Genomic DNA, 1,136,133 nt, shown 5'->3' on the forward strand with positions numbered 1-1,136,133 from the left:
AGCCCCGGCTATCCACTGGTTACTAGTACAGAATTCAAATCATATCCTATCGCTAACACTGGTTTATGAATACGAAAAACGCTGATCATCCACCGGAAGCCCGCGCTAAAAATGTCTATGAATACGGCCCTTTGTAACGCATGTTCAGTTAGTATGCAGGAACCTTAACATATTAGATGATATCACAGTTTTTTTTATCTTTACCTAAGCAGATGAGCACCAGCATTTAAACACTGAACGAGCAGTATTTATGGGAAAAATGATTAAAAACAAATATGCAGCATTTGAAATGTTTATTGTACAGCAGATTATCATCAACTTAATCTTGACTTTGATCACAATGTTCATACATTGCCCATTTAAAAATCGGCAACATTATGAAATTACAAACAACCAAATCTTACTTCTTCGAGTCTATCGTGCCATCTGTCATTACATTATTTACATAAACTGGTTAAAGTAACGTCTTAAAAATTATTTACAGCCCAAGTCATTATGTGTCCTAAAAATAGCAGCCATCCTTTTGAACTTGGTTTCGAGAAAGATAAAAATTTCGATTATCAGGCTATTTTAAATTTGTGTAACTTTATAACCATTGCTTTATTGTGTTATTTAGCTACAGCAGAATGGTTTTAACTAACATTCTGAAGATACCAGTAAATAGATTAGAAATTTTTACAATAATTTTCAAATTCAGGACTTTGTCTTTTAAAAAATCTGGGTACAAGAGCTCACTGTAGCTACATAACTAACATAAAAATTTTGCTATGGGTTATTTTTATTAAATATACCTAAAATCTAAAATCTACAAATACAACTACCTTTACAAAGATACTTAACGTATTTTTCCCCCAAAAGCTATAATGTCAGTGTTTTTTTTTTTTTCTGAATCCTGAGACATATAGTATTTGCTTCCAAAATTCTGAATTCATACTGTTAAATAATACACCCTGAAATTTTAATGAAATTGAAATCACATTAAAAATATATGAAATAGGGTATGAATTGAAGTTAAACATACAACCACTCTGTAGGTCTAAAATGTTATACTATATTGACTTTAGGAACAATAAATTCAGAAATATTTTTTATTTTAAAAAATACAATACAAGGAATGTCAGGCCACAGTTAACTGTGGAAATGTATTTGTCTTTGACCATTCAAGAACTGTTAACAGTACTGAACAATTACATCTCAGAATTCCATCAATTCCTTCAAAATTCAAGGGGTAATAATTACCATTGCTATGACTTATGGGACATGATACTTACAAAATTCCCATTTTATAACGAACAAATATCTGTGTAAGACACTTTTTAATATTGAGAAACTGTGTGTCATACAATTTTACAGGAACACTGATGTACACTCATGGACACAAAGCATAACTTTTTTGCAAACCAGTGAAAAACGTTACAAAAATTCTACCAGACGCAACACACAGAGTGAAAAATAGTGTGTCCATGTTACTTGTGAATGTAGCATCAGTTACCATGCTCTTTTCCATCACCAGCAATAAAAATACGGAAATTTCACTTACTAAATTATTATAGGTATAGGCAAGAACAAATTGTTAATTTATTTAAACATTGCTCTCGCTGTTCTGTGAGCAGTACTTGAATAAATATTCTAATAAGGTATTTTATATTAAATACTGAAACCACAAAGTACAGTAGATTTCAGTCATTATGCAGTAATAAGTGTCAGATGAAATTTTATAATACATTACTTATCTGCACAATATCTCATTACATTTGCAGGCTAATGTTATTCAATTTCTGTTATTTATTTACGAAGTACTGGAGGTCAAATTTCAACTGCGATATATTTTTTGTTTGACATGTTTCTTTTGCCCATGTTTTTAAACTAAATAGCTCGTTTCCGTCCAAGTCACATACTATTTTTCTTATACAGTAAATATGCGTTAACTGAATACTATTAGAAGTATTATTTCAGTAAGCCTCACAGTTATTCTAAATATCACGGATTTTCGAACAAATTAAAATTTAAAAATACATTTTCTACAAAAGCAGTTTAATAGAAACAATATTTTCCGATTATTAATTTTTTTTTACTTTGTTATTTAGCGACACTGTATCAACTACAAGGTTATTTAGCGATTATGGAAATTGGTGATAGCGAGATGAAATTTGGCGAGATGAGGCCGATGATTCGCCATAGATTACCTGACATTTGCCTTACGGTTGGAGAAAACCTCGGAAAAAAACTCAACCAGGCAATAAGCCCAAGCGGGAATCGAACCTGTGCCTGAGCGCAACTCCAGATCGGCAGGCAAGCACCTTAGCTGACTGAGTTACGTCAGTGGCTCTTTATTCTTAAAATGCCCATTTTTAGTTATATCATTCTTCTATCAAAGTAATTCAACTGTCTTTGTATCGATCTAGATTCATTTTCCGGGCTGTCTTTGTATCAATAAGCTTTTGAAAGAAAGATACTAAGTAGAATATTCGGTCCAATAAATGACAGAGGTTTGTGGCGAAAGAGATACAATAGCAAAATAGACAGAATGCATGGTGAACATAACATAATCGCCGCCATAAAATCCTCGAGAATAAAATGGTTGGGGCATGTAATGAGGAATACGGAGAATAACATCCCAAAAAAGGTATTATTCAGTGAAACGTGGGGACATAGACGACCTGGATGACCCAAATTGAGATGGTTGGATGGTGTGACAGATGATTTGGCAAGAATGGGTAAAAGAAATTGGAGAAGAAAAGTACAGGAGATGAATGGAGGAAGATTGTTGAAGAAGCCAAGGCCCACTTAGGGCTGTAGCGCTGATGATGATGATGATGATGATGATGATGATGATGATGATGATGATGATGATGATTGTATCAATAAGAACATACTATAATTTTGTTAGAATTTTTAATTAACTGAAAAAAAAAAGTTACCGGTACTTCAACTTGTAAATTGCCCAATTTTCTGGGAAAATGTTACAAGACTGATACGTTACAAATAACTTAATCATAATTCCAGAACAAATTGTCTACCTAAATTCAAAGATTTAACTTACTTCGAGATTTTTTATTACAAGTATCTAATATTAAAATTTAATAATTCCGTCATTCGTAAATTTGTATGTGTATATTTAATTCCTACAAGTATTGAGTACATGAAATAAGATACTTGCTTTTAATCTCAAAAATAATTTATTATAATTGTAAGAAAGGTTACTGATCTTGAAATATTGCAGTTTTGTAATATTTTAGTGTCATTATGGATGATAATGGTGTGGTGTCTTATATTTTTCGTACCTGATTTGGAATATAAAATACTGCATTAAGGAAGCTGGCAAAATTGCCTTTACAATATTAAGTTTGCTGACAACAAAACAGCAATCTATAAATTGTCGGAAGTGGCCACAGTTGGATCATATCACAGAAAGTAACTCCATCACAATCTCCTTGTTTCGTGAAACAGTACTGACATAAATTCTCACTTCACTGACATTTGCAAATAAGAAATATCGATTAATAAGGAAGAGTTAAAGATATGTTATATCACAGTGAAGGCCAGCGAAGTTATGTCGTGACAGGGAACCAATTCAGTTTTGAGCCATGGGAAGTAAACAGGACAAATACCGTGTCCATCTGAAGGAATCTAGTCTGCTATGTTATGTTCAATTGAATATGAAAATTTAGTAACAAGTTATTTCTTACATTCATCAAGTACTGATCACTAGAACGAAGAGTAAATAAAATATAAATGAAGGGCTCGACAACCCAACCTTCAGTTTCCTGAGACATTTAATTCAATTTATTCCAAGATTACTATATCAAAAACTATTTATTTATGACATACTTACGCCCTTATGTACCAATCGCGTGATAGAAATACAATAGAATATTTATGGTAAGCAAGTAAAATCACGCAAAATTCAATACTACAAAATATATCTTTATAGGAGTAATTTGGATGTAGCATTTATTTTAACTTAAATTCAGTGTGCAGTCTGGAAGTTTGTCAAGCCCTGAAGAGAATATTATGATACCGTTAAATATGACATTTGTTCAAATGAAACAAAGAATTTGAACATAACATCAAATCTGTTAAGTTTAAAATAAAGAATGTTGCATCCGACGAAACACAACTATACAATTTAAATATAGTGATCACAAATGTATATAACCATAGTTAAAGGAAACTTATTTGTAATGTACAAAATCTAAAGAAATGGCTGTTTGTTCACAAATGATTTATTATGTACAGAATATTGACCAGCATATTCTAAAACACATACAATGTTGTGCAACTGTTACATATCAAAAAAATAATGAATCAGCATTGTGTCTAATTCTCCGACAGGACTTATTTTCAGGCACCTGGCCTGACATTCTAACATTCAAGTTAAACCAGAGTAAGAACAAATATGCAGTGTATTTGTGTATTCTGGCAAGGACAACTTCATGACAGAAAATATCTAAATGCTATGTGAGACACGGGAAAATCGATCATACTGTTGAAATATTGAGGACATTCTGGCCATTTATACTGAAATTAATACTGTATTTACCCATGTAATGGAGACGCCCCCCAATTTTTTGCGTTAAAATTAAAATAATGCGTGTAATAGACGCATCTCATTTTAAACAAAGATCGTTTTAATAATATCGAAAGTCGTAAGATTATGTTTAAATTCAAGTTTTTAAACAACAATGCATGGTACCACTGCAATCGTGATTGGTTATTTTTTTACACACGCAAAATATAGGTACTCTCCAATTAATAACGCAGTATTCTTAGGACATCTGCAGTAATCAGTTGTGTTGATAAAATTGTGTTTCCCATAATATATCGTTATGTATTCTATCGATTATTTCAGCATTCAAGCTGGCGCATCTTTAACACGTTTTTTTTTTACTAAAGTTTTTTCATCGCTTAAAGGACGCACCCTAGTTTTTTTGTTATGAAAATCCAAGAAAAAAAAAAGTGCGTCTATTACGCGGGTAAATACGACAGTTTCAAAATCACTTCCACCAATTTGTCCTCTGAAACATCAGATGATACAAATGGAAGTGGAAATAGTAAAAACATAGCTACTGAAATCAAATACTACATTTTCTTTTAATTTTTTTATATCTTCTGACATTCTGTTAACTGTATTCAAGACTATTTCCTTTATGCCCTGGAAACTCATACTCCATAGCATATTAGTTGCATATCTGTCAAGCCAAATAAATAATCCTAAAATATTTAAAAACAGATTAAACATTTTCTAATTGTGACATCGTGAACAGAGAGTTGCCTGACAATAATATAATTTAAAACTTTTGCAATTTTGTTCCAAAAATGGTCAGATTACTGCAAGTGGTGGTAAAAAGAGCCAGCCAACATCTCTAATATCCGTAATCAAATATTAAAAATGTAAAATATATTCTATAGGAAGTCATCCACATTAATAACTTTTATTAACATTACCATCTAAGTATTATCATGTTCTGTAATGTTCCAAAAGCATACAAATAAATCCTACATTTAAATTAAAAATAAAAATGAGTTAATTCAGGAATAAAATACAACATGTGAAGCTTTTATACACAGTATTGCACAAACCAAAGGATGAATAGAATATGAATGCAGATCATACACTAGCTATAATTCGCAACATATACATCATAGAAAGTTCTATTTTCAAAGTTTACATCCATTTCCTTATTATTAACATCTCTAAAATGTGTTTCATTTTCTTTTCCGGTTTCAACGATATCCTCAAAATATTTGGCCATCTCTGATATACACAATAAAATGAGATGCACACAAAAAGATGTCATTACAAAACAGTGCAAGAAGTAGGAAAAGATACAAAGGGAATGTACTTTTTTCTCAGAGTTTTTTTTAAATATTAGTCATGATAAATCCTAAAATTGAATATATTTGGCAACAACAAAATGCCACGCCTAACTAGCTCTGAATCTCAATTATTATTTCTATAGGCGATAAGCTTCATTATCATGTGGCTGTAAAAGCATGCGGCAAGTGTTTATATAAAAATGACAGCAGAAATGTTATATATCCTACTTCAAACACTGTTACGAACGCAAAAAAAAAAAAAGGAAAATTAATTAAATAATAGCAGAAAAATGACTTCTTTGCACATTTCTTTACATAAGTACGTTGTGCATACTTGGAAAGTAGTACCAGCTGGAATGAGGCTTTATTTATTGAATAAAGTTGAGAAGATAAAACAAGTACACAAAGAAGTGACTGTGATGTATCAACTGCACGCGCAGTCAAAGGAAAAAAATCACACTAATCACATTCTGCCTAACTTTTTTTTGCAATGTTGTAAACTTTGCTAATGTTCTTTTACAGAGGTAGGACAAAAAATAAATAAACTTTCTCGCACCATATACTAAAGAAATGCAGAAACTAAATTATAGTAAAATAGAACTCTTTTCTTAATCGAAATATTTTAATATAATAGTAGGAATGACATAGGAAAATAGGGAGTAATGTCAAGAACTTTAGATGAAGTAGCTGTCTATCATTGATCTATGGCACAAAAGTAAAGCCTGTGTTTATAAACGGAGCATGTAGTTGCTGACATCAAGACTGACAGACTAGAGTAATGGTGAGGGAAAATCAATACTGAAGTGTACACCCTTATGTTTTAAATATTACTCGCATACACGTAGTAAACATATTATCATTAGCAGATGAAAATATTATTTCTGAATCATAAACGAATATTTACAACCTCAATTATATTTTCTCATTCAGAAATTCCTAGAATGACGATAAAGAATAATTAAATACAGTAAAACCTCCTTTTAACATACCTGCTTTTAAGAAATTCCCGTTTTCAAGGATGATTTCAAAAGGCTCAGCAGAATTACCAAGAAAACAACATACAGGAATTTCACTTTGAGGGAAATCCAGTTTTTAAGGAATACATTTGAATAGATTTGCGAATACAGAACCTGTTTCAGCAAAATTCTGAACCTATTCCAAACGTTTATAATAGATTTCTTACAAGATATGGTCACACCAATGTGGCACTAGCAGCAGTACGTTACAACAAATAATAGTATGCATAGGATGACCAGACGTCCTCTTTTGTACGGACATGTCCTACTTTTTAGGCCTTTGTCCAGGGTCTGGGCGGATTTTTAAAAAATCAAGAAATGTCCCCCTTTTCGTAACTTGTATGCCTGATATTTTGAAATTATCTGATTCGACGCCTTTTTCAAGTATTTTGCCTGTAGATGGAAGCAGCATCAATGGAATGTACTCTTTGCCAACGATCGAACTTCCATACATATGTAGCTAACTCTAAAATCATTATTAAGTTTTATCATAATTATTTTGTCATAAAATAGATATTAACATACTTTTAAGTATGATATAAGCCTAAATCCGTACTGTAATTATTTTGTAATAAAATAGATATTGATATAATTTAAATTACAGGCCTATTTTCTATCCTCTTTTTTCGAACAATGTCCTCTTTTTTTTGAAGCTTTGTGTCCTCTTATTATCAATGTGAATCTGGTCACCCTAAGTATGCATCATTATCTCAATTGAAAATAAGCTTGTAAAAATGTAATTGTGTGTTTGTATATGAAAACTGAATACATTTTATTACAGTATTAGTTAAAAAATATGTTAGTGGTCTGTGGAAAATATTGTATTGGGTGTTTGCAGAAGTTTATTTTAGGGTGTGTTGCTAATAAATTCAACGCGTATTAAGAATATATAAATTATAACATAATTAAATGGCCAGCCTAAGAATGTTTTAATTTCTACTCAGTACATCCTTGCCCATAACCCCCTTCTAAGGAAAATACGCATTTAAAGAAAAAATAATTAGCCTCTTGTAGAGATCTATTGAAAAGGGTTTACTTTACATCTCACAGTAATCTGATGAATTCACTCTGCTACAATCAGCAAAGTGATAGTTCTCACAAGGAAAGTGCAGTTAGTGATGAATGTGTCTAAATAATATAGTACACATGAGTTTAGGAATCGATCAAATCAGATTAAATGAGAAACTAATTTAATTAATATCAATTTTGAACATTAAATTTTCAACAGTATAAAATGTATTTTTTATTGAGATGAATATTCTCCGACGACATTTCTTTCGGTTTTTTAGCCATTTTTCTCTCATCTACAGGGTGTTCAGGTGAGTGTGTGACAAACTTGGAGATGTGATAGGTGGTGTCAAATAGAATAACTTTTGCTTACAAATCCATATCTGGCAACACTCCGGTACCAAGCTTCATACCATTTTCCCATTACAGTTTTGACTCATCTCTTTCTGTATTACATGTCTGGAATTACAGCAACTTGTTGAACGTATTTCATCTTTGGTTGCGTAATACACGAGTTCGACAGTCAATAATGAGATGATGCAATATATGCAACAAGCTGGGTGGGTACCATGTTGAAAACCGTCTTTAAACCACAGATGATATACTGTTCGTACATTTGTTATATGAAAACATGTAAGCATTTGAGTTGTAAATAAAGGAGAGACAAAAAGAGTCACCTCAACAAAACATTAGTTTTTCCTCTTTCCACGCATCCCACCCTGAAAACGAGAAAGAACTAATTGAATAAGTCATGAGTGAAACTGTTTTCAAGGTTATGTAGCTTTGTACTGGAGTGTCGCAGGATATGGGTTTATAAGTAAGAGTTGTTCCACTTGACAGCACTTATCACACCTCAAAGTTAGTCACACACTCATCCAAACACCCTGTATAACTAATTTACTTTATTTCTTTAATTCAGATTTTAAATATCGTTGCTGCACCTCCAAAATCCGTTATGTGCATTTAAACAGATTTTCTCAGGAGAAATAAAAAAAAGTATTAACGCTAGAAGTAGGAAGTTCGTACCAAAACAGATTTCAGGTTGTGTACAGCTACACATATAGATCTAACTAGTTGTCTGCTGTGTGTACTGTAACTCGCAGTATATATTCGCAACTGTGGATGGATGACTTTCGTAACTACATTACAGCAATATGCACAGTAGAAAAGCAGTTTTATTACATGCTAAGATTGCAGCCGAGTTGTGCAGTTTAGTGAGCGGTTTTTAACATGGCAGAATTTAAATCTTTCAATCACACGAAGTTGAATACAGAACTTCAAGATTTACTGATTATCATATAAGCCTCAACCTCTAATTGAGGTGCTGGCTGATATGTGTATCTATTATCAGGCAGTAAATCTCAATTGATGATGGAAGAACAGAGGAAGAACAATTGTTTGTATGCATCTGAAGTCTGATTAGTTAATAGTCAGCAATGTATGTAATGGAGTCACTCTCCTGCAGTCCAGAAATATAGAAATAGAAATGACTGATGCTGCAAGATGGAAGAATAATTATTGTTCAAATATATATACCAATCCATAGAAGTCCCAATAGTCATGAAAGCAAAAAATGAAAAGTGTTCTTGAAATGAATTATGGGTTAATGTGATGTGCCATATACGAAATGCACTATTATATTCACAAAGTTGTTGTTTAGTTGGTGATAAAGTAAGGAATAAATAATAATCCGTGGCGCTACAGCCATGAAGGGCCAAGACCGACCAGCCAGCTACTGGCCTCATGGCCACATGCCGAAGCAGAGGTGGACGATCATCCAACCAGAATGGAGGTATCATGTGGTTAGCATGATGAGCCTCCCAGCCATTATAGCTGGATTGCATAACCAGATTTCGCTACCTATCATAGCTCCCCAAGTGAATCACGATGCTGGCTGGACACTGGTCCCATACACTGGCCGAAATTACATGAGAAAATTTCTTCCCCCATGAGGACTCGAACCAGCGTGCATTCTGTAATGAGACTCCTAGGCAGGATGCCTTAGACTGCGATGCCATGGCGTGGGACACAGTAAGGAATACTGTATATCATATTTCAGATTTGCTCCAGTTACGTTTTGTGACATAGGACGAACATTTTCAGAGTAAAAATATTTTTTTCTGAGCATAAAAAAGTATATATTTGATAAACCGAAAATTTAAATTATTATTAACTGTAACAAGGCTAGATACATATTAGGCCTATTATGTATTCTGTTTGTTATTCTTATACTCATATGTATGGGTAAATTATTTTATACTGAAAATTACGCAGAATGTTATTGTCAATAATTGTTTTTACACAATATTAATTTTTTATTTTGTTTCTAATTCTAAGGCCATGGATCATTGGCACAAAGATAAGTTTTGTTACCAAACGACTGTACATGTTTGTTCTGCTGGTTTGTCGACTTTGAGAGCTATGTCACTACAGTTCATTCAGTAGATATTTAGTCCAAGCTCACAAAACTTAACAGTTACGTTTTGTTACGAACTTCTTACCTCTGATTACCACTTTCAATTTCCTTGATTTTCAATGCTACTTTCGGTACAATTTTAATCATTACATTAAAAATAATGAAATTATATCGAAAGTAGCTTTGAAAAAACAAGAGAATTAAAAGTGATGTTTTTTTTTTTTCTTCTTTCTACTGAAAAATCTGTTTAAATGCACAAAGTGGATTTTGGAGGTGCAGCGATGATATATTACTGTGACTTCCGTAATTAAAAGATCCACTGATGTAAAGGGACTCTTATACTATTTCACAAGACATAATATTAAATCTTGTGATACACAGCTTTCAAATCCATTGTAGTGTTCAAACGATCACAAAATTATGTAAAATGTACTAACAATTACTGTGAATGTTTACTGTAAATTTGACCCATTTGGCTATAACTTCAGTTTTAACTGTTTTCCTTTCAAAATAATCTTTGCTCAAAGTGAAATAATATATTTGCTGGATGTTTGCATTCTGCAATTTGCCTCACATCTGCCTCTCTTTATCTTCTGACAGAGGCAGTGTCATCAACCATTTAGTGCACTACTTACCGGACAGATAGCTAGTCTGTCACGGAAGATGACTGATAATATACAACTTAGTCAGTGAGCATATTTATGACGTGTGTGTATAAAGAGAGTGGGACTTGCTTAGCCTGTGATGTCATTCAAGAGCAGTAGTAGTAGGTCGCTATACTATCAAGAAACGTAGGGGTATACAGTAGAGGAATAGCGAATATTTTAGTAGTCTGAAGTTTCGACTGTGGTTGTGTGGGTGTATGTATTATGCAAGAAAAAAAGCTGGGTTTGTGACTTGACTTTCCTTGCTCATTCAACATAGCATTTAAATCTATCAATTCAAGGCAAGAACCTTATGATCTCACATGTACTACAGAGTAGATGCTTTCAAATTGGCTCTGATTCTGTGGATGGATAAGTTATGGTTGAAAATACTAAGCATTTTCCAAGTTTATTGCAAGTGTGTGATCCTGATATTAGTTTTTCTGAAGAATATGCACTCTGTAAAGCCATTTTTAGTTTGAATCGAGATTTCAGGATCTTCTTCTTATGTTTTAATTTTTTGCTACCCTCTATTCAGTTAATGTTGGTTATGTTCAGTTATGTTCACAGCAGATATCAAATTGAACTGTTAAATTTACAATGTGACGATTTATCGAAGGACAAATATGGACGTAAAGAGAAATTGGGTGACTTTTACAAAAATTTCCCCCACACTAGTTTTCCGAGATTGCATGTACTTGCTGCTTAAATGTTATGTATGTTTGGATCAACATATGTATGCGAAAAATTGTCCAAATGAAAAAGTTCATTGTCAGACCACAACCTAACGTGTAATCTTTTTTTAAATATTGTCCAATTATTACATTCCGATACTGATAAACTTACTAAGGAAAAGAGAAACAGAAAATTTATTCTGTACAGTCTTAAGTTGCAGATGAACTTGCATAATAATTATTTGAGTTATTTACATTTCTTTGTATCGTAATTCAAATAGTCCCATACACAACAACAGCATTTATTTTCTACCAAAGAACACTGATTTTCTCATAATATAGAGCACTTTCTGTAATTCAAATAATTAAAAGATAGAAATCCAGAAAATAAATTGTATCATCAACTCCAAGGTATTGTGTTACCTCATTCCCGCAAAAAATGAGGTGAAGTCATAGAGGATGTTCCTGTTCACGTCTGACATAGTACCAATATTTGGACAGAAAATTATGTATATAGCCTTCTACCAATCCCTGTATACTTGTAAGACTCTGTCTATAATCACAGGCATTCCAAACAATAGCATCATTAGTACACGTGTTATATAATTGTTAGAGTTTTGTCGGTGTTTCTCAAACTCCAAGACAGTTATTCCCACAAGTACTATACATCTCCAACAATACTTCCCATTTGATATGTTATCCCCTATTTTCAGCTTCCAAATATTTAACTGACAAACATTTTAAAGAAAATTAAAGTACGAAAATATAAGTCGTATTCAAATATTGTACACAGAACAAGTGCACTAAATACAGACTTTCACCCGTATTATTTAAGTGTTTTACGGTAAATCACAGTGACAGTCAAGCAAACATTCCCTAAAGGCATGAGATTTATAGAGAAAGGCAAAGAGGGGAAAAAAAAAAGATAATATCAAATAAATCATTAAAAAAAAGTAACTTTCTCTCGTTTTCTTCTTTAAAGGGTTGAATCCTTTGTTCTGTTACTTAACAACACTATACATATATGAATAGCATCAAATAACGTCAATATTAACGCAAACTTGTTCATTAAAGGCTGAGAGAAAACAAGAATTTGGTGAGAACCAAAGGGGATCCCTTGCTGTTAAAAAGTTTAGGAATCGCTGAATTTCCGATTTCATATCTTCTCTAGTTCATACAACCTATAGTTACCACCAATGTCTAAGCTTCTCTAATTTAGTAATTCAACAGATTTCACCTCTGCATAGGAGTCCTCATTTATAATTTCATCACGAGCTTACAGATTTGTAACTTACAATCATTAAAGTCTTCGAAGAATAAAAAACTGATTCTACTATGGGAGGAAATTCTGAGATGAAACCCTGTTAAACCTCATTTCGTAAAGTCATTTTCAGAAGGTCATAATTGGAGGAACTTTACTGTGTTTGCTTGGGACAGACATAAGATCCGTCTGCATTAAGGAGTCAAGAGAAAAAGTCATTACACTACACCTTAATAACTACATCCTATATATAATGTATTTTAGATCAATGTTCGTCATTTACATTATAAAATATGAATTGTCTAAAATTGTTAGTGTACATTCCTTATGTACTTGGTGCACTAACGTTTGTGCAATGTTGTAGATGGTCCCCCTTTTTGAGACAGTGATGACATTGACTTCCAAATTCACAAAAGATTTTACACATAAAGTATATATACACACAGAAACTCTGGGACATGATATAAGGAGAGTTTGCTGAATAGACACATATACCTACCTTCATGATAACATTAGTTTTGTATTTCATAGAAAGAGCATCTAATGAGCAAAAATATACACTTTATTAATAACATGTGGCACTTGATCAGTTGTGTAGTTAATGGATGAAGTTTGCGAATATGACTGAAATCAAGGCCAACAATTGTGTGCTTATTTATTCACAAAGATGAAATATGTTTAGAAAAGTTTATTTCACTAATAGTTTGCAAGGAATTCATCTAGGTCTCACAGTTTGAGAAACACGTCAAAACAAGTTCTATGTTGCAATAACTGAAGTCATTCAATGTTAAATCATACTTAATTTAAAATGGAATGTACATTAGTTTTTTAAATAGAAAAGTAGAGGAAAGCTCAAAAGAGAATAATAAAATTGTCAAAAAATGACAAAATAATTGTTTCGCTACTTAAAAATACTTGATAATCCACAATCTTTACAGACAAGCACAACCAGAAAGATGCATTTAAGTGCACATAGTAAGACAGTGCTTCTAACAAATGTCTATGAACTAATTACATTTTAAAACGTTAAGCAAATGTTAGGAAACACACAATGAGAAAACATTACCTTCAGCAATACTTAATAAACAAAATGGACCTAGCATTTAAACTAAATGCACCTGTTCTGAAAGTTAAAGTAAAATATCACTTAATTTCAGTCAACAGTGAAACAGTTCTCATTCACATTGTTAAGAAGTATACTGAACAATTTACATACAAATTAAAAAATACTCTTAAGCATTAAAATAAATATTTTGTGAATGTTACAAGATTAAAATGGAACTTTGTGATTTGTTTAAAAGAAAATGCATTAGTATACACAACTCAATTATTCCTACTATGGAAATGTGTCGCAAGAAATCACATTAAACGAATTAGTCCCAGGATTGCATAGCACTCTCGACCTTCACAGAGTGCAATGTTTACAGCTGCTAAATTGTGTCATTCACTTACTTCCTAAACAAAGTCCACTTAGAATGTGACCTTTACCAAACAAGAGAGAAAAATATTTGAGCTAGAGCAAAGCTGACAATGGACGTTATCATATAACCTACACAGTTTGTAAACCATTTTATATGTTGCAAAGGTTTTGGCTAATTTGGTCGTCTAGTAAGGAAAATAGAATAAACAATTTCTCTCAGCTTAACATGAAAGTTCAGTATTTGTCCCAAATATAAAACTTGGAAATAAATGCCATTTTATGCCGAGTCTGGTAATAACTAGGGCTGTTGTGATTACCCTGAATGGTTAACCAATCAATATTCGAACTCTGAACTAAACTGTCTTGTTACCATTCCGGAGTATTGCACAGCTTTATAATAAATACTTTTCATTCAAAAGTACACCGATGGTTAATCTGCAGAATAATCGGTTAACTACCAGTAGGTATTAGCTATTGTTATTACGAAATTCACACAGCCTGCAGGAATCAAATGAGTTAAAAAATAAATACATAATACATAAACAAATTTCTACACCAACTGTTTTTAAGATTGATTGATTAATCAATCAACATTCAATGGAAATCCATTGTTTTATACATGAAATTTATAATCATCTAACAGCTCTAGTGGCAACCTATCAGTATGATTAAATCTTTCACATCCACTGAAGTGTGACAATTCAACAAGATATTTTAAGTTAGCATCAGTTAAGATTTAGTTAAAAACCGATATACAATATATTAACAAATATGCAACGCATCTCTTTCAGTTTTCTACATGTAGGTATGTGACTGACAGAATTATTAAAATGGGGTAAAAATAGTTATGACAACAGTGGCATAGCCAGAGAAGAATAATGTTTTCTGCAATAAGCAGAACATGCAGTTTTCCGAGAGATAAAAATATCTTACATCTAAAATTATATAATTGGCAGTACTTAAAAGTCAAAACGAAATTTCTGTATCTTGTTTTCACTCATCCTCCATCTTTATACCTGGCTACACCACTGCCTGACATTTCCTCTATGACTATCCCATTTGGAATAATGGCTAGAGTTCTGTATACTAGCCCATGATAGCACAGCATGTACCATTTCATGTTGCACTATGGCAGCTGCTGCTTCTCTACCCTGAACCTGTATCTCACAGTCATTTGCACAATTTTATGGACTCTGTGGAATATAGTTACACTAATGAACTTGAGAACAGAGTAGAAAACGAATGACTCACAAATAACGTGAAATAATAGGTGCATCATCTTCATTACGATAAAAGGAATTATCTTAAAGCAAACAGTAACTTAAACCCTGTACTTTCTCCAACTGTGACGTGTTTGTTTGCATTTCAAGAGTGCAAATAACTTTGAAATACTTTCCATAGAAGGTAAACTCACAGTCAGTCAGCCTTAGCTTCAATACCAAAAGTATGACACAACATACGAGAGAAGCTGAAAATGAATGTAACTTGATGTTATGAAGAAGAGATGGAGGATGGCAAACCGAAGGCAATCCTGAGACACTTCTTGAGGAGGGACGGGAGAGGCACAGAAACCCTCAGTGGGAAACTTGCCAGTCTTGTAGTAGGCATCCAGCAGTGCCTCCTTTTCCACAAAGCGATCATACAACCACTTAGTCATGGCCTCATGGTCACGTGGAACCTGTTTCGAAATGACAAATGAAATCACTTTTGATTACCGAAGAAACAAACACATCACAAGTATGATTTGAGGCTTTCACAGTGTTCAACATATTTTGAAGCAAAAGAGATCATCATGGAAGTTCGTCAGGTTGCCACATGGGTGCTTGACTGTTGCTGTGGTTCGATGGGAATGATGGGCGAAAAATTGGTTATATGTGTTTCCAATCTGACAATTTTAAATATATTATGAATATCCATTATTAACGGAATTTTTCAGTTTTATGACATTATTATTATTATTATTATTATTATTATTATTATTATTATTATTATTAAAGTATAAAATCGTCTTAGAATTTCAGTCGGAGTCAGAGTAACCATGTTAGCCACTTTTGTTCAGCTGGTCAGTGTTTAAATGTTGGTGTTTCTGTTATGTTTCAATATTAAAGACATAGGCTGTTATGTGAACAGATGAGTAGCAGAGGAAATGTGTCTTAAATGGTTTTCAATTTAAGGTTCACTCATTATATTCTTATCCATATCTTAAACCAAAAACCATATACAGTATGCATATTATGATTGAACATTTCATACATCTTGATTACACAACTTTTAACACTATATCACTTCGGAATATGTATTATATGTCTTTCTTGTGTTAAATTCTATCTACCTGGTTAACATGTTTCAGTCTGTTATGGACCTTCTTCAGAACTGATTGTTGCTGGTCTTGGCGCCTTTGTTTTGTTTCCTGTGGGAGTGTGTTTGTGTAGTGCAATGTGGAGTCAAAGAGTGTGTGTGTTCTGAAATTGAGTTGTGTTGAGAATTTCATTTGGATGGGTTTTGTGTGTCTATATATTTCGTATTGTTCTAGTGTGTTTAGTTTCTGGCTTTTTGGTTGGATGTGTAGAATTTACAGAGACATCAACACAGACATGGAAATTCTACACATCCAACCAAAAAGCCAGAAACAAAACACACTAGAACAATACGAAATATACAGACACATAAAAACACATCCAAATGAAATTCTCAACACATAACTCAATTTCAGAACACATACACTCTTTGACTCCACATTACACTACACAAGCACACCCCCACAGGAAACAAAACAAAAGGCGCCAAGACCAGCAACAACCAGTTCTGAAGAAGGTTCATAACAGACCGAAACATGTTAACCAGGTAGGATAGAATTTAACACAAGAAAGACATATAATACATATTCTGAACATTTCATTTAAAGTGATACATAACTGCATGCTCTAACTTAAAGGAGTAATATGAAATATACTATTAATAACATTGTTGGTACAATGGATACCTGTAATACCGATCGGGTTGTATAACATGAGATGTTATTCCAATTTTTTCCACCAGTGGCAATAATATTCACTTACAATTTCAATAGTTTCGCGATCATATACACTGAGTTGGAAATCTTCTAATGTAGGGTGACTATCTTACCTTTCCTCATGATGGAGTCAAGTCTGCCATAAAATGTTGGCAGTGAAGAGACACTTTAAAATAATGATTCTCAATAGTCAGGCCATCAAATGCTTATTTATGACCCAAAGAGCAAACATTAATGAATGAAAAAATTCAGATGGCATAGTTAAGCGAAATAAGATTGCTTTCGAAAATACGAAATTATACAGGTGGAAATGTTCAGATAATTTTCCAATTACATTTTAACACCCTCATAAATACATATAAGTAAAACAATATTCCCTAAAATAGATCAAGCTAGCTTATAATTTAAAATCTATGACAATCATGGCTCAAAAGAATTTAAGCAATGTTAATGATATTGCTGTTTTTGAACAAAAAAAATATATAATTTTCCAAATAGCACAAAATTTCAATGCATGTTTCATCATTATTTGCTTTAACCTACAAGTGTGAATCTATATTAGAAAAGTTGTCATAGAAGCAGAATGTTGTCTAATGCAGGATGATTGACAATAAAGTCATTTGTCATAGAAGCAGATTGTTGTTGTCTAATTCTGGATGATTGGCAACAAAGCCATTTGCCCTAGAAGCAGATTGTCAGTCACTTTCTGTATGCTTTGAGATTATCCATCCATAAACTTGGATAAATTCCAATAAACATTGTGTTCATTTTTCGCATCAAGATATTGTGTTAATTAAAAAAATTTTGGTTAATGAAGTTATTACAAAAAATAGTTAATGGTAGGCCTAATAAATACTATACTATCTGCTTAGAGAACGACTCTGACAGTTCTTGTGTGGAAGAGAGAGAGGAAGCTAGAGAGATGAATCACCTTGAGCTGGCCTATCCCCTTACAGAGATTTGTAAACATCTCCATGGTAACGGCTTGGCATTGCCATGTCTCTCGGAACAGAACAACGTGGTCAGTTGCCAGGCGTCCAGGCGGTGGGTGGTGGTAATAGTAAACGAAACATTTTCGACTGTCCCGCCGCACGAGCCGAGCAGTTCCGTAGCTTCGACCAGTGCATATTGACAATGCCACACACAACTGTCAGAGTCGTTCTCTAAGCGGATATAGTATAGGAATCATGAAAAACCTTTTCAACACTGTAATAATAATAATAATAATAATTCAGCTTTTTTTCATTCCCTTTTGATAAAACTATTGCCCAAAATAGAAGCAATTTTTCTGAAGTACTTCAGTATTCAAAGTAACTATGTAGTAGCTCAGTTAGTAAAACAGCTAACTATGGACTAGAAAGCCTCAGGTTCAAATCCAGGATGGGGTTTTCTCATTGCCAAACTTCCAGAATGGCCTGGGGGTAAATTCAGTCTCACATTAAACTGTGTACCAGGTCTTCCCCGAGGTGAAAAGGTGATTGCATCTTGGTATTGACCACACCACTTCATTCTAATACTTAGGGCATCACAGTATGGAGTTCTATTTCCATGCCCCTATATGCCTTGCTGACATCTAATGATGATAGCTTTAGATTTTTTGCAAAAAGAATAAGTACACATTTTCTCACATAGGCTTATGGAAAACATTTGATCATTAAATGAAAACTTGAGAAAGGTATTATGTAAGTACAGAAAAGTAATTTTTATATACAGCATGAATTCTGTGATCTGACACTAAATTGTGAAATTATTTTAGAAATTCAGGCATTGTTAAACATTTTTAAAAGTACAACTATTTATGACTAGCACTTTCCTGCGACAAGCGTACTAATTGAATTACAAGAGTGCACTACCACTTAAAAGAGCAAAACAAAAGTTCAGTTTGCGTATTTTCTTTTAATTGGTGGATTTACATTTAATGTAAGGAATAACTCTCTCACAGTCAATGTTTCTCGAATATGAAAAGGTACAAGATATTTACTTTTCATTTACGAAGTATTATACCGAAAATACTTTTTCGAAAGACTATTTAGAAACTTCCCACAAAAATCTAATTCAATCAGTAACAGACTCCCACGTTAACCCTAAAAACAACGTCCCACATAGAACAGAATCTTCTTTGTACATGTCCAGGTATTAATTTTTTTTTTATTTTAGTAGGTTATTTTACGACGCTTTATCAACATCTAAGGTTATTTAACGTCTGAATGTGATGGTGATAATGCCGGTGAAATGAGTCCGGGGTCCAGCACCGAAAGTTACCCAGCATTTGCTCATATTGGGTTGAGGGAAAACCCCGGAAAAAACCTCAACCAAGTAACTTGCCCCGACCGGGAATCGAACCCGAGCCACCTGATTTCGCAGCCAGACGCGCTGACCGTTACTCCACAGGTGTGGACTTCAGGTATTAATCAGTTACATGTTATCTACATATACAGTACATTTGAGTGTCTGTAATCACGGACAGAAACTATGATACTGAGAGGAACCATCTACACATGAAAGTAAATTTTATGACATCAATTGATTGAATCAATTGCTCAAGGTTACGTTTGAAGTCATAATATTTCAATCCTGAGGTAGCTAAGTAATCAATAGAAATGTAAGAAATTAACTTCAAAAAATAAACTTACGTCTCTGCAAGGGAAAAGCCTATAGAAGAGGAAAGTTTTGCAGGGTTTTCTGTAGCCAGTGACAATTGCCCCCAGATCAAGAGGCTTGCCTTCAGGATATGCTATTGTGATGTCGAGCACCCAGTTCACGTGGGTAGGATATACACCCATTCCTAAAAGTAACAATATCACATTACATGACAATACAATTACCATTATGTATTTCTAGTTAATAAAATCCTGTTATTTGTATAAACGTTTGTATTATTACTCTATATTACAATTAAGTAAAAATACAAATCATACCATCTAAATTATGTGCTGGATCAGTGTTGTTGTTACCCCCAGGATTGCTACTTTTGTCTGGACCAACAGTGTCCACAATAGTTTGAAGGGCACCAACTCTTGGCAAAGACACATGTTGTAATACTGGTAAATTGTTCTTCAGTGCAAACCTGTGCAAAAAATATTACAGCTTTCACTTTTCTTTGTACAAATTTAACATACAAAACAAGTTAATGGAAATGAATTAAATGTACTTCTTATTGTTTATCTGGTAACCAGAAATTATTTTGCTTACAACAAATAAACCTAAGTGCCACAAAAAAGCTTATGAAAAAACCGAAATACATTATCGTATAAGAATTGTAATTTTAATTACCTGAATGGCGTGCGTATATATTATGACGGACAGAGGCTTAGTGTACTAACAAATTAACAGAGTGAAAGTGTTTGCATGACAAGGTTGAGGTAATATTTAAGGTACACATTGTTACATCACTGCAGTTGTTTCTTCCAGTCACTACAGCAGGTGATTAACTGTGTACATATATATTACTTTCAAGGTCAAGCAGTAAGGATATGAAATAATGCTCACATTAACGCAATACAACGATTATGCGGGAATACTGATGAATATTATCTATTAACAGGATAATCAAACACTTTCATAGACTGAAACCGTTATTTTAACTATCTCTGGTGTGCAAGTGGATAATTCAGTGCAAATAAGTTAATACAATATTTGTGAGGTAAGAGTATAAAAGATCTAAGTTCAGAACTATATACTATTTGTAGCAGGAGGCTAAAAATTCCATGTAACATTAAAAAATAACTCATTGCATACGAATTAGTTACAAACCTCTGGCTAGTTTCCCTGCGCTTTCTAAGAAATCCTCCTTCTGGAAAGAGAACCATCCACTTACGTCTGCGGGGAATGTATGAGTCACGCAGATGTTTAACTAGAGCTTGCAGAGATTCATCACGTTTGTCTTTACCCTGAAAATTGTTCAAAACCTAACTTTAAAACATTAAAACGTGACAAGTCTGTAATACATTAAAACAAACTTCACACAGAGCTTACAAACGATCATTACTTTAGATTATATTTGTGAAGTAAGCCTCTTATGTACGTCACCCTAGTGAATTTTTTTTTGTACACCCCTAGATACTTAACTGTTAACACAGTTCACAGTTTCTTGCATATTTTAAGAACCTACGCAATAATTCAATTTTCGGATTCAATTATCAAAAACTGCTGCAGTCTCGCAGGTTTGTACAGACATCTGTCTACGCACTCTTAAGAAATTTGCGCGAGAAAATGACGCCAGTAATTTTTTCTGAAGTATTTAGAGACTGGGATTTTTTATTGGCCCAAAAAAAACTATACGAAATTCCCTTCACTTCAGACGGAAGTCATGTCAAGATTTTCTTTTATTCTTAAAAATCGTACTCGTCTGGGTTTGAACCTGCAAACTAAGGATCCAATGTCAACCATAACCATAACAACGACGACCTTCAAATAATTATCTTATTACCAAAAAAAAAATCACACATGATTACATGCAATGCAGTTATTGTATCAAGATATTCGTTACTGTAGAAGGTTTCAAGTTTCTCTGAGAATGGTACAAGAGGTACATAACGAAGTGGTGAAATTACAGATGTGCTAGCAGAAACAAGTAGGTGGCCTTGTGGGGGCAATCACTTTACAGTAATTCAGAAAACTGCCCGTGTGGGCAGATGATTGTACAGGTCAAGGTCTCTAGAAAATGTAAGCACGAAGTTCTGTCGGTAAACTTCCGTTTAATAAATATAAAATGTACGAAATCCTTTATTTAATATAGTAAAGATACACATTTCTATACAGCTATAAAAACACCAACTTCAATCTGCCGTAACCTTCGGTCTAGCTGGTTACGCAATAGTAACTTCATGAGTAATATATGATAGCACAGCAAGATACTCAACATTGTACACTAAGCAAAAGGGATATGATTACGTAAGAAAAAGAGTAGACACTATTGGTCGATCACTAGTTATACTATCTCGTACAATAGCGCTGATATGACTCCATGAATATACAGCACGTAATGCGAACTGATAACATTTTAAAATTGACCACGAGTGGTTTCCAATCTGTGGTCCGAAGGTTGGTTTCGTATTTCATATATTTCAAGTGCAGCAATGGTTTTATTTGATTAAAACAATTAAATAGAAAACATGGCACTTCGAAAAAAAAAAACAAAACAAAAAATAGTACATAAAGAAAAGCTGGAAACTAAGACCTTGGTAGAGTAGTGGTAAACAGAAGTTCCTCGTGCTAAGAAATAAAATGGGTGATGAGGTCACAATTTTATTTTTTTTAATTACTTAAATGCTTAGAATATGAATTGAATTTCTCAAATTCTTTTCCAATATGCTAGTAAACGTCTGTGATGCTATTAACACTTCATCTGAAATACTGGTAGCTTTGATGTTTAATATGTGGTACAAGTTCATAGTTGAATCTTATCTCCAGACAACACATTTCGGTAATGTACAAATTCAAATTATGAATAGATATGCTGCCAAAAAGTCATGCCCAGTTACTACTCTGAAGATAACCACTGCTGTTCTTGTTCTTGGAAAATTAGAAATAAAATTTCTATTATTTAAAAATTTGCACAAAGATTTATTTCCACTAATTGTTTTATTACTATTTAATTTTCTTTATTAATGATTTTGCTGAATATTACGAAATCTTTGTTGGATTGTGATTCTTTCTTTGCCAGAAAGTCTCCATTTTCATTTCCTTCTAATCCAGTGAGAAGGTATTCACTGTAAACCAAATATTTTTGTCTGTTTTTGTAGAAAAAATATCGATATAGATTTCTCTCAAGCTCTTGTTTTCTGATGTTAACGAAACAATAGCCTGAACTGCAGATTTTCAATCATAAAATATGGTTACTTTGAAAAATGAATTTATTCTGTACATAATATTGTTGTAGACCAGTATTAATATATTTTTATTCACTATCATAGTGTGTTGTGTTCTCCTAGTGTAACGTAAAGGCGAAAAAGATTGCAGTTGCTTGCTCCAGCAGTATTATTTTGTTTCAGAGATTTTTGTAAATGTGTAAGCACTCTGATTTTGGATATAATGCATTTATAGTTTCTAACGCTAGTAATTTTATTATTTTTGTATTTACGTTCTTTTTCTTCATATTTTCCAAAAGTTCAAGATTATATTGTATACCATTGATTCAAGTGGGGATCACGGTGTTAATTTTTCTGAAATAGATAGAATATTGTAATCCTTTTGTAAAATGTTTACTTCTTGAATAAACCCAGATTGTGTTATTAAGTTTCTGCTATTTTTTTTTTAATTAAGATACTTAAAAATGAACATATTTATATCTGCCGCAACAGTGACATAGTTCTGAATATAGAGAAGCAATTGGTAACTTGAAGCTAAGCTATTTCATTACAGGCCCCAAAAGACCCTTAGGGTAGCAGGATGTTAAGATTCCCACTTTATGAGACAATCAGGAATGAGTAGCAGCATGGATGTCAGTTTTATATGCTGGCCACCTTTGTCCTAAGTCCCTTTGTACTCACTTCTGTTAGAGGCTGAATGAATCCTAGGACCATGATACAGCCGAAAGGATTATGGTAGATCAGTGGTAAAAAATTCATGACTTCATTGGGAAATAAACCCACGACTTTCTGGCTTGTAATGCAATGTCTCAACTGCAATGCTACCACGTGCTCCCAACTTCATTCGCAAAATTGAGATGCCATTGACTATATTACACTGCGTATCAAAAGTCACTTTACTCAGAAAAACAAAGCAGTCATAATTTTCTCGGTGATTGGTAAAGTTGGTCTACTAAGAACAAACTTGATAATACTGATAAACATTTTCAACTTCGTAATACAATTTCGTTTTATAATATTATATCTCTTTCCACATTAAATCGAGTTTCTTTTTTCAGCGACGTAGTTTTTGGGACACACTATACAATAATATCCTGTTACTGCACCTTTGAGCTCAATCATAGTCCACAACAAATTTTTTGTGTGTAGCCATATATGAATAGAAGTATTTAAATACTCTGAAGGCTTATAAATTACTTGCACTTTGTTCTTATCTCTTTGTATTACGTCTGTAGAGATAAGTTTAAATTTATTATCTAAAAAAATCATCACTTCCTGATATAGCACGTGGAGGTAAATTATTTGAATTCCCATTGCATCTTTCTCAATATACCAATGCTTGTGATAATTTTTTTAGAGAATGCGGTAACACAATGAACATATGATAAGCAAAAAAAGAACTTTGTATATTTTTTTTAACTTCCTCGAAGATACATGAACTCATTTTGTTATGTTCAATATGTGCTGTACATATTACTCTTCTGACATTAACTTTTCAGATACTAACTACGTATGTTAATAATAACGTGAGAATAAAGGCTTAAAACTGTTAAAAAATACTATCAAAATATTAAAATTAATGTTATGAAGAAAGAAAGAAGTTGATTTAATGCTAAGATTGTGATATCAGCAAGTAAACAATTTCTGCACGTCACAGCGAAAAGATTTCTTGGCAAAGTTAAAGATTAAAGTCTAGACAAAATCAATGACATTTATACGCTATAAATGTACATCAGGTCACTGCCCCAACTTTGCCACTGATAAACTATGCCACAGTGATGACTAATAATTACACAACAGACAGACAACATAAATAACTAATTTCGAATTAATTTATATCATAAAAACACTACAGAGAAAAGTAGTACAATACTAAATTAAAAAGAAAACATTATGAAACACACTTAAATCAATTCTAACACTAAAATTTTTGAGTTTCACTCACCGAAACGATAAAAAAATCTTCGTGAAGTATGGAAACTATTCCAAAGTTCGTGTACTTGAAGATTCTATCCATTATCCACATGAGATTTGGCAGGACATTTTTCTTTGTATTGAATGTTGCCATTAACAATGGAACATCTGCCGTTGATTGATGATTAGCTATGACTAGTGTTTGATCCTCCAGACATGTTCTGATATCATCTCCTAATTCTACAACTAAGAAACGAAGAAATAAAATAATGAGAATCCATACCAATAAAGAATCACAAAACTTAATAAGAATAATTAAACCTTCAATAGTAATTTCTATACCATACAGTTACAAAATAACAAGCCTACAAATCTGGGTATGGATTAAAATTGGCAGCATTCTTACAAATTACACTAATGAAATCACTTAATACAAACAGAAAGGAACTCGCAGTGTCTTATGTTGATTAAATATTTTATTTACATGCGAGAAAAATTCTAAAAGAAAACAAAGATCCTATAAAGTATCAGAAAACATATTGCATTTCTTCTCTGATATCATTCAGAGAAGTATGACGAATAAAACAGTATAACAACATTTCGTTCCTTTACAAACTGTTTTAGAAAAAGAAAGACTACATTTTGTGTCTGAAATGTTCATTATGGATTCCATAAAACCGTTAAAAAATAGATATTGTTTTTCATAAAGTAGTATAGAGTAAGTTATTTGTGACCATATTTTAGTGGTAATTTAGTCATAAAAAGTAACTATCTAAATAGGAATTGTAAATTTCACTCAACTGTAGTAACGTAGGTGTAGAAAGCCAGAAATACTGCAACCAGAGTGCCTCAGGTAGAACTACACCCACGCAGCCTTTTCAAGTCAGAAAAATGAAGGAGTATGCACTGTCATTTATGCTCTGCAGCAATGCTACATGCTGCATATAATTTTTTCTAAAGTACCTACAATATATATTTGTCATATCAAAAACATTTGATAAAATTTGCTTGTAATGACCAGATCTAGCTATAACTTACGTGAATTAATGAAATATTCTTCCTTCCATCTTACTGTATAATTGAAATAATTTCAACAAATAGGCTTATTAATTGAATTTTAAAAACAAACGAATCATCAGATGACTGTAAGCAAGTAATGGCCTCCTAAATAAATTTACAGTAATTTGTCAATTACTTCTCAAAATTAGTATACATCAAATTGTTTAATGCTTCAAACACAAATTTGTCCTTATTGGAGGCAGACATAACAAGTCTCTTATCAGTGATAATGTATTCTTTTCCAATCAATAACAATGAAAAGGTACGTAAGTACTCTATTGTGCGATTTAGTTTCCCAGAATGGGTGATGGTGTACTGTATCTCTCTGCCTAGCATCAAAACTGTATTTAAATTTCTTTAATATTAAGCAACGCGAAAGATAATGACTTCATTGTTAATCTCTAAGCATTTTTTTCTCTTGTACGGAGGAGGGGCCTGAAGGCTTGCACTGCAGCTTGAGACTTATTGTGCTTATCACGCCTATTCTGTTAAAATTGGGTAGCCAAACGGCCATGCTCTTGTACAAGTAGAGCACGCTGCAGTGTGAACTGAGCCCGGGCTATGGTATGGATGATGATGATGATGATGATGATGATGATGATGATTTGTGAATTAATTATTGCGAAATGAGTCCGTGGTCCAATGCCGAAAGTTACATAACAATTGTGCTTCAATTGGTTAAGGGAAAACCCCGGAAGAAACTCCAACCAGGATTCGAACCCGGGCCAGCTCGTTTCACGATCAGACGTGCTGACCATTACTACTATCTCTAAGCATTAGGTACATATATAAAATTCTTAAAATCAAGAAGAAATCTAAATAAATTCTTAAATAAAAATATTGATAAAAATGCAGAACCCCCTCTCTCCCTGCCATCAATGCATAATACTGACCAGACACACATAACTATGCAAAAACTTAAGAATTTAAATATCAGAAAAGACTATTCATATGTTGTAAAAAAATAATATAATTATGCCTGCATCACATAATTACAAATTAGTTTATAAGAAAACGCAATGTAAGACAAGGGAAAATTATCATATTTGGCTAAAATAAGTACCTAGGTCTAGGTAGTGTATAAGGAGAGGATAGGGAATACCTTCCACAGGAGAAGGGTCAACCCCTTCTTTCAAGACAGGTATACATTTCGTGAAGGAGCAATGACTGATCAAAGGGCAATTATGCGTTTGCTGACTCAATTCATTGATGTGGATGACGCAACAAATGGGAACCAATCATTCGGTTCACATTAGGCAGTGATCCGCCGTTTTCTGGTATGCCTAAGAGAATTCACATTTGTTATGGATGGACATTTTCCCTCAATCATAGTTCGGTGTGAGCAGCAAGCATCAGAGCAACAAATATCTTTTGCCTGGCTGTTAAAATGTTCAGATTAAAGTGGACAAAATAAGTTATTACTAATCTAATCAAAGTACACAGAAAGCATGTCATTTTGTGGAATTCTAAGCATCCAGGTTATCAAAATAATGTGACAAAACATGCTTATGAAACTATCGGGAAAAATTATTATTATTATTATTATTATTATTATTATTATTATTATTATTATTATTAGTCGCACACCTTTTGCAAAAATTGCAAATTAGGCCTATGTTTATTTTATCTATAGTTTTCCAAAGAATACATATTTGCTGTTTATTGTAGGGGAAACAGATATAAGTAATTGATTAATTATTGACATCTTTATGGGATATACAGAAACAGATTAAGAAAACAGAAATGGGAAGTGATGGCGTAAACGAAACAGCATGGTTCCCATATGATACCGATATTTCTACTGAGCAAATCCACTCCAAGAAAAACAATTGGTACGATTCCTGAAAGCAACTGTTTAGACACGATGAATAAATATATCAAAGTTGTGTACGAATACACTGTTGACAAAAATAGAATCGTGATTGCTTGTCTTTCATGAACAGGTACTGTTTCTCGAAATTTTGCGTCTTTCTTGCAAAGTTTTGCATAGTAACATTTCGAAATATGTTGCTGATATTCGATATTCATTGTTGTGATTTGCACAGGAATCCAACATCGCTGAAAACATTTCGTAAATAGATTTAGTGTAAGCCTTTCATTGGATGAATGTCGAATATCAACAACACCTTTTCTCGCATTTCTACTGTGTTGACTACAAGAAAGAGGATTATTCAAATAGTAGGTACCATTTATGTAATAATTATACGATTAAATCATTGGCATGACATATGTTTAAAAATTACTTTCCTCCACAGGGGAATGTAAGGGAACTTAAAGTCTATATTTCTCTACAATTTAGAATTTATATTAGACGAGAACTGTCACGATACAATTTGATGTAAGTCATTAAAAGAAAGTCGCTGTCTCTATGCCAACCGCGGATTTCAAATAATGGCTTCTGCAAACATCATATTCTATTTCTCAACTTCCCTTCGTTAAACTGACTAAAATAAGAACAGCAGCACTTGCAATAATTGAATCACAATATTGAGAAATCCCACATGTCCATTTTTTTTACGAAATTGAGTTATATATGATTTCGTATTCTAAACATGTAGACTCATGATATTATGAAGCAGTGGCGTATACTGGTTAAAGGGCTTGGGCTACCGCTGACCCTATTATTACACAAAATATATCTAACAATTACTTTAATTTTAATTACTATGGTAAAACTAATAATACAAAATTATTACATTATGTTATATTATAAACTTTTTCTTTTGTAATTTCCTTGGGCTACCGCCGGTAGCCCCGGTAGCCCGCAAAATACGCCCCTGTATATGAAGAGAAACTCCACATAGGCTACTCCCATCAACATTCATTTTCGAGCACAAATCTAGAACCTGAGATGTTTTTTGTATCTCTTGAAAAGTTTAGTTTTCTAGACATGGAGTTTCTCAATATTCCGGTTCAATTACAGTAGATCTTCGACATTACTGCGGATAATCGAACGCGAATATTCACACACGTCATTCCCTCATTCATGCACTGTCCGTTTGCTAAGCGTATACCTGCTTTCAGATTACAAATCGCATCCTATTCTTCCTTTTATATGTATTACAATCTATCGTATTATGTTCCTCGTACTTCTACAACTTTGACTCAAGATCGAGAATTTTATTATACGAGTACCATGTTTTCAATAATGGCAGTATTAAATCAGTGGCGTAACATATGTTCAAAAGTTCCATTCTTCCACAGGAGGAAGTAAGGTAAAGTCCAATCTACAATACATTTCTCTATAATTTAGACCTTTCTGATATCGAGAAAGATACAGAGTCAGTCTCTGATTAAATATTTTTATTATTCCATGAACTATGTTTAAAGTCCGCCACATGTCTTACATTAAAAGTATAACACTAAATCAGAGTATAAATTAGACTGTGTACAAATTTCAGAATCTTTTGATCTATCTCACACAGCAGAGGAAATGTTACTGTAAACAATAAGTCTCATATTGTTAGAAACAATATCGTAGATACAGTAGCGGTATTAAAATTGAAATTTTCAGTCACTTATCTTGGAAAGACATATATTAATATGCTTATGAAGTCATTTTTATTAATATTTCCATTGTTTAATTAAATCGCATTAATATTTTGTATTTTAGATGGATAAATGTAAAGTAGCCTACCTAATGTATATATATTATTTTTTTTCGACGCTGACATTCTTAATTAAATTGTGTACAACATTCATGCAAGAAGGTATCCCAAAATTAACTGGCAGTTTCCTCACTGTATGAATAAAGAACACAAATTGAAATTTTAAATAATTCGAACTTACTGTCATAACCTGCTGACCAGCTCCACATGCTGACCATTGCTAGCAACCAATGAAAGAAATGGCCTTCTATTTTCCAATACAAATCAGGGTGATACCTCTTGAGCGGAAAAATCATCACCATCCACACTACGTATGTTGGGATGCAATACATATTGTTTAATATGACAAACATGGTGCGCAGGAAACATTTGCACAGGAATCCAACACCGCTGAAAACATTTTGTAAATAAATTTAGTGTAATTATTGATCAAATCAAATGTCAGATTCTGAGCATTTAAGTATAACTTATATATACATATATATCTCGCTTACTTAAAATATTCCATCTTGGTGCTTTGGAGATTAACATATGGTGAAAGCGATAATGTTAAGTATATTTAGGCAAATATCCTTCTAAAATCTTTGTGTTGATAGTAATCTGAAAGCTGTTTGACATTCAGGTGAATTTAAATTGGCCATGTTGATAAGACCCTGAAAACAAAACAAAACGTTAAAAATTAAGAATAATCTAGTTAACAAAAGTTTCTTAATATAATGAAACTAATTAATTTATTAATACGAACAAAAATAATAAACAGCGCCGGTAATAATATAATATTTTAGTAATATATCATCTGCATACAAATTAATTGTGAGTAAAAGTTACGTTATTAGCAATTCAACTTCCATGTATCCTATCCAAAAGATAGCGAAAAAATAGATATATTATCAACCCAACAGAGAAAAATATTCGCAATATACAGTTCATCATATAAGTTAAATGCAAGAAAATTATGTTATATCCTAATATAAAACAATAAAAGTATATTAGCAACACATAATTCAAGAAGTGTAGAGCGCATGAATGTTTTGTATAAATTACTTCAATTTTGGTAATTTGTAGAACCGTGTTTATTTAACTAAAATTGTGCGAATAATCTAATCAAAATATAATTGTTTAAAATATTGTGTACAAGGTAGGTATATATCCACGCTTGGAGATTCGGCACATTGCTTACACGGTGTATTGCAACATTGGTAACGACTGATAAACCGAACAAGACGAAAAAATTTGACACACTAAAACACTGATCTATCGTACTATAAGATTAATTTATATACACGACCGAAAGGTGTAATCATCATTATCTAATCATTCTTCTACTATCACATCACAGTACTTTCGTTATATTACCGCTACAACTCACATGCGATCACCTATTATTGAATTATATCATCAGAGACTGTACTTCAGTTATAAAACAACACCACACTACACCAAATATCTATAATATTCATCACGAAATTCGCATTATTTAACACCAATGACACATTTTTCACATATAATCAACAAAACCTCTGACGAACGGGAAATATTCGTTCTGCTGCTGCCGATCTCGGCAGTGGTGCCATCTTTTGGATATCATGGTGGCAACCATACTTTTTAAATGTCCCCATTTTACATTCGGATCTCCCAATCGTCTAGTCCTGTGGTAGAATCTGCAGCAGACCACGTTTGCGTTCCGAGTTCTTAATTTCTTGCGAGTTCAATAAAAAAAAAAGGCCGTAATCCTTTAACACCATGAGTTCAACAATTCTGCAACTTTCTCGAGTTGGGAGGCGAGCAGCATTACATATGAAAAGATTTCATGGAGGAAAATTAAAAGTAACCGTATCGTATAACGCACAACAAGTATCGAATATGGTAAGATAAGTATAAGATTGCGGTGGTCACCGAGAGACCCAGAGACCATTTGTTGAAGTTATTTATAAACACTTTACCTTCTTCTGATTTCATTGATTTAATATTGTAGTTTAGTAAATTGTAATACTCTACAAAATGTATGTGATGTGTCATTTTCTTCAAATTTAGGCAAACTTCAGGACTGAAAGAGACACCCTCGGAGAAGTACAAGTACCGGCTGATAAATACTATGGTTCACAAACTGCACGATCCATTATAAATTTTCCAATTGGTGTGGAAACAGAAAGAATGCCTGTAAGTGCTGTAGTTTTTGTTTCTTTTCTGCCACTGATTTTGATTTATATTTACCATGTGGATTCACTTACAGATCTTAACCAAGGCTAATACAACGGAGAAGACTTAAGAAAATAACCTACCTGTACCGAGTAAATTTTTTTCAGCATACTTGTTTATTCAGCTGTCTGAAGACAGGTTTGAACCTCAAAAGTGACATCAATAAGGCATCACTCATAACCAGGAGTTAAAGGGGTAGGGTGGCCAGTTCCTTTTCCCTTCCATTGTGTACATAGCTGACTAGTAACATAGGCTATTACGCTAATCAGACTAAGATGTATACAAACAATAATAATTGTTCTTCCTCTGATGCATATCGTCAAGTGAAGTGTACTGCCTGATAATAGATATACATAAGTTATCAGCCAGAACCTCATTCAGAGGTATCAGTATACATGTTACATTATTTTTGCTGTATCTACGTTTAATTCATATTATACTCGGCGAATATTGTTAAATGTAATTGCTTCTAACCCGCTCCTACCCCTAATTACTCCTGTCATGCAAAACGTGCATAAGTGAGTAGTTCAAAATACCGATACGCTGGTGGCTATGTAATACATAGCAAGCAGTTTTATCATTTGAGCTATACAAAAATAATACAATAAACAGTACCGGTAAGCAGTTTAATTCAATTTACAAGCATGTACAATTCGTCAGTTGAGCTATACAAAAAATGTGCCATATACAGGGTGGAATTGAAATAATCCTCCAAATTGAAAGGGATGATAGGGTACACTGAAATGAATAGAAAACCTATATTACGTTTTGTGATTAAATTCACGGTTAATTAGAAAATTAAGTTGGAAGTTCCAGCAGTCCGGCACCTCACCACTAACACAAACACAATCCCCTTTCTTCTCGTAATATAGATGGGTAAGAGGTCAACGAACTCAGCCTACATGAATTGCCTCCCAACTCACTCTCTGGCTACAACGTTGCAATCTGGTTGCATTGTTCAGTGGTTTTTAAATTAAATTTACACGAAAACCAGCCATGCTATTGAAATGCGCCAGAGGGATATACCTATGATTCTTTATTAGATTTTCTATCAATATGGACAAAAGTCACGATTCTGTTCGCATTAGTTACCGAATAAGTGGATGTTAAACATTTGGAAAAAAAAAATTCCTGAGAAAATTATGAATTTTCCACCAATACACTTTTTGTCACATATAATATGAACTATTCTCTCTGAAAATCTGCAGCATTATTTCACTTCCACTCTATATAGCAAGCAGATTAATTAAATTTACAAGCAAATATAAACAATTTATCAGTTGATGTACAAAAATATACATTATGTAGCAAGCAGATTAATTCGATTTACAGCATATATATATATATATATATATATATATATATATATATATATATATATATAATTAATCGATTGAGCTATATAAAAATATACAGTACATAACAAGCAGATTAATTCAGTTTACAAGCATAAAGGATTATTCATCAGTTGAGCTATATAAAATTATATATAATATATAGCAATTAGATTAATTCAATTTACAAGCCTAAACAATTCATCAGTTCTGTAGAAGGTACGAGTACAACTTGAACTTAATTCGATAAGTAAGACTACCCAAAATTTTAAAAAGCTTTGTACCGAAAGGGAGAAGACAAGGAAGGCTATGAAGAGACTTTTGGAAAAGTGAGGCCGGAACAGGTTAACAAATGGTCTAACTCCATGAAATTATATGTTGGTGGTAGGCCTATTTATATGTGTGTATGTATGAGGAGCTCTGAACCAAAACCAATTGTAAAAGAATTTGAGATGGATTGTATGTTGGAGGGAACCTACATTGGGCTAAAAATATCATTTGTTTCTAACACAATTATTGTTCATCGCTGTGGAGTAATGTTAAGCTTGCATACCATGAAACGAGCATGCCAAGGCTCAAATTCTGGTTAGAACAAGTTACCTAGTTGGGGGATTTTTTCTGAGGTTTTCCTTCAACCATTTGAAGCAGAATTACTAGGTAAATTTCGGCATTGGACTTTGGGCTCATTTCACCTTCTTTTCTTTAATCATCTTTAATAGTTACAGGTTGACCAGGAGGACATGGCGGACGTGGTTCTGAGATTCGCCTACAAGTGACATCTGTCTGCGGGAGCTGCACATATCCCAGAGAAACTGCAGGAACTTCAATTAGCAGACTGCAGAAGACCAGGGAAGTGTAGCTCCCTCAGATAGATGGCACCTTGGTTAATCGATGGCAGCATGGCCGTCTCGTTAAAGAATGCAGCAGATTCTTGCACATGAATTGCGAACAGATGCCACCAATCTGAGGCGGCTGCAGGTGAACATCACAGGGACGCAGAGGTGCGGTCTCCAGTCAGAACTGGATGCTGTGGCTGAATCGATACAATGGTACCATGCAGTGAATCATGTGCTTGAAGAGCAATCCTAAATGACAAAAATCATCCCAATATAAGGAGTTTGCACAATAAGCCTAAGTCTGCGGCACTTTCCTACGGACCCTTCTCCGGGGGGGGGGGGGGGGGTAGAACAATTATTTCCGTTTGAATGGAGTTTGTGGCCGGATGCAGTTCTCTTCTGAGAGTCTGAATCCATTTCAAAGTCACTTACAATTGAAAGTGCACTTACTGAGTTACATTTTGCAATATACAGAATGTAACATAAATACTGAGTCAAACTCTAGGGTTGAATTCTCTACACCAAAACAAGAAAGAAATGATATAGGGCCTGTAAACATATGTCCGGAAATGACTGGTTTAAAAGTTATTTAGCAACAAAGACAAAATAGGCTAGTGGTGTTTTAATTCAAACTTACGGAATGGATTTACAATGACACATTAACAATGTTTTGAACTTTCAATTCACAGTATGCATAGGCATGGATCATGGACTATCCCACCCTTTCGAAAACCCCAGGACAGTGTTAAATAGTTTCACAGATTCCTACAACACGTTGATGAAGTGTCTCTTCATTTGAAATGTTTGTTACATAAATCAAGGCTTTTAGGTGTCCCCACAGATTAAATCTAAAGAATTAAGATTGGGTGAATGTGCAGGACATGAAACTATCCATCTATCATGATAGATATTAGTGAGTGCATCTCGAACATTGCTGCTAGTTTTATGATTTGATTTCCTTCGGTCTGAGAATGCCATCTAGTACAGCTGTGCAGCTGAGAATTATGCACAAGAAATATAAGATGCCTAATTATTAGTAAAACAAAGTCAATCAAATGTGTGAAACCAGGAACGTAATTTCAGTTTTTGCTTTCATGGGGTGTGGAGGCAAGATGTTTTTATGGACGACCTTATAGGGTACATCACATGATGAACTCCTTCCTTACGTCCTCTTAAATGCACTATTTTGCATATTGCAAACTGAGATAAACGTGACGATAAAAAGTGACTCCCATGATATCAGATCTGTTTCATAAGTACCGGTATTTCTTATTATTTTAAGTCCCAAATAGGACAGATACGGTTTAATCTTTTTTATGATCCAATTTACTCTACAGTACATTTTCAATTTCCACACATAGGCCTAGTTTTAACTCATTCTGTATATCAACAGTCAGTTGATACGTAATTTCCATGCATTTTAATATGATGTAGGTGCGAACAAATGAACTCGCACAATTTTACTGATAAAGAAATTTTAATTTCAATTAGGCCTAACAAAAAAACTGTACTTTATTTGCATAATAGGTAACAACCACTAGTGTAGCAAAGGTAATCTCTTGGTTTCATTTGAGTAAAGTCATTAACTAGCTTGTCAAGAGAGTTTTTTTTAACCATTTCATCACTATGTTCGTTTTTCGTCCTTTTGAGGAAGTTCGTTATATTTGAGGCTATCAAGTGCAAAACTCGTCTTATCCAGAATTTAAAAAAAATGAGTTACATATGGGATGTTGTACTTCTTGCAGCTCTCTATCTACTGATATAGTCGGTTTGTGCAAATCTTGTCTAATTCCTCTTCCATAGAGCTCAGAAAACTACTATCAAATGCAAAACTGTCCATATCCATAACAGTTTTTCCTGTTTTCTGATAAATCACTTTATCTGGATAAGGCGAGTTTTGCATTTGATAGCCTCATTTGTCTGAGTCCTCTTTATTTTGAATTAAGGTTCCAAGATAAAATTAGAAACTCAATTATACGAAAAATGATGAAATTTCAGGGTATAATTTTAGATTACATCAAAATACAGCAGTTAAAATGGTATGACCACATTCAGTGGATGGAGGATGTAACTTCAAACTAGTGTAACTGAAAATATTGAGAAAAGGATCTATGTTTATATGACATTTTTTGCTCAAAATGTCTTTGGGAATATGCTCCATAAATGGCGATAACTCCTCTTGAATCGCCCTGTATACAGTATATATACAGTATAATACACGGTCTGATCCATTTGAGAAGACATGAAATAAAATGACTATAAAATTTATAATGGGGGTGCTGTAGAATTCTTTTCAGTTGCAATGTGATGCTGAAGCATGGGAGTTCTGTATCATCATTGTTACCACATAAGAAACAAAAGAAGATACTCAGCAATGATCGAATAAACAAAATGCCATTTACTGCACAACAACAAGCAAAATGTGTCTTCTATGTCAGTGGGCAAGTGAATACCCATAATGCAATCATATGGGGACATGAAAAATCCGCATGTCTCATGAACTGGAACGGGTTAGTCCTAAAGTTAATGTTTGTTGCGCAGTAAGTTGCTATAATCGGTATGGGCTGTTTATCTTTGCAGAGGAAACAGTTCAATAGGGACCATATCTGGACATGTTGAAAAACTTTTTCGAACCACAACTGCAACAGGAAAACAACATGGGTATCGTGTTCCAACAGGATGATGCACCATCTCATTGGGCAACAGACGTATGGTTATGTGAATGATATATTTGGTAACAACTGGTGTGGTCGAGGAGAGACAATTATGTGGCCTACAAATTCCCCAGACCTGACACTTCTTTCTCTGGGGTTTCGTGAAAAATGATGTGTATGTACAGCGACCCAGGGATATTCATGATCTCAGAGCAAAGATTTTCTCAGCTTTTGAGAAAGTTACCCCTGAAATGTAGACCACACATGAGAGGAATTAGCCTCAAGATACGAACTATGTTGTGTTCGCAATGGTGGGCATGTTGAAGTTTAATTTGGACAAAACTCCCATTCTTTTAGAATGCATGTACAAATTATTTAACAATAAATAGCAACAATTCTCATTTTATCATGTTTTTATTTTATGTCTTCCCAAACAGATCACCCTGTATATTAGGAGAAAAGTTTTCCGGGCTATGAGGCAGTGGTCTGTTGGTTGTGTGACCAAACATTTCGTTCACTGCTGCGGTGAACGAAACGTTTGGTCAACAACCAACGGACCACGGCCTCATAGCCCGGAAAACTTTTCTTCTATTGACGCCGGCCGTGAAAGCCTACACCCTGTATATTAATATCAATATCAGTATTTGGTTGAACGTTGAAATAGGTGACAAAAGTCTTACACTTTTAAAAGCACAGAGATTGATCTGGATGTCACTAGACTGTCTATATTAACATTATAGTTTAAAAGAATACTTATTGCTTTCTTTACTTTTGTTTAATAGTGCTTTGTTTGTGGAAACAAAATAAAAAAAATTCTCTACAGGACATATTAAAGTTCTTCTTTACTAATTAAGGGTGCTATTCATAGACATTTTGCTAGCCCGCGCTACGACTGTGCTAAACTAGCCCCGGCTATCGACTGGTTACATGTACAGGTTTCATATCATATCATGTATCGCTAACACTGGTTTGTGAATACGAAAACGTTAGTTCGCTGATCATCCACTGGAAGCCTGTGCTAAGAATGTCTATGAATATGGCCCAATGAGTTCTGGCATTCATTTCCTCTAGTCAGTCCAGAGATTTTTCATTGCAAAAAAAACTCACTTCAAATGAACATTACTGATTGGAAGAACATGTATGTGTTAGCCATTTTTTTTTTACTTGGCACAATACATGTCTTCAAAACAGTGTCCCAGCTTTCTTGTGAAACTGTTAGATTTTTCAGTCTCGGAATCAGTATGAAATTTCAGAATATAAAATTGCAGTGAACAAAATTCCGGACATTAAGCATCCTGAAAACAATAATTTAATTTTTTTCCTGCATTGGGAACTGATTTCCTGACAATCCAGAAAAATTTCAGATGGTTGGCAACCAATTCACGATCAAACTCGCTTAATGATAGCCCATCAAAATTAAACCATGATCTTATGTTAGTCAGCAGCTGGGCTAGAGGATGCTGGTTACAGCAATTTCTGTAAAACTATGCACTTTAATTGCATCTTTGTTTGTGGAATTTCATTGTCTGCCATCTTAAGTTTCTTGCCTTCAAATCTTAAAATGTAACCCGCTATTATTTCGTATAATTTAAAATGGTAGAAGTCAGTGGCGCAATGGTTAGCATGTCTGATTGTGAAATGGCGGGTCTGGGTTCAAATCCTGATAGGGACAAGTTGGGGTTTTTTTCCGAAGTTTTCCCTTAACCAATTGAAGCAGAATTGATGGGTAACTTTAGGCTTTGGACTTCTGACTAATTTCGTCATCATTTATTCACATGTTGTTATCATTATTACCATAGCCTGAGTTAAATTCACGATGCAGTGTGCTGTATATGTACAAGAGCGTGACTTTTTTTGCAACTTATACCATTCACAGAAGAGGAGTGGTAAAGCACAATAAGCCGCAGGCTGTGATGCAAGCCTTCAGGGCTCTCCTCTGTATAAAAGGGTGGAAAAAATAGGTACAGCACTAACAAGTAGCATCATTTCGGCTTTCTTTGTTGATACTTTCATGTTAAAATTATTTTTGAAGTTTCATTGTGGTAACTTCCAGTTCACATTCAGACTTTGAGATCATGGTTTGGACAGCTACCCAGAAATTTTCTATCTACCAAGTTGTAAGAAAGGATCATACAATAAATTGTTCTACTGTCTTTTAAAAAATTCTAAAAATTGCAATATACGTGTTTATTATCAACTGGAACCTGTGTATTAGTAATTATGCTGTAGAAGATTAAAGATCTTAACAGTTTTGTAGTTTAACTTTATATGTAGCCTAATGAGCCTTATATGATAAAATTTATAATAGGATACAGTATAATGTTGTTTTTGTTGTTTTATAATGTCAGGCGTTTGACAATAGTCATATTTGACCTCTTGCACTCCAATATTTTTCAAAGATATTGTCATGGTCAGCCACTGAACCACAGATTTTGAAGTGTTCCGAATCCATTTCTTGGTTTGAGTGCACAATGGGCAGTTAGGGGACTGATATATTCCAATTCTATGCAGGTGTTTGCCCAAACAGTCATGGTCTGTTGCCAATCTAAATGCAGCTACAGACGATTTTCGTGGTAAATTTGGAATTAACTGTGGGCTATGATGCAGAGAGTTCCATTTTTTTCCCTTGAGATTGTGTTATTAAATTTTGTTTGTTGAAGTCTAAGTATGTAGATTTAATAAATCTTTTCACAGAATATATAGATTTAGTAACAGGTGTGTAAGTAATACAGTATAATGTAAAAATAAGACTTACCATTAGATGACATAGTTTTCCATGATGGAATTCTTGATGATCCATGTGGAAGTAGTTGTGATATTTGTATGTCGTTTCCTTTATCATTTTACAGGTTTTCTGTTAGTAATTCATCTTCTATATACATTATGTTTTCGCAGTAATTATTATGGTCCTCATTAATTACGATTATTTGTTTATTTTTGTTTTACAGTTTCCTGTAATTACTGCAATGGGAATTTTGAAGAAAGCGGCTGCTATTGTAAATAAAGATTATGGTTTGGATCCAAAGGTAGCAGATGCCATATCCAAGGCTGCAGATGATGTTATCAGTGGAAAACTGTATTGTGATCATTTTCCTCTTGTAATATGGCAGACAGGTTCAGGAACGCAAACAAACATGAATACAAATGAGGTGAGGTATTGCATAAGGCCATAGCTTAGGTATAAAAAATAATTTTACTGTTTTAAATGTTGTGTAATATTTACTCAAATACACGAAAAATATGTTTAATTTGTAATTGTTTGTAATATTGGTGTCATTCTGCCAACTAAGTGATGTTCGTTGAATATATGGAATAACTTAATTTAGAAAACTTCCCTCACTAGAGGGTTGCCACATTGACAAAGTGACACAAACAACTTGAAAATTTATAACAAAATCTAATATAAAAATACAACAATTTTAGCCCTAATATATAAAAGAATGTAGCCTACAAAAGTAACAGAAATGATGGAGTATGATTTCCTTTTACACAAAAATATTAAAATTTACACTTACTGCCAAAGAAATTGTTTTTGAATATCGAAATAGACCCCTTAAGCGCAGCAATCACAATATCTAAAAGATATGACTTCTGTAATTCTTGTGAAGTCCAAAACTGCGCCAGAAATTTGAGAATAGTTCATGTCACAACCATTAAGTCAACAACATTAATACTGTCTAGCTTGTATTTGGTTTTGTTATATGTGACAGTAGGCTCATATATGCTCTTCTCTGGCTGTCCTACATGAGACTCAAAGCAGAGAGTAGGATCCAATATTAATCCATGTTTCTTAGATGGTCTGAACGCGAAGATATCAGTGCGTCTGCTAGTGCCATCAGTGGCCAAATCAGACCTCCTCATAAACAATGTAGCCATAATCCTGCATAGCATGAGCCATCATGCCCGAATGATATGGCTTCTATTTCGTAGAACCTCCCCATATGAACAGAATCCCAGGATGTGTGCAAGGGTTTCATGCTCCTTGCTGCAATGCTTGCAGAGGGTACTGTCCTGAGATCTGCCTGGTAGAAAACGCACTGCACAAACATTTGCTGTCATTATTATAGCTTCTCTTCATTCGGAGCATGATAAGCCATGATCATCAATCCATTCTACTATATTTGCAGACGTATACTCCTTATAAAGGGCAACACCTTTTCCTTTATGAGGAAGTTGGCTCCATAAGATAGCTTCTTGTTCCTGTAACTGGTGTCGGACTTTCTTTGCGTCAAGGAGGAGACTATTAGGATTAGTGTTGCCCACTTTATTTTAAAAAAATTTTATATATATAACTATGTTTTACAACACAGTCTTGACAGAATGGTTGTTGATTGTAAAGTTGCAAATCAAATCATAGTTGTAGTTACATCCAGTACTTTGCTTCTGGCAAAATGTGCTAGAACGCCCAGTTTTTCTTTGCAAAATTCTGGAAAAAATATGTGCGTGCAGCTATATGTGTGTGTGTTTTTTTTTTTATCAATTGAGACGTACTATTGAACCTGCCAGTACTATTGATTATTGAAAGTCGAGTCGATATTTCGAGCTCCATTATCACAAAATCACTTGAAAAGCATTCCTTAAACTGGGTTTCCTTAAAAGCTGGAATTATTGCATTATTCTTACGACAGTTTGACTGAGACTTAACAGATTATTCCTTAAAAACGAGAATATTAAAACAGGGTTTTACTCTAAAATTCTTATGCTTATTTTACAAATTCTTGTGCCTATTATATAAAATTATAATTTAAAATGGGAAATAGTAATATGAAACCTATCAATAAAATGAATAACGTGTATGTTACGTTATTTATTATTTTATGAGATTTGTACATAAAGTAATATTGTTGCGATTAACTTTTTTTTTTTTCCCCCAGGTAATCAGTAACCGTGCCATTGAAATCTTGGGAGGTAAACTTGGTTCCAAAACTCCTGTCCATCCAAATGATCATGTCAACAAGAGTCAAAGCTCAAATGATACTTTCCCCACTGCTATGCACATTGCTGTAGCATTAGAAATTCATCATACTTTGATGCCAGGTCTAGACGTATTGCAGAAAGCATTGGCATTGAAAGCCCAAGAATTTGAAAAAATAATTAAAATAGGAAGGACTCACCTTATGGACGCAGTGCCCCTGACATTAGGACAAGAATTCAGTGCTTATGCTACTCAAATGCAATATGGGATAGACAGAGTGAAGGACACTCTGCCAAGACTGTACCAGTTGGCATTAGGAGGAACAGCTGTGGGCACTGGTCTCAACACGAGAATTGGATTTGCTGAGAAGTGTGCTTCTAAGATTAGTGAGCTCACAGGTAAAGAATCTTATATCCTTTATTAAACAGCATTGAAAGTCAACCAGTTTGGTAGCATTCTTCATCCGATTTATGACACCAAACAGTTAATATCTTTGGAGGCTTAATGAAACACACAAGATATCTTTTCTTTTGGCCGACAAAGCCTACATTTGAGGATTTCTGTCACCGAGTATGATTGTGTGCGTGTTTTGTGTGTGTACAATGTCCTGTCAGTAAATTCATCACAATCTTAAGTTGATTCTTTTTAGAGCCTGGACTGCTTAGTGATATTCTTAAAAAGTCTTTTAATCATTTCCTGTGTTTAATATTCACGCAGGAAATCTTCGAACCCCTCTTTTACACTTTTCAAAGGACTCTGAAAAAAATTATGTAAATTGAGGGAAAGTGTAAAATCAGTTACTTGCGTTATTTGAAATTAACCAAGTAACCAGCTTTCAATAGATGAAGAGAGATTCCAAGCTTCTTGTTTACCCATCATTGTTTCATTGCGATAACATAAGTTTCTTGTTAATCAATCATTATTTTAGTTTCTTGTTAATTTAGCATTATTTCATCTTGTCAATGACAACAGTCCTAAAGTACCGTGAATAAAGTGTTGTGTAGTATAAAACAAATTTTCGTAAGCCTGACTGATCAGACTAGCTACATGTATATGCATTTTGATGTTTCTAAGTTTTTCTTCCATTTCCCAGATGACTGTTGATGTAGTTTGTTCAAATACTTCTCAGGACTTAAAAAAGGTTTTGCACTTTAGCCAACGAAATGCTCTAGTTCGAAAGTTTTTCTTTTTTTCTTTTTTTTTTTTTTCTATTTGAATTGTTTTATAATTCAATAATATAAATTTTATAAAACTGACAAATCCTGTAAATAATGGGTATTCATAATATATGTTTAAAATTATCAGATTGGCAGCCTTTACTGTATAACCAATAACCATTTCTTCCCATCATTCCCATCGGAATACAGCTACTCAGCATTGCCAACTTCAGTGACAAGTTGCTAGATCTAGCAGTTTTGAGAGGAGTGTCTAACGACAAAAATTACGAAACAGCGACCAAGACTTTTCTGGAGTTTTTATTAATCATTTGGTGACAAAGTTAGCTATTTTTATTTTGTCATTTTAACTATTTATAATAAGCTGTATTTGGAAACTGTAATATTTTTTATTTTGACATTTTTAATATTATGATAGAGAAAATATTTTACTTGGTACAATTTCAAAACTTTATAAGAACAAACCTACACAACGTATCATGACATCTTGGGTAATCCTCTGCATCATCTTTCCTCTGACGAATTCTTGATGTTGTTAAATGGTGCATTATTTACTTACTTATGACTTTTAAAGAGTCTGGAGGTTCATTGCTGCCCTCACATAAGCCTTCCATGGGCCCCTATCCTGAGCAAGATTAATCCAGTCACTACCATCATATCCCACCTTTCTCAAATCCATTTTAATCCAATGGTGCAGTATTTCATCATGTAAATTATTGCGTTGGTCGAATACCAGTACTTTTCAGGTTAATGGTATCAGTGAGTTCAATGGCCAAAATGTTTCAGTGCTGTTACAGTTCATTGCTGAAAATTAAATCGAAAATATTCCACAAAAATAGTGTATTATACAGGACTTGAGAGCAACAAACGGGGTATTTTATAAAGGCGTTATATATGAAATGTGCAGGGACCAGACAAAAAAGCGTATTACATGGGATAGCGTAATAAGTCTTATCCAGGTTTTACTGTAATAAAATCTGTCAGACATGCATTTTCCCTCTTTATTCTCCAACTTTAATCCGTGATAAGCAGCGAAATTGGAAATAAGTAACAATTATTTAAGATATAATGGAGACAGGAGAAAAGCAAGAGAGAGAAAAAGAGAGAAGGAGGAAGGGAGAGTGAGATATATTATATTATGATATTATTTAGTCACAGTGTATCTTCGTTTCTTTGCAGGTCTTCCATTTGTCTCTGCTCCAAATAAATTCGAAGCTCTTGCAGCACATGACTCTATGGTAGAAGTGTCTGGAGCTCTCAACACAATTGCCTGTAGTTTAATGAAGATTGGCAATGACATAAGACTGCTTGGGTCTGGACCTCGTTGTGGACTGGCCGAGATCATGTTGCCTGAAAATGAACCTGGGAGTAGCATCATGCCAGGTGAGCCAGCTCCTATTTAGTAACATACTTCAAGTTTAATTTTTATCACTTTATTTATTACTTCCGAAATGCTAGGAGTGATCTGAATTATTTCTAATATAATGTAGAAGGCAAGATTTGAAAAATTTGAAAGTGAAAAGAAAATCAAAACAGTTAAACAAATGTCTTCATCAGCTGGTCTAATCATGCAGTCTGTTAAGGTATCCCCTTCACGTGCCATGAAGGCACTTGTGGGGGGTGGGGGAGGCATGAAGGTAGAACCCCATTCTCTCTCATTTCCGTGACCTCGGCACTAGAATGAGGTGGTGTGGTTGGCACCATGCTCCAATTGTGTTTTACCCACAGGAAAGACCCGTACTCAATTTGATAGAAGACTGAATGAACCTGGAGGCCATTCTGGAAGTACCTCCTTTAATGATTTGATTACTAAATGAGGTGATAAAGCTAATGTGACCATATTCATAAAATTACTTAATCTGTAGATCTGTACTTAGAGTCTGCTACTTTGTGAAAGAGTATTATATTGTATTTATTTACATTCCATGGTATTTGTACATCGCTTCACAGCTAGAATATGGAACATGTAAAAGAAATCTTAATAGTACTATAAAGTCTTAATTATAGTCACGGTTTAGTTGAAATACTTGGGTTGGATAAAAAGTAATGGCAACAGTTCGATATTGGATAAAAAGTAATGGCAACAGTTCGATATTTCTGACATGGCTTTATTCACAAGGGTACAACATTTACGTACCTTCTATATAGTCACCCCCCTTATTTATTACCTTTTGCCAAATGTTTGGAAGGTGTCTTACACCATCAGCGCGTCCATCTTTGTTGATGTTCCGTATTGACCGCCCTAAAGCATGGATAAGTTCATCTCTGGTATTGTACCGGGTCCCTCGCAGTGATTCTTTCACTTTGGTGAAAAGATCGTAATCGCATGGGTTATATCGGGTGAGTACGGTGGATGTTCCAGTAGTCCGCGTTTTCCGTCTGCCTTGGAGGTACAGCGTGGTGCAGTATTACCCCATCAATGTCATACGCCACAATGAACATCACCTTCACAGCACTTTGTGTAGGGTGCACTTTCTTTGGACGAGGAGAACCGGGATGCTTCCATTCATTTGATTGGCATTTCAAGTTTGGTTCATACAAGCGAGTCCAGGTTTCGTCCATAGCGACGATTCGTCCAAGAATGTCGTCACCTTCCCTTTGGTACCGGTGCAACAAGGCCTCCCCGGAACACTTTAACCCATCGTGCAACTGTGCGATATGGCAATGCTGCATCGCCACATGCTTCACGCAGTCCCTGAAAACATTCTTATGCACGATGACCTCGTGCCATTTCAATTTTGATCCAGGAACATTGCTCTAGTTTTGTAAGAATGGTCTTAGGGTGCTCGCACTATCCCTATGAAAGTGAACGTTCTACATACTGCAGTAGATTGATGGAGTACTGTCGCCGCTAGCTGCACTAACTCATCTAACAGTCCTTGTTCATGTCCACACAGCTGGCAGCTCTCGAATGCACCGTCACATGACAGCAGTGTTGCCATTACTTTTTATCCAACCTATGTATATGCAGAAGAGTTTTACAATATAATCTACTAGTACAACACAAAGGTTTAGTATCAATACTTAATACAAGACAGAAATATTCATGAAGTGTTTTTGAATGTCATAAATTCATGTACAGAATAGAAGGTGTAAGAAATTAGGGATTGATTAATTAATTAATGTCTAAAGGTGACACAATATCGTTTTCCCATACTGATGTGACATGATCATGATTATTACAATATATTGTTGACTTTGTATTAGAAATTAGAAATTTTCATCTGGAAAAATGATCAGGATGATGACAGTGAGGATATGTTGCGTCATTTTAAGAAACTGTACATGTAAATTTACGAATCCAAACCTGTAAGAGTTCACATTCAGACTCGTTTTTAACTTGGAATGTTATTGTCCATTAACATTTCCCAATACTCTGCATCTTGCAGCTTAGTAGGAGCATGCTGATACAACTCGCAACATGCATAACGATCTTAATTTATTTCATACACATCATAACGTACAAACATCCGTACAGTCACAAAACTACCAACCAACTTAAATGTTCCACGTAATTATTCTCGGAATCCTCGTCATCTTTTTTGTACTTATTTCCATTACATAAGCCAGTGGTTTCCAACCTTTTTTGACTGATGACACACTTTACTGAACGCCTACAATATCGTGACACACTTATTTGTTTTTATTAATAATAAAAATAGTGCTTTATTATAGTTTTTGAAAACTCACCTATTTGAAATAATGTGCAGTCTGCACTTTGGGGATTGCACAGAGTTTATCTATATGTGATCTCATGATTGACAAGCCAACACGTAAGTCGTCTTCAAGATGCAGGAGTCAGTTCCTTTGTTTAGAGTTCACTATTTTCATGGTAGAAAATGCTGATTCACAAAGTATGACTTTGAAAACGGAAGTTCTAAATATCTTTTCAGTTTATTTGGCACCATCGACTGATTTCACAAAACATTTCCGTATATAAGACACTCGGGATTTTGTTTATATTCATCTTCACGTCACATAAAATCATATTGCAAGTATTCATCACTATATTTACAAAATGCAGTAGGTACGTTTTTGTGAACCCTGAAAGGAATTTTCGCTCACATTATTTGAATTAGAACTGTTGTCATCTAACTCAGAACTTGATTCAGATTGTCTTTTTCGAATTAAAAATTTTTCAGTGATAAAATCTAAATAAAGCACTTTTGATAAAATAGCCTAGTCACACTATCACCCGCTTACATGTATATACTGAAACTGACCAATATGTTCTTATGATTCTAAACTTCGTTTATTACTAAGTGGAAAGAGTAAACGAATTACTAAGCACTGTTACAGGTGTTCACTTTCATTCAAATTGTCGTCAGGCAGAAAAATTAAACTGAGCATTGTTTAATTGGTAAAGTCTGTCTCAAAATAAAATTATCATATCAAAGACTTCGTTGTAAATAAAAAAAATGTATTGTAAAGAGACTTTTTGAATGGCATAAAATGTATTTTTCACTTCCAAAATTTTGTGACACATGGTTGGAAACCACTGACATAAGTCGTTGTCAATAACATTTTGTACTCTAAAATATTTGAAACAAACTTATCATATGCTTAATTTATAGGCAAAGTGAACCCAACACAATGTGAGGCCATTACAATGGTGGCAGCACAGGTCATGGGTAATCATGTTGCCGTAACTATTGGAGGTAGTAACGGTCACTTTGAACTCAATGTCTTCAAGCCACAAATGGTCTCAAATGTCTTGCGATCAATAAGACTTATTGGTGACAGTTGCAAGGCATTCACAGACAACTGTGTGTCTGGCATCAAAGCGAATGAAGAAAGAATTTCAAAACTCTTGAATGAATCATTGATGTTGGTCACAGCTCTGAATCCACATATTGGTTATGATAAGGTAAGTAACATAATGCTATATTTAATGGAAGTTGTATGTTGCACAAAATGTGAGAGACAAGGGTGACGAAAAGGAGAACAATGCTGGAAACAGAGAATGTAAAATTTTCTTTGGAGAGGAGCAAGATGTTGCAGACCTAAACATAATTTTATTGTGATATTGCCAGTTTTCATATATCACAAATTTAATGTCGTCCTATGAAAGTGATACTATCCTGGCTGCTAGATTTGAAATTGGTAAAATTCATTGGCATAACTTTCTTTAATAATGGAAGTAAAATGGAAGGTTCTTTATAAGAGGGCTTTCCATAAAATTTACTGATTGTAAAGCAGCTGCTTAAAGAAATGTTTGAACCTAAGTGTCAATAGGAACTATGGAGAAAATAAAATCAAATTATTGCAATAATAGCGTATGGTAGTGTATAATTAAAACATCATAATGTGTATTATACAATAATGGTAAGTTTTTGAAAGTCACGTTGTCAAGATTATTACAATGTTATTGTACCTGAAAGTTCTTGTACAGTGATAATAGGATCGAAGTATAGTATAAAAATATGGCTGTGTTATTTCATATAAAATTTCATCATCATCTGGGATACTGGCACAAACTGATGGATTCCATATATTTGTTACATTGATATTCATTACTTTTGTTTTCGCAATCATTGCCAACATACCTTCTGTAATATCCACTAATTACTTTGCTGTGACTAATGTTGGAATTTGAAAATATACTTCTTAGGGGCCTGGTTTCTTTCATTCCAAGTTGGGTTCGATTCCTGGACAGAAACATTATAAAAATCAAGGAATATTCTAGCACAGTGGGCTTTCCTCGACATTTTCATATTCAGTGATTACGTAACCCAACAATACCACCACCTTGATGTTGCACTACACGGGAAAATACTCCTTCCTTCGGTTCAAGATAAATCTGTGAACCTATCTATCAATGCATACTAAAAGCCTGAATAAACCAAATCTAACCTGTCACTGATTCTCGACCTTATGAAAACTTGCTTGTTTATTTTTCTAAGATATTGTATATTTCTAACATTATATCACCTCTCAGCTTCATTTTATCGGGAAAATAGATAAATCTGTGTGTTCTAATCAACATTTTCTTACAATTTCAGTGATAGTGCAATATTTGGTGATTTTTCTGTACTGCTAATGCAGTAATTGGTGATTCATTTTTGTACTGTTGGTAGTAATGGCGGACCCATCAGCTTGCTCTAGTATACCTTCTTCTTCTTCTTCTTCCATCCTTTTGGGAGTTTATGTAGAATCTTCGTACCAGTACAGTTTTACGAGTTCTGCTGGCTGTTGTCTTTTGCTGTTCAGTTCGTTATAGATGAGAAAATCTTTCATATCCTTTGTTCTTATTTCAGTCTATAATTTCGTGCATTCTTCGATATGTGAAGCTTCGCCCTATAAAAAGGGGAAACTAGACAGTCATGTTCTGTTTTCTTTTTCCAAACATTACTATAATTTCTTTGAATTAAATACTATTATAGTCACAATCATGCCATGGTATGAAAGAAAAATTTCACAACCTCGAGTGGGAATCGAACCTGCGACTTCCTGGTCTCCGGTCAGGCACTCTACCACTGAACTATCGAGTTCGTCTCATGCCAAAGGCTCGGAATTATCCTTTCATACTGGCGACTCTGTTATAGAGTACTGTCCATAGCGTCTGATCTTAGTCAGCACTGCTTATGGCTGGAAAGAAACTTCACAAATGTAATCTTCATCTTACGATGTTTGGGTGACGTATATACGTCCGTTGATGTGACATATTAATGAATTAAATACTATTATAGTCACAATCATGCCATGGTATGAAAGAAAAATTTCACAACCTCGAGCGGGAATCGAACCTGCGACTTCCTGATTGTGACTATAATAGTATTTAATTCATTAATATGTCACATCAACGGACGTATATACGTCACCCAAACATCGTAAGATGAAGATTATAATTTTTTTTGTTTTGTTTTGAGGATCAGGATATATTAAATTTTGGTATCTTAACTGACCGTTTCTCTTCTGCTGAATCTGCCTGTTTTTTTTTTTGCCCATTCCTTCAATATCTTATTCTTACGTAGTGCATTGATTTTTTATGCTGCTAATTTGTGATTTTTTTTCATTCCTTTGTTTCGCATATGAGAAGTAGCCACTGAAAAGTTATATTATTACAGTTAAATGTTTTAGAACTTTCTTCATTTAATTATTCATGTTCTCACATAAGAGTTAGAGTATGATTAATGCATTTTTGTTTGCGTAGGCTGCCACAATTGCCAAGACTGCACACAAGGAAGGTACAACTTTGAAGGAAGCAGCATTGAAACTTGGTTATCTTACTGAAGAGGAATTTGCGAAATTTGTCCGACCACAGGATATGTTGGGACCTAAGTAAAACAGTCTCAACGAATCTACAGTATACATATAGTACCTGTGGTTTTACGACCTTTGCCACATGGTCTTTTAGTTTATAACGCTTTTTGTCTTCTTTCATCACTGAGACATGAAGAGTACATAAATTGAAAGAGGAATGAGAAGAAGTGGCAATGTTGGTAAATGATTTACGTTCACTGTAAGCAATTATTGGATATTTTTGCAGTGTGTTTGTCATCATATTGTTGAAACTTTACTGCAGCTCTTGGGAGCTGTTTATACAGAGAATCCGTACTTGTTATCTAAACAAGTAATTTTAAGAAAAATTATCACACATTTCTAGATCTGATATTTGCATTCCACAAATTGGTCTGATTTAACAGAAAGGCTTTATGTTGTATGACAATAATGATTACGTGATTATAATGTGTCCCTCTATTGTATGTGAATGTCAAAAGTTAAATTATTATTGTATATTTTCCACAGAGTTTTTTTTTATTTCTCTCTCTTTTTGCAAACGGTTTTCGAGGTGATGAGTAAGAACTTAATCGTATTACTTATTATAATTTCATTCAGGGCCAGCCTCGTGGTCTAGTGATCATAGCTTCTGGTTATAGTTCATGAGGTCCCGGGTTCGATTCCCAGTTAGAGCATAGGAATTTTTCCTTAAAGAGGATTATTCCTGTGTTCGTCCATGGTCTGGAATTTAGGTTAAATTTAGATCTAAGACCTCTCCTGGCACCACATAATCATAATCATTCTATCATATCATTGGGGTATTGTAACTCTACTTTCCAGGTGCTCCAACCTCAGAAGTGGGTTACTCCTAAGCCACTGCCAGGAGAGGACACCAGAAATGTCGAAAAGACAACCTGGGGACATTGGTTAAAAAAAATAATAATAATTTAATTCGTATAATTTTCTTGAAAATGTTCAAATCTCATTGAATCAAATTTTGACGAAAAAATAGTCCTCGAAATAAGAAAAACCTTAAATTGTGCAAACCTGAAGACAGTTCAGCTACAGAAAACCACTCTAAATATGGATAAATATTTATTTACTACAAATTGTTCAAGGTAAATTTTCAGATCTGACTTTTCTGCCATCAAGACAGCTGACAAATGTTTGAAAGACACTTAAACTACATTAAGTCAAAATAAACTCTGTTGCCATAATTATTAGTAAACAAATTCATAATCTTAATTAATATAACCACACCAAAAGAAATTACATTGCAACCAAAAATACTCAAAATTGCCCCAGCAAAAAATGAGATACAGAAAATAATTATGAATAAAAAAAAATGAAATTACATGGTTAGTCTAATTGTTACTTCGTGATGAAACTTTCAGTCGACATCTGGAATACAGTTTCCTTTAGAATGAAAGTATCTTGTGTGACATTGCCTCTTGGCTCACAAAAGATTTGTATGACATTCAAGCAAGTAATTCAGTAAGAAAAGGCTTTTGTGTCACCTGCCTACAGTTTCTAATTTTACATACAGATGGCTCTACCAGCTAATATTTGGTGGTACTTCTGATATTTAAAATAAAAATAATGTGAAAGCCATGCCTCAGAGTACTCTGTAATGGATGCCATGAACAAAATCACTATCTGACTCCTGTGAATTTCATGCACATAATAATAACAACCAGACTAATGTACTATGGGGCAAGCAAAATTAATGCATAATATTTGTAAAATACAGACAACACATATTACTTGCGGTATCCTTGAAATTTTTACCTAAAAGCTGTTTCCTTCATTTCCTTGGTTCTGTTTTAGTGAAAGAGTAATGTATGAATATAGTACTTAACTCATTGTTACTGCTTCTTGAAATATCCTCTTTATTATAAAATTTTGTATGTATATATACTTAGCGTTATTATAAATTTCTTACCATTTTATTATATGATATTTTACTTTATTCATTTCTTTAATTAGTATGAGATGCAGAAAAAAAATCGTAATATTTCTTTAAATCATACAGTTCTCTGAGTAGTGCAAAATGAGCAACAAAAATGGCCATGGGAAAAAATACTTCTCCAAAGAGATGCAACAAGTGAAAAATTTGAATGCTGTCTACTGGAAAGCAAGAAACAAGATGAAGTGGTCTCAAACATGGCCATTGGAAACCAACAAACCAACATTTCGTAATGATAAATTACGAGTGAACTGGAAGAGAGTAACAGAAAATCACCTAGAAAGTAATGCCTGGCATTTTTTTTGCATAAGAGCAGGAGACTTAATATCTTTCACCCCTCCAATTCTTCTTCAAATTCTAGGCATATCTAATCCTACCCTTCATATTTTTCCTAGTATCAGTTTTTTTCAGTTTCTTTACTGAGGTGGAAGAGCACACAGTAAAGAAAAGCTGGAATGAAGAATGTTTTCTTTCACTATATGGGATATAAAAAATTGTCCTCTAAGTACCATCTTCCTACCCCCTTTTCTTCAGAGCGAAAAAGTTACCACCTTCTGACAACAGTGACTTTGACAAAGTATAAAATATTGTGAAAGAGCAAAAATATCATTGTAGATAAAGATGTACAAAGAAATTTAACTAATCCAACAGAATATATCAATAGACAACTAGATTGAAATTATACCCCCCCAGTGAACAAGTACAGTGAAATGCCAGTATAATGAACTTGAGTGGGTACTGTAATTATTTTCGTTAAACCGAAAATTGATTAAATTTTCCTACAAATTGTGTCCCATATTATAGGATAACAGATACTGTACCAGGGTTAGGTTATACCAGTGAGCTCTATACTAAACTGGAGGCACCACCGCAAGGCTCTCTCCTGTCTGAAAGAGTGACTGTTGGTGAGGGTATTGCTCTCTCTTTCTAACTAATGTGTTTCAATGAGTCTTTACTAAACTGGAGGTACCACCGCAAGGCTCTCTCCTGTCTGAAAGAGTGACTGTTGGTGAGGGTATTGCTCTCTCTTTCTAACTAATGTGTTTCAATGAGTCTTTACTAAACTGGAGGTACCACCGCAAGGCTCTCTCCTGTCTGAAAGAGTGACTGTTGGTGAGGGTATTGCTCTCTCTTTCTAACTAATGTGTTTCAATGAGTCTTTACTAAACTGGAGGTACCACCGCAAGGCTCTCTCCTGTCTGAAAGAGTGACTGTTGGTGAGGGTATTGCTCTCTCTTTCCAACTAATGTGTTTCAATGAGTCTTTACTAAACTGGAGGTACCACCGCAAGGCTCTCTCCTGTCTGAAAGAGTGACTGTTGGTGAGAGTATTGCTCTCTCTTTCTAACTAATGTGTTTCAGTGAGTCTTTACTAAACTGGAGGTACCACCGCAAGGCTCTCTCCTGTCTGAAAGAGTGACTGTTGGTGAGGGTATTGCTCTCTCTTTCTAACTAATGTGCTTCAATGAGTCTTTCGTGAGGTTGATGTTGCACATGCGTAATAAGCAGTAAAATACTGTTATTGTGTATGATAGCATTCTCTGCAAGAGAGACAAGGACAACACTATGTTAGAAAGAGAGAGCAATACGCCCAGGCGCTCAGCATTCGCGTCACACTTTTAAACCATTGAGTTGTGCCTCCTGTTTAGTATAGAGCTCACTGGGTTATACCAACTGTATATCCATTTTATATTGCAACTTCAATAAGAATTGGTACCATAATGCATACTTGATAACTTCTTGCATATTTTACAATATTTTATTATTCGTCTTGATCTTGTTAGGTCCAAAAATTAAGTTTTACAGAACAAACGGTACGTTGAACAGGGTTATATAGGTTAGGTGTTGTTACATTTACAGCCATCTTGTCAGATCGATTTCTCGAAATATTACGATCTACAAAATTAGGAAGAATGAATCCTGACAGACTCACTAAACAAATAGTTGAATTATATGAAAATAAGAGTAAAGCACAAACAGATACTATAAAATGGATTGCCGAAATAAAAAAATGATGTAGGGAAGAGTCGAGTAGTATCGGACATCGGGTAATATCGGACATGAGTTTCTTTCATCTACCACACGATGATAGTATCTGATTGACATGGTTACGTTTCTGTGATGTCACATAGAGAAACGTAACCATGTCATTCAGGTACTACCATATGGTGGTAGATTAAAGAAACGCACTGTCCGATACTACCAGACTCTCCCCAAATAACAGGAATCACACAAGAAGACATCTTAAACAGAGAGATCTATGGAATCAAAGTTCATAAAATGGCAAATTGACAAAGAAGAAAAACCGACGAAAAAGATTGTAACAACGTGGACTGAAGAGAGAAAAGAACCCCACAGTCAAAGAATAAGAGAACTATGGGGAAGAAAACACCTCTAAGTACTTTGCGTAGTGCTAAATGGGCTTATTTGTAACTAGACTAGACTGCATTTCGGAAGGCGGTCGGCTGCTATATGCGCCGTAGTATTTCTGGTATGTGACGTCACAAGCTTGTACAGTAGAACCAATCGGAATCAGTCGGTAACAAGTACTTCTCGAGTTCGTTTGTTTATGTGTGAGTGTTTCAATACACTGAATAAGAACTACTAGCATTTACTGTGTGGGTGTATAAGATAAATAAATGAAAGAAGAGACTGTAAAAAGATAAGTACTGCACAGGCAGGTGCGGAAAATAGTGTGTAAGGCGGATAATTATTTTAAAAACGTTGATGAGTAGACCGCTGCCAGCCATCTTGATGCTGGCTGCAACGTTGCCAATGCACAATAAACGACTGCAGAAGCATGTGTTGTGGTATTGAGAACGGTGCAAAGAATATTGTTAGTGAAGGAAAGAGGATTTGTTTGGTGTCATGCTTACAGTAATCAACGGCTAAGGTCATTATTGTCTTTTGATAATTTAAATTCTCTCCTGCACTATTTGTATTGCACGTGCGCGTGAAGTACGATGTGGCAATGTTGTACGCTACCTTGCTCTCTCTATCTGTGTCTCTCTACGCAAACGCTAACAGACTACCGCCTTCTGAATTGCCGTCGACTCTATAGTAGTAGTAATAATCATAATAGACAAATTATTGGGTGAGTTCGGCCCCCCACTGGTGCCACTGTATGCATGTACATTACTTAAATCTGCAGTCAGAATGAAGACGTGTGTAATATCTGCATCATTGATAAAGGTAAGTGAACGTATTTTATATTTTAACAAAGGAATTTATTGTGAATAACATCTGATTGTATTTTTTATTCCAAATATATGTAATATAAAAATGAGCAAGATTAGTATATAGTCCATTGGAATGGCCAAACACAATAATTTTTAGAATAAAACTGAAGTTTGTTTCGAATGAGATACTGTAATTTTACATAACTGTGGTTCTGGAACACAACAATGATCCACAATACAACCATTCAAATTTTGCACTCTATAACTTGGTACTGTACCTCGTTTATGCACATTTTTGCTATACTGGAGTTTGAAGTCAAGTTACTGCTACTATATATGAACAGTCTATAATACATCTGCAGAGTTCTTTGAATGGTTGTATTGTCGACTCTAGTGTGAAATTACGGTATTTACTTTTTTAATTGAATTTCACGATCCTGATAGCCTCTGATGAGCACTGTGTCAGCGTGAATTTTCTTTAAGGACAACCTGTATACCTTAAACTGGTTTTTCTTTTCCGTATGCATAAAATATATTGAGAGATCTATATTTCCAACATTTGGCCAGTATCTTCCATTCTATATTTATTAGAACAGGCTCATTTGAGAGCTTGGTTCCATACATTTCAAATGAAGGAAATAGTGCCATTTTGTTCCTTATTTTATTGAATGCCCTGTTACCTTATATGCTAATGTTTGTGGAAATGGCAACACCAAGAAGGATATATGTGACTGAAATGAATTGATACCACAGATTAGGTACGTGACAATACACAAATGATTAGAATTACAGAACTGTACCTGATCTGAGACGTGAGATTTCAGTATGGTGTGAAGCCTCCATGCACTGCAATCAGAGCCTCTAAGCATCATGGCATGGAAGCTGATCCAGCAGCATGCAAGCCACTAGTCCAGTCCTCAGAAGACGATGATGAACCATTGACGCAGACAAGTCCACACCCATTGCAGTACTCCAACATAGACTCCACACTGTGGATGAAGCTGTACGGTCTGTCGCGGCCATGCGGACAAGATGGCGGTCATCCTGTGCTGTGGTTCATTACATGGTTCAGTACCTGCTCGTCTCTGTGTGGCAGTATGCTCTGTACGAGCCAAAATGGCACGGTATGACACCTGCTTCCCAGAGACCAACCATTCTGTCCTGTTCGAATTCACTCACGTGCTGATATTGCGCCCTTCCACGTCGACGAGGCATGCCTGCACTAGATTTCACGTTTCCACTTCGTTTGGAAGCTCTGCACTGACCTTGCTGGTGACACAAGAGACGTCACTGTTGGGCCTATGTGTACACTATCTCTCTGGAAACGTAATCAATTATTGGTGGTACACTGTTCTACACATCTCCCGAATTTGGAGTCGTTCAGGCCATTCTTTCTCGGTGTTGCATTTTTCACAAACAATAGTATATTTCATACATTGCAATTGAAAGAGTGATGAACTTGCAGTATTTTTTTTATTAATGTGAACCACGCTAGTCAAATGTGAGAGGGAGGAGGAATCTGTTTTACAGTGATTTTGTTTTTAATGGCAGCCAGTCTTGTACACCAACTTACCAACGAGTCGTTGATGGGTGCGCCATAGGAGGCTGGTTTACTCAAGACATGAGATGAGATGAGATGATGAAGTTTTGTTTGGATGCCACAGAGGAATCGGAACTCCTGGAGAAAACCTCTGTGTTACCTAAACCAAAGGCTTGCCCAACACAAGTTATACATTAGGGGTAAGCCAGGGACTGAACCTGGCCCACGGGATTATAAGACCAGTGTTCTAGCTACTAGACCACTATGGCGACTAGTTATTAGATTAAGTCTAATTATTTGTAAATCATTGTTTCATTCTTTCAGTTGCGCAAACTATTATTATTATTATTATTATTATTATTATTATTATTATTATTATTTCAGTGACAGCTTCTTTCTTTATGATGTTTTCTAAAATGTTCCGTATTTCTTTTGTATGAAAATTAATACAAAGGTTTTGTTTTCCTTTAGTTTTCTAAATGAGTGGTTCCCAAAGTAGGAGTTGGGGGTTCGTGTAAATATCTAAGGAGGGGTCACGAGATGATTTATAAAATTAAAAAAAAACATTGTTAACATATATTTGGTTTAATTTTATAAATTAATATAAACATAAACAATGATGAACGTAAATATAAAAAATATTTCAGTATTTATAAAATAAAAAATAACTAATGCAATAAACGTACCCGTTTTTCAAAAAGTAGCTTCTCATGTCTGGACTCAGTATTTGTTGCACATACAGTGGTACATTCAAGTTCAAGAAGATTTTTCGCTCTTGTTTTGATGACAGTCATAGATAAGAAACTTATTTTGTACAAATACAAATTTAGCCACCAGCATGGCTCAGTTGGTTAAGGTGTTTGCTTGCCGGTCTGAAGTTGCGCTCGGGTGTGGGTTCGATTGTGGGCTGATTACCTGGTTGGGTTTTCTCCGAGGTTTTCCCCAACCGTAAGGTGAATGCCGGGTAATGTATGACGAATCCTCAGCTCATCTCGCTATCACCAATCGCATTGACGCTAAATGACACAGTAGTTGATACAGCATCATTAAATAACCAACTAAAAAAAAAACAAATTTATAAATGTTGTCAAAAACTTAGGAGCTTTTTCTGAAAACTCAAGGTATTCTTGCATTTTTAACCAAATCTTGTCTATGCAAAAATAAAAAAAAAAATCTAATATCAACATTCAATCGGTAGCTACATATTTCAAAGGGCTTTTGGTCACACTTTTCTTTTATTTCAGACAGGTGAACACAACTGTCTAAAAACAGATTCAGTATCAATTGGTGAATGTCTTAATTGTTTTGAATTTCTTCCAGAAATAATAAAAAGCTGTTGTTTAAAATAGTGCGAACTTAATTGTGTGTCTGCAATAAAAAAGAGAACTCTGTATTTGTCGTAAGCTATAGTACGTAGCTAAATTTTCCATGAGTTACTTAATACAATGGAATGAATCAAATTTCTTTTTGTCAAGAGAGATGTCGACCAGAAATCCAGTTTCTTTACAAACCCGTTCGGTAACAGATATTTGAAGCATTGTTTTCGATTTATATTGAACTATTACCACAGGGCCTCGTCAGTGATAGTTTAAAGTTCTAGAAATGATTTTTACATAATATTTCATGTCATTGTTACAACATACATTGGTATTTTTTCATTCCTTGGCTGATATTGTTCGAAAATGTACAATTTCAATTTTTCTCTTTTATTATAGTAGGCCTACATACTATTTGCTAGTTACAAAATGTTAAAAAATTGTTCAAAATTAAACATTCTTATAGTGGTCACAAAATACACTCCCTTCCCCGTTAGTATTGCATGTTATATGAAATATCTTTGTATTGATAGGGTTAAATTTTACGATTTTATTATTATTATTATTATTATCATCATCATCATCATCATCATCATCATCATCATCATCACCATGAACAATAAAATTGTAGTCTTTCAAGTATACCGGTATTTGTAACAATTGATTAATTTTCACTGTTTTGTTTCTGAGTGTGGACAGTGTAATTCATTATTATGTAGACAGGGGCATTTTACTCATGCGTCAAGTTGAGCCAAGGCTGGAATGGAAGCTTTTTGGGAGTAATAAAATTGATCTTTTATGACTAACATGATGGATGTTTAAAATTAGGTACTGGTATCTATACTAGATATAAAATACAAATTTCTTGTATACATGTAGATAATTATTTATTTTAGTTACTTATTTATTTGTTTATTTTAGTTCCGACTATATAACACCAAGGCTGCCCACAGGGGATAGATTTTTAACTTTTTATGCATTTCTTTTTTACTTTTTTTTTCCCCCTATCCATTGAACAATCTTTAACATTGTCCACTACATGTACACTTAGCGGCAAAAAGAATGGGCCAGCCGACAATTTCTAAGTTCCAGAGACATACATTGCACATGCTCGTCTCGTCAACTAGGTAACACATAATTAAACCATTTAAATTTGCTGTATTTTGTTTAAGAGGCTAAAATATGTAATAAAATCGAATGGCAGGTTGATTCCAGATACATCAGGGCCCTTGAAGAGTGAAATAGTAATAAAATTGATAAATACAAAATAAACCGGAGCGAATATGAACAGGAAAACCATGTATTATGCCAAAGCAATATAAACAGTTACAGTAGCGTAAGTTGTTATGGCAATGGTATATTGAACAAGTTAGTAGTAGTAGCTCAAGGTTCAAATCTCCCCAAATCTTCTTTTTTTTTTTTATTAGAAAATTGCCATCATATGTGTCTCGCGAAGCTATAATTATGTGGCGATATCTCTTAGAAAATGCCAAACTCTAATAAATAATAAACCTCCCTCTCTCTTTCAAGCAATACTGCTATCTGTTAATATAACGTTCTGTCTCGTCATTACGCTTGAAGATGGCACAGAAACAATAACTCATTGCCCTGATTTGCATTGGTTATTCTGCGTATGCTACTCTCTGACATGACTTCGATTGGAGAAATGTCATTTTCTCCGACCAGGTAATTGTCTCCAGTAACATTCTGTGTATTCTACTCTCCAACAGGACTTTGATTGGAGAAATGTCATTTTCTCCGACGAGGTAATTGTCTCCAATAGCAATGATAGTACTGCCCTAGTTTATTGTATGAATCACCACCAATACGCTTCGCGTAAGGGTCGCGTGTTGGGGGTGGATGTCATATGATGGGGCAGGACTTCTGGAACGCGTCCACGGTCTGTTTATGGCAGAAGTCTACGAACACATTTTGGCAAATGTAATGATCCCTTCCGCCCGAAAACGATATCCAGAAGGAACACTTTTCTTCCAGCAGGATAATCATCCGATAGACTACACACCGCCAACCGGATTAAAAGATGGTTTACGAGGAGGCGTGATGTCGACTGGCCTCCAAATTCACCAGATATGAATCCGTTTCAAAATTTGTGGGCTGCAGTCAAAAGGATCCTACACTCTAATTGGGCAGAACTACCACCCATTCGGACACCTGAGGAATTGTGGGACAGAGTTCTAGATGCGTGGGAGAAGATGGCCAAGAATTTAGACCTGTTCCATAATTTTGTGGACTCCATGCCGCGCAGAATGAGGGCAGATGTTGACGCAGGTGGTTTGTGGACGAGATACTAGTCTCCACCACAGTCTTGTTTTGTTAATATATTAACAAATTGTTTGTTTTTGTTAATTTAATTATTTATTTGTGTTTGACATGCGTTCGTTTTTTTAGGATGTGAAACAAGTATTTTTGTTTATACAGACCAGGTCTCACCTACTAATAGCCCACAGGTGATGGCCAATAATATTTTTAAAAGGCAGGCATAACGAAGTTTGTTAACAAATGCCATTTCACATTAAACTAATAAATTAAGTAAAAGTTAAAATAAAAAAAAGTAATTTTACGGTACCAGGAGGTGAACTCACAACCTCTGGCACGGATGTCAGACTTCTTACCATTGGGCCACACACTGCTCGTAAGGTTTATTACATTATAGACGGACGACTTTCAATGAAGAGACACCACAGTAATGCCTTGCACTGGGTTACATTTACACGAGTGAACCGCGCGACAGAACTTAGCATTTCTATCGACCAAGAGTCGGCCCATTCTTTTTGCCGCTAAGTGTGCAGTGGAACAGTTATTCAAGTAAGTTATTAATCATTATTATGTTCGTTTGTTATGGTTACAGCATTTATCAGAAAATACTTATATGCATTCCTTGTATTTATATGTTTTAGCACCCTTTGGAGAGTGAAAACATGGCTAAGGAACATTATGAGAGATGACCGTCTTTCCCCTCTATGCATGCTGTCCACACATTAGAAACGCATAGAAGAAAACAGGGAATCATTTTTGCATAAAATGATTGATATCTATGGACAAGAACCTAGGCGACTGCAAATTTTGTTTGAAGCTCAAGAATCAGAATAGTGAAATATTACTAGCTGGAATATAAATTTCTAAATGTATAAGAATTTCTATACCTCATTTGAGGAATAGAAGCACTGTAATATTTTTTTTGTAACGCCTGTACTGATGTGTTAGAACTCTGCAGGTATTCAAGTAGCCACTTGGAGAAATATGAATAACATACTGCACAACAATGCAGAAAAAAGACAAGTGATCCCAGTATAATGTGTGAACTTAAAGACGAGATTAAATAAAATAATTAGAATTTAGCTTTTTTAAATAAACAGATAAAGTAAATGTAAAATTGGTTAATGTTATATTTTATTAAACGACGCTCGCAACTGCCGAGGTTATATCAGTGTCGCCGGTGTGCCGGAATTTTGTCCCGCAGGAGTTCTTTTAGGCATGAGCCTGTCGCATGTAAGCACACTCAAATGCAATCGACCTGACCTGGGATTGAACCTGCAACCTCGGGCATAGAAGGCCAGCGCTATACCAACTGCACCAACCAGGCCGACTGTAAAATTGGTCCACCGCTGTGGAGTAATATTAGCACGTGTGGCCATGAAACGAGCGGGTCCAGGTTCAAATCCTGGTTGGGACAAGTTAACTTGGTTGGGGTTTTTCCTCACCCAATTGAAGCAGAATTGCTGGGCAATTTTCGGTGTTCGACCTCGGACTCATTTCACCATCATTAATTCACATATCGTCATCCATACAATAGCCTGGATTAAGTTCATGGTGCGGCGTGCTGTACTTGTACAAGAGCGCGACCGTTCGGCTACCCAATCATTCACAGAATAGGAGTGGTAAGCACAATAAGCCTCAGGCTGCAGTGCAAGCCTTCTGGTTCCTCCTCTGTACACGAGGGGGAAAAAAAGGTAAAATTGTCTGTATATGTTACAATTTTACTTTATTATACAATACCTTTATTAAATGATCATATTCCGATATACTGTACCAAGGTGTAGCTATAATGGGGGGGGGAGGAGGTAATGATGTCCCCCATAATCTCGTTATATCTGGATCCTATGGTTTTACTCCCCCCCCCCCCCCAAGGAAACGGTCGGTTCTCTCTCCGCCTATGCTGTACTACTAAGTTCATCTTCATAATTAGAGTAACGTAAGGATGAATTAATATTTAGTTCGATTGCATAATCCAGAATTCATTCTTGTTCCACATTATTAATGATTTCTTTTAGTACATATAAAAATAGCCTAACATTTTATACTGTTTTCTTATTTCCTTTTCCCATTGTTAATATAGAAATTCAGCAATTTTTATTGTTTGTGTTGTGTTAGAATTAACTTCACTTCCCTACATTACACGAGTCAATATGTGCTGGAAAATATTGGGAATTCATTGTTTCTGTAGATAAGGAAACATGAAGGAAGCTACTTCAGCAAGGGTCGATATTGACAAATTATTGTTTAGTCAACTGTCCGAAGACAGGTTTGAACCTCATGACACCAATAAGGCATCACTCATGAGACTAAGCCAGAATGGGATAGTGAGACCAGTTTCTTCCCCCCCCCCCTCTGTTGTATGCATCACTGACTAGTAACATAATATTACATTAAGCAGACTTCAGATATGTAGCCTACATATCGTCAAGTGAGATGTACTGCCTGATAATAAAATAATGTAAGCTACGTATCAGCCAAAACCTCAGTCAAAGGTAATTTATAAATGAAGCATTAGTATAGAACCATTATTCACAATGAAAGAAGCAAATAATTTTAATTGCAATATTTACGCTAAGTTACTTCTTTTAATTTATCTCTTAATTTTCCTATGTATTTTTGTTACGTATATTTTTTTTTTTTTAGTTATTCATAATGTAGAGTGGCGCAAAAGTCAAATTTCCTCTTACACAATTTATCACATACATTTGTACCAGACCAGTACTCAAAATGTCCTCCGTTATTAACATTATTATGTTTATAGAAGTAGAAGGGAAACTAACTTTCGAGCCACGCTGTATAAATAAGGGAATGCCATTTTAGGCAAGGCATAGACCAGGGCAGCAAGAATCTTAAATATGGCCCTTAACGTAGTCGTGTGTTGTCTCGCGTATATTAAAGCGCTCTACCAGCAATCCTCCTTATGCTCATCCCTATACCTTCTTCCGTATGCGCGTACAAAAATACGGAAATATTCTGAACTTTGAATCCTTTAAACAAATCTTAGAAGATTTGTCATATTACTGTACATTTTAGTAGCGATAACTCTTCGCATATGGTACGTTTATCAGCTGAAATAAGGTTAAAGTTCACGCTTTAGGAATATGAAAGACAGGCCACCGATTGTTTACGTAAGAAGTAACCTCTGAGAAAGCATTAATGCGATAGTAGGGACTGTTCATAATATTTTCGTTGCAGAAGCCTGCCTGTATTCTCACAGAAGTTCTAAATCAGTAATCTGACGGACTTGAAAGATCTCAACCAATAAACATTGTACAAAGTTTCGATAGTACTTCATTGTAGGATTTTAAATTGTGCATCATGTTAACGTATCCAACCGTAAGATTTCTGAGTAGAATTATAAGAAATAGTTTTGTAGATATAAGGAAAAATCACAGTAAAGTTGGTATTCTGGGAGTTCCTTTTGAAAAAGGGCAGGTAAGTTAACTAAGCCTTTGTATTATATCTGTATTGATAATATACGTACTATTTTTCTACACACGTGCGCGCGCACGCTCATAAGTGTGAACAGAAAAAAAATTTCATTTGACCTTTAACAACAGAATATCGTAAAAATATCTTAATATATTAATATTGTACCGGTGAAACAACATGAAATTAAGTTAGATTGCATTATCTTAAATACATTTTACAGTCATTGCTGTTATTTTTCAGTTGAAAAGCGGCGTAGGGTCCGGACCAGAAGCTTTCAGAAACATGGGACTGATAAAAAATTTGAAAGACATGGGTAAGTCTTACTGAATATAGAAGACCTAAATATAGGCTACTTTGATTTTATGGAAGTGATTGTAGGCTTTTCATTATTTATTAGTAGTCCCAAACGCGTTTCATAAAGAAGAAACATACCACACAAAAATTATTGGGCTCAGCTGGCCCGGCAATGTCCATAATAGTACCAGCGACTTAACTTTCGACATTCTAAACTAAACTGCGTATCCATAAGAAAAAATAAGCAGTGCCACTGTAATATGCCCACAGATGTGAATAATAATAATAATAATAATAATAATAATAATAATAATAATAATAATAATAATAATAATATTTAGTGTGATTTATTGCACGAAAAAATACTGTAAATACCAGTACGTAATCTAATTTATTTTTGTGTAGCCTACTGTTTTTGTAAGGAAATGCAGAGTGAGAATTGAATATTTTCTTTTCGGAGGTAGGAGGAGACATTGTCGATAAAAATACTGGCCATAATAATTAGCAGTGTTGGCCAACTCATATTGTTGTCGCTGTCAAACGATGCATTGTCGTCACACAGGAATGCATAGTTAGAAACCAACATAAATCGATGGTGTTCAGGCAAAAAGGACTTATCCCGCAAAAGAAAAATATTTCAGAAACGGCTATAATAAATTTTAACACATTATTATTAGTTACTTTATATGAAGAAATGCAAACATAATTGCCAAAAAAAAAAAACATATCTTTACGTTTTGTAATTAAATATTTCAACTTACCTACTTATGGCTTTTAAGGAATCTGGAGGTTCATTGCCCCCTCACGTATTGTATTGTATTGTATTGTATTTATTAACATTCCATGGTATTCATACATGCTTACAGCTAGAATATGGAACAAGTCAAAAAACTTAATACTATTATAAAATCTTAATTTATAGTCACAGTCTAGATGAAATATATACAGACGAGATTTACAATATAGTCTACTAGTACAACACATAGTTTTAGTATCAATTTCATGAAGTGTTATTGAATGTCATGAATTCACCTACAGAATAGAAGGCGTGAGAAATTAGGTACTTCTTTAATTTGGCCCTAAATAATTTTATGTTTTGAGTTTCATTTTTTATATCGATAGGGAGGCTATTAAAAATGTTTACTGTCATATAACGCACTCCTTTTTGATAGCACGATAGACTTGCCGATGGAGTATGAAAGTCATTTTTTTGACGTGTATTTATGCTATGAACTGTTGAATTAGTTACAAAGTTTTCACGATTACATACGAGGAAGACTATTAATGAAAAGATATACTGACAAGCCATGGGCATTATTTGTAGTTTTTTTGAAAATAGTCCTACACGACTTCCTAGATTTCGTATCTACTATTATTCTAATTACTTTTTTCTGTAATAGAAATGTATTGTTACTATCTGTGGAATTTCCCCAGAATATTATTCCAAAACTCATTACCGAGTGGAAGTATGCAAAGTATATTGTTTTTAAGGTATTGATATTTACTATCTTTTGCATAGATCTAATAGCAAAACAAGCTGAATTTAGTTTGGGGATAATTTCTTTAATATGACTTTTTCCAATTTGACACATTATCGATTTTTAAGCCAAGAAATTTGGTTGTTGTTGTTTCTAATAGGGATCTATTGTTAATTATTGCGCTAGAAATTTGCGACGTTGAATTTGGACAGGATTTAAATTGAATTATGTTAGTTTTGTTACAATTTAATACTAATCATTTAATACTAATTTAATACTAATTTATTGGCGTAAGCGCGCCTCGGTCCCTATCCTGTGCAAGATTAATCCAGTCTCTATCATCATATCCCACCTCCCTCAAATCCATTTTAATATTACCCTCCCATCTACGTCTCGCCCTCTCCAAAGGTCTTTTTCCCTCCGGCCTTCCAACTAAGGGTACGTACACGTTGGAGCGACGATAAACGATAAAAGAAGCAGCGATGCTATATCAGAGAGAATTGAAGCATGCATTGTCATTGAGGTGTGCATATTGGAGTAACGATAAAAGCGAAGATGCACGATAAAAGCGACGAAAAACCAAAGTTCCATTTTCTTCGCTCTTGTCGTTCATATGATCTCTGATTAAGATAATATTAACCTGTATAAATACCGGTGGTTATCAATATATCCGAATATTAATCGATTTATTATTATTTCGGCTTATTAAATTAATTACTGTAGATATTGACAAATTGATCAGTTGTGTATTTATTCGTCATATGTTATGTGATCACAAGAACCAATCACAACACAACGAATTTATACTATCTTCGGGATGAGAAACGGGTTGAATTTTGTATGTATTTAAGTTACGTATTTGAACTTAGCAGCTGATATTTCCTATATATCTTCTTTCATTAAGTGGATGCATAGAATATCTTCTGCTGATAAAACAAAATGTTCATATCGGAGCAACGAGGTCGCGGGAAGCGAACACTTGATTCTTTGATAATACCAAAGCGTCGCTAGATCATTTCTCTTATCGTTTATCGTTGCTCCAACGTGTACGTACCCTAACACTCTATATATTTCTGGATTCGCCCATACGTTCTACATGCCCTGCCCATCTGAAACGTCTGGATTTAATGTTCCTAATTATGTCCGGTGAAGAATACAGTGCGTGCAGTTTTGCATTGTGTAATTTTCTCCATTCTCCTGTAACTTCATCCCTCTTAATATTTTAACTAATTGCAATAATTACAGCAAAAAAGTCACATTTTAAAAACTGGAGGTTAAGCCCTTTTACCTAAACATCATCGACTGTCATTCAAATGACGATAAATAGATACTTTATTACGCTAAAATATAATTGAATTTAAGTAGCAACCAATAAATTACGCAAGAATGAGATTCTACCTGTTATTTATTTAGTCGTACCAAACGCATTTCATAAGGAAACATAGGTAGGCTACCTACCACATAAAAATTATTTCCCGGCAATGTCCATAACAATATTACCAGCATACCGTTCGACATGTATAAACTAAATTATCAGACAAACTTACGTGACTGTGCCCTATGTTAAGGGTGCGATTACTTCATGTAAGGCACAGAAAAAATTAGCAGTGTCGTATTATCACTATGATATGCCCACAGATGTGATTATCAATGGTAGAAATAATAATAATAATAATAATAATAATAATAATAATAAATAATAATACCGGTAGTAGTATGGGGGAAAGGAACCGGCCATCCTAACCCATTATCTCCTGGTCTAGTTGCCTCATAAGTGGTGCCTGGCATTACTTGTGAGGTTCAGACCTGTCTTCGGACAGTTGACTAAACAATCAAGTAGTAGTAGCAGCAGCAGAAATATAAATTGTAAAAGTTTCTGTATCTGACAATTTTCTTATAGGTTGTGATGTGAAGGACTTTGGAGACGTTGCATATCAGCAAATAGAAGGAGTGCAAGTTGAGAACATGATGGCCCTGGGACATATCGCAGCCTGTCAAAAGGAGGTAGCCTACAATAAAATAGCTATTGGTTTTTCATTTTAATCTGTGACACAGTTAAGTAACTTTTCGCTTTTATAATGGTTATATGACATTTACGCAGGGCGCGAATTAAGATTTCTGATGAAGGGGGATGGAATCCTAAATAAAGAATGCCATATATAAAATTATTATTGTTATTACCGTATTATTATTATTATTATTATTATTATTATTATTATTATTATTATTAGCCTATTATTATTATTATTATTATTATTATTGCTATTATTATTGCTGTTGTTGACATACTGTGATGAAATGTAAATATTGGAAGTTAGAATAATAGAGTAATGAATAAACTCACCACTGTATCACAACTGGAGCACACTTTTACGGCTCAATGGGTCGCACTGAGTTGTTTGTCTTGCATCTTGATCATAATAATAATAACAATAATAATAATATGTCCATGAGCAGGCTTAAGATAAGATGTGTAATTCCTAAGTTATTGATTGTTATCAACTTGCCGATGATGATAATACATCAGTATTATTTTCTTTGCTTACTTTATATACGTATTAAAACAATTATATTTTGTGAGGGGGATAGAAATTATCCTTGGCAGGGATGTTAATATGAATTTATGAGAGGGGGATAACTTTCTAACAGGGGGGAAATCCCCCCCCGTCAATGTGTACCCTGCAATTACGTAATTATTTTATTAATTTTTTTAAGTAATTATTAATCTGGTTAAATTTTAATTTTATCGGTGGGTTGTGAGAAGCTATCCAGAGAAGTGAGTGAAGTTACCTGGGTTCATTTCCCATCTAGGTAACAGGTTCTCTTGTTTCCCCTCACTATTATTATCACTAGGGGGCGGATTCATATGCACTGAAGAACAGCAAAATATGCATGCATGTATACACTTAAAACGCAGGATATATGCAATAAAAGTAACGAAATATGCACTGCTAATATTAAGAAAAAAATAATTTTATTTCAAGTATTTTACTATTATTGATGGGTTTTCTGTTATACATAAGAATGTTGAGACACCATTAGTTATTAAAATCGCGTGTCCTTCAACCTACTGCTTATGCAGTACATTTCTGGCACATTTTTTATTAGGCATCGTTGATGAAACTAATTTAAAAAATGAATAATTTTCTGGCGGAGTTATGGGGGGGGGGGGGGATGGGCGGCACTGTCCCCCCAAACTCGGCCGAACTCTTTTTTTTTTTCTATTAACTTTAGAAAATATTGAATTTAAAATATTTTTCTTGCTTTTGTTTATGACTAAGTTTCTGTGCTTAAATTGACGAACTGTCTTCAGACCATGTGTCTGGACTATATTTATTTTAAATTTCTGAATGTATAAGAATTTCTATACCTCATTTGAGGAATGGAATCACTATAATGTTTTTTGTAACAGCCTGTACTTATGTGTTAGAACTCTACAGGTCAGTGGCATATACTGGTTTAAGGGTCTGGGCTACCACTGACCCTATTATTACACAAAATATATTTTAAAAACCCTATAATAAAATTCCTTACCTATTTATATGTGAATTCCAGACGTCTTGATTGGGACGAAAATACTTTGATGACTTCGTCATTGAAATTATAGTTGGGCCGCTTTTGAAGTTTCTGTAGAAATGACTTTTCAATTGACATCAGTGCCAAGCCGGATAAACGTTCTTGTGTATGAGTTGATCTACAGTAGGATTTTATTCTCTTCAACGCAGAAAATGTTCTTTCTACCAATGCTGACGTAGCTGGTATTGTCACAATTAATGTTGCCAATTTAAGGACTTCAGGAATAACCTGGTTCAGCTGGTTTTCATATATGGCAGATAATATTTCATGGATAGGTTTGTTCGAAAAATCAAAGACTTCTGCTGAATATATTACACTTAATTCATTTTTCAAACGTACTTGATCAAAGTGACTGTTATAGGACTGAAATAATTTGTTTAGTGCCTCATTCGGGAAGTTTTCTGTATAAGCAGAAAATTTTTGAGAATCTAGAAGATGTGTGAACTGAAGCTTTCCATAATCAGAAAATCTGTCAGCAATTTCCATGTGCATACGATCTAGTATGCTGTAGTACAGCTGCCTGTATTTCAATTCATCATCTCCTTTTCTTCGCTTTAATGGTGGTTCCATTGTATTGTCTGAAGAATTTTCATTTTCCATATTACTCCATATGGACGGAAACCCACTACGTCTGAACTCGGATCTAGTATGTTTTAACTTTGATACCTCTTGCAAGCAGTATGCTATGTCTAGACTTTTTGTCTGAAGAATATTGTAGAGCACATCTGTATGTGCGAACACTCTAGCATAGACTTGAAGAAGAAATATATTCTGAAACTGTGTGAAAAAAAAATACAAATATCCTTGAGCCTGCACAATTACATCATCATCCCAGTTTTCTTCAGAGTCATTACAAATGATATTTTCAAAGAAAGCAGTCAGTTGTTCTCTGTATTCCTTTACTGTATTTACAAGCCGAGATGTAAAATTCCATCTAGTTGGTGCTATTTTTGGGAGTTTCTTTTTCATAAATTCCTTGAGTTTTTCTGATCTTTTAGGAGATGATGAGAAAAATGCAGCTAAACCCGACAGTGTTTTGAAAAAAATGCGGCATTCTGGAATGGATAAAGTAGTTTGTTGCAAAACTAAATTGAGAACATGGCTGTAACAATGGACAAATAGTGCTTGAGGATACTTTTCTTGAACTTTTGTTTTTAAGCCATTAATATTTCCCGCCATAACTGAAGCATCATCGTATGTCTGTGCAATTAACTTATTGCCGACATTGTATTCTGCTATAACACCTTCCACATGCTGAAACAAAGCAGCAGCAGTTTTGCCCGAACTGACATTTGTGAATCCTATAAACCGTTCTTGAACATTGGCAGTACTGTCGACGTATCTTAAAACAGTGGACAATTGACTCTGATTAGAGCAGTCACTTGTTTCATCAATAACAATGGCCACAAAAGGTGCTTCTTCTATTTCAGATTTTATGTTCTTTATCATAACCCACTTATAGCAAATATTAAGTCATTCTGAATTGCGGGAGAAGTACCACGGAATACTGTTGAACTCTCAAGATGATTGGCCAGTAAATGGTCAAATTCACTTAAGGAACTTAAATATTTAATATAATTTCCTCTATTGTCTGATTCCACACTCTCATTATGACCCCGAAAAGCCAATTCTTGTTTTCCTAGAAAGCAGACTGCGTTAATAAGACGCAATAAAATCTCCCGATTTGTTTTCACAAGAGCATTGTGTTGGTTGATGTGTAGAACTTTTTGCTTATCTAGCTGTAAGTCAATTCTTGTCTTCCCAAAGTTTGCAAAGTTCATGCTACTATAAATATGAGCTTTTGATTTGTCGTGTTTTAGGACTGCTGTTCGAAGGGAGTTCATATTAGAAAACCCCTCTTTTGACCACACATTAGTTTCGCGGCTAAATAACAAACATGACCAGCAAAATAGTTTAGACAGTTTAGAACTACCACACAACCAATTCCACTTACCATATGATGTTGAAGTGAAATGGCGTGTGTACTCACGCTGTTTTTCTTTTACGTCCATGGACAAATTTAACTCAGGAGTTGGTCTTTCCATTTTCACAATTTCAACTTTCTCGTTGTATGTACGACGGTTAAAAGGCACTTTTAATAAACCTTCTATTACACAGTCATTTTCAACACAAACCTCTCCAGAAACTTGTTCTGCCATATTTTTCACAATATCACTTAATTGGGAAATTAAAAACTTAATAATTCACAATTAATATAACTCTTAGACACTCGAACAAATCACAAATTTAAAATACTGCACTGCAAGAACACAATCACATTAATGAGCTAGCGTACTAAGCATATTGTTGCTTCGCGCCTTCCAAGAAACCGATCACGAGAGCGGCAACTCACCCGCCTACAGTGCACGATGGAAACAGGAGGGAGCGGGGGGACGGGCAGTTGTGCGACGTGAGCAGAACGGTCACAGGCTACCCTTCGTAGCAGCGGTTTCTCCAGTGATGCCGCCTTGACAACTTGTTTCTTTTCGAGAGCAGAGAGCGCATATAAATCTAACAATTACTTTAATTTTAATTACTGTGGTAAAACTAATACGGTAATACAAAATTATTACATTATGTTATATTATAAACTTTTTCTTTTGTAATTTCCTTGGGCTACCACCGGTAGCCCCGGTAGTCCGCAAAATACGCCCCTGCTACAGGTGTTCAAGCAGCCACTTGGAGAAATATGAATAACATACTGCACAACAATGCAGAAAAAATACAAGTGATCCTGGTATAATGTGTAAACTTAAAGACGAGATTAAATAAAATAATAATTAGAATTTACATTTAATATATCTTGCTTCTTTAGATAAACAGATAAAGTAAATGTAAAATTGGTCCACCGTTGTGAAATAATGGTTAGCACGTCTGGCCATGAAACGAGCGGGCCCAGGTTAAAATCCTGGTTGGGACATGTTACCAATTGAAGCAGAATTGTTGGGTAATTTTGGGTGTTGGACCTTGGACTCATTTCGCCATCATTAATTCACATATCATCCATACATTAGCTCGGGTTAAGTTCACGGTGCGGCGTGCTGTACTTGTACAAGAGCGCAGCCATTGTTACCCAACCATTCACAGGATAGGAGCTCACATATTCAGTTTTCACAGCCCCAACTCCCTTGCAAAGAACGCGTTTTCGCGTACCTTTAAAGTTTCTCCTCCCATTTCCCTCTCTTCATTCATTCATTCATTCATTCAGTCACAGTCCCAGTCATTCTCGGCATTCTAAGGAGATCTTTGTATTCCCGTATGCCACACTACTGATGATGTCTACCGAAGTAGTAGACGAAACATATGATAACAACAGTTCCACTTATCATAGTGTTTAACGATATTTTGAATACTGAAGATATAAAAGTCTCCCGCCTGTGCCTGAAGCCAAGCTACCCTGCTGAACTGCAACTCTTCGTCATCGTCAAAGCGCTGTGATGCAAGCCACTTCTTCATATGCAAGAAAAGATGGTAATCACTAGGTACTAAATCAGGATTATGTGCAGGGTGATCAAATACTTCCCAGCTGAAATTTTGCAGTTCGGACACAATATTCCAAATTCAAAAGAAAGTCATAAGAATTATGTTAAATCTCCCCACCAACACAAGCTGTAGATCTTATTTCAAAACTCTAAACATTCTCACTGTACCATGCATTTATATATACGAGATTTTGATTTGCGTCCATAAACAACTCCAAAAATTTACCAGAAATGAACAAATTCACAATCACTGTACAAGAAGAAGGTCTAATTTGCACCTGTTTGGACACAAAAGTTCTCTTTTTGAAAAAAGTTTTTCCTATAACAGCAGACTTCTTTATAATAAATTACCCGGGTCAATTAAACACTTAAATGCTGATGTTAAATTCAAAAAAGAATTAAAGAAATTTCTTATGGATGGTTGTTTTTATTCAGTACAAGAATATCTTGAATGTTAGTATTTACAGTTATTAAATGTTGAGTTGTACGTACATATTTATTAATAGTAGATGATAAAGGTTTCATAGATAATTATTCATTCTAGGTTTATTGTGCGAAGATTTGACAATTTTAGTGGTAGTGCTCAATCATTTGTCAGTAAAATACACCATGTTATATATATTAGCATTATTTTGTAAATGTGTATTAGTTTTAGAACTGTTTTTAGTATTAATTTGACGTGTCCAACATCATCCTGTATGATCATTAGGACGAAATAAAATACATACATACATACATACAGCATGTGGGCAGGCGTTGCGGTGAGCAACCTGCGGATAATAATACGCCTATACAGTATTCCAAAAATCAAAATAAATTTTAATGTACGTAACGCCATTTTGAGAAATACACATTCTACGAAAATATTGGGCTTGCGCAGCAACATAGCATGCCCAGAGAAATTGCCCCTGATATTAATATAAATTATTGTATGTTCACCTTTTGTTCCTTATAAAATAGTGTAACAAATTGTTTCAGGTATCAGACAGTGTAATTCGAATCTTAGGTGAAGGTCGGATGTGTCTAACTATAGGAGGGGACCATTCAATTAGCATCGGAACTATAGATGGTCACGTGAAAGCAAAAGGAAATCTTGGTCTATTGTGGGTAGATGCGCACGCCGATCTGAATACCAATGCAACTTCTCCAACTGGGAATGTTCATGGGATGCCTGTAGCACTGCTGGCGAAAGAATTGTCTGATTACTGGCCATATATACCAGGCATGGACTGGCAGAAACCAAGGTACGTAGAACATGAGTTTGTTTTCCTTATTTTCAGTTTGTTCTATGTTACCTTAAGTACAGATCTTTTATTTTACCTCTGAGCGTATTCTGAATGTCAGCGCTGAGCAATCTGATGGCATTACGATGTTCCGAATTTCAACGATGACGTCACTGATGGTCTACCTCTTTGCAACGTCACAGTTTACGGTGAGAGAGGAAATGGGATAGCAAATAGATTGTATGCTTTTAATACGCTGATGCCCACGAGTAAGATAAGCCACTTAAAATTTAACGGTCACTGACTGGCAGAGATATAATGAAACATCTATAGTGGCCATGGACCATGCTAACCACAATACATAATGGAGGAGACCACTACATTTAAATGTCCAATACGCGTACATAATTTTACAGGAATGAGACAGAAGGGAGCAAAGGCCTCAATCCTTAAAGGTTGGAGATGATGATAGACTATCATTATCATTATTTTCTTATTATTCATCTTGATTACACAACTTTTAACACTATATCACTTAGGATTATAATATGTGGTGATTACTTTCACTGTTAACATTGAACTAAGTTTATATGTACCTAGTTGACTAGTTTCGACTTGGGAGTCGTCTTCAGAACTGATGAGGCCCTTGTGTTTTCCAATGTATTCATTTTGTTTTTTGGAGGCGCGTTTGTGTTGTGTAGTGTGGAGTCAAATAGTGTTTGAAGATTTCGTAAAAAAAAAATAAGCAATTTCGCGCATATTTCACACCCTAAAGAAAATTAAAAAATAATAAAATAACATTTTTTAAATTGTTATTATTGAAACAATCCCTTTGAAACTAACAGAAAATTGTTTGCATCATTAATTCAATTCATAATTCAATTTCATTTGGCTGTGAGGGAATGACGGCATTGCCTTCTTGATCTCACGAAGGTAGTTGTTGCAGGAAAGAGAAATAACCATTGCCTGCTTGTGCTGCTCCCTGGAAGTAGTCCCTGAAACTTCGTACATCGTTATCAGATGTCACACGCAAGTAATGCTGGACGATCAAATATGTGGAAATGTTAATGTATATTTTGTAACGAAAATTTTCACGTTTTATTTGGAAGAAAGAGTCATTTTTCGCGCAAATTCTCCTTAAAACCTTGTTTTTTGTTGAAAATATTGTGATTACGAAGTAATTTCATGAATTTCCATCAATTTCGCTAAAATCTGCAAAAATATTTCACTTAATTTTGGACCTTCATTAAGGGATTTGCAGTATAAAAATACATTTTTAACACATTTCTCGTATATTGTTAATACCGAAAAATCACACACCTACTTATGCTTCTTGGCTAGCATTTTCCGAATATTCTGTATCATAGGCGGAGTTATGGGGGGGATGGGGGGGTAATGCCCCCCCCCCAAACTTGTCTCAACTCTTTCTTTTTTTCTGTTAACGTTAAAAAATATTGAATTCAAAAGACCTTTTGTGCTTTTGTTTATGATTAAGTTTCTGTGCTTTTAAATTGACGAATTAATGTCTTCAGATCATGTGTCTAGACTATAATATTTATTCTAAACTTCTGACTGTATAAGAATTTCTATGCCTCATTTGAGGAATGGAAGCATTGTAATTTTTCTTTTGTAACAGCCTGTACTTATGTGTTAGAAGTCTGCAGATGTTCAGGCCGCCACTTGGAGAAATATGAATAACATAGTGCACAACAATGCAGGAAAAAGAAAAGTGATCCCGGTATAATGTGTAAACTTAAAGACGAGATTAATTAAAATAAGGTTTACATTTAATATGATAACTTGAGGAACATAAGCTTCATATAAAAAAGTTTCTGTTAGCACTGTTACGTAGTTTTATTGATAAATGCATGTGTTTCTGTACGAGAGACAAAAAGAGGGAGATTGTTTTAAGTTATGCTGTATTATAATTTGTATTAGACCTACAGCTCAAGCCCTATACAACTCGGTCCGAAACATCGCGGATATATATGTAATACTGTAAGAAACATGCCCCCGAAAATACGTTTATTAAATGATCATATACCGATATACTGTACCACAGTTAAGCTATAATGGGGGGAGGAGATAAATAATGTCCCCATAACCCCGTAATATGAGGATTCTATGGTTTTGCTTTGCCCCCCCCCCCCTCCCAAGGAAACAGTTCTCTCTCCGCCTATGTTTGTATATAGCATTATTTAAACAATACCGCAGAAATATAATAATGTCTGTATATCAACATGCAATAACATTACAATGAAGTATCTCACATCACAGAGACAGACATGAGTTTTTTTTTTTACTAAAAATACTTGCATTTCTTTTGCAGATTGTCGATACGAAATATTGCATACATTGGCCTCAGGGATATTGATGCTTATGAGAGATTGATCATTGATAAATTTGCAATAACAGCGTTTGGAATGGAAGATATAGAGAGATATGGAATTATTGAAGTAACAAACATGGCTCTGAGAAGAATTGACCCGAATAATGATTTATCTCTTCATGTCAGTTTTGATATTGACAGTTTGGATGCTTTGGAAGCTCCTAGCACAGGCACTCCAGGTAGGAGTATATCATCTTCATTTTATTTCGTTCTTTTTCATATGACACTCCAGATAAGTAATAGATGTTCTGCATCCTGGCAGGATAGTACAGTAACTTAGCAGATTTTGTCATAAAGGAACTCCTGAATTCTATATTTATACTGTATTTGCAGCTATGTACTTGTAGGAGTTTCATTGTCAAAACAAAATTAATGGTTCACTGAACTTGTAAACATTTATACAATTAAGTACTCTTTGTCCCTTGTGGGAGCTCACGAATAGTGAGAAGATTTCTAAATTAAATTCTATCCAAACGGTAATTCTTAATAGCAATTGTTAAACAATTACGAAATAATCATATATGTGCAGAGTGATCTACAATATTCTGTACGAGCTCGAATGATGAGCAACTCCTGCTGCTGCTGCTGCTGCTACTGCTTCACAGCTCAAAGTCGAGCCTTAGCCTCCTCAGTTTTCTTCCTCCAACTGTCCCTGTCTTGTGTTAATTTTCTCCAGGCAGTTGTTCCGAGATAGTTCTGAGAATCTATCGTTACAGCATCTATCCACCTATTTTTGGGTCTTCCAATTGGTCTTTTACCATGTATTTTCCCTTCTAAGATCTTCTTTGGTATTCTGTTCCCTTCCATCCGATAGACATGTCCGGCCCATTCAAGCCTCCTTAATTTGATGAAAGTAACAATATCGAAACTTCTATATAGATGTAATCTTCATCTTACGATGTTTGGTGACGTATACACGTCCATCGATTCCCGCTCGAGGTTGTGAAATTTTTCTTTCATACCATGGCATGATTGTGACTATAATAGTATTTAAATTCATTCTATATAGCTCGTTATTATAACGTATTCTCCATTGCATATTTTCTTGCACTGCTGCTTACAGGCCTGTTACTAAATCTACGTATTACTCTGTGAAAAGATTTATTAAATCTACATACTTAGACTTCAACAAACAAAATTGATAACACAATCCCATTGTGCAACTCAAACCAAGAAATGGATTCGGAACACCTCAAAATCTGTGCTTCAGTGGCTGACCATGATAATATCTTTGAAAAATATTGGAGTGCAAGAGGTCAAATGACTTTATTGTCAAACGCCTGGCATTAGAAAACAGCAACAACATATTTTCTTGCACTGGTCCAAAAATTCTCCTGATTATTATGTGCTCAAATATACCTAGTTTAGCTTCTGTCTTCTTAGATAATGTCCAAGTTTCGCTTACATAACAGAGAATACTTCTAATATTTAAGTTTTGTTTCCTTGTGCACACAGTTAGATTTCAATATTCAGCTTAATACAAAATAGGCCTTATTGGCTGCAGTGATTCGACTCTGTACTACAATTAATTCGTTATTGTTACTTGTCATTACTGTTCCAAGATATTTAAACTTCTCAGTTTCTTCAAACAAGATATCACACAACTAGCAGAGACCCTGATCTACTTGGGAGTTGAAATAATTTCACTTACTCAATTCCGCAAAATAGCAATATGGCAGTAGTTACTCTTAAATAGCAGGCGGTGACCGAAATTCTCTGTGAGGCCTGATGTAAGTAGTTTAAGTACCGTACGGTACCTTCCAGAGAGAATGTGTATTATTCAAGATATTAATTCTTATTGTTATACTATTAATATCAATATTAGCCTATTATTATTATTATTATTATTATTATTATTATTATTTATTTATTTATTTATTTATTTATTTATTTATTTAATGCTCAACCAGATTGACTCAACATTATTTGGTTTCTGGCAGACCAGTACAAAGTCCCCATAGAGGATTTAAAATTTACAAGTTTTTTATAAACATTTAAATGTTCCCAATTCATAATAGAACTTTCCTCATTACAAATGACACACTGAGGTGATGGTAAAATACCCAGTTTATATAAATATTCCGCCAGGCAGTCGTGTTCTGTGGCAATCCTTATGGCAGCTACAGTCTCTTTACGGGGATGATCAGGAAGTATCTCTGACTTTCAACAAGACCAGCCATTTCTTGCCATCACTCTTTATTTGAAGATCTGAGGGAAACTCATTCTTAAATGAGCGGTCAACTAATCATTTCAAGTTGTGATACGAAAGTTGGGAGGTCGTCCGTAACAATATTTCAGTCTCTTTTTTTTGCTAGGGAGTCCACAATCTCATTCCCTGAAATACCAACATGCGAAGGTATCCACTGGAGGACAACGACGACTTCTAATGCTTTGAGTGAGGCAAGGGATTTTCTGATCTCGACAACTCTTGATGATACAGGATGAGGGAGAGATGCCACTGCCAAAATGGCAGACTGAGAGTCACAGAGAATGACAAGACTGTCGCAAGTCGGTCTTCCAAGCAATTGCTTTAAGACAAGGTTTATGGCCTCCAATTCGCCATCGAAGTGCGACTGATAGAAACTAAAGGCTTTACTGTAGTTTCCAGCCCCAGCACATTCCTTGCTCTCGTACAAAGAGCCATCAGTGAAGATCCGCAGCCATCTGGACTCAGGATACCAGTCATTAAGAACCTGCAATGGTATAGCCTTTAGTTCTGGAATGCAAGCATCTGCTTTCGTCAGATTCTTCCCAAGGTCAAGCCTTATTGTAATGGTTCGTGCATCTAAAGGCCACTCTAATAGAGTGAGATCTTCCTTAACATCAGAAGGGACATAGTTTCTAGTTTCTTCTTATTTGATGAACATGTTGAATGAAGCCTGGTTGTGTCTTTAGCCGTCTAGGGAGATTTTCGTAGCTGATCCAATAGGAGTTTAATGGCATTCGTCTCAGCTTTTCATACTGCGGAATGGCTAAACGGCGTACCTCCATTGTGAGTGGAAGATTGTCGGTATCATTATTATGCCTATTATTATTAACGAAAAATAATATCCACTAGTCACTAAATAAGTTGCTACACTGTGAGTCTGCTTCACTGATTGAATATGATCAAGCAATGCATATTACGCTCAGCTAAAGAAGTACGTATGTGTTGAAATTTCCCTGGAAATATTTTTCACGTCGTTGAATTGCTGTCTTCAGTAGACATACTGTTCTTTCTTGTTTAGACAGCAACAAGCACGGCCAACAGAAAAGTTTCTTTCGCACCACATTGTCATATTTCCATTTATGTTGTGCATACCAGGGTGCAGAGAAAGCTCGCATTTTAAGATTAGATTTCTGAAAAATTGTCAGTGATGATGTAGGTTTGTCTTTATTTAATTAATTACTTTTATTTATTTATTTAATATACTTAATTAATTTACTTTATTTATTTACATTTACTAAATGTATTATTTAACTTATCTATTTTGCTTATTTTATTAATTCATTTTACAGTAGAACCCCAATTATCCGTCACTCTATTAACCGATTACCGGATTATCCGACTATCTTTCTCTCGCTCTTTTTTTTTTTTGCTACCGACACATATATAGTCTATCTTCTTCATATGCATGAAGTACTATTATATGTTATATTAGTACCAGTACGTATTTTTTCTAGAGTATTATTACAAACCTTGACGACTCATCTCGCATCAGAATACGAGATTGGTGTTACAACTGTGCGCGATTTAATAAAAATCAACAATAAAGTGTGTAAAGCATGTAAATCTACAACACAAGACTTGCATTTTTCCTATTTTTCCGCTGACAGCATTACAAGGAGCTTCCTTGCTCCTTAAAAACTCGTCATTGACAATCAGACTTGAATGAGCGAACTTCTGATTCACTACCTAGCGTGTTAAATACAAGAGCACAGAGGAAATTAAGGAATGCAGTTATTATTCACTTAATTTACGAAAATATTTTATGGTACAAATTATCCGATATTTTTCAATTAACCGTTCAGACCACCCCCTTCATTACCACGGATAATAGAGGTTCTACTGTATTTATTGAATTATTTTTGTATTTATTTTAATAACAGAATTGTTCGTATGCATCTGAAATCTGATTAGTGTAGCTAATCAGCGATGTATGCAATGGAAGGGGAAAGAAACTGTCCATATTACACCATTATCTCCTCGCCTAGTTGCCTTATAAGTGATGCCACATCACTTGTGTAGTTCAGACCTCTCTTTGGAGAGTTGACTAAACAATGACTACAGTATTCATTTCCTATCTTATTCCTAATTTTATGAACATTCTGTAAATATTTACTTTCTTGCTGACTATTGAGAATTTCTGTTTATTTTAACAGTGCGGGGAGGCTTAACATTACGAGAAGGCATTCAGGTAATGGAGGAAGCATACAGAACAAATCGCTTGTCTGCAGTGGATATTGTAGAAGTGAATCCAAAATTGGGCTCCCCAACTGATGTTAAGATAACGCTAGAAGCTGCCAAACATATAATTAGGGCCGCCTCTGGATATAGCAGGAGAGGACAATCACCAGAAAATGTTAAAGATCTTCCTCAACAAACATTTCATACTGCTTCATCTACGAATATGAATCAATAAAATATGTGATGTGAGAAAATATTTTGTATTCTTTTAATTTTAATCCGGCTGAAAGTGAAAATCATCCTCATGTTCACTGTTCAGCTAATCTTAATTACTGAATACAAATTCAGTGGAAGACAAACTACTAGTAGCAATACATTTGGTAAGTAAAAGTAAAATAATTAACAGATTCAACATTCTCTATATATACAGTGAAACCTTTCTTATGTGGACACTCACGGGTATGCATGAAATTTATTATTGCAAATGAAACATTGTTTCTTATGTAGTTTTTGAAGCTGAGTATGAAAATGCTATCAGTTTTTTTCTAAATAATTGATTTAATGGCGATCTTACTCGTGTTAATTATGTAAGAATGTGCGGCTTACAGCTGTTTCGGTGCTACTTGACACCATCCTCAGAGCCTTCTGTGTCTCGGCATCATCTCAACTTCGCTGCCTGTTGTGTGGGTGCGTTCGTGTGATGAAGAGTTGTGTCAAATAGTTGAGAATATTATGGATTTATTAATTTGTCCTACAGAATAATCTCTGTAATATTGACAATTAATTTTCCTCCTCACATATTAAATGTCAACATTACAGAGATTATTCTGTAGGACAAATTAATAAATCCATAATTTATTTAATTAATTACTTTTATTTATTTATTTATTTATTTAATATACTTAATTAATTTATTTTCTTTATTTATTTACATTTACTAAATTTATTATTTAACTTATCTATTTTACTTATGTATGTTCTGAACAATATGAAATATACAGACACACTAAATACACCCTAATCAAATACTCAACACACAGATCAATTTCAGAACACATACACTATCTGACACAACTTTTCATCACACGAACACACCCACACAACAGGTAGCAAAGTTGAGATGACGCCGACACACAGAAGGCTCTGAGGATGGTGTCAAGTAGCACCGAAACAGCTGTAAGCCGCACATGCTTACATAATTAACACGAGTAAGATCGCCATTTAATCAATTATTTATATTCAAGTGTTAAAAGTAGTGTACGAAAGATTCAACAGTTTTTTTCTATCACGTCAGGTTTTCATAAAATCTGCGGAAGTAGATTTCGGCCGTTTTGGTGAACAATATATAGGGTGGAAGGTAACCTTTTACAATTCTTCTGGAATGTATCTCAAATTATGACAAACAAGAAAGTCTAATAATATTTTGTTCCCAGAAGGGCGGTTTTCGAAAAAAAATCGTTTTTTTAACTTGAAATTATGATTAAGTTTTTCGTGAAACTGCTCAAAATTGGATTTTTATCTCATGTAGGATGATAGAGTAAGCTATGTATGGCCATATTACAGTAGTATTTGCATGGAAAATAACACAGATTTCGAATAAATCGCGTTAATAGTCGTGTACACATTGCATGGAAACAGGGCTGTGACATGCTGGCAACACTGTTTCTTACGTACGCAAATCATATGGCTGAGCTAGGTGTACAGAGCGGACGATACGCTTACATTCACTTCGTCATTAGTTGCAGGCTACATGCAGTTGAAGCAGTTGAAAAACAACGAGATGCCACAGTTTTCTAATCATGAGTATGTGGACATGTTAATTTATAGCGAAACTGGTCACAATGCCGCTGCAGCTGCTCGCTTATACGGTGACAGATAACTGGATCAGGAGTGTGAAAGTTGTAGACACGCAACTGGCGGACACTTTGAACAACACCTTTCTTTAAAAGACACTGTAGAGAATGGTGTACAAAATTTAACAACGTACCTCACATTAATGCGTATCATTTTCATTTAGTTTCAAAGTTGATTATTTCTTCCAAACATTGTATTGTAATTGAGTTGGAGCGACATCAACTGTGTGATCCTCAATGTAAAATAATACTGTATTTAAAGGATTCATTTTCTTTTATGCATAATTTTTCATTCTACTGTATTATTGATGAAATTGCCTTAAAATGTAACGGAAACTACGTGTTTGTTCGTACTAAATTTAGTGCTGAAACAATACAATAACGAACGTTTCATCATAGATAACGAATAACATAGTTCATGTAATTAACATGTTACAATTACATAAATTTTGATTTGACTGCATTCTCAACAGATGTTTTTGTTTACAGAACGGTATATGTGTACATCCTCTCAAAACCTCTGCCAAGTTGATGATTGGAGTAGCATTCAGTATGCTGAAATGCAATGATTTCCAAAGTAAACACTGCTACTGTCTACAACGTTGCAACATTGCAACATTCGTTTTCTCGAAATATTACAAAAACTATTGGTCGTATGAAAAATTTTATTTGACAAAACATTCCCAAATGACATGATCTGTTACGTTTGTGATTGTAAAAGGTTACCTTCCACCCTGTATGAAATAATTTTTAATGATAAAAAGTGGCAAGCAGTGTATAATACTATTACATTACAAAATATGTTATCATAAACAAGTTTAGGAAAAGTTTTAGAATGTTTACTACCCTGTAATTGACGTAAATCACCCTGAGCTATGGGAAGTCAAGAATATTTGTAAAACCACACCTTTCTTTCTTTGTTTTTCTTTTTTTTTTTTTTTGTGAGTAATGTTTGAGGGGTAAGAATGAGTCAGTCCCCTTTCTTTCTTTTATTGTGAAGGATCATGTGTTCGAGGAAACCACCAGCTCCCCTTTCTACCCCATAAAACCAGTTGCAACAGTAATTTAACAACAGCTACCTGACATTGACATTGAAATATTTGTTTGTGCATAGTGAGTTTCTTTCATTTTATGTTTGATTTCTACTAAAATAATGTCTTCTCGTGAGTGTAGAAATAATCCAGATATATTCTGCTACATATGTGGTTGTTACATTTTAGTGAAACAACGACAGAATATAACTTTCGTGAAAAGTTCGTATTTTTCTTATTTCGAAATAAAATTAGGCGATCAGGATAAGCAGTATGTGCCCCATAAAGTGTGTCAAACTTGTGTTGAAGGATTATGACTGTGAAAAAATGGTAAGGAACAAACTATCCCTTTTGGTATACTCATGGTATGAAGAGAGCCAAAAAATCATTCATATGACTGCTACTTTTGTTCAGTGAATATTTCAGGACATAAGGCAAAAAAAAAAAACAATAGTTTATCCTTATATTCCCCAGGCATCAGAGAGTTCCCCATGGACCCGAGGTTCCTGTACCGAAGAGGTCTGAAGTCTTGTCAGATTCTGAGTCGCAAGACAGTTCAGACAAGTTCAGACAAACTGGACATGTGTGACGAATAGAGAGCAGAATTTAGGCAAAAACCAATTTTTTTCCTTGATACATACAGGCTTGAGATTTAATATTTACATTTTTCGTGGAAATATAGGTATAAATGAAGGGGTTTTATAGTACCTAAAAATGCCTATTTCGACGTTAGTGCTTATTTTTAAGTTTTTTTTTTTTTTGCATCATTTTTCGTAGCTGTTTACTGTTTTCCTTAACATCCTGTAACGTTTACATTCCAAGACGGATAACAACAACTCCTTCCTAGCAGTGAACAACACAATAGAGATGTACCTCCGGGCCACCCCTTTTCAGTCTTACAATCTTTCAATCCTAAAATTCAAACTTTCAGTCGGCCTGGGTACTATAGTCAGTATAGCGCTAGTCTTCTATGCTCGAGGTTGCTGATTCGATCCCAGCCCAGGTCAATGGCATTTAAGTGTGCTTAAATGCGACAGGCTCATCTCAGTAGATTTACTGGCATGTAAAAAAACTCCTGCTGTACAAATTATTATTATTATTATTATTATTATTATTATTATTATTATTATTATTATTATTTCTTCCTCTGTCTGTCAGCAATCTAACACAAACTCGCTGAGTTATACCCGAATAAGCATTCTCTTACATTCCAAGACAGTTAACAACCCTTTCTTTTTTTTCTCACCATTTGTAAGTACAGCAGTGAGCGACACAATGGCCACTGATCATCTACTGTGAAGCAAACTATGGAAAATGTGATTGGTGAATGAAAAACACTAACTTAAAGACAGAATGTCTTCATTTTGTGTATGCATGTATACCCTTGTAAAACGTGAAATGTGTGGAAGTTTCTTTTAATCCTAGAATTTTGCATTAAATAAATGTTGAATCTTATATTAGTGACATTCTTTAACAAAAAAAGCCTATTTTTTATTTTATAGAGCCTAAAATTCCGCTCTCTAGTGATGAACTTAGATCGACATCTCAAAAATTATTTTCACAAAACGGACTAAATGATTTAATTAGAGACTTATATTTACCCAAACAATCTACTGAACTTCTTGGTTCTAGACTAAAATCAAAGAATTTATTAAGTGCAGGTACCAGTACACATTTTCCTTGGTACAGACATCGTGAACGAGAACTACGTCCAGGCTTTTCAGAGGAAAATTGTCCAGTATACTGTAGTAATATTCCTCATTTAATTACTTTTTTTCGGCATTACTTATGAAGCTTCTGACTGGAGATTCTTTATCGACTCCTCTAAAAGAAGTCTAAAAGGCGTCTTGATTACATAATGGAAATATACCCCCATCTATCCCTATAGTGCATTCTATTTCTCTAAAAGAGACTTATGAAAACAAAATTGGTGATAGATAAAGTGTTAGAATAATCATGGTTCGTTACTGTGTGAAGATTTCAAAATAATTAGTATATTGCTAAGTCAGCATTCTGGAATTATAAAAATGTGGTGCTTTCTTTGCGAATGGGATAGTGGAGCAAGAAAAGAGAATTGGAAAAAAAATCAGTGGCCTTGCAGAAATGTGTATATTCCAGGATCAAAAGATATAAAATATTATCTCCTAGTTGAGCCAAAGAAGGTGCTATTGCCCCCTTTTTTCACATTAAATCAGACTAATAAAATAGTTCGTAAAAGTCCTTAACAAGGAAAGTATTTGTGCCTAAAATTTCATTCCATCTCCCATGAAAAAATTTTCGTGAGACCTCAAATTCGGTTAACTATGAATGATGGACAAGGAATCTGAAACACAATGAACTGTTAGTTGCATATTATATTGTGTTGGTAACACATTTTAAAATTACGTCTAATTCTCATAATTTTGGTACATTTTCACACAATTTTCGCCATTTGTGAAACATTCTGACGTGATGGAGTAAAACTGAAGACATTTTCGGATTCAGCACGGAAATTTACTTCTAGAAGACCTATTAGTTTGAAATCATCATCAGACAAAAGTGTTAAAAATGCAGATTGATAATTCTTCGTCCATAATGTGAAGGTGTCCCTGTTGTGGAGGGCAATGATAAGAAAAATTTGAAATTACTGTACACCCTTTGACACGGAAAATAGTTGCTCTCCTGTAGAGTGAATTTGTCGAAGTGTTGCTCGGGTTAACACGCAGTGCACAAGGGGAAATATTTAGCATCGAGGTCCAAGGATGAAATCAAGTCATAGCAGCGACATAGCCATATGTCACGAATGATTCCCGAAGTATTCTCTGAACAGCAACAAATTTCCGTGTCAAAGGGTGTACATGCAATTACAGTATTATACTTGGTACGAACAAAAAACATCATTTACACTTTTTAAAATAAAGAGTACGGTACTAAAAGTTGGTAGATTGCATGTGAAAAAAAGTTGTCACATTCACCCTCTCTTATGCTTAGTGGATGTTAAGAGATGTTAATGGGCAAATGTGAAACAAGAAAACATCTGCTGACAAAAGCTTTTCTCTTTTTGTTTGAAGTTAGAGCTGTGACTTGGACAGCAGCTGTATTCCTATTGAATTACAATACCAGACTCTATGTGTGCTATTCATAGACATTTCGCTAGCCTGCGCTACGAGCGTGCTAAACTAACCCTGGCTATTGACTGGTTATTTGTACGGGATTCATATCATATCATATATCGCTAACACTGGTTTATGAATACAAAAAACTTTAGTTCCCTGATCATCCACCAGAAGCCCGTGCTAAGAATGTCTATGAAAACGGCCCTACAGTACTATGAATAGACTAAACCAAACAGTCTTGTATGCAAGTGAAAAGGTCAGTATTTTCTCCTCTTTCTAACATTTTTTAAAGAGTTTAAACGCAAATATAATAAATTTGAGAATTTTATCTTTCAATTTCTGTCTTTAGATTACTCAAACTGAATAAAGTGTGTCCAGGAGAAACAAATATAGTGTCTGTTCCCATCTTGCAGAATATATGTTTTAAATAGGTAGTTCAGTATGATATTCCCTACCCCTTTGGCCAGGGACTTTATAATTTTATCCCTTATTAGATTTCGTTAAAAAGATTTCCTAAAAGATTTAGTTCGTTAAAAGGGTTTGTATATTTGTAAATCCATTCATATGTATTCCTTAAAAACATAAAATTTTCGTCAAAGGGGGTTCCTTAAAACTGGAATTTATTATACTTTAATTACAATTATAATATCAATTTTTGTTTTCCACCTGTGCTTATCTTAATATTTATTTACAATGTTTTTATAGTAGTTCTCGGGACTTATGTGATTCTTTAAAAAAAAAAAAAACAACGAAACATCACTGCCACCACTTTGCCTAAAGAGAGAAGTAGGCCTATTTCAGTCAAAACCTTGAAACAGACTTTTTGTACCATAATAAATTTTGTCTACTGGGTGTTCATTTCAAAGTGTGTCATGATGTCACTGTTGATGAGTCAGCAATTTGAAGCGAGTTTCAGCTTTTGTGTCAGAGAAGTTGCCTATTTATCAAGGCATTCAATCTGCACTTGAGAATGTGTACGGTATAACTTGAACGTCGTAGCAACAGATGGCGGTCTGTATGGTCTGTGTGCTACCATAACCTCTTTTGAACTGTGTTTTGCGCGGCCAAGTCGTACGCAGGGTATTTGTTATCGGTTGCGTACGGCAACATTCCACAATACAAATCAAATCCTCCGTGTCCATGTTGACCGTCGAAGTTAATGTCAACAAATACGTAAGTAATCGTCTTAACCCTCTCCCCATATCCCGACAGTAAGAAAAAACTCACCTCAGTACAGGTTTCGAAACAGTTCACATTCCTGCCACTATCGGCGTTACTGTATGTATCGGTAAGTACTCTTCTAAATGAACGCCGTACTTGCTAGGCAACTTCTCTGGCAGATAAGTAATACGCCTCTGCGGAAGTGTAGAAAGATTCAATTCTCTAGGCTCATCAACTAGCCAAATGACGGCATACAGCGAGCCATGACACACTTTGAACTGGACACCCAGTATATATTTCATATGAGATCTTTACTAAAACTTCGTATCAAATCCACATGTTTATTGACGTAATCAAACTTCTTAAAATACTAACCAACACACAGATAACTGATATAATAACGAATAGATTTTATTTTCCATTATTAGTATCATACAAAATAATGTGCATATACATTTCGAAATGTCATCACATAACTTCTCCACTGTAATGAGTAGTAATATCATCCAAGTGTATTGATACAATGTGTCTTCCTGGAACCATTACCAGGCCTAAAACTCTGGGTTCCTCAATGGTACCATTTTCTGAAATAAAGGAAAGTTTTATTATGAGAAAATACACAAGATTATACCGTTAATAAAACTATTATTACAAAGAACTGTATAAAATTGCTACACTATAAATTGTAATACAGTGCATTGATCTTAACTCGACCAAACATCTTATGAATGTAGTAGGTTTTGTTATACCAGTTTATTAAAAGATTTTATGCTCGACCATGCCGAAATGTAGTAATTATACACCTGGTAGCAGTTCTTTAATGCATGTCATTAAAGTACACCTACTCATTAAAGTACAGGTCTTCAGCCAATCACAAGTCAGCTTTGTACCGTTATATCGATTATTCTCGGATATGTAATCAACAGACAATTAGCGAAAAGTCATGAGGCTGGAAATCCAATACTGTCGCAGAAGGTTATGTTCTGTTACTATAATAATTAGCGTTAATTGTAAATAATATTCAAATAAATTCAATTTGTCATCTCGTTTTTCAATTCTAAATCAATTTCCAGGTTATATCAGACTAATGTTCATTCTTATTCTGTGCCAAGGTCAATGACATTCGGCCTCGGAAAAAATCAATACTTTCGCGTCTGCGCACATCTCACAATTCAGGTCAGTTCGCACATGACCATAAAAAGACCTAATTTTCAATACTTTCAAGTTAGAAATATGGTCGAGCATAAAAAGTCGTATGAAACTTGCCTATAATGGTAAACAATCATACTTGCGTCTTAATTACTACCATTATAGGCTCATTGCATAATGTACTATTAAACTATATAATTATATAAATCCAACATACACTTGTTACACTTGCTTGCAGAATTCCATGGAACACGTAAATTTTTTGCTGTAGTCCTATATCCTAAATAAAATAAAACCCTTAACATCTAAGAGGATTACTTTTAAATGAAATGCATTCAAAATAACCTCAAAGACCTTTATTTTTATGTAGAAAAATTAAAAATTAAACATATTTTTTAATTTTCAAATGTTCGACCTCAATTTTTGAACGTATTAACTTATTATTGCCTATGCAAGTCATAAGTAAAAGTTACGTCCACATGATGAGGTATAAATTTATTTCCTGTACAGCACTGTTATTTTCCTTAAATTCTGACCAGAAATTACCTATAACCAAAAATTACAATTATAATGGTTCAGATAGAATTACAAATGATATCCATAAATTCCTCTTCCACTCTCTTTTTTTCCTGCATCTTTCCCCTCTATCCTTCCTTTCACACACACATGCTTTCCCTTTACACACTAATGCAATGCACATGGCAGAGCCAGCATTTTTAATTTTGGAGTTGGAGTGACATTCAGGTATATAGAACTCAATGTAGAACATTCTTAGTGGCATCACAACAGCCCTGGAAAGCAGCACATCTTATTGGTAGAATTACTAAACTTCAGATTTTTTTTTTTTTTTTTGTATTTCTCAATCTTTTGTGAGGTCTAAAATACAACCAGGTAATCAAATCCACACCCAGCGCAACTCAGAATCAGTAGGAAAATCTACCACCTGAGCTACGCTGGTGGCTCGATGTGAAATAAATATAACAATTAAAATTATGAAAGGTTGAAGTGTTAGTTGCATTTTTTTTGTGTTTTAATGTTGTGTTGGAAGTTATTTCGTTTTTATTTAAACGTTTCTGGAAAGTACATACCAATGCACGACTTTTTCAAGTAGGGTTGCAAGGTTTTCAAACTAAAAATGTGGAAGATTTTGGAGATAATTGTCAAAATCGTTCTATCAAGACATTATCGACTTACTTTACCTTTAGGAGCATGTCATATATAGTATAACTATACGCAAAAGTAATTTAAAATTTTTATTTCATAGCACTATTAATACTTACCGCTTGCTTTGTATTCATTCATAAACTTTTACAATTGAGGGGGTCAGCGCAACAGTGATCTAACCCTCCTTAATGCGAAAATTAAATATTGAGCCTTCTGTTGATTTTGACGTGAACTATCTTCCTACGAAGTGAAATAGATCAATCCACCATTATATACCTTGTTAGGAAGCATGTAATTTTTCCCCTAAAAATATCACTTATAAATATATATGAATCAGGAATTTGCAAAAGGTACCAAGTCCATATTTTTTGCAAATTGAGTTTATACCCATTTCTGGCTTTCCATACACTCTTTTTGGATTTCAGAGTTACAAGGAACCAAGTTCTATAGAATGTACACATTTAAATTGTGTATCAACATGTTTGGGCTGTTATACATCCAGATTCATACAAAGAGGCTTTGTGTTGTTTTCTTAAAATTTACTTTTTCGGACTTGGTCCCTTTTGCAAATTCCTGATTCATACATATATAACTTTAACTTGCTTTTTCTACATTAAAAAAGTGGCTTAAACTACTGTTGCGCTGACCCCCTCAACTGTAATTTTCTTTAACAAAGCAGGTTGAAAATTAATGAGAATTTGTCATTGTAGATTACATTTAAAATACACTACTGTTTGTGAAAAGTGCAACGCTCAGAAAGAATGGCCCTAACGACTCCAAATTCGGGAGATGTGTAGAACAGTGTACTACCAATAATAATTGATTACGTTTCCAGAAAGATGGCATACACATAGGCCCAACAGTGACGTCTCTTGCGTCACCAGCAAGGTCAGTGTTATGCCTTGCTCAGTCAGTGCAGAGCTTCCAAACGAAGTGGAAATGTGAAAGCTAGTGCAGGTATGCCTCGTCGACGTGGAAGGGCGCAATATCAGCACGTGAGTTCGAACTGGACAGAATGGTTGGTCTCTGGGAAGCAGGTTTGTCATACCGTGACATTTCGGCAGGGCATGCTGCTACAACAGTGATGCGTGTGTGAAACCAGTTGATAGAAGAGGGTCGTATGCAGAGACGAGCGAGTACTGGACCGCGTAATGTGACCAAAACACGGGATGACCGCCATCTTGTCCACATGGCCGTGATGGACCGTACAGCTTCATCCACAGTGTTAAGTCGACATTGGAGTACTGTAATGGGTGTGGACCTGTCTGCGTCAATGATTCGTTGCCGTCTTTTGAGGGCTGGACTAGTAACTCGCATGCCATTGCATCAGCTTCCATTGTCCAGAAACCATCAATGCCTCAGACTGCAATGGGCTCGTGAATGCCGTCACTGGCATGCTGAGTGGTAAAATGTAGTGTTTTCGGACGAGTCTCGCTTCAACTTGTCCTACAATGATGGTCGCATATGTGTTAGATGCTACCATGGTGAATGCAATCTTAGAGCCTGCATTGTTAAGCGGCATAGCGGACAAACACCTAGTGTGATGGTTTGGGGTGCCATTAGATACAATATCCAATCTTGCCTCCTATGTATTCAGGACAATCTGAGCAGCAACTGCTACATTAGGGAGGTTTTAGAGCCAGAGGTACTGCCCCTCCTTCAGACAACTCCACATGCCATATTTCAGCAGGACAATGCCCAGTTACATGTGGCGAGGATTGTGCAAGCCTTCTTCGAAGAACAACTGGTATCACTGCTTCCCTGGCCTGCACGTTCACCAGACATGTTGCTCATCAAGCATATCTGGGATATGGTTGGTCGACAACTTGTTCGTCATGGTCCTCCAGCACCCACTCTTGATGCTTTGTGGACTCACATACAAACTGCGTGGAGGGAGATTCCCCAGGAACATATCCAGGCACTCTTTGATTCCATGCCATGATGCTTAGAGGCTCTGATTGCAGCACATGGAGGCTTCACACCATACTGAAATCTCACGGTCACAGATCAGGTACAGTTCTGTAATTCTAATCATTTGTGTATTATCATGTACCTAATCTGTGGTATCAGTTTCATTTCAGTCACATGTATCCTTCTTGGTGTTGGAATTTCATAAACATTAGTGTATGTAATTAGAATAACTTCATAACATCATTTATTCATATTTACCATATAAAGGAATAAATTGAGAGAAAATATTATCAAATACGTGAGACAGAAGACTGGCGAAAAAGTGGGTAAAATACAGGAGAGCCTGTAAAATACGGGCGACCTGGCAACCCTATTTTGCAAGGGAGCCTAAGGATATTTTGAAATTTTCCATTGTTAGTCCAAAATGTTTTATGTATAGGCTTTCTTTCAGAATTAGATAAACTGTAATCGAACATTAACAATACAAACACTACCATTACAAAAGTCACTATCATGTTCAGAGGCATTTAAATTTACCTTCTGGTTTCAAGTATTCACTGCATGATCCGAGAATGACATTTCCATCACGATCAGTACAAAGAAACACTCCAATGAGAACACGTCCGTCAGTCATTTCTATTTTGAAGTTCTTGTTCAACCAGCTGCTTAGCTTCTGTTTCCCCGGTGTTACAGGTTCAGTACATGTAGCAGTCTAGAGAGGAAGAAGAATGCATTTTCAGCTTTTTACTACATATTATTTTGTCTTTCTCTGATTGATGCACACTTACCACTAACTTCTCTAGGATGGAGAGAATTATCATAACCACAAAAGACTGTAGGGTTACCATATGTCTCGGACTCGGTGGAATTATTCTGGAAATGCCGAACAGAGCCGTCTTTTGATGAAACTACCCACAGATTATAGAAAATTAGACATTCTGTTTACCGTTTCTTTACAAATTATTTATTCTGAAAGAACAGATCGCACAAGCTCCGTCCACTATTCCCTCCACTAGGAAGTAGGGGTTGACACCTAGCGGAGGAAAGTAGGACAAGAAAACGCCATCTAGGAAGCAAAAGTAGAATTTCGTTTTGTTTCTCCCTTCTCTCTCTCACCACCTCTTTTTTTTTTTCTAATTCCTTTGCTTATGGTGGGAGTGGGACGCGATCCGTCGAAGTTGCCTAGACCAAACACACGCTGTGGGTAACGAGTAATGTTTTAGACCACACGGCTTTGACAAGATAAGTTTAAAATAGGGAAAGTTAATCTACTTATGTTCAGTGGGCAGATAACGTCTGTTCGTGAGGAAGCGAGGAAGAAGAGTTTGGGTCTCCAATAGTGTTAAGACTGATCTGTGGTACCGGGAACGGAAACGAGAACGGAAATATTGTTAAAATAAATGTATTTAAATGTGAGCATTCACAATTAACGAGAAGCTTGCAGGAGCCCGGGAACGGGAACGTGAAAGTTAATTGTGAATGCTCACAATTATATACATTTATTTTAACAATATTTCCGTTCTCGTGCTCATTTCCATTCCTGGTTTGTGGACCAGCCTTTACTTTCAGAGGTGTGTGTTTCATTGTGCTAAGTAGGTCATTTTAAATTTTTTACTGATGTAATTGTTACCACGTGAGGGCTATAGAATGCACACCTAATTTTTACAGAAGAGAGCTAGTTAATACGTATAATTTTTACCACGTGAGTGTCGATTGCACATTTAATTTTGGCGGAATTGAGCTAGTTGTTGTTGTTTACTCAACTGTCCGAAAACAGGTCCGAATTTCACGAGTGATACCAAGAAGGCACCACTTATGAGGCTACCAGGCCAGGAGATAATGGGGTAGGGTGGCCAGTTCATTTCCCTCTCCATTGCATACATCGCCGACTAGCTAAATATTACACTAGTCAGTTGAGCTAGTTAATGAGTGTAATTTGGGTTTGTTGTGTGTTGGGCATTCGACACTCATGTAGTTAGCATATTTCATTATGGATGGCTTGGAAGTTGGTCACCGAGGCGGAGAGTAGACAGTTGTGTGGTGCAAGTGGGGATAACTTCCCCTACTGGTGACATTTTCTTTCAGATTTAGCCGCGAGGGGCAGTTTTCATAAGGTCCCGTATCAGTGACAGGTTAGGTTTGGTTAGTTCAGGCTTCTGGTCTGTCTTACGTATACGCATTTGGTCGGTAGTTGTATACGGATAGAAATTCGCCGTACTTTTGTAAGGCAATTGCAATGATTTATTAAACATTTAAGTTTACCTTCACTTTACATTCTTTCTCTACATCACTGTCGGCAGGAGACTCCACGACTGATACACATTCCGAAGGTGGATTTACATACATACTCATTATGCTAACAGAATAATGTCTACAACTCCCATACAACTTTAAGACTTTTTTTGTAGCTACGGTCAATATTTCCAATTACTCGAAATCTAATGTAACATAACATTGATACTTTTACAGCAGACGATACCTTACAACAAAAACTTAGTGATCAGTGTCGTCAACATAACCAATATTCGACTAATGGATTTGGACAAAATCATTGATATCAAAGACGGTTGACCTGAGGCAATACCTGAAACTTTTCTCCACAACTGTGCGCAAATCTCACTTTATTATAGTTTAGTGGCTTAAACGTTGTGGATGTGAATTTTATGTACGTTGTGTAAATCAAGACGGAAACTCTTCATGGGGTAATTTCTCAAAATTAGTTTGATGACTGTAATATGGAGACAACAGTGTCGCCAATGAGTAAATTGTATCTCCGTCAGTCTAACATCTAGAAATACGTCTGAATCCGTCAAAATGAAAAAAAGGACCTATTCAATATATCTATATACAAATAAATAGCAAATTTTAAAACCTTATTTACCAATTTTTGGTTAAAATATTAATTCGTCAACCTCTGACTTGATTACGAGGAAATCTGAAACGGGATTCTTTAACATAGTACTGCATAGGCAGGGCTGTTCAAAGAAAAAGTAAAATCCCCCAAAAATTAAACCATTAACATGACAGCAGCTAAAAAAAGTAAAAAGACGATAAATCCCGCTACCCGTCAAAGCCATTCTTTTCCGTTCGCTACGTTTTTAACATGCATTCCACATGGGTCAAGTAATGTAGCTCTTAAAAATGGAGCAAAGTCGCCCTGTTTTACGGCACCTATTTATACAATTATACAATTATTTATACAATGAACTATACACAAATTAATACTCTTTCATCTTTAACATCAGAAGTTCACCATTGCAAGAGAACGTATCGACAATTTTATTCTCTTTAAAACAATGGCGCCAACTTATATGGGCTCGTGTGTCCTGAGCCCACCCAATAATGTGTCGTCTTATTAATTTATCATCATCATCATCATCTCCTTTTCCATTCTTTCCTGGCTTAGTTACCTCATGAGTAATGCCTTACTGGTGTCATTTATGAGGTATAAACCTGTCTTCGGACAGTTGACTAAACAAGAACATGATATGTGATGGTTGCTTATTGAAATCAATAAATTACAATAAGTAACATTTCAATAAGTAAGGATGCATTGTTGGTGTGCACTTTATTCATCTCTCTTACCGACAGACAGGTGCCACATAAGGATAGTGCTGTAAAGTTAGATTTAGAAGATATTTGTGACGAATTTATAGGGAGAAACACATTTGTATTATTCCGTGCTACGCTACATAATAGTGAATCCACTTGCCTATTATCAATTTATAGTTGGAAAGAATTGAAGTCCCCAAGTTAAAATGTTTATATAATTGTAACGTTCTATTTAATTACTAAAAATGGGTAATTGTGCAGAACAGCTTCGCGGAGATTTTTTTTTTTGGTATATAGTTACTATTTATTAGTCTATGGTTCGGGCGCGCTTCCGTAAAGGGGCAGTGGCGTGTGTGTGTGTGTGTGTGTGTGTGTGCGTGCGCGTGTGCGCGTGCGCGCGCAAATTAGGATAGAAAACTCTTTTTTTATCCTCTCAGCTAGAGAATATTGAGAATAGACGCATGTTTATATAACATTTTTTTTTCGATTAATAATTAATACACACACCTAAACTGGGCTCTAACCTTAGAGAAATGCCACTGCCCCTGTACGGAAGCGCGCCCTTAGTAATTTGTACAAGTACGAGAAAATTGAGCTAGTACAAATGGTACATTATATAAAAAAAAATCTGTACAATCTGGTACAATTTTCAGAGAAATCTGGTACATTTTATTTTCGGCCTGTGGCCACACTGCGTAGTAGCCTTGCGCTCGTTCGCCATCTCGCAACATAAATTGAAAAGATTGTCAAATAATAGAGATGAAGAAGTGTGCCGATAATGTATGATACTGAACTTTTCCTCAAATGCAAGTGAAAGCATCACATCTCGTATGCCAATTTTTTTCCAACCTAATTACGTGAAAGTTATTTCTTAATTTTTTAAGATGGATTCTCGACGAAGTACTGCCGCACAGTTTTTTATGGAGGAGGATGACCACGAATTAAGTACCGGTACTTCATATAATAAGGTTAGTTAAAACATTGATCACTATTGAAGTACTTTGACAACTAATGCCATTTTCGGCCTCATAGTGGCTGAGCTGACATTCGGCAGGTCCGTTCTGCCCTCGAAATCTTTCTGCTCGGTATATATTATTTCGGTAATTCTTTATTACCTATAGCGTTACCACGTTAAGGTACAAAAGTATTTACATTTTGGGTTGTAGTAGAGTCATACGTATCGTATACGAATGCGAGCAGGCGGGATCGCTCGAGCGAGGTGGAAGGGGTAGGCGGCAGGGAGGGGAAGTACATGCACCTCATTTGCGTGCGTTTTCCTTACTGATACAGAGTTTTGTATGGTCGAATCAGTGACAGATTAGGTTAGGTTAGTCTAGGCTTTTGGTATGCCTTGGAAGAAAGAGCACATTCTTAGACAATTGTGAGTAGCTATACAAGACATAGCAAAAGCCTAAACTAATCCAACCTAACCTGTTACTAATTCGACCAAAGCGAGTTTTCGTAAAATCGAATCATTGTCAGGTTAGGTTAGTTTAGGCTTTTGATATGTCTTGGAAGAAAGGTCTTAGACAATTGTATGTGCAAGGCATAGAAAAAGCCTAAACTAACCTAACCTGTTACTGATTCGACCTTACGAAAATTCGCTTTTTCATGATCAGTGAGGAAACTCACGAAAATGAAATGTATGTGCTGCCCCTCACTGTCGCATACCTCTTCCATTTTTACGAAGTGATCCCGCCTGCCCGCATCTCTCTGCCGTCCCACACTTTCAACTTTCACAGCAGCTTTCGACCCTTATTTTGGGTGTGAAATTTGCGTCGGCACTCAATTTTTTTTTTTTTTTTTTTTTAGTTTACGATATCTATGACTCGTCTAGACCCAAGAATGTAAATACATTTGTACTTTAACACAGTAATGCTATAGCAAAGCCACACCAAATTCATCCCCAGGAGTAAACTAAAGAAATAATGGGAATTACTAGGGACCTAGGTAATTATGTAGTGTAGTAAGCATCGGTCATGCTGCTATCTTCCCACAACAATGTGCAGGACACATACTTTCCATTAAAATGTAAAGAGACTTGACAATGTGTCAAATCATAAGAAAACGTTGAAAATTTAGTTAAAATAGCCTATGTATATATAATATTTGGTAATATAGGTCTAAGTGTCTCGGACCTCTGTTGCAGGACGATGTCTGACTGATGCTTACTACATAATTGCGGGGACGTACACTTTGTAAATCTGGAGGCAGAGAAATAGTAACCCCAATGTTGATGGATACTCAAAAATTTTGGGAATTCAAACTTGAAAGTTTCAAATGCTATTAACCAAATTCCTGCAGTTTGATATCATTTACGTATTTAGTGTCTATTAAACTTATCGCAATTAAATAGAATAGGCTATGTGTTGGCAACTAAGTAGAACTAGCTATATCTGAGTTGTCATGTGGTTTAAAAATATGAAAAATTGTTTACAAAAAGTCAGAGTTTGTTTGAGTTAGGTTAAAAGTTAAAACTTAGAACTTAGTTCAGTAGGGCTACAATTTATTTTATGAGAGAGTAGGAAGATATAATCCTGATACCCTTAGTTCCACTGAAGGTACTTAAGAGAAAATTAGGTACCGGTATTATTAAATATAGACCTATTTATCATTTTGTAAAAAAAAAAAAAGTTGAGCTGTGTGGGGTTAAAATGCTTCTCAATAGTAAGGTTTTAAATCTGACACGTTATATTACGTAATATTATACACTACTCTATTATTTCACATAAACTATTATGTTGATACTTTCCTGTTATAATTCGCTGTTTGATATTTTATCACTGAATGCTAGAAGTTAGGAAGGGATAATGACCTTAGGTTTGGTAAGGTTAGGTGAAGGAATAGCGACTTAATTACTATTTCTTGTTTAACGCTAACCTTCGGCTAGCAATGACAAACTACCATGGTGATAACAGGAAAGTACTAATGTTATGTCTTTCAATATGTATGGACAAAGGCCATTTGTAAACATTTAACCAAATCTTATATATGCTTACTTCAACGTAGGACAAAATAAAGTGGATTGGAAGAATACAAAAATTCTATAATTTCTTAATCATTATTTATGGAGTAATATGTCACGCAATTAGTGAGTGTGTGTGCATGTATTTTTTTTTTATTTTGACCCTATTACCAAATCTGCTTAAGTTATGAAACTAAATATATAGGCCTACCCAGTGCTTTTCTTCTGGAGGAAAAGGTGGTGGAACTGTGCAGAATATATCATAGCAGACGGAGAGATGATTAAGGCTGGTTCACAATAAACCGGGAATGAGAACCAGAATGAAAACGAGAAGCAGAGGACGTAAATATGAAAATTTTTGATTCACAATAAACCGAGAACGTAGACAACTATGCATATCGATATGCATGTCAATAACGATATGTAAAGTTGATATTACGCATTCTGATGTTATTTGTGTATAATTGACCAATGGCGTTCTGTCATGAGTACAAGGCAGTCAACATAACTAACTTCGAAATTTCAACTGAAACATTTCATTACGTACGGTACTATAAATATGCCCATGCATCTTTATTATCACAACCTATTTTAAGTCTATCATAATGTAAAATAATTAGAGAAGAAACATTTGTAATACAACAAAAATGAACACAACAGTAGTTATTGAATTGAAGCATGAATATATAGTAGGTAATACAACCAATACAGTAATAAAATGTGATTCACTTACGATCGGTGTTCAAAGATGCAGCTATTGAAAGCCACCACGTATTCTCCTTCATTTTCTCATCTTTATATGAGGCGTGCCGCTTATTGTAAACGTGAGGATTTTCCTCAACACTCAATGTTAGAATCGCATCAAATAAAACTTGCTCCATGATACACAGCACAGAACAAAATAATGCATAGGTTATGTCATGGTCTTCTTCCTACAAAATATACGACGACAAAAGAGCTTTTAGATGGAAATAGAATGAATCTAGTGGGCTGTGATCGGAAACGTGAACGCCAAAGTTGAAACTTGGCCAACTCTCCGTTCCCGATCCCGGGCTCTGGCAAGCTTTTCGTTAATTGTGAATGCTCACATTTAAATGTACACATTTTAACAATTTTACCGTTTTCGTTTTCGTTCTGATTCTCGTTTCCGGTTTATTGTAAACCAGCCTTTACTGCCCAGTGCATGGGAATTTTGTCGTTTTTAACCTTTTTTTCGTTCAACTTCAAGATTTTAAAGGCTAAGCGAGTTCAAATAAAAAAATATGTTAAAACACAATTATTAACACATTTCTCGTCTTTGTGATGAAAAATATAACAAAAAGATGTCAGAATGCCATTCCGCCAGAAAAAACCACTGAGCCTACTGATAATTTTCACTCTCGTCCATTATTAAATTTTGTTTTCTTTCATTAATTTCAGATTGTCGAATGGTTAAATCATGCATCATTGACATCAGACAACTTGAAGACAGACTATCTTCATCGAGTTCAAGAGATAATCATTAAAAAAGATGCAAGCTTACTTGACAACTTTCTGGACGAAGTGTTGGGTTTTCAAAATGACCGTAATGCAGATGTCCGGAAGTTCATTGTGGGCTTCATTGAAGAAGCATGGTAAGAAATATGACATTTCCACGATGGTGTAATATGAATCAGCAACATGTGCCAGAGACATCGTCATCATTTGATTCTATATCATCTTTTCATGTCAGAGAGCTGGGTTTAAATTATGATAAATCCAAGTAGAATTTTTGATGGACAAAGAAGTTACAATGGTTGTGAAGAAAGATGCGATTTCTGATGTCTGTAGTAAAGCACGTGGATCTTATTGGGCCAGAGTGTGACATTATAAATAACAACATTCTCCCTTCCCTCACCCTGATGACAAGCAGATGGACAGTGGTGGGTGGGTGGGCAGGTAGATAATTGCAGAAGGAAAGTTAGGGAATATATCTATATGATAATGCCATGTCCACCTCTGTGTGGTGCCATGAAGGTAGAGATGGCCGATATTTCACAAACCGATATTTTGTCACAGGTATTTTTTTGTCACAGATAAAACTGTGACTGATGATGCGAAATATCTGTGACAAAATATTGCTATCGAAATCTGCTCCGTATTCAGTAGTCTGTGACTGAAATATCACTAGTGATCGATTCAGTATTCTTATCTCTTAGGAAGAGGGAGTCTGCGACGTTCTCACAACTTTCTCCTCTACGTTGTGGGTTTGCGCATGCGCATGATACAGTAACAGCAATCGGGCGGGGTGACATTTGATTATTTTTTCGTGATGTTTTGTTCAATATTATTTTTTGCAAAGTGATGATCTGTTGCAAAGTTATTAGCGGCATTATAATAATATAATCATCAGTCCGATATTTTTGTTTTCATAGTTATTCTGTAGCCTATATATGTTTATAAATATTTTATGTATTCCCCGAGATCTTTACATTTTCATATAACTGTGAATTTATATTAACTTATATGTATTTTCCACTCAATTTTTACACAGTAACAATATTTTTTCAGTTATACATTTAATTACAAAGAGAATAGTTAAAGGAGCCTACAACATTATTTTAATAATGTCACTGTGCGTTATGCTCTTCCGAACTTTCGAAGCATTTCTCAGAAGCCGACAACAGTACCTATAGTATTAAAGCCGAATGAGACAAAACTGGCTAATATGGTGGGCAACTTAATTGACTAAACTAACCTTGAGGTAGTTTTCTTCGTATTCCCTTTATACACTTTGCATATACAAATCTGTGACAAGTCAGGCTTGGTTAGTTTAAGCTTTTATTATGCCTAGACATATATGATCAACAACTAAACTAGCATTGAGGTAGTGCTCTTCGTACTCCGCGCATACACCTTGCATATACGAATCTGTGACAGATTAGGTTTGGTTAGTTTAGGCTTTGCTATGCCTTGCATATACGATCAACTGCATCTCCACAAAAAATCAAATTCAACGATTTTTACTTCCGATATCACCGAATCTACCTCAGCGCAAGTTTAGCCCGATCAACTGCATCTCCACAAAAAAATTCCTTATAAATGCAATGATTTTCACGTCCGAAATTGCCAAAACTACTTCAGCGCAAATTTCACTATCTTATTATAAATGATGTGATTACTTACGATATCACCGAAACTACCTCAGCGCTAGTTTAATCTGAACAACTGCATCTCCACAAAAAATTCCTTAGAAATGCAACGATTTTCACATCTGAAATCGCCAAAACTACTTCAGCATTAGTTTCACCATCTTATAAATGATGCAGTGATTACACGATTTAAATAATACCATTGATTACCAGTACTACTTTATCTTGTGTAAAATCCTATCTGAACAACTGTTTTGTTTCGTAATTATTTTCCAATGTTTTTCCGAATACTTATGTTTCGTTAATTTTTATTCTATGACTGAATATTATAATGTTAATGCACGACTTAAAATAATTATCCATTATATTATATACAATAAAAGGGTCAATTTTTAAAAGGATTAGGATAATCACATAACTTCAATTTCTCCATATCCAACTACATTTAAAAATGATCAATTGATTCAGTATCTATAATATAAATCACTGATGTGTGGCGCGTATAGAGAAATCGTATTCACATTTCATTGCTCTTCAATATTTCCTGCTAGTTTTTATCGGTGTGACAAAATATCGGTGTAATTCATGCATGCTGTGCTTACTTATCGATATAAAATATCGGTGTGACAAAATCACAGACAAAAGTCACAGATATTTAATTGTCACAGTCACAGTTGTCACAGATACTTGAAAATATCGTTTAAGCTCATCTCTACATAAAGGTGAGTGATGTATCCAGTTCCCATTGGCTGAGGGATCCAAGAAGTGGATGAAACTGAACTGTCAAAAGTTTCATCTTTCCTTGCAGGAGCTTATATCGTCGCCTGAATGCAAGAACTAGGTAACTTGATTTTTCATATTTTGTGACATTGCCTATTTACGTATTTATTGCACTAAGGAAAATATCTCGTTTTCTTTTACCTATTTGCTATATTGGAAAATAGATTTTGCTGGTATCGTTCAATAAGTTACCTAGATCCTGGATTACATTTTGTGCGATTTTTGCTATGCTATAAAAGAGGTAACTAAAAAACGCAAATTTCGAGTTACCTAGTTCTTGCATTCACGTGACGATATTATCTCTCATATTATATTTATCTCTGCCATCTTACCATCCTCAGAAGAAATTTCTGGCCTCTCCAGTCAGTAATGAAATATTTCCTTAGTGGTCACAATTTCTGTGTAATGCGGTTTCATACGCCAGTATTATAATGTATACTATTCCCCTCACTTCATTAGCTGATATTCTGCTTTCATCCATCCACCTTAATGCCCATGCCTCGCTACCATATCAGAGTACAGGTCTTGCCAAGGTTTGGTAAAGGCATACTCTAGTGCTTTCTTGTAACAGGGAATGTTTTATTGTCCTGTTGATTGTTCCCATAATTTTGGAGTATTTTCAATTTTGTTCATTATATCCAAATCATCAGCAAATGTTAATTTGTAGCCAAGATATGTAAAATCATTAACTCTTTCTAAAATTTTGTCTCCTAAACATATTTTACTGGGACAGAGTATAGTAAAATATGTTGTTGTTTTCTAATGCCAGGCATTTGACAATAAAGTCATTTGACCTCTTGCACTCCAATATTTTTCAAAGATATTGTCATGGTTAGCCACTGACGCACAGATTTTAAGATGTTCTGAATCCATTTTTTGATTTGAGTTGCACAGTGGAAAGTTAGGAGACCGATATATTCCAATTCTATGCAGATGCTTGGCCAAACAGTCATGGCCTGTTGCCAATCTAAATGCAGCTACAGACGATTTGCGTGGTAAATCGGGAATCAACTGTGGATTATGATGCAGAGAGTTCCATTTTTTCCCTTGAGATTGTGTTATCAAATTTTGTTTGTTGAAGTCTAAGTATGTAGATTTAATAAATCTTTTCACAGAGTAATACGTAGATTTAGTAGGCCTAACAGGTCTGTAAGTAGCAGTGCTGCCCTTCTTTGTTAAAGCATCCGCATTCTCGTTTCCCAGGACTCCACAATGGGATGGTATCCATTGGAATACAATTCTTTTATTGAGTGTTATTAATTGAGAGAGCATTTTATTTATTTCTGCTATTTGAGATGAAAGTGTGTGTTCAGATACTATTGATAGAATAGCTGCTTTGAAGTCTGACAATATAACTGCATTCTTAAATTTATTGATGTGGCATAAAATACTGTATTATGTTGCTAGTTCTATCATATCTATCTCTCAGTATTATTGATCATTCTGGTTGCAGTAAAAAAGATCCTGATGTGTTACCAAAGGTTGTGGCCAATTTATCCATGCTTCTACAGGACTCTTCAGTCCAAGTCCAGAAACGAGTCATTCAGGCAGCAAGTCAGGTAAGTATTATCTCACTCTTATTGATTTCTTTTGAATGATTAATATACGGAAGTTTTAATACTACATTTGTCATTTTTATAGGTGTATCGTGGTGCATTGGCATGGCTTGCGAGAGCTCGAGCAGTGACTGAAGAGATGGAAGCTGCATGGGCTATGATGGGCAGCATCAAAGCCCAGATTGTTAATATGATAGATAGTGATAATGACGGGTATGTGAATCTTGTCCCTGAGCTGTTAACACTTCTTTATATTGAACATAATAACATTCCTATGCAAGGTGATTCAAAAGTCGCTTTCCCCAATATTCATTCTTAGGTTTCATACTTGTACACATATACAGATGTCATAACTTGAATAAACAGATAGCTGGTGTAGTAAGTGCTAGGTTGACATTAATGTTCGTGCGTCAGCTTTTTCTGATGTCATGCCTTGAAAACAGCCCTCGTTTTGCTGAAATGCAGTTAATATGGCAACAGAATGAAGCACCACGTCATTTTGGTGTAGGAGTGAGGGACTTCTTGAACCAGCAATTTCATGAATGGATTGGCTGTCGTGACACAACAAAATGGCTACCCAGATCATGCAACCTGATTCCATGTGATTTTTCGCTATGGGATATCGTGAAAAATGATGTTTTTGCTCAGAAACCACAGAATCTGCATCAGTTGCGACAGGTGATCGAACAGTCATTCATGAAAATCCTGAGTTATGTTCTGCCATATGTAAATCAGTGTCTAAATGTTGTGAATCGTGTATTGAGAAACAGGCCTCCATTTTGTTCAAAATCTGTAAAGGAGTGTGTAGTCAAATGTCAATTGACTGTGTTTGGAAGTGTTTGCCAAGAAAGCAACTTTTGACCCACCTTGTATTTACAGCAGATATGTTCATTTTTGGCCTAGGTCTTCTCAGAGTGCACTATTTATTAGTCATAGGCATTATTGAATAAATTGGAGTATTGATATCTATTACTGACCGTAATAACACTACCAACAAAAAATTATTTTGTCATACCTCTGCTATGAAAACGGGTGATTCTTAACGAAAAATTTGCGCTGATTTTGAAAATCGCCATAGAAATCTCCTATCACGTCAAGTTAAAAAGATATAAACACATTTAGAATCTCACATACACGGTTTCAGATAAAATATTATGTTAGATTAATTCTTTTAATATAATGATGTATTCATGCTAGGTTAAGATTAATTCACAAATGTAGTTTTATGTTGTTGTTTAGTCAACTGTCAGAAGACAGGTTTGAACCTCATAAGTAACACCAATAAGGCATCACTCATGAGGCAACTACGCCAGGAGATAATGGGGTAGGGTGGCCAGTTCCTTTCCCCCTCCAATGCATACATCATCGATTAGCTACATATTCCACTAATCAGACTTCAGATGCATATAAACAGTTGTTCTTTCTCTGACACATATCATCAAGTGAGATGTACTGCCTGATAATAGATATACAGTTCAGCCAGAACCTCAGTCAGAGGTAGTAGTTTTATATGCATGCAATAATATTTGGGCTGTATTTTAAGGGAACATACCTGCAACTTTGCTTGAAAGGTTTGGTAGTATGTGATTTTCTCTTGTACTTCTCCCTGCTTGCCCTCACAAGAAACCAACAGTAATCCTCGATCATTACTGGATTCTTACGACTTTGGTACCTCTTCTTCATGATGAAAATGTCTTGATGAAACCATTCCCCATGTTCATCACTAACATCACCCAGATTTTCTGAAAAAAAGTTTAGATGTGAATAAAGGAAATGGTTTTCAAAAACATTCGACAACCCATGTTTTTGTAGCTTTTCAACAAATTTGACACCAAAGTTTTATAGTTTTCTTCTTTTGTGTTTCCAAGAAAACCACGCACAACCTTTTTAAATGATTGCCAAGCTGCTAATTGAACCATTTGTAAATTTTTCTCAAACATTTCGTCCTCCATGAGTTTTCTGATTTGAGATCCAATAAAAATCCCTTCTTTCAATTTTGCGTATGTTAACTGTGTAAACTTGTCTTGTAAATATGCAAATCCACTACTGTCCTTGTTGAGTGCCTTAACAAAATTCTTCATCAGCCCAAGTTTTATGTGTAAGGGAGGAAGTAGAATCTTATCAGGGTGAACCAATGGTGTTTCTTTTACATTACTTTCTCCCGGAACATATTCCTGCTGCTTTTTGCACTGTTGTACCACTTTTTCTGTAGCACGACTGTCCCACAAACACAAAAAACAACTATTTTGTGAAGTCCCCTTGCAAAACAAGTAGCAAACCAATTTCTTTGAGGTCACCACATATCTCCTAACAATGAGCCTCATATTTTAAAACACGCAAATCTTAGTATACTTTCATAACTTTCTTTAAGACCTACAGAATGGAAAATCTGAACAGATGTAAATTCTTTACAAATTATGAAGTAACACTACTTTTAAGCTAAAGTTAGATGAATCTACAAACAATCACCAGTCATCTGGATTATGCTGAATCCCTTTAAACTATTAAGTCTACACAGAAACACATCTTCTCACTTAAGTTACATCACGTTTTATGCAGGAAATAATATTACTTTACAACCTCATTAGAAGTGCCAGATTGATCTTTACCTGGATTTCTCTCTTTGTGGCATCTACTTCTAGAAGAAAAGACAGACATATTACTGATATCCTGATAATTGACAAAGGCTTGGTTAGATGGTGTAACAAATAACACAGTTTCATCTTTACATTTTGAAGTTTGTGCATAATCGTGTAGGACAGAGTTAGCCAACAAATGACACTTGTGTTACCAGAACTGGTTACAATACAATACAACTAACCTTTCTATATTTTCTGGCAAAAATTACATTTTCTATCAGTTAATATTTTGTATAATGAAAAATCCATGAAGTTGCAAAAAGGGGAATAGAAATTAAGTAGATAACAAAATTGATGATTGAAACCCATTTAAAACATTAATTTACACATATACAAGTAGACACGACAACACTGAAGAGACTTGTCTCGTTTTGTCTTCTCGAATTCATTGACACTACGAGTTCAATGATTCTAATGGGGTATTTGGGTATTTCCTTTGTCTTTGGGTTTTCAAGTGTTTTCCTTGAAAATATCTCTGTTGTCTCCTTATAATGTATGGAAAGCCTTGTTCAGTGATTGTTATAGAAATATTAACAGAGAGGAAAAATCGTGTACAATATGAAAAAAATATGAAGATTTTTATCAAAAAATGACAATTTTACCAAAACATTATGAAATATAAAAAATTGTTTGGCATTAATTGCTTTCTACATATTGTTAATCACGAAAGTCTTTGTTCCCATATTGGAAGCAGAATATGAAATTTCATATTATGCCTGTCTTTACTAATCATGATCTTTATATATATCCTATCATGAGGATTGTTGAATTCTGTACCCATCTTAGAAAAAGAATTCGACTCTTCAATACTATAAGGATTATAGAAAAGTATTAGTTGACCTTAACTGGAAGCATTGAGAAACAACAATAGTGTTATATTTTCTGTCTCTGTGTTTGTTTTAGTATTCGCACACATTCTGTGAAGTTTCTGGAGTGTGTAGTCCTATTGCAGACATATCCTGAAGCAGAAAGCATGAGAAGAGAAAACGACTTCTCATTAGAAGATGTTCCATTAACACTAAAGATTGCTCGAAGGCGAAAACTGGAAGAGGAGGCAAAGTACGTAGATACAAAATCTTAAGTATTTTATTTTTGAAGCTTGTGTAGTTTGCTGCATCCTGATTATGGAAAGAGTTATACGAGTTGATGAATCTGAACTGTGTTATTGTTTTTAGCATGGTGTTCGAGTTGCTGATCAAGTTCCATGGCTCGCCACATGTCAGCAGTGTGAATTTAATGACGTGCATGGGTTCTCTCACTCTCATTGCGAAAATGCGGCCTCAGTTCATGGGGAAAGTGATAGCTGCTCTTGAGACACTTCACAGTAAGTGAAACATACACATTTATGTCGTTTAAAATTCAGTAGAAATGTAGAACTTGAAAATAACGTTTAATTTGTAATTTTATATAGCCCTCCAGTACTACAACTTTTAAAAATATTTACACTATTCTTGTTATTTTAGTCTGTTGTTCCTAATACTTCTAGTTGCTAGCTGCTTGGAGCACTGTATTGCGAGAAATGCAAAAAATCGCCTCAAGCTTCGTGACTGTATGTACGAGACTGTGCTAAAACTGAATATAAATAAAGCAAAAACTAGGTATACTTTGTGAAGTTAACCTAAAATCTTAATAAATTTACTAATTGTTTTATAAATTTAGATATGAGAAGTGCATCCAACATTATGATTGTATATTATCACAGGTAGCAATTGAAAATGTAATGCATACATTATGTGGGAAAATTTTTTTTTCCTACATATTATTGTCAAAATTTGGGATGCTTACATTATGCAATGACTTCTATTACAGTAAAACCTAGATAAGATGCACCCGCTTAGTACGTTATCCCATATAATATGCTTTTTTTGTCCGGTCCCTGCACATTTCATATATAACACCTTTATAAAATACTCTGTTTGTTGCGCTCAAGTCCCGCATAATACGCTGTTTTTGTGGAATATTTTCGATGTAATTTTCAGCCATGTACTGTAACATCAATGAAACATCTTGGTCATTGAACTCACTGGTGCCATTAACTTGAAAAGTATTGGTATTCGACCCTTTACCTGCGCATATAAATCTTCATACTTCATACCTTAGTATACCCCACCCTCTTGTTATGCTCTCTTATTTGACTCCTTACCTGCATGGTTAAAGCCTACATAGTTACAATACCTCACCCTCTTGCTAACCCTCTCAAACAGCCTTCCTCACTCGGCCGTAATAAAATTCTGGAAATTTTTGCTGGGCAGTTTGTTGTCCTTTAGCGTCTTGAAGTGTCTGTGAATATGATTACAATGAGTGTTAAGCGAAAAGCGCTTTCTGTGTCGGAAAAATTGGAAATCTTACAAAAGTACGATGAGAACAGTACTCTTACTCAGAAACAACTCTCTGATGCATTAGGAATCCCATCATCGATATTAAGAACGATAATAAAAAATCGCGACTCAATCAGTACAGTTGCAACGTCGGGAGGATGTAATCGCAGGAAACTGAAGTGTGGTAAACATTAGGACTTGGAGAACACGCAAACGGCAAACAACTGTAAATTACTTCTTTTTCGAAAGAATTAAGTACAGTACATATTGTAAATGTCTTTGACGTACAGTACAGTAATTACATAATAGAGTAATGCTATATTATCTTTCATGAATTATGTATTTCAATAAAGAAAAATGCTAATAGATACTGCATATGAGTCAAAATTAGTATACCCGCCTAATACGCGGTTTACACCTGGTCCCTTGAACAGTGTCTTATCGGGGTTTTACTGTATATGAGTAAATATGGTACTTTGTGTTCATATTTCTGTTGAATTTGAGAAAATCGACATTCAGATTTACACTGTAATTACAATTTATTAATGTGGTTTATGTATCAAAGTTTCATAAGCTCTCACTGCCTTGCTTAGTATTAAGAAGTTTATTCATACCTATGTCGTACAAATATGTGTTTTGTGATTCATGATATTCTTGGCCTAAACAGTTGGTTTTATGTACTGTTTAAAGCAAATCTACCACCAACACTGTCAAAATCACAAGTTAGTTCAGTGAGAAAACATTTAAAAATGCAGCTGCTGAATCTTCTGAAGCACCCATCGTCTGTGGATTACTACACTAACATCACCACATTACTCACTGACTTGGGAGCCACATATCAAGAGGTAAATTGTGATTAAATATTAGAATTATTTTTGGTTATGGATAGAATATTCGTTAAGAGAAATACGTAATTTGCAGCCTTTTGCAAATATTTAGCATGTTCAAGTATGTAAGCACAAAAATATTATAAATTTTACTTTGAAACTGTTGCAAGCAAAGAACTGACTTCTGACAGTTCTGTAATGCCTATTTTTGAACTCCCATCTACCTCCTGCCTGCTTGGAACAGTCAATAGACACTGAATTTGTCGCTTTCCTTTCTGTTGCCATACAACAAGTAAAGATGGCATTGCCACATTAAATCCTTAGCTCATTTGTCGTTGTAATATACACACTTCCATGCTTAAGGAGTTAGGTACAGCTTAAAGAAGTAAAATTTTGGAAATATTCAACATTTTTTTTCTCCATTGCTGTATCTTGTACACTAATGAAAATTGGTATATATAAAACACTGTCCTGCTATACGATAAAAATATTTTTACGATTTAAAAAAAATTATTTATATTTATATGATGCAAAATCACTTCTCTACCTTTGATAGATTGTGTGACAAAAAATAAATTCATTTTAAAAAATGATCAAATATCAGTATATTCTTCTAACACAAAATAAAAAAAGATATTATATATTAAGGAATGTAGTTGAAAGAGCATGATATTGTAAACATGAGTTTCAGCAATAAAATAAAAGAAAGAGAATATGAAAAAGTTAACAAGTTTATGAGTCATAAGGGAAACGCTTCATCACTGCATAGTGAACTATCACTGTTTTGAATTTTGAAAAAAAATATAAATAATTTTTTTTAATCAAAAAAATATTTTTTTCATATAGCAGAAGGACAGTGTTTTACACATACCAATGTTCATTATTGTACAAGATACAGTAATGGAGGAAAAAAATGTTGAATATTTCCAAAAATTTTATTGCTGTAAGCTGCACCTAACCCCTTAACAGCAATGCCTGCCTACTGTCTGTCTCTGGGGAAGATTGGGAAATTCTATTAGCTGCAACACCACATTCTGGCCGTGTACCTGTCAATTATGTTTCACTATAGACGTCAGAATTCATTTCTTTGGCTGCAACAACTGTAACTGTTTTGACTGCCTTTATTCATTACCATTAGAAGGTTTTCGTACCCTTTTCGTTTGTAAAATGGTTAGTGTTATGTTGATGTCATGGGTGAAAGAGCCAATCAGGTCCATTCACCTTATGTTATTTCAATAAGCGGAGTGGCTATCTCTAGGTGGATAATGTGGATATGAACAAAGTTTATCATAGGCCTAATTCGGTGTTAAAATATGGCATCTCATTTGAGATTTACCACTGTAACGATATTCATCTGCTTAGTGCAGCTCAAGGTGCGTAAATATTCAGGCCGAAGTACAAGAAGACTCAGGAAATAATTTTTCGTTGAGGACGTTGAAGGAACACGTTCTCTGGTCCTTTACGATTTTTTCCGAAGTTTTACGGACTTGAACATACGTTACCAAATACATCACTACTAATGTTAGCATAGCGTTAATCATTTAGCGAACGACAAGGGTGTGAAAACTCTCTATTAACATTGTCATTGTTAGCCTATTTTTTTCTGACTTCTTTTACTCCTCGTCCTCATATCATTATCATCATTGTGAAAAATATAGTGTGACTGTGTTGGTGTTAATGCAGCTTCTGTGGGTACCTTTTTGTTACATGTTAGCTTAAGGGGAGAGGACGATATTTTTTGGTGAAAAATGAGTAAATTTTCAAAAAAAAATTTTTCTTTAGAATACCCTGTGATAACATAATATTTTGTGAGTATTTGTGTCCTTAGCGGATGTTGAGACGCCATTTTTAAACTTTTTGCACTATGGATTTTTAAATCACACGTCTCCTTTTATTGTTGTTTCCGGTAAATTAAATTAAAAAAAAAAAAGCTTTTTTTTTCTTTAAATACTCTTTGATATGTGTGACATATATTGCATAACATTTTGTGGGTATTTGGATGCTGAGACTCCATTTTTAAACTTCCTGTGCTATGGATTCTTAAATCACACGCCCCCTTTATCGTTTTTTCTGGTAACTTCATTTTTTTTTGCTACATTGCCAGACAAAAATGGATATAATTTTTGAACTATTAAAGATACATGCATGAAATTTAGAACACACATTCTTTAGACTATTAGGAAACTTTCCTCTGTAACAGAATTTTGTTAATTGATTTCATTTTTAAAATATGTCCGTTTGTTTGCGAAAAAGGAATCAAAAAAGTGTTATTAAATTTAATTGTTTATTTTACAAAAGTAGGGAGTAATATCAAAATTCTGTTACAGCCAGTTTGTAGAACATGCTTTTGCAAATACATTGCAAAAAACTGTTTGAATCTATCTTTAAAAATGGTTCAGATATATCGGTTTTAGTAAAATCTTGCATTGGGTATATTTTTTTCAAATCTGACCTCCAATTTTTTTTTTTTTTTCAAAATATTTATATTTGGTTGAGTTGCTACAGGTATGAACTCTCTACATACAAAAAATTAATATCTTACACCAAATAGGAAAAAAGTTTTAAAAAATACCATCCTCTCCCCTTAAACAACAAGTTTAAGCCCCCTCATCACGACAAGGCGAGTACCCACAAGGGAGAGGGACAATAGTGGATTTTATGTTGTCGGCAAACAGCTGGATACATTAAGAAGATTGATTGATTGATTATCATCATTGTTATATCAACATCATTATTGTCCTCTCATTCTCCTACGTCGTTGTCATCATCATCATCTCCCTTTTTCTTCTTTTTCTTATATTTTTATATACTTCTACTCGTTTTCATTTGCTTTTTCCTTTTTTCTTCCTTATTCCCCTCTTTCTCGTTTTTCTTCTTCTTTTCATTATCACCATTATTGTAATCATTATTATTATCTTTATATGTTGTTGTCCTCACTTTTACTGAATGGTTACAGGAAAGATTAATACAACTCATTTCTTGTGACTTTTAGATTTACAGCTGTATCTTTTAATTGTGTTCTAAAAATGCAAATTGCATAATTATACGAATTTCTTTGGCAGGTTCTGAAGTCATATCCAAAGATCGATGAACTACGAAAGCGTCAGAAACGTGTAGCAGAGAGCATGGCTTCACAAACATCTTCTGTGAGTTCAAGCAAGAAGCCACGGTTGGATATGGAAGACGATGATGAAGAGGAGGAGGAAGAGGAAGAAGGAATGGATGAGAGACGTAGCGTGGATATACATCACAAAAAACACACAGATTTAGCTATTGATGTTACTGAACAGTTCATAGTTGAACGGTTGTCACCAGATTTGGCTGCTCAAATTGTCATGGTTTCAATGGTAAGGATGCTGAATTAGTCGAGGTGTGCATTTTTCCCATTTGCGATAAAACCAACTTCTGTTATTCAGAGTGTTAAAAAAAATGGCATATTACTCGTAACTTCTTAAATTTTAATTAAAAAAAAGTATACAGAAGCTCTTGGAGATAATCATACAATATGGTACCAGTGTTCGAAGAAAGTTATTCAAGTATACAAGTGTGACAGTAAGCTTTATTTTTTTTTTTTTAAATGATACCCTGTATTAAAATTTACATGTTTCGAATGTCCATTAAATTTACGTTTGAATGTGTAGAAATTTTACCTATTTCATGTCTTTTAACTATCTGTTAAACTTGTTTCGTGGACTTCAAACTTGAAACAAATAAGTATGTAAAATCATGTTGAGTAGATCATAAAACCAAACAAAACATTATTACTAACCAAACTTTACAACAGATGTTCAAAATGAGAACCATTCACAGCCAAACAATGTCCTAATCTATCACGAAAACAGTCCATTGTCTTTCTTACAGTTACATGATTTATCTGTTCCATCTCATATCTACAGTGGACTGTTTTCGTGATAGACGGGGATATTGTTTGGCTGTGAATGGTTCTCCTTTTGAGCATCTGTTGTAATCAACAATTATTTCACATACCTTATTTTGAAAATCCTGACAATTAATGAAATATTATTAAATAAAAGTATCTTTGAGAGATCACTTTCAAAGTTCTCGTTTTGTAATATCGAATGTTTAATGGTTTCTTTTTTATGTTCCTGACGAAATGAACTTTTATTTCAGAGCCATATATTGTTCTTGAAATTCAGTTCAGGTTTCGAGTTTGTAAGTTTATTTATTAGGTCTACTTAACTAAATAATTCCAATCTTTTATATTTTGTACATTTCCATTATTTCATATTTGATGTTTACAGGCAAAACTTCCTGATACAATGCCTGCTCACTTCAGTGCCATGTACACTCCGATTGCAGCAGCTGGTACTCAGGGTCAAATAAAACATGTGGCTCGATTAATAGCCACACAACTTACTGCAGTTGGACTTGGACCAGGAGCAAAACAGGCCAAAAAACTGCAAGTTATTCCCAAGGTAAACAACATATTTTAATGATTCTATTTCGGAAGCGTTTGCTGATTACTTTAGTTCGGTTTATTCTGTAAAGATATCACACAACCTTCAAAAAGAAAATACTGTAATACCGGATTATATTAATTATCCATTAACAACTGAGCCTATAACTAGACAAGAATATTTGACTGCTATAAACAAATTAAAGCCTAAAAAATCTTGTGGCCCAGATGATTTACCTCCTTATGTATTGAAAGCTTGTTTCGAAGTACTTATGTATCCTTTATGTTTGTTGTATAATTTAATTTTAAAAACAAAAACTTTTCCGAAAATGTGGAAATTAACAAAGGTTTGCCCTGTGTTTAAATCTGGTGATAATAGTAAAATTGAAAATTATAGACCCATTGCAATAGTTTGTGCCCCGTCCAAGGTATTTGAGCAGATTCTATATACACGAATTTTTCAGTATGTTTATATTGCAATTGATATAAATCAGCATGGATTTTACACCCACAACAAATCTAATTAATTTTACACAAAAGGCATTTAATAGATTACATAATCGCAGAAATTTAGACGTGATATACCTTGACTTTTCCAAAGTGTTTGATAAAATTGACCATAAAATTTTAATTAATAAACTTTCAAGTTTTGGATTATCTTTTTCATACTTACAGTTAATAACGTCATATCTTACAAATAGGCAGCATTATGTTTCATTCAATCAAGTAAAATCAAAACCATTCACAGTAACTTCAGGTGTACCCCAAGGATCTAATCTTGGTCCCTTGCTCTTTTTACTTTATATCAATGACTTACCTAACAGATTTTGCACACTAAATGTTTACTGTATGCTGATGATGTTAAATTGTATAGAGTCATTGACAAACAACAAGACGTTTTTGATCTACAGCATGATTTGGGCAGACTATATAGGTGGAGTATCGATAATTGTCTTCTGTTAAATCTTAATAAATGTTGCTGTATGACATATTCTAAAAATAAGACAGTTGCTCAAAATTCGTATGAAATTAATGGTGTGAAGTTACTTAGAGTAGAATCATTTAAGGATTTGGGTATTTATTTTACACACAACTTATGTTTTAAAATGCACTTAAATCACGTGGTAATTGGTGCATATAGAAAATTAGGATTTGTAATCAGAAATACAAAATAATTAAAAAATATAAATACTATTGATACTCTATATAAAACTATGGTTAGAAGTAAGCTAGAGTATGCGTCTGTAATATGGTCACCTCAGTTCCAGTCCCATGAGATGCAAATAGAAAGGATACAGCAAAGATTTTTACATTATTTATAATTTAAAAAACATCACGTGTCGTCTTATGACAAGCAAATTTCATATACCATAATCAGTTACTTTTTTAATTTAATTATAAAACTTTAAAACCTCGACGATTAATAAATAGCCAAATTTTACTCTGTAAGACTGTTAACGGTATATTGAATAACTGTGATTTTCTTACATTCCTTCAGTTCAATGTAAAAAGAACAGAATTACGTCATAGGCAACCTTTTATTATTCCTATTCCTAGAACTGTTTTCTTCAAGAACTCTCCATTGTTTGTTATGTGTAATACTTACAACTCTCTGTCTTTAAACTGTGATTCTCAATTGGATTTCAGTTTAACACTTGAAAAATTTCATACAATATTAAAAAGAATTGTATTTCCTTAGATATTTAAATTATGAAGAAGTGTATTATAATGTTTTTACTCTAGTTTTTAAATAATTCTGCATCATTATATTGACATTTGGCACTATATTAACTGTAATATTATATTCTAGCATCTATTACCATTATGTATTTTCTTTCTTTCGTTTGTGTTCTTTGTTTTGTTGTTTTTTTTTTCTCTTATTATGTATTTCGTGTATATATCTATGTAAGCCACCTGTAATTGGAAGCCTGCTTCTGTTGGTGGTGGATTTAAAATAAATAAATAAATAAATAAATATTTACAGTGGTTGCAGAATATCTCAGAGCTTGGCCTACATCATAGAGAAAGGAGAAACAAACAAATAATGAACAAATGATTCTGTAATGCGGATTGTTATGCATGTATGTTAAAACTGAAAACATCGACCACTCATCGCTATCTTTGTTGCTTCTCTATTTCAGTGAAGTAATTGAGTCTGACAGTGACAGTGAGCAGATGTTTTTAATTTAACAGTGTGAAGGATTTGTTTTCATAAAGTTAATGTTGCCATACCTGTCTGTTCCTGCTGCAAGTCCACTTTTGGGAATCAAAGTCATTGTAACAGTCTTTAGACTTGGAGATATTCTGTGACTACTGTACTTCAGTATTTGTATGTTTTGTAAACATAAGAAGTGGCTGTTGGTAGTCTACATTTTATTCGACATTTAAGAATACTGTTGCATTCTAACTTTTCCAACCTGTTATCCCTAAGATAATTTATCTGGGATATCTGTCTACTTCTTCTAAACAATGCAGCATTACTTTCTCCCTCTTTTAGATTAAGATTATTTAGTTTAGTAATCAATAAAAATGGATAATGAACGTATATTGATTTATATTTATAGGGAAAGTATTAATTTTTCGATTTTCGCAGAAATTTATGTATCACGTCTTACGTCGAAAACCAAAATTATAGAAAATTATCATTTTCTCGTTGTGTAATTTGTTGTTATATTTCCAAAAAGGAGAAGAGGTAGCCCATCTTCGAAAAGCTGTATTTAAAATTTTTAAATAGGCCTACTTTATTGTGTTAATAAATAGTGGAAAACAAAGAAGATAATGAATTCGTTGTTAATTCCTGTTAAATACACAAGATTCTTAAATAAATGCATATCTGAATCCTAATTATTAGGTTTGTGCATAATTCCGTAGCGATTTTTCATAAGTTTATTAAACATATCAGATACACATAAGAGAGAAGTTAATCATCAACAATATATTCTCCTTCACTATTTACAACAGTCTGCTAATGCTGAAGTAGTTTTTAGATTGCACATCTGTAGAAATCGCGTGGTTTTGAGTTAAAGAAGTTGTCAAGTCATGTTTGGAGCGCATTTTCATTCGGAAAAGAAGTTCCTTGAAGGTTGTTCGATAGAGAGCGGAAAAGATGAAAACCTGAGGGCGCAAGATCAGGTGAATAAGTTGGATGCGGAATGACTTCCCAACCCAACTCCTGGATAGTGTTTTGTGTCAGGTTAGCAGAGTGCGGACAGGCGTTATCGTGGAGTAGCTTCACTTCACGCGGTCTTGTTGGTTGTTTTTCTTGGATGTCTCAGTTGGTGGCAATAAATGTCGCACGATGGTGGAATGGTCACAGTTCATCACATTTGCCAGTTCTCGGGTACATGTAGATCATTGTGGATTAAGTGTTTAAACGGTCTTCATCAAACCCCAAAGATCTACCTGAACTTGGAGTGTCACTAATGTCAAAAGATCCTCCTTAAAATGAGAAAACTATTTTCTTCCCATGCTTTCTCCGATAGCATTGTCCCCATACACGGCGCAAATGTTTCTGGCCGCCTCCGCTGCTTTCTCCCCTCTATTGAGCTCAGAAAGAAGAATATGTCGGAAATGTTCCATTTTCTCCACTTGACACTCCATTTTCTAGCATCCACGGATTCACTCACTATCTGCAAAAATGAAAACTTCAATATGTAAACTCAAGCAAAACAATTGAACTTCAAATAAAAAATGACAATCGATAAATAAATGCATAGCAACCGGAGTACCAACACATGAAACAAAAACGCTACGAACTTATGCACCAACCCAATACTACAAATATCATCGATATACAGAGGTCTTTTAGCTCATTTGGCAGAGTAACTGCCTATGGACTGGAAGATTGTGAATTTAATCCTGGGTTGTGGTGGGAGTTTTCTTGTTGTCAAAACTTCCAGAACGGCCCGAGGGTCCACTTAGCCTCCCTCGAATAGAGTACCCAGCCTTTCCAAGGTAAAAGGCATGTGGAGCATGGTGCCAACCACACCACCCCATTATAACACCGAGGTCATGACCTTTCTGTACTGTAGAAATACATAATAGGTGAATAAGACCGAAAAATTGTTACCTTAAAAAAATAGGTTATTCAGTAAGACGTAGTAATATTGTGTAATAGATATACGGTATCTTAAAGTCTACATTATAAAGTCTTCAATATAATTCAGGGTGAGAGATGATAGAGAAAAAATTTTTGGCTGGAATAAGCCATGTATTAAGAGAGAGGTGGATATTTTTGTAGTGGGGGAAATCCCTCCATATTCCATCCTCTAGAAATCGATTCCTTTTGATGGCTCTCACATTATTGAGAATCAGAAAGCTAATTTTACACTAAAAATTGTACATTATTTTATAAATAATGCAAATCCAAGTTTTTATACATTGCATATTTCTCTGTAATTTATTTCCACATGGAACAAATATTTAAGATTCTTTACCATTTGTTTCTTTTCTTCTGATGCAGGCTACATCTATTGATGATGAAGATGATGAAATATCTAGTACGTCTAAGACTTCTCTTTCGACTGTTGTAAGTGGTATGATGGACAAGGAGAAAGATGGTCGATCAAAAGCCACATTACTTCCATCTGGTGGTTCTCTCAAGGTATGTGTTATATCTCATATATTGCATAAACTCTATTCATATCTCATTTTCTTGTTAACAGAGTAACTTCATTACAATTTAGAATATGAAAAATTAATTAAGAGGACTATAACATAAAAAATTGTGTACCTTATTTTTTTATTCAGTTAAATTAAGCATTAGTCGAGCATAATGTGTAGTGGTTAGCAAATTAATAACTCCTTTGTATGCCAAAATAAATTCAAATTTTAAATTTGAATATAGTTTTCCAATGGATCCCAGCCCACTCTGGTCTGAATGGTAAGGAAAACGCTGAATAGTAATGAAAATGCTGATATGTTAACCATAGAAAGGAACTAAAATAAGCAAATAAAGAAATTGCAAATTCTCGTACCAAAAAAAAAAAAAAAAAAAACTCAAACCATCAAAACAATTTAATAGTGGAACACCAAAATTTGGGGTGAAAAGATTCATTGAAAGATTTAAAATTAATTTCTGATGTGTCCCTCGAAAATCCACCGTGGCCATGTTCATATTGGTTACTTGTCATGATTGCCTCAATAATGTCTTCATTGAATCAGTTTATTGACCTCTGCTGAATGATTGTTTTGCAAAAAGGAAGAGGATATGAACATGGAATACCTGGCAAAATGCTAATCTCTTGAGACTTCTGTGGATCTTATGTCCAAATATTGGGAAGCAAGACGGAAGGTAACTTTTTTATTGTTAAATCCTGAACTTAATACAAATAGGCCTACACCTACTCACATTCTTTTAATCATTCAGAATATGTATGTACTTTAGTTTGTTTTATTCATGTATTCCTTGGAGAGTTTCTGCCATAGAGTTGGGTACACCCAGTAAATGAAGTGTGTTTCAAGATAGAAAGTTTTTTTCTTTGATCTAAATAATATTTAGAATTAGTTCATTATTATTAGAAAGTTTGATATAAAACTATATCATTGATCAACAGCGTACAAACATGTTTTTCATTGTATACTATTATATATATGTTTTATTTCTTTTTCATGTCTTTGTCATTTGTCATGTAATTTTCACTGGCAACGAATATTCTGGTAATTGAATTTTTATACGTAACTTATCATTATATTCCTATTCTTCTGATTGCAAGCATATACACTATTGTTAGCATGCTAGTTTTACTATTAGATGCCTATTACTTTTGTATTTGCCTGTAACATTAACCGTTTATTGCCTGGACTCCGGAGTTGTCACATATACATACATCGATATGAGTCACATAATGGTCGGAAATAGCAATTTCTCAGAGCTGTAATTTTGGAACTATAGTTACACTGACTGTGACTATAATTCCAAAATCACAGCAACAAACCTGTTCCCATCTACGTCTCGGCCTTCCCAAAGGTCTTTTTCCCTCCAACTTCACAACTAACACTTTATATGCATTTATGGATTCGCCCATATGTGCTACATGCTCTCCCCATCTCAAATGTCTGGATTTAATGTTTCTAATTATGCCTGTCTGAAGTTGCACTCGAGCGCAGGTTCGATCCCCACTTGGGCTTATTACCTGGTTGGTTTTTTTTCGAGGTTTCCCCAACCGTAAGGTGAATGTCAAGTAATCTATGGTGAGTCCTCGGCCTCATCTCGCCAAATACCATCTTGCTATCACCAATCTTATCGACACTAAATAACCTCATAGTTGATACAGCGACATTAAATAACCAACTTAAAAAAAAAGAATACAATGCGTCCAGTTCTGCATTGTGTAACTTTCTCCATTCTCCTCTAACTCCGTCCCTCTTGCCCCAAATATTTTTCTAAGCACCTTATTCTCAAACACATTTAGTCTCTATTCCTTTCTCAAAGTGAGAGTCCACGTTTCATAATCATACAGAACAACCAATAATATAACTGTTTTATAAATTCTTTGTTTTTTTGAGAGCTGTACCATGAAAAGTCCCATTCTGAGGCTTATGTTGGAGCTTCGTAACAAGCTGTTTTTGTATGGTGATGAGTTGTTAGCCTTTTGCCCACTTAAAGAACTAGCACAAGTGGTAGTTAATTTGTTAAGTAGACATTACGAAAAGTCTCAGTTCAGTTTAAAGTAGAATACTAACATTCACAATGCATGCTATTGTTGTTTGCCTGAAGCTTAGACACTGATACCATCTTTCTTCTTATATTATGTAATTTCTGTTTTCACTTCCAGATTTGGAAATGTGTTGTGATAATGTACTTAATTTTTATTTACTTTTTAGTATTTTATTTTTATGCATGATGCACATTGACATGAATTTCTCTTAAACATATTATTACGAAGGATTTTTAGTTGGAAAGGAAGCAAAATAGTGACTTACTCGGAATATATTTAAGTGGTCTTTCTCCACAGTGTTTTAATGGTTGGATCGCATCTCTTCATTAGATGAAAAAAGAAGGAAAACGGTGTGTAGTTTATTTTATCTTACACCACTGCTATTTTCTGTAATGTTTTCTCTACATTCAGTTGTCCCCGAATTCTCAATAAGTAGTAGTATCTATTGCCCAGGCACTTGGAAGTTCTCCATTCGCCTTAATTCTCAATAAGTAGATTTAGACAAATAGTTTAATGAAGGGAATTACTTTTTCTCCCTTAATTTTTTTTGGAAGGTGAAGGTAGTTACAATCTTAGAAACATTGTACCATATTTTCTGTAGTCGGCCTCGGTAGCGCAGTTGGTATAACGCTAGCCTTCTGTGCTCGAGGTTGTGGGTTTGATCCCGGTGCAGGTTGATGGCATTTAAGTGCTTAAATGCGACAGGCTCGTGTCAGTAGATTTACTGGCATATAAAAGAACTCTTGCGGGACAAAATTCCGGTACACTGGCGATGCTGATATAATCTTGGCAGTTGCAAACATTGTTAAATAAATCATATTTTTTTATTTTTCTCTACTTTGTAAAACGTGTTTTTCTTCTTTTGTCTCAATGGAAAGTTGTTCAAATTAAACCTCTCCTGATTGTAAGATTTTGTTTTTGTGTGTGTGTTTTTTTTTTTTTATAAAAACATGAAGCATATGAACAAAAAGATACAAGTCCTGCAGTAATGATTAAGATTGCATACCTTTAAATCGCAGTATAATATATTCTGTTATGCATGTGCATACAGAATTGATTTCATGGAAGCTTATAATTGTAAGTCTTCTCCGGAATTTCAGGCTGCGAAGCAACGAATAAAAACACTAAAATTATCAGAAATCACAAAACCTCTAGAAAAAGAGACAATGTTGAAGATGATGGCAGATGCTGTGCAGAGGATCTTGAAAGCAGAAAGAGATGCAGCTTTGGGAGGTGTGTCAGCAGTTCGCAACAAGATCATCACCACTTTGGCCGCTTCTTTTAAAAGAAATGTTAGGGAAGGTAAGCCAAAGTTAATGTGTTTTTTTTTTTTTTTGCCAATATGTGAGTCTAAAGTGAAATACAAGAAATCAGCAAAGATGACCACCGAGTAATGATAAGCATGTCTGACTACGAAACTAGTGAGCCCGAGGTGTATCCTCAACCATTCGAAGCACGGTAAATGCTGGGCAGTTTTCAGTATTGGACTCTCAGATTCATTTCACCATAATTCCAACTTAATCTATCATCATTGAATAGCTCCAGACCAACACAGGGTATAGCAGAATGTAGTAGCGTTCACTTGCATCATTTTAAGGAGATTGCAGAACTCTCAGGGAGACAACTGAGTGTTGTATCGCTGACTCAATATATGGTACCAATCAGTGAATCACGATACTTACAAGAATGCAATGCTCCAGACGAAAAACACCCTCCCTATGAAAGGCAGGAAATAAAAATAGAATGAAAAACAGCAAAGACTAATTGATAGTTAATATTCTATGCATTCAGTACAATTTTCGAACTTCAGTCAATCAATGTTCGCATTATTCCAGTGTGAAACATAGGGCTCTCAGGAAACTCCAATTTTCGAACTTAGTTTCTCAATATAGAAAACAAGTTTGAAATGAGCATTTAATGTGTATAACAAGTATGACATTTTTATTTTCTGAATAGATGAAGTATAGGTAAAGGTCGTCTTTGGTGATGGTTACTTACAGACCTGTTACTAAATCTACGTATTACTCTGTGAAGAGATTTATTAAATCTACATACTTAAACTTCAACAAACAAAATTTGATAACTCAATCCCAAGGGAAAAAATGGAACTCTCTGCATCAAAATCCACAGTTAATTCCCGATTTACCACGAAAATCGTCTATAGCTGCATTTAGATTGGCAACAGGCCATGATTGTTTGGCCAAACACCTGCATAGAATTGGAATATATCAGTCCCCTAACTGCCCATTGTGCAACTCAAACCAAGAAATGGATTCGGAACACCTCAAAATCTGTGCTTCAGTGGCTGGTCATGATAATATCTTTGAAAAATATTGGAGTGCAAGAGGTCAAATGACTTCATTGTCAAACGCCTGGCATTAGAAAACAACAACAACAACTTTTCATCCAAAGTTTGCAGGTCCATTTATAGATTTTAAAGGGAGAGAAAAGTCGTTCCCTTTCATGTTACCCTTTAAAACACATAATGCAGGCGTCTCAAGGCCAATGCATAGAAATTGTTACAGAGAGCAAGTGTAGATAGGATAGTCAGCTGAAGAGATAAGTGCTATACCCCAGAATGCGTCGATATCCAGAGTACTGCAATCCTTTGCGCTGGAAATGCTGACAAATCAGCCTTTGTTATTCCAGCATGCGCTATTTGATGTATACAGATGTATAGGGCATGAATGTAGCCTATATCAGAGTCAGATATTCATAATTTTAAAGACCACAGACACTGGCCTAAATTGAGTTTTACTTTAAATGTTCATATCCCAAGCGTATTGAACTGGAATAACAATCGTGGCCAATTGCTCTACTCTGGGTATCCACGGACTCTGCTATACCTGAAGATAGCTGATCATTGATTCATGTTACAAGCGTAACTGTCGTGGGAGAAATGCTACAAAGCTGCACTTTTGTGTTGTACTTAATATGCATGTCACAATAGACGGTTATTTTCGGAAGAAATTTCTTAAGTAGTTTGCAATAATAATAATAATAATAATAATAATAATAATGATAATGATAATGTAAATACATTTATTTTCTAATGATATTATCAATGAGTAAAAAGAAGAAATCTGAAGCATGAAGAACCATGCATGTTACGTAATTATTTAAGCACAAGGAACTGGCCACCTTACCCCATTATCTGAGTGAATGTAACTTAAGATTTACCCATCCAGCAAGACTAGATTTCCCCCTCTTCTCACTTACCTATGTACCTGTGCTGCTGTGACATAGTGGAAAGAAAGGATATGCCTGTAACCATACTGATGAAGTGACGCTGATGAATGTGAGCTAACCTCTCTGACTCTGAGGTGGCATACACAGCTCATCTTGCTACATGATTCATTATAGTTTATTCTGCAGGCCCACCTTATCTCATTTAACTATAATACGAGTACACTGTTGTTGTTGTTGTTTTCTAATGCCAGGTGTTTGACAATAAAGTCATTTGACCTCTTGCACTCCAATATTTTTCAAAGATATTGTAACTTTTTATTTACTAACAACAATGTAATTTTATTATCTCAACAATAGGATTTGCTCTCCACACAGTAACACAGTATTCGTTAGTGCACTCCACTGACGACAATGACAATTTACTTGGACTATTACGAACAACAATGAACTGTTAATCTTAACTAATATTTACAAAGCACTATTTACAACACAGAACGGTCAGTTCTCAGTTCACAGCTCGTTTGTCTTGGCTAGTTCTTCTAGCTCAGTCACTCGCGTTCACAGAATCTCGAACCACAGACCTTCAGAGACGATCCACTGAACTTCGAACTCAGGTCCCCCAACTGCGGTCCACTGCACTCGAACTCCGGGCTTCAGGCTCCACAGTTACGGACACAACTCAAGTCGCGCTCTGGTCTCGAAGCTGGCTTCACTGCTACACAAGATTGGCTTGCTGTCCACTGACTTACTCTCTGACTGAATGACTGTATGACTGTCCCGTGTTCACTTGCGTCTTCTCTTTTATAACCAAACTATCGTTGCGAGAAAGTACGAGTTCTGGATAGTTCGCAATCTCGAATAATCGATAGATGCCTAGAAGATTTCCACGGATGTCAGGATGGCATTCTCGAATAATCTCGCACGCTGCTGCTCCCCTCCTTCACCACACGTAGCCATGCCCCAGGAGGCAGATGAGCGCGCAACCCGCCCAAAACACGGCTGACTTTGCACTTCCTTCTGCTGGTCGTGAGTTCGAATCTCACGTCGCTGTCACAATATTATCATGGTCAGCCACTGAAGCACAGATTTTGAGGTGTTCCAAATCCATTTCTTGGTTTGAGTTGCACAATGGGCATATTCTATTTCACGAGTACACTGTATAAAATAAGAAATTGCATGGTCCTCAAAAACATAACTAAATAACTATATTCCTATAGTCGTCTGGTTAATAAAGAAACAAATCTGAATAACTCGGTATGTATTCATTTTCTAAAGCTGTAACTTCTGTCACTTTCTTAAATGCGGAAATGAGTATTATTTCTTTTTCCAGTGGTGCTAAGTTTCCTGCTGGATGACTTGAGATCACAACTTGATCTTGGTTTTGCTTGGCTGTACGAAGAATATAGTTTCATGCAAGGGTTCAATAGAATGCCTGGATTTCTAAAACAGGAACACAGTATTGATGAAAATTACAACACACTCTTGTGCACTATGGCGAGCAATCTGATCGAAAGAGCAGAAATGAAAGACAGAGATGTGTAAGTATGAAAATTGTATCCTGTATGACTTCTCATCTTACTTTTCAATCAAAGTTTAAGTTTGCATATCCTTCGTAAAATGGCAGTAATCAAATTATATGAGGAAAATTTAAATTTATGATGCCATAAATAAATTTTCCTGCTTATTTTACAACTGCACTGTTAATTTCAACCCCATCCAGAAAGGAAAAAATAATCAGAAATATATTTAACTTTGAACGCATTTTTCTCAGTTATGAAGTTCATGAAGTTACTGCCTTTCTCCTTAGTATGGCAGTATACATAAAATAGCAAAACTGTTTTAGCTGATGAAAGCTATTTCTTCAAATAATTAATGGTATAAAATGCTATTTCTAAAAATATTTTTGGTATGAATACAACAAATTAATGCTATAATTTCACACCTCTAATTATCAATAAAACTGAAACTAATTGTAAAGAGCCAGTGATTAATCAACCAGTCAGTTTTCTTAACTAAAATTTGTTGTATGATTGTATTAAAATAGAACTAAGTTTATTTTTCTTCTTAATAGCCTCCTTGCTCGATTATACCTGGAAGCACCTCTTATAACAGAAGAAGCGACAGATCTCTTGAAGAACATGTGTAGTGATGAGACCAGAGCACCTGTGGGACTACACCTTCTTCAAGACTTGGTAATACGCCGACCCCCAAAACAACTCATATTTCTTAATGCACTTCTTTTGCATACAGCACATGAAAATCCTGAGGTAAGAACCATAATTTACGAATAATTATTTAATATTATACATGAGATGTAGTTGCTGTACACCAGCGGTGACCAAAGCTCGAACTGCAGTGATTACATGCGACAGACAGCCTATGAAGTAAGGAGACGGAGGAAAGGTACTTGGCATGAAAACTACAACCAGTGGTGGTTCCTGCACTAACATCTTGATCAATCCCGTGGATGAAAATCTCAAGCTTTGCTGTATCAGTAATGTCACTGCTGTCATCAAGAGCCAGTGAATAATATACGATTTTTCTTGCTTCTTCTTTTTAACCTTCCTCTTGAATATAATCAGGAATTTTCTAAATTCTTCTCTCGATACTTGGTCGAGAAATTCGCAGTTTTTCAAAATTAAACACTTCTTATGAACAAGTTATTTAAGCTATTTTAATCATTACCTTTTGAGAAATTCTGTTTTATTGAAAGGCTTCAGAGCATGAGATATTTCAAACCCCATTAGGTAGCTGACTTCCTTACATTTATTTATGTCATCTTTACTCTTCCTGGCTATGATTTAAAATATATATTATTTTAATGTACCGAAATACATATGATATTTCCATGCAGATATTCTGCGTCATCATACGATGAAAGAGTAATGGAATGAAGAAAAATTCTCTCCGGTGCCGGGATTTGAACCCGGGTTTTCAGCTCTACGTGCTGACGCTTTATCCACTAAGCTACACTGGATTCCACCCCGGCGTCGGAAGAATCATCTCAGTTTTAAGTTCCAACTCTTGGGTTCCCTCTAGTGGCCGCCCTCTGCACTACGTCATAGATATCTATGAACCTAGGACCGAAGTCCACACATGTGCTGAGGTGCACTCGTAATGAGTGACTAGTTGGCCGGGATCCGACGGAATAAGCGCCGTAGGGTGCAATACAAAATATTTAATAATCACTATAGAAATAAAATACTTACTCGTGAATTAAATTCTCATTGATGGGCAGCAGGGCAAGGTACAGGTACAGACACACCCTGACGGCGCTTATTCCGTCGGATCCCGGCCAACTAGTCACTCATTACGAGTGCACCTCAGCACATGTGTGGACTTTGGTCCTAGGTTCATAGATATCTATGACGTAGTGTAGAGGGCGGCCACTAGAGGGAACCTAAGAGTTGGAACTTAAAACTGAGATGATTATTCCGACGCCGGGGTGGAATACGGTGTAGCTTAGTGGATAAAGCGTCAGCATGTAGAGCTGAAAACCCGGGTTCAAATCCCGGCGCCGGAGAGAATTTTTCTCCGTTCCATTACTTCTTCATCGTATGATTTAAAAGACTTGTCAATTCCTGGCGTTTAACAATTCGTTGGCACATAATATTGAATTAGTTTTTGTACAATATTATTATTAAATGAATAACTAATAAATAGTTACTCTCATCTAAAGATTAAGAGGATTAAAATTGAGATAAAACCTAATAATTTTATCCTTCTAGGGAGAAGATCTAAAAATATCAATATTCATGCACATACAGGAGAATTATAGAAACACATATTTAGTGGCCAGTAATAATAATAATAATAATAATAATAATAATAATAATAATAATAATAATAATAATGATACATTATTCAGCGTGGCAATGAATGTTTCTGTGTTCTCCTAATTGAACAGTTGAGCAAAGTAAACTACAGTTCAAAAGTATTGGAAAGCACGACTGCTAATGGCTTCATTGCCAGATGCAAGGCACTAGACAACAACAACAACAACAACAACAACAACAACATTTTGTCCAACAGATCAACAAAAAAGCTCTCCTTCTCATTCTTTATGAAACCACCTCTTACTGCTTGTAGAGACAGAGTTTGTAGAGTGACGTAATACTGCCACTGCCTGCCTTCAGTACGTGAATGAAACACACAGCAATGTACAGGAAACTCCTCGTACCCGTTTGAATGTTTGTGATTACGCGATGTAATCACGACACCGCTTTGGTCACCGATGCTGTACACCAACCAGAATGAGAAAGAATGGGAACTGAGCATAGTATTAAAATGAAGGCACTACCAGCCGTTCTAAAACAATTTGCTTCCATATTTGTCATGAAGTATAATATCCTTGTATAATACACAACTAGAATTACTTACCTTACAATGAACGAGCAAGCTTAGACCTAGAGATATTCAGTTTCTGGCTCACTGTGTTCCTTCTCGGGAGATTTCCATTCAGAACAGTAACCTGATAGTTGAATGTACAAGATGGGGATGTGCCTGCCTACCAATGGCAGTTCTAGAACCCAAAGTACAAAAGGTTACAGTGCATGAAGATTAATGATTTCTTGTTTGGTTTTATAGGTCAGAAGTCGTGCCATAAAGTGTGTAGTGGATTTATATGATCGTGGAGATCTACGTAGCATCATAGAAGAGTATGCAATATTCTATCTGGGTTTCCTCCGTTTGCCACAACCACCAGATGTTCTTTTTGGTATGGATAGAGGACGTCCCGTGAAGATTGACATGTGGAATGAGGACATTGTCAGGGTGTGTCTGTACCTGTACCTTGCCCTGCTGCCCATCAATGAGAATTTAATTCACGAGTAAGTATTTTATTTCTATAGTGATTATTAAATATTTTGTATTGCACCCTACGGTACTTTTATTACGTTTTTTATGAATTAATAACACAGTACTTTGATAATATTCTGCATGAAGCCATCTATAAGTAGAAGTCACATTAATGTCACAGATTTTTTTTTACCTTGTTCATCTTTGCGCGTGCGCATGCGCACACACACACACACACACACATACATACATACGTACACACACACACACACACACACGTTGCGTCCAAGCTTTTGATGACTAGCTCGGTGTCATCATCTTCTGAGATTTAAGTGTCATGGGAGATTTCACGCCCCCCCCTCTCCAAAATAGCCATTCACTTCCTCTCTGCCCAGCGAGGGACCAGGGGTCTATTTCACCATTGAAATTTGCAACTTCGCAACATTTCACTTTTCAAAAGTTTTTTGTCCCCCCCTAAATTAGAGACTACCTTGTGCACTTTTCACTTAATTCTGCAAAGTGTTTGCATATCAGTAGCTATTGCAACTCCATTTTCTAACCAGTAAAAGATATATGAGTAATAAATTGCCCTTTAGATAAAACAGATAAACTTCTTCCTGTTTTTGGTTCTAAAATAGGCCCAATTCTTTCAAGAACATACTCTGCTTGAGTTGGTGTAATTAAAAAACTGTCACAAAATTGAAACAAATTGAGGTTATGAAAATTTATCTTGTTTTTATATCTCTCTTCTTGGGTTCTTCGTCATTTGACTTATTTAATAGTAATTTTCTGTTCTTATTATATTTCTTTTCTAAGGCTGGTATTCATAGTCGACACTTTATATCACCACTTTGCAAAGTGACACTTTTGACGAAAGTGGCTCTTTCATATTAGTGGTATTCATAGACGATCGAAGAAGTGCACTTCACAAAGTGTCACTTTACGCCAGCAAAGTGTAGAGTTACAATTTGGTTGGTAACAGAAGTCCCACAATGCCTTTCAAAACAAGTGAACAAACAATAACAAATTAATGACGTATAACCTACAAATTATAATGCTTGTGATTCGAATTGGGAGCCTAATTGATCGCGCGAGAAAGAAAATATATATTTAAAGTTGTTTTATTTCAATTTCTAGTTTTTGTGGACGATAGTTTAGATTATTTCAGTCAGTTCAGATATATAACATTTTATTAAATAGTTAGTGATACTGCTGGTGAAATTAGGTTAGGTTTTTTAAAGTACATAGCTGATCCATTAATTTATATAGTTAGATTAGGTTCTGTACATATCTTTTTCATTGATTTATGTCGCTAAGTTTAATTTTGTATGTATCCGTTTCACTGATTTATATAGTTCGATTAGATTTTGTACATATCTTCTATTAGTTTATATAGTTAGGTTAAGTTGGATTGAGTAGGTTATATCATTAATTTAGGTTTTATACGTATCTCCTTCATTGATATATCGTGTTATTTCCTTTATTTTCGTTTTTGTCTTTTTCGTGAATAGTGAATAGAAGTAAAAAAAGAATGAAATAAACACATTACTACTGCTATTATTATTGTTGTTATTATTATTATTATTATTATTATTATTATTATTATTATTATTATTATTATTATTATTATTACTATTTTCTCTCTCTCGTTTCCATTATTGCCTGCTCTTCAGGAATATTTTGAATGCCAAAATAGGCCTAATAGTATGAGATCTCTTTTCATGGTGAGGTTATGACTGCACATGAACTAGACACAGTAGATGTATTGCTTACCGGCGTGAAAATTACCGGTATCAAAACAGTAATGATTATACCAACATCAAGATAAAATCTTATCTCAAAATACAGGTAGTCAACAAAAATCAAAATCATTTTAAACCCAATATAATTATGGAATCTGCTTAGAAGGCAGGCACGTGAGATCTCTCAATGCTAATTTAAGATAGTTATGCCTACATTAGATTGAAGTTAGTTTAATATTATTTAAGTTAAAAAATTCGTTTCAGTAATAAAAAATAGGTTATATAAGCATATCTACCTACATATCACTTCATCGAATTGAGGTTATAAATATACGAATGTTACTACAGAAATACCTGAACTATAATATATATATATTAATGTATGGTACATATCTGTAGCATAGAATTTTAATGCAGTCAATAACTGTATTATTGGAGGCACTGGCAAACCTCTATTATTCGTTTTTGTCAACCAGTCATCGAAAATATAAGCAATCTCAATAAGTTTCTTTATCAGATTGGAACAGTTTTTTAAAATTCTATATCATTATAAAATTCCACGGGATTGTCTTTAGGCCTATCTCTAATGTAGCGCTTTTCGTACATTGTCCACATTGTGCCATCTCTTTCGCACGTTCTAATAATTGACAACTTCCAAGACGTCCGCCATTTTTTTTACAAAGTGTCACTTTCGGCTCAAAGTGTGGTCGGAACTACACTTTCATCCAAAGTGTTCCTTTGCACCAAAGTGTCGACTGTGCAACGGAAAAGTGATACTTTGCGTCTTGCAAAGGACACTTTAATCGAAAGTGTCGACTATAAATACCGGCCTAAGTTATTTTGAGTCCAAAGCAAAAATATACTGAATATAATAAATTTAATCCTAATGGCAAAGAGACTTGTTTCTTTGCAAAAATCCCATTCACTTTTCAGCATATGACTTTGCACTTTTCAAAACTATTGTACAGTACGATTATTTAGTCCTGACAGTCACTGGCAATATGCGCCTGGGTCAGGCAAGTCCATTTATTTATGCCAAGGGGTGTTTGGGTTAGTCATTTGCTTGCCTTCAGAGCAATTGGATGTCATATGTGAGGTAGAGCTCTATGTTTCCAGTACAGTTAAGCTGTACTGCATTCCTTTACCGACCGCTCGCCCTTATCTCTACTCCGGAGCTCTCCCCACTACTCCTATTACTTCCCCTCTTTTTGCGTTGCTGAGCTGTCAAGACTAAATAATCGGTCTGTAATGATGGAGCAGGGTTTCATGGGTTACTATTGTTTCGTCTGTCACCATTCTATAATTTCTCCATTATCATCGTCATCATAATTTGTATCAGTTCTGTTGCAAAGTAAGTTCTCTTCCATGTGAGGCACTACAGCATTGTCAAAGATTGCAAAGTGATCTGTGACTTCGGGATGTTGTTCTTACCAAAGTCTACTTGGGTCAAGATGATTAATGAAGTACCCATCATTGAATAAAAGGAAAATTAATTTAAATAACTGTTTCTGATAAATAGTAAATATGAAATTCAGTTCGAAAGAACTAAATGAAGAGTTTCAGCTGCATTATTTGTTTCATTATTTTAGATTGGCAAGAGTGTATGTACAAACAGTGGCAGATGTGAAACGAACAATCCTACGCTTGTTGGAGCAGCCTGTCAGAGGGATGGGAATGGACTCACCCCAACTTCTTACACTAGTCGAAGAATGTCCAAAAGGTGCTGAAACACTTGTTACCAGAGTCATCCATATCCTTACAGATAAAAGTAAGTTTTTGAATCAAACAGCATTTGAACAAAGTTTCTGTAATAAAGATAGTCACTTAGTCCTTCTTAAAATGTCCTCTCTTTCTCCCAGATCCTGTAGTTGTGTCAGAAATGTTAGGGGTGGGACTTCATAAGAGTTCGTAAATTAAAATGAAGGTAATATCAATAGATTTTGAGTGAACATGTATTGGTGTGACTTCATTCAGATGTAAAGTTGGGGGATTCTTTTTGTTATCAGGTATACTTTATGGAAAAAAAATATCCTCTGTAAATGAGTGTGACAGTGATGTATATAAGCTATATTCAGAGTTTCACTTTTAGCTGCTCACATACTGTAGTTTTATGTTGATGTTCAGACATTACCAATATTAGAGGCAATATACTGTACTGTATATAATATTGATAGAGAGAGAAAATCTAGAAAGTGATCACTGCCCTATAACAAGGGGTACTGTTTGGTTACAGCCTCGTAATTAATTTATTTGTTTATGTATAAAAAAAAACAATATTTATATGTAGTTAATAGGCTATATCTTCAATTAAATTGAGTTGACAACAAAGAGGTTTAAAGTGCTTAGCCAGGAAACAACTGAATGACTAACCAGCTAACCTATTAACTATCTGTCAACTGATCGATAAATCATCTGACGGACTGAACAATTTACTAGTCTGACAAACGCAGTTGGCAGATTCAATTGGTGAACCATAATTCGCTCATATGCAAGTCACCACGCAATTTACCATTGCAGACTACGGTACATATTATGTCCAAATTATTCTTTTCGAATATTGCCCCCATCCTCTAATTTCCGAGAAAAATTGAGTTCAAATTAGGGCCAGGGCACAATTTTCGAAAAGAATAATTTGGACATAGTTTGCAATGGGACTATTGCGTGGTGGCTTGTATATGCGTGAATTATGGTTCATCATGTATTTGATATAATTCCGCATATGCGTTGGGGGGTGGATGTGTGTGTGTGTGTGTGCGTGCGTGCGTTTTTTTTCCATGTACACGTGCGTCTATGTGTGCATACGTGCTAAAATAATAGTGCAAATTAAAGCCTAATTAACTATACTCATTTGCAAAAAAAGTGAAACACTTCAATTTCTTTTAATTTAAGGTATTCATTCAAATGGTTGTATGTTTGCGACTAGAAAACAATTGAATTGTTAATTAAATTAAATGTCTGCAAAATGTTGGTATGTTACTGTGGTAGGCTAACCAAATTCGGTAGGTATGGCTATCAATAACATTAACTTAGATTTTATAATAAAAATAAGAAAATATGTTCCGCGTTTTTTGCTGGTGAGTGTTTTTATAGGAAGTAATAAAGACAGTAAAGAGTTACATTACCGGTTGCTCTGTATGGTTGTGAAACTTGGACCCTAACTTTGAGAGAGGAACAGAGATTAAGGCTGTTTGAGAATAAGGTTCTTAGGAAAATATTTGGGGCTAAGAGGGATTAAGTTACAGGAGAATGGAGAAAGTTACACAACGCAGAACTGCACGCATTGTATTCTACACCTGACATAATTAGGAACATTAAATCCAGATGTTTGAGATGGGCAGGGCATGTAGCATGTATGGGCGAATCCAGAAATATATATAGAGTGTTAGTTGGGAGACTGGAGGGACAAAGACTTTTGGGGAGGCCGAGACGTAGATGGGAGGATAATATTAAAATGAGGGAGGTGGGATATGATGATAGAGACTTGATTAAGCTTGCACAGGATAGGGTTTATGTGAGGGTAGTAATGAACCTGTGGGATCCGTAAAAGCCATTTGTAAGTAAGTAAGTAATGAAGACAGTAAATTCCAAGATATTGAATGAACTTCTAACAGTAGGATATTGTTTATAAATTATTTTACTGTATAAAATTTGTTCTGCATTATCATGTTGCATTGCATTATACATCTTTTGATATGAAATTTGGATTTCATGCTTCTCATAGAAGATTTTCTTTTGTTTTAGCTCCCCCCAGTGCTGAATTGGTTGCAAGAGTCCGTGATTTGTATCACACTCGTGTGTCAGATGTACGGTTCTTAATACCTGTTTTAAATGGACTGACCAAAAAAGAAGTGATAGCTGCATTACCAAAACTTATAAAGTTAAACCCTGTGGTTGTAAAAGAAGTATTCAACAGGTTTGTGGAAATTATGCTTTGTTGTAGTATCATAATTATATACTGTGAATAAAATTACTCAAGTGAGTTGCTCGCACATTACACTAACCCTTTTTTTATATGCTAGTGTATGGATTTTTAAGCTCCAATCGATTTATAATGTTAATTGCCATCATGTATTTCATTTTGGCAAACATCGTCTATCATTTGTTTTTATGCATGTATTGGTTTTCACATCAATATCAATTTGATTTACAAGAGAAAAGGAATAATAATAATAATAATAATAATAATAATAATAATAATAATAATAATAATAATAGTGATAATGATGATAATCACCACCACCATCACTAGACCACGGAACTTTATGCACTAAGAAAAACCTGAAAATATACATGCAACTATGCAGTAAAAATATGTTTTAGAGGTTTAATAGTACGATATAAATGAAAATAATTTAAAGTAATAAGTGTAAAGAAGCCATATTGCACAGAAGACGATTTTCCCACCAGTAAAAAACATTTGTCTTCAGAAACCCATTGCTTCAATAAATCTTTTCTGCTACTTTTTTCGTTTGGCATGTTAGCAGTTAAATTTCTAAGCACTGTGATTCTGTATTGGTTCTTTGCTTGATAGTGCAGTAAAACGTCTTGAAATGAAAATTTACACTCCATGAGACCTCCTTCTAGCAGGGGTTTAAATACATTCAGTTTTGTTTCTATGAAATCAGAGCACTTTAGCAGCATTGTCTTCACAGCAGTTCCATGACCTCAACAATACATGGCTTTATTGTCGTTGGTGTCTGAATACATTCATTTTGGTTCTACGAAATCAGAGTAAAAGATGGTAAAAGTCTGAATGACATCTAGACGACTTATATTTTCGCCCTAGCCCCTGAAAAATTACACTTAAATGCCTAGTACAGGCTAGGCTAGAAGTCCCTTTACATGTTATTAGTATTGTCAATTGTTGAGCAAATTCAATCTGTATTTATTATTAATATTATCGTTGTCCATGTTACTATTGTTGAGCAGATTCAATCTTTATTTATTATTAATATTGTCGTTGTCAATGTTACTATTGTTGAGCAGATTCAATCTTTATTTATTATTAATATTATCGTTGTCAATGTTACTATTGTTGAGCAGATTCAATCTTTATTTATTATTAATATTGTCGTCAATGTTCTATTGTTGAGCAGATTCAATCTTTATTTATTATTAATATTATCGTTGTCAATGTTACTATTGTTGAACAGATTCAGTCTTTATTTATTATTAATATTGTCGTTGTCAATGTTACTATTGTTGAGCAGATTCAATCTTTATTTATTATTAATATTATCGTTGTCAATGTTACTATTGTTGAGCAGATTCAATCTTTATTTATTATTAATATTGTCGTCAATGTTACTATTGTTGAGCAGATTCAATCTTTATTTATTATTAATATTGTCGTCAATGTTCTATTGTTGAGCAGATTCAATCTTTATTTATTATTAATATTATCGTTGTCAATGTTACTATTGTTGAACAGATTCAGTCTTTATTTATTATTAATATTATCGTTGTCAATGTTACTATTGTTGAGTAGATTCAATCTTTATTTATTATTAATATTGTCGTTGTCAATGTTACTATTGTTGAGCAGATTCAGTCTTTAATAATGTTACCGTTGTCAATGTTACTGTTGTTGAGTAGATTCAATCTTTATACATTATTAATATTATCATTGTCAATGCTACTATTGTTGAGCAGATTCAATCTTTAATAATATTATCGTTGTCAATGTTACTGTTGTTGAGTAGATTGAATCTTTATTTATTATTAATATTGTCATTGTCAATGTTACTATTGTTGAGCAGATTCAATCTTTAATAATATTACCGGTGTCAATGTTACTATTGTTGAGTAGATTCAATCTTTATTTATTAATATTATTATTGTTGAGCAGATTCAATCTTTATTGACATTGTCAATGTTACTATTATTGAGCAGATTTAGTCTTTATTTATTATTAATATTGTTATTGTCAATGTTAGTATTGTTGAGCAGATTCAGTCTTTATTTATTATTAATATTGTCATTGTCAATGTTACTATTGTTGAGCAGATTCAGTCTTTATTTATTATTAATATTATCGTTGTCAATGTTACTATTGAGTAGATTCAATCTTTATTTATTATTAATATTATTATTGTTATTGTTGTGTTACACATTATTGAAATACGTATAAACTGAGACCTGCACTTCACTTCGGTAGTGGGTGAAGGAAAAACGTGATCCACTCCATTTAGTTGAGAGACTTTAACCATTGCAGATACAAGACGTGTTTTCAGTGTTGAGGAGCGTTTGGATTGGACGTGGATCACGAGACCTTCCTGCACTGTTGCCATAGCCTCCATGAAGCCCAGACCACCACAGCAGACAATGCACTCTGAGGCATAATAAAAGAAGAGGTTCGTAAACAACGATACGTGAACAACAATCAACTAAAAGATGAAGTTCGCTTAGCATTCCAAACGATCACCCCTGTTATGCTGCAGCGGATGAACACAAGAATGTGACGACGCATCAACCTTTCATCAAACATGGATTAATGAACTTTTGCACAATGTTATTCATAAAATTATATATACATATGTTTTTTGTATTCATAACAATGTTCATCTACATGCCTAACTATACTATGATGATAGCATGTAAAGGGACTTCTCGCTCACTCTGTATATACACAGAGCAACAGCTAGTCTGATGTTAAAATGGAAAACGACCAAACTTACACAGTAGGGACAAATATAGTAATTAAGAAGATAGCAATGACAAATGAAACATTTAATAGAAAAAGGAGTATTTCCTGCGGATCTCTGGACAAAGAATTAACGAAGATACTAGTGAACTGCTTTGTGTGGACTGTGACACTATGAAGCATAAACATGGACATTATGACGAAGTGAAGAGAAACGATTGGAAGCATTTCAAATGTGCAGAAGAACGGAGCATGTGAAATGGACAGACAGAATAAGAAACGAAGCTGTGCTACAAAGAATGGGTGAAGAAAGAATTATGATGAATCTGATCAGGAAGTGAAAAAAAAATGGCTGGGTAAGAAACTGTCTACTGCTGAAGGATGCACTGTAAGGAATGGTGAACAGTAGAAAAGTTCGAGGCAGAAGAACATATCAGATGATACTCAACTTTGAGATATATGTTTTGCATGCAGAGACTAAGAGGAAGGCAGAAAAGACAAAGATTGGAGAATGGGTTTGCAGTGAAAGACCTGCCCTTGTGCAGAAAACTATGAATTAACAAATGAATGAATGGTGATTAATTAATAACAATGTTTAATCATTCTATTTTACAAGCATTAGGCTATGTATCTAGTGATGATGATGATGATGATGATGATTATTATTATTATTATTATTATTATTATTATTATTATTATTATTATTATTCCTTTTCTCTTGTAATTCAAATTCATATCGTCACGAAAACCAATACTTGCATAAAAACAAACTATGGATAGTGTTTGTCAAAATAAACTTACGAAATAGAGAAAGATAAATATGATAATAAAACTGCATTCATTATGAAAACTGGTTTATATGGTCATGTGATCATTTTGATCATAAAATATGTTGTTTATAACTATACACTTATTCATCCTTAGGTTACTTGGAACACATTCCGAGAGCATGAGTCACACATCGCCCCTTACTCCTGCCGAACTACTCATTGCCTTGCACAATATTGATCCCACTAAGTGCGAGTTGAAGACTGTCATCAAAGGTAACGTTGACATTTTGTACTTTGAAATTACAACAGAATAACTAATTAATTTATAAGTACAGTAAATCCCCGACAAGACGCTGTTCAATGGACCGGGTGTAAACCGTGTATTAGGCGGGTATACTAATTTTGACTTACAGTACCTATTAGCATTTTTATTTATTGAAATACATGATTCATGAAAGGTAATATAGTATTACTCCATTATGTAATTATTGTACTGTAAGTCAAAGACATTTACAATATGTACTGTCCTTAATTCTTTCGGAAAAAAGTCATTTATAGTTGTTTGCCGTGTGCGTGTTCTCAAAGTCCTCATGTTTACCACACTTCAGGTTCCTGCGATTATATCCTCCCGATGACATCGCAACTGTAGTGATTGAGTCGCGATTTTTTATTATCATTCTTAATATCGATGATGGGATTCCTAATGAATCAGAGAGTTGTTTCTGAGTACGAGTACTGTTCTCATCGTACTTTCGTAAGATTTCCAATTTTTCCGACACAGAAAGCGCTTTTGTTTAACACTCATTGTAATCACATTCACAGACACTTCTATACACTAAAGGACAACAAACTGCCCAGCAAAAATTTCCAGAATTTTATTACGGCTGAGTGAGGAATGCTGTTAGAGAGAGAAGGTTAGCAAGAGGGAGAGGTATTGTAACTGTATGTAGGCTTTAACCGTGCAGGTAAGGAGTCGAATAACAGAACGTAACAAGAGGGTGGGCTATACTAAGGTATGAAGTATGAAGGTTTAAATGTGCAGGTAAAGGGTCGAATACCAATACTTTTCAGGTTAATGGCACCAGTGAGTTCAATGACCAAGATGTTTCTTGCTGTTATAGTACATTACTGGAAATTACATCGAAAATATTTCACAAAAATAGCGTATTATGCAGGACTTGAGCGCAACAAACAGGGTATTTTATAAAGGCGTTATATATGGCATGTGCAGGGACCGGACAAAAAAAGTGTATTACACGGGATAGCGTATCGAGGTTTTACTGTATATCTATTAAATTCAGAAAAATTTGTTTCAGCGCTGGGAATCTGGATAAAAGTGTTGATAATTTGATCTTCTTTACGACAAGAAAAGTAAACTGATAAAACAATTTGTATTGGTCATGTTATCTATCATACCATCCCTTTATTCTTTGTTGCAGCCACGTCAATGTGTTTTGCTGAGAAACAGGCGTATACACAGGAAGTCTTGGCTGTTGTGATGCAGCACTTAATGGAACTGAATCCACTGCCAACATTACTGATGCGCACAGTAATCCAGTCTTTGTCTCTCTACCCACGTCTCATAGGATTTGTAATGAACATTCTACAAAGATTAATAATGAAGCAGGTAACTTATTTTAAATATTGAGTTAATTTAATAACATAAAATTTACTCTGTCACACGTTAAAAGTGTTAAAATTGTTAAAAAGGTATTTTACCTTCGACAGACGGCCCGTTTCGACGCTATTTGTCGTCGTCTTCAGTGTCTCTTGAACCACTGCTGATTTTGGCTCTGCAATGTGCAGTTGTCGATGGTAGGGGTGGGGATGTGTTGCTCCTATGGTGGGGGTTGGTTGTCTGTATGCTATGACGTACTATGACGTCAAACAATGTGTGCGTATTGAACTGTAGTTGCGTATTAAGTATATATTGTTAATTTAATGTTCCTATTAGGAACAATACAGTGTACAGCATAACTTCACTTCTAAATCCATACAATTTTCTGTTTAATGTCCTCAGCACCTTGAGGGGTGTGATTTTTTGGTGATTATTTTACCCTGATTTCGGTGATTAAAATGGTTTAATTTCGTAAAAAAAAAAGTAATTTCGTGCATATTTCACACCCCGAAGAAACTTAAAAATGATAAAGTATTTTTTTTTAATTATTATTGAAGCAATCCTTTTGAAAGTAACAGAAAATTGTTTATATCATTAATTAAATTCATAATTCAATTTCATTTGGCAGTGAGAGGGTGATGGCACTGCCTTCTTGATCTCACAAATGCAGTTGTTGCGGGAAAGAGAAATAACTGCTTGTGCTGCTCCCGAGAAATAGACCCTAGAACTATACATACATTGTTTCCAGATGTCACATGCATGTAATGCTGAACGATGAAATATGTAGAAATATTCATGTATATTTTATAACGAAAATTTTCACGTTTTATGTGGAAGAAAGAGCCATTTTTTGTGAGAATTCGCCATAAAACCTGTTTCTTTGTTGAAAATATCGTGATTATGAAGTAATTTAGTGGATTTCTATCAATTTTGCGAAAATTCGCGGATATGTTTCACTTAATTTTGAACTTTCATTAATGGATTTGCATTTTCAGTGCATAAAATTATGTTTTTAATGCATTTCGCGTATATCGTTAAATTTTTTTATGAACAACCAGTATCATATAATTTTCGAAAAAAAAAAAAGCCTGATATGGGTGGTGTGAAACACCCAATATATACGGTAATATATGCTTTAACATTTGTGGTCATATCACGTGTTTAGATCTTTTGAATATATCAGAAGTCTATTGGTTATTGTTGTAGATGGCTTATGTTCATGTAACTAATTTAGATTTTATTCTAATGTTTATGATATTGGTGATAAAGTAGTGATAAATCATGGTATATAAATTTCCAATCTAGCATATTTGCCTTAGTGACTAAGGAAAATCTTGTAAAACCCTAATCATATTGGCCAGGCATAGGGTTTGAACTCAGATTCCCAAATGCAAGTCTCAGCTGCTTTGCTCGGTCAGTACAATTTTGTAATACTTAAAAAACAACATTTTCTTTCATCCGGTTGTTACCTAGAAGGAAGTAGTCTAAGATTGGGGCTACCATCTAAACTCCTGGAAATAGAAGTAGAAATGTTTCTGTTTAAGATATTTTGATTATCCCACAAGAGACAAGGACACCAGGGCCCTATTAATGTTAAGAAAACAAATATTGACATTATGTGGAAAAGAACTGATAAGAAGATAAATGAGAGAATGAATGAATTCACGTATCTTACATATAAACTGTCTGTCTTTGGAGAAACTGTGAAACTTAGCAGATACAGTAGAACAGTGGGTATTATCAAAAATATTTACGGTTATAAGATTTGTAAAAAAGATTAAGATGAAGATAATGACTATTATTATACTGCTAAGAATTGATTTATGAATATGTTTATCCATTTGCTGGCTTGAAGTTTGAAATAATGACAATCTCTTTCTTCTGGCTTGTTGAATTGTGCGTTTGTTGAAATTTATGTTGTAGGTTTGGAAACAAAAGAAAGTATGGGAAGGATTCATTAAGTGTTGTCAGCGAACAAAACCTCAGAGTTTTCAGGTGTTACTGCAGCTTCCACCTGCACAATTGAGTGACGTACTCACCACGTCACCAGATTTACAGCAACCACTTGTATCCCATGTCATGGCCTTCACAGAAAATCAGGTTTGTTTCATTATATATATTCATTTATAAAATATGTTCGTATGATATTACTAAATGGGCTGATTAAATGCCATATTTATGCGATTATAATACACACATTTTTTGACAAACTGTCATCTTGAAAACTGGAGTGCATATTATATTCGATGGCTATTATATTTGCATGCAAATATTCAGACTCTAATTTAAATTAACACTTTATTTATGCTGTGAGATATTGTGAGAAACTACTGATGGAAATGGCTTTTCAGATTCATGTTTTCTTGTCATTTGTGTACTTTTCATTTGTAATTTCATTTCCATTTTTGACAATATTTATTAATACAAATATATTATTATTATTATTATTATTATTATTATTATTATCATTATTATCATCATTATCATTATCATTATCATTATCATTATCATTATTATTATTATTATTATTAACACGAAAGCCTGCAGTGGCAGTAGTGGAATTCATGTTCGCCAAAGCTGTTGGAGATTTTGTCTGATTTTTTGGGCTCATTTCAAAGTAGGAGATGATAGGCAATAACACTGTGTAAGAGATTTTAACTTTTTCTTTTGTGCTGGGCATGTGATACATGTTTTCTATATAATTTGAACCTCCTGAATACGAATATGACAATAAACATTAGTTGTTGGTTACGGTTTTTGAGAAATTTTCGAATTTATATCTATTCAAAATACTGCTTTATATAATGACAGTAAGGTTAAATATTCACTGTTCAGAAGATTACAGCTTTCTTTTCCTGCATTTTCTTTTATGGTGGACATCAGGTGAATCACGAGATAAAGTTTAACAGTAGACTGCTACCATATTGGTACTCCACTGTCCATGGTATCTTTTTTCCATAGTTGAAATTTCTTGATGAAAGCGCTCACCATGTTCATCACTGAAATCGTCACAATTGTCGGGGAAAAAGTCAAGATGGAAGTGAATTTTCAGGCACATGTTACAACCCATAGTTTCATATGCCAACAATAAATTTTTCACTATTTTTTCATAGTTCTCACTTCTACGGTTACCCAGAAAATTTAATACAAGCTCCTTGAATGCTATCCAGGCGGCTTTCTCTTTTCCTTCCAACAAAGATTCGAAGTGATTGTCTTTCATTATTTCTTTAATTTGTTGTCCATTGAAAACTCCCTCTTTTATTTTCGAGTCACTAATAGCAGGAAATTTTTTCTGGATATGTTTAAATGCTTTAGTTTTATAATTCATCCCTTTAACAAAATTCTTTATTAACCCTAATGTAATGTGTGAAGGGAGTAAAATTAATTTACTTTGAGGTACAAGGGGTTGATGTATAATATTTTTCTTCCCTGGCTCTAGTGACTGTTGTTTTATTTTATAATGCTTATCTCAAGCGCAACAGTCCCGTTCACACAGAAAGCAGCAAAATTTTGTGTAGCCTAATTGCATTCCAAGAAGCAATGCTACAACCTTCAAATCCGCACATATAAACTATTCGTAATTTGAATATTATCATTAAAGCACACTTTAAAGAACTACACGTCTTACACAGAATACTAACACCACAGAAATCTCCTGGTAAACTGAAGCAATTTCATATAACGAATCTGTTTCTCCCCCTCCAAATGGAACCGAAAAGGGCAATAAAACAATTTCCGCTTCTAGAAGTCGTTTTGACAAGGTGGTCTATTGCAAAATATAAACTACAGTAATGTCATTAAAGCTCACAATGAAAGAAATGCACATCTCAAGTAAAAACAGGTAAACTCAAGCGAATTCATACTGCGAATCTGTTTCCTTCCCTCCAAATAGATTCATAAAAGGGCAATAAAATAATTTCCGTTTCTACCAGTGCTTCTAACATGGTGACCTACTTATACTAATATTGTTTTCATATAATGGGTTGTCACATTTGTAAAACAAAGTAGTTACACACGAAATACGGTGATTTTTTAAATAGGATGCATATAAAGTGAATTATATTGTGCATCTCGAAAACCCGAACTGATGGAACATTTTGATTGTTATTTTTTAATTCAGGAAGTCGAAATTAGTAAGAATTTGTTAGTTTTATGACTGGTGTAAAATGGCTGTTGACCAGTGTAACATAGCAGAGTCATGGTTCATATGAACAAGAACTACTTCCTTTTCTTTGTTTCCCTTCTTTAAAATTTGATATCTATGTTTACATATGTATATTAATTTTTTTTTTTTGAGGATATACTGAGTCCGTAAGGGCTACCTTCAATAGGGGGCAGTTCACTATTATTATTATTTTTATAAATTGTAATATTGTACCTAAAAAGATCAGATACCTTACAGTATTATAAATGTATTTTAGAAACAAGAATTCTTTTCCTTTACATCAAAATTTGATCAACATTCCAGCCCACACTCTTCTTATGTCTTAAGACTCAGATATCAGTACCATCTGCAAGGATTTTGTATGGTGCTTATTTACGAAACATTCAGCATTAGAATGCCTTGTTGTTAATCTTGTGGGGAAAAATGATCTGGTGCAATAGTTTCCCTTTATTTTCTGTACTAGTAATAAGGTGCTTCTAAATTATGGAGGAATAGAGAAAACCTATCTAAACATGGATAACCAATGCTATTTTTTCTGCACCCCTCTACCTTCAGATAGATCTTTCGCCCAAGCAGAAAGGTGTCCATGCAAGCAAAGGATATAACAGTGTTGGAATAATTATTTCCACTTTCAGTTTAGTAAGTGTTCTTTCTTAGCTTCTTCTTTGTGTGTGAATATACTATGCACTAATATTTATGTTTTATTATATGATTACAGCGTGCCCATATTCCTCAGTCCATAATGGATGTTCTGCTGGGAAACAGACGGCCACATATGGACGAATATGATGTGAAAATGGAGGCTGTAAGTATTATCTAAAGGCTGGTCCACAATAAACCAGGAACGAGAATGGAAACGACAATGCATATCGATGTGTATGTCAATAACAATATGTACAAGCCAGCCAACATAAACACAAGTTAACCAACTTCAAATTTATGTCCCAAAATATTTAAGAATTCAATTCACATAGTAATTTGTCACATATACACATGCAGCCTATATAGATAATGATTGTACTGAAACGATGGATGAAGAACTTCTGTCAAGGTTTCCATGCTATAAAATATACGACGACCAAGTAGCTTTATGACAACAGAAAGAATCTAATAGGCTGTGATCAGAAACTAGAACAGCAAAGAACGTTCCTGTTCCCGGGCTTTGGCAAGCTTCTCATTAATTGTGAATACTCACATTTAAATATACTATTTTAATCATTTTTCCATTCTCATTGTAGTTGTTTCCTTTCCCAGTTTATTGTGGACCAGGCCTACCCTGTAAGGGACCCTTAGTCTCAATTTCTGTTCACAGTCTTCTCACACTGTACCTAGGTAATCATTATGGTGCCTACGCTTGTTTTATCTACTCTCATTTACCAACTATTGTCGTCAAAATCATATATTTTGATCATATATTTTCACATTCCTGCTGAATGACTAAGTTAGTTAACCAAAACCATTCTCCTTTCTCTTAAATTTTCTAATGAGGACATTAACAAAATTTGTCTAATGGTATTGAGAGATTTATTATCCATTTTACACAATCACTTGTATAACACTACGTAATATTTTTTTTTTACTTCATTTCATTACTCTTCATTGTACATTCATCTCATGTTTCTCCGAAATCATACTTTATTTTTGTATTGATCATTGTTCTGTATTCTCTCAGCAAATCATATTGTATTTTATTTTTAATTTAATCTCTGGTTTGTATTCTGGATCCTAGTGATCAGCTGTAGATGTCGGCCAGATGTCCCAAATTGTGGAATTTGTTGGTACATTGAAATGTACCCAAGATGTTAGGTAAAATACAGAGAGAGAGATTCCACAAGCAGTGTAATTCTCAAAACTATTTAGTTAGTGTGAGATTATTATGCTCTTATGCTTTATTTTTATTTGGTCCCTTCGTTTTTACTCTCTCTTAAATTAAGGGAAAATATTATGATGCAAAAGATCGATATCGAGATTTTCTCGGAAAAACGATACAGAGTCATAAGAAATTCGTACTAGTGAAAGACGCCTAGGTGATTTTTTAGGAGACTGTTTCAGTTAATGACCAGTATCATGTAATGTTTCTTTTGTGAGAACCCTACATTGTCTGTTTTGTTTCTTAGGCTGAACACTTCCCGTTGACCTGAAATTTATTATGAAGATTATGGATTTTTGTACAGTAGTGGCAAAAAAACCGGACCGACAGAATAATCAAAGTCCCCGAAATGAGCCACTGCGCATGTCACGCCCGCATTCACAAGATAGCGAGTAATCTATTGAAATTGTTGTAATTTCGACTGCTGACGTAGCACATTTCGAAAGCCATTAGAAAATAAGCTGGTAAAATTCATGTTCTGGGAATAATAAGTTAATTAAGTAGTAAAATATCGCTGCAATCGAAAAGTATTTGGAATAAATTTGAATAAGGAACAAAAAAAAAAAAGTCTCTTCCCAGGCAGGATTCGAACCACGAGAGTCTTAGTTACCAGTCTGTCGTGCTGTCACTGTGAACAAGGCTCTGAAATCAGCTACAAGGGTCGGTCTGGTTCCCCCCCCCCCCCCCCTACTGTACATGATGGAATTTTTACACTTGGGAATCTTGTTAAATCGTCTTCGTACTTGGCTGGCAGATTGGGTTAACACATATGAATCATAAATACACGTTGTTCAGTTGAAAACATTTGATTAGCCATTATATAGTTTATAGTTATTCACACTTTCACTTTAAATGCACAACAAAATACTGTATAATACACTGTATGTACCATGTCACTTGGTCACTTGCCAGTCACTTAGAGACTGATTCACTAACCTTGACACGAGCCAGGACGAATATGTGCATGCTTGCATTATCATTATGGATGCTTGTGTGGTTTATCACTGCAATTCTATACCATCCATTCTCTGCCACGAGTGTGTCAGCAGCGCACAGTGAAAACCCCGGCACTCTAATCCAGACCTCACCTGATCTGTCTGTACTTAAACCATTCAGTGTATAAATGAAGTCAAGTATTTTTCTTGGGATTATAAATAGTGTTCTTTCTATGTGAAAACCAGAAAACTAAACTTGATCTTATTTGAGTGCATGTTAAGTGCTCTTATATACAGTATGTCATTTAATAGTTCAAAAACCTACTAAATGAATAAGAAACATAATTCTTAGCATGACTTCTATTGAAAAGGTAGTGAAATTAATAGGGTCGTATTGCAGACTTACAGAAAAAAAACTACTTTTCCCTCAGTGAGAGGGCTCCAGGAGAAATTTGCCAACCATATCCAATCCCATGTCAAAATTCACCCCTTCTATCTGTTACCCTTTCCTGTCATCTATTATTTATCAGAGGTATTATTCTATTTCTTAGTCTCAGCTAACAGTCAGTTTATCAGTATTAAGATAAATATCTTGATTGTCATTGTTACATGAAAATCAGTCACTCCTGTCCAGACCTCATCTGATCTGTCTGTACTTAAACCATACAATGTATAAATGAAATCAAGTATTTTCCTTGGGATTATAAACAGTGTTCTTTCTATGTGAAAGCCAGAAAACTGGACTTGATCTTACTTGAGTGCATATTAAGTGGTCTTATTTATGTACAGTATGTCTTAATAGTTCAAAAACCTACTAAATAAATAAGAACCATAATTCTTAGCATGACTTCTATTGAAAGGGTAGTGAAATTGATAGGGCCATATTGCAGACTTACAGAAAAAAAAAAAACAGTACTTTTCCCTCAATAAGAGAGCTACAGGAGAAATTTGCCAACCATTTCCAATCCCACGTCAAAATTCACTCCTTCTGTTCGTTACCCTTTCCTGTCATCTATTATTTATCAGAGGTATTATTTTATTTCTTAGTCTCAGCTAGCAATCAGTTGATCAGTATTAAGATAATTGTCTTGATTGTCATGTTACATGAAAATCATTTAATTAAGAGCAACAGCAAATTAATTAGGAATGTGTAAAAACTGTATTAAATTGCATTTGGAATACGTACATGCTTTGCTTTATATGTGTTTAACTTTGATGTATCATTGCAGGTTTCTCCAACGGAACTGACGATAGATATCAAAGAGGAATCTGAAGAGCTTCGTTCTGAGCCAGCACCTCCTGGCATGGACTGAGATGGAGCAATAATCTCAGAAGTTGGTAAAAATAGTTTTACAAATGATTTAGTAGTTCTTTACCTAAAAAAAAGAAAAAGGTAGAAAGGAATTATACAGGGGTAAAGTAAACATACACCAAAAATTTTACAGATGAGTTCATGTTCCTAAAAAAAAATTCTGCATTATATCACGGATAAATAATTCAATTTCGAGAATGAAACTACAGTTGTGTGTTAGAATGAATGTTTCATTTCTGTTTTCATTTACAAATGAAGAGTATGGGTCTATGATAAGAGAATGGCATACAATATGTACAGTATTCTCTTCATATGAAACAACATTCCTAAATCTCAACACATTTTTCACACAAGGAGTATCGTATGTGTCTGTTATCACTTTAATATTGTAGAACTCGTGATTACAAACGAAACGAGTGGTTGCACAAGACTTTAGCTGTTCTCAGTGCTGAGATATTGATAGAGACTGTGTGACACTGCCAAATTTATATGCAATTTCAGCATCCTCATGCCCATAGCGAGGAGAGGTGGTGTCATTGGTCAGTCACACAAGTTACATTGGGTCATGGCCTAACTACTAATAATATTAGTATTCGACTGTAGTTCATAGTATTGTTACAGTAAACATTTGAAATTGTGTCATTTTTTGTTTCACCATGGAACCCTGAACGGGTACTCATACTCAATATGGGGAAAGATGTAGTCTACATAAAAAATGTCCTAATACAGTAAAACCTAAATAAGACTCGTCCGCTTATTATGCTATCCCATGTAATACACTCTTTTTGTCTGATCCCTGCACGTTTCATATAAAATGCCTTTATAAAATACCCCATTTATTGCGCTCAAGTACTGCATAATACGCTATTTTTGTGGAATATTTTCGATGAATTTTCAGCAATGTACTGGAACAGCAATGAAACATTTTGGACGTTGAACTCACTGGTGCCATTAATCTAAAAATACTGGTATTCGACCCTTTACCTGCGCACTTAAACCTTCATACTATACAATACCCCACCCTCTTGTTACGCTCTCTTATTCGATCCTTTACCTGTGTGCTTAAAGCCTACATACAGTTACAATACCTCACCCTCTTGCTAACCCTCTCTCTCAAACAGCATTCCTCACTCGGGCATAATAAAATTCTGGAAATTTTTGCTGGTCAGTTTGTTGTCCTTTAGTGTATTGAAGTGTCTGTGAGTGTGATTACAATGTTAAACCAAAAGCGCTTTCTGTTTCGGAAAAATTGGAAATCTTAAGAAAGTACAATGAAAACAATACTATTAATCAGAATCAATTCTCTGATTCATTAAGAACCCCATCATCGACATTAAGGACAATAATAAAAAATCGCCACTCAATCACTGCAGCTGTGATGTCGGGAGGATGTAAGAGCAGGAAAGTGAAGTGTGGTAAACATGAGGACTTGGAGAACACACACACGGCAAACAACTATAAATGACTTTTTCTTCAAAAGAATTAAGTACAGTACATATTGTATTATAATGTCTTTGACATACAGTACAGTAATTACATAATAGAGTAATACTGTATTACCTTTCATGAATCATGTATTTCAATAAATAAAAATGCTAATAGATACTGTAGACTATATAAGTCAAAATTAATATACCCCCTAATATGCGGTTTACATGTGGTCCCTTAAACAGTGTCTTATCGGGGTTTCACTGTATAGTTTCTCGTAATCACAGTAATTTGTCTGCAATTATCTATAATTTACGAGTCCAACATTTGAAGTCAACATGTTTAGAAAAACTAACAATAATTGAAGACTTAACTTTTGGAAAGTTTATTAGAATTTCTTGTTAAGGAATATGATTTCTATCACCTGTGACATTTTCATAGGCCTACCTATACCATTTAGACTCTGTATTAGAGGTCTGCATGGGCTCATGTTGAAATTTACTATGCTTGTCACGTCCGGGCTGGGATCAGGCCTCAAAAAAGCGCAAATCATATTTTTCCGCAAAATATATACTGATCAAAAATAATACGAAGGTTTCAATGCATACACAATTAGATGTCTATCCGACACCCATCCGGAACAGTAGACTACCGGTATCATGATTTATTGTATAGTTCAACTTCATATTTTGTAACAGCATTTGTCTCATGTCTACTCTGTCATAGATAAGCATTGGTATTTGTTTTACGTAGGAGACTGGTATAGTACTTTTTCTCATGATCCTACTGGAGTGATATCTCTCGTAGCTGTTCCTGACCCCTGTGGCTCCTGGTCTCTGCTTTATCTGCTAATCTTCGGATTTCGAGTCAGGCTCGGGTAATGATATCAAGCTAATCTTGGGTTTTGGGTCGAGTTCAGGCCTGGTTCAAATCGGGCTGGACCTTAGAATTTCGTACCGAGTAGACCTCTACGTATTCTGTATAATACACATTGAAAAAATGTTTTTCTGAGTAAGATCTTTCATATTGTCTTTGAGAAGCCTGAGATACACAGTTGGCACAGAATTATCATTTATACAGAGTGATTCAAAACCTCTGCAACAAACTCTGAGGGGTGATATATCTAACAATAGGAACCCTTTCTGTTAAACAACCTATGTCTTTTGATGCTTCGTTTCGAAGTGACCGTTGAAAATGTTTTTGCGCAGGCATATGTTAATGTATACGAATGTGTGCACCCCTGTTTGTTTGTTTGTTTGTTTGTTGAGATGTTTGTAAGAGACGAGAAGGGTTGTTGTTGTTTGTTTATATTTAATATTAAATACCTTTCCCTTTCAGTTCAGTCTAATCATCAATTGAGAATGGATATCTACACTTTTCCCGAGTTAGCCGACATGGCCACCGGCATGGCTCAGTCAGTTAAGGCACTTGCCTGCCGATCTGAAGTTGCGTTTGGGCGCGGGTTCGATACCTGCTTGGGCTGATTACCTAGTTGAGTTTTTACCGAGGTTCTCCCCAACCGTAAGGTGAATGCCAGGTAATCTATGGCGAATCCTCGGCCTCATCTCGCCAAATACCATCTCGCTATCACCAATCTCATCGACGCTAAATAACCTAGTAGTTGATACAGCATCATTAAATAACAAACTTAAAACTTAGCCGACATGGTAATGTGTTATGGGGAGGCTCGCGGAAACAGAAGAAGAGCTCTCCGCATGTATTAACAACAGTTTCAAAACAGAAATCACCCTCACCACACAATGTTTGCCAGACTTTATCAGCGCCTTCGAGACGATGGGTCTCTTCGTCCCCGGCGCATTGGTGGAAGACCGCGTAGACAGCCATTCTCAATTGATGATTACACTGAACTGAAAGGAAAAGGTATTGAACATTAAATGTAAACAAAGAACAACAACCCTTCTCGTCTCTTACAAACATCTCAACAAACAGGGGTGCACACATTTGCATATGTTGACGTACGCCCACTCAAAAATATTTTTAACGATAACTTCGAAACAGCGAGTCAAAAGACATAGGTTGCTTAACAAAAAGGGTTCCCTATTGTTAGATCTATCACCCTTCAAAGTTTGTCGCAGAGGTTTTGAATCACCCTGTAAATGTGAAAGCCTTGTCATCTTCATTCTGTGTTATTTGTCTCATCCAAGAACGTTCCTGGTGTAAGCAAAGGGATATAGAATTCATCTGTAACTGCTCCATATGATTTGTTAAAAGAAATATGCACTTGATATTGATTTATATAAGTTTATGCAATATTTACTGGTTACTTCGAAGTTGTATTTTGTCTCATCCCTATTGAAATTTCTTACTTCGTGTATAATTCACAGTACAATGTATATTCTCTTATTTATAAGAAAAGTAATGCTGATTTTTCCCTTTCAGAATTGCAGCATCTAGACACAGTTTGAAGAAGACAACCAGTTGTTGATATTCGTGGCACTGAATCTATTTCCTTACAGATGTTGCCATTAAAACAAATGTAAATAATATGAAAACAAGTTATCGAAAATTGTCTGTAGAAATCGACCATTGTTGTACATTATAGTGCCATGAAGATGCAATGGCAACAAGATGTGAGGATCGGCAATAAATACTGCTGTCACACAAGTTACATTCCTTACTTCTGCTCTGCGCTGGGACCGCAGTTTTCCTTCCCCTCGCCCCGTACTGTGCTACAAGCCCACCAAAGCCTGAGTTCCGCTTCCCCGCACCTTCCTTCTCGCCAGATGCGCGCATAACTCCCTGACGCGACCAGAATATTCCAGACGGATGCCACAATATGTATTTCTGAATGTGTTAAAAAGATAAAGGGATAAAAATTTATTTTCTGGGAAATCCAAGTGCAAAGATGGTAGGGACTTTTCCATTCATAATATGATTAGGATTCGTACCTTAAAAGAACTGTAATTAAACACCTTCCATCCTGTGTATTATTCTTTCGTAAGTACTGCTCCTCTCTTATGCTTGTCCTGTGTTGTGATGACCTTGTGCCATGTTGAACACACGAACAGGGCTCCCACTAAATGTAAATGTGTATATTCAGCTGCAGGAATCAAGACGAAAACTTCAGGATACACAGTAGCAATGCGAGTTATAGCCAATCAGCTTCATTCAGATAAGTTACTTTCTTGCATTCAAATGTTCTCTTTATGTCAGTTTTAAAATCTACCTCTGAGTATTTAGATACAATTTGTGTGAGGTTTGTATTGCTGTTCAATTTACTAATTTTATTGTTCTACTCCATTTCCTAAACTGCAAGGCAAGAAGCTTTGTGTACTTCATCAACAAAGAGAAATAGTATGCATCATGTTCCCATACTTCCTGTCGGAAGTGCAGATGATTTCCCACTTGCTGTAACAAAGAGTGTTGAAGGATGTCAGGAGTGGATGGCCAAAGCTTTTCAGGTTGGACTGCAAACTGTGTCAGTAGTAATATTAGTAACAGTAGCAGTAAAAATAATAACAATACTACTAGTAGCAGGAAACTCATTTTATGTGAAGATAAGTTTAGTAATACCACAACCATCTCTCGACTATGCACTAGTTTCTACCTTCATTTTTGGGTTTCATTGTAGTGTTTATTCATGGTTCATGGTACTCATTGATCAAAGGTGGTGGTGGTGGTGGTGGTGTTCAAAATTACTCTTGAATGAGGAAATGGATATTGGTATTAAAGAAAACATATTTCTTACACTCCCAACAGTAAAAGTTTTCTACCCTAATTGAACCACAGTAGACTTTGTTATCAGTAGATGGAAGTTAAAAATGACAATATATCTGAGCACAGAGAGGGTTTGGAATTTAACGGGTTACATCAGCTGCTTGTCTATGTGGATGATGTGAATATGTTAGGAGAAAATCCACTAACGATTAGGGAAAACACGGGAATTTCACTTGAAGCAAGTAAAGAGATAGGTTTGGAAGTAAATCCCGAAAAGACGAAGTATATGATTATGTCTCATGACCAGAATATTGTATGAAATGGAAATATTATCGTCGTCTTTCTCACAAATATTAGGCCGAGTAGCCTGAAATGGAAATATAAAAATTGGAAATTTATCCTTTGAAGAGGTGGAAAAACTCAAATACCTGGGAGCAACAGTAACAAATATAAATGATACTCAGAAGGAAATTAAACACAGAATAAATATGGGAAATGCCTGTTATTATTCGGTTGAGAACCTTTTATCATTCAGTCTGCTGTCAAAAAATCTGAAAGTTAGAATTTATAAAACAGTTATATTACCGGTTGTTCTTTATGGTTGTGAAACTTGGATTCTCACTTTGAGAGAGGAACATAGGTTAAGGATGTTTGAGAATAAGGTGCTTAGGAAAATATTTGGGGCTAAGAAGGATGAAGTTACAGGAGAATGGAGAAAGTTACACAACACAGAACTGTACGCATTGTATTCTTCACCTGACATAATTAGGAACATTAAATCCAGATGTTTGAGATGGGCAGGGCATGTAGCACATATGGGCAAATCCAGAAATGTATATAGTGTGTTAGTTGGGAGGCCGGAGGGAAAAAAACCTTTGGTGAGGCCGAGACGTAGATGGGAAGATAATATTAAAATGGATTTGAAGGAGGTGGGATATGATGATAAGAGACTGGATTGATCTTGCTCAGGATAGGGACCGATGGCGGGCTTATGTGAGGGTGGCAATGAACCTCCGAGATCCTTAAAAGCCTGTAAGTAAGTATATCTGAGCAGATGTGGTGTACTTCAGAATCGTTTTAAGGCCATGTTCATAATACTCTGAAATCTAAAAGAGGAGGACTGGGTCATAAAGACTGGAGAATGGATCCAATGAAGCTCGCTTGATGATTTGTAACCGTTAGGTTCAGACAGTTCAACTGAACTTGCATTTGAAAAGCGAACACCACTCATTAAATCTGCCCAGTGGAAGCTGTGGCCAATTATATTGAAATGGCGCGAACTTCATGAATTGAATAGCAAACTAAATTCGCGCCATTCACTACTATTGGCTACTACTTTTAAACTTAGCATCAATATTTATACCATGGTAGGGGTATTGCTTTTTTGTTTATAACTGTAGTTAGTTGGAATACTTACTTTCAGTACATAAAAATTTGTTCTCTAGTTATCAGCATTCTGCTGAATACATTAAGAAGATTGATTGATTGTAATAGTTCGAGTTTTCCAACCAAATGATCTGGCAGATGATTTTAAATTGTAAAATTAGCTTTTACAATAGAACAGCTGAAGAATAATGTCCAAAATAAAATTCAATTTTTGACGAAGAAAAGTTCATGAAGAAATGTAAAAGTGCATGCAAGTTCTGTGAAAATAGTTCCTGCTCTTCTACAAGTAAATTGCCAGGTAAATACCATTTCTCATAAGAATTTTTTTCAGAGTTTAAGGAAGACACATTTGGCAGAAGGAACCACCAATCTGGAAGATTTTAATACTGGCTCAAACATGTAACTTTGTTTTTCCATATCCCATGTATATTTTGGATTTGCTTTATCTTTGCAGTATTATTGGATTTTTTAAAAAATTGACATTTAACTGCATCTATCTGCAGAAGACACTGTAGCCCAGAAGTATTGGAGAGCGCGAATGCCACTTCTTCATTGCTAGATGCAAGGCATTGAAACAGCAACAACAACATTTAATGCATATTCTCAGTTCCAATATTGTGTGGGTTGGATTACTTCTGCAAACTGATGTTTCAATTATTCTTAGTTAGTCTATTTTGTGGATCTTGGAACAGAATTTGTTTGAAAAAGAATTCTGGTTTTTCAACTACAATAGGCCTAATGTTTCAGCATCAGGGATTTATCACATGACACCTGAGATGATTACTTAGGTTATTGGTCCATTATGCTTGGCTAGGCAAAAAATAAAATTCCAAGTCTTGGACAGTGCTGAGGTTGTAACATCAAATAATTCATGTGCTAATGAAATCAGTGTTTAATACTAAATATCTATAAATATAATTATATAAAATATGAGTAATCATGAGCAATTTTGTGACTTTCTTTGTACCTCTGAGCAATTTTGTGACTTTCTTTGTACCTCTGTAATGTCTGTAGCCTGACCTTGACTAATCTCTGATCATAGCATTAACTTAGAGTGTAAAGTATTCGTATCAAAATTAACTTATTAATTATGTAAAGAAAAATGTATACTCGTATGTATCTTACGCTCTGCTATCATCAGACAACAAATACAGATCATCTTTTGTTTAATCAGAGGAAACAAAAGTTTTTCATTATAAAACAGATGAATAACAGTGACCTTTGGTTTCCCATATCTAGCCTGAAAATGACAGCAAATTTAGCAGCTGTTCGTTCCATTCCCGGCAGATCTCTCGACGGTACCCGGTGCAGACATGGCTGCCCGGAGATTGAAACTTTACACACATCTTGAGATTCTGTGAACAGGGATTGCTCTTGAACTCTAGACATCATCTTGTAAGATCTAAAATTGCTGCCGCATTAAGAAATAAGGGCTGGATAGTAGAAGAAGAAATCTCCTGTCTAGCTGAAAATGGGTCAACGAGACGAGTAGATATTTTAGCGTACAATGCTGACACTAAACAGGGCATCATTGTGGACCCCACGATACATTTTGAAGTAGAATGTCATCAGTCAACCGAGGTCCACCTTGAGAAGAAGTCGATCTATGAGCCTACAGTCAACTATTTCAAGCTGAAATATGCCTTAATTCACGTTGAGGTATTCGGCTTGCTCATAGGTGCTCGAAGGACTATACCAGCTTTTTTCAAAGAATTTCGACGGCAGTTTGCTCTGCCAACATCTCTGAGGGATGACATTGTGATAATTGGTTAAAAAAATCCTGCCAAATCCTAATTAATCACATGGTGCCACATTAATAGCAATTGTAATTTTTCATGCCCTTTTCTTTGTTTCCCTTCTTTAAAATTTAATATCTATGTGTACATATGTATATTAATTTTTTTTGAGGATATACTGAATCTGTAAGGGCTACCCTCAATGGGGGGCAGTTTAGTATTATTATTATTATTATTATTATTATTATTATTTTCGATGCTTGCAATATTTACGAAAGACTGTTTTGAAGGGAACAGGAATGCCCAATTTTGTATAATATAAGCAGAAGGAAAACACAAGGAAAATAAAATTCTGAAAAATATTTTCAAGGGGAAATTATTTGAGAACAGAAATTGCACGAATAAATATGATACTACAGTGTTAAAATTCCTGGATGTATACCTTTATTTGACTTACTTATTGTATATTTAAACATATTTAGGATATTCTTACATAGTATACAAATTACATTTCACATTGGATATTTTTAGTATATGCACAGTTCTGAGGAAAGCTGATTTTTGTATATCTGTGCTACTTCGTTTTCTTCTCATAATCTTGAGTCGGATGTTCATGTGCATTGCATATTATGTTATCAAATATTCATATTTTAAGACCTCCTTCAGTTTCTTTCCTTATTATTATTGGTGTGGTATGGATTATGGGTGGAGTGTGAGAGGAGTCCATATGTACTTTCGCCACTGGTATAGGATCTTTGTGCTACCTCCAAATTTTGAAGTGGGTGAGAGAAATGGTGGGCATATTTTGCTTGCATTCATTTACATGTCATAAATCTACAATACGGAACCTTCCCTCGGCCCCAATTTTACTTAGCTTCTGAAGTAAGTCATTCTAAAGGCCCGCTCCCACTTAGCGGAATCTAAACTACTTCTGCTGCTCACATCTAGTGGAAACAAATCGAACCGAACTGATGCACGTTGAAGTTTAAAATGGATTGCATAATCGCTTTAACAGTTATCTGAAGAGGCAGAAAAATTTTTAACTAGAGATACACATGGAGAATTTTCCACTTGATTTGACTATCTTCTGAGAGATGAAAGAAAATTCTGTTCTTTTGTGCTTTGGATTGTACTGTATCTATTTACATTTCATGGAAATGATAAATTTGACATGGTGTTTTGTAAGAGTTTACTTCTCTTCTTAAGACGGTGAGCACCTTCATTACCAGACAAACCATCCTTTTATTAAGTTTCATCAGATGGTTATCAGTTATTTTTATACTTTTGGTATAACCGTTTTAATGTAGGCATCATATTTTTATGTCATGGTGGTACATCACCTACACACAACTTCCAAATGTTTAGAGGACCACAGCTGCCATTGGTTAGCGGGTTCATATGACTTAGCCAGGAGGATTGTCAGACAACTCCACCAACCATATCCCCTCTTCACCACTTAGGGGATACTTATGCATGCCATGACAGGTCAGTATGCTGAAATAGCATTTTCATTTATGATGGAACAATTATACCACTGTGACTTGGTCCCCAGAGTGTCGTTTGTTGAAAAGATTGCACCATGGGAAGGTAAAGATGGGTTTTGAGTAGAAGTGGTTATGAAATGCATTTCACTACCTTCCATCCAAATGGTTATGTCGCATCTTGGTTTCCTCCACCATTTTCTGCTGGTCCCTCTGTAAAGGCTTGTGGCAGGATGTCTTACTAAAATAACTTAAAGAAAAGGGCTCTGTTAAATAAGTCACGTGATTTCCCCCATTTTGATAACCCTGTGACATAACCACTCAGACGGACAGTACTCCTTGCAACCCATTCTTTTATAGATTCTTGGCAAGTAGTTTCTCATAAATGTCTGTAGATGGCAGGAGTAGGATGGTGCACAGATCTTCTATCAGGAAGGATTCTCGAGTTAATATATTTTATATGTGTGAATGGCGTAAATTTCGAAACCCTTAGTGCTGTTTTTAGGTACGTGGATTTAACATTCTCCCATGCTGTTACATCTTTTTTCTTCAAGTGCTTCCACACCACATGTATTTTGTAGGTCAAGATCGGCATGATTTTTGCTCGGAAATCTTCATTGCTGTTTCCAGTGAGAACACCTATAGGTCCATTATATCACTCATAGCTCGAATGGATGTGTGAGAGTGCCTTCTCTTTAACATGGTGTCCGAAGTCATTCTGGTAGTTTGGGAAAGCTATTTATTATGGGACTATAATTATAAGTAAAGAGCTGAAAACCTACTTAAGTGCAATAGACTTCCATTGAGTATAATTACAGCTTCTCTCACGAATCATGTTCTTGTGAAAAAATACTTGAAAAGTATGGGTCTGCTTGAAGGAAACCTGGATTGCAGATTCTGCAAAGTGGAGACAAACAGCCCATCGTATCATTTGCAAGGCTCTTAAGGCTTGTCTCCACTATTAAACATTTAACAACAACATGTTAAATTGTTTACCATTAACATCCCAACATGTTAATCCTAATTTCATTTAACCCTTTGTCCACACTGTTCAACATGTTAAACTTGACTTTCTTTGCGTAGTCCACCATAAACAGTCTATGAGATTTTAATGTAGATAGTGTCTTATTTTCAAACCTTGGACAATGGACTCAGATGATGATTTGGCTTTTGTAATTGCCTCTATTGCTTGTTACAAGGTCTTGAAAAGGAAGAAAATGAGAATATGGGTGCGACAGTATCTTAGTAAAAGACACTATGCAGAAGACATTCTAAACGAGCTTAAAGTTGAAGATCGATTTGGATTCAAAAACTTGCTGAGAATGTTAGAACACGATTTTAATATAGTGCTGCAAAAATACTTACTGTTACATCAAAGAAAGGCACAATTTAAGAGCAGCCATTTCATCTCAGTTAAAAAAATTACACCGCGATTGATTATGACATGATAGATGTTAAAGGAGCAGGTAATATCGAATAATTATTCTTTCCAAAGTTTTACGAACGTTAACAGACATCACCAAATACGACCATTACTGACTACTGATGTCAACATAGCATTAACGTTTAGCTTACAACGAGAGTGCGAAAACTCTCTATTGTATTCTCAAGAACAGTTAAATAATAATTCCAGTTCAAAACAGTCGGCCTTCTTTGTTTTGTCTCTGTTTTCTTTTGCAGACATTCCAGAAACAAGGCCTTTCCATCAGTGCATTAATTTTATTCTAACGTATTTTCTTTCGTCCACTCCATTACTTCGAACAACTTACAGCCAATACCAAGGACCAATGACAGTATAAAAATGATCAAGATACGCGCCACAAAATGGGAAGTTAGTTGTTGCTATGGAAACTGTATGAACTTTGCCGAACTGTACCGATGCTGCACGAGCAAATGAATTGACTTGACATGTTTTCCATTGCTGCTGGAAAACACGCCAACATGTTAAAAGTGTTAACTTCAACATACTCAGTCAACATGTTAAGTCAATTGAGACTTGAAATGTCCATATACATGTTAAATTCAACATGTTATATTATTGTTAAATGTTTAATAGCGGAGACGAGCCTTTACAAAAGACATAGCTTTGTGTAATTTAGTTTAGTACCAGAGGATCTTGACAAAGCTCCATTAATAGGACAGTATTCCTTAATTAAGAATACCGGGTTAATGAGAGTGTATTAATAAATAACTCAGGTAAGCACAGTAAGCCAAGAGCTGCCATGCGTCTGGAGCTTAATGCAGATGGGCCTGTAATGAAAAAAAAAACCCATTCTAAGGATTTTTTATTGCCTTTAGCCAGATATCTCAGGCTCAATAATTACAAACATGGTAACCATTAGACCACCAAGAAAACGTACTATTCTCCTGTTTCTTATAGTGCTATGATGGGATGGAAACAATGTATTCCGATAAAAAAAAAATCATCTACATGCTTTAGAAGAAAAAATTGTAAAGAAAATATTTATTTACACCATTGTATGTGTGATACATTTAAGAAAATGCTATATCACATAATACCATCACAAACAAAATTTGCTTTTTATCTGGATTCATAAATGTGAATTTCATCCATTTAGAATGGGTATATTTTACAAAACTTCATAGCTCAGTACGAAAATGAAAATATCTCCGAGAACCAAGATAGAACAATTACTGAAATGAAATAGGACATTGAGACAGTGAATCTAAATGTAGTTTTGTGAGTCATTTATTTGTGCATACTATACACTTATGTAAAGATTAGGAATATAATTATGTGTCAATATAAAAATAATAAGTATATGAATACTGCAAAATATTACAAACCAATTTAAAATGTATCTTTTCCTTACTGTCTAACAGTAATAGTATGAGTATGTACAATATTTACACACACACACACGTAACTCAAAGTCAGTTACACTTAAACTCTCTGTTTACATTCCATACATTAACATGATTATCTATACAGCAACAACTTAAAAGTTCGTTTCTTTTCCTTGAAAATAAAGATATAAAACTAAAGGTGTTCAATTTTTATTAAAGTTTTTCATAATGGACATAATAACACAGGACGGCTTGTTTACAAAGCAAACTAGAGTAAATGGGTTTCTATCCATAGTAATAATCTATAACCTTACAGGCTCCCCTCTTATTTTGTACTTTGTTTGTAGGTTTGCTCCTAGATTATACAGACATCAAAATTACAATACCTACATAATTATTTTCCATTTAGGGGAATATGTTTTGAATAATAAAGTGAAGAAATTATTTGAAGTGAAAATACTTAAAAAGCTCGCAATTGTATTTTAAAATGTGATGTCTATGCTTGCACTTTTCATCTTAATATAATGCTGGAGGCCTAAACTTCAAATTGTAGGACCATAGATTAATATACAGATGTGGCAGGAAAACAGGCGATTTTTAAATAACCAGTTTTTCTGTATATTATAGGTGTAGGTAAAGTGATATTCGCATCCTCTTACCAAACTCTCGCCATTTACTAGTCATGGAGCAGTGAACTGATGAACGGCACGCTTCTACTATGAAAGAATAATAATACAGTGAATTCATTCCCTCTAACAAATGGATAACTAAGCCCGATGGAATGACAAACGGTGAATGGAAGGAGGCTATCAAGATGACTGCCAATGTAGGTGCTGTAAGAGCCATACCTGGTAGGTCTCAGGACAACCACTGCAAGCGATATCTCAGTGAGATAGAAACCCTTGGACATATCCTGGGAGCCTGTCCTTATGGCGAAACGTTGCATATACATAGGCACCATACAATTAGAACTAAATTGGTCGATGCCCTTAGAAAACTAAAATACACCATCTATGAAGAAGTCCACGGAACTGCCGACAATGGCAGTAACAGACGGATTTGACATAATCGCCATTAGCGAATCCCTGTCTCAGGATATAACTGACCCTACCATCAGGTTTGAAACATATAAAGGACAGCCTGCAGACGTACACGAGGAGAAACGAGCAATCTACATTCCAACCATCCCGTATTATAAAGATAAATACCAACTTCACAATATTAGTGTCACGGGATTGAAGTTTGGAGCAAGAGGAATGATACCTAACTTCTCTTTCAATTCTGTAAGACCCTTGGACTGCACAAATCTTTTCTAAATGAACTGGCCCTCCTCATAATTAGAGAGTCAGTCAAACTCTTGTGGAACCATCTATGGACTCTAATTCAGTGTACTGAAAAAACTGACGCACCATTGTCATTTTTCTTTTTCTTATTAGCTTTCATTGCTTCTTTACTTGTTTGTAACCTTTTTTATTCTGTAAACTGCCATTGTTTGTTTGCTTGTGTACTTATTTATCTTTTTTCTTACTCTGTTATCTTTCATCATCTATTTGTTCTTATTTTGTATGCTTTGTCTAATGGCGGCCTCTAATTTGAGGAAGCTCTGGTAAATAAATAGAAATATAATTACAGGTCGCTAAATGCATAAAATGATCACCATCTTGTCACCTCATTAAAACATGAGTTCAGCATTTTGAAGAAATTGGTTTGACTGAAAATCCAATGAAAGGACACAGGTTGTCCCCATGTATCTAAAAGCATTCATAGAGCTAAAGCTGCTTTTACCAGGAGTCTCAGGCAGTAAGTTTTTATTTTGAAAATATGTGTAAACTAATATTGAATTTTTGTCTTTACATGATGCAAATTTTGCACAAAGTGAAACCACATTAGCTACAGCTTGGCAGGAATTTTTGTGGAAAAATTGAGAGTTTTTAACAGTTGATGGAATGTTCATTGATCATCTCAGTAAGTCAGAGTAAAAGCATTGTCAACTGAATGACTTTGTTAACAGTTGTTATTACTGGGTCTCCATAAAATGCCTATGAATTCCAACAGTAGACTAAAGTTACTGTTTTGTGTGCAGTTATCTGTTGACATAGATCAGTTTTTCTTTTTAAGGACAATGACCGAAGAACTGTGACATCAACTAGAAATACGAGTATAGTTAGGATTTACCTCTTTCATCAAGTGAAAGATGGTGTGGCACATATGAAATTCCTAAATGTCCTATGGCAGCTGTCCTGGCCAGTAAGAACTTCAGGTTTATAGGAATGTAATTTTTCTGTGGATCTAAGGAAAGTTTACGGTCATCATCTATGGAAGATTAAACTCAAGATGAGAATTCGCGACAAAATTATTGCTGTACATTCACTGTAAGGGAGATGTGAGGCATGTCTGTAGAGTGGCAGAGAGATCATCTAGAAGACATAAACGGCAGAGTATCTACTTTTCATCATTTTCAATGTAATCTGCTTATGAAACGTATTTGTGTAATCACAATTTAATAATCGCCTGTTTTTATATCACATTCTGAATTAGAATACATACAATGCTCTTTTAGACACGTTGGATTTCTTGATGAAATGCTGCTTATAATCTATTTCCTGTTCCTTTACTTCATGCTTCTGATTCCACTTCTGTTTCATCATCACTAGCAAGAACATCTTCAGGCAATCCAAGTGATCGTATAGCCTCTTCACTAACAGGACACATAAGAAATGACCAAATAGGCATTATTCTGTACCTGCCAATACATTCAAACACCCATTCATGTCCGATTGGAAGTACTCCATAGCGCTCCCACCATTCTGAAACAAGATTATAAAATAAATGTAAAATATTTAGTTTATAAGCCATATAATGTATAAGTAAGTATAATGTATAACTCTAATAATTCTTCACAGAGAAGAGGTTAGGATTGGACAGGAATACAGTCCATTTTGCCATTGTATTCTTAAGATCAAAAGATCACAATCGGCAGTCTGATACCAATGCTAGGCGCAAAATAAAAAAAAAGCATGCATATGCATATGGTAGAACCTCTTTTTAACGAATCTCTGAGGGATTTACTCCCCTCCCCCTTAAATAGGGATTTTCCTTAATAGAGGGTTTACATAAAATGGGAAGAAAAAGCTAAAATAACTAGTACTGTGTGTTATATACCAAACATGTTGTTGTTGTTGTTGTTGTTGTTATCTAATGCCGGGCTTTGGCAACGAAGCCATTAGTGTTCTTGCTCTCCAATATTTCTCTGTGGTGGATCCATCAGGTAGAACTTCACAGGTTATGAGATGATCTTCAGTTAATTAGCATAAGTGTAACCGTTTTTTAAGTGGACACCAATTTTTTGTTTGTAATGGTGGTTACATTACCCACTCACGTAAACCCCCAGTATGACTGGAGGGCCACACCTGTCGTTGGTTAATGGGTCCATCGGACCTGGCCGGGAGGAGTTTTAGAGTCCACCGACCTTTCTCACAAGCACCACTTGTGGAACATTTCTATGCCGTGGCAGGCCAGCGTAAGAGATGAAATAGCATTTCCTCTATTTCTGATGGTGTGGTTATACCGCCAATACTCGGTCCCCAGAGCCTCATCTGTAAAAGCAGGTTGCACCACGAGCAGGTTGAGGTTGGGTTTTGGATAGGAAAGGTTATGGAATGCACTTCACTGTCCCTTGCAACCTATATACCAAACATTATAATTATTTAATTAGGTCTTACTTATGGCTTTTAAGGAACCCAGAGGTTCATTGCAACCTCACAGTACAGTATTCTTATGGTAATTTGACTGGGACTTAACAGATTATTCCTTAAAAACAGAAATGTCAAATCGGGGTTTTACTGTATATTTTGTCTCTGCATCATAATCCACAGTTAATTCCCGATTTACCACGAAAATCGTCTGTAGCTGCATTTAGTTTGGCAACAGGCCATGAATGGCCAAACACCTGCATAGAATTGGAATATATCAGTCCCCTAACTGCCCATTGTGCAACTCAAACCAAGAAATGGATTCGGAACATCACAAAATCTGTGCTTCAGTGGCTGATCATGATAATATCTTTGAAAAATATTGGAGTGCAAGAGGTCAAATAACTGGCATTAGAAAACAACAACATATTTTGTCCAATGACACAAAATAAACTCACCTTTACACTCTTCCATCCTTTCTGCATTAATCTGAATAACAATCATACAGTGTTTTCCTTTGGACGAAAACTTGTCAGGACTACTTACTACTGATGCTCCACATTCTTGTAATATTCCCTACAACCAAAAATGTAATGAGTTAAATAAGAGGAAACAGAATAATTATTGAATAAACGTATTTTTCCAAGAGTAGCTTCCATTTGAAAATAATAATCATAACACAAATGTTTATTTTCATTTGTTTGGTATGCTGTGTCTTTTGGCAATCCTTACTGAATGGCAGCTACTCTTGTGGGATTTATATATATTATAATCATCACTATACAAAATTCTAAAAGAAGCACACAAATATATGTCCCACCAAAATTAACAGTATTCTGTCACACAAAGTCATAACAGACCCAGAATTTAGACTAGTGATATAATCATATTCTCACTCATAAGGAAATCAAAAGAATTTCAACAAAAGATGTGCACCCACATGCAGATACAATAATACCAATTTTTGGTTTTTTCTATAGTTATAAATTTGTAATGTCAAAACTTTTCCACTGACTGTCATATCATGAAGACTCACTCAGATATGTGTTAGACTCCAAGAATTCCCACAGTTACTAGCTGTGTATAATGTTAAACTCCTGGAAAGATGATATTTATAATGCATTAGTTCTCTGTTACTTTTTTCATTGTTGACTTCCTTCTTGGCATATGTGTCTAGTTATTAACTGGATTACTATCAAGACAGATATGTGGGCTGTGAATCTCAAACCTACCCATAGATGAGCTCGAATTTTCACAATTTTAGATACCACAAAATAATGTTGGGAGGTGACTGCAGTGCTATTAGGAATGTGTGTGTATATCCAATGCCTATCCACTTCACTTGCGTGATTATTGTTGTTGGTTGGAGCTTGATTTCACACCATATAAAGTGTCGGGGCAGATTTTCTTTGTATATTCTCATCATTCCAGAATTTTCTCATATATACTGCATAATCATAATTTTTTGGGCATATTCTTTCGCACATTTCTTCTTATTGTGTTAGTAATGAACCCAAGCATTGCGTATATGTGACACACAGATTTTCAGTTTTCTCAGCTGAGCAGCCATGCTTTCCACATATTTACGTGAACATAGAACATGCATTTTAGGAATAATATAACTTATACATATATTTATTACAAACTAACGAACAAAAAAGGGGGGGGGAAATTATAATATTCGGTATAAATGGTTTTTCAGGATTGCCACAGAGCCTTTAATGGTTGAAGTGATTATTTTAGAAATGATGTCATGGATTTTTTTTAATGTTAAATATGAAAGACAAACCCATTTTCCTACTTATTTTTAATGTTTCATCGTAGAAGATAATAAAATAATGGAATTTCGTGACTGATGAATGAATGATTCAGCAATATTCCTTCAACACAAAAAATTTCCAGATTCGCAAAAATCTGTTAAAACAAAATTCGAGACAAATCACAATCGTAAAAAGTCTCTATAGAACAAATCTCGTTCATACCTATAAAAATTTTAATTCTCTGATTCAATTAGCAAAAATTCGTGAAAAAAATCATTTGCAAAAATCGGGTATCCCTATTTATCACGTAACTATATTTGCAAAAATTAATTGTTAGTTTCCTTTGCATTATTTATAAAATAGTATCAATGTACCAATTCTTACCTCAAGTTGATCCTTTGTTAAATCAGAGAAAGGCTCAATACAACAAAACTGAAAATTTGTCAAAAGTGGACTAGATGATATCCGTGATTTATGTGGACCTTCTTCTCCAGAAGTATCAAGCATTTCATATTCATCCTGGAAGTAAATAAATCAAGATATTTTCAAAATCAAAGATCCGAATTATGCATGTATGTTTGGTTAGCAGTCTGAAGATTAATTGGAACCTCATAAGTGGCATCAATCATAAGGCAAGGAGATAATGGGGTAGGGTGACCAGTTCCTTCCCCCCCACCCTCCCCATCATTGCATACATCGCTGACTATTCTTTGCAGCAAATGTCCTGCATAAGACCTCCAACAGCTTCACGTTCCCACGAATCAGCGGAGTGCAGCGTTGCCCAGTTAAGGAGGATTGCTATCAAGGTATCAGTAGGACATTTTATTTAATTCTGAAATTCAATAGCTTACCAGGTATAAAGAGAATGAATTTCTACTAGTGTTGTGGGATTTAATCGATCAATTTCTGTTGTAAGATTAATCGATCAAAAATATTTAATCGAATAATCGAGTCGATTAAAATTAATCTGTTGTAGTTGATATTAATTATTATTTTGTTAATACAAACTCATACTAAAAATTCCGACAATATTTCTTTCTCGAAAATTGCTTGCTTAAAAGCACAAGAGTACTGTTATTTTCTAATTGTAAAACAGTTAGGTAGGGAAAATATTTGCACAAACACTTAGAAAGAGATGGAAATATGAGGACAGTGACCTAGTCTACCTTTATTGAAAGTTGAAACACAATGTGAAGCTCTTATTAAGTTTTATGGTTTTCCACGAAAACTTCCACCTTATTGTCAGCTCAACTTCCTAGCATATGAAATACATACTTTTCTGGGATTCGTCTCCCTCTCCCTTATAAAATAGCCATGTCTACATTGTGTGCAAGTGAGAGCGTAACTACCTTCATCTCTTTTTAAAATCTGGTAATTCAATTACAATAGGGTCCAGTCTTCTGTTTCGACCACTGTAGTTTTACAGTTGCAGTTTCTGTACTGAGTTTGTGAAAAGTGTAAACTCCATTACGTCATATGAGAATTTAAGAGGTAAACTCGATGAAACGTTTGGATTTAAATTGAATGATCGTGGAGAAGTGCTTGACAGAAAAAAAAGTTTTTTCGTGTTTAGTGATGCAGGAAACATTGTTACTAAACGTACAGCGGCACTTAATTCGGAGTATGTGAATGCACTCACATGTTTAAAAATCATGAATGAAGCAATATTAACTAGGCGAGTCTTCCCAGAGAAATTGACACAATAAATTATAAGCCTCATAATAAATATGTTAGTAAGTAATTAAAATAGTTGTTTTGTAATATAACGATATAATATATACAGCATTAATTATAGATTAATCGATTAAATATTTTGATCGATCAACAGCACTAATTTCTACGTATGCCCGAAAAAACAAAAAACCTAATTTTAGGTCAAACTGTTCCTTCTGTACAATTAATATAATGATACAGATTACAGTGCAGTGTTCGAACTTGACTCATTCTGGAGCAAGAGCACTATTGTTTAGTATGGCTACATCACTCAAGTAGTTATAAAAACATAGAAAACAAACACACTCAGGATTCTTCCTCCATATTTAAATGTTGCACAAGAAGCAGGTCATTTCTCGTTCATGTGAAGAAATATTTGTTACACCATGTCGTTGAGTAAAGCAAGTAGTGATAAAAGAGAGACAAAAGGTTGTTTTTCATAGCCACACACGACAATAAGACATTTAGAGTTTACGAATTTTTTAATTATTATTCCAGCATTTTCTCTCTTTTGTCAGACAAAAGGTTGAGTCTTCATCTTGCACCAAGTGAAAACGTTTAACTCACTGTAACTTGGAAACCAGTAAAGATTTTGAGCAGGATCAACTTTTAAAAGTAATTTCCATTCTTTTTCAACATTTCTCTTGCTCTGACTTCCCATCTCAAGTGAAAATAAAAAAAAAAATTGAAACATATTGCTATTTTTTTTTTCAGATAGAAAATCGTTGATTTTTAAATAAAAAATTAATATATTTCATGTGCATCAATCCCGGGTAAATTATCCTGTAAATTACTAAATACAAAAAAAACTACCCAATAACTGGAAAGAAAGTACTGTACACAGATTGACGGATGAATCGACAAACACTTTTTTGTACCAGGAATGCTGAAAACATGGATTTCTGTGAAAATTAAAAAAATTATATTTTGGGCATAACATTGCTTTCCTTTTATGTTTATACACTGAGGAAGCAAATGGTAAAGATGTCTGTATACAAGATGCGGAGAGATAGAGCTCCTGTGCTTTGTTAATGTGAGTGTTCTAATCAAAGTGCATCCTTCGGAAAACGAAGTGCAAAAGGAAATAGGTGTACCACAATAACAGTTTCTACATACAATGTTTTATGGGGCAATTTCTTTGATATCAATTTTGTTTCATTATGTTTTATACATTTTTAAGTTTCCCCACAAATGTTCTTTTCTCGCTTATATGTTCCCCCCCCCCCAACCCTTTTTAAAAACGATAAATAGGGGTTTCACTATACAGGATTTAAATGTTAATATCGAAAATTTTTCTGATAGGGATGGTATTCCTGAACAAAAAAGTCTAACAGAACTTTTCGAAAAATTCTCAAGTTAAAAAAAAGAAAAGCTTTCAGAACAAGTAATAAAATTTAGAATTCTTCAGATTGTTTCTTATTATTAATCATTTGTTTTCTTTTAAACTGCACTCTAAAGCAGATACAACATTCTAATTATTTTAAAGAAGAACTGATATCAATAGTTTAAAATTGCAATCAAATTACTAAATAATAATAACTTTAATAACTAAATGAGCTCTGAATTAATCAAAAATAAATAAATATTAAATAGGTTAACTTAGAAATAAATACAATATTAAATAATTAACAGGCCACTCTACTCCAATACCTCCACAGCAATATGAAGCTATTTAATGCTATCAGCCAATAGATTATTCGTTTGTTTTTCTAAACATGAATTCAATTTTTTTTTTTGGTCTTATTCTAATTTAAACTACTATCTTTTCTGAAAATATTTGACTCTCAATTGTGGGGAAACTACTGACATTCTAACATATTTTATTAAGACTTTTTGTTTAGAATTACGATATCTACCATCTACCAAAATTTCAAAATCGACATCATTGACACTCTACATATTCCATTTCTATTTTCTAACCAAGCTCCAGTTAACACCAACATTATTCAGTTACAACTCACCTCTGGCAAAAGCTTCCTGGCTTGAAGACAAGCATTGACCCAAGCAAATGAGACAACCCATATTCCCTTGGCGACAGCAGAAAGATATTTTAATGTTTTATCCGCCATCATATCATCAGAAGCCTTCACAACAAGATGTGTTGTATGTGGTTCAAATTTGTTTGAAAATTCAGCTCCCATCATTCTTGACAATGCCTTGACTCGGGCAATTAATGCTGCAGGCAATCCACTACAAACAAAGCATAGCTTTGTTGAAGGCTTATTTATAGGAGTAGTTCCAACTTGTCCTGCTGACACTCTAGTTAAAGGTGAAATGTCTGCACAGGTCAGTTTATCCTTAGATAGCATAGGTTTAAGTGCATTACTATTTGGCTTTTCGATTGGTTTAGCTATTGCACGTGGTGTTACAACACCCTGGTCCCTGTTTACTGGTGTTGAGGGTGTAGTTTGAGGAAGTCGAAGGACGAACTGCTTGGAATGTGATGATGGTGTTACAACTGACTCCACTGCGCTATTAAGTTTGGGAGTATCAGTTTTTTTACTTTGCTGCTCTGTAGAATCCTTTACCAGTGGACTTGTGCCTGGCAGTGCATTGTTAGTATCAGTTTTAATCGATGTTGGTCTTTGTTCTCTCGTTTGTGTAACTGCAGTATATTCTTGGCCTACATGTTGAAAATAAGCACATTCCTTGTCCTCTTCTTTTTTCTTGCTATCCCTGTAATACAAAGTTTGATTTATAGTTTTATACAGGATTCGAATACAAATGTATATTTTTACTGGAAGGAAAGAAATGGGGATGCTCTAGGAATACTTTGAACACTACATACAAAATGTTTATACAGCCAGTGCTGACATACTGCGGAGAAATTTTAATTACTTCACCTTTCATAAACCACATAGAATATGTTCAAAACCAAGCTCTCAGACTCATTACTGGTGGAATCAAAACAACTCCAATAGGTTCTATGAGATTCCTCACTAATATTAACAGCATCAAAATGACAATAGAAGAAAAAGCACTGATTCAATATGAAAAACTTATCAGATTACCAGGAAACAATTCGAATTCATACAGTCCTCTCTGTAGATTGAAAACTCAAAAAAGTTTCATATCCATTGTTCAAGAATTAAAACAGAAAATTAATATCCCGAAATAACTGCTGAAGCTTTCCTGGCGACGTGATAATTCGAAATTTTCTCGGGCTTCCAGCCAGGTCATGAGTTGGTGATCCACTGACGTTTCGAGGATGTTCATCTTCCTCATCTTCAGGGTTAAATGATCATATCATTTAATCCTGAAGATGAGGAAGATGAACATCCTTGAAACGTCAGTGGATCACCAACTCATGACCTGGCTGGAAGCCCGAGAAAATTTCGAATTAATATCCCGAATTTAAAAGAAAACTTACAAATTAAACCAAATCCTTTAACTCTATTAAATATAGAATATAATCTAAATTTAACAGAAGAAATACTGAAATACTGAAACAATTGTCTTTAGAGACAATTAATATTAGGTACCCTCCACAAAAGTGGCTTCATTTATACACCGACGGATCCTTGATCTCCAGAGAACAAGGTGCCGGTGCAGGTGTTACGTGCTGTCTCTTCTCACTTTATAGATCTCTTGGATATGGAACAACAAGCTTTGATGGTGAAATCATTGCAATAAGTGAAAGTCTCAGGAATCTTCTATGCCACATCAATAAATTTAAGAATGCAGTAATATTGTCAGACTCCAAAGCAGCTATTCTATCAATAGTCTCTACACACGCACCTTCATCTCAAACAGCAGAAATAAATAAAATGCTCTCTCAATTAATATCACTCAATAAAAGAATTGTATTTCAATGGATACATCTCATTGTGGAATCCTGGGAAATGAGAATGCGGATGCTTTAGCAAAGAAGGGCAGCACTGCTACTTACAGACCTGTTACTAAATCTACGTATTACTCTGTGAAAAGATTTATTAAATCTACATCCTTAGACTTAAACAAACAAAATTTGATAACACAATCCCAAGGGAAAAAATGGAACTCTCTGCATCAAAATCCACAGTTAATTCCCGATTTACCACGAAAATCGTCTGTAGCTGCATTTAGATTGGCAACAGGCCATGATTGTTTGGCCAAACACCTGCATAGAATTGGAATATATCAATCCCCTAACTGCCCATTGTGCAACTCAAATCAAGAAATGGATTTGGAACACCTCAAAATCTGTGCTTCAGTGGCTGGTCATGATAATATCTTTGCAAAATATTGGAGTGCAAGAGGTCAAATGGCTTTATTGTCAAATGCCTGGCATTAGAAAACAACAACATATTTTTACTGTCCAATTGAAAGTCATGCAAAAACATTTTTATACATATTAACATCTGTGATGACGAATGTGCGAAGTTAATATATTTCATATCTTCATATGATTCTTCAACTGCTATATCACTGTTATGCTCCAAAGCCAGATACATCAGATGGATTTGTATGATGAAAGAATAGTATTAGTTGCAAATCTTTGGTTCCTGGCAAACATTTTTCCTTCATACTGAAAAATTATGTTTCAGTGATGTATCTGATTTTGCAACTAAACACTTCATTATTTTTGCATACTTCATGCATTCCTGCATATAATAGACTATGTGCATATACGAGGGTGGACCCAAAAGTAACAAGAACCGAACTGTTGCGCGCGTATGCTTTGTAGTTACGAGTTGTGCTGTTAGGTGATGTTAGTTTGGGGTCTCCCATGACCGTTAGTGAGCTGGCGTCAGTCTGAGTTAAGTGGTTTGTTTGTGGTGGTGTTGTTTACATTCCTGTTTCAACCGTTTGCTGATTAGTGAGATGGCCGACCACAAGGAACAAAGAGTGTGTGTGAAATTTTGTTTTCTGTCAGGGAAAACTGCAGCCGAGACCGTTGGGATGCTTCGGCAAGCCTTTAATGATGATGCTTTGGGGAAATCACAGGTCTACTAGTGGTTTTCCTGTTTCAAATCTGGCAACATGTCAACTGAAGACATGCCACGCCCCAGACGTCCATCGACAGGAAGAAATGACGAAAATATTGCGAAAATCAAACGTGCAATTGATGAAGATCGTCGAAAGGCCATTGACGAAGTTTCTGAGCAAATGAACCTGTCATGGAGCACAGTCCAGCAAATTTTAACCGAAGATTTGCACATGAGACGGGTGTTTGCAAAATTTGTTCCTCGCTTTCTCACAGACGACCAAAGAGAAAACCGCGTGAGAGTTTGCCGCTACTTGAAGAGCGAAGTGCAGAACGATCCAAATTTTCTTAAAAGAATTGTGACTGGGGATGAGTCTTGGTGCTATGAATAAGATTCAGAATCAAAGCAAGCATCGAGCCAGTGGAAAACTCCAAATTCATCACGACCCAAGAAAGCATGTCAAGTGCGATCCAATATGAAAACAATGTTGATTTGTTTGAAGAAATGTCTGAAAGGATAGCGATTCAGTGATGTGGATGACGTCAAAGAAAACACACTAATGGCTTTGAACAGTATCCTGCCTCAAGAGTTCCAGCACTGTTTTCAGCAGTGGCAAAAGCGTTGGAATAAGTGCATTAATGCACATGGACAATACTTTGAAGGGGACTAAAGTACTGTGAATGTAGAGTGAGAAGGAAAAAAAAAATCCAGTTATTTTTGGCCCCCCCCCTCGTATTGTAGCTTATTTTCAGGATTTTGTTGCATAAACCCTCAAATTTGCATATTTTATAAAAAATAAGATTCTGAATTGTTTGGTTGTCAGCACATATTTTTTGACTGGCTGGAAATGTCTCGTAAATGAAGAGTAGCTATGGAAAAACCAAAACTACTACCCCTGCTTTCGTTCCAATGAACTACTGCACAACAAGAAGTATTCTCAAATATCCCTACTTATCCACCTTTTCTCTGTTTCACCTATTTTCAGTTGATGCACCAGCAGTCCGAGTGTCAAGTGTGTGATTTTGTTGTATTTTATGTGAGGTTTGTGTGAATGCATTTGTTCGTGATGCCTTCTAAAAAAATTAGCGAAAATAGTAGGATCCCTAACAGAACACAATTCCCACGCACAAGGGCCCACTGATGAGGATGTTAAGATAAAACTAGACATTCTGGTTACAGCACTGTGCTCGAAGTAAAGAAGGTTTTGTGCCAAGAAAGTGTGGCTTGCTTCAGCACAGATCTTACAAACTCACAATTTATACATTAAAATTTTCTTCACTAACCTCAAGTAATGTTGAACGATCATTTTCAACATTAAAAAATATCCTTGTAGGTAACAAAGTATAATAACAGAAAACCTTGAAAAGTTGTTGATTGTGTTTTGCAAACAAAAAAAAAGTAAACAAAGAAATATAGTGTATACAGTAGAGCATTGATTATCCGAATATCGGTTAACCGAAAGAGTTCGAGTCAGCAAATTCAAATTAGCGTGCACCATGTAGAAGTTTCGCTAGCACTGTTTGCAAGATTTAGCAGCCCCCCCCCCCCAAAAAAAAAAAAAAAAAAAAAATCTCAGCTCTGAAGCAAAAAAAAAAACTACTTCTTTTCCTAATCAAACTAGGCTAGTCAGTTCTCTGTGTTATTTGTAAGATGTGTGATACAAAATATATACTGTATGTACAGTTTTGTTTAATATCAGTGTTCTTGTTTCGTACTGCTCCTATGACACCGTTACAATTTGTTTTCATAAATGATCGGTTATCCGAAAATTGTTTCGGATAATCAATGCTGTACTGTATATTGAATCTTAATGTCAAATAAAAAACACATATACACATTTTGTTTTCTATAAAGATGGTAAACCCTACAAAAAAATTGAGTTTGCATTTTTCGCACATTTCTTGTTTTATTATGCATATTTTAGACTTTCTTTGTGCACATAAACTCTGGCCCTATTTATAACAAATATAAGTGGGTTGGGAGCAGGAACACAACATTCAAAATGAAAGATGTAGAACTATTGTGTTGCCAAAGGTTTGAAGAAATTAATCAAGTAGAAAGGGATAAAGCGTATTGCTACACTGAAGAAAATCAGCAACATTATTATGAAAAGAACAGAATTGTCGAAAGACCACAAAAAGAATCATTCAAAATAATGGCGCTGAAAACAGTCATGATAGCAATGATGAGGTAACAGAGAGGAGGGAGTAGATACAAACTGAAGGCATGTTAGGAGTGAAAAAGTTAGGGGGTGATTAACTTTTTATTCAAGTGTGTGTGATTCATCTAAAATAGTAAAAAAAAAATTGTACATAGACTAATGAAGTATTGAAAACTGTCATAGGCCTATTTGGTAGTGACTGTGCTATCCATGCATTATTATTATTATTATTATTATTATTATTATTATTATTATTATTATTATTAATTATTTGACAATCTGATTCATATAAGAGTTTGCAAATTATACACAGAATAACAAAAATATATACAGATTATACAATATAATATCCATGAAATGTTCCATAATAACATAAATTTCCTATAATACGTAAAACAGATTATAAAATTACGCCATGCCTTGTACATTAGCACTTTCCAAACAAAATAATAATAAAATTCAATGAAGAACAATAATAATATATACTGATATACAATTCATTGTTGTTTATTATAGATATAATTCCATACAAATGGTTTCTGAAAACTGCCACAGAATATTTCATAATTGTGACAACTATTTTACCTTGCAGTTCTTTTCCTATTTTGTATTTATTTCTCCACTTAACAACAAAAAATTTTGGAATTGTTCTTCTAGAATCAAATAAGAGATCTGTAAATATCACCCATGTGACTCAACAGTAAGTAACTCACTGCCAAGCTTTCAATAATAAATCTCACACGTCAAGAATGTTGGCTATATCTATACACTACATATGAACAAATAAAAACAAGACAACTTGTACTAACCAAGTTTTGTTTGAAACGTCCTTCTGAGGTGTTGGCTCCACAAAGTCATCATCTTCTGATTCATTTTCACTATCTCTGTGTGATGCTTTATGTTTGCTGTCATCTCCATATTCACATTCCATTACTTCGTCCAGCTCTGTTCTGTGTTCACTTATCTCATTCTCCAGCTTATTGATAACTACCTATAAATGCAATTCATACTATTATATATGTTGACAAAGGTTCAAAGTTGCATAATCTATAGGGAAAGGAAGTATATGCAGTATAAAATAGTATTGCTTCTTCATAATATTTAATCTAACCCACCTACACGTCTGATATGATAAAATGACATCCACTATATTTGGGTATGTGTGATATACATTACAGTTGAGAAAGCATGGTTTACAATGTAATGAAATTCAAATCTTGTAGTCTTTAATAATACTGAAGGATGCAAGAGTCACCTTGCATGTGCAAGTTACCGTTAGAGCGGTTATCAAGACACGCTGCACTTAAATTTGTTTTGTCTTCTTTAAAATGTTATGTTTTATTTAATGACGCTCGCAACTGCAGAGGTTATATCAGCGTCGCCGGATGTGCCAGAATTTTGTCACGCAGGAGTTCTTTTACATGCCAGTAAATCTACTGACATGAGCCTGTCGCATTTAAGCACACTTAAATGCCATCGACCTGGCCTGGGATCGAACCCGCAACCTTGGGCACAGAAGGCCAGCGTCTTCTTTAAAGGTTTCTGTCATTGACCACATAATATGCATTGCTTTCCACACCACAACTATCTGAGATCAGACACATGTGGGGACGTGATTAAAAGAATCCCACTTAACCAGCAACAACGGGACCAGGCTAGTTCTGAATGAGATTTTGCTGGCTAATTGAATAAATACTGGCACATATAAAAAAAAAGTTTGTATTTCATGGTGCAAAATTTTGAAACCGCAGCCATGTGAAGCCTTTTCTCTATCATTTGGTCATAACTGAATAAACATAAAAACTGTGTGGATGTTCCTTATTAAAACACATCACACAACATAAATAATACACTAATTTTAGGTTTGAATATTGATTGAAAACGAAAGTTCGCGCAAACTTCCTAATGTGGTAAAAACTGAAGGCTCAGTCTGTGGCAATGTGGCAGATTTAAACATTTTCTTTTTAGCCCAGCCAAAAGTGCCATTGTTTTGGTATTGCTGGTTATTTGGGCGCCGGTTAAGAGGGATTTTACTGTAATGCATATACTTCAAATCTAGCATAGTCTTCCTCCTGAACTTTTTACTTGTGAGTTAATACAAATTATTCTGACTATACGAGTAATATTATTATTAATAATAATAAATCCAGCCAAAAGTGCCATTGTTTTGGTATTGCTGGTTATTTGGGTGCCGGTTAAGAGGGATTTTACTGTAATGCATATACTTCCAATCCCTAAAATTTAGCATAGTCTTCCTCCTGAACTTTTTACTTGTGAGTTAATACAAATTATTCTGACTATATGAGTAATATTATTATTAATAATAATAATTCAGCCAAAAGTGCCATTGTTTTGGTATTGCTGGTTATTTGGGTGCCGGTTACGAGGGATTTTTACTATAATGCATACACTTTCAATCCCTAAAATTTAGCATACTCTTCCTCCTGAACTTTTTACTTGTGAGTTAATACAAATTATTCAGACTATATGAGTAATAATAATAATAATAATAATAATAATAATCCAGCTAAAAGTGCCATTGTTTTGGTATTGCCGGTTATTTGGGTGCCAGTTACGAGGGATTTTACTGTAACACATATACTTTCAATCCCTAAAATCTAGCATACTCTTCCTCCTGAACTTTTTACTTGAGAGTTAATACAAATTATTCTGACTATAAGAGTAATATTATTATTAATAATACTAATCCAGCCAAAAGTGCCATTGTTTTGGTAATGCTGGTTATTTGGGTGCCAATTACAAGGGATTTTACTGTAATGCATATACTTCCAATCCCTAAAATCTAGCATACTCTTCCTTCTGAACTTTTTACTTGTGAGTTAGGCCTAATCCAAATTATTCTGACTATACGAGTAATAATAATAATAATAATAATAATAATAATAATAATAATAATAATAATAATAATAATCCATGACGTGACGGCCCAGGAAAGGCCAAGACCAACCGGACAATTATTGCCGGCCTCATGCCCACATGTCTGTGCAGAAATGAACAATCATCTAACCAGTACAAGGATATTGTGTGGTCAGCACAATGATCCCCCCTCAGCCATTATAGGTGGTTTTCGAAACCAATTTCACTACCTATTGTAGTTCTCCAAATTCATCTGGGTAGGCACAGTGACCGAAATTTCATGAGAAAATCCTGAACCAGCGCGCATTCTATAACATGAATCCAGACATGATGCCTTAGACCATGACGCTATGGCACGGAATGACTAAGATGATATAGTTTATATTATATCGTCCTTGATTGTTCTAGTGACTACCATGCACATCCAAACCCAATTAAAGGCAATGGATCTTATTTTTCATCAGAAAAAACCCATACTACAGCTTCCTCCAAAAGTAAAATATAGCTGAAGGATCCCATGTCACATTGAGTGATTTATAAAAGATCCTTACAACATTCCCTCAATAATTCATATCATAAGCAAAATTCTCAATATCATTTTTAATGTCCAAATACATTTCCCAAATTCAAGTGCAGATGTATCTCAAAGATAACCCAATTTAGGTCCCTTTATGTATTTATTATTGGTAGGAGTTGAGGCAGATTCTTCGACAGCAAATGGCATTGACCAAAATAATAGAGGCTGATCATGCTCTGTTGTGATACTTAATGTAAAAATGTGTAACCTGGTGTTGGAAACTTCTGCTTATTAACATCCAAAATACAATTATACGTGTTAAGTCTTATATTATCCCTACCTTGACAATAATATAATGTTTTGCAATTCATTTTGATTAATTTTCAGAAAAGTCTATGATATATAATACGAATATTTATTTTCAGTCAATGACTTTACTATTAATATATGTAAGGTGCAAGTCCTTACATTACATACAATATTAAATCATGTAATGTTGTTGTTTTCTAATGCCAGGCATTTGACAATAAAATCATTTGACCTCTTGCACTCCAATATTTTTCAAAGATAAAATAATAAATAATAAAATCAGTTAACATAGTTCAATTACTGTAATGCATCTCTTCACACAATATAGTGTACAGATTTCATTTTATTTTTTATTATTTTATCAGTGAAGACCTGCAAACATATTGGTATAAGTATTGTAATCACACGTGTGTTTTAATCATTTGATAATAGGGTGTAGTCACACAAGAAAGACACATTTATATCCTAATGATGTTGGTTTTTATCATGTTTTTATCATATTGTATGCTTATTAATATATATTGTATTTTGGTTTGTAGAGACATATGTACCTGTTAGTGATGATATTGCTATATAGAATGTTGTATCTGATGATGTTGGTATGAAACCGACAAAAACGTTCATACAATATTAAATCATGTAATGTAAGGACTTGCACCTTACATATATTAATAGTAAAGTCATTGACTGAAAATAAATATTCGTATTAAATAATATGGTTTCACTTAACTTTAGAGTCTCTATACAACTGATTTGGATCTACATGGAAATACTTGTAGTTAGTGTAAAGATAAAAACCATGAAAAATAAATAAAGAAAAGCTTGCATTACACTATGTCACTAACCTGCATCTCTTCCTTTTGTTGTGTATCCAGAATCTCAGTGCCTGATGCCACAGTTGTTGTGTTTCCTAAAAGATCCTCCTTCATACTGCCTTTTCCAGTCACCACTTCTGTTTCACTCTCAACTAATTCACAAGTCATTTTGTTGTTTTGTTCTTCAGACTCAGGAAACACAGATGGTGGTGTGAAAAGTGTAGGAGATTCTCTCCTTTCATCTTCTTCAATTACCATGCACTCTCTTTTTTCTTGTTCCTCTCTCTTTCTGCGTTCTCTTGTCGCTGCGAGATCAGCATCAATGTTCGCCATCACACGTGCCATTAATTCTTCTGAATCAGGAACCTCCTCACCTAACCATTTTTGTTCCTGATTAATTTCAGTTGAATCTTCTGGTGGAGTTAATAGATTTATTACTTCTGTTTCTACTGCGAGAGATTCTTCATCTTCTTCTTCATTGTTCACAACTTTCTGACTGATTTCATGTTCTTTATTTTGCTGTAGCTCTTCCTTAAGTGATATGTGACATGGTTTCTTCATTTCTCTTTCCTCTGAGCTTGCTATATTCTTTGAGTCATTGTCTGATGTCGCAGAATCTGAGATACTTTCTGTTCGACTTCTTTTCAGTGAATTTCGACATAATTCTTTTTTATCTATCGCATCATCATCCATATTAATGTCTAAAGCCGGATCTGACAACTTTGGAACAAAACGGGGTGAAAACTTCAACTGTCGACTTACTTTGCTTGACCTGCGGCTTGTTTTCTCTGTAAAAGAATCACTACTATCATCTTCCTTATTTTGTATTGATTCGGAATGTAAATCTTTTGCATCCTGTTCTGAAATTTTCTCTTGTGTTGATTCATCAATTTCCTCTTGTGTTGATTCATCAATTTCATTTTGTTCTATTGTCCCCAGTTTGATGTTTGCGGAAGTTGCTTCCACTGATTGGTTCTTTAGGCCATCAGTCTGGTTGTGGACATTATCATTTTTCTTACGAGTATCTGATTCTGTCAATAGAGAAACACTCAGCCCAGACACTGTTCCTGAATTTGAAGAAAATTCTGGCGAGTTCCCAGAAGAAACCAAATACGGATTTTTTATAGTTGTTGCTGTGCTAAACTGAGAATATGGTACTCCATGATAATTGTAATCAGTTTCTTTACTATTTGCACAACCATTCAACACCATAGGCTCATTCAAATAAACATTGTCACTGTCTGGTAACTTATCTTCATGAAGTGGCTCCATCATTTCACATATGGGACTCATTAAACATTCTTCTTCTTTGTTGTATTTGTGTGATTTTAATGAACTTCTGGGTAGTGGAATAGCAGTTGGGAATGCATACATGCTGTCACAACTATCAGGAACGAAAGTCTCTGTATTTTCTTGTGTATCTTCAGCACTGAACTTTGGAGTGACAAACTGTACAAATTGTGGATTTGCTGTAGGAGTTGTCTGAATTTTGGCATCAGTTACACTTGAAATATGACTTAAAGGATTAAGTAACTTGGGACTTGTCTGTATTCCAATTGTATGTGATGGTGATTCTCTTGATGTATCTATTCGTGCATTGAAAGTATGAATTATGTCATTTGTTTGAAATGTATCATGTGATGTATCTGCTTTCTGTGGTGCCAAGGGTCCCAGAAACATAAATTTTACGCTTCTTTTTAAAGGTCTGAAATACCCATATTTTATGAAAGGAACATGGACTGTTTTAGAATGACTGCTAAGATTAATGGAACTCGTTTCATTCAACTGCATTTCTCCTTCAACTGTATCCTTTGGAGGAACACCCAAAGTCTCTAGATTATTTGCATGTGTGTCAAGAGTACAAGATTTCTTACTCAAACCCTCTTCAATATCAGGTGTATTCAATGAATTACGCAACACATCAGACATCACTATATCAGTTTCTACTTTTGCCTCAATTTTAGCATCATTCTTTGACATACATCTAGTCTGTTGATGAATATCTGTAGTCCTTTTCTTAGTTGTAAAAGTTTTGTTAAAATGTGGAGTATTTTCTGAATTACCTATTATATCAGATGATGTTAAAGAATCAGTTCCTGGTATTGGCTTTTCCTTACTAGCAATCCTAGAATCTATTACTACCAAATTCTCCTTAGCATCTTGATTATTATTTTGCAATATTCTAGTAGTTTCATTAGTCTTATCATTCAATGTATCAGTTGCTACTTTTGTTTCAGCATCATTCTTTGTCACACATGTGGTTTGTTGATGAATATCTGTAGTCCTTTTCTTAGTTGTAAAAGTTTTGTTAAAATGTGGAGTATTTTCTGAATTACCTATTATATCAGATGATGTTAAAGAATCAGTTCCTGGTATTTGCTTTTCCTTACTAGCAATCCTAGAATCTATTACTACCAAATTCTCCTCAGCATCTTGATTATTATTTTGCAATATTCTAGTAGTTTCATCAGTCCTATAATTCAATGTATCAGTTGCTACTTTTGGTTCAGCATCATTCTTTGACACACATGTGGTCTGTTGATGAATATCTATAGTTTTTTTCGTAGTTGTAAAATTTTTTTTAAAATGTGGAGTATTTTCTGAATTACCTATTATATCAGATGATGTTAAAGAATCAGTTCCTGGTATTAATTTTTCCTTACTACCAATTCTAGAATCCGTTACTACCAAAATCTCCTTTGCATTATGATTATTTCTTGGCAATACTCCAGTAGTTCCATCAGTCCTATCATTCATTACTGTCAGAGCATTTGGTCCTTCAGGTTCGATGTTATTATTGTATTCCTTGACAGCGCACATATCTGTTCGACACTGTACTGGTTCATTGTCCCTGAATTCACTGGCTATGTTTCCTTCTTTTCTTGGATTATGTTGATCGGTTTCCATCATTTCTATGGGTTGTTCAGAAGTCATGGTGCTATTGGTTTCCTGAATCATCAATACTCTTCCTTCACGCATATTATTAATTACTGGATTCATCACATTATCTTTTTCAATGTTTGAAACATCTCTTTCTAAATCTGACTTTCTAAAATCATTTACATTGTCATCTCTTTTGTTATTACAAACATCTTCTGTTCCCTCATTATCCTCTAAAGATGATACAATAGTATTAATTTGGTCCCTTCTTTTGCAGGTTTTTGGGCTATCTCCAGCATTTGTAAATTCACTGGAAAATGAGGTATTCATACTTGAAAATTTCTGCAGAGCCGCATTTCCCAAACACTGGGGTTTCACAGATTCTGTAGTCATTTCCTTTTGTATGCATACAGCAGAAGTATCTGGTTCAATTTGACTTGCTAGATTCTGTACTATCTCTGACATCATTTTTGCCCTCTTCAAGGCTTCAGGGCTATTAAACGCCACCACTGGAACACTAACCATACTATCTGCATCATCAATTGTAGGAACTGGTGACACAAGATCATCTGTAGTGTTTGGTATTTGATTTTCACTCACTGAAGTGCCATGCTTTTTAAATGTACATGCTTCCCCTCCACTTACATTTAATGCTTTAAGAACAGGTTTTTTAAATTTTTCAAATTCTTTTTTGGATTGTGAAACACGAGACCAGCCCGGAGAACGTGAACAAAGTGTCATGTCCAAAATTGCGTTGTTCTCTGATGTAGATTTGTTTGCTTCGCCAAGCTTTTCAGGTATTTTACCAACAAGATTCTCTTTTCCTGCATGGACCTTGTCAGTTAAGTTGACCACTTTTTCCACTAATTTATTACTGACATCTTTAGGAACAACACTGTCTTTCCTAGAATTTTTTAAATTGACATTATTAAGTGTATTAACATTTACTTTCTTGGAAGGACTCAGAGGTGCCTGCTTCACAGACTGTACAATCTTCATCTTATGTTTATCCTTATTGAAAAGGGAATCCCATTCTTCATCCTTAGACTCCTTTATGTTTCTCGATCTCCTTGTACAAGGTCCACTGGACTTCGATCTCATTTCCTGTTCTTTATTTACTTCGCTATTCTTTCTGGCAGGTAGGCTGCCACTCCTGACATTTTTACCTTTCTTTCTTCCAGCACTCTCTTTCTTTTCATTCCACTCCTCGTCACTACCAGAAGAAAAGTCGACATCACTCATGGATTCTGTTGTACTTTCATCAGGTTTGTAGTAGATTATGGGACCTTCTAATGGCGTCCTAAACAGTAATAACTCGTTATCTTCACTCTCCTCATCCAAGATGATTTCCAGTGTTTTCACAGGTTCAGGTTTCTTTGTATTAGCTACAAGATTATCAAAGGTATCATTTATATCAACAGGACATGTGAAGGTAATATCAGAATTAATAGGGCTTTTTCTTGAATCTGAATTTGACACTAGATATTTTTCAATGGTTTTCTTTTTATTTTCCTTCTTAAAGGCAGGCCTATACGTTCTCTGACCTTTGACGTTTGCTTTCTTGACTGGGACCTTATCTTTTTCCTTCTTCCTTTTCTTCTTTGGTGGTTTTTCTAATTTTTGACTGCTGATAAATTCGTAAGGATCTTCTTCGGTCTTCTTTGTACTTGGAACACTGTCTATTTTGTCCTCCTCTTTTGTGCTATTCTGACCAGTGCCTTTCGAAGTAAATATCTTATTCTTGATGGGCACATTTTCTGAGTCTTCGGAGGAAGGTATCACAGCATCCATATTTACTTTAGTTGGCACGACGTAGCACTGATTTTTTGACTGTGAAACAGAAATAAGCTCTTCATCATCAAGATTTTTGTGCACATCAGCAGTTACTGTCATTGTCTTCGGCTCTTGTGATTCTGGTGTATTATCAAACTCTTCATCATTCTTATGTAGCCACTCCTGAACTTTCTCCACAGGAGGCACTTTTGCCATGTCTACTTTACTCTTGATCTCTAAAAGTTTTCTGTTTGGTGGTGGCATGAAAATTGAGACAGTTGGTTCCATCTGACTGATAGAAAGAAGTTCAACATCATCATCTTCACAATGACGTTTCCCTGTATACTGTTTATCATAACGTTTTAGCCATTCTTCTTTGGACGTTTTTTCTGCAGGGACCGAAGTTTTCAAGGGTGAGGTTTTAAGTGGAATACTAAAAACTTCTTCCTTCTTTTTTTGGAACTTTGGTGAAGCCTGGTATGCTTCACGTGTTGATGAAGGCAACTTCATGTGCGATGCAACTAAAATTAGGAAAAGAATGAAACTATAAACACCATACTAAATTAAATAAACAGTGCCATGTAAATCACATCTATCTCATTATAAATTTACATACTAACTGTGAAATAATCATTTAACATAATGTAAATGTGGTGAGCAGAACAGCTGATTATGTACAGTCACAGTAAAGTACCTACACCATGTCCCCAAAGGTTCTTTACAACTTTGAATCCATACAACACTACTTGTAATTGACATAGAGAAATACACTGCATCCCATGTGATTCACCAATTCATAAAACTTTTTCTATGCGTTAGTCCACTTCAACATGTGTGCCCTTGATCTACTCTTGTACACTCCACCCATAACCACCGTAGCATATCCCCATCAAATGTGGCAATGACTTTCTGATTTCTAATTCCACGAAATCATTTCAAAAATGATCCTCCAGACATTCTTAAGTTAGATGCCATGGAACTACTCTGCAGCACATATAAGGATCGCCTTCAAATTTATATAGATGGATCTCTAAATCCTAATAATGGGACATCAGCAGCAGGGTATTTTATTCCAAAATATCATGAAAGTTATTTCATATCATGTTCATCCTCCTCCAGTCTTGACACTGAATTCCTAGCTATTGATGCTGCTCTTCAGTGTGTTACTCAAATTTCTGAAAAATCTATTTGCATACTTACCGACCCCAAAGGGGCTATATTTAATATAATTAAATATGTACCAAACCTATACGCACACAGAATTATTCCAATTCAGAAACTAAGTAAACTGAAAAAACTCCAAAAGGAAATAACATTTCAATGGATATCTAGTCATTGTGGTATACCTGGAAATGAGAAAGTCGATAATATTGCAAAACAGGCAACATAGTTGCAACCAAGACCTCTTCAAGTGATATCTCTATCCAGTGCTTTTGCTTCAGTACAGTCTCATTTTGTAAACCTATGGATCAACAATTGGCTCTCTTCTGACAAAGGAAAAATTTTACAGTCTCTGTACAAAAGAAACCAAATGACCTCGAAATGTACAAAAACTTGCCCAGACATGTTCAAACATTTTTAACAGGAGCCAGAACAAGTCACATTGTCACTCAATTGTACCTACACCGATTTCACATTTCTGATAATCCTACTTGTCTGTGGTGCAATAATCATGATGAAGATCTGAAACACATTCTTCTATACTGTCCATCCATAAACAACAAAAGAAGTAAATTAAAATCATCAGTACCAGTTGCAGAAGACAGCCCTGCAGTATATATTGACTACACCCCAACTCTGGCTACTAGCAACAGGCATCTATAATGAACACCGTCAAAATACCCCTCATTTCTCATGAAAAACAAAAACTGAATAGACTACAGTGGGTTATAATGGACTTTATGTTGTCAGCAAACAGCTGGATACATTAAGAAGATTGATTTCTGATTGTGGACTTCAAATCATTATGATTAATCACTGGAGTTCTGTACACTTTACCTTTGACATAACCCCACAAAAAGAAATGATGAACCATTAACTGTTACTTCAGAAAAAAAAACAAAGGCCTTATAATGTATCCAAACAACTAACAGAACCAGACATTTTTGGAACTGTCACATACTGCCTCACTTACAATATGTGGACTGGTTGAGCCCCCAGGTGCGTATGTTATGTTTATTGATTTTACTGCACACATGAAAAGTAGATTCATCTGAAAATGTCACATTGTTTATCCAAACATGCAAGAACACCCTCAGCAAATTGCATATGCTTAAAATTATCTTGACATGCTGAACCTGTATCTGATAACATAATTGGCTAACCATCAACCGACTATCCTTTTTCAGCAAGATGGTGTACCATCACATTAGGCTTTAGATGTGAGAGATGTTCTGGACAGGATGTTCGAAGTATATTGGATTAGAAGAATTGTTTGGCCTCCTAGATTCCCTGACATTAATGAGATGTCACTGCCACAGTTGATAAGGATATGCTATGGCAGGTATGGACAGAGTTGGAATTTCGATTACATGTATGCGCTACCAGGGATGCATGTTGAAGTGGACTAACAAAAAAAACTTTCAGTTGGTGAATCACATGGAACATGGTGTGTTTCTCTATGTCAATTACAAGTCGTGCTATATGACATCAAGGTTGTAAAGAACCTTTACGGACACGCCACGCTACCTTTGCTACCTAAGTAAGCCTGAGTTATAGTATGAGTACGAAAGTGCATTTAATACACACTGCAACAATGCCAAGTCTTGCTATATCTCTTGTATGAGCAATTCCACGCTGATTTTCTGGAACAATTAACGTAAACATTTTTGTATCCTAAAGCTCATGTTTAAAGAAGTTTTCAAGTACATAGGATCTATGTACGTTGCACTTTTTACAATGTATAGAATATATTTGTATTCCTGGTGTTGTGGAAGAGAAGGCCTGATGGCCTTAACTACACCAGAATAAATAAATAAATAAATATGTATTTTCGTAGTTAACAATTAAATTAGTGCCATTTAACTTTACGTACTTAAATACTTATCATTAGGGACCCTGAAAAGTCGTGAATAAATTTATGGAAGGATGGTGTAAGAATGTTAGTCATAGCAGGTTAAAAGCCATAATATTTTTGTCAGAGAGATAAATAAAAAAAATCTTAAAACTAAATTAATACTACAAATTTAAAATATATCGGCACAACAGATAATATAATTATATAACATTTACTTGCAAAAATTAGTGTATTTTAGTGTTATCACACTAGAAATTACGCTTTTAACACAATGACTCAAGCTCTAACTTGACAATTCTTATCTAATTTTAAAATTAACAACTCTAAATGCAGATATATCGTAAACTTTAATCCAATATGGTAACTGGCTAAATGGGCTTCATGATGCTACTACGTGAGTCATTAATTATTATTTCACGTATAATTTCGTACAAAAAACTTAAAAAGTGCAAAATTTCGCAGAAAGAAAGTTATTCGCGAAATTGTTCAATTTTGCGAACATAAAATACATTTACAATGACTTATCTTACTACATACACCAAAGAAGCAACTTTTCTGCCTTAAAAACTTCGCGCCAACATCCATTCTAGAAATTTCAGGGTCCCTACTTATCATCATCACTAGGGCTCGAATTTTGATGACCTAAAAGTTAAAAATGACAGTGAATATTATATCATTAGTTGTGTCTCAGAATATGTATTGAAAGCATCTGGTTTACACTGCTTTTGAATTAAAAGAAACTTTGCTAAACACGTGGTATTCTAAATGAAAATTATTTTCTGTGTAAACCAATGCCACAAATTTTATTACCTGCAGTGTGGGTACTGTAATATTCCTCTTGTTGACGTTCATTTGTCAAGGAATTAGTGAATAGATTTCAGAGTCAATGTTCACTAGACCATAAAGAGTACGCCGTGACAACAAGGATTTTACCTGAGATAAAGGAAATCTTTGGTGATCTTGAACTATGATATATTGCAAGCATAACTATTACAGTACTTACTTACAAATGGCTTTTAGAGAACCCAGAGGTTCATTGCCGCCCTCACATAAGCCTGCCATTGGTCCCTATCCTGAGCAAGATTAATCCAATTCCTACCATCACATCTCACCTCCCTCAAATCCATTTTAATATTATCCTACCATTTACATCTCGATCTCCCCAAAGGTATCTTTCCCTCCGACCTTCCAACTAACACTCTATATGCATTTCTGGATTCATCCATATGTGCAACATGCCCTGCCCATCTCAAACGTCTGGATTTAATGTTCCTAATTATGTTAGTTGCAGAATACAATGCATGCAGTTCTTCGTTGTGTAACTTTCTTCATTCTCCTGTAATTTCATCCCTCTTAGCCCCAAATATTTTCCTAAGCACCTTATTCTCAAACACTCTTAACCTATGTTCCTCTCTCAAAGTGAGAATCCAAGTGTCACAACCATAAAGAACAACCAGTAATATAATTGTTTTATAAATTCTAACTTTCAGATTTTTTTGACAGCAGACTGGATGATAAAAGCTTCTCAACCGAATAATAACAGGCATTTCCCATATTTATTCTGTGTTTAATTTCTTCCTGAGTGTCATTTATATTTGTTACTGTTACTCCAAGATATTTGAATTTTTCCACCTCTTCAAAAGATAAATTTCCAATTTTTATATTTTCATTTCATACAATATTCTGGTCACGAGACATAATCATAAACTTTGTCTTTTCGGGATTTACTTTCAAACCTATCTCTTTACTTGCTTCAAGTAAAATTCCCGTGTTTTCCCTAATTGTTTGTGGATTTTCTCGTAACATATTCACGTCATCCGCATATACAAGCAGCTGATGTAACCTGTTCAATCCCAAACACTCTCTGTTATCTGGATTTTCCTAATGGCATACTCTAGAGCAAAGTTATAAAGGTTATAGTACGTGATATTATGTACTTACTTACTTACTGGCTTTTAAGGAACCCGGAGGTTCATTGCTGCCCTCACATAAGCCCGCCATTGGTCCCTATCCTGAGATAGATTAATCCATTCTCTATCATCATATCCCACCTCCCTCAAATCTATTTTAATATTATCTTCCCATCTACGTCTCGGCCTCCGTAAAGGCCTTTTTCCCTCCGGCCTCCCAACTAACACTGTATATGCATTTCTGGATTCGCCCATATGTGCTACATGCCCTGCCCATCTCAAACGTCTGGATTTAATGTTCGATATTATGTATTACTTATGATATAATATCAGTGAGGGAAGTGAAAAAAAAAAAAAAAAAAAAAAAAAACCAGAGGCGGTATGCTACCCCAAGATTTTCTCCTGGCATACCCCGATTTAAAAAAGGCATACCCCTCCCTTACAACATACTCATACATTATGTATAGGCCTACAATAAATTGTTTCGTGCAGTCAGTAACGCGAATCTTCGATGTTTATGCAACACATTAAATTTCTTAATAAAATAATTTCAAGTTACTTCAGTTATTTACTAGATTATTTTTCAATGTCCATTGAGATTTATCATTTAAAATAACCTAATGTTAAAGCTTCAAAGTTCCTTACTTAATTATTAATAAAATGTACAACAACAACAAAAATGACACAGTCACTAAACTGGCAACAATTACCACCACAAGTTACAAACCACAGCCTTCTATACTTGAAATACTACCGTTGTAAGCAATTCAGGGGTTCACTTATCAAATAAACATGTCTAAATACACGTTGAATACAGTTCCAGAAGGCTGTGGTTTATATTTACGAAGCAAACAGATAGTACCCTTTGCTGTGAAGAAATATATAAATAATTTTTTTATGGATCACATTTTTTTCAGTGACAGTATGTCGTTTTTCACTAACGGTATGTTTTCTGGCCACAGAAACCAGTGGTGGTATTCCATTACCGGTGCATACCATCTCACTTCCCTCACTGTATAATATGTATTATGGCTTAATGTTGTTCTGATCGGTATACTAAGAATCTTGTTTATAGTCACTACTCTTGAAGTTTTGTGTTATCTCTAGCCTTTCTTTTCATCTGGCTGTGTATAAATATAAAAGTTTCAGGACATATACGTATTTTTTTTAACTTAGAACTCTGTTTCAAAGAATACCCTATTATTAAGCACCTTGTTTACATTATGTCCTCAAGAAACATCTGCACAGGCTGGGACATAACATTAACCCAGCCTGTACGCATTCACAGGGAGATGAGTTTGTAGCTCATCTGTTATGTAACTGCCTGCACACATCCATCTAAGAGCTCTCATCTTTGGAAAACAGTTTCCAAAGCTTGATGAGCTGTCAACTCTACCAGTTTGTAGTTTGATTCAGTTTATCAAGAACATCAAACTACTGGATTGATAGGATATTATGACGGGGAAGCAAATACATATTTTAATCTTTTAGGTCACAGTGCTGGGGCTGTCATAGCCCCTGCCATTTAAATTCAATTCAATTCAAAAGGTATCTTTTTTGTAAAGAGAAACAATTGTTTCACGAAAAATCTGTTAATTTTTTCAGATGATATGCTTTCCTTAAAAAAAAAATTTTCATTTTAAAATGAGCTACCGGTATGACAAATACATTCTGAAGAAAGAAAACAACTTGCAATTGGTCACCTTGAACTGGCATGATTTACAAGCAATGTAATAAATAATATCTCCTTGATAATGTTTGAAATGATAGATCATACCTCCTACATTTATCGGACAATAATTCTAATTAATTTTATGTAAATAGTACTATACTGTTATTAGCAGAGTTGGAAAATTAAGAAGTAGTTCATAGGCTAGTACAGGAGAAACTATTACATTATCTATACTAATAATAAATCTGTAGCCAAAATTTTTCTGGTAATTTTCGATTTTCCAAAAATAATTGGTCCTAACATATATAATTAACCACCCTGAAACCGAAAATCGCTTTTTTGAAATTTTTGTTTGTATGTCTGTCTGTATGTTTGTTACCTTTTCACGCGATAATGGCTGAACGGATTTCGATGAAAATTGGAATATAAATTAAGTTCGTTGTAACTTAGATTTTAGGCTATATGGCATTCAAAATACATTATTTAAAAGGGGGGTTATAAGGGGGCCTGAATTAAATAAATCGAAATATCTCGCTTATTATTGATTTTTGTGAAAAATGTTACATAACAAAAGTTTCTTTAAAAATAATTTGCGATAAGTTTTATTCCTTGAAAAATTTTGATAGGACTGATATTTAATGAGATAAATGGGTTTTAAAATTGAAACAACTGCCATCTAAGGCCGTGTAATGAATTAAAAAACAAATTACTTCGTCTATAAGGGGCCTTGGACAGAAACAATCGAAAGCTATGGAAGATAGCCTACAGAGAATGTTTCTGTGTTTGTATGAAGTACGGTAATATTGGAAGCTAAATTAACCAATTTGTATAATTAATTATTATTTCACCATTGGAAAGTGTAGTTTCTCTAGATGGACATAATGCTATAATGTTATTACAGTAACCTCTGTTATAATATAATATAATATAATATAATTTAAGTTATTTGAAGGGTTCAGAACCATAGTGGGCCAAGCGCCATTTACTGAATACGTAGAAAACAAGAGTTAAAATTAAGTTATTACCATAATTCAATGGAAACATATAACAAGTAAAATAAAGTATACACATTAAATGTAAATGATGTCAATGTTCATTGAACTATGGATGCATGTAATAAAAATTAAGAAACATGTTAAAGGAATTGTCATTGCACCAAATGAGTGCTCTCTGGACCAAAATGATTCCATTTTAATTATTTAAATATAATTTAAATTAAGTAACATATTAAACGATTTATCCTTCTATCAAACACGAATATTCCCTGGATCAAATTTCCTATTTTAATTATGTAATTACTTTATATTTATTTCTAACGGGTATGGCTAGTATTTACTTTATATTTGATATGGGAATGACAGATTTGAACTGAAATGCATCAAATCTGCCATATTCAGACAAGATTGATGAGAAATATAAAATAATATACCCGGTATATAAAAAAATTATTTTATGTTATTTAAAGAACATTCCAAGATACTTTTTAGCTATACTTATATTGAAGCATAAACTCACTATGCTATTTTCATGATGCATGTATCCCACTTAGCTGTATCTCACACACCACTAATAACGCTGGTACACACACACACAAATGCATATGACAAAAAACATTACATAATAGAGTATGTCTCTTGTAATTTTTATATTTTATTTCTTGTAAAATTAAAAAAAGACAACTTTAACACTGCATACAAGCCACAACTCTAGTTTTGAATTCTGTTCATATACTGCTAACGAAATATTCTAGGACCTATGTTGTTAGATGAAAATCTAGCTTAAAACTGACCTTATACCAAGTCTCACTCTGTGTTCATAGAAATGCGACAGGTCTAAACAAAGTCTACACCTTTTCCAGTGGTATTTCAGAAAATATCAATTTAATTTCAGAAATTTTCAATTATATTTCAGATTAGTCAATTTAATTTCAGATATTATGAATAGTATTTCAAATTTGTCAATTCAATTTCAGATATAGCATCAATTGTATTTCAGATTAGTCAACTGTATTTCAGATATTATCAAATGTACTTCAGATGGTAACAAATGTATTTCAGATCTGTCAATTGTATTTCAGATGGTATCAAATGTATTTCGGATGGTATCAAATATATTTCAGATTTTGTGTCTTCAATTTTTTTGTTTTATTTTTCTTCTTATAAGTTTATTAGGTTTCATATAAGGATTTTTAAAAATGTACTGTACTGTACTGTAAAGTACTGTACTTCTTAATGCAGTAATAAATTCCAAAGTTATTTATCGAATATTACATCCATAAGAACAATATAATTTACAGATGTATTACTGTACAGTACAGTACTGCACATAGTCAATTTAATTTCAGAAAATAAGCAATGCATTTAAGATTACATACAGGTAGTCACTTTTATTTCACAAAATAACAAATGTAGGCCTACTTGAGATTTTAACATATATTTAAAAAAATGAAAAATGGGTTTAAAAATCCTCAATTTTATTGCATTTTAGCGTCCGACAGGCATATTCTCCATAGCTATAAAGCTGCAGCTTGATGAATTGTACTGTGATGTACTGCACGAGCACAATCACCACCAACTTCTGAAATACAAATGATAGTTTCTGAAATACAATTGACAAATCTGAAATACAATTGAAGACTTAAATAAAAAGGCTCTAAGTGCCATAATAAGGAATTTTGAAATTGTGTGCAAAATGGGATCTATATGCCAAGCCCTATAATGTATAAAAGGCTCGAACTGCCACGAATGAAAATGTAGTACCAAATTCAATCGACAGATAACATGCGGTTTAACTGCCACTGCTGTTAACATATGAAAGGCTCTATGTCCAGCGTGCTTCCTTCTCATAGTTAGATTAAATGTAAGAGTTTGATTGGAAAGAAACGACGAATTAAAGGAGAAGGTACTGCGGCTGCAATGAAAAAAAAGCTGAAAAATGGAGGAAATGAATACATAAGTTCAAATAATAAACATGTTCCTGCAAAACCTCGTCCAGCAAAGGAGGCTAGTCTCATTACTGATCGCTAACCTACACCATACCTGGACAGACTGTTTATTCTTGTTCTTTTTGCATGAAAGCAACAATAAGGTCTAACTAAATTATGTTGGTTGTGACAACAGAAAAACTGGTAGACCTAGTGAGGTATAGTGCACGGGGTTCTCCATCTTGCTTTCAGAGTCGGTGTGCATGCAAGTGTAAATGCAAGAACCTCAGCTATGAACACAAGGTTTGAAGATTTTTATGACCTGGAAGATATTGAAAAGCAAAGGAGTTACGTGATGGGGCTGATGCAAGTATCACATGTTAAAAGAAGACGTCATGGTATCTATGATGACTCTTCACAAAGCAGGAGACAAGCAACTATTCATTACTCTGTTCCAGATGGGCAAGGTGACTTGGTGCAAGTTTGCAGAGGAACATTTTCTGAAATATTTTCGTTAACTTAGAAGAAAATCCAGGTATTAACCGAAAAGAAGAACTTGACTGAAATGATACAGTACCTGAAAAAAATGATGACCACAAACAGTTTTCCAGAAGCATTACAGAATAAACTTTTATTTTATGAACAAAAAACCATTTTTGTTTCATTCGTTTGTCCTCTTCACTATCTTTTTGCTCATTCTGAACTATGGAACTTAGAGCCTTTCATTAAATTTCCACTTTCAGTACGTTTTTCATACTATTGCAATATTACGTTTGTAAGTTCCTTTGGACACTACCTCCATACTATGCTTATCTTTCAATTAAAACACATTAATATTGAAATTATGACCAATAATTACCTAGTATACTTAAAACTCATTTTCCTGAAATTCATGATTATGGCACTTAGAGCCTTTTTTATTTCAAGTCTTCAATTGATGTTTTCTGAAATACAATTGATGTTTTCTGAAATACAATTGATACTATCTGAAATTGAATTGACCAATCTGAAATACAATTGATAATTTCTGAAATGAAATTGATATTTTCTGAAATACAACTGGAAAAGGTGTAGATAATCTCAAACCAGAAGCTAATAACAGGTTGTAATATTTTTTAATGCCACCAGGACAGGTTGTTATATACTGTAAATGAAAATGCAGAAAGATTCTTACTATCGTATCCTGTATCCTTGCCAATGGCATCAATTAGATGTTGAACCTTTTCCACTAGCTTCTTAATCTTCTCATTCTCTGTGATGCTTCTTCTGGTAATTGATTTGTTGCATAGAGGACAATAAGCTCTCCTGTTCTTGTTGATAACTGTCATTATGCATTCCCGGCAGAAAGTATGCATACATCTTGTACAAACAGGATTTTGCAGAACTTCCAAACTGTAAACATAACAGTACCAGATGTGTAACAAACCACTCCAATTAGGGTGATCAACTGCGAAGTTGAAAAAAAGAGGGACAGGACAGTTAAAAATGAGGGACACTTATTTTTCCGTTCTTGTTACATCTTTTAACACACATTTATTTTAATTTTAACTACTACATATCTCGAATTATTGTTTACAAAAGAGTTTTCTTAATAAATTTGTACTTTTTCAAAGTGATGTTCGCTGATTCAGACAATACAGAGTTAGAAACTGACGCTTTCTAACATACTCAGACTTAAAAATTATTTAAATTGAATTATGCTTTTTTTTAACTTAGTTATTTAACGACGCTGTATCAACTACGAGGTTATTTAGCGTCGATGAAATTGGTGATAGCGATATATTTGGCGAGATGAGGCCGTGGATTCGCCATAGATTACCTGACATTTGCCTTATGGTTGGGAAAACCTCGGAAAAACCCAACCAGGTAATCAGCCCAAGCGGGAATCGAACCCATGCCTGAGCACAACTCCGGATCGGCAGGCAAGCGCCTTAACCAACCGAGCTATGCCAGTGGCCTTTGAACTATGCTGTCAATTTTGATTAGACCTAGTGTTTTTCAGGTTCAGAGTATGAAACTGAAAAATAAAAATCTGTAAATACGTGAAAGCAAGAATGATTCTAACAACTATAACTGAGACTCTGTGGATATTAGGGATGAACTCACAAGCGAGATTCTTTGCCGAGTTTGTTATTAGAGGCAAACTCGACAAAGAATGTCTATTGCGAGTTCTATCCCTATATCCGCAATGCCTCATATGCTAGTGGGCAGCCTTTGCATTCCAATAAATTGAAATACAGCTCTCACAAAAATAAGAAAATAATGCTACACAGAGAAAAATCAGGACTGATGTTGTCCCTCAAAATGAAGGATGATTGGTCATCCTAACTCCGATTCTGATCATTAACTTCATTGCAAAACTGAACTATTAAGAAAAGTTACATACAATAAGTGAAAACAATATTAAGTTATATAAAACAGTAGGTAGTAGGTACATATAAACATTTTCGATTTCATGTAATTATTTATGTTGCTTTTTTAAATAGTTTTAATATTAATAAGCAGTTACATCTTTCTTGCATAAACATGCTGTTTGTGTTCGATAACAGTAAAACTGACCTACAGGAATTACGATTAACAGTAGCCTGCTACTCAATTTGATTGAAATATTTCAAAGGAACAAATTTCATACATGAACATGTTGGCCCACCATAACTTATCACCTTTTCTCAAAACTGTTAGACTGATTTTGCTTTTAAGAACTTTTACTATCATTATTTATAGTTTTTTATTCCCTATTTTAGTGATTTAAATGTTTGTTTGATACTAGTTTAGGGTCTTAATCCTAAATATGAAAGAGAAAAAAAAGCAACAGTAGATTATTGAGAAAAACTATATCACTTCAAATGAAGTATGAAAAATGTATTGAATTTGGATTTACCTTGGTCTTCAGTTGAAAAAGAGATGAGATGGTATCCTGCTCGATGAGTAATTATAAAGAGCTAAAAGCACTTAACTAATCAATGAGTGAGAACAGAAGGAACAGTTTTATAACTAAACGAACAAAAATTGAAAGCAGATATACCAAAATCAAACATAATAAAAACATATTAGCCTGACGGAAGTAGAGAGAAAAATAGACATATCGGTAGGAGAATTAATGGATTCCAAGAAGTTTCTGCATAAAATCCTGACAGATTTCACATTTATACTCCTTTGCTGTAATTTATAATTTTATTAAATGTAATCTCACAGAAATAAAATAAAGAATTATTTTTTTCCGTGTAAAAAAAATGAAATAACTTAAATTAATCAATGATCGTAAAAAGCAATGCCGTAACTAAGAATCGAACTCGCAACCTTTCATTTACAAGCACTGCGCGTTAACCAATACGCTACCACAAGTCACTGTATTAAATCCTAACATATATAACCTAGTTATCTCAATTACTAAGAACGGTAAAATAGCCCTTCCATTTGTTCTTTAATTTACATTGTTATATGGTAAGGTTATTATTGTGACATATTTTTCCTTTTCTGTATCCACTTATTCCTCTGCACTTCTCTGTTTAACAATTTCATGGGCTGTTGCTCAAAATTCCTCGTGGGAGAACTTCTTACGAAGTGAGTATCGCTTTAGGTTTCTCAATGTAGGCCTCATCTAGTTAATGTCGTAATTTATTTTTGTGACGAATGTACCGTAATGTTGTGCATAAGAATCCTGCTTCCTAAAGCTGAATATAGCATTATCTAATTGTTCACAGTTGTCAGACGAAACGAGAGGTAACGTGAGCATCTTACATCTTGTCATGTTTGGTTAGTTATTCATCTTGTGTATCTTCTACCGATTATAAACTATGTATAGTGATGGGGCTTTGGATGGAAGAGCGTTTTTGCCTCTACGACCGTACAAAAGATTGATGTTGTAGTATAACTGACAAAAAACATCATGAATCTGTAGTAGGCCTAATTTATTTACACAGCCTATTTTTCAGGTTAAAATAACACTACATCATACAGCTTCCAGAACCACAATTCCTTTTCAATGAATTGGACTGTTTACATACCATATAGCGCATTGTAGGCTTTTTTGGAACAATTGTACTCCATCCGATAGATTATCAAGTACTTCTGCAACATCTTCCATAGTTCACTTTGGTATCTTCGCAAATATACTGTCAAATTCTCACCATAACAACTCAAACAACTCACTTCATTGGTAATTTGGCGCCTTTTGCCTTGCGCGCACTGTATGTAAACCAACTCGTTGATGTAAACAAACAAAAGACATTCCCATTCCGCCAGCTGTGCTAGCCGCCATATTGTTACAGTCAAAGAGAGTACGAGAGACGAGATATAATTTCTCTTTGGCACGTATCGATACATTCAATCGAAATATATCTGTTCTCTCGTTTTGAAAACTATACACATCTCTCCACAGTATATTGTGATCTTTCGGTATAGTTCGTAATCGGCCTAAAATTTAGGAAAATAATAATTAGTCAGTGGAACTCGTAATTATCTACAAACAGAAAGTTGAACATTAATTTAACCAACACATTACTAGATATTATATTCAACAACTACAATATGAACTAAGTGATGAAGAAAATATAGTACACAGTATTCTGTAAATAATATAACCGGGAAGTCATCATATTATAAAAGAAAATTCCTAGACCTATACCCTATAACACAGAACTTGTTCAAATTGTCCTGAGTTTTATTTGGTTTGAACTAACGAGATGGAAGCAAGTTATATTGGTGTTCGATTTAGTCAACCTGTATTCTCTGTTATTCCAGCATAAATCAGCATGCAGTGAGTATCAAATAATGATATACATAAATAACTTTACTGAAGGTTCATATGTTCGCGCCACTAAACGAATTTTTCACGATTTTATCATTGTTATGACACATTTAACTTCTTATCGCATTATATATATGGAATGTTCACTACATTAACGCATTTGCACAAACCGCAATTCAGGAGCAAAGTGTAAAATTAATGAGCAGTGGTCCGAATGAATCGAACATTTGTCCTCTTGCTGGCAGGCTTTCCGCATCATCCACTATAGGTGACTCCCAACTGGACGTAGCATTACAGTGTCACTGTACGTAGCAGGTACGGCAACAAAATAGATTAGATGTATAGTATTATGTGAGCAGTTAGGTTTGGTTAGATTAGCCTAAGTGTGTAGTATTATGTGATAGGTTAGATTAGGTGTGTAGTATTGTGTCAGAGGTTTTCGCCACAATTGGTGACACTGAAAACCCATGATTCCCTTCTTTGCATTACGTCATATTAAGGAAATACGGCGGTCTTCATTTACGCACGACGAATTTCATATATAAGTAACGTATGTAACTGGAGCGGGTTGGGTAGGCATACAGCTCTCCTATACTCGGTTTTTTTTTTTTTTTATAAAGATTGGGACATGACAGGAGCGTTGCGATCGGAAAAACAACTGAATGTCATATAGCGTGGTAGGCCTGTTGCTATGGTAACAACGGTTGAGTTGCCAAACTTACCGTTCTCACATGGCAAGTGCTTAATACTTTAATAGCTCTCTTGGCGACATTTATTGTGCACACGATGTTAGCATTGGTACGTTTCGTCTTTGATTCTCTGTCGATTTTTGTATTGTTTTCTTACCTTCGCATCAATAGTCAATGAATGTTTTAACGTCAGCCATCTTAACGTCAATTGATACCTTCCATCAGCTGGCAGCGTGGTAGTCCATATTGGCAACATAGCACTGTAGTTCCAAGTTCAGTCGCTTAACTGTCACGTCCCATCTTAAAAAAAAAAACAAGTATAGTGATCACATCACATTTTCACTACTACTCTATAGTGTCATTTTCAAAGTTGCTGTATTTTGTCACCGGCGTGGCTGTCGGCTAAGTCGCTTGCCTGCCGGTTTGAAGTTGCGCTCGGGCTGATTACCTGGTTGGGTTTTTTCTGAGGTTTTCCCCAACCGTAAGGTGAATGCCAGGTAATCTATGGCGAATCCTAGGCCTCATCTCGCCAAATACCATCTCGCTATCACCAATCCCATCGACGCTAAATAACCTAGTAGTTGATACAACGTCGTTAAATAACTAGAAAAAGATTATTTTAGAAATGTTTTCTAGTGGCGCGTACATAAAAACCTTCATCATAAGTTAACTTTAATATTAGTAGCCTACTATTTAATATTACTGTGGTTTTATGTTTTGTGCCTTTGTTGTGTAGATAACGTTAGAACACACTATAAAGACATGTCTTTATACTGTGGTTAGAATTTTAGGCCTGGCGGCGCAAGGGTACCATTATTCGAGGCCGGGCATCACCAGAGCACTTTCTGATTTTCATATTATCGTCAAATTTTGCATTTATAAAAAATAATATCTTATTCATATTTAAACAATATCATAAAGAGGTCTACTCCGCAGATGGAACAACGTCTTTATCTAGAGTCGAACCCAGACGGGACCGCTTTACCAACGTAAAGTATGTATACCTACGCCAAGAATGAGGTAATGCTACTGCGTGTAACAGAGCCGCCAAGCAGAGCCGCTTTACCAACGTAAAGCATGTATACGCCCAAAATGAGATAAAGTTACCGTGCCTAATACCCGCTTAAGGCGCATGCCTGCCACTCAGGGGTTGCGCTCGGGACTGGGTTCCATTCCCGCTTGGGCTGATTCCCCTGTTGGATTTTTTCCGAGTTTTTCCCCCAACCGTAAGGTAATCTATGGCGAATCCTCGGTCTCATCTCGCTGTCACCAATCCCATTGGCGCTAAATAACCTAGTAGTTGATATAGCTTCGCTAAATTACTTACTTATGGGATTTAGGCAACCCGAAGGTTCAATGCCACCCTCACATAAGCCCGCCTTCGGTCCCTATCCTGACCAAGCTCATACTATCATATTCCACCTCCCACAAATCCATTTTAATATTATCCTCCCATCTACGTCTCTGCCTCCCCAAAGATCTTTTTCCCTCCAGCCTCCCAACCAACACTGTATGCATTTCTGGATTCGCCCATATGTCCCATATGTGCTACATGCCCTGCCCATCTCAAACATCTGGATTTAATGTTCCTAATTATGTCAGGTGAAGAATACAATGCATGCGGTTCTGCATTGTGTAACTTTCTCCATTCTCCTGTAACTTCATCCCTCTTAGCCCCAAATATTTTCCTAAGCACCTTATTCTCAAACACCCTTAACCTCTGTTCCTCTCTCAAAGTGAGAGTCCAAGTTTCACAACCGTACAGAACAACCGGTAATATAACTGTTTTATAAATTCTAACTTTCAGATTTTTTGACAGCTAACTAGATGACAAAAGCTTCTCAACTGAGTAATAACAGGCATTTCCCATATTTATTCTGTGTTTAATTTCTTCCCGAGTGTCTTTATATTTGAGTAGTTTAATATCAAAGACGGACATCTGTCGTCTCCATAGTTTTGATCTAGAGGCACTTTTTTGTTTCACAGTGTTCTTTGTAGTATTTTAAAACAATTTATTTTTATAAATGTAGTGTTAGAGTTTGTATATAGTTTCACCATAACTGAAAAAAGCATGAAAAAATGTATAAGAATCCACATTATCTAAATTTCATCTGAAGGTCAGATGTCCGCCTTTGATATTAAGCTCCTCATTTGTTATTGTTGCTACAAGATATTCGAATTTTTCCACATCTTCAAAGGATAAATTTCCAATTTTTATATTTCCATTTTGTACAATGTTCTGATCACGAGATGTTATCATATACTTTGTCTTTTCGGGATTTACTCCAAACCCATATCTTTAGGTTACTTCAAGTAAAATTCCCGTGTTTTCCCTAATCGTTTATGGATTTTCTCCTAACATATTCACGTCATCCGCATAGACAAGCAGCTGATGTAATCCGTTCAATTCCAACCTCTCTCTGTTATCCTGGACTTTCATAATGGCATATTCTAGAGCGAAGTTAAAAAGTAAAGGTGATGGTGCATCTCCTTGCTTTAGCCTGGAGTGAATTGGAAAAGCAACCGACAAAAAATGGCCTTTACGGACTCTGCTGTATGTTTCACCGAGACTCATTTTAATTAATCGAACTAGCTTCTTGGGAATACCACATTCAATAAGAATAAAAATGTCTCTCTTAACCGTGTTATATGCCTTTTTGAAATCTATAAATAATTGATGTACTGTACCCTTATACTCCCATTTTTTTTCCAATATCTGTCGAATACAAAAAATCTGATCAGAAGTCGATCTATTACGCCTAAAATCACACTGATGATCCCCAATAAAATCATCTACATATGGAGTTAATCTTCTCAAAATCATATTGGACAAAATTTTGTACGACATCAACAAAAGTGATATTCCTCGAAAGTTACTACTGTTAGTTTTTTCCTCCTCCTCCTTAAAAATAGGTACAATTATGGACTCTTTCCATTTTTCTGGTACAATTTCCTTTTCCCAAATAGCAAGTACAGTACAAGCTTATAAATTTTGCTAGCCAATACGCTTCCACCCTCCTGTATTAATTTTGCTGAAATTTGATCGATACCTGGAGAATTGTACTTTTTCAGCGTTTCTATCGCAATTTCGATTTCAGAAAGTGTGGGTTCGGGTATAAATGGCTCAGCAGTTTGTATTTGAACGAAATAAAAGAAATAACTCATATAGGTTTTTAGGCTTTTACGGTAACTGAGATCAGAATTAGGTTTTTGGGTATTTCACCGTGTCCTGAAACTTGACATTGAAATGTCATTGTTGAGCGGCGAGTTCTCGGCTTTCTTTAAAGCCGATTGTCAAAAAGCCTGCTTTGCGTTTCTAGATCGTCCCGTTTTTCACTAATGCGTCTCGTTGTCCCGAGAAAAGTTTTCGGGACAGCTTTCCGTTGCGTATTTTGGAGTTATAAACTGAGAAAAAACGCAAAAGTTACAATGTCTATTGTATATTATAAATTACAAACATCGCACATCATCATTGCAGGTGACTGTAGATGAACTATTATGAAACAAACAATATTATTTCTCAAGGCGAGTGATGGCAACACCAAACGTTTAGATGAAGTCTGGGTGGATCTTTTTAAAAGTACTGAAGGAGAACTCTCAAGTTTGAAGAGGGTAGTGGAGTTTTATATGTGTATCCTTGGAACAAATGCATGTGTCGAAAGATTTTTTTCTCGCATGAACACTCTATGGACTGATGAGAAAAATAAATTGTGATGTAAAAACAGTAAAATCAATGCCTATTGTAAAATAATTCTTCAGTGAGGGCTGTGTTGTTTTTCATGACACGATTCTTCAGAATAAACAACTGTTAAGTGGAATTCATTCTTTAGAGAAATATTGCCAAGGCGGATTGATTTAGGCTATAAGAATATTGTCATGTAACGTAGTGTATTTTGTAGCTATTTCCGTAATAACAATCTTAGTAAAAACAATTTGAAGGCAACTTACATCAAAAAGCTCAAACTTAATGCAAATATACTCCATAACAATTTTGTTTACTAACCCTTAGTTAGTTAATAAAGTGTTTGTGTAGTAAACTGATGGGTGTGCATATTAAACTTACTCAGTGATGACTGATAAGTGTCCCGTATTTTTTCCTAATATGTCTGGGAACCCTAGAATATGATCTTTCTTCAGATAGAGTATTACTTTTGTAGAACATGATTCTTATTTTTAATATAACAATTATCCTTCATTATGTTAATTATTCCTTTGGTCCAAATTGTCTTATTTAGGCTAACTCTGAATTGTAATTGCTTAACTTTTAGAATTACATGTAACTAAAGACAACTACATTTTGCTGTTATCATTATTATTTCATTGTTTTATGTATTGCTGTTATTTATTTGTTACGTATTTTTATATTGGTTGAGTGGAAGAGAAGGTCTTAGGGCCTTAAGTGTGGCAGTAAAAATAAATCGAATAAATGAATAAATCATTTAAATTATAAGTAAAGCCATCGTAGTATGTCTCTATCATTATAATGCATTGTTAAGAGTCTGTGAGGTACAGTTTTAAATCATGAAATAGAATGTCAACTGCAGCACAAATATAAGATGCAAGTGTTCCCTGATAGTAAACACCTGTGACATGCGCCAAATATGACGTACGCCAATATAGTCTATGAACAATTAACCTTGTCTTCGAACGCCCTGGGTCAAAATACGGTCCCTAGTAATAATTGTTCTTATATTACAACATATGAGAAAGCAAAATAAACATCTCGTTACAGAAAAACCTGGATACTCGTATTCATACAAAGAGAAAATTTGCTTAAAACTTTCAGGTTTTATAATAGCGCGACACAGCAATGTTAGCTTTTAACACCCTATTTATGGATGCTGCATGTTATTCTACAAGTCCATTCTTTACCAAGTTCCTTTTATCATCAGCCAGAAATGTCTGAGTCTCCGCCAACAATTATTCTGGCAGAAAGATACGTCGGAGTTCTATCTAGTACCGTATTGTGAAAATCAGATTTCTCTGATATTCGTTTCCGCTATATTTCGAAATGTAATTCCTCCTCGAGCTGTCCCTGCGGTCCAAACTTTAAATAACTATCATTTCGGTCTCTCCTGTGTGGTTCGTGTTCACGTCTCTGGGAGAGTCAAGCAGATAACGATGAAATAATATGTAAATTTCCAGTAGCTATTACGACTAAAATAACGACACGTAGAGCCCGATCGCAAACTCGTGGCACCAACATGCTCGAACTTCTTTCTGAGGCTTCGGAGTGGGGGATTCTGTGTGTGCTGGCGACTGCTTACTCACAGAGCGTACTGCTCAAACATCCCCCCAGCAAGACTCTTGGGCGAGTCCATATAAGTGGATGCCAATTCGTCTTTCGCGCAGATGCCACGAGATTGCGATCGGGCTCTAGCATGGCGGAATTACTATAATGTTCAATGCATTTTCTCCTTGTTTTCTGCACAGTAATAGGGATGAAGCTGTGTATAGCCCATACCTTACCTGTATCCATTGTGAACCTCGAAATCTCAAATATATTTTGTGTTTCACGTTCCGACAAATGGAATTCAAGAATCTGAAGCTAGAGCCTAAACCTAAGTTCGTAAATTTGGTCAGTTTCAATGTTTTCATTTGTTAAAGAAAGAGACATTAATTGTAACAATCAAATAATACCTCTATCTTCCCCTAGATTTCAAGAGCATTTTGACTGAAGAAATTACAGAAAAATGATAGCCATCGTTTAAACTTAAACAACTGCAATTTGAAGGTGTGTTACTCGGAATTATTGTAAATAACGGTACATTTCTGGAAAATTATGTAGTCCTGAAAAGGGCTGTTTCTGGATGTCCAATATGTCCAACATACACACAAATGACCTTTATTGTCACAGACTTGTCAAATGGGAAGGGATATACTAATTGTTATTGTTTGTATACATCTGAAGTCTCATTAGTGTAATATGTAACTAGTCGGCTATGTATGCAATGGAGGGGAAAGGAACTGGCCACCCTACCCCATTATCTCCTGGCCTTGTTGCCTCATGATGTCGCTTGTGAGGTTGAGATCTGTCTTCGGACGTTGATTAAATAACACTAATAAATACTCGCGGAAGCATATTATAAAATTGAAACAGATAGTCTCAAAGCAATAAATTTATAATTGTCATCTATACTAATAATAAATCTGTAGCCGCAATTTTTCTGGTAATTTTCGATTTTCCAAAAATAATTGGTCCTAACATATGTAATCAACCACCCTGAAACCGAAAATCGCATTTTTGAAATTTTTGTTTGTATGTCTGTCTGTATGTTTGTTACCTTTTCACGCGATAATGGCTGAACCGATTTATATGAAAATTGGAATATAAATTAAGTTCGTTGTAACTTAGATTTTAGGCTATATGGCATTCAAAATACTTTATTTAAAAGGAGAGTTATAAGGGGGCCTGAATTAAATAAATCGAAATATCTCGCTTATTATTGATTTTTGTGAAAATTGTTACATAACAAAAGTTTCTTTAAAAATGATTTCCGATAAGTTTTACTCTTTACAAAATTTTGATAGGACTGATATTTAATGAGATAAATGAGTTTTAATATTAAAATAACGCCATCTAAGATGGTGCAATGAATTAAGAACAAATGACTTCGTCTATAAGGGGCCTTGAACAACAACAATCGAAACAGGTGCCTTGGACATCAAAAATCGAAAGCTATTAAACATAGCCTACAGAGAATGTTTCTGCATTTGTATGAAGTAATATCAGAAGCTAAATTAACTGATTTGTATAATTAATTATTATTATTTCACCATTGGAAAGTGTAGTTTCTCTAGATGGACATAATACTATAATGTTATTACAGTAACGTCTGAGTAAATCGAGGACAGGTAAGATTAAAATAGCTTCTTATGCACAGAAAATTTGATAGGCTATTTTGTACATTCGTTTTCTGCATTTCTTAAAATAATATTTATGTACACTCATTTTAATCTCAGAGAATTAACGAACAACGAGAGTGTATTGATTTAGTATGCAGTAATAGTACGTTAGCTTAGCAATCCATTATTTTATAATTCAAATTTTAACTATGCTCAATTGAATCGTGTTAAAATACATAAAAAATATATGCAATAAATGCAATGCAAAAAAAATTGGGTAATGAGCGAAGCAGATTATCTTGCGCTGTTGTAAAAGTTGTTCCCTGGATCAAACGTCCTATTTTAATTATGTAATTACTTTATAGTTATTTCTAACAGGTGCAGCGGAGCGAACGGGTACGGCTAGTCTATAATAAATGGCTAACATTATCATATCACTATGTATAATAGGGTTAGGTTAACTTTAAAAGCATGAAAACATAGTACATGATGCAAAATTTCTGTACATCTGTACTGCATGTCCGCCGTGAAGACTTTTCTCAGCCGGCCAGTTTTTCTTCTTATGACTGTACACAGGCTTATACCCCATTGAATGAATGGATAGGGAAATTGGAGAAAAAACATTTAGAAGGTGCACGAAAACACTTCCTTGCTAGGAAAATTTGGGTGGGAAGAAGTGTATGTGACTCCAAGCCTGTTGACCACTTATCTCACTTCAATTTTCTCCAGTCCATAGTTTATATTATGATAGAGCGAGACTGACCGTATGGAAAACCTCGAAGCACTGTAAATAGAGAATGGAACGAGATGGGCTGCGTGGAAAATCATTTACACTTCAGTTTCCATGGTACTACAAGTGACGTCAGGATAAAGTTATGTCAAAACGCTACAATTTTTTTCTTTTTGTTTCTCGAACATAATGTTTCACGTCAAATAATGCGATTACTATTAATTAAAAAAAATTTACCTATGGCTTACTGTAACCTACTGGAGATTGTGTCCTTCGGATAGGATTTTTTAAATTATAAAAATATAGTACTTTTCTTCTAGAATATGTGCCTTTTTGTCTATCATTTACTTCAGACTAAATGTTTTTAGATTTTAAACTACCAAAACTATGCTCCTTTAAAATATCCATACTCTTGTTAGATTGCCCTGTGCACCTACATTGTAAGTTAAGTGATATTTATGACTTTCAAATAGTTCAGCGTTGTGTAAAACATTTTTCTTTTAGTGTGTCGGAGATGTAGAAACATTCGTTTCGAATTTACGTGTTTGATAGGAAAAGGAACCTATTTGGAGATTATCTCTTGACAACTGGACCAAGAGTGAAGTTTTCCTTTCCTGATGTCCCCTAATAATGGAGTCGATACGTTGAATGTTTGTACTTTGGTGACACGGCAGAAAAAAAATCTGACATATTGTTAATTATTCGAATATACCAGCCTGGTCCGTCTTGGAAGACATAAAATAAAATCGATATAAGAATTATACCACAGATGATACAAAAGTTATTTCAGTTCCAATTTGACGTTAAAACACGGTATTTTTGTATTGTTTTTAGGAACAAAATAAGTCAGATTGTCATTTAGTAACGAATGAATAAACAAAACTCCGTTTACTGCAAGGCATGTAGCGAAATGTGTGTTGCGGTTTACATAATTTGAAAGTGTAACATCAGTTCAACGTCGTTTTAACCATAACTCCAGATCATATATAGATTGCTCATTCCTGTGTTAAAATCGGTTACACTTTGAAGAGAACCACCGCCAGGATCGCCACCCGTCCGCCGTAAACGAACACTAGATGGCAGTACAGTTGCTAATGCAATTCAAATGAGAGTTATGACATGACTCCTTATGTAATAACTAGATGGCAGCATAGTAAACCTGACAAAAGTTGTTACCGTCAAAGCCTATAACGCAGAGCAATTTGGGTATATATGATCTAGGTTATAACGTTCAAAGAGCTCCGATTTATAAGTTGGTAAGGTTATGGTCAAAGCTCGGATCTTGGGGACTTGTGTGTCGTGTGCTTGAGTAAGGTTACAGGCATAACGTACACAAAGCTCACGCTGCAAGTGCTCAGGGACAGTCGTTTGTACTAAGAAAGTGGTCACATCGAATGGCAAGAAGACGAACGAATAAACTGTGTCACGTCGAAGCCAATGACATTAAGAGAATTACAGGTAAATGGTCTGTTTGAGGAATGAGAAAATACGTGTTATTCGAATGGGTGTTATGGAAGTTTGAAAATGCATTTCTTAAATTTTAGGTACAGAATTTCGTGGAGGAATTCTGAGGAGATACATTATTTTCTTCTAATGCAGAGTTTATATCTTGTAAGTTGTACCACACATAAACTAGAGCTGGAAACGGGCATTCATTGAAAGACATTGCAGTCCTTTAAATTGATGGAGAATTTGTCCATAGCCATGGATCAAGTCGTAGAGGGACCTTCCCTAGTAGTGATACACTAATTGAAAACTATTTGCGAGAAAAATTTAGGATATACTTATCTTTCTCAGATACGAGCTCTGCTGAAAATCGAACAGGAAACAGTGACAGTGAAATATTCAGTATTTTATTTAGGCCCAAGACTTTATAATAAAATTTCAAACCATTTTCCAAATTTGAAATTTTTTAAAATTGAAACTTTTAAAAAAGAATTTTGTAAAATTATCCATGATATATAATAGTAACAAACGTACTTTTTTACCTTTTATTTCTTTCGACTATATTCATGTTTTTATTGAATATCACTGGCTTCTGTCGGATTGTCAATTTATATTAAATGTGTATTTTTCTCTCGTTTTCCCTTTCTTCTTTATTCTTGCTCTTGTGTTGTACTTATTGGTTTGAATTAAGTTAATTACTGTATTTAGTAAACTGTCCTTGTAAATTTTATGTTATATTATTCACTAAGACCACACCGTACACGAGCCTGGCTCTTACGGTAGTGGCTAGAAACATTTTTATTTTATAAATGCAATTTGTACTCACTAGGTAGCTAGTTAAAATAAATAAAATAAAAAAATTAAAGTTTGCTCCCGTCCCTTCATGTGACGTGGAAATAAGTTTCCTTCGTTTCAAATCATGTTTAACTAAAAGACGAATAATTTATGGGTTCGAAAATCTTCGAATGATGTAGTCATACACTGTAATGAAATGTACAGAGCAGAACTGTAAATTTGATGTATTTTGCATGTTTATTTATATATATGCTATAAAATTAGATGTTTCAACCTATCATAATATTATCATTATGTTGTTCTAGCCAGGAACCACTTTTATAGCAGACCTGACAGTACCTCCGTGCTGGAAGCGGGAGTTTGTTGACATTGAAGTCCGGTCGCTTAGCCACGTTCAAAGACACAAGTCCCCAACTTCCGAGCTTTGGTTATGGTACTGCACGACTAAGAAAGTGGATCTGTTAACATGCCATGCAATTACTATGTTTTCATGAAGTATTCAAATCCATTTGAATAAAATTACCGTATTGAAACTTCCGTGAAAATGGGAATTCAAAACGATCTCAGTCTCAAGGTCGATACACCTAAAAATGGGATCGGATCGTATTCAATATGGAATGAGTTCTATGAAAACGGGTATCGTATTCAAAACGATTTCAGTACGCTAGGCGCATGAACGATCGTAATTTGATGTGTCAGCTGTTTTATCAACAGCGAGGGCAATTATGTATGTTGAAAAGGCGTGTTGTTACAATATCTTGTGTTTTCCTAAAAGCTTCTTCATTAACAGCCAGAATATTAAGTTTTTATGCGTCTCATTATGAAAATGCAACACTGTTTATAGCTAAGGCCTACAAAGTGACCAACATGCTAACGTGTCGATGATATGTTCACGAACATAACTACTTTCAAAACTTCAGCTTCCGTATTTAATTCGTTTTCAATACGTACTCATTAAAAACTGCATGAAAACAGAGATCGGGGAGGGATCGTATTCAGTACGGTAAATGTATTCAAATCAATTTGAATATTCCATGAAAAGTAGTATAGTAGATGGTGGCCATAGGCGTGTTCTCGAAGCCGAAGCGTTGGTATGACAGAAATGTCCCAAGAAGAGTCTTAGATGACTGTTCATAGAGAGCCTTGCCATAAACAGATCACATTTATTTTTCATACCACAGTTACAGCAGTAAAACAACATGGGCATAGTGTTCCAGCAGGATAGCGGATCAGCTAATTGAGGAAAAATAAGTTCGTGAATAACATTTCACATCAACTGATAAGATCGTGGTAACCAATTAATTACCACTCGATTTCTTTGTTTGGGGTTCTGTGAATAACGATATCTATGCACAGCGATCAAGGATATTAATGATCTCAAAGCAAAGATTATGTTATCTTTTGAAAAAAAAATACCCCTGAGATGTTACGTCACACATGGGAGAAATAAGTCTCACATTATGAATTGTGTTGTGTGCGTAATGATAGTACATAGAAGTCTAACGTAGGCAAAATTCTCATCCTTGTATGTATTTACAGATTACTGAAAAATAAATAGCAACAGTTCTCAAGTTAGTGTTTTTATTTTATGTCTTCCGAAACGGATCACGCTGTATTCTCTATTTAATAAAAATATAATTATCTTTTGAGAGGAATGTATTGAAAGGTTAATGAGAGGAACACAAATAAATCATTATATAAACAATGATCACTTTATATACTGTCCACACAAATTGTACATCCGATAGATCCACACTTTTGAAGAAACAGGTTACATCAATAGCATCCAAATAACAAGTTTACACTCAAACTTCAGGAACAAGAAAACATTAATACTCTTAGGGTTTGGCACATATAAAAATATATAAAAAAACATTTTGATTGGTGTAGATGAGGTCTGGTGCTGTACGATCAGGTAGATCCAATTGTGATATGTAGTTCCTAAGCCCGCTAAGTCTTATCTTCTCTCTTCTCCGAGGACGGATAACAGAACTAAATGGAACACATGGGAAAGGCGTAATTATTTTTATTACTTTTCCTTTTTTGTGGACTTAAAAGTTAAGATATAAATTTGTCTTCAGATTTAGTATGAAACGTGGTAAGTTATACTTCGCTTTCATGAATTGGAATTGTAATCTTTAAGATTTAATATAAGTACTTTGAATAGATCTAACGTTCTACCAAGCTTGAAAAGATAAATATCTTATTTTAGAAAAGCGATTCCCTACAAATAGAAAGACTGGGCAAAACTACACAAACTCTTTCGTCGTAATCTGTCGTAAATAAACTTCTTATAATGATTTACTGAAGTCTACTTCATTGAACTTTTTTTTTTTAAATTATAACTGTAGATAACCTTGTATGTTAGGGGATATTAGAATTAAAGTAGGAGCAGGCAGTTTAAAGTCCCGAACCATTGTTTGGCGGTGGTTCGAGCCCCATACAATCGATGGTATTCCTCTTCATGAAAGTGCGGTGCTGTTTTCACGTGCAGAGTAACATAGTTGTGTTTTGCAGTCGTGCTTGATATTTAATTGGAGAGTACAATAGTGTTGTACAATGCTGAAATTTTAATTTAGAAATCGTCTCACTATTCGTGAGCTGCCACAAGGGACAAAGAGTACTTAACCATATAAATGTCTACAAGTTCACTGAACCGTTAATTTTGTTTTGACAATGAAACTCCTACGAGTACATAGCTGCAAATACATTTTGAGATTAGTGGAAATATACCTAGTTTTAGAGAGATAAGTGTTACAAAAAAGTAAAGAATGCTAATGAACTTGGTTTCATTTCGAATATAGGCGATGCTTCAGGAGAGCAATTGATCCTTTCAATGCAGCTAAAGTTACAATCGTAATAATAGATGTAGGTATTCCAAGCCTCTTAAACACATCTTTCATGAAGAGAGTAGCGCTACCTCTTGCTCCAACCAGATATTTTCGAAGACTATGTTCCAAGACAGCTCTTATTTCATCAAATATTTATTCTGAAAACATGTGACGTAATTTTCTTCTCCAATCAGTCCCGAAATTGTATTTCTTTTCACGTTGAACTGGGCTGCCAAGAAATTTACTTCTAAATGCTTGTCTTGTTCTGCACTTGACGTACGTATTCTACAACGACGCAGTGAATATATCACTATTGTACAATTATAATGAAATCTCATTCACGAATGCACAACACAACTGTCCTACTCCGGTGAAATTTCACTCACGACTGACTGCAAAGAGTGGCGCGATTTTCTGGAGAGGAATGCCAGCGATTGTTTGGGGCTCGGACCGCCGACCGACCAAGCAATACTTCTGGACTTTTAAATTGCCCGCACTATACAAACATTGATCACATACCTCATCTGATACAACTGATGTGTTGCAGCTAGAGTGTAGTAATCAATGAAACGTATGCACAGAAGATACTGCGCACTTTCAATCTAACGGTCGCTATCGTTCAAGATATACCGCGAGATGTGTAATACTCTGCATTAGCGATACTATTTGATTTTTTGTCAGTGAAAGTGTGGATCATATTATGCTTGAAATTTCCGCGCGTGCTATAATAAATCAGAAACAGCACCACAGCTACATGATCATTTAGCATCTAGAGTTTTATTTTCTAATCTGCTGTGCACAAAGAAATAACTATTGTTGGATGTGTTCATAATACTCTTCCACAAGAAAGTGTAACAGTAAACGCTGAAGTGTTCTGGTCGAAAACAGCTGAAGATTTAACAGTGTGAGATACACAAGAAAACTTTGTGAATGCAGTTTGCTTGCTTACTACTGAGGATGGAGGCTGAAAGTTCAATTTGCTCGATCTAATTTATGGTGATGGTGGATTAATGTGAAGTCTGTAACAAAAATAAAACACTGACAAAGACGCAATATCAGATAATGTAATTAGAAATGAATGTCCTCATCATGGTGAGTGTTGCCTAGAATCGATAATAAGTCCTGTGAAATCAATTTCTGACATTTGTTTACTTCGCGAAAGAATTGGATTTTTCCCTCACAAAGGCCCTCTATATATACAGTAGGATATTGAATTTTATATTAATCTATTTAGGCATACAAAAGTTGCTATCCAAGTGCTGGTCGGCAAGAATATATATTGGCAAATATAATTATATACTTAAATGCTTATAAATATATTCGGGCATTAAATATAAATAGGCAAGAGGAGCTGCATTACGTCAAAATAATGTTTGAATTGAACTACAGTGTCGGCTGTCCATATCCCAAAGAGTCCCAGTGGAATTTGCCGTGGACAGATATTTTAGGCCTTCTTTCAACAGGTTTTCATCGGATGTTTTCGTTTCCTCCACCAGTAGTCCATTTTCTTTGTCAAATGAATGGTAAATGGTAAAGCCCTTAACCTTGCCTTATTCTCCCCGACTGTATATGTGCTCAGATTTCGCTAGAAATATAGACCACTTAGTTCGTCAGAAACTATCCAGAGTGCACCACCAGAGTCTATGTCGCGTTCGTAACGAATTATGGTTATGGAGAATTGTTGGGATATCAGGGGAACCTGGAGTACCCGGAGAAAATTCCTGTGTTGGCTGAATCAAGGGCTTACCTAACACGAATTTTAAATTCAGGGTGAAGCGGGATTTGAATCCGGGCCCCTTCGCTTATTAGCCCAACGCGCTAACACTACAATTTTCGTGTACTTTACTCCTATGGCGGTAGGCGCTTGAGTCAATGATAAAAGAGGGAAATTTAATGAAGAATGACGAAAATAGATGCTTGCTAACATAGATCGATTAAATACCTTCGTGTATTATATTAATAGGGCAGTCTCTTTGTCTAGTGGTTACCGACACTGGCTCCTGACCAGGAGGTTTCGGGTTCGATTCCCGACTCTGCCAAGGGATTTTATCTCGGTTAGAAATTCTTCCTTGGTATGTATGACCTGGGTGTTTGTGTTGTCCTACGTTTAAGTTAGATTTGGTTAGATATAAGTATTAGGAGAGGACTGGTACACCCTACCAAAAATTCGCTGTGAATATCCCATCCCATTATGGATCACCAGCGGTCGCAGTGTCAGAAACTCCATTACTAAGGTGGAAGCACAGATAATTTAATAAGGTAAAATTGACGACTACTACAGTTTAATTTTGATATGGGCGAGGAATTGTCTGCCCGAGGTTCTATCATTTATGGACGTGGTTCGCCGTAAATCTATAACACGAGCCTCCCTAGCTTTACATCCCTTCGCAAGGAAGGATTTTTTATTATTCACTAATAAGAACGGTTAAGGCTGGTCCACAATAAACCGGAAACGAGAACGGGAAGCGAAGAACGTGAACGTGAAGATTTTTGATTCACAATAAACCGAGAATAGGTATGTCAATAGGTATGTTAATAACGATATGTAAAGTCGATATTACGCATTCTGATGTTATTTGCGTATACTTGACCAACGGCATTCTTTCACGAGTACAAGCCAGCCAACACAAACACAGGTTAACCAACTTCGAAATTTTTTTTATTGGGTTATTTTACGACGCTGTATCAACATCTAAGTTATTTAGCGTCTGAATGAAATGACTGTGATAATGCCGGTGAAATGATTCCGGGGTCCAGCACCGAAAGTTACCCAGCATTTGCTCGTATTGGGTTGAGGGAAAACCCCGGAAAAACCCTCAACGAGGTAACTTGCCCCGATCGAGATTCGAACCCTGGCCATCTGGTTTCGTGGCCAGACGCGCTGACCGTTACTCCACAGGTGTGGACACTTCGAAATTTGAGACACGTAATATTTAAGAATTCAATTCACGTGATAGTCTGGTCACATATACACGTAGCATATATTGAAAGTGATTCTACTGAATTACTGCGTTAGTTACGACCAAATAGCTTTTTGATGACAACAGAATGAATCTAGAAGACTGTGATCTGAAACGAGAACGGTAAAGTTAAAATTTGGCTAACTCTCCGTTCCCATTCCCGGGCTCCGGCAAGCTTCTCGTTAATTGTGAATGCACATTTAAATATATTTATTTTAAAAATATTTCCGTTCTCGTTCTTGTTTCCGTTCCCGGTTTATTGTGAACCAGCCTTAACTCTGGTAAAATTAGACTCAGGAAACACTGTAACAAAAGTGAATCTCTGAGTAGCCTAGTGCAGTGTTACCGAAAGATAAAACCATAGCGTGGAGAGAAGTAGGATAATCTTACTGGATGAAGTTCGGTGCTGCAACAAAATGAAAAGTTTTATTCATAAGGAATATAAATGGATAGGAAGGTTAAACGCATTTAGCAGAATAGCGCGAGTACAAGAATATTAAAGAAGGGGAAAGACGAAATGCTGTCAGCTTTGCGTTACTGAAACTTATACCTAAAGCTCTTCGTGCTAAAGAAAATGCTAATACCTATACGATTTAAAGGTATAAAATCGATGTGACCTAGCTTTAGAGACAATATAAATTTCGTTGTAGAATCTAAAGCTATTCGCAATAAAATCCATTATAAATTGGACGGTTTACAATAGACTATAGCCTACATTTTTACTTTTTCTTTAGTCTTTAACATCTACCTACATCAAATTATAGGTATATCTCTTAAACGATAATTGTTTTGATGTGCTAAATGTGTTATATTTAAGTTGAGTATCACATCTTTATATCTGAAAAATGATTTTTCTCCCTTATGAAGCTTCTGTTCAATCGAATCGAAACGTTTATTATTAATGGATTCTATTTCTGTTTTTATCACTGTCAACTTCTTGCATAACATTGCTCTTATCTGAATTTTATAGGCTAATTTGAATCTACTACTGTATTACTTGTACATTTTCGCTTCTTCACATGTGAATTGAGTTAGGCTATATTCACATTATTATTATTATTATTATTATTATTATTATTATTATTATTATTATTGAAGCGGAGCTACTCTCGAAAATCGTGGATTCGATACTCACTTGGGCCGAACACCTGTTGGGTTTTTAAAAGGTTTTCCACATCTAGAAGACGAATGTCGGGTAATTACATGTGATTCTTCGACCTCGTCTCGCCAAATACCATCTTGCTAGCGCCAATTTCATCTACGCAAAATATCTTTGTAGTTTATACGGCGTCGTTAAACAACCAACTAAAAATGTTATTCGCCATATGACCAAGGGATTCTATTTGTAGATTTCTAGAGTAGCTTTTACAATATTAAAAATGAGAACCCGTCAATCCTTGGATATTATTATTATTATTGTTATTATTATTATTATTATTATTATTGATTTTTCGAGAAGTATCACCTACGTAAACAGCAAAATTCGTATGTTTAATAGTACATTATGCAACGAGCCTATAATGGTAGTAATTAAGACGCAAGTATGATTGTTTATGAAACGAGCGCAAGCGAGTTTCATAATTTTCATACGAGCGTCTTAATTACCATTATAGGCAAGTTTCATACGACTTTTTATGCTCGACCATATTTCTAACTTGAAAGTATTAAAAATTATGGTTATGTGCGAATTGACCTGAATTGTGAGATGAGCGCAGACGCGAAAGTATTGATATTTTCCGAGGCCGAATTTCATTGACCTTGGCACAGAATAAGATGAATATTACTCTGGTATAACCTGAAAATTGATTTATAATTGAAAAACGAGATGACAAATTGAATTTATTTGAATATTATTTACAATTAACTCTAATTATTATAGTAACAGAACATAACCTTCTGCGACAGTATTGGATTTCCAGCCTCCGTGACTTTTCGCTAATTCTCTTTCGATTGCATATCCGAGAATAATCGATACTTGCGGTTTTATAACGGTACAAAGCTGACTTGTCATTGGCTGAGGTTTTATAACGGTACAAAGCTGACTGAACACCTGTACTTTAATGAGGTGTACTTTAATGACATGCATTAAAGGACTGCTACCAGGTGTATAATTACTACATTTCGGCATGGTTGAGCATAAACATTTATAAAATATCGACTGTCTTTATCTAGAATTTCGACATTCCATGCTTTCGCACATTGAAAGAAATGTATCAAAGCAATTTTATGGATTCTAATAAAATAGACTGTATTTTAAATAAGATACCATGTTATTTTAACTAATTTAGTAATAAAAAACGGTAATTATCAACTTTCAAGATACGCGTTATAGCAGCAGATTTAGTTACCGAATTAGAGCTACTGGCTTAGTATTTAGAAAACTGTCCTGTATAAATTCATACATTCATTCCGTATGTGTTTTGCGCACATTTAAGTGTTACGCTGACGAACTTGCAACTTTGTAAACCAGTTTATCTGAAACGAACCGGACACAGCCGGCCATAACAACCTGCATTCCAGCGGTCAGTTCTTAAATCATGAATCTATTCTGAAAATGTGGACTACATTTAACAGAAGAAACTTCTGATCACTTATAATGTTGCAAAAAGTCTCAATTTCACTTTCGATCGAATGCATGCAGAAGATGAAGGCTCTTGGCAGAACAGAATGAATGGGAATAAGACACAAGCAGTGGCGTAGAGTGAAAAATATTGTTAATCTAATACCCAGGGCCTGTTTCATAAAAGTTTACTACAGTATGGTAGGTATTAGTAAATCTTCGTTATTACTAGGCTAGTTTCCTGGATTGTTTCTCATGTAACTACTAGTCTACAGATAAATAATTACTATAGGAATTTTCTTCCTACTATGATATTTATTGAACTGTTTCATGTAACTACCAGGGTAAAAATAATTACTATCGTAACTACTAGCCTATGAGAAACTCTAATTTACTTTGTTTTTTTTTTTACTATGGTATTTTACTTTACACCGTCTATGAAGAAGTCCACGGAACTGCCGACAATGGCAGTAACAGACGCATTGACATAATCACCATTAGCGAATCCCTGTCTCAGGGTATGATAATCGACCCCACCATCAGGTTTGAAACCTGTAAAGGACAGCCTGAAGACGTACATGAGGAGAAACGAGCAATTTACGTTCCAACCATCCCGTATTATAAAGATAAATACCAACTTCACGATATCAGAGTTACGGGATTGATGTTTGGAGCAAGAGGAACGATACCCAACTTCTCAATTTTGTAAGACCCTTGGACTGCACAAATCGTTTCTGAATGAACTAGCCCTCCTCATAATTAGAGAGTCAGTCAAACTTTTACGAAATCACCTATATGGACTCTAATTCAGTGTACTGAAAAAACTAACGCAACATTATCTTTTTTCTTTCTCTTATTAGCTTTCATTGCTTCTTTACTTGCAACTTTTTTTATTCTGTAAATTGCCATTGTTTGTTTGTGTACTTCTTTACTTTTTTTCTTACTCTGTTATCTTCAATCATCTATTTGTTCTTGTATTGTTTTGTATGCTTTGTCTAATGGCAGCCTCTAATTTGAGGAAGCTCAATAAAATAAAATAAAATAAAATAAATATTAAGGTTGTTTACTCAAATCCATAGCTGGGTAAAATTAGTTAGGCCTACTAATGTACAATATTTAAGTAAAAGAAACAAAATTATCAAAAAAAAAGTCTTCAGAATCAAGTAACAATGATGAAGTTATTGTGGAATATAGAAGAAAAGAATATTTAGGACAAAGATAGATTTTGATACATTTGAAAATACTTATGAATTCAGTGAACGTTTCAGGTTAAATTTTCGGTCATTTCATGCGGTATTAGAAAACATTGCTCCATACCTCCAGCATGAACAATAACCATAATCTGCAGAGTGATTTATATAGAACTAACACATTTTATCGTTCTCTCTTTCAAAACGAATGAGGCTGCCACAATTTGTTATACCTCAAATGTAAAGTATCTTTTGGAGATTACTAACCTCTATAGCAAATGATGAAAATTCTTTATTTATTCGGCTGGAAATTCACTTAATGATCAGTTTTTAACGTCAAATTAAGCAGGAGTTTTGATTCCCTGTCACGAGAGGCGCAGATGTTTATTCTTTTTCTGTATATTTATCATATTCTTTTAGAGATCCAGTTGTTTCAAATTTATTTACCAGTAGTCCCAGTATTGTGTTTCTTTGGGAGGGATTACGAACACCAAATTCTCTCTGGTATGCCCTTTGAGTAGCTGTAATTGAATTCGTAATCCAGTATTGCTTCACAAAGAAGAGCCGTTGATTTAATGTGTACTGCATTTTCAGTGACTAAAACAAAATATCGTAAACAGCTGCCAACAATAAGGAATAAAGAATAAACATCTGCGCATCTCGTGACAGGGAATCAAAACTCTTGCTTAATTTGACGTTAAAAACTTGTCATTAAATGAATTTCCAGCCGAATAAATAAAGAACTTTCAACATTTGCTATAGAGGTTAGTAATCCCCCAAAGATACTCTACATTTGAGGTGTAACAAATTGTGGCTCGCACCATTCGTTTTGAAATAAAGGAAGAAAGAAATGTGTTAGTTCTATATAAATCACTCTGTATTATATTTACATTTACCGGGCAGAACTCTAAGCACAATCCGCGACTCGCTACTAGCGAGCTTGAAACACTTGGACACGTGCTTGGACAATGCCCTAAAGGCGAGCTGCTGATCAATGCTAGACATCATCGTGCACAACATGCTCTGGCGACATCGTTAAAAACTTTAAATTGGAAGATTCATGAGGAAGTACATTGTGTATCATCAGATGGTTCTTTTAGACGGGCAGACATTATTGCTATTAACGAACGCTTAAAACGGGCTCTTGTTCTTAACTCTACTATCCGTTTCGAAAGAAACCTAAATCAGGCCACCGAAGTTGATATTGAGAAGAAATCTATATATGAACCTTGTCTGCCTTATCTTTCTCAAAAGTACAACGTCCATCTTAAACAATGGTCTGTCATTGGTTTGCTGTTTGGCAGTAGAGGTTCTATTACAAAATTCACATGGAATTATCTTAAGGAACTTCACATTCTTTTTGATTATGTAATCTCTGTCCTTATAAATATTATCAAGAATTCCCTTCAAATATTACATCATCATCTCTATTTCAATTAATCCACTTATATTTGCCTTCAACAATTAACTTTCTTTTTTCTTTAATGTATCACATTACATTATATTGTACATGTTCATTGTATTCAGGACCCTTGTGGTCACTCAAATTCTTGGAGCCGATGTCTATAATTTAGAAAATATATATACTAGATGTTCTGTTCGTAAGTATTGTCATGTTGGCTATGGTCTACTAGAGTAAAAACCTAATGAAACTTGAAAATGAACTTGGGTAGAAATTTAACTGTAGGCATATTATTTTAAGCTACTAGAGTTTTTTTATTATACTTTTGTGAAACAGGACCCAGTGATACGTGAACACAATGCATGATGCTGAAAGTATTACGGGTTTTAAAGTTACGTAAGCATGCATGAAACATGTTCGTGTTTTTAATATTACAGGTTCTTGCATGATTCGCAACTTTCGCGTAAATTATTTTTATATTGGTTATTTTAGTAGAACTCGATGGATTAGATAGTTCAGACTTCAGGTAGTAACATCAATAGAGACATTTTTTGTACTGAGCATCCGCAGTATGTTGTAAGGAACTTTTAAAATGGAGATGGCCCAAATTTTGTTTCTTGGTCTGTACTAATGTCGCATAACCCCACTGATTTGATTTACCAGCAGCAATTACATTTCCTCTTATCATTTTGTGACAAATCTAACTTCGGTAGAGTTACTTCATATTTAAATTTCAATTTACGTCCTAAAATTAAGGAAAATATGGAACGATTCGTAATAAAAATAACAGTACAAGAAAGATTTTCGTTCATATCAGTCACTATAATCGCGTTGCTGTTATTTCCGGCGTGACTTCTCCTCTTTGCTTACGCTTTAGGACGTTAAGACTCTATAAAGCCTAGGTAGGTAGTATCGTTCGCCATTTTTGTTCTTTCGTTGCCGAGCTACCAGACGAGGAATCTATTTGCCGCACCGTTAAACATTATCATATCGTAGCTCCTACGATAATAAATCAAACGTACTGTAATTGAGCAAATAATTGAGCGGCAAATAACGTCCTCGTGTGCTTTCTGCGAACGCCAACGAAAGAGCCAAAATGGCGGACGATTATATTATTTATCGAGCCTTAGAAAGTGCATAACGTCATCAGCATCGAATGACAAGACGCACACGTTTAAATGTAGCCGACCTGCAACGTGATTGGCTGTCGGAAATAAGAGCGACGGGACTATAGAGCAAGTCATGCCTATTATATTATTAATTTGGCCTAAATAAAAATAACGAAATTGAAAAACTTTTCGCTTTGCAAAGATTAAAATTAATAATAATAATAATAATACTACTGAACTTCATAGTTCTGCACCGTGGCGTCGTGGTTTAAGGCATCCTGCCCTGGACTCCCGTTGCGTAATGCGTGCTGCTCCGACTCCTTATGGGGGAAGAAATTTTCTTATAAAATTTCGGCAGTGTATGGAACCGGTGCCCCACCCACCATCGTGATGCACTTAGGAAGCTACGATATGTAGCGGAATCCGGTTAAGAAAGCCAGCTATAACGATTGGAGGATCATTGTGCTAACCACGCGATGGTTGAATGATAGTCCACCTCTGATTCGGAATGTGGCCATGAGGCCAGCAGCCGGCTGGTCGGTCTGACGAATTATTATTATTATTATTATTATTATTATTATTATTATTATTATTATTATTATTATTTACTAAACTCCATAATGCGCATATATTCTCTCCTCACTCATGTTCTGCTCTTCAAAACGAAGTTGCGAAAGACATTCAGGACGGTTTCCATTTTGTTATACCACTACTACATTGAAGAATTTGTTAATAATGGTTTTCAAGGACAGGTGACGCTAATAAGGAACATCTCTCACTTAAAATTTCACACTTACACGCGAGTTTAGTAGCAAATAGTAAGTTTTACCCACAATTTTATAAGATTTAAAAAAATTACATTTTGGGTACACATTACCTCCCCTGTCTCCTTTGATACCACGTCACTGATAGGCCTACATGTGTTTTACGTACAGAATAGTGAAAGCCGAGACTCAGGAAGTGAGTTTACTGCAGTAATGACGCAAATGTTAACCCACATCACGAGGTGTTGGCTAGAGGACAGCCACGTAATGCAACTGAACAACATTTTTCACGTTACGGCCTTGATTAAGGTCGTATGAGTGTGAGGCATTTAAGTGGGAGATCTGCAATGTCAGTTTAGTAAACTAAAATTCGTTCACAGTTAACTGACCTGTGATTGTTTTTTTTTTGTTGGTTATTTTACGACGCTTTATCAACTGCTAAGATTATCTAGCGTCTGAATTACATGAAGGTCCATCGCCGAAAGTTACCCAGCATTTGCTAGTAATAGGTTGAGGGGAAAACCCTGGATAAAATCTCAACCAGATAACTTGTCCCAACCAGGATTTGAACACGGACCCGCTCGTTTCACGGTCATGCATGGACCTGTGTTGTTTTTGTTTCGTAAAATTAGTAAACGAAACATGAAAACATCTCGAATTATAAATTCTATTACGTTTCTACTGGATGAACAGTATAGAGCAGAATAGAAGCACAGTCTAGTTAGTATATACAGTCACGAAGCTCAATCGTAGTAAATATGCATCCATAGATAGTTGCTAACCACTAGGCTCGCTACTATCGCCTCATTAGAAACAATTCGAAATAATACCTGCACAGTCTATTGTTCCTAGGACCCTCATAAACTCAAGCTTCGTGACTGTATATATTAGACTGTGACAGAAGCCTCGTGCTGCCTTGAGTCCCCACCTCCGTGCGCATAGCTGGCCGACCAGCCATGAAACCAGTTCTGCTCTATACTGTTCACCCAGTAGTATTTGTATTTCGATGTGTAAAATATATACTTATTTTCTTCAGCAGAAGTCAATGTAAGCAGAAATAATTCCATTTGGAGTGAAGTGCATGTACATAATTATCTCCAGTGCCGAAAATTAAGCTTTAGAAGTTCAGTGTTTTTTCTTAAAGAAAAGTTAGATTATATCGTCACACATCATACTCGTACTACTGTAGGCCTATCTACCTTATGAATTCTAGGTGCATTGTACTTCTATATTTACAGAGTTTAAAATGAGTTTTATTATCGGAACTTAAAATTAAATATTGTGTCGTAATTAAGGTACAATGAGGTGAAATTTCAATCAAACTAGAGATCTGAAAATTTGTACCGTTATTATACTGCATATTAACTAATTTATTTAATGCAGGGACTTTTGAATTTATCATTAGCCACATTCGTTACCCAGGATACGTCCTAGGGGACTGGTCTATTGTACACCCGCGATGATACGAGATGGAGATTTATAAATCAGAGGTACACTGGTGATCGAACCTGGATCCACAGGATTATAAGTCCAGCGCTCTAGCCACTAGACAACCGTGAATTATAAATCATTTTGTATATTTAAACGACATTTAAAAAAAATTAGACCTATTCTTTTCATGAATTTAAAAAATTCTTGTCTGAAATTTTGTCTACACACCTGTCAGACTCTCAGAAACGAAACTTGCTGCCAAGGGTTTCCATTCCACTTACCCGAAAATAAGAAAAATATTTAATGGAATTGAGTATAAAAATTTCCAGTACCGGTATATAAAAATAAAATTAAAAAATCAAATACGAGATCTAAAGGAAGTCGTGATAGCAAATGTTATTAAGCACACATTGAATAACATCCACAAAAAATCACGCATCTACTACAACCTTTGTAGGAAGAGCAGAATTTTTAGTAAAAGAAAATGTACAAAAATCCCAATTCGAGAAAAATGAATTTAACATTATTTGGAACTATATAGATGAAAGTAATAAACACACACCGCTCCTTCCAACACTTAACAAGTTGACTGGATAATTCTATGAGCATGAAAATTGTTGCAGGGATATTTTAGATCTTAAACAATTTTTTAAATTATAAAAACCGGAAAATAGTAATTTTTGACAAACAGGACAAAATTTTACCTTGGTTTACTCTTAAGTTGGAGACATTGACTCCATATTTTTGCTGACATTTATTTTTTTAACTTAAGCATTGCATACAATATATTGCGAATAAAACTGTATACGCTATTGCGCTGGCCACCAGGCATTCATTCTACCGATATGATATCATTACGAAATGTTCAGAAAAAAAAATGTCAGTATGAAATACCGGCCCTCTCGAGTACTCATTAGACCTACCTTTAGAATTAAGACATCTAACATGAAAATCTTAAAACACACACATACACATGTAATGTACAGTCTTAGAAAAAAGTTTTGTTGCACATATACAAAAGTCCCAGAAATGGGACAGTGCGCATGATCAGACATACAACAAAACAAAGCTAATTTTATTACCTCAACTAGTCCTCTTGTGAACCAGGTCAAACGTTCTCTGATCATGCGTATTGCCTCCTTTCTGGAATTTGTGAAGTTATCTGCAACAAAACGTTTTTCTGAGACTTTATCTACGTCACTTTTGAGCATGGACACTAACCTCCAAAGTCATATAATGGACGCCAATGTCTGTAACAGTAACACTCCATCACAGCTGAAGTGAAAAAGATTATACCGTATTTTTTGTCCTCTCCTCCTAAAATGTTATGATTGAAAACAATAAGAATATAATTACTGTTGTATCACAATATATTCAAATTCCACCAGACCTCATCAATTTTTTTTACGATTAAAACACGTGGACATTTTTGGTAACCTTCTAGGTTTCTGTTTATAAATTACACTATATTACATTTTTTACTACTGTTAGCTATAATACATTTTAACTACAACCATTTTAATGAGCTACTTTAGATTCAAAACAATGTCATGTTGTTGAGATCAGGGTTGCCACCTTCTTTTATATTCTAACTTTAGTACGACACGAGTTTATTATGCACGCATGACAGATAAACACATATTTAATTGAAAACAAAATCAAATTACACAAATATTCACAAGATAATATGAAATAAACCAAATATGAATGAGTATATATATATTTTTTTATAAATTTCCACTAAATATTCATTGCAGAAACACATAACAAAAAAATCACAGAACTATACAGAGATTCTTTTCAAGAAAAAGTATTTTCATTGCGATACATTAACAAGTGTATTTATCTGAAAAACTATTTCACAAGTAACAATGTTTCATATATTTTTTGCGTACAGAATATATACATAGACTTAGCAGTAGTCATCGATTCTCTGTATTACAAGTATAAACAATTAAATAAAGGAATACAAATAACAGAGATTCCTTTCTTGCGAAAATAATGACATTTTAACCTCCAAATTTCATCACACTTCGTGGTTTTAATAAGTGATTAATCTGAGGCCATTTGAAGCTCAGAAGTTTAATAACATTTTTCTTATTTAAAAGTAAACAACCACTACACTATGAGAACTTGTAAATAAAATCATTTTGGAGTGATATCATCACACTTTCTTTTTTTATAATTGTAACTTGACTTTTGGGAGGGAGGGAAACTTCTCAAAAACAGCTCTTAAAGAGAAGACTACTAACAGCATAGAAATTTACTATCTCTTCAGTGAACACTGTTGACAAAATGCAGACAGTAGTGTTCTTTATTGTAGAGAGGATTCAAAGATCCAACTTTCCTTTTAAGCTCTTGAGGTTTCTATTGAAAGAATAACTGACAACTACTGGTGCGGAAAAACAAAGATAAGAATAGGTTACATGAACCTGCTAAACCGTTATGAAATTATGCTGCAATATTTTCCATTTAAGAGTGCTTCAAATTAGTTTCATACACTTTGGAAGACTGAGTTTAGTACATGGAATATAAACTTATGATATCTGCAACTGATTGTTAATCTAAATGATAATGAAATACTACCTTGAAGGACAGAAAATAAATGTTCGATTATATTATTTAATGAAGAGTATATTTGCAGAAATGTTGAGACCAAAAAAAAAAAAAAAACAGTTTGGGTGCCCTTTGTTAAGAAGTTTTCCTAATGAAATTTTTATTGAAATTATTATTATTATTATTATTATTATTATTATTATTTACACACATGTAAGCAATAGTTACTTAGAGCAAAAAATTTATTAGAAGTCCGATTCAGGTTTTTAACTTTCATTATTTTGAATAAGTATTTATTATTTATGGATGCAAAATATTTTAACATTAAAAACTGATCTACATGTTGTTTGTACCTTGAAACAGAGAATAAGTAATAGATAAGATATATGCGAAAGTTTCTGCGACAGTAACAAAAAAGTGAACATGTCTAGGTTTCTTTTTAATGAAATAATATGTTTTTATAATAAGACTAAAATGTAATGCAAGACTTTCAGCAATGCTTCTTTATACACAGAAAGTGACAAAAGAAAGTAAAGAAACCTGTTGTCAGCGAAACACAACAGTACATTATTATTTTAGAGGTGTTTCGGATTGGGGCCTTTTTCATCTATGGTCATCTTAGAATCCCCCCTAACGATTTTGTTTGTCCATCGACAATAGCTCGTTTTCTATCTTAGCCACTGAGAGTCACATGGATTTAACCATCTCCAATGACTTAAACGAGTAGAGCATCATCTTCCTCTTACACAAGAGGAGAGTAGATATTACAACCTTCAGCCTTCGAATACAATTTTAAGTTTTTTTTTCTTTTCAACAGAACTGGAAAAAGTCCAATTCAAATCTTTTCTGCTCTCTCTCTTTTTCATTTATAATAATACCATATTTTAACCATGTTGTGAATTAATCACATCTCTTAAACTTCGTACTATAGCAATTACTTTCTTAGAACAATTTTCTCTTCTAGTGAAGAATGGGTAGAACGGAGAAAAATTCTCTCCGGCACCGGGACTCGAACCCAGGTTTTCAGCTCTACATGCTGACGCTTTATCCACTAAGCCACACAGGATTCCAGTTCCGATGCTGGATTGAATCCTTCTCAGTTTAAGTTACACCTCTCTGTTCCCCTTTGGTGGCCTACCCTCATGTACTGTGTCACAGAATATGTGACAGTGGCACAGTATCCAACACTATGTACAGAGTTGCACTCATTACAAGTGACTAAGTGGACGGGGTCCGACGGAACATGGAGCTGTCTTGAATCACGAAGTGATTACTTACGCTTATCATATTATAACAAGACGGCACCTTGTTCCGTGTGACCCCGGCCACTTAGTCACTCATAATGAGTGCACCTCTGTACATAGTGTTGGAAAATGTGCCACTGTGACACAGTACTTGAGGATAGGCCATCAAAGGGAAACAGAAAGGTAAAACTTAAACTGAGAAGGCTTCAATCCGGCATCAGAACTGGAATCCAATGCGGCTTAGTGGATAAAGTATCAGCATGTCCTGGTGCCAGAGAGAATTTTTCTCTGTTCTACCCATTCTTCATCATATTATGGTAATGCAGAATTCCTGCACGGAAATATCGTATGTACTTCGATACATCATAGTAGCTTCCAGGTTAAATTGTCCACTTCAAAATGACCAGAGGAAAAATGGCCACAAACAAAAATGACCGGAGCAAAATATCCAGTAAAAAATGTCCACATACAAAAATGTTCATAACAAAATGTCCAGTATAAAAAATGTCCACTAGCAAAATGTCCACAACAAAATGTCCAGTATAAAAAATCCGCATTCAAAATGCCTATGGAAAAGTCCGCAGTCAAAAATGCCCATAAAAATGTCCATAATTGGAAAATTATCCATAATAATATTTTTACAGAAGCAGTACCGGTAACCAGAAGAAAGACTACAATGTGAAATGTTTTATTGAGATTGCTAAGTGACGTACCAAATTTTAAATCAAGAGTGACAGAATGACTGAAATTAACTTATTTGTTCACAAAAAAGGAAAAACATTCTAATACACAATGGCTTTTCGTATCACTTTCATTCAAGGAAAAATGGAATTATGTTGGAGGTGTGTGGAAAGAAGCACCTGTGATGTGAGATGTGTGACCAATGCTGATAAGGATAACATACATGTAGATAAACCAGGTGGACATTTAATTTTATGGACATTTATATAAGTGGACATTGTATTTGTGGACATTTAAGTTTTATGTACATTTATATAAGTGGACATTTTGCTAGTGTATATTTCTGTTTGCAGACGTATTAAAATGGACATTTTAATCTCCAACCTTATAGTAATATGTAATTTTTTCTTCATAACGTATTATTGAAAAAATAATGGATTTTCTTAATTTTTATATTCAATATTTTATAAAGTGAACTGTTATTACTATAAAAATCAAATTTGATTAAGGCTTGTCTGATCTTGCCGTCATTTATACACAGAGAAACTAATAGGCTGTAGACTCTTAAAAAAAACCACAAAGAGAAGAGAAAAACATTTTTTTATATACCGGTACCTAAGTATAGTAAGTATGACATCCTTTTCCATCCAGAAAAAGCCATGTAGGTGATGCATATTGTTTACAACGCACTTATTATAGTAATAGCAGCAGCAGAAATAATAATAATAATAATAATAATAATAATAATAATAATAATAATAATAATAATCAAAACCACAAAGTGTTAACTTGTCATTTCAAACACTGATCAGATAATTACATTGAATATGTGGAATATAACGTGTAGCATGTTCATTAAAAAAAAATTCAAGAGGTGGCAACCCTAATGACAATTAAAAAAAAGAGTTTTCTCTTATTCCAATATCTTGCAAACTTTGGTAGAATGTTTCTGAGTTTAACAGATGGCAGTTCCTTTCACAGTTGCAAAGCACATCTTTCAAGTATTTTCTTTAATAAATTATTTTCTGTTTATCAAAAAGTTTGAAGACTGTAAGAGGTAGAAATGGTTCAATATGAAAGTATTAACAAATTAATGTATGATAGTACAGTTGTTATAAATGATTTGGAAATATATTTTTGTTAACTCGCAAAATTTAATCCTACCTAGAAAGTGACAAAAATAAGTTTCAAGTTCAGAGAAAATCTGTGTGATCACGGTAAAATTTAAAGAGACATTGTTTCATTTTAAAATTTTTCGGTTTGAAATATGAATTTTTGTTGAAATTTCTAATTACTTGAGAGATATTAACAGATGCGACATTGCAGCTTGTGACCAATGAAAAAAAAAAGTTTCGTAGTTCAACAATTAATATTAACTGGAAATAACTAACAAACCATCTTACTTAACTTCTCTTATACTTTTATAATTTAGGCTCTGGACTACATCCTGATTAAACACGATTGCATACATGGTTACTATTTCAAGATACAGTAATTGAATCTTAGTTGTAACAATGCCAAGTAAAATTATTGTTCGAAATGCATTATCGCCATGTAATGCAATGTGTTCATTTAAACAGTCTTGCTTACAACTAACAAATTTATATTTGGTATATTCGTAAATGATATTAATATAACTCATCCTGCAAAATATTCAAAAGCTTTTACGAGAAATTAATACTGTACAAAAAGGAGCATTGTTTCATACATACAAAACATTGTTGCCTTCCATGTCTTTCAATTTTTTCACTCTTCATGTATCTCATTTGCTCTGAAGTAGTGACGTATCTATTTTTTTTTTACATTTGATACTTATATACAGTATATGTCTATATTAAATTAAGAATTTAACAGAAATAACCATCACTGACAGCTTCTTAGACACGTTTCTTTGAGAACTAAAAAGATTAAATCCATAGTCGAAAAATAGCACATAAGTACTAGAGATTATTTCTGCGATATTTAAAAAAGAAAATGGGTATACGGTGCATAACTAGCTTACACTTCACTGGACAGTGATCAGACATCGTACTTCTTTCTCGTTATTGACAGTGGTAAAACAACTTTTTTTTTTTTTGTTAAATGTTGTACTTTTATTAAATTATTTTCTACTAATATTTAACCGAGTCCATGCAATATTGTGAACTTAAACTACATTTTTATTCAACTTATAATTGTTTTACAATTTGAAATAAGCAATTAAATTATTTTGCAAATTTCTAGGATTTCTAAATTTCAAATTTCTGGCCTTTCTGTATGCCACTGCTTTAAAAAATAGTATGAAGTAAGGTGGTTTGTTAAACAAAGTACTGTACTCGATCATTAAGTTTTGTACTATAATTGTTGAACAGAATTTTCACTAACAAGTCCCAAGAATATGGAAAGGACTTTGAAATCACTATTTCACATTTTATAAATTAACACTGACACACAGGCACACATATACACACTCGTTCACATAAATGTAATCATGAGTAAAATATATTTACAACTGTCACTGCGTATTTACATTGGTCTCTGGTATGTTCAGAGACCTGCCTGGAACTTGTCCCATTAAAGGTAATGACAAATACTGAGTAAAGTAACTTTATTTAAATGGTGGTACATATTCACTCTCATCCTGGTCCTGGGGAATGGATATGTAGCCGTTTACCATGCCGTTAGGTGGTCTATGTCTACTGTCACTGTCTCCTTTCAGAGAGATTCTCTGCTGAAGATTTTCTGCAGGCACATAACCACTACTGTCTTCCAGAACTGAAGATGACACTTGTCTTGGAATCTTTTGACTCACTACGTCACCTCCAATTTCACCAGGAATAAAATTATCTTGAAATGAACTACTCTCACTTAGGCATCTTGCAGTTGAACTAGATGCAACTGGAGACTTCGACCTTGCACCACTGTCTACACTAACGTTTCCTGTAGGAACATAACTTTGTGATCTGTCTGCAGAAATGGGTAAACGTGGATCACATTTTCTTGACGTGTCATGTGTATCACGTGGAAGTACATTCTCTACAGGCACAAAACAACTGTCAGATTCAACAAATGACACTTTCCTACCAGAACCACTGTCACGTTTCGATGACGTTGTTGGACTGGAACTTTCTGGTGGGACGTATACATTCTCTGCAGGCACATAACCATCTTCAGTAGGTAGCTGTGAAGGCATCCTGATCGAAGGAGACCCTGTCTGTGAAGAAACAGTATCTGCATTACTGTGACGTCTATGTTGTGGTTCAAATTCTGAAGAGGTCTCTGAAAGAAGGCGTTCTGTTTCAGGAACATGTCCTGGGGCATAGCGACCAGATGGTCCAATTAAACTACCTGGTAAAACATAGCTGTCATCAGAAATATCACGTCGGTTAGGAACTGAACTTGAGTGTTTCATGTTGACCAGGGGATTACTAGAATCATGGGAACTCTGATCTCTAAGATTTCCAGGGAGCACATAGCTGTTATCAGAGTTAGTAGTGTGGGCTGTTTTGGCAGAACTCGCACCTGTCCTAGCTTGATGTGCACAACCGTCTTCAATCAGTTGATAGAAAGAAACAGGAGGAGAACTCAGAAACATTTCATCAATATCTGCCTCACATGACATATCCATATCTTGCTGGGCCATATTTGCTTTCATTTCCTGCCCCTCTTTGCTGTGATAGAATGAAACTTGCTGAAACTTGTGAGTCAGATGATTCCCAGCCTCAATATCTCCAACAATTTGTAAGAATCTTGGTCGTTGTGATGGTCTTTTTCTCCAGCATGATGCCATTAATTTATGTATAACATCTGGGCAGTTGGGAGGACGTTCAAGATAACCACCCCCAAGAACGAACTGTAAAACCTGCTCATTTGCAAAACCTTGGTAGGGTTGTTCAGCTAATGTTGTCATTTCCCATAGAACAACACCAAAACTCCATACATCAGATTGACTCGTAAACACACCATCTGCCAAACTTTCGGGTGACATCCATCGTACTGGTAGAAGACCTTTGCTTCCATTTCGATAATAATCAGTCTCATATATGTCTCTCGTCATTCCAAAATCTCCTATCTTTATGGTCAGATCTTCAGCGACCATGCAGTTTCTTGCTGCCAGGTCTCTGTGAACAAATTTGTGCGCTTCAAGATAGGCCATGCCATCCGCTATTTGAGCAGCCATAAGCAACATGAGTGGTGTATCAGGTGGTGGTGGTGGGGGCTCTCTGGATGCACGAAGGTAAGTCTTTAGATCACCTCGTGCCATGAGCTCCATTATGACTAGGGCTGGTTGTCCCCTAGATACAACACCTAATAACTTCACCACGTGATGTGCTCCTGCAAAAGACTTCATCATAGAAGCCTCATTTAAGAATTCCATTTTTTCTCTTACAGAGGCATTGTCATTTATCATTTTAACAGCACAACTTATATCACCAGGTTTCAAGATGCCCTCATACACCATGCCAAACGATCCCTGGCCCAGTTCCCTTAATAGCTTTAACCTGTCTCGGGCTACTTCCCAATCATCTTCCACATAAATTGCTTCACCTGCACTCATGTAATCAGGGTTGACAGATGCGATTATCATCAAGCTTCTTTCTTTTGCTCTCTTTTTCCACCATAACGTGGCTAAAACTGTGAAACCTATCAATACAAGTACACCACCGACCAAAACACCAACCAGAGATCCTGTGGATGAATCAACAGGAAGCTCCTCAACCGGAAAGTGAAACTTCTTCGTGAATGGACCTTCCCCAGCCAGTGATGTAGCTCTAACCCTAAAACTATAATTTCCAGGAGGCAAATGATTTAATATGTAACCTCCTCCATTTCTTAAGTACTCTTCTCTTGACAAACATTTAACAATAGGGTTTAAAGTACCACTGTCTGTTCGCTGGTGTTCCACGCGATATGATACAATCATTCCGTTTGGAGATTTTGGTTCTTTCCACGTCAGTTTCACAGTCCTGAAAGTTCCATTGGAGACTTCTGCAGCTAAAAGTTCAGAATTAATTTTATCAGCCATGGGGAGATATTTTGTTCGAAGAGTTATGAGTCCTGCTGGACTGCAATTTGAATAATCTGTAGGTTCACTTCTGTAAATTTGAAGCTCTGTAGGATGAGTAGCACGACAGGCAAATACATTAATTGTGTACTCTGCGAAATGATGAAGCTGAGTTATAAGTATCTCTGTTTTGTTGGCATCTATTTTTTTCCAGAATTTTTCATACAGTCCTTCGCTATTGATTATTGTCTGATTGAGTGTAGCCAATGCAGACTGTGGTGTCGTCGCAGACGAGGGCAAGACTGGAAATCTGTTGTGGTTCGTGAAGTCTTCCTCTTCGTCCTTAAGCTCAGGAATTCCGGTGTGGATGAATGAATAAAAGTAATTCTTGCAAGGGTCGATTTCTTCACCGGAGTTATCAAATAGCTTATGTTTTTTTGTTGCACCAGGTCCACAAAACATTTTATACTCGTCTTCATCTTCAATCAGTACAAGAGGCTCAGATTCTGATTTTTCACAACAGGTTTGAGAGCTCAGAGTGCTGGAGGATACAATATGAATTTCGGGATCCGAGACATGATCAAGAGGATATTCGCAATAATTTCGTTGCTGTAGGTAGGCTTGGTCATCTCGCTGCCACACGCCAGCCACAAGATAGTGAGTGAGTATTCCATTTGGATGTTCGGGATGTTGCCAGCGTAGACATATCGTAGAGCTGGAATTTGAAAATGCATGGATATCCTTCGGAACAGATGGCCTGTCTGGTAATGTTCTGAAGTACTTTATTTTGCTCTGACCACCCGTGTTAGTCTTTGTGTACGTCTGGACATAGAAAGCATACTGCGTAAATGGCTCGAGATGTGGAAGAAATTGTACCAGATTTCCTGTGTGAGGTGCATATGTGTCATATGGAACATCTATTACACGCCAGCCATAGTTTCCACAAGCATCCAAACCGTCGTGTTCCGTCACATTTTGTTCTGGAGCTTCTATGTAGTACACCATGTACCCCAAGACAGAACTAGGGGCCAGGTGAGTCTCCCATTCTATTAAAACACTAGTAGAAGATTTGACAGTTGCGTTAGCAGAAAGAGGGACGACCTTACAAGCCACTTTGTCACCGTTGGATTCACGCGCAACATCAAAATTTGTGTAGTTTGGTGCTCCTGATTTCACTTGCAACTCCTCTATCTCAGACAAGCAAAGTTTGGGATTGTAATGGAATTTAAAGTAACCATTGAGTATTTTCAAGTCATGCTGTCTTGACGTCCAGTTCCACAGTTCTTGAAGATTCTGGTTCTCGAGAACTAGTAAAGAATACCTATTATCTTCAAGTGAAGTGCCGTGAATTTTTCTAAGATTTTTTAGAAAATTAAGTGACGTCAGAGGAAAGGAGCGTGAAACCTTAAGATACCCCATAATCTCTTCTATGGCAGCAAGATTCTCTTCCAATTCTCTGACGATATGGTTTCCGGAACCACTTATTGATATCTCTAATGATTTAGTTATGGTGGTACATCCTCGGAGATTTTGAGCTTCTGCAATGCTGCTGACAAGTCCACCATAACACTCGTGACTGCATCGTCCTTGGCAGGGTTGGCAGCCTATTGTAATAGTGCCATTGTTCACTTTCTCGTATCCTGGAGGACACTGACCCACACACGTTCCGTTGAAGGGCCAGCTTCGATTTCCATCGTCTTGCAGGTTCGCATAACCCGCACCAAGAGGATGGATAACCTGCAACTCCTGGCACTGCTCCTCCGTTACACATCGCCGTCCCAAATACGAATATCTGAAAGAAACAAAAAAACATTCTATAATTTACAATCACTTACTACAGATAAACTCTGATCCGAACAAGATGATAACTAAAATAAATTAACTTACAAATTTTCAACTTTCTTATCTTGTCAGAGATATATTTGACTGCTTATAGGTTCAAAAAACATTGTGCCTTAAAAAATTTAAACTACTAACATTCGTGTAGTCAGTGCTGTCATGGTAATCCTTTTCTTGGCCATACGCCCCACCCCTTGTTTTCTCCCTTGAAATATAATTTACTCTCCTCTCTCTATCTCTCCGACTGTCATTTAATGATTTTTTTAATATTAAAGAAGAAGTAAAGAAATGGTTTTGCTTTACATTTTAATTGTGCAAGTTTGATTTAAATAATACACCATGTACCACCACCGTAGATGCACACTTATCTCGATGAATCTTGGAGTGTGTATTTGCAACACTTGTTTTTCAACCATTATATTATATAATTCTGGATTCCAGATCTGCAGACGTAGACAATTTTTGTTTATGAAGATCAAACAAACTACATTAGAAACAGCAAGAGATGATCTAAGATCTGTTCAGATCTCCCAGTACAAAACTTAAGCACCCATATGCCGTATGGTTGCATACAGACAACATTTTCTGTTCCCCATACTTCTCAGATATGTCATTTAGGAGGTATGCACCCCTGTTTAAAACGCATAGCTACGTACATTGGTTTGGGTTGCAACATTTATAATGTTCAAGGAAGCTCTTGCTGTGCGAGCATAGCTCAACATCTACGAGAAGCGGTGGACAATGGATAGGGAGAGGGGGGACTCATTGCGTGGCTAGTGGGATCGCCTGACTTAACGCCCCTTAATTTTTTTCTTTGGGGACATGTGAAGAGTGTGGTGAACATCATCTTAGTTTACGCCAGAGAGGAACTGATTGTACGGATACACACTGCCTTTGACCAACTTCAGAGATCCCACATGTGGGAGAGAACACCTACTCTAAACGGCATGTAATTTTAAACCTTACATCAACGTCTGCTGTAAACTATATGGAAGTACATTATTATAAGTAACTAATTGTATCATAACATAACTTACGATCGCGTAGCTCCTAAACGATATGTCGGAGACAATATGTTGCTGACAAAAAATGGTCCTTCTTACGATACCTATCATCCCTCTGAGAATCACTCTATATTATAATGACTAAGTTATTATTATTGTTGTTACGAATAAATATGAACAGTTACGTATTTCATTACATATTAAAAACACGTCTTAGGTAGTTACTATAAGAAAGAAGGTGAGAGCGATAATGATGATGATGATAATAATAATAATAATAATAATAATAATAATAATAATAATAATCGTACTATTTGTAGAATTCGAGCTATTCTGTTATTCATACAAAGGAAAATATGACATTATTATTATTATTATTATTATTATTAAAAATTGAGATAATGTGCAAGACAAAAATACTATTATTATTCACTTTACGAAATGGGCACAGCGTCTGTTTCCACTCCATAGCAAATCTTCCACAGCTCTTCATTTCATGTTGGTCTTTTGACATTTTCTTGTTTCTATCAGACTATATCGAAATGCTACTTTCCCCAATATTTCATCTTACATTTTCTTTAAGTGTTGCAACTAATTCCTGCGATACCATTCTTTGGACCCTGTCTCATTTCTAGGTTAATAAAATCTGACTTAAAACTTTTAAAATCGCCTTTATCAATGTTGATTATTCCTTCATACATATTATGTTTTATCATCAAAACTAAGTGTTTTGGATATCCTTTATTTAACATAATAGTCCATAGTTTCTCATGGATCACCCTCTCAAATGCCTTGCATAGTCCACAAATAACATGCGAGTCTTCAAGTTAAACTTTCTTCTACTCTGTATTATTTGTTTAACTATAAAAACAGTTCGCACATGATCTGCTCCGTCAGAATCCGTGTACAGCTAATTTAATGTGATGAAATACGACAGAGCCAAGACAATATACTCGTATTATTGAACTTCTTTAAATTATTGTAAGGACTTACTATGAAATCAGTATTAATTGTTGCTTAGTAAACTGCCCGAAGACAGATTTGAACCTCACAAGTGACGCCAAAAAAAGGCACCACTTATGAGGCAACTAGGCCAGGAGAAAATGGGGTAGGGTGGCCAGTTCCTTTCCCCCCTCCATTGCATACATCGCCGACTAGCTACATATTACACTAGTCAGACTTCAAATGCATACAAACAATTATTGTACTTCCTCTGACACATACCGTTAAGTGAGATATACTGCCTGATAACACTGAACAACAAGAATTTTGCTCCGACTTAAAATAATGTGACTCTTATGGTTTGGTGTGCGCGGAATCCGAAAATGCATCTCTTTTCTTCGTATCGCGTAAGGTCTTTAAGATATACTACGATTTCACTTTTCGATAAGCGCTCTCCCAGGAAACATCTGGCGCGGGTTGGGGGTTGTAAACCAAAACAAAAGCTAATGTATTTTATGAGTTTATGACCTATTTCCGGTTTCTTATGGTTATTGGCATGTTCGTTTGTACTTCTAATCAATAAATATATAATGGTACTTTCTATTCAGTAACTTTCATAACAGTTCAAAATGAGGTCTACGCAATGAACAAACAAGGGTGTGATTTTCAGTATTTAAAGGAAAGGTATACCAGTTTGAGTGAGGGCAAATTAAAAGAGGGCATTTTCATCGGTCCACAAATCCGCAAAGTTATGGCTGTTTGAAAAACTTTCCATTACAGAAAAAAATGGCATGGCGTGCTTTCAAAGATGTTTGCTCAAATTTCCTTGGAAATTCTAGGACAGAGAACTGTATGGAACTTGTTGTGGAAACCAGGTTAGGTGCATATGAGCAAATGGGATGTAATATGTCTCTCAAAATACACTTTTTACATTCTCATTTGGATTTCTTTCCTCCTAACCTTGGAGCGGTAAGCGACCAGCATGGGGAAAGATTTCATCAAGAAATATCTGAAATGGAAAGGCGATATGAAAGATCATCATCCAGCATGCTTGCAGACTATTGTTGGTTCCTTGTAAAAGACCGTCTCTGGTCTAGTTATAAACGGAAGTCATCCAGAAAATCCTTTTAAATGGAAAGTTCAAATTCCGAGATCTTTCTCATTATACTCATGAAACATTTTTGGTGGTTTTGTGTCTTTTGTGTTTTAAACTATGTAACATAATTTTTGCATTCAGTACACATTTTTGAAGTATTATGAGGCATTTACAATCCCTAGTCTATTGTAATTTTATCAGTAGCAGTGAAAAATAAAAAAAGGAGAAATTTTTTCATAAAAAAATTCAATTCATTTTTCCCGAAAAATGGTACGTGATGGGGCAATTTGGATTTTAAATTCAGATTTAGGGCACACATATTACTAATGTTCACCTATTTTTATTTCGCAGCAAGACAAAAAGTAAAGATTTGTTGTTCAGCGTAATAGATGTACTGTACATATCAGTCAGAACCTGAATCAGACGATCAGTATTAATTATGAACATTAAAATACAAGCAGAGCCCAGAATTGTACCAGAACTGAATTCTTGTACAGGAACATCATTTTATTTTTACTTCAATTTTTATTGTACCTGAGTTTTTTAATGTACTTCACTCCCACCCCTTCTACTAATGAAGCTCAACCGTCCTCCACACAGATCCAAGACCGCATATACAGTCATAGTAGCCTTACGGTCATAGTAAACAGTACGTTCCAACAATATGTTCGCGTTTTCCAGTGACGAAAGAGCTTTCAATATTGCATCATTTTCGCACAGGTACTGTCGTCCATTTGCCTACTCGTATCCCGGTTTTCCTTCCACCAGCTTTTATTAGCCAGCTAGTGGCTGGGCTGTCTTAGCTCTTTTCTGAGAACATTAATTTCTGTTAGGAATTGGACGTCTACGTAATATTATACAACTGTTTAAAATAACTTAAATAAAAGGGCCACGTTAAGTAATTAACTGACACGTGATTTCCCCTCTTTCTACGACCCTACGACATAACCACTTGGACGGACAGTAGATAGTATGTCTAAGTAATTTTATCTTTTCGGATCGGGTGGAAGTGAAGATTGTATTTACAGTGCGTAAGGTACTCTTTTATAGAGTAGATACAGAATTATTTCAACATGAGTTACTAGTATGAAGGACGAAACTGGTAATTGGGATTAGGTACAATAGTCTATAGTGCGATAATATGCACATTAGAACTGAAGCTTGTATCGAAATGAACGGCCACCATTTTAAAAAATGCGTTTATGCTCGACCATGCCGAAATGTAGTAATTATACACCTGGGAGCAGTCCTTTAATGCATGTCATTAAAGTACACCTACTCATTAAAGTACAGGTGTTTTCAGCCAATGAAAACTCAGCTTACAGGTGTTCAGCCAATAACAAGTCAGCTTTGTACCGTTATAAAACCGCAAGTATCGATTATTCTCGGATATGCAATCGAAAGAGAATTAGCGAAAAGTCACGGAGGCTGGAAATCCAATACTGTCGCAGAAGGTTATGTTCTGTTACTATAATAATTAGCGTTAATTGTACATAATATTCAAATAAATTCAATTTGTCATTCGTTTTTCATTGTCGAATTCAATAATCAAGGCTATACCAAGTTTAATGGGATTACACAAGGTCAATGTCATTATTGTTCCTCGGAAAAAATCAATACTTTCGCGTCTGAGCACATCTCACAATTTACGACCTAGAACAAGGTCACTTCCGATCTTGTCAGATACAAATAAAATGTATACATCTGAATACTTTCAAGTTAGAAATATGGTCGAGCATAAAAAGTCGTATGAAACTCGCCTATAATGGTAATTAAGAAGCTCGTATGCAAATTATGAAACTCGCTTGCGCTAGTTTCATAAACATCCATACTCGCTTCTTAATTACTATCATTATAGGCTCGTTGCATAATGTACTATTAAATATCCATATTATGATTATTTTTCAATTTAACTTCATTCTTTATATTGTACGCTTATGTGCTGTAGATAGTATAATATACACTGCATAATGAATACGTCCACATGGACAGCTCAGTTCGTAAGTAAAAACACTCATTGTTAATACTGTACTGTATTTTGACTATACAAAAACCTAATGAAAATTATCAAACTCGAAAGCGCGATATTTCCTAGTTTACGTAGCCTAAATGGATGAACTACGTTTCTTCCCTCCTATACCTAGTAAAGTGATTTGTTTGTACATTACGTCAGTATCATCGAACTCCAGTCGTGGAAGGGGGTAGCAAACTGCGTTGATCCAAAGGTATAGCCAGGTTAATATTAAAAATGTTAGTAAAAATAAAATGATGTCCCTGTACAATGTACACAGATAATTTCCATAGTGCGAGGATTAGAGTTTTGTTGGGAGATCAAGTGAGACATATTAAATACATAAGCCTGTAGCCCAGATGTACTAATGCCACGAAAGGAGGACTAAGAGTGATTAATATTCAGTATGAGACATTAAATAGTACTGCGAAAATGCAACAATATTTTAAAGTGTAAACACTTGCACGTACACTATAATCCGAAAACAATCACAAATAGGAGTATACCTGGATGTAAATAGAAGTTTCTGGACTGAAAACAAACTGCAGAAAGCCAGCCAAAATGCAAACATCCGAGTCCAGCAATTGCTGGCGACCCAACATGCAAGTAGGTCAATCTTTTAATACGCACTGGCAAACAAAACATACTCGACACTGTCGTCAACATGCGGGGAATCGTCCTTCTCCCCGATCTGCAAGGAGGTTTAGCGCTCTATAACTTGTAGCCAGAGAACTGGAAACCTTCACCTCGCTTCTTCGAGGTCTAGGTCGAAGTATGCTTGCGGTTACTAAATATCACTAAGCCTTCATCGCAAATAGGGCCACTGTCGTCACTTACTTTTGTTTTAAACACTTGCGTTCAAAAGAAAGAGGAAACCTGACGAAAGGACGGTAATTCATTGACACAGAAATCAGATGAATATCACGTCAATTACATAAGTAATAAATTAGTAATCAACACATAAATAGAAAGAAACCAATAAATTAGTGTAATGTTAGACGGATATTGATGTAAATTAAAATTCAATAAACGTGTGGTACAATAACAAAGCTTTTGCGAAACAAAATTAAATAAGCCTCAGTATTGCGTATTTCTTAAGTAGTGAGATTTAATGACTTCTGTATTTATCATAAATAAAAAAAGTAGAGAAATAAAACCAACATTTAAAATTTTCAGTTCAACAAAAAGATAACGTAACAATCGATATAGACATAAACATTAAGGATGAAAAACAACCGTCTATAACGCACTGTGAGGTTAGAGGCCCCAGGAACGACAATCGATCTCGAAGTCGATGGCAAGATAAAGAACTTTCAGTTTGGCTGGGAACACGAGCACCATACATACAGTACGATTATTTAGTCGTGACAGTCGCCAGCCATATGCGCCTGGGTCAGGCGAGTCCATTAAGTTACGCCAAGGGATGTTCAGGCTAGTCTGTCGCCTGCAGTCAGAGCGATCGGATGTGACGCATAGGATATAGCGTTGTGTTTCCAGTACAGTTAAGCTGTACTGCATTCCTTTACCGACCGCTCACCCTTATCTCTACTCCGTAACTTTTTTTTATTTTATTGGGTTATTTTACGACGCTGTATCAACATCTAGGTTATTTAGCGTCTGAATGAAATGAAGGTGATAATGCCGATGAAATGAGTCCGGGATCCAGCACCGAAAGTTACCCAGCATTTGCTCGTATTGGGTTGAGGGAAAACCCCGGAAAAAATCTCAAACAGGTAACTTGCCCCGACCGAGATTCGAACCCGGGCCACCTGGTTTCGCGGCCAGACGCGCTGACCGTTACTCCACAGGTGTGGACTACTCCATAACTCTCCCCACTACTCCTATTACTTCCCCTCTTTCGCGTCGCTGAGCTGTCGGGACTAAATCGGTCTGTACTTACATGGCCGACGTAAACTGCGTCGTTACCGATCAGTAACCTTCCGCGTGGTTTTTTACTGACATAACTTGGATTAATAATAGTATGCATACAATTATATTTTGTTTCATAATGAATGTTATAGGAGTTGGTCAAATAAAGTGATGTCCGTCTGACATCTTTTAATGAAATTGCTTTTTCCACGTAAAAATTTCTTTTCCGTAATATTTAATATTTATGTTCTTATATTGTCTGTGAGTTCATCTGTAGTGTGAAAGTTATTCGTGTACACTCTATTTTTAAGTTTTTTTAAGGCGTAAACAACAATTTTATAAAAAATGTCGGGAATATGTGTGCATCCCAAATAATATAGGCCTACCTATATATGATCTATATTAATAATAAATCTGTATCCAAAATTTTTCTGGTAATTTTCGATTTTCCAAAAATAATTGGTGTTAACATGTATAATTAACCATCCTGAAACAGAAAATAGCTTTTTTGAAATTTTTGTTTGTATGTCTGTCTGTCTGTCTGGATGTTTGTTACCTTTTCACGCAATAATGGCCGAACGGATTTCGATTAAAATTTGAATATAAATTAAGTTCGTTGTAACTTAGATTTTAGGCTATATGGCATTCAAAATACGTTATTTAAAAGGGGGGTTATAAGGGGGCCTGAATTAAATAAATCGAAATATCTCGCTTATTATTGTTTTTTTGTGAAAAATGTTACATGACAAAAGTTTCTTCAAAAATTATTTTCGATAAGTTTTATTCTATGCAAAATTTTGATAGGACTGATATTTAAGGATAAATAAGACTTTTAAAATAACAATACAATACATTTTCACCGCCGCCTCAGATTATTGGGTTGTTGTTCCTGCAGTAACTCCTATGTGCAAAATATAAAATGTTTGAGTAGGAAAAAAACACACATTTATTCATTCCATGGCAATGGTACATTTCGAAAGAATTCTTACATTTTCTTATATTTTCGAAAGAAAGAAATATAATATTACATACCACTATATATGATATTATCACTATTTAAGTCATTTGAAGGGTTCAGAACCATAGTGGGCCAAGCGCCATTTACTGAAGACGTAGAAAACAATGGTTAAAATTAAATTACCATAATTCAATGGAAACATGTAGCAAGTAATATAAAATTTACACATCAAAACTAAATGATGTGTCAATCTTCATTAAACTATGGTTGCATGTAATAACAAACAGGAAACATGTTAAAGGAATTGTCATTGCAGCAAATGAGTGCTCTCTGGACCAAAATGATTGCATTTTAGTTATTTCAACACAATTTAAATTAAGTAACATATTAAACGATTTATCCTTCTATCAAACACGAATGTTCCCTGGATCAAACGTCCTATTTTAATTATGTAATTACTTTATATTTATTTCTAACAAGTGCAGCGGAGCGCACGGGTACGGCTAGTACATTAATAATATAGAACGTTCGTCAGAAAGCCGGTTTCGCTCAGGTAAAAGCTGTCGGTCTTTTACCGTTACAGATCAAACGCCACTGCCGGGGAAATAGTGTGCATATTTCCTCTGCATCAAGCGTGGGAAGATATTGTGTTGCATAGTTGGATATATTGTATAACACAGGCTGAATGGATATGAATGTTAGAGCATTAGTATAAAACTGACTTCCATTCAGTATAATTCAGTTTAGTTCGTGACAATGCAGTAGGAGCTACACATTAAAACAGCGACTCTTAATTTATGATACGTACATTAGGAAGAAATTGTGCAAAATTTGTGGTGTTATGTTTCTTCTGAAATATTCTGGCGTTCAATAATCATCTGATTCAACAATCCAGAATTTAGTTTTAAAAAAGTGAGAGAAAATTGCTCCTTTTTAAATGAAAAATAAAACACACAAATCAAGTTCTAAATAAAGAAAAATTAAACGACATAGGAAGTTTAGTCTAGAACAGCCAGCCATGAAATCGTTAAGAGACATCAGCTTGAAAAGCCACAAAATTGTTAAGGCTAAAGCCTAATAAGAGTTATAAATTTATAAGACCACAGTTATTCACAAACTGAATGGAACGGACCATGTGCCTAGGGTTCAAATCTATCGGCAGATGAAATCCAACGTATATGCATGTGTCCAAAACTCTTTTTTTTTAAGATGTTAAATGTGCATTAGAGAGGATGAAGAGGAATAGAAGAAGAAAGAAATATAAAGAAAGACAGAGATAGAAATAAAGCAGAGACGAACAGTAAAGAAAGGTGAGAACCTGCGACAGCTGAGAATATAGCAGAAGTATTAGATATGATTAAAAAATGTGGGGATGTGATCAAAAAGTGCTAGTAAAGGGAAATTGTAAATGATCGAGAAGTATAGGGGAGAGAGAAAGTGTATAAGCGGATGTGTAGAGATAAATATAAGTATTTATAGGAAGTGAGAGTAGTGAGAAAGGATTAGGTGTAAGTGGAATAGTGAGAAAGTGAAAGTGAGCGCAAATAGGAATGAGTTAAAATAGTAAAAAAAGGGTTAAGAGAAATGAACAAGTGACAGCATCAAATTAGTACTAACATTTGAACGTTGGAACAGTAAATGAATATAAGAGAAAGATAGGAGAAAAGGTCAAAGAACAAATAGGACAAATAATTCAATATGATAATTTATAGAGAAAAAGTGAAATTGAAATTTTAGTGAATAGTAGTTAGAGGAAAAAGGGGGTTTGAAAGGCGTATATAATTTTAGATATGTTAGGATTAATAGCAAATAGAGAATAGCAAATGAAATGTAGGAGAAATACTGAAGGGGAGATAGAACAAGTAATAAAAAAGGTACATAGTGTAATTGGGAGTATTTGTGTAGACGTGTACTGCAAATAATGTGCTACTGTAATATGTTAATGGTTGCACCGGATACAAAAATGTGAGGTACACCATTATATGTAAAGAAGTGCTGTGACCAAATATATCATATCATATCATATCATTAGAGAGGATGGTCTGCAGTTATTATAAGCTAAGCCAATAAATTACGTCTGTAATGCAAAGTATGAGTCGCGAGACGTTATTGCGAAAGCTGACGCGCCGAATCGCCGCTAGGCGGGCTGTTTCTTGCCCATATCACTTTTCAAAAGGCGCTGTATCAAGCGAAATCTGTTTCTAGGTTCAGGCTTACATCTTTTCCCTGCAACTCGTAACTTCACAATCTATAGTACTAGAATATATAGTTCGTACAACTGACCTGCCTGGATATCACTGCCTGGATATCACTGAATTTGAATAATTTTGGTTCATTGGTCTTCAAATTATCCTGGAAATTTTATTAGAATTTATCAGTTTTCCGGCCCGTTCGATCGGCTAATGTACGTTCAGTAGAGCGTCTCGTTTAGGCACAGTGACCTGCCTGGATATCACTGCCTGGATATCACTGAATTTGAATAATTTTGGTTCATTGGTCTTCAAATTATCCTGGAAATTTTATTAGAATTTATCAGTTTTCCGGCCCGTTCGATCGGCTAATGTACGTTCAGTAGAGCGTCTCGTTTAGGCACAGTGAAAACGTAAACAAAGTGCAGGTAACGTGTGTGGGGAGGACGAGTCGTACGATAAACACGAGGGATGCACAAGCTTTTAGTTACAACATTTATGGCGGAGCATTAATTGAAATTATATTTTCCAAAAGAACACAAATTGCATAACGTTATCATACACACATTTTAATAAACAAGCAATTGTACCGTTAAAATAATTCAATATAACAAATCAAATTTTGCTACTCATATGATGTTGCTTAAAAGCAGCATTTTTTACGGTCATCAATTTCATTCTCTTTATGACTAACATAATATCACCGTCTTCTGTGACCGAATTAACAAAACTACATATAGTATTGTAATTATGTTTAGGAAATAGTGTTGTCACTTCAGACCAATATACTGTAGTTTTGTTAATTCGGCCACAGAAGACGGTGATATTATGTTAGTTATAGTGAGAATAAAATTCATGACCGTAAAAAATGCTGCTTGAAAACATATAAGTAGCAAAATTTGATTTGTTAAATTGAATTATTTCAACGTTATAATTGCTTGCTTGTTAAAATGTGTATATGATAACGTTAACTAATTTGTATTCTTTTGTTTTGTGTGTTTTTGGAAAATATAATTTCAATTAATGCTCCGCCATAAATGTTGTAACTAAAACCTTGTGCATCCCTCGTGTTTATCGTACGACTCGTCCTCCCTCCACACGTTACCTGCACTTGTTTACGTTTTCACTGTGCCTAAACGAGACGCTCTACTGTACTTTGAATGGAATAGAATTTACGGGAGAGGGCACTATGGTCCAGCACTGCGACCTGTTACGTTCTATTGCGTTAACCCTCAAGCTAGGCGCGTTCCCAAACCCACACTACACTAAGGTTCGCTGCGTACACAGGTTTCGAGCAGACAACCCCCCCCCCCCCTTGTCAGTAGGCCAGACCCTTCCGTGCAATCTGGGAATGCTATGGAATGACGACGAAATGGAGAAATGGTGACGGAATGATGTAGATGCCTAATATGGAAAAATGAGAGAACCCCGAGAAAAACCCCCAACTGCGGCCTTATCCACCACTAGTGTAATTATGGATTTTTCAATGAAAAATCCCAAACTTAACCAAGACTCGAACCCGGACCGTCTGCGTGATAGGCCGGAGATCTGACCACTCAGCCTTCGCAGGGGTTTTTGTATGTTAAGGTGGAGTGAATCTATACATGAAATAGTTTTTTTTTTTTTATCTTTTTTCTAAATGTAATAGTTGCAAAAAATCTCTCTTTTCACTTAACTTAAGAATGTGAAAAATATGGAATTTCTATAGGCCTATTTAATTTTTGAGTTGCCCCAAGGGCTTTGAAGTGCCTTAAAATCATATTTTTTTGCCTTTTTTCTATATTTGTTCTATTATTTTGTTTATGCTCGACCATGCCGAAATGTAGTAATTATACACCTGGTAGCAGCCCTTTAATGCACCTCATTAAAGTACACCTATTCATTATAATTCAGTTGTTCAGCCAATGAGAAATCACCATTGTACCGTTATAAAACCGCAAGTATCGATTATTCTCGGATATGCAATCGAAAGACAATTAGCGAAAAATCACGGAGGCTGGAAATCCAATTCTGTCGCAGAAGGTTATGTTCTGTTACTATAATAATTAGCGTTAATTGTAAATAATATTCAAATAAATTCAATTTGTCATCTCGTTTTTCAATGTAGTAATTATACACCTGGTAGCAGCCCTTTAATGCACCTCATTAAAGTACACCTATTCATTATAATTCAGTTGTTCAGCCAATGAGAAATCACCATTGTACCGTTATAAAACCGCAAGTATCGATTATTCTCGGATATGCAATCGAAAGACAATTAGCGAAAAGTCACGGAGGCTGGAAATCCAATTCTGTCGCAGAAGGTTATGTTCTGTTACTATAATAATTAGCGTTAATTGTAAATAATATTCAAATAAATTCAATTTGTCATCTCGTTTTTCAATTCTAAATCAATTTCCAGGTTATATCAAGACTAATCTTCATGTTATTCTCTAGATTATATCAAGGTCAATGACATTCGTGCTCGGAAAAAATCAATACTTTCGCGTCTGCGCACATCTCACAATTCAGGTCAGTTCCACTCCTCACTTACATAACCATAACATGAATACTTATGAATAATTTCAAGTTACAAATATGGTCGAGCATAAAAAGTCGTATGAAACTTGCCTATAATGGTAATTAAGACGCTCGTGTGAAAATTATGAAACTCGCTTGCGCTCGTTTCATAAACATACTCGCGTCTTAATTACTACCATTATATGCTCGTTGCATAATTTACTATTTTTATTATACAGTTAGTGAATTTCTGTAAGATCACATATTTAAACTTTATTTGGAAGACTCTAAATTGGGGTTGCAATACTCGTATACAGTATTTTTCTGCATTCATCATGGTAAGCACGAACCAGTTGTACTGTTCTTGTATGACTGACTGTCAAAATAGATGCCTGTACCCAGATTTCCTTACTTTTAATAGTAACTATTTCTGAAATCTCTCCAACAGTAGGTTCTTTTGATTTTAAGTCAGGTTTCAATTCATTTTTGACCATACATAATATTTCATTACGTCATGATAGGTAATAAAGATGGATTCAGCCCCTCTGGCATTCCGAATACAAGGCAGAAGGCCAGATTTCTTGTCTTAATTAGAGTCATGTTCTGATTTAAATACCCTGCAACATAAGAAGAATGAATTTTCATTAATTATATTATATTGTTATTATGCCCAATTTTCTTATAAATTGAGATTTCTGTGATACTTCAAGATTAAATAACAGGAGGTCAAACATGTATTTTTTAAGCATTTTCCTGGTAACCTGTTCAGATTAAACCACTGGAGAATATTCTCTCACTAAAAAATCTGAACCTCCATATTTTGTGAAAATTTCAAAATATGGTGCTCTTAGGACACCTCTAAATATTAAGCTAGAGAAAAATATTTTGCACTGTTCTTTATATCAAACCACAATTTTTTCCCTGGTATTACGTTTTGATTCTATAAACTTCATATTTTCACTTCATCCTATTGTACCTACTTTATATTGTAATTGTTGTTTATTGTTTATTGTTAGTAAAATAACATGTACAAAAATACAATCTTAGTTCTTCCCTGAAGGAGTAAAAACTCGTGCTCAGGGAGATATCTAAACACAAAGATAAACACAAACAAAGATAATTATTTGACACAAACTGGGTCAAGAAAAAAAAATTACAGGAGTAAATTAAATTTAAAAATACAATTTCAATTTTAACAATTTAAATCATACAAATACATATACATATTAAATCAATATATATTCTTTAAAAATTAAATTCCTAACGCTATTTTTGAAATTTATGATACTAAAATTGTCCAAATTTGGATATTTATCAATTATTTTATTGTATAACCTTGGACCAAATTAGGTACCATGGCTCAGAGCTGTGCTTGTAAAACACTTTGGTTCCTCTAGTCGTATAAAATCGGATCTTTTAGTTCCATATTTATGATGATAAAATTTGAATTTATTACGATTTTTATGTATGAAGATTAATAAGGCAACATAATAAATCTGTTTAATTTTCAAAACATTAAAATCGGTGAACAAAAGCTCGGATGAGTAATCAATTGGTTTATTAAGGCATATTCTAATTATTCTTTTCTGAATAAGTATTAGTGGAGTGAGATTAGAAATACATGCATGTCCCCACTGTTTGATTCTATCTTCTTCTCTATTTTACCCACAAGGGGCCTTTGCGCTCTCACCAGACTTATATACGGATATCTGAAATCTCAATCCAGGCGCTGGCCCATAGAGACACCTATCTGGGGAGAAGGGTGAGAAACAGCTGGTCGATAATTTTGCCTGGAACTCTTCCAATAAGGGACAACGTTCTGTTATTCGTATTCTTTGTGCCAGGAATAAAAACTATCGTTTACAATCAACAAATCTGATTTCATTTTAAGAACATCAGTATTCAGTTATTAATATCAACAAGAGTAGGGCAGGCACGTGCAGAGGTGTTACACTCACAGTGTTGCCGCTCTTCCCTATGTGAAAATCTTGAATTGAAGAGAAAATAATAGTACATTATGCAACGAGCTTATAATGGTAGTAATTAAGACGCGAGTATGTTTATGAAACGAGCGCAAGCGAGTTTCATAATTTTCATACGATCGTCTTAATTACCATTATAGGCAAGTTTCATACGACTTTTTATGCTCGACCATATTTCTAACTTGAAATTATTCATAAGTATTCATGTTATTCTTATCTGACTGGGGAGCGGAACTGACCTTGTGCAATATCTCGTAAATTGTGAGATGTGCGCAGACGCGAAAGTATTGATTTTTTTTCCGAGAAACGAATGTCATTGACCTTGATATAATCTAGAGAGTAAAATAAACAATCTTGATATAACCTTGAAATTGATTTAGACATTGAAAAACGAGATGACAAATTAATTTATTTGAATATTATTTACAATTAACGCTAATTATTATAGTAACAGAACATAACCTTCTGCGACAGAATTGGATTTCCAGCCTCCGTGACGTTTCGCTAGTTGTCTTTCGATTGCATATCCGAGAATAATCGATACTTGCGCTTTCATATTGCTACAATGTGTTTTCTGATTGGTGGAACACCTGAACTTTAATTAATAGGTGTACTTTAATGAGGTCCATTAAAGGGCTGCTACCAGGTGTATAATTACTACATTTCGGCATGGTCGAGCATAAAAATACTTAGTTATCTTAGGTAGAGCCGTTGCTATTGAAAGCTACACATTGTTACTGCAATCCTACCACAGGGAATACCTGGCTTACAGTTCAAAATATTACTTCCACTCCGAAGAAATATTTGTTAAGACTTTTTATAGCCCCTTTCTATCCACACAAACTACAGTAACTAAGTAACTATAAAAATGCAATTAATTAATAAGTATTAAGTATTACGGTATACAGTGACAAGAACAGTAAAAAGAATACTGCGGTTAGAAACTTTATTTTTGTTAAGTCTTAAATTATGAATACCGGTACGTAATTTGTAATGAATTCATCGGCCTCATTGCTCTAAGGCTGGTAATACACAAGTGTTCATATTACAATTAAATTAATTTACCAATAAATTTGCAATTAACACATTATTTATCATTGGCATTGCAATACATAACAACGTTTCTCTGTAATTTTATATTACGAAACTTAGCCTTTTATTAGACAGAACCATTTTATAAGGGGGCAAAAAATTCTTCCCAATGATACCGAAGCAATGGATGCATATTTAAATCTAGCAATATTTGTCATGCTTATTTCTTTAGGGAGAACTACAGTACAACCTCCCGATTCATCACATTCCTACTGTGTGCTCAAGTGCTCAACAAAACCAGACACCTTCCAGGAATTTCTTCATTCCTACAACCAAACTATTACAGGATATTTGAACCATACTCACCCCATGACTTTCAAAACTTTCCCTTGCACTGCTATACGAAAATTTAAAGATATATACCTAACAAATAGAAATAGGCAATTTTAGGCTCTAAAACCCTTAAAAAAATAGGTCTCAATAAGCAAAACAGGTATTTTAGGCACCACAAAACCGCTTTCAAACGTTTATATTTTACATAAAATATGAAGATATTTAACTTATTTTAGTTTATCCCTACAGAAAAAAGGCATTTAACCTAAAATCCTAGGTCTAATAATTATACATAAATACTGAAACAGAGCAATTCGGAAATAGAATCTTATTGGTTCCAAGTACTGGGTCAGAATTCTGTTACCAAATTCCCATATCTTGTTCACTGGAACGAGAAACGTAGAGAAAAATTGAAATTTCGAGGTTATGAATACAGAATAGACCTGAACCTAAGAACCCAGAATCAAACTTTTGTTTCGTACTATACTAATACCATCATGTTCACAATACTTGACTTACGTTACTGTGGTTTTCATATACGTACGTAGCTTTAAATCTACTGTATGTTTTCCCATCGAAAAGCATCTTCAGTTTTATTGTGTCATGTCGTAATATATACTTGAGTTGGTATTTTCAGATGCCACTGCCTGTCCCTCTCAAATCACTTCACATTCACTACTCACACTGTCATGTCAACGACGTAAATACAGCGTACTGAAAGAAACCTATAAATAAAGTGCATGTTTGTACAAGAGTGGTTGTTATATCTACATTAACTGAGGGTACATAAATGTCACTTCTTTGAGATTGAAGCAGAAGTTGATTACCGACGAGTATGTTAAATGTGCACTCAACATTCTTGTTCTGAAGAAATACTGTCGGGTCTTGTGATGCAGCTTTCGGGTGTTCGAACCGCTTGGTGAAACAGCAGGTCACTACGTACTTCGAAATTATCGCTAATCATTAGAGGTGATTTATATGCAAAATGCTTGTACATGTAACATTATGCAACCTGCGCTGTGATACATGCAAAAGTGGTATTAAGTGAAAACTGCGCCTTTGTCGATATTACACAAGCCACGTTTATGCATAAAGATACACATTACGTTAAAGCAGTGGTTCCTAAAGTGGGGGTCGTGTAAAGAGCTGAGAGGGGTCGCGAGATGATTTACAAAACAAAGAAAAATACGCGTTAGAAACATAAACAACGTTGGAAATAAAAATATAAAACTGCCGATAATATTAAAGTAAAAAACTGTAAAATGTTATAATTGCACCTGTTTTTAAGAAAATAGCTTCTTAAATCTGGACTCTATATTCACAAACAGTTATCACTTTCAACTTTTCGCTTTTGTTTTGATGACAGTGATAGACTAGAAACTTATTTTGCATAAATAGGAATTTGCGAAGACTATGAAAACTTCAGTAGCTTCTTCTGTAAGCTCGAGGTATTCTTGCATTCTTTAGAGACAAAACTAGTCTACGCTCTGCGGAAAAAAAAAAAAAAAAAATGTATATATATATATATATATATATATATATATAGTTTCACAATCTACTAGTTCATACATATTTGAACGAGTCTTTCCTTAATATTTTTTGGAATTACAACCGGTTACACGGAACCGTCTAAAAACGGATTCAGTATCCGTGACTGCCATAACTGTTTTGAGTTTCTTCCAGGAAATATTAAAAAATGCCGTTATTTAAATTGTACAAATTTAATTGCACTTCCACAAAAACAAACTCAGTATTTGTGGTATCATACAGTACATAGCTAAATTTTCAATGAATTTTTTATGCACTGGAATTAATAAAAAAATAAATAACTGCTTGCCAATTGTACTGTCATGGCTTTTAAAAATTTACTTTCATGAAAATGATGTATTGGTCCTCGTAAAAAAAATTGTGTAAAAGATTCGTTTTTACGCGACGCAAATTACGTGCAATTTACCTAAAATATGTACTATCATTTAATATACGCGGCCAACCCTGCTCGCAGTTTAGTACAATCTTTTGCTCTCTCTCTCTTCCCCTCACCACAAACTGTGATGTTGCACAGAGGCATAGATATAATCCCTGATCACATGTAACAGATTGGCCGCGATACAGGATTTTTTGGTAACAACGTGAGTTCCACAGACCGACAACAGATGATGTGATCTGGTTGAACGGCCCTGGATCTGTACACAGCAGCGTGTTGCCAACTAAGCGATAAATTATCGCGTTATGCGATATTTTTAACTCTGATGCCTTATGCGATAACTCTTATAGGATAATGCGATAATTTTCTTTATGTAATTGGGGTAAGGAAATATAACGATATAGTGAGAAAGTAATTCGTAGAGCTGATATGGAGTAAAAAGTATTAAGCCACGGAGCTTGCAGCTATGCTTCCATCTAGAGATCGTTACCAAAAGTTCATTTTCGACAGTGGAGATCCTAGCGACCGTTATCTTTTATATGTTCCCATTTTATAACATAGGAATGACCAATCTGATTATACAGAGTGTTTAAAAAATACGGGGCATAATTTCAGGTATGTATTTCCCACATGTAGACAATCAAAATAGTTCATTACAACATGTGTCCGGAAATGCTTCATTTCCGAGTTATGGCCTTCACAACATTGAAATTCACCGGAACCATACCTCATGTTTTAGAAGACACTCCACTGATCAATCGTCAACACATTCACTTCTTGCATGATGGCGCTCCTGCACACTTCAGTCGTACGGCTCGCCGGTACTTGGATCGAAGATTTACTGATCGATGGATAGGTAGAGGTGGCGCTAAGAATGTCTATGAATATGGCCCTAGGAGTCTTTTGCCCCATTTCGAAAATCACACAGCCAGAAATTTGTTTAAAAATGATACTGCTTTACGAAAGCGGAAGAGTTTAAAATGTTGCATTAGAAAAGAATTTCGTGTGATTTTATGCAGAAAACCATTATTGTTTATCTTTTAGACGTACAATAAAAAATGGACCAATATTGTTACATAAAATGTAAATTTACCATAATGTTCTATTAATGAGACTGAAAGTTTGTATTTGCTGCTCTTTTATGTAAAAAACTGTATTGTTATGGTCCGCCTCTGCATTAGAACAGAGCATCTGTTTTGTACCGGTATGTCTGTACCCGCTTGAGCTGTACTGTGTACTTGTAAACTCCCTCCTCCCCATCCAGCAACGTTGCAAAACGTCTAATATTGTAAACTTTAATAATTAGTTAAATATTGCAATTAGAAAATGAGTCTGTATCATGAATTCGATTGCTTCACAAGAGTAACTCTCTTATCTGCCACACGCACTAAAGAATGGCGGCTTAGGCCTACATCAACGAATACTGGAAGCACCCAATTTCATGGAACTGACCTGATTAAATCGACTATTCGAAAGCGTATGCAATGTTTATTTTTTTGGCACACTAATTATCTGCGAGAGCTATAATTCGTGCAGACCTAAATAAAGTTCCGCTTTATGACGACGGTATTGAATGTTTTGGTTTCTTGTGCCTCGGTGCTAATTTTAGTGTAATACGTTGCTACGAAAAATATCAAACAAACACAGAATTAAATTATATGGGGGCCCTTGCCTGACGTGGACGTTGCAACTGTTCTATTTTAAAGAAAGAATGTGTTTAAAAAAGAAGCGCGTGGAATGTGGTTGCGTCTGATTCAAGTCTATCACTCATGCAGTAAGATGCCACTCATGTTTGAACCTGTATACAGTGTTGCCAACGTAAGGATTTATCCCTAGGTCTAGGGAATTTGAGTGCCATCTGAGGATAACGGGATAATTTATCCTAAATTCAATGTTTCTAGGGACTTCTTGATTTTCTCTTTAAAACTACATATTTTCTTTCATTTCATCTTCTATTTTAGATTTTATATATTTACAATTTCAGTTATATTTCCTAACAAAAATAAAAATGTGACTCATTTTTATCATATTCCTCATTGCTATTAAGAGGATAAAAAGTGTCACCGGAAATTATGTGACGGATCTTCCTCAGTTTCTTTATTCGCAGATTTTTCTCGTAGGAAGATGATTGGATTTTGTAAGTGGGGACTTCCGGTTTTCTCTACTGAACTTTCTTACGGGGTAACTATATTGGTTTATTGGTTAAGTTCATTACTACTCAGGCATTCAGACGAAGATTGAAATTACAATGAAGTGATTTTGCGATGTGACTTAAGCAAATAATATATTTAAGATTAAGTAAAAAAAATTGGTAGATTTGTGTGAATGAGTAGGCCTACTGGAATCTGCTGACAATTAAATTAATCTTCCCTTTAATATTAAAGGAAATAAATTTTCATACGAAAAGTTTTCTTTTTAAGAGAAGATATTTATGTTTCATAATTTCAAAAAATTGTAGTGAGGGGAGGGAGATTAGGAATACTCATGAAATAAAACATGGAAGATCCTTTTGGGTGACAGTACTTTAAGCGTGCAAAAATATTGACTGTTTAATTGTGTTATTGTAAGTTCTTCAATCTTATGCTGAAATTATATTTTGAAATTAAGAATTTCTTCATTGGAAACTAGGGAAAAAAATAGAAGGTATTTTGGGACTTTTAGTGTAAACAGGTTGGCAACACTGCCAGGTATCAAACTCGTCTACACTTACGGTATTACTATAATAAAAAAAAACTCTATATACAGACGTTCAACTGTCTTATACTTAGTCGTGTGTAAATTCCTTACTAAAGTCGCGACGCTGTTATTACCGACGTGACTCGTCCTCTTTGCTTACGACTTAGGAAGTGAAGGCTCTATAAAGTCTAAGTAGGTAGTATCGTTCGCCATTTTTGTTCTTTCGTTGCCGAGCTACCATATGAGGAATCTATTTGCCATACCGTTAAACATTATCATGTCGTAGCTCCTATGATAATAAACCAAACTCACTGTAATTCAGCAAATAATTGAGCGGCAAATAACGTCTTCGTGTGCTTTCTGCGAGCGCCAACGAAAGCGCCAAAATGGCGGGCGATTATATTAAGTATTTATCGAGCCTTAAGAAATGAATAACGTCTTCATAAGCGAATCACAAGACGCACACGTTTAAATGTAGCCGACCTGCAACGTGATTGGCTGTCGGAAATTAGAGCGACGGGACTATAATAATCACTATATGCATACGTCGTGTATTACAGTATAACTGTTAACACAGTTACGTCATTACGAAAGGTAGCAGAATATCTGAGGTTCTCTATTGCATCCGGTAGAGCGCTCTAGTGTGCCGTGTTAAATATCGATAGTACAACTGGCTCTGATCGATTGCCACACTATATTTTGGTCAAAGAGTACAAGCTACGGCAATATTATTCGAATTATTTTGTGCTCTTTGGTTTGTTCTTCTGTAGTTACAAGACATCCATCATCATAAAATGACAGTCGATACGAACAGCTGTTAGAGGGGCGGACATTTTTCTCTATATACAACGCTTAAACAAGGGGTTTCGTGTATATAACTACTGCAAAGCAATTCCCATGTACAGTTACAGGCTGTTTATACATACATCGCTAATGCAAGGTTTATTAGTAACGATTTCTGTCCAAACTCTGCATAAGTCTCGTATAAGAACTATACACGGTTCATTAGTAAGACCGTTATACAACATGACTTCCAAGTCAACGTAATGGACTAACGGAGGTGGCGAATAATGCGCCTTTCGTTATAGAATGAAGATAAGTAGTAGGCTAATATTTGCATGTTGGTAAATATTGAAGCTAGCTTGAATGCATTATATATCAGTATAATACCACAAACACCAGGAACGGACAGGAGAACGCGAATTCGATTATGCGCACTGTTCAAAACTTACAGAGGTGAGCCTGCCTGGAGAGAAATAAAAAATAGGTTGCAGCCGCCAAATTACTCTTCAAGGAACGACCACTCTTATAAATTGAGGGAAAGAAGACAGAGGACGGACACTGGAAAGTTTTCTTTTCTCAATCTTACTATCAGGGACTGGAATGATTTACCTGCAGACTTACTAAAGGCTTTACCAACAACCAAAAATGTATTTAAAATAGGCTTAAGGACTTTACTAATAGACGATAATTATATACAGTATTTAAAGGGTGTAATTGATATTTTGTTATTGAAGTGTTCTATCAGTGAAGAATTATGTTGTGTCAGTGAAGTGTGTTGAGTAAGTGAAACGTGTTCCTGTCAGTGAAGCTTTATAGTTTATAGTGGCAGTGCAAAGTATTTGAACAGTGAAATGTTTTTGAAGTGTTAGTGAAATCAGGATAGAATCAGTGAAATGTGTCGTAGTTCCAGTGCAGTGAGTGAGTTGACAGCGAAATGAGTGAAGTGTTGAAAGGTACTTGTGCAGATATGAACATATCATACTCGTGGGTTTTTGTTCGAACATAGGTTTAAGGTACAAATTAGATTTACTTTAAATATTATTTTAACCGATCGTGCTTCATTTAATTTAAGATGTTCCCTGTTATTATTATTATTATTATTATTATTATTATTACTATTATTATTATTAATTATTAGTATTATTATTAATTGTATTTTTTATTAATTGTGTTTATTATTGTCTTTATTGAGTGTAATTAGTTACCACTGCCACCGGGTATATACCCATTGCAGTGTGAATAAATACATACATACATACATACATACATACAACACCAAATCGAAATTACATAGCACCTTGACAGGAATTTGGCCCTGCCATTTAGAGCTGTGATTAACTTTCGACACACAGAAGGGATTCGCATCTGACCAGTGTGTTGGGTTGACAACAGATTCAGAGAAAATTAAATATGAACTGACTAGCTAAATCCGTGCTCTTGGCGAGATTCGAATCCTCGAACATGGCCTTCAGGTAGCGTGAAGGCTGCGTCTAGTGGACAGTTAAGAATAGAGTTGTGGTTTCGTAAAGGGCATTGGAAGCCGCAAAATACATTCTATGCACAAGCAGACACACTCGCGTATCTAATCCATAATACCATGGCATACAAGCAAGCGTACAGTGACGCATACGCACGCACAAAACACGTACACAGGAAAAACAAATCCTCACACGCAAATACACACGCTAGCGTAAAAATAGAATCACAGACACGTAAAAAATCAAACGTATTAAGCAAAAAAGTACAAACATGTCGGAAATTTTTAAAGAGAATTGAGCTGGAAATCTGCTACTTAACAGCATGCAATTATCTTTTTGTACGGAACGTATGGGTTCTGGTGTTCTTTTCCATATTATGAAACATATTTTGAACGTTAGGCATCATGGTCTTCCATCTCTGCCTGTATTCTCTATTCTTAATATAATTCCACGTAGTTTGTCGACCTCCAGATATCATGAAACGCTTCGGATGGAAGGACATGCACGAAACAAAGTCACTTACAAATGGCTTTTAAGGAACCCGAAGGATCATTGCCGCCCTCACGTAACCCTGCCGTTGGTCCCTATCCTGTGCAAGATTAATCCAGTCTCTATCATCCTTCCTCAAATCCATTTTAATATCATCTCCCCATCTACATCTCGGCCTCCCCTAATGTCTTTCTCCCGCCGGCTTCCCAACTAACACTCTATATGCATTTCTGGATTCGCTCATACGTGCTACTTGCCCTGCCATCTCAAACATCTGGATTTAATGTTCCTAATTATGTTAGATGAAGAACACAATACGTGCAGTTCTGCGTTGTGTAACTTTCTCCATTCTCCTGTAACTTCATCCCGCTTAGCCTCAAATATTTTCCTAAGAACTTTATTATAAAACACCCTTAATCTTTGTTCCTCTCTCAAAGTAAGAGTCCAAGTTTCACAACCATATAGAACTACCGGTAATATAACTGTTTTATAAATTATAACCTTCAGATTTTTTTACAGCAGGCTAGATGACAAAAGCTTATCAACCGAATAATAACAGGCATTTCCCATATTTATTCTGCGTTTAATATCTTTTCGAGTGTCATTTATTGTTACTGTTGCTCCAAGATATTTGAATTTTTCCACTCTTCGAAGAATAAATCTCCAATTTTTATATTACCATTTCGTACAATATTCTGGTCACGAGACATAATCATATACTTTGTTTTTTCGGGATTTACTTCCAAACCTATCGCTTTGCTTGCTTTAAGTAAAATTTCCGGACATGCACGAAACGTAAGTACGGAGAAAAATCTGGTTCTGATTGTCGGTCTCAAAAGATTTATCAGGAACTATTCCCAAACTGACGAGTTCCGCACCTTACTACATTTTCCAGCATTGATTGTATAGACTAGGCGATTGGGGCTCATTAGTTAAAAAGAACTATCACCTTAATATTTTCCTGTCAATCCGACCGACATAAATAATTACACGATAACCTATTGCGCTGGAACGAAATAAAGCCTATGGGTTCCTTAAGAAAAAGTGTCTAAAATAAGTTCTCCATCCGATCCCAAAGTTTGTCAGTCTAATTAAAATACACCCTGTATACTGAATATATTGAATTGACAAAAGTGGAATTAACAGCCATGAATATTCTGTGAAATATCAATTTCATTTTTGATCCGCGGCGTAGTTCTCTGATTGAACTTCTTGAAGTAAGAAAAGCAACATTATTTTAAAATTGTGTTAGAACAAAGAAATTTTGTAAAAAACTCAAATTTGATAGAGAAATAGTTTACGAGTGGATTTTTTTTGCGAGCATGTCATACGCGGCAATGTCATTTAATAGTAATAGATGTTTTCGTAAACAAAGTAAGCAATATTAGGTCTAACAATCGAGACAAAGAAAAGAATCTGGCACTGGAAGTTTCTTTATCGACACGAAACAGAACAAAGCCAAATGCTTTCTTCCCGTCTTTTTCTATTTTCATGACCAACAAATTACCTCACTGCTCTTATATCGCGTCTTTGTTGATCTGCTTAGAAAGAAACTCACGTCTACGTAAATGCGGAGTTTAGAATGTTTGGAATCTTTGAAATGACTTTTTAAATAATATTTAACAACTAGCCCTACCACTAACATTGCTTTAATATATATATATATATATATATATATATATATATATATATATATATATATAATTTATTTCCAAGAAATAGTCTGCCCAGGCATGCTGGGTTGCCAAAAACAAAGAATAGCACACATATAAGAATAGTAACGATTATAGTAAAATAGATTAGTCAAATTGAAATGTGAACTAGGACCTTAAATTTAAGAAATAATAAATTTATACATATATTTGTAACAATCACACACTAACGAATAGAAAAGGGGGGGGATTATGATATTCCGTATAAATGATTTTTCAGAATTGCCACAGATCCTTTAATGGTTGAAGTAATTATTTTTGGAATGATGTCATGGATTCCAAATGTTTTGATAGTATTTACATTTGATCGTGGGATGGTGCCCCTCGCTCCGATCATTAAACCATGTACTTCCCAGGTGCCTTCCATCTGATATTTTTTTTATATTTTATTACTAGACTAGCTGAAAGCACCCGGCGTTGCCCGGGTTTTCCTTTCTGCTTCTATTTTTAATTAAACTGGTTATTAAATTTTCATAAATCTCGGAAACCTAACTATACACAACCAAAACGAATTGTCTTACTAAGCTTTCCTCGCCCATAAAGATGAACCTTTACTTAACGTCACTTACATGAATTAATGAACTCCTTAGCCAAATATCTGCCAGGGTTAACTCAATTTTAAAACAGTTGTAAATCAGGCACCGAAAAGAAAACATTTCGTGTGCCTGACGTTGAACTGTTGTTTAAAATTTATTTATTTATTTGTTTTTATTTATATATTTATTTGTTTTTATTCATATATTTATTTGTTTTTATTTATTTATTTATTTATTGTATAGTTAAGGCCATTAGGCCTTCCCTTCCACACCGCCAGAAATACAAATAAAGTAATAGAAAAATCAAACTATAAACCAAGTAAAACCCAACGAAAATATAATTCCTTCTCCTCTTTCTGATCAGTTTCAGCACCGAATCGATATATACATATATAATTTAATTTATATTGGAAGATATTTTTTTACCTCTTGACCGCTGTATACCCACTTATATCATTACCCAGTTCTTTTTTTTTATGTAACTTGAAACTATATCTCATAAATTCAGAACATATTGTATTAATTCTAATTTTATACACAGAATAAAGATACAATATTATAAACTCGCAATAAGCCATTTTTTTAACATAAAGACTAATATTTTGAGAAACGTATAGGCCTACCGGTATTTTAGAAATGAAGAGATTTTTATTTCACAACGCTTAACATACTAAATTTGCAACGTGATTATACTGATATAATTTCCATCAACACATTTTCGAACGTGAACAATATTTTGAGAATTAATACCTTGTTATTTTCTGTGGGCTTATGTAAATTCACATACTACATTAGCAACATGACAAAAGTATCATTGAATTGCTTATTGATATGTGTAAAATCTTTTTTTTTTCACTTCTTTGTATAAAATATAGTTGAGAATGTGAAAAACACGCAGTTTTTAAGTCAATGTCTGCAATTTTGAGCGACTGTCCTTGAGCTTCATTTAAATATGGCCATTACAAATGCTAGTGGCATTGAAATTGCAGTTGCTTAAAATTGAATGAGTATCCTAGCAATACGTGGAATAAAAACATTTCCTTTTATTTTTGCAGTTAATATTACCAATTCTATTACGTTTCGTATGAGTTTTTCACACCAGTTCTTACTCGTGCATAATTTTGGTGGGTCAACATTTCGCAATAGTACTATTGGTTATTCAATATTAAGTAAATTATGTGGTAGCAATCCTTGTAGTTTCAAAGAATTCTAGAATTCAGTTGTATAAAACAGTTTGCTCACTATCTACAAAACTGCATCGAGGAATTCATAATACGGTCCTAGACTGCGTAAAGATACTTATTGCATGAATTATCTAGTTTTAGCCTTCATGATCTTTAACAACAATGTAATTTAATTTCGTGTTAAAATTTCTATGGCCTCGTGAAAGATGATGTTGAATACAAAAGACAATAATAAAAAACAATTGACTGTAGAAGATTTTGCATTTTAATATTATACATGAATATTTGATCTATTTATTTTTATTTTTTACAATTTTAATTAATTTAACTTCCATTTTCACAATTTTAATGTAGCCTATGTTCTTCTCCTGGTTATGAAGGTAAAATGTGCAAACTTTGGGACATATCGGTTGAAGCGTGTAGATTTGTATAGAGAACATACACACATATATACATATACATACATACCCACATTCACTTATATATATTAAGATAGAATGCGTTTTCTGCCTCTTTGCCGGCAGATAAGTGGTTATGTCTTAAGTACTGGTCTTGCGCCATGTTGACAACATGGTCCGGGATTCTATGTGGATTATTCATGAGAATACTTTTCTGTTCCACAAATAATAACTTTTAAGATTATTATTATTTTTTTAGTTGCGAATAAACCAATTTAGGACAATGCAATTATTATTATTATTATTATTATTATTATTATTATTATTATTATTATTGTATTCATTTTCATTATAGTTTTATTATTTAACTTTATAAATTAATTTTCGTATATTCCGATTAAAATTTGATTCTGATTATTTCCATCAACGATGCTACGTTTTATGAAATAAACTGTTAATAAGTCTACATATAGAATTCAAAACACTTTTAAGAACATAAAGAATAAAACTATTGAATATATGCTTTCTCATCATACGAAAAATAAATAAAAGGCATTATGATTCTGTGGATGCAGATATTTTAAAGGTAATGCACGTTATGTGCATATATGATATTTAAAATATAGTTTCTGGCGCCGTTTATACAGTGATTTCTTCAACACTATTGGACGAAATTTGTTCATATTCATGCCCCATCTACTAGTCAATTAAACCAGGGATGATATACATGGTATTTTACCAAAAACAAAATTAAATTGAAATTTTATTTCTTACACTAAATGAAATGGTATGAAATTTCACGGACATTATAGCCTCAAATTTAATTTTCCCGGATAAATTAAGTACTCCTATTATTTATACAGCAAAAGTTAATGTTTAACGATGTTTAAATATACGAATTTGTTTTTCAAAATTAAGTTACTTCTACCTGTTAAGACAATACATGAAAAAAGATAATTATGTACATGAAGTTAATATGTACAGAGGTATTACTCCAATTGGAAACATCAGACAAAAATTATGTTTGAGATAAAAACAATGTATTATGCCTGTGAAATGACCGCGATCCCAGATGTTACACAAATAGAAGAAATTAATAAAAACTTTAGTTTTTTGCAAAAATTTAATCACTTTTCGGTTTCAACGTAGGCCTAGATCCGTTTGTTTGTTTATTCTCATTAATTCGTTTATACTGCGAAATTATTTCCAAGAGAAGGCTTCTCTCGAACGCAGAGAAATTAGTCCCACAATTTCTTTTTGTTCCAGTGTTTTCCATTTCACAACAGCAATACCAATACGCCGCCCGCTCCATGTTACTGTGATACAGGCGACGGAAAGAAGCATAAATTAAACCTGAGGGAATAGAAAGACTTCAGAAAACAGAATTGAGCCTATACTCGGTTATAGATTACGGTTAAACTCTAGAATCTCTGGTCCTAACAAAGAGTTAACAAACAGAAAGTTAAAATATGAAATGTAAAGTTGAAGAAAAGTAATATTTTTAACAGCAATTTATATTTTTAACTTACAGTTAATTAACGCTATGTTAGGTGCATTTTAACAAAGGTTGAAGAAACCGGGCCTGAGTCAACAGGCATGGAAGCAATATCTACAGTGACAAGCTCATCTATGTTTAACTGTACGATAAACGCAAGTGCACTTGGGTGTATATTAATTGCATCTCGTATCTTTCATAATGTGTTACTGTTGAGTGTTTTCAAACTACTTAATGATGATAGTTAAGATATCAATAGGTGTATAACATATTTTCGTAGATAGCTAAACATTTTAAAATGATACCTGATCGACTGACAAGAGAACTCTTGAAGAATGAGCTTACTGCTAAGCAAGACATATACTGGGTGTTCATTTCAAAGTGTGTCATGACGTCACTATTGATGATTCAGCGATTTGAAGAGAGTTTCAGCTTTTGTGTCAGAGAAGTTGCCTATTAATCAAGGCGTTCAATCTGAACTTGAGAACGTGTACGGTATAACTTGAACGTCGTAGCAACAGATGACGGTCTGTACGGTCTGTGTGCTACCATAACGTCTTTAGAACTATGTTTTGCGCGGGCAAGTCGTACGCAGGGTATTTGTTATCATCGGTTGCGTATGGCAACATTCCACAATACAAATCAAATGCTCCGTGTCATGTTGACCGTCGAAGTTAACGTCAACAAACACGTAAGTAATCGTCTTAACCCTCTCCCCATATCCTGACAGCAAAAAAAACGCTCACCTCAGTACACGTTTCGAAACAGTTTACATTCCCGCCACTACCGGCGTTACCGTACGTATCGGTAAGTACTTTTCTGAATGAACGCCGTACTTGCTAGGCAACTTCTCTTGCAGATAAGTAATACACCTCTGCAGAAGTGTAGGAAGATTGAATTCTCTAGGCTCATCGACTAGCCACATGAGGCATACAGCGAGCCATGACACACTTTGAACTGAACACCTAGTAGACAGTCTGTTAAATTAAATAGCGCGTGCAATCAACACTATTCATATTGGACCTGTCACTCCACAGTACTCCTGTAGACTTGTACGTTACATCTACTCAAGACAGCATGTGGTACTTTTAACGATTTGTACTTGGGCGTTAGAACATAACCGCGCCTATACGATTCGATGATCTGGCAATTGAGCCTTTCAGAGCAAGAGTGGTGTAAGTCAAAAATGAGTAATGAGGGTTAAAGTAAACATTCTGTAAAATACAGCGCAAAGTAGCAATTAATATTCAATTTATTTAAACTATTAGTAGTCAGTGGATAGCACGAAGGACATATTAATTGCTACTTTGCACTGTATTTTACAGAATTTTTACTTCAAATCTCGTTACCCAATTTTGACTTACACCATTTTTGCTCTGAGCGGCTCAATTATCTTTTGTTAAGAGAGCACGGAAGACAAGACAGCCCCCTCCTTTTTCTCTGACAGCAGATTTATTCTTTTTCTTGTGATAGAGTATCGCTATTGCAAAATTATTAGACTACAAATAATGGCTTTTGTATGTTCGTGCAAAACGAAGATATTTACTATTCGCCAGAATAGATACAGATTTTTATACAAGGTGATTCACGAGGATTTACCGTCCTTTACGGAGCTTATTTCTGAAGGCATTTTGATAAAAAAAATGTTATATAAACATAGTTCCTATTCTCAATATTTTCAGAGTTACACTAATTTAAAGTTGTTTGTAAAATACGTTTTTTTCTGTAGTTTGATAAAAGATAGAGAATGAACCATTCAGAAGTATCATTTCTTTAATTGGCAAGTATTATGGAGCTAAAAATGTGCTGTGAATACCTTAGTTGCTTCGTACAGACATCTTTTTTATTTTTAACTAGAAAATTACATTATTCTTGCGCACTTATCACAACAATTATTACAAATCACACCACTTCCGACTTCATTATTTGCAGTTCAATTTTACATCCTAATTTACAGTCTTGGAGAGTCTATAACACATTTAAAAAAACAAAACTGTCAGTTCTCAGTTCACAGTTCGTTCGCCTTGGCTAGTTCTTCTAGCTCACTCAAGTTCACTGCACTTCGAACCCAAGCCTTCCAGATACAGTTCACTACACATCGAGCCCAAGCTTTTCAGACGCGGTTCCCTGCACTTCGAACCTAAGCCTTCCAGATGCAGTTCCCTGCACGTCGAACCCAAGACCCCCGGGTACGTTGCACTCGCCTGGATACTGCCAGTTACGGATCCACTCAAGTTCACTGCACGTCGAACTAGATTCACCTTGCTCCAGGACTTTAAGACTGACTGAAGGCTAACTAACTCTCTCGCAGCTGACTAAGTCACTTAAGTCCCAATTGATCATGCACCGAAGAAAAATTAAAATAAAAAAATAAACAAAAATTTACTTTTACGACAATCTTTAGACCTCCAGCGGCTCGGTGAAAAATATAGTCAGAGACTTAGTTTCTTTACTGCTTATAGTAGAGACTACAAGACAACTTTTGTACAACATGACGTTTTGATTTTCGGAATTTTTTTTCGATACACCCTTATACACATATGTGATCCGTTGCGCGAAGAGGGATCTAAAGTCGTGAAAGAACATTTTACAGGAGAACAAAATAACGAATTTGCGGTGTAAAAACTGCATTTCTATGTTTTGGTATCTTGCGCTGCTGTAGGCTTTTCTTCCATACTAAACTAGGACGTAGTTTTACACAGTGCTTCTTAAATACATAAATCTTTCTTATAGTTGCTAAGAAAACAAGTGAAAACTTTAATTGCATTTTTCTCGAAAAGTACATAATGTAATATCAACATTCAACAAGTCATATATAAAAAACTATAGCACCTAGAACCATGACTTTTTTTAAATGCTCAGTATTTCATCCTCTTTTTGGAACCACAAAAAAAGAGAGAGAGAGAGAGAGAGAGAGAGAGAAAAGAAAAAAATCCGACTTTAGGTCCCATTTTCTGCAACTAGTCACATATTGTTATCATTAGGAACTGAAATATAATTTTCGAGTTCATCTTCGTCTATATTACGATGATGTTTTTTTTTATAGACAAAACTTGTAAATTGTTTGTACTTATTGTGTTTAAACTTAGTCTTGCACGATTTAATGACTGTAATAACACACGAAGGTTGTCAACAACAATCGAACGAATTTATAAGTTGTAACAACAAAGGCTTACGCTCTTCTGATATTATTGCCACATACAAATAATTACTATCTTTATGCAGTGACATTGCCACATAAAAATACAGAGCGATCCAAAAGTCGCGCACATCTTAATAATACGTTCACACATAAGTTATTTATAAAGATAAATTTATTACGTTTACTTACATCAGTTTTCACTTTAGTTACATCATTTTTCAGAACATATGCTGAAAATGGCAGCCCCGTTCAGTAATGCATGTACGAACTCTTTTTGCCATGTTTGCGGCTACTTTAAGCACGCGTACATTGATGTTGTTAATTTCCGTTATGTTCCTCTTTGGTTCCTCCGGGGTGTGCGTCCTGTTTTTGTATATCCTTCTGTTAAGAAGAAATCTGAAGATGTCAAATCGGGGGAACGTGGGGACCATAATTATTGAGAAATGATACGCTCACCAAAAAACTCGCGCAAAAACTGCATGGTTTGATTAGATATGTGACATGTGATACTGTCCTGCTGGAACTAACAATCACGCTCATCATTGTAAAGAAGCGCTGATCCATATTTCCTAAACGGGTGATTAATGATCTCGTTATGGTCGAATTGTTAGACATTGCCACATCCGGGTAATTCCTACGAAATTCGTTTACAATACTTGCATAAGAACGACTGGAAAAATGATGTTCAATAATGAAAAGTCGTTGCTCTTGGGAAAACGATATGTTTGCCGAACAATAAACAAAGGACTATTGCAAGCGTCAGTGTATACATATACATCACAATGACGTCTAGGTTTGCTGCTGTTAATACCCATGATGCTATCTAGCGGTAGCCAATAGCATTTTCCAACTGCATTACTCAGTATCTATATATATATAATTTGAACTGGTAATGGAAATTACGGGAAAACGGCTGGACGGATTTTAATAAATGGCCCCTCATTTTGAAGCTTGAAACCCAAAGTTTTTCGGAAAAAATAGTAGTTTTCAGTGAAATGTCAATTTTCCTACATAATTTTCCTATTTTCCAAAATCCATCTGTCGTCAGTTTTGAGAACTAGCTAATTGCATTCAGGACAAGCGAAGCGAGCATCAAGTCGGCCGTGTTGCATTTCAGAATAAAACAAAACACACACTACAGTAAACAATATTACACGAAGGCCATGATCTGCAAGAATGCTGACATACTTAGAGCTCAAATTAAATTGGTTATTAAAAACTTAACTTACTAAAAATAATTTACAGGTTCGATTCTGTGGTGTGTAATTTTCTGGGTACAGCTGTGTATTGGATATTAAAAACTACAAAACTTGAGGTGGTTTGATGATATTATTACTATTAGAAATTAAATATTATTATAGTTAATGCCATGATGTGACTATTTTTCATTAATTATACAGGGACATCATTTTATTTTTAATTCAATTTTTATTGTACCTGAGTTTTTTAATGTACTTCACTCCCACCCCATCTACTAATGAAGTTCCAACTGTCCTCCAGACAGAATGAAGGCCGCATAGCTATAGTAAACAGCACTGATTTAGTGAGTATAGTACGTTCCAGAAATATGTTCGCGTTTTCCAGTGACGAAAGAGCTTTCAATATTGATTCATATTTTCGCACAGGTCCGTTTGTCTACGTCGCATCCCGGTTTCCCCCACCTGCTTCTGCTCACCCCTCTGTAAAAGCTGGGCTGTCTTAGCTCTTTTCTGAAAACATTAATTTCTGTTAGGAATTGGACGTTTACGTAATATTATACAACTGTTTTAAATAACTTAAATAAAAGGGCCTCGTTAAGTAATTAAGTGTCACGTGATTTTCCCCCTTTCTACGATCCTGCGGCATAACTACTTGGACGGACAGTAGATAGCATGTCTGAGTAATTTTATCTGTGCGGTCGGGCAGAAGTGAAGATTGAATTTACAGTACGTAAGGTACTCTTTTACAGAGTAGGTACAGAATTATTTCAACATGAGTTACTAGTACGAAGGACGAAACTGGCAATTGGAATTAGATGCAATAGTCTATAGTGCGATAATATGCCCATTAGAACTGAAGCCTGTATCGAAATGAACGGCCACCATTTTCAAAAATGTATTTAAATATTCATATTATGATTATTTTCCAATTTAACTTCTTTCTCTATATTGTACGCTAATGTTCTGTAGATAATATAATATACACTGCATAATTAATACGTTCGCATGGATAACTCAGTTCGTGAGTAAAAACACTTATTCTTAATACAGTACTGTATTATGATTAAACAAAAACCTAATGAAAATAATCGAACTCAAAATCGCGATATTTCCTAGTTTACATAAATGGATGAACTACTTTTCTTCCCTCCTATACCTAGTTGAGTGATTTGTTTGTGTTTTACGCCAGTATCATCGAACTACAGTAGTGGAAGGGGGTAGAAAACTGTGTTTCCGGTCCTCTAAAGGTTTAGCCAAGTTAATATTAAAAATGTTAGTAAAAATAAAATGATGTCCCTGTACATATTAATGGTATATTGATAATATGAAAGTGAAACGTTTTGGGGTTATATAAGTAGATGTAGAGAATAACTTAAATTAGATTTTGATTTCTATATTTTACTGAGTGGCGGCTATATAGTATACGTTACTGAAAACTATAAAACTTACGTAAGATAATATTATTAAAAATCAAATATTTTTATAGTTATTAATCGAGTGGGGTTGGATCTTTTTTATATATTTAATGGCGGTGTGGTGTAGATATTTATATGCGTGGTTCTCTTCAGTATTGGCTCGAGAGAGAGTATCTTTCATTATTATGGAAGCAAATAACTTTCAGAATGTCTGGTATTCTTCATTGAAAATAAATCTGAAAAATGTTTATTAGAACGTCTAATGAACTTAGTTTGCAGCATTTGCTGCATAAACCACTAGTAGATACTATAATTTTAATGTGCGCGACTTTTGGATCGCTCTGTAATTAATATCTTTATGCAGGAAGAAAAAATGTCCCTATCCGGGATATTCGCGAACCCCCAAAATTAGCTCTTGAGAACCACTGTCTTAGACAGTTACTCTACCTACCTAAGAAATATATCGTGAAAAATCGCAGTACTCGGTCATAATGCCCCCCCCCCCCGAAATTCCATTCCATTCCAACTGAGCTAAAGAACGTAAATTCTACTACAAATTTTGCAATGAGTGCGGCAGTATATTTTCAAAGTCAAGGGTTAAGGGCAGTGGGACAGGGCTAGACTACTGCTGTAGAGGTCACACAGTGGGAATCGCGTTAACGTGTAGTCGGAAGAGCTTCATTTAAAACAATAATTAACGCATCACATCTGACAGCGAACAAACACCCATGTCACGCCCGTTGTTCTCACGCAGCATTCAAACTGTGCCTTCACCGCTCAGTGCGCCCGCCGTCTGGCGCTATCTGTAATTTATTTCTAAAACTATTTCCTGTAAAGCGAACAAGGACGATGTTTTTTATTTGATTTGGTAGGCATACGCGACATCCGTTGTAAACAGAAGGCACAAACACTATGGCAAGTTAGTTCTGTACTGCGCAGGCCCATAGAAGGACAATCTAAAGGCGTAGAAGCCGCATAATTAGGAATGCGATACGGGCGGGCGTGGAAGCCAGATAGTGTACTAATTTATATGGAATAACATTAATTAAAGAATAGGAGTGGTAGCGAAATATAAGACGCACCTCCCTAGAAAGTAGTTAAGACATTTCAGCACACACGGGACCGAAATTAATTCTGTGAAGAATTCCGCTGAGGAAACAGCTCGTGTTGCTGACAGCTGTTGTCCCATTGCACGTGACTGTGGTAATGACGTCGGAATTCATCCTTGTCTGGGTTTATGACGTTCTTTTTACCTAATCTTGCATAGCAACTTGTTTTACTTTTTCACTATATAAAACAGCTATAAAGGAAATACCTTGTGTTATTAAAAATTATAATGACTCTGTACAGATCGTGTGCGCTTCATAAACAAGCGTTCCGTGCTTCGATTCTCGGGCAGGCAGAGATTTATAATAATAATAATAATAATAATAATAATAATAATAATAATAATAATAATAATAATACTTTATTTTTTCTGGCAGAGTTAAGGCCGTGAGGCCTTCTCTTCCACTCAACCAGAGGATAAAAAGGAAATACATGATAATATATTATTATTATTATTATTATTATTTTGTTATTATTTATTTAACCTGGTAGAGATAAGGCCATTAGGCCTTCTCTTCCCCTTTACCAAGGAATTACAACTACAATATTAAGAATACAATTACAATTATAATTACAATTAATATTAAATTTACAAATACAATAAAAATCAAAGTACTAAAAGATTAACTGACTAATAAAAGCTAGACAGTTTATTGTAAAAGTTAAGAAGAGAGAAGCATTTCTTTTATTAAGTAAAAATTAAACCTACTCTACGCAGTAAGAAAATGCTTAATAAGCTTGCTTTTGAAAGCTACTAAATTCCGACAGTCTCTGATGTCACTGGGTAGGGTATTCCACAAGCGCGAGAGCGAGATTGTGTATGATGATTAATACGATGATGTCTTAAGTGTTGGTATGGCTAGAATGCGACTATTTTGCGTGCGTGTGAAGAGATTATGATATGATGACAGGTAACTGAAACGGGAGGCAAGGTAAGTAGGTGTAGAAGTGTGAACAGAAAGTTAAAGGTATACCTAAGACAAGATCTAAACAGAAAAAATAGGCATAAGCCAGAAGATTATCGAGCTTAAATACCTACTTAAACCAGATGACAAATTAAATTATGATTCTTTTATAAACTAGTTACAATTGGAGGGTTCAGAGCCATAGTGGGCCAAGCGCCATATACTAAAACTGTAGAAAACAAGGGTTAAAATGAAGTCATTACCATAATTCAATAGAAATATATAGCAAGTAATATAAAGTATACACATTAAAACTAAATGATATATAAATCTTCATTAAACTATGGCATTCACTTAACTTTAAACCTTGCTTTCTCCGTTTTTAATAAATGGCGCTTGGCCAACTATGGCTCTGAACCCTCCAATTGTGAATTTTAATATATATACTGGGATACTGTGCGTTGTAAAATAAGATGTTTCACTTTGGACTTGAAAGCGTTTAAGGTCGGGCAGCCCCTGGCATCTGTAGGTAATGAATTCCAAGAACGGATAGTGTGTATTGTAAAAGACGAAGAATACGCATTAGTTCTGTGGAGAGGGACTGACAATAGTGTGTCGTGACCGGGTATACAGATTATGATGTGTGGATAGATTATGAAATCGTGATGCAAGGTATTCAGGGATTGATGTGTCCAAAATCTGACAGAAAAGAAAGGCAATGCAAACTGCGTCTGTCAGCCAGCCAGAGCCAACACAAATCATTGAAAGACGGTGAGATATGATCATAGAGACGGATATTACATATTATAATCCGAACACAGGCATTATGGACACGCTGTAATTTTTTAGTCAGATTTATGGCTGAGATCACTTAATAGAACGTCGCAGTAGTTGAACTGTGGCATAAGTGTCTGGACTAAGATTTGTTTTAATTTAAAAGGAAGAAAATTTTTATTCGTTGAAGTGAGTGCAGTAAAGAAAATACTATTTTACATACATGTTTAGTCTGTGTGGCCCAGTTGTTCATCGATATGAATACCCAAATTTTTCACAGTTGCACTAAACGGGATTTCAGTGTTATTTACAACTACGGCGGGAAGATCAGATTTTTTAAATTTCTGATAGAAGTCTCTAATTTCCTAGTAAGATAGCCTCCATTCCATGGAACTGGGTGTTTATCCCTTGTCTTGTAGCCTACTTGTCCTGTGACGTCTCTGCAGTGGCCATGTTGACCACATGATCGAGTAGGCCTGCCGTGTGAGTGCCTTGTAGTGTCGGAAAAGCGAGTTATGAATTGAGTTACTACTGGCGGTTTAGAGCGAGCACGGTTACAAGGGAATTCAAAAATATTATATAGACGTTACGGAACTATCAGAAGTCAGTTCTTTGATTGCGATAGCTTTAAGACGTGGTGAAAAGTAATGTAGTGGAAATTTCTACGACGTTACAGTAACGCCAAAGATAAACTGTTATTAAAAGAGTTACGACTAAGGTAAGTGCGTATCAAATAGTAAAATTTACAGTAAATGGGTTGTTACACATAGTAATTGTTTAGAACAGGTAATAAGTAGAGCAGTGCAAAGGGAGCAGTTGTTCGACACACCGGCAACAGGGCAAGGGTTGTAAATTCACCTTGTGTACCCGCAGAGGTCTGACTCTGCGGTACACAGGATAGCTGCAAGCAGTAGGTACAGCTTAGTAAAGCAAACGTCAGTACTAAAGAAACATAAGAACAGTTCGGTTCTAGTGTTACGATGTCTAAGGCGGAGCAAATTCGTTCGGCAAAGTTTAAGAGACTTAATTCCGAATATGGTGATATTTTTGTTAATTGATTCAAGCATAAAACAAATTGGAATACATGGAATCGAATTATGGGTTTATACCTGATTGTATAACAGCTTTAGAAAAGTCTGTTACAAAACTGGTTGATCAGATTTCCCTACTGCGAAATATCTGGAAGAAAGTGACTCAAGTAGACGATAAAATTGGTAAAATAATATCTGCGAAAATAGCAAATAAGTTGAAAAAATGGTGGATATTATAAACTCTGAAAGATTAGTGACAGTATTTCTGGAGATAAGGATTCCTTTGAAGAACTAACAGAAGTTGAAAAAAAAAATGTTTTACAGGATTTTACGTATGCCCCAGTTGTCTCAACAGACGTAGAAAGAAGCCTCTCCACATATAAGGCCATGCTATCAGATAGACGAAAATCGTTTTCTGTTAATAACTTAAAATGTCATTTGTTGTGCATTGTAACAATATTTGGAAGAAATCTGATAACGTATAACATGTGCATTAATAAATCACACTCATTGTAAAGAAAAGGAAAAACAAAAAACTATTTTTCAAGTGCTTTTGCGAATAGAATAATATGAACCCGTTACAAATAAACAGTGATTTTGTTTGCGTTCAGTATGAAATCATACATGTATACAGTATATTATTTGTTTAGGATGAAATGGTTAATTAGTTTTGTAATTTTGAAATCTTACTAAAGTATCTGTAGGAAATTAATTGTAGAAACGTTAGAGAACTGTGTCATTTCTATTGTGTCGTCTGTACGTCAACACATCGTGTACATGACCGTCGCTTGTACACAGGGAACACGCGGAGTAACGTCGGAACCCTTGCTATGATGCCATTCTGTCAGTCATGTGCTCCGTCTGCGCCGCTCTAGTAATAAGTTTTCCTTCTCTGTGTTTTAAGAACATGTACAATCAATACGAGCCCACTGTCCTGGTTTAATGTTTTGGGACATGTATTAATTTCAGGGGAAGTCCACCGCTATGGAGTAACGGTTAGCACGTCTGACCGTGAAACGAGCGGGCCCCGGTTCAAATTCTGTTTCCCCCCCAGAGTTTTCCCTCAACTAATTGAAGCAGAATTCGCAGGTAACTTTCGGCGTTTGATCTCGGACTCATTTCGCCATCATTAATTCACATAGGCCTATCATCATCCTTACCATAGCCAGGGTTAAGTTCATGGTACAGCGTGCTGTAGGGTAAAGGTGCCTAATTCCGTGATACCCCTAATCCCGTGATAAAATTTCAATTGACTGCCATGGAGTTGTGGTCTCTGACTTTTAAGTTTTTGAAATACCTAGCAGATGCCAGGAGATGTCTTCTTTTCAATTCTATTGACTACCCGCCTTTTGAATAGAAGCAGTCGACTGCAGAAGCTTTTGTTCGGTGAAAGGTGGTTGACCAGTAAGTTTTTCTTCCTCTTGTGACCATTTCTGAAGAAACATTTTATATTTGAGGTAATAATTAATATAGCATTATAAAAATGATATATTACTGTAGATTATAGACAGATGAATCAATGTGTATGATTATTTAAATATTATGAGACAATAACAATGCTACAGAAGCTTTCCCATTTTCGGATTTATTTTCATATTTCTCCTTCCTAAATTGTGAAAATTAATGTCTATGAAAGAAAATAGTTCGTGGAAATAATAATAGAAATAAGTTATAGAAAACATCAATTATAATTATAATAAATAATAGGGCATATATTTAACTTAATTACTGCTGTTGTTGGAAATATAAATAATGAGAAATAATTGTGTTGTAATTCAATTTATTCAAATTTAATTTGTATTGAATTTAACTTTCAGTTTATTTTGTTTATAATATATTAATATGTAATATGTATTCCTGTAGTTACACAAGTATTTTCTATGACGTTTGACACTTAGACCCTTCTTCTATGTTATAATTTTTTGCTTATTAAAACAACATACCATGACTTTAATGTGTTTTTCCAAATACACGTTTGTTTCCTGAGCAGTTAATGAGGATTATTTTAGTATCACGGAATTAGGATATCACTCACGGAATTAGGAAACCACTATCACGGTATTTGGATCCCTGTCACGGATTTAGGAGCCACTGAATAACAATGAAGAATTATATATTATATACCAAACTTGTGAAACTGTTGACACTGAAAGTTGTAGCTAAAGGCCCAAATAACGTCATTTAGGTGTTATTTGAACATTTTTATTACAATTTTGGCATAAATGTATATATTATTAAATATGTCACGGAATTAGGCAACTTTACCCTACTTGTACTAGAGCGCAGCCCTTCGGCCACCCTATCATTCACAGAATAGGAGTGGGAACCACAATAAGCCTCAGGTTACAGTATAAGCCTTCGGGTCCCTCTTCCGTACAAGAGAAAAATTCAGGGAACCCGGACCCTCCTGTCTTAAACTATGAAAATTTAATGGGTTTTAATGCGCCCTTTCTCATTGAGAGTAAAGTAATGTCATTTTTGGACCTTATTTCTCGCACTTTTAGCGTTAATTTGACAGAAGGGTTTGAAAAAAAATATAATTTCATTCTCAAACTACCATTTTTTTCATATACTGGATTTTTTATTAATATTTTCCGCTACATCCGTAGGGTTAATTCTTTTGTAAATTTATATTTCATAAAATGCCTGTATTAAAGTCATGCACTAAGGTAGGCCTGGGTTCTAATACTCCAATTGAGTCACTGCAGACCATCCCTTAACTCCCCACTCCTACCTTCCCCGGCTGAGACAGTAATGTTTTGGTGCGGTACGAGCGGACACAGACAGGAAGGTTAGTGACGGTTTATATCAGGCAGGCATCATACCTTTTATGAACTTTCGACTCTCGCTGATCGCCTAAAATTTACCACTAATGCACACAGCTTTACTGTGTGTTTGTTTATAAGACGATGTAAGCGAATAGGACATGGGCGGGAGTTTCTCAGTCCCTTCCACTTCCTCTCTTATGCCCAGGATTGTACTAAGCAATAATGAATGTTTCCTGAAAGTTTAAAGTAATTCTGACGGGTAGAAACTGAAAAAAGGTACTTTTTGTACAGAAAAATATATATTTAATGGAATATGACCTTCCAAATTTTTAGTACATCTCGGCTGCATATGGAGGATTGTTACAGAAAATAGGTCTTCAGAAGTGAGTAGTGCGTATGTTTCATACACCGTTATAAAGAGGAAATTACAGAGAGTATAATATAGTAAAAAAAAAAAAAAAAAAAAAAAAAAAAATGTCTATTTTTCAATGTCCGGATTTCCTTCAATGGCCTCTCTCATTACGCGTTCAATTGTGATTTTTTAACATCCATTACGTCCTTTATAGTTTCATTTTTTTATTTGTATTTTGAACATCATTGCACTTTTCCAGTAATAATTTTTACTGCATTAATGTTTTTCATATCCCTTTTCCATGTTTCACAGCCACATTTGTATACTTTCTGCCATGTTTAGTATCGCCCGCAACCATCTCCTTGGACGCAAATGAAGTCTTCATTTTATTGCGTAAACCTACAAATGTTACGGACCTACTCACTGCATCCCACTTGCTAAATACCAAGAGTTAAAACAGGAAATACCGTCTAAAGTCACTTTAGTAGCTGGTTAGACGGGTTTCAAGGTCGTGAATTCGATCCTTGTCGGGTGCAAGAGACTGCTTTCTCTTTACCTTCTCGCACGAGATGACTGCGGGGTATGCCCAGCCTCTAATTGAGTAGGGAGCCCCCGTTTTCCGGGAGGGAAAAGGAAAGTACTGTAATTTAGCCTCGTGTTAAAACTGTCAACTCTGTATAGTACGGAAAAATACAGCGAATTACTTCAAGGCGCTACAAACTACCTTTCCACAATGAAAGCGGAAAAGACTGCAAGCTTTAAGTCGTGCGCTTCTCATGTAGGCGAAGCACGTGGTAAGCACTGATGATAAACAGCGTGCTATTATTCGTTCAGAAAACAGTCGTCGCAACATTCTTAAATGTAGTTACTTTTATATTACTTCCCGTTTTCAGAAGGTGCATTTTATTGCCTTTTCTCCATTCGTCTCTGTCTATCCAGAGATGTTCGTCAAGTTGTCTAGTCTAGATTGTTAGAATCATTCATCCTGGCCACGTGATACAGGGTCTTCCAGATTTCCCTTTTTAAACAATTTCTTCTGGCATAGGCCTACGCTATAAATGCCCATCTTTCTAAGAGGGCTTCTTTAGCAACCATTATTTTTCTGATGTCCACGCTCCGTGTGTATTATAACCTCAAAATTCTTATATTTTTGCGGGGTCTATTCATTTACTTAGCGCCTTAGGAAAACCACGGACGCATGAGTTGTCTCAATTTAGGAGACTAGACAATTGACTGAGATGACTAATACAATATGAGGCATAATAAAATTACTTAGTACCGTCAAGTGGGGCTACTTTGATAGATTTAACTTACATTTTTTATGGTTACAGTTTAATTTTTTAGTATTTTAACATATAAAAAATATGTAGATATCAGATTGTCTTTACCTTGCTATCCTATTTCTAAGAAAATAAATGTGTTGATTTGTACCCGTGAAAAAAAAATAAAGACCATACTATCAAAGCTAAACTATGATGGGGGCTACTTTGATATACCATTATTTAAAGCCAGATTTCCGTAGTAACCCGAAGATGACATAATAGAGTCAAACTAAAGTTGTGAGATTTGCTATTATAGAGGTAAATCAGGGCAAATTAAGCAAATGAAATTATATTTAAAGGACATTTCAAATACCACATTAGTATTTCATTTGCAAGAAAAGTACAAAGGCTCATTGTACATTATAATAGACATAGAAAATTATATAAATTGTTGAATTCAAATTTGTTCCATCAAAACATTACCAATCTCATAAATAATTAATTTAGACTACAAACTAAATCAACTTTTCATAAAAATAATGGAAACAAAACTAGAATTTACTTAAATTCAAGAACAATAAGGAAGACATAAATCATGGAATTGTCAGTTAGTTCTGCGACTGAAGAAGGTAAAATCTTGATGATGTGTTGCATTGAAATAGTAGAAATGATCTGTCAATTGGCTTAAATTTTGTTTCACTCCCACCAGCTCTTTTGAGACCATGAATCACTATCCCATTTGATGCCATGTCCACAATTTCAAAGACATGTGTGAAGATTTTCTGATCTTTACTATAAAGAAATTTAGCAAGCATGAAATTTCCTGTTTTTGGCTTTTCTGATTCTATTTCATATGTTAGCATCTTCTGGAATTTTGGGGCCTGAAACTTTGATCTGCCTATTTACACAAATCACCTGAGACTCTTCGTCATCATTGCTGCCTTTGTTGTTTGAAGTAGACGCAGCAACTATACTCTTCCCTGATTCAACATTGAGTCGTCTCTTTTTCTCATCATAGAGCCAGCTGTACTAGAATTCCCAAATCAGTGTTCTTGAAGAAATGCAATGAGGCAACTCTCAACCTGTTGTTCAAAAACTTCTACAGGCTCCGAAATTTTTTGAGGACTTCTTTCTTATTGCAAGGAAAAATGCCCGTAGAAAAGGAACTGTTTTTATCAAAATGTGTTTTATTTCAGACTGTTCTGTATCTCCGGGAAATGTTTGTTTATTAGTATTTGTCTGTAACTTTGTCTTATCCATGTGGATCAATGATTTCTTCAACAAGCTTGGAAAATTAGCCTTCGGTACAGTTGAAAATCGAGGATTTTCTCTTTCCACTCCAAAATATGCCTCCAGGCTCCTCTGAAGAATCTGAAAAATTGTTGTACTGACGAGAACCTGGTTCCTTTTTATAATCTCGCACCATAGCAGCTCTGGACGGACAGCGATAACGTCTAAAACAATATAAATGTAATTTTAAATGTTTGACTAGATTATCAATTTAGCCCCATCCTCTCTATCAAAGTTACCCCGTGACTCTTCAACGTAACTGGTGTGCATACTGCAACATTCAAGTGAACGACAAGCAACACTTTAAATGCCAAAGAACTACTTTATTTGAAGATAGAATTGAATATTCATTTATAAGTATGCTTACCTGTGTAGCCTCAAAGTTTTGCAGGTATCAGAAATCCTCATTCACTTTATAAACCACAAAATATTTCATTTCTCCTCTACAACATGTAGTATTTATATAGCACCGTCGCTATCTCATAACTAGTTTAACAGAGCTGCCAACACGAGATCCAAAGTTGGCCACATTCTGATACCTTTCGCGCGAATTCGATTTTAGTAATCGATCGAAGTGGTTATCAAAGTAGCCCCCAATATCAAAGTAACCCCTAATGACGGTATGTTAATATTATGTCCACAATGAAGTTTTTGTTTCAATGCGATTCATTTCAAACCCATTTCCAGTTTAAGTCGACCTGTCCATTTTTATTTCGGCCGGCTGTCATTGTCTGTTTTTGTAGTTAATCGCGATCTAGAGGAATCTGCTGTCTTGCATGCCTGAACGTGCTGTTTTTATTGCTATTTACTATTGAACTCTAAGCCACGCGCTTCCTTTCCATCGGTCTGCTTCCAAAAATTTATTTCTTTTTTACAATTCAAGCTTTAGATCAGCGGTGACTAAAACTCGAGCTGCAGTGATTATATGCGACAAACAGCCTATGAAGTAAGGAGACGGAGGAAAGGTAGTTGACATGAAAACTATAACCTGTGGTGGTTCCTGTACTAACATCTTGATTAATCCCGCGGATAAAAATCTCAAGCTTTGCTGTATCAGTAATGTCACTGCTGTCATCAAGAGCCAGTGAATAGTATACGATTTTTCTTGCTTCTTTCTTAACCTTCCTCTTGAATATAATCAGACATTTTCTAAATTCTTCTCTCGATACTTGGTCGAGAAATTCGTAGTTTTTTTAAATTAAAAATTTCTTATGGACAAGTTATTTAAGCTATTTTAATAATTACTCTTTTGAGAAATTATGTTCTATTAAAAGACTTTAGAGCACGAAATATTTCAAACCCATTACGTAGATGACTTCCTTACATTTATCTCATCTTTCTCTTCCTGGCTATGATTTAAAACATGTCAATTCCTGGCGTTTAATAGTTCGTTGGCACATAATATTGAAACAGTTTTTCTAGAATATTATTATTAAATGAATAACTAATAAATAGTTACTCTCATCTAAAGATTAAGAAGATTAAAATTGAGATAAAACCTATTAATTTTACCCTTCTATGGAGAAGATCTAAAAATATAAATATTCATGCACGTACAGAAGAATTATAGAAACACATACTTAGTGGTCAGTAATAATAATAATAATAATAATAATAATAATAATAATAATAATACATTATTCAGCGTGGCAATTAATGTTTCTATATACTCCTAATTGAACCGTTGAGCAAAGTAAACATATTACATTTTGTCCGACAGAACAACAAAAAAGTTCTCCTTCTCGTTCTTTACGAAACCACCTTCAACTGCTTGTAGAGATAGAGTTTGTAGAGCGACATGATACCGCCACTGCTTGCTTCAGTACGTGAATGAAACACACAGCAATATACAGGAAACTCCTGGTATCCAATTGAATGTCTGTAATTACACGATGTAATCACGACACCCGCTTTGATCACCGCGGCTTTAGATCCATACAGAAGACCTGAAATTGCTATATACTTCATATATTTTTTTGTCTCTTTAAATTTTGTTGTCAGAGATTCGTCTTATTAGGCCTACACCGCGGATGCAGTAAACAGATATTTTTCCTTTATGCCGCAATGTGAAATACAGCTTAAGCGTGACCCACACGAGTTTTTTTTAATTTATTCTACGCGAGTAAAGCATATAACTGTATTAAAATGTAGAGAAAATTGTAATTAAATTAGTACAACGTTATATATCTCCCGATTCTTTTTAATGGCATCATAAACCGGGCCATTAAGTGAAAAGATGGGTCATGAATAAAAGTCGGAGAAATGAAGTCTCCGAGAAAACGGGAGTATGCACTTAGACAGATCGTAAAACAAATTAGAAACAGCAGCAGTTATTGAACACAGACATAAAATGAATATAAAGCAAAGTGAATTCAAATGTTAGTCGAATCAAACGAACACATTAACAAATTTACTAAATTAAAGCAATAAGACCAGAGAAAAGCCACTTGAATTTTCGACTCGACACTGAATGGATCCATTTTCTTAATTGGTTATTTTATGACGCTTTGTCAACTGCTATGGTTATCTAGCATCTGAATGAAATGAAGGTGATAATACCAGCGAAGTAAGTCCAGGGTACAACGCTGAAAGTTACCCAGCATTAGCTGCGTAATAAAACCTCAGCAATGTAACTTGTCTCAACCAGGATCTGAACCCGGTCAGACATGCCAACCGTTACTCCATAGTGGTGGACTTCGAACGTATAAACCAGGGGTCGTCAGCAAAGAGCCCCCTGAGACTAGCGGAAAACGCAGTGCACCATGGTGCACTCGTAGCTGCTAGCGGGTATGCTCTCTATCTCTTCCTGCTGCACGACGGTGCACACGGGACGGCATCACTTACCCTTTGCACATTTCAGCGCGTGCTGACGACCACTGGTATAAACCATTAGTCATAATGCAAAAGATCTACATTACCGAATTTATTATTATTATTATTATTATTATTATTATTATTATTATTATTATACGTTGATGAGGAGAAGAAATCCATTTATGAGTCCTGCATCCCATACTTAAGTGAGAAATAATATAACATTCCTACTAGTCAGTGGAGTGTTTCTGGTCTTTTGTTTGGTGCACGTGGCACACTTCCCATGTAATATTTTAAAAGCACTCGGTCTCAGATTTTTTGAAATTCAAAAGGTTTTATTGAATATTCTTAAGGATTCAATCCAAATATTACATTACCATTTATATTTTGGCCACTGATGATCCTATTGGGTTTGCATTTCTCCGGATTTTTTTACTAAACAATTCCTGTATTCAATCTTTTTGTCTTTCTAAATTATTCTGCAGTGCTTTTACTCTGGATCTTTATGGTCACCCTCATTGAGGGCAGATTATTTTGTTAAAAATTAATATATTAACTTTCAAACAGGAATTAGGATGCAAGACCTGTTCAGTCTACATTCGAAATTTGTCTCGCCATATTTTCCTTTCTCTTTCAAATCATCATATCTCATTTGTCTTATATTCGACGTACAACGCCTGTATTCGACCTACAGTAATAGAAAAATGAAAGAATTTGGTGGAACGGAAATTCCACTTCTGTTACCATGAAAAAAGCTTACATCATAAGCTTATCAGATAAACTCAACAATGTGAACGAGTCCACTCTTATACACAAAGGAACATACATACATACATACATACATACATACATTACATACAAGAGTTTATTATAATCCAAGGAGAGCTTGCAATATATTTTATACATTTTAAAAATAATGCCATTCAGTTGTTCTTTAACATGGACGCAAAACAGGCGCGTGCACAATAAATGCGGCGTAATATTATAAAGTTAATATAAGCTTGCCATTAATCGCATACAGAAGAATATATAGAATCTAACCAATATTTATGGGATATTCCCATGTGCTTATACACAGTATATTAGTTAATTATTAATAACTCAAAAACAGTTCTTTACTTATCTTAATAGTACATTGTGTTTTAGTTATTATTATTATTATTATTATTATTATTACTATTATTACTATTATTATTATTATTATTATTATTATTATTATTATTATTATTATTATTGAAGAATTGACTTATTCATGGCTTATTTCATTTCATTCATTAAACACTCTTAAATCTTAAGTAAATTGTAGGTATAAGTTATCCTAGTTTCATTGCTCTAATTTCTGTATACACGTGGGCCTAATCATAGGGATTTCCTAAAATTCCCTGTAACTTTTTGTTATATACTTCTTCGTACACCCCCCCATTTGCTATTGCTTTAATGTATCAATTGAACTTTATATTTTCATATTTAATTTCTTGCTTTTTTTTTTACTAATTTCGGCGCCGCAGCCTGAGGCTTATTGTCCCTAGACCCACAACTCTACTGAACACACGCACACACTGCAGGACTCCCCCGTTTACTGGGCCAGGGTACCCCAGGGGGGACACTGCGAGACACCACACACACTGGGACAATGGGCAGACAACCAGTCCCCGTAAAGAGGTCCAAATTAAATCCCCCTGACTTCACGACCGGGAATCAAACCCGGGCCACCTTGATCAGGAGTCCAGCCGCTACCTCGAGACCAAGGAGGCAGACTAATTCCTTGCTTACTCCCTCTCCTTTTCTCAATGATAGAGCATACAACGTGCTTCCGGTAGGACACAACGTACTCAAAATCCTATCGCTTTCAACGTGTTGTTTGAGGACTTTACGTCCTTGTAAGATGTGAATTAAAGACATGGTCCATGTATATAATGCCTGAAATAGCTATTGATCCTTTGCGTGTTTGTTTTTAAAATAATGTGTTTAATCTGTAACTACAGTCAGTGTATTGATATTAGTACCTCTTTGTTGTTACCTATTGCTTTAAAAGCGTGTGTTTAACTTGTAATTTTAAGTCAATTTTTCTACTATTCCTTTACTGTTTACATTTGTTTTTAAATCTTTTGTATTGCCCCAACTATTATCTATTATATGTTGCCCTTCAAAAATTTCGTTATTCGTTAGTTAAGTCATTACTTGTGTTATTATCAGGGAACGGATTTATATGGACTAAAAATATATTAAATATGTAAATATATATGTAGTTATTTTTACCAAAATATGGAATTAAATATGGATTTTTACCAAAATATGGAATTAAATATGGACTTAAAATTATAAAAAAATGACTATGTACGTTAAATATTGGTACATTTTAATCAAACTAAACAAAAAATATAATGGACGTACCTTATCTTCCAATGTAGTTTCAACAAAACACAATTTTTATTGTCTGTTACCATAACAATAGGTTACAAACATTTCTTTCAAGTGCTGAAAAGTGAATCTTCTTCTATTGTCTCTGAGGATAGATTTATACTGACTAAAAGAGCGTTCGACGTCACAAGAAGTAACTGGTACATAATTCAATTTCACAATGTCTGCTGGGGATAAGTCCAAGTTAATCTTCACTGTTGATTCACCACTCATCACAGCAACAACCTTTTGTAGTTCTTCATATCCAGGGTTTTTTGAAAGTACAGTGTCCACCTTAGCTCTTACTGCATCTGCAACTTTACCTCTACCACGATTCAGTTGTTCCACAGTACTATTTATAATTTCAAAACTTTCAGATAGTGAAAGGTGCCTATTTTGGAGACTTTTGAGCGTTTTTATGATGCATGAAAATGTATGCTGAATGTGAGCTAAGTCATTCTTCACACTTATGTCACAGGTAACTGTTTTCGCAATATCAATTGAGACTGCATCTTCAGAGTCCAATGCAAGGAGAACATTGTTAATAGAGTCTATATGTTCGGCATAATATTCAACTGCTTCTAGCCATGTACCCCATCTAGTTAAAATTGGCTTTGGTGGCAATGGAATTTCAGGGTACATTTCTTTTAACACGTTAACTCTACTGGGAGCTTTGAGAAATACTTTTTTCACTGATGAAATCAACAAATCTACTTTAGGGAAATTGTCTCTGACCACTTCTGCCACACGATGAAATGCATGCGCCACACAAGTAAAATGAGTCAATTTAGGATATACAACAGATAATGCTTGTCCAGCTTTGACCATATAAGGGGCAGCATCGCTAATAAAGAATAACACATTATCGTACATAATACCCTTTGGCCACAGGATACCCATAGCTTCGTTGAACAGTTTAACTATAGTTTTGTTATTGCACTTTTCTAGAACATCACAATGTAAAAGAATTCGTTCAGAATATTGTTCACTTAACAAACCGATAACTACATTACCAACAAGTCTACCTTCTTTGTCGGGAGTCTCATCAATGGAAACCCAAATTGAACTATCTTTAATTTCATCTCTTATCTTCTGTATTGTCTCATCGTAGATGGATGGAGCATACGTCTTCCTAAGTGTTGACTCATCCGGGATTGTATGTTGAGTATATTTTTCAAGGAATTCCCTGAAGACCTTATTCTTTAGTTTGTAGAGAGGAATATCAGCAGAGATGAGAGAACGGCACAGATCTTACATTCGATGTTGTTGGTTGTGTTAAAAACAATTGTCTCTGCTTGGAATTTAGTTGTTTGTTGGCCTGATGTTTACTAGTTGTAATGTGTTGTTGCACCAGGAACTTTTGTGTAGATGATACTGCACACTGACACAAATTACAAAATAATATTTTATTGTCAGTTGATAAACCATCTTCTTTAAATTCTGAAATGTAACTTGTTAGTTTTGATTTTAAATTGACTGAATGACGTACTTTTGGCATATTTACCGTCTTTATAGTATGATTTACAAAACTGAACCTATGTGTACTCTGACTGGCATTTAACTGTTGAGCTGCACAACTGAAGTCTGTTAAAAATTTTAAATTAAATTAATACAGTTTTGTAACTTACTTTCCCATTGTTGATAGGACTGCTAATTTTCAAATAACTCTGATGTTAAAGGGATTACTGAACATGTGTTTAAATCTCTATTGTTGAAATGTATTTTTAAAAGTTAATGGAATTTTGTTTTGTTTTATTGTTAAACCTAATATAATATGGACTGTTTTATATGAAATATGGAAAATATATGGAAATTAACGAAAATATGTACTAAACTCTAAAATATGGAAAAATATGGAAAATAAAAGTAGGATTTTTCAACCCTACACATTGTGAAACATAAAGATAATGCAAAATATAAATTATATTAGCTTTATAAGTAAATATGTATTTACATATAAATCCTTTCCCTGGTTATTATTTTAATTATTGTAATTGTTCCTGAATCACGTATGTAATTTGTAGCCGTAAATCATTGCTTGTAATACCCTTTTATTACTCTTAACTGTTCCATTGTTCATGAATTAAGTATTAATTTGAAAATGAAAGTCAAACTTTGTTATATTAATCTACTTTTGATTATATTTTTAAGGTCGTGTATTTACTCTGAAATGGTTAGACATTCTTGTATATCTTTTCATTGATTATTCCTCAAACATCTCATTAATCTTTAACAGGATCCATTCTTTCATTAAGGTGCATTCTTCTACATAATTCATGTGAATTGTAACTGTGACCACAATTTTCTATTATAATTTCACTATTGTTTATTGGTTATAAAATATGTATTTTGATGCCAACTATAACCCTAATATACCTCAGGGTGAAATAGGGTTTATTAAATTGAATAATAAAAAAAAACTATTACTATCACTATCGAAAACAGCATTGAATTTGGAAGAAGAGCAAGGAAAAAGCAGGTCGGTACGTCTATTCATTAAAAAATGGCGATTAGAAGGACGAACGCGTGTTCGTTTTCGCGACGTATTTCGATTCTCCAAACAGTAACAATGCATGGAATAAGGAGCAATTTGCTTTGGAACATTAGTAAATAAAAATACAAATTTAGGTGGTGTGGACCGGACCATTCAACTGCGACGTCCAAAATGCTGAATTGAAACAGTGCAGCTAAATGCCGTCACATCTTTATCGGTAAAGAAAGTCACTGATAATTTCAGCGGTAAGTTTGTCTGCTTAAAATGTTCTAGGCCTACCTTATACAGGGACATCACTTTATTTTTACTAGCATTTTTATTGTACCTGCGTTTCTGAATGTACTTGACTCCCACCCCTTTCACTAATGTTCTTGCTCCCGTCAGCCACACAAACTTACGGCCGCTGTTGCATTCGAAGTCTGCTAGCAGTGAAGTAAACAGTACAGAGTATAGTGTGTTTCAGAAATATGGTTGCGTTTTCCATAGAAGGAAGAGCCTATATTATTGAAGCTTATTTTCAGGGGCAGGTATTTATGGAGATTAACTTTATCATTTGTATTTTTTAATATTGGTGTCGGCGGAGATTGTTGGAGATTGATTTGTACTCTTGGCGGGTATTAATGGAAATTTTGGAAAATACAATTATTTTGAAATTGGATTATTAACTCAGTATGAATATTAGGTAATTTCCAAATAATTAATATTATAGGTTCGTTGAATTCTTGTAAAGGTGTGGTATGGCCAATAGACAATATTTGTTGGATTGAGACTGTATTTAAAACACATGCATTAAACACGAAAAAAACTTGCAGCCCTCAAATTAACACTTTCAAATTATTAGTGAAATGTTGAATTCTCCGTCTTTTTTTTTTCACTAATGTAATCAGAACACCTGAAATACCATGTAATGCAGCCTACTTCGATATTATAAGAAATTTAAAAGAACAATTAATAGTCCGAAAAAAGAACTCAGAATATGAAATTCGCTACAAAACGACACAATAATAATAATTCGCGAATGTGTTCATATTTCGCTATTAGAACTCTATTTCGCGATTTGTCGCGATTATTTCCTCCGCATATTATTAATCAGAATCACTTAATTCGTAAAGATTAGTAAAAATCTATTGTATATCTATTATGTCGTAATTTTCGCGATCTCCGTAAATACCCTCCCCTGCTTATTTTGCACAGGTACGGTGTGTAGTATGACTGAATAACTTTATCTGTGTGGACTGAGCAGAAGTGAAATTACAGTTACCGAAAGTACGGTAATATGCTGAATAAAGTAGCCATTATATAATAAATACAACCGCCTTAAGAGTTGAATTTGTGAAGAAAAAAAAAACTGTTACTACTCTACTGTATTTTGATAAAATACGGTAAAAGTAATAAACAAACTGAAAATCGTAATATCGTATTTCCCTGTAACAGAAGTGGATACACTACTTTTCTCTCCTCCTATAGTTAGTAAAATGATTTGTTTACATAATTGCACTAGTAACACCAAACTCCTGTAATGGAAGGGGGTAACAGTGTTTCCGAGTATAGCCAGGTTAATGTTAAAAATGTTGGTAAAAATAAAGTGATGTCCCTGTATAAAATAAATTTAATAATAGTGTAGTCCCTTCGTTGTTCATAAATGGGGGTAAAACTATTAGCCAAAGGTCATTTAATACGTTTGTACGTACTGTGTACTATGTCATTGGTCTTATGTGCCCGCCCCTACCTCGGCGATGCAATCATTGCTCGAGCGATGAACTCAGTGACTCATAGAAAGAGGAGTCAGGTGAGTACAAACATTATTTACTGTTTTAATACTACGTATTACTGAGGATGATGTTTTGTCCTTAAGCGTTGGAGGGACCACGCAGCAGATTTCCTACAAGCTTCAACTTAATTTTTTGTCTGAGTAAATGTATTACGGAAGGGTATCTGCCTAAATGACTTAACAAATATTTTTGTCGTTAATATTAAAACAATTACTTTATTGAGGAGTTGCCACCGTAATTATTTAATCTTATATATTTGTATGCTAAAATAATTCTTATTTAAGTTTGTATTTTCATGTAGCCTGTAAGTTTATTTATTTATTTATTATTTAAATTTAAATATACAGAATACAGAATATTACACCTATAGAAATAGAAATAAAATAATACAATCAATATAAAAAAGGAGATACAGTGATATTAACAAAATTTGAGGACCGAATGAGCAGCGCTCGTGTTCGGTCGCAGTTCAGATATATTATTAATAAGCATATAAGAGAATATACAAAATAAAATAAAATAGGAGTTAAAATTAAAATTACAGCTACAGTGAAATTATATAATATAATAGGCCTATATTAATATAAGAGGAATATAGAAAATGAAATAAAATAAAATAGGAAATAAAAATTAAAATAACAGCGGCAATGAATTTATATAATATAATATTAACATAGAAAAGAATAATATCGTACGTGCATAAAGTAGGAGAATTTATGAAAAAATATATAACTTCCAAAATTATAGAATACAAATATAATATAGGCTGATTAATTCATACACATAGGCTATAAATTTATTTAATCAAATTGAAGACATTAACACGTTTCTAATTTTCTTGTTATATTTTAGTGGGTTATGTGTTAGAAGTTCTGGGTGTAATTTAGCTAAAGAATAATATAAACGAGGACCAACATTAATGCTATGCTTTAGACCAGCAGATGTGAAACATATACAGTAGGTTCTACTAATGTTGAATTATTATTTCGTCTTGTGTCATGATTATGTGCCTGTAATATAAACTTATTACGATTTTTATGATACAATTTTAACAGAGTATATTTATAAATTTGTTCAATATTAAATACATTAAATTCAGAATAAATTAATTTAGTTGGATAATCAAAAAGTTTCTTCAAACAAATTTTTAATTATTCGTAAATTTAACGGACTAAGATTAATTTTTGTACTTCCACCCCAAACAATAATACCATATTGAATGATGGACTGAAAAATGGCCAAATAAACATTTCGTAGAACTCTAATGAGTAAGTAGCATCGAAGATTAACGAATTTATAAATTGTCTTACGAAGCCTCTTACAAAGATAAGTAATAAGTTTAAATACATTTTTCTTCTTCCTTACGTACAGTTACCCTTAAAAGGAATGAGACGACTCTTGGTCGTCGGAAGTTAAAGTTCTACAGCGCGATTCACTCGATATCGACGTAACTATACGTTTCATGACAATACAACAAGAATTGTTACAAGGACCACAACAAGGACAAGGACCAGAATAAGGATCACGAAGAAGACAGCCATTTAAGGCCAGGATTTCACAACATAGCTCGGGTCACAAAATATCATTGCTTCTCTGTACCGAATGGCAAATGCCTGCTAAGGGATCTACATTCTGGACTGCTGCTGTCACTGTCTTTTCTCGGTAGCTCATATAGTAGCATGTCGGTTCCACTGCTTAACCGAAATGTCTCGTGTTCGATCCCAGGTAAAACTTTTTTTTATTGAGGTGTAATTAATTCCTTCACAGTTCCTCGACTATCTAATTTGTCGAAAAATATGAATAATTTATGCCCAATTTCTGGGTCTTACAAGTGGGCAGAACCTCGTCAAAAAAAAATCTTACTTGGAAGTTAAAGGTATTCTTCCTCAAACAAAAATCATACGAAACAAAAAGAGATCTGTTAACTTAAAATCTTGTCCACATGCCATCAGCTTCTATTACAGCTCTAAGTCAGTCCGGCATGGATGTCACGAGATTGTGGAATAAGTTCTAATCCCCGGCGAGATCTTCCCAGGTGTCAACAACTTGATCCCACAATTCGTCTCGAATTTCGATGGCGTCGGTGGGCATAGGTGGCTATCCTTCTCTTTTTCAATTATGAAAGAGGGAAATAGAATACATTTGAATAGAAAATTATAAAATTCAGATAATGCAATTAAAGCTATTCAGAATATTATTAAAGTTGAACTTGTAGATATCCTAAGAAAGAAAATATTTTTTCATTAAAACCAGTGATTATAAAGTAGAGGATCCCAAATCTATTGAAAATTCTTTTAACGTCTTATAGTATATAATACAGAAATATTATTGACAACTTAAACATTCAAGATTTTGCAAAAGATACTGCAATTAGTTACTTAACAGATGCATTTAATAATTAATATTAATATATGTAATCAGTCAATAACTGTAACAGTGCTTTTTCATTCAATCATAATATGAATAAAGTTGAAAGCACATTAAATTAAACACTATTGCAAACACGTAGATAAAATAGTTAAAATCAACTGAAGGGGTGAGAATGAAATAATCCAAAGCCATACTTTTAACAAAAATTGTTTCGTGCGAGTGCATTTATTACACATTTGGGAAAGCTACTAATAAAATATTGTAATAATTACTCAACAAATGACGTAGCCGAAGGACTCTAAACCTTTGTAAATGTTTGTCTGTGTGGCTTAGGAATAGTTTTTAATTTCATTTTAATTGTTAGTTTTTAATATATATGCATTTACATTGTATATGTGTGTATATAAATGCATTCATTAGATTAACGTTTATAATATTATAACTTGTAATTTTGTATTGTCTGTGATCATTAACACTTAATCTCAGGACTTTGTAAAACTCTATTTCAACGTTACTTAGCTATTTCAACGTTATTTAGACAAAAAAAAATCGTTGATGTAGACTAAGAATCGAACTCGCACTCTTCTACACGAGACGCAGAAGTCTTAGCGTCTGAGCTATTGAAACGACATGAAAGCTTTCCTTTCTGTGCGGAGTATCGATCTAGTCATGAAGGTCCATTGTCGATTGAACTACACGATTTATGTATATAATTATCTTTTATTTACGTAATATTATCATATTTTTTGCAGTTTTTGAAGTGAATTTCGGAACGATGCTAGTAACAAACCAAATAACCTGAATCTAAGTAACTCAATATTCGTTATCTTGTGTATCAGTGCTCTGGTCTCTGATCATGCGCAGTGTTTTACATCTGAGACTTAGGAATATTCAATCGTCTCATTATTTTCCAGGGAAACTGTACGTATCTTTCGATGTCAACGTCTAGCATGAGCAAAGCGATCGCCTTATCAGTAACGTATTGAGTGGTGTTCCTGCAGTGGGCGGAGTCAGCTAGCTTTCCAAATTAGAAGTTTCCATAACAGAAGATTCCAACGGAGGGACTCCATTGGATTTCGAAATTAATTTTTCTGCAATTCGATTTTTGTCGCACATACCAGGCTATTAACTCATTTCAATGATTAAATACATTTTCATTGATTATAAATGTCAAATCTGCAAGATTAAATTTCACTAAAATTATTCTGAAAGTAGTGTTTCAAATACTCAGAAAACTTTCTTTTGCACAACATTAATTAACGCATTTATTGTTATATTCTCTGGATTACAGATTTCGAATATAGGCCTATGTTTTCATGTACTGCCGGAAGTTCTTCCGGCTGGACGCAGACAAGTCTGTTCAATATTCCTTCTAGATAATCTAGATATCTAGAAGGTCCTTCCGGTAGGACAAATACTTGTACGTTCTATCAGTAACACTGGTATGCATTTTAAAACTTCTTGTTCTGCTTCATGAGCGAAATGATTGTTTTTATTTTATTGAAGTATCCTCAATCCGAATTTCTATTTAGATTTTCTATATCACGTCAGGTTTTCCTAAACATTTATATATAAATACATATTCTTCGTTTTTTATCTTTTCTTCACTGCTATGAACAAATGCTAATAGAACCATTACTTTGTAAATTAATAATAATAATAATAATAATAATAATAATAATAATAATAATAATAATAATGTATATACATAATAAAAGTCATTCATGTTGCACATAGCGTTGTGGAATTGTTAGATACAAACATGTTACATAGTTATACTTTTTGAAGTCACATTTAACAGAAAAGTCACTTTTTTTTTACGGTCATAGCTAATGTAAGACAAATTATAATAGTTTCGGTACTTGGTGCTTACGTTATATTGGCAACTCTACTTTTTTTTCAGTTTCTGGTAAGTATATGTAGGCGAAGAAGTTTCACGAAGAAAAATCTTGAAATGCACTTCATTTTATAGGCTTCCTCCAATGGCGGAGAATAATAAATTTATTGGCATGATATTTATCTACAGTAATGCCACAAGAGATCTGAGGTTTCCCGATAAATCCACGAGCGAAGCGAGTAGATTTATTTGGGAAATCTCAGACTTCGAGTGACATTTATTAGGATTATTTCGTGAATAAATACAAATGTAAATAATATATCCTTAAAATTCGCTCACAAAATGTTGATAATAAAATTGTACTAGTGGCTTGTGCAGCAATTGCTGCAAACTAAGTCCGTAAAAAGTTCAAATAAAAATTGTTCAGATTTATTTTCAATGCAGAATACCAGACATTTTGATAGTTATTTGCTTCCATAATAGTGAAACATACTCCCTCTGAATGTTTTTTTTTTCCAAATACTTTTCCTTGAACCTATCCGTCTTCAGTTCTCGAGTTTCAATGCGAAATCGCTAGTAACAATGCCAGGATGATCTGTGGGTTCTTCATGTGGGAGTAATGCAGTAGCTATTTCGGGTCATTGCGGATTGTATGTGAAAGTTAAGAAAATGTAAGGTTTGTCATGCTTTGAACAAAAGACTTAGCATCTTGGTATAGCTGCTGTATGTTTCGTGAACTACCCTGAAATGTAGAGGGCAGAATCATTTTTTCCCCACTAAGAGATCTTGCTGAGGTGATCAAGAGAATACAAAATCTTGTAGGCCTCTTATTTTATCAGTAAGTAATACCTTTTGGTCTTTTCTTATGAATTGTAATTTTTTGCGCTTCTTCCAGACAATACTGGTCTATCAAATACTGCTGGATTAATTTGTGTAACAATGAATGTTATTTCGTATATTTTCTGTAATATAGACTGTTGTGAGGAATTTATTGCTGAGATGTGGAAAATGAGGCGAATGATATGTCAGAGTTGTAGAATCGTATCTGCGCCCTAAATAAAATTGTCCATCGTAAATCGTTAGCAGCTTCAGTGTTTCATTTGTTGCTGATTGCGGGAAATAAACTCACTCATCACGGTAGCAAGAAGTGAAATGGCATGCTATTTTCCCTACAACAAAATATGCTTGCAGCGATCACAAATCTAATCAATTAAACCAAAGAAATATGAATTAATTTTGTTGTAGTTTAAAGACGCAGCTAAAATAGGAAGCATGACTCAATTACTACCAAGGAAAGTTAGAGAATCAGACATATAAATATCTATATCACACTGATATATTAAAAGGACCCACACAACACTTGATTAATAATAAAATTGTAAAAGTATTTCATTTTTAAAAACAATATTGTTATTGTTACCTTACGTAAGTTTTATAGTTTTCAGTAACATAAGTTTATATAGGCCTATAGCCGCTACTCAGTAAATTATAAAAATGAAGATCTAATATAAAATATTCTTTCTCTGCGTCTACTTACATAAAGCCCCAAATGGTTTCACTTTCATATATCAGTATAGCAGTATGTGTTGCATTAACTATAATAATATTTCATTTTTAATCGTAATAATGTCATCAAGCATTCTTAAGTTTTGTAGTTCTTAATATCCAATACACAGCTGTACTCGGAAAACTACAGACCAGAGAATCAGCCGTGGGACTGAAGCCGGATGGTCTATGGCGAGTCCTTGGCATCAACCCCTTTGATTTGATTACCCCCTTTGATTTGATTACCTGGTTGGGTTTTTCCGAGGTTTCCCCCACCGAAAAGGCAAATGCCGGGTAATATTTTGGCGAATCCTCGGACCTCATCTCATCTCACTACATCTCGCCAAAATGTAAAAAAATGTAAAAAAAATTGTACAAAATTGTAAAAATTGTAATTGTAATATTGTAAAATGTTGACATGTTCCACATCTTAAAGCTTCATTGCTCATGTAAGATCTATGGAATAAAATAAATGAATGAATGAATGAATGAGACATGTAAATTATTTTTTATACGTTATCAAAAATTGCACAAATGAAGATCGACATATTGGCATTATGATGGGAAAGAATCTGAGCCGTCTGAACTGTATGTCAGCAATCCTGCAGGTCATGGCCTTCGTGTAATAGCCTATTGTTTATTGTAGTGTGTGTTTTGTTTTTTATTCTGAAATGCAACACGGCCGACTTGATGCTCGCTTCGCTAAGGAAGCGAACATCAAGTCGGCCGTGCATGCAATTAATTAATTCTCAAAACTGACGAAAGATGGATTTTGGAAAAAAAGGAAAATGATGTAGGAAAATTGACATTTCACTGAAAACTACTACTTTTCCGAAAAACTTTGGGTTCCAAGCTTCAAAATGAGGGGTCATTTATTAAAATCCGTCCAGCCGTTTTCCCGTAATTTCCATTACCAGTTCAAATTATATATATATATATATATATATATATATATATATATATATATATATTTATGAATACTTAACCTAGTCACACATTGTGAAGTGGAAATAGATGAATAGGTATTACTGGAATAAAGAAATTGAATGTTATTCAGTAATGCCAACTGAGAAAAGCGAAATACAAGTTTAAAAATGTTAATTACATGTAGCTACTGCGCTTTTCTCTTGTTATTATAACAGAAATACGTTTTCATTACCTGCTGAAATCATAATTTAATTTAAACATTTCATAGTATACGGGCAATTACAAATAACCTGATTAATATATTAATTAAATGAACAATTGTTATGAAAGAGTGTCATTTTCTTTAGATACAATGGGCATGGAAATAGAAGATGAAGATGTAGATGTGGAAGTAGGATTTTGCGCTTTATTTAGTACAATGATTTCATGCTCATCGATTTACGTGGAAACAGTTGGCGACACTGACTAAACAAAAGAACGACCACGCGATAAATTGATAGTGATAAATCGAGCTGCAGAAATTATCGCGATGTATGACTGTGATTGGTTGGAATTCAAAATTTCATTACACTTCACTGGCCGAAATGGAAAGACGTCATATAAACGAAATAGTCCTATTAAAATCATAGTAACTATAGTTGCGTCATTACTGGATATATTAACTCTGCCAGGTTAAATAAATCATTATTATTATTAATATTATTATTATTATTATTATTATTATTATTATTATTATATTTTGAAAATGGTGTGCAAATCTGATTGCATACTTTGGTATCTGTTTTTTTTGCTGATTACCTATTGGGGATGGGGATGATGATGATGATGATGATGATGAAGAAGAAAAAGAAGATGACGTCGATGATGCATCTTATACAACAAGAATGTACAAAGAAACATATTCTCATTGTTATGTAAAAAAAAACAATAGCTAAGGCAAAGAACTGTTTGTGTTCTTTGATTGGGAGATAATGAGTTTTCTTAGTTCCCAAATGAACACTTGACGTAATAAACATGTCTTTTCTTATTGACTGAACGTTTACGTACTCTCAGGGCCACGCCCAACAAAAAATTTTTATGCATGCCACGTATAAAAAACTGGTCTAAAACACGAAAAATAAACATGCAGTACATATAAATCCTGTCTCCTATCAGCGTTAAATCGATACGGGTTCAAGGTCAAACAAAAGGTACGATGAGGTATTCTCGGAAAGCTACGTAAAATTTAAAATTGTTTTTGAGAATGGTAATTGTAGGCCTGTTTATCGAACCGTGAAAGAAAGAGAACGCTGTTAAACGACATATTCTTTCTCACAATTACTCAGAAAAATGACCGTCATTTTAAGTATAAGTTTGTCAAATTATCTACGATCCATTCTTCCACAACTCTTCATTTAAAATATCTCAAAACTGTCACAGTCTGAGCAGCCTACGCGGTACGGCTACTTCTTTCGCTTCATCCTGATAAGAAAGCAGACAAATTTGCGTCTACGTGTAGTATTTGGCATGCTGTATGACCTGGTGTCATTATTCATTGTTTATTTTACAAGCTGTAAAACATAAAGGTCTGCTTCAGTAAGAGTTGCTTTCAGTCAGCAATATTAACGTAAATTTTTATTATTTAATATGTTGCAAGGTTGCTGCATAGCTGCAGAGAGCTTTTTGTACAAAATTTGGAAAGATGATTAAATTTCCATGGGTTAGCCTACTTGGCGTAGGAAATCAGTTTTACGCACACTTAAAACACTAATTTTCTTTCCTATAATAATAATAATAATAATAATAATAATAATAATAATAATAATAATAATAATAACAATAATAATAATAACAATAATAATAATAAAATAGTGTTTATTTAATATCTAATTGCAATCGCATTTGTTAAATTCAATGTTATACTTCATATTATGATTGATTAGTAGGGCTAGAGAGAGAACATCATGGAAATGATAGCCGTCCAAATCTTGGATTTAAAATATCGGCATCCTAATCAATTCAAATGAACAAAAAAGAAAAAGTAAATTAATGTTAAAAAAATACATAATGCAATTTAAAAAAAGAATATTCTGCGACAAGATTTGGTAGCTATCAAAACGATAAAAATGTATTGAAAATAAATAATAAACAATGAATATTATAAAGATGAATAGAGATGGTGATTGATGATGTACAATGAAGATTTTAAAATGGTGATGCAATTGTGTGAAGTGTCTTATCAGGAACTTTTCATTTTCTAAGGATCTCCAATGTGAATTTGGAAATTGTTCCTCGCGCACCAAACATAAGTCCAATGACATTCCAATCTTGAATATTATATTTATGACTGAGATCATCACAGCATGGAAGGTAAATAGCGCGTTTCTCTTCATGTACCTGCTTTGGTTGATCTTCATTAATTTCGAACCTTACAGTGGGGTCAAGAATGAGAATATCTCATGGCAAACCATGGAAGTTTATGTCAAACATGTTACACTTTAAGGTTTAATTTTGTAATATATTATGAGGCCATTATTTTCTGAAGATTTATACAGATTAAAACGAGTATACATGTTCTTTCACTATTTCTAATTGCGAAAAATTGTGATATCTATTTCTTACATTATAGTGCATATGTAATGACCAGACATCGGATTCTAGGGCAAATACCTATTTTGTTTCTTTAGGAGAAAAGTAAAAATAATTATTAATATTTGTGTTTCATGGAAATTGAAAGGTATTCAAAGAGTTTTATAGTGCCCTAAAATGCCCTAAAACGATTATTAGAGCCTAATTTGTTAATATTCGCCTAAAAATGCCTAACTCACTGTAAAGTTTCGCATTTTACTCTTACTTTTTATAATTTATACATGCATTCACTGCGAAATTTAAGGCATTTAAAAAGTAGAAAGTTTGCTTCACACCGGCCATGAAACCATTGATAAAGGAAACAAAATGTTTTGAATCTCACGACACCCACAATAGATTTCACCGAATTTAACATGTTTGGAGGCATAAATGCCGACAAAGAACCAACCTTAGTTTTGAAGCAGGCAACAATCACAACATGTGCTGCTACCGATTCAGAGATATACTATACTGGTACTATAATAATGACTGTTTTCGGTCTGAAACCGATTAGCTGTACTGCCCTTCAGAGTGTCATAAAATCACAATTTTTGGAGAAAGAGTGTTTTTGAAATATTTATGAAAAGTCGTAAAACTGCGAATTAGTAGGGTAAACCGTTACAAAATATTTAAAAGAATGGCCCTCCTAGTGTTAACACTACCAGGAAATGCAACAATAAGTGGAACTTTGTATTTTTGTCCAATTGAATCTCAATAACAACGGTTCATTTGAATGCTCGTTAACAGTTGCTCTTTCCCTCACCTTATTTGTGTTGAGAAGTTTTGAGCGGTAGGATGTTTTCCTGTGAAGTTTAACGCGATAATGCCGAAAAATATAAGTGCAAAATCTACATTGATCCGGCAATGGCTAACAGAATATTCAGAATTCACTTATGATGGAAAAATAATATTCTGCAAGATTTGTAGCAAACAGGTATGTAACAATAGTTGAAATATATCAATTCTATTAATTTTAATGAGTAGGCCTATAATATTTATACATTGACTGAGCTATCCTGAGGTATAATTCTTTTTAAGACCACTACACTTTAACCTTTTAAATTCCGATAGTTAAAGTATTTGCAGGTCATTAAAATTTTGATTGTTCGAACCCACTAACTTTGTGATAGAAATACGGTAATACAACAATTAGGATTTTATTTTAATTCAGTTTACTTTACATTTTTAGATTTCGCAAGAAAAGAAGTGCCACCTAAAGCAGCATGTGCAAGGAGCGGCTCATAAGGCTAAAGCTCAGCAGAAAAATCAACTGCAACAAACTTTACTAACACAGCCTACTTCATCCAATCTCGGCAGCAATTTCTATGCTGATTTAACCAGAGCGTTTGTTGCTGCTAACATTCCCTGGAATGCAATTGAAAATCCGGTTTTAAGACAGTTTTTACAAAAATACTGCAAACAAAATATCCCATCTGAGTCGACCCTAAGAAAAAATTACTTAGACAGAATATACAATGAAACTTTAGCTTCCATTCGGGAGGATATAGGTGATTCTTACATATGGGTCTCTGTGGATGAAACCTCAGATCCTATGAATAGGTACAGTATATAGCAAATATGGTAGTAGGAAAACTTAGTCCTGATGGACCTTCGATTCCACACCTCGTATGTGTTAAGGAACTTTCGAAAGTGAATAGCCAAGCCATTGCTTATTTTGTAAATAAAGGCCTACAGTCTTTATACTCAGGTAATATAGACGATTCTAAAGTTCTGTTGTTTTGTACTGATGTTGCCTCATACATGGTTGCTGCAGCTCCACTTCTTAAAACATTTTATCCTAACCTCACGCATGTAACCTGTCTAGTACATGGCCTTCACAGGGTTTCTGAAACAATCTGGAATGAATTTCCTCTTGTCAATTCGTTTATTTCTAACACAAAAAAGTGTTTTTGTAAAGCCCCATCCAGGATTTCAATATTCAGAGAGAACTTTCCAGATATCCCACTCCCACCTCAGCCGGTTGTTACACGATGGGGAACCTGGATTCAGTCAGTGGTGTATTATTCTAAGTATTTTAAAGAAGTGGTCACAGTAATTGATAAATTACCTGAAACTGATAGTGCAGCGTGTGTGAAAGCAGTGAAAGATTGTCTGAATGACTCACGAGTGAAAAACGATATTGCCTACATAACATCAAACTTTTCTTTCATACCTGCAAGCATTGAACAATTAGAACGTGAAAAACAATCTCTTTGTAGCCAAATAGCAATAGTAAAGGAAGCTCAAGTGAACATACATTCTGCTTTGGGCGAAACTGGGAAAAAAGTTAAAAATAAGTGGGACAACGTATTAAATAAGAATGTAGGATTTTCATTGTTGGAAAAAGTATTAAGAGTGATATCGGGGGAAAGTGTAAATGTTCCAGTAAGTATTGATGTTTCTATTGTACCTAATTTAAAATTTGCGCCTCTCACATCAGTTTCGGTTGAAAGAAGTTTTTCTGCTTTCAAAATGATTCTCAGTGACAAAAGGCAAAGGTTAACTGTGGAGAATTTAGAAAAAATTCTGGTGGTGTACTGTGCAGATAATTATAATAAAGTCTGAGCATGTAACTGAATTTCAATAACTTAAAATGAGTAATCTTGATATCAATAATCATTATTTCATTAGTTTCAATATATTAAATTTGTGCAGCTCTGTTTATAAATATAATATAATATTCTTTTTTAATGTTTAAACATACTTTTTTGTGCGTATTTTACTGTATAACTAAAAATTTCAGTGAAAGAAATAAGTATGATACCTTGATGTGCCTAAAATGCCTATTTTCATTAAAATAGAGCCTAATTTGACAAATTTTGAGCTTATTTTAGGCGCCTAAAACTGCAATTTTTAGTGCCTAAAAATCCGATGTCTAGTAATGACATATTATTTGCATTGGGATTCAGAATTTTAGTAACAGTTTTAAATTTCTCGTCTGTATTTTCATATGTATATAACTGTAGAAAAGAAGTTATTGTTATACCAAAAAGAAAGAAAAAACTGTGGAATGAACATATCATTTATCCACTTCTTTCAAATGTTGCTGATTTTAATTCCAACATGGAAAATATCACTAGTTAACATTTTGTAATTATTTTAATTTTAACTAAAAATGTTAATATAGCCTACACTTCAAATGTTTATAATTGCCACTCTCACACACCCTTCATCACACTAATATATCACTTGTAACTGAAGTGTGTAATACATCTGAAACAGTTTCTTGGAATGTTCGAAGATGAGCCGGTTTTTTGTGATATGGACAAAGGACCAATTAAAGAAAAGTCTTTGAAGTTGGGCTGAAGATACTGGAATGTAAGTAACTTCAAAGCAACCTCTGACAACTTATGTTGCCTTTCTGACTATTTGTCAACCACATTATCAAAAAGAGTTTTTTTCTGTTTGAATGTGTGAAGGCTAGGATTCAAAATGTACAGGGGCTCCGTCATACTGAAAGAACATGTTCATCCTTGTAGAAAAGGGGAACAACAAACAATTGTTTCTCTGCACCTATTATTATGAACAGTGCTCCCTCAGAAGAGCGACACGTACTATTACTTAGTACAGACCGATTATTTAGTCCTGACAGCTCAGCGACACGAAAGAGGGGAAGTAATAGTAGTGAGAGCTCCGGAGTAGAGATAAGGGCGAGCGGTCGGTAAAGGAGTGCAGTGCAGCTTAATTGTACTAGAAACATACCGCTCTACCGCAAGCATGACATCCGATCTCTCCAAAGGCAAGCGAGTGACTAACCCAACACACCCTGGCGTAACTAAATGGACTCGCCTGATCCAGGCGCACATCTCCGGCGACTGTCAGGACTAAATAATCGTACTGTACGTAATCAATAGTACGCAGTCATCTGTCGTTCTTTCATTCATTTGTAAGGTATGTTATGCTGTATCTCCACACCCATTGAATATTGGACATGTTTATATGGACTTTTTACTCAGAATAGTCTGTACTACCATACATAAAATATTTACTATTACTCCTGAATCACCCTGTATATATCAAGACGAGAAACTTGACTCTGGTAAAATTAGCCGTCAGCGGTTGGTCGTTCCACAATGTTTCATACTTTGAGAGAGATTGTCTCCGAGAGACAACGCTTTGAGAATGCTGATGTGTCTGCACGACAGTTTATGTGCTTTACACAGCAGGAAATAAAGCAGAATAAAGTGGAGTATCACAGGCTTTCAAAGGCCACAGCGCTTAAAGGAATGAAAGAGAGGTCTGTCTTTGTATATTACATCATAATTATTAAAATGTACACGTCTTTCTTTGGAAAGCAAGTAAATCCGAATGTTAAGTATTACACTATATTCACGGCATATTAAAAGTTGTGTTCTGAATACGGCGAATTTTCGGGGAAAATTATATGCGGTTTCTTCGTCTTCAAATTTTCCGCTCCATATTGGAAAGAGTGGATGAAGAAAAATGATGCTGAAACTGATCAGAAAGAGAAAATGGAATTGGCTGGGTCACTGGCTGAGAAGAAACTGCCTACTGAAGGAGAAGAGTTCGGGGCAGAAGAAGATATCAAATGATAGATGACATTTCTTTTCTCAATCTTACTATCAAGGACTGGAATACTTTACCTGCAGACTTACTAAAGGCTTCACCAATAACCAAAAATGTATTTAAAAATAGGCTTAAGGACTTTGCTAATAGACGGTAGTATATCATACACACTATTTAGAGTGTAATTGATGTTTTGTTGTTTGAAGTATTGTATCAGTGAAGTTTTATAGCTTATAGTGGCAGTGCAAAGTATTTGAACAGTGAAATATTTTTGAAGTGTTAGTGAAATCAGGATAGTATCAGTGAAATGTGTCGTAGTTCCAGTGTAGTGAGTGAGTTGACAGCGAAATGAGTGTAGTGCTGAAAGGTTTTTTTAGTGGGTTATTTTACGACGCTTTATCAACAGCTTAGGTTATTTAGCGTCTGAATGAGATGAAGGTGATAATGCCGGTGAAATGAGTCCAGGGTCCAACACCAAAAGTTACCCAGTATTTGGCTCATACTGGATTGAGTGAAAACCCCGGAAAAAAACCTCAACCAGGTAACTTGCCCCGACCGGGAATCGAACCCGGGCCACCTTGTTTCGCGGCTAGACGCGCTAACCGTTACTCCACAGGTGTGGACTGCTGAAAGGTACTTTTGCATGTATGAACATATCATACTCGTGGGTTTTAATTCGAACTTAGGGTTAAGATACAAATTAGATTTACTTTAAATGTTGTTTTAAGTGATCGTGTTTCATTTAATTTAGGATGCTGTATTATTATTATTATTATTATTATTATTATTATTATTATTAGTGTTTATTATTAGTATTATTATTAATTTATTATGAATTGTATTTTTATTAATTATTGTCATTATTGAGTGTAATTAGTTACCACTGCCACCGGATATTTACCCATTTGCAGTGTGAATAAATACATACATTAAGATATGCGGATCATATGCGGAGACCTTGAGGAAGGCAGAAAATAGGAAAGATTGGAGAATGCTGAGTTTGCAGTGAAAGACCTGCCCATGGGCAGAACACGAATTTAATGTAATGCACGTATGTACATATGTATGGGCTATTCCGTATGAAATCGATCAGTAAAAAAACCTCGCATTTTTTATACTCTAATTTTTTCCCTATTTATACAAGGTGCTGAGGAGAGTGCACTTTCAAAAATATACTATCGAAAGTCAAACTGTTTTCGTATTGTTGAGCGACAAATTTAGCGTATTTTATAAAAACAAGCCTCTTTCAGCGCTCAGAACTCTGGAACCATTTACTGCAGAAAATTGAACGAGAGCTCATTTTGAAGCTGACATTTGGTAGGTTATGATAAGAAGTAATCCTTATTTTTATTGTATACAGAGAGACAGATAATCTGATTGTACTTACTTTTAGGCTTTTTGCTCATTTGTAAAAATGTAAAAAAAATATTGAGAAAAAACCTTGCATTATTAAGAGGGATTCGGCATTGTTTGCTTAGTGTCACGGCAATAAGTTTCGGGGGTATTAAATAAATTATTTTCACACGCCTAGACTTGAAAGGCGCAACACAGCTCGCACTGGCCGAGAGATGAAGATAAGCGGGCATTGGGCGTCATTTTACTCATGTGTTTATGAAAACCTGTGATAAAGCTAGCCCAGCTATGCGCTACTAGACGAAACATCACGTGTTTATGTCTCCTGGCCTTGGTTGCCTAGGCTAGCTTCCGCCTCGCAGTCAGCTGGTTAGCTCACGCGCGTACTATTTATTTTCTTTATTTGATTTTTCAATACTTTCTTATTAACGTTGTATCAGTAAAAAATACGTGTTTATTTGTATTTTAAATGCGGAATCTAACCAAATATTTTTAAAATATTTTTTCGTGGGCAAAGGTGTCTTAATTAAGAAAAATCTAAATTTCTCCATTTCCATAAAAAAAAAGTAAGAAAAACTGTTTACATGTCAATATAAACTTTAACTTTTCAGCATCAAAATAGACCATGATTTTGATCATTGGGTGAAAGGGTTTCGGAGCCATAACAGTTTAAAGTTGCTAATTTTATGAAAATATGATAAATTAAAATATTTTTAATTTAAACACTATTAAGTTCTGATGCCTCAAACTTTGCACCAAGCATTGTATCATAGTTGTCTACGAACAGAAAAAGTTTCATTGTATTTAAAAATTTCAAGGTCAATTTTCTCTATATTTCGGTCTATTTGAGATGGAATAGCCCGTATGCAGGCAGACAGACCTGGGAAACTACAGCAGACTATGATGATCATTTAACAGGAACATAAGTTCCCAGATCCCAGCTACTAAAGATTCTGAAGGTCTCTACAAAATCATTAAATTTACTAAAGACTCTGTACTGGGTTAACAGTGTTTGATATCTAAGGATATGTAAGAAGCCAACACATTAACATTCATAGAACCAAAAAATCCTTATGAATAAATAATATTACAGATGGAGGGTGAAACAAAATTACTAGCACAACGACATCTACATGAACCCATTGTGCTATCTCCAGAATTTAATCTCGACGTGGTGAGAAACGGTGGTAAGAGACAGCATATTTTTCGTGCCATAAACCTACTGCATGCAGCAGATAGTGGCGTGTGCATTTTTAGTTTATTTCGTCGTGTCAAGAGTATTCTGGACAGTTGCTTTCTGAATAAATTGTACGTTAGTATGACGTCACGTCCAGCTCTTAGTTCTGTTGAGAGAATATTTCGCGACTGGAGGTCTGCAAAACTAGAGATACCGCGTCGTGAATTTATAGCTCATAGAGGAACTCTGACTGAGGTAAAATTATCAGCTATCTGTTACTTGCCTCGCCAAATTCTCTTTTTCGCAGACTGATGACAGAGCCAGTGTCTCGATTGTGACAACAGATGTCACTACGAGAAAATCTCTTTAAACAGTATGGGGTTCTGACGAACAAAGCAAGAAATGAAGTAAAAGAAGGGACAGGGATTTCAAGAAATCTCTGTGACTGCGTGTAACGTATATCCAAGAATTATGGTAATGGAATTAGGATAAATAAATAAAATTTGCTGTAAGATTTAAGTGTGTAACGAACGGGTTGAAATAAGCTATGAATAATCCTCTAATAATAATAATAATAATAATAATAATAATAATAATAATAATAATAATAATAATAATCTGATGCTTTTCCAATTCACTGCGGGCTAAATCAGGGATGTGCACTATCACCTTTACTTTTTAACTTCGCTCTAGAATATACCATTAGGAAAGTTCAGGATAACAGAGAGGGTTTGGAATTGAATGGGTTACATCAGCTTCTTGTCTATGCAGATGATGTGAATATGTTAGGAGAAAATCCTCAAACGATTAGGGAAAATGCAGAAATTCTACTTGAAGCAAGTAAAGAGATAGGGTTGGAAGTAAATCCCGAAAAGACTAAGTATATGATTATGTCTCGTGATCAGAATATTGTACGAAATGGAACTACAAAAGTTGGAGATTTATCCTTCGAAGAGGTGGAAAAATTTAAATATCTTGGAGCAACAGTAACAAATATAAATGACACTCGGGAGGAAATTAAACGCAGAATAAATATGAGAAATGCCTGTTATTATTCGGTTGAGAAACTTTTGTCATCCAGTCTGCTGTCAAAAAATCTGAAAGTTAGAATTTATAAAACAGTTATATTACCGGTTGTTCTGTATGGTTGTGAAACTTGAACTCTCACTTTGAGAGAGGAACAGAGATTGAGGGTTTTTGAGAATAAGGTGCTTAGGAAAATATTTGGGGCTAAAAGGGATGAAGTTACAGGAGAATGGAGAAAGTTACACAACGCAGAGCTGCACGCATTTTATCCTTCACCTGACATAAATAAGAACATTAAATCCAGACGTTTGAGATGGGCAGGGCATGTAGCACGTATGGGCGAATCCAGAAATGCATATAGTGTGTTAGTTGGGTGGCCAGAGGGGAGGCCGAGACGTAGATGGGAGGATAACATTAAGGATTGAGGGAGGTGGGATATGATGATAGAGACTGGATTAATCTTACTCAGGATAGGGACCAATGGCGGGCTTATGTGAGGACGGCAATGACCTCCGGGTTCCTTAAAAGCCAGTAAGTAAGTAATAGTAATAATAATAATAATAATAATAATAATAATAATAATAATAATAATAATAATAATAAATTAAAACAGAATGTACTATTAAGAGAACTGCTTTTGAGCCGGTCAGATACAGACAATTAACAATTATCTGTTATACCTACTGTATACAGGGTGATCCATAATTAATGTAATTTCATGGGGTTATTCTTTGAGACATTTCAAACAAAAATACAATTTGCTCGTTTTTGCTTCTTTTTCTAGATAAAAATTGTTTTGTACGAGTATTAAACATTGCATAGTGTGTTTTGGGAAAGCCGTTAATTGAATTCCCAATATGCCCAATCAATTTAAGAGATCAGTGTATTATGATAAATTATTGAAAGAATGTCAATTTTGTCCTTTAAGTGTGCAGAAATTTGATCCGAACAAATGTAACTTTTCGTTCCACAAAGGAATTTTACAATGTTACAATACTCTCTTAAATTCACTGAGCATATTGGGAAATTCAATCAGTGACATTCCCAAAACACGCTATGAAACGTTTCATATAAAATATTTTTTTTATCTCCAAAAGGAAGAAAAAACGGGAAAAATTGTATTGAACTTTTTTGTTTGAAATATCTCAAAGAATAACTCCCGGGAATTAATGATATTACTTACGGTTCAGCCTGTATAAGCAAATGAGAATATTCCGTAAATAATATTATTCATCCATCTGCATCGACTCTATGCCAATCTTGTATTAACTTTCTTCTATAGTTGCGCATGTATTGTGCGTGAGTTCATATCAAAGAACAACTGAATAACATATTTTTTAAATATTGAAACTGCCCCCGTTGACTATAATGAACCCTTCCTAGTAGGTTGTATGTATGTGAAAACTTCTCTTCTGTAAAGTATTGGCAAAAAAAAAAAAAAAAAAAAAAAAAAAAAAAAAAAAAAAAAAAAAAAAAAAGACCGACCCTTGTAGCTGGTTTCAGAGCCTTGTTCACTCCAGAGCACGATAGACAGGTAACTAAGACTTTCGTGGTTCGAATCCTGCCTGAGAAGGAAACTTTTTTCTGTTCCTTATTCAAATTTATTCCCAATACTTTTCGATTGCAGCGATATTTTACTACTTAATTAACTTATTATTCACAGAACATGAATTTTACCAGCAAAAGTATTGGGAATAAATTTGAATAAGGAACAAAAAAAGTTTCCTTCCCAGGCAGGATTCGAACCACGAAAGTCTTAGTCACCAGTCTATCGTGTTCTGGAGTGAACAAGGCTCTGAAATCAGCTACAAGAGTCGGTCCGGTTTTTTTGCCACTACTGTACAAGAATGGACTCGTTCTCAGTGTTCAATTTATCGGATATGACGTAAGCATTTCCATGACAACCAAAGTCTAATTTCCGTTCCACAAAATCTTTTCAGTTTTTCTACTAGTGTAGGTCTTAAGAAACTACAACTTCAACTATGTTTGATATCCAGGGCGGCACAAATAGCCTCCTGTCCTCAAATGTAATATAATGTAATATTAGGCCTCACCTGCCCCGGGGACACTTCGCGACGCACTCGCCGTCGTTGAGTACCCCTCGGCACACGAAGCACTGGTCGGGCCGAGGTCCAGAGCAGCCGCCCAGGCATAGTTCGTGGCATTCCCCCTTGGAGCTCGTGCGCTGGCAGAGTTGCGTCTGGCTGCCCCAGCACATGCTCCTGTTGCATCCCTCCGCCACCTCGCAGACACCCGGGCCTGGGCAGGACGACGCATCCTTATTGTTGACGATGAAGTGCTCTCCGCCGTTGGTAATGGCGTCCCAATTGACAGTGTTGTAGTAGCAGAGAGCGTAGTTCTTCTCGATGCGGACCGAGCCCCTCAGGATGGCGGTGAGCCCCCAGAGGCCGAGCTCCTGGAGCTGCAGCATCTCGTACACGACGAGGGCGTAGTCCTGGACGAGCGTGTTGCCGCGGATGACGGCCAGGTTGGGGAACAGCTGTCCCAGGTTGCGCAGTCCCTTGACGCGGTACAGGATCAGGTAGCACGTGATCTCGCGCAGCTCCGGAAAGCTGACGTTGTCGAAGTCGGACGCGTTGGCGTGGTCGATGAGCACGATCTGCACGAAGCCCTCCACCACGGTGCAGCCGCGCAGCTGCTCCAGCTCGCGCACCTTGTTGCGGACGTCCACGCTGCCGCAGATGCGGCCGCGAGCGGTGGCGTTGGCGTCGGGCCGCGTTATCGTGACGGCGCCCTCGGCCGGCAGCCCCCATAGCAGCGCCACCAGCACGCACGACGTCGCGCACCACATCCTCCACGTCACCGTCATTCCTATCCTCCACAGAATCCACAAATATTTTAACAATTTATTTCGCGTTCCACCGAAGGTCAAACTTCACTGAGAGTTCACTCACATCTTCAGAGTGGGGGCGAGAAGACGGTTATTTCAGGCCCCTCCTAAGTTAATAACACGTGCACACAGCTTGATCATTCTACTTGTTTACTTCGCCACTAAACGATCCCACGAGCGCGTGTGACTTATTCCTGCCGGATGCCAAGTATGTGAGACGTTGTCGCATATGTCTGGCTTTGGTAGCGGGCCGTGGTGCCAACACTCGAATCAGTTTAGTGCGTAGCAGTTGATGCTGTTTAACACGTATACAGATTAGATTCCAACAGACGCTGCCTCTCGCAGTCTTTCTGGCCGTCCCCATCTCATTCAGCGGTGGCGACGACCCCTCGGAACCCCCACGCATACTCCCCCCTTGTATCTTTTACTCGTATTGTTTTCGGTCTCCTCCTCGTTATAGATTTAGTTTTTTGTTCTTCTGCAAACTTACAGGAACGGATACAGCTCGGTGCTCGCCTCCTCGCCACTATTTTCTGTCTTCCTTTTCCTTGCCGATGTTGTTTTGTTCTCTTCTCGATTGTGTCGCGTAGAAGAAAGGTTGTGTGGCGCTGCTTACCTGGGAATCAAGCCAAATAACATGTTACAAGGCAGCAGAGTAGATAGGGATCGAGTTCTCATAGCAGAACCCTCCCACACTAGAGCGTCTAAATAGGCCTATCTGTGAGAGTATTAACGCCTCACTCGTGAGTGAGGCGATACTCGTTTGTTTTGTATCAAGTTCGGTCCGTTCTAGAGCGACTGAAGTAATTACGTTCAACTTTACCTTCAAATATGTTCAACTTTAGGATACTGTTGAAGACTCCAATCTTGGAACTTGAGGGGTGAGGAAGCGGGGCTAAGCGGGGAATCAAAAACAACAAATAATGTACTGAGACTTATGTATTATCATTGCACGTGTTCAACATTATAAGACGTTCTGAAAATAATTTCACCCATAATAGACTGGAGATCGATATATCTGGTGCAAATAAATGAATTCCGGAGCAAGGGACAATCAGTTTTTCATATAGATGAGATCTGGGTGAATAGCATTATGATATTTGAAAATGTTGGCAAAATGAATGTGTAAGTATCCACACGAACTGAGAAGAATTCTGTTGACACATTGAAAATATAGAAAAACAATAGGGTACTGTGAAAAATATGGACTCCAATCATACAGTATATGATTAATAAAATTATTAGGCTTGTAATGTTGGGGACCGATTATACAGGGACATTATTTTATTTTTACTAACATTTTTAATATTAACTTGCCTATATCTCTGGATCAACGCCGTTTGCTACTCCCTTCCACTACTGGAGTTCGATGATACTGGCGTAATATATAAACAAATCACTTTACTAGGTATAGGAGGGAAGAAAAGTAGTTCATCCATTTACGTAAACTAGGAAATATTGCGCTTTTGAGTTTGATCATTTTCATTAGGTTTTAGCTTAATCAAAATACAGTACTGCATTAACAATGAGTGTTTTTACTCACGAAGCGAGCTGTCCATGTGGACATATTCATTATGCAGTGTATATTATACTGTCTACAGCACATTAGCGCACAATATAGAGAATAAAGTTAAATTTAAAAATAATCATAATATGGATATTTAAACACATTTTTTAAAATGGTGGACGTTTATTTTCATAGTCTTCAGTTCTTTTGTGCATATCGCACTATAGACTATTGTACCTAATTTCAAGTACCAGTTTCGCCCTTCGTACTAGTAACTCATGTTGAAATAATTCTGTACCTACTTTATAAAAGAGTACCTTACGTACTGTAAATTCAATCTTCACTTCTGCCCGATCCGAAAAGATAAAATTACTCAGACATACTATGTACTGTCCATCCAAGGGGTTTTGTCGTAGGGTCGTAGAAAGGGGGGAAATCACGTGACAATTAATTACATGACGAGGCCCTTTCATTTAAATTATTTAAAATAGTTGTATAATATTACGTAGACGTCCAATTCCTACCAGAAATTAATGTGTTCAGAAAAGAACTAAGACAGAACAGCCACTAGCTTGCGAATAAAGGCTGGTGGGGGAAACCGGGATGCGACGTAAGCAAATGGACGACAGTACCTGTCCGAAAATGATTCAATATTGAAAGCTCTTTCGTCACTGGAAAACGCGAACATATTTTTGGAACGTACTGTTTACTGTGACCTTAAGGCTACTATGACTGTATATGAGGTCTTGGATCTATGTGGAGGACGGTTGATCTTCATTAGTAGAAGGGGTGAGAGTGAAGTACATTAAAAAAACTCAGGTACAATAAAAATTGAAGTAAAATAAAAGTATGTCCCTGTAGAAGTTGACTGCATTATGGTACATAGGCCGGGGACATGAGCTAGTACGAGGACATTGACTTGGTTCTGCGATCGATTACACGAATAACAAGGTGCACATAAACAAATCTGGACAAGTCTAAAAGTAAATATACGCTACACAGCATTACAAAGATATATTTTTACGTACATGTCGTTATGTGCAGAATAAGTGTCATAGAATTATTCGTGGGTTTGAGTTTCCTCCTTTATTTTCTTGTACTACAATGTCTCTGTATATAATATCGCCTGTAACCTCGTATATTTGTATTACATAATTTATAATATACCCATCATTCACTTCAAAACTCTCACCAAATTCCGCTGCAATAGTACATTATGCAACGAGCCTATAATGGTAGTAATAATTAAGACGCGAGTGTGTTTATGAAACGAGCGCAAGCGAGTTTCATAATTTTCATACGAGCGTCTTAATTACCATTATAGTCAAGTTTCATACGACTTTTTATGCTCGACCATATTTCTAACTTGAAATTATTCATAAGTATTCATGTTATTCTTATCTGACTGAGGAGCGGAACTGACCTTGTGCAATACCTCGTAAACTGTGAGATGTGCGCAGACGCGAAAGTATTGATTTTTTCCGAGAAACTAATGTCGACGTCGACCTTGATATAATCTAGAGAGTAAAATAAACATTAATCTTGATATAACCTTGAAATTGAATTAGACATTGAAAAACGAGATGACAAATTGAATTTATTTGAATATTATTTACAATTAACGCTAATTATTATAATAACAACTGACTTTACTTCAAATATAGGTGATTTATTGATTTATTGTTGTCTTTCGATTGCATATCCGGGAATAATCGATACTTGCGCTTTCATATTGCTACAATGGTATTTTCTGATTGGTGGAACACCTGAACTTTAATGAATAGGTGTACTTCAATGAAGTCCATTAAAGAGCTGCTACCAGGTGTATAATTACTACATTTCGGCATGATCGAGCATAAAAATATGTGCCTGAGAACCTTCAACCTTAGACATTATTATTCAGCAGGTACACTGTTAATGCATGCTAGAGTACTGACTGGTGAACGGATAGTGAACTTGAAGCCGCTGTAACGCGCCCTATCGGTCCCCAATATTACAAGCCTAGTTATTATAAATTTAAGGGGGCTTATGACAGCGGTATTGATAGTGATAACATTAGTAATACTGATGATGGTGATAGCAGTATTGGTAGTGAAAACAGTGACACCACGCCTGAATGTGATGCTGACATGACTTGCTCAATTGTTTCGTCTATGAGGTAGGAACAGAACACAATTTTTAGACATCTGGTAGCAGGTTATCATTATTAATAGGGGTCACTATCGCGAAATGTAGGGTCGCGTTGCATTCCTGTCAGGTTCCAAGATTAGAGTCTTCAACAGTATCTATCATACCTTGTGCCAGAGAAGGTAATTTTAATTGCTAAGAAACTTAACTATATGAAGCGTGCATTTCCATAACGTTGTAAGTGCCGAAACTGGGAGAATATATTTTTTCACATATATCAGTTGTAGGTGCCCTGTTTGACAATATTACGAAAGGTATAAAACTATTTTTGTTCCTACTATAAACTTTACAAATCGGCACTTACAACGTTCTGGAAATGCACGCTTCATATAATCTACCATTAACTAAGTAAATGAACCATGTATAAAAACTAAGGGAAAGCAAATAAATGGGGATGTGTTAAAAGGTAAGGTACTAAACAGCAATGGTGCCTACTTGACTGTTCGTCATTCACCCATATGAAGCCAGTTGTGTATTCAAATTTACCGACAGAGCCGTTACCCAGGGTGTGTCGTAGGAGGCTGGTCTACGCTACACCCGCAAATTAGATGAGATGATGCTAGAGATTTGTTGGAATACCACAGAGATACAGGAGTTCCGAAGAAAACCCCTATTTTACCTAGACCATGAACTTGCCCAACATAAGTTATAAATCGGGGGTACACCGGGGATCGAACTCGAGTTTAAAGGACGCTCTAACCACAGGACCACCGTGGCGGCATAAAAACTCGACATTTGCGCCCATCCAAATTTGTTTTATTTTGTAGGAATTCCTGGCAGGTTTTAAGTCCATTTCGTATGCAACATGGAGCAAAGTGAATACCCCCTGACAAATGGATGCCTTGTGGGACTTCAAAATCTGCAAACATTGTTAACTTGTGCCAATAATCAGTCCATATTTTTTAGACTGCGCGGCTCCTGTGATCGACCCGAAAGACGAAATTAGACCCATTTATTTGCAAGCTAATGGTACTGCTTGACACATTTTTTCAACTTACATGTACGACGGTCGTCAGACGGCCGTGAATTCAGCAAAAAAGCAACGAAGCAGATCCAAAATATTAGACAAGTGCAGTAAAAACATCCGGTTGTTGGCAAATAAACTTCAGCTTTTTTTTCTCATTAACACAGAAGTTTTTCCTCCAAATATTTTTCACTGTAGGTCATGGCCCAGAGGAAAGCAAACGGATGGCTTCAATTAATCTCAGATAGACTAAACATGAAAGCCGTTCCTGTGGGAATCAATATTCTGCCAATAAATCAAGGTTTTGTAAATACAGAAATGCGGAAAGGTTTAAGAAAGACTAGATCCCTAAGTATCAAGCCACATCTCTAATTCATCGTCTCTTGCTATATGCCAGAATCTTTTACATTTCCTACCTCCAAGCTATATATTACCTGTATGATATACAGGATATTACAGTAAACTTTATTAAATTTTAGGGCTAGAAAGGGAAATCATGAGAAGCAATTTAAGAAAAAGAACCCATGCCCAGAAACAATTTCGAGATCTAACTCACAATACTTTATCTTCCATTAGTCGCGCATGGGTCTGAGAGACCATGGGTTTTATTTAGTTTAATATCTTACCAACAGATGGACATACGTTCTTATCTTCTTAGAACATCTTACACCACACTTTTGTTAGTGTTATGCTGAAGTGGCAATCTGAAGATAAGAACGCAGACCCACCTGTTGATAAGATATTAAACTAAATAAAACTCATGGCGCGAATAATGGAAGGCTAAAATACCAGCAATATAAGTAAACTCTTGGGCACTCATATCAATTTAAATAGCTGTTTGACAGGAAAGCTTTATGTAGCAGATCGCAAGATGGCATTCGTGACGTAGGACTACTGTACTTTCGACAAGACGGTTACTCTTTTGCTATTGCAATCTTGCTCATTTTGAAGAGTTATCACCGGTCTGCTGGTAAAGTTTCCTCGCGCAGTAGACTTGCATACATGCCAGAGGATTTGCCACGCTTCCTGGATTGATCAGTGGAGTGTCTTCTAAAACATGAGGTATGGTGTTTTCCAGGAAGTTTGTGTACGCCTGCCCCGTAAGTCTGTTTGATTTGAATACATGACGCACAGTCTAACGCCTACACAACACTGAATGTAACCTTCGCCTCGGAATGAACTGTCAGAGTGTCCTATTAATGTCTTCTTTGACAGCAACGACCTGCGGAAAGAAAAACGTTCCGGTGAATTTCAATGTTGTGAAGGCCATAACTCGGAAATGAAGCATTTCCGGACACATGTTGTAATGAACTATTTTGATTGTCTACATGTGGGAAATACATACCTGAAATTATGCCCCGTATATTTAAACACCCTGTGTATATATTACTCCATTTCCCCGCTGAGAAACCCGAGTTCTCTGTTTGTGGTCGGACTGCCATAATAGAGAGAACTATATTAAATAGGTTACATTGTTATTGTTATTATCATCATTATCATTACCATTATTATTGTTGTTATTATTGTTATTATTATTATTATTATTATTATTATTATTATTATTATTATTATTATTATTATTATTATTATTATTATTATTATTGGACTGAAGTTTGGTTATGTTAGAAATTTTTGACTTAGTGGCAAAACGTTGAATTCAGCAGCAAAACTAACGAAAATATTCCACAGACTGGCTTCAGATACAAGCGCCAAGTAGACGGGACAGTTCCCCCTGGATTCAAGCGCCAACCAGACGGAACATCCCCACCCTTCTTCACTAGATACAAGCGCCAAGCAGACAGAACAGCCACAGTACAATTGGGTAAAATGGAAAACATACAATATTACAGTAGGTCTACGCTACTACAGAAGGCATTGCCAGTCTCATGCCATGACATTTACAATCGATGTTGCTGTGTAAGTTGCTATAATTATTCACTTTTATCATTATAATATCAGTTTCCAATAAAATAAATATATCCAACAAGATAAACCCAACCGATATTACAGCCGTATTCGCCGCAAATTACATAGTACTAAAGATTTCAGCCAGATTATTCTACGCACTTATATAGCCGGTACACAATGGTGTCAAAATAGAAATAATTAATAAGAAAAAAATTAAGCTCTTCTACCGTTCGATTCACCTTCGCTTAAAGAGTAACTTGCCGTAATGATTGCGCGTCTGTGGCTACAATGCTATACTTCGTTCCATAACATCTGACAGGCGAAGTAAATATTGCCGGCAGAGGAGGAGAGAAGTATAATTGCTATTCAACCAATACATTATGAAACGAAATATAGTGCTCTGGCCTTCCATCCAGGCGATCCCCTGTCAGGTCTGGGTGGAATTTGTGGAAAAAAAAAAGTCATTGCAAAGAGTTTTTCTCGGGGTACTACCGATTCCCTCTTTCATTCCACTAACACTCTACACTTCCCCTCATTTTTCTATCGGCTGTAATCGAAAAAAATAGGCTGGAGTGATATATGGGAGTAGGCCTAATACGGGTTTCCGAAGCTAATCTGGGTATTCTAAGAATTGGGGCTCCGGGCTCTACGTTCGGGCTGGTCAGTAGATGATGGGACCTGACCTGCAAAGCCCAGGAAGGATGGTCCGCCTGTCAGCGTTGGATTCATGAATTCCACCTATGCTGTTTCGTCGGACTTACGACATTCATCGTATATAGGACGTACAATGGATCTAAAAGCCCTAAGTTCAAGGATCCATCCAGGATTCAGTCTTCGTAAAATCACAATCAATCAATCAATCCCGTAATTATGAATTATTTATTATCATTTGCGAAAATAAAACGTAGATATAGGCTATGTCAGTTTCAACATTTATAATTTATAAAACAGGAAACTAAGAAGAAAAATCCAGATTTTTCAGTCTCGAGGCGCATTGCATTGTTGCGAAAAGTGAAATCTCCATTAACTTGAAATGAAAAGTCTAAGTTAAGTCATGGCCCCCTAACGTTTGCAGGCAAAGAAAGAACGCTCCACAGTCTACGCTACACAAAGAAAATTATATTGACGGACGAAAGACAAAGTTTGAGTGGTCAATTTGGAGACGAGTAGCCTATAATATATTTTATGTATTGCAAAGCAAATAATGAAGGAAAGTGTTTTAATCTTTTTGATTCTGTAACTTGGGTTCATTAGCTTTTCTTCAAATATTTTGATTATGATCAAATTACATTTGTTCCCTCATTGTTTGGCGATTTCATAATTTAATCCGAGTAAGTATTTTACTTCAGTGTATTTATTAATTATTTTAAGTTCTAGTACCATGCTTTTGCATGGAGGGAAACAAAACTAATGAACTTAAACGAGAACAGACTTCACAGAATGAAGTATCTCCTATCCCTCTATACTAGCGTCGTGCATTGCAGGCGCTATGTTCGGTTCAAGTTTGTCGAGTACGGCGAAGTTTGATATTCGCAGATGTTCACCCTGCAGAAGGAGGCCTTTCGGGTTTGTTCCACCTTATTATAAAAATATTCGCTGTCCTCCACTCATGTTTTAACCAATTAAGGATTTTAGCATAGATCTTGCGATTAGTTTTTCGTATGAAACAAAACTAAGTTTTTAATGTCTTCATTTGCCTCTACTATGTTCGAACATTGCAGGACACTATATGTAGTAGGTTATTTTACGACGCTTTATCAACATCTTAGGTTATTTAGCTGTCTGAATGAGATGAAGGTGATAATGCCGGTGAAATGGGTCCGGAGTCTAGCACCGAAAGTTACCCAGCATTTGCTCATATTGGGTTGAGGGAAAACCCCGGAAAAAACCTCAACCAGGTAACTTGCCCCGACAGGGAATCGAACCCGGGCCACCTGGTTTCGCGGCCAGACGCGCTAACCGTTACTCCACAGGTGCGGACGCAGGACACTATATACTCGTGTATATATATATATATATATATATATATATATATTATATATATATATATAATTTTTTCGAGAAATTAGGTCTTACACAGTTGTAAGGTTTTTTGTTGTCCGATTTTACACGGAATGTATCGTGCGTGTGAAAAGTATATCAGATTTCGAAAAAATACAGATATGGAGCCATGGAAGTGAATATATTATGACGGGGGATTTCTTTGTTCATACCTGATTACAGCAGAATGACAAGAGATTATATATCAGCGGTGACCAAAGTGGGTGTCGTGATTACATCGTGTAATCACAGATATTCAAACGGGTACGAGAATTTTCCTGTGCGTTTCATTCACGTACTGAAGACAAGCAGTGGCTGTATCATGTCGCTCTACAAACTCCGTCTCTACAAACAGTGAGAGGTGGTTTCGTAAAGAATAAGGAGAACTTTTTTGTTGTTCTATCGGACAAAATGTAATATGTTTACTTTGCTCAACGGTTCAATTAGGAGTATATAGAAACATTAATTGCCATGCTGAATAATGTATTTTATTATTATTATTATTATTATTATTATTATTATTACTACTGACCACTAAGTAGCCTATGTGTTTCTATAATTCTTCTGTACGTGCATGAATATTGATATCTTTACATCTTTTCCCTAGTAGGATAAAATTATATTAGGTTTTATCTCAATTTAACCTTCTTAATCTAAAGATGAGATAACTATTTATTAGTTATTCATTTAATAAAAATATTGTAGAAAAACTGTTTCAATATTATGTGCCAACGAACTGTTAAACGACAGGAATTGGCATGTCTTAAATCATAGTCAGGAAGAGAAAGATGAGATAAATAAATGTAAGGAAGTCAGCTATCTAATGGGTTTGAAATATCTCGTGCTCTAAAGTCTTTTAATAGAACATAATTTCTCAAAAGAGTAATGATTAAAATAGCTTCAATAACATGTCCATAAGAAGTTTTTAATTTTGAAAAACTACGAATTTTTCGACCAAGTATCGAGAGAAGAATTTAGGAAAATTCCTGATTACATTTAAGAGGAAGGTTAAAGAAAGAAGCAAGAAAAATTGTTTATTATTCACTGGCTCTTGATGACAGCAGTGACATTACTGATATAGTAAAGCTTGAAATTTTTATCCGCAGGATTGATCAAGATATTAGTACAGGAACCACCACTGGTTGTAGTTTTCATGCCAAGTACCTTTCCTCCGTCTCCTTACTTCATAGGCTCTCTGTCGCATGTAATCACTGCAGCTCGAGTTTTCGTCACCGCTGCTGTATATGAAACGAAACAGGGAAGACAGCAGACTTTTTACTAAATTGATATTTAAAAAAACAGCAATACTGAAATGTCTGATATCCGATTATTATAAGGGCATAGGTTATTCTGTCGTAGGTTACCTGTTTTGAACTTGTTTACTGTGACGTGAAACAACAAAAGAGGAAACTGGAATCACGTGCTGCTGCAGACGTCTTCGGTACATAGAGAAAAAGTGGTGTCATAGCAACCAAAACAACGCAGTAAGAGTATTAACTTGGCTGTCCACGATTTTATCTTGTTATTACGAACGACATCTCTTATATCGCTCTTTTGACTAATGTACAGTAGTATGGCAGAAGCTCTTCTGCTACGCAGTTTGAAGTCGGCTACATATAAAACAAACAAACAAACATATAGTAAGTTCTTATTTCTATGAAAACTCGAAGAAAATAAATATCATTGAAAGGCAAAGAAGGAATTTTGTATATAGAATCGATAATTCTATAAGAACGCAGTCTGCGCTTTCAATGAAGAACTCTTACTTTAAAAAAACATAATTATTATCATTATAAGTACACCGTCATTCAAATGCTTGTGACAGGCAAGCGAGTTACTCTTTTGATACAATTGTGAGAAGGTACAGACTTCATAAAAAACAGATTCGTTAGAATTAATATTTCAGGTTTAGATAACTTTACCAGCGTGTCATATGTAGAAATATCTCTATAATCATACAAAGATTACATTCCTCAGGTTTCCACCCACCGAAGATTCATACAGTCGGCATTAACACAATATCAGCGTTCCCTGAGGTTACCAGGCATTCAAATAATAGTTACCGAGGATGTTAAATATTTGAGAAAACTGAATTTTTCACCAATATGGTACTGAACATTTTTTGTTAAGTACAACATGAGCTTTTCGCTCTGAAAACCTGCAGGGTTATTTCTAGACGGCGGGCTTGGGATACCTTTACGGCGGCAATAGGTTGATGTACAACGGAGCTTAGACATGTGACGTTACTCTCGTAGGTACATTTTGTTAAGAACGCAAAATGACCTGTCAGCCGTCCCGTTGCGCGCTGTAGGAACCGAATCGAAGCCAGCAGAATACTATGCGCAGTCACAGTGAACAGCTGTCTGACGTTAGTGTCGAGGTTGTTTATCACAGTGTTTACGTGTACAGTAGAGCGTCTCGTTTAGGCACAGTGAAAACGTAAACAAAGTGCAGGTAACGTGTGGGGGAGATCGAGTCGGTTTATCGTACGGCTCGTCCTCCCCCCACACGTTACCTGCACTTTGTTTACGTTTTCACTGTGCCTAAACGAGACGCTCTACTGTATGTGGATCGTGTTTCCCCGACTTCATTATGTCTGCAGACTCCCCACTTCAGTGTATACAATTCATTCAGAGCTCAGCCAGTCACTCACATCCATAGCAAGCGCGAAGGTCTACGTCTACTTTGTATTAAAAGTAGTCTATGTCGTTTAGTACAGTTCATTTCTAGGTAAAATTTATTTTAAAATACTTATCCGTTTTGAATTGCGCTTGTGCAGTTTTCGTGTGGTAGTGTAATACAAAAAATGTGTAAATGGAGACTGTTTGAGCAGCAATTAGTTCATCTATCGATCAAGGTAAGATGTGAGCGATAATTATGTCAGTAATTATATTAACCAAGATCAACAATCTAAAAATGCTTAATAAGGGAACATATTCAAGAAGATGTATAATTATATCAATACAATTATAAAGCTTAGCAAAATCAATAAGCTCAAAAACTGCTTAATAAAGGGAAAATTTTCATCACTAATTGGGAGTCGTTGGAACGTAAATGAAAGTTTCGGCATGGCAAAAGTAGGTACGTTCTAATCTTTCGATTCACAGTACGCCATAAATAGCCTCACAATTAGAACTAAACTACGTTAAGTAAAAATTAATCAGGTCCCCATAGCTCGATGCATTATATTCTAAACCAGCGGTGACCAAACTGGGTATCGTGATTACATAGTGTAATCAAAGACATTCATACTAGTAAGGGGAGTTTCCTGTACATTGCTCTCTCTCTCTCTCGCTCACGTACTGATGGTAAGCAGTGTCGGTACCACGTCACTCTACAAACCCTCTGTCTATACGAGCAGGAACAGAAGGTTTCGTACAGAATGGGAAGAGGAATTTATTTGCTGTTCTGTCGGAGAAAATGCAATATGTTGCTTTGCTCACCGGTTCAATTAGTAGTAGTATATAAAAGCGACATTACAGAGCATTACGCTGAATACACACACAGGCCACTACTACTACTACTACTCCTACTGCTACTCAGCAAGTTTTACCATAATTCTTATACACGTGCCTCAATATATAGGCCTACATCTTCAATGATAAAATAATTACTACGCTATATCTTCATTTTAATTTCTTTTTTAAATATTTTGATGACTTATCAGTTATTTACTAGTTATTGATTTAATAATAATAATAATAATAATAATAATAATAATAATAATACTGATAGCTTTATCAGCAGCAGTAGCAGCAGCAGTAGTAATAATATAGAGAAACTGACTGAATATTACGTGCTAGTGTAGTAATGAAGTGAGCTATTAAACTCCAAAATTGAAATCAGTCTTCAATCATCGTCATGAAGAGAAAGATGACATAAATGTAAGGAAGCCAGCTATCTAGTGGCGAACGAAATAACTCGTTCTCTTAAGCCTTCCAACGAAGAGAGTTTTATAAAAGCATAATGATCAATGTGGCTGAAATAATTTGTCCAATAAAAGTTGTTAATTAATTTTGAAAAACTGCGCATTTCTTGACTAAATATCCAGAAGTGAATTCAGGAAATTTCTGTGTTCATTGAGAAATATTTAAGAAAAGCAAGAAAATTTGTATATACAAGGGTTGGATAAAAAGTTATGGCAACACTTCTGTCACATGACGATGGTGCGTTCGAGAGCTGCCAGCTGTGTGGACATGAACAAGGACTGTTAGATGAGTTAGTGCAGCCAGCGGCGACAGTACTGTCTACTGCAGTGGGTAGAATGCTGACTTTCATAGGGATAGTGCGAGTGCCCTAAGACCAAGTTTACAAAACTAGAGCAACGTTCCTGCATCAAGTGGCACGAGGTCGTAGTGCACAAGAATGTTTTCAGGTACTGCGTGAAGCACCACTACCTTCGTCCAGCGCTCAGGAGACAATGACGACACTTGGTAGTACAGAACCCCATCATTCTTCATGACAATGCAAGAAGTCACATCACTGCTGCTGTCAAGGATCTCTTGCGTCGCTGGCAATGGGAGATTCTGGAACATCCACCGTACTCACCCGATATGAGTCAATGCGACTACGATCTCTTCGCCAAAGTGAAAGAACCACTGTGAGGGGCCCGGTACAATACCAGAGATGAACTTATCTGTGCTATAGAGCATTCAGGACGGAACATCAACAAAGATGGACGCGCTGATGGTGTACGACGCCTTCCAAACATTTGCAAAAGGTGATAAATGGGGGGGGGTGATTATATTGAAGGTACGTAAATGTTGTAAAAAGGTATCCCCGTAACATGCCATGAAGGCACTTGGGGGGCATGCTTTCCATGACCTCGGCACTAGAATGAGGTGGTGTGGTCGGCACCACGCTCTGACCGTCTTTTACCCCCGGGAAAGACCCGGTACTCAATTTTATAGGAGGCTGAGTGAACCTCGGGGCCGTTCTGAAAGTTTGGCAACGAGAAAAAATCCTGTCACCACCTGGGATCGAACCCCGGATCTTCCAGTCCGTAGCCAACTGCTCTACCAACTGAGCTACCTGGCCCCTCCGCACGTAAATGTTGTACCCCTGTGAATAAAGCCATGTCAGAATTATCGAACTGTTGTCATTACTTTTTATCCAACCTTTTGTATTTTTTATTGGTTCTTGATGATAGTAGTGACATTACTGATACAGCAAAGCTTGCTATTTTTATTCGCGGGGTTGATGAAGAAATCAATGTTAGTGCACGAACCACCACTGATTGTAGTTTTCATGTCATGTACCTCTCCCCCGTCTCCTTACTTCTTAAGACTGTCCCTCGCGTATAATTACTGCCGTTCGAGTTTTGGTCACCGCTGATCTAAACAGTGAATTACAAGAATATTGTATTGCAATGTTACTCTTTCGTGATGCCGTTATAATGGAAATTTCTGAACTGTATTTGGTGCATCGTCTGTGAGGGCCATGTAGGTTGTCAAGACCCGCTATCAGAGTCGTAAAATGTTAGTGACCGCCGCAGTCCGCGATAAGACGGCTTGGAAAACATCCTGTCCCGACTGCCGAATGTAGATATATTGACATGAGCTTCCTAAACAGAAATGAAATGTCTTCAGGAAACAAACAGTTTCAGTCCCTTCTGTGGATTTCCTTGATCCTGTACAAAACTTAAGCCAACATTTTCATGTACCACCACCGTATGTCTTTCTGTGGCAAATTAATTACCCATGTTCTCTAGAGTAAAACTTAATTTAAATGTTGTGTCCTTTCTTTACAGCACTTCACTGTTATCACTACAATGTTCGCTTGCTGCGTATTGTACCATTTAACTGCATTTGCATTTGAGTTGGGTCGAAAATAATAATAATAATAATAATAATAATAATAATAATAATAATAATAATAATAATAATAATAATAATAATAATATAATAATTCTTATTGAATTTGGTAATCCCAAGAAACTAGTTCGATTAATTAAAATGTGTCTTAGTGAAACTTAGAGCAGAGTCCGTTTAGGCCAGTTTCTATCTGATGCTTCTCCAATTCACTGCGGGCTAAAGCAAGGAGATGCACTATCACCTTTACTTTTTAACTTCGCTCTAGAATATGCCATTACGAAAGTTCAGAATAATAGACAGGGTTTGGAGTTGAATGGGTTACATCAGCTTCTTGTCTATGCGGATGACGTGAATATTCTAGGAGAAAATCTACAAACGATTGGGGAAGACGCGGAAATTCTAGTTGAAGCAAGTAAAGCACAGGGTTGGAAGTAAATCCCGAAAAGACTAAGTATATGATTATGTCTCGTGACCAGAATATTGTACGAAATGGAAATATAAAAATTGGAAATTTATCCTTTGAAGAGGTGGAAAAATTCAAATACCTGGGAGCAACAGTAACAAATATAAATGATACTCGGGAGAAAAGTAAATACAGAATAAATATGGGAAATGCCTGTTATTATTCGAATGAGAAGCTTTTATCATCTAGTCTGCTGTCAAAAAATCTGAAAGTTAGAATTTATGAAACAGTTATATTATCGGTTGTTCTTTATGGTTGTGAAACGTGGATTTTCACTTTGAGAGAGGAACATAGGTTAAGGGTGTTTGAGAATAAGGTTCTTAGGAAAATATTTGGGACTAAAAGGGATGAAGTTACAGGAGAATGGAGACAGTTACACAACACAGAACTGCACGCATTGTGTTCTTCACCTGACATAATTAGGAACATTAAATCCAGACGTTTGCGATGGGCAGGGCATGTAGCACGTATGGGCGAATCCAGAAATGTATATAGAGTGTTAGTTGGGAGGCCGGAGGGAAAAAGACCTTTGGGGAGGCCGAGACGTAGATGGGAAGATAATATTAAAATGGATTTGAGGGAGGTGGGATATGATGATAGAGACTGGATTGACCTTGCTCAGGATAGGGACCTATGGCGGGCTTATGTGAGGACGGCAATGAACCTCGGGGTTCGTTAAAAGCCAGTAAGTATAATAATAATAATAATAATAATAATAATAATAATAATAATAATAATATTGCAATATTTTTCATTTAATTTACACGAAAACCGTCCATTCTATTGAAATACGACAAAGGAAAAAATATTCTTTGTTACATTCTCTATTGGTATTAACAGAAATCAAGATCCTATGAATAGTAATTATCCACAACGACGACGTTAAAGTTTTCGAACAAAACATTTTTTAATTCGAAAACTATTAACTTCCATCGATATGGTATTAGGACTTTTTGTTATACTCAATATGACCAAATCGCTCTGCAAAGCTGCAGGGCTATTTCACTTCCACCCTGTATGTATTTTGACGATTTTGTGAACTATACTAGTAGGCCTATAGACTTTATTCCCTTACATTATTAAAGTTATTATTTCCTGGGCTCTGCGAGTTTCCTTTAGCGGGCACCCTATGTAAGCCAATAGAGATTTTTAACTGAAACAGAAGAACATTTCTTACTTTACATTGTCTGCCATGCAATGTTTCACATATAGCATTTAAAACATCAATTTGTTGTTAAAAGGAGAATTTTGACAGTTTTATATCAGGTAAGATTTATATTACTCCTGTTGCCATTCAATAATTGAAAGCACTGTTGCTTTCAAATCTTGTCATTTTTTCGCGTTTTATATTTAACAATTTTGACGCCTTCTGGTTTAGGTCACTATTGGAAGGAACAACAACATCGATAGTGTGTTTTCTTTTCGGCATGCACTAAGATTAATAAGCGAGACACATTATTATTATTATTATTATTATTATTATTATTATTATTATTATTATCATTATTATAAAATTCGTCGTATATTGTATAATAGAAGTAGCTGTACACAAACGACATGCCCAGACTACTTCTTGTTGTTTCTTTGGTATCAGGATGCTGACAAACTTGCATTTCGGCGAAAATCTCAATCGATTTTTGCAAGATCACAGTACTTTCTCTATACCGGTATAGGTTCTATAATGAGAAAATAAAAGTGCATGCAAGCAAACCTAATGACTAATACGCCTTCTGCTACCATTTGACAGTTTCTCCATTATACAGTATAATCTTCATTCCTCAAAGAAATGTGTAAGTGAAAATTCTATAACCAATGTGAAATGCGGAGTTCGTTTCCCCATGTTAGCATCTACATCGTTCCGTCAAAATCTACATATCATTACCATTTCACAGCATTCTCCGATCGCCGGCTGACGAAGCTCATGGGAGGCTGGTTTGGAAACGAGTGGGAAATACACAGCCAACCTTACAGCAGTCAGTTTGTAATGGTTGAGAATGACCCTAGCTGGGGAATAGTACAACAGACCAGTGATGGTTTACACTTTATGTGCTGTATGGCATCCCAGAAAAAAAAAAAAAAAAAAAAAAAATCATCGAGACGTGCCGCGAATCTCATTATGATAATGAGAACAAAAAAATAAAAATAGTAGCAACTGGTTAAAAAAAACTTGTGTAAAATACTTTTTGCACAGCTACTCCCAAAAGTAGACCTCTTAACGTGTGTTAAAAACCGACTTAGTTAGCGTGCGTAAAATATTTTTGACACTAGTGCGAAAAAATACTTCATACAGTGGCTTTAAACAGTTCGTACCGATTGTCGATTGCTTTCCACCATCGCAACCGATCAATGTTGCGGTTCAAACGATTGCAAGCCTATTTTTAAAAATGACTTTCGGTTAAGAAACGTATAAAAATTAAATAAACTGCTTCAAGAGATATTTTACGGATAACCATTTGAAACAATTAAGAATTAAATGTAATTATAAGAAATTAGGGAGAACCCGAGTTTGAATAGGAGATCTCTCGATCTGCGGTCGAATGCTCTACCACTGAGCTGTACCACCGTTTGGTTATAGTGTGTTGAAGTTTCACTATTACAGTGAGGGGGAATACAGCAGTGGAGAAGTGTGAAGAATTGTCTCTATACCAGCACGGAAGAATGGCTATCTAAAAAAATACTATACCACACACATAATACAAATGAAGAGTCCACTGCAAGAATGACGGATGTCATTTGGAATACATTTTGCAGGAGAAGCAATTGAAAGTTTGAAATGCTTAGCGCTCAAAGCTTAACTGTGATTTTCCGATCATTACTGGACAATGACTATCCGTGTTAATGCCATATAACTCTGTATGTACAGTCTATATGTCTTAAGCTATGCATTGACAGTCTTGGTTCATTTTCGACAAGTAAGTGACATCCATCATTCTCGCAGTGGACTCTTCAAATTATTTTATTTTGTTCGTAGGTTTGTTTCACTCGGTCTGCTGTCTCGTTTCGCAAACATCACTACTCGCAAAATAAAATGTCTTTTTTACCACTTATATCGTAAATAACTACGCATTGCACAGAGTTGATAAGAACTGGATTCTCTCTTATCGATTTGTGATATTGCTTCTTCAGCAGCAATTTTTGCAGTTTCTAAAACTTTATAAGGAGTTAAAACAGCTGTTACACACCCGAACACGCCTTGGTTCTGTATTAGAAAAAGAAAAACTTGCCGACTTTGCCGATTATGCGATGGGCGGTAACAAATCCCCGCATGCATTACTCACACTACACATGTAACAACTTCACATATAGACTTTAGAACAGCGGTGACCAAAGCGGGTGTCGTGATTACATCGTGTAATCACAGACTTTCAAATGGGTACGAGGAGTTTCCTGTACAACTCTACAAGCAGTAAGAGGTGGTTTCGTAAAGAATGAGAAGGAGAACTTTTTTGTTGTTCTGTCGGACAAAATGTAGTATGTTTACTTTGCTCAACGGTTCTATTAGGATTATATGATATGATATGATATTATATGATATGATATTATATGATATGATATATGATATATTTATTTCTACAACTCATATTTGGTAATGGGTCGCCACCACATCGCTGTATTCGTGCTCCCCATTACCTTCTAATTACAATAACACATACAAACTTTCATGACGTGTGCAGTCATCTTATTTTACCTTTGTTACCTCTACTACTATAATACATACTCTCAATTTTCTTTCTAAACTCTCACCTTAAAATTTTCTCTTCTTTCTGATGAACACCTCACCACTTTTATTGTTTACTTATATTGAAGTACTTCCTATTATCTAAAATTTCCCTAATTTTGAACTAACTTTTATGAACACTATTTAATCATACTCATTCACTACCTCTCTAACTTACAATCAGTTCCACCTCTCCTCACTTCTATCATCATTCTTATCCCCTATTTCTCCATTAGACACTGAATCACATGTTTGTTTTGTTAAACTGTTCCCTTTAACCCCGATAATTTTTCCGTTTGGCACTATTTTTGTAAGTCAACTCAACCTTCAATTGTAAACTTACATTGAAATACTTGCTGTCTTCCTATCATTTCAATTTCTCTGATTGTAAGCTAACTTAGTCGACACTCCAATATTAGTAACATTTCACTACCAATTACTATTAACAAACACTTCTAATTTTCTCTAGTCACTTCCTTTATCAACTATTGTTTCTCTGGACACAATTCACTTATTCGTTCACACATTCTCCCTCCGATTATTTTGCTAGTTACTCTTACTCCTTGAACACTCACTTTATTGTTTCAATGTCTTTTGCCACACTTTTATCACTCCACCCCCCTTAAGCACCAACTTCGTAGACTGTAGTTCTGCGGTTCTTTATTTTCTTCCTTCCCCTCACAAGTAGATGGACTCCCCAAATCTTCTTTACTTTCCCTCTTTGTCGGCTCCGGACGTCTTGCTTGTTTCTTCTTAACCACCTTCTTGATCTATTTTCTATGACCTACTCTTCCCGCTGTCAGCTGATTCGTCATCTTATCCCTTCCGCTATTGTCATCAGTCTTCAGTAACTGTTGCTTGCATGGTGACGATGGCCTTAATTAGGATTATATAGAAACATTAATTACCACGCTCAATAATGTATTAATAATAATAATAATAATAATAATATTATTATTATTATTATTATTATTATTATTATTATTATTATTATTAGGAATAAAAAGAGAGGTTACTTGAAGGAAAAACTGAATGAGGTAGAAACAAATAGTAAGAATAAAAACATTCGAGATTTATATAAGGGTATAAAGGAATTTAAGAACGGATATCAGCCAAGGGTAAACGTGATCAAGGATGAGAATGGTGACTTGCTTGCAGACTCTCCATCAATCCTAAACAGATGGAAAAACTATTTTGCGCAACTACTAAATGTACATAAGCCAAATAGAAATGATCGGGACGAAATTGAAATACAAACTGCTGAGCCATTTATACCCGAACCCACGCTTTCAGAAGTCGAAATTGCGATAGAAAATCTGAAAAAGTACAAGTCTCCGGGTATCGATCAAATTCCAGCAGAATTAATACAAGAGGGTGGAAGTGCATTATATAGCGAAATTTATAAACTTGTACTTGCTATTTGGGAAAAGGAAATTGTACCAGAACAATGGAAGGAGTCCATAATTATACCTATTTTTAAAAAGGGGGACAAAACCCACTGTGGTAACTTTCGAGGAATATCACTTTTGTTGACGTCGTACAAAATTTTGTCCAATATTCTTTTGAGAAGATTAACTCCGTACGTAGATGAAATTATTGGGGATCATCAGTGCGGTTTTCGGCGTAATAGATCGACTATTGATCAGATTTTTTGTATTCGACAGATAATGGAGAAAAAATGGGAGTATAAGGGTACAGTACACCAGTTATTCATAGATTTCAAAAAGGCATATGACTCGGTTAAGAGGGAAGTATTATATGATATTCTTATTGAATTTGGTATTCCCAAGAAACTAGTTCGATTAATTAAAATGTGTCTCAGTGAGACATACTGCAGAGTCCGTATAGGTCAGTTTCTATCTGATGCTTTTCCAATTCACTGCGGGCTAAAGCAGGGAGATGCACTATCACCTTTACTTTTTAACTTCGCGCTAGAATATGCCATTACGAAAGTTCAGGATAACAGGCAGGGTTTGGAATTGAACGGGTTACATCAGCTTCTTGTCTATGCGGATGACGTGAATATGTTAGGAGAAAATACACAAACGATTAGGGAAAACACGGAAATTTTACTTGAAGCAAGTAGAGCGATCGGTTTGGAAGTAAATCCCGAAAAGACAAAGTATATGATTATGTCTCGTGACCAGAATATTGTACGAAATGGAAATATAAAAATTGGAGATTCATCCTTCGAAGAGGTGGAAAAATTCAAATATCTTGGAGCAACAGTAACAAATGTAAATGACACTCGGGAGGAAATTAAACGCAGAATAAATATAGGAAATGCATGTTATTATTCGGTTGAGAAGCTCTTATCATCCAGTCTGCTGTCCAAAAATGTGAAAGTTAGAATTTATAAAACAGTTATATTACCGGTTCTTCTGTATGATTGTGAAACTTGGACTCTCACTCTGAGAGAGGAACATAGGTTCAGGGTGTTTGAGAATAAGGTGCTTAGGAAAATATTTGGGGCTAAGCGGGATGAAGTTACAGGAGAATGGAGAAAGTTACACAACATAGAACTGCACGCATTGTATTCTTCACCTGACATAATTAGGAACATTAAATCCAGACGTTTGAGATGGGCACGGCATGTAGCACGTATAGGCCAAACCAGAAATGCATATAGAGTGTTAGTTGGGAGACCGGAGGGAAAAAGACCTTTAGGGAGGCCGAGACGTAGATGGGAGGATAATATTAAAATGGATTTGAGGGAGGTGGGGTATGATGATAGAGACTGGATTAATCTTGCACAGGATAGGTACCGCTGGAGGGCTTATATGAGGGCGGCAATGAACCTTCGGGTTCCTTAAAAGCCATTTGTAAGTAAGTATTATTATATTATTATTATTATTATTATTATTATTATTATTGTTATTATTATTATTATTATTATTATTATTATTATTATTATTATTATTATTATTATTATTACTGACCACTAAGTATGTGTTTCTATAATTCCTCTGTACGTGCATGAATATTGATATTTTTAGATCTTCTCCCTAGAAGGATAAAATTATTAGGTTTTATTTCAATTTTAATCTTCTTAATCTTTAGATTAGGGTAACTATTTATTAGTTATTCATTTAATAATAATATTGTAGAAAAACTGTTTCAATATTATGTGCCAACGAACTGTTAAACGCCAGGAATTACATATCTTAAATCATAGCCAGGAAAATAAAGATGAGATAAATAAATGCAAGGAAGTCAGCTACCAAATGGGGTTTGAAATATCTCGTGCTCTGAAGCCTTTTAATAGAACAGAATTTCTCAAAATAGTAACGATTAAAATAGTTTAAATAACTTGTCCATAAGAAGTTTTTAATTTTGAAAAACTACGAATTTCTCGACCAAGCATCGAGAGAAGAATTTAGAAAATTCCTGAAGAAAGATTAAAGAAAGAAGCAAGAAAAATCGTATATTATTTACTAGTTCTTGATGACAGCAGTGACATTACTGATACAGCAAAACTTGAGATTTTTATCCGCGGGATTGATCAAGATGTTAGTACAGGAACCACCACAGATTGTAGTTTTAATGCCAAGTACCTTTCCTCCGTCTCCATATTTCATAGGCTGTCTGTCGCATGTAATCACTGCAGCTTTAGAACAGTTTTTTTTAACTAAAAAGAGCTCTGGAACGTCTATTCTGAAGGGACCCGAAGATCTGTAAAATATGAATCATGCGCGATGTCTTTTTTTCCGTCCTTCTTTGTCTGTTTTCTAAGCCTTACGCTGTCGAGGTTTACACATTTCAATTAACTGTTCATACAAAACAGACACGTGTCGGGACTCCGATGACGTATTATCAGCAGAATGCCGGTCCCACGAGAGTAGCGTCTACGAAACGTCAACGCTGCACTTTAATTGTTGTGTACACTAGGATGTCGTGCATTATCAACAAGCACTTATGAATAAACATCTCGGATTCTGCCAGTCATTATCACTTTTTGTAACTGTACTGCACACCAAGAAGCTTATTTGAATAAGATGTTGTGAAATGCAAATTTTTGGGTCACTTCTTACCTGCGAAATATCAACACACACACACACACAAAATAAATGAGAGCATGTAGAATAAAATACGTAGCTTTCAGTTAATATGGGATCGTTTCATTGAAAACCAGTAATTATTCAATCGGATGAAATTATTTTTAAAAACAATGAAAAGAAAGCTCTCCTAAATACCATTTAAAAATTAGGGGAGAGTCGGGTAGTATCGGACATCGGGTAATATCGGACAGCGAGTTTCTTTCATCTACCACACGATGATAGTACCTGATTGACATGGTTACGTTTCTGTGATGTCGCATAGAGAAACGTAACCATGTCATTCAGGTACTACCATATGGTGGTAGATGAAAGAAACGCACTGTCCGATACTACCCGATGTCCGATACTACCCGACTCTACCCTAAGACATTGGAATGGAATAAGGAAATAAACTCTCGTATAAAATAATGTAGTACATGTCTTACTAATTTAAGAGAATGGATAACAGCTGACATCCAAAACTGATATGGAAATAGAGACCAAGAAATAGCTGGCCTGACGACCTCAAGTAAAGTTGATGGCTATGTCGAAGGTGGTTGCGGTGGTTATGGTGCTCATGATGCTGGTGAAAATGATAACGGTAAGTCTGCGTATAAAGAAGTTGTAGTTTCTTAGCCTGTTCAAATAGAGAAATTGTGGCATTTCTTTCTCCTACACACGGGGCAAAAATTAATATGTGTAGAGGAGAAGGTGGAAATACAGGCTACCATTTTGTATTCCTCATAATAGTGGAAAATGGTGTGGCATATTGCTTGGAAATCTTTATTGACATACAAAGTAATTATTCAGATAGAATTTTTCCAGTCTTAAAGGTCAATAGTTGCAATAGATATTTGCATATAATTACTTTTTTAAAGAAATACGAACCGGTCATCTATAGGTAGTGAAGTCTAAATATGGGCTACCATAAAAATTTGAAAATAAAATTGGAAACAACGAAGAAACATAAGTAGGAAAACCGTGTCACATCAGTGGCATTATTCTGTAACAAATAACATAAATCACGATAGTGAAAATACACTACGTGTTAATGTGCTGGTAATATGGGCTGTCTATCCCATATTTGACACATAGCGGTAGCTCATATTAGCAGCATCGACTCACGAAGGTTTCTAAGATTACAGTATGTATGGTACTTTATGTTCTGAATAAACATTACTGTTATGCCATGTGATATTAAATAACTTAAATAGTGATACAGCATATAAAAAATCTCCTATACCTATATATATAATTTGAACTGGTAATGGAAATTACGGGAAAACGGCTGAACGTATTTTAATGAGTGACCCCTCATTTTCATGCCTGGCATCCAAAGTTTTTCGGAAAAATAGTAGTTTTCAGGGAAATGTCAATTTTCCTACATAATTTTCCTATTTTCCAAAATCCATCTGTTGTCAGTTTTGAGAACTAATTTTATTCAATCACGGCCGACTTGATTGAATTTCAGAACAAAACACACACTACAATAAACAATAGGCTATTACACGAAGGCCATGACCTGTTGGATTGCCGACATATTTAGAGCTCAATTCAATTTGTTATTAAAAACTGATTCTGCAGTGTATAATTTTCTGAGTACAGCTGTGTGTTGGATATTCAGATCTACGAAACTTGAGGTGGTTTGATGACATTATTATCATTAGAATTAAATATTATTATAGTTAATATCATGATGCGTCTATTTTTCATTAATTGTACATAATATTGATGCTATATTGATGACATGAAAGTGAAACGTTTTGACGTTATGTAAGTAAATGTAGAGAATATCTTAATTTTGATCTTAATTTCTATAATTTACTGAATGGCTGCTATATACAACTACAAAACTTAGGTAAGATAATAATATTGTTATTAAAAATCAAATATTTTTATACTTATTAACCCAGTGGGGTTGGGTCTTTTTCATATACTTAATGGCGGTGTAGTGTAGATATTGATATGTGTCATTGTCTTCAGTATTGGCTCGAAAGAGCGCAAAAATTACAGTTCCTAAGGAAAGATATAAAGCTATTACTTACTGATAAAATAAGAGGCCTAGAAAATTTTGTAGTTTCCAGATCATTTCAGCAAGATCTCTTAGTAGGATCAAATGATTTTACGCTCTACATTTCAAGTTCTACATGCAGCAGCTATACGAAAATGCTATTGTTCGAAAGCTTAGCAAACCTGACATTTTTTTAACTTTTGCCTACAATCCACAATGACCTGAAATAGTTACTGCTATCGTCCTGACATTGATACTTGCGTTTTCGCGTTGAAACTCAAAAACTGAAGATGGATAGATTAAAGAAAAAGTATTTGGCCTAAAAAAAATCCATTCAGAGGGAATATGTTTCATTATTATGGAAGCAAATAACTATCAAAAAGACAAGTATTCTTCATTGAAAATAAATCTGAAAAATTTTTATTTGAACGTCTAACGAACTTAGTTTGCAGCAGCATTTGCTGCACAAGCCACTAGTTTAATTATATTTCTGTGTTTCGAAAATGTTGTTGTTTTCTAATGCCAGGCATTTGACAATGAAGTCATTTGACCTCTTGCACTCCAATATTTTTCAAAGATATTATCATGACCAGCCACTGAAGCACAGATTTTGAGATGTTCTGAATCCATTTCTTGGTTTGAGTTGCACAATGGACAGTTAGGGGACTGATATATTCCAATTCTATGCAGGTGTTTGGCCAAACAATCATGGCCTGTTGCCAATCTAAATGCAGCTACAGACGATTTTCGTGGTAAATCGGGAATTAACTGTGGATTATGATGCAGAGAGTTCCATTTTTTCCCTTGGGATTGTGTTATTAAATTTTGTTTGTTGAAGTCTAAGTATGTAGATTTAATAAATCTTTTCACAGAGTAATACGTAGATTTAGTAATAGGTCTGTAAGTAGCAGTGCTGCCCTTCTTTGCTAAAGCATCCGCATTCTCATTTCCCAGGATTCCACAATGGGATGGTATCCATTGGAATACAATTATTTTATTGAGTGATATTAATTGAGAGAGCATTTTAGTTATTTCTGCTGTTTGAGATGAAGGTGTGTGTTTAGAGACTATTGATAGAATAGCTGCTTTGGAGTCTGACAATATAACTGCATTCCTAAATTTATTGATGTGGCATAGAAGATTCCTGAGACTTTCCCTTATTGCAATGATTTCACCATCAAAACTTGTTGTTCTATATCCAAGAGATCTATAAAGTGAGAAGAGACAGCACGTAACACCTGCACCAGCACCTTGTTCTCTGGAGATCAAGGATCCGTCGGTGTATAAATGAAGCCAGTTTTGTGGAGGGTACCTAATATTAATTGTCTCTCAAGACAATTGTTTCAGTATTTCAGTGTTTACTTCTGATTTCAGTATTTCTTCTGTTAAATTTAGATTATATTCTATATTTAATAGAGTTAAAGGATTTGGTTTAATTTTTAAGTTTTCTTTTAAATTCGGGATATTGATTTTCTGTTTTAATTCTTGAACAATGGATATGAAACTTTTTTGAGTTTTCAATCTACAGAGAGGACTGTATGAATGCCAATTGTTTCCTGGTAAACTGATAAGTTTTTCATATTGAATCAGTGCTTTTTCTTCTATTGTCATATTGATGCTGTCAATGTTAGTGAGGAATCTCATAGAATCTATTGGATTTGTTTTGATTCCACCAGTAATGAGTCTGAGAGCTTGGTTTTGAACATATTCTATGTCGTTTATGAAAGGTGAAGTAATCAAAGTTTCGAAAATGTAAGAATTCACATTCTCGTATGTACGGCTGCCATAGGATGAATAAATGTGTTTTTTCTTCCTACTGGAAAATGTTATATTTACACATAGGAGTTACTGCAGGAACAACGACAGTCTGCTGCCTCATTACCATCTCCGCCGCGGTGCGCTTTAGAAATCCATACTCTTTCAGTTTATATTACTAGCAAATGTTATTAATATGATAGATTGTCACAATGCTTAATAGTAGCTTTTATTTTCACATTTGACGAATTGTGAAGAGAAGTATTGACACGAAAGTGTTGTTGTAGGCATGCCGTTTGACTCTGCTCAGAGATTTCTCCTAAAGCATTGCAATGATTCTGTTCATGATCAGTATCACCTACTCAATTTATCGGAGAATGATGCATATGGAATACAATAAATTAATGGGTCTATTTTGAAATCAAAGACAAATAATGCCGATCACTTCAAAAATGTCTTTTCTTTCCAATCCATGGTACAAATTTTATATTCTTATTTGGTTGCATTTTAATTACTACTAATGGCTTGTGCAGCAATTGCTGCAAACTAAGTCCATAAAAAGTTCAAATAAAAATTGTTCAGATTATTTTCAATGAAGAATACCAGACATTTTGATAGTTATTTGCTTCCATAATAGTGGAACATACTCCCTCTGAATGGAGGCCAAATACTTTTTTTTGAACCTATCCAACTTCAGTTTTTGAGCTTCAACGCGAAAACGCAAGTATCAATGTCAGGACGATAGCAGTAGCTATTTCAGGTCATTGTGGATTGTAGGCAAAAGTTAAAAAAAATGTCAGGTTTGCTAAGCTTTCGAACAATAGCATTTTCGTATAGCTGCTGCATGTAGAACTTGAAATGTAGAGCGTAAAATCATTTTATCCTACTAAGAGACCTTGCTGAAATGATCTGGAGACTACAAAATTTTCTAGGCCTCTTATTTTATCAGTAAGTAATACCTTTTGATCTTTCCTTAGGAGCTGTAATTTTTGCGCTCTCTCAAGCCAATACTGAAGACAATGACACATATCAATATCTACACTACACCGCCATTAAGTATATAAAAAAGACCCAACCCCACTGGGTTAATAAGTATAAAAATATTTGATTTTTAATAACAATATTATTATCTTACCTAAGTTTTGTAGTTGTATATAGCAGCCACTCAGTAAATTATAGAAATGAAGATCTAAATTAAGATATTCTCTACATTTACTTACATAAACACAAAACGTTTCACTTTCATGTCATCAATAGAGCATCAATATTATGTACAATCACGGCCGACTTGATGTGCTCGCTTCGCTTCTCCTTTACCGGCCTTGACAATTCATTTTGATCCCTGTGTTAAAGCTGTAATCGAGAAAATATGAAATTCCCGCCAGATGACACTGACTCCCAAGGTTCACTGAGGAATATGTGTATGGTTTCTTGTACGACTATAATTAGTAATATTGCGCTTCTTTCTACTGGTATGTGAGTTTATTGTGATATGATTCAAAATTACGTAGTGTTGTGTACTATTGTGTACTTCGAATAGAAAAAAAGAGTGAAGGAGCAATTATCATTCCACGAATTTCCGAGTGACAGGGAAAGATGATTATATTTCGTGACCATAATATTGTACGAAATGGAAATATAAAAACTGGAGTTGTATCCTTCGAAGAGGTGGAAAAATTCAAATATTTTATTTTACTTTAGTAGGTTATTTTACGACGCTTTATGAACATCTTAGGCTATTTAGCGTCTGAATGAGATGAAGATGATAATGCCGGTGGATTCCAAGGTCAAACACCGAAAGTTACCCAGAATTTGCTCATATTGGGTTGAGGGAAAACCCCGGAAAAAACCTCAACCAGGTAACTTGCCCCGACCGGGAATCGAACTTTGGCCACCTAGTTTCGCGGATAGACGCGGAGACCGTTACTCCACAGGTGTGGACAAAAATTCAAATATCTTGGAGCAACAGTGACAAATATAAATGACACTCGGGAGAAAATTAAACGCAAAATAAATATGGGAATGCCTCTTATTATTCGGTTGAGAAGCTTGTGTCATCTAGTCTGCTGTCAAAAAATCGGAAAGTTAGAATCTATAAAAACAGTTATATTACCTGTTGTTCTGTATGGTTGTGAAACTTGGACTCTCACTTTGAGAGAGGAACAGAGATTAAGGGTGTTTGAGAATTAGGCTCTTAGGAAAATATTTGGGGCTAAAAGGGATGAAGTTACAAGATAGTGGAGGAAGTAACACAACGCAGAACTGCACACAATGTATTCTTCACCTGACATAATTAGGAACATTAAATCCAGACGTTTGAGATGGGCAGGACATGTACCACGTATGTGCGAATCCAAAAATGCATAGAGAGTGTTAGTTGGGAGGCCGGAGGGAATAAGACCTTTGGGGAGGCCGAGACGTAGATAGGAGGATAATATTAAAATGGATTTGAGGGAGGTGGGATATGATGATAGAGAGTGGATTCATCTTGCTCAGGATAGGGACCGATGGCGAGCTTATGTGAGGGCAGCAATGAACCTCTGTGTTCCTTAAAAGCCAAAAGTAAGTAAGGGAAAGATGCGAAAAGTGATTTCACGCCGAGACTTTGTTCCTACAGCAACTCCCCATCTTCAATCGTTTGTAGTTTATATTTCAGGGAAGAAGATTATTCTAATAATGGGAAATTTAGACTATTAAAACCAAATGCTGTGCCAACAATATTCCCTCATTATCCTAGGTATAAGTAACATATCAGAAGTCCATGACGAACAGTTACTAAAACTGATCTCCCTCCACCCAAGAAATGCAAATCTTTTAGTAATATTGGTTTTTCACTATTCGAACAAGATGTTCCGAGTGGCTGAGCATCAGTTAATGACATTCCCTTCTGGCTAGTTGAAAATGACCATAAAGCGACGCAAACAGACGTTGTCAACTTTGGGGAGCTAAAAAGAAATAATTAACAGATTGCATGTGAAATTTACACAACTTAATCAGGTGTTACAAGAGAAGCAAGATGAGATAACGAAAGCAACCGAAAAACTCCAACTAATTGAGAGAGATCCGTTACATAAAGAACAAGAAAATGTATGGAAAGAGGCCGATGAAGGCAGTATTCATGCAAGATTGATTCTAGAACAGCTGCTTAATCATCGAAAGAGAATACCAAACAAGAATATATTAGAAAATTTGTGTTCAGAAATTGAGCCGTTACTGTGTAGATGCCCTCTCTTGCAATGCCAATTTGTGATGAAGACGGCCAAAACGGACTTGCTAATATCATTACTGTAAAATTTGTTAGGCCGCTTCTAGATAACATTGCAGCAGCTTTAACTGAAAAGCTTGTTCCTTCGAAGAATTAGGCTTATAATCCACTGAGTCGCAAAATCTTGAAATTATGATTCTTGAATCTGCAATATCAAGTGGAATGTATCAGTGCAGTGAGTGAAATTATAAAACTCAGTACAAGTCATGGTAAATAATTACCCAAGTGATTACTTTGAAACATCGCAGTTTAGTCTAGGGGTGCTACTCAGCGAATGAACTACAAAATTACGCCTCTGTCATCATGTTACTTAAACTGAACAGGTTACTATGTGGTACCTTCCCTGCTTTTAAACTCACGCTTTTACCATAATTAACAGAACTAAACATAATAATACTTATTATTTTCTTATTTATTATTTATAAGTGTTATTATTACTCTTTGATCATTTATTTTAATTCATATTGAGTATTTCTTCTGTGGACACCAGAGCTTGGCAGACAGTGCCTCTTGGTGGAATGGAGAAATTATCCAATTTCACGAAAATATTACTATTGTCAAGGCCGTATACAAAAAAAGCGAAGGGAACATCAAGTGGCCGTGGTACAATTAATGAAAAAATATATGCATCATGATATTAACTATAATAATATTTAATTTCTAATAGTAATAATGTCATCAAACCACTTCAAGTTTCGTAGATTTGAATATCCAATACGCAGCTGTACTCAGAAAATTATACACTGTAGAATCAGTTTTTAATAACAAATTGAATTGAGCTCTAAATATGTCGGCAATCCTGCAGGTCATGGCCTTCGTGTAATAGCCTATTGTTTATTGTAGTGTGTGTTTTGTTCTGAAATTCAATCAAGTCGGCCGTGATTGAATAAAATTAGTTCTCAAAACTGACAACAGATGGATTTTGGAAAATAGGAAAATTATGTACGAAAATTGACATTTCACTGAAAACTACTATTTTTCCGAAAAACTTTGGATGCCAGACATGAAAATGAGGGGTCACTCATTAAAATCCGTTCAGCCGTTTTCCCGTAATTTCCATTAAAAGTTCAAATTATATATATATATATATATATATATATATATATATATATAGATAATATAGGCCTATGCATGTGTTCAAATGATAAGTACAAGAAGATAAACTATAAACAGTAATATAATTTCCAACACGATAAAGTAATTAGATTGTCAAAAGTGTATAATGAGAAATTATCTATTATCTTTGTTACAATTATTTTTGTATTCTCTTTTAATCAGAAATCAGGAAAAAGAACAATAAATTTCATTGATCATACAGTCAGACATAACACATTTCTAGTTAATACAGTATATTGATGGCGTAAATACTTGCCAAAAAAGAGAGGAAGATAGAGAATAAAATATATCAAAGACATGTTCAATAGAATGAAGTGCAGCAACTATGAAGAATTTAAACCAACAGCAGAGGGAAGAGAAAGATGGCTGAAGCGACAAGGCAAAGCCTTTAGAATTGATTCATTGAATTGATTTGAGTGTCTGGTCAAACATGAACCTCTACTTGATGCCGAAGTATGCGATCCAAAGTTGTCTGCTGTTGACCATAAAAATTCCACTTTGATACGCAGAGATTTGAACTCTGCTGCCAGCACAGTTATCTTTACGGAAGTCATCGGCAAGCATTTAGAGAAAGAGCTACGAAAGAGATACTCGAGTTATGTTTGCCTTTTATTGCTAGATATTTGCATCCTACAAAACACGCCGAGGTATGCGGCAACATCTTTGGCACTGTGATGAAGCAGGTAGTCTAACATCAGGATGAATGCAAGACCTCGACACTGATCTAAACAGCATGAGACGCTGTAACTTCTTGAGTAAGAACCCTGGAATGCATTAGATGTTAAAATTAGAATGAGTCAACATGTCTGAAAAAGGAATCGAATCCGCAGCATAAAAACGAAACAGTGAGTCATCATCTCTTACTACTACGTCAAAAGTTTCAAGTGTATGTGTACATTTGTCGCGTTTCGCTTCAAGCCTGAAGGTCACGGTTTCGAGTCCCAGTGGGGTCGTAGATTGATCCAATCCTTCCGACAACACTATCGTCTAGGGTTCCCTCATCCTCTAACACAGCGTTTCTCAAACGTTTGTGAAGTGGGGACCACCTTTTTAAGTCAGAACAGTTCCGCGGACCCCTTACTCTTGTTCCCTTCGAAAGCAAATATATCATTTTTGTAGCATATTTTAATACCAATATACTTATATTTTAAAATAGAATTAATTAATTATAATAATTTTCTAATTATATTTTTTGTAGCCAATCACAAGTAACTTATAACAAATTCTGTGCATTGTTGATTCGTCACTTGCCTGTTAGTAGTTGGTTGTTTGAAATCCTTCTTATGTGGTACACGCTAGTAGTTGTCCATGTCTCTGTTAAATAGTGCCCATTATAAATAATGGAAAACTGGCTTCGATCCGAATCTTTGAAAAGAAAGGAACATGATATTATGCTTCATTTAGGCAGTGCTAATAGTACAGAAGCTGTGTGTGAAGAAATATATTAATTATAGTGCCATTAAAGAAATATCTAATCCCAGTCGTAGCTATTCAAAGAAAAACTATTTTCGTAAATATGACAAGAGTTATTTGGAACTTGGATTTACTTGGTGTGGCAAAGAGAATGAACCAAAACCTCGGTGTTGTTTGTTACGAAGTGCTTTTAAACGAGTGTATAGACACCCGTGAAATTGAAACGACATTTAGAGACGAAACACGCAAGTGTAAAAAGTAAACCTGTCGAATTTTAAAATAGGAGGAGTCTGAAATTTCTTATATCGTCATCTGGAAAAACAAATAAAAACCTTAATGCAAAAACATGCCCGATTTTCAGCAAGTAAAGATGCAATTTGGCACGTTCTATTATTGGTGCAAGACGTACAGTACATGCTATTTCAATGTGCAGACTGGATGTCGGCAAAACTACTAAGAAAGTCATCAATACATGAAAAGGTTGGTATTTTAGTCTTTTTAGAGGAATCTGTCCCTTAATCGATAGTCCGCGTTGAACCTTACTGGTACTTTGGTCCTCTGTTATGAATTTGGGTGTCCCTGGCTGGATTACAGGCTCAGCGACAGATAAGCAGAGAAAAGATGGCGAGAAACGCCACGTTCATAGTGCTTTAAATCCTTCTTTTGTTGCTGAGAGTAGAGTAGGGGGTAGATGGGTAGGGTAAGAAATTTCATAAAACATTAGTACTAGGAGAAAAAGTGAAAGGCGACTGCCATGTATCATTTCCAAACTATGAGATTTTCAACTATAGCGTGATATGCAATTCATTTGAATTTTTTTTTCTTTCTTTTTTGAAGGACCACAAGGGCAGAACTCGAGGACCACAGGTGGTCCGCGGACCATAGTTTGAGAAACGCTGCTCTAACACAAATGAGTATAAAGAAAATCGCTTGGGAGCAAAGGCAGTCAGCACATAGATCTGACATTCCTACTGCTGTTCAGAGCCGATAGTTTCGTAAGGTGGGAACCTTATAATCCCCTGCGCTGCTCTAAGAGCCTTTCGGAGTCTATAATGGGTTCACAGATTGAAATGCTAGGTCATTTCATTCATGAACCCACCACCTCCGTTCTGCTGTAACAAACATTTCGGTTAGTTCCATACATGAAGTGCTGAAAATGAACAAATTTTCCCTCTACAAAATATAAAGTCACCAACAGCTTAGCGAAGACGATTTTGATAGAAGAGTAGAATTTTGTGAACAGATGTCTCAGAGAATTGAAGATGTTCCAAATTTGACAAAAATATTTACTTTAGTGATGAAGTGACTTTTTTTCTTAAATGGGTTTGTCAACAGACTCAATTATAGGTACTTGGATATTGAAAATCCTCATGTGTTTCGTAAAGTTTCCAATATGTGGGCTGGAATTGTTGGGGATAATATTGTTTAACTGATTTTCATTGAAGTAAACCATTTTAAAATAATTTAATACACGAAGACAACTATTACAAGAAATGGTTCAATATTATTTGAAGGGTTCAGAACCATAGTGGACCAAGCGCCATTTACTAAAACCGTAGAAAACAAGGGTTAAAATGAAGTTATTACCATAATTCAATGGAAACATAGCCTATAGGAAATAATATAAAGTACACACATTAAAATTAAATGATATATCAATCTTCATTAAACTATGATATTCACTTAAATTTAACCCTTGTTTCTCCGTGGCGCTTGGCCCACTATGGCTCTGAACCCTTCATTTGTAGCTTCAGCTCTAATCAACAGTGACAACAATCGATGTTGCCAGGCAACGATATAAAACAAAAGATGTGAAATAAATGAATGAACAAATTAATGCTCTTTCATATTTAAGCATAAAAATATGGAGGTGCCATTTGAAATTTCTAAAGGGCGGTGACTCTGAGGTGGGGGTGAAATCTAAAATGCAATTAAGCCTGGTTTCAGACTTCTCCCTCAATTTCTAAATTGAGGTGTTTTTTGTTTAAACTGAATTCAATTTAAATAATTAGTTACTTAGACTAGGAAGATAATTATTATTATACAATAGACAGGATCTTGCAGTTTTGTGATGAACCAAGGTTTGATTAATAAAAAAAATATTACAAGTAAAGTGTAATTAAAATGAGTGCAGCATTGTAAAAAAAAATTTCACTTTTTTTTTTTTAAATGAAGAAAATTCGTAATTAGTTGTGCTTCACGTCAATCAATTCGTTTCTAAGAGAGAAAATATAATGGCTAATGTTTTCACGTTTTTTAATAGTAAAGAACTTTGAATTGACTAAAGAAAATTTTCTGTAAAATTTAAAAAATGGCTTTTGTTGAGTTTTGTTAAAACAGTCCTCAATTCTACTTGAACCCATCAGGATACCAGCGTTTACAGCCAAGCTCAAATCGTTAAGCTTACGGTGCTCGACGGCCCAGTGCAAAAGGGAAATAACTCAAAATTTTAAGTTTTGAAAAACCTGCTTTTTAAAGCTGTGTGTTGCTGTGAAAAATCAAAGGATCGTTCAAATTACTCCAAATTTTATTACTGTAAATTGCAAGTAATTAACTAACAGGAAGTTATTTCTACTTTTTCAGGCGTAATCCCTAAGCAATATATAGTAATAATGAATTTTTTTTATGAATATCGACTGACGAAAAACACGGTTGTCGACGTTTTGGAGAAAATTGAGCATAACATAACCCCAACATGTAACCATTCTCCTCCAATTTCTCCCATGAATCAGTTATTAACTTGTGTAAGATTTTACGGTACGGGAAGTTTTCAAATATTAATTGGAGATGATTCACAAATACACAAGACAACAGTATGCAGCATTATCAAAAGAGTTTGAAGTCTAATTGTTAGTATGGGCAATGAATATATTACCATGCCAACAGGGAATGAAGCTCAAACCATCGTTCAAGAATTTCATTGCATTTCTGGGTCCCCAAATGTATTAGGTTGTATAGATGGAACCCATACGACGTGAATAGGATAGGAATGTTAATATTATTACAAGCCTAATTATTTCTACCTGATGAAAATGTTTTATTATTGAGTTTAATAATTAGTTGTGCATACGTGATTCAATTGGAATATGTTATTAACTCACTTGCCAAATTATTACTTATTAATGTAACCAGAATAAAGTATGAAAACAATAATAAGAATCATGCTAATCACAGCTTTTTTAATTGAATAAAACTGTTCCAATTTCAAGAACAGCCTTCCTGATTATACTATTAGTCATCTACTGGTAGATTATAGAACTAACTTACCCAAGGATAAATTTATCTCGTTCGTTTGTAGAAACACAAAAAGTTATCCTTAGATAAATTTTAATCATGAGATAGTTTATCCGTGACTATTTCATGAGTTTGTAGAAACCGGCCATTAATTATGTTAATTTTCAAATTGTGTGTGTTACTTGGATTTTTCATATCAACATGAAACTTCAAAATGCAGGTTTTTAAAATTTTAAATTTTTAGTTGTTTCCCTTTTGAACTGCCGCGTCGATACGAAGACCCCTTCACTTTTTCGCTACAAATTATTGATTACATGCGCGTTATTCCTAAATAAATTGACTCAGATTTTGAATATGAACAAATCCAACTAATAGTTTAGAACAGAGGTGCTCAACCTTTTGAAAAATGCGCCAATATTAAAAAAAAATGTTCTTTTGGAGGGCCGCAGACATCCTCCAATAATAAATAATTTACATAAATGTCTTACTAATTAGTGATTACTATAATTGATAGTAATTAATAATACAAGTCTGTTCAAATATTTTTTTAAATGTTAAGTTTGAAACTTTACTATCGGACCGCAGAAAACATAGTGGCGGGCAGTTGTGCACCGCTGGTTTAGAAGACATAACTGTCTACAGACAGAACATATAGAAGGCATGCCCAAATCCATATTTTCGATATCAGGGATGTTGAAATATCGGAATTGGTTCTTTTTAGCATCGTACTATAGTTTGACAACTTCAAGTGAAACCCCGTAAAACACGCCAACTTCTGGAATCTTTCTCTTTCTTTTTTCTCTCTCCCTCGTTCCTCGTCATTCAGTCACCAATCACCACGTAAATATCCGAGAGAGTGTGTGTGGGCATCGCGACCAATAGAAGAACCACTCTCCAATATTACCACAATAACGGATTCTTCATTTTTGCCTCGACTGTCGGCTAGGAAGGTTCCATTATGCTAGCATTGCAGGCAACTAGTCAACCTTTTAATGCTTTTGTTAGCAGGTTTGACAAACTGTGAGTGGACCTGCAAGTACATAGTGCATAGTGCTCTCTCCCTTCCCCCCGTGCCTTCTCACTTGCTCCTCCCCAAGACAGCCAGCGCTCACGTAGTAACTCGGTCAGGGTTTCAGTTCGATTTGTCAATCTATAGCTCTTCATTTTTATTGCCTTCAGTTTATTTATTTGACACACATTCAAGATTTAATGAGAGATCAATGATACAAATACGTAATTACAAAAATGCCAGGAAAATACCAATAAAATACCAGTACTTCAACATAGAGAGATAAATGAATAACTTAAGTAAATTTATAACTGTAAGACTCTACTTGATATATTAAGGTACTGAAAGAATATATATAGTTTTCTTATTTTACCTTCATTGTATTTCTTAAAGGGAATGTGATTTATAGCTGTTTTAGAACAAGGGGAAAAAATGAACGAACTCAATAAGAGGTACAACGACCGTTTATAATCATGACCTCGGGAGAATGCCACATCCCCGAGGATTCAATTTTCTCGCCAATTCCCCTGCCCCCTCCGTGTCTGCAGCAAGTTATATTTGCTGGACTGTGCTTCATAAGTCGGAGAAAAATAAACTTTTTTTTTTTTTGCCACTGCAATAAAAGTAAACTTCATTCAATGACGATAGCGAGCGCCGAGCCCAGCACCACTTGTTCTTTTTTTGTGCCGTTCAACTCTGGCTGCTATTTTACGGCACGACAGATGGGACCATGAAGGAATTCTCCTCACCACTCAAGGACGACTTAAATTGAAAGACAAGCAGACGGAGGGTACTGAATTACCGGCCTCAAGTTTTCTTACTCTTACTTCTTTCCTTTTCTTTCTCTCTCTAAACATTTCAACACTGTCTGTGAAAACATACAAGCATAGGAACGCGAAAAGTACTCTTACCGTAAGAATGCAGATTTTTTTTTTTTTGTACTTTATTATGCAAAGTATTGTGGTGCCGCAAAAAATCCGTGACATTTAATACAAGTTTTTAGCAACTCTAATACCGAAGAAAGTGACAGGGGATTCGAGAAAATCCGCATCATTACGGGTCACGTTTATACAGCAATTAGGATAATGTAATTAGCATAAATAAGTACAATTTGCTGTAAGATTTAAACGAGTCTAATGAAAGGAATGAAGCAAGCTATGAATAAGAGTTCTCCTCTAATAATAGTAATATAGTAAAATCCCTCGTATCCGCCACCCAAATAACCGGCAATACCAAAACAACGGGACTTTTGGCTAGGTAAAAAAAATTGTCATTCATGCGAAAAAGAAGAGTCGGACGAAGATGTGAGTGGTTTTCGTTGATCGCACATGCCGCATATTGTGTTTACTCTTTATATTGTTCACGCGTGAAAACATATACAGAAAATCCCGTTATTCTCTGGAATAGATCGGGTAGCACCCGTAAGGTGTCACTTGGGCCTTGCAAACAATGCGCAGAGACGATATTTTTAAATATACTACTTGAACTCGCCCGTTTCGAAAGGGTGTTGGATGAGTCTAAATACTGTAGGAAAGTGTGAAATTCTCTGTTACGCTGTTGCGCGTAAAAGTTTCATTCGAGTAATAGATAGTATGTATAAACAATAAGACATTAGGTTAAAGAGGTCAAATCATCGGGTGCTACTTCATCATCTTCATAATTGTGACGTTGGCTACACTGCTCTTCACGTCACATGGCTCCCTTTTAAAATTGTCATAAGGTTACGAAAACTTTCAGTATTTTTTACGCTAGTATGTATTACTACAGTTATGAAGTGATTAATTTACATTACCGTATTCAGTACTTAAAATAGACATTGTACGTATTTTAAAAACTTTATTTTTAAGTATCTATATGAAAATTACTAAATTTCAACATGGAAAAAAATGTTTGTGCAGTACAGTATGTATTTTCCAATTATCCAGAAAATCAGTTATCCTGTACTGGCTTTGTCCCACAGTTAGCAGATACGAGGAATTCTACTGTAATAATAATAATAATAATAATAATAATAATAATAATAATAATAATAATAGTGACAGTACTATTGTCAGTGCATTTCGAACTGACGGATCAAGGTCAAGCAATGGACTGTATTTTCCACGCATGCTTACTCCATTCTTGGATCATTCTTCTCAACTAAAGTCAGTTGGGACAGCCGGGATTACCAGTGCTTCAGTTCACAGTTTTCAGTTCAGTGACTCATGCGTGGTTTGTACGTTTGAACGTGACCTTGATCCGCCAGTTCGAAATGCACCGATTAAGAAGATAAAATTCTAAGCAAATACCTGAATCTACAGCTCTTAATGCCGGCTTTGTGTATATGTAACGGAGAATAAATCGACAAAGAAAAGAATAATTTCGTATCAAGTAAAAAATTACCTAAATTATATTATTAGCCTATATATACTGTATAATTCTGTGATTCCAAAGCGAAAGGTGATATGTGAAATGAGATTTTGTGATATGTTGTGCATCCCGACGGTATGTTTACTATGGCAAAAGATAACATGTAAATCTCTATTATTTTTCTGCCTAACCCATTGTCATAAACATGATCCCTATGACTTTATACGGTCGTTCTAACTTTAAATGCTCGTTCCTAAAACCGCAAGAAATGTCATACATTCTGTTTTAGAGCCAAAGAATTATATCTACTTTCCACTGCGATTCTATTACATTTCAATGACAGAACTTCAGATCCTTACAACTACAGTAACGACACTATGAGCCACAACCGAATGTTAATGTTATTAGAACTTCAGATGCTTAGAACTACAGTAACGACGCTATAAGCCACAACCAAATGTTAATGTTATTAGAACTTCATATGCTTAGAATTGCAATAACGAAGTTATAAGCCACAACCGAATGTTAATGTTGTTAGAACTTCAGATGCTTAGAACAACAGTAACGACGCTATAAGCCACAACCGAATGTTAATGTTATTAGAACTTCAGATGCTTAGAACTACAGTAACGACGCTATAAGCCACAACCGAATGTTAGTGTTATTAGAACTTCAGATGCTTAGAACTACAGTAACGACGCTATACGCTACAACTTAATGTTAATATTATTAGAACTTCAGATGCTTAGAACTACAGTAACGAAGCTATAAGCCACAACCGAATGTTAATGTTATTAGAACTTCATATGCTTAGAACTGCAATAACGAAGCTATAAGCCACAACCGAATGTTAATGTTATTAGAACTTCAGATGCTTAGAACTACAGTAACGAAGCTATAAGCCACAACCGAATGTTAATGTTATTAGAACTTCAGATGCTTAGAACTATAGTAACGAAGCTATAAGCCACAGCCGAATGTTAATGTTATCAGAACTTCAGATGCTTAGAACTATAGTAACGAAGCTATAAGCCACAACCGAATGTTAATGTTATTAGAACTTCAGATGCTTAGAACTACAGTAATGAAGCTATAAGCCACAACCGAATGTTGATGTTATTAGAACTTCAGATGCTTAGAACTACAGTAACGACGCTATAAGCCACAACCGAATGTTAATGTTATCAGCACTTCAGATGCTTAGAACTACAGTAACGACGCTATAAGCCACAACCGAATGTTAATGTTATCAGAACTTCAGATGCTTAGAACTACAGTAACGACGCTATAAGCCACAACCGAATGTTAATGTTATCAGAACTTCAGATGCTTAGAACTACAGTAACGACGCTATAAGCCACAACCGAATGTTAATGTTATCAGAACTTCAGATGCTTAGAACTACAGTAACGACGCTATAAGCCACAACCGAGTGTTAGTGTTATTAGAACTTCAGATGCTTAGAACTACAGTAACGACACTATACGCTACAACTTAATGTTAATATTATTAGAACTTCAGATGCTTAGAACTACAGTAACGAAGCTATAAGCCACAACCGAATGTTAATGTTATTAGAACTTCATATGCTTAGAACTGCAATAACGAAGCTATAAGCCACAACCGAATGTTAATGTTATTAGAACTTCAGATGCTTAGAACTACAGTAACGAAGCTATAAGCCACAACCGAATGTTAATGTTATTAGAACTTCAGATGCTTAGAACTATAGTAACGAAGCTATAAGCCACAGCCGAATGTTAATGTTATCAGAACTTCAGATGCTTAGAACTATAGTAACGAAGCTATAAGCCACAACCGAATGTTAATGTTATTAGAACTTCAGATGCTTAGAACTACAGTAATGAAGCTATAAGCCACAACCGAATGTTGATGTTATTAGAACTTCAGATGCTTAGAACTACAGTAACGACGCTATAAGCCACAACCGAATGTTAATGTTATCAGAACTTCAGATGCTTAGAACTACAGTAACGACGCTATGAGCCACAACCGAATGTTAATGTTATTAGAACTTCAGATGCTTATGTCTACAGTAACGACGCTATAAGCCACAACCGAATGTTAATATTATTAGAACTTCAGATGCTTAGAACTACAGTAACGACGCTATAAGCCACAACCGAATGTTAATGTTATTAGAACTTCAGATGCTTATAACTACAGTAACGACGCTATAAGCCACAACCGAATGTTAATGTTATTAGAACTTCAGATGCTTAGAACTACAGTAACGACGTTATGAGCCACAACCGAATGTTAATGTTATTAGAACTTCAGATGCTTAGAACTACAGTAACGACGCTATGAGCCACAACTTAATGTTATTAGTAGTTAATATAACTTATGTGGCCTCGCCCAATGAAGCCACCTATCCTCGCTACGGACATGACTGCGCCGAATTTGTGTATAAAAATAGCCGTGTCGCGCGGTCTCTCTCAGTAATATCTCGACATCGAGAACAGCTGTAAGTCTGTGCGACCAGTCGTTTGATCTATTGATCTACTGATAGTTTCATTTTGGTGCAGAGGTTACCATCCAACCTGTATATCGCGGAAAAGGTTTCAACCTATCATCCCAAATCACTCATCAAAATGACAAAATAATGACGCTGCCCGAAACCTGACTTTAGTTCTACTGTAAGGATAAATAGGGAATTCAGCCTTCACAACGGACCGACTAAAAGAAGCAGTGATCTTTCTTGTGTTGTCAGCCCAGACATGTTCCCCTCTGGTTCCATTCCAAACAAGTAGTGGGGCCACGCTGGGTGTTCCACATGTGTATGGCAATAAATTGCTGAATTGCGACAGCTTAGTAATTACATTTTTGAGTGATGATGGCACTTTTATTCTTGCGCTGCAATTAGGATAGTGGCAAAATCACTAAAAAGCTGTTCATTTCTATTTATAAATGAGAAGAACGTTTGAATCTACCAAAATAACGAGCCAAGAAGCTCGCTAACAATTATATAAAAGCCCATATTTCCGTGTTTTTTTAGTTTCTCCTGCAGATGGACGGGGTAACGCAATTTATTCCGTTAGTTTTTAAACTCGTTCACGTGCTTATGCAAATTCAGCTCACTGCTCCCAGTTTTCAGCTCACAGACTCCAGAGACTCATTTTCATTGACGTTGTTACACGCTAATTGAAATCCATCCACTTCAAATCCAATTAATACAAGTGTGACGCCACAATTATTGAGACATGAATGAAATTTTAAAAATAATTGCACGTGTAAAAAGTGAATTTATTTAATGGTCGAATCGAATTGACCGCTTTATATCTATTAATAAACATTTTAAAATATTTTACAAGGCCTAACCAAAGCTATATACAGGATGATACACGTGAATTTACCATCCCTTAAGGAGCTTATTTCCGAAGACATTCTGAGCAAAATATGTCATAAATATTTGTCCTAATCTCGATTTTTTCAGAATTACACTAATTTGAAGTTCTTTGTAAAATATTATTCTTGAGTTTTAAAGGTAAAAGAATATTACAGATAAAGAATAAACTATTCAGGAATATCATTTCTTTAATTGGCTAGTATTCTGAAGCTAAAAATGTGTTGCGAATTCCATAGTTGCTTCGTACAGAATTTTTTTTTTTTTTTTTTTTCGATTTTTAACTATAAATTTACATTTTCTTACGTATTTATCCCCACAATTGTTACAAATCACGCCACTCTGGTAAATTCTTTAAGACTGTACATTAGGGTGCATAATTAAACTGTAAAGAATCAAGTTCCTAAAGTCATATTATTTGTAACAATTTTTGTGATAAGTATGTAAGAATGATGTCATTTTTAGATAAAAAGTGGAAAATAAAATCTGTACAAAGCAATTAACACATTTTTATCTTCAGCACAGTAGCCAATTAAAGAAACGATACTTCTGACTAGTTCATTCTCTATTTGTAATATTTTTTTACCCTTAAAACTAAAGGAAAAAAGTATTTTACTAACAATTTCAAATTAATATAACTTTGAAAATATTGAGATTAGAACAAATGTTTATATGACACTTTTTGCTCAGCATGTCTTCGGAAGTGATGGCAAATCCTCGTGAATCACCTTGTATATATTTTTTTCTTCTAATTTTCAAGCTAAACTTTATAAACAGGCTGGGACTCCCAGGACGTTGATTGACACGAAAACGGCTTATCTCCCAACCCAATGAATCAGAATTTACACTGTTGAACTAGCATACATGTCCTAAGCCAGTGGTATTCAAACTTTTTTGCTAGCGTACCCCAAAATACTTTCTTTTACTTTCATACCTCTTAAATTTCATTGCAATTATATAAGAAGTAACCAAAAGGGTATGATCGATGTATGCAAAAATTATTATTATTATTATTATTATTATTATTATTATTACTATTGTTGTTGTTATTGTTGTTGTTGTACATGCAGTAGTTATTGATGCAGCAGTATTAATTAGTAATAAATTATGTAAAATGTTACTGAAGCGTGGAAAAACAAGAGTTGGCACTGTAAAAGTAAATATACTGTATAAACTGCAATAATTATCAACAAATATAATAAAACGAATGTGTAAGCATTTTTACATGCCTAGTCAGTGCTTATTCTTTATAATCATTTGTATGACTCGATTTAAATAAATAAAAAAACATACGCTAGCATATTCATATACATGTTAAAACCAGTTACTGCTTATTTAATATTTTATTTATAAATGTTAATTATTCTTAGCGTATTTTGATTATTATCCTTTATAATGAACTAAATAGTAGGCTGTATCGTTTTGGTAGCCCTTTAAGGGCAGCGATCCTCATATTGGATTTTCTCTAACAAAATCTCGAAGAATAATTTTGCAGAATCAGAATACTTTCCTAATTGTGTTAAGATATCGTAAAATTGTAAGTCTAAAATCCCAGAAAGTTGTGTTTAAAAGTTACCGAGGAAGCAGACAGATCAGAAAGCTAACTCACACTGCTAAATCTGCTCTCAACAGTGCTACGCCGTGTCATCCAGAAGGAATTTGTGCTAGAGCCAGCGAAGCAGGTGGAAACCGGAGTCGAAGTGGCCCGTCGACAACGTGACAGACGATTACCCGCGGAAGCTGCATCGGTTTTCCAGTCGCAGCCAATGACCATTTAGCGGCTGCTTTGAGCACAACTTGTTCAATCCTAAATACCGCGTAGCGCGGGGTTACAGGTCAATGATCGCTGCAATAAAGGGAGAGGGGATTCTGTTGTATACGGGCAACACGTGGGGGAAAATGTGATATTCACTGTGGGAAAATGAATGCAGCACTATCTAAGCAAGAGGCCTCGACAGAATTTATGAACCTTAACAGAGACTGCCGGTGTTATAAACCCAAGTTTTGTAAACTAAGCAGAACATTATACACACGTGCCTTGTATATGCTGCAGGTAGTTCGTTATACTCCCCCCCTAAAGTTCATCTTACCACAGTACACTAAAAAAATTCAATTAATACAGTTTGTTTTCACATTATGCGATTTATAAAGAAAATACTGTACTGCTGAAACATTTATTTAGAGATTTCTAGAAAAATACTTGTATTCAGCTTCACTTTACCCTAGATCACATAATATGTGACAGATAGGTCGGCTTTATAGGCTTTGACGTTAACAACTTTTGTCAGGTTTACTACGCTGCCATCTAGTTGTTACATAAGGAGTCACGTCATAATTCCCATTTGAATTGCATTAGCGACTGTACTGCCATCTCGTGTTCGTTTACGGCGGACGGGTGGCGATCCTGGCGGTTGTTCACTTCAAAGTGCTGCCGATTTTAACATAGCGATGAGTTATCTGTTACATATATGATCTAGGCTTATACTCCCGAAAGAATTTGGCGTGCTATCTGTCCATCTCTGGATAATCTACGCTATTGAAATAATTCCGTTCGAACTCAAAAACCAATTCGTCTAAGAAATTTAATATTTATGTGAAATACATTTCTTACTCGCCTTCGATTGAGGTTCTGCCTGATATGTCTGATCCGTTTGGGTATGGATAATATTAATTTATTATTATAAAGCTATTATGATAATAGAATAAATTTCTTGCTGGTTATATTACGATTAAAAGATGGGAGTTTCCATATGTGACAATCAACAATGCATAATCTGAAATGACAAATGAAAACCGTAGATGATTAAAATGGCTACTACAATTCAACAGCGGGCACAATATGTTCTTTGATAGACTATACTAAATTTGAGAGTGTTAAAAGAGTTCAAAGGGAATTTCGACATGAGTATGGTTGCGTAATGTACCTATATACGATTCCATAATGTTGTGGTATCGAACATTTGTAGAAACAGGGTCTGTGTTAAAAGAAACCTGTAGAAGTTCGCAGGCAAAACTCAGACCGAGAAGCAGCTATCTCTTGGCTTGGTCCCCGAACTCCCCAGATCTAACCCCTCCTGACTTCTTCGTGTAGGATTTTGTTAAAGACATTGTCTATTCACAGAAACCCAGGAACATTAATGATCTGAGAGTAAAAATTACTCAAGCTTTTCAACAAATCACCCCTCTTATGTTACAACGGACATGGGCTGAATTCTATCACCGTTATGAGTTGTGCAGGGTGCGCAAAGGGGGTCATGTTGAGCTCTGAGGAATCTCCCATCTTTCAGTATTGTATGCACAAAGTTTCAACAAATAAAGTTCAATAGTAAATGTTTTACGGTGTTTTTATTTTATCCATACCCAAATGGATCACCCTGTATTATCAGGCAGTACATCTCACTTGAAGATATGTGTCAGAGGAAGAACAATTGTTTGTATACATCTGAAGTCTGATGATGTGGTATACTTATATGTTATTAGTCAGCGATGTATGCAATGGAGTGGGAAAGGAACTGGCCACCGTACTCCATTACCTCCTCACTTAGTTGCCTCATGGGTGATGCCTTGGTGTCACTTTTGTGGTTCAAACCTGTCTTCGGTCAGCTGACTAAAAAAAATTCTTACTTCAAAAACAAAATGTGATTATTTGGAAGTCTTAACTTAAAATTACATAACATTTGTATTTGTTTAAATCGGCTAACAATTATATTTGTCAATTTTTTTTCCACACACAAGAACAGTACCAAATGAAATAACTGTATCCCCAAAAGTACGTGGTATAGAATAAAGCTGATTTACTAGCATTTCGTCATAACAGAAGAAGAGGCCTTTTCAAGCATCCAAATTCGCAAATCACCAATCTTATGGACAGACTAACTATCAATCCCCGTTGAGAAGAGGGGCACGGGCTGGGGACTGCCTTCGCACGTAGGCCGCTTCGTTGGGCCCACTGTACTGTACTACCCGGGATGGAATGACGTGCATACCCTCTAAGGCCCTTCGCGCTAAAGATTCCCCTGGAGGCCGCCCCCGAGCTTACCTACAGCCTGCAAAATCTCGTTACCTTTTCACGTAGGTCACACCGCAGTTCCTCAATCCTGATCTCCACGAGATAGCATGAGCATGAGAGAGAGCCCACGGTACATAGCACTACCACTAACAACTAATGACCACATACCACGGGGTCCAATTTCGGTGGCGGCCTGCTATCGACAAAGAAACGAGGTTATAATTACAGAGGGGAAGTGTAATGATGGCGAAATGAGTCCGGCCAAAATTCTTCTGAATGCTATAAAGTCCCTTTTAATTGCGATTTTCAGCAATACGCTGGTTTCGTCTTTGAGTTTATACTTGCCAATCTTGTCTGGCTTAGCCGCAATGTTATACTGTAGGCAACATTCGCTGAGTGATAATTTAAACTTTTAGTGATTGTCGTTCATTACTGTCACGCGGAGGGAAAAATCTCGCGAAATGCGAATCTTGAGATACATTATGAGAATTTTCGTAAAATATCTGGCCTTTTTTTTAGTCTTGTAAGTAATCTATTATTATTATTATTATTATTATTATTATTATTATTATTATTATTTTAGAACTTCAAAAATTTAAATATAATGTAAAATATCACTTCTACTATTTTTTAATAATGTACACTTTTGTATCGAACGACTATTCTTTTTTTTATTTATTATAGAGCAAAAATGCCTTACAATATTCGATCAGCTTTGGAGACATTCCACATATATCCAGCAATAGATATGTTCACATTCACGTGTAACTTGTATTACTGCTAATTGTACCAGCTTCTTTTGTTTCTAGCTAAGTGGAAGAGAAAGCCTGATGGCCTTAATTTCGCCAGAATAAATGAATAATAATAATAATAATAATTATTATTATTATTATTATTATTATTATTATTATTATCATTATTATTATTATTAATATTATTATGTCTTATTCACATCTTCAATAAGAGACACGTTACGCTTAAATTTTCATTGCAACTTAACCTAAACATTTATATCGTTATGTCATCTTACATCATGATTACATTCATAGATATAAGTGGAAGAAAATGATTGCACTATGAGAATATATTTAAGATTTTTTATTATCATGTTGGTAATTATTAATAATAAAATATTTAAGGTGTTACTGTCTGTCAGTTAACTACAGGAAGTCTCAGTGAACGTTGACGTAATGTACGCCTGCCGACCAGCGGTAGATCCCCACGCTCGCTATTTGAATCGGCGAACGCTAGGTGCTATTCCCTCTTGGACCAAATCAGTATGAGCTGTGGCGTTATCCTGCTGGAAATATTGTGAAACGTTCTCCATATGTTAATTCATCATACATCAGACGTAACTTTTGATATTGGATGTTAGAAAGTGTTCGTAACGAGGATATTGATTCCAGATCATGGCTGCGTTGCGTCACGTAGTGGTCAGCAGACAAACCAAGAATATCAAAATCGAGTTTCAATTACAATATTTCTCTTGACTTACAGCAATGTCAATGGGCTTACATTGAAACGTCCCCTCAAACAGCATACAGATCTCAACAGCGGATAAAAAAATATAAGAAAAATATAGCTGTCCATACTAACTGGAAAAATTTCCATACACGCAGTGTACACATCTAAATCCACAGGCAAATTCCCTCGTGTATGGGCGAAATTATAGACTTTTGGCTCTGAGGTAAGTCTCCAGATTTCTGTGGCTGCTTGAATTTTTCCGACTGTAGCGTTGTCCAAATTAAGCGAGAGAAAAAGTAAACATAGCAACATCTATGCTGCTAGCATATGATCGGAGATTTCGTCATTATTTCGTTTCAAGCAGTCTCTGTACCGAAATGATAGAAAGTTCTGAAAGTACAGATTTCAAACGCTGTTTTCACACATTTTCATGAACATATAACTATGAAGGAATTGTATTCCTATAGTGATCGCATTTCTCCACAGGGAATTATTGATTTCAACGATTTCTTCGTGAACTATTGGTCTAGGACGTAAGTCTGTACAGATAATTATCCGATTAGTCATTGCGTGTATGGGGCTTTTAAGAGTCTGAAAAATTATTTAGAATGTTGCATTCAGAAACAACGGCGCGTTTGAATAGAGTAGTTGAGTTGCTATCCTTCGGGAATCCTAACTCTATTACGTGACATAAATTATTGCCTTGTGTACTCAGCGCGTTTCGTCAGCTGAGTGAGCACTACTCAACTTTCCAGTAATATTTTATATAAGCTTTAATTTCGTAACTTTACAATTAGTATGGATAGCTAATTTTTTTTATATTTCTCGACCTATCTCCTGCAGAAATCTAACGATACGCAGTTTGAGGGTAGGTTTCGACTGAGCTCATTAACAATTTCTTGATGGTACTCTATGAGAAATTTAATCAGTAAAATTATTCGCCTTCGATCTCACAACCAGTAAAACATGAGAGAAACTGATTCGCCTTTGATGTGATAAAAATAGCGAATTTAAGGTCCTTAACCGAGACTATGATACAGATGGGTGGAGACAGGTAGTGAGTGTGCTGCGAGCAAAGAAATGATCACACTGCAAATATTTACAGACTCTTACGTGTATTAGGAGAACAGGTGAACTCTACGCCATAACAGCGACGAAGTAATGGTAAACACGAAGGGTAGCTCAAGGGAGCTCCTGTCGTCAAATATATGACCTGTGACCTTGCGATTATGTTGTTATAACTTCCCTTTTCATGTGGTACGGAGAAACAAGTACTTGAAATTAAAACCTTCTTCTTACTGCATTTCTGAACTTAGCTTTAAGTTTAAAATTTAAAAATTATATTTCAAGGTAACTTTCCGTAACATCGAGCATGAGTAACTAAGCCTACTGTAAGTTGTGTGTGTGTGTGTGTGTGTGTGTGTGTGTGTGTGTGTGTGTGTGTGTGTGTGTGTGTTAAGACTGAATAACTTTAGTTTGTATAATTTTTTGTGTGTTTAGTTTAGGTAGTTTGTGTATGTATTAAGACTGTATAATTTGTGTGTTCAGTTTGTATAGTTTTTTATGTCCGTTTAGTTTGTATAGTTTTTTATATCCGTTTACTTTGTATAGTTTTTTATATCCGTTTACTTACTTACTGACTTTTAAGAAACCCGGAGGTTCATTGCCGCCCTCACATAAGCCCGCCATTGGTCCCTATCCTGAGCAAGATTAATCCAGTCTCTACCATCATACCCCACCTCCCTCAAATCCTTTTTAATATTATCTTCCCACCTACGTCTCGGCCTCCCCAAAGGTCTTTTTCCCTCCGGCCACCCAACTAACACTCTATATGCATTTCTGGATTCTCCCATACGTGCTACATGTCCTGCCCATCTCAAACGTCTGGATTTTATGTTCCTAATTATGTCAGGTGAAGAATACAATGCGTGCAGCTCTGCGTTGTGTAACTTTCTCCATTCTCCTGCAACTTCATCCCTCTTAGCCCCAAATATTTTCCTAAAAACCTTATTCTCAAACACCCTTAATCTCTGTGCCTCTCTCAAAGTGAGAGTTCAAGTTTCACAACCATACAGAACAACCGGTAATATAACTGTTTTATAAATTCTAACTTTCAGATTTTTTGACAAAAGCTTCTCAACCGAATAATAACACGCTTTTCCCATATTTATTCTGCGTTTAATTTCCTCCCGAGTGCCATTTATATTTGTCACTGTTGCTCCAAGATATTTGAATTTTTCCACCTCTTTTTTATATCCGTTTAGTTTGTATAATTTATGTGTTTAGTCTGTATAGTTTTCCGTGTTTAGTTTGTAGGTGTACAGTGTAAGCTCTCTTGGACTGGCTCCCCAAGTGTAATAGACCTTCAGCTCACCCTACACTACTGTAGGAGGCCGTTGCCTTTATGGGATTTCAGACTTTTCACATTTCATATGAAAATGTACTTCTTTTATGGTTGTACTAACTAATAAGTTTTGTCCAACAGAAATGGTTAATAAAAATGAAACTCCATCATTATAGCATGCTTCATTTATGAATGGTTATGTAACATTGAAGGAAGATGGAATTTTGGCAAGATTAGTCCGATAATCTTCCATGGCATGATCTCACATTCCTCATAAAAAAAAAGGAAAAAAAAAACCTGCCCGGTAAAATCAAAGAGCATGAATATAGCTCACTACCACCCTGGTAGCTTTCATTACTCGATGCTTAGGATAATTTAAATTCATGTTTCTGTAAGCGTCTTTTAATGGAGAAAATGAGCATTGCATAAAACATTCTTCAACGACAGAAGTTTGAATTTTCGATTAAAGAAACCTCATTAAGTTGGTTTACTACCTCATAATGAAAACTTTCTGCTTGTGGCATGTTAAGATTCGTCATATTTATACTTTGATTATTTCGCAAAGCCAAGTTGAATAAAAGAGCTCGACCCTCCGCAGACTAGCCACCCAGACACAACCGTTACTTTGAAAGGCTTCCAAAAGCAACATAATTTTCATTACTGAACTCCCTAACCCCGTTCATCGCTATGAATAAAATTAAAGATATCTACCAATACAAGGAATGCTGATCCTGGAGAGCCCTTTTAAAAAGCTGTACTTTTCCGTTGTATTTCGGAATAATGCTTAGAAGAGATGTGGATTGAAATTTTTATATATTGTTAATATTGAAAAAGGATACCTTTCTCACTCCATTTTTCGTTCACCTGAACATTAAGATACAGACGTGGACAAATTATTAGACTAAAACGTTTTTCTTGGAACATAATATAATTCGTCATATAAACTATCAGTATAATTCACAGAGTCTCTATTGTTATAAATATAATTGTTTACATCTTCTGGTATATTTTTCCAATGGTTAAGTATATTTATTTCTGGCTATGTTGGTACTACTGGTGTTTTAATTATATACTGCAGAAGACATTCCCCCATGGCCTGCAAGAAGACCGGACATGAACGAAATTGAAAATCTGTCATCTATACTGAAGAAGAAAGTGAACAAAAAGAGGCTTGCAACAAAACATGGACTCATTTAAGCACTGTCTGATATCTGGCTAAATGATGCTGATATTCAAAGAAAGTGTCAAAATTTGGTTTCCAGCATCCCTGACAAAATCAACGTGTTAATAAAGAATAAGGGAATGTTCACAAAATATTAGTAACCTCCAGACTCAAAATTCTGTTCATTATATCTGTGTAAAATACATTTTTATTCGTTGCACATATAATTAATTTAGTCTAATAATTTGTCCACGTCTGTACAACCGATCTTCGAAACATCGTGATTTCGTTTTTCAGCATCAGTAATGAAGAAAGTCCAAAATTGTGCTTAGATAGTTTTTACGATAATATATTTTCAGCATTCACAAATCTAATTAGTAGTTTTTGACATGCCCTTTGTTTGTGCATAATTATTTTTCTTTGTGTAGAGGAGACACCCGAAGCCTGACATCGCAGCCCTACTGGATCCCACTCCTTTGCTTAAGAATATATGTTGCCGCTTTATTTTCAGATATCGTGACTCAGCTATGTGGTGTCAACCATCGTTTCAGCCATGTATGCTTAAGGTTCCGGTGAAGTTCCACTAACGTGCCCTTTCACTCTCCCGTCCCGAAATCGTACACTCTGTACGTAGTCACGGTGAATACACCTCATGTCTACATGCCTCAGAAAAGAGAAATGATCATCCAACAAATATGGGAGGAACGTGTGATCAATACCATGATCTCCTACCCGAACGGTTATCTTGCTTATGAAACTGAATTTACGCTATTGAATGTATATACAGTATAGCATCGAATATCCGAAACAATTGGGGATGGTGTGTGTTCGGATAACTGACTTTTCGGATAACCGATCATTTACGAAAATAAATTGTACTGATGTCATAGGAGCAGTACGAAACAAAGAAACACTGTACTCCAACCAGGAGAAAGTCTCAGGGGAATGAGACGCAGCGAGGTCAACGGGGTAATGCTGTGAATAAATGTTGATGTCATAAGGTCACACACGTGGGTACACGCATCTCCATTGGCTAATTCTCAAAGCACAACCGATAACACTGATACACATATTTATACTATCCTAATTACAAAATTAGATCACGGTTAATCTCCTGGTCTTTTAATCCCTCCATACAGGAAATAACATATGCAGGAGAGCGCATGTTTTTTTAACTGACGTTATTACGGTAATATTATCTATCTACTTCGCTCCAATAGATGACGCAATAGTGAGCACATTCCTTTTTAGGTTAATCTCCTGATTGGAGAACAGTTCATATAGACTATATTTCGTATCACAAACTTACAAATAACACAGCCTAGTTTGATAAGTTCAAAATGGCCATTAAAGTAGGCCTACAGTTTAGGAAAAGAAGTCCATTTTTTTTATTTTATTTTTTTTTTATTATTATTATTATTTTTTTTTTTTTGCCGCTAAGTCTCGCAAACAGCGCTAGCGGAACTTCTACATGGTTTGCACGCAAATTTGAATTTGCCGACTGGAATGCTTTCGGTTAACTGATGTTTCGATTGATCGGTATTCGGATAATCGATGCTCTACTGTACATACATAGTGTTCTGCAGGTCTTTCACTGCAAACATTCCTCTTAGTCTCAGCATATGATCCATGTATCTTAATGTTTTCTATCATCTGATAATATCTTCTTCTGCCCCTAACTCTTCTCCCATTCACTATTCCTTCCAGTGCATCCTTCAGTAGTTTACAATTCATTTTTATATTTCAATATGCCTGGTGAATTATTAAATAAGTATATAATAAATTTTCAATCTTAAGACATATCAACTTGCAAATGTTTATTTGCTATTTAATAAAATATATGAACGTTTTCGCCGTTTGGGGCATCTTCAGATATAACAAAAAACATATAATCTGGACCTATAATAATAAATTATGCAAATAACAAAGAATAAAGAACAATGTACAGTATGTATGCAATACAGGAGATTCATGAGCTTTATGTAAATATGACATAATAATTATGATATAATCTTTAGATTTTGAAATTGAATTGGACAGATATTTTGTACATATAGCTCATGTTACAAATAAAATATACAATTATGATTAAAATTTGTCAATAATGTTAACATTTAAAATTTATGATGATGATTGATAAAATAGATATTTTGAGAGTAATTATTAATTGAGGATTGTCGTAGGATATACGATAATTTGCGTAGCTGATTTTCGTGTGTTATGTGTTTCATCTGAAAATTGAGATGGAGAAATGATAAGTGCAAAATATATACGAGTTATTATATAGAGAGATAGATAATTATTATTATAAGACTACTTACCGAAAAACGCTCGCTAATGAACTAATGTTATTTTATGTTGTTTTAATTATCTGACTTGGTGACATCTTATTGATTATAAATGACTGTTACGTGTAATCAGATTTGTTGAGATATTTGAAGTGGATGCTCGTTGGTTATGGATGTGGACGATGATTTCGTTGGGTATGAATTTCAATCATTCACTGAAAGTTAAGTAGAGAAAATCAACATTATAATTCGTAATAATTAATGATAACTAGATGAGCTATAATACCAAATATATGTAAGTGATTTAAGGCAGCGATAATAATTATTATAAGATTACTTACAGAGATCGTTCGCTTATGAAATGGATGTTGTTTGACGTTGGTGGTTACTCTAGTTTGATGGCATCCTAATTGATTATGGCTATTGCGTGTCATCGGATTTATTGAAGTACATAAATGAAGATATTCTATAAATAAATAAGAATATTAATTATTAATTTGTTTTTCAATTTGATATAAGGAAAGGATGTAATTGTTTTAATAAATTTGACGGCATTCGAATACTTACATTGTACGTGTTGGTGTGTTGGTGGTTTTAAGAGAACCGAGGCCTAGATAATCGTGTGTGTTGAGGTATGTAGCGGCGGAGGGATTTGAAAGGAACTATTTGAATGGCGTATCAAGATCAATGTGAATAGGTCTATTTTAAATTGCATACAGTGGATTTTTAAAGTTTAATAAATTTTCGTTAATTATATTTTGATCTTTATTATGGTAGTAGGCAATGAAGAATTCTTCTGCTGCATTTATGAATTTATTATCATTGTATGTTTTTAGGATACTCAATGTATTCTGGTAATGACCTAATTCATGTCCGGTATTAATTGTGTTGCATATTTTGATTTTTCTCTATTATAATAAATAAATAAATATTATAATAATAAATAAACATTTGCAAGTTGATATGTCTTAAGATTGAAAATTTATTATATACTTATTTAATAATCCTTCAGTAGGCCTACGTAGTTTCTTCTCAGCCAGTGACCCAACCAATTCCTTTTTCTCTTCCTGATCAGTTTCAGCATCATTCTTTCTTCATCCACTCTTTCCAACACAGCTTCATTTCTTATTCTGTCTGTACATTTCACACGCTCCGTTCTTCTCCATATTCACATTTAAAATGCTTCTTAGTCGCTTCTCTTCACTTCGTTGTAATGTCCATGTTTCTGCCCCATACAATGCCACATTCCACACAAAGCACTTCACTAGTCTCTTCCTTAGTTTTTCCAGAGGCCTGCAGAAGATGCCCCTTTTTTCTATTAAACACTTCCTTTGCCATTGCTATCATTTTGATTCCGTGGCAGCAGTTCATGCTACTGTGTATAGTACACCCCAAGTATTTGAAGCTGTTCACTGACTCTACTGTTTCATTTAGTATTCGCACGTTTATCTTCTTCATTTTTCTTTCTATGACTATGATATTCGTCTTTTCATATGGTATTCTATTATGCACACCTATCATCCTCCGCGGTCCAAGTAACACAGGGGTTTTCTCTGGGAGCTCCGATTCTCCTGTGGCATACCAACAAAATCTCCATCCTCATCGCAGAAGTAGTGTAGTTCAGCCTCTTATGGTGCACCCGGGAAACGACTCTATCAGTAAATTAGTCTACACAAATGGCTTATATGGGTGAATATTATATATTAATGTTGAATGAACTCAAAGATACCGAATATGAATAAACACAGTCCAGTAGTTTAAGAGAACTCGCTGAGCACAGTCATTTGGACAGACAAACGGTGTACCTCATTTTCGGTTATTCTCATTGGATGTTGAAAATTTGTTTTTTTTTCATGACAAATTCGGAAGCGACTTTTTGCAACATCAGAATGCTAGCTCTGCAAGCAAAATTCTGCATTCTGTACAACTAGAACTCACGAGATTCGAACTCATGTCATCGGTACAGGTGACTAACGCACTAACAATTCTGTTGACAATGTGGGAGTTTTTGCACTCCCATGATGTGAATGTTTTCTTCGGTATAAACAGGTTTGACTCCGTTTTCTTTTGAGACGAAATGTATGTTTTGCCGTCCACAAAGAAATAATATAAAACACAAATAATGTATCTCTTCTCTCCCCTCTGACACTGATTTGTTGAATAACCAATGCTCTTACAAGAAACGCAGTACCACACTTTGTATTTTGATTGTTAAGACTAGAAAGAGTACCGGTGTGTCTTAGAAGGGCAGTTGCGAAATATACGAGTTCTATGGTAGCCTTGAAGCCGTATGAATCTAGTGCCGTGGCTTGGAGTACAGCTTAACTCTTACTGTCCCGTAAACAGGAACCCACTACATCCGTCTTGGTATCGTACTGAAATATTTATTTCAATGAAAAGCCATTTACATAATATGTGCATGCAGACACACATACACATACATGCATACATACATTATGTATATGTACAAACATATATATATACATTGATCTGCTTGAAAAAAAAAACATGTGATTTCTATGAAGTGAGATATTGAGAAGTCTTCTGTGAAGATAACTTAAAAAAAAAAAACGAAGAAAAATGAAGTAAAAAAATTTACTAACTAAACGGAAAACGAAAGATGAAAAACGTTTCTCTAATGATGGTGAGATAATATGATATTTGTTCCACCAGCTTACATCGGTCATGATGGCTCTTCATATTTCTGTGATGAAATGATATGTGAAGACTGGACATAAAAAGGCTGTAAGTACCAATATCCTTGAAAATTAGTTTTGGCTGTATATGCCCCTGATTCAGTCTACTCAAAAATGATAGGCCTAAGTCCCATTGTAATTTTATTTAATGCCTAGCTTCTCCCATAGATGTGTAATAGTAATATACGTTACAAGAGCGGTATGTTGACGTTTTCATGTTTGAGGAAAAGATTGAAAAAGCGAAACGTAGTTGAGCTTTTTTAATTTCCGAGAACATGAAAACAAACATACCGCTCGTGTATCGTACATTATTTTGTGCGAAGATCGTTTATTATGTACCTGAAAGACGAATTTCTAATTAGTTGCAATGAAATCTCCATCTTGGTTTCTGTTTAATGACGGCAACTTTAGAAAACAAAAATATCTATACTCCAGCAGGCCGTGATATACGTCTGTCTTTTTTTTCCCCCCAGTTCTATAAATGCGAACTTAAAACAAACGGTAAGGTTATGTAATAATTTATTTTTCATTTTAATATTTTAACAATATTATTTATATAACATATTGCAGTAATAACATCGGCATCTGGAATCTCGTTGATTTTTTCACGGCTTCCTTAATGTTACTTGTATCAGGAATGCAATAAGTTTCGTGGAGTAGTAGACTTTACTTAATTTTTGCAATTTTTAAAAACAATAATTAACATTGCAATTTAAGTGAAATTGTAATGGTAAGTTTCCAATTTATAATTATTACTATGTTAAACGTCTCTAAATATAATATGTTAAAAACCTAAAGCAGTAAAATGAATATCGCGCTTAAGCGGTAAGAAGAGGGAAATTGTTATGTGTGTTACGTTGGGAATATTGAATGTGGTATTTCACACTTACCGCGTATTGGTTCTGTGCGGAAAACAAGCAAACACGCAAGATCTCGCACAAAATATATATTACATTACGTTGTCACACAAGAAAGCTCTGTTTCCCACGATTTGTCACTTTGGCACTTAAGTCTTTTTATGTCCAGTCTTTATATTGTCTAGTGTGTGGAAAAGGCGTATAATCTGATTTCTTCCGATCACAGGTAGGCCTATCATGTTTTTGGTATCGTTTAGAAGTACTTTCAGTGATTCTTTTTATTGGTTCTGTTATATTTTACGCGTCTTACATAAAAATTACCAGCATTAACACTACTTTGTTATGTTATTATTACAATATTTAGAATTATTACATTATATTATAGCTAAACATATACGTTTGACCAGAATAAAGCAGCAACTCAAATACCCTAGTAGTAATTTTTACCGCATAAGATTGATTTAGTGCGAATCAGTTCTTGTAATAACAGTTATTAATTTCCATGGTGTACGTTCATTGTTTTTTATAGGGTTATATATGACTGGAATATAGAGATGTAGGGACTGTTCAGTTTGATAATGGGAATTCCACTTTTCTGTATTGGCTGCTCTTACTCTTACATTCCATTAATGGCACGCTGACGCAAGCTAAGCAACTGCCACATGATTTCGCAAGAACAATATGTAATTTTTCGGTGTTGACTGCTATATGTTTCAATGTAATTGGTGCATACAATTATATAGCTAATCATATACTGTGTGTGTGTGTGTGTGTATGTGCGTGTGCGTGTGTGTACTAACTAGTGGAATTATCGGAATCGGGGTTTAATATAGAGCTTAACCTCACCATTGACTTTTGCAGGTAAAATACTAGACAGTTTCTACTAACACGACGAACTAAAGGAGTAGCAAAAGTTTGCAAGAGTATAGTGATATGTGTGCACCAGCGCCACGTAAAGATGCGTGGGAAGCGGAGATAGTCGTCAGCTGCTTTCATCTGTAGATGGTGAGTAGTGAAGTTTTTTGGCCATTGTTATCAACAAGTAACCATATGTAATTACTAATAATTGCAATGTCTTTTATAGTTGCATTCATAGTAATTCTTTACAATTGCGTTATCACGTTAAAGTACTACAAAATATGTACTTACTCATTTGGCTTCTAGTCGAGTCATATGTACCGTAAACAAAAGAAAAACCGAGTGCCGACACTAATTTTGCACCGAAATAAGAGTGGAAAATTTGCTATGAAAGTGGGGCCGGAGGAAAGATGCGGACAAACAAGATCGCTCCCTCGACGTGGAAGGGATAGGAGGCAGGGAGGGGCAGGACATATCATTTCCGTGCGTTCCCTTACTGAGGAGAGAAAAAAAAAACGAGTTTTCGTAAGGTCGAATTAGTGATAGGTTAGGTTTTATAGGCTTTTGGTATGCCTTGGAAGAAAGGACACATTCTCAGACAACTGTGAGTGGGCTATATGCAAGTCATACCAAAAGCATAACCTAACCTAACACCTTACGAAAACTAGCTTTTTCCATATGATTAGTAAGGAAACTCACCGAAATGAGGTGTATGTGTTGCCCCCCCCCCCTCCCTGTTGTCTATCCCTCCTCCTCGACAGGGCGATCCTGCCGGCCCGTACCTCTCTGCCAGTCCCCACTTTTACAGAAACTTTCCACTCTTATTTCGACGCGAAATTAATGTCGGCACTCAATTTTTCTTTTGTTTACGGTACAAAGGATTCAACTAGAAGCCAAATAGTTACATAAATTTGTGCCTTAATGTGGTAACGAAATTGTAAAGAAATATTACAATTCATTTTCAAATACCTATTCTCTTTTTATTTCCAACATATGACAGATATAAACCTGTCTTTAAAAAATAAAAATACGTATATTTTAAATGGAAGCTTTAGTATTATTAACTATAAAATGTATGTAATCACATTATAGAAATGAACAGAATTAGAGCTTTATGAAATTTATAATTGTCTGATATCTGTTCTGTATAGGTCGATCTGTTATTGAAGACTGCAACTTAACAAAATTTTAATGACATATTTAAATGAACGATTAAGTAAAGTTTACATGAAATTCATTACTCATAAATACTGTACATGTTTTTATACTGTCCCATTTGGGATTTAGTGAAGTCGTTTTTCAAGGCATGTTAACACGAGTTTTATAATAACGGAGGATTCGATAAAGTAATATTTCTAATTTTAATGCATTATGTTTAATTTAATTTACAAATAAAATAAAGAGAGAAGCAGAGTTTGCATACAATTTAAAGCTGATAAATGCCTATACTTATATTTTACCTGATGCTACCACCTAACAAAATGATTAACATACAAAATAAAGACTTAGAATAAGACTCTGTGATAACATTAATGACTCCTTAAAAATCTAAATATCACAATAAAACCCAACCGACAACGTAAACGGTACATTGAATTTTTTCACTCTCATTCATATTCAGAATCCTCATAAATAAGAACCAATTCTTTTGTTGAAGACTAGCTCAATTTGCATTTTATATCAACTGGAAATATTCAGTAATTGTTCCCATTTATGTGTCCAATTCATTATGTTAAGTTTAATCATACTTTCAGGTCAGATTAATAGACTCTGCATGAAAATGAAAATTTATGAATTCCAGCCCGTTATATCATGTTTTATCTGACGCTAAATTTGTAATTCAAAGAAGTAACTTAAATTTAACAACACATTAACCACTAATAAATCCACCTACTTGGCATATCAGCTCATTAATTTGGGATTTGGTATTTTGTGTGTTGTTGTAGACAAGCTCAATATGCATTTTATATAGACAGGAAAGATTTAAAAGTTACAAATTAATTTAATTGTTCTCATATTTGTGTGTACTTTATCATGTTAAGTTTAATCATACTTTCAAGGCAAATTAACAGAAAAATAGAGTTTGCATGGAAATTAAAATTTATGAATTCCTCCCCGTTATATGATGTTTTATCTGATGGAAGTAACTTAAATTTAACACATTAACCACTAATAAAACTATCTACTTGGCATATCAACTCATTAATTTGGGATTTGGTATTTTGTGTGTTGTTGAAGACAAGCTCAATATGCATTTTATATCGAATGGAAAGATTTAAAAGTTTTAAATTCATTTAATTGTTCTTATATCTGTGTGTACTTTATCATGTTAAGTTTAATCATACAAATTAAATAAACAGAGTTTGCATGGAATTGAAAATTGATACAATTTCTACTCGTTGTATCATGTTTTATCTGATGCTAAATTTGTACTTCATGGAAGTAACTTAACACAAATTTAATAACACATAAACGACTGATAAATTACCTGCATGGTTTACCATCTCATTTGGGATTTGATGTTTTGTAGGTGTTGAAGACTGGCCCAATATATATTTTATAAAGAGTGAGAAGACTGAAAAATTGTAAATTCAATTAAGTGTTCTCATTTCTGTGTTTAGTTCATTATAGTAGGTTTAATCGTATAAATAAAATAAACAGTTGGCATGGAATTGAAAATTGATACAATTCCTGCCGTTGTATCAGGTTTTATCTGATGCTAAATTTGCATTTCAAGGAAGTAACTTAACACAGATATACTTCGGTACATTAAAATAATATACAGATTTAATAACACATCAACGACTGATAAATTACCTCCTTGGTTTACCAACTCATTTGGGATTTGATGTTTTGTAGCTGTTGAAGACTGGCTCAGTATCTATTTTATAGAGAGTGGGAAAACTGAAAAATGTTTAATTCAGTTAAGTGTTCTCATTTCTGTGTTTAGTTCATTATAGTAGGTTTAATCATACAAATAAAATAAACAAAGTTTGCAAGGAATTTGATATTTATTAATTCTTTCTCTCATTTCATGTTTTATTTGATGCTAAATTTTTAATTCAAGGAAGTAACTTAACATAAATTTAAAATAACATTAACGACTGATAAATTACCTACTTGATATACCATTCCATTTGGGATTTGGAGTTTCGTGTGTTGTTAAAGACTAGCTCCATATGCATTTTTATATCGACTGGGAAGATTGAAATGTTGTAAGTTCAGTTATTTGTTCTCATTTCTAGTTCAGTTCAATACGTTTAATTTAATTATAGCTACACATAGAATTATGTTATATCTCGAAAAGAATCCGGAACTTTTAAATATCTACATCGCATAACACTCCAATATAGAGATTTGCTAATAATTAGGCCTATGTTGTTCAAGATTATAAGTTGGCAAATTTTATATTTTTTACTGGTAGTAAATAATTCAGTTAATTGTTCTACTTTGTAATTTTCAACCACGCCATGTTTAATTTCACCATAAATATAAAATAAAAACAGAAATACAGTTACGTGAATTTCAAAATAGAGAAGCATGTGTCTGGCATATCACCCCATTTGGAGACATAACACTAGTTTTATTTATTTTATTGGGTTATTTTACGACGCTGTATCAACATCTTTATTTTACGACACTGTATCAACATCTAGGTTATTTAGTGTCTGAATGAAATGAAGGTGATAATGCCGGTGAAATGAGTCCGGGGTCCAGCACCGAAAGTTACCCAGCATTTGCTCGTATTGGGTTGAGGGAAAACCCCGGAAAAAACCTCAATCAGTTAACTTGCCCCGACCGGGATTCGAACCCGGGCCACCTGGTTTCGCGGCCAGACGCGCTGACCGTTACTCCACAGGTGTGGACTAACACTCCTCTGTTCATCTAAATATTAACTTAAACTTTTGTACTACTTAAGTAACGTATCAATGACATTTTTATATTACAAAAGAAGGCTGTTAGAATTTTATCTGGCAGTAATGATGTAGCACATTGCAAACCATTGTTTATTAGACTTCAAATTATGACACTTCCATCATTTTATGTTTATGCATGTTTGTTGTATGTTAAAAGAAATGAATCTCAGCTTCCTTTACGTAAAGACTATCATGGACGTGGACGTTTTCGTGTAAATTTAATTTTAAAACCCACTAATTTCAAGCCACTGCACTATGTGAGCAGATAGCAACGTCGTAGCCAGAGAGTATCTCACCTAGCGAGACAGACCGAGTTTATTGACCTCTTAAATCTGTATCATCTGTATTACGAGAAGAGAGTGTTAGTGGCGATGTTGCCAGACTGCTGAAACTTTCAACTTAATTTTCTAATAATCGTGCATTTAATCACAAAACGTAATATAGGTTTTCTATTAATTTAAATGTACCATGCCGTCCCTTTCACTCTGCAAGGTTATTTCACTTCCATCCTGTATATATGAATGAAATTAAGAAAAACTTCTTAAAAGAATTAGCTTCATCGAAATGAAGGGTAAGGCATAGTGAAAAGTTAATCGAAGAACACTGATAATCCGTATTATCAACTTTAATGGATTTAAATTTATCAGGTGTCATATTAGATGCTTAAGGAAGTCATAGGTACTTTCTCTGCACTTCCTTTACCTAGTTTCTTCCTTTACGCTCATACTAAGCTTAATCAGTTATAAGATACAGTCGAGCAGCATACACGGAGTTCTGGGGGAGGGCATGGGGGGGCACTGCCCCCCCAAACTTGTCTGAACTCATTTTTTTTTCTATTAACGCTAGAAAATATTGAATTCAAAAGATTTTTCTTGCTTTTTTTATGTGTAGGGGAGAGTCGGGTAGTATCGGACATCGGGTAATATCGGACAGTGAGTTTCTTTCATCTACCACACGATGATAGTACCTGATTGTCATGGTTATGTTTCTGTGATGTCGCATAGAGAAACGTAACCATGTCATTCAGGTACTGCCATATGGTGGTAGATGAAAGAAACGCACTGTCCGATATTACCCGATGTCCGATACTACCCGATTCTCCCCTAAGTTTCTGTGCTTAAATTGACGAATTAATGTCTTCAGATCGTGTGTCTGAACTATAATATTTATTTTAAATTTCTGAACGTATAATAATTTCTATACCTCATTTGAGGAATGGAAGCACTGTAATTTTTCTTTTGTAACAGCCTGCACTCATGTGTTAGAAGTCTGCAAGTGTTTAGGCCGCCAAATGGAGAAATATGAATAACATACTGTAGAACAATGCAGAAAAAAAGAAAAGTGATCCCAGTATAATGTGTAAACTTAAAAACGAGAGATTAAGTAAAATAATTAGAATTTACATTTGATATGAAATCTTCAGGAATGCAAGCTTCAGATAAAAAAGTTTCTGTTGGCACTGTTACGTAGTGTTACTGATGTATACATGTGTTTGTGTATGATATAGAAAATAGGGAGATTGTTTTAAGTTATGCCCTATTATAATTTGTAGTAGACCTACAGTTCTAGCCCTATACAACTTGGACCGAAACATCGTGGGTATGAATATAACACTATAAGAAATAATATAAGTTAAGTTATGTTTTATTTAACGACGCTCGCAACTGCAGAGGTTATATCAGCGTCGCCGGATGTGCCGGAATTTTGTCCCGCAGGAGTTCTTTTACATGCCAGTAAATCTACTGACATGAGCCTGTCGCATTTAAGCACACTTAAATGCCATCAACCTGGCCCGGGATCGAACCCGCAACCTTGGGCATAGAAGGCCAGCGCTATACCAACTTGCCAACCAGCTCGACTAAATAATATATGCTCCCCCGAAAATACCTTTATTAAATTATAATTTTCCGATATACTGTACCACAGTCAAGCTATAACGGGGAGAGAAGATAAAGGTCTCCCATAATCTTATTATATCGGGATTCTATGGTTTTGCTTCCCCCCCTCCCCCCAAGGAAACTTTTCTCTCCGCCTATGGAGCAAAGGCATGAGAAATGAAATGTTTACATTAGTCCAATGGGGTGAACGTATTCATTTAAATTGAGATAGAAACGAACGAAAGTTACGAATCTAGCAAAGTTACGCGATCGTGATAGGCATAGTTCTGAAAATAGGAAAGAGCAGTGCAAGTCATTGGTGCTTAAAGAATCGCACTCTTTTTTAAAACTGATAATCCGTCATAGAACGGTTAATCCAGGGACAAATAACAGAGGTTCTACTGCAGGATGAATATGTGCTGAACTACTGTATTATTCATATGTAGGTCCACATCTGTGGAGTAACGGTCAGCACGTCTGGCCGCGAAACCAGGTGGCCCGGGTTCGAATCCCGGTCGGGGCAAGTTACCTGGTTGAGGTTTTTTCCGGGGTTTTCCCTCAACCCAATATGAGCAAATCCTGGGTAACTTTCGGTGTTGGACCCCGGACTCATTTCACCGGCATTATCACCTTCATTTCATTCAGACGCCAAATAACCTAGATGTTGATACAGCGTCGTAAAATAGCCCAATAAAATAAAAAAAAAATTAATATGTAGTGTTCTACATATCATCTGTTGAAGCGAAGAAATGTAGGCCTATAGGATTGCTCAAGAGTCAGAAAATATTTTTAATTCCTCTGACTTTTAATATTAGAGGAGAAAAATTCGCTCCGGCGCCGGGATCGAACCCGGGTCCTTGGTTCTATGTACCAAAGGCTCTCACCATTGAGCTACGCCGAAGTCCAATGCATAGCACAGGATCGAACTGCCCTCCTCTAATGTTTTTCCCTTTGTGGCCTGACTCCAAGTTGAGCATGTATGTTGACATTTTATTAAGTGAACTGCCATTATACGAGGAGCGCACTCAGTTGAGTGACTTGGTGGCCGGGATTCCACAGTAATATGCACAGTAGTCTGTACAGAAGAATTTACTAAAGATTATTATTTTATTGGTCCTACAGAATATTTCTGTTATGGTAACAATATTACCATAACAGAAATATTCTGTAGGACCAATAAAATAATAATCTTTAGTAAATTCATCTAACTTTGTTAAGATGCAAGTTCATAACTAATAATAATACAGTTTTATTATTAAAAGAATTGGATTTATTCAGGTATAATCCAGTTTCAAACGTTTACATTTGGTCACAATTTTTTTCCTCTGGCATGAGTAGTCCCTCTCCTAGGTAACGAACAGCATTCAGAAGATAATCTTACGGTTTCTCTTTAAAATTTTTAAAAGCTGTCACAATGACTACAAATAGTAGGGTCCATACTTCAATCTATTTACATTTCTTTACCTTCCCAGTGCGCTGAACAATCGCTAACATTCATAGTAACACTGAAGAAGGTCAGTTCGCATTTGCAGAGGCAAAGGCCATTATTTTTGATAAGAATTTGAAGAAAAACAAAAGTATCTCTCTGAAGAACAGCTTAAATTGCTGTTTATTTCATTTGCCGTAGCAACAATAGTGAAATAATTGAAGCAGAAGTTTATAAAAAAAAAAGTAAAAAAATATAAAAAATCTTTCCCGATTTTTGAATAACTTTACATTTTCAATTAATTACATTTAGCTTATGGTGACACTGATATAGCTAGAATAATTAAAATCTCAAGGATTAGGTGACTGGGACACCTTTACAGAGAAAAGGAGATGGATCCATGCGGTAAAGTTACTTTAACAAAAATAGATGGCACAAGAAGAATTGAACGGCCTCCATTAGATGGTTGGATAGTGTTGGATTTGAAAATATTGGGACTACAAGGAAGGAAAAGGAAGGCAGAAGATATAGGAACGAATGGAGGCGCATTGCAGGGGCTGTAGCACTAATGATGATGATGATGATGATGATAAAAAATTTATGGTTTATTTAACGACGCTCGCAAGTGCCGAGGTTATATCAGCGTCGCTGGTGTGCCGGAATTTTGTCCCGCAGAAGTTTTTACATACCAGTAAATCTACTGACATGAGCCTGTCGTATTTAAGCACACTTAAATGCCATCGACCTGGGACGGGCTCAAACCCGCAATCTCGCGCACAGAAGGTCAGCGCTATACCGATTAGCTACCCAGGCCGACTGATGATGATGATGATGATTATATTTTCATAGGTATATATTTAATTACAATGACATCAGCCGAACAATATCTGTGACCACAGGGATCCTGAATTACAAAAAACTATTTACAAAGTAAGTGATTAAAAAAAATAAACAAATAACTTAAAAGGTAGAGGTAAAAGTAAAGGTATCCCCGTAACATGCCATGAAGGCACTTGGGGGGGGGGGGGCATGAAGGTAGAGGCCCATGCTTTCCATGACCTCGGCACTAGAATGAGGTGGTGTGGTCGGCACCACGCTCTGACCGCCTTTTACCCCCGGGAAAGACCCGGTACTCAATTTTATAGGAGGCTGAGTGAACCTCGGGGCCGTTCTGAAAGTTTGGCACGAGAAAAAATCCTGTCACCACCTGAGATCGAATAACGTAGAATTAAATATTATGGATTTGTACTAAATAATTTTTCACTGGGATTATAAAATCTGAAAAAAGAGAATTATTAATAATTCAATAAATTGTTAGGTTGGTTGAAATATAAATGATGATGAAATGTATAAAGTACGTTGATACAAGAAGAATTAGAATTACATAGAATCTACTCATACAAAGTAGGAAATATGGGAGTATTTAGCAAAAGCAACCCTGAACCTCCAATCAAAATCAGTTGGAACTCTGAATGTTCGAGTAACAGATAAAAATGCCTGAAAAAGCATTTATCAGCCTAGTCTTTAATACATAGAGGAGATTTATATGATCATGATGAATGATTCTTATATAAAAATTGGAGAAAACTGAGGAAAATCATTAAGGGTAGCGAACAGAAGTTTAACACTACTTTATACAAAAATGGTGCATATACACAGCATATTGCTTTGAGGGCTTATTATAGAACATACTTGAAAGATTTAAGACAATAGGGAACAGAAGAAGCTGGGGTTCCAAATCACACTGGACACTGATATAAAAAGCATTTCAAACATAGTATAAAGGTTGGTAAATTGTGATACGAGTAATATTGTGATAGTTCTTTTTGAGAATTTATTACAGTTTTACTGAGCGAGAGAAAGACCGGTTTTGTGCAGAAACTTGCCCATGAACATTCCCTTAAAATACATTGACGCAAAAAAAACCGACCTTACTCTCGCTCAGTAAAATTGTAATAAATTCTCAAAAAGAACTATCACAATTTACTCGTATCACAATATTACCAGCCTTTACCCTATTCATAGAGAGAAATAGTCGTAAGTTAAAGCGACAATAAATAAATTATATAAAGAAAACGGTCATAAATGAAGTTAAAACAATTGCTGGACGTATATTCTGTATCCTATAATCTTTATTATGCTATTAAAAGTTGCAAAATCTATTGGCGCTGGAACCATTTTAGACAAGACATTCGTTCCTTGTGGCATTAAAGACTGTAATAAAATCCGCTTATGTATTTTTAGCTAACTCTGAGCTACTACTGTAGGAATGCTTTCGTCTGTATTAAATTCTAAATGAATCCTTAAGTAATGCGTGAAAATAGGACAAGAAATGAATATGGTTGGTTGGTTGGTTTCCAATGCCTCCGGATATCTTTGATTGAGACCTTCCTGGAATTTTGCTAATCTGGTAGAGTTGTTTCATTTCTGGCCATCCTCAAACGCAATGTTCTAGTGAAATCCATATCAAGTTATGCAGTTTGAAGAGCAGATCAATATAACCAATTTCATTCATGCTGCAAAACACACACTTGATACTGTGAAGTTAAAATAACTGATTAAGAGAAATAAAACCCGTGTTAAGTTTCAGAACGGTCAGTTGTAGCTCATTCGCTAAAACGGCCCACAGACGGTTGTACAATCCGTCGTACAAATGAACTTAGTTCGATGTTTTGAACGATAATTGCAACGTATGTGACCTAGTACTACAACTTGCAGTATACGTCGCGGTCGAATTGGATGGCAGTATGGAGCCTCCAGAAAATCTGTCGTACTATCGGCATATAGAACGACAGGTTACAACGTATAGAAGTTGTAACGACCGATAATAATATTAGTACAATTTCACATTTGTTATGCCAGGTGCTGTGGTTGTTTTATATGTAATTACTAGCCGTCCCCTTGCGCTCCGCTGCACCCGTTAGAAATAAATATAAAGTAATTACATAATTAAAATAGGACATTTGATCCAGGGAACATTCGTGTTTGATAGAAGGATAAATCGTTTAAATTGAATTAAAAAAAATTAAAATGCGATCATTTTGATCCAGAAACCACTCATTTGGTCATAAAAATTATTTTAGGAAATACAGGAAACGAATGTACAAAATAACCTATCATGTTTTCTGTGCATAAGAATCTATTTTAATCTTACCTGTCCTCGATTCACTCAGAAGTAACTGTAATAACATTATAGCATTATGTCCATCTAGAGAAACTACACTTTCCAATGGTGAAATAATAATTCATTACACAAATCGGTTGATTTAGCTTCCGATATTATTTCATACAAACACAGAAACATTCTCTGTAGGCTATCTTTCATAGCTTTCGATTGTTGTTGTCCAAGGCCCCTTATAGACGAAGTCATTTGTTTTTTATTTCATTACACCGCCTTAGATGGCGTTGTTATTGTAATTTTGAAACTCATTTATCTCATTAAATATCAGTCCTATCAAAATTTTTCATGGAATAAAACTTATCGGAAATTATTTTTAAAGAAACTTTTGTTATGTAATATTTTTCATGAAAATTAATAATAAGGAAGATATTTCGATTTATTTAATTCAAACCCCCTTATAACCCCCATTTAAATAAAATATTTTGAATGCCATATAGCCTAAATTCTAAGTTACAACGAACTTAATTTATATTCCAATTTTCATATAAATCGGTTCAGCCATTATCGCGTGAAAAGGTGACAGACAGACAGACAGACAGACAAACAAAAATCTCAAAAAAGCGATTTTCGGTTTCAGGGTCGTTAATTATATATGTTAGGACAAATTATTTTTGGAAAATCGAAAATTACCAGAAAAATTTCGGCTACAGATTTATTATTAGTATAGATATATCTGCCATGGACTCAAAACAAAGAGAAATTTTGGGAAGAATTTATAGAATTATATGGACAAAATAGTTGCTAGTGGGATGTGAAGTCAAAAGATTATCTTCATATGAGTTTCTTTTATCCAAATATCTTAGGGTGACAGATAATCTTCCCTCTGAGTTATTAAATTCCTTATCATATTTTCGTAATTTTGTATCTTCAATAAGCGTTGAACATTTCACTAGCCATTCTTGAATAATATTTCTAATCAACACGTTCATTTTTACGTAACTCTCGTAGTAAATTCATATGAGAGTACATACAGTTATTCACTTTAATATTCGGCCAGATCCTTTTTTCAGGTTTTGTTGTCTTATGCAGTAGAAATTGGACTAAGTCTAAAATAAAAATTGAGAACGATGTGCTGATACTTAATAGTAATTATATCAAATACACAAATTTTCAGACCATTACACAAGTGAATTAAAATATTTTTCTATTAACGGGCACAAGAGCGCGTCACTTTAATATTCGGCCACTGCATTTGTTTACCTGAGCATGGGGTTGCTGCCTCAGTAGGCACAATGTTTCTGTGCTTGCTGTTCTGCCTACATGTGTTCTGAAGCGTCTGCCGCTACAGTACGGGGCATAAAGGCAGGAATGCAACATTTGAACAGAGACAATTCGTAATTTTCCATCATGCAAAGAGGAAATCTTAAAGAAGCATTTGGGGACATAATAAAGAGATAAAAGGAGAAAGATAGATTAGAGTCGATACCCCAAAAAGGACAACCAATAATACTGACTGATTGAGAAGAAAGAATAATAATTCGGAAAATAAAGAACAACCCGAGACTAAGTGCTCCAAAATTAACAGGTGAACTCTTTAAAGAAAGTAGAAAAGGTGTCCACCCAGAAACTGTCCGAAGGGTAATAATAAAAGCCGAGTTCAATGACAGAATGTCAAGAAAAAAGCCCTTCATTAGTGAGGTGAACAGAAAAAAGAAGCTGCAGTTTGCTAGGGAATATGTAGGCTAAATAAAGATTTTTCTTGGTGGAATGGCGTAATTTTTTCAGACGAGAGCAAGTCTAATGTTTTTGATTCAGTTGGCAAGGTAAATATGTGGCGGAAGCCAAACGAAGAACTTGAAATGAAGAATTTGCAGCCCACTGTGAAATATGGAGGAGGCAGCATCATGATCTGATGTTGCATCTCTTCAGCAGGAGTTGGAAAGATGATACGAATCGAGGGAATAATGAAGAAGGAAGACTATCTTCGTATATTGAACCAGCACTTATACAGAAGTGCGGATAAATTGGGCATAAGAGACACATTTAAACTTTATCGGTCTTACTAATAAACCATGTAATAGTTTTTATACGACACTTATGCAGAGTTGAGACAGAAAACGTTACTAATAAACCATGTATAAGCGATGGATGTATAAACAGTCTGTAACTATACAATGGGAATTGCTTTGCAATAGTTATATACACGAAATACCTTCTTTAAGCGTTGTACGCGTATATAGAGAAAAAATGGCCGTCCCTCTAACAGCTGTTCGTATCGACTGTCATTAATGATGAAGGTTGCCTTGTAACCACAGAAGAACAAACCAAAGAGCATAGAATAATATTGCTGTAGCTTGTACTCTTTGACCAAAATATAGTGTGGTAATCGATCAGAGCCAGTTGTACTATCGATACTTATCACGTCACACTAGAGCGCTCTACCGGATGCAATAGAGAACCTCAGATATTCTATTACCTTTCGTAATTAAGTAATGACGAAACTATGACGTAGCTGTGTAACGGTTATATTGTTATACACGACGTATGTAGTGATTATTAGTAAGGAATTAACACACGACTTATAAATGACCTACTCACTGTATAAGTATAAGACAGTTAAACGTCTGTATATAGAGTTTTTATTAGTAAGTCCGTATCAGAATAACGACCCTAAATACAAATTCTATCTTGTGAGGAACTGGCTCCTGTATAATTGTCTCAAAGTTATTGATACCTCTCCCCAAATCCCCGACCTGAACTCCATATAAAATCTCTAGGCTGAGCTGAAATCACAAACACGAAAAACACCTTCAAAATCAAAAGGTGAATTAGAAGAAAAAATAAAGGAATGGGCTAAAATACCCACTGGAAATATTAAGAAATACATTTCCAATATGCTACAACGCTTGTTTAGTTTCTAGAGAGAATGAATTTAGTTAAAAAAAGTTGAAGTGGCCGAATATTAAAGTCACTGTGATAATTGTCAATTTTTATAGGGCTTTATTTTTAAGTTTTATGATGAATAGACTGATTAATTTTTTAGTAGTATCTTGAAAGAGAAACTGTTGATTTTATATTTTTTGTTGTTCATATTTGTCATTAACATAATCAGAATAAACACTGATTTGGTTACAAACCTAAGTAGCCGAATATTAAAGAGAGTAACTGTATTTCTTTTTAACAACCAGTCCTTGCAACACACTTTTCTTTTTTTTTTCCCATCAATATCATCTAACAAAGCACTACAGCAAGAATCGTAGCTTTCTTCTTCTTTGATGGCATGGTAGTACACTACTACTTTTTCCGCCCCCGACTATTCCGCGAACACCACCAACGTGAAAACATTCACATTTTAGCGATCAGTAGAGATGATAGATTTTCGCAATAACAATATTGCTTTTTGCATATGAAATAGCGCTGTATGAAATTGGAAAACTTTTATATCCCCAGAAGTACAAGTGATCCGAGTGATAATCGTTACGCAGGGAATTGTTCCTCAAATTGAGAACTTCAGCGAAAAATTTTAGGGTTAAAAAGGTCTCTAATGGATCTGTGTTGCTCTAATTATCAAGAAATTAGCCGTTTAGAAATTATGACAAGAAATGGTGTAAGTACAAGTTGTAAATATTATTCAGAACCTGAAATTATATTATGACATCGTCGTCAATTTCAAATTGCGGCAACCCTTATCAGTCACAGAACCGTCACATTCTCTCGCTCAGTATGGTACGTACGGATCGGTCGCTTAGTTGGCAGCAATACATACATACATACATACATACATACACACACACACACACACACACACACACACACACAAAATCAGCGGTGGCCAAAACTCGAGCTGGAGTGAATACATGCCACAGGCAGCCTATGAAGTAAGGAGACGGAGGAAAGTTACTTGGTACCACCAGTGGTGGATTCTGTACTAACATCTTGATCAATCTGCGGATAAAAATCTCAAGCTTTGCTGTATCAGTAATGTCACTGCTGTCATCAAGAGCCAGTGAATAATATATGATTTTTCTTGCTTCTTTTCTATAACCTTCCTCTTTAATATAATCAGGAATTTTCTAAATTCTTCTCTCGATACTTGGTCTAGAAATTCGAAGTTTTTCAAAATTAAAGACTTATTATGGATAAGTTATTTAAGCTACTTTAATCTGTACTCTTTTGAGAAATTCTGTTATATTAAAAGGCTTTAGAGCACGAGATATTTCAAACCCTATTAGATAGCTGACTTCCTTACATTTATTTATCTCATCTTTCTCTTCCTGGCTATGTTTTAAGATACGTCAATTCCTGGCGTTTAACAGTTCGTTGGCACATAATATTGAATCAATTTTTCTACAATATTATTATTAAATGAATAACTGATAAATAGTTACCCTCACACAAAGATTAAGAAGATTAAAATTGAGATAAAACCTAATAATTTTATCCTTCTAGGGAGAACTAAAAATATCAATATTCATGCACGTACAGAAGAATGATAGAAAAACATACTTAGTGGTCAATAATAATAATAATAATAATAATAATAATAATAATAATAATAATAATAATCCAGCGTGGCAATTAATGTTTCTATATATTCCTAATTGAACCGTTGAGCAAAGTAAACATATTAAATTTTGTTCGACAGAACAACAAAAAAAGTTCTCCTTCTCATTCTTTACGAAACCACTTCTTACTGCTTATAGAGAGAGAGAGAGTTTGTAGAGCGACATAATACCGCCACTGCTTGCCTACAGTACGTGAATGAAACACACAGCAATGTACAGGAAACTCCTCGTACCCATTTGAATGTCTGTGATTACACAATGTACTCACGACATCCACTTTGGTTACAGCTGATATACATACATACATACATACATACATACATACATACATACATACATACATACATACATACATACATATTTGATATTCAAATCTAGAATAGTAGTTCTTAAACTTTACGAGTTTGAGAATCCTTTTCGTATTATGTGGGTTTTGCTTTAACCCTTAACACATTAACTTCATACTCTTGCTTAGCACACGATAAGAAAACACTGATATAAGGTATACCTTTACAGATTGTTACAAACTCAAGTTTAGTTTACAAAATAAATAAAAATAGTTATAGTTGTATTTTTATTATACTTTTCATGCGAAATGTTTTTTTAGTCAACAGTCTGAAGACAGGTTGGAAACTTATAAATAACACCAATAAGGCATCACTCATGAGGCAGTTAGGCCGGTAGATAATAGATAGTGTGACCAGTTCCTTTCCCTCTCAATTGCATACATCGCTGACCAAGTAACAAAGTTCATTAATCAGACTTAAGATGTATGCAACAATTGTTCTTCCTCTGACACATTTCGTCATGTGAGATGTACTACCTGATAATAGATGTATCAGCCAGAACCTCAAACAAAGATGAAATAACAAAGTTTTAATTTCAAAGCTTCATTTCGGATTCCTCAATATTAGGTCTCTGACACCCAGGAGTTCGCGCACTACAGTTTAAAGATTACTGATCTAGGGTGTTGAGGAGATAAAATGCAAACAATAAAGGGATAAGTCTGAGAATACGGCTTTTGTATTTTTCGTTCCCCTCAGAAAGAGGCAGGTTTGTACAATCAAACAACTTAATTCGACGTCCCTTTCTATGCGGATATTATTTCCAATACTGAATAACCTCTGGTGTTGCAAAACTTCAGTGGGATAGAATACAAAAATGTACAGAGAGTAGGGTTTGTTACACTGTATTAGAAAGTTTTGAATTGCACTACATTGAAGCGCAACGTATGAGACCGTCGTGGTAAATAACTGGAGGCAAGCAAAACGCTTGCCGATTCCCTTTATATACACTAGTTTCAGACGTCTAAAACAAGGATTTACTAAGTCTGAAATGCTTCAGACAGGAGATACATGAAGCCTGTAGTCTAAAAAAAAAAATCTATTTTCATCACAGAGATACCTTCAGCACCATCTCTTCTCTCAAATTACAAGCCACAAGGGAATGGAAGAGTATCGGGATTTTCTATACCACGCAACACTTAAGGTTTTTTTAAGAAAAAAAAAATGAAAAAAATTGTACAATTTTCAGAGGGAAGGTAGTTTGGGATGTGAAGAATTCGTATAGAACGTTATTTGACTTAAACATGTTAGAAAATAGGTAAAAATTAGAAAGAAGTGATTACTTAACACGTCGGTCAGCGCGTCTGGCCGTGAAACCAGGTGGCCCGGTTCGAATCCTGGTCGGGGCAAGTTACCTGGTTGAGGTTTTTTCCGGGGTTTTCCCTCAACCCAATACGAGCAAATGCTGGCTAACTTTCGGTGTTGGACCCCGGACTCATTTCACTGGCATTATCACCTTCATATCATTCAGACGCTAAATAACCTCAGATGTTGATACAGAGTCGTAAAATAACCCAATAAAATTACTTAACACGTGAAATAAAGAGGTAGACCACTTTAAAAATATAAAGCGAAACGCACATTTCACTTCACTTATTATAAGCAAGACATACAAAAAGCCTAACCTAACCTAACCTGACCTAACCTGTCACAGATTCGTTTATACAAGACCTACAAAAGCCTAACCTAACCCAACATAATCTAACTTAACTTGTCACAGATTCCCGTACCGGAGAACTTAGAAAAATTCAAGTTGGAAGTTTCAATGTCGCATACTGTATAAAAGTCGAGTATTGAGACAGCTAAGACGTCATTTATATTAGGACGAAATCGATCTATTTAGGCCTAAGTCACGATGGATGAAGGTGATGAAATCAACTACGTTATACTTTGAAGTAAAATCTAGGCTTAAGTATCAGTGGGTAGTTAAAGATCTACTTACAGAATAAATTTCAGAAGTTATATCCTTCTCCTCCCTTCGTTTAACTAAAGACAGGAACAAACCAAACAATCTAATTATCGTGGCATTAATAAACAATTCTATGCAATCTAGATAATTCCGGACATCACTCGTCGTAGATTGCCTTACGTAATCTAGATAACTAAGCCTACTGTAGTTTTATATATATATATATATATATATATATATATATATATATATATATATATATGGAGATGACATAAATTGGGCCATATAACTCTGTACTCTTTCGATGAGAAACACTTAGCTGCGATGACAGTCTTTCAAGGATCTTTAAGTACGAAGTTAAGTGTTTCAGTTTATATAACCTTATCCTTAATGCATTCAGTGCCGTATTACGTGAAAATTAAAAGTTTGCCCAGGCTCACCTGTAATTCAGTTTAGTTGAACAAGACAGGTGAACGCCCGTTCAGAGCACACGTAGTTCACCGGCTTAATTATGAATCCGGAACAGTTGAAGTCGTTTTGTAACGGTTTACCTGTAACAAGAGTAGACTAAATTAATTTACTAGGAATCAATACGCATGAAACTGTTTTATATGTATCCGAACTCGAAAGTTATAAAACTGCTTTAATTATCCACTCGTATAACAAAATAGCAGTCAAACACTTAAAATGCTTAATTTACAATTAATCGAAACAAGAAACATATTATATTTATAGACATACTCAGTATTGGCGGTAAATCCATCGTTCATGTCATACATAAAAACTTCTACGTAGCAACACATTCATGAAACTCAGAACGTACACTCAAATGCAAGAAAGTTTCGAATTAAAGCTGTATAAAATACTGTATATGGATTTGAAAAACAATTGAGCTTGTTATATGAAGTTGACAAATGAATATCGTCCAAGTGGCGCACTCAAGTGTTAAATTGTGAAAACATACTTTATTCTTTTATTGAAAACTCACGATGGTATAAATTTTACTGGTTTCACGGTCTCATTATTCCTAGCTGCATATAAACGTGCGGTATATCATAGTGAAGAAATTGTGATGAAAACATTTTTCTGCGAATTGCTCTTAACAGTAAAATTTTTAACTCGTTTTTAAGTATTTGTTAGCAATTAAATGTATTTTTCTGTCTCGTTTATAGCTTTATGGACGAAATATATATTGAACATTCAGATATTCCGTTCGTCTTACGTGCTAACATAGCTAGAACGTTATTACCGGCAAAGCGATCTTGCGACGCGGGGAATATGTGCAACAACAACTCTGTGACGCCATCATACATTAACATAAACGGACACCTGATCGACTGCAGCGCCCAACCTACAAGGCCAAGTCGGAAGTTCACCTTGCCGGTCAGTAGTGGTGAGTTAAATGTATTTCTGTAAAACACTTTGTATCTTGATCGGCTGAGGTATCATGAAAGGGATTTTGTTTTAATTTCACAAGAATTGCAGATTGAGCATGTTCGAATACAAATAATAAACCAGGCTAGAATTTACAAATAACACGGTCAAGAGGATGTTGATAATCCGTGTTCTCTAACATTTTCATTATCTTTGTTCTTACGTGTGTCAGAAACCAAGATTGTAAACTGAAGAAAATATTATGTAATAGGTCTATATTCTTATTCTTTACAGCTATGTTTTCGGCAAATCGGTCTTTTCAGAAGGTTTGGTAATTATTGAGATTGACTACTGCGCGGATTTTTAAATACGGACTCTTGATTATAGGATAGTTTTATGAGGTGTTTTGCTTTTTATTCGTCGGAAATGACGGGAACATTTTTTTATTATTAATTTTTTACGATTTATACGGTTGAATTCGGCGGGCTCTGTGGTGATTGGTGGCTAGGTTTGAGTGAGGGTTGTTGTGATTGGTTGCTGGATGGGGAGTTCGATTGGTCGATCGATTGCAGTATTGAAGTACTTGTCTTTTGTCGACTTCGATCGAAGTGGATCGTGTCTTGTGCGCGGGATGTAGAATGAGTGAGGTAGAGTTTATTAGATTGAGGGAAGAAGAATTGCGTGAATTCTTAGTTAATCATGGTGTCGATCGATTGGAAAGTTTATTAGATTGAGAGAAGAAGAATTGCGCGAGTTCTTAATTGACGACCGTTTTTGCAAAACTTGCTAACTGCAAAATTTTCAAAATTGAGATTTTGGTAGATTAGTTAACATAAGACAGGCCTCTACATGATGTTAAAGGCTTCTTAGGAAAATCTTATTATTGCCTTCACAGTAGTGTGTTAAAGTGTGATCGTTTTTATAAAACTTGCTTTCTGCTATGTGAGCGTTATAACAAAACTTTCAGTTATTTCAGTTTTTTGTCTCTCCTATAAAATTTAGTTTTTACAGTTAGCAAGTTTTGCAAAAACGGTCCTCAATTAATCATGGTGTTATATGATAGTTGTGCGTATGGAATTTGTGGAGATATTTTGAAAGCAGATTGGAAGAGGAAGTGTTTTAGGTGTCAAAGAAGAGTTGATGGTTTGAATGCGGGTTGTGATTGGTGGAGTTCGAGTGATCGATCGACTGCAGTATTGGAGGCTCTGTGTTTTGTTTTTTTTTTTTTTTGTGTTTTTTTTGTTGTTTTTTTTTTTTGATCTTGTATGACAGTGGATGGGCGACTGATGCAGTGGCAGCATGGTTGTAAATCTTGCATATACGAAGGTTAGGTTTGGTTAGTTTAGGTTTTTATTAACCAAGAATAATCATAGTTTGTTATGTGATAGTTGTGCGTGTGAGAATAGTGTGGATATTTTGAAAGCAATTTGGGAGACGTTATATTCACCACTTCATGTCTAATGTTAAATTGCAGAGCTTATTATATTCGCTAGTAATTATGGATTTTGGACTATTTTTTTTCAAACTTCCATTTTTGTCTTATTTTACCGTCGTAAAAACGATAGAAGTAGTTCAATTCTCGGAAATGACCTATAATAACATGTAGGTTAGATTAGTTTAGGTTGTAGTTCATTTCCGACAAATGAAAATATTTCTATCGTTTTTGCGACGGTAAAATACGGCGAAAATGGAAGTTTGGAAAAAAAAATCCAAAATTAGTCAATCTCCATGATTACCATTTATTATTTACGTAATATGTTAATGTTTTTACATCATTTTTATTATATCCGGTTTTAATAATAAGTATTTCAGTAATAATAATAATAATAATAATAATAATATTGAGAATACGAAATTTAACGTGTTGCAACACTACAGTGCTCCTCGAGGTCATTGCTCCGCTGTGGGGGTCAGCGTAACAGCAATCCTCCACTCCGCAAGACTTGCTAGAGGAGAATGTAAACAAAAAAGTCTCATCAGATACGTTTCGATCAAATTACTGCACGTATGTAACACACATATTACTTAACATTACTGTGAACTTGATTTATTATCTAAATTAATTTATTTTAAATTTCTTCAGAGATAATAACTTATATGGAGATTGAGTTACAGAATGTGTATTCGTAATAATGTTATTTTGGGTTTATATCAAGTGCAAAGGAATCTTTAATGGAAATAGTTTTGTTTTATAAGAATGCATATTCTCTACTATTTCGTAATTTCGTAAAAAGCAAAGAAATTAACAGATATTCTGAATGTTAGATAAGTTCCATAGTGTTAAATTTCGTCTTAAAATGTTACAGCGTGATAAAGAACGCTAAAAACCAAACAACTTGCGTAATTAATTCATAGAATACTTTACGTTTTGATGTACAGTAATTTGATCGAAACGTATCTGATGAGACGCTTTTGTCTACATTCTCCTCTCGCAAGTCTTGCGGAGTTGATGATTGGAGTTACACTCACCCTCACTGCAGAGCAATGACCTCAAGGAGCACTGCTACTCTTTGCAGCGTTACAACACGTTATATTTCGTATTTTCAAAACTATTGGACGTATCAAGAAACTCATTTGACGAAACTTGTCCGCATTGAGTTGAATTAATGTAATAGGTTCCCTACCTTTCTGTATATATATATATATATATATATGTGTATATATATGTATATATATACATTATATATATGTTTTATTGGTGCACACACTACTAATCTTTAGATGAAATATCAGGGTCTACTGTAGAATACGATCCGGAACTATTTTTTGCGTTATTATCCTTTGCTTTAATGTTTATTAGGCTGGTTAAGAAATAATGTCGGAAATTAGCGCCTTATTTCTGTTTTATAACGCATTTTATCTAAACGATTTTCCAATGTTAATAGTAGTGTGTTAAGGTATTGTGTTCGTAGTGATGATTACGTTATTTGCAATTTGTCCTGGTTGTGATATGTTGAGAGGTGTTTTGTAACTGTCATTATTTTTAGTAATTATTGATTGAGGTTTCAGTTATTACTCGACCGAGGCCAGTGGAGTCCTGCAGCCCGGAGCGCCACTTGTACTACTCCTGCGTTCGTATAGCATCATCGCTGTAGTTCACATTACGCCCGCGGCTCCACTCGCCTCGGTCGAGTTATACCACGCACGCACATGGATATATGCACACACAATATAATTAGGTACATTGTAGTGGCCGTGACTGACAAATGTTAATGACAAAGTTAGGTAGGGTTTGATGAGACAGATTAACGACAAGATACTGTATTTTTTAAATATTCGTATTTTTTAGTATATTTTCTGATATCGTATTTATAAATTAAGCGAGGCTGTATTTACGATGTAATATTTTCAAAATCTGCATTTTATGTACTGTATTCTACAGTTAAGTGGTAGTGGTGTATTACATTTTACGATATTAAGTTATTTTCTTATTTGAAATGCCCCCATCCAAAACCTCTATTTACCACGCTAGTCTCATGATATGGTTTGTTTGGGGAAATACCTATATTACGTCATCGTCGCCATTTTTGTTTCATAATCTCTTGGTTGTTATGCAGTTGTGTGGTATTCTTCAGCAAAGGCTCATTCACATTGAAAATTAAACATAACGTAAGCGTTAACTTAAGAATATAAACGTTGCGGTAAAATCAAGATCATTCACGATGGGAACATAAACGTAACAGTAAACATACTTGATAACCATGGAAACATAACACGACGTCATTTCCTCATATTCTGTCATACACTTCAGCGCTGCACGATTGTGTTCTGTTTGAAAATCACGTAAGCATAAGCATGAAAGTCTGGAGTTTGCAAACTTTCATGTTTACGTCTTACGGTAATGTTTATGTCAATGCTTATGTGAATCATTGTGAATGATCCCATTTGGTAGCCTGGGCGCAAACTTCTGTGTTTATGTTACGGTTATGTTTAATTTTCATTGTGAATGGGCCTTAATCCCAGATATTGTACGCTATTTAACTCTTAACTCGAGTCACAAAGTTTTCTCCTCTTACGTCTTCAGTTCTTTGTGTGACTTATTCTCAGAAATGTCATATAAAAGCCAACGAAAAACATTTACGAAGTCGTCTCAGAGTAAGTGAAGTTTTCTCTATATTCATATGCGGTACTTCGTACCGAGAATTGCTATGTAGGCGTAACGATTACAATAAACTGAGATTACAACTTGTTATACGAATACTGCATTCTTCCCTTTTCATCTCTCATACAGAGTATAGAGATAGACTAGTGATTGTATGAAAATTCCATACCATAAGTGTGATAGAAATGCTGTTTTTGTCATCCTGATCCCGAAAAAAATTGTGATATGCTATCTGTAAGTTCATTTAGATTCTACAAATATAATATGTAATCGTTTCTCTTCTCACTATCAAATAAGTCAGTTCGTTCAAGAAGTAGGCTATGTCATAATTTACACAGTATGGAGTAAATAAATAAAGGTACGTTATCTATAGTATTACTCGACCAAGGCGAGTGAAGCCGCGGGCGTAATGTGAACTATCGCGATGCGGTATTACGAACGCAGGAGCAGTAGCGCTCCGGCTGCAGGACTCCGCAGGTTGGAAAGGGTCGAGTAATACTAACAGGGGAACATTCTTTACCTATGAAAACTGCTATTTCAATAAAAATTCTCACAATTTCTAAGTTTGAGTCGGTAAACAATCTGGTAATAGTTACACTCACCTACCTTTTCCCTCATTAAAGAAATATAACGTGTTTAATTACACGTCTTATACGCCGCTCTTACACGCAACGCAGCATGCTATGAATTCGTTCGTACTGTACGTACCGGTATGTGACCTTCAAATCATGTCTGTAACCTTGTGATTTTGAGACGGGGTTGCAGTTGTGGTACTGTGAGTTGTGTGTTAGTGTTTTCTGATGAAACATGTGGAAGTGGTGTTATGAAAAGAAGGGGCTGTATAGTATGTAAGTTTTGAAGAAAAAAAGTGTTACGACATTAAATTTAGTTTGGAAGCGTCTATAAGAATTAGGTTTGTGCTCAGTCCTAATTCGTATTTGAGAGTATTTGCTTTCATTTCACTATTTTATTTTCTAAAAATGAGATCTATTAAATCCAGTTAATGTCATATACATTCTAAAGAATCTAGTCGATTCTTAATTCAGTGGATATGTGACAGAAAAGGACATAAACGATTTCAGCAATGTTCTCCAAACAATTCTGCGTACTGGAAATAGTATTTGTGAAACACCTGGATGTGGAGAACCAGCTGTTGTGGCATGTTTGTACTGCAAAAGGACGCTCTGCATTGACCATTTCGTAACAGAGGCACATTATCACAGAGGATAATCATTCAGGTATGAGTAGATAATAAAACTATACTATTGTATACGGGGTTGATGTGTGTATGTATATAACAAACAACATTTCTAAAAATCGTGGTGATTATTTCGATACTGTTTGCAGCAAGTAATAGATTTTCGAGTGGCGCTCTGTTGCTAGGCTGGTGAGCAGTTAGTACAGTTGCAGTGGCAGTGTTAGTTGCGTGTAAGAGCGGTGTATAAGACGTGTAATTAAACATGTTATATTTCTTTAATGAGGGAAAAGCTAGGTGAATGACTATTACCAAATTATTTACTGACTCAAACTTAGTAATTGCGAGAATTTTTTTTATTGAAATCGCAGTTCATAGGTAGAGAATGTCCCTTGTAAGGTGGACTCAGCCACCGGCGTGGCTCAGTCGGTTAAGGCGCTTGCCTGCCAATCTGAAGTTGCGCTCGGGCGCGGGTTCGATCCTCGCTTCGGCTGATTACCTGGTTGGGTTTTTTCCGAGGTTTTCCCCAACCGTAAGGTCAATGCCAGGTAATCTATGGCGAATCCTCGGCCTCATCTCGCAAAATTCCATCTCTCTATCACCAATCTCATCGACGCTAAATAATCTCGTAGTTGATACAGCGTCGTTAAATAACAAACTAAAAAAAAATAAAAACAAGATGGATTCCGCAGAAAATGACGGCATAGTCTAAAATGAAGGGTTCAAAATCATAGTGGGCCAAGCGCCATTTACTAAAATCGTAGAAAACAAGGGTTAAGACGAAGTTATTACCATAATTCAGTGGAAACATATAGCAAGTAATATAATATACACATTAAAACTAAATGATATGTCAATCTTCATTAAACTATGGTATTCACTTAAATTTAACCCTTGCTTTAATAAATGGCGCTTGATCCACTATGGCTCTGAACCCTTCAAATCTGCTAAAACGATTTTCTACTCTTTTCATTTAGTTTCTTTCATTTTCTTTCATTTCTTGCCGTCTGTCTGTAATATATTCTTTCTTTGTTTATTAATTTTGTTTTCGTCTCCCTTTTCTCCCCACTGCTTCCCTTTTCCAGTGAAATAAGACTCGATAAAACGTGTAATTCAAAAAAAAAGTTTCGTTCAGGGAAATGAAAAACAAAACTGTTAGAAACAATATAATCAAAATGCATAATTGGATCATCTCGAGAAGAAAGTAGACGATAATGTTTTACTGCAGTCAATGTGATTAACTTCCGGAGTTCAGCGCAGCTCTGAAGAAGCCTCGGCTAGATAGTTTGTGCAATTATTGGATTACGAATTTTCTAACAGTAAGGGATTCGCAAAACAATAGCTGTACTTAATGTGTGTAACTCAGCAGACATCCCTCACACCAATCCTGAACAATCCGCTTGAAGTAAAATATTTTAAGATGCTGGATTTAGTGAAGTCTGTTATAGTGAACATTCGACTATAGTGAACTTCAGTCATTAGTTCCGATTCACATACATCACCAAATATAGGGCCTACAGCTACTAAAAATTTGGTTTAAACATAAAAATATATTCACACAAACCTTTTTGCATGAGCTTTTGTACCTGAATTATTTTGGTCTGTGGTTCAAGTGCTAGCGCGCTGGTTTTAGATCCAGGCGGCCCGGGTTCGATCACCGGCCAGGTCGTGATGGAATTTATAGTGGACAGAGCAGACTTTGCAGAGGGTTTTTTTCGTGGTACTCTCGCTTCTCTCTATCGTTCTAATACACTCCACCTCCCCCCTCATTTCATCTACGATCCGCAATAGTTTAATAAACTGGGGTGAAGTCTTTAGGGTATTACCGGTTTCCGATACTGATACAGGAAGGGTTTGCGATGCGACTTTGGGCCCCCGGGGCTTATCAAACTACTTGTGTGCGGACGAGACCTGGACCTTTAAGAGCTGAGGCAGGATGATCGACCTGTCAGCGTCGGATTCACGAATGCCACCCACGCCACCTGTCGGACGTCGACAATCAGCGCACAAAGGGCCAAACAGTGCCAAAGTGTAAGATCCGTCTCAGGTCTAGTCCTCGTAAAGCAAAGGTTGGAAAGGGGTGAATGAGAACCCAAGGAAAGTCCTTGACCAAGCCCAGACAGCAGCTTCCAAATCACATGTTAAGTAAGAGGGGGAGACTGAAGACCTAAGGGAAGTCCTAGGTCAAGTTCAACGACCTCTGCTGCGAATCCACGAGGTAAATGGAAGGGGGGAGGAGTTTTCAGATGAGGGACACCAGATTATTATTATTTGTGCTGTTATAAAACAGTTAAATTACCGGTTATTCTGTATGGTTGTGAAACTTGGACTCTCACTTTGAGAGGGGAACAGAGATTAAGGATATTTGAGAATAAGGTTCTTAGGAAAATATTTGGGGCAAGAGGGCTGAAGTTACGGGGAATGGAGAAAGTTACACAACGCAGAACTGCACGCATTGTATTCTTCACCTGACATAATTAGGAATATAAAATCCAGAAGTTTGAGATGGGCAGGGCATGTAGCACGTATGGGCGAATTCAAAAATGCATAGTGTCAGTTGGGAGGGCGGAGGGAAAAAGACCTTTGGGGAGGCCGGAGGGAAAAAGACCGTTGGGGAGGCCGAGACGTAGATGGAAGGATAATATTAAAATAAATTTGAGTGAGATGGGATATGATGATAGAGACTGGATTAATCTTGCACAGGATAGGGACCGATGGCGGGCTTATGTGAGGGCGGCAATGAACCTCCAGGTTCCTTAACAGCCATAAGTAGGTAAGAAAGTACTTGCCAGTGTAGAAAATGTAGAAAAGCAACGGACTTCGGCTCCAAACAATACTAATGAAAACTAAAAAAATATCTTTTTATATTTATTATAACAGATTCTACAACAATAAAATCAATTATATTTTAGATACTGCAGTTTGTCTGTTACCACAATCATCAAATTCAGATTAAGGGAAGATATTTCAGTTATAGTGAATTTCGGATATTCATTCATTCATTCATTCATTCATTCATTCATTCATTGTTCTTCTCAAGGGCAGATCTTTCACTGCAAACCCAGCTTTCTCCAATCTTTCCTATTTTCTGCCTTCCTCCTTGTCTCCTCATATGATCTATATCTCCTAATGTCGTCTATCATCTGATATCTTCTTCTGCCCCGAACTCTCTTCCGTTCACCATTCCTTCCATTGCATCCTTCAGCAGGCAGTTTCCTCTCAGCCATTGACCCAACCAATTCTTTTTCCTCACTGATCAGTTTCAACATCATTCTTTCTGTATCCACTCTTTCCAGTACTTCATTTCTTATTCTGTCTGTCCACTTCACACGTTCCATTCTTCTCCATATTCATATTTCAAATTCTTCTATTCGCTTAGTGAACCAAATATCTGAGTTCCTAGAGGGTCACTATAAGCGGAGTTGTACTTAAATGTAGGAGAATATAGGGTAAAAGTTGGTAATATTGTGATACGAGTAATATTGTGATTGTTCGTTTTGAGAATATATTACAATTTTACTAAGCGAGAGAAGGACCGGTTTTGTGTAGAAACTTGTCCACGAACATTCCCTTAATACATTGACGCAAAAACAGATCTGCCTCTCGCTCAATAAAATTGAAATAAATTCTCGAAAAGAACTATTACAATATTACTCATATCACAATATTACAAACCTTTACCTTACTCGTGACTTCAATACTCGTAGAATATGAATTCATTTATGTCAGTTTCATGTTCCACATGCCTCTAGTGTGAGTGAGGATGTGAGGATATATGCTTTTAGATTTGTTTGACTAGATTCCAATCAATCACACCTGTATTTATAACTGATTTATTTTTATAGCTTTGCTTTACCAATCTGCTAGTGTCAAATAGTTGCATTTTACACATTCCTACTATTATGTCAAGTGTAGCAGACACACTGTTTAAACTGCTTCACTAACACTTACGCAAAGCTGTCTGTTCGGATTTATTATTAGACTTTACGGTACCGGTACTCGGGAATTTTGTTTATAAAATGTCCGAGACGCACAATGAACCTATATCGGAGTACGAATTCGCAGGTAAATATAGAATGGAACCCGGAGAAACAAAAGAAAGATAAAAGAGATAATTTGCTATACGTAATGATGTTAGTAAATAGCTTCTACGTGAGAGACGCTGCCAAAAATAAGCATCAGCCTTAATGAATTGGGTCGCGTTGTCTCAATAATAACAAAGAGCGCTGTTCAAGCAGGAACGGGGTAAAGATTTATTGAATCCTATACAACTAGGCTTATAGGGAAACTAATATCTGGCTTTCCTGGGCTCTCAAGCGAGGAGCGGTTTCACAAACTTGTTATGAGCACAGGGAAGCTAAACAAGTCTGATCCAGAGTGAAGGACTTGGATCTTCGAGAGTCCGAGATGAAGTGGTTGCAGAAACAATAACAATAACGTGGAGCAGTGATTTCATAACTTTAAGTATCAGTAACATTTTTGGGGAGAGAGAAGAAAACGTTTGAAACCATCAAATAAATAAATCTACCAAGAAATTAAATAAATAATTTTAACAAAAAATTTACCTCCGAGTGAGAATCTGTACATCTTTTATCAGGCTACAGGGCTACATCTCACTTGACGATATGCATCAGACGAATATCAATCGTTTGTGTACATCTGAAGTCTGAATAGTGTAATATGTTGCTATATAATCACCGATGTATGCAGTAGAGGGAAAAAGGAACTGCCCACCCCTACCATATTATCTCCTGACTTAGTTGCCTCATGAGGTCTTATTGGTGTCACTTATGAGGTTCAAACCTGTCTTCGGACAGTTGACTAAACAACAAAAAAAGTTTTTTTTTAAATGGCCTATTTCTTTAATTTGACAAAACTTCGTATTTAATTATAATGGAAGTTGACTATAAATTTTTATCTAAAAATGCTTAATTCCTTTAGTACCAAAAGTTACTGAGCCATGCTGAGAAGAAACTATATTTTCTTTTTGTCTTACGGTCTTACTAATAAAAATTCTATATACAGACGTTTAACTCTCTTATACTTATACAATAAGTAGCTCGTTTATAAGTCGTGTGTAAATTCCTTACTAATAATCACTACATACGTCGTGTATAACAGTATAACTGTTACATAGCTACGTCATAGTTTCGTCATTACTTCGTTACGAAAGGTAATAGAATATCTGAGGTTCTCTACTGGATCCGGTAGAACGCTCTAGTGTGGCGTGTTAAATATCGATAGTACAACTGGCTCTAATCGATTACCACACTACATTTTGGTCAAAGAGTACAAGCTACAGCAATATTATTCTAATAATTCTATGATCTTTGGTTTGTTCTTCTGTGGTTACAAGGTAAACATCATCATAAAATGACAGTCATACGAACAGCTGTTAAAGGGGCGGCCATTTTTTCCCTATATATAACGCTTAAACAAGGGGTTTCGTGTATATAACTACTGCAAAGCAATTCCCATTGTATATTTACAGCCTATTTATACGTCCATAGCTTATTCACGGTTTATTAGTAACGTTTTCTGTCTCAACTCTGCATAAGTCTCGTATAAAAACTATACTCGGTTTATTAGTAAGACTGTTATAGAATAAGTTATATCCTTATTAACCTGAAATAATGTATAATACTGCTATGTATTACATTCTTAATAACTTCATACTGGTATTTGAAAATAACAGCATTTAATTTGATAATAGATATTTAACTGGAGTCGAAAATTGGGAACCTAATAGATTTCTTAATGCTAAGATATTTTGAATCGTCTATAAAGGTCTCAAAGCAGTTTCTCCTTATGTCCCCAAATAAATGACACATGCTTGAAATGAGAATGGATGGAAGCATAATTTAGGCCTATATTCAAAAAGAGAAGATACAGTTCTGTTGAAGACTCCAATCTTGGAACTTGCGGGGTGAAGTAGCGGAGTGAAGCGGGGAATCAAAAACAACAGATAACGTACTGAGACTGGAAAAACCTATGGTACTCATCTGTTAGAGATTGAGTAAATCTCTGAGACGTAGTGCGGCCGAAAAGGTTAATCATCGCATACCAATTACCTCATCGGGAATCGAACCTGATTCTTCCAACTTTGCGCGTCCCAGTTGCCCTTCGGTGCTTGTTTAATTTCATTCAAAAGAGGATTTATATTTTTTAAGATATATTTGATTCATTTTTAATTTGAATGTTAATTTTTTGTTCTGTGTTTTGCTGAGGATTATTGTGATGTACTGAATTCAGTTCATTATTTGATATCGTGTAGTTGAGCGTAGGGGCTTTGTCTAATTTTGATATGAGTTTGGCAGCTTACAGCTCTATTATATGTGTAGGCCCTATATGTATGCATATAATAATATAAACCAGTGAGAGCGACAATAATCACCTGGTGCGATAAAACTGTTTAACAATTGAATACATTCACAATTTTTGGTTGCCGTACAGCATGTTACCTCTGACTGAAATACATTTTACTTGACCGTATGTGTCAGAGAAAGAACAATTGTTTGTACACATCTGAAGTCTGATTAGTGTAATACTGTATGTAGCTAATCGGCGATGTATGCAATGAAGAGGGAAAGGACCTGGCCACCCTATCTCATCTCCTTAGTTGCCTCAAAAGTGGTGCTTTGTTGCTATCACTTGTGAGGTTCAGACCTGTCTTCGGACAGTTGACTAACGAAGGGGCCAGTTTTTGACACAGAATTAGAACCTTTCGATTCTATCTGAAGAACTCTTGTACGAAGAATAAAGTTCTAAATCTGTACGTCATATAATTTTGTAGATATGGCTGTGGCAGGTTGGTTGCAGCGTTTGTGGCCGAAGCCCTAGCCGCTGGCCTTCCATCCAGGCGGGCCGAGTTAGATCCCAGGCCAGGTCGTGATGGAATTTGTGATGGAGAAAGTAGTCGTTGCAGACGGTTTTTCTCGGCGTACTCCCGTTCCTCCTGTCATTCCACGAACATTCTCCCATCTTCCCCTCATTTTACCTACCATCTGCAATAGTTGGAAAAAAAAAAGTGACACTGAAGTCATGAAATCTCTATAATTACGTGAAATATTTATGCATGGTTAGGATGGCAAAGATGTTTGAGCTAATAATATGACGTTTATTTTAATTTCTGTCTTCATATTCCCCGCATTTAAATGTAATAATGTGCTTCATAATCACTCCCTCATTCCATAAGGTGTAGTCTCGAAACAGCAATGCAATTAATAATAATCAATATGACGTCAATGAGTTGTTTGAAAAATGAATAATAAAACAGGCCTGTGTCGACATTACAGAGTAGCCTACGTCAAACTAATTATTTCTGTCTTTATACTACCCGTATTTATTAATCACTCCATTTGTGTAAGAAAGATAACTATTAAATTAATATTTCGTTAAGCTTTTACATGTTAAAAAGCGTTTCACATTAATATTTTCGAAGTCCAATTGATACCGATATCATAGATCTGGAGTAATTGTTTTTAACATGCCCTCCTTGTAATATAAAGATAATATGTCACTGAAATAAAGAAGTATAAAATACATTATTCATTTATTAATTAATGCGTCATCATTATTGTTGGAATTTCCTATGCCCCATGTTCAGTAGTTCAATTTTGAATGGGACCTCCCGGTAGTTGTTTTTACGTTCTTGACTTCACAGGTTTCCTTCCCGAGCCTAACCAAACACAATTTCACTGTATTAACTTTGTGATCATTTCGAACGTCCGAGTTTCACATATAGTATTTTTTTTAATTACCTTCGTTTTTAAAAACGTATATTACTTTGTCGCGTGAACAAGAAGATATTGAATTTACCCGTTAATAATTCTAAGAAGGTTTCGTTGGAGAAGTTTCTGGGATTGTGACCAGTTGACCAGAAATTCATTCACGCACTGATTAACATCATAACGATACTTTTTTAGTTGTTTATTTAACGATACTGTATCAACTACTAGGTTATGTAGCGTCGATGAGATTGGTGATAGCGAGATGAGTCCGAGGATTCGCCATAGATTACCTTGCATTGTCATTACGGTTGAGGAAAACCTCGGAAAAAAATCCAACCCGGTAATCAGCCCAAGGGGGAATCGAATCCGCGCCTGCACGCAACTTCAGACCGGCAGGCAAGCGCCTTAACCGATTGAGCCACGCCGGTGGTTATATCGATACTGCTGTCCAACCTAAAACTCCCGTGCTGAGGTAAGTTTCAAGGATACGTTTGTAATGCTCTCTTGTAGGCCTAACAATCATTTCATTAAAAAAAATGGAGTTTGGGTGTAATAATAACATGGATGGCATTTATTTATTTCTTGTTTTCAATATACTGCTGCATTCATTTGTTGACAAAACAAACAATAGCCAATGTCGACAACAGACATGGCCTACATTGTTTGTCTATGCCTTGGGGATTATACTCGCTCCGTGATGCTGATATCTGAAATAGCATTTTTATACAATTTTTCATTTGTTTTATATATAATCACTACGGTTATGGTTACTGTAGTAACAGTTTTATTATTAGTACATTTAGTCAGTCCCTGCAACGAATAGGGATTATATAAAATGGACACTGAGCGAATTTTCCTGTTTTGTTTCTCTGTGCGCCGGCGTTTAGTTCCACTTTCAAGCGCTAGAGGTTATTGTAATCGAGCACACGCTAAGATAATAATTGAGTATAGAGTTGAGACACAGGATCCAAACATCGCCTACCTTATTGCATAATCCAGTAACGGTTTGCTTCAAATAAATTCAAGTTAACAGCTTTTCCTTATTTCTCAGTGATAAACTAGTTGGAATAATAATTTTTTATATTTTATATATAATAGATTATATTATAAAATAATATAAAGTCGTTTAATATTTGAGGGGCTTAGAACAAAAAGCAGGTAAGTTACAGAAACATAGTTTTGAGGACATTGCAGTTAAAGTTCTACATGCAATGGAATATTATACACTAGCTTGGTGAAATGATGCCCATATAGCAGCACTGCACAGTGTGATCATTTCCCTGATTTTTTCCCAAAGAAACATCCTTTAGGGCTATCACAACACGCACTTACCTAATTTTTTTAATAATGTCACTTACCTGCTTTTTGTTCTAAGCCCCTCATTTGTATAGAATATAATATAAGTATATGGTTTTACTTCTCATAGGAGTTTTGTTTTTCCATTTTCAGCGCTATCAAATCATTACATATTTTAATTGTTGTTGGGGTCAACGTCTCAACTCTCATTATAAAGGAACTCTATAGAGTCTAGACATTACAGTTAATGACGGATTTATTATTTTATGGATCCAATTTATTTTATTTGAGTACATAATGCACCTAGATGTATTAATTATATGTGTTATATTTCCGCTGTGTCGACTGCTAGCTGATGGGATGTCAGTGTCAACTTCTGGGAGAAAGCAGAATTTCACGCTTAAACTGGTTTGAAAATCATTGAAATCAGTCCTGCTACATCAAAGGTACCGACGTGAAGTGTCAATACTGTATAATTATCTATACGCTGGTCCCTGTATTATGGAAGCATTATTATTTGATGAACTCAACATAAAACAAGATGTTCTTTGACACCCCTGTGGTGTAGGGATCAGCATGCTGGTCTCTTAAGCAGAGGGCCCGTGTTAGATTTCCAGTCGGGTTGAATTTCCTGGTTGAGGTTTATCAGGGTTTTCCCTCAACCGTAAGGTAAATACCAGGAAATTCGGGCCATCCCTGAATATCACCGGCTTCAGTCATCACCAAAATCATATTCGTAATAAATCAGTAATACATCTACAGACGCCATCTAGTTCACAACAACAGAACCAGTCTCAACAATAGTACACAGGCCTTCGGATTTCACCCAAAAGGTTAACTCGCGATATGACCAGAGATGGTAAAGCGAGTATAAATAACAGGAGAAAAAAATATGTTTTTAACAGATGATGAGAGAAATGAAACGTTTCTGAACTTTTGTCAAAAATCCTCTCATTAAATTTCAGTCTAATATTGGATTATATAACTTCAGTTGAATTTATGTTATAATATTGTAACTTTTTTTTATTCTTTTACCGCCACACACCCCATAACAATGTGACTTTTATTCTTAATAATTCACCCTACAACAATGGGTATTTCACTTAACACAGCAACAAGTAGTCTTTATTGTACTCCACACAGCGACAATGACAATACACGTGTATTATTGAGAAGAACAACAATGAACTCCTAATTTCAATTAATGTTCACAAAGCAGTATGTGCAGAACAAAACTGACAGTTCACAGTTCGCTTGCCTTGGCTAGTTCTTCTAGCTCACTGTTCAAGTTCACTGCACGTCGAACTCAGGTCGTCCTTGCTCGCTGCTGTCCAAGACAAGACTTGAAGGCTGACTTAAGACTCAAGACTCATTGTTCTCTTGTCTGTAACTAGCGCTTTTATTTATTACACCATAACTACTGGAATCTTCGATTCGCGTGGGTTTCAAAATATTCGAGAGAGATCAGCGTCTCGATGCTTCCTTGCTTCCGCCCATTCATAGTAGCTTTTCTCTCCCCCTTGCTCCGTATCGCGGCTAACGTCAGGGATTCGTGTTTCCGTTTCCCCGCGCCTTCCTTCTCACTAGATGCGTGCGCAACTCCCTGACGCGACCAGAACATTCCAGACGGGTGCCACAATATACAGGTTAATCATAAGTCGCATTTGTGTAACCATGTAAGACTTTATTCAAATTTGACAAATGTTGTCTGATGATGCCGAAATGGCGAAAACGTTAACTACCAAATGAATGTGATGTAATAACAATTTTCATATGTTAATTAAATTTGTATGATAAGTCGTTGCTGTTTAGTCAATTGTCCGAAGACAGGTCTGAACCTCATAAGTGACACCAATAAGACATCACTCATCAGGCAACTAAGCCTAAGGGGTAGGAAGGCCAGTTTCTTTCCCTCTCCGTTGTATACATGGCTAACTAGCTACATATTTCACCAATCAGACTTCAGATGTATACAAACAATTGTTCTTCATCTGACACACAATGTAAAGTAGATGCAGTGCCTGATAATAGATGTACATATCAGCCAGAACCTCAATCAGAGGTACATTTGACTAATATAATTAACTGATATTGATATTAATAACGACTTATCTGAAATTCTCATAATGAATTGTAATTAAAAAAGAACATGCACACAGCCTCATTGTTCTACCGGAAATTTAATTCGGATTCATTGAGTCTGTTCCTAGAAATGCTGTCGCGTGGATCGCAGAGGAGGCTACATATCTGACAAATGTAAATATCGCATAAATTACGAATCGTTGTGAATCCCCGCTTTATTAGCTGGATCTCTTGTGCAAGATAAGTGCGCAGGAGAATTGGCACTGTAATCTCACGTAGCGGCTGTAGCCTACGAACTAAGTACGATCAATGAAACAGACAATTTAAATGTAGAACTCGAGGCGCCTCTTCTAATTGCCCTCACATCTTGCTGTGATACTCTTCTACGCTTCATTTTCCAGGGCTTAGTTCCTACATTCGTTTTGTTTGAAGCCACTTTGTAAGACTAGTCAGTGTTGCACCATTTAAATAATTCGGAATGTTTTAATTTACATAACAGAGAACTCTTAAAATAGGTCATACCTTCAAACTCGACTTTCATTTCCTCACTTATAGGAAGTACAAAGAACGCACTGTGATGCTGAAAAATCCACTCGGAGATTTTTTATGATAATACATGTAATGAGATTATTTTCAAAAGCACCCTTGTCCGTTCTCATAATTTTGGTGCTCTCTTTCCAATTGGTTTAAGTCATGTTTGTTCATATTAGCTTCATTTTCTTGAATGTGTGTATGACCATCATTGTAGGGTTTTATTCTGGATTGCCCCAGGTTTGGTTATTGCTTCTTGAACTGTTGTTAGTGAGTCCTCGATCATCAATTGCCTTAAAGGTTACTGTCTTTGCTAGGTATTGCTCGGGACTCCCGGTTGACTATTTTACGGGGATGGGTTAGTAATCATGGGTTTATTTGGTTACTCTTTTATATTATTATAGGTACTTATTCAGGATTTATTGTTACTGTTGTTACTATATGTATTGCTGCTTTGTTATATTAAAAAAAATAAATTGTGGTTTATTTAACGACGCTCGCAACTGCAGAGGTTATATCAACATCGCTGGTGTGTCGGAATTTTGTCCCGCATGAGTTCTTTTACATGCCAGTAAATCTACTGACATGAGCCTGTCGCATTTAAGCACACTTAAATGCCATCGACCTGGGCCGGGATCGAACCCGCAACCTCGAGTACAGAAGGCCAACGCTATACCGATTACGCTGCCGAGACCGACTGTTATATTTATTTATTGTTGTTATTAAATAAATAGTGAATGGCAATTCTTTTGTTAAGAGGCAACCATAACCTTGCCACTATATATTCTTGGTCCTCTCATTTCCTACAAGTGTTTACCATCGATAAAAAGGACCTAAAAGAGTGGTAGCAGAGCGTGGTTTTTAGATTTAACTTTTTTTAAATCCATATAAAAATAAGCACAAACATATAACTTTTACTAAACAAATATTGCATTATTCGACGCCCTAACACCAAGTTAGTACAAAATGGTGGTTTACTCAAAAATAGTGTTTTTCTTCTAGAGGAAAAGTTAGTGGAACTCTGTGTGGAATATAATAGCGGACGGTGAGATAATTACTGTAAAGTAACGGAAATTTTGTTTTTAACCTCCATTTCGTCCAACTTGAGACTTTCAATACCTAAGCGGAATTCAAAGGAAAGTTATGTTAAAAACTTAATTATTTAATACATTTCTCGGTTCCATGATGAAAAATGCAACAGAAAGATAACGGAATGCCGTCCCGGCGCGTTCCACCAGAAAAAAAGCACTACTCGAAACCATCCCTACTACGAAAACCAGTTACCAAACCACGACCCATATATTATGACCCTTCAAAGTTATTTTTGTGCATGTTTCGAATGCAATGAGCATCCGCAAGTTAAGTTGGTCCGGCAGTTTTTCCTTACTTTAAGTATTAAAAATAATCAATTGATACTCAGCATTACATCATATGATTGAATTGTTTACCCTCCTCTCTTAAACATGCGGCACTCTGTTGAAAAGATTGCATTAAGTTCGTTTTGCTCTGTTGCAAACATTTCTTGACTTCCCCTCAAATCCTTCAAGTTATTTCCTCTGCAATTATAAATTAAAAACCTGTTTGGTGGTTAGGTGCGGGTTGTCGTTCTATTTTTTCCCCTATTTCTCTTTTATGTCCTTGTTCCCCTTACAGCCAAAAAGTTAATATTCGCCAATTCTTTTTAGGAACCTAATTTCTTCTGCCTGAATTCTGAAATAATCTCTTTTGGCTAGTGTCCATGTTTCATAACCATACAGAAAATTTGGTATACGTCATGACCTTGTAAATTTAATCATAATATCCTTTCGAATTTCCTTAGTCATTATTGTGTCACACATTTGGTGTAATTTTCCTTTCTAAATAGCAATTAAAATTATAATATTGGACAATTCAGCCTTGAAAATTAACTTAACAAGTAAGCTTAAAGAACTGATATCTACATTTATGTTGGTTGTTATATTTTCTGTTTTACGCGACCGAGTACACTAATGACGCAAGAATGACGTTATGACTATTAGTTCAGATTTTCTCCACGCGCCTACTTCGCATTGCTGGATTATATAAGAAGTTTGTCATATCATTGCAATGGCCTTGATTGTCTTTTACATTTAAATACTTCGTTAAATAAAAGATGAGTTTGGCAGGTTTGAGCACTCGCTCATTTGAAAAGAAAAAAACAAACAAACATGCTAAAATGCGACAGTAGTTGCTGTTTGCAACATCTGGACGTAATTTCTAGACATACAGTGTGTGTTTAATTGTCCTATGCCTAAGTTTAGAATTTTTTTAATCTCAAAAACTCAATTTAGCATTCTTTCGGAGTATGTTTTAGGATCGCGAGGCCGCCTTTAGCTTTTACAATTCCTTGAACTATCAACTGTGTCCAAAGATTCGTAAATTTGCAGTAAAAATTAGTCTATTACGATTTTCAGCGGCACATACATACCGGTAGGATTTCATAAACCTAACAAGCCAAGATTAAGGACCGAGATATTCGATCATAATAAGTGCCCTATGCTTAGATTTGCTTTTTTTAAGTAACATTTTGAGACGTAGGCCTAATAAGGCTGACGTGAGGCGGAAATCGAAGAAGAGATTATGGCGAAATTTTATCTTAAAAGGTTCATTTTCGTATAACAGTATATAGGATAGTTATTTTGACGACAATAATGCAATATTCCAGCAATTTCGAAAGTTTTATATGTGGACGCAGTTATTTTTAACTTATTCAATTCATATTGTTTTAAGTTATTCATTACGTATAGTAATGCACAAGTTCTATTTTGTTAGTTATTCAAAATCCTAATAAACTGTATAACAGGCATCGCAAAACGCCACACATTCATGATGCAATATACAGTAAATACTACCCGCTACAGTCGCTATACACAAAGGGAAGACAGGGGGTGGGGAGAATCGGTAGCAGTAAGCTAGACAGTAGAAGCGATTTGTGATTGTCACTATCTTCTGTGTTCATAACAAAGAAATAACAAGAGAAAGAAGGAATGAATATCTTTTTAGGATTATATTATTTTCATTTGCATTCTTTTATTTTTTGATTACAATATTTCCATTCGGTGAGATTTCAAAATTAGGCGTTGCCTCATAAATAGCCAATTGTGCACGAAGGCTCAGATCTGTTAAGAGTGTCCTTCTTTTTTATTTTAATATGTTTAATTTTTAAAAAAATTGTTGACAACATACGTAGAACCGAACATAGCTGCGATTGTGACAGCAAATGATCTAAGACGTGGATATTTAGAGGAGTCAGTATTTTTAAATACATCTAAACCAACACAATCCTTATGCTTTCTTTTCACAAAGTATCATTTTGGAGGTCAGCAACCTCAAATTGTAAGTCTGGTCGTACCTTCAGAATGTGTGTGTTAAAAGAATTTGCAAATAGAGAGAAATCATTTTCTATAGGCAATGTTTAAAATCACAAAACTTTAATTCTGAAAGTAATGTTTCCAGGATGTCGCAGTATTTATCTATTCTTGAATCACAAACATTTGAAAGTGATTTCAGAAAGAAAAATAATAAAACTCATTTTCTTTCAATTACACATTCCAAACATTTATCATCCCGGAAACGTATTTTACCGCGCCATACATGTCAGCTATGTTCTGATCACGTCCTTGAAGTCGGCAGTTTAGTTTGTTCAGCTATTCAGAAAATATGTTATGAATCACTATTCAGATAGTACTGGATAACAGAATGAGCCACTGTCGACAGTACAGATGACGCTAGAGGAAGGGGTCCAGTGCGGAGAGGGATGTTGTCACGTAGAACTTACGTCAGAATTCAGACGCTTTTTCACGAAACACAATTTTGTGACGCCTGCTGTATACATATTCTGTTTTTGATATAATTTTAATGCATTTATTAAAAGTGTGTAAACAAAAGCGTAGAGAGTTACGGTACCGTACTGCATCTAGGCTTCATATGTCCATTTTGTTCACCCTTGTCTTTTGGTCGCTCCTATTTGCACCAATATACAGGATGTAGGGGGTATAAGTGCCGTTCTTTTCACAGTCGTCGGGGACGTCTACAGGATCAAAAAATGTCCATACAACATAGGGTCAAAACTTGATAGTTTTCCCAGAAAAAAAATCTTATATTACTTGCGTTATACTGCTTATGTCGTTAGTAAAATTACGAAAACAATTACATCAGTAGATATATCTAGCAAAAAGTTAATATTAGTTTAAATAAATATTTGTGTGTTCTATTACGTTTTCGTGAAATTAAATAATAATGCCTGCTTAAATTTGTTAATATTCTGGTGTGAGAGACGTGGCAACGTGTTCAGCAGGTAGTACTCTGCACAGACGTACGTACATGTCAGCTGAGTTCAAGCTCTCTGCCCACAGGTCTACTGCTGAGCGGATGACATTTCAGTACAGGGTATTCGATAAATAACTTACAATGTCATTCACAGTTTAGCAACATCATATGTTATTAATTTTTGGAGAAAGTCGTCGTAATTCAAGTGAAGGATGTAGGCTACTGTCAACGTTTTCCACAAAGAAGGTTACCTAATCGGCGAACTTTTGTAGCAGTTTCTCAACGAAACTAGGAGTCTCTTACCCCGTTCGAAAATCACACAATCAGAAATTTGTTTAAAAATGGTACTGCTTTATGGAAGCGGGAGAGATTAAAATGTTGCATTAGAAAAAAAGTTCGTGTGATTTTGTACAGTAAACCATTATTATTTATTTTTTATATGTACAATAAAAAATTAAGCAATATTGTTAAATAAAATGGAAATTTACCATAATGTTCTATTAATGAGATTGAAAATTTGAATTTGCTGCTCTTTTATGTAAACAACAGTATTATCATGGTCCGCCTCGGCATTAGAACAGAGCATCTGTTTTGTACCGATATGTCTGTACCCGCTTGAGCTGTACTGTGTACTTGTAAACCCCTCCTCTCTATCCAGCAACGCTGTCAAACATCTAATATTGTAAACTTTAATATAATTAGTTAAATATTGCAATTAGAAAAAAAAATTGATATTTTTTCTTCCTTATTACATGAATAATCATCAGTTAAAATAATGGTACTTATACTTCTTACATTCTGTATACTGCAACCAGGGTAGCATGCGAAAGGTCGTTCACGCGCTATTTCTTATACGTTCCTGGTCCATACCATAAATGTGATGGAGATGAAATCTTACAATAACCTTTTAAAAATGAATTTTTTAATGGCTGCCTTTGGGTGTAACCTGTACATGTTGGAGTCTGACCTTCAAACCCCACAAATACCGCATTTCTCGTTGACGACTTCCCGTTATAAATCAACACAGGACACTATTCTTAGTATAGACAAGCATGGGATTCGAATACATGACCATGCCCTTCACATAACGTTAAAACTGTACGCCTTAACTACACTGAGGCCTGCAAAATTAATTGTCATCGAAGAAACAACGAAACGCAGTTAACGTCTGACAGGTTGCCAAGAACTTTACGACGCAATTTATTTGGTGTTCTGTGTTCCAGTTGCATGAGTTCAGCGAAAAGCAAAATACCAACAAAACGGTATGTTAATCCTCTTTGTTGTAATCAAGGAAAATTTAGAAACATGTTTGTCAGTGTCTCGTCTTTGATAAATAGAATGTCATCTGAGATTGAGCCTGTAAAGGGATGATGTTTCAGTAATAAGGAAGCTCTTTGAATTTGTTTACTTATCCTTGATATTTTACAAACGACAGTCGGGCTACGCTTGTTTAGACCGGTAAACAGAATCAGGTTTTTAAAGGTACAATTATTGCATCGCCCCAGGCAGTTTTCGTAACAGGAAGAGGCCCATGTAAATTTATCTGTATAACATTGAAACAAAAAGCACTTACTCTTACCACAAACATCCTGATTTGGACAAGGCTTATTTCGTGCTTCGAGCCTTACAGTTGTGGATTTATTTGAACTTAGGTCTCCTGTATGGTTATAATTAATGAAGTTTGATTGGATTTTTAATCAGAGGCGTAGCTTGGAATTCTTACATTGCCAGTCAGGAATATAGAATTTAACAACGTTTCAAAGATTGGCTCTATCTTCGTCTAGATCTGTAGAACAGAGGTGGCCAACTTCTTCGAGCTAAGAAGTCACAGCTTACAACACAACTTTCGAAGTGGCGAGGATCACAGTTTCACAGCAGTTACAACATATTTCTTTTCACTTTGTATTTACAGGATTTAAAGTTTACTGAGTTTTGGCTAATTGGTAATGATGTCTTTTGTTACATATTATGTTACAGGTATGTTTCTGCATTTTTTCATAGTTCTTTGTACTTGGCCTAACTGTATTTGCACCCTCATACTTTATTATATATCGATACTGTTCTCCAACCAGGAGATAAACCGTGAAAAGAATATGCTTACTATTGCGTCATCTATTGGAGCGAAGTAGATAGTTAATATTAGAGTTATAACGTCAGTTTAAAAATCATGCGCTCTCCCGCATATGTTGTCTCCTTTATGGAGGGATTAAAAGACCAGGAGATTAACAGTGATCTAATTTTGTAACTAGGGTAGTATAAAAATGTGTATATTAGTGTTATGATTTGTGCTTTGAGAGATAGCCAATAGAGATAAGAGTACCCACGTGTGTGACCTTATGACATCTTACGACATCAACATTCATTCACAGCATCACCCCGCTTCGTCTCATTCCCTGGAGACTTTCTCGTGGTTGGAGTATAGTACTTTCCTTTGTTTATATTTATATTTTTGCATAGTTTATATTCTTAACTTGTCTGTAGTTATATTTATTTAAAATTATATTTTAAAAGGTTTAGAACAAATAATTATTCAGGCAAACAGAATTGTAATAGTGACTAGCCAGGTTCAAACTAAAACTGGCTTCCTAGGCATCTGAAATATATATATAGAAAAGCACGACAGATAATCGCATGAGATTAAAATGTATATGATGTCCTAGACCTTTCACGTTAGAGGTGAAACACCATAAAATGACAAAACATTGTCAGTTTACGAACTACATATTAATTAATTGATTGTAAGTACTTACGCGGTAGGCTATTCTGAAACTCAAATAAAATACCATTTCGGATTTCGTAATAAATTACGTACATCAACACAATGAATCTTGATCATGTCTTATTTACTTTTGTATAAATTAATATTGAAAAGTCCACACCTGTGGAGTAACGGTCAGCGCGTCTGGCCGCGAAACCAGGTGGCCCGGGTTCGAATCCCGGTCGGGGCAAGTTACTTGGTTGAGGTTTTTTCCGGAATTTTCCCTCAACCCAATACGAGCAAATGCTGGGTAACTTTCGGTGCTGACCCCGGATTCATTTCACCGGCATTATCACCTTCATTTCATTCAGACGCTAAATAACCTAGATGTCGATACAGCGTCGTAAAATAACCCAATAAAAAAATAAAAAAAAATATTGAAAATGTACACTAACAACGAAATCAAAGCACTGTAATGTTAAATTGTCAGTAAGGTTTTCAAACTTATGCTCTATTTCACCTTCGTCCTTGGTTCCGCTCAGCGTTGCCAAACGTACCAATACTCCCGCTTGTAAGTGCATGTGGCTCTGGTCATGTTTATTAAATCATTAGGCCTTGTAAAAAAATAAAAATAGAGAAAATCTACTCATTATTGTCACCTGTATTTTGACTGCTTGAAATACGAAGCATTCAGTACTAGAAAATGAAATGCCGAAATACAAATGAACTGAAAGTATTTTGTAAAATATAAAAAATATAAAAAAGGCCTAGGCCTAAATCTTAGAAAGGATAACATTTAAAAATAATAAAATGATAACTCCAGAATTACAGAACCAAGTTATGGACTTTGCAATAAATGAATAAATAAATAAATAGGCAAATGATATATATATATATATATATATATATATATATATATATATATATATATATATAGCCTAATTACAGTGAACTACTGAAGCTACAAAAATGGTGTTTTTAAGGAGCACAGCGAGATGGATAGATGATTACAAGTTTAAAGTGAGCAAACTCGTGTGTAAGTAGAGCAACCGCTGTCCTATCTCAATTTTTGACGTGGGCGATAAATGGCTGGTAAATGATTCTTAGGGCCCTGTCATTCAGGAACAGGCTCTTTTACATGTCATAAATCTACGATACTGGCCTTCAAAAATCCATCGTTCTCGCCCGAATTCGAACCTGGGAATTTTGGATGTAATGGAAAACATAAATCAAACGCGGATTAAACTTATACTTTTATGTACAAAATGCAGGAGAAACATCGACCCTTTGACAGGCCTTTCTGTTTGGCGATTATGGAATTTGACCGATTATAAAGTACAGACTTAATCGTTTTGCATTCCATTAGTTTACGAGTTGAATGTCTGGTTATTTCTCGATGAGTAAGCCTTCTTTATCACAAGTTTCGATAAATAAAAAGCTTAAATTGTAATCTTTTTATCAAGAGAACCAACAAAAATAAACTGAATACCATGATGGGATCAGGAACGCCCCCTGAGATAATACCAAACATGACATTTTTAGTGGAACGTCTTCCAGTAACAACACAGTCAATGTTCAATTTAAATTCTTAACCGCATATGCAAAGACGGCCAAGCCGGATATATAGGGTCCAGAAGATCATATCTTAAAAAGTTAATTAATATAAGTCTACATGCAATAATTCTGACTCTAAGATTGTTTAAATATATCAATACTTACAAACGGCTTTTAAGTAACCCGGAGCTTTATTGCCACTTTCACATAAGCCCGCTATCGGGCCCAGTTCTGAGCAAGATTAATCCAGTCCCTAGCATAATATCCCACCTCCCTCAAATCCATTTTAATATTATCCTCCCATCTACGTCTCGGTCTCCCCAAAGGTAAATATATTAATAATTATACATTAATAATATATCAAGAAAATTACGTTATTTGTAATAACATGAATATTGCAGTAAATTTAAACTTACATTTATTTATTGTTAAGTCCTTTATTTAACGACTCTGTATCAACTGCTAACTTAGCGTCAGTGGAATTGGTGATAGCGAGATTTTTTTTTTTTTTTTTTTTTTTTTTTTTTTTTTTTTTTTTTTTTTTTTTTTTTTGCGAGATGAGTCCAAGGATTCGACTTACAGTCGCCTTGCAGTTGAAGAAAACCTTTGAAAAAGCGAGCCAGGTAACTAGCCCAATCACATCCACACCTGAACGCAACCTCAGATCCGCAGGCAAACACGCTACTGCCTAAGCTACGCTGGTGGGTTACATTTGTTACTTCGAGATTGAAACAGTAGTGGTTTTTCTAAATAAAGAACTGAAGTGGAATTCATGACCAACACTTGACCGAGTTTTGAAAAGAGAAATAGTGTCCGTTGTGACTCACGACGGGTTTGTATCGTTCATCCGCTGTTGAGTCATTAAGATTAACAATAAATTATATATACAGAGAGAGAGAGAGAGAGAGAGAGAGAGAGAGAGGCTTATATTTCTTAAGTCATAAAACCTTATTTTGGGAAATACTGATTTGAAGTTTGAAGCACGTCTTTACAAGCTTTTACGTTTGATATTTCTTTCAATTGACTTTCAGGAATATGGAAAGACATTTTAAGCCATCGTTTCTCAAACTATGGTCCGCGGACCACCTGTGGTCCTTCAGGTCTGCCCTTGTAGTCCTTCAAAAAAGACAGAAGAAAAATAAAATTCAAACGAATTGCGTATCACACTATAGCTGAAAATCTCAGAGATTGTAAATTATACATTGCAATCGCCTTTCACTTTTTCTCCCAGTACTGACATTTTATGAAATTTATTTACTCTACCCGTCTATTGTCTTCCCACTCTACTCTCGGCAACAAAAGAGGGATTTAAAGCACTATGAACGTGGTGTTTCTCGCTATCTTTTCCGTCCACATCTGGCGCCATGCCTGTAACCAAGATAGGGACTACCCGAATTCATAACAGGATCAAAGTACAGAACCTTTTCATGTATTTATGACTTTCTTAATAATTTGGCGACACCCAATCTGCACATTGAAATGGACACGTACTGTACGTCGTACACCAATAACAGAACATGCAAAATTGCATCTTTACTTATTGAAAATCGGACATGTTTCTGCAATATTTTTTTTATTTCTGTTTTTACAAATGGCGATATAAGAAATTTTCTTCTATTAACATTAACTTAATTAGTTAATACTAATATGAAATTAATTGAATTAAATTAATTTTAATTAATTATTTCTACGTTAAAATGTAAGTATACTGATATTAAAATATGCTACATAAATGATAAATTTGCTTTCGAAGGGTTAAGATTAAGGTGGTCCGCGGAACTGTTCTGACTCAAAAAAAGTGGTCCCCACTTCAGAAAAGTTTGAGAAACGCTATTTTAAGCAATAGGAGGTTTATGGACGTGCTTGAAGCTAATCCTTTTTCTGAAAAATATATTTTTACTTGACAGTCTTTCTACACACTATAGTGAATTATAATATAATTCACAAAATTTATAAATAAAAAGTATAAAGCTCTGTATGAGATATCATTATTTATTTGCCAATTCTGTTTGTGGAAAGAACTCCTGTACGGTAATTAGAAATTATACCAAATCAGTTCTGTTTGATGTACTCTTTAAAATTCGTCTCTGTTGTTTCCACGTATTAAATACACCCTGTATATTGTCAGAATAATAATAATAATAGCATCCTTAAAGGGTAGACTGTTAGTACTGTGATAGGAATTCACCCATACTATAAGTCTTAACGGATATTTTGAAGCTATAACGGTACCCGCAGACAAGCTTCACAGAAAGGACCTGGAACCGGAAACGAAACAAGTTTTCTAAACGCAGCTATCTATAAATTAATGTTCGGGTAATGCCCGAAAAACTCAACCAATTAAATTTCGCCACTTTCAACACGAGACTTTCTTATCGATATAGCGGCGCATGGCGCAGTTTTGAACAGGTTCCTGCAGTAAAGCTCGCATGTATGCGGGCATCATGAAACTACATAATTTCTTAGCTATTAAGCACTTTTATGCAATTATTTATATACGTGATAGGCCTAAATAAAATCAACGCCAACTGAAAATTCCTTCTCAACTTCACTCTAACGGTTTTTCAGTAGCACAGTATGGAGGCACAACATGTTTTCGAATGAATACAACATTTAATAGTCTGCAGGATTAGGCTTTCCGAAGAAAGGGTTATTGCCCTTTGCCTTCTGAAGAGCTGCAATGGATCAGTAATTCTCATTTTGTTTCCCTGAAAGTTCCACTTCAACTGCATCACAAAACGATTTTCAATGTTAAAAATATATTATTTAGAATTGTTTGAAGATGTGTCTTTATTCATTTCGTTGTTTCTAGTGCCAAAGATTGTGTCCTTGGATTGATTTAGTGTTGTTATATTTGAATGCTATTTATTTAATGCGAATAAGCTGTTACCACAAATTTTGTTTTGATGATAAATTAAGAGTGCTGTTGAGGAGTGTGAGAAAGGACACCATGATGATATTTTATTGGGTTTCAGCTCCGCTATTCTATGCAGTTCGAAAACTGGTTAGAACATCTCAGTGCCGCCAATAAGGCATCACTCAAGAGAAAATTAAGCCAGGAGATAATGGAGCAGGGTAGTCACTTCCTTTTCACCTCCATTGCTTACATCGCTGACCAGTAACAACATATTTCACTAATCAGCAGGGGTGGCCCGTCCTTATGTGCTACAGTACAATGATAATTTTTGTTCAAATAATGTATTTGTCATACCATAGTATTTGCTCTGTCATTTGACAATTTACCGTGGTTATGTTCATGACGCGTTATAGAGTGTTTAGTCTTCACTCTTTGGTGCCTCAGGGGATTCGTTGTGCTACTCAGAACTCTTACATGAGAATGAAGACAATTATGCGCATGTGCGAAGCTGAAATCACTGCTCTGATTGGCTATTTTTACGCGGGAAAGTGCTGTAGTCAGCTTCAGCACGACACAGCTTGGAGATTGCAAAAGTAAAACATAACGAAAGAATGCTTGTTTGTGGATAAACTCGGGACTATTTACAATGTATTTGGTAATTCAAGTATCCGACTGCTGCTGCCATCTACCTGTTTGAGGTCCCTCCTAAATCAGCCAGCAAGCGACAGAAAATGGTATCCCAGGAAATTGAAGCCAAGGAAGTATGTGACTGTATAATTCACGAAGCTACTCACCGTTTTCAGTCTTTAAGCAACCTAGACGCAACGAAATTAATAAACAGCAAATGTTTGACAATTTTTCGCCTAATTTCCTCAACGCGAACTTGAAGTTGCTGTCAACAGCTATACTATACTGAACAAAAGAGTGTTAAAGACACAACTTGGAGTTATATATTTCGGTTACAACACCAATGACCACTGCTGAGCCAGAAAGATGTTTTTCTTGCTTGAAACGCATAAAAATGTTTTTAAGGAACACTATGTCCCAGGATCGTCTCACTGGTCTTGCAATACTGTCAATAGGAAAGAGTATGATGTCCAAGATGGAGGGGTTTAACACCAGGGTAATTGACAAGTTCTGCAATAGGAAGGAACGTCGTATGGACTTCATAATTCATCACTAGGCGAGTCTCAAATTAATATAAATACATATAAGTGTATACAGTAGGCCGATATAGAGATTGTAGCACACTCATTATTTTGACCACCAGCCGCTACTGCTAATCAGACTTGAGGTATATGCAGTAATAAATTGTTCTCCCTCCGACATCGTCAAGTGAGATGTAGCGCCTGACATTAGATGTATCAGTATATATGCAGGGGGAGTTAACTTTTACAAGGTAAGGTGTATCATCATGAAAGTTCGTCAGTTTGCCGTATTGTATTGGGGCGAAATGTTAGCTGTTCCGATGGTAAGGCTGAGAAAAGCTATAGCTATGTAGTTGTGTTGCCAATCTGACAATGGTTTTTAGCTTAAACCATTGACAACACATTTCATCTGCTACCCGATCTGTTAACACCAACAGCCTGTATCTTTAGTATTCAAACATAACAGGATCGCCAGCATTTAATCACTGACGAGCTGAACAGAAGTGGCTAATTTTACTTTGTCTCCGAATAGAATTCTAAATCGGCTATACAAAAAAAAATCTTATAATTCAATAATAATAATAATAATAATAATAATAATAATAATAATAATAATAATAATAATATAAAACTGGAAAAATTCTATAAATAATAAGTACTCATAATATATGTTTAAAAATTGTCAATGTCTGTTGATTTGCTATCGTACACTGAAATATTTATAGTTATTGTATATGCTAAAACTGTTTTAATAAACAAGATTATTATAACCTATTTGTTAACAAAACTCAGACTGAAATTTATGTCAGTAAAACACAGCACACTTGACTTCTTAACTGTAACAATGAAGATTAAAAAATCTGAGTCATATCAAATTGAAATATAATATTCTGTAAATTATAATATTTTTTAGTTAAAAAAAAGTCTTAAATCTTTTAGAGGAAGCATTCTGGAATTCGGGGTGGGATATTTCCCCCCCCCTCCCGGCACATCCCCTAAATTCATCACTGCCCTTCATGCTCACGGTAAAGAAATTTGGCCGCGTGCACCATTCTCGATTAAAAGATAACTATGGTAAAGTCTGGCATTTAACCGTCTTCAATACCAATTCGAAGTCCATCAATCTGAGTAAAAGTTGAACAAGAGAGTTGGTAATGATCAAATTTGATCACGGGTGTGGGACCGATTATTTTGAACTGTACATGGTTAGGTCCGGAATAACAAAATGACGCCACGATTTTATATACTTGACAGAATCGAAGACTAAATTATGTACCTTCAAAAAGCAAATCATGGCAGAATTGTGTCTACCATTTGACATCAAATTTGCAGTAGAGTTTTCTTTTACCATCCCAGGAGCCAGACTGTACAATAGTATATTTGGGCAGTGATTTTGTAATATACTTCACAAACGTGTATTGTACAACATTTTTTGGACGGTTATATTTTTAAAACTGCAAATACAACATATTTTGCATTGAAAATTTATAGCAATATTATTCCAAAATCTTCGCAAAACTGCACTGTAATGACAAAATTGTAAGTAACAATAAGTGCACTGTAATGGGTCTTTTTCAGTAAACTTTTATGTTAAGAAGAATAGTTTCTCTAGCAACAAGTTTCTGTATGGGAATTCTAATTTTCAAGACCTAACAATAGCTGTAAATTCAACGATCGTGCAAAAAAAGTAGTGTTACAGCACTCAATGTACACAGCTCTTACCTATCCTTTACACGCTCTGTTTACTTCTCCACTGACAGCAGCTACTGTTGAAATTTGTGTACTGTAGTGCACAGACGTGCACAGGACTTGCACAATGTGCACTTTTGTCCTAATGTGTCACGGCTGACAAAGTATGGCATAAAGCAGTGGAATTCAATCTATTTTGCTAGCGTACTCCCAAAATATATTCGTACCTCCAAACTGCATTCCAATTATATAAGATTTAACAAAAGACTATGATTACTGTTGTACTAAAAATAAATTATCATTATTATTATTATTATTATTATTATTATTATTATTATTATTATACAGTAGTTACTGGGGCGGCCGGGTAGCTCAGTTGGTAGAGCAGCTGGCTACGGACAGGTGGTGATAGGATTTTTTCTCTCTTTCAGAACGGCTCCTAGGTTCACTCAGCCTCCTATAAAATTGAGTATCGGGTCTTTCCCGGGGATAAAAGGCGGTCAGAGCGTGGTGCCGACCACACCACCTCATTCTAGTGCCGAAGTCATGGGGGTACGCGTACCATTGATTGAATACCACCAGCATAAAGGATAGATGTTACTGAAATGAAGAATTTAGGAGCTGTTCGTAACATTTACTGATGGTGCTGAAACTCCCGATCCAAAAATTGATTACATAAGTTGAAACTCAAAACAAATCCATACAGTCCTTTGTAAATGTAACACAAAGTAAGCACTACAATGCCGTAGCGTCGTGGTCTAAGGCATCATGTCTCGACTAGCGTTACGGAATGAGCGCTGGTTCGAGTTTTCATGAAATTTCGGCCATTGTATGGGATCGGTGCCCATCCAGCATCGTGATGAATTTGGACACCTACGCTAGGTAGCGAAATACGGTTTTAAAGCATCGAGCTGACCACACGCTACTCATGTATTGGTTAAATGGTTGCTCACCTCTGCCGAGGCATGTGGACGTGAGGCCAGCAGTCGGCTGGTCAGCCTTGGTACTTCATGGGTTGTCGGGCCATAGGCCTACAATAGTACCGGTAAATTAAATGTAAAAGAATTGAACTCCTCTTGAATGTTTAAATATGAAGTACTGCCACGTACCGGATGTAGTGTTATAATGGTTGACAAGGCTTTATTCCTATTCACAGACCGGGAATGATGAAAAAGAATCGTTGAATTATGAGTCACGTGAGAGCGTAATAACAAAACCTGCTGGCATCAGCGATTTTGTTCATCTCATATGATCTCGGTCGGGACAGAGTCGAATATGGGCTGTCAGAACGGAAAGCACGTTCTCTAGTTGTGTTACCTCTGATGTGATGAGCTGTTTTATTCTCCACACAGAATTATCAGTGAACCTCGTTTACTCGCAGACATACATCCGCACGTGCGTTACCTAAATTTGTACTTCTGATAATGAGACTTCGCACAAACGAGGTTTTGAATTATTGCTGCAGAGATATTATTATTGCTGAGTTTGAAGTAGCCACTCTCGTTAATAACTAGGTTTTTAAGGTCAAAACTCAAATTAGGTTTTTTCTCAGTGTGTTTTAGAATTGTGCGAGTTTATGACGTATTATTTGGGACGTTAAAGCTTTTTTTTAGAAGAAAAGGAAGCTTACATCATACTACTATTGTGTTTCATTATTATACATTCAAAAACATTATTCCACACTATTACACAAAAATGAAATCAATTTGATTTTTTTTTTTAACATTCATATCCATCATAAACTCTTCTAACATAGTTTAAAAACACTTGCAGAGAAGTTTGAAAGATAAACAATTTGTCTTTTATTTTTCCCTTTTGGGAGGAAGCCCCGAAGGCAAGCCCCGTAGTCTGAGGCTTATTGTGCTCACCTCCTTTAGGTATGGATGATAGTTTTAAATCCGTAGGACCGCAATACTGTAAGTATCGTGATTCACTCTTTGGTGCTATCTATCGATTTAGCTACACACCACCCAGGTCCGACGGAGTCCGCTGCTAGAGCCCCTCTGTCCCCCTGGGACTTCTGCAGTTTCCTCAGACCGATGCCATCTGAATGCAAGTCACGGTATTACATCCTGCTGCATCCTCTGTCGATCTGAAACTATTGGAAAATTAATGAAGTTAAAATAATTAATGAAAGCGAAATGATTCCGCGGGACAACGCCGAAAGTTAACCAACAATTCTGCCTTAATTGGTTTAGGGGGAAACCTCGGAAAAACACCAACTAGATAACTTGTCTCTACCAGGATTTGAACGCGGGACTGCTCGTTTCATGGTCAGACATACTGTTTCTCTATAGCGATGGGGACACAATCTCTTTTTACTTAAATGACGTTACAAAACTTAGAGTGTAGTTAACTTGATTACGTCACTTTATTGTTGGCAATATTTCTTTTTTTTTTTTTGTTGTTTAACGACGCTTTCAACTGCAGAGGTTATTCAACGTCGAAGTTCAACATGAGTGGGAAAAATAGCTACAAATTTACCAGAGATTTACATGCCGTAAAGCTATAAATTTATCAACAGTAATACCACAAGTGTTCATAGTAGGCCTATTCTGATAATTATCATGAAAAGAAACATGAGTTCGAAGCAAATTGAAATGAATACAGAAAATTATCAGAATAAGTGGTATTCGGCTCTAAACCGTACGTAATGTCAATAAATTCAAGAGGTTATTCTTTGAGATATTTTAGAAAAAATAAGTTTAATACAATTTTTCTCGTTTTTTTCCTTCCTTTTCGAGAAAAATTGTGTTGTATGAAACATTTCATAGCGTGTTTTGAGAAAGTCATTGATTTAAGTTAATTCTCAATAAATTTAAGAGCGCAGTGAACTTGTTCAAGCAAATTGATATGGTTGTCACTGGATTTCAATCATCGAACAGTATTCAGATTTTTCACTTCCTAATACATGAAAAACGTTTTGTAAGGTAGATAATATATTGAAGTACAGTCAACTCCGGATATATTGAACCTCTGCGGACTTGCATATCTCGTTCACTATATCCGAAGTGTCTCTCCCCTAACCTTAAATGACAAAAATGAATGAAATTGTGAACAAGAAAATAAAATATTTCATTTTTTGTGGAATGAATTACACTGTATACTGTTACTAACGGTATGATTTACTTGAACTATACTGTCGACCCACGTCCGCTTGCGAAAGACTACGTTCAATGTCACTTATAATATTCGCCTTATCTTCCAAAGAAAATGCTTTGCGCTTCGACATTTTTATACAGTACATTCACTGTTGGAACACTAGATCAGATAGAAATGACAAACGCTGTTATGGTGTGACTGAGTAGTCAGCCTTGGAATTTCCCGGGTCACTTAATGGAAACTGGGAGAGGGTTGATGGAGTTTGAAAGCCATCGAAATCTTACCTTCATTTATGCTCTGGACATTATATCAGTCCCCTTCTAATAAACAAGACAATTTCATTTTCCGTTGTTTCTATGCTATCCGTCATAATGGAAATGTTTCTGAGAACAAAAAGCAACCCTTTGACGGTGGAGGATTAGAAATAACAGTAGAGTAGATTGTCTGAGAACAGAATGTCAACTTTTCGATGGTGGAGTGAGGCAAGGTCGTCACGTGTTACCTGGATTTACAGTTCAGCTCATTGTCTAGGAATCACTAATCCTACCTTTGTACTTTGACTCAAGGAGTAAGAAACTTGGAATGTTGTTCTCAACACATTCTTTCAATTTTATATAAGGTTTGACTTCAAATAAGAATTTGTCAGGATACAAGGTTCACTATAACCGAAGCGAGGGTTCACTATAAACGGAAATATTAATGCACTTTTTAATGTATGCGGGTCGGGACCAACGATTTAGGTTCACTATAGCCAAATGTTCACTGTAACCGAGTTCACTATATCCAGAGTTGACTGTACGGTAGAACTTGGTTATAGCGACCTCGTTTTGTGCGACACCTCGCCTATAACGTCAAATACTCTCTGGTCCCAACTAATTCCCCATAAGACATATGCTTTCCTACCTTGCTTAATACGACAAACGCATATGGGTCTACCTCGCATATAACGTCATTTTCAACCTCAGTTTGGAATAAGATTTTCTAAGAACCAAAATATTTTAAGAAATATTTTGTTGAAATCTGATCCTGACAAATTCTTTACAGTCTCCTTCTGTCATAGACCTCTGGAATGCAGGCGGACTCCCCACCCCACTGTAATCTGTCCGAATTCATGCGGTATTAGATCAGTTTCGACAGGAAGTTTTCACTAAGTGCACGCATTTTAACGCAGTATGGCCACTAAAAGAAGTGAGTGACGCTTTAGAGGTCATTAGAATTATGAACATGTTCTATGAAGCTAGGAAGGGAGCAGTGAAATTGCAACTGAAATTATGAACATAGAACGTAATTTAGCCCTAGAAAGTTTGTATTGGGCAAGTAGAAGACAACAGAGTAAAATGACTGATTACTTCACTTCTAAGTAAAGTAGTTTGGTGAGTACTGATCAAAGTGTTTTAATACAGAATACTGTATTTATAATTCTAGGCCTACGTGTATTTTATTTTTGTTCATTGTAGGCTTAAAAGTCAATACATAAATCTAAAATAAGTCTAATTAAGTTTGTTATTTTTCATTTTCCAACTCACTAGATTGATAATGTGAATCTCGGTAACTACGACACTCGTTTATAACAACATAATGTTTAAGGTCCCTTGGATGTCATTATAACCAAGTTCTACTATATTTGGAATTACGTAAGATAATACATAGCATTTTATACTTTGTCCTAGTCCATATTTAAGCTATGCGAAGTCTTCCTACAAGACCAAGTCGTTACTCCATCCGTGAAACATGCCCTGTAACTTACGATAATGAAACAAAATATAGTTAATCCATAGAAGAAGATATAAAGAAAACGTTAAAACAAGTAGACGTAACAAACAAGTAAAGTGGAGGAATTATGCTACAGCAATGAAGGGGCTGACTACAGTTGCAATTCAGCAAATAAACAGTTAAACCAGCTAAACAGTGCCACAGATTAACCGCATAGTGATGAAGATTGATACTATGACTGTAGCAAGGCCATCCCGAGTGATTTGAAGAAGTGACCGGTGTGACGTAAAGAGCTGGGCTTGAATTACTCGGACTACACGTGTAAACACATTCATCAGCTCCACCGCACCTGACACCAACGACGTGACCCGGTTGATGAAGTAGGCTGTATTGCACACACTGCGTACGAAGTTCGAATGTCCAACCTGAATATTTCACAGAATTGTTACTGTAATCGTCATCTGCCACGGTACTCGTAACTGCTTATCGTTAGTCGATTGACATCGATGTTATAGATTTCGATGTAACAATAATGAAGATAACGTATACAGTGAAATCTCTCTTTACGGACACCCCCAAGATATGGACACTCCTCATATACGGACAGATATTTATGCCCCAACTGAAATAATATAGAAATAATGATAAATTTAACTCTCGTTTACGGACACTCTCAGACACTGACACGGACAGCTGTTTCACAGTCCTAAAGCTTGCTTTACCTCCTGAGTCCGGACATAACTTGGATCTGAAGACCTAATGTGTTACAAAAATGGAAAATTTAGTACAGAAATTCCTTAACATGAAAGAAGACAATAAGGGTCTCGTAAGCTACCACTAGCCCAGCCGGCTACCCCTTGTTAGCTGTAAGCGGGTGGATAAACAAAGTCATTAAATTTAACCTCTCTAATGGGTCCAAGGTTTCCGCGATCGTGAAATTGTATTCGACACATGATAGGATTAGTAGGATTATTCTCTTCACTTCAATCAGTTCTGTTTCGAGAGACATGACACCTGAACGTAAAGGTTAAGTTGAAAACTGTGACTTAAATTACAGTACTGCATAACTGTAGACTTAAAATAAAACTGCATGGCACAGTACTCTATTTTCCTTTTTCGGTCTTATCTACTGTAGATCAAAGTTGCAGAGAATTTACTGTAGTATACTGTAGCCTATTTAGAATTAAACTACAGTAATACATTTCATTTAAAACGTGAAGGGGTACATAATGCTTATTATAAATTTACTGTTAGATTGGGGAGCCTCCCTCCCAATAAAGGACACCTCCCAGATGTGGACAGATTGTTACGTCCCTTCGATGTCCATAAATGAGAGGTTTCACTGTATATGGATATATCGATATCAGTAGGCCTAATAATGTACAGATCCAAAAAAAAAAAAAAAAATATATATATATATATATATATATATATATATATTTAGGCCACCTGAATTTTGTTTGTGCATACAGCCTATTTGCGCATGATTTATGAAAGATATTTTTAGATATGACACGACATGGATTTATTCCAATTAATCGAAATTTGCAGCTTGATGCTTTACTTTTCGCTGATGATTTAGTTCTCATGGCATCAACTGAAGATGATTTACAATATTCAGTACACAATTTAAATAAGGTCAGTGAAAAATATAACATGGAAATTAATATTGAAAAATCGAAAATCATGTCATTTTGTGGGAAATTCCCTGTACCAAGCAAAATCTGTTTGAATAATAAAATAATAGAAAGAGTAAATACCTTCACTTATCTTGGCTATACACTATCACCTTATGATGAAGTGGATATTGCTGAAAAAATATGTAAATATAATAAAACAATGGGGATCATTAATAAAATCATGAAACCCTCACTAGTACAAAGACACACAAGAATAGGCTTGTATAAAACCTTAGCACAGCCAGTATTAAGCTATGGTAGCGAAGCGTGGACTGTGAAGAATAAAGATGTCAGTAGAATAACAGCAAGTGAGATGAGGTTTATGAGAGCAACAGCTGGATATACTCGCTGGGATCATAAAAAAAATGAGGACCTAATGCAAGAACTTCAAATAGAACCCATTATGCAGTTCATCAGCAAATATCAACTTCAGTGGAAGGGTCATCTCGAACGAATGAATCGATGCAGAATTCCAAAAGCACTGCTTCATTACCATCCATATGGCAAAAGGTCTCTAGGCCGTCCAAAGAAGAGATGGACTGAAAATTCTAGTTTGAGACCGTAACAGGCCACTTGGCCTAATACTTGTTAGGAAGATGATGATGATGATGATGATGATGATGATGATGATGATTTTTAGATATGTAAATGGTAAAATTTTAAATATGGTCTTATTTGCTGATGACCAAGTGGTCTTCACTGATTTAGAGGATAATTTACAAAAGGCGTTTATTTACTACATCAAATTTCAGAGAGAAAAAAATCAAAATCTCGGCAGAAAGCTACAGTAGGCCTACAAGAATTTAAAGGAAGTGATTCACTAAGAACCAACATTATATTAGAAAATAAAATAATAGTACAGATTAATAAGTTCAGCTACCTTGGTTGCGTTATCTCTTATAGTGAGGCACATCACACTGAAAATGAAGTACGGTACATAAATTCCAACAACTAATAGGTACAATAAAGAAAATTCATTAAGTGAATGGGTTATTTATGAAAGTGCCTAAGTCATTATTTTGTGAAAATGAGTTTGTAATGTAATACTGCTCTTTGGGTGTAGATACATCGATTTAGATATGAAGAGGACTAAGTTTCACACTCTAAATGATTTGTAGAATTTATGATACAATTTTTATTTCAGCCTTAATTTCAAAATTTCGGCTTATAAGCAGTTTTTCTTTAATTGCTAACAATTTGGCATTCAAGACTTGGGCCCTTTCATAAATAACCCATTCAAGTATGACTAGGCATTATAATAAAATCCTATAAAACCTTGACCATTCCAACAATGACATATGGATCAGAAACCTGTACACTCAAATCTCTAACAGCTACAGGGTATAGATGCTGCAGAAATTAAATTATTATGATTTCTGGCAAGATATAACCTACTATAATAGACCAGTGGTTCTCAAAGTGGGATCCCCGAAGCTTATTCTAGTTAGGGGTCTGCGAATGTTCTGGGCAGGGCATTTTTTTCTTCCTTCAGAAGGATTTCTTTTGTGGCAATAATGTTAGAAGCGCGTTAGCCTTTGTTCTTATTGGTACAGATTATTGTCGGCAGCCTTCGTGTGTTATTAAATAATATAAGATCGTAAGAAGAATTTTTTGTGTTGCAATAATGTCTCGAGTGCAATGGCCGTTTTTGGTACAAAGTATAAATTTGTTCGATTGTTGTTGACACTTTTCGTGTATTATTAAAATTATTAGACAAGTTTAAACACAATAAACACACTTGTGCACAGGGCCCGGATTTTGATGACATGTCATCTTTTTTCCCTCTCGCAGTATTCATTGCTCTCAAGTATTAAAATCCAGAACACGTACGTCTGATCATAAATATATTGATTCTATTGTGCATTTTTTCGCCATGTTTTCTATTTTTGAAGTTTTAGGTCATTTTTTCAAGTTTAAAGTCATTTTTCGGTCATTGTTCTCGCACTTTACTTCCTTTTCTTTGGGGCCTTCTCTCTCTCTCTCTCTCTCTCTCTCTCTCTCTCTCTCTTGCAAAATATTAAATTAATTTAAATTATTAAAAATTTATTTTTAATCTAACGAAATAAATGGAAGTTTGATCAGTTGGATCGAAATGTACATGTTAAAGAGTCTGTGTCTTATAGTCCCGTCGCTCTAATTTCCGGCAGCAAATCGCGTTGCAGGTCGGCTACATTTAAACGTGTGCGTCTTGTGATTCGCTGTTGAAGACGTTATTCATTTCTTAATGTTCGATAAATACTTAATATAATCGCCAGCCATTTTGGCTCTTTCGTTGGCGTTCGCAGAAAGCACACGAAGACGTTATTTGCCGCTCAATTATTTGCTCAATTACAGTGCGTTTGATTTATTATCATAGGAGCTACGACATGATAATGTTTAACGGTGTGGCAAATAGATTCCTCGTATGGTAGCTTGGCAACGAAAGAACAAAAATGGCGAACTATACTACCTAACTAGACTTTATACAGCCTTCACTTCCTAAGACGTAAGCAAAGAGGAGGAGTCACGCCGGGAATAACAGCGTCGCGACTATAGCTATACTTATTGTTGTCGCTGCAACCAATTCTCCTATTTTCCAACCTGCCTGTAGTATAAAAAAAAACATGCCGCTCGACATGTACATAGGCTACATGCGCCGTTGAGAGCAGAAGTGGTGTAAGTCAAAAATGGGTAATGAGGGTTAAAGTAAACATTCTATAAAATACAGCGCAAAGTAGCAATTAATATTCATTTTATTTAAACTATTAGTAGTCAGTGGATAGCATGAAGAACATTAATTGCTACTTTGCGCTGTACTTTACAGAATTTTTACTTTAAACCTTATTATCCAATTTTGACTTACACCACTTCTGCTCTGGAATGGCTTACATGTTGAAAATAGTTATTTCAGCTATTTCATGTCGTGTCAAGCGTTTGATTCGTTATATCCTAAATAAATTATTACCTTGTAACAACTTGCAGTATACGATAGTTGAAACCTACGTGAATCTCATGTTAAACCATTGTGTCATTTCTCCACGTGTATTCGAAAGGTGTTTCCATCCTCACTCCGTTATTTACAATAGTTCTTTATAAGTTATTTATTCCTTTTTATTGTGTGTTTAAATATTGACAAGAGAAGATGGCTACTTTTAACTGTGTAAAGTTAAACTGCAGCATATTATTTTTTTTATCGTGGTGCCTACTAGATGAAATCATCCAAGGCTAGAGCAGATTATCGTTGGTCTGGAACTCGCCAAACTTAGACGACCCCAGTTCAGAGGAAAGAAGTCAAAGAAGTCACATCAACATGCTCTCGATGTTAATGTTATGCAGTTGGCAGCGTCCGTTGACTGAATTGCTTTATAACAGCGTTGCCAAACATAGACGGCCTCAGCCCGAGTAGAGAGGTCAGCTTATCTTGCCGCAAGAGACAACTACTAACTTCTCTGTTTAAAAAAAAAAAACATCATACTTGCCTCAGCCCAGCGGCTGTGCTAATTCAGATACATAATATGACAACGCTGTATAAGTAACAGGCATGCATTATATGATTTATTGTGCTTTTGGTAAGGCACGAGTCAGCAGAATGTGTGAGTGTGGTCGTCTAAGCTTAGCGAGAACTATACCTAGCATTTAGAGAATTTTGCATTGGCATTATGCTATCTCCAACACTAAGACAGAATAGAGTATGAAGTGTGAAATTTGGGCTATTTCTCCTCTAAAAGACGACTTTAAAAAAATTGCTAATTTCTCTTAAAACAATCTGGCAACCCTGTTCGCTTGGAGGACTTGAGATGCCAGGAATAACCGAGGTCAGGATTTCAGACTCCTGGGATCGAACCCGGACCTCCTGAATAAGGCGGGAATGATAACCACTACTCCACCATGCTCGGATACTTCTTAATTTGTACAATGTAATTCTAGTGTTTAATGCCTGATCGAGGACTGCCGGAAATGTGCACGTCCTTATAAAGTTGGTTCCCAGAATTCACACTCTGGATGTTGGCAGTCGTAATAAGCGTGGAGTAGATAAGCGGCTGATGTAGTAAACAGAGTGCGCGAGTTCTGCAACTTGTGCGGTTCATGGACAATGTCAGCGCTGACAAACAGCAGGTGTTCGGCACGATGACACCGCACTGAAACCGAAACGCAGCACTCCGGACCGGCAGATGTCTCGTTTCATGGACATGGCTTCCTCGAGGCGCGCCATTCAGCCGAGGCCACGGAAATTACCAACTATAGTTCACTAGAGTCGTGAGTTAAGTATAGCTCATTCATCGAGTTGTGACTTCATTACGAGAGGCGTGTCGTGCTTGGTGGTCTGACGGTTGCCATGCTGGCCGACGATCGCGGGTTCAAATATGGCAGAAGGCTATGAAATTCAAAAGGCGATCGCTTCATACAGGCGGGAATAAAGCATTGGGTTCTATGTTGTAGATATGACACGTATATGAATCCTGTCCCTGAGAGGGAGAGCTCCAGGCAAAGTTCGTCAACCATTTCTCACCTATGTTGAACTTTGACGGTAAATAACCTTTGCAATATGTTTGTTTGTTTATTTATTTATTTACTCTGGTGCAGCTACGGCCATCAGACCTTCTCTGTCATACCACCAGAAATACAAATACAAGAGAAGAAATAATGCACTTATTCATTCATAGTTTTCCGCCCAAGTGCAGGTCTTTCACAGCAAACCCAGCATTCTCCAATCTTTCCCATTTTCTGCCTTCCTCTTTGTCTCCGCATATGATCTTCCTGATCACTTTCAGCATCATTCTTTCTTCACCCACTCTTTCCAACACGGCTTCATTTCTTATTCTGTCTGTCCATTTCACACATTTCAAATGCTTAGTCGTTTGTCTTCGCTTTGTCGTAATGTTGGTGCAGAAAAAAAAAATAAGTACGTAAGTAAGGAAGTAAATCAATATAACAGAAAAATAATACAAGTATAAATACAAAAAGAGAAAAAAATACAAATACAAAGTTAAATCGCAACAGGTACAAATGAAAGATGCATAAATATGCCTATATTAACTGCCATAATTCAGGAGGAATACAAATATTTTAGATGGTGGTAATATGGACTATTCTGAGTAAGAAAAAGTATAGCCTATATAAACATGATGACTAGAAATGGTAGATTTTAGCAATTACGATAAATGCGAAATGTATCCAAAGCATGTTAGGTATACATATTACTGTAGTTGAAAATTGAAATAAAATGCGAAATTGAGTACAAAATGCGAAATGTATGCGTATCAGCGAAATAAGAGCAAAATTACATTTTATGACACACGTTTGTGTTTTAGTTAATAAGTCAGAATGTATCTAAAGAACCCGCCACTTGCTAACTCCCATTCACAAGTGACTGGGTTTACCTGATCATGTGGTCACCATGGCGCAAAGTTACTGCTTTAGACAGCACGGGACAAACATAAGACAATACAAAAAAATCTCTGCCCTGTAATGTTGTTTAGTCAACAGTCCGAAGACAGGTATGAACCTCACAAGTGGTACCAATAAGACACCACTCATGAGGCAAATAAGCCAGGAGATAATGAAGTAGGGTGGCAAATTCCTTTCCTCCCCTATTGCATACATCGCCGATTAGCTACATGTTACATTAATCAAACAATTGTTGTTCTTCCTTTGACAGATATCGTCAAGTGAGATGTACTGCCTGATAATAAATGTACATATAAGGCAAAATCTCAATCAGAGGAAAGCTCTGTAATAAATACAAAAAATTCTCAATTCCTTCTCGGGAATGGAACTCAAATTTATAGGTTTGTAATTAAAAATGTTAACATGGATTATTTCATAGGAAGCTCAACGATTCGACCATATGATACCTTTCGTTCTGTATGAACTGACTACGGTTTCACAAGACACACTTGAGGAAGTAGAGAACTTTTTAATTAGTTGACACGGTATACTTTACAGGAGTATACTATTCCCTCCCTTCCGCTCTGACTCTAGTGGCGTGTTCGCAGTCAGCCTGGGAAGTGGAAATTTATCTGTGTGTGTGTTTACTTTGCATTACGTCCGATCTGTTTTGTCTAAGCGGTGGCCTTGCTTGAAATGAACCATATGGCCAGAATGTTCCGCTACAAGTGAATGTTTAGTCTTGGTTTGCAATCCTCAGTATTGGCAACTGAACACCTGAAGCTTTTCACGCAATTTTTGCCTGAATGCAGGAGTTAAACGTGGTGGTGATTTCGTAATTCAAGGTGAGCGAGAAATTGCCGAAAAATTTTGGCTGCAGCCCTCCTAACAAGATTCTTTTGCATGCTGCAGATATACGAGACGAATCTGATTGCTAGTATAGCAATAAGAGCCTACAGACAACGAATTTATTTTCGTTCCAAATTGTGTAATTCAACCAAGTGATGAAGAGAACTTGAGTTACGTCTTCATAGACATGTAGACCAGGGGTTAAGTCACAGTCGCATTTGTCCCATTTTGCTACTCGACTTCTAAAAATGCAACAAACTTTGAATGTAAAGTGCAAAAATGCGACAACCATATTGGATTTCAGAAACGAAGATAGTAATGGAGAAAATGAAATCAGAGATGGGTTTGAACTAATCTGAATTTAAATGAAATGCTAATGGCATGGACAATGTTCAAAAGGGTATTGAGCATAGATGTTCAGGAATTGATTTCAAAGAGTTGGTGCAATTCATGTAAGTTAAGTGAACAATTTCTTCTAATTGATTTATATAATTCCATCGCATACTGTAAATTGTGAGCGATGATTTAGTTGCATGAATCTTGTAAAACCTGGAATTACAACAGTCTTTCAGCAAAAAGAGTTAGCACTCTGCTAACAATAAATCTTGAAGGGCCTACTAGTAAAGAATTTCAGTGTTTAGAGTGTATTTTAATGTTATGTAAATTCAGCAGTAATTGATTCTAAACATACCTACGTTTAATTTTTTGCTTACATAAGTATATCTAGAGTGTGATAAGATGGATTGAAAGTAATAAAACTCCAAGAAACAAATTACATAACTTTTTGTTTCTGCATACTTTATTAATTTTATATTTCTGTACAATTATTTATAATATTGCACAAGCATTTTGTAATTTGCACAAATATAATTTTTCATTTGTGCATTTTTGCGACAATTATTTATTTTCTAGCTTAAACCCTGATTTAGACATGCATGTGAATAACGTAAGTGTTCCGAATCTGACGTAGGTATACGTGGTTCCCTATTCATAACTCATCCGTGTTAAGGCCTGCGCAGACCAAGGCGGATGCGAATGCGAACGCGATCACGAACCATCTGCGAACTTTTGGACACACGCCAACGCGAAAACTCCGCGACCGAACAGTTTTCTGATGACAGCATCACGTCGAACATGGATCCTTCTCAAGTTGAAGAAGAATGCTTTCTTGTAGCAGCAGTAGTCTTGGATGATGAAAATAATTGCATTTGTACATGTATTGTAAAACTGAGATATTTTGTCAACTTAATGTACAGCGTGATACAACAGAACATTATAAATGTAATACTTTTCTCTCTCTGTCCAGACCATAATTTTTTTTCCTAGTAGGAAGAAACGTCATAGAATATGGGTGCATGAAATAAACTTATCAAGAAAGATGACAGAACAGTTTAAGAATGTGCAGAGCTCGCGCAAGGAACGATTACCGAAAAGCAGTGGTGGCGTTACTGTCTGTAGGCACGCCGAGGGAGCGAGTACTGTCTCTTCCAAGAAGATGAACAAATGAGGACATCGCTATGGAAATAAAGAACGTAGCAAGAGAAAAATTCGAAGCTAATTAAACGCGCAACATATGTTTACGAATGAAATATGATACCGTGCGATATAAGACACGTATTCACATGCAATGGAACAAACTAAAGTCGTAATGTAACCCTAGATCATATATACCCAGATTACTCGACCTTATAGGCTTTGACGGTAACAATTTTTATCGGGTTTACTATGCTGCCATCTAGTTGTTACATAAGGAGTCACGCTGTAACTCCCATTTTAATTGCATTAGCGACTTACTGCCATCTCGTGTTCGTTTACGGCGAACGGGTGGCGATCCTGGCGGTTGTTCTGTTCAAAGTGCTGCCTATTTTAACATAGAGATGAGCAATCTGTTACATATATGATTTAGGATGTAACTATCACAATGCAAGACTGATTCTATCGATGTCATTTCTCTTCCGACTGTACTCTCGAATACGTCATAGAATATGGGTGCATGAAATAAACTTATCAAGAAAGATGACAGGACAGTTTAAGAATGTGTATAGCTCGCGCAAGGAACGATTACCGAAAAGCAGTGGTGGCGTTACTGTCTGTTTTGACGTGTGTATGTAGGCACGCCGAGGGAGCGAGAGATACGGGACGATGAAAGTACTGTCTCTTCTAAGATGATGAACAAATGAGGACATCGCTATGGAAATAAAGAACGTAGCAAGAGAAAAATTCGAGGCTAATTAAATGCGCAACATATGTTTACGAATGAAATAATAATACCGTGCGATACACATGCAATGAAACAAACTAAAGTCGTAATGTATATAACTATCACAACGCAAGACTGATTCTATCTCGTGACCTTTCCTGTCGCCTGCTCTTCCTTATCGCATTCTTTCATTCGCATTCCTTCCGTCGGTATTCTCTGCTTGCGAGACCTTTATACCATCAGCTGAGGAAAGATAAGGCAAACTGGGCGATCAATCCTACAAGTTTTTCGATCACATGTACTCCAGCATAAACATTCTATCTCAGTCAGTTATGTGTTGTTAGTCATCATTCGCCAATACGTGACGTAATTGAAAGATTCAATAATGCTGAATTAGGTGATATTCATTTACTGTACAGAGCAGCAGGAGAATATGCAAACGCGGTAAGGGAACTCTATCGCCAGAAATTCCCAAATAATCTGAATCCAAATAGACGAATGTTTGTTTTGTGCACCAAAGACCCGGAATACAGGGTCTCTTGTCCTGGAAGTATTAATGAACCTAAGAACATAGTATTTTTCCATGTCTAAGAATAACTTCGAAGATTGAGACTTTTTCACATAATGTGATTCAGTAAATTATTCCCGATTAGCCTACGCAATTGCTGCGTACACAAGGAACTTAATAACAGCTCTCCTATAAAAAGTTATTTTAACAGCACAACTTCCGAGTCCTGTGACCTGATGTAGGCGCCATTAAGGAATCACGTTTCCAGATCCCTTGTTAGTATGGCGGCCCCACGTGTTGTTGAACCAACTTATTTCTCATTGGTTTTTATGACGCTGCCATAAACTCTTAATACCGGCACCATAAATAGTGAATTATGGGAAGATTGTGGAGTGATGGGACGGAAACGGAATTACCCATAAAACCCTGCATCAATATCATCTCAATATCATCTTCGGTCCCCATTCTGGTTCTTGCGATCTATTGAAGAGAGGCAATGAATGGTTTATTACGTACGGCCAGGGAGGTTTTTTTATATTAACCGAATGGTAGGCATTGAAAATCTTTAAGATGAAAATTGGAAGGAGTGTGCTTTCATATATGAAGTCAACAAAGGGTACAAGCAATGCCACAACAGTGAACTATACGAAACGAAACCTTTAAGAAGACTTGTACAAGAAAGCATGGGGGGGGGGGGAAGGATAAAAAATTATAAATTTGCTAATATTTAAACTGAAAAGGACAGACATTTGCAGCCATGTATAATTTTACATCGTTGTAAGTTTATTTAGGAGTATTTTAAGGTGTGAAACATAATTTTTAGGTACATAGCTTTTTTCATTGTTCCTACTACATAACTTACTACCGAAAAAATACTTTTAAATTTGCATATAGTGCACACATCTCAAAGATAAAATTGTTGGAAAGCTGAAATTTCGTGTAAACTTTCAGAACTCCAGTATGTTAAAAGTAGATTATTATTATTATTATTATTATTATTATTATTATTATTATTATTATTATTATTATTATTAGTATTATTATTATTATTACTATTAGTATTGTGATAATGAGATAAGAGTTTCAAGCATTTTACATAATAATGAATTCAAATTAGATTAATATTTGATAATGATGGTTTTTTTTTATATTTTTTCAACAACTAATTACAGAAATATTACTACAGTGCTTTAGTTCAAATGATCTTATTAAGAACTACAAGTAAAAAAAAATCATGTTCCTAACAATTCATTATAATATATTGAATTAATTTTTTTCACATAAAGTAAAACCTCTTTTAACAGAAATAAAGGAGGCTGACCCATTTCGGATAAAAAGTGTACAACCCTTTCTTAGAGTTAAAAGGTTAGAAACGGACTCATAATAATTGCGTATTTGAAACGATCACGTCTATTTAAAGAAAATAAATTGACACAGTGCATTCATTAGGTATAATATTACGAAATCTAAACACTGTTTCCTCACTGTTTCTTAAAATATATATATATATATATATATATATATATATATATATATATATAATATATAATTTCGATATATATATATATATATATATATATATATATATATATCGAAATTTTCTTTTGGATATTTTGTTCGAATCTTTTTCTGCCAACAATATCACACCTGCTTAGTGCTAGGGTAAGTTTAGTCTGCTAGCATAAACAATAATACGTATTGTTGCACTCGCACGCATTCTCTGATCTGATTATTGACAATTACTTGTCTTCGGAAATGTAATTTGCCCATAAAGTGTTGAAATTAAACATAATCTAAATATGAAATAAGCGTACCGTACATCGTACGTAAATTTTATGTTTCATAAATATAGTACATAATAATATATAACGTTTAAATTTTAAAAATAGAATTAGGTTATGCTACTTAAACGTTTCGGTTAAGCCGGCTTTCGGTTGACAGTGATTCGGTTAACGAAGGTTTTATTGCACTATGTAATAGTAAAGTAAAAGCTAAGTTATATTTTACAGTTAAATATTCATAAATTGTCAATTACAACGCTTTTAAATTACATCTGATTATTGCTGCAACATTTTTGTACATCTGCAGTTTAAATATTGTCAGATTTATAATGATTTTTCTAGCGTGATCAGCCGAAGTGGTGTGCAACTTGAAAATGAGTCACAGTCATGCCATCTGTCTGCAATATGCGGAAACCGAATCGCGCAAATGATACACACACACACACACACACACAATGATTTTCTCATGTGCACATGTTCAGGTCCCTTTAAGAATCTGACAATGTAAAGTACAGGGCTCCTACAAAAGACCTTTCTGGTTTCGAACAGGTGTAATTTACGTTCTATGAATTCGAGGTGCATGAAAATGACACCAATGGAAAGAAAAACTCAAAAGTTTAGTTGTAGCAACATTGTTTTCCTAGTTGGTAACACTGTCTCATAATAGCGCATATAAACACATTTCTTTCATTGTTGAGGCGGAATGGCTGCTATAGAGGACAGAAAAGCTTTTTTTGTACTTGATTTTCATGTGAACCAGTCAGTTATTAATGTGCAACGGCACTGCCGAACAAAGTTTGGTGCAGATCCACCGATTGGGCCCACAATCCGTAAATGGTACACTGATTTTAAGGAAAGATTTTTCGCAAACGATTGCGATTTCATCCGCACCGACTACAGTTGCTGCAAGCCCTAAAACCAGAGGACAAAGTGCTAAGAAGAAATTTCTGCATAAATATGCAGACTTTAATTGAAAACGATTACGAATTTATTCATTCCGTAGTGTTCTCTGACGAAGCCATTTTTCATCTTTCTGGTCATAACCTCAGAATCTGGGGGTCGGAAAATCCGCGTACCTACGTGGAACTTGACTATAGTCTTGATGTGTGCCGTGTTACCAAGGAGAAACACATTGAACATCTTTAAGATAAGGAACTAAACTTTTTGAGTTTCTCTTTCCATTGGTACTATTTTCATGCACCTCAGATTTATGAAACGTAAATTATGTGTTCGAAACCGAAAAGGTCTTTTGTAGGAGTCTCGTATTAAAACTCACAAGGTATTGAAATGGGCAAAACAACACGTAAGAAAGATGACTGCAGAATGCTAAGGGACATACCATGGAAAAGAACCCGTAGTAAGAATACGTAATAGTTGGGAAGAAAGCACCCAGGGGATGCCGGAAATTATTAATCATGTGAGGGTGGAGAGACAAGCAGTACACAGAGACAATTGGAGCTGAGCGATTGAAGATGCCGAGGCACGTAGTAGCGGTCTGTAGTCACTGAGAAGAAGGAGTGGGATTTTCCAAGTTTCACAAACATTTTTATTATATACAAGCTTGATATCAAAATAAACTGGGGAAAACAACAGGTAAATGAACCTTTGCTTGACGACGACCTCCAGAAGCCTGATGTGATGATGGTTGGCGAGGAGGGGGGAGAAGGAAACATTTGCCGTTTCCAAGAATGCAATCCCAGTCTCGCAATCCAATTTTTTTCGCTCGGACGTCATGTGTTAATGCTTTTGAAAGTATCGTCTCACACCACACGGTGTAAGAACTAGTTTCCTTCTACCTCCCCACCGCCAACTCCCAATGGAACAACCCTCTGAAAGCACCTGGAGGAATCTGAAAAGGAAGCCGCACTCTATTTTTTATTTTTTGTACCTGACGTGAACCGTGTAGGAAAATTCCCAACTCACGCAGAGATCTCGTGCTTTGGAGAATGAGTTTAAAGGCAACATCTTCCATATTGAAAGAGTGGATTTATCAATACCCTTATGTTTTATTATATATGTTCACACACACCCACACACTTCATTATTCGGTCTGCGAGATATTCGTGCGGTTTTATTATTCTGAAAAACATCGTTTTAGATATTTTCACGGAAATATTGTATACATCTTGATTACACAACTTTTAACACTGCATCACTTCGGAATATGTATGATAAGTACTTTCTTGTGTTAAATTTTAACGTACCTTGTTAACATGTTTCGACCTATTTTCGGTCATCTTCGGAACTGGTCGTTGTTGGTCTTGGCGCGTCTTGTTCCTCCTTTCCGGACCGAAAATAGATCGAAACATGTTAACAAGGTACGTTAAAATTTAACACAAGAAAGTTCTTATCATACATATTCCGAAGAAATATTGTATATATTTTCGGTATTCCTGACAGAGAAAATGTTGCTTAGGGCAGTGGTATTCAATCTATGGTAAGCAAGCTCCCAGAAGTACGCGTGGTTGTTTCAAAGAGTACGCATCCCACTGACTAGGTATGTAAAACTGCTCACATACCGTATTTATTTTATTACATTCGTTGATAATTACTACGCTTTACAAATTTACTTCTGCAATATCGTCTTTGTTTTTCCTTGCTTCAATAACATTTTACATAATTCATTACTGTTATTATTGCATCAATAACTATCTTAATAATAATAATAATAATAATAATAATAATAATAATAATAATAATAATAATAATAATTTAATTTTCACACATGAATCATAGTCTTTTGTTCCTTCTTACGAGGCGCATCCAGAAAGTAAGTTTCCCGATTTTTTTCCCCTTGAAAGTAAACGTAATTAGCCGTGTCAATTGCGCATGCGTAACAGATCTATGACGTGTCAATCATATGCCAGCCGGACAGGTCCCGCCTGGTGCCAGTAGCGTGGCAGCTGTAGTCCGAAATGGAAGCTCTTATTCCTTCTCCCGCCGCCTGCGAGGTTCGGTCGGTGATAAAGTTCTTTAATGCGCAAAGCATTGCGCCAATTGAAATTCATCGGCAGCTCTGTCAGGTCTATGGGCCGAACATCGTGAGTAAGCAGATGGTGCGTCGCTGGTGTAGGCAGTTTTCCGAAGGTCGTCAAAGTGTCCATGATGAAGAGCGCAGTGGGCGACCGTCCCTCATCAATGATGATCGTGTTGAGCTGGTGCGGCAGTGCATTATGGAGAACCGTCACTTCACGATTACGGGGCTGAGCAGCCATTTTCCGCAGATATCGCGATCCTTGTTGCACCTGCTGTTCAAAAAAGTGTGTGCCAGGTGGGTGCCGAAAAACCTGACACCCGAATACAAAATGCAACGTTTAGGAGCAGCACTGACATTTCTGCAACGGTATCACGATGTCGGCGACAAGTTCCTCGACAGGATCGTCACGGGCGATGAGACTTGGATTTCGCACTTCATCCCGGAAACCAAGCAGCAGTCAATACATTGGCGGCATAGTGGATCTCCGGTCAGGACGAAATTCAAACAGACGCTGTCGGTACGCAAAGTGATGTGCACGGTGTTCTGGGACAGGAAGGGCATTCTGCTCATTGACTTCCTTCCAAGAGGTGAAACAGTGAACGCTGACCGTTACTGTGAAACGCTCCGAAAATTGCGACGTGCCATTCAAAACAAGAGGCGTGGAATGCTTAATGCAGGTGTTGTGCTCCCCCATGACAATGCTCGTCCACATACGGCTCGGCGCACAGCAGCTGTTTTGACGGAATTTGGCTGGGAGTTGTTTGATCATCCACCCTACATTCCTGATCTTGCTCCCAGCGATTTTCACGTTTTCTTGCACCTCAAGAAATTCCTGTCCTCCGGTGAGCGTTTTGGCAACGACGAAGATCTGAAGACGTCTGTCACACACTGGTTCCATTCACAGGCGGCAGAGTTCTACGACAGAGGGATACAAAAGTTGATCCCACGATACGACAAGTGTCTCGGTTCTGATGGTGGCTATGTTGAAAAATAGCTGAAACATTGCTGTACCTGTTGCCAATAAATGTTTTCCTGAAAATGTGTTCTTTTTTTTTAAATAGGGAAACTTACTTTCTGGATGCGCCTCGTATATAATTGCAATGTAGTTTGTGGGTACAAAGATAAAAAAAATGTATTTTGGGGGTACGTATGCAGAAAATATTGAATACCACTGGTTTAGGGTATGCTGTCCGATTGTTGGTCTGTTCGTCCGACTGTGTAAGGCGATTACTCTAACTATTGGAAGGATTTTGTTTACCTTCAGTATAAAAATAATAATAATAATAATAATAATAATAATATTATTATTATTTATTTATACTGGCAGAGTTAAGCCATAGGGCCTTCTCTTACAATCTACCAGGTCACAAAGTATACAAGCAGCGAAATTTAACAAACAGTTAAAGAACAGATACTAACTAGAGATGAACAAAACTAGTTGCCGCTCTCGCTCGCTGTGTTCGTTGCATTTGTCTTTCGAGTCTCGCCTCGTCATTCTCGTGCGCTTCGAGTCTCGCTCATCATTCTCGAAATAGCATTTGATCGGCGTCGAAAAATTTCGTAATTTTGAATAACATACTTCATTGAAATAAATAACATTATACATGTTTAAATGAGACAAAAAAAAAAAACAAAACAGAACAGTATCTTATTATCAAAATGTTCAGGTTCTATTATATATTACCTATGGTTATATAAGTAGAAAAAAAAACAGTTCTCAAATAAATTTGCATTTCTAAGAAACATAAAACATAACGTTAACATATTTTTACTTGAGATTGCACACTTGATCTCAAACAAATGAAAAGAAAATTCCTAGCCTTTTAATAAATAATACTAATTAAATAAAGACTGGGGAACGGATTATTTGTACATTGAAAAGTAGAGATGATGTTTCAAATAGGCTACTTGATTGTTTATACATATATAACAGTTGCCAAAGTAGATAAAAGTTCAGTCAGGTATAAACAACTGTGGCGATTCAAGGCTGCTTGACGTCCGGGACTTGGGAGTGATCAATCTCGACGTCTCGAAACACTCACAAGCAGTCGTTACGTCAACGACGCGACGTATACAACATTGTCGTGCGGGTTTTCGACTTTGCGGGCGCTGTTAGTCTTGCTTTCTCAATCGTTGTTCATTTCTAATACTAACATATTACAAAAAATAATAGCATAACAAAATCGACACTAAACAATATGAAAATAATACCATAATAGAAGAAATAAAGTAAAATACATTAGTCAATTCGATAATTATGTGCATAATTTTAGTAAATAATTAATGATGTTCATATTAAATCAGGCGGACGGGTAACTCACTTGGTAAAGCAGTTTGCTACAGACTGGAAGATCTTGGGTTAAATTCTGGATTGTGGCGGGATTTTTCTCGTTGCAAAAATTTCCAGAACGACCCCGAGGTTAATTTAGCCCGGGTCTTTCCCAGGGGTAAAAATGCGTCGGAGCTCTACTTTTATGGCCCTAAAGTGCCTTCATGGCGTGAAAAGAGGATATCTTATTTTATTAAATCAAAACACGATTATGTTCAACTTCAAGAATGGTACAGTTTCCTTCACGACTTTTATAAGATATTGCCTGCAATAAACTTAATATCGATTGGAAAACGTTAGGCTAAGAGAAAATGACTATGAGTCAATGTCTGATAAATGCTATGAAAGAAAATTCAGCACAAGTAAAGCTCTGTACATCATCATCATCTGCTATTAAAGTGATCAAAGGTCTACGAATCCCTCCTTGGGCATGGATGGGTATCTGTTGTTAATATTCTGTGTTGTGTTGTGAGTGTCTCGATGAAGGCCGACCCGAGGCCAGGGAGGTCCACAAATGTGTCGATATCTAGTGCGAGTGTCCATAGAATTCATCTCCCCTACATGCACTGATATGTAAGATTTATAAATGAGATCGTTAAACGACCAATAAGCAGTAAGTAAAGAAAAAAAAATGTACATGACAGTTATGGCTCACACCTTAAAATATACAGGGAGATTCACAAGAATTTACCGTCACTTACGGAGCTTATTTCCGAAGACATTCTGAGCAAAAAAAGTCATACAAACATTTGTCCTAATTTCAATATTTTCAAAGTTACACTAATTTGAAGTTGTTTATAAAATACCTTATTTCTTTAGTTTTAACCCCTTCAGGCCTGGTGTACATTATAGTGTACATTGTTTCTTTGTTTCTTTTTTGGAATGTCTTCGATACTTTTAAATATTTTTAAAAATTTAATGTGATAGAAATGGAGAATATTATTTTTGAACATTTCTATAACTGAATTAAAAATAAAATTTAAAATTTTGGGGCCCCAGGAATCAAAATTGTCCCCAAATTGTGATTTTCTGTGAAGACTTTATTTGGGAATTTTGGATCCCCAGAATGATTATGTGACCAGTTTTTTTTCTTCAATTTTTTAAAATATAAATTCAGGTCTGAAGGGGTTAAGGGTAAAAGAATATTAGTAATAAAGAATTAACTATTTAGAAGTATCATTTCTTTAATTACCTGGTGTTCTGAAGCTTAAAATGTGTTGTCGATTGCTTTGTTCAGATTTTGTTTTTCAATTTTGAACTAAAAATTACATCATTCTTACGCCCTTATCACAACAATTGTTACAAATCATACGACTTTACGAACTTGATTCTTTACAGTTTAATTATGCATCCTAATTTACAGTCTTTAAGAATTTACAAGAATCGCGTGATTTGTAACAATTGTTGTGATAAATGCGTAAGAAAATGTAATTTTTTAGTTAAAAATCGAAAAAAAAAATCTTCACGAAGCAATTATGAAATTCAAAACACATTTTTATCTTCAGAATATTACGTAAAGATTATTATTTTTTGGTCCTACGGAATATATCTGTTATGATAACAATTAATATTAGAGGAGAAAAATTCGCTCAGGCGCCGGGGATCGAACCCGAGTCCTTGGTTCTACATACAAAATGTTCTCACCATTGAGCTACGTCGAAGTCCAATCCACAGCACCGGATCGAACTTCCCTCCTCTAGTGTTTTTCCCCTCGTGGCCTGACTCCAAGTTGGGCATGTATGTTGACATTTTATATTAAGCCAACTGACATTATACAAGGAGCGCATTCAGTTGAGTGACTTGGTGGCCGGGATTCCACAGTAATATGCACAGTAATCTATACAGAAATATGCACTGTTGCTGGAATAATCTACGTAAAGATTATTATTTTTTTGGTCCTACAACAATTAATATTAATTGTTACGATAACAGATATATTCTTTATCTGTAATATTTTTTACCCTTACATCTCAAGAATAAAGGTATTTTACAAACAATTTCAAATTAGTGTAACACTGAAAATATTGAGATTAGGACAAATGTTTATATGCTCAGAATGTCTTCGGAAATAAGCTTCGTAAGGGACGGTAAATCCTCGTGAATCACCCTATATATAAATGAGCTAGTGATGTTTTCACTTTACCGGTATTGCAGGTCTTATTCTATATGTCTCGCCATGTTCATAATGCGCAAATACAAAGAAAGCCCTGGCGGAGTGTAGTCGCCAGAAGACCTACGCTGCAAGTGTATCGTTCTATTCTGTAACCTTCATGTGGGCAACTTTCTCAGCCAGACCTCCTCTTGGAAAATCAGTGCGTGCGGACAATGACTGCCCGACCGTCTGTCGCTTCAAATAACTCCTGGATCTGCGTAGCAGTGACCGTGACACCTGGTCTCGAGGTCATGCCACGGTGGGGGGAGGCAGACTCTTCTCTATATAGGTGGTGATGAGCACTCCAACCTTCACTTTGCGGTCACGTGGAATTAATAGTTTCATCGTTTATATTCGTGTATAATAGCTTTACATTGACGGTATACAGTATAATTTTCTATACAATGATGTATATTTGTACTCCTAGATCGATTTAGAAGCACACATTTTGGGATAATTTAATCTAAACCACAAGAACATACGGTAGGACTCCCTTAATGAAGTTTCAGAAAGATGCCGTGCCTGCACCTAAACCAATCTCATCCAACTCGTTACACTACTGGACAAGCAGAGAAAACACTACACATTATAGAAAGGTGAACTGTATGAGATAGGGGCGTACGCAAGGGAGGGTTGCAGGGTTTGAACAACCCCTTTAACTTTAAAAAAAATTACATACTCTACTCCAACCAGGAGAAAGTCTCAGGTGAATGAGACGCAGAGGGGTAATGCTATGAATGAATGTTGATGTCATAAGGTCACACACGTGGGTACACGCATCTCCATTGGCTAACTCTCAAAGCACAAACGATTACACTGATACACACATACTTATACTACTCTAATTACAAAATTAGATCACGGTTAATCTCCTGGTCTTTTAATCCCTCCATACAGGAAATAACATATGCAGGAAAGCGCATGTTTTTTAAACTGACGTTATAACGGTAATATTATCTATCTACTTCGCTCCAATAGATGACGCAATAGTAAGCACATTCCTTTCACGGTTAATCTCCTGGTTGGAGAACAGTATTTAGATTTAAGTATTTTTTTTATCCACAATTGTTTTCCAGTCTGATTAGTGTAATATGTAGATAATCGGCGATGTGTGCAATAGAGGGGGAAAGGAACTGGCCACCCTACCCCATTTTCTCCTGGCCTACTTGCTTCATAAGTGGTGTCATGTTGGTATCAGTTGTAAGGTTCAGATCTGTCTTCGGAAAGTTGATTAAACAACAACAATCGTTTTCCTTCCTCTAATTTTTCACTGTCAGAGTAACAAAATCTACATCGACATAGGGCATAGTTCTCCTACCCCTCCTTCAGTAGGCCTATAATCCCTGTGCTTGGTGCAGCGGCACGTCCGAATTATAACAATGCTATCTTTATTATAGTGAAACCTACCGCGTAGTACCGGCGTTGTAATAAAATGAAGCCGACATAATATAAAATTTAACATGTATGTTAAAAATTGGATGGCTGTGAAAAAATTACTTTTCAAAGATTTTATAGGGATATTCTATTAGTACATAGTATAAATATACCGTAACTTAATAATATAATAATAATAATAATAATAATAATAATAATAATAATGATAATGATAATACACAGAATTTAAAATATATATATATATATATATATATAATGTAAATTGTAAATCATTTTTATAACGACCTCCTCCTTGACAAAATTCTGCGTACGCCACTTGTAAGAGACGACTGCTGTTAGAGTAATTGTAATTCTAGTAAATGACTCGGGAAAATGTTACAACAATAATAATGTGTTATTTCTCATGAATTTCATCTCTGCAGCAGTAGTTATTCTTCACAAGTCCGGTGTTCTAATTGTCCAGTGCCTCGCATCCGTAAGACAGAACTGGTCGGGCAAGTGTTTTATGAATTTTGATTTGTGTGAGCCTTTGAACGAGTGATCGATCTGAGGATTGTCCTCGCCCATAGCCATTATACTATCCGTAATGGAAAAGTGTGCATTCTCTAAGACCCCCCCCCCCCCCCGCGCTATAGATTTCCCATCGGGCCGCCTCTGAACTCCCCTATAGCCTACAGAATTGCGCGTAGGCAACACCGCGGTTCCTCAACTCCGGTCCCACGAGCTACCGTGAACCCAAAGGAGAGCCCATAGTACTTAGTACTACTACTAGTAACTAATGAACACATACCACAGGGTTCAAATTGAGTGGCAACCTGCAGCCGACTCCATATCGGAGCAAGTCCAAAATATGGGAAAGAAATGGAGATGATAATGAAAGAGGGAAAGTGTCATTATGATAGCGAAATGAGCCCGAGGTCCAAAGCCGACAATTCTGCTTTAATTGGAAAACCTCAACCAGGTAACTTGTCTCAACCAGGATTTGAACGCAGGCCCGCTCGTTTCATGCTAACCTTTACTCAACAGCGATGGTTTCATAACAAAATTTATAGTGCTTAAAGATTTTATAAATTTGATAATACTATTGTGTATATCAAAGTCTTAAGTTCATTAAGAAAAAGCTAGAAGAAGACTTGATGTCACTTGTCTGTGATGTTAAGATAATCCCCAATTTTCACAGCGGTTTTCGTAAGAGTCCGATGGTTTTTCCGTTTCGTGCTTTAGGTACGTGATAGTGTTCATGCTAAGCCACCAGATGGCAGCATCACCTCCTTTTGAACCGAGAGTGGACACGAAGCGGGATAAAGGCTATGTAAAGTAATTAAAATGATTCACAGTTTCTAATAATTTGTTATTCAGACATATTTTATTGTTTTTTCCATATCGTGCTTTAGGCATGTGATAGTGTTCTTAGAAAAGCCACCAGATGGCATCATCAACTCCTTTTGCACCGAAATTGGACATGAAGTGTTTTTCCAACTTGGTCTTTAAATGACAATGAATATGCAAAGTAGTAAAATTATTCACAATTTTAATAATTTGTTGTTTAGGCATATTCTGTTGGTTACAGGGTTCTTCCTTTTGAAAGAAAGTACTTTATTACTAGTACTAATAAATTATTGTTACTATTATTATTATTACTCTATTATTATTATCATCATTACTGTATTTGATTTTCGTGACATTTCATGGGTTTCAACAGACCAAGGTGAAGTCGGTGAATTATATAGTCCGGGTCAGCTTACTTCATACCCTAAAGGGTGAAACCTAACCATTTTTCCCCCATTACTACATATGCTAGTGGATTGTGGTCATTTTCTAGTTTGCAGGTTGAATTTTCTTTTGCCAACGTCGTTTCGAATTTCGATACTGACAAATACTACAAATGGTAGTGATTTTGTAACTGGTATGTTGGCAGCTGAGACAAATATCGACAATATTTGTCGGTACTGGAGTTCCATGAAATTAAAATGGTACTAGATTTCTGAGCTATAGAAATTGGAACATATTAATAATTAATATCAGTATTAATATTAATACATAATAGTTATTTTGTGTGTTGCGTTGTGGTTATAATTCAAGACTATAGTCAGGTAAGTTTTCGGAGTTAGTACTAATAATTTCATGTGGTTAAACAAAATACATTTTTAGGTTAGGTCTCGCGAGTCAATTGTTTAGTAAAACCAGTGAATTTTGTATTGCCAGACAAAATACTTTACAATGTTGATCCCTTTCCCGTATAGTTTGCCTATGAAAATATGTTACAAATTATTTAATTATTTAGAATAACCTTACAACATAAAGTACGGTAAGTAAATAAGTCATTTAGTACGTAGGATCGTGTGATATCTGATAACAGTTGGCAACATTGACAAGACGGCAATATTTGCTGTTTAGGAACTGTTCTTATGTGACACTCACTATATTTCGTAGAGTCAGGGAGAATGACGTCAAACCCTGCCATTGGACAAAAACACGTACTATAATTATACAGTATATTAATTATTCATTTATCACGCCTGTTTGTTGTGACTCTTAAGTTTTGCTGAAGAATATTCGGACGATGTTGCACGTACTCAACAGCAATACCTTCTTGATTATTGTGTTCTTACTCATGTACAGATATTTGGGGATCTCCCGAAGAGTGCCTAAGTGGAATATAATACTTTCTGATATGATTACTGGCAAGATTCTTACGTCAGTTATGTATTCTCGAAAAGTGTTTGATTTCATTGCTAAATCAGTATAGGCTACTTTGATCATTTTTCGTTTTACGAGTTTATGCAGATTCAAATTGCTACTCTTATCAGAAACTTTTTTTTGTGAATTCTTCGCAGAAGTTCCTCCACTCTGAGAATTATGAACCCATCTAAATATTACGATATTCACAATAAACAGTACTAGCTGACAATATAGGCACCGTGCAAGCTCCTCTGGTGGCGACTGTTGTTACTAACTGCAGGACAGCAGCGATAGAGTTGTGCTTCAAGCGTATGAATATACTTAACGTCTCAGCTCGATTAGAAATATGGATGATCCTAAAAACCGGAAAGGTAACGCAAATTGCTGTGTTCTTGGATGCAGTAATGCTTATAGGAACACACCAACCGTTAGTGTTTTTATTCACTCCCAAAACAGAAAATTGAAGCGGAACGACGCTAATTGTGGATCCAAGCAGTACGTAGACGATAGTAAATAGCGCTACACTGCTTGTAATCATAGTATTATTATATAGTAATGTAAAAAATAGAATGTATATATTATATTATGTTTGTAAATGATCATGAAGTTATCAACGACAGGAATTTATAATTTAATTTTCAATGCTGTGTGTGTTATTATATTTAAAAGCAAAAACATAGTGCAGAATTGCTGAGTTCTTTACACATATATTATGTATAATATTAGCAATAATAAATAATAATATATTTATTTTTAAATGTATTCATAACTATATTTAATTCTTGATTTCAAGTGCTGATGATTCACCTTGGGAACCAACACCCGCAATAAGAACTTGTAGTATTAATTTTATTGGGAAACGACATCAGAACACCCCCAAAACTAGCATACCGTCACCAGTATTTTTCCAAATGATTATAAGAAAAAGGCTGCCTCATCTGAACTAGCTCCGGAAAGGAACGAAAGAGACGCAAAAATAAGAAGAAAAGATGAAAATTTAAGTATTATGGAAGGCGAATGCACAACAAGTGTTACTTCGAAAAATGAAGTAGTCATACAGGCAGAAGTAAATGAAGTCATTCTTAGTGATTTTGTTTTTTCTTTCACAATTGAATTGTGTGAATTGTCTGCTCAAGTGTATCTTCCATTACATGCCGAACTGAAGTCACATAAGAAATGTTATGACAAGAGTTCAGAAACAAATTACAGTTTAATGAAATGCAAGGTTTCCGAGGTTATTCTTCAATGAAAGATGAGACAGAACTACCAGACGCAATGGAAGTGACATTTGTGATTTTAAATAGGTTATATTGTTAAAATTGCTGTCAATTGAAACACAATCATACAGTAAGATTATTAAAGAAAATCGTCTACTCATATTTTCAAATTAAAATGAAAACTGGATTATCGTATTCTGCTATGAGGGTGATGTTCGGAGTTCATTGTATAACTATAATAATAATAATAATAATAATATATTTTTACTACCACTTTAATGTTGTTGACATCCACAATGGTTTCTGTAATTTTGGGTTTTGGCCTAGCAGAGAAAGTATTCAGGAAACAATGCCCGCAATATTGAAAAGAAAGTAGACTACCCAAAATGAAGAATGGCAATTAAAAAATTGAACTGAAGTAAAGTGGAACAGCCACCCAACGTGGATCAGATGGTGGCCTTCAATTGTAAATGCTAAGGTGGCAGATCGAATGACACATTCATAACAACTGATTGCGGATTATTGACTTTATTAGAAGGTGGTGATGAAGTCAGGTTTTCCCGGAATAAAAACAAACCTCTCCGATAAAGGGGTCATTGTTGTTACTCTACCGTATCTGCATGATGGCAAACTAACAGCTGAAGAAGTCTAAACTACTTACAGCGTTGCCAGTGTTCGAATTCATGTCGAAAGTTGCATTCAGCGAATTAAAATTTATGTAGCATTTTACACAAACTATCAATTGAAGTACTTCCGTATGATGTTGTTTAGTCAACTGTCCAAAGACAGTCTGAACCTCACAAGTGATACCAACAAGGCGCCACTTATGAGGCAACTAAGCCAGAAGATCAAGGGGTAGGGTGGCCAGTTACTTTTCCCCTCCAATGCATACATCGCCGACTAGCTAATGTTACACTAGTCAGACTTCGAATGCATACAAACAATATTGTTCTTCCTCTGGCACATCGTCAAGTGAGATGTAAGCCTGATAATAGGTGTACATATCAGTCAGAACCTCACTCAGAGGTAGTATGTTGTTGATATTGTTCATATGTGTTGTGTTATAGCGAATTTGCAGTCGCCCATTATTCAGGAAGTGTCATATTAAGACTAATCTTAGAATTAAATCAGATTAAATTACGTAATTTATAGCAACATTATACACATATAAATTATGACATCAAATATAAGTAGGCCTATATCAGTGTTTTCGTAATATGACTGTTCACCTTCATTCAATGGTCTGAAATCTAATTTAAATATCAAACAACTACACTGATATTACAGGAACTCTGTAGTTACATTTTTTACACCCATCTAGCGGTACTGAACTTTCCACTGCGTATATTAAATAACTAAATAAATAAAGACTGGAGATTGCTGGGTTTGCAGTGAAAGAACACTATGAATGAATGAACCCATTCTTACTAATATTACAACTTTTTATCGGCAGAAAGCCGCATGTAATTTCTATATCACACATGACTAGTGAATGATTGCGAGCCTGTAGTTAATTAGAAATTGAGACACTGGGCGGCGCCACCAGTACGATTTTCAGACCCATGCACGGTGCCTATAGTTAGCATGGCGCAATTCCACCGCTTTAGACAACATAGAAAACCACCAGACAAGGCAATCCAGAACGACAGGAAGATGAATTTCCACTCTCCTGTCGCGAATCAGGCCCAGATCAGCTGTATTTGTAGTTGCTAAGGTTGCCAAGAGAAAAAACTATACAATGTCGTAAAACAGATTAATTATAATTTTATGTTGACATTCGATTCCGAAGTTTCATACACAGTCGATGTGCTGAAAGGTCAGGAGGGAGGGGAGGTCGAATGACCGAGGAGCCGCTCTAGCCTGGGAACTGCCTTGCAACAGCTCGCCAATTGAAGTGGGAACGGAATGGTGCTTAATAGCCACGACGACAAAAATAAACACAGCGTTAAAATATACTATACAGTCGTAGAATTTTCTTTGCAATAGATTAAAACGATTGACCTTTGTAAAAGAAGAATGCGTATTTCAGTTTGAACGACAAATAGCTCCGGAAAACTAAATACCGCAGAAGTGGCAAAAGAAATGTACGAGGCTGGACGGCAGGCGAGAGTGAAACTAATGTAAAGGTAGGCTATTGTCCGCGCAAGTTATCTCGGTTGTTGGACTCTCTAGTGCTGTCTTACCTGCAGCTATCTGGTTTGTACCTGAAGATTCTTAAGCAGTTGTATTGACTGTTACAAAAACATCGTGAGGTATTTATTTTAGGCGTGTTCGCACTTCTTCGGTCTGTCATACATTCCGTCTGTCTGTCTGTCTTTCAAGGACTGGCTGATTGCTTAGGATGCGCAGGGTTACCATATTCTGAAATCTGAAAATGCTGACACATTCGTCTCACCAACGAACTCCTTGTACCAACTTCGTCATTTATATCACTTCTCTAGCTTCTGCATATTTAACACTAGATCTAATTTTCTTTCACAATTCCTTGTTACTTACTATACAAATAATCAAACATACGTTTGCGTATAAAATGTCGGAAATTTAAATTGCACTGAAACAGGTCTTCATAGAATCGATGAATGGTAACTTGCTTGATAAGTTCACTGCTATTTACAATTAACAAAATGAAGGATATATCTGGATAAACAACATTTACACATTTAACAATCACATAGGACTGCTTCTCACAGCTCACAGCAACATGACACCAAACGAAACAAAATGAATAAATAAGAGTTCAATATAAAAAAGCGGACAAATTAAAGGATTTCCAAAAAATGTATGCGGACGACTATTTTTAATATCAAAAAGCGGACATATCCGCATAAATGCTGACATATGGTAACCCTAGTATGCGTTGACTATTTTGACTAGAGATGAACAAAACTAACTGCCGCTCTCGCTCGCTGTGTTCATTTGTCTTTCGAGTCTCGTCTCGTCATTCTCGTGCGCTTCGAATCTCGCTCATTATTCTCGAAATAGCATTTGGTCGGCGTGGAAAGAGTTCGTGACTTTGAATAACATACGTCGTTGAAATAAAGAACATTATAAATGTTTAAATGAGACAAAAAGACAAAGCAGAACAGTATCAAAATGTTCTGGTTCTATTATATGATATTATATTATATATTACCTATGGTTATATAAATAGAAAAGAAACAATGGTCAAATAAATTTGCATTTCTAAGAAACATGAAACATAACGTTAATATCATTTTACTTGAGATTGCATACTTGATCTCAAATATATGAAAAGAAAATTCCTAGTCTTTTAATAAGGGCCTAGTAATTAAATAAAGACTGGGGAGCGGATTATTATACACTGAAAAGTAGAGATGTTTCAAATAGGCTACTTGATTGTTTATACATATATAACAGTTGCCAAAGTAGATAAAAATTCAGTCAGGTATAAACACCTGTGGCGATTCAAGGTTGCTTGACGTTTGGGACTTCAGGAGTGATCAATCTCGGCGTCTCAAAACACTCACAAGCAGTCTTTACGTCAACGACGCGACGTATAGAACATTGTCGTGCGTGTTTTCGGCTTTGCGGGTGCTGTTTTTTTAGTAGGTTATTTTACGACGCTTTATCAACATCTTCGGTTATTTAGCGTCTGAATGATATGAAGGTGATAATGCCGGTGAAATGAATCCGGGGTCCAGCACTGAAAGTTACCCAGCATTTGCTCATATTGGGTTGAGGGAAAACCCCGGAAAAAACCTCAACCAGGTAACTTGCCCCAACCGGGAATCGAACCCGGCCCACCTGGTTTCGCGGCCAGACGCGCTGACCGTTACTCCACAGGTGTGGACTGGGTGCTGTTAGTCTTGCTTTCTCGATCGTGATATGTGACATGATAGAAACAAACTGATTTTTCCACTAATTCAGAACTCCAAAATTAGGTAAATGCACCCATTTACACACCAGATACAGGAAAAAAAAATTTAATTTGTCGACCAGCGTTATTATTATTTTGAGACGAGAAATGTTTTACTTGCATTTTAGATCACGTTCAATTTTTCTACATTATTCTACAAATGTCCTACATTTCATTAAAATATTCTGGTAACCCTAATCCCGAGACGATTACCTTATAAACTCCAGGGTTCGGAGCCGCAGGTCTTAAATCAGCATTGGAAACCGTCAAGACTTTATCCAGCCCGTTTTTTTATACACCAAAACTTTATCCAGCATGTATTTTTAACTACTGGAAATAATACATTGAATAATGGGGAGGTAGAGACTGTTGGACAAATGAAATAGGAAGAGGTAATACCCCGAGGAAAACGTCTATGTCTGCTTTGTACGACATAAATTCCATCACGACCAGGCAGGAAATCGAACTGAATGGAAGACTGTCTTCGCTAACGCTAAGCCGCAGTCGCGGCTATATATAGTAGCTGGTGGAATAAAAGTATTTTACTTTTTTTTTTAAATCCTTTGTTCGTATCTTACAATTTTGTTGTCGTAGCTAAATCACAGTACTGTATTTACCGGTGTGCAACCTTTCAAGCGGAGAGTTCGACCTCATGTTGTGCAAGGTTCCCTTGTCAACATTTTTTCTTTCACGGTGCCTCTAGGCCAAATGAAATACCTAACTGCCTAACAGTTCCTTTTGTTAAGTAATTATATCTTTACAACTTAGAACGAACGATTATGTTCTAACAGTAACAGTACCTGATAATTAAAACGAAACTATTTTATTACGTTGTAAAATAATAGTAATTACCACAGGGATATGATGGACGGCCGATTTCGGCGACCCGAAATTTGGGAGCGAGTGTAGAAGGCGATAAAATGGACATGTTTTGGGCTCGGATTTTCATGGCCTAAAATAGTCCTTTCCAAATGGCCAAACTGTGACGTCGAAGCGCGTTTCCCCTCTCGGAGCAGAGCTGGTAGAGCACGTGAGACTATTTTTTCAACGGGCAGATAACAGTCAAAGTGAAATTATGTTTGGCAGAATAATTGTCTCATGCCTCCATGTTAATTATTATACCAATACACTTGATTAGAACCAGGTACTCAGCTTTGAAGCCGTTAGGTCTGTGGACTCTCAGTATATTTATTTCCTCTGTTACAATATTTACGTTTTAGGTACTACAATATTTGCAATATATTTTTTTATTTTATTGTAGGCACAAGAAAGAGTCTGGGAAGCAGGGGTCGCCCGACGCAATAATTGGGATAAATAAAAGAAGAAACACATGTGGGAAAATAGTAAGTGAGTGTAATTAAATTGAAAGAGGGGAATGAGAAGAGAAACTTCAAAAGATACGCAAAAACACATCCTTTCAAGTAAGTTCGGGGCTGAGAAAAACAATATGTGAGCTCCAAGTCTGTTGGTCGCTTGTCTCACTTCGGGTTTCGCTGCTCCACTGAAAGAACTCTAGAAAATTATTTTGGGGAAAAACAGAAAATGGACCTAACCTAATAGCTACCACTGGAGGTTATATTCTGTCTTCGCTATTTAAACAACTTCATTCCTCCCACTACCACTCCCCTCCCGACGGGAGAGGGGGTCTACATCTCAGACCGTTGAGGAGACGGGAGAGGTGGCTTACACCTCAGACCGTTTGAGGGGGAAATGTGGGGGCGCTGTTGGGGTGGAATGGTACACGGATTTGGAAGGATGACGGGACTGGTCGTTAGGGTGTTAGCGGTTAGGTCAGTTCGGCGTAGGTGCGGTCGGTGGGCTTGCAACTCATCCCAGGGGGCGCACAATAGACCTCAGGTCGCGGTGCACAGGGATGTTCCCCTCCCGCCCTCATAGAGAAAAAAAAATACCGCACCTCTGATAACGCGCCTTTCGTAGAGAAGTACTGTAGCTTCCTCATCACTCTCTGGCTCCGGCTACCACAGGTGTCACTCAATCCGAGCCTTTCGCCCTGAATACGTCATCAGTAAGTTATTTCTACAGTTACTTCTTATTTGAATACCATTCTTATACCAACGCAGTTCTACGTAACACATTTCAAAGAATATATAATGATATTTTTCCCCTCTCATAGAAGTAAATTCCTGCTATATAAAAACATATTTTTAAAATATAACTTCATGAAAGGGGCCCATTTCATGTTTTCATTTCTATTATTTAGTCAACTGTCCGAAGACAGGTCTGAACCTCACAAGTGATACCAAGGAGGCACCATTTATGAGGCAACTAGGCCAGGAGTTAATGGGGTAGGGGCGTTTTGATGAACCTTAAAAATAGTAGATAATAGTCCAATTCTTGCACTTTAAAATGATATAAACACGAAATGTCCACGATTTATAGAATCTTCAGAGTAACGATTTTCATATTAAGTTGCAAATTTACGGAAAAAATTCTTAATAAATGACTAAATAATTGTGTTCGCCCCAAAAAACACAGAAGAGTTATTTAATTTCATCTAGGAACGCATACAAAAATTGGAGCAAATACTAACTTGTCATGTTTCGTAGGTGTTCGGTTTGATATGGAATGACTCATAGGCGTCATAATCAGAGAGACAATACGCGATTGGAACTCTTCAATACACAACTTCATCTCTCTGTTCGAAGACGAAAATACCCTATTCTAGGTCAAACCGCTTCCTTCCGCACCATATACACTTCCTCACACGGCTCCTTTTGCTCTGCTACAGGTGCTGCATAATCTTATAATCTGATAAAGTGCTATTAGTGACGTTAAAAATAGATGCTCTATTTCTGTCAGCGTCATTTTACTCAGGCTTGCTTCATCGCCCTAGTTCCTTCATAACATATTTTTTAGAGTTCACACACATTGTAACTCCATTCAGACGATTTGTAATAATCTCAAATGGAACATTATCTGTAACTGATTTATTTATTCATTTTTCCAGCTACTTTTCTTTTACGTCTGTGTGTTGGTGTCGATTCCATGAAGTCCCACCCGTTAGTTATATTATAAGCGGCTTATAATGGACACCCAGAAATTCAGTGGTGCTTGATCTACAGTATTTCTCTGTCCGTCCTTCAGTTCGTTTGCTTTTCTTTCCTTTCTCTCTGTTTATCTGTTTACCTCTTCCTCTTTTGTCCTGTCCGTCCATCCGTCCCTCCCGTCCGTTCTTTCTTCATCTGCCCTCTGTCTTTTCGCCCGTCTGTCTGTATTTCTGCCTGCCCATATCTCCTTCTGTCATCTATTTGTCTGTTAATCGAACATTTTTATACCTCTAGTGAGATATACCATACATTCATATTTAGTTTATTTCATGTAAGTTATGGAAAAATGGACACATGTAGGGATTTCTGTGACGAGAGATGAACGCTACGCTGTTACCACTACACCTAACAAGCATAATATCACAGTCTAGTATGTACAAACACGACGCTCAGTACGTAGTAAATATGCATCCATAGATAGTTGCTAACCACTAGGATCGCTACTATCGCCTCATTACAAACCTGCACAGTCTGTTGTTTCTAGCACCCTCATAAACTCAAGCTTCGTGACTGTACATACTAGACTGTGATAATATATTGATTCAGGATAACACCCATCCTTAGATGGCATGAAATGTATGCCATTGATTCCCAGATAGTTTCAAAATTGCAAATTAATTAATCCTCGGTACAGGTAAAATATAAGTATGCACCGTATGCTGTAACAGCATTACGTTGCGTTCTACCCTAGATCATATATACCTAGATTTCTCGGCCTTATAGACTTTGACGGTAACAACTTTTGTCAGGTTTACTATGCTGCCATCTAGTTGTTACATAAGGAGTGACGTCATAACTCCCATTTGATTTGCATTAGTGACTGTACTGCTATCCCGTGTTCGTTTACGGCGGACGGATGGCGATCCTGGCGGTTGTTCTCTTCAAAGTGCTACCGATTTTAACATAGGGATGAGCAATCTGTTATATATGTGATCTGGGGTTCTACGCATCTCAACGGTAGGCTACATCTTGAGCGCTGGGTAATGACAGTGAACGTTAGAATTAAGTAAAAACGGTCCTTTCTCTACGGAAAACTACACATTGAATGATCACATTACCTCATCTAATACCTCTTGTGTTGTAGCTAGAATGTAGAATCGGTGTAGCGCTTGCGGAGAAGGTACCATCCACTTACAATACTAGGTCATTCGAAAAGTAATGGCAACATAGTTACTGTTTCACACTAAATTTATTTAGGTTACTTTTGACATTATATACTTCAAATATAGTTTCCTGCCATGTCAACAATATAGTTTATTGCCAAATTCTTGGAAGACGGCGGACTCCATCTGCAGCAGTATTTCTGGATACCTCTCTCACTGATCAATGTAAAGTTCTTTTGATGTCAATTCTTGATTGAAAGCGGACGCCTCGCTTCCATCCAACTTGCAATAGTTCACACTTCTTTTTACAGGATTCTTGTAATATCCTAAAGCACTAAGTTGTATGTGTTTCTTTTGCAACTTGGATTTTTATGAAACACCTTTGTTCGTACCTTTAGGGCTATATTGTTTACTAGAAATCAGAAACAGCCACTGTATTTACAAAACTTTACAAGACTTTCAATATTGCAAATTTATCAAACAATCGCTTCTCTATTACGAACGTAGTACAAGATTTAAATGGTCACCGCTAGGAGCACTGATTTACAGCATTGTTGCCATTACTTATCGAATGTCCTAGTATAACGGTCACTGTCACTCAAGATATACCAATCCAGTAGCATTGGTAAGCTTATATCACATCATTTTTCCTGGGTAAAAACTTAATGGAATCCATGCTTTGAACGTTCCATGAAATCCCTGTAGTTTATGTCAAAGTCTAGGTCTTCGGGTATGGTACTGTATTATTGTTCTCTCGAATTCATTCCTGGAAATTGAAATGGTATAGACCTGGGTTGGCTTTTCGAGGGCTGGACGCGGCATAGGTTCTTAATTTAGGCATGCTTTGGTGTTGTGCGCCCTATATATGAGATGAATGTCCAAGTTTGACATGTAGCCTGGGTGGCATTGCAAATACGACGCCGACAGGTGTGCAATCCTGCCTCAGCCCATGATGGAGCCAGATTCCATCCGCAGACGAGTAATCAGGGAAACCCTTCCTGTATCAGCATCGAAAACCCGTACTACCCTCAAAACTTCACCTCAGCCTTGAATAATAAATTCCAGTTAAGGAAATGGGTAGAACAAGTAAGAGCTGGGAATTATTGTCTTGAGGAATATCTATTGCAATCCTATTTATTATACTTTTATTCAGTATAATTTAAATCTTCGAGGTATGCAATTTTATCCATTTTAATATCGTACTGCACATGATAGATCAAATGAGGAGGGATGTGGAGAGTGTTGGTGGAATTATAGAGGAGAATGGCGACTAGAGACATTTGCAGGATGGATGGCATTTGAAGTGGGGATATGATATGAAGAAGGATGGAACGTGTGAAATGGACAGACAATAGTAATATACGTTACAAGAGCGGTATGTTGACGTTTTCATGTTCGAGGAAAAGATTGAAAAAGCGAAACGTAGTTGAGCTTTTTTAATTTCCGAGAACATGAAAACAAACATACCTCTCGTGTATCGTACATTATTTTGTGCGAAGATCATTTATTACATACCTGAAAGACTAATTTCTAATTAGTTGCAATGAAATCTCCATCTTGGTTTCTGTTTAATGACGGCAACTTTAGAAAACAAAATATCTATACTCCAGCAGGCCGTGATATACGTCTGTTGTTTTTTTCCCCCAGTCTATAAATGCGAACTTAGAACAAACGGTAAGGTTATGTAATGATTTATTTTTCATTTTAATATTTTAACAATATTATTTATATAACATATTGCAGTAATAACATCGGCATCTGGAGTCTTGTTGATTTTTTCACGGCTTCCTTAATGTTACTTGTATCAGGAATACAATAGCTTTCGTGGAGTAGTAGACTTTACTTAATTTTTGCAAATATTTAAAAACAATAATTAACAGTGCAGTTTAGGTGAAATTGCAGTGGTAAGTTTCCAATTTATAATTATTACTATGTTAAACGTCTCTAAAAATAATATGTTAAACGCCTAAAGCAGTAAAATGAATGTCGCGCTTAAGCGGTAAGAAGAGGGAAATTGTTATGTGTGTTACGTTGGGAATACTGAATGTGGTATTTCACACTTACCGCATATTGGTTCTGTGCGGAAAAGAAGCAAATACGCACGATCTCGCACAAAATAAGAAACGAAGCTGTGTTGGAAAGAGTGGGTGTAGAAAGAATGATGCTGAAACTGATCAGGAAGAGGAAAAGAAATTGGTTGGGTCACTGGCAGGGAAGAAACTGCCTTCTGAAAGGTGCACTGGAAGGAATGGTGAACGGGAGAAGAGTTCGGGGCACAAAAGATATCACATGATAGACGACATTAAAATATATGGATCGTATGAGGAGACAAAGTGGAAGGCAGAAAATAGGAAGGACGGGAGAATGCTGGGTTTGCAGTGAAAGACCTGCCCTTGGGCAGAACACTATGAATGAATGGAAGTACGTGAGAAAAATTCTGTGCAACATCTATTTTGTCAACAAATTCTATCGCGACTTAGTCCAGGATCGAACCCGGGCTGCTCGTTTGGAAGACAGTGCACTAGCACTTGATATACAGACGCGGCGAGATGATAAAGAATTTCGCATTGAAATTCAGGTGACGTCTTCTGTAAGAAAATACCAACCATGTTAATTCATCCTGTCAATCCGAAATGAACTTTCAAATGTATGTGTGAGTTTTATTCACTATGAAATAACTAACCGCCAGCCCCTTGCAGCGATAACCAGAAATTAATACTGAAAAATGAAATGTGCTTAATGAGGTTAATAACATCAAAAAGGACTGCCTTCGAACATATATCATCACCAGGGAACGGATTTATATGGACTAAAAATATATGAAATATGTAAATATATATGTAGTTATTTTTACCAAAATATGGAATTAAATATGGATTTTTACCAAAATATGGAATTAAATATGGACTTAAAATTATAAAAAAATGACTATGTACGTTAAATATTGGTACATTTTAATCAAACTAAACAAAAAATATAATGGACGTACCTTATCTTCCAATGTAGTTTCAACAAAACACAATTTTTATTGTCTGTTACCATAACAATAGGTTACAAACATTTCTTTCAAGTGCTGAAAAGTGAATCTTCTTCTATTGTCTCTGAGGATAGATTTATACTGACTAAAAGAGCGTTCGACGTCACAAGAAGTAACTGGTACATAATTCAATTTCACAATGTCTGCTGGGGATAAGTCCAAGTTAATCTTCACTGTTGATTCACCACTCATCACAGCAACAACCTTTTGTAGTTCTTCATATCCAGGGTTTTTTGAAAGTACAGTGTCCACCTTAGCTCTTACTGCATCTGCAACTTTACCTCTACCACGATTCAGTTGTTCCACAGTACTATTTATAATTTCAAAACTTTCAGATAGTGAAAGGTGCCTATTTTGGAGACTTTTGAGCGTTTTTATGATGCATGAAAATGTATGCTGAATGTGAGCTAAGTCATTCTTCACACTTATGTCACAGGTAACTGTTTTCGCAGTATCAATTGAGACTGCATCTTCAGAGTCCAATGCAAGGAGAACATTGTTAATAGAGTCTATATGTTCGGCATAATATTCAACTGCTTCTAGCCATGTACCCCATCTAGTTAAAATTGGCTTTGGTGGCAATGGAATTTCAGGGTACATTTCTTTCAACACGTTAACTCTACTGGGAGCTTTGAGAAATACTTTTTTCACTGATGAAATCAACAAATCTACTTTAGGGAAATTGTCTCTGACCACTTCTGCCACACGATGAAATGCATGCGCCACACAAGTAAAATGAGTCAATTTAGGATATACAACAGATAATGCTTGTCCAGCTTTGACCATATAAGGGGCAGCATCGCTAATAAAGAATAACACATAATACCCTTTGGCCACAGGATACCCATAGCTTCGTTGAACAGTTTAACTATAGTTTTGTTATTGCACTTTTCTAGAACATCACAATGTAAAAGAATTCGTTCAGAATATTGTTCACTTAACAAACCGATAACTACATTACCAACAAGTCTACCTTCTTTGTCGGGAGTCTCATCAATGGAAACCCAAATTGAACTATCTTTAATTTCATCTCTTATCTTCTGTATTGTCTCATCGTAGATGGATGGAGCATACGTCTTCCTAAGTGTTGACTCATCCGGGATTGTATGTTGAGTATATTTTTCAAGGAATTCCCTGAAGACCTTATTCTTTAGTTTGTAGAGAGGAATATCAGCAGAGATGAGAGAACGGCACAGGTCGATGTTAAACTCAGATCTTACATTCGATGTTGTTGGTTGTGTTAAAAACAATTGTCTCTGCTTGGAATTTAGTTGTTTGTTGGCCTGATGTTTACTAGTTGTAATGTGTTGTTGCACCAGGAACTTTTGTGTAGATGATACTGCACACTGACACAAATTACAAAATAATATTTTATTGTCAGTTGATAAACCATCTTCTTTAAATTCTGAAATGTAACTTGTTAGTTTTGATTTTAAATTGACTGAATGACGTACTTTTGGCATATTTACCGTCTTTATAGTATGATTTACAAAACTGAACCTATGTGTACTCTGACTGGCATTTAACTGTTGAGCTGCACAACTGAAGTCTGTTAAAAATTTTAAATTAAATTAATACAGTTTTGTAACTTACTTTCCCATTGTTGATAGGACTGCTAATTTTCAAATAACTCTGGTGTTAAAGGGATTACTGAACATGTGTTTAAATCTCTATTGTTGAAATGTATTTTTAAAAGTTAATGGAATTTTGTTTTGTTTTATTGTTAAACCTAATATAATATGGACTGTTTTATATGAAATATGGAAAATATATGGAAATTAACGAAAATATGTACTAAACTCTAAAATATGGAAAAATATGGAAAATAAAAGTAGGATTTTTCAACCCTACACATTGTGAAACATAAAGATAATGCAAAATATAAATTATATTAGCTTTATAAGTAAATATGTATTTACATATAAATCCTTTCCCTGATCATCACTTTCACTTCAATTGGTTTAGGAATCGTAACTTTCATGTCTATCAGTAACGTCCTGTTCGACATTAATAGCGTGCATGCTATTCTGATAACCGTTAAATTACTAAGCTTTACACAGCACCATAATAACACTATTATTTGCGACTTACAATTAGTTGTATAGCTTCCTGAGTCTTAAGACATTTGTTGTTTTATTTTTGAAGTTCAATATAATTCTACACTTTAAAAAAAAGTCACTGACGTGAGGAAAAATGCTGAAAAAATTCTGCAAGTTACAGTTAGGGCAGAAATGGAGGTATATTATATTATACTGCCTGTCTCTGCACATACATTTTATATCATAACCATGTATGAAGTTTGGCATATTATACTTTACTCTCAGGACTGAGGAGGTTATAATAATTGCTCGTTAACTAGCCTGAGAACTAATAATCTCAATATATGAAGATGTTTTGCTCATTAACAGATCCGTAGAATAGAATCGCGTACACCAAGGGAGGCGAATGTTCCAAGACAATAGAACTGCTTCCATGTTACATACGACGTTACAGCCCACAACACTCATTATTGAGGCTTTACCTGGTATCAAGCTTTGAGAGCAGGCGGTGGAATGAAGATAGCTTCGAAAACCTAGCACTATAGTCCAACCGCGTTACATTTCCAGGGACTGTTGAGAGCCTGTAGTGAAGTTATAGGCCTACTTGCACAGGGACATCATTTTATTTTTACTTCAATTTTTATTGTACCTGAGTTTTTGAATGTACTTCACTCCCACCCCTTCTATAATGAAGTTCCAACCAAGATCGCAGATAGTAAGCAGTACTGAGTTACTGAGTATAGTACGTTCCAGAAATATGTTCGTTTTTTCCAGTGACGAAAGAGCTTTCAATATTGAATCATATTTTCGCACAGGTACTGTCCGTTTGCCTACATCGCATCCCGATTTCCCCCACCTGCTTCTGCTCGCCCCTCTGTAAAAGCTGGGCTGTCTTAGCTCTTTTCTGAAAACATTAATTTCTCTTAGGAATTGGACGTTTACGTAATATTATACAGCTGTTTAATTTAACTTAAATAAAAGGGCCTCGTTAAGTAATTAACTGTCACGTGATTTCCTCCCTTTCTACAATCCTGCGGCATAACCACTTGGACGGACAGTAGATAGCATGTCTGAGTAATTTTATATTTTCGGGTCGGGCAGAAGTGAAGATTGAATTTACAGTACGTAGAGTAGGTACAGAATTATTTCAACATGAGTTACTAGTACGAAGGACGAAACTGACAATTGGAATTAGATGCAATAGTCTATAGTGCGATAATATGCACAAAAGAACTGAAGCCTGTATCGAAATGAACGGCCACCATTTTCAAAATTGTGTTTAAATATTCATATTATGATTATTTTTCAATTTAACTTCTTTCTCTATATTGTACGCTAATGTGCTGTAGACAGTATAATATACACCGCATAATGAATACGTTCGCATGGATAACTCACTTCGTGAGTAAAAACACTTATTCTTAATACAGTACTGTACTTTGATTAAAGAAAAACCTAATGAAAATTATCAAACTCAAAATCTCGATATTTCCTAGTTTACGTAAATGGATGAACTACTTTTCTTCCTTCCTATACCTAGTAGAGTGATTTGTGTTTTACGCCAGTATCATCGAACTCCAGTCTTGAAGGGGGGAGCAAGCGGTGTTTCCGGTTCTCTAAAGGTATAGACAGGTTAATATTAAAAATGTTAGTAAAAATAAAATGATGTCCCTGTACTTTGCAGTGAGTAGCAGTTTCAGAATTGGACGGAGTTACGCAATAAGAGACCAACCGCCAAAAACCTGTTTTCGAGGTACTGACCATTGAAATAAATCTGGTTTTTATTAAACATTTTATGTAAGAAGTATTGTAACATTTATACTATCACAAAAAGTAACAAATAATACTGAAAAAAGGCTAACCGATGTTCAATAATAGACCAGGAGTTGATTTAATATTGCGAGGCAAAATAAATAAGTAAATAAATTTTATGCAATAAACTAATTTTACGTATATAGCAGTAAAATGTAGATATCGCATTCTTGATTTTTTTTTCTGAGTTAAATAATCCAGCCAACAACAGATTTGTAGAAATATCTCAATTTTTTTTTTCAATCGGTTGGTCTATTGTTGCGTCACTCCGTCCAATTATACCGCGGTGTACTGCCAATGTCAATGGGGAAATGGGAGAACATTTAAAAGGTAAGCGAAAACGTGTCCTTAGCAAATAAAATTGGGGCTGAGGGAAAATATGTGTGGACTCCAAGCCTGTTGGCCACTTGTCTCACTCCGATTTTTGCCGTTCCACTGAAGGAGCACTTGAGAATTTTGAAAGCGAAAGCAGAAAATGGACGTGACCTAATAGCTACCACATGAGGGGGGGGAGAAACACGACAGAACAGCAAAGATCAGGATCGCCGAAGATGTTAAAGCCTGCACATCGAGAGTCGAGCGTGGGCGCCGTAATTCTCGCGAGAGAAGGGATCCAAGCCATTGCAGAGTAACGCTAGAGTAAACTCGCCCCGAAGTACCGTAGGCAATATAGGAAACCCAAGGCTCAGATTCAAGTCTTTAATTTGGAAAAAAATTTCGAAACTTGAGTGGGGAGGGAGCTATAGGTCCGTGATCCATTTCTTTTAGTGATTATCCCGACATTTTCTTAGTGCCTTAGGAAAACCATAGTCAAAGTAAGTTGTCTCTGTTTAGGAGTCTAGCCAATTGGCTGTGAAATGCCTTTAATAATTATGGCGCGATCGACTCTGTGAGCATGCCATTGGGAAGGGTGAGTGTTATTGTTGTTGTAATAGCCCGAGTTGTATTTCACCACGAGACAAGATATTGGGGTGTTTCTGGCATAAGATGAGCTAGGGATGGGTCTTGATCTTGAGACTCGATCAGGCAATAGATATATGCCGCTTCACAAGTCGCTCACGATGCTGTATCCCAGGTCCCCAGAGACCGAGTTCAGCTCCGTCAGCTCAAACTGGATGAGGTAAGGCATGAGGGCTGGAATTCAAGAGGTGGTTCTGGCTTAAGATGGGCTGGGGTTCATACCTGGTCAGGAGCTTCGAACAAGCAATGAATGCTTGTCAGTTCTCAAGTCATTCCCGATACTATATTCCAGATCGTCAATAACCGAGACCGCGATGTACTCAATGTCATAGACGATATTCGAACCCCGGTCCGTGGCTTCGTCACGTACTTGAGTTACGTCGTAAATGTTTGTATACCACGGTCTGATTGTCTGCAATTCAGGAGCGAATAAATAAATGCAAGATACCATAAGCAGACCGACAGCGTGTGTGGGTGTCTAAGTTTTTATTGGTTTGTTTTGATGTTTATGTTGTTGAATAAACTGGGTTGGTTAGGGTTTTCATCAAGTACGCAGTTGACAGCGTGAGCAAGCGCACAATTTGTCTCTAGAAATAGATTTGTTTGGGTGTAGAACTAGGATAAGTAGCTTCCTGGTAGATAAAAAAAGAACTGTCGCACGAAAAACATTGGTTTTATTCCTAAAGTCAAGTGACAGCCAGCTGCTAATAGTAATGTTTCATATCACTACACTTGGATTCTATCCGAAAGTACTAACACAACTGCATCACTGTCTGAATAATTAATCTGTGCTCTTGGCAATGCAGAGTTCTGAAAGACGTTATTATTTCACCTCGTAAACAGAAGCGGATACTTCATCGATGAGTTTCGTCTCATGTCGGAGCGTATTTTGGCTTACTCCCCACCCCCCCCCCAACCCACGTAACACGGATACACATTTGACTTTCCATGACATGGGTTTGAAAAGCATATCAACCTATAACTAAGAACACTGTGAACATCACATGGAACTTTGGGTTTTCACGATCTTTGCGCTCATAAAGCAATTCACGCATTGCAAATCGTCCGGGTTTCGTATTCGCCCATCGGGCTATTGCTAAGAACACTGTAAACATCACATGGAACTTTGGGTTTTCACGATAAAAGAATTCAGGCTTTGCAATCGAGTTTCGTATTTGCTCATCGGCCTATAACTAAACACGCTGAGGAAATCACATGAAACTTTGGGTTTTCACGATGTTTGCGTTCATAAAAGAATTCAGACTTTGCTATCATGTGTGTCTGTATTCGCTCAACGGCCTATAACTAAAAACGCTGTAAAGATCACATGAAACTTTGGGTTTTCACGATGTTTGCGTTCATAAAAGAATTCAGACTTTGCTATCATGTGTGTCTATTCGCTCAACGGCCTATAACTAAAAACTCTGTAAACATCACATGAAACTTTGGGTTTTCACGATGTTTGCGTTCATAAAAGAATTCAGACTTTGCTATCATGTGTCTGTATTCGCTCATCGGCCTATAACTAAGAATGCTGTAAACATCACATGAAACTTTGGGTTTTCACGATGTTTGCGTTCATAAAAGAATTCAGACTTTGCTATCATGTGTGTCTGTATTCGCTCATCCACCTATAACTAAGAACGCTGTAAACATCACATGAAACTTTGGGTTTTCATGTTTGCATTCATAAAAAAATTCAGACTTTGCTATCATGTGTGTCTGTATTCGCTCATTGGCCTATAACTAAGAACGCTGTAAACATCACATGAAACTTCGGGTTTTCATGATGTTTGCATTCATTAAAGAATTCAGACTTTGCTATCATGTATCTGTATTCGCTCATCGGCCTATAACTAAGAACGCTGTAAACATCACATGAAACTTCGGGTTTTCATGATGTTTGCATTCATAAAAGAATTAAGACTTTGCTATCATGTGTGTCTGTATTCGCTCATCGGCCTATAACTAAGAACGCTGTAAACATCACATGAAACTTTGGGTTTTCACGACGTTTGCGTTCATAAAAGAATTCAGACTTTGCTATCATGTGTGTCTGTATTCGCTCATCGGCCTATAACTAAGAACGCTGTAAACATCACATGAAGCTTTGGGTTTTCACGATGTTTGCGTTCATAAAAGAATTCAGACTTTGCTATCATGTGTGTCTGTATTTGCTCATCGGCCTACAACTAAGAACGCTGTAAACATCACATGAAACTTTGGGTTTTCATGATGTTTGCGTTCATAAAAGAATTCAGGCTTTGCAGTCGTGTGTGTCTGTATTCGCTCATCGGCCTATAACTAAGAACGCTGTAAACATCACATGAAACTTTGGGTTTTCATGATGTTTGCGTTCATAAAAGAATTCAGGCTTTGCAGTCGTGTGTGTCTGTATTCGCTCATCGGCCTATAACTAAGAACGCTGTAAACATCACATGAAACTTTGGGTTTTCATGATGTTTGCGTTCATAAAAGAATTCAGGCTTTGCAGTCGTGTGTGTCTGTATTCGCTCATCGGCCTATAACTAAGAACGCTGTAAACATCACATGAAACTTTGGGTTTTCACGATGTTTACATTCATAAAAGAATTCAGACTTAGCTATCATGTGTGTCTGTATTCGCCCATCGGCCTATAACTAAGAACACTGTAAACATCACATGAAACTTTGGGTTTTCACGATGTTTGCGTTCATAAAAGAATTCAGACTTTGCTGTCGTGTGTGTCTGTATTCGCTCACCGGCCTATAACAAAGAACACTGTGAACATCATATGAAACTTTGTTTTCACGATGTTTGCTAAACTTCTTTGGTGTTGGCAGCATTTGTTATCAACATAAAAACGATATTCCACAAAATTATCATCATTGTGACAAATTGCGAATTGGCTCCGTTGTTGAACTAATTTAATTCAATGTGTTGTTTATAGTGAACGCTGTATGGCAACTGCTTGTCTCTTTTTATCGTATTTGTCTTTGCACATATCATTTTGTGTGCGTTTCAGTCACTGATATGAAATTTTAAAAGTCAAATCTTGAATTATCCTATGATATTATACGGGTAGGTTTGTGTACATGTACATTGGTATCTTCTTTATCATTTCCGTACTGCAGTAATATACACTAAGTTTATCGCTGACAGACTGCACAAGAGGAGATAAAATCAAAACGGGAGATACACAAGAATTAGAAATGAAAGCTTTATTAGATAACAGATTAATATAAAGGGAAGTAGACAGAACATTTCATGTTAACATGCAGCGAGTATCGCTAGGATTTTCCAGATGATAATAATCTTTTTGTAAGACATTTTGTTTATGACTTCAAAAAAAGAAATGAGGTAAAATGCAGATGAAATATGGCACAGTTCCGAGACCTTTCAGTAAAAGTGTTCAATGTGACGGAACACATACTATTGTTATAGTTCCATATCGTAATATCTTAGTATACAATATTTCATTCAGATACACAACAGAACATTCGCTATTACTCGCTATTATTATTAATTATATTTACATATGTTTCTCACTACACTTAAGTACCGCACAGATGTTATAGACAGGATGGCCAGACGTCTCCGATTTATCGAGATAGTCCCATTTTTGGATGCTTTGTCTCAGTGTCCCGAAAAACTTTCTCGGAACGCAAAAATGTCCGGTTTTAAAATCAATCACTCATTATAAGAGCAAAGTAGAACCCCGCTAGTACGATATGATTGGGATCGGGGCCTATTCGGATTATCAGCATTTCGGATTAAGCGGGGGACAGGAATACAAACAGGGAATCCATGCCTTATTTCCTCCCACCCTTCACTGTCCACCTCTTTGTTCAGTTTCGAAGTTAGAAGAAGCTGACAGATTATCATAATAGTAAACAAGGACTAATTAATTCACTAGTGATAAAATAAGTTTGTACATTTTGAGTTTCTAAATATTGTAGCATTAAATTGATTCAGTTTTACTTCAGATACTTTTCACTTCCTTCCTCTTATCTCTCTATCCCACTGTCTTTTTTTTCCCCCTTTTTTGCATGTTCGGATTATCCGGAATTTCGGATTAGCGAAGTTCGGACTAACGGGGTTCTACTGTAGCTGGATTTACACCTAATTTACACAAAGGCCTATACCAACATTCTCCGAAAAAAGGCAACGCCTTCTTGATTACTAATACCAAGATTGCGTCAAAATAATCACATTTCAATCTAAATATGTTGGCTGTCGTACTTCCGATAATAATCGTAGTGATGAAAATGTAACAAACGAAAATTGCGAACGAATAGTTTCCGATTTGGTCATTTGGTGCTTTGCGTTGGTGGCACGAGCTTCTTATTCACAGTATATTTGTGAGTACGAGTATAATAACTGAGACTTTTCATTAATATGCCGAAAAGAAAGTGTTCACTGAATGATAAACTTCAAGATTTTCCGTACATTTCGAAATTTAAGCGGAAAGACAAAGTAAAATGTATATTGTGTAACTACATTTTCAATATCATTTGGTGAGAAAGCAGGCATTAGTGACCATATCAGCAAAAAGATGCGTATGAATTCAGTTTGTGCGGGTAATTTCTTTGGCAATTTTGTATCGCATAAGGGTGTTCCAGTTTTCTATTTTCAAAATCTGGTTATAGATCATTTTAAGTTACAGGTATATTCATCCTATTCAGTAATAAATATGGAGTCTTAAAAAATAGTCATTTAAATGTTTTCAAATGTAATAATTAGTTCGCAAGGCCAACCCTAAGATTGTTAATGTGTATGTACTAGAGATGAACAACGATCGAGAAAGCAAGACTAACAGCGCCCGCAAAGTCGAAAACCCGCACGACAGTGTTATATACGTCGCATCATTGACGTAAAGACTGCTTGTGAGTGTTTCGAGACGTCGAGATTGATCACTCCCGAAGTCCCGAACGTCAAGCAGTCTTGAATCGCAACAGTCGCTTATATCTGACTGAATTTCTAACTACATATATATGTTTTATGTTTCTTAGAAATGCAAATTTATTTGAGAATTGTTTTTTTTTTCTATTTATATAACCATAGGTAATATCATATAATATATAATATATTTTGTCTTTTTGTCTCATTTAAACATTTATGTTATTTATTTCAATGCTGTATGTTATTCAAAGTTACGAAATCTTTCCACACCGACCAAATGCTATTTCGAGAATGACGAACGAGTCTCGAAAGACAAAATGCAACGAAGACAGCGAGCGAGAGCGGCAGTTAGTTTTGTTCATCTTTAGTATGTATGTAGGCTATGTATGTATGTATGTATGTATGTATGTATGTATGTATGTATGTATGTATGTATGTATGTATGTATGTATGTATGTATGTACAGTATGTATGTATGTATGTATGTATGTAATTTATTTTTTGTCCCGCGCCATAGTTGTGGTCTGAGACATGCCTAGACTCACTTTACGGAATGAAAGCTGATTTGAATCCTCATGGGAAAGAAATTTTCTCATGAAATATCGGCCAGTGTACTGAACAGGTGCCCACCCAGCATCGTGATGAATTTGGGAAGCTAGAACGCTATGTAGCGAGATCCCATTTCGAAAACCAGCTATAACTGAGGGGATCATCGTGCTGACCATGTTACCCCGTACTGGTTGGATGATCGTTCGCCTCTGCTGAGGCGTGTGGACGTGAGGCCAGCAGTTGGCTGCCGGCCTTATATATATATATATATATATATATATATATATATATATATATATGAGGTAAAGGTATCGCCGTAACATGCCATGAAGGCACTTGGGGACATGGAGGTAGAGCCCCATGCTTTCCATAACCTCGGCACTAGAATGAGGTGGTGTGGTCGGCACCACGCTCTGACCGCCTTTTACCCCCGGGAAAGACCCGGTACTCAATTTTATAGGAGGCAGAGCGAATCTCGGGGCCGTTCTCAAAGTTTGGCAGCGAGAAAAAATAATAGGGCTATATTTATTTATTCATATGTCTGACTGTCTATATTTACTACCTAGATATGTTTGAACTTATCTTCCAACACTACAGTTTGATATTTATTTCACTCAAACACCGCGTTTTCCTTTGGCGACCTCCCTTATCTATATCTACCTTTTTTTCCATTGACGGTCTGCCTATTATAGATAATAGCATACGGGATTATATAGCGCTCTCCTTCCTTGTTATCGTAAATACAATTTTTGTCGGCAGACTTGGATATCGAGTTTGTCACGCGGAAACCAAAGGAGGAGTAGTGGAGTGACGACACAAACAGTCTTCTGGAAGTCTTTTCTTGCAACAAAGATGATTCGCACATGCAATTGAAAATATTTTTATTTTTGTTGTTTGGTCAGCACTCCGAAGACTGGTTCGAACCTCATAAGTGACACCAATGACAATGTGACATTTACAAGGCAACTAAGTCAGGAGATATGGGGTAGGCTGGCCAATTTCTTTCTCCCTCCATTGTATACATCGCTGACAAATAAAATATTTCACTTACTTACATACTGGCTTTTAAGGAACCAGGAGATTCATTGCCGCCCTCACATAAGCCCGCCTTTGGTCCCTATCCTGAGCAACATTAATCCAGTCTCTACCATCATATCCCACCTTCCTCAAATCCATTTTAATATTATCTTCCCATCTACGTCTCGCCCTACCCAAAGGTATTTTTCCCTCCGGCCTCCCAACTAACACTCTATATGCATTTCTGGATTCGCCCATACCTGCTACATGCCCTCCCCATCTCAAACTTCTAGATTTAATGTTCCTAACTATGTCAGGTGAAGAATACAATGCGTGCACTTCTGCGTTGTGTAACTTTCTTCATTTTCCTGTAACTTCATCCTTCTTAGCCCCAAATATTTTCCTAAGCACCTTATTCTCAAACACCCTTAACCTATGTTCCTCTCTCAAAGTTTCACAACCATAAAGAACAACCGGGTAATATAACTGTTTTATAAATTCTAACTTTCAGAATTTTTGACAGAAGACTGGAAGATAAAAGCTTCGCAACCGAATAATAACAGGTATTTTCCATATTTATTCTGTGTTTAATTTCCTCCCGAGTATCATTTATATTTGTTACTGTTGCTCCCAAGGTATTTGAATTTTTTCACCTCTTCAGAGGATTAATTTCAAATTTTTATATTTCCATTTCGTACAATATTCTGGTCACGAGACATAATCATATACTTTGTCTTTTCGGGATTTACTTCCAAATCTATCTCTTTACTTGCTTCCAGTAAAATTCCAGTATTTTCCCTATCGTTTGTGGATTTTCTCCTAACATATTCACGTCATCCGCATAGACAAGAAGCTGATGTAACCCGTTCAATTCCTAACCCTCTCTGTTGTCCTGGACTTCCCTAATGGCATACTGTAGAGCAAAGTTAAAAGATAAAGGTGATAGTGCATCTCCTTGCTTTAGCCCATAATGAATTGGAAACGCATCTGACATAAACTAACCTGTACGGATTCTGCTGTACGTTTCACTGAGACACATTTTAATTATCGAACTAGTTTCTTGGGAATATCGAATTCAATAAGAATATCGTATAAAACTTTTCTCTTAACCGAGTCATATGCCTTTTTGAAATCTATGAATAACTGGTGCACTGTACCATTAAACTCCCATTTTTTCTCCATTATCTGTCGAATAAACATATCTGATCTGTTACGTCTAAAACCACACTGATGGTTCACAATAATTTCATCTACATATGGAATTAATCTTCTCAAAAGAATATTGGACAAAATTTTGCACGACGTCAACAAAAGTGATATTCCTCAAAAGTTACTACAGTTAGTCGTGTCCCCTTCTTAAAGATAGGTACGATTGTGGACTCCTTCCATTGATCTGATACAATTTCCTTTTCCCAAATAGCAAGTACAAGCTTATAAATTTCGTTAGATAATGCGCTTCCACCTTCTTGTATTAATTTTGCTGGAATTTGATCGATACCTGGAGATTTATAATTTTTTCAGATTTTCTATCGCAATTTCGACTTCAGAAAGTTTGGGTTCGGGTATAAATGGCTCAGCAGTTCGTATTTCAATTTTTTCACTACTGATAATAATCAGACTTGAGATGTTTACAAACAATATTGTTCTTCCTCTGACATATATCGTCAAGTGAGATGTACTGCCTGATAATGGATGTATCAGCCAGAACTTTAATCAGAGGTAATTCTTGTTTTATAATTCGTAATTAAATACTAAGAATGACAAAATTTAATTACGAAATTCATATATTAAAGGTGTTTTAAATACCTCCAAAAAGAGAACACTTTGCCATTTCTTCATAATCTCGTCTAGACAATTTTCTGACATGACGAAGACAACATGACTCCCTATGTAAAAGAGGACGTCTGGTAATCCTACACCGAACGAATTAGTCTTCCTTTGTATGCCAAGACTTAAACGTAATGTGAAACGGCTGCGTGTATGGTAGATCATTAAAGAGGAGTTGTCATCTTGCTCGTAAAGTAGAGAGAACTTCCTCTTCTCTCCTCTTGCACTTACAATATTACAACAACCCCTTGTTGCATCTTTTTCCACTACTTTGAAATTGGCCAAGATTTGCCTGTAATTTGTCTACAAGTACTGTTACACGAGTCATTCCACGTTAAATCGCACAGTAATAAAACACTATCTTTTCGTAAATGGTCGAATTTTTTTTCATGAATTCTAGACATCAAATAAGGAGACCCGTACTGTTTTATTTTCACAATTATTAATTATTTGTGTAGTTATGACTATTTGGAATTGCGCAAATAATGCGCGCACAGTTACATAAACTCACTTGGAACTCTGTGTCTACATATAATTGAGATTTACGGCTTGGCGCATTTGAAAGACTAAATACAACACTTTTTATTACTTTAGGCCTGTCACAAATAAATTAAAAATTTCGCCTAATTGTTTAATCATTTCTTTTTCAAAGCAAAATTACTATATTAAATAGCCAAGTTAAAAATCTGAAAAAAAAAAATATATATATATATATATATATATATATATATATATATACATACACATATAGACTTGTTCCCTGATGTATTATCTGTAAACTACTGCATTTAGAAATGTGGGATCTGCACACATATATTTGTAACAATTTATTTTCCGGAGGCACGCACGCGCTCGCGATTCCCAGCTAATGAACTGCTTGCGGCCGTAGGCTAGAAGGCTGCCCGCGGAAAGTTTTACGAAATCCCCCGTTGCATATAATAACTGATGTCGCCACACTACAAAACAAATGCATCCATTCATCAAATGATTAACCCTCAACTGGTATTGTTTTTTAAATGTACGTTAACGATACCTATCAATATGGGTCTATAGATACCAGTTGAGGGTTAATATCTTAAGGAACAGTAAATATCTTATCTAAAGTTATTTTATTATTGTCAGCTTAACTAAGAGGGGGAGCCTTACACAATGCTGTATATTTATACTGTAATATAGCCAAGTGTTTAAAGATAGCAAGGCTGGGTAAGGCAGTAAACTTTATGGCAGTAAACAGATGGCAGGAGACAAAATATAGAAGAGAAAAATTATCAGTCAGGGTTTGAATTTCATGGAGTGATGTGACTTCTGTACAACATGAGTGACGGTAAAGATCGCGTAATATATAACAAGTGTTTAAATCCATTTGACCTTCCTAATCACGCTTTTAAAAAGAAAGGTACACTAAGACGCGTAAGTCGCGACTTATTGATAAAGCTAAATTTAAAGGAGTCTTTGAATGTACGAATATGTGATTCGTTCCGTAAAAAATCTATCAACTACCGAATAGGTCAGGTGAAATTATATGTGAAGCTGGTAGTTCTTGTGATATTAATAAGCATGAATCAAATGATAGTGCGCACAGAGAAAGTGATTATTCCAGTTCTTCGTCTAGTAGTTCTATAGATACAGCGCTAGAAATCAGTAATATTGAGGAATTAAACAAGAGTTTGATGTCAATAGAATCCCCCATAAAGAAAAGAAAACTACAACAAAAACGATACCCCCGTGAAAAGTTTCAAAAAGTAGAAGGCTCCCTAGCAAGTAAAGTTTTTCATGTAGAAGATGCATCGTCAGCCCTTCAAAAGTCAGCCATATTTTATTTTTGACGGAATGCAAAGAAAATGTACAACCTGAAAATTACATAGTTATTGCAGACTTTTCTGAAAATTATTAATTTGTAATACAAGATTCAGTACAAGATGTGCGTTGGAACAAATGCCAAGCCACAATACATCCTTTCGTAGTAGGCTATATTTCAAAGAAGATACAGAAATTCGTCACAAAAGTATTGTTCTCATCTCAGAAAGCATGAGACATGACACCGATTCCTTTCACTTTTTTCAATCCGAAGCAATCAATTTTTTAAAGCAAGAATTCAACGATGTGAAAAAAATAAAAAACTGTTTGATTGGTCACAAAAAAAAACATTTCTAACGTGTTATTGATATTCTATCCATTGAATAAGCACAAAAACCACACTGAAAATTTGCAGGCCAGATACCACAATCTAAAATCAATAACTGGTACATTAAAATTACATTCTTTCATTCCTTTGTCAAAAACTGAAGATTTAGTAAAACAATTTTTTTTCGAGAAAGAAAGTAGGCGAATGAAAATATAAAGTGTAGTGTGAATGAAAACAAACGTTTAAAAAGCATAATGTACAAATATTTGAAGATATAAGTAAATTAGCAGTGTTTCCTCGCGTGACTTGTGCGTACTGGGTGTAATGTTGCAACGTTCACTCGATCATCCAGCACCGATAAACCTCCCAGCGCGCTTCAGCGCTTCCCGTCCACTGCTGCTGCACCACAGTCTTGTACTGTATATACAGTCACGTAGCTTGAGTTTATGAGGATACTAGAAACAATAGACTCTGCAGGTACTATTTCCTATTGTCTGTAATGAGGCGATAGTAGCGATCCTAGTGGTTAGCAACTACTAGTTACTAGTTACTGCCGAGCAAAAAAAAAAAAAAAAAAAAAAAAAAAAAAAAAAAAAAAAAAAAAAAAAAGCAACACTTGAATAAATTTGAAATATCAAACCATAATACAAATTATAACATTACTGTGTGCTTCTGTGGACCTGTCTGTGTTAGGCAAGTGTTAATTCATGTTTTTGGAAGCTAAGTATACCCATAGGGTGGTTTGTGACACCCTCTTTGCCACTTCCTGTCACTCACCCTATATTTATTGCTGTGCCATTAAAATCTACAACCCTAACAAAAGCAGCTAAAACAAAGTTACAACACTATTGTTTTCTTTTTTTGTGTATAATGGAGTTCTGTGATATTGAACTCAGTTTTAAGTAACATTTAAGAGAGTTAAGATGCCGTTAAGCCCCGAGAACGCCGCTGGAACAGTCGCGTTGGTAGAGGGTGATCGCAGCTTACGTTATGTGGCTCAGGTGTTGCATACATGGCCCCGTAGCTCTTGAAGAGTATCTGAAGCATGGTGACGGACATTTCTTCCTAAAATATCCCACAGATGATCAATTGGGTTAAGATCCGGACTGCGTGATGGCCATTTCATGAGTTGGATCTCTACTTCATTGAGGTATTGGAGGACATATCGCGTCACACGAGGACGTGTATTGTCCTGCAAGAGCACGAAATTGTCAGCAATAAATGATGCAAAAGGAAGAAGATGTTGCCCAAGGATTTCTTCAATGTATCGATGGGCAGTAAGAGACTCACCCTCCACAAAGACAAGGTCCGTTCGTGCAGTCAAACTGATGCCTGCACACCATCACTGAACTGCCATGAAATGCTGTCCTAGATGAAAAGTTACATTGAGAATACCTTTCTCCAGTCCTTCTCCACACTCCTTCTCTTCCATCTGAGGACCTGAGGCAGAATCGGGACTATTCTGGGGACAAAACTGTTCCCCACTGTTCGTCAGCCCATTCTTGATGTTCGCATGCGAACTGTAAGCGAGCTTGATGTTGTCTTTTAAGTTCTGGGCCAGGAGCAGGTCTTCTGGAGATCATGCCAGCACCATGTAACCTCCTTCTCACAGTCCACTCACTGACATTCACATCTCGCACTTGTTCTAGTCGATTTCTGGCTTAGACCGCAGTGGTGTGACGGTTACGCAACACTTGAAGGCGCAAGAACTGGTCATCTATTGCAAGAAGTTGATCTTTTCCTACCATATCCCGGTCTTTGAGAACATGAACGAAGTTCCCTGTACCTTTGCACTGTACGTGAAACCGTCGACGAGGTTGTGTGCTACACCTGAGCAATATAACGTAAGCTGCGGCCACCCTCTACCAACGCGATTGCTCTAGCGGCGTTCTTGGGGTTTAACGTCATCTTAACTCTCTTAAATGCTGTTTAAAACCGAGTTCAATATCACAGAATTCCATTATAAGCAAAAATGGAAGTCCACACCTGTGGAGTAACGGTCAGCGAGTCTGGCTGCGAAACCAGGTGGCCCGGGTTCGAATCCCGGTCGGGGCAAGTTACCTGGTTGAGGTTTTTTTCCGGGGTTTTCCCTCAACCCAATACTAGCAAATGCTGGGTAACTTTCGGTGTTGGACCCCGGACTCATTTCACCGGCATTATCACCTTCATATCATTCAGACGCTAAATAACCTAGATGTTGATATAGCGTCGTAAAATAACCCAATAAAAATGGAAAGAATAGTGTTGTAACTTTGTTGTGGCTGCTTGTGTTTAGGGTTGTAAATTTTAATGGCACAGCAATAAATATAGAGTAAGGGACAAGAAGTGACAGAGGGTGTCTCAAACCACCCAATGGGTATACTTTCCTTCCCAAAACATGAATTAACACTTGCCTAACACAAACAGATCCATAGAAGCACACAGTAATGTTATAATTTGTATTATGGTTTGATATTTCAAATTTATTCAAGTGTTGCTTTTTTTTTTTTTTTTTTTTTGCTCGGCAGTGTATCTATGGATGCATATTTACAGATGCCTCACACTAGCAAGCTGTCTCGTTCGCGCAGGCGCATAGAGCACTTCTCCCCTACCACTGTCCGCCTACTACTGTGCACTGTGAACTAGAACGGTACAGCTCAGTTCTACTAACAGTTGAGAAGGCTGCATAGGGAGGGTACATCTTGAATACATTGTCAAGCGGTCAATTTTTCAGATAATATGACTATACCTGGGTATCGGAGCCTAGGTGGGGCCCCCTCCGTTAGCTCTACTACTTCCCCTCTCCAGGCAGCTTCCTAGTTTGAGGCATCTGTACTACGTATTGAGCTTCGTGACTGTATATATTAGACTGTGGTAATAAGTACTGTATATTTAATATGTGTATACATGAATGGAGAATGAATGACTGATAATGATTATTACCATTATATTATATATCGCCAACGTTGTCATCACTGTTGGTATTTATAGCAAATCGTATTTCAGTTGGCGGTTTCTCTTAAGAAGCACAGGAGCAGTGCACCACCTCTTCAAATAACACATATCAATGAGCTGCAGTAGACTGTGTGAGCGACATAATTCTTTATTATAATACTATGTAAAAATAACGCTGCATGACTGTGTACTGTTCTTGTTGACGCCTGGGACTTACGTTTACCGATCGACACTTGTGGCACACTGCTCCATTCGAGCATGCGCAGTAGTACTGTTTCACTGGCAGGCTTTGGAGCATAGTAGGGAGGTTTATACAGTGTGCGTAGGAGGGGTTAGGAGCACTTTCAGATGTGTTCTCAAGCTCGTCCCATCATAAATGCTACAATGAATAGTGTGCAAAATCTGTTAAATGTGTCATTTTCTATAAGACCTTTACACGAAGAGATCAAAGTAAAGAAGATGGGTAGACCTACACATGAATTAAAATTATAAGTGACAAAGAACAGTAATAGAGAAGTGACTAGAAAATTCAACATTCGGACTTACGAGAAATGCAATATGCGGCTAAGACGGTGTATTTTGTTTTCCTTGCCTATTGTTCGACGGCGAACTTTATTGACAAAAATAAGTACGTTTTATGAATTTTATTTATTTTTCTGTTTGAATTTAGGACTGTGCGTAATAACTACATAATTTTGATTATCGTTCTGCAGATATGATTGATTTGAAACACATGAATGAAGGAATTAAAAAACACGATTCTTCAGCTGCACACATCAACAATAATGTTAAATTAGCAGTGTTGGGTCAAACAAACATACAGACACAATTGGATTCAATTGAATTGTTGAACTTCACAATGATAAAGCTACCAAGAACAGAGAAGTGCGTGCGGTTTTGTGGAGCTTTTGAGTTGGCTTTAAGAGGTCACGAAGACGGAAACTCATCTTTAAACGCCAGTATTTTTCTTGGCCTCGTCAATTTCAGTTCTGAATTAGACCCACTCTTAAGGAACAATTGGAAAGAGGAACAGTATGTATGCCATGATAAGATTTCAAAGAAATAAAGAAAGCTGCTGACTTTTTAGCAGTTAAGGCTGATGAGACGACACACGTATCGAATGCTTGTGAACGTATGAACTGTGTTATAAAACGCAATATAGCGAAAACAATATTATTTACGGTGTGCTGCAATAGAAATTGAACACTTTACTTTGCTATTACTGGACCTACATAGGAAAATTATTAACTGCAATTTCTTGACATAACAAAATTATGCAAATCTATACCTACGTAGCATATGTTAATAGTTATGTAGTAGTTAGTACCTATAATAATAATAATAATAATAATAATAATAATAATAATAATAATAATAATAATAATAATAATGATAATGATAATCATAATCACTAGACTTCGTTGAATTGCTACACGCAGCATGCTATCAGGTTGCCGATGTATGGTAGTATAGAGGAGGTGGGCGGCCGCCCGGTCTCGTAGTATAAGCAGTTCATGTTAAGAGTTGTGACCGGTCCAAATAATAGAGCAGCTACAGCTAATGTATACCTAAGTAAGCACTTGTTTTTGCATTACTGTGGTTGGAATAGTCAAAGCTTAACATATTTTGTTCAGTGCAGACAAGAATTCAATCAAACATACTACAATGAGAGTGTTGCTGTTACAAATAATTGCCCCTGGAATACCCTTATCTCCGCAGCCAGTCTTGACCCATTGGGGAACGTGGTTGGATGCTGTTAATTATTATGCAGAACATAACGCAAAATAATGGAGGTAATTGGATAGCACAGACAGTTCTGCTGTTGCTGCTGTAAAATCATTGGCTTCTGAACAGCTATTGGAAGATATTATGTTCATTGATTCTTATTTTAAAATCGTGTCCAAAAGCATCATCCTGTTAGAATCGCCTAAACTACAACTCTCAGAAGCCTTTAATATAGTGGATAAAGTATCACAAACCGTTATCCAAAATAACAATTCACTAATTTCAGAAAAAAATGAAATGTAAGTTGAGAAACATTATTGCTAAAAATTGTGCCTATTCACAACTTCGTATTATAAATGATGTACTATCGGGTCACGACAAGACATCTGCAGTAGTGACTTTCCGTTCTTCAAATATGTACGTATTACATCGTGTGATGTTGAACGTACATTTTTCCCAAAATAAAAACTGTTTAAGTGACCGTCGGAGGAGGTTACTTTGCAGTCGCTCAAAATGTACGTAACTCTTCACTGCAATGCACATATTCAAGGATGATGTAAGTATCTTACATTAAATTTTAAGAACTAATATATCTCACTGTAAAATAATAGTGTATTTACATGTTTAGACATTTCCTACTTCAATGATCATTCATTATATCTCTTGAATGCAGGATACAGGTTTTATTGTAACTGCAGTATACTGCTCAGTGTTTACATCAGAGGCATACTCAATTCGTTCCACGCCCCCTTCTCATACAGTCTATACCGCGTGCACAGTAAACCTAGCGATTCTTGTGGCAATTCCACGAAGTCTAATAATCACAATAAATATTTGTGCACCACCAGGATTATTTATCACCACACGCCACTGATTTCAGTTAGATGTAATTTAAGTAAAATAAAATTGTTGTATTGTTATTACAAAACATGACTACCGCTGTTCTGATTATTCATAATTAAATCTGTTTAAATTATTTTAATAAGTAAAATACATCTTGGGAGAGCAGTGGCTATAATTCTCGGTTATCCCACTACACAGCAAAGCAGCTATTTAATAAACAGTCACAAGTCGGTTCTTAAGAGCGATGTAGTAAAGGAATGTGGACCTGCTCACAAACAAGGGCGTGGACAGCACGGCCGCCATGCATTCCCACAGTCTTCCCAATTATCAGCACGAGACGGCACACGGACACAACATATTAGGGAAAGAGGCATTCTCAAGCCCGCACAATACTTTATTTCTAAACATTATTTTGCAGTACTAGGAAAACACAGTCAACGAATTAGTGTTTTCGATTGGCTACTATCCGTGAATTAGATTACTGGATTCATAGTTATATTAATTCTCAGTAGTGGTAAATTCATATTCAGATGCACTTCTCCTTTTTAATTATTCATTAGATCCATACAATGATGTTGTTGTTTATTCAACTGTCCGAAGACAGGTCTGAACCCCACAAGTGACTTAGAAAGCATGTTGGAAATATTCAGATTGTCAATTAATATAGATAAACACAATATAATATTTGTTACTCAGTCAAATGACAAATCAATGTAAAATAATGACTTATATTATATGGTCATTACGTTCCACAGAATATTATGAAGTTTAATTACAACACTACGTGGTTTTTAACATATTGTTTTATAGTGATCTATACAGTTGCCACGTTCAAACGACGTGAGTACTTTTACTTATCCAATCCAATTCCGATTACACTTTTACGTTTGATAATTTTCTATTTCTATTTCGTATTTATTTATATATTTCAGACATAATTCATCACTTATTGGACTCTACTGAACAAGAGTTCCACAGAATATTACGAAGTTTAATTACAACAATACGTGGTTTTTAACATTATTTTAATTTATGACTTGTAATATTACATTTTAATTATGGAGATGTTTTGTACACCATTAATCTTTAACAGTTTATCTACCACCAATGTAATAGCTACATAGTTTGATATTGAGATATTGTATAATTGTGCCTGAAGATGCCTGAATGGGCGAAAACGTTTGCAATTTGTAGCTCATGTATATAAAACTTAATGACCATATAATATAAGTCATTATTTTACATTGATTTGTCATTTGACTGAGTAACAAATATTATATTGTGTTTACCCACAAGTGACACCAAGAAGGCACACTTATGAGCGCAGGAGATAATGGGGTAGGGTGGCCAGTTCCTTTCCCCCTCCATTGCATACACCGCCGACTAGCTACATATTACTTTAGTCAGACTGGAGATGCATACAATCATACAATGATATGTGAATAAAATGTTTTTGTTCGACTATACCATAATACGCTCATTACATGTGACGTAACTGTATCTTAATGACATACATTAAAGTGCTGCTATTCATTACGTTATTGCAACTATCGATTTCCAACTAAGCATCCGCAATATTGATTAATATCGTACGCGCAACATCCCGCAAGCCTTGACAGCACCCTAGATCATATATGTAACAGATAACTCATCGCTATGTTAAAATCGGCAGCACTTTGAAGAGAACAACCGCCAGGATCGCCACCCGTCCGCCGTAAACGAACACAAGGTGGCAGTACAAATGGGAATTATGACGTGACTCCTTATGTAACAACTAGATGGCAGCGTAGTAAACCTGACAAAAGTTGTTAACCTCAAAGCCTATAAGGCCTACCTATCTGGGTATATATGATCTAGGACAGCACCAATCCAAAATGGCAGGCGCGAATTTTGAAAGTGACATCGATCGAATCATTCAAATAAACATTAACCCAATTTCAGACATTACACTGGAAGCAATTCTCCAGATAAATTTCACAAACTGCACAATCAAAACCATGTATTTAAAATAAAATAAATCCTGTTCATGTTAATTTTAATATTCTAATAAACTCAGTTAATTTCCTGTGTTTTAATGTGTGTTGCTTTGAGGTTAAAATCTCCATACAAAGCCCTGCAAAAAATCAATAAATACGGCGTACACGCCTGCCATCTGTTGGACTACTTAGGGACACGCTGAAAAGACACTCACACTCGTGCCATCTGTTGCAATAGCCGAGAACACGCTGAAAATACACGCATATTCACCATTTCATTATCACTAAAGTAACAAGGTAAGATATTTGTAAAAACTGAAAACTTTGACATTTAATTATGGTCGAACAAAAACACTTGTATGCATCTTGCCTATAATGGTAATTAAGACTTTCTCTTGAATGACCCTTCAGCCTAGAGGCATTACGTCAAAAATGGCATGGGTATATAGGACTTATTTGGAGTAAAAAAAAATGCACATTTGTAAAGCAATAATTTTCCATATTGTACAAAATGTACAAAAAATTAAACGACACTCTGTATTTATTTTTATATTTTTGTATTCTCCAGGTATTAATTGTATATTATGCAACGATCCTATAATGGTAGTAATTAAGACGCGAGTATGTTTATGAAACGAGCGTAAGCGAGCGTCTTAATTACCATTATAGGCTCGTTGCATAATGTACTATTATGATGCCCTATACAATTAACATCTGGAGAAAACAAAAATGTAAAAATAAATACAGGGTGTCGTTTAATTTTTTGCACATCTTATACAATATGGAAAATTATTGTTTTACAAACGTGCAATTTTTATTTACTCTAAATAACTCTTATATATCCATAACATTTTTGACGGAATGCCTCCATGCTGAAGGGTCATTCAAGAGAAAGTATAAGATACGAAAATATATCAGATCGAGCGCTGCACGCCAACTTCAACTGTCATGAAAAAATTGAACGATTAGCGGTAGGCTTTTAAATCAGAACGTAGCATTTCTTTCGACTGCTGCTATGTTATCGGTTTTCTACATGCTGTGTCGCTACCACGTGCTTGTGTTAGTATAGTATATAATTTGTAGCATAAAGCCTAGCATTAAATAGACGTAGAATTGGTGAGTAGGGTTCGTCAGTTAGAGGTTAGAATTGCGGCTTTGTTGTTTTGGTAGAATACGAAAATCCTGTATTCTATGATAGATAATATTGATCAAAAAGGAAACATGAATGCATGTATAGGAATCGAAATATTTCATTTTTTTTTAATTAAGGGTTACAGAATCGCATAAAAACAGTGAAATGTCTTTGTAGGATACTCAATTAGGGCTGTAAGCTGGTTATGAGCTTGAATAATGTGAATAGTAATTTGTACGCACGTATAAGATATCAAATAGATATTTCGCTAGAAGTTCAGACATGTGGAAAGAATTTATGTTACTTATCTTAAACAATCACAGATATTTTTATATCAGTAATTAGTATTCCCTTATTACAATTGCATTTTAATCTCAACTATATAATTTGCTTTAATGTTAAAATTGACTTTATTATAATTTTGACTTTATAGTCCAGTTATTTACTTATATTATTTTAAAACAATAACTTACAATGTTCAGTCGCTACTGCATTATGGCAATCGATACGCAATATTTGCACTTGGATCCTTCTTCTTGATGGTTTTCGTAACGTAATTCACACACTTCAGATCTAGAACGCATTTTCAGAACTTTTACTTGAACACTGAGGTGCTTCTGCTACATAAATTCTTTACATAAACTCACTTAGCTTCTAAATTTTTAAGAGTGAAAGTATTAAATAGTCTCGCTAAGGAGACATTTTCGTTCTCAGGATGAGAACCGAACTCTGGTTCTCATGATTTGTAGCCGCGAATGCTGACCGCTAGATCACTAAGACGTGTGTGCAGAATCTGCTTATAATGTTGCCATTTTTAATAGCACTGATAGATAACATCGCCTGTAGTCTATGCAACAAACAAAGCCTTGTCCCTTGAAGAGGGATTTCCCTTTCCTTTCACATCCATATATAGCCTACTCTTATTACGTCATTTGAGTAACTGAGCACTCGTGACTGTACTCGTATGTTGTCCAGGTTAGTAAATATTCATAAAAATAACTGCTTAATTAAGAATTGAAGACCTAACATTCTAAATGTGCTAAGTGCCAGTTTTTCAAATTTCATTTTATTCAACCTAAGGAAGGAACATCCATATGGGAATATCATACTAAAATGTCTTTGTCGTAGCTCAAGTCATTTGTGCGCCAAAAGGTAGTGTTGTAGGTATCTCAACATGCATTTCGCAGTGTGTTTTTCATCAATATCTCAGAAACTTGTTTTTGGCACTTAGCACATTTAGAATGTTCGGTCCTCAATTATTTTCAATTTTACTGTGGCAATTCTCAAAACACGTAAACTACGAATTTATTGAAATTTTTCCATAATAATAAAGAAAATGAAATTGTTTAATTTTGCTCCAGATTCATTAAGGTACTACTAATTTTAGAAGAAATCGCATTTCTGCAACTTCTTGTTATTTCGTTAGGCCTACAACCAAATCAAAAAATGGTTTTACAAAGCTTTTACAATATAGCCTACATATTACGATTACCAGACGTCCAGAAAATCCCGGACATGTCCTCGAATTTAACCTTCTGTTAGGTGTCCGGGAGGAATTTCTGGATATTGCTAAATGTCCTCCTTGAAAAATTAAACATCCATTAACTTACTTTAAAAATGCATTATCAATTTGGGAAAGAAGGAATGAAAAATTATGCAGCCTGGCCACATAGCCGTAACAAGTCTTTCTGGTGGTGGCTTGCGAGTGGTTTTGTTTCGAGAAGAGTGAGATTCGTCCATTTGCTATTTGAAATTTAGCAGTGTATTATAACCAGGCTTCGAGACTTTGGACCCGATACAATAAGTTTACTGTGCATGCACTATAGAGTGTTGACTCGCTGCAGGTAGATAGAGATGTGTTGAGGTAACGACGTTGCTATTTAGAGTAAAGTACGGTAGTATGGGGAAACACACATATTCTGAAAGTAAATATACATTACACAGTGATAATGTCAAGAGAATGTGAAAAGCATTTATTCTCCTGTCTTTTACAAGCATTTGTGTTTAATTATGCACAGTGTTAATGGTGGAAATAAGCATGTAGTAATGTTAATTTCTTCATTTATCCTATTGGTCGTCTTTAGGAAGTGCAGTTACAGTATCGAATTGCAATGTACTACAAGATACATTTTTCAGTGTCTCAAACGTAAATCTTTTTCGGTTATCTGCCAAACTCAGTTTGTACTGTGAAAAGCTGCGCTCTACGTCGCATGACGTGATAGGAGCAAAACGAAAAAACCTAACATCATCTCAGTCTCTAAGAGACAGTTCTTTATTCTCGGGTGACTCTATGTCCACTAATTTGCTGTTTATGTTACACAATGTTCCGTATCCGTTATTTTTACATAAAATTGATTTCCACTTCTGTTTTACACGTTCAGTAACCGGTGTACTTGGTGTCCCATTAATTCTCTGCATCATTTTCTAAATTAATTTGAGGGCTTCCGGCATCTCTTGCTCTGAAAACCAAATTATTCGCCAGAACCTTCAAATCTAGAGCGTTTTCCTTTGCGTATTTGTTGGCATTCATTCTACAGTATCCCCACCCACTGTATGCTTTACCACTATACTCAGTACGCCGTTATGCGGATTTCCCACTGAACTGCTCTATCGGGTCCGAAGTCTCGAAGCCTGATTTTAACGTGTATCAAGATTGTAATTTAAACAAGCCTTGAAATGATAAGTGTGCGAGATATTTTATTGGATTCAAAAATAAAACTGTCATTCTGCATTGTAAAAATAACGGATTTTGCTTTCCTTGCACACAAACAAATGTCGAGAGAGTATTTTAATTGATTTCAGTTCAAGTCGACAGATCAGAATAACAGGTCATTGTTAAAATTTGTGAACTCCAGTAAAATATAATTCTAAGCAGTTAAATTGCTTGAATTCTACTATTATATTTTAATGAAGCCTGATATTTAAAAAAAAATGAAATTCGCAAAAATATTATTTATGTTTCACTGTAGGCCTACAGTACATAATATGATTGTGTTGTTTACAGTGCACACATATAATTAAGGAAATAGAATATTCATTAAAATGCAATATATTTGCTCCTATCGGTTTTCAGCCAATGATTCCGACGTCCTACTGTACATTTTCCTATACGAGCAGTGAGGAAAGTGGGGAAAAACCAGAGGCAGTATGCTACCACAAGATTTTTCCCTGGCATACCTCCATTTAAAAAAAGGCATATCCTCTCCCATACAACATACACATGATGTACACAATAAATTGTTTCGTGCAATCAATAACGCGAATCTTTGAAGTTTACGCAACACATTAAATTTCTTAATAAAATAATTTTCAAGTTTCTTCAGTTATTTACTAGATTATTTTGCAGTGTCCACTGAGACTTATTATTTAAAATAATGTTAAAGCTTCAAAATACCTTACGTAATTTTTAATAAATAGTGCAACAACAGAAATGACACAGTCACTAAATTGGCAACAATGGCCGCCAAAACCTACAGACCATAGCCTTATATACTTGAAATACAGTAGAACTTGGTTATAGCGACCTCGTCTTGTGCGACACCTCGCCTATAACGTCAAATATTCTGTGGTCCCAACTAATTCCCCATAATACATATGCTTTCCTACCTTGCTTAATACGACAAACGTATATGCGTCTACCTCGCATATAACGTCATTTTCAACCTCAGTTTGGAATAAGATTTTCTAAGAACCAAAGTATTTTAAGAAATATTTTGTTGAAATCTGACCCTGACAAATTCTTTACAGTCTCCTTCTGTCATAGATCTCTGGAATGCAGGCGGATTCCCCACCCATTGTAACCTGCCCGAATTCATGCGGTTTTAGATCAGTTTCGACAGGAAGTTTTCATTTAGTGCACGCATTTTAACCCAGTATGGCCACTAAAAGAAGTGAGTGACGCTTTAGAAGTCATTAGAATTGTGAACATGTTCTATGAAGCTAGGAAGGGAGCAGTGAAATTGCAACTGAAATTATGAACATAGAACGTAATTTAGTCCTAGAAAGTTTCTATTGGGCAAGTAGAAGACAACAGAGTAAAATGACTGATAGTTTGGTGAGTACTGAACAAACTGTTTTAATACAGAATACTGTATTTATAATTGTAGGCCTACGTGTATTTTATTATGTTCATTGCAGGCTTAAAAATCAATACATAAATCTAAAATAAGCCTAATTAAGTTTGTTATTTTTCATTTTCCACCTCACTAGATTGATAATGTGAATCTCGGTTACTACGACACTCGTTTATAACAACATAATGTTTAAGGTCCCTTGGATGTCGTTATAACCAAGTTCTACTGTACTACCGTTTTAAGCATTCCAGGAGTTGACTTATCAAATAAACATGTCTAAATACACGTTGAGGTTGTGCTTTAGATTTACGAAGCAAATAGATATTACTCTTTGCTATGAAGAAATGTATAAACAAATTTTTACGGATCACATTTTTTCAGTGACGGTATGTCATTTTTCACTAACGGTATGTTTTCCGGCCATAGAAACCAGTGGCGGTATTCCATGTGGTAACCCTAAATATACAGACTGAACCATAAATTAATGTCATTAATTTTAGTTGGTTATTCTTTGAGATAGTTCAAACAAAAAGTTTTAATATAATTATTTTGCTCGTTTTTGCTTTCCTTTCGAGATAAAGATTGTTTTACGTGAAACATTTCATAGCGTGTTCTGGAAAAGCCGTTGATTATTAGCCTACAGCAAATTGTATTTATTTATCCTAATTGCTATACAGACGTTACACGAGATCAAAGGGACATCAAACTCCCTATCACTTTTTAGGACATTAGGCCACATTTTAATAATAATAATAATAATAATAATAATAATAATAATAATAATAATAATAATAATATAAGTGACATTAATACTTATCGCCCAAATATCTATTAGTACAAGCCACCAGCGTGGCTCAGTCGGTTAAGGCGCTTGCCTGCCGGTCTGAAGTTGCGCTCGGGATCGGGTTCGATCCCCGCTTGGGCTGATTGGGTTTTTTCCGAGGTTTTCCTCAACCGTACTGTGAATGCCAGGTAATCTATGACGAATCCTCGGCCTCATCTCGCCAAATACCATCTCGGTATCACCAATCTCATCGACGCTAAATAACCTAGTAGTTGATATAGCGTCGTTAAATAACCAACTAAAAAATCTATTAGTATAATATACGAGCAAACAATTATGAAAATGTTAGAAAACTATAAAACAAAAGAAATAGGGCCTAATACAGTAGCCTATACTTACTGTATATACTCAAATTATGCATAGAATTGTTTGCGAAATTACGAAGTAAAAAATTAAACACTGCAATACTCAAAGTATACGCAGTTTTACCGAAGACAGAATAAAATAAAAACAAATCGAACGAATAATGTAAGTTCATGTAGACTATACGTTGAAATGTATTATTCTTTATTTACAATTTTCTAGTAAAGGGACATGTATTATGTCCCCTTTCTTAACCTGAATAAGCTTCTAGAGATAGCAGAAACCCAGCGCATGTAGGACTAAATACGAAACATTTCATTGCCTTTTTTACGGTACAAGTTAAAAATATGAATGGCTGTGAGAGAGCTTATTGTTGACAATACAGTAAAAGTCAATGCAATACACATTACGTAACATATTATTAACTATATACGGACAAACATCTCAGTTCCCACAATCTCAATTCTGATGCGTAAATAATTGTGAAGTACCAAACGTAATGAATTTCCTCTTTCATTCATATGTTGTCATATACTGTACTTAAATTCAATTGAAAGACAAAAAGTACGCTGTCATCGTAAAATTTGCATGAGAGAGAATGTGTGTTTATCTTTCTGCAAACAGAGATGAACCTACGGCAAACTGAAAGTGCGAAAAACGTAATGCTTTTCTTTTACTTCTTTTTCCGTTTATATTTTTGTTAAGGGTATCAGTCTTTGTTTATCTAAGTATAGGCCTACTAATATACAACATTTTAAGAACTGAATTAGCAGTATAGGCCCTACTGCTCTTATAATACTTCCACAAGAATGTATCAAAGACTGTTGCAACAAACATATTTATTACAGTGTTAAATTGTTAATTAGTGACATAACACATTGGAAAACATGAACCACGCCATAACAATATGATGTAATCCGCATTTTTAACCAGTTTTAAATTGTAATTTACATGTAACCTAGGCCTACTTGCGTAATACTCAAAGTACTTTATTTATTTTTTATTTTTTGTCAAAACATTACGATCATTTAACTAAGAATCACCTTTTGATCGTAATATCCAATATTGGCTAATACATTTTAACATAGTACGTATAACTTATTATAATTTAGATTTCAGATTTTATCTTGTCAACTAAAATGTTTAACATATACACACCATGTTACATCATGTTATTGATGTGTTCAATATAAGTTGTTTTAACATATGAACCTATTGGTATTCCCAAGAAACTAGTTCGATTAATTAAAATGTGTCTTAGTGAAACTTACAGCAGAGTCCGTATAGGCCAGTTTCTATCTGATGCTTTTCCAATTCACTGCGGGCTAAAGCAGGGAGATGCACTATCACCTTTACGTTTTAACTTCGCTCTAGAATATGCCACTAGGAAAGTTCAGGATAATACAGAGGGTTTGGAATTAAACGGGTTATGTACATCATCTTCTTGTCTATGCGGATGACGTGAATATGTCAGGAGAAAATCCACAAACGATTAGAGAAAACGCGGAAATTCTACTTGAAACAAGTAAAGCGATAGGGTTGAAAGTAAATACCGAAAAGACGAAATATATGATTATGTCTCGTGACCAGAATATTGTACGAAATCGAACTATAAAAATTGGAGATTTATCCTTCAAAGAGGTGGAAAAATTCAAATATCTCGGAGCAACAGTAACAAATATAAATGACACTCGGGAGGAAATTAAACGCAGAATAAATATGGGAAATGCCTGTTATTATTCGGTTGAGAAGCTTTTGTCATCTAGTCTGCTGTCAAAAAATCTGAAAGTTGGAATTTATAAAACAGTTATATTACCGGTTATTCTGTATGGTTGTAAAACTTGGACTCTCACTTTGAGAGAGGAACAGAGATTAAGGGTGTTTGAGAATAAGGTTCTTAGAAAAATATTTGAGGCTAAGAGGGATGAAGTTACAGGAGAATGGAGAAAGTTACACAACACAGAACTGCACGCATTGTATACTTCACCTGACATAATTAGGAACATAAAATCCAGACGTTTGAGATGGGCATGGCATTTAGCACGTATGGGCGAATACAGAAATGCATATAGAGTGTTAGTTCGAAGGCCGGAGGCAAAAAGACCTTTGGGGGAGGCCGACACGTAGATGGGAAGATAATATTGAAATGAATTTGAGGGAGATGGGATATGATGGTAGAGACTGGATTAATCTTGCTCAGGATAGGGACCAATGGCGGGCTTATGTGAGGGCGGCAATGAACCTCCGGGTTCCTTAAAAGCAAGTAAGTAAGTAACATATGAACCTCAAGATACCTCAACAGGCAAAAACGTTTGTCTCGTATTATGTATTACATTTTAATGTATGTGTGATTTGAATATGTGTAGGCCTAATTCATAAACACGAATAAGATAAGTCAAAGACGGAACCACTGAATAAATATTCTAGTATTCATCTGACTTATCGAATTGCAATATCTATTAAATTCAAATGCCATGTTTCTGAGCCGTATGATATTGTTCTTTTAATAACAACTGCATAATCTATGTTTGCTTTTGTTTTTGTCTTTATAGCATACACTCCGTTTCTGAAATCTGTAAAGTAATTCGACGCATTTGGGTGGAACCGATGACACAACGAATGGGCGGAGCCTTTCAGTGCGGGAGTGTATTGCCGGTTGCATCGGCTCACGGCCACTAAGGGGTAAGACGCGCGTGGAAGGTGGTGTGGCATTTTTCACTCTCGTCTTCAAGCAATGCTTTCCCCCAGAGCGGTCATTGGACTTGTTTCTGCTCCTATAATGTACAGACTTCAAACGGAGTATAGACTGCTATTTAATTTTGAAATTGCTGATTAATTATTAAATTTATATCATCTTCATGATTTTCATTTTTAGTTATCTTAACTCATATATGTATATATTCATCACAATGATTTATATTTCTTTGACGTTTTCCAAAATTAAATTCTTTCAATCTACACCTATTGCAATGTAATCTGTTTTCTTAATATTTACCCATATATTGAGACTCCATTTCCTATATTCCTCTATACGTTTCCTTATCATACACTCTATATCTACAAATTCCTCTTAATAATAATAGTAATAATGATAATAATAATAATAAAATAATAATAATAGTAAATTTTACTGCTTAAATAGCTGTAAATTACGAAACGTAAGTTTTCACTTTCATTGTTTTCAAAATAATTAAGTACGGAAAAAAAAAAGTTAAAAAAAAACGCCACAAGGAAAATCACGATTGAAAAATACGAGTAATATGTTAAAATTACTACGCATAAATCATTGACAAAATGATGTAATATAATAGGAACACTTTGGCATACCGGTAAGACTGTTTATATTATGATATACGATATGATATTTATTGTCAAAAACATCAGTATGTGTTATTATGTTCCTTCGCATTTAGGTCACACCGTAACTCCCTATTTACATTTTCCTATAATTTTATTGCTATTCCGAAGGTAGGGGCCTATGTTAAACTACTATTTCCCTAATACTTATCTTAAACTCCTTTGATTACTCGCTATTTATGCACTGATCTTAGTATTTGCACTTTCTAAATAATATTTATAATACTGTCTACCTCTTTCTATCCTTTAATTATTATTAATTCTATCCTACTTTCTCCATCGCACAATTTTCTTCATAACCATCCTTTTTCTCTTTCTGATATCTATAATTTACTACTTCAAGTTGTAAAATTTCTCTAATTACATCTCATACTTTATTCGCATTTCTACTCCATCATTTTTCATTATTATTATTATTATTATTATTATTATTATTATTATTATTATTATTATTATTAGGGCGTAACATTTTCGTATGCATTTCGGTGCTTGTATAAGACAGAGATCAATCTGATGTAAAATCTGTTATGACAGATTTAATACGAATAAACTCTTTGTTAGCACCGACGCGACATTTATGGCAGTGGCGTTTTCTTTGAACTGTGTAGCGAAACAATATTAAACAAAAGTCAAGTCAAAGAGCTTAGAAAATAGAAATATTACCTCAGCTCACATTCAGTGCTGTGCTTTCAAATTTTACAGAGGCTCTAGTCTACTCTCTCAGTCCATTGTAGTTACAAAATTTTCAAATTGCATACTGTACACCTACGTGGTCGGCAACAGGAAATTGGTTGACATAAATTGATATCTTTCTCAAAGATTATGTTTATGAACACCGTTACAAAGATCTAATATGAATAAAAATTGCGTGTATCTTATCTCATTGTTAGCTTTAGACAACTCAAAAATTTACTATCGGACCGAAGAATTTTGTTCCATTATTGCGTCAGCGATAACAAACGTAAAAATAATGGCTGATACACTACACTTATCAGTTACTTTCTCTGCTACGACATTGACATGTAAAAACAAATTGTGTTAAGGTTGTGAGAAATAATTTTTTAACCTTGTTGCTTTAAATTTTCGTAGAGAATGAATAAGAGAAAAGTCTGAATTCAAAATGAAAGCTTTTGAAGTATGAAGGGAAGGGGATGGCTAAGCTTAGGAAGGCCAGCAGACGGTATAGTCCGACCATCGGATCTGTGCCCCCGTAAGATATGGGAACTGAACCTTAATTCCTTTTCAGCCTCGGCAATTCATTTCTTTCCCTGTATTCCTATTTCTCTCTTTTCTATCCCTCTCTCTTTCTCTCCCCCACTACTCACAATTTTGAGCCTTCTTGCGGGACAGTTTATTTGCACTTGCAGTCCAGTGTTGTCAACTCAACATGAATACTGTAGCACGAAGTGGTGAAAGAAATATTAGTAAGCAAGTAATAGCATTTTGCGATGAAGAGAAACAAACAGGTCAATATTTGTTTCCTATAAATCAGACAACGAAAAGAGCAGCTGCGATCACAGGTGAGGCTTATTGTATTTCAATTGATTACGTTTTAAAATTACTTACTTAACTACTACAAATATATTACAACTTTTTTTATGTAATTTATATAGGCAGGTCAGAGCGCCTAATAAAGAAAATCAGGAGAGAGGGAGTCTGTGCAGGAGATGAAAAGCTAGAGTCACCAGGGAAGAACAGACCAAGGGAACCTTTAATTCTTGTAGATGATATGGACAGATGTATTTTAAGAAGAAAGATACAAGAATTTTATACGATGCAGAAAGAAGTTGCGACATTGGAGAAATTATTGAAGGTTGCGAGAGAAGCAATAAATTTCCAAGGAGGGAGAGAAACGCTACGGAAAGTGATTCGAGACATGGGATTTAGATTTTAAAAATGTAGAAATACAAGAAGTATTTTGATTGAAAGACCTACTTAAATTAAATTATGAATAAGTAATAATTAACCCTACATTATTATAAGCAATATTCAAGAGACATGACACTGTTTGACGGAAGTTTGGCAACATCCCTATTCGGGAAGGTTCGTGGCCTGCTGTTTGACGTAGTGGGAGAGAAACAGGTGGAATGGGGTGAGCAGAGGCGTTAACGTTTCCAAGAACGACGACAGCGCTGAAGGGGCACAGATCCGATGGTGCGACAATATTACGGCACAACAATACGGCGCCGGCGACAGGGAAAGGGTCAGGTGGGCCTTCTTCTCCCCATCCCATTCTAAAAAAAATGTGAAAGTACTGATGAAACTTACTTCAAACCAATTTACTAACAACTGTTATAGTATTTAATTCACAACTTTTTCTTAATAGCTTTACAGCTTCTCTTTCCGCTCTGCATAAACTGACAATATAGCCCTACACAGCACGTTTTAATTTAATAAATATTCATAAAATTTCAACTTTATCTGTTTCACTTTCATCGTCTAGGTAGTAAGTAAATCAAAATAACACTTCAAAATACTATGGTAATTGAGTAAGGTCAGGTTTGTGCAAATGAAACTTCGATCCCGCTACGCACCACACATGGGAGAACAAACGTACTTAAATAGTTGAAAATGACCTTTGAATTGTAGAACACACTCTAAAGACACGATGTGATCACTGTGAAAGCTAAGACCACCAAATCCGCTAATATACCCGATAGATGATTTTATTCTCCGATATTTTCACACGCAATCCGTCCCCAATACCTTCATTTCTAATATACGCATTTCTCAGACATCTTCACTCGAAATCATCACTCAATCCAGTCGTACCACCATATGCTGCACTACGCGGGAAAGCACTCCTTTCTCCATTCCAGGGTAAATCCAGGGGGAGATGGGGGAGATTTCCCCCCGTTTGAAAGTTATTCCCCCTCATCAATTCATATTAACATCCCTGCCAGTGATGTACAATGTATTTAAAAGATTCAACAATAGCATACAGTAGATGTTGACACGTTGTAAATAGTAAATTTAAGGAAAATAGGTTAATTTGTTAAATAGTATTCTCCTAAACATAGTTTTTTAAAGTATTAGCAATAGTATAGATTTTTTTTAAATTTGTAAACGGAAAAACAGAATAGGCTCTAAAATAGTGTTGTATAATGTATTTAAAAGATCCAACAGTAGCATAGATGTTAACACGTTGTAAATAGTAAATTTAGGGAAAGTAGGTTAATTTGTTAAATAGTATATTTCTAAACATAGTTTTTAAAATAATTAGCAATAGTATTATTTTTTTATCTGTAAATAGAAAAAGGGAATAGGTACTAAAATAGTGTTGTACAAAGTATTTAAAAGCTTCAACAGTAGCATAGATGTTAACATGTTGTAAATAGTATATTTAGGGAAAGTAGAATAGGCTAGCAATAATGTGTATACATTGTATTCGTAAGAGTTAGCAATATTGTAATGTGTAGTCTATTAGCATGTAGTATTGCATTTTTGTAATGGAACATGCTTGTAAACAAGGTTTAAAAATAAAAAATAAAAAAGAAATCCCTGCCAGGGATAACTTCTATCCCCCCGTCACGAAATATAATTGTTTTAATAAGAGTATACTTTATAAAGTAAGCAAAGAAAATAATATTGATGTATTATCATCACCAACAAGCTGACAACAATCAACAACTTAGGAATTACACATCTTATCTTAAGCCTGCTCATAGATATAATTATTATTATGATCAAGATGCAAGACAAGCAACTCAGTGCAACCAAGCGTTGAGCCGTATCGAATGAGGATAATAATAATTTTATGTATGGTTTTCTCTATCTAGGATTCTATCCCCCCCTCATCAGAAATCTTAATTCGCACCCTGGGTAAATCTATTTATGTACCTACTACATCTACCAAAAAGCGTATACAAAAGGCTTACCAAAAGCCTGAACAGACTAAGCCTGTCACATCCTCGATCTTACGAAAACTTCATTTATTTTTTCAGATATATGTGTAAAATTATACAGTCTGTTTCCTTTCAACCTGAAATAACGCAACATAAATCAAACGTCAATCCCGTTATGTGGTGTGTAGCGAGATCGAGGATTCAATGGTATTGTCACAGAAATCACTCACAAAATTGCTGCCAGGTGGCTGGGTTTTCTTCCATTGTTGCGACACTGATGATAGCAAATGTGGAAACAGAACTTAAAACAGGCAGTAGATACACGTATCCGTTACTTTCTCTCCGTGAATGAATAAAGCTGTGCTGATATGTAGAAAAGTCTTAAGACGTTTTGAATAAGATTTAACCACAGATCTTATTTTCAATATGCGAACTTTACGAGCATAAACAGTGAGTGCGATATTTAGGGGTGATAAGTTGAGGGTGTAAAATGATTTGCGACAACACTCTTATGGTGATGTAGCCATAAAATCCACATGGCATACCCAGACTCTTAACCTGCCACACACCAACACACACATACACTGGCAACTTTTCTGAAACTAAATATATTTCACTGTAATTTAGTAGAACATACCTCTAAATACAGTATAAATAAAGCCTGTGTATTTATAGACGAGAAGTGTTTGTGCCGAATCCACTGGAGCAAATAAATGAATTCTGTTATTTATCTACACAAATAGACGCACACACACATACACGAGCGCGCAGTACGATACAACAACAAGAGCGAGCTAGCGTGGAGCGGACCGGATGCGCTTCTCCCGCTTGCCGCCACTACACTGATGGAGGGGGCACACCAACTACAGCCTTGAAGAGTCGAGCTCGACAGCCCGACTGTGGGAGACGACGAGATCATAACTGTGCGTGCGTGCCAATATCTTTCGCAGACAACAACAACACGTTTCCATCCTTGTCTCGCTCGTCGCTTTTAATGTCACGGGCGGCGTTGATAAACACACTTCAACCTCTCCCTGCCTCTCCCCCCCCCCCCAACTTCCATTCGTATTCTATCTCGCATGTTTGTGTATGACAAATGAGCTTTGATGAGGTGAGAAATCTTCACCTTTATGTATTACTTATCGATTGCTGTGTTGTCATAACTGTAACCATTGCATTGATTTGCCCATTTAGAATCCTAAACCTGTAGTTGAGTGTAAACGATCGCAGTGGCGGCACTATAGTTTTTAATCTGGAGGGGAGCATTTGGGTGGGCAGAATTTAATGGCGTGAAATCTCACTTCCTTGTGCTCCATATCACTGAAATAATTATCGGAGAAATTATTATTAATTAGAGTAGATATTTCTAATAATTTAACATGAGTGATCAAAGACGGGAAACTATCGCTCTTCGAAGTGATATAATAATAATAATAATAATAATAATAATAATAATAATACATTTATTTATTTATTTAATCTGGCAGAACTAAGGCCAGTAGGCCTTATATTCCAACCAGCCAGACTCTAATTCTAATTGAATACAATTGGCTTACAATAGTTATTACATTAATATCTAGACCATAAAACAACGTGAAAGTAAATAATGAAAGTTGGATAAGTAATGTTCGCGCGACAATAATAAACATTGGTAAGAAATAATAATAATAATAATATAATAATAATAATAATAATGAGATAATTTAAATATCCTGTCTCACTCGTCGCTTTTAATGTCATGGGCGGCGTTGATAAACACACTTCAACCTCTCCCTGCCTCTCCCCCCCCCCCCAACTTCCATTCGTATTCTATCTCGCATGTTTGTGTATGACAAATGAGCTTTGATGAGGTGAGAAATCTTCACCTTTATGTATCACTTATCGATTGCTGTGTTGTCATAACTGTAACCATTGCATTGATTTGCCCATTTAGAATCCTAAACCTGTAGTTGAGTGTAAACGATCGCAGTGGCGGCACTATAGTTTTTAATCTGGAGGGGAGCATTTGGGTGGGCAGAATTTAATGGCGTGAAATCTCACTTCCTTGTGCTCCATATCACTGAAATAATTATCGGAGAAATTATTATTAATTAGAGTAGATATTTCTAATAATTTAACATGAGTGATCAAAGACGGGAAACTATCGCTCTTCGAAGTGATATAATAATAATAATAATAATAATAATAATAATAATAATAATAATAATACATTTATTTATTTATTTAATCTGGCAGAACTAAGGCCAGTAGGCCTTATATTCCAACCAGCCAGACTCTAATTCTAATTGAATACAATTGGCTTACAATAGTTATTACATTAATATCTAGACCATAAAACAACGTGAAAGTAAATAATGAAAGTTGGATAAGTAATGTTCGCGCGACAATAATAAACATTGGTAAGAAATAATAATAATAATAATAATAATAATAATAATAATAATATAATAATAATAATAATAATAATGAGATAATTTAAATATCCTGTCTCACTCGTCGCTTTTAATGTCATGGGCGGCGTTGATAAACACACTTCAACCTCTCCCTGCCTTCCCCCCCCCCCCCAACTTCCATTCGTATTCTATCTCGCATGTTTGTGTATGACAAATGAGCTTTGATGAGGTGAGAAATCTTCACCTTTATGTATCACTTATCGATTGCTGTGTTGTCATAACTGTAACCATTGCAATGATTTGCCCATTTTGAATCCTAAACCTGTAGTTGAGTGTAAACGATCGCAGTGGCGGCACTATAGTTTTTAATCTGGAGGGGAGCATTTGGGTGGGCAGAATTTAATGGCGTGAAATCCCACTTCCTTGTGCTCCATATCACTGAAATAATTATCGGAGAAATTATTATTAATTAGAGTAGATATTTCTAATAATTTAACATGAGTGATCAAAGACGGGAAACTATCGCTCTTCGAAGTGATATAATAATAATAATAATAATAATAATAATAATAATAATAATAATAATAATACATTTATTTATTTATTTAATCTGGCAGAACTAAGGCCAGTAGGCCTTATATTCCAACCAGCCAGACTCTAATTCTAATTGAATACAATTGGCTTACAATAGTTATTACCAGGGAAAGGATTTATATGTAAATACATATTTACTTATAAAGCTAATATAATTTATATTTTGCATTATCTTTATGTTTCACAATGTGTAGGGTTGAAAAATCCTACTTTTATTTTCCATATTTTTCCATATTTTAGAGTTTAGTACATATTTTCGTTAATTTCCATATATTTTCCATATTTCATATAAAACAGTCCATATTATATTAGGTTTAACAATAAAACAAAACAAAATTCCATTAACTTTTAAAAATACATTTCAACAATAGAGATTTAAACACATGTTCAGTAATCCCTTTAACATCAGAGTTATTTGAAAATTAGCAGTCCTATCAACAATGGGAAAGTAAGTTACAAAACTGTATTAATTTAATTTAAAATTTTTAACAGACTTCAGTTGTGCAGCTCAACAGTTAAATGCCAGTCAGAGTACACATAGGTTCAGTTTTGTAAATCATACTATAAAGACGGTAAATATGCCAAAAGTACGTCATTCAGTCAATTTAAAATCAAAACTAACAAGTTACATTTCAGAATTTAAAGAAGATGGTTTATCAACTGACAATAAAATATTATTTTGTAATTTGTGTCAGTGTACAGTATCATCTACACAAAAGTTCCTGGTGCAACAACACATTACAACTAGTAAACATCAGGCCAACAAACAACTAAATTCCAAGCAGAGACAATTGTTTTTAACACAACCAACAACATCGAATGTAAGATCTGAGTTTAACATCGACCTGTGCCGTTCTCTCATCTCTGCTGATATTCCTCTCTACAAACTAAAGAATAAGGTCTTCAGGGAATTCCTTGAAAAATATACTCAACATACAATCCCGGATGAGTCAACACTTAGGAAGACGTATGCTCCATCCATCTACGATGAGACAATACAGAAGATAAGAGATGAAATTAAAGATAGTTCAATTTGGGTTTCCATTGATGAGACTCCCGACAAAGAAGGTAGACTTGTTGGTAATGTAGTTATCGGTTTGTTAAGTGAACAATATTCTGAACGAATTCTTTTACATTGTGATGTTCTAGAAAAGTGCAATAACAAAACTATAGTTAAACTGTTCAACGAAGCTATGGGTATCCTGTGGCCAAAGGGTATTATGTACGATAATGTGTTATTCTTTATTAGCGATGCTGCCCCTTATATGGTCAAAGCTGGACAAGCATTATCTGTTGTATATCCTAAATTGACTCATTTTACTTGTGTGGCGCATGCATTTCATCGTGTGGCAGAAGTGGTCAGAGACAATTTCCCTAAAGTAGATTTGTTGATTTCATCAGTGAAAAAAGTATTTCTCAAAGCTCCCAGTAGAGTTAACGTGTTGAAAGAAATGTACCCTGAAATTCCATTGCCACCAAAGCCAATTTTAACTAGATGGGGTACATGGCTAGAAGCAGTTGAATATTATGCCGAACATATAGACTCTATTAACAATGTTCTCCTTGCATTGGACTCTGAAGATGCAGTCTCAATTGATACTGCGAAAACAGTTACCTGTGACATAAGTGTGAAGAATGACTTAGCTCACATTCAGCATACATTTTCATGCATCATAAAAACGCTCAAAAGTCTCCAAAATAGGCACCTTTCACTATCTGAAAGTTTTGAAATTATAAATAGTACTGTGGAACAACTGAATCGTGGTAGAGGTAAAGTTGCAGATGCAGTAAGAGCTAAGGTGGACACTGTACTTTCAAAAAACCCTGGATATGAAGAACTACAAAAGGTTGTTGCTGTGATGAGTGGTGAATCAACAGTGAAGATTAACTTGGACTTATCCCCAGCAGACATTGTGAAATTGAATTATGTACCAGTTACTTCTTGTGACGTCGAACGCTCTTTTAGTCAGTATAAATCTATCCTCAGAGACAATAGAAGAAGATTCACTTTTCAGCACTTGAAAGAAATGTTTGTAACCTATTGTTATGGTAACAGACAATAAAAATTGTGTTTTGTTGAAACTACATTGGAAGATAAGGTACGTCCATTATATTTTTTGTTTAGTTTGATTAAAATGTACCAATATTTAACGTACATAGTCATTTTTTTATAATTTTAAGTCCATATTTAATTCCATATTTTGGTAAAAATCCATATTTAATTCCATATTTTGGTAAAAATAACTACATATATATTTACATATTTCATATATTTTTAGTCCATATAAATCCGTTCCCTGGTTATTACATTAATATCTAGACCATAAAACAACGTGAAAGTAAATAATGAAAGTTGGATAAGTAATGTTCGCGCGACAATAATAAACATTGGTAAGAAATAATAATAATAATAATAATAATAATAATAATAATAATGATAATAATAATAATATAATAATAATAATAATGAGATAATTTAAATATCCTGTCTCACTCGTCGCTTTTAATGTCATGGGCGGCGTTGATAAACACACTTCAACCTCTCCCTGCCTCTCCCCCCCCCCCCCCAACTTCCATTCGTATTCTATCTCGCATGTTTGTGTATGACAAATGAGCTTTGATGAGGTGAGAAATCTTCACCTTTATGTATCACTTATCGATTGCTGTGTTGTCATAACTGTAACCATTGCATTGATTTGCCCATTTAGAATCCTAAACCTGTAGTTGAGTGTAAACGATCGCAGTGGCGGCACTATAGTTTTTAATCTGGAGGGGAGCATTTGGGTGGGCAGAATTTAATGGCGTGAAATCTCACTTCCTTGTGCTCCATATCACTGAAATAATTATCGGAGAAATTATTATTAATTAGAGTAGATATTTCTAATAATTTAACATGAGTGATCAAAGACGGGAAACTATCGCTCTTCGAAGTGATATAATAATAATAATAATAATAATAATAATAATAATAATAATAATAATAATAATACATTTATTTATTTATTTAATCTGGCAGAACTAAGGCCAGTAGGCCTTATATTCCAACCAGCCAGACTCTAATTCTAATTGAATACAATTGGCTTACAATAGTTATTACATTAATATCTAGACCATAAAACAACGTGAAAGTAAATAATGAAAGTTGGATAAGTAATGTTCGCGCGACAATAATAAACATTGGTAAGAAATAATAATAATAATAATAATAATAATAATAATAATAATAATATAATAATAATAAGAGCTAATTTAAATATCCTGTCTCGCTCGTCGCTTTTAATGTCACGGGCGGCGTTGATAAACACACTTCAACCTCTCCCTGCCTCTTCCTCCCCCCCCCAACTTCCATTCGTATTCTATCTCGCATGTTTGTGTATGACAAATGAGCTTTGATGAGGTGAGAAATCTTGACCTTTATGTATTACTTATCGATTGCTGTGTTGTCATAATTGTAACCATTGCATTGATTTGCCCATTTAGAATCCTAAACCTGTAGTTGAGTGTAAACGATCGCAGTGGCGGCACTATAGTTTTTAATCTGGAGGGGAGCATTTGGGTGGGCAGAATTTAATGGCGTGAAATCCTACTTCCTTGTGCTCCATATCACTGAAACAATTATCGGAGAAATTATTAATTAGAGTAGATATTTCTAATAATTTAACATGAGTGACCAAAGGCGGGAAACTATCGCTGTTCGAAGTGATATAATAATAATAATAATAATAATAATAATAATAATAATAATAATAATAATACATTTATTTATTTATTTAATCTGGCAGAACTAAGGTCAGTAGGCCTTTTATTCCGACCAGCCAGACTCTAATTCTAATTGAATACAATCGGCTTACAGTAGTTATTACATTAATATCTAGACCATAAAACGACATGAAAGTAAATAATGAAAGTTGGATAAGTAATGTTCGCGAGACAATAAAAAACATTGGTAAGAAATAATAGTAGTAATAATAATAATAATAATAATAATAATAATAATAATAATAATCAGGGAAAGGATTTATATGTAAATACATATTTACTTATAAAGCTAATATAATTTATATTTTGCATTATCTTTATGTTTCACAATGTGTAGGGTTGAAAAATCCTACTTTTATTTTCCATATTTTTCCATATTTTAGAGTTTAGTACATATTTTCGTTAATTTCCATATATTTTCCATATTTCATATAAAACAGTCCATATTATATTAGGTTTAACAATAAAACAAAACAAAATTCCATTAACTTTTAAAAATACATTTCAACAATAGAGATTTAAACACATGTTCAGTAATCCCTTTAACATCAGAGTTATTTGAAAATTAGCAGTCCTATCAATAATGGGAAAGTAAGTTACAAAACTGTATTAATTTAATTTAAAATTTTTAACAGACTTCAGTTGTGCAGCTCAACAGTTAAATGCCAGTCAGAGTACACATAGGTTCAGTTTTGTAAATCATACTATAAAGACGGTAAATATGCCAAAAGTACGTCATTCAGTCAATTTAAAATCAAAACTAACAAGTTACATTTCAGAATTTAAAGAAGATGGTTTATCAACTGACAATAAAATATTATTTTGTAATTTGTGTCAGTGTGCAGTATCATCTACACAAAAGTTCCTGGTGCAACAACACATTACAACTAGTAAACATCAGGCCAACAAACAACTAAATTCCAAGCAGAGACAATTGTTTTTAACACAACCAACAACATCGAATGTAAGATCTGAGTTTAACATCGACCTGTGCCGTTCTCTCATCTCTGCTGATATTCCTCTCTACAAACTAAAGAATAAGGTCTTCAGGGAATTCCTTGAAAAATATACTCAACATACAATCCCGGATGAGTCAACACTTAGGAAGACGTATGCTCCATCCATCTACGATGAGACAATACAGAAGATAAGAGATGAAATTAAAGATAGTTCAATTTGGGTTTCCATTGATGAGACTCCCGACAAAGAAGGTAGACTTGTTGGTAATGTAGTTATCGGTTTGTTAAGTGAACAATATTCTGAACGAATTCTTTTACATTGTGATGTTCTAGAAAAGTGCAATAACAAAACTATAGTTAAACTGTTCAACGAAGCTATGGGTATCCTGTGGCCAAAGGGTATTATGTACGATAATGTGTTATTCTTTATTAGCGATGCTGCCCCTTATATGGTCAAAGCTGGACAAGCATTATCTGTTGTATATCCTAAATTGACTCATTTTACTTGTGTGGCGCATGCATTTCATCGTGTGGCAGAAGTGGTCAGAGACAATTTCCCTAAAGTAGATTTGTTGATTTCATCAGTGAAAAAAGTATTTCTCAAAGCTCCCAGTAGAGTTAACGTGTTGAAAGAAATGTACCCTGAAATTCCATTGCCACCAAAGCCAATTTTAACTAGATGGGGTATATGGCTAGAAGCAGTTGAATATTATGCCGAACATATAGACTCTATTAACAATGTTCTCCTTGCATTGGACTCTGAAGATGCAGTCTCAATTGATACTGCGAAAACAGTTACCTGTGACATAAGTGTGAAGAATGACTTAGCTCACATTCAGCATACATTTTCATGCATCATAAAAACGCTCAAAAGTCTCCAAAATAGGCACCTTTCACTATCTGAAAGTTTTGAAATTATAAATAGTACTGTGGAACAACTGAATCGTGGTAGAGGTAAAGTTGCAGATGCAGTAAGAGCTAAGGTGGACACTGTACTTTCAAAAAACCCTGGATATGAAGAACTACAAAAGGTTGTTGCTGTGATGAGTGGTGAATCAACAGTGAAGATTAACTTGGACTTATCCCCAGCAGACATTGTGAAATTGAATTATGTACCAGTTACTTCTTGTGACGTCGAACGCTCTTTTAGTCAGTATAAATCTATCCTCAGAGACAATAGAAGAAGATTCACTTTTCAGCACTTGAAAGAAATGTTTGTAACCTATTGTTATGGTAACAGACAATAAAAATTGTGTTTTGTTGAAACTACATTGGAAGATAAGGTACGTCCATTATATTTTTTGTTTAGTTTGATTAAAATGTACCAATATTTAACGTACATAGTCATTTTTTTATAATTTTAAGTCCATATTTAATTCCATATTTTGGTAAAAATCCATATTTAATTCCATATTTTGGTAAAAATAACTACATATATATTTACATATTTAATATATTTTTAGTCCATATAAATCCGTTCCCTGATAATAATAATGATAATAATAATGAGATAATTTAAATATCCTGTCTCACTCGTCGCTTTTAATGTCATGGGCGGCGTTGATAAACACACTTCAACCTCTCCCTGCCTCTTCCTCCCCCCCCCCCAACTTCCATTCGTATTCTATCTCGCATGTTTGTGTATGACAAATGAGCTTTGATGAGGTGAGAAATCTTCACCTTTATGTATCACTTATCGATTGCTGTGTTGTCATAACTGTAACCATTGCATTGATTTGCCCATTTAGAATCCTAAACCTGTAGTTGAGTGTAAACGATCGCAGTGGCGGCACTATAGTTTTTAATCTGGAGGGGAGCATTTGGGTGGGCAGAATTTAATGGGTGAAATCCCACTTCCTTGTGCTCCATATCACTGAAATAATTGTCGGAGAAATTATTATTAATTAGAGCAGACATTTCTAATAATTTAATATGAGTAATGATTGGCGTGATCAGAGACGGGAAACTGTCGCTCTTCGAAGTGATATGTCATATAACTCATAACTGACTTAGGATTTTTAGGCTTATAAAAGTTAGCTTTTAGATGCCCAAAATAGGCTCAATCAAAATATGACGTTAAACGAGCGCTGAGGTAGTTCCAAATTAAACGAGTTTGTTATGATCGTTACAAAGAAAGAAAACGAAAAAAAAGTGTATGATTAATATTTAAAACGGAGGGGAAAAGACCTTTGGGGAGGCCGAGATGTAGATGGGACGATAATATAAAAATGGATTTGGGGGAGGTGGGCTATGATTGTAGAGACTGGATTAATGTTGCTCAGGATAGAGACCGATGGCGGACTTATGTGAGGACGGCAATGAACCTTCGGGTTCCTTAAGGGGTTGGGCACAGCTTACAGCAGTAAATGTTTTGGAAATATTCAAATTTTTTTTCCCTACATTACTGTATCTTATACAATAATGAAAATTGGTATGTGTAAAACACTATCCTTCTGCTATATGAAAAAAATATTTTTTACGATTTAATACAAATTTTATATATATATATATATATATATATATATATATTCAAAATTCAAAATGGTAACAGTTCACTGTGCAGTGATGAAGCGTTTCCCTCATAACTCACAAACGTGTTAACTTTTTCATGTTCTTTCTCTTTTATTACATTGCTAAAACTCATGTTTACAATATCATGCTCTTTCAACTACATTCCTTAATACACCGTGTTCCGCTTATAAGTATAATAAAAGAAATAGTTATAATTTCATAACAATGCATGCAAATGGGTTAAGATTGGTACCATTGTAAAGAGGAAATTGGGAAGTTTTAATCCATTGTTGTTACTTATTTTTAGAAGACTCACGCATGCGCAGATCATTAAATAAGAGAATTCGTATCGTACCTTTAGTCAGTCAGCATGTGGACGCCACAGCAGAAAGCCTTTTGTGTGCTGTCATTAGCAGAACATAGATCCATAATTCATCATCAGATGATTACGCCGAATGATAAACTGGAACGAAAACGCTTTGCAGAAACAATGTTGGATAAAGTGGACGATGACGACACATTTCTAACTCGAGTCTGTTTCTCAGATGAGGCAACCTTCCACGTCAGTGGAAAAGTAAACCGACACAATTGTCGCATCTGGGGGTCGGAAAATCCAAGTGTCGTAATTGAACACCAACGGGATTCCCCTAAATGGAATGTTTGGTGTGGGATCATGCGTGACAGAATCATTGGTCCCTATTTCTTTGCTGAAAAGACAGTCACTGCAAACACGTACCTGGATATGTTGCAACTGTATGCTGTGCCACAACTCCCAGATGGAGCAATTTTCCAGCAAGATGGGGCTCCACCACACTTTGCCAACATGGTTCGCACATTCTTAGACGAACAATTCCCTGCAAGATGGATCGGAAGAGGATCACCGTACATCACATGGCCTGCCAGATCACCAGATCTAACACCACCTGACTTTTTCCTGTGGGGGTTTGTTAAGGACCAGGTCTACAGGACGCCAGTACGTGATTTGGCAGACTTACAAGAAAGAATTTATGCTGCTGTCAACAATGTTACACCACAGATGCTTCATAACACTTGGGTCGAGGTTGAATACCGGTTGGATATTTCCCGTGCCACCAATGGAAGCCATGTTGAGGTTTATGGAACATAAGGTAACAAAAATTCCCAGTTTTCATTCTTTGTAGCAGTTGGTTTCAACTATATACTTGTATTAATTCAGAAGTTATAGCTATTTCTTTTGTTATACTTATAAGCGGAACACTCTGTAAATAATATATATTTTTTTTCATTTTGTGTTACAAGAAAATATTGATATTTGACCATTTTTGTAAATGAATTTATTTTTTATCAGACAGTCTATCATAGGTAGAGATGTGATTTTGCATCATATTGTAGATATGGCATGCATAAATACACACTAAAAATTTCATCACAAAATATTGGATAGTTTTTCAGTTATGAGGGAAATGCTTCATCACTGCACAGTGAACTGCCAACATTTTGAATTTTGAAATATATATATTTAATCGTAGAAATATCTTTTTCACATAGCAGAAGGACACTGTTTTACACATATAGTACTAATTTTCATTATTGTACAAGATACAGTAGTGGAGGAAAAAAATGTTGAATATTTCCAAACTTTTACTGCTGTAAGCTGTACCTAACCCCTTAAAAGCCATAAGTATACTATCTCTTCAGAAATGTATTTATAATTTTCTCTTAAACTCCATCCACCAATTTCTTTAGGGCGAAGTGAAACTACGAAGTAATTACATAATTAAAATGCAAATATTTGATCCAACGAACATCCGTTTTTGGTGCAAGGATAATTCGTTTAATATGTTTCTAAATTAGTCTTGAATAGATTCCTTAATAAATTACACGAAGCAAATGTGAATATAGCAACTACTGTAGTAGCTCAGTCGGCCGATGCGCTTGCCTGCCGATCCAGAGTTGTGCTCGGACGTGGGTTCGATTCCAGCTTGGGATGATTATCTGGTTAAATTTTTTCCGAGGTTTCCCCAATCGTTAAGTGAATGTTAGGTAATCTTTGGCGAATCCAGAGCTTCATTTCACCAAATACCATCTCGCTATTATCAATCCAATTGACGCTAAATAACCGAGTAACTGATACAGCGTCGTTAAATAACCAACTGAAAACATATGAATATAGCGTGGATTGTGTACGAATATAATTTATGGTCTTGGCCCCATTGTGCATAATTGTTTACGTAAATAAGAACAAGTGAACTTAATATGGTACATAAATATTAGCTTAAGAAACACAGGAAACAAATGTGGGTACATGAACACAGGAACGGCATTTCATGGCATTTTGTAAAATGACTCGGTTAATCTATAAAATGAAGAGCTCTGGTGAGCTCCATGGTAAAATACTAATTTTTACTCCATTTGTATTTTATTTTTGGTCCAGGGGAAATGCTTTTGGCTTTTACTACAACATTCGTACGAGTAAAAATACGATTATGTTACACGGACAAAAATATAAAATGCAGTAAAAATGAGTATTTTATATGGACCAAATAAAGTTTAACTATACATTGCCGTAGCTTACTTAAATATGTAATTAAGGAATAAAAATGTGTATCGGTATCATGCTGAATAATTAATATGTGTCGCGCGTATATTTGTAAAACTAGCCGTACCCGTGCGCTCCGCTGGACCCGTTAGAAATAAATATAAAATAATTACATAATTAAAATAGGACATTTGATCCAGGGAACATTCGTGTTTGATAGAAGGATAAATCGTTTAATATGTTACTTAATTTAAATTGCATCCAAATAATTAAAATGCGATCATTTTGGTCCAGAGACACTCATTTGGTGCAATGACAATTCCTTTAACATGTTTCTTAATTTTTATTACATGCAACCATAGTTTAATGAAGATTGACATCATTTAGATTTAATGTGTATATTTCATTTTACTTGTTATAGGTTTCCATTGAATTATGGTAATAACTTAATTTTAACCCTTGTTTTCTACGTATTCAGTAAATGGCGCTTGGCCCACTATGGTCCTGAACCATTCAAATAACTTAAATTATATTATATTATATTATATTATATTATATTATATTATATTATATTATATTATATTATATTATATCAGAAGTTACTGTAATAACATTATAGCATTATGTCCATCTAGAGAAACTACACTTTCCAATGGTGAAATAATAATTAATTATACAAATCGGTTAATTTAGCTTCCGATATTACTTCATACAAACACAGAAACATTCTCTGTAGGCTATCTTTCATAGCTTTCGATTGTTGCTGTACAAGGCCCCTTATAGACGAAGTCATTTGTTTTTTAATTCATTACACGGCCTTAGATGGCAGTTATTTTAAGTTTAAAACTCATTTATCTCATTAAATATCAGTCCTATCAAAAATTTTCAAGGAATAAAACTTACCGGACATTATTTTTAAAGAAACTTTTGTTATGTAATATTTTGACAAAAATCAATAGTAAGCGAGATATTTCGATTTATTTAATTCAGGCCCCCTTATAACTCCCCTTTTAAATAATGTATTTTGAATGCCATATAGCCTAAAATCTAAGTTACAACGAACTTAATATATATTCCAATTTTCATCGAAATCCGTTCAGCCATTATCGCGTGAAAAGGTAACAAACATAGACAGACAGACAGACAGACATACAAACAAAAATTTCAAAAAAGCGATTTTCGGTTTCAGGGTGGTTAATTATATATGTTAGGACCAATTATTTTTGGAAAATCGAAAATTACCAGACAAATTTCGGCTACAGATTTATTATCAGCATAGATTATTCCATCTCTGATTTTCATTTGTTCATAAATAAATGCAACGCAAATCAGACATCAAATTTTATTACGTTCAAATAGCATTACATATCGCTCATTCACTTTTAGTTTCGACAGTATATTAAGTTTCCTGTGCGTTAGTATCTGTTGTAGTCCTATCTTGTGTTGTATTTGTGCCCAGTCCTCGATACACTCAGGAGCTTCTGTAATGACATAAAGCCTATGTCCATCTAGAAGAGCAACTACACTTTTCAATGGTGAAAGAGCTATACAGATCGCTTAAATTCTTTCTGATATTGTCCCATACAAACAACAAATACTCTATATATAAATATATATATATATATATATATATATATATATATATATATATATATATATATATATATATATATATTAGTATAGATAAACACGTATATACATATAATAAAATACAATGATATCCATATAAAAAGAATTGTTAAATGACTATCTTCCGATTGTTGTGCAAGACCGCCTTAAATAAAATTCAGTCATTTGTTGTTTCTTTATTACTCGTATATTTGACTGAGACGGCACTGACAAAAGCATTGTTATTTTAAACCCATTGTATCTCGTTAAATATCAGTCCAATCAAAATTTTTCATGGCACAAAACGTGTCGGAAACATTTTTGAAGCAACTTTCGTTATGTAACATCTCCTAAAAGTCAATAATAAGCGAGATATTTCGATTTATTTACTTAGGTCCCCTTATAACTCCCTTTAAATGAAAGTATTTTGAATCCCACATAGCCTAAAATCTAAGTGGGAACTAACTTATTTTACATACCAATTTAGGCCTACATAAGAATCGGTGCAGCAGTTGTTTCTTTTTTTAAGTATTGTGTGTTGCTATAAGTTAACACTATAATATTCAAAAATACACTTCCGTATTACTGAAAGAGGGAGGTAAATTAATTATTTTTATTTTATTTTATTTTTAGTTACACTTGTTATAAATGCATTAAACTTCAACTAAAATAGGTCAGATGCACCAGAAATCCCGCAGGGTAGAACAGAAATTTACACCTCGGATCACTACCCTAATCCAACACAGCGTTCAACAGCTATGCTCTCACCCCAGATCCTCTACCGCAAACTTGTTGATACGACGAGCAACCTATAAACTTCAAAAACTTTAACTAGCATGTAATGTTACAATTAAATTAACCTGTAAGTGCTCTGAACAAAACAGTTTTGAGGAAATGCGATCTGTGTTGTTCCATTTGGAGACACTTCTCGTACATTTAATGATAATGAAACATATACTCTTATATACAGCCAGCTTAGTGTGAACTAGAGAGCTGCAGAATATGGCTTACAACCGCTTTACATTCGACCAGTCAGAGAGCATTCGTCTAGGTAGAGCATCCGACCGAATGTTCGAATTTCAACCGGTTGCCCCTGATGTTTTGCAGGCTAGACAGAACAACTGACATTTTCTGAGAACACAAACGAAGTAACAATTGAAGAAAATTTACACTGTGTAATTTAAAATATGTATTTGCTTAATATAGAATTACACTTTATTACACTTATATAGATGAACAAATAGACACAGGTAACAACAAAGAAAATAAGTGTAGTGCGTAAAATGAAATTTGGTGTGTAAAGAAATATAAGAACAGAATAAATCACAATTACTTACTAAATAGATGAGAAATAAGTAGGCCCTACATACAATCTATTGTAATGTTTACACTTTAAACTCAAAATGTGTACCTCTAAAACAGTAGTTGTTAATGTCTTTTAATTACTCTAAGCAGATGCATTATTTCATTAATAAATTATTTTTAAGAAAATATGTTTTGCTCTTGACGATATCAACTATCAATGAATGAATGAATTAATTAATTAATATATGAATCAGTTAATGAATGAGTGAACCAATCAGTGAATCACTGAATCAGGCAATGAATCAATCAATGAATCTATGGATGAATGAATCAATGAGTCGATGGATGGATGGATGGATGGATGGATGGATGAATGAATGGATGGGTGATTGATTGTAGTGAAAGGAGAAGAATTTTCAATTAAATAGTAGGTCTACACGATGGTAATCGCGTCCTTGCAAAGACTTTTGGAGCTCCTGCATGGCTCAATGTGGTCTGCCTTTGCCGTCCACCCACAAAGAGTGAACAACAACTCGAATATTCGTTAAACCGAACATGAGACACTCCGCGAGACGGAAGAGCTTTGCATACTGACTACAGCGCCAGGCGTTCAATAGCAGTATATAATAGTATTTATTTCTCTTTTTTCGTAACCGGTTTTCTACGACTCTGTGAACAACCGCTTTGTATAATTTTGGTACAATCGCATCTTGTTGTTAAAGAGAAGTATGTGTCATGAAAATCATACATTATTTCTCATTATATGTTATACGAGTTTCACAGCAGTTGAGCTCCCAGTAATGTTTCCAGGAAGCACCGCTAGCCGACCAGATAGAGTCACATTTATATTCTAGTAATCAGGATTCGAATTCCGGTGCGTGCAAGTGGAATTCGTGGTGGGTAAAGACGGTGCTTGATGGTAGGATTTTCGCGGGGTATTTCCGTTTCCTTTACCAGCATTCCACCATTGCTCTTTTAATCATCGCCATGCAGTACTGCGTAGTTCGTCTCCCGTGGTGCACCGAGGGAAACTCTAAAAGCGACAGCAAAAATAAATTACAGTTTCGACACGACACTTCTAGATGAGGATGCGTGGGTGAATAACACGAAGTCAAGTACCCGCTGCTAGAAAAAAACATGTTTTTAGCGATATTTAATATTTTTAGTTTATTTTCTTTCTACCCCAGTAGCAGATGCTGGATGGATAGCGTGCGCGCTTCCGAACCAAACGATCCGAGCTTCGATTCTCGGTGCGAGCAATGGAAAAACGTACTTTCCTCCAAGGGACTGGGTGTTTGTCCGTTGTTTTGTGATTGCCATGTGATGTTTCTGTGGTGGCCATGCGTCATGCAGAGCTTATGACCAGGGAGACCCACATTTGTGAGATGTCTAGGGTAAAATCAGATGAATCTCTCTCCACTACCCGCAGCAAGCTAAAAATAAATAAATAGAAATGTTCATCATTAATCATAAGTAGAGCCCGGATGTTCGGCAAAATGCCTTTTTTACTAGGTGCAAGTAAATCATTATTTTCATATATAAATGTGATTTGGAGAATCAAAGTGATAGGGCCAATTTTTATTTTGCCTTTTTGAGACGTTTCTTACTAATTCAATAATAAATGCCTTGTTTTTGTCATTTTAATGCAATATTTGTTGTTTATTTGCAATTTTCTAATTAATTGTAATGTAATGTGTATGAAATTTAAATATATGAAACAATGACTCACTTTACTAGCAATAGTAAATAAAAGTAATTGATTTCGGTGCTTAATCTGGTAATAATCGTGCTTTAATACTATTGGTGTAACATGAATAATGATCGACAATCTACAGTTACAAATATAATGTATGTTTTCCCGATACCAACAAGAAGCTCTTGTCATCCAGTCTGCTGTCCAAAAATCTGAAAGTTAGAATTTATAAAACAGTTATATTACCGGTTGTTCTATATGGCTGTGAAACTTGGACTCTCACTCTGAGAGAGGAACATAGGTTAAGGGTGTTTGAGAATAAGGTGCTTAGGAAAATATTTGGGGCTAAGCGGGATGAAGTTACAGGAGAATGGAGAAAGTTACACAACACAGAACTGCACGCATTGTATTCTTCACCTGACATAATTAGGAACTTGAAATCCAGACGTTTGAGATGGGCAGGGCATGTAGCACGTATGGGCGAATCCAGAAATGCATATAGAGTGTTAGTTGGGAGACCGGAGGGAAAAAGACCTTTAGGAAGGCCGAGACGTAGATGGGAGGATAATATTAAAATGGATTTGAGGGAGGTGGGGTATGATGATAGAGACTGGCTTAATCTTGCACAGGATAGGGACCGATGGCGGGCTTATGTGAGGGCGGCAATGAACCTTCGGGTTCCTTAAAAGCCATTTGTAAGTAAGTAAGTAAGAAGTTGTCAAGTAGCATTTTCAATATTGTTTGCTTTCACATTTTCAAATCTTACTGTTACAATTTGTGCTACACGTGTTTATTATATAGGATAAAGAAACTTGAGTGAGGAACAGTCAGTTATTGTCGGGTGACAGAAGGTATAAGATGGTTACCCTAGAATGCCTAAATTCAGTAGACCATTGCAAAGTAAACTTCATGCTTACGTTAGTGAATTTGGTGCCCATGTGTTTCCAACCGATGGAACAGTTTTGTTATGTAAGGTTTGTGAAAAGACAGTTAATCACAAAAAAAAAAAAAAAAAAAAAAAAAAAAGTCAACATGTATCAACTAGGAAATAAAATTGTGATTTATGTTGATATAATTTAAATTTATTGCTAAATGCCTTTATAAATGTATAATGCCTTTTTCAAAATTTATTGTGCCTTTTTTACGTTTTTGTCTTTTTTCGCGGTCTAAGGCATCCCGCCTAGGACTCGCGTTACGGAATGCGCGCTGGTTCGAGTCCTCATGGGGGAAGAAATTTTCTCATGAAATTTCGGCCAGTGTATGGGACCGGTGCCCACCCAGCATAGTGATGCACTTGGGGAGCGAAATCCGGTTGCGAATACCAGCTATAACGGCTGGGGGATCATCGTGCTAACCACACGATACCTCCATTCTGGTTGGATGATCGTCCACTTCTGCTTCGACATGTGGGCGTGAGGCCAGCAGCCGGCTGGTCGGTCTAGGCCCGTCACGGGCTGTAGCGCCACGGATTATTATTATTTATTGTCTTTTTTAACTGTTATAAATGCCTAAACATCCGGGCTCTAATCATAAGTGAGAGGGCATGAGACAAAAATGACATATATGAGTTCTTGCCTACATGAAAATTCAAGTCTGTTGGAAGAGTGCATTTTTGTAAAAAAATTTCAAAATCGACTTTTATACAGCATCAAAACAGTTTTTCTACACATCGTAGAATGGGATATTAAAATTATAATTATTTTTTGTTTTGTGTAGGATAAACTCATGTCTTTGCAAAGCACAGCTATGGTCATTACAAGCCTCGGTGTTGTGAATGAAATCGTGTTCTTCCTACGTGCCGTCGATATGTGGAGGCAGGAAAAATATACCGCATGCCCCGCCCTGAGTCTGTTTGAGTGGGTGCACGCGGCATGACGGTTTCTCACACCAAACTATGTGGGACGTATTCGCAGCTATTAATTTACACCTCGCATATCCCACAGTAACCATGAGAACTGTCGAAAGACAGCGACGTCATTCTGAAGGCACCAACCGACGACCTACTTCTTTGCCAGGCTTCCTGAAAGGAAGCGTGTTAGAAAGTGTATTGTCTGCATTCCACATTACTGCGTCCCCACAAGTATTTCCAAAACATCTGTCGTCATTCCCCTTACTTCAGTTCAATAACACAGAGTCCAAGGCCAAACTTCGGCTTGCCTCATACGCAATTCTGTGCACTGAGGATATAAAGGAAGATACTCAAATTAATACTGCAATAAAACTGTTAACGTGATGAGATTCAAGAGGAAAAACAACATTGTGGACACGAGGCGCAGTAATAAAGTGATTTTATTACTTTGTATCAAAGAAATGACTTCTTTCATATGAAAATATAAGAGATGAATGAAATATTCATGCGGAGTGGAATGTCAATATTAAGATAACCGCAACACTCTTAGACTTGAGATTGAAAGGAGAGAAATACAGAGGGAGACTATTTCAAAACATGCCGTACTGTAGCTGGCAAGCATACATTGAGATCATTAAATCCTGATCATTACATTCTAGTTTATGGTAATGATGATAACGACAACAACAATAATAATAATAATAATAATAATAATAATAATAATAATAATAATAATAATAATAGCCACCGGTGCAGCTCAGTTGTCAGAGGCGCTTGCCTTCTGATCCGGAGTTGCGCACGTGCGTGGGTTCAATTCCCGCTTGGGCTGATTTCCTGGTTGGGTTCTCTTCCGAGGTTTTCCACAACCGTAAGACGAATGTCAGGTAATCCATGGCAAATCCTCGGCCTCATCTCGCCAAATATAATCTCGATATCACCAATTCCATCGACGCTAAATAACCTAGTAGTTGATACAGCGTCGTTAAATAACCAACTAAAAAATAATAAAGCCACCGGCGTAGCTCAGTCGGCAGAGGCATTTGCCTTCTGATCGGGAGTTGTGCTCGGGCGTGGGTTCGATTTCCGCTTGGGTTGAATAACGGGTTAGATTTTTTCCGAGATTTTCCCCAGTCGTAAGGCGAGTGTTAGGCGAATCCTTGGCCTCATCTCGCGAAATACCATCTCGCTATCACCAATTCCATCGACGCTAAATAACCTAGTAATTGATATAGCGTCGTTAAATAACTAAAAGATAATAACAGCCACCGGCGTAGCTCAGTCGGCAGAGGCGTTTGCATTCTGATTCGGAGTTGCGCTCGGGTGTGGGTTTGATTTCCGCTTGGGCTGATTAACTGGTTGGATTTTTTCGAGATTTTCCCAAGCCGTAAACAAATGTAAGGCGAATCCTCGGCTTCATCTCGCCAAATACCACCTCGCTATCACCAATTTCATCGATCCTAAATAACCTAGTAGTTGATACAAAGTCGTTCAATAACCAACTAAATATAATATTCAACAATAATAATTCGTTACAATAGCTCAGTGGAAGACTGGAGATCAAGATTAGGAAGGCCCTGGCTCGCTTTGCGCTATTGTGCCATTGATGACAATGATAATAACGATGATGAATCTTGGAACCGGAACGGACCATTTTAAGTTACGTGTTGTGAATTTATTATTATTATTATTATTATTATTATTATTATTATTATTATTATTATTATTAAATTTCGTGTTATACATGATAAAATTCAAGAACTTCGAAATATTCGGTATGAATACATTCAAAAGTATGCAGCGCCAACATTAACACACTCCATGTTAGGCTACTGTAAAAGAGATATTCAGTACAGATTTAAACAAATGCTGTGAGAAATACAAAACTGTCAATATAAAACTTTTAATTCGGGGAATATTTAAATGAACATGTTGGCTAACCTACAAAGCAGTTTGGCGCCAAATAGGAGTAGCAACTTAGTTGTGAACGAATGTTTTGTAAGAGTCTACAAAAAAAGTAGAGAAAGAATTTTGCTTCACCCTCATTTTTGGCATTGTAAGTAAATGTGCAGTGCTAGTTTTTAAGAATATGTTGTTTTTATGAGTAATGTATAGTAGTTAACATTTATTACATTGGTTTTGATATGTCTCATAACCTCAGTTCATTAAATTATGACGTGTTTACATTTGCCCCATAGTTTCAATTGCTTGGAGTAATGTAAACATGTTCTACTATGGTTACATTTCGTACTTTTCAGTAATCAGAGAGACCCCCACTCACTACACTGTAGAGGATTTAGAGAGTGTTGTCACAGATGTGAAAAATAGTAACTACAGTTATCGTGAAGCTCAGGAGAGATACTGAGTTCCTATATCATCATATATCATAGGTAAAAGGGACGAAATGTACCAGTGACTAGAATTGGAGTTGAAAGGAGTACAGCTCTTTCTTCTGAAACAGAACAAAAAATGTTCAGTGTGTGATAGCCCGTGCGAAAATTGGTGTTTACAATTACCCCTCTCAAAGGGGTAAATGTAAACACGTGGGGTAAATTAAACTAGCAATTGAAAGATTAAAGAAAGTCAATCTTATTATTTTAAACCCATTTTCAGGGAAAAGAAAAATCTAAAAATAACACAATGTTTCTTTGTCATGCTTACCGTTACTGAGGGTTGTGTAATGTTTAAATATATTTGAAATCAGAAAAAAAAAAAGTGTTTACAATTACCCTGGTCTACCCTACTGTATGAAAATGTGAAATCAGCAATTATTGTGAAGATATATCAGGAACATTTTCCTCTAGGAAGAAGTAATACGGCGATTGTAGTTTGTATGAAAGCGGATTGGAACTATGAACCTACATTTTCGAAGACCAACCAACGACGTGCAGATGTGACACCCGCACTGCGGCCTTCAACAGGTCGATGCGCTATCCTGCGGATCACAAGTCACCAACCCCTCCATTCGGACATAAGTGATGACATCGTCGATTCGTTGTAATTTCTGTTGAAATATGAGTTGATCGTATCAAGTCCCGAACAGCTAACTCGCTTTTATGCTGGGGGCATAATTACTGCAGCTTTATGAATATCACGCGTATTCCCTGGGAGTGAATTACAACAATACATTCATATTAACGTTTTACTGTGTGGTATATTTTGAGAATTTATTAGGTAGGCTACATCAAGGATTTAAATTAAGCTTCTCCACCAGATGTGAAATGTGTTAGTTTCATATGATTGTCAACATAATTTTTCCCAGCACTGTTATAATTCTTAATCTATGAAGTAGGGCAAAACTCTCATCGAGAGTTTGAGATATTCCATTCTCACTTAATTTAGTGTCTAGCTCAGGGGTCGTCAGCACAGAGCACGCGGAAAACGCAGTACACTAGGGTGCACTCCGTAGCTGCTTATGCTCTCTATCTCTCCCTGTTGCACGACAGTGCACACGGGACAGCACCGCGTACCCTTTGCACATTTCAGCGAGTGCTGACGACCACTGATCTAGCTCATTATTTTGAGAACAGAAATTAATGTAGTGTTGTAATAGTTATTTACGAGTTGAGTATTCTTAAAATGTATTCAAACGAGAATTCAGATATTGAAAATGCTGCAAATTCTGCAATTAAATATTTAGTACCATTTTCATAATTTTATATGTTGAGCCAAAATGAAATATTCAATTTCATACCAACAAAATTATTCCAGTTGTAATAATTTTATCTTCAATTTCCATATTAGGCTTAATACTATGTACACTAGTAATAAATATATTTTAAAAGGCTTTAAGTTAATTTTAAACTAATATCCTTCAAAGCTATAAATAAAGATTAAACTTCTTTAAGCCTTAGTAACCAATTTACTCCTATAGAATTGCATTCTATTATCATACAAAATATGAATATAAGACCTTTTAATAAGTTTATTCATTAAGATAGTAGAAGAGAAGTAATTCTCCTTAATAGATTTACAATCTATCACCTAGAAATCCCGCAAAAATGTCATACCGGTAACTGATCACCTGTTTTCCCACCTTCGATTATTCAGTCTTCTGTAGATCGTCAACTACAGGAATTAATGTATCAAATTGTGACCACATTGTTCTTAATGTTTGTAATAAATAAAATCAATTCTATTTAATTAAATTTAATACGTGGTTCACATTACGCAACCAGTTAGGTAAAAGCAGTATCATTACCTAACTAGTTGCGTAATCGAAAAATCATTACCCATTTGCGTAATGAATGTGTTTACAACATTTTTATTAGTGATGTAAAATCCACATTACATAATTAAAGTGGATAAAGTAAATTTTGTTTTTTCTGTTATGACTCATTGTTAGGAAGTGATGTTGACACCCAAACTGGCCTAACTTCAATTCCGCAGATGAAACTGAAAATACTGAATGTGTCTCTTACAGGAGTGAATTGTCAAACTTTCTTGTGGAAGAGCTGATGCTTTTGTTCTACCACTAGTCAGAAGCGATTCTTTAATTTACATGTAATTTAAGTTGGAGCACTGCAGACATTTAAACATTTTAATTGAAATATGCAAGTTTTTACAGTAGTAGAACATATTACGAAAATGTAATAATTCAGTTAATTCTTCTTCATTTCCCACTTTCTTATACGAAGCCGATTTTCTTTTATTATACTGTAGTTACCAAGAATTAAATTCCTACAGACTGAAATTTCTAATATTAGTATGGAAATTCGAGTATTTTAAACATGAATAAAACTAAGGTAATAACCAGACATAGCATCGTGGGAACCGATGAGTTAAGTTGACTGCAACATGGAGTATACACTAAGACTTCGTTGGTAGTGACAGAAGATGGAGGTACCTATACAGAAACATCAAAACTCAAAGAGCTTGTTTACTACTGAATGTGTGTTGACCTTGTAGTTTATAATCGGGCACAGATCTTTGAGTTTTAATATTATAAAACTATGTTGGTCGTCTAATGAACATAAACACTGTTTGCAAAGAACGTTGGGTTACATAAGAACATTTATATAAAATTAAATAAATAATATATTAACCTAAATACATCTGTATTATTTAATGCAATGTGCTATCGTTATATATTTTAAAATAAAGTTGCATTAATATAACAAAGATTGGCAACTTTTTATTTCTTTATTTTTCAATAAAGACTTTCAAGTGGAGATTTTGTAGTTTAAAGAACGGGATGCCAATCTTTACCATAATCTCACACAAATCCAGTTGAAATTGTGATTGTTTATTTGAAATAGAATTAGCCTACCTGTTGGCAGATCTTCACTTTCGTTTTTCGCTGCAAGTTATATATTTTTTGTGTGTTTTCTATGTTACAATGTCTCTGTATATATTGACGTTTGTCATCCCGCATGTTTACGCTACACAGTTTGCAAGTAATAGCCTATATTCCCCATTCACTTCAAAACACTCGCCTACAAATTCTGTCACAAATTGATGCTTCTTAGATCCCTTTTTCTTCGTCATGATGAACTACAGATGCACTATTTATGCAGATAAGTAGCGTACTGAAGGGTAGTTACGAACTAATGTGTGTATCATGGTGAACAATTGATTTTTTCATAGAGTTCCTCCCTATATAGTCTGTTGTGTACATGTGCCGCTCTTACAGCTACACAAAAGCTTATGCTTCAACATTAAGTTAACTTGCAAGCACAGTGTTCCCCTCAATCGGTCCCCAAGATGCTATGTCTGATAATAACATAACAATTTCTTAGAGCCCTACAATTCCTCCCACTACGCTCACACCGTCAAGCACAACACAGACCATAGGCCTTTCGATTTTGTATTTAACAACACAGATTGGAGTGAAATTAAAATATATATATAGCTGTTATTACAAGTATTAAACAAATTCTGCTCACGTGTTCAGTTTAATTTTTCTATAAAAGTTAATAATATTTTTATGACTCCATAAATCAATTAAGGAAAAATGGGGGAATTTAAACTATGGTCCGTCTCAGGAATCCGTAAAGTAGAAAGACGAAATAAGACCTCTGCGCAAGTGGTATATGGGAGGACTAGGGCCAATGACCGCTCTGGGGGGAGGCGTTGGTTGAACGAAGCTACCAATCGCTTGCAGGAAGGGGATCATTTCTATCTGAACACTCTACCATGAGCATCTTACCCCTTAGCGGTCTCGAGCTGATGCTGCCCGCAATACATTCCGGCACAGACAGACTTCGCCCCATATGCGCCATATCTCTCTCCAGATTCTTGGGACGAACCATAGAAGGTGCACGATAGCTCTTCCTTGCAAGGGTTCTGGGGAATTTTCTTGATATAATATGCGAGATCCTAGCGTATAAGCTACCTCTCTCACTTAGATCACACCGTTCCATTTAAGAGAATTTTGCAGAAAGAAGAAGTCGAAATATGCTCGAATTTCAAAGTTTTTAGGAAGGCAGTCGCAATAACACACGACGACTACAGCAGCGACCCACCATAGCAACCCACAAGTAGGCCTGTAGGGGAGAGTGGGGTAATTGCGCTCACCTACACCGTTCCACTTAAGAGAATTTTGCAAAAAGAAAAAGTCGAAATTTGCTCGAATTTCAAAGTTTTTAGGAAGGCAGTCGCAATAACACACGACGACTACAGCAGCGACCCACCATAGCAACCCACAAGTAGGCCTGTAGGGGAGAGTGGGGTAATTGCGCTCACCTACACCGTTCCACTTAAGAGAATTTTGCAGAAAGAAAAAGTCGAAATTTGCTCGAATTTCAAAGTTTTTAAGAAGGCAGTCGCAATAACACACAACGACTACAGCAGCGACCCACCATAGCAACCCACCAGTAGGCCTGTAGGGGAGAGTGGGGTAATTGCGCTCACCTGACTTTTCCAAGATAATTTTAATGTAATACGGAAACTTTTTGAGGTAATAAAACAATTAGGTTATAATAATATTTACAAGTTACAAAATGTATTTCTAAACAACATTATTTTCTTTTTATATATGAAACAGTTGTAATGCGTACCATTACCCCACCAAGTGGAAAATAGGACGCAGGCAATTGGGGTAGTAGTACGCAGATACAAATGCAATTGGAATATGTATTAATAGGTATATAATCATTTAGCAACAATATGTAAAAATTAAAGAAACCTAACACTCAATTTTCTTTCATGTGGATTGGCAATAGTCACAAATTAAATTTTGAAGAGTTTCAGCAGCACTGCAATCCTAAACACAGACACAACGATAACATAGTTAATTGTTTTTACCGAATTCACCACAAAATAGGCACTTACTGTTAGAATATTTTTTTTTTCTGATTGAATGTTGGAACACAGTAGGAGTATTGTTAAGCACAACCACGTGCGAATACCCCAACTGTCGCCATTAGAATAGTTTACCTATGTATGGTCATGGAACAAGTAACAGAAGATCTTCATACTCAAGTTAGCAGGTAATTAACAAAGGCGAAGCTAAGGTGTAAATACTGGGTAGGCTGAAAAAACTGCTTACCTTATATATTTTGATAGACCAGATATTAAATATCTGGCTTTTTTTTATCGGCTTTCCTATCAATATTTTTTGTGACACACACCCCACAACATGATGACCACTCATTTTCATCACAAACAGAATACACATAAAACAATATAATTTGTTTGTTTCGGGAAGGGGAATTCTCGTCACCGGAACTCTTGTCATTGCACCATCTACTTACTTACTTACTTACTTACATACTGGCCTTTTACGAACCCGGAGGTTCATTGCCACCCTCACATAAGCCCGCCATTGGTCCCTATCCTGTGCAAGATTAATCCAGTCCCTACCATCATATCCCACCTCCCTCAAATCCATTTTAATATTATCTTCCCATCTACGTCTCGGCCTCCCCAAAGGTCTTTTCCCCTCTGGCCTCCCAACTAACACTCTATATGCATTTCTGGGTTCACCAATACGTGCTACATGCCCTACCCATCTCAAACGTCTGGATTTAATGTTTCTAATTATGTCAGGTGAAGGATACAATGCGTGCAGCTCTGCGTTGTGTAACTTTCTCCATTCTCCTGTAACTTCATCTCTCTTAGCCCCAAATGTTTTCCTAAGAACCTTATTCTCAAAAACCCTCAATCTTTGTTCCTCTCTCAAAGTGAGAGTCCAAGTTTCACAACTATAGAGAACAACCGGTAATATAACTGTTTTATAAATTCTAACTTTCAGATTTTTTGACGGCAGACTAAATGACAAAAGCTTCTCAACCGAATAATAACAGGGATTTCTCATATTTATTCTGCGTTTAATTTCCTCCCGAGTGTCATTTACATTTGTTACTGTTGCTCCAAGATATTTGAATTTTTCCACTTCTTCGAAGGATAAATCTCCAACTTTTATAGTTCCATTTCGTACAGTATTCTGGTCACGAGACATAATCATATACTTAGTCTTTTCGGGATTTATTTCCAAAACTATATCTTTACTTGCTTCAAGGAGAATTTCCGTGCTTTCCGTAGTCGTTTGTGGATTTTCTCCTAACATATTCACGTCATCCGCATAGACAAGAAGCTGATGTAACCCGTTCAATTCCAAACCTTGCCTGTTATCCTCAACTTTCCTAATGGCATATTCTAGAACGAAGTTAAAAAGTAAAGGTGATAGTGCATCTCCCTGCATTGTACCATCTAGTCACCGCAATTTTGTCACCCGGTATTTTGGTCACTTCGACTTTTTGGTCACCCGATATTTTGGTCACCAGTACACATTTTCTTAAAAATAATAATTTATTTTGACAAATAAAAATATCTATTATATTGCAGCATTCTGAGCTGCAATCTGTTGAAAAAATAACATTTTTTCATCTTGTTCCAAGTTGAAATGCAATAACCTACTTCCGTCTAAAAGTTATCTTATATTGATCATCAGTATCTTCCAATTCATATACACTATATGGGGCTCGGGTGGCATCGTACATTTCGGACAGAATCCTTCCCCAGTTGGGACTATGACTTAGATGTTCAGAAGGTCTTCAATTATAGATGTTTTATCTGGAGTTAAGGTTATTGTAGCGTTGCATCTTCTGTGCTGGTCGCATCTCCAAATAACACCGGAATCTCGAACTTCATGTCTGGTATACATAATATATCCTTGATGTATTACTAGTTTCTTAATGCTTCGAGTGAAACGAATTTCCCCTACGTGATGCTCCATCAATACAATAAATTTGGCAATAACGAAGATAAGTAAGAACGTCACCTTACATCTAACTTTTTTTGCCAAATACTTATATGCGTAATCACGGAAACAACCTTACAATGACATTTAAATCTCATTATACTTACATGTGTAACCACGGAAAAACCTTCCAATGACATTTAAATCTCATTATACTAATATGCGTAACCACGGAAACAATCTTACAATGACATTTAAATCTCATTATACTAATATGCGTAACCACGGAAACAACCTTACAATGACATTTAAATCTCATTATACTTATATGCGTAACTACGGAAACAACCTTACAATGATATTTAAATCTCATTATACTTATATGCGTAACTACGGAAACAACCTTACAATGATATTTAAATCTCATTATAATTATATGCGTAACAACGGAAACAACCTTACAATGACATTTAAATCTCATTATACTTATATGCGTAACTATGGAAACAACCATACAATGACACTTAAATCTCATTAAAATTATATGCGTAACCACGGAAACAACCTTTCATTTATTTTATTCCATAGATCTTACATGAGCAATGAAGCTTTAAGATGTGGAACATGTCAACATTTTACAATATTACAATTACAATTTTTACAAATTTTTATAGTTTTACAATTTAGTAATTTTCTACAATTTTTACAATGTTGTACAATTTTTTTACATTTTGGCGAGATGTAGTGAGATGAAATGAGGTCCGAGGATTCGCCAAAATATTACCCGGCATTTGCCTTTTCGGTGGGGGAAACCTCGGAAAAAACCCAACCAGGTAATCAAATCAAAGGGGTTGATGCCAAGGACTCGCCATAGACCATCCGGCTTCAGTCCCAGGGCTGTGGAAAACCTCGGAAGAAACCAAAGTCCAAAGGTGTTTTATAAACACTTCTAATACAGTGCTGAATCTAATGAATGAATGGTTCCATGCAAATAAACTAGCACTTAATGTTGATAAAGCCAGTGCAGTCAAATTTAGTACACACAATAGTGCTCAGGTTTCCTACAGTATTCGATTAAATGGAACTCATCTCAAAGAATCTATAAGCACAAAGTTTCTTGGTTTAGAATTGGATAATCACTTGAACTGGAAAACGCATTTAGAATGTATTACTCATAAATTGAGCTCTGCCTGTTATGCATTAAGATCCTTATCTACTATTGGTGATATAAACTTACTTAAAATGTCATACTTTGCATATTTTCACTCTGTAATGAAATATGGATTAATATTCTGGGGTAACTCGTCTGAAGCTAAACACGTTTTTGTTTTACAAAAGAAAGCTATAAGAATAATGGCCGGTGTGCATAAAAGGACCTCATGTAAAAATATTTTCCGAAACTTAGAAATCTTGACTTTACCTTGTGAATACATTCTTTCCCTAATGATGCTGTATATTAAGAACCAAGATAAATTCAGTACTAATCAAGACATTCATCATTTTAATACAAGACATAAATCAGATCTTCATCTACCCTCTGTTAGTCTAAGCTGTTTTAAAAAAGGAGTTCGCTATTCATGTATAACAGTCTTCAATGCACTGCCTAATTATCTTAAAGATTTGAAGAACCACGAGAAAAGGTTCAGACAAGAATTAACCAAATTTCTACATACTCATACCTTCTACACAATTGATGAATTGTTTATGCTTGTGAATTGAATTATTCTACTTAAATGACATGTACAATTTTATATAGCTCAACTAAAATATGTTTTTATATTGACTTAATCTGTTTACTATGTATTGTATTTTTTTGTTTAGCATAACTGATGAATTGTTTAAGCTTATAAATTGAATTAATCTACTTCATATGAATTGTATAGCTTAACGAAAATAAGTTTGTAAATTGAACTAATTTGATTGTATATGTTTGTATAGTTTGGCTGATGAATTGTATATGTTCTTAAAATGATTACTAGTCTGTGTAGCTCTACTGATGAATTGTATATAGACCTACTGTAAATTGAATGGTAATATGTATAGCTCAACTGATGAATTGTTTATGATTATAAATTGAATTAATCTACTTGATATTAATTGCACAAATTTGTATAGCTTAATGAAAGTATGCTACTTTGTATTGTATATATTTGTATAGTTTTGCCCGATGAATTGTATATGCTTTAAATTGAATAGTAATCTACATATATAGCTCTACTGATAAATTGTTTGTGTTTGTAATTTGAAGTAGTTTGCATGATATGTATTATCAATTTCTGTATATCACAACTGGTTGAATTGTTTATGCCTTAAATTTAATTAACTTGTTTTGTATTATACATATAGCTAAAACTTATGAATGATCGTTTGCGTTTGTAAATTTACTAATCTGATTGGCTATGTATTGTATACTTTTATTAGAGCCATCGATGTAGCTCAGTCGGCAGACTCGCTGGGCTGCTGATCCGGAGCTGCGTTCGGGCTTGGGTTGGATCCCCCTTTGGTCTTTGGTTTCTTCCGAGGTTTTCCCCAGCCGTGGGACTGAAGCCGGATGGTCTATGGCGAGTCTATGGCGAGTCCTTGGCATCAACCCCTTTGATTTGATTACCCCCCTTTGATTTGATTACCTGGTTGGGTTTTTCCGAGGTTTCCCCCACCAAAAGGCAAATGCCGGGTAATATTTTGGCGAATCCTCGGACCTCATCTCATCTCACTACATCTCGCCAAAATGTAAAAAAAAAAGAAAAAAAAATGTAAAAAATTGCACAAAATTGTAAAAATTGTAGAAAATTACTAAATTGTAAAACTATAAAAATTTGTAAAAATTGTAATTGTAATATTGTAAAATGTTGACTTGTTCCACATCTTAAAGCTTCATTGCTCATGTAAGATCTATGGAATAAAATAAATGAATGAATGAATGAATGCGTAACCACGGAAACAATCTTACAATGACATTTAAATTTCATTATACTTCTATGCGTAACCACGGAAACAACCTTACAATGACATTTAAATCTCATTATACTTATATGCGTAACTACGGCAACAACCTTGCAATGACATTTAAATCTCATTATAATTAAATGCGTAACCACGCAAACAACCTTACAATGACATTTATATCTCATTATAATTATATGCGTAACCACGGAAACAACCTTACAATGACGTTTATATCTCATTATACTAATATGCGTAACCACGGAAACAACCTTACAATGACACTTAAATCTCATTATACTTATATGCGTAACCACGGAAACAACCTTACAATGACATTTAAATGTCATTAATTTTTTTTTTCAATAAAACATTAATAAATTATTAAATCTAATCGGTAGCCAGAATGCCGGTGACTAAAATGTAATCGGTGGCCAGAAGGTATAATGACATCTCCGGTGACGAGAATTCCTAGACCCGTTTGTTTCAGTGTACCGTGTTAGCCTAGGATATTAATTTTTTATACCATGAAAATTTTAAATTTCTGTTTTTTCTTCCTCCAACAGTAATTTAATATGTAAATGTGGTGTCGATCTCCTATCTTTGTAAGCATATTTTGTTTCAACGTCCAACTTGAAAACGGTTTCTCTTTTAATTTCTACCAATAACGACCCTCAATGTTCTCTCAATATGAGCCGTTTTGCACAAAATTAATATGAAACACACACACGTATGCACTTTTGATTAAACTAAACTCAACAACACATCACATTCAAAGAACACCAATATAGCGCAACGTATTATTGTGAAAGTGAAGATAGCGCCGCGTTTCGTACACGTAGCGAATCGATGCTCCCTCCCTGGTCCTCCCTCAAACTTGCGAGTAAAGGCCGTAGCCATGCCTTTAGAGGCTTCTGGCCATAAGTCTCTCACTGAACTCTGCGTACTGGAATGACTGCCAACAGTGAACTTAATATATGGAAGAATCGGAGTGCAACCAAGTTACGATGCTTGTTATTACAAACTTATAGGCCTACTGTTACTAAGTATAATAACTCAAATTTTTTTGGTAGGCAAAGCCTCAAAAGTCTCTTATGAGCTTCACAACTTGTAATTAGTTGTACTTGTAGGACACATTACATAAAATCCAAAACACTCAGATCCTTATTACTTACTTCAAATACAATGAAGTCACAAAATTAAAAGATAACTGCAAACAAATCGATTGACACACTGGAAGCACTTAAATCAACAGTACAGCGCTAACACTGGACTAGATTGATGTTACCGATGTTTCCGCTAGACTAACTCACCGAACACTGCCATAAAGTGGTGCCATATTCTAAAAATTAGGTGCGTACCATTATCGGCTGCTTACGAAAACCTTAGTCTCTTCTACATCACAAAACTTACCTTCGAATTTATCTGAATGTGACAACGTCTAAACATAAGTTTTTAATGAGCCACATCTGTCTTAAGCCTAGTGCAAGGAAAAGCCAAGCCAAAGTTTCAATGAGAGGTTAACATTCGTGCAGGTCTTGGTCTTCTGAACGACCACTAAAATCTTGTATTGCCTGTTGTACTGTACGATGAGAAAGCCCCGCTACTTACAAATTTATGTACCTAGATCAACTTTGTGTTGCGTCACGGATTATTACTATTTTCTATTTCTCTTTCGCTTCCTTTTTTGTTTGTTTTTCTTCTTTCCTCTTTTCATCTTTTTATGTCTTTGTTTTCTATTTCAGTGACAGAGGGATCTAAGTGCTGACTATACATTACCCAGTATTGATCAGATGATCATTCACATGTGGTGAGGTACAGCTTGATTCAGGGATTTTGGCACCTACAAAATGTAAGTAGATAGACTAAGCGCGAGTTATTCATCACTGCTGGCAGGCTGGGTCACACAGGTCAGGCCGCGCAGTCATAACATCTATAACACTTCCTTCTTATCATGTCGCGGTACACTCCGTCTTAAAACACAATATTCTTCCACACGTCCCGTTACTAACCACTACGTCTGTTGACTAAACAATGTCATGATGACATATTTTTTTGACATGAGTGTCCCTCAGCTACGAGCATATTCTTCCTCTTCCCTCTTCCCCTCCTATGCACCTTTGTGATTAAATTTCTTTCTTATGACCAGGCTTCGAGACTTTGGACCCGATACAATAAGTTTACTGTGCATGCACTACAGGTTGTTGAATCGCTGCAGGTAGATAGAGATGTGTTCAGGTAACAACGTTGCTATTTACAGTAGAGTACGGTAGTATGGGGAAACACACATATGTACATTCTGAAAGTAAATATACATTACACAATGACGATGTCAAAAGAATGTGAAAAGCATTTATTCTTCTGTCTTTTATAAGCATTTGTGTTTAATTATACACCGTGTTAATGGTGGAAATAAGCATGTAGCAATTTTAATTTTTTCATTTATCCTGTTGGTCGTTTTTAGGAAGTGCAGTTACAGTACCGAATTGCAATGTACCTACTACAAGATACATTCTCAGTGTCTCAAACGTAAATTTTTTTATTTTAGTAGGTTATTTTACGACGCTTTATCAACAGCTTAGGTTATTTAGCGTCTGAATGAGATGAAGGTGATAATGCCGGTGAAATAAGTCCGGGGTCCAGCACCGAAAGTTACCCAGCATTTGCTCATATTGGGTTGAGGGAAAACCTCGGAAAAGACCTCAACCAGGTAACTTGTCCCGACCGGGAATCGAGCCCGGGCCACCTGGTTTCGCGGCCAGACGCGCTAACCGCTACTCCATAGGTGTGGACTCTCAAACGTAATTTTTTTTTTTTTTCGGTTATCTGCCAAAGTTTGTACTTTAGAAAGCTGCACTCTACTTCGCATGACGTGATAGGACAAAACGAAGCCTAACATCATTGCAGTCTCTAAGAGACAGTCCTTTATTCTCGGGTGACTCTATGTCCACTCGTTTGCTGTTTATGTTACACAATGTTCCATATTCGTTATTGTTACTTAAAATTGATTTCCACTTCTGTTTTACACGTTCAGTAACCGGTGTACTTGATGTCTCATTAATTCTCTACTTCATTTTCTAAATTAATTTGAGGGCTTCCGGCATCTCTTGCTCCGACTTTTCTAATCGTGTAATAGTTTCAGACACAGTTTGTATGAAAGCCAAATTATTCGACAGAACCTTCAAATCCAGAGCGTTTTCCTTTGCGTGTTTTTTGGAATTCATTCTACAGTACCCCTACCCACTGTACGCTTTACCACTACACTCAGTACGCCGTTATGCGGATTTCCCACTGAACTGCTCTATTGGGTCCGAAGTCTCGAAGCCTGCTTATGACGCAACACACAGCTCGCTCACTAGCCAAACAACCAAGGACAGAGGCCAATAACGTTGAATCGAACTGTCGGCATTTGGCTGGTATTATCGCGTTGCTATCATCGGCAACAGGCCGCAAGCTTTGAGTTTAGCGCAAAGAAGACCGACAAGCTTTAACGTCTCTCGCGCCAATCATATTGCTTTACAAAGATCAAAGTTTAAATACTGTATGTTAACTCAAAGAAGGCCGATAGGCCATAAGTCCTCCCTCGCAAACCTTAATGTTTTCTAAGGATTACTGTATGTTACCGACAATTTCTTTTCATCTCAAATATCGTCAATGATAATATGATCCAGTAAATAGACCTTAATATATTAGGGCTGTTGCGCCACGTATTATTATTATTATTATTATTATTATTATTATTATTATTATTATTATTATTATTATTATTATATTTCTTTGTTTTTTTAATCTGTTTTCTATTTTATTTTACATTTCTTCAATCTATACATTTCATTTTTTCCCCCTCTGTATGTCTTCTTTCTTATTTTTCATTCCGTCATTTTATTTTATTTTCCGTTTTAACTTCGAGGGCTTCCCTGCGTAGTGACGTCCATGTTTCTCAGCATGGTTAGTCGACGCGCGGCGTCGACAGATGACTGTATGGAGATAAAAAACAATTGCTTATGAAGTGGAGAGGGGTGGAGCTGTATGGGAAGTAAGCTAAATATACGCTCCTGCCCTGTATGCTTTCGTGGCAGTGATCTATGTTTTCTAGTCGCCACGTGCATTGTGATGCGATCGTGACCGGAAATACCAGTACAAACGCTCCCAGTGACGTAAGTAGACATACTAGGATTCCATTGATTCCTCGCTGCCTACAAACCCTTTTCCCGCCATCATTGTGTGCATGTGCGTGTGTGTGAGTAAAGAGGAGAGGGTACAGGGGAGGAGGAGGAAGGGACAGAGAGAGCCTCACTTCCACAGGTTAAATTTTAACTACAGTATCTGACGTAACGTACCGTGTCTCTGGCCTTATATACGCAGCTTCGAAAGGACTTTCAGCTATTTAAAGATGGTGGAAATGTTTCTAGAAGTGTTTCCTACAAATAACTTACTTATCAGAATATCTGAAGCATCAGCTTTTTTGTACCTCATAAGGGAACCCTCCTAAATCATTCATAAGGCAGAAACCCTCTTCAAAAAGGTTGTTAGTTATTGTAGAGCTGTCAATATGAACCATAAGGGTAAAAAAAAAAAAAAAATGGCTTTCACGAAGATTAAAAGCTGTATTTCAGAATTTTTTTAGGCTAGTGGAAGTGGAAGTTGGAACTTGGCAAAATGACAAGCTTACGACAACTGCGGACCAGGTACAAATATAGGCGATAGGGGAGTTGTATTTGTGATGGACAAAGCCAAGGCTGTAAGGATTTTTCTCGGTGTTCTTTCAGATTCCTCCACAATTTCCGTTCCATTATCATCTCCGTCTTGAAAAAATAGGACACCACTTGTGTTTGCACAGTGCTGAATCAATTGTCCGACAGTGGATGTTACTCAGTGGCGAAGCGTGAAGTCAAGACCAAAACATGCACTATGCAATTACTTTCTCTAAGGAAGTGAGCGTGGCTAGACAGTATTCCTTTTTATATTATTATTATTATTATTATTATTATTATTATTATTATTATTATTATTATTATTACACAGAATAAAGTTGTATTCTTTAACTTTCAAAATGTAAATCTGTGGACTTACCAGTATATTTACTCGTATAGGTATGTGAAATCCAGCCGCTTTTAGACTAATTTAAACATTGGTCTGTCCCGAGAAAATACAATTTACTTTCCTCAAAACTCAGATGTCGGAAAGGTTCTAATTTAAGTTTTCCGACGTCACACTGACACCTCATTACACTCAATCATTTTTACATTAAATGTAATAACAAGATAAACTTTATCTTCTCACTGATCTGAACGAAACTTGAGCACTTCACTTGTCACGGAATCATGCTACACTGCACTAAAAGCTAAATATTGTGAAAGGTGAATGATGAATGATAGTGTCGATTAGAGCATATTATATGGTCCATCCCAGGATTCTGTGGAGTAACTTCGCGCATATGGGGGCGGAGTCTATCTTTGCCGGAGTGTATTGCGGGCAGTATCAGCTCGAGTCCGCTAAGGGGTAAGATGCTCGTAGTAGAAGGTGGAGTTCAGATAGAACTTATCCCTTCCTGCAAGCGATTGGTCGCTTCGTTCTAGCAATACCTCCCTTCAGAGCAGTCATTGGCTCTAGCCCTCCCACATACTACTTGCGCTGAGGTGTTTCGTGTTTCTACTACACAGATTTCTGGAACGTACCTGTCATCATATAATCTCTTCACACGCACGCAAAATAGCCGCATACTAGCCATACCAACACATAAGACATCATCGTATTCATCATCATCAGACATTGGATTCTAGGGCAAATGCCTATTTTGTTTCTTTAGGAGAAAAGTAAAAATAATTATTAATATTTGTGTTTCATGGAAATTGAAAGGTATTCAATGAGTTTTATAGTGTCCTAAAATGCCCTAAAACGGTTATTAGAGCCTAATTTGTTAATATTCGCCTAAAAATGTCTAACTCACTGTAAAGTTTCGCATTTTACTCTTACTTTCTATAATTTATACATGCATTCACTGCGAAATTTAAGGCATTTAAAAAGTGGAAAGTTTGCTTCACACCGGCCATGAAATCATTGATAAAGGAAACAAAATGTTTTGAATCTCACGACACTCGCAATAGATTTCACCGAATTTAACATGTTTGGAGGCATAAATGCCGACAAAGAACCAACCTTAGTTTTGAAGCAGGCAACAATCACAACATGTGCTGCTACCGATTCAGAGATATACTATACTATAAAAATGACTGTTTTCGGTCTGAAACCGATTAGCTGTACTGCCCTTCAGAGTGTCATAAAATCACAATTTTTGGAGAAAGAGTGTTTTTGAAATATTTATGAAAAGTCGTAAAACTGCGAATTAGTAGGGTAAACCGTTACAAAATATTTAAAAGAATGGCCCTCCTAGTGTTAACACTACCAGGAAATGCAACAATAAGTGGAACTTTGTATTTTTGTCCAATTGAATCTCAATAACAACGGTTCATTTGAATGCTCGTTAACAGTTGCTCTTTCCCTCACCTTATTTGTGTTGAGAAGTTTTGAGCGGTAGGACGTTTTCCTGTGAAGTTTAACGCGATAATGCCGAAAAATATAAGTGCAAAATCTACATTGATCCGGCAATGGCTAACAGAATATTCAGAATTCACTTATGATGGAAAAATAATATTCTTCAAGATTTGTAGCAAACAGGTATGTAACAATAGTTGAAATATATAAATTCTATTAATTTTAATAAGTAGGCTTATAATTTTATACATTGACTGAGCTATCCTGAGGTATAATTCTTTTTAAGACCACTACACTTTAACCTTTTAAATTCCGATAGTTAAAGTATTTGCAGGTCATTAAAATTTTGATTGTTCAAACCCACTACCTTTGTGATAGAAATACGGCAATACAACAATTAGGATTAGGTGTAAATGTTCCAGTAAGTATTGATGTTTCTATTGTACCTAATTTAAAATTTGCGCCTCTCACATCAGTTTCGGTTGAAAGAAGTTTTTCTGCTTTCAAAATGATTCTCAGTGACAAAAGGCAAAGGTTAACTGTGGAGAATTTAGAAAAAATTCTGGTGGTGTACTGTGCAGATAATTATAATAAAGTCTGAGCATGGAACTGAATTTCAATAACTTAAATTGAGTAATCTTGATATCAATAATCATTATTTCATTAGTTTCAATATATTAAATTTGTGCAGCTCTGTTTATAAATATAATATAGTATTCTTTTTTAATGTTTAAACATACTTTTTTGTGCGTATTTTAGTGTATAACTAAAAATTTCAGTGAAAGAAATAAGTATGATACCTTGATGTGCCTAAAATGCCTATTTTCATTAAAATAGAGCCTAATTTTACAAATTTTGAGCTTATTTTAGGCGCCTAAAACTGCAATTTTTAGTGCCTAAAAATCCGATTTCTAATCATCATACACAATCTCGCTCTCGCCCTTGTGGAATACCCTACCCAGTGACATCAGAGACTGTCGGAATTTAGTAGCGTTCAAAAGCAAGTTTATTAAGCATTTTCTTACTGCATAGAGTAGGTTTAATTTTTACTTAATCAATAAAAGAAATGTTTCTCTCTTCTTAACTTTTACAATAAACTGTCTAGCTTTTATTAATCAGTTAATCTTTTAGTACTTTGATTTTTATTGCATTTGTAAATCTAATATTAATTGTAATTATAATTGTAATTGTATTCTTAATATTGTAGTTGTAATCCCCTGGTAGAGGGGAAGAGAAGGTCTGATGGCCTTATGTCTACCAGGTTAAATAAATAAATAAAATTAAATTAAAATAAAAAAAAATAATTGCATGTAGCTTGATCTGGTTACATTTAAACTACTAAGTACAGCAGTATTGAGGGAAAAATAAAACGACAAAAATAAATGTAAATACAATTGTAATAGTAACAACAATAATAATAATTGATTTACAGGGAGCATGTTTTAAATAATAACAGGCCATGCAGTGCATGCGTAGCATGCTATGACGCTCTGAATATTCGTCACTTTGTCCAAAGATGGTACATAGCAATGATGGTGAGTTCTATATAACTCATATATCTGCAAAGAAAATCGGAGCCTCGTAGGTCCCCTCTCTTGGCGGAGACGTTACGACTCAAGCAGACGACATTCTCACATTATTATTTTAGATCTTCTAGGATATTTGCCTATACATACCATTACTTTTGACTTCTTTAACTGAGATTTTTAGACTGTACGTGGATGTTACAGATTACATTTGCTGATTGTTGGCTAACTTGGTTTTCTGAATTGCCTTATAGTCTATGTATGTACAGGGTGTAAACGAAATAAACTGCCGAAATTATATACGCTATACATATCGATCTACTGAACAAAATATCTAGTAAACTTTAATTAAACCTTATAATTTTATTTTTAATTTGTAAAATACTATGTTTTAAGATTGATAATAGTTTGATTATTTGTTTACATTTCGACTGAACGTAAATGTTATTGCCAAAGACCTTGCACCCAACACCCAATACATACCAATACACATCAGAGTAACAAACGACAGCTTCAGTGCACATGCCGGGGAAAGTAGCGTAAATAATGTCTGTCTGTTCTTTTTTTCAAAAATGATACTCACAAAACTTTTTTTTTCTGGGAAAACCGTAACAGTTACAGAAAAAGCAAAATTTGACTCGTTTCTTCAGCTATTTATGCTCTATTACCAGTATTTTTGGTACTTTATACCATTTAAACTCTGTATTCTGTATAGCATATTATATTACCCAGAATACAGCCTTTCCCATGCTTCGTTACCTCTTTCTGTCGGGATTAAATTTGTTTTAAAAGATTTGAATACCGTTTTCAGTGTGTAAAGTTTTATAAATTACTTGAAACCACATATAAATTATACCACGAACCGCCACTGCATTCTATGCAATAAGATATCCACGTGTAACAACGAATTTTATTAAACACTGGATTGTAAAGAACGCTGAGTTATGTCAAAACATGGAAAGGTTTTACGGAAGGTAGGCCTATACAGTCTTGTCCATTCGACAGACGTGCAGATAAGCACGTGACTGGAGGGAAATTCCAATGACTGCGTCTCCTACCTGACGACCTACTGAAACATTCATTACAACTTCCGACAAGGCGACAGTCTCCACCATCGCCTGTACAGTTGTGTCTCATGTTAGTGACAAAATAAAAACAGTTAATATAATGCACTTATGCCCACGTGCATCAACGTCGGTTAGTGTAACCATTGGTTAAAATTGCCACCTAACCCCTGGTTAAGCATTTTTACGGTGCCTCGACCTCAGTTAGGACTTAAATAGAAGGTTAACAACATTAAGTGACTTGGTGGCCGGGATTCGAACTTGGAGTCAGGCCACAAACACTACAGGAGAGGGATTCGATTCGGTGCTGTGGATGGAACTTCGGCGTAGCTGAGTGGTTAGAGCACTTGGTACGTAGAACCAAAGACACGGGTTCGATCCCCAGCGCCAGAACGAATTTTTCTCCTCTAATAACAATGTTAATGAAGATTACTATTCAATCTTAAGTTGAAATTATATTTTAAAATTACATATTTTTAATTGGAATCTAGGGATAAAATAGGAGGCATTTTAGGGATTTTTAGTCTAAACAGGTTGGCAACGCTGGCTTCACTGCCAGTGAGATCTCTATCTCAAGACATTCTGTCTGTTGGTTTACAGAGTTCCGAAGCAAGTTATGTGTGTGGGTGTTCGCAAAGTCATTCCGGCACTTGATGGGTATCATTCTTGACATCGTTTCCAGTCCGTGTGAATTTGACTTGTAATAGTGCTGTTGCTGGTGGTAAAACTGTCACGTGACATAAATATTCATGTCATACGCATTGCAGGCCTACTATACATTTCGGTCACGATTCGCTACTGAGTACAATATCATCGTAAACGAAGCTTTTGTACCTCAACTTTGTCTACGCAGGCTTACCAAATATACAGCCTCACAAAACATATTACGTCAGTGATTCTCAACTGAGGGGCCGCGACCCTCTGTGAAGCCGAAGAACAGTTATAATGAGAGATCGCGAACATAATAATAATAATAATAATAATAATAATAATAATAATAATAATAATAATAATAATAATTTTAACTGATGGGAATCCTAAAGAAAATTGGTGTGGATTGGAAAGAGAGAATGCTGTTCAGTAATATTTTTATGAAACGAGTCAAAGTCAGGATAGGAGAAGAAATGTCTGGAGAAAGTAAAATAGGGAGAGAAGTAGGCTACGTCAAGGATGCCCTTTATCACCTACCCTGTTGAACATTTACTTGTGAAGAACTGTTTTCAGAACATGGGAGGAATGGTAGTCGGAGGAAGAAGAATAGAGTGCATAAGATTTGCTGATTATATGGAGTTTTTAGAAGAAGAGATGATACTAAGGGATATGCTACTGGAGCTAAATGACAACTGTGAGCAGCATGGGATGAAGATAAATGCAAATAAGATGAAGACCATGGCCATAGGAAGAAAAAATGAAGAAGGTAAAGTGCGAATACTAAATGAGATAGCAGAGCAAGTGTATAGCTCGCGCAAGGAACGATTACTGAAAGCAATGGTGGCGTTACTGTTTGTTTTGACGTGTGTATGTAGGCACGCCGAGGGGCGATAGAAGTAGGTACTCCCTCTTCCAAGAAGATGAACAGATGGGGACATCGTCTGTGAAAATAAAGAGCGTAGCAAGAAAATAATCCGAAGCGAATTAAACGCGCAACATATGTTTACGAATAAAATAATAATAACCTGCGAGGGGAACGCTCCATCACTACATATTATAATAAAATAAACGCATTTGGAACAACACACGTATTCACATGCTGTGGAACTGAATAAAACAATATTGTAACTATCACAACACAAGAGTGATTCCATCGATATCGTTTCTTTTACGAATGTTCTCTTGAATATCATTCAAGCTATCTCGTGATATTCCCTATCGCCCGCTCTTTCTTATCGCGTTGTTTCGTTCGCATTCCTACCGTCGGTATTCCCTGCTTGCGAGACCTATACTATAAGCAGTAACATGAACTGCTGCCAGGAAGTTAAAAGGTGGATAGGTCTAGCAAGGAAGTTTTTAATAGAAAAAGGAGCATGTTCTGCGGACCTCTGGAAAAAGAACTAAGGAAGAGAGAAGTGAAGTGCTTTGTGCGGAGTATGGCATTGTATGGGCAGAAACGTAGACATTACAAGGAAGTGAAGAGAAGCGAATAGAAGCATTAGAAATGTCAATTTGGTGAAGAATGGAGCATGTGAAATGGACAGACAGAATAAGGAACAAAGAGTGGATGAAGAAAGAATAATGCTGAAACTGATTAGGAAGAGGAAAAGGAATTGGCTGGGTAACTGGCTGAGAAAAAACTGCCTATTTAAGAATGCACTGGAAGGAATGGTGAACGGGAGAAGAGTTCGGGGCAGAAGAAGATATCAGGTGATAGACAATATTAAGACATATAGATCATATATGCGGAGACAAAGAGGAAGGCAGAAGATAGGAAAGATTGGAGAATGCTGGGTTTGCAGTAAAAGACCCGCCCTTTAGTAGAACACTATGAATGAATGAATGAATGAATGAATGAATAACCATTTTAAAAACGTTGTATAAAAATTTAAACATTAGAATACTGCGTTAAATAACATACTTTAAATTGTTTTCTTTTTAAATTATTATTATTATTGATAGTACCCTAAGTTACTCTTCCCCCAATTTCTAACAAAGGCAACATGTTTTCATTAGAACAGATTGAAAGAGGAAAGGAGACTTAATTTGTCTACTTTTCATTCAGATTGCTGGAATGAATTAGAGCAGCTGTCGCGCTTCGTAGACAAATACGCAGGCCTACATAACTTACACACGCCTTATCTCTCCCTGAATGTTCATTTGTCGTCTTAACTCCAAACTAGATAGTTCAGAGTGAATTCTATATTCAACACTTTAGGCCAGGGGGTCGCATTCAATTAATGTGAGACACAGAGGGACCTCATCATCAAAAAGATTAAAAAACTTTCTACTATTTTAAACATTCTATGATGTAATACGGAGTGTCAGCATGACTGATTCGTTCGCGTATCTCCGGGTGTCATTTCAAGCTCTCTTCATACACGTTCGTCCAGGTGCATTAGACCGGAGAGTAATTTTTTAATCTGTTCTAAATATCATTTTGAGCACAATGCACACACTATTCTCCAGATAGCATTCATAAAGAATTGATCATTAATTTTTAAACTATTCCAGATACCATTCATAATGATTCACTCATTTTTGCAGTAGACTATACAATACCGTAAGTAATGTCATTAATTTCAGAGTATGTTTTTTTTTATTATTATTTTTTTAGATATTTCAAACATAAAAATTGAATACAATATTGCTCGTTTTTCCTTTCTTTTCGAGTTAAAAATTGTTTTATATGAAATATTTCATATCATAATTATATTATTATCAACAGTTATCATAACAATAGCAACAATATTATCAAAAAAACAAATTGAAGACCGAGAAAAAATATCACCTTTTGAATGCGGATTTAAATTACAATTAAATCCAATTGCATAATAAAATTTCAAATAATAATCTAATATTGGCTTCAATGGTTTCTGGTTTTTCAGGAAATGAATTTAATTAATATATTATTATTATTGTTTATTATGTTTTGGGAAAGCAATTGATTAAATTCCCAATAAGCTCAGTCAATTTAAAAGAGTAGTGTATTATGATAATAAGTGATAGAAAGAATTTTAGTTTTGTCCTTTAAATGTGTATAAATTTAATCTGAACAAATGTAACTTTTCGTTCCGAAAATAAATTTTAATGTTGTATTTGTTTGGGTCAAATTTATGCACATTTAAAGGGCAATTTAAACTAAAGAGTGAGTTTGTTTTATGATGTTTAATATTACAGGCCTACAAACCTACCGACACGAAAGTTCTTCTCAGAATAAAACCTATCTTCCCCCTCCATGCCAATTGGTGATATAGCCGTGGAACATGATAAGGTCACTGTATGTATGTAATTATACTATACGCGTATAGGCCAACAGTATAGGGCAAAGTTGCCTATTTCCGTGATACCCCTAATCCCGTGATCCTTTTTTAAAATTGAATGTCAGTCAAAGCTTTGCCGTTCGACCATAGTCCCAGATCTTTCGAGAAAGAGTGCATCTTTTGTCTACTTTTGAGACATCGGTGAACTTCATAGCAAGATACCCAATCCCGTGAAATTCAGTGAAATAAATGTATCACGGAATTAGGAGTATCACAGAATTAGGCAACTTTACCCTACCAGTTATTTGCCAACAGTCTGCGGCTCTGAAACAGTTCTAATGCATGATGATGATGATGGTGATGATTATGATGACACCTGCGTAGCTCAGGCGGTAGCGCATTAGGCTATTGATCCAGAGCTGGGTTCGGTCTTGGTTTCGAATTCTGCTTGGGCTGTTTGCCTGCTTGGGTTTTTTTCGAAGGTTTAACCTAACTGTAAGACGAATGTCAGGTAATCCCTGTTCAATCCTTGGTCTCATCTCGCCAAATAGTATCTTGCTATCACCAATTTCACCGGCACTAAATAACATAGTAGTTGATACAGCATCGTTAAGTACCCGAATTATTATTATTATTATTATTATTATTATTATTATTATTATTATTATTATTATTATTATTATTATTGGAGTGTCGACAGTTATTCATAACTTATTTCATTCCGTTCGTTAGATACAAATGTTTCACCATAATTATAAACAAATAATAATTTAATAACACATTCCAATAAAATACTTAAATAATAATAAATTAGAAATTAACAAAACAAAATGTTAAGAAATTTAAACTGATATTATTGGAGTATCGATAGTTATTCATAGCTTATTTCATTCCATTTATTAGATACTAATGTTAAAGCAAATTGTATTTTATGCTCGACCATGCCGAAATGTAGTAATTATACACCTGGTAGTAGCCCTTTAATGCACCTGCTTAAAGTACACCTATTCATTATAATTCAGTTGTTCAGCCAATGAGAAATCACCATTGTACCATTATAAAACCGCAAGTATCGATTATTCTCGGATATGCACAATTAGCGAAAAGTCACGGAGGCTGGAAATCCAATACTGTCGCAGAAGGTTATGTTCTGTTACTATAATAATTAGCGTTAATTGTAAATAATATTCAAATAAATTCAATTTGTCATCTAGTTTTTAAATTCTAAATCAATTTCCAGGTTATATCAAGCCTAATGTTCATGTTATTCTCTAGATTATATCAATGTCAATGACATTCGTGCCTCGGAAAAAGTCAATACTTTCGCGTCTGCGCACATTTCACAATTCAGGTCAGTTCCGTTCCTCACTTACATAATCATAACATGAATACTTATGAATAATTTCAAGTTAGAAATATGCGCGCGTATCATAAACAAACATACTCGCATCCTAATTACTACCATTATAGGCTCGTTGCATAATGTACTCCTATTAATCGTAATTCCAATACCTTAATTTCTGTATATACGTTACACGCAATCATAGGGATTTCCTAAAATCGATTTCATTTTTCGATTTTAAATTAAAACCTATTAAATCTTTACTAAAATATATTACTAATAGTAAATCTGTAACCAAAATGTTTCTGGTAATTTTCGCTTTTTTCAAAAATAATTGGTATCAACGTGTATAATTAACGTCTGAGACCAAAAATGTTTTTTTTTTTTTTTTATTTATGTTTCTATGTCTGTCTGTCTGTCTGGATGTTTGCTACCTTTTCAGGCAATAATGGCTGAACCGATTTACATGAAAATTGGAATATAAATTAAGTTTATTCTAGCTTAGATTTTAGGCTATATTACATTCAGAATACTTTATTTAAAAGGGGCTTATAAGGGGGCCTGAATTAAATAAACCTAAATATCTCTCTTATTGTTGATTTTTACGAAAAATATTACATAACAAAAGTTTCTTTAAAAACGAATTCCGATACGTTTTATTCTATGAAAAACTTTAATAGGACTGATATTTAACGAGATACACGAGTTTTAAAATGACAGTGCGTTTTATCATTGCTGCCTCAGACTAACAGGCTATAATGAAATGAAAACAAGTGGCTTCGTATATAAGGGGCCTTGCACAACAACAAACGGAAACTATTTATTTAACACTATTTTATACGGATATAGACTACGTAAATGCATGACGGGAATATATAAATATGTTTATCAATATTTACATACAGAGAATGTTTGTGTGTTTGTATGAAGTAATGTCAGAAGCTACTTAAGCGATTTGTATAATTATTATTTCACCATTGGAAAGTGTAGTTTCTCTAGATGGACATGATGTTATAATGTTATTACGGTAACTCCTGAGTGAATCGAGGACAGGTAAGATTAAAATAGATTCTTATGCACAGAATACTTTATATTCTGTATATTCGTGTCCTATATTTCTTAAAATAATATTTATGTACTTTTTAACAAACCTCTTGCTTTAAATTTAGTGACTTTTTGCATTCAAACTATATAAATAATTCGAATTCATTCTTAGCAAGCAATATGTGGGCATAAATCAATTATTACGAATAAAATGGTCTTTAGACGGTTTTGAATCTTGAGGATTAAATTATTACATTTGATGTGCATGATTATAGGTTATATTGAGTCGTAGGTATACAAGGTATTGAATATGAACATGATTGGACCAGTATAGCCTACATCGCGACTCTGATGACGTCAGAGGACGTTAAAATTAAAGTAAGAATGGGCGCATCTATAAGAAAAGCTACAAGCACTGATTACGTGTCTTATCTGATACAACTGATGTGTTGTATGGATAGTGTAGAAATCAAACTCATGCGGATATGTTCAAAACAACTTTTTCATCAGATATGAAACGTGTTTTGCTCGAATATCTCGAAATCAACTTTTTTTTTGCATTTAATGCAATACCGTACTTTCCCTTTATGCTTCATACAGGGACATCATTTTATTTTTACTAACATTTCTAATATTAACCTGGCTATACCTTTGGATTAAAGATTCAAAACCGGAAACACCGTTTTCTACCCCCTTCCACTGGAGTTCGATGATACTGGCGTAAAATACAAACAAATCACTTTACTAGATATAGGAGGGAAGAAAAGTAATTCATACATTTACGTAAAGTAGGAAATATCGCGATTTTGAGTTTGATAATTTTCATTAGGTTTTTCTTTAATCAAAATACAGTACTGTATTAACAATAAGTGTTTTTACTCCATTCGGACGTATTCATTATGCAGTGTAGCCTACATTATTCTGTCTACAACACATTATCGTACAATATAGAAAATGAAGTTAAATTGAAAAATAATCATAATATGGATATTTAAACACATTTTTGAAAAGTTTCCGTTAATTTCGATACAGGCTTCAGTCCTTTTTGTTGCATATTATCGCACTATGGACTATTGTACCTAATTCCAATTACCAGTTTCGTCCTTCGTACTAGTAACTCATGTTAAAATAATTCTGTTCCTACTCTATAAAAGAGTAGGCTACCTTACGTACTGTAAATTCAATCTTCACTTCTGTCCGATCCGAAAAGATAAAATTACTTAGACATACTATCTACTGTTCGTCCAAGTAGTTTTGTCGCAGGGCCGTAGGAAGGATGGAAATCACGTGACAATTAATTAACGAGGCCCTTTTATTTATTTTAAACAGTTGTATAATATTACGTAGACGTCCAATTCCTAACAGAAATTAATGTTTTCAGAAAAGAGCTAAGACAGCCCAACTACTACCCTTTACAGAGGGACGAGCAGAAGCCGTTGGGGGAAACCGGGATGCGGCGTAGGCAAACGGGCGACAGTGCCTGTATGAGAATATGATTCAATATATTGAAAGCGAACATATTTCTGGAACGTACTATACTCACTAACTCAGTACTGTTTGTGTTTACTATGACCGTAAGGCGACTTTGACTGTATACGCTTGGTTCTGTGTGGAGAACGGTTGGAAGTTTACTAGTAGAGGGGGTGAGAGTGAAGTACATTAAACTCAAGTACAATAAAAATTGAAGTAAAAATAAAATGATGTCCCTGTATAATGAAAAAGTAAAGACTGGAACGACATTTAAATAGTATTACATTTAGTCTGTAGCACACACTTCTTTATCCACGAGACGCCACTGCATTTCGAGGGTCTGGAAACCCTCGTTTTCTCACACCCCTGACGTGCCTTTCGGTCAAAAACCAGTCTCGTCGCTTCTTTTCTACTACAGCATGCATGCCAGACATTCTTCCGTCGTCCCATATTTCTGAACTGGTGATCGTGTTAAAGACTGTGCAAGCGCTCACATACCTGAACCCACGACTCGTTTAACACTGAATACATCGTGCCCCACGATTCATGGAGCTCGATATGCGGTGAGTGCAGGTGTACCCGACCCCTCGCCAGGGGCACAATTATAAGATCGATATCTCGTATAGCTCATGAATTGTATGTACAGTCCGAACTAACTTCTCAAACTTGAGTTTATAGTACAATTGCAATCTCAAAACGCACCTGTACAGCACTACGTGGGGCTAAAAATACGAGTATTTCCAGTGAGACAAAAGTAATAATTCCATCGTTATTGTCGTCGTCTTTTTCCTCATTCTTTCCTTTCTCTTTCTTCTTCTTCTTCTTCATCACCGCTACCACCACTACCACAATCATACAGCTTGATTACAAAAGAATACCACAACTTTAAAAGACCATATGATGAAAGATGAGTGGAACGGAGAAAAATTCTCTCCGGCACCGGGACTTGAACCCGGATTTTCAGCTCTACGTGCTGACACTCTATCCACTAAGCCACACCGGATTCCCATCCCGATGTCGGATTGAATCTTCTCAGTTTAAGTTGCACCTCTTGGGTTCGTTCTAGTGGCTACCCTCATGCACTGCGTCATAGATGTATGACAGTGGCAAAATGTCCACACATGTGCAGAGGTGCACTCATTACGAGTGAAAGTGGCCGGGATCCGACGGAAGCAGAATATCTGCACGGAAATATCCATATGTACTTCGGTACATAATAATAATAATAATAATAATAATAATAATAATATTTTAAAGACCATATTTACAATACTGGAAAACATACAACCTGGGTTCACCATTCAGCCATTCTAGTTGCCACGGATGGTACATTTTTACTATTTTCAAACTGTATGTATTGGAAATGAAAATACTTTTGTCAGCTCTTATTATTAATATCAATTTAGAAGATCAGTATCATTTTACAGAAAAAAAGTAGTTGAATAAAATTTATTATTATTGCAAAAATTAAAGAAAAAGTTTCGTCACGGATGTTACAAGATTTGTGAACTCACTTCACACCTTATTAACAGAAAGTGCAAAACTCAGGTCCATGCCTCAAGCAAAAAGAGATTCATTATCATAGTATCCATGTGAAAGCTATGCAAATCTCATAGCATCTAATTAGTTCACAAAAATATAATCGCTAAATATTTTATAGCTGTTTCTTCAATGTCACGGATGTTACACACATTTTGTCCGCTGCTGCCGTTTTGCGTCCCCCTGCTGTTCGAACAATGAACGAATTGATTCCCGCTTTCGATAAGTTCGCCGAACAATAACATCCGTGTTGATTCCGCTCACTTTCGGGCCGACTTTAATAGTACAGCTGGCGTCAGCATTTTTGACGTGTGTCCTAGATATATAGTGCCCAATTTGTGAGCATGTTGCTAGTGCAGTTGAGAATGGTACTATTTCTTATACACGTCACATCAGCCATTTGCCTTACACAGTTGTAAGACTGACTGCGCCAAATGTAAAACACTCGCACATAACGTTCACATTACTTATTTCACATGCCAAAAACGGTGACGCGGACTGTAGTTCTGAACGGACTACTAACTGCTGTGAGACATTCCACTCTATACTGAACGCTAATTTTTACTCTTCCTATCCCAACATATTCCACCTATTAGAGACATTAACGGGTCTTCAAACTGAAACTTGCGTTAAAATGAGAAGCGAGAAGAAAACTACTCCCCAAAAAATACGGGACAAACAAAACTACATAAAAGAACATATGGAAAATCTATTTGATTATACCATTACATGGTGTGAATATCTTAAAAAAGAATCTGCTATAAGTTTCTTCCATCTACATAATTATTTTATTACTTATGCTTGACAATTGCAACTTTGAATGTACATTATGAGAATAACAAAAAGCCAAACATTTTAACCATATCTCCTGCAAATAAACAGTCCTAAGTCTGTGTAAAACGAGAAGAAAAATGGTATGGTACTGTTTTACTGGAAATCAACACGTACGTTATCGGATAAATACGGTGACAGGTAATGAGAATCAATACGTACATTTTGGAATCAATTCGGGGCCATTTCGTCACGGATGTTACAGAGGAGTTGTCCTTCGTTTTTCCAGTTTCAAAACAAGTGTGACATTTCTCTAAGTCAAAATATTTACTTTAACTATAAGATTACTTATTTCCAACACAAACTACTGAAAATAAGTGGCAGAAATAATATAGTACAGGGTAAAACGTTCCTTGATCCTGGAGCTCTGGAATTAACAGTGCAGACTCTCAAAATATTTATTCAGCAATGGATTCTTGAAAAAACATACATTAACACCTGGTAAGTGCTGCAAACTTTAGGGAAACAAAAGAGTACCTATTATGCAGCCAAGACCATTTTAGATCCAATGTCCATAAAACTCGTAAAATATTTTTCTTTTGAAAATAAAACATTAGAATATTTAAATTCAGAGCGTTATCTATGCCTTACACTGATAATAAACAAATATTTCTGAAGAAGACTTTTTCATTGGAATTCCCAGTTTGCCCGGAATGGCTGCATTCCCTTCAATAATTACATTGTAAAGTTTAATTTTAATTACCATAACTTCACAAAAGTTTGATTTCCACTTGACAAATGTTCGATGTGACCGCCATGAGAAACCCGAACAATATCAACTCGGTAACCAAACTCATCCCACGCTCTTCGTAGCACATCCGGGGTTACTGTTTGGATAGCTGCAGATATTCGCATTTTTACTTCGTTAATGTTAGCCGGAAGTGGTGAAACAAATACTTGATCTTTTATATACCCCCATGGAAAGAAATCGTCTTCCGCGACCCGAATGAGAACAAACTCACAAAAATCTGTTCTTTGCCATTTTCGGTAAGATGTTGTACCAGGTGAACCTATATGGTTTGAAAAGCAATGATTTTCGCAACACTTTTCACACCGTCTGCTGAGACATTTATGCCCGTGTGCACCATTCTCGATTAAAATTTGACCATGGTTAAGTCGGCACTTGATCATCTTCAACGCCAATTTGCGGAGTATCAATCTTGATCAAAGTTAAACAAGCGAGTTGATGATGATCAAATTTGATCACGGGTGTGGGACCGATTATCTTGAACTGAACATGGTCAAGTCGAGAAAACCAAAATGGCGGCACGATTTGACGTACTTGTTGGAATTGAATATGAAATGATGTATCTTGAACACGCACATCACTGCGGAAATAACAGAATTGGTGTTATTGTAGAAAGAGTAAGTTTGTAGATGAATAATAAAAATGTTCTTTTTTTATCAAAATAGGCTAATGTTTTATATATGTTTCTGCTTTGGAAGATCGGGACTTTACTCGAGGACAAAATATTATTTAGGCCTAATTGTCCAATTTTGTTAGCATAATAATAAAGTAGTTATTCTATGCCGGTAATAATATAGCAAAACTAAATGACCATTTTGTAGAATGCGAGATTATCACTTATTAGCTATAGATTTGCCGTTTGAAACTATTAAGACCTACATGACGTTTTGGACAGTTAGGCTATTTACGATTGAATTAAGAGAAATTACACGGTACCTTCCTTTCCCTCTTACTCCAAAATTCCAACCTTGTGAACACAAAATAAAATGGATAAATTTCAGAACAAGGATACTTTCCTTTCCCTCTTACTCCAAAATTCCAACCTTGTGCACACAAAATAAATTGGCACTAAAAACTTCCTTTTCGTATGCATGATGGTGCGTATTCGACATACACAGATGAATTGCTTTTTTTTTTTTTTTTTTTTAAATAATTGTCAGTGAGGTATCCGTATACTGAAATTTTCCCAAATAAATTATTGGCACTGAAATGTGTCTTTTTCGTAAGCAAGATGATGAGCATTCGACAAACACAAATCTGCTCTTTTTAGCATCCTACTTCAAGATAATTGTCAGTGAGGTATCCGTATACTGAAATTTTCCCAAATAAATTATTGGCACTGAAATGTGTCTTTTTCGTAAGCAAGATGATGAGCATTCGACAAACACAAATCTGCTCTTTTTAGTAGCCTATTTCAAGATAATTGTCAGTGAGGTATCCGTATACTGAAATTTTCCCAAATAAATTATTGGCACTGAAATGTGTCTTTTCTTAAGCAAGATGATGAGCATTCGACAAACACAGATCTGCTCTTTTTAGGAGCCTATTTCAAGATAATTGTCAGTGAGGTATCCGTATACTGAATTTTTCCCAATTATTATCAATAATATGAAATAACCACTGTATAAATTACGTTACAAATTATGTGGAATTATGTAAACACGTATAACTCATGTGAATTGTGAGGTTGAATCCCACCATGTAGCCTGCTTTTCTCTTAGAGAACTTCCGTCAGTACTTTTATTCTGTAATATGGATGCATAATTGCTGACGAGTTCTAAAGGAATTCCCACTTCGAACTGTGAGAAGTTCGGTGCTCTTTTCTTTTTTTCTTGCATGATTATTGAAACTTGTTATTTGAAAACTGCGAGGATGTTTGAAAGCAGTCCGACAAACAAAAACGAAGCGATAATTGACAGTGCGTTCGTTCGCTGTTTTATACGCGGTAACCTAGCGCTCAGATGATTCTTCTCTAGCGAGCGTACTGTCAGCTGACGGTACTGAGTTGATGGAGGGAAAATGTCGGTGCACCGCATCTGTAACTTGATCATTGTCAAGAATTAACCATGTTTCCGTGATTGCTGGTAAACGGGCTAGATGATCGAGAATGGTGCACACGGCCATTAGAGTTCCCGACTACAGTTGACTTTCTAGGACTGCGAGCGAACGCCTGCAGAATCCGTTGCACATTCTCTTCTGTCACCAGTGTTGCCAACCGTACGATCTGGATCGTACATTTGCGATAATTTGGTATCATGTACAATCGTACGATCCAACCCACGGATAGTACGCAAAATGTACGATCTGTCAGAAAAGAGGGAAAAACATGTCAAAAAGAGGGAATTTTATACATTAAAAAACTTGAAATTGTTTATTCGACTCGTTAAAAGTGTTTTTTTAAGGTTATGTACCTTAGAAAAAAAAATAACACTTTTAACGTGTCGACTAAACAATTTTAAGTTTTTAAACAAAGTGTTAACGTGAACTAGAATCAATTAATTTAAACATTTGTTACAATTTACGATATTTGAAATTTTATTCTCACATCTCTGCAGTATTATATTCCACTTAAAGTAGTTTCTGCGTGTAGCATTTCTGCGTTATAAGTGCTGCACAGTCGATTGGCGCAACATAGATTCCTATAAGGCATAAGCAATGCTCTCCTTATGTGCTTAGGTCCAAGAGACAGCTTGATTTTGGTAGACTAAACATTATTATAGTGACACGTTAAGAAATCATTACTTGTGGCTATTAAAAATGACGAGGACAAAGTTCTCTCGTTTACTTCCAAACATCTCAGAGAATAGGCCTAATGATCTCTGCAATCTCAAAAATCTAAACATAAATTCTCATGTAAGCATGTAATAAGTTGGTTGTAATGTTTTGCGAACCACAGAACAGAGAAAAGAAAAGAAAGATATGCACAAAACATACAAAAGAGCACGAAAGTCTGTAATAGTACTTCCTTTGGCCAGTCTTGTTCTGTGACAGTGCATGGACAGTAAGAAATCAGTGTTACTGTGGTAAGTTCTGACATGAAATAGTAGAAATGGAATCAGAAAATAGTGATAGTGGTCCTAGTACGCCCTACTCTCAGAAATCTACATCGGATATAGTTAAAGACGGAAACAAAATTATATAAAACATTATGGTAAATTCTTCCCAAATTTACGTAAAGATTGGTTGTGCGCGGTGATCAAACAAACTGTGTAGCTTCTGGTTCTTCTGTTCCTGTTGTTGCTGATCCTCCTGAGGAGGAAAATGCCTTGAATTTTTAGTCTTCTCCCAAAATAAGCACATATTTTTTAAATATATTTTTGTGCGGTCATATTTAGTTTTTAACAATTGAGTCCTCTAGAATCATTACAACTCACAATATCCAAAAAAAATTACTTCTTTTTGAATAATTCATAAACTTATAATATTCTGTAGTATTTAGGCCTACATTATATTGTAACTAATATATTACATAATGTCATTGAACAGCTACTGGCGTAGCTCAGGCGGTAGGCTTGTCTGCCTGATACTTCTGCTGTTGGACGTGCGTTTGATTACCTCTTGGGCCCATTAACTACTTGGGTTTTTTCCGAGATTTTCCTTAATCGCAAGGCGAATATCGTCATGAAACAATACTAACAATGCCATCCCATCGCACCTCCTCATACTCATCCTCTTTCACAATAGCTCTGCCAAGACTCTGGAATTCGTTACCTGCTAGCATCAGGGACTGTCGAAATAAAATTGAATTCAAACGCAGACTTACTAGGCACTTGGTCAGTAATTGATTTCTTGTAAATAGTTTCCTTAATCTATCACAAAATATTTCAATATCCAGTAATTTCATCACTATACAATTTTGTTATTCTAGGTTTAATTTGTAATTCAGTAAATATAAAATATTCTTTGTTTTTCTATGGTAAATTAGCTAGCTTTAATTAGTCAGGTAATCTTTTTGTACTTTGATTTTTATTGTAATTGTAACTATAAATTTAATACTAATTGTAATTTTATTTGTAATTGTAATTGTAAATTTAATACTAATTGTAATTTTATTCTTCATATTATAGTTGGAATCTCCTGGTAGAGGGGCAGAGAAGGCCTGACGGCCTTATCTCTACAAGGTTAAATAAATACTACTAATACTAATATCAGGTAATCTATGACGAATACTCGGCCTCATCTTGTCAAATAAATACATCTAATTATCATTAATTCTATCGACGTGAAGTAATCTAATAGTTGATAGGCCTACAACGTCTTAAATTAACTAAAAGAATTAACTAGTGAAGTGAGCTGAAGGGATTATGGACATAGAACTATATTTATCAGCGAGGACAGTTCTGGGCGAAATTGGCGAAAGAAATATTTTGAATTCGTTTTGTTCATTGAATATAGAGTATAGCGTTAAGCCTATGCTTAAAGAATGAAAACCGATTACAAGGCAAAGTTACAGACTAGATACAGTAAAAATTACAAATATTTCAAAGGGACTTTTACCTCAAATAAATTAATTAATTAATCCATACGACATCCTTTATTTAAAATTCCTAATTTTTAAAGAAACAAATCAAGAAAATTATTAAACCTTAACAGGTTTTCATTATAACGACAGTATACAGACAATAAATTTGGTAAAGTCTGGATTCACTGTCTAAGTCGTCGTAGACGGCTGCGGTGACACCAACGAGTTAGAGAATATAGAGTGACCAAGTTGTCCTGTACAGCACTCTTTGCTATGCCACCGTGAAACACGGCAGACATGAACTAAGCGCCTACCGCTGTAAAAATTAGTCTGCTTACAACGTTGTGTATACGGAGGTAGAGGTACGGGGAAAAAAATCAAAAGGAATATCAAAAAGAAAAAGACAACTGATATATCATATTTCAGGTAAATTTTATGAAGTTAAGTCCATAGTTTTGTTAATTAGCGGCATTTTTTTTTCATGCGTAACAAAGCCCGGCATACATACCGTGTGTACTAGAGTATTATTTTTTTCTTGCAGATTCTCTTAAAAAAAAATGAACTGGTAAAACAGTAGGTAATAAATATGAAACGAGATAAATTGTGTTCCTCCGAGCATAGCTTTTTGTGTTCACGACATTTCTTGTGTCCTTTCTTACTACTTACAGAAGAAGACAATGTGCTGTAGCTTATAAAAAGTAGGCCTATTTCGAAGACAAACGATAAACCAACTTTTATAGTTCCATTTCGTAAAATATTCTGATCACGAGACATAATCATATACTTAGTTTTTTCGGGATTTACTTCCAACCCTATCTCTTTACTTGCTTCAAGTAGAATTTCTGTGTTTTCCCTAATCGTTTGTGGATTTTCTCCTAACATATTCACGTAATCCGCATAGACAAGAAGCTGATGTAACCCGTTCAATTCCAAATCCTCTGTGAACCAATAGCAATAAAATATTAAAATTATATTTCGACACTCACATCCAAAATTCCGCAGAACTTTCGGGTAGGCCGTATTGTTGTTAGTATTTTGACTGGAAGGACATGAAAGAACATAATATTGAGCACCCACGTGCAATAATGGGGTAAGTATGAATGGATTTCGTAACTACTGACCCCATTATTGAATGTGGGTGCTCAATAACCACCACCACCACCACCACCACCACCATCATCACTACTACCACTACTACTACTGTTACATTTAGGTTCGGAGATACAGCTGTTCGCAAACGAGACAGAGCGATAAAGAAAAGAATACATCTTTCCGGTACTGTGGATGTTGAGAAAGTGCATTTTCTAAAAATCCGAAGGTCGATTTTTGCAACAGCAGCTGCTATTTTCTCTGTACTTCGTACGATCAACAAAATGTACAGTTAGATAACACTCCCTATTATTGCCCATACTGGCGAATTCCATACAAGTGCCAGCAAACAGGTTGAACAGATACATGTTAAAATAAAGTGAAATAAAAATGTTGCTCCTACAAACTTGCTGTATTTAGATCCAAAGGTTACAGTGAGCCTCTTCCATCTTTTGAAGTTGCACAAATGACTCAATACTTGCTCAGTTTGTCAAGGACGAACGTAAATGCAAGCTGAATTCACATAATGTTATTAGTTAAGTTTTTTCGGCATTTCACTACAATAAGATCCGGTTTTTACCTAACGCCGTGGCTGGCCTTCACGCGAATTTTGATCTTCTGTCGGCATATATCTGTGTACTGTGAAATGATGCTCAATCTTTCGCTAGCTACAAGTAATGCTACTTTTCTCTTTCTGTGGCTTAATAATAATAATAATAATAATAATAATAATAATAATAATAATAATAATAATATAATAATAACAATAATAATATATGAAGAAAAGGCAGATCTTGCGCAGATGAATATTCTACTTTGAAGAAAAAACATAGGGAATTTAATAAACAAACTCACTTGGCCTTTATTGATTATGAAAAAGCTTTCGACCGTCTTGACAGAAATAAGGTTCTTAGGAAAGTATTTGGGGCTAAGAGGGATGAAGTTGCAGGAGAATGGAGAAAGCTACATAACGCAGAACTGCACACATTGTATTCTTCACCTGTCATAATTTGGAATATTAAATCCAGATGTTTGAGATGGGCAGGGTATGTAGTACGTATGAGCGAATCCAGAAATGTATATAGAGTGTTAGTTGGGAGACCGGAGGGAAAAAGACCTTTAGGGATATCGAGACGTAGATGGGAGGATAATATTAAAATTGATTTGAGAGAGGTGGGATATGATGATAGAGACTGGATTAATCTTGCTCAGGATAGGGACCGATGGCTAGCTGATGTGACAGCGGCAATGAACCTGCGGGCTCCTTAAAAGCTATTTGTAAGTAAGTAATAGCATATTAATAATAATAATTATCATAGTTTTCAAGAAATGGACTTCGTTGTCTCGTTTCTTATTCGATATACTGTACGTATAAATTCTATCCTTGCCTCTCTGTATATGCATTCTGCTTTCAAGAAGGCAGGTAGGCCTAATAACGTCGCACTATTATCCTTAGTATAAGTCTTCAGAGTGGAAGGGGATTAAATGCGGTCCTTTTGAGAGATGAATGACGACAGTGAGTTAAGCAAAAAAGTCTAATATCGTTGTGGTCTTCTGTGATCGGGTTTTGAGAAAGTAGCATTTTCAGTTGAATTTTGGAATGTGTATTCCAGGAAAACGGGAGTCGTTAAAGAGATGATGTTGTGGGGTTTTATAAATAAAATCCAGTGTCCCAACTGTAACGCTCTAATTTAAAATTCTGATAATAAATTAATGTGACCAGATTTTTGTATTTTTTCAGGTGGAAAATGGTAAGGTACCTCTCCAAGCTATGTTGGAATTTTTTACTTCATGAGAAACGACAGGTAGCAGTATTGGCAGTAGGAAATGCGTAAATAGCTTCCGATAAGTAGAAAGCTCAAGTTGTGTGATGTGGTATGTGGAACATGGTTCGATCATTACGGTGTAACGACGCTTCCGTGCGGTATTCAATAGGGACCCATTTGATGCGAAGAGAATTAAGGCATGGAAAGTTGCGTTTTTGTGTATGGGATCAGTGACTAAGAGGCATGATGATGGCAGACAGAGAACATCGAAGATAACGTGCAGAGCATCGCCGGCGAGTTTGAAAGAAGTCCCCGCAAATCCATTCGCATTTTTTATTTATTCCTGGCGGGTATGTCAAAGACAAAGTGTATGAGGCCACAGTGATAAGCTCGAAGCAATTACGTGAGCTCATTAGAGCTGTCCAGGATCTCCACCCCTAGTACTTTAGTGCCAGCTCTAGTACTTTTAAAAAAATTAGTACGCTAGTACTTAATTAGAAAATCTAGTAACTTTGTTTTTTGTTTTTTTTTTTTAACTTATTTTTACAACCCCGCCAAATATTCTGTTTTCAAATGTCTTTTGAACATTTTCCCATGCACAGTGGCACAGTTATTGCGTCTTGTAACTGACGGCTGCATTCATTGTCTTTTATCACTATCAGTCTGTCTTACTTGTGAAAATTATGAATAGTGAATTGAATTAAATAGAATTATCGGTAACTAATAACACTGGTCTAAAAAAAAAACCTTTTTGTCTGCTACTGAGGAACTCTTAAGTGTTTTATACTGAAATTTATGCGCTGATTCCAGATCTGTAATCAGATGTGTCATAGTACGTCAGGTTTTTGAGTAACATTAATTCTACAGCTTACCATTCAGTAGCCTATAGGCTTACTGTAAAGTCAGAAATATAAATTGAGCTCAGTTTATAATTATATTCTTCGCAAATTGTTATATTATATTATTTATGCTCGACCATGCCGAAATGTAGTAATTATACACATGGTAGCAGTCCTTTAATGCATGTCATTAAAGCACACCTATTCATTAATGTTCAGGTTTTCGATTATTCTCGGATATGCAATCGAAAGACAACTAGGGAAACGTCACAGAGCCTGGAAATCCAATACTGTCGCAGAAGGTTATGTTCTGTTACTATAATAATTAGCGTTAATTGTAAATAATATTCAAATAAACTCAATTTGTCATCTCGTTTTTCAATTCTAAACCAATTTCCAGGTTATATCAAATATAATGTTCATGTTATTCTCTAGATTATATCAAGGTCAATGACACATTCGTTCCTCGGAAAAAATCAATACTTTCGCATCTGCGCACATCTTACAATTCAGGTCAGTTCCGCTCCTCACTTACATAACCATAACATGAATACTTATGAATAATTTCAAGTTAGAAATATGGTCAAGCATAAAAAGTCGTATGAAACTTGCCTATAATGGTAATTAAGACACTCGTATGAAAATTATGAAACTCACTTGCGCTCGTTTCATAAACAAACATACTCGCGTCTTAATTACTACCATTATAGGCTCGTTGCATAATGTACTATTTAAATACATTCATAAGAATTTTATACCCATTTTTTGTTCCGATAAGTTTGTTAATTGATCTTGCAGGCCAAGTTACAGAAAAGTGCCTGCTTACAACACGACCACAACAGTAAGAAACAAACAAACTCGTTGTCATAGTGATGCAAAAAATGCAATTTCTTGTGCAATAAGTAGAGTTCTACGATTGGCCACTTCGGGTACAACTTATATGTACATAGTGGCAATAAAAAAATGGACCAACGGAATAATCAAAGACCCCGAAATGAGCCACTGCGTATGCCACGCCAGCATTCACAAGACAGCGAGTAATCTATTGAAATTGTTGTAGTTTCGACTGCTCACGTAGCCCATTTCGAAAGCCATTAGAAAATAAGCTGGTAAAATTCATGTTCTGAGAATAATAAGTTAATTAAGCAGTAAAATATCGCTGCAATCGAAAAGTATTGGGAATAAATTTGAAAAGGAACAAGAAAAAGTTTCCTTCCCAGACAGGATTCGAACCACGGAAGTCTTAGTTACCAGTCTATCGTTCTGTCATTGTGAACAAGGCTCTGAAATCAGCTACAAGGGTCGGTCCGGTTTTTTTTTTGCCATTACTGTACATTATGCCAGTGTTAGAATTTGTAAAATTGTGTAGAAAATGAAGAAAATACGAGCAATTGAAACCCCCTATAGTTCTTCATATGGACGACGTTGCGTTGAATCAAATCTTAAGTCTGCACAAGACAACGGGCATATGGCCAGTCTCTTACAAAAGTTACAATTTTCCACAAGGCTAGTAGAAACCAAACCCAGTGCTTTTCGATTTATAATTATTAGAATCAGGTTTCTGCATTCGCCATTACCAGGATCATTACCACAATTGTAACAATAAGAAACAGTATTGAAATGTAAGACATTTCTTTAAAAAATGTGCTAAATTCTTAAACATACCTGTGTAACCTACGACAAAATCGTGTTCTATACGTTGTTTTGAAAGTCACTTTAGAGTCATAAAAACATTACTTGTTTGGCAAGCGCACAGCGTTCTGATGTGGTGCCAAGAATCAGAACTGGGAGTGTACAATGGTTGCATTCGATTTTATATAGCAAAATATCTACAAAACTAAAGGTACTATATACGCCTTAATGTTACATATTTTCTTATTATTTTTCACGTAAGTGTTAATAAACCTGATATCTTAAGTAATGTCAAATGAGTAATCATCTGCGAACACATAAATTCCTTTTAATCGTCACTACTCGCTACAGCTGACAGAGGTGAACTCTTGTAAATATCCCTTGTCTGCTCGTTCTTAGCCTATTCGGATGACATAATGAGTAATACTATAGCGAGAATTTTCCAGAATCATCAAGTCGAAACTCCTGTTCAAAATCGTAAGTGGGTACACATTGCAGAGGAAGAATGAAATACAAACAGTTATCCGCACTACTAACTGTGAAGCAGAAAAAAACATCTTCCTAAAATAGCGTAAACCTGCATTTTCGTAGCTAACAAAGAGTTAGAGCAGGCCTGGACGTTAATAACTCGATTGAGTCACTGCAGACTACCCCTTAACTCCCCACTCCACCTTCCCCGGCAAAGACAGTAATGTTTTGAACCGATACGAGTAGACAGGTAGGCAAGTATTGCTGAGTGACGAATTGTAAAAGGCAGACATCATAGTTTTCCCTGGTCGCCCAAAGTCCACCACTGTTGCAGAGTGCTTGACTGTGTTTCTTTCTGAAGCGGAGTAAACGAATCTTCATTCGTGATCAGAGGTACAGTATTCTTCCGTCTCTCCCTACGAAACGAACTCAGGCCATCACAGTGTAGTTTCAATTCACAGTGAACAGTCTTTTTTCGAACTAGTTACAAATATGTACGTGGTTGTTCATTGTAACGCTAACGCCTTCAACGTCGCCGAGAGACATGAAAACTTGTGAGGTATGTACCCTACTTCATTTTCCACCGTCACTAGATTGTACTATTAACAGTAGAATATAACGCAGCACATTGACGTCGTTGTTTACATTCACAATATGTCTACTATGTTGATGGATTGAACCATAACGACGCAAAAACCGACGGACACTTATTGGTTAATGAAAAATGTTTGCTTAAAACCCTCTGCCGACTCTCTACTGTATTAATAAACACCCGGTATTCATTCATTCATTCATTCATTCATTCATTCATTCATTCATTCATTCATTCATAGTGTTCTGCTCAAGGGCAGGTCACTGCAAACCCAGCATTCTCCAGTCTTTCCTATTTTCTGCCTTCCTCTTTGTCTCCTCATATGATCCATATATCTTTATGTCGTCTATTATCTGATATCTTCTTCTGCCCCGAACTCTTCTCCCGTTCACCATTCCTTCCAGTGCATCCTTCAGAAAGCAGTTTCTTCTCAACCAGTGACCCAGCCAACACCCATTATAATATTGTTTTTGTTTAACCAATAAAAATTTTGGTCATGAAATATCTCGTTACGTCCGCCTGGTTGGCGCAGTTGGTATAGCACTGGCTATCCAGTATGAGGTTGCGGGTTCGATCCCAGCCAGGTCGATGGCATTTTAGTGTGCTTAAATGCAACAGGCAGATGTCAGTAGATTTACTGGGATGTAAAAGAGCTCCTGCGGGACAAAATTCCGGCACACCGGCGACGCTGATATAACCTCTGCAGTTAAATAAAACATAACTTAAAAAAAAAATCTCGTTACGTTTTTTGCATAATCTACAAATTTCTTATGAAGAAGGATCATTTTTCAACTTTCTTAGTCCTACATGCTATGAGAGAAATGCACTTAGAGGTGAAGATGTGTTTATCCCGCGGGACATGGAATATCCTAAAGCACTTCATCCCAAATAGACTCCTTGCCATGCTCGTCAGGAAGCAAGTGGCCTGGGGTGATACACTCACATATAGGTGGCAGACCTATGGCAGAATGATAATAAAGTGATATATGAGAAGTGATGAAAATTAATTAGGATTGGGGGAGGGGGGTCGTAACCCTTTGTAATTGGTACTAACCCAGAATTCGCCTGGACGAACTTGAAAAACTACGAAAAACCAAGTAAAGGATAACCGACTCCTGGAATCGAACTCCGGACTCTGTAATAGAATGCGAGAATGATAACCATTAGCCTACTGTGCTCGGTTTACTATTACAGCTTAGGAGTGATATATGAGTATTATTTCTTTGGTTCCGAGACAAAAGGTGATATGCCAATTTTTGGCGAAAATGAGATTTAGCGATATGTTGTGCATCCTGACGGTATCTACTGTGGCACAAAATGGCATGCGTACCTTTTATATTTTTTTTTCTCTAACCTGTTGTTGTGAAACATGATCCCTATGATTTTATACGGTCGTTCAGACTTTAAATGCTCGCTCCTGAAAAACTACTAGAAATGACATCACGTTTTGTTTTGGAGCCACAAATTTTTAGCTCAGTATTGTTTTTAAAGAGAGAATTTATTATGTAGCTTCATACAAATTTATTAGTTTTGCTTTATTACGGGTAAACTTTATGTCATCTTATTTTATTCTCTATATCAGCTGTATGCCATACGAGCTCAATTTGACCACTGTTTAGTAATCTAGCAATATGGTCGAATTCCGACTTGTGTGGAATTAGAAGTTTAAGGTTATTATTAAATTGCAGAAATAGGCAATGATTATAACAAACATATGTTACATCTCTTATTTGCAATTCATGTTGTTTTTAGTAGGTCATTTTACAATTGGGCCTAAATAACCTAAGGTGTTGACCTTAGGTTATTTAGGCCCAATTGTATAAAACTCCCTGACTAAAGATCAACTTTGATCGAAGAGCGAAAAGTAAACCGAGTTCAGACACTTCTTCTATTGTATAAAATTTTTCTGCGATCAAATTACCTTGGTTCAAATGCAATCTAAGTTCACGTGAAAAGGACTTGGCAACATCGCATAAACAGGTGAAATACGTGATGCGCGGACCATGTTATACAGGTTTGTTCAGTGTTGCCAATCTAGCGATTTTAACTCTTTTTCAACAACAATTTCTTTTAACTTTTATATTGCTTAAATAGAGATTTAGTGACCTTTTTAGCACCCCATAGTGACAAAATTTAATCTTTCTTTGTTGATAATGAGAAATCTAGTGACTTTACAACTACTTTTTCGCGACTTTCCGTATTACACTCTGTTGGAGACACTGTTTTTTTTTGCAATGTAAATAATGGCGGACAATAAGAAGAAGGTTGACTGTTCTCCAGGTTGTTATCATGTTATGGTGTTTGATACTGCTAAACATAATAAAGCTTTATAAAACGACAATTTTCGTTTAGTAATACAGTTAATTGAACATTTATGAATGTACCTTTCATATCCATTAATAATTAATGATTGTTATAAACATAATTTAATTATAGGTTATGTTATTTGATACTGCTGAACACGATAGAGCCTTATAAAATATAAGAATGTTTGTGTATTAAGGCAAGAAATTGAAAGAAATATATATAAATGTACCTAACATACCTATTAAAAGACTATTAATAATAATGGATATTTTATTTGCACAATCTGTCACTCGTATATTTCAAACAGAAAAGAAATAACTGAACTTGGATCATCTAACTTAATCGGAGAAATTTCTTCAGTCAAAGTTGACTTTAGTTTGAGACAAATTAATCTCAGATTATACTTTATACAACACAAAATTCCAAGTTCAGCTGAAACAAGGATCAATTTAACCTCTGATCTAAGATTAAATGGTTTATACAATCGGGCCTTAGAGTCTGAATGAGATGAGCACCGAAAGTTACCCAGCATTTCCTCATATTGGATTGAGGGAAAACCCCGGAAAAAAACCTCAACCAGGTATAACTTTCCCCCGAACGGCCACCTGGTTTCGCTCCCAGACGCGTTAGCCGTTACTCCACAAGTGTGGACTTCATGCTGTTTGTCAGATTAGTTAGATATTAATATACTTTCAACAATATCTTTAATTTTCAATCTTACGATTTATCATGTTACAAGTATTGACTTATTACTATATTATAACGTTTATAAAATGAACATATAAACGTTTTCGCCTATTGCGGCATCATCAGATATGATTTGAACAATACGATATCTAACTAGGTTACATGATAGAATTGTCATAATCATCAAATTGTAGAACAAGTAAATGAGTGTCACGAGTTTTATGTATATTACGTAATATATGTAAAAATATCGACTATTGGTGTACCAAACTTTACAATATCTTAACTTAGAATTATATTAATTCATGCATATAACATACTTGGTAACACGAGCTTTATGTATAAACACATTTTAAACAGTATAAATTCCTGAATTACAATTCAATTAGATATTCAACATATATTTTACATATACTACCTATGTAATATACATAAAACTCGTGACTCACTTACTTATTATACAATTTGATGATTATAACAATTCTATTACGTAACCTAGTTAGATATCGTAGTATAGAAATCATATCTGATGATGCGGCAATAGGCGCAAACATTCATATGTTCATTTTATGAACGTTAGCCTATGTATTAACAAGTCAATACTTGTAACATGATAAGTTATAGAATTTAAAATTAAATATATCATTGAAGCTATATGATATCTCTTATACGTTAATTAAGGGCATACAGTTCGTGCGGTAAAAGAAAGTGTCTGACAACTACTTAGCACGTCCTTTCTACATTTACCGATACAACTACTGCTCCATCTTCAACATCGCTTTGTATTACATTATAGATCTTTACACGATTGCACAGAGAGGGAGGGGAGAAGTGAGCAACAGGTTAGTCACTTTGGGCTTGGTCTGACCCCAATGTAAGAAGCTGAGACAATGCACTCTCATGTTTGTCAACAACCAATCCGTAACTTTGAACTCGGAGTGAAGATTGACTTTATTGTGGTAGACAGAGTTTTCGAGTTTGCAACTTCACGTAACTTTGTGTTTACTTCACTAATATGCACCAGCAGTAGCCAACTTGCCAAAGGATACCTGCTACTTACAATGAGAGTGAAGAAGCATTGTCAGCACGTGGCTAGCGAACGAAAACCGCAAGTATGAGGGGCAGTCAAATGAAAACGGGTCAGATGCCAAAAAGTGTAATAGAACATTTAGACTATTATCTCAAACTCCAAAATTGTTTATACATTTATCCCACTGCGAGACAGGACGATCAATCCCATTCTTGAAAAAGCTTGTGGGCTGTCTACCAAACCAGTTCTTTACTCAGTCACACACGTCTTCGTCCGATGCAAAACGAAGTCCACGAAGTCTTTCTTCAACACTCCAAAAATGTGAAAATCGCATAGGGAGAGATATGTGCTGTAGGGGGATGTTGAAGCGTTTCCCAACAAATATCAGAATCGTATTCCTCACGGAGTTGGCAGTATGTGGGCGGGAATTATCATTAAGAAGGATAACGCCGTTCGATAGCATTCCAGGGCGCTTTGACTTTAATGCCGCGTCTCAGTTTCTGTAAAGTTTCTTCATAACACTGTGCGTTGATTGTGGACCCATGCTCGAGAAATTCAAAAGCAGAGGACCGCTAGAATCTAAGAAGAATGTCAACATGACTTTACCGGAACTTCTGTGTATTGCTTTGGACTTTTTTGGTGGTGGAGAATCTATGTGTTTCCATTGTTGTCTCTGCCGTTTGCTCCCCGGTTCAAAATGGTGACACCACGATTCGTCCCCAGTGACGATACGGAGCAGAAATGCATATTCTTCCTCATGGTATCATTGCAAGTGCCCCAGTGAAGCAGTCATTCTGTTTGTTTTTTGTTCCCCCGTGAACTGATGTGGAACCCACTGCGCGCAGATATTTGGGTAATGTAGGTGCTTCGTCGCAATGACGTGTACGGAACCGTGACTTATTCCCACCAAACGACGAAGTTCTTCCATAGTGATCCGTCGATTTCCCTGTATAAGGCCATCAACCTCAGCAATAATAACAGGAGTGATGGCACGAAGAGCCTGACCTGGGCGAGCATCGTCTTGCAGTGACACGCGTCCCTCTCGGAATCTCTTGTGCCATTCCAGTACACGCGAACATAACATGCTGCGTTCGCCGTAAACACATGCGACATGCGACGATGGATTTCTCGTCCTCCTACTCCTTCAGCAGTCAAAAATCGCACTACACCTCGCTGTTCTTCTTTACCTGCCTCCGTTAGTGATGTTGGACGAACACACATATCTCTAATCTCACTTCCAGCACAATAAACGAACGATTAGTGTGAAAGCAGAGGTTGTAACTGTGCTTTCGCGAGTCGCCACCAGATGTCAGTTCAGAAATCAAATTCCAGTGGTGCCAACTTGCCCGCCGTGATATATACGCATGGTGACCCGATTTAATTTGACTGTTCCTCACAGAACATTTATTGAGCTCTTTCGCGCATCACTAATGGTCCTCGAACTGTAGGTTCATGGACAGCAATGCAAAACTTTTATTTAGCAAAAATATACTGTAGAATCCCGATTATCCGTCACCCTATTAACCGATTGGCGGATTATCCGACTTTCTATTTTTCGTTCATTTTTTTTTTTTGCTTCAGAAATAAATAACTTATATGAAGTACTGTTTTTAGGCCTACATAATATTAGTAGGTTCTACATATATATATTTTTTATAGAGAGTGTTATTACAAGGCTTTATCGTTACACATTGTTCACTGTTCGAATTGCCATTCTATAATATAACTTGTATATAAAATGTCTTCCAAGGGTGTTAACAGAAATCGTGTTGTGCTAAGTATCGAAAAAATGGAAATAATTGAATGGTTTGAGAAACGGAAATTGTGGCCCATCTTGCATCAGAATACGAGATAGGAGTTACAACTGTGCGATTTAATAAAAAAACAAGGATGAAGTGTAAAAAAGGTACATAAATCTACAACATGAGACCTCCTTTATTCTTATCTTTCCTGAGATAGTCATTACAAAGTGTTTCCTTGCCCCTTAAAAACCTGTCGTTGACAACCAGACCTAAATTAGCGAACTTCTGATCCACTACATAGCGAGTTAAATACAAGACCACCGAGGAAATTACAAAATCTTCCATGGTACGGATTATCCGATTTTTTCGATTAACCGTTCAGTGCATTCCCTTCATTAGCACGGATAATAGAGGTTCTACTGTAATTTAAATAAATATATTGTATTTCTTTATTTAAAACAAGTGAAGGATTACGGTCCACAAGTTGATAACCAATGTCATACAATGAACAATTAATAAGTTTTGGTAGACTTGTTGAGAACGTTTCCCCGTCAAGGTCGAATTTTATAACGCTGCTGACAAATTGATCATTGAACACTTGTCAGAAAGCTTTACATGAAAACATGTTTTTACCACTTTTAAGGATTCGGAAATATTACATTAATATATGCGTCTGACGTTTTTAAAGAGCTATTGGGCTCACTGTTGACAGGTGTTGTGAATTAACTTTCCCTGTTCAAAAATAAAAAAACAATTCTCACAAATGAATTGTTATTGGTCTTTCATGGAAACTAGTACTGAAACTGCGTCCACCTCCATAATAAATATACACATATGCTGTGTACTAATGTCATGTGCATTGATTCTTTGATTCTACATTTAAAAACTATCCAAATTCTCACATGATTTAAAAGTCTGTACGACTTTGTACAGAAGTATGACAGAGAAAAACACACCAATAAAAGAAATGCATAGTAAGCATTCAAATTGTACACCATTACAATCGCAGCAAGAGCGTGCCAGTCCTTGCCATGAATTTCTTGCATTTCGGAAGAAGGGTGGAAAGTTCCAACTCTCAGCACATGTATCCAAAATTAATTGATTGTTTCACGTAGAATTCCTTTCAGCATACACCATTCCTTTTAGGTCCCCACAAAACCAAAAATCACAAGGTGTGATACCGGGTAACCTTGCCGGCCACGTAACAGGTTCATTCTTCCCAATCCATCGTCCTGGAAATGCCAGATCCAAATTTTCTCTCATTGCGCAGCTATAGTAAGCCAGAGAATAATCCTGGTTTCTAGCGGGACGTCCTCCAGCAATGTTGGTTATTAATTCTGAAGAGAATGCAGGTACGCGGAGCCTGTTAACTGTGCTGACAGCTCGAAGGGATCAACCATAATATCTCCAATAATTACTATCGGAACATTAATAGGAAATTGATGTTGATGGTGCATTAATATCTTGGTGTGAGGGTTTTAATATTCCTAGATGTGCTTATTATGGCAGTTAATTATCCCATTCAGTGTAAATGTTGCTTCATCCGTTATCATTACCACAGACAGTATATTTGGATTATGTTCCACTTGTTGAATAAGCCATTGAGCATTGACAGCATATTAACACAGTCTAGTATATACAGTCACGAAGCTCAATACGTAAGGAATATGCATCCAATGACAGTTGCTAGCCACTAGGATCGCTACTATCGAACAGTCTATTGTTCCTAGTACTCCCAGTTGCTAATCGCTTGGAGCATTGTATCGCGAGAAACGCAAAAAATCACCTCAAGCTTCGTGGCTGCATATACTAGACTGTGATATTGATCTATTTGCATAGTCTACATGTTGTTGAAGAGCCTGCACTTGTTGCACATGATTTGGATATACAGCTCGACCAAGTTAAGTCTGCGAGCCGAGAGGGGAAGTTGGAGGCAGTTCTGTAGTGAAAGGAGGCGGTAACGAGAGGAGACCAGTACAGTCTCATATGACAGCAAAGTTTTCCTACTGCGCTTCAGTTCATAGAATGGTAACAATTTAAGACGCTTTGAAATAGACTGTACTTCTACTTCTTCTTGACAGTGAGGTTTGGCGTTCTGATTGGCATGCATGGGCGTAGGAGAGAAAGTTGCATGAGGGGGGGGGGCAGCGTAACTGTTGCCTTTATCTGAAGACAAGGACAAAAAATGCGTGCTCTCCGTAGTGTATGTTAAACGATATGCACACGTTGAAATCTGAGCGTCAAGTGACCTATGTGGCAACTGTGTTTTGCCTCTACATTCCATCCCGATATCCCCACTCGCAGACTTGACTTGGACAAGCTGTAGCACGACTGTATGCTGGGATTGTAACGTGTAATGTTGTGCTTGCCTACACCAAGGAGAACACTTCTCCCAACCATACCTCACCACTGACGATGTCTGCCGCAGTAGCAGACGAAACGTCTGGTGGAAACAACACCAGTAGACCATGACATCTCAGCCCCGAAAATCTTCATCACACAAACGCAGTGAAAGCCTACATGCTAAGATTAGCATGTATGACTGTCAGACAAGGTCATATGCTCTTTACCTTCCCGTGTGGTTGGACCCTAGGGGAAAGGAATAGACTATGGGTTGTTTAAATTCTCCAAATATTCACTGCGCTGACTGCACAACAACGCGAATTATCTAGGGCAAATATCACTCTGAACAGGAATGGTAAGCACAATAAGCTTCAGGCTGCGGTGGAAGCCTTCGGGGTCTTCCTCTGTGAAAAATGGTAGGCCCTTTTTCCGCTTATATATGCAATTCTCCAGGTCAAACAGGTGGCCCAGGTGGCATTCGTGAATCCGATGCTCACAGGTGGGCCATTCTGCCTCAGCCAGGTCCCACTTCGCGGACGTGTGGCCTGATAAGCTCTAATACCTTCCTGTCATCGTTAGATGACAGGTGGACCATCCTGCCTCATCACTGATACAGCCAGCTCTTGTTCGCATACGACTAGCCTAACAAGCCCCAGGGGCCCGGTGCCCCAAGCCCTTCCTATACCAACATTGCAAACCTGTATTATCACCAAGAGCACCTCAGCTTATTTTTAATATAGTAGATAATAGATGATGAAATGGGGGATGTAGATTGTTAGAGAAATGATAGAGAGAAACAGGAGTACTCCGAAAAAGGCCACTAATATGCCAGCTTTTTCCACCACAAATTCTATCAACGTAATGAACATAAAACAAGTGAACTGAGGGTGTGGATAGCAGATTTCTCTACCTACTGCATTTCTTGAATGGAATTCACGCTTCTTTGTAGCTTTCCTGTCGGGTGGAAACAATACGGTGCCATTACGTGTTATGATGGTCCCGTCTGTGGTTAAAATGTGCGCTGGTCTTCCATCCAGGCACCCGGAGTTCGATCCTCGGTAAGGTCGTGAAAAATAGGGCATCTCCTGTGCTGCGTAACGTCGAAACCACCATCCGTTACAATGGATCTTCCTCGCGGTTGTCCAGAGATTGGTAGATGGCAGTGATGTTCAGTTGACTCAGTTATATAAAGAGGTACCGAAACCCCCACAGGATCTCATCATCTGACAGGGTCATGACGACTCTTATATAGAGTATAATATACGGATATGATGACTGGAGAAGAATGCGTACTGTAGCGTATGTTGGGACCGACATAGCCGACAGCAGAATTGGTATGCAACTCAATCTATCAGAGGTGCACAAAATAGCTTCTGTATGTTTCAGCGAATACGGAAGTTGCATGTCTCGCCCGGTAAGCACCTCTACATCTCCTTACTGCCTGTGAAACTAATTACGCCCAGCATATCTGCAGTGCATCACTTTAACTAGACAAAAAATTATCCACATTATGAAGATATTATAACGTCATGCAGTTGAACACAGTCGTCCACACTGTTCATTCAGCAGTTAAGTTAGCATCTAACTTTAACTTGTAGGAGTTCTCATAAGCGTAATGTTAATGAATGTTTGTGACAGTTCTTTGTAGCAGTCATACACGGGAACTGCTTCAAGTAAATCTCATGGCATGACAGACTGTCAGAACTTGGGTACCGGTGACATTACATCTAATTTTAGCAAACAGCCACACAAGAAATGGCCAGTTGCTATGTTGATACTTAAAATAATAATTATATTAAAGTTACGTATATTTCCACTAATCTAAAAAAAAATATTTGCAGCTATGTACTTGTAAGAATTTCATTGTTGAAACAAAATTAATGGTTTTTCATGAACTTGTAAAAATTTCTATGGTTAAGTACCTTGTGGCAGCTCACAAATGGTGAGAAGATATATAAATTTAAAATATGATATCGTTGCTAGGAACAACGAGTAGTAAAAATGAACAAAACTCACTAGTCGCTACGGCAATTAGTGACTATAACCTTATTATTTATCTACACTCGTAACGTAGTAGTGTCTTATCACATTCATTTTCAGTGGAATAAGAAGTTGATTACACACTCGTAGTGCAAACTTTCACACTTGTACCATATTAATATACTCAATGCAGAATTCCACTCGTATCGTGCCTAAAAAGTTTCACTTCAAAAATATTCAGGGAGCGTGACGCAGCTAAAACACGCCTATATTTAACGGAATTTAAGTAAGTAAATAAATAAATAAATAAATAAATAAATAAATAAATAGGCCTATATATATCTGCTATTTCTCCCTACTCTGAGACAAATTTTAAATGCGCCTATATTAACGGAATTGAAATAAATAAAATAAATAAATAATGTTTCTTTAAATTTTCTGTTATTTCTCCCTACTCCGAGATAAATTTAAAAAACGGAATTAGGAAAGTTCAGGATAACAGAGATGGTTTAGAACTGAACGGGTTACATCAGCTTCTTCTCTATGCGGATGACGTGAATATGTTAGGAGAAAATCCACACGCGATTAGGGAAAACACGGAAATTTTACTTGAAGCAAGTAAAGCGATAGGTTTGGAAGTAAATTCTGAAAAGACAAAGTATATGATCATGTCTCGTGACCAGAATATTGTACGAAATGGAAATATAAAAATTGGAGATTTATCCTTCGAAGCGGTGGAAAAATTCAAATATTTTGGAGCAACAGTAACAAATATAAATGACACTCGGGAGGAAATTAAACGCAGAATAAATATGAGAAATGCGTGTTATTATTCGGTTGAGAAGCTTTTGTCATCTAGTCTGCTGTCAAAAAATCTGAAAATTAGAATTTATAAAACAGTTATATTACCGGTTATTCTGTATAGTTGTGAAACTTGGACTCTCACTTTGAGAGAGGAACAGAGATTAAGAGTGTCTGAGAATAAGGTTCTTAGGAAACTATTTGGGGCTAAGAGGGATGAAGTTACAGGAGAATGGAGGAAGTTACACAACACAGAACTGCACGCATTGTATTCTTCACCTGACATAATTAGGAACATTAAATCCAGACGTTTGAGATGGGTAGGGCATGTAGCACGTATGGGCGAATCTAGAAATCCATATAGAGTGTTAGTTGCGAGACCGGAGGGAAAAAGACCTTTGGGGAGGCCAAGATGTAGATGGGAGGATAATATTAAAATGGATTTGAGGGAGGTGGGATATGATGATAGAGACTGGATTAATCTTGCACAGGATAGGGACCGATGGCGAGCTTATATGAGGGCGGCAATGAACCTCTGGATTCCTTAAAAGCCATTTGTAAGTACGTATATTTAACGGTATTTAAATAAATAAATAAATATAATTATATAAACAAATAAATAAAGACATAAATAAATAGATAAATAGGTAAGTAGGTGAGTGAGTGAGTGAGTAAATAAATAAATAGGTAAATAAATAAATAATATTTCCTTAAATTTTCTGCTATTTCTCTCTACTCCGAGACAAATTGTTCTACGTCTGAAAGCGCAGATTGGGTTAGAATATATAGTGGTTTATTTTATGTTTCTGTCAGATATTATAAAAATAATGAAAACTGGCGTTATAAAGAAGACAGCATGAAATTAAAAAAAAAAAAACTATTATACTGATAGTGGTCCTGCTCCTCTGCCTACCACGCTTCTTGATATGTTCCCTAATTCCACTGAATACGTTCATGGCTGTATCATGAGCTATATACGGTAGCTGACTAACAATCCGAGAACTGGTTTATTTTAAAACACAACTCACCATACACGATCGCACTGCTTACACGTATTCCAAACTCCCCATGCACCATCTGAAACATTAAAAAATATTGTCAGTATTTATTATTACACACAAGAGCATTTATATTCTACTAGTACGCTACAAAATTTCCATTTCATCATAACAGAACAGCGTGAAAATATTTCAGTGAGCCATCTTTCTATGGGAGCTATATAATGAACCTTGCAGGAAGCAAGCAACCACGGGAATTCCTGAAGTTAGCCCGTACTCGTGAAAATTAAGGAATACGGGAGCATCGCACAAGATATGCAAGATGATTTGATATGTACTTTCTGCGTTTCTGCTCCATATCTCTGCAAGGTGAGGTCACAGTCTACTATATACAGTCACGAAGCTTGAGCTTAGAGGGTGCTAGAAACAATAGACTGTGACGGTTCTATTTTGCATTGCCTGTAATGAGGCGATATTAGCGATCCTAGTTGTGAGCAACTAACTAATGTTTGCATATTTACTACGTATTGAGCTTCGCGACTGTATATACTAGACTGTGGTGAGGTACTGTCGGGAGAAGCGTGGTCGGGAACAGAATTCCAGCAGCATGCTCATGGCTGGGCAACTCGTGCTCACAAAGTGCTGAAAATCTTGACGTAAAGAAAGACAGACGGAGCCAGCCGCAGCAACTAGAAGTTGTTTGTATTTATGCTGCAGAAACAGTCCACTGCCACGGTGCGCTGTGGCGGCTCTTACAGGTTGTCGTGACGTCTAATGATTTGTATATCAGAATGACGCACGGTACTATGATTATAGTAGTTTTATATACACAAATACTAAAATTCTATTGTTGCCAAGCTTTCTTAATTACAATACGATATTATGTAGTACTGAAAACATAATTGAACAGTATCGTTTCAAGCTAAAACAAATACACCGCTAACTGTAGCACTTATTTATTATTATACTATCTGTTAATATTTATCTTATTTGAAACATAGAACGTGAGAGCTTACAAGTGTTTATACATGAAAGAGTATGCTTCTTATTTTTAGAAGATATTATCCTATATTCCTAAACAATCAAAAATTCAAGGAAGTAATTGTTTTACATGACATGGAAAATAAAATAAACTTACCCCTGAGATCTTTTTGTACGTTTAGAGTTTTGATATTTCTTTCTTGCATTAAAATCTGATTCAAATTTGAAAGCATTATGTGGAAGCAAATATGATTACTAGACAGGAGGCAAATAAGAATAGATTTGGAAATTCTGACTTAGGTAGCATAACGAGCAGTTAGATTTCTGATAACGTGCTGACGACATGTGATATCGGTCTCACATTAAGTTATATTTCACGAATATTTTCGAGTTATATAAAAAGTCATCTTCAGCAAACAAAATTGAACACAGGTGATGGCTATACAATAATATATGCATTACAAAAACATGCATGCCCATTATGCAAGAGCATAACTGTGGCTCTAAGTCACAACAGCATAAAATACTGTATGAGTTAAAATAATCTTGTAAAAAGCGACCACACTTGGATTAATTCCATAAGTGTTGTGTGATTAATAACAAACTGTGTACCGATATTTAAAATTAAATTTAAAATATTTAAGGATGCTATTCATAGACATTTCGCTAGCCCGCGCTACGAGCGTGCTAAACTAGTCACGACTATCGACTGATTATTTGTACAGGATTCATATCATATCATATCGCTAACACTGGTTTATGAATACGAAAAACATTAATTCGCTGATCATCCACCGGAAGCCCGCGCTAAGAATGTCTATGAATATGGCCCTAAAAGTTTAAAACGACGGAATGTATCCATATGTAATGCAATGTTTTTAATAAGTTCAATTTAATTGTCACAGACAGACAAAACAGGTTAAAGGAGAGTAATGTTGAAATATGTTCTGTGTTGAATTTTCAATGAGTGTATTTAAAGGAAATGAAACGATTTTTGTCTTGAATACTGATTTGATTTTAAATGCATATCGGACTCTATGTTAGCGGGTCCTTACCTTTTGGAATGCTTATTAATGTTCACCATTTCATTGTAATTCTAGGGTATATGTGCCTTTACTTATTTATTATTTTAAAGAATTTTATCAGCAAAATGCAGTTAAGTCACTTGTTAAAACATTGATGACATTGAATTTCTACCAAAAGACTTTCCATAAAAAATGTTCCATTCCACAGCGTTACAAAATACTAAATTCTAATATTAAAAATGTTATGAAGTGCTAATTCTAATTTTTTAAATGCTAAATTTTTAATTTTAAGTTTCTAAAAATCTACCATATACTTTTAGACAAATGTAATCATAAGGCATTTCACTGGGATCATCAGGCTAGTTTTAAATTTTTATGTAACTTTTAACCGCAAGATATTTAATCACCATCACTTCAATCATCGGGCTATTTTTAGGTTTATAACCTGAATATATGTCCAATGGTTATTCCGGATAATAACAAGGATCTGTTCTTGAGAACAGATAGGAAGCCTTATCCTCACACCTTATGACTCATTGAATCTCCGTAACGCTTACAACTGCAGTTGACATGATGGCGGAAGTACTAAAGCAATATATTTTGTTAAAAGACATTATATCGAGGTCGAAGTCGGTACGTTTTTACAAACTCCACATCCGGCTTCGACTCCACCCAGAATTGCTTTCGATTCTGACAAATCATTCTTGCATGGCATAAACATATAATATCATAAAAAGGGTGTAAAATTATAGCTTATATCGAATGTCGTCTCTTAAAATATCTTACCTAATTTTCCTTTAAACTGACAGTGAGTATTCACTATTCCGTGTTTTGAAATTAGGACCTTCTTCAATAATGGTTAATGGAATCTGTCTAGTATCTATTTCCAATTAAAGTTCGCTAATAAAATATCCTGATATATGTTCCCTATTGCTGAAAATATCCAGCATACTGTTACTTTACGTTCCTGCATTGACGGAAATTTGGCGTACTGTTCCCTAAAATTAATTTTGATATTTTTTTAAAAAGGCAACTTAATATCGCAGTAACTTCACAGCTACAGAAATATTTAAGTGTGAATTTTGTTGTACTTAAACTTAATTAATCATTAATAAAGTAAATGAAAACTCAGAAACTCTCAGACGCACTATCACCCTTCTCTTTTTCCTTCATCCCCAGACGCAACCCTCACACTTCTCTTCTTTCTTCATCCCCAGATGCAACTCTCACACTTCTCTTCTTTCTTCATCCCCAGATGCAACTATCACACTTATCTTCTTCTTTCGTCCCCAGACGCAACTCTCACAATTTTCTTCTACCTTCATCCCCAGACGCAACTATCACTCTTCTCTTTTTTTTTATCCCCAGACGCAACTATCATCCTTTTCTTTCTTTATCCCCAGACGCAACTATCACCCTTCTCTTTCTTTAACCCGAGACGCAACTATCACCCTTCTTTCCTTCCGTCATCCCCAGACGCAACTGTCACCCTTCTCTCCTTCCATTTTCCTCAGACGCAACTATCACCTCGTCATAGGTTTATAAGCAAAACGCATTAAGTTAAAAATATTACTTCTGAGAAACATAATGTATGTGTATAAACAACTTGGAAAATTAAATACACATAAAGAAAACTTACTAAAAATAATACAGTATTTTGAGGATTCATTTCAAACGCCTTTTTCTCAGAAGTAATATTGACTTAATGTGTTTTGCTTAAGCCGACTGTCCTTTCTTTCATGAAATAAAGATCTACCAATGCGACGATGTGGAGAAATAATGCGAAAAGAGAATAGTCAAATAAACAAAGAATTCCTCATCTGGATACCAAAAAAAAAAAAAAAAAAGTGACTACGCCCGATTAGGAGGGAATGAAAAAACAGCAGCATGCAGAAAAGAAACAGAAGATAAATTTTTAGATCGTGATCTCTAAGTCAGGATGACGAAACCTGTTAAAGCCAGATATATTCTGTAAAATCAAAGTGGGCACGTATAATAACTTACAATAATAATATAATACCCTCAAATGCACTATAATTAACGAAGAAAAATTGAATGAGATGTTTTGAACATGAGCCAATGTCAGTGTCAACAAGAGAATATGGATTAACAGCAGTAAATTGCAATGTTGCCAACCTGTGTGGAATTTGTATTGCTGTGTGGACTGATTGGTTGTGTGGAGTTTATGTGAAATTTTCACAGCTGGGCCCACTAAATTTTTAGTAAATTAAAATATAAATATGTATGTGAAAAAACCGGTACAATTGACTCTAGGGGGCAGAGGCTAATTGGGATTTCCCGGTTTCTGGTCGGATCAAAAACTCTGATAGAACTGATATTTAACCCTTACGGTGAATTTCGGTAAAGTCCGGAGGGCCTAATTAGTCAAATTCACTCTCCTCACATCCACGCTGAGGCCCCCTGGGATCTTTTAAGATGCGAAAGAGAGAGTGGTGTGTGGAAAGCAATTGCAAGCTACCGCATTTATCTTTCCCAAGAGAAACTGCTTACGACAAAGTGAAGAGAAGCATTTGAAATGTGGATATGGGGAAGAATGGAACGTGTGAAGTGGACAGACAGAATAAAAAATGAAGCTGTGTTGGAAAGAGTGGGTGAAGAAAGAATGATGCTGAAATTCATCAGGAAGAGGAAAAGGAATTGGTTCGTTCACTGGCTGAGAAGAAACTGCCTTCTGAAGGAAGGAATGGTGAAGGGGAGAAGAGTTCGAGGCAGATATATAGGCGACATTAAGATATACTCATATATGGATCATATGAGGAGACAAAGAGGAAGGCAGATAAATAGGAAAGATTGGAGGAAGCTGGGTTTGCAGTGAAAGACCTGCCATTGGACAGAACACTGAATGAGTTGACTCTAGAGTAGCCGTAGGTGGATTATCTAAACCGCGCTTAATCGGTAGGGGCTGGCTAGGTTGAATTTTGTCATCCTTTTAGAAGTTTTTGACCTTTTTTTTTTATAGACTTTCTCCGGGCTTTCAGAGTTCTGATTGTAAGTGGCAATGAAATACTGGACACCACTAATGGATTCTGACAGTTGCCTGACAGTGAACTTGAAGGGGATGGTGTAGATTTCGAAGACAAATTTTTACCGATGGTATGGATCACGTTGAGAGGGTAATAGCAATAATCTCAGTCACTTGTCTGGTTTTCCCCGTCTCTCTACTCTGCTCCCCGTTACAATGCATTTTCTGTTAACTAAGATTAAATAGTTTAATATATATTAATAATTGATTAAATGGCGATCTTACTCGTGTTAATTGTGTAAGCATGTGCGGCTTACAGCTGTTTCGGTGTTTCTTCACACCATCCTTAGAGCCTACTAGATCTCGGGTCATCTCGAACTTCGCTGCCTGTTGTGTGGGTGCGTTCGATTGTTGAAAAGTGTTGAAATGTGGTGTCAAATAGTGTGTGTGTTCTGAAATTGATCTGTGTGTTGAGAATTTGATCAGGGTGTGTTTTGGTGTGTCTATTTCATATTGTTCTAGTGTGTTGAGTTGAGAGAGTTGAGAGAGTGTGAGAGTTGAGAGAACACACACACTATTTGACACCACATTTCAACACTTTTCAACAATCGAACGCACCCACACAACAGGCAGTGAAGTTCGAGATGACGCAAGATCTAGTAGGCTCTGAGGATGGTGTGAAGAAACACCGAAACAGCTGTAAGCCGCACATGCTTACACAATTAACACGAGTAAGATCGCCATTTAATCAATTATTTATATTCAAGTGTTAAAAGTAGTGCACAAAAGATTCAACATGGATTAATATATATTATATTTAAATAAATAATACTGAGTATAAATAAATATATAAATAATATATGTATAATACATACACAAGTTTAAACACTATATAAACAACTTTTATGTAGTGGAAGATAGGTCTACTTTTAAAAGTAGTGTAGCGATAATAAAAGCATGAATACCGCGGGACACTAAACCAGTGTTTGAATGCAGTAAGCTATGTAAGTATAGTACATTAAATAACATATCTATATATTCAGTATGATTATAGTGCACAAAAATGTATTCTGTAGTCATGTGAGGAATTGTGTGGGATTTGGTTGTTACGTGGGTGGATTTTAATGTTGCTAATCTGTCAGCACTGGTAAATTAGAATTTGTATATAGGTCTAAACAAACTTAAAACTGTATCTACCACTCGTCAGGAATTGAATCCCGGTCTTCTGGATTAAAGCAACAGGAAATACTGCCACTTAAACCATAGAAGATTTGCAGCTTACTTTCCTGTTGAGAATCTTTAATGAAAGGCATTTTATACAAAGGGCTTTTCAGTCAAGGCCTCTCTCTCTTAGTGCGGTGTCTGCTAGTATTGTTAATTGTTTCAGGATGTACCCGACGAACAAGTCACTATTATCTCGTGCTAATGACTTGTACTTATACCTGCTTGGCTTGTTTCTTTGGAGAGTGTATTTAGTTATCGACTCGCTAGGATTTAAAGCCGTTTGAATTCTGCTTTCATCCTCAATGCCATGTAAGGTAGCGTTTCCTGTCTGGAAATTTTCCTTTATATCTAAAATTCCTGCGGTGATCGGTAACAATGAAAAATATTTTACTAAGCGCGATACACTGCTCCGTCATAGTAGAATGCGTTTGAGTCTAAGAAAGCAGAAAACAGTACAATGTGGTCTGTTGTGACGAGAATCCAAGCCCCCGCATACCGAAAGGCATCGTCGCAAACACTTTCAAGTATGAATATTTCTGACAAAATAATATTATTCATCGCCTTGAAAACGGCACAAATGTTAAGGATATTGCTGGAGAGAGTAAGGTAATATTTATTTGTTTTTTTTTTTAATTAATTTAATCCTTTATTTATTGATTTATATCTTTATTCCGTCAATAATTAATTAATTAATTAATTTTAATTCGTTCATTCACTTCTTTCCATCCTTCATAAATTCACTCACTCACTCACTCTCTCACCAAGTTAACTCCAAGTTAACATAGGGGCTTTCTCCGGGAGCCCGGTTCCCTGTGGCATCCCAACAAATCTCCATTATTTATCATATCATCGCGAGTGTAGCGTTGACCAACCTCCTTTGGTGCACCCTGGGTTACGACTGTGTCGGTATATTGGTCTAGAACTTCACTTCCCGCACTTGCACTCCTTATGGGTCAGGGGCGGCTATTCAGGTGAAGTAGGTGAAGTGCCACTTCACCTATTTATGTGTAAAATTTTGTCTCTTATTAATAATTAATTCTAGTTACTACCGGTACCGTATTTCTAAAATAAAATAAAAGTTTTCTTTTCAGTCGTTTTGAACAGTGTTTAGTTGTATAAGTAGTACCTGTAACCGTCCGCTGAATAGAATAATGTCAACTGGTACGAGCGTCTAGCGGTGTCTATAGAACTTACAATACTGTAGAGGTGAAATTATTTGCAGCGTATTCCGAATCTCACCGGTCCGGTGGCATCAGTGACGTCACGTTGGAGCGAAATAAGGAACAAAACTGCTGGAAGGATCGATGGCTGTCATGGCGACTGTACAAGTTGTTGTCTGTGCTACGCTAGCAAAATTTTGCGAAATTTTCGTACTCCCATCTCGTTCAAAGAAAAGATAGCATAAACAATTTATTTCTTGAACCGGTAGTAATAACGGGTCCGTTGACATGTTCGCTCATAATCCATTAACATATTATTGTTTTTACGTTGTGCTCATTACAAACAATACAGCAGAACTAAAGCAGAACACACCGCCATGACACAACAGTGCACGATGTTATTCGTCTGCTAATTCCCGCCCTATACAAGAACCAATCAGATTCACTGTTGGCGGCTGATGGAGACTGCCACCACCTCTGCAAGTTGATGGCACCGGTGCGACACCGGTGGAGCATCAATGACGTCATCGGTGGAATTCGGAACACCGTGATGCCATCGGATTGCTCACCGATGAGATTCGGAATACGCTTTTGGGCTCCCATTCTCATACAGAACTTGGTTTCCATGGTAACATGACGTCACGCACTAAAGAAAGATTGTATGAGTGAAGTGCGTTTCTGAGTCTTTCAGCTACGAAGAACTGTCAGACTTGTAGATGGAGTAACCAGTTTGCAGATCTAACGGTACTAATAATAGAGAAGGGTTGAAGCTGGTCTCCAAGGCCGGAGGCTATTGTTGAAGGGCTGTGAAATTTTACAGCATGTACTACTTGACTCGAGAATAGTATTCTCATTCCTTGTGTCCAAACAGCTGTAAATTAGCTGGCTGCATGTTATTTTATCAGGAATACACCCCACATACATTCGCAAAGTTTAAAAGTTGTTTTCCGCGGCGTGTATTGTTTCTTCTCATGAGCTCATGAGCTTGCCGGTTTTGTTCCAGCTCTTATATTTTGAAAGTTTAACGCGCGCGTAAATGTGCACATGTAGTTTAATACTGTGTACTATTATGTTAACTTATTAGAGCTAGGATTCGTATGTACTAAAACCTAATATTTTTAGTCGGTATAGTTTATAAAAATGCAAGTCATGCCCCCCACTCCTTATACTTGCCATTCTTGTCATTCAGTATTTCCATTATTTAGCGCTAAGGGTCTTTAATCCTCTTAACCACCACTTACAAAATACCAGAGGTTTAAAAGCTGTATTGTCTAGTCCTTGTGACTTTTCTTGCATTTCGAATCTTTCAACCAGGCTTAAAACCTTCTTAACCGGCATCACATCGACTCAACACTAGACGGCGTCATTCTAAACTTATACTACATATAAATCCTAGCTCTACTTATTACTTAAGTTAATGTATTTAGAGTATGTTAGTGATAAGTGTATATAGTGTATTAATCCTATACCATAGTGTATATTATATGCTTAATTACTATAGTGCTACTATACAAACACTTGGGTACCAGTACACAGAAAATATAGATGAATGAGTGCGAAATGACACGGTTTGTAATATATTAGAAATTCCGTTTTGTAGACTTAAATATGAGGATAAAAAATATGTTTTAAACTCTCGACGACTTACAGTTCCACTTGTTCTTTGTTTTAAAACGTGCTAAGAAAATAGAGAAGTTGTATTAAATAACTTAAAAAAATTCTTCCGATGAAAGAAACTTTTCTGTTTGAAAATATTGAAAATTTCACTCAGAATGCTACATCACTAAAAGATAGGAGGATTGACTTGGTATGCAAGAAATTGGATGAGTCCTGAAATAAATTAATTTTCTTGCATATGTTCTAGAACTAGTAAAATTGTACTTAGTTTACGAATAGTAGTTCTACTCATTATATTGGTAAAACTGTTCATGCATTTAGTATGTGAACAGCACTTCAGCTCTTTTTTTTTACTGTGAACCGCTACTGTTATGGGTGAATGACGAACAGCCAAGTACCCGCCATTGGGGGGGGGGGGAAGACTTCGAATGCATGCGATATATATATTTTTTTTTACAATAATGTAGTTACATTAGGGCTATGAAGCGTCTAGATCAGGTAACGGATTGCTTCCAAAGGGTTCCCCCCCTTATTATGTTTGAGCTCTGAATTACAACTGGATCAGCCATTAGGGCCTATAGCCTACACTATTACTATACATATGTAGCAGGACATTAACATGCAATTTAACACAGAACAGCACTGAAACTGTATTCTAATACAGTAGCTAGGCCTACAAGGAGAAAATAATAACAGAAACTGATTGACTGACCACCGTTTCCATTTCTGTGTTCGAGTTAGGATTTTGAGAGGTGACGTAGCCATATATAAATTACATACCCTACTTGTTGTGCTATCACACTTCATTACCTTCGGTCCGTGCTCGACTCCACTACAATTCACATTCTATCTTCACAGCTTTCATCAGTTTTCAACTGCTTCATATATTGTATTTTCTACATGTGTTTATTAAAACAGAAACTTTCCCAAAAAGACTTAGAAGGAAACTAATCAACATTGCGATCTAGGCGGCATAATGAGATTCTTTGTCCTGTAGACAATAGGAAGGGCTTCAGACACGTGTATTTGTTAACATGCGGAGTCTTTTTGTATGAAATGAAAAATAGGTGAACTCTGCGATAAGTACTGCATTGTCAGAGATTCTTTGTAATTTTTCAGGAATAATGACAAAACCAAATGTTAGTGGTACTTTTTAATAATCTAGGCAATAAAGTTACAAAATTTACGGAACTAGCAAGTTTTAGAGAGATTATTTTCTGAAATAAATTTTAAATGCTCGGTCATAACAAACATTTGTTTATACACCGTGTCTCGCTTAGAGGGGTAAAGAAATAAGTGATAATTTCAAGTGTAAATAATGGTTTATTAACATGCCTTTTTACATAACTTGATGTAAAAACTGTCTGAGTTTCGGAGAATGCTCAAAGCAACTCGATGTGTGCGCCTTGAGTTGCCCTGCAGACATCTAAACGGTATTCAACCTCCCGTCAAGTGTTCTCTAGCATTTGTGGACTCACTAGCGCAGCTGTATTTGTGATGTGTTGCCTCAGTTCCTCCAAAGTATTAGCTCTTCCTCTTTGGTACACAGCATCTTTCACAAAGCCTCAGAAAAAAAAAAGTCCAAGGGAGTCAGATCGGGTGACCTGGTTGGCCAGGCAATGGGTCCTCGTCTTCCGATCCACCTATCCATGTACGACGAACACGGCGTTGTACTCGCGTAACAGATTTTTCTTCTACTACCCATATCACACATTGAACTTTCTGTTGTGGTGTCCACATGTTGAACATGGCGTGTTCTCCTACAAAATGGCGCCAGGCTTGTTTTAGCAACAAACAAACGAAAGTTTCGCATGCAGTTGTTTTCATACTTTGTTGCATAAACTTGGACAGTTTCTCTGTCTTGTCAGATGTAAATCTCAACGATATCTTTATCTGGTTTTAAGTGGTGAGCATTTATTTCTCGATCCCTCTGAGCGGAACACGGTGTACAGTTCAATTAAAACTACTTTTATTTAAATAACTTGTTCTGCGAAAGCTAATAAAGATGCTGAGAAGCCGTGTTGATTAAGAACTTGTTAGAGGATAACCTAGAACTGAGGAACACAAGAGTTTAAATGTGAGCCTTCAAATATCTGTTATAAAATGAACAGTGATTATTTTAAAGCGATTATTGTTAATATTAATTCGTTTTAATTGAATTACGAGTATGTATATGGATTATTTCAGTTTCGCAAACCAGCTATAATGGCTGGGGGGATCATCATGCTAACCACACGATACCTCCATTCTGGTTGCATGATAGTCCACCTCTGCTTCGGCATGTGGATGTGAGGCCAGCAACCAGCTGATCGGTCTTGGCCCAGCAAAGGGCTGTAGCGCCATGGATTTACTTTACTATATAAATACTTAGGTATAATTATTGATAATCATTTAAAATGGAATAATCATATTCATTATATTTGTAATAAATTACGTAAAACATTATGTTACTTTGTTATTCTAAGAAATATTTTCTCACTTAACTGTTTACGTATAATTTATTTAGCATTATTTCAATCTATATTTATGTATGGTATTATAGGTTGGGGTGGAACTTATAAATCCAACCTTTATCCGTTAATTTTACTACAGTATTTTACAGTATTAAAAATCTGTTTAAAAAAGCAGAAAGATTACCCAACTGAATTGTTGTTTAAACATTTCAAAATTTTCAACATTAAACAAATGTATTATTTTATTTTATTAAAATATTTTCATAGAAATTTTAATAACTTTGAAAGGTATATACATAAATATAGAACTAAAAATATGAATTCTCTGCGTTTGTCTGAACCAAAATGTAAAATCAATGCAGCTTTTTATCATAGCATGAGTCAAGGTCCCAGATTATTAAACAAATTTTATTCCAATAATATTTCAACCACGAATCCTCTCCAAATTAATAAAAAAAATAAAATAAAAAATTTGTATTGGATTTATAGTATCGGTTTAAACATATTAAACACTGTATTCACTCTCAATTTTAATTTTATTTTTGTCTGTATTGGAATCCCCTCATTCAGGAGTGAGCTAGTTTATCTTTCATTGTATTTATTAATTTGTATTCATTTCAAACTTACTAGCAATAAAAATAAATAAATAAAATAAATATGGATTAGTTATACCTTGATAGGTATTAAGAGGTCAGAAGGTGGTAAACAGATAGCCAAGGATAGAGGACATTATGCATCAGTTGTGAAGGCGGAAATGGCAAAACTTTGAGGACTATATGACAAAAAAAGAAGAAGGTTTTTATATATCTGGCAATCTTGCCACTTATCCATCTTTATATTATACTGGTACTTACATTATTTTGGTTTTTCAAGTTGAACGAAATGTTATAATAGCCTATATAGATCTTAATGGTTATTTGCGACACTGTCGCTTAATTCTTACGCCGATAAAGGAAGGCCTTTGAGTCTACAGATAGTAAATAAGGTTATTGGTTGCAGTGTTCCTCTATTGTTGGATAAGAAATTAAAAACAACATTAATTTGCCTTAATAATGAGCACCGATATGCCCGGCTAAATCTTAAAATAATTTTGCCTTGAAACTTTTATTGCATATTTAAATACGAATGTACAGTCTCACAAAAATACATCACATAAAATTTAACGTCACAATAAAATAATACAGTATTCTCTCAGAGCCAGATACAAAAGCCTATGAGGTGGTGTAACTTACAGAGTATATGTTCGATAAATGTGATAAATGTACATATATTTATATTCTAAACTTTAAAAACTTGTTAGCAAAAGAATATTAGTGTCACGAATACGTTTACGCGTTTCGTAACAAATCAGTTTCTTTATTATGATGGTGCGAATTACATTACACAATAAAATGTAAATAGTGAGTTAAAATGCGTGAGATATTGACAATTTATAGAAATATGATCTAATAATAATAATAATAATAATAATAATAATAATAATAATAATAATAATAATGTGTCCCTTATCACCTACTCATTTTAATTTGTACCTGGACGAAGCCGTAAGAGAATGGCAGAACAATTTAAAAACACATTATTTTATAGATAATATCATTTTAGATTACTTACTTTTCGCAGACGACCAGTTGGTGTTGGCTGATTCTGAAGACAACCTACAGAGAGCAGTCCATCTGTTGAGAATTGTTGCTAATAACTACAATCTAAAAATATCACACAGGAAAACTAAAGTATTTGGCTTCTGCGGAAATAATACAATAAGAACTAAAATTGTAATAGAGGATAAGATGATTGAACAAGTAAATTCTTTTACTTACCTTGGATGCGATCTCTCTTACATATCCTCCACAGACGTAGAAAACAAGTTAAATAAATTTTTAAGACTCATTGGTACAATTAAACGTACACTCATAAATAAAGTCGACAGAAAAACTGTACTCAAATTTTACAAGACACTGGCAATTCCGACATTGTTATATGGTTCAGAAACGTGGATTCTGACTAGAGCCCAACAGAGAAGAATTGAGGCCGCCGAGATGAGACTCTTAAGGCCACTAGCAGGATTTAGATTACAGGACCATAAGAGAAACGAAGATATACGTCGAGAACTGAATATCGAGAGTGTAATAACTATAATTGAAAAATATAGAAATAATTGGTACGACCATATAACAAGAATGCCCAACGACAGGATACCTTTCAGAACATGGTGTTATAGACCTACACGAAGAAGACGAGTGGGAAGACCAAAGAGACGTTGGAGAGACCAGTTTGATGGATAAAATTCTGGAGGCGGAACATGCCATCGGCCTAAACCTTGAAGTTATTGATGATGATGATGATGATGATGATGATGATAATAATTATAATTATACTATAGCGAAGTATAGAACATATGATAAACACAATTTTTAGATACACACACAAAAGTGAGAAAATTATGATAATAAGCAGAGACTGGAACTTTGGCAGAATGCCTTTTAAAGCTTTGGTTTTTCTGGACCGACGCATGCGAGTTGCGAGGCCCGCCTCACACAAATCCGGACTAGGCAAGAGATACTGTTCTCCATCCAGGAGATCAACCGTAAAAGGAATGTGCTTACTATTGCGTCATCTATTGGAACGAAGTAGATAGATAATATTACCGTTATAACGTCAGTTCAAAAAAACATGCGCTCTCCTGCATATGTTATTTCCTGTATGGAGGGATTAAAAGACCAGGAGATTAACCGTGATCTAATTTTGTAACTAGGGTAATATAAATATGTGTGTATCAATGTTATAATTTGTGCTGTGAGAGCTAGCCAATGGAGATACGAGTACCCACATGTGTGACCTTATGACATCTTATGACATCAACATTCATTCACAGCATTACCGCGCTTCGTCTCATTTCCCAGAGATTTTCTCGTGGTTGGAGTACAGTAGTGAGTGGTTTCTATAAATGCAAGGTCTGAGGTACGCAGACCTCGCATCTCGCAGTTATAGAAACCACTCACTATCTCTCGTGAAGTCCAGATTTGAGCGAGGTGGACCTCGCATCTCGCACGTCGCATACGTCGGTTCAGAAAAACCAAGGCTTTAAATGTGTTAAATCTATCTTCATTTTGAAAGTAAATCTGTACGAATTATACCTTTGTGATTGAAACGTCACGGTTTTATGTTGCCCCTTTTCTGCCTTTTTAAATATAAGTGCCTAATTTACAAAATAGATGCTTTTTTGTCTTTATTTTATTATTTATCTATTATTCATTAATCTATTATTAAAAGTTGCCTACAGGTATATTTTAATTTATTTCTATAACCGCTACAATGAAAGTGACTTCACTGAATGTATATTATTGTCTTTCAGTCAGTTCATATTCACTTTGCAACAATGAGTGCTGCCGTGCAAAAATGTATAACAGTTCTTCTTCAGCTGTAGGGATTAGGCCTATTGGCCTGTTCCGTCTTCCAGGTTTAAATAAGACCTGCAGAACTGTAGCTCCTGAGAGCGACTGCTTTCCTCCTCTTTCTTACCCCATCCAACTTTTCTACCTGTGCGGTCACGGGGTTCTAGTTACGCTCAGCTACATCAACATTCATTCTCGCGGCGAAGTCGATCATCCCCAATACAAGTGGAGTGAGGCTGACGTCATAGTTCCCCTACTTGCGAGTTCTGCAGGCCTGGTTTAAATCATCTGTCCATCTTGTTTTCGGTCTTCCGACATTTCTATATCCTGTTGGTGCATAATCTATAATTTGTTTTGGTAATCTATCATTAGTCATTCTTGTAATTTGTTAGTACCAATTTTGTTTCTGATTTTTAATGTATAACAGTAAGCGTTTTAATTATCGCTTGTGTTTATTTGACAAGGCAACAATGAGTGCTGGTCTAACGTTATTTTTAACGGTTATTTTTCTTTCAGTTTTCATTGCGACGTTGTTGTAGCTAGCTAAATATTTCATATCACAACATATCAGTACAACCAAACACAAAAATGCACTTTCCAAGGCTATTGGGAAGAAGATTTCTTTGCTTCCAACAGTAATTGCAACATCAAGTCGAAAATCTCAATTTGCATTCGACTTAGGCCTACGTAAAGCTTTTCTTGCTGCCGAAATCCCTTTGTGGAAAGTGCAAGGTTGTGGGTCTAGTGCAAGGTTTTTGTAATTACCTTTCATTGTGTATTTTAGCTATTTATAATGTGTTTTTACCTGCCTATTTTAGCTGTTTATGCCTTTTTTCCTGCATATTTTAATGATTCATAATGCCTAAACTTCCGGTCTCTGATAATAAGTAACACTAGTACTTACATGATATAAGGAAAAATTATGTAGATTAACAAAAAATTTAAAATAAGTTAATACGGTAAATCTCACTATAATATCTAAATGTAGGCCTAAAGAATACGTGGAAATATATAACACTTGTCATAACAGTAAGTTAGTTTGGCAACTCGTCTTATGATAATTTTCTAACTTAGCTTTAAAAGATTTCAAGCTTCGGCAGCCATTGACTTCAGTGTTCATTCATGGGGCATGACCGTGCGTAATTGTGTACATAATTTTTTCTCTTCATTACTGCACACAAGTCGGGGCTCAGACTGTTCGCTTTCCTCCCACACAAAGAATCGCTTCTAAAATTAATGCAGTTATCTCTCTATAAAGTGACTTTATAAATCGCTACTGGAAATAACGTTCTTAAAATAGAACAAAACGACTACATTATACGATATCAGGCGGTGCAAGTGTGCCTTGAATTGTTTTATATCGCTCCGGTTCACAGTTCTGAGATATGCAGATCTGGAATAAGATGTTTGCCCTTGAAAGATAGACGTGCCGTTTCGTCACTGGAATAGTGCATTGCTTTCGGCTAAAAAAGTTTCTTCTTATGAAGGATTCACGTTTTTAAATGAAGTTCGACGCTTATTCTTGCGAACGAAACAAGATGAAAAGGATAATATTATATATAATTCGTGTTCTTACTGCGAGATTCTGTTGCCTGTGAATCGTATAACATGTCTTTATTCGTATTGTTGCGTTATAGTTATGTATGTATGTATGTATGTATGTATGTATGTATTTATTCACACTGCAATGGGTATATACCCGGTGGCAGTGGTAACTTATTACACTCAATAAAGACATAATAAATACAATTAATAAAAATACAATTAATAATAATACTAATAATTAATACTAACAATAATTAATAATAATAATAATAATAATAACAGGGAACATCCTAAATTAAATGAAGCACGATCAGTTAAAATAACATTTAAGTAAATCTAATTTGTACCTTAAACCTATGTTCGAACTAAAACCCACGAGTATGATATGATCAAATCTGCACAAGTACCTTTCAACACTACACTCATTTCGCTGTCAACTCACTCACTGCACTGGAACTACGACACATTTCACTGATTCTATCCTGATTTCACTAACACTTCAAAAACATTTCACTGTTCAAATACTTTGCACTGCCACTATAAACTATAAAGCTTCACTGACAGGAACACGTTTCACCTACTCAACACACTTCACTGACACAACATAATTCTTCACTGATAGAACACTTCAATAACAAAATATCAATTACATCCTTTAAATACTGTGTATAATTATCGTCTATTAGTAAAGTCCTTAAGCCTATTTTTAAATACTTTTTGGTTGTTGGTAAAGCCTTTAGTAAGTCTGCAGGTAAAGCATTCCAGTCCCTGATAGTACGATTGAGAAAAGAAAACTTTCCAGTATCCATCCTCTGTCTTCTTTCCCTCAATTTATAAGAGTGGTTGTTCCTTGAAGAGTAATTTGGGGGCTGCAACCTATTTTTTATTTCTCTCCAGGCAGGCTCACCTCTGTAAGTTTTGAACAGTGCGCATAATCGAATTCGCGTTCTCCTGTCCGTGAGTGTGTCCCATTTTAATGGTGAATTTTTCCGACAATACTTGAGAGCCCGTAATAATAATAATAATAATAATAATAATAATAATAATAATAATAATAATAATAATAATAATATACATAAGAGATAATGCTATATTTTCATCGGTAACTTAATATACATATAGAAGACATTAAAGTTATGGCATAACAAACACTAAAATTAAGTGTAGTAGAGTTGATAGCAGAAGGAAGTTTCAGAGTTGCAAATCATTAATTTACTACATGTATATGCGTAATATCGAAATCGCGTAAAATAAAATTGTCAAAATTTATCCTATGAATGAATATTTGATCTGAAATGCGAGCAGAAATACTCTAGACATTCGATCCAAATACTGATTTCGCATCTGTATGACACACAATGTGCTGATGAATTGATGATAATGACGACGATGACGATAATAATAATTATTTTACATTGATATCACGAGGTGCAGTTATGTGTAATAACTAGAGCTAGGAAGTTGGTACCAAAACTGTCAAGTTGTGTGAGCTTGGACTATGTCTTTACCAAATGAAAAGTACAGTAGTAGTGCAGTTCTGAATGTCATTGAACCATAACGACAAACAGATACAGCCGAGTGGTAATCAAACATGTGCTCCAATCGTCCACAGCCTTATAACAAAAAAATAACAAACGAATAATAATAAAAAAAAACAATAATTTCTAATTATAAACTTCGTAACTCCAAATCTAAAATAATTTATCCATAGATATAAAAACAACAGACAAAGTATACAATTATGATTCTAGCCTAATAAATAACATGGCCAATCCAGCGTTATGAAAAACATCTCATTGAGGTAGCCTACTCACGAAAGGAAATGGCATAATGGGTCACCCATCTTATCAGCTCCTCTCGACTGGCCACCTCGCAGCCCTGACCTCAAAACCTGCGACAATGTATTGTGGAGTTTCATCAAGAGCATTGTTGCACTGGAACGGTACGACACCATTTGAATTGATTGACGCCGTGTGACGCGCTTTCGAACAGATTACATTAGCAATACTGAGGCGAATGTCACACCGAATCTGATGATGCATTCTTTTTTGTGAAGAGAATGATAGGGGACAAACTGACCTTTTGAAGACTTAGGACACACAGTTAGTGTAAAGTGCATTTTGATCGGAATTACAAAATAGTGTGTATATTTGAGGTATTTATAGGGAGTAACGGAACTTTGTGCCCACTCTGTACAGTCCATCATAATACACAGAATTCTGAGATATCGGAATGGCTTTCCTGAAATAAGGTAGAGCAAGGAAAGCACAATAAGAACTGAGAAGCAGCTGTACACACGTCGGGAGGAGGAGGGACCTGTCTTCACTAGATCTCAAAGGCAACACAAGTTAATATAAGGGATTTTACTGCTGTGAGGCCTTGGGAATTGAGTGCCATGTCTGCCTTTATCCTGAAAATGGAAGAACCATGCATGCCCTTCGCTACGCTTCGTAAACAGGAGCGGAATTAGGTTTGCTCATGATCGGTTGCCTCCCACAACCTCATCAGAGAATAAAAATCAGGTTTACACGTTTACCGCGATACTCCCCCATTCCGCAGTGACCATGAAGAGTCGCTCACTCCACCCAGCGCAAAGTTTCCTGTTCAATATGCTCCGCAGACACGCGATTCTTCTCCCCGCTCGCTCGCTCGAAGGAGTCGCAGACATCGATACATCTCACGCAAACTACGCAGTTGTCTTGGACAGGCAAAGCAGGTATAATTACACCAGCTCCTTGAGTTAGCCGTTATAATTACCGTTGTAGTTTTCATCTTCATCATCATACTCGAATTTTGATAACCAAAAATCTACTAGAAATTATTCATAGAATGACAATTCCATAAAAAAAAATAATTGAAATTCACAACAAAGTGTACTACTGTACGTTTATTCGTTTCATAGAAAATCACTACTTTTATTATACTGGAAATGACTTTATTGTTTGTAGTTTATTTTAATAATATATTATTAAAATATGTACATAACTTACTACACTAGAAATTATTCATTGAGATTACTGAAAATCTTACGGGAAGGCTGATTTCATCACCTTTCGATGTTTAAGCGTTGCTATTCAGGCGCACATGGATAGAAAGTTTGTTGTGGAAAGGGTTGTGGACTGCAGCATGATTTACGGTATTTCTCGACAGAGGCCAGTGGAGTCCTGCAGCTCGGAGCGCCACTTGTACTTCTGCTGCATTCGTATAGCGTCATCGCGATAGTTCACATTACGTCCGCGTCTCCACTCGCCTCGGTCGAGTTATACTTCGTTACTAGCATCAGCCTTTGTTTCATTCCCTGAATGTCTAATGCAGCACTTGCAGATGCGCAATATGTACAGTAGCGATAAAATTTTTTTCTGAAAATCTTCCTGTTATTAAGAAACTTTGTTAGCTTATTGGTGTCAAGTCTTATAATAAAATTGGACGCTAAGTTTTATACATGTGATACAATTATATTTTTTTCTGAACATTCAGACAATCATAACACGTTTATAAGCTTTTAACTTCCCTCTGTTTATTCTATAAATACCGGTACTACACTAGATTATTGGGCCTTTATACTAATGCTATAATAAACAGAGTGGTTCATGGGAAACAGTAAATATTTTAGAGGGCCGTAGTATCTACTATTCTGAGTAAAAAAGTTTATGTGAACAAGTGTCCAAATTTCAATGGGTATGAAGATACAGCTGTTTGAATGTTACGCATAACAAGACTTGCAAATGATTTAATGGAACAACAAATAACTATGTAGGTCCTACTATAGACTGCATACAAAGGAATAGTACAAGTCGCTCTTCTGAGATCGTCTAAGGGCCTCTGTGGAGTAACGGTTAGCCTGCATGAACGTGAACGAGCGGGTTCCGGTTCAAATTCTGGTTGTTCAAGACATATTCTCACATTATACACGAGTAATTCTGCAAGAGGAAATTGTCAAATTGCAAATTAAAGAATAAGTTAAAAATAGACGTGCAATTTTTCTTTCTGTTCATAAAAATACAAAATAAAAATATGTAAATTAAAATTTCTAAAAATCATCAAACAAAATTGATTAGCAGTCATTTAGCTTTCATTTAAGACAAGATCAGTGATTCTGTGATAGTCTTGAGAGGAGATATATAATTTTCTTTATAATACTGCATTGTTTATGTCTGCGGCTGCACCATAAAGGTCAAACGTGAAAATGTTGTATTTAAAAGATTTCATACATTGATGTGAAACTATGTTAGGGAAATAGAGGTTCTACTTAAAATAATATAAGAAAAAGATATTTTCTGTAGGTCCTTCCCCTTAAGGTAAGAATATTCCCCTTTACATGTGAAGGAGGGTATAGGGGTAGAGCTGCATACTTTCATGACCTCGGTACTATGGTATGTCCAAAACTACTTCCGACCTGACAAATGGCGCCTTTAGTATGTTACCATGGTAATCATTCAAATCAACCAATCATGAGAGACGCGTAACCATGGTAACAGGAAGGTGTTGTCGTGTCTATGTTTACATGTTGCCCAGGATGACTTTGAATTGGCTGGTTAGCGCGTGCGTTCTGTGAATTAAAAATATTGTTTGGTTTTATTATTGTTTTAGTGTATCGATAATTCTTGTGTTAAAATTATATTACACGTATTTTCTTCGTTGTCATTGGTGGAGTGTGTGACTAGTGTGATAGTTTGTGCGAGAGTTTCTAGACAGGTGACTTGTGCAATGTCGGAAGGAAGGAACGGCAAGCGGCGAACAAAGAATAATGTACAAGGTGTCCCGTTAAAGAGTCAAGCGCAAGAGATGATGTGTAACGTAAGAGAGTATTTTGAGAGGGAAAAAGATAATGGCGGGCCTCTTTTACCTTTGGCGCAAGTCGTAATGAGAACTGCTGCTTGTGTTAAAATTAATAAGAGCACTGTTAACGATACTGGAAAAGAAAAAGGCCGTGTAGATGAAGACGCAGGGTCCTCAAGACTTAAAACTCCGGGGGGAATGGGGAAAAATGGAGAAAAGTGTAACAAATATAAATGCTTTCCAGCAAGATGCTTTTCTATCTTATACATGGACGAATACTGCCACTCGTAAAAGTAAAGGTATCGTATTAAATTTAAACTTATTTTTAGTTTTCAGTACTTTCAACGCTTTTCTAACAACATATTACTTTACATTAAAGACCACCACCACTACTACTACTAGAAATAATAATGTACACTAATTTTAATGTATAGTATTCAACAAATTGGTTAGCAATGTATACGTTCATGTCAGCTGTTCGGTACTGCACTCTATCGGCAGCGCGCACGCTTAGACACGTAAGATGGACAACATGACAACATTGCTCCCCCTTCCCTGTAAGCTGTCAAGTCGGAAGTAGTTTTGGTCACACCATAGACATTTTATTTTGACTGGTTGTTATTTTATTATATTCAGAATCTTGAGAAAGGCTAGCCCCAAATCGAGGGAAATAGCATATCTAACGTTAGTGCGACCGTTAATGGAATACGGAACTACGTGTTGGGATCCCTATAGAATATATCAGATAAATTCCTTAGAAAGAAACCAGTATAGGGCAGCTAAATTTGTTAAAGGTAAAAGAGAAGATGGAAACGATACGATAAAAGAACTTAAATGGGAAACTTTGGAAAACAGACGTAGGAAAACTAGAATAACATCATTGTATAGAGCACATCTAGGTCAGAAAGCATGGGTAGACATAACGGCTCGGTTAGAAAAGCCAACGTACTATGGTAGGAACGATCATGATTTTAAAATCAAATGTAGGAAACAGAAAACGGATGTAGGTAAATTCTCATTTTTAAATAGAACTATAAATGATTGGAATGACCTACCTGCAGCGGTCTTTGAGGGCTGTCCTTCCTTAAGGAGATTCAAGAATAATTTAAAGAGTTGTGTATAAAGTGAAAATTAAAATTAAGGTGACATTCAACATTTAATTTTTTAAGATGACATGTATTTATCTAGCCTGACGAGTTTACTTCCTTGGTTTGAATTGTAAATTATTTAAAAATAGCGTGTAAGAGGGCCTTAGACTAGAAATGTTTAGTTTAAATGTAGTTCTGTTTATAAGTATGCATAAGAATGCAATTATTTGACTTATTTGAACTGCTGTATCAGTGAAGCGAGGTGAGTCAGTGAAGTTATGGTTTTACAGTGCAGTGAACAGTTCCGATCAGTGATAATTTATAGCGTCAATGAAATGTGTTCTATAGTGTCAGTGAAATGTGTTACAGAGTGTCGGTGAAATGTGTGCTAAAGTGTCAGTGAAATGCGTCATAGTGCCACTACAGGGAATGAGATGAGAGTAAAGTGAAAGACTATTGAAACTTATGTAGGACCTATACATAATTATGTAGGTTGTGTTGTAAAATTAGGTGTTTTATTTTATGTTTTATTATTATTGTGTTAAATTGCATTGTGTATTCTTATTGTATTGTGTATAAAATTGTATATGTGTTGTAAATTGTATTATGTATTGTAAATTTTATTGTGTATTGCTTATCATTTTAACTGTGTATTGTTAATATTGTATATACCACTGCCACCGGGTGCTTGCCCACTTGCAGTGTAAATAAATACATACATACATATTCTTTGAATGTTTTATTGTTGTGGTGTAATCGGCTCTACGCTCTGACCGCCTTTTCGCCCGGGTACCTGCCCGGTGCTCATTGTGGAAGTTTTGTAATAAGAGTAATTCCACCACTATCACCATCACCAGAAATTGAACCCTGGACCTTGTAGTCCGTAGCCAGTTGCTCTACGAAATGAGCTACTTTGCCGCCCACTACTGTATCTGGTAGTTTCACAAAGGTTTCTGTTTGGGCCGTATTGCGGGTTAAGTGGTAAAATTTCTAGCTAGAATTGGCGCAGTTTCAGATTCAATTCCTGGTACAGAGATTGAGATTCATCTGCCGGAAATCGATACCAGGTCTCCCAGTTTTGTAGCCAAAATTTATATAAAACAATCTCATCCATAGCGGAGGGCAAAATTTGAATGACTGAGGAATTCGAGGCAACACGACGTCAAAATAATAAATCGCAGAAATAGATGAAAAGAAATGCGGAAATGAAAAATTGGCTCGGAGACAATAGAGTACAATTACTAATCTACAGCGATTATGTCCTGTTGTTGTTACTGGGCTATTAGTGGGAATCATAAACAACATATAATGGCGTTTAAATGACCGCAATATGTTGGACATGATAGGCTGTTTCCAAAATAACCGCAATCATTTATTACAAAACACATGGATAACGAAATGTCTATGTGACGTATTTATCTACGTAAAATCAATGTGGGAAACAATATTTGACCGTTTTTCAACGGATGTTTGCAAGCTGGAGGTTATAAATATACGCTGAACTTTTACAATGTAGCTCAGTCATATTGGGTTGATAAAATGAATGAGAAATGATGCTATCTCCATTCTCTCATGCTGAGCGTTGTGTACATACCCTTTCCATTCAAACACCGTGCGAGATGACCCAGTTCATATTTTATGGAAAAAAGACAAACACGTTTGAGTACATTTCTCATTGTAGTAAAGGAAATTGTGTACATTTCTGTGCCTTTTTTAGGTTCCGCCAGCTCTGGATGTAATTTGTTTATTTTATTAGCTTACAGTTTTTCCTCTGGTGACACTGTTGATATTTCCTTTAATTCAAATACCCTACTAGAACGAGTCAATGTAAACAGACAGGCAGTATAAATTTTATATCATATACAGACTGTAAGGGGTATAAGTGCCATTATTTTAACTGATGATTATTCATGTCATAAGGAAGAAAAAATGTCCTCACAATTTTTTAATTGTAATATTTAACTAATTATTAAAGTTTACAATATTATACGTTTTGCAACGTTGCTGGATGGGGAGGAGGGGGTTTACAAGTACAAGGTACAGCTCAAGCGGAGAGGAAGGGGGCTTAGAAGTACACAGTACAGTTCAAGCGGGTACAGACATACCGGTACAAAATAGGATGCTCTGTTCTAATGCAGGGACGGACAGGGCAATTGTTGTTTACATAAAACGAGCAGCAAATACAAACTTTCAATCTCATTAATAGAACATTACAGTATGTTAAATTTACATTTTATTTAACATTTATTTATTTGTCTAATGGCTAGTACATGATATTTACTATCATTGACTGAGGGAAAAACAAGAAAGTGGTGAACAAAACTATGGATTAAGTAATTAAAAACATTCGGGCTCTGGCTTCCCAGTAGCGGTCGACTTCCTTGGAGGATTTCAGAGCAGGGCATTTTGCAAGATGTTGTCTATCCATGTCTTCCTGTTGATGGCACAAAATGCAGGATGCATTTTATTTAACAATATTGCTCCATTTTTTTCTATGTCTAAAAAATAAACAATAATGGTTTACTGCACAAAATCATACGAACTTTTCTCTACAGCAAAATTTTAATCTCTCCCGCTTCCGTAAAGCAGTATCATTTTTAAAGAAATTCCTCGTTGTGTGATTTTCGAAACAGGGTAGGAGACTACCAGTTTCTAATAATCGTTAAGAAACTGCTACAAATTTCGTCGATTAGGTAACCTTCTTTGCGGAAAACGTTAACGGTACATCCTTCTTGCCGCACTTGAATTACAAAGATTTTCTCCATAAATTAATAACATACCATGATATTCCTGAATTGTGAATGACATTGTAAGTTGTTTATCGAATAGGCCTACCTGTACTGAACTACTACCCGCTCGGCAGGATACCTATGGAGAGAAAGAGCTTGAACTAAGCTGATCTGTACGTCTGTACAGACTGCTGTCAGCAGCATGAATCCTTTTTTTTTAAGTAAGTTCTTTTACGACACTTTATCAACATCTTAGGTTATTTAGCGTCTGAATGAGATGAATGTGATAATGCCGGTGAAATGAGTCCGGGGTCCAGCACCGAAAGTTACCCAGCATTTGCTGGGGTTCCCAACCTGTGTGTCGCGACACATCGTTGTGTCACGCAGCTCAATGGAGTGTGTCGCGAAAGTTTGGATTTGAAAAATAAATTTTATGCCATCCAGAAAGACTTTTTATAATACTTTTTTTTTTTGCAGTGAAGTCTTTGATATGGCACATTTTATTTTGAGACAGGCTTTACCAATGAAAAGTGAACACCTGCAACAATGCTCAGTTCAGTTTTTCAACCATAAGGCCAGGAGTAAAGAAATTCTGTGCAAGCCACCAACCACAGATTTCACATTAATTTAAATAGATGAGTTTTCAAAAACGATAATCTTTGATCGGACATCCAGCATAGATAGGTTGGGATTTTCGACACATACCTTTGGTTTTTTCTAATGCCACTCAAGTTGCTGCTTGTTCTTCTTGAATTTTCGATTGCGTGTTAATCTGTTAAAGATGTTGCCGCGTCTCCCACACCAGAATATTAACAAATTTAAGCAGGCATTATTATTTAATTTCACGAAAACGTAATAGAACACACAAATATTTATTTAAATTAATATTAACTCTTTGCTAGATATACCTACTGATGTAATTGTTTTCGTAATTTTACTAACGATATAAGCAGTATAACGCAAATAAAATAAGAAAAGAAATATTTTCTTTTCTGAGAAAAATATAAAGTTTTGACCCTTTGTTGTATGGACATTTTCTGATCCTGTAGACCAGCGTTGTCAGACACAGCTTAAGGTACGTTTTCCTCGGTGCGACTATTGCGATGATCGTTCAACGATGATCGTGCAACGATAATCGTTGAGCACTATTTCTTTGTATTTTCTAGAGTCGCGGCAGTCGCTCGGAGGAAACCAGCTCCATAGAAAATACAAAGAAATAGTGCTCAACGATTATCGTTGAACGATCATCGCAATAGTCGCACCGAAGAAAACGTGGAGCGGAGTGCTCCACTATAACTCGTTGCGTGCTCCGGTGCTTCCACAGACATAAGCAAGTTCACGCTCCGACTGGACGTCTGTAGCACCACAACCGGTTTCGGAGCTTACAACTCTGACACTACTGCTGTAGACCGTCTCCGACGACTGTGAAAAGGACGGCATTTATACCCCTTACACTCTGTAGATTGTAATAATTCGCAGCCGAGAATTTAACGAAGTTTGAAATATATATAAAATTGACACGTATACAAAGAAGTGCAATGCCCCTCTTCAACAGGAGCTATCAGAAGAAACTATTTGTAAAGCAGTGATTTGTTCTTGATCCTACAGTTAGTTTCGAAACAACATTTGATCAGGCAAAGGACGTTGATTTGGAAAATAAAAGTATTTATGAACCATGTATTCCTGACTTGAGCATTCGTTACGGCATACTTCTTAAAAACTGGTCAGTTAAAGGACTACTTTTTGATAGTAGGGATAGTACGAGTATATCCAAATTTAGATGGGGCATATTAAACATTTTTGGTTTTCAACACAAAATTCTGAAAAAAAAATACTAGAAGCATCATCAAAGATTTCTTGAGCTTTTTGAATTATCACTTTTAGTTTAAATCCTAATATTTGTTACATATACAGGTTGGAACTGAAATAACACAGCAGATTGAAAGGGACGATAGAGTACACTTACAGGAATAGAAAACCTGTAATATGTTTTGTGATTATATGTACGGTTAATTAGAAAATGAAGTTAGAAGTTTCAGCAGTCTGGCAACATCTCCAATAACACAGTCGCCTTTTTCTCGTAATGAAGATGTAAGAGGTCAACGAACTCGGGTCTGTCTCTGTCCGCGAGCCTCCCTCTCTCGCTACGTCGCTACAATCTGTTTGCATCATTCACTGGCTTGAAAATAGTGGTTTTTAAATTAAATTTATACGAAAACCGTCCATGTTATTGAACGATGCCATAGAGCTAAATATTCTTTATTAGATTTTATATCGATATGGACAGAAATCACGATCCTACTCGCAATAGTTACCGAATAGGAGGGTGTTAAACATTTGGGGAAAGACTTTTTTTGCTGAGAAAATTATGAACTTTCAACCAATATGGTATTACACTTTTTTGTTACATACAACATGTGCTATTCTCCGAAAATCTACAGGGTTATTTCCCTTCCACCCTGTAAGTTAGGCCTATAAGTAAGTAAGTTCTAGTAAGCTTATATTAAATTAATTTTCATCATTTTGCTAGCTATCTCAAATATTAAATTAATTATAATTGATTGAATTAAATTAGCTCATAAATTAAGTTACTACTTTACCTTATAGGTTTATCTAAATTTAATAAATACATATGTAGTCTACTAGTCTTTAAAATTGAAGAATATTGCTGGAGGACCTTTTAAATGTAGTGTAAATATTTGTAATTTAAATATGTATTGTATTGATTAAGGCTGGTTGAGTGGAAGAGAAGGCCTTATGACCTTAACTCTGCCAGCTAAAATAAAACATTATTATTATTATTATTATTATTATTATTATTATTATTATTATTATTATTATTATATATACTGTACAAGGTGTCGGTGTCCCATTTATCTTGACCACCCAAAATAACTTTGTATGCAAGCACCAAATTAAAAATTGTTTCATACAAAAGGTGTACAACTGAAAGGGAGAAATAATACTGATGGAGAGACAACATTGTTGCATTATTTATTACTGATATACGCGCATTAACATTGTTTTTTTTAAATAACACTATGTATTTATTATTCAATATTTCAATTAAGATCGTAAAAACCTTTTCAAATTCTGATAACAAAACGTTAATAAACGAAACGTTATTGGTGTCTTGATGCCATGATTCCTGTGCATAATATGAAGTGATTTAACTTTAAATTGGTGTAAACAATACGTAGTACATTGTAGATGATACTCGGGTCGCGTAACCCATTACACGTAGCTTTGGTTTTATTCCGCTGAACACTGATGACTAAGTGAGTGGTACATTTGATAAGTTTTCATTATTAGTATTATTTTCCCCTTTCAGTTGTACACCTTTTGTATGAAACATTTTTTCATTTGGTGTTGGCGTACAAAGTTCTTTTGGGTGGTCAAGATAAATGAGACAACCTGTATATATATATATATATATATATATATATATATATATATATATATATATATAATAATATGTATTTGATTAGTCTAGTGTTTTACGGGAAAGATTCAACCTATATAATTACAGTATATTGTAATAATACGTAGTGTATTTGATTAGCGTAGTGTTTTACGGGAAAGATTCAAAATTGTTCAGTTTTAATAGAAGTTTGCTATCATTTTTCGAAATGTAATAAGTATATTATTTACTATTTTTCAAACACTCGGAAATTTCTGTTTTCTAGAATTCAGAATCCTTGTGGCATGCCAAATATACCTACAGAATTCCATAAAAAAATGTGACTCAGGTCGTTTCTGGAATCATCGATTCAATTATTGTTTTAAATAATGGACTGCTGGTGCGGGGGTAATAGAGATATGTGATCCAACTAAATGGCGGAAACGGGGGTAAAACAATAACGGAGAGCATAGCGCAGTTTTTCCCATATCTGGGCTAGATTTTTAAAAAATAATTTATTGATCGATCAGCGCATTTAGCGCTATACAGATCATTTCTAAATAAAATATAAATATAGTACATGGCACAGAATTGAGGGCAGGCTAGATTGGGCTCCTCAATGAATAAAAAAAATTGTTAATAAATTATATACATAGGTTGGTGTGATAATAAATTTTGGTTATAATATGAGGTCCATTGGAAGTCGGCTCTTGATTCTGGTGAGAAATGTGGAATTTCCTTCTGAAAGAGTAGTGGATGACGCCTGGATCATTTTCTAGGTTGTTATAGAACTTCTTAGCTTGTGAATGAATAAACTGTTTGATTGTGTCAATACCAGTTTCTCTGTGTAGTTGGCTGTTACGGACAAACCAAGGAGAAATTAATGAAATTCGTAGGACTTTATTTTGAAATGACTGGATGTGTTTAATTTTACTTATTGCAGTTCCTTCCCAGACAGGACAAGCGTAAAGTAGTACAGATCGTAACAGAGATGTGTAAAGTAACGTGCAATTTTGTAGCTTTAGAGAATTGCTGTAAATTAAAATGCGTAAAGTTGTTTTTTTTCCGTAAGCTTAACGGGCACGGCATAATTGCGCCCCACGGTCAGATAAAATGCAGCATATAAAAAAGGGTCCCTATTTTGTGTGCATAGTTGCGCCCCGTTCCCATCAGCTAGAGAAAAGGGAATGGCATAGTTGCGCTCCGATGAAATAGGTAGAGAAAAAGGGGACCTCGAGCCTCGTAATCAATCAACCTTATTGATTTCTTATGCGATTTAATATTCATTATCGATACCGTTAAAATGAACACCATGAAGATGGCAATATTTTATTAACTGTTTTTCTACTACATATGCAGTGATTACCGATAGCCTACCGTTAAAATGAACACCATGAAGTTGGCAGTACTTTATTAACTGAGGAGCGGATATAATTTAGTGAGTTTGAGTAGTGGGCTAGATTGAAGTTACGCCTTCATCTGAGTTTGAAATTAGGCAGTTCCAGTCACTAAAAACTTTTATTTAAATCAAAACCCCCAAGACTATATTGAGCAATATCATAATAGCTTCACAATACGTTGTGTAACAAGAATGCAAGTTACATTTAGTAGTCAGAAGTTCTGTGATATGTTATTATGAAGCAATTTCTTGAAGAATACAGACAAAAAGAAACGCTCTATCAGATGTGTCCCAGTACCGTAATTAAGCCCGTGTTAAGACAGAGAGGCGCGTGTTAACAGGACAGACTGAAACAACGCCCTTTGCACGGTCACGAAGGTGCGCTTTCTTTAATTACAGATGACTGAGAGTGGTCGCCTCTCTCAATTATGAAAATGGTCAGCATGTAATGAATTAACAACCTAGAGACGTCATTCTATAGGCTACGCAGTATTTCGAGCGCGGATGACATTGGATAGGTGAAAGATCATTATAGTCTACGTACAATAAAACGTTCTTAGACAAGACGTAAACACTTCCCACCCGTATGTTGACGTCAGTCCTGGTTCTCACTGCTCATACATCAAATGATAAATAATCATTCGCAGTGATATAAAGTGCGCCTATAACGTCATGAGAGTAAATAAAAAAATTCTACCGAGGATATTCTATTATTTTGCAAATCGCTGCGAGCAGCCAGGCGCAGTACCCCAAGATGCGAATTGCTGTAAATTAAAATGCGTAAAGTTGTTTTTTTTTTCCGTAAGCTTAACGGGCAGGGCATAGTTGCGCCCCACGATCAGATAAAACGCAGCATATAAAAAAGGGTCCCTATTTTGTGGCCATAGTTGCGCCCCGTTCCCATCAGGTAGAGAAAAGGGAATGGCATAGTTGCGCTCCGATGAAATAGGTAGAGAAAGACACTACGGGAACTCGAGCCTCGTAATCAACCAACCTTATTGATTTCTTATGAGATTTAATATTCATTATCGATACCGTTAAAATGAACACCATGAAGATGGCAATATTTTATTAACTGTTTTTCTACTGTTTATGCAGTGATTATCGATAGCCTACCGTTAAAATGAACACCATGAAGTTGGCAGTACTTTATTAACTGTTTTTCTACTGTTTATGCAGTGATTATCAATAGCCTGCCGTTAAAAATGAACACCATGAAGTTGGCAGTACTTTATTAACTGACATATTCAAATGAGTGAGCCGTTGGAATATGGGGGCTTAGCAGTCTTTGACATTTTATTAATGATTTTCACACCGTCTGTGACGTATAGTGAGGTTAATTTAAAATGAATGTTAAGTTTAGTGAAAAGGGTAAAGAGTTAATAATTCACAATGGTTCTAAGTTTCAATTTTCGAAACCCTGTACCGTAGGGTTAAGATATCGATGTACAAACAAAAAATGCAGTTCATTTATTGTGTGTGATCGATAAAAAAAGTGTTATTTTAAATAGTAAAATTGATCATATGCTAGGCCTAACTGATTTCAATGCAGCTATCAATGTAATATTTGTAAGTAATTTATTTATATTATGACAGTCACTTTCGTGTGTACTATGTCCATCGGGGCGCAACTATGCCATGTCCATTCTGCTACCTGATTTTTCGGGGCGCAACTATGCCATGTCCCTTCTGCTACCTGGTTTCTTCGGGGCGCAATTATGCCATGCCTAGGCCTCCCAGTTGACCGCGGGGCGCAACTATGCCATACCGAGCTTAACTACTCTGTCTTCCCTTTCACTTGGATAGCAGGCCCCAAATAAGAGATTAAAAATAACAGTTCTGATAAATCAATTGTGATCTGGAGCGGTCTTGTCACCACAACTGCTAATCTCCATTGCAACTGTCGGTGTATTAATTTTGGGATAATTATCTTCACGTGACGTCACAATGTATAGGACCATTCAAAAGTCATTTCAAAGCTTAAAGCGTTACAAATATTATATCTTCTTCTTCCTTTCAAATATTAGGCCATATGGTCTGTTACGATCTCACAGTTGAATTTTCAATCCAGCGCTTCTTTGGACGACCGAGAGATCTCTTCCCGTTTGGACGATAGTGGGGCATGACTTTTGGAATTATTTCTACGCATGCGATGCAGATGATTTAGCCAGTTGTTCCGATAATGTTTTACGTGATTAATTACACGTTCTATTTCTAATTCTTCCATCACATCTTCATTGTGTTTGTGATCCCATTTCGTATATCCCGACGTATATCTCATAAATTTCATTTCATTAGCCGTTATTCTGTTGTAGTCTTTCTTCCTCAATGTCCATGCCTCACTGCCGTAACAAAGTATAGGTCTCACCAAGGTCTTGTATAGGCGAATTTCTAACATGCCCTTGTACTAGGGAAAGTTTCATAATGTTGTTAATTATTCTCAATGTTTTGGTTAAATATTGTATTTGAGGTAGAAAAAAAATGTCACTGTGTTGGACAAACAATGCGGTTTTTCATTTGTTACTTTTCTCATTTTCACTTTCTTGGTTAAAACATTAATGATTTTTTAAGTAGGTTTACTAGTACAAGAAGTTTGAAAGTCATGATTCTATCATTAAATGTTAGGATATAGCTGGTCAAATGCTGTTATGAAAGCAAAAGGAATTTTTCTTACGATCTGAGAAAATTTAAACACCTAACAACTAAAGAGGAGGTCCATGTTCCACTCGTAGTTACTGGATGCAATCAGGGGGTTTGAGGGAACTGGTTCTATTGCAGATAAGAAAAAATCTAGAAGAACAAGATTAATCAATAGTGTCATTGCTTCTGAGGTACTTGAAATAAGTAATGAAATAGGAATAATTATTATTATTATGGAATCTTGAAATGAGTTATAGCATAGTTGAGAGAATTCTAAGAAAACATTATAGTCTGCATCCATATGAACTAAAACCAGTGTTCACACTCAAAGAAAATTACAAGCAGAAAATACATGAATTTGCTTTCTTCATGCTAGCATTGTCAGCTTAATAAACATTGCCTGAGCTATTGTTAAACCCCGTGGTAACGACCCCTAAGAAATGCAACCACCTACCTGGTCTATTCACTGCGAGCTGGAAAGGGAGTTTGTATGCAAAAGCGAAAGAGCAAAATAATATGAAGTTTAGAGAGCGAAGAAATCATATAAGAAGTACGAATTAAGAAATAATGCTTTACCACATTTTAAATAAAAGAACGTCTTTGAAATAACAGCGGGATCTGGACCCCTCCCCCATTGTATTCGAGCCTTATAGAATAGTAAAGAATGTCGCAGTAAATGGGGAGAAGCGTTACTATAGTCCGACCATCGGATCTGTGCCCCCGTAAGATATGCGAACTGAACCTTAATTCTTTTTCAGCCTCGGCAATTCATTTCTCCCCCTGTATTCCTATTTCTTTCTTTTCTATCCCTCTCTCTTTCTCTCCCCCACTACTCACAATTTTGAGCCTTCTTGCGGGACAGTTTATTTGCACTTGCAGTCCAGTGTTGTCAACTCAACATGAAGACTGTAGTACGGAGTGGCGGAAGAAATATTATTAAGCAAGTAATAGCATTTTGCAAAAGTCAATCAGCGTCATTAGAGCTACTTAAATTAAATTATGAATAAGTAATAATTAACCTTACAGTATTATAAGCAATATTCAAGAGACATGATACTGTTTGACGGAAGTTTGGCAATATCCCTATTCGGCAAGGTTCGTGGCCTGCTGTTTGACGTAGTGGGAGAGAAACGGGTGGAATGGGGTGGGTAGAGGCGTTAACTTTTCCAAGAACGACGACAGCGCTGAAGGGGCATAGATTCGATGGTCCGACAATACAATGTGCTACAGAATTTCGTCACCCCTAGACTGAAGAATCACAACCTGGCGAACATAATCTTCATACAAGATGGCGCACCGCTCCACATCTACACCCCTGCAAAATAATTAATTAGGCTATACGGAGTTTTCGCGATTGTGTTATCAGGAGACACTTTCCAACAATATGGCCTACACGATCTCCAGATCCCAAACTGACGAATTTTGGCTTAAGAAACGAGATTTCGTGGCGTACTCAACAACCTTACAGTAATTGAAAGGTGATGTCTCGCAAGAAATTGGGAATATTCCAAGGTATTATTTGCAAAATGCTGTGAATTGTGCTGCAGAAGGAATGGTGCTTGTTGAATAAGAGAATGGCAGATTTTTCCAAATGTTTTGTAAAACTCAAACAGCATTGTTTGCCTAACACAGTGATGTTTTGTTTTTCTGTTCTACTTTAAATATTATAATATTTATAACGGTTTAAATTTTGCTGCGACTTGAATTATCTGGTATACACGGGAATTAATTACATCCATTAGTGAAACGGTCATGTGTCAATTACTTGCAATACGTACGTATCTTATAAACAAATAATGGTTTACTTTGTTACATGTAAATCTTGATTATAACTGCCTATTCTGTCACTTTCGAAATTAAAATGTAATCATGCGGAGAATTGGTAAATATATGTATGTGATTCCAAGTGTGTGTCGGGGAGTTATCGACAGGAAAAGATACAATCACATGTCATTTCCTACAACACTGCATATTGGGAACGTCGGTCTGTGGAAGACACTCGCTATTCGAAGAAATCTGGGAGAAGATTTCGGAACATCTTCGTAAGATAAACAGCAACGTCTTGGGGGTTCCTCTACTACGTCCTTTACCTGTAAATTTGTCTTGGAGAACCAATTATTTTGTCTAGTGACATACCATGTTTCTGTATTATATTTAACTCACTCCGTTCGAATCAATCTTCATTGGACTTTAACGAATAAACACTTGGTTAAACTCAACCGTAAATGAGAGATGAAAGAACATGTGAACGCGAAAATTAATCAATTAATCGTTTTTCATCTACGAATATTTCCTTCATTTTATGTGTTTATTTCTGGTGGAATTTAGATATCATTTTAATCTAGTTACATGCAGATTGGAATGTAATCACAAGAAAAACAACCAAGAAGAGTTGTGGTGACAAAAGTAGAGGTTGTTCACTCATTGCGTGCTCTTCTCTTTTTCTTCACGGATAGGCATCATCGCCTGTTCCGGTCTCTTGTCATCGCTGTTCCGTGTTTCCGTCTCCCTGAAACTTACCTTTTGTTACTTGTTTCGCTATTTTTTAACCGTTCATTCTTTATACGCGACTTAATCCATCTATTTACTTTCCTTCTTCTGTATTATTTACAGAGCAAATTAAAAGGGGTAGAATCACAAGTCCCCTCCCCTCCTTTCATCATCTCCCCACCGAAATAAAGGCAGCTTCAGTCAGCTTTTTTCACTCCTGCATACCACTAGAACTTAGCTAACACTGTAGACAATGTGATCCATCACTGTTCGCCCAACAAATAGAGAGATCCGGCGAGTCAGTAAGTTACAAATTTTATTAGGGACCTACATTTTGTAATGAAGCGCCTGAAGCTATCTCTGCTAGATGGCAGTATTATCCAGGTACTAAGATGATCGATGTGCACACAAGTGGCATAAGTGAAACAAAGAGACAGCAGTTGCAAGATGGCGGCACCACTGTTACCATTGTCGAGTTGTGCAATTTTTCTGGACAAAAGTCTGGCAGCAAAGAAAATGCATAAAGAAGTGCTATCCGTGTATGCTGAGCTTTACCCGTCACATCAAGTTGTCTAAAATTGGATGCGAGAGTTTTCTGAAGGGTAGACTCGAACACTGAATAGGTCGGAAAAGTGAAGATTGTCACAAAAGGCAAATGTACAGCAGGGTGGCAACTTGGATATGCTGGCCCGGAAAGTCAGAGATGATGAGTCTTGCATGCATCATTACCAGCTCGAGACAAAGCGTACATCAATGCTCGGACCAAATCGCCATTGGTACACTCGTGCAGAGGTGCCACCATCGTGCAACTGCCGCTTTTTATTTCGCTTGTATGCACATCGATAATACTGACATCTATCGGTGATAGTTTCAGGCTTCTCACTAAAAATGTACGTTCTTACTTCAATTCGTAACTTACTGTCTCTTTCTCGTATGCTGTGTTTTGATAATAAGTATAGTAGACGAGGCAAAACCTGTCCTGTGGCCTTATCGTGTGCCGTGGCAATATGACCAATGGCTACGGAGAGGAAAGGAGGTTTCAGTCTGAGATGAACTTCCGTGTCGGTAGATTCGTATGATATTAACCTTCATTAAACAAAGTCTCTTTCTGATAGTCCATTCTTTCCCTTCTTGCTCTGCTCACACGCAGGTCTTGTCTCCTCATCTACAGTTTAACTGCATCCTCGAGGGATGTATGCTCTCCATTCCTCTGGACATGGATGAAATACTCTGACCGCACAGTGACAGCTGTTTCATCGGGTATTGTTATTCATAAGCCGCGATTGTGGTTCAGGCTAGAGCGTGAGACTGTCATGCAAACGAGCTTTGATGGAATCTTCTGCTCCGGCAAACATAATATTCGTGGTGGACACATCTAAGGTTGCGAGGCATTTTCTCAGTGTTCTCTCATTGTTCCCTCATCATTCCATCAACACTCCCTACAGTCCACTTCATTATTATCTTCGGTTTGAAAACAAAAAGATTTCCTAATGTGTTGCCTAACATTGGCGATGGTTCTAGATCAGTAGGAGATCTAATGGAACGGACTGTCTCTTGGGTGCTTCTCTCCTTCTCCTCTCGACGACTTGACGAGGGCTATTCTGGGATGCGGCGGTAGTCGCTGTCTATGCTGTTGCGGGTGACTGTGCACGATTCGTTTAATTTCCCAGCCATTTTCTGTGAGTTAATGGTTGCTTCGGCTTTTCCATTGCAAAATTTGCTTAAGTACCGAAGTGAGACAAGTGACCTTTAAGCCAGGAGCTCACATATATGTTGAGTCCCAAGAACTCTTGCAAGGACGCGCACTGGTGCACCTTTCAGCTTACTCATCATTGGTTGTCCGAAAAAATGCTTTTGAGGCATAGGGTCTCGAAAATGTTAACAGAAGCTCTGATGATAATGATGAAAATGATTATGAAAATAGTAACAATAATAATAATAACAATAATAATAATACTTACTTACAAATGGCTTTTAAGGAACCCGCATTGCCGTTCTCACATAAGCTCGCCATCGTTCCCTATCCTGTGCAAGATTAATCCAGTCTCTATCATCATATCCCACCTCCCTCAAATCCATTTTAATATTATCCTCCCATCTACGGCTCGGCCTCCCCAAAGGTCTTTTTCCCTTCGGTCTGCCAACTAACACTCTATATGCATTTCTGGATTCGCCCATACGGGCTACATGCCATGCCCATCTCAAACGTCTGCATTTAATGTTCCTAATTATGTCAGGTGAAGAATACAATGCGTGCAGTTCTGCGTTGGGCAATTTTCTCCATTTTCCTGTAACTTCATCCCTCTTAGCGCAAAATATTTTTCTGAGAACCTTATTGTCAAACACCCTTAATAATAATAATAATAATAATAATAATAATAATAATAATAATAATAATAATAATAATAATAATCGTGAAAAAATGTGCGTTAGTATTAAAATAAGAAATAGTTACCAAGGTTTGGAGTTGAGCTATGAATTTTCTAAAGCTTATTTGCAAGCCTCAACGTTTTACTTAATTATTTACGGCAATAAAAATTAATTACGTTGTGTGTGATCATGGATAAAAATTCATCACTGCTCTTATCGTTTAAAAGTATGAGCCTTCACATTAAAAAATCCATAATCTAAGTTTCCTTAAAATTCCTAAGATTTTTACACCACATTACAGTAGGCCCTAATACACGATAAACACATTATGGGCAGCCTCAGTTCCAGTTTAACGTTTCTTAATAATGTTTAATTGTGATGCAATATATTTCAGTTACAATGTTGGCCTAAATACTATTTAAGACCTTCACGCTTTTCAATATGGGTTAAGATGTTTGAGTTTCTGCCCCCGTCATAGCCCTAGAAGCACCCAACGTTCCGGAGCAGGCCTACGTATCTACTGAATCATCAACAGCTATGAGAGACTAGTTAATGATCCAACAAACAGATTACACTTGTCATGCCGTCTCTGTACATGGAACTAACACGTAACTCCGAAATATTATAAATATGAAAAAACCCTGAAACTTTACATCACAGTCTTTCAGTTACCCATTTTTTCTTTTTTCCTGCCTTACTAAACTTCCTTCTTTCTTTCTTTCTTTCTTTTTTCTATCTATCTTTCTTTTTTCTTTCTTTCTTTATTTCTTTGTTTCTTTCTTTCTCTCTTTCTTTCCTTTTTTTCGTTCGATCGATCAAAATCAATCAATCAATCCATTCATTTCTTGTTCCTTTTCTTGTTTCTTTATATGTACTTTGTTTCAATTCTCCTTTTCGATGGCCTGTTTTCTTTTATTATTTATATTTATTTTTTCATCGATTGATTGATTGATTCATTCATTCATTCATTCAGCGTAATTCATTAATTAAAAGCATCATTTTTTTCTCTTTACTTCTGTCCACACCTGTGAAGTAACGGTCAGCGCGTCTGGCCGCGAAACCAGGTGGCCCGGGTTCGAATCCCGGTCGGGGCAAGTTACCTGGTTGAGGTTTTTCCGGGGTTTTCCCTCAACCCAATACGAGCAAATGCTGGGTAACTTTCGGTGCTGGACCCCGGACTCATTTCACCGGCGTTATCACCTCCATTTCATTCAGACGCTAAATAACCTAGATGTTGAAACAGCGTCGTAAAATAACCGAATAAAATTAAAAATTAAAAATCTTTCCTTCTATCTTTCTTTCTGTTTTTCTTTCTTTTTGTGTTTCTGTTTTCTTTAGAATTTTTTTACCTTCGATTCATTAATTCTTTCAGTTACTTTTTTCTTTCCTTTCCATTCCTGTGTTATGTAAATCTTTATTACTTTCGTTTTTCTTTATTTCTCTCTATTTTTATAGTTTGTTTAATTTTCTACCTTTTTACTGGAATCGCCTATATTCGACCTGCAAACTGGGAAAATGTTCAACACTTTTGTGTAAGATGAAATCCCTGAATTTGATTATAGGGGCAGCACCATCGCTTTCGTTATGGCATCAGTCGATAAATGGCAGTTTCCAAATTAAATATGCATAAAATAAAATAACGACGTTATACTCTTATATGTAACAATCGACCATGCAAGAACAAGCTAGATGAGTTCACTTATACAAGGAAGGTTGGAATCTAAAATTTAAAAAGTGAAGGTTGAAATTGATAAGTTTTACACAAGTCAATTTTAATCTGTTATGGAAGCGAAAAAAGTTGCATGCAAAGTAAGTATACATGCATGCTTATCGCAAACGAAAAAGACAAGATAGTGAAAATAATAATGGTGAAACGATGAAGCCAAAACGTATCAAAGAGACAGGAAAAGAACATGTGAGTGTAGACAAGGCAAAAAGGAACGGCAAAGCTTTACAAGGTGTAGTAGCTATAAAATATAATAGTGCATCTATAAAGTTTAAAATGTACAACCTATAGACTAAACGTGATCAATGTTAAAGAAAGACAATGTTATAAAGAATCTTTTAGTTATTGTAATACAAATTTTATTAACAGTAAGTTTTGTTACATTTTGTAATGTGTGCGACAGCTGTGGCACGAACAATATCAATAGCTGTTATAACTTTATGCTCGACCATGCCGAAATGTAGTAATTATACACCTGGTAGCAGACCTTTAATGCATGTCATTAAAGTACACCTACTCATTAAAGGTCAGGTCTTTCAGCCAATGACGACTCAGGTTACAACTGTTCAGCCAATGACAGGTCAGCTTTCTACCGTTATAAAACCGCAAGTGTCGATTATTCTCGGATATGCAATCGAAAGAGAATTAGCGAAAAGTCGCGGAGGCTGGAAATCCAATACTGTCGCAGAAGGTTATGTTCTGTTACTATAATAATTAGCGTTAATTGTAAATAATATTCAAATAAATTCAATTTGTCATCTCGTTTTTCAATGTCGAATTCAATAATCAAGGTTATATAAAGTTTAAAGGGATTACATCAAGGTCAATGACATTATTGTTCCTCGGAAAAAATCAATACTTTCGCGTCTGCGCACATCTCACAATTCACGACCTAGAACAAGGTCACTTCCGATCTTGTCAGATACAAATAAAATGTATACATCTGAATAATTTCAAGTTAGAAATATGGTCAAGCATAAAAAGTCGTATGAAACTCGCCTATAATGGTAATTAAGAAGCTCGTATGAAAATTATGAAACGAGCGCAAGCGCTCATTTTATAAACAGCTGGCCTTCTATGCCCAAGGTTGCGGGTTCGATCCCGGGCCAGGCGATGACATTTAAGTGTGCTTAAATGCGATAGGCTCATGTCAGTAGATTTACTGGCATGTAAAAGAACTCCTGCGGGACAAAATTCCGGCACATCCGGCGACGCTGATATAACCTCTGCAGTTGCGAGCGTCGTTAAATAAAACATAACATTTAACATTTTTATAAACATCCATACTCGCTTCTTAATTACTATCATTATAGGCTCGTTGCATAATGTACTATTATGATACACACCGAGAATGAAGACGTTTCCCGCAGTATTTCATAAATTCCTTGACATTTTTGTTATTCTTTTTTCTTAATTTATTTCTTACGGTATTATAAGGACGATATTGACTTGATGCAAATTCCTCTATTCAACTTTGCTTCGAATAAGACCTTAACAATAACTATTATCGGTACCCATCCAGACTACGCTGCGCTGTGATGTTTGAAGAGAAAAACTTCAAGGTCCTCGCACAAAGGGATCACTGCTCCTCCATGATCCAGCTGTCTCAGTTCGGAGCAGAAGATGCCCCTCGGCGCTGTTTAATGCCGGATCGTGTTTTCTACGTTCTGCCACACTTCCCAGATGTGGAGTTCATGTTTATGGAGTAAAAAAAATATTTTCATATAAAAGAATACACAAATTTCTTTCTAAAAATATGTGATTACTGATTGGGAAAATTTCTCTTGAATAGAAAACCAGTAGACCTATCATTGTATCTTGTCATGTAATAAAAAAGGACAACATACAAAACTATACCAAATTTCTAGGACTTTTTATAGACTCCAGTTTAACATGGGAAAAACATATCGAATATATATGCACAAAATTATCAATGTTATGAACAATGTGTGGCACGTGATGATACACATTTTGAACATATACTATACCAACGCAATTAAATAACATTTCAGTGTCGTTTGTTTTGCCGCATATTATATGAAGGGTTCAGAGCCATAGTGAGTCAAGCGCCATTTATTAAAAACGAAGAAAGCAAGGGTTAAAGTTAAGTGAATACCATAATTTAATGAAGATTGACATATTATTTAGTTTTAATGTGTATACTTTATATTACTTGCTATATGTTTCCATTGAATTATGGTAATAACTTCATTTTAACCCTTGTTTTCTACGGTTTTAGTAAATGGCGCTTGGCCCACTATGGTTCTGAACCCTTCATATAGTGAATAAAAAAGAGTTATAAAGAAGCATTTTCAAAAGCAAATAAAAACAAGTAGGCTAAATAAGCTTAACTACGTTTATATAACTTAACTACAAAATCAAGTTATAAATACAGTATATACTCGTATAGTAGCTAAATTTCGGTACAAGCTGTGTAAATGTCATTTTATAGCCATTATTGGGAAACACGAGGTTGAACTGACAAAAAAGAAAAAAAAATTGTAAAAGATTGTGCGTTTCGAACATAAAGGTCAATACCATACAATATCGACAAAATTGAAGGGTATCTTAGTACGAGTAATTTGCCTTGTGTAATTATTTTATTTTCTTACAGAGTTTGTACTTAATTATGACATACATTTATTGAAACAACAGAATAATATGGAACGTTTTCAATAATGTATCTTATCAAAATTTCTAAAACTTAGAAATACGTCTATAATGCCTCTTTCCATTTAAGGGGCTAGGTAGGTATACCTTACAGCAGTAAAAGTTTGGAAATATTCAACATTTTTTTCCTCCATTACTGTATCTTGTACAATAATGAAAATTGGTATGTGTAAAACGCTGTCCTTCGGCTATATGAAAAAATATTTTTATGATTAAAAAATTATTTATATTTTTATTTATTTTTTTTCAAAATTCATTTCACTGTGCAGTGATGAAACATTTCCCACATAACTAAAAACTATCCAACATTCTGTGATGAAATTTTTTGCGGGTATTTATGCGTGTTATACCTACAATATCATGCAAGATCACTTCTCTACCTTTGATAGATTCTGCGATAAAAAATAAATTCAATTTTAAAAATGGTCAAGTATCAGCACTTTCTTCTAACACAACATAAAAAAAAAAAATTATTAAGGAATGTAGTTGAAAGAGCATGATATTGTAAACATGACTTTCAGTAATAAAATAAAAGAGAGAGAACATGAAAAAATTTTATGAAACTTTATGAATTATGAGGAAAACGCTTCATCAATGGTGAACTGCCACCATTTTGAATTTGTAAAAAAAAATATAAATATACTTTTTAATCTTAAAATATATATATATTTTTTTTATATAGCAGAAGGATATTATTTTACACATACCAATTTTCATTATTGTACAAGATACAGTAATGGGAGAAAAAATGTTGAATATTTCCAAAAATTTTACTGCTGTAAGCTGTATCTAACCCGTTAAAAGTTCGCCCATCAACAACTTCCCAACCGGTACATTTCGGACACATGAATATCAGGTTAAATGGATGTAGATTAATCCAAACTACATTATCCTGAAGTGTTTTACATTCCTTCTGAAACACCCTGTATTTTATTAGACTTTTAAGCAATTTTTGTCATTTCCTTAAATTCCATGTTACTTTTTTTGGATCAGAGACTCTGACAATGTTCATTTTGCATAAAAATCGTGTAATCAACATCTGCAGCATTACAGTGTTCTCTGTATACGTCTACAGACGACTATATAAGTAAAAACAAAGAGGTTATGGAAATAGGGTATTAGGCGACTGTCGATGCCGTGTCGAGAGAAGGATGAGACCTCTCATAAGAGACTGACTTCGTGAGACCTGCTCCGCTGGAATGCGATAATGATGCAGGGTTAGACATGTTCTCTGTACGGTAATGGGATGTCGAAAGCAGGACAGACCGGCAAGCAATTGTTTTGCAGCAGACAGCCGATTTCCGTTACGTTTATTGACCACTCTCAAGTCTGCATTATGCTTGGAGACTTGAATGCCGTACAGAAATAAACATCCTTGCCCTTGATAAAAGCTACACAACTGGCGGGAGATCGAGCGAGCCCTCAGCACCTGTTGGTAGCCTAGACTACAAAAACAAAACAAATGTACTAAGTCCATGCGTGTCTGCAAACACGTACACAAGAAGTAGTGGGGAAGGTCAAGGTGGTTTCGTGGATAAAGAAATGGCTTCGGTTTTGTTCCTGTCCTACTAGAATTTTATTTGAATTTTTCTTTCAGTCCTCTGCTGTGGCTCAAGTGATAGCATTTCTATTCACAAACTGAACTGATGTAAGTTCGATCCCCGGCAGGAAAGGTGAGATGTATCCGTTTTTCATATCAATTTGAAGTATGTTCGTGTTGAATTTATTAAGTCCTAACCTGTGGCGACTCGTGATATTTTTTGTATGTAGGATATGAGTTTGACGACTGATAACCAAAACAGAAACTAATACTAATAATAAGTAGGCCTATGTTAGTCTTTGACTCACCATTCTGGAACTAGCAATTTATTAGTAGTGAAGTTCGATTCTCCTCACTTTTAGTTGCGAAGATGGCTCCTAAGCCTTTGTACTGCCCGATATTTACCGATGTTCAGTCGTACGTTTGCGCAATTAATTTCTTGCTACAGTTAAATTCTTCTAAATGATCAAATACAACTTCAGATATTCTTTCGGCTGTCCTGTCATCTGAAAGTCCTGTTAATTCTTGTATTTATTATATTATTATTTGTTTTTTTATTCGTTTTATTTTTTGTATCATATCATTTTAAATTATTTATGATTTCCTTTATTCTTTTCTTTTAAAATGACCAGTGAACTGCATTTAAGGAGGCAATAAGAGTACTTGAAAATTCTTATTATAATCTCTGACAGGGTCTCCATCACCCATAAAGAAGGGTCGTAGTATTAGGATACGCTGTCATATCCTCAAACGCAGTTAAACTCAAGCCATACCCCGCTCTCCGCACCCTCCCTTGACCGCTAACTTCACGCTAGAAACACCGTTTGCTGTAAGATATTTGGATGGTACCTCGGAAATTATTCCTGAGCTGTGCAGTGGCGACAATTCAGAACATAAAGTGGAAGCTTAAAGGAACTTAATACGCCGGGACGCATTGAAAATCAAAATCTGTAATTAAAATGTTTTCTATCCTCAGAGGCATGAAATTAAACTGTAGGATCATCCTCATTCCTCCATGGAGGACTCGCCACTGGTCCTAACACGCGGTTCGCATGAGCTACGGCAAATTGCACGTCTGATGACGATAGTTTAACCTTTGTTTAGTTTCAAACTGTAGTATTTCATCACCGCCATAAGACATATTGCATTATACTTATTAGCTCTGCTGTATAGCGTGGAGCTATCAAATGATATAATGTGTGTTAGAGTTTGAATCTCACAGCTGTCTTTTTTATTTTCTTTTTCTTCTTCAATAATGTTCTTTTGAGCGATCCTTACTTTGCTGTATTTTAGGAAATGTTTGTCTCTTAAAGAGATGTCTCACTTGGATATATATACACATTCGAAGGCCGGATAATAGTTCTGAGTTAAAATAAAAAGATGTACGTGATCAGTATTTTATGTATACCAGTGTTTCTCAAAGTGAAGGTCAAAACCCCCCAGGGGGTCATGTAAAAAGGTGACAAGAGTTGCGAGATGATTTACAAAATAAAACAAAGACGCCTTATTAACATACATTTATTTTTCATTTAGAAACATAAACAACGCTGAACATATAATTAAAGAAATCTGTCAATAGTTATAAACAGGCTTAGGATCCGGAACAACTTAAGAATGAAGTGAAGTTACAGTGCAACGGACTACAGATGGAGCGAGGTGGCGCGTTGAGTTTTGTTTACCTGTGCGTTAGTGTACAATCCGGTTCGTGATCAGAGGTACAGTATTCTTCCGTCTCTCCCTACGAAACGAACTCAGGCCATCACAGTGCATTTTCAATTCACAGTGGACAGTTTTTTTTCGAACTAGTTGCAAGTATGTAAATTGTTGTTCATTGTAACGCTAACGCTTTCAACGTCGCCGAAGGACATGGAAACTTGCGAGGTATGTATCCTACTTCATTTTGCACTGTCACTAGATTGTAGTATGAACAGTAGAATATAACGCAGCACATTGAAACGAAAGTACCTCGAGAAAAAACTGCTTTGTCCACCCGGGCCGGGGATCGAGCCCGGGCCGACTGGATGGAAAACCAGCGCGGTAGCACTTGAACCACAGACACGGATCTAGAGTGATCTTGCTCCGACGTCACAACTTCATAACTTGCTGACCACTGAATTTCATTCATTCATTTAGTGTTCTGTTCAAGGGCAGGTCTTTCACTCTCCAGTCTTTCCTGTTTTCTGCCTTCCTCTTTGTCTCCTCGTATGATCCATATATATTAATGTCGTCTATCATCTGATATCTTCTTCTGCCCCGAAGTCTTCTTACGTTAAACATTCCTCCAAGTGCATCTTTTAGTAGGCAGTTTCTTCTCAACCAGTGACCCAACCAATTCCTTTCCCTCTTTCTCTTCAGTTTCAGTATTAATCTTTCTTCACCCACTCTTTTCAACACAGCTTCATTTCTTACTCTGTCTGTCCACTTCACACGTTCCATTCTTCTCCATATCCACATTTCAAATGCTTCCATTCGCTTCTCTTCACTTCGTCGTAATGTCCATGTTTCTGCCCCCATACAATGCCACACTCCATTCAAAGTACTTCACTAGTCTCTTCTTTAGTTATTTTTCCAGAGGTCTGCAGAAGATGCTCCGTTTTCTATTAAAAGCTTTCTTGGCCATTGCTATCCTCCTTTTGACTTTCTGGCAGCAGTTCATGTTACTGCTTATACAGGGACATCATTTTATTTTTACTTCAATTTTTATTGTACCTGAGTTTTTGAATGTACTTCACTCCCACCCTTTCTACTAATGACGTTCCAACTGTCCTGCACACAGAACCAAGGCCGCAGTGAGTTAGTGAGTACAGTATGTTTTAGAAATATGTTCGCGTTTTCCAGTGACGAAAGAGCTTTGAATATTGAATCATATTTTAGCACAGGTACTGTCGTCCGTTTGCCTACGTCGCATCCCGATTTCCACCACTTGCTTCTGCTCGCCCCTCTGTAAGGACCAGTGGGTGGGCTGTCTTAGATCTTTTCTGAAAACAATAATTTCTGTTAGGAATTGGACGTCTACTTAATATTATACAACTGTTTAAAATAACTTAAATAAAAGGGCCTTGTTGAGTAATTAACTGTCACATGATTTCCTCCCTTTCTACGACCCTACGACATAACCACTTGGAGGACAGTAGATAACATGTCTAAATAATTTTATCTGTGCGGGTCGGGCAGAAGTGAAGATTGAATTTACAGTACGTAAGGTACTCTTTTATAGAGTAGGTACAGAATTGTTTCAATATGAGTTACTAGTACGGAGAACGAAACAGGTAATAATTGGAATTAGATACAATAATCTATCGTGCGATAATATGCACAAAAGAACTGAAGCCTGTATCGAAATGAACGGCCACCAGTTTCAAAAACGTGTTTAAATATCCATATTATTATTATTTTTCAATTTAACTTCATTCTCTATATTGTAGCTAATGTGCTGTAGACAGTATAATATACACTGCATAATGAATACATTCGCATGGATAGCTCAGTTCGTGAGTAAAAACACTTATTGTTAATACTGTACTGTATTTTGATTAAAAAAACCTAATGAAAATTATCAAACTCAAAATTGCGATATTTCCTAGTTTACGTAAATGGATGAACTACTTTTCTTCCCTCCTATACCTAGTAAAGTGATTTGTTTGTATTTTACGCCAGTATCATCGAACTCCAGTCGTGGAAGGGGGTAGCAAACGGTGTTTCCGGTTCTCGATCCGTTAATTCAAAGGTATAGCCAGGTTAATATTAATAATATTAGTAAAAATAAAATGATGTCCCTGTGTATATATATATATATAGTACTCGTATTTGAAGCTGTCCACTTGCTCTACTGCCTCATTTTGAATTAAACGTTACTATAGCCTCTGTCCTGCCTGCAGCGCTGTTCTTGATCGTCATTTTCTAAACACTGAATTTTATTTAGCAATTACTGAGTAATATCACTCTATACTAATTTATTTAGGGATGTGGCAAATTATATGCAAAATGGGAATCAAAATCCTCTTTGTACACAACGTGAGCTGGGTAATATCTGAGAGTATGGCACAACTTTAGTAAGATTAAGCTCATAAAAATTCATCCCTCGTGGCTGGATGGCTTCCCAAAGCCTTTCCATTTTGAATATACGTAGGATACACCGCCTGCTTTCTCCAATGTCAAAGAATTTCCTCTTCGATGATCAATAAAACCTTGGTAACTGAAGCCCAACACTGTGACGCACTACAACTATCTCAACGCTGATGGTAAACTTCCTTTCCTCGTGCTACTTGGTCGATCCTTCCAACGTCAGCAGAACTTCAATTAATTATGAACTTCGTTCCATTCCATTTGCATGTGATGTAGCTCGTTGCAAACGCATTAAGTCGCTGTAAACAAACGGTTAATACACTTTGTCGTGTTCGTACAGTTGCGATCAAAATAATATTATTCAAGAAGCCATTGTGTTTTCCGGTAGTATTGATTTGATTTAAGTTTTTCTCACGTTTCATCATGTCACACAGTAAATCGAACAGATTCAGTGTAGACTTTTGACGTCGGGAACTCGGGTTTGAATTTCGACAAGTACACGTGATATTTGTGGTGAATAAAAACTGTGTTTGTTGAAGTTTTTCCCCCGCAGAGTACTGCCATTTCCATGAAAAAATTCTACAATTTTTCCATTGTTCAGTGTCATCATCTGGTGTAACGCAGACCACTATTTTCTAACAAAATATTTTGATTGGTAACTTGGTTATCTCGTATAGCGTGCTGGGATAAAGCCAAGGATTTGCGACGCGGTTTTCCGGCGAAGTAAAACGTTCCTTGTATTAATACGAACATCAGTGTCCACAAGTGTCGACTTCCTGCTTCCAAAGTTAGCACCTTCTAAAAATGTTCGTAGACACACGGTGAAGTTTTTCATATGGTATGGCGTAAATCTTCTCTTCCTTTCTTTCATTTCCTCCAAAGAACGACTTTAATACTAAGTTAATCCTGGTACACTTACGAACTGACGAAATGTCTTGTAACGTATGAGGGACAAGGGTTGTTACTGTTATCTTATCTGCGAATCACGACGGGTGTATGACCACATGTATATCATCTATGCACAATGCAGTTCCATTCAGTAACCTGCTTTTGTTGTGAGTGTGATGAAGTTAATACACAACTACGCGACACTGAATAAGCATAAAGTACTGTACAATATTATATTAACACTGTTTTTCTAATTTTAACTTGGTGCTAAGTCTATATTTTTTTAATGCATGATAGTACCATAACTTACACTCACGCATTTCCACTTACCAGGGGCCCGTTTCACAATCCTTACAAATTACAAATTAACAATTCACAAATAACAAGTAAAAGATTACAAATGCTTGTAAATTGTGTTTCACAATGCTATCTTATTAGTTTGTAAAGTTTGACGAACTTTACAAAATCAGCTAAAGAAATTTACAAATACGCATTATTGGCTACACAATGTCGCCAACGACAGTTTACAAAAATCGCTAAGGAGCAGAGCTAAAGTCGCTGTATTTTTACTACTATCGATACATATGTTTATATTTTGTACTAAAATAGATTATTCTAAGCTTGCTGATTCATATTTCACCAACAGAAAATATAAAGCATTGTTAAAGAAAATTAAAAGTATTTAGATTTTTATATATTGGCGACAATGGAATTTCATGTGATGTGATTGGTCGAGTATATCAATACGTCTATCACTTAAATGACGAAAGTTAGCACCAAATTCAGTCAAATATTTGCACGTACAAATATGCAATTGATAAAATAATTACGATGTCTAACTACAAAATCAGGTTCATTTTTTGTGTTGATCCATCAGTAATTATTAATGTTTCATCCATAACCTCACAAACATTAGTGCTCCCAGCAGCACCATAAAAATTCTGTGCTATAGTAAATAACATTTTGGTGATCAAAAACCTGCCCCGAATTTAACTCTTAACAACATCAACTACCCTGTGGGCACTTTTGCACAGTGACATCTTAGAAATTCCATGCTTATCTGCTAACGCACAGAACTGACAGCTACTATACAACCAATGCAAAACAATACAATTCTCGCTTTGAGGTTAGGGCATCACTTTTCCCTTTTGGATGTTGGATATGATGTCCCATATCTTGTAGGAGAGATTCCAGCGATACGGGACTGGGAACAACACTCAGATATTCTGATGGTCAACAATGTTCTAAAACTGGAAAAGAAGTCTCTATCAAAAGGACTCTACTCGTGCAATCATTTTGAGTTAAGGCAAATCCTAAGGTTCTACTGGAGACTGGATATATACGTAACAATAAGGCAAAAAAGAATATTAATTTCGTTATATTAACTCGATAGGATTCTACAACAATAAGTATGTAAAGAGAAAATAAAAATGTTGCCATTAAGTTTCAAGGGAATAGAGAATCCATTTGACGTAGCATTACAATAGCGACGTGGGAGCGGAGGAAAGATCTTCCCTTACGGCCTGGCTCTGAAAGCCACTGCAGCGAAATATGGGTTTTAACAGCGGCAGTTTCCCTCTGCTTCCCTTCACCTCTCTACTCCCTGACCGAGCAAGACACACTCTCTATGAGCTGCTCACCCTGCAGATCCCAAGACGACTTTGAATGCAGTGTCAATTCTAATACAGTCGACGCGCAAAAAGATTATGCATAATATAATGGTACATATACCCAGCCAGATGAAATATAAAGCAATTTACCAATAACAGCTGTAACAATTCTTCTACAAATTAAAACAAATATTATTATTATTTTCCTGTCAAAGCAGGGAGTGCTGCAGCTCCGCAGCTCTTATGGACGAGCCGCCCCTGAGATGGAGTAACGTTTTATTAAGAGACTGGAAACGACTTCAGAATACCGCATAAGTAGTATCGTTATTGCATTATTGAATTATTTATTTTTGGTGCGAGTATGTATTAAATACAGTCTTCGTATATAAATACTTACGCGGTATTCTGAAGTATAGCGCGGGACTCATTCGAAACCTTTCATTAAATTCATACAATGATACGAACGTATTATTAATTCTTGGCCGGAGAATTTTACGTATACGTCTTCGTTTGATTAGGCCTAAATTTAATATCTTCGTCTGAGTCATTAGAACTCCTTAATAACATCAAAACTGCGTTAGTTTAATTCTTAATATTATACAGTTACTCAAAAATTAATTTAATAAGTATTTCTTTATTGTATTTATTCATAATTTGTTGCAATATCAAACTTTACACCTTTACACATCTCAGAGGTATTGTAGAAAATGTGCTAATTTTACGAGTAAAGTTTTCACGTTTGTAAAATTACCCTTCATTGTGAAACAGAATACTTGTAAAGTGAGCAAAATTTAATTTGTAAAGATTTGATTTCCTTTGTAAAGTTCAACATTACAAACAAAGATTGCGAAACAGAAGTTTACAATTTACAAGCAAAGTTTACAATTTACAAAGCTTGTAAACATTGTGAAACAGGCCCCAGGTCACTTACAATCGCAATCTTCACGCTGGACAGCTCTAGCAGTACTCATCTCGCCAAAAACATCTCGCTATCACAAATAATTTCGTCGACGTTAAATGAATCGGTTATTATTGAAATCCCATAAGTCAAGAATTATTGTAAACTTGTGGGAAAACGAAAAAAAAAAAAAAAAACACACACACAATAATTTATGAACTAGTATGTATTTGTAAAAAGTTTTACTTCTGAAAGTTAAATATTGAGTGAATAAGTCATGAAAGTATGCTATTAACTTCTATATAATATTAAATTTGTTACTAGACAAGTTAAAATGTGCATGACTTAAGGGGTTGGTACAGCTTAAAGGAGTAAAATTTTTCGAAATATTCAACATTTTTTCTTCATTATTGTATCTTATGCAATAATATGCTGTCCTTCTGCTATACGATAAAATATTTTTACGATTTAAAAAATTGATTATTTATTTATTTATTTATTTATTAATTTCAAAATTCAAAATTCACTATCCAGTGATGAAGCGTTTCACTCATAACTCAGAAAGTATCCAACATTCTGTGATGACATTTTTTGCGTGTATTTATGCATGTCATATCTACAACATGATGCAAAATCACTTCTCTTCCTTTGATAGATTGTCTGATAAAAAATAAATTCATTTAAAAACATTGGTCAAATATCAGTATTGCCTTCTAACACAAAATAATAAAAAAACATATTATTTATTAAAGAATGTAGTTGAAAGAGCATGATATTGTAACATGAGTTTCAGCAATAAAATAAAAGAGAGAGAACATGAAAAAGTTAACAAGTTTATGAGTTCATCACTGCACAGTGAACTGCCACAGTTTTGAATTTTTTTCATATAACAGAAGGACAGTGTTTTACACATTAATTTTCATTATTGTACAAGATGCAGTAATGGAGGAAAAAAATGTTGAATATTTCTAAAACATTTTACGGCTGTAAGCTGTACCTAACCCCTTAAAGAATTTCAAAAAGTGATGCACAGTATTTTGTTATTCTATTAAGGAAATTAATAAATTCAGACTTCATTTATAAAATAACATGTGTTGCAATAACTTGTTTACTTATATTGTTCAAGTATACAAAATGTTATAAATATTTGAATTATTAATAAGTTTTGCTGAGGCACACTAGAAAAAAATATTTCATGAAACTACACAGTAAATGCTTCAGGAATGGAGATCCTCAATTATCTCTTTAGTTATGTCCCAATCATACATATTCTTCGAGAAACTTTGAATTTTCTCTTAATTAGATAAATATTCCTGAAATTTTCTCAAATCCTCCATTTTCTTTACATTTATTGGAAGACTGTGCAAGTATGCTAATTTTTTCTGGCATAACAATGGTTGACTTAACATTTTCACACTTATACAAATGATTATTTTTATTTCCTTTTTTATTTTTAACGGCTTTATTTATCTCACTGTCGCCTACTGAAAACATTCTGGCCTAGTATAAACAATCAGAACAAATACTACAGCAAATTAAATACAACTTGCTTTACTGTATGAGTGACTTGCGTGTTATCAACAGCTGCCTTCAGGGAACACACTCTAGAGCGGTGAAACATGTTTATGTCGAAAAACCCTGTAAGTCCTCATAAGCATTCTTTACACCAGACTTGCGCTGTTTCAACATAAAATGATGCGTCTAAGTTGCGAATTTCATTTTTTCACATAAAACGAAGTGACTTACGGAGTTTTAAAAATAATCGATTCAAATAACCAAGTAACTGATACATCGTCATTAAATAGCTGATTAAAACACTTCTCGTGCCGTAACTGCGTGCTCTAAGACGTAATGATTGGAACTAGCTTTACGGAATGATATTTGGCCAGTGGGACCGGTGCCCAACCAGTATCATGAGGAATTTGGAGTAGCGTTGCGTAGCGTAGTGGCATTGAGTAGCGTAATTCGTTTCCGTAAGCAAAATAATCGTCTGGAGGAGATCATCGTTCTGACCACACGTTCCCATGTATTGGTTGAACGATCATTCATCATTGCTTACTCATGCATGTGGATGTGAAGCCAGGAGTCAGCTGGACGGTCTTATCTCTCCGTGGGCTGTCGCACAACAGGTTCGGATGATTGTATTAATCCAGTATGGACAATGTTTTCATCTGATCTTAAATTGTTTTTGTGGATATAAAAGGAGTTGTCAAGGGCGACCGGCAGACTAATGGCGAAGTGGATCAACCTCGGTTAAAAACGCAATAATCATAGGTTACGAAACGACGGTTAAACAGTAATCGTGGTTACAATGTAATTTCTGTGCACCATTCATAATCACTGATTACTTAAATATGGTTAGCTGGCACTTCATTTAACCAGCGTAAAGACTATAATTATCCGTTCCTTTACAAAGATATTAGTCAACGTCTAAAAACGACTGCGTTTACTCCATTCTACATCGAAACGAACGTGTCCTATATTTTCGCGTTGAATTTGTTTGCCTTTTGGCACTGTTATGTTTGCGAGTTGCATTTCTTTGGTTTTCTTTTTTTCACTGCTGTTAGGTTAAAATCTTACAAAATGGAAAATTAAATGCAAAAATGATTAGGCTATATCCCAAGTGAGTATGAGGTATTGAGAGACTTAACTACTATATTTAAATATATTATATATTAAAAAGATGGAATATACATAAAGGAAAATGGTGTAGAAAATTAGTACGATGTACGAATGTGTATGTATGTATTTATTCTCACTGCCAATGGATAAATACCCGGTGGCAGTGGTAACTAATTACACTCAATAATGACAATTAATAATAAACACAATTAATAAAAATACAATAAATAATAATTATAATTAATAGTAATAATTAATAATAATAATAATCATCATCCTTGTATGTATTGGGCCTAGTGGCCCGTTACGGTCTCTTGCCAACGCTTGAACGGTCTGCCCAAGGATATCTTGCCCACAGGATGGTAATTTAAAATTTGTTGTGGAAGTCTAGAACGAGGCATTCTGATAACATATGATCTCCAGTTTTGTCTGTATTTCTGTAGGTATTCCGTAATCGGTTCAATCTGCAGTTCTTTCATAATGTCAAAATTTCTAATGTGATCCATTCTTGTGTAGGCCTATCCCGCTGTACGACGCATAAATCTCATTTCTGCCGCCCTTAATCTTTGTAAATCAATATTACGAATCGTCCAAGCTTCACTACCAAAACAGAATATAGGTCTGGCCAATGTTTTATAAATTCTGGTGCATAAAATAATAATAATAATAATAATAATAATAATAATAATAATAATAATAATAATGAGCATCCTAAATTACATGAAGCACGATCACTTAAAATAACATTTAAAGTAAATCTAATTTGTATCTTCACCCTAAGTTCGAACTAAAACCCACGAGTATGATATGTTCATACATGCACAAGTACCTTTCAGCACTACACTCATTTCGCTGTCAACTCACTCACTGCACTAGAACTACGACACATTTCACTGATTCTATCCTGACTTCACTAACACTTCAAAAACATTTGACTGTTCAAATACTTTGCACTGCCACTATAAACTATAAAACGTCATCCATAACCTCTCTTCGTTGAACCAGTGACGTAGAGAAAGAGATACTCGAGTGTTCCGTCTTAAAATACCTACAGAAAATATCACTTGCATAGAATCGTAATATAAGCAGCCGATGCATAGGAGAAATACAACTTTTTCTGTGTTATTTTAACATTTGTTATGACCTATTTGTTGCAGCAGAAATGACATTGTAGATTTTGATAAACGAAATCTCTTCTGAAATTTTCTGTCACCTAATTTCTCCTAAGAATTCTCTCTTTCCACTAAAGAAATTTCACGCTCACCACCATCTCTATCCAAGTAATTTTATTTAAGCACTGTAAATAATAATCGTCTTAGAAATAATCACCTGTGGGTCTAGCCGCTATTTTGTTTTACTTGGCCTATTAATCACTGGTTATCTCCTTTAACAGCTCGAATATGACCGGTTAGAGATTACCATAGTTAACCTTCTATTTAGGTCCCAACTGAGGTCGATGCACCGTAAAAATGCTTAACCAGATGTTAGGTGGCAATTTTAACCGGTGGTTACACTAACCGACGTTGATGCATGTGGGCATAAATAAATTACTGACAAGGATATTGTTAACGATACAGACTTCAGTTCATGGTTGCTTGTCTTGTGGTACATTTATGCGTGGGATCTTGTGGAGTAGATATCCCCAGAAATATAATACAACGCGTTTTCTCTGCAGGTTTTGGGTTGATTGTGAAGGAGAGGTAAAATGTTGGTGAGGAAATATGATCTCTTCGAGCAAACTTGTTCCAATGCCGTTTTTGTTCAGCGGAAATTCCACTTCGACTAGACGAAATTTTAAAACTGTTCTCTGACGCGAAACGTCGAATCGGCTAACGCTTTACTATAACAAATTATTTACTTTGCAAACTCGCCAAAGCAAATGCACAGAGCGTATCGTTGCACTTGAGAACTGTTTCTGGGATGAATGCAGGATCTAAAGCGATAAAACTCTTATAAACGCAGGTCTAATTTTGTCTTGTTTCGAAAGCCCTTAAGTAACTCTTGTTCTTATGTATCTTCGGTTAGGTAAGGTTTTACCCTCCATCTGATATCTTCATAAATTTTCATTGAATAAACAGCACAAAATAATGTCAGAAACACTCAAATTACTTTATTATAGTTTGTCTGTAAGAATATGTTTATTGTTTAGTCAACTGTCCGAAACCAGGTGAGAACCTCACAAGTCCTACCAACAAGGCAACTATGCTAGGAGATAATAGGGTAGGATGGCCAATTCCTTTTCTCCTCCACTCCATACATCGCCGACTAGCTACTGGTCAGACTACAGATGAATACGAGTACAAACAATTTTATTGTTCTTCCTCCGACACATATCGTCAAATGAGATGTACTGCTTCATAATAGATGTACATATCAGCCAGAACCTCAATCAGATGTAAATATAATATAATATAATATAATATAATATAATATAATATAATATAATATAATATAATATAATATAATATAATATTTTTAGTTGGTTATTTAACGACGCTGTATCAACTACTAGATTATTTAGCGTTGTTTAGATTGGTGAAAGCGAGATGGTATTGGGCGAGATGAGGCCTAGGATTCGCCATAGATTACCTGACATTCACCTTACGGTTGGGAAAAAACTCTGACAAAATCCAAATAGGTAATCAACCCAAGCGGGAATCGAACCCGCTCCCGAGCGCAACTTCAGACCGGCAGGCAAGCGCCTTAACCGACTGAGCCACGCCGGTAGCTAATATACTATAATATAATGCAATATAATATAATATGAAAAAAGGTAAAAGATTTCCCTTTACATACCATGAAGGCACTTGGGGGCATGAAGGTAGAGCCCATGCCTTTTTGACCACGGCACTAGAATGAGGTGGTGTGGTAGGCACCACGCTCTGACCGCCTTTTACCCCCGAAAAAGACCCGGTACTCAATTTTATAGGAGGGTGAGTGAACCTCGGGGCCGTTCTGGAAGTTTGGCAACGAGGAAAATCCCATCACCACCCGGGATCGAACCCCGAACCTTTCAGTTCGTAGCCAGCTGCTCAACCTACTGAGCCACCTGGCCGCCATAATAATATAATATAATATAATATGATAAGGTTATTGTCATGAAAATATAGCCCTAAATATAAATATAATCCGTGATATATATAGGTATATATATATATATATTATATATATATATATATATATATATTATCAGGCAGTACATCTTACTTGACGATATGTGTCAGGGGAAGAACAATTTGTTGATATCAATCTGAAGTCTGATTATATTGGAATATGTAGATAATCGGCGATGTATGCATTAGAGGGGGAAAGGAAGTGGACACCCTACCCCATTATCTCCTGGCCTAGTTGCCTCATGAGTGATGCCTTATTGGCGTTACTTAAGAGGTTCAAACCTGTCTTCGAACAGTTGACTAACGAAAACAATCCGTGAAATGCGGTCATGTCACATTGTTTTCCAGACACTCGCCTATTATTATTTTAGGATACTTTTGAATGTATACTATTCAGTTTAGATAACGCTTTTGATCTAAGTTAAATTTAACATACGTTTACCTTTAACAGCTAATCGTTATTATAACATGAACAATATTATAAGAATTTATTTTACTCTTATCATAAACCCCTAGTTTATGTTTATGGTTCAACTTTCTCTTCCCATTTCTTCACTATAAGTGTATACATTTTCCTGCTTTCTTGGAGTTTCTTTTTTTAGGGATCTACACAATTTCTTATAAGCCACTCTGATATTTAGTTTTAGAATTAACCTAACATTTTCTGACAACGAACACTAATGCCCGTGTGCACCATTCTGGATTAAAATTTGACCATAGTTAAGTCGGCACTTGACCATCTTCAACGCCAATTTGCGGAGTATCAATCTCGATCAAAGTTAAACAAGCGAGTTGATGATGATCAAATTTGATCACGGGTGTGGGACCGATTATCTTGAATTGAACATGGTCAAGTCGAAAAAACCAAAATGGCGGCACGATTTGACGTACTTGATGGAATTGAAGATGAAATGATGCATCTTGAACACGCAAATCACTGCGGAAATAACAGAAATGGTGTTATCGTAGAAAGAGTAAGTTTGTAGATGAATAATAAAAATGTTTTTTTTTTCTAAAAATAGACTAATGTTTTATATATTTCGGCTTTGGAAGATCGGGACTTTACTTGATAACAAAATATTATTTAGGCCTAACTGTCCAATTTTGTTAACATAATAATAAAGTAGTTATTCTATGCCGGTAATAATATAGTAAAACTAAATGACCATTTTGTAGAATGCGAGATTATCACTTATTAGCTATAGATTTGCCGTTTGAAATTATTAGAACCTACATGACGTTTTGGACAATTAGGTTATTTACGCTTGATATAAGGGAAATTACACGGATACCTTCCTTTCCCTCTTTCTCCAAAATTTCAACCTTGTGAACACAAAATAAATGGATAAATTTCAGAACAAGGATACTTTCCTTTCCCTCTTACTCCAAAATTCCAACCTTGTGCACACAAAATAAATTGACACTAAAAACTTTCTTTTCGTATGCATGATGATGCGTATTCGACATACACAGACGAATTGCTTCTTTTTTTTATTTTAAAATAATTGTTAGCGAGGTATCCGTATACTGAAATGTTCCCAAATAAATGATTGGCACTGAAATGTGTCTTTTCGTAAGCAAGATGATGAGCATTCGACAAACAGATACAAATCTGCTCTTTTTAGTAGCTTATTTCAAGATAATTGTCAGTGAGGTATCCGTATACTGAACTTTTCCCAATTATTATCAGTAATATGAAATAACTACTGTATAAATCACGTTACAAATTATGTGGAATTATGTAAACACGTATAACTCATGTTGAATTGTGAGGTTATATCCAACCAGGTAGCCTGCTTTTCTCTTAGAGAACTTCCGTCAGTACTTTTATTCTCTAATATGGATGCAGAATTGCTGACGAGTTCTAAAAGAATTCCCACTTCGAACTGTGAGAAGTTCGGTGCTCTTTTCTTTTTTTTCTTCCATGATTATTGAAACTTGTTATTTGAAAACTGCGAGGATGTTTGAAACAGTCCGACAAACAAAAACGAAACGATAATTGATAGAGTGCGTTCGTTCGCTGTTTTATACGCGGTAACCTAGCGCTCAGATGATTCTTCTCAAGCGAGCGTGCCGTCAGCTGACGGTACAGAATTGATCGAGGGAAAATGTCGGTGCACCGCATCTGTAACTTGATCATTGTAAAAAATTAACCATGTTTCCGTGATTGCTGATAAACGGGCTAGATGATCGAGAATGGTGCACACGGGCATTACACTTACACTCACCCTAGTACACGATCATAATTCTTCACACAGATACACATCATCCACAGCGTGATCCGCCGAAGTGGTGTGCAACTTGAAAATGGTCACAGTTCTGCCATGTATCACGCAAGTGAAGTGAGTAGGGATTGGATACACACACATTTTCTGGGCGACATGATAATCTATATGCAGACCGTCTCTTTCTGTCTGCAAAGCGTATAATGTAGCCTATATGAGGAGCATAGTATCGAAATTAGACAACTCACTTTTTTGCGATTTCGAGATATTGATTGTTTTTCATAGAATTTTATGTGCTGAATGCGATTCTGGAACTGTTCAGGTTCAAAAACGGACAGAACAGAGCGAAAATAGCACTTAATTATGCGCTTTAGACTCAACATGTAGACAATTCCACTGTTGCTTGGCTTCAAATTAGGACAATTCCTTCAGTAACCAATGAGAAGCCCACATTCGTACCACTTTTTCTCATCACGCATCGGGAATCCAACATGGCTGATTGTTTATATAATCGGTTTGTGGATGAATAAGTACTATTTTACGTAAATTTGTTTTGAAACCGAGTTAAAAGAGATTTAGATTTAAAAGTAGACAATTTCACTTTAAATATGGCTTTTAGTTTGGTTTCAAAAACAGATAATTCCACTTTAAATGAGGTTTCATTTGGTTTCAAAAACAGACAGCTCCACGACTTGGTTTCTAAGATGGACAACTCCACTTTTTAAACTTAAATTTCGACTTGAATATTAATTTTAACCACATTTTGAGACTGAAAAAATATTTCTATGATCCAAGAGAATGTTTGAAAAAAATGTACGTATAACAGTGACATTGGTTTCCAAGGACCTAGTTTTTCGCCTCGCCTGTAAAAAGAGCAAAAGTGGAGTTGTCCAACTTTGATTCCAAGCTCCTCATATTATCTTTCTTACAATTTCCCATTCTGTTCCTTACTCTCCAAATTCCTAACCGCCACCATGCCAAACCCATCAGTTCTTTTCTGGAGTTATGTAATTCATACGTACAGTACGATTATTTAGTCCTGACAGTCGCCGGAGATGTGCGCGTGGGACAGGCGAGTCCATTTAGTTACGCCAAGGGGTGTTTGGTTTATTCACTCGCTTGCCTTTACCGACTGCTCGCCCTTATCTCTACTCCGGAACTCTCCCCACTCCTCCGATTACTTCCCCTCTTTCGCGTCGCTGAGCTGTCAGGACTAAATAATCGGTCTGTATTCTTCTTGTGCTCAAGATTTTCATTTCTCTGTAATCAGTTAATGACCGTAATTTGCTTACATTACTGTGCAGTTCATGTCTAGCTGTCTCATTTCTCCTCTCATTTATAATCTTACGTACTAAATTTAGGTATTTATTATCCCGATGACTTGTAATACACAATTCAGGTCTAATCTGCTGACACTGTATTTTAGTTACTCTAGTCATATAATGATAAATACATCTTATAATGGTGAATTCTGATCATCTTAAAGAACTTTGTAGGTTATCATTTCATAGCCGAAGTTAGAATAGTACAAGTAGACCAACTCACAGATAAACTCTATATCTGTGGGCTACTGTATACCACAGTCTACTATATACAGTCACGAAGCTTGAATTTTGAGGGTGCTAGAAACAATAGACTGTGACGGTTCTATTTTGCATTGCCTGTAATGAGGCGATATTAGCGATCCTAGTGGTGAGCAACTATCTAATGTTTGCTTATTTACTACGTATTGAGCTTCGCGACTGTATATACTAGACTGTGTGTATACTGCAGTTGTTTTCATTTGGTTTTAAATGACTGGCGCTAGTATCGGTTCAACAGGGAGACGGGGTTGTACATTTAAGTGATGCGTAGTAGCCGCTGTTTATGTAAACGATTTCGTGCAGTGGTCCATAGCGACGCCGGTGTGTTCAAGAGCTCCTCCTAAGTAAGTACAGGTTACTATTGTATATATAAGTGTTCGTGTTTATTTGTACATCTGATTAGTTAGAATGCGTAGCATAGGAATGTGTAATTTACTTGACTCGGTGTGTGCCAGCAGAGTAACAAACAGTCTAATAAAAGCAAAAATCATAGACTACTGTTAAAAGATATGATTTCCAGATTTTCGGTAATATTGCCGATGAGCGACATTGTCTTGATTCGAAATTGCAGAATAAAGAATTCTCGTTTACAATCGATAAGTATACTATTATTAATATCAACATGGATTAAGTTACTAGCCTAATATCAACAAGAGTGGGAGTTCGCTCTGAAGAAGTTTCCTCTGTCTCTTATATGGAAGACGTGATACAAACCTAAATAAGAGCTATTCAAATTGAAGTTCAGTAAGAACCTCATTTTATATTCTTAGACAGTTTGTGGACCGACGTGGAAATTAGACCGATACAGTATTAACCATTTTTTTTTTTTTGGTTGATACTCTTAAATAGAAAATCAGTTTCATTTACTAAGTTATTTTGTTTAATTTTAATTCCAATGATGAATACAGAAACATTGAGACAAAAATAATTTTAACTAGATACTAAGTAGAAACAATGTTCTTTTTTTTCGACAGCAACAAGCACGGTCCGGAGGCGGCGCACAGAGGGATATGTAGCGGGGAGGGGGCCTTAGGGCATGCATACCATTCCATCCCGAGTAGTACAATGGGCCACTCGAGCGGCCTGCGTGCGAGGACAGTCCCAGTCCGTTCACTCCCTTGAAGAGGAACTAATAGATGAATACCAGCCAGATCAAAGGCCAGAAAAAATGTGCCCAGTTACAGCTTTCCAAGTGAAACCTCAAAGCCCAAAGCTCACGAAAACATTCGAAATGCAGACCCGGCCAGAACGTTTCAGGCCTCAGGAACAAATTTTACTGAAAGACAGATCTAGTCTATACAGGATGAAGCGTAGGTAATGTTATTAATTTGAAGTGGTTATTCTTTGAGATATTTCAAACCAAAAAAATTAATACAATTTTGCTCGTTTTTGCTTCCTTTTCGAGATAAAAATTCTTTTATATGAAACATTTCATAGCGTATTTCGGGAAAACCATTGATTTAATTCCCAATATATTCACTCAATTTAAGAGAGCAGTATATTACGACAATAAATGATCTAAAGAATCTTAGTTTTGTCCTTTAAAAGTGTGCAGAAATTTGATCTGAACAAATATAACTTTTCGTTCTGAAAAGGAATTTTAAAACGTTACATTTGTCCGAAAATCTTGACATTACACTCTATACCAGATGTCTTTGGAGCAGGTATAAACAACGGAACGAAATGCAACAGAGCGCGGTTCACACGACACTAAATGTCTGTGTATGAATTAAGTGACCGACTACGTTCATATAACGAAAAGTGAAAATTAAAGTAATGTGTCTTTGAACATACCTTCTTGCATCAGTCACTAGTTGTACTCAGGGCTATAGAAGGAAGGGCTGGCTCATAGCGAGTAGGAAAGTGATGCTGTCCTCCCAGCCGCTGTGACGTCATCACGGTACACAGCAAGTCCTTCGCTCACAAATACAACGTAAAACTCCGTTGCAATAAGTGCTGGAATTATCGACCAAATATAGGCCTAAAATCAACTGTGGATTAATATGACCATCGTGAACACCCCCCAATAACAAGTTATAAAGTTCAACCCTAGGCATATGGCCTGTTTCATTCAATACTTTATAAACGCTAGTTGTCTTTAAAGACTTCAGTTTTAACAATTTCGTTGCTTTTCTAACTGATGTGCCTACTGAGCTATAGCTTCTTTCTTAAATATTTTGTGGTAGACTTTTATTTCCTTTCACGTGTCACGTTTCCCTGCTGATTAAATTTTATATCCCAGGTCAAGGAGAGGCATTTATTCATACATGGACAAGGTTGCTATATAGTATGGGACATGTGGACTGAAGCTGCGCGCTAGAACACATCAATGACGATAATGATAATTAGACTATTATTATAATATTAGTATTGTTAAATATTATATTATATTATGTATTATAATTATATTATATTATAAATATACGTGACTGCTGGGTCTGCAGTGAAAGATCTGCCCTTGGGCAAAAAATCTATCAAGAACGAATATTATATTATATCTGGAATGGAGCGTATTAAATGGACAGACAAAATAAGAAATGAAGCTGTGCTAGAAAGAGTGGTTGAAGAAGAATAACGCTGAAACTAATCAGGAAGAGAAAACGAAATTGTCTGCGTCACTGGCTAAGAGAAACTGCTTACTGAAAGAAGTAAAGTTCGGGACAGAAGATATCATATTATAACATTAAGATATAAGGAAGCGACTGAGAAGGCAGAAAATTGGGGAGATTGGATAATTTTGGGTTTGCAGTGAAAGATCTGCCCTGATACAGAAAACTCTGAATGACTGTATATTATTATTATTATTATTATTATTTCGATAACCAATAATTTCACTCCTGGTGGAAGTTCATGAAATCAAATGGTTTTAAATAATCAGTTAACTACATTAGATGGAAATAATGGAACAAATGTTTACCTTTTGCTAAGTTAATAGTTACGGATGTATATTTGTGGCAGAGTAGTCAATTTTCATAAGACTGGTAAATTATCAAGTACATCAACGTTATTCTTACCTTCATTCTATAATGATTCAGCTTATTTTATTTTTTCACTCATCTAATGAAGTTGCTGTTTTCTAGACGACTTCATCCACTTGGCATTATTCTTAGCGCTGTTCCTCAGGAATTCTGCTCTCTGCCCCCGATTCAAGGACCTCAGTCTCACAAATGTTCTCACACGTGCATATAGTTTGATAGCCTCGGCAATGGAGTTTCCGTGCATAGTTTTAAATTCAACTTCAAACATTTGTATAAAATTAAAATTAATAACAAGATTAGTTTAACGACTAGGATAACAAATCAAGGCGTAAAACAAGGTTGTCCGCTGTCTCCTCGTTTATTTAATATATATATATATATATTAATGCACTTATTAAGGACTTGCAAATTGATTTGGCGAGACATTTTATGATCGATAACAAACCCCTTAATACTCTGCTCTACGCATATGATTTAATTATATTAGCTAACACCGAAGACAACTTACAAATGGCAATTCATAGGCTATATCAAAAAGCAAAAGGGTACAATTTAGAAATTTCTATACATAAAACAAAAACCACGGCCTTTATTGGTAAAAATTCTATAAGAACTAAAATAGTTATCAATAACTTAGGAGTAAAGCAAGTAAATGCTTTTACTTATCTTGGCTGTAATCTCTCCTATATTCATTCTCCAGATATAGATAATAAATTAGCCAAATTTCAACAGCTGCTGAGAACAATTAGAAATACACTGTTTAAGAAGGTCCGGCAAGACAATTTTGAACTTCTACAAAACAATGGCCATTCCAACTTTGCTATATGGATCAGAAACTTGGACTCTAACAACTAGTCAACTGAAAAGAATAGAAGCAGCTGAGATGAGATTACTAAGACCGCTAGCAGGCTACACTCTCTATGACCACAAATATAATGAAGACATCCGACAAGAACTAAATATCGCAGCCATTACAGAGACAATCCACAGTATCGGAGCAACTGGCATGAGCATGTTCTACGGATGCCAAATGATAGACTACCAGGAGATTATTAAATTACAGACCCCTTGGATACAGAGATCGTGGACGCCGGAAAAAGCGATGGAGAGACTAACTTTTCACCTGAGACGGAACAGACCAAATGGCCTAAACCCTGATAGCTACTGATGATGATGATGACATTTATATAGTTTTTTTCCACTCTTCGGAAGGTTCAGTTAATCCACCGTAAGACAAATCCCTACCCAAGTGTTTATAACAAAATAATTTTCTTGTACAGTACTTAACAAAAGTTTAAGACCATGAGCAAATTTCATATAATTATTTCCTGGTCCTATATTTTTGTTTCTATTTCCCTCATGAATATTTTGTCAGTTATTTGGAATGTGAGACATCTATCGACGCAAAGAAAGTAAAATTATGACATTTAGTTTTCGAGTTATGATTTTAATGATATATTTTGTTACTATAAAAAATGCTACATTTATAATTACGGAATAATTTATTCATGCTAAACCAACATGTTTATTGTAGTGATGATTTTTTTCAAGCAATTTGAGAAGTGTGAGAACACATTGGCACCAGAAAGAAAAATTTAAAAAATTTTATTTTCGTTTTATAATTTTTTGCATATTTTTCCAAAATTAGGAAAATAATAGTAGAAATAACGTTAAGTAAAGGCATTCATAGCTTCATTGTGGAATAAGCTAACGTAGTATCTGTAGTAATGTCACGTGATTTCGTACTTTCGATTGGCGTAGGTCCGGTTACGTTAGCTTATTCCTCAGTGAAGCTATGAATGCCTTTACTTAACGTTATTTCTACTATTATTTTCCTTATTTTGGAAAAATATGCAAAAAATTACAAAACGAAAATAAAATTTTTGAAATTTTTCTTTCTGGTACCAATGTGTTCTCACACTTCTCAAATTGCTTGAAAAAAATCATGACTACAATAAACATGATGATTTAGCATCAATAAATTATTCCGTAATTATAAATGTAACATTTTTTACAGTAACAAAATATTTCATTAAAATCATAACTCGAAAACTAAATGTCATAATTTTACTTTCTTTGCGTCGATAGATATCTCACAGTCCAAATAATTGACAAAATATTCATGAGGGAAATAGAAACAAAAATATAGGACCAGAAAATAATTATATGAAATTTGCTCATGGTCTTAAACTTTTGTTAAGTACTGTATGTAAGAACCAAACCAGAACATTTATTACCAATAAGAAATCTGAGTGCAAGGAGTAAGCAGGAAATAATTAAAAAATATGCAGCTGAGAGAAGTAAGCTTCTTTTTCAGTATTTTATTGTTTGACTGCAAAGTTTTAACACTGTATTCTAAAATATTTACCTTTCTTTTCAGTAAATCAATTTGTTTTCCGCGTTCATCACACTTCAGACACTACAGACGCTTCTTCAGATCCCTGTGTAATATTTATATATTCAGAGCTGCCAGTACTAGGTTCTAATCTTGGCTTCTTTGGACCCAATGTCTGAAGGTGATTAAGAGCAGCTTTTCGAATATTTCTCTTCTGATATCTATCTTCTCGGTTTGAGTCACTTGCAGCCTTGGAACTTGGAATATTTAGAAATGGGAGCACATTTTTCTTTAATATCTTCCTTTCTTTTAACCCCAAAAGCCTGTTCTTCATATCATCTTCACAATCGGTCACACTTTCGAAATGATCACTACAGATGCGTGCACACTTAATATTCACTTGGTCCTGCCTATGACACTTGCTTTCCCACTCTTTAGCTAAAAGCACATCTTTCGGAAAACAGTGATAAATTACTTCGTGAGTGTGACGAGAGTCATTCGAACAGTTCGCTACAGCACAATTCACCATTTTTAAACTTAAAATACTATCATTAATAATGTAATACTGTACCTTTATAATTATTCTATACATAAAGAACTGTAATATACGCTAATTACACAACCAAATAGGTCTATATTACGAAAGGGTGCATGTGAACTTGAATTACATTTCTCGACACTCGTAACTCTGCAACACTCACCGAGACCAACTGTACCGCAGTGACGTCAGAAAGTGGTGGGGTGGCTAGAGGAAGAGACTCAAGGCGGCAAGCTGAACAACAAAGCATTGAGCCAGCCCTTCTTTCTATAGCCCTGAGTTGTACCGCTGTCGTCTGCTCATACACCGCACAGATGCTAGACGCAATAGAACTGTAGTAGTGGACGCGTCTCTGAATACCGTCTCGTAACCAGGATATGCACGCGCTAGTGTCTACAACGCTTTCAGCTAAGTAATGACTCGGCAACCAATGGGAGCGCAGGGATAACATGAGGTGCATCAAGACCCTTGTTATAGTCTGCTCCAAAGACATCTGGTATAGAGTGTAACTTCGGTTTATCGGTATCACACCTCTGCTGGCTGCGAAATAGTGTACTCGAATTTAATATTCAATCAGACAATAATCTTGAAAAGTTGGAATATATAGACAATAAAGACTACAGCATTAAATTTAAAAATGGTAAATTATGTTTTATTTAACGACGCTCGCAACTGCCGAGATTATATCAGCATCTACGGTGTATTGGAATTTTGTCCCCCAGGAGTTCTTTTAGGTGCCAGTAAATCTACTGACATGAGCCTGTCGCATTTAAGCACACTTAAATGCAATCAACCTGAGTCGAAATCGAACCCGCAACCTCTGGCACAGAAAGCCAAAATTGTACCAACTGCGTCACCCAGAGCCGATTTCTGCCTTTAAATTCAAGTAAATGTGATAATATGAATTAAAAAGCACGGACGAAACATAAATGAAGATGGTTTATTATTATTATTATTATTATTATTATTATTATTATTATTATTATTATACGGAAGGCAAAAGATAAATGGCACGAACGCAGTCCTATGGAAAATATATATTTGTCTTCCTTATCGAGAATCTGCTGAACTTGTGGACTAAAACGTCAGAATTCCTATTATTCGAATAACAGCGGGGAAAATACATTTAGAATTACGAGGAAATAATGTAGTTAGCGTGAAATCAATAATCTGTAGAGCGGTAAGAGGTGGAAGAGTTAATCTTGTGTATCTGGGTCGGTTGTTGAGTTCTGAGCAGATTACTGGATGGAAATAGAAGCGGCCGTCGACATTTTCTTCCTGTTTCGTTTCGTAGTCGAGAATGCCATCAGACATCGGAGAAATCACGACGTGTCTGATGCAGACAACATTCAACAATAAAGCCAATTGATTTATTAATTGAATCGCCGATTGCAAGAACACCCTAAATCACAAAATACAAATTCTCAAAAACCTTGAAGAAACATTATATCGACTAAGTGAATTAATACAAAAAGTTAAAAAAATTAAATGATTATAGAATGCAGTGTTTCACACGATGTCCTAAAAATTTAAATTAAAAAAAAAAAAAAAAAAAAAAAAGAATTACTTGGACTTAGGTTGTTTTAGCAGTCAGTTCTAAAAAATTGGCTAACTTTTTTTTCTGTTCAAAATCCTTAGGATACAGACACTACAAAAACTGATATTAAACAAAATGCATTCTATATCTTTTAACACATTGCACAACAACTGTTGGCCATGCCAGTATTTCACTCTAGAAAGAAGATGATGATTCATCATAGGGACATATTGAACACACATTCTAATATCTCCCAGTTGCAACTGAACGTTGACAAAAACATTTTTTTTTCCAAAAACCTTAGGTTAAACTCACTACAAAACTGATATTAAACAAAATGCATTCTATATCTTTTAACACATTACACAAAAGCTGTTGGCCATGCCAGTATATCACTCCAGAAAGAAGATAATGATTCACCATCAGGGATATATTGAACACATTTTTTAATGTCTCCCAGTTTCTTTGCACATATTGATACTCTGCCATTTGTGTAGACTTCTTTTGTTGGTAGCTCTGGTTTTCTCTTGGGGTCTATTTTCTAGGAAAAGCTGTGATTTTTGAAGACCATGAATGAATTTCTTAGCCACAACTCCTGGTGTTGACATGTAGCAAAAATGGTGAAATATATTATTTGGACCTTGTTGGCCCTTAGTACATCTCTGATCTCTTCCATTGTAAACACACAAGCAACTTGACTTGGATTACAATGAAGGCACTGATAAAGCGCGGTAAACAGCTGTTCTCCAGTAAAGCCAGCTGCTACATGTTGATCGTAAAAACAACCGGAATCCAGCACTTTGCATGTTTTTACGCTCAACACGATGTTGGTCCCCCTCCTTCACTGTATTATTATTGTCACTTCGGTTGTTTTTATACTCAGATTGATACATCTATATGCAAGGTAGCGATTACAGTGCATAACTCATTTTTGATCAAAATGTGACTTAGGGTGTTTTTGCAATCAGCGATTCAATTGAAGATCTCACTGGAATAAGGATGTAACAAACAGATGTATAAATCACGTTTCAGGAGTAAGAAAAATAATTTCAGGGGCATATTTCATTAGGCCATTATTTACTAGAAGACACATTTGACTAATGAAGGATTCAAGTTTATTCAGCTGTTGGATGCAATAATTTATTGTTATAAATGAATACTTCAAAATTATTTTTTTCCAACTAAGTCACATATTTCATTAATTTGATGTTACATCCTTTTTTCCAGGGAGGTTTTCAATTAATAATTGTGTTCTGGGAAGTTGGCGAGGTTCGAGAGATTGCGGTAAAACTCGTACATCAGCCACTCTGCAAATTACATTGACATTCTTTTAATCTGTCCCGTTAAGTGCGTATTGCAATAATCAGAATTAGCAATATTAGTTCAGTACGTTCACCACAATTTTTAAAACAAATAATGGAAAATGGATTAAACTTGTACAATTAGCAATGCTTGACATCACGGATGAAAATTAGCGAAGCGGAACATTTGCCAAAGTTTGTGTTTCATTCTAGTTTATATATATTTGAAACACGTATCGCGGACTGTACCTGTTCTATTTAAAACGTCAGTAGTTGATCGTACACGTCGAATTTTCACGTTGGAGGACCTGGCTTTGAATTGAAGACGGAATCTGTAATGGATATATACTCCCGGCAGTTTCCTCATTCTAACTTACATCAATAACGGCATCTTCTTCATTTTTATCTTCATATTCTTCCCATCCTTTCATTACTTCTCCATCACAGCGAGTTCAGAATATGTGCGTCAGATACGTGTGCAACATCCGACGATGTGATCACATATCACCGTCCTTCGCAAGTCTTTCGTGGCTCTGACTTAAAGAACGTAGAACTTTAAACTCTTTGTCTTTACTCTTTCGAATTCTGCACACTTCAACACCAAATTACCTTTCGTCTCGTTTCTCTTATCTAAACTCTAACCACGACGTAAATACCAGATCACTAAGTATACCTCTTCATAGAACATTTTGTTATCCACCTCGCGACAATGGAATTCCTTGTCACAAAGTATTAGGGGCTGCAAGACAATAAACACTTTTAAATACAACTTAAAAGATAACCTTCTTAGCATTTCACTCCAATCATACTGACTTAAACTATCACTGACTACATTGTTACTTCTTCCTTTAGACATGCATCCTGATAATGTTATATTTTCAAAATTGTCTCATAATAATCTCTTTCTTTTATCTAACATTATTTGAAATATATTAACATTCTATGTATGTTAGCTTAATTCTGCTACACAGTTCGTATTTCATTGTTTAATTAATAGTTCATAGTATTTTGCTGTTTAATTCGTAAATAACTCTTGTATACATGTAACTCTTATCTAAATCAAATTGTTGAATTCTTTGTAAGTTCATACATATGTATGTATACTTTTTGCTGATTAAGTGGAAGAGAAGGCCTTACGGCCTTAACTCTGCCAGCTAAAATAAATCATTATTATTATCACATTAATCTTTTGCTTTAGTATTCTCTTCTTAATAGTTTTCTTCATTGTCTACCCCATTTTCAACACCAAATGTCATTTCTTACGGCCAAAGACGATTTCAGCAGTTTTCGGAGCACTCTCGTTTATTCTGCCACCAGGTACTTACAGTTTCCTGGCAAAATTTCATTACTAACCAGGAATTATATTTATTTCAGAAGATTTTATTTAATCTCGGACTTCATTTACAGTCTTTTCAATATCAAGGTCATTTCAAGACTGTCGACTGGCTTTCTGAAGCGGCACATTGTTGTTGTTAATTCGATCTCTGCCTTCTATCAGTCAGTTCACTTGCCGTCATGCATCTAGCGGTTATTCAATCAAGAAACATTTTGCGAAGGGATAAAGAAAAGAAAATGGATGTGGATTCAAGTAAAGCCAGTAGTAATAGGCTATAGTAGAAGGGATAGATAGCATTTGATTGGAAGCTCAAGGGTAGTAGAAATAAAAGATGTATTATTATTATTATTATTATTATTATTATTATTATTATTATTATTATTATTGGAGTGAAGTGGATTATTTCCATTGCTAGCGATAAAAATATAAAATCTAATTTTCACGATGTTTCAAAGATTAGTTCTATATTCATCAGGTGAGAGGGAAGTACTCATAAGAATTGTTACATACAGCTACGTGTATGAGTGACCAACGATTGTCAGGAAGTTTTACAGTATATTATTATTATTATTATTATTATTATTATTATCCAAGATAATTTGTACCCTTGTCTCTTCATAATTATCTTCGTCACCATCTTTATTTATAATTTATCGCGCTACTTCTTAATTATTTTCTTCATCAATGTCTTCTTAATATTTAATATCAAATAATATTTCCGGTGTACAAAAAAGTAGCTTATGCTGGCTTTCTGTTTTCACTGCGATCATTTCACCATTGTCTATAAATTACTATAATTAATGTCACCATTACCTTTATTTTCTTCTTCCTCATAATTTTCTTGTTCTTCGCAATCTTACTGTTTTTACTCGCCATTTTTGTCTCTTTCCTCGCTAGTTTACTCTTGTTCCTCCTCAACATTTTACCTTTGTGCATCCTCGTCATTTAGTCTTGTTTCTCCCCGTCATTTTAATCTTCATACTCCTCGCCATCTTACTATTGTTCCTTTTCGCCATTTTCTGCATTATTTCCATTATTTATTAAAAAATCACCTCTCCTTCTACATCACTACTTTATCTTTAATCGTTATTTTATTCTCCTTCGTTTTCGTCACCAATTTATATTTCTACTGAAGAAAAACTGTTGCTTGAAATAATTGGATTTATAAATCTTCTCACTATTCGTGAGCTGCCACAAGGGACAAAGTGTACTTAACCATATAAATGTTTACAAGTTCACTGAACCGTTAATTTTGTTTTGACAATGAAACTCCTACAAGTACATAGCTGCATACCTACTGTATTTCAGTAACACCATTCCACCATTTCTTCATACATTACAATCATTTTTTCTTCCTCATAATTTTATTATAATCTTTCCTACCATCTCTCTTCTTCTTTTCTCATTGTTCTCTTTTTCGCATTCTTCTTCATCTTCGACATCAAATGATATTTCTGCTATATAAAGATGCTGTTTCAGCAGGATTCGTTGCAATAGTTCAGTGTGTCTGCCACCCGTACCTACATTTTTACAAAAGTAATAATATAATAATAATATTAATAATAATAATAATAATAATAATAGTAGTAGTAATAATAATAATAATAATAATAATTAGCAGCGGCAGTATCTCCTTTTTCATTCACTTAATCATTATCATTCATCTTCATGATTTTTTCGTCTCATCACCATGATTGAGTGTCGTTTAACTAAACGCGACCTTTCGTTTTCATTCCTTGCACCCCTCAAGACCTTGCAAATGTTGTCTAAAAGCCTTCCCAAATTTCTTCAAAGTGAAGCATTAATTTCATTTGTCAAAAGTTTGTTGGAACACCCGGTTTGTTAGGAACAGACCTTAGGTCCTGTCTTAAGATGATGAATGGAAATGAATTTTCTTTTAGAGGAAGCTTCCTAAGTGGACTTATGTTTTCGTCGGGTATAACGATGAATTTTGATCCGCACGCTTCTGTTGACATCGAAGAAACGCCCAGAATTGACCTATGAATAAAGCTGACTGATGAGACGGAACGAATCAGTGCTTGGTAAACATGACGTTGCAAGTGTATTGCCAGCGTCTCACGGGAATATAGTTAACACCTCACATCCGCGGTGGGCGTGAGACCGTACTGCTGGAGAAAGAAGGGGAAGCGTGTGTTGAAAATACTCGTCGCGTCGCGTGGCCCCCTTTTCTATCAGTGAACTTGACTGAAATACTTGAAGGTTAGAATTACTATATGAAAGAATGAATGTCGGTAATCAACACAGAGTTTTTCATTACTTAAGTATACACTATATACGCCGTGTGCATAAAATAATGCACTAAGAAATCAATGAACATATTTTTATTGTGTTTGTAGGGTAAAGGCTGGTTCACAATAAACCGGGAACGGAAACGACGAGAACGAGAACGGAAATATTATTAAAATAAATGTATTTAAATAATATTTCCGTTCTCGTTGTTTCCGTAAATGTCGACGAGAACGAGAACGGAAATATTATTAAAATAAATGTATTTAAATAATAATGTTCTCGTTCTCGTCGTTTCCGTTCCCGGTTTATTGTGAACCGGCCTTAACCAACTCTCCCATATTTTCCGGAAACTCCCGTATTTGCCTACTTTTTAAATCCTCATGGCTCCCGTGTTGATCTTCTAATCCTCCCGTATTTTTCATTATCAATCATGTTCGATTGTTTGTATGCATCTGAAGTCTGACTATATATATATATATATATATATATATATATATATATATATTCAGGATTCTTCAGCTACTGCCGTCTTCCTGTGCCAATCCTCCAAAGCCTTCTGTCTTGTGCGTCTTCAGTCCTCAACACCCTCTTGTGCATGACCTCCATTACGTCGTTGTGCCAAGTTATTTTTGGTCTACCTCTTCCTCTTCTTCCTGGAGGTTTCCACTGGTAAATTTGTTTAGGCCATCTATCTTCGCCCATTCCCATCAGATGACCAAACCACTTCAAACTCTTATTTTCTATTCTATTTAACACTGTCTTTTCAGCATCCATTCTATGCCTAATTTCTTCATTTTCAGTGTGGTCCAAGCGGGAGACTCTAGCACTTCGTTTCAAATAATCCATATCTACGGCCAAAATTCTTTTTCTATAATATGCATTCGTTACCCATATTTCACTTCCGTAGTTTAATACACATTCAACTAACATTTTGCCAATATATTTTTGATAACCTTCCAAAGATCTTTATCCCACCATATAGAATTTAAACATGTTATAACTTTTTTACTTTATTCAATTCAGTTTTTTATTTCCTCTTCTGCTTTAGTTATAATTGTACCTAGGTATTTTGCCTGGTTAACTTGTTTAATTTCAGTTTCATCAGTGCATTTCGAACTGGCGGATCAAGCTCAAGCAATGGACTGCTTTTTACACTCGTGCTTACTCCATTGCTGGACCATTCTCCTCAACTAAAGTCAACTGGGACAACCGGGATTACCAGTGCTTCAGTGTACAGTTTTCAGTTCAGTGACTCGTGCTTGGTTTGTACAGCTTGATTCAGGGATTTTGCCCCTTGCAAAAAGTAAATAGATAAACTTAAGAGCGAGTTGCTTATCACTACTGGCGGACTGGGTCACACAGGTCAGGCCAAACAGTCATAACACCTAACGCTTCCTTCTTATTATGTCGCAGTACACTCCGTCTTAAAACACAATATTCTTATTTATTTTATTTATTTAAGCTGGTAGAGATAAGGCCATCAGGCCTTCTCTTCCCCTCTACCAAGGGATTACAACTACAATATTAAGAATATAATTACAATTATAATTACAATTAATATTAAATTTACAAATACAATAAAAATCAAAGTACTAAAAGGTTAACTGATTAATAATAGCTAGACAGTTTATTGTAAAAGTTAAGAAGAGAGAGAATTTTTTTTTATTAATTAAGTAAAAAGTAAACCTACTCTACGCAGGAATAAAATCTTACTAAGTTTGCTTTTGAACGCTACTAAATTCCGACAGTCTCTGATGTCACTGGGTAGGGTATTTCACAAGCGCGAGAGCGAGATTGTGTATGATGTTGAATTCGCTGATGTCTTATGTGTTGGTATGGCTAATATGCAGCTATTTTGCGTGCGAGTGAACTGATGACAGGTAACTGAAACTGGAGGCAAGGTAGATAGGTATTCTTCCACGCATCTCGTCACTAACTATTATGTCTGTTGACTAAACAATGTCATGATGACTTACATTTTCTTGACATGACTTAAGTGTCCCTCAGCTACGAGCGAGATATTATATTCATTCATCCTCTTCCCTCTTATGCACATTTGTGATTAAATTTCTTTCTTATGACGCAACACACAGCTCGCTCACTAGCCAAACAACCAAGGACAAAGGCCAATAACGCTGAATCGAGCCATACATTTGTACGTGACCTTGATTCGGTAGTTCGAAATGCGCTGACTATAGTGTAATATGTAGCTAGTCGGCGATGTATGCAATGGAAGGGGAAAGGAACTGGTCACCCTACCCTATTATATTCTAGTCTAGCTGCCTCATAGAGCTGCCTTCTTGGTATCACATGTGAGGTTCAGACCTGTCCGCGGACAGTTGCCTAAACAATCATGATCGCCAATTTGTTAATGTAATCCATAATAATAACCCGTCAAATGCATTCCGGTATAAACTGACATTAATATTGATAGTTTGGTAGCTGCCAATCAATGTAATTATGTTCCAGTGATCCTGTAATCTTTGATATAACTATGCATTTATGATTGTAAAATGTTTCTTTTTATCCAGATTGCATAGCAAGATACAGAAATTAATTAATAATGTTCTGCAGTATCCTGTTGACAAGTATTTAATAAGTTAGAACTGAGAAACCTGTATACTTTTAAATACTGTTGTGTTCTATATATATATATATATATATATATATATATATATGCAGCAACAGTAACAAATATAAATGATACTCGGGAGGAAATTAAACATACAATAAATATGGGAAATGCCTGTTATTATTCGGCTGAGAAGCTTTTATCATCCAGTCTGCTGTCAAAAAATATGAACGTTAGAATTTATAAAACTGTTATATTACCGGTTGTTCTTTATGGTTGTGGAACTTGGACTCTCACTTTGAGAGAGGAACATTGGTTAAGGGTGTGTGAGAATAAGGTGCTTAGGAAAATATTTGGGGCTAGAGGGATGAAGTTACAGGAGAATGGAGAAAGTTACACAACACAGAACTGCACGCATTGTATTCTTCACCTGACATAATTAGGAACATTAAATCCAGACATTTGAGATGGGCAGGGCATGTAGCACGTATGGGCGAATCCAGAAATGCATATAGAGCGTTACTTGGGAGGCCGGAGGGAAAAAGACCTTTGGGGAGGCCGAGACGTAGATAGGAAGATAATATTAAAATGGATTTGAGGGAGATGGGATATGATGATAGAGACTGGATTAATCTTGCACAGGATAGGGACCAATGGCGGGCTTATGTGAGGGCGGCAATGAACCTCCGGGTTCCTTAAAAGGCAGTAAGTTGCGTTCAATATTGTGACATAATAGTTATTTACGCAACAAGTAGATAGATATTCTTGATGATTATGGAATGAGTTCGTGCGACAATTTTCACGAATGTCATAGTAAAATTATCCACGAGTTGGATACAACACTTTATGGAGTTTTATCTGTAGTAATGTCACGAGAGGTCTGAGATCTGCGGATAAATCCACGAGCGAAGCGAGTGGATTTATCTGGGAAATCTCAGACCTCGAGTGACATTTATTAGGACTATTTCGTGAATAAAATAAAAATTTAAATAATATATCCCTAAAATTCGATCACAAAATGTTAATAATTGTATATTAACGAATTCTTAACCTATACAGACATTGTGAGATGAATATCGATTATTGCAATAAAGAAATTCGATGTTATTATTCAGTAATGCCAATTGCGAAAATCGAAATACAGGTTTAACATTGTTAATTACATGTACTGCACTTTTCTCTTATTATTATAACAAATACATTTTCATTATCTGCTGAAATTATAATTTAATTTAACAGTAACAGTGGGGACAGCTATATACCAATGCTTATGTATTCACAGCGAGACATGTTGCTACACAGTGAAGCCATCTCTGTATAGATAGGCCTAATTAAAATACGAATTCTATTACGCCATACGAAAGGCAGTTTGATCAAAGACATTATTACTATGCAAGGTCGAGTTTGATATGCGATGATGTTACATAAATTTGAACGTCTATTAATTGTTTAATTTCAATACAAATGTTATAGGCTACAATTTTATAGGTTACGTTAGGCCTACCTGTGGAAGCAGGACCAATGTCAGCTGTGCCTTGTTTCGACCGTTACAATGAGTGCTACACGAAAGCATTTTTTATAGCTCGACAAACGCATTCTCGCTGTAGTGTGTAACGGAACTAAAGCTGCATCTACACAGTTCAATATTCCAATCGCGTATGCGTGCAATCTGGGAAGAATAGAATCAAGTTTAAAAGGTACGTTCAATTAAGATGCATAAGGATTTTGTGTCTACATGGTGCACCGTTTTGAACGTGGTCTTCACTGCGTAAATATATTAATTAATATTAAATATCAATCTTGCATTCATTGCTTTAAAGTTGAAAGAAAAGTTTAACCGTGTAGTTGCATCTTAATGTATTCATGATCATCAATTTACGGGGAAACAGTTGGCGACAACGACTAAACAAAAGAACGACCATGCGATAAATTGATAGCGATAAATCTAGCTGCAGAAATTATCGCAAAGTCTGACTGTGATTGGTTGGAATTCAAAATTTCATTACACTTCATTGGTCGAAAATGGAATGACGTCATATAAACGAAATAGTCATTATAAATTGTAGGAAATAAATTATAAAAGAAATTCGGGATCCATAGCTGACAGTCTTCATATGTTCGTATCGATTAGTTGCGCCTGGCATTGACACTGAATAAAGAGAAATGGATGACCTCGCGAGTTTAAACTTACGGTATTTTGACCTGGAAGAACTTGAAACGTAACATTTTTGCTTTTATCAGCTGAAAAATCGCATTTCGCGAATCCATGGTTTGTGAAAATTGGGTATCGTTAGTAGTGTAATAAATTCCAGGGATGCGACGATATTTTTGAGAACAGACTTCTTGTAGAAAGGCAGAAGAGGAAGATAATGGAAATTCCTGTTAGTTGCGGTAGATTTCCAAGTAAATATTGTCTGGATGACGGTGAAAGCGATGGCATATTGTATTGCGTCAAGACTTGTTTACTTCTGCCGTGCCATTGTCTCACTTCTGCCAACACAGACGATTTACTGTACGACGAAGAAGGCCTCTGGGAAAGTACAGGGAAAACGTCACGCTTCAAATGGAAGCTCGATATGAATATTGACCGTCACTGCTTTTCGGCAGTTTTAACTGCTGCTCGATTACCTTATCTCGAGTTCAGTTTGTTTTCCACTAACTTTGTAGGACAGTATTATCAGGAAGTACTTTCAAATAGGCCATGAATATGCTTTCCTACCCACAAACCGTGAAATTTTAATGTGGAGTATTAGATTACTTGTTATTTACTCGTATTTACTATGGAGCTTTCTTTTTAAAGTGGCAATGAGCTTGAGTAACTGATGACTAGGGAACCGATTTCTGGATTTAGGACTTAATAGAATATAATTTAGGACTTTTAGTAGTTTGTAAAGAATTCCCAGTTAATAATTTTAATTGAAATAAATATATTTTATGTGGAATTTATGTACAAAGAACAGAACTGGTATTGACAATAAGTGCTAATGAACTGAAGATTCAAATTCTATCAGTGAAAGAGACTGACTGCTAATTGATTAGTTTCATTTCGCGTAACGAGGGTGCATTGAGGCGAAAACTAATTTGTAAACTCTTGCCTAACGTGAACAACCTACCAACCCCTTCTTTGCCAGAATGGACTTTTCCAAACGAACTTCGGTTCCGGGAAATTAGGTAAAAACTTCTTCTCACCACTTCAAAGACCAATATGGAACGAACCAGTGTTTTTCTGTAAAATATTTTTTATTACATTTTAAATATAATTTTTTGTAGTTTTTTTTTTTGGGAATTTTTGCATTTCAGCACCAGTATTTGTATTACAAAAATATGCAAAAATACTGGTCCTGAAATGCAAAAAATTCTTATTGCATCTTGAAGAGCGTGAAGATAGGAAAAACGTTCTGCTAAAGGAATAATCTACAGTGAAGTTAGTTAAGGACGCTCGGCTATCAATGTGTTGGTTACCGCGAGGAACACGCGCGCGTCTCCGGCACTTTTAGCCCTACAATCCTACTGTTACAGTGCTTAAAAGTTACAGTACTTACCAAGCTCACATTCGTTGCTCAAAATGTCCTCCATTTACTGCAACACACATTTGACATCCTTTTTATGAAATTTGCAGTCACTCTGTAGGGCCTTATTTTAAGTAAATTTGTCGCTACACAAGCAGAATTTTTACTTATTCCAGTTTTCTGCGTTAAACATCTGAGGGATTTTGAGGGGTGTTTCCAATCTTTCATCAATCTCATCTAATTTCTCTTCCGACAGAATATGGCGTTCTCTTTTCGGTTTTTCATCGTTTACCGAACCTCTCCACATGAACTTCTTATAAAGTATTCTTATTTTATTATCAGCTGGAACAGGTATCGCTGGAAACTTTTCCCAAAATTTGCGTCTTGTTGCCACACAAGATTCTCGTTTCCGTTTGTATGTATTGCATAGATAAGTACGTTCACGTAATGAATAAGTCATTACAACAGTAGGCTACACGGAGCACTTTAAACTTAACTTAAACTTTTAATATTACGATATACCGAAGTACAGTTATGATATTTCAGTGCAGAAATTCTTCGTCATCATATGATGAAGGATGACTGGAACAGAGAAAAATCTTTCCGGCACCGGGATTTGAACCCGTGTTTTCAGCTCTACGTGCTGACGCTCTATCCAGCAGAGAGAATTTTTCTCTGTTCCATTCATCCTTCATCATATGATGACGCAGAATTTCTGCACGGAAATATCATATGTAGGCCTACTTCGGTACATCGTAATACTCGTAATACATGATATGCGAAAAATAATCACTTAGTGATTTAAGACGGCGCTTACTCCGTCGGATCCCGGCCACTTAGCCACTTATAACGAGTGTACCTCTGCACATTTGTGGACATTGTACCACTGTCATACATCTATGACGCAGTGCATGAGGGTAGGCCACTAGAGAAACCCAAGAGGTGGAACTTAAACCGAGAGGATTCAATCCGACATCGGGATGGGAATCCGGTGTGGATTAGTGGATAGAGCGTCAGCACGTAGATCTGAAACCCGGGTTCAAATCCCGGTGCCGGAGAGAATTTTTCTCCGTTCCACTCATCCTTCATTAAACTTTTAAGATTACAGCTTTGACCGCCAACTTACTTCTCACAGCACAACACAACTAAAGCGAAACTGCAGTGTCACTCATAGCTTGCGCGCCGAGAATGCGAACGCATTATTCCCGGTGATCATGTCATGTCTTGGCGGGGAATGGCTCCTGCAAAGCCCGAGCGTCCCCAACTAACCTCAATGTACATATAATATCTTATGTTAAAGAGCTTGATGAATGATGTTCTTTAGTGCAGAGCGATAACAAAATAGTGGACATGTTTATTATGTCGTTGCTATCAAAGTTTCATGGAAGACGTGACATTAATAAACAGGTTTCTTAGTATTCTACATTATGCACTAATCTAGAGGATAAGGTCGAGAGATAATGGGTATAAAGTAAGCTCAGACATAATTTATTGTAGAGTAATTTTTATTAAGATCGGCAAAATAAATCATTTCATTTAAGAGTACTTTTACGTGAACGGATGAAGAAAAAAACATTACAACCAGAATTTGAAGTAATTTCTACACCATTATAATGGATCGTGGAGGTGTGAGATATAGTTTTTAGCTGTATAGTTTTTTCTTTATCACAAAATATGTTAATAAATTTGCATTTAGTACATCCACCGGAAAACCAAACTGTTACAGCACTAAAATTTTGTGTAGGTTCTTAGAACAAGTACGTAAAAAGGTAACACATTATAACGGTATTGATGTTAAAGTTTTAAATATTTTTAGAAAATTGTGTGTGTGTTTTGATAATCAAATGATTTTTTTCGAACATAATTAATCACCAGAGAGCGCATTTTTGTTCCCAAACAAATTAGGAAAGTTATCGGTTAGTATATCCTGGAGTTTCAGGTTCAAACTCTAATCCCAAATGCTTACTTCAGGACGCTACGGAAGGGAAAACCTAGTTCGGTATAGTCCATTTTATTTCATGGAGTGCAGTTTCATAGAAAGGACTTTGCCGACAGACCTTCTACTGCCCCCTACTAATTGGTTGTCATAAATAAATGTCTTCCTTACTGTGATTGAAATCTTGTCTTCGCCTGTTAGTAACCAATCACAACCCTCGTTCAGAAGAATTGACAGGTTCCCGCCAAATCCACGTGGAAGCAGAGTTGCCATATCTTTTCTGAATTACAAGAATCCCGTCAGTTAGCACGAGTGTGTCAATGAGAGTGTATTCGTAGTATTCATTGAGCGGTCAGCGTATGATATTACGATCTCTTCTTCGAAACACGTGGCATCCAGATGGGGATGTTGGCCACGAATCCTTTCATTTCGAGGGTCGCCAGGATTGTGGCAACTGTGCAATGTTAGGATGAGGGACAGTATGGGCTGGTCAGAGATGTTTATGTAAGAAGTCATAAATCTGTAAGTGGGTGTTCAAAGGAGCCACCGAACTGCACTCCATGATATAAAATGGACTATACATAATAATAATAATAATAATAATAATAATAATCATCATCATCATCATCATCACGGAGGGCGAGAAGGAACCGGCTGGGGGAAGAATCTCACCAAGAATCGGATTTACTACTATTTTCTACATGAAACTACGAATGTATTACTTTATCAATTAAAATAGAGCTCATCTTAATATTTGTATATCAATGTACTGTCGTAAACTTTCTCTAAGTGCATCCGCAATTTTATTCGAGTTTTTTTTTTTTCCAGCTCTGTCAAGCCGACAGAATCTTTCTAAAGAAGAATCGTGTTTGCGAAATTTTCATGTAACATTGTTCAAATCTGCCACTCCATTATAGTTCCATGCACCCTTTTTGACGCCAATTTATTATTAGTAAACACAACCAACAGTAAAGGTTTTGGAATAACTGATGTCAGACAGTCATTTATGTTCCTCATACCAACGAGGTTTAAATGTTCTAGTGCAAAATTTGGAACTAGCACTCTGATTACTAGGCTTGTAATGTTGAGAAACGATAGGTGCGTTACGGTGGTTTATGGTTGACTATCCTTTCACCAGTCAGTACCCTAGCATGCATAAACAGTGTACTTGCTGAATACTCCGTTCGCCAGTCACTACCGTAGCATGCGTAAACAGTGTACCTGCGGAATAATAATGCCGAAGGTTGAAGGTTCTCAGGCGCATATTTTTGCAGCGGAATTTGGTGAGTGTTTAAAAGTGAATGACTGTAACATTACATATAAATTATGTAATACAAAAATACGAGGTGACATTCGATATTATTTACAGAGACATTGTAGCACAAGAACAGAAAGGAGGAAACTCAAACCCACGAATAATTCTGTAATAATTCTTCTGCTCATAACGAAAGGTACGTAAAAATATATCTTTGTAATGCTATGCAGCGTATATTTACTTTTAGAGTTGTCCAGATTTGTTTATGTACACCTTGTTATTCGTGTAATTAATCGCAGAACCAAGTCAATGTCCTCTTACTAGCTCACATTCCCGGTGTATGTACCATGCTGCAGTCAACTTGTGTATTCGGTCCCAACATTACAAGCCTACTGAATACCATACATCAGTGATGTCAAAGGAAGCGAATTTTTCTGACCTTGACGTCGTGCGCGGGCATTAAGCGCTAGGTATGCTAGGAGGAATAAGCAGTCTGTTGGATTAAGAAAACAGTGGTGGACAAACTTCAAATGGAACATGAAATTTTATGTCGTTATTTTATATGGCTTCTTTCTGTTTGTTATTTTCTATATTGTCTGTAAAACAAAAGTACTAACACCTATTTCTTAGCCTAATATTGCAGTTGTGTTTTAAACGTTAATAACATAATAAAGAGTAAAGAAGGAATAATCACACAAATTCCATAATAACTACAACTATACTGTACTAAGTGAATTAAACACATCCTTCATAAAGAAAGTGTTATCCCAAAGAAAGACACTGAATATGACATGATAAGTTGAAATTGATATTGATGGTATCTTTAGCCTTATAAAAGTAATCAAAACAATATTGTAGTACAAAGCAAAGTTGCCTAGGTATATGTTTTAACTGTAACTAATATTACATAATAAAACTCTTATCGCATTATGCTTTTAGGTGATATTGGTGCGCAACTTTCTGTTATCAGAATATTACATTATCTCGAAATCTGCTGAACCTATAGAGCTGACGTTTTACTAACACATAGGCACATATCTTTTGTTTGTGATGTAACAGTATTTGCTTTGTTAATTCATTTCCTTACAAACATTTTCCATGCGAATATTTTCAAACATTTTAATACACTATCTTCAGTAATACGTATTTACGATATATTATATTTACGAAAACATTGTTTTAGTACCTGTAAGGCTACTAAACAAACATATCTGAAAATTTCACATTTCTGTAAAAAAAAAAGTTGAGAAAATATTCCCTTTGAATAAAAAAGCAAACTTGTGAAAAATGAACATTAAAATTAAAACTTACATTCTTATAATGCACTTATGCTTCTCAGGAAAATCTAAAAATTGACATGGATACAGTTTTAATAAGTTCTCTTCCCTTTATCCATTGAATCAGTGCTGGCCACCCCTGTATATAGCTCGACCAAGCGGCATATACTACCTCTTTCGTCTGTCTCTTTCCTTTCCGCTGTAAAGTGCTCAGGCTCTCCTCGGCTCTAAAGCGCGCGCTTGCTCCTATGAGCATCATTTGACATCACTGCTATATATTTTAACAAAACAAAGCACCGGGTTGGGCGATGGTCTTCCAACGCGTAGGTCCAACACATTTGTCGACGTTTTTCCATAAAGAAAATTATTTCTGTAATAAGGGACACACTAAATAATCTGTTGGATTAATTATAGGCCTAATTGACGAAATAACTATAATCTAACGTACAACCGCACACATATTATGGTGATAATTATAATCACAGAGATACGAAGTACTAATATTAAATAGCCTACCACGCTACAACTGGTAACCTGGCGCCAAAGATTGAAATGGCACGCATGCCAGCACATCTCACTTCAAATAAGTGAAGAAAACCGAAGAAATCCCATAGAACACTGACACGAAAAACATGGTCAACACCTAACGAGTCAGTTATGATTGGGTTGCCACTTGCCATGGCAACCAAATTACTTCCTCATCCCCCTCTGGCTGGACATACGCTCTGAGATGTGTTCGGTCTCTCATTCTGAAAACGCATCGTTGCATGCAGGTAATTATAGGCTACTATGTATTTCTTAAACGGCCGAGCGCGAGCGCAAGGAAATAGGTTTTCAAGTATTAATGGAAACAGACAATGTAACATTACAAATTGTAATAATAATTAACCGGTATAATGAAACATTTTAAATTACGGTGCCGGAATTTTGTCCCGCAGGAGTTCTTTTACATGCCAATAAATATACTGACACAAACCTGTCGTATTTAAGCACACTTAAATGCCATCAACTTGGGCCGGGATCGAACCCGCAACCTGGAGCACAGAGTAGCGCTATAACGACTACGTTACTCAGGCCGCCCGGTATAATTAGTATAACTTTAATATATACAGGTGGAAGTGAAATAATCGAAGATTGAAATGTACGACAGAGTACACTTAAATGGGCAGAAAACCTATATTACGTTTTGTGGTTAAATGGACGGTTAATTAGAAAATTGAGTTGGAAGTTCAGCAATCTTGCAACATCACTGCTAACACACTGTTTTTTCTTCTCGTAATATAAATGTAAGAGGTCAACGAACTCAGGAGTCCACACGTGTGGAGTAACGGCTAGCGCGTCTGGCCGCGAAACCAGGTGGCCCGGGTTCGATTCCCAGTTTGGGCAAGTTACCTGGTTGAGGTTTTTTCTGGGATTTTCCGTCAACCCAATATGAGCAAATGCTGGGTAACTATCGGCGTTGGACCCCGGACTCATTTCACTGGCATTCTTTTTATTTTAGTAGGTTATTTTACGACGCTTTATCAACATCTCTGGTTATTTAGCGTCTGAATGAGATGAAGGTGATAATGCCGGTGAAATGAGTTCGGGGTCGAACACTGAAAGTTACCCAGCATTTGCTCATATTGGGTTAAGGGAAAACCCAGGAAAATACTCAACGAGGTAACTTGTCCCGACCGGGAATCGAACCCGGGCCACCTGGTTTCGCGGCCAGACGCGCTAACCGTTACTCCACAGGTGTGGACTTCACCGACATTATCACTTTCATCTCATTCAGGCGCTAAATAACCTAAGATGTTTGTAAAGCGTCGTAAAATAACCTATTAAAAAGAAACGAACTGAGTTCTGTCTCACTAGGTGAACTATCTCCCAACTGCCTCTCTCACTACAATTTTGCAATCTCTTCGTATCATTCAGTGGCTTGAAATTAGAAGTTTTTAAATTAAATTTATACGAAAACCGTCCACGATGTTGAAATAAGTCAGAGGAATAAATGGTTCTTTATTATATTTTTTACTGATATGGATCAAATTACGATACTACATGCAATAGTTACCGAATAAGAGTCCGTTAAAAATTTGGTAACAAATATTTTTGTCTGAGAAAACTATAAACTTTCAACGAATATGGTGTTACACTTTCTTTGTTACATACAACATGAGCTATTCGCTCTGAAAATCTGCAGGATTATTTCACTTCCACTCTGTATATACATACTAAAAATTAGGTGACTTGGCGATTCAAGCCCAGCAATGGAGAACCCTCACTGACCCACAGTCGCTTACATACACAATAAGAGGCCTTACAGTCAGGATGTTAGCACAGTCTAGTATTATACAGTCACGAAGCTCAATACGTAATAAATATGCATCCATAGATAGTTCCTAACCGCTAGGATCGCTAATATCGTCTCATTACAGACAATGCGAAATAGTACCGGTACAGTCTGTTGTTCCTAGCAACCTCACAAATCAAGCTTCGCGACTGTATGTACTAGACTGTGATGTTAGGACGCTGTTTCGAGGACACTGTGGCGTGCGTTTATTCGAAGAATTTATCAAGTCTAACTTTGATTGTAAGGGGGATCTAGGCACAGATTTCCATACGCTTTCCAACAGTATTAGGGTACATGACGCGAAGCATTTAAAACTCCTTTTAGAACAGAATAAGATTTCTTGGGCATAAAGAGTTTCTGTAGCAATGAGATCTTTCTTAATTTAAATTAATGGACTTTCTTCTTGAAGTAAACACGAATCACCAGACCTTTTCTTCTCTCCTCTTAGCTATTAGATAGACTCACAGCATGACATGCTTCATCGATCCAATACTTTCGAGGCAACTCAACGTTGCCTATTTCATGTATTGTAGCTTTGATTTTCTAAGGAAACCGAACTTGATATTATTTGTACTTGGAACAACCCGTCAAGATTTATGTTTATTTATTCCTTTACTTCCTCTTTATCTCAATTCTTCTTCATGCTCCCCTCCTTCCTTACAGATTTACAATCCAATGTAGGAAAGGGTACGCATTACAGGCCTCTCTGGTCGTGTTATTAGCACGTACAGGGCCATCGCTGAGACAACACAGGCCATCACATGACGGTACGAACACCCAGTCCTGCAGATGGCAGATAAATCTCTTCCAATAACCACGCCAGGAATCGAGTCACGAACCTCTTAGATGGGTAGCGAATACACTGTCCATAGAACAAAGGTGGCAGGTATTCCTGTTTATGCGAAGCTAAAAATAGTGTGATGCAAAAGCTGATTACGTGATTCTCACGGAAATACTGGCGTAGTTCACGGTGTGTTTGTTCCCCTTATGATGTCTGTCTGTATGTGTCTGCGTCCAATGCTTTATCCTACATTATTTGGAAGATATTGTTCTTAATAATTGGTATCTAGAAGTAATGCCCATCAAAAATGATAGATCTACACGTTAAATGTAATTAGGACCTGTTACCAAAATACTTACTTACTTACTTACTTACTTACTTACTTACTTACAAATGGCTTTTAGGGAACCCGAAGGTTCATTGCCGCCCTCACATAAGCCCGCCAGCGGTCCCTATCCTGTGCAAGATTAATCCAGTCTCTATCATCATATCCCACCTCCCTCAAATCCATTTTAATATTATCCTCCCATCTACGTCTCGGCCTCCCTAAAGGTCTTTTTCCCTCCGGTCTCCCAACTAACACTCTATATGCATTTCTGGATTCGCCCATACGTGCTACATGCCCTGCCCATCTCAAACGTCTGGATTTAATGTTCCTAATTATGTCAGGTGAAGAATACAATGCGTGCAGTTCTGTGTTGTGTAACTTTCTCCATTCTCCTGTAACTTCATCCCGCTTAGCCCCAAATATTTTCCTTAGCACCTTATTCTCAAACACCCTGAACCTATGTTCCTCTCTCAGAGTGAGAGTCCAAGTTTCACAACCATACAGAAGAACCGGTAATATAACTGTTTTATAAATTCTAACTTTCAGATTTTTCGACAGCAGACTGGATGATAAGAGCTTCTCAACCGAATAATAACACGCATTTCCCATATTTATTCTGCGTTTAATTTCCTCCCGAGTGTCATTTATATTTGTTACTGTTGCTCCAAGATATTTGAATTTTTCCACCTCTTCGAAGGATAAATCTCCAATTTTTATATTTCCATTTCGTACAATATTCTGGTCACGAGACATAATCATATACTTTGTATTTTCGGGATTTACTTCCAAACCGATCGCTCTACTTGCTTCAAGTAAAATTTCCGTGTTTTTCCTAATCGTTTGTGTATTTTCTCCTAACATATTCACGTCATCTGCATAGACAAGAAGCTGATGTAACCCGTTCAATTCCAAACCCTGCCTGTTATCCTGAACTTTCCTAATGGCATATTCTAGCGCAAAGTTCAAAAGTAAAGGTGATAGTGCATCTCCCTGCTTTAGCCCGCAGTGAATTGGAAAAGCATCAGATAGAAACTGACCTATACGGACTCTACTGTATGTTTCACTGTGACACATTTTAATTAATCGAACTAGTTTCTTGGGAATACCAAATTCAATAAGAATATCATATAATACTTCCCTCTTAACCGAGTCATAAGCCTTTTTAAAATCTATGAATAACTGATGTACTGTACCCTTATACTCCCATTTTTTCTCCATTATCTGTCGAATACAAAAAATCTGATCAATAGTCGATCTATTACGCCGAAAACCGCACTGATGATCCCCAATAATTTCATCTACGTACGGAGTTAATCTTCTCAAAAGAATATTGGACAAAATTTTGTACGACGTCAACAAAAGTGTTATTCCTCGAAAGTTACCACACTTGGTTTTGTCCCCCTTTTTAAAAATAGGTACAATTATGGACTCCTTCCATTGTTCTGGTACAATTTCCTTTTCCCAAATAGCAAGTACAAGTTAATAAATTTCGCTATATAATGCACTCCCACCCTCTTGTATTAATTCTGCTGGAATTTGATCGATACCTGGAGACTTGTACTTTTTCAGATTTTCTATCGCAATTTCGACTTCTGAAAGCGTGGGTTCGGGTATAAATGGCTCAGCAGTTTGTATTTCAATTTCGTCCCGATCATTTCTATTTGGCCTATGTACATTTAGTAGTTGCGCAAAATAGTTTTTCCATCTGTTTAGGATTGATGGAGAGTCTGCAAGCAAGTCACCATTCTCATCCTTGATCACGTTTACCCTTGGCTGATATCCGTTCTTAAATTCCTTTATACCCTTATATAAATCTCGAATGTTTTTATTCTTACTATTTGTTTCTACCTCATTCAGCTTTTCCTTCAAGTAACCTCTCTTTTTATTCCTAAGTGTACGACTTGCTTCCCGTCTTTCATTGAAATAATTATCTCTCTTCTCCTCAACTGGATCCTGTAAGAATTTCAATTTTGCCTGTTTCCTTCTTTCTACTACCATGCAACAGTCTTCATCAAACCACGGTTTCTTTTTCTTAGTTTCATAATAACCTATGCTCTGCTCAGCTGCAATTTTGATACTATCTCTGATATTTTCCCACACGCTATTAACATCTAATTCTTTCTCAACTTCGTCGGAACTTTCTAAAGTGGCAAACCTATTCGAAATTTCGACCTGATAATTTTGCTTAGCTTCCTCGTCCTTTAATTTCAAAATATTGAATTTAGTAATATTAACTTGTTGCTCTACTCGCTTGGCTACTGATAATCTTTCTCTTAATTCTCCAATCACCAAATAATGGTCAGAATTACAGTCTGCACCCCTGAAAGTTCGAATATCTACTATACTAGTATGTCTCCGTTTATCTATCAAGATGTGATCTATTTGGTTGTGTGTCAATCCATCTGGAGAAGTCCAAGTATATTTATGTATATCCTTATGGGGGAATGTTGTACTTTTGACAATTAAGTTTTTCGATGTGGCAAAGTTGACTAATCTAACTCCATTGTCACTACTAATTGCGTGTAGGCTCTCTTTTCCAATAGTTGGTCTAAAAATATCCTCCCGTCCTACTTTAGCATTGAAATCCCCCAATAAAATTTTCATGTGATATCTAGGGAACTGATCAAAAGTATGTTCCAATTCCTCATAGAAGCTATTCTTTATATGGTCGTCTTTCTCTTCTGTAGGGGCGTGAGCATTTATAACTATGATGTCGCACCATCTACCCTTAAGTACTAAATATGATAACCTGTCACTGATAAATTCGACCTTTTTTACTGCTGATTTTATTCTTTTATGAACAAAGAATCCTGTTCCTAATTGGTGATTATTGTTTCCTTCCCCATAATACAACAAGTAATCTCCTATTTGTGATATGCCATTCCCATCTAACCTAACCTCTTGTACTCCTACGAAGTCTATTCTATATCTAGCTAGTTCTTTTGCTACTAATGTTACCCCTCCTGTTCTATAAAGACTAGTTACGTTCCAAGTGCCAAATCTCAAATCCTTATTCCTTTGCTGTGGTCGTGCCAGATAATCAGTCCTATTCCGAGGCTTATTATAGGGATACGTAACAAGCTGTTTTTTACGGTGATGGGTTGTTAGCCCTTCGCCCAACCCCCAAGCTGGAGAACCACCCCTTATCGGCTGTCCACGACTGCTTATTCAATATATTCGCAGCTACCCTCCATATCTAGAGGCCGTCTCCTCTATCCGCAACCTGAGGACGCGCCATGCCGTGGTGATAGGGACTCACAATACATGGTGTTACCAAAATAATGGATGTTATTTAAAATTATTACAAAATGACTATTTGAAGTTGCTTATGGTTCTCTTTCTTTTAGGATAAGACAGCAATATTTCTCAAAAACTTTCCCCACCGCGGAAGCCCTTTTAATCTATACAGGGTTGTTTCCGGTCTCTGTTAACGAATTTGAATGACATCATGTGCGTCAGGAGTCACACCATAGCTGAACTGTGGCGCGCGGTGACAGACCAGTAGTGAGTGATCTCATAGTCAGAGTGCACGGCGACTCAAAGCAGAAATTCCCAAGAAAATCGAGCCTTTTTGGGAGAGGTACATAACAACTCTTTCCGATGCCAAGTACAGTTAAGTGAAAATAAAATAAGCCTGCAATAAACAAGGTTTCGTTATTTCCAAGAAAGGCATCGTCTGTGTACTTAATAAGATTAGTAAAGCTCGAATGGAATTAATTTGTATCATCTCGTGGGTACGGCGACTTGTGACGTGGGAGTGGATTTGCTTGCTTTTTCCACTCTGGAATTAATCTCATCCGAGCTTTGCCTTTCTTGGACGAAACCACGTTTTTTGTAGGCTCCTATGATTTTCACGTAACTGTACTTGGCATCGGAAAGGGTTGTTGTGTACCCTTCCCAAAAAGGCTCGATTTTCTTGGACATTGCTACTGTGATACACCGTGCTCTCTCATTATGAAATCACTCACTACTGGCCTGTCACCTCTCGCCGCAATTCAGCTGTCGGTGTGATTCCTGACGCACATGACGTCATTAAAATTTGTTATCAGAGATCGGAAACAACCCTGTAGTGATACCACGAAACACTTGCAATGCAGTTTCTGGTGTGTATTGGATATTCATGGCTTCCATTATGCCTTCCACATCAATACAATATACGTCGTTATTTACTTCGAAAACTTGTTCTAAAAGCGTTTGGTGCATTCTGTACACAGACACCTTCACATTTTTTTTTTGCAAGATAGTTGTACTGTTTAAGTCAGGGCCGAGCATGAGAGCGGCTCCATTTAGTCGGCCAGAGCTGCTCTCGCTCCGCAAGGCACTTCAATTCCAAGCCAGAGCAGAACGCTCACGCAGTGGCGGACTCGCATTACAGCTACCTTCCCTGCATTAATATAACAAGAGCCACGGTTGTTCTAGTCATTCAGTCTGTCAGTACATAATAGTTTATAAGTATATTACATCAATCCATTGTACAGTACAGAATTTATAACACTCTTATTAATTTAATGGAATAAACTTCGCTCTATGCACACATACAAATCATTAGGCTTATTTACATAACCCATAGGCACATACTGCAATCTCCTCACCACGGTTCTATGAGACAGGCGTATGGCTTCCACTTCCCCTACTTGCTGTGGACAAAGTTCATCAGCCAATATAATTATTAAACATCGCTTGCTGAATTCACCTTCGTTGAATGTTTTCAATTCCCTTGCAATTTCGTGGCAAATTTTGTAGCTAATTCTCATAGCCGGTTCACTAAGTGCATTATTATCATCCTGTTAATATAATATAATATAATATAATATAATATAATATAATATAATATAATATAATATAATATAATATAATATAATATAATATATGATATTTATCATAAACTGTAATATAAAATACTGTGATATAAAATAATACTTGTATAATTTAAAATTATATATTACTAAATATATAATAACTTATAATGCAATATAAATATCAGTTAGATACTCTGATATAATGTACCCGAGAAACCTTTTCTTTAAGTTGTATTAATTTATGGCGTTCATTACCAACATATTTGTCATATTCAGTAGCATGTTGTAAAGAATAATGCCGTTGGATATTGAACTTCTTAATCAGTTAGGTTATATTCAAACAAAAATACTGCATTACTAATGTCATTTCGGAATATTCTGTGATACAGTACTTATCATCATCATCATTATCATGTTCATCAGCCGCTTTAATGTATGAGCGGAAGCTCCGTCTTCAAAGTTCGCCATCATATTGCAGAATCAGCACTGCACCGACACTGAATGACGTACAATATGCATACGTCACAGCGCTCGGAAGAACCGCTCTTTAAAGCAGACAGCGCTCATTTCTCAGAATCACGTAATGTGCCCAGCCCTGGTTTAAGTCGAGAAGATTAGAGCTCTGATTTAGCCTTTGAAAGTTTGTAGTCTCGAACAAGATCATTTAATTCATTTTGAGTCATTATATGTGGCTGGGTGAATTTTCAATCGTGATGTCGGGATCATGGGATGTGGATGTACTGGATTTTGGTTCTTCGTTAGAATCAATGCTATAGGACTCAAGTGGTAGTGGAATAGGAAGTTTATTGGAGTGGAGCAATGAGCGAATAGCTGAAGGTATATCTGAATAATTCACAGCCAATCATTACTTCTTTGAAATAAACTTCAGTGATGGTACCATGCAGAAATAAGAATCATTTACATAATTGCTTGGTTCCCTCCAAATAATTGGCACAGCAAAGGGCATTCATTTCATTTTTTTCAGGCAATCATAAGATTTGCAGAACAATCATTGCAGCAAACATGGTGGCCCCCCTTTATTTTGGTCCCCTATTTTGCACCCAAAATAAATATGGTACCGTACGTTTTCTTTACTAATGGAGTTACATTTCGCTTTTGCGTTGCGGAAGTTGCTTTTCCACAAATACAGCGAAAATTATCAGCATCTTTTACACATTGACGTGGCATATTTAATTAAAACACTTGTCCTTATGCAGAATTAAAAAATGAGTCTTCTGGCGAAATAAATGGATAGCCACATCTACGCACAACACTACAAAATTGTTATGAATTTAATGCTAAATAAAGACAATAAGCAGTATTAACTCAGAAAATTCTCACATCCAACTGAACCAAAATTCTTTTAGAAGCAAAAGTAACACCTTAGGGCCAATCTTTCTCCCCCACTCATGTCTGAGTGGTGGCACGGTGACCTTAATTGAGAAACTGTCAATATTCTTTCTAAAATGAATAATAGCATTGAAAACTAGACCACAATGACCATTTTTAATGTTATATTCGTAAATAAAATCACGAAATTAGTAAAGAATACTTGATTTGATTTCCGTAATATTTTGGCATTAATCAGTGTTATTATCATTAGCCTAGTTTTTTATTTGTAAAAAAATCATGTCATACTGAGAACCAGTCATGTAACTTGTTCTTTATTATTACAAACATCCGGGTCTACACCAAGGGAAGTGGAGTTATGCTGTGACGTGAAGTACAGGAGGGGAATAGGTGAAATCTGATGACCTCAGCTGTCGATGGGTTGATTTAACTTACACATTTCATACTTACATTGGAAGATAGCTCTTTAGAAACCAGACGACGTATGTATTAACAACATGAATGTGTCCCTCCTCACCTTTCTCGTGAATTTTTTTTTCTTACCGTTAAAGAATTTATTTATTTATTTATTTATTTATTATTTTGCTAATAATTGAAGCCCACATACATGAACATTTTCCTTGACGATGGATGGGTCGTGGTGGTTTACGAAATCGGCTCCCAGATTTAACCCCATTCGATTTTTGCATTTACGAGTGGATGAAAGACCTAGCGGAAGGCGGTGTATTTGAAAATATGATTAAAAAATTAAATAAGTATGCTTATTTTTGTTCTATAACATTTTTAATTGTTTCCCTTTGATTCTTCTCACAACCGCTTCTACTTTCTTAGGATTCTAACAGATGTAGCTCCTTAAATTTTGAACATCGTCTCTAGGTTGATATGGATTTTTTTGTTCAAAATTACGTATAAAGTGATTCCTAAAGCTTGGGTCATATTTTATGACTCATTAGTTATTACACAATGGATAATAAGAGTCTAAGTGTCGGGATCAATATCGGTTCTGACCCTCGAAAAGCCAGCCAATTACTCTGGCTTCACTTCATTAACACTGCCTGGGTTAAAATTTTTTCCGTCCACACCTGTGGAGTAACGGTCAGCGCGTCTGACTGCGAAACCAGGTGGCCCGGGTTCGAATCCCGGTCGGGGCAAGTTACCTGGTTGAGGTTTTTTCCGGGGTTTTCCCTCAACCCAATACGAGCAAATGCTGGGTAACTTTCGGTGCTGGACCCTGGACTCCTTTCACCGGCATTATCACCTTCATATCATTCAGACGCTAAATAACCTAGATGTTGATAGAGCGTCGTAAAATAACCCAATAAAAAAAAGTTTTTCCCTTTTACCCTGTGTAGCTTTATATTTTGTACTTCTAAAGTTCTTATGAACTGTTCCGTCGACCTGGTTGGCGAGTTGGTATAGAGCTGGCCTTCTATGCCCAAGGTTGCGGGTTCGATCCCGGGCCAGGTCGATGGCATTTAAATGTGCTTAAATGCGACAGGTTCATGTCAGTAGATTTACTGGCATGTAAAAGAACTCCTGCGGGACAAAATTCCGACACATCCGGCGACGCTGATATAACCTCTGCAGTTGCGAGCGTCGTTAAATAAAACATAACATTTAACATTTAACATGAACTGTCCCACAAATATTTCGAAAATTTATTTTCTCATTTAAATCTCTATCGGTCCCATACGAAAGCAGCATGCCACATATTTAAATCGATCTTTTCTTTGACCTTTCCATCTATTACTATCTTAGTCGCTACAGGCTATTTTCTTCTACTGATATAATACTAATAAACTACTATTGAACAAACAGTTCTTCTGAGAAAACAGTCAATTCTATCGCTTTCGAAGTCTGTAAATAATGGAACGTATTCTTCTGGAGAAAGGTCTGTATAATATGTAAAAGCTTACGTAATAGGTTACCGCATCTATATAAGGCATAATGTCTTGTTTTTCCAGCTTGTTGCCAGAGAATGATGCTGGAAATAAATGCATTCAATGATGTCAGCTGAAGGACGGAGATAATATTTAACAACCAGAAGGCGCTCTCCTAAGTAGTAAGTGATTTTATTGTTACATCTGTATCTAATACCCTCTTAAGGATAGGTATCGATAGAATTTCTTATTTCATATAGAGCCATTTAGAAAAGGTGATGACATAATTGTAATTTATGAAGCTTTGTTAGTAATCGTATTGACATAAAAATTAAAACTTCAATTCCTTCAGAAAAGAATGGACTTAACGTGACTTTACTTGTTTTCATTTAAGTAGGCCTATTTAATTTTGAATAATAGGCGAAAGTAACAGGCGAGAGGAACAGAGATTAAGGGTGTTTGAGAATAAGGTTCTTAGGAAAAATATTTGGGGCTAAGAGGGATGAAGTTACAGGAGAATGGAGAAAGTTACACAACGCAGAACTTCACGCATTGTATTCTTCACCTGACATAATTAGGAACATTAAATCCAGACGTTTGAGATGGGCGGGGCATGTAGCATGTATGGGCGAATGCAGAAATGCATATAGGGTGTTAGTTGGGAGGCCGGAGGGAAAAAGACCTTTGGGGAGGCCGAGACGTAGATGGGAGGGTAATATTAAAATGGATTTGAGGGAGATGGAATATGATGATAGAGAATGGATTAATCTTGCACAGGATAGGGACCGATGGCGGGCTTATGTGAGGGCGACAATGAACCTTCGGGTTCCTTAAAAGCCATTTGTAAGTAAGTATACATAACCAGACGTTTGAAATTGGCAGGTCATGTAGGACGTATGGGCGAATCCAGAAATGCATATGGACTGTTAGTTGGGAGACCGGAGGGAAAAAGGCTTTGGGGAGACCGAAACGTAGATGAGAGGATAATATTAAAATGGATTTGAGGGAGGTAGGATATGATGTAGAGACTGCATTAATCTTGCTCAGGATAGGGACCGATGGCGGGCTTATGTGAGGGAAGAAATTAACCTCTGGGTTCCTTAAAAGCCAAAAGTAAGTGAATAATAATAATTGATGGTAATGACTGTAATGGATAACTGTCAAAAGGATTCTTTTGTTACTATCTAGTGGGCAGCACGACAGACGCCGGTAGCACACCTGCGGACAGTAAAATTGTCACTTAGCGATAAGAAAATAAAATGAACGCACTGTAAACATGTACAGTATTCGATTAATTTATTTAAAACAATAAGGTAGTTCTTACCTTATTAACAGTTTCGTAATGTAAAGATCTTTAAAACGAGTGATTTCTCCCCGCCCAGTGGTTGTGTAACAAGATAATGAACGTAATGTTGAAGTCATTGACAGACATAAAAAGGGGAGTAAAATGTGACGATGATACGAACACAGGATAATGCAATAGAGAAACTGAGGAAAGGTGGGCGAAGAATGTAGCAGGCTATTTTCAGAGGTTAGGCTACTTAATGTGTTATTAATTGAACATTTAGTCCGCCTCTTCCTACGCTTGTTTGACAGTACAACGGCTCCGTAAGTAACTAATGCAAATAGCGCACTGAACTGGTAGTCTGTTACTAAACGACTCTAATGACGTACATTCGCACAGGCTTCCCTCCATGTTTTCCGAGTATTTAACGTAGATCAGAGGTCGCGTGCCTCTATAAATTACTCCAAGCAGTGCGAGTGCTACGTCACGCATGTAGGCCTACGCGCATATTAGCCAAGGGTATACTGCTACATGGGGAATCTATGGTCAGCTTTACCGTCGTTGTCCTCCTTCCCCACCCCCTCTCCCCCTCCCCCTCCTCCTCATCCATCATCATCTAGGGTGACCATAATTTCTTTGAGCGAAAGTGGGACTTCAATCACTTTCTTTAACGAAAAAGTGGGACACCATGTTTTCTAAAATCCAGTATTTATTTAAATTTAATCAAACGCAAATAACACTAAAGAAGGAACAAATATTAATGCTAATTTCAAATTATACTTGTTAAAAATAGTATTATAGCAATAAGAAGAAATTAAATACACTTACAAATTTATTAATATTTAGCTCAAGTCAGAAATTAGTCTTCTAAAAGAGTTTTTCACTTTCTTTACTCCAATCAGGGTGCGAATTAAGGGGGGGGGATGGGGAGAATTTTCCCACCTGGGGGATATCCCCCCTCCTGTTGGAATGTTATCCCCCTCTTATAAATTCATATTAACATCCCTGCCAGGGATAACTTCTATCCCCCTCACAAAATATAATTGTTTTAATACGAGTATACTTTATAAAGTATAAAGTAAGAAAATAAAATAAAAATAATATTGATGTATTATCATCACCGGCAAGCTGACAACAATCAATTACTTAGGAATTGCACATCTTATCTTAAGCCTGCTCATAGATATTATTATTATTATTATTATTATTATTATTATTATTATTATTATTATTATTATTATTATTATTATGATCAAGATGCAAGACAAGCAACTCAGTGCAACCAAGCGTTGAGCCGTATTGAATGAGATTGAGGTCGCCTCTGTCACTCCTTTGTCATCAGTTTGTGTGTATTAAGATAAGAGAAATAATGCAATATGTAAATACGTTTACTTCGGAGAAATTCCAATATTGTTGGATGCTTGTAGGCCTACTGTTCAGCACGCACCACCGTGAACTTAACCCAGGCTATTGTATGCATGATGATGAATTTATGATATGTGAATTAATGGTGGCGAAATTAGTCCGAGGTTCGACGCCAACGAGGTTTCTCTATCTTAGGATTCTGTCCCCCCCCCCCCATCAGAAATCTTAATTCGCACCCTGACTCCAATCATACTTAGCAGAAGTTGCTATTACATTCAGAAACTCACGTTTTGCAAGCAAATATGAATAAAAATCATTACAGTTATATTCACCTAAATATTTATTTGCCGTAGCTCTAAAACAAGAAAATTTCTTTTCAAGCTCTTCTGTCAATTTATGTACATTGTCTCTTTGACATTGTTATAGGGAGTAAAACAAAGTTCTAATGTTCACTATAAATACGCATTAAATTGATTAAAACCTTATCTCAGTCATTTTCAACTGGCCGAGTTGTGACGTCGGAGCACGATTTCGCTCTCGGAGAAGAGACCAGGAGAAATAGTCAGTGCATATAGTCAGGATCACGTAAGAATAGTTCCTAAAAGGCTAATTTGGCCGTCTCTTCAGTGTTGCCAACTAATACCAGATATCACCAAAGAGGGTAAAATCACAATGCTACATACTGAAATAATAATAATAATATAGTGTTAACAATAGCAATGTCTTTCTTATTTACTACGTTTCATCTTTATGTTGCAAGGTGTTTCCTAAATGGTTCAATAAATGATTTATGAAATATTATATTTTCCTCCTGGATTTCTCGCATATCATGTATTTTGTCAGGCAACATGAAATTTATTGCTTTCACTAAAGAGTTTACGATTCATGAGACCTAACCTAAAAATGTATTTACTTACTTACATTTTCATCAGTTTGTTTTACTTTAAACCGAAATCATTGCTGCCAACATAACAGTTAGAGAATAACTGCCAGTTGTAGTATTTGTCAGTACCCGAAATTCGAAGTTGGTAAAAGAAAATTCAACATAAAAGCTAGAAAATCACTATAATTCACTACCATATTTAGTAATAGTGGAAAAATGGTTAGGTTTCACCCTTAGGGTATTAAGTAAGCTGATCCGGACTATAGCTCAGAGCTATGACGGATCGTACAAAGCCGGAGCTGCCAGCTCTGGTTGAGGTAGTGTGTGCAGTGTAGAGTCATGGCTTCAACGAGTAGTAGAAAATTTATTTCTGTTTGGAAAGAGTTGTTTCTGTTTATGGATTGTGGGGCAGTAGCAAAATGTTTAGTGTGAACCAAGAAAACGCAATATGTGAAAAAATTAAATCCACAGAGACATTATTCGTCCAATGCAACTGAATATGATAAATATCAAAGAGAAAAACGTGCTGAAATAATCATGAAACTTAAAGGCACATTGCTAAGAAACTCAGGAGAAGAAGAAGAAAATCACGCGAGTAGTGAATCTCTTCAGTGATGGCTCATTTGTGAAAGATTGTTCAATATTTGCAGCAGAAGAACTATCCCCAGGAAAGTTAAAAGAGTTTGAATAAATTAGTCTAGCCAACCAGATTGTGGCGCGCAGAATTCAAGAAATGGCTGAAGACGTAAATATGTAGTTAGCAAATACATTAAATAAATTTATATGTTATTCGTTGGCTATAGGTGAAAGTACTATGATTGTACACTTAGGTTATCTGTGACTCGATCTTTTTGCCCTAATATTAAGAGACTAATAAGATCGAAAAGAATTCAGAAATCCAGAACAAACAGGTGGAAATACGACTGAATAAAATGTAACAGTATAAAGTAGGCATAAATAGTAAGTTGTTTTTCCCACTTACTTCTGTTTGTTATTTGCAACAAAGTTGTAATATATACATTTTAATTATCATACAAGAAGTTCATTGATACGTTGTTTTAAAATTGTCGTTTCTCATATTTTCAAGTTATTTCTGTTTGTTATTATATTATTAGCAAGGAAGTTGTAATGTACATTTTCATTTCTGTAGAAGTAGTTTACTAATAATTATTTATTGTTTTAACATGATTTGTAAGTCTCATATGAACTCAGTGTGCATTAAATGTGGCAGAAAGATACCAGAATTATTTAACTGTAATAGCATGTATTGTATCTAGTACGATATTAGTCTATTACTGTAAATACTACTGGTTTGCCATACGCCACTGCTCGGATTGCTACGGAGAACGAGAGAAGCCCGCTATGACGTCACAGAACATACAGTTGGAAATGGCTGCGGCTTAGCTGAACTTGGCAACTGAACATAAAAAGGTACAAGATCTCGAATATCATCGTTCTATCGATAAACAAAACAGGTAATACCAACCTAAAAATTTCCATCGTATTACAGTAATATCGACAAAATTTATCGGCACACTTGTAAAAAGTTTATGAGTTGCAAACTTACGCCAAAAATCAGGACAAAACCTATTTATTGAAAAGAAAATGTCGGGACAGGCTTTTCAAGGATCAAAAACGAGACAATCCCGATTAATCGGGACGTATAGTCACCCCATCATCATCATCATCATCATCATCATCATCATCATCATCATCATCTGTGCGTTTCATTCACTAGCAATCAAATTGTCTTTTCGTCATCGACTCCCATGTATTTTCCCATTAGGTTTTTATACGTGAGCCCTTCTTCATACTACATATGTGTTCTTTCCAGTTTAGTTTTGTGACATTTCAATTCAATTTTGTGACGCATCAAACTGCAGGAAATATTTGGCTTTCTTTACAGTTTCCCTACATTTACTCTGTCCTCCGCCTTTTATTCACGTCCTCCTAGGAAGATGAGGTCCTTGTCTCGTTTCTAATTTCTGTCTGCCAAGAGGTCTCCGTCTACCCTGGTCGTCTCTTAATGTAAGACGTCATTGTCTCCTCTGAGAATGTGTTCCAGCCAGTTAATTTTCTTACTCTTCACAATACTCCATTCTCATTAATGGACCCAAAGATGTTTCTTAAAATTTAATTAAATAAAACTAAGCGAGTATTTTCCATTCTTTTTATCATTGTGTTTCTGCCCCATATACTCGTACTGACGCTGGTTAAATTATTGTCTCGTAACATCGTAATTTTTTATCTACTTAAAGTATTCTGGAGTAGATAATTGTTATTAAAGGTAATTATTGTTAATCGCTTATAAATTATTTTTTTTCATTTACGTTTTGTGGTGTTAGGTTATTTGAATTGAAAATTCTTAGTTCCTTCCGTATTGTGAGGTTTCTGAATTCGTCCATTCTAGTATATTCAGCTATATATAGCATCTTAGAAATTTCATTTAGATACTAAATAATATATTTCTCTTTTGTGCTCTGTTTACCGTCCAACTTTCACTTCTGTATGTTAACACTGGTGTGGCTTTTGCTTTGTAGAAGCGTCTTATAGTTCATTAGTGTCTGTAACATTCCTGTTTTAAAATAAATACCGTACATTTAATTTTTAGTTTCAAGTTCTTTGTTAGCTATAAATACATAAAGACAAAAAGGACAGAACAAAAAAAAATATGCGTACGATAAAATTGCAAAAGATAGAAATGAAATTGTTTGCAATTTTTAACCTTGTTAGCTCTAAAATTGTCAGTAGGCCTATGTAACATATACTCGTATTATATTAGTCGAGGTCTTTCAATGAGGATTAATTCAAATGTGATTTTAGTCAGTTCGTATAATGTGCCTCTGGCGTCGAGGTGTGGATTGTTATATTACGGAACTGTTCGTAAATACACTACCGGTAAAAAGTTTTCGATCAGCTATGAAAACAACTGTAAGTTATACTTTATTTCAATGTACAAACACATCGGAAAAACTAAATAGACCAAACTAAATAAATATTTTCTCTCTCTAGCATTATGATATGATAGAATATTCAAAACGAAATCCCTGTTTTAACCACAAATCCATAGTTGTGATAGGTGACTGAAAACTTTTGACCGGTAGTGTAAATCTGTTCTTGAGTCAGGTTTACATATTAGGAATTTCTTTCTCTAATTAATATCACAAATATACGAAGGTCTAATGAGGCACGAAATTCAAGGACTATATTTGTTTTATCTTTAGAGAATGTGACAGATTATAATGATTTCCATTCCTGCTAGACTTGAGTTGGCTCTCGGTCGATTTTTCCGCGATACCCGACAAATCAAATTACTTTTGACGCAAAATAGCCCGAAGTCTTTCCGCGCACCGAGTACGGGTACCCGTTCCGGGATCCGTGGGGAAAAGAAATATAATTTAACGTGCTTATTGTAACAAGATCATAAGCCTCTGTCGAATGCTAGTGTTGCTAGTAATTAGGCCGTGAACCAATGTAACTTGTGTCTAAGTTCAATTACTCCACTCCCCTCGCTACGGGCATGAGGGCACCGAAATTGTATATAAGATTAGCCGTGCCGCGCGAGCTCTCTCAGTAATATCTCGACATCGAGAGCAGTTACAGACCTGTGCGACACTAGTTTGATTTTTAATGGTGAGTTATGCAATATTAAAGTGGTAGACACGTATGATGTACTTTGAGACAATCATAGTGAAAAATTTGTTGTGAGCTGGAACTAACATATGAAGGGTTCAGAGCCATAGTGGGCCAAGCGCCATTTATTAAAAACGGAGAAAGCAAGGGTTAAAGTTAAGTGAATACCACAATTTAATTAAAATTGACATACCATTTAGTTTTTATGTGTACACTTTATATTACTTGCTATATGTTTCCATTGAATTATGTTAATAACTTCATTTTAAACCTTGTTTTCTAAGGTTTTAGTAAATGGCGCTTGGCCCACTATGGTTCTGAATCCTTCATATTTGGCAATGTCGCATCATATCAAGAGAAAATAATATTGCAAGCCCTTTATTAATTGCGTAGTCTACTTATTTTATCATAGACCCATACTCTCTATTTGTAAACCGAAACAAAAATTAAACGTTCAAACGAACACAACTGTAGTTTCATTCCCGAAACTGGGTGACGTATTCTACTTGCCAGAGTATTCCTAATACAGCCCACTTTTTTTTTTTTTTTTTTTTGTAAGTGTTATGAGACCGCGAAGCTTTCTTAATTTTTGGGTTTTGCTTTTCATTTTCATTTGACTAGTTTGAGGATAGGACCTGGCTCTCTCAAGTCTGAGGCAGGATTGTCCATTTGTAAACATATCTAAGTAGACAATGGCTTTCTCCTGTATCGACGGAACAATATACATAAACCAAATCTTTCACATAATCCCAAAGAAAGAAATCACAAGTTGCCAAGTCTGATGACCTGAGAGGTCAAGGACGATAGTCTAAATCAGCGGCATTAACACGTCCTATTCAACGGTGTGGTAGACGGAAAATTTGGAAATTTATACGAAACAACCTTTGTGCTACTGTTGCTGAATTCGTTTTCCTAGGATGGAGAACATAAAACGATTTATGTTGTGGGGTTGAAATTTTTTAACAGTGTCTCCCATCGCAACAGAAATAATACGTTTTCCGAAACATAAAGCTTGAAACTTTGATAATCTGAATATCAAATTACATGTACCACTTGGAAACGATTTTAATTGTACAAATGCAGTTCTGAGATTTTTGTCGAATACAGGACTTGACAGGGTGATTTAGTTTTTTACTGGCCTGTTTTATTTATCCTCCGGACCCTTTACATCCGGAGGCTCCATTTGTTGTTTAGTATATGTTTTTAACAATCTTGACACTCGGACTTTTACATCCGAGCATTTTAGATATGCACAAGATAATTTATTCCTGGTGGCATTTGTTTTATTATTTTATTGTTTCTTTTTAAATACCAGCTAAGGTTGTGAACTGCTCACTTTTGTGATTTTTATGCTCCAGCTTGTTGAAATTGCATTCGTTTACTTCGTTTTAACTGTGACAACGTTTTATAGTTCTTTTAAGCACTCTGGTTATTGTATTGTGTTTGTTTTGTGAAGGATTTTAGATAAGGGCGCAAATAGCCAAAGTAGCTGACGTGCCCTTTTTGAACTCTACTAACCACTAACTACATGTACCATGTTAATTTTTCATGAATACTTGTCTTCAATGGCGGCTCGTGAACTTGTGGATTGGGAGAGCTGCAGTAGATTTCGGTACATACAAATTTCACTTCTTGATACCATTACTAATAAGTATAGGACAAAAATAAATGAACTACATTTCGTAAAAACAAAACTTCCTGAGTTAGTTGGGAGATGTCTGTGGGACCATTTGCTAATCGCTAAAAAAAAAAAAAACTAATACCATCGATTTCAGTCTGAATTTCAGATCGGCAGATACTCAACTTACAATCTACCAGTTCATTCTGAATTGACTTAGAATAACCTTAAACAGTGGCATGTTCCAAATGATTTTTGAGAGGCTCGTTTAGATTACTCACGAACTGTAGCAACCCACGAAACACATCAGGGTTCTTCGAATCGTTTTTTCATCATGTCCCCTAAGGGGAAGTTCATATTGGCCACAAAATTTGATACAATCAATATTTTTTAAAAATAATTTCACGACTTTTTCTCACTTCTTGATTATGATTGAGAATGTTTGTTCTGTTCGTTTCGCTGAATTGCACAGTAGTATGAGTTGCGTAACATAGCCAATGAAACAACATTTTTCAGGTGAGAATGCGAAGATTCGTGCATTTTGCTTTTTAGGGGCAAATGTCCTAAATCTGTCACACCACTCCTAGTCCATGCAGAATCACCACCGAAGAGGAGGCAAGGAAAACAAAATACAGATTTTTTTTGTTCACATCCACGTAACCACAAATGCTTAGCGTAAATTTCATTGTTATACTTCCTTACATATATGCACTATATGAAGCTTAAGTAAGATTTAAGTCGGGTAACGGACGACCCTTTAATTTCACTTCATTACATCAATATTCTCCGCAAGGGAAAGCTGAGAAAAATAAAATTAATATTCTGCAATTCACACACACTCATGCTTGCAAATTTGCACTGGTTAAGTTACGGTATTAAGACGTCATACCGAAGCAACACTCAGATATACTGATGGTCAACAATTTTCTAAAACTGGAAAAGAAGTCTCTTTCGTATTTTACGTGCTATATCAAAAGGATTCTACTCGTGCAATCATGGCTGGAGGCTGAATATATATATATATATATATATATATATATATATATATATATATAATAAGGCAAAAGAGAATATTAATTTCGTTATATTAACTCGATAAGATTCTACAACAATAAGTATGTGAAAAGAAAATAAATATTTTGCCATTAAGTGTCAAGTGAATAGAGAATTCATTTGACGCAGCATTACAATAGCGGTGTGGGAGGAGAGGAAAGATCCCTTGTAGCCTGGCTCTGCAAGTCACTGCAGCGAGATATGGGTTTTAAACAGCGGCAGTTTCCCTCTGCTTCCCTTCACCTCTCTACCCCCTGACCATGCAAGACACACTCTCTATGAGCTGATCACCCTGCAGATTCCAGGACGACTTTGAATGCAGTGTCAATTCCAATACAGTCGACGCGCAAAAAGATTATGCATAAGATAATAGTACATATTCCCGACCAGATGAAATATAAAGCAATTTACCAATAAAAGCTGTAACAATTCTTCTAAAAATTAAAATAAATATTATTTTTATTTTCCTGTCAAAGCAGAGAGTGCTGCAGCTCCGCAGCTCTTATAGACGAGCCGCCTCTGCTTGTCTTGTTTAATAAGAATCATATGAAAGTGTTCCCACCACTTTTAAACACGGTGTTTATATGTGAAGCAACGTATAGACTTCACATGACGTGCAGTATTCAGTTCTAAAGCGAGTCGTTGCGGAGTGTTTGGCAATGTAGAACAGTTTTGTTGGCTGTAAAGAGCGCACGCAACACGTGGAGTCTCTTCTGAAGGCCATTCATCAATAAGCACACATACAGATTTTGTTTATATGGCACGACAATAAAAGGAAGGCAGTTTAAAACGCAATAGTAAGGTTTCCTATTATTGTTTTAAGTGTAGATTTATGCGTCGTACGTGAATAAACCCTATTTAGAGGTGTGCTTGAACAGTCTGGCAAACTAACACGTGCCATTCCACTCCCGCTTTGATTACGAGATATCAGACAGCGCAACAGCAGTTAAGCATGGTTTTATGCGTTCTATATTTGGATCCCCATTAATTGTTCAGTTTCATGTGTCACTTGGAGTAAATATGCAACTTAACCTCTTCCTTGATCCTAAGTGCATGCTCTGCACTTGATGTAAACATACGTAGTTCCATCTTTGTGAGTGTTACCATACTTCTCGATGAGTTGCAACTTCTGAAGAAGAATTTTGGGTTTCTACAGTATGTTTAAAATTAGTGTTTCCCACGTTTATTTTATTGGGTTATTTTACGACGCTGTATCAACATCTAGGTTATTTAGCGTCTGAATGAAATGAAGGTGATAATGCCGGTGAAATGAGTCCGAGGTCCAGCACCGAAAGTTACCCAGCATTTGCTTGTATTGGGTTGAGGGAAAACCTCGGAAAAAACCTCAACCAGGTAACTTGCCCCGACCGGGATTCGAACCCGGGCCACCTGGTTTCGCTGCCAGACGCGCTGACCGTTACTCCACAGGTGTGGACATTTCCAACGTTTTTTTAACTACAGTCAACTCTGGATATAGTGAACTCGGTTATAGTGAACATTCGGCTATAGTGAACCTAAATCGTTGGTCCCGACCAGTATACATTAAAAAATACATTAATATTTCCGTTTATACTGAACCCTCACTTCGGTTATAGTGAGCCTTGTATCCTGAGAAATTCTTATTTGAAGTCAGACCTTCTTGTATAAAATTGAAAGAATGTGTTAAGAACAACATTCTAAGTTTCTTACTCCTTTAGTCAAAGGACAAAGATAGGATTAGTAATTCCTAGACAATGAGCTGTACTGTAAATCCAGGTAAAGCGTGACAACGACCTTGCCCTACTCCACCGTCGAAGGGTTGCCATTCTGTTCTCAGGCACACTACTCTGCTGTTATAATATTTCTAATCCTCCACCGTCACAGGGTTCCCTTTTTGTTCTCAGAAAATTTACATTATGACAGATAGCATCCAAACAACGGAAAATGAAATTGCCTCTTTTATTAAAAGAGGATGGACATTATGTCCAGAGCATAAACGATGGCTTTCAAACTCCAACCCTCTCCCAGTTTCCATTAGTGACTCGGGAAATTCCAAGGCTGAGTACGCAGTCACATCGTAACAGCGTTTGTCATTTCTACCTGATCGTCTGTTTCTAGTGTTCGAACAGTGAATGTACTGTATGAAAATGTCGAAGCGTAAAGTGTTTTCTTTGGAAGATGAGGTGAATATTATAAGTGACACTGAACGTGGTCTTTCGCAAGCGGACGTGGGTCGACAGCATAGTTTACGTAAATCAACTGTGAGTAACAGTATACAGTGTAATCTATTTCACAAAAATCAAATATTTTATTTTCTTGTTCACAATTTCACTCATTTCTGTCATTTAAGGTTAGGGGAGAGACACTTCGGATATAGTGAACGAAATATGCAAGTCCGCAGAGGTTCACTATATCCGGAGTTGACTGTACTTGAAGGTTCCATCATCAGCAAAGACAAATGCCAAGTTTAGGAGAAGTTGGTTGATTCCATACCTAATCACTAGAGCCCGGATGTTTAGGCATTTATAACAGTTAAAATAGGCAGATAAAAAAGGCAATAAAAACCTAAAAAAAAGGTATAATAGTCTTTCAAAAAGGCATTATAAATTTTTAAAAAGCATGATATATTTTAGCAATAAATTTAAATTATATCAACATAACTCACACATTTACTTCGTAGGTGACACATGTTGACTTATAAAATACTTTTTTTTTTTTTTTTTTTTTTCGTGATTAACTGTCTTTTCACAAACCTTATATAACAAAACTGTTCCATCGGTTGAAAACACATGGATACCAAATTCACAACGTAAGCATGAAGTTTACTTTTCAATGATTTACTGAATTTAGGCATTCTAACCATAGGCGAAGAGAGAACCGTTTCCTTGGTGGGGGCGGGGGCAAATAAAATTGTAGAATTCTGATAAAACGAGATTATGGGGGACATAATTTATATCCTCCCCCGTTATAGCTTGACCTTTGTACAGTATATCGGAATATGATCATTTAATAAAGGTATTGTAAAATAAAGTAAAATTGTAACAAAATATACAGACAATTTATTTATTTTTTTCCTCTCGTAAGGAGGAGAGACCCGAAGGCTTGCACTGCAGCCTGAGGCTTATTGTGCTTACCACTCCTATTCTGTGAATGATTGGGTACCCGAACGGCCACGCTCTTGTACAAATACAGCACGCCGCACCGTGAACTTAATCCGGGCTATTGTATGGATGATGATATGTGAATTAATGATGGCGAAATGAGTCCGAGGTCCAACACCGAAAATTACCCAGCAATTCAGCTTCAATTGATTGAGGAAAAACCCGGAAAAACCCCAACCAAGTAACTTGTCCCAACGAGGATTTTAACCTGGGCCCGCTTATTTCATGGTCAGACGTGCTGACCATTACTCCACAGCGGTGGATCAATTTTACATTTAATTTATCTGTTTATTTAAAAACCCAAGCTATCATATGAAATGTAAATTTTAATTATTTTATTTAATCTCATCTCTAAGTTTACACATTATATCGGGATCACATTTCTTTTTTCTGCATTGTTGTGCAGTATGTTATTCATATTTCTCCAAGTGGCGGCTTGAACACCTGCAGAGTTCTAACACATCAGTACAGGCTGTTACAAAAGAAACATTACAGTGCTTCCATTCCTCAAATGAGGTATAGAAATTCTTTTACATTCAGAAATTTAAAATAAATAATATTATAGTCCAGACACATGGTCTGAAGACATTAATTCGTCAATTTAAGCACAGAAACTTAATCATAAACAAAAGCAAGAAAAACATTTTGAATTGAATATTTTGTAACGTTAAAAAAAACAGTTCGGCCAAGTTTGGGGGGGGCAGTGCCCCCTATCCCCCCCCATAACTCCGCCTATGATTCTAGCTAACCGATCTTATACCTTCTGTCACCCGACAATAACTGACTGTTCCTCACTCAAATTTCTTTTTCCTACAATAATAAACACGTATAGCACAAAATTGTAACAGTAAGATTTGAAAATATGAACGCAAACAATTGAAAATTAAATTAGGATTAGGAGTGAATAGACGTTCCAATATTACATGTGAACCAACATCGAAATATTACCATTACTGCACATTAACACTGTGATAGGTATTGAAGTATTTCATATAATTTAGTTGTATAAATAAAAACGAGTGATACTTTAATTGCTTACAAAAAAAAAAAAAAAGAATAGCCCATAAGAACCCATTATATTTGGAGTGTCAGCAACACCCCACGCGGCTCTAATGTTACAAAGTTTGGCGCGATTGTTTAAGGTTTAATAACACTGTGTCAACTACTACACTCTATACCAGATGTCTTTGGAGCAGATGTAAACAACGGAACGTAATGCAAGAGAGCGCGGTTCACACGATACTAAATGTCTGTGTATGAATTAAGTGACCGACTACGTTCATATAACGAAAAGTGAAAATTACAGTAATGTGTCTTTGAACATACCTCCTTGCATCAGTCATTAGTTGTACTGCTGTCGTCTGCTCACAGACCGCACAGATGCTAGATGCAATAGAACTGTAGTAGTGGACGCGTCTCTGAATACCGTCTCGTAAGCAGGATATGAACGCGCTAGTGTCTACAACGCTCTCAGCTAAGTAATGACTCGCCAACCAATGGAAGCGCAGCGATAACATGAGATGCATCGAGATCCTTGTTATGGTCTGCTCCAAAAATATCTGGTATAGAGTATAGGTTATTTATCGTTGCGGTCGTTGGAATTAATGAGAGCGTGATGGTATTCGGCGAGATTGAGTGCAAGTATTTGCCATATGATTACGCCAAACGGGATTCGAACGCCTACTCCAACACAATCTCGATGGTATTGAGTGCAAGTATTTGCCATATGATTACGCCAAACAGGATTCGAACTTCCACTCCAACACAACCTCGATGGTATTCAGCGAGATTGAGTGCAAGGATTTGCCATATGATTACGCCAAACGGGATTCGAACTCCCACTCCAACACAACCTCGATGGTATTCGGCGAGATTGAGTGCAAGGATTTACCATATGATTACGCCAAACGGGATTCGAACTCCCACTCCAACACAACCTCGATGGTATTCGGCGAGATTGAGTGCAAGGATTTGCCATATGATTACGCCAAACGGGATTCGAACTCCCACTCCAACACAATCTCGATGGTATTCGGCGAGATTGAGTGCTAGGATTTGCCATATGATTACGCCAAACGGGATTCGAACTCCCACTCCAACACAACCTCGATGGTATTCGGCGAGATTGAGTGCAAGGATTTGCCATATGATTACGCCAAACGGGATTCGAACTCCCACTCCAACATAACCTCGATGGTATCCGGCGAGATTGAGTGCAAGGATTTGCCATATGATTACGCCAAACGGGATTCGAACTCCCACTCCAACACAACCTCGATGGTATTCGGCGAGATTGAGTGCAAGGATTTGCCATATGATTACGCCAAACGGGATTCGAACTCCCACTCCAGCACAACCTCGATGGTATTCGGCGAGATTGAGTGCAAGGATTTGCCATATGATTACGCCAAACGGGATTCGAACTCCCACTCCAACACAACCTCGATGGTATTCGGCGAGATTGAGTGCAAGGATTTGCCATATGATTACGCCAAACGGGATTCGAACTCCCACTCCAACACAACCGCGATGGTATTCGGCGAGATTGAGTGCAAGGATTTGCCATATGATTACGCCAAACGGGATTAGAACTCCCACTCCAACACAACCTCAATGGTATTCGGCGAGATTGAGTGCAAGGATTTGCCATATGATTACGCCAAACGGGATTAGAACTCCCACTCCAGCACAATCTCGATGGTATTCGGCGAGATTGAGTGCAAAGATTTGCCATATGATTACGCCAAACGGGATTAGAACTCCCACTCCAACACAACCTCGATGGTATTCGGCGAGATTGAGTGCAAGGATTTGCCATATGATTACGCCAAACGGGATTAGAACTCCCACTCCAGTACAACCTCGATGGTATTCGGCGACATTGAGTGCAAAGATTTGCCATATGATTACGCCAAACGGGATTAGAACTCCCACTCCAGCACAACCTCGATGGTATTCGGCGAGATTGAGTGCAAAGATTTGCCATATGATTACGCCAAACGGGATTAGAACTCCCACTCCAACACAACCTCGATGGTATTCGGCGAGATTGAGTGCAAGGATTTGCCATATGATTACGCCAAACGGGATTAGAACTCCCACTCCAGCACAACCTCGATGGTATTCGGCGAGATTGAGTGCAAAGATTTGCCATATGATTACGCCAAACGGGATTAGAACTCCCACTCCAGCACAACCTCGATGGTATTCGGCGAGATTGAGTGCAAGGATTTGCCATATGATTATGCCAAACGGGATTCGAACTCCCACTTCAGCACAACCTCGATGGTATTCGGCGAGATTGAGTGCAAGGATTTGCCATATGATTATGCCAAACGGGATTCGAACTCCCACTCCAGCACAACCTCGATGGTATTCGGCGAGATTGAGTGCTAGGACTTGCCATATGATTACGCCAAACGGGATTCGAACTCCCACTCCAGCACAACCTCGGAGCACGAGTCTAGCTCTCTAGCCACCAAGCTACATCGATGAGTTATTTGGCCTTTGAGGAGATGGCAAGTAGTCACTGAGCTGAAATATAGAATTCTTTTAATACTGAGGAAAGTGGAAAAGTACTGACCCAAGATAAAAATAAAAAATAACTGTAAACGTGAAGGAATGAACGAGCAATCATGCACAACTTTGCAAAATGAGTGGGACGATAGCAGTCCAATTGTCGTCAGAGCCAGAGCTGGTCACTCACATATGGTCGGCAGGAGGTGTTCAGGTACTAGGTCGTAACCTTCGGTTTTATTTACGGTCCTGATACTCGTATCGCTGTATGCACGAACAGCTGAAAATAATGAATCAGAATAATAAATAATTTGCTTTTCTTAATTCGCTATGCTCTTTTTGTGTTTTGAGAACTTGAAACCAAACTGAATTTAGGAATAAACGAAGGTACAGTACGATTTTAGTCCTAACAGTCGCCGAAGATGTGCGCTTGGGTCAGGCGAGTCCATTTAGTTACGCCAAGGGGTGTTTGAGTTAGTCACTCGCTTGTCTTCGGAACGATTGGATGTCATGCGTGCGGTAGAGCGGTATGTTTCTAGTACAATTAAGCTGTACTGCATTCCTTTACCGACTGCTCGCCCTTATCTGTACTCCGGAGCTCTCCCCACTACTCCTATTACTTCCCCTCTTTCGCGTCACTGAGCTGTAAGGACTAAATAATCGGTCTGTAAGATAAAATAGTGCAGATCGAACTCTATAAAGTTATTGCTTATTTCTCCGATGCTGGTTAAAGTGTTTCTCACGAAGGATGCCCCATGCAGTGTTGCCAACTGGACGGAAATGCCGTCAAAACTGACGGAATTTCAACGTAGCGGACGGGAAAAGAATGACTTTGACGGGTGACGGGTTTTCTGGCGGACATTACGATTTATATCGTCTTTTGAGATTTTTAGCTGCTGTCATATTTAATTGTTTAATTTTTGGGAGATTTTACTTTTTGTTTGAAGAGCCCTGCCTGTTCCGTACCATGTTTAAGAATCCCCGTTTCAGATTTCCTCGTAATCAAGTCAGAGATGGACGAATTATCATTTGAATTAGGATTGGTAAGTAAGTTACGTTAAAATTTGCTTTTTATTTGTGTGTGTGTGTGTGTGTGTGTGTGTGTGTATACTGTATGTGTATGTATGTATGTATGTATGTATGTACGTACGTACGTATGTATGTATGTATGTATGTATGTATATAGTGATTTTGAGTGCATTTTTTTTTTTTTTTTGACGGATTCTGACGGATTTCCAGGTGTTAGACTGACAGGGATACAATTTATGTGTTGGCAACACTGACTCCATGCAAGGCAACTCGAGCCGGCCAGGTGACAGGTCACTTAGGTTCTTGAGGTTATAGTCCAGGCATGTTCAGCGCGGGAATTTCTAGCTATTAAACGAGGTGCAACAGTGACTTAGAATATCTTTTAAGCGTGTGTCTGCCTGCATGCGATTCTGAGATCCTCCGTCACTGTTGCATCTCGTTTAACGGCTTGAAATGCCGCGCTGAACATGGCTGTTTTAGTCCAAACGTGCCGTAATTAATGGCCTTTTCACACGCCGCCACTTTGTTGAGATTCTAAGCAGTTATCGCTTACAAAACACGGCATAAAAAGATGAATTCAGACGTGTACATATCTCGTAATACAGTCTGATCCGTTTCAGAAGACAAAATAAAATGACTATAAAATTTATAATGGAGGCGCTGTAGAATTCATTTCAATTTCAATGTGGTACTGAAGCACGAGAATTTTGTATCATCATTGTTATCGCATAAGAAACAAAAGAAGTTACTCAGCAACGACCGAATAAACAAAATGCCGTTTACTGCACAACAACGAGTGAAATGTGTCTTCCATGTCAGTGGGTGAGTGAATACCCATAATTCAATCGTACGGGGACGTGAAAATCCGTATGTCTCATATCGTCGTTGTTCCTGCAATAACTCCTATGTAAAATATTTATCGATTTTCATATGTTTGCTCTATTAAATAACTCAAGTAGTGATACAGCAAATAATAAAATCTCCTATATGTAATTATTAGACAGTGGTTGCGGGATGACTTATCGTTGAATGTAGGTGCACATTTACTATATGTTACATTTTTTCATTCAGACCATTGGCTCAACAGGTTTTAAACGTAAACAGACGACGTCAACATGCTACTGTATCTCCGTACAGTGAGCAGGAAAAGAAAAATAACGTACTGTAGTACATACCTTGCAAGGTTCAGTCCTCGTCATCATTGATGCAATTACCAGCGTTGCAGTAAACGATATATTCTCGTAAGTTGTCGAAGCTGAATCGTCTTCGCCTGTCGCTTAAACAGTCTTTGTATCGAGAGAATTTCTGAAGAAAACCTATAAAATGGGGATCACTCAATTTCTTTAGAGGAATATTTGCACTGAGCATCGTGTTGCACGTGTCGTTAGACCCGCACAACTAAATGATGATGATGATGATGTAGATGGTTTCTCAGATTTCATTTCAACGCATTTCCTGTGCGATGTACTGTTGCAATGTCGCTCTATAGCCTAAGTTGTTATGGTTTTTATTTCAATTTTACATACATTACACACGATATTATCTCCGTTAATACATAAAATGTTACTCTCATACTTCTTAATTGCATTTCGTATCTCAGCGAATTTAACGTTTTTCCTTCTACATTATGAATGAATCAGCACAACACTATTCAAAGCGTACTATATATTTGAGTAGGATAACACAACTGCACACATTGCATTGCAATGTTACTATGAACGGACCGGGGTTCCTTCGTTTTGTACGCTGCTGTACTCGCCAGGTACACAAAAGACATACGACGCGGCACGTGCTATATACTCTGATACGAAACAACTTCACTTTTCCTTAAGTCATCCCGCATACACTGTCTGGTAATTATATATCTTTGTTTCGAAAATGTAAGAATTCACAGTCTTCTATGTACGGATGCCATAGGATGAATAAATGTGTTTTTCCTTCCTCCTGAAAGATTTATATTTTTGCACATAGGAGTTATTGCAGGAACAACAACGATATGAACTGGAACGGGCTAGTCCTAAAGTTATTTTATGGTGCGCGGTAAGTCGCTATAATCTGTATGGACCGTTTATCTTCGCAGAGGAAACAGTTCGATCAGAACCATACCTGGACATGTTGAAAAACTTTTCGAACCACAACTGCAACAGAAAAACAACATGGGTAACATGTTCCAACAAGATGATGCACCATCTCATTGAGCAATAGACGTCCGTGATTATCTGGATCACACATTTGGTAACAACTGGTGTTGTCGAGGAGAGCCAATTATGTGGTCTTCAAAATCCCCAGACCTGACACCTGAGCTCTTTCATTGGAGTTTCGTAAAGAATGATGTGTACGCACAGCGACTCAGGAATATTCATGATTTCAGAGCAAAGATTTTCTCAATTTTTGAGAAAGTTACCCTTGAAATGTTAGACCACACATGGGAGGAATTAACCTCAAGATATGTAGACTGCTGTTTCGTGTTCGCAATGGTGGATATATTGAGGTCTAATTTGGACAAAACTCCCATTCTTCTAGAATGCACGTACAAATTATTTAAAATAAATAGCAACAGTTCTCATTTTATCACATTTCTATTTTATACTCGTATCTTCTCAAACGGATCACTCTGTATCTCTCGGCCTCTGTCCAATGTCATAGTTGCGGTAGAGGTGGAAAAGAGATAACAGAAGTTTGCAATGCTTTTTAATGCTCTGACGCCCACGTCCAAGATAAGCCATTTGAAATTTACCGGTCACTCACTGGCAGATATAAAACAAAATAATTGTAGCTTAGGTGACCCGCTGTTGCGATCAGTGATGGATCCTCGACACTGCTACCCGACAGCGTTGCAGAACTTCATTATGTAAACATTCCTCCAAATTTTCAAACGGGTTTCCTGTTAAAGGAATAAGAGCTATTACCAAATAAATTTATCTCCCACATTAGTATGACAATAGGAATATTGTTGTAACCATTTTCTGATATAAAAATGCACACAATATTTTTAAAATTAACATAGACTCGTCACTAAGTGATGCTAATATAAACCACACTAAAAAGGCAATGATTACCTATTAGGGATATCTAAGGCCCGATTCACACGAGCGGAATGTCTGCGGAACGGCAGTCGCGCGACGGCCGCACCATTCTGAGGCCACACGAGCGGATGAAAGACGGACGGAAGGATTTGAGGTGGACAGACGCATTAATGCTAGTCACCGTGCATTACTGGTGTACTTCGAAATGCAATTATTAATAAGAAAAGTAAAGATGAAGACATTGAGTACTTACAATAGTCAGCAGTCCTTTATTACAAGGAACTTTTTATGTGTTGTTTAACTAGTCGCGCAAGGAGAAATCAATTTATTTTAATTAACTTCAAAATGACATTTCCCAGCTTCGATGAATTGTATCATACTCTGAAAAACGCCTTCAGAAAGAATATAACGTAAGACTGGCTATACCTCCAATAGAATGCTTTCTATAGCATTTGTGGCAAATTATTGCCCATAGTTGTATACATTTAATTGTTGAAATGAAACTGTAATAAATAATAAGTGCATTTATAGTCGCGACGCTGTTATTCCCGGCGTGACTCCTCCTCTTTGCTTACGTCTTAGGAAGTCAAGGCTCTATAAAGTCTAGGTAGGTAGTATCATTCGCCATTTGTGTTTGTTCATTGCCGAGCTACCAGACGAGGGATCTATTTGCCACACCGTTAAACATTATCATGTCGTAGCTCCTATGATAATAAATCAAACGCACTGTAATTCAGCAAATAATTGAGCAGCAAATAACGTCCTCGTGTGCTTTCTGCGAACGCCAACGAAAGAGCCAAAATGGCGGGCGATTATATATTAAGTATTTATCCAGCCTTAGGAAATGCTTTACATCTTCATCAGCGAATCACAAGACGCACACGTTTAAATGTAGCCGACCTGCAACGTGATTGGCTGCCGGAAATTAAAGCGACGGGACTATAATTTCATATTCACTTTGGAGAAAATATATTACTGTACGTATATTACCGGTACTTTAGTAGAAGGTACAGAGAGAGGGATTAGGAGGAATTGTCAATAATAATTATAGTTTACTAGAATGAAATATGTTAAGGTTAGCATTTGTTTTATTTTCAGAAACTGAAATTTTATCACTGTTATCACTTTTTATTAAAAGCACATAGAGATTTAAACATTTTTTTTGCCCAGCCAAAAGTGCCGTTGTTTTGGTATTGTCGGTTATGTCTGTGCCGGGTACGAGGGATTTTACTGTATTTCTTGTGTTTGGTTAATATCGCTTCATACTTGCAGTTAATAGGGGAGACTCACTTAAGAGGAGGACTATCGCATAAGATTTCTCTGTTAACGAATATATATAAGCCTACACAGAACTGCCTACATGATTTTAACTCCACGAATCTGGTTCTGTAGATATGTACAACATAATATATACTACAGTTGTCATTTGTTTTCGTGCTACGTGTAAGCGTAGGAGCATATGACAAAAGTTTATTTAACAAGATTAGATTAGTTTCAAGTTCGACACGGATACGAACTAAATTATCGAGCGGTTTGCACTATATGTTATATATTTGTTATGACTTTATACCTAGTGACAGTTCCGTGGGAGACTAAACATTAATTGTAATATTGACATTTCTGTTATTATAATAAATGGAAACCAATCCTTCGTGCTTCGGTTGATTAACTGACTTTCAGCTGTGAGTTATTTGCATTGTTCTTAGCGATAAGGTTACTAAATGTTATAGATCAATATGCATTTACGTATTACACACTGGTTCTTGGGACTGAAAATTACTTGTAGAAATATCTTTTTTTAAATTCTGGCCACTTAAGACGTTATTAGTGGTGCTTTTATAAGTTCTCAAACACATGGCATTTTTTTTATCAGACTCAAAACAGACACGCCCTTTCATCAGTGGCGGATTGCTTGACTGTATTAGGTAATTCAGTGGTTACAGTGACAGCTGTTGTATATGAGATTTTAGGGTTCAACCTTGGCCGACAGTGATGGTTTAAAGCAGTGATGTCAAAGCAAGCGCATTTTTCTGACCTTGACGTCGTGCGCGGGCATCGAGCGCTAGGAATGGAAGGAGGATTAAGCAGCCTGCTGGATTAAGAAAACAGTGGTGCACAAACTTCAAACGGAACGTGAAATTTTATGTCTTTATTTTTATAGGCGTCTTTCTATTTGATATTATCTATATTGTATGTAAAACAAAAGTATTTACACCAATTTCTTAATATTGCAGTTGCGTTTTAAACGTTAATAACACAATAAAAAGTTATGAAAGAATATTCACATAAATTTCATAGTACCTACAACTATACTGTACTAGGTGAATGAAATACATCATTCATTAAGAAAGCGATATCCCCCCCACAAAGAGATTGAGTATGACATGATAAGTTGGAATTAATCTTGATGGTATCTTTAGCCTTATAAAAGTAATCAATGAACTAATCAAAACAATACCTAGATACTGTATATGTTTTAAGTGTAACTAATAGTCCATAACAAAACTCTTATCGCATTATGCTTTTAAGATGATACTGGTGCATAACTTCCTATCATGAAATATTAAATTATTTTCTCTAAATCTGCCGAAGCTATAGGACTGACGTTTTTACAACACATGGGCACATATATTTTGCTTACGATGTGATAGTAGTTGCTTTGTTATTTCATTTGCTTACATACATTAATTTTCCATGCGAATATTTAAAAAAATTGTAATACACTATCTTCAGTAATACGTATTTACGGTATATTAGATTTACGAAAGCATTATTTCAGAACCTGTAGGATTACAAAATAAATAGGCCTATATCTGAAAATTTCACTTTTCTATAAAAAAAAGTTGAAAAAAATATTCCTTTTGAGTTAAAAAAAACTTGTGAAAAATGAGCATTAAAATTAAAACTTACATTCTTATAATGCAATTATACTTCTCAGACAAATCTAAAAATTAACATGGATACAGTTTTAATAAGTTCTCTTCCTTTTGTCCATTAAATCAGTGCTGGCCATCCCTGTATATAGCTCGACCAAGCGGTATATACTACGTCACTCGTCTGTCTCTTTCCGCTGTAAAGCGTTTAGGCTCTCCTAGGCCCTAAAGCGCCCGCTAGCGCCTTTGGGCATCAATTGACATGACTGGTTTAAAGTGTAATAGAATATTTAGCATAGTCTCTTGGGAGAGGAAAGTATAACGCAGGCCCGGGCATTCATATCTCAATCGAGTCACTGCAAAATATTCATTAACTCCGCACTCCACATTCCCCGGCAGAGACAGTCCTGTATCAAACCGATACGAGTAGGCCTCAAGACATTGCTGAGTGGCGGATTGTATAAGGCATGCATCATAGCTTTCGGCTCCCACTGGCCGCCTCAAATCCACCACTGATGCACAGTGCTTTACTATGTGTTCATTCATAAAACAGTGAAACGGAAAGGACATGGACGGGGGTATCTCCTTTCCTTTTCCCTTCCGCTTTATGTCCATGGCTGATATAACGAGTACTCTACTTCGTCCTTCAGTGCATGCAGTTTGTACTGTCAGGATCTGTGCTTTCGATTATTAATTTGAGACATCGCTTGTATTCCATTATCTCTTCAGATACAGCGGTAGTTTCTTACTTTCACTAGCCTTCCTATTACAGCGCTCACCAATCCCATTATTCCTTTTATTTTCTCTTCCTAATGATCAAAATTTCTCTGAAAATTTAATCAGAAAATATTTATCTTACTAAGCAATTTTTTGAAAGCTCATGAAAAAAAGTAGATCTTTCAACAAAATACAATCAAACTAAAATGTCATATTATAACACTCAGTGTTATAGTGTTTTTATAATACTCCGGCGTTACCATCTTTGATTTCGTGCCGGATCTGATGGTCTTTAAATCTACTTAAGCGGGTACAAATTCCAAGTTATTATAATGCATTACTCATTTTTCTTAATTTTCTCACGACGCGCAGTCACGAAATCAGGCCTTAGTATTTTAAACACTCAGTTTCAAGTGTTCGCGCCGATTGTCACTTGTTTCCCACCATATGTTACACGGTAGCATTTGTAACCAGTGAACAAATCGGTTCAACACTATTGCAGACCTACATTAAAAATGACTGTTGTTGGTTAGGAAATGCACACAAATTAAATAAACTGCTTCAACAAGTATTCTATTAACTATATGAAACAAGTAAGTAAAGTATGTAATTATAAAAAAAATATATGGAAACACCTGAGTTCGAACGGGGAACCTTTCGAGATAGTGTGCAAGTAACAGTGTGTAATATAATAATGTGATTATCTATCTCAAATTTGCTAATACTGTCTATAGATATATCTTAAGTAATAATAATAATAATAATAATAATAATAATAATAATAATATCATTTTCAACAGTAACGTTTGCACTCAATGATTCGGTGTGGCTTCAACTTCATTTCACGCTCTATATCGTCACTGCACCTCCAAAATCCGCTGTGTCAGAAGGAAGCGAAATAGGGAGGATGTCCTTTATCACTTACCCTGTTCAACATCTACTTGGAGGATTTAGTGAGAAATGTTTTCAGAACATGGGAGGAATGATAGTAAGAGGAAGAAGAATAGTATGCATAAAATTTGCTGATGATATGTGTTGTTAGCAGAAGACGAAATGATACAAAAGGATAAGCTACTGGAGCTAAATGACAGCTGTGAGCAGTATGGAATGAAGATAAATGTAAATAAGACGAAGACCATGGTCATAGGAAGAAAAGTAAAGAAGGTAAACTTGAGAATTCTAAATGAGGCAGTAGAGCAAGTGGGACAGCTTCAAATACTTAGGGTGTACTAAAAATAGTAACATAAGCTGCTGCCAAGAAGTCAAAAGGAGAATAGCAATGATAAAGGAAGCTTTTAATAGAAAAAGAAGCATCTTCTGCGAAACTCTGGAGAAAGGACTAAGGAGAAGCCTAGTGAAGTGCTTTGTGTGGAGTGTGGCATTGTATGGGACAGAAACATTAACATTACAACGAAGTGAAAAAAAAAAAAAACTAGAAACATTTGAAATGTGGACATGGAGAAGGAAAAGGAATTGGCTGGGTAACTGGTTGAGAAAAACTGCCTTCTGAAGGATGCACTGAAAGGAATGGTGAACGGGAGGAGAGTTCGGGGCAGAAAAAGATATCAGATGATAGACGACATTAAGACACATGGATCATATGCGAAGACTAAGAGGAAGGCAGAAAATAGGAAGACTGGAGAACGCTGAGTTTGCAGTGAAAGACCTGCCCTTAGGCAGAACACTTTGAATCAATTAATAAGAAAAATTATGAAATTATACAAAAAGTAGCTTTGAAAATCTAGGTAATTAAACGTGACAATGCTGTTTTCTTTCTCCTTAAAAAAAAAAAAAAAAAAAAAAAAAAAAAAAAAAAAAAAAAAAAAAAAAAAAAAAAGCAAAGCGCATTTTGGAGGCCCAGCGACAATATCCTTCAATGGATATCTGGGTCTCCGTGACTTTGGTGAACCATTCCGGTGTATTCAGAAAGGACTTACTGATGTGCTGTTCTGTCTTATTCTAAGTAGCCTACGGGCTTCAGTAATGACGTCGGTAGTTACGTATTATCGCAGTAACACAAAAAGATTTAGTTTGACTTTTAATAGTATGTTACAAATTTTACTTAATAGGTACTTAGGTAGGCCGACTTACCATCCACAGGCCGTAAGAATCTCATCTCAATGTCTTCAAAACTTCAACACAGACGTTTTTTAAGGTCCATCGTCTCGTACAACTGCAACAACATATTAATAAATCGTCTCTTAGTAGTTTCTCGTAGTAACATCCGTCTACTGGTTCTACTTGAAAGTTACTGAGCTTAACATTTTTCTATTTAAAGAATCCAGTTATACAGAGTGTTCAGAACTTATGTTACAGAAGAATATGGTACATATAGGGTACTAAAAGAAACATTTTTCCTTAAGGGATGTGTCCTATCTCGTACCGGTGTGGCGCTGCACTTTTCAGTGTTGTGGCTGGTAGGCAATTATTCATGTAAGGGCCAATGGCTTGACTCTCTGCTGACTGAGCTTTCAATGAAAACCAACAGACAATGATACTTAACTTACAGAAGAGCCTGGAACCGACGCCCCCTTTCTTGTAAACAATACTGGCATCTCCGAAACATTCACTGTCGCATCCGTTCAAATATGTCAGGTGTAGTACGTATGGTGTTACGGGCGTCGACAACCAATGGAAAAAAATCCCATAGGTAACCTAACATAATTGTAGCCTATAAAATTTGTACTACGTGAATGAAATGAAACAATTAATAAAAAGTCAGATGTTCAAATTTATGTAACATCAGAACATATCAAACTCAAAGACCTTATATAGTATTATATGCAAAGTCTTTGATCAAGCTTTCTTCCGTATGGCGTAATAAAATTTGTATTTTAATTATTTATACAGAGATGGCTCCACTGTCAGATTTAATAACTGCGTATTCAACAATTCTTCGTTTAATAAATTATTAATCAGGTAAAAATGTTTAAATTAAATTATGATTTCATAATATAATGAAAATGTATTTCTGTTATAATAATAACAGAAAAGCACAGTACATGTAATTAACATTGTTAAACTTGTGGTCTATATCGCTTTTCGCTGTTGGCATTACTGAATAACATCCAATTTCTTTATTGTAGTAATCGATATTCGTCTATTTCAACTTCACAGAACACACACACTCTTTGACTTCACATTACACTACACAAACACACCCCCACAGGATATACAAACAAAAGGCGCCAAGACCAGCAACAATCAGTTCTGAAGATGGCCGATAACAGCAGAAACATGTTAAGAGTTAATGTAAAAATTTAACAGGAGAAAGACATAATATGTTTTCCAATTTATTATTAACATTTTGTGAGCGAATTTTAGGGATACATTATTAAAATTTTTATTTTATTCACGAAATAGTCCTAATAAATGTCACTCGAGGTCTGAGATTACTATAGATAAATCTCGGCCGCTCAAAAGAAAATCTTAATTTTGAGAATGGACAACACGAACAGTGTTATAATTTACTCTAAAACATTACGACTCTTCTTCCGAGTCAGTCTCCATAAAATAATATCCGTGCTGTAATACAGTGAACCAGCGGTAACACAGGTTCCGGGTTTTGCGGAAGAGTTACCATAGCAACAGCTCAAAGCGTAGGCTTACATAACATTTATTTTGTACGATATTATACCCACATTGAGAGCATCACGCTGTGAGGACTTTGAAGTGTAATACTTCACTGATTTATAAAATGTAGGGCAAGTCCCTCGAGATCCCGGAAGTCATTCCTCTATTTCATTTCATGATTATATTTCTTACGAGTCCTCGAAATAAAGGCAAATATATTATATTACTTACTGAGGAAAAACAACAGTTTATTATTATACAACCTCGATGAAGAATATTGATGCGATTGTGTTGATATCAGGCAAGTATAATGAATCTACCGGCAAGATAGGATACGGAATATAAAACTAACAGTGGGTTTGAGGTTAATATTGCGTGTAGAGTCTGTCCAGGAATTAGGGTAATGAAATGAGGATAAATAAATACAATTTGCTGTAAAATTTAAGTGGTACTTAATGAACGGAATGAATTAAGCTATGGAAAAGTCAATCTTTTAGTAATAATAATAATAATAATAATAATAATAATAATAATAATAATGAATTAAAAATGCATTACTAAGAGCACAAGTATAAAGAACTGCATTTGTGTCACAGGCAATTAACAATTAAGCGGTTAAATGAGTCCGGGGTCCAGCATCGATAGTTACCCAGCATTTGCTCATATTGGGTTGAGGGAAAACCCCGGGAAAAAACCTCAGCCAGGTAACTTGTCCCAACCGGGAATCGAACCCAGGCCAGCTAGTTTCGCGGCCAGACGCGCTAATCGATTAACAATTAACGGAGAGGCTATATTCTATATAAGCACATGAGAATATCCGTTAAATATTTGCTAGTAATTGTAACATAAAATATAATATAAACAGATAAAACTTTAGCTCGCTCCTGAAAGAGTATAACTAGAATATTGTTCATCTGTATGAGAGTAATGCCAAGCTTGTATTGACTTTATACAGTTTATGCATACATTGTACACACGTATCTTTCGAATCCAAACCATAATCGAATATATTAATTTTTAAAATATATACGAGTAGCATCCCCACTCCATGGATTATGATAAACTCTTCAAAGTAGGTTATGTATACAGTATTTGCGGACCCCCTTGAGTGTAAGAATGGATAAGTTTACATTGTTGAATTTATCGGATATGACGTAAGCATTTCAATGGCAACAGAAGTATAACTTCCGTTCCACAAAATTCTTTCATTTTTTCTTAGTGTGGGTTTAATATAGACGTAACGAGTCAAATTTTAAAAATTCCTTAGTTGCTTCAATTGACTAAATACAGCAGTTGTGCGTCAGGATTTCCATGTTAGTTTGAAGAATAATCGATTGCTACAGGAACAGTGAGATGGAACATTTTACCTATGACAGGAGTTCTAATATTATTAGCTTAAGTGGAGGCAGTTAGAGGGTTGTGAAGAAGAGTAAATCGAGATATCGTGAATAAAATGAAATAATTATTCACAATGAATTGAATATTTATCACCTGGAAAGATGAACGCAAAACAATGAACAAGCGAAAAAATAAAAATAAAAAAAGAGTTTCCACAAGAAATATGAATATCTTCTGAGATATTACTTCGGTAAAGTCCGAGAAAGATGGCTAAATATGAAACGATACTCCTGAAGTGACATGATTATGATGATTGATGACGATCACAAAGTGTCATAACGATTACAAGGTGAAGATTATGGTGAGGTGACATGAGGAGATATGAAATAGTGGTGTGATGAAGGTGGTGACGCGAAGGTATCGTGTCGTGGGTGACGGAGTGGTGTTGTTGTGACGAGGGTGATGTGGTGGTGTCGTGACGAGGGTGACATGTTGGTGTTGCAAGGCAAATTATTTTCCTTGGTGGCGAGGGTGATCGCGAGGAGGTGTCGTGACGAGGGTGACTGTTGGTGTTGCAGAGAGCAAGGAAAATTATTTTCCTTGGTGGCGAGGTGTCGTGACCAGGGTTACAGCTTGGTGGTGTCGTGACGAGGGTGACGTGTTGGTGTTGCGGCGAGCAAGGAAAATTATTTTCCTTGGTGGCGAGGGTGATGGCGAGGAGGTGTCGTGACGAGGGTGACGTGTTGGTGTTGCGGCGAGCAAGGAAAATTATTTTCCTTGGTGGCGAGGGTGATCGCGAGGAGGTGTCGTGACGAGGGTGACTGTTGGTGTTGCAGAGAGCAAGGAAAATTATTTTCCTTGGTGGCGAAGGTGATCGCGAGGAGGTGTCGTGACCAGGGTTACAGCTTGGTGGTGTCGTGACGAGGGTGACGTGTTGGTGTTGCGGCGAGCAAGGAAAATTATTTTCCTTGGTGGCGAGGGTGATGGCGAGGAGGTGTCGTGACGAGGGTGACGTGTTGGTGTTGCGGCGAGCAAGGAAAATTATTTTCCTTGCTGGCGAGGGTGATCGCGAGGAGGTGTCGTGACGAGGGTGACGTGTTGGTGTTGCGGCGAGCAAGGAAAATTATTTTCCTTGGTGGCGAGGGTGATGGCGAGGAGGTGTCGTGACGAGGGTGACGTGTTGGTGTTGCGGCGAGCAAGGAAAATTATTTTCCTTGGTGGCGAGGGTGATGGCGAGGAGGTGTCGTGACGAGGGTGACGTGTTGGTGTTGCGGCGAGCAAGGAAAATTATTTTCCTTGGTGGCGAGGGTGACCGCGAGGAGGTGTCGTGACGAGGGTGACTGTTGGTGTTGCAGAGAGCAAGGAAAATTATTTTCCTTGGTGGCGAAGGTGATGGCGAGGAGGTGTCGTGACCAGGGTGACAGCTTGGTGGTGTCGTGACGAGGGTGACGTGTTGGTGTTGCGGCGAGCAAGGAAAATTATTTTCCTTGGTGGCGAGGGTGATGGCGAGGAGGTGTCGTGACGAGGGTGACGTGTTGGTGTTGCGGCGAGCAAGGAAAATTATTTTCCTTGGTGGCGGGGGTGATCGCGAGGAGGTGTCGTGACGAGGGTGACTGTTGGTGTTGCACAGAGCAAGGAAAATTATTTTCCTTGGTGGCGAGGGTGATGGCGAGGAGGTGTCGTGACCAGGGTGACAGCTTGGTGGTGTCGTGACGAAGGTGACGTGTTGGTGTTGCGGCGAGCAAGGAAAATTATTTTCCTTGGTGTCGTGGGTGATGGCGAGGAGGTGTCGTGACGAGGGTGACAGCTTGGTGGTATCGTGACGAAAGTAATGTGGACATGTCATGACAAGGGTGAGGATGTGGTATTGTCGTGAGGAGGGTGACAACGTGGATTTGTTATAAGGAGGGTGACGTCGTGGCGATGGTGACGACGTAGTAGTGTCGTGAGGAGGGTGACGGCGTGGAGGTGTCGTGACGAGGGTGACCGACGTGGTGGTGTAACGACGGTGCCGTAGTAAGGGAGACGAGCATGGCGGCGGTAGGTGATTTTACGTGACGTGATGTGAATATTATGTAATTGGGAGTTCATGGCGACCTACAGTAATACTTCAGACGACAGTACTCTCTGATCCATTGTTCTTAAGGGGACACTTCACTGAAAATGACAACTTTTTTCCTAATAATTTGTTTTCAACTAAATTTTGAGAGCACGTATATTATGTAAAGGACTGACAAAATTCAAATTTTGAACTCCCAAATGTTTCTGACTTTTGATTTTTTATTTTTTTCTATTATTTTTAGATATATTTTCAAACCCGAGTTTTTAATAGAAGATCTCAATTTTTAAGCTTCCTTTTTTTGTTACATTTACAAGACATAGAGAAACATTTCTATGCATTCATTTTATGAAATATATCTCATTTATTCACTGAAATTTGGTGTTGAATAAAAAAAATACGGAAAATGGATTTGAAAATAAAGTGAATACTTATGTAAATTAATATTCTCCTCCGGTACATTCTTCTAATATCTTCAGGGAGCCAATTTTAAAACAAAAAGTTACTAGATTTGTAATCAGAAATTTTAAAAAAGAATTCTTCGATGAAAAAACAATTTTGACAGCTTTTTAAATTCTACGCCCCCTTACAGCCTTAATTTAAAAAAAATGTAAACATATTTGTAATCAGAATTGAGCTGAATCCATTTGGGGTATGAAAATGTAAATTCTGAAGAAGTGAAATAGCTAAAAAATTTTTTTGGAAAATTTTCATGATTTTCAATGGAGTCTCCCCTTAATCCTAGATATGTGCAGTCTGACATGATATGGTGACAGGGACGACGTGCTACAGTAACGAGTATGACGACGTGGTGACGCTATTAGTATGATGTGCTGATGAATGTGACTCATGGTGTTATGTTAAGATGATGTGACGTAGTGACGAATATTACGATGATATCTCTGACGAATATGACGATGTGATATAGCAGCAAAAATTGTAGTAATTCAGATTACTTGTTCTTTCTTACATTTTTGGACGAATCTATTAGGAGTGACTTCCCAGTTTTCGAATTGAACTATCTTCTTTTTTTTTTTAATTTTTTTCAGAACATGTCAAAGTGAACTGCTTTCTCTCCGGAAAAACTGTTTTATTTGTTGGTTGCTATTACAGTAATTCAAATCTCTCGATGATCTTTCTTTATTCTGCATATCTGGCATTATGAAGAATTCCATGTAGAAGGTTGGACATCATCAGTTGAAATGTATGATATCCAGTGATAGAATGAGGATAATAGCTGTGATGATGATGATGATGACGATGACTGTAACTACGAGTATGACAGCGAGCAGAACTGAATTTTGATGTGGATGAGAAATGATCAGATAATTGTTAGGGCCCACTCATTTAGACAGTGTTCTTTACATACCTTACATCGACGAAACGGACCCCGGAAAAATATATATTTCCTCCGCTCTCTCTCTCTCTCTCTCTCTCTCTCTTAGAAAACCTCGTAATACAAAACTTCGATCGTATGCAGGTGTGGTACGGTAACGCTAACCACTCGACACAAAAATAACGGCTGTAATAATATTTTAAACCTCACAAATGAAGACTTGCTAGAAATTTGCATTAAGTTCGACACGTAAATTCCGTTAACACGTTTCTAGACCTCGACAGTTCAACTTAGATAGTATGCAGTGACGTCCAAGTGAATAGGTTCCCTCTTCACTTAATAACGAAGATAAAGCTGACCTAACAGATATCGTTCTTTAAGGACAATCGGAAGTCCTGTTCTTTTTTCAGTAATAAATTGAAGTTAAGTTACTACGCCTACTTCTTTCAGGCACAAGCAATCGGGACTCATGAATTATTAAATACGAATAAACAACCATTTTTTCCTTTCATTTTAATTTCAGTGGTTTCTTACGTCGTTCATATATCTGGAATTTTATTTTGTAGTTATATCATCATCGTATCATCTTCAACCTGACCGTTATCACCGTTGTCACTGTCATGGTCGCCTTCGTCATTGTCAAGGTCGCCGTCGCGCGTCGTCACTGTCGTGGCCGCCGTCGTATTGGGTTTGCGGGCCTTTCGTCCACTACATTTTGTCCACAATTCGTTTCGTCCATTATCTTTCGTCCACGTTCTCTTGTCCATAACCGATTGGTCCGTACAATTTACGTCCATCCATACATTTTGTCCACACCTTTTATGTCCATAACCTTTCGTCCATGTTAGAATACACTTACAATTGCAACAGAAGATACTGTCATCATTGTCGTCTGTTTCTTAGATACGTTTCATTTTCCTTTGGATATTAAAAAAGTATGAATATATAATTTTGGATATTAAAAATTATGGCAGAGATTGTATACACATGTCGGAGGCAACCAATGTTACATTATAATGGGTACTGCTACGACTTCCACTCAGTTAGCAAAGATGGAAGAAGATATTGGAGATGTGAGGATCAACAGAACTGTAATGCAAAATGCATAACTGGGACTGACTTAGATGACACCCTATATACAGGGTATAAAGACGGTACTGCAAAACATCAACATAATGCAGGTGTGGAGGGCGAAGTTAGGAAAATTATGAATGACCTTAAGAGACGTGCAGAAGAAAATTCCAACGAATCTCCGACAGAAGTCATGCGTGCAGCTCTTCGCGTCGCGGCGTCGTGCGGACCAGGAAACCTTTCTGATGTTGCCGGACAGAGACATGTGAACCGAACTCAAAATAAAACTTGGCCACCAATTCCTCGAACTTTACAACAACTTGTTCTCAGAGATAAATAAATTTAAATAAATTACATTTTCACCAAATGAAATATGTTTCATGTCATCTATTTTTTTTACCATAGTGTAACGAAATAGTGAAACGAAAACATAATGGACGAAGCATGAAAATAGACTAAATAATCAATGGACAAAACTTAATGGACGAATCATGAAATGGAAAAATCTGTCAGTGGACAAAAAAAAAGTGGACGAAACGTAGTGGACCAAAGGCCTATAACGTCTTGATCACCATCTTCACTGTCATGGTCGCATTCACCTTGTCTTTGTTGCAGTCGTCATTGTGTTTACCTCAGTTGTCACTACCGTTGTCGCATTCGTCATTGACATGGTCGCATTCGTCATTGCCGTGGTCACATTCGTCATGATCGTCGCATTCGTCATAGTCGTGGTCGCAGTTTGCCATTGTCGCATTTGTCATTGTTGTGGTCGCAATAGTCATTGTTTTGGTTGAAATCTTCACTCTTGTGGTCGAAATCTTCACGCTTGTGGTCGAAATCGTAATTTTCTTGGTCGCATTCGTCATCGTTGTGGTCGCTATCCTCATTGTCTTTGTAGCATTCGTCATTGTGTTTGTCTCAGTCGTCACTGCTGTGGTCGCATTCGTCATAGTTGTCGAATTCATCATTATTGTGGTAGCATTAGTCGTCATATTCATTATCGTAGTCATTGTCGGCATCGTCTAAACGTCAATATTCTTAACCAGCTATCATCAAGGCTGGATTAGGAGACTCATTTCATGTAAATAACAATTAATGCCATGTCCATTGTATTCTATAGACCTATTGGTAAATTTTTGTGGTTAGTTCGTGTATTTCTAACTTTTGTTTATATCTTTCTTTTTTCTTTCTTTCTTTCTTTCTTTCTTTCTTTCTTTCTTTCTTTCTTTCTTTCTTTCTTTCTTTCTTTCTTTCTTTCTTTCTTTCTTTCTTTGTCTAGAAATCTGTAGCACCCCATTACTCTTAGAAATTTTATTTCTGAAAACTATATTTTCTATATATGAAATTTCTTTTAGTCCAAGACTCTATTCCATATAGGCTAGACCTAATAACGTTGGGATTGCCATACTTGTATGCAATTTGATTTGGGTGTATTTTCTTGTTTTATTGCGCCAAGTGAATAAAAAGTAAGTTACAGTTCTTATGGTCCCGCACGTGTTGGAATGTGGCTATTTTTCTTGAATATCCTGGTCTGACATAATTTATAGCTAAGGTATAGCCAAACTATTTAAATTTGGAAACTTGTTCTGTCGGTTCGTTATTAATGACAATGCGAGGTCTAACGTGATCTGTGTCTTTAACGGCTATGACTTTCGTTTTAGTATTCGAAATTTTCATATTGAATTGTGATGATATTTTTACATTCAGGTATAGAAATTATTATTTATATGCACAGTATTCAATAGGTTAATTCGTAAGAACTCTAAAACTGTGTGTCTAGTCAAGCAAATTTCATGCATAACCATCGTCGTCGTCGTCGTCATCATCATCATTATCGTCTATTATCTATCTTTATGGATTAGACCAATTGATATGCTTCCTTTTTCACTTGAATCTCTTATTTAACGACGCTGTATCAACTTGAGCTTATCTACCGTCGGTGGAATGGTGACAGTGAAAAGTCATTTGGTGATGAATCCGATTATTCGTCGTATTACCTGACATTCGTCTTATAACTCAGAAAAAACTCGAAAAAAAGAAGTGACAGGGGATTGAAACAGGATCCCTGTAATTGCGATGTTTCTCTGATGTTTAGATTTTTAATGAATTGGTTATTATATATAAGGATTGTGAATTTGAGAGTGAAATAAATTGAATGAAGTTTGTGTGTTGAATTATTAATGATTATGATGAATATAGCCCTCCATATATCTGTAGAAGTATATAACATAGGATTACTGTGTTTCACCTGAATTGGTTTGTTAGAGTGCCGTTAGTAAGAGTCTGTGATAAGAGAAATAAATATAATTCATGCAAGAAAGTAAGCAAGAGTCTGATCTGTTGCTAAGCAAGTGACGTCAGAGTTGGATATTTTCATAAAGATTTATCCAACTGTCCTAATATTTGCAAAAAGAATTGTGATTTTCATGACTGTCTAATGCGCCAAAAATTAAACTATCCTAAATAATGTGTTTGAGACTGGTAAAAAAATCCTTTCAATGAAACTAGAGAAAGAAAATAGACTTCCAATAGATCCGTTCCCTTAAGACGACAAAGAATACAGACAAGGCAAGAATTACAGTATATTATACACTGTACAGTAGAATCGGGAGGGTGATCAATTTCCGCTTTTGCCGGAAATTGAACCCAGGTCCGATAAACGTGTAACTAGAAGCGCTACTAATGAACAACAGCGAAGAACATGAAATGCGTTTCTCTCTATTGAAACTGCATTCTGATTGCAACACTCAAAGGAGAACGAACGCTCTGCTTAAAGGAAACACTACAGTGTTGCTAGAAAGTTTAGGGACATCTTATAATTATTCTTATAAAATGCTGCCCTAGCCTTAAATTATTAGAGAAACTAACAATGTTTTAATTGTTGATTAACAATAGGAAATACTAATTTTAGTGCAACTTTGGTATTTAGTATATGACTGTTAGTACTTATAGAGAATTTGTAAGTTTTTCAAACAAAATAAAAAATATTACATTTTCAGTATTAAAGTTCAAAATGAATGAATAACTAATTGATGCGTCCACCGTTGTGGTCTCGTTGTAGCGTGTTCGCTCTCAAACCCAGCGGGCCGGGGTTCGATTCTCTGCGTTGTACGAGTTGCATGGGTAAGGTTTTTTTCGGGGTTTTTCCCTCACTCCTATGGATGAATATCAGGTAACTTTATCAGGCGTATGGAACCCCACTCATTCTCGCCACTTCCTTTCCCCCCTTATCATCCTTTCCTTATCAATTCTGTTGTCTTCCTTTGTTTTCAGATTTCGCCTGCGGCGGTCCTCCGAAGCTTCTGACGCTCTCGGCCGGCCTCCATGGATGTCAAAGCGTGGCAGCTGATGACCCAGCAGCGGAACCCACTCTCCTCTAGATGGGAGAGGTGGCCTACGTGTCAGACCATTGAGGAGACGGGGGAGGGGTGGCGTACACCTCTGACCGTTTGAGGGGGGAATGTGGGGGGCTTTTGGGGTGGAATAGTACACGGACTTGGAGAGATGGCGGGACTGGTCGTTAGGGTAGGTAGGTCGGTTCGGCGTGTGTGCGGTTGGTGAGCTTGCAACTCATCGCAGGGGCGCACAATAGACCTCAGGTCGCGGTGCATAGGGGTTCCCCTCCCGGCCTCAGAGAGAGAGAGAGAGAGAGAGAGAGAGAGAGAGAAACTAATTGATGCATCATTCTCAATTTGTTGTTAGATAATGTAGGATATATTAGGCCTACTCTTTAATGTTTAGGTGAGGGGTTTAGACTTTTTCTATTGCTGGTTGTCACAGTCAAAAAATTAAGACAACGTTTTGAAAGGTGGTTCTCCCTTCGTCTTCAGGTGAAAGGAAAGGGAGAAAGGAAAAACCTACTGTTGAAATCGTTACGTACAGCTATTCTGTATAACTGATCGATTGATTCCTGGCTTCGGTGGAGATTCTAATTAAGAAAAACCCGAAGTCATTATCAGTATGTTGGCACTAAACCAAACGGAATAAAAAAGATGGGCGTGAAGTGGCTAAAAAATTGATGAAAGACACACAAAAGGAGGGGGCGAGGAACTAAAAAAATGTGAACAAGTGTTATGATACCTCGATAGAAAATTAAAGAAGGTAAAAAAGGAAAAAAAACTAGTAACAAGGACATGATAAAAAAACTACTACTGCCACCTAGCGGTAGCAGATATTACTACTAACTACTAAGCTGCAACACTAGGTTGCGTTGTCTAAAGGTGGAGATGACCCCAGACGGTCTACGTGGTGTTGATGACAGCATTCTTTCCCTAGTATTGAATATTTCTGATGTCTTGCTCAACTTTATGATACCTCGATAGAAAATAAAAGAAGGTAAAAAAGGAAAAAATTAGTAACAAGGACATGATAAAAAATTACTATTGCCACCTATTTTCTATCGAGGTATCATAACACTTGTTCACATTTTTTTAGTTCCCCGCCCCCTCCTTTTGTGTGTCTTTCATCAATTTTTTTAGCCACTACACGCCCGTCTTTTTATTCCGTTTGGTTTAGTGCCAACATACTGCTAATGACTTCGGGTTTTTCTTAATTAGAATCTCCACCGAAGCCAGGAATCAATCGATCAGTCATACAGAATAGCTGTACATAACGATTCCAACAGTAGGTTTTTCCTTTCTCTCCTTCCTTCCACCTGAAGACGAAGGGAGAACCACCTTTCGAAACGTTGTGTCTTAATTTTTTGATTGTGACAACCAGCAATGGAAAAAGTCCAAACCCCTCACCTAAACATTAATGATCCACCATTGCTTTCCAACCCCTCATTTAGACCTACTCTTTAAGTTGGTAAAGATGAAATATTTGTAAAAAAATTCTTTGTGTATGTCCTAGCAGTTTCTAAAGTTGTCTTTTAAAAAAAATGAGGACATTTTGTTATTAGTAGGTTCATCTGTAACCACTGAATGGAGACAGCTGAGGTTTGCACAGCTGCGTCCCCCCTACCACTGTAATTCCAAGGAACGCGGCTCCATTCAGCAGTTACAGATGAACCGACCAATAACTTTAAACTTTAGAAACTGCTATGACATTCAAAAAGAAGATTTTTTATAAATACTTGATCTTTACTAATTTAAAGAGTAATATATCCTACATGATCCAGCAACAGTTGAGAATCTGCACCAATTAGGTACTCATTCATTTTCAACTTTAATACTGAAAATGGTGACTTTTTTATTTTGTTTGAAAAACATAAATTCTCTATAAAGATAACAATCATCATATAAATACCAAAATTGCACTAAAAATTAGTTTTTCCTATTGTTAATCAACAGTTAAAAACATTGTTAGTTTCTCAGAGCCAGGGCAGCATTTTATAACAATTGAATCAGTCATTTTAGAAATGACTCTAGTCCGAAATCACAACACCAATCAAATCTCCATAAAAAATGGCCTTATTTCAGAAATTTGACCTTTCCAAAAGTGTTCAGTTTCCGAACTTTTTTTCTTTTTTTTTTATTATCTTTATATATTACTTAATCATTTGTGTTTGTGTGCCATTTAGTAGGACTTTGCTAATCAACATTTTATGTCTTGTCACCCATATGTATTCTCCAATTAGTATATTAACTGAATAATATATCTCAAGTAAATTAATCGTCCAATTTGTCTCGGGCATTTTTAGATCTTATAAATTGTGTGTGTGTGTATTCCCCTTGTGTGTGTGTGTGTGTGTGTGTGTGTGTGTGTGTGTGTGTGTGTATTCCCCTTATGTTATGTAACTGATTTTGATTATGTGTAATTTTCTACTTTATTTTATATATTATGTAACTGATCTTGTCTATTGTAATTTCCTACTATATTTTATGTAATTCCTAAGTTATTCTCATTTGTGTTGCTTTGTAATCAAATTTTGTATCTCATGTATTTGTATTATTGAAACCTGGTTGAGTGGAAGAGAAGGCCTCATGGCCTTAACTCTGCCAGGCAAAATAAACGTACTACTACTACTACTACTACTACTACTACTACATCTTAATGAATTCATGAAATAGTGTCATTTCTAAGGTACAGTATATTCAAGTATGACGAATACAACAACGTCCTATCAAAAATGTACTAGAGCCCTTTCTAAAATGATAGATTCAATTATAAGGTGTCCCTAAACTTTCTAGCAACACTGCTCATTGCGACAGTGATAAAATCCCAAATTATTACTATATTCCGTCTCACGAGGATGTTAGAATAGAAAAGAAAAGAACGACCCCAAGTTCCCTGTTCAAGGGCCTCCATGTACTTGAATTCAAATCGTCAATTACGAAGTTTCATTCGTGTGAATAAAGATAATAACGAAGTGCAGTTGATATTACGTCGTTGAATCACTGCGCGAAAGGGCGCCGAAGTGGAAGGAGGATTCGCACGGACACGCATTAAGTAGTCCGGCGCCAGGGTAATGAGTGTCTCTACCTACGCAAGGAAACGATAGCACGACCGGATTCTTAGAAACGTGCATCTAGGAATACACAATACACCTTCTAGGCTGATTTCTGTTGGCTGTGGCGTTCCCTTTTATTTTACCTTTTACGGCTCCTTTGTTTTGACTATTATGATTGTCACAGTGATTTCTCGTTTCAGCTTTTATAACCGACGTAAAGAACAAGTTTACTGAGAATTACGTAAGAGTAATTCCTAAAAGACTAATTTGGCCAGATATGACCAAAAGAGGATAAAATCACACAATGCCATGTACTATAATAATAATAATAATAATAATAATAATAATAATAATAATAATAATAATATAGTATTAACAATAACGATGTCTTGCTTATTTACCACATCTCATCTTTATGTTGAGGAGGTGTTTTATAAGAGATTCAATAATTTGTGAAAGAGTATATTTTTCTTTTGGACTTCTCGCACATTATGTTAGTAGTTAGTAGATTAATATGATCTAATATTAAAATGTACTTTGTCTGACAACGTGAAATTCATTGCTTTGATTAAACAGTTTACGATTCACGAGACCTAACCTAAAAATGTATTTTGTTTGATCACGTGAAATGGTTAGCATGAATTCTCGCACATTATGTTAGTAGTTAGTAGGTTAATATGATCTAATATTAAAATGTACTTTGTCTGACAACGTGAAATTCATTGCTTTGATTAAACAGTTTACGATTCACGAGACCTAACCTAAAAATGTATTTTGTTTGATCACGTGAAATGGTTAGCATGAATTCTCGCACATTATGTTAGTAGTTAGTAGATTAATATGATCTAATATTAAAATGTACTTTGTCTGACAACGTGAAATTCATTGCTTTGATTAAACAGTTTACGATTCACGAGACCTAACCTAAAAATGTATTTTGTTTGATCACGTGAAATGGTTAGCATGAATTCTCGCACATTATGTTAGTAGTTAGTAGATTAATATGATCTAATATTAAAATTTATTTTGTCTGACAACGTGAAATTCATTGCTTTGATTAAACAGTTTACGATTCACGAGACCTAACCTAAAAATGTATTTTGTTTGATCACGTGAAATGGTTAGTATGAATTCCGAAAACGAATGCCAGTTTGAAATGTATGCTTTTTAGAATATTTTCTCCATTATTGTAATAAAAGTCTAAACACGAAAGAAATTAATTAAAATGTGAAATGGTGTTTCTATCGATTACCCAAGGGCATGTATCACACGAAATATGTTATATTTATTTACACTTAGCCTACATAACTCTAATCGAATTACCAGATTTTAGAAAAATAGAAGGTAGTTACGCTCTCACTTGCACACAGTATAGACATGGCTATTTTATAAGGGACGAGGGGGACGAATACCAGAAAAGTGTATATTTCATATGCTAGGAAGATGAGCTGACAACAAGGTGGAAGTTTAAAACCATAAAACTTAATAAGGGTTTCGCAATATATTTCGATTTTCAATAGAGGTAGACTAGGTCACTGTCCTCATATCTCCATCTCTTTCTGAAGTGTTTGTGCAAAGATTTTTCCTACGCTACCTGGTTTACAGTTAGAAAATAACAGTACTATTGTGTTTTTAAGTAAGCAATTTATGAGAGAGAAATATTGTCGACATTTTTAGTATGAGTTTGTATTAACAAAATAATTAATATCAACTACAACCGATTAATTTTAATCGACTCGATTATTCCATTAAATATTTTTGATCGATTAATCTTACAACACAAATTGATCGATTAATCGATTAAATCGCACAACGCTAATTATTATTATCATTATTATTATTATTATTGTTATTATTATTATTATTATTATTATTATTATTATTATTATTATTATTATTAGGAAATTGTGTTACAATCCAGTAAAGACGAAAAGAATCACCGCCATTCACTAGGCCTGTTACTTTGTGAAACTGGTCTAAAATGGGTGTTTGAGTAGCGAGACAATTTGTACATGAAACAATGACCGGTTTTGTTTGGGTCCCCTGTCCGCATCAAACCTGCTCCACCGGATGCAGCACGAACTTAACGCCTGTTCTCTACCGCATCTCCTTTAGACCGGATCACACCCGCGTGGCGTCGTCAGGTCACACGAACTTCCCCAAAGAACAGGGAAAGCATTTTCCCCAGTACGAATGGTTAATAAATTACGGAACTTGTCACTTGCTCAAGTGTATTGGAGTTTCCTCATCCACAAGACCTTATCGAAGACACAAAGGCAGAAGAGGCATGGCATTTCAATTGCCTATCGGACAAAACAAATGACCGAGAACATGGCTGCGAAACTTACGAAATAAACGAGCTTCACTTCCTCTTTCTCAACTCACCGATCTTGCAATCTCGTCAGACTTCCAAACTTCACATATTAGTGGCAGTGGTGGTAGTATTTATTCAAAGACGCCTCCAACTATAGAGAGATTTTACGTGGGAGAGAATGACCGATGAATTTTGCCTGGAGTTCTCTATTAAGGACAGGGCTCCTTTTACTTAGGCCTACTGTAAATCTATAGGGGAACAACTTACAAAACTCAGTTGGTCTGCGCATGCGTCAATCTTAAAGAGTAACACAATATAACTATTCACCCCCTTCTTTCTAATTGTCAGCCAATAGTAGCGCGTACTTATAGCAATGATGAGTCAGATAACTTGTCAATCTGTAGCGAAAATGGTTCGGATTAATGAAGGAAAATTCCAGACTCCGCCTCCAGCACAGCGGTAAGGTTTAGTAACCTCCTACAACGGAGTTTTGCCAGTTGTAGGCCTATACGACTCAATATTTCCCAGCTTTACTTACTTCCGGAGGAAGCCATGCTAATAGTAAGGATTTTATCGCCGTTTAAAATTATCGTTTCTGCAGCGCATAAATCCTTGAACCACGAATCCAACGGATAGCATGGTACCGAATCTCTTTAATTACGTGAAACTTTATGGAAACTGGATTTCAAATTAAATTATGATACAGTATTTCTTTTCATGTGTCTTGATACTCCTGCATTTACATTTAAATAAATACACTATCTTTCAGTATATTCTTTTTTTTTAATTGGTTATTTTACGACACTTTTCAACTGCTGTGATTATTTAGCGTCTGACTGAGTTGAAGATGATAATGCCAGCGAAATGAGTCCAGGGTCCAATGCTGGAAGTTGCCCAGGATTTGCTCGCAATGGTTTGAGGAAAAATCCCGGAATAAACCTCAACCAGGTAATTTGTCCCAACCAGGATTTCAACCCGGGCCCGCTCGTTACACGGTCAGGCATGCTGATCGTTACTCCAACGATGGGCTAGTATATTCTTGTGAATAAAAATATTTCCCGGTGCCACACAGCCAATGTAATCACAAATGTGCCTGCTAGAAAGCGTCACCTTTTCATGTATAGTGTGCATTTGCTACTAAAAGGATTTATAAAAGAGTTATATTATCGGTTGTTCTGTATGGTTATGAAACTTGGACTTTTACTTTGAGAGAGAAACAGACGTTAAGAGTGTTCGAGAATAAGGTTCTTAGAAAAATAAGAAAGTTACATAACATAGAACTGCACACTTGTATTCGTCACCTAACACAATTAGGACTATTAAGTCCAGACGTTTGAAATGGGCAGGGCATGTAACACGTATGGGTAAATCTAGAAATTCGTATAAAGTGTTAGTTGGAAGATGAAGGAAAAACGTTTGGGGAGGCCGAAACGTAGATAGGAGAATGATATTAAAATGGATTTGAGGGAGGTGGGATATGATTCTAGGAACTGAATTAATATTGCTCAGGATAGAGACCGATGGCGGACTTATGTGAGGACGGCAATGAACCTCCGGGTTCTCTAAAAGCCATTTGTAAGTAAGTGTGCATTTGCTGTTAGCATACCTGGTGATTTGGCGTCCTGTAGATCGACTCATTGTTGGTTTGGAATAGGCGGACAAAATGACACTCAGGCGTTTAACTCTGCTAAAAAGAAGAAAAATCTTTTGGCCTTCGCGATCTCCAGATCAACTCCTTTGTACTTTCTTAAAGATCGTGTGTGTGTGTGCAACTAAAGCACAAATTTTCCCTGGACTAATGGAACGGATCTTGCACGAGGAGTGCATTTGTGTATTCTTCATGGTGACGGACATATTGACCATAATTTGTGTACGTTTTCTGTAATCTGTAAATAATCCGTTTTTTTTATGACAATTATGGTATGTTTTCATAGAAACAGAATCGTGCTACCAAGAGTTTTGAACCGGTCGGATTAGCAGGTCAATGACATTAAGGGTTGCAGGTATAGTAAAAGGACGGGTTGCTTCTGTCCGTCCTTATACTACACCTGCAACACCTTAATGTCATTGACCTGCTAATCCGACCGGTTTAAAACTCTTGGGGTGACGATTTATTCTGTATGAAAACATACCTACTATAGGCCTACTCTAAAGTTTGAATTCGAAACAATTGTTTCATTTGTCACTGCATGGAAAAGTGGCGCTTTCTGTCGGGCACACTAGTGATGGAATCAAATGTACGATACCCATAAAAGGCTCCTACTACCATAGATGTGTAACGCATCCAAAATCATGAAAATTTGTCCATTTTATGAGCGATCAATTATTTACGAAAGGCTCTGTATAACAAGGAGGAGACTTCTCGTTAATTATTTCATAACTATTTCCTCATTCCATCAGGCTTAATCTCGACACAAAAATGCAACTGATAGTCGAAACGATTCACACATCAATATGACCCCAATGAGTTATCTGTAATAGGAATAAATAATAAAATGACATTACAGAGAATTGAATTTATTTGGAAATGAACACAGATGAGTAGCCTACTTTAGAATTAGACTATGTTAAATTAGCTAGTTCTGTCTTTATACTTCCCGCATTTATTAATTACCCCATTTGTGTAATAATAATAATAATAATAATAATAATAATAATAATAAATTCATGATGATATCACATTCGGTTCTCCTTTATGTTTTATTATGGCTGGCTGGATTCGAAACTACATTGTTTTAAACACACAATTTCAGTCATCCAAGGTGTACTGTGATTAATGATGTCACTGTATTAACAGAAAAGGTGACCAGATTTCTCACTGCCAAGCGCATAAAAATTTCACGTTGCAAGGCATTTCTTAACGACAAAGAATGTGCGTTATATAGGAGTAATGTAAAGAAATAACACAGTAATATATTACGGTCAGAACGCGAAATCCTTCAAAACCTGAAGTTTCTAGGAAATTCTAGTTCTCACAAAGCTCTTTAGGAAATTCTAGTTTTCACTTACGTAATTCAGTTACATCTAGAAATAACTATGGGTCTTTAGGAGATTCTAGTTTTGACTAACATAATTAAGTTAGATCTAGAAATAACTGACTGTTATTAGTAAAAACCCGTTGTAAGTAACGATTTTGGAACATGTTTATGAATTATTTTTGAAGACCTAAATTGTTACTTCTTGCAGTTGTGGGAAAAATCTAGTTCCAGCTGTGAATTAATTTCAACAAATAAAATGACAGAAATTCTGGTAGGACTGAGGTATGACATGTACATATTATACATGCCTGCAGTACATTGCATTTTTCGTTTATGGTAAATCAGCATCAGTCGCTACCAAATGGCTGGTACTTTCACGTGTACAACCAATTTTTTTTTGTGTTTGTGTGAGTGGCTACTTCGATATCCTTTTAGTGCAATTTTTACAAACGTCTCACGTATAATATATTTTTGTGTCTTTGTGTAAATATAAACTGTGAAAATTCCAAAGGTTAAATCATCGAAAAGCGCGGTGATACAGCATTGGATCGAGCATATAACAGGACTCACCAGTGATGGAGAGTGATTTTTGTCAATATTGTAATAAACAAGTACTGTAATGTTATTAAAAATGCGTATGAAGAGAATAAACTTTAAACAGTAATTGGACAGAGGAGTGCAGAGCAGGAAGAAAGAGAAGCACAAGAAGAAAAAAGAAGAAGAAAAAGAAGAAAAACAAGAACAAGAGGACTTGATGCTAGCTATTACATCGTCAAACATCTCCCTAGCCCAGTCGTGGCGAAAATGTGACTCGCGAGCACATTGTGGCTCGCAATTATAGCTGTACATTTCTTTTGATTTCTAACTCCCCAACCCCAACCCTCTCCTCACTGGACTCAAATTCCGTTCCATTTGTCTCTGACCTGCGAGTGGCGTATCGTCGCAATGTCGCTCTCAAAACCATGCACCTCTACAAAATCGAAAGTTTCGAATAGGATGGGAGGACGCATTTTTTTGCTGTCAATATGATGAGTATATTAAATGTATGATTTGTTCACAAGTACGAGTATATTACGAGGAAAACAGTTGTATAACATAAAACGGCATTATAATACATGTTACTAACGAAACATTGAAAGGTTAAGTGTTGTTGTTGTTGTTCTCCTTCTTCTTCTTCTTCTTCTTATTATTATTATCATTATTATTATTATCATCATTATTATTATTATTATTATTATTATTATTATTATTATTATTATCTCTGTACGTCGATCCTTTTTCAGCAGATGTAGCCTACGAATAATGCGGTTAGATCTTCAATTTAAACGCACAGAAATACAATGTGATGTTACATGAAAGCTAGATGTAAGGACTTGACAAATGTGGAACTTTTGAAATTTTTACCAAAAAATAAATATCCAAAGCTTCGTTCTTTCATTTACTCTGTTGAAGCCATGTTCGCTAGAACTTACGTTTGTGAAAAATTATTTTCAACAATGAAAATAGTAAAAACCAAATTTAGATCACGACAGACAGACAAATACCTTCGTGATCACCTACGACTGGCAGTAAGTGACATAATTCCCGATTCTGAAACTCTGTCGCAGAGAAATTCTGAAGACAGTTAATTTTAGGTTGTGATAATGTGTCCTATGTTTTCTTATTCATTTCTTTCTTCGTTGTACTCGTACGTACTAAACATTAGTTTGTAACCTTATACTGTATAAAATTATATTTAAGTGCCTGACGTAAGGAAAATGAAAATCCGTTAATAAGTCAGACAGTTGCTTCACTTCCCCTTCGGGTGTCCGCCTCCCTCCATAGGTGCTATGGACATTGCAAGTTACACAGTGGCTCGGAGCACGACCACATTTTCGCCACGGCTGCCCTAGCCAGAAAGGAAGCCCAAGAAAATTTAAAGAAACGGGCGAAAAGAATGAAGCTGATTTCAGATGCAACACATTCTCCAGTTGGTGTAGGAGGTAACACGTAATACGCATTCCGGATGTCACAGGAGAAAGGCCGACTTGCGAAACCTCATAGGAGTCTGCTTGAGAGAAACGACAACTTGTACAGAATTGAAACAAAGGATGGAATTTTGAATAAACCATATTGCAGGTAGGTCCACTGAATTTTAAAAACTGATAGTGTAGGCTGGTTAATTTCATCAACACCTGGTACATAACACTTTCTATCTTTCAGATCCGAATTTGATGTACGTCCTCAAATTTTCTAGACACGAGAACAGGTGCCAGATGCAGAAATTTCGCTGAGGACTGGAGCAAAGAAGGAAGCCATAGGAAGCGGACAAGGGTTCGTTCGTTGTTCTTGCAAAAAGGAAAATGTGTTTCGAAGTGGTGCTTGTGTGTGAAAAAGAAAATTCTCTGTAACTCTAAATGTCACAATAGCATGCCTTGTTGCAAGTGGCTTGTGAGACAAAAAATAATAATATTGAGTTCTGTAACATAATTACTCGTAATTCAACAAAAAAATAGTAATGTTTAAGATCCCATAACATAAATATTTGTGTAATAAAACTATTTTGTGTTACAACAATAATGACAATAGTCAAAATTACGTTCATGTGTAAGTACCAATTTCCTGAAGTCTTTCTAGCAATAAGTTATTTCTAGATGTAGGCCTAACTGAATTACATAAATGAAATCTAGAATTTCCTCTGATTTGACGGATTCGCGTTCTGAAATCGTTACAACGGGTTTTTACTAATAACAATAAGTTATTTCTAGATCTTACTTAATTATATTAGTCAAAACTAGAATTTCCTAAAAAGCCATAGTAGTTATTTCTGGATGTAACTGAATTAGGTAAGTGAAAATTAGAATTTCCTAAAGAACTTTGTTCTGACTGTAACAAATATAATTAAGAATATATATAAATCGTTCAAGAAACAGTGACGTTACTTTTTTATTCAGCAGTTGCCTGTTCTGAGTGTGAAAGTTCGCAATTTCTCCAGTTTTCCTCTTGGGGCCTTCGCCTTTCCATTGCCACAGCGATTTCTCCCCTCCAGGTCCTGCAAACTCTTTCCTTGTTACGTCTTACAGAAAGAAAAGTAAGAAGAAAATCAGTCTCTGGGGCCATCTCTCATCATTCATTCTCTAGACGTGTCCATACCAAGAACTCTTGTCTTGTCTGCTTACAGGCTCCTCCACATTCATTTTGGCCCGAATAAACTCATTTTTCAGACTGTCCATAACGCGTCGCTCCTACACTCCATCCAAAGAAATCCATTTTAACGGCATCGATCTTCTGCTTCTTACAATTTTTTACTGTCCAACACTCCTTCCATACTTTCAATAATAACTCTGAAAAGCACACTTTTTGTTTTTCTGAACACATTACGACTGCATAAGATGCTGCTAACGCTGCAAGTTGCTTCAGAATCCTGTCCCAGTCTGCTAATGACGTCAGAGTCACACTTTTCTCTCCCTCTTAACATATATATCAGAAATCTAGGTATTTGTACACACTAGAGATGACATTACATAATTAAAATAGGACATTTGATCCAGAGAACATTCGTGTTTGATAGAAGGATAATTATGTTACTTAAATTGTGTTTAAAAAATTAAAATCCGATCATTTTGATCTAGAGACCACTCATTTGGTCATAAAAATTATTTTAGGAAATACTGGAAACGAATGCCTATTAAGTTTTCTGTGCATAAGAAGCTGTTTTAATCTTACCTGTCCTCGATTCACTCAGAAGTTACTGTAATAACATTATAGCATTATATCCATCTAGAGAAACTACACTTTCCATTGGTGAATTAATAATTAATTACACAAATCGGTTAATTTAGCTTCCGATATTACTTCATACAAACACAGAAACATTCTCTTGTAGGCTATGTTTCATAGCTTTCGATTGTTGTCCAAGGCCCCTTACAGACGAAGTCATTTGTTTTTTAATTCATTACATGGCCTTAGATGGCAGTTATTTTAATTTTAAAACTCATTTATCTCATTAAATATCAGTCCTATCAAAATTTTTCAAGGAATAAAACGTATCGAAAATTATTTTTAAAGAAACTTTTGTTATGTAACATTTTTCACAAAAATCAATAATAAGCGAGATATTTCGATTTATTTAATTCAGACCCCCTTATAACTCCCCTTTTAAATAATGTATTTTGAATGCCATATAGCCTAAAAATCTAAGTTACAACGAACTTAATTTATATTCCAATTTTCATCGAAATCCGTTCAGCCATTATCGCGTGAAAAGGTAACAAACATACATACAGACAGACAGACAGACATACAAACAAGAATTTCAAAAAAGAGATTTTCGGTTTCAGGGTGGTTAATTATATAGGTTAGGACCAATTATTTTTGGAAAATCGAAAATTACCAGAAAAATTTCGGCTACAGATTTATTATTAGTATAGATTAAATTTGCCACATTCATGCATTACGTTACAATTTGTAATATATTTAACCACACAAAATACAACACTATACATTTTTTATCGTCAACAATGCTTCTTCCTGCTTTTTTCTTACAACAATTAAATTAAGTTAAATTTATCAATTATAAACAAATTTATTACAAAGTCATGGTAATTAACTTATCTTATTTATTCATTTTATTAAACTACGGTCATGTACTGCCATTAGAGTTAGAAACATTCGCCGTCTGCAGACGGATGAAGATGTGAATTATTACGACCATGCCCAGGGACAATAACTTTATCATACCACTAAGGAAATATCTATGTTTCTTACATTAACTCCAAATATATATTCACTAATTCATTCCAAATTTGTTTTTTGTCAGATGTCTGAGAAAAGAAAATTAAAATCATGGAATGAAGAGGCGATGATTCGAGCAGTGACTGCTATAAGAAACAAAGAAATGGGTTTCAACAAAGCCGAGAAATTGTTTAAAGTGCCGAAGACGTCACTTCGGAGATATGTGAAAATGGACAAGCCCGCGGAAGAAGCTATTCGCACAAAATTAGGAAGGAAACCTGTTTTCTCGCAAGAATTGGAGATAGAGCTGGTAGATTATCTTGTTATGATGGAACAGAAATATTTCGGGTTAACAAGACAGGACGTTAAAATCTTGCGTTTCAGCTTGCTAAGAGAAATGGCATCACACATAGGTTCTCTGAACTGAGAGGTTCTGCTGGCAAAGACTGGCTTTATGGTTTTCTAAGACGCCATAAAGACAGAATTTCAATTCGTTCTGCAACGGGAACATCACTGTCAAGAACAAAGGGATTCAACAAGGCTAGCGTTGGTGCTTTCTTTGACATCCTCGAAGCAGAATTTGCTAAGCATAATTTTGAACCCAGTCGCGTCTTTAATGTGGACGAGACTGGGCTGTCTGTCGTGCAAAGCAAAATTCCCAAAGTTGTTGCACTGAAAGGAAAACGACAGATCGGTGCTATTACGTCGGCTGAAAGAGGATCCCTTGTAACTGTGGTCGCCTGCATGAGTGCTGGGGGGACATATGTTCCTCCGATGATGATTTTTCCTAGGAAAAATTTCAGTGGCCTGCTAGCTAAGGGTGCACCTCCAGGAATAGTATTTACATGCCAGCCTTCTGGATGGATTAACACCAGTGTGTTCTCAGAGTGGTTTGATCTCTTCATTTCTACTGTAAAGCCTTCAGTAAATGAACCAGTGCTACTGATTCTCGATGGTCATCACAGCCACACAAGGAACATTGCTTTGATTGACAAAGCAAGAGCTCATCATGTGACAATCGCGTGCATTCCACCTCACAGCTCACATAAGATCCAGCCGCTAGGCAAGACATTTATGGGGGCTCTGAAGCACTACTACAGTGAAGAAGTGAGGACATACCTGCGTAATAGTGGCCGAGCTGTGACCCATTATGAGGTGTCCGAGCTCTTTGGAAAAGCCTATTTAAAGGCTCAAACAGGAGCAATTGCTGTGAATGGTTTTCGTGCAACAGGAATTTATCCTGTAAATAGAGGAATATTCACTGATGTTGATTTTGCCTCAGAAGAAGTTGAGCCTCAAACAGCCACAGCACATGATGCACTAGATGGTGAACTTGAACCCACTGAAGAACAGATTGAATTTCCGAGATCAGTTGGTTCCACTTCAAGTCAGCAAGGATGGTCGAACACTTCCAGTAATGGAACACTGGAAACACCATCAACTTCAGGTCAAGGCAATAGATCTACAATGAGAGTATCACCCAGAGACATTCTTCCTCCCCCATCAACAAGTGCGAAGTCGTCGAAACGTGGTAGACCTAAGGGGAAAGCAGAAGTGATAACAGCCTCACCATTTAGAAACGCCTTAGTGGAGTCTATCACAAATCGATCTGCTTCTAGAAAACTTTTCGCAAATAATGATAATGCAGGAAATACAAAAAAAAAAAAAAAAAATTAAGAAAGAACATAGAAAATGACTCCAAATGCATTTACTGTGACGGGAAATTCTCCGAAGACACACAAGGCGAGGTGTGGATACAGTGCATCTCCTGTCACGACTGGTGTCATGAAGAGTGTGCTAGTTCGGAAAATAAAGATCAGTTTGTTTGCGATATTTGTAGCGAATAAACCCGCAAAGGACACTCTTTCATATCAGAACTATCTTGAATTAACCCTAATGTGTTTCCTTAATTTATATCGTGTTAATTACTTATGTCATTAGTGTTATATTATAGGCCTAATATGCAGTGTCAGTATATAATTTCTTGATAAATAATTTTAGATTCATTTGAGACAGTCTGTTAAGATTAATTTTGTCTGAAAACTTGGATTGAGACCAGAGGGTAAAGTGGACCTCTCTTGCCATGTAAAAAAAGTAAAAAATAATGTGAACTGCTGCATATATAAGTAAAATAACAATGTTACTTCATACTTCAAAGACTAACGATAATTACTATAATCATACAAAAATTATGTGCTTTAAATAATAGAGCAGAAATAGACATTTCAAAAGAGGGGTCCACATTATCCGAACTTCCTCTAATTGAAACGCATAACAGATGTTTAATTGATACAAAAAGACAAAACAAAACAGTATCATAGTTATCAAAATGTTCTGGTTCTATTATCAGATATTACCTATGATGTCATAAATAGAAAAAAATTCTAAAATAAATTTGCATTTCTAAGAAACATAAAACAGAACATTAAATAAAGCGCTAATATTTTTTTTACTTGAGATTGTACACTTGATGTCAAACATACGAAAAAAAAATCCTAGACTTTTAATAAGGGCCTAGTAATTAAATAAAGATTGGGGAACGGATTATTATACACTGAAAGGTAGAGATGATGTTTCAAATAGGCTGCTTGATTATTTATACATATACAGTGTGAGCCATAAGTATGTTTGGAAAACGCACGAGCATGCTCCTGGATCAAAAATAAGAACAATTCCTCTTATGAAAATTTGACGGAAAATGCTTATTTATTAGAGAAATGGTCATACTTTGTTTTTGTTATTTTTTGTGTCACAAGTACATGGTTGGTAGCTTGTATTTAACGTTTACAAAAGGTGCTCAGTGTGTCCCCTTTCATTAGTTACACATGCCTGAGCACGGCATACACACGACTGGAGAGTTCGCTAAAACACCATGTTGTCATCACGGATCAATTGGCATGCATTCTCAACAATTTACAATAGCTCCTCTGCATCATTCACTGGTGTTGCATAGACTACAGCCTACAAGTGAACACAAAGGTAAAAATCTAATGGGGTGATGTCGGGTGATCAGGGTGGCCAAGGCACTGATCCTCCGTGTGCAATTAAAACAAAAACAATGCACTACTGTCTTGTCACTCTGCTGTTTGTAAACAAACACTGGTACAAAATCGAACCAAAAACAATGCAATAATATGATCAAATACTTATGAAAACAGAAGTCACTATTACTATTTTTTTCCAATAAATAAGCATTTTCCGTCACATTTTCATATAAGGAATTGTTCTTATTGCCAAAATAGATAAACGTTAAGTCTGGTATAAATAGGTATGGCGATTCAAGGCTGCTTGACGTTCGAGAGTTGACCACTCCCGATGTTTTGAAAGTTGGCTTAAGCAGTCTTGCGGGTTTTTGGCTTTGCGGGCGCTGTTACTTTTGCTTTCTCAATCATTGTTTTACTCTAGTACACACTACCTCGTTAGGCCACCCGGTGAAGGACGCTGAATAAGTGACACAGAGACAGTGTTGTCAAGTAACTTTTTGGAGGATACGGGGTATTTTCGCAGTTCATTTTCGATGTGTGGGGTGCTTCCATAATATATTTTTCGTGTGTACATATACAGAGTGTTAAAAAAAAGCATTGAATATTTTGAGGGGTGGCAGTGTTCATCAAAACAAGACAAAAAAAAGTCTTGATGAACATGGATCCTAAAATTAATATCTTCTCAGATATGAATGTTTTTTCATCAGCATCATAGGAGATGCTGAATGTGATTTCTATTGATTGTAAAGCATCCTTCTGCCTTACGTTTAGTGAATTGACCTTGTTACCCTTTAGTTTACTACATTTCCGTATCGTAATATGATAACATGAACTTATCTAAGCTTTCTCTGACACTGAGGCTTCGTTTCAACTCAGGTGGAGATGTGATGAGCGCTGCAGTAATAGCCAGACACTTGGATCATCCAGTACCAACAACTAGTATAGTCTTCGCCACATTATACTGGTCACCTGCATCCTGCGACTTCCACAAAGAATTTGTAAATATGCCACGGCTGTCAGGTAGTGGGAGGTGCTGTCATAATATGCCTGTGAAGGGATATTGCCTGTTTTAGGGCCTTATATGCCCTCTTCAGGCCGAGGTGTGTGCATTTATAGAGGTTTTGATCACCTGTGCGGCGGGAAAGAAGGGATTGTGGCTCAAGATGCAGGCGCATCCGCATTTGTGGCATTAATTAGGCTTTTGTCTGTTATTGGTGTTAATGTTGATGAATGAAGGATTTGGAGTTATTGGTTTGGGATTCCTATGGTATTGCTAAGTTCTTAACGAACTTATACCAGAGCTACATGACACATTGAAACGGTTTCTCTCTTAGGGTGGACGAGTTTCATATTGAAGAAGGAGTTTATTGACAGTGGTTGGAGAGTTTGTATTGGGAGGATTTAGGAAGGTATGTTGTATGAATTGTTTGAGGAGAGCTTTGTGGCCATATTTGATATTCGTCTGGATGATATTCTGGGAGATTCTGGTGACGTTCTATCAGGCCTGCACAAGGTTTGCGCTCTCCGAGCCGGTTCATAGCTCATGAGCGGAATGCAGATATTAGCTGCGCTCTGTATAAGGGTGGACTGGAAGAAGGGGTGATCTCGCACAAAATATACACAAGAGGAAATACTATTACGAGTGTTTATGAAATGAATTCCCGTTCAGTGTTATAAAACTATCTTGGACAATTATTAATTAATAAAGAAATATTTATTTTACAGAAGTAATAGAAATTCTATAGCTACTTAAATGTACAATATCATGTTGTTATATTTTTATTTATCAGTACATCAAAACGAGGTTTTATGCTGTTGGCATCTGAAAGGAACAGTAGCCTACTGATCGTAATGAAATATCAGTTCGATGTCTGCCTTTATTAAATTTGATTATAGAAAACAGTTGCTCACAAATATAAATGTTGAGCTAAACATAGCAATCATTTTCACAGCCAGCCTGTGTAGTCGTGGATATTATTGTTCATGTTTAGTCTTGTAAAACTCAACCAGGCTAGTAGTATTATTCAAACGATCTTTAGCCCTTAGGTCACATTGAAGAACAATAAGTTCGAGCTGTAAATCGTTAAATGTTAAATGTTACGTTTCGTCTTTTAGATTCCTCCATACTGTACTGTAGCAGTAGGTAAGCAACTTGAAACAGTTACTGAGAATAGGCCTACACACTGCACTCCACTAGAAAACTCAGTGGTCGTTTTCCTCCCCTCTACCTAAAGCAAGTCTATGTCATTCTGACGTATCTTCCTCTCCGTTTCGGCGAGCGGTAAACACCGCGGGCGCGCTTGTTGAGCGCTGTTTGTGCAGGCCTGTCTATGCGGTTTGGTTATGGGTATTCCGGAGCAGGTTAAATGCTTTTCTAGCTAGTCTTCTTTCTGTAGCACACAAATCAAAATTAACGAATATCTGTCAACTGAACTGTTTATATTCAATGGCGTCCCACAAGGCACGGTCCTTTCACCGGCTCTATTCAATCTCTATATACCAGATATCGCGATACTACAAGACTACAACGTTAGACTAGGACAATTCGCCGATGACGTCATCAACACCTCCATATCCTACAGAATTATTAATATAGCGAGGCGGCACATCAACTTTATCAGGTATTTGATTGACTGCGTATAAGTAGCTCCAGTTACAACTCTGATGCCAGTGATCGGACTCTATAGTGAGGAGTTTAAAACTATATCAAATTTATTCCGTCCTTGATTAGGAGTTGCGTCAAGCGAAGTAGCTGGCGAACCGTCTGGACCTTCTTCCGTGGGAACTTCAGTCAAGAAATTGGATTCTGTTTTATAACAGTTATTTTCGAATAACACTTCTTAAATATTGCTTGAGTGTCGAATGACTATAGTTAAATTAAACTATAGTTATTGTTTAATCAACTGTCCGAAGACAGATCTGAACCTCACAAATGATACCAATAAGGCACTACTTATGAGGCAACTAGGCCAGGAGATAATGGGGTAGGGTGGCCAGTTCCTTTCCTCCTCCATTGCATACGTCGCCGGCTAGCTACATATTACACTAGTCACACTTTAGATGCATAAAAACAATTGTTCTTCGTCTGACACATATCGTCAAGTGAAATGTACTGACAATAGATGTGCAGTGTTATAAAAAAGCTTTGTCGCACAGGTACCGGTACGTTATAAGTTACAGAAAGGAGGGAGTGCGCATGATCAGAGGACGAGAGACCTAGTTCACAAGAGAACGACTATTTGACGTAATAAAATTAGTTTTGTTTCGTTGTGTGTCTGATCATGCGTACTGCCTACTTCATGGGACTTATAAAATATTTGTGTGACAAAACTTTTTTCTAAGGCTGTACATACCAGCCAGAAACTCAATCAGAGGTAATTAAGCTATTTGGAACCATAACACTGCACGGCACTCCATTTTCTTGCTCGACATATCTCGAGTCTCCCAGACTTGATGTTTGCAACAGTAAATTGCTTTTCTTCTGACACATCGTTAAGTTACAGTCTAATATATACAGTTACGAAGCACAATACGTAGTAAATATGCATCCATAGATAGTTGCTAACCACTAGGATCGCTAATATCGCCTCATTACAGACAATGCGAAATAGTACCGGCACAGTCTATTGTTCCTAGCACCCTCACAACTCAAGCTTCGTGACTTTATATACTAGACTGTGGTTAAGTGAGACACTCGTAATAGATGTATGAGCCAGAATATCAGAGGTAAAAGCAAACAGTACGGACATCCAATTACCTCACCTGTACGTCCCAGAATGTGTACGTGTAATGCACTCAACTGCCGGGTAATCTTTTGGCGAATCCTCGGACCTCACCTCATCTCACTACATCTCGCCAAAATATTGTAAAAAAATTACAGAAAATTGTAAAAAATTGTAGAAAATAACAAAATTGTAAAACTGTAAAAATTGTAAAATATTGTAAAAATTGTAAACATTTATAAAAATTGTAATATTGTAAAATTTTTACTTGTTCCACATCTTAAAGCTTCATTGCTCATGTAAGATATATGGAATATAATAAATGAAATGAAAATGACATGCATGGTCTACACACGTAGGTATGGACATTTATTCGCACGTTCCGCATACATACACACACACACACACACACACACACACACACGCACAAATGAGAACTGTTTTCCCAAAACTCACTTTCTGCATAAATGGTAAGTTATATACTTGTGTGGTATATACTATACATATTTTGCTTTTGATTTGTATGTGTACCAAATACCTACTGTCTAAAAATGAAGTGTTTAACATAGAACTTGCAAATTATTTTTTTTCCACACAACGTTCCAATCAGTTATTTCTGTCTCTTGAAAAATTATAATTTTGCAGAAAGGGAACTTTAGAAAAACGAATGTAAAGTCGTATCCAAGCCCAAAGTAATTTGCGTGAGGTTTATTCAGCGGCATAATGAATAGAAGACATAATTCCTTCTTGCATTTACCATTACTTTAATATTCTAAATTTAAGATAATATCTTGTAAAATTAATTTTAATGTAAGATTACAGCAGAAAATTTTGTATTTTATCAAGAATAGGCTCTTGGAATAGATAGCTCTTGAAACTGAAAAGGAAGATTGAAAAGGAAAGAGGATAAGATTTACCTCGCATGTATCCTTGTTTGAGCTCTGTTGCCGGATGACAGGTAGACATATTAATTTCCACTGCATATCCCCGAGGAATAACCGCGCAATTAGCTAATTAAGGCACGCAGAGTTGAACAAACTTGTTGATCACACCCCGAGTTCGCGTGCCTACAATGTTCACTGACCCAAAGAGAGAGGGAGAAAGTCGTAATAATCTGGTTTATGGGACTTGCGGGTTAGGAGCATGTGGACTATCAATCTGCATTAGGAGGAATCAATGTCACTACCACGATTAATATGGCAGTTGAGATCTGACGTCTAAATACCTCATTATCGGCATTAAACTGTGACCACCGCTGCGAGGCAATGTGACGTCATGTCCCACTACTTAGAACTATTGCACAAGTATACACAGGAATTTCGTGTTGGATAATTCTTCAATTCAATCAACCGAAAATTCACTGATCTGTTTCTAACATTTTATACTACAGAAGAATTTATTCATATTAGTTTATTTATGATATCAATCTTTTGAAAATTTGTTGAAATTTTTTATTATTTGTATTCTTGAACTTCTTGACTTCTGTTTTATATATATATATATATATATATATATATATATATATATATATATATAATATTGCAGAAGCATTTTTTCATATTAAGTTATACAGTAGAGCATCGATTATCCGAATACCGATCAACCGAAACATCGGTTAATCGAAAGTGTTCCAGTGTGCAAATTCAAATTTGCGCGCGCACCATGTAGAAGTTCCGCTAGCGCTGTTAGCGAGATTTGGCTGCAAAAAAGCGAGTCTCAGCTCTGAAGGAAAAAAAAAATGACTTCTTTTCCTAAACTGTAGGCCTACTTTAATGGCAATTTTGAACTTGTCGAACTAGGCTAGTCAGTTCTCTGTTTTATTTGTAAGACGTGTGATACAAAAAATATATATGTGTATATAGCCTATATATATATATATATATATATATATATATATATATATATATATATATATGTATATACAGTTTTGTGTTTAATAACAGTGTTTCTTTGTTTCATACTGCTCCTATGACAGCGGTACAATTTGTTTTCGTAAATGATCGGTTATCCGAACACCCTCCGTCCCCAGTTGTTTCGGATAATCGATGCTCTACTGTCATAGGAGTTATAGACGACATTAAGATAAATCATATGCGGAGAAAAAATGAAAAATGAAGGCAGAAAATAGGAAAGATTGGAGAAAACTGCGTTTGCAGTGAAAGACCTATCCTTGGGCAGAACACTTTGAATGAATATATTCCTGCACTCAATCGGTTTTTGGTATTTCATATTACTGAAGAATTATTCATATTACGAGTAATATGTTTTCTTGAGCTCATTAGATTGAAAATTCGTTAATCTGTTCTCGAAACTTCAAGCAAATCTCAGGTAATCTATGACGAATCCCTAGCCTCATGTCGCCAAATACTATTTCGCTGTCAATCAATTACATCGTCGCTAAATAACCTAGTCGTTAATAGAGTGTCGTTAAATAACCGATAAAAAATCTGTTTTTGATAATTTATACCGTGTGACACAAAAGTCGCTTGTAAAATGAGAAACATTACTATAATTGGAAATACAACAATTATTGTATACAGCATGGTTGCTACCGAAATGTTCAAAATGTTCTCCATTTACTTGAAGACAGTGCCTCGATCCTGATATTCTTTTGTCACGTTTAAAAGTGTTGCAGGTGGGATGTGCTGATAACATGGGTGATCTTTTGTTTCAAGTAATTTATAGATGTCGACTCTGTCTGAAAAACGTGCTGTTTCATAAATCCCCATAGAAATAAATCAAGGGGTGTGAGGTCTGGTGACCGTGAAGGCCATAACAGGTTCATCTCGTCCAGCTCTGTGCACACCGAACATCTCATTTAGTTACTGACGAACTGTTATACATTAATGTGCCGTGGCCTCATCTTGTTGAAACCACATAGCTTATCCGTTTATTCAGTGGAAAATCATACAGGAACACCATTACAGTGCTGTCCAGCAATTCCCCATATGTGTGTTGGTTTACATTTCTATGAAAGAAATATGGTCGCACAACCATATCAACTAGTATTCCACACCACACAACTTTTGGATCACCAGAGTTGTTAGCTCCACGCATTCATCTTGGGTTTTCTTTGGACAATATCGTGCATTTTGTGAATGAGCGTGCCCATCCAGAAAGAATGAGCATTCGTCACTGAACAGAACATGTTGAAGGAAGGATCGATCAGTAAGCAAACGCTGTGTGATCTAGTTGCAATATGTTTGCCTCTGAGTGGATACTGTTCTTGCATTGTGTGTAAATGCTGTAATTTGTAGAGGTGAAAACATGCAGATTTCAATATACTGCGAACAGATTCTCTACTGAAACCACTTTCTCGAGCCACATAGCGCACTGACCTTCTAAGACTGACCATTACGTCTATTGAATGCTGTCCGTCGTAGCAGATTTGGGACGACCGATTCGTTTCTTGTCGAGAATACTGGACATTGTTTTAAACTTATGCAATAATTTGACTACGTTTTCGTATGATGGTTTTGGAATATCAGGATGACGACAATGAAACTCGTCTGCAGCTTCTCTTGTTGTCCTGTGATTGTCCCCACAGAGTAGTATAGCTCCTCTTGACTAAGTTCTTTTCTCCTCATTGTTATGATAACAAGACAAAATAGTATGTAGAAGAAATAATAATTATGAACTTACAGCGCTAATAAACCGTTTAAGATTTCACTACCGTTAAATTACACACTTTTCTCTTGATTTGCATTTGAAAATTCTTTGAACAATCTTGACTAACAAGCAAACATTCTGATGGGGCAGATAAAAAAAGTTAAATTTTTTCTTCCACCATGTTGATAATGTCAAAAGAAGTGCTTATACATTCATTCATTCATTCATTCATTCATTCATTCATTCATTTATTTTATTCCATAGATCTTACATGAGCAATGAAGCTTTAAGATGTGGAACATGTCAACATTTTACAATATTACAATTACAATTTTTACAAATTTTTATAGTTTTACAATTTAGTAATTTTCTACAATTTTTACAATTTTGTACAATTTTTTTTACATTTTGGCGAGATGTAGTGAGATGAGATGAGGTCCGAGGATTCGCCAAAATATTACCCGGCATTTGCCTTTTCGGTGGGGGAAACCTCGAAAAAACCCAACCAGGTAATCAAATCAAAGGGGGTAATCAAATCAAAGGGGTTGATGCCAAGGACTCGCCATAGACCATCCGGCTTCAGTCCCACGGCTGGGGAAAACCTCCGAAGAAACCAGAGTCCAAAGAGGGATCCAACCCAAGCCCGAACGCAGCTCCGGATCAGCAGCCCAGCGAGTCTGCCGACTGAGCTACATCGATGGCTCTACTAAAAGTATACAATACATAGCCAATCAGATTATTAAATTTACAAACGCAAACGATCATTCATAAGTTGAGCTATATTATAATACAAAACAATTTAATTAAATTTAAGGCATAAACAATTCAACCAATTGTGATATACAGAAATTGATAATACATATCATGCAAATTACTTCAAATTACAAACACAAACAATTTATCAGTAGGGCTATATAGATTACTATTCAATTTAAAGCATATACAATTCATCGGCCAAAACTATACAAATATATACAATACAAAGTAGCATACTTTCATTGAGCTATACAAATTTGTGCAATTAATATCAAGTAGATTAATTCAATTTATAATCATAAACAATTCATCAGTTGAGCTATACATATTACCATTCAATTTACAGTAGGTCTATATACAATTCATCAGTAGAGCTACATTTTAAGAACATATACAATTCATCAGCCAAACTATACAAACATATACAATCAAATTAGTTCAATTTACAAACTTATTTTCGTTAAGCTATACAATTCATATGAAGTAGATTAATTAAATTTATAAGCTTAAACAATTCATCAGTTGACCTATACAGTATACTATTCAATTTACAGTACATACAATTCATCAGTTATGCTAACAAAAAATACAATACATAGTAAACAGATTAAGTCAATATAAAAACATATTTTAGTTGAGCTATATAAGATTATACATGTCATTTAAGTAGAATAATTCAATTCACAAGCATAAACAATTCATCAATTGTGTAGAAGGTATGAGTATGTAGAAATTTGGCTAATTCTTTTCTGAACCTTTTCTCGTTGTTCTTCAAATCTTTAAGATAATTAGGCAGTGCATTGAAGACTGTTATACATGAATAGCGAACTCCTTTTTTAAAACAGCTTAGACTAACAGAGGGAAGATGGTCACTCGACCGCAATTACGAGATTTTCCCTGGTGCCGTTTACAGAAAAACAGCACAATTGCATGGAAAAACAGATACAGAAATTGTTGTACTATTTTGTCACATATCTTTTTTTTATTGGGTTATTTTACGACGCTGTATCAACATCTAGGTTATTTAGCGTCTTAATGAAATGACGGTGATAATGCCGGTGAAATGAGTCCGGGGTCCAGCACCGAAAGTTACCCAGCATTTGCTCGTATTGGGTTGAGGGAAAAACCCGGAAAAAACCTCAACCAGGTAACTTGTACCGGATTCGAACCCGGGCCACCTGGTTTCGCGGCCAAACGCGCTGACCGTTACTCCACAGGTGTGGACTTCAACATATCCCCCACTGGAATTGAGACATTTGTCATACCATGGGATCAATTTTTGTATCCTTGTGTCGTAGAAGTCAGCCGCCTGGAATCGGAACCAGCATTTGACACCCGTCTCCCTCTCTGTCGATCCCTGATATGACAAATGTCTCAATTCCGGCGGGGAATGTTGAAAAATAGTTCAACAATTATTGTTGTGTCTGTTCCAATAAATTTTTCCAATGAAATCGTGTTTTCTTTCAGTTAACGGCCCCTGGCGAACTAATTTTTTTACGATCCTCGTAATTGCGGTCGAGTAGCCAAAATGTAACATTTTTATCTGCCCCCATCAGAATGTTTGCTTGTAAGTTCTTTTCACCTCAGCACTGTGATATTAAGACAAAATAATAATGTTTATGAACTTAGAGCACTTATAAGCCATTGGAGGTTTCACGACATTAGAAATGCAAAACAAAACATTTACAAATATGAGTTTCTGATGCTGTTATTTAGAACATATCAAGTCACAGCCGACAGTCCCTCAGAAAATAATCGACGAAGACGACAATGATGATGATGATTGACGATATGGAAGGAGAAAATTAGATCCAGAGGAAAGTGTGCCGCAGCACTGATGTTATGCAACGTAAATTTAATTCCAGGAGCTCTAAACAGCATGTAGACTAACATCTTTGTAGTACGAGGAATCAATGTCATTACAACTATTAAATATGACAGTTGACGTATAACGTCATAACAACGCCATTATCGGCATTAAATTATAGGCATCGCAGAAACACAATGACTTCATATATCATTACTTTAATAATACATATAGTAAGCTTATTATGGAGAAGACTTTATCTTTTTCTGTTGATGAGGAACTGCGCTCGGGCGGAAGTTCGATTCCCGCTTGGGCTAATTATTTGGTTTCCCAACTGTAAAGCGAATGTCAGGTAATTCATGGCGAGTCTTTGGACTTATCTCGCCAAGTACCTCTCGTTATCGCCTGTTCTATGGAACAATTGAAGGGTTGAGAATGAGATATTCCAAAGCCATACTTCTAACGAAACAGGTTTCGAATTCATTTCTTCCACATATGGGGAAACTAACAATAACATACTACAAAATTTACTCAATAAATTACGAAAGTATACGCTGAAGAAATTATGATACCTCATCTAACAGTATAGGATTCTAAACTTTCAATACGTTCTCTTGCGAAATCTTGTCTGCGTGGCTTAGGACTACATCATTCCCACTCCTTCAATTGATACAATTCGTAAATAATAGAAAACAGTATATTTGGGTACATAGCTTTTCTATGCTGTATATCTTTATGTAGAACTACTTGTGGTTGCGACCACCTGTTGACAGATGCATAGCTTTACTAGGTATGCTGCATATCTTTACGTAGAACCACGTAGGAGTCATGCGAGAAATGAAATGAAACAAGGATAATAAGAGGAATACAAGGAGAACAGTAGCAATGCAAGGAGAATAAGAGAAATAAAGGAACACGGGAAGAAAAAAATGTATAAAGTGAAAAGAAGTAGGACAAGAGGAAGTGAAACAGAAAAAAGCAAGTAGGACAAGAACGAGAGGAAGAAAAGGAGAAAAGGGGAGTACATGTAAAACAAGGAGAATACAGTGAAAACAAGGGGAATATAAGAAAAAATTATAAGTATAAGGAGAACGAGTGGAATGGTAGAACAAGGGGAATATAAGAAAAACGGGAAGAGAATAAAACGAATATAGAACAAGGAGAAGTGAACAACAGCAGTAGGAGAACGAGGAGAAGACAAGTAGAACTAAGGGAGAAGACGAGAACCCAGAGAAGGAAAGGAGAACGCACGGAGAAGACTAGGAGAACGCACGGAGAAGAGTAGAAGAACGCACGGAGAAGAGTAGGAGAACGCACGGAGTAGACTAGGAGAACGCACGGAGAAGACTAGGAGTACGCACGGAGAAGAAGAAGAGAATCCACGGAGACAAGGAGAACTCGGGGAGAAGGCGAGGAGGAAGCAGGAAGAAGACGAGGAGAATACAGAGGGAAGACGAGGAGAACGCAAAGGAAGACGAGGAGAACGGAGGGAAAAAAGAAGAACGCAAGGAGAAGGGAGGAAGAATAGGGGCGAGAAGTGGTTGTATTTTTATGTGACCGTCAATTTCCACGTTACCTCACCCCATACCTAGTTAGAAGAAAGATTTAGTTCTACGTCAAAAAAGAATTTATTCTTTATTGTTTACTATTGAACTCGTCGAATTAGGGACTTTTTGACGTTCTCTAGTGCAGTGGTATTGAATCTATGGTACGCGTGAGGTTGTCTCATGTGGTATGCATCCCAGTGATCAGGTATGTGAAAATGCTGGCATTTTTTTTTTTTTGTATTTGTTGATAAGCATTGCAGTTTACATTTTTTTTTGCAATATCAATTATTGTTTTTCCTTGCTTGAATAATACTTTGCATAATTCATAACTATTCTTATTACATCAATAATTTAATAAATCTTCCTCAACATGGTGAGGTTGTCGAAGACAAAGAATGTTAAACAGTAACATTTAAGGTATGACATTCAATTTTTTTAGTAGGTTATTTTACGACGCTTTATCAACATCTAAGGTTATTTAGCGTCTGAATGCGATGAAGGTGATGATGCCGGTGAAATGAATCCGGGGTCCAACACCGAAAGTTACCCAGCACTTGCTCATATTGGGTTGAAGGAAAACCCCGGAAAAAACTTCAACCAGGTAACTTGCCCCGACCGGGAATCGAACCCGGGCCACCTGGTTTCGCAGCCAGACGCGTTGACCGTTACTCCACAGGTGTGAACGACATTCAAAATGTTTTACAAGAAGTTTGTTTACAATAAATTGAAATTTATAATAGATAATGCTTTACAATAATGAAAATTTGCAGTGAAATAGAAACAGATTAAAAACAAAATAGACTGATAAAATTCAACTGTAATTTGAATTGGAGTACAAGTGTCACCGTAAAATCTGCAGAGAACCCTTCAACTCTATCACAGAAATTTCCTTAATTGTTGTTGTTGGGACTCCAAATTTATGACAGAATGAGACGAATTGTTTTGTTACGGTTCCTCTAACGTCCACCATTAATTCAATGACTTCTATATCCCTGAGTTTACATGTTGTTTTGTAATAATAGTTGGTTCATAAATTGCCCTTTTCTCTAGATTAACCTCCTCGGGTTGATTCTGATGCGTCTCTAATCTGATGGTCGGATCCAGAATATAACCTTTTGTCTCTCCAGGTTTAAATGTTATAATATCAATACGCCGAAGACTTCCGGTATCCGCTATTCCATGGACTTCTTCATAGGTAGTGTAGCCATTGGACTTAAGGCATGTTGCTATTATAGACCTGATCTTGTGATGCCTGCTGTTACGAAGAGGTTCACCAAATGGGCATGAACCCAAGACATGAGCCAAAGTTTCAACCTCACTGTGGCATCGCCTACCGTATGAATAATAATAACAGTAGTAGTAGTAGTAGTAGTAGTAGTAGTAGTAGTAATAATAATAATAATAATAATAATAATAAAATAAAAAATAATACAATTATAATAATTTATTTTACATAAAAATTAATCATAGGTTTTGTTATTTCTTATTATAATTGCAATGGAGTTTGGGGCACGAAGGTAAAAGAAATGTATTTTGCGGGTACTCTAGCAAAAAAAATATTGAATACCACTGCTCTAGTGTATGGTCGAGAAATTGAGAACGGATACCATGCTAGCCGTTTAATCAGAAATTCGCAGGTTCAAAGCCGGCTAAGAACGATGAATTTTAACGGACGATAAAACTCTTAGCATTACTTCTTTTCCGAAGAAAGTAGAGCTAAAAGGAACATGATACAGCTTTACGACACATACACTAAAAGAGACTCCAGGCAAAATATGCCGGCAAGTTGACTTTTGATGCTGTAACTTCTTCAGTTGGTGTCGCAAACATATATTGCTCATATTTGAGTTACTATTAGCTGACAGGGCACCAGTATAGCTCATGGGATTGTCTCCTGCTCCGAAACTTTGCTTGATCCTGGGTTAGAATCCCATTTGATCTAAATATCTGGTTAGGCTTTTCGGAGGTGTTTTCCAGCTCTAAGGTGAATATCATGTGTCTCATGGTAAATCCTGTCTCGTCTCGTCAAAGTACCATCTCGCTATAACGAACTGCACCGAACTAGAATAGTCATTGTTGATACAGCGTCGTTAAATAACATATGAAGAGTCCACTGCAAGAATGATGGATGTCACTTTCTTGTCGAAACTGAACCAAGACTGTCAGTGCATAGCTTAAGACATATAGAATGTACATAGAGAGTTATATGGCATTAACACTGATAGTCATTGTCCAGTAATGATCGGAAAATCTCATTTAAGCTTTGAGCTCTAAGCATTTCAAACTTTCAATTGCTTCTCCTGCAGAATGTATTCCAAATGACATCCATCATTCTTGCAGTGGACTCTTCATCTCTAAAAAAAAATACTAGCAAATGCAACTGTAGCATGTGAGTGTTGAGTTTTAAGAGACGAAGAACAAAGTAAAAGCAGAGTTCATAGCGATGCTCAGTAATGCCGTGATGTGGTTCCTGGTCTCTCAGCACGGAAAGCCAACCTTATGTAACCATATAGCCCCTGATGCATATGGAATAATTATTCTTTCCTGCCCAGCATATTATGCAACATGTTGCAGGACATCTGTACGCCGACTGGTCTAACTACAGGGCGCGATGGCATACACGCTTCGTGTCCTACAGCCCATGCCTTTACCTACAGTCTGTTTCGACCAAGCTAAGAAGACCACGCAAACAAGCATCCAGTTTTTCTTTACCAAAACATTTAGGTGTCAACTGCGACAATAGCCTGTATAGACCCTATCAATGTTTTTGTCAATTGTAACTAAATTATACTGTATGCGAAACATACAAATTTGTTCCCCCTTCACTCTTTTCCAATTCAAGTAAACGACTGTTTCGGCAAGTGTCTTTCACATCTACGTATCTGTAGAACTTACACAGAGGAAGGCAGTAATATTATTCCTGTTCGCCCAACAAATAAAGAGACACGGTGAAGAATAGATGAACAAACTTCTTCGTTCCCCTTCATCCTTCTCCAACTCAAGTAAACGGCAGTTCGGCAAGTGTCTTTCACATCTACGTATCTGTAGAACTTATACAGAGGAAGGCAGTAATATCATTCCTGTTCGCCCAACAAATAAAGAGACACGGTGAAGAGTAGGCCTAGAACAAACTTCTTCGTTCCCCTTCATCCTTCTCCAACTCAAGTAAACGGCACATTCGGCAAGTGTCTTTCACATCTACGTATCTGTAGAACTTATACAGAGGAAGGCAGTAATATCATTCCTGTTTGCCCAACAAATAAAGAGACACGGTGAAGAGTAGAAGAACAAACTTCTTCGTTCCCCTTCATCCTTCTCCAACTCAAGTAAACGGCACATTCGGCAAATGTCTTTCACATCTACTTATCTGTAGAACTTACACAGAGGAAGGCAGTAATATTATTCCTGTTCGCCCAATAAATAAAGAGATACCGTACGGTGAAGAGCAGAACAACAAACTTTCTCGTTCCGCTTCATCCTTCTCCATCTCGAGTAAACGGCGCATTCGGCAAGTATCTATCACATCTACTTATCTGTAGAACTTACACAGAGGAAGGCAGTAATATCATTCCTGTTCGCCCAACAAATAAAGAGACACGGTGAAGAGTAGAAGAACAAACTTCTTCGTTCACCTTCATCCTTCTCCAACTCAAGTAAACGGCACATTCGGCAAGTGTCTATCACATCTACGTATCTGTAGAACTTATACAGAGGAAGGCAGTAATATCATTCCTGTTCGCCCAACAAATAAAGAGACACGGTGAAGAGCAGAACAAACTTCTTCGTTCCCCTTCATCCTTCTCAAACTCAAGTAAGCGGCACATTCGGCAAGTGTCTTTCACATCTACGTATCTGTAGAACTTATACAGAGGAAGGCAGTAATATCATTCCTGTTCGCCCAACAAATAAAAAGACACTGTGAAGAGTAGAAGAACAAACTTCTTCGTTCCGCTTCATCCTTCTCCAACTCGAGTAAACGGCGCATTCGGCAAGTGTCTTTCACATCTACTTATCTGTAGACCTTACACAGAGGAAGGCAGTAATATCACAGTCTACTATATACAGTCGCGAAGCTCAATATGTAGTAAAAATGCAAACATGGGTAGTTGCCCACCACTAGGATCGCTACTATCGCCTCATCATCGCAGATCTGTCTCCTAGCAGCCGACAAAATATGTTACACTTTCGTTGTCGTGTTCTTTTGGAAAAATTAACATCTTCCTTCCATTATTGAAATATTAAATGCATAAAGTTAATTTATTATTTTAATGAAGTATATTAAATTCCAACATAAACTCGAAGATACCTGCAAGAAATAAGTTAATATAATTTTTGTTTGTGTAAAACGAACTGAAATTTACTATAATAGCTTCACTCATTCAAGATTATAGCGATAATTAACTATGAAACCAATAAATATTAATTTGCATTTCTCTTTACAACAATAATAATGGAAATATGAATTAATGGAGTAACTTACGTGTACCGGTACGTGTAGTGTCGGCTTACGTAGTTAACAAAGTGGGATGAGGTTAAGCAATAATAATCACACCAGAATTGGAAATAAAACGTGATCAATAAATTTTATTGTAACAGACTTTTTCTACGTCTCTAGTAAAGCAACAAATAAAAATAACAACAAAATTAACAGTTATAATTAAAAACATATCCTTTAAAAAAAATAGGCCTAAGCAATAATAATCCCACCAGAATTGAAAATAAAACGTGATCAATAAATTTCATTAAAACAAACTTAATTTTTCTACGTCTTTAGTAAAATAATACATAAAAATAATAAGAAAATTAATAGCTACAATTAAAAATATATCCTCTGAAAAAAAAAGTAGACCTAACCTTTATTTCTCTGGAAATTTTGCAGCCTAAGTGACAGAACTTTAACCGGTATCTAATGTCCTTTCGGTTAGACTGAAACATTTCATTGTGAAATTTAAGGATATAATGTATTCTAACAATCACAAAGAACTTCAAAATTAAGAGTTTGTTTCTGCACAGCATTCCTGTGGAAACCCAGGAATCTTTCGGAAATCGGACAAAGGATAACTCTGGCCTCTTTCTCTTACTGTTGCTACAATTTATAGCACTACAAACGTCTCCTCCTTGTCCCATATTATTATTCCAATTATTGTATTTTAGCTATTAACATTTTCATTACAACCAATAACGAACATTTCACAAGCATCAATGTGAAATACGCAACGAGCTAGCACTCGATAGAAATACGACACAGTCCAAAGTCGACCATGGACAGTCTATTGTTTCTAGTTGCTAACCGCTTGGAGCGCTTTATGACGAGATTTGCAAAAAAAACACCTCAAGCTTCGCGACTGTATATAGTAGACTGTGGTAATATTATTCCTGTTCGCACAACAAATAAAGAGACACGGTGAAGAGTAGGCCTAGAACAAACTTCTTCGTTCCCCTTCATCCTTCTCCAACTCAAGTAAACGGCGCATTCGGCACGTGTCTTTCACATCTACTTATCTGTAGAACTTACACAGAGGAAGGCAGTAATGTCATTCCTGTTCGCCCACCAAATAAAGAGACACGGTGAAGAGTAGAAGAACAAACTTCTTCGTTCCCCTTCATCCTTCTCCAACTCGAGTAAACGGCATATTCGGCAAGTGTCTTTCACATCTACTTATCTGCAGAACTTACACAGAGGAAGGCAGTAATATTATTCCTGTTCGCCCAACAAATAAAGATACCCAGTGGGGATTTTAGATGGTTTGAATTCGTGATTGATGTTGCAAACAGGCTGTAGAAAGCTGTAAAGAGAGAAAATTAGAGTAGCACATGATGCCACTTTCACTTTAAAAAGACAGTGCTGTATGTGAGCTAAGAACGGCTAGCCTTGCAGTATATTTATTTATACTTATATACTATCGGTACTAACACTATTAATTTGAATTAGAGAGTTGTAAAATAGGACTTAGAACCGGTTTATATTCGGCCGTTAGAGAACGTCCGTCAAGATCAAACATTCGACCGTCGTTATTTTAAGATGATTCTTTGCTGTCAGATTATCAAGAGATAAATGCTTGTTAGTATTATTAAAATTTTGTCAATTATTGTAACTAAACTATACTGTATGCCCAACAAATAGAGAGTCACGATGAAGAGCACCTAGAAGAACAAACATATGCTACTTGTGGACTATCGTGCAAAATTGTTGCCTAGATACAGGTGGACTCCCATCAAAACTCGCTCCAAATTTTAATTCCGTATCTGTACGAGCTCCCAGCACGAAAGTACAAAAATATACATAAGACCATGATAAAAAATGATTATTTTATAACTAAGAGGGATGTGGCTAAGTGCTAGCGTGCTTGTCTCCATCCAGGCGGCCCGCGTTCGATCCCCGGCGAGGTCGTGATTGAATTTGTTATGGACAAAGCACACGTTTGACTGGAGTTTTCTCGGGGTACTCCCGTTTCCCTCTAGCATTTCAGCAACATTCTCCACCTCTCGTTCACTTGATCTGTAATGTGCAATAGTAAAAATAGGCTGGGGTATCTCTCGAGGAGTAGTATGGGATTCTGATGCTGATAAAGGAAGGGCTTGGGGCCCCGAGCCCTTGGGACTTATCAGGCTACTCGTCTATGGATGGGATCTGGCAGTATTAGGGACTGGAACAGGATGACCTGCTTGTCAGCATCGGATTCACGAACGTCACACAAGCCACCTGTCGGACTGGGACAGTCATAGAATATCACCTAAAGGGAGCAATTGGGCTAAAATATGCCTAAGTGTAAAGACTGGTCCTGGTACAGTCCTCGGAAAGCCAAGCCATGATTCAGTTCGAAGCCACAGGTGTAGTTCAGGCAGAAACGCGTTTTCCTGTTGATCCGGAATTACGATCGGGCATGGGTTCGATTTCCGCTTGGGCTGATTACCTGTTTTTTCCGAGGTTTTCTCCAACCGTAAGGCGAATGTCAGATAATCTATGGAGAATCCTTGGTCTCATCTCACCAAATGCCATCTTGCTATCACCAATTCCATCGACGCTAAATAACTTAGTAGTTGATACGAAGTCATACATAACCAAGTAAAAAATCTATACGATTTCGGACCTCCATAGCTTAACTTATATGACGAGCAGATTATTATATTAAAAATAGACAAATATCCATGTCTTATTTGGGATTCGAACCCATAACTGTAACTCCCTCTTAAAGTGAAATTTATACAATTAAGAAATATTAAATAATAAGACAAATAGCCAACGTGTTTAATTTTGCGAAGAAATAACGTTGTGTTTGGTTGCTGTTACGTACACTACATTAATTCCAACTTCTCCCTAATCATTTCAATAATTACACACTATATAGGCTATTTTGAGAAAAGTATGTTATCACTTATCATTATATCCAAAATTGGGGATAGTGTTTTCGTTGCAAGATCTTTGTATAGCAGGCGTTCATATTCAGATTCAGTGCATATGAGGTTCAATTCGTGTCCATATATTCAGAGAACATATATCAAATGACGCTACATTGAAAATAAAAGATAATAAATATTTAAAGAGAAGTATTAATTGAAGTTTGATATTTAGAGATAGACCATATTTGTCGACGTCTGTGTTATAAACAACAAGCACGTTATGAGAATCTGTCGGCAATAATTTCCAACTGCAATTATGAAACTGTACTAAACGTCAAATCAATCATCTGAATCGTTTAGCTGTTATTATGTATCCTTTTTCCCATCGTACGGTATGTACTAGAATCGTGTGCCACGTTATGCGAGGGATATAAGCAATGTGTCCAACTGAGACTTCGGGAGACGTAGTGGCGATAATCAAAATTCTCCCGAAATGTAGTGCAATTAAAAAAAAAAGCAAGTTCGAAGCTTAAATGTGTAGATTTTCTCAGAAATTTTCCAAATAAATGTTATTCGTTTTTCTGTAACTTTTGCGTAATTCTGATGTTCCAAGATACATAATGTTATCTGCCACTGTAAGAGCTTTACTGATAATAAAATTAGATCTGCATAATGAAAATTTACGCTGTAAGCTTATGACCTACAAAATAGGTGATAATCATATCAAGAGGTTCAACCAATAAATATATAGCTACAAATCTGGCTTTCAGGTATTGTTCACTGTAAAGTTGATTTGAATAATTTCAAGGGAAAAATTGAGCCCGTGTCTGGTGTAGTTCCTGGGTAGCTTAGTCGGTAAAGCTTGGCGCGTTCAGCCAAAAGTCCCGGGTTCGATACCCGACATCGGAACAACTTTTCTCTTGAAATTATTCAAATAAATGTATAATTCTACATCAACTACACAGGATTCACCTGGGAAGGAATCTGATTAACTTTCATATTACCTATATAAAAAGTGCAATATATATTTAGACCCAGAGCCACATTAACGGTTTTGGAATAATAAAACCGTATGCTAAATAACATAAATATGAATTTAATTTACATTTTATGTTCATGAGTCTGTAACTAAAAAATATCTACACCGCCCTGGTCCGGCCCAGCATTTCCGCATTAACCTTACAGGTTTTCCGACAAGTCCCGCATCATAGGCGATATCATAAAATTTGTAGTGTGCGGAGTTGGCTCGACGAGAACTTCCGTAATCGGTGGATAGGACGCAGAGGTCCCAGAAAATGGTCTTCAAGGTCGCCAGACTTCAACTCCTTTGACTTTGCCTTAAGGGGTTATCTGAAGGATAAGGTGTACGAAGTGAAGATTCGTGATCTGCAACGTATACGAACACTGATCGAGGAAAAGTGTCGTTATACCACCGCTGAAATGTTACAACGCATTCTCAATAGCATTGAAGTTTCGCCTCCAGGCATATTATGAACTTGGAGGCGCTCATATCGAGCACATAAGTTACCCTATGATGCGGAACTTGTCGGACACTCCGTATATTACAAATTAGAATATACTTACTATGTGTATTCCAACTTTAAGTAACATCATCATCATCATCGTCATCGTCATCATCGTCGTTATCGTCGTCATAACCATTTCACGTATTACATCTAGGGGTAGGCCTACACAATTTTGCTACAGTGAACTTTCCAAACGAACTTCGGGCCCAGGAAATTAGGTAAAATTTTCTTCCCTTTCCTTCTAAGACCAATATGGAATGAACTTCACAGATCAGTGTTTGTCTGAAGGATTTTTTTTTATTTTAAACAGATTTTTTGTAGTTGTTTTTTTGGACATTTTTGCACTTTGAGTACAGGTATTTTTAGTTTAATTATACGCAAAACACTAAAAATCCGCTTTTTAGGCACATAAATAGTTTTAAGCATTAATAGGACTTTGATTCATTTAGGCTTTTTAGGTCCTATAGAATATTGAACGGGTTCATCAGCTTCTTGTCTATGCGGATGACGTGAATATGTTAGGAGAAAATACACAATCGATTAGGGAAAACACGGAAATTTTACTTGAAGCAAGTAAAGCGATCGGTTTGGAAGTAAATCCCGAAAAGACAAAGTATATGATTACGTCTCGTGACCAGAATATTGTACGAAATGGAAATATAAAAATTGGAGATTTATCCTTCGAAGAGGTGGAAAAATTAAAATATTTTGGAGCAACAGTAACAAATATAAATGACACTCGGGAGGAAATTAAACGCAGAATAAATATGGGAAATACGTGTTATTATTCGATTGGGAAACCCTTATCATCCAGTCTGCTGTCAAAAAATCTGAAAGTTAGAATTTATAAAACAGTTATATTACCTGTTCTTCTCTATGGTTGTGAAACTTGGACTCTCACTCTGAGAGAGGAATATAGGTTAAGGGTGTTTGAGAATAAGGTGCTTAGGAAAATATTTGGGGCTAAGAGGGATGAAGTTACAGGAGAATGGAGGAAGTTACACAACGCAGAACTGCACGCATTGTATTCTTCACCTGACATAATTAGGAACATTAAGTCCAGACGTTTGAGATGGGTAGGGCATGTAGCACATATGGGCGAATCCAGAAATGCATATAGAATGTTAGTTGGGAGACCGGAGGGAAAAAGACCTTTAGGGAGGCCGAGACGTAGATGGGAGGATAATATTAAAATGGATTTGAGGGAGGTGGGATATGATGATAGAGACTGGATTAATCTTGCACAGGATAGGGACCGATGGCGGGCTTATGTGAGGGCGGCAATGAACCTTCGGGTTCCTTAAAAGCCATTTTTAAGTAAGTAAGTAAGTAAGGTCCTATAGAATTTTAATAGAGGAATCTTGTGTACATGAAACATAATGATATCTGAATAACATACCTCTAGAACAGGGCTGGGCACAGAGAGCGAATCCAAACTTTAAACGGGGACGCTTAATATTCATCCGTCACTGAATCAACGCTGCGCGGCAGAATTCATTTGTAAATAGTTTTTGTAATGCACTGATGAATTGGACGGAGTTTCGCAATAATAGACCAACCAACAATTAAAAAAAAATGAGATATTTGCACAAATCTGTTGATGGCAAGCTAATCTAACTCGGAAAAAAAAAATCAAGAATGTGATATCTGAATTTTGCTGCTGTTTATAAGCAAAAATTCGTTTACTGAATAAAATTCATTTATTTATTTTGCTTTGAAATATTAATGAACTGCTGGTCTCTTATTAAAAATCGGTTAGCCTTATTTGGTATTATTTGTGCTATTTTTTGTAATAGTATGAATGTTATAATACTTCTTGAATAAAATGTTTTATAAAAAAAAAACAGATTTATTTCAATGGCCAATATCTCGAAAAAGGGATATGGCTCTTGATCTATTATTGCGTAACTCCATCCAATTCTGCTCTCGGCGATTAGATTTTGTTAATAAATTACACCTTTCTTCATCCAGACCCTCTGCTTCCTTTTTAGTTTTAAATATGTTTCCGTTTTCGTAGCAGAAACAATTACAATTGCTAAACAAGCAGCTTCTGCAGACATATCACAACTGAACTGAAGTTTGCCCTGATCGTTGTACCACAGTCTAGCATATACAGTCAAGATTGAGAAGCTTGAGTTGTGAGGTTGCTAGGAACAATAGACTGTGCCGGTACTATTTCGCGAGGCGATATTAGCGATCCTAGTGGTCAGCAACTATCTATGGATGCATATTTACTACGTATTGAGCTTCGAGACTGTATATACTAGACTGTGGTTGTGCCATGTATGGTCAATACCAATTAGGAGGTTTGCATAACAAGATGTCGTTGCACAACACGATGTTGCGATGTGCTATAAGGGCTGTTGGCAAATTGAGTGTGTGTCCTTAACGTTACTCGTAGGCACTAGGCCTTTAGTAAGACACGACGCAACTGTGCGGGACAGTGTTATGGTTAGGTATACATTGTATAATGTACAAGCACTCTCATGGTAGGGGTGTGACAGATACCTTATCTACACACACACACACATACGCACATACAACATAGATAAAAGCTACTTTTTCAAATAGGCTATATAAATACAGTAAAGCGAGAAAGGTACGATTACTAATATAGATTATTAATTGACTTTGAAAGAAAACCTCTAAATCTGTAACGATATTCGTAGAATGTACAAATATTTATGTATGTTATAAATTACAATAAATGAACATAATTTATATTGTTTTGTGTGGTCGACGCTGTCATTTAGTTCCCTACCGACAAGCTTTGTGTTGTATATTCCATACCTTTTTTTCACGCATCGATACTACTACAGTAGAGCGTCTCGTTTAGGCACAGTGAAAACGTAAAACAAAGTACAGGTAACATGTGAGGGGAGGACAAGCCGTACAATAAACACGAGGGATGCACAAGGTTTTAGGTACAACATTTATGGTGGAGCATTAATTGAAATTATATTTTCGAAAAACACACAAAACAAAAGAAGACAAATTGCATAACGTTATCATATACATATTTTAACAAACGTGCAAATGAAACGTTGAAATAATACAATATAACGAATCAAATTTTGCTACTTATATGATGTTGCTTTCATTTCATTCTCTATATGACTAACATAATATCACCGTCTTTTGTGATCGAATTAATAAAACTACAGGACTGTAATTATGTTTAGGAAATAGTGTTGTCACTTCAGACCGATATACTTAAGTTTTGTTAATTCGTCCACAGAAGACGGTGATATTATGTTAGTCATACAGAGAATGAAATTCGTAACCGTAAAAAATGTTGCTTGAAAGCAACATCATATAAGTAGCAAAATTTGATTTGTTATATTGAATTATTTCAACGTTACAATTGGTTGTTTGTTAAAATGTGTATATGATAACGTTATGCAATTTGTCTTCTTTTGTTTTGTGTGTTTTTTGAAAATATAATTTCAATTAATGCTCCACCATAAATGTTGTAACTAAAACCTTGTACATCCCTCGTGTTTATCGTATGGCTCGTCTTCCCCTCACACGTTACCTGCACTTTGTTTATGTCTTCACTGTGCCTAAACGAGATGCTTTACTGTATTGTAATATCAAGCGGTGTTGTAAAGATTATCCCTAGTTACAATTTTTATACAGACATCAATACATTGATTACTACCACCGTCATCCACAGTGAATATAATTTAAGCTGTAAGATGACTTTAAATAACTAAAATTGAAATTACTAACTTTCTGTTGTCGTCAATCAGTTCCAGAATGACAACGTTGTTTTATAATCCACGTGGATTTGACATGGCACGTCATTTGAAAATGGTATCGCATCACTGGTAGATATATTAAGTTACCGTTTCTTGTGATTGTAGCGATACCTGAGAAGACTAAATCAATAAATAAACTCTTATATTATCTCTTCAAAGGAAGTCCACACCTGTGGAGTAACGGTCAGCGCGTCTGGCTGCGAAACCAGGTGGCTCGGCTTCGAATCCCGGTCGGGGCAAGTTACCTGGTTGAGGTTTTTTCCGGGGTTTTCACTCAACCCAACACGAGCAAATGCTGGGTAACTTTCGGTGCTGGACCCCGGACTCATTTCACCGGCATTATCACCTTCATATCATTCAGACGCTAAATAACCTAGATGTTGATACAGCGTCGTAAAATAACCCAATAAAATAAAAAATAAAAATTCAAAGGAAAGTACCCGCTTTAACAGTGGCTGGATATGATAGGCCTACTACATATGAGCTATTCCATCTCAAATCGACCGAAATATAGAGAAAATTGACCTTGCAATTTTTAAATACAATGAAACTTTTTCTGTCCGTTGACAGCTGTGATACAATGCTTTGTGCAAAGTTTGAGGCATCAGAACTTCATAGTGTTTAAATTAAAAATATTTTAATTTATCGTATTTTCATAAAATTAGCAACTTTAAACTGTTGTTGCTGCGAAATCCTTTCACCCAATGATCAAAATCATGGCTTATTTTGATGGTGAAAAGTTAAAGTTTATATTGACATGTAAACATTTTTTCTTACTTTTTATGGAAATGGAGAAATTTAGATTTTTCTCCATTAAGACGCCTTTGTCCACGAAAAAAATATTTAAAAAATATATGGTTAGATTCCGCATTGAAAGTACAAATAAACACATTTTTTACTGGTGCACCGTTGATAAGAAAGTATTGAAAATATCAAATCAAGAAAATAAATAGTACGCGCGTGAACTAACCAGCTACTGTGAGGTGGGAGCTAGCCGAGGCAAGCAAGGCCAGGAGACATAAACACGTGATGTTTCGTCTAGTAGCGCATAGCTGGGCTAGGTTTATCATAAGTTTTCATAAACACAGGAGTAAAATGACGCCCAACGCTCGCTTATCTTCAGCTCTCGGCCAGTGCGTGCGGTACTGCGCCGTTCAAGCTAGGCGTGTGAAAATAATTTATTTAATACCCTCGAAACTTATTGCCGAGCCACTAAGCAAACAATGCCGAATCCCTCTTAACAATGCAAGGTTTTTTTCTCAATATTTTTTACATTTTTACAAATAGCCAAAAAGCCTAAAAGTAAGTAAAATCAGATTATCTGTCTCTCTGTATACAATAAAAATAAGGATTACTTCTTAACATAACTTACCAAATGTCAGCTTCAAAATGAGCTCCCGTTCAATGTTCTGCAGTAAATGGTTCCAGAGTTCTGAGCGCTGAAAGAGGCTTGTTTTTCTAAAATACGCTAAATTTGTCGCTCAATAGTACGAAAATCGTTTGACTTTCGATGGTATATTTTTGAAAATGCACTCTCCTCAGCACCTTGTATAAATAGGGAAAAAATTAGAGTATTAAAAAATGCGAGGTTTTTTACTGATCGATTTCATATGGAATAGTCCATATGTATGTGCTCTGATATCTGTAGTAAAGCACGTGGAACGTTACAGAGCCAGAACGTAACAGCATTCCTCCTTCCTTCATCCGATGGCTGACAGTTAGTTGGTGGGCGGGAAGGGAGAAAGCATGGAAAGAAAGTTGAGGAATATATTATCTATGTGATAAAAGCGAGTGACGTATCCAGTTCCCATTGGCTGTGGAATCCGGGAGTTGAAGTTAAAAAGTTGATTCTTTGCTTGTGGGAGAGATGAATATGGGAGGGAAGTTAAAAATAAAGTCCAATATCATTGTGGTCGTTTGTGAACTGTTCTGAGTTATTCCCACGGATGACAACATTGCAACATGTTTTCACGTGACAGTAGAGGTTGAGTCGCGAAATTAAATATACAGAGCGAGCCGTAAGTAATGTCATTAATTTCATTAGGTTATTGTCGAGACATTCCAAACAAAATAATTTAATACAATTTTGCTCGTTTTTTCTTCTTGTCCGAGGTAGAAATCGTTTTATATGAAACATTTCAAATCGTGTTTCTTTTTTTTTTTTTTTTTTTTTTTGGAAAGTCATTGTTTAATTCCCATTATGATCTGTTAATTTTTTTAATTGGGTTATTTTACCACGCTGTATCAACATCTAGGTTATTTAGCGTCTGAATGAAATGAAGGTGATAATGCCGGTGAAATGAATCCGGGGTCCAGCACCGAAAGTTACCCAGCATTTGCTCGTATTGGGTTGAGGGAAAACCCCGGAAAAAAACCTCAACCAGGTAACTTGCCCCGACCGGGATTCGAACCCGGGCCACCTGGTTTCGCGGCCAGACGCGCTGACCGTTACTCCACAGGTGTGGACTCTGTTAATTTAAGATATGATGATAAATTATTTAAATCATTTTATTTTTGTCCTTTAAAAATGCAGAAATTTGATCCGAACAAATGTAACATTTTAAAATTCCTTTTCAGAACGAAAAATTACATTTATCCGGATCAAATTTCTACACATTTCAAGGAAAAAAACTAAAATTTCTTTCAATCATTTTTTTTCATAATACACGCTCTAATAAATTCGACTGTAGTATATTAAACATTTTTGTTTGAAATATCTCGTATAATAATCCATTGAAATTAATGGCATTACTTACGATACACCCGTATGTAACTGTACGAAAGGTTCAGTATCTTAACCCGTAACAGACGGAAATTGGTGGCTTTGCAATTTCTCCTTCCCGATGTAGTCTTGCGTCCGTCATGCTTCTACAGTCACTAAATGCAGAGTTACCGCGTCTTCCTATCACACACTTTATTATCGATGTATAGTCCGGGTCAGCTTACTTCATATCCTAAGGGTGAAACCTAACCATTTTTCCCCCATTACTACAAATGTTACTGGATTGTGGTGATTTTCTAGTTTGCAGGTTGAATTTTCTTTTGCCAACTTCGTTTCCAATTTCCGCAAATGGTAGTGATTTTGTAACTAGTAGGCTATGTTGGCAGCTGAGACAAATATCGACAATGTTTGTCGGTACTGAAGTTCCATGAAATTGAAATTGTACTAGATTTCTGAGCCTGTTACTGGAAGCTAGTGGAATTTGAACATACTAATAATTAATTAATATTAATACATAATAGTTATTTTATGTGTTGCATTGTGGTTATAATTCAAGACTATAGTCAGGTAAGTTTTCGGAGTTAATACTAATAATTTTATGTGGTCAAACAAAATACATTTTTAGGTTAGGTTTCGTGAGTCAATTGTTTAATCAAACCAATGAATTTCGTAATGCCAGACAAAATACTTGACATGTTGATCCCTTCCTCGTATAGTCTGCCTAAGAAAACATGTTACAAATTATTGAATTATTTAGAATAACCTTCCAACATAAAGTACGGTAAGTAAATAAGTCATTTAGTACGAAGGATCGTGTGATATCTGGTAACAGTTGGCAACATTGACAAGACGCCAATATTTGCTGTTTGGGAACTGTTCTTATTTGACCCTCAACATACAATGAAATTATGACCGAACCGTTAATATTACGCAACAAACCAATAAAAGAAACATTTGTTGGTATTTCCTCTACAAAATCCCCAATTATCACTTCTCCAACGTCTCCTGGTTTCCTGGTACACTCATTTCAAAATTCAACAAAATGTTACTGTTCTCAAAACACGTCCACAGAAGACCACAATGACGTTAGACATGTAAGCTTAACTCACTGCCCTGATTCATCCTTCAAAAGGACTGTAGTTTCATTCTGTATATAAATGCGATATGAGGTGACTTGCAGTACGGCGGGAATACAACATATCTGACATGCCTTGTTCAGACCAAATCATAACGTATGTGAGAAAGTCGTACAGGTGGTCGGATGAGATCCATTTAAAATGGAAAACTGTCATGAGACCGTTGTCCAACTAGAGCCGGTTATAATGTATGGAGGGGATTCATACTACAGTATTACCAGAGGATAAACAAAGATGACGTAAATATTACAACTCTGAACGTAAAAAAAAGATAATCTGCTGCAGAATATTCTTTTGAGTTCTCTGCACTAACATAAAACACCCACACTATGACATAAAATAAATACGTGAGAGGGAAGTAATAGGCTACAGTATAAAAATAATACCTACATGTAGAACGTAAAAGGCTAGAAATATTCTAAAATGGTAAAGGGCATACGCAAATATATTTCAAGTACGACTACATAGGACAATTTAAAAAAAAAAGAGGGGGATATTCATACAACGAAACAAATTAATGGCCTCAGGACATCAAGGATTTGAAAAAAGTGCAAAAAATAAAGTCTCGTAGGCAGTCCGTAGAGAGTTTGTAAAATCAATTATTGAAAAAAAGTTGTAAACATTCGTTGTCCATTCTCAAATAATTTTTTATCATCTGAAACCGTCATTCGCAGTTCGTTTAAAGATGAACCAATTACAACTCTTCCTGCAAATGCTTGGCCGTGTTCTGTTGTTCTGTATCCCCTAATTAGACATACATAATTGAGGGGTGAGAATGAGATAATACAAAACCACACTGACTTAGTCTACTTAGGGCTTTTAAGGAACCCGGAGGATCATTGCCGCCCTCACATAAGCCCGCCATCAGTCCCTGTCCTGTGCAAGATTAATCCAGTCTCTATCATCATATCCCACCTCCCTCAAATCCATTTTAATATTATCCTCCCCTCTACGTCTCGGCCTCTCCAAAGGTATTTTTCCCTCAGGCCTCCCAACTAACACTCTATATGCATTTCTGGATTCACGCATATGTGTTTTATTCCCTGCCCATCTCAAACATCTGGATTTAATGTTCCTAATTTTATGTCAGGTGAAGAATACAATGCGTTCAGTTCTGCGTTGTGTAACTTTCTCCATTCTCCTGTGACTTTATCCCTTTTACAAGCAAATGTTCCTATGGGGGCAGATAAAAAAGTTAAATTTTTTTCTTTCACCATGTTAATAATGTCAAAAGGAGTCCTTATACCAATTTTGGCCACTCGACCGCAATTACGAGGGCCGTAAAAAAATAAGTTCGCCAGGGGCAGTTAACAGAAAAAAAAAAACATTTTCATTGGACAAATTTATTGGAACAGACACAGCAATTATTGTTGAGCTATTTTTCAACATATCTTCCATTGGAACTGAGACATGTCTCATATCATGGGATCGACAGAGAGAGGTGCAGACGCAGTCAAACGCTGGTTGCGATCTGAGGCGGCTGACTTCTACGACACAAAAATTGATCCCATGGTATGACAAATTTCTCAATCCAGTGGGGCATATGTTGACAAATAGCGCAACACTTTCTGTATCTGTTTCAATAAATATTTCTATGCAATTCTGCTTTTTTCTATAAACAGCACCAGAGAAAATCACTTTCTGAACGGCTTCGTAATTGCGATCGAGTGGCCAAAATTTGTACAAGCACTTCTTTTGACATTATTAACATGGTGGAAGAAAGAAATAACTTTTTTATCTGCCCCCATCAGAAAGTTTGCTTGTTAGCCCCAAATATTTTTCTAACAAGTAAACCTCTCCAGTTCGCCTGTGCGTTTTCAGTATGAAACATATACTGACATATAGTATGCATTGGTAGAGTTTATTGATATACCTTTTAGCTGCTAATGGTCATGGGGAATGGAGCTACAAATTCGAAGTGCATATATTAACATAGTAGCCGTACCTGTGCGCTCCGCTGCACCCGTTAGAAATAAATATAAAGTAATTACATACTAATTAAAATAGGACATTTCATCCAGGGAACATTCGTGTTTGATAGAAGGATAAAACGTTTAATATGTTACTTAATTTAAATTGTATTTAAATAATTAAAATGCGATCATTTTGGTCCAGAGACCACTCATTTGGTGCAATGACAATTCCTTTAACATGTTTCTTAATTTTTATTACATGCATCCATACTTTAATGAAGACTGACATATCATTTAGATTTAATGTGTATACTTTATTTTACTTGCTATATGTTTCCATTGAATTATGATAATAACTTAATTTTAACCCTTGTTTTCTACGTATTCAGTAAATGGCGCTTGGGCAACTATGGTTCTGAACCCTTCAAATAACTTAAATAACTTAAATTATATTATATTATATTATATTAAGTTATATTATATTATATTATATTATATTATATTATATTATATAAAAATGTGCTGATAACGGATGTACACCGATAAGTAAGTTTTTAATTTGTTATGGGGGCTCTTGAATCTCAGGAGGAACAAATTTTATTTTACAGCAGCGCAACACAATCTGCTTGGTTCATTACCCAATTTTTTGCATTGAATTTAATGCATATGTATTTTATGTATTTTAACACGATTCAATTGAGCATAGTTAAAATTTGGATTATAAAATAATGGAATGCTAAGCTAACATATTATTACTGCATACTAAATCAATACACTCTTGTGGTTCGTTAATTCTCTGAGATAAACATTATTTTAAGAAATACAGGAAACGAATACACAGAATAGCCTATCAAGTTGTTTGTGCATAAGAAGCTGTTTTAATCTTACCTGTCCTCAATTCACTCCGAAGTTACTGTAATAACATTATAGCATTATGTCCATATAGAGAAACTACACTTTCCAATGGTGAAATAATAATTAATTACACAAATCGGTTAATTTAGCTTCCGATATTACTTCATACAAACACAGAAACATTCTCTGTAGGCTATGATTCATAGCTTTCGATTGTTGTTGACCAAGGCCCCTTATAGACGAATTCATTTGTTTATTTCATTACACCGCCTTAGATGGCAGTTATTTTAATTTTGAAACTCATTTATCTAATTAAATATCTGTCCTATCAAACTTTTTCAAAGAATAAAACTTATCGGAAATGATTTTTAAAGAAATGTTTGTTATGTAACATTTTTCACAAATATCAATAATAAGCGAGATATTTCGATTTATTTAATTCAGGCCCCCTTATAACCCCCCCTTTTAAATAATGTATTTTGAATGTCATATAGCCTAAAATCTAAGTTACAACGAACTTAATTTATATTCCAATTTTCATCGAAATCCGTTCAGCCATTATCGCGCGAAAAGGTAACAAACATACAGAAAGACAGACAGACAAAAAAAAAAAAAAAAGCGAGTTTCGGTTTCAGGGTGGTTAACTATATATATGTTAGGACCAATTATTTTTGGAAAATCGAAAATTACCAGAAAAATTTCGGCTACAGATTTATTATTAGTATAAATATAGATTTGCAGATTTTTGAGTCTAAATGGACAAAAATGCTGCAGTGGGCAAGGTGCAAGTCACCAGCATTCATAAAGTGACGAAAATAGAACTTTGACGTATTCCATGAGCATCTGATATAGAAAGAACCTCCACAAATGTTGCAAAAGTTAATTCCTGGTATGTGAAAAGTGTAGTGCTTCAGTATTTCAAACCATTCAATGGGATCATTAATGTATCCTGATTTATAAAATGCATATCGAGTCATGTCTTTGAATCGCGGTGACTGTAATTGACTGTAGAAAAATGAATGCAGAGTGACAATGGTATCTCTGTCATGAACTTTTGAATGAAAATGATCGTCCTTAATTGCATAATCCGATATAGTCCTCCAATATGTTTTGTATTAATAATTTCAAGGAAAAATTGTTCCGGGGCCGCGTATCGATCCCGGGACCCTTCGCTTAGCGCGCGAACGCTCTACCGACTGAGCTACCCCAGGAACTATACACGACACCGTCACAATTTTTCCTTTATATATATCTCCACACAACTCACATGAGTGACAAGACGCCAGAACTCAACAGTGAGTGCACACAAATACTGTGTGACTTTAAATTGTACCTCGTTACTGGAGGTACGTTAAAAGAAAGCCACAATTTAACTCAACTGTGAGTGCACACAAATACTGTGTGACATTAAATTGTACCTCGTTACTGGAGGTACGTTGACAGAAAGCCACAATTTAAAGTCACACAGTATTTGTGTGCACTCACAGTTGAGTTCTGGCGTCTTGTCAGCTCAAGTGAGTTGTGTGGATATAAAAAAAAAATAAAAAAATGGAAAAATTGTGACGGTGTCGTGTATAGTTCCTGGGGTAGCTCAGTCGGTAGAGCGTTCGCGCGCTAAGCGAAGGGTCCCGGGATCGATACCCGGCTCCGGAACAATTTTTCCTTGAAATTATTCAGACCTACTTTACAGGGAGCTACTACCTAAAGCCAGATGTTTATGTTTTGTATTGTCTGAAAAAAGAATACGTCCAACGGTTGTATCATAAAGGTAGTTCTTTTTGGAATTTATCGGACTTCCACTGACTTCCCAGCTCGAGCTGTTGTTGTTCGCACTTGCTCATGTACTAATGCATCAACATCTGGTACAATGGGATTACAACATCTACGGAAATGGTACCTTAATTGCTATTGGCCAAATGCAGGTAGTAGGAATTTACTTATGGTGGAGAGCTGGACATCGTTTAACAATGAACAAGAACAAGAATATATGAATTTAAATTTACAATTTTTCATTATTTATGGAATCCATACACAACTTTTTAAATTTAACTAGAACTAAACGACATTTTATACATGTTGAGAGGATGCGAAGACATTTCTTTCCCCTTCTACTTGGCTTGAGTCAGTCAGTCTGACCCGTAGCTGTTACCTATTATACCTGCACCCTCCAAGCTCTACATACAAGAAAATAAAATATTAAATAAAGTACATAAGCGGATATAAAATACAGTGACACAGATGTTTGACAATAACATGTTTCAGTATATTTTAATGTCATTCTTACTATATTATCAACTAATAATTAATTACTTAAAGTAAGGGATGTTAGTTTGTATTATGAAGTCGGGGGAGGGGGGGGTGACACAGTGCAGATTGTTCCGTCGTTTATGCTGTAGTGTAGCAACTAACAGTGAAGAAAACATTTATCTTCTGCTGTTGGTAGCTTTTTAATGTGCCAGTTGATATAAACAACAATGAAATGAAATACAAACGCTTAGTATAGATTTTCGAAGTACAGATTATCGGTAAATATTTTCAATAATAAGAATTTTCACTAAGTTCAAAGTCAATTAGTCGAACGTTAGTAAGATGGACAGTAGCATCTTCCCCTTCACGGGTGGTAAAAAGTGTGAGTAGAGGGGAAAGCCTATCAACCAAACTGAAATGGGGATTATATATTAGAATTTACAAGATTAGGAAATTTAAGTGTAAATTTGTTATATATTCTTGGGCCTAAATTACTACTATGATTAAATACTCTAGCAGTGTTGCATTTTGGTTCAAACAATCTTAAAGAATTCATACCCTTTGTTTCATAATTATGAAAATACAATTCAAAATTATTTCGATTTTTATGTAGGCCTATGAATTTTATTAATATTGTACAATATAATAATTTGTCTTATTTTAAGAATATTAAAGTCTAAAAACAATTTTTGAGATGCAAAATTAATAGGTTTATGAAGATATATTTAAATTATTTTCTTCTGTAATAAATAAAGTGGATTAAAATAAGCTACCCCATTCTGTAATTCCATATGTGGTGGCAATAATGATAATAGTAGTAAACATCCTTTTCAGGCAATTGTTAAACATTACGTTTGTCAGACATTTTGACTGTGGTTAGTGAAACGGGCTGTTAACCCATTCCAACGTCAATGGCTTGTCAGGTATGATGCTTCTATTATGCACCAGAGGATTATGTTCTGTGCTGGCGGGCCGGGCGTGACTGATACTTCTCAAGTGACGGCGATGAGATGGACAGTTTGTTCGATTAAGCCGAGGGTAATAGAAGCAATGAAGTTAAGTCGGGAGAATGTTCTCTTCGGAGAGCTTTCTTCAACATTTAAACAAGATAGGTGAGAAAAGGTAAAGGTTTAATATATGACTTGAATTTGTGAAGAATTCGGCGTCTATTCGATTCCCGCCCGCTTGGACTGAGTTTTACCGAGGTTTTCGAAACGAATGTGACGTAATTATATAGCAAATAACTGTCATTTTTCGTTTAGTTTTTCCACACAAAAGGAATCTTGTTCATCTTCTGTTCAAGTAATGTACTGAAAATTGTTCTAACAATATACGAATGAGGAAAAGTGTAATAATAATAATAATAATAATAATAATAATAATAATAATAATAATAATAATAATAATAATTTATTTAACCTGGCAGTTAAGGCCATACGGCCTTCTCTAACACTCAACCAGGAGTAAAAACGTTACAAAAACACTACAAATTTACAAAGTACACTACAATTTTACACACAAAACTGAATAAGATAATAATAATAATAACATTTAAACAAAAGTAAGTAGAAATCAGACATAATATATAACATACAGAAAGAAAGAAGAAAGCACAATAAAATGTGAACAGCAGGTCAAAATAAATGAGACGTACAAAGTATAAAAAAATAAGACAATTATTGATGATGATAATAATAATAATAATAATAATAAATAAGAATAGTAATAATAATAATAATAATAATAATAATAATATTAATAGTAGTAATAAAATAGTGCAGTACAAAGCATACAATGAATACAATATTTTTAAGTACACACAGTAAGGAAAATTATGATTATATATAGCTGAACTTATCACATTATAGATATACCATTATCGGAAAGTATGAAAACAAAAATATAAAGTAAGTTAAATATCACTAGAACATTAAAAAAAATGTATTCCTCAGTAAGGAAATAAATTAAAGAAAAACTACTGCTCCAGCATAAAATCAACTTACAGTGTGTGTGCACGAACTGTAAAAAATCAGCTCTCTATCTTCAGAAATTTTTGAGAAAATGTCTTTATGTACGACATAATTTAATATTGGCATGAGCCACCGGCTTAGCACAGATGGTAGCGATTTTGCCTGCTGATCCGAAGTTGCGCTCGGGCGTGAGTACAATTCCCGCTTGGGCTGATTACCTGGTTGGATTTTTTCCCAACAGTAACGCGAATTTCAGGTCATTTATGGCGAGTCCTCGGCCTCATCTCGCTAAATACATCTTGCCATCACCAATTCCATCGACACTAAATAACCCAGTAGTTGATACAGCGTCGTTAAATAACTATAAGTAGAAAAGAAAATGTCAAGATAGGCAATTGCGTATCCCCTTAACTTGGATGTCCTGAGCAATGGTGACGTCGCATCTCACCGTGTGTTCGTTGAGTGCAGGTTCAAAATAAAATATAGCATAAAGTTTTTTTGAAACACAAAGAGTTATAGCAGTAAAAAACATGTTTCATACTTAGGTTGAAACTTCTTTGGTCTTTTACTTCGCCTGCAATAGAGACTATACTCCGTAAAAATACATAATTCGCATGACGTTGTTAAAGAGACTTGCAAATAATATAATGACATCCTGAATGCTTATGCAATAACGAACTGTACATTGTTGCACTATTAAGTGTCTATGTAATTTTCATAATTAACACTGAGAAGTTACGTATTATGGAAAGTACACTACCGGTAAAAAGTTTTAGATCAGCTATGAAAACAACTATATAGGGTAAAGGTGCCTAATTCCGTGATACTCCTAATCCGTGATAAAATTTCAATTAATTGCCATGTAGTTGTGGTCTCTGACTTAAGTTTTTGAAATACCTAACAGATGCCAGGAGATGTCTTCTTTTCAATTCTATTGACTATCCGCAATTTCAATAGAAGCAGTCGACTGCAGAAGCTTTTGTTCAGTGAAAGGTGGTTGACCAGTAAGTTTTTCTTTCTCTTGTGACCGCTCCTGAAGAAACATTTTATATTTGAGGTAAGAATTAATATAGCATTATAAAAATTATATACTACTCTAGATTAAAGTCAGCTGAATCAATGTGTATGATTATTTAAACATTGTGAGACAATAACAATGCTACAGGAGCTTTCCCATTTTCGGACTTATTTTCATATTTCTCCTTCCTGGCTCACTCGACCAGTGATGCCAACGCTAAATTGTGAAAATTAATGTATGTGAAAGAAAATAGTTTGTGGAAATAATAATAATAGACATAAGTTATAGAAAACATTAATTATAATTATAATAAAATAATAGGGCATATATTTAACTTAATTACTGCTGTTGTTAGGAATATAAATAATGAGAAATAATTGTGTTATAATTCAAATTTATTCAAATTTCGTTTTGTATTGAATTTAACTTCCAGTTTAATTTGTTTATAACATATTAATATGTAATATGTATTTCTGTAGTTACACAAGTATTTTCTATGAAATTTGTCACTTAGGTCCTTTTTCTATGTTGTAATTTCTTGGTTAATCCATATTAAAACAATATACCATGACTTTAAAGTGTTTTTCCAAATACACGTTTTTTTATGAGCAGTTAATGAGGGTTATTTTAATATCACGGAATTAGGAAACCACTATCACGGAATTTGGATCCCTGTCACGGATTTAGAAGCCACTGCATAACAATGAAGAATCATATATTATATATCAAATTTGTGAAACTGTTGACACTGAAAGTTGTAGCTAAATGTCCAAATAACGTCATTTAGGTGTTATTTGAAAATGTTTAGTACAATTTTGGCATAAATATAGATTTTATTGTCCACGCCTGTGGAGTAACAGTTAGCACATCTAGCCGCGAAACCAGGTGGCCCGGGTTCGATTCCCGGTCGGGACAAGTTACCTGGTTGAGGTTTTTTCCGGGGTTTTCCTCAACCCAACATGAGCAAATGCTGGGTAACTTACGGTGTTGGACCCCAGACTCATTTCACCGGCATTATCACCTTCATCTCATTCAGACGCTAAATAACCAAAGCTGTTGATAAAGCGTCGTAAAATAACCTACTAAAATAAAAAAAATAGACTTTATTAAATATGTCACGGAATTAGGCAACCTTACCCTACTTTATTTCAATGTACAAACACATCGGAAATACTAAATAGACCAACAAAATAAATATTTTCTGTATCTAGTATTATGATATGATAGAATATTCAAAACGAAATCCCCGTTTCAACCACAAATCCACAGTTGTGATAAGTGATCGAAAACTTTTGACCGGTAGTGTAAATAACAGTGAAATGCAAGAACGCACAGCTCACGGAATATGTGCAGCTGCAACATCTTGCATGCATGTGCATGTGTGTGACGTATTGTGTTTGCACATAAATTGACAATGTTTATACAAGCTTTACTGACGTTATACAATGTATCTACTTTGTCGCTGGATGTAGAGGTTTTTGTGGCTGCAGTATTTCAAACGCATTATGTCATACACTTCATGCAGTGATTGAATGACTCCAGACAATTTAAACAAATATCTCAATCTGAAGTCATTACTTTATAGCTACATTTCTGCTCTTCCTTCTGTTCTTCTTTTCACTCCCCTTCACTTCTTCACGTTCTCCTCTTTTTGTTACATTCCTATTCCTCCTCCGCATGCTACTATTACTCCTTGTCTTCCTTTCTGTCGTTTCTTTCTTTTGTACCTTTTTCTCATTCTACTTACCCTTTCCCTATCCATTGTACTTCCTTTTTTCTTACTTATCCTAGTTTTAAATTTCTTCTCCTCTCTTTACTACTACTACTACTACTACTACTACTATTCATTTTTCTTCTGTTTGTTATTTTACTATTTAACTAAATTCTTTTTTTTTTTTTTTTTTTTTGCAATTCATTTTATCTGATTGCAAATCTTCACATGTATAATACAATATAATATATAGTCAGTTCACTTTTATATTTTAACCTTATTTTTAGCATCACATTAATAACCTAGCCTACATGTGATGACTTGCAAAATATATCTATTTTACATTATACGTACACTTTTAAATGTTGACATTAGGGACACCCACATTTGAATATTAGAATATTAATGTATATTATAATTATACTAATTTTTAACAGGTTTTATCCCCGTATGCCATTAAACATGTATTGTATGTGTAGAGAATGTAGAGAGTAATAATATTGTAAAATTGATTGTTCGTATCTGAAGATGTTGACAGTGTTCAACGAAAACGTTTATACGTCTTGTAACTTATTATGTAAAGGTTAATATCTAAAACATACACAACAGTAAAGTCAATGATTGAAACAATAAACTTTCAATACATTCTTTTTGTTCTCCCGCTTCTCATTTCCGCTTCCCTATTCTTCCTCCTTTATCTCGCCCTGTTAATCCTTCTTTCTTCTTCTCTTCTTCCCCTATATCCACTTCCTACTTCAATTATCATACTTCTCATTTAGTCCCTTTTTCCTGCTCCACCTAATCTGTCCACTCCTCCTGTCCAAATTTCACGAGAGGATACCTGAGAGGATGGTATGGTTCTTGCGGGGTAAGGGGAGAGGCTCACTAGTAACTCAGCTCCACGGAAGGAGCAGGTGGATGGGGTTGGTGTCATTGGCCGCCTGGAACAAACAAAGCTTAGTCATTGGCCGGTCGGTTCCGTGTTGGGGTTTGGTTATGAGTGGGGGGGGGGGGGGAAACTGACATTCCTTGCTCGGATCTTCTCTTGAAGTTCGAACAGTAGCCTACTTTGCCTTCCTACAAATACTTCTCCCTGCTCCTGCCCATTTTCTGCTGGTCCTACTCCTTCCCCAACTCATGTTTCTCTTTTCCTGGCCCCTGATCTTCACTCCCCAGCGTCTATTCATCTTTCCCCTCCTCCTGCTCTTTCTCCTATTCTTGATCCTCTTTCTTCTGACTCTGCTGCTCTTTCTTCTGTTTTTGCTGCTCGTTCTCCTGTTCCTGCTCCTCTTTCTCTGTTTCTGCTGCTTTTTCTCCCGCTCCTGTTCACTTTTTCTCCTGTTATTGCTCTTCTTTTCCTTGCTCCTGCTCCTCTTTGTCCTGTTTCTGCTGCTCTGTTTCGTGTTCCTGCTGCTCTTCGAGTTTGTGCTCTTCTTTCACCTATTCTTGCTTCTCTTGTTCCGGTTCTTGCTTCTCTTTCTCCTATTCCTGCCCCTATTTTTCCTGTTCCTGCTCCTCTTTCTCTTGTTCCTCCTGCTCTTTGTCAGGTTCAGTTCCTTTTCTCTCGTTTCTCCTCCTCTCTCCCCTACTCATACTTTTTTCTTCCTAGCTCCTGTTCTTTTTCACCTGTTCCTACTTCACTTTCACCTGTTCCTGCTCCTTCTTTTCCTGTTTTTCCTCTTTTTTCTTCTGTTTCTGCTATTCTTTCTCTTCTGTTCCTCCTCTTCTCTCCCCTACACTTGCTCCTTTCTGCCCCACTTCCACCAGTCTTGTTGTTGTTCCTGCTGCTTTTTCGTTGTTTCTGCTCTTTTTTTCCTCTTTCTGCCCCATATTTCTTCTTTTCCTGCCCCTCTTTCTCCTGTTTTACCTCTCTTTCTCTTGTACCTACTCCTCTTCCTCCCGTACCTGCTTCTCTTTCTTCTGTTCCTGTCCTTTCTCCTTTTCTTGCCCCTTTTTCTTCTGTTTCTACCTCCCATTTTCCTGTACCTCTTTCTCTTTGTCCTCAGCATGCACTCTTTATACTGTTTCTACTTTTCTTTCTTCTTTTCCTGCTCGTCTGTTTCTTATTTCTGCACCCTTTTCTCATCTTCCTGCCCCTCTTTCTCCTGTTCCACCTTCTCATTTTCTTGTTCCTGCTCCTCTCTCCTCTCCTCCTGCCCCTCTCTCTCCTATTTCTTCGCTGTCTCCTTTTCTACTCTATTTTCTCCTCCTCTGTCTTTTCCCTTTCCTCTTTCCCGATCCTTAAAACTTCTTTCATTTTCTTTGCTTCCCTGCGTCAAACTCATTAACTCATTATCATATACAGTACGATTATTTAGTCCTGCCAGTCGCCGGCAATCTGCACCTGGGTCAGGCGAGTCCATTAAGTTACGCCAAGGTATGTTCAGGTTAGTCTGTTGCCTGCAGTTAGAGCGATCGGATGTCACGCATGCGGTATAGCGTTGTGTTTCCAGTACAGTTAAGCTGTACTGCAATCCTTTACCGACCGCTCGCCCTTATCTTTACTCCGGAACTCTCCCCACTACTCCTATTACTTCCCCTCTTTCGCGTCGCTGAGCTGTCAGGATTAAATAATCGGTCTGTAAACCTCATTATCATAATAATATCCTGTTATTCATACTGTTAAATTGGCACAAAGCCTCAATTTATATATACACTGTAGACTAAGTTATATTCATTGTAGCAAGTGTGATAAAAGCCAGTCCACAAAACCATTTGCATTTGAAAATAAAAATTGAAATTCGGAAACGTACATGAATAAATCTTAGAAAAAGAACACAAATAAATAAACTTAAAAAAATTGACTTTTCAGATTGAAAAGAAGGAATTAGTTGTTAAATGTATAAAAAAAAAACCCAGAATTTTAAGTAATTTCACAAAGAAAATTGTGCCTTTGTCGTGATCTCTTTATCTATATATGTTTATATACAAAACCAATAACCAGGCTTCGAGACTTCGGACCCAATAGAGCAGTTCAGTGGGAAATCCGCATAACGGCGTAGTGAGTATAGTGGTAAAGCGTACAATGGGTGGGGGTACTGTAGAATGAATGACAACAAATACGCAAAGGAAAACGCTCTGGATTTGAAGGTTCTGGCGAATAATTTGGTTTTCATACAAACTTGTCTGAAACGGTTAGAGAAGTCAGAGCAAGAGATGCCGGAAGCCCTCAAATTAATTTAGAAAATAATGCAGAGAATTAATGAGACATCAAGTAGGTACACCAGTTACTGAAGGTGTAAAACAGAAGTGGAAATCAATTTTATGTAAAAATAACGGATATAGAACATTGTGTAATATAAACAGCAAATTAGTGGACATAGAGTCACCCGAGAATAAAGGACTGTCTCTCAGAGACTGCAATGATGTTAGGTTTTTTCTTTTTGCTCCTATCACGTCATGCGACGTAGAGCGCAGCTTTCTACAGTACAAACTTTGGCAGATAACCGAAGAAGATTTACGTTTGAGACACTAAGAATGTATCTTGTAGTACGTACATTGCAATTCGGTACTGTAACTACTCTTCCTAAAGACGATCAATAGGATAAATGAAAAAATTTAAATTACTACATGCTTATTTCCACCATTAACACTGTGTATAATTAAACACAAATGCTTATAAAACACAGGAGAATAAATGTTTTTCACATTCTTTTGACATTATTATTGTGTAATGTATATTTACTTTCAGAATGTACATATGGGTGTTTCCCCATACTACCGTACTCTACTCTAAATAGCAACGTTGTTACCTCAACACATCTCTATCTACCTGCAGCGAGTCAACAACCTAAAGTGCATGCACAGTAAACTTATTGTATCGGGTCCAAAGTCTCGAAGCCTGCCAATAATATACTATATCGTGGTGTATTTACTTCAATAGTTTTTACTTACCGTCAGATACGATGCTGGTTTTAAGTTACGGAGCCAGTGCAGTTGCTCGCGAAGGAATGCCACACACACACGAAGACACAAATATCTGAAAGTTGAAAAAAAATGGAACTTACTATACAATTGAACATTTAGAACAGCTATGGGTAAGGTTGAAGTATTTCGTCGTTGTTCCTGCAATAATTCCTATGTAAAAAATATAAAATTTTTCAGTAGGAAGAAAAGACATTTATTCATCCTATGGTAGCCGTACATAGGAGACTGTGAATTCTTACATTTTCGAAACGAAGAAATATAATTACATATAGGAGATTTTATTACTTGCTGTATCACTAGGCCTATAAGTTATTTAATAAAGCAAAAATCTGAAAATCGATAAATATGTCACATAGGAGTTATTGCACAAACAACGACGATTTGATAAAGTTACGTTCTTCATTTACACAAACAAAAGAAATTAATCAAACTCATATTAACTGTTCAGTACCCAAAAGGACTATATTGAGGTACAGGTTTTACATAAGTAATACCCAGTTTCAGATTCCTTTCTCCAGAATTTCTGAAAATTATATATGCATTGAAATAGACACATAGCATTTCCTACCATTAATTAAAATGTGTCTCAGTGAAACTTACAGCAGAGTTTGTATAGATCAGTTTCTATCAGAAGTTTTTCCGATTCACTGAGGTCTAAAGCAAGGAGATGCACTATCACTTTTACTTTTTAACTTTGCTCTAGAATATGCCATTAGGAAAGTTCAGGATAACAGACAGGGTTTGGAATTGAACGGGTTACATCAGCTTCTTGTCTATGCGGATGGCGTGAATATGTTAGGAGAAAATCCACAAACGATTAGAGAAAACACGGACATTTTACTTGAAGCAAGTAAAGCGATAGGTTTGGAAGTAACTCCCGAAGAGACAAAGTATATGATTACGTCTCGTGACCAGAATATTGTACGAAATGGAAACATAAAAATTGGAAGAGGTGGAAAAATTCAAATATCTTGAAGCAACAGTACCAAATATAAATGACACTTGGGAGGAAATTAAACGCAGAATAAATATGGGAAATGCGTGTTATTATTCAGTTGAGAAACTTTTGTCATCTAGTCTGCTGTCAGAAACTCTGAAAGTTACAATTTATAAAACACTTATATTACCGTTTGTTCTGTATGGTTGTGTAACTTGGACTCTCACTTCGAGAGAGGAACAGAGATTAAAGGTGTTTGAGAATTAGGTTTGTAGGAAAATATTTGGGGCTAAGAGGGATGAAGTTACAGGAGAATAGAGAAAGTTACACAACGCGGAACTGCACGCATTGTATTCTTCACCTGACATAATTAGGAACATTAAATCCAGAACTTTGAGATGGGCAGGGCATGTAGCACGTATGGACGAATTCAGGATTGCATATAGCCTAGAGTGTTAGTTCGGAGATCGGAGGGAAAAAGACCTTTGGGGAGGCTGAGACTAGATGGGAGGATAATGATAGAGAGTGGATTAATCCTGCGGTTCATTAAAAGCCATTTGTAAGTAAGTAAGTATTTCCTACCAAATCCCGTTCTTTCGTAGATTCTTCAATACACTCGTGTATATTTCACTAATTAAAATAAAATGCCGTTAATAATTTATTGGTACCCTTGCAAACTGATTCCTATTAACAGATTTTTGTCCATACTTTGCAGCATACAGCGGCTTCAATAAAAATACTGTATAGCAGAGCTGTAACAAACTACATAACCACGTTTGTTTGTATATGCAATATTGAAACCAATTAGCGTCTTCATCCGATAGGAACGCGTGCATTGCCACCCCACCAGACCCTCTACGTCTGTCATTAGGCGCCTTTGTGTCGAGACCTGCCCGATCCCATAATTGCCGGCAACAGTCTGATGGGTTGGGGATTGAACGTGGAAAATACCTATATAATAATTTCTGCCATTATGACATCAGGGCATACACGATTGATCTAGAGATTTTAATGGAATGTTCAATAAATGCATACAACATGGTTTTTATTCCGTTAAAGTCATGAGCCCTATCACTGAAAAAAATCTAAAAATAAATTATGTTCGGTCAATTCCCCATGGTATCTCAGTTGGCAGAGTGCTGGCTTACGACGAACGCGGACTACAGTTCAAATCTCAGCGATACAGAAGTTGTATATATTTTGGTTGACATAGCCGAGTTTGAGAGGGGTTTTCTTGGAATTCTCCATTTTTGCCTCGTCCTTTCACCAATAAGTTACTCTCCACAATTCTTTTTCTATTATTACCTTCGTTCCATAACATATGGTATCTCCTGTGTTTCCATGACGTCAGATCTGCCGCCCGCCGGAATAGGTATTCCTCGCGGTTTGACTAAAAAATAGTGGATGGCAGAGGTGGTGAATTCTAGACGACTCATAGGTCTGTATAATAAGCACCAAAGCACCTACAAGCTCCCCGATTTCACTTGCACTGCGAAAGGACAACAGTCAGCTTTTCGAGCGCATCCCCCTCCTCCCCTCGAATGTTGTATCTAAGAGGTTACGTCCGTTTTCGGCTTTTCCCCTTCAAAATTTTCTAGAGCTCATTCAATGAGCAGCGTAACCCGGAGTGAGACAAGTGGCCAACAGTCTTGGAGCTCACATATTCAGTTTCTCTCAGACCCGAACTCCCTTTGCAAGCTCCTGCTTGCATCACGTGTACACAATTAATTTCTTTCAGTGTATAGGGATGCTTCCATTTTTCGCCCGATAAGTACCTCTACAGTGTAACTCTAGGCTATACCTGTAAGTTCGGCCAATCAATGAAACCTTAGATAGTTTTCAACAGCAAATGAAAATACCTATTATTGGAGAAAAATTCGTTCCGGCACCGGGAATCGAAGCCAGGACCTCTCAGCTTAGAATGCAAGACTGAGAGGTCCTGGGTTCGATTTCCGGTGCCGAAACGAATTCTTCTCTAATAATAGGTATATAGATATTGACTACATGTAGTATTGATTAGTCAATGAGGACAGAGAGGTCCTCATATATGAATATATATCAATGTTAACAGTGATTCAAAAACTGTTGTCGAAAATGGCAATAAAGCCATTTAAATATGCACTCCTGCATACATGACTTATACTGTGTGTCTAAAATGCAGGTAGTAGGCCATTAATGATACAAAGGAGGAGAGTTCGGCTGGCACCGTGAATCTGGTCCCGGCATAGCTCAGAGGGAAAGAGCGCTCAGCATTCGATTCCCGGCGCCGGAACGAATTTCTCTCCAATAATAGACATCTACATATTGACTGCATATAGTCTTGATTATTCAATGAGGACGACGAGGTCTCGTATATGAATATGAATATGAATATATATATATATATATATATATATATATATATATATGAAAAAAATTATAGAAAGATAATACAGTGAAACTTCCCAATAGCGGACACAGCCGGGGAAAAATTAAATGTCCGTTATTGAGAAGTGTCCGCTATTTAGAAAATCGTAAGTAGCCTATGTAAACAGTACATTAAAATTTCCCATATATATTCAACATTATCTTTTACAGTACAGTACAGTAGACAGTGAAATTGTTTACAGTATTCATCCAGAGAGAAATCGTACCAGTAAATGTTTTGTAAATGAAATAAACGTCAGTCACTGTACCACTTCACCTTACACAAAGAAATGTAGAATTGCATTCTCAGTGTATGATTTTAAAATAACATCCTTGTTTTTCAAAATTTCACTAACCTGAGTTTTCCCCACATTAAACTTTGTGGTCAGCTCACGAACACTTAATTTCTCCTTCTTACTATGCTTTACAATACCCACTTTCCCTTTCAGTGACAAACGTTTACGTTTTTGTGACATTTCTGATGTGACTGTACTTCCAATCACTCAACTTGACAAACTAAGAAAGTACGGACTGCTCACGTACAGTATCACAAATAACAACTGTGTTGCTTACCTTCAATAAAGTACAAGAACGTTCAAATGCACGATAATGATTGTTGCAAAGAATTCCGTTAGAATTCAGTTATTATTCCGTTTGATTTACAACCGTCTTTTTCTTTTTTTCTTTCACGCTGTTCGTCATTTGAAAGTTTTAATTGTTGTTGGGAGATACATTTCAGTGTCCGCGTCCATTATTGAGAATGTCCGCTATTTGGAAGAATTTTATCATAAGGGCCAATGTTATTTTGCAGGGAAATTTTAAAATGTCCGCTATTGGGAAGTGTCCGTTAAGGGAAGTTTCACTGTATTATGTTCAAGAATGTTATTTCGTCTTTGTCTAAATGTCTCTCTTTAATCCCAAGAAGTTACACTTTAGTGGGAAAGCTCAAACCTAACCTATTTTTTTTAGTGCATTTACCCAGACTATTACACTCTTACTACGTCATACTACTTTTGACCAATAAAACGGTACGGAAGGACGTATTTCAACCAATCATGGCTGCTTATCGCACAATTTTATCGCGTCCCTAGCATTTGTTTAATTTTATCGCGTCCCTAGCATTTGTTTCTTTGTTTGCCAACATTTGAAACTGCGCTGGTCTGGACGTCAAAAAAAAAAAAAATATATATATATATATATATATATATATATATATATATATATATATATATATATAATTGCAAACCACTCCAGTCGATGCACAGCAGAGTCAAATATGACTCGCATTGGCATTCAAGAACAAGAATTAATAAAAATCACTGATCATACCTATGCATCTTCTGAAATCCGATTTACAAATAAATGAAGAGCACCATTCGGAAATCCTGAATAAGTTGAATACACCACGTAGGCCTAAATCAACGAGTTCCACTTCTATTACGCACACGTCCAATATAACATCAATTGAACCACCAACCACATTCAAATTTGAAAATTGTACATTCAATAATTATTCCTTTTAAAATTATTCATTCGGAAATTATGAATAAGTTGAATACACCATGTAGGTCTAAATCAACGAGTTCCACTTCTATTACGCACACGTTCAATATAACATCAATTGAACCACCAACCACATTCAAATTTGAAAATTGTACATTCAATAATTATTCCTTTTAAAATTATTCATGTTTATTTTTTATGTCATCGTCGTTAATTAAAACTTTTTTAACACTCGTGATATTAGTTAGGTTATGTTATAGCTTCTGCTATATGATATTATGGATAGTCACGTATCAGAGATTGTTTAATATTAAGATTTATTGAAAATCATCTGTCAAGTGACGTTGATTACTGGGATTCGGATAATTGAAGTGGAATGTTGCATTTTAATAAAAATGAAACTGAATCAACAAAGCCTTCTTGACTAGTAACATTGTCATCGTGTATAATAGATCGAGAACTCGACGAGAAGGCATTGCTCACTACTGCCATCTAGCATGCATCTAGCGTAATATTTGTAATGTTGAGATGGTACAATAATACATTTGAAGACAGTTGTATTTTCGTAAGTCAATTAATATTTTATTGTATTGGAGTACATCGTTATTTCTAATCTTAATATACTTTCTTCTAAACGTGTAATAGTCAATTAAATCCCACTCGAGTTTTGATTTTCTCTAGATAAATCAAAACGTCTAGTGAGATTACTGTTTATATCATTCCTGCACATTTGTTTTCCTTGGACCTATCTTAGAAAGAGTTTTTATCTTCTAATCTCCCTAAAACTATTGAGAAACGAAAATGTTGAATATTACAACCTGCAGGTAGCCTATTCCATCAAATTTACTAGAAAACAATGTTCACAGTAGGAGACTGGCCTAAAATGACATACCAGAGTAAAATGTCATAGAAGGAGCAATCGATGATGGTCTAACATCTAATAAAAGGTAGAGGGAGGTATCAATAGGACTTATTACACATCAATGACAATAATAATAAGAAAATTCTCACGAGCTTACGAGCAGTTCGCGGGGTATTTACAGTCTGTTGTAATCACCCAATGAGGGATATTAAAGCAAGATACGACGTGTCCCTTAATATCAGTTTACTCAGCAGTACAACCGTATTCAAAGAGCCATTAATGTACGACATTTACGTTCATTTCTCATCTTCTCCCTTGAACGACGTTACAGACAGACGTAAAATTTTATGACTTAATATAATGGAAATACAAAGAGCCCCTGTCTCCCAGAACTCCACGATTTCATGGCGTGTTAGCGAAATCCCATATTTACCGCGTGTCTCTCAACTAGGGTTGCCAACTCTCCCGTATTTCCCGGCATCTCCCGTATTTGACCCTAATTTTTAACCGACTCCCGGCTCCCGTATTTTTCTTCTCTTCGAGCATTTTTCTTCCTTATTTTTGCATAATGTAAAAATTTTCATTCGAAACATTTGATTTTGCCGTGAATGATGGTGATTTATATGATGAATTTTGAGAAGCACTAAAATGTGCAGTCTTTGTAGGAGGTAATGCTTATCAGAAATTAATTTTAGTGCCCACTCGTTTAAAATCAAATCATTTTAATATTATAAATTTGGCAAAACTGGTGAGTTTTATTCTAAACATACCAAGTAGGTAGTAATGCTCATATAAAGAGGGTGCACAGTCTAATATATACAGTCGCGAAGCTCCATACGTAGTAAATATGCAAACATTAGATAGTTGGTCACCACTAGGATCGCTAATATCGCCTCTTTACAGGCAATGCAAAATAGTACCGTCACAGTCTATTGTTTCTAGCACCCTCAAAACTCAAGCTTCGTGACTGTATATAGTAGACTGTGGAGGGTGTTTCATCTCATGAATAATAATTGAACAGATGTTCGATACAGGAACACGACGCGTCTAATCAAATCAGAACTGCAAACTGAAGTCGATTTCAACTATTAGTACGCGAGACAAAATCTGTCTTAAAATATTCTAAATATAAGTCTAGCTGCCAAAGTGTAGAATAAAGTTGTTTTCTAGTAATGGAACTGGATAATTTGCCCATTTTCTATGTGAAATTTTGTCGATCCCTTAGTCTCCCGTATTTTCTTTAAAAAAAAGTTGGCAATCCTATTCTCAACACTAAAGCGTAAGTCTTCCATCTAAGTGGTCCGGGTTGGATCCCTGGCCAGTTTGTGGAGAACAAAGCAGACGTTGCAGAGAAGTTTTCTTTGGGTACTCCTGTTTCCCCCCTTTCATTTTTTGAATTTTAAAAACTGATATCATGAAAGGTTTTCAAGAAGAGCTGATTTCATGTATAACTTTGTGTATTGGATATGCTGAGTATCCTTGCGAAGTTTCATGTAAATCAAGCGAATGGAAGCCGCTAGAGTCCTTTTTATTGACGGAAAACGTAATTTTGAAGAAATGTAATTTTTAGTAGTTGTGGTAGTTTTAAAAGAGCTGCACGTAGTACTTTAAAAATGGCCGTCAGATCTGCAGAACGGCGGCGGACGGAGCTAAATAGGCCTAAGGGACAAAATGTTAAACAAGGTAACTATTTATGTAAAAAGGAATAAAAAATTAATTTTGCCATTTTGGCCAAAAATTCAGTCTTAATGTCCCATAAACGTAGTATTTCTCCAAAAGTAATTTTTCGCAGACTATTAGGTACACTTTTACTACGTCATACTACTTTTGACCAATAAAACGGTACGGAACGACGTGTTTCAACCAATCATGGCTGAGTATCTGAGTATCCGTTGCATTTGTTTTTGTCATCTCTCTAGCATTTGTTTGTTTTTATCACCTCCCTAGCATTTACTTTGTTTGCCAACATTTTACTTTCAATAGTTATACTTTTGAAAATGATTCATGTTTGTATCATCATTCTTAATTAAAACTTTTCTAAGCCGTCCTCTTTGTTACGCGTGGGCCAGTGTGCACCTTTAATTGACCTTGAGTGAAAAAGAGTCAAGTATCTATTTTTAATCGGATACATATGTTTACAAACTTTTAAACCAAAAGATTCAGTGTCGCCGACATCCTCTCAACGCCAGTGCAAGCCAATCGTAATCTTGAAGTTTTTCAGTTAGTATTTAAGCTTATAGAACCTACCGTGAACGTTTGCGAATTTCTGTTTTTAGAGTTGACATTACTCTGATTGAAATTGACCCAGTAAAACAGATCTCTAAATTGATGACGTTCTGCCGGAGCGGTCTATTAATTGAACTCACGTAACGAGTTCCCGTTGTGCGCTGCATCCTATTGCTCTTCTCGGAAGTGTTTGCGTAGAAATACAGCGTTGCCAGGCTCGTAACGCGAAATTATTAGATTACGAAATTACAAATACGAGTACTTCAGAATAAAATTGTCAACAGCGGCGATTTCATCACTTGAGCCGTGTAGGTGGAAAGTTCCCGTCCGGATTGTGACTTTACAGCCATGGGATTTGAGATTAATTTTAATTATTTTAGTTCAATTGCACAATATTTGACAAGATTAACTTAATAAAAATAAAGAAATCAGCTTCAGTAACAGCGATCCTTTATTTTTTTCTTAATATTAGTCCCTACACATCCTTCATCATATGAGCCGTTCAGAGCAAAAATGGTGTAAGTCAAAATTGGGTAATGAGGATTAAAGTAAACATTCTCTAAAATATAGCGCAAAGTGGCAATTAATATGGCCTTTTTGCTATCCGCTGACTACTAATAGTTTAAATAAATTGAATATTAATTGCTACTTTGCGCTGTATTTTACAGAATGTTTACTTTAACCCTCATTACCCATTTTGACTTTCACCACTTCTGCTCTGAACGGCTCGTATAATAATGCAGAATTCCTGCACTGAAATATCATATTATGTACTTCGGTACATCACAATAACATGATATGCGTAAATAATCACTTTGTGATTTAAGATGGCGCTCATTCCGTCGGATCCCGGCCACTTAGTCACTCGTAATGAGTGCACCTCTGCACATATGTATTGGACATTGTGCCACTGCCACACATCTGTGACTCAGTGCATGAGGGTTGGCCATTAAAGGGAAACTAAGAGGTGGAACTTAAACTGAGAGGATTCAATCCGGTATCGGAACTGGCATCCAGTGTGGCTTAGCGAATAAAGCGTCAGCACCTAGAGTTGAAAACCCGCGTTCAAGTCCCGGTGCCGGAGAGAATTTTTTCTACGCTCCACCCATCCTTCATTAAATTAGTAGAATTTAATACGGCATATTCAAATGAGTTTCATATAATAGAATAGAATGTTTTATTTTCACTGGTAGAGTTAAGGCCATAAGGCCTTCTCTTACACTCAACCAACCTTAATCGATACAATAGTGACATTTTATTCAAATTATTAATATTAAATAATACACTAAAGATTCTCCAGCAATATTATTCAGTTAAATTTTAACAACTAGTACATGTTTATTTAATTTGAGACACAGCCTATACGAAAAAATAATAACTTAATTTAGTAGCCAATGTAATTCAATTCAGTGTATATGCAATATGTAAAGAATTATAATTAAGTTGAGATAGCTAGTTGGTTAACTAATGAGAGTTAATTTAATAGTAGGACTGTGTTATAGTGAGCAAGATATAAATCTGAAATATATCGATATAATGAGAATAATATTAATATAATGAGTAGGGCAGGAAGTTGATGCCCTAAAAACCTACTAAATATGCATGCAAGTATGCATTTAAAATAATAAAATATGCCAATAAATATGCACTAATAAAATTATATACTTCTTGATTTCACTATTAACAATAATAATAATAATAATAATAAATGAAATAACATAAGTCATACTAGACGAGATTAAATTTACATTTAATTTTATTGTTGAGACTGGCACACTACTGTGCCATAAGATTCGCTAGGTGTGCCGCGAAACTTTCAATACTTTCCTAGTAAAAATAATTATAATAATTTCATTCAATGCCAGTTTTCAAAAATAGAATATATTTTTATTTTAAAAATACAAACTATGCATTTTTATTCAATATAAAATCAGTTTTAATGAGATTAAACGCGAAAATATACCACAATAATATAAATATCATGGAATATTATGCATTCACAAAAAACGCAAAATATGCAAATGTATACAATATAAAATTTGGTTTGATAAGCTTAAATGTTGGTGATACGTGAAGATAATTAATTAGCAATTAATTACAGCCAATGGAAAAATATATGCAAATGCATGAACTTCCTGACGCTAGTAATGACATGTTGCCGTTAGAATTTTTATATTCTATTTAAAGAAAGTAAAGGTAAAATAAGAATGGACAGATGTTGGTTTCATTATAAATAACAAATATTAATCAGTACTATTAAGCAAGAATTTATGTAATTTTGATATAAATGAAGTTACTGTCCAACAATCCTTACATTACTCGGAAGCGAGTTCATACGGAAAACACTTCTCGTTCCGACATTTTATCAGTGAACAAATATATTCTTAATGTTGGAGCGAAAATTAAGCTAAATGGAAATCCTATATACACAGCGATTCACTTGCCCCTTGCTGTTAGCTTTTATGCAACCCTGTGTTTTATATCAAGTCCACGAAATTGTGGTACCTGTTTCTAGGAGATTTCAATGCTAGGTTAGGTATGGAATTTCTATAAATTATCTCAAGGATGGATAATTTCTTAACTGAAAATAGCAATTCTGCAAGTTATTTGGTTACCAAGTAAAGTTGATTTTAGACACTTCTTAGTTTTAAAGTGCTAATGAAGTAAGCACCTATCATTGTTAAAGATAAAACTGGCCAGACAATCAGCAAGACAGTCCTGCTTTGCGGATGTTTGTCCTTTCGTTTTCCATGAGTCTGGCACGACGCCTAAAGTTCTCCTTTGTAGAATGTGGACTTCAAATGTCCCGGTTCTCCTCAGAATGAAGAAGGCTTAGTTAAGAAAGAAAATGTGAAAGAAGCTGCAGTAACTTTTTATAAAAGCTGTGTAGAATATTTAGAAATGTTATGCAACAAACACTTCAAGAACTTAGATATCATCTAGTGGCTTCGCTGGAGCATGTTCTTCTGTGGTTTTGAGGTGGAAAAGATCGCTGAGTTGATAGCTAAGCAAGGATTATTTAAAATATTGATAGCGATATATAATTTGTTTTGGCCAGTTTTCCTGCGTGACGAAGAATGTAATTTTAGAACAAGTAAATATGTTGAATAGGTCAGAAGATTCTGTAGACAAACGTTAGAGGGAAATATTTTTTCATTTCAGGAACCACAATGTCAGCCATCATTATCATTTAAGGGCAGCAGGCTATGTACGCATACAAAAATTATAGCAAAACATGCACTAGAACTTTTGATAATATGTACGACAATATTTATAACAGCCATAAATAAATTTTATCACTGTTTCTCGAAAGAAAGCTGAACTGATTGTCAAAATTCACTTAATTTAGATTATTCACTTGTCCTAAACAATTTCTTTAATTGTTGCAACAAATAGAAAATATGCTGAAACGTAATATCACACAGGTACAATTTTCTGGTAAACTAATGGTGTCATTGGTCCTAAACTTTAATCAGATATTACATATTCATATAGCTATATGAAACTCACTTTTAATTTATACTCAGGAAAATCTGTGAATTTTGTGATATTTTAAAACATTAGAGTTTGGTAAAAATAATTTTCACAGCATGTCATAAAATTATGAAACTAGGGTAATTTTAAAGTTACAAAAATAAAAACTAAGTTTCACGGTCCACTGCTGTGGTTTCGTGGTAGCGTCTTCGCTCTCGAACCCAGCGGGTCGGGCTTCGATTTCCCGTTTGAGACGAGTTGCCTGAGTGAGGTTATATCGGGGGTTTTTCCTCACTCCAATGGATGAATATCAGGTAACTTTATCAGGCGTAAGGAACTCCACTCATTTTTGCCACTTCCTTTCCTCACCCATCATCCTTTCCTTCTTTCATTCCGGTTGTCTTCCTTGGTTTTCAGATCGCGCCTGCGGCGGCCCTCCGGAGCTGCTGACACTCTCGGCCGGCCTCCATGGATATGTCAAGCGTGGTAGCTGGTGACCCAACAGTGTAACCCACTCCCCTCCCTACTCTTCAGATCGTTGAGGAGACAGAAGAGGTGATTTACACCTCAAACCATTTGAGGGGGTAATATGGGGGGGCTGTTGGGGTGGAATGGTGTACGGACTTGGTGGGATGGCTGCACTGGTCGTCAGGGTGTTAGCGGTTAGGTCGGTTCGGCGTAGGTGCGGTCGGTGGGCTTGCAACTATCCCAGGGGCGCACAATAGACCACAGGTCGCGGTGTACAGGGATGTTCCCTTCCCGGCCTCAGAGAGAGAGAGAGAGAGAGAGAGAGAGAGAGGAAACTGAGTTTCACTACTATAAGACAATGTGTAAGATCTGATAAAAATTTAGTATCGATGTCATCATTAGTTTACCAGTAAAATTTACTTATGTGTAAGTATATCTTCTATTTGTTGCAACAACTAAATAAATTGTAAAGAACAAATAAATAATCTACATTAAGTGAACTACAAGCCATTCAATTCAGAATTATTTCAAGATTCAGTGATAAAATTTATGCATGGCTATCATAAATCGTGTGGTAAATATTTTCGAAAGTGTCATTGTATGGTTTGCCATGATATTTGTATGCCTTCATAGCCCGCTGCCCTTAATCCATTTCCCTTCTAGGGGGAAAAAAAGTAGGCCTTATATTCCAAAATATCCAAAATTTGGACATTCGAAAAATGTTAATTACAAGTAAAAGGAATAAAAGTCATTATGACGGAAAAGTACAATTGTCAACTGCCTTGCGAAACATTTTAATTTTTTTTAAGTGTTTCTCAAAATTATTGAACAAAATTTTGTTATCCGGTAAATATAAATATAAAAATGAAGAGTAAAAAGCACCATTTTGTCCTCTAATAAGTGCAGAAATATATATGTAATCAATCATTAATAAAATGTTATTTGCATTTGTGCAATAACCATTGCACTTTCAGTGCCATAATTATGCCGACACATTTCATTTCAAGTACGCAACTAAGGGTGTCCTCCTTTGACCAATGAAAAACCTGATTAGTTTAGGTAAATTTATACTGACAAATTGTAGTAATTTTTAATTATGTATTTGTAAGTCTTAGAGGTATTAGTGTTGAAATCACAACCACTTTATAATACAAGGTGCAATCAATGTATTTCCGTACTGCACTTCTATTATTATTGTACCGTTGAACATACATGCGCGTGTCACTTAAGATCATTGCTTCCATGCCTGTTGAGTCAGTCTATGAAACAGCGTCAGCGTCACGTGATTTTGTGTAAACATTGAAGGACGTATTGAGATTTTTTCTGTAACCTCTCCATATACGCCTTATGGCTAGTCTTCTTCTCTGCCTTTCAAGTGATGCATTTAGTATAGATTCCAGGCATTTCTTGTGTCCTGTGTGTTGTCTACATTCAGGGCAGTTCGGAAACTTATTGATTGTCCCTTGTACATGCCCGAACTGCTGGCCTCGTTTTGGAGTGTACATTGACGAGACCGCTGGCGTAGCACATATGAGGAGGAAATATGTAAAATATTTCGGGGTTCCCACTTTAAAACAAGAACATTAAGTAACATACAGTGTGTAAGACCCGAAACCACAAACCATCATTAGCTACACGTCTTAATCATCTGAGCTATTAATATGACATTAAAGATATGATTAAGAGTATTGTGTTTACGAAATAGTGAATATGCGAGATTGCTTAACTCATGAATAAGGCTCACCTAGTATACTGTAGTCTTTTCGAATAGCATGACCCTTAACTTGCCGTTATTCGCTACTACTCAATGAGTGGGTTCTTGCCCAACGCAAGTCCTAAATTCAGAATGGATCGACCGGGATAAATGAAGAGAAAATGTTGCAGAACTCATGTTACGGTAAATACCAATGACGTTATAGTTACCTACAGGTAGACTTCGCGGCAGAAGTATAAGCAATCTTTTCATTCTTCACTCTTATTATTGTCTGATTTTCATATACAGTGAATTGGGATGGCAGATTCTCACAATCACGATAAATGCGAAATGTGCTCAAATTGTCGAAATAAGTAATTTTATTTTTAAAAGCGTTATAAATACAGGTTGTAGACGATATAAACTGCTACAAAATACAGGTGATAAAGAGTAAATAACTAAAGAAAAAGGTCAAATAATGTTTGTCTATAACTGTAAAGGTTTCCTAGAGAAAAAAAACGTATTTTGTGAGTCTAACGTTTTTTAAAATGAGAATAGAGTCATTGTTTACTTTGTCCGATACTTACGCTGAATCAGTCGATTGTTACTCTGTTGAGTATTAGTAGCCTATGTGTTGGACGCAAGGTCATTGGCAATGAAAGTCACGTTCAGTCGAAATGTTAACGAATATTATACTATTATCAATCTTAAAAACATAGCATTTTACAAATTAAAAATGAAATTATAATAAATAATTAAAATTCGCTACACATTTTGTACAATAGATCGACATGTACTGTCTGTATAATTTTGGCAGTTTATGTCGTTTTCTCTCTGTATGTTACTGTAGTTTTTTTATCTGCGATAAAATGCGAAATTGAGTACAGAATACGAAATATATATGCTTCTGCGAAATAAGAGCGAAATTACAATACAATTTATGAGATATTTTGTGTTTTTGTAAAAAAAAAATCTGAATGTATCTAAATGCCCCACCACATACAGATTCTTATTATGCTTGTTACATTTTACAGTATGAATAGCACAGAAATGTGACCTGCGTTATACCTTCTTTGTTATTATCTGTACCATTACTTCAAGTTTTCAATTAATCTGTCTGGTGTTGGTATATAGTAGAATATAGGCTGCCTATGCGATCTCTGTAGGTTTAGTATTCACTCACAAACAATTGTATGTGCTAGTGGGTGATCGTGATGGAGTCAAGATGGAGCGGAGTAAAATCATATGGTTTGCATTTTCCTTAATGCTCGTAATATCACTGGAATGTTATATTATGTTCATTTCCTTATTTATTATTTTCAAGAATTTAAACGGGAAAATCTAGAAAATGCATCTGTTAACACGTTGATGACATTGAATTTCTACCATCAAAGTTTCCACAAAAATTGGTATATTCCAAAACGCTACAAAATCCAAAATTTTAACATTGAAAGTGCCATAAAATGCTAAATGCGGTTTTTAATTGCTATTTTTTTTATTTAAGTCGTTAAAATTTGCCATCTTTAAATGTACCATAACTATTTTTGGTACAAATAACATACGAGTTTTTATTCGAAAGTAGTAAACGTGAAGAACCAAAAAAGAAATGTATAATGCGCTAATGTTTCATATCCGTATATCAGTCGGAAAGTTTGCGAAATTTAATGTATTATAAACAGGTTTACTTATATCATTGATATCTACCATAATTTATTTCATTCTGCGCCTCCGGTTCTTTATCGTATGCGGAATAGTTTAAAAAATAGGGGGTATATATCACGATAAATTACTGTGTAGTTGGCAACGTTGGCAGCACGAGCGTGTCTTTGCATGCAGTTGGTGCATCATGGAGGCCGCCGCGCGCCGGGCGTGGGAGTATGCAAGCAAACGCACGAGTCTCACGAGACAAGTACCTGCAGAAATTCCATCTTCGATACAGTTCATCTTATCCGGGTGGAGTGGGCAGAGTCCTCCTTACAAGCCCCATTTTAAAGATCATGTTTCTGTTTGATTTGATTACTCTTACTAATCCTGTTTCCAAGGACCGTTTCTTCTTTGAGAAAAACAGCGGCGTCATTTTTAGGTCGGAAAAATGCGCTTGCTTTGACATCAGTGTGGTAGAGACTGGATTAATCTTGCTGAGGATAGGGACCGATGGCGGGCTTGTGTGAGGGCGGCAATGAACCTCCGGGTTACTTAAAAGCCATTTGTAAGTAAATAAGTAATGCATGTTATATTTTTATCGTAACAGATACAAACGAAGGAAATATTTTTGTGATCAGTAGTTGAGGGGCTTCCAGTTAAACGAACAAAGAACGACGCGTTCATTGCAGGTCTTCAGAAGGCAAAGGCCACTCCCTCTTTCTGTGGGCAATCTAATCTTTAGCCGCTTAAATGTTGTATTCCTTTGAAAATGTATATTAGCTCGATATTCTGCCAAATACTGGCTAAACCTTTAGAGAAAGAAAAAATGTAAAGATATGTCAGTTGTAAAAATATGTGTACTTATTTTCCTTAATGTGTTTATGTTTAAAGGCCTCCAGATATGGAGGGTAGCTGCGAATATATTGAATAATCAGTCGTGGACAGCCGATAAGGGATGGTCCTCCAGCTTGGGGGTTGGGCGAAGGGCTAACAACCCATCACCGTAAAAAAACAGCTTGTTACGAAACCTAACACAGTTATATTACCGGTTGTTCTGTATGGGTGTGAAACTTGGACTCTCATTTTGAGAGAGGAACAGAAATTAAGCGTGTTTGAGAATAAGGTCCTTAGAAAAATATTTGGGGCGAAGAGGGATGAAGTTACAGGAGAATGGAGAAAGTTACACAACGCAGAGCTGCACGCATTGTATTCTTCACCTGACATAATTAGGAACATTAAATCCAGGCCTTTGAGATGGGCAGGGCATGTAGCACGTATGGGCGAATCCAGAAATGAATATAGAGTGTTAGTTGGGAGGCCGGAGGGAAAAATACCTTTGGGTAGGCCGAGACGTAGATGGGAAGATAATATTAAAATGGATTTGAGGGAGGTGGGATAAGATGGTAGAGACTGGATTAATCTTGCTCAGGATAGGGACCAATGGCGGGCTTATGTGAGGGCGGCAATGAACCTCCGGGTTCCTTAAAAGCCAGTAAGTAAGTAAGTAAGTAAGAAAGTAAGTAAGTTTATGTTAAAATCAGAATGAGGAACCCTCTCCCGTATCCTTTAAACAACTGTCATTCCATTCTTATGTCCCTTTCCAATCATTGAGTTGTATCCGCATTGCTATCATGTCCTGTGCTTGGTGTGGAGAAACACGTTCTTAAATCTTGATGTGAACAGCTTTGTCCCGATATCGACCAAGCGGTGGCTGTATAGTTCACAGACGTGGTCACTTTTACGGCTTCTTTCCGTCCCAGAAAGCAGGTCGCAGACCTCCCCCTCACAAGGAAGTAGAACAGGCTCGGAAGCTGGTCTCGTAATAAACTACAGGGCTGGGGCGTGTACACACAACTTCAAAATGAGATCCTCTGCTTTTACTGTACAGATTGCTTTTCTCTTTTTCTCTCTTTTTTGTAAGTTAAGCAAAACAAAGTTCAACATAAAATACACCCAAAACTCCAATACACACTGGAACTCGAAAACAATAACTCCATAAATTTTCTAGACATCACCATAACAAAAATTGACAACAAACACACCTTCAAAATATACAGAAAACCAACCATCACCACCAGTGGCGGTTCCTCTATATGAGCACAGGAGCACGTGAACACCTTAAAAACCAACAATAATCGTACATATTACTGTATTAATATTATTACATCTATTACTTTCCAATGTGTAATGACGTTCCTACATATTTCGTCTCGAGAGAATGTCCCGTTCGTGTGTCGTGTGTCTTTAAATCTCTATTGGACAGATTGACAGCAGTTCGCACAATTTTTCCGTAGCAGGGTGGAATAGCCTCAGGCGAGAATATTTTCTGGTTTGGTACAATGGTTACAATAGCTCTGCTCGCACAGGTCTTAACGTGCTAGTGACAGAGAAAGAGAGATGCTCCATCTCCCTTGGGTCTGGCATCCTGTTCCTTTCTCCCTCTTTCCTCGTTTTCTCTCTTTACTGTTTCTTTTCAAAATACCGATACGCACGGGGGTTGATTCTGTTGTCTTTTGTTCAGCAAAATAAGTAACACACGTGTGTAAAGTTGTGAGGGTGTTAAATTAAGAGAGGATTAAAATATTCCCCCGTAGCACAATGACATAAGAGCGATTAAGTACATTGGCTATGTTGGCCGTGGAAAAAAAAACTTGTTAACAACATTAGAGTTATTGATAAATTTGCATCTCTCAAAACTAGGCGCATGGAGTTTCTCTACAAATACATCTAGATCTTCAACAACAGCAGTAAAGGTGAGTCCTATGAATTAATTTTACTCTACTCTTGTTTAATGGTTTTAATTTTGGTGTATATGCGTAGATTTGGTACATGCATATTAGAGCTCGTTTATCTCTGACGTGTGACTCACCTATACGAGAATAGCCTATATCAGTGTGTTCATTACCAATATTTTTTTTTTGTGAACACCCATCCAAGAAAGGCACGAGCCGCCACTGATCACCACCACACACATACACAACACATCTAATCACCCCACACAACACAAACATGCTGCATTCTGGACAATGGTACACAGATCACTCAACATACCCATGAGCCAACAACACTACAATGAAGAAGTGAACACAATCAAATACATAGCACAAGAAAATGGTTACAACCCAAACATAATAGACAACATCATAAGGAAGACAAAACAAAAACTCAACAAAAACAAAAACACACAAAACACAACACAAACACAAGAACACAAGAAATACGTCACACTAACATACGAAAACAAAAACACACACAAGATCGCATCCTCATTCAGAAAACAGAAATACAACATAGCATACAGAACAGAAAACACACTACAAAGACATCTCAACACACAAACATAAACAAATAAATACAACCACAAACTCACATGCAATAGTTGCGACAGTTTCTACATTGGACAGACGGCAGATCATTCCAGACTCGATACAAAGAACACATTAAAGCAATAACCAGAGGACACAATACATCTACATATGCCGAACACATAACTAATGCTAACCACACATACAATAACATAAATTCAGACATGGAAATCCTACACATACAACCCAAAAACCAAAAACTCAACACACTAGAACAATATGAAATATACAGACACACTAAAACACACCCTGATCAAATTCTCAACACACAGATCAATTTCAGTACACACACACATTATTTGACACCACATTTCAGCACTTTTCAGCAATCGAACGCACCCACACAACAGGCAGCGAAGTTCGAGATGATGCCGAGATCTAGAAGGCTCTGAGGCTGGTGTGAAGAAGCACCGAAACAGCTCTAAGCCGCACATACTTACACAATTAACAAGAGTAAGATCGCCATTTAATCAATTATTTAAAAACAAAGTTGTTTTATTTTTAATTTGTTCTAATGTAGTATTTCAAATTCGTAGAGACAGATGGTAAAACGATGTACTGTAACAATTCTTTACATAAAAATATTTCCAATATTTAATATCGCTTGCAAAACTACTTACTAAAATCATATGCCATTTTATTTATGTGTTTCATTTAACCTTTAACTTGATATGTGGGGTGATTCTATTAGGCCTACATTTAATTCATTCCTTATATCATCATATTTTATTCTATTTTTTTCTAGTGCAGCCTTCTACTGTTCTTAGGAACTACATTTCTGCTGCTTGGAACCTAGATATGTTCTTTTTTCTTTATCATTGCAAGTTTCATTCCCATGTAATAGTTGAGGAACAGCCAATGTGTTACAGTATTTCAGGCGTTTCCTTCTTTGTCTTCTTCTTTCAAGATCTACATGTAATAGTTTGACATAAATTATCTCGTTTGACATAAATTATCTTTCTACCAACGAAAATAAAACCATAATTATTCCATTCTCATTATCTGAAAAATGTAACAAGCCTCCTACATCTACATTAATTATTAAATTACATAACTCTGATTGTTGCCTTATACATACAACGTAAATGTCCGATTATTAAGAAGTTCTCTAAAATTAAGTATTTAGGCATAATTTTCGACAATAATTTTGAATTGTATTCTCATAGTTATGAAACAAAATGTATGAATTCTTTAAGATTGTTTGAACCAAAATGCAACACTGCAACAGTATTTAATCACAGTAGTAATTTAGGGCCAAGAATATATAACAAATGTATATTTAAATATCCTAATCTTGTCAATTCTAATAGTTCTAGTATTAAAATTAGAAAGTTATGTATGGTTTTTATAAAAATTGAAAAATTGTAAATTTAAATTTATATATTCTTATTGCTTAGACATAAGACAAATTGTATTATGTAAGGCACTCGTCCACACCTGTGGAGTAACGGCTAGCGCGTCTGGCCGTGAAACCAGGTGGCCCGGGTTCGATTCCCGGTCGGGGCATGTTACCTGGTTGAGGTTTTTTGCGGGGTTTTCCCTCAACCCAATATGAGCAAATGCTGGGTAACTTTCGGTGCTGGACCCCGGACTCATTTCACCGGCATTATTACCTTCATCTCATTCAGACGCTAAATAGCCTGAGCTGTTGATAAAGCGTCGAAAAATAACGTACTGAAATAAAAAATAAGGTACAGTAGAACCTCTATTATCCGTGGTAATGAAGGGGATGGACTGAACGGTTAATCGAAAAAATCGGATAATCCGTACCGTGAAAAATTTGTAATTTCCTCCGTGGTCGTGTATTTAACTCGCTAAGTAGTGAATCACAAGTTCACTAATTTTAGTCTGGTTGTCAACAAAGGGTTTTTAAGGGGCAAAGAAGCCCTTTGTAATGATGTCTCAGGAAAGACAGGAATAAAGGAGGTTTCATGTTGTAGATTTACATACCTTTTTACACTTTGTCCTTGTTTTTTTTTTATTAAATCGCGCAGTTGTAACTCCAGTCTCGTATTCTGATGCGAGATGAGCCACAGTTTCTCTTTCTCAAACCAATTATTTCCATTTTTTCGATACTTAGCAGACATTTTATATGGTATACAAGTTATATTATAGAACGGCAATTCGAACAGTAGACAATGTTGTGTAACGATAAAGGCTTGTAATAACACTCTCTAGTAAAGAAATATGTAGAACCTACTAATATGATGTACAAAACAGAACTTCAGGTAAGCTATTTATTTCTGAAGAAAAAAAAAAGATCGAAAAATAGACAGTCGGATAATCCGCCAATCGGTTAATAGGGTGACGGATAATCGAGGTTCTACTGTACTTCTTAATTTCCATTCAGGAATCCGCCCCTGAGCACGAGTTCTACTCTTTCAGAGGCGAGCTGAAGTTTTTCTGTTTAGGCCTATATTGTATTTCATGTTGGAATTGTTAGCAAAATAAATAAATAAATAAATAAGTAACTGAGTAAGTAAATAAATAAATAAAATAGTACTAATATACCTAATGGATTAGGCATTCTTGTCTGTTCTTGTCCGCCTTCTTCATCGCTTTTCTTCCATTTGCTTACAACTGAAAGATAGGCTTTGGCAGGTGATGGTCTTCCAATTTCAGAATATGTTGATGCCATCTTTGCCCGTATTGTCCGATTTCGTCATTTACGGGAAATATTAATGTTTACAAGTCCAGAGATAGCCTCGGAACGGTTAGGACCGTGTAACAAAACGAACAGTTATACCAAACATTTCTTGAAAGAAGCTATCTCAGACGAGAAATGCAGAAACTTGTCACAAAGCACAGGACGTAAATAATATAGCGCATTACTGACTCTAGTTGTTTGCCTACGGACATAAAATAACATAAAAGCAACCGCGATAGTGTTAGAAAAACAATTTACCAACATGAGCCTGCTCATGAAAACAGTTTCACTCCAGCATAATATTTGTTGTTTACAACGCATTAGCCGTGTTGAGGTGCGTGTAGCACAGGTCATTGCTCTGCGATGTTGCAACTATATTAATTTATTGTTTACCGCAAAATGAGAATATCCAAGACACAATAGCTGTTGGGAATATTTTAATTATGCTATTTTAGTCGTAAACTCATGGTTTATTAGCTTCATAAATAAATCCATAGTTTCATTCCACTCTGTAGGCCTATATGAACTAAAGCAATTGTTCCCAATCTTTTTAACCCAGATATGCCTGAAATATTTTTTTGCAATTTTTGTGTATTTTTCAAATCTCATTTAATGTAGTACATAACTGAAGTATTTTTATGGTGTCGAAACATTCTAGTTGTAACTGGTTGAACTAGAAACAGGTGTCCTTCTTTTAAAAGGACAGTAGGTATATGAGCATACTTTTTGAGGAATAATTAATTGTATACTATGCTTACATAAAAGGAAACAATGTAATTGTTGTAATTTACAATTATTATTATTATTATTATTATTATTATTATTATTATTATTATCATTATTATTATTATTATCATTATTATTATTATTATTATTATTATTATTATTATTATTATTGACAAACTATTACGTTCTTATTTTATTATAGTTTCTTTATTATTACTACTAATATTATTCTGAAGAATGATGCACTGTAGCTAAATTCGTTTTAACTCTAGAATGCTTTCGTCATTGAATAGTACCGTATTGCTATTGCTACGTAAAAATAAGTAATAGGCGAAAAGAGTGTTGAAATTTCGAGGAGGAGGTTATATTGGGAGAGAAGTGACGATATATATATATATATATATATATATATATATATATATATATATATATAATAAAGCAATTGCTGTGGCAATGTCGAAAGACAGATTTCAGTTCATTTTATAAAATCGACATTGTTATGACAATGACAATTTAGATAGAAAATAATACCTCTTCCAAAAATACTAAATGAAAAACAATAGAAACTTATGTCCGTTCAATACCTCCCTCCAGGACGTCACCAGTCCTCGACTTGTAAACAGATTTTGCTCTGCAAATCTGGCTTTCATGTATATCTCCCTGTGAAGCAGACTTGAATAATTTCAAAGGAAAAATTGTTCCGGAGCCGGGTATCGATCCCGGGACCTTTAGCTTAGCGCACCAACGCTCTGCCGACTAGCTACCCAGCAACTACACCCGGCACTGTCCCAACTTTTCCCTCATATCTACACACCTCAGTGGGCTGACAAGACGCCAGAAACCCAATTTTGAGTGCACACGAACTCTGTGTGGCATTTGTAGGCTGCATTATAGTGATATGTCTGTATTTGAGATGAAATTTCGCCCGTATCATAATTTTCAAACGTAAGTAGCATTTCATGCAGGGAAAATCCACTAAAATTGAAAAAGCGAAACAATTTCAAAATATATGGGGATATGCCTACTGTCCTTAATAACTTATTTAACAGATTTCTATGAATCTTTGAACAGGAGTTACAAGTAGCATATGAACGTAAGCAGATTTGTACACAAAAAATATAGGTTACCTATAACTCGTGTACAAAATTTCATAAACATCTGTTAGATAGGAGAGAAGATATCAATTTTGTGCATCTGGATTTGTGTTTTGACTACTGTGCATTAGATGAATACTTTTACTAGAAGTGTCATGTGTCCTTTTGTATTCTTCACCTGACATAATTAGGAATATTAAATCCAGACATTTGAGATGGGCAGGCCATGTAGCACGTATGGGCGAATCCAGAAATGCATAATTATAGAGTGTTAGTTGGAAGGCCGGAGGGGAAAAAGGCCTTTGGGGAGGCCGAGACGTAGATGGGAGGTGGGATGTGATGATAGAGACTGGATTAATCTTGCACAGGATAGGGACCGAGAGCGGGCTTATGTGAGGGCGGCAATGAACCTACGGGTTCCTTAAAAGCCATTTCTAAGTAAGTCATATGTCCTCTCTCCATTGAGTCCCTCAATTATAAAGACTGAAGAGCCTGAAGGCTCAGTCCTTAAAAGGAAGATTAAACAGAGAAATTATATGCAATAAAACTTCTAAAGTTACGATAATGCAGTGTATATCGAGGTTTTTCTGTTACGAATCTGTTAAATGAAACATGAAAACCACTAAAATGTTCTAACAATAAATTGAGAGTGAAACTATTAAAAAAACGAGTATTACCTAGTCGTATAGGTTGTAGTTTCTTTCGTAAACATAGTTGTAAAACGTTATTTCATACTTGGAATGCCTCAGAGTCGCACTCCCATGACATTCTGCACGTTGAAATGCTTCGTCATTGCACTGCATAGTGTAGCCACCAAGCACGCTAACAACTGCATAACTGCATACGACCTTCCGCATTCTTTTCTTTAGGTATAAAGATGTTAGTAATCCAAGTGAAGTGGCTAATTAAAGGTTCACGTTTAGAATCGTGACAACTTCTTGTATTACGGCATTCACCTTGAAACCTCAGAAAACCCACAACAAAAATAATACCATGAAGAAAAATAGTATGTCGTGAATCTCGACAATTTATAATATTATCTCAAGATTATTGGAAAGTTGTGGTCACGTTTATCCTTTTTCACAACAGATTATTAGATGCAGTGTTTCTCAACCGTCAATCCGGGGACCGGATATGGCGTGTCTATTTCTTTTATTGGTCTGTGAGTAAGGAATGCATTTTAATTGAAGAGTCCACTGCAAGAATGATGGATGTCATTTGGAACACATTTTGCAGGAGAAGCAATTGAAAGTTTGAAATGCTTAGCGCTCAAAGCTTAACTGTGATTTTCCGATCATTGCTGGAGAATGACTATCAGTGTTAATGCCATATAACTCTCTATGTACATTCTATATGTCTTAAGCTATGCGTTGACAGTCTTGGTTCATTTTCGACAAGAAAGTGACATCCATCATTCTTGCAGTGGACTCGATTGAATTTTTTTAAAAGGACGTAAGTTATCAATTTTGACATTTTTATTTTTATCGTAGTTCCGAAAGTACATGGATAAACCCATCCTTTTTTGTTTGAAAAGACGCCAATAATATCGCTGGCTTGTTAGAGGCAAGTTAAAATCACAATTTGTTTGATATGGGGGTAACCATTGACATGCGGCGTTTTAAAACTTTTCAGTTGTCAATTTTTTTATTTTAGTGGGTTATTTTTTTCGGCGCTTTATCATCATCTTTTGTTATTCATTGTTTGAATTAAATGAAGGTGATAATGCCGGTGAAATGAGTCCGGGGTCCAGCACCGAAAGTTACCCAGCATTTGTTCATATTGGGTTGAGGGGAAAAAACCTCAACCAGGTAACTTGCCCCGACCGGAAATTGAACCCGGGCCATCTGGTTTCGCGGCCAAACGCGCTGTTACTCCACAGGTGTGGACCAGTTGAAGTAGAGAGGAGCTATTCAATATACAGGAATCAACAATCCTCATACTTGATAATTTACGAATGATGAATTTATTATTATTATTATTATTATTATTATTATTATTATTATTATTATTATTATTATTATTATTATTACATTTTCATTTTCTTAAATTTTGATGCCATATTTTCACAAATTTGGGCCATTTTATAAGTCATTTTCAGTTGTCAATGGTGGTTGTGTGGAAACAGCTGAATAGCTGAAAACAGAAGAAATGTTACAAAAAGACTGCTGTTTCTGAAGAAACAAGGAACAAAGAAAGAAATGAGAAAATCAATTTGCAATCTGTAGCCTATTCCACTTTGAGCAACACATGACAGACTTGGACACATCAAAGGATCCAGTAATATTAGTTGATTGGTAAACCACACATTGTTCACGGCAGTTCAGCGAGAATCTGTTCCTCCATCAACAAGCTCTATCTACCTTGCAGTAAAAGTGTCAATAAAGTATAAGAAATGCAAGACTAGGAGAAAATGAAGCAGTACATTCCAAGTGAGTACTGTACTCCAACCACGAGAAAGTCTTCAGGGACTGAGAGGAAGCGGGGTAATGCTGTGAATGAATGTTGATGTCATAAGATGTCATAAGGTCACACACGTGGGTACTCGTATCTCTATTGGCTCGCTCTCACAGCACAAACAATAACATTGATACACACATATTTATACTACCCTAGTTACAAAATTAGATCACTGTTAATCTCTTGGTCTTTTAATCTCTCCATACAGGAAATAACATATGCAGGAGAGCGCATGTTTTTTAAACTGACGTTATAACGGTAATATTATCTATTTACTTCGCTCCAATAGATGAAGCAATAGTAAGCACATCCCTTTCACGGTTGATCTCCTGGTTAGAGAACAGTATATGACACTTTATGAAGAACTTCTCAGCTGGCCTACAGACAGCAGTGCAACGTACAGACCTATTATTTAGTCCTAACAGCTCGGCGACGCGAAATAGGGGAAGTAATAGGAGTACCGGTAGTGGGGAGAGCTCCGGAGTAGAGATAAGAGCGAGCGATCAGTAAAGAAATCCAAGACTGTACTGGAAACACATCGGTCTATCGCACGGCGTGACATCCGATCTCTCTGAATGCAAGCGACTGACTAACCCGAACACCCCTTGGCGTAACTTAATGGACTCGTCTGACCCAGGCGCACATTGTCGGCGACTGTCAGGACTAAATAATTGTACTGTACGATGACTGAAAAACAGTACATCCCAAGTGAAAAGATTGATTTCTTTTTATCATTTGATATTTTCCAATTTTTTGTTCCATTTATCATAATATATTTTGTTTGTTGATTGTGTATCATTTTCATGGAAAGGAATTCAAGATTATCATTAAACTATCTGTATCATATTTCATATTATTTGTTATAACATTGATTTTTTTGAGGGGCGGCTTTTTTAATATTTTAAATCTCAATGAAATCTGAATACCCGCATATAATTATTTTAAAACGAACGAACGGAACCTAGACTATCAGCCCACATGATCGGAATTATTTATTTCTAGATAGTTTTCCTCTGAATAAGTTTTTTTTTTTTCAATTTTCCACAAATTTACTTTTCCTGACTTGCGCCCTTAAAAAAACAATTAGTGATTTTACTCAAATTCAATCTGTTTCTGAAGCTTATAACTATTCATAGAATCACTTGACTGACGTAACTAAAGACGGGATTTCCATGAAAATGCATGTTTTTATACTATAAAAGCTTGCTACACTTCTCAAACTTTATAAATATTTATTTCATGGATTAGTAAGTGCAAATAAGTATGCCTTTTTGTGCATATTTGCATGTTTCTACTTTTTTTTTTTAAGGATACATTCATGCATAATTCATGTTTTTAAGATTTTACACCTAATGAGGCCTATTTAGAGATTTATCTTATATATTACGTCCATTTTTTTTTAGTTTTAATGCATATTTTATATTAAATCGCATAATACTGCATTTTGCAAATGTTGCCTTTTAGAGTATGGTATTTCTGAGCTTACAACATTTGAGTATACCTACTTAAAAATATATGTGAAAGGACTAATGGTTTGCAGAGCTTCTACCTGAGAACTTCTGGACCTTACCAGTTAATCCTCTCATTGTATTGTCAAACTGGAATTCCGAACTCTTAATTCTTATGCTATACAAGCCTCATCTTGAGACTAAAATTATTATTAGAAGGATACCCCTCGTATATCCCTACCTTACTTAGTTCTTATATCTCGCATTACAGTTCTTCCGATCAAAACATTATTTTCCAATATTTCCTGTCACCTTTCCGGTTGTCTTAATGGTAATCATATAATCTTCATCTTACGATGTTTGGTGACGTATACACGTCCGTTGATGTAGCATTTCTTTCAAGCCATAAGCAGTGCTAACTAGATAAGACGCTATGGACAGTACTCTGTAACAGAGTCGCCAGTCTGAAAGGATAATTCCAAGCCTTTGGCGTGAGACGAACTCGATAGCACAGTGGTAGAGCGCCTGACCGGAGAACAGGAAGTCGCAGGTTCGATTCCCGCTCGAGGTTGTGTAATTTTTCTTTCATACCATGGCATGATTGTGACTATAATAGTATTTAAATTCGGTAATCATATAGATTATCGTGGTGCAATAACATTGGTTTGTTTTTGTTTTTACTATAGATAATTTGGGCCATTCTGACATTCTACATTCTTGAATTTGACATTCCACATTTAAATTTTACGGCAATGATAAACGATTATTATTGAAAGCATTGTAACATGCGAAGTAATTAAGTGTGTCGGACATTTAGTAGAAAGACATTTTAATGGTGTTACCAATTTTAAGTGGGACTTTAATTACTGTGGACCTTTTAGCTATGTGGGATATTTACGTTGAGGTCCTTTTCATTATATTGACCCTATTATGTTTAGGACATTAAATGTGAGACTATTTGGTGTGGGTCCTTCTTGGTTGGACATTATGTTATTGAGGACATTTTTGATGACCTTTTTCTCTTTGAGGCCTCCCAGACTGGGCACTGTACTAGAGACCGGCAAATCAGAGAAGACTCACGCCCGTACCTGCTTGCCGTCAGGTTTGGGTTCCGGTGACGCTACAAAGCAAGTTAACTTCTAAGACTGAACCCATTGAGCCCGGGTTTTATAGGTTCAGTCCAGGCGGGACCCAAGAAAGCCTGCCTGTTTGCTCGTATTATAAGGTAGAGTGACTTGCATTCACGGAAGCCAGTCTGCGCTGGTTAAGATGAAACAGTACTAGTTTTAAATCTAATTTCGTTGGCTATTTAGTCACTTAAAAAAAATCTTTATCTTATGGTCCAACACGGCAGATAGATCCTAATTAAGGAAACACAGTTTTACGATTTATTGCGCTAAAGAATTCATAAAATAATAAAACAATATTACAGATTTCATATTCCTGCAAAGTGTATCTGACTCAACAAAATAGTAACATTTCGTAACTTGTGACTATGGGAAGGGAAGGAGAGGAGAGGAGAGGAGAGGAGAGGAGAGGAGAGGAGAGGAGAGGAGAGGAGAGGAGAGGAGAGGAGAGGAGAGGAGAGGAGAGGAGAGGAGAGGAGAATATAGAAAAATATTTCATTTTAACTTTTTCCTTATCAACAATTATAAGCCTCATGAATACCTGTAAAATGTATAAAAGTTTTTCGTTCTTCAGAATATTAATTTGCTATTTAACCTCTGAGCGACAGATTGACTTTTATTTATGAATCTGAAAGTTTGAATGGTTTGCATTAAATTTATATTACTACGATGAAAAGGAAAGTGCAAGTAATTTATAATAACTGTTGGCACTTAATAGATCTTATGTTGACGAGAAATAGTTTTCTTTGTCTTTATTAATGGTACGTTTCAGAAGACAACAAATTAAGTTATCAGTAGTTTGTCTTTATCTGTAGGCTTCTTGTCAGGTTTGAATGACTTGGTTCATATTTATCATGCATCTGAAAGCAGCACAGTCTGGCGCAGGTCGGCGGAACCCAAGTCCTTTCGGGTCACTCTTAGGACTGTTTGGGAGTCACGTGCAACCACACTGCCTGCCTGCTTGAGAGGGAAGGTTGCAGGCGGGCGAACGATACTAAAGCGTAAGCCCGCTCACGGACGTAAGCAGTCATGGGCAAGCCTGATAGACATTTTGCCTGTCTCTGCACTGTACTCAAGGACATAGTCAAAAACACTGGCATCAGCTGTATTCTAGTGATATGGATAGGAGGGTTCGCCACGGTATTACCTAACATTCATCTTACAGTTAGGAAGAATGTAGAGAGGAAAAAGAACGAAGTAATCAGCCCTTGGGTTGGGAAAAACATAGTGTAAAATTATCACCGGTTCTAGGTGTCTGTTGAATGACACAACACGTTATGCCTGTTACATAATCTGCCCGCAGTAAAAGCTTCATTATAATGCACACTCGCGTTATCGGGGTTATCCTGCGGATTAAAGATGAAAGCTGCGGCAGGTGGGCATCGATTTCCGTCACAGCTGGAACGTGAGGCATGTTCGTCACGTAAATCTGTGGAAGATCTCTGCCAGCCTGCTGCATGAATATTCACGGCAGCGGAAATCAGTGGAGTGATGGTAACAGGAAGAGGGAATCGCAACTCGCTTTAATAGGATACACTACAGTATTGTTTGTTGTAGACATGACTGTGCAGTTTTCATCCGCCGTAAAGTCATCACGTGCGGTTGGACTTCAGTCTGTCGTGCAGTGAAAGTGAACTTTATTATTTACAAAGAGTTTGTGTTCCTTAATCCCATTTTTTCCTTTATATTTCTATTTTGTCTTCCTTTCATTCTTCATATCTCTATTTGCTCCAATTTTCCCTTCTTTCACTCTTTCTTTCTATTCCTTCCTCTCGTTTCTATCACTATTTATTTCAGTCTTAACTTTCTTCCCTTTCCTATTTCATTAACTACAGTACTGTCTTTTTCTTATTTCTTTCTTCATTGTCTTCTTTACTTCTTTCGTCTCTTATTTCTATTTCTTATCTCATTTTCTTTCTTGCCTTCTTACTTATTTGTTTTCTATTTGCTTTCCTTTCTTCCTTCGTTTTTTCACTTATGACTTCATTTTTATTTTCCTATTTCTTTCACATCTACGTCCTTTTTCCATATACTTATCTGCTATTTTCCTTCCTTATTGTTTATTTTTCTTCTTTCACGCACACATTTCTTACTTATTAGTTTCTCTCTTTCTTTCGTGTAGGCCTATATATTTCTTACGTTCTTATTTATTTTCTTTTTTTCACGTACACATTTCTTACTTCCTTATTATTTTTTTTCTTTTTCCTTTCTCGCACACATGTTTTACTTCATTTCTCTTCTTTTTTTTCTTTCTTTCTTTCTTTCTTTCTTTCTTTCTTTCTTTCTTTCTTTCGCGTACACATTTCTTACTATCTTATTATTTACTTTCTTTCTTGTACGTACACATTTCTTACCCGGTACATTCTTCTTATTTATTTTCTTTCTTTCGCGTACACATTTCTTATTTCTTTATTATTTATTTTATTTCTTTAACATATACATTTATTATGTTCTTATTTATTTTCTTTCTTTCACGTACACATTTCTTACGTTCTTATATATTTTCTTTCTTTCTTCCTTAAGCTTACACATTTCTAACGTTCTTATTATTTGTTTTCTTACGTACACATTTCTTACGTTCTTATTGTTTATTTTCTTTCTTTTACGTACACATTTCTTAGTCGGTATGTTCTTCTTATTTATTTTATTTCTTTCGCGTACACATTTCTCATTTCTTTATTATTTATTTTCTTTCTTTGACGTATACATGTATCACATTCTTATTTATTTTCTTTCTTTCACGTATACATTTCTTACGTTCTTATTATATATTTTCTGCCTTTCTTTCGTTCTTTCTTTCTTCCTTCCTTTCGCTTACACATTTCTTACGTTCTTATTATTTTTCTTACGTATACATTTCTTAAGATCTTATTTACTTTCTTTCTTTCACGTACACATTTCTTACGTTCTTATTATAGATTTTCTTTCTTCCTTTCGTATACACATTTCTTACGTTCTTGTTATTTGTTTTCTTTCTTTCTTCCTTTCGTTTACACATTTCTTACGTTCTTCTTATATATTTTCTTTCTTTCTTCCTTTCGTATACACATTTCTTACGTTCTTATTATATATTTTCTTTCTTTCTTCCTTTCGTTTACACATTTCCTACGTTCTTATTATATATTTTCTTTCTTTCTTCCTTTCGTATACACATTTCATACGTTTTTATTATATATTTTCTTTCTTTTTTCCTTTCGTTTACACATTTCTTACGTTCTTGTTATTTGTTTTCTTACGCACACATTTCTTACGATCTTGTTTATTTTCTTTCTTGTACGTACACATTTCTTACCCGGTACGCTCTTCATATTTATTTTCTTTTTTTCGCGTACACATTTCTTATTTAGTTCTTATTTATTTTCTTTCTTTCACGTACACATTTTTTACGTTCCGTTTTTATTATATATTTTCTTTCTTTCTTTCCTTCCTTCTTTCTTTCTTTCTTTCTTTCTTTCTCTCTGTTTGTTTGTTTGTTTCTTTCTTTCTTTCCTTCTTCCTTCCTTTCGCTTACACATTTCTTACGTTCTTATAATTTTTTTGTTACGTACACATTTCTTAAGTTCGTATTTATTTTCTTTCTTTCACGTTCACATTTCTTACGTTCTTATTCTATAATTTCTTTCTTTCTTCCTTTCGTTTTCACATTTCTTACGTTCTTATTATATATTTTCTTTCTTTCTTTTTTTCTTTCGTTTACACATTTCTTACGTTCTTATTATTTTTCTTACGTAGCCTACACATTTCTTAAGTTCTGATTTATATTCTTTCTTTCACGTTCACATTTCTTACGTTCTTATTGTTTATTTTCTTTCTTTTACGTACAAATTTCTTACCCGGTAGGTTCTTCTGATTTATTTTCTTTTTTTCGCGTACACATTTCTTATTTATTTCTTATTTATTTTCTTTCTTTCACGTACACATTTATTACGTTCTTATTATATAAATTTTGTTTGTTTGTTTCTTTCTTTCTTTCGCTGTCTACTCTTACTCTCAGTAAAACAATGATTTGCATATTTTATTTTATGCATTACAGATAGTTAATTAAGAAAAGGTTAAACTTTGTCTCTGAGATACTCCTATCCTGCCTCAGCCCGGTCCTAATCCATTACAGATTCCATTGAACTCTTCTGGTTTAGAAACCGGATTTTCATCATAGAAACTGATATTCAAACCATACGGTCAGCGCTGCTACGATACACAGAACTTCACTAATAAAACAGACACTAACGACAAGTCGGAGACCGTGACAATGGCGACGTTTCCAATTGGGAGACGTCCTCGATTCATATAAAATACATAAATGAACGTTGATTTTCCAGACTCTTCATTTACGTTCTTCGCAGGCGCTCTGACCGCAAAACAGCGAGAGCGACGTACTACAACAGTCTGATCCCTTCCCCTCCCTTCCTCACTCCTCGCCATGCAACTGGTTGCCGCCCATATTATTCGAGACCGATTAAAAACAAAGACGTAGGCCAGAACGGTTGCGTGCTTCCATATAAGTCGTGACCTTCAATTAAATATACACAGACACACACCACGGATGTCCTGGCTCGATTCTTCTGGCGCTGTGAGGTTCCTAGAATTACTCGGAATTCGAAATTTGAAAATTAAAACATACGCGTATTGCAGAAATATGAGTAATTCAAAAGCACGTGTGAAATAGGCGGCCTTTTGCTAGGGAAACGATGAAAATATTTAACAACTGAACATCGGGTGCGGCATGATATTAAATAAATGCGCTTTGTGCTAGATACGGCCATCATAAAAGGAATCCATGAATTCATAGTGATCAATTTATTCAACACTGGTGTTGTGTTACCATAGAGTTCACTTGTCAGTATTGTAACTCATACGATATACACCATTAGTCTATAATACCAGGTCGAACTCAAATGTAAATATGTCTTATTTTAGATTAAACAAGATCTATAATAGTTACTTGTGCCTTGGACCTAAATTTTATAATAAATTTTCTAAAAATTTAAAACATTAGAATAGTAAAACTATTATAACTGAAGCATACACATGGTTAGTAAAGCATCCTTCCTGTTCAATCGAATGGATGATTTTTTTAATTTTAATTCATGTAATAATAATAATAATAATAATAATAATAATAATAATAATAATGCATACATATATATTGTTCTGCCAAATGATAGAGCTTTCACTGCAAACCCAGTATTCTCCAATCTTTCCTATTTTCTGCCTCCTTTTTAGTCTCCGCATATGATCCACATATCTTAATGTTGTCTATCGTCTTATATCTTCTTCTGACCCGAACTATTTTTCCGTTCACCATTCCTTCCAGTGCATCCTTCAATAGACAGTTTCTTCTCAGTCAGTGACCAACCTAATTCGTTTTTCTCTTCCTGATTAATTTCAGCATCATTCTTTCTTCACACACTCTTTCCAACACAGCTTAATTTTTATTAGTCTATTCTGTCTGTCCATTTCACACGCTCCATTCTTTGTAAAGTCCATGTTTCTGCCTCATAATGCTACATTCCACACAAAGCACTTCACTAGCCTCTTCCTTAGTTCCATTTCCAGAAGACTACAGAAGATGCTCTGTTTTTCTATTAAAAGTTTCCTTTGCCATTGCTGTCCTTTTAACTTCCTGGCAACAGCTCATGTTACTGCTTGTAGTACACCCCAAGTATTTGAAGCTGTTCACTTGCTCTACTGTCTCATTTAGTATTCGCAAGTTTATCTTCTTTACTTTTCTTCCTATGACCATGGTCTTCGCCTTGTTTGCATTATCTTCTTTCCATTCCGCTCACAGCTGTTATTTAGCTCCAGTAGCATATCCCTTAGTGTCATCTCCTCTTCTCCTAACAACGCCATATCCTCAGCAAATCTGGTACACTTTATTCTTCTTCCTCATACTGTCACCCCTTCCATGCTCTGAAAACAGTTCTTCACTAAATTGTCCAAGTAGATGTTGAACAGCTTAGGTGATAAACGGCATCCTTCTCATGTAATTTATTTTTAACAGTCATATATTGATACATGATTTATAACATGCAGAAACAGATAATATTATCAATATCATCAAATTCTGTCAAGGATTAGGCCTCCTGGCCTGTTCCTTCTCAGGTGAGCTGATCTTTCTATCGCTTTTTCGGCCTTGCAAGGTCTCTCTTCCCGTTAGGTCTGTAAGCAAATAGGTAGCCTGTCACAGGACATCCGTAACATGTGTCCATACCGGTTGTCTGGTAAACTTTTATGGTTTCAGTGATGGCTGTGATGTGTAATTCCTCTCTGATGTCAACATTCCGTTTATGATCAGGAAGAATATAGCCCGCTAGGGGTCTTAGCAATCTCATCTCAGCCGCTTCTATTCATCGCAGTTGATTTGATGTTAAGGTCCATGTTTCTGATCCATATAATAAAGTTGGGAGAGCCGTTGTATTGTAAAATTTCAAAATTTTCGCTGGTCTGACTTTCTTTAGTAATGTTCACTTTATTGTACCTAAAAGTTGTTGAAATTTGGTTAATTTTATGTCTGCATCCCTAGAATTTATGTAGAAGAGATTACAACCGAGGTAATAAATAGCTTAATATTAAAAATAAGTTAAATAACGTGTGTAATACATTTGCTAGCACGGCCATCATGACGTATCACAGCTCACTGCATTATTATAGATCAAAATTTACCATGGGATTCGCTCGGTTTTTGGCTCATTGAACAATATATTATTTTTAATACTCCTCTCTGATATCATCAAGACCTTTATTAGTTGCATATTTATTCGTGTGAGTGTTACTGCATCAACATCATTTTAATTATTTAATGTAAACTCCATTTCCGGCCACAAGATTTTACTTCAGCGGGAGTGTCAACCGAAAGTGTACCATTATTATCGTTCAAATAATAATAATAATAATAATAATAATAATAATAATAATAATAGTCTATTATAATAATAATTATTATTATTATTCTTAGTATTATTATTATTGTAGCATTTATTAATTTTGTCTTTAGACACTACACAGACAATATTGACAAAGTCAGTATTTAAAAAAAGCGGTACATAGTACATTTTTGCGGGAAACAATTCATTCACATGCTGAAATGGGGACGAGAACGTTGATTTCTTGACGTTTGCTGAGCACGTGCCCGTAACACATGTGCAACCTTGGCTTTATCTTTTGTTTGTTTGTGTTAACATAGCAAGTAGCAACTCTACTCTGCTGGTAAATTTTATCCGTTAGTTTTTGCAATATTTCAACGTACTACAGCTTTTCTGTCTCTCGGTTTGGATTTGTTTTTCAAAAGTACTGCAGTTCTATAATAGACTTGTAGTGGTTAGGTTGCTTGGCTTTTCAAAGGCTGGACTAGGGACGGATCCTTGCACTTAGGCTTGCTTTGGCCCATTGTGCTTCAGACCGATTACTTAGTCCTGACAGCTCAGCGACGCGAAAGAGGGGAAGTAATAAGAGGAGTGGGGAGAGTTCCGGAGTAGAGATAAGGGCGAGCGGTCGGTAAAGGAATGCAGTACAGCTTAACTGCACTAGAAACATACCGCTATACCGCACGCATGACATCCCATCGCTCCGAAGGCAAGCGAGTGAATAACCCAAACACCCCTTGGCGTAACTAAATGGACTCGACTGACCCAGGCGCACATCGCCGGCGACTGTCAGGACTAAATAATCGTACTGTATATGCGATGATTTTCCAAGTTCAACAAGTGGCCTCGATGGTATTCGTGAATCCAACGCTTACACATGTGCCATCTTACCTCAGCCCTATCAGTGCCAAGTCCAATCCTCAGACCAGTAGCGGCCGGTGACTGAAATCCTCGGTGAGGCCTGATGTAATGCAGTAGTGTCAATACCTCCGATAGAAAATGTTCGTTATTCAAAATATTAATTATTTTTGTTATTATATTATTCAATATAATCCCTGTACTTGGTGCTGCGGCACGTTCGAATTATAACAGTGCTATAGAGAGATCTACCGCCTAGTACCTACCTTGTAATAAAATGAAGCCGACACATTATGACATTTAACTTGTTGTGAAACATAATGAAAAGGTTTTTTGACAGTTCTGGAGTGCGGATGTTAACATTTGTGCATTGTCGATTTTAAACTCATTTTAAGAGCGGTATTCGCCCTTTGAGTTCTGAATATTGTGAAACGTTCGTTTAATGTTTTGTGCATTTGACAGTTCTTATCTTTAATATAAACTTCGCATTATTGTTCCGGGTTCTTTGATATTATGTCTAAGCGTCCGCAATTTTACAATTTTTAAGCAAAAAGTCGTGTAGCGATTCTCGCGAGGTTAGTGAAAATTTCACATTGGCAAATGTTTCTTCATAGTCCCAGCGTGATGATATCATTAGCGTTATTCCCGGGACTAGTTTCACATTCCCCTCTGAAAACTCAGCTGATGATGATGATGATAATAATAATAATAATAATAATAATAATAAAAATCGCATTTAAAATAGCTTACGGATAGTGTAAATTGTAAACAATTTTAATAATAACCCCCTTGACCAAATTCTGCGTACGCCACTGTTGCTACTACTACTACTACTGCTACTACTACTGCTACTACTACTGCTGCTGCTACTGCTGCTGCTGCTACTATTACTACTACTGCTGTTGCTACTGCTGCTGCTACTACTAGGGCTGCTACTGCTGCTGTTGCTGCTACTATTACTACTACTGCTGTTGCTACTGCTGCTGCTACTACTAGGCCTACTACTGCTACTACTACTACTACTCCTGCTACTACTGCTGTTGCTACTCCTGCTGCTACTACTAGGGCTGCTACTGCTGCTGCTGCTACTATTACTACTACTGCTGTTGCTACTGCTGCTGCTACTACTAGGCCTACTACTGCTGCTACTACTACTACTACTCCTGCTACTACTACTGCTGTTGCTACTGCTGCTGCTACTACTAGGGCTGCTACTGCTGCTGCTGCTACTATTACTACTACTGCTGTTGCTACTGCTGCTGCTACTACTAGGCCTAATACTGCTACTACTACTACTACTCCTGCTACTACTACTACTGCTGTTGCTACTGCTGCTGCTGCTACTACTAGGCCTACTACTGCTACTACTACTACTGCTCCTGCTACTATTACTGCTGTTGCTACGACTACTACAACTGTTGCTACTACTGCTGTTGTTGCTACTACTACTACTACTACTACTGCTACTACTGCTGCTTCTACTACTACTACTGCTGCTACTGCTGCTGCTACAACTATTACTGCTGCTACTACTGCTGCTGCTGTTGCAACTACTGCTGTTGCTACTACTGCTAGCCTACTACTACTACTACTCCTGCTACTACTACTACTGCTGTTGCTACTGCTGCTGCTGCTACTACTAGGCCTACTACTGCTACTACTACTACTGCTCCTGCTACTATTACTACTGTTGCTACTACTGCTGTTGTTGCTACTACTACTACTACTACTACTACTACTGCTGCTTCTACTACTACTACTACTGCTGCTACTGCTGCTGCTACAACTATTACTGCTGCTACTACTGCTGCTGCTGTTGCAACTACTGCTGTTGCTACTACTGCTAGCCTACTACTACTACTACTGCTACTACTACTACTACTACTGCTGCTACTGATACTACTACTACTATTACTGCTACTACTACTACTACTATTATTACTGCTACTGCTACTGCTACTGCTGCTACTACTACTACTACTATTGCTGCTACTACTACTATTATTATTATTACTACTGCTAGTACTGCTACTACTACTACTACTACTACCTACTATTACTGCTACTATTACTACTACTGCTGCTACTACTACTACTGCTGCTACTACTACTACTACTACTACTACTACTACTACTACTACTACTAGGCCTATCTACTCTACATAGTTTTTATTCATTTCACCATTGGCTCACACGAACTACTGTAGTAATAAAATTGTCCCGTTACAGTAGAATTCACATATATCCTCGAAGCAGTCGGTTTCTAGTTGTCGGAAACAGAATAGGAACAGAAAGACTTTAAATCGAAACCTGACCTTGCCTGACCTCAGAGTTAATTGGATGGCTCTTGCTGAATGCACACGGCAGTGTTGTGAATGTAATTTCTCTTCGATCGCCACATGGTTATCAGATGAATGACACAGACTGAATAAAATTACAAAAAATAAGAAGAGTGACGACAACGTATAACATGCATTGGAGAGAGACTCAGTTACCTCTATGAATAAATTATTCATTCCAATAGTGAGAGAAATATTGATAAGAGAGGAGTTGACAGCGTAATCCGTTTCTGATGAGCGTACTCGAGGATATAAATTCCACTATATTGTAACTTCTAACACGGCTTTACTTCATAGAACAATGACATTATGAATAGAAATAAATTTATTACAATATAAATTTTCTTTGTTTACCTTAGTAGGAAAGATTGAAGAGCTGCGTTTGTCACCATATGAATCCACACGCTTGCACAGTTTTCACAAAACGCCATCATGAAGCTCGGTGTGTGTATGAAAGCAGATGTGACGCGTGTTATCTAAATGCCAATGCAAGGATAACCAGATGCAAGATTGATAATGCAGTTACATCACATGGGTCAAGTTCAAACATATTCGCTTTTCTTTTGTAACATAATTTAAGAGAAAATATATGAAAAGTTCTGATGAACGCTAGGCATAGTTCTACCATAGTCTACTATATACAGTTACGAAGCTTGAGTTTTGAGGGTGCTAGAAACAATAGACTGTGCTGGTACTATTTCGCATTGTCTTTAATGAAGCGATATTAGCGATCCTAGTGGTGAGCAACTACCTAATGTTTGCATATTTACTACGTATTGAGCTTCGTGACTGTATATACTAGACTGTGGTTCTACGTCAGTGGTCGTCAGCACTCGCTGAAATGGGTGGAGTGCGTGGAGGGTAAGGAAATATGCTACGTCGTGCACGAGGGATATAGAGAGACAGCATACCCGCCAGCAGCCACGAATGCACGCTAGGACAGTGTCTTGTCCGCGGGTAAGTGATGCTAGCCCGAGTGTGCAGTGTTCTGATGACCGCTGTTCTACGTATTTACCGGTATTTATATCGGCGCCTTATTGTCGTTCAAGTTTCGAGGGTTGGAAATCTGGTCAAGATCGACAGAAAACTTAGCATGCCTTATTCGGAAAAGAATGTAAAGCCTTGGTTTTTCTGAAGCAACGCATGCGACGTGAGAGATGCGAGGCCTGCCTCGCACAAATCCAGACTACGAGAGATAGTGAGTGGTTTCTATAACTGTGAGGTGCACAGACCTCGCATCTCGCAGTTATAGAAACCACTCACTATCTCTCGTGTAGTCTGGATTTGTGCGAGGCAGGCCTCGCACCTCGCACGTCGGATGCGTCGGTTCAGAAAAACCAAGGCTTTAGACGATGCTTTCATGTCCAGAAAGGAACCTTCACTATGCTATACAGGGCAACTATTTCTCGCCTTACCAATTCTCGTCCTTTAATAATATAACTTATGTCTCTGCGGAAAACTTACTGAGAAAGAAAACTTTTTTTTTTCTGGCGGAATCTGTGTATTTTACAGAAATGTTTCAGTGTACAGCCCAAGTATTACATATTACGTACTAGCCATACATATACAGTGAAATCTCTATAGCGATATTAAGGGGGACAAAGAAAAATATTATTATAAATAGATGTGTTGTTATAAGGAGGGTTTTAAGAATAAGAGTTAAATGGGTAAAATTATCAATGAAACCCTCTTAATATGCTGCCCATTGTACTATCCTACATTTCTGGGAAAGTAATCAGTTATGTCAGTTGGTTTCAGAGCTCTCTTCGCGGAAATTTAAACATATAAACACCTTATTAAATACCTTATTAATACTGTAGGTCTACTCTTCTGGAACATCACTAACAATAGATAGGTACTGTTGAAGTGGTTCACACGCTGCCCATTGTACTGTCCTACATTTTTTGAAATAAATTATTGGTTTCAGAGCTCTCTTCACGGAAATTTAAACACATAAATACCTTATTAAATCCAAAGACACTAAATACTATAGGTCTACTCTTCTAGAAACATCGCTAACACTAGATAGGAACTGTTGAAGTGATTCACACGCTGCCCATTGTACTGTCCTACATTTTTTGAAAGAAATCAGTTATGTCAGTTGGTTTCAGAGCTGTCTTCACGGAAAATGACACATATATCTATTATTTATCTATTTATTTATTTATTTATTTATTTAATCTGACAGAATTAAGGCCATAAGGCCTTTAAATAGTAATAAGAGGAAGTTGAAGAATCTTCTTTTTTTTAAGTGGATTCCAAGACAACAATTCTAGTGACGGTGTTACATGATCGAATTTTCTAATGTTACAAATGAAACGAACGCAGATATTGTGAACACGCTGTAGTCTATGGGTGAGATCAGTAGTTAGATTCGTGAATAGAGAATCGTAATAATCCAAGTGGGGCATTACTAAAGTTTGGATCAGGTTCTATTTAAGGCTGAGAGGTAAAACGTTGGTTAAGTGTCTGAGGGAATGAATTATGGAAAATGTTTTCTTACTTATGTAGGTCACTTGACTTTGAAAACTTAAATTTGAATCTAAATATACTCCTAAATTTTTTACTGTCTTACTATATGTAATTATTGTGGTATTATTTATTTTTGTATTTGATACAGTAGCTAGATCTATTTTGTTTAATGTTCGTTGGTGGCCCATTATTTTGGCTTGTGATTCGTCTGGATTTAGTCTGAGTCCAAGACCTTTGTAAATCAAAATACACTAAATACTGTACAAACATTTTATTTTACCGGGCTTTATCGTAGTAGAGAGAGAAAATATACACTGGAGACCATTAAAGTGTATCGTTCAATAGAGATACATCGCAATAGAGATTATCGTTATATCGGCAGAATGTTTACTTTGAAGGAATAAATTTTATGCCGGGAACTACATTTTTAATCGCAATAGAAAAGTTTATCGTTATACGGAGATTTGACTGTACACCGTAAGTACAGAGTACTTCTGATTTCGACATGATCATTAATTGATTAATGCCTCAACTTCATGAACACAATGAAAACTTAAATTTGTAACAGAATGGGTTGTCCGCCGCTATGGAGTAACGGTTAGCCTGCCTGATCGTGGAACGAGCGGGCCCGGCTTCAAATGCTGGTTGGGGCAAGTTACTTCGGGTTTTCCCGAGGTTTTCCCTCAACCACTTGAAGCAGAATTGCTGGGTAACTTTCGACGTTGGACCATATAATGTTATTCTCGACGTCTTAAGCAGTACTGACCCAATAACTTGTTGAAGTTGTATATATTTATTCTGTACTCACCTTGTGTTATATTGTATGTTTACATTTTTATAACTTCTGGTATGGGTATTTCTGTATATATAGTATACACATAGTATGTATATATACAGGGTGTTTCAAAAGTGATGATCAATAATTTACAGAAGAAAAGTACAAACTAACCTAAGGAAAAAAGTTCCAATACACATTTGTCATGCACTTTTTCTGTTGAAATTAATCGCTGATAAGAGCAGACGTGCAGACATCCATAACTGAATTCCACCTAGAGCAGGTGTTCAAAATGCTGTTCATGCATCTGAACGTAACGCTGTGTTCTTTTGTGTAGTAAGCTGTGATTCCTTTCGGGCAATCCTGGATCATTCCCTTATTTGCTCAAAAGCACATTCAATGTGAAACTGCAATTCCTGAAGTGTGTTGAACTCAGAAGTGAAAACCAGGCTTTTTATATGACCCCAAACACAAATGTAATCCGATTTAAATCCGATAACCTAGAAAGCTACGGTTCAGACACTCTACTGCCTAAGAGAATATCGCATGAACTGTTAATTTGCAGACCAGTGTTTATTGCGGTTTTTTGCTTCTTTCAATTTTTACTTTTCATCTGTAAATTATTGACTATCACTTTTGAACACCCTGTATAAGTTATATGGTCTAAGTTTTTAATGAACTTCCGTGCTAAAGCGTGACCCAGTTATGTAACATTCACCTAAAATAGACCCAGAAGGAATGTAAAAATACTTCAGTGTACTGTAATTTGGGTTATTCTACATCGATTTTACCTGATACACCTATGTCGTCCGAAATGTAATGGTTGGTGAGATATTGATGGACGAGCTTTTAAATGAAGAGAGACATTATACACGTATGTCTACGTTTCAGTCGGCCTGGTTGGCGGAGTTGGTATAACGCTGTCCTTCTGTGTCCGACGTTGCGGGTTCGATCCCGGGCTAGGTCTTTGGCCTTTAAGTGTGATTAAATGCGACAGGCTTATGTCAGTAGATTTACTGGCATGTAAAAGAACTCCTGCAGGACAAAATTCCGGCACAACGGTGACGCTGATATAACCTCGGCAGTTGCGAGCGTCGTTAAATAAAACATAACATTCTACATTTTAGGACAATGTGGTATGATACTTTTAGAAAATGCTGTGTCTTGGTGCTACGGTAATAAATATATTTCACATTAAACACAAACTCGGTAAGAAAATAAAATAATTACACGAGGCATATAACTTAGGTTACTCTTCTTATGGATTCCATGAACTTTACCACAGCTGCAGGAGAAGTATATAGGGACAGATCTTTTTATCTCTGCTCCTGTGCAACGTCACAGTTTGCGGCGAGGGGGAAGAGAGATAGCAGAAAGTTGCAATTCTCTTTAATGTTTTGACGCCCATGACCACGATAAATCACCTGAAATTTACCAGTCTCTCACTAGCTGAGATATATAAAAGATCTGTGTTCATGTACGGGTTTATGTTACATCTGACTTTCTCGCTAGAGCCCAGGAAGCATCCGCGATATGGATACAGTTGTTTTTTCTTTTTACCCCGATGTTTAAATACTGAAACAAAATACAGTAAACATTCAGAGTGCTTACAAATTCTTTCACTACAGTCTGTATGGGAGTATTAAAATACCGCAGCACAGCTACATTTTTCCACAGCAACAATAATACAGCACAAGAGGGGTGGGCGTGTTAGGGGTAGCAAAGGAGGCAAATGGAGAGAGGGTGTTAGAGATACAAGTCACCTTGATATGCAGATGCAATAGCAACCCAAGTTACCTCAGCAAGTGATAGTTTTGCGAATTGAAACCTTTCATCGTATTTGTCTTTTCTGTTGGGCTGAATAGTGTCGTTCGTCATATTTTATTTTTTGGTTAAGAAAGGATAGTATGTTTGAGGCACAAGATATTTAATTACTGTAATCTATTAATTAACATCTAATATGTTATTATTTTTTATTAATTGTAAAAAAGAACAACTTAATAAACAGGCACAATAAAACATTGTAAACAAACTGAAATGACAAAATAAAAGGAAGTCATGTCTTATGTGTATTGCTAATACAAGGCATAATAATGTCTTAAGGTAAAACTTAGTATTATTATTATTATTATTATTATTATTATTATTATTATTATTATTATTCCGTGCAGGAATTCTGCGTTATCATATGATGAAGGATGGATAGAACAGAGAAACATTCTCTCCGGCATCAGCACCGGGACTCGAACCCGGGTTTTCAGCTCTACATGCTGACACTTTATCCACTAAGCCACATCGGATTCCAGATCCGATGCCGGATCGAATCCTCTCACTTTAAGTACTACTTCTCAGTTTTCCCTTTGGTGGTCTACCCTCATGTACTGTGTCACAGAATATGTGACAGTGGCACAATGTCCAATGCACTATGTACAGAGGTGCACTCATTACGAGTGACTAAGTGGCCGGGATCCAAAGGAATGAGCGCCGTCTTGGAATCCGACGTGGAATAGTGGATAAAGCGTCAGCACGTAGAGCTGAAAACCCAGGTTCGAGTCCCGGTGCGGGCGAGAATTTTTCTCTGTTCTATACATCCTTCATCATAAAACTTAGTAGTTTATTGTTGTAATTAATAACAATCGTAATCGTAATAAATAAAAATATTAATAATAATCATATAGGCCTAACAAGAAATTTGCCTTTCAATGATAGAAACTTAAGCTTTTCTTCTAAAGTAAAATGTCTTTGATCATTATATACCTTCATGTAGAACAGCATTTTATTGCATTTTAAGCAATAAATAGTTTTGTCCTTATTTTCAACAAAATGTTCACGCCCCATTCTTCATTATGTTCTTGCTTCCTTTCTTTCCGTCGAACTGCAGTAATAGCCTACATAAAGTTACTGAAATCCCGCCACTATACCTATTTCTGTTCATTATCCACTATTGGGTTATGGTGAAGGGAGAAAGAAGACACGTGACGCAATGACGTATCTCGCTCCTATCCTACTATACAGTACCGGTACAGTAAGTTACAATTTACAAAGGCTGCGCTACGGTGCCGTGTGCACGTCAAGTATAGTACACGGAACTACAATCGTTAGACTTCGTACATTATAATCATATATTATTAAATGAATATATTTTAACCCAAATTCATTACCCTGAAAAATATTTCATTCTTCCTGGGACACTTTGTATAAAATTAAAACAGCCAATTTACTTTAAAAAATGTAAAAAATAGCCACCAGTCGTTACTGAATATGTTCTGAATTAATTAATTCAACTTGAGGTCTTTTTATATTACGTCAGATGTTCCACAATTGCCAATTGGTCGTTAGAAATCCCTTTTCCTTACGGTAAACTTTGCACCATTGTACAATTAGAGATGTCAAGGCTCGGGTATGAGTAGACGTTCGTCCGTCGCAATTGGTTCTCATCATGGTTCAATGTTGAACGAGACAAATAAAAATCAATCCGACTTGGAAAGTGGGTCGCATGCGGAACCAGAGGTCTGACAGTGGCATTCAGATCGTCCACGCGAGTAGCGTTCTGCGCCATTAGGAAATTGAGGCTTTGTGACCGCACAGGGTCTATTGTGCTCCTACAAGTTGAATGCTTTTCACAAGATCCACAGGAGATTTGATCATCAGTCAATGCTCTTTCTATTCAACTAATTCACTGTTCGCAATGTTGTTATAATACTAGCTTATGTGGGTCTGGTGTTGAATTCTGACCTTTTCCTCCAGAGCAAATAAGAAATCCCCAAGAGAGTTAAACGCTACATATAAATTAAACTTTACCTACTGAAATATAACAAAAGAAAAAGTGTCACTACGATACATATGCTTCCTCATTACATCTTTCATGCGTTTCTGAACAGTAGGGCTCTTTTATCACAGTGATGGGAAGATTTCTGCACTGTGAAATTCACTATGTAACATTGACAAAGCGTACATACTTCATGCACGAGAAATCAGTTTTCAGCCGAAGCGATATCATAACTAGAGTCCTGAGTATGGTTACTTTGAATATAAGTTAGGTGTACATCGATCATACTAGTAGGGAGCGGATTTTTATGTGCTAAAAATTTTAATATATTTATTTTTATGTGCTAAAAAGTACGAAAATATTTGCTAAAAATAAAAAATATTTTTTTTTTAAATATGACAAAATACCTTACTTAGCTTGAAAAAAAAAAATGTTACTAGGTACTCACCAATCACACTTGAGTATCAGTTGCTAGTAGTTGTCTGAGAATTTCAGTGAACAACAAATGTCATTTCCAAATTCTCCATCACAAATGCATGCCCATTATCTCAGAACAATGACTTATACTGTGAAAACGATCTGTCCACATCACAAGACGTCAGACATGCATATTTAAAGAGAGAAGTGTCACAAACACCTACACCGTCAATTTCACCTACAGGCACACCCCCCAATACTTGAGCAACTTTACACATTTTTTTTATATCCACTGTTTTGCCGTGAATGCACTCGTGAAGCAGCGGCAATGTGCTTGTTTCCAGACAAATGTTGGGTTACCTGAGAGCGCTGATCTGCACTTACTGATTTACCACATGGTTGGCAAAATAACACTTTTCCGTCGATAGTAAAAATGTTTTTAAATTCATCTACATATTGCTGTAGACGCGATCTTAAACTCGATTTGATTTTAGGCATCTTAAGAGGCTAATATACACACGTCTTAAGGTAAAAACGTGTTTCTGGCTACTGACTGACAATGTCGGAGAAAAACTTCCTATAGCGACGCCACCACGTCTACACTACGCAGCTTATGTTTATGGTCCGATAACGGGGAATCACAACAAGATGTATTTCCTCACTTCATAGGCATGAGCGAGAGGCGAGAGATTTGTTTAAATTAAATAATGTTTATACCGGAGCTCTTATCCGTTGTGTTTCACAAACAAAGCGTGGAATGAAATCATCTTCAGCAACAATAAACATTCCTAATTATGTGTTGCAAAATCTCTTCTTCTTGTCCATGTTAATTTATTCTCTAATAATAACACTGATATGCTGCCTAGCAGTTCTCAGAACTTGAGGCGATACTATTACGAAAATGGATCATGGATACACCACACAGCGCTTAGAAACACGAAGCAACCAAGAATTCTTAAAAAGATAACGTATTTCTGAGTGATATAATTGATTTAGTTTTAAAATATTTGAAAGTTCTTGTAAAAAATTATTTAAGTAAAAAAACTCCAAGATTTATGTGTTTATAATATATTTCCTGAAAATATATATTTACATAACTTTTTTGCGAAAATATGTATTTTTATGTGAAATAAAATTCGGGTTTTAAACTTGAAACTTGACATTCGGAATTTTTAACTTTGTTAATTGTGTTTTATCACACGCAAGAAAAATATTTAATTACATAGGAATCCGCTCCTTACATACTAGTTTCGCTTGTGTTCTGAGAGAAAGTTGGGAGTCAATAGTTCACACTGCAGTTCAGCAGTCTTTCCGCACCTCCGGTACTGTAAATCGTAAATTATGTGATTATTTTATACCAGAAGTCAGTTCCTTAGTAATAGGCCTATGGTATATTTTATAATGTTCTTTAAATAGAATTTTCTTACAGTGGTAATAGCTTTACTGAGCGGTTGGTAACCTACGGCGTTTGTTTCTTTTTTGCCCCCACATTTGTATAATAAAATGAAGGCTACTGTCCACACCTGTGGAGTAACGGTTAGCGCGTCTGGCCGCGAAACCAGGTGGCCCGGGTTCGATTCCCGGTTGGGGCAAGCTACCTGGTTGAAGTTTTTCCGGGGTTTTCCCTCAACCTAGTATGGGCAAATGCTGGGTAACTTTCGGTGCTGGACCCCGGACTCATTTAACCGGCATTATCACCTTCATCTCATTCAGACGCTAAATAACCTAAGCTGTTGATAAAGCGTCGTAAAATAACCTACTAAAATAAAAAAAAATGAAAGCTACTATTTTAAAACTGGAGTGAAATCCAGGAAAAAGTGTGTTCTACATTGTACGTAGATTACAATTTATTTGAGATTTGTTTACATTATCAGTTAAAATAGCCTATTTCTTCTGTCAACGTCAATCATTTTTGTTCTTATGAAGGACATTTAGAAATAAGACTCTGATATTCTCAATTCGGTTGACACGGAAGATAAATTTGTTAAAATAACGGACGTGAAGAACTTCGTTTATCTCTAAGAATTGTAATTTTCGCGAGTTCTACTTCATATTCAAGATAGTTACAAGGAACAGTTATTTATAGACTGAACTTTTACAAGAAAATTGTTATAAATAATTTAATTTAAATATTATCTCAAAACCGCCATTTTTAGATTCTATTTATATGTATTATTGTTAGTTCTAAAATAAACGTAAATATACAACAGATTTATAAATAGTTTAAGGCCACTTACATAACTAAGCGTAGCGCGTTTCCTTACTGATCCGAATCGACGCTGGAGAAGTGGATTTGAATCCCGCTTGGATATTAGCTGGTTGGCTTCTGATGTAGAACATTTTTCTCCTCCATAGATATAGGGCGGATAACTTAGTAATATAAGCCAATATACACGGATCATATGCGAAGTTTAAGAGGAAGGTGGAAAATAGAAAATATTGGAGAATGCTGGGTTTGCAGTGAAAGACTTGCCCTTGGGCAGAAAACTATGAATGAATTTTCTCCTATTTCCTTGTCTTCCCCTTGTTTTCTTTGTAACCCCCTTGCTCTCCATTCAATCCTTTCGTCTCGTTGTATTATCCTTGTTCTCTTTATAGCCTATTCTTGTTTCCTTTTATCTCCCTTATTCTTCTTGTATTCCCTTTATTTTACTTGAATTCGCCATATTTTTATTGTCTTTCCATTGTCCCGCTTCCATTTCCCTTGTTCTCCTTGTATTTCTATTGTTCTCGTTGCATTTCTCTTCTTCTCGTTGCATTTCTCTTGTTCTCCTTGCAGTACCCTTGTTCACCTTGTATTGTTTCTTACTCACGAGATGAAGAGCGCGGAAGGAAACAGCAGAGGGAAATACGTTGATATGAAAGCTTACATCATGTGAAATAATATCGCTACTATTCATTAACAAATATGTAGACTTCATCAGTTGTTGGTCGTTGCTTTTGTACTTAGGAAGTGAGAAGTTAAGTCATGAAATACAATTCGTATTAGATAAAGCAATTATTAATAGTCAACTTATTAAGGTAATTACTAATTCGTATCTTTTAATTTACATATCCATATTGTTAATACTAATGTTTTCGGTATGAGTAATAACCTAGCTTCAGGGGTACTTAGTTGAGTGATGTTTATCACAATCAGCAGCTATCCTGAAGGTCACATTCTTTCCCCTCGTCTTCTCGCGAATAACTTACAATATTCTCCTTGCACTCCTTGTATTCATCTTCTTCCTTCTACTCCCCTTGCTTTCCTTGTATTATTCTTGTTCTTATTGTGTTCCCCTTGTTCTTGTCTTCCGTATGTTTTCCTTTTCTTCCCATTTTTATTCTTCTCTTCTCCTTCTTTTCCTTGCCTTTTTATCTCTGTCTTCTCGTTGTTGTTCTGTATTAAACTTTTGTCCTGTATTCCCCTTTTGTCCTTGTACGTATTAACTTTGTCCTAGTATTCTTCTTGTCCTTGTCTTCCACTTATTTTTCTTGTATTCGTCTTGTTCTTACATTCTCCTTGTTTTTCCTTTTTCTCCATTGTTCTCCTTGTATTTCTTGCATTTCCGTTGCTATGCACCTGTCGACAGGTGATCGCACCCACACGTTCTTTTACGTAAATATATGTAAGAGTAAAGGCTCATTCACAATGAAAATTAAACATAAAGTAAGCGTTAACTTAAGAATATAAACGTTACGGTAAAATCAAGATCATTCACGATGGGAACATAAATATAACAGCAAACATACTTCGTAAGCATGGAAACATAACAACGACGCCATTTCCTCATATTCTGTCGTATACTTCAGCGCTCCACGATTGTGTTCTGTTTGCAAATCACGTAAGCATAAGCATGCAAGTTTGGAGTTTGCAAACTTTCATGTTAACGTCTTACGGTAATGTTTATGTCAATGCTTATGTGAATCATTGTGAATGATCCCATCTGGTAGCCTGGGCGCAAACTTCTGTGTTTATGTTACGGTTATGCTTAATTTTCATTGTGAATGGGCCTTTAAGCTATGCACGTGTAGATTTTTTCCGAACTGTAAGACGAACGTCAGGTAATCCCGTGGCGAATCCACGGAGTCGTCTCGCCAAATACCGTTTCGCTATCCCTAATTCCAACTGCACTAGGTAACCTCGCAGTTGATACAGCGTTAACTAACAGAATAAAATACGAATATTTGGATTAGATAATATATAGGCCTACAGTATTACTATATGACGCTAAGCACTAGCGAGGAGTGAAAATAACTCTTATTGGGGAAGAACGACTTTTTTGAGCACCCCTTTCGTGTCAGCCTTTGTATTCATCCCTGAGAGGCTCTTTTCTTCAGCTAACGTTCATCAAGAGCATTAAAGAGAACAATTATTATTGTAAATTACGTGATATTTTATACTGAGTGTCTGTTTTTGTAGAAAGTCTTATCCCTAGTATCCTAATTTTGCGTGTAGGTCTATATTAAACATTGCAATTCAAGATGGTCCTATTTCAAGTACTACTACCTTCAGAAGCGACACATGACTCCTGAGAATCTTGGGTTGTGAGTTTCCGGGCTTGTGCCGCGTTGTCTCAGTTGCTGTGATCGTCCTCAGAGCTGTGGGATCTTCTTCTGTTGCGTACGTCTGCCGCAACTGTCTCAATACAGTCAACCTTCTTTAAATGATGAAAGTGTAAACCGTTTTTGTTTTTCGGAAACAATATCACACGGACAAATGAAAAGCTTGTCTTGACCAACCGTTGTCAATTTTTTTTCGTAAGTTTCCTTTATATTTTCGTAATGTTAGATACAAGATTTGAATGCTTAGCTTACCTCTGTATTCATGCACTCCAATGTTGTGTTTCATTGAAAGTTGATATGTCCACAATCAATTCAGCACATATTAAATAGATAATTTCACGCGAAGGTTTCTCTGCGAATGACAACCAACTGACCAATGGGAATCGTATTACACTAAACACATGGTGTTAAAAAGTAATATTTGATAATATTTTATCCCACTTTCATTTCTTTCATTCCAAAGAGCTTCTTATTCCTCACATGTTTGTTTTCGATTCGATTATTGCTTTCGAAGATATTAGTGATTAGTATAGTCCGACCATTGGATCTGTGCCCCCGTAAGATATCCGAACTGAACCTTAATTCCTTCTCAGCCTCGGCAATTCATTTCTCTCCCTGCATTCCTATCTCTCTCTTTTCTATCCCTCTCTCTTTCTCTCCCCCACTACTCACAATTTTGAGCCTTCTTGCGGGACAGTTTATTTGCACTTGCAGTCCAGTGTTGTCAACTCAGCATGAATACTGTAGCACGGAGTGGTGAAAGAAATATTAAGTAAGTAATAGCATTTTGCATAAGTCAATCAGCGTCATTAGACGTACTTAAATTAAATTATGAATAATTAATAATTAACCTTACAGTATTATAAGCAATATTCAAGAGACATGATACTGTTTGACGGAAGTTTGGCAACATCCCTATTCGGCAAGGTTCGTGGCCTGCTGTTTGACTTAGGCCCGATTGTATAAACCATTTAATCTTAGATCAGAGGTTAAATTGATCCTTGTTTCAGCTGAACTTGGAATTTTGTGTTGTATAAAGTCTAATCTGAGATTAATTTGTCTCAAACTAAAGTCAACTTTGACTGAAGAAATTTCTCCGATTAAGTTAGATGAACCAAGTTCAGTTATTTCTTTTCTGTTTGAAATATACGAGTGACAGATTGTGCAAATAAAATATCCATTATTATAAATATTAATAGATATGATAGGTACATTTATATATATAGGGGAGAGTCGGGTAGTATCGGACAGCGGGTAATATCGGACAGTGAGTTTCTTTCATCTACCACACAATGATAGTACCTAATTGACATGGTTACGTTTCTGTGATATCGCATAGAGTAACGTAACCATGTCATTCAGGTACTACCATATGGTGGTAGATGAAAGAAACGCACTGTCCGATACTACCCGATGTCCGATACTACCCGACTCTCCCCTATATATATATATATATATATATATATATATATATATATATATATATATATATTTTCTTTCAATTTCTTGCCTTAATACACGAACAATCTGATATTTTATAAGGCTCTATCGTGTTCAGCAGTATCAAATAACATAACCTATAATTATATTATGTTTATAAGAACCATTAATTATTAATGGATATGATAGGTACATTGATAAATTTTTAATTAACTGTATTACTAAACGAAAATTGTCGTTTTATAAAGCTTTATTATGTTTAGTAGTATCAAACACCATAACATGATAACAACTCGGAGAACAGTCAATCTTCTTCTTATTGTCCGCCATTATTTACATTGCACAAAAAACCAGTGTCTCCAACAGAGTGTACGGAAAGTCGCCAAAAAGTAGTTGTAAAGTCGCTAGATTTCTCATTATCAACAAAGAAAGATTAAATTTTGTCACTATGGGGTGCGAAAAAGGTCACTAAATCCCTATTTAAGCAATATAAAAGTTAAAAGAAATTGTTGTTGAAAAAGAGTTAAAGTCGCTAGATTGGCAACACTGAACAAACCTGTTCGCGCACCACGTATTTCACCTATTTATGCGATGTTGCCAAATCCTTTTCACGTGAACTGAGATTGCATTTGAACCAAGGTAATTTGATGGCAGAAAAGTTTTACACAATAGAAGTGTCTGAACTCGGTTCACTTTCCGATCTTCGATCAAAGTTGGTCTTTACTCAGGGAGTTTTTTACAATTGGGCCTTAGTGGGAGAGAAACGGGTGGAATGGAGTGAGTAGAGGCGTTAACTTTTCCAAGAACGACGACAACGCTGAAGGGGCATAGATCCGATGGTCGGACAATACGAAGCGCTAAGCAAACATGGCAAGATTTTGATGTGAAAATATAGAAAGAATAAGAGCATTTAACCCTAACGAACACTAAAAGAAATAAATGAGGGTAATAGCTTCAGTGTACGGATTCCTGAGGGAGTCAACTCACAGCGAACGCGGGATATCCCGCAATAGGCGAGATCATGCGAGAGAGAGTGCTGGTGGGAGAAGGAAATCCTATTGCCGCTTGAGGTAGGAGAAAGGGGAAAGTAAGTGGTTACGGTAAAGAAAAAGTGAGGAATTCGTACACTAATTGCAAGATACAGCCATTTTTAAATTATGCAACGATTTGCAACGATTAATCGACCCTGAGAATTATGGCGGTGTAGCTCTTCGGCAGAAGAAGAGCCAAGATTCAGTTTCCTAAATACATTAATAATGGTACTCGGCCATTTCGTAATAGTTGCTAGAAATATTTTCTGCCTATTTATAGGCATAACTGACATCTCCTTAAAAAGTTAGAAATTACACCGAGCTCTTGGGCGCTTATGAAAAAAAAAAATCCTCCTAATGCTCTTATATTGTACACAGGTACAAATCACACGGTGTTGGATCAGAAAAGAGAAAAAAAATTTTAACAGAATTCTCTTCTGTTTGTACAAAACGTAACAATTACCTCTATTGAGGCATGTGGAGATAAAGGGTGAGTCAGGAGGAAAGGTACATGGTTTGAGGGATGATAATATTAGTGATTCTAAACAAAACCGTTTATATGAACATATGTCCTGTTTCGGAGAAAACTAATGGAAACAATGAGGAACGAGAAAAGTGCAGGTGATAGTAAATTAAAACATTGTTACAGTCCGCATTTCACGAGAAGATCCGAGCAAGGAATGCGAGTTTTTCTCCCACTCTTATAACCTATCCCCGACATGGAACCGGCCGGCCATTCACTGAGTCTTGTTTGTTACAGTCGGCCAATGACATCACTCCCATCCACCTGCTCCTTCAAGAACGCTGAGTTACTGGCTTACTCTCTCCTCTTACCACGCAAGGACCATACTCCCCTCGCAGGGATCCTCTCGTGAAATTTGGACATTACCTTATGTTCTGTTTAATTGTATACTTTCCTTTACAGAACATGTTAAAAAAGTCCACCGTCAACTTCAATACACTTTGCAGCTCTTGTAGACAACTGCTGTGTTGCTGATCTGAGCTGATTCGGACATTCCTTTACTTGAGCACAAGCCTGTAAAATGCGAGCGAGAAATTTCTCCATTGTTTCCACTTTGCGCTTGCTTGTAGACTTCGCTCTTAAGCCAACCCCACACACAGTAATCCAATGGAGTAAGGTCGGGTGACCTCGGTGGCCAATAAATGACTCCATCACGACAGATCCAATGCCCAGGATACGTTTAATCAATTCTACTACAGTCTAATGTCGTTTCGGTTGCGTCCGCATGTCAGTGCTGATGAAGGACATGAGACTGACGCCGGTGATCTTCAAACAACTGAATGTCAGATACTGTTAAGAACAGGGCATATGTTCATATAATTTTTTTTTTCAGAATCAGCAATATTATCACTTCTCACACCATGTACCTTTCCTCCTGACTTAACCTATATGAGAGGCCAGTAGTCGGAGGTCGGCTTTGACCTTTGAAGAGCTGTCGCGCAAAGAGTGTTTTTTATTTTTGTATATTTGTATTGAGTGCATAGTAGTTATATTTGGGTTTGCTACAGACTGTGATGACCAACGTTTGCTTTGTGTTACACTGATTACATTACAAAAATACATGAAAAGGGAATAGTAAAAATTAACTCTGTCATTCAATACGTTGAATATAATATTGCTGAAAGCTACAGCTATCCGAAATACTTGTGTTGGTGAATTGGCAGCAATAACCAACTCTTCAATTACAGATAATAAAATAGCTAGCGGATATTTATAGCTTCCCATTTACGCCTCTGAAAGATACAATCTATTTATCACTTTGTAATGTTTTTATTTTGATATGTTGCAAATGAGTTTTTTTTTATCGTTATGGAGGATTTATACAACTCGCATCAGATACATCAGCCAGTACAGCTGTGTTCGCCAAACTGTCGATCGCGAACTACCAATAGCTCGCAAAGAAATTTTTATTAGCAAATTTGGATTTTTTTTCCTCGATAAATTTTCACCACAATACTGGAGTATGATATCTTGTGGAAAGCTTGCACTAACTACACAGCTTCCTACTCCATATTCGGTGAGAATTTTCTGATAATTTTCCCCTTATGAAGCAATTTTTTAGTTTATTGATTTCGTTAAGGTTCATAACTGTACTGATATATTATCAATAAACCGTGACATCGGTATATTTGTATTAGTATGAGGTGAACATACGACGCCCCGGACAGAATGTAGTCGACGTGTTTCAAGCGCAGGCAGCGGAAGCAAATTTGACACACGCCTAAGCAAGCACGTTCCGCGTTTTGTATACGATTATTGCCTATTATAAAATCAAGACAATACAATCATTGTATAATAAGGGTTAATGTCGGAAAGGTCTAAAATGCTGGTGAGGGTGAGAATAATTGTTGGAAGTCATACTTAAATTGTCACAAATGTGGTAAAACGTAGGTTTGAAAAGATTTGTTTTTAATATTTATAGTTTTGCATTACAGTTTTAGAATGCCGAAAAAGTATATGGCGTACAATTTTGCTTTCCCTATATTTAACTGTTACATTAATTTATTTATCACATCTATTCCGTACCTTACTTTTCTTGCATGTTATTCGCTTAGTTTCGGTTCCTGCTGAAACAAACAACATTCATTTTCAAAGTTTCAAATGAAAATGACCGCCGAGTGTCGGATAGTAGGCCTATAACCTTGTATGTGGAAAAACTGCGTTCAACATCGGCTGAAACCAAGGGCGTATATTATCAATTTCAATTCTACATCAAATTTAATGTAACAGTTAAATATAGGGAAAGCAAAACTGTACGCCATATACGTTTTCGGCATTCTAAAACTATAATGCAAAACTCTAAATATTTAAACAAAAAAAATATTTTCAGACTTAAGTTTTACCACTTTGTGACATATAAATATGATTTCCAACAATTATTTTCTCCCTCGCCAGCATTTTAGACCTTTCCGATATTAACCCTTAAATACAATGCGTGTATTGTCTTGATTTTATAATAGACAATAATCGTATACAAAACACGGAACGTGCTTGCTTAGGCGTGTGTCAAATTCGCTTCCGCTGCCTGTACTTGAAACGTCGACTACATTCTGGCCGGCGTCGTATGTTCACCTCAGACTAATACAAATATACCGATGTCACGGCCCTAATTATCACTCACCTCTTATCCTGATAGATAAACCAATTGCTGCGCAAAGAACCATCATTCATATATTTTTTGTATCATACGAAAATTATACGCACGCAATTCAAAACATGTCAGGATTTAAAAATAAGTCTTATTTGGAAATTAACTACAAGAAAGTCATACACCAACTTTCAATACAATTCGTCTCTAGCAGCCTAGAATACAGCATTGGAAGCAACCTGTGAAACGGCAAGCACCTATTTCAATATGTTATCTAATCTAGTCTCAAGATGAGGACCTATTCCCAGCTCATGTTATACCAGAAACACTGCAATATCCTTGAAATACATTTCGGGCTATTACGATCAACAAGAACACACTCCTTGCCCATCATCATGATTCTCAGGGTCTATTGGCCATATTTTATTAGAGCAAGGATGCAAAACTGTGCTACAATTGAAGCACGCGTCATAACCCGGAACACGTAACTCATCCCTCCCCTTCCCTTCAACTCTCGCGTCATTGTACGGTATTTTTTTCTTTTTTTTTTCTTTTCTCCTAAGATCAGTATATCTTGAATGTAAAAAATTGGAACTTATCTGTCTAATAACATAACAGTTTCACCAAACGAAACTTCTACCTCATTATATACGGTAGGTGGAGAGGAGAAGAGAGAACAGTCTGCATACCGAACGTCACACAAACGTCATTGAATGCTCCGACCTTGTGAATGAGGGAACGAACTCTTTCGCCGTGTTTCCACCTCTCTCTTCTCCAGTTCTGCAACCCTGTATTAGAGCCATCTCACAGCCAATTGGCCAGTCTCCTAAATTGAGGCAACTCATCCTGCCTGTGGTTTTCCTAAGGCGAATAGACAAATGTCGGGATGAGCTCTAAGAGGAATGGGCCACGGATCTACATCTCCCCCCCACGCACAAATTTAGACATTTACAAATTAAGGTATTCTGAAATCAGAGCCTTGGCTTTCGCATGTTACCTTCGGTATTCTGGGGCGAGTTTACTATAAAGTGTCCCAACAAGAACACCGGATTTAACAATGTGAATAAATGCAACAAAATAGATATTAAAAAATAACGAAGTAGACAAGAGTGCCTGCAAAGCAACAATAACAAGATATTGTTGGAACATTTCGCCATTATCTAGTTGTTGGTTTCTCGGCACTGTTATCTATTCTATTATCTGTTTTGTTGCATTTATTCACATTATTAAATCCGACGTTCTTGCTGGGACTCTCTATAGAATGTCATCCGCACAGCGCAAGCGCTTGGATTCACTATCTTGCGAGGACTGCGGCACCCCCTCCCCCATTCCATGTGCTGGCCTTTTAACATCTTCGGTGATTCTACCCTGTTGCTGTTCTGTCGTCCTTCCTTCCTCCCTTTGGTAGCTATTAGATTAGGTTCATTTTCGGCTTTTCCCTTGAAAATTCTCCGTTTCTTCGTATGCAACGGCGAACATTGGAGTGAGACAAGTGGCCAACAAGCTTAGAGTTCACATAAGCACTTCTCAGCTCCAATTTTCCTTTCAGGGACGCGTTTTCGTGTATCTTTTAAATGTCTCTTCTCCCATTTCCGCTCATTGATTGATTTATTCATTCATTTATTCATTCACCCATTCTTTCATTCAACGTAGAACTTCGCGCTTGCTTTGGGTATGGATGACTGACTGAGCTCTGAATGCGTTTAAAAAATCAAGTAGAAACATTTTTTTTAGTGGGTTACTTTACGACGCTGTATTATCATCTTAGGTTATTTAGCGTCTGAATGAAGTGGAGGTGATAATGCCGGTGAAATGAGTTCGGGATCCAGCACAGAGAGTAACACAGCATTTACTCATAATGGGTTGAAGGAAAACCCCGGAAAAACCTCAACCAGATAACTTCCCCGAACCCGGGCCACCTAGTTTCGCGACCAGACGCGCTAGCCGCTACTCCACAGGTATGGACAAGTAGAAAATAAACAGGCATAAAGAAGTCGAGGAATCCCGAATCACACACCATATTAATCAACTAATTAATTAAATGATGAAGGATCGGTGGAGCGAAGAAAAATTCTCTCCGGCACCGGGACTCGAACCCGGTTTTTCAGCTCTACGGGCTGACGCTTTATCCACTAAGCCACACCGGATTCCAGATCCGATGCCAGATTGAATCCTCTCAGTTTAAGTTCCACCTCTTAGTTTCCCTTTAGTGGCCAACCCTCATGCACTGTGTCACAGATGTGTGACAGTGGCACAATGTCCAACACACTATGTGCAGGGGTGCACTCATTACGAGTGACTAAGTGGCCGGGATCTGACGGAATGAGCGCCGTCTTAAATCACTAAGTGATTATTTGCGCATATCATATTATTGTGATGTACCGAAGTACGGATGATAATTCCATGCAGAAATTCTGCATTATCATATGATGAAGGATGGGTGGAGTGGAGAAAAATTCTCTCCGGCACCGGGACTCGAACTCGGCTTTATCCACTAAACCACACCGAATCCCAGTTTCGATGCCGGAATGAATCCTCTCAGTATAAGTTCCACCTTTTTCTCCGCTCCGCCTTAAGAGGTGAAACTTAAACTGGGAGGATTCAATCCGGCATCGAAACTGGAATCCGGTGTGGCTTAGTGGATAAAGCGTCAGCACATAGAGCTGAAAACCCGGGTTCGAGTCCTGGTGCCGGAGAGAATTATTTTTCTCCGCTCCACTCATCCTTCATCATATGATAATGCAGAATTCTTGCACGGAAATATCTTATGTACTTCGGTACATCACAATAATATAATTAATTAAAACACAAAATGTAATAAAATTATTACCAATCTAACTTCATAAAAAATTGAATAATTTCAAGGAAAAATTGTTCCGGGGGCCGGGTATCGATCCCGGGACCCTTCGCTTAGCGCACGAATGCTTTACCGACTGAGCTACCCCAGGAACTATACACGACACCATCACAATTTCATAAGAAATTGTTTCGGCAACAGCACGTAATCCAATCCCTCAGCTAAAAATAACTAAATATGACATTATGCGGGACACAAGAAAGGAAGCGCTATGTTTAGTATGTTGCCACACTATAATATAAAACCGTCTCCAATTGCTTGGCCGGAGTTCTCTCGAAAGAAGGTCCAGCTTCTCCGCCAGCTTCTTCTCTTGGTACAACATCTACCAACGTTGGAATAAATCTGACCTAGTTTCAAACAATTCAGTGTAGGAGTCCGATTAATATATCTGAGACATGAGTAGCTAATTATACGCAGAGTGCAGGCATCTCGTACGAATCCTTTGTCGGAAGCTTCAGGTGGCCAGATGCGATAAGTTGTGCTAAAGATTGACTTCCAAGAATAATTCTTATTATTCTTATTCTTATTATTGTGGACGTCATAATGAGGCGAAGATTACCTATATACTGACAAATCAATTGCAACAGTTTTCATTTCAGAGCATTTTTAAATATTTGATCCATGCTGCAACGAATCGCTTCGTATAAAATGTTGTTGATGTGGACGTTGTCATGTATGACCTTCTGCAGTATTTTATTTATCTGGCTTTTAGATATGTCCAGTTTTCAATTCCATATAAAAGTACCGGACCTACCATCATCGCTTTATATAATTTTTAAATATTTTGCCGGTTCTCATATTTAAAGTAAATTTTGGTTGTCCTAAAAAGAGATTTGATATACGTATATGAGGTTTCTCAACAATATGTTAGTTAAATAGAATAGACAGTCCGAGAACTAAATTTTCCTCGAACTACCGTTACCTTGTAATACACCATGTCCCGTAGAATCACTACCACAAAGAAATATAAATATCTCGTCACTCAGTGAATTTAGAAATATGTTTCTCATCTTGTATTATGTAGAAACTCTCCAAGTTTGGTAACAATACAAATTATGACTCTAGTGCGCATGCGCGCGATATGAGAACACATACAGTAATTAAAATGGCGGAATTCACGGTACAGCAGAAAGTGAAATGTTGTTATTGATTAGCCGAATTGAAGTCCCCAATTGCAGTGCAAAGACGATTTAGGCAGGAATATGGTGCAAATGCTCCGGAGTGTCATACCATTGTGAAATGGTGTAATCAGCTGTTGGAAACAGGCTCTGTGTTAAAGAATAAGGGAAGCGGCAAAAAAGCAGTGTCCGAAGCTATAGTGAGAATCACATAAGAACAGTTCCTGAACAGTAAACTTTGCCGTCTTGTCAGAGTTGCCAACTGTTACCAGATATCACACGATACTACGTACTAAATGATTTATTTACTTGCCATACTTTATGTTGGAAGATTGTTCTAAATAATTCAATAATTTGTAACATATTTTCGTAGGCAAACTATACGAGAAAGGAATTAACATGTCAAGTATTTTGCCTGGCAATACGAAATTCATTGGTTGTAAACAATTCACTCACGATACCTAACCTAAAAATGTATTTTGTTTGACCACATGGAATTATTAGTACTAACTCCGAAAACTTACCTGACTATAGTCTTAAATTATAACACAATGAAACATATAAAATAACTAGGGTATTATGTATTAATTAATTATTACCATGTTAAAATTTCATTAGCTTCCAGTAACCGGCTCAGAAATCTAGTATAATTTTAATTTCATGGAACTCCAGTATCGACAAATATTGTCGATATTTGTCTCAGCTGCCAACATACTAGTTAAAAAATCACTACCATTTGTAGTATTTGTCAGTAACGAAATTCGAAACGAAGTTGGCAAAAGAAAATTCAACCTGCAAACTAGAAAATAACCACAATCCATTAGCATATGTAGTAATGGGGGGAAAATGGTTAGGTTTCTAACCCTAGGGTATGAAGTAAGTTGACCCGCACTATAAGTTGAAGATGTTAGGCAAGCATTTCAGCGCAGCCCAAGGAAATCAATTCGACGGGCCAGTTCAGGGCTGGGTATTCCGAAGTCGACTGTTCACAACATTGTCCATAAAATATTGCGACCTAGAACATACAAAATCCAACTTGTGGAAAAGCTGCAGCGAAATGATAAATGTAATGCTGCGAAACACATGGAGGGAGATAGAATACCTACCGTCTTGATATTGTTCGGGCCACCAGAGGCACACATGTGGAGATCTATTGAAACTTGGGGAGTTTTTCTAACATAAAATCTAAGTCAGATTATTCTGTCACTATTAGTTTAGGACAGTGATGTCAAAGCAAGCGCATTTTTATGACCTTGACGTCGTGCGCGGGCATTAAGCCTAGGTATGCTACGAGGAATAAGCAGCCTGTTGGATTAAGAAAACAGTGGTGCACAAACTTCAAACGGAACGTGAAATAATTTTATGTCGTTGTTTTATATGGCTTCTTTCTGTTTGTTATTTTCTATATGTCTGTAAAACAAAAGTACTAACACCTATTTCTTGTGTTTTAAACGTTAATAACATAATAAAGAGTAAAGAAGGAATATTCACACACATTTCATAATAACTACAACTATACTGTACTAAGTGAATTAAACACATCATTCATAAAGAAAGTGTTATCCCAAAGAAAGACACTGAATATGACACGATAAGCTGAAATTGATATTGATGGTAACTTTAGCCTTATAAAAGTAATCAAAACAATATTATAGTACAAAGCAAAGTTGTCTATGTATATGTTTTAACTGTAACTAATATTACATAATAAAACTCTTATAGCATTATGCTTTTAGGTGATATTGGTGCGCAACTTTCTGTTATCAGAATATTAAATTATCTCGAAATCTGCTGAAGCTATAGAGCTGACGTTTTACCAACACATAGGCACATATCTTTTGTTTGTGATGTAACAGTATTTGCTTTGTCATTTCATTTCCTTACAAACATTTTCCATGCGAATATTTTCAAACATTTTAATACACTATCTTCAGTAATATGTATTTACGATATATTAGATTTACGAAAACATTGTTTTAGTATCTGTAAGGCTACTAAACAAACATATCTGAAAATTTCACTTTTCTGTAAAAAAAGTTGATGAAATATTCCTTTTGAATAAAAAAGCAAACTTGTGAAAAATGAACATTAAAATGAAAACTTACATTCTTATAATGTACTTACAGTATACTTCTCAGATAAATCGAAAAATTAACAAGGATACAGTTTTAATAAGTTCTCTTTCCTTTATCCATTGAATCAGTGCTGGCCACCCCTGTATATAGCTCGACCAATCGGCATATACTACCTCTTTCGTCTGTCTCTTTCCTTTCCGCTGTAAAGCTCTCAGGCTCTTCTGGGCTCTAAAGCGCGCGCTTGCTCCTATGGGCATCAGTTGACATCACTGGTTTAGGAGATATTCAGGTTTCTTTGTGGTAGTGATTTTATGGGACACACTGTATTTTGAAATTGGAAGAGAAATGATCGCAACATATTTTTAGTCCATATATTATGATATTAAAGCTTCGAAACGTCAAAAACGTTTCCGGAAAAATACGTAGTAGCAAAAGAATAAATAAACGTCCAGTACTGAATCGTATAAAACTTGAACTTTATTCCGATTTTCCGCAGTGTCGTAAAATTTCACGAATATAAAGGAAGCGAACAACATGGTAAGTGGACTCGACTTACAAATAAGACCAAGAGCGTGAGACGTTCACACAGTGACTTCCCCAATAAACAACCAGGATTTTATTTCCGGCAGAGAATGGGATTTTCTCATAGCTCCCACACTCAGTCCTATCCATCCTACCACACAAGTACTTTTCCCCTGGAGGATATAGCGTGAATAACGACAGAAATCGATGCTTACGCATTCATACACAACTACAGACTGTTCGAAAAATATAATTCAAGACGCAAAATGGATAGCAGAATGGATCATACATATAAAAGCAGGATAAAAACTTATAACTTGAAATTTTACGCGAGAGTGAAAGTGGCACACGTTAACGTAGCCTTAATAAGCTTGCAAGCCCCAAGAATTTCTTTGTGTAAATTCGTAATTCATAGGAGATACCAGTTACAACTACAAGCAGGCAGAAAACATTTTCAGCGGCAATTGTGAAATAGCAAAATATTATAGTGTATTAAGGAAAGTTAATCACATGAAATTGTAGGATACTTTTTTACAACTAATTGCTGATTGAAGAACAAAACAGGTTTTGCAAGGGAAGACCTTGTGCTGATGGCTATTTCGCGCTAGAACTCTTAAATTGAAAATAATCTAAGATATAATTTAGAAATATATTTGGCTTTGTTGATACAACAAAAGCTTTTGATACCGTTAACACAAAATTAATGGATATTTTGAAAACAGGATTTTTATAATCAACTATCTTGGTAGAAAATAATCTAAAATATAACTCAGAATCATATTTCGCATTTCTTGATACTACAAAAACTATTGATACACTTAACACAATAAAATTAATGGATATTTTGAAAACATAGCTTTTCCAATCAACTTATTACCGCAATATTACATACATACATACATACATACATACACACATACATACAGTGTTCTGCCCAAGGACAGGCCTTTTACTGCAAACCCTGCCTTTTCCAATCTTTCCTATTTTCTGTCTTCCTCTTAGTCTCCGCATATGATCCATATATTTTAACGTCATTTAGGCTATATAATATCTTCTTCTGCCTCGAACTCTTCTCCTATTCACCAATCCTTCCATTGCATACTTCAGTAGGCAGTTTCTTCTCAGACAGTGACCCAACCAGTTCCTTTTTCTCTTTCTGATTAGTTTGAGCATTATTTTTTTTCACCCACTCTTTCTAGCACAGTTTCATTTCCTATTCTGTCTGTTCATTTCACACGCTCCACCACATTTCAAATGCTTCTAATCATTTCTCTTCACTTCGTCGTAATGCCCATGTTTCTGCTCCATACAAAGCTACACTCCACACAAAGCACTTCACTAGTCTCTTCCTTAGTTCTTTCTCTAGAGGTTCGCAGAAGATGCTCCTTTTTCTTTTAAAAACTTCCTTTGCAATTGCTATTCTCCTTTTGACTTCTTGGCAGCAGCTCATGTTACTGCTTATGGTATACTCCAAGTATTTGAAGCTGTCCACTTGCTCTATTATCTCGTATACAACAATTTTATTGTTTTCCTCTGACACATAATAAATCAAGTGAGATGTCCTGCCTGATAATAGATGTATCAGCCAGAACCTCAATCAGAGGTGATAAGATCTATATAATAATGTGAAAAAAATTATATAGTAAAGTTCAAAGACTGTAAACTAAATTGTTATAAATCCGTTAAACAATATTAGATGCATTTTCTCCATTGAGTGTGATGGGAGTCTATCGAAATTCCATTTTCATATGGAAACTAAATTAGATCAGTATTATAAAAACCTGTACATTATTCTCAACTTCGCCCCGGGAAGGAATTTGAAACTCGCCGGGAGATGAAATTGCGAACATCTTAAATTTCATAATGTTGCTTCGTTCTCCGCTGATAGGTCTATGTACTTAGATCGAACAAAGAACAGTTACAAGAATTCAGTACAGATATTCTGTTGTGCACGCTATTATGTTTCGATGTTTAAATTCCTCCCCCTCGATCAAGAATTAATGAATGTCGATGTAATGACTCATGGAAGTCAGTTTTCCCCTAATGAATTCAGCATACAGTAAATAGCAGTCTCTTCTCTTCAACTTCTCACAACATTATGCCACTTTAATGCTTCGACGTGCAGCCGTTAGGTTAATCCCCATACGCCCTTAGGTAAACAAGGGACCGGAAAGTGCGAGGGGGCGAAATATGGACCATATGCCTTATCTCTCATAAATGGTTAGTCGCTGCGCTTGAATCAACAAACTAGAGTGACGGTGAATTTTCACGAATCTATATAATTTTATTTAATCATGAATAGAGCCCATATGTTTGGCAAAATGCATTTTTTACTGGGTGGGAGTAAATCATTATTTGCACAGATATAAATGTGATTTGGAGTAAATCAAATTGATAGGGCCAATTTTTATTTTGCCTATTTTGCATTTTTAAAGTGTTTCTTACTAAAGTCGCGACGCTGTTATTCCCGGCGTGACTCCTCCTCTTTGCTTACGTCTTAGGAAGTCAAGGCTCTATTAAGTCTAGGTAGGTAGTATCGTTCGCCAATTTTGTTCTTTCGTTGCCGAGTTACCAGACGAGGGATCTATTTGCCACACCGTTAAACATTATCATGTCGTAGCTCCTACGATAATAAATCAAGCGCACTGTAATTCAGTAAGTAATTGGGCGGCAAATAACGTCCTCGTGTGCTTTCTGCGAACGCCAACGAAGGAGCCAAAATGGCGGGCGATTATATTAAGTATTTATCCAGCTTTAGTAAATGCTTTACATCTTCATCAGCGAATCACAAGACGCACACGTTTAAATGTAGCCGATCTGCAACGTGATTGGCTGCCAGAAATTAGAGCGACGGGACTATAATAAATGCCTTTTTTTGTCATTTTAAAGCAGTATTTCTTGTTTATTTGCAATTTTCCAATTAATTGTAATATCATGTGTATGATATTTAAATATTTGAAGCAATGACTAACTTTACTAACAATAGTAAATAAAAGTAATTTATTTCGATGTTTAATCTGCTAATAATCGTGCTTTAATACTAGTGGTGTAATATAATAGTACATTATGCAACGAGCCTATAATGATAATAATTAAGACGCAAGTATGGATGTTTATGAAACGAGCGCAAGCGAGTTTCATAATATTCATACGAGCGTCTTAATGACCATTATAGGCGAGTTTCATACGACTTTTTATGCTCGACCATATTTCTAACTTGAAATTATTCAGATGTATACATTTTATTTGTATCTGACAAGATCGGAAGTGACCTTGTTCTAGGTCGTGAATTGTGAGATGTGCGCAGACGCGAAAGTATTGATTTTTTCCGAGGAACAATAATGTCATTGACCTTGATGTAATCCCGTTAAACTTGATATAACCTTGATTATTGAATTCTACATTGGAAAACGAATGACAAATTGAATTTATTTGAATATTATTTACAATTAACACTAATTATTATAGTAACAGAACATAACCTTCTGCGACAGTATTGGATTTCCAGTCTCCATGACTTTTCGCTAATTCTCTTTCGATTGCATATCCGAGAATAATCGATACTTGCGGTTTTATAACGGTACAAAGCTGACTTGTCATTGGCTGAACACCTGTAAGCTGAGTTGTCATTGGCTGAACACCTGTACTTTAATGAGTAGGTGTACTTTAATGACATGCATTAAAGGACTGCTAGCAGGTGTATAATTACTACATTTCGGCATGGTCGAGCATAAAAAATGATCGACAATCCACAGCTACAAATATAATATTGCCATGTCTTCACTATAGCAACAGTCAGCTTTATAATTTTAAATATTAAGCACGTTCTCATAGAAGTTGTCACGTAGCATTTCCAATTGTCGGCTTTCATATTTTCAAATCTTACTGTTGCAATTGAAGGGGTCAGAGCCATAGTGGGCCAAACGCCATACATTAAAAACGGGGAAAACAAGGGTTGAAATTAAGTGCTTACCATAATTCAATGAAACATATAGCAAATAATATAAAGTGTGCACATCAAAACTAAATGATATGTCAATCTTCATTGAATTATGGTATTCACTTATCTTTAACCCTTGCCTTCTTCGTTTTTAATAAATGGCGCTTGGCCCATTATAGCTCTGAACTCTTCAATTTTGTGCTACATGTGTTTATTATTGTAGGACGAAGAAATCTGAGTGAGGAACAGTCAGTTATTGTCGGATGACAGAAGGTACAAGATCGGTTAGCTAGAATGCCTGAATTCAGTAAACCATTACAAAGTAAACTTCATACTTACGATAGTGAATTTGGTGCCCATGTGTTTCCAACCGATGGAACAGTTTTGTTATGTAAGGTTTGTGAAAAGACAGTGAATCACGGGGAAAAAAAGGGATTTTATAAGTCAACATAAGTGAATATCGTCGTTGTTCCTACAATAACTCCTATGTGACATAAGTTATTTATCGATTTTCAGATTTTTGCTCTATTAAATAACTTAAATAGTGATACAGCAAATAATAAAATCTCCTATATGTAGCCTAATTATATTTCTTTGCTTCGAAAATGTAAGAATTCCTAGTCTCCTATGTACAACTGCCATAGGATGAATGAATTTTTCCCAATGGTGTGAACAGAATTTCTTTGAGCAGGGGTTCAATCAGATCTATATGCTTAATAATAAAATTTTAGGAGCCACCAAGTGGTCGTCGTCTCTTTTCATAATTTAATTCTATAGATTCACGATACACTTGAACCCTAACCAAGATCTTAAACTTTTTATTTTGTCACTATTTTTTGCTACCTTTGACTTATGTTTAAGTGTCTCTAAAGAAGAATGTTACTGTTAAGAGACAATAATGAAATTAAGATTCTCTTTTCATATGCTTAAAAATGAAGAGCTATAACAGGAAACAAAATCACGTTACAAATGAATCAATGACATGTAATGTACCCAACTGATGTAGCGCTGTTCTCCACATATTTATTAGTTTTATCAGATTGGAATTAAAATTCTCTAAATTTCAAGGTAATAAAATCATAAACAATCGTTGCTTTAACCATTTAGATACAACGCAGTTTTCTGAGATTACGATGGTACATGTCAGCAGATGTTTCTTTTACTTCCTCATCTCTGTCACATAGAGGAGCAGCTGGAGGAAGAGAAAAAAAAAGTGTTCGAGCTATAAAGGTGTGTGACAAGACAGTTATGCCCAGTAGCAGTTTAAATAGTATAAGAATAACAACTGCTGATTTTGTGGATGCAGAGTCCAGGGGAAAAAGGGGGGGATGTCCACTTTCAGGCAAAATTCAGATTTCCATTCGCTTGTATACTTCATATGAAGTGTATTCATTCTACACTTAGAAAAGGGGAAGAAAGTTAGCAGTTACCGAATAACTGCTGGTTAAATTATCAGTATTATTTTCGGAATGATAGAGTTCCAAATTTTAAAATTGATTTTGTGAGAATTGTTTAAAAGTGGACATCCCCCTTTTTCCCCTGGACTCTACTGTTTCTGGATTTTCGTGAAGCGACTTGCACCTCTTTTCAGATCCGTCTTGATTTTGTTACCATTTTTTATGATCTCATTCTTTGGTTTAATATACAGCGTGAACCGTAAATAATGTCATTAATTTCAGGGAGTTATTCTTTGAGATATTTCAAACAAAAAAGTTTAGAAATATGTATTATATGTCTTTCTCGTGTTAAATTCTATCGTACCTGGTTAACATGTTTCGGCCTCTTTTGGGCCTTCTTCAGAACTGGTTGTTGCTGGTCTTGGCGCCTTTTGTTTTGTTTCCTGTGGGGGTGTATTTATGTAGTGTAATGTGGAGTCAAAGAGTGTGTGTGTGTTCTGAAATTGAGTTGTGTGTTGAGAATTTCATTCGGATGTGTTTCTGTGTGTCTGTATATTTCGTATTGTTCTAGTGTGTTTAATTTCTGACTTTTTGGTTGGATGTGTAGAATTTCCATGTCTGTGTTCATGTCTCTGTAGGTGTGGTTAGCATTTGTCACGTGTTCTGCATGTGTGGATGTTGTTTTGTAATTTTGTTATGGCTGTGATATGTTCTTTGTAGCGTGTTTGAAATGATCTGTCTGTCTGTCCTATGTAGAAGTTGTTGCAGGTGTTGCATCTGAGTTTGTATGCACCTGTGTGGTTGTATTTGTTTGTTTGTGTTGTTTGTGTGTTGAGATGTTTTTGTAGAGTATAATTATGATATTAAATGTTCGAAATAATTTTAATTTTGACCTAAGCGCCATATTCATAGATATTCTTAGCGCGGGCTTCCGGTTGATGATCACCGAAGTAACGTTTTTCGTATTCATAAACCAGTGTTAGCGATAAGATATGATATGAATCCTGTACAAGTAACCAGTCGATAGCCGGGGCTAGTTTAGCACGCTCGTAGCGCGGGCTAGCGAAATGTCTATGCATAGACCCAATGTTCAGAAATCTGATCCGAACAAATGTAACATTTTAAAATTCTTTTGCAGAACGAAAAGTTACTTTTGTTCGTATCAAATTTCTACACATTTAAAAGACAAAATTAAAATTCTTCCAATCATTTATTATCATAATACACTGCTCTTTTAAATTGACTGACCATACGACCGACGGTGGGACCCAAGGATTGGCAAACGCAACGTTGGAAGACAGAAGACAAGGTGGGTGGACGAACTCAGATCAAGATTAGCGAAAGACCGACAACAGTGGAAGCTCATCACAAAGTGACTTGCAGTGATTAGTTAATAGTGGCCCTTCAATGTAAACCCAGACTTCAATTTAAACACCCTCTGACACTACAAAAGTGACTATCGTTTCCGGAGTGGTTTACCGGGAACTGCTTGAGAAGCCATCCTGCTTAGTCAGGAGGCCCTTGCCCTTCACGGGATTTCGTGGCTAATTCTAATTCTAATTGAGAATTAAGTCAATGGTTTTCCTAAAACATGCTACGAAATGTTTCATATAAAACAATTTTTATCTCGAAAAAGAAGCCAAAACGAGCAAATTGTATTAAACTTTTTTGTTTCAAATATCTCAAAGAATATCCCTTGAAATTAAAGATATTACTTACGGTTCACTCTCCACAGCGTTATTCAAAAGTCACAAAACATTTGAAAGTTCTCTAATTATTGTGTTATGAAGTAAGTTTATATAGAAAAATAATGCAGTTTTGCTCATAAAAGAATGAAGTTTATTCAGGTATAAATAAATTTCAAAACAACCATCGAAGCATTTACTTCGTTTTCTGCGAACTTTGATCTATCACAATGCCCTTTATGTATGTGGCGCGGAAGCAGTCTCTTCGAATATTTTACAAACTTAAACGGTGACAACAAATTACAAAGTCCACACTCAATCCATTTGGAGTTCTGAATCTTCTCTGTGCTCTGGAACAATCTCTATTACATACATATTAACATAGAGCAGAATAATAGCAATCCGCATTTGTAGGCTACAGGTAAGACAATATTTTATGGTATGAATTTAAAAACTCACTGAAGAAGAGCTTGAATTGCTGTTTTTTTTTTCATTTGACATAGCAACAATAGTGAAACGATTGAAACAAGCGTTTCTGTAAAAATAAAATAATCTTTCCTGACTTTCGAATAACGCTGTATAATCATTTAATACTGAGATAATAGATATCCTTCCTTTCGGTTTAAACTAAAGCAAACAAGTTTCTTCACAAAGTGCTCACAGCTTCATTTATGCTTCGTTGTAATGAGATGCCATTCAGTTGCAGTAAGATATCTTGATTAATTTTGAAGCGGATATAATCATCTCGCTGCAGTCTTTTGTTTCAGCAGTGTTCCAAAGGTTACAATACCAACCGTTGTACTCAGATAATAAGAAATGAACAGAATCCATTCAGAACATATATTTCTTTCGTTTGTAATGTAAAAAATATATACAGAATGTTTCAGCGCAACATGATCAAAATTGTATGTATGCTAAAGGAGTTTAAGGGCCGCCACAGGGGGACGGATGGACAATTTATCTGGAATAAATTAATAACTTCCCTCCTATCTAACAGATGTTCAGAAAACTTTGTATCTCATTTACAGGTAGCACATTTGTTTTATGTATGAAGTCTCAATACGTTTGGATGGGGCAAACTACTCCTTTATACGGGGTAAATGTGTACAAAATAATTTCTCTCCTATATAGCAGATTTTCACAATATATAGTGTATTAGTTACAAGTACCATACTTGTTTTTTATACGAAGTTTGGTTGCGTTTGGATAAGGAAAACTGAATCCATACAAAAATATCTTCTCTCCTATGTAAGAGATTTCCACAAAATATAATAACGTATGTGTAGTTATTTTTAATTATTTCTTTTTATAATTGTTAGTCTATTTTTTATTGTGTAACTTACATTTTATTCAATTGTCGGTTTCTGATTTAATTATGTAAATCCTACTTACTTGTAATCTAATACTAATATGTATTCCAGTGTGTTTATTTTTATTTTTACTGTGTACTTTTTTAATTGAATTATCGGCTTCTGTTTTTGTGTGATTCGTATTTGATTCTAACAACATTAATTTGTATTCCACTATGTTTATTTTTATTTTATGAGGTAAATTTTTATGTAACTACCTCTTTTGATCTCATTATGTACCTAAATCGTATCAGTATGTAATTACTTAATTCCGATCCAGTTGTATGTTCAACTATGTAAGCAAGTTTTAATCCTGGTTGAATGTAAGAGAAGGCCTTATGGCCTTTACTTTGCCAGGATAAATAAAGCCATTATTATTATTATTATTATTATTATTATTATTATTATTATTATTATTATTATTATATCAGTTACAAGTACCACACTTGTTTTGTGTACGAAGTCTGGTTACATTTAGATAAGGAAAAGTACCCCTTTATAAGGGTGAATGTATACAATAGTAATATGCGTTACAAGAGCGGTATGTTGAAGTTTTCATGTTCGAGGAAAAGTTTGAAAAAACGAAACGTAGTTGAGCTTTTTTAATTTCCGAGAATTGAAAGAAAACATAGCGCTCGTGTATCGTACATTATTTTGTGCGAAGATCGTTTATTACATACCTGAAAGAGGAATTTCTAATTAGTTGCAATGAAATCTCCATCTTGGTTTCTGTTCAATGACGGCAAATTTGCAAAAAAAGAAAAAAAAATCTATCTTCAACGTTGTTGCTTTAAAATGTTTTCTGTGTTTACTATACTCCAGCAGGCCGTGATATACGTCTATCTTTTTTTCCCCCCAGTCTATAAATGCGAACTTAAAGCAAACGGTAAGGTTATGTAATGATTTATTTTTCATTTAAATATTTTAACAATGTTATTTATATAACATCGGCATCTGGAATCTTGTTGATTTTTTCACGGCTTCCTTAATGTTACTTGCATCACGAATGCAGTAACTTTAGTGGAGTTGTAGAGTTTACTTAATTTTTGCAAATATTTAAAAACAATAATTAACAGTGCAATTTAGGTGAAATTGCAGTGGTAAGTTTCCAATTTATAATTATTACTATATTGAACGTCTCTAAAAATAATATGTTAAAAGCCTAAAGCAGTAAAATCAGGCAAATTGTTATGTTAGGTTGGGAATACTGAATGTGGAATTTTAGACTTACCGCGGATTGGTTTTGTGCGGAAACCAAGCAAATACGCACGATCGCGCACAAAAATAATTTAATATAATTTCTCTCCGGTAACTCTCCGCGAGTAACCAACAACCCGAGAGCTGCAAAATTGCGGTATTTGGATGGCAACACTGTTCGCAATCACTACAAAAGTGTCAACAAACCAATATCAAAAATGCTTCAGCTGCGTCCTTGAGAATCCTGTTTACACGTCACTATTTTCAAGTTGCGCGCAGTATGAAAAAGTTGCTATCAGCTGGTTGCATAGCCGCTACTTTGTTCACATAACGCAACACGCCACTTGCGCTATATTATGTACTGCATCGCTGAAGAAGTAGCGACGTGTGACCGTATTTTAATAAATTAGAACAGAAGAGATGGTTAGGACGTGTGATTTAATCGGTTATTTTGCGATGATTTATGAACTGTTATGGTTATCTTGCGTCTGACTGAGGCGTGATTATGCCGGCGAAGTGAGTCTAAGGTTCAGCGCCGAAAGTTACCCAGCATTTCATGTGCTCTTAATGTGTTGAGGGAAAACCCCGGAAAAAACCTCAACCAGCTAACTTGTCCCAACCAGGATTTGAATTCGGGCCCGCTCTTTTCACGGTCAGGCATGCTAACCGCTACTCCACAGCTGTGGACAGGATATGTCAGCGGTCGTCAAGAGAGTGCACGCTCGTGCTAACTTCTCTGACCCTCGAGCTCTCTAGTGCATTTATAGGAGCGGACGGGTAAGCAATATTTCAGTGGCGGCTTTTCGTTCGTACCATAAATTACGTAACCCATTGGAATTCAATAGTACTAATAGTGTAATGAAGCACCCAATGTTCACATGTGTATTTAAGTAAGCATATTTTACATAGTTAATAAATAGTCAGGATTTCCGTTTTTAATGTCAAATAACTTAAAAAAAAGTCACGTCTGAAATTGTGGAGTCGAATCAAAGGAGGAGACAAGCCACAAATCCTTGTATTTCACTGGAATGGGAGGAAATAATTTCTCTGGACTAAATTCTATGACATATTATTCTAATGGTAGGTTATATTTAAAATGTGTAAAATTTGAAATTTATGAGCACACACGGCAGAATATTTAAATTTATGTAAATATTTTAATTGTGGTTTATTCTCTTATCTGACTGGGCCCCTCAATTTTGAAAAAAAAAAAAAATATATATATATATATATATCATTAGGAGAAACCTAATATACAGTATAAAGTACAGGAAGAAGTTTTGAAAGAAATTTATGTACTTATAAAACCAAGTACATAAATTTTTGTGTTTGGAAGATGAATCGAACAAATTTCAATTTATGTGATCTTCTTCTTTTAAACGCATAAAATAATCGATCATTATTACGATTTTATTGTCGGATGCTATCAGGTCGCAATTGAGAATAGCAATGTATGAAAAACAAACTACGTACGTCGTGGCGAAGTGTTCGAGGCTGTCGACAGTTCTAGAAAGACCGAAACAGTCTTGTTCAGTATCAGACGGTCCGAAACGAAACTTGTCTCGTCCAAGACACGATGTCCGGTGCAGAATTTTGCGGGCCTAAGGAAACGTTCTCTGACTAACTGCACATCAGTATCGGAATTAATAATAATAATGATGATAATAATAATAATAATAATAATAATAATAATACCTGTCTTATATTGGTGTTTTTTAACTTCATCATTTCGATTCTTTCGTCGTCTTTTAATTTGTCGTATTCATTAGCATGAGAGTTGTCATAGTGACGCTGCAGATTATATTTTCTTATGACATTGAGTACCTTATTGCAAATTAAACATCTTGCTGCATTTTCAAACTCTGTAAAAAAAAAATGCCTCCTCCCATGAAGGGTTAAACAACGTAGGGGTGAAAGATATACGTAAATCACTATTTGAACTTTCTGCCATCGTGTACGTACACAAACCACTCACAAGTGTATAGTACTTACTACTCTAGTATCCACTGATCGTCCGCATCACCTAAAGGTACAGTTTGTTTACGGCGATCATCACATCGCCAGCGATTGTCGCCGGAGTTGCTGCAGTTGAAATGAATGGGCACGGTTTCTTTACAGCGAAGATCGCCAGCGCAGTTCGTTGGACGCGACGCAGATCGCTGGAGGTTGCTTCTGAAGCAAATTCAGGACGCACATCGCCGCATTCGTGTTCAATAATCGATATTTAGACAAGGTCATGTTGTAATATCGAATATCTAATCTGTACACGTTAACCACGTCTGTAGGTTTTGGCCGCAAAACAAATCAAGACGTTTTGTAATTTTTCGCGGTCTGAAGACGAAATTATTATTGAATATGTGTCACAACATAATGCTCTTTTTAATATGAGCATGTGAATTAATAAACAAATTAAACAATAAACCCTTACATTACATATTACATTTTTATCACGCCCGAGCCCCAGAGAATTTCGTTCAGTGTTGGGGAAATTCTCTCTTCTGTAAGTTTTCTGTGACTAGGCCTACGTAAGTACTTACGCGGTATTCTGAAATATAGCGGTTTTTTTTTTGTAGAGATCTAGTTGGTCGTATATATAAGGCATAATAAAAACCGAAACGAACCAAACCTAACCTATCACATGTTCGTACATGTAAAGTGTATAAGCGGATTACGAAGGGAACTACCTCAGCGCTAGTTAGCCAATTTTTTTTTAAATTATTGTTTGGAATACACCATGTAATGTAATACAGTACAATAATAATAATAATAATAATAATAATAATAATAATAATAATAATAATGATAATCAGTTCATAACCTGAATTACTGGCAATCTTTCAACTGGAGTTATGGGGGTCTTGACAAAATTTGTAGGTAATTTGACATTGTCATTTTCAATTAAACTCAAAACATAATCAAACTGGTCAGGTGAGAGTCTGAAATATTCCTTAAATTTTGTAGCGTTTTTATAAAGATGTATCATTATCAATGTGTTAAAACAGAATTCTGTAAACCTATTCCTGAATATTTCATTAGTCTGTAGCTTGTTCCTTTTATAACACGCATGCGAGATTTTGATATCGTCATCTCCCTCTTCTAGAATAAATAGCAACTTCATTATCTTGGATTTATTCATTATAATTTTTAGGTTTATGTCCGTGGCCTACATTAATTTACTTGACCATATGTAGTAGATGAAGGAATAAACAAATGAGAATCTACAGCGATGTGCGTCAATAAAGAAACCACTTCTCGGGGATCATCGCCAGCGTTTATAATCGCCGGCGATGTGCGTCCGACGATGGTCGCCGTAAACAAACCGTATATAAGGCCAGGTTCCTTCCTCTCCCACCCTCGAAGCATGCACGGACGTGCAGGCTTCCCTGCTCTCTATACCCAATACCCATTTCAGCGAGTGCTGACGACCACTGGGATACGTGATAAACGAGAAAAGACATGGTTAAAGAACATATTTGAATGGAGACAGCCAGGAAAGAGGAAGAGAGGAAGACCAAAGCCCGCCTTGGCTAACTACATTAATGAACTACTAGTTCCCAGAAAGCTGAAGATTGAAGACTCCTTGGAAAGACATATAGTCCGGATCTTCTATATGTATATATATATATCTCCCAAGGATGAAACCTAACAATTTCCTCCCTATTATTACATATGAAGAGTCCACTGCAAGAATGATGGATGTCATTTGGAATACATTTTGCAGGAGAAGCAATTGAAAGTTTGAAATGCTTAGCGCTCAAAGCTTAACCGTGATTTTCCGATCATTACTGGACAGTGACTATCAGTGTTAATGCCATATAACTCTGTATGTACATTCTATATGTCTTAAGCTATGCATTGACAGTCTTGGTTCATTTTCGACAAGAAAGTGACATCCATCATTCTTGCAGTGGACTCTTCATATGCTAGTGAATAATGTACTGGTTTTCTAGTTGTCGAGTTGAATTTTCCTTTGTCAACTTTGTTTAGAATTTCGGTACTGACAGATAATACAATTGGTGGTTGCTTTCTGATAGAAATGTTGAGGGCATCATTTGTCTTTGAAGCTGCCAGGATTCATGATACGAAAGTTACTAGTGAATGCTATTTGAAGTCTAAACGTAATTAATAATATTATTAATAAATAATAATAATCCTTGGCGCTACAGCCCACGAAGGGCCAAGACCGATCAGCCGACTGGTGGCCTCACGGCCACATGCCGAAGCAGAGGTGGACGATCATCCAACCAGAATGGAGGTATCGTGTGGTTAGCATGATGAGCCCCCCAGCCGTTATAGCTGATTTGCTTAACCGGATTTCGCTACCTATCGTAGCTCCCCAAGTGCATCACTATGCTGGGTGAGCACCGGTACCATACACTGGCCGAAATTTCATGAGAAAATTTCTTCCCCCATGAGGACTCGAACTAGCGCTCATTTCGTAACGCGATCCTAGGCAGGATGCCTTAGACCGCGACGCCACGGTGCGGGATATTAATAAATAATACAATAATAACTATACCCTACAGTACGCATTTTAAAGTGGTATTCAGTTTTCGGTGTTCGTACTAAACATTTCATATAGTCAAACAATACATTTTTAGATTAGGGCTTATGAATCACAAACTGTTTAGTTGCCATAGAAAATATATTTTAATATAGCTAAATCATTTACAAACAAACAAACAAATATTCTTTCAATACATAATATCACAGTCTACTATATACAGTCGCGAAGCTCAATATGTAGTAACAATGCAAACATGGGTAGTTGCCCACCACTAGGTTCGCTACTATCGCCTCATCATCGCAGATCTCTCTCCTAGCAGACGAAAAAATATGTTACACTTTCGTTGTGTTCTTTTGGAAAAATTAACACCTTCCTTCCACTATTGAAATATTAAATGCATAAAGTTAATTTATTATTTTAATGAAGTATATTAAATTCCACCATAAACTCGAAGATACCTGCAAGAAATAAGTAATATAATTTTTGTTTGTGCAAAAAGAACTGAAATTTACTATAATAGCTTCACTCATTCAAGATTATAGCGATAATTAACTATGAAACCAATAAATATTAATTTGCATTTCCCTTTACAACAATAATAATGGAAATATGAATTAATGGAGTAACTTACGCGTACCGATACTTGGAGTGTAGGCTTACGTAGTTAACAAAGTGGGATGAGGTTAAGCAATAATAATCACACCAAAATTGGAAATAAAACGTGATCAATAAATTTTATTGTAACAGACTTTTTCTACGTCTCTAGTAAAGCAACAAATAAAAATTACAACAAAATTAACAGCTATAATTAAAAACATATCCTTTGAAAAAAATAGGCCTAAGCAATAATAATCCCACCAGAATTGAAAATAAAACGTGATCAATAAATTTCATTAAAACAAATTTAATTTTTCTACGTCTTTAGTAAAATAACACATAAAAATAATAACAAAATTAATACCTACAATTAAAAATATATCCTCTGAAAAAAAAAGTAGACCTAACCTTTATTTCTCTGGAAATTTAGCAGCCTAAGTGACAGAACTTTAACCGGTATCTAATGTCTTTCGGTTAGACTGAAACATTTCATTGTGAAATTTAAGGATATAATGTATTCTAACAGTCACAAAGAACTTCAAATTAACAGTTTTGTTTCTGCACAGCATTCTTGTAGAAACCCAGGAACCTTTCTGAATCTTTCGGAAATCGGACAAAGGATAACTCTGGCCTCTTTCTCTTACTGTTGCTACAATTTATAGCACTACAAACGTCTCCTCCATGTCCCATATTATTATTCCAATTATTATATTTTAGCCATTAACATTTTCATTACAACCAATAACGAACAGTTCACAAGCATCAATGTGAAATACGCAACGAGCTAGCACTCGTGACTCGATAGAAATACGACATAGTCCAAAGTCGACCATGGACAGTCTATTGTTTCTAGTTGCTAACCGCTTGGAGCGCTTTATCACGAGATTTGCAAAAAACACCTCAAGCTTCGCGACTGTATATAGTAGACTGTGATAATATCGTGATCTTACCTGCTTTCGTGATATCTGGTAATAGTTGGCAACATTGAAAAGACGGCCATATAAACTTTTTAGAAACTAATCGTACGTGAACAACACTATATGAGCCGTTCAGAGCAAAAGTGGTGTAAGTCAAAATTGGGCAATGATGTTTAAAGTAAAAATTCTGTAAAATACAGCGCAAAGTAGCAATTGATATGGTCTTCTTGCTGTCCACTGACTATTAATAAATTGAATATTAATTGCTACTTTGCGCTGTATTTTACAGAATGTTTACTTTAATCCTTATTACCCCATTTCTGACTTACACCACTCTTGCTCTGAACGGCTCATATTATGGTGATTGGGAAAGGGAAGACGAACACGATTGTAGAACTCCTAAAGCCTAAAACTCGTATTCTCGCGAGTAATTAACAATAGATGTGCGATCACCAGCATGCAACTATAAATGTACGATCACGCGTCGCTACTTAAGGCTCATTCACAATGAAAATTGAACATAACGTAACCGTTAACTTAACGTTACAGTAAAATCAAGAAGTCATACCATCATTCACGATGGGAACATAAACATAACAGAAACATACTTGGTAACCATGGAAACATAACAACGACGCCATTTCCTCATATTCTGTCGTATACTTCAGCGCTCCATGATTGTGTTCTGTTTGCAAATCACGTAAGCATAAGCATGAAAGTTTGGAGTTTGCAAACTTTCATGTTAACATCTTACGGTAATGTTTATGTCAATGCTCATGTGAATCATTGTGAATGATCCCATTTGGTAGCCTGGGCGCAAACTTCTGTGTTTATGTTACGGTTATGTTTAATTTTCATTGTGAATGGGCCTTCATGCTGCGCAACTTTTCTGCTGTAGCTGCGAAAGTAGCTATTTACACGCTATTTTTCTTGCTGCACAACCCGAGAGTTGGAAAGTTTCGATATTTGGGTAGCAACACTGTTTGCAATCACTGTAAAAACGTCGACAAAACCAATATAAAAAAAACCGCTTCAGCTGCGTCCTTGAGAACCCTGTTCACACGTCGCACACAGTATGAAGAAGTTGCGATCAGCTGGTCGGGTAGACTCTAATTTCCGTGTTACACTGTTGTTCACACTTGAAGAAGAAGAAGAAGAAGAAGAAGAAGAAGAAGAAGAAGAAGAAGATGATGATGAAGATGATGATGAAGATGATCATCAGCAAGTAGTTTTTCCAGCGCTGCAGCGAGGCAATCTAGCGTCTACGTTTCTAAACTTCGATATCTTATGAGCAAGAACAATAGGGATCGAAGACATTCAAAGACCAAACAATAGTAGAGATGTACCCAAGTGAAGTGAATGTTTGAAAACAGACATAAATGTATTGTATACTGTAGGACTTGCAGAGTTCATTACCCGCTGAATGAACGTCAAGTTGTTCTGCCAGATATCAGTGTTGTATTCGTGTTATTCCCCGCTGACGACAAATTTGCGTTTTTCACTCATGGTTGGTGTCAACAGCATGTACCGTATATTTATGTACCCTATTTATCAATGTCGATAGTTTCACCTTCATAGAAACACTCGAGTGATCACAAGTTTGTGTCCCCCCTCCCTCCTCTGACGTCATGTCCCGTGTCGGTAACATTGGGTTACGTAAAACAGCCCGTATTACGGAGGTTATATTAGTACAATGCAATATACCTTGAGACTCGGTGATTTACAAGTGCGCACATAGCACTCTGTCCGTGCATACACAATGTATTCTCATCTTCGAAGTCTTGACGTTTCTTTTTTGCTTCTCTGGATTGAAATGTGGTCTTCATTGGAAAATGGAGATTTATTTCCTTTACGTATAGATTAATTTGTATGGAGATTTTATTTCATCCATATAGATCAGCGGTGACCAAAACTCGAACGGCACTGATTACACGTGAGAGACAATCTAAGAAGTAAGGAGACGGGGGAGAGGTACATGGCATGAAAACTACAACCAGTGGTAGTTCGTGCACTAATATTGAGTTCTTCATCAACCCCGCGAATAAAAATCGCAAGTTTTGCTGCATCAGTAATGGCATTACTGTCATCAAGAACCAATTAAAATATATACAAATGTTCTTCCTTTTTTAAAATATTCCTCACGAACACAATCAGAAATTTCCTGAATTCTCTTCGGGATATTTAGTCGAGATATGCGCAGTTTTTCAAAATTAATTAACAACTTTCATTGGACAAATCATTTCAGCCACCTCGATCATTACGCTTTTAAAAAAATTCTCGTTCGTTGGAAGGCTTAAGAGAACGAGCTATTTCGTTCGCCACTAGATAGCTGGCTTCCTTACATTTATTTATGTCATCTTTCTCTTCATGACGATGATTGAAGGCTGATTTCAGTTCTTGGACTTTAATAGCTCGTTTCATTACTACAGTAGCGCGTAATATTCAAACAGTTTCTCTATAATAATAATAATAATAATAATAATAATAATAATAATAATACTTACAAGTGGCTTTTAAGGAACCCGAAGGTTCATTGCCGCCCTCACATAAGCCCGCTATCGGTCCCTATCCTGTGCAAGATTAATCCAGTCTCTATCATCATATCCCACCTCCCTCAAATCAATTTTAATGTTATCCTCCCATCTACGTCTCGGCCTCCCTAAAGGTCTTTTTCCCTCCGGTCTCCCAACTAACACTCTATATGCATTTCTGGATTCGCCCATAAGTGCTACATGCCCTGCCCATCTCAAACGTCTGGATTTAATGTTCCTAATTATGTCAGGTGAAGAACACAATGCTTGCAGTTCTGCGTTGTGTAACTTTCTCCATTAACCTGTAACTTCATCCAGCTTAGCCCCAAATATTTTCCTAAGCACCTTATTCCCAAACACCCTTAACCTATGTTCCTCTCTGAGTGAGAGTCCAAGTTTCACAACCATACAGAAGAACCGGTAATATAACTGTTTTATAAATTCTAACTTTCAGATTTTTGGACAGTACAATAAGTAGAATAATAATATTATTATTATTATTAATAATAATTACTATTATTTATATTATTATATATCCCACCATGCAACAATCTTCATCAAACCACGGTTTCTTTTTCTTAGTTTCATAATAACCTATGCTCTGCTCAGCTGCAATTTTGATACTATCTCGGATATTTTCCCACACGCTATTAACATCTAATTATTTCTCAACTTCGTCGGAACTTTCTAAAGTTCCTATTCGAAATTTCGACCTGATAATTTTGTTTAGCTTCCTCGTCCTTTAATTTCAAAATATTGAATTTAGTAATATTAACTTGTTGCTCTACTCGCTTGGCTACTGTCTAATAATATTAGTAATTAATAATAATAATAATAGTATTATTATTATTATTATTATTATTAAATCAGTATCTAGTAAATAACTGATAATGATTATCAAAAGATTTAAAAAAAAATTTAAATTGAGATATAGCGTAGTAATTATTTTATCCTTCAAGGGAGGATGTAGGCCTATATATTCGGACACGTATATAAGAATTATGATAACACTTGCTGATTAATAATAATAATAATAATAATAATAATAATAATAATATGTATTATGCCTGTGTATTCAAACATTTGGCCAATTCTAGACACTATAGTTCAGGATAAAATAAAACATTTGATGGACAAAAAATATAACCACTTACAAAACAAATTAATAATGTTAGCAAATAAGAGTAAAACCTCCAGACATGATTCGACCAAAATAAAAAGAAAAGAAAATAAGAACCAGATAAAATTTGTCAATTTATCAAACATCACATTTTCGGATGATGGTATCCAAATTCTTAATCAAGGATATAAAAATAATTTTCCCCAAACAAACCTTAACCAAATAATAGAAGACACAATAATTGAAGTCGAAACCACAATCCAAAACAGTTCTCATGAAAACAAAGATTATCTAAGGTATAACGCATCCAAAATTATAAATGATTACAAAAATGATCCCAGAACAAATAACTTTATACAAAATGCAAAGAAAATGAAAAGCAAAATAACAAAATTAAAGCGGAAATTAAAAGAAAATAATAATACCAACCCTAAAGGCTTTGCCCAAAACCCATAAAACCGTTCTTTCAATGCGACCAATAGTTAACAGTATGAATTCAACTAATTATAAACTCAGCAAATTCTTACAGAAGTGGTTACAGCAGACCCTTAATTTGAAGAACATATAGGGCAAGGTGTTGTCATTTTTACATTTAATTTCTATTTTACCATATTATCATTATTAGGTTGTCCAAATTATAAAATAAGATGAAGCTACTCTTTGAGATATCATTGGTAATCTTTATTTACGGATTTAATTACTCTGATAATTTTTATATTCAATTAAATGTATACAAGTCACCCGATGTTATACCTTGGGTCACATTATAAATTTAGCCTACAAGAAAAGAAACAAGAATACAAATTGTGGATAAACATAAATATGAATGCAAAGTGTACATATTATCTAAAAATCACAAAACTTCTGGAATATAATAGGAAACAAATTAAAGATACAATTCCTTTGCAACATGTTCATGCAATAATGCATTTGAAGCAGATAACAAACACAAAATCGATCTACTTAACATCATAAGTACTGAAATCAACTGCGAATTGTAGTTGGGGAGTTTGTCTCTTAGATTAACCTTGTTGGAAGGGAGGTGGTAGCTTCATGACTAAGCCACATGTCGCCAGTTTTTTTTTCTTTCTCGATTTTCCAGTTCTCTGGAATAGCCAAATTCTTTTCATATCCATACTGATATGCAAGTTTCAGAACTTCATTTCTATTTAGACCGTAATGTAGCCTTGCTGCCTGTTTCAAATACTCTACTAATTTAATCTCTTGTGGCAAAGTAAACACTTTCTTCACATCACTGTTAACTCTGTACACAAACTCATTTTCATTAGAATCCTGCATATTTTTTAAGTGCCTAGACAACGTAGTTTTCGAAATATCAAAATTTTTGGCAGCAGTCGCACTTTAGTTCCATTTGTTAACACATCCTTTATAGCCATGCGAAGTGCTTCTACATCTACTTTTTCCCGCTTTTTTTCCATTCTTGCTTCTTGGCATGGTTCTATAAAAATAAAAGTATAACAATATAATATTTCCAACATATTGAGCAATAACTATATTAAATGAACTAATAATTTATAATGATTTGTACACTTCTGCTCATCATTAGTTCAATGCTGTACCTTGGGTTGACCCACGGTACAACGCTTCAAGTGGACCGAGGTACAACTACTGCTCATTGTGAACTCAACATCATGTTTCAAAAGTTAGGTTATATTCTAACAATAACCTAATATAACATTCGAACAAGAAAGAAACAAAGATTTTACCTTACTATTGGAAATGTCTTGAATTATAACACAGCCCCGTAAAAAAAATAAAGAACACACTACAAACAAAATACTTTCTGAGATCAAAAACAAATTTCTTCACAAAGAAAGCAAACCACTGTATCTGAAGATCACCAAGCTTTGTGAGAGGACTCTTGTGTACAAATATGCAACTTGATTGTAATACTTCATTTTTCAAAACACAGACGGCAGAGAAATGATGAATGACCCAAGGTACAACTGACTCAAGGTACAACACCTTCCCCTACACTATAAAAAACACAAAACATATAGTAAATTAACTAAAAAATATTTCGATTGACAAAGATACAAAATTAATGTCATTGGATATAGAAAATTTATACACAAATATACCTGTTCAAGAAACAATAGAAATAATTAAAGGAAAGCTTATTTAAAACAAAACCCACGATTCCATAATTCAACAAGTAGTCCAGTTACTAACACTTTGCACGTCACAAAATTATTTCACATCTAATAAAAAATATATAAACAGAATAATGGTTTAGCAATGGGTAGTCCTTCATCTGGCATATTAACAGAAATCTTTTTGCAACATATAGAAGAAAATCATATTCAAAATTTATTAAATAAACACAATATAGTATATTACCGCAGATATGTAGATGATACTATTATAATATATAACAATAAATCAAATAGTGATTGTATTGTATATGACTTCAATCAAATTCATAACAATTTAAAACTTCAGAGCACCCTCTTTCTCATAAATTAAGCACGTTTCACTATCTAATAAATAGAGCATTACAGATTCCCTTATCTCGCACAAAATACAGAAAAGAGATACAGAACATTCTTGATATCGCTAGTGAAAATGGTTACAGTAGAACCTTAATTAGAAAACTAATATATAAAAAAGAAAATGAACAACAAATGAAAAGTTCAACTACTTTATCCAGATCCACCAAAGAAAATAACAAAACATGGTCAACGTTAACATACAATAAAATAATTTCCAATAAATTAGCACACTTTTTCCAAAAAGAAAACATAAAATTAGCATATAAAACCAACAGTAAAGTGAATAACAATATCAACAATCAATTGCATCACATCGATAAAATCAACATGAAAGGAGTATATATGTCAAAATGCAAAACCTGTAGTGCCAAATATATTGGGCAAACAAAACGGAATTTTAAAACAAGATATAAAGAACACATTTCCGATTTTAAACACAATAGAACAAAATCAAAATATGCATCCCATCTCATTCAAAATTGATATGAACTTGGATCAATAAATGACACCCTAACAATAAGTAAAACATACAAAGACAATACAAATATAAACACGGCAGAAGAATACTATATCTCGAAACATTATAAAAAGATAAATTCTTAATTAATGAAAATTTACCCAATTTACAGAACACACTATACAGCTTGTGACCCAGTGTATTCATACGCGCACTATTTACTTCCTTAACAAACTGTGCTAGACTTAGGTACACAGTCTCCACATAGCTAACACACGATCAACAACTAAAGACAGCACATCCACAACTAGTAAGTCAATCAATATTCACATTTCAGTGCGTTTAGATAACATAAGTTACATTTCCGATTTATTTCAATAAAGATTAAAATCTGTTACCAATACATTACAATTTACATAGCTTCCCACTCCGCAATTTATTCCATTATTCCAATATTAATTCGAAATTTGACCTTCAGTCAAACTCACATGATACAGTTGTACCACTTGCTTCATTAATGCTAGTATCATCATTAATTTCAACATTTGATTTCTTCCAGCCATCTTAGTCACCCGACTCACATCTTGCTACAAAAATCACTACATATATAGCATTGGATTTGAAATCAGTAAGTTCCACTCAATATATTAAATAATTAGAATTAAATCCATTAATCAAAATTAGGTTACCAACTTACGGTTTCAATTATTTTCAGTGTGAATGCACAGCAACAAAACAAACACACATCACCAAATCAACAATTTACAACTATAACTCAATATATTGGCATAAAGATCATCATATTGGCTTAAAGATCATCACAATGATTTGCATAAGCAGTTACGACTGGCTATAAAGCATACATTATGATATACAGGGACATCATTTCATTTTTGCTTCAATTTTTATTGTACCCGAGTTTTTTAATGTACTTCACTCCCACCCCTTCTACTAGTAAGCTTCCAACCGTTCACGACACAGAGCCGAGGGCGCGTAAGCAGTACTGAGTTAGTGAGTATAGTACGTTCCAGAAATATGTTCGCGTTTTCCAGTGACGAAAGAGCTTTCAGTATTGAATCATATTTTCGCACAGGTACTGTCGTCCGTTTGCCTACGTCGCATCACGGTTTCCTCCACCTGCTTCTGTTCGCCCCTCTGTAAAGTCTAGTAGCTGGGCTATCTTAGCTCTTTTCTGAAAACATTAATTTCTGTTAGGAATTGGACGTCTACGTAATATTATACAAGTGTTTAAAATAACTTAAATAAAAGGGCCTCGTTAAGTAATTAACTGTCACGTGATCCTCCCCCGTTTCTACGACCCTGCGACAAAACCACTTGGGCGGACAGTAGGGACCATGTCTGAATAATTTTATCTTTTCGGATCTGGCAGAAGTGAAGATTGAATTTACAGTACGTAAGGTACTCTTTTATAGAGTAGGTACAGAATTATTTCAACATGAGTTACTCGTACGAAGGACGAAACTGGTAATTGGAATTAGGTACAATAGTCTATAGTGTGATAGTATGCACAAAAGAACTGAAGTCTGTATCGAAATGAACGGCCACCATTTTCAAAAATGTGTTTAAATGTCCATATTATGATTATTTTTCAATTTAACTTCATTCTCTATATTGTACGCTAATGTGCTGTAACAGTACAATATACATTGCATAATTAATACGTCCGAATGGATAGCTCAATTCGTGAGTAAAAACACTAAGTGTTAATACAGTACTGTATTTTGATTAAACAAAAACCTAATGAAAATTATCAAACTCAAAATTGCGATATTTCCTAGTTTACATAAATGGATGAACTACTTTTCTTCCCTCCTATACCTAGTAAAGTGATTTGTATTTTACGCCAGTATCATCGAACTCCAGTCGTAGAAGGGGTAGCGAACGGTATTTCCTGTTTCAATCATTAATAGAAAGGTATAGCCAGATTAATATAAAAACGTTAGTAAAAATAAAATGATGTCCCTGTATAATGGAAAGATGTGCATCACTAAAATATGAAAATATGAATAAAACATGAAACAAAACATTGTAATTGCAAATCTTCACATGTATAATATAATATAACATATAGTTAGCTCACTTTTATATTTTAACCTTACTTTTAGCATCACATTAATAATCCAGCCTACACGTGATGACTTGCAAAATATATCTATTGTACATTATTCGTACATTTTTAAATGTTGACATTAGGGACACCCACATTTGAATATTAGAGTATTAATGTGTATTATAACTATATTAATTTTTAACAGGTTTTATTTCCGTATGCCATTAAACATGCATTATATGTGTAGAGAACGTAGAGAATAATGACATTGTAATTTTGATTGTTCGTATCAGAAGATGTTGACACTGTTCAACGAAAACGTTTATACGTCTTGTAACTTATTATGTAAAGGTTAATACCTAAAACATACACAACAGTAAAGTCAAAGACTGAAACAATACATTTTCAACTGTGAATTCAACGTAAAGCCCTGTAATGTCGCTTCTATATACTACTACTACTACTAATTGAACCATTGAACAAAGCAACCTTTTTTCCGACAGAACAGAGAATAAATTCCTCTTCCCATTCTGTACGAAACCTTCTGTTCCTGCTCGTAGAGACAGAGGGTTTGTAGAGCGATATGGTATCGACACTTCTTACCTTCAGTACTTGAGCGAGACAGAGAGCAATGTACAGGAAACTCCCCTTACTAGTTTGAATATCTTTGATTACACGATGTAATCACGATATCCAGTTTGGTCACTGTTGATATAGACTAATCTATATGTCCATTTACTTTTAAGTTTACAGAATTGAAACTTATAATTATGAATGGATGTTTCCGACTCAAAACATTATTTTTAGGTTATACATAGCTGGTATGCTGTTCTGACAACACACACAAGCAGATTCGGTTAAGTGGTTATTGGCTCATGGTCGCATGGTTTACTATGCTCTGATTGGTTTATTTCAGCATAGTAAAAAATTGGGATATGTCCTTTGTTTGCGTGGAGCCGAATGGCCCGTCCATCATGGTGATCATTTCTCGTGGTTTGTCTAAAGATTGGTAGAGACCGATTATTTAGAGTCCTGACAGCTCAGCGACGCGAAAGAGGGGAAGTAATAGGAGTAGTGGGAGAGTTCCGAAGTAGAGATAAGGGCGAGCGGTCGGTAAAGGCATGCAGTACAGCTTAACTGTACTGGAAACACAACGCTATACCTCATGCGTGACATCCGATCGCTCTGACTGCAGACGACAGACTAACCTGAACATCCCTTGGCGTAACTTAATGGACCCGCTGACCAAGGCGCACATCACCGGCAACTGTCAGGACTAAAATAATCGTAATGTAGATTGCAGTGGTTGTGGATTCTAGACGACGATCCAGGTTGAGTGGAAGAGAAGGCCTCATGGATTATTACTCTTAAACTTTATTGATTATGTTCACTTTCCCTCTTTTTCAATAATGAGTGTGACAATGAATTTCAAAGTTCAGTGTCGGAAACCGCCAGTCCTACTATAAACAATTCCTGGAATGTGAAAATTTATATTTCTTACGTACAGAATAACTTTATATCTCCATTCGTATTAAAAGTGAATTTGTGTAACATATGCTTGGAAATTGGAAATTAATTTTCCTTTTCTGTATACTAATTTGTAATTTAAATTTACTTTTATAGACTGGATTGTGTAACTAGTGCTACATGGAAAATGGAGATTTATTTCCCTTCCGTATAAACTACTTTACATCTTCATTTATTTTAAAAGATCGAATTACATAATCTGTTTTTGATATTCATTTAAGTTCCATAACAACTAATGTGTATCTTCATTTATTTGCATGACTCAGTTTTATAACTCATTCTCTGTATGTGGATATTTATTTCTATTTCTTTCAGTACATTAATTTATACCTTAAATTGTTTTTACATTTTTGGAAACAAAAGTTTAATTTCAATTCCATGTGCAGCACTGGCAAAAAAAAAAAAAAACCCGGACCGACGGAATAATTAAAGTCCCCGAAATGAGCCACTGCGCATGCCACGCCCGCATTCACAAGATAGCGAGTAATCTATTGAAATTGTTGTAGTTTCGACTGCTGACGTAACTGATTTCGAAAGCCATTAGAAAATAAGCTGGTAAAATTCATGTTCTGGGAATAATAAGTTAATTAAGTAATCTTCATCTTACGATGTTTGGATGACGTATATACGTCCGTTGATGTGACATATTAATGAATTAAATACTATTATAGTCACAATCACCCGTAAGCAGTGCTGACTAAGATCAGACGCTATGGACAGTACTCTATAACAGAGTCGCCAGTATGAAAGGATAATTCCAAGCCTTTGGCGTGAGACGAACTCGATAGCTCAGTGGTAGAGCGCCTGACCGGAGAACAAGAAATCGCAGATTCGATTCCCACTCGAGGTTGTGAAATTTTTCTTTCATACCATGGCATGATTGTGACTATACTAGTATTTAATTCATTAATTAAGTAGTAAAATATCGCTGCAACCGAAAAGTATTGGGAATAAATTTGAATAAGGAACAAAAAAAAGTTTCCTTCCCAGGCAGGATTCGAACCACGAAAGTCTTAGTTACCAGTCTATCACTGTGAACAAGACTCTGAAATCAGCTACAAGGGTCGGTCCGGTTTTTTGCCACTACTGTACACTAATTTGTATCTCCATTTAAATTGTAATTAATACAATATTGAATTTTCCATGCATGCAGAGTGGAGATTTAATTAATTAATTAATTAATTCATTCATTCATTCATTCATCTTCCGTAGAATACATTTCGTAAAACTGATTTCCTTCTCCTACTACTGATTTCGACACTTACTGTAACAACGACTCGTGCATGCTAAAGTTAGTATTAGCTTGTGTGTTGTAGGATGAAGAGGTATCACACGAATAGTATGTCGTTTGTTTAAAGTGTCTCAAGCGACATTTAGGGACGAACTGTACCTTCATAATGTTTTATTCAAAATTAGTAACAGAACTAAAAACAGGAAGTCTCATCAATCAACACTCAGGACGACGCCATCTGTGAAAGTACTTTGGCCTCCACTGTCCCCAGATTTAAAACTGTCAGATTTCTTCCTGCGGGACCTAGTTAAAGGAAATATATACAGAAAGGAAACTTATACAATTGCAGTCCTCAAAGGCGCAGTAACTAAAGAGATTGCAACCATTAGTGAGGATACTTTACAAAAAGTTCGGAAATTTGGATTCATTTGCGCATGATATGGGAGAGAGATCTGTTTCACGAAGCTAATGGTATGTTTATATAAATCTCCATTCCAACTAAAAATATGTGGCGTCATTGCGACGAGTTGGAGGTTTCTAGCGAGTGAATCGCTCTATTCGTGGTAGCTCAACACCTAAACGCTGTGAGACATTCTTTCAATGGGAACGTTGAAGTGTCAAAGGCTTAAAATCTGCATTGAATGTATATCTTACAGTGCGTGAAAATGATATTAAATGTATGCGAGAGCTTCGCTGTCAACACAGTTGCCATACTGTTGTCATCCTCTGATAAATCCGCTGAAATATGTGGGGCATGCTATCATTCGTAAAATATCGAAAAATCTGTATGGAATCCGTAACGTGGCATTCTATACAAGAGAGAGATTGAGAGAGATAGAGGCTAGAAGGAGACTAATACGATTCTTGCCTGCATTTCGACATTAAAGTAGGCTACTGAAATGGGCTCTTTAGTTGGTTATGGTTTATTGATTCTCTTGTTACCACGACTAAGGTCACAAAAATAATTTTCAATTTCCTCTACTCAGCGTAACAAACATACGGAATATAGCGGAAATGACTCCAGACAAAACTGCAATAAACCTGCATCTGAAAACCATCCGCCGTTGCGGAAATTATATAGGAAGAACTACAATTATATGAAGTAAACCCTCTCTTAAAGGTTAAAATATTACCAGAAAGCAATGGCTGTAGTTAAGATTATTACATAATGCTAATGATACAGTACAAACAAGAAAATACAATAATTCACTTTATTATTTTATCACCTATTCTTGACTGTAACTATAATGTCGGTATTTAATAGAACTGTGGCTTCGGTACACAAAACTTCCGACCCATAAAGTTCATTTGACATTAATAATGATAAAGAACTATTCAAATGGTAAATGGTACCTTAAGTAGGGTTTCCATAATCCCTGAAATTCAGGCGTGTCCCGATTCATGGATTTCCATTTTGAAGAGATTCATAAAAAATTAATTTCATAAACGGTAAATGTTTCCCTTTTCTTCGTGAAATAAACAATGTGCATATAATGCAATGCAGTTCGCCTGTAGCTTTTAGATTATATTATTTTTAGCATGAAACTGTTAATTTAATTACCAATAGTATAAGGAAGAAGAATAAAGTGCGTAAGATTTTGTGGTATAAAGCTTTGGTAGCAGAAGAGATGATACCAAAGGATATACTAACGGAGCTAAATGACAGCAGCGAGCAGTATGGGATGAAGATAAATGCACACACGACGATCATGATTATCGGTACAAAAATAAAGAAGGTAAACGTACGAATTCTAAATGAGGCAGTAGAAAACAAGTGGACAGCTTCAAATACTTGGGGTGTACTATAAGCAATAACATGAACTGCTGCCAGGAAGTCAAAAGGAGGATAGCAATGGTAAAAAAAAAATAAAAAAAAGGAGCATCTTCTGCGGACCTCTGGAAGAAGAACTATGGAAGAAACTAGTGAAGTGCTTTGTGTGGAGTATGGCATTGTATGTTCCGCAGGGCACTTTGATTCCTTACAGGACACTGTGCCCTCAAGAAGGACCTGTACAAAATGTGACACAATATCAACCCAACCTGCACTCGTTGTTCATAGGGAGATGAGTCTGTAACTCATCTACTGTGCGAATGCAATGTACTCGCTCATCAAAGAGCTCTCATCTTTGGGAAACATTTTCCAAAGCTTGATGAGCCATCAACCGTCCCAGTCCATAGTTTGATTCAATTCATTAAGAACATCAAACTATTGGACTGACGGGATATCATGACGGGGATGCGCAATAGATCTTTTAGGTCGCAGTGCTAGGGCTGTTATAGTTCCTCTCCTTTTTAAATTCAGTTCAATTCAATGGCATTGTATGGGGGCTGAAACGTGGACATTATGACGAAGTGAAGAGAAACGACTGGAAGCTTTTGAAATTTGGATAGAGAGAAAACCGGAGCGTGTGAAATGGACAGACAGAATAAAAATGAAACTGTGCTGGAGAGAATAATGCTGAGAAGAGAAACAGGAATTGGTTGGATCAATGGTTGAGAAGAAACTGCCTACTGAAGGATGCACTGGAAGGAATGGTGAACGGGAGAAAATTTCGGGGCAGAAGAAGATATCAGATGATAGACGACATTAAGGTACATGGATCGTATATGGAGACTAAAAGGAAGGCAGAAAATAGGAAAGATTGGAGAATGCTGGGTTTGCAGTGAAAGACCTGTCATTGGACGGAACACTATGAGCGTATTCCGAATCTCAGCGCTGAGCAATCTGATGGCATCACGGTGTTCCGAATTTCACCGATGGAGTCACTGATGCTCCACCGGTGTCGCACCGGTGCCATCAGCTTGCAGAGGTGGTGGCAGTCTCCATCAGCCGCCATCAGTGAATCTGACTGGTTCTTGTATAGGGCGGAAATTAGCAGACGAATGACATCGTGCACTGTTGTGTCATGGCGGTGTGTTCTGCTTTAGTCGTGATTTATTGTTCGTAATGAGCACAACGTAAAAACAATATATTAATGGCTTATGAGCGAACATGTCAACGGGCCAGTTATTACTACCGGTTGAAGAAATAAATTGTTTATGCTCTCTTTTCTTTGAACGAGATGACAGTACGGAAATTTCGCAAAATCTTGCTAGCGTAGCAGAGACAACAACTTATAGCCTACAGTCGCCATGACAGCCATCAATCCTTCCAGCAGTTTTGTTCCTAATTCGCTGCAGCGTGACGTCATTATTGTCCACCGGTCCGGTGAGATTCGGAATACGCTGTATGAATGAAAGAATGAATGGTACTGGAGCCGATTTAATTTCCTACAAGTTAACGTAAATTATCTTCACACTGCAAAGGTCATCTACGACCTCGGTCGGTAGCCGGACAGCTTTTATAGTCTCACTTCTGCTTCTATGACCGGTCATAAACTGCACTAAATACTGTGTTTTATCTATATGTGTAAATCATATACAAGCATATCTTACTACTTGAACTGATAGAGGATGTCAGAATTATTTATAGGAAATGTCACTGAATCGGAAATAGGTTACTGCAACTCTTCATAGTCCCTCGCTGATTTATTTGCACGCCGGTTTAAAGCTTCGTCCCACACACGAGAATACCGAACATACTTCACGCACCTGCAAACAAATTTTGTAAATTTTTCCCCACAATGAACGAGGCGACGTGGTCCAAGAAACCGACAAATTGTTTGCTAATTGAAACAACACTGGTGCTTGTTAAGTGTACACATCCGATGACATTTCTATTAGCTGAAAACTGAAAAGTGAAGATTCAGGACAAATTTAAATAAAATAATATGCCTAAGCACGCATTGTATTCTTCACCTAACATACGAGTAATTAGGAACATTAAATCCAGACGTTTGAGGTGGGCAGGGTATGTAGCACGTATGGGCGAATTAAGAAGTGCAATTAGAGTGTTACTTGGAAGATCTGAGGGGAAAAAGGCCTTTGGGGAGGTCGAGACGTAGATGGTAAGATGATAATAAAATGGATTTGAGGGATGTGGGATATAGATTAATCTTGCTCAAGATAGGGACCGATGGCGGGCTTATGTGAGGGCGGCAGTGAACCTCCGGGTTCCTTAAAAGCCTTTTGAAAGTAAGGAAGGAGGACATAAAAGGTAAATAAGTCAAATTTTATTTTTATATATTTTTGTTTTATATAATGCTTCTAATTTCATACTGTAACAATATCTTACTTACCTACTTACAAATGGCTTTTAAGAAACCCGCAGGTTCATTGCCACCCTCACATAAGCCCGCCATCGGTCCCTATCCAGTGCAAGATTAATTCAGTCTCTATCATCATATCCCACCTCCCTCAAATCTATTTTAATATTATCCTCCCATCTGTACGTCTCGGCCTCCCCAAAGGTATTTTTCCCTTCGGCCTCCCAACTAACACTCTATATGCATTTCTGGATTCGCTCATACGTGCTACATGCCCTGCCCATCTCAAACGTCTGGATTCCTAAGAACCTTAATCTCACTGTAACAATATCACAAGCAAAATATTATCAATGTGGAAAAGTCAAGTATGATTTTTAAACGAAAATATTTAATAACTTCTTCCCATCAACACTAGCCTATCAAATGTTTTCTTATACTGGCCAAATGTCATATGGTTTCTTCATTATAACTTTTGTGTTTTTCAATTAAAAGTTTTAAGGTGAAATAAGCCTTCAGCTCAAGATCCGCCCTTCCGGAAACCATTTTCTTTTTTTTTTTACTTGGTTATTTACCGACGCTGTATCAACTACTGTGTTATTTAGTGTCGATTAATTTGGTGATAGCGAGATGGTATTTGGCGCTATGAGACCATAGACTACCTGATATTCGCCTTACGGTTGGGGAAAACCTCGGAAAAACCAACCAGACAGTCAGCCCAAGCGGGAATCTAACTCACGACCGAGTGCAATTTCAGATTGGCAAGCACAACGCTGTACCGCCCGAGCTACGCCGTTGGATGTTTTGTTCTTCGCCAAGTATATTTTCATAATGAGCTTCTAGTTTTCTGGCTATTATTGTAAATACTTTATATCCATTATAATTTATTAACGGGTGTACGACTGGAAACAGGTTTCGCATAGTGGGACGCCGTCCAAAAAGTGACATGTGCAAGCTATAGCCCGTTCTCGCCAATAAAATCTCGCAACTCATACTTTTCAGTACAGATGTACGAAATAATGTATTGGCTTACCTTATAATAATCGATGGAACTGTCGACCATCCACTGCAATGTACATCTCACATTTTGAACAGATTTCGATACATGCTGGATTTCGTCTATATCGATAGAATTGAACGCTAGACACATGGTCCATTTCATTCTTCTTATGGACGACTTTTGTCTCATAAGGCTTTAGTTTTATCAATTTCGTCACTTTCCAAGCTGATGTATTGGATTTACCTGTCTGCTGAGCTAACTTCGTGGTAAACTGTTCTAGAATATAGCCTATGCCACCAAATTTTTCTTGATTAGGATGCGATTTATGGGCTTTTTATTTAAAGTGAGTCAGTTTCACTAAATACTAGATTGTTGAACCGAATGTGCAATTTATTCATAATATACGTATCATAAATGAAGATTTGCTGTGTTAGTGTGTACTGCATTGCCACGAACTGAACTGATTGGAAGACAGCTGTATACTAATGCTCTCACCTTGACATCCCTTCAACCTGTGTTATCTATCAATACTACGCAACACAAAACCTTTGCCCAGTCGACCCACGGGATATGTACAGTAGTGGCAAAACAACCGGACCGACTCTTGTAGCTAATTTCAGAGCCTTGTTCACTCCAGAGCACGATAGACTGGTAACTAAGACTTTCTTGGTTCGAATCCTGCATGGCAAGGAAACCTTTTTTTTGTTCCTCATTCAAATTTATTCCCAATACTTTTCGATTGCAGCGATATTTTACTACTTAATTAACCTATTATTCCCAGAACATGAATTTTACCAGCAATCGAAAAGTATTGGGAATAAATTTGAATAAGGAACAAAAAAAAGTTTCCTTCCTAGGCAGGATTCGAACCACGAAAGTCTTGGTTACCAGTCTATCGTGCTCTGGAGTGAACAAGGCTCTGAAATCAGCTACAAGAGTCGGTCCGGTTTTTTTTGCCACTACTGTACATAACTTATAATTTCTTCGGCAGTAGGTATTTCCGTTTTTTCAAATCTATAATCATGGATGGATGGATGGATGGATGGATTTATTCGTTCTATAATATTCTTATATTTGCTTTGTAGCATAGAATAAAGAACATGTCCAATTCTTACGGTTAAAATAATACCTTAATAACAGTAACATATTATACAATACAATATATTCACCACTTAATAGTATTAAAATATTTACACAGTATTATGAAATGTCAAGAATTCATCTACAGAATAGAAAATGTGAAATATTAAGTAATTGTTTAGTTTTACCTTAATTAATGTAAGATTTTAGCTATGATTCTTAATGTCTTCAGGAAGACTATTGAACATATTTTTTATTGCCATGTAACATACTCCTCTTTGATAGCATAAGTTTGATGATGACATATGAAATCATTCTTTCTGCGGGTATTCATACTATGTATGGCTGAATTAGTTGGAAAATTTTCTCTATTACATAAGAGGAATATTATTAATGAGTATAATGTACTGATCTGTTCAGGTCAGAATCTCTATTCTTTTTAAATGGTCTAGACCAGCATTTCTCAAACTTTTTTGAAGTGGGGACCACTTTTTTAAGTCAGAAAAGTTCCGCGGACCACCTTACTCTTGTTCCCTTCGAAATAAAATTTATCATTTTTGTAGCATATTTTAATACCAGTATACTTATATTTTAAAACAGAATTAATTAATTACAATACTTTTCTAATTATATTTTTGTAGCCAATCACAAGTAACTTATAACAAATTCTGTGCATTGTTGATTCATCGCTTGCCTATTAGTAGTTAGTTGTTTGAAATCCTTCTTATGTGGTACACGCTAGTAGTTGTCCATGTCTCTGTTAAATAGTGGCCATTATAAATAATGGAAAACTGGCTTCGATCCGGATCTTTGAAAAGAAAGGAACATGATGATACGCTTCATTTTGCAGTACTAATAGTTCAGAAGCTGTGTGCGAATAAATATATTAATATCAGTGAGTATAGTGCCATTAAAGAAATATTAAGTCCTAGTGGTAGCTATTTAAAGAAAAAATACTTCCGTAAATATGACAAAAGTTATTTGTAACTTGGATTTACTTTGTTTGGCAATGAGAGTGAGCCAAAACCTCGATGCGTTGTTTGTTACGAAGTGCTTTCAAACGAGTGTACGAAACCCGCGAAATTGAAACGGCACTTAGAGACGAAACACTCAAGTGTAAAAAGTAAATCTGTCGGCTTTTAAAATAGGCGAAGTCTAAAATTTCTTATATCATCATCTGGAAAAACAAATAAAAAATTAATGCAGAAACATGCCCGATTTTCAACAAGTAAAGATGCAATTTGGCACGTTCTATTATTGGTGTACGACGTACAGTACGTGCCGATTTCAATGTGCAGACTGGTTGTCGGCAAAACTATTAAGAAAGTCATCAACACATGCAAAGGTTCAGTACTTTTGTCCTCTGTTATGAATTCTGGTGGTCCTTGGCTGGGTTGCAGGCTCGGTGCCAGATATGCAGGGAAAAGATGGCGAGGAACGCCACGTTCATAGTGCTTTAAATCCCTCTTTTGTTGCTGAGAGTATAGTGGGAAGTGGGTAGATGGGTAAGGCAAGAAATTTCATAAAATATTGATACTGGGAGAAAAAATGAAAGGCGGTTTCCATGTGTCATATCCAAACTCTGTCAGCTATAGTGTGATACGCAATTCGTTTGAATTTTTTCTTCTGTTTTTTGAAGGCCCACAAGGGCAGAACTCGAGGACCACAGGTGGTCCGCGGACCATAGTTTGAGAAACTCTGGTCTAGACGATTCTCTAGCCTTTGCTCCAACTAATATTCTAATTGCTCTTTTTTGTAATAAGAATATATTTTTGCTATCTGCAGAATTTCCCCAAAATATTATATACCTAATTCAGTGTAGGGTATATGTTCTATATTACAGAATTAGACACAATTCCTATCTTAAAACAATAAACACAAAACTGGGTTGGACAGGGTGACCACAGGGTCTACTATTATTCAGTTTTGTTAATGAATAAGTTGATAAAGGATATCAGTGATGCACATGGATACAAAACGGAATAAAGGGAAATAAAAGTTGATTGATGTGCTGACGAAATGGTCTTAATCTCCGACAGTGAAGATAACCTTCAAATATTATTATATAAATTCTAGCATAGTTGCCAGAAACACAATATGAATACATCAACAAGGTAAACAAAAGTTATGACAGCATGTAAATATCTTTAGGGCATAAATTAGAAATGGAAGGTAAAGTAACAGAAGAGATGATAACGTTCAATGCCTAGGAGGTGAAATAAACGGTACTAATGAGATACATAATGAAGTGAAAGATCAAGTAAACACAACTTCCAGAATATCTGGAGGCTTAAATCATTTATTGCACGGATTAAGCCTGAAGTCGTGTTCCTGTTTCAAAGTGGTTTTGTTGTCTAATCAACGTGCGACCCAAGTTTCTCTTTCCATCTGGCTTTTAATGCAGTAGTTTATATGGATGCTGTGTGTTCCATTCGTTTATATGTATTCTTTCCATTTATTCTTGTATTTGTTTATTAAATTATTGTGATTTTTACTTGTAATTCCTCCTCTAGTATGACCATATTAATGATCATTTAAATTCTACCCCACTATTCATCTAAGAAATCTAGTTGCTGATTCTTCAACTCTTTGTTTTTCTGATACTGCTAGAGACCATGTCTCTGAAACATATATCGGTGTCGGTAATGCCATTGTCTTAATGAAATTTGCTATTCTATGTTTTCTAAATTTTCAAGATGATGTTATTTTCATTGTACGAGTTTTTTTATTTATATTATACCTATATCCCACTATTGATCTGAGCAATCTAGTTTCTGATGCTTCAACTCTTTGTTTCTCTTTACTGTTAGAGCCCGTATCTCTGAAACACAGATTACTGTCGGTATTGCCATATTTTTTAATATGACCAGTTCATTGTCTACATGACTGGATCTCTAATATCGTCCCTCCTCTCTGGCAAACTAGCGAAAGTGACAAATTAGCGACTCTGTACTTAAGGTCTATATTATACTATTAAATAGCACAATATAGACCTTAAGTAAAGGGTCGCTAATTTGTCACTTTCGCTAGTTTGCCAGAGGAGGGCCGATATGGTACTTTACAACCTTCCTTACTTACTTACAAATGACTTTTAAGAAACCAGGAGGTTCATTGCCGCCCTGACATAAGCCCGCCATCGGTCCCTATGCTCAGCAAGATTAATCCAGGTGCCACCGGCGTAGCCTGCCGGTCCGGAGTTGCGCTCGGGCCCGGGTTCGATTCCCGCTTGGGCTGATTACCTGGTTGGGTTTTTTTCGAGGTTTTCCCAACCGTAAGGCAAATGTCAGGTAATCTATGGCGAATCCTCGGCCTCATCTCGCCAAATATCATCTCGCTGTCACCAATTTCATCGACGCTAAATAACCACGTAGTTGATACAACATCGTTAAGTAACTAAGTGAAAAAAAAAGATTAATCCAGTTTTTGCCATCATATCCCATCTCCCTCAAATCCATTTAAATATTATCCTTCCGTCTATGTCTCGGCCTCCCCAAAGGTTCTTTACAACCTAAATAATATAATTCCTTAATTTGATGTAAGTTTTGTTTTGTATAATTATTTCTGCACATAGATGTTCTTTTCCTTTAAACGCCAGATATACAGAGTCCGCCAAAAAAATGTATACACTCTGCAAGGAACGAACACTGTTTATTATGTGTTTGTTTACATTTAAATGCCGATCACACATGTAGTACTGTCTTCAGTTAAGCACATGGTTGCTTTACATGTTCAAAATGTTCGCCGTTCGCCGACGAAGCAGGACTTGTAGCTGTACGCGGTCTTCCCGATCTTCCTTCGTGATTATCACAAATCGTTCCATGCACCTCAAACTTGTCAATAATGCGTTTAATTGTCAGGCGGGTTGGGGGTTCTGTTTCGTATTCCCGTCTCTACTGACGCTGCACTTCAACGGCATTATCAAACCTCATAAACCACTTCAGAATGATTTTTCAGAATTTTTTTATCCAACACCATGTTTCGCTGCTCGAACGTTAAGCGTGTTCCAGCCATTTTGTTTTCTCACTATCGTGATGAAAATACAGACAACTGTTGAGCGAAAGACCATACTACAACATACTCGTAATTCAAATCAATTGACAATATCAATATCCCGATACAGTCTGACAAAGAGTGTACACATTTTTTTTGGTGGACTCTGTATAGGCTATACACACACACACAAATCATTTTACTTTCTATTCTTGTTATAATTGCCATATCATCCGCAAATTCGACTCTTTCATCACCAAGGTTCAAACTCGGGACCGCAGTCCTCGTAAGCCAAATGAGCTTGATCGCAGCAGCATGATGTCTTGAAAATATCTTCCCGGGCTTCATTATCGGTTCTCTTTATGAACATCTGATTAATAGGATATTTACCGTAAATCAACCCCAAGTTTCGTCTAACTTCTTCAGGAACAAATCCGAAGAGTATCATTTAATTCTAAAATACTTTCCGAATGATACGAACAGATACAAATACGGTCACATAATATGGTGATGGTGATGGTAGTGGTGGTGGTAAAAACTATCCCTTGTTATTGTCGACTGACGATGTTGATTATAACCACAGTGTAGTATATACAGTCACGAAGTTCGAGTTTATGAGGGTACTAGGAACAATAGACTGTGCAGGTACTACACTATCTACCAAAAAGTAAGTGGGCACTGTTTTTGCCCCTTTAGAACCTAGTGGTACCACCTCTTGTTACTATAACAGGAGCCACCGTGTCAGGCATGCTGTCCACTAGTTTGTGTAGGATATCCACTGGAATGCGTCGCCATTCCTCTTGCAACATGGCACTCAGTTGGACAATGTTTCGGCGGCTACTATGCAGTGGTATGCAGACAATAATGTTCACCGGTTGGACTGGCCTGCACAGAGTCCTGATCTCAATCCCATTGAGCACCTTTGGGACGAATTGAACCGGCGATTGAGATCTCGGGAGATGCGGCCAACTTCCATTGTCCAACTGAGTGCCATATTGCAAGAGGAATGGCGACGCATTCCAGTGGATATCCTACACAAACTAGTGGAGAGCATGCCTGACAGGGTGGCTGCCGTTATAGTAACAAGAGGTGGTACCACGAGGTTCTAAAGGAGCAAAAACAGTGCCCAATTACTTTTTGGTAGATAGTGTATTTCGCATTGTCTGTAATGAGGCGATAGTAGCGAACCTAGTGGTTAGCAACTATCTATGGATGCATATTTACTACATATTAAGCTTCGTGACTGTATATACTAGACTGTGCTATAACTCTGATTGTATCTTCACCTGGAATGGGAGTCCCACTAAGTCACGAAGCATTTCAGAAAGGCACGAAGTATTTCAGAAGAGTGCTAGGAAATCGGATTCACCTGGTTTCACTGAAACTAGTATTTCCTGCCTATTTTTCGTAGGTTGAAAGGTTATCTCAAAGTAAAAGTATTACGTCATAACTCCCCTCCTCAGTTGAAAGAATTTTATCTGCGTAGGTGTACTATGAAGCAATATCGAAGTACTGTAGGTTAAGCAGAAATATGCACATTAAAATGTCATATTATTTTCAACTTAGCTATATGATATATTTATTGCTTCTTTTCAGTGTTCGGATGCTCTGACCAATTCCGTCTGAAGATGTCAGTGCTAGCAGTACACAGACATTCAGTCAGCGAGATCCCAGGTATGTGCAGAGTCACTGTTTGAAATAATATAGAGCAAAATGCAGGCTGGAATTCCCAATATAACAGGCTAGTATGAATTTAACACAGAGATGGGTAGATGGCTTACTCGTGTACATTTGCATCTCGTGCATTCAGTGTTATGACTTGTGTACATTGTCCTGAATATTGCTCGACCTGCACGCACTCTTGACTTTCTTCTCTCGCTGAAGCCAGTGATCATTGTGATCATAGGGGCGGAATCATATGCACTAAAAAAACGGCAAAATATGCATAAGTACGCACCTGAAAATCAGGATATATGCACTAAAATAACGAAATATGCACTATTAAAATTGAATATGTGTATATATATTCTTCTTCGTCTTCTTCTACATCATGGAATTAGGCCTTAGGCCTGTTTCCAAATCAAGAGCTCTAGTCTCTTCACCTTGTCATCGGACGTCCAACATTCCTTCTACCTTTAGGTTGGAAGTGGAGTAAAATCAGTGGCATTCTTTCTATTTGCTGTAGCCAATTAGATCTTAGACTTTGAATTCTTTGTGTCAGGTTAAAAACATTTAATTCTGTTCTGATATCTTCGTTATATTTCTTGTCTAATAATATATAGCCTGCTACCGAACGTAAGAACTTCATTTCAGCTGCCTCTATTCTTCTTTTATTTGATCTGTTAAGTGTCCAATTTTCGCAGGCGTATGTCAGCATTGGTACTGCCATTGTTTTATAAAATTTTAGCTGTGTGGATTTTAGTGTTTTATTTTTCAACGTTCTTCTTATTGTTCCACACATGTTATAAAAACTATTTAATTTTATGTTTATATCGTTCTTTTGGCAGTAAGATACGTTGAATCCTAAATAATTGAATTTATTTACTTCCTCTATTAATTTGTTATTAATCATTATTTTGCACCTTTTATGATTTGTACCTTCGAAAGCTATTGCTTTGGTTTTCGTCTCAGAAATCTCACATTATATTCACTTGCGAGTTCATTCAGTTTATGAGCAGCAACTTGTAATTCGTCCTCAGTGTTACTAAAAATTACTTGATCGTCTGCGAACAGTATAGTGTTGAAGACTTCGTCATCAATATATATATATATATATATATATATATATATATAATTTACTATTACTGATGGTTTTTCTGTTATACATACGAATGTTGAGACACCGCTGCTTAAGTAGTGCACTTCTGGCTCATTTTTCGTTAGGCTTCGTTGACAAAACTAATCCAACATCAGGGATCTAATAAATTTTCTAAAATATAATGTTCTCAGCACACTGTCGAAGTTTCTCTGTCTTGTCACGATAATAAAATGAAATATTCTGATTTGCCATGTCGACAAATAGAAAGCAGAAAATTGTATTATTGTGTCTACATTAGGCCTATTGTTGACAGGCGGCGAAATTGGAGTTTAGCGAGTGAAAAGAAGTCTATAAACATTTCTTGTTGATTAACTTCCTTGCCGATTATAGTCTATTGCGGTCTTCTCATGAAAACTGTCAAAATCTAATGCACGTGTGAAGTAGACTATAAGGCGGCTTCTTGTTTCGATTATCTGGTCTTTTAATCTCAACTTTCATCCATCATAAAGTCCCAATATTATACATTTGCACAGAGTCAGCAATGCGTTTGTGGAGTACTTCATTGATTGTCCGGAATTGTCCACAATGATTCGCCGACAACAGTGCATTGTGTGCTTGTTGTTAGTACGATTAATCCTATAACTCATTGTCTATGTTTCTTCTCTATTAATTTTTCCTATTTTCCGTATTCTTAACTTTGGTTTAAACACCAGATTTATAAAAGAAATAACAAAATATGCTTTTTATCTATTTTTTTAGTTATTTAACGACGCTGTATCAATTACTAGGTTATTTAGCGTCGATGAGATTGGTGATAGCGAGATGGTATTTGGCGAGATGAAGCCGAGAATTCGCCATAGATTACCTGGCATTCACTTTGTGGTTGGGGAAAACGTCGGAAAAAATCCAACCAGGTAATCAGCCCAAGCGGGGATCGAACTCACGCCCGAGCGCAACTTCAGACCGGCAGGCAAGCGCCTTAACCGACTGCGCCACGCCGGTGGCTTATATGCTTTTTTATATGCACCAAAAGCTGAAATATGCATTTACCTCTGAAATATGCAAATATGCTAAAATCCGCCCCCTAGTGATTAACGAACATCGATTTCAACACACTAAAATATGTAATCATTTAATGTTGTATAAATAAACACAGCTTTTATGAGTCAGTTACAGTATGCTAGTACGAGTGATATTAAATAACCCTTAGAGTCTCAATTGAATTCTATGTAGGAAATTGATTTTCGTAAGTAGAAAATGAGTCACATTATTTAGTTTGTGGAAAAATAATTACTACTCTCAGAAAATTTCATTCAAAGCGCCGCCATATATAAAACACATTATATTAGTCAATATGGAAATGTTGGAGTGAACAGTGACGCTCTTCTGAACGATTTCCGTATTAATAAACTATTTATTTATTTAATCTGACAGGATTAAGGCCATAGGGATTTTTTTTATTCCATCCTACCAGATAGTACGTTCAAATGCAACAAATACAGTGACAAAAATAATACAATATGGGATATGAGTAGTCCCACGCCGTGGCGTCGTGGTCTAAGGCATCCTGCCTAGGACTCGCGTTACGGAATGCGCGCTGGTTCGAGTCCTCATGGAGGAAGACATTTTTTCATGAAATTTCGGCAAGTGTATGGGACAGGTGCCCACCCAGGATCATGATGCCCTTGTGGAGCTACGATAGGTAGCGAAAATCCGGTTTCGAAAACCAGCTATAACGGTTGGGGGATCATCGTGCTAACCACACGATACCTCCATTCTGGTTGGATAATCGTCCACCTCTGCTTCGGCATGTGGACGTGAGGCCAGCAGCCGGCTGGTCGGCCTTGGCCCTTCATGGGCTGTAGCGTCACTGATTTAATGTATGGGATAGGAGCAAGATTATTTAATCCTAATGTCTACCATGAATATGTTATGCATTTTTAGAGATTTTTCTTCTACACAAGAGATTTGCTTTTATTTCAATTTCTTTTTCAAAGAAGCATTTCTTTAAGTCGTGTTATTTTTAAGTGTGCTGTTATTTTTATAGGTCCGGTTGAAATATTTTAAAATGAAGGAAAATGTCTATAATATAATTTCATTGTTTAGACCATTAAAGCTACTTATAGAGATACGTAATTTACTTCATTTTGTTTGCACTATCGGAAGAACTCGCTAACCCTTATCCCATCCTCAAGTGTTATAGTACCGTTTTGATTTAGAACCGGTTCCGCGTGCATGAATTGTTTACGCAGTTTCAGTCTTGTACAGTGCATGTAGGCAGTGCAGAAATGCGCCCATCGCTGATCTAACAGAGGAAACAAAACAAGTGGTTTATTATAACTGAAGCGACATTAACACTAAGGTATTTTAACCTGGAACATGTCTCTGGCATATATCTCACATACATGCGACCAGGACACTTGTGTCTGAATACCTGTTGCTGAATACATAGGCCTATGCCTGGCACAAGTAGATGTTCACATTGAAGGCAGAAGTAAAAGAACGAACACCGAAACTATGGCTTCAGATATGCTAAACTCTTGTTTTTATGTGTAGGCACAAGTTTAATTAATGAACAGAGAAGAGAGAAGAGGCGTAGACAGTGATGAGCGGCTTAAAAAATGTAGCCAAGGCGTTTATAATTCAGTTATGAAAGTTTTTAATTCCGTACTTGAAACCAGACATGAATGTAAAGAAGTCTGTAGTAAAATTTGAAACACTGCTGTGGAGTAGCGGTTAGCATGTCTGACTGTGAAACGAACGGGCCCGAGTTCAAATCCTTGTAGGAACAAGTTAGTTGGTTGAGATTTTCTCCAGGGTTTTTACTCAATTAATTAAGACCAAATGATGGTATGTATATTTCGGCGCAGAACCCTGGACTCATTTCGCTGGCATTATCACCTTCATTTTACTCAGACGCTAGATAACTATCGGAGTTGATAAAGCGTCGTAAAATAAATAATAAAACACTGCTAAATATGACAGCGCCATACATCGGAAGCACACCAGTTCAAAACCTCTTCTAATGCATTAACTTTGTCTCTTAACGAACTATTTTTTGCCGGTTTAACTTTGTTAAATTCCCGAAGGAACTGGAATTTTCAAATTCCGATTATAATTTTTCATATCCTTTTCATTCATATTGTATAACGCCCTCAGTTATATAAAATTCTCATGTTTCAGTTGTCTGTTTTACAGATACCTACTGCTAAGTTATTCAACCAGTTTTATTTTACTGGCTTTCGACCACTCCATTGGAAACGCAGATAACAATAGAAACAAACAGAATTACTTCGCGCACGAAGCAAGATCGCACATGTGCACTTCCAATATTTTTGCCCGGATGCTAAAGATAAATCGGAAGTACATGCGACTTCTAACTCTATGTCTATTCCTTCTTGAGCACATTTCCCGTGACGTACTTTTCAAGTGACTATTTTTGTCCGGATACTAGGAATAAATCCGAATTATCTGCTACTTGTAATTCTAGATACATATGTGCCTCGTCTATTACTCCCTGAGCACATTTCCCGCGACGTAGTTTTTAACTGACTATTTTTGTCTGGATACTAGGAATAAATCCGAATTATCTACTACTTGTAATTCTAGATACATATGTGCCTCGTCTATTACTTCCGGAGCACATTTCCCGCGACGTAGTTTTCAACTGACTGTTTTTGTCCGGATACTAGGAATAAATCCGAATTATCTGCTACTTGTAATTCTAGATACATATGTGCCTCGTGTATTACTTCCTGAGCACATTTCCCGCGACGTAGTTTTCAACTGGCTGTTTTGGCCCAGATTCTAGGAATAAATCCGAAATACCTGCTACTTGTAATTCTAGGTATGTGCCTCCTCTATTACATCCTGAGCACATTTCTCCAACGTAGTTTTCAACTGACTGTTTTTGCCAGGATACTAGGAATAAATCCGAATTACCTGCTACTTGTAATTCTAGATATGTGCCTCGTCTATTGCTTCCTGAGCACATTTCCCGCGACGTAGTTTTCAACTGACTGTTTTTGCCCAGATACTAGGAATAAATTCGAAATACCTGCTACTTGTAATTCGAGATATGTGCCTCGTCTATTGCTTCCTGAGCACATTTCCCGCGACGTAGTTTTCAACTGACTGTTTTTGCCCGGATACCGCGGATAAATACGAATTACCTGCTACTTGTAATTCGAGATATGTGCCTCATCTATTGCTTCCTGAGCACATTTCCCGCGACGTACTTTTCAACTGACTGTTTTTGCCCGGATACCTCGGATAAATACGAATTACCTGCTACTTGTAATTCGAGATATGTGCCTCGTCTATTGCTTCCTGAGCACATTTCCCGCGACGTAGTTTTCAACTGACTGTTTTTGCCCGGATACCTCGGATAAATACGAATTACCTGCTACTTGTAATTCGAGATATGTGCCTCATCTATTGCTTCCTGAGCACATTTCCCGCGACGTACTTTTCAACTGACTGTTTTTTCCCGGATACCTCGGATAAATACGAATTACCTGCTACTTGTAATTCGAGATATGTGCCTCGTCTATAGCTTCCTGAGCACATTTCCCGCGACGTAGTTTTCAACTGACTGTTTTTGCCTGGATACCTCGGATAAATACGAATTACCTGCTACTTGTAATTCGAGATATGTGCCTAGTCTATTGCTTCCTGAGCACATTTCCCGCGACGTAGTTTTCAACTGACTGCTTTTGCCCGGATACTAGGAATAAATTCGAAATACCTGCTACTTGTAATTCGAGATATGTGCCTCGTCTATTGCTTCCTGAGCACATTTCCCGCGACGTAGTTTTCAACTGACTGTTTTTGCCCGGATATCTCGGATAAATACGAATTACCTGCTACTTGTAATTCGAGATATGTGCCTCGTCTATTGCTTCCTGAGCACATTTCCCGCGACGTACTTTTCAACTGACTGTTTTTGCCCGGATACCTCGGATAAATACGAATTACCTGCTACTTGTAATTCGAGATATGTGCCTCGTCTATTGCTTCCTGAGCACATTTCCCGCGACGTACTTTTCAACTGACTGTTTTTGCCCGGATACCTCGGATAAATACGAATTACCTGCTACTTGTAATTCGAGATATGTGCCTCGTCTATTGCTTCCCGAGCACATTTCCCGCGACGTAGTTTTGAACTGACTGTTTTTGCCCGGATACCTCGGATAAATACGAATTACCTGCTACTTGTAATTCGAGATATGTGCCTCGTCTATAGCTTCCTGAGCACATTTCCCGCGACGTAGTTTTCAACTGACTGTTTTTGCCCGGATACCTCGGATAAATACGAATTACCTGCTACTTGTAATTCGAGATATGTGCCTCGTCTATTGCTTCCTGAGCACATTTCCCGCGACGTAGTTTTCAACTGACTGTTTTTGCCCGGATACTAGGAATAAATTCGAAATACCTGCTACTTGTAATTCGAGATATGTGCCTCGTCTATTGCTTCCTGAGCACATTTCCCGCGACGTAGTTTTCAACTGACTGTTTTTGCCCGGATACTAGGAATAAATTCGAAATACCTGCTACTTGTAATTCGAGATATGTGCGTCATCTATTGCTTCCTGAGCACATTTCCCGCGACGTAGTTTTGAACTGACTGTTTTTGCCCGGATACCTCGGATAAATACGAATTACCTGCTACTTGTAATTCGAGATATGTGCCTCGTCTATTGCTTCCTGAGCACATTTCCCGCGACGTAGTTTTCAACTGACTGTTTTTGCCCGGATACTAGGAATAAATTCGAAATACCTGCTACTTGTAATTCGAGATATGTGCGTCATCTATTGCTTCCTGAGCACATTTCCCGCGACGTAGTTTTGAACTGACTGTTTTTGCCCGGATACCTCGGATAAATACGAATTACCTGCTACTTGTAATTCGAGATATGTGCCTCGTCTATTGCTTCCTGAGCACATTTCCCGCGACGTAGTTTTCAACTGACTGTTTTTGCCCGGATACTAGGAATAAATTCGAAATACCTGCTACTTGTAATTCGAGATATGTGCCTCGTCTATTGCTTCCTGAGCACATTTCCCGCGACGTAGTTTTCAACTGACTGTTTTTGCCCGAATACTAGGAATAAATTCGAAATACCTGCTACTTGTAATTCGAGATATGTGCGTCATCTATTGCTTCCTGAGCACATTTCCCGCGACGTAGTTTTGAACTGACTGTTTTTGCCCGGATACCTCGGATAAATACGAATTACCTGCTACTTGTAATTCGAGATATGTGCCTCGTCTATTGCTTCCTGAGCACATTTCCCGCGACGTAGTTTTCAACTGACTGTTTTTGCCCGGATACTAGGAATAAATTCGAAATACCTGCTACTTGTAATTCGAGATATGTGCGTCATCTATTGCTTCCTGAGCACATTTCCCGCGACGTAGTTTTGAACTGACTGTTTTTGCCCGGATACCTCGGATAAATACGAATTACCTGCTACTTGTAATTCGAGATATGTGCCTCGTCTATTGCTTCCTGAGCACATTTCCCGCGACGTAGTTTTCAACTGACTGTTTTTGCCCGGATACTAGGAATAAATTCGAAATACCTGCTACTTGTAATTCGAGATATGTGCGTCATCTATTGCTTCCTGAGCACATTTCCCGCGACGTAGTTTTGAACTGACTGTTTTTGCCCGGATACCTCGGATAAATACGAATTACCTGCTACTTGTAATTCGAGATATGTGCCTCGTCTATTGCTTCCTGAGCACATTTCCCGCGACGTAGTTTTCAACTGACTGTTTTTGCCCGGATACTAGGAATAAATTCGAAATACCTGCTACTTGTAATTCGAGATATGTGCCTCGTCTATTGCTTCCTGAGCACATTTCCCGCGACGTAGTTTTCAACTGACTGTTTTTGCCCGGATACTAGGAATAAATTCGAAATACCTGCTACTTGTAATTCGAGATATGTGCGTCATCTATTGCTTCCTGAGCACATTTCCCGCGACGTAGTTTTGAACTGACTGTTTTTGCCCGGATACCTCGGATAAATACGAATTACCTGCTACTTGTAATTCGAGATATGTGCCTTGTCTATTGCTTCCTGAGCACATTTCCCGCGACGTACTTTTCAACTGACTGTTTTTGCCCGGATACTAGGAATAAATTCGAAATACCTGCTACTTGTAATTCGAGATATGTGCCTCGTCTATTGCTTCCTGAGCACATTTCCCGCGACGTAGTTTTCAACTGACTGTTTTTGCCCGGATACCTCGGATAAATACGAAATACCTGCTACTTGTAATTCGAGATATGTGCCTCGTCTATTGCTTCCTGAGCACATTTCCCGCGACGTAGTTTTCAACTGACTGTTTTTGCCAGGATACTAGGAATAAATTCGAAATACCTGCTACTTGTAATTCGAGATATGTGCCTCGTCTATTGCTTGCTGAGCACATTTCCCGCGACGTAGTTTTCAACTGACTGTTTTTGCCCGGATACTAGGAATAAATTCGAAATACCTGCTACTTGTAATTCGAGATATGTGCCTCGTCTATTGCTTCCTGAGCACATTTCCCGCGACGTAGTTTTCAACTGACTGTTTTTGCCCGGATACCTCGGATAAATACGAATTACCTGCTACTTGTAATTCGAGATATGTGCCTCGTCTATTGCTTCCTGAGCACATTTCCCGCGACGTACTTTTCAACTGACTGTTTTTGCCCGGATACCTCGGATAAATACGAATTACCTGCTACTTGTAATTCGAGATATGTGCCTCGTCCATAGCTTCCTGAGCACATTTCCCGCGACGTAGTTTTCAACTGACTGTTTTTGCCCGGATACCTCGGATAAATACGAATTACCTGCTACTTGTAATTCGAGATATGTGCCTAGTCTATTGCTTCCTGAGCACATTTCCCGCGACGTAGTTTTCAGCTGACTGTTTTTGCCCGGATACTAGGAATAAATTCGAAATACCTGCCACTTGTAATTCGAGATATGTGCCTCGTCTATTGCTTCCTGAGCACATTTCCCGCGACGTAGTTTTCAGCTGACTGTTTTTGCCCGGATACTAGGAATAAATTCGAAATACCTGCTACTTGTAATTCGAGATATGTGCCTCGTCTATTGCTTCCTGAGCACATTTCCCGCGACGTAGTTTTCAACTGACTGTTTTTGCCCGGATACTAGGAATAAATTCGAAATACCTGCTACTTGTAATTCGAGATATGTGCCTCGTCTATTGCTTCCTGAGCACATTTCCCGCGACGTAGTTTTCAACTGACTGTTTTTGCCCGGATACTAGGAATAAATTCGAAATACCTGCTACTTGTAATTCGAGATATGTGCGTCATCTATTGCTTCCTGAGCACATTTCCCGCGACGTAGTTTTCAACTGACTGTTTTTGCCCGGATACCTCGCATAAATACGAATTACCTGCTACTTGTAATTCGAGATATGTGCCTCGTCTATTGCTTCCTGAGCACATTTCCCGCGACGTAGTTTTCAACTGGCTGTTTTGGCCCAGATTCTAGGAATAAATCCGAAATACCTGCTACTTGTAATTCTAGGTATGTGCCTCCTCTATTACATCCTGAGCACATTTCTCCAACGTAGTTTTCAACTGACTGTTTTTGCCAGGATACTAGGAATAAATCCGAATTACCTGCTACTTGTAATTCTAGATATGTGCCTCGTCTATTGCTTCCTGAGCACATTTCCCGCGACGTAGTTTTCAACTGACTGTTTTTGCCCAGATACTAGGAATAAATTCGAAATACCTGCTACTTGTAATTCGAGATATGTGCCTCGTCTATTGCTTCCTGAGCACATTTCCCGCGACGTAGTTTTCAACTGACTGTTTTTGCCCGGATACCGCGGATAAATACGAATTACCTGCTACTTGTAATTCGAGATATGTGCCTCATCTATTGCTTCCTGAGCACATTTCCCGCGACGTACTTTTCAACTGACTGTTTTTGCCCGGATACCTCGGATAAATACGAATTACCTGCTACTTGTAATTCGAGATATGTGCCTCGTCTATTGCTTCCTGAGCACATTTCCCGCGACGTAGTTTTCAACTGACTGTTTTTGCCCGGATACCTCGGATAAATACGAATTACCTGCTACTTGTAATTCGAGATATGTGCCTCATCTATTGCTTCCTGAGCACATTTCCCGCGACGTACTTTTCAACTGACTGTTTTTTCCCGGATACCTCGGATAAATACGAATTACCTGCTACTTGTAATTCGAGATATGTGCCTCGTCTATAGCTTCCTGAGCACATTTCCCGCGACGTAGTTTTCAACTGACTGTTTTTGCCTGGATACCTCGGATAAATACGAATTACCTGCTACTTGTAATTCGAGATATGTGCCTAGTCTATTGCTTCCTGAGCACATTTCCCGCGACGTAGTTTTCAACTGACTGCTTTTGCCCGGATACTAGGAATAAATTCGAAATACCTGCTACTTGTAATTCGAGATATGTGCCTCGTCTATTGCTTCCTGAGCACATTTCCCGCGACGTAGTTTTCAACTGACTGTTTTTGCCCGGATACCTCGGATAAATACGAATTACCTGCTACTTGTAATTCGAGATATGTGCCTCGTCTATTGCTTCCTGAGCACATTTCCCGCGACGTACTTTTCAACTGACTGTTTTTGCCCGGATACCTCGGATAAATACGAATTACCTGCTACTTGTAATTCGAGATATGTGCCTCGTCTATTGCTTCCCGAGCACATTTCCCGCGACGTAGTTTTGAACTGACTGTTTTTGCCCGGATACCTCGGATAAATACGAATTACCTGCTACTTGTAATTCGAGATATGTGCCTCGTCTATAGCTTCCTGAGCACATTTCCCGCGACGTAGTTTTCAACTGACTGTTTTTGCCCGGATACCTCGGATAAATACGAATTACCTGCTACTTGTAATTCGAGATATGTGCCTCGTCTATTGCTTCCTGAGCACATTTCCCGCGACGTAGTTTTCAACTGACTGTTTTTGCCCGGATACTAGGAATAAATTCGAAATACCTGCTACTTGTAATTCGAGATATGTGCCTCGTCTATTGCTTCCTGAGCACATTTCCCGCGACGTAGTTTTCAACTGACTGTTTTTGCCCGGATACTAGGAATAAATTCGAAATACCTGCTACTTGTAATTCGAGATATGTGCGTCATCTATTGCTTCCTGAGCACATTTCCCGCGACGTAGTTTTCAACTGACTGTTTTTGCCCGGATACCTCGCATAAATACGAATTACCTGCTACTTGTAATTCGAGATATGTGCCTCGTCTATTGCTTCCTGAGCACATTTCCCGCGACGTAGTTTTCAACTGACTGTTTTTGCCCGGATACCTCGGATAAATACGAATTACCTGCTACTTGTAATTCGAGATATGTGCCTCGTCTATTGCTTCCTGAGCACATTTCCCGCGACGTACTTTTCAACTGACTGTTTTTGCCCGGATACCTCGGATAAATACGAATTACCTGCTACTTGTAATTCGAGATATGTGCCTCGTCTATTGCTTCCTGAGCACATTTCCCGCGACGTAGTTTTCAACTGACTGTTTTTGCCCGGATACTAGGAATAAATTCGAAATACCTGCTACTTGTAATTCGAGATATGTGCCTCGTCTATTGCTTCCTGAGCACATTTCCCGCGACGTAGTTTTCAACTGACTGTTTTTGCCCGGATACTAGGAATAAATTCGAAATACCTGCTACTTGTAATTCGAGATATGTGCGTCATCTATTGCTTCCTGAGCACATTTCCCGCGACGTAGTTTTGAACTGACTGTTTTTGCCCGGATACCTCGGATAAATACGAATTACCTGCTACTTGTAATTCGAGATATGTGCCTCGTCTATTGCTTCCTGAGCACATTTCCCGCGACGTAGTTTTCAACTGACTGTTTTTGCCCGGATACTAGGAATAAATTCGAAATACCTGCTACTTGTAATTCGAGATATGTGCGTCATCTATTGCTTCCTGAGCACATTTCCCGCGACGTAGTTTTGAACTGACTGTTTTTGCCCGGATACCTCGGATAAATACGAATTACCTGCTACTTGTAATTCGAGATATGTGCCTCGTCTATTGCTTCCTGAGCACATTTCCCGCGACGTAGTTTTCAACTGACTGTTTTTGCCCGGATACTAGGAATAAATTCGAAATCCCTGCTACTTGTAATTCGAGATATGTGCGTCATCTATTGCTTCCTGAGCACATTTCCCGCGACGTAGTTTTGAACTGACTGTTTTTGCCCGGATACCTCGGATAAATACGAATTACCTGCTACTTGTAATTCGAGATATGTGCCTCGTCTATTGCTTCCTGAGCACATTTCCCGCGACGTAGTTTTCAACTGACTGTTTTTGCCCGGATACTAGGAATAAATTCGAAATACCTGCTACTTGTAATTCGAGATATGTGCCTCGTCTATTGCTTCCTGAGCACATTTCCCGCGACGTAGTTTTCAACTGACTGTTTTTGCCCGGATACTAGGAATAAATTCGAAATACCTGCTACTTGTAATTCGAGATATGTGCGTCATCTATTGCTTCCTGAGCACATTTCCCGCGACGTAGTTTTGAACTGACTGTTTTTGCCCGGATACCTCGGATAAATACGAATTACCTGCTACTTGTAATTCGAGATATGTGCCTTGTCTATTGCTTCCTGAGCACATTTCCCGCGACGTACTTTTCAACTGACTGTTTTTGCCCGGATACTAGGAATAAATTCGAAATACCTGCTACTTGTAATTCGAGATATGTGCCTCGTCTATTGCTTCCTGAGCACATTTCCCGCGACGTAGTTTTCAACTGACTGTTTTTGCCCGGATACCTCGGATAAATACGAAATACCTGCTACTTGTAATTCGAGATATGTGCCTCGTCTATTGCTTCCTGAGCACATTTCCCGCGACGTAGTTTTCAACTGACTGTTTTTGCCAGGATACTAGGAATAAATTCGAAATACCTGCTACTTGTAATTCGAGATATGTGCCTCGTCTATTGCTTGCTGAGCACATTTCCCGCGACGTAGTTTTCAACTGACTGTTTTTGCCCGGATACTAGGAATAAATTCGAAATACCTGCTACTTGTAATTCGAGATATGTGCCTCGTCTATTGCTTCCTGAGCACATTTCCCGCGACGTAGTTTTCAACTGACTGTTTTTGCCCGGATACCTCGGATAAATACGAATTACCTGCTACTTGTAATTCGAGATATGTGCCTCGTCTATTGCTTCCTGAGCACATTTCCCGCGACGTACTTTTCAACTGACTGTTTTTGCCCGGATACCTCGGATAAATACGAATTACCTGCTACTTGTAATTCGAGATATGTGCCTCGTCCATAGCTTCCTGAGCACATTTCCCGCGACGTAGTTTTCAACTGACTGTTTTTGCCCGGATACCTCGGATAAATACGAATTACCTGCTACTTGTAATTCGAGATATGTGCCTAGTCTATTGCTTCCTGAGCACATTTCCCGCGACGTAGTTTTCAGCTGACTGTTTTTGCCCGGATACTAGGAATAAATTCGAAATACCTGCCACTTGTAATTCGAGATATGTGCCTCGTCTATTGCTTCCTGAGCACATTTCCCGCGACGTAGTTTTCAGCTGACTGTTTTTGCCCGGATACTAGGAATAAATTCGAAATACCTGCTACTTGTAATTCGAGATATGTGCCTCGTCTATTGCTTCCTGAGCACATTTCCCGCGACGTAGTTTTCAACTGACTGTTTTTGCCCGGATACTAGGAATAAATTCGAAATACCTGCTACTTGTAATTCGAGATATGTGCCTCGTCTATTGCTTCCTGAGCACATTTCCCGCGACGTAGTTTTCAACTGACTGTTTTTGCCCGGATACTAGGAATAAATTCGAAATACCTGCTACTTGTAATTCGAGATATGTGCGTCATCTATTGCTTCCTGAGCACATTTCCCGCGACGTAGTTTTCAACTGACTGTTTTTGCCCGGATACCTCGCATAAATACGAATTACCTGCTACTTGTAATTCGAGATATGTGCCTCGTCTATTGCTTCCTGAGCACATTTCCCGCGACGTAGTTTTCAACTGGCTGTTTTGGCCCAGATTCTAGGAATAAATCCGAAATACCTGCTACTTGTAATTCTAGGTATGTGCCTCCTCTATTACATCCTGAGCACATTTCTCCAACGTAGTTTTCAACTGACTGTTTTTGCCAGGATACTAGGAATAAATCCGAATTACCTGCTACTTGTAATTCTAGATATGTGCCTCGTCTATTGCTTCCTGAGCACATTTCCCGCGACGTAGTTTTCAACTGACTGTTTTTGCCCAGATACTAGGAATAAATTCAAAATACCTGCTACTTGTAATTCGAGATATGTGCCTCGTCTATTGCTTCCTGAGCACATTTCCCGCGACGTACTTTTCAACTGACTGTTTTTGCCCGGATACCTCGGATAAATAGGAATTACCTGCTACTTGTAATTCGAGATATGTGCCTCGTCCATAGCTTCCTGAGCACATTTCCCGCGACGTAGTTTTCAACTGACTGTTTTTGCCCGGATACCTCGGATAAATACGAATTACCTGCTACTTGTAATTCGAGATATGTGCCTAGTCTATTGCTTCCTGAGCACATTTCCCGCGACGTAGTTTTCAGCTGACTGTTTTTGCCCGGATACTAGGAATAAATTCGAAATACCTGCCACTTGTAATTCGAGATATGTGCCTCGTCTATTGCTTCCTGAGCACATTTCCCGCGACGTAGTTTTCAGCTGACTGTTTTTGCCCGGATACTAGGAATAAATTCGAAATACCTGCTACTTGTAATTCGAGATATGTGCCTCGTCTATTGCTTCCTGAGCACATTTCCCGCGACGTAGTTTTCAACTGACTGTTTTTGCCCGGATACTAGGAATAAATTCGAAATACCTGCTACTTGTAATTCGAGATATGTGCGTCATCTATTGCTTCCTGAGCACATTTCCCGCGACGTAGTTTTCAACTGACTGTTTTTGCCCGGATACTAGGAATAAATTCGAAATACCTGCTACTTGTAATTCGAGATATGTGCCTCATCTATTGCTTTCTGAGCACATTTCCCGCGACGTAGTTTTCAACTGACTGTTTTTGCCCGGATACTAGGAATAAATTCGAAATACCTGCTACTTGTAATTCGAGATATGTGCCTCGTCTATTGCTTCCTGAGCACATTTCCTGCGACGTAGTTATCAACTGACTGCTTTTGCTCGGATACTAGGAATAAATCCGTACTTGTACTGCTACTTGTAATTCTAGATATGTGCCTCCTCTATTGTTTCCCGAGCACATTTCGCACGACGTAGTTTTCAACTGACTGTTTTTGCCCGGATACTAGGAATAAATCCGTACTTGTACTGCTACTTGTAATTCTAGATATGTGCCTCCTCTATTGCTTCCCGAGCACATTTCGCACGACGTAGTTTTCAACTGACTGTTTTGCCCGGATACTAGGAATAAATCCGTACTTGTACTGCTACTTGTAATTCTAGATAGCCTATGTGCCTTCTCTATTGCTTCCTGAGCACATTCCCCGTGACGTAGTTTTCAACTGACTGTTTTTGCCCGGATACTAGGAATAAAGCCGAATTATTATTATTATTATTATTATTATTATTATTATTATTATTATTATTATTATTTATTTGCAAACCAATTAAATTATTACTGATGGGTATCTGTTTATAGACATTTAGAGATTTAGACAATTAAAAGCAATGATAATCAGTTGTAAAGCAATTTGCATGGAAGCGTGAGTTCACCGCCTCAGCCAAGAATCGAACTCAGGCGTACTGGATTTGCAGTCACAAAGGTACGATTTCAGCCACAGTGCATATAACTATCAGCTCGTTATTTCGTTTAACATAATAGCAAATGTGACAGTTGTCTTTGAAATAAACAAAATACACCAGATATGCATAATCGGAAGATATATTAAGATTTCTTGATCACGTACAAGTGAGCTGTTAACTTGCATCGAAGCGATTCGTAGTAAACAAAGCAATTTACTCGACGTCGCGTCGGATACTCCTCGCTCCTCATTGGAGCTCGTATTTGGTCTGGCATGTCTGCGCGCTCTATTTCAGTCGTCACAGCGCAGCGTCACGAGTATCCATCCGTCTATCATAAAGCTTTCTTTCCTCTTTGCTGAATAAGAAGACACATGTGACATGACATTGCTTGCAGGCTTTCTGCAACCGAGCACTTATATAATATATTGTTATAGTGGTGTGAAGACATACATAGTTTGAAAGCAATTTTTCATCAGCCTTTCATGCAGTGCGCTCGATGCAGTCTGTCCGCTCTCCCTTCCCTCTCTGCCCACCTGTTCGCCTCTCTCCGTATCTGTCCGCCTCTCTCACATTTTATTCCTGCTTCCCCGTCTCTGTCCCTTTCAGTCTCTCTCCTTGTCATGCTCTCTCTTTTTCTGTCTCTGTCCATCCATATTTCTATCTGTCTCTCTGTTTGTCCCTCTAAGTCAGTCCTTCTGTCACTCCTATCCGCTTTTCTGTCTCTATCCAAACTCCTCTCTGCCCTTGTCTTTTTATCTCCGTCTATCCGCCTGTATGTAGGCCTATGTCTCTGTATATCCGCCAAACTGCTTCTCTGTCTATTTGCCTGGTTAACTTTCTCCGTCTAGCCACCTCTCTCTTTGTCTTTTCACTTGTCCATCTCTTTCTCTATCTAAACGCCACTCTCTTTCTCTGTCTATCCGCCTGTCTGTCTCTTTCTTCGTCTATCCGTCTGTCTCTCAGTCCATAGGCCTGTCTCTTATTCTGTTTATCCGCCTGTCAGTCTCTTTTTCTGTCTATCCGCCTGTCTGTCTCTTTCTTCGTCTATCCGCCCGTCTCTCTTTATATCCGTCTGTCGCTCAGTCCATAGGCCTGTCTCTACTCTGTTTATCCGCCTGTCAGTCTCTTTTTCTATCTATCCGCCTGTCTGTCTCTTTCTTCGTCTATCCGCCTGTCTCTCTTTATATCCGCCTCTCTCTCAGTCCATAGGCCTGTTTCTTACTCTGTTTATCCGCCTGTTAGTCTGTTTTTCTATCTATCCGCCTGTCTGTCTCTTTCTTCGTCTATCCGCCCGTCTCTCTTTATATCCGTCTGTCGCTCACTCCATAGGCCTGTCTCTACTCTGTTTATCCGCCTGTCAGTCTCTTTTTCTATCTATCCGCCTGTCAGTCTCTTTTTCTATCTATCCGCCTGTCTGTCTCTTTCTTCGTCTATCCGCCCGTCTCTCTTTATATCCGTCTGTCGCTCAGTCCATAGGCCTGTCTCTACTCTGTTTATCCGCCTGTCAGTCTCTTTTTCTATCTATCCGCCTGTCAGTCTCTTTTTCTATCTATCCGCCTGTCTGTCTCTTTCTTCGTCTATCCGCCTGTCTCTCTTTATATCCGCCTCTCTCTCAGTCCATAGGCCTGTTTCTTACTCTGTTTATCCGCCTGTTAGTCTGTTTTTCTATCTATCCGCCTGTCTGTCTCTTTCTTCGTCTATCCGCCCGTCTCTCTTTATATCCGTCTGTCGCTCAGTCCATAGGCCTGTCTCTACTCTGTTTATCCGCCTGTCAGTCTCTTTTTCTATCTATCCGCCTGTCAGTCTCTTTTTCTATCTATCCGCCTGTCTGTCTCTTTCTTCGTCTATCCGCCCGTCTCTCTTTATATCCGTCTGTCGCTCAGTCCATAGGCCTGTCTCTACTCTGTTTATCCGCCTGTCAGTCTCTTTTTCTATCTATCCGCCTGTCAGTCTCTTTTTCTATCTATCCGCCTGTCTGTCTCTTTCTTCGTCTATCCGCCTGTCTCTCTTTATATCCGCCTCTCTCTCAGTCCATAGGCCTGTTTCTTATTCTGTTTATCCGCCTGTCAGTCTCTTTTTCTGTCTATCCGCCTGTCTGTCTCTTTCTTCGTCTATCCGCCTGTCTTCATATCGTCTGTCTCTCAGTCCATAGGCCTGTTTCTTATTCTGTTTATCCGCCTATCAGTCTCTTTTTCTGTCTATCCGCCTGACTGTCTCTTTCTTCGTCTATCCGCCTGTCTTTATATCGTCTGTCTCTCAGTCCATAGGCCTGTCTCTTACTCTGTTTATCCGCCTGTCAGTCTCTTTTTCTGTCTATCCGCCTCTCCATCTCTGTCTCTTTATCCGCCTGTCCGTCTCCCTCTCTCTATTTATCCGTCTTTCCACCCCTGTCTGTTTATACGACTTATATTTTCAGCTGCTTGTCTATGCGGATGACGTGAATATGTTAGGAGAAAATCCACAAACAATTAGGGAAAACACGGGAATTTTACTGGAAGCAAGTAAAGAGATAGGTTTGGAAGTAAATTTCGAAAAGACAAAGTATATGATTATGTCTCGTGATGAGAATATTGTACGAAATTTATATTTTGAAGAGGTGGAGACGTTCAAATATCTTAGAGCAACAGTAACAAATATAAATGACACTCGGGAGGAAATTAAACATAGAATAAATATGGGAAATGCCTGTTATTATTCGGTTGAGAAGCTTTTATCATCCAGTCTGCTGTCAAAAAATCTGAAAGTTAGAATTTATAAAACAGTTATATTACCGGTTGTTCTTTATGGTTGTGAAACTTGAACTCTTACTTTGAGAGAGGAACATAAGTTAAGGGTGTTTGAGAATAAGGTGCTTAGGAAAATATTTGGGGCTAAGAAGGATGAAGTTACAGGAGAATGGAGAAAGTTACACAACACAGAACTGCACGCATTGTATTCTTCACCTGACATAATTAGGAACATTAAATCCAGACGTTTGAGATGTGCAGGGCATGTAGCACGTATGGGCGAATCCAGAAATGCATATAGAGTGTTAGTTGGGAGGCCGGAGGGAAAAAGACCTTTAGGGAGGCTGAGACGAAGATGGGAAGATAATATTAAAATGGATTTGAAGGAGGTGGAATATGATGACAGAGAATGGATTAATCTTGCTCAGGATAGGGACCAATGGCGGGCTTATGTGAGGGCTGCAATGAACCTCGGGGTTCCTTAAAAGCCAGTAAGTAAGTATATCTTTTTCATCGAAGAAAAAGTGTAATAATTTTGTTATATTTAACATGTAGAATCACCTCTTAACCCTTTGCAGCATAGTGGTTATCCAGAAGAACCACCGGTTTCTTTCTTTCTAAATTTTATGGCACAGATTTTCCACCAAGAAACCACCTCTTCAGGATACATAGAGGTGCCATCTGTGTTTTGTAATTGTGTGCAGAGTTAAAATGTTTAAAAAATTTGATCGAAGCTCTGTTATGATCCATGATATGAAGAACATAAAAAATTAATGTTGGTGCTCGGTTCCCTTCCACTCTGTATGCATAACGTAGGTGAAAGAGTTAATCATTATCCATAGTGGGTTAGAATATTATATACAAAATAACGTTATTCAGTTGTGCTTTATAGACGCAAAACACACAAGTGTACAATATATGCAGAACTATAGAAAGCTAATACATGCTTGGCATTACTCACATACAGGTGAATATAACAATAACATTATTTACAGCGATATTCCCATGTGCTTATGTACAACATACCAGTTAATTGTTAATTATCTGTGGCTCAAAAACAGTTCTTTACTTGTCCTCAAAAGCGCATTGTTCTGAGGATTATTATTGTTATTATTGGATGATTCACTGTTATTCATAGCTTATTTCATTCCGTTCATTACTACACACAAATATTACAGCATATTGTATTCATTTAATCTAATTCCATTATTCTAACTTCTATATGAACATTGCATGAAATCATACGGATTTCCTCAAATCTCTCATTACACAAAATATAAAATGAAAGTGGGCCTATCGTGAAACTCCAAAAAGTCAATTTCAAAATTTTGATTGCAATAAAAGATTTCGGCATTTCAACCATCAAAAAAGTGTTTTTGAGCACGCTGTCTTCCAATCTGTGTACAGCGATTTTTTTGGATTTTGTCTATAATCACCACCTACGAGTCGCTTTTTTTTTTTTTTTTTTTTTTTTTTTTTTTAGGAAAGATATAGTTCGGATCAGCTTACTTAGTACCCTAAGGGTGAAACCTAACCATTTTTCACTGTTGCTAAATATGCTAGTGGATTATAGTGATTTTCTAGCTCTCAGGTTGAATTTTCTTTTACCAACTTCGTTTCGAAATTTCGGGTACTGACAAATATTACAATTGGCAGTTATTTTCTAACTGTTATGTTGGCAGCAGTGATGTCGGTTTACAGTAAAGCAAACTGCTGAAAATGCAAGTAAGTAAATACATTTTTAGGTTAGGTCTCATGAATCGAAAACTCTTTAGTCAAAGCAATAAATTTCATGTTGCCTGACAAAATAAATTGTAATATTAGATCATACTACTCCTAATTACCAACATAATATGCGAGAAGTCCAGGAAGAAAATATACTGTTTCATAAATAAATTATTGAATCATTTAGGAAAAACCTCGCAACATGAGGATGAGATGGGTAAATAAGCAAGACATTGTTATTGTTAACACTATATTATTATTTTTATTATTATTGTTGTTGTTATTGTTATTATTATTATTATTATTATTATTATTATTTCAGTATGTAGCAATGTGATTTTACCCTCTTTGGTGATACCTGGTATTAGGTGGCAACACAGAAGAAACGGCCAAATTGGCCTTTTAGGGACTACTCTTACGTGATGCTCACTATACACACGTACCGGCAATATAATAATATTTAGTGAAATAATACAGAGCATTTTAATTCATAGTTTAAATTACACAACATAGCGATCCACTGTGAGAAATATAAGCCGTGTTTCGTGATTTTTTGTAATTCATAGAATAAATGAGACGGTTGAATTTCGTACCAAGTGAAGAATTATCTCCTAAGGGAAATCAAGTATTCTGTGTGTATAACCTCTACTTTTCGTTCCGACTTCAGACAAGTTTTAACACCATCCAGAGTGTTGACCAGATGGATCGTAATGTACACTGTGCAGAGATTTTTCCTCAAAGAATTTTATATTACGGGTACTAATAATTCATACGTAATAAGGACTTATACAAGTAAAAATTCAAATGCTAAGGAAGAAATAGGCTACACTAACAAGTGATAATGGATTTTAACAACTATTGTTCCCCCATACGTTCCATTTGAAATAAGAAACCTCCCTATAAATTTCTACATCCGGAGACAGCCTAATTTTCGAGAGATGATTTTTATAAATTCTTCAATTCACAGCTAAACCAGCTAATGCAAACAGTGCTATGTTCTAGACCAGTATTCCGCAACCTTTTTATGCTCACGGCACACCCTATACCAGTGTTCCGCAACCTTTTTATGCTCACGGCACACCCTAGACCAGTGTTCCGCAACCTTTTTATGCTCACGGCACACCCTAGACCAGTGTTCCGCAACCTTTTTATGCTCACGGCACACCCTATACCAGTGTTCCGAAACCTTTTTATGCTCACGGCACACTCTAGACCAGTGTTCCGCAACCTTTTTATGCTCACGGCACACCCTAGACCAGTGTTCCGCAACCTTTTTATGCTCACGGCATACCCTAGACCAGTGTTCCGCAACCTTTTTATGCTCACGGCACACCCTAGACCAGTGTTCCGCAACCTTTTTATGCTCACGGCACACCCTAGACCAGTGTTCCGCAACCTTTTTATGCTCACGGCATACCCTAGACCAGTGTTCCGCAACATTTTTATGCTCATGGCACACCCTAGACCAGTGTTCCGCAACCTTTTTATGCTCATGGCACACCCTAGACCAGTGTTCCGCAACATTTTTATGCTCACGGCACACCCTAGACCAGTGTTCCGCAACCTTTTTATGCTCATGGCACACCCTAGACCAGTGTTCCGCAACATTTTTATGCTCACGGCACACCCTAGACCAGTGTTCCGCAACATTTTTATGCTCACGGCACACCCTAGACCAGTGTTCCGCAACATTTTTATGCTCATGGCACACCCTAGACCAGTGTTCCGCAACATTTTTATGCTCACGGCACACCCTAGACCAGTGTTCCGCAACCTTTTTATGCTCATGGCACACCCTAGACCAGTGTTCCGCAACATTTTTATGCTTACGGCACACCCTAGACCAGTGTTCCGCAACATTTTTATGCTCATGGCACACCCTAGACCAGTGTTCCGCAACATTTTTATGCTCACGGCACACCCTAGACCAGTGTTCCGCAACATTTTTATGCTCATGGCACACCCTAGACCAGTGTTCCGCAACATTTTTATGCTCACGGCACACCCTAGACCAGTGTTCCGCAACATTTTTATGCTCATGGCACACCCTAGACCAGTGTTCCGCAACATTTTTATGCTCACGGCACACCCTAGACCAGTGTTCCGCAACATTTTTATGCTCATGGCACACCCTAGACCAGCGTTCGCAACATTTTTATGCTCACGACACACCTAGACCAGTGTTCCGCAACCTTTTTATGCTCATGGCACACCCTAGACGAGCCTAGACTCAATCCCCTTAAAAACATATGCTGTGGTTCTCTTAATACAATTACGTAATGTAATTAAATTTATTATTATTATTATTGTTATTATTTTTGTTGTTGTCATATTATAAAACAGAAATCGACTTCTGCATTTATTAAGAATTTATGAACTTTAATTCACTGTAGAAAATACGCATTTTTTATTACTAGTATTAAAGTAAATAATTTTACTCACACCTTCAATGCGATACTTGGGCCTGCTTAGCTGCACACAGGTGGCTGATCCGTGACGGAATCGATAATAATTTCTTAATCGATGGATTCGGGTCTCTCCCTCTTTGATGTTTTAATTTCAGTTAACGTAGAGAAGCCCAGTTCACACACATTATGTAGTTTCCAAAGACACTTCGAGAAGTTTTAATTTCAATATTCTGTCTGCTAGTTCCTCTTGTACGGAAGATGTTTTGAATCCACAATGAATGGATCATGAACCCAGTAAAAATCTTGAACACCCTCTCCGAAACAATTCTTGAGTTTCTGCTGCAAGATTACTAAATGTTCTTTAATTAAGTCCATCAACACTTCATTACCGTCAGCAAGGGGCCATACAGTTGGGAACATCTCAAACGACCCATTTTCAGCCATTAACAACGTTTCAGCTATTATGTGTTATATGTATTTTTTTACGATAAGTTCGGCTACCTTATAGCTAGCATCCTGTACTTTTTGTGAAACCTGTACCGACATCGTCGTGAGCGTCACTTGTTTCTTTTATTTTGTTCAAACAACTGACGGTAATAATATACATCTTTGTTTGACAGAAAAGAATGTTTTGTTACCAAATGTCGTTTCAATTTACTGGGAACCATAGCATTACTGAGATTTTTCACCATACACAACACACTCGGGGATTGGGCATTTTAATTTCAATTAATTTTCGCATCACACCTTTCATCTTGTGAAGACACCGGTTGCGGAACACTGTGCTATACATATTCAGCAATAAATCTCATCTAGCTGCATACCGTACTGTCAAAATCTCCTTTCATAATATAGGCTGAGTTATGAAAATGACATACCAGATACATAATATTCAAGAAATTCACTCTGACTAAATGATAAGGAAATGTAAACATATCTGAAATTACTCACTGTACTGATCATAGTAGTGAAAATTGTTGTAAAAATTCTCAAAACATTGTGGAACTTTGCATCACGAACATTTCAGAAAAATAACTTTCTCGTCACCTTTAGAGCAGTACTGTACATCAACGTGAAAACAGAATTCTACAGGAGTGACGAATTTATCAGGTTTGTTGTCAAGGTACTTGGCTTTATGCCAGCCATATTTAAACGTATTTACATATATAGGAGATGAAAGCTGATTATGCGTTAAGGACTGCAATTTTATCACATTAACTCTCTGATGCAATATAATATTCGTGCCTAGTAACAAACACTACCAGAGAACTTCCGAATGAAATTTTTCCAAGGCCTAAAGCCATGAACGTCAAAATGTTGAACAATCAGAGTTGTGTGCTTTGGAATTCCACCGTTTTATCTTCGGAGGTATTCTTTCTGTACCCTGTCTACCTCAGTATGGTCCTCGAATCTACCAAAAGAATGCTGTGATCACAGACAGTTGAAAAGTTTGCCTCTTGAAATCAGTTGAAGAGGTGAGTTTCTGTAAGCTTTCCCGAATTTGAGGGCAATGCATGAACATTTGGGCCTTAAACATTTTCTTCTTCATGATCGCAATGGAGCAGATGGAGATATGAAACATATTATGAATGTCAAGAGAATATTTTGAAAAATCGTATCTCAAAGACTAAGCCTTTTTCGGATGTAAAAATTTAAAGGGAGACATCTTACTTCAAATGGGACGTATGGGGGAAAAATCTTTGTGAAAATCCATTATCACTTGGTGACCGATGGCGGGCTTTTCTATTTGAGTATACGGAGCTGAGTGAAATATATTACTTTATAGCGTGTCGGCGCTCAATTTTATTTAGTGTAATGTGTGTATAAGATCCCTTCACACTTCTTATTGCATAATATGTTGCAGAAATAATTACAAAACTGTGTTATTTTAATGTGAACGGAGTTTTACATGTTAACATAACCTGGTTGCATCAACATTTTAAGTTTGGAATGGAAGCTATTTCGAGATTTAATAAAGAAGAATTATTTATATTGTGATTTTAATTTAGCACATCTACCTTCCTTACTTGTAGGTACAAAATTTACCACAGTCCCTCCTATGAAATTAGTGTATGTACAGTTGTGTGTTAATCTGGTAGGTTAGATAAATACAATTCATTACAACCCAGTATAGTAGGGAACAAATAAATAATACAATTAAATTTTTATTCAATGTAATATGTGCATAAGTTCCATTTATGTGTTGCATAATGTGGCAGGAATAATAAATAAAACTGTGTTATTTTTATGTGAAGAGAATTTACCATGTTAACATAACCTATCTGCGTCAACATTTTAGGCTTAAGTTTAGAACGAAAACTGTTTTGAGATTTAATAAAGAAGAATATATTTAGGATAAACTTCAGAACACGGTTACCGTCCTTACTTATAGGTAGAAAATTCACCACAGTCCCTCCTATGAAATGTACATACGTTATATTACTTAGTAGCGCTGAGGTATAGTTCCGGTAATTTATGAACTGAAAACAGTTGAATTTATTTTTTGTGGAGATGCATTTGATCCTATAAGCAAGGCATATTAAAATCCTGAACGAACCGAACTAATTTGTATATGCAAGATGTATGAATACGAAGGGAACTACCTCAGCGCTAGTTTAGCCCTAGTAACATATTAAACTAATCAGAGTTCAGACTGGAGTACCGTCTGAAACGAATAAATACAATTGAAGTGTAGACAAAATGCATTTATAAGTTATACGTAGCGTTATGCTTAATTATAATGCATAATTGCGAATATGGAAATAAGGCAAGTACTGATAGAATAAACATAACCTATAACTTCAACACATTAAAATATGCGTGCGATGCAACTGAAAATTGTTAAAACAGGCATAAATGAATATGCAAGAATTTCGTAATGAAGCATGAGTGCTTTATTTCAACTAATTACAATTCTAGATACTGTAACAGTAATGAAAACTATAGGGTATAATTTTTCGTAATATATTATATGTATCTCGTTTTTAGTTCAAATTGTGTATATTATCAAACGTCGTATTATTTACTCGTATAATGTAGGTTATTCACAAATAAAAAGGGCGCAATAATTTAAATTTAATAAGACAAATACGGTAAACTAACAATAATGGGTTAGACAAGAGTAACATCGGTAACGCTGCACTTAGGCCTAATCACAACTTACTTTACATGCCAGTCAATGTTTCACTTTCACGTATATATTATTACACATATTTAGCCTACAGTTTATAAGACTAAAATTTCACTTAACCACATAAGGGCGCAATATTTAATCGAAATAAAGGCAGGTATTACACATACGAACTTTACCTGCAACAACGTAATTTTCACACCAAAAATAATATTATACCTTAAATTGCAAGTAAATTGTGTCTCAAGTGTCTTACAATCACTGTTTTAAATTTTACTGACGCAATTACACTGCATTTCAGAGAAATATATGTTATTCTTCATGCACTGCAACTAATTCATATGGTTGAAAGCCCGCCCTTCGCGATCAGCTGTTAAGCGAGTCACGTGGTCTGCCTTACGGCCTGTATTAGATCACGATGGCAGTTGCTTATGTCAGAGCGGCAATGAACCTCCGGGTTCCTTAAAGGTCATTTGTAAGTATTAATCTTGTCTTCCATGTCCTTTGGTCCAGTTCTTGAAATGGAATTAAGACACTTAAAGAGGTAACATGCTCTATTATTTTCCCACCTGTTCCTATATTTGATCCGAGAGAAGTCAGGCTTCCCCCCCCCCCCAACAAACCGTAGATATCAATAGTATTTCTTATCCTCCCCACCTTGTCATTTTGTTGTCGTGCAGGCTACATCAATTATTGCTCCTTATATTTTGCCTGCCTCTGGTCTATTGGAACTGTCATTCCGAAACAAATATTTTAAAAACCATAATTCTGTAGGAAAGAGGAATACATAAAATAGGAAAGACTGGAGAATGCTGGGTTTGCAGTGAAAGACCTGTCCTTGGGCAGAACGCAATGAATGAATGAATTCTGTAGGACCGAAAAATAAAATAAATAAATAAATAAAAAATACAAAATAAATAAATAAAAATTAATCTTTACTTAGATATTTTAAAAAGACTGTGTGATGCTCACTGTAATAATTATAATTATTCATATTTGGATGCAGTAAATTACTTAATTTCTCTGTATCTTTGAAATAATAGCTCAAGAAAATGAACTAAAATTATTTACATATTTTAAAAAGATTGTGTGATGCTCAAAAAATTATAATTCTTCATAGTTGGATGCAGTAAATTACATAATTTCTCTGTATCTTTGAAATAATTGCTCAAGAAAATGAACCTAACATTACTTAGATATTTTAAGAAGACTGTGTGTTGCTCAAAAAATTATAATTCTTCATATTTGGATGCAGTAAATTACTTAATTTCTTTGTAACTTTGAAATAATAGCTCAAGAAAATGAACTAAAATTATTTACATATTTTAAAAAGATTGTGTGATGCTCAAAAAATTATAATTCTTCATAGTTGGATGCAGTAAATTACATAATTTCTCTGTATCTTTGAAATAATTGCTCAAGAAAATGAACCTAACATTACTTAAATATTTTAAAAAGACTGTGTGATGCTCAAAAAATTATAATTCTTCATATTTGGATGCAGTAAATTACTTAATTTCTTTGTAACTTTGAAATAATAGCTCAAGAAAATGAACTAAAATTACTTAGATATTTTAAAAAGACTGTATGATGCTCAAAAAATTATAATTCTTCATATTTGGATGCAGTAAATTGCTTAATTTCTCTGTATCTTTGAAATAATAGCTCAAGAAAATGAACTAGATATTTTAAAAAGACTGTGTGATAATTCTTCATATTTGGATGCAGTAAATTACTTAATTTCTCTGTATCTTTGAAATAATGGCTCAATAAAATGAACTGAAAGTAGTAACATCAACATTACAACACGGAAAACTTATAATGAGAATGAATATACGTCCTTCGACAGTCAGTTTTTGTATGGGAGCTTTGTAGAAAATTACAGGGAATGAACGCGATTGGCTGACAAATACTTTAGCTTCACTTATCGCATAAACGATAAACAAGTTGGACATGTGCAATATTTCTAGGTCCCCTATAACCTAAATGATAAGAGAAACGCCTCGTATTGGGGTCGAGCATTTACACGTCTGTTACTGACCCCGATGTATTACGTAGCAAATAGGTGTCATTATCTCATAACCAACTTGTCAGCATTTTTAGCCTTTGGTTGTTATGGACTGCGTTTAATTGAGAATTTGTTTATTTATTTTATTAACTATTTTATTGCATTTCAAGATGTTCTCTAGAACACTGTTTTTCAACCGGGGGGCTAAGAGGAATTAATGGTGGGCCGCGAACCAACTACTGCTGTTGCTACTACATTGAAAACACAGTCAATCAGTATCTGTGCTGTTCTTGGACTGTGCTGATGTTGCAAAGATTGGATAGCATTGAAAAACCCAAGATTAGAACATTAAAGTCAAGGCTGTTGGGTGGCTGCCGTTTGAAAACGATGACATAGTTTGTCTGTTTCACCTTCGTTAAGTAAAACCATTTTTCATCGATATGCACGTAGTCGTACAAAGCCTAGTAGAACGACATTATGGTATTTTGCTGTTAACTGTTGTGCTTTAGATGTTCTATTCAAAATTGACTGGGATGGTGTTCCATTTTCTGCAACAGGAACACCACAGCAGGTGACCATTTGATTTCTGTCCATAATGCACTACGTAAATGTTATGATTTGATGCACTACAGAAGACTATAAACTTTTAGAACTGCACTAGGCTATATTATGATAGTCGCTTCACTACTGAACATAATACCACACCGTGAAATATTTCATGCGCGCATGCACAATAATCAGACTTGTTTTGTTTGATTCTATACCATATTTTGAAACGGAGGGAATAATAATAATAATAATAATAATAATAATAATAATAATAATAAAATTTCTACGAAAATTTGAACATTTCACTATTTTGCGTTACATAAAAACATTAATTCATTCCTAATGTTCTGCCCAAGGGCAGGTCTTTTACTGCAAACCAAGATTCTCCAGCCTTTCCTATTTTCTGCCTTCAACTTAAGTCTCCGCATATGATCCATATATCTTAATGTCGTCCATTATTTGATATCTTCTTCTTCCCCGAACTCTTCTGTTCACCATTCCTTCCAGTGCATCCTTCAGTAGGCAGTTTATTCTCAGCCAGTGACCCAGCCAATTTCTTTTTCTCTTTCTGACCAGCAGGGACGACACTTTGACCCAGCATGGACGGATTTTATGTTGGTTGTTGCTTGTCTCTATTGACTTCACGGAGGCCATGGGTTCGAAGGTACTGCACTGAGACAGGAAAGGGCAACCTGTGTGTGCTGCGTCGGAGAACGAACGTACGTACATTTGATTTGTTTGGGATTCGAACCTATGCCGCTGCCTGCTTGTTTTTCACTGTAGTGGCTTACCTACAGTTCCTACAGTACTACTGGTGCTGCTGTTATTTAATGGCAAGGTGGTTGTGGTCGTGACTCTGTGTGCAGTAGTGTAAACGTAATACAATGCAGTCAGACAAGAGCTCTAAACTGAATGCAATTGCAACTGAGTTTGGAAGTGAATTTTTAGTGTGAAAGGAGACAACATATGCCGTAAAGTGTGCAACACAGAACTAAACGTAAACGTTCGTAAAGATTTGCAAAAGCATTGTGAAACGAAAAAACATAGTGAAAGTTTGCCATTATTTCTCTCATCTGCACGGTTTACAAACTTCGAGTTTTATAATGATTTGTGCGAGATGAAGATATCGGCGAATAATCCAATACACAATCTCAGTAATCCACATTATCAGCGGTTTATGGAAAAATACACGTCTAGAAAACTGCCTAGTATAACATCAATGCATACAACCTATTTATCGTCTGAATACGAAAAAACTCTGAACCCATTCGAACAGCTATAGGTAGGCCTAGTAACAAAATATTTGTATCTATAGATGAGACATCGGATGCTGTGGGACGATAAGTGCTCACGTTGTTGTAGGAGTGATGTCCTCCAATGAATCAGAAAAGAAATTTTTGTTGACATCGGAAATACTACAAAAAGTAAACAGTGCAGCTATTGTTGATCTTTTTGAGATGCACCTATGTATAACATCGTGCGATGTTGAGCGAACTTTCTCGCACTACAAGCATATTTTTCGTGAAAACAGAAGGAATTTCACTTTTTCACACTTAAAAATTCACATTGTTATATATTGTAACGGACTACAGTTTGTATCAGAATAATGTACGTAACTCGATTGCAAATACTTGTGGGTAATTTGACGTCTTGTTGGATATGGTGTTGTAAATATGTGTCAGTAATATTGTAAAGATGTAACTAATCAAGGCATATGCTGCGCGCATACATATTATATGGCAGTGATAACCTGTAGAAACGTTGCATTTTCGTTCCGCCGATCTACACCAGCAAACAGTCGCGTGCTTTCGCTGGACTGCTGCTATCAACTAGCAAACACAGGTACTCTATACACCAGTACCAGTGTACCTCGTGGGACAAAGTGTCGTCCCTACTGGTCAGTTTCAGCATTATTCTTTCTTCACCCACTCTTTTCAATACAGCTTCGTTTCTTATTCTGTCTGTGTATTTCACATGCTCCATCCTTTTCCATATCCACGTTTCAAGTGCTTCTAGTCGCTTCTCTTCACTTAGTCGTAATTTCCATGTTTCTGTCCCCATACAGTGCCACACTCCACACAAAGCACTTCACTAGTCTCTTCCTTAGTTCTTTTTCCAGAAGATGTTCCTTTTCCTATTAAAAGCTTCCTTTGTCATTGCAATCCTCCTCTTCACTTCCTGGCAGCAGCTCATGTTACTGCTTATAGTAGCCTACACCCCAAATAATTGAAGCTGTCCACTTATTCTACTGCCTCACTTAGAATTTGCAGGTTTACCTTCTTTACTTTTCTTCCTATGACCATGATCTTCGTCGTGTTTGCATTTATCTTCATTCCATACTGCTCACAGCTGTCATTTAGCTCCAGTAGCATATCTCTTAGTATCATCTTCTCTCCTGCTAACAACTCCATGGCATCAGGAAATCTTATGCATTTTATCCTTCTTCCTCTTACTATCACTCCTCCTTCTTGCTATCCACCGACTACTAATAGTTTAAACAAATTGAACTTTAATTGCTACTTTGCGCTGTATTTTACAGAATCTTTACTTTAACTCTCATCACCCATTTTTGACTTACACCACTTCTGCTCTGAACGCCTCATTTATAGATAATCTGCATTTTATATAAGTAATTATTATAATATAAATAACCCACCCGACGCCAAAATGAGAAAAAAAAATAACCTCATCATACAAAATGTTGAGAAACACTACTCCAGAATAAGAGGAGTTCTCTGGAACAAGAACTTAACTACAAAATCTTGAATTTGAATTACAGAACATCAAACATTTTAAATATGAGCATTCAAATGTTTCTAAAAGCGCTGTATTTTTGGGCGGAATTAATATTTTGTCAATATAGTGTACTAGTCAGTTTAAGAGAGCAGTATACTCGTATTTTGATAATAAATTATTGAAATAATTTCAGTTTTGTCCTTTAAATGTGCAGAAATTTTATCGGGACAAATGTAACATTTAAAATTCCTTTTCAAAACGAAAAGTCACATTTATTCGGATCAAATTTATGCACATTTAAAGAATTTTAGTTTTGTCCTTAAACCATTTATCGTACATAATACACTGCTCTCTTAAATTGACTGATAATATTGGTAATTAAATTAATTGGCTTTCCGAAAACACAGTATGAAATATTTCATTTAAAACTATTTTTATCTCGAAAAGGAAGCAAAAACGAGTAATATTATATTAAACTTTTTTGTTTGAAATATCTCAAAGATTAACCCCGTGAAATTAATGACGTCACTTACGGTTCACTCTGTATACTGGAAACGGGAAAACGACATAATGTACGTTGTTTTTATTCCAGGGAAACGTCTTATTAACGTTTAACTTTATGATATAGCACTTCACCATCATCATCATCATCATCATCATCATCATTTTTTCTTCTTCTTTTAAAGTATGAAACCAAATGGCCTGTTACAGTCCCGTCCTGAATTTTCAGTTCACCTTTTCTTTGAACGATTCAAGGATCTCTTCAAATGTGGACGGTAATGAAACAGCTCCTGTAATTCTATGTGATGGGATAAACCTATGTTGTACGAGATTTTTCTGTTGGAACAAGTAATGATTTATAAAATACACTACAGTTTGTTACGAAAGTGAGACATGGACGATGAAAAATAAATATATAAGTTGCAGTTTATAATACTAAAATGGAAAAAACGGATTAATAACGTGATGACAATCTGCGATCAGCACAAAATTTTTAATGAAAAGGTAGAAACGACTCCCGAAAGTTTATATATATATATATATATATATATATATATATATATATATATATATATATATTCAAGAACATAAATTACAATGTTCGGAGTGAGCAAAATTTCACTATACCGCTAAGAATAACTGTATATAACTTACAGACTCGCATGTTTCTGATGTGTGCTTTAGAAATAACAGCGTCTATATTCACGAGCACGCCGAAATTCATGACTCTGCGTAGTGGTAAAACAAAGATTTACTAATTTAGTATGCTTCGATATATACTTTTCTTACAGGACATCTGTTTATGAACTTATGTCGAAACTTCCCCTCATACTACGCAAGCTCATTTCTTTATATCAATACTCATTACTAGGGCCAGGATTTATATGCACAAAAAAAGTCTGATATATGAAACATCAAACCAGAAACATGCAAAAACATATAAAATCAATTTATTTAACACATCAAGTAACGGTAACAATTGTCGAAGTTCCAGATACAACACTATGCGCATGTGCAGTGCTTGTAGTTAGGCAATATGGGAACACATGTTTAAACCTTCTTGTCTACATACAAGGCGATTCTAGACTAAGAGTCGGCCCATATTTTATTTCTAGAACTGTAAATCTGAAATGAGTTGCTAGAAGAAAAAAATACCGTTTCCAAGAAGATAAATTTTTAAATATTCAGTTTTATTAAATTCACATTTATGCAAGTTTCTTTCTAGTTTCCAATTGACATTATAACCTTTGCATTCCTTACTGTCAAAATATAAATTATAATATTTAAATAAATAGGTGCTTACATGTTTTTCACACAGAATTGTCCTTAGACTCATACCACAGTCTAGTATATACAGTCACGAAGCTCAATACGTAGTAAATATGCATCCATAGATAGTTGCTAACCACTAGGATCCCTAATATCGCATCATTACAGACAATGCGAAAGAGTACCGGCACAGTCTATTGTTCCTAGCACCCTCACAACTCAAGCTTCGTGACTGTATATACTAGACTGTGCTGATACTGTTAGGCTTTCTCTTTCAAGTGAGAATATTTGTATCTTAATCGAGAAAAAAAGTCTATGTTGCGTTTCGAGCATATCGAGAAAAAGGGCATCATAGTTGATTGTTGTCGATAGAGTGAATACACATGAGGCTACAATAGACCTTTGTTTGTTCAGAGAAAATATTATACTGAAAAAAATTCAAAATTTGCATATATGGCGATTTGTGCAACAAAATCCTGAATATATGCTACAATATATGCAGAAACACCCTAAATATGCAAAAATATGCAATATTAACTCTGCATATTCGTAATCATAGCTGTTCAAAACATATATAAAACTGTTTTTGCATGACTTTCAAAGAGCCTGTAAATACATGCATTTCCATATGAATCCTGACCTTACTACACTGTCCCTTTTTTCGGCTGTTTTAGATGACTCATACCTGATTTTCAAAACGGATTGGGGATATAATACACAAAATTTAGCTCACATAAAGGATACATGTCTTACTCCGATTTCAACACGAATACTCGTAGCATAATCGTTTTACCTCGATTTCAACATGGACTTACAAGGTACAGGGAATAAGAAAGATTACAGACATGTAAGTCCTACTTATATGTGTTTTGGTTTCTTGAGCCAAAGCAGGTCAACGTGAGTGCGCAGTGATAACAGCCATAGCATTTGCTCGCAAACTGGACTAACCCATATTTCAAGGCCAGACGTCAAAAACGATACCTCAAGCTGTATCATTTATTTAGTTCCGTCATGTATTTTATGATAACCTTTATCCAACATAATATATTCGTAGGTAGAGGAGATAATTATTCTTAATTACGTAAGTACACTACGTTTTTAAATGCTTAATTCATATTAGTGAGTAATTTCTTTATTATCCAGTAGAGTTTTAAATCTCCCTTTCTACAAACGTTACTGCTGAATGTGATAACTGCAGTTTTCACCGAGTTTGTGCATAAAAAGCCGGTAGGAAGGTCAAAAGACAACCCAATGCCACAGTAAAATACATTTACTGCCTTCATATTTTATCTACTGTAATGATAACAGGTGCTTAAAGGCACGAAACACGACCTTTCAGCAGTTTTCTTCTACTGACTTAAATCAGAGCGGTAATACTAATGCCATTCGAACGTGATCCTCTCTCTCAAATTGAATATTTTTTAAAGTTTATTCGTGTTACTTAAATATCTTTACTAATTACAATATAAATCTGAAATAAATTTTGATTCGAGGTTTTCAGAAATATAACAATTTTTAAATATAAATTTTCGACAAGGTAAGCTCCACAGAGGATTACTTAGTGTTTCATTCATGCAAATAAATAAATAAATAAATAAATAAATAAATAAATAAATAAATAAATAAATAAATAAATAAATAAAATAAATAAATAAATAAATAAATAAATAAATAAATAAATAAGTAAATAAGTGAGTATGTAAATAAGTAAGTAAGTAAATAAGTAAATAAATGGAATGAATGAGTAAATAAATAAATAAGTAAATAAGTAAATAAATAAGTAAGTAAGTAAATAAGTAAGTAAATAAATAAGTAAGTAAAGAAATAAGTAAATAAATAAGTAAATAAATAAGTAAGTAAATAAATAAATAAGTAAATAAATGGAATGAATGAGTAAATAAATAAGAAAATAAGTAAATAAATAAGTAAGTAAATAAATAAGTAAATAAGTAAATAAATGGAATGAATGAGTAAATAAATAAATAATTAAATAAGAAAATAAATAAGTAAGTAAATCAATAAGTAAAGTGAATAAATAAATGGAATGAATGAGTAAATAAATAAGTAAATAAGCGGAATGAATGAGTAAATAAATAAATAAGTAAATAAGTAACTAAATAAGTAACTGAATAAATAAGTAAGTAAATAAATAAGTAAATCAATAAATACGTAAATAAATAAATAAATAAATAAATAAGTAACTAAATAAATAAGTAAATAAATAGGTAACTAAATAAATAAGTAAATAAGTAAATAAATAGTCGACATCGACAAATCGCAATATTATTCTATTAATTTTGTTGTACTAGCTTATACATTTACTAACCTTGACATCGGGTTTGCAATAAAATCGATTCACTATTTAATTACACAATTTACTAGTGACTTGGCACTAATAAAGGTATAGTTCCTGCTTTAATAGCTATTATTTTTGTATGACCTATATGCGTAATGAACAAATACAGAACAATCAGTTTGTTTACACAATACTATACTGTCAAGTCGCATATGTGCCATGATATTCATATTTTGATTACATAACCGTTGTTACGCATTTTAAAGCGGTCCGCATTTGAGCTCGAACGGTCAATATCCCAAACCTTGTCAAAAGAACTATTAATTAAATTTTCACATGATCTGTCCCTTTCAGAACATGAACGAACAGACCCTTTTATATAATCAATGAAGCAGATCATTGACAGTTTCAAAGCATGTTGTTTTCACACTAGAATGTAATGGAGTTTGATTCTCATCATCGACTCGAGCCTCTCATTGTGCGAGTAAAAAGGCCGGAACTATAAAACAACTCGAAAGTTACTGTTGGCCTTATGAAGCGAAGACATGAAAACAATTGGACTGATCAGAATGAATTAAAAAAAGTCGAGTATCCAGGCAACTCTCAAATCGTTATGCTAACGGTGCGGCAGATTAAAGATAAGAAACATAATTTTTTGACATTACTATATCCAAAGGTAAGAATTGTACAGCAATTGTTATCATATACAGGGTGATTCACGAAGATTGTGCAATAGTCTAAGATGTGATTTCTAGTATCATTGTGATGAAAAAAGTTCATGTAAACATATGTCATTTTTTTTTTTAATTCTGTGAGTTACACACTCCTGAAAGTTAAACATAATCGTAGATATTATGAAAGTTTAAGCATTTAAATTATTTACAACAATAGTACTGGGTGTATTATAAATTCATTAAAGAAAATTCAAGTTATTACTCATCTGAAAAGTCTGTATTAAAAACGGTTTTCAAATACTCCACCTTCTGCAGCAATACACGTAGCCGCCCGAGTGTGAACTGCGCGCGCTTCATTCTTTAACTTCCGTTCGGATGCTAGGTACTGTCCGTTACTCAAGAGAAGACGAGCGGAAAGAATGTGACCTTCTTGACTATCGCTGTTGATTATTATAAACATCGCTCAGATAAGCATCCCAGTAGCCAGGTTATTTACTCGTGCAGGAAACATGAGTAACAATGCGTATGGAAATTAAAGCTAAGTTGAACAGAAGGAGACCTAATGTTTCCGCTTACTGCAGTACAAATATTTCCCGTATTGTCGTACGTTATCTGTTCACATCCCTTCCTCCTCAGTCCGCTCTCGTCTTCTCCTGAGTCACCGACAGTACTGTAGATACGTTGTACCGGTGTTGAGTTTCTCTAACCCTGACGTCACGAGAATTTGTTTCGCTGCTATCAGCTGTACTGTAAAACACAACAGCTCCAGACGTCCGGAGAGAGAGAGAGAGAGAGAGAGAGAGAGAGAGAGAGAGAGAGAGAGCACAAGAAGGCGTGTTACGGAAGAAAGAAACGTGATTTTATCCGAAACTATTCAAAATCGGACACATGTACAGATGCCTCAAACTAGGAAGCTGCCTGGAGAGGGGTAGTAGTAGAGCTAACGGAGGGGGCCCACCTAGATTCCGATACCCAAGTAGAACTGAGCTGTACCGTTCTAGTCCACAGTGCACAGCAGTAGGCGGACAGTGGTAGGGGAGAAGTGCTCTATGCGCCTGCGCGAACGAGACAGCTTGCTAGTTTGAGGCATCTGTATATATGAACTTTTTTCATCAGAATGATGTCAGAAATCACATCCTAGAGTATTGCACAATCTTCTATGCTATACAGAATGGACCGTAAGTAATGTCATTAATTTCAGGTGGTTATTCTTTGAAATATTTCAAACAAAAGAGTTTAATGCAATTTTGCTCGTTTTTTGCTTCTTTTCGAGGTAAACATTGTATTATATGAAACATTTGTGGAGCAAAGGGTAATTGGGATTTCCCGATCTCTAATCGGGTCAAAAATCTTGATAGAACAGATATTTAACACTTGCGGTGAATTTCGGTGAAGTCCGGAGGGCCTAATTAGTCAAATCCACTCTCTTCACCTCCACGCTGGGCCCCCCTGGGATCTTTTAAGATGTGAAAGAGAGAGTGATGTGCGGAAAGCAACGGGAAGCTACCGCATTTATCCTTCCCAAGAAAAACTGCAAACACGGAGCAGAAACATGGACATTACGAAGAAGTGAAGAGAAGCGAGTAGAAGCATTTGAAATGTGGATATGGAGAAGAATGGAGCGTGTGAAATGGAGAGACAGAATAATAAACGAAGCTGTGTTGAAAAGAGTGGGTGAAGAAAGAATGATGCTGAAAGTGTTCAGAAAGAGAAAAAGGAATTGGTTAGGTCACTGGTTGAGAAGAAACTGCCTACTTAAGAATACACTGGAAGAAATGGTGAACGGGAGAAGTGTTCGGAGCAGAAGATATCAATGACAAACGACATTAAGATATATGGATCATATGCGGAGACTAAGAGGAAGACGGAAATAGGAAAGACTGGAGAATGCTGGGTTTGCGTGAAAGACCTGTCCTTAATGTATGTATGTATGTATGTATGTATGTATGTATGTATGAAACATTTCATAGCGTGTTTTGGAAAATGTGTTAATTTAATTCCCAATTTGTTCAGTCAATGTAAGAGAGCAGCGTATTATGACAAATTATTATCCTTTATCCTTTAAATGTGCAGAAATTTGATCCGAACAAATATAACATTGTAAAATTCCTTTGCAGAACGAAAAGTTACATTTGTTAGAATCAAATTTCTTCAAATTTAAAGGACAAAACTAAAATTCTTTCAATAATTAATTTATTAACATAATTCACTGTTCTCTTATATTGACTGTGAATATTGAGAATAAAATCAATGGCTTTCCCATAACACGCTATGAAATGTTTCATATAAAACAATTTCTTTCTGGAAAAGGAAGCAAAAAAAAACCAGCAAAATTGCATTAAACTTTTTTGTTTGACATATCTCAAAGAATAACCCCTGAAATTAATGGCATTACTTACGGTTCAGCCTCTATAATTTTTAATTCATTTGAAACGCGAATTTTATCTAACGATGCGTTATAGTTCTTCACCTGTAATTTAACTTCATCATTATTGTAATTAAACTCATGTTTCTTGCCATAAGATAAGTATTTCTTGATTTATGATCTCGAAGTAATTGTCATTAAAAGAAACATTCGTTAAGCTCAATTAAATTAGCAGTTAGCAGAAAACTATCAGCACTTGTGATATTATTGTTGAGAACAGATCGTGAAAGCAAATACGACTAATGATCCGCGCTTTAGGAATCATTTCTACAGGCCATTTTGAGCATAAAATATCATATTAACATGGGTCCGATTATCATTAGTTTGAAAATTAGTCGTAAAAATCCAAACGTCCTACTGTGAATCAAGCTTTGGAGTTACTTGCATCGTAATACAAACATTGGAACGTAAACTAAACGGAAGGTTACGCTGTGAAGTACGAGAGTGAAGGAGAAGATAGGTCTGGTGATTATCAGCTGCGCTTATGAGGGACAATAGTGACGAGGTATGAAACGCTAAGAGCCATTCACATCCGTGCGGCCAAGTGCGCTGAAGTGGAAAGAGGGATATTTGGACGGAGTTACGCAATAATAGACCAACCGAAAATTTGAAGGAAAAATGAGATATTTGCATAAATCTGTTGATGGCAGGCTAATTTAATTTAACTCTGTGAAAATCAAGAATGCGATATCTGAATTTTGCTGCTATTTATAAGCAAAAATTCGTTTATTGCATAAAATTTATTTATTTATTTTGCTTTGTAATATTAATTCAACTGCCGGTCTCTTATTAAAAATTGGTTAGCCTTTTTTTTTTTTGGTATTATTTGTGCTATTTTTTGTAATAGTATGAATGTTATAATACTTTTTTTCATAAAATGTTTTATAAAAACAGATTTATTTCAATGACCAATATCTCGAAACAGGTTTTTGGCGCTTGGTCTGTTATTGCGTAACTCCGTTCATTTGATAATCTGCTTCCAAACTGAGGTATATATGTTTTATGATTAAGACAGTATTTTTAATTAATATTTCTGTATATTTTTAGTGGATAACTCTTAGTTCTGCCCAAAACCACTGTTATTTTCATAGAATTCAATCAGCTGTAAATCCTTAACGGTCGATAATCAGACCCATGTTCATATGACATTTTATGCTCAAAATGGCCTATAGAACTGATTCCTAAAAGTGGGTAATTAGCCGTGATTCACCTTGTATATCGCTGTCTCATGCGTAAACGAGCTTTATTCATTCGTATATACATATCTTCTGTACTCTTATTATTTTTTAACATTATTTTGTCTGGATTTACGGTATAAAGTTCAGTCATTTGTTCTTGTCTACAGAACTACGTAATTCACAAGTATTTTCATTATTAGTTGTTGCATAAAGGTTCTAAATAGATAGATGTCCCTCGTGTGCGTGTCATTGACATGCGGGCATAATATTCACGCTACATTCAATATGAATGATTACCATCATGTTCTGCTATTTCATCACTCCGTAAGATGGATCGGTAAAGGCTACTATAAACACATCAGAGTCGACAGGGAATTATTGCGCTCTTCCTTCTGCCGAGGATGAGACATAATTATGGTGTTTTTTTAGTTGGTTATTTAACGATGCTGTATCAATTTTTTTTTATTTTAGTAGATTATTTTACGATGCTTTATCAACAGCTTAGCTTATTTAGCGTCTGAATGAGATGGTGATAATGCCGGTGAAATGAGTCCGGGGTCCAACACCGAAAGTTACCCAGCATTTGCTCATATTGGGTTGAGGGAAACCCCCGGAAAAAAATCTCAACCAGGTATCTTGCCCCGACCGGGAATCGAACCCGGGCCAGAATCGCTAACCGTTACTCCACAGGTGTGGACCGCTGTATCAACTACTAGGTTATTTAACGTCAATGAGATTGGTGATATCGAGATGGTTTTTGGCGAGATGAGGCCGAGGATTCGCCATAGATTACCTGGCATTCACCTTACGATTGGGGAAAAACTCGGAAAAAACCCAAACAGGTAAGCAGCCCAAGCGGGGATCGAACCCGCGCCCGAGCGCAACATCAGACCGGCAGGCAAGCGCCTTAACCGACTGAGCCACGCCGGTGGCCTTAATTATGGTGTTCTGGTCGCTCTAACGGTAGAGCCAAATATTACAGTGATTCAAAAAGAATGGTGCAAAAGTAAAGACCTCTAGCTAGAGTGACAACAATGGTAAAAGATCGATTATTCAAATTAGTGAAAGCGACAGGTCTAAAGTTATTGTGTATTTATGTGCAAGTTCATATCATCACTACCAGACACGTAGTGTAGTGCTACATAAGATAGCGACATCGAAGCAAGCAAGAGGAGTTTTGCGTTATGAAATTCGCACGAACGGGGGGCTGTTGTGACAGTACAGTGAAACATTAGGTTTGAATTTGGTAAGAATGCACCACATAAGAACTTCATTACGCGCTGGTTGAGGTAATTCGAAACTAGTAGCTGTTTATGTCCTAGGAAATATCCGGTCCATCCACAGACTTCGGAAGATACAGTAAATAGGATACGAACCATGTACGAACGTAGTCCTAGCAAGTCAACAAGGCGGGCTAGCAGGGAACTACATGTGCCATAATCCACGGTATGGCGTATCTTATGAAAGCGTAATAATGCCCTCCCAAAACGTGGATCAGTTATGCAAGATGGGACTCACCAATGTCACTCTGGCCTCCGCAATCGCCAGACTTAACCCGCTACTTCTTTTTATAGGGATATCGAAAGATTTCGTGTATGTCACCCCCATGTCACAGACCCTGAACGACCTGAGACGTATTACAAAAGCAGTGGAGTCAATATCCATGCTGGCATGAGTTTGTCGGCGTCTGTCGTTTCACCAACGGGGCTCAAGTCGAGCTTTTTAGTGCACAGGTAAAACTTGGACGTTAAGTTAGTTCTGTCAAGAATGAATCAGCTTTACTTTTGCACCATCCTTTTTTTAATCATCTTATATTGTGAATATTCAGTCTAAATGAAGAGAAATCAAATTCCATGTAACAACATTGAAGTTCTTGAAAAATATATTATTTATAGCTCAATGAATTCTAAGAATATCGGTGTTTATGTACTGATCACGCAATATGTTTGTAAGGCATGTCCCCTGTCACTTGATTGAACAAGCAGTTTGGATAATAACAATCTTTATAATACGCTGTTATTTAAGAGCCTAAGGTGTGAAAGAACACTAGCTAATTATATTATAAAGGTTACCACACACAGAAAGCTAAGCTAAGCTAAGCTACATAAGCGAAGGAAAAAAAATAGCTCTAATATAGTTATATGGAATGGCACACAGACCGCTAAGGTAAGCTAAGCTACGTTCCACAGATCGCCTAGGAGGCGATTTTCGTAGTTGTAGCTGGCTTCACGCATGCGCATAATCAATTGTTTTTCCGGCATCTAGCAGACGGTTGTGGTAAGTTTTGTGTAGGCCAACTGTAATTGTTATTTTATTGTCCCTGTATATTAATTACCATGCAAGGTAGATTAAGGGAGGAAAATAGATTGAAGAAATACAAAAATATCCCTGCCTCTATGACACAACCTCAAATTATTATAGAGACACAACCAGGAAAGATACAGTAACTGTTGGCAAGAAATAAATGTAATTCTTGGGATTGATTGTACGTACCGGCATTTTTTATTCTTTAACATAACTATTGTACCCACTATAAATTGAATATTGCTTATAGTTCGGTAAAATGCTTTTTACTTTATGAAATTAATTTACTAAATTATATTAAACTTTGTACTGCTAACTTAATGAGGAGTTCATTTCGAATAGTCAGTCTTGATTTCTTCCTCTATGAACAGTGGCGGCTCGTGATAAAATATTATGTGTGTTCACAATTTTGTGTTCCAAAATCGAAGAGAATTTGAAATCGTACGTTTTTAGCCTAATATGAAATGTCATGATTCCAATGTTTCACTGTCGAAAAAACCGTATATAAATTCAAAACAACATATAATAACAACAATAATAATAATAATAATAATAATAATAATAATAATAATAATAATGAAACCTAGTCTTTTTATTTCCAATTTTTCCTGGAAAGCCAGTTTACCCAGTTATTTACTCTTCAAAATTACTTGAACAGAGTTCATTGTTTACGTCTGTTAAAAATTAATACATAAAACAATTTACAAAAGCGTGTGTTCAGTAATATACTGTATTTTGATTCACAACACACTGATACACTATAGCCTATACCAGTACTGTAATCCCATTCGCATAGATTGATTACTATAAATACATGCCAGTAAATATTATGCTTAAATAGTATACACCGCCATACAGATATTTAAATTCACTCCACCATCACATTCAGCCAGCACGTGTTTGAAAGCCAAACTATGCTATATGCCGTAGTAATATAGTAATTCACAAACTACACTCTCGTAGCAGCACTGTACACACATCGACATAAAGTAAACGTTCCGACAGTGAGATGCTGACACCTGCAGCCTAAAATACAGACTTTTCTCCTCGATATATAGCACGTAAACGATAGGCATCGATGCACCTGCCATCTGTAGGATAGATTCACTGTTCACTTAATGCTTTGTGCTCTTGACGAGTCATAAGCGGCCAGCGAAAGACAGTTTTCTCCCGCGCATGCGTGAAATTTCTGTAACCTTCTTGAAAAGAGCACGACTTGTACGTGAACGGATGTTGCCAAGTTTACATAAGAAGTTTATGCAAGATGCGGGAAGTTTAAAATACTCGATCCTGATATTATACATCCCCACTACGCCAGTACGGTATTAAATAATAAAACTAGTCGTGCATTAATGAAAACAAGATGTTCACTTGCTCTTGTGCTCTTATTGACGCACCGCCACTGTCTATGAACATAAGCTATTTGCTATGGTACACTTCCTTTATTCATGAAATAACGCATAAACTCTTGCCTAACATTCAAAGCCTCTTGCGTAGCATTGCAACCTACACGTGGAATCAAATCAAGACATGCGTATTGTGTTAAAATTTCATTTTCACATTGTCCTACTGGTATCACGTACAGTATGTGAAGAACACACGTTGCCTTTACAATTTTATCGACTAGTTCCACCCTGAATCTAAAAGGTTTTTCATAAACCCCCCATTGCGAAACCAGAATACCAAAAGTATTTTCAATAATACGTCTGGCTTGTGAGAGTCGGTAATTGAACACACCTTTTCGCTCATTGTTGTGAACCTGTTCAAGGGGAAAAGGTCGCATGAGGTATCTTTTCAATGGGAAAGCCTCATCCCCAACAAATACGAAAAGCAAACTCGAACCATGTGATACCAATGGCTCATCTGCAGGTAGGCCCTATATTTAAAGACCAGTCTTCCACCGCTTTCCCGAATATAGACTACTATTTGAGAAAATGCTACCATCATTTCTTACTTCAGGACCCACATCGATCACTGTAAAACGGTAATTTCACGTATCCAAAATCGTCTCCTAGTTCAGTTTCTTTCTCTTTCTTCATCTTCCATGACAGCAGCCAATAAAATTGCCTCTTCTTCAAATATTGTAACTGGATGTAATCCAGTCATTTTAAAACATCTGTTTTACTTAGCTTAGCTTAGCTACCGTTTCGTGTCATAGCACATAGTAGCTTACCTTAGTTCAGTTTAGTTAGCTTTCTGTGTGTGGTAGCCTTAAGGCAGGGCTGGGCTCATTACGTGATTCTGAGAAATGAGTGCTGTGTGCTTTAAAGAGCGCGTCTTGCGAGCGCTGTGACGTAAGCATACTGTACGTCATTCAGTGTCGGTGCAGTGGTGACTCTGCAGTATGATGGCGAACTTTGAAGACGGAGCTTCCGCTCATACACTAAAGCGGCCCGCTACTCCCAAAGCTTTTAATGTATCATGGGAGGAGGAGTTCTTTTTGGTAGAGAGCAGTGGATTAGCAAAGTGTTTAATTTGTCATAAATCACTCCAACTGATTAAGAAGTTCAATATCCAACGACATTATTCTTTAAACATGCTACTGAATATGACAAATATGTTGGTAATGAACGCCATAAATTAATACAACTTAAAGAAAATGTTTCTCAGGTACATTATATTAGAGTATTTGATATTTACATTGCATTATAAGTTATTATACATTTAGTAATATATATTTTTAAATTATATAAGTATTATGATATATCATAGTATAGTATATTACAGTTCATGATATATCATATATCACATCATATCATACCATATATTATATTATATTATATTATATTATATTATGTATTAACAGGATGACAATAATGCACTTAGTGAATCGGCTATGAGAATTAGCTTCAAAATTTGCCACGAAATTGCAAAGGAATTAAAAACATTGAACGAAGGTGAATTCATCAAGCGATGTTTAATTATATTGGCAGATGAACTCTGTCCACAGCAAGTAGGGGAAGTGGAAGCCATACGCCTGTCTCGTAGAACCGTGGTGAGGAGATTTCAGTATGTGCGTATGGGTTATGTAAAAAGCCTAATGATTTGTGTGTGTGCATAGAGCGAAGTTTATTTCATTAAATTAATAAGAGTGTTATAAATTCTGTAATGTACAATGGATTGATTTGATATCCTTATAAACTATTATGTACTGACAGCCTGAATGACTAGAACAACCGTGGCTCTTGTTATATTAATGCAGGGAAGGTAGCTGTAATGTGAGTCCGCCACTGCATGAGCGTTCTGCTCTGGCTTGGAATTGAAGTGGCTTGCGGAGCGAAAGCAGCTATGGCCGACCAAATGGAGCCGCTTTCATCCCCGGCCCTGCCTTAAGGCCTTCAAAATACAGATTATAGATTCCAAAGACTTGATCTGAATAATTTTATTTTGTTCCTCGCATTTAAACTATGAACTTTTAATTATGTGAGTAAATAAACTGTACAATATCACTATTAAGTTCTTAACATTATGAACAATTTCATTAAGCAGAATGTATAAAATGCTTATGGGATTTCTGTATATTCATCGAAATAAATGCTTTAGTTACGGAATTTATTCTTACCTTATTAAATTCAGCAGATAGCCGAGATATACTCATTGTTTACAATGCAAGTTTGAAACTATGCAGAAAACAGAGATCATTCATTCATAACTTTCTGCCCAAGGGCAGGACTTTTACTGCAAACCCAGTTTTCTTCAATCTTCCCTATTTTCTGCCTTCCTTTCAGCCTCTACATATGATCCATAGGCCTATAACTTAATGTTGTCTATCATCTGATATCTTCATATGCCCCGAACTTTTCTCCCGTTCACCGTTCCTTCCAGTGCATCATTCAATAGCCAATTTCTTCTGAGCCAGGAACCCATTTTTCTCTTCCTGATCAATATCAGCGTCATTCTTTCTTCACCCACACTTTCCAACACAGTTTATTTGCAGTTTGTCTTGGGAAAGATATATGCGGTAACTAACCGCACACCACTCTCTCTCTTTCGCATTTTAAAAAATCCCAGGAGGCCCCAGTATGGAGGCGAGAAGAGTTGATTTCACTAATTAGGCCCTCCGGACTTCACCTAAATTCACCGCAAGGGTTAAATATCAGTTTTATCATGGTTTTGACCAGATCAGGGACCGGAAAATTCCCATTGAAAGAGAGTTCTGGATTCCAATTCCACATGGGGAATGGATGTTTTGTCATTTGTCTATGTGATATTTTATATGGAGGCTTGGCGTCTCACTACTTCCACAACATGAGGGGTTCATCCTATGTGCGTTTAATTTCAGAAAAAAACTTCATCAGTAACAATGAATTGAACTGTCTTCTCCTTCCTCCATTGATTGGACTGTTTGATCTGTTCCGACCTCAGCCCATTTTTTTCTTTGACTGTTCTTTTGTTTGGTTTATACAGAGTGGAAGATGTACAATGACAGTCCTTTTAATGGACGAATCTTTAGCATAGTATGAATGGAAAAGTCATCTACAATATTTTGTTCCTTTCTTTGCACTTTGAATTCCCAGAAGTAATATTTTGTATGATAATTTCTTATCCTATTCGACTACTTGGATTATTAGAATTCCGACTACACAGAACACTATAAACACATCTTTTAAACACATTAGAAATACATATTTTATAAAGTCTTTTCTTAGAATTCCCAGATCCAACAAATATTTTGCACAATGGTTATGATTTAAAAGAGTATTTTAATACTTTGCGATTCGCAAAATCCGTAAACCAAATAAAAGATGTTGATGCAGAAAAGAAACATTACCAACCTTCCTGCACCTACACGGCAGAAAAATACGGCATTCAGTCCTGGGAAGTCATCGGAATTCTTTCTGCAGCTCGTGGAACGATATCCAACTTTGCTGTCTCAGTGTTCAGAAGATTTGGCCTTAACATCAATCGCTTACAGGAACTGGCCTCACAAGTTCTTATAGACTCCTTGAGCATCTTACAGAATCACTTGTACAATGCTAATTAATTTGATGCGTTCTCTTTAATAAATGCTAACTATAACATGACGGTAGCTGCCCATCGATGCAGCATATGTTTCTTAAATGTTTTGCAATAATTAATTATACATAATTATAAAATTTATTTAAATATTTTTTAATCTGGTATTTGCTGAATGGTTCTTTGGATTTACAAGTAGGCTGAATATTTAGATTCCCTAGAATAGACACCTATTTCGTTTGGGATTATGCCTCTTCAATAAATAAGTTTAAGTAATAGATGTTTGGATACGCTGTTACCGAAATGGAGATGCGTACTTCACTCTGAGGCCTGAGTGTCATGGGACGTAGAGCGTTTTGCAGAACGGAGCTTGCAGTAAGCAGTATTTACTTACATATTTCCCCTCACTGCTACGGAGAAGTGTGTTGGCAAGTGCTACTGAATTTACTGCGATGTTGCAATTATTTTTAGAGACAAAGTCCATTTTCCATTAAATAGAACTAAATAAGAGAAAGTGTCAAAGAAAAATTATGTTCGCTTTTTCTTAAGATTTAGTATATAACGTTATCGTCAATGAAAATCTTCCATCATGTGTTGTAAAATTTGTATTTGAAGGCTTTCTGAATTCATTCTTTTCAGCTGTTCTGTTCAGTGATGTCTATAGTGTAAAATCTTTTCTGTCATGGCAAATATTCTATCTGATTTCTGTATTTCTTCTTTTCTTTTCTTTTGTGCAAGCTCTAACTGTGCATAGACAGGGCATAGACATAGTTTATGAAACTTTGAGTGACTTACGTTATCTTTTTGCTCAACAGTTGTTTTATGGTTCCATAAATACCTTGGTATTGTGCTATTTTATTTATGTCATGATCGAAATGAAATGAATCGCTGCAGCCCAGGTACTTAAAAAATGTCTTACCTGTTTTATAATTTTATTTCCTGTCAGTTTTTTTATCTGATATATTGTTGTACTCGTAATTCCGTGATATTTATTTTTGTCTGTAGTTATTTTCAGATTGCATTGTTGACATAGTACATAGTTTGTATAGTTGAATTCCTTATTTGATAAAAAGAATAGCTTGCTCATTAGAGAATAATAATGTTTTAAGTATATATTTTTACCTATATTTATTTCTCCAATGGTAAATTCATTCCATTCTTTTAGCATTTCATTTAGGGTAAAGTTGCTTAATTCCGTGATACGTTTTTTTTTTTTTTTTCTTTCACTGCATGTTCGGGGTTGGATATCTTGCTAGAAAGTTCACCGATGTCAAGATGCAATCTTTCGAGAAAGGTGTCTGGAGCTATGGTTGGACGGCAAAGCTTTGACTGATATTCAATTTTTAAAAAGTATCACGCGATTAGGGGTATCACGGAAATAGGCAACCTTACCCTATATACGTTACATATTAAATAAAATTAGAGAAAACAAATTTTGTTTTACCCCTTCATTCGTTTCTACATAATTTGTACTTCATTTGTTTCCAAAATTTAGAACAAAAATTATGCTTATATAAAATATTAATGGTGTATAAAATGCTTCGGAATTCCGTTTTCTTTTAAAATTGTCCACAGTTTTGTTTCCACTGAAGAACTATTAAATTATTTAAATATTCATTGTGCTGATACTCGAATTGTGGTGTTATTTTACCTGAATGGCTAGTAATAGTTCTTGAATGATATATAAGTGTTAAAAGCGTATAATCAACTAATCAAGAATGAAGAATTTTGTTGTGTTAACTTCATCGAAGGACTTAGTATAATCTATGAATGTTACGTGTTTAATTTTTAAGTTCTCTCTTTTTTATCAGTTTTTTTAAACTGTCCGCAATTATAGTTTTCCCGGGCTAAATACATTTTGTTCTTCTGTTTGGAATCATTCTGCTATTTATTTTTAAATCGAAGGGTTAAGATTTTAAAATATATTTTGTACCCTGCTCTGTATTTAAAATAATTCATATTTTTAATATATTTCATTATGAGACGTTTTCTAAAACATACTGAATTCAACTCCTGAATCTACTAGATTTCCTTATAATGAATTTTCTTCAATACAGAGTGAACCGTGAGTAATGTCATTAATTTCAGGGGGTTATTATTTGAGATACTTCAAACAAAAAAAATTGATACAATTTCGCTCGTTTTTGTCTCCTTTTCGAGATAAAAATTGTTATATATGAAACATTTTATAGCGTGTTTTTGAAAAGCCATTGATTGAATTCCCAATATGTTCAATCAGTTTAAGAGAGCAATGTATTATGGGAATAAATGATTGAAAGAAATTTTAGTTTTGTCCTTTAAATGTGCAGAAATTTCATGGACACAAGTGTAACATTGAAAAATTACTCTGCAGAACTTTGTATGGACATCTTCTCGTTTTCGAAGATGTATCACTGTCTAAATATTTGAAAGTGTTCACTTGTTTCAAACTTTTATTATTTACTACTAAGTGGGTTTCACCAATGAATGCCATTTTTTTTTCTGATGACATTTTCAATTCGAAATCCTTTGCTATATTTTCCATTTTAAAAATTCCACTTTGTAAATTGTATTCAAAATTTGTAACTACAACTTTGTCATCAGTGAAGAGAAGAATGTTTATCTTCGTTTTATTAATTAAAAATACCGGTATAATAATACATAATAAAAAATTAACTGGATTAATCTTGCACAGAATAGGGACCGATGGCGGTCTTATGTGAGGACGGCAATGAACCTTCGGGTTCCTTAAAAGCCATTTGTAAGTAAGTAAGTAAGTAAGTAAACATTTATTTTGCTAATAATTGTAACATGAAATATAATATAAACAGAAAAAACTTTAGATTACCCATGAAAGAGTAGAACTCGTGCTCATGGGCGGATTCCTGAACTGAAATTAAGAAGTATATAATACAATTTGCCTTGTCTTCTAAGCAATAAGAATATATAAATTTAAATTTACAATTTTTCATTATTTATAAAATTCGTACGTAACTTTTTAAATTTAATACTAGAACTATTAGAATTGATAAGATCAGGATATTTAAATATAAATTTGTTATATATTCTTGGGCCTAAATTACTATTATGACTAAATACTCTAGCAGTGTTGCATTTTGGTTCAAACAATCTTAAAGAATTAATACCTTTTGGTTCATAACCATGAGAACACAATTCAAAATTATTTCGATTTTTTCTTTGAATTTTATTAATTCAATATAATATATTTGTGTTGTTTTAAGAACAAAAACAGTTTTTGAGATGGAAAATCAATAGGTTTATGAAGACATATTTTAATTATTTTCTTCTGTAATAAATAAAGTGGGTTAAAATTGGTTTTAAATAAGCTACCTCATCCTATAATTTCATACACAATTACCAATTGAAATAAAGTTAAGTATACTGTGCGTAATAAACTTATTGACAAGTAATTCCCCAATAAAACAAAATAATATATTATTTTACGTAATTTATTACAAAGGTAATTGGAATCTGTTTAGGTCTAGTGTCTTTCTGATGAACTGTGATGTAGCTACTAATGAATTATAAACTCACAATGAATGTGTTTTCCAAATAATATCCAAGCAAATGCTATGCAATAATTATTTCATCCTAAAATGTATAATTTACCAGAATAAGATTTTTCACATTATACTCAATTTCCATGTCGATAATGAATTCAACTTCAATTTTATATTTAGTTGTGATATGTTTTCCACAATACACTTAAGTTCTGTTTTGTTCTGTACGTAGGTCTATTCAGATTATGACGCACTTTCATAATACACCTCGCTAACTTTCAGCTTCAAGTGTTAACCACTAACTCATTTCATGTCTTAGGAACGCGACAAATAAATTTGTTGTCTACAAGATTCTGTTTATCTACTCGCATTCTGAATCACATTGGCAGGTATTTGGTTCATGTCCAAATCGTGATCACCGACTGAATCTACAGAGTTATTCCCAGTCCAATTAAAATAGGTATCTTAAAATAGACCACGACAACTTGCTTAGCAATCCTTCGGTCAGTGATTTCCAAACAGAGTTTGCGGAAAGATGTGATTTCAAAGAAACCAGAACATTTTCTGACAGAAAAACGTAGTCACATATTTAAATCTAGCCGGGCGTACACTGTGGTTCAATTTCAGCTTTGTTGTTGTATGGGATATGATTGTCGGTTCGATTTCCTCGTAGAGTTGGGCGTTTGTCATACAAAGGATGTCTACTAATGCTTTAGACCAGCGGCCTTCAGTACAGTGCACCCTCGGGCTAGCGTCTTTTAGCCGCAGGTTTCTTATTGTGCTCGCCAAACTTAGACGACAACAGCTTAGAGGAAAGAAGTCAAAGAAGTCACATCAACATGCTCTCGATGTTTATGTTATGCAGTTGGCAGCGTCCGATATCTCAATTGCTTTATAACAGCGTTGTCAAACATAGACGACCTCAGCCCGAGTAGAGTGGTCAGCTTATCTTGCCGCAAGAGACAACTACTAACTTCTCTTTAAAAAAAAAAAAAAAAAACATCGTACTTGCCTCGTCCCAGCGTCATAATGTCATAATGTGACAACGCTGCATAACTAACAGGAAAGCACCGTATGATGTATTATGTTTTGGGTAAGACACATGTCGGCAGAGTGGTGTGAGTGAGGTCGTCTAAACTTGGCGAGAACGATACAGCACCAGCGTGCGTGGATCCGTGGCTGCAGGCGGATATGCTTTCTACCTTTCCCTTCTGCACGACGGAGCATATTACGATGAATGCTTACCCGTTACCCATTTCAGCGAATGCTGACGACCACTGCTTTAGACTATCAGCGTCGTTCTAACCTCCACCCTCTTACCTTGGGATCTTGGGAGTCCCGTCACATTATTCTCTAACATGTAAGACTGAAGTACTGTAATGCTTATCACGCGACTTAGTACATACGTCTCATCTTCTTCGTGGCTACAATATTTTGCCTGGGCGCATGTAATATTTAACTAACCATAACTAACAGCGACTGAGTCTTAACATTACAACTAGGCAACGTTGCTTAAGCGGAAATGGCTCGTGTTGTTCTGTGCGGTTAAAAAACCGCAATCTCCATGAACTAAACCGCATGAAAAGAGGTGCAGAGGACTGAAATACCTAAATCTGACGAGATTAAACTGCCTACAACACAGGATAAATCTATCTTTCAATATGATTCAGATAAGTGTTTTCTTCATCTGTAGACATTTTCAAATGCTTAGAAAACGACAAGATGTCCATACAAAGTTCTGCAGAGTAATTTTTCAATGTAACATTTATTCCCATGATACACCGTCACTTTTACTTTTTAACTTTGCTCTAGAAGTCTAGAGTATGCCATTACGAAAGTCTAGGATAACAGACAGGGTTTGGAATTGAATGGGTTACAGTATATCAGTTGCTGGTCTATACGGATGACGTGAATATGTAAGGAGAAAATCCACAGACGATTAGGGAAAACACGGGAATTTTACTTGAAGCTAGTACAGCAATAGATTTGGAAGTAAATACCGAAAAGACAAAGTATATTATTATGTCCCGTGACCAGAATATTGTGCGAAATGGAAATATAAAAATTGGAAATTTATCCTTTGAAGACGTGGTAAAATTCAAATACCTTGGAGCAACAGTAACAAATATAAATGATACTCGGGAGGAAATTAAACGCGGAATAAATATAAGAAGTGCTTGTTATTTTTGTCATCCAGTCTGCTCTCAAAATCTGAAAGAATTTATAAAACAGTTATATTACCGGTTGTTCTGTATAGTTGTGAAACTTGGACTCTCACTTTGAGAAAGGAACAGAGATTAAGGGTGTCTGAGAATAAAGTTCTTAGGAAAATATTTGGGGTTAAGAGGGATGAAGTTACAGGAGAACGGAGAAAGTTGTACAACGCAGAACTGCACGCATTGCATTATTCACCTGACATAATTAGGAACATTAAATCCAGACGTTTGAGATGGGCAGGACATGTAGCACGTATGGGAGAATCCAGAAATGCATATAGAGTGTTAGTTGGGAGACCGGAGGGAAAAAGACCTTTGGGGAAGCCGAGATGTAGATGGGTAATATAAAAATGGATTTGAGGGAGGTGGGATATGATGGTAGAGACTGGATTAACTGAGCTAGTCGGATAAGGTACCACTTGATCCAGTCGTTAAGTTATCATTTGAGCTAGTCAGATACGCAACAATTTTAGTCATTCGGATACTCTTCCATTTGAGCCAATCGGATATGCTACCATTTGAGCCATTCGGATACACAACCACTTAAGCCAGTCGGATACACTACCACTTGAGCCAGTCGGATAAACTACCATTTGAGCCAGTCGGATACACTACCATTTGACCAGACGGATACACTACCATTTGAGCAGTCGGAAAAGCTACCATTTGAGCCAGCCGGAAAAGCTACCATTTGAGCCAGTCGGATACACTACCATTTGACCAGTCGGATACACTACCATTTGACCAGACGGATACACTACCATTTGAGCAGTCGGAAAAGCTGCCATTTGAGCCAGCCGGAAAAGCTACCATTTGAGCCAGTCTGATACACTACCATTTGACCATCGGATACACTACCATTTGAGCCAGTCGAATACATTACCATTTGACCAGACGGATACACTACCATTTGAGCAGTCGGAAAAGCTACCATTTGAGCCAGCCGGAAAAGCTACCATTTGAGCCAGTCGGATACACTACCATTTGACCAGTCGGATACACTACCATTTGACCAGTCGGATACACTACCATTTGAGCCAGTCGCATACATTACCATTTGACCAGACGGATACACTACCATTTGAGCAGTCGGAAAAGCTACCATTTTGAGCCAGCCAGAAAAGCTACCATTTGAGCCAGTCGGATACACTACCATTTGACCAGTCGGATACACTACCATTTGACCAGTCGGATACACTACCATTTGACCAGTCAGATACACTACCATTTGAGCCAGTCGGATACATTACCATTTGAGCCAGTCGGATACACTACCATTTGACCAATCGGATACACTACCATTTGAGCCAGTCGGATACACTACCATTTGAGCCAGTCGGATACACTACCATTTGACCAGTCGGATACACTACCATTTGAGCCAGTCGGATACATTACCATTTGACCAGACGGATACACTACCATTTGACCAGACGGATACACTACCATTTGAGCAGCCGGAAAAGCTATCATTTGAGCCGGCCGGAAAAGCTACCATTTGAGCAGTCGGAAAAGCTACCATTTGAGCCAGCCGGAAAAGCTACCATTTGAGCCAGCCGGAAAAGCTACCATTTGACCAGTCGGATACACTACCATTTGACCAGACGGATACACTACCATTTGAGCAGTCGGAAAAGCTACCATTTGAGCCAGTCGGATAAGGTACCATTTGAGCCAGTCGGATACACTACCATTTGAGCTAGTTAGATAGGCAACAATTTTAGTCAGTCGGATATCCTTTCATTTGAGCTAGCGCATATGCTGCCAATTGAGGTAGTCGGATACATTACCATTTGAGCCAGTCGGATACGCTATATCATTTCAGACAGTCGGATACGCCATACCATTTGAGCGAGTACGATATGCTGCCTTTTGAGCCAGTCGGATACGCTATCATTTGAGCCACAGAGATATATTGATTTCACTTACGACATTCTTAACTCTACTCGGCTGCGTGACAATAACACAAGCGTAGTCACGCGAACTCTGCGTGTTTCCCAAGAGTTAAAATATTTTACTGTGAAATGACATAAGCTACGGGTTTATACAGAATAACTGTATGACGAAATTCATTATAATTTTACATCAATTACATCTCGCATTTGTATATTACATGTACTTGTAACTGAAATTGGAAGAATACAGTAAAGATAAATTATACCATCATCTCTTTTTTTTATCATTAATTTGTCCTTAATTCATCGAGTTAGAATAAAGCGAGAAAAAGTAAAATGCTACTTTATATCGTTTTAAAAATTAAAATAACAGTTTAAAATGTCATAATATTAATATATTTCGTCCTGTAAGATTGTATCTGAAAAAAAGAAACGAAGTAGTTCACCATAAGTGCGGTAGAAGCGAAACTTCTTAAGCTGTAAATGTGTAGTAAGTAATATTTTAAAATGTTTTACCAAGTTGTTTACAATAATTTAACATTTTAAGAGTTTTATACTCTATACTCCTCACAATTTAAAATGAATCAATTGGTTTGTGTCCACACCTGTGGAGTAACGGTCAGCGCGTCTGGCCGCGAAACCAGGTGGCCCGGGTTCGAATCCCGGTCGGGGCAAGTTACCTGGTTGAGGTTTTTTTCCGGGGTTTTCCCTCAACTCAATACGAGCAAATGCTGGGTAACTTTCGGTGCTGGACCCCGGACTTATTTCACCGGCATTATCACCTTCATTTCATTCAGACGTTAAATAACCTGAGATGTTGATACAGCGTCGTAAAATATCCCAATAAAAAAAATTGGTTTGTGATGGCCAGTGGCGTATACAGAATTTTGTCAATGGGTTGGTCATTATTAAAATTGTTTAAATTTACATTTCCGATATTTTAAAGTTTGTGTAGGCCTATTATTATTATTATTATTATTATTATTATTATTAGTGTTATTATTATTATTATTATTATTATTATTATTATTATTATTATTATTATTATTATTATTATTAATAAAATATGAACTGTCAAATACACAAAACGTTAAACGAACGTTTCACAATAAAGTCAGGCTCAAACTAACGAACGGGTGAATACCGATCTTAAAATGAATTTAAAATCGACAATGCACAATATTTAACATTTGCACTGAAGAACTGTCAAAACGATCTTTTCAATATGTTTCACAACAAGTTAAATTTCATATTGTGTCGATACTAGGCAGTAAGTATTTTTGTAATAAAGATAATATTGTTATAATTCGAAAGTGCCGCAGCACCAAGCACAGGGATTATATTGAAGACTGGATAGGAGGACTATGCCTTATGTCGATGTAGATTTTGTTACTCTGACAGTGAAAAATTAGAAAAGGTAAAACGATTAAACACAGAATAAATATGGGAAATGCCTGTTATTATTCGGTTGAAAAGCTTTTATCATCCAGTCTGCTGTCAAAAACTCTGAAAGTTAGAATTTATAAAACAGTTATATTACCGGTTGTTCTTTACGGTTGTGAAACTTGGACTCTCACTTTGAGAGAGGAACATAGGTTAAGGGTGTTTGAGAATAAGGTGCTTAGGAAAATATTTGGGACTAAAAGGGATGAAGTTACGGGAGAATAGAGAAAGTTACACAACACAGAACTGCACACATTGTATTCTTCACCTAACATAATTAGGAACATTAAATCCAGACGTATGAGATGGGCAGGGCATGTAGCACGTATGGGCGAATCCAGAAATGCATATAGAGTGTTAGTTGGTAGGCCGGAGGGAAAAAGACCTTTAGGGAGACCGAGACGTAGATGGGAAGGTAATATTAAAATGGATTTGAGGGAGGTGGGATATGATGATAGAGAATGGATTAATCTTGCTCAGGATAGGGACTAATGGCGGGCTTATGTGAGGGCGGCAATGAACCTTCGGGTTCCTTAAAAGCCAGTAAGTAAGTAAGTAAGTAAAACGATTATGGATAAAGAAATATTAAAAAAAATATATATATATATTAAGTTCGAGGGGGGGGTTCAAACCTTGTAACCCCCTTGCGGATGTCCTGATGATGGCTAAAATATGGTATGAAAAATAAATTGCTTTTCAAATACTTGATGAGAACTTTTAAATAAAGTTTTCTTTGTGGTGAACTACAATTTAACTCTAAATCCCTGACATCAGCTGGATCAGGCATTGCACTCGTCGATTGTTTGTTCCTTGTTTACGGTGTACGAACATTCACTAAATCGTTGGCACTTTGTAACTGATCTGCAGAAGAGAAGTTAGAAAATGCCTCTTTTCTTGCTATGCATTCTCGCGCTCTTTCGAGTCTACTCTTTTTCGATTCATGCTCAATTTCCGGCGGTTCATTTGCAAGTTTTGCTTTCACACTACACTTACCTTCGTTCGGTCTCCCATTTCGTCATATTATCTATAAAAAAAAAGCTTCTCTACAGTGTCGTTTCAATCGCTTTCAACTGTATAATGTCACAGCACTACATACAAATGCAGTGTCCAGCGACAGCTATCCTGAATTAGATTTTTCGTGTTTTCGCAAATCTCACCAGGTAAATGTCTGGATAGCATCAATTACAAGGGCACGACCCGACTTCTACCCAATCAAATAGCCTTTAATCATATGTCGTGGGCCATTTAACAGGACAGACCAGCCAACTGTCCGGTATGTAGCGCAATGTGGCCAAAAATATTGTCCTCTTTCGGAAGAAAAGAGAGTTAACTGCGTTTGAATTCGTGGAAAACCACGGGGAACAATGACGCTAATAAGTTAATAACAATATTTTATATTGTGTCATTTAGCCCTCTCTGACCTCAGTATTATTCACAAGTCATGTGAATTTCTGGTCATGTAATTGACATGGTGTAAGGCCACCGCTTAATGCACCATAGGATAATGAATAAGCAGTACGCAGCTAGGAAGTAGTAGTAGTAGTAGTAGTAGTAGTAGTAGTAGTAGTAGTAGTAGTAACAGTGCTGGTGGTAGTAGTAACAGTAGTAGTAGTAGTAGTAGTAGTAGTAACAGTACTGGTGGTAGTAGTAACAGTAGTAGCAGCGGTACTGGTGGTAGTAGTAGTAGTAGTAGTAGTACTGGTGGTAGTAGTAATAGTAATAGCAGTACTGGTGATGGTAATAGTAGTAACAGTAGTAGTAGTAATAATAGTAATAGCAGTACTGGTGATGGTAATAGTAATAGCAGTACTGGTGATGGTAGTAGTAATAGTAGTACTGGTGGTAGTAGTAGTAGTAGCAGTAGTAGTATTGGTGGTAGTAGTAGTAGTAACAGCAGTAGTAGTGGTGGTGCTAGTAGTAGTAGTAGTAGTACTGATAGTGGTGGTGATAATAGTAATAATAGTACTGGTGGTAGTAGTAGTAGTAGTAGTAGTAGTAGTAGTAGTAGTAGTAGTAGTAGTAGTAGTACTGGTGGTGGTGATAATAGTAGTACTGGTGGTGGTGATAGTAGTAGTACTGGGGTGGTGAAAGTACTAATAGTAGTAGTACTGGTATTGGTGGTGATGATAGTAGTAGTAGTAGCAGTAGTACTGGTGGTGGTGGAGATGGTGATAGTAGTAGTAGTAGTACTGGTGATGGTGATAGTAGTAGAAGTAGGAGTAATAGTAGAAGTAATGGAGGTAGTAGCAGTATTAGTAACAGTAGTAGTAGCAGTAATACTGGTGGTGGTGATAGTAGTAGTACTTGTGATGGTGGTGGTAGCAGTAATACTGGTGGTGGTAGTAGTAGTACTGGTGTAGTAGTACTGTTGGTAGTAGTGTTGGTAGTAGTAATAGTAGTAGTGGTAACAGTAGTGGTGGTGGTGGTGGTAGTAGTAGTAGTAGTGGTGGTAGTAATGGTACTGGTGGTGATGGTGGTGGTAATAGTAGTAGTAGTACTGGTGGTAGTACTGTTGGTAGTAGTAGTAGTAGTGTTGGTAGTAATAGTAGTAGTGGTAACAGTAGTGGTAGTGGTGGTGGTAGTAGTAGTAGTAGTAGTAGTGGTGGTGGTGGTGGTGGTAGTAGTAGTAATAGTGGTGGTGGTAGTAGTAATAGCAGTAGTAGTAGTGGTACTAGTGGTGATGGTGGTGGTAATAGTAGTAGTAGTACTGGTTGTGGTATTAAAGCGCTAAGTAGGCCCTATTTGTGTTGGTGGTGCTGGTGGTGGGTGCCATAAATTCTGGTGATGGTGGGTGGTGGTAGCGCTAAATGCTAGTTGTGGTGTTAACGCTAGGTGCGTGTGATTGTTGCGCTAAGTGCTGGTGGTGGTGATGGTGTATAAGTAGTATTAGCACAATTTAACTGAAATAATTACTATTATCAGCACAAGGGACCAAATTGTTGCTCTCAACGAAGAAGAAAGTAGGCTTCATTGTGAGTAAAAAGCCAGACCCACATTGGAAACCAGTATTACCGGCTAAATTATCGTATACCAATACGCAGGCCAATCCAGTCCAGCAAATAAACCGGACATTGTCCTTCACAATCTACCAACGCAACTGCCTGCATTACTATATTAGCCCGCCCATTAGATCACAATATTGACAAAGCTGAAACTCATCATACACAGAAGTACATTCCGTTCCCAATTTAATACAGAGATATAAGCTGAAGTCTTGAAGTCGTAACAGCAATTGGACTTTAAACAAATACTTAAAAATGAGTTTATTAATTTTGATCTCAACGAAAATAATCTCAAAGCATATAAATTAGCTAGTTAAAGGCTATTGGAAACGTGTAACTCTTAACCTTAACTTGTGAATACATTTTTTCCTCCCTGATGATGTTTTATGTTAAAAACGAACATACGTTTACTACTAATAAGAAATTCATAATTTTAGTAAAAGATACAAATCAGAACTCTGTCTGCCCGCTGTTAGTCTAAACCAGCGCTTCCCAAACTGAGGGTCGTGTAAAGAATTGAAGGGGGATCGCGAGATGATTGTTTAAAATAAAACAATAAGGCCTTAACATACACTTACTGTGTTCAGGAACATAAACACCATTGAACAAAAGAATGGAAATAAAATTCAGTAGATCGCACTAAAGGAAAAAATAATTTTATTAATGCGGCAAATGTGCCTGTCATTCAGAAAGAAGCTCTCAAATCTGGAATCTGTATTCATTACACCAGGGATTTTCAAACTTTTTGCTGTCGTGGATCTCCTGAGCTTCGGACAGTGGCGGACGATGGGTTTGAAAGTTGAGGAGGCCAAGACGTTACTGATGAGAGTTTGCATTACACGTATTAAAAATATAAGGCCTGTAACATACCTCATTACCAAGCGCAGAATTTATAGGTTTTAAGAAACTGAAATTAAGTTCTCCAATCTATTCTTAGGATTTTTTAGAATTTTAAATCTTATGTTTAGGAATTTATATGATTTTACGGGAAAATAAATAAAAATAAACAATATACTGTTAATATATTACAGTACTCGTAGAGTTACATTCAAATACCCGTAATTATAGGCCTGACATTATAAATCTAAAAAGTAGCCTGCTGATTCACGTGGTGATTATGGAATGTTTTATGGAACTATTTACCAATATTAATACATATTAATAGTCTATTATCTTTACTACACTGTATCTTTATTAAATTATTACACCCGCAAATCACTCATTTAAGTAGCGCTCCTGATATGAATTAGGTATCTTTAGGACATTTTAAGTCCTAACCTACGAATTAGGTTTTTTTTTATGTCGTATTAAATTTAAGAATGTTAATTGTTGCTACATAAAACGAATAAGAAAAGCAATATTTCGAGAGTAACGAGGCAGCAACAAAATTGATCCGAACCTAAGAATCCGGGGCTTGCTCATTACTGTTACATAGACTAATTTTACAGCAAATTCACTCGACGATCCTCTTTCTTCGCAAACCGATCAAATAGGTCACAACATACTGAACAACTGCTACTAAAGAAGCTAGAGACAAATCTGCATTTGTTTCTAAGTTCTCGATATATTTATAATCAGGGAACGGATTTATATGGACTAAAAATATATGAAATATGTAAATATATATGTAGTTATTTTTACCAAAATATGGAATTAAATATGGATTTTTACCAAAATATGGAATTAAATATGGACTTAAAATTATAAAAAAAATGACTATGTACGTTAAATATTGATACATTTTAATCAAACTAAACAAAAAATATAATGGACGTACCTTATCTTCCAATGTAGTTTCAACAAAACACAATTTTTATTGTCTGTTACCATAACAATAGCTTACAAACATTTCTTTCAAGTGCTGAAAAGTGAATCTTCTTCTATTGTCTCTGAGGATAGATTTATACTGACTAAAAGAGCGTTCGACGTCACAAGAAGTAACTGGTACATAATTCAATTTCACAATGTCTGCTGGGGATAAGTCCAAGTTAATCTTCACTGTTGATTCACCACTCATCACAGCAACAACCTTTTGTAGTTCTTCATATCCAGGGTTTTTTGAAAGTACAGTGTCCACCTTAGCTCTTACTGCATCTGCAACTTTACCTCTACCACGATTCAGTTGTTCCACAGTACTATTTATAATTTCAAAACTTTCAGATAGTGAAAGGTGCCTATTTTGGAGACTTTTGAGCGTTTTTATGATGCATGAAAATGTATGCTGAATGTGAGCTAAGTCATTCTTCACACTTATGTCACAGGTAACTGTTTTCGCAGTATCAATTGAGACTGCATCTTCAGAGTCCAATGCAAGGAGAACATTGTTAATAGAGTCTATATGTTCGGCATAATATTCAACTGCTTCTAGCCATGTACCCCATCTAGTTAAAATTGGCTTTGGTGGCAATGGAATTTCAGGGTACATTTCTTTCAACACGTTAACTCTACTGGGAGCTTTGAGAAATACTTTTTTCACTGATGAAATCAACAAATCTACTTTAGGGAAATTGTCTCTGACCACTTCTGCCACACGATGAAATGCATGCGCCACACAAGTAAAATGAGTCAATTTAGGATATACAACAGATAATGCTTGTCCAGCTTTGACCATATAAGGGGCAGCATCGCTAATAAAGAATAACACATTATCGTACATAATACCCTTTGGCCATAGCTTCGTTGAACAGTTTAACTATAGTTTTGTTATTGCACTTTTCTAGAACATCACAATGTAAAAGAATTCGTTCAGAATATTGTTCACTTAACAAACCGATAACTACATTACCAACAAGTCTACCTTCTTTGTCGGGAGTCTCATCAATGGAAACCCAAATTGAACTATCTTTAATTTCATCTCTTATCTTCTGTATTGTCTCATCGTAGATGGATGGAGCATACGTCTTCCTAAGTGTTGACTCATCCGGGATTGTATGTTGAGTATATTTTTCAAGGAATTCCCTGAAGACCTTATTCTTTAGTTTGTAGAGAGGAATATCAGCAGAGATGAGAGAACGGCACAGGTCGATGTTAAACTCAGATCTTACATTCGATGTTGTTGGTTGTGTTAAAAACAATTGTCTCTGCTTGGAATTTAGTTGTTTGTTGGCCTGATGTTTACTAGTTGTAATGTGTTGTTGCACCAGGAACTTTTGTGTAGATGATACTGCACACTGACACAAATTACAAAATAATATTTTATTGTCAGTTGATAAACCATCTTCTTTAAATTCTGAAATGTAACTTGTTAGTTTTGATTTTAAATTGACTGAATGACGTACTTTTGGCATATTTACCGTCTTCATAGTATGATTTACAAAACTGAACCTATGTGTACTCTGACTGGCATTTAACTGTTGAGCTGCACAACTGAAGTCTGTTAAAAATTTTAAATTAAATTAATACAGTTTTGTAACTTACTTTCCCATTGTTGATAGGACTGCTAATTTTCAAATAACTCTGATGTTAAAGGGATTACTGAACATGTGTTTAAATCTCTATTGTTGAAATGTATTTTTAAAAGTTAATGGAATTTTGTTTTGTTTTATTGTTAAACCTAATATAATATGGACTGTTTTATATGAAATATGGAAAATATATGGAAATTAACGAAAATATGTACTAAACTCTAAAATATGGAAAAATATGGAAAATAAAAGTAGGATTTTTCAACCCTACACATTGTGAAACATAAAGATAATGCAAAATATAAATTATATTAGCTTTATAAGTAAATATGTATTTACATATAAATCCTTTCCCTGTTTATAATATACTTTATAAATAAATATATCTCGTAACACAAAATAAAAAAAAATAACAGGAACACTTGCAAATAAGAGAAAAATCTAATAACATAAAAGAAAACTTTTGCGCAGGGAGAGAAAACTAACAACACGTGACTTAGTTTTCTAAAACCAAGAAGAGAGAAAGAGAGAGATCTTTCCAGTACAGCCGAAATCCGTGACTATAAGCAGTACAGTTGTCAGCGGTGGGTAGGACGTCTCCAAATTCGGCTCCCCTCGCGCGTTCTAGTTAAGTTTAAACACTCCGCTAACTAGCTATCTTATTGGTTGAACTGCTGTTGTCATGGTTACCGGGGAGCAGAGTGATGTAGCTGTCTCCTCTCTCCCGCTCTCGCATAGACACTGCAGGCTGCTAGATTTCGACTATACAGGTTACAGCGCTGTTATTTTTCGGTACAAATTGTTTGTACTATATACAGTATAGCGAGCGGGTATCGCCAACTGAATGTGGTCGACTTGATGTAACGTACATCTGAGTCGTAGTGGATAGTAAAATTAATATAAAAGGAAAAATGTTCGTCATTAGCTGTAACTTGCCTGTGATCTTAATTCATCTGGAATTAATATTGTCATATTCTATTCTGGTAAAATATTAGGGGAGGCACGGCCTCCCTTTCCTCCCCTGAAAATCCGCCGCTGTCTTCGGAAAGCAGGACACGTCTCCCCTCTTGACAATTTACTTCCAATATGCGACGATGAAAGACAAAAACCTCTTTCATATGTTTATTTACTGTTGATACACTTGAAATATGAAATATCAGTTATTAAAGTTAGAAAAATATAAATTTTTAATGTTTATCACTTGCGGTGTCAGTTCACTTAACGATGGAAAAATCACAAACCGTATTAAAAATAGAAAAACAGATGTTACTAACTCGCTACTGGCATAATGTTCAACCATATCAGTGGGGAATATGAGCTTCCTTAGTTTCACATAGTTTATCGTATCTGGGTTAAAATTTTGAAATGGCAATGCACATCTCACTCTGGAAATTTATTCTTTTTCTATATTTGGACTTCATCACTGTCATGGACGAAAATCCAGTTTTATAAAGATAAGACGTTGCGAAAGGCAGCATAATGCGCAAGGACTTCTAAAGCCTTGGTTTTTCTGAACAGATGCATGCGACGTGCGAGATGCGAGGCCCACCTCGCACAAATCCGGACTATACGAGAGATAGTGAGTGGTTTCTATGGCTGTGAGGTGCGCAGACCTCGCATCTCTCAGTTATAGAAACCACTCACTATCTCTCGTGTTGTCCGGATTTGTGCGAGGCGGGCCTCGCACGTCACATGCGTCGATTCAGAAAACCAACACTTTACTAAACACTGGATACTCATTCATCACGGAGCTCCAAAATTCAAGCAGTTTCGAAGAAATAAATATCATCTTCACTGTGTTGTCTGATGAAATCTCAATAAGCTGCTTCCCTTCTGCTATTGTGAAATGTGATGGAGGGTCTGTGTTGAATGAATCCCTAGGGTCTATATTCGAATCCCACTTGGACCAGACTACCTAGTTGAGTTGCTTCCAAAATTTTCCCCAAGTGTAAGGCGAAATGAAAGTTATTTCATTGCGAATTTTAAAACTCAACTAGCCAATATACTAACTCGCTTTCAACAATTCCGTCGAAGCTGTAAAACCGCGCAGTTCATACGAAGTCATTAAACACCTATATAATGCTGTTATTTAACCACACTGTAGCAACTACTGTTATTACTTAGTGCCGATGGAGTTGATAACAGGGAGATATTGGCAGGATGAGACCGAGGATTCTCCATGTGATTACCTGACATTCATTTTACGGTTGGAGAAAATCTCAGAAAAATATCCAAACAGATACAGGTAATCAGCCCAAGCGGGTATCGAATCCACGCCTGAGCGCAACTCCGGATCAGTAGGCAAAAGCGATACCGACTGTGTTATACCAGTTGCTATATGTATGCAGAATGTTTCAGGGGTAATAGCAGATATTTTAGGAGGTGGTATTAGTGACCATTCCAAATAAAAAGGTTAATACTACATAAGTTTCCAATTTTCAGCTGTTTTAATGTTACGAATAAAACCCTGTACAAATGTTATGAAGGAGAGAGTAAAGTGGCTTTTGATTACATTGATTATTCAATAATTTATAGCAATTTAAAGTAATTGTTATAAAACTCATCACTGACTTCATTGCATTTTTCAACTCTCTTGGAAGTAGTACGTCTGTGTGTAACTGTAGGCATTCTTTTAAGGAGGCAGCACTATTCATAATACGAACAACCGATTCGTCTCCTGTATTTACTTTTTCTCATAGACTTCGCTTTTCATTCATCTCCAGAGACAATAATCTAAGGGATTAAGATCTGGGGACCTTGGTGGCCACCGAATGTAACCATCGCAGCCGATCGTTCGTGGAATACGAAATTTAAATTATGCGTCACATAACGGCTATAATATCCGTCATACATTTTGTAAGACTTTAAATCAATCGAATATAATCAGTAAGTAATTTGTTACTCCTTCAAACGTAACATTTGAAACAGCTGTATCTTCACACCCATTGAAAATTGGACACATGTTTATATGAACTTTTTTACTCAGAATAGTCCATACTAGTAGGCCTACCTCCTAAAATATTTATTATTTTTCCTGAAACACACTGTGTAGAAATACAAGTAAGTTAAAATACGATAACTTATATTCCTTGTCCAATAATGGCTAAGTAGAGCCCGGATATTTAGGCATTTATAACAGTTAAAATAAGCAGGCAAAAAAGACAATAAAATCATAAAAAAAGAGGCACAATAATCTTTGAAAGAAGCATAATTATTTTAGCAATAAATTTAAATTATATCAACATAACTCACATAATCTACTTCTTAGGTGACGCATGTTGACTTATAAAATACTCTTTTTTTTTGTGATTAACTGTCTCTTCACAAACCTTACATAACAAAACTGTTCCATCGGTTGAAAACACACGGACACCAAATTCACTAACGTAAGCATGAAGTTTACTTTGCAATGGTTTACTGAATTTAGGCATTCTAGCTAACCGATCTTAAACCTTCTGTCACCCGACAATAACTGACTGTTCCTCACTCAGATTTCTTTCTCCTACAATAATAAATACGTGTAGCACAAAACTGTAAAGCTAAGATTTGAAAATATGAAAGCAAATAATTGAAAATGCTACGTGACAACTTCTATGAGAACGAGCTTAATATTTGAAATTATAAAGCTGATCGTTGGCACCGTGAAGACATGACAATATTATATTTTTAACTGTGGATTGTCGATTATTATTCATATTACATCAATAGCATTAAAGCACGATTATTAGCAGATTAAACACCGAAATAAACTACTTTTATTTACTATTGTTAGTAAAGTTAGTCATTGTTTCAAATATTTAAATTTCATACACATTACATTACAATTAATACAAATACAAATAAACAAGAAATATTGCTTCAAAATGACAGAAAAGTCATTTATTATTATTGAATTAGTAAGACATGCCTTAAAAAGGCAAAATAGGCGAAACAAAAATTGGTCCTATCACTTTGATTTACTCCGAATCAAATTTATATCTGTGCAAATAATAATTTACTTTCGCCCAATAAAAGAGGGATTTTGCCAAACATCCGTGCTCTAGCTATAAGGTTTAAAGAAAGCATTCATTCATTCATTCATAGTTTTTTGTCCAAGGGCAAGTCCTCACTGCAAACCCAGCATTCTCCATTCCTCAATCTTTTCTTCCATTCTGTTCGTTTTCGCATATGAACCATATTATCTTAAGTAGTTTGTCATCTGATATCTTCTGCAGAGCTTTTCCCCCTTTCACTGCAACGTTTCCATTTGGAATGAGTTACGGGCGCCCTAGTTTTGTGTTATTTTTCAGGAATCTGCCAGCTGTTTCATAATATAGATAACTAACTGCTAGACTCGTGAACCACGTTTAGATATCACGTGTACTTGAGCTATAAATTAAAGAGGAAGTGTGACATATTACTCTCGGCGTGTACGAGTATTTATGTAAGCTGTACAGAGTGGAATACCGGTAACTGTGCAGACTGAAAGGGGCAATAGAGTACATTAAAATAAATAAAAAAAACCTCTTATGCGTTTTGTAATTAAATGCATGGATAATTAGAAAATTAGACCAAAGTATGCGTAGTTTGGCAACAGTGCATCGCCGGCTCACCTACGAATACACACTACGAACTGAGATTTGAAGAGCAGCATTCCGTCCCTTAGTTACTGCAGTAGGGTTGCCAGACTTCCTAATGGCAGTATATAACGATATATGTTAATATTTTTATTTAGTATGTAGGAAAACCGTGCATTTTACTGAAAAACTGCAAAGATGTAAATCATTCCTTATCATTTTCTCTAATAATAAGAGTTAGGTCTACGTATGCTACTTATTGAATAAAACAATATCAATATTTAGGGAAAAAAATTTTTTTTTTTTTTTCTGAGAAAAGTATTAATTTGGAACTAGGAACTAGGTTTACTATGGCTTCATAATATTTTGTTGTATTCTATCCAAGGAATAGGCTGTTAAATTCTGCAAAGTTATCGTATATTACATCCATTCTATACAAGGTGAGAAGGGTATACGTGCAAATATTTTTAGAGGTAAACGGGGATAGTATACTGAACCACATTACGTTACAAATTTCTCAATCTTCGAAGTTATTTTTTTAGACATGAAAAATACTATGTTCTTAGGTTAGTCAATACTTCCAGGCGATTTGTTTTCTTTACGAACGCCTCACTATGGTCCGTTCCAGATCTCTGTAGAGTTGAAAGACGAAACAAGATCTTTGCGCAAGTGGTATGTGGGAGGGATAGGGCCAATGATCGCTCTGGGGGCAGGTGTTGGTTGAACGAAGATAATAATCGCTTGCAGGAATTGAATCATTTCTATCTGAACTCTACTCCACCTTCTACCACGAGCATCTTACCCCCTTAGCGGCCTCGTGCTGATGCTGCCCGCAATACACTCCGGCACAGATAGACTCCGCTCTCATATGTGTGAAGTTACTCCACAGATTCTTGGGAGAACCACAGTTACTCGGAGGTCTAAGCTTGTGGGGGTTGTCTACTATCCAGGCTTATCTTGAAGCTCTTTATTGTGTAACAGGTTATCAAATAATTTATCGTGTATCCAAAAATAATTACCTTTTTACATTAACACATGAGATAGCAGTCATGATCTACTATTTTGTACTGTAATATGTTCGAATTTTATCCTTAACCGTTTATGCTGGAGTATAATAACGATATCGAAAGACGTGCGTATAGTCTAAACTGACAGGCGTTTCATAGTACTACCATTCTTGAAACAATACCGTAAAATACGTGACTCATTTATGGAAAAACTGTAATGGCAAGGGAAAAAGTAAATAGGGCGTTATTTCACTTGCATTTTTCTTAAACAAATATAAGCATAATAATAGTACGTCTATACATACTATTATTTAATATTGTAACAACCGAGATTTCTGTCAGTCTCTCTCTCTCTCTTTAAAGGATTTGAAATAGAACTATTTGAATCTGAGTAGGAGGAGATAAAAGAAACAGAGAGAGTCGTTTCCGCATCTGGAAAAATAAATCGCGCGTTGGCGCTAAGAAGATCAATTCTCGAAGTTGAATGGCTATTGTGAAGTGGTTTATAACCAGAAATAGCAAGTCTTTTGTTATTTTTAGTATGTAATATATTTTTATGATTATTTTCTCACATAATCAGTCATTAGGAATATGTTATCTCTTTCACGACCAAAGAGCTGAAAGCTAACTGTAACTTCCCTTAGACATTTGAAGGGCTGGTGGGAAGAACGATGAGGGTCCAAATAACAAACTTTAGAGAAAAATGAATTTTAAACTCTAAAACGCTCTGCTTAATTCATATGCGTAATGTCATTTACTTTTAATTTTTTTTACTGCACTTGGAGATTTTGTAATAACCATATAAGCCTCTGTTAGTTCTCAACATAATCCATCAGATGACACTTATAACTAAAAAATTTCATTTTATAGACCCTCATCGTTTTTCCCGCCAATCCTTCATTTCATAAAACATAGGCTACTATTTAAAATTTGTGTTCTCAACAAGAAATAATTTCAGTAACACTATCATAGACGTTATTTGTGGGGAGTCGCAGGAGCAGTTACTCCTCCAATTTTCTCTTTCTTTTTCTTTATTGCCTTCGAAACATTTTGCCCAGCATATTGATTCTACAGAGCGAGTCAAATCTAAGGTATCGATATTCTGACCGAGCTGCGAGGATGCTTTTTGACAGGTAGCGCGTTGGGTTTTCCCGGCCTCGTGTTTGCTGTAAACCCTGCAAAGGCCAGAATGTGTCGGTATTCCGTATCGTTATCATTTGTTGCAGTATGCCGGCGAAAATTTTGCTGGAACTTTTCTTTGCCGATCTCAGCCAATTAATTGAACTGTATTAAGAAATAAAGGATACAGCAACTTGCATAAACACAATCCTTACGACTTCTTTAGTAGATGAGCTTCAACAAAGCAATGCGATGCTGTGTTGTGTATGTCTGGCGATGGTCAAAAATAGGCATTTCTAAATAAACTTCAAACAGTTGACTGTGATTGACAATGTAAAGTGCCAGCAGAATTGTGTCGCCGGCTTAGTACAGCAAGTGAGAAGGTAAATCCACGCATTGTGTTCTTTTCCGGCCTCAATGCAAAGAAAAGACCGCCCGTCAAAAAGCAACCTCGGGGCTCGGTAAGAATACTGGAAATTTAGTTTTGACTTGATCTGTTATATGAGGAAAGTTACATTTGACAAGAATATATAGTATTTTTCATTCTTCATAACTAGGGGGCGGATGTTGATGAAAACTCATCTTCTTATTTTTCACTTTAGAACGATGCCTATCCTTTCTATGTTAATATCAACGTAAACAAGTAATTTCTTGTATTGCATTTTTTGCCATTTTTTTACGTTTTTGAACTACCAGGTCATTTATATATATTTTTTCGGCATTTTTTGGTTATTTTTAATACTTTCAGGAACTTTTATGCCATTTGGAATGCATTTTACTTTCTTCTTTACGGATAGATCTATTAAATCATTTTCTAACCAAATACGTCAGTAGTAATTACCTACTGAATATGTGAATAACAGTGAAGTTTGAGTTTTATAGTTTGGAACAGACTCTGAAGTCCATCCCTCATTCCACTGAAGTCTTCACTTCACACAACGGAAGTAATATAAAATGCTTGACAGCAGCTTAGTTTAAGTGAGGATTTTGACCGCTACTTTTCTTTTGTCGGTACGAGGGTGTCTTTGTAATTTATGTTTGGAAGGGGGGAAACTTTCACCATGTCCTGGACAGGACGTTGTGTCCTCAACATGGTTCGTAAGGGATGTCTACTTTAGTAGACAGTATTTTTAACACAAAGATTGCAGAACGTACAGTACGTTGCGCCCACAATTTGTTTTGTCATTCACACTCCTTCATCTGGAAGATTTGGTGACAAAATTGAAGCACGGTAGGAGCAGGAGACAGAGAATGAAGGCACTGATATGGACCACCCCTGATTGAAACACATTGTAAACTCTCATTAATATTTATAGTTTTTCCTTAAAACCTTCATTTTGTTGCATGTTCTTTTCCTTTATCTTAGTCAAATTCCAGGAAGTTGTCTTCTCTCTTCGAGATTTGCAGGGCAGTCATTGACACAAGGTGACTAATTTTTAAGAAGTTGTGGTGCGAGTACGGTGAATAATATTTAAATGTCATTTTCTTTTAATTTCATGTCATTTTTCCATTAGTTTAAGGGCATTATTTTAAATAGATTTTTAGGTCATCAACATCCGCCCCCTGTCCATAACATAAAAATATCAGCACAAGCAACATCTTTGCCCTTATCATTTGTACAGTGACAAATTAGAAATGTGTAGACCATTTGGCTCTTCTTTAAATTAATTAATTAGGTCTAATCATAATATATTGGTTGTAGAAATTGGAAGGAAGAATGGTAAAAGTTATCTAAACAGTGTTTACGTTAAAGCACCGTAGACTACACTAAATTTAGATTTATAGTCCATTGCTGTAATGTTTTTACCCGTAATAAACTTCCCATTTCTTCTGAAATTACGTCCGCGTGTATTATATTGATCTTTATGAAACGTGCATCGGTAACTCCACAGTCTAGTATATACAGCAGCGTTGTCAGACACAGCCTAAACGGAGCGGAGCGCTCCACTATAACTCGTTGCGTGCTCCGGTGCTTCCACAGACATAAGCAAGTTCACGCTCCGACTGGACGTCTCAAGCACCACAACCGGTTTCGGAGCTTACAACTCTGACACTACTGATATACAGTCACGAAGCTCAATACGTAGTGAATATGCATCCATAGATAGTTGCTAACCACTAGGATCGCAACTATCGCCTCATTACAGACAATGCGAAATAGTACCGGCACAGTCTATTGTTCCTAGCACCCTCACAACTCAAGCTTCGTGACTATATATACTAGACTGTGGTAACACTATTTCTTAAAATAATTGGCTGATCTTGATGGATTCAATTGCACAGTATACTTACAATATATAGTAAAAATATTTCGTCATCTTATACAGTAGTTCAGGGATGTAAATTCTGGAAGGTGTTTAATGCATACAAAAACACCTTAATACAATAGACTATATGGAAAATATCTCACAAAAATAATATGAGGACAAAAAGAAGAAGGCGGAAATACCATTACGAGTACAAAAGTGACATGTTTACGTTTCAGGAGTGTAAATCCAAGGAGACGTTTTAATACATAAAAAGTCTCTCTAATATATGCGCGAAAAAAAGTGCTTTTAGTACAACTGTAAAGTTTACGTTTTAGGGATGTAAATTCTAGAAAACCTTTTCTTGCACAGACAGTCAACTTGATACATGGGAAATCACGCAGAAAAATAACACAAGGCCAAAAAAAAGAGGCAGAAGTAATTTTAGTATAACTGTAGAGTTTAGGGAGTGTAAATTCTAGGAAACGTTTTAATACAAAGTCACCTTAATACATGGCAAACCACTCAGAAAAATAACACAAGGTCAAAAAAGATAGAAATGCTTTTAGTATAACCGTAAATTCACGTTTTAATAATATTTACAAATTATAGGAGACGTTTTAATACATAGTCTACAAAATTATCATAATATATGGGAAATAACAGAGAAAATAAAATGATACAAACTAGGGAAGAAATATTCCTTAAGTGTAACGTTTATGTTTTTAAAAGTTATAAATTATGTGAAACATTTTAATATAGCCTGTAGTGTTAACTAAGTATGAAATAGCACTCCTAGCGTTTTAATACATAGTCTACAAAATTATCGTAATATATGGGAAATAACAGAGAAAATAAAATGATACAAACTAGGGAAGAAATATTCCTTAAATGTAACGTTTATGTTTTTAAAAGTTATAAATTATGTGAAACATTTTAATATAGCCTGTAGTGTTAACTATGAAATAGCACTCCTAGCGTTTTATAATTAGTTTCATGAGAAAAATGTTAATACAAAAGATGTTGCCATAACCATCTTAGTATTATGACAGTGCTCTTACAGATGTATTGATTCAGATATACAGGTGCAGCAAAAATACTTAAAAATTGGCGTCCTAATTAGGCATACATCAATTTTTACATATTTTAAATCTGCATTGTTTTACATAAGTTACATAAAAATGTCACTCATGCCATTGAATATTCTCTTCTAAATGTTATTATGCTTCTTTGAATGACCTTGATAAGTAATTCGTTGGTGTGCTCATTTAGAGTCGGCCATGAAACTACCAAAACACTGATATATAAAACAATAATTTCACTCTCTTTCATTTCTGAGCTGAAAATGGTTCATCATGGCATCCTGAACCAAGTGTTCCCTGGTAAATGGATCTGAAAAAGATGACACATTAAATGGCCAGCTAGATCACCTAACTTCAACCCACTACATTTCTTTCTGTGGGGTTACTTGAAGTCCAAGATGTATCATGATAGATCAAACAATATTGAGGCATTGAAATTGAGAATTAGAGATAAGTTGGAACTGATCACTTCTGAAAATGTGAGAAAGACAATGAACTATTTTGCGAACGACTGAGACATTGTTTGGCCGTGAAAGGCTCTCATTTCGAATATCTAATTCTCTAATTTTAAGTGTTCTCTCGAAACGCTCCTTTCTATGTGTAAAATGTAATAGAGATTCAGAATAATTAGAAGTTCGTAAGGATGTCATTTAAAGGAAATTAACAAGGAAACAGTCACTGTAATGAATTACATTTTTATGTACTGCATATAAAACGGAATAGAGATTTCAAATATGTAAAAATGAATATAGGATGCTATTTAAAAAAGAAGTGTCCTTTACCACATTCTCTAGGGCTTTGCATGAATCGGTATTTTTGTAAGAACACTGCTATAACATGAAGTGAGGTTAATTCCAGAGCTCCAGGATCAAGGAACGTTTTACTCTGTACTATGTTCTTTCTGTCATTTATTTTCAGTAGCTACTTTGGGTTAATAACAATTAAAAAACACCGGGACTTCAACTTAGAAACACATATTGCTTTCATTGATTTGGAAAAAGCATTTGATAGGGTGAACAGAAATAAATTATTAAATGTATTAGCCACAGACCATGTTCCACAACAACTTGTAGCAAACATATATAATATCTATAAAACAAATAATTGCAGTAATGTGTGACAATAAATTATCTCATTGGACGGAAATTCATACAGGAGTAAGACAAGGCTGCAGCCTTTCACCGTTGCTATTTATTATATATATATATATATATATATATATATATATATATATGAATCAAATAATTAGAGAATGGAAACAATTGCCTCATGGATATATACAACTCAGTAGACATTTACAACTAGATTCATTACTTTTTGCAGACGATTTAGCTCTGCTGGCATCCTCAGAAGATGAATTACAACGTTCAACTTTTAATTTTAACAAAATTGGAATTAAATATGATATGAAAAGCAATAAAGAAAAAACTAAAATTATGGCCTTCTGCGGAAAATACCCTGTGCCTAGCAAAATATGTTTCGATTAAAAAATATTAGAACCAGTAAATTATTTTACATATCTCGGATACACATTATCTTTTTTTCGATGAAGTAGACATTTCATAGAAAATTTCTAAATACACCAAAACAATGGGAATAATTAACAACATTATGAAACCTTCCCTAGTACAAAGGCATACTAGAATTCGCCTATACAAGACCTTGGTGAGACCTGTACTTTGTTACGGCAGTGAGGCATGGACATTGAGGAAGAAAGACGAAAGCAGAATAGCGGCTAATGAAATGAAATTTATGAGATATACAGCGGGATATACGAAATGGGATCACAAACGCAATGAAGATGTAATGGAAGAATTACAACTAGAACCTGTAATTAATCACGTAAAACATTATCAGAACAACTGATCGCATGCATAGAGATAGAATCCCAAAAGTCATGCTCCACTATCGTCCAAACGGGAAGAGATCTCTCGGTCGTCCAAAGAAGAGCTGGATTGAATATTCAACTGTGAGATCGTAACAGGCCATATGGCCTAATACTTGAGGGAAGAAGAAGACAATTAATCTTACAGTTCAAATGAATATTTTGACTTAGAAATGGCACATCTGTTTTGAAACTGGAAAAATGAAGGGCATTAACTCCATCTATAACATCCGTGACAAAAAAAATGCGTGACATCCATGATATGGAAGAAACACCTGTAAACTATTTACCGATTATGTTTTTGTGAACTAACTGGATGCCATGAGATTTGCATAGCTGTCACATAGACACTGAGAATGAATCTCTTTTTGCTAGTAAGGTATGAATGAGTTCACAAATCTTGTAACATCCGTGACGAAATATGTTCTTTATTTTCTGTAACAATAATCAATTTTATTCAACAACGTTTTTCCTATAAAATGATACTAATCTTCTAAATTGATTCTAATAACAAAAGTTGACAAAAGTCATTTCATTTTCAATATATAAAGTTCGAAAATAGTAAAAGTATAACATTCATGACAACTGGAATGGCTGTTCAGTTATAAATTGAGAATGATTTCCCATGTAAGTTGGTAAGCAAATGTATATATTAAAACATCTTTCTGAATTTATATACCTAAAATGTAAATACTACAGTAATACTAAGGGTATTTCTGCTTATTTATTATTATTATTATTATTATTATTATTATTATTATTATTTGCCTGATTTTACTTTTCTAAGTTATATATCCAGGTGATTTCCTGCATATTCAACGTTGCCCAGAATTTACATTCATAAAACGTAAACGTCGTTATACCAAGAGCATTTCTACATTTTACCGATTCATTTTATTTTTCTGAGTGATTTCCCATATAAGATGATTCTGTATGTATAAAAAATCCCTTTATACTTCACACTACTAAAAAGTAATATTACCCAAATTTCACAGATGTAGAAGACAGTGGATTGAAGAATCGCAGTAAGTTTCTCTGTCAAAGGCATCGAACCAGCGACCTGGATTACAGACCATGAAATAGTTGTGGTTTCGTCGCCTTCGTGCATAAAAACGATGACTGCGGGGTAACAGTAGAAGATCGACACGCATATATTTTCAGGGCACGAAACATTGTCTAATACACGAAACTAATGACAGAAATCGATATTAAATCCGCATTTACACAACAAATATGTAGCAGAACACTTTCACAACACACTGCAATCACATTGTCCGACATACTTTTACTGAAAATGCGCTTTCTGACAGCGAATAAAATAAAAATAAAACACACACACACAAACACAACTTGCAAACAACGTAACACAAAAATTAAGCGGCAACGCGCTGTCTTAATAAATTCTTTCTTACACTTGATTACGCGAAATTTACGCTACATTCATATGCACATTGTAAGCACATTCTTCTGATTTTGCTACCATAAATGACTGCCAGTATGTATTTATCTATGATATTTTTCTTTACTCAGTGACCCTAATAATTATGCGCACTTAGCTGGAAACGCATCACTATTTTATTGGCATTCATTGAAAGAAATGACGAAACACTTTCAAGATAAAGAAGTCGTAGTAATAAACTAACAAAACACGTACGAGAAAAAAAAAATGCATTCGTAGTATGGAATTGTGGTCATGATGAGCATTTTTATTACACTAAATTTCCCTCTCAGTTCATAATAACAACATACACTTGTATGAATTCCCTCCATAAAAACACTTGATCTGGAAAGGCCCCTACCTGAGATGTCAGCAATAGTCCTTGAGAACACACGAGGAGCAGGGATTTCGCTCCGGGTTCATGTTTGTAATACGCAGTTAGCAGACGGGGAACTGAACAATACGCGTGTGCACCGCACAAACGACAAACAACGACTGCATTCGAGGCGGGCGGCGCGGAGGGTACAGGATACCTACTTCGGCAGTTGCAGCGGTTGTAATGGCGCCGGCGGCAGTAGTAGTAGTATTTTTTTTATTTTAGTAGATTATTTTACGACGCTTTATCAACAAATAAGGTTATTTAGCGTCTGAATGAGGTGAAGGTGATAATGCCGGTGAAATGAGTCCGGGGTCCAACACCGAAAATTACCCAGCATTTCCTCAAATTGGGTTGAGGGAAAACCCCGGAAAAAACCTCAACCAGGTAATTTGCCCCGACCGGGAATCGAACCCGGGCCACCTGGTTTCGCGGCCAGACGCGCTAACCGTTACTCCACAGGTGTGGACTAGTAGTAGTAGTAGTAGTAGTAGTAGTAGTATCTACTATATATGACGTCATTCATTAACGTGATTTCACGCGAGTCAGCATGAGGTTTCCTGGTTTATGAGTTATTTTTCGTGAAACTAGTAAGCCTACTGTTCTCTAACCAGGAGATAAACCGTGAAAGGAATGTGCTTACTATTGCGTCATCTATTGGAGCGAAGTAGATAGATAATATTAGAGTTATAACGTCAGTTTAAAAATCACGCGCTCTTCTCTATATGTTATTTCCTGTATGGAGGGATTAATAGACCAAGAGATTAACTGTGATCTAATTTTGTAACTAGGGTAGTATACAAATGTGTTATGGTTTGTGCTTTGAGAGGTAGCCAATAGAGATATGAGTACCCACGTGTGTGACCTTATGACATCTTATGACGTCAACATTCATTCACAGCATCACCCCGCTTCCCTTCATTCCCTGGAGACTTTCTCGTGGTTGGAGTACAGTATTGTAATATCAACAATCACAATCGGTGAATCTTGAATTTGTTATTGCCAGTATAGGGAATTAAAAACAAACACTGAAAGTACCTTAGTTTTGTAGTTTGGAGTAGTAGAAACTCGATGTGATCACTGGGAGAGCTGTGGCCCCACCCAACCCGCCCTAAATAGGTTCCTTACTTAGATAGGAAAATCGTCGTACAGCTTGACCAAGTTAAGTCTGCGAGCCGAGAGGGGAAGTTGGAGGCAGTTCTGTAGTGAAAGGAGGCGGTAACGAGAGGAGATCAGTACAGTCTCATATGGCAGCAAAGTTTTCCTACTGCGCTTCAGTTCATAGAGCGGTAACAATTTAAGACGCTTTGAAATAGACTGTACTTCTACTTCTGCTTGACAGTGAGGTTTGGCGTTCTGATTGGCAAGCGTGGGCGTAGGAGAGAAAGTTGCATGAGGGGGGAACTGTTGCCTTTATCTAAAGACAAGGACAACGAATGCGTGCGCTCCGTAGTGTATTTTAAACGATGTGCACAGGTTGAAATCTGAGCGTCAAGTGACCTATGTGGCAACTGTGTTTTGCCTCTACATTCCATCCCGATATCCCCACTCGCAGACTTGACTTGGACGAGCTGTACTTGAAGGAAGAAGGCGGCCATATTTCGTCGTTGTGACGTTCTTTGAGGTGGAGTGGGAGAATGATTGCAGTGTAGCTAACTGTATTATCTTACACACCTAACCTAACCTAACCTAACCTAACGTGCTACACACCTATTGCAACATTCCTAACGTTTAGCACACCTGTTGTAACATTCCTCACAGTTTCATTTCGTTTGCCGATATTGGCATCCCTGCTACACCTATCTGCTGGAAATGAGAGTCATCTAGTGGAAGTGAAGTGAAACTGCGACTCTGTTAATTACGTTTTTTAAGTTGATTCTGTGTTATTGTGTCATTGTAGTGATAATTGCATATATATTGTACAATAAAAATTGAAATGTGTCTCGGCTTTGATAAAAATGTTCAAAATTGATTTCCAGCGCCACAATCCCAGTGATAAACGTGTGAATATTCGTTTGGAGTCCGTTGGAAGTGGCAATAGGAAACTGCAGATTGTCCTCACAGTCATAGGCGAAGTTATGTGGGGGGGACATGTCTCAAGGCTAAGGGGGGCAAAGGATAATTGGGATTTCCCGGTCTTTGATCGGATCAAAAACCCTGATAGAACTGATATTTAACCCTTGCGGTGAATTTCGGTGAAGTCTGAAGGACCTAATCAGTCAAATTCACTCTCCTCACCTCCACGCTGGGATCCCCTGGGATCTTTTAAGATTTGAAAGAGAGAGTGGTGTGCGGAAAGCAACGGGAAGATACCGCATTTATCTTCCTCAATCAGTTTACTATGCATTGTATATTTTTGTTTAGCACAACTGATGAATTGTATGTGCTCTAAATTGAAGACTAGACTGTATAGCCCAACTGATGAATTGTTTTAGCTTATTAATTGAATTAATCTACTTCATATGAATGGTACAATTTTGTATAGCTTAACGAAAATATGTTTGTAAATTCAATTAATGTGTTTATTATGTGTTGTATATGTTTGTATAGTTTGGCTGATGAATTGCATATGCGTTTAAAAATTACCTGGTTGGGTTTCTACCGAGGTTTTCCCCAACCATAAGGCAAATGCCGGGTAATCTTTTGGTGAATCCTCGAGCCTCACATCATCTCATACAGCTCCCCAAAATATTGTAAAAAAATTGTAGAAAATTACAAAATTGTAAAACTGTAAAAATTGTAAAATATTGTAAACATTTTTTAAATTTGTAAAAATTGTAATTGTAATATTGTAAAATTTTGACTTGTTCCACATTTAAAGCTTCATTGCTCATGTAAGATCTATGGAATACAATAAATGAAATTAAATTAAATCTCAAGAGAAACTTGGACAGACAGAGTAAGAAACGAAGCTGTGTTGGAAAGGGTGGATGAAGAAAGAATGATTCTGAAACTGATCAGGAAGAGGAAAAGGAATTGGCTGGGTAATTGGTTGAGAAGAAACTGCCTGTTGAAGGATGCACTGGAAGGAATGGTGAAAGAGAGAAGAGTTCGGGGCAGAAGAAGATATCAGATGATAGACGATATATGGATCATAAGAGGAGACAAAGAGGAAGGCAGAAAATAGGAAAAACTGGAGAATGCTGGGTTTGCAGTGATGGGCAGAACACTATGAATGAATCAATGAATGAATGAATGAATGTCTCAATTCTTGTTTTTCTGTACTTAAATTGATGAATTAATGTCTTCAGATCATGTATCTGGACTATAATATTTATTTTAAATTTCTGAATGTACAGTATAAGAATTTCTATACCTCATTTGAGAAATGGAAGCATTGTAATGTTTCTTTTGTAACAGCCTGTACTCATGTGTTAAAAGTCTGCAGGTGTTAAGGCCGCCACTTGGAGAAATATGAATAACATACTGCAAAACAATGCAGAAAAAAGAAAAGTGATCTCGGTATAATGTGTAAACTTAAAGACGAGATTAAATAAAATTATTAGAGTTTACATTCCATATGATACTTTCAGTAAGGTAAACTTCATATAAAAAAGGTTTCTGTTAGCACTGTTAATTAGTTTTATTGATGTATGCATGTGTTTCTGTACGAGAGAGAAAAAGAGGGAGATTGTTTTAAGTTATGCTCTATTACAATTTGTAGTAGATCTACAGTTCTCGGTTAGCGCGTCTGGCCGCGAAACTAGGTGGCCCGGGTTCGATTCCCGGTCGCAACAAGTTACCTGGTTGAGGTTTTTCCGGGGGTTTCCCTCAACCCAATATGAGCAAATGCTGGGTAACTTTCGGTGCTGGACCCCGGACTCATTTCACCGGCATTATCACCTTCATCTCATTCAGACGCTAAATAACCTAAGATGTTGATAAAGCGTCGTAAAATAACCTACTAAAAAACCTACAATTCAAGCCCTATAGAACTCCGTCCGAAACATCGCGGATATGGATGTAACACTGTAAGAAACATCCCTCGAAAATACCCCTATTAATGATCACACTTCGATATACTGTACCACGGTCAAGCTATAACGGGGGGAGGAGGTAAATGATGTCCCCTATAACCTTGTTATATGGGGATTCTATGGTTTTGCTTTGCCCACCCAAGAAAACTGTTCTCTCTCCGCCTATGATCCCAGTACAAGCTATCGTGTACCTTCACATTTCTGTATTAGGGTCACACCATACTATCTATTTATATTTTCCTCTAACTACTATATATTATATCTCGAAGCTGAATAAAATGCCCGTGATCCGATGACAATAAACTGAGGTTACTAGACGTCCTCGTTTCCTGGGGACAGTCCTCGAATTTTGATATTTGTCCCCGAACAAAATTCGCCCCGGAATGTGCTCAAATTTAATTTGTCCCTGATATCCCTAGATTTTAAGCGTTAATTATATATATTTTTTAAATGCTGTTAAATATTTCAGTGCTTGGGTTTTCATTCACGAGATAAGATATAAGTGGAAAGTATATTGCTGAGAGGTCCTCCAGACATAAAAATTCGAAGAGACAGTGTATTATTTTTCTTCCAATATACCACTTGACCTATATAAAAACATACTTAATGAAATTTCTTGTTTGGAGAAGTATGTAACGTAAAGAAAATATCAAAGGGGAATGAGGAAAATGCTGACCTTTGCTCAAAATGAAGTGAAATTTTTAAAATTCTCTCTGATAAAATTATTTTCTAGGCACAACTTCAGAAATTGATTGAAATATCTCCGTGTCTTTCTGGAAGTAATGCTACAGTGAAAAAAAATTCTTCTATGAATACAATGTGGAGAACCATAAAACCCAGATTGAGTTTAGAAACTGTTTTTACTATCTTAACCAACTTCATTATGACCTGTCAGAAATTTGTTGCAAAATTGGGATCCAGAGAAGAACTGCTTAAAAAATTCATTCTTTTGAAAGCACCAGTAGTTTAAGTAGTACTTACGTAGAATGAATATTTTAGTGTGTAAGTTGAATGGTTATTTTAATTCCTTAAAGTCCGTAAAACAATGTACAGTTTGATTTAGAGATTTTGGCCCCTGCAAAATGTAAGTAGGTAGACTAAGAGCGAGTTACTCATCACTACTGGCGGGCTGGGTCACACAGGTCAGGCCTCGCAGTCATAACTTTTTTTTTAATTGGGTTATTTTACGACGCTGTATCAACATCTCAGGTTCTTTAGCGTCTGAATGAAATCAAGGTGATAATACCGGTGAAATGAGTCCGGGGTCCAGCACCGAAAGTTACCCAACATTTGCTCGTATTGGGTTGAGGGAAAACCCCGGGAAAATCCTCAACATATTTTCTTAACATAAGTGTCCTTCAGCTACGAGCATAGATATTAGATATTATTTTCATTCTTCCTCTTTCCTCTGCCCCTCCTATGCACATTTGTGATTAAATTTCTTTCTTATGACGCAAAACACAGCTCGCTCACTAGCCAAACTACCAAGGACAGGGACCATTAACGCTGAATCGAGCTGTAAGTGAATGGCAAACTCTCGTTAACAGAAATGTTAAAAGTAGTTTTGTCATAAATCGATATCTGTCCCCGGAAATTGTAAGAAAAATCTGGTAACCTTACAATAAACTGATAATAACTGATAAACTGATACAATAATAATAATAATAATAATAATAATAATAATAATCTGTGGCGCTGTAGCCCTTTAAGGGTTCAGACCTACCAACCGGCTGCTGGTTTCACTTCCATATGCCGAAGCAGAGGTGGACGATCATTCAACCAGAATGGAGATATCGTGTGGTTACCACGATGATCTCTCCAACTGTTATAGCTGGCTTTCGTAACCGAATTTCTCTACCTATCGTGGCTTCCCAAGTGCATCACGATGATGGGTAGGCACCGGTCCCATACACTGACCGAACTTTCATGCGAAAAATATGTCTTCCCCCATGAGGACTCGAACGAGCGTACATTACTTAATGCGAGTCCTAGGCAGGATGCCAACTTTCTGAGGTAGTGATGATAAGTAAGGGATATTTCCTTTTTGTGGGAAATTTTACAGTAGTTTTTTTTTTTTACAGAAAAAGAAATGTGTAGCTAATTTTCTATGAAATTTGAGGACGTTTATGGGTTACAGGTATATCTGTGTATGTGTATATATATATATATATATATATATATATATATATATACATATATACCAAATTTGTAAAATTAAAAAGTTGTAACATTAAGAAGGTCTTATTTTTAACAAAGCACAAGAATTTAACAACGAATCCTCTCCAAATTAATAAAAAAATTAATAAAAAAAATTGTATTGGATTTATAGTTTGGTTTTAAACATATTAAACACTTTTTAATCTGTATTCACTCTCAATTTTAATTTTATTTTTTGTCTGTATTGGAATCCCCTCCTGAACACGAATCTTACTCATTCAGGAGTGGTCTAGTTTATCGTACATTGTATTCATTTCATACTTACTAGCTATAATAAATAAATAAATAAATAGACCTAAATAAATAAATAAATAAATAAAAGTTCCAAATATTTAACCTTCATAGCAGCAGGTAACGTTCAAGATGACACCCTCTTTATGTGTCAGTAATATACCAAGAGGTTTATACGTTGCCAACAAATTCACGAACGCGATGCACGGATGGGTTTATGTAAGGTAAATGAAAACCTGGCATGATTGAAAAGAAATATTATTTATAGTTAAATAAAAATTCGATTTATACAGATATATATCCTGTATCGGGTTTACATCGTTTATTCCGAAATTGCATTAGGCAGCATCACATTACTGTAGTTTATATTTTTATTTCGTTGCTATAATTAGAAAGTAAAAGGATAAATATAATATAATATATACTACATTTAGCTGAAAGTAAATGTAATATATAAAAAAAATAATCTTCCTGTAAGATGGTATGGATTAAGGCGAGGATGGGTCAAGGCTAACACGCATTTAGTCCACTCAAAACCATCTGGAGACGCTGCCGCTAATTTAATCTGTTGATGGTTTCCACTCTCGTAACTGAGTTTACACCAAGGCCGCATCCGTACTTTGTTTCAGTTCTTAAAGAGAGAAAGAAAGTTTCCTCTTGAAATAGTCATGTCATGACTGAAATGAGAATGAGGGGAAAATTAAACAAAACTCGTATAAAGTTTCTAGAACTTTATATTCCATAGAGATGGTCTGCACAGATTGTAGACTATAGACTTTGAAACGAGTTAGGTCAGTCCCATCATCAACCGTGAAGGATCCGTGGGCCTATCCCTTGAACGTCAAATACTGAGCACTATTAGCACCGTTTAGATACTTTTCGGAAGTATATCTGTATCAATCAATCCAGTACTTAGGGCTACTTAATTCTCAAAATTGTAGTTGAACACTCCGTAGGCGCTTATGTTTGTGATAATCTTCAATGAAGCTAATCATACTTGCCACCATTTTCAGCTTAGAAGATCCAACATCACCAAACAAAACAATTTTCAGTCTTGAAGATGACGTTTAACACAGCGTACCATGTAGGCTAGACACAAAATATGTATGCGTCTTAATTGAACGTACGATTTCAACTTGCGTCTTTCAATATCCTCTCGAGATTGCGCGCGAATGCGCACGGTTAGTTGAACTGTGCATACGCAGCTTTATAGTGTGACTTTAAGCTCCAAGTTGTCTCTGGATAATGAATTCCTTAACCAAAAGTGGACAGCTACGATTTGCAAAGAGAATATCTCTACCATATAGTCAATAATTTGTTGCGTTCAATTTATTTCGAAAATGGTAGTTACCTTTCAAACTACCGGTACGTGAATAGAAGTCAATTGAGGCACGACGCTGTAGGCTACCCAAAGTTATCAATGGGTTAATGGTTTACATGCCTCTTTTCACCAAAGACTAGACAGTCACAAAATCTATTTTATTTCTGAATCAGTGATGTTTGTACCAACTCAAGATATGATAAATTTATTGAACGTATAGATATTTCAACTCTGTTGGCCTGTACATTATTGTTGTTCTTCATCCACTCTATATTCTTAATTTTATTCGCATAGCAAGTGTTTCAGTGTATATACTGTATGAATAGTAAAACTGGTCTACAGTGATTTTGCTACTGAACGAAAACAAGTCCACGAACCCTAATTTGAATGTGCTGATTACAGATCTGAAGTCCATTTTTTCCTATCACGTCAAAATTTTAAAGCAATAACATTTTTAATTTTTATATTTTAATAGGCTACATTCAAATCCATTTCATTAATTTTATTGTGATTTTGCTACTGAAAAAAAAAACAAGTGTGCCAAACCTAATTTGAGTGTGCTGATTAAAAATCTGAAGCCCGTATTTTCTATCACGTCACAATTTTAAAATAATAACATTTTTAATTTTTATATTTTTATTTAGATCCATTTTATTAATTTTTATTTTGATTTTTCTACTGAACAAAAACAAGGTACGTACCAATCCTAATTTGAGTGTGCTGATTACAGATCTGAAGTCCGTTTTTTTTTCTATCATATCACAATTTTAAAATAATAAAATTTTTAATTTTTACATTTTTAATACATTTAGATCCATTATATTAATTTTACTGTGATTTTGCTACTGAACAAAAACAAGTGTACCAACCCTAATTTGAGTGTGCTGATTACAGATCTGAAATTAGTTTTTTTCTATCACATCATAATTTTGAAATAACAACATTTTAAATTTTTAATTATGATGTGTGACACTACATTCAGGTCAAAATTCAGTGCTCTTGAACTGGAAGCTTGGGACACATTTGTACTAGTGTCACCTAAGTTTTTAGGAAATTATCGAGCTGATAATTATGCTGAGAGCTAGTATATAACGTGCTTAGTGCATTTCAGAATCTAGGTTGTCACATGTCTTTAAAAATGCACTTTTTTCATTTTCACCTTGACTTTTTTCTATCAAATCTCGGCGCTGTAAGTGATGAACATGGTGAGAGGTTCCATCAGGACATAGGCCTATCAACGATGTAATCCAGGTACAAGTGTCAATACAGTTCGAGCATGATGGATGATTTCTGCTGGTTCCTACATCGATCAACCATATGCCAACATAAGCTGAAAAGAAAAGGTCTCTAGCACTTTTAACAGAGTTTTTAGTGTTTACTACAGGGCTGGGCACATTACGTGATTCTGAGAAATGAGCGCTGTGTGCTTTAAAGAGCCGGTCTTGCGAGCGCTGTGACGTAAGCATACTGTACGTCATTCAGTGTCGGTGCAGTGGTGACTCTGCAGTATGGTGGCGAACTTTGAAGACGGAGCTTCCGCTCATACACTAAAGCGTCCCGCTACTCCCAATGCTTTTAATGTATCATGGGAGGAGGAATTCTTTTTCGTAGACAGCAGTGGATTAGCAAAGTGTTTAATTTGGCATAAAACACTCCAACTGATTAAGAAGTTCAATATCCAGCGGCATTATTCTTTACAACATGCTACTGAATATGACAAATATGTTGGTAATGAACACCATAAATTAATACAACTTAAAGAAAATGTTTCTCACGTACATTATACTGTATCAGAGTATCTATTTGATATTTATATTGCATTATAAGTTATTATAAATTTAGTAATATATAGTTTTAAATTATACAAATATTATCATATATCATAGTATAGTATATTACAGTTTATGATATATAATATGATATATATATATATATATATATATATATATATATATATATTACTAAATGTACTATAATAACTTATAATGCAATATAAATATCGAATAGATACTCTAATATAATGTACCTGAGAAACATTTTCTTTAAGTAGTATTAATTTATGGTCATATATTATATTATATTATATTATATTATATTATATTATATTATATTATATTATATTATATCATATCATATGTCATACCGTACCATACCATACCAAATTATATTATATTATATTATATTATATTATATTATATTATATTATATTATATTATATTATATTATATTATATTATAACAGAATGACAGTAAATGCACTTAGTGAATCGGTTATGAGAATTAGCAACAAAATTTGCCAAGAAAATTGCAAAGGAATTGAAAACATTCAACGAAGGTGAAATTCATCAAGCGATGTTTAATTATATTGGCAGATGAACTCTGTCCACAGCAAATAGGGGAAGTGGACGCCGTACGCCTGTCTCGTAGAACCATGGTAGGGAGGTTGCAGTATGTGCGTATGGGTTATGTAAATAAGCTTAATGATTTGTGTGTGTGCATAGAGCGAAGTTTATTTCATTAAATTAATAAGAATGTTATAAATTCTGTAATGTACAATGGATTAATGTGATATCCTTATAAACTATTATGTACTGACAGCCTGAATGAATGGCTCTTGTTATATTAATGCAGGGAAGGTAGCTGCAATGCGAGTCCGCCACTGCGTGAACGTTCTGCTCTGGCTTGGAATTGAAGTGCCTTTCGGAGCGAGAGCAGCTCTGGCCGACTAAATAGAGCCGCTCTCATGCCCGGCCCTGGCTTACTACATATTGTAAGTGTATATCTTCTTATAAATGTATTTAAAATAATATAATATAACAATTTATAAAGAATATATAAACTAAGCTCAATTTATATCTCTGACTTTACGGTACAGGTATATAGTGAATAGTAAGATTTAGAATTAATATTAGAGTCCCATAACTCAAAAACCTGACGTGCTGTGATAAATATGATTACAGATCTGGAATCAGCGCACCATTTTCAGTATAAAACACTTGAAATTTCTTCAGTAGCAGGCATTTTTTTTTTTGGGTAGAGCAGTGTAATTATTCACTGAATTGAAGACTATAAAAACTGTATCTGTTCCCATTAAAACCAATTAATTTCAGTATAACGACTAATTTATATGCTTTTGGTAATACGATTGCTTTTGGAATTGGGTGTTCAACTTAATGCAACCTTGAGCAATACTAAAGTACTGGAGCAACAGAGTTTTCTTTTAACATAACAACAGCGGAGTGGATGAATCCATAATTCGACCTATCTTTCAGGACCACAAAATCATTCGCAGATAGTATTATGTATTTATTTCAATAGAGGGGATCCTGTTACCTTCTCCAATAAAATCTGTATATGTTCCATCGTGTAGGCTTATCAATGAAATTGTAGAAACTGCAACCTTCCTATGACTGCTGACTGAATTTACAACTTTATCTTCCAGCATTCTTCATCCCCCAATGAATGACCTCTGCTTTTTATGTGTGAGTATTAATTTCACCATTGAGAGAAAAGCGGCACTCATCTGCACACAGTATTCGAGATAACCATGTCGGTTCAATTTCCGTCTGAACCAATAGCCTACACGTAATAAAAAGTTCTGTCCCGTTTCATAATCAACTTACTTCAATTCAGATATAATTTTCAGTTTGGAAGAATATATTTTGAGAAGTTCGCATAATATTTTCCAAGCAGTGTTGTATAGCATTTGCAAGCGTTTGCTTAACACATTAACATTACTGATTGATAACGGGTTTCCTCTAGGCTCTCATGAAGAACCTCTATAATCCTCCGCTGTGGAGTAATGGTTAGCATGTCTGATCGTGAAACGGGCCGGCCCGTGTTCAAATCCTGGTTAGGACAAGTTCCCTGGTTGAGGTTTTCTCCTGGGTTTTTCCACAACTTTCGGCGTTGGATCCTATAATCTTTTCGCTGTAAGAAAAATCCCAATGTAAACAATAGCACGTGATTGAAGTGAGGCTTCATTGGCCACTGTTTGGCGCCATAGATTCTTAGTACGTGTTCCCGCCTACTGCTGTACATTCTGTTTCATATTAAAACATTTCCCGTTACTCATCAAGTAGGCCTAACCTCACTACTACGCATTCGTTTGCTGAGGAAACATTTACTTTATAATTACTACAATTAAATTATTTTCAAGTCTTATGTCTTCACAATGGACAGTTGAGGATACAGAAGCCATACTTCGGTACTACGTGCTTACGTGACCATCTACGAGCTCAAGTGACGCCAGCTTGTTACGAGAACAGACTACCTCGGTATTACTGTTGGTATTTATCCGCGTTCATAGTACATAACAAAATATAAAAGTAGCTTTTCTTTTACACAGCGTTTTACACATGAGTGAAGTTAAATGTTTCATTGTATTTAACAACTAGAATTCAATTTTTTATTTCCAAATAATACAAGATTATGGTTTCCAAATACGAACTATATTTTACTGCGTCATGTAAGTGTTTCGACTGGGAGCCAATCACGGGTATGACAGCAACGTGCTTATGTTTACATTAGGATTTTTCTTACAGCGAAAACAGTATGGAGTCATTTCGCTGGCATTATCACTTCATCTCATTCAGACGCTTTATAACCATAGCAATTGAAAAAGTGTCGTAAAATAACCAATTAAAAACTCTGTAACCTGAATATTACTTGATCTTCCCGAATTTATTTTAACATGAACTGAACTAGTTCCTTCAGACTTCTTAAATAACAGACGATAGGAAAGCATGGTACACGCCTTTTTACCGAAAATTTCCTTAATCCGACAATGAGTTTGTACTTAATTATGAAATACTTATTGGAACAACACAAGATGCAGAATTTTCAATACTTTATTATACGACAATGTTCTAAAACGTCGAAGTATGTCTATAATGCCTCCCTCCACTTAAAGTTCGCCCATCAATAACTTCCCAACCGTTGCATTTCGGACACGTTGTTGTTTGTTTAGTCATTTGTCCGAAGACAGGTCTGAACCACAGAAGGGATACCAAGAAAGCACCACCACTTATGAGGCAACTAGGCCAGGAGATAATGGGGTAGGGTGTCTAGTTTCTTTCCCCCTCCATTGCATACATCGCCGACTAGCTATATATATTATACTAGTCAGACTTCAGATGTATACAAACAATTTGTTCTTCCTCTGACACATATCGTCAAGTGAGATGTACTGCCTGGCCTCCAGCTTCAGTTACCTACCATCGTATCATAGTCTCTTCACACGCACGCAAAATAGCCGCATACTAGCCATACCAACACATAAGACATCATCGTCTTCATCATCATACACAATCTCGCTATCACGCTTGTAGAATACCCTACTCAGTGACATCAGAGACTGTCGGAATTTAACAGTGTTCAAAAACAAACTCATTAAGCATTTTCTTACTGCGTAGAGTGCAATGCAGTAAACTGAGTATTCTAACTTATTGCAAATGTTTCGAAATTGTTACTGTTTTGTTCCGATTTACATTTGCACTGTCAGCTACTTCTAGACATTTAATCATTTTTCTTAATCACTAAGGGCCATATTCATAGGCATTCTTAGCGCGGGTTTCCGGTGGATGATCAACGAACTAACGTTTTTCGTATTCATAAACCAGTGTTAGCGATATGATATGAATCCTGTACAAGTAATCAGTCGATAGCCGGGGCTAGTTTAGCACGCTCGTAGCGCGGGCTAGCGAAATGTCTATGCATAACACCCTAATATATTAGATAAACAATATAGCCTACTGTGTTAGTACCGTCATTTCCCATAACTATGGTCGTGGAACACAACTATGTTCCACGATTCAACTATTCAAAGAACATTGTACGAGTAGAAGTAATATATACCGTTCGTAGATAGCTGCAATGACTTGATTCAAACTACAATACAGCAAAAATATAGATAAAATAGGTACTACGTTATGGAGTACAAAATCTGAATGGTTGTATCGTGGATCATAGTCGTATTCCAGGACCATAGTTATGGGAAATAACGGTACCTTTTGTGCCCATTGTGATATTTTCTTCGTACTAGTATATATATATATATATATATATATATATATATATATATATATATATACAGAATATAATACTTTTATTTCTCTCATTCTTTTTGCATTTGTGGTTTTTGTATTTATGTCTGTAATTTTACTTCTATTTCTTATTTCCTCTTTCTCTCTGCATTTGTTTTTTGTATATGCCTATTTGTATTCTGGTGGTATGGTAGAGAATGCCTGATGACCTAAACTCCCCCAGATTAAATAAAGAAATACGTATATAAGTAAGTAAATAAGTAAATAAATAAATAAATAAATAGGTAGGTAGGTAACTAAGTAAATACGTAAATAAGTAAATAAATAAGTAAATAAATACATAAATATCAACCAGAACCTTAATTAGCATGTCAGGTTAAATGGATGCAAATTAACACAAACTACGTTATCCTGAAATATTTTGTATTCCTCCTGAGACAGTCTGTAGGACTATAGGGCGCACATTGAATCAATGTAAGCCTAAATGCATGGATCATTTCTGGATGCGGTCCTCGAAAAGCCAGCCAAGCTAATCTAATGGATCCTAACGACATCTGGAAACAACACAGAATAGCAAATTCACAACGAATAAGGATCATTGTCTTTCCGAATAATAATAGTAATCTAGACGTAGAATTAAGACAGCGCCTTAACTACTGGATGCACTACAGCCAATTTAATAATTATTAGGGATATTACAGTTATTTTTGTAAAAATACCGCCTTTTCCTGTAGAAATTAAATAATGTGCGAATAAAATAGAAACTGAACTGCGCAGAAGCCGCTCCACCCAGTAACAAGGTGTGAAGTAGAAGTTACCGACATAATGGAAACAACTTCCGCGACCCGGAAACAGAAAACTAAAGCGTTTTATTACAATTACAGTATAAAACTTGTGTGCGAGCAGCATAACATAAATTTGCTTACGGTGCCAGAGTCGGCTCAGTGACTTTATTTTAGATAAGCGAGAGAGTTTTGATAGACATGCTTGGCTACCTGAAATGACAGTTGCATGTGACTTAATTAGCGTAGAAATGTTGTTGACCTTAATATTACGCTTCCAGTTTTTAAGGAAATTACTAATCTTAATATACCAGGTAAAAATTTATTTTCATAAAGTGCGTGTAATACTATATGCATAATACAGTTCGCGCAACTGCTCTTGGCCGGTGAGAAATATAAATAGGCTATGAACTTAGAAATGAGCCACTGTCCAGCGAGCACTGCTACAAAATACTGTATAAGAAGGAAACATGTGAAGTATATTAATTCACACAAGTTATAAATCAGGTCATTACCACTAATTTTTTTCAAACTATGTTTTCGATAGGACCAGTAATCTGTTGAGAATATTATTCCTTACTTTTTATTATAACGGGTGATTCTATAAGTTTGTTACAGACTATTAAAGATGGTATATGTGATCAATATGAACAATTTTCACAGATAAGTGTAGTGGGCTAGCAAGCTAGCATCGAATTCAAGGCCATTTTTCTGGAGTTCGATTGCAGTCCTCTTGTTTCCGGCAAACGTTGATGAATTTTTATAAGCGTGGTATTGTATATAAATGACATTTTGACTGATAAAGCCATGCAGCTGTTCTTCCATTGTCATTTTCTCTTCTACAAATGAAATGCATATCAGCAAGTTATTTTAATGCAAACCTTCCCGTGAAAAAGAAAAAAATATATATATTGTCTGTACACAATCTTATCCCACATAAGACTGACTTATAAAAGAACAGCTACATTCAAACCCAGGTGAAATTCCAATTCGATGAGTTCAATGCCAGCTGACTATCGTAATGTACGCTGCAAATAAAGTTCTGTAAAGTATTCGCATGGACTTAGTAAAGTTTACAAATATTGCCATGGCAACGTAGAAACTTACATCAAAGGAAACAAAATGATTGAACGTGACCCGCTTGAATGGAATGCGACGCCTGAAGGGTTAACAGATCTGTTAGGCCAGTCTCAAACTTGTTGCAAATACAAGTTCGATCATCAGGGCAAATCAGTAATCATGAATGGTCAGGTACGCCATTGCGTCCGTCTGCAACATTGTTGTACTATATATAGGTTCCATCATCAGGGCAAATTGGGAGGCCTAAGGGTTACCAAGTTTGTTGAGTCTGTCTCGAACGTGTTCGATACATTTATAGGTTCCATCACCAGGGAAAATTGATAATACAGCATGGTCACGTACGTTGTCGTATGTTGTTCGAATAACTCAAGAAACTATTTAAATGATCATCATTCAGAACATGTTAAGAGAATTGAATCTTTGCCAAATCATAAAATTTATGAGAAAGTATCTTCGTGACACCCATTTTTTTTTCTGCTTCTCATTACTTTGTAAAACTCCGAATGAAAATTGTGAGAGTAGAATTCAAAATTTTGAGTTCATTGATTCCTTTATTGGAATTAAAAACACATCATTTTCTTTATACAGGGTGTTAAAAAGTACCCAATATTTTAGGAGGTACTAGTATGCATCAAAACAAAAAAATAATGTCTAATAAACATGGGTTCTTTAACACATACTTTCTGAGCTCTGAACACTTGTTCATAGAAGGTGCTCAATGTGACGTCCATTCATGTCAGTGTATTCCTCTGCCCTTCGGCGTAAGGAATCACGCACTCTTTGAAATTGACCTGGTTGTTCTTGATAACCAAAAGTCTAGAGGATTTAGGTTTGGGGAACGAGCAGGCCAAGGTGTGAGGCCTCCCCAATCAATCCAGCGGTCCTGAAATGTCAGCGTCAAGTGTTCAGGCTCATTGCGGAAAAAATGTGATGTGTGGCATCGTGCATGAACCACATCTGTAGTCCTTGCTGACATGGCACATACTCCAGCAAGGTAGGCAATACGTTAATAAGAAAGTCCTGGTAATGATCCCCAGTTAATCTCTGTGGTAGCACGTATGGCCCTTATCTATCGCAAAAAATGCCTGCCCATAAGTTGATTGAGAATCGGTGCTGATGCCTTGTTTCTTCAACTGCATGGGGATTTTCATGAGCCTACACATGCTGATTATGAAAATTCACAACACCATCTCTGCTGAACCCCGCTCATATCCGAAACAAAAACTTATGTTTTCAGTATTCCTTACGACGTATCAGTATTCCATGCCAGGGGTGTCAACTACGGTATGATTATCTGGTAGTCTGCTGTATTGTAGGGCGAGGAATGCATTGCCATGAATGGACGTCACATTGAGCACCTCCTATGAACAGTTGTTCAGATCTCAGATTAACACTCTGTATATACGTAGCCTATCTGATGTATGATATTCGCAATGTTTTACGTTGATATACTTTAAATGGAAGTAGATAGCTATTCCTTTCTTTTGTCTAACATTCCGTTGCGTGCCCGCAGTTAAGGTTGACTAGATCCACGTGCGCAATTATATTTGTGAGACAATTGTGAAACAATTTATTAACTAAAAGAAAAGTGAAATTAAGCTTTTTATTACCATGAAGTACCGAAATACGTATGACATTTCCGTGCAGGAATTCTGCATTACCATACGTACACCATAGTAATATGACATGCGTAAGTAACTACTTTGTTATTCAAGACGCTCGGACCCCGGCCACCAAGTCACTCGTAATGAGTGCACCTCTGTACATGGTGTTGCATATTGTTCCACTGTCACATATTCTGTGACATAGTACATGAGGATAGGCAAACAGAGGTAGAACTTAAACTGAGAAGGATTCAATCCGGCATCGGAACTAGAATCCGGTGTGACTTAGTGGATAAAGCGTCAGCAGGTAGAGCTGAAAACCCAGGTTCGAGTCCCGGTGCCGGAGAGAATTTTTCTTCGTTTTATCCATTCTTCATCTTAAGCTTTTTAGGTAAGATAGCGTAAAAGAAAAAACACTTTAGGGCTATAGTCAGGCCTGCAGATTACTCATCCTAAAAGAACAGGACCTGGAAAAGGCTTTTGACAGAGTGGATTGAAATAATCTTATGGAGATCCTAAAGAAAATTAGTGTGGATAGGAAAAAGAGAAGGCTATTAATTAAGTTTTATATGAAACAACGCCAAGTCAGGGTATGAGAAGAAATATCAGGGAGGAATGGAATAGGGAGAGAGGGGTGCGACAATGCGACAAGTGGGACCTTTATCACCTACACTGTTCAACATTTACTCGCGGTATTTAAAAAAGAAATGTTTTCAACATTGGACTGGCGATACTAGGAGGAAGAATAAAGTGCTTAACATTTACTGATGATATGGCGTTGTTAGCAGAAGAGGAGACGATACTAAGGGATATATTACTAGAGCTAAATAACTGCAGTGAGCAGTATGGGATGAGACTAAATGCAAACAAGACGAACACCATGGTTATCGGAAAAAAATAAAGACCGTAAACGTACCAATCAGAATCAGGCAGTGGTAGCCTCAAATTCTTGGGGTGTACTATAAGTAGTAACATGAGCTGCTGCCAGGAAGTCAAAAGGAGGAGAGCATTGATAAAGGATGCTTTTAATAGGAAAAGAGCATCTTCTGCGGACCTCCGGAAAACGACTAAGCAAGATAGTAGTGAAGTGCTTTGTGTTGAGTGTGGCATTGTATAGAACAGAAACTTGGACATTAGGCCTACGACGAAGTGAAGAGAAACGACTAGAAGTATTTGAAATGTGAATTTGTAGAAGAACGAGGCCTGTGAAATGGACAGACAGAATAAAAGACGAAGCTGTGTTTGAAAGAGTGGGCGAAGAAAAATTAATGCTGTAACTGATGAGGAAGGGAAAACGAAATTGCCTGGAACAGTGGGTAATTGTAAGAGGAAACTGTCTACTGATGCACTGGAAGGAATGGTGAACGAAAAAAAAGTTCGGAACAGAAGACATCAGATGTTACATACAGGCATAGCCTTTAGATCGTATGGAGAGACGAAGAGGAAGGTGGGGAAAAGGGAAGATTGGAGAATACTGAGCTTGTAGTGAAAGACCTGCCCTTGGGCAAGAAAACTATAAATGAAATTAAATATTATTTTATTGTTGTTACTATTACGTATGTCATCTTGAGTAGCTCAGCATAGTCATTCTCTGCTTTGCCTCAAACGGTATCGAATGTTCATCACAAACAAATTTAATCAAGCCCTACCAATTGAAACCGTTTCATATTGAGTAGAATGCATCTCCTTTCACCTCTATTCGATGTTTGCAGAGAGAAATGAGTGCATGAACTTCGGTTCAACGTTCGATACTTACATGTTAATAAATATGGCTCTCTATTTTTTATAAGTCTCTTGTGTATGTGTCATTTTTTTTTTTTTTCATTATATGAAGTGTAAGAGAAAGTATTGTGATATTTCAAACAGTCGATTTTGAGAATTTCGTGGAAATACGCGTTTTCAGCACCCCCCATATCGAAAAAGTGGTTTTTGTCATGCCGACAGCTTGTCTGTCCATCCGGATAAGGCGATTTCTCTGACACTATTAGAGTCAATTTTTATATGAATGTTGCAATGAAATATAAAAATTTCAGTAAAATATTAATGGATTTTTATCTGAAATCAGAAGTATAAATTGGTTCGAAACCGGCCAAACGATTTCTTTAATGTGAAATGTCTATGCTCTTTGCCCTGTTCGTCTTTTTGTCTTGTAAAGTTAGACCTACCATTAGATCTTGGATTTCCCATATTCAGTGTACAAACTTCATTCAATAAAAAATTAATACATTGCCACGATCTTTCATGACGTAAATATTACACGTAACACAAATAAGTAACAAATTTAACATTAATATTTACATTTTAGCTCATATTATTCTGAAGTTACATCTGTAGTACTCCTTGCAACAAGATATAGCAATCAACTTTTCCTAAACGCTTTGTTGATTGTATGGCCGGTTTTAACGGCCGTGATATCGTGATCTTATAACCTTTTCAACTTTAAATATTTGTTTAATGTAAATTTGTACTATCATAGAAAAGAAAAAACATTGTAAGATTCGCCTCGTTTCGCAGACTTTACACTCGTGTCAAAAAGAGAACCTTTACGAACTTTTATCATAAATAACTATTATTTTCATAAGAATGTAGATTACCTAGGCCTCTACGATCATTCAATTGGAATTTTGGGACTAATACGGTCAATAACTTATTCCTTCTCTTCGCTTGGTTCACTCCCAATACTTTACATCAGTAAGATTGGAACTCGAATACGTATCTCTAGTCTGGAATTCTGTTACATCTGACTCGGCTAAATTAGAAAGCAGCCAACGAAACTTCCTATCGTTATCTTCACATAGAAATCTGCTCATTGACTCCAGGAATAGTTACGAGAGAAAATATGATTAATTTAAATTGACATAGTTTATATTAAAGACGCCAAGAAATTGATTCCCTATTCCTATTCGAGATTATTAAAGATCATGTAAATTGTGATTCTTTCAAAAACAACGTTAGTTTTCATTTTCCTATGGAAGGTATGAAAACGGCCAAACTTTTCTACAATAGAAAACCTAAATTTCTTTCTACAGTCTCCAGATGCATTAAAACTGCCAACTTGTGCAACAGTGGATTAGATCCATTTAATTTCCATAATTGGAAATTTATCTTTTGAAGAGGTGGAAAAATTCAAATGCCTGGGAGCAACAGTAACAAATATAAGTTATACTCGGAAGGAAATTAAACACAGAATAAATATGGGAAGTGCCTGTTGTTATTCGGTTAAGAAGCTTTTATCATCTAGTCTGCTGTCAAAAAATCTTAAAGTTAGAATTTATAAAGCAGTTATATTACCGGTTGTTCTGTATGGTTGTGAAACTTGGACTCTGACTTTGAGAGAGGAACATAGGTTAAGGGTGTTTGAGAATAAGGTGCTTAGGGAAATATTTAGGGGTAAGAGGGATGAAGTTACAAGAGAATGGAGAAAGTTACACAACATAGAACTGCACGCATTATATTCTTCACCTGACATAATTAGAAACATTAAATCCAGACGTTTGAGATGGGCAGGGCATGTAGCATGTATGGGCGAATCCAGAAATGCATATAGAGTGTTAGTTGAGAGGCCGGAGGGAAAAAGACCTTTGGAGAGGCCGAGACGTAGATGGGAAGATAATATTAAAATAGATTTGAAGGAGGTGGGATATGATGATAGAGACTGGATTAATCTTGCTCAGGATAGGGACCAATGGCGGGCTTATGTGAAGGCGGCAATGAACCTACGGGTTCCTTAAAAGCCAGTAAGTAAGTAAGTAAGTAAGTAAGTAAGTAAGTAAGTAAGTAAGTAAGTAAGTAAGTAATTAGTTTTTGCATACTTTGAAATGTTGTTGTTGTTTAGTCAACTATCCGAAGACAGGGCTGAACCTCACAAGTGATACCAAGTAGGCACCACTTATAAGGCAACTAGGCCAGGAGATAATGGCGTAGGGTGGCCAGTTCCTTTCCCCCTCCATTGCATACATCGTTGACTAGCTACATATACACTAGTCAGACTTCAGATGTATACAAACATTTGTTCTTCGTCTAACACATATCAGGTGAGATGTACTGTCTGATAATGGATTTACATATTGTGGAATGTGTATCATATTAATTGTTATTATTCATTATTATTATTATTATTTTTTTTATTATTATTGTTGTTATTATTTTAAGTATTGTATTATCCTATTATTGGCTGAACGTTGTTGGCTAGCACATTAATATTAATAGTGAAATTAAAACTGTAATAATAGTAATAATAATAATGATAATAGTAATAATAATAATAATAATAATAATAATAATAATACTTACTTACTTAAATGGCTTTTAAGGAACCTGCAAGGTTCATTGCCCCCTCACATAAGCTCGCCATCGGTCCCTATCCTGTGCAAGATTAATCCAGTCTCTATCATCAGATCCCAACTTCCACAAATCTATTTTAATATTAACCTCCCATCTACGTCTCAGCCTCCCCAAAGGTCTTTTTCCCTCTGGTCCCCCAACTAATCCTCTATATGAATTTCTGGATTCGCCCATACGTCCTACATGCTCTGCCCATCTCAAACGTCTGGATTTAATGGTCCTAATTATGTCAGGTGAAGAATATAATGCGTGCAGTTCTATGTTGTGTAACTTTCTCCATTCTCTTGTAACTTCATCCCTATTTTCCTAAAAACCTTATTCTTAAACACCCTTAATCTCTGTTCCTCTCTTAAAGTAAGAGTCCAAGTTTCACAACCATACAGAACAACCGGTAATATAACTATTTTATAAATTCTAACTTTCAGATCTTTTGAAAGTAGACTAGATGACAAAAGCTTCTCAACCGAATAATATCATGCATTTTTCATAATTATTTTGCGTTTAGTTTCCTCCCGAGTGTCATTCATATTTGTTACTGTTGCTCCAAGATGTTTGAATTTTTCCACCTCTTCGAAGGACAAATCTCCAATTTTTATGTTTCCATTTCTTACAATATTCTGGTCACGAGACATAATCATATACTTTGTCTTTTCGGGATTTACTTCCAAACTTCAAATAAAATTCCCGTGTTTTCCTTAATCGTTTGTAAATTTTCTCCTAACATATTCACGTCAATGCCATTCCCATCTAACCTAACCTCTTGTACTCCCACGAAGTCTATTCTATATCTAGCTAGTTCTTTTGCTACTAATGTTAACCCCTCCTGTTCTATAAAGACTAATTACATTCCACATATCAATTCTCATAACCTTATTCCTTTGCTGTGGTCGTACCAGAGAATCAGTCCCATTCCGAGGCTTATTGTATGGATTCGTAACAAGCTGTTATTTACGGTGATGGCTTGTTAGCTCTTCGCCCAACCCCCAAGCTGGAGGACCACCCCTTATCTGCTGTCCACGACTGCTTATTCAATATATTCGCAGCTACTCTCCATATCTGGAGACCGTCTCCTCTATCCGCAACCTGAGGACGCGCCATGCCGTGGTGATAGAGACGCACAATACATGATAATAATAATAATAATAATAATGATAATAATAATTATTATTATTATTGTTACTAATTTTTATTATTATTATTATTATTACTATTATTATTATTATTATTATTATTATTATTATTATTATTATTATTATTATTATTATTATTGATACTTAAATGTAAAACATTTTAGTACGCTAATACACATACATACTTTCTTGTTACTGTTGTCTTTTTGTAACGTTTGCGAACAGAGCTTTTTTTTACCGAGAGGATCGCTATTGATGTCACATTCTCTTCATATAGCTACATTCTTAATCACGTTTTTAATTTAACGGCACTTTAATTACAATTAAAGTCGTGTGAATGTTCATTACATTTATGACTTCGCTCGTAAAACTATTGTGGCGGTGTGCAAATGTTTGGAGACCTCATTCCTTATAAAAAAAAAAGTGTATTTTATGGTAGTAATGATGGTAGTTGCTCCTATGTTGATGGATTTAATTGCATGATGTGCCATTTTTATTTGGTGTCATTAATTTTTTGTACATTTTGCTGATATAATTATTTTGTTTAATTGACCTTTAATGTGTACTTTTTTTTTATTATAACGGGGAACTGGCTTTTGGCATACAGCTTCTCTCTCTTTCTCTCTCCCTTTATGAGTTCATATGTATTTTATTCATAATTTCTACGAGTATTTATTTATAAATGAACATGAAGAATGTTTAGTTTTACTAAGAAATAATAGAATTTTTAAATCATACAGGATGGCGATTTGCTTTCGAAATACGTAAATTAATCTAAGTTGCTTGTTTCAAAGGAATCAATTACCTGTCTACAGAATTATGATTGGAATTGAAAACTTCTCCAGGGTTGGAATCTAGGTCTTTGAGAGATGCAGTCTGCGTCTGAATTCTCCGTTCTTGGCGCAATTGAAAATACACTCTTTGTGTCAGGAAGAGGGCGAGGAGTGGGGATGACAGGTGAAGGGTGCTTCTTACAGATAATATCAATGCAGGAAAATGTTATCTTACTAATTCTGATTCTTTCTTTGAAGTTTAAAAATGCATCTTTCTTCCTATTCATATCAGAAGCGATGTTACTAATAACTTTACATATTGCATGCAGAACTCTATTTCTTTCTGATTACTTCTTTATCACTTCAACGTTCCTTCAGAATATACTTCAATCTCGCGGAGTGACCCAACAAATATCTGCACCTATTACTACAAGCTGACAAGTTGACCAGTTTCGAGAATGCGATTAAGAGTGACGTGGAGCCACCAGCGTAGCTCAGTCAGCTGAGGGGCTTAACTGCCGATCCGGAGTTGCAATGGGAGGGGGGAAAGGAAATGGCCACTCTACCCCACTATTTCCTGGCCTAGTTGCCTCATAAGTGGTGCCTTTTTGTTATCACTTGAGGGGTTCAGGCCTGTCTTCTGACAGTTGACTAAACAACAACAACAATTAAAAGAGAAAAAATATAACCTCATTTTAGAAGTCATACTTATATTTCTTTATTTCTTGGTAACCGGTTGAAAGATTTTGGATTGCTTTGTTTCTGTAATTATTACATTCATATACAGCATAAATACTTCCTCTTCTATCCATTTTTATGGTGTTAATATAAGAAATCTGCAATAGTATTATATTACCTTCACATAATATAACAACAGCTGATCAGGGCGTGATATTAGTGTTAACTTCATGCCACCAGAGTGAGTTAGTATCGATGTCGCAACATTTTAGGTAGAGTTTCTGCTATAATCTTTATAAGCTATCTGACAGCACTATGTCGTTACGTATGAAGCATCGTGCTGTGATAAAGTCTCTAACGGCAGAAAATGTGGCCCCGAATGACATTCATCGGAAGAACGAAGGGTGGTTATGAAGATGAATGTGTACTCTAGATATCAGTACTGTGCGACGTTGGTCTATTCGTGCTCGTAATGAACAAAATAGTGGTGTGACCCTCAACTTGTGTGACAAAAGGACGGAGTGGAAGGTCATCGGAATCGTGTCGATGAACTTATTGGACGGAATCGTCGCATAAGGCAGGAGCAGCTGTCAGTCAAGTGTGCCAAATGACTGGAGTGATGCGATAATAGCAGAACTGGCATTCCTAAAACTTCGTGCACGATGGGAATTGGTTTCACTGTCTTTGATCATCCTCCATACAGTCCCGATCTCGCGCTGTTTCCTAAACGTTCTTTAACATCTTAGAGAATTGCACCTTGATTCTGACGATACAGTGCAGACAGAAGTGAGGTTATGGCTCTGACGTCAAAGTGAAATATTGTACAGTGACGCTATCAAGAATCTGGTCTCCTGTTGGGAGGGATGTGTTGATCGCCAGGGCGACTATATGGAGAAATAATTATGTGGATATTAACAATAAAGTCTTAGGAAGTTATCGCTTTTTGTTTTACTCAAATAACTGTATCCACTTTGAATAAAAAATTTAGGAGACAAAACTTTTCAAAACAACCTTGTAGTTTTTCCACAAATCGGACGTGTACCGTAACTTCTTGTACCCACGGAATTTATTTTCAGTCAGTTATTTAACGATGCTATATCAACTACTAGGCTATTTAGCGTCGATGAAGTTGGTGATAGCGAGACGAGGCCAAGGATTTGTCATGCGATTACCTGACATTTACCTTACAGTTGGGGAAAATATTGGAGAAAATCCAACGGAGAAATCATGCCAAGCGGTAATTGAACTCATGTCCGAGCGAAGCTCCGAATCAGAGGACAAACTTGCCTTCCGCCTGAGCTACGCCAGTGGCTTCCACGACATTTACATTATTCAGATGTCTTAAATATTAATGCGAAAAATTTCAATATGCTGTAGTCCCTTGCACGAAGTAGATACAGAAGTGGTTGCGGTCAACTCGATACAACTTTACGTAATGTAATGGCTTTTAAAAGCTACTACGTAAAATATATACAGTAATTAGTAGGGCTCGAAAGTTGATGAAATATCATCTTTTTTCTGGGACATCACAGACAATGCAGGATGCAATACAAACTCGTTTCACTTCAACACGAACTAATACAGCCTACTTTTATTTTGAATTTTTCGATCTTTTATTGTCTACTGATCATTTTTTAGGAAATGTTCCACTTTTTGTTGCATTTTTGCCTTTTTTCTGCTCATGAACGGACTTTTTTTTGCGGTGTAGTCGTAGTCCGGTGTAGAACCTATTGCAGATCGCTTACGCAATTCGATTGCGTTATACAGGAATTTTCCTTATGGTTGCATCAGCCTTGACTTCTGATCACATGTGTTACGAGCAAATACTGCAGCCTCAGTGCCCGCAGTGAGCATACTGTACCACACAAGTAAAGACGTAAAAATGCCGAAAGTAAAACAAAGCAGATACATTTTTTTGCGACAGTTAGTGACTGAGTTCGATGACAATGTATTTTCCACAGGTGGAAGTATACTATTATTTTGTTGATATTTTACTATTAAAATCATGGTCATTTTTATTAATTTTAATGTCATATTTTCATAAATTTAAGGTCGTTTTATAGGTAATTTTTCTGTGATTTTTAGATCGTAAACTTCCGAGCCCTAATAATTTTTTTTAGTAGGTTATTTTATGACGCTTTACCAACATCTTAGGTTATTTAGCGAGATGAAGGTGATAATGCCTGTGAAGCGAGTCCGGGGTCCAGCACCGATTTAAGTGTGCTTAAATGCGACAGGCTCATGTCAGTAGTTTTACTGGCATATAAAAGAACTCCTGCGGGACAAAATTCCGGCACATCCGGCGACGCTGATATAACCTCTGCAGTTGCGAGCGTCGTTAAATAAAACATAACATTAAAAAAAAACATAACGTTTTCCAGTACCGAACGTTACCCAGCATTTGCTCGTATGGGGTTGAGGGAAACCCCCGGAAAAACCTCAACCAGGTAATTTGCCCCGACCGGGAATCGAACCCGGACCACCTGGTTTTACGGCCAGACTCACTAACCGTTACTCCTAATAATAATTAGGCAGTATGTGCTATTTACATGACATTGTTTATTTATTTTATTTTTTTCTCACTTGTCACCGTGAGAACAATAGAAGTACGTGCGTCCTCATATATAGGCCTAACTATTCATTTTCTACATTTCAGTCTTTGTTAGTATTTTCTGCCCTGAATAGTAATTTTGTTATTTTAATTGATTTATTAGTCAAAACTCACGAAACGTTTCGCGCTCATCAAGGAAAATTGACGTGTTGTAATTATATTTTGATGTTGACGGCCGGTTTCATTAACATTTGTTGGATTTTGTTTGACGAACGCGAGCTCGATAACTACCACTTCTCTGATGTCTCGTTAAATTGGAAGGGAACTGTTGCTATCAACACCGAAACTATTTGACCATTCTTTGCTTCATGCATAAGGTATTTGAAATATTATATATTTTTTCCTAAATTAATACGTTATGAAATATAAATATAGAAACTATATTTATTCTTTTTTTCAATTGTCAATTATGTTTCCACTTGTCAAAGTCATACTTCATTATGTCCGTCGTTGTAGCTATCCCAACTAAGTCGCCCGAGTGACTGGATGTTTGTTCATTGCATTTGATTATCCTGTAATGTCTTATAAGTGCGTTTCACGAGTAAAGAGTTGACCTCAATAACCTTAGAGGCTCCTTGACCATATTCCTGGAAAACTTTGCACGTTACTGTTTGTGATGCTAGTAGAGGAGAGTAGCCATCAATGATCTTCCTTTTTTTCAACAGACGGTTGCCATATTCTTGGCCATATTGACTGCGTATGCGTGAAACGTCACCTCAAGGTTCCCCCTCGTGTATGTCACTCCTGAGTTGTGTTTCGTGGCGGCAGCAAACACGTGGGCTGAACAAGAAGCTCAGATACGTTTTTTGTTATTTTTACTCTAATTTTAAAGTAACTTTAAGTACAGAGTAGATTGGCTTAATGACATTATGTTATGAAATGACATATATAGCTGGAAGCAGTGTTCTGTCTGCTTCATTTTTAGTTGTATATTAATAAATTTTGTATAACCTCTTCAGCGCTCTTGAAGTGTGATTAGAAAATGGCGAAGTCGCTATGGATGGACCAGCTGGAGTTCTCATGAATGGACTGCATTTTAAAATGGATCATTCATGGAAACCAATTCCCTTCAGGAAGTAATCAAAATCAATACTCTTGGTTTTGTTTCATGTGTGAAGAAACCATCGAGGAAAGTATGATTCATTGTATGTCTTGCAGGAAATGGGTACATGAAACTTGTGGAAATGTTAGGCGGAGTCAAAAGAAATACTTTGTGTGGCATGTGTGTCTAGAAAAGGAAGACTATTTTATCTACAGTATAAGAATAGTTATATAGCCTAATTATATAATTTTATATGTAAAATTACATCATTATGTTGCTGTCTTGTAATTTAAAGTTGTATACTAACATTTTTAACTACTGTATTAGCTAATTTGAAATAGCCTAACATTTTAAAATATTGAAATGACAAGGACTCTTTTTTCCATGATTTTCAGTTTCAAAATATGATTACAATTGGATTAAAAGTAAGTTCAATATCCATTAATCCAATTTATGTTTCTTCATTGTTATGATTTTTCCTTTGTTGACATTATTTTGAGATTTTTTTTTTTTTCTTTTGGTCCATTCATGGGAACATGGTTATCCATTCATAGAACCCTGTCGCCTTCATTGAACCAATAGCCGAATTTGAAATGAGCTAATCTTTAAATAGATATAAATGGGATGTAGCGCTGAAACTTCATTTTATCATTCCTTATTAGTAATATAATTGTTCAAGCCTATGAACGGAATTGTAAGGCATTGTTTTTGTTAGATAAAATAAGAAATCCATTGATGGCTACGTTCCCCTATGGGGAGGGCTGAAATAAAGTCGCTGATGTTTCTGTAGTTCCTATTGCATACAGTCACAGCCAGACAGCGGATTTTCGGTCCCGATACTGAACGTTAGGTATGTGTTAGTTGCAGGGAGGAACTCAATGCTATGCTCTCTCCGTAGCTATATAGGAACCGAAAATCCGCTGTCTCATTATAACCAGTTTGCTATTTCAAGCAGTTTGGTGTGAACTGTGGTCTTGTGAACTTGTCAACAATGACAACCTTAAGTAGGCCTATGTTTTATCTTATGCTTAATTGAAGTGTCTTATTTAATTAGTGGAAGAGGAAACCATATCCGTTTCGAAAATAAAGAGCTTACGGGTTCACGAGTATTTTCAGAAAGAATATGACGATGCGAGGTGCGGTGAACCTATGAAATCCGTCACTAAGTATATTAAAGAACTATTAAAGCGACTGGAATTAGTGAAAAGTAGAATTATTGCAGAGAAACAAACAGGCGAATTGAAAAGTCCAGCGAAAAAACTGCCGCGGCATTGTTCTGAAAATAATGTAGGTAATTTCGACAACGATGTATTAGGAAGAAATATTTTAAGTTTCTGTGGACGAGGTTACACTTCAAGCTTGAAAGATATATTTAAAATTACCAAATAGAAGTTGTGTTTCTCTGCGTCTCTATAATCTCTCTGGTGGATAATAAGAAACATTGGGTTCTGCTATAAGAAGAATAATATGGCGCAAAGCGCAAAAGTATTTGATGAACGTCAGGGTATAGTTGCGCTGCATAATCAGTTTCTTTGTGCAAATAAAGACATAAGATCAATCAAACGTGCTATATTCTTTTTCGACCAAATATGGATAAAATACGTGAACATAATAGAAGATGAACTGCAGACAATTAGCGATGACTGTCCATTTCCGCGTGCTCCGATTGGTAAAAGTTCCAGGATTATAGTATTCCATGCCGGTAGTGAACAGGGGTTTGTAAAAAAAAATGGGTTACTAGTGTTCAAATCACGTTAAACTAAGGATTATCACGAAGAAATGGAGAGCGGCCGTTTAAAAAAGATTTCAGGAGCAACTTTTACTTAATATTCTACATAATTACTATGATGGTTAACGCAATACATCAAAGGTTCTTAAACTTTTTAAGATAGTGAGCACCGCCCACATGTAATATTAAATGAGCGAGCACCGTAAAATCGAACAGGTTTAATATATGAATGTACAATTACCGGTACATTAAATAACAAATAAAATACGCATTTTTAAAACAATTGCCGTGGTAACGGGATCCTTGAACTTCAGTGTTATTTAAAATTTCAGTAATATTCAAGAATAAGCCCCTTAGATATGAATCAATTAATTAATCGTGAAGTCGCTTTGTTATTGAGGTGTTTCATAAGTGAGAAATACTTTTTTTCTTTCGCATAGGTAGGTCGTCCCGAACATAGCTACACGTTTGTGAGAAACACTCCGTAGTATTTGGAACCTTTCTGTATCTTTTACTTCCAAAGGGTTATGGATTTCATTTTTTATTTTGAAACAAATATTTCAGCGGTAAGGAGGACTGAAGGTCTATCAATTGAAGTTTGTTACGAGCAACGATATTATTGTCTTGAATATCGATGTAGCTCAGTCGGCAGACTCGCTGGGCTGCTGTTCTGGAGCTGCGTTCGGGCTTGGGTTGGATCCCCCTTTGGACTTTGGTTTCTTCCGAGGTTTTCCACAGCCGTGGGACTGAAGCCGGATGGTCTATGGCGAGTCCTTGGCATCAACACCTTTGATTTGATTACCCCCTTTGATTTGATTACCTGGTTGGGTTTTTCCGAGGTTTCCCCCACCGAAAAGGCAAATGCCGGGTAATATTTTGGCGAATCCTCGGACCTCATTTCATCTCACTACATCTCGCCAAAATGTAAAAAAAATTGTACAACATTGTAAAAATTGTAGAAAATTACTAAATTGTAAAACTATAAAAATTTGTAAAAATTGTAATTGTAATAATGTAAAATGTTGACATGTTCCACATCTTAAAGCTTCATTGCTCATGTAAGATCTATGGAATAAAATAAATGAATGAATGAATGAATGAATGAATAATCTTCATTTTTCTGATTAGGCCTAAGTCCAAACAGAACTGAAAGGGATTATACAGAAATACAGGAAAGCCTATTAGGTTACTAAAATAGTATAATGGGTGGACAGGAACACTATTTGTTCTGGCTCGTACAACAAATTTTGCATTGAAAAAAGAATCTCGGGAGCGTTCGTACTCGCGAGCATATTTTTACTCTCATGACAAGAGCATCAAATATCATTAAAAGAACACGGTGTGTTCGCGAGCACCAGGTTGAGAACGCCTGCAATACATGATATGTAGACGAGTGTTCTATCAGGATTATAAAGTTTCTTTTGAAACGTTCGGTAACTGCAAAACTGACCTGCTACAGGTTTAAAAAACCGGCGAGGCAATCCTCTCTATTCGTGAAGCACACTATATAGCGGTGTTGAAGACGGAAGCGTGGACTAGTGAAGTGGAAGGAAGAAAAGAGATAGATAGGTCGTGGGAGTGAATAGAATAAGAACTTCTCTGAATAAAGGTAACTAAAAAGGACAAAAATGATTAATTTTGCAGGGATAAATATGTAACCAATACAAAAAATTTCAGGAAAAGCACAAACCACTTAATGGGATGAATTACAATACTAAGCAGACTGCAACTTTAATCCATAACAAAACATTATCAAAATCATTTTTCTTTATCCTGTAGCAGGTCGCAGAGAGAAAGGCCGCAGAAAACAGAGCTTTCTTGTGCAACAAATAATATAATACCTATCACAGTCTAGTATATACAGTCACGAAGCTCAATACATAGTAAATATGCATCCATAGATAGTTGCTAACCACTAGGATCGCTAATATCACCTCATTACAGACAATGCGAAATAGTACCGGCACAGTCTATTGTTCCTAGCACCCTCACAACTCAAGCTTCGTGATTGTATATATTACCTATAATAATAATAATAATAATAATAATAATAATAATAATAATAATAATAATAATAATAATAATAATAATAATCCGTGGCGCTACAGCCCGTGAAGGGTCTAGACCGGCCAGCCGGCTGCTGGCCTCACGCCCACATGCCGAAGTAGAGGTGGACGATCATCCAACCATAATGGAGGTATCGTGTAGTTAGCACGATGATCCTCCCAGCCGTTATAGCTGGTATTCCTCAAGTGCATCACGATGCTGGATGGACACCGGTCCCATACACTGGCCGAAATTTCATGAGAAAATTTCTTCCCCATGAGGACTCCAGCCAGCGCGCATTCCGTAACGCGAGTCCTAGGCAAGATGCCTTAGACCACGACACCACGGCGCGGGACCTGTATAACTTTACTTGACTGTGGTAATATCATACATTTTGCACATCTGTGGTAGCAGCTAGGTTCTGAATGCAAATACAATGGGACTTATCCCCTTTTCTTAGTGTACTGAGCTAAACACAGAGATCCTTTTTGGAAAAAAATAAACTGTTTTCAAAGATATTGGCATTTATTGCCTTTTTTATGTTCAGTCCTCAATTTATCTTCAGAATTTGTCATTTTTAGCATCAATGTATAGCGGAGGAACATACTCCGAATACCTACAGTGATTATTATGCGTGGCACAAATAGGAAAACATTGGTTTGTAATATATAAAAATTTGCGCTACGTGATTTTAATGTAAATGCAAAATAGTATATTGAAACATTTCGTTTTGTAGTTACATTTTCCTCAAATAATTCTGTTTGCTGTAGCCTTTGAATTTAAATATGAGTTTCATTGCACAACGTTTAATTAAAACATGAAATCTCTGTGAAGGTAGAGTTTATTGCATGCTTGCAGCAATATTTGAAAATAAAATAAATTGTTCCATTAGCTATACGAATTAATTAAATACAAAAACAATAAAGAGAAACTTTACTGATGTTCTGTAAGCTGTTAATAACTGTACTTACAGTATATTTGTTTAAATTACAGGTTTGATTACTATTATGAATGCCATCGTTCGATTCCTGAAATATGTTACGTCTTTTTTACTTTGTCCAGGTAAATAACTTCTATTATTCTTTTTAGTGGTACTATATAACAATGGAATTCTTCGTTATATAGAGTGATTGTTATAGAACCGAACCCTAAAAATCAGTTACAAAATAGAAATTATGACACGGATTCGTTACTGAAAACTTTTAAAATCAAGCACACTTAATATCACCATACGTACATTATCAACAGATGACAATAGTAGTCTGCCAACAATTCAGAGGCAAAATACAATAAAGATTGTTTAAACCAATGAAGAACATGTGTTTGTTGTGTGTATTTATTCGGTTATTTGATCTTTTCTTGAAACCCAACGATAGTTTAGGACGAAGTTTGGAAAACGACAAGTTCCATCGAATAGACAATACATGATTTGACAGGAAAACTGGCTGCTTTAAGGGGTTAGGTACAGCTTACAGCAGTAAAATTTTGGAAATTTTCACAATTTTTTTCTCCATTACTGTATCTTGAACAATAATGAAAATTAGTATGTGTAAAACACTATCCTGCTGTATGAAAAAAATATTTTTACGATTTAAAAAAAAAAAATTATTTATATATTTTTTTTTAATTCTGTTCACTGTGCAGTGATGAAGCGTTTCCCACATAACTAAAAAACTATCCAACATTCTGTGATGAAATTTTTTGTGTGTATTTATGCATGTCATATCTAAGATATAATGCAAGATCACTCCTCTAACTTTGATGAATTGTCTGATAAAAAATAAATTCATTAAAAAAATGGTCACATATCACTATTTTCTTCTAACACAAATAAACAAAAATATTATTTATTAAGGAATGTGATTGAAAGAGCATGATATTGTAAACTTGAGTTTCAGTAATAAACTGAAAGAGAGAGAACATGAAAAAATTAAGAAGTTTATGAGTTATGAGGGAAATACTTCATCACTGCACAGTAAACTACCACCATTTTGAATTTTGAAAAAAAAAAAATATATATATATATATATATATATATATATATATATTTTAATCGTAAATATATTTTCCCATACCGTACAGTAGAAGAACAGCGTTTTACGCTATCAACTTTCATTATTGTATAAGATACAGTAATGGAGGAAAAAGTTAAATATTTCCAAAAATTTTACTGCTGTAAGCTGTACCTAACCCCTTAAGAGTTATCTAATTTTTTTGTCGGAATACAGTTGACTCTAATGCATACAAGAAGTTATTCACGGAGTTTGTGGAGAAATTGTTGATGTGGAAGGATATTTTCATAAAGATGTGGCGACATGCCGTACATTCCGAAGAGTCAATGAAAGAATAGTCTATCGAAGTATTTTGGCAACCGCATAATCTCTGCTGGTCTGTGGCCTTCAGACTTGTCCAATCTCACCAGCCTGATTTCTTCTTTTGGGGCTATCTTACAGATAGGGCTTTCCATGACAGGCCTGAAACCCTGAAACGACTGGAAGACAACATCTATAGGAAAATCAGGAACATTGATGATGTGGTCGGTCTCGGTAGCGTAATTGTATAGCGCTGGCCTTGCGGGTTCGATCCCGGCCCTGGTCGATGGCATTTAAGTGTGTTTAAATACGACAGGCTTAGTCAGTAGATTTACTGGCATGTGAAAGAACTCCTGCGGGACAAAATTCCGGCACACCGGTGAGGCTGATAATGCAGTTGCGAGCATTAAATAAATGAAGCGCATCTTCGAAATATGTCTAGTGGAGGACGACGATCATTTCCAGCACCTAATGTAAAGTGCACGTGTTTTAAATGAAGCAAGGTAAGTCTCCTATAAATTTAACCATTTTTTCTTCTTTTATTTGTGAATTCTATGCAAAATATTATCTTTGTTCCGTTCTATAAGAAACACTCTATGTGTGCGATATACTGTAATAACACTAACTGCTTTTTTTAAAGGACATCAGTCAATTGTTGACGTAAATTTTAGGACAACAAAAAAAGCAACTAATAATTTAATAATTTATTTATTTAATAATCATTTATTTATTTTCTTTAAAAACAACTATAAGCTTACTGATATTAAAAAATCATTGTTGTATGTTTTATGTTTCTTAATAAGTTGGCGTACAAAATTTTGTCGAATATCCTTTTGAGAAGATTAACTCCATATGTAGATTAAATTATTGGGGATCATCAGTGTGGTTTTAGGCGTAATAGATCGACTATCGATCAGATTTTTTTATTCGACAGATATTGGAGAAAAAAATGGGAGTATAAGGATACAGTACATCAGTTATTCATAGATTTCTAAAAGGCGTATGACTCGGTTAAGAGAGAATATTCTTATTGAATTTGGTATCCCCAAGAAACTAGTTCGATTAATTAAAATGTGTCTTAGTGAAACTTACAGCAGAGTCCGTATAGGCCAGTTTCTATCTGATGCCTTTCCAATTCACTGCGGGCTAAAGCAGGGAGATGCACTGTCACCTTTACTTTTTAACTTCGCTCTAGAATATGCCACTAGGAAAGTTCAGGATAACAGGCAGGGTTTGGAATTGAACGGGTTACATCAGCTTCTTGTCTGTGCGGATGACGTGAATATATAGGAGAAAATCCACAAACGATTAGGGAAAACGCGGAAATTCTACTTGATGCAAGTAAAGAGATAGGGTTGGAAGTAAATTCCGAAAAGACAAAGTATATGATTATGTCTCGTGATCAGAATATTGTACGAAATGGAACTATAAAAGTTGGAGATTTATCCTTCGAAGAGGTGGAAAAATTAAAATATCTTGGAGCAACAGTAACAAATATAAATGACACTCAGGAGGAAATTAAACGCAGAATAAATATGGGAAATGCCTGTTATTATTCAGTTGAGAAGCTTTTGTCATCTAGTCTGCTCTCAAAAAATCTGAAAGTTAGAATTTATAAAACAGTTATATTACCGGTTGTTCTGTATGGCTGTGAAACTTGGACTCTCACTTTGAGAGAGGAACAGAGATTAAGGGTTTTTGAGAATAAGGTTCTTAGGAAAATATTTGGGGCTAAGAGGGATGAAGTTACAGGAGAATGGAGAAAGTTACACAACACAGAACTGCACGCATTGTATTCTTCACCTGACATAATTAGGAACATGAAATCCAGACGTTTGAGATGGGCAGGGCATGTAGCACGTATGGGCGAATCCAGAAATGGATATAGAGTGTTAGTTGGGAGGCCAGAGGGGAAAAGACCTTTGTGGAGGCCGAGACGTAAATGGGAAGATAATATTAAAATGGATGTGAAGGAGGTGGGATATGATGGTAGAGACTGCATTAATCTTGCGCAGGATAGGGACCAATGGCGGGCTTATGTGAGGGCGGCAATGAACCTCCGGGTTCCTTAAAAGCAAGCAAGTAAGTAAGTAAGTAAGTAATAAGTTTAATGTACATGATATTTTGAGAAGAATTTGTAATGTATTAATAATTTATTCTTTATGAATTTTCTTAATTTTCATCTGATGCAAATTAGTGACTGATGCCCTTTCAATACAAATGTATTCAGTCTCTGTTGTTTTTATGAAAACGTGAAATGAAGCGTTAATGGATAAATGAATAAGTAAATATGTAGAAAGTTGTAATTAAATTATAAAGTGCGAGAACTGGAAATGAAATTGTCGTAACATGAAGTTCCCGTATTATTTGCGTTTTGTTTTAGATTTATCGATTTTACCCAACACTGAGAGGACTGATATATTATAGCCTATCATTTTTTTTCTTTTACGTAGTAGGTTTATGTATTGGAAATCAAAATGAAAGAACAGGAAGCTCGAATATTACTTGATTTTTGTTCTAAAATTTATCGATTTTATGGAACATTGATATGACTTAAAGCTCCTATTTCGTGTTTTTTTTTTTCTTTTGTATAGATTTTCAAATTGCAAATGAAATGAAATTCCAGTATTATTTATCAAACAATGAAATGACTTGAAACCCTCATAATATATCATTTTTATCTAGTATATTTTCCAATAATTGGAAATAAAATGGAGTTAATATGAAGTTCCAGTATTATTTGATTTCTGTTTTAGATTTATCGATTTTATCGAACACTAAAATGACTTCAGGCATCTGTATTATGTCATTTTTACGTAGTATATTTTCCAATAATTGGAAATAAAATTGAAATAACATGAAATCCCAGTATTATTTTATTTTAGTTTTAGATTTATCGATTTTATCGAGCATATCAATGACTTGAAACGCCTATATTATATTATTTTCCAGTAATTTTAAATTAAATTTGAGTAACAAGAGTTCCAGTATTATGTGATTCTTGTTTTAGTTTAGTTTTTAGTTATCCAGCACTGAAATTATATTAAAACCAGCATGATGCTGGTACACCAGGGTCTCCCCCAGAGGCAGTTCAAATTCACGCCCATGGACCATTATTATGAAATTAGTTTACAATGTTATACTTATCGCATGAGCTAATATATGAAGAAACAGTAAAATAAAATGTAACATCTGCAAAAAAAAAAAAAAAAATTAAAACTCTTATATTAATTAGTCTATATCATTTCTTAATTTTAAGTAGTATATTTTACCAATTGGAAATTAAATTGAAGTAACATGAAGTTCCCGTATTATTTGAGTTTTGTTTTCGATTTATTGAATTTGTCGAACACTGAAATTATTACTCGACCAAGGCCAGTGGTCCCTGCAGCCCGGAGCGCCACTTGTACTTCTGCGTTCGTATAGCGACATCGCGATAGTTCACATTACGCTCACATCTCCACTCTCGAGTTATACTTCAAACTCCTATGTATATTTTTTATTATACGTAGTAGATTTACCAGTTATTGGAAATTAAATTAGAGTAACATGAAGTTCCGGTATGCTTTGATTTTTGTTTTAGATTGATCTTTATCTGAAATTGGATTCTTATTTCTTTGTTTCGTCAGATTGATCAATTTGAGCAGAATATAAAGTCACAGTATTATTTAATACATTATTTCAGATTAATCAGTTTAGATCTAAAGTTAGAGTAAGTTAATATTCTCTACCATTTTATTATTTCATTACATTTACTGTTTTATATACTTAATTGGAATAATGTCATTGTTTTTATATACTGTTAAGAATTTTATCTAAAATTAAACGAAACTAAACTCGCGGTTATTTCAGTTTTTTTATATTTATCAATTTTGTTACAAATTTGAGCAACTTCAATCATACTTATGAATTCATCGTTAAATTACAGTAACCCAGAACTCCTGTATGATTTCATCGATTCTATTAGATATACCAGTTTTATTTAAAAACATTGGAGCAACCTGAAGTTCTCGTATTAATTCATTTTTGTTATAGATTTATCATTCTCATTTGTAATATTAGAGTAATCTGAAACTCGTGTTTGATTTTATTATTTCTTTCAATTTACCAATTTCATTTTATATGGTTGTAACATGAAGCTCCTAGCCTGTAGGTTTTCATCGTTTCTTCTTAGTCACTTGTATCTAAAATCGGAGCAACCGGAATTCTGGAGTTTGTTCATTCTTTGTTGTAAATTTTTCAATGTTGTGTAAAGTTGAAGGAACTTGAAGTTCTTGTATTATTTTATTGTTCCGTTTGCTTTAATCGATTTATCTAAAATTGGAGTAACCTGAAATCCCTGTATAATTTTATAGCTTCTTTTAGATTTAACAATATTATATAAAATTGATATAACCTGAAGCTCTTTACGATGTTATCGCTGTTTTTTAATTTTTCAGTTTTAACTAAAATCAGACGTGAAGTTTCGTATTGTTTCATTCACATTTTATAATTATGAGAGTCTACGGCAATTCGGAAGGCGGTAGTCTGCTAGCGTTTGCGTCGAGAGAGACAGATAGAGAGAGCAAGGCAGCGTACAACATTGCCACATCGTACTTCACGCGCACGTGCAATATAAATAGCGCAGGAGAGAATTTAAATTATCAAAAGACAATAATGACCTTAACCGTTGATTACTGTAAGCATGACACCAAACAAACCCTCTTTCCTTCACTAACAATATTCTTTGCACGGTTTTCAATCCCACACCACATGCTTCTGGAGTGATTTCTTGCGCGTTGGCAACGTTGCAGCCAACATCAAGATGGCTGGCAGCGTTCTGCTCATCAATAATTATACAACTTAAACACTGTTTTCCGCGCCTGCCTGTGCAATATTTGTCTTTTACAGTCTCTTCTTCCATTTATTTATCTTACACACACACACAGTAAATGTTAGTTTTACTTATTCAATGTATTGAAACACTCACACGTGGACAAACGAACTCGGAGGGTACTTGTTACCGACTGATTCCGATTGGTTCTACTGTACAAGCTTGTGACGTCACATACCAGAAATGCTACGGCGCATATAGCAGCTGACCGCCTTCCGAAATGCCGTCTAGTCTAGTTTTATACAGAACTTTACTAACTTCAAGCGCTGCCTGTATTATTTCATTATTTCTTTCAAATTTGCCACTTTTATCTAAAATTGGAGTAACTTGAGACTTTTGCGTTATTTAATATTTTAGGTTTATCAATATTGATCTGAAGTTCGTATTAGATTTCATTCTTTCATTTATATTTTACAATTTGATATGAAATTGGATTGTTCTGACATTTCCGTATTATATCACTGTTTTAGATTTATCAATTTATTTTGAAATAGAAGCAACCAAAAGTTGTCTGATTTCATCATATAGAACAAATCGTGTCGAAGTTGATTCATTGTGTGAAACATATTGATCTGAATGTGTTGTAAATCCCTCCAGTAAATGTTATATATTATAATGACATAATTTGATCAACTTCTCAAATATGTATAATTGACTGGTCTGAAGGTAAGAAGTTCCAAATAATAATTTTTACACACGTCAACCGATTCCAACACAAATTTGTTCACTGTATACAATTTATTAAGCTGAATATAAGCCCCTCTTTAATTTCCTTTTCTTTATTTTTTTTCTTCTTCTTCTTAATGACTGGGTTTGATCAACTCTTCAAATGCAAAGAATTATTTATTAATCTAAAGATTATAATTTCCTTGTTTATAGTTTCTAAGCACATGAACCGATTGTAACACAAATTTGTTCACTATATAAATATTTTTGAACTGAATATGTTATCAACACCTCATATGTAATGATGGATTTTGCATTGTATTGTATTTATTTACATTCCATGGTATTCGTACATCGCTTCACAGCTAGAATATGGAACATGTTAAAACAGTAGTCGTCAGCACTCGCTGAAATGTGCAAAGGGTAAGCGGTGTCGTCCCGTGTGCACCGTCATGCAGCAGGAAAAGGTAGACAGCATACCCGCTAGCAGCTACAAGTGCACCATGATGCACTATGTTCTCCGCGGGTAAAAGTTACTAGCCCTAGGGTGCTCTGTGCTGACGACCCCTGTGTTAAAAGAATCTTAATAGTACTACAAAGTCTTAATTATAGTCATAGTCTAGTTGAATTATATACAAAAGAGTTTCACAATATAGCCTACTAGTATAACACAAGGGGTTTGTATCGATACCTAATACAACACATAAATATTCATGCAGTGTTGTTAAGCGTCATAAATTCACCTACTCTACAGAATATAAGGCGTGAGAAATTAGGTATTTCTTTAATTTGGCCCTAAAAAACTTGTTTTGAGTTTGAATTTTTATATCCGTAGGAAGCTATTAAAACCTTTTTGATAGCACGATAGATTTGCCGATGAGCACGATAGATTTTCCGATGTAAATCATAAAATTGTTTTTCTGTAGAATACGAGTATAAACATTTCATTTCATTCATTTAGTGTTCTGCCCAAGGGCAGGTCTTTCACTGCAAACCCAGCTTTCTCCAATCTTTTCTATTTTCTGCCTTCCTTTTCGTTTCCTCATATGATCCATATGAACCGTTCAAAGCAGAAGTGCTGTAAGTCAAAATTGGGTAATGAGGTTTAAAGTAAAAATTCTGTAAAATACAGCGCAAAGTAACAATTAATATGTCCTTCGTGCTATCCACTGACTACTAATAGTTTAAATAAATTGAATATTAATTGCTACTTTGCGCTGTATTTTACAGAATGTTTACTTTAACCCCCATTACCCATTTTTGACTTACACCACTTCTGCTCTCAACGGCTCATATTTCTTAATGTCGTCTATGAACTGATATCTTCTTCTACCCCAAACTCTTCTCCCGTTCACCATTCCTTCCAGTGCATCCTTCAGTAGACAGTTTCTTCTCAGCCAGTGACCCAACCAATTGCTTTTCCTCTTCCTGATCAGTTTCAGTATCATTCTTTCTTCACCCACTCTTTCCAACACAGCTTCATTTCTTACTCTCTCTGTCCACCTCACAGTTCCATTCTTCTCCATATCCACATTTCAAATGCTGCTATTCGCTTCTCTTCACTTCGTCGTAATGTCCATGTTTCTGTCCCATACAATGCCACACTCCATACAAAGCACTTCACTAGTCTCTTCCTTAGTTCTTTTTCCAGAGGTCCGCAGAAAATGCTCTTTTTTACCATTGTAGGTATATTTTTCTAAAAAAATAATGTTTTCAAACCTATAACGTAGGCTAGACTGTTTTATTTCTTAATTCCTCTGATTAAGGTAATGTAGATTGCCTCCAAGGGGGTTGTTTATCTTTTTATGCTCGACCATGCCGAAATGTAGTAATTATACACCTGGTAACAGCCCTTTAATGGACCTCATTAAAGTACACCTATTCATTAAAATTCGGGTGTTCCACCAATCAGAAAACATCATTGTAGCAATATTAAATCGCAAGTATCGATTATTCTCGGATATGCAATCGAAAGACAACTAGCGAAACGTCACGGAGGCTGGAAATCCAATACTGTCGCAGAAGGTTATGTTCTGTTACTATATTAATTAGCGTTAATTGTAAATAATATTGAAATAAATTCAATTTGTCATCTCGTTTATCAATTTCTAAATCAATTTCAATGTTATATCAAAATTAATGTTTATTTTACTCTCTAGATTATATCAAGGTCAATGACATTTGTTTCTAGGAAAAAAATCAATACTTTCGCGTCTCCGCACATCTCACAATTTACGAGATATTGCACAAGGTCAGTTCCTCTCCTCAGTAAGATAAGAATAACATGAATACTTATGAATAATTTCAAGTTATAAATATGGTCGAGCATAAAAAGTCGTATGAAACTTGCCTATAATGGTAATTAAGACGCTCGTATGAAAATTATGTTTCATAAACATACTCGCGTCTTAATTACTGCCATTATAGGCTCGTCGCATAATGTACTATTATAAGTACGTAAATTGCTTCCTATTTTCTTAGGAATCATGAAATCCGCCACTGTTGTTTCATATGATGTTCAGTGGTACATAGCACATTCGGAATTAAATGTTCGGAACCTAAGAATGCAAGAAATTCATCAATCTTTCTTATACTTCTTATATTCTGATGAAATACTCTGAACATTGTTTGCGTTATGATTTGCTGATTTTGTTCATTATTATTATTATTATTATTATTATTATTATTATTATTACTACTACTACTACTTACTTAGACTACTTACTGGCTTTTAAAGAACCCGGAGGTTCATTACCGCCCTCACATAAGCCCGCCATTTGTCCCTATCCTGAGCAAGATTAATCCAGTCTCTACAATCATATCCCACCTTCCTCAAATCCATTTTAATATTATCTTCCCACCTACGTCTCGGCCTCCCCAAAGGTCTTTTTCCCTCCGGCCTCCCAACTAACACTCTATATGCATTTCTGGATTCGCCCATACGTGCTACATGACCTGCCCATCTCAAATGTCTGGATTTAATATTCCTAATTATGTCAGATGAAGAATACAATGCGTGCAGCTCTGCGTTGTGTAACTTTCTCCATTCTCCTGTAACTTCATCCCTCTTAGCCCCAAATATTCTTCTCTCAAAGTGAGAGTCCAAGTTTCACAACCATACAGAACAACCGGTAATATAACTGTTTTATAAATTCTAACTTTCAGATTTTTTGACAGCAGACTAGATGACAAAAGCTTCTCAACCGAATAATAACATGCATTTCCCATATTTATTCTGCGTTCAATTTCCTCCCGAGTGTCATTTATATTTGTTACGTTTGCTACAAGATATTTGAATTTTTCCACCTCTTCGAAGGATAAATCTCCAATTTTTATAGTTCCATTTCGTAATTATTATTATTATTATTATTATTATTATTATTATTATTATTACTATTACTATTATTATCATTGTCATCATTTATATAAAACTGTCAAATTAAGTAGGTTAATCTGAAGATTGTAAGTCTTCTGTAATAATTTATATACATGTAAACCTTTTCTTTATAATTGTGTTAAAATCAATTGATGTGAGTTTTATCCATGTTAATTTCGTCAGTATATCTGAATACTTAGTATGAGCAATTAGAGTGAAACTTGAAGACTACGTTATAACTTCGGAGTCCAATGGAGCAAATACGTATCAAGGTATCTCGGGAATAAAAACAACTATCGATCCTCAGAACATCGAGGAAGAAGGCGAGGGTTCTCTACTAACAATGTCTAATTTCCTGGCACGACATAAAATATTTAATGGTGTCCTCGTGCCGCTGTTCATTTAGAATGGAAACGTCTGCGCGTCTGATGATAATACGCTGTTGAGACTGGCAGGAAACACTTCAGCTAAATGCTCTATTTTCCTCGTTCCTTGAATACAGTTCCCCGTCAAAGCAAGAAGCAATTATGCACAAACAACAATAGATAAGCGATACGTGCGGCACGTGAACTTAGCACGTGCTCAAAATGGGTTACTCGGAAACTGACGCAACACCGATGTGGCGCCTCATTAACTGGACTATCTTTTAAGCATATAAGCATATAGTGTTATTGTTTCTAGGACATTCAAAACACCCTGACCTACGCTAAATTTAATCAAAATATGCCGTTCTGTTTTCCTCAACCACGTCGTTTTCAGTGACAGAGTGGTGTTTGTTCTTGTTATCATATCCAATCAAATTCTGTCAAGGATGATCGGTTATTGAAGATTTATTAGCATGCATTTCTTTGGAAGGGAAGTGAAGCCGGGATGCTCTTTTCGTAGATTTGTGTGATGTATAAGATCTCTGTTTCTCAATGATAAGACTGATTTAGAAAAATTCGCTCCGGCGCCGGGGATCGAACCCGGGTCCTTGATTCTACGTACCAAGCGCTCTCACCATTGAGCTACGCCGAAGTCCAATCTAACTCCCCTCCTTCACTGTTTTTCCCTTTGTGGCCAGACTCCAAGTTGGGCATGTAAGTTGACATTTTATAAAGTCAACTGCCATTATACAAGGAGCGCACTCAGTTGAGTGACGTGATGGCCGAGATTCCACAGTAATATGTCACAAAGGGAAAAACACTGGAGGAGGGGAGTTCGATCCGGTGCTATGGATTGGACTTCGGCGTAGCTCAATGGTGAGAGAGCTTGGTACGTAGAACCAAGGACCCGGGTTCGATCCCCGGCGCCGGAGCGAATTTTTCTCCTCCAATATTAATTATCATAACATATATATTCTGCAGGACCAATAAAATAATAATCTTTAAAAAAAGACTGATTTAAGACAGAATGTATCTGACTCTTCTCGTTCATATGAAAGTTAAACTCTTCTGGTCAAAATTGCCCTCAATAAATTGAGGTACCTTGTGATCAGGGATATGCCTTACAAGTTTTCTCATGTCAGAAATGAAGTTTTCAACATTGACAAACAATACCAGTTATTTTTCTTCAAGAATCACGCGGGTCAGAGCACAAATAATAATTTAATATTAAAATGCATAGAAAAATATTTATTTCATTTTATTTCATTACAAAAACTGCCCCCCACTGAGGGTAGCCATTACGGACTCAGTATATCCTCAAAAAAATTAATATACATATGTAAACATAGATATTAAATTTTAATGAAGGGAAACAAAGAAAAGGGCATGAAAAATTACAATTGCTATTAATGTGGCACCATGTGATTAATTAGGATTTGGCAGGATTTTTTAACACAATTATCACAATGTCTTTCCTCAGGGATATTGGCAGAGCAAACTGCCGTCGAAATTCTTCGAAAAAAGCTAGTATAGTCCCTCGAGCACCTATGAGCAAGCCGAATACCTCAACGTGAATTAAGGCATATTTCAGCTTGAAATAGTTGACTGTAGGCTCATAGATCGACTTCTTCTCATGGTGGACCTCGGCTGACTGATGACATTCTACTTCAAAACGTATTGTGGGGTCCACAATGCTGCCCTGTTTAGTGTCAGCATTGTACGCTAAAGTATCTACTCGTCTCGTTGACATTCTTTACAAGTGAAGAGATTTGGATACATCTGGAAGACAGGTAATTTTTTAAGTGCCCAAAATAGAGTGCTCTGGAGACAGTTCGTTCACGGCCTTTGCCCCCATAAGAGAATAAAATTCCTTATTATTATTATTATAATTATTATTATTATTATTATTATTATTATTATTATTATTATTATTATTATTATTATTTGCTCCTAATGTTTTGTTTGTAATTTGTTAATTGAACTATAATTATTATAAGTATATGTGTTATTGAAGAAAGACATATTTAGACCTATAGAGTTCGCTATTAATCGCGGTTTCGCTTATCCGTGGTAGGTTTTGGATACGGGAGTTTACTGTATATGAATAATCAGATGATGTTATTTTGCGTAAAATTTGTAAGGTAATTTTTTATAAACTACAATTAAAGTTTTCTCAGACTTTTGTGCAGAGTTCTGTCCCCCCCCACGGAGTATTACAAGGAAGTCGACGCCTATGTTCATCATCGTCATAATTGACGGGGTCAGATTCAAACGGGTACAAATGATATTTCTAAAAAAATGAATTAATTGCATCCAGGATAAACTAAAACAAACAGAGTGAGACAGGAGGAAAGGTATACATGATTGGAGAGATGGTAATATTGGTGATTCTGAACAATAAAAGTTTCTATGAACTTTATGTCCTGTTCTAAACGGTTTCGGTGAAAACTAATGGAAACAATAAAGAACGAAAAAAGTCCAGTTGATAGTAAATTAAAACATTGTTACCTAAAGTTGTGTACTTTTCTTTACAGAACATATTCAGAAAGTTCATCTCAACTTCAATGCACTTAGTAGCTCTTGTAAACAGCTACTGTGTTGCTGATCTGACCTGAACCGGAAATTCCTTTACTTGAGCACAAGCATGTAAAATGCGAGCGAGAAATTCCTCCCTTGTTTCCACTTTGCGGTTGTAGACTTCGCTCTTAAGTAAACCCCAGGCACAGCAATCCAATGGAGTAAGGTCGGGTGACCTCGGTGGCCAAGAAATGACTCCACCGCGACCGGTACAACGCCCAGGATAAGTTTCATTGTTCCTACTACAATTTAATGTCGTTTTGGTTGCATCCGCTTGGGAGTGCTGATGAAGGACACGAGACTGACGCCAGTGATTTTCGAACAACTGTATGTCAGATACGTTAAGAACAGGACCTATGTTCATATAAACTTTTTTGTTCAGAATCACCAATATTATCACCCCTCACACTATGTACTACCTTCGCTCCTGACTCATTCTGTATAAAATTTTAGTGGGAAAGGAATATATTTTAACCACATCACACATTAAAATTAATATTAAAACTCACGGAATTTAAGAAAGCTTAATAACTTGCAATAATATTTTATCAAAACTAACTAAGGTGTACTTATACCTAAGCTTCTGACTCATCTCAATCATCATCATCATCATCATCTTCATTTGCTATTATTTTTTTAGGCCGTTTGGTCCATTCCGTCCTAATTCCTGCAGCGATTTTGAACGAAAATTAAACTTCAACGAGTCACAGAATTCTTTGAATATGTGGTCAATATCAAAACAAAGCACAGCTTAAATAGACGTGATAAAAAAGAATATACTCTGTCTCTGTGACAGTTAAATAAATAGGTTACTGACAGGGATGCGAACCGGAGCACACTGGATTTATACCCAGAAGCTCTACAGCTGTTTTATTTGTTTTCGTCCTAAATCAATGTTATTTGAACATCTGTTTCTCTTCCAATTACAAACACAATCACTGTCAAAGCGAGGAAAACAATAAGAAAAGTACGTTATGGAAGAGAAGATTGGTCTGAAATTTACTCCTAAATAGGACTGCGATAATCATATACGTCGTTTTATAGCATGGGTGTCCAAACGCCTGTAGAACCAGGAGATAATGCACGTCAAGCATGCTCTGCTAAGGTCAGTAACTTTCCATATAAAATAGGAAAGACGACCTTAAAGAATATGCACTGCGGGTTGCTTACGCCAGAGGTTACCTCGTACGAGTTACAATTGGATATCTATGTTTTACAATTTACGTGACGAATTTAAAACTAAAGATAAAAGTAAGTCGCTCTGTTAGCTCAGTGGGATTACTGTAATGCCCAAGTAAATTGTTTAATTCTAAATGGTAGAAAACTACGGCCCTTACGCACTGTTTTACTCACCTTTCATTGATGAACATTAGCTTTTAGTTTCACTGCCACTACTTACAACCCAATTTTGTTTTTCATTCTGTACCCTTTCATTACAGTTTTATTTTTGGCAGTTTTCTTTATTAAAAGAAGTGGAGGGGCATTGTAAATTGCGTCACTAACATGTTCATTGCGACAGCTGAACCTGTGTGTGGATTTGAAATAACCATTTTTGGCTTACGTTCTAATTCATCTTTGAAACAAATTAATTATTTTTTAATTAACGATAAAGTTTAAAATAAAAAAAAATTAATCCAAATGTGTAGTAGAGGGGAATTGCCAATAGTAAATTTTTGCAGAAACATCTCCACAGAAGTGAATAACATGATGAGACTAAGAATGAATCTCTTGTAACGTTTCATGTAGAACTACGTCTTTCCCTTCATTAGGAATGGGGAGATGTAACTTGGCAATTGATCGTCACACAAAAATGCAATCCCCTCTCCTTTCGTCCCTTTGTTCTTCTTGTCGACGCCTTGTCCTTCTTTTCGTCACCTTGTTCGTATTTTCTCGCCTTGTTCTCCTTACCTCTTCGGTCTTCATGTATTGCCTTTCTTCTCGATGTATTCCCCTTGTTATCCTTGTATTCCATTCTCCTTATATTCCATTTGTTTCCTAGTGGTCTCACTATTCTCCTTGTCCTTTCCGTGTTCTCTTCGTATTCACCTTCTTCTTTTTCCTATTCTTGTATTTCTCTTATTCTCCTTTTAGTCCTTTCGTTCTCGTCATCGTCTAGTTCTCCTTGTATTCCTCTTGTTCTCCTTGTATTCCCCTTGTTCTCCTTTTATTCTCCTTCTTTCCGTTATATTCCTCTTGTTTTCTTTGCTTACCCTTGTTCTTCTTGTCGTCGCCTCATATTTCTTGTATTTCCTTTGTCCTCTTCATTCCATTGTTCTTCTGCCTTCCCTTTGTTCTCATTGCCTTCCTCTCATTTTCTTATATTTGGAATTTCTTTTCCTCATTGACTAACTAGGTAGCATGCTTGCTTGCGAGGTCGCAGGTTCAAATCTGTTCGAACACTTCAGATTATAAAATGCTGCAAGTCGAAATAATGTCTCTGAATTAGCCGGGCCGGATGACTCAAGCGGTAGGGGCACGGATTGTCCCTATCGCTTGGTCCGAAGGGTTGTGGGTTCGAGTCCCGCCTCGGGCATGGGTGTTGTGTTTATATTAGTGTAAGTAAAAACAAAGGAAACAAATGAAAAACGAAAACAGAAAACAAAATAGATAACTTTGGTACACAGCCTCTGGCCGGCCTAAATTGAAAAAAAAAATAAATAAATGAAAAAAAAACAAGGCTCTGAAATCAGGTATAACGGTCGGTAATTAAAAAAAATGAAGAGGGTAACACAATTTACTGGTCATTTCTCCTTCATGTCACAATTAATTATTGATACTACCCACCCTCATCTATTTTCCTACCATAGAGGTACCTGTAACGAATTGCGTCTAACAGCTGTCTGCTCAATAACGAAATTCTCTGTATTGCCAAACTATGGAAAGAGTTCAGTTCGCCTCATGTTAGGCAATGGAAACAGACCAGTTACTTTTTTTAACTCGTCGGTCTCAATGACCGAATAGTGCTTTTCTTTAGGCCAAAGGTACATATATTCGGTTTTTCATTTTTTATTTTGTTTTTATCGGTTCTTTAACGAAGTTATATCAACTGCGAGGTTATTTAGCGTCGATGGAATTGGTATAGCGAGATGATATTTTGAAGAGATGAGATTCGCAATGAATTTTCTGATAGTCTATTCGTCTTACAGTCTGAGAAAGCCTTGAAAAAATGCAACAAAATAAACGGCCCAAGAGAGATTCGAATCCAGGCCCGAGCGCTAACTCCGATCAGACCAGTTTCTTATTCATGAGCTACATCAGTGAACGGGTTCAAGAGTAAAGCATTGTTAGACTTCCAGCGGATGAGAAAGAAAGATCAATTGCATCCTTTTGGAAATTTATTACACGTAATTAGATCCTGACATTTCTCCGTTCTCAACTATTAATAGATATCACTGAGATATACACAATAAACTCATTTTAGCTACTTTTCTACATAGGCGCCAAGTTTCTCAACACGTTTCTCTCATTGTCCGTTCGGTTGGAGTATAGCGTCTGTGGACAGTTGATTGCACTTCTGCATCGGTGTGCAAAGCGGTGGCCGGCCAGGAAGTTCTTTATGGAACAAAAAACCGTTGAAAGTCCGACGGTGCAAGGTCTTTACTGTATTGTGGATTCTGAAGAACCTCCCAACCAAATGTGTTGATTTTCTCACGAACAGAAGCCGCAACTTGGGGATAAACATTGTCAGCAATAATGTTACGGCGCTTGTCACGAAGGGCACCACGCAACTTTATCAACGTGTGAATGTAGGCTGCAGCATTCACAGTGGTCCCGTGTTTAGCAAAGTCCACCAACAAAACGCCATGCATATCCCAGATCATTGTCACAAGCACTTTCTTAGCAGATTGTGTCATTTTGAATTTTTTCTTTACTGGGGAAGCAGCATGTTTCCACTTCATTGAGACCTGCTTCGTTTCGGGCGTGTAATGTACCACTACAAGATTCATCACCAGTGACAATTCCTTTCAGAAAGTCATCTTATTCTGCAGCGCAACGCCTTAAGTGGTCCAAGCATGTCATCATTCGCTGGCCGTTGTGGTCGTCTGTCAGGTTCTTAGGCACCCAGCGGGCACTAATTTTATGAAATTTCAATGTATCATGCACTATATCGTACACCGCACAATATTGAACTGCTGAGATAAAGTTCGCAGTTGGATCCGCCGGTCGTTCAAAATTGCCGCCTCAATGTCTGTGACATTCCGCAAGGTTCCAGATGCTACCGGTCGCTCGGAACGTGGCGAATCACAAAGGTTCTCACGACCGTCTGCAAAGAATGCGCACCACCTGGAGATGTTGCTCCGGATCATACAGTCTTTCCTGTACACGCCACACATGTCCCTGTGAATTTCACTTGGGTTATGTTCTTTAGCCCACAAAAATCGCAGAGCACTTCACTGCTCTTCACAAGTTGACGACAGTAACATGTAGCGCCATCTTTGTTGCGTAGTTCACGCTTCTCTCGCTAGAGCTGAACATCAGAGTTGCCAGATAAAAGAAACACAACCGTCGTACTAACTTATGAAAAATGTCGTACTTCAACATAAAATTGTCGTACATTTCTCACCTTACTATTTTTATAGATAGAGTGTACAAACATATTTCACAATACACTAAAAAAAAAGTGATTCATTGGTCTATTTATAATTATAGCAGCAAATTTTTGTTCAAATGAAGAATATTACTAATTACTTTTCACATCCATAACGACATTTAACATTCAAACAAATCACCATTTCTTCATCAACACTGTCAACTGTAAAGCATGCACGATGACGCTTGGTCAGAAACAACATCAATATACTGAAAGTCAGCAGAAAATTGTCTTTGGGCAGCGCGACGGAGATACTTAGGATAATATTAATCAATGCGTCAGCTGATAATTACATCAAATTAGTCCACCTGCAGTCCACTAAATTCGACACCGCTATAATATCGGCGCGTTTGGACTTCTTAATCCTAATGAGGTACTATTTCATTGATAAAAGACATCCATTGCCGAATATATAAGGAAGATAGCAGATCTCTGAACTCGTATTACTTTGACATTACCGCGCAGTACAATGAAACTTAGAGTTGAAGATGACCGATTATGACTTGCATGACAAGCGTAGCTACCTTATCGATTTTCAGAACATACCTTTAGAGCATTTTTTTTTTCATATTAGTCAACGACATACTAGAGGATTAAAACTTGTCTAAAAAGGGACGAATTAACCTTTGAGTTTATTTTAATTATAGATCAACAAAGTTCCAAAATAATTTTGTTCCTTCATTAAAATAGTCGTACAAAATAGCGTACGACATAGAGTTTGGTTGTACCTCGTACAATTAGTCAAAATAGTCGCATGCGTACGACTGTAGTCGTACGTATGTCAACCCTGCTGCACATGTAAAACGAATTGTGTCTGTAGTGAAAACTTCAAACTATATCTCGGTGAAATTTCAACATCCCATCCGCAATACCAAAGGAGGAAAAAATTATTGTGCGTTACTTTCCGATCCACCCCCGTACATTAAATTTAGTGACATAGCCTACTACACAGGAGGGAAGTAATATAACTGTTCATATTAGCGTACAATTAATGCTATATTGGTCCCAAATTAATATTTTTCCCAGAATTTTTTTCTTATGTTAACACACTCTTATTCGGTAAGTACTATCCATACGAGTTTGATTTTTCTCTAATCATTAGATAAATTGATAAGGAATGATTTATCCCTTTCCAGTTTTTCAATAAAATGAACTATTTTCTTGCAATAAAAAAAAGATTAACACGTAGCCTATCATTATTTTCTGGTAGTAGAAAATTTGGTAACCCTGGTGTAATGATTAAAGAACGAAATGCTGCTATTTAGATCTGAGTTCGTTGTTTTCGAAGATGAGCAGGGCATGCTCTTTTGGCAAACTGCTCAGACTTACAGCCTAATTTTCTGATTAACCATACACTATTCTATTCTATACTAATGTATTCTATTGCCCCACTCAATGTATACAGTTACACCACCTCCACTCTGTATTCGAGGTACACAAATTGGAAACGGGTATCAATGATCGGAGAACAATTGAGAAGGAACAATGTCTCGGCTTTCGAGTGCTCGCCTAGAATGCTTTCAGCAAACCACTTTTTCGAATTAGTCCAACTTTTATGTTTTCAGCATTTTAATGAGGGTGGCTTGAAAGCAACGCTGTAGCAGATGAAAGTGGGTCGTGCGATATGGAGCGAGGACGTTGCTAGGGATGTTGCGTGCTTTGCGGAACGCAGTGGAATCGTATTCAGGGCGGCACACTCCATGAGATCGTTAGAATCGAGAAACTAGGATTTCAAAAGATATCGCGAATCCACTGCAGAAGATTTCCCCTCCGAAAATAATAAATTTATTTTATTGCCTTAATTTCTTAAATGGAATCCTTAGTTGTCAAAATTTATAGGTAAAGGTATTTGAAAGGATAAATAACCCTTAAAACTAATATCCTGAGAATCCCTGATAACATGAATTACTATACCAGCACATATAATAATGCCTTAAATAATGCATGAGGTAACAAATGAAAAAAAAGCCAGAACAGAAAAGCCTATAGATAAATTACTTATTATTAAACCGAACTGTCTTAAAGTTGATAAGGCAATGATCCTCATTAGATCATACTCAAAAATGGCCCCTAATTCAGCTATAAATATTGTTAAACCAGAAACAAGTAAAATAAAAATGTTTAATCAATCACTAAAGACAACTCTAAAACGAATTAACAAAAAACTCCCGCAGTAACCAAAGTTGATGAATGAACCAAAGCAGATACTGGAGCAGGTGCTGCTGTAGCAGCAGGAAGTCAAGAAGAAAATGGAATATGAACTCTCCTAGTTATTGCTATTCACTATTGTATAAAAAATCATGTGACTGCGATGTTATTGAACTTTTTTCTGATACATTGTTATCGAAAATATTACTGCTGTATCCAAGGTCTCTGTAGCTCTGATATCAACAGTGACAGTAAACTTACTGTTGTTAATCTAGTTGTAAGAAAATAAAGCTAAGTAATGTAGGCCTATTACATGTTTTATAACACCAGTAATAGCCACCGGCATAGGTTAGGCGGTAGCTCGTTTGTCTGTTGATCCGGAGTTCGCTCGGGCGTGGGTTCCATTCCCGTTTGGGCTGATTACCTGGTTGGATTTTTTCCGAGATTTTCCTCAATCTTAAGGCGAAAATCAGGTGATCTATGGCGAATATTCTATCTCATCTCTCCAAATATAATCTCGCTATCACCAATTCCATCGACGCGAAATAAACCTAGTAGTTGATACAGCGTCGTTAAATAACGAAGTAAAAATAACAGTAAACGAACAATTCATGACAGACGTGCTTGTCAGTTTCACATAAGCCTTCAGCTTTGTCTTCTTTATATCGGGTCTCGTCCGCCAGTTAGGTTGATCGAAAGGAGCCGAAAGTGGTCGAACTGTGTTCCGGAGCCAAGGTCGGCCTCCGTGAATCATACTAACTGATTGCCGCTTTCATACGCAACTGAGTTTTTGTGTGGTACTTATTTGAGATGTTTATAGCTCTGTGCGTTTAGGATGCCTTTGATGACGACACAAACAGGACAACACGGTCTTTTTTATTGAGCTATGATTGTACTTGTCGATGCTCTGTTCTCAGATTCCCATGTGTTCTGTTTTTTCCCCCCTTCAGATTCTTGCATTCAAAATTTACTTTGTTTCTTCAATGTAACGGTGTAGTCATATCTGGAATTGAAAGTAGTGACCAATGATCTTGGAGTTCACTTGTTAATTATCAGCAGCCCTAGACCACGGAATTATGCGTACATTATTTTCCCTCCAATGCCATTGATTAATTCATGTCTTGTGTCCGAATATGGCGAAGTACCTGTTCCTTCATCCGTTGAAAATTTGATTATCTGTCTTGACTTTGAGTAGGTCGAGCGTTTTGCTGACCATATCTTCACTAGATTCCATCCAGTTTAGTTTGAGAAGTTCAACATATGAGCTTACGATTCTACAGACGTAAATAAATAATTATATTACAGCAGACTTAATCTGCATTAGACTACATAGTTTTAGAGTATGTTATTTTTTTTAACGTGGAGCGTTTAAGTGGGCATACAGAGTTGTTTCCGATCTCTGAATGGCATGTGCGTCAGGAGTCACACGACAGCTGAACTGTGGCGAGGTGACAGACCAGCAGTGAGTGATCTCATAGTCAGAGTGCACGGCGACTCACAGCAGAAATTCCCAAGAAAATCGAGGCTTTTTGGGAGGGGTACATTACGACCCTTTTCAATGCCAATTACAGTTAAGTGAAAATAAAAGAAGGCTGCAATAAACGAGGTTTCGTTATTTCCAAGAAAGGCATCTTCTGTGTACTTAATAAGATTGGTAAAGCTCGAATGGAATTAATTTATATCATCTCGTGGGATGCGGCGACTTGTGACCGGGGGTGGATTTGCTTTTTCCACTCTGGAATTAATCCCATCCGAGCTTTGCCAGTCTTATTAGGTACACACAAGATGCCTTTCTTGGAAATAACGAAACCACGTTTTTTGCAGGTTCCTATGATTTTCACGTAACTGTACTTGGCATCGGAAAGAGTTGTTATGTACCCCTCCCAAAAGGCTCGATTTTCTTGGGCATTGCTACTGTGATACACCGTGCACTCTGATTATGAAATCACTCACTACTGGTCTGTCACCTCTCGCCGCAATTCAGCTGTCGGTGTGATTCCTGACGCACATGACGTCATTCAAATTCGTTATCAGAGATAGGAAACAATCCTCTGTATATTCGGGAAAAATGTCTGCTACCATTTCCGTAATAATTTATGCGCATCTTGCTCCTTAGCGGGATCGCGTCGATGCAACCCGCAACATATTATTGCTTCTTAGTGGCAGCGGGCCGATGCAACCCGCAACATAATAAAGGTTATAAATAAAATAATATGCTTACACATTATGCATAAAATATAGGCATGAAACTCATACATACGATCACACAATCTCCAACGACTTTAATGTTTTGCACAATTATTATAGGGATCCTACTAAATCTCCTGTCATCTTTTTAGACAGGAAGAAGTAGTGATTTGTTATTCGGAAGTAATTTACTTAGATTGGTTTCCTTGCCGTTAATACGTGTGAAAAACATGGAGAGACAAATACCTACATGATGGGTTATAAATTTAAACTTTGACATTTTGTGTGTAAACATAAAACAAATTAAATTTCAAACTCCAGTGTTGATAATGAGGTTGTTTGATACATCCAGAAAAAAAACACTAAAACACCGTCAACAGCCACTCAAATATATATATATATATATATATATCCATGTATTATAGGTAGGCCTATCTATATTTCTGTGCAGGAAAGTGTTCACTCGTGTGCTAATATTTGCATAAATATAAAAACGTATGGAGCCATTAAATAACATGTATGTACATTGTACACACTCGTGTAACACAGAGTTAGTTCAATATTGCTGAGCATATATGCATCATACATAATATAACGTAAAGCCCTTTAAAGATCACTCTACTAGAAGACAAGAGGGATAGTTGTGGGGTTTTCTCCATTACATAACCTACTCTAATATTTCCGATCGCACTATGATCCTGGAGTTTACCAGGGGCATTTCCTTGGGAAGTAGAGGCAACAAACACATAGGACTGAAGTCTACTACTAATGTCTATTGTGTAGTACAGTTGGGAGCCTTGACTTAGGGAACGAGAGAGCAGATCAAATTGCCAAGATAGTAGTAAATTCGGAAACTCAGTATGAATATGATAAACACCCTCTTTATTCAGTAAAATTTAAACTGAAAGATGGTATGTTAAGTGATTGGAATTCGATATGGTCAAATAGTAAAAATGGCCAAATCACAAAATTATTGTATTTCCCTACCAGAGTGCTGCATTGTAGTTAAATCGCTCGTTTGAACTCGGTCGAGTGTCGTAACCTCGAGTGAGATACGATCGGTCATGATACGCTCGTAATAAATAGAAGCACAGTACAAGGTCATCTCACCGACATGTCTTATCTTGTATGGAAGGCGACAGATAAGATACACATATGTTTTGCTCACACTGTAAAAATAAGGCTTTATTTTCTGCGTTTATGACAAACGTTTAATGGAACAGTCAATGGAACGTACAAAAACAGAAACATGAAGTTATAAATAAAATAGTATGAAAAACTTCGATATACAGTTATAATTACTAATTAATAATTATTCAATATTTGATTTACATATATAATATGATAGGTCCATACATAGTGTTCCGTCTATATACTGCGACAATGTAAAACGTTTTACAAAATATTATTGATATAGCAGTAGATTAATAACAATATTAGTACAGAGATAACGTCACAGAAAATATAATAAAACGAATAATCATGCTGCACAACTGTTACAGACGCAAAGATTGATACACTAATTATTAGAGATTATTATTATTATTATTATTATTATTATTATTATTATTATTATTATTACTAGAAAACTTGATACAGTTCTTGCATTATCGTGATTGTGTTCTCCGTTTATAATAATTACATTTACATCCAATAACATCTATCAGATGTGGCAAAAACAAAATCACTCCTGTGTGGGGGGGGGAACATTTACCTACAACATTTCTATTACATTTTAAAGCAAGTTTAGTAGTTGTACTATGGAGAGGTTAGTTAAACACTGCAAAGTTTTAAAATGATAAACATCTATGATGTTACTACACAGTTCATCACTGTAACAAGAACGAATGTCTAACGCTCGGCTTATATCGTTCGAGGATTTATCCCTCGTGACAATTTTACCCATCATGCATGTGCGCTACCTATCGGATTATGCTATGAACTACTTGGCGCTCGAGCGAAAACGTCCGATGCAGACCTCTGTCTCCTACAGTCGCAGATAGCTAAATTTGAAAAACCATGAACTATCACATCCACACAATTTATGGTTGGACACGTCATTAGTCATATGATATTCATTTTCATGTTGGGGGAGCTTAAGGGTGGACTCAAATAGTCCAAAGTTTCCCTGCTGACGCCGTCCCTGTTCCTGCTTTTAATGCATGCAGAATTTGAACTTTGTATAAAAAGACTTGAAGACATTTCCGAACGACTTTGTGAATGGTCGATAGCGGAATCTGCAAATCTCTTAATTCACGATGTGGGATTGTCTTAGTAAGTTTCCCGGAATGGAATGGAATTTCGGGAGGGGGGATTATGACCCAGCACTGTGGCCTTTCAAAATCTATTGCACTAACCTTCAACCTAGGCACATTCCTAAAGCCACACCGGCTGACTAAATTAAGGTTCGAGCAGCCTCACTTGTCTCAAGGCCAGCCCCCTCCGTGCGTCGCCAGTCGACGATCGGGGAATTCTACGAGTATGACATGATGACGAAATGGAGAGATGTTAACGGAATGTTGTAGTTGTTTAATGTGGGAAAACGGAAGAACCCCGAGAAAAACCCCAACTGTGACCTTCTCCACCACAAGTGTTACTATGGGTTTTTCAGTGAAAAATCCCAGGCCTGACCTGAACTCGAACTCTGACTGCCTGCGTTACAGGCTGAAGTTCTAACCATACAGCCATCGCAGGGGTAGCTCATATTATAGTTTAATGCATACCTGCACAAACAGCGCTCAACGAGCGCGCGCGCTCCTTCGGAGCGGGAGAGCTATGTTTACCGCTCGCCGAAACGGAGAGGAAGATACGTCATTCTCAGTTATCAAGTGGAGTGCAGTATGTAGGCCTATTCTCGGTAACTGTTTCACGTTACTTACCTACTGCTACAGTACAGTATGGAGGAATCTAAAAGACGGAACGTAACAATTAACATTTAACGATTTACAGCTCGAACTTATTGACCTTCAATGTGATCTAAGGGCTAAAGATCGTTTGAATAATACTACTAGCCTGGTTGAGTTTTACAAGACTAAACATTAGCAATAATATCCACGACTACACAGGCTGGCTGTGAAACTGATTGCTCTGTTTGGCTCAACATTTATATTTGTGAGCAACTGTTTTCTATAATCAACTTTAATAAAGGCAGACATCGAACATCTGTAACTGATGTTTCATTACGATCAGTAGGCTACTGTTCCTTTCAGCTGCCAACAGCATAAATCCTCGTTTTGATGTGCTGATAACTAAAGAATATAACAAAGTGATATTGTACATTTAAGTAGGTATAGAATTTCTATTATTTCTGTAAAATAAATATTTCCTTATTAATTAATAATAGTCCAAGATAGTTTTGCAAACACTGAACGGGAATTCATTTCATAAACACGCTTACTGGTACTGTATTTTCTTTTGTGTATATTTTGTACGAGATCACCCCTTCTTCCAGTCCACCCTTATACAGAGCGCAGCTAATATCTGCATTCCGCTCATGAGCTGTGAGCCGGCTCGGAGAGCGCAAACCTTGTGCAGGCCTGGTTTAATGTCACATCTAAAGGATGTCTGTCAGGTACTGTAGACTTACTTGAAGTTTCGTTGCACCTGTGTTGTGGAATTAATCTGAATTAGGCTCTGAAAAGGAATTTATCAAATGTTTTTCACAAAAGACCGTCATAAACGTATCTGATTTTGATATAATAGCACAATAGCCTATATTTTTTCATTTCATTTTATGATAAACGTTTTCGGTTTTTTTTTAAACCATCATCAGATCATCATTAACTCTTAAATTGAACAGTTGTTACATTATAAACATTGAAAGACAATGGGTTGCATAAAAGCAAATCATGTTGAAAGTGTAAAATCATACAAAGGTATGAATATCATAAGACATTAAATGCATATGCAAATTTAAAATTGTTAAAATGTTAAAATCAAGCAGTGGGTCCAATATGAAAATTATGTGGAATAAACAGCATGCACTTCCTTGCGATTATATGAAAAGTGTCTTGTAATTGTATATAATAGATGTCATAATGTCTGCATTTACAAGCAACAGGTTAATATATAGTTTAAAATGGTGAAAAAATGAAGATAATGTGTATATGCTTATAGCTGTAAGTAACGCCTGGAGGCACATTCAGTGGTGAAGCGGAAGAGTATGTCCAGCGTTGTAGAAACATGATCTGATGATGGTTTTTAAAAAACTGAAAGCGTTTATCACGAAATTAAATAAAAATATTGTGCTATTATATCAAAATCAGATAAGGTTATGACGATCTTTTGTGAAAAACATTTGATCCAACATGGATATTAAATTCTGAAAAGGAACTTGCCACCCTAACCCATTATCTCCTTGTTCAGTTGCCTGATGAGTGTAGCCTTATTGGTGTCACTTATGAGGTTCCAACCTGTTTTTGGACAGTTGACTAAAACAACATAGAGACTTTTGTTGCACACTCGCCGTTCTTTAAAAATTGACAAAGATCTGTACAACAATACCTAATTATTATTGCCTAGCCATAAAATCTCCTAAGTTTTGTCAATTAACATCTTATGGAAAACATAATTAAATTATTCTGATTACCTTATTGAACATTTCTGTATTATTTTGTTACACCCGGTGTCGGGTGGAGCTCCTGGGTAGCTCAGTTGATGGAGCGCTGGTACGATCAACCAGAGATCCCGGGATCGATACCCGGTCTTGGAACAATTTTTCCCTTGAAATTATTCAAGTCTGCTTCACATGGAGCTTTACTTAAAAAAACTAGATTTGCATAATATATACGTTACTGTAGGTACGTTGACAGAAAACAACAATTCCAAGTCACACAGAGATTGTGTGCACTCAATGTGGGTCTCTGGCGTCTTGTCAGCCCACTCGAGTTGTGTGGATATAAGGTGAAAAATTGAGACGGTGTCGGGTGGAGTTCCTGGGTAGCTCAGTTGATAGAGAGCTCGTACGTTCAATCAAAGGGCCCGGGATCGATACCCGGCCCCGGAACAATTTTTCCCTTGAAACTTTTCAAGTCTGCTTCACAGGAAGGTTTACCTGAAAAACTAGACTTGCATATTGTTACATTATTTTGTATTAAGCTTAATACAATAAAATCCGTTTAGGAATAGAATGTTAGGGAAGAATGTGAAATCAGTCGATACAAGACTGGATGTGAAAACGAAGAAATGTGTGGAACGACCATGTCACATGTTTAAATTCTAACAGACTTGTCAGAATAACTGAGGGATCCCATATCAAGATAAATACGACGTCAGAGACCACAGAAATGGTAGAAGCATGCTGCTATAATGAAACAGACGAGTCGCCTAGAAAGAGCAAAACTTTCCAGAGCGAGCAATTTGCAAATGGCTTAACATTACATCTAACCGTAATAAAACTGCGGAACGTGTTTACAACTGCAGAGTCTGCTGTAACAAAATAAAGATATTCGACACAATGCAGTATTCAGAAAAAATACTCATCTGAAAGTGAAAGCATGTAATAACTCCAACAAAATTGTCCAAAAGCCAGAGATGTAACTCATACGCAGCTATAGCGTGATAAACTTTTTCTCTGATTTGACACTATCCCATTGATTTTGCATTTTGGAGTGCCTGTGCAGCGAGGTATTAAATGAAGCCATATGTGCAACTGAAAAGTTTTGTCTCCCTGCGTTTGTTAGGTCAGTGAATTCAATTATATCTGGAATGCACACGTAGCGGGATTGGTTAACACATGACTTTTCACCAAAAATACAGTAGGGTTCAAACCCAAGAAGATCCTCTGAAATATATATGATGGTGAAAGATGTTAGATCATTTATCCTTCTGGCGTATTAAACTGTATGTAAGACGGATTTTGTACATAATAACTTCAAGTTAGTTCGATGGAAATTATGCATTACCGATATAACATTTACTAAAAAGCTAAATAGGTATTTACTTTAAAACAATCACATCATGACGACTTACGATGTAGAAATCAACTCCAAAAATTAACACAAAATGGCAACTTACTACAAATCGACTCTAACAGTTCCTTTTAAGTATATCTCAACCAAGAAAGAAGAAGATCAAATTGATTATCGTAAGAAACGGGCAATCGCAAAGAGAGAAGTTCGAAAAAAAACATAGACAGAATTGGATAAACTTTGTGGCATACTTAGAAAATGATATTACTCGGCCTCAACCACAGACTTATAAAATTCTTAAGAAATTAAATTGTGAAGTAAAAGATAATCTAAGAATAAATGTTATTTCTCAGGACAATTGGTTACAGTATTTTCAACAACTATGGTCTACATCAACACAATCTCTCACGCTTCCATTTTCAACTAATACTTTATTGGAGTCAATTTCTATGGATAAACTACAAAGAATCTTGGCTAAATTGAAAAACAATAAATCTCCAGGAGAAGATTTAATAAATAGTGAATTATTTAAATATGCTAGCCATAAATTTCTACAAAGATTTTTGAGATTTTTAAATTTGATTTGGGAGGGACAAGGATTTCCCGAAAGCTGGACTAAATCTATTGTAATTACTATACATAAGAGAGGAGATTTGAAAATTATGGATAATTATAGAGGAATAAGTTTATTGAACGCAGGATATAAAATTTATGCAAATATTTTGAAAAACAAACTCAATAAGCATTACGACAATATTATCAGTGAGGAACAAAATGGTTTTCGTCGAGGAAGATCCTGTTGTGATGGATATTTCGCATTGAAATTACTGGTTGAGAAACATAGAGAATTTAATTTAGAAACGCATATGGCATTCATTGACTTTAAAAAGGCTTTTGATAAAGTCAATCGGAATAAATTACTTCAGATTTTGGCAGATGATCAAGTACCTCAACAGATTATACAAAATATTTACAATATATATATAAAATAACCATCATAGCAATTCGAAGCAACAATAAACTTTCACAGTGGCGGCCCATTTATAGTGGAGCACGATAAGGCTGTAGCCTTTCACCACTTCTGTTTATTATATATATAAATAGAATCATTCAAGATTGGCGACAGACACGACATGGATTTATTCCAATTAATCGACATTTGCAGCTTGATGCTTTACTTTTCGCTGATGATTTAGTTCTCATGGCATCAACTGAAGATGATTTACAATATTCAGTACACAATTTAAATAAGGTCAGTGAAAAATATAACATGGAAATTAATATTGAAAAATCGAAAATCATGTCATTTTGTGGGAAATTCCCTGTACCAAGCAAAATCTGTTTGAATAATAAAATAATAGAAAAAGTAAATACCTTCACTTATCTTGGCTATACACTATCACCTTATGATGAAGTAGATATTGCTGAAAAGTATGTAAATATAATAAAACAATGGGGATCATTAATAAAATCATGAAACCCTCACTAGTACAAAGACACACAAGAATAGGCTTGTATAAAACCTTAGAACAGCCAGTATTAAGCTATGGTAGCGAAGCGTGGACTGTGAAGAATAAAGATGTCAGTAGAATAACAGCAAGTGAGATGAGGTTTATGAGAGCAACAGCTGGATATACTCGCTGGGATCATAAAAAAAATGAGGACCTAATGCAAGAACTTCAAATAGAACCCATTATGCAGTTCATCAGCAAATATCAACTTCAGTGGAAGGGTCATCTCGAACGAATGAATCGATGCAGAATTCCAAAAGCACTGCTTCATTACCATCCATATGGCAAAAGATCTCTAGGCCGTCCAAAGAAGAGATGGACTGAAAATTCTAGTTTGAGACCGTAACAGGCCACTTGGCCTAATACTTGTTAGGAAGATGATGATGATGATGATGATGATGATGATGATGATGATGATGATGATGATGACAGTTCCTTTTCAATTATTCTTACATTAGATGAAGCGATCAATTAAGTGGATTAAGTGGTTGGTATAACCATAAAATATTCATCTCAGTTTAATTTATTATTTTACATAATCATTTGGAATTGAACAGGTTACATCAGCTGCTTGTTTATGCGGATGGTGTGAATATGTTAGGAGAAAATCCACAAACGATTAGGGAAAACACGGAAATTTTACTTGAAGCAAGTAAAGCTATAGGTTTGGAAGTAAATCCCGAAAAGACAAAGTATATGAGTATGTCTCTTGACCAGAATATTGCACGAAATGGAAACATAAAAATTGGAAATTTATCCTTCGAAGAGGTGGAAAAATTCAAATATCTTGGAACAACAGTAACAAATATAAATGACACTCGGGAGGAAATTAAACGCAGAATAAATATGGGAAATGCCTGTTATTATTCGGTTGAGAAACTTTTGTCATCTAGTGTGCTGTCAAAAAATCTGAAAGTTAGAATTTATAAAACAGTTAGGCCTATATTACCGGTTGTTCTGTATGGTTGTGAAACTTGGACTCTCACTTTGAGAGAGGAACAGAGAGTAAGGGTGTTTGAAAATATTTGGGGCTAAAAGGGATGAAGTTACAGGAGAATAGAGAAAGTTACACAACGCAGAACTGCACGCATTGTATTCTTCACCTGACATAATTAGGAACATTAAATCGAGACGTTTGAGATGGGCAGGGCATGTAGCACCTATGGGCGAATCCAGAAATGCATATAGAGTGTTAGTTGGGAGGCCGGAGAGAAAAAGACACCTTTGGAGAGGCCGAGATGTAGATGGTGGGATATGATGATAGAGAGTGGATTAATCTTGCACAGGATAGGGACCGATGGCGGTCTTATGTGAGGGTGGCAATGAACCTGCGTATTCCTTAAAAGCCATTTGTAAGTAAGTAAGTATTTTTACATAAACATAGAGCCAATATGGAATTTCTTCTCAGAATGAATTAGATGTTAAAATTACCTATAGAAAATGCATTGCAAAATTTAAATAAACCTAGCCGTTTTAGAAATAGGGTACTGAATTCTTTCATGTTGAATCTTTCGTACACTACGTTTAACACTTGAATATAAATAATTGATTAAATGGCGATCTTACTCGTGTTAATTGTGTAAGCATGTGCGGCTTACAGCTGTTTCGGTGCTTCTTCACACCATCCTCAGAGCCTACTAGATCTCGGCGTCATCTCGAACTTCCCTGCCTGTTGTGTGGGTGCGTTCGATTGTTGAAAAGATCAATTTCAGAACACACACACCACATTTCAACACTTTTCAACAATCGAACGCACCCACACAACAGGCAGCGAAGTTCAAGATGACGACGAGATCTAGTAGGCTCTGAGGATGGTGTGAAGAAGCACCGAAACAGCTGTAAGCCGCACATGCTTACACAATTAACACGAGTAAGATCGCTATTTAATCAATTATTTCGAATTCTTTCCTTAAAACTTTTTTTTTTAAATTCTGATTTACATAATAAAAGTGTTAGATTATATTATGAATAACACTACGTATCATCGCTTAAGAAGTGTACAAGATGTCGGATCTTGAGTGAGTCGTGATATGGACTTAGACCAGAGTTCTAGGATTCTTAGCTTCATAGTAACAAAAAGAAGCGTAATATTAAGTGTACGAGAGAGTTGTTCTGAGACAGGCAGGCTTTGAGCTGGTGTGGTGTGGGGATAGTGACCCTAGATATCGCTGCGGCAAGACACAGGGTGCTGCAGTGGGGGAGGAATGTCGCCACCAAGTCTTGAGGCCGAGTCGCAGATATGTATTGGGGGAGTGGGACATGTTCTTTCTTACACGATTTGCTGGCACAATGCGGAGAGGAGCTTGGGAAGATCGAGAGTCGCTGTCATTTCCCTTTACACACACACACACGTACGCACGCACACACATACACAATTACGAAAACTTGTGCTACAGTGAATACTCATAAGGATCTCTATTCAAGGCGTTTTTAATCGTTGATTTGTTACTACATTCAGAATAAAGAACTATTGTGGAGTCTATAAACTTACAACTTATCAACTAGCGGGCTTACTAATAAACCGTGTATAGTTTTTATACGAGACTTGCGCAGAGTTGGGACAGAAAACGTTACTAATAAACCATGCATAAGCGATGGATGTATGAACAGGCTGTAACTATACATGGGAATTGCTTTGCAGTAGTTATATACATGGAACCCCTTGTTTAAGCGTTTTATATAGAGAAAAAAATGGCCGTCCCTCTAACAACTGTTCGTATCGACTGTCATTTTATGATGATGGTTGCCTTGTAACCACAGAAGAACAAACCAAAGAGCACAGGCTATTGCCGTAGCTTTGTACTCCTTGTCCAAAAATTATAGTATGGTAATCGATCAGAGCCAGTTGTACTATCGATATTTAACACTGCACACTAGAGCGCTCTACCGGATGCAATAGAGAACCTCAGATATTCTATTACCTTTCGTAATGAAGTAATGACGAACCTATGACGTAGCTGTGTAACAGTTATACTGTTATACAAGACGTATGTAGTGATTATTAGTAAGGAATTTACACACGACTTATAAACGAGCTACTCATTGTATAAGTATAAGATAGTTAAACGTCTGTATAAGAGTTTTTATTAGTAAGACCGTAGAGTTATAACAACATAGCAATAATTTCCGGAACGCACCATTCCCAGACAAAACTTTCCTTGCGCGTCCGCGACCCCAAAATTGTAAAATAAGTCTAATACGTGGAGTGTAACTTTAATAGTGGCAACACTGCTTTAAAAGAGAAAAGAGACGGAGTTAATTGTTGTCACTTCTACCACATTTTAGTCTATGTCTGTCCTCCTCCTCCCTAAAAGGACTCTTCCGTCCGACTCACAGCGCATGCGCTGTGAGGAGTTGAAGTTAGTCTCCTGTTAGTTACAGCTCTAAGCGGTTGTGTTTCGCCATGTTTACAAAGCAGGAACAGCGATCTTGGCTGAATGTTAATGCACAGTATTTCCGTTATTTTTTTAGCATAATCTGAGACCAGCGTTGCGAAAAAAGCGCCCACACATTTTGCAGAACCCTCCCATCATTTTACAGGATAACGCAGGGGCGCACACGGCACAAGCCTGTAGCTGATTTGTACTGTCGCTGGGGGGTAGGAAGTGCTTTTCCATCCACCACATTCACCGGACTTAAGCCCCCGTGATTATGACTTAATCCCGAAGTTGAAAGAACCACTTCGACGTTCGATTCCGGACTGTTCCCGATATTCTGCAGGCAGTAGGGCGGTCCATCAGAAACGCCAACAGAACAGGAGCTGCTACAAGGACACTACGACTTCCACATCGCTGGCAACGAGTTGTTGACAATGCTGGTTACCAGAGACAGGAAAAATGTCTATCAGGCTTGCCCATGACTGTTTACTTCCGTGAGCGGGCTAACGCTTCGTATCGTTCGCCCGCCTGCAACCTTCCCTCACAAGCAGGAAGGCAGTGTGGTTGCACGTGACTCCCAAACAGTCCTAAGAGTTGCCAAAAGGACTGTTGGGTTCTGCCGACCTGCGCCAGACTGTGCTGCTTTCAGATGCATGATAAATATGAACCAAGTCATTCAAACCTGACAAGAAGTTTACAGATATAGACAAACTACTGAAAACTTAATTTGTTGTCTTCTTAATAAAGAAAAAGAAAACTATTTCTCGTCAACATAATATCCATTAAATGCCAAAGTTATTATAAATTACTTGCACTTTCCTTTTCATCGTAGTAATATAAATTTAATGCAACCCATTCAAACTTTCATCTTCATAAATAAAAAGAAATCTGTTCCCAAGAAGTTAAATAGCAAATCAATATTCTGAAGAACGAAAAACTTTTATGCATTTTACAGGTATTCATTAGGCTTTTAATTGTTGATAAGGAAAAAGTTAAAATGAAATATTTTTCTATAATAGTTGTTGATATTCATAATAATTGTTACCAATTCTCTCCTCTCCTCTCCTCTCCTCTCCTCTCCTCTCCTCTCCTCTCCTCTCCTCTCCTCTCCTCTCCTCTCCTCTCCTCTCCTCTCCTCTCCTCTCCTCCCCTTCCCTTCCCTTCCCTTCCCTTCCCTTCCCTTCCCTTCCCTTCCCTTCCCTTCCCTTCTCAACTAGTCACAAGTTACGAAATGTTACTGTTTTGTTGAGTCAGATACACTTTGCAGGAATATGAAATGTATAATATTGTCTTATTATTTTATGAATTCTATACCGCAATAAATCGTAAAACTGTGTTTCTTTAATCAAGAATTATCTGCCGTGTTGGACCATAAGATAAAGATTTTTTGAAGTGACTAAATAGCCAACGAACTTAGATTTCAAACTAGTACTGTTTCATCTTAACCAGCGCAGACTGGCTTCCGTGAATGCAAGTCACTCTACCTTATAATACGAGCAAACAGGCAGGCTTTCTTGGATCCCGCCTGGACTGAACCTATAAAACCCGGGCTCAATGGGTTCATTCTTAGAAGTTAACTTGCTTTGTAGCGTCACTGGAACCCAAGCCTGACGGCAAGCAGGTATGGGCGTGAGTCTTGTCTGATTTGCCGGTCTCTACTGGTTACTACATTGAAAGACTGTAGAAGTTTCACAGATGTATCTCTTGTATATTCGTAGTAAATAAATAGTTGCCATTATTAAAGTTACAACCTGTATTATAGGGTTATTCAAAAGTCTCTTCAAAACTTATGAACGACAGCGGATTTTCGGTCCCTACACAATGATGTCACGTCCCTTGGCGTACGGAGGCAGCGTAGCAATAAATTCAATGACCTCCATGCAACTGACTACAGCTAACGTTCAGTATCGCGACCGAAAATCCGCTGACTGTTTATAAATATTATAGTATATGAGATGGAAGGGAAAACAAATCTCTGTATATGTAGGACAAAAAAATATAGAGTTTTTCATTTGTTACTCTTTGCATTTCCATAATTATGATTTTGTTGATTAAAACAGCAATGATTTTATTAGTACTGCTATAAAAATTTTGAAGATTCAAGCCATGGTTCTATCATTATTTTAGAATGCAGCTGATACAATTGAAGGGGTCACCAGTAAAAGGTGCTATTTAACAAAATCTAAATGTGGTGCAAAGGTTCACTTCTGCTTCCATATCGGCTTATAATTTTCATTCGATTTTCTCGTCTTGTGTGCAAAATTCTCCGGAAAGGATTAACCTTAACAAGATGAAAATCTGCTGTTCAGAAGAAGGAGAACAAGGGGAATACAAGAAGAACAAAGGTTAATAAGGGGAATACAAAGAGAACAAAAGAATATTATGGAAATCAAGGGGACAGCAAGGAAAAGAGGGAGAAGACATTTAGAACAGTGAGAAAAAAGGAGACTACAAATAGAACAAAGAGAGTATTGGAAGAACAAGAGAAAGAAAAGAAGGGCAAAGAGAATAGTAGGGGAATACAAGTAAAACAAGGGCACGATAAGGAGAAGGGGAATACAAGAACAAGTGACAAGGATGTATGTATGTATTTATTTACACTGCAATGTGTATATATCCGGTGGCAGTGGTAACTAATTACACTCAATAATGACAATAATAAACTTATTAATTAAAAATATAATTAATAATAATACTAATAATTAATACTACTACTACTACTACTACTACTACTACTAATAATAATAATAATAATAATAATAATAACAACAACAGGGAATATAGGCCTACTAAATTAAATGAAACGATCACTTAAAATAACATTTGAAATATTCTAATTTGTATCTTAAAACTAAGATCGAACTAAAACCCACGAGTATGATATGTTCATATCTGCACAAGTACCTTTCAACATTACACTCATTTCGCTGTCAACTCACTCACTGCACTGGAACTACGACACATTTCACTGATTCTATCCTGATTTCACTAACACTTCAAAAACATTTCGCTGTTCAAATACTTTGCACTGCGACTATAAACTATAAAGCTTCACTAACAGAACACGTTTCACTTACACAGCACACTTCACTGACACGACATACTTCTTCACTGATACAACACACTTCACTGACACAACATAATTCTTCACTGATACAACATTTCAATAACAACATATCATTTACACCCTTTAATCAGATGACCCAAGAATGAAAAGAAGAGGTGGGGAATAGAAGGAGAACAAGGGGAACACAAAGAACTTCCCCACTCTTCTTACAGAGCTGCGCACGAGTCTACTTACGAATTATAGGGGAATGGGTTAGTTTATGCCTTGATCTCGGTAGACACACGCCCGACCTTCCCTTCTACTTTTACTCCCTTCAAAGAAACGTTGTTCCCGTACTGCACATCGCGAGTGTCTTGACAAAATGCATGAGCTGTAACGAAGTTTTATTGCTGTATGTTGTCAGAACAATAGCAGAGCATTATCCTTGCTCAGTTGCTTGGCGTTGTCTGATATTTAATAAGGTTTCCAGAAACTTCAGATAAAAATACGGAGCACTTAGCAGTGATTTTGTATTGAGTTTTGGTGTATATTTTTCATCGCGCTTATCCTTGTCGTCTTTGAAGAGATTAAAATAATAGAGTTAAATAAAATTAAATACTATTATTGAAAATGAAGTACTTAAAAAGAATAAATTGAACAAAATTAATTGAAAATGTATTCCTATTAATTTTGTTTTAGTCACTAATTTTTTAATACGGGACAAAAACATGCCTCGAAGACCTCTTTCGGGACAACGGGACACATTAGCGAAAGAAGAGACGTTCTCTTACTTTACGGGATGTAAGGAAATCCTGCTAATATTTCAAACGAAAACGAGACAGAGGCATAAGATGAGAAAATTCCTTGATGACGGAAGATGATGAAGAAAAAAAGTATGCAAACTTTGGAATACATATTATAAAGAAACTTGTACTCCAACGTATGGCTTAAACTTTGTATCACTATTGCAAAACATTCTTCTGTAAACTCTTCCGTATGACCTATAAATCAATCATCCTTTATTTGACATTCTTAGCAACTTCAAGCAATCGTATTTGAACTAATAATCTATATTTGATATGGCAGAAAGTCCTTCAGACTAAACGCTAACTGCAGGTGTACCCTCCTCCCACCAAGTCGGCGTTGGGCTTAGATAAGGAATTTCATTTCGCGTTAAAACCGACTGTAGTGTCGTTTCAGGGCCGAGTAAGGAGGTAAACATTACAGACCTAGATTCGTTTGTAATAACAACAGCAATTTCAGATAAATGTGCACTGCGACTTCTAATAGTAAAAATTTGATTGGTCATGAAAACGGAATTAACTTACAAATATTATGAAGTAGTAAAATTCTTAAAACAGAGGGCAACGCAAACATGAGTTGGCATTAAGCACTTTTCCGTTGTGTTTTCTAGTATTGCAACTTTTCAGAATAGCTTGATAAGCTATCACTTTGCTTAATAAGGCGGAAAAACTAGACCTCTCCCATTGTCCCTCCTACTTGTCGTACAGTACGATTATTTAGTCCTGACAGTAGCTGGCAATGTGCGCCTTGGTCAGGCGATTCCATTAAGTTACGCCAAGGGACGTTAAGGTTAGTCTGTTGCCTGCAGTCAGAGCGATCGGATGTCACGCATGCGGTATAGCGTTGTTTTTCCAGTACAGTTAAGCTGTACTGCATTCCTTTACTGACTGCTCGCCCTTATCTCTACTCCGTAGCTCTCCCCATTACTCCTATTACTGCCCCTCTTTCGCGTCGCCGAGCTGTCAGGACTAAATAACCGGTCTGTACTGTATGTTAAATTCTAAAGTTAAACTGTGAGTAAAAATAGGCCAAGAGAACTATTCCACAGGTCAAGGTATTCACAACAACTATTACGCAGTCCAATGTTCTGTGAACGCACCCGCTTGGGTTCAAACCACTTTTGCAGATTAAGGAGAAGGACCTACAGGAAATCTCTTTTCTCATATTATTTTAAGTAGAGTCTCTATTTCCCTGTCCACACTTGTGGAGTAACGGTCAGCGCGTCTGGCCGCGAAACCAGGTGGCCCGGGTTCGATTCCCGGTCGGGACAATTTATCTGGTTGGGTTTTTCCGGGATTCTCCCTCAACCCAATACGAGCAAATGCTAGTTAACTATCGGTGTTGGACCCCGGACTCATTTCACCGGCATTATCAACTTCATATCATTCAGACGCTAAATAACCTTAGATGTTATTACAGCGCCGTAAAATAACCCAATTAAAAAATCTATTTCCCTAATATAGTTTCATATCAATGTATGAAGCCTTATGAATTTTCACTTTTGCCCTTTATGGTACAATCACAGACATAAACATGCAAAAAGTGCAGTACTATAAAGAAAATGATATACTATATCTGCTCTCAAGAGTATAGCTCTCGCAAACAGGGAATACCGACGGCAGGAATGCGAACGAAACATTGCGATAAGGAAGAGCGGGCGGTAGAAAAGGTGACGAGATAGCTTGAATAATATCCAAGAGTACAGTATGAAGAGAAACTACCAGTGTTACCAACTGGACGGAAATTCCGTCAAAACTGACGGAATTTCAACATAGCGGACGGGAAAAGAATGGTTTTGACTGGTGACGGATTTTCTGGCGGAAATTACGATTTACATCGTCTTTTGAGTTTTATAGCTGCTTCATTTTTAATTGTTTAATTTTTTGGGGATTTCACTTTTCCATTGAACAGCCCTGCCCATGCCGTACCACATTAAGCAATCACCTGTTTCAGATTTCCTAGTAATCAAGTCAGACGTTGATGAATTAGTATTTTAATCAAGCTTGGTAAGTTGTGTTAAAATTTCTTTTTTATTTTTTATAGGTATAAAATGGTCTTATTTGATTTTTTTTTTTTTGTTTGTTTTTAATTTCTATGTATTCTGACGGATTTCCAGGTGTTAGACTGATGGGGATAAAATTTATGTGTTGGCAACGCTGGAAACTACATCGATAGAATCAGTCATGCGTTGTGATAGTTACATTACTGTTTTAGTTTCAGTTCCACTGCATGTGAATACGCGTCTTGTTCAAGTGCGTTTATTTTATTACAATATGTAGTGATGGAGCGTTCCCCTCGCAGGTTATCATTATCTTATTAGTAAACATATGTTGCGCGTTTAATTCGCTTCGGATTGTTCTCTTGGTATGCTCTTCATTTCCACAGCGATGTCCCCATCTGTTCATCTTCTTGGAAGAGGGAGTACTTCCATCGGCCCGCATCTCTCGATTCCTCGGCGTGCCTACATACACTCGTCAAAATAAACAGTAACGCCACCACTGTTTTTCGGTAATCGTTCCTTGCGCGACCTATATCACAGAATCACAAATCTTGTCTTAAATGAAAGCTAAAAGACTGCTAATCAATTTTGTTTTGTGGTGAAATGTGTCTGTACCATATGTAAATGCAAGGTAATAGCATAAGAATGTATCTGTAAAGTATAACCATGTCAATTGATGTACTACTACTACTACTACTATTACTACTACTAATAATAATAATAATAATAATAATAATAATAATAATAATGATAATAATAATCTGTGGCGCTACAGACCGTGAAGGGCCTAGACCGACCAGCCGACTGCTGGCCTCACGCCCATATCCCGAACCAGAGATCGACGATCATCCAACCAGAATGGAGGTATCGTGTGGTTAGCACGATGATCCTCCCAGCAGTTATAGCTGGTATTCGCAACCGGAGTTACCCAAGTGCATCACGATGCTGGGTGGACACCGGTCCCATACACTGGCCGAAATTTCATGAGAATTTCTTCCCCCATGAGGACACGAACCAGCGCGCATTCCGTAACGCGGGATGCCTTAGACCGCGACGCTACGGCGCGGGACTTGATGTACTAAACTATAATATATCATGTAAAATTAGGAAGTAAGATGAACTCTTCTTGCACGCAGCTAAAGCAACCCTCGGAATAGAGCTTCTTGCAGGAAATATCCGTTTTGCTTCAAGGTACATATGTGGTGAGAGGGGGGTGGCATAGCCTTTCATACAACCCTAAGCATACCTATTTCCCTTCAAAACTGTCGCCTTTGAGAAAACATTTTATTTCTCAAAGAAGTAATTAAAGGGTCGAAAGGTTATATCACATCCTGACCCAATATTATAAAAGAGGACATTGTATCCCGTGTGTGATCTCTCTCTGGATCTTGCTTCAGTAAAGTTCACTTAAAATTATAACATTTGTACCAGAATAAAACATCTAGGCCTATCTACTGACTATTGATTCTTATTACTGCTGTTCGTCGATGCCAGGATCTAAGGGTTCAACCCACGTGACTAAAAAGTAAAGACTGTTCTACACTACACCACAGTTTTATAATTTTTAGAAATTTTTATTTTTATTTTTGTTTTGCATTTTTATGAACAGAAAGAAACATTGCACGTCTATTTTTAACTTATTCTTTAATTTGAAATTTGATAATTTCGTCTTACAGAATTATTCACGTATAATGTGAGAATCTGCCCTGAAAATTTTGTTCAGTTATCTCCATTATTGTCTGAGATATTATGTACATATTAAATGTTGAAAAATGTAAAATACACAAACTCCGGATATTCAACGGAGAAGTTTGAGCACAGAGTAAAGGGACTGGAGCGCAGCGGCTATTTAAAAATGGCGTAAAAGCAATATTATTTTCTTCCTAAAGGCCTTGAAATTTCGCACAAATGAAATCATTACTATGAAGTACTTTCAGGCTAAAAATTAAAAAAAAAAATGTTAATTTTAACATATATTTTGTCATTCCTGTAGGTCGTTCTCTTTGTAGGTCTGTTTTCAATGTTGCAACCCTAGGAAAATTTCCCTATAATTAGGGAAAATACGCATTAAAGGGAATTGAGACACTAGGCTTGATTCTAGGGAAATTTTTCATAGTGTTTTGGTATTTTCTCGCTCATAACACTCGTTTCCTCATTGAACGTATTCACCAGATGGTCAATCTAGAGTCACCACCAGCCACTAAACGAATATTGTACACTTTTATCACTGCCAATGTGGTGCTATAAACCAATTTTCAATACTTTTATCACAACCACAACACATTTCAAATCTTATTGTACCATATATAGAATTATTACTACATTAACACATTTAGTATATCCGAAACATGTCAAATGTAATTATTATGAAAGTCGCCATTGCTTCATCGAATTAGTGGTATTAGTACGATCCACTAGATGGAAACCGACACGATTGGCAGAGCCGGCAATACATGAAAACGAAATGATACTAAATGTGAGGTATGTTACTACAGGTGTGTAGTATTATGTGACAGGTTGGGTTAGGTTTGATTATGTGTGTATTATGTGACAGGTTAGGTTAGGTTTGATTAGGTGTGTAGTATTATTACTATGTTGGCAACACTGAAACCCACTGTTACATTGAAGAAATATGGCGGTATTCTTCGTCCACTCACGACGATTTTCGTATATAAGTAAGGTACATATTTAGGGGTGGAGCAGCGTAACCCGGAGTGAGACTAGTGGCCAACAGGCTTGGAGCTCACATATTTAGTTTCTTACAGCCCCGAACCCCTTGCAAGGACGCGTTTTGCGTACCTTTTAAATTTGTCCTCCCAATTCTCCTCTTTCAATTCAATTCAATAGGGGGGATTGGGTAGGCTCACAGCTCTCCCAGTGATCACATCAATTTCTACTAATCAGTACTATAAATGCAAGGCATTTTCAAGGTATTTTATTTATTTATTTATTTATTTATTAGTGGCTGGGACAGAAGAAAGATTCACCCACCAGATTTTATAACAATTTTAATTTGAATGAAATTATTAAAAAAAACGACGTAATTACTTCATAATCTTTTCTTGGAAACATGAATGTCAATTGTGCAAATCTAGTCTTTCAGGTGAAGCTCCCTGTAAAGCAGATTTGAATAATTTCAAGGGAAAAAAAATTGTTCCGGGGCCGGGTATCGACCCCGGGACCTCTGGTTGAACGTACCAGCGCTCTACCACTGAGCTACCCGGGAACTCCACCCGACACCGTCTCAACTTTTCCCTTTATATCCACACAACTCGCGTGGGCTGACGAAACGCCAGAGACCCACAACGAGTGCACACAATCTCTGTGTGACTTGCAATTGTGGTTTTCTGTTAACGTACACAGTAACGTATATATTATGCAAATCTAGTCTTTCAGGTGAAGCTCCCTGTAAAGCAGATTTGAATAATTTCAAGGGAAAAATTGTTCCGGGGCCGGGTATCGATCCCGGGATCTCTGATTGAACGTACCAGCGCTCTACCACTGAGCTACCCGGGAACTCCACCCGACACCGTCTCAACTTTTCCCTTTATATCGATACAACTCGCGTGGGCTGACGAAACGCCAGAGACCCACAACGAGTGCACACAATCTCTGTGTGACTTGGAATTGTGGTTTTCTGTTAACGTACACAGTAACGTATATATTATGCAAATCTAGTCTTTCAGGTGAAGCTCCCTGTAAAGCAGATTTGAATAATTTCAAGGGAAAAATTGTTCCGGGGCCGGGTATCGATCCCGGGACCTCTGGTTGAACGTACCAGCGCTCTACCACTGAGCTACCCGGGAACTCCACCCGACACTGTCTCAACTTTTCCCTTTATATCCACACAACTCGCGTGGGCTGACGAAACGCCAGAGACCCACAACGAGTGCACACAATCTCTGTGTGACTTGGAATTGTGATTTTCTGTTAACGTACACAGTAACGTATATATTATGCAAATGTAGTCTTTTTTTTCCCTTGAAATTATGAATGTCAATTGCTCTATTAGCAACTGAATTTCCTTATTGTATAACACAAGAACAGATAAATGACTGACAACGAATGGAGATTATTGCGTAATACTACTATTCCTAATACAAATAAAGATATCTGTGTGGAAGCTTTATGAGAGGGAATTGCTAAGGTACAGAAAATAACAGTACGTTCTCATTTCGACTCATTCTTAATCTTGTTGAGCTTATTGTGATATTACCACACACTATCGCTTCTGTGGAGAGGGTTTTCTCATCTGTAAGCAATATGAAAGCAAAGATAAGAAACGAACTTGCCAGCTCAACATTAATTTCAGACCTATTGCAAAGTAGGAGAATAATGGAAGGGAGGATTTGAGGATTTGTTACGGGTTCTATATAAAAATGGATCTATGTGCGATTTTAAAAGTAAGTAAGATCTTTCTGATAGCGAGTGAATGATTTCACATTCAGGATAGAAACCACATCATATTTTTTTAGTGTGATCGATTGTAAGTAAGAGACTGAAAGCTTTCCGGAAAAATATAGGGGAAGGTTTTCCGTAAATTTTCCATTTAAGACAATATTCTGCAGAATAGTTTTCTTCTCACATCACTAGTCGCAATTGAGCACTGTGTATTTAAGCATTCCTTTGACTTCAAACCTTGACCTTTACTTCACGTTTATGATCTATGTTCTTGTGTTTTGTAAGAGGAAAAGGAAACGTGGGTCGATGCCAGTTCAAATAATCAAGTGATCCAACTGAACAGTTGAAAATTTGCCAAAATTTGCTTATTGAGACAGAAGACGTCGGCCAATATTACGTTCTAACGGTGACGATTCTAGTAATCACGCCAGATATTTGGCCTTTCGTTACGACGTGCTTCTCCCAGACGACTTGGGGCCTCCAAATGGGATAAGCCTATTCAGTGTTCTTGAACATGAGGTTAAGAAATGAGGTACCGTCGTAGTTTAGCTATTGCGAACTGCTGGACTGGAGTTCCGAGACGTGGAGTAGAATCTCGCTTAGGATGATTACATGATTGGATTGTTTTGAGATAAAACGGTTATTAGGTAATTCCATAGCGAATCCTTTGACTCATTCGCCAAATAACATACCGGTATCACCAATTCAACCCACGCTACATAATCGTTATACTCTGTTTTTGTACAAAAGGAAACTTCCCGCCGATGAGTTTAAACGTTACGGCGAAGTTTATCAATCAGTAACAAGAAGGGTTAAGAGTGTGCTACTTACTATCGCATACCTGTTTGACAAGATGTTCCTACAATGCGGTAACGTTCTTTGTTATCCTCCCTCACTCTAGGCCTGCTTGTAAGCTATTTAAGTTCATATTATTGTAATGTACCGAAGTTAGGCTGACCAGAAGTCCTCGATTTCCGGGGACAGTCCCCGGTTTTGAGTTACTGTCCCTGGAGAGCAAATGTCCCCATTTTTGTCCCCGAAAATTAATTTTGTCCCCAGAAGCTTTGATTTTGTTTCAGTAACATTTTACTGGAACTGCTGCGATTCATGCACATTTCTGAACGGTTCTCAGTATCAGACAGAAGAACCAGCGAGCACAGTATGAGATATTCTGCACTCTTCGAGAAGAACATAGGATCTTTGTCTTTGGTCATTTTAGCATTCGTGTTGCGCGAAAACGTTAGAACTGCCACAGCGTCCATTTTTAAGTACTTCAAAAAATGAGAAATTTTGTGACAAACCAACAGGTGAAAAGTGGTATGATGTTTTTCAACTTTTCAAAAAAAAAAAATTCATTCTGTTTGAAAATCTTCTCAAAATAGTGTCATTAATCTTGTGTCTTCCAGTCAGTAATTCATCAGTTGAAAGACTTTTCTCCACAATGAACTCAGTCTGGACTGATGAAAAGTCAAGAATGAAAATTGAAACAGTTAAAGCTTTTTTACAAGTGAAAACAAACTTCATTTCTCATGTGAAGCTGTATGGAAATGAACAGACCCTTAAAAAGATACATTCTTCAAACAAGTACTTGTAAAATGTGTGTATTACAGTTCGATGTGTACAATATTATGTGAAAAACTTCCATGCATGTGTCAGTACTGAAGTTGAATTCTTAGTGACTATAATTATGTTTAAAAATTATGTATGTTTATGCATTTAATTTAGTGTGCAAAGTTCTATCATTGTATCTACTGTTACATGTATGTTCTGCAACATTTTAACGGAGAGTGACTAGGTAAGCGTTTGTGGTTTTTCTTGAAATTGCCAATGTCCTCTGCCGGACCATAAAAAATCTGGTCAGCCTAACCGAAGTACATATGATATTTCCGTGCTGGAATTCTGCGTTGTCATATGATGAAAGATGGGTGGAGAGGAGAAAAATTCTCTCCGGCACCGGGACTCGAACCCGGGTTTTCAGCTCTACATGCTGACGTTTTACCTACTAAGCCACACCTAAGTCCAGTTCCGATGCCGGTTTGAATCCTCTGATTACGCAGAATTTCTGTACGGAAATACCATATGTACTTCGGTATATGACAATAATATGATAAACTGATATTGTGCTCCTCGTTGATTCTTGGTCAGGAAACAGACAACTTAGGCTACTGCAACAAAGTGTACCACCGAATGTGAACTTCAAGATGTTAAGATGATCCCACCTGGTCGTAAGTCAAGATCCATCCTCTTGATACCTATTTCTTCAGGCCTTATAAAAACCTCGTAAAGTATGAGACAGACCTTGTCATATCGGACACAGATGAATTCAATATCTGGTCCAGAGAGAATTTTCTGAAACTTCCAGCCTTGATACATTACGAGTTTATGGCAGATAACTTCAAACCATTCATCAGATTTGCTTTCTTCAGATGCGGTTATCTGCATGAAAGACCGGGAAAGTGTTGGGCACTGCTAGAGTATTGTTTTGAAGCATTCACAGGCGATCATTGTTCGATGTGTAACAGATTGAGAGTATTCAGATGTGCTCACTGCACTTCTACGTTTTGTTTACGGCATTGTCTTATCAAAGAATTGCCTGTGGCATGTTGAAAAGCATTAAGTAATTTTAGTAAGTGTCTTGATATTTTTAATTTTTCTTCAGTATATGGGAATATTAGTGAAAAGTACTCTTCTCTAATATACTTCATGGCATGTTTATAGCCTTATATTTCTTCAACCCCTTGACATGGACAGCTAGTTCTTTGGGAATGCATATTTCTTTAGTAGATATTTAAACTGGAATAAGTTACATTCTTCACTGCTAATTGCATTTTCGGAAGGTTCCCTTGTAAGATCAATATGGAACGAACTTGTCAGACCAGTGTTTGTAAGAGATTTATTATTATTATTATTATTATTATTATTATTATTATATTTTTATTATATTTTTATTATATTTTTATTTATTTATTTATTTATTTATTCATTTGTTGATGAACATAACAGGCAAAGCCCAATTACAATGTTCACGACTAACAAATTAATTGATAAAACATAAACAAGAAAATGAAACATACGCTTATTAAAAACTGAAACATAATAGGAAAAAGGGAAAGAAAAAAGAGAAATTGAAATAAGGTGTGAAAGTAGCTTCAAATTAACTAACAACAATATTCTGTAAAATATGATAACAAATAATTCTGTATCTAGAGAAATTCATATTGAAAATATCAACATTCGGATGAGGATGTCATTTATTGTATAAGTGTAACATTTGGAAAACTGGGGAATTTTTGTGGGATTCAGTACTTGTCCTTGGTATGTAAAACAAATTTCGAAATTTCGTTGTAAGCTTAGGTGCATATAATGTTATATAATAAAATAAACCAACACAGTCCAACTTATTGTTAATAATTTTATAAAGAAAGTTTAAAGATTGACAATTTCGTCGAATTTGCAAACTAGTAAAATGGAAATGTTGAAGCATTGTAGCATAACTCTCATAGGTAGGATAATCATAAAGTCTGTAATATAACCATTTTAGAAATTTATTTTGAATTTTTTCTAGTAACAGAATATATTTGTTAGTAACTGGGTTCCAGATAACAGCAGCATACTCTAATTTAGATCGAACAATGGAATTATACAAAATTATTATAGTTTTGACTTTGAATTTACAAGAATTTCTCATAACAAATAATTGTGTAGTTTTTAGAGAATTTTTGCATTTTTAATACCATCATTTTTATTTTTATTATGCAGTAGCAAAATAATATTATGTTTTATAGGCACAAATATAGTTTTTAAGCGTTTATAAGGCTTAATGATTCATTTAGGCGTTTTGGATCCTATAGAATTTTAATAGGGGGATCCTGTGTACATGAAACGCAGAGATATCTGAATAACATAATTCTATAACGTAGCAAACAAAATATGTGCGGAGCTATAAATTCATTCCATATTGATGAGAATACAAAATGAGCAATACATGTGAAGTTCTTGAGGCTATAAGCAAGAGAGTGAAGAAGCAACAATTTGATCAGACGAAAAATCTACGGAAAATATAGGAAAAAGTATTCAGGAAAATGCATCAATTCAGAAAATTTTCTGCGGAAAATTTTCCCTCTCACATCACTAGCTACTACTATAGGTATCCTACAAGCAAAACTCAGCTCAGACTCGCTGTAACAATAAACAATTAAGCGAATATAACATTACAAGATGTCAACATCGCGTCTCTTTCGAAGTCACAATAGGTATCTTCATCACTGAAACTGTCCTCATATTTAAATTTTAAATATTTAAATTAAATTAAATTAATATTTAATATAAAACACTATGTGACTCCCTGACTCTGTAGCATTAACACTTGTTCAATTCAGCACAGATGATGTCATGTACTGTACGTGCGCATGCGCATAGTGTCGGTGGTGTGATTGGAAACGGGGAGCATGCTGGGAAAGGGAGCATACGTCATCTGCGCGAGACAGTCACGCCCTCTGGTTTCTGCGCACTGAGTTTTCCTTGTAGGATGCCTATAGAATGAAGTCCACCGCTGTCGAGTAACTGTTAGCATGTCTAACAGTGCAGTGTGGGGGCTCGGGTTCAAGTTCTGGTTGGGACAAATTACTGGTTGAGGTTTTTTCCTGGGTTTTCCCTCAACCCATTATGAAAAAATGCTGGATAGCATTCGGCACTGGACTCTGGAATCGTTTCACTGGTATTACCACCTTCATTTCACTCACACGCTGAATAATCATCGCAGCTGAAGTACCGGTAATTAGGAAGATATTTAAATTTTTAAAATTTACATGTCAATTTATAGCAATATTGGAATTTACAAGCAAAATAAGGCGTCCTACTTGAATAGCGTAACCTTCATCTTGGCAGTGGAGTACTGCAAGATGGGAAGCTCTATCTGAGATCCATTATGTAGTTTACAACTCTGTTTTGCCTGTGCGAGGAGGGAGATAATTTCAGCCCGACAGCCACTGCTCGCTCACCTGCACTTCCTCAAACAGCTGAATGGAATGTTGAACGGCGAATTGCGGCCAGATCCAGACTAATCAAGGACTAACAAACACGGATGTTACTGCTGCTGTTGCTTCTTCAGTTACGTCGTATAGTTCGCTTTTGGAATTTATATAGCTATTCGTCTCGCCTGCTCAAGCGACATTCACGTCTCAAAAGAAGAGGGTAGGCCTACTCGTTTGGGAACATTGACTTTGAATATTCAGATTCAGATTGCAGTTAAATTGTGCATAATGGGATCTTTTACTGTGTATCAATTGAGCAGTTATCCTATTTACCAGGGTTTAAGCTGGAAAATTAAAAAAATAGGCCCGTAACAAAAACTCACAAACAAAATTCCAGGGGCTTACGCAAAATGTTATATTATCAGGACTTAAGGGTTAGGTACAGCTTACAGCAGAAAAATTTTGGAAATATTCAACATTATTTTCCTCCATTACTGTATCTTGTACAATAATGAAAATTAGTATGTGTAAAACACTGTCCTTTTTTATATACGAAAAAAATATTTTTACGAGTTAAAAAAACACTCACTTTTTTTCCAAAATTCAGTTCACTTTGCAGTGATGAAGCGTTTCCCACATAACTAAAAAACTATCCAACATTCTGTGATGAAATGTTTTGTGTGTATTTATCCATGTCATATCCACAATATGAAGCAAGATCACTCCTCTGTCTCTGATAGATTGTCTGATAAAAATAAATTCATTTTAAAAAATTATCAAATATCAGTATTTTCTTCTAACACAAAATAAAACATATTAGTTATTAAGGAATGTTGTTGAAAGACCATGATATTGTAAACATGAGTTTCAGCAATAAAATAAAAGAGAGAGAACATGAAAAAGTTAACAAGTTTATGAGTTATGAGGGAAACGCTTCATCACTGCACAGTGAACTACCACCATTATGAGTTTTGAAAGAAATATACATAAATATTTTTTTAAATCGTAAAAATATTTTTTTAATATAGCAGAAGGACAGTGTTTTACACATACCAATTCTCATTATTGTACAAGATACAGTAATGAAGGAAAAAAAATATTGAATATTTCCAAAAATTTCACTGCTGTATGCTGTACCTAACCCCTTAAATAATTACACTTTTGCACAAACGTACTAACTTCTTGTGGTATTATTTTAGCACTTAGCTTGTATGACATTGATGTTTTGGAAATAAATTTTTCATCATTTCTCTACGCGTTTTCAATTCTCTGTCAGTAATCTTAGATTTTTGAAACTATATTTTTAACTTCCAATTTTGATCTTACAAATTCATTTCTTTAACAATCTAATCTTGTTAACCATAAAATAATGGTCACAAAAATTTCATTATGGTTGTTTCTAGCACAGTCTAGTATATACAGTCGCGAAACTCAATGCGTAGTAAATATGCAAACATTAGATAGTTGCTCACTACTAGGATCGCTAATATCGCCTCATTACAGGCAATGCAAAATAGAACCGTCACAGTCTATTGTTTCTAGAACCCTCAAAACTCAAGCTTCGTGACTGTATATAATAGACTGTGTTTCTAGTCTAGAGTCTTCTCTTTGCTTTAATGCCCATGTTTCGCTTCCGAATTTTTAAATTTGTTTGTGCTTCAATATATTATGAATTAAAAAAAATGCATCCGTTTCCTTTAGTTAGTCTATTTTTATTTCTAAGTCAATGTCATTGTCTTCTGTAATGGGAGAAGCCATTTACATAAATGTATCAACAAGTGAGTAAATTATATCGTTAATTTTATTAGAGCATAGTAATTATTATTTATCCATTTGTCATTTATATACTTTTTGGGATTACAGAAAGTGCCTTTCGTGTGGAACACCAAAAATGATGCTTTGCCTTCTTAATTATGTGCACAATAAATATTACATAAGGGTCATACTGAAAGTCATGAGCAACCCATTGTTATAAATAACTTAATTTTTATTTTTTAGACAAACCAGGTAGGCTACATCTTAATCTACAGACTTTTCTGTCACTTTTCAACATAGTCTCCATTTCTTTGCACACATTTTTCCCACCGTTCTGTAAGTTTGAAAATTCCCTTGCTGTAGAAGTCCGTTTCGTCTTCCCGAAGACACTGACGCACTGCTTTCCGGATGTCCTCCAGCGTCTCGTAGCATTGGCCTCGCAGCTGCTCCTTTACAGAACCGAAAAGATAGTAGTCGGAGGGTGCCAAGTCGGGACTGTAGGGAGATTGCGGAAGAGTTTCCCACCCAAATGTTCTGATTTTCTCCACGGTGACACGATCAATGTGAGGTCACGCGTTATCGTGTTGCAGGATGATCTTCTTTCCAGGGCGTTTCTCGCGCAATGCACGACGGAGCTTCAAAACTGTCTGAATATAGCGGACAGCATTTATGGTCTGTCCAGGTTTAAGAAATTCAACCAAAATGCATCCCAGAACTCAACTCTTTCCTTGTTGCTTTCCATGGAGGCAGTTCGAGGGCGACCGCTACGAGGCTCATCTTGTTCCCATTTTCGAAATGTTTCACCCATCTCCTAACACTGCTGGCGCCCATGCACACATCTCCGTATGCACGCTGAAGTCTGAGGTGAATTTCAGCAGCAGATTTTTCTTCTTTAACTAGGAATTGAATGACAGCACGCTGTCGAAACGAACCATCGTTGTCGATCATTTTGCAAACATTGCCTGTGGTCACATGATATAAGTTAATGACGTCACAGTATGTCAATACATAGTGTAAAGTCTGTAGATTATGATCATATAATCGTTTTTGTTGCATTGTTGAAATTTAAATTATAGCAATGTGCTGCTCATGACTTTCAGTACGACCCTCTGTAATATGTTAACTAATCCAAGTAACATTAATTACAAAGAATATTACATTGGTAACAAGATATTATGAAGTTGTGTGTGTCGATCACAAATGTGGTTTAGGGATGGCACGCGAGACTTACGCTCCGCTCGGGTATTTGAGCTAGCTGGCTATGATTTTACCTTATTTTTCCTAACTGCAAGGCGAATGTTAGGTAAACTCTTGGTGGTTCCTCAGACTCGTTTCCTCAAAGCACCATCTCATTAACACAAAATTCAGCCATCGACGCAGTAGGAGCGTTTGCTTGCTGATTCGGAGCTGCTTTCTGGAGTGTATTCGATTCCCACTTGGGCTGATTACCTGATTACTTGGATGGGTTTTTCCGAGGTTTTTCCCAATTGTAAGATGAATGTCACATAATCCTATAGCGATTTCTCGTTCTGTTCTCGTAAAATATTTTCTCACCATCACCGATTCCTTCGATGTTAGATAATTGGGCCTTTGTTAAATATTAATTGAATAACATATTAAAATTGTGTCATTTCTATGACACTGTTTTCTTTCCTTTTATGATGTGAGTTGAACAAGAAATGATACTGGTATAACGTCAATATTGTATTGTATTTTGTACTGTAATGTGGGTTGCGCAGTTACAATGTGGACAGAAAGACACATGTTGTTATGTTTACACGACTGTGCAGTGTTCAGATTCTTTGAAGGTAAGCTGCCACCAACTGTGTCAACTCCGAATTGTTTCAACACTACTGTAACAGACTGTTTATACTCGAGCTGCAATGGAGCGTCCCTTATTCTGAGCATTGACCGAATCCATTTGCTGAGTACTACTGTACCCACAGCAATACTAGCTTGACTTGAATAAAATATTTACAGTTTATATTGGAGATGTTCAGATAAGTCTGTGATTAATATTCAAATAAAACTGTTTTTTTTTTTTGGTTCCCGTGAATGACTTGTCAATTATAATATCATCAAGTAAAATTCTTTAGATATTAAGTTATATAGTGTACATATACAAGCACATCATTTTATTTTTATTTCAATTTTATTGTACCTGAGTTTTTGAATGTACTTCACTCCCACCACCTCTACTAATGAAGTTCAACCGTCCCCCACACAGATCCAAGACCGCATATACAGTCATAGTAGCCTTACGGTCATAGTAAACAGTACGTTATAAAAATATGTTCCCGTTTTCCAGTGAGGAAAGAGCTTTCAATATTGAATCATTTTCGCACAGATACTGTCGTCCATTTGCCTGCTCGCATCCCGGTTTCCCCCACCAGCTTCTATTCTCCTCTCTGTAAAGGCTATTGGCTGGGCTGTCTTATCTTTTTTCTGAGAGCATTAATTTCTGTTAGGAATTGGACGTCTACGTAATATTATACAACTGTTCAAAATAACTTAAATAAAAGGGCCTCCTTAAGTAATTAACTGTCACGTGATTTCCCCCCTTTCTACGATCCTGCGACATAACCACTTGGACGGACAGTAGATAGCATATCTGAGTAATTTTATCTTTTCGGATCGGGCAGAAGTGAAGATTAAATTTACAGTACGTAAGGTACTCTGTTATAGAGTAGGTACAGAATTATTTCAACATGAGTTACTGGTACGAAGGACGAAACTGGTAATTGGAATTAGGTACAATAGTCTATAGTGCGATAATATGCACATTATAACTGAAGCCTGTATCGAAATGAACGGCCACCATTTTAAAAAATGTGTTTAAATATCAATATTATGATTATTTTTCAATTTAACTTCATTTTCTATAGTGTACGCTAATGTGCAGTAGACAGTATAATGTGCACTGCATAACGAATACGTCCGCATGGAAAGCTCAGTTCGTGAGTAAAAACACTCATTGTTGATACTGTAGGCCTACTGTATTTTGATTAAACAAACACCTAATGAAAATTATCAAACTCAAAAAGTGATATTTCCTAGTTTACGTAAATGGATGAACTACTTTTCTTCCCTCTTATGCCTAGTAAAGCGATTTGTTTGTATATTACGCCAGTATCATCTAACTCCGGTCGTGGAAGGGGGTAGCAAACGGTGTTTCCGGTTCTCAACCGTTGATCCAAAGGTATAGTCATGTTGATATTAGTAATGTTAGTAAAATAAAATGATGTCCCTGTATATCCTGTATAAACGTTTTCGCCATTGTTTGTGGCATCATCAGATACCTTTGATTTCAGTCAAATAACCACATTTATGTGACATCCTAATTATAATGTAACCATATAAAATCATTCAAGATAAAATATTAAAAAATGTGAATTTTAAAAACTATCTACTAGCTTTCACTTACTTGATATGTGAACATCGATTTATTTTGTATCTTAATATTTATGGTTGGATGTCGCATGTGGGTTTGTTATATAAATCATGATTATCATGTATGTTTATATCACGGTCTGAGGTCGTAAAAATGCACAAATTAAAAATTATATTTGTGCAAATTGCGAAATGCTTGTGCAATATTATAAATAATTGTGCAAAAAGATAAAATTAATAAAGTATGCAGAAACAAAAAGTTACGTAATTTGTTTCTTGGAGTTTTATTACTTTCAATCCATCTTATCACATTCTAGATATACTTATGTAAGTAAATCATTAGACGTATGTATGTTTATTATTAATTACTGCTGAATTTACATCACATTAAAATACGTTATTTTATGGACACTCTAAACATTGAAATTCTTTACTAATAGGTCCTTAAAGATTTATTGTTAGCAGAGTACTGAACTCTTTTTTACTGAAATCGGTTTCTAATCCCAGTTTTTACAAGATTCATGCAACTAAATCCTCGCTCACAATTTACAGTATGCGATGGAATTATATAAATCAATTAGAAGAAATTGTTCACTTAACTTACATGAATTGCACCAACTCTTTGAAATCAATTCCTGAACATCTATTGCTCAATACATTTTTTAACGTTGCCCATGTCATTAGCACTTCATTTAAATTCAGATTAGTTCAAACACATCTCCGATTTCATTTTCTCCATTACCATCTTCGTTTCTAAAGTCCAATGTGGTTGTCGCAATTTTGGACATTTACATTCAAAGTTTGTTGCATTTTTAGAAATCGAGTAGCAAAATGCGACAAATGCCACTGTGGCTTAAACCCTGGTTTATATTAAAGATATAGTTCCAAAACCCGACATTTGCTTTCTAAGTGGTTTAGAGAAAAAGCCGAAAAACTATCTGTAGTGTTTCCAGTGTTGAGATGTGCAGGAAATTTTTATAATAGTCTTTAATAGTAAAGCTGAGGATAAAATTACATGTTTGAACTAAAAGTATGTATTTTTGTAAGAGTTATTAGATTATTAAATTTGGACATGTCGTGTTTTGGAACTAACTATTGCATATGTCGTATTTTGGAACTAACAATAAAATATATGTCGGATTTTGGAACTAAGAATAAAATTTATGTCGGATTTTGGAAATTCTAATAACATTAGTTTCATTAAATAATCCACATTTTATACTAAAAAGCTATTAATTTTATTGAATCCATGGCATATAATAAACAATTGTCATTTATTTATATATATCATCAGAATATTATATTTCCCTTCTTCCTGTGGTTCACAGATAGTCAATCTTCTTCACACTCATCCTCGTTATAAATACGGTCTGTGTTAATCTTGCAATATTCCAAAATTTCCATGTCTCTCCAGTTATCTTAAACATTTCTTTAAGTAATTTGTTAACATTACTTAGTTCTTCCTTATAGATTATGCATGTGTTTTTGTGCAAATGTAATTTTTGCATCCAGAGCACGTTTTCCTCTTTTTCAAAATACTTTGTACAAATTTACAATTCTTCTATAGTTTTGTTCACCCCTTATCACAACTCCATTTTTTATTCCTTTATCTTGATTCTTTTACAGAATTTTAGTTTAAAATGCCAGCCATTTGGTGGCTTCAAAACAGTTTGTATATTCGTTTTCTAGTCATAAACTGGAAAGTCTATACTTAACTTGTTTATGGTGTCATTGTTGTTGAAGATATTGCAGTAATCTTCGGATTTCATAATGTTCATCTTCTTTACCTCCTTCTCAATTCCATAAAAAATTCTATCCGTTGGTATGGAGGAAATGGAGTGACTCATTTTACCTAATTGTTCGATGAAGTCTTTCATACCATATCACTTTATTTCACATTTCTTGCTACATGTATCCTCTTCTCTTCTTTTTTTACTGGCGGAAGTCCAATTTTTAAATGCCATTTAAATACAAGTCACACCCAATTCTTTGACACTTGCAAGATTTTTAAGAAAGTTTGTCGGTAAACTGGTAGAACACGACCTGTTCCCATCCCCTGATGTCTCACTGTTCTGTTAACAAAATATGTTTTAGGATAATCAGCTGCTGTGTATTCAGTATGAATTCATCTTGAATCAACTTATTCGGGACGCTGTAAAACACTTTGTAAAAGTGGCTGATATCACACTGAGTTAGGAAACTTCATTGGCTTATGGGTAAAGTTTTGAGTTCTGAGAGAGTAGCTACCAATAATCGATACAAAAAATTATCAAATACAGGCAAGCATCGCACAATCACTGTAAAGACAAACATTACAGTTAGCATAAAACTTAACTTCCTATCCCTTTTCTGTGTTTTGACTAATTCTTTGTATCACCGACTCACTTTCTTCCACTCCCAGGCTCTGAAGGCGAAGTTTGTATGCGAGATTCTATGAAAATTTTACTTCTATAAGAAGCTCACACAACACGTCAATATGTTGTAAAAATCTGCACAGCTCTGAAGCACCAATATAATGAAGCTTATTCTTATTCAGCTAAAGTTCCATTGTCGATTTTCCCAGTAAGTTCCGTGCACTGAAGAATTATGATATTCTAAAAGAAAACACTAGTGGCATAAAGAAATCACACACTTTCTTAGTCTTGAGCAAAGATGTCGACTTCTGGAACGTTACTGGCCTTCATAGTTCACACAATGGAAGTGTAAATGTCGGACTTTGGAATAAACTGCATATGTCGAGTTTTGGAACAATACCTTAACAAAATAAGTCGGGTTTTGGAAAAGATTCCATATTTTAATGCTTGATTTATGTTAGAAATATCGAGTTTTGGAGGATGAAATAGTGTTTTTCCAATGTATTTCAACCCAAAAATATAAGAAATGATCGTAACTCATTTTTCATAAAAATGGCAGATGTCGACTTTTGGAACTACACACTTCATATGTGTAAGTGAAAACTCCTTTACATAATGTTTATATATTTATATTTTTATATGGAAACCTTTGTTTTTTGTTTATATCAAATATGTTATGTGCACAATATCTTAATTTACGTTAGCGTATTATGAAGTGAGAGAATTCGTCACTCACAATAAAATACACAGTGATGTTTTTACAACCTATTCGTCATTTATCATACTATACATGCCACGCATTCTTCTTTTATAAGCATCTGGTGGATTATTTCGTGTTTCCATTACTCTTTCAATTTTTTTGTTTCCACTTTGTACTCGTAGTAGGTCTCTTTCGTTTTATTCTCTTAGGGAGTAGCGACTCAAATATTTGCTTACAACAGTCTGCTTGAGTCGTTGCGTCTACACCACTTTAACTGCTTTTTCCAATACTTTCCACAATAACTTGTTTTACATTGTTTTACTCTTTCTCTTATTTCATAATGTTCTACTTTATCTAATATAGTCAGTTTACAGCGCCTTCTCCAAAAAATCATTTTTCGAAATGTACCTCCACGTGGTCAGAGATGAGCTACACCTAGTAGCTAACACGGTTATGAAGACCCAATATCCACTAGTATAGTCATTGCCATTTAGGAAGACGTCCCAATAGGGCAGCGGTGACCAAAGCGGGTGTCGTGATTACATCGTGTAATCACAAACATTCAAACGGGTACGAGGAGTTTCCTGTACATTGCTGTGTGTTTCATTCACGTACTGAAGGCAAGCAGTGGCGGTATCATGTCGCTCTACAAACTCTGTCTCTACAAGCAGAAAGAGGTGGTTTCGTAAAGAATGAGAAGAACTTCTTTGTTGTTTTGTCGGACAAAATGTAATATGTTTACTTTGCTCAACGGTTCAATTAGGAGTATATAGAAACATTAATTGCCACGCTGAATAATGTATTATTATTATTATTATTATTATTATTATTATTATTATTATTATTATTATTATTATTATTATTATTATTACTAAGTATGTGTTTCTATAATTCTTATGTACGTGCATGAATATTGATATTTTTAGATCTTCTCCCTAGAAGGATAAAATTATTAGGTTTTATCTCAACTTTAATCTTCTTGATCTTTAGTTGAGGGTAACTATTTATTAGTTATTCATTTAATAATAATATTGTAGATAAAATGATTCAATATTATGTGCCAACGAACTGTTAAACGCCAGGAATTGACATGTCTTAAATCATAGCCAGGAAGAGAAAGATGACATAAATAAATGTAAGGAAGTCAACTACCTAATGAGATTTGAAATATCTCGTGCTCTAAAGTCTTTTAATAGAACAGAATTTCTCGAAAGAGTAGCCTAATGATTAAAATAGCTTAAATAACTTGTCCATAAGAAGTTTTTGATTTTGAAAAACTACGAGTTTCTGACCAAGTACCGAGAGGAGAATTTAGAAAATTCCTGATTATATTCAAGAGGAACGTTAAAAAAAAAGGAAGAAAAATCGTATATTATTCACTGGCTCTTGATGACAGCAGTGACATTACTGATACAACAAAGCTTGAGATTTTTCTCGGCGGGATTGATCAAGATGTTAGTACAGGAACCACCACTGGTTGTAGTTTTCATGCCAAGTACCTTTCCTCCGTCTCCTTACTTCATAGGCTGTCTGTCGTATGTAATCACTGCAGCTCGAGTTTTGGTCATCGCTGCAATAGGGAAACGTACCAGTGAGAGCGATGAATGTGCTGATTTCTCGGGAAGGCTTTGGAACACGTATATGTCACTTGAGATATTATTATTATTATTATTATTATTATTATTATTATTATTATTATTATGACTCTCGATGTGTGAAGTACTACATTGTTCTTTAAGACTTCGATGAAGACTATATTTACTACCGTATGATACGAAAGTCATTTGTCAAAACGGGGAAAGAGTTATTGTATTTAATGACAAATAGAGGATCATGGCAAATACAGTGTGTCCGCAGAAACATTCCGGGGTTATAAACTGTTATAATTCTGTCACTATGGGCCATATTCATAGACATTCTTAGCGCGGGCTTCCGGTGGATGATCAGCGAACTAACGTTTTTCGTATTCATAAACCAGTGTTAGCGATAAGATATGATATGAATCCTGTACAAGTAACCAGTCGATAGCCGGGGTTAGTTTAGCAAGCTCGTAGAGCGGGCTAACGAAATGTCTATGAATAGCACCCTATGTGTCTTACGAAATCCATACCGGTGTCATTAGAAAGAACATCTCAAAGAATTTCAGGAAATACATAATTGATAATGGAGCCGTTCAGAGCAAAAGTGGTGTAAGTCAAAATTGGGTAATGAGGTTTAAAGTAGGCCCCTAAAAATTCTGTAAAATACAGCACAAAGTAGCAATTAATATGTCCTTCTTGCTATCCACTGATTACTAATAGTTTAAATAAATTGAATATTAATTGCTACTTTACACTCATTTTACAGAATGTTTACTTTAACCCTCATTACCCATTCTTGACTTACACCACTTCTGCTCTGAACGGCTCAATTGTTGACCGAAACAACAGATGGCAGCACAAGAAAAAAGAAAAAAACGTCGTTTCCGCTATTTCGCTTGTCATTAAGACATTGTTGGATATAAGCAAATCGTGTTAAATGATGTGAATGTTAAATTTTCAAGTCTGTGTGAATTGTGCTTGTTTACTTTTCCATTAACGTGGAACGTTGCTTCGTTACTAAAAATGAATTTCGCTAAAAGGTCTTCATCATCCGCCTTTAGTGTCAATAAATTTTCACAGAAAACACTCGTTTTGCATGATCATCAGGTTTCAACTTACGCACTAATTGCAGTTTGTAGGGGTGAATTCGCAAACGAGAACGTAGGACCTTGGAAACGGTGGATTTAGAAATGTTTAACTGCAGGCTAACTCTACGCACAGACAGTGCTGCCAACTATATTCTTAAGAACCAGCTGTGAAGCCGTGCAGAAACCGCTAAATTGCTATATTGTCAATGTAAAATTAGATTATTTTGCCGCTGTGAGTGCTAAAAATACCCGCTAAATTCCTATATCAGCAATATAAATTTCATAAATTTTACCCGCTAAACTAACATCGAAAAACGCTACATCTAGCGAGAAAACCGCTGAATTGGCAACACTGCAAACAGACTTTCGAGGACTACGTACAGACGCCTCCCGCATCTGTTCTATTATCGCCGCGCTCTCATTGTTAACATTCGGCAGGACTTTGAGTGGCCTCGTGTATAGGCACCGTGCATGGGTCTCAAAATCGTACTGGTGGCGCCGCGCAGTGTCTCAATTCCTAATTAACTACAGGCTCGCAGTCATTCACTAGTCATGTGTGATATAGAAATTACATGCGGCTTTCTGCCGATAAAAAGTTGTAATATTAGCAAGAATGGGTTCATTGATTCATAGTGTTCTGCCCAAGGGCAGATCTTTCACTGCAAACCCAGCAACCTCTAGTCTTTAATTATTTTATAGACTCAGTGGAAAGTTGAGTACTGCTAGAGGAGTGTAAAAATGTAACTACAAAGTTCCTGAAATATCAGTGAAGTTGTTTGGCATTTAAATCAGATTTCAGACCATTGAATGAGGGTGAACAGTCATATTACGAAAACATTGATATACTTATATTTGATGTCATGACGTGTGTAATATTTGTGTGTATAATGTATCTATAAATTACGTATTTTAATGTGATTTAATTCTAAAAGTAGTCTTAATTTATACTTCCTGAATAATGAGCGACTGCAAATTCTCTAAAACAACTCATATGAACGATGTCATCAACATACTAGCTCTGATTGAGGTTCTGGCTGATATGTACATCTGTTATCAGGCAGTACATCTCACTTGACGATATGTGTCAGAGGAAGAACAATTGTTTGTATGCATCTGAAGTCTGACTAGTGTAATATGTAGCTAGTCGGCGATATACGCAATGGAAGGGAAAAGGAACTGGCCACTCTACCCCATGATATTCTGGCCTAGTTGCCTCATAAGTGGTGCCTTGTTGGTATCACTTGTGAGGTTCAGACTTCTCTTAGGACAGTTGACTAAACAACAACAAGATCAACATGCGGAAGCAATTCAATTGATAGTTTGTGTAAAATGTTATACTGTATATTTTAATTCGCTGAATGCACCTTTCAACATGAATTCGAACACTGGCAACGCTGTAAGGAGTTTACGACTTCTTCAGCTGTTAATTTACCATCGTGCAGATACGGTGGAGTAACAACAATGATCCCTTTATCGGAGAGGTTTGTTATTATTCCGGGAAAACCTGACTTCATCACCACCTTCTAATAAAGCCAATAATCCGCAATCAGTTGTTATGAATGTGTCACTCGATCTGCCTCGGTAGCATTTAGATTTGAAGGCCACCATCTGATCCACATTGGGTGGCTGTTCCACTTCTGAATAATTAATTGTCACTATATTTTTCAATATTGCAGGCATTGTTTCCTGAATACTTTCTCTGCTAGGCCAAAACCCAAAATTACAGTAACCATTGTGGATGTCAACAACATTAAAGTGGCGGTAAAAATACATTATAATTATAATTGTACGATTAACTCCGAACATCACTCTCATAGCAGAATACGACAATCCAGTTTTCATTTTAATTGGAAAATATGAGTAGACGATTTTCTTTACTAATCTTACTCTTAGACAGAATTTTTCGAAAGCTTTCGATGTGAAATTCACTAATAAAAATGGCAAAAATAATATGTATGGTCTACATCTTGGGGCGTTTCGACTATCTATGGTAGCTATTTTTGGGTTAAATGATAGAATTGGAAATATTTCTTATTATTATTCTACGGTTATGATTGTGTCTCAATTGGCAGCAATTTTAACAATATATTCGAAACCACAAATGTCACTCCCATTTTCTGTCTCATATTTTATTGTAGAATAATTTCGGAAACCTTGCATTTCATTAAACACATCATCTATTCCTGAACGCTTGTCATAACATTTCTTATGTGACTTCAGTTCGGCATGTAATGGAATAGACACTTGAGTAGACAATTCACACAATTCAATTGTGAAAGAAAAAACAAAATATAAGAATGGTTTTATTTACTTCTGCCTTTATGGCTACTTCATTTTTCGAAATAACACTTGTTGAACATTCGCCTTCCATAAAACTTAAATTTTCACCTTTTCTTCTTCTTTATGCGTCTCTTTCGTATCTTTCCGGAGCTAGTTGAGATGAGGCAGTCTTTTTCTTGTAATCTTTTATAAAAATACTGGGAACGGTATGCTAGTTTTGGGGGTGCTCTGATCTCATTCCCAATAAAATGAATACCGCAAATTCTTGCTGCGGGTGTTGGTTTCCAAGGTGAAACATCAGCACTTGAAATCAAGAATTAAATATCGATACGAATACATTTAAAAATAAGTATATTATTTTTTATTGTTGCTAATATTATACATAATATATATGTAAAGAACTCAGTAATTATGTACTTTTTGAAATTTAAACGATAAATTCCTGTCGTTGTTAACTTAATGGTTATTTATAAACACAATACTATATACATTCTATTTTTTATATCAGGCCTAGTATGTAATAATGCTATGATTACAAGCAGTGTAGCCTTACTTACTTTCGTCTGCGTACTGCATGGATCCACAATTAGCGTCGTCGCGCTTCGGTTTTCTGTTTTGGGAATGAATAAAAACAATATCGGTTGGTGTGTTCCTATAAGCATTACTACACTCAATTACTACAGCAATTTGCATTACCTTTCCGCTTTTTAGGATCATCCATATTTCTAATCATTTAACCTGAGATGTTAAGTATATTCATACGCTTCAAGCACAACTCTATCGCTGCTGTCCCGCAGTTAGTAACAACAGTCGCCACCAGAGAAGCTTGCACGGTGCCTATAACATTCGGCAGGTCTTTGAAATTTAATTGCATTATTGTTTTCAATTTCTTATGTCGCCGCTCCAATCACTCGCCTCAATTTCAGTATTGCAAACAATAAGCTGCTTCCATTATTTAATGACATCTATTTGTCTAATCCACGTGGACTAAAACCGAGGTTGCAACGTCTTGTGCTGAGGACGAACATTAAGGTACAGTATGTGATTAAAAATTATTATTAAAGAGTTGTTATTAAAAGTTAAGGCCCATTCACAATGAAAATTAAACATAACCGTAACATAAACACAGAAGTTTGCGCCCATGCTACCAAATGGGATCATTTACAATGATTCACATAAGCATTGACATAAACATTACCGTAAGACGTTAATATGAACGTTTGCAAACTCCAAACTTTCATGCTTATGCTTATGTGATTTGCAAACAGAACACAATCGTGGAGCGCTTAAGTATACGACAGAATATGAGGAAATGGCGTCGTTGTTATGTTTCCATGGTTACCAAGTATGTTTGCGGTTATGTTTATGTTCCCATCGTGAATGATGGTATGACTTCTTGATTTTACCGTAACGTTTATATTCTTAAGTTAACGCTTACGTTATGTTTAATTTTCATTGTGTATGAGCCTTTAAGGATGTTAACGTACTCGTATATGAAATAATAATAATAATAATAATAATAATAATAATAATAATAATAATAATAATAATAATAATAATAATAATAATAATAGCCATTTAACAATATAACAAACTAGTGCTTGCTAGGAAGTAGACGTGACAACGTGACGCTTAGAGTGAAACCTACAGAGCAACAATCGGTCTGCAAAATTATGTTTTGAAAGCACACCGCACGTTATTGTATGATGCCGACATGTTAACCATGAGAGCGCGGCGATAATACAGTTTCCGCAGGCCGTTTCCCTGAATGGCCCTTCCTTTTATCACATACGCAGCCATGCCCTGCAAAATCTCTGTACCACTTCAGAATCGTTTTGTCGGTAGGTGCCTCATGATGAAAATTCCGTCTGAAAGCACGCTGTACTCTTACTACACTCCGAGTACTATGATATTCCAATATACACCAACTACGTTCCTGTGGATTCGTCATAATCTAAATAACTCTCTAAATGCTGCAGAATTCATACAGACTTGAAAATTTAACATTCAGATCATATAACACAATTTGCTTATATCGAACAATGTCTTAATGACAAGCGAAATAGCGGAAACGGCGTTTTTTCTTCTTCTTGTGCTGTTATTCTGTTGTTTCGGTCAAAAATTATCAATTACGCATTTCCTGAAATTCTTTGAATTGTTCTTCCTAATCACACCGGTATAAATTTCGTAAAACACATAGTGACAGAATTATAGCAGTTTATAACTCCGGAGTGTTTCTGCGGATACACTGTACAATAAGGACCATGATAAAGGTAACAAGGTTTACGACAAGGACCACGATAAGGATCATGGCACGGACTACGACAAGGGTCACAATTAGAACCCACCATTTCGTTATTACCGATCACATTGACGACTGTAATCATACTGTTGATACAGTGTTGTGAAATAATCTATTTCGGCTATACAGAAATTATAAAAATGATATGGGTAAACATTCCCCTGGTATTTCTGCTTTTGGGAATCTATCCCAGTTCGGTGAATTTTTAGTCTGAAGCGATTATTTCAAATACAATTTAAAATCAATGAATATAAAAATAACCGACAAACTAGAGCAAAGTAAGAATCTTAGAAATGAAAGTAAAAGTGACGCGAAATTGAGTTCGTCAGAATCGCCCATTTAGAAAACTTTTATACGGCCAATAGCTACGCGAATTTCGTTTAATGTGACTTTGTTAGTTCAAAGGAGCAGTTTTCTGCTTTATGCATTAGAATGAAGGAAGAGAATCGCTATCATGAGTAGGTACTGGTAAGGCAAAATCATCTTCCTTTACATAGGCCGTAAAAAAAACCAATTCAGTAAGCCATAGAAATGAGAACAATGAATCAAACGTTATAAAGAGAACCGTAGAAAGAAACTGGAACTAATATCACTTGGGCACAGAAGACTGCTGGTATTGCTATGTAGGTCACTCGTAGCTTACAGTACACGTACATACAACAAGGAAATATTTGCTTGCTTTCGTACGTTTAATTTGAAACTGTCAGAATGTTGTATGTGCTGAGACATGACTGGCTTTTCGCATTGTGTCCTGTATGTAGAAACAGCAAATGCTTCCGAATTGACAAGAAGAAGATAAGCTTCGGGGACACCGAATTTCATGGCACTTGGAAGTTCTTTTTTAGTTTATTATTTAACGACGTTGTATCAAATTCTAGGTTATACAGGGTGTAAGGGGTATAAGTGCCGTCCTTTTCATAGTCGTCGGGGACGGTTTACAGCAGAGGTGGCGAAAATGCGATCGTGCGCCGAGCCACTGTGTAACGTGCATAGCACCTATGGAGGGAGGCGGACACCCGAAGGGGAAGTGAAGCAACTGTCTGACTTATTAACGGATTTTCGTTTTCCTTACGTCAAGCACTTAAATATAATTTTATACAGTACAAGGCTACAATCTAATGTTTAGTACGTGTAACGAAGAAAGAAATGAACAAGAAAACATAGGACACATTATCACAACCTAAAATTAATTGTCTTCAGAATGTCTCTGCGACAGAGTTTCAAAATCAGGAATTACTGCCAGTCGTAGTTGATCACGAAGGTATTTGTCTGTCAGTCGTGATCTAAATTTGGTTTTTACTATTTTCATTGTTGAAAATAATTTTTCACAAACGTAAGTTGTAGCAAACATGGCTGCAACAGAGCAAGCGAAAGAACGAAGCTTCGGATATTTATTTTTGGCAAGGATTTGAAAAGTTCAACATTTGTCAAGTCCTTATATCTAGCTTTCATTTAACATCACATAGTAAATCTGTGAGTTCAAATTGAAGATCTAACCGCATTATTCGTACATCTGCTGAAAAAGGATCGACGTACAGAGATAATAATAATAATAATAACAACAACAACAACAACACTTAACCTTTTAATGTTTCATCCGTAACATATAGTAACTTATAATGCCGTTATATGATATACAACCGTTTTCCTCATAATACTTGTGTACAAATCATACATTTAATATTCTCATCATATTGGCAGCAAAAAAATGCGTCCTCCCATCCTACTTGAAACTTTCGTTTTTGTGGAGGTTCATGGTTTCGAGAGAGACAATGCGACGATACGCCACTCGCAGGTCAGAGACAAATACAAATGGAACGGAGTTTGACTCCAGTGATGAGAGGGTGGGGGTGGTGGGAGGTAGGAAACAAAGGAAATGCACAGCTACCATTGCGAGCCACAATGTGCTCGTAAGTTACATTTTCGCCACGGATGGTCTACAGGATCAAAAAATTTCCATACAACATAGGGTCAAAACTCGAAAGTTTACCCAGAAAAAAAAATGTATTTCTTTCCTTATTTTATTTGCGTTATACTGCTTATATCGTTACTAAAATTACGAAAACAATTACATCATAGATACATTTAGCAAAGAGTTAATATTAGTTTAAATAAATATTTGTGCGTTCTATTACGTTTTCGTAAAATTAAATAAAAATTCATGCTTAAATTTGTTAATATTCTGGCGTGAGAGACGTAGCAACGTTCAGCAGGCGGTACTCTGCACAGACGTAAGTACGAGTCAGCTGATTTCAAGCTCCCTGTCTATAGCTCTACTGCCGAGTGAATGACAGTTCAGTACAGGTTATTCAATAAACAACTTACAATGTCATTCACAGTTTAGGAATATCATATGTTATTAATTTATGGAGAAAGTCGTCGTAATTCAAGTGAGGCAAGAAGAATGTACGTGTACTATCAATGCTTTGCGCAAAGAAGGTTACCTAATCGGCGAACTTTTGTAGCAGTTTCTCAACGATTATTAGATACTAGAAGTCTCTTATCCCGTTTAGAAAATCACACAACCAGAAATTTGTTTAAAAATGATACTGCTTTACGGAAGCGGGTGAGATTGAAATGTTGCATTAGAAAAAAAGTTCGTGTGATTTTGTGCGGAAACCATTTTTTTTTTTTTTATTTTTAGGCGTACAATAAAAACTTGGAGCAATATTGTTACATAAAATGTTCTATTAATGAGATTGAAAGTTTGTATTTGCTGCTCGTTATATGTAAACAACAGTATGCTCTGTTCTAATGCAGATTCTGTTTTGTACCGGTATGTCTGTAACCTCTTGAGCTGTACTTTGTACTTCTAACCCCCTCATTCCTGCTTGAGCTATACTGTGTACTTCTAAACCCCTCCTCTCCATCCAGCAACGTTGCAAAAAGTCTAATATTGTACACTTTAATAATTACTTAAATATTGCAATTAGAAAAAAATTGTAAGGACATTTTTTTCTTCCTTATGACATGAATAATCATCAGTTAAAATAATGGCACTTATATCCTTTACACCCTGTATAGCGTTGATGGGATTGGTGAAAGAAAGATGGTATTTGTTGAGATGGGGCCGAGGATTCGCCATAGATTACCTGACATTTATCTTACAGTTCGGGAAAATCTCGGAAAAAAACCAATCAGGTAATCAACGTAAGCGGGAATAGAACTCACGCCCAAGCGCAACTCCGAATCCGCAGGCAAACTCCTCAGCCGACTGAGCTTCGCCTGTGATCGCTTGTAAGTTAATTACACGAAATTAAATATAAAAGCCAAGTTATAATGTGATCAATAATTTTATTGTGGAATTATTGACCCCCGAAATTTGGTCTGCCGTCTCTTTAACATGTTTCCTAACAGCTATTAGTTCATTATGTAGGCGCGTGACTATTAGTTTATTTTCGTCTGCTTCTTCCTCTTCCTATTTACCATGTTATTCTACGTTAAGAATTTTATTGCAACAGTATAGGCCAGGCTTGCAGAACTGGGCGACAATTGTGATGTTACGTTACTCATCGGAATACGTCATTTACCCCTTCCTTCCACCCCCGCGTCATTAACTTGGTAGAGGAGGGGATTTGTATTTATTGACTGTCTTATGTGACTGCGTACGAGCCACAGATACGTCATTCAACGCCGGTGGACCGTGGACGGTGAACCATGCTTTCTAACCCTCTCTCGCCAGTTCTGTATCCCTGGTATAGGCCATTCAGTATCTCGTGAAACCTACCTGCGCGCCAGGGAAAGAAATGGACTGAGAGGCTTCCCTCCCTCGCTACGCTTCTACTCGTAGCAAGCGAGTTCACTTACCTCCACCATAAGGTTCTTAGGCCTACTATATGCTACGACGCACGCAACCATTTCGTTTCACGAAATAACGAATAACCCATATGGGTAATTAATTTGTGGATATGTTTGTCGTATGTTTAAAATAACACATAAAGAGGTATATTGGTATTGATTCTTTCTTAAATGAGTACAAACCGATTATTTAGTCCTGACAGCTCAGCGACGCGAAAGAGGGGAAGTAATAGGAGTAGTGGGCAGAACTCCGGAGTGGAGATAAGGGCGAGCTGTATGCAGTACAGCTTAATTGTACTAGAAACATACCGCTCTATCGCACGTATGACATCCGATCGCTCCGAAGGCAAGCAAGTGACTAACCCAAACACCCCTAGGCGTAACTAAATGGACTCGCCTGACCCAGGCGCACATCTCCGGCGACTGTCAGGATTAAATAATCGTACTGTACTATACCTTAGTATGAGCGATACTATCTATGATATTGGAGAATTATCGCACTTCATCCGTCCCTAATTCTCTAACGCTGTCGTGATGTCATTAATCGCAGTGCCAATCACAGTTGAAATCCTTACACTATTGTAATAAGCGGAGCGGCTGTTCAAAAGCAGATAACGTAAACCATAACTTTGTGGTGAAACAATAGCTTCTCGTTTGAGATTTAATATTACCGGCGATATTTGTCTTCTAGGGAGATATTAGCTGCTAATCCCTATGATGACAGCTAAAAATTGACACTAATACAAACAAGGTACACGAAAGATTGTTCAGCGAGAACTGTGAAACAGCATGTCCAACATCTGCTTCGGTTAAGGGAAAAGGGAGATAGAGCAGTAGTTGAGTGGTCAGACCTTCAACCTGTGACGCAGGCGGTCCGAGTTCAGTCCCGGTTAGGCATAGGATTTTTCATCGAAAAATCCATAGTGACATTTATGGTGGACAAGTCTCAGTTGGGGTTTTTGTCTGGATTCTCCCGTCTCCTCATATTAGGCTTCTACATAATTCCCTTAACATTTCTCCATTCCATCATCATTCCATAGCATTACCCGAGCGCGGACTGGCGACGCAAAGAGAAGGCTGGCCTAGAGACGAGGAGGGTTGCCTGCTCGAAATACGGTTACAGAGTGAACCTTAGTAGCTATAGTAAGCCGTTGTAGGTTTGGAATGCGCCTAATTTGAAAGATTATTGCCTTTTTCATCTCTTAGTGTATATCCGGCTGCTTTTTTCTTAAAAAAATTCATTTCCGCTGTTTCTATTTTTAGTTTTCCACTTCTATTCAAGGCCCAATTCTCACACCCATACATCAATACAGGAACAGCCATCACTTTGTAAAACTTAACCCTACAATGCTCTCCTTGGTGACGTGTCACTCCAGATAACTCCATTTTTTCTGTAGTTTAGTCTAATAATCTAATAAGAGCTTGAGCTATTCAACGACAATAAAAATAAAACGACAACGACCTGTAGTGGAGAAAGGAGAGAAAAGTCGTGGGGTGACAACATACCCCAGGTGAGCAGTAATGATGTCCAGAATATGGTGAGTAGACCAGGGTTAAGTTTGTTATCTTTCCTGGTTTTCTTTTTTAAAATGTTCATTGAATGGTTCCGCACATTTGTTGAAATTTATATAGAATAGTTTGTTTTGTAGATCTTCATTATAGGCATAAGATACGTCACACCACAATTATTTAAAGTTCTTAACCTGTTCAATTATTTGGTTGTCTATTATGATTGTAGACCTTACTGGTTGTTTTCCTTGAAATGCTGTTACTTTCATCTTGCTCACTGAAATTTTGGGATTATATTCTTTCGATGAATTGTGTAATTTATATGAGACTTATAGTAACTCATTTTCTATTTCTGCTATAGCCCTAATGCAGTGGTCATCTGCAAATAAAATCGTGTTTAATGTCCATGTCCCTACTTTAAAATATTGGAAATTATCTTCATATACTTGTGATAAAGTAGCGAAACTACCAAGAATGGGTTCCGTTACATTTAACGCGTACACTACAGAAGTTGAGTTGGAATTTTAAGGACACTTGACAACCTTGTAGGACAATCCAGAAATTTTCCAACGGTCACGGTCGCAACTTTTAGTGGGCAACCAGCATGACTTGTTTTTTGTTATATTCCTAGTTTATGCTTGAAAGCATTATTATTATTATTATTATTATTATTATTATTATTATTATGCTACTATTATTATTATTATGCTACTATTATTATTATTATTATTATTATTATTATTATGCTACTATTATTATTATTATTATGCTACTATTATTATTAATGCACAACTTAACGTATTATGTACTAGAGGAAAAGTAACGTTACAACTGTCATTCAAAATTGCACTGCAATGCAAATTAACTATTAATATCGACTAATATTAAAGAGACAGATAAAAGTAACTTATATTAAGAATGGATTTACTGTAAAATTACTAAAATTAAGATTTATGTAATTCTATTTAAATTTTTCCGTATGTCTGAAAATTTAGGCTCGACAGTCAACACTTTTTCTTTTTGCCTATATTTTGATGTGAATCGTTTATATTCGACCAACAACGACATAAAATTGTAAGGCTTACTCTGATTCAATCGTGGCGTTAGCTATACTGTGGTATTTGCAGTTACAGTCGTGGATATACCTTAACATAGCTCTTCCCAAGATATATTAAATACTCTTCCCTATCCCAACCCAATCTCATACTATCCGTCATGATACTGAACAAAGCCCTTTAGCGGCTAAATCCTCATTAGTGGAAAATAGCGAGATTGGGATGATCCCTACAGCGAGGCGGGAAAATGTAAGGAGCAATAGATGCAGCCTGCATGATAACAAAATGACGAGGTGGGGAGAACAAGAAATACGTTATTACTAGACTTGTAATGTTGGGGACCGATTACACAAGTTGACTGCAGCATGGTACATAGGTAGGACGTGAGCTAGTCCAAGGACATTGATAACAAGGTGCACATAAACCAACCTGCACAACTCTAAAAGTAAATATACGCTACATAACATTACAAAGAGATATATTTTTACGTATTATTCGTGAGTTTGAGTTTCCTCCTTTCTTTTCTTGTGCTACAGTGTCTCTGTAGGTCTATATAATATTGCTTGTCACCTCTTGTGTGTATTACATAATCTACATGTAATGTTTCCGTCATTCAGTTCAAAACACTCACCAAATTCCGCTGCAAAAATATACGCCTGAAAACCTTTAACCTTCGGCATTATTATTCAGCACGTACACAGTTTACGCATGCTACAGTAGTGACTGGGGAACGGAGTATTCAGCAGGTACACTCTTTATGTATGCTAGGGTACTGATTGCTGAACGAATAGTCAACTTGAAACCACCGTAAAGCTCCTTATAGATCTCCAACATTACAAGCCCAGTGATTAACAATGATTACATATTGAAAGTGTACTGTATATAAAGTAGGTAGTGTTTTGAATATTTCTATTTTTGCTTTAAACAAAAATATTATTTCAGTTTATACAGAGGGTCATACGGAAAGTCATGAACAACATATTGCTATAGTTTCAATTTCAACAATGTAACAAAAACTATTAAAGGATCATAATCTACAGACTTTACACTATATATTGACATATTGTGACGTCATCAAACGGATGCTCTCCTGCGGTGGCTGAGTAGTCAGACCTTCAGCCTGTCACGCAAGTGATCCGAGTTTGAGTCCTGGTGAAGTCTGGAATTTTTCATTGAAAAATCCATAGTTACACTTATGGCGGATAAAGCCGCAGTTGTGATTTTTCTCGGGATTCTCCCGTTTCCCCATATTATGCATCTACATAATTCCGTCAACATTTCTCCATTTCATAATTCCATAGCATTCCCCGAACATCGGTTGGCGGCGTACGTAGAAGGCTGGCCTAGGGACGAGTGGGGTCGTTTGCTCGAAACCTGGTACATTTCAGTAGGTTATTTTACGACGCTTTATCAACAGCTTAGGTTATTCAGCGTCTGAATGAGATGAAGGTGATAATGCCGGTGAAATGAGTCCGGGGTCCAGCACCGAAAGTTACCCAGCATTTTGCTCATATTGGGTTGAGGGAAAACCCCGGAAAAAACCTCAACCAGGTAACTTGCCCCGACCGGGAATCGAACCCGGGCCACCTGGTTTCGCGGCCAGACGTGCTAACCGTTAATCCACAGGTGTGGACGAAACCTGGTACAAGTACGATTATTTAGTCCTGACAGTCGCCAGCTATGTGCGCCTTGGTCAGGCGAGTCCATTAAGTTACGCCAAGGGATGTTCAGGTTAGTCTGTCGCCTGCAGTCAGAGCGATCGGATGTCACGCATGCGGTATAGCGTTGTGTTTCCTGTATAGTTAAGCTGTACTGCATGCCTTTACCGACTGTTCACCCTTATCTCTACTCTAGAACTCCCCCCACTAGTCTTATTACTTCCCCTCTTTCGCGTCGCTGAGCTGTCAGGACTAAATAATCGGTCTGTACATATCGAACCTTAGTGTAGTCAGCCGGTGTGGGTTTGGGAATGCGCCTAGCTTGAGGGTTAGCGCAATGGACCATGAAAGTTCTCAGTACTGGGTCATAGTACTCCCTCCCGAAAATTCCATTCCATTCCTCCCGAGTGGGTTTTTAGGGAAGGCAAGAGAATAAGGTGAGTATGTTATTACTAGGGTCCGGAAGTTCATGCATTTGCATGTTTTTTCTTAGGGGTTAAAATGTATGCTTATACATTATGTGAACGAATTATGGAATTTTCAGTTACTTGAACATGATTTTGTGGTGCATATAACTGCATACTTTTCTGATTTTGATAAATGCATCATATTTTAATATTTTAGTGCTTATATGGCAGATTTTAATGAGCTTTACGGTTTTTATTTATTTTTTTCCATCTGAATCATATTGGCAGTAACGTTGCTCTTGATGATGCGACCCGTCATGTGACGAGGAGTAATGCTGATGTGATGATGTCGTGCAATGAATCCTCTGTTTCATCCTTCTTCCTTGTATGTATGTAATAATAATAATAATAATAATAATAATAATAATAATAATAATAATAATAATTTATTTTAGCTGACAGAGTTAAGGCCGTAAGGCCTTCTCTTCCACTCAACCAGCAAAAAGTATATATACATATGCATGAACTTACAAAGAATTCAACAATTTAATTTAGATGAGAGTTACATGTATACAAGAGTTATTTACGAATTAAACAACAAAATACTATGAACTATTAATTAAACACTGAAATAAACTGTGTAGCAGCTAAAATACATAGAATGTTAATATATTTCAAATAATACTAGATTACAGAAAGAGATTATTATGAGACAATTTTGAAAATACAGCACTATCAGGATGATGTCTAAAGAAAGAAGTAACAATGTAGTCAGTGATAGTTTAAATCAGTATGATTGGAGTGAAATGCTAATAAGGTTATCTTTTAAGCTGTTCTTAAAGGTGTTTGTTGTCTTGCAGCCCCTAATACTTTGTGACAATGAATTCCATTGACGCGAGGTGGATACTGTAAAAGATGATGAATAACAAGATGTTCTATGAAGAGGTATACTTAACGTGCCACAGATAAGTGATCTGGTATTTACGTCGTGGTTAGATTATAGATAAGAGAAACGAGACGAAAGGTAATTTCTTGTTGAGGTGTGCAGAATTCGAAAGAGTGAAGACAAAGAGTGTAAAGTTCTGCGTTCTTTAAGTCGGAGCCACGAAAGACTTGCGAAGGACGGTGATATGTGATCATATCGTCGGATGTTGCACACGTATCTGACGCACATATTCTGAGCTCGCTGTAACTTGACTGACAGTTCAGAAATTAGGTCACTTAACAAAAAGTCACAATAATCGAAGTGCAGCATTACTAGGGTTTGTACTAGGGTAAGTTTTAGTTGCTGGGGCAAGACGTTTCTTAAGCGACTCAAACAGTGAATGGAGGAACAGATCTTTTTTATCGTTTCTTTAACTTGAAAATTCCAATTTAGATTATTATCAAAAAAGAAGCCAAGATTTTTGTACGTAGCTGTCGTCTGGCTGGCCGCTGACAGTTGTCTTGTACTCTTGTAACGTAACAATATTGTGAACTGGTTGCCACCAAATTAAGTTAGGCGTATAAAGTATCTGTTAAAAGTTCTTTAAATGCCGAAAATAAGACCAACTTCGAGTGCTCGATTAACTTATTTACAGAAGGAGTTTTCAGGTGACTTAATGTCTCCAAATAATAGGGTACTGTTTTGTGGAGCATGTGAGGGAGTGAGAAAAAATTAATATTAACTCGTTTTCTCTACTGCCAAGGAACATTCATTCTTTTAATTTAATAGTGCATATTACTAGTTCGTCCAGTAATGGAATATGGTGCTGCATGTTGGGATCGTTACAGATTAGAACATATAAAGACACTGGAAAATATTCAAAAACGGGCTCTCAAGTGTTGTCGTAATAATTCACCATTAAAATGGGACACACTCACGGACCGGAGAACGCGAATTCGATTATGCGCAATGTTCAAAACATACAGAGATGAGCCTGCCTGGAGAAAAATAAAAAATAGGTTGCAGCCGTCAAATTACTCTTCAAGGAACGACCACTCATATAAATTGAGGGAAAGAAGACAGAGGGCGGACACCGGAAAGTTCTCTTTTCTTAATCGTACTATCAGGGACTGGAATGCTTTACCTGCAGACTTACTAAAGGCTTTACCAATAACCAAAAATGTATTTAAAAATAGGCTTAAGGACTTTATTAATAGACGGTAGTACATTATATTATACACACTACTTAAAGGGTGTCATTGATATCTTGTTATTTGAAGTGTTCTATCACTGAGGAATTGTGTTGTGTCAGTGAAGTCTATTGTGTAAGTGAAGTGTGTTGGTGTCAGTGAAGTGGCTGTGCAAAGTATTTGAACAGTGAAATGATTAGAAGTGTTAGTGAAATCAGGTAGAATTAGTGCAGTGAGTGAGTTGACAGCGAAATAAGTGTAGTGCCGAAAGGTACTTGTGCAGGTATGAACCTGTCACACTCGTGGGTCTTAGTTCGAACTTAGGGTTAAGATACAAATTAGATTTAATTTAAATGTTATTTTAAGTGACCATGCTTCATTTAATTTAGGATGGTCATTATTATTATTATTATTATTATTATTATTATTATTATTATTATTATTATTATTTTATTATTATTATTATTATTATTACTACTGTGACGGCAGGCCGAATATTCTCGGCGCTCGGGGAACTTCGTGCGCGTCCGGCAGGAGAGGGGGGCGCGAGGTGGCGGCGCGGACGTGACGAAGGGAGAGGGGGAAATAAAGCAGCTGGTGACTGAGGGGAGAAATCCAGAAGTCTCGAGAGGCGTCATCTTCTCGGCATCTGTAGATTGATCGCGAAATCGTACTCTCTGGAAACTATGGTTTGGTTATAAAGAGGAGACGCAAGTGAGCTGCAGCAGTTAGTTGCAGTTGCAGTCGTTGCTAGTTTTTGGACAGCAAGCAGTGAGTAACAGTGAAGCCAGCTTCGATACCGGAGTTCGACTTGAGTGTGTCCGCAGCTGTGTGAGCGTCCAGTGGACTGTCGCCGAAGCCCCGAGTTCGAGTGCAGTGGACCACAGTTGGGGGACCTGAGTTCGAAGTTCAGTGGACTGTCTCTGAAGATCGTGGGTTCGAGAAACTGTGAACTTGAGTGACTGAGCTAGAAGAACTAGCCAAGGCAAACTAACTGTGAACTGAGAACTGACAGTTCTGTTTTGTAAATAGTGCTTTGTGAACATTAGTTAAGATTAGCAGTACAGTGTTGTTCGCAATAATCCAAGTGAATTGTCACTGTCGTCTGTGGAGTGCAGTAACGAATTCTGTGTTGCTGTGTGAAGTGCAAATCCCATTGTTGATGGGAGTATTTAAATTAAATTGTAGAAAGTGATCATTGTTTTGTGAATAAAATTACATTCTTGTTTGAAATAAAAGTTACATTAAATAATAATAATAATAATAATAATAATAATAATAATAATAATAATAATAATAATAATAATAATAATAATTATTATTATTATTATTATTATTATTATTATTGTTTTTTATTAGTTGTGTTTATTATTAATTGTCATTATTGAGTGTAATTAGTTACCACTGCCACCGGGTATATACCAATTTGCAGTGTGAATAAATACATACATATTAATGGCATACGTTTTAGTTTTTAAGAGCATATTTGCATGCATATTTAATAGATTTTTAGGGCATGAACTTACGGGCCCTACTTACTATTATGTCAATATTACCTTAACATTCCTCCACTGCACATAAAACCTCTGAAGACTTACCCCTTTCCTCTCCCCTCCCATTTCCGTTAATCGTTGAATGCAATAAGGTTTGAATGGTGTTTGCTCCTATTCCACATTGACGATATTCCAACCCAAAGCTATGAATTTCAATTAGCTATGAAACTACTAGACCCTACATATATACAGAGTATACGGTGCTTGACTTTGTGTGCGTAAATGTATAGTAAATGTTTACAGAAATGAAATAGAGAAGGCTTTAATATCATATAACCTACTGTACTGTATACTAGCATGTTACGTTGTTCGAAACAAGCTTGCACAATTTAACGCCCTGAAGGTAGACATGGCCGCAGTCCTGTGATGTGTGAGAAATATCAGCTTTCCAGGTGTCATGACCTCGGGTATTTATTCCTTTCCGCTACGCTAAATGCCACCAATAGTGTCGTCAATAAAGACTATGTCATTATTCATCAAACCGTTGCTAGGTAACACGTTCCCAAGCGACACATAACTTTAAAATCCCTCGACAAGGGAAACGCCTGTTGCTATACAACCAGTCGGACATGACTTCAATCTAGCTGGTATTAAGCCACATCACAGTAGACCTATCTGTATATGTGTAGGATTGGATCCCTGTATTGAATGTTGTGTTGAAACAGCCTATACACATTATAGTAATATACGTTACAAGAGCGGTATGTTGACGTTTTCATGGTCGAGGAAAAGATTGAAAAAGCGAAACGTAGTTGAGCTTTTTTAATTTCCGAGAATATGAAAACAAACATACCGCTCGTGTATCGTACATTATTTTGTGCGAAGATCGTTTATTACATACCTGAAAGACGAATTTCTAATTAGTTGCAATGAAATCTCCATCTTGGTTTCTGTTTAATGACGGCAACTTCGGAAAATCAAAATATCTTTCTTAAACATTGTTGCTATAAAATGTTTTCTGTGTTTACTATACTCCAGCAGGCCGTGATATACGTCTGTCTTTTTTTTCCCCCAGTCTATAAATGCGAACTTAAAGCAAACGGTAAGGTTATGTAATGATTTATTTTTCATTTTAATATTTTAACAATATTATTTATATAACATATTGCAGTAATAACATCGGCATCTGGAATCTCGTTGATTTTTTCACGGCTTCCTTAATGTTACGGTACTTGTATCAGGAATGCAATAAGTTTCGTGGAGTACGTAGTAGACTTTACTTAATTTTTGCAAATATTTAAAAACAATAATTAACATTGCAATTTAGGTGAAATTGCAGTGGAAAATTTCCAATTTATAATTATTACTATGTTAAACGTCTCTAAAAATAATATGTTAAAAGCCTAAAGCAGTAACATGAATGTGGCGCTTAAGCGGTAAGAAGAGGGAAATTGTTATGTGTGTTACGTTGGGAATACTGAATGTGGTATTTCAGACTTACCGCGTATTGGTTCTGTGCGGAAAACAAGCAAATACGCACGATCTCGCACAAAATTATAAGTAAGGGGAGGATGTTGATTAAAAGTCATCTTCCTATTTTTCACATTAGGACGATGCCTATTAATATAGAAATCCTTTCTATGTTAATATCAAAGTAAAAAATAATTTCTTATATTGCATTTTTTTACTTTTTGGAACTAATAGGTCATTTTTATATTTTTTCGGCATTTTTTGGCCATTTTTAATACTTTGAAGAACTTTTAGATGAAGTTCATTTGGAGTGCATTTTACTTTCTTCTTTACCGATGGGTCTGTTAAATCATTTTCTAACCAAATAGATCAGTAGTAATTACTTACTGAATAAGTGAATAACAGTGAAGTTTGAGTTTTATAGTTTGGAACAGACTCTAAAGTCCATCCTTCATTCCACTGAAGGCTTCACTTCACACTACGTAAGTGGAAGTAAGGAAGTTGCCTCCTCTCTCCGAAATTTGTAGGGCAGTCATTGACTAATTTTTAAGAAGTTCTCGTGCGAGTACGGTGAATAATATTTAAATGTTATTTTCTTTTAATTTCATGTCGTTTTTTCCATTAGTTTAAGGCCATTTAAATGATCATTTTAAGTAGATTTTAGGTCATCAACATCCGCCCCCTAATTATAAGTATTACGTATACGTATATTGTCCAAAATGTAGACAAACGGTCATCAGTATCTATCTATCTATCTATCTATCTATCTATCTATCTATCTATCTATCTATCTATCTATCTATCTATCTATCTATCTATCTATCTATCTATCTATCTATCTATCTATCTATCTATCTATCTATCTATCTATCTATCTATCTATCTATCTATCTATCTATCTATCTATCTATCTATCTATCTATCTATCTATCTATCTATCTATCTATCTATCTATCTATCTATCTATCTATCTATCTATCTATCTATCTTTTTTTTATTTTAGTAGGTTATTTTACGACGCTTTATCAACATCTTAGGTTATTTAGCGTCTGAATGGGATGAAGGTGATAATGCTGGTGAAATGAGTGCGGGGTCCAGTACCGAAAGTTACCTAGCATTTGCTCATATTGGGTTGAGGGAAAACCTCGGAAAAAACCTCAACCAGATAACTTGCCCCGATCGGGAATCGAACCCATGCCACCTGGTTTCGCGAACAGACGCGCTAACCGTTACTCCACAGGTGTGGACCTATCTATCTATCTATCTATCTATCTATCTATCTATCTATCTATCTATCTATCTATCTATCTATCTATCTATCTATCTATCTATATATCTATCTGTTTCCGTACCTGCCCTTCCGTCCATCTGCCTTTCTGTCCGTCCGTTCGTCCATCTATCCGTCCGTCCGTCGGTCCGTACGTTCGTCCGTCCGTCCGTCAATCTGTTCGTCTGTCCTTCCGTTCGTCCATCCGTCTATTTGTCGGTCCGTCGTTTCATCTGTCCGTCCGTCTGTGCGTCTTGTCGTGGCCTACCTACCTAATTATTGTATCTACGAGTACATACATTTATATTTATCTGTCATCTATATATCTGTGTATATGTCTGTAAGTTTCTATCCTGTTTTATCTTATCCAGTTCTGTCTAATCTGTTTGTCTACTTCCGACTGTATTATGGCTCTAAGTCTTGTTGAAGGAATAAGCAATTATCACAATAAGTCACTTGAAATGCAAACCTTTTTCGAGCTTCATTAGTAAAGGTAATTTCACTTCATCAGCTTAAATATAAAATCGTATTATTACTATTACTTGTTGTAGTGATAGCAATAGTAGTAGCAGTGGTAGTAGTAGTAGTAGTAGTAATAATAATAATAATAATAATAATAATAATAATAATAATAATGAACTGTTTTTCTGTAGTAGGTATGTTTTAGAATCTACTCTCCAAAGCCTGCAACTTGATGTAAGTCATTATAAACTCATATACCTGTAGTCCCATTCCGGATTCACAAAATGTTGGTTGCTTTAGAATTGGTTTCCCCAGAGTATTCCAGGTCTACCAACATTCCGCTTTCCTCGAGTGAGCAACAGGAAAGCAAGTGGTAGTAACTGTAATACAGGATGAAATACTGCCGTGGGTTACGAAACCACAATCCTCAACGGTAGCTGAAATGTGCTAACAGGAACCTGCTCCATTTAGAAGTACGCCTGCTATCATGTGATAGCTGCATGCTTCTTGAGAGAGAACTTGGTGAATCACCTTGCTTGTCCAATCGTTACTTTAGTTGCAGTACTGCAACCAAACGGGGAGTAATGAGTACGCCTACTTGAAATTAAAGCACGTCATTCTTATTCGGCAGTCAGAGAAAAAAGTCTAGTTTATTTTAGACGGAAATAGCGGTTCAGTTCAAACGCCACTTAGCAGAATCGATTCTAAAATCATTGTTAGAGGAGTATAACATCAAAGTTAGACAAGTCTATTTTTGCGATTTCGAGATATTGATTGTTTCTCATAGAATTTTGTGTGTTGAATGCGATTCTGGAACTGTTTAGGTTCAAAAACGGACAGAACAGAGCGAAAATAGCACTTAATTATGCGCTTTAGAATCAAAATGTAGACAACTCCACTGTGGCTTGGTTTCAAATTAGGAAAATTTCTTCAGTAACCAATGTGAAGCCCACATTTGTACCACCTTTACCCATCACGCATCGTAAATCCAACATGGCTGATTGTTTATATAATCGGTTTGTGGATGAATAAGTACTGTTTTACGTAAATTTTCTTTGAAACCGAGTTAGAAGAGACTTAGATTAAAAAGTAGATAATTTCACTTCAAATATGGTTTCGTTTGGTTTCAAAAACAGAAAACTCAGTTTGGTTTAGTGATGTTAGTTTCAGAGATGGACAACTTCACCTTTTAAACTTAAAATTCCGACCTGAATATTAATTTTAATCACATTTTGAGATTGAAAAAATATTTCTATGACCCATGAGAATGTTTAAAAAACATGTAGGTATAACGATGACATTAGTTTATAAGGATCTGGTTTTTTCGCCTCTCCCGTAAAAAAAAAAAAAACAAGCGAAAGTGAAGTTGTCCAACTTTGATAGCAAGCCCCTCATTTTATGAACACGTTTTCGATCTCAACTAAATGTTCAAAATCTTAGTACGTTTGAAGTAAACTATATTAAAACGGAAGAAGAAGGTAATAAAATTTTGAACTTTTATTTCCGAAAATATTGTTATGTCCCTGAATCCTCAAAACTATTTTTATTATCATTTTAAAAAGTATAAGCCTTAGTCATCCCCATCACAGGCCATGGAAGCTCATAGGATGGCAGGAGGTTAAGACTTCTCCCTGCACAGACAATCGACATTAATGACAGTAGAGATGTTAGTCGTACGTGCCCGCCGCTTATTTCCCCTAGGAAATATCCCTCGTATTCATTTTCCGTTATAGGCTGGTTGAACTTCAGGACTATAGTGCGACAGAAGAAAGGTCATGGCAGGAAATTCATAACCCGTCGGGAATCAAACCCGTGATATTCTGCTTGCAGTGTTACGCCTTAACCGCGACGCTACCGCTCGTCCCCTTATAATCTATGCTTGTCAAAATAAGCAGGAATTAATGCTTTCCTTGTCTTAAAATTGTAAGATTTTTATTTTACTTCTATCTGTGTAGAAAGGTATTTCCAAGAAACTAGTTCGATTAATTAAAATGTGCCTCAGTGAAACGTACAGCAGAGTCCGTATAGGTCAATTTCTGTCAGATGCGTTTACAATTCACTGCGGGCTAAAGCAAGGAGATGCACTTTCACCTTTAATTTTTAACTTTGCTCTAGACTCTAGAGTATGCTATTAGGAAAGTCCAGGATAACAGAAAGGGTTTGGAATTGAACGGGTTACATCAGCTGCTTGTCTATGCGGATGACGTGAATATGTTAGGAGAAAATCCACAAACGATTAGGGAAAATATGGGAATTTTACTTGAAGCAAGTAAAGAGATAGGTTTGGAAGTAAATCCCGAAAATTGGAAATTTATCCTTTGAAGAGGTGGAGAAATTCAAATACCTGGGAGCAACAGTAACAAATATAAATGATACTCGGGAGGAAATTAAACACAGAATAAATATGGGAAATGCCTGTTATTATTCGGTTGAGAAGCTTTTATCATCCAGTCTGCTGTCAAAAAATCTGAAAGTTAGGATTTATAAAACAGTTATATTACCGGTTGTTCTTTATGGTTGTGAAACTTGAACTCTCACTTTGAGAGAGGAACATAGGTTAAGGGTGTTTGAGAATAAGGTGCTTAGGAAAATATTTGGGGCTAAAAGGAATGAAGTTACGGGAGAATCGAGAAAGTTACACAACACAGAACTGCACGCATTGTATTCTTCACCTGACATAATTAGGAATATTAAATCCAGACGTTTGAGATGGGCAGGGCATGTAGCACGTATGGGCGAATCCAGAAATTTAGGATAGAGTGTTAGTTGGGCGACCGGAGGGAAAAAGACCTTTGGGGAGGCCGAGACGTAGATGGGAAGATAATATTAAAATGGATTTGAGGGAGGTGGGATATGATGATAGAGACTGGATTAATCTTGCTCAGGATAGGGACCAATGGCGGGCTTATGTGAGGGCGGCAATGAACCTCCTGGTTCCTTAAAAGCCAGTAAGTAAGTAAGTAAGCAAGCACGTAAGTATCTGTTTAGAAAATTCAGACATTTTTGTCACATAGGCCTACGACAGAGGACAGAGAGAGGGGGGGAGGAAGAGGACGAGAGAGAGAGAGAGGTATCTGTGTCTGTGTGTGCTTGTTACAGAAGAACCCTTATTTACTTTCAACAATCCTAGATATAGTGGGCCTAAGTATCGTTATCGCTACAGTAGCCATAATACAGAATAATGGCTTTTTTTATTCGTATCTTTATGCAGATTGTCTAAACTTGTATGTGCGCTTGCAAGAAGGTGCTTTCTCCAAAAGTGCAAGTTTTCAGGAGAAGGTTAAAACTGATTTGTAGTCACATGTCTTACTGCACAACTTCTTTATTACAACATGTCAAAAGACAATGGTAATGCCTGCCTTCCTGAGATATTATAAGCAATGAATTTTATTTGCATGAATACAAATACAAATCAGTTTTAACCTTCTCCTGAAAACTTGCCCTTTTGGAGAAGTCGTCTTCTTGCATGCTCACATTCCTTTAGTATCGCATTCTAAAACAAGAGAGCTCCTATTTCGAATACACGGCATCGCCATACACGTGACTATAGTCTGGGTCAGCTTACTTCATACACTAAGGGTGAAACCTAAACATTTTCCCCCCATTACTACATATGCTAGTGGATTGTGGTGATTTTCTAGTTTGCAGGTTGAATTTTCTTTTGCCAACTTCGTTTCGAATTTCGATACTGACAAAAATACTACAAATGGTAGTGATTTTGTAACTGGTATGTTGGCAGCTGAGACAAATATTTGTCAGTACTGGAGTTCCATGAAATTAAAAATGTACTAGATTTCTGAGCCCGTTACTGGAAGTTAATGAAATTTGAACATACTAATAATTAATTAATATCACTAATAATATTAATACATAATAATTATTTTATGTGTTGCGTTGTGATTATAATTCAAGTCTATAGTCAGATAAGTTTTCGGAGTTAATGCTAATAATTTCATGTGGTCAAACAAAATACATTTTTAGGTTACGCCTCGTGAGTCAATTGTTTAGTCAAACCAATGAATTTCGTATTGCCAGATAAAATACTTGACATGTTGATCCCTTTCTCGTATAGTTTGCCTATGAAAATATGTTACAAATTATTGAATTATTTAGAATAACCTTCCAACATAAAGTACGGTAAGTAAATAAGTCATTTAGTATACACCAGGATCGTGTGACATCTGGTAACAGTTGGCAACACTGACAAGACGGCAATATTTGCTGTTTAGGAACTGTTCTTATGTGACCTTCACTATATATTAAAGCAAACGCTCATGGTCTTGGTTTTCTATTCTATCTTATTGCACCATAACAACATATGCGCCTTCCTTTCAAGTGGTCCTTGATTCGATTCCCGGTGTAGGCAATGGAAGACTTCTTTTCCGTTCACGGAACTGGCCCTTTATTTTTTGTCATATGCTGTCCTGCGTTATCTCAGCGATGGCCCTGTGCCGTGCAGACAACACGGCGTGAGAGGCCACAATATGGCCTTGTCTTCAGCGTCGGTACAAAGTAGAGATGAACAAAAGTAACTGTGGCTCTCGCGTTGCATTTGTCTTTCGCGTCTCGTCTCGTCATTCTAGTGTACTTCGAATCTCGCTCATCATTCTCGAAATAGCGTTTGGTCGGTGTGGAAAGATTTTGTAACTTTGAATAAAATACATCATTGAAATAAATAACATTATAAATGTTTAAATGAGACAAAAAGACAAAACAGAACAGCAGCTGTGTTATCAAAATGTTCTGGTTCTATAATCAGATATTACCTATGGTTATATAATACAAAAAAAAAATTCTCAAATAAATTTGCATTTCTAAGAAACATAAAACATAACGTTAAATAAAGCGTTAATATTTTTTATGATCGACCATGCCGAAATGTAGTAATTATACACCTAGTAGCAGCCCTTTAATGGATCTCATTAAAGTACACCTATTAATTAAAGTGCAGGTGTTCCACCAATCAGAAAATACCATTATAGCAATATGAAAGCGCAAGTAGCGATTATTCTCGGATATGCAATCGAAAGACAACTAGTTCTGTTACTATAATAATGAGCGTTAATTGTAAATAATATTCAAATAAATTCAATTTGTCATCTCGTTTTTCAATGTCTAATTAAATTTCAAGGTTATATCAAGATTAATGTTTATTTTACTCTCTAGATTATATCAAGGTCAATGTCGACATTTGTTTCTCGGAAAAAATCAATACTTTCGCGTCTGCGCACATCTCACAATTTACGAGGTATTGCACAAGGTCAGTTCCGCTCCTCAGTCAGATAAGAATAACATGAATACTTATGAATAATTTCAAGTTAGAAATATGGTCGAGCATAAAAAGTCGTATGAAAATTGACTATAATGGTATTTAAGACGCTCGTATGAAAATTATGAAACTCGCTTGCGCTCGTTTCATAAACATACTCGCGTCTTAATTACTACAATTAATTATAGCCTCGTTGCGTAATGTACTGTTACTTGAGATTGTACACTTAATCTCAAACATACGAAAAGAAAATTCCTAGCCTTTTAATAAGGGCCCAGTAATTAAAAAAAGATTGAGGAACGGATTATTATACAATGAAAGATAGAGATGATGTTTCAAATAGGCTATTTGATTGTTTATACATATATAACAGTTGCCAAAGTAGATAAAAGTTCAGTCTGGTATAAACAACTGTGGCGATTCAAGGTTGCTTGACGTTCGAGAGTTGATCACTCCCGAAGTCCCGATGTCGTCAAACACTCACAAGCGATCTTTACGTCAACGACGCAACGTATACATTATCGTGCGGGTTTTCGGCTTTACGGGCGCTGTTAGTTTTGCTTTCTGGATCGTTGTTCGATTCTAGCATAATAGTACATTATGCAACGAGCCTATAATGATAGTAATTAAGAAGCGAGTATGGATGTTCATGAAACGAGCGGAAGCGAGTTTCATAATTTTCATACGAGCTTCTTAATTACCATTATAGTCGAATTTCATACGAATTTTTATGCTCGACCATATTTCTAACTTGAAATTATTTAGATGTATACATTTTATTTGTATCTGACAAGATCTGAAGTGACCTTGTTCTAGGTCGTGAATTGTGAGATGTGCGCAGACGCGAAAGTATTGATTTTTTCCGAGGAACAATAATGTCATTGACCTTGTGTAATCCCGTTAAACTTGGTATAACCTTGATTATTGAATTCGACATTGAAAAACGAGATGACAAATTGAATTTATTTGAATATTATTTACAATTAACGCTAATTATTATAGTAACAGAACATAACCTTCTGCGACAGTATTGGATTTCCAGCCTCCGTGACTTTTCGCTAATTCTCTTTCGATTGCATATCCGAGAATAATCGATACTTGCGGTTTTATAACGGTACAAAGCTGACTTGTCATTGGCTGAACACCTGTAAGCTGAGTTTTCATTGGCTGAAAACACCTGTACTTTAATGAGTAGGTGTACTATAATGACATGCATTAAAGGACTGCTACCAGGTGTATAATTACTACATTTCGGCAAGGTCGAGCATAAAGATACTTATACTTCCCCTTACGCTGCATTGGAGTGAGTGTCGATATTCGATAAAAGGAGATGGTACAACATAGTACAATAAGGATGATTCTTTCGGAAATGCATAAACTACCGTAACATATTATTATTATTATTATTATTACTATTATTACTATTATTATTATTATTATTATTATAAATGTGTTTGATAAACATTACATAACTACCTAAACTAATTGCAACTCTGCATTCCAGGATCAATCACGCTTTTGATGCCATTCGCTTGCATAGGAGGGGTTTAAACTATGATATGTGCACGGTACTATTTCATAAACGTTATTTCCTGGAATTTTCTCAATTGTGATGGCTATGGGAGAATTCCACAGAAAATTCCGCGTTATCGCTACCATTGTCCGGAACTAGAGAAAAAGTTTTACATTTCGGAATAATCCCTGTCAATCCGAACGTGTGGCAGCTCTATAGCCTACAATATGGCGTATATTCTAAAATATACTTACTACCTGTATGTCAATATGACTTAATACAGCCTGTTCACTGTATTTTTAATCCTGATGTTAACAAATGTATGTGTCTCCTACTTAAAAAAATATCGTTTTCATTATGTAATAGTATACGCATTTCTTTGTTATTTTAACTGTATTCTTTGATAGAATGGGAAATTTGATTTTATAATGTTTCCGCTCTTTGTGGTCTCTAGCGCATACGCAGTGATTTCTGGATTTAGTCTACGTCGTGGTTATCGGAGAGGCACTCTACCATACTTACCTTGGCGCCCTCCTAGGACAAGGTTAAGATACCTTCTTCCTTTTTGGAGAACTACGCAAAGTAATATTTCGTGCGTTGGATTAGTAGTGTGATGTATAACGTGGTTTAAATGAGCAGCTTTTGTGTTGCTATTTATTTCGGTTACGTTCTTTAAGATTCTAGATTGATTAAACTTTGGGAATATCTGTTCATTACACTGATATACTAGTACATTATGCAACGAGCCTATAATGGTAGTAATTAAGACGCGAGGATGTTTCTGAAACGAGCGCAAGCGAGTTTCATAATTTTCATACGAGCGTCTTAATTACCATTATAGGCAAGTTTCATACGACTTTTTATGCTCGACCATATTTCTAACTTGAAATTATTCGTAAGTATTCATGTTATTGTTATGTGAGTGAGTGCAATAGCCTACCTCATGAATTTTGAGATGTGCGCAGACGCGAAAGTATTGATTTTTTCCGGGAAACGAATGTCGACGACCTTGATATATGATCTAGAGAGTAAGATAAACATTAATCTTGATATAACCTTGAAATTAAATTCGACATTGAAAAACGAGGTGACAAATTGAATTTACTTGAATGTTATTTACAATTAACGCTAATTATTATAGTAAAAGAACATAACCTTCTGCGACAGTATTGGATTTCCAGCCTCCGTGACCTTTCGTTAGTTGTCTTTCGATTGCATATCCGAGAATAATCGAAAATCTGAACTTTAATGAATAGGTGTACTTTAATGACATGCATTAAAGGACTGCTGCCAGGTGTATAATTACTACATTTCGGCATGATCGAGCATAAAAATATTTACATTATATGAATATAACATGGAAAGCTTTCAGTACATCGCTGTAAAAATTTAAAAGTTTTCTAAAGTAAAGGCTGATGAATGGTATTACTCTATATATTGCCATATATTGTTTAAGGGGACACTATGGTCAAATAATGATCAAAAATTAAGAAAATTCACTTAAAAGTTTATTGTGACTCTATTTAGACTGAGCTCAAAAAGCTAATTAATAAATATTCTCAATCCTAGAATAACTCTTCTCTGGTTCTAGCCAGGTGAGTTGGAGATTTGCTTCCAAGCTTTCGACGGCTAGCTCTGCCATCTTCTTCAGGGAATTCATTCAATTTTTATCTCTAAATGAAAACAAAAACGAGTAAAATTGTATTAAACTTTTTTGTTCGCAATATCTCAAAGAATAACCTCTTGAAATTAAAGACTATACTTACGGTTCATCCCGTATACCTCTCTTTCTCCACATCTCTCTCTCACTCTCCCGCTCTCCCGCTCTCTCTTGGACTCTGACCTTTTCTTTCGTAGGAGACTACATGACTACGTCGCGTCGCTTTGCTATTGGCTCTCACATATGCAGGTGATTTGAAGCGGACGATAGGATGCTCGTATACGTAACATATCATGCAATTGCTGAATGAACTAACCAAAGGCGCAGTGTATGAATATCCGGAGCTGTGCGAGATGGTGCAGATCGTCAACCCGGACCATTAAGTGTTGCGTCAGGCACAAATGAGTAACTCGAATTCCTCGTGCCCACGCGCCATAACTGCAATCTGGGTGCTCTTCATCCGCTCTGGCACGGTGGCGGCAATCACTCGAATTACATATGTGATTACTCTATCAACACTAATTGTGTCGACCGTGATATACGCAACGAATAGAACGCACATGTAACGTTATGTGGGACGTTATGACCACGGAATTTTGTCACGTCCATAGCATTCATGTTTCTCAATTTTCCAATATGACGTTTTGTATTGTCTCAGATCAGGGTTACCAGGTTACTAAGGTTGAGAAGTCGTACCAATCTCTAACATAGTCGTACACTAAAGAATTTAGACCTAATTTCTACCATTTGAAAATAAAAGTGATAGGCTATTCATTGGATCCCTGCAATTGTGTGAATCGTTCAAGTTCTTGGTTCACTGTTATTGTAATAGTTAAATTTTGTGGAACTTGTTGTTATTTACAAGGATTATTTTCTAATTGAGATTTCTCGATTTCTGATCTATGGCGAGTCCTCGGCATCACTTCATTCCCCCCTTTGATTTGATTACCTGGTTGGGTTTTTCCGAGGTTTTTCCCAACCAAAAGGAAAATGCCGGGTAATCTTTTGGCGAATCCTCGGACCTCATCTCATCATTGTAGAAAATTACTACATTGTAAAACTGTAAAAATTGTAAAATATTGTAAAAATTTGTAAAAATTGTAATTGTAATATTGTAAAATTTTGACTTGTTCCACATCTTAAAGCTTCATTGCTCATGTAAGATCTATGGAAGATAATAACTGAATGAATGAAATGAATGAATGGGTCAAAAACCTTGATAGAACTGACATAATTTAATCCTAGCTGTGAATTTCGGTGAAGTCCGGTGGGCCTAATTAGTCAAATCCACTCTCCTCACCTCAACATCTTTTAAGATGTAAAAGAGAGAGTGGTGTGCGGAAAGCAACGGGAAGCTACCGTATTTACCTTTTCCAAGATTAACTGGAAGAAAAAAATCAGCAACATGAGCTGCTGCCAGGAAGTCAAAACGAGGATAGCAATGGCCAGGGAAGCTTTTAATAGAAAGAGGAGAACTAAAGAAGAGACTAGTGAAGTGCTTTATACGGAGTGTGGCATTGTATGGGGCAGAAACATGGACATTACGACGAAGTGAAGAGAAGCGAATAGAAGCATTTTAAATGTGGATATGGAGAAGGATGGAACCTGTGAAGTGGACAGACATAATAAGAATTGACGCTGTGTTGGAAAAAATGGGTGAAGAAAGAGTGATACTGAAACTGATCCGTAAGCTGCGGATTTATGCCTATATGCCTATTTCAATCCTTAACCTGAGGACGCAAGCTTTTAGGTTACATATCCATTTTAAGGCATTGTGAGTATTACATCCGAATTCTATAGTGCCTATAATTGCCTATTTCACTAGTAAATGCCTATTTACTTATAAATTTTCAATTTCAATTTTATTTATTTCAAATATACAGAATAAATAAATATAATTACAAAACAAACAAAGAGAAATACAAATAAAATAATACAAGCAATATAAAAAGAAGATACAGTACTATTAACAAAATTTGAGACCGAATGAGCAGCGCTCGTGCTCGGTCGCAGTTCAGATATAATATTAAAATAAAAAATAATAATATAAATAAATAAGTAAAATAAAATAGGAACTAAAATATAATTACAGCGGCAATGGAATTATATAATATAATATTAACACTATAGAAGAATAATATCGCACGTGAAAAGTAGGACTAATATATATTTCAAAATTATAGAATACAAATATAATATAGTTGCCTAAATATCCGTATTATATATTATATTTGAATTTATTGACTATTCTATCGATATTTTTTAATCTATAATTTGTTTCTTTTTTATCCAGCAGCAAATATTATCCTGGCAAACCCAAAGCTAAGATCTGATCTTGCTTTCATCAAAGCAAACTTTGGAAAGCAGCCTGCTTACATAACGAAACTGGAAACGAGGAGTATTCCACTCCACACTGCTGTGCAAGTTATGAAGAAAGTAGAAATTGTTCTTAAAGAAATACCAAGCAGTGTGGGAGAAACAATGAGAAATAAGTATTTGAAAATTGTGGAAAGAAATCCTGGTTGGGAGCAAGTGTTATTGCTGATTGGAAATGACATTAACATTACTGCGTTCCCACTGGTTTGGTCCCCAACTGAGATTGGATTCCTGAAGTAATGCCCCATCACTTCATGTGAAGTGGAGAAGAGTTTCTCCCAATTTAAGAACATTCTTACAGACAGGCATCAGTTCTCATTACATTTGGTGGAATATTTAGTTATTCACTGCCATAACGACATTCCTATAGAAAGTAGTGTATAATGCTACGCTATGGTCGTGTTAGCCATTAAGAATTAGGAATTGTTAGTGCCTTTTTAAATGTCTATTTTAGAATTTTGAATGCCTATTTTTCCTGCCTATTTCAACTGTTTTTAGTGCCTAAAAATCCGCAGCTTACTGATCAGGAAGAGGAAAAGGAATTAGTTGGGTCACTGGCTGAGAAGAAACTGCCTACTGAAGGATGCACTAGAAGGAATGGTAACGGAAGAAGAGTTCGGGGCAGAAGTAGGTATCAGATGATAGACGATATTAAGATATAATATCGTCGCCTGAATGCAAGAACTAGGTAACTCGAAATTTGCGTTTTTTAGTTACCTCTTTTATAGCATAGCAAAAATCGCACAAAATGTAATCCAGGATCTAGGTAACTGATTGAACGATACCAGCGACATCTATTTTCCAATATAACAAATAGGTAAAAGAAAACGAGACGTATTCCTTAGTGCAATAAATAAGTAAATAGGCGATGTCACAAAATACGAAAAATCAAGTTACCTAGTTCTTGCATTCAGGCGACGATATGGAATGCGGTGACAAGGAGGAAGGCAGAAAATAGGAAAGATTGGAGAATGCTGGCTTTGCAGTGAAAGACTGTAAACTAATTATTCAATTAGAATTAGAGTCTGGCTGGGCGAAAGAAACGGCCTACTGACCTTAGCTCTGCCAGATTAAATAAATAATAATAATACTAATACTAATAATAATAATAATAATAATAATAATAATAATTATTATTATTATTATTATTATTATTATTATTACATAGGCCTGTTAGGTTTTCTTGCCGACAGTGGAAGACGTTTTATAGCAGATGGTGTTCTGGTTTTAACATTATCAAATGGAGGAAATATTGACATTTTTACTTATAAGAGAATGTATCTAGTACAAAACCTGCTCGTTTCCATTAACATGTTTTTACAAGCTCGTCGTCGAACAAACAACTTGTAAGGAGAAAGAAATTGTTACTTTGTAGCAAATATTACAAGAGAAATCAACTGGACCTGCCCTGTTATTCTCATTTCTTACGTCTACATTCAATTCAGCAGGATGTCTGGCAAATAGCATGTGCGTAGTCGTTGTTAGTAGCCATTGGACACGAGACAGCAAATAATGGAATGACGTGGACAGAGGAGAGCAAACACGACGCTGAAGTACGTATAAATTGATTCTCAAGCAGTGTGCCATCACGTTCACGGCGTGAGATGATGCAAGAATTTTGGCTTAATTCTCTGTTGCCATTTTAATGAGATACAAAAAAGTAATCCTTTATCCATCACCCATCCATCTTATCAAGGGCCAGCAGTTATCTCTGTGTGAAAGCCAGATTTTCATCCCACAGTTGGGATTTATTCTGAAGTGGGCTTTACTTGACGGATGAGCTAGATGTTCTAAAAAAGTAACGAAAGAATAAATACTCATATAACTAACGAAAGAAGGTATTAATTAATTACGTAGTATATGCTAATAAGTTTAAAATTAATGATGGAAGAATATGAGAAGGAATAGATTAATCAACAAAATAAATAAAAAAATGAAATCAATAGTCCACCACTTTCGCTTAGTGGATAGCGTATGCTCTTCCCATCTAAGCCGCAATTCACACTGAGAAGACGTAGACAGGACTTGGCTCGGACGTCGGGCGGAGAAATGACGCGGACATGACGTGAGCAAAGCATACTCAAGAGTCAAAAACCCTTGCAGCACTTGCGCGTCGCTCAGCTTTCGTAATATCTTCTTGAGACGATGAGGATGCCCTGGTTCTCATACAACTTGTTAAGGGGAGAGAATGGTATTTTTTTTTAACTTTTTTCCTATTTGGTGTAAAATATCAATTTTTTGTAAGTAGAGAGCTCATAGCTGTAGCAACTCAACCAAATATAAATATTTTGAAAAAATTATTTGGGGGCCCAAATTTGAAAAAAAAAATATATATATATATATATATATACCCAATGCAGGATTTTACTAAAACCGATATATCTAAACCATTTTTAAGTATAGATTCAAACAATTTTTTTGCAATGTACTTGCAAAAGCATGCTCTGCAATCTGTCTGTAACAGAATTTTGATATTAGTCCCTAGGTTTGTAAAATAAACTATTAAAATTTAATAACACTTTTTTATTTCCTATTTCGCAAACAATCGGGCATATTTGAAAAATGAAATCTATTAGCAAAATTCTATTACAGAGAAAAGTTTCCTAATAGTCTAAAGAATGTGTGTTTTAAATTTCATGCATTTATCTTTAATAGTTCAGAAATTATATCCATTTTTATCTGGCAATGTAGCAAAAAAATAAAGTTACCGGAAACAACGATAAAGGGGTCGTGTGATTTAAAAATCCATAGCGCAGGAAGTTTAAAAATGGCGTCTCAACATCCGCTAAGGGCACAAATACCCATAAAATGTTATGCAATGCATTCCACACATATAACAGAGTATTCTAAAGAAATTTTTATTTTAATTTACTCATTTTTCACCAAAACATATCGTCCTCTCCCCTTAATATTAGAAACATATAAGATTTTGTGTGCACTCTTAGTGCTTAAAAAAGGAAGAATGTATGGCATATCTTATTTATTTATTTTTAATTAATTAATTGTTTATTTAATTAATTATTTATTTATGCACTTATGCATTATTTATTTATTTATGTATTTATTTATTTATTTATTTATGCACTTATGCATTTATTTTTTTATTCTGATAGAGTTAAGGCCATGAGGCCTTCTCTTCAACACTACCAGAAGTGAAATATACATTGAAGCAATAAAACGTAGTAATACTTTAATATAAAACCGTTATCATGCACATTAAGGAGTTTATATACTGTATAATTAAATATTGACTAAATATGATACATAATTAAGTAATTACAATTTACATCCTATTTACACTTTATAATAGGCCTAACTGACAATTTATACAAACACATAGAATAACCTATTAAATTCGGCTAACACTCACAAATCAATTCCATGTAAAAGTATGTAATTTTAATTCTTAATTTAAATTGATTAACTGTTCGCAATCCCTGACATGACGAAGTAAGGAGTTCCATAGGCGACAAACTGAAAGAGAGTTGATCAACAAAGTTGTAAGATATTCAAAGCGAGTTCTCAGATATTTTGGAGTAGAAGATGTGATGAAAGAATTGAACATGTACGACCGTTTCCAGAATTTTTATATAATGTCCCACCAATGTTTCTATACCATATTACACCATCTCTTCACAAAATGTAATATTAAATTCAAAATTGGCGCAAATTTTCTTTTACAGCCAGACGCCATGTTTCGATTTGAAGGGCCACTAGTGACCCGAAAGAGGCTAATTGCTGGCTTCGGAAGAATTAATTTTACTACAAAACAAGTCACACCATAATTAGTTCCTGAGATAATAATTTTTTTAGTAAGTAGTGGTAATTTTTTTCTCTAAAACATAAATAGGCCTACACTAATATTTTTAAAAAATATTTAAAATAGTAAATATTCGGATATATTAATAAACCAAACACCAAGTTAAGCAGAATGAACAATGCTTCCATAAAGTGTAAAAAAGTCAGTATTTTAACTACGGAAAGATTAATTTTAAATATGAATAAACGAACGAATAAGAGAATAACTAGTAAATGGACTAATAGTTTAATGAAATAATGAAATTAACGAATTAACGAGTTATTGATTAAATAAATCAGTCAATGTATGAACTAAATGATTAAAAGAATAAAATGATAAACAAATTGGAATTGAGAAGATTAATTGGTGAAGAAATTATTGATTAAATATGTCAATAAATGAATTAATAAGACAAATTATTGAATGGCTGAATGAGTGATTAAGTAAGTAAATGCATAGAGTGAGTGAATGAATGAATTAATGAACACTTAAGTAAATACGAATGGTGAATTTGCAAAACGACTGAAGTCCACATTTTGGGGGCTTTGAGTTGAGAGTATGATTATGTTACTGTGTGCAAGGGGCATCGTTTAGTAGCAGAATGACTTTAATCCACGTCTTTTGTATAGTTTTTATTAGCAGCAGAATATTTGGTTAAGGGATAAAACGATTTAGTCCTGGACTTAAGTTGTTTTTCCTGTCCAGTATTGGAGAAACTTACATAATATGTAATTTTAATCATACACTCAGCTAACAAATTGTTTTTTGTCTGTTGTCATTGGTAATTCTTTCCGAACTTATCTCACGTTTACCATTCCTTCCAGTGCATCCTTCAGTAGGCAGTTCTATTCAGCCAGTGACACAACCAATTCCCTTTCTACTTCTTGATAATTTTCAGCATCATTCTTTCTCCACACTTTCCAACACAGTGGTTTATTCCCGATCAATGAAACCAAAACTCAAGATATTCGTAAAATGCTTAAGTACATTCGTGATGAAGATGACGTGCATACATTTTACGAAAACATTATAGCATGGGAGACAACAAAGAATTGAAAGACGAAACTAAGCTATATGGTCTCGTTATAACACTCCTAAGAGTTGTCTGTGCTCTTGTGATTAATAAATTGTTCAAAATAATGTTGTTCAACAAATTGAAATAAGGTTATTTTATGATTTCGGTGCAAATATATTTAGTTAAACATGTTTATGTGTCAGTAACCTAATAATTATGATGCAGGATTGAAATTAATTTGCAGAACAACTTAAGTCCTCAAGATAATTAAATTTTTTACGACCTGAAGAAGAATACAACAGTATAAATTTTTATAATACTATTTCTCTTACATATAAAAATTGTATTGTAACAATATATGTTTCAGCGAGGCTAAAAACAATTTTCTTTAATTTTCTCAAAACTACTTCTAGGGACATAAGTCGTTTTGCAAATTCATCATTTATATAAAATTAGTTTAATGAATTAGTGATGAAGAGGACGAATCAGTAAGTCTGTAAGTAATTCCTGATTTAATTCATTAACGAAAAATTAAATAAATAAACAAACTGAAAATTGTGCTGCTAAGTAAGGTTAGAGTTAAAAGGTGATCAGCTGAATTAGTACAAATTTGTTCTGTGATACATTAACTTGACATATTAGGCTGAGAACTTATCAACAACACCTCCGCCTCGCATAGCTCGAAACAATTATTGGCAATCTTTCGTTGTTTGAACGCCACATGCAAAAAAAAAAAAAAAAAAAAAAAAAAAAAAAAAAAAAAAAAACAACAACATATATCCGACATAGGTCTACATTTCATGCAATCAAGGATTTCATAACTTTCATTTTTCGTCTGTTACATTATGTAGAAGTACATACACGTTAGAGAAAAAAGGAAACAGGACGCAATTAAATGAACGAGTCGTTACATTCAAATCTGTGTTCTTAATTCCATATGGCTTTAACTGACAAGATAGCGCGATGAACGTTTTGGACATTCGAGGTAAGACGGCTTTGTAGGAGTTTATAGTTTTATACTGCTGTGACTTGTTCACTTTAAAACCACTTAATTAGGCGGGGAGACAGCTTTAAACTGGAAACCACATCCCGCAGAAGACTTTATTAATTTCATGCTGCTTTCACATTTTCACTCTTGTTAGTTAGTCTGTAAATTGAAAGTAGCATGCAAAAGGACAAGGACTGTAAAATATACTGCAGAACTATCCTTCCTTACGTTCATAACCTTTTACAGCACGTCTAAGGAGAAACCAACCCATGTAGGTTTAGGGAAAAATAATAAATTATTGGTTCAAATTTCTTTTCCTCGTAGAATTACTAATTTGTAAAAAGAAATAGGAATGTGCATGGATGGACAGCTCGTGCTCACAAAGTGCTAAAATAAACCTGGAAAGAGAGAAAGACAGACGGAGCCAGCCGCAGCAGTTACAAGCTGTTTGTAGTTTTGCTGCAAAAGCAGTTCACTGCCACGGTGCGCTCTGGCGGCTCATGCAGGTGGTCGTGATATCTACTCCATGATTTGAATTTCAGAAGGACGCATGGCACAATAATTATAATAATTTTAGATAGACTGTACCTAAACACACATAAAAACATTATGTTATTTCCTAGTTTTGTAAATTAGTTTACTGCTGGAAACACAAACTGAATACAACTTTTTCAAGATACAACGAATAAAACTGCAACACTTATTTATTATTACACTATTTGTTAGTGTTTCTTATGATAAGTCTCATTTGAAATATAGAACACGAGAATTTACAAGTCTTTATACATTAAAGAGTATTCCTGTTCTCAGAATGGTAATAGTCTGTATTCGCAAACAATCACAAATTCAAGGAACTAATTTTTACATGACACGGCAGATGAAGTATACTTACTTCTAAGCTCTAAGAAAAATGCGCTTGTTTGACATCACTGGTGTACGCAGACAGGTAGAATATTTATGGAGGGAGAAATGAAGAGAAGGTGTATACAGTGCCTGCGCGGGAACATTGTGCCCATTCCTGGTTTACTATTGCCAGCGAATTTCGAACTGGCGGATCAAGGTCAAGCAATTGACTGCATTTTCCACACGTGCTTACCCCATTCCTGGACCATTCTCCTCAACTAAAGTCAGCTGGGATAGCCAGGATTACCAGTGCTTCAGTTCACAGTTTTCAGTTCAGTGACTCGTGCGTGGTTTGTACGTTTATACGTGACCTTGATCCGCCAGTTCGCAATGCGCTGAGTACGTTCTCCAACCAGGAGATTAACCGTGAAAGGAATGTGCTTACTATTGCGTCATCTATTGGAGCGAAGGAGATAATATTACCGTTATAACGTCAGTTTAAAAAACATGCGCTCTCCTGCATATGTTATTTCCTGTATGGAGGGATTAAAAGACCAGGAGATTAACCGTGATCTAATTTTGTAACTAGGGTAGTATAAATATGTGTGTATCAGTGTTATCGTTTGTGCTTTGAGAGTTAGCCAGTGGAGATGTGTGTACCCACGTGTGTGACCTTATGACATCTTATGACATCAACATTCATTCATAAACACCTGTGGAGTAACGGTCAGCGAAACCAGATGGCCCGGGTTCGGGGCAAGTTACCTGGTTGAGGTTTTTTCCGGGGTTTTCCCTCAACCCAATATGAGCAAATGCTGGGTAACTATCGGTGCTGGACCCCGGACTTATTACCTTCATATCATTCAGACGCTAAATAACCTGCAATGTTGATTCAGCGTCGTAAAATAACCCAATAAAAAATTCATTCATAGCATAACCCCGCTGCGTCTCATTCCTCTGAGACTTTCTCCTGGTTGGAGTACAGTACATACAACACGCAACGAAGCCACCGGCGTGGCTCAGTCGGTTAAAGCGCTTGCCTGCTAGTCTGAAGTTGCGTTCGGGCGCGGGTTCGATCCCCGCTTGGGCTGATTACCTGGTTGGGTTTTTTCTGAGGTTTTTCCCAACCGTAATGTGAATGCAAGGTAATCTATGGCGAATCCTTGGCCTCATCTCGCCAAATATCATCTCGCTATCACCAATCTCATCGACGCTAAATAACCTAGTAGTTGATACAGCGTCGTTAAATAACCAAATAAAATAAAAACACGCAACGATCACAGGACATGGGCACACCCACTTCCGAGGACAGATGGGCGCACCTCCGCTTTCTACCGGATTACGAACTAGGTTCCACGGGTTTTGTAGCCATTCGAGGCACTATTCGGTTTCGCGGATTTGATCCAGTGTTACATGGGGTTAACTTAACAGTCGCGTAATCAAATAAAATTAATTTAATTGACGATATAAACTGTGGCAGGAATTGTGGTCATTAACTTTAAAGACCTTGTTTGTTCGTTCATCAATTAAACTGGAGCAGTTTAAACATTAAATCAAGCCGAATGTCTCTTCTAACTGGAAGAGGTCGTTGCCACATCTTGACCAGGATGACAAACCAACAGCGACATTTGGTTTCGGACTATACGCAATTAAACAAAACACGCGTTGCTCGGACTTCACTAGGCCGCGCCGGCTCCAGTAATAATGTCAACGATAGAATGACTTGCAGTTACTCAGCCCCGGTATGCAGTAACAAGGGATGGAAGATCGGACACTACGTCGCGTGTTATACAAGTAATGTTGTTTACATCAACTCAGAGTAGTACAAGGACTTGTACAGAGCACTGCTATGCGTCCACACCTGTGGAGGAACGGTTAGCGCGTCTGACCGCGAAACCAGGTGGCCCGGGTTCGGATCCCGGTCGGGGAAAGTTACCTGGTTGAGGATTATTCCTGGGTTTTCCCTCAACCCATTATGAACTAATGCTGGGTAACTATCGATGCTGGACTCCGGACTCATTTCGCCGGCATTATCATATTCATTTCATTCAGATACTAAATAAGCTGAAATACTGATACAGCACCGTAAAATAACCTAAAAAAAAGCACTGCTATGCTTGAATCAAAACATTGGTTGGTATAATCAGGTGACTAAACAAGGAGGGTGGTTCCCAAACTTTTTGTAGGCGCAACCCATTTTTGGACGAGACTTCCGTGTACGCCCCCCCCCCCCCTACAGAACTGGTAGGATACTACGGTCTAAAACCAGGAATGCGCAACAGCAGTTTGAAGAGGGGAAGGTGGGTTTACCTCTTTCCACCAGCTGCGACGTTCCGTTGTGATCGTGTACATTAAGATTATTTAGTCCTGACAGTCGCTGGAGATGTGCGCCAAGGTCAGGCGAGTCCGTTTAGCTACGCCAAGGGGTGTATGGGTTATTCACTCGCTTGCCTTCGAAGCGATCGGATGTCATGCGTCCGGTAGAGCGGTAGGCTATGTTTACAGTACATTTAAGCTGTACTGCATTCCTTTACCGACCGCATGCCCTTTCTCTACTCCAGAACTCTCCCCACTCCTCCTATTACTTCCCCTTTTTCGCATAGCTGAGCTGTCAGGACTAAATAATCGGTTTCTACTCTGTGTTTACAAACATGGGCTATGTCAGTGGTGGCTTGAATGCACTATAATATTCTTTAACGAAATGTAATGCAATTACAGTATCTCGATTTGAACCCCGAACATTGTAGATTTCGTGCCGTTCGTACTTCACATTTCTCTTAGTGACTTTTCTGGCAACTCTTATTTTTAACAAGTTTATTTACACTTGGCACAAATGATGACATACAAAGTCTTTTGTAGTAGGAGAATACTAGTTTCTAATTATTCTAGTTTTTATGATCGTATAATGTGGATATAACTTTAACAAGTTTGTTCTAAGCACAACTTGAATACATACAAATAAATAGGAATTCGGAGGTAGATCGGCAACATAGGCCCTACATAATTAGATCGTCACGTAGAGACTTTTACATTTAGTAACGACGATTTAAAAAAATAAATAATAATAATAATAATAATAATAATAATAATAATAATAATAATAATGGTTCATGCTGATATTAGGTGTACTATACATTTTGGAGTGATAAGTGGCACAAAAATGAGCATATATTAGGAAAACTTGGACCGGAAGTATTTCTTTGATAATCGTTATTTTTCATTATTGCTATTATTATTATTATTATTATTATTATTATTATTATTATTCACTTATGGGCGAATTCAGAAATGCATATATAATGTTATTTGGGAGGCCGGAGGGAAAAAGACCTTTGGGGAGGCCGAGACGTAGATGGGAGGATAATATAAAAATGGATTTGATGGAGGTGGGATATGATGATAGAGACGGGATTAATCTTGCACGGGATAGAGACCGACCGATAGCGGGCTTATGTGAGGGCGGCAATGAACCTGCGGGTTCCTTAAAAGCCATTTGTAAATTATTATTATAAGTTATTATTATTATTATTATTATTATTATTATTATTATTATTATTATTATTATTATTGCTAATATTAACATATTATCATGATGTGTATAGATTGTGTATCAGAACTGTACATGCTAATGGGAGTAGAGTCTTATTGCTAATGAAAATATCAACTAGGCCTATAGAACTTTAAGTTTCTTGTGTAACGAAAATTGTATTTTGTTTAAAAATGTATGGTTCTATAAGAGACCCAAATCGTGATTATGATAAAGACTACAGTGAAGGCAATGACGTCCAGCAACAGGTACTGGTACCCGGTATGGCATAGTTGCGCCCCGCGGTCAATCGGGAGGCCTAGGCATGGCATAGTTGCGCCCCGAAGAAATCAGGTAGCAGAATGGACATGGCATAGTTGCGCCCTACGGACATAGTACACACGAAAGTGATTGTCATAAAATAAATAAATAACTTAAAATTATTATAAAAACATTATAGAGGTATCTGCATTGAAATCAGGTAGCATGATGGAGAGGGCATAGTACATACGTAAGTGATTGCCATAAAATACGGTAAAGGGTTTCACAAATCGAAACTTAAAACCATTGTGAATTATTAACTCTTTACCCTTTTCACTAAACATAACATTCATTTTAAATTAACCTCACTATACGCCACAGATGATATGGAAATCAGTAATAAAAATGTCAAATTGCTAAGGTCCCATATTCCAACGATTCACTCATTTGAATATGTCAGTTAATAAAGTACTGTTAATTTCATGGTGTTCATTTTTACGGTAGGCTATTTATAATCACTGCATGAACAGTAGAAAAACAGTTAATAAAGTACTGTCAACTTCATGGTGCTCATTTTAACAGTATCGATAATGAATATTAAATCGAATAAAAAATCATTAAAGTTTATTGATTACGAGGCTCGAGTTCCCATAATGTCTTTTTCTCTACCTGTTTCATGGGGCGCAACTATCCCATGCCCCTTTTCTCTACCTCAGGCCTGGGCAGCAAGAGCGGATTCTACTCTCTCACGGGGAGCCATATGATTTCTCTTCATCCCCTTTCTTCCTCGCCGAACACCGCGCAGCGTTGATTTCGTAACGGATGAATATTAAGCGTCACCGTTTAGAGTCTGGATCCGCTCCCGATGCCCAGCCCTGCTCTACCTGATGGGAACGGAGCGCAACTATGTCCACAAAACAGGGACCTTTTTTTATCTTCTGCATCTTACCTGACCGCGGGGCGCAACTATGCCCTGCTTCTGGTACCACATGAGTTCCAGAGCTGCTGAGCGGAGATGACGCGCTCCTTTATGCCTGATGACGTACTCAACCCACCAGACTGCGCAGTCCAGGGGTTTGTCATGTTGATCAATCAGTTTGTTCGAAAGCTTCTTCATATTTTCCTTGTACCTGGAAGAAAAAGCGACGCTGAAAGCGAAACTTTGTTGCATGTTAACTGTAAATCCTCTTATTTATGTAAAATAATTTCTAGTTTGTTAAAATAAATATGAGTAGAAGTTTATGGTAAAGAATTAAATCTTAGAAAATGATGTACGGAAGTTCTGACAAATGATATTTTTGTGAGGGTAGTTACAATTTTTAGAGTAATATAGTTTATTTTGAGGTTAAGGAATGGAAGATTGAGCTAAAGTTATCTTATTCTTAAGATAACTAGTATTTAAAAATGAATATCACAAAACTGACGCATACGTTGTCAACCTCTATGAAACTGTTCGGTTCCTATTTCACAGCTTTTGTTTCCATGTAATATTAATTAAAAGACATACATAAATGAAATCGTTTAACATGAACTCATGTAAAAACACAACACTTATCGTTTTAAAAGAAATCCTGTATTCTTAAAATTAAGGTATATTTCTTCTTTTACTTCTATAAATTACTGTATTGTTTATATGTAATTAATTTTGACAGATCATTGTAAACGGCGATAATTTTATATTGTAATTGCTACTATTATTATACAGGATGTGAACGATATAAATTGCCAATATATACTGTACATATATATATATATATATATATATATATATATATATAGATTATTTACTTACTTACTTTTAAGGAACCCGAAGGTTCATTGCCGGCCTCACATAAGCTCGCCATCGGTCCCTATCCTGTGCAAGATTAATTCACTCTCTATCATCATATCCCACCTCCCTCAAATTCATTTTAATATTATCCTCCCATCTACGTCTCGGCCTCCCCAAATGTCCTTTTCCCTCCGGCCTCCCAACTAACACTCCATATACATTTCTGGATTCGCCCATACGTGCTACATGCCCTCTCCATCTCAAAGATCTGGATTTAATGTTCCTAATTTAATTATGTCAGGTGAAGAATACAATGCGTGCAGTTCTGCTTGTGTAACGTTCTCCATTACCCTGTAACTTAATCCTTCTTGGCCCCAAATATTTTCCTAAGAACCTTATTATCATACACCCTTAATCTCTATTCCTCTCTCAAAGTGAGAGTTCAAGTTTCACAACCATACAGAACAACCAGTAATATAACTGTTTTATAAATTCTAATTTTCAGATTTTTTGACAGCAGAGTAGATGACAAAAGCTTCTCAACCGAATAATAACAGGCATTTCCCATATTTATTCTGCGTTTTATTTCCTCCCGAATGTCATTTATATTTGTTACTATTGCTCCAAGATATTTGAATTTTTCCACCTCTTCGAAGGATAAATCTCCAATTTTTATGTTTCCATTTCGTACAATATTCTGGTAACGAGACATAATCATATACTTTGTCTTTTCGGGATTTACTTCCAAACCTATCGCTTTACTTGCTTCAAGTAAAATTTCCATGTTTTCCCTAATCGTTTGTGGATTATATATATAGCATATATATATATATATATATATATATATATATAAAACTTATTTCAACACCTATGTCGAACATGAAGTAAGGCCACATAAGGAAAACATCAGAGGAGGGAAGTTCGATCCGGTGCTGTGAATTGAACTTCGGCGTAGCTCAGTGGTCAGAGCGCTTGATATTTAGAACCAAGGATCCGGGTTCGATCTCCGACGCCTAAAAAAGTCATTGACGAATATTCACAAAACTGAAGTTAAAAACTATTACAAATTTTGTTAAAATTTATTTCGAAGAACCCTGTTAGAACATGTGATGTGTATTATTGTTATTATTATTATTATTATTACTATTATTATTATTGTTATTATTATTATTATTATTATTATTATTATTATTATTATTAACTACACAAAAGACGAACGTCCCACAGTAGTTAATTTGGTATGGTGAATTCTCTATCTTGTTTCAAAATTTACGTCAAGTAGTCAAGGATTTATGACCTTATGAATTGGTTTGTATCTAATCTTTTCAATAATTAATATGCGTCTGAGTTATAGAACAGGAAAGTAAGTCTGGTTCTGCGTGCTATATCTCATTTGCATTTCAAGTGACTTTCACAAAGTCGACAGTTTGTACGAAGTATTTATGTTCGCCTAAAAACAACATAAATTAGGAGTCGGTGAAACTGTGCGTGACTTTCAAAACAAGTTTTACTGAAGACGAATTTCAATACAAATTACACATCCTGATTGATAACATGTATTGAGTTACATTTTAGTCTGAAGTTTCCACTAATAAAGTTAATAGAAAGCAAGTAAAGGAACAAAATGAATCAAACTTTTACATACAAGAAAGCAGGAAGTATGTTGTAGGTCACATAAAAATTGTTAATTGGCTTGCGTATTATAAATGTGTCGGTCGACCATCTGTACGATGTAAATAAAGTGGCGGGACAAAGTCGGAGACATGATCCACTACGTAGAATATATCTGCACGGGTATTGGCAAAGAATCGTGTTGTATACAGAGTGATTCACGAGGAAAGGTAAAAAAAATTAGGATACGATATCTTAGGCCATTTTGAGTGAAAAAGTTCATACGAATATAGGTCCGTTTTCGAACGATGGCGGAGCTAGATGCATTTTTTGGTAAAACGTCTCGCCCCAATGTGAATCAGACGTTACCATATGCTGCTGACGTGAGACAAGATCACCGACGAATGACGTAACATTGGAATCTGCATTGTGAGCGATGTAGATAAGAGAAGAGAAACAAACCGGGTGGTGGGGCATTACAAATGTCACAACAAATACACTATCACTTATCGGTTCACAGTAATTCAGCAGCTACCTACAGTACAGTAGTTATACAGGTACAGTTATCGGAAATGTTAAGTTGTATTTTTCAATATGCCTTATAAATTTTCGACTGCAGAATACGCCGATATTGTGTATGTTTATGGTTTGTGCGATGGAAGTTCCTTGCATGCCGTCGCTGAATATGAACGACGCTTTCCGAACAGAAGGATACCATATCGAAGAGTATTTACTGTCTATGGGTTGGGTGAAAGACTTGGTATAGCAAAGGAACAAGGAAACGAGAGAAGCGCTAATCGACCGTATTTTGGATGCGGCATAAAGACAGCCACGTGCAGCTCTCCCGAGCGATCAGCGCAATTCACGCCCGAGCGCAACAGTGCATTGAAGCAGGAGGAGGTGCCTTTGAAAACGAGCGAAAACATCGACCCCGACTTCTAGAATATTAGGTATGTATGCATACATGAATATAAACTTTAAATTTGTCCGTTATCTGTTTCTAAATGCGACTTAGTACAATGGAATCTCAGAAGTTTTTGTGAAATCAAAGAGCCATATCTCCGTAATCGTTCGAAAACGGATCTATATTCATATGAACTTTTTCACTCAGAATGACTTCAGAATTCACATCCTAAATTTCTTACTTTTCCTCGTGAATCACTCTGTATACAGGGCGATCCATATTTATATCCAACTTTTCATCTATTTATTACACATAAATGACATTACATCAGAGGATCAAATTAGGATGAAACAGTAGTACAGTCATTAGGATTACTTAAAATTTAACGTAAACACCAGTATTTGCTGCACATTTTTTTTTCAGACGTGGCTGAACGTTCTGTACTGCCCTCACAAACATGTTATTTGGCACCGACCACACTCTTCTCGAATTACCGCTTCTAAAGTAATCACATTCCGAGTTTTCCTGGCTACACATGCATTTGAACAGTAATTCGGGTGCGATCATACACATACATTCTTGTCAGCCATACAGACTTGGTTACTGTTTCAAGATTTATTTCTTTATACAAAACATTTTCCAGTAGATTGTCTGAGTAAAAGCACATGTTTCGGACCGCACTGAGAACAAAATTAAATTAGAACTTAATTTGTGCTTCAAATGATATGGAACACAGTAGGCCTACATTTTAGAGGTGAAATGAATCCTTAACCTGACTGTTTACACTACTACAGTGCAACAAAAAGTTGCATATAAGTATGGGTCGCCCTGTATACTGTAGTTGTATATGGTGTAAGAAAACATTTTAAAAAGTTATGTTAGCTTTTAAATTATCATTGTTGGTCAATTAACTCTCTTGGCCGGTGGTTCGAGAGCTTCGATAAGTCACAAAGGGTGCTATTCATAAACATTTCGCTAGCCCGCGCTACGAGCTTGCTAAACTAGCCCCGGCTATCGACTGGTTACTTGTACGGGATTCATATCATGTCGCTAACACTGGTTTATGAATACGAAAAACGTTAATTCCCTGATCATCCACCGGAAGCCCGCGCTAATAATGTCTATGAATATGGCTTCAGGTGTTTTGGGAATGCCTTAACCGACTGAGCTGCGCTGGTGGCTCTGTGTGTGTATGTATGTATGTATGTATGTATGTATGTATGTATGTATGTATGTATGTATGTATGTATGTATGTATGTATGTATGTATGTATGTATTAACACTACAATTGGGTATGCACCCTGTGGCAATGGTATACCTATAATATACAATAATAACATTACGATAATTATATTAATAAAATTTACAATAATTAACAGCAATAAAAAAATAAAATAAACGTAACTGTAATTCTAACTATAAATAAATAAATGCAATAAACCTGGAACTATAAATAAAAAGTAAGTTATGCTCTAATAATGTCTGCTATGTATATCGAAACGAACGTATCCTGTATTTTCGCGTTGCATTTGTTTGCCTTTGGGCGCAATTATGTTTGGGGGTTGCATTTCTTTGTTTCTCAGTACTATTAGGTTAAAATCGTACAAAATTGAAAATTGAAAACGAAAATCAGTATATCCCAATGTGAGTCTGAAATATTGATAGATCTATGCTATATTTAAATATGGGGAATCCTAAATATGATATATTAAAGAAGGTGGAATATCCACAAAGGAAAAGGATGACGTTTAGAAGGAATCTATGTACAATTCAGAACCCCAATTATACCGAGGAACTATGCAAATTCCTAAGATTCATCCATAACCTCTCCTCGTTCAGTCGCGAGGAAGACATAGGCCTATTCGAGGGTTCCCTCTTAAAATATCTAATGAAAATATCAGTTGCATAGAATCGTAATGTAAGCAGCCGATTCATAGGAGAAATAGGACTGTGGGTTATTCCAAGTGATCCATTTGTTGCAGCAGAAATGACACTGAAGATTTTTATAAACGAAAACCCTCCTGAAATGTTCTGTCACCTAATTCCTCTTAAGAATTCTCTCTTTCCACTAATGAAACTACACGTTCAGTAATCCAAGTACAATAATAATCGTCTTCGAAATATTCAGCTCTGTGGATCTGGCCGCCATTTTGTTTCACTAAGCCCGTTGATTACTGGTTGTCTCCTTTAACCGCTCGAATATAGCCGGTTAGAGATTACCGTGGTTAACCTCCTGTTTAAGTCCTAACCGAGGTTGATGCACCGTAAAAATACTTAACCAGGAGTTAGGTGGCAATTTTAACCGTTGGTTACACTAACCAACGTTGATGCACTTGGCCATTACCTATGGACACAAATCCAGCTCGTTTCCAGTAAAGTTTCAGTATATTCCTCCTATAGTGACTGACTGTGTGTCCCCTTTATTTGTTTGTCTCTTCAGATGTTTCTTTTTTACAATCCTGATTACATAACAATAAAGTCCCACTCTTTGTGAATATATTTTGTTCAAAAACCACTCAAGAGCGAAAACGAACGAGCCGAAGGATTCAGTCCTTGATTACTGATGGTGCTTTCAGGTGCAGTAGGCTATAATTTCAAGCTTTATATCTTGATAATGAAAATTATATCATATTTTTCAGAATAGTTACGAATGTAAATTGTCAAATTTTTCTCATATTCACTACCATAGAGCGACTCAAAGCTCAAGAGGTCAGTTATATAAAGGCGGTCTGTGATATTGCTTCATTATGGTAATCGGAAATTAAAATTACCACTCAGCCTTACTCTTCTCGTAGCTACTCTCTTTTTTGTGGGATGGGAGAAGTGAAAGAAATGCCACACAAGTTGTGTGGCTACACTTTCCCAAGCTCATCTTTTATTCAGTAGCTCTCATGAAGCACGAAGTATATTTTCTACCCTTTTCATTTCTAATAAAGGAACATGTTGAGTTAAACTTCTGTGCTAACTTACTATTTCGGATGAGGCCTGTGTCTTCTTGCTTTTACGAATTTCGTTGACTCAGACGTCTAAGCAATAGAGTTAGTTAGTGGGGTTTAAAAAAGGGCGCGTCAGCTACTATGGCTATTTGCGCCCTTCTAAGCAATAGATCTTACTACAAACTTCATTTTGGTTATAACATTCTGGAACATTATAGACACACAAATAGTGTTCTGCCAAATGGTAGGTCTTTCACTGCAAACCCAACATTCTCAAATCTTTCCTATGTTCTGCATTCCTCTTAGTCTCCGCATATGATCCATATATCTTAATGTCGTCTATCATCTGATATCTTCTTCTGCCCCAAACTCTTCTCCCGTTCACCATTTCTTCCAGTGCATCACTCAGTACCCAGTTTCTTCTCAGCCAGTGACTCAGCCAATTCCTTTGTCTCTTCCTGATCAGTTTCAGCATCATTCATTCTTCACCCAGTCTTACTAACATAGCTTCATTTCTTATTCTGTCTGTCCATTTCACACGCTCTATCCTTCTCCATATCCACATTTCAAATGTTTCTAGTTGCTCCTCTTCACTTCGTCATAATGTCCATGTTTCTGCTTCGTATAATGCCACACTCCACACAAAGCACTTCACTGGTGTCTTTCATAGTTCTTTTTCCAGAGATCCACAAAATATCCTCCTTTTTATATTAGCATTCTTTTCACTTTCTGGTAGCAGCTCATGTTACTGCTTATGGTACACCCCAAGTACTTGAAGCTGTCCACTTGTTCTACTGCCTCATTTAGTATTCGCACGTTTACCTTCTTTATTTTTCTTCCGATAACCATTGTCTTCGTCTTGTTTGCATTTATCTTCATTCCTTACTGCTCACAACTGTCATTTAGCTCCAGTAGCATATCCCTTAGTATTATCTCCTCTTCTGCTAACAACGCCATATCATCAGCACATCTTATGCACTTTATTCTTCTTCCTCCTGCTACCATCCCTCCTATCTTCTGAAAACAGTTTTTCACTAAACCCTCCAAGTAGATATTGAACAGGGTAGGTGATAAAGAGCATTCTTGTCGTAATCCTCTCCCTATTTCACTTACTTCAGACATTTCTTCTCCTATCCTGACTTTGACACGCTGTTTCACATAACGATTACTGAATAGACCCCTCTCTTTTCAATCCACACTTACCTTTCTTCAGGATTCACATCAGTTTATTCCAATGCACTCTGTTAAACGCCTTTTCTAGGTCCATAAATAGGCCTACTATATATACTTCTTTACTCTTCTCGAGGTATCTATCGCCGATTCTGGAGCATTGATGAAGTGAAATCCTTTGACAAATTATTGCCATTGGCATCAGCAAATACTGGGAGTGAAAGGATCCTTCTTGTGCATCCGTTATGAAATGAGTTGGCAGCCGATTGTGCTGATCGACTAAGTTGATTCAAAAATCGCCGCACTACGCATTTCTCTCCAGCCAACAAGTCTGAATGCCGTATTTTTTAATCTGTTATGCATTAGAGAGTCAACTAACAAGGAAGGTTCACAAAGTGATAATGGATTTTCACAACAATTTTTCCGCCATACGTTCCATTTGAAATAAGAAATCTCTCTATAAATTTCTAGATCCTGAGAAAGCCTAGTTTTCGAGATATGATTTTTTTCAAATTCTTCAATCCAAAGCTATAACAACTAATGCAAACAATGCTATGTGCTAGACATATCCGGCAATAAATCTCATCTAACTGCATACCATACTGTCAAAATAATATTGTATGTTACGAAAATGACGTACCAGATACATAATAGTCACAAAATTGATTATAGAATAGTCTGTGAAGAAATTATAAGGAAATATAAGAATACTTTAAATTACTCACTGCACTGATCACTGTCGTGAAAATCGTTATAAAAATGCTCAAAACAAAGTAGAACTTTGCACCACGAACATTTCGGAAAAATAAGTTTCCCACAGTCAACTTTAAAGTAGTTCTGTACATCAACGTCAAAAGAGAATTCTACAGGAGTGACGAATTTATCAGGTTTGTTGTCAAAGTAACCGGCTTTGTGGCATATTTGCGTATGAAGGGTTCAGAGCCATAGTGGGCCAAGCGCCATTTATTAAAAACGGAGAAAGCAAGGGTTATAATTATTAAGTTAGTTTAATGAAGATTGGCATATCATTTAGTTTTAATGTGTATACTTTATATTGCTTACTATATGTTTCCATTGAATTATGGTAATAACTTGATTTTAACCCTTGTTTTCTACGGTTTTAGTAAATAGCGATTCGCCCACTATGGTTCTGAACCCTTCATATCTAGGAGATGAAAGCTGAGTATGCGTTAAGGACTGCTAGGTTATTTAGCGTCGATGAAATTGGTAATAGTGAGATGTTATTTGGCGATGTGAAGCTAAGAGTTCGCCATACATTATGCGATATTGGCCTTATGGTTATGGAAAATCTCGGAAAAAACTCAACCACGTAATGGACCCAAACGACAATCGATCTCACATCCTAGCGCAACTCCGTAACAGGAGACAAACTCGCTACCGTCTGAGCTACGTCGGTGGCAGTAACATGCTTACTTTTCGCTAGCGAAGTCACATCTTTTGCTATACTAGATGCTCAGTTTAAGCACAGTCTAGTATATATAGTCACGAAGCTCAATACATAGTAAATATGTATCCATAGGTAGTTGCTAACCACTAGGATCACTACTATCGTCTCATTACAGACAATGCGAAATAGTATCTGCACAGTCTGTTGTTCCTAGGACCCTCATAAACTCAAGCTTCGTGACTGTATATACTGTGGTTTAAGTGTCTACCGTGAATGATGTGTTGGATTCTCTTTGGACACTTGTAAGGATTTCCCTACCTCATCTGCCAATAAAAGATCAAATACAGAATATTTGTAATTATTTGCTTTATAAGTTCAATTCATGAAAGGTGGAAGATCTCAGAGAGCCGCGTTAGGCACGTGTGTTTCAACAGCCTTCATAAAAAGATATCACAAATTCAGATTTTAAACTTTTTTTTTAAAACCATTTTTTCTTCTCATCTTTCTTATTAGCAGTCACATATTTCTTTTAACCTTTCCTTTATAGTACAAGTATACATGATATTGCAAAATGGTTTCGACCTGCTTATTTTGTTTATTAGGTTCCCCTTATCAGATTTATTGGGAAACAGACATTTCGTTTTACGCCAGTGGCTACTGGAAGACCATTTGCAATCATTTCCTTTTACGTCAATGGCTACTGGAAGACCATTTGCAATCATATTAGAACTTAATGCTTACGTAAATATCTCAACCTAGTATTTTCCGTTTCTATAATTTATGAGTACCTGTAAGGTTTTATGACGTAGAAAGATAATTTTTACTGTAAAACATTCTTCAGTGTCATACGTAGAAGTGTTCCCATGTAATATTCCAGAACGATGTTTTTTTTTTTTTATGTTTCCTTACATTCATATGTATGTCCATACTTAACCAGTCAGCTGCTCAATCGACTATCGTATCTGTTTACTACAGAGAAAGATTACATGTTAACGTAATTAAGATGTATAGAGAGATCCTGCAGTGACTGCGTGTTATAAAATAAAGTTTGATGTGTGTCGTCCACAGTCTACTATATACAGTCACGAAGCTTGAGTTTTGAGGGTGCTAGAAACAATAGACTGTGACGGTACTATTTTGCATTGCCTGTAATGAGGCGATATTAGCGACCCTAGTGGTGAGCAACTATCTAATGTTTGCAAATTTACTACGTATTGAGCTTCGTGACTGTATATAGTAGACTGTGTGTCGTCTATGTCCGATATAAACTTGGAACGAAATTTACACTGGTCACCATGTAAATGCTTACATCAAATCATATAAGTAACAATGTGAACGAGCCCATACCTGAAACTAAAGGGAGTTCAGATATAGGCCTATGCATAACCCACTTGGAAGAGTTTACTATAATCCTTAGGAGGGTTTTCAATATATATAAACATATCAGTACTGAAAACGTAATTCTTTTAAAGAAATAAGTTTGCAGTTTTATAATAATAGATTATGTTTACTGAAATAAAAAAACGTAGTAAGTAGTTCATACAGATAATTCATTACTATATTATATTTTGACTCTCTGAAAGCACAAATGCATGAACTTTCGGACTGTAGTTATTATAAATTGGTACTTATTAGGCATTATACGCGATGTTTCGGAAAGTGACTGTGCACTTCCACTGTGCACTGAAAATACATGTTGAAAGTGATGTCAACGAGCGTCAATACATGCCTGACTCGTTTTATTTTATTTTAAAACACTTTGACCAGTTATTGTTGTGAATTGTACCCTATCGCGATTATTGCACCTTGTAGTTCGTCAAGTGTGCGTTGCCAATGTCGATAAGTGCACTGCCTATTATGTTGGTGGTGTCAAGTCTGGGGAGCGTCGAGACCATAGATTTTTATAAATGATAAGTTCTCCAAAAATCTCAGTCAAAGGATGTGGAGATCTGTCAGCTGTGTGTAGTTTCGCTGTCTTGTTGGTTTCATTTTATTCAAGTTGGCCAGTGAAAATGTACATATCTAGTGTTTCTGGGAATTTGTAATAACATTTCTACTACGCTAATTCCGAAACGGAAATTGTACAAGAAAAACGCTTTCTTCTTGGAAAAGATCCATGACGTCTTCTCGATAGGACGCAGCAATTCTGTCAATTACTCTTGAAATATAGGGTAAAAAAAAAGTTTCTATGGCTGGGTCGACTGCACACCTGCACAGTGACTTTTCAAACACTCTGTAGGACGTTAACCCATTAAATGCTAACGAAAATAACCCAAAGTTTTTGTTCCTGTCTCACTGATCTGCGAAATTTCTTCCTAACTTTTGCGATTCGCGAATGTGAAAAGTTTGGAAACTACTAATCTAGGACAATTGAATTCCTCCTTGTAGCTCAGAAATGCAATTATCCACACTTTCAGTCAAGGAGAGTCTAGGAATGTCTTATCAGTGAAACTGGAGGTAAGCAGGTTATGAATTTGACATCTTATCGCGTAACTTATTATATCCTGGCCATTCTCACTTCTAGTGGAACATTCTATTCTCAGGGGGGATTGCACCAAATGCTTCCAGTAACGTCTTCACGATTTTTTCATGCATTTTCTTTTCGATAATCAGAGCGCTGCATCCAGTCCAGCGAACTTCCTTGATTTAATTAAGTCAGCAATGCCCTGAGTAATGCTTCATCATTAAGAGCAGCGCCGGATCCAACCCATCCCCTTATTGAGTGCAACACGCTGAGAGTTAAGTAGTTCAAGCGTGAAGCTGAATGCAGTTCCATTACATGGGGTTATATTGCACCGAGTTCGTTCCATGTCTGCGTGGCGTAACCCGTTCATTACAGCGAGCCCATACAGTTGAGACATGCAAGATACAACATAATCTATACTAATAATAAATCTGTAGCCAAAATTTTTCTGGTAATTTTCGAGTTTCCAAAAAATAATTGGTGTTAACATGTATAATTAACCATCCTGAAACGGAAAATCGCTTTTTTGAAATTTTTGTCTGTCTGTCTGTCTGTCTGTCTGGATGTTTGTTACCTTTTCACGCGATAATGGCTGAACCGACTTATATGAAAATTGAAATATTAATTAAGTTCGTTGTAACTTAGATTTTAGGCTATATGGCATTCAAAATATTTTGTGCGAGATCGTGCGTATTTGCTTGTTTTCCGCACAGAACCAATACGCGGTAAGTGTGAAATACCACATTCAGTATTCCCAACGTAACACACATAACAATTTCCCTCTTCTTACCGCTTAAGCGCGACATTCATTTTACTGCTTTAGCTTTTAACATATTATTTTTAGAGACGTTTAACATAGTAATAATTATAAATTGGAAACTTACCACTGCAATTTCACATAAATTGCAATGTTAATTATTGTTTTTAAATATTTGCAAAAATTAAGTAAAATCTACTACTCTACGAAACTTATTGCATTCCTGATACAGGTAACATTAAGGAAGCCGTGAAAAAATCAACAAGATTCCAGATGCCGATGTTATTACTGCAACATGTTATATAAATAATATTGTTAAAATATTAAAATGAAAAATAAATCATTACATAACCTTACCGTTTGTTTTAAGTTCGCATTTATAGACTGGGGGAAAAAAAGACAGACGTATATCACGGCCTGCTGGAGTATAGTAAACACAGAAAACATTTTATAGCAACAATGTTGAAGAAAGATATTTTGGTTTTTCGAAGCTGCTGTCATTAAACAGAAACCAACATGGAGATTTCATTGCAACTAATTAGAAATTCGTCTTTCAGGTATGTAATAAACGATCTTCGCACAAAATAATGTACGATACACGAGCGGTATGTTTGTTTTCATGTTCTCGGAAATTGAAAAAGCTCAACTACGTTTCGCTTTTTCAATCTTTTCCTCGACCATGAAAACGTCAACATACCGCTCTTGTAACGTATATTACTATTATTTAAAAGGGGGGTTATAAGGAGACCTGAATTAAATAAATCGAAATATCTCGCTTATTATTGATTTTCATGAAAAATAACACATAACAAAAGTTCCTTTGAAAATAATTTCCGATAAGTTTTATTCTATACAAAATGTTGATAGGACTGATATTTAATGAGATAAATGAGTTTTAAGATTACAATAATGCTGTACTGAAATAAAAACAAATGACTTCGTCTATAAGGGGCCTTGGACAACAACAATCGAAAGCTATTAAACATAGCCTAAGAGAATGTTTCTGTGTTTGTATGAAGTAATATCGGAAGCTAATTAATTGTTTAATTATTATTTTACCATTGGAACGTGTAGTTTCTCTAGATGGACATAATTCTACAATGTTATTACAGTAACTTCTGAAACATATAGCAAATAATATAAAGTACACACATTAAAACTAAATGATATGTCAATCTTCATTAAACTATGGTTGCATGTAATAACAATTAAAAAAACATGTTAAAGGAATTGTCATCGCACCGAATGATTGCTCTCTGGACCAAAATTATCGCATATTAATTATTTAAATACAATTTAAATTAAGTAACATATTGAACGATTTATTCTCCTATCAAACACGAATATTCCCTGGATCAAACGTCCTATTTTAATTATGTAATTACTTTATATTTATTTCTAACAGGTGCAGCGGAGCGCACGGGTACTGCTAGCGATAGAAATAAAATTGACTCATTTCGCAGATTGGTAATTGACAATTAGAAATCAGGCGTTTAAGCAAATACCTTTTTGAATGATTGAAAGTTTTGAGAATATGGAAGAAGATGAGCAAGAGTCAATAAACATTAAATACTTTGATGAGCGTCTTTGCTATTTGGAGAATTCTGATTGCATCAAAGACTTTGTAATATAGGATCGGTCTTACTAATAAACTGTGTATAATTTTCATACGAGACTTATGCAAAGTTGGAACAGAAAACGTTACTATAGGTATCGTACAAGAAAAACTCAGCTCGGACTCCTCGCTGCGCGCTTGCGATACCCTCTTTCTCCCCTGCAGTAGGCGTGAGAGCATGCAGGGAACGGGAGCATATGTCATCTGAGCGAGACAGTCACAGTCGTTCTAACATAACGCTGAAAAAAAATTCCAATACCTATCCAAACAAAAAAGTTATAATAGGTGCACAAGATAAATGGGACACTCTGTATGTAAGTATTACAAATTCTTTGGATTGCACAGATGTGCAGAGTCCGTGGATATCCACGGACTCTGCAGATTTGTAGAGAACACTGCCATCTATCGGAAACCACTCCAAACTCAATGTTAATCGGAGATGGAGAACTTACGTTTTGATTAGTTACTTCTCATAATGTATGCCAGAATATTAAATAAGCTTAAAAAAACTGTTTTTATAGCGGTATAGCGTACTTGGCTTATTCAATGCCAGTAGGAAGACTTATCGCGTATTTCTTAATAAAACTCAGATAAACGTTTAGAAATATTTTAAAGTGAAAGACATGTCACAAAATCAATGAACCAATACACGCGATAGTGTTAAAATGGATTGCAGGTAAAGTATTTCATAACCCAAACACGTTAGTTTTAACATCCACATTCCTCAGATTAGGTCTCCTTAATTGTTTTTTATCAAAACATTATTAGTATTATCCTATCTTTTGTTACCGTAGCGTCACATGCATACTTACCGTTAAACATGGCTTTTCAGAGAATAAGTCTGTATACAACCAAAACTATTTTACAGTTGTTGTTTCTTTGGTGAATACCAGATAATTTTTTTGCAGTGGTAGGACCATTAAAAAATACCTTTGGGGAGACCGAGACGTAGATGGTAGGATAATATAAAAATGGATTTGATGGAGGTGGGATATGATGGTAGAGACTGGATTAATTTTGCTCAGAATAGGGACCGATGGCGGGCTTATGTGAGGGCGGCAATGAACCTCCGGGTTCCTTAAGCCATTTGTAAGTAAGGCAAGATCCTAAACTTGTTATTCACCCTGATAACGAGAGCGGCTTATAGAAATATTCTATTAGTCCCCCTTGAGGGGTTGGCTGGGAACTGACCTTGCACGTAGGCCACTTAGGAGGACCAACTGAGTTACGTGGAATGGAATGGTGGGCATGGTCTAAGGCAGCGGTCTCAAGGTTAAAACTGCACTGGGCAAAGCATCGTTAGTCATTGCGAAACCGAAGGAACCCGATCGTAGAATGATGTAACCTTGAGAGCGCTGACTGTAACGCTTCTGTGATGAGACGCAAACCCACATCACCTTTGATTCATAACATGTTATTAACGTATTATATTCACGATAGGCATGTACATAATCCGTAGCGTGACACTGTAAGTTGTCTCTGCGTAAGGACAATGAAAGTAAGCTTTCTGATATGTGTATTCATTCATATTTGGGAATGATAAATAACTTACTTGTACATTGTAACATTCATGTTAAAGAGCCTGAAAATTAAAATTAAAAGTATAAAATATTAAAAATGACGAAAGCTAATCAACCATACAAAATTGTATAAATGAACATACATACATACATACATACATACATACATACATACATACATACATACATACATACATACATACAGGGACATCATTTTATTTTTACTTCAATTTTTATTGTACCTGAGTTTTTTAATGTACTTCACTCCCACCCCTTCTACTAATGAAGTTCCAACTGTCCTCGAGACAGAATCAAGGGCGCATATAGTAAACAGAACTGAGTTAGTGAATATAGTACGTTCCAGAAATATGTTCGCGTTTTCCAGTGACGAAAGAGCTTTCAATATTGAACCATATTTTCGCACAGGAACTGACCGTTTGCCTACGTCGCATCCCGATTTCCCCCACCTGCTTCTGCACGCCCCTCTGTAAAAGCAGGGCTGTCTTAGCTCTTTTCTGAAAATATTAATTTCTATTAGGAATTGGACGTCTACGTAATATTATACAACTGTTTCAAATAATTTAAATAAAAGGGCCTCGTTAAGTAATTAACTGTCACGTGATTTCCCCCCTTTCTACGATCCTGCGGCATAACCACTTGGATGGACAGTAGATAGCATGTCTGAGTAATTTTATCTGTGCGAGTCGGGCAGAAGTGAAGACTGAATTTACAGTACGTAAAGTACTCTTTTATAGAGAAGGTACAGAATTATTTCAACATGAGTTACTGGTACGAAGGACGAAACTGGCAATTAGAATTAGATGCAATAGTCTATAGTGCGATAATATGTACAAAAGAACTGAAGCCTGTATTGAAATGAACGGCCACAATTTTCAAAAAATGTGTTTAAATATCCACATTTTGATTACTTTTCAATTTAACTTCATTCTCTATATTGTACGCTAATGTGCTGTAGACAGTATGATATACACTGCATAATGAATACATTCGCATGGATAACTCAGTTCGTGAGTAAAAACACTTATTCTTAATACAGTACTGAATTTTGATTAAACAAAAACCTAATGAAAATCATCGAACTCAAAATGCGATATTTCCTACTTTACGTAAATGGACGAACTATTTTTCTTCCCTCTTATACCTAGTAAAGTGATTTGTTTGTGTTTCACGCCAGTATCATCGAACTCCAGTCGTGGAATAGGGTAGCGAACGGTGTTTCCGGTTTTCTAAAGGTATAGCCAGGTTAATATTAAAAATGTTAGTAAAAATAAAATTATGTCCCTGTACATACATACATACATTATACATAATCGAAAAAGGAGTTGTATACAATTCAAAATCATTTTTAAAAAGATGAAACTCCTTCAATGCATGTTCAAATTATATTGATTTTCTCTTCCTGATCAGTTTCAGGATTATTCTTTCTTCATCCACTCTTTCCAATAGAGCTATTATACTTAAAACTTCTGATCCACTGCCTAATGTGTTAAAACACATGGCCACGGAGAAAATTACGAAACTGCATTATGCAATACTTAATTTATGAAAGTCTTCTATGTTACGGATTATCTGATTTTTTCAATCAATTCTAGCATTTCTATCGCATATCGTTATATATGGTTCTTGACTCCATACACAATTATTGTGTAATGAAGTTTTGTTATTTACGTAACTAAACATTTGTTGGTTTTCTTTGTCATAACTTATAATATTCAAAACATTATTTTCACTGCCATGATTTGCCATTGTCATTTGTTACCAGATATATGTCACAAATCTTAACATTCTCGTTTTCTTCCATTTTAAAAATTCTAAACCAAAATTTTGCTATTCTTACCATAATTTCTCCCCTACTGCTACATTTACCACATTCCAACATTTCTGTTGTTATAAAACTCGTTTACAATATTGGGAAGTTGTAAAACTCGTTTACAATATTTAGGGGAGAGTTGGGTAGTGTCGGACATCGGGTAATATCGGACAGTGATGTTTCTTTCATCTACAACCAGATGGTAGTACAGTGATGTTTCTTTCATCTACCACCAGATGGTAGTAGCAGTGTTCAGATGTCGCATACAGAAACGTAACCATGTCACTTAGGTACTACCGCCTGGTGGTAGATGAAAGAAACATAACTGTCCGATATTACCCGATGTCCGATACTACCCAACTCTCCCCTTTTTGTAGATCATTCAATCATTCGTCTGATTAGGCATTCATTCATTCTTTCAATTATTTGTTTATTTATTATAAAATTCTTTTGTTCGCTTCATTTAGAACTCTAAATTTGCTCTTATGTTTTTTTAGTTCCCGCTTACATAACTTTAACGCAGACAAAGCGATCTCGGTAGGTCCTTATTTTCGACGACCTACGTATTTTCCCAGCAGGTGCAATAAGGAGACGTGCTGATGTAAAATTGCATTGGACCCGCATCTTGGCGGCAACCTTCATGGTTATAAGATGCAGATGATCTCAGCCTGACCAGGTTTGTCTGCGGAGCCTATATTAGACATGCGAATAGATGCCACAGATCTGAGCAGAAAATTGCCTCACATTAACCCTGAGGAAGGACAGAAAGACATCGAACTCAGAAAACAACTGCAAAATAAAGGCTTTGCGAGACCTTGATAGGTAATGAGTTTGTCATTCATCACATCTATTTTTTTCTTTTAACCTTACGGGGAAATTCACCTCCTCGAACAGCCTTGAATGCTGCGTTTAATGGCAATCCACGATAACAACCTCCAAGTTATTTATTTTTAATGCAGCTTAATAATAGATGACTGCGAAATGTATCACTCACTCGCTGATGACGAATTTTATCTGGGCATGGAAGTGTAGCGGTCTTAATTTCTATTGCAGGCGACAGAACTTCGTGCCAGTATTAATGCACACGCAAATTAATTAACTTATAAACTCTTCTTACTTTCTTATTCTGCTTAACCTCCTCTCTTATCCGACTTCACACCACTGCGAGTAGGGAAGGTAGATTAGCTGGATCGCACACTAAACCCCATTTCAGTTTGGTTGATAGGCTTTCCCCTCTACTCACACTCCCTAATCTCAGTGAAGGGGAAGATGCTACTGTCCATTTCACAAACGTTCGACTAGTTGACTTCCTACATACAGTAGAACAGAGATGGGCATCGTGCCTCACTTGAGAAATAATGCCTCACTGACCTTCACAGAGCTTATCGCTCTGAGTGACATCATCTTCACAGTCCCCACGCAGCTCTTAGGCGTGGGCAGGTTCTGTATCAGTTTCATAAGCAATATCAGTGGTGGCATAATGACATTATTAAAGCAGTGTGTAGGCCTACGCGTTAGAAAACGATTATTTCATGAGAAATGGGAGGAAGAGTTTTTTTGCTGTTTAGAATGGGAGAACATACGATGTATGTTATGCTCGAAAATCCTATTAGGCATTAATAAATTTAATATACAACGACATTACTACTTATGTCATAAAGAACATGCTGAATTATAAGGTAATACAAATTAAATGTTATTTTTCGTACTATTCCGAAAAAAATTTATGATCTTAACATTTGCATAGTATACTAAACACGACATTATACCTTAAACACGCTGCATTAAAAGGTACGAGGAATTAAATGTTGTCTGTACGTATTATTTCCAAAATAAATTTATAAAAATATATATAAAATGTGCGTAGAAAACGAAATATGATTTTCTGAAATTATTTTAGGTCGAGAACGTGCAAATCTATTAAGTAATCTTGATAAACGCCAGAATATTCAAGAAAATAAACGTAGAGAACGTGATGGAATATTATTGGTTAGTTACGCAATTTCTCGCCTGTGATTTAAATCAATTCAATGATGGATAAGTAGTAAAGAGGTTTATGATTAAAGCTGCCGAATTAATTTACCAAATTGAATAAAAGTTTTCGAGTCTCTCACGTTAACCAAGCGCTTTTCTAATTATTCGCCACTGACCGCCTTAGCGATTACGATGAGGTGACGCAGGTCACAACAGTTTATATTTCCCATCCTACTCTGCAGTCTCCTCTCCTAGTAAACAAACTATTTCAAATCGAGTGCCTCACGTAACCGAAAATTGTGCCCATGTATGCAGTAGAACCTCTATTATCCGTGGTAGTGAAGGGGGTGGGCTGAACGGTTAATCGAAAAAATCGGATAATCCGTACCATAAAAGATTTTTGTACATTTAGTGAATATGCTTACACTTTCGTAGTTTCTTCTATGGTTTTGTATTGAACACGCTAGGTTGTGGATCAGAAATTCGCTTATATAAATCTGGTTGTTAACAACAGGATTTTAGGGGACAAGGAAATTTCTTGTAATGGCTGTCTGTGGAAAGATAGGAATAGTGGAAGTCTCATATTGTAGATTTATATACCTTATATACGCTATCCTTGACTTTTATTAAATTGCACACAGTTGTGACTCTAATCTCGTATTCTAAGATGAGCCACAATTTCTCATTCCCCAAACCACTAAGTTATTTGCACAACACGATTTCTTTTGATACTCGTGAAAGACATTTTATATAGAAGTTATACAGTAGGCCTACGACAACTCGAACAGTAGACCATACTGTGTAAGGAAAAAGTCTTGTAATAGCCCTCTCTAGAAAAATAACTTGCTAATATAATGTACAGTAGCATACTCCATATATTTCTGTAGGAAAAAAAGAGAGAGAAAGACAGTCGGATAATCTACCAATCGGTTAATAGGGTGACGGATAATCGAGGTTCTACTGTAGTGACAAATTTTATTTCTGAAAGGGTTTACCGATACTCTATATTTCGAAAGTCCATACTAAGCGCTTATATTTCATTTTATTTTTGTTTATATTAACTGACACATTAAAAAGCTGCTGAGAGCAGAAGATAAATGTTTTCTCCACCGCTAGTTGCTACTCTATAGCATACAAAATGGGACAATCTGCACTGTGTGACTCCCCCTGACCTCATTATACAAACTGACATTCCTAAATGTAACTAATTATATTAGTTGAAAATATCATAAGAACTACACAAAAATATACTCTAACATGTAATTGTCAAACATATGTGACATTGTATTTTATATTCACTTATGTACTTTATTTAATATTTTATTTTCTAGTGTGTACAGCTTGGGGGGGTGCAGGTATAAGAGGTAACAGCTACCAGTCTGCCACTGACGGACTCAGGGAAAGTAGAAGGGGAAAGAAATGCCATCGCATCCTCTCAACTTGTATGAAATGTCGTTTAGACATCTCACATATGAGGCCTTCCCTGGTCAGGGATCGACATAACTCAAGTCTACCTCTGAGACATCACAGAGCAATCCCAAGACAACGGACAAACATTCAGTCCCGTGGACGGCAGATGAGTTTCTTCCATTGCTCACATTGGGAGTCGAACCTCGCTCTCTCCACATAGCCACAACGACGGATAATTAACTTATATGCATATAGGCTATGTATGTAAGTTACCTAAACCCATCGTTCCGACGACGGACATAGGTACACCCTGGCAGAAGTTTCTGTATCTACAGACCGATTATTTAGTCCTGACAGTTCAGCGACGCGAAATAAGGGAAATAATAGGAGAGTGGGGAGAGTTCCGGAATAGAGATAAGAGCGAGCCGTCAGTAAAGAAATGCAGTACAGCTTAACTGTACTGGAAACACACCGCTCTACCGCATGCGTGACATCTGATAGCTCTGAATGCAAGCGACTAACCCGAACACCCCTTGGCGTAACTTAATGGACACGCCTGACCCAGGCGCATATTGTTGACGACTGTCAGGACTGAATATTCATACTGTACAAGGAATTATTTTAGTTACACGTATTTACCGACAGGGCAGAGGGATAAGTGGTAAGCCCATCACATCGAACGCCACCTAGTATGCAACTACGGTATTACTAGGATGGAAGAGACGAGAAATTTCGTCCAGAGGCTCTAATTTAGGCTTGGAGGTGTCCAACTCCAACACGGGACACACGGCTTAAAGCCCCTCCTGGAGGACTTGCGCTCCGGATTTTTTAGTCTTGAAAAATTCATCGACCCGAGCAGGGTTTGAACCCGCAAACCTTGTGGCCAAAGGAGAGAACTTTATCTATAGACCACTGGGGACGACCAGCTTATACATCGCACACAAAAATGTTATAATTCAATCAAGAAAGAAAAATATAGTGAACATAATATTGCAACTCGTAATTCCAACATTGAGGTGGCCAGCAACTTTATGTACGTACGAACTTACCTGAGTGATAAGAATGAAGAATTAGGAAAAATACTGGATCGCAAGTACGGCTTATTTTTCAAAGTAGTATCTCTAGTCAGATACCTTGATGTTAATTGAAGTGCTCGATTAACACTATAATGAGGGATTCAGGATTAAACCATGGTACAGTAATTAAGTGACGTTTTAGTGTTTTGAAGTTATTAGGTAGTTAACATTTATGCATGCAAAAGTTTGTAGTTACCAGGAAAATTTGTATACGTCTTTCATCTGTTGAGACGTTGGAAAACTAGTAGTTAGATACAGAAATATATAAGATACCATATTATACGCTACATATCTTATTTTTTGACCAAAATGACAGTTACCATGTTTTACGCCCGAGCACTCTCAATTATGAGCAACTTATTCGGAGCATTGTGATGTATGTGAAGATTGGATCCTTACATAACAAGCCGTGAATAAAATAGAACTCCCACGAGAGTAAAATATTTCAAATGGCTTTGGCCATATTCACTCACAAAGAAGCGACAGGGAATGTGATGAAATCTCCATAATCTCGTGTAACGTCGATATAGGAATTAGGGTAATGGAATTAGGAAAAAATAAATAAAATTTGCTGTAACATTTAAGTGAGTATAATGAACGGAATGATATAAGCTATGAACTGCAATCAATAATAATAATAATAATAATAATAATAATAATAATAATAATAATAATAATAATAATAATAATAACAATAACAGTAATGTAGGCCTACTATAAGCAGTAACATGAGCTGCTGCCAGGAAGTCAAAAGGAGGATAGCAATGGCAAAGAAAGCTTTTAATAGAAAAAGGAACATCTTCTGCGGACCTCTGGAAAAAGAACTGAGGAAGATACTATTTAAGTGCTTTGTATGGAGTGTGGCATTGTATGAGGCAGAAACAAGGTCATTACGACGAAGTGAAGAGAAGCGAATAGAAGCTTTTGAAATATGGATATGGAGAAGAATGGAACGTGTGAAGTGGACAGACAGAATAAGAAACGAAGCTGCGTTGGAAAGAGTGGGTGAAGAAAGAATGATGCTGAAACTGATCAGGAAGAGGAAAAGGAATTGGTACGGTCGCTGGCTGAGAAGAAACTGCTTACTGAAGGATGCACTGGAAGGAATGGTGAACGGGAGAAGAGTTCGGAGTAGAAGAAGATATTACGTATATGATAGACGACATTAAGATGTATGGATCATATCAGGAAACAAAGAAGAAGGCAGAAAATAGGAAAGATTGGAGAAAGCTGGGTTTTGCAGTGAAAGATCTGTCCTTGGGCAGAACACTAAATGAAATAATAATAATAGTAATAATAATAATAATAATAATAATAATAATAATGCAACAAACAATGTACTGGGCTACCGGCGTAGCTCAGTGGGCCTTGTTTGCCGATCCAGAGTTGCGCTCGGGCGTGGGTTCGATTCCCGCTTGGGCGTCTTACCTAAGTTAGGTTTTTCCGAGGTTTTCTCCAACCGTAAGGTAAATATCAGGTAATCTATGACGAATCCCCGGCCTCATTTCGCCATATACCATCTCGCTATCACCAATTCCATCGACACTATATAATCTAGAAGTTGATACAGCGTCTTAAACAACCAAGTAAAAAAGCAATGTACTATTCAGAGGACAAGTATAACTGTTTTTGAGCCAAAGACAATTGACTATCATTAACTGGTGTACTATATATAAGCACATGAGAATATTCCGCAAATGTTTTTATTATACTGTAATTTATTCATCCTTTATATTACTCATCGTCAGGTGTTGCTGTTTACTATACGTAAACACCAGTGTGGGATTACTAGTCTTGTCCTGTTAACAACTCTCCAAGCATGTATTTTAATGCCACCATAATCCTGGCACATAAACTAGCATTTTACTGAGTATTTTAAATGGTTGCAAATGTAAAAAAGAGCGAGATTGTATATGAAGCATTATTTATCGTATTTCTGGAAAATAATTGGAGGCCACTGCAAGAATAATGGATGTCACTTTCTTGTCGACAATGAACCAAGAATGTCAATGTATAGCTTAAGACATACAGAATGTACATACAGAGTTATATGGCATTAACACTGATAGTCATTGTCCAGTAATGATCGGAAAATCACAGTTAAGCTTTGAGCGCTAAGCATTTCAAACTTTCAATTGCTTCTCCTGCAAAATATATTCCAAATGACATCCATCATTCTTGCAGTGGACTCTTCAATTATGTTGAGTACTGTATTTGATCATGGATTTTGCAAGAGGTAGACCTGTGATACACAGGATACATTATATAAACGATTTATGCGAAGTGGAGAAGTGACATTCACGTATTTTCGTTTGACAGTGTAACTGACAAAATTGGGTTTCTTGGAAAAGATGATCCCACGTCTTTATCGATTGCTTGTGTTGCAACAACTTAAATCTATCAAGTGTCGCAGTGTGTATTTTTCTGTTTCCTGTTCTAGAATTGAACTCCCTTTGCCCCTACATTTTTGTCGTCCGAATTAATATTTCACTGTATGAAGAACATCCGTGGAACCTATTTTCTGTTCAATTTTGAAGGAGGAAATGCCGAAAATGGACGTAACCTAATAGCTACCAGATAAAAGGGAGGGGGTGAGTGTATCAGCGCATGGCGTCATCATTTTCTTTTTATATATAATTAAGATGATATGTAATTTAGTTGATATGTAAATAAATTAAGGTGATATGTAATTAATTAAGATGATATGTAATTAAGTTGATTTTTAATTAATTAAGGTGATATGTAATTACTTAAATTGGTAATAGTTGGGTGAAATAGAAGTACTTATAAGTTAGTTTTACTTTTGCCTATTGTAGGCGTTATTATAGAATAGTTTTTCTTTATAGTCCAAGGTTTATTGCATCTATTTATTTATAGTTAGAATAAATTTGGGTTTATTTTATTTTATTTTTTTTAATTTTCCTTTTATTGCTGTAAATATTGTAGAATTATAATGGTATTATTTATATTATATATCACTGCCACCGGGTGTATACTCAATTGTAGTGTTAATAAATACATACAATATACTTTTGACCTAGAAGCTGCCACCTATTGAGTGTTGTAATAATGAAAGCAAGGGTGCTGTCGCTATAACCAATTTTACGGATCTCTTTTTTCCATCTTATAGTCACAACATAGTATATACAGTCACGAAGCTTGAGTTATGAGGGTGCTAGAAACAATAGATTGTGCCGGTTCTATTTCGCATTGTCTGTAATGAGGCGATATTAGCGATCCTAGTGGTGAGCAACTATCTATGGATGCATATTTACTACGTATTGAGCTTCGTGACTGTATATACTAGACTGTGTTATAGTGTTACACTCTTTCCCAGTCTGCAGATCGAGTATAGACGTTTCACATCAGAAAGTGTGGGGAAGAACAGACAAAAAATATGAAAATAACAAAATGAAAAATTAAATAGTAAAAAAAACATAGCCTACATGCATAGTGTTCTGCCAGATGACAGGTCTTTCACTGCAAACCCAGCATTCTCCAGTCTTTTCTATTATCTCCCTTCCTCTTAGTCTCCACATATGATTCATATATCTTGATGTCGTCTATCATCTGATATCTTCTTCTGCCCCAAACTCATCTCCCGTTCACCATTCCTTCCAATGCATCCTTCAGTAGGCAGTTTCTTCTCATCCAATTACCCAACGAATTCCTTTTTCTCTTCCTGATCAGTTTCAGCATCTTCTTTTTTCATCCACTCTTTCCAACATAGCTTCATTTCTTATTCTGTCTGTCCATTTCACACGCTCTGTCCCTCTCCATATTCAGATTTCAAATGTTTCTAGTCAGTTCTCTTCACTTTGTTGTAATGTTCGGGTTTCTGATCTACACAATGTCACACTCCACACAAGGCACTTCACTAGTCTCTTCCTTAGTATAAAATGAAAAAAGGAGAAGTAACAAATAGAAAGCGGAAAAACACGATAAAGGGGATAAGAATTTAAAGAGGAGATATGAAATGAAGTAATTCTAAGAAACGGAATAATAACAAGAACAATGAAGAAGTGCAGGAAAAAATTGCTACAGACACGAAATTATTGGAACTGGAGAGAAGATTTTTTTTTATCGGTTATTAATGAATGAGGATGTATAAATTACGTGGTTATATACTACCGTTGATGTGATTCATCATAAAATTACCCTACAGTTTGGGAAAACCACGCAGAAACCCAACCAGGTAATCACTCCAACTGGGAATTGAACCCACGGCCGAGTTCGAATCTAAAGTCAACGCTCGTTAACCTGAAAGAATGCTGAGTGCCTAAGAAAATGTGCAAAAGAGAAAAATGAGGGAGAAAAAAAAGAAGAAGAAGAAGAAGAAGTAAGGAGAATGTTGAAAGAAGAAAGTGAGGAAAAGAAGAAAATAAAAGGGGGAAAAAAAGATAATGAATCATGAAATTACGAAATTGGACTCAGTTGCTTTCATTGGCCGGTTCAAATACTCTCCCCCTTCCCAATAACTTACAGGCGCCTTTGCCTCAGTGCCTGATTTAGGTATAGTGCCGCCCCTAGGCAGTGCTAAAATTTGTCGCCGCCCCCCCGACTCTCACAAACAGTTTATGAGCAGCTATTATACAGATCATGTTTAGTTTAAATTAGTTTTAAATTAAATGTTACAATTCAGAAAACAATAGGTAAATTACTGGAATCACAATACATGATCTTAAGGCTGGTTCACAACAAACCGGGAACGGAAACGACAACGAGAACGAAAACGGAAATAATGTTAAAATAAATGTATTTAAATGGGAGCATTCATAATTAACTATTGTGAATGCTCACATTTTAATACATTTATTTTAACATTATTTCCGTTCTCGTTCCTGTTGTCGTTTCCGTTCCCGGTTTATTGTGAACCAGCCTTTACTTGTGAATTATAAAGATTTCCTTTGCACTTTCTTCACAGAGAAAGTATTGTTGATGTCATCAAAGTCGATCTGACGAAGCACATCAGACTCGATGTAAAGAAACATATTCAAATTTATTCATTGTTGAAACAAAATTTATTTGTGAAAGCCAGGCTTTGGTTTATTTTTAAGCATTGGTTGTTGGTGGTGCAAACTCCAACTCCTTGCGGAATAAACCGTTCATTATCGAATTATATATTGCACAAGCTGGAAAGTGATTAAATAGTATTGTTGACGACATACAGAGTGGTGCAGGTAAAAGTAGCACATGTAAGTATACATACAGAAGAAAAATACAGAAACGAAGTGCTAAAAAGGACTCGCCTTTCATAGAAGATGTTGAAAGTGACTCTCTGTCAAACACAGCTGTGCATGTCTAATCATGTTCAGATACATTTGCACATATGCGATAGCGCGCCACTTTTTAACCAAACTCTGTATTGTTCTCTTTGCCGGTTGTCCTCTTTCCGGAAACATATCCTGAAAATTTCGCGGGTTTCCTTAATCGAACCTGTTCTGACATACGTTTCCACAATTTCCTCTGTTTCTTGTATCGCTAAGTCATTTTGCAGAATGCGAACTGCGAACGGACGCGTGTAATTCGACTGATGAAATACAGACAGGAAGAATGTCAACAATCGATTATTGCATAATATTGTCTATTATTGTAGCTGTTTACTCATTTCATTATGATACGATACTGCAGAATACGATAATGGAATTATTTCAAACAGTCAAAATATCGCATTCTCTTTCAAACGGGGAACGGGCTACTTTTATCTGCACAACCGAGTATATTGGAAATGTAACAGAGTCGTCGTTACTATTCACCTAGATCATATTATATATCTAGATTGCTCGGCCTTATAGGCTTTGACGGTAACAACTTTTCTCAAGTTTACTATGCTGCCGTCTAGTTGTTACATGAGTCACGTCATAACTCCCATTTGAATTGCATTAGCGACTGTACTGCCATCTCTTGTTCGTTTACAGAGGACGAGTGGCGATCCTGGCGGTTATTCTCTAAGTGCTAGCAATTTTAACATAGGGATGGGCAATTTGTTATAGGGGAGAGTCGGGTAGTATCGGACATCGGGTAATATCGGACATCGGGTAATATCGGACAGTGAGTTTCTTTCATCTACCACACGATGATAGTACCTGATTGACATGGTTACGTTTCTGTGATGTCGCATAGAGAAACGTAACCATGTCATTCAGGTACTACCATATTATGGTGGTAGATAAAAGAAACGCACTGTCCAATATTACCCGATGTCCGATACTACCCGACTCTCCCCTATATATGATGTAGACTATTCAGAGCGATAAATAAGAAACACACACCCAATATGATTTTCAACAATGCATTCTTGTTTATACAAGCAGTTTCATAGTATAATAACGTGATACCAGCATTACAATATATTATGCAGCTGCACACTTTCCTTTTACTCTCGCCGCGATCGCGACAATGCGACTTCCGACTTCCACAAGGTGTTCAAGAACAAACTTCAGAAAAGATTTAGCAACAAGTGTTTTAAAAACAAATTTCACTGTAAAATGAAAATGGGAGAAAAAGAAAAAAGGAAGCGAGGGAGAGGAAAAATGCCTAGGCCTAAATCCAGCACTGCTTAGCCTGAGAGTACTACACTTATTTGTTCAGTGTAACGTTAGCTTCGTCTCAAAACCATGAGGCGGATAAGCTATCAAATTATTTTGAGGCAGGCTATAGTTTTCGTAGGTGGGTCGCAACGATATGATGGTTGCGACTGGTGCCATAGCAACCTTTTTAATCACGTGCGACGAGGCCTGAACACGCCCCCTGTATACTCGATCCCACACAAACATCCTGCAAACACTTACCTCCGCTTTTCTGTGTCAAAGATCCAATTTTCTACTCCAAATTATCCACGTTCCCGGTAAAACTACTTATCCTCCAATCTCAACCTAAACACCAGGTCACAGGAGAACAAAATCCTAGCAATTCCTCCTCATAGAACATCCCACTATTCATCCTCTTTTACTGTCTCAGTCTCCCGTGAATGGAATTCTCTACCTCAGAAGATAAGAGGCTCCCAGACAATAACTACTTTCAAGACCAGGCCAAGCGATTTCTTACGGACGCTGTCAAATTGAAGTTATAATGATAATCATGATTTAATTCAATAATTTCATTATATTGAGGTATGATTATTATTATTATTATTATTATTATTATTATTATTATTATTATTATTATTATTACATAATTCAAGAAACTAGTTCGATTAATTAAAATGTGTTTCAGTGAAACGTTCAGTAGAGTCCGTATAGGCCAATATCTGTCGGATGCTTTTCCAGTTCACTGTGGGCTAACGCAAGGAGATGCACTATCACCATTACTTTTTAACCCCTTACCGCATGGGACACTCTTGCACACACCGGTTTAATATTCAAATAACTTAAGTAGTTCTTTCTTTCTCAACTGGTGTCACATATGGTCAAATCCAATTCTTGACCGTGTGCCATATCTGTCCCAGTATTCAGTTTGAAATATTATACGCTTATATTATAAATTATATGAATATAAAACCGGTATGTGCCATATCTGTCCCAGAATGCGGTAAGGGGTTAACTTTGTTCTAGAATATGCCATTAGGAAAGCCCAGGAAAACAGAGGGTTTGAAATCGAACGGGTTACATCAGCTTCTTGTTCATGCGGATGACGTGACTATGTTAGGAGAAAATCCACAAACTGTAATGGAAAACACGGGAATTTTACTTGAAGCAAGTAAACAGGTAGGTTTGGAAGTAAATCCCGAAAAGACAAAGTATATGATTATGTCTCGTGGCCAGAATATTGTACGAAATGGAAATATAAAAATTGGAAATTTATCTTTCGAAGAAGTGGAGAAATTCAAATATCTTGGAGAAACCGTAACAAATATAAAATGATACTTGGGAGGAAATTATACGCAAAATAAATATGGGAAATGAGTGTTATTATTCCGTTGTAGTTTCATGTGACGTCATTCATATAACACCAGCAATATTAAGAATGTGACAGTCTTAACAGAGACGTTACAACTCCTGCATCCAAGTTGGAGGTCGCAATTTGAACACCTTCCTTAGAAATACAGTTTGTTGTGAATAACAATACAGATGAAACCGTATAATAAATTGTGTGTAATAAAATCATTAAATAATAACAGCTATGAACACTTATTTATATGTTCCATATCATACAATGTTAAATTCCTCAATTTTGGGAGCACTTTGACTTTGACACCATTTTTCTGCACTTTCTTATTTTTGTGACAGTGGTGCACTTTTCTCAGAAAGTGTTGTGCCCAGGAGACTGTAATTAATAGGTGGACATTTTACACAGTAGGTTAAAACAATTAAGATTATTTCTATCTTCAGCAAAAATAAAAAGTAATTTGTAGTAAATCTTACTGCAAAAAATGTTATCAGTGATTTTTTTATTGCCAACCGCTAAGTGGAATTTTAAATTTATTTAACCGGTTATATACAGGTATGTTACATAGGTATGCCCTATTTTTTTCTACATTTGTATCTTTTATAACTTCTGAGAAAAGTGTACCCAAAATTGAGGAATTTAATATTGTAAGATATGGAAGTACAGACTCCCCTTAAGAGAGCAAGTTATAATGATAATAAATCATTGAAAAAAAAAAAATACTTTTGTCCTTTAAATGTGGAGAAATTTGATCTGAACAAATGTAACATTTTAAAATTTCTTTTCAGAACGAAAAGTTATATTTGCTGAGATCAAATTTCTGCACATGTAAAAGACAAAACTAAAATTCTTTCAATAATTTACTATCATATTAACCACTTCCCTGATTAACCCGAGTTTACTCGGGTTGCTAACATGTGTCAAAATTTATTGACCCGAGTTAACTCGTTTGAGTTCCATTGTCTATTTCATAGTGATTTTTTAAGTATGTAAGAACATTAGTGATGTACAATGATTCTGCAATATTAAATGACCTCTTTACAAAAATAAAAAATATGACACTTTTTTCACAAAACTATTAAAATATATAGTAAGGGAAGAGGTTAATACACTGCTCTCTTAAATTGATCGGGAGGTTGTATAAGGGGAATATAACAATTTGAATGCAAAGAGAACACGAGGAATATAAGCGGAACAAGATGAATACAAGAAAAAGGGGAGGAAGACAAGAAGAAACAAGGGGAATACAAGGAGAAAAAGGGGGGTTACATTTTTATGTGACCGTCAATTCCCAAGTTATCACTGTACTTTTTTATTGGATTATTTTACGACGCTGTCTCAACATCTCAGGTTATTTAGCGTCTGAATGAATTGAAGGTGATAATTAGGGCTAGAATTTTGATGAAATTGCATCTTTTTTCTTTTAAGCCAGAAACATAGCTGCTTTAGTATTTATATGTTAGGTGATAAACTGAGTGTTTTAAGAGACATTAGGGCATTTTTTTGTTCATTTTTTGCCTGTTTCAGCTCGTAAGAGCATTTTTTGTTTTATTCGGTCATTTTTGAGGCATTTTCATTTAATTTTGGCCATAAATCCCCATTATTAATGTAAAATAATGTGTATTTCCTTTGATATTTTCTCTACATATTTTGTTCATTAATACCCATTATTTTGTATAATATTTTAATCGTTTTTCTACACAAATATTGCCATTTTAACGTAGTACATCCCATGTAATGGATCAGTCCAACCACCCCTTCAATATAGACTCCTCTATACCTGCTAGTTCCGGATAAAAGTGGCCTCGTGGTGGACTACATGGAAACTACATCAGGTAAAATAATTAATTAAAGTGTACTACTTAGAAAAAATTGTGTAAAATTAAATAAATTTAAATGTTAATACTAGAATTTAATTTAATTACTAGTCTAAATATTAGGTAGTACAAAACTTCTTTTCCTACTAAGCCAATTATGTAAGATCAATTTTTAGGGCATTTCTGAAAGATTTTTAGGTCATAAATGCATTGTTTTTAGGACATTTTTTCATGATATATAGGTCATCAAAATCCTAGCCCTAGTGATAATACTGTGAAATGAGTCCGAGGTCCAGCACCGAAAGCTACCCAGCATTTACTCGTATTGAGTTGAGAGAATACCCCGGAAAAAACCTCAACCAGGTAACTTTCCCCGACCGGGATTTCAACCCGGGCCACCTGGTTTCGCGGGCAGACTTGCTAACCGTTACTCAGCAGGTATGGACACCCTCATACTTGGTGAGAAAAAATACAAAGTTTTATGAAGAGAAACAGCTTTGCTATAATTTAGAAAAAAAAAACAGGTTGAAGTAAATATTATGTAACCTCACATTTCGAAGCAATTGCATTGCCTGCACCGTGAAGATAAGGGCGGCATTCGACGTAACCCCGAAAACACGTGAGAACCGATAACTGCTTAAGCAACACTAGGACTCCATGGGAAATGATTCGCAACGGTTGGAAAATGATCATCTCCTGCGGGTAGAGCGGTTAAGCAGAAACCGGTTCAGCGTCACGTGGAATGCAGTTGTGGCATCGTGGAGAGGGGGAGGGGGAGAAAGGAATGAAAATTCACGATTAATATTATTAGCGCAACTTGCCGGGTCGAGCAGCGGCGGTGTAGCTCTGTTTGAATCATCCTATTAATTACGTTGTTTACAACATTCCTGCCACTTGCGTACTTAGTCATCTTACAACTTCGTCATGGCAAACGAGGACAACGCCTTCTTACGTTCCAACAACAAATTATGTATCAATTTCAGTATATCACTTAATAATAATAATAATAATAATAATAATAATAATAATAATAATAATAATAATAATAATAATAATAATTTATTGATAGTATATACAGAGTGGCCAACTTAACTCTTTCACCTCCGATAGCGTGTGAAATATTTCAGATATAGACAAACCGACAATTACAAGTTAAATTACATCAAAGGGGACATCTTTTTTTAAACTTAAAATCTATGCTTTATTTTTATTTTATTTATGCTCGACCATGCCGAAATGTAGTAATTATACACCTAGTAGTAGCCCTTTAATGCACCTCATTAAAGTACACCTATTCATTAAAGTTCAGGTGTTCAGCCAATGACAAATCACCTCTGTACCATTATAAAACCGCAAGTATCGATTATTCTCGGATATGCAATCGAAAGACAATTAGCGAAAAGTCACGGAGGCTGGAAATCCAATACTGTCGTAGAAGGTTATGTTCTGTTACTATAATAATTAGCGTTAATTGTAAATAATATTCAAATAAATTCAATTTGTCATTCGTTTTTCAATTCTAAATCAATTTCCAGGTTATATCAAGACTAATGGTCATCTTATTCTCTACGTTATATCAAGGTCAATGACATTCGGCCTCGGAAAAAATCAATACTTTCGCGTCTGCGCACATCTCACAATTCAGGTCAGTTCGCTACTCACTTACATAACCATAATATGAATACTTTTGAATAATTTCAAGTTAGAAATATGGTCGAGCATAAAAAGTCGTATGAAACTTGCCTATAATGGTAATTAAGACGCTCGTATGAAAATTATGAAACTCGCTTGCGCTCGTTTCATAAACAAACATACTTGCCTCTTAATTACTACCATTATAGGCTTGTTGCATAATGTATTATTATTTAACTAGCTACTGTAGCTAGCTAGTGAGTACAAATTAAAATTATAAAACAAAAATGTTTCTAGCCACTACCGTAAGAGCCTAGCTCGTGTACGGTGTGGTCTTAGCCAATAATATAACATAAAATTAACATGAACAGTTTACTAAATACAGTGAGTAACTTAATTCAAACCAATAAATAAGACACAAGTGCGAAGAAGAAGAAGAAGAAGAAGAAGAAGAAGAAAGAGAAAAGGAGAGAAAAACACATTTAATATAAATTGACAATCAGATAGAAGCCAGTCATATTCAATAAAAAAAAAAACATGAATATAGTCGACAGAAATAAAGGGTAAAAAAAAAATACACAAATTTGTTAATAGCATATATCATGAATAATTTTATAAATTTCTTTTTTAAAAGCTTCAATTTTAAAATATTTCAAATTTGGAAAATTGTTTGTAATTTTATTATGAATCTTGGGCCGAAACTAGCACCATGTTTAAGAGCTGCACTTGTATGACTTTTAGGCTCAATTAATGGGAAAGTAGACTTTTGTTTTCGAGTACGATATTCATGTCGATTAGATTTATGTTTTATTTGAGTTCTATGGTAGTAAGGTAGTAAACTATATTTATAAATTTCTTCAATAGTTAATACTTTAAAATCTGTATCAATTAAATTTGTTGGGTAATCCATATTTTTGGTTAGACAAACTTTTATTAATCTTCTGTGTAATAAAATTATTGGATTAAGTACAGATGATGCTACTCCACCCCAATTTATTATGCCGTATTGTATTAATGATTATACTAAAGCTACAAATGACTATATACCGTACACTTTTCAGTCTTTCGCAGAAACACATCTAAATTCTTTCAATGGGACGGCATACTCTACAGGTTGTCTGACATATGCTAAATCATACGTAAAATATATTTAATATGACTCCCTCTGGTTTCCAAACATATCTGGAGGCGGAACTTCGTGTTATTTACAACGCTGTTAGCATGTCAACGGTGATTTCACGACTCTTTTCCTCTGGTTTTACGCCTAGGAGATCCAACTTCGGCATCAGCTGATCTCCCAATATTGTGAGAAGTACAAAATTCAGGAGGAGGGTTTGATATCCTGATTGCTGGAAATCATTGACTGACTTATCCATATATCGAGACACCGTGTTTTGCAACACACTTTTGTCTGGATGAAGTCTTTCGAAGTCGCCAGTCACCTCTCTCTGTGACCAATCCTCACATCCGTACTGTAGGATGATCTCATTACGTTTATCTTGCGTCAGCATGATTCACCTGTAAATAAATAAATATGTAAGAAAGTAAATAAATAAATACAGTCAACTCCGGATATAGTGAACCTCTGCGGACTTGCATATTTCGTTCACTATATCTGAGGTTCACTAAATTCGAAGTGTCTACTGACCAGGTAGAAATGACAAACGCTGTTATGGTGTGACTACGTACTCAGCCTTGGAATTTCCCGGGTCACTCAATAGAAACTGTGAAGGGGTTGGTGGAGTTTGAAAGCCATCGGAATCTTAGCTTCATTTATGCTCTGGACATAATGTCCGTCCCCTTTTAATAAAAGAAGACAAATTCATTTTCTGTTGTATCGATGCTATCCGTCATAATAGAAATGTTCCTGAGAACAAAAGGCAACCCTTTGACGGTGGAGGATTAGAAATAACAGTACATTGATGAGCCTGAGAACAGAACCCTTCGACGGTGGAGTGAGGTAAGGTCGTCATGCGTTGCCTGGATTTACATACAGCTCATTGAATAGGAATCACTAATCCTACCTTTGTACTTTGACTAAAGGAGTAAGAAGCTTAGAATGTTGTTCTCAACACATTTTTTCAATTTTATACAAGAAGGTCTGACTTCAAATAAGAATTTGTCAGGATACAAGGTGCACTATAACCGAAGCGAAGGTTCACTATAAACGGAAATATTAATGTACTTTTTAATGTATGCGGGTCGGGATCAACGATTTAGGGTCACTATAGCCGAATGTTCACTATAACCGAGTTCACTATATCCAGAGTTTACTGTAAACAAATAAATAAAACGAAATAATTAAATTAATAAGTAAACAACTAAACAGACAGATAGACAGAGTGACAGGCAGATAGAAAAGAAGTAGATAAAGCACTACAAAAAATAAAGGAATTAATAAACAAGAAAATAAAGAAATAGAAAAACGAACGATTCAGCGAGTGAGTAAGAGAGCAAACAGGTTTCGGGATATCCCTATCATGCTGAACTTGTTAGACACGTATAGAATGAAACAAACGGTCAACAAATTCCTACTCTTGTAGTACGTTACTTTCATTTTTCAATTTTACTTCCACCTTTCAGTTTTTTTGTTGAGAAAATCTTTTTTAAGTCCCTTAAGGGCAGATGTAGGCAAAATTATTAACAAAAACTTATTTTTTTTTTTAATTCTGGCATTATTAGATAGTTTTAGGTCTATTTAACCTCACAAAATTTTAGGTCCCAAATCCACCTAGAATCGCTCTTTAAAATTTAAATGCCAACATATGCAAGTAAGGCTTTACGTAGGCTAGGCCTACATATGAGGCGTTCAGAGCTAAAGTGGATCAAGTCCATGAGACGTAGTTTTGAGATAATAGGACTTAAAGTTAATTTGCTCTAGTAGATTATCTAATTTCAATAGCAATAATTTTATTGCTCCATTCTCAAAGTCTAGATTTATAAAATATGAACAATTGTGATGTTAATTGATGAAACGCTTTGGTGACTTGATCCTATGGCTCAGAACATCGTGAACAAATAATCTGAGCCAAAAGTGACTGGTGTCACCTACCGGCGAATGCTTGAAATTAAGACTTGATCCATTACTGCTCGGAAAAGATCCAATTTCAAATAATCCGAAAATGAATTAAACTCGATTTATGAAAATTTGTGATTTGATCCACTTTAGCTCTGAATGCCTCAAGTTCATTTTAAAGTTATTTTATGGAAACGTTCAATTTTCCATGTTTAGATAAATTTTTCGCCAAAACTACCGGGACTATAGTCATTAAATTTTGTACAAAAGTTAATGTAACCAAAATGTAAAAATTTATGCAAGGATAGTTAAATTGCTTGATTATAATTAAAGTATTTTTTATCTCTTGCCAACATTGTTTCTAGAGCTTTTTTTTTTGTGAAAATTATATATCTTTTATTAAGATAGACTATAAGTAGCCTACACAATAAAATTTTTCCAACCATTTACTTATGTATCTAAGAAGAATTTCTATAAACAAAATTAAAGTCTCTCTCTCTTAAGAACGGTAGTTTTGGAGGAAAATGTAAACTATCTGAAGTGTTTAAAAATGTAACAACTCTAAAAGTTGAAAAAGTGACCTGAAAAAATTCAGTGTAATGGGCTACACCACTTGTTATATGTATGTAAAACTGCAACCCTCTACAATGAAAAGCTGCATTAATGATAAAACATTTTGTAATGGGTTGTATTTTTGCGTATATTTCCCCTTAACGAGTCAAAATCAGGATAGGAGAAGAAATGTCAGAAGGAAGTGAAAAAGGGAGAGGAGTACGACAAGGATGCCCTTTGTTACCTACCCTATTCAACATATACTTGGAGGGTTTAGTGAAAAACTGTTTTCAGAACATGGGAGGAGTGATAGTACGAGAAAGAATAATAAAATGTGTAAGATTTGCTGATAATATGGCGTTGTTAGCAGAAGAGGAGATAATATTAAGAGATATGCTACTGGAGCTAAATGACAGCTGTGAGCAGTATGGAATGAATATAATGCCAACAAGACTAAGACCATAAAGAAGCTAAACTTGCGAATTCTAAATGATGCAGTAGAAGAAGTGGACAGCTTCAAATACTTGAGGTGTACTATAAGCAGTAACATGAGCTGCTGCCAAGAAGTCAAAAGGAGGATAGCAATGGCCAAGGAAGCTTTTAATAGAAAAAAGAGCATCTTCTGCGGACCTGTGGAGAAAGAACTAAGCAAGAGACTTGAAGTGCTTTATGTGGAGTGTAGCATTGTATGGAGCAGAAACATGGACATTACGACGAAGTGAAGAGAAGCGACTAGAAGCATTTGAAATGTGGATATGGAGAAAGATGGAGCGTGTGAAATGGACAGACAGAGGAAGAAACGAAGCTGTGTTGGAAAGAGTGGATGAAGAAAGAATGATACTGAAACTGATCAGAAAGCGGAAAAGGAATTAGCTGGGTCACTGGTTGAGAAGAAACTGACTACTTAAGGATGCACTGGATTGAATGGTGAACGGGAGAAGAGTTCGTGGCAGAAGAAGATATCAGATGAATCATATGCGGAGACAAAGAGGAAAGCAGAAAATAGGAAAGACTGGAGAATGCTGAATTTGCAGCGAAAGACCTGCCCTTGGGCAGAGCATTATGAATGAATGAATGAATGAATGAATGAATTAATGAATAAATGAATGAATTCCCCCTTAAATGGAACTGCATAGTCTGAAGTGAGAGAAGTTGTCAACAGGTTTGGACTTCACATAAGTATTCCCAATGCTGATCATTTATATCTTGTGAAGAACGCGGCATTATGCTTTTCTACTGGATTTATCTCATACAAAAATACTCCGTTGTTCTGAATTGCATAGCGCCATGTTCACCACAAATTCATAGAATTAATTACTTTGCAATGTCTATGATGATGGTTCAAAGTCCTTGTTGGAAAGCGCTTAGAAATGTTAAAATCTCCAGTTCTCGAACAGAATGTATGTGTATATATTTATTCACACTACAAATGGGTATATACCCGGTGGCAGTGGTAACTAATTATACTCAATAATGACAATTAATAATAAACACAACTAATAAAAACATTAATAATTAATAATAATGATAAATAATAATAATAATAATAATAATAATAATAATAATAATAATAATAACAACAAGGAGCATCCTAAATTAAATGAAGCACGATTACTTAAAATAACATTTACAGATAGGCCTAATTTGCACAGCCACTATGAACTATAGAATGACAAAAAACACGTAATAATAAAATGGCAATATTAAAATAAACTTAACTATAGATATAGATAACTTTAATTGTGCTGTAATAATAATAATAATAATAACAACAATAATAATAATAAAAGGATGCCTTTTGGTTATGTAATACTTTCATGTTCTGTTTCAATAAGACGTGACCTTGAATTTAGGTTTCAATGATAAGTTAGCCATTATGTGCATAAAGAAACGACATATTTTCATGGTAGAGTGAGTCTAAATTATTTCCTACAGAAGCGAGCACTACAGGTTTGAAATGATTACTCAAGATTCTTTTGCGTGTTTACTTCCAGCGGCAATAAAAACATGCAAGTCACCTTCTAAACTGGAAACATAAAGCATTTCCATCGACCGTCTTTCTCTTACTTACGTCGCAGATTATTATATCACACATGCAATGAAGAAAACTGCATAGTACATAATGCCGTGATAAAAGGGCACTTTGTACAGCTAGGAATGTAAGACCTGAACCAAACATTGGCATGCATAGTAGAACATGATGATATCATCTCTGTAACGGCAGGCGAAAGGGAAGAAATGTCATTTTGAACCAAGTGTTGCTCATCTGAGGTTGTCTTGCTCTTCTATGAAGGCAGAATTATTCATAATGAAAGCGACTAATTTATCCCTGTGTTTACTTTGTTTTTGTACATTTCGCCCTACATCCTCCACTACAGACAAAAATCTATAGAAATAAAGTCTGGGGACCTTGGTGGTATAGTGTGTTCAACTCATTTCGAAGATAGTTGTTATTGTCCTTCATCCACTCCATATCCTTCATTTGCTTCGAACAGCTGTATCAGTGCATACATGAATAATTATTCGCCGAATTTATAGATACAGAAACTGTATAAATTATAAAAAGTTAATTTTTTAATATGACTGATTGAAAGTAACTCTTGTCTTAGTTACGGATTAATGAAACAGTTTCTTATACTACTACTACTACTGCTACTGCTGCTGCTGCTGCTGCTTTTTGATTTCATACAGCAGTTTAACCTACAGATTAAATTAAAAAGTAGATATTAATTCTTTTATTAACTGTAGTTATGAATTTTTACATTCAGAGTTCCTATGAAAATGATGCAAGCCTGATAGCCAGAGTTGCCGGGTATTCCATTTTAGGCGGAATTCTCCCAATTTCCTGGTTGAATCCCGATAAAGCGAGTCGAAATTGATAAAAATCCCGATTTGAGAGATAATAGCCTACAATGTAATTTAAACAAATTAGTCTGCATTTCCTATTATCCTATATTTTTGTTTATATATTGACTCAAATGGTAACATTGTAAACATAGAGGTAACTCGCGGAAATTTAGCAAGTGTATGAGGTAGCCCAGCTGATTGCTGTAAGGCAACTCTATTCGCAAGATAATAGTTCCTCTAGTTCTACCGCATTGTTGATTAATCCGTTTCGGTACCTAGTTGCTGCTCTCGCAATTAGTAAACATTGTGTATTTTATGTGCATTGAGTGGAAAAAAGATAGCGTTTTGATAAGTTATGGTATTTTACACTAATAACAGACACATACAATTGCTGCGTTTTATAGTTTAGTGAACTATGTTTAAACATGGATTCATCGTCAGATGTACTGTTGCAGTACCGGTTCCGAAAAAGAAAAGTTGCAAAGTTAATTTAGTATTAATATTTAGTATTAGTATTTATTTAACCTGGTAGAGATAAGGCCGTCAGGCCTTCTCTGCCCCTCTACCAGGGGATTACAACTATAATATGAACAATAAAATTACAATTAATATTAAATGTACAATTACAATTGGAATAAGAATTAAAGTACGACAAGATTACCTGATTAATGAAAGCTAGACATTTTATCATAGAAGTTAAGAACAAAGAATATTTTTGTATTGACTGAATTAGAAATTAAACCTAGAATAACAAAATTACTGCTTCAATTTGGGAACATATTTCTCACTTCGCCGCTACGGCGTGGTAGGGGCTCGATTTTGCCAAACACGCGCAGAGGAGAAGGCACTTTTCCTTCCGCCGGCAGGAGATGATGTCATCACAGTCTAGTATACACAGTCACGAAGCTTGAGTTGTGAGGGTGCTAGAAACAATAGACTGTGCGAGTACTATTTTGCATTGTCTGTAATGAGGTGATAGTAGCGATCCTAGTGGTTAGCAACTATCTATGGATGCATATTTACTACGTATTGAGCTTCGTGACTGTTATACTAGACTGTGATGTCATCATGATCTACTGCGCATATCAATGTTTGGCTCAGGTCTTACCTTCCCAACTGTACCTGTACGTTTACATTGAAATAACAAGTATATAATATGATATTAATGACAAGTGCATAGCATTACTTTTATAGCCTTCAGCAAACTAAAATCATTTGAAATGTAATTAAAGTCCAGTTAGTTTTCAATTTCTCTCTCAGTGTCTAGTACTGCCATATTATAAAGGCTTTCTTATGCCTGTAAGATTGGTAATTTATGTACTCCTATTTCACTAGATATTATGTCATTAACTTAAGCCGTTTTTTTTATCCTTGACGACCATCCAGTGCGCAAGCTCTTCGCTACAGCCCTGAAGACGACGAAGACGACTACTACTACTACTACTACTACTACTACTACTACTACTACTACTACTACTACTACTACTACTACTACTACTACTACTACTAAGACGGTAAGAAAAGTATTTCTTAAAATACGCTATAACGAGTTGGAATCAGATTCGGTGTATTTTTGTCGACTTCGACTCAACTCAGATTTCTTAATAATAATAATAATAATAATAATAATAATAATAATAATAATAATAATAATAATAATAGCCGTCACACAGGCAGAAATGAAACTTCTCACGGTATAAATATACTCGAATAGCAATTTTAAATGTTCGTGCAAAGAGACTAAATGTATCACTCTTATATTCAATATCCTTCAGAATTTAAACGTGAAAGAATTGTTTAGTGATAGCTTTAATAAGATATGGAAAGGAAGTACAAAACGCCTAATTGAATCATTATACATTGCATTTTAGATAATGTATTTGATGAGAACTTTTATCTAAAGTCTTTATTTATGGTGAACTACGATTTAATTTCAATTTAGATTTAGATCAGGCATTGCATTCGTTGATTGTCGGGCTGTAAGAAAGAGATGAACAAAACTAACTGCCGCTCTCGCTCGCTGTGTTCGTTGCATTTGTCTTTCGAGTCTCGGCTCGTCATTCCCGCTGCGCTTCGAGTCTCGATCGTCATTCTCGAAATAGCATTTGGTCGGCGTGGAAAGAGTTTGAATAACTTTGAATAACATACATCATTGAAATAAATAACATAAATGTTTAAATAAAACAAAAAGACAAAACAGAACAGTATCTTAGTTATCAAAATGTTCTGGTTCTGTTAAGTTACATGATGTGACCTATGGTTATATAAACAAAAAAAAAAAAAAATTCTGAAATAAATTTGCATTTTTAAGAAACATAAAAACATGACATTAATATCTTTTTACTTGAGATTGCACACTTGATCTTAAACATATGAAAAGAAAATTCGTAGCCTTTTAATAAGGACTTAGTAATTAAATGAAGACTGGGGAACGGATTATTATACACTGAAAGGTAGAGATGATGTTTCAAATAGGCTACTTGATTGTTTATACGTATATAACAGTTGCCAAAGTAGATAAAATTTCAGTCAGGCGTAAACAACAGCTAACTTCGGGACTTCGGGAGATGATCAATATCGAGTCTCGGAAGACTCGGAAGTCTTTACGTCAATGACGCGACGTATACAATATTGTCGTGCGGGTTTTCGGCTTTGCGGGCGCTGTTAGTCTCGTTTTCTCGATCGTTGTTCGTCTCTAGTGTAAGAACATTCACTAAATCGTTGAACGTTTTAACCCAACTACAGAAGAGAGCAAGAAAATGCCTTTTTTCTTGTCCTGCTCCTCCGCAGTCATTGCAGTAGCTATATAGCGCGAGCGGTCGGCAAAGGAATGCAGTACAGCTCTGGAAACATACCGCTATACCGCACGCATGACATCCCATCGCTTCGAAGGCAAGCGAGTGAATAACCCAAACACTCCTTAGCGTAACTAAATGGACTCGCTGAGCAAGGCGCACATCGCCTGCGACTGTCAGGACTAAATAATCGTACTGCTTTCAACTACTCGTATGTAATAGCACCACACTACACAGAAGGTGCACTGCCTGGCTGCAGCCCCACTCCTACTAATGTATGCATTAATTTCTGTAAATTGGTGACAAGCCGCAAACATGAACAACTTTAGCTATGCGATATACTGCTCCGTCGATTTAGTAGAATGCGTTTGAGTATAAAGAAAGCAGCAAAACAACACAGCGTGGTCTGTTGTGACGAGAATACATTCAATTCTGAGTATTTCTCACAAAGTAAATATTATTAAACGCCTTGAAAACGGCGCAAAGATTAAGAATATTGCTGGAGAGTTTAAGGTAATATTTCTTTCTTCTTTATTTATTTATTTATTTATTTATTTATTTATTTATTTATTTATTTATTTATTTATTTATTTATTTATTTATTATGTTTTATAAATAGATATATTCTAAGAAATAATATTAATTTGTATGAACGTTGCGTCAGATCACTTTTTATAATGTATTAACAACTCTTAAACATCCATTCCCGTATGATCGATTTTTTACTGTCCATAATATTCCTGGATTTTCATTTTGTACCTATCCATGATGCTTGCCGATTGCAGGGGACTTGTTCCGCGTGTTATACATAAATGCGTTTGAGTATAAAGAAAGCAGCAAAACAATACAGCGTGATCTGTTGTGACGAGAATACATTCAATTCTGAGTATTTCTCACAAAGTAAATATTATTCAACGCCTTGAAAACGGCGCAAAGATTAAGAATATTGCTGGAGAGTTTAAGGTAATATTTCTTTATTATTTATTTATTTATTTATTTATTATGTTTTATAAATATATATATTCTAGGAAATAATATTAATTTGTATTGACGTGTATCAGATCACTTTTTATAGGCTAATGAATTAACAACTCTTAAATATCCATTCCCGTATGATCGATTTTTTACTGAATAATTTAAACTCAAATCAACTTTACAGGGAGATATACCTGAAATCTTGATTTGCGATTTTTTACTGTTCATAATATTTCTGGATTTTCATTTTGTACCTAACTACGATGCTTGCTGATTGCAGAGAGTTGCTCCGCGTGTTATATGTAACTATAGGTTAACAACTTACTGTCAAAACTCCACTGTAGAAGGTTACTATACCTTACCGCTTCGCTGGAGGCGGAGTCTTCCTCCATTAATCTGAACCATTGTCGCTACTTATTAAGAAGTCATCTGATGTATCACTCCTAACTTATAACGAAATTATTCTGTCAGTTTTACTGTCTAATATATTAGCACTACAAAAATATTGTTCTTAGTTCTTTTTAATGTAATCAACACATTTTTTCCACTTGTCTTTTCCATATTCTGCGATAAGTTGGCGACAGAATCGTTCCTTTAGATTAAGTGTAACAAAAGTCCAATTGAAAAGACTGGAGACAACTGATTAAACATTTTAGTCTGGCCTCTAAGTAAATGAAATCACTCAAAACAATAAATGCTTATTTTTAAAGCACTGTTGGGTTTTGAAGATAAATAATGTTTATGTACGCGCGCGTTACGTGACGGACCGCAAGCAGTCAGACATAAACCTTTAATAAGTGATATCTTGTCGACTCATTATATTAACATGGTTTTTTTTTTCAGCATAAAGTATAATGTATTTAGACGATTTCATATACTATATCTATCAACTTATCTTTTCAAGAAAAAAAATTATCGTTGATTGATTTTCTACTTCAAAAACATATTTTCGTGCACTACAATAGTATAAAACAAGCCTCAATTAAGAAGTCTTACATTTGTTATATTGCTGAGACTCAAACATCTTAGAAATCTGCAAACAATACTTTTCAACATGCTTTTTTCCTCATTAGAATCTGATTAGTATCTTTTTTTTTTTTTTTTTTTAGCTATTATTAAGTATAAAAATGCGATGTATTTCATAGGAAGTTTACGTGAGTTTACCGCCTTCTCTCGTTATTGGTTGACAATTAGGAAGGAGGAGGTGAATAGTATATTGTGTCACTCTTTAAGATTGACGCATGCGCAGACCAACTGAGTTTTGTAAGTTGTTCCCCTAATTATGAACTCTTTAGTTCGACCCACAGCAAAGAACATTGTCATATTTTTTTACTCTAAATCTAATACCACCATTTCAGACACATAATACTTGTTTTTTAAATTGCGGTTTGGTACTGTTTTTGTCATAATAACTGAGGTTGTTGGTAGCTAATTATATTTATAGTACTAGGACTCAAGATAACACGTCTAGGCTATGTCTGTTTATTTTACCTCGAAGGTCGACTGTATTTATTTATTTCTTCTACGAGTTTTGTGTTTCGCTACTTGTTCTTTTTCTTTCCACTTGAAACCGACACCGCAATTCTTGTCGTGAAAGTGTGAGACCTAAAACACTAGAAAGTAAACAAGGAAATTAGTAACGGGAAGTTACATCTTGTTTCCTTGAAAATATTTTTATATCACTTTACCATTCTCGGTTACGTATAGAACTATCACTTTTAAGGCCGCTGCATGACCTTGTTCTTAATATCTAAGCAGATGTGAGTGGATGGCATCGTTTAATCCATGCTGATTTGTTTTAATTATCACAATCTATTTCATTTGCATTCCTATTTATAGCAGACGTTTTAAAAACGTATTTATAGTTTCCTTCATGGAAATATCAACTGTGAAGTAATCCGGATTTCAAACGAGTTTCTGGCTAACGCTGGTGCCTGGTATCCAATCCGAACAGCCGGGTTCGATTTCCGTTAAGGTTATGATAAAATTTGTAGTGGACAAAACAGATGTTGCAGAGAGTTTTTCTCAGGGTAGTAATAATAATAATAATAATAATAATAATAGCAAGTAAAACGATAGGTTTGGAAGTAAATCCGAAAAGACTAAGTATATGATTATGTCTCGTGACCAGAATATTGTACGAAATGAAACTATAAAAATTGGAGATTTATCCTTCGAAGAGATGGAAAAATTCAAATACCTTGGAGCAACAGTAACAAATATAAATGACACTCGGGAGGAAATTAACCGCATAATAAATATGGGAAATGCCTGTTATTATTCGGTTGAGAAGCTTCTGCCACCTAGTCTGCTGTTAAAAAATCTGAAAGTTATAATTTATAAAACAGTTATATTACCGGTTGTTCTGTATGGCTGTGAAACTTGGACTTGGAGAGATGAACAGAGATTAAGGATGTTTGAGAATAAGGTGCTTAGGAAAATATTTGGGGCTAAGAGGGATGAAGTTACAGGAGAATGGAGAAAGTTACACAACGCAGAACTGCAAGCATTGTATTCTTCACCTGACATAATTTGGAACATTAAATCCAGACATTTGAGATGGGCAGGGCATGTAGCACGTATGGAAGAATCCAGAAATGCATATACAGTGTTAGTTGGGAGGCCGGAGGAAAAAAGACCTTTAGGGAGGCCGGGACGTAGATGGAAAGATAATATTAAAATGGATTTGAGGGAGGTGGGATATGGTGGTAGAGACTGGATTAATCTTGCTCAGGATAGGGACCGATGGCGGGCTTTGTGAGGCGGGCAATGAACCTCCGAGTTCCTTAAAAGCCATTTGTAAGTAAGTAATAATAATAATTTTTATTGCTAACTAATGATACATATTGTTTTTATATAGGCCTGTGAAAAGCACTCTAGCACCCCCAGAAAGAATACATACTCATGCTCAGGGAGCATTCCATAAAATATTAAAACAAGTATTTAATTAATTAAGAAAAAATTAAAAGTAAAAGAGAAAAAGAAAAACACAGATATTACAGTATTACTCGACCGAGGCGAGTGGAGCCGCGGGCGTAATGTGAACTATCGTGATGCGGTATTACGAACGCAGGAGCAGTAGCGCCACGGCTCCGTGTTGCAGGATTTCACTGGCCTTGGTCGAGTAATAATTGAAACTTTATATTGTTTCCCTAAACAATAATTTTTAATTGATTTTTAAAATAAAGACCATTAGCAAATTGAATGGTAATTTACCTGTTGTCTTGTTATAGAGCCATGGGCCGAAGTTGCTATTGTTATTATAATTTACAATTGTGGTACATTTAGGTTCTGTCAACCATGTTTTGTCTGATCTTTTAGTTTTATATTTATGTGAATACAAATTAAATATATTACTCCTGTGCTTGCTTGTACATTTTGGAATTGAAGTCGAGTCTTCAGTTTGGAGAGTTGGTGAACTAACTATTCTCAAAGTATCCAACTGGTATAAGACTGATGGCCGGTTTCACCAATCTTCGTTATCATTAAAACGTCTCGTTAAATAATTTAATGACACGTTAGTCAGTTTTTGTGTTTTACTAAGCATCATTATTGCTAAAGCATCTTTAAACTTGTCGTTAATTTATTAGGACCTATTCGTCGTATTTAAAACAGTAACGATGCGTTAATAAGTCAACAACATGGCGAACGTATCCGATGCTGAAATTTTTTATTTAGAACTTCAACTTAATGGCGAACTTATATGTTGTAATAACACTCGGAATAGTTATTTTGAAGGTTTAAGTGATAAAAAAAAGTCCACGAAAGCTACACATTAAGGAAATAAGTAGTAAGAATGATTCTAAAGAAACTGAATATAACCTAGATGTTAATACAGCGTCGTAAAATAACCCCCCCCCCAAAAAAAAGAAACTGAATATAGGTTAGAATACGACAGAAATCACCCATTTAGCGCCTTTTCAACAGATTCAGCTAGATTTAAGATAATGTTACGGGAAGTTTTGAAATAATAATTGGTGATATGAATGCTGTGTCAAAAGCTGTATTGTCTAGATATGTGAATGAATCAACATTACGACCACAATACAGCCATTATTTTTATAATAAGCCTATGGCTAAATTTCATATCGTCATTGACAACGATAGATTGTGTACATTTTCCAATCGTGTCTCCTGGCAGTAATATGGTCAAAAGATTCTGCAATGGAAGATCCTATTTTTTATTCAATATTCAAAGCTCCGCATAGAAAAATTGTAGTTTCTTTCATACTCTGCTTATACACATTTCACATATGAATCTGTGACAGGTTAGGTTTTGTTAGTTTAGGTTTTTTTTATGCCTTGCATATATCATCAACTGCATCTCTTCAAAAGAATTCCTTATAAATTGAACGATTTTCACTTCCGAAACCAGCAGAACTACCTCAGCGCTAGTTTATTGAAATTGTAATAGGTTAGAATACGACAGATAGGCGTCACCCACAACGCGTCTTCAACAGATTCTTCTCGCTGTAAGATAATGTTACGTTTAGTACACGATAGCACAATATTCCAAAGGAGGATGCCTTTTTAAATGAAAAGGGTGCAAAAAGGTTTTCTTTTAGGACACAATGGATACCTCTTCAAATCCAAGTTAATGATGGCTGTCCTGAATTCTACCACACAAGCATGACAAAATTGTTACATGGTACATAAATCTGCATGAAATAGTGGATAAGTAGTATGAAATTTATGGAAAAGGCGATTTCCCATCCTAAATTTAGGCCTAAGAATAACTGCTTAGAATGATTTGTACAACTTACTTACTTACAAATGGCTTTTAAGGAACCCGAAGGTTCATTGCCGCCCTCACATAAGCCCGCCAGCGGTCCCTATCCTGTGCAAGATTAATCCAGTCTCTATCATCATACCCAACCTCCCTCAAATCCATTTTAATATTATCCTCCCATCTACGTCTCGGCCTCCCTAAAGGTCTTTTTCCCTCCGGTCTCCCAACTAACATTCTATATGCATTTCTGGATTCGCCCATACGTGCTACATGCCCTGCCCATCTCAAACGTCTGGATTTAATGTTCCTAATTATGTCAGGTGAAGAATACAATGCGTGCAGTTCTGTGTTGTGTAACTTTCTCCATTCTTCTGTAACTTCATCCCGCTTAGCCCCAAATATTTTCCTAAGCACCTTATTCTCAAACACCCTGAACCTATGTTCCTCTCTCAGAGTAAGAGTCCAAGTTTCACAACCATACAGAAGAACCGGTAATATAACTGTTTTATAAATTCTAACTTTCAGATTTTTGGACAGCAGACTGGATGATAAGAACTTCTCAACCGAATAATAACACGCATTTCCCATATTTATTCTGCGTTTAATTTCCTCCCGAGTGTCATTTATATTTGTTACTGTTGCTCCAAGATATTTGAATTTTTCCACCTCTTCGAAGGATAAATCTCCAATTTTTATATTTCCATTTCGTACAATATTCTGGTCACGAGACATAATCATATACTTTGTCTTTTCGGGATTTACTTCCAAACCGATCGCTCTACTTGCTTCAAATAAAATTTCCGTGTTTTCCCTAATCGTTTGTGTATTTTCTCCTAACATATTCACGTCATCCGCATAGACAAGAAGCTGATGTAACCCGTTCAATTCCAAACCCTGCCTGTTATCCTGAACTTTCCTAATGGCATATTCAAGCGCGAAGTTAAAAAGTAAAGGTGATAGTGCATCTCCCTGCTTTAGCCCGCAGTGAATTGGAAAAGCATCAGATAGAAACTGACCTATACGGACTCTGCTGTATGTTTCACTGAGACACATTTTAATTAATCGAACTAATTTCTTGGGAATACCAAATTCAATAAGAATATCATATAATACTTCCCTCTTAACCGAGTCATATGCCTTTTTGAAATCTATGAATAACTGATGTACTGTACCCTTATACTCCCATTTTTTCTCCATTATCTGTCGAATACAAAAAATCTGATCAATAGTCGATCTATTACGCCGAAAACCGCACTGATGATCCCCAATAATTTCATCTACGTACGGAGTTAATCTTCTCAAAAGAATATTGGACAAAATTTTGTACGACGTCAACAAAAGTGATATTCCTCGAAAGTTACCACAGTTGGTTTTGTCCCCCTTTTTAAAAATAGGTACAATTATGGACTCCTTCCATTGTTCTGGTACAATTTCCTTTTCCCAAATAGCAAGTACAAGTTTATAAATTTCGCTATATAATGCACTTCCACCCTCTTGTATTAATTCTGCTGGAATTTGATCGATACCTGGAGACTTGTACTTTTTCAGATTTTCTATCGCAATTTTGACTTCTGAAAGTGTGGGTTCGGGTATAAATGGCTCAGCAGTTTGTATTTCAATTTCGTCCCGATCATTTCTATTTGGCCTATGTACATTTAGTAGTTGCGCAAAATAGTTTTTCCATCTGTTTAGGATTGATGGAGAGTCTGCAAGCAAGTCACCATTCTCATCCTTGATCACGTTTACCCTTGGCTGATATCCGTTCTTAAATTCCTTTATACCCTTATATAAATCTCGAATGTTTTTATTCTTACTATTTGTTTCTACCTCATTCAGTTTTTCCTTCAAGTAACCTCTCTTTTTATTCCTAAGTGTACGACTTGCTTCCCGTCTTTCATTGAAATAATTATCTCTCTTCTCCTCAACTGGATCCTGTAAGAATTTCAATTTTGCCTGTTTCCTTCTTTCTACTACCATGCAACAATCTTCATCAAACCACGGTTTCTTTTTCTTAGTTTCATAATAACCTATGCTCTGCTCAGCTGCAATTTTGATACTATCTCTGATATTTTCCCACACGCTATTAACATCTAATTCTTTCTCAACTTCGTCGGAACTTTCTAAAGTGGCAAACCTATTCGAAATTTCGACCTGATAATTTTGCTTAGCTTCCTCGTCCTTTAATTTCAAAATATTGAATTTAGTAATATTAACTTGCTGCTCTACTCGCTTGGCTACTGATAATCTTTCTCTTAATTCTCCAATCACCAAATAATGGTCAGAATTACAGTCTGCACCCCTGAAAGTTCGAATATCTACTATACTAGTATGTCTCCGTTTATCTATCAAGATGTGATCTATTTGGTTGTGTGTCAATCCATCTGGAGAAGTCCAAGTATATTTATGTATATCCTTATGGGGGAATGTTGTACTTTTGACAATTAAATTTTTCGATGTGGCAAAGTTGACTAATCTAACTCCATTGTCAGTACTAATTGCGTGTAGGCTCTCTTTTCCAATAGTTGGTCTAAAAATATCCTCCCGTCCTACTTTAGCATTGAAATCCCCCAATAAAATTTCCATGTGATATCTAGGGAACTGATCAAAAGTATGTTCCAATTCCTCATAGAAGCTATTCTTTATATGGTCGTCTTTCTCTTCTGTAGGGGCGTGAGCATTTATAACTATGATGTCGCACCATCTACCCTTAAGTACTAAATATGATAACCTGTCACTGATAAATTCGACCTTTTTTACTGCTGATTTTATTCTTTTATGAACAAAGAATCCTGTTCCTAATTGGTGATTATTGTTTCCTTCCCCATAATACAACAAGTAATCTCCTATTTGTGATATGCCATTCCCATCTAACCTAACCTCTTGTACTCCCACAAAGTCTATTCTATATCTAGCTAGTTCTTTTGCTACTAATGTTACCCCTCCTGTTCTATAAAGACTAGTTACGTTCCAAGTGCCAAATCTCAGTAGGCCTATATAATTAATTGTGGCATCAATTCTGAAGCTGTTGACCTTAACGTCCGCAAAATTTTCTTAGATTTCCTTTAAAAGTTACAATTTAACTGCTCTACATTCCTTCTATTTATATTTATTTTTAATTACGGTATGACAACATGCTGCATTTAGGAAGAATATCAAGAACTAAGAACTTTTAGATGTTCTTAAAATTACTACCTCTTACCCGTTTGCCTACGATTGTTTCCTCATACCAAATAAAGTCAGCCATGATTATATGTAACCAATGAAATTCGCGATTTCAAGCCATGGTCGTATGAGAAATAAAACATGCAAGATAAAAGTACAAAATCTCCTCGTTATAAACACATGTTAATTTTAAAGAAACTAGGCTTGGTGAAACAGTCAACTTTTAAAGCTGTCGTTAAAATTAAATGATCCATTTGTTGTCAAGTCGTTTGTGTTTATTTAAAGAAGCTTGGTGAAACCAGCTATTAATGCTTGAAAGAAGTTACGCCACTGAAAAGAGGTGGAGTCTGCAACCAGTTGTATTTCCTGGATGAAGGCAGCTCCACACTATCTCACGGTGCATCACGAATAGTTCATAAAGAGCGAACCGGATGTTGAACAGACGATTCTTGAAATATTCACGACCCTCTCTTGTAAACAACACATTAAAATGTGCACATTTAAGGGCCAGTCAGCGGTAGTGTGCAGACTAATAAGGGAACATTTTATACCAAGAGGAAGGTCAGGCAAAGTTAAATAAATCAAGTTAATGGTTTGTTGTGAATGAAGTCCTATGGTTACACAAGTGGATGATTTCATCTCTCCGAGAGTGAGGAATTTTCGAAATAATGCGATTCAATGACGAAATCGCTGCTCCAACAATTACCTTTTTGCTAACATTCTTGTTTGCAGTGAAGTCAGAAGTAGGGAAACACTTTATGAGCGACAAGGAGATTTTGCAGTCTGATCCGTTTGGGTATGGATAATATTAATTTATTATTATAAAGCTATTATGTTAGCAGGAAAAATGTCTTGCTTGTTATGTTATGATTAAAAGATGGGAGTTTCCATATATGACAATGAACAATGCATAATCTGAAAGGATAAATGAAAATTGTAGACGATTAAAATAGCTACTACAAATCAACAGCGGCCACAATGTGTTTTTTGGTATGCTAAATTTGAGTGTGTGTCAAATGAGTTCAAAGGCAATTTCGACGTGAGTATGGTGTGCGTAATGTACCTAAATACGATTCCATAATGTTGTAACGAAAATTTGTACAAACAGGTTCTGTGTAAAAAAAAATGCAGAAGATCGCAGGCGAAACCCAGTACGAGAAGCAGCTATCTCTTGGCTTGTACTCCAAATTCCCCAGATCTAACGCCTCCTGACTTCTTCGTGTGGGATTTTGGTGAAAGACATTGTCTATTCACAGAAACATGATCTGAGAGTAAAAATTACTCAAGCTTATCAATAAATCACACCTCTTACGTTACAACGGACATGGGCTGAATTGTATCACCGTCATGTTGAGTTCTGAGGAATCTCCCATCTTTCAGGGTTGTATGCACAAAGTTTCAACAAATAAAATTTTGTAGTAAATGTTTTACGGTGTTTTTATTTTTATCCATACCCAAACGGATCACCTTGTAGATATCTTTAAAAACAGATAGAAAAGAATTTTTGTTTAGCCACATCTCAACTAATTAAATATTTCCGGTATAATTTTAAAAAATGTGCCTCTGCAAGTAGAGACAGCCTTCAGAATGCAGAAATTTTCATTCTTAACGTATTTTTAGACTAGGTACTTAAAAATTTTGTTATAACTGATACTTCCAATGTTATGAATTATCACATCGGAAAAGTGAAATAATTCTGTAATTGCTTGAAACATCATATTTATGCTGTTCGTGATTCTTTTCTGTGAGCATGGTTGGGATTGTATGGATGCTTGGATTTGAAATAAAATTTTGATACTTCTTTTCAATTCTGTCTCTATACACCTCAAGAAGTTGGACCTTTGTTGTTAACTAGTTCACAATTTCTTACTCATTCCATGAGGCCTAGTTTCGACACTGCAATGCAATTGATAGTTGAAAGGATTCATACATCAATAATATCAATGAGTTGTTTGAAATTGTAATGAATAATAATATGCCATTAAATAGAATTGAGTTAATTTTAAAATATTAATACCCGAGTTAAGTGCTTTAAAATTAGACTATCGTCGCTGCGCCTTAAAATTCGCTATGGGTTTTAAAAGGATTTTGCAGGAGAGAAAAAAGAAAGCGTTGTTACTTTTAATTCCCTTGATTTTCAAAGATACTTTCTTCTATAAAAAAACGAGTGTTGATAGTTTCTCGATCATTTAATTGAGCTTAACGAATGTATGTTGTCATAATATATTTTTTTTTTGACACCGAGGTCAAAAAAATATCTTATGACAACATTCATGAGATCAGAAGCTCAATTAAATTATCACAGAGAAAATATCAAGCACGAATTATATTCAGTGAGATAATTCTGGTGCAAGAAAGATGTCACTTTGATTGGAATTTTTATAATATAATCATGATGTTCATGTTCATGCCAGTGACTTAGCTCTTTCATCTTCGAAAAAAACACCAATTTTATTACATTTATTGCAAGGGGAACATTGTAGATATCTGAAATTTAATTTATTTAAAAATAACTGAACAATTTCAGGTTATAGAAATATAATGAACCGCCATTAATCAATAGAAGAATGCATGTTTTCTCCAAGGCTTCTATGTGTTTTCTCTACCGTAATTGAATGAACCAGAGATGATAGAAATAAAACAAATGAATTATGGAAGAAAACTAAACTAAACGAGTAAGGTTATACACATATGCATGAGTATAGGTTTTTTAAGGTTATAGACCTTGTAATTTTATTAACTCTTAGCAACACCTGCGCCTTTCGCGCGCAGAACTGTTAGCTGTCCGGTATTATTATAGTAAGGTATTTGATGGCTTACTATCGAAGCAGAGATGATGGTAAAAAAATAAACGTAAGATTTTGATTGAACTGTACTTGGCATTGGAAAGGATCGCAATGTATCTCTTTCAAAAAGGGCTCGATTTTCTTGGCCATTGCTGCTGTGATACACCGTGCACTCTGACTATGAAATCACTCACTACTGGTCTGTCACCTTTCACCACAGTTCAGCTGTCGTGTGACGCCTGACGCATATGACGTCATTCAAAATTCGTTTCTAGAGATCGGAAACAATCCTATATATGAAAAGGTGGGCTTAATCCAATGACAGGATCATATGTGTTAACAGAACGTACAACGAAATAATTGCCAAGCAGCCGTTGAGCTATGAACTGAAAGGATATAGATAATGCGTGGTTCACATTAGATTTCAAGGCAGTCGGAAGCTATTTTATCGATCTAATCTTGTGACGGTGATATAAAGGATGGCGATAATGCCAACGACTGTTGATTATGGTGATAACATAACTCTGAGACTTCACTTGTTTGTACTTCTGTTAAAGGATAGGTCTTGAGCTTGCAAACTTCGTGGGAGGTCTGCAGTCCAACACCTACCTGTTCATCAGCCATGCTGACTGCTCGGTGCAATTCTGTACGCTCGGGGTAACGTTAACTTTCACCACATCGCTCATATAAAGTTTTGTTCTATTTTATTTGCATTCTCAACATTGCAACCTTGCTTGTTAGATAAACTTTGACATGTGAATACATTTTAAGCCGATGAATTTACGTTCCCTTAGAAGCCTTCGTTGGTGGTCGAGACAATCCAAGGTTCCCGGGTTCAAATACGGCCGAAGATATATAGAACTCCGTTTCATGACTTCCTCTGTAAGCGCAGCAATGTTGAGAGAGGCCCATGTCTAAGATTTACAAGAAAGAAAAACCTATCATTGAATGAGAGGGCTACAATCAAAATTTCTTCTTCTTCTTCTTCTTCTTCTTCTTCTTCTTCTTCTTCTTCTTCTTCTTCTTCTTCTTCTCAAGGCACTACAACTTCAAAATTGAATGTCTTGGCCTTCTCAACAATTTTTTTTTCCAGGAACTTCTAATCTGTAGTACGACCATCATCCAGTCCTTGATTCTTAGCTTCCTCAGACAATCACAATTTACTGACCATAATTTTGTACTGATCTGAATGAAGGTGGGGAGGAGAGCAACGGTGAATTGTTCAATGGTTGAACTGTTTGGACTTTTTCCATTGTTAATTTTCAAAATTATAGCACAACGTTTCGAAGAGTGGATCTTTCTTCGTCGCCAGGTGAAAACCTACTTTGGTGATCGTTACAAACAACTAGCCTATCTGACTGTAGCCTCAGACAGACAGACTAGCTGTTTCTAATGATCCCCACAGTAGATTTTCACCTGACGACGAAGAAAGATCCACTCTTCGAAACGTTGTGCTACAGTTTTGACAATTAACAATGGAAAAAGTTCAAACAGCTCAACCATTGAATAATAATTTTGTATATTATAACTGCTAATAATTTTAAAATCGGAAGAATATATTTTAAACTAATTTTCTTACAGATGAAATAATACGCTTATTATTGTTAGGGCTAGAATTTTCATGTACAAAAATGTTGGAAATATTTATGCATTATTTATGCACTATAAATCCGAAAATACTGTCTACTAAAAGTTGAAAATATGTTTCAAAAGCAATAATGATGAGGAAAATAATTCAATAATGTCAATTTGCATATGATATTGCATTTATATCTTAGCGTTGAGATGGGTTACGAAGATAATTCTAAAATTTTCGGTAGTGTAAGATTGAATTATGCAATTTCACAGAACTGTTGAAATATGCAAAATATAATTTGTCTTATTAGATTATTCTTCATTGAAAACGTAAGAATATATGGGTAGATACTTCTTAAATATGGCATATCAATAATAACATGCATTTTCATGTAAATCCTTAGTCTATAGCCTATATAGGGTGCAAACGATATAAACTACCAAAATCATACAGACTGTAAATCTCGGTCTACTAAACATGATGTTTGTGAAATTTTTTTTTCTTCTTTTTTGTTTCTAATTTCTAGAATATCATGTTTTTAGGATTTATAGTAGAATAATATTTACTGTTCGAGTAAATGTCAACATCACTGCTAAAGACCTTCCGTCCAACACACGCTAAAACCACCACAATAGAGAGACAACAGAGTATCCTGATTTGTAAACAAGGATATCACCACAGTCCAATGTAGCTACGTGGCGGACCGGAGTATTTAAATAATGACGGTCTAGTATCAATTTAAAAAACATTAGACTCACAGAAACCACAGAAGTTACAGAAAAAATGTTGTTAGACTTTTTTGTTCAGTAATTTATGCTATATCAGCAGTAATTTTTTGACAGTTTATATCGTTTATATTCTGTATAAGGTACCATAAATATAGAGAGAAATAAAAGATAAAATTCATTATTAAAGGATAATAAGACTTCACTTCTGTTCCTATAATCGAACCCGATTTCGCTAGATTTGTGGCCGAAAAGGTACTGTAGGTACAGCCGATGACAGAAAGGGAACATCCATATCCAGCTACCTTCAGTAATTGGGTAGGAAAATCAATCCAGTTTCCACAAGCACGTGATGCAATTATTTTATGGAGAGGCATCCAGGGCGGCAGTGCCTGCCGTCACTTAGGGCTGATGGATGTGACACCAAGCGGAAGTGATGCGACGTCCTAATGAGGAATGTCCCAGGAGTAAGCGCGCCTATTAGGAATTCCGTACTCACAAATCTCCGTGTAACGGTTCCACGTCCTCCTAGTAGGTCACATTTCATAGCACAGAGATTTTCGAAGTATGGACAGAGGCAAGTGATCACAAAAAGTTGACCCTTTCATTCAGATTCTCCATTATGTGTGTGTATCTAATGTCTACCCACTTCACTTGCGTGATTCGGGTTCCGCATATTGCCGATAGATGGCAGAACTGAGACTCATTTTCAAGTTGCACATCATTTCGGCGGGCCACGTTATGCATGATGTTTATATGTGAAGAATTATGCCATATACTAGGGTGAGTGTATGTGTAAGTGTAGTATAGGGAATGGATGAGGATGATAATGAAGGTGAGGAAGGGAAAAGGGGAAACCCGGTGCCGAAACGTAGCCTACACCTGACGAATAGCACCAAAAGGGGGCCTCCAGGCTTAGCGTCCCCTTCCGACGGACGAATCACTACTGTACTCCAACCACGAGAAAGTCTCAAGGGAATGAAACGCAGCGGAGTTATGTTGTGAATGAATGTTGATGTCATAAGATGTCATAAGGTCACACAAGTGGGTACATGCATCTCTATTGGCTAACTCTCACAGCACAAACGACAACACTGATACACACATACTTATACTACCCTAGTTACAAAATTAGATCACTGTTAATCTCCTGGTTTTTTTATTCCCTCCATATAGGAAATAACATATGCAGGAGAGCGCATGTTTTTTTTAAACTGATGTTATAACGGTAATATTATCTATCTACTTCGCTCCAATAGATGACGCAATAGTAAGCACATTCCTTCCACGGTTAATCTGCTATTATTATAGGAAATAGACTCTTGCATTTATTAACAATAATTTATGAACTTCACTGAACAGTATGACAGTGACATATGCCTTCTCTTCATATGCACTGCGGAGAGATTTGGGATTTAATCCAAGCATATTAGTGCACAATTTAGTGATTAAAAGTTGTGCATCGCCATCTCTCCTAGTTCCAAGGTAGAAATTTTACATGACAATTTCTGACCCCGCCGGGAATCGAACCCGGCCCGGCTAGTCTGGAGGCAGACGCACTACTACAGAGCTAACTGGGCGGACGTGATTTTCCATTATGTTTTCACCGACATCCATACTGCTTGGCAGATTTCTGCACTACGTTCATGCATTGTGCAAGACTCAAAATATAGCGCACATATCTCATTGACGCGGAACTGGTTGTCAGCCGAAGCGATACCATAACACGTGAGGATAGGTTACGGATGAGCGAGTTGTTTGGATAGTGAAAAAATCACGTGTATAAATAAGTAGCTTATAGTCTTAACCATTGTTCCGCAACCGGTGTGCCTTCACAAGGTGAAAGGTGTGAAGCTAACTTTTACCTATTACTGCAAGAAATTGATAAAATTAATTTAAATTAAGTTAAAATTAAATTGTTTTCATAAATATATTTTTGCATATAGGCCATTCGGTATCTCGTAAAACCTACATGCGCGTGACCCTACATACTCGCCGAGTTAATGACATGTCCAATGACAAAGAAGATATTATGAAGGAGAAAATGAAGAGCAGTCACAAGTTGTCACTTCAGATCGACGAGTCCACCGATATTGACGGTCACGCACACCCTTCTTTCCCACATTCGGTACATTGATGGGGATGTAATTGCAAGTAATTTATTTATTTTTTTTGCAAAGAACTGCCCGAGCGAGCTACCGATGAAGAAATATTTCGTACAACTATTGAATATGTGGTCCCTAATGAATTAACATTACGTAAGGAGGATTACGTTAGTGTTTGTACAGACAGAGGCGCTTCTACGACAAGTCTTGTGAAAAGATTCGTGGAGCAACCACTGTCTCATTCACCGCAAAGCCATTGTTGCTAAGTCTTTGCCATCTCCTCTGAAAATTTTGGTGGATGAAGTATAAGTTGTGAACTTCATCACTCGGACGCTAGATAATCATTCTAGTTGATTGCATCATAAAATAACCAACTAAAAATGGCCCTTTCCTCTGAATCATTTTGTATATAGGGCTCAAAATAGGAGAAAGTAATTTATATGTGCAACGATTCTTCCTGCCTAACTCTCGACAAGCCAAGCCAACTAGTGTAAATAGGGGCATTAATAGGCATAACTTACTAAACGCAGACGTGAATTGGCTGGTGTGTAGTTCCTTGTACTAACGAGAGAGAGAAAATTGCATGCTACCCTAGATTATTATATACCCAGATTGCTCGGCCTTATAGGTTTTGACGGTAACAACTTTCGTCAAGTTTACTATGCTGCCATCTAGTTATTACATAAGGAGTCACGTCGTAACTCCCATTTGAATTGCATTAGCGACTGTACTGCCATCTCGTGTTCGTTTAAGGCGGACGGGTGGCGATCCTGGCGGTTATTCTCTTCAAAGTGCTATCGATTTTAACATAGGGATGAGCTATCTGTTATATATGTGACCTGGAATGATACGTAAGTGAAATTTCGACATTAAATCTATGCAAGGCTCCTTGCATCTCCCGGCCTGACGCATAAGAAATGGAATAGACCGAATTATATTACAGTATGTCCCAAGTTAGCATAGGACGATTGAAAGTCCAAGGTTCATTACATCTCATCTCGGCAGTGAACGTACATACATTACCACTCGTGATCGGTGCTTGACGTCATTTGAATTGATGCATCAGATTGCACTTTGTGGCACGATTGTTATGCTAATATACAGATCATCCCGGAAGTAATAAAAATCATCTGCTATGAACCTCAATAGCATATTCAGAGAGATATCTTAATGGCTTGACAGTTTTATTACCTGACGCTCTCCAGACCCTCCGTCCTTACTATTTCCTTCACGATCAAGGAAGCCACCAAACGTATTAAACCATTACCTTAGTTTCTTCATAAATATTTTGATCGGTTATTTAACGACGCTGTATCAATTTGGAAGTCGTATTGCGTTGGTACAATTGGCGTTAGTGAGATGGCCCCAAGTTTCGCTAGAGTATTACCTCACTTTCGACTTATAGTTGCGAAAAACCTCGGAAATATAATTGCTGGGTTAAAGCTGTGACAACCACAAATTTCAAATAAAACGACAAGTTGAATGTTGGTGATCTTTCTTGTGGGTTTATATGACAGGGAGCCGCCAGCGTGGCTCAGTCGGTTAAGGCGCTTGCCTGCCGGTCTGAAGTTACGTTCGGGCGCGGGTTCGATCCCCGCTTGGGCTGATTACCTGGTTGGGTTTTTTCCGAGGTATTCCCCAACAGTAAGGTGAATGCCAGGTAATCTATAGCGAATCCTCGGCCTCATCTCGCCAAATATCATCTCGCTATCACTAGTCTCATCGACGCTAAATAATCTAGTAGTTGATACAGCGTCTTTAAATAACCAAATAAAAATATATATATATATATATATATATATATATATATATATATATATATATATACAGTATATATAGAGTGAGTTTTAAGTCCACCGACAAACTTCAGGAGGTGATTCCTAACTGAAAATAGAGCACAAACGTTCATATCATCTCGTGTCCGGAAATGCAGTTTCCACAGTAGATGACACTGAGGACATTCTCTCATAACTTGTAATGTGCGTTTTGTGTGTTGCAGATAGTGTGATTTAAGCAACGTAAAAAATTAAGTACGAATAGTAATGTCATTCCAAATGTGGCAAAGAAACTTAACTGTTTCAAATTGCGTCAAATGTATAACAAGAAAATGTGTCAAATTTGCGACACATATTTTCTTCTTTTGAAGAATTTCTTTGATACGACTATTTTATATCTATGTGTTCACAATTTTAGAAATTAGCTCCATATCTGCAGTTGATAAGTTACTTTTTTTACGGCTTTATAATACAGTAGATAGAAATGTCACAGCACAGTAAAGACAACATACGTCAGATATGAAAAACAAACTGGTAGAACACGTTATACGTTTATGGTTTTGAATGCATGACTAATAAGAGAGAGTCGCAAAAAATGGAAGTTGATTATGACTCGTTCATTTTGCGTCGTGAGAATAAAAGACAGTTCATAAGTATCTAAATCTATGAACTGCTGACCGGGTAGCAGTAGTAGAAGCTTCAGTTTTCTACGTCCAAGTTCACATTCAAATCACTGCTAGAGCATTTAGAATTTACAGTGGACAAAAATAGATTTGGGTGAGATTGTTACTTTCACATTAAACAAAGAATAAAAGAAGGGGGCTCGGAAGCTAGGACAACAGCCTCGAATGGGTGTATTTTCCTTTACCACTCCTTTACTTAGAAATGATTATTAAGATCCGAACTGCAATTTTCTTTGTAGATATCGTATATCTATTATCTGTCAGTCCCCCTTCAGGGGAAGGCACGGAATGGGACTGTCCCGCACGGAGGCCACTCAATTGGGTCCATTGTACTACCCGGAGTGGAATGGTGTTCATATTCTAAGACCCTCTCTCGCTACAGATTTCCCTACGCGCCGCCTTGGAACTCTCTTACAGGCTATATGGTCCCTTTTACTATAGCGTAGCGCTACCACCAACAACGAATGACCACATTCCCACGGGGTTCAAGTTCGGTTGCAGCCCGCAGTCGATTCTACATCAGAGCAAACCTGAAACCTGCGAAAGAAACGGAGATGATGATCAAAGAGGGGAAGTGTAGTGATGGCGAAATGAATCCGAGGTCCAACGCCGAAAGTTGTACCCAGCAATTCTGCTTCAGTTGGTTGAGGGAAAATCTCGAAAAAAAACCTCAACCAGGTAACTTGTCCCAGTCAGAATTAGAATCATGGCCCGCTCGTTTCACGGTCAGACGCGATAACCGTTAACTCTACAGCGGTGGACATAGATGTCACTCAATTATGTGGTGCCATCTGTAGATTAGCCGTGTAGGCTTTAGGGTTACATGAAGTTCACTATAGTAAGTATCCTTTCATTCCATCGAGACCACACTATTGCTTCTCAGGAAAGAGTGTATTACGTTGATGCAGAAACAGATTTTGACAGTTATGGCAAAAACATATTTCTAACAGATGTAGCCTACTACCGAAAAAATTTAGCTCTTTGCCTACCTATCTCTGTACGGCTATTTATGCGAATCTATTCAAAGTATTTTATTCATATTCATTGCATCAGAATCAATTTAACTATGAATGATACAACATAAAAATGATTACAGAATTTTAGTTCCAGGATTAACGTGAAACTACGTTAAATTTTTTATTTCTTCTTCTTCTTCTTCTTCTTCTTCTTCTTCTTCTTCTTCTTCTTCTTCTTCTTCTATGGCTTTACCATCCTTGAAATGCTTCTAATTATGTCAGGTGGAGAATACAGTGCGTGCAGTTCTGCGTTGTGTAACTTTCTCCGTTCTCCTGTAACTTCATCCTTCTTAGCTCCAAATATTTTCCTAAGCACCTTATTCTCATACACCCTTAGTCTCTGTTTCTCTCTCAAAGTGAGAGTCCAAGTTTCACAACCATACAGAACAACCGGTAATATAACTGTTTTATAAATTTCTAAGTTTCAGTTTTTTAATGCAGACTCGATGACAAAAACTTCTCAACCGAATAATAGGCGGCATTAAATTTACTTAACATTGTCAAATTTGAAAGATATAATTTTGTTATTGCACTAAAATTTAAATAAAATTATTAAACTTCCTATGTATAATTCGTAAATATATTAAACATTTAGAAAATATTAGCAAATTTGTAAGATACGATTTGCTATTGTAGGCTACTAAAAACTTACAAAACATTACAGTATCAAGTTTATAAGATGCCTAAACCTTACAAGATAAAATCAAATACCTTACTATAATAATACCGGACGCTGTATACTAGCAGCATTGGCGTGAGTGTGAAATATCGCGGACCTGACATCTAGCGGAGAGGGATGGAATTACGTCCACAGACAAATATTAACATAGCGGGATTCTGACTATTGTTAAAAACGTGAGTTACTAATGTGGAGTAATATATGAAACACTTAAGAAATGTTTATTAATATTTAATGTAAAATTATTATCAAAGCTGCATATTATGAGAAATATTGCATACTAAATATTACGTTCCGTAGTTCGATTAATTAAAATGTGTCTCAGTGAAACATACAGCAGAGTCCGTATAGGTCAGTTTCTATCTGATGCTTTTCTAATTCACTGCGGGCTAAAGCAGGGAGATGCACTATCACCTTTACTTTTTAACTTCGCTCTAGAATATGCCATTAGGAAAGTTCAGGATAACAGGCAGGGTTTAGAATTGAACGGGTTACATCAGCTTCTTGTCTATGCGGATGACGTGAATATGTTGGGAGAAAAATACACTAACGATTAGGGAAAACACGGAAATTTTACTTGAAGCAAGTAGAGCGATCGGTTTGGAAGTAAATCCCGAAAAGACAAAGTATATGATTATGTCTCGTGATCAGAATATTGTACGAAATGGAAATATAAAAATTGGAGATTTATCCTTCGAAGAGGTGGAAAAATTCAAATATCTTGGAGCAACAGTAACAAATATAAATGACACTCGGGAGGAAATTAAACGCAGAATAAATATGGGAAATGCGTGTTATTATTCGGTTGAGAAGCTCTTATCATCCAGTCTGCTGTCCAAAAATCTGAAAGTTAGAATTTATAAAACAGTTATATTACCGGTTCTTCTGTATGGTTGTGAAACTTGGACTCTCACTCTGAGAGAGGAACATAGGTTCAGGGTGTTTGAGAATAAGGTGCTAAGGAAAATATTTGGGGCTAAGCGGGATGAAGTTACAGAAGAATGGAGAAAGTTACACAACACAGAACTGCACGCATTGTATTCTTCACCTGACATAATTAGGAACATTAAATCCAGACGTTTGAGATGGGCAGGGCATGTAGCACGTATGGGCGAATCCAGAAATGCATATAGAGTGTTAGTTGGGAGACCGGAGGGAAAAAGACCTTTAGGGAGGCCGAGACGTAGATGGGAGGATAATAGTAAAATGGATTTGAGGGAGGTGGGGTATGATGATAGAGACTGGATTAATCTTGCACAGGATAGGGACCGCTGGCGGGCTTATGTGAGGGCGGCAATGAACCTTCGGGTTCCTTAAAAGCCATTTGTAAGTAAGTAAGTAATTAATTGTTACATATTTTTTCTTTGGTTTAGTGAGACAAAATCAATTCTGATATTAGGAATGAATTTACAATAATGCCTTATATACGCATTGCTGACAATTGCAAAGATAAAATTGATAGTAATCTGATGCTTGTAATAATTAGTAAAGGCATGTGGACAACAATAAAACTTAATTTGATAAAACCTTAAAATTTCCGAAACATTTTAACTTCTATTCATGTATTAGGCTACCCTCAATGGGGGGCAGTTTACTATTATTATAACCAATTTGTATTTTTCTATCAACACAAAGACGAAGGAATTAGGCCTACTAAAGAATGTTGTTGACTCATGTTTTACGATCCCTCGGAAATCGAAAGTACGATTTGTAATGCTGTAATTTTGTAGCAATTATAAACAGCACATAATATACACCCTGACATTTTAACAGAGCACTAATTAATAAAACTATTAACTAGCCCAGCAGCAACATACATTGCAGTTGATTACAGCTTGTTTCACGAGTATCACGACACCGGCCGCCTAGGTAGCAGCACCAGCGTCGTTCGCACGTAAAATTGCTAGCTGTCCGGTATTATTATAGTAAGGTATTTGATAAAATGTAGAATTTGGTATTTCACTATTTTTCCTCTTTTAATATTTTGTCTTGTCTTGTATGTTTCAGGTGTCTACTACAACGACATTTTCTTCCTAATGGACTATTTAACGGAGCTGTATCAGCTGCGAGGTTATGTAGCATCAATAGAAATAGTAATAGCGAGATGGCATTTTGGCGAGTTGGTCCGGAGGGATCGTCATGAAATTACCTGACATTCGTCTTCACTTAAGAAAAACTTCGGGTCAATCGAGCGAGATTAGAAGCCACGCCCTAGCGCCCGTTACCTCTACTAGACTTGGAAGCGGCCCCATTACAACAGCTTTCTGCAATACTGGTAAGTTATCAAGTTTTACCTTCTTCAAACGTTGCACTCTAGTTTCTGGTGTTATGTTACGTCACGCCGCGCCGTGTAGTGCAACCTCTTTCCGTACACAAGGCGCCAATTATTATACATACGACCAGTTTCTTCGCGTGACGTCATTCCTATAGTATTTGTTTACGAATATAATTATGATTCTTAAGTTTTTGGGCTTAAAAATTCCTTTTGTAATAATGGTTGGAAATTTTCGCCCGTAGAATTTTCATTTCTCTGAGTATTTTGAACAAACAAGAGACATTCAGACAGGGTTGCCGTACGTACGACTATAGTCATACGCTTACGACTATTTTGACTAATTGCACGAAGTACGACCGAACTCTAAGTCGTACGCAATTTTGTACGACTATTTTACTGAAGGTACAAAATTATTTTGAAACTCATAATGTCGGACTATAATTTAAAAAAATAATAACAGTTAATTTTCCCCTTTTCTAGACAACTTTTCTTCATTCAACATGACTAATATCCCTGATCACACACATATATTAGTACATTATGCAACGAGCCTATAATGGTAGTAATTAAGACGCGAGTATGTTTATGAAACGAGTGCAAGCGAGTTTCATAATTTTCATACGAGCGTCTTAATTACCATTATATTCAAAAGTAGGTCATGTTATAGTTATGTAAGTGAGTAGCGAACTGACCTGAATTGTGAGATGTGCGCAGACGCGAAAGTATTGATTTTTTCCGAGGCCAAATGTCATTGACCTTGATATAACATAGAGAATAAGGTTAGTCTTTATATAACCTGGAAATTGATTTAGAATTGAAAAACGAGATGACAAATTGAATTTATTTGAATATTATTTACATTAATGCTAATTATTGTGGTAACAGAACATAACCTTCTGCGACAGTATTGGATTTCCAGCCTCGCTAATTGTCTTTCGATTGCATATCCGAGAATAATCGATACTTGCGGTTTTATAATGGTACAAAGATGATTTGTCATTGGCTGAACACCTGAACTTTGATGAATAGGTGTACTTTAATGAGGTGCATTAAAGGGCTACTACCAGGTGTATAATTACTACATTTCGGCATGGTCGAGCATAAAATATATTATGCTTTAAAGGGATAAAAGATGTTTTGAAAATGAATATGGTAACTACACTTGCCATGCAAAACATAAATTCGTCATCTTGAGCTTCAGGTTTCATGAACGGTGGTGTTATATCAAAGTAACACGAGTTCAGAGATCTGCTAACTTCATTGTATGTTCAGCAATGGAAGTAATTATTTTTTTATGAATGAAATAGTACCGAGCTAGGATTAAGAAACTAGACGCACTGACATTTTAGCGGTGTCGGGTTTGAGTCGACTGCAGGTGAATTAATTTGATGTAATCATCAGCTTCCGCAATGATTGATATTAAATATCTGCCGTTGCGCCGGCCAAAGATAAAGTTTCTGCTGTCTTTCAATATAATAATGTTGTTTCCGACCAAGCGTCATCATGCATGCTTTACCGAAAATGACAGTTTTGATGAAGAAATGGTAATTTGAATGCTAAATACCATTGTGGATATCAACTATAATTACTAAAATTCTTGATTGGATGAAGAAATGGATGCTGGAATAGGAAAGACTGGAGAATGCTGGGTTTGCAGTGAAAGATCTGCCCTTGGACAGAACACTATGAATGAACGAATATAAATTTATAGGCCTATCAACCACTTTTTATGGGTGTTATATGAAATATATTTGTGAGCACTATCTGTAAAATAGTAAAATGAAAATGTACGACAATTTTATGCTAAAGTGCGACATTTTTCATAAGTTGGTACTACGATTGCGTTTCAGTTATCTGGCAACTCTGCATTCAGTGTTGCCAATTCAGCGGTTTTCCCGCTAAATCTTGCGTTTTTGGATAACCGTCTCGCGGGTAAAATTATATTATCACGCTTAGCGGGAATACTACCGGTTTTTAATCTTTAAAGTTTCTGAAATGAAATCCATATTAGCATTATAAGCGGCTTTCATAATTAATTACATTTAATTCGTTCAGTGTGTGTTTTGTAAAATAATGGATGTGTTAATGTAGTGATAATGCCGTAGGGTAGTATATGTTACCGTTAAAACCCGAAATCCGTCAAAACCAGTTTCAACTAGTAAAAACTAGTTTAAGCAAAGAAAGATAGATAGAAAGTGAGTTTTCGTATGATGTAGAATCAATGTCAGGTTAGGTTTGGTTTGTTTAGGTTTTTGTTTGATAAAAGCCTAAAAAAACCTATACAAACCAAACCTAACCTGTCATTGATTTTAGATCTTATGAAAATTCGCTTTCTATCTATATTTTCAAACTAGTTTTTATTAGTTGAAACTGGTTTTGTCGAATTTTGGGTTTTAACGGTAACATATATAGTGCAATAAGAATTTAAATACAGTAGGTTGTGTCTGTGATAAAAGTGGTCAAAATTGCTTTATAGCGCTACACCGGGCATGATAAAAGTGTGCAATATTCGTTACATTGGCGGGCGGATGTCGTTACATTGGCGGGTGGATGCTCTATCATGACCATTATTATTATTATTATTATTATTATTATTATTATTATTATTATTATTATTATTATACAATAAGTATACATTAAAATCTAGAGATATTTGTTAGAAAATCGCGGGTTTTCGAAAGTCATCTAGCGGGATTATATGAACAACTGTTGGCAACACTGTGACTGCATTCAGAAGTAGGGGGACCTACTTGGCCATGTAGTCATATGACGCAACAAAGAGTAAGCACCAGTGTTGCCAAGTCAGCGGTTTTGTAGCTAAATCTGGTGTTTTCAGGACTATGGTCAGCTACAGAATTTTACCGTCAGCGGCTAGCTATTCATTTGGCGTTCTTTTATGATTCCAGGCAGATATATATATATATATGATATTTTTTAGTTTTTCTGTAAAGATGTTGTAATTTTTTATATAAACTTGCGGAGAATGTTAGTTGATCATTAACCAGAGTTTAGTATGATATTAACACACTTTTTCATTGTGCGAGTATAGGCCTACAATATCAACGTTTTATGTGAACTCGATTTGGTGCAACCACGTCCATTTCCTGCTCATCCATTGTTGTTGTACAAAATAAGGTATTCCGCATTCGTTAACCTCTTAATCTAATGTAGGCCTATGCATTGTTTTTGTAAATGAATTGATTATTAATCGTAAAGAATAGATATTGAACAGAATTATTATTTTCATTTATGATATATTATTATTTAATTTATCACTCCTCATTATAGTTTATGTAACACAAATATACTTGAAACCAGACTCAGTGTTAGCAGGCACGTCTCCACCTCAGTGTGAAAATAATCAGATTTTAGAACCGAATGGTGTGACTGTGAACGTGATTATTTCCGAAGTGTCCAGTATATCCTTCATCTACTTCATTCAGTTTTGAAGAAATATGCCGCATAAAACTCCATACGTACAAAAGTTTAGAGATGTGTGAAAAAGCATAATGTGTTGAAAGATTGGGTGGAAGAAGTTACCGGTGATAGTTCGAAAGCTCGGTGTAAATGGTGTAAGGTGATATTAAATGCAAAATAGATTTAATTACCCATGCTGATAAATATACACACAAAAAAAGAGTAGCGAGTGTTTTTCTCTTGTTCGACAACATAATATTGCCATTCACAACAAGCTTCTGGGCAGAGGTGAGTGTTATTTCAATTTACAGAGTATTATAAATATTAGAATTGTTTTAAAATTTGAAACCTAAAATTCTCGAGTTCCTAAAATTATATAGTTTGTATTTCAAATTTGGAAATGATGTGTTCAGAAAAATCTGGAGTTTTTTAACTACAGTTCAGCGGTTTTCTAAGCTTGTGCAGCCGTAAATGGAATTCTGAGTTGGCAACACTGGTAAGCACAAAACAATGTAGTTGACAGCCAATCCGTATCGCAGGGAAATAGCATTTTCCTTCTATCCAGGGAATCCGTCCAGGGTGCGCTGAATTTATTGTAGTCTACTGTAGAAATGAAAAGGTAAACGTAACTTCATTCAGTCAATCAACATCTGCCTCGAAGATCATTAATTTGAGTAACAAAAATAAAACTGAACGAAGTTATACAGACACAAAAAATGAACTTGCATTGTGTGTGGACACGCACTGTTTGCGGCTTGCAGACTTAATTAATTAGCCAGTTGACAAGTGCCGCTGGGCAGCGGTCGTTTGTCGTATCTCGGCGGGATCATGGTATGATCGATTGCTGTCAATTTGCATAATGGTTAGTAACGCAATGACTCTATTAGAATAAATTGTTCGGAAAGCTCTTCTCGCTTTCAGATTACACACGTGTGATGAAAATTACCCCTCACCAAACGCTGTTAACTTAATTGACTGCAACAGCGTCTCCACTTAAAGAACCGTACACATGTCACTCAATGTTTTACCTCTGTTTTGCTTTTTAGGGTAATTTGAAAGTTTATAAACTGCTTAGTGTTGTTCTTTCATCATCTTCGGTGGCTTTCTGATTGGCTAGAGGTTCGCGTGTTCCAATTCGGTATGTAAAAGATTCGCTAACCGTTACTCCACAGGTGTGGACCTGATGTGTGTTACGGTTTACTACAGAAATCTATCTTTTTTTGATAGCCATAGAGATAGTAGACCTAAAAGTGGGTGCACACAATACCCAAGTATAAATACAGAAATATTGAAATACTAGCCGTACCCGTGCGCTCCGCTGCACCCGTTAGAGATAAATATAAAGTAATTACATAATTAAAATAGGACATTTGATCCAGTAAACATTCGTGTTTGACAGAAGGATAAATAGTTTATTATGTTAATTAATTTAATTTGAATTAAAAAATTAAAATGCGATCATTTTGATCCAGAGACCATTCATTTGGTCGTAAAAATTAGTTTAAGAAATACAGGAAACGAATGTACAGAATAGCCTATCAAGTTCTCTGTGCATAAGAAGCTATTTTAATCTTACCTGTCCTCGATTCACTCAGAAGTTACTGTAATAACATTATAGCATTATGTCCATCTAGAGAAACTACACTTTCCAATGGTGAATTAATAATTAATTACAGAAATCGGTTAATTTAGCTTCCGATATTACTTCATACAAACACAGAAACATTCTCTTGTAGGCTATGTTTCATAGCTTTCGATTGTTGTTGTCCAAAGCCCCTTATAGACGAAGTCATTTGTTTTTTACTTCATTACACCGTCTTAGATGGCGTTGTTATTGTAATTTTGAAACTCATTTATCTCATTAAATATCAATCCTATCAAAATTTTGTATAGAATAAAACTTATCGGAACATATTTTTAAAGAAACTTTTGTTATGTAATATTTTTCATGAAAATTAATAATAAGGGAGATATTTCGATTTATTTAATTCAAACCCCCTTATAACCCTCCTTTTAAATAAAATATTTTGAATGCCATATAGTCTAAATTCTAAGTTATAACGAACTTAATTTATATTCAAATTTTCA

The 1,136,133-nt window shown here is 35.9% G+C and overlaps 7 protein-coding genes and 1 non-coding gene across 15 annotated transcripts; 4 read left to right on the plus strand and 4 right to left on the minus strand.

Annotated features, from left to right (window-relative positions):
• Positions 1-279: 279 nt before the first annotated feature.
• On the minus strand, positions 280-31,225 carry LOC138703150 (acyl-CoA:lysophosphatidylglycerol acyltransferase 1-like). Of its 4 annotated transcripts, none has more exons than XM_069830797.1 (8): positions 31,033-31,225; positions 30,158-30,316; positions 29,845-30,053; positions 25,028-25,242; positions 21,026-21,162; positions 20,191-20,339; positions 19,906-20,057; positions 280-15,937 (listed from the first exon to the last, which is right to left on the minus strand). In XM_069830797.1, exons 2-8 carry the CDS (start codon positions 30,169-30,171, stop codon positions 15,692-15,694), a joined length of 1,122 nt encoding a protein of 373 aa, XP_069686898.1. In that variant the 5' UTR covers positions 30,172-30,316; positions 31,033-31,225; the 3' UTR covers positions 280-15,691. The 4 variants fall into 4 exon arrangements, with proteins under 4 accessions (XP_069686898.1, XP_069686900.1, XP_069686899.1 ...); XM_069830799.1 differs by having other exon boundaries at positions 31,043-31,214; XM_069830798.1 differs by lacking the exon at positions 31,033-31,225 and adding an exon at positions 30,844-30,951.
• LOC138703149 (fumarate hydratase, mitochondrial-like) lies at positions 31,222-51,952 on the plus strand. The gene is made up of 7 exons (XM_069830795.1): positions 31,222-31,529; positions 31,698-31,823; positions 39,635-39,835; positions 41,561-41,999; positions 43,956-44,159; positions 47,351-47,643; positions 49,930-51,952. Exons 1-7 carry the CDS (start codon positions 31,407-31,409, stop codon positions 50,059-50,061), a joined length of 1,518 nt encoding a protein of 505 aa, XP_069686896.1. The 5' UTR covers positions 31,222-31,406; the 3' UTR covers positions 50,062-51,952.
• Positions 51,953-62,642: 10,690 nt separating this feature from the next.
• On the plus strand, positions 62,643-80,791 carry arg (arginase). Its single transcript, XM_069830802.1, has 6 exons — positions 62,643-63,709; positions 63,947-64,019; positions 67,379-67,482; positions 73,515-73,780; positions 76,089-76,327; positions 80,511-80,791. The coding sequence occupies exons 1-6, from the start codon at positions 63,593-63,595 to the stop codon at positions 80,768-80,770; spliced, it is 1,059 nt and encodes a 352-aa protein (XP_069686903.1). The 5' UTR covers positions 62,643-63,592; the 3' UTR covers positions 80,771-80,791.
• Positions 80,792-88,063: 7,272 nt separating this feature from the next.
• On the minus strand, positions 88,064-94,406 carry Sbat (LSMD1 domain-containing protein Sbat). Its single transcript, XM_069830803.1, has 3 exons — positions 94,162-94,406; positions 92,437-92,611; positions 88,064-88,259 (listed from the first exon to the last, which is right to left on the minus strand). Exons 1-3 carry the CDS (start codon positions 94,249-94,251, stop codon positions 88,144-88,146), a joined length of 381 nt encoding a protein of 126 aa, XP_069686904.1. The 5' UTR covers positions 94,252-94,406; the 3' UTR covers positions 88,064-88,143.
• Positions 94,407-96,156: 1,750 nt separating this feature from the next.
• On the plus strand, positions 96,157-151,816 carry Sym (symplekin scaffold protein). 3 transcript variants are annotated; one of them, XM_069830805.1, is made up of 22 exons: positions 96,157-96,419; positions 99,836-100,029; positions 103,760-103,865; positions 103,948-104,075; positions 107,405-107,560; positions 107,677-107,825; positions 109,510-109,664; positions 112,709-112,993; positions 113,909-114,082; positions 118,526-118,666; positions 121,823-122,024; positions 125,242-125,449; positions 125,983-126,178; positions 128,499-128,740; positions 132,040-132,218; positions 134,192-134,363; positions 138,018-138,136; positions 139,303-139,490; positions 141,405-141,581; positions 144,365-144,451; positions 147,681-147,789; positions 151,592-151,816. In XM_069830805.1, the coding sequence occupies exons 1-21, from the start codon at positions 96,336-96,338 to the stop codon at positions 147,762-147,764; spliced, it is 3,426 nt and encodes a 1,141-aa protein (XP_069686906.1). In that variant the 5' UTR covers positions 96,157-96,335; the 3' UTR covers positions 147,765-147,789; positions 151,592-151,816. The 3 variants fall into 3 exon arrangements, with proteins under 3 accessions (XP_069686906.1, XP_069686905.1, XP_069686908.1); XM_069830804.1 differs by having other exon boundaries at positions 147,681-147,785; XM_069830807.1 differs by having other exon boundaries at positions 121,832-122,024; positions 147,681-147,785.
• Positions 151,817-159,733: 7,917 nt separating this feature from the next.
• On the minus strand, positions 159,734-197,458 carry LOC138703154 (breast cancer type 1 susceptibility protein homolog). Its single transcript, XM_069830808.1, has 8 exons — positions 197,213-197,458; positions 194,380-194,597; positions 179,062-184,205; positions 175,323-175,504; positions 169,407-170,121; positions 166,117-166,251; positions 164,431-164,548; positions 159,734-163,087 (listed from the first exon to the last, which is right to left on the minus strand). The coding sequence occupies exons 1-8, from the start codon at positions 197,290-197,292 to the stop codon at positions 162,897-162,899; spliced, it is 6,783 nt and encodes a 2,260-aa protein (XP_069686909.1). The 5' UTR covers positions 197,293-197,458; the 3' UTR covers positions 159,734-162,896.
• Positions 197,459-210,151: 12,693 nt separating this feature from the next.
• LOC138703155 (insulin-like peptide receptor) lies at positions 210,152-932,596 on the minus strand. Of its 3 annotated transcripts, XM_069830809.1 has the most exons (7): positions 932,478-932,596; positions 755,285-755,369; positions 687,084-687,165; positions 566,373-566,421; positions 382,981-383,091; positions 306,751-308,163; positions 210,152-233,965 (listed from the first exon to the last, which is right to left on the minus strand). In XM_069830809.1, the coding sequence occupies exons 6-7, from the start codon at positions 307,524-307,526 to the stop codon at positions 229,777-229,779; spliced, it is 4,965 nt and encodes a 1,654-aa protein (XP_069686910.1). In that variant the 5' UTR covers positions 307,527-308,163; positions 382,981-383,091; positions 566,373-566,421; positions 687,084-687,165; positions 755,285-755,369; positions 932,478-932,596; the 3' UTR covers positions 210,152-229,776. The 3 variants fall into 3 exon arrangements, with proteins under 3 accessions (XP_069686910.1, XP_069686911.1, XP_069686912.1); XM_069830810.1 differs by lacking the exons at positions 566,373-566,421; positions 687,084-687,165; positions 755,285-755,369; positions 932,478-932,596 and adding an exon at positions 493,000-493,263; XM_069830811.1 differs by lacking the exons at positions 566,373-566,421; positions 687,084-687,165; positions 755,285-755,369; positions 932,478-932,596 and adding an exon at positions 492,593-492,941.
• On the plus strand, positions 746,024-746,097 carry TRNAS-GCU (transfer RNA serine (anticodon GCU)). The gene has a single exon. It is a non-coding gene; the product is annotated as a tRNA-Ser (tRNA).
• Positions 932,597-1,136,133: the final 203,537 nt, after the last annotated feature.

The sequence above is a fragment of the Periplaneta americana genome, chromosome 7, assembly GCF_040183065.1.
Source record: "Periplaneta americana isolate PAMFEO1 chromosome 7, P.americana_PAMFEO1_priV1, whole genome shotgun sequence".
Lineage (NCBI taxonomy): Eukaryota > Metazoa > Arthropoda > Insecta > Blattodea > Blattidae > Periplaneta > Periplaneta americana.

Bases quoted from the DNA above. Each gene is read 5' to 3' on its own strand.
- arg (XM_069830802.1), top strand. From the start codon at position 63,593: ATGTTAACGTATCCAACCGTAAGATTTCTGAGTAGAATTATAAGAAAT. The intron at 67,483-73,514 runs GTAGCCTACAAT...AAATTGTTTCAG, and splicing joins TCGCAGCCTGTCAAAAGGAG to GTATCAGACAGTGTAATTCG. The intron at 76,328-80,510 runs GTAGGAGTATAT...TTATTTTAACAG, and splicing joins TCCTAGCACAGGCACTCCAG to TGCGGGGAGGCTTAACATTA.
- Sbat (XM_069830803.1), bottom strand. From the start codon at position 94,251: ATGAGTATGTATGTAAATCCACCTTCGGAATGTGTATCAGTCGTGGAG. The intron at 92,612-94,161 runs GTAAACTTAAAT...CTTCCTCTCTAG, and splicing joins AGAAAGAATGTAAAGTGAAG to ACTGCTACATGTACTGAACC. The intron at 88,260-92,436 runs GTAAATTTAAAT...CCTTTATTTCAG, and splicing joins TGAATACTTGAAACCAGAAG to AAAATGGTACCATTGAGGAA.
- LOC138703150 (XM_069830797.1), bottom strand. The intron at 25,243-29,844 runs GTAAGTTCGAAT...TTCGTTTCTTAG, and splicing joins CTGGTCAGCAGGTTATGACA to TTGTAGAATTAGGAGATGAT. The intron at 21,163-25,027 runs GTGAGTGAAACT...AACAATTTTCAG, and splicing joins AAGATTTTTTTATCGTTTCG to GGTAAAGACAAACGTGATGA.
- Sym (XM_069830805.1), top strand. From the start codon at position 96,336: ATGGATTCTCGACGAAGTACTGCCGCACAGTTTTTTATGGAGGAGGAT. The intron at 125,450-125,982 runs GTAAGTATGAAA...TCTTCTTAATAG, and splicing joins GAAATGAAAGACAGAGATGT to CCTCCTTGCTCGATTATACC. The intron at 144,452-147,680 runs GTAAGTATTATC...GTATCATTGCAG, and splicing joins ATGATGTGAAAATGGAGGCT to GTTTCTCCAACGGAACTGAC.
- LOC138703155 (XM_069830809.1), bottom strand. From the start codon at position 307,526: ATGACGGTGACGTGGAGGATGTGGTGCGCGACGTCGTGCGTGCTGGTG. The intron at 233,966-306,750 runs GTGAGGCCTAAT...TGTTTCTTTCAG, and splicing joins GCGAAGTGTCCCCGGGGCAG to ATATTCGTATTTGGGACGGC.
- LOC138703154 (XM_069830808.1), bottom strand. From the start codon at position 197,292: ATGGAAGATGTTGCAGAAGTACTTGATAATCTATCGGATGGAGTACAA. The intron at 166,252-169,406 runs GTGAGTTGTAAC...ATTTACTTCCAG, and splicing joins CCAGGAAGCTTTTGCCAGAG to GATGAATATGAAATGCTTGA. The intron at 163,088-164,430 runs GTGAGTTTATTT...ATCTTGTTTCAG, and splicing joins AAGGATGGAAGAGTGTAAAG to AATGGTGGGAGCGCTATGGA.
- LOC138703149 (XM_069830795.1), top strand. From the start codon at position 31,407: ATGAGTTCAACAATTCTGCAACTTTCTCGAGTTGGGAGGCGAGCAGCA. The intron at 44,160-47,350 runs GTGAGCCAGCTC...CTTAATTTATAG, and splicing joins TGGGAGTAGCATCATGCCAG to GCAAAGTGAACCCAACACAA. The intron at 47,644-49,929 runs GTAAGTAACATA...TTGTTTGCGTAG, and splicing joins CACATATTGGTTATGATAAG to GCTGCCACAATTGCCAAGAC.